This window comes from Leuresthes tenuis, unplaced genomic scaffold (assembly GCF_036924035.1).
Source record: "Leuresthes tenuis unplaced genomic scaffold, fLeuTen1.0.hap1 SCAF_24, whole genome shotgun sequence".
In the NCBI taxonomy this organism is placed as follows: domain Eukaryota; kingdom Metazoa; phylum Chordata; class Actinopteri; order Atheriniformes; family Atherinopsidae; genus Leuresthes; species Leuresthes tenuis.
In genome coordinates, this window is record NW_027325378.1 from 9,084,257 (window position 1) to 10,206,295 (window position 1,122,039).

General features: G+C 40.2%; 47 protein-coding genes across 77 annotated transcripts; 24 read left to right on the forward strand and 23 right to left on the reverse strand.

Annotated features, from left to right (window-relative positions):
- Positions 1-6,053: 6,053 nt before the first annotated feature.
- On the reverse strand, positions 6,054-7,215 carry sox32 (SRY-box transcription factor 32). The gene is made up of 2 exons (XM_072378672.1): positions 6,915-7,215; positions 6,054-6,667 (listed from the first exon to the last, which is right to left on the reverse strand). Exons 1-2 carry the CDS (start codon positions 7,213-7,215, stop codon positions 6,054-6,056), a joined length of 915 nt encoding a protein of 304 aa, XP_072234773.1.
- A 4,760-nt stretch (positions 7,216-11,975) lies between these two features.
- On the reverse strand, positions 11,976-16,344 carry mrpl15 (mitochondrial ribosomal protein L15). Its single transcript, XM_072378756.1, has 5 exons — positions 16,184-16,344; positions 15,877-16,034; positions 15,237-15,402; positions 13,347-13,470; positions 11,976-13,251 (listed from the first exon to the last, which is right to left on the reverse strand). Exons 1-5 carry the CDS (start codon positions 16,286-16,288, stop codon positions 12,914-12,916), a joined length of 891 nt encoding a protein of 296 aa, XP_072234857.1. The 5' UTR covers positions 16,289-16,344; the 3' UTR covers positions 11,976-12,913.
- Positions 16,345-16,923: 579 nt separating this feature from the next.
- lypla1 (lysophospholipase 1) lies at positions 16,924-20,133 on the forward strand. Its single transcript, XM_072378681.1, has 9 exons — positions 16,924-17,251; positions 17,403-17,434; positions 17,548-17,613; positions 17,826-17,873; positions 17,967-18,037; positions 18,130-18,203; positions 19,082-19,183; positions 19,493-19,669; positions 19,754-20,133. Exons 1-9 carry the CDS (start codon positions 17,183-17,185, stop codon positions 19,811-19,813), a joined length of 699 nt encoding a protein of 232 aa, XP_072234782.1. The 5' UTR covers positions 16,924-17,182; the 3' UTR covers positions 19,814-20,133.
- A 397-nt stretch (positions 20,134-20,530) lies between these two features.
- On the reverse strand, positions 20,531-26,678 carry LOC140284719 (regulator of G-protein signaling 20-like). Its single transcript, XM_072378682.1, has 5 exons — positions 26,509-26,678; positions 25,358-25,518; positions 23,009-23,092; positions 22,683-22,917; positions 20,531-21,453 (listed from the first exon to the last, which is right to left on the reverse strand). Exons 2-5 carry the CDS (start codon positions 25,513-25,515, stop codon positions 21,265-21,267), a joined length of 666 nt encoding a protein of 221 aa, XP_072234783.1. The 5' UTR covers positions 25,516-25,518; positions 26,509-26,678; the 3' UTR covers positions 20,531-21,264.
- A 56,094-nt stretch (positions 26,679-82,772) lies between these two features.
- On the forward strand, positions 82,773-90,806 carry LOC140284454 (delta-type opioid receptor-like). The gene is made up of 4 exons (XM_072378315.1): positions 82,773-82,928; positions 83,256-83,508; positions 87,561-87,913; positions 88,260-90,806. Exons 2-4 carry the CDS (start codon positions 83,264-83,266, stop codon positions 88,787-88,789), a joined length of 1,128 nt encoding a protein of 375 aa, XP_072234416.1. The 5' UTR covers positions 82,773-82,928; positions 83,256-83,263; the 3' UTR covers positions 88,790-90,806.
- Positions 90,807-92,467: 1,661 nt separating this feature from the next.
- On the forward strand, positions 92,468-95,556 carry chmp5b (charged multivesicular body protein 5b). Its single transcript, XM_072378591.1, has 8 exons — positions 92,468-92,629; positions 93,227-93,331; positions 93,630-93,676; positions 93,820-93,913; positions 93,993-94,064; positions 94,253-94,361; positions 94,999-95,114; positions 95,206-95,556. Exons 1-8 carry the CDS (start codon positions 92,561-92,563, stop codon positions 95,254-95,256), a joined length of 663 nt encoding a protein of 220 aa, XP_072234692.1. The 5' UTR covers positions 92,468-92,560; the 3' UTR covers positions 95,257-95,556.
- Positions 95,557-95,617: 61 nt separating this feature from the next.
- Positions 95,618-99,221, reverse strand: fastkd3 (FAST kinase domains 3). The gene is made up of 7 exons (XM_072378658.1): positions 99,143-99,221; positions 97,308-98,794; positions 97,114-97,199; positions 96,394-96,568; positions 96,241-96,310; positions 96,023-96,137; positions 95,618-95,870 (listed from the first exon to the last, which is right to left on the reverse strand). Exons 2-7 carry the CDS (start codon positions 98,764-98,766, stop codon positions 95,772-95,774), a joined length of 2,004 nt encoding a protein of 667 aa, XP_072234759.1. The 5' UTR covers positions 98,767-98,794; positions 99,143-99,221; the 3' UTR covers positions 95,618-95,771.
- Positions 99,222-101,086: 1,865 nt separating this feature from the next.
- Positions 101,087-104,397, reverse strand: myl12.1 (myosin, light chain 12, genome duplicate 1). The gene is made up of 4 exons (XM_072378249.1): positions 104,322-104,397; positions 102,498-102,698; positions 101,937-102,098; positions 101,087-101,573 (listed from the first exon to the last, which is right to left on the reverse strand). Exons 2-4 carry the CDS (start codon positions 102,679-102,681, stop codon positions 101,401-101,403), a joined length of 519 nt encoding a protein of 172 aa, XP_072234350.1. The 5' UTR covers positions 102,682-102,698; positions 104,322-104,397; the 3' UTR covers positions 101,087-101,400.
- Positions 104,398-107,800: 3,403 nt separating this feature from the next.
- Positions 107,801-132,021, forward strand: myom1b (myomesin 1b). Of its 2 annotated transcripts, XM_072378799.1 has the most exons (39): positions 107,801-107,941; positions 108,235-108,481; positions 110,375-110,509; positions 110,618-110,789; positions 112,457-112,614; positions 112,806-112,898; positions 114,270-114,358; positions 114,608-114,649; positions 115,253-115,267; positions 116,001-116,162; positions 116,301-116,462; positions 117,844-117,985; positions 118,284-118,483; positions 118,700-118,753; positions 118,845-118,969; positions 119,114-119,297; positions 119,453-119,627; positions 119,717-119,838; positions 121,501-121,518; positions 123,161-123,357; positions 123,448-123,574; positions 123,894-124,078; positions 124,165-124,279; positions 124,356-124,512; positions 124,599-124,705; positions 124,803-124,847; positions 124,957-125,093; positions 125,187-125,331; positions 126,581-126,640; positions 126,864-126,931; positions 127,019-127,132; positions 127,576-127,663; positions 127,754-127,792; positions 127,889-127,994; positions 128,082-128,245; positions 128,412-128,448; positions 129,688-129,710; positions 130,005-130,060; positions 130,168-132,021. In XM_072378799.1, the coding sequence occupies exons 2-39, from the start codon at positions 108,330-108,332 to the stop codon at positions 130,426-130,428; spliced, it is 4,431 nt and encodes a 1,476-aa protein (XP_072234900.1). In that variant the 5' UTR covers positions 107,801-107,941; positions 108,235-108,329; the 3' UTR covers positions 130,429-132,021. The 2 variants fall into 2 exon arrangements, with proteins under 2 accessions (XP_072234900.1, XP_072234901.1); XM_072378800.1 differs by lacking the exons at positions 115,253-115,267; positions 121,501-121,518.
- A 5,036-nt stretch (positions 132,022-137,057) lies between these two features.
- On the forward strand, positions 137,058-151,874 carry LOC140284811 (phosphatidate phosphatase LPIN2-like). The gene is made up of 20 exons (XM_072378805.1): positions 137,058-137,134; positions 142,868-143,068; positions 143,850-143,945; positions 144,045-144,337; positions 144,409-144,525; positions 144,688-144,811; positions 144,903-145,371; positions 145,699-145,798; positions 146,048-146,235; positions 146,563-146,656; positions 146,744-146,813; positions 146,903-146,986; positions 147,262-147,341; positions 147,782-147,938; positions 149,045-149,193; positions 149,423-149,509; positions 149,665-149,817; positions 150,254-150,368; positions 150,486-150,589; positions 150,684-151,874. Exons 2-20 carry the CDS (start codon positions 142,877-142,879, stop codon positions 150,826-150,828), a joined length of 2,817 nt encoding a protein of 938 aa, XP_072234906.1. The 5' UTR covers positions 137,058-137,134; positions 142,868-142,876; the 3' UTR covers positions 150,829-151,874.
- Positions 151,875-152,060: 186 nt separating this feature from the next.
- Positions 152,061-162,666, reverse strand: emilin2b (elastin microfibril interfacer 2b). The gene is made up of 9 exons (XM_072378804.1): positions 162,527-162,666; positions 162,277-162,402; positions 161,275-161,456; positions 159,338-161,125; positions 153,312-153,521; positions 153,182-153,235; positions 153,046-153,090; positions 152,850-152,966; positions 152,061-152,559 (listed from the first exon to the last, which is right to left on the reverse strand). The coding sequence occupies exons 1-9, from the start codon at positions 162,649-162,651 to the stop codon at positions 152,228-152,230; spliced, it is 2,979 nt and encodes a 992-aa protein (XP_072234905.1). The 5' UTR covers positions 162,652-162,666; the 3' UTR covers positions 152,061-152,227.
- Positions 162,667-163,087: 421 nt separating this feature from the next.
- On the reverse strand, positions 163,088-181,949 carry smchd1 (structural maintenance of chromosomes flexible hinge domain containing 1). Its single transcript, XM_072378797.1, has 46 exons — positions 181,877-181,949; positions 181,599-181,754; positions 181,414-181,496; positions 181,186-181,319; positions 180,979-181,093; positions 180,307-180,426; positions 180,046-180,209; positions 179,861-179,954; positions 179,543-179,759; positions 179,333-179,456; positions 178,565-178,745; positions 177,742-177,942; positions 177,527-177,640; positions 176,453-176,562; positions 176,235-176,317; positions 176,037-176,144; positions 175,430-175,516; positions 175,230-175,346; positions 174,991-175,135; positions 174,340-174,442; positions 174,141-174,213; positions 172,197-172,327; positions 171,786-171,914; positions 171,472-171,696; positions 171,190-171,332; positions 170,867-170,952; positions 170,664-170,782; positions 169,806-169,967; positions 169,474-169,602; positions 169,303-169,382; positions 169,010-169,167; positions 168,810-168,919; positions 168,675-168,736; positions 168,226-168,313; positions 167,047-167,178; positions 166,755-166,904; positions 166,552-166,678; positions 165,908-166,027; positions 165,619-165,704; positions 165,412-165,531; positions 165,157-165,338; positions 164,208-164,317; positions 163,830-163,900; positions 163,583-163,751; positions 163,346-163,504; positions 163,088-163,268 (listed from the first exon to the last, which is right to left on the reverse strand). The coding sequence occupies exons 2-46, from the start codon at positions 181,723-181,725 to the stop codon at positions 163,180-163,182; spliced, it is 5,637 nt and encodes a 1,878-aa protein (XP_072234898.1). The 5' UTR covers positions 181,726-181,754; positions 181,877-181,949; the 3' UTR covers positions 163,088-163,179.
- A 3,136-nt stretch (positions 181,950-185,085) lies between these two features.
- mettl4 (methyltransferase 4, N6-adenosine) lies at positions 185,086-194,858 on the forward strand. The gene is made up of 8 exons (XM_072378834.1): positions 185,086-185,535; positions 186,732-186,797; positions 187,261-187,621; positions 187,704-187,773; positions 188,932-189,106; positions 189,203-189,309; positions 189,416-189,507; positions 194,551-194,858. The coding sequence occupies exons 1-8, from the start codon at positions 185,305-185,307 to the stop codon at positions 194,721-194,723; spliced, it is 1,275 nt and encodes a 424-aa protein (XP_072234935.1). The 5' UTR covers positions 185,086-185,304; the 3' UTR covers positions 194,724-194,858.
- A 70,622-nt stretch (positions 194,859-265,480) lies between these two features.
- adcyap1a (adenylate cyclase activating polypeptide 1a) lies at positions 265,481-270,777 on the reverse strand. 3 transcript variants are annotated; one of them, XM_072378882.1, is made up of 7 exons: positions 270,501-270,777; positions 270,158-270,262; positions 269,499-269,624; positions 268,872-268,976; positions 267,959-268,093; positions 267,316-267,436; positions 265,481-265,959 (listed from the first exon to the last, which is right to left on the reverse strand). In XM_072378882.1, the coding sequence occupies exons 2-7, from the start codon at positions 270,253-270,255 to the stop codon at positions 265,951-265,953; spliced, it is 594 nt and encodes a 197-aa protein (XP_072234983.1). In that variant the 5' UTR covers positions 270,256-270,262; positions 270,501-270,777; the 3' UTR covers positions 265,481-265,950. The 3 variants fall into 3 exon arrangements, with proteins under 3 accessions (XP_072234983.1, XP_072234982.1, XP_072234984.1); XM_072378881.1 differs by having other exon boundaries at positions 265,481-267,436; XM_072378883.1 differs by lacking the exon at positions 268,872-268,976 and having other exon boundaries at positions 265,481-267,436.
- Positions 270,778-276,809: 6,032 nt separating this feature from the next.
- LOC140284568 (tyrosine-protein kinase yes-like) lies at positions 276,810-300,118 on the forward strand. 2 transcript variants are annotated; one of them, XM_072378458.1, is made up of 12 exons: positions 276,810-277,392; positions 289,416-289,719; positions 291,027-291,126; positions 291,652-291,750; positions 292,053-292,156; positions 293,056-293,205; positions 293,642-293,797; positions 294,248-294,427; positions 295,099-295,175; positions 295,413-295,566; positions 297,608-297,739; positions 299,287-300,118. In XM_072378458.1, the coding sequence occupies exons 2-12, from the start codon at positions 289,428-289,430 to the stop codon at positions 299,493-299,495; spliced, it is 1,653 nt and encodes a 550-aa protein (XP_072234559.1). In that variant the 5' UTR covers positions 276,810-277,392; positions 289,416-289,427; the 3' UTR covers positions 299,496-300,118. The 2 variants fall into 2 exon arrangements, with proteins under 2 accessions (XP_072234559.1, XP_072234560.1); XM_072378459.1 differs by having other exon boundaries at positions 289,419-289,719.
- A 783-nt stretch (positions 300,119-300,901) lies between these two features.
- Positions 300,902-305,199, forward strand: enosf1 (enolase superfamily member 1). Its single transcript, XM_072378796.1, has 15 exons — positions 300,902-301,045; positions 301,131-301,233; positions 302,139-302,254; positions 302,616-302,702; positions 302,798-302,824; positions 302,903-302,975; positions 303,096-303,134; positions 303,306-303,388; positions 303,483-303,605; positions 303,679-303,813; positions 303,941-303,982; positions 304,082-304,211; positions 304,482-304,581; positions 304,673-304,754; positions 304,861-305,199. Exons 1-15 carry the CDS (start codon positions 300,965-300,967, stop codon positions 304,951-304,953), a joined length of 1,314 nt encoding a protein of 437 aa, XP_072234897.1. The 5' UTR covers positions 300,902-300,964; the 3' UTR covers positions 304,954-305,199.
- Positions 305,200-305,431: 232 nt separating this feature from the next.
- tyms (thymidylate synthetase) lies at positions 305,432-308,007 on the reverse strand. Its single transcript, XM_072378811.1, has 7 exons — positions 307,767-308,007; positions 306,779-306,852; positions 306,523-306,697; positions 306,170-306,271; positions 305,899-306,074; positions 305,711-305,782; positions 305,432-305,619 (listed from the first exon to the last, which is right to left on the reverse strand). The coding sequence occupies exons 1-7, from the start codon at positions 307,990-307,992 to the stop codon at positions 305,482-305,484; spliced, it is 963 nt and encodes a 320-aa protein (XP_072234912.1). The 5' UTR covers positions 307,993-308,007; the 3' UTR covers positions 305,432-305,481.
- Positions 308,008-310,460: 2,453 nt separating this feature from the next.
- On the reverse strand, positions 310,461-314,052 carry LOC140284981 (clusterin-like protein 1). Its single transcript, XM_072379041.1, has 7 exons — positions 313,962-314,052; positions 313,729-313,877; positions 313,141-313,311; positions 312,589-313,045; positions 312,370-312,492; positions 311,049-311,254; positions 310,461-310,697 (listed from the first exon to the last, which is right to left on the reverse strand). Exons 1-7 carry the CDS (start codon positions 314,050-314,052, stop codon positions 310,461-310,463), a joined length of 1,434 nt encoding a protein of 477 aa, XP_072235142.1.
- Positions 314,053-321,160: 7,108 nt separating this feature from the next.
- On the forward strand, positions 321,161-363,944 carry LOC140284772 (collectin-12-like). The gene is made up of 10 exons (XM_072378761.1): positions 321,161-321,424; positions 322,408-322,458; positions 354,835-354,957; positions 359,455-359,541; positions 359,629-360,672; positions 360,978-361,475; positions 362,226-362,362; positions 362,456-362,565; positions 362,925-363,070; positions 363,161-363,944. Exons 1-10 carry the CDS (start codon positions 321,418-321,420, stop codon positions 363,178-363,180), a joined length of 2,223 nt encoding a protein of 740 aa, XP_072234862.1. The 5' UTR covers positions 321,161-321,417; the 3' UTR covers positions 363,181-363,944.
- A 583-nt stretch (positions 363,945-364,527) lies between these two features.
- On the reverse strand, positions 364,528-373,613 carry hacd1 (3-hydroxyacyl-CoA dehydratase 1). Its single transcript, XM_072378814.1, has 7 exons — positions 373,458-373,613; positions 369,345-369,462; positions 369,245-369,263; positions 369,038-369,126; positions 368,729-368,850; positions 366,823-367,001; positions 364,528-365,925 (listed from the first exon to the last, which is right to left on the reverse strand). Exons 1-7 carry the CDS (start codon positions 373,574-373,576, stop codon positions 365,843-365,845), a joined length of 729 nt encoding a protein of 242 aa, XP_072234915.1. The 5' UTR covers positions 373,577-373,613; the 3' UTR covers positions 364,528-365,842.
- A 2,963-nt stretch (positions 373,614-376,576) lies between these two features.
- LOC140284904 (transmembrane protein 236-like) lies at positions 376,577-384,424 on the forward strand. Its single transcript, XM_072378921.1, has 4 exons — positions 376,577-376,848; positions 382,042-382,114; positions 382,759-382,882; positions 383,727-384,424. Exons 1-4 carry the CDS (start codon positions 376,577-376,579, stop codon positions 384,422-384,424), a joined length of 1,167 nt encoding a protein of 388 aa, XP_072235022.1.
- Positions 384,425-386,891: 2,467 nt separating this feature from the next.
- LOC140285019 (macrophage mannose receptor 1-like) lies at positions 386,892-388,289 on the forward strand. Its single transcript, XM_072379074.1, has 6 exons — positions 386,892-386,925; positions 387,277-387,432; positions 387,515-387,628; positions 387,727-387,867; positions 387,978-388,157; positions 388,267-388,289. Exons 1-6 carry the CDS (start codon positions 386,892-386,894, stop codon positions 388,287-388,289), a joined length of 648 nt encoding a protein of 215 aa, XP_072235175.1.
- A 4,044-nt stretch (positions 388,290-392,333) lies between these two features.
- On the forward strand, positions 392,334-409,910 carry mrc1a (mannose receptor, C type 1a). Its single transcript, XM_072378525.1, has 30 exons — positions 392,334-392,495; positions 392,576-392,977; positions 393,842-394,015; positions 394,524-394,679; positions 394,762-394,875; positions 394,974-395,114; positions 395,225-395,404; positions 397,382-397,539; positions 397,651-397,767; positions 397,889-398,004; positions 398,093-398,241; positions 399,138-399,337; positions 399,430-399,542; positions 399,640-399,721; positions 399,810-399,954; positions 400,029-400,067; positions 402,307-402,470; positions 402,584-402,648; positions 402,759-402,859; positions 402,962-403,101; positions 403,451-403,553; positions 403,671-403,837; positions 404,572-404,677; positions 405,911-406,143; positions 406,232-406,397; positions 406,495-406,647; positions 406,729-406,845; positions 408,855-409,013; positions 409,093-409,125; positions 409,225-409,910. Exons 1-30 carry the CDS (start codon positions 392,426-392,428, stop codon positions 409,455-409,457), a joined length of 4,296 nt encoding a protein of 1,431 aa, XP_072234626.1. The 5' UTR covers positions 392,334-392,425; the 3' UTR covers positions 409,458-409,910.
- Positions 409,911-413,025: 3,115 nt separating this feature from the next.
- On the forward strand, positions 413,026-421,501 carry LOC140284620 (zinc transporter ZIP12-like). 3 transcript variants are annotated; one of them, XM_072378534.1, is made up of 12 exons: positions 413,026-413,307; positions 413,887-414,204; positions 414,286-414,493; positions 415,765-415,907; positions 416,047-416,218; positions 416,590-416,762; positions 416,845-417,000; positions 417,178-417,258; positions 419,133-419,205; positions 419,351-419,509; positions 419,604-419,791; positions 421,029-421,501. In XM_072378534.1, the coding sequence occupies exons 1-12, from the start codon at positions 413,059-413,061 to the stop codon at positions 421,155-421,157; spliced, it is 2,049 nt and encodes a 682-aa protein (XP_072234635.1). In that variant the 5' UTR covers positions 413,026-413,058; the 3' UTR covers positions 421,158-421,501. The 3 variants fall into 3 exon arrangements, with proteins under 3 accessions (XP_072234635.1, XP_072234636.1, XP_072234637.1); XM_072378535.1 differs by lacking the exon at positions 419,133-419,205 and having other exon boundaries at positions 417,178-417,303; positions 419,332-419,509; XM_072378536.1 differs by lacking the exon at positions 417,178-417,258.
- Positions 421,502-425,354: 3,853 nt separating this feature from the next.
- Positions 425,355-490,070, forward strand: cacnb2a (calcium channel, voltage-dependent, beta 2a). Of its 7 annotated transcripts, none has more exons than XM_072378238.1 (14): positions 425,355-425,769; positions 427,369-427,461; positions 466,212-466,331; positions 472,928-473,050; positions 473,142-473,278; positions 473,403-473,479; positions 473,770-473,903; positions 478,282-478,362; positions 478,467-478,525; positions 479,331-479,440; positions 481,812-481,963; positions 483,804-483,899; positions 484,403-484,585; positions 486,683-490,070. In XM_072378238.1, exons 1-14 carry the CDS (start codon positions 425,686-425,688, stop codon positions 487,418-487,420), a joined length of 2,187 nt encoding a protein of 728 aa, XP_072234339.1. In that variant the 5' UTR covers positions 425,355-425,685; the 3' UTR covers positions 487,421-490,070. The 7 variants fall into 7 exon arrangements, with proteins under 7 accessions (XP_072234339.1, XP_072234341.1, XP_072234342.1 ...); XM_072378240.1 differs by lacking the exon at positions 473,770-473,903 and adding an exon at positions 474,104-474,123 and having other exon boundaries at positions 425,357-425,769; XM_072378241.1 differs by lacking the exons at positions 425,355-425,769; positions 427,369-427,461 and adding an exon at positions 436,057-436,501.
- Positions 490,071-490,708: 638 nt separating this feature from the next.
- nsun6 (NOP2/Sun RNA methyltransferase 6) lies at positions 490,709-502,123 on the reverse strand. 6 transcript variants are annotated; one of them, XM_072378701.1, is made up of 12 exons: positions 502,063-502,123; positions 496,830-496,946; positions 496,108-496,263; positions 495,935-496,026; positions 495,734-495,840; positions 495,470-495,623; positions 494,916-494,997; positions 494,643-494,762; positions 494,072-494,216; positions 493,844-493,989; positions 491,663-491,788; positions 490,709-491,577 (listed from the first exon to the last, which is right to left on the reverse strand). In XM_072378701.1, exons 2-12 carry the CDS (start codon positions 496,902-496,904, stop codon positions 491,398-491,400), a joined length of 1,383 nt encoding a protein of 460 aa, XP_072234802.1. In that variant the 5' UTR covers positions 496,905-496,946; positions 502,063-502,123; the 3' UTR covers positions 490,709-491,397. The 6 variants fall into 6 exon arrangements, with proteins under 6 accessions (XP_072234802.1, XP_072234800.1, XP_072234798.1 ...); XM_072378699.1 differs by lacking the exon at positions 502,063-502,123 and having other exon boundaries at positions 495,935-496,020; positions 496,830-497,186; XM_072378697.1 differs by lacking the exon at positions 502,063-502,123 and having other exon boundaries at positions 496,830-497,186.
- A 1,640-nt stretch (positions 502,124-503,763) lies between these two features.
- LOC140284818 (ADP-ribosylation factor-like protein 5B) lies at positions 503,764-509,684 on the forward strand. Its single transcript, XM_072378815.1, has 6 exons — positions 503,764-504,153; positions 505,694-505,754; positions 505,866-506,013; positions 507,279-507,362; positions 507,547-507,698; positions 508,220-509,684. Exons 1-6 carry the CDS (start codon positions 504,108-504,110, stop codon positions 508,266-508,268), a joined length of 540 nt encoding a protein of 179 aa, XP_072234916.1. The 5' UTR covers positions 503,764-504,107; the 3' UTR covers positions 508,269-509,684.
- A 241-nt stretch (positions 509,685-509,925) lies between these two features.
- Positions 509,926-514,654, reverse strand: maf1b (MAF1 homolog, negative regulator of RNA polymerase III b). Of its 4 annotated transcripts, none has more exons than XM_072378226.1 (8): positions 514,632-514,654; positions 513,694-513,778; positions 511,748-511,879; positions 511,510-511,672; positions 511,305-511,426; positions 511,101-511,220; positions 510,833-510,925; positions 509,926-510,740 (listed from the first exon to the last, which is right to left on the reverse strand). In XM_072378226.1, exons 2-8 carry the CDS (start codon positions 513,774-513,776, stop codon positions 510,716-510,718), a joined length of 738 nt encoding a protein of 245 aa, XP_072234327.1. In that variant the 5' UTR covers positions 513,777-513,778; positions 514,632-514,654; the 3' UTR covers positions 509,926-510,715. The 4 variants fall into 4 exon arrangements, with proteins under 4 accessions (XP_072234327.1, XP_072234324.1, XP_072234326.1 ...); XM_072378223.1 differs by having other exon boundaries at positions 513,694-513,782; positions 514,632-514,650; XM_072378225.1 differs by lacking the exon at positions 514,632-514,654 and adding an exon at positions 514,132-514,625.
- Positions 514,655-515,330: 676 nt separating this feature from the next.
- Positions 515,331-518,396, reverse strand: zfand1 (zinc finger, AN1-type domain 1). Its single transcript, XM_072378233.1, has 8 exons — positions 518,302-518,396; positions 517,814-517,856; positions 517,154-517,193; positions 516,869-516,996; positions 516,603-516,694; positions 516,356-516,474; positions 516,079-516,234; positions 515,331-515,574 (listed from the first exon to the last, which is right to left on the reverse strand). Exons 1-8 carry the CDS (start codon positions 518,354-518,356, stop codon positions 515,398-515,400), a joined length of 810 nt encoding a protein of 269 aa, XP_072234334.1. The 5' UTR covers positions 518,357-518,396; the 3' UTR covers positions 515,331-515,397.
- Positions 518,397-518,822: 426 nt separating this feature from the next.
- Positions 518,823-521,762, forward strand: chmp4c (charged multivesicular body protein 4C). The gene is made up of 5 exons (XM_072378753.1): positions 518,823-519,186; positions 520,143-520,320; positions 520,495-520,603; positions 520,696-520,822; positions 521,214-521,762. The coding sequence occupies exons 1-5, from the start codon at positions 518,964-518,966 to the stop codon at positions 521,273-521,275; spliced, it is 699 nt and encodes a 232-aa protein (XP_072234854.1). The 5' UTR covers positions 518,823-518,963; the 3' UTR covers positions 521,276-521,762.
- A 621-nt stretch (positions 521,763-522,383) lies between these two features.
- gimap4 (GTPase IMAP family member 4) lies at positions 522,384-745,213 on the forward strand. Of its 3 annotated transcripts, XR_011910223.1 has the most exons (4): positions 522,384-522,527; positions 524,085-524,843; positions 525,946-526,032; positions 745,200-745,213. XR_011910223.1 is itself a non-coding variant. In XM_072378813.1 (3 exons), the coding sequence occupies exons 1-3, from the start codon at positions 522,497-522,499 to the stop codon at positions 525,948-525,950; spliced, it is 795 nt and encodes a 264-aa protein (XP_072234914.1). In that variant the 5' UTR covers positions 522,384-522,496; the 3' UTR covers positions 525,951-528,253. The 3 variants fall into 3 exon arrangements, 2 of the variants coding, with proteins under 2 accessions (XP_072234914.1, XP_072234913.1); XM_072378813.1 differs by lacking the exon at positions 745,200-745,213 and having other exon boundaries at positions 525,946-528,253; XM_072378812.1 differs by lacking the exons at positions 525,946-526,032; positions 745,200-745,213 and having other exon boundaries at positions 524,085-524,851.
- plxdc2b (plexin domain containing 2b) lies at positions 535,244-621,301 on the reverse strand. Its single transcript, XM_072378810.1, has 14 exons — positions 620,729-621,301; positions 587,979-588,202; positions 575,846-575,992; positions 573,072-573,141; positions 564,823-564,945; positions 561,141-561,259; positions 559,541-559,640; positions 553,761-553,856; positions 553,530-553,611; positions 545,772-545,832; positions 545,472-545,622; positions 541,406-541,444; positions 537,015-537,181; positions 535,244-535,528 (listed from the first exon to the last, which is right to left on the reverse strand). Exons 1-14 carry the CDS (start codon positions 620,820-620,822, stop codon positions 535,409-535,411), a joined length of 1,593 nt encoding a protein of 530 aa, XP_072234911.1. The 5' UTR covers positions 620,823-621,301; the 3' UTR covers positions 535,244-535,408.
- On the reverse strand, positions 629,994-686,052 carry malrd1 (MAM and LDL receptor class A domain containing 1). The gene is made up of 33 exons (XM_072378798.1): positions 685,875-686,052; positions 684,515-684,643; positions 684,344-684,432; positions 684,098-684,262; positions 680,647-680,743; positions 677,258-677,389; positions 675,220-675,372; positions 673,373-673,478; positions 672,489-672,856; positions 671,744-672,189; positions 668,786-668,873; positions 668,521-668,694; positions 668,193-668,349; positions 666,046-666,202; positions 665,855-665,965; positions 664,323-664,536; positions 663,971-664,218; positions 661,574-661,859; positions 656,665-656,910; positions 655,567-655,724; positions 649,107-649,287; positions 647,398-647,526; positions 647,127-647,288; positions 643,680-643,837; positions 641,273-641,474; positions 640,435-640,713; positions 637,734-637,859; positions 635,497-635,563; positions 633,155-633,246; positions 632,934-633,030; positions 632,789-632,849; positions 630,757-630,864; positions 629,994-630,656 (listed from the first exon to the last, which is right to left on the reverse strand). Exons 1-33 carry the CDS (start codon positions 686,050-686,052, stop codon positions 630,573-630,575), a joined length of 5,448 nt encoding a protein of 1,815 aa, XP_072234899.1. The 3' UTR covers positions 629,994-630,572.
- Positions 694,589-697,949, forward strand: LOC140284694 (leucine-rich repeat-containing protein 14). Its single transcript, XM_072378639.1, has 3 exons — positions 694,589-695,136; positions 695,457-696,293; positions 696,735-697,949. Exons 1-3 carry the CDS (start codon positions 694,859-694,861, stop codon positions 697,300-697,302), a joined length of 1,683 nt encoding a protein of 560 aa, XP_072234740.1. The 5' UTR covers positions 694,589-694,858; the 3' UTR covers positions 697,303-697,949.
- Positions 697,765-704,897, reverse strand: wdr97 (WD repeat domain 97). Its single transcript, XM_072378638.1, has 21 exons — positions 704,773-704,897; positions 703,968-704,186; positions 703,306-703,886; positions 702,911-703,032; positions 702,096-702,813; positions 701,859-702,007; positions 701,557-701,787; positions 701,377-701,467; positions 701,139-701,271; positions 700,975-701,051; positions 700,817-700,892; positions 700,576-700,728; positions 700,232-700,378; positions 699,970-700,083; positions 699,620-699,895; positions 699,344-699,535; positions 699,140-699,264; positions 698,884-699,052; positions 698,491-698,639; positions 698,331-698,395; positions 697,765-698,235 (listed from the first exon to the last, which is right to left on the reverse strand). The coding sequence occupies exons 2-21, from the start codon at positions 704,112-704,114 to the stop codon at positions 698,039-698,041; spliced, it is 3,912 nt and encodes a 1,303-aa protein (XP_072234739.1). The 5' UTR covers positions 704,115-704,186; positions 704,773-704,897; the 3' UTR covers positions 697,765-698,038.
- Positions 705,346-713,538, reverse strand: dync2i1 (dynein 2 intermediate chain 1). 3 transcript variants are annotated; one of them, XM_072378802.1, is made up of 22 exons: positions 713,428-713,538; positions 713,182-713,235; positions 712,447-713,092; positions 712,302-712,369; positions 711,898-712,182; positions 710,988-711,038; positions 710,544-710,775; positions 710,342-710,438; positions 710,091-710,220; positions 709,883-709,994; positions 709,709-709,794; positions 709,461-709,590; positions 709,179-709,351; positions 708,711-708,873; positions 708,426-708,539; positions 708,259-708,320; positions 707,283-707,334; positions 707,122-707,182; positions 706,820-706,919; positions 706,591-706,722; positions 706,016-706,239; positions 705,346-705,921 (listed from the first exon to the last, which is right to left on the reverse strand). In XM_072378802.1, the coding sequence occupies exons 1-22, from the start codon at positions 713,440-713,442 to the stop codon at positions 705,750-705,752; spliced, it is 3,159 nt and encodes a 1,052-aa protein (XP_072234903.1). In that variant the 5' UTR covers positions 713,443-713,538; the 3' UTR covers positions 705,346-705,749. The 3 variants fall into 3 exon arrangements, with proteins under 3 accessions (XP_072234903.1, XP_072234902.1, XP_072234904.1); XM_072378801.1 differs by having other exon boundaries at positions 710,988-711,041; XM_072378803.1 differs by lacking the exon at positions 713,182-713,235 and having other exon boundaries at positions 710,988-711,041.
- esyt2b (extended synaptotagmin-like protein 2b) lies at positions 715,254-749,377 on the forward strand. Of its 4 annotated transcripts, none has more exons than XM_072378806.1 (23): positions 715,254-715,898; positions 721,058-721,099; positions 721,647-721,781; positions 722,066-722,142; positions 722,462-722,549; positions 725,308-725,397; positions 729,250-729,305; positions 734,607-734,727; positions 736,447-736,623; positions 736,852-736,934; positions 737,290-737,338; positions 738,233-738,322; positions 738,422-738,517; positions 739,203-739,304; positions 742,046-742,120; positions 744,504-744,590; positions 744,697-744,846; positions 746,110-746,462; positions 746,657-746,755; positions 746,846-746,977; positions 747,844-747,949; positions 748,175-748,224; positions 748,330-749,377. In XM_072378806.1, exons 1-23 carry the CDS (start codon positions 715,497-715,499, stop codon positions 748,400-748,402), a joined length of 2,733 nt encoding a protein of 910 aa, XP_072234907.1. In that variant the 5' UTR covers positions 715,254-715,496; the 3' UTR covers positions 748,403-749,377. The 4 variants fall into 4 exon arrangements, with proteins under 4 accessions (XP_072234907.1, XP_072234908.1, XP_072234909.1 ...); XM_072378807.1 differs by having other exon boundaries at positions 722,477-722,549; XM_072378808.1 differs by lacking the exon at positions 739,203-739,304.
- Positions 749,378-749,700: 323 nt separating this feature from the next.
- Positions 749,701-760,463, forward strand: ncapg2 (non-SMC condensin II complex, subunit G2). Of its 2 annotated transcripts, none has more exons than XM_072378629.1 (27): positions 749,701-749,776; positions 749,988-750,115; positions 751,226-751,393; positions 751,762-751,876; positions 752,217-752,374; positions 752,560-752,694; positions 752,804-752,898; positions 752,977-753,133; positions 753,231-753,323; positions 753,419-753,544; positions 753,654-753,833; positions 754,634-754,786; positions 754,875-755,097; positions 755,200-755,297; positions 755,839-756,009; positions 756,095-756,165; positions 756,281-756,434; positions 756,557-756,730; positions 756,860-756,973; positions 757,693-757,839; positions 758,524-758,623; positions 758,797-758,999; positions 759,182-759,316; positions 759,466-759,569; positions 759,646-759,746; positions 759,836-759,935; positions 760,027-760,463. In XM_072378629.1, exons 2-27 carry the CDS (start codon positions 750,038-750,040, stop codon positions 760,076-760,078), a joined length of 3,405 nt encoding a protein of 1,134 aa, XP_072234730.1. In that variant the 5' UTR covers positions 749,701-749,776; positions 749,988-750,037; the 3' UTR covers positions 760,079-760,463. The 2 variants fall into 2 exon arrangements, with proteins under 2 accessions (XP_072234730.1, XP_072234731.1); XM_072378630.1 differs by having other exon boundaries at positions 749,756-749,776; positions 750,007-750,115.
- A 1,268-nt stretch (positions 760,464-761,731) lies between these two features.
- ptprn2 (protein tyrosine phosphatase receptor type N2) lies at positions 761,732-893,073 on the forward strand. The gene is made up of 22 exons (XM_072378759.1): positions 761,732-762,083; positions 777,947-777,997; positions 783,851-783,964; positions 791,866-792,110; positions 794,931-795,384; positions 795,526-795,822; positions 796,088-796,128; positions 796,564-796,988; positions 800,523-800,609; positions 806,029-806,108; positions 840,790-840,854; positions 866,701-866,916; positions 869,053-869,256; positions 873,747-873,894; positions 876,231-876,304; positions 879,678-879,755; positions 882,312-882,431; positions 883,698-883,864; positions 885,991-886,044; positions 887,036-887,100; positions 889,577-889,650; positions 891,569-893,073. Exons 1-22 carry the CDS (start codon positions 761,972-761,974, stop codon positions 891,638-891,640), a joined length of 3,243 nt encoding a protein of 1,080 aa, XP_072234860.1. The 5' UTR covers positions 761,732-761,971; the 3' UTR covers positions 891,641-893,073.
- A 15,671-nt stretch (positions 893,074-908,744) lies between these two features.
- On the reverse strand, positions 908,745-933,867 carry dnajb6b (DnaJ heat shock protein family (Hsp40) member B6b). Of its 2 annotated transcripts, XM_072378108.1 has the most exons (10): positions 933,729-933,867; positions 926,564-926,690; positions 925,028-925,137; positions 923,384-923,449; positions 923,005-923,109; positions 920,179-920,316; positions 919,392-919,557; positions 919,222-919,292; positions 911,762-911,920; positions 908,745-909,704 (listed from the first exon to the last, which is right to left on the reverse strand). In XM_072378108.1, the coding sequence occupies exons 2-10, from the start codon at positions 926,626-926,628 to the stop codon at positions 909,595-909,597; spliced, it is 990 nt and encodes a 329-aa protein (XP_072234209.1). In that variant the 5' UTR covers positions 926,629-926,690; positions 933,729-933,867; the 3' UTR covers positions 908,745-909,594. The 2 variants fall into 2 exon arrangements, with proteins under 2 accessions (XP_072234209.1, XP_072234210.1); XM_072378109.1 differs by lacking the exons at positions 908,745-909,704; positions 911,762-911,920 and having other exon boundaries at positions 918,403-919,292; positions 933,729-933,866.
- Positions 933,868-936,770: 2,903 nt separating this feature from the next.
- On the reverse strand, positions 936,771-963,025 carry ube3c (ubiquitin protein ligase E3C). The gene is made up of 24 exons (XM_072378107.1): positions 962,904-963,025; positions 962,210-962,320; positions 961,995-962,048; positions 961,516-961,590; positions 960,116-960,262; positions 959,865-959,980; positions 959,598-959,752; positions 959,001-959,154; positions 957,915-958,135; positions 957,662-957,813; positions 955,850-956,037; positions 952,858-952,944; positions 952,578-952,735; positions 952,059-952,285; positions 949,639-949,743; positions 949,173-949,260; positions 946,751-946,848; positions 946,176-946,308; positions 944,513-944,760; positions 941,868-942,080; positions 939,902-940,090; positions 939,750-939,816; positions 939,478-939,608; positions 936,771-937,886 (listed from the first exon to the last, which is right to left on the reverse strand). The coding sequence occupies exons 2-24, from the start codon at positions 962,273-962,275 to the stop codon at positions 937,716-937,718; spliced, it is 3,243 nt and encodes a 1,080-aa protein (XP_072234208.1). The 5' UTR covers positions 962,276-962,320; positions 962,904-963,025; the 3' UTR covers positions 936,771-937,715.
- Positions 963,026-968,359: 5,334 nt separating this feature from the next.
- Positions 968,360-970,843, forward strand: mnx1 (motor neuron and pancreas homeobox 1). Its single transcript, XM_072378620.1, has 3 exons — positions 968,360-968,861; positions 969,498-969,658; positions 970,211-970,843. The coding sequence occupies exons 1-3, from the start codon at positions 968,360-968,362 to the stop codon at positions 970,496-970,498; spliced, it is 951 nt and encodes a 316-aa protein (XP_072234721.1). The 3' UTR covers positions 970,499-970,843.
- Positions 970,844-972,555: 1,712 nt separating this feature from the next.
- Positions 972,556-981,236, reverse strand: nom1 (nucleolar protein with MIF4G domain 1). The gene is made up of 12 exons (XM_072378573.1): positions 981,180-981,236; positions 980,057-981,099; positions 979,850-979,962; positions 978,609-978,804; positions 977,737-978,060; positions 977,478-977,588; positions 977,014-977,184; positions 975,185-975,306; positions 974,918-975,050; positions 973,659-973,790; positions 973,456-973,565; positions 972,556-973,088 (listed from the first exon to the last, which is right to left on the reverse strand). Exons 2-12 carry the CDS (start codon positions 981,026-981,028, stop codon positions 972,911-972,913), a joined length of 2,562 nt encoding a protein of 853 aa, XP_072234674.1. The 5' UTR covers positions 981,029-981,099; positions 981,180-981,236; the 3' UTR covers positions 972,556-972,910.
- A 74-nt stretch (positions 981,237-981,310) lies between these two features.
- Positions 981,311-1,013,486, forward strand: lmbr1 (limb development membrane protein 1). The gene is made up of 17 exons (XM_072378149.1): positions 981,311-981,517; positions 984,762-984,834; positions 986,056-986,095; positions 986,950-987,089; positions 988,149-988,252; positions 994,950-995,076; positions 995,352-995,420; positions 995,553-995,617; positions 996,101-996,173; positions 1,000,540-1,000,629; positions 1,001,680-1,001,756; positions 1,002,262-1,002,339; positions 1,006,120-1,006,193; positions 1,006,449-1,006,539; positions 1,007,171-1,007,237; positions 1,010,240-1,010,401; positions 1,010,889-1,013,486. Exons 1-17 carry the CDS (start codon positions 981,455-981,457, stop codon positions 1,010,972-1,010,974), a joined length of 1,479 nt encoding a protein of 492 aa, XP_072234250.1. The 5' UTR covers positions 981,311-981,454; the 3' UTR covers positions 1,010,975-1,013,486.
- Positions 1,013,487-1,014,132: 646 nt separating this feature from the next.
- rnf32 (ring finger protein 32) lies at positions 1,014,133-1,025,273 on the reverse strand. The gene is made up of 8 exons (XM_072379075.1): positions 1,025,266-1,025,273; positions 1,024,258-1,024,325; positions 1,022,480-1,022,704; positions 1,022,254-1,022,396; positions 1,020,781-1,020,938; positions 1,018,655-1,018,763; positions 1,015,293-1,015,460; positions 1,014,133-1,014,390 (listed from the first exon to the last, which is right to left on the reverse strand). Exons 1-8 carry the CDS (start codon positions 1,025,271-1,025,273, stop codon positions 1,014,133-1,014,135), a joined length of 1,137 nt encoding a protein of 378 aa, XP_072235176.1.
- Positions 1,025,274-1,080,890: 55,617 nt separating this feature from the next.
- On the forward strand, positions 1,080,891-1,089,004 carry shha (sonic hedgehog signaling molecule a). Its single transcript, XM_072378962.1, has 3 exons — positions 1,080,891-1,081,467; positions 1,085,207-1,085,468; positions 1,087,117-1,089,004. Exons 1-3 carry the CDS (start codon positions 1,081,168-1,081,170, stop codon positions 1,087,806-1,087,808), a joined length of 1,254 nt encoding a protein of 417 aa, XP_072235063.1. The 5' UTR covers positions 1,080,891-1,081,167; the 3' UTR covers positions 1,087,809-1,089,004.
- A 5,060-nt stretch (positions 1,089,005-1,094,064) lies between these two features.
- rbm33a (RNA binding motif protein 33a) lies at positions 1,094,065-1,121,463 on the reverse strand. Of its 2 annotated transcripts, none has more exons than XM_072378960.1 (19): positions 1,121,257-1,121,463; positions 1,114,642-1,114,720; positions 1,114,092-1,114,140; positions 1,113,637-1,113,710; positions 1,113,193-1,113,511; positions 1,111,263-1,111,409; positions 1,110,762-1,110,930; positions 1,109,970-1,110,196; positions 1,107,857-1,108,169; positions 1,106,467-1,106,528; positions 1,103,059-1,103,188; positions 1,102,301-1,102,653; positions 1,101,607-1,101,879; positions 1,101,089-1,101,388; positions 1,100,029-1,100,823; positions 1,098,187-1,098,363; positions 1,096,783-1,096,968; positions 1,096,313-1,096,401; positions 1,094,065-1,096,156 (listed from the first exon to the last, which is right to left on the reverse strand). In XM_072378960.1, the coding sequence occupies exons 1-19, from the start codon at positions 1,121,273-1,121,275 to the stop codon at positions 1,096,108-1,096,110; spliced, it is 3,810 nt and encodes a 1,269-aa protein (XP_072235061.1). In that variant the 5' UTR covers positions 1,121,276-1,121,463; the 3' UTR covers positions 1,094,065-1,096,107. The 2 variants fall into 2 exon arrangements, with proteins under 2 accessions (XP_072235061.1, XP_072235060.1); XM_072378959.1 differs by having other exon boundaries at positions 1,102,289-1,102,653.
- Positions 1,121,464-1,122,039: the final 576 nt, after the last annotated feature.

Sequence of the window (1,122,039 nt, forward strand, 5' to 3'; positions counted from 1 at the left end):
AGTGTTTTCTGTCACTTGCTGCTCACTGAAGTGAGACCTCCTCCTTGTTAGTTGTGGTTTGATATACATGTCTGCAAAACAAAGACATCGATTAAAGCTTTCAGACTCATCTTGAATCAGTTCAGTTCATTTATCAATCCACAAATTATTCTCCACAATGGTGTAGCAAAAACAGGTTTTTGTTGATTCATTAAACAGAACACTAAAACGCATTCAGACTGTTCTGCCTGTATAGGTGGTGCTTGAGATACTTTAGAAACTTGGCTGGAGTCCACCTGTGCCTTGTTTGAATTTACTGGGGACGGTTAAGAAAGCATACAACTGTCTATAAAATATATCAATGCGTGTCAAAGTGAAAAACAAGACTAAGAGGTTTAGAGATTATGTTAAGAAACAGAGTTGGAAAAACTGCAGCATGTGAAAGTACCTCAAACACAGCAGCCACACTGATTCTGAAATGTCATCTGTGAGGATGTTTGTTCTGCAACAGCAGCTGGGACACGAGTCAGGATAGAAGGAAAGATGGATGTGGAAACATATAGGGCAATTATGAGAGAAAACCTTTACCAGAGAGCTTGTATTTACTAGAGCAAAGATTTGCATTACAACACGCCTAAGACACAAGAGAAGCTTGCAAAAAACTGAACCAGTCTTAGAGGCACGCAAGAATGATTGGTGAAAAAAACTGAAATAATACATATAGATAACTCCTTCTCAAAGTTATGTGAAATAGTCCCGTAAACATAATCAATTCATGTCCGCGGACATGATTAACGTTTTTTTTTTGTGCCACTGAACATGAAAATAACCACTGTCAAATTGAACAGCTAAAATCCACTACTATGATGATTGCTACTGTTTTCAATTTACTTTAAAATGTAATTTTTGCTGTTTCCTTGCTTTGTTTCCTTCCTATACTCACTGTTTAGACAATGTTTTACACATTACTTCTATTTCGATAGGGTAAGCTGTTATAAACAATATTTGTAATGTTTGTAACTCATCATACCTGCATTAAAACACACGCTATAGGCTCATAATCAATTTAATCAAATATCTTTTTCCTGGATTATTAGCTGCTGATTTCCCGCCACAACATCCAAACTCACAAAATGTGTTGGATGCACAAAACTGACTAAATATACAGACTGCGTCTTCATCAGGCGTTAAATACAAAGTTTTCTATTTTGTGACTATTTCATGCTTTTCCATATTAAAAAAGGCTGCCATGAAATGCAGACACTGAACAGTGTTTTTTCTTTCCGGGAACAAAAAAAAGGCAACATATTTTCTAGGCACCTGTGTCATTGTTTTTGTTGATATTTACTTTACTTTTTAAAAACTTTAAATTCCAAAACATACAGTATGTTGCCTTGTCATACACAATCCACTCCATCTAGCTTTGACATATCAAACAGTTCGACTTCAATAATTCTGCAGGAGCAGCACTTTTACTTGACTGCTTATTGTCACAGCATTTTATTTATCTATCTATTTATACATTATTCATTTCTCACTCAAACTGTAAATGACAATAAAGTGTCATAAATTCATCAAAATGACTTAATTTGAAGTATATGCAACCAAAATGATCCAGAGTTACTGCTAGGGATTTTTTCAAATATGTTCAAATTTGGGTTACCTGCCACTGCATTGAATTTTCGATTATTTTGTAACTATTTATCATTACTTTGTTTCCTGTTGTTGAGGTGTTGACTGTGGTAAAAGACACAGCTGTGGTCCACATTTAGGAAATGTCTTGATCTTATCTGAAGAAAGGAAGCTGTTGAGGATGGAAAGCTGCGAGACATACAGGTGAAAAGCTGCTGAGCCTTCAATGCAGGGCTGGTCTGATGAGGTTATAGTAATCTGATAGGCCCAATTGGTGCTTGATTAGACTGGCTAATAATGGGGGGCTCAAACAGACACGTTTAATTCAACCAGAAATGGTCTTTTTTTTAATCATTTAATCATTTTAATCACCCGAATGGTCATCTTTTGGATCTACATTTTTTCAGCAACCACAGAGAGGAAATAATGAAACCTTCACTTTGCTTCATTATTTGTGCAGGATAAAAAAACTGTCGAGTATCTCACTTCACGGCTCTTCCTGTTTGAGTTTCCTCCTCTGCTCCACACAGAGCAGACGTCCCTGCAGGATAATACTCGGATGAGCATTATCTGCAGACGGCAGCCTCGACTTTACCCAAACGGCACTCAGGACAGGAAACTATTGATGACCTTCATGTTGAAGGTAAGACAAGAAGAACCTAAATATAGCTCACAAAATCTCAAGAATGTCACAAGTTAGTCAACGCAAGTCTCTTTTTAGGTTTAATATAAACTCCAGCTATTCTTGTGTCAACACTGCACATACAGAGTTGGCATATTTACATATTTAATCTCTAACAGGGAAAGTATTTCATGGGCAAGGAATGTTTCCTCTGAATTACAGCATGTTTGACGTGTAGAGATTCCTCACATTCTTCACTGTTGATAAGCTCAAATATTCTTCTGTTACCTTCTAGCATATTAGTGATATATAATTTAATTCCTAAACAGGCTATACATGATTTGTAGATGATCCACAAATTATCTAAAAAATACAAAAACCTTGAGTTTAAGATTCAAGACTTAAGCTCATTTTATGCTTTTATGAAAGGAAACGATTCCTCTTTAAAGTCATGTTATTCAATAAACCAGAAACCCACTAAAACGTTGTACACATTTGGAAAGTTTCATAAAGGTAAGGTATCTGATTTGTCCGGTTGCCATTTCCACTGTTGTTTATTGCTGATGATATTTTCACCTGAAACTCTGATATCATCCATTTGTTTTTCCTTCAGGAAGTTCCTGCAACTGGTCATTAACTGTTGCTGAGGGGCTGAAGTTTGAGGAAAACAACCGAGAGCTTTGAGTTCAAGAAATGAAGGGAAAAAAATCCAGCCTGAGGGTAGATTTTATTGTTGTGTTGCAGCTAGTCCTCTGCATCGGTGTGTTTTTCTGCATATCACATTGCCGCGTGTTATGTAGTACTGTCATGGGAGTTGAACTGACGTCAGATTTCTTCCGCTAATTCAGGTGGCGTTGGACTGCAGCAAGTCTTCACTTTCCTAATCAGCTCCTCTGCTCTCTCATCCTTCCCACTGCCTGTACTTGTCCACTTCCTTCCAACATTTTAAGATCTGATTTCTGTTTCACTGACTCATAACACTTCCCTGTGTAGACATATTTCCAAACTGGCTGTCTACCCTGCTGATTGGCCAAACTATTTGAACATGTGAGTCATTAGTTACCGGATAGCGCCACCTCTGAAGCTTCTTGAAGTGAAAAACATCCGCAGGTGTGCAGCAGATTGTACAGCCAGTAACGTAGTAGGAGCCGATTAATCACTCTGAGCATGGTTATGTTGGAGTTACATCAATGCATGTCTCTCCAGAAGGTTACTGACTTTATACTAAAATGTGAAGACAACAAACTCAGAAAAACACACAATAAATCAAAAAAATATTTTATGATTTCAGTCAGATTGCTGTCAAACCATTCTGTATGTTATCACTGCACGTTGTGCCCAAATTATGGACCCGTAGGTACTTACTCTGCCTGCTAGAAGGCTGTTGTAACTCATCCATATCAACTAAGCAATCGTCATTATGAAGAGTTTACGTAAACATGCAACAAAGTCCACATCAGGAAAAAGGACGGAGGTTGAATGGAGCCATTTTCCAACTGTTGTAACCTAGTTCAACAAATGTTGGAGATACAGCAGCTGTTTCCTCACTTCCTGCTTTTAATTAAACCACTTGTTTCTTTTAGTTTCACTCGCTGTTAATGCCTCACAGTAATTTTGGTTAAGTTTAAATGCAGTTTCTTGGTTAGAAATCAGAGAATTAGAAATCTACCTGAGCCAAGAATAAACAACAGATCACAATTTGTGCTAAAATATGTGCATTATTTTACAGGATTTTCATGGTTGCCTGGGTAACACACTATATTGTAATACATTATTTGAGACAGCAGGTACCTATTGACCCATACGAATGGCAAGGATTTGCCCTTCATATAGGCCTGTAGGTACACTAAAAGAGTCATATATAAGATTTCTATTAGATGCCAACTATAAGATGAGCATAACAACAACATTTTTGGACATTCTGAGCATTTCTCATTGAATACACAATTACAAATTAGCTAAATCCATAACAATACCAGAGTTGGGGATGTTGCAAACCTCCATCTGATTAAAAAATGTGGTCCAATTATTTGTATATCTACTGAAGTCAGCAGGAGAAACTCTATGTTCATCAACCTGGTGAAAATGATTCAAAACCGGCTCACATATTATTTGACATTTTGTCTTTTCTATTTTAAATTCAGGCTTTTTTATTAATGTTTGCTGATAAAATAATTATATTGTACTTCAGATGTATAACATGTCAATCATTTGGTCTCATAAGTCCAACGTGTTTGGCCAGCTGAGGAAAATCTTATAAGAAATACAACGATATTACGTTCTCCTTTGCATTCACCATGTGGGACGATCATCTGTGCAGCTTGTGATTATGTTGTAGAAACTCCTTGCCTCCTCACATCATCCAGGACGGAGTTCGACCTCGAGACTCTGACACAGAAAATATGGGATGGGGAAGTAAACATTTTACTAAATGGGTAAACATTTGGCAGCCAAAGTCGAATGAGTTTGGAGATATGTCGATTTTAGGGACATATTTTTAGAGCCTTTGTGAGATGTTTTAAAATGAAACAGGAAGTTGAGAAGTTTATGCCCCTGGCGCCCGCCATGCTTCACCAGCTCAGCCAAGAGAGACGGGGATGGAAATGAAATAGGGTGTCAACAGTTTGCAATAGGGTGGGTAGTTTAGGTCTGACATTGTTTAATGTAATAGATATCTCAAATAATTTATAGCCTTCTTATAAAGACTCTCTTTATTATAGACTTTATGCATGAGGATCAGTGTCAGTATAGAACTCCTTTGAAACGACTTGATAAAAGAAGGTTTATTTGACTCTGGAGTTCTTCTTCTTCATCACTCTTCAACATTGAAGAGAAGTAAAACAAACTGAGACAGACGAGCAGAGACTTTAGTAAATGGTTTAAAACACACTTTTAGGTCACTTGAAGTGTTTAATAAATGTCAACATATGTCAAGGGTTATAATTATCTGAAGTCATGTGTTCTATGATTCTTCTGTGTTTTACTGAATTGCTAAATGTGCTTGTAAACCAGCCTCTACTTATGAGTGCCCTCGATGACCTGAGTGACCACTGCTCACAACTACAGTATCAGTGATTGTAAATAATTGATTACTTGTTTGTTATACCTTCAAGACTGTTAAACAAGTTCCAAGATATAACAGTAAGGCCAATTTTGGGGACTTTTACAGTCTTAAAATCATAGCTAACTGACTGCTGTCACTTTTTAATGTGACTAATAGGATAATTCATTCAGTTACAATATTGTTTAAAAAATTACGAATACACAGCAGAGGTTATAAATGCGCATCATCCTGGGATGCCAAATATGTTAAAGCAATATAGAGTACGGAGTAAGTATTTCTCCAAACACATAATGTGTTTACAAGACATGAAGGGTCTACTCAAAAAGTTATTAAAGGGTCAAGTCAAAAGGTATTGCTAATTACATCATAGGAAATACAGGATTCAGTGTTTTTATCCATTGATCTATATGTTCTTTTGGACTTGTTCTGTCTCAAAGTTATTGCATGTTGTTGTTTAAAAATGTGATTCTAACACTACTATAAAAACAAAAAAGGTTGATTTTAGAGAATGAATATGAAGATGAGCATGTGAAGTGTTTGTTATTGAATTTATTTATTGATACTCTATAATACAATTGTAACACTGCCAGACAATACATTAATTATTAAAGTACAGAACTTGTCAAAAAACAAAACAAAAGACACTTTCAGCTGTCATAATCAAGTGAAATGATTATATATGCTGAAATAATTTAAATAAATACAACATTTGGAGTAGCTTTATGAGATTAAGTGTCCCCCTCTGTGGCTCCTCTGTTAATGGTAGCTATTGGGATCTGCTGACTCAGGCCTGTGAGGGCTGGGACTCAAGTACTGTTCAAACTCGCTGCGGTCCAGATCATAAAGCATGTCCAGCTGAACCTGCTCTAAGTATACGTCCAGGGAGGGCTGGACCCTGTAGCCCCTGGACTCTCTCTGTTCCACAAGAGGACCTGCTGAGGTGGGAAAACCATAATGCACGTGACCATTCTGGGAGCCAAAATACACCTGAGCCTCTGCTTGGTAGGCAGGAGGGTTTGAGTACATGCCAGGGTTATTTGAGAAAGTGTCCATTGCTGCCGCTGGGCCTGGAAAAACTTTGGAGTTTGTGTAGCTGCCGTGCAGAGGAACGTGTGGGAAAGGAGGTGAGTTTTGGAGGGTCTGTTGCTGGTTCTGGAGCAGGTAGGTGAGGTTGTAGGGCACGCTGAAGCCAGAGCTGCAGAGTGGAGAAGCTTCTGGAGTCTGAGGCTTGGAGCTCTTCTTCAGCTGCTTCCTCCGCCGGGGCCTGTACTTGTAGTTGGGATAGTCAATGGTGTGCTGGACCCTCAGACGTTCAGCTTCCTGCATGTATGGACGCTTCTCAGCCAAGGACATGGCCTTCCAGGTTTTTCCTGTAAGGAGCACAGTCTATTGAGTTATCTTTACATTCACTGGATTGGTTTGGTAAAACTGACCTTTGACCGCCTCTAAAATAGGATAATACTGTGCTGAAGGCTAAAGCAAGAAAGCCCCCCCTCACCAGGAAATAAAATACAGTGATATCATGATTCCTAACATGAGAGAAGTCAATAGTAAAATCTTATTACAATTTATCTCGCAGATGATATTTAACTTGAACTACTTAAATCACGTTATTACCAAGTATTTTGCTTAGATCCGTGTTCTCCAGGTCTGGGTTAAGCTGTGCCAGCCGCCTGCGCTCCTCTTTGGTCCAAATGATGAAGGCGTTCAGGGGCCTCCTGACCCTCTGCTGCGTTGAGGTGGACTTAGCTTCGGGACTATTGCAGCTGGAGTCCGAGTTTACGGAAACCGGGCTGGAAGGCCCCGAACTCGGAGATCGCACCTCGCTCATTTGCTCCGGGTCTGCGGACCCCGAATCCTGTCTTTCGAACATGTTCGCGCAGAGCTGAAAGTGAGCGACGTCGTGACTGAAACGCATGGTTACCGACGGTGATGTTGGTGTTTTTGGCTCAGCTGTAGGCCGCTGTCATCCTCACGGTGATGTAGAGTGACGGATATAAGCGGCTGCTCCACCAATGGGAGGACAGGAGGAGTGGATTTAATGTGTGAATACCAGGTGTTTTCTCGGGTCGGTGATAGGCCTATCTGACGCCCCAATCAACGACCCCACGAAACTTCTGATGGGAGTTTTGAGTCTGTAATAAACTTCACAAGTGGACTGTTGAGCAGACTTAAAGGGCACAATGTCACCCTGAATTAAACTACATAAACGGCCATTGATGACATTTACGCACTTAGAATGTGGTTGAAAAGGTGGCCTAAAAAAGCATGTAGGGATTTTTTTTAATCCTTTTTAAATATTACCCATAATCATCATTGAAGTTTCACACAAAAGTGTGTGATTTACTTTTTTTTTGTTGTTGCATTTATTTAAGAAAAGGTTGTCATCAAGATTTGCAGTTAAAGAAAAATGTTATATCTAAGACATTTCTCCTCGATTTACTCTCTAAAGGTGCATTAAAAAAACAACAAAAAAAACAAGTTACACTTTTACCTGTTGCTGTGAAATTAATTCAGTTGGACCCGAGGGGCAGATAGGACGCTGATGGGAGAACATCGAAGTTTTCCAGCATGTAGGGCTGGTTACTAATTACAATGTGCCCCTCAACTCTTATCGGCCATCCACTATCATTTATCAAAGTACATTTTACAAGACTGAAACAAACATGATCAAAGCGTTTTATTACACGATTGCCGCGCGCAAATATTTGCGCCTTGTCCCAAAAGAAACTACTGAAACTACATCAGGACGGATTCATATCTGCCAGACGTGTTTGTCTGGAGCCTTTTCTTGTAGTTTCTCAGCAGTATTTCAATTCTGATTTGAAAATAAGAATGTTATTGGGACTTTTGGATCCTTTCTCCGGAAACGCATATTTAGTACAACCGCATGTCATTACAGTTGCAGCGGCCCCTACATAGTTTCAATGAATAACTGTCTGAAGACAAACATTACGCAAACAATAGACTCCATTATGAGGATTCACTTCAGCGTCGTTGAATCAGCAATACACGTACAGAGCGTCTTTCAATGAGACTTGCACCTGCACTGCGTTGACCGCAGAGGAGTCGCTCACGCGGAATCTTTTAATCGTAAATGCTTTGTTTTTCAGTGTAACAGAAGGTTGATACACACAGAAATAAAAGGCAACAATCTGAATGGGTTACCCGAATATACATGACGCAGAAAACACAAATAACTTTAACCAATAAGCAATGTGCCCTGTAATGCACACTTTGATATTACTGGAGAATTTAGGATTTTATTATTTTTTTGTCCTGGCCCTGCAGAAGAAGTTAGTCAAGCCGAACAGAGCTGTGTATCTTGGTGAAAAGCCGGATCAATAAAGTGATTACAGAGTTATTTTAACTGTGTTCCTCCACTCCTTTTGGCATCTGATCTTTGCATTGTTTAAGCTGTTAAACTGAAATGCAATTCTGAGGTGGACAGGACATTCAGAATTAGGGGTCTGGATCAAATTTAAATACGAATTTTTATTTCAAAGAAACAGTGGTTGTCTACTGTTTGTTAGTGTTTGTTGAGAGCTGTGTATGCGTGTGAGGGGGGTTGGCGGGTTGTGTGTCGTTTCACAGTTTGTCAGAATTAAAGCTCGAATCCACATCCGCTGTGTCAAACTGGACACGCGCTCCAACGCGCGGTGAGAAGCGCTAATGGATTTAATCAATCAGCTTGAATGACGCAGCGTGAATACAATAACGTTAGTTTCGGCAAACCCTTTGAATTGAGTGATTTGAGTCAACAAAATATTGGACAATCTGTGAGTGTGCTTGAATGTGTGGGTCGATGAGAAAGGGGATGGTTACATCTGGATTTAAATTGATCATTTAAACTCGCCACTTGCACATTCATTTGCTGAATTATTCCCGTGAATCGGCCTTTACTCTGACTCTGTAATGAATCCTAATCTATGGGATGACTGTATGGTATCAAGGTATTGTCTCGTGTCCAAACAAGCAGAATGCTGCAGCTCAGTGATTTGCGAATAGGGATTGTTCTCGTGCTTTCTGATCACAATGTGCCATTGTATTGGACAGAACTCATATAGGGGACGCTCCTGTCCTTCTTCACTTTGGGTCAGTGAGGACTGAGCTGGCACAGGTAGAGCTGTGCACTCAGGGTCTGCAGGAGTTCTGTTCAGCTGGATTTGCGAGGAGATTTTGACAGCTCTGGATGGTATATGGACTTGATATTGACTACAACGACTTAAAGGCCTGCTGCATTTGTGGATTGTGGTTTTGCTTTCAATGAGGATGCCAAAGTAGCAGCAGAAAACTTTGATATGTTCAGGCACGGCTCTCCTTGTATTATGGATATCGAGCAAATACAAGTTGCAGGATTTTCCAACCTAACCATAGCTTTTTCAGATGTCTATCACCGTGGGGAAACATGTGGAAAAGTACTGAGGTGCAAAACAGGAGGCCTGTCTTGACCTTTGATAAGGCAGCACTGTATTCCAGCTTGGCTTCAGTGCCATCCCACTGACTTTCCTTACAGTGGCTCATTCATAAAGAGCTGCATTGTTTCAAAAAGGTGTGAAGAGGACATAATACTGTTGTCTCAAGTGACCATGATCTTCGCAGCAAGGGACTGTGTTGTATTGTCTTGTATTGTATGGGCACAGCAGGCCAGCATCAAGATACACTGTCAAGTCTCAGACATCATTCTATGCAGCAGGCAGCCTCCACCTCCACTCTATAATCGTGTGTTTGAGCAGATTACAGTATACTGAACCCCACCAGATCCCAAATGCAAGCCTCACACTCTCCGTATAAACATCGCCCGGCCCGGCCCTACGTCAGGCCTGCTGAGAGGATTACATGCCCCCTGGAGTAGACAGGCTTAATGTAGCCTCATTAACAGAACACAAAGATGACCCCAGCTCTGAGCAGAGATAACAGGCCAGCCTCATCTAAACTTCAAACACAGCTCAGACTCAGACTTACCTGGTGCAACAGCGTTCAATCAGCAGCAACAAGGAGAACATGCACAATTTTTATTTAGTTTCTGCCACTTTAAGACTGAAACAAGCAGGGATTGTCAACAACTGTGATCAGTTTAAGTCTCCAAAGTGATTTATTATGGAAAACTGCCAAACATTTACAACTTTAAAGCTCCAAAATTGACTGTTTCTTTGTTTTGAACTTTCTTAAAATATATTTCTGAAATAAAAAATTCAAACAGGCTTCACGCGAGAGGACAAATAATTCATGAAAACAGAAATTACAACGTAAGAGTTACATGTTCACATCAAATTGAATGATGATCTCATATTAAGAAGAACAGGTATTAATAAGAGGTGATTGACACAATGTAGAAATAAAATGTACACCTCAAAACTTCTGAGAAAAAAGCATACAGTAAAAGGTTGAAAAGGAAACTTTAAATCATTTTAGGTTTCTTTTTAAATTGATTTTTTACCTTTTTTGTTTTGTGATAAGTTTTAGACTAAAAATAGATATCAAATACATTGTTAGCTGGACATCACTTATCTGCATCTGCTACCAAGTATAGTTCAATTAATGAAAGCATGCAGCCATCAATCATCAGTCTAGCTCCTTTCCCCTTGTACTGTAATCAGACAGCTTTCTAATTTTATTTCATTTGTCTACCATGCAGGCCCACTCAGGCTGAGACTGGCTAATGAGGCAAAGCTCCACTCGTACTGCAAAAACAGCACTATTCTTTGCAAATTAGGAACTGTATTCTGCACTGATAAGACTCTTATCTGCAGAACTGAAAAGCTCCTCAAAAGTCCTTTACTGTCCACACAGCTGGGCCTTGCATGTCCTACTGCCACAGCAGGCTGTTTATAAGATCTGTGCCGTCTTCAGGTTCCTCATGATTCAATGAGCCCGAGTTTGATCCCAGACCTCTGCCACACGTCTGTCCTCTACAGACAGAAGAGAAAGAGCTCAGCCTTTAGCTGTAATTAGTTCTAATTATTAACTGGAACTTGACTGACACCTGTGAGACGCCATGATATCTGCGTCTGTCTTAAATGGCTCATTCAAGGCAACAATCTGCCCAGCTCAGCTTCTGCAGCAATGTCTGAATGTTTAATTAAAAAGTGTGAACTGGTTAGACTCAGACATTAGATTATTTGGAGCACAAACTACAAACATAATGCTGCCCTGAAATAGGTTGACAGATCTTTTAAGCCCAATGGAATTGATAATTCCATTTCTTCCCTCTTTTAATGCAAACCCCTGGCAGCCACACATTCACAGGGTTGCTGTTTGTGCCTCGGTTACTCCTTCTCTCTCTGCTGCTCGTTTGAGACCTGATAGAAATTCAAAAGAATCTGCTGCTTTGAAGATAAGCGCTGCAGTTCTGCCATAAACAATGATTGTGCTGTTTCTTTCCTGTGGCGTGATTTATTTAAAGTATTATGTAGTAAGGATTTGGGCTGGTTTTCCTGGCAGGGCCGGCTGTGTATGTATCCACTACTTGTGAAGTTTATTGGATACTTGAGACTCAGGAAAACACTCAGGGAGCCGCAAGCAAAGTCATCAAAGTAAAACCTTTGACACCAAGGGTAACTAATTTTGATATTTACCAAGACTGAGAAATTCACCCCAACATTTAGGCTTTTTTTATTTATTTATTTTTATAAAATATATGTTGAAAGGAAATTTGGCTTCATGAAACATCACCTCTTTTCTTTTTATTCTTCTGCAAAATTGCCTGTCTGGAAGAGGGGATTTTATACAAACACAATGCTCACGCTCTCGCACACACACAAACATATGCTTCCTTTGATAAAGTGTTTTTATACCAGCACAAATTCTATGGCAGCGTCTCTTCAGACAATATCTGCGTGAAATACCAAGTTATTTATAGGGAGTGTGCCATTTTCGACTTCAAAAAATAAACATGAGGGCAATGGAGAACTTCATATACAAAAGAGCCATTATCTGGCCATAACTTGTTAAACTATATTCCCGTACAGGCTTGGTGAAAATACTGGTGTTCTGACGCTCTACAACACATCAGCCCATCCATTAGACTGGAAACCTTGCAAATTTGATTAAACATCTCTTCCTTTAAGTGTTTGAAGCATAACTGGATAAAAGTCATACAACTGTTTTCCTTGTGATTGTATTCCAATGGGGGTGGGGGGTGTATGTGTGTGAGTGTAAGGGGGGCAGTGGATCTTTTGAACGTCCACACCAGGATACAGCTGCCTATGACTAATTTCAAACTCCCCTTCTAGGGCCTATACAACCCATTTCACAAGTAACACACATCACCAGGCATCTGTTTCCTGTTTTCATTCTTTGAGTTATCTTATTTTCCTTATTTCCCCCTCACCTGTTACAGTTCACGTTCCTTCCATCATGCAGCACGGGCCAGTTATGCTCAGACACGAGGCCGTCCAACGTCAGTCGCTCAGAAACACTCATGAATGTGGCATAGAACACATAAATCATCTGTACGAAACCTGCATTCCTAATTTAAACTGTTTAATCAGTTGAGATAAAGTTTAGTGCTAATACAGACATACACTATAAAATAACAGTTGCCACACAAAGCGCTGTATAGTTCTGATTTTGATTTGAGATGCTGTACACAAACACCACTTCTCTCCAAACACCTAAGAACTGTAATATTTCAGCAGTTTCTCATCAGTTGGTTTCAGAATCTTTTTCTCCGGCATGTTAACGACCCAGCCTGGAGAGAGGCCAAAGAAGATCTGTCGAACATCCTTCCTCATGGCCAGCATGTGATACAGTTCATCCTTTGAAATGTCTGGCAACACGTAGCCGTACTTCTGTGCCAGGGCCAGCCGGGCCTGCTGGATTTGTTCCGGATCTGCTAAGTAACCCCGGTTTTCAGCACCTCTGTAGTACGGGACCATATCCTCCCCAGGCATCATTCGCTTTGGGATCGGTTGTCCACGCATGAAGAACGGGACAGGCTTGATGAGAATTTCTGCAAAAGTGAGAATGAATTCCTGAGCCTTGTATCCACAAAAAACAAACAAAAAAAAAAAACAGTAATTAAGAGTGGGATCATTATTTAGTTACCGAGACTAATGGGATCATAGAAACTGGTCGTGATGACGCCTCCGTTCCGTTCAATAGCAGCGATGGCTCCTTCAGATGCTCTCTGAACCTCAATGTTGATCCTTGCAGCAAAAATATCTGCACCCTGAAAGAACAAACATGAACCTCTGTGAGGACTGGCTGAAGACAGGGGTCAACCACAGCGTTGTCAGTCAGTGACAACGCAGTCATGTGGTGCCACCTGCTGGTGAGAGTTTATCAGACGCTTACTTGAATATTCGTCAACTGCATCTTGCAATCAAGACTCTCCTTCACCTTTTACTGGACTCACTGATCGTATTGTACTTATTTGTAGTCATTATTATAATCTTTTCTTTGTAGCGATGAACAAGGACAGGCTAACATGCAGCTCTACTGGTGGCACTTTCCTCAAAACTTTACAATCCCACAAAACAAGACATGAACATCTACATTATATACATTATATACCCACAAAAAAGGCCCCCCAAGACCTTTTCTGAACCCAAGCCTAAAGCTCTGTTTTAGACAGAAGCATGTTTTCTGGAAAACTGTCAGCGAGATCCTTTATTTTTGGGCCACAAAAGAATGAAGGACCCCTCCGCCGTAGCCTGACGTGCACCTCCAAAAAACTTCTAACGACCGTAAGGGCTGTGATTGGTCTGCTCAGAACGTAATTTAAACTGTACACGGCGAAGAAGCTCGTCAAATCGGGCCGTTGACATTCGAAAGTATCGAAAGTGCATTTGTTCATCCAGGTCCATCAGTGGGTGAACCAGTGTTGTAAATTCACCCGTTCCCAGCCTCGAACGGTCGCACAGACCACCTCCGCAAATGTCTTCTCTGTCGCCTCCGCTTCAACATTTGCAATATAAGCATTTGTTCTTCAATATTAATGAGCTCCAACTGTAAATACAGTTGCTCCACCTCGATTGCCATTGTGTACTGTGACCGGAAGAAAAAGCAAGGATTCGGCTATAACCCCAGAAACCACACAAACACACAGCCACACCCCCCACCAGCATGGTGAATTGCAGAGCAACGCGTTCCCTCGACGCAGAACTTCGAATGCTCAATGACGACGTTACAGAGAAGCATAAACTAAGCATTAGATGCAGCTGGAGGTGGACGTGAACAATTCCGCAGTGATTGAACTTAATAGAGATTGGATTTGAAGCCAGACAACATTATAGTAGACGAGTAATAAATGGGGATTTTTTTCAGCTTTAGTGGAACAATACAGTTTCAGACATTGTGACGTCACATTTAGATGCCATAAAACATAGAAAAAGGGACAGCAGCAGAGGAAACGCATTACTGGGATGTTTTGGATGATGTGGCTGAGGAAGACGGATCTCAGCAGCGACTGATTAAAAAAAAAAGTTTTTATAAAACTAAACATTTGAAAGGGAATATCTAGACTCACTTTGATGAAACAGGAAAGCACCAACTAGACATAACACACAGGGTGTGTACAATTTGCCTTAAGATCTGCAAATTAAGACCCAAGACAAGACAATGTCAACGTTGCGATACAACTTTGAAAGAGAGAACAGACTCTCCAAATCTGTGCCAGCTTTCAAAGATAATGATCTGTGGGCAGAGTCGGTTGTCGAGCGGTCGCCAGCATTTGACATTCTTGGAGCCGTGATGTGAGCAAACCCTTCCCTAAAAAAAAAGTAGTTGCACCTGTATTTTGTAGTAGAATAGAGGTCCAAGGTTCTAGTAAAGCGACAGAAATAAATTCAGACTGATGAGCATTGCAGAAAGTAACAAAGTATACTGAGAGGCAGCTATTTTTCTACCCAACTTTATCTATAAAGAAGGATGTAATTTTGAGCACAGACTTCGCTCTTACCAGATATGCCGAGTGTAGAATAAGCAAGTGATTACCTCATCAACAAGCTGGACTCCATAGTCCCTTTTCAAAGGCTGGATCGTCACTCCTCTGGCATTGACAAGCTGGGTCAGGTCTATGGGCTGGGTTGGGTCAACTCGCCCCAGATCGATTAAGTACTGCAGTCGTTTCAGGGACAGAGGCTGGTATTGTGGACGCCGACTGAAGAGAAAAAATTTTAAAAAATTAAAAAAACATCAGTGAACATATTGGAGATGATAATGTTAACTTAAGGGTGCAAAAGCTGATGCCAGAGAAGACAATGCAAAGGATCTCTGTAATTTGTTCAACTAAAGCTTTAATGCACAGCAATACTGCAGTATTTCCATCAATAAAGGCAAACAAACAGAAATAAAATAGGAAAACAATAGTGAGAATGCTTAATAAACTAAATTGAGTGTATTGACCAGAGAAGCTTTGGCAGAAAGGTATTAAACCAAATGAATTAAAAATAAATAAATAGGAAAACTAGGGAGAGACATTTGAGTTTAGTGATTTGCATCTGCATCAACATAACAGTATGTTGTACCCAATATCTGTTTGTCTGAAGAAATTGCAACAATAACATTATATTTTGCCCTGGTAAACACCCACTGGTTAGTTATAATTGTGGAGAACATCGTGAGGAGCTTGTACCTGTGCCCTTCGTTAAAGCCATATTTTGGTATAGCCAGATAAAAGGGAGTCTGACCCCCCTCGAAACCCAGCCGAGGACGGGTTCCTCTCTGCCGCTCTCCTTTGTGACCTCGGCCGCTTTTGTTGCCTCCGTGTTGTCCTCTGCCCCGACGTTTGCCCTGCAAAACAGCGATATTAAAAGCTATTTTTATCTAGCAGGCAAATTTTCTTACAGAACGCTCCAATGGCTTACAACTGCTAACTAGCCATGTTAACTACATTGTGCTACTAAAGATAGCTTTAATAAAGGAAACGTGTTAAAACTCACCAGCTTCTTGGCTCCTGGCTCAGGCCGCAAGTTTGCTAAACTTATCCGCGGCAAACTCTTCAAAACATCCAATGCTTTATCGCCGGGTTTTTTAGGGAAAGACATGTTGCTGCTGTTCACATGTCAAAGTTAGCAAACCAAGGACACGCATGTCACGTGATATGAGGGTAGCGGAAGTACTTGGTGTTAGTTCACCGGGACTTTTCAAGTTAAAAGCACGACGATCAAAATGTACCACAAGTACCACAAAGGTGAAGTACGTGGTGCAAAACATAACTAAACAAAACAGAGTAACAAGAAAACAGCGTTTTGCAAAACATAATATCATTTTAGAAATGCTGCTTAAAAAAAGAGAGCATATATAAGACTTTACGGTTACATGTGCAAAAACAAATACTACCATTAAAAACGTAAAAGGGCTGTTTGTGTTTATATAATACAACTTGTGTCAAGTCAGAATCAGAAATACTTTAATAAAGGTTGGAATAATAAGGGTTTGTTGAAATGTTTTGCATCATAATGCTCGTACTGTCACGTAGTGTCACTGTCAATATTTTTCTAATGCAACTTAATGTGTTTTGCTGCTATCGTCAAGGATTTAACTGTCCTTAAAGCAGCTCGCGTTGACATTAAACACTGGCATTAAACAGGACCAATAGATGATGAGCATCTATAAGGGGCCGCTAAAAATAGCCAATCAACTTGTAGGGGGGGCGGGACTAGGAGTCCTGTCGCTGCAGCTGGCAAGTGGCATGCGAGCAGTCACCGTGAGCCGGTGTTGCGTGTTATTTCTCACAGAATTCAACTTCTTAAAATAAATTCACGACCGCCAGCGAAAGTAGGAGGTGGTGATAATTTTATCTTCATCGCCGGTAGACCGGTCAGCTGTTTAGTATTTGACAGTTTAACTCCAATCCGACACAGATTGGCAACAGGGTGATAACGTTACTAGCTAAGAGGTGCTAACTTCTCCCTGCATATCAGCTGCCTCAGCGCTGTATGTGCGGCAACAACATGTCAGTACCCTTACCTGCCATTGTGCCTGCTGCCCGGAAAGCCACTGCGGCGGTGAGTTATCAAGATAACTGCGATATTGTCATATTTATAGTTGATCTAAATGGTGTCCGCTGGCATGTAAGAGCGACACGATCAAAGCTGCCAAATTCTGATATCTGTCAGTCTCTACCTGCTTGTGGAAATGGGTATTTTTGTTTTACAGGTCATATTCCTGCATGGCCTTGGTGACACGGGGTATGTGAAGGCCTCTTTCTTTTCTTCTGCAGTGCAGAAGTGTTAGTGTCTATCCGTTTCAAAGGCAAGTCTACCGTTTTTAAAATGTTTTTTTTTTGTGTCAACACTGACAGGCATGGCTGGGCAGAGGCTTTCGCAGGCATCAGAATGCCGCATGTGAAATACATCTGCCCGCATGCGTAAGTATTTACAGCTATTAGAAGACTATATTTGAAAAGGGAGACCTGGGTAAGTTGTCAAAAGCTCCTCAAGCAGCTAAATTCAGTGCCTTGACTTGAATCTTTTGTCTTTCACATTAATGGGCATTGAATAGTGAAAAGGTGCCTGGCTCTGTTGTCTCTATATAACAACAATCGGTTATCTGCTTATCTTCTTCCTCTGTTGTTTTCAGCCCCACCATGCCCGTTTCTTTAAACATGAGGATGTCTATGCCTTCTTGGTGAGCGTCACAGTTAGTGTGCATATTTCAGTACACCGAGGGCTCGTCGTGTTCTTCACACAGTGAGCCTCACACTCATTTAATCCCTTATAGGTTTGATATCTATGGGCTGAGCCCTGACGCAGATGAGGATGAAACTGGTATCAAAAGAGCATCTGAAAACAGTAAGTCTTTAAAATTGATTAGAATTTAACACTAATGTTTTGTCACAGTGAAATTCGACCTCAGAAAGTTTCCCTTTGATTTCACACTGCAGTTAAAGCCTTGATAGATCAAGAAGTAAAGAATGGGATACCTTCACACAGAATCATCCTGGGTGGATTTTCACAGGTGGGTGCAACATGTTTGCAGATGGTGCATTATGTACCCGTGCATTCACAAGTCTTTGCTTCACATAACGCATTTAATATCCACATTTAAAAGATGCACACATGCAAGTGCACTTCTCAACGTGCATTATGATAGATCTACATCTATTTTTATTGCACGGTTCATTCAACTCCCTCAATCACAGTTACCAGGAAACTGAAGCCAAGAACACGGTGTCTGGCAGATGAATAAAACAGCGAGTTCACGGGGAAGAATTTTGAAGCGTTTGCAGTGGGTGTGATAATCGATAAGTATAAGACTGTAGAGGCACCGTTTGCACAAGGTTTTTGGAACATGCTTTCAGCTATTATTTAAGTCTGGAAAAAGAGATATTTTGTTGTAGGCGGTTAAAGGAAAGATCTGCACCTTTCACTTAGAAGCCAGAATGAATTTACTTCAATCACAGATTTTAGTTCCCAATGCTTTTAAGTTATTTAAAGTATTGCATGTGGCTTAAACTGTTAAAGGAGTTTAACATCTTCAGATACATCTGCTTCGTGCTTTGGTGTAGAGGACGATTACTAGATTGGGGCCACTCTCATATCTGTACATTCAGTATTATGCCCTTATTACATGGGTTTTGTTAAGGACTATTTCTTGCCTCTGAGCAACTGTTAAGCAACTGAGAAGTTAGGAGAAATGAACCGCCTAAGCAATTCTTTTCAGTACATAACAGAAGGTCAAAAGCAGTACGAGGACTTGTGAGTTTGTATGCTTTCTTTCTGGGAGGCTTCAAATGACCTCCCATCTGTTCATGAGACTTCATGTTTGTTTTCTGCGGTGATGAACAACAAAGATCCCACGTGATAGGGAATGGTTTGCCGGTTTCTTTTTCCCAGGGTGGAGCATTGTCACTCTACACAGCTCTGACGACTCAGCAGAAGCTCGCTGGCGTGGTCGCTCTAAGCTGCTGGCTTCCCCTCCGCAAATCCTTCCCTCAGGTAAAATGACAAGAAGATGCGAGCAAGTTGGTGCCTGCGCTTTTTACATGAGCTTGAATGCGATTTCACGAGCGTCATAGTTGATGTAAATAAAATGTCGCCTTAAAGTTCATCATCATTTTTGTTAGTTTTGACATCTTTCTAAATGTTTTTTAGCTGCATTAAGAATACACATTTAATGCTTTGAAAGCTATTTTTTTGCTGTACTGTATCTGTACCTTGGAATTGCACTGCAGGGATATCCCATAGCCAGCTCATAATCTGTCATAATCACATACTAAGAATAATCCTAATCTCTTCTATTCTCAGGCGGCTGCCAACAGTGCTAACAAGGACATGCATGTCCTGCAGTGCCACGGGGATGCTGACCCCCTGGTCCCCTTTATGTTTGGCACCCAGACAGCAGAGAGGATGAAAAGCCTCATCAATCCGGCAAACATCACCTTCAAGTCGTATCGGGGTCTACCTCACAGTGCCTGTCCAGAGGTCAGTATGCAGTCACACTTCACTCTAGAGCTCTAGTTGTCATTCTGTTTGAGTTATGGTTTGCTTTATTCTGTGCCTGTGTAGGAAATGGTGGATATCAAGCGATTCATAGAGAAGCAGCTTCCTGCCATCAGTGACGAATGAACTCCAGAGTGTTCACTTACCTGCTCAGCAGTATCAGAGTCCTCTGGGCTTGACTCCAGTGAGATTCAAGGAACACTGACTTACTTGACAATAAATCTACGCTGCTACTCCATAGATTCGGACAGGACTGGGGCTGTCAGCCCAGGAGCGGCTGACTGATCTGGAGCCATGCAAAACTCTGTGTTACAGTAGAGTAACGTTAGTTGCTTGATTGTAAAGCTACTCACCATTGTGACGAGACAACTTTTCCAGGAAACTTGTGTATTATAACACTTAGGGCTATACTTTACGGTTCTCACAATAAATGGCCTGTTGTTAAATGCTTTTTTTTTTTTTTCATTAATGTAGTTGATGTGTAGTAGTCCCTATTTATCCGTGAAATAACTCATTTAATAATGGGATTTTATCGAGCAAAATTGCCAAATGTCTTTTGCAGATTTTAGTATTTGTTGATTTCTCTGTTTTAAATTTCTGTATGTATAAAATCTGAGTTTTAGATTTGTTTATAGACTAAACAACTTATATGTGTGGGCTTCTGTAGTGCCTGACACATTTTGGACATCTCATGAAGAAAACAATGTTTTTAGTCGGACTAATTCGTAAAATATTTCTATTAACGAATCCCAATGTGAAACGAGTGCAAACGAAACGCCCGGGCAGCTTGATTGAGAAAGCATTATGTGTACTGTGACAAATAACAGCAAAAACAACATATGATTGTGCTTTATTTGATTTGTGAGGATTCAAATAGCCATTTCACACAAATTCCTTTTTAAATACACAAATATATCAGTGGTCATGGTCATTTATTCAGTGTGTTCTTCCCTGTTAATTTAAATGAAATATATGACTAATATCACAGTATTGAAACAAACAGACGAGATCGATTTTCAGGGTATCAGCTCATCAAGTTGTAAAAACTTTGTAAAGAGCTGAAAGCACCAACATGTGTCGCACCGTTCATGTTAGACCAAAGGTGCTTGTGTAAAAGATGTTACTCCAAGGCACTTTCCTTCTTCTTAAGTTACAGTTAAATAAAACCTACTAGTTTCTACAAGAACTGGATATGCATTAAGGCTCACGATATACTGTACCTAAATACAAATGCAGTGCTCACAGATACATGCTTTCCCTCATTAAACAAGGTAGAAAAGTGCAATGTCAAGCGCTAGGGAATATATATGTATATATATATATATGTATATAAAAATATAGATATGTTTTTTCAGCAACTGATGCCGAACCTAGCGTTTGTTCTTGTTTGCTCTGAGGGTTTTGGTAAGCTAATCGTGGGTAAATAAACAGCAGTTTCAGCTGGATAAGGACAGATTTGAAGTAGTGTTCATCTTCCTGTCTGTCTTTCCCTAAATATCAGGACTCCAACACGGAACACAAAACTCCTTTGTGTGGTATGCATGCGCCAGAAAGCTAACGGTGTGGCAGTGGAGAGTCTATGGCTCAGGAGGAGGCTCCTCCAGGCTCTTCAGCAGATCTGTGTACTCAGTGGAGTTTATGTAGCGAGGGTACGAGTCTCTCTGCATCAGCGTGTAGATCTGTTGCTGCGCATCCTCGAACGTGTGTGAGGTCGGCTCCAACATGTTGCGGTTTATCACGTCTCGAACGCGTGAATCCAAACTGACCTAGAGAGAGTGGAAAGGTAGAAGTGTAAAGCTCCATTGAAAACATCACGTACAGCTGAACTTACTCATCTGTTGTTTAAAATAAAATGAATAGAGTATGCTCATAAAACATTTTTAAACAAACTATTTGAGTGACTGAACTGACTAAAGTCTTTTTTTAGGGTATTTTAACCAGTCGCAACCTAATATACAGTCTATTTTAACAGGAATTGTGATGACACTGTTGTCAAGGGTGGGCATGAACCAAACCTATCTAAATGTACTCCACTGAAGCATGGTAGTAATACTGTGGTGAAAATGTGCTGGCTCAGTAATGGGTCAGACAGAAAAACATGAACCAAACCTGTTTTTAGAACAGCTGTAGGCCCCACATACACATAGCTGTTCTAACATGAGCACCTGCAAGGAGTCAGCTTGGAGTATATGTTCTACGCATGCATGTTACCAACCAATTAATGGCAAAGGCTCTGCAGCTACAATTACTTGAAGACTAACACATTTACATACATTTTAAAAGTCCAGTTTTGGTCGGACTAACACAATGATTGGTTTATTCTAGTGTCATGTAAGCATGATTAGTGTCTCATTCAGATTTTAATAAGGTAAATGTGCCCAATCATGTTATCCCCAGCAGTTTTAACTCATGCTGCTACTACTGAGCAGTCACCACTGCTACTAATATAATTTATGTAATCTAATCATGACAAACATTGCCCAAAGATATTTCATATATACATATATATATTTAATTATCAAATTGAATTAGGCTTTTTTTATTTTTTATGTACTTCTCTCTGCTTGAGAGCACACATCCACACATCAGCACACACGCCTCAGCGTTGTCCATTAATTTCTGATAATGGACACCTCGTCGGGCATTATCCCTTCCATATTTCACTCAGTTAACTATTTCCATTTTCCTTGTTCTGTTGCTTCACCATACCAGGTCAAAGTAAAAATATCCAGCATCCCCATCTTTATCTCCACCTATGATCTTCACATTCAACTTCAAATCACTTCAACCGCTGAAGTGGGAGGTGGAAACTCATTTGCTTGTGCTGTAGCGTTTTTGTTTTGCTATTAACAGCAAATTCTGAGGAGCAGCTAAATAGTTCACTTAAGAAATCAATGAGCTAATGAATCCTTAATGATGACATTATCAAATTATGAATTTGGTACTAAATTCAGCCACTTTGCATCTAACTACACATTTGTCCTTGATGTCTCACCTCTTTAGGGGAAAGGATGGAGATGAAGTCCTCGTATATTTGACGGACTTTCTCCTCCACCACAGTCTTGTTAGTCTCCTTTTTGAGCTCTTCGCAGGCAAGCCAGAACATCATGTTCTCCTCACTGAACTCTGTCCTCAGAAACTGCCTGAAGCAGCTTCTCCCGGCTGCACTTTTCATCACCTTTTCAAATGACACTGTCCAGGAGCGAGCTTCTTCCAGAGTGGGCTTCAGGCTGAAAAAAATAAAAGGATATCTATTTAATTTTCACAATAACGACAAAGATTCTGTCTTGCGGAAGCCGTTAGTTGGAGGGGTCACCTTACCTTTCTTCACAGTTAGTGGTTCCCTCTGATCTGTGCTCAAATGTAGATTTCTGTATGGTTTCGTCTTCACCTCTAACAGTCAAACTGCAGGAAAAAAACAATGTTTCGCCTTGATCACCAGCTTTTTCTAAATTGATCAGCAATATATATGTACATATGTAAATTATATCATGTGAACTTCAGTCAAACAACCCCACTGATTTCCTGCATCACAGCATATCATAAATGTTTTTTCCTCCTTGAAATGACAGGCACCTACAACGGATTCAGGTAGATCCACTGGGAACGCCTGCGTAAGTAGTAAAGTGTGTCAACTGCCTTCCTCATCCTGTGGATCTCCTTGTGTGTAATTAAAATGTTCCCAGTACCTGAAGGAGCAGCTGGCTGAAGTTAATTGGTTCAGGTGAGAGTCTGCCGTGAGCCACCCCACTTGGGAATGTGGCCGCCAAAGCAGTGCAATGGTTACAGGGAATTCATACACATGTAGAGACTAAATGAATTACTCATGCCCAGAGGAGCGAATTAACGTGGCCGCGTTTTGCAACTCTACAGGTCTGATGTCATCAGAGCTGAACAAGACAGCCGTTGATAATTCCAAAACATATTAAAATACCCTGAGGTCTGAGTCCAGTGAGGGCTAAGTTCTCCACTGAGGTCCTGTTGTTCTGGAGTGAGGGCGTGGGCTGTGGTGTTGATGAATGAGTGGGAAGGTGGAGCCAAAACGTGGGTGCATCTGCTGTTGCACTGCAATCACTGATCAATGAATAATGACATGCTGATAACATAGCAAACATATCTGATATTTCTATCACTTATACACGTAGCTCTATATCACTTCTTTTTTCCTCGTGGTTCATGATGGATATAGTGTAACCATTTTATCCCATCAATTATTGAATTTTAGAATTAAAAAAATACATAGTTCAAATGAATGTGTGTCTAAATTCTATATAGTTCCAATATAAGACTATATAAAACCACTGAGTGTCACACTAGAGCTTGTAGCGTTTTCCATCTTTCCATCTTTTCCACCATTCCATTGTTCTTGCGAGTAGTTATATAATTTCGATACATGTGCAGTATTCATAGATTGTGCATCATGTTTATTTTGAGTTCCCATGTGTTTTGGATAACTAATTGCTCCTTTTGGGCATCTCTTGCTTCCAAGCCTTAATTGGTTACTAGTAAGATGTGTTATTTTGTCACAGTGTATAGTGCTGTATATGTTGCTGTGTTTTTGTGTAACTGAACTGAAGACTAAATTAAAAAAAAACTTTGTCACTGGACCTGAAATGTGAAGCCAGTGAGAAAATGCTCTAAACTGCAATGCTACTGTTGCCCACTGGGGCTTGACTCCACAGTATCTCTCCAGCTAATCATCAGCTCTCTCCAGCTCCTCACAGTGGGACGTCTAAATATGGCCACCTCTAGCTCTAATAAAACTCAGGATATAGGCAAACAGAGGCCGTTCTCAAGCACAACACAGTGGCCTTCCCATATTTTTACATACAGACACTTGGCCCAGAGCCCTTTGCATCAGTTTTTAGCAGAGTATTTCTTTGCCATCGCTTTCCAACATACAGTTAACAGTTGCATTTGGCCAGTTATCCCTCTGCAGCAGTTTACTGATGCACCAATAGCAAACAGCGACCAGAAGACATCATTCTATAGTGCCGGATTATGAACAGGTAACAGGCCACAAAAGGACGTCGAAGAGGGATAGCCCAACTCAACTCCATATCTAAGGACTAGTGTTGGAGTCCAACAATGTGAGTGCTGTTCGATGCTTTCTACTTCTCTTTTGGAACAGATTGTGTAAACAGCTGCTCACCAATGCACAGATGATGTAAAAGCGGTTACATTAATCTTTTACATACAGTTTGGTGTTCAACAAGCGTACGGTTGAGTTGAGTTGAGTTGAGTTTGATGTGTCTTGTTTTTGATGAAAAGTGCTGCTGAATTTTTTTTTGTGTTATTCCTAATTCTGGTAATTTGTTTTGAATAAATGGTAGCTGCCTTTGGAGTCTTTTGTGTGAATGCAGAGGAAAGTCTGGCAGGTGGAAAATAAATCCACTGCAGGTAACAATGGACATGTAATATAGCCAATGAAAATGAAAGAAAAGTAGTTGGGGAAATGTTAAAGCAGTGAGTTGTCTGTACTGCTCTTCTTTTAACACAGCTTGGGAAATAATCACAAACTGCAATCTGAGAATGAAGCTGTATTTCATTTGTAGCTACTTTCCAAAAATGTTACTGAGATTGATAAAATTAATGGTCTCTTATCCTCCCTTTTGTGCTTTCTTATCTCCATTCTTGCTGTGTGGGAAGCAAACAGAGATGTGTTATTACCAGGAGCAGCTACAGCAGCAGCACCAGCAGAAGCAGCAGGCGTTTGAGGCGTTGGTGGGGGTGTTTCCCATTCTGTGGCGCGCTTGGAGGACACTGGCAGCTGCTTCCTGATGAACCTGCATCTGTCTCTTGCGCATCTCCACCCGTTCTGAGCCCATGGACTGCAAGGAGAGGGCCACAAAGTGAGAGCTGCACTGAAGGAGGGGAGCTTTTACTGGAAGATGATTACCGCATTAAGAGGCTGCACCACACTCAAACACCACGGCTGAAGACATCACATAGGATTAAAGATCTGACTGCAGGATGAGGGCCTGACAAAATAACGATTATCTGTTTGATAAAGCAATGAAAGCTTGCTCAGATTTATCCTAAAATAGGATCAATTGCACCACGTTATAACTACTGTATCAGAGAGGGAAAAGAGTCATCTTGCGGAATGCATGACTATTTCGCGATCTTGACGTGAGAGGTCAACTTCTGTGCAGCGCAACCTCACAAATCGATCGATTTTTGTCCATCAGAGGAGCGTCGTGCGTTATAGCTTAACATATTTTAACGCTGACGAAGCCAATGGCAGATGTCCCACCGGGTTTACTGGATGGAACAAAACCTGAATGTGACGAGCAACAAACCCCCACCTCTCCCCTCTCCGTGCCTGTGAGGGATGAGCAGTAATGACAGCGACAAGGCGTCACTCTGTGTCCGCAGCGATCTCATCCATCAGTTGCGTCCTCGGGAGGATACGCACGCCTGATGGTTGATGGAAGAAAAGCACTCACCCCAAAGCAAGCAGCCATTTATAGAACACAATGAAATTATTTGATCAGAGAAGCTGATAAATTTATGTTCCGTCAATATTTTTTTTTTCTTTCAAGGCAAACAAAAGCAAACGTGCAAATACCATCTTTAATTAGCGACACTTTCATGAGTCACATTGTGGTTTATTGCATATCACAATCCAGAAGAATGATCTTAAATTAATTCTAATATTACTGGATGTTGGAATACCCAGATAAAGATGATCTAGCCTCACTGGATCCTGAATTAGCCGCAGTATTTATCGCAAAGATAGCTAAACACGACCTTATTCTCGTGGTTTTAAGAGGACTTCGTTGTAAGTGGTAAAACATCTAATATAAACGTGTACTCACTGTGTCACCATGAATGCCAGAATACAGGTGATTTTCAGCCCGATCACATCCGTCTGCCTCGACTTGACACAAACCAGTTGGTTTCCTCTACGCGCATGCGTTTCCTGCAAGTGTGAAAAGATTTTTCTGCGCCCATGAATTGACGGCCAGAACACAATGTGCGCTGTCTGTTACAGACATGGCTTCTGCAGGACAGACTGGAGCTGGCGGGCTATTGCATGACAGATGATACATGAGATTTCTGTAACTGACCAATAGTTTTATAAGATAAGAGACAGATGTCACCTTAGTATCACCAACTTTTCTGCAAAATGAACACGTCTGCATTTCTGCATTATTCCGTAAATAATGCAGAAATGTTTTAAAGCTCAAACAGCTGCGGTTTCAATTAAACTCAATCTGTTGTCACCCATAAATATTTCCTATTTTTATACTTTTTATTACTTGCACAAGGTTAATTTCTGTAACCGTCCATCTATCAGCATCTGGAAATGACGCATTCCCTCCAAACACTCATAAATTCTGCACGAGCTGAATAATTCAATCAAACATCTAGAAACCCCAATTCTAACATCTGCATCATCATACGCCCTGGAGAGGCCCAGTATGGCACGTGACCACGAGAGGGCAGTAGTGGTCCATTTAAACAGGCCTAAATCTACTGGGGAAGCAGAAATCAATGAACACATGAGGAGGACTAAAACTTTATTTAACGACTATTAAGCAAAGAGAAACGTAATTATAAAACCAAACCCTTTGTGGCCTCTTAAAACTTTCAAGGCTCTCGTGCTCCTTTTAAAGTGGAGGCAAGTTGAAAAAACCCAGCCAAGATTATAGAAGTACTACCATCACTAGTTTTAGTGCAAGCTTTTAGTCAGTATGTGTGATATTCTTACTGCTTCAGTCCATGGAATGAACATACACTTGAGAACTGCAATAAAGTTTAATAACTGTACCTTAATGTTTCATTTTATGCTACTTGAAATGCCAAAAATGACTTCACTGCATTAATCTTACAACCATTTTTAGTAGTCCCCCGTACTCTGTACTAAAACAAATAGCTAGCAAGGGTTTCGTCCAGATAAATTAAAGGCATCATTAAAGTTTCCGTGGTTTCCAATTGTTTGAGGTATTTATTAGATATTTAGGGTAACACACCTGACATTCAAACGTCACAAAGTAACTCCAGTACTGGTTCAAAGCCAGAGACTAACTTGGAACCTATTCTCTCTGTTTCATCTATCAAAGTTCTGGAAGAGGTCTGAAAACCTGGTGCTTCAGAAACACCAACTCTTTGATGTCCACAGCTTACGTCAGTGGCTGGGGACAACCAGACCATTTGAAATGTTGTGACAGCCGTGTTTAAAATGCCATGAGCTAATGTTTAGCCTGCTTTCTCAAAGGAAAAAAGAAATTCAGCTTAACAGATGTGAAGTTGAAATGGTGTGAGGACAAGCTCAGCTTGGCTATGATTTTCCTGCTGCTTCATGTTTTAATATCTTCAGTTGTGTTATGAATGCTGCCAAACGCATTGCATCGAGCGGCATTCATAATTGTGCTTTTAAGCTGAATTTATAGACATCATTTGTAACTTGATTTATAAGCCTTTTCGGGTATTTTAATTTTGCAGGCTGGTGTTTATAGATCCTGCTCAAAACAAATTTGAAGCATGGTTCATGAATACAGTTCAGCATTTTAAAATGCTGGTCAGCTTTGTAAAGAACACGCCCACACACAGACTATTTTATTTTTATTTTTTAAACAGCATTAATGACTGGTTTTCCGGTGGTTTCTGAGTAATAGGTTGGGCTGAGCAGGCTGCAGGGCTTCCTCCTGGGCGGAGTCTAGCCAGCTCCTGCTACCACACCTGTGTTCCATCTAGCCTCATCAGGAGTCCTTCTTAAGGGTCAGGTGAACTTCTGAAAGTTTCCATGATATGTCAAAATATGCATTTATTTTATGCCCAGTCTAGGGGTAACCACGGCACAACATAAAGGTGACCCATTTTCCTCAACCCTCAAGCAGCCACGGAGACTTTATTTAGAATTTAGCAGTTTATTTATAATATATATAAGAAATACAATGTGAACTTGGAGATAAGACTAATAGACCTCAGGATGGGCCAAAGCCAAAACAGCAAACAAACAAGACTATCTTCACAAGGGAAACTGACCTAAACAAAGTAACTTCAAAACAAAAGACAACCACTTACCTCCCTAGACTGATGAAACAGGAGAAAACTCAAGAAAAGAATATGGCAGCCCAACCCTACAAACTCCAAGATACAAGTTGGTTCACATATGAAAAGACTTGTGGCAACGGTATGGCTGGTTGGGAGGAGAGGGAGATGAGTTCCATTGCCATACCATTTATTTGGATTTTGGAATGTAGTTCTGTATCATAATCATTCCAGTAGCACAGCATCCAAACCAGCATGGAAAGGTTTAAGAAAAAAAGTGCTTTACTCTCTATTGTGATGATCTATGGTTTCATTTATTTGTTCTGTACCACTGCTAAGTTTGAAATGCTCCATCATAAAATAAAATCAAACATCCTTAAATAACAGTTTTGGGTTTTTTTAAATAACCATTTCCAGCATGTAAAACCCCTGGGTCACACATGGCACAAACTCCCAGAGGACCAAAAGGGTGTCTCCGTGTTTCAACAGAATCAGTGTCTGAACCTGTGGAAACCACATAAAGGAACTGAATTAGTTTTTGGGGCTGTTCTTAGGCAGAAGCTGGTCATGCAGAGTGTGTCCTTCAGTATTACAGCACTGTATAATCTCAGAATCTATACGTTTCACTGCAGCACCGTCGCACATGCTTTTTCTAAAGACACACAGAGGAGCAAAGCTAATCAATTTGAATAGCCTTTCTGATTCTTTCTTTGTGCAGCACATCTTGTGGAATGTGATTATCCACTTCAGCTGAAACTGCAAATACAGCAAGAGGAATATGCCAAATGGAGATTGCAGAAGAGGAGGTATGTCCATCCTTTTCCACTTTGTGACTCAGCTGTAATACAAATTCAATATAGAGAAGTCTCTCCCTCTAAACCTTGTAGTAAATCATGCATGTTGTAGCTGTAGTAATCTTTGAGAAGAATTGCCTCTTTAATAGACCCTGCTCTCTGGTGAGATAACTATTACTGTGATTTACAGCTGGAACATATAAGCACACGTGTGAATCCGTTCATCTTTTCACATGGATGTAAGCACCTATAAACTGCAAGCAAATCAAGCTCTACTGTAGGAGTATCATTTTTAAATTCAATATGGTGCCAGTTTCAGAGCCTGCAGACTTCCAAAACACATTCAGTAAATCACCCACCCAGCTGTCTGCCAAGGCAGTTCCCCACTGAGTGAACCTACAAAATGTGCAGCTATATTCACTCGGAATATTATGTTTCCCATTTTTCCAGTCTGCAGCTTGATTCATTAGAAGTAATTATTTTAACTTTGGCAGCAAGGGGAAAAAAAATCTTTAAATGAGTTGAGGCTCAGAAGTAATTGTTTTTCACTCATTTTTTTGCTCTGTGACTTGAAATAGAGTAAAACTCAGTGAGCTCCACTGCAGAGTTTATCTCGGTGCTACAGAGGTTTCCACTGTAATGAATTCACTTCTTTCTTTTATCTGTCTAGTTTATAGCCTGGTTGGCCATGCTGGGCTGTTGCTGAGTGAGAAGGAGGCAGAAATGGCCCGCGGCCCTGCAGGGTGCACAGCGTGAATTTGAAGGATGAGGCCACCTAGATATGTCCTGGGCTAAATCCCATCCACTGCTCACAGGCTTGACTTTATTTCAGTAGCGTAAGTCAAATAGAAATACAGCAAAGACAAATAAAAGATGTGAATGAAAATATTTGAATGTGAGATTCAACATATGAGTATGTATCATTGATGCATTAATATGTATGTAATGTTGGTCTGTTTTAGTGGTATATTGTTATAATTTCCATGTTTGTTTGTTTTTTTCGTGTGTGTGTTAAGCTTGGTTAATTTCACGAGTTTATGTTGGATTTTATATTTAGTTCAATGACATGTATTCTTATTTGATTACCTCTGTTCCTCGGGCTGTCCCAGTTAGTCTTGGTTTCTGGATTCAACTAGCCAATTACCACCAGCAGCCACTTCCTTACAGTTAACTTCCTCTCAATAAATTCTTCCTGGTTTCCTTTGATCAGTGCCAGATTTTCATTGTTGTAATGTTGTGCATAAACTCCTAAGTTTAGTTTGCTCCCATCAGATTCTGCTATTAGTATTGTTTCGATTTCTTGATTTTTTTTGGATACTTGCTTCAACAGTACCTTTTAATTTAGTTTAAAAATGAAGTAAATTACTTTTTCCAACTGTCTGCCACCAGAACGGAGTCTGCTTTTGAATCTACAAGCTCAACACGTCTTCACAAGCGCAGAACTAATTTATGAACAATTTCTAACTCATCCGAATATTCACTGAAATAGTCAGCCATTTTTTTTTATGGGAGGGTAGTTAGATAACGCAGTATGCAGCAGCTGGTTAGCTGGACTGGAAACAGTCTGCTTTCTTCAGTAGCTCTAAAACTCACTGGTTAACACTTCTCATTTGTTCAAGAGGAAAAACAGACAGCAATTTTGTCTTATGCAGGGGCAGATGAGCAATTTTTGATTCTGACCAGTTGCCAGGCAACCAGTGGAAACTGTATGAAGTTACTGCTCCCAGCTCCTGTACACCTTTTTTTTATTTTATTTTTTTTATGTAAGACATTAATAAACACTTTAAAACATCCATATATCTGTATAAAAACACCATAGTGCTTTGTCCACTTGAGGGCAGCAGATCAAGATGTAAACTTTCTCGATTACCTCTGGTTTGGTCTCCACCAGCTACGGATGGAAATCAGCTTTTTGTACGAAGAATATTTATGGTCAACTCAACCAGGGGCTTCCGTTGCACATTTGTAATTTTGGTAAATGCTTTCTGGTAAAAGATAAATATTCATGACATTTTTGTATTTTCCTCTTGCGACTTTTTTTCTTATATTTTTTAAAAATATTCTCATTCTGGAGTCAGTTTCTGCCACAAACGGGCTATAATGTGCACAGATAACTGCAAAAGTGTGTTACTGAGAGGAGCAGCATCTTCCATTCCTTTTTCAGCAGAGATATTTAGCTAATTAATTCTCATGACTCTTAACAGTTTGTTCCAACTCTATGGTTTACCTGTATATCACCAGAGTGTTGAACTGGGTTCAATTAAAAACAGGGCTTCTTATTGAGGAAAAGGAAAAAAAATGCATCTGTGTCATTACAAAGTGCATCAAGGCAACAGATTTCAGTTTGTACCCCTTTTATTGAATTAAGCCTCGACGCAAGCGACAGATAATGTTAAGCTTTTCAAACAAACACAGAGGTATGTTGAATTGGGTCATCTTGTGGTGCATCATGCTCATCATTGTTTACATTTTAGGCATGATAGAAAAATGCTGACTAATATCAACAACAGTGATCAGAAATAAAGGCCTGGTATCTAAAGCAGTTGAAGTAACTAAAGATGTCAGCCTTTGAGGAAAAACTCGACAAATTCATGAACATAAAAAATGTTTATCAAAAGATGGATTTAACTTACATGAACCCTGGTGGTGAGGTTTTACTAACAGCATTTTTAAGTAGTGTTGTTGAGGCCCTAATCCTGTGTAAGAAGTTGCATATAAACATGAATTATACATCCGAACCATCCTCTGTAAACATGGCTCTACCCTGATGAATAATTCCCTCATGGCAACACTATTTGGAATTTCAATATATTTTCACCTTTCAAAATTGTTATTTTTTAAATGTCTCCGTATTTCAGTTGGATGAATCTTTTGTGCCTGCACCATGTTTGTGTCATTTGCATTTGAGCCTAAGGTGTGTGACCTGATCAAATAATTGGCTGGATGGGGGACATACCAGGCAGTTGTGCATCACTCCACCGACTTTTGCACCTTTTACAACTGAGAAACACCCAATGCTGGCTATCAATGCTAAAATGAGTAAGTGTTACTGAAAGTGGACACAAAGTTGTTGATGTCATTATAAGAGCCTACGTATTTAAACTCCGGTCTCAGGATCGATCACGTCTCTTCATGTAAAACAGATAAATCAGATTAACATCAGATAGATAATGCTTTCAGGATTTTCCTTCCACAGAATGATTTAAAATTAACCTAATGAAATAAATCAGTTGCTGATCAGTGGCAGTAAATTTTCCATATTAAACTTCATTGCACGCTCAGAAGGACACTATCAGTGACTTGCAGCTAATTTCCAATTTATCTCAGAAAAGTTTCATACTGCAGGAAATTGGTTTGCCATGTTTTCAACTGGCTGTAGCCAATAAGAGATCAGAAGAACTGAAGGAGCAGAAAATATGTCATAAAGCTCAACAATGGGGTGTGATTATTAAGCAGTTTCATTTAGATGAAATGAGCACTTAGGAGCTGCCTTAATTTGTTTTCCTCTGCTCCCGTCATAGATGTTCACAGTTTTAGATGCAGCTGTCATTTAGGTTATTTGTGGAACATGATCCTTTGTGACTACTGGTTAAAATTGATTCTGTGCATCAGGGAAGTGGAATCATAATGGTGAATGTTACCTTGCAGTAGAGCATCATACTTTCATTTCTTGTCAGGGCTGGAGTTAAAAATACATGTTGCCTGACTTCACTCTGTACAATGTGCCTCCATGTTGAATAATGCTTCCAAGAGCTGCCAGATCTCTCAGAGTTGACTTCCTTTGTTTTGTACTTACATTGTAGAAACAGTGATTTTATAGTATGAATGAATGAATGCCCAACTGTTACACTCAAATGAGACAAGACAACAATAATAATAACATACGTCAAAAACTGAGGTAATTTCTGGCTTTTTTAAAAGATCAAATAGAGGGAAATTCATATAAATTGCTTAAACAAAAGGAAAAAATAAATCATGTTCTCTTGTTAACTGTTTCACCTGACAGATTGCCATGACCCAAACAAAAGAGCTGTCATTAGAAAGAAGAAGATAATTCAATTCAGAGTGTGGCAAAAGATAGTTGTTTCCTGTCAGATGTGTCTAAAATTTGGAGCAAGAACAAACACAAAGGGGCGGTTGTAAAAGGGAAACAGAAAATGCACAACAAACAAAATGAAAAACAACTAGGCAGAAACAGGAGTTGGTGTCTGTGTGGATCTGGTTAAAGGAAATGGGATTTACATATAGACAAGTCAAATGTAAACCATCACCAACACCTAAACAGAAAGAAACAAGGTTACAGAGGGCTAAAGAGAAGCAGTCATGGACTGTGATCCAATTAAACATAAAGATGTCTGAGGACACCAAACACATTTCTACATTCATTGATGATATGGGGTTGATATCCGGTGGAGGACCATGTGAGATGGCGCTCATTACCTCTACTGTTAATGCACAGGGGGACATAGAAATTTTGGACACTTTTCTCACTGCATCAATAGTGACGGTTTTATGATGCTGAAGTCATTTTGACAGAACAAGGAGTGGGCAAACTTTTCTTCACAAATGACATATCAACTCAGTGACATGGACAGCAGTTCCAATCTCAATCCAATTTAAAAATTGATGAAAATGATATAAACTGAAAAAAAGATGTCCAGCAGCTGTTCTGTCAACTGGTATAAAAGAAAGCTGGAAGCTGAATGATGAAGAATATTTTTTTGTCATTAGTGAGGTTCATGCCTCAAAGAATTTAATCTGCCACAAAAACCGTGGCAGGTGGATTAAAGTGCTAACTGTGAGGGGTTTTTTTTTGTTCATGATTCCATATTTTTTTCCCTCAACTTTATCTGAAAAAAATAAGCCAAATATTACAGCGCTTTTATTAAAGTTTTTAAGGTATGCTTTAGAAAACCATTAGCCTCATCTGTAAAATTAAGTGGTTTTAGTCATATTTGGCATTGGTTTATTTATCTCACAAAATAAAACAATAGAATGAACATAAACTGCACATCCTCCAGTTCAATCAGCAATTAATGCATATTTAATTAATCCTAGTGATCAACCAAGACATTATCTCAACAGTTTTATTCACATGATATTATTGAAATGAATACAGTACTTATACTTATATGTTATCTTACTACTTACTCTCATTGCCTTAGTTCTTACTCGGGTATTATAAATAGACTTGGAGAGAAAGAATGATAGAAACCCCTGATGTAGCATATCAAGGACAATAGCCCTGCAGTCAGAGTGCGTTTCCAGGGAAAGACGCTGTAATGAGAGGCACAGAGAGCAGGTAATGGAGTGATGAGGAGCGAAATACGCCTCATTCACTGCTATTGAGCAATAGCGTCCACTGAAAGTGTAAAGGTTAACACGCTGAACAATAATGTCACAAAAACTTCATTACTAAATGAAAAAAAAACAAAGCAACGTTTATTTACCGCTCAGCACCAACTCTACGATTACTTCTCCACCTGAGAAACTGACTGATTTGTTGGATCATGATCTGGTTTGTTCCGTCAAAAACTGATGTGTTTTCTCGCTGTCATGATGAACTGATCGTATATTAGGTGCACTCTTTCCCTCTGTCTCTGAGAACTCATACATTCGGTGCAGAGGTCTGTAGACATTTTAGTGTATTCAACACAGGCAGTCGCAGGGTGACTTTTAAAACCTGTCAGAACAGAAACCTGTTAAGGTTTAATGTTCTGTCACCTCTATTACTCTGTTTCAAGGCTCACCTCGTCTGCTCTGGACTGTGATTTGAAAAAAGTGGCAACTAATTAGTGAGCTCTCAGGAATGAAATGAAGGCTGGGAGAAATGGTATATGTTCCACCAAAATAATTGGACTGACTGCTGGCTTGCTGTCACAGACAGCTGCACTGAGGCAGCAGAAGGAAAAGGGAAAAAAACAGCTCCCCTTTCACCTCCGCCATGCTAGCTGGTCTCCTATTTTAGGATTAGTGAAGGATTCATTTTACTAATTTATGAATGCAGATTGTAAATTAACAGCAGCCTCCTTAATTACAAGCAACCACACATACTAGGGATTTGTCCTTTTTCACTCTGCAGCAAAACTATTTATTAAACTTTCCAACAAAATGAAAATGCAATGAAAACACAAGCAGTGAAAAATCAGACTAAGCAAATTGTGTAACCGGCCCCAAAAATCAATGGCAATGCAAAATATGAAGGTTAATCTTTGCAAATTCTTTGGAAATAAATAAATATTTTCAGCTCAAACTTTTTTTTTTCATCATCACTGCAAAACATAAAGTGCCAAAAGGCAGTGGTTATGTAAAGCATAGCAGTGGCGGATCTCTACATTTTCAAGCTTTATGAACGGTCTGTGTTATACTGGCTAGGATTTGACTGCACTTCTGCTACAGTGTAGTTGTTTTCCACAAGGTGCAACCCAGTCAAAAATGTTAAGGATACACACGAGGAGGTAATTCAAACATGATGCTGACACATCCAGTTCCTGTTGTGTTAGCCATTCTGATTTTTTTTTTGTGTTAGTTTTAGCTTCAGTGCCCTCCGTAATGTTTGAGACAAAGTCCCATTTTTCTTTGAGTAACCCCTCTGCTCTACATTATTCTACATTAAACAATTCAGAGGTGATTAAAGTGCACATTCCATATTTTGATATAAAGTAATGTTCACATTTCAGTTCTACCATGGAAGAATTACAACAGTCGTTATACATAGTCCCCATCATTTCTGGGCACCATTAGGTTTGGGACAATTTGCTTCCCAGGTGTTTGTGATTACTCAAGTGTGTTTCATTGCTTCATTAGTGCAGGGATAAGATACCTCGCTTGCTTCTACAATTTGCAGTCTCTATTTGCCATTGCTCAACACGAGGAGATAAGCTGTGCCAATGAAAGTCAAGGAAGCTGTTATGAAGGTGAAAACCAAGAATAAAACCATTAGAGACATTGGTCAAACCTTAGGATAAGCAAAATCAACTATCTGGAATATCACTAAGAAAAAAGAAGGCACTTGTGAGCTCTGTAATCGCAAATGGACTGGTAGGACAGGGGACCTAAAGAAATATCCTCAAATGCCTGTTCAGGCAGGTGTGTCTTTGTCAAAGACTATTATCCACAGAAGACTTCATGAATAGAAATACAGAGACTACACTGCAAAATGCAAACCTCAAAAACAGAATCCCCAGCTTACGGTTTGCCAAAAAGTACTTAAGGGAGCCTGCAGAATTCTGGAAAAAGGTGTTGTGGACAGACAAGATCAAGATGAACCTGTATCGGAGAGATGGCAAGAACAAAGTGTGGAGACAAAAAGGAACTGCCCAAGATCCAAAGCACACCAGCTCATCAGTTTAACATGGTGATGGGGTGTTATGGCTGCCACAGGTACTGGCACACTTATCTTCCTTGAACTATTGATGGCACGTGCACAATGAATTCTGAGGTGCATAGAGACATCTTATCCGTTCAAGTTCCAGTAAAAGTCTCCAGACTTATTCAACAGTGCTTCATGCTGCAACAAGATATTGATCCCAAACATTCTGCTCAGGCAACATGGGTCTCAGAGCTAAAAAATAGATCATTCTTGAAAGGCAGAGCAAGTTACGTGAAATAAATCCAATTGAGTTTGCCTTTTTATATGCTGAGAAAGAAACTTAAAGGCACAAACTGTAGTGGAGGCTGGTAGAGCATCTCCGGAGAAGATACTCAGCACCTGAGGATGTCTAGCACTCACTGACTTCAAGCTGCCATCCTGTCTAAGAGATTTGCAACGAGTACTCAACATGACTGCTTTAATGTACCTACCATGACTTTGTCCGAAATATTATGGTGCCCTGAAACAAGGGGGACTATGAATGAAAAGTGTTGTATTTTCTACATGGTGGAACTGAATAATATGAACATGACTTGGAATTAAAGTCTGGGCTGTGCACTTTAATCACATCTCGAATTTCATATAGGATCAAGGAGCATAGGGGAAGTAAAATGTAACTTTGTCCCAAACATTATGGAGGGCACTGAAAGTTCATGTTGGATTTTATGTTTTGTTTCATGGCCTGTATTCTTGTTTTGTTCCTTCAGTCTGTAACTGGGGTTGCCTCAGTCAGGCTTGTTTTCTGCCCCCCCACACACACCTGAATTCAATTAGCCAATCACCACCATCTGCCCTGTTAGTGTTTAGCTCCCTCTGTGTAAATACTCCCTGCTTTCCTTTGTTCAGAGCCAGAACCTTGTTTTTGTCAGGCTGAATATCTAGTTCCAGGCTCTGGTCCAATCACGTTTAATGTTTTCATTTTTCATGGGTTTTATTGCCAGAGCTGCAGCTTTAGTTTGCTGTAATTAATTCTATTACTTTTTCTAATCTGCCTGCTTCCTGCCTGGATTTGAAGCCTTCATACACACATGCATGACAAAGAAATTAAATATAAAAAATGTCCTTTTTTTTGCTTCAACTCTGGAAGGCTCAGTCTGCTTTGTCCTCCTATCAGTCTGATACTGCATTTAACTAGTGTCTTATTTTTCAAGTGAAATAACAAATTGTTCTAAATGTATGTGGATTTTGTGACATGTAGGAAATAAAGGAGGAAGTGAATGGGCTTTGGAAATAAATCACTCATTCTAAGTTAGTGTAAATAGAGCATTTCTTGTTTTCATGTGATTCAACACTAATGAGTCACTGCTCTTTTTTTAAAATTCTGCAGTGCATATTTCATAATGGAATTATCATATGAGCCCAATAAAAAGCCATGGTGCATCCCCTATAGTTACCTCAGAAAATCAGGTTCAGTATGTCTGATTTCACTGATCCATGTTTTTTTTTCTCGTGTAAATGCTCCTGCCTGGCAGGATATGTTATCCTATACTGCTGTTTTTGCCTATCAATAATCGGTTCACTTGGTCGTATGATTACCTTTTTTTGGTGTTTTCCTACGGTATTTATTAGTCTTATTTGCAGTCTGAGATTTCTTTGCAAAAGGAGTAAGAAAGATACTTGGTTAACATATTAATACATATATAAACAACCCAAGAAAGTTAATTTAAATTCTGCTGCAGGGCTTGCTGTGGCCATTACCACATCAACACACATAATTCACAAGTCCAGAATGCTTAAGAAGTTTATTCCAAAGGGAGAAACTACAGTTTTTTAGATGTTGTTTATGCAAAAAAGCAGAAGAACTCCTTCCCGACTGTGTGCATTCACTCAATATCTGCAACTGTGCCATGTAGAGTGGAGCCTTTCTAAGCTGAAACATTAACACATTTATATCACAAAACACATTTGGGCACACCCTTCTATTGCAAACAAGAAGGACTTGGCTTCCAATCCAAAAAACAACATTTTATGCCAAACGGCACTGGCCTTGGTGAAGAATACAGTCTCTGAGTTCCCTTCCACTTTTTTATATAAGTAGGGCATTAATAGGACAGAATACCTTTATAATCTTGGCAGAAATCATGTAAAACAATTTAAGATGGCTTAACCTACGTAGATAATAGGGCACTTTACTGTGAACCTTTCCTTTAAGCCTTTTATGATGCTGGAAGTGAAGACAGTCCCTCCTGCGGTTGATCCCTCTGTGATACTTCATTCTGCAGCCAGGAAAACTGCCTTGTTGCATCATCAAGAGCGCCCACATCACAGTAGGTAATTCACAGCTACCAGCATTGGCATTTTTGTCTTATTTTCTGTAGTTTGTTTTTAACAAAGGGAGCAGAAGGACACTGGGTGGTAGATACAAGCCCACACAGTTGCAATAGGTCGTTTACTCCTTGGTGGCTTGTAACCTCATCATCAAAACAGTACAAACTGCTTCAAATAGAGCTTACATGTCACTTTTAAAAGCATTTGCTGAAGCTATAAGCCCCTTTGAATGGCAGTCTACAGCTTGTAACAAAATCAGACAAAATATTTGTCAGGTTTAGAGATTACCAGAGTGGAGAACTCTTATTACTGTGGTTCGAATCAACTTTTTAACTTAAGAGGCTGAAGAGGTACACTTTTAGGTGGAGTGCAGGCCGAGAAGCTGGTGGTGGAGTGGAAAAGGTGGTGCTCTTGTATTTGTGACAAACACTCATTTATTTTTCTGGATAACTTCAGAACTGTTTATGGATTCAAAATCAAATTGTGAAAAAGGAGTTCTTCTGTACTGTTTTTTTGTTGACCCTCGTTGTAACAACTGGCTGCATTTATTGCAGCAGAACTCTGCTCATTTGGATGCAGAACCTTCAAGACAAAAAAAAAATCATCAGAGTTCACTATGTAGAAACCTGCCAATTTGTTTTTGTGTGTAAGCTGAGACATGTCTTTTGTAATGATGAAAATAAAACTCTTAATACAGATGTTATTAGTAGATGAAGGTGATTCAGTTAAGCTTTGATTTATTCAGGACATCTCAGAGATCAAAAGCAAGACAAACAAGGCACGAAAAGATGTCATCATACTAAGAGACGCTAAAATATGAAATATGTTTTGTTGAAAACATCAAAAGGTAAGACATAAAGGAATGCTTTGGTTATGTATTCTGTGATTTGGTGTCATGGTTGTTACCAACTGATTCTTTTCTTTGACATGTTTTTTTGTGACAACAATCTAGCTTTGACAGTGCTGTAAGCTTGGTAGTATACCTCTTTTTTGCTTTCATACATGCTGATGTTTTAAGTCTTGCCACATGACTTTCTCCTGTGATTCAATTTGTGGACAGATCTCCTGACATTAAATGCACTGGTATGATTCTGAGTTCATGGTTCCAACAATAACAGAAAACCAGCAAAAAGGCCCAAAATCATGATACTAGCACCACCATGTTTTACAGATGGAATCAAGTTCTGGCTTTAACAGAGGGTTTTCATTTCCTTGAGCATAACTCTTCTACGTGAAACCAAAATGTTAAATTGAAACCAGCTGGTCACGGCAGATGGCGGCCCTTAATGAGTCTGGTTCTGCTGGGGGTTACTCAATGTCAAAAGGAAGTTTTCCTTTCTACTGTCACTTTGTGCATACTGAGGATGAGGGATTAAATCGAAGAGAAGTTTCAATGCATTCTGTTGGTTTAATTAGCCAGGTGACTTTTTAAAAATGGCACTGCATGAATTTAAGTCATTTTGAAATTGATTTGACATTTTTCTGATTTGATTTTAATGAATTAGATTTGATTACAATTAATTGGATTATGATTGACTGTATCTTTGAAGTGCCTTGAGATGACATTTGTTCTGATGTTATATAAGTCAAACTAAACTGAATTGAATTTAACTTTGTTTTTGTCTCAACCTGGACTGAAACATTTTTTCCCAACAGCTTTTTGGTCTACATGATCTTTAGAAAAGTGCAGAGAGGCAGCCATGTTTATTTTTTAAATCCCCATCTTTCTCCTTGCAGCCCTGTCGTTCAGGCTGTTGCTGTTCAGTGATCTCCTGATAATGGCCTCTTGAACATTAACATTAGCTGACGTGAGAGAGGCTATTAGTTGCTTAGAAGTTACCATGGGAGCTTTTGTGACCCTGCAGACTATTAGCCACTTCATTTTTGGATTAATCTCTTAAATCAACCACTCCAGGGGATGATAACATTAGTCCGGAATTTTCTTCATTTGTAAACAATTTGTCTGACTGTGAAGCGGTGGAGTCTGAATGCTTTAAAGACGGTGCTGCATCCTTTTCCAGCCTAATGAGCATCACAAACATCTGAGAACCCCAGAAATGTCCTTTGTTTGGATGTGCCACGATACATTTATAGACATTAGTCTTAGACAGATCTCAGATAAAAAAATATGAAGCTGCTCTTAACCTTTAACATCTGATTGTCATCATAAAATGAACTGCCAAACCTGGAGGCTCACAAATGTTTGCCACTTACAGATGTCTTATATCATATAATCTAACCCAATAAATGTTTTTGTCTTAGTGCGTGCATAGTATTTATACATCAATGTTGTCAAGGTTCATGTTTTTTTACGTAATCTGTGAAACTATTGTGGTTGTTTGAGCTTTTGTGTTGTGTAAGGTTTATTGTCCTTATTTGTCTTTGTTCTTGACTTTTATTCTCCCTGTTATCTGCCATTGTCCCTAGATGTCCTCTGTTACTTTTATCTGCTTTCACTGTGTTGCCCCCTCTTCCTTTTTCCTTGTCACTCACCTGCATCCACTCACTCAATCACCCGTTCCAGTATATATACTTCTTGGTTTTATGTGCTGGAGAGACCATAATCAGCATCACCTCCATTTTTGCCAGTCAGTACTCAATCTCATGTTAGTTTGTAGTGTCCCTTTTGTATTCCTTGTTTCAAATAAAGTTTTTGTTTTGATACCCATTCAGGCCTGTTTGATCTTACGTTTGGGTCCTCCTTGTAATCCTCGTAATCATGGGATGTGATAATTTGACAGCCCTCAAAAACTTTTGTGCTCCACTGTATCTTTTTATGATACTATCCTGATATTGGTTTTATCAGTTTGTGGGAAAACTGACTCATAGCGTTGGAAGAGTTCATGATTTTTCAAATCTCTGGAGGCAGTCTCTATGCAATCAAATAACCTTGTGATTAAGCTGTGAGTGAGAGCTCAACAGCTCCGTCTGCTGAGGTCATTTAAAAGGAATCACTGACCTCGAGATGAATGAGAGGTTGATATTAGTTTGAAAGATAGATGCATGTTGAGGTCAAATGAATAGTTTCAAGTTAATTTTCGAAAGAAGTTTGATATTCCTTTTATTGTCATCCACCTACCTTTATTCAGTGTGCACTGAAGCTGCCTGAATGTTATTACAGATGTTGGAATAGAGACAAATACACAAGCATCTAATTAGATGCAAATGTTTTTCATGTTCAAAGACAGAGCTCATCTGTGAAAGCTGATGAAAAGAGGTCAAAGGGACAAGAAGTCTATATTCTTGCTGACGAACACAACAGCCAAGTAGAACAGCCAAGTAGAACAACAAAGTAGATATAAAGATGAAAAGTATGCTCATTATGAAACAGACGAGGTGGACACTTTTGTATCGAATCAGCCAAGATTTCTGCCTACAGTGTGCCTATTAAAACTCCCGTTCCCAATGTGTGCAGTGGAATGAAGCTAGAAACCAGAAAAACACCACGATAATGTCCAAAATATGTGGATGCTACAACCAAGCCAGTGAAAATAGCAGTACGCCCTCTGATGCCAATTTCTCAAGCACCATGAGTCAAAATCTGTCACCAGTATTCTATCAGTGTGAGAATTTATGCCGGAAAGTGAACTATTTACACAAACACAAGCTAATTCTGTATACTGACGAGCAAAAAAGCTTGCTGGTTGATTTATATTCACAAATCTACTCTACATCTATCGCTTTCGGTTTGACGTTCTTTATATTCATCTGCAGCATCCTTACCCTTCCAAATCTTGGGGTTGGAAAAGGAAGAACACTTCTCCATAAAACAAATTTACAAAAAAAGAAATACGCTGAAAAAGTAGGAATTTGAATAATAACTTTTAAAATGTAAATCTCAAGGTCTTTACATGCCATCCTCTTTGTGTAAGGATTGTATATTGAAATAGTGTGTTTGGAGGAAAAAGATTTCAGTGAGCTCATGGTACAGCTACTCTGGAACAAAGCAATCAGATGTCACCTCCACGGCCACACAGCTATTTATTCAGAATAATTCACAGTATGATATTTTCCAGATTTCATATGAGCACAACGCTTCATGTGGCACTTTCTCAGCGCTACATTATATTTCAGTGGTCCCATCAGTAGCTAAGTGTTTGATGGACAAAGCTAATTTCTTTTTTTATTTAAGGCCAAATTCTGGTTTGAAGTTGTGTGCTAGGGCAATACATGCATGTATTGAAGCTGGACCCCGGGATAAAACCTCTAATGCTTCTATCAGAATGAATGCTACACTGTTAATCGGCGTAGTCATGTTTACATGACGGCTGAAGATAACAAGGTTGCTGCTGCTTCTAGCTATGAAATATATGAATTGCTCATTTAAACTGGATGGATTGTCATGAAATGGGTTTCATGTTCCCTGATGATTTTGTTGTATCACAGTATAACAGTTAAACATTGTATTTGTCTTTACTGATCTCTGTTTTTAGAGTCCCCACAACACAGCTGACATGAGGCATGTGAGCCAAATCTAGCTATAATAATTCAGCACACCTGGGAGATTGTGAGAGGCTGTTGGAGCAGATCTGATCTGATGACTGTCAAACCTGCTTGGAGCATACATGGTCTAAAAATACACCAACAGCCAGGCAGGTATTGGACTTCAAAATGTTGTATTCATTCTACTGCTCTTGGTTTAGTACAGGCCATAAAAAAGATAAGTAAAAACAATCCACCTTTGTGAGACTGATTACCCATGCCGCTTTTATATGATATCCCTGGAGAAATGGAGTGTGTGAAACTGGGAAACAGGCAACAATAATGCATTTTTAAAATGTTTTCTGCTCTTATGAAAGCAAATGATGGGGATACGATGGGTTGAGTTTCTGTCCCACAGGGCGTGAGTCATAATAAAATTATCTTCTTACTCATTTTCTACCTATATGTGTTCTCTGTTTATCATTAGCTCCTACCGTCTTGTATTTCGGTCAAGCCCAATAGGCAAGTAGCTTGGCCTGTCTGGAATAATTTACATCAAAGTAGAAAAATAATTGGTCCCATATTGGGATTACAATGAGATAAATGACTCAAAACACTAGACCACCTCAACTTTGTTGCATGACAACCCTGTCTATTGTAAATGTATTTTAACATAATAATTATTTGTCATTTTCTGTTCTCTTACTTATTATTGAATTTTAATTATGTTGGTGGATATTAACTCCGTTTAAGTTCCAAATGCATTTAGAATTTAGTGGACACTATGTTTTGTGGGCAAATGTGTGGCAATGGAGGTGTATATTAATCTTCACCGCATATCAGCTGTCTTGCGGGAAGGCTAAAAGTGTCACGAACGATGGTGCGAGGAAGGGAGGACCCAGATGCAGACTTCCAAAATAGCAAGATTTATTAACAAAAGAGGAACAAGGCAAAAACAGAGGACGCGGCTAAGCCGGATATCAAAATACTATGGCAAACAAAACAAAACTATGATTTATAAATAGCAAGCCTAAGGAAACTATGAATAACGAGACTATGACTATGGTCGCAAAACCTTACTTGACAAGACGTGGAGCGAACATGAAAGGGTAGTGAGGATTTCGCCATGAGTGAGGGAAACCAGGAAATTATATACTGTGGGGAGGTGATTGGTGTTGATGTGCAGCTGTGCAACAGAAAACTGGTGACTTGAGTGAACAAAGTGAGAGGGGGAAAAACATGACAAGAAACCTGAAAACATAATCTGAAAACAAGAATGATCAAAACCTAAAACCGTGACAAAAAGAGGAGTTGTTGCGGAGAATGAACTGAACAACAGGCATAACATGTGTTTGCCAAAACAATGAAGGGGAAACAAGAATGAGGAAGAGTGTGAGGAAGCATGTTGTTTATTAGTTAGACAAATAATTTAAGTTGACCTCATTTTGGTGAGTAGGCATCGCTCTGAACTCAGCTCAACCCCCAGCAGGTTATCCCTGCAGGGGATCAATCCTGGCTAAAAGAAAGCAGCCTTTGGGATTCTTGAAAGCCCAGAGTTCTCTATGCTATATATTAAAAAACATTAACTTTAGCACAACTAAAAAAGTGTCTCGTGCTTAAAACTTTGGTCCTAAGACTCACAGCTGAATGTCAACACACAAGTTTACAGCATTTCAAGAAAGTATTCACATTAAGATATGCCTCCAGTAGGTTTTTGCAATTTAGTTGGAGGTGATCAGTTGTTCCAAAGGAGAATTGGCAACAGATGGTGAGGTTATATTATTAATTGAGTGATAACTGTCAAAGAATCCCTCTAAAAGACTAACTAGACTACAGAAGCTTTCATTTAACCTCTGTCAGTCCATTATTGATAGGCAGTAACTGTTCTTTGAAGGGGTCTCATTGGTATCATCAGTATTGACCAACAACTCTATTTGTCTGATTATTAAAAACTCTTTCATCTGGTGTTGCAGAAGTTGACACCCCCCCTCCCCTCACTTAAAGTGAAGGGCAATTGGGCCAACACACCAAGTATGTCAGCTGAATGAGCTGGTATGACATAGCTGATATAAGCTGACAGCGTTACCCCAAAGGCAGGATGAGATAGAGAGTGTGTAATTAAACTGGAGGAGAAGGAAAGCCAGGACACAGTTTATTGATCTAATCTGCACTCTATTCCCCATTTATGCTGCGGAAGAGTTGGTTTTTACTTTGCAAAGGTGCTTCCTTGGAAGATTCTGGATGTTTGCCAATGATTGTTTCCTGGTAGTTGCCAGTTATAGCTTATAAAGCTAGTCCTGAGGCATAAAATGTCCCAGTATAAGAATTTTATTCTTATGTATGGTGGCCTTGAGGTTGCAAAAATAAAAAAATGCAGCATAGAATAAAAAAACTGCGATAATGTAAATCAGCAAATAGAATTGTGCATGCGTGTCAATCATAAACCATGCAGTGCTGATGAAGATGTTTGTCTGGTGAATCCATTTCCAATCAAATCAGCAATGTGCAAATCAGAAAGGCTTTGAATAATTCAGTTTTTTTGAATGACTAAATAATTAAGCGTTCCTATTTTTCAGCAGCCATACTTCAAAGACAGAAAATCTATATTACATTAACAACTTGATTTAAAGAATTGAGGCAATGCAGCACACAGAGGAAAACTCTCAACCCTGAAAGTGTGCAAACAGTGCAGTTTATTTGGGGGAATATTGTACTTGTAGTAGTTTTCAGACTTGACACAAAGACCCATATACCCTATGAAATATATATGTGTTTTCTAAATAGGTCTATATTTCAAGTATGTGTATTTGAATAGTCAGAAATTTGACTTTTTGATATTCAAGATTTTCGAAGCTGTTGCAGGGAATTATTTAAAGTTTCAGTTTAGATGAATTATAGCTATGTATTTACTGCAGGGAAAGAGTACTGAATTAAACATAAAAAAACATATTAGTGAGAACTAAATAATCTATTACTTTTTTCTAATTTATTTGCCAGCTGTAAAAGTCTCAGCTCAAAAAGTTGACGGTAACATGTTTGTCAATGTGGGTGGTAAAAACTGAAAAACAGTCTCATGTAGAATCGTCCATGGATTCCATATTGGCCCAAGTTAATTGCCCAAATGGTTTATGCTTTCTGTTAGCACCGTCGCCTCACAGCAAGAGGGTTCCAGGTTCAACTCCCACCTGGGGCCTTTCTGTGTGGAGTTTGCATGTTCTCCCTGTGTATGCATGGGTTCTCTCCAGGTACTCCGACTTCCTCCCACCGTTCAAAAACATGCATGTTTGGTTAACTGGTGAATTTAAAATTGCCCTTAGGAGTGAGTGTGGTTGTTTGTCTCTGTGTGGGCCTGTGATGGAACGGCGACCTGTCCAGGGTGTACCCCGCCTCTCGCCTGATGACCGCAGGGATAGGCTCCAGCCCCCCCGCAAACCGACTCGACCCGATCGGGTATAGACAATGGATGGATGGATGGTGGCTTGGGCATGACGGTACCAAATAGACATCTTACCTGGGGCCTGCTTGGATCTACCACATGTACCAAAATGTTGAGCCCACCTAAGACCCAGTGCAATAAAGTATTAATTAAGAATTAACACTGGACCAATACTGAATCCATAGACAAAACCATGTTAACATTTTAACCCTGTTCATTACCCACATAAGCCCCATAAATTTAGCTTGCTAATGCCTATTTTAGGGTAAATGTTTTATGTTTCCCATTGGCAAATTATTGAACATCAAATAAATCTTCACTGACGCATTTCTTGAATGACAATGGTGCAACCTAATTCATCTGTGGACAAACTAGGAAACAATATTGCATACAGTTTTACATATTTGCATACAATAAAGATAATGGCATTGCAATTTCCTGTTCAGGACAGTCCTAAAGATCAACAACACCCAAGCCAACCAGTGCGGCTGGAACATGTATCCCTTTTTTACAGGACTTTTTGTGGCAACATAAACATCAGAGACATACAGATAGATGAAGCCGTAAAAAACAGAGCACAGCCTTGCTTTCACTTGTCAGCAGGTGCAAACCCGTAGAATAAGGAATCTCACTTGATTAGTTGATGCTATAATAAGACAGTTACAACAAATAAGGTTTACACTTTAGCTGTGGGTTGGCTGGCAAATGGGGGTGGTTGATGCGTTACGGGTTAAAGAGGAAGATAAACATACGTAAATACTGTTTAGCTGCCTCTAATGCATATGCCCACAAGGGTTGTATCAAAGCTCAGCATTGCAATTTTTATTTAAAATTCCAGGGTCACTTGTTCTGGATTATATCATCCTCTTCTGAGCACGAAACAGCCATCAGCCCACCACTGTTCTAGGTGAGGCTTAAAAAACACGAACCCTCCTCTGTGCCGAAGCCAAAAAAACCATAAACAGTTGTTTATTCAACTGGAGAGACATAATTCACAAATGGATATTATCATCCCTTTTTTACAGCTTAACTTTTCCTGAAAAGAAGTTGAGAGAAAATTGTATTTAAGCGCAATGCCTACAAGTCCACATTACTGATAGCATGAATGACTATCAATTAGGATTATATGTTCCCTGTTATAACAGAGAAAGACTAAGTGTATCAGAATATATCCAGCAAACATTAGTAATAAATATAAATACAGTGCTAACTTCTAAGGATGGGTTGGCTGGAGCAGATTTTTAAACGAGTAGAGCTGATTGTTGCTTGATGGGGATGATTGATGGAATTATTCAAAAAGAAATGACTGATTTTGGAGCACCTATTGTTCAGAAGAGGAGCAGCATTTTTCACAAGCCTAAAGAATAAAAAACAGCAGCTGTAACGATCACTCTTTTTCTGAATATTTTGCTTGCCAGTTGCTAACTCACGTTGTTCAAAATACCACACCGATAAGCCATAACATTATAACCACTGACAGGTAAAGTGAGCAACACTTCTCATCTTGATCCAGTGTAATGTTCTACTGGGGAAACCTGCATCCTGGGACTCACATGGATTTGACACCCACCTAAACATTTCTGCAGACCAATTATCCCCCACAGCCATAAAGTATGGAAACACCACACCCCTCAGAGGGACAGCACTGAGCATGGCAAAAACAGCTTAGGAAGGGCTCAAAAGCATGTCAAAGAGCTGGAGATGTACCCCATACCTTTAAACTCTCCGGATACCAATCGGATGGGATCTGATACCAATCGGATGGGATCTGATACCATCCGTGGGAAGCAAGCCCAATTCACGAAGGCCTTTCCCACAACCCACAGGGCTCAAAGGATCCTTTGCTAAGGTTCTGGGAGAAGACACTCCAGGACACCTTAAGATGTTCTTTGATCACCTCCTGACTGGTCAGAGCTCTTTTGGCAGCATGAGGAGAGCGCACTACACTTTAGGCAGGTGGTCATAATGTCATGGCTGATTGGTGTATTTTGTGATGCCTAAAATATACTATATTTTATATCATAAAACTATACGTGACTAAAACTACGCCAATCATTAGCTTTGTGAAAGCTGTTGCATTGTTTAACAGTCGGCCATGCCTATGAGATGCTGAGCTGCTCACTTTGCACCTGTCCCCCAGCCTTTTTTTTTTAATCATTATTTCACTCTGCTTAGTGTCTTTCTCGCTTTGTGAACCCTTTGCTTTCTGATTTATGTGTATTTGAAGCCATCAAACCAGCCACCTTTGAGACTTGTGCCTCTGGGTAAAAAACATTGGCATATGATCGTTTCCCTGTATCATCAGTTTTCACCCCTCATAAGATTAAACATTCATTAGCTCGTTTTTTATTCATTACTCCTCTGTCATACTTATATCCAGGTTGGGGCACAACACTTATTATTTTTATGTGGATATTATATGTAGACATGTTTTTTTTATGTGGCACTGAATTTGTGGAATTCAAATCTGGGTCTTTTGCTTTGCCTTGCTAGCAGTGGAAATTTGACAACAGTACAGTGTTTGTCATGCAGCAGTGAAGGCACCAGCCAATGAACTCACCGGCCAATGAAATCACCTGACTAGTCATGTGACTAATTTTATGACTGATTGTAGCTACAATTCTTAATGTAAGAACTGCTCTCTGTCGAACATCGCATCCTTTTGAATCCTGCCTTAATGATCAAAACTAGTGAATAAAGTAGAGCATTTACTGTAGCAGCTAACAATACAAACCTCCTGTTGGCATTGATAGAGATGAACAAAAAGAAGGGATTTTTTACTATGATAGGGTACAAACAGCCTCAAATGAACTCCTCTGTGTCTGCTAGGTGTGAAAACTGTAAGCTGTTTGCTATCATTTTAGGATCACGACATACAAGTTAAATATTTAGATAACTAAAAACTGTGCATGTAAAAATTCTCCAAACTCATGGCCGTGATCATCAGCATTACCAACACATAGTAATGACTTGGCAGAGTTTGAACTTTATGGCATGAAAATATTCCACTAATGTGTCTTTAGCATGAATATCTCTCTTGTACCTGGTGTAACTTTCACGTTGCAATGAATTTGCGGGATTTTGTTTTCTTCTAAATATTATTTTGAATCTAATCTAAAGATTGTTAGCCATTATGCTGCGCAATCATAATTTCAGTTTCAAGTCAATAAAGCTCATTTTTATGTGCCCTGACTGCAAAGATAGCTCTTAGACACAACACATTCATGGTGTCAGATTGGTGTCCTCCTGAAGTGTTGAAGCATATTTGTGGGTAATAAACACTTTTTATATACTTTAGATGAAATTATAACAGCCCTATAATTGCCTCTGGCATGTATTTTAGAGCATGTAAGGTCAGTCAGGTATTTATAAGAGGGATACAGCTCCCATTAGCTTGCCGCCTGTCAGACTGATGACCATTATAACGATGGTACTTGCTGGTTGTCACCTCAATTAGCTTAAAGAGCAGTCAGGAGCCTCAGGGCCCAAAAGGTCTTAAGCAATGTGAGGCTGGCTGAAGGTGAATAATTGTGCTGATACTTGTGAATTATTCACATCCACAGCACTGTGTTTAAGAATTTCCCCTTTGTGTTAATTTAAAGAATTCAAAAGTAATCGCGAACTTGATAAATAAACAACAGAAAGTCTTACAATGCAAACACAGCAGTTATCACTTAGCTTAAATACAGATGAAGGCATGTATTGATCCATTTATCCAAGCATGCACGAGAGAGAACGATATTAGCATCCTTTTCTTCTGACAAGACAATATGTTTTGCCCCTCTGTCTGGTTTTGACTGCATCTTGGATGAAAAATGTGCACAATTATCGTGTTTTTTTTACAGCAGATAACCCACATGAATTCCCATTTGAATGGTGTCTGAAACTGATGTTTGCAACTCAATATATTTCAAAATGTCAGCTGTCAAGACCCATCTTTTTTAAAATGAAATGTTTTCGATGCTTTTCTTGATTGTAGGAAAACTTCAGAATAATAAAAATGCCAAACAAAATATTTTGTGTTTCACAAGATCATCTTCACCATACAAAATGATCAGCTGCTATTGTCTCTTGGGTTTTACTGGGGGAAGTTCAAGAAAACAAGCCATTGGATGTCATTTTAAACCAATATTTGAACAGTTTCAGTGCATGCTCTGCTGGGAAACCTTGGATAATATCATTCATGTGGACATGATCAGCTATATGTAGATGGTCAGTCATGGCAAGATATTCTCTGGTCTCTGATGGCGTTAAATTTATACTGGGTTAGAGTTAGGTTTCCTTTTTGAATTTAATTTCATTCATTAAATTTACAACATGCACAAATCATTTCAGGAACATAACATCAACATAACACAAGGGAGCAGAAAAAGACCTGAACACTGAGAACACAAATTTTATTATGGTTATTCTGTGCATTTTCAACGAGACAATGCATTCGATTTTAACTGTCCAAATCCCTGAAGTTCAACATTCTCTGAACTATGAGGAAAAACTGCAGCTTAAGATTGAAGGTAGAGCCTATATTTAGCTATCTATTAAGTAAGAGAACTCATACCACTTTATAAATACAACACAACATATAAAAGGACAGCAAAATAAGTGTTAATTAACTTGCAGCACATGGTAAGGACACGTAGTCAGGAAATTGATCATATCATTTACTTAGAATATGTTTTTGAAGAATTATCCATCCATTTTTCTATACCCGCTTAATCCATCGGTCGGGTCGTGGGGGGGGGTAGTACACCCTGGACAGGTCGCCAGTCCATCACAGGGCCACAAAGCGACAAATGAGACAAACAACCACACACACGCTCACACTCACTCCTTAGAGACACCAATTACCCCAACATGCACGTTTTTGGACGCTGGGAGAACCCGGAGAGAACCCACGCATACACGGGGAGAACATGCAAAGTCCCCACAGAAAGGCCCCAGCTGGGATTGAAGAATTATAAACAAAGTAATTCAGTTTAGTGTAAAACATTAATTTCTTTTATGTATCATATAGATATTTTGTATACTTATTATGTACAGATTTTTCTGTATTTGGGCTGTCACTCTTCTGCTGAAATACTGAGAATTTCACAGTTGAAGGACTAATAAAGGGTTATTTAGATTCTGTTCTTTAGAGTTTCTGCAGAACAATGGTTCCTGTCGCTCTTATTCTACTAATTTATCTAAATCATGCCGGTAATGCTGAAGTTTTTGATTGAGTGGTGCTGAGTTATTACATATCAGGTTGTGATTTATGACCAGTTTCATTAATCTAATATTCTTTCAGTTAATTAACTGAATGTTTGATTTGTATATGTTCAGTAGATTCAGATTCAGGAGAAAATTATTCAACATAATATTGTTGGTAATTTACTTAAAATGAAAGCTCTACATTGATGTAAACTTAAGTCTGTATTCAATGCCATAATATTCAATAAGCTCTTTATACATTTTGTATCTCAAAATCTTGAAAAGTGACCATTTGACTGAACTGGCAGGAATAAGAAAAAAAACAAACAAACAACTTAAAGTGTTTGTGAACAGCATATCCCGCTCTAAATATCACAGGACCTGTGGTGATCATTCACCCTTTGATTCACGAATCAACTTCCTATCAGCGCGCAGTAACTGAAAGAAACTTTATTCATTGAAGGACCATTTATTTTGCCTCGGTGCGGTCATTAACGAGCATCAGTCTGTGTGTTGAGACATTTGAAGTAGACAGTTTTGTTAGTGGCTGATGGATGTGTGGTATGTTCCACTTTGACAAGGCTTATTAATAAGAGTAATGTGTGCTGTCAAGTGGCCACCTCTGCCCTCTGACTGATTACATGTGTGGCTGTGTGGGATGTGCTGTTTGGGTTTGTTAGTCATAGTTAAGAATAGGGGCAAGTGTGTCATGCTGGCTGGCGGATGTGTGAATGCCACTGTGACAAATCACAGAAGCATCTGCGGCCTTCTTTTTAGCTAACATGCATCTGAAATGACAAGGATAAGACTTTAGATCATATTAATATGACAGTGTGAATTGTCTTGTCATAAACATGTTACTGTTATTTTTCTTTTACAAATATTAGGCCTCTGACGTGCAAACTGCACACAGAAGTCAGACTGCAGCAGTCCTCACTGGACCACACAAAACCTGATAAAACCATCACACATCTTCCTCTAATGAAAATCCCAATGATTTACATTTGATCCCTGCTTGTGAAACGTTTGACTACAACCCTCTGTTCCAAGCTGGAATTATATGTAACAAAATGATGGCGTCAGAGTGCAGCCAAAGGGCTTGAACCGTGTTTTGAAGCTGAATGTCCATTTTTAAATGAAATTACCTATATTTTGTCCAGATTTGGCTATAGACTTCTGGTCAGGTCACAAGGAACTGATATGTAATTTTTCCTCCACATTTCAAACACAATGGATTTATTATGACAGATTCAAGGTGTGACTGAAGTAAAGACTTTTAGCTTTCGAGCTCTTTAGTTGCTGTCACTGTATGTTTTGAGTAATTTTCCATCTGTATCTATCTGTGAATCACCGTACAAACAGTTTTACAACTTTTGAGTTATTTTGAGGGGAAAGCATAGCTCTGTATGCTTTAGAAATCCTCCAGCTACTTCTAGCAGCAGTCACATTATCGGTAAACACCAGTTCCACTTGCAGCCAAACATGCCCATTACATATTGCTGCCGTTACTATGTTTTATGTGGCATGCTTTGTCATGAGCAGCTTTGTCTGTTTAGCAAACGTTGTCTCAAGACTTTACAAAGATTTTAAACTAGTCCAATTCAAGTAAACTGAAATACAGTTCAATCCAATCCAGTTCTATTCAATGTAATCTAAATCACTATAGCTGTATTTTAAAAATGCATACATATTAATAAAATACTAAAATAGTTCCCTAGCAAAGAATCCAACACATAGCACTGAATCTTGAATTTGAGCTATATCCCTGTTATTATAATAGTGGTTGAAAAATAATCCACATGAAGTATCTAAAAGGCAATTTTAAGCTTTTTATATAATGAATCACTCAGCATTTTGAAACCGACATCTTAAAGCTATGGTTCATTTAATAGATTATCTATATCCAGTGTATAAGACTACATTTCTCACTGGAATTCTGTTAAGTGTGAAATGGGATATGTTTTTATGGGCAAAGAAAGAGTATTTGCACGTGACTCACATTGAAAAAGTCACATTAAAACGGACTTAAATTTTACACCCGCTCGGTCAGTGCACCCACATCTTCCTGCTATCAGCTCTTAGTTTTCTCCACCGACAAATGTTTCGAGGAGAAGGAAACTGAGCGGTCCAAAGACATGGTATAAAACCGAAGCAAAATAAATTAGTTTTCATTTGTTTCCTCCCACACTGCCATTTTATGAATATTAGGAGATGTTTTTATTATAATGTACATTTGTTGACTCTAATTTTCCAAAAGGGTGTCATTGAAACTGGTGTGGGAGGATTAACAAAGTACTTAGAAGTTTTACAGAGATGGTGTTCCTTTGAGACATTTTGAAACTAAATTTAATCTGAAATGCTACCAGTGCTCTGCTCATCTGTACGGGTTTGTGTTTTTACATTACATGCTTCATTTAGGTTTTTCATTTCGTCTGTTTGCATGAAGTTGGTGGCACTCAAGACTTTTTTATTTACACATTTCAGCCTTTTTTCATATTTCCACCTTTTTTTTCAATAGAAACTGTGGTGTGCGTTCAAAAAGCCAGATGGAAACTTTTCATTATGCCTCTCACACCTTTACTGTACCTGTCCCTCATGTCTCTGCTCCCTAATGTACTTTTTTTCTCAGCAGAGGAATCTTTGAAATGATGTGAGGTGCACTTCACTCATGATTCAGGTTTGTACTCTCATTCTCTTTGTTACATTACAATTTCACTGTTTCCAAAAATCAGGAATGCTGTCTAGAATGTGAATTAAAACAGAATACACCGTTTTGCAAAAGATTTAAAGCATAGCTTTAAATGCTGAAACAAAATGTTTTGTTTCCTCAGTTCAGTGACTGTTGTTTTGTTTTTTTTCATTTCTAATCTTTCTTTATATAAAGATTCAGCTTCTCAACAGTTTGGTATGTTTTTTTCTTTGTCATATTTTTCACAGGGGGAAGTTCTTGACTACAGGCAGGCCACTTTATCACCTGAAGTCTTTTATTTTTATGTCATGCTGCTGCAATACTTCGAAATAACCTGATACGAGCAAAAAAACAAAAAAGACATAATCTTGATGTTAGAATAGTTTGCTCAAAAATCTGTATATATGGTTCACCATTAGTGGTGACAAACGTGCAGATAAGTCATACAATGTACACTAAAACCACACTGTACAATCACAAACACTGGCCGTGTGTGGATAATAAGCTGCATGATCCTTGTCTCCATCTTCTCTGAGTGGGATCCTCTGTTTAAATCCAGTCATGCTACTGACCTGTCATCAGTTAATCAGTTTTTTTTCAGTGGTTATTTAAAAAAGGAGAGAAATGAGTTGCTGTCCTCAATTACAAAGATAAGATATAGTTGCTTATTTTTGTATATGAAGCCAGCAACAACTGTCTTTGATGAAATTTCAAGAAGGAAGATCATTTCACTCACTCTTCCTTCCCACATGGCTTTTTCCACTGATTCCCTGGCACTCCCTTCTTTCCCGCTGCCAAATCTTCCACATCGTTTATGACATCACTGCTCTGTTCCAATGGTCTTCCTACTTCCTTTCTCAACTCCACCTTCTCCACTTGCCTAAGAGGGCACCATTAGACCCAAAGCCTTTCCCATCATCCATCATCTCATGTTCCACTTCATGCTAATTCTTTGTACACCAAGCTTTGTTCCGATTATTGTACAACAATAAATCTGTCACCTTTCATTCAATCTCTCCTTGTAATTATAATTTTGATGTCACTTTTGATGTCTTTTTTCCTCAATACCTTAATCAGATTTGTAATTGTTTGCAACTTAGTCGTTGTAAGGCTCAGACTGTATAATCTTGTCTAAGTTCTCAGCCGGTCGGCGCTTTTACAAACAGATTAATTGCACCGTTGTGATGCTGCTTTGAAAAATGGGATTTGGGGCTTCTTCACAGTGATGAATTACGCACAAGCATTCCCTCGAAGTCGGCATTTATTTTCCTGTTCAGAAACAAATTAATATAGAGTCCAAAATATCTCACTTGTGGTGGGGACATCTCAAAAGTGAATCCATCAAAAGTAAGAGGATAAAAGGGATATTGAAACATCACCAAAAGCCAAAAGGTTGTAAAAGAATAAATTGAAGATCCCCATAGATACAACAAACAAAAGACGATGGAAAAATGCTCACAGAATTAAACGGATTCTTGATTAAAGATAAACTTACATTTAAAATAAGGCTTATTTAGCTCACTTTTGAAGTTGAGTGAGGCTGTGAATTAGAATTAGAAGTAAATGAGATAAAAAACTCAACCCACCAATTAAGGAATGATTTATTGAGAAAAAGACAAATCATGGGAATATATCGTACATGAAATCCCCACTGGAGGAATAGCGTGGGTGTGTTAACTGATTAGCATTTCTCTATTACTGATGGATCTAATAAAGGTATGATGTAACCTGTATGTGGAGGAAATCACTGACAGCATTGACCCCACACATAATTAACACTTGTAGGCTCTGCAGCAGTGTGTTGTAATCCTGTTCCTGGGGACCCCCTGCTCGGCGTGTTTTAGACGTCCCCTTGCTTCACCTGTTTCAAATGCATGGATCATTATCTCACTTGGCAAAGCTTAACGACAAGCTGATGAGCTGAGCTGTGCAATTAAATTGGGTTTTTTGGGGGGCAGGGAGACAGCTAATTTAATGGTCAAAAAGGAATCAAAGCTCAAACAAGATTCTTAAAATAATATGGTTCTGTTCAATTCTGTTCCATGAGGTCCTTTAAAAACCTGGAAGACAGTTTAAACATAAATCATGGATATCTCATTTTTGCACATGGATCACACATAATGTGCATGTCTAATGAATATGAGCATGTTTACTAACTAAGAGTATATATTTACAGATTGATTACTTCTCTATGCTCTGTAGTGCTCACTTGTTGCCTCTCCCAAAAGATGCTCAAACCTTTCTGAACTAAAAGGCCGTCACAAACTCATTCAGTGTAATAACCAATAATAACCACTCTCTGGTCCTAACTAGTGTGTTACTTTGGTTAAAATTGTTTTGCAAATCAAATAATAATATGTTCCCATACACTGCGCTGTTAAACAGCTGATCCTTCCCACAGTGTGTGATGGAAAATGAGGTGAGGAACAGCATTGTCCAGTCAAACCACAATATACCCGACCGTTTAGTGAAAAAAAATGCCAGAAGTGCTGCCATGAGAAGAGATGGTAGAATTCTCGAAATGCTAAGATGGGGAAATTTAGTGCCTTGTTTGTATTTGCTTTTGCTCTGGAAATACTTGAGCATTATTTACGAAAGGAAAGGAGATCATTCTGGCTCAGTGTTCTTTACAGCTCCAACAAGTCAAAGCAACACTTGAAAATTGAATCCAGTTTTACTTACCGGAACGCAATAAAATTAATGTGAGCACAGGAGGGGGAATAAGAGCAGCCTGTGATAAATTTAGTCACTTTTGTGGCTTTTTCATTATTCTTTTTTAATTTGTTTAAGATGTTGTGTTACAATACATCTTGCGCATCTACAGGCATACACATAAATTTGTTGCCATGTTGAAGAGGCCACAAAGACTGTGGTATCTCAGCCCCCAGGCACTCCATAGCAATTTCGGGCATAACAAAACGAGTCCGAGGCGTATAGTTCACAAACTACGCCAGAGTTGCTTCAGCTACAACTAACACACATCAAAGCTTATTGTAAATATGGTGTGGTAATAGTTTCTTCAGCCGTTGAGACTTTTTACCATCTTTCCTTAGCCATATGCTTTCTAATAAGGTGAAGAAAAAGAGCTTAGCAAAAGAACATAAAAGATAATCTTGTCGTCTGTACTCCCTGACTCCAGATAAATGATAATGCTGCTGAGATGTCACACTGCCTGTTGTGAAAAGAAGCTTAATGCAAACTCCACAGCAAACTATTTTGTACTGGGTGAGTATAAATTCCAAGTCCAAAATCCAAAGTAAAAGTTTCTGTTTCAAAAGTGAATGTGAGTAACTCACTGGTAGGTAGATTTGCTGTTTGAGGAGGGCCGAAACTGAAGACCCTAACACAGGGAAGTGCAAAAACATTCTACATAATCTATAACAACTTCTGACAACCTTCAACGCTGTATGTCGAAGTGTCGAGTCTGAAAACTTTCTATCTGCACTGTATTCTGATCTGCCCCGGAAGATGATGAAAATAGGCCATCTGTTTGAAACAATGGCCAAGAAGGTCCTTCATTATTTCATGTCCCTCATTAACATAAATGGCTTGATGGAAGTGATTTCTGTGACACTCTCAATTGCTCTGAGCTTTCCTGTATCTAGTGGATGGCTTTTGTTTCACAGCAACCATAGCAGGCAATTAATCACACAGTATTTAAGCTGTTAAGCCGCTGAGTTATCTAATAGTAGTCCACACTTATACCTCTCATTATCTTCTGTTTACATACGCTTTTACTTTGCAAATTGATTCTATAGTTATTTTTACATATTAACATGCATTTGTTTTCTTGCGTGACCAGATACATGAAAGAGCTAGCAGAGACACCTTTAATAGATGTACATAATGTACAATAATACATGTCCTGAAGTCCACGACTAACATACTTTTTACATCTGTAATTTACTTGGCATATTTACATATTTTTTGGCAAAGGATAATGCTACATCACCCGGTTTGAACTTAAAATTGTGTCCATTTATTTTCCATTTTAGTGGATTTCCAGGTACCTTCTTCACCATTCTATTTGTCTCTTAGGTGTTTTCAGATTCTCAGATGCATTAAGCCTTTCTCTTCACAGTGGCTCAGCATCCTATCATCATTCCTCCAGAAGCACTCCATGGCCATTTACAGCTCCACTTCAGATAAGAGTCTGGATTATTGGAGCCAAAGTCCTCATTGCTCAGCAGCAGATGTAGCTGATGTGTTGAATGCATGTTTGGCTGTCATTATCCGAGCAGCTGGGCTTTTAGGAAGGAACATTGTGAAGAAAATTACTTAAAATACTCAAGGTTAGATCAAAATGGACTTGTTGCAGCCTTCAATCTTGCCTCTCTATGGTAAAGAGAAAAAATTGCTGACATTCGATACCTGATTTATCACAGCACCACCAACCATTATGACCCAATTTTAAATTTCCTGTCAGGAGCAAAAATAATTTACTTGAAAGCTTAAGGGGACATTAAGTTAAAAAACGAGCATTCTCTCTGTACAGTGGATGGAAAGTGAAATAAATATTTGTGTAGGCACTGCAGTAGGGGTTCCCACGAGGCCTCTGCTTCATCCCTTTGTTGTCACTTCAAAGAGTATTTCCCAGAGGAATGAACTTTTCCTTCTCCTTCTCCCCTCCTGAGATCAGACAGTCATGTGGCAGCTTTGCCTCTGTGCCCTCAAGAGTCACATTGTTCAGCTTCTTTTCCTCAACCAGTTAAACAGGTGGACTGCCATTGGAAAACAAACCCATTTCCTGGAAAAATTACACGATAATTTTGAAACAAGAAGAACGTTATTTAGTTTTCAATGATATTACTTGACAGGTCACTTTTACATGATCTATCATAACACAGAACCAGCCCTAAACATCATTGGTTTTAGACGATCACACCTCTATTTGGTCGGACAACTTTAAGAATGAGGTGATTGATGTGCAGAATAATGAGAGAATTTTTTCCTGTTGTCTTTAAGCTATATGCATATCCTCATATGAGATAATTCCACTGTGCTGAGATCAGTCATCACTGCTATTAAGACTAGTTCTGTGCACGCTTTACCAGGTATGGGGAAATCTTAAATGACAGCAAATACCTGGATATGTAAGACGAAGTAGATTGGAAAATAGTAATGCAATTATGTACCATATGGACCCAGTGTTTATGCAGTTAATTCTCACTGTGGAACTTGTGTTTTTTTTTTTTTTTTGAGAAAGTTGGAGGGCAAAAGTACATTTTTAGACCCTCTGCACAGTGGTTCATGAATATATGGGGGAGAAAATAAGCTTCCCCTACAGGATATTCAGGCATAGATTGAAGCTGCTGATTCTCTACACTGAAATGAGCCAGATTAGGTGGCTCTGTCCACATGTTCGAGAGGCCAAGTTAGTGTAAGAACTTAAACCCATCCTCTTATGCATCCTTCTTAATGATTCATCTTGATTGGTAATGTGGTAATTGGTAATTGTTGAACATTCGTGTTGCTGTCAAAAATGAAAACAAAAATTGGATCTGAGGTGTTTGCATTCAGATCTCATCCATCTTCTTCATCGTGTATGAATGAAACATTCCTTCTTCTGACATTGCACCACTGTTTCCAATTTTCCCACAACTTTGAGTGCACGTCCACAGTAAGCATGTCATGCATAACTGAATGGGAAAATTGTATTTTTTTTTTCTGCAAATGTCCTGCTGACCTCAATTATTTTGAAGCGATCATCACTCCTTAAGACCAGTGCTAGCACAGCGTTTCTATTATGTGTTGAATTTCCAACAATCAGCTTTTTGAAATGCAGCGATGTGCATGGATTTCTCAGAGCTGATGCTGAACACTTCAACAAATTAGAGGGAACAATGAAAGTTTAATTAGATCAGTTTGAAACAATATTAGCTTTTTATTTCTTAGTTTCCTGACTTTGGGTTAAGTGGCTGAGCTTGAGAGAAAGTCATCCAGACGAACATATCACAATACCCACACCCTTATTTGCCTCACTGTGGTCCTCTCTGATTTATCAGTTTCATATACAGAGCTCAGAAAGAGGATTATAAAGATGTAGGAGGGTTATACAAGACAGAAATGGGGCTCAAATTGGGTTTTGGTCTGACAGCCCTGCAGGGAGATTTTAGAAAGCAGCAGGCCGACTCTTTCACCTGTACAGTTCTAGCTCAAGTCTTCCTGATATATCCTCAAGCTAGACACAAGATTTCTCCCATTTTCAAGCAAACTCTTTGTGTGTGAATATGTGCAGCTTCTGATCCCGTGAGGACATAATATTCACTCCATTTCTCCTGCTTAGTTTCTTTGTTTTCAAGGTGTTCCTGCTGAGTGGGCTGCAAACAAAGTCTGTTAATGAGCCCGTCATTTGTAAAGCTTTCAGGATCAAAGCATGTGGGTACTTGCCCAAAAGGCTGGTTCATGGTCAAACTTCATTATGTCAAGTTGTACTGCACAAGCTACTTCATTAAGCCATAGCTTGAGGTGCATCTTAATTAGTAAGAGCAAGGTAAGAGCTTTTTTCTTCTTGTAACCAGAAGTCCAGAATTTAGCATTTGTAATTCACCATTTTCAAAACATACTCAACTTTAATTGTAGTTGTAAAACTGAGTGTGAATCTATAAATACACAGCAAGGCCAGCCCTCACAGCGCTCGCCTTGCCATCTTTATGTTCTGATGATTCAGGTGCTGCTGACAGGACTTAATAGAAATGCACTTCCAGCACTTTTAACATCCCTCTCTGCCTGATATATTTATGAATTTTTTGCTTCATGAGTTCCCTGCACTCTCTCACAAGCAGCTGTCGAATGTTTGTTCAGAAATGACTGAAGTCACACTTGGAAATGTCAATTTCCTGCCTTCTGTGCTTCTGGAGAAAAATCAAATGCTTCCAACCTAAATGATCCATATGGGGGAAACGGCTCATTAGGTTTTCTTCATTATGTGTTTTTTTAACTTGTGGTATTCATGATGGGTTTAACCAGAGAACATTAACACGTGTTTAAGTTCATACAAAGAGGGGAAATAGACAATGTAGTTACAGTATGGTAAAATAGTGAAATATGAGTACATCATAGCAAAAAAATATCATGAAAGCAATATTCTGTGGCGTCCCAGTGGGCTAAAAAACAGATGATTACATACTGCACCTTTTTCTCTCACACTTAAGAACAATCAAGGGTATTTGTAATCAACAAATATTAAAACTGCATTTATTTTCTCTAAGGTAACTGATCTGGAACAGGACCATTAAAATCATCTGCAGCACAATAACACACTCATGTTACATTGTGTGAGCTTCAGTGCATCTGCAGGGGTGTTGATGAGACCATGTTACCAACAATGTGGCAACAGAAAAGCTTTTTAGGCTGATCATTTATTCTCTTGGCCTAATGGACAGCAGCATTAGCCCCAGTGCTTCTATTATGAAACGTACAGTCAAATCAGCGCTGTTCCAGTCGTATGTCATTGAGTGCATATTGGGAAAAACAGCCTGCGGCCTCACAGCTCAGCATCGCAGTGATTTATCCAGATAATTCTTTTGATGAGGTGATTCATTTTCTGATGAACCACCACCAACAATCACACAGGTAATTTCAAAGTTTGTGCAACAGAATATGAATTATATAGCATATTATCATGAAGCCATGATTAGAGTGCAGGCATTATAAGTACAATAACGTTGTTTTCTATGTTTTAATTTTTCAAATATGTTTACCCCCCAAACACCCTGCTGCCAGTTGATTATTATTTCTTTGTTTTGTTCTTATTATTTGAAAGTAATAAAGATACGTTATTTAGAGTAGAAATCTTTACTAAAGATCACCAATTATTATGATATGACTGCTGCCTGTGGTTGCCATGGATATGTCAACAAAACAAGTGATTCACTGAACACCTAACAGACCACATCACCCCCTCCATTTGCCTGGCATGTCAGTGACTGTGCACAACTTCACAGACGGTGGAGGCAGCTGCTCTGCGTCCATGCTGGTAATTATTAAAGGTCCCATACTGTTGCCCTTTTTAAAAAAACAGTATAACTCTAACATGTTCAGGGATTGTGTAATTCATGTTTCAGCTGGTAATACATCACAGATCGCTCATTCGAGCAAGTTTGTTAACTGTCCTGTTCCAAACGAGCCGTTTCAGTGCCTGTAGCTTTAAAGAAATGAGCCGCTATTACCATGCCCCCTTTTAGAAAGAGTTCAGTGATTTCCAGAGAGGAGTAAATAATACACGCTAAGCTACGGCAGTTTTTAATAAAATGGCACAGCTCAGGCACATATTATCTTTAGAATGAGACCAGCAAGCACATAGAGGGTTTAAATATGGCAACATGCAGTGAAATGTTTACTTATTCTTTTTCTTTTTTTGCTTTTAAATCCAAACCATCTTTCAGACTGACTTGAAAGCCCTTTTTACACGGGCCCAAAAAAGAAAATACACCCATTAACACCTGGCCTTTGATTGCTTTACAAAAGTATTTAATTGCCATTGACTCCCAGGTCAAATGATTATGTACTTCAGCATGTCACACTTCCTTATTGTACATTGTACTACTGCCTCCTTCTTCACAGATAAGCTCTTTTTGCATAGGCACAGATGCTACGTGTTGGCCTGCAGGTGGAAAATGTCTTTGCGGTGTGTTGATGTGCTATTTTGTTTGTTCAGATGCTGGTGACATGAGGGCATGCAGTAGGGGACATTGAATCGCTGCTGTTCTAAGAAATTCTTAGCCCTAAAGGTGCAGCTAGTCAAACAGTGCTTTGTTCAGTCTCATTACAGAGCAATTACAGGTTATGGTTAATACTTAGCAAATTACTTTCTTCTTTTTTGGAGGGGCAAACCACTGTTTACAGCCTGTTAACAAATGCTTTGTGGGCTAGCATCAGTCCATGTCCTGCTGTAGGATGGAGAAGATCTTCATAACTGCATTATGGCCACTTGAATCTACCTGATTTTATAAATAATATTTTTGTAGCATTTCTCTGTTGTAATGCATAAAATAAAAATAAATATGTAGATTTATTTATGAAAAACTAAAAAACAGACAAATAAATCTACATTTCAGAACATAAAGAAAATCTCACTCTTACTGGTCATTTGGCATCTGTTTGGTATGAATTGGAAACATTTAAAGGCCTAAAATATAGTCATATTTTATTAATTTCTTTTTTAAAAAAAATAGAAAATGTACTGTATAACAATATATTTCAATGTCGCAGTTTAAGAATATATAAACCTGAACTTTAGATTTTAATCAGTGTCCAACACTCCTGTCTTTCTTCTGTCAATGTGATGCCTATTTGGCCAATATCTTAATTAATGAGAGTCTGCTCTTTCAATCATTATAGGCCAAAGTAATCCGAAAAACCTTCCAAACTGCTAAACATGCTCCGTATCTACCGCAGATAACACTATTAAACCCGAAACAGAGTGTTGACAAATCTCCTATAAAACCTCAACTGTTTGTCTGTCTTTTGTTTTAAAATTTCAAAAGCAGCATGTGGGAGTGAATGAAACAGTTTGTTAATCAATCATTTTATCAATCTCAGAGGTGCCTTTGAGCCACAAGGCAGTATTTATGAAAATGTTTTTAGATTTATATTTGAACTAAGCCTGATGTTTAACTGACAGAAAGCTATTTTCCGTTGACTCTTGAATATCAAATTTACACCTGCCTTTCCCCTCATGTAAAGCTCTAAAAGAAAAAGCAGTTTATCAGGAACAGCCATGGAACAAAATAAAAAAAGCACACTTTTCAGAAGACAAGGGAGATTAAAGCCAGGCATGATTTATTTTTCTGGGTTCAAATAGAGGTTTGACAAACAAAGCCAAAACACTCGGATTTGGAGTGCGTCACCGCTGCCTTGACTGAGTGGAGCACAAAGACCAAATTGTGTCTCATATTAATAAAAAAAAGTGGTCCAACCTTTGATTATATTCAGCAAAGAAGAGTCACTGTAACATAACACAAAATGCCCTTAACATTTAAGCATTGTGCGTACAGCGTGAATCCTTTCACATTTAAATGGTAATTCTGTTACATTGTTTTTAAAGCTCAAACAAAATTTACCAGAGGTGCATTCTCAAACTTTGATACCCCCAACAGGAATCCTTGGACTGATACCCCCTTAAATCGAGACTAGTCTTTGCTCAGAGACAAGATCATTTCAGTGTGGAAGCAAAGTTTGTTTTGTGACAGTGTAGATGTGGTATTCTGCTTAATTTAACTTTGGACCAAAATTGACTGTAATTGCATTTTATAAATGAGACTCCTGAGATTCATCATGAAGTATCATTATTGTTCTTGTGGACAGTCAAAGATCTCCGGTGAAAGTGGATTTTAGGGTTTGTGGATTTTTGGACATTGGGTTTGTTTTTCATGTCTTAGTTTTTCTGTGTTTTGTTTCCATCCAGTTTTCTTGTCTGTCATTTAGTCATCGGTCGTTATTCGGATTTATTCGGTTTGAATTTGTTTAGTATTGATTTGTCTTTTTGTGCATGGATTAGTCTTTGGTTGCTCTCTGTTATTGAGCTTGGGTGGCATTTTGTTTGAGCTTAGTTTGTATGTGTAATTGAATTATTGGTTTGTTATTAGAATTTCTTAAGTTTGTCTTCTTTAGTTGTTTGTTTATAGTTACTCTTATATTTTGTCCATATTTTGTTGTGTTTGCTTTGGTCAGTAGCCTTGTCTTGACTCAGTTCTGTTTTGTTTCTTGTTCCTCATTCTCATCCATAGTTTTCCTCAGTTCCATCCTGTCTGGCTACACCTGTCCCTTATCCTCATTATCCTCATATTCAAGGTAAAAGAGTTTATACTCAAGCAGTTTTAAAGTAATGCAGAATGTGACGATTCAAAGTAAAAGGTAAAGTCAAGAAGATGTCTCTCTTCTTAACATCATAGGTTGCCTAGGCTTTTTCACATAGGCTGGCTCCATACATGTTGAATATAAGCTCAGAAGAGGTCTGGTGTGAGTTTGCTGTGACAGGAAGCTTAATTTTGATTTATACATATGTGTAATACATACTAAAATTGTGCAGTTAACCTTCAAAAACGTCACACCACAGAAAACGAGACTTTTACGTGTGCTTGTCCACAGGCCTCGTGTCTCATGGCGTGTTCATACACGCTTGTTACCGCCTGTGTAGAACAGAACTAGTTAGAATGAGCTGTTTGTCTGGTCCATTTTACTTGCTTAATGTTTTAAATGTAATGTAATAAAAAAAAAGCATGATGCTGTGGCTCTTTTCACACAGGCAGCTATCTAAGCATCGTAGTTCTGAAGAACTCAACAAGTGGAACTAGTCTATTACGGACGGTATTGTGCAGTGATGGCCTGACCTTCGATTACATGATCAAGAGAATAATGAAACACATTTTAATCAAATGATAAGATTGTACTTTGTTGCATAGGACTTGTTTTGGTCTTCAATGAAAAGATACAAGATAACTAACCTATTTCTTATTAGATGGAGGATAAGAGGCATGAGAGGTAATGCTGATGAGTCCAACTGTCCTGTTTTACGAGTGTTTTTGTCCCTCAAGAGTGTCCTTCTTTTAAATACTATTCAAAGATTGCTTGTTCAAACACCTTATTTAGACCCATTGTTACATTTCATTGCCTCTGACCAGCACTTGTACAGTAATATTTGAGCTTGAAGAGAACAGATTGTTTGATGGTTCGAGAGGGTTCTCTTTGAAATTGTGGGGAAAAATATTTTTTCTAAATTCAGTGTGCAAATCAACAGTGTTAGATCAGCAGCAGAGACCCATGTCTGCCAGTTTTTCAGCATGTGGTACAGCTCACCTAGACTCTACTCTGCTTCCTCTTCCATTGCATACTGTATCTCGTCAACATTTGTCACGTTAGTGTTATAATTGTGAGACTGCCTTTTAGTTCAAACACGATACCAGACATAAACAAAACCAGAAAACACAATGAGTTTTAACAAAAAACTTCAACAAAAGAGAAAGGACTGTGACATCACAAAACAAAACATCTTGACAAAAGACAACAAAAAAGCCCATAGCAGTACCTCACAATAACACAATAACCTGACATGACACAATGAAAGAGACATTTATCCAAACACAACAAGATTCAAAACACATTTCAGAAAACACAACAAAAGACAAAAAATGTTATTTCTGATAAGAAAAGAAGAGTTTTCTTTCAATATATGTGTTTTGATCAACAGGGCCACTGTACAAATGAATGAAAACAAAACTTCTGTCTTTATTGTAGGAATGGAAACAATTATCAGATATACTTTTGTTTTAGGCAAATTCTTTTCTTTCATTCTCATGAGTCGAGATATAAAATATCTCAAGAATCAGTGTTGACCTATCAGACTCACACACGTTAATATTATTTCCATCAACTTGAACAGAAAGCGCCTCAGTGCACCCAAGTGTGTGTGCTCCATGCTGCACCACTAAGCTCAGTGTTCGGAGGACGTTGGTTGTTTCTGGGAGAAAAACAGAGAATCATCAACTGAACACAGGTTGAAGTTCAATGGAATGTTGCTAAATATTTCTGACGTGCACAGAAGCAACAGTCCTAATTTCAGCTTTCACAATGTTGTGTTGGTTAGATTATTATTCAGATACGCCTACAAATTCACAGCCATCAGGGTTCAAGTCTGCTTAGAGCTCTATATGTGCATGAATGCATAAGTGTATGTACTTCCACATGCCGGGGTAGCACCTCACAGCAGAGAAAATGTGTGTGGAGTCAAGATGCTGATTTATGCATCAGCATTCCCATTGATTTTGTCCATTGACAGCTCTCACATGTCATTAAGTTGCAGGCATAGATCAAAAAGCTAGAGGCTTCCCAGGTGGCTGTTGGTGGAGGATCATGGAGGATCACAGCAGAAAGCATCAGTGGCTGATGTGCACAGGGAACTAGAAAAGCTCTCGCTGTGTGGGAGCACAAGTCCTCGATGCGGAAAGGATCAGGATTACCTTATATCTGAGAGAACACGTGAAGGTAGTGTGGATCTAAGTGCTTCCCTTTGTGTGTATAGAACATGCAATAAACATAGATGTGTCTGCAGGGAGCTTCTGTCCTGGCCACTTATGACAAACCGGTTTTATGACCAAGAGGCAAATGAGAACAGAGAGCAGTTCTGACGTTGTGAGACAGGAAGATTACTCCAAAGCGATGCTGTTCCCTCAGTTTAATATCAGGCTCCAGCGGCTTTGTGAATTGTCTCTCTTTCGATTGTTTCATGTACACAGTGCATTCTGTTGTTGTTGAAATATATATGTATACAAAAAATATCCTTTTCTTTTAATTTTTCCCCAAAGGAATATAACAATCTATTCAAATACTGAATATTTTTGATACATGTTGTCATGACACCTTTAATATTGTGAGTTTTTTGTCACTTTTAATGGGTTAAAGGTTGCCTCTGGTTTGAGTAATGAGGGTTTTGTTTCAGTCACAATAAAAGTGTTCTCCCAAGACCATCTGATTCAACAATAAAGCATGTAAGAGATCCAATGGTCCTTACAGGACTGTGTTATCTGGGGGAAAGTACAACCCTAAATGTAAAAAATCATGTATGAAAAAAGGAAAAATTAAAATAAATTATGTAAGTCTGGGTGTTGGAGGAAAAACACAGGACTCTCACCGAGAATGGCCTCTTTTTTCTTTTCTTTTTTTTTAGTCTCATTTTACTTTTTTTCTTGTATTTCTGTTTCTGTGACATCAGCAAACTTCATTCTCGAGTGTTTCCTTTAACAAGCCACAAAGGTTTTTTAATGAGAAAGGAGGGGGAGTGTATGGCGCAATTATGTGCAGTGCTTTCATCCTCAGGTGCTGTGAATCACGGGGCTCGGGTATGACATCCAAAGATTATGATTGTTTCTCTCTTCTGGGTCGTGTTCAGTCAATAACACAACACTTTGCTAAAATAGTTTGTCATTTCCGGATTGGGTTTAGGTAATATTACAAATTTACATCTTTACATCAAAAGTACTATGTTTAAACAGGTTTATTGATTGCAGGTACCCCCGCTAAAAGAAGCCTTTACCAATGCTCCCATTGCCAGGTGTAACGTGTTTTCCCTCATTGCTACAGGGGCTACAACTTAGTGGTTCAGCTAACCTCCCAGAGTAGGAGCCTGTAAATACAACAACATCAAGGTATGATATTACACTGTATCCTGGAGACTGTGATGGACAATAATTTCTGACAATTACAACTCTGAGATACTTAGACTAGTTCATTTCTTTTTGTATGCTTGGTAAATATGTCTTTCTGTAAAGAAAAAGTGAATGTTCACACTCTTGAAGCCCAGAATGCAGCATCCACAGTGTGGTTGTGTTCCCATTAAAGCCGTCGTACATAGTCTTTTTTTTTGGGGGGCCCATGTAAAAAAGGTTTTCAAGTCAGAAATTAAAACTTATTGATACAGTTATTAAAACATCATGATAAGGACTACAATACATTCCTTGTACTGCACTGCCGACACCTTAATCAATGACATTTTGACTCCTCAAGTGTAGTTGTTCACATGACCACAGGTTGCATATCCTTTGAACGTAAATTTTAGCTTGTTATTGACTGCATGAACGAGCATGAACAACACAGTCCAAACGTACGAAAAGCATCATGCAACAAACGCTTCCTTCCCTTCCTTTGTGTTAGGTGTTTAGTGTGACACTGGACAAAGCAGTTGTTAGTACAGCACCAACACTTCAGGTCCATTTAGTCAGTACTGGGAACCCCCTTAACTTTTTCATTCTCAGATGTGAACAGTTAGACATTGCTGTTTTCACATGACATTGAGGCATAACATAGCCAGCCTTATCGCCACAGTGCTGTTTCATCTCTTGAAAATCGGGCTGCAACATTCTTGGATAGCCAGAAAAACACTCTATTTCTCTAAACCGATTACAATTGTCTTCGGGACCTGCAGGTCTGTTTCCTGCTTTTATGTGATGCTGAACTTAACCTACCTGATTACTGAAATATGTTTTTTTTTTTGTCTTAAAAAGCAAATGTTTTAAACTAGAAGGTGGGTGTTTTGTCTTCACAGTCTAATGCTGACTCACACAAATAGTGACCCCAACACTGTCTGTTACTAGAGTTTCCTTCTTACTACTCATTTTACAGCAACACTGTTTTGTGTTGCCTGTTAGTGTTTCTCTCATGGAGGACTACAATCGATCTACAAATAGGTGTAACAAGTGCTGACTGTAAAATAAGTGAGCGTAGACCTTGGTGCTACACAGCTGTCTGCCACCTTTCATTACCTTTTACTAACAACTGAACATTTGAAAGCAATGTAAGCTGCCAGAAAGGACACAACAACATCTATGGAAGAAAATAAAAAGCAGGTAACAGAATAATATCTTAAACTGTCTTTTTTATGCTTATTGATGAATAAACATACATATTATGAATGTTGTAATGAATTGTGAATTAAAGCTGTAGTTCCATGACAACTGGCTTATTTAAAAGCATTCAATTTAATCATATTTACTGCATTCCAGTTATGTTTAAAAGTAAACTATTCAAGTGTTAATAAAAAGTTGAAAAAAATGAGTTATTATCAAGACAGTAATCTTTCTCTTCTTCTCCTGTCTCTCCTGTCTCATCATTTCTGGCTTTTGACTTAACCTTCCATCACTTCTGCCTCTTTCTTCAACTTTTCAACCACATCAAGCCCTAAATTTCCCAACAGTCTCCCATCTCTCTCTGTGATAGAGGACCGTCTGTGAGCAGTCCAGTCATTGATTGTAAATGTCCCGCTCTCTCACAGTGCACATTCAGCAGCTTTGGAGATGATCAGCTGCTCCCCAGAGTCATAGATCAAAAGCAGTAAGCTACACCCGTTCCACACTTCAGAAAATACTATATAAACACCTGCAATATGGTGCGGCTGTAGGGGAATTTGTTGCATTTACATAACTGAATAATTTGTATTAGTAAATACAGTAAACCTGTGAGATTATTGTGCATATGCACATCACTGTTACTCTGTTTTCTGTATTGTATATACTTTTCAGTCTAGTTTGTGGTCACACAGATCATCTTTGGCTGTGATTCAGTTACTGAAATGGACACTGGCAGTGTTTTATCAGTTATCAGTTTATCAGTTTATTTATTATCAGTTCATATCTTAAAGTGTACCGATAAAGATTTACAGAGTTTAAGAACTCCTTTGGCAGTTTAACAACAACAACGTTTAACAACACTGAGCTAAAAAGCATAAAATGGATCTAGAAAAGGACAAAGTGTCTGAGTTTGAGAAGTGAGATCAATTATGAAGTACCTTCAACCAAGATTCTATCTAATGACCAAAAAGTTGATGTCAGTGGTTGCAATCCTGAAATATTTCATATCAGAACTGGAGCACCATATTGTAAGGAACGTTCTTTGTTACCTGTGGCTGCTACTGTACAGTTGATACCTTTTTTTTCGTAACCTTACTGGTGGAAACTAAATCACACTGCCAGAGAATGTTTGAAACGACATAGGTCGACAAGCTTGACTGGATTACTGACTCTGATGCTCTGCATCTGATTACTCTACTGCACACTGTAACTGCATTTTAAGACTGAATGGTGTGGGATTAAAAGTTATAAATACTAGGGGGCAGTAACAGTTTAGCAGTGGCCATGTGCAGGATCTGCTCATTAACAAGTCAATGTTATGCTAAAATGTGATCTAATGCACAGTTCAAGACCCATATCATTTATTAGACTAAACTGATTATAATATTTACTAAAAAGCCTTCAACTGAGTGCTGCTTTTACTGAGTTATATGCTGTGGGTTTTTTTTAGGCATTATATTAATGAAAAGTATTTCCTAGGATCTTTGACAGAGCTATGATTTTGTAGCTTATGGCTTTTGGTTGTCCATGTAAGTAAACAGTGTCCCTGCATACAATATACAGCCTCAGTACAAAATTGCATGAACACACACACACACACACAGAGAAGAAGAAAAAAAACACTCCCAACTACCCAAAATTCAGCACTTTCTGCCAGCAATTTAACATTCTCTTTTGAAGTCTATGAGAAAATTATGCAAGGGTAGACTGAATATCAGGAGTTGCTGGACAGCTGGACCTATTAAGCATATATTCTTATCTTGTTGTCATCTATTTTAGGTTCACCTATCCAAGGCCAACCCATTTGCTGCTATCAAATAATCAGACACTCAGTAACAGTTAAAAATGGATGGAATGATGATGCCTAAATCAACATGGATTGAACAATCATGCAACAAAACCAAAAGGTATTACTAAATAGTTAAGAAATGAAAAAAAAAAATATTGAAGGAACTGGAGGCAGGTTCATCAAAAGTAACTCAGAATTACACACCTGCTGCTGTTACTTCTGCCATCAGTAGTGGCAGTGAGCAGAGTGTGCAGCACAGAGCTCAGAGTGACAACTATAAGTAACAGAGGGAAGACAGACAACAAAAAGTAAAAGCCAGCCCCCAGAAGCCAGGAAAGTGCCCCTCCTTTCATATTGTGAGGTGCAGGGGTGAGCAAGTAAAAAGTTGGACATTAGTTTGTGGATTTGTCATTTTCTTTTTTCTTCTCTTTTCTTACAGCCATAGTTTTCATTTAAGTGGCCTGCAAAGTGTTTTTCATTGCTCTCTGTATCATAGTGTAGGCAGTGACATTTTACTGAGAGCAATCTCAAACCAGAATGTGGAAACATTGACGTTTGTCCACAGTGCAAAACGTAACAGTTTCACAACAAAGGCTCAGAAACTGTCAAATGACCTCACCTTTTGGGCAGCTGCTTGCACCTGTCTCTGCATTTTGCATTGCATGAAACTGTCAAAAGGAATTTACGCAACTATTACATGTTCAGAAATACTTCTGAGGACGAACAAGGGGATGAACTGTGGTAGTGGAGTGCAAACTAGAGAACTAAGTTTGAGATTCTTGGTTGAAATCCAAGTTTCTACTTCTCTGTCAATCCCAGGTGGCTGGGGTAAAGGATGAAAAGCACATGGTTTGGCTTAAATATTGATAAAGACACACTGACAGGTTCAAACCACATCGCCTGAAGGCTGTTCTATACTAAACAAAAGATCATGAAAAGTAACCATCTCACACTTTCTACACCTTTACTGTGACACTTACACTTTTTGGACACGTTTGCAAACATATACAAATAACATAAAAACTACATTTTCCAATGAGATTCATCTTACCGCCCCAATCGAATCAGTGATCCAAGTGTATGTATGATTTAGCTGTAAACATTTAAATCACAAATACATGGTCCGTACATCTCAGCACTTGGAGAAAATGTCTACAAAGACACTGACCTAAGAGTTTTAAGAGTGGGCTGAGCAGAAAGAAATTCACAGTCATTTTTTTTAATATTACAGAGGTATGGGTCTCCATAGCTGGGGGGGGTTGGGGTTGGACCTAATGTGCACTCATAAAGATGGTGACAGCCAAATTGTCCAACTCAAGGTTTTAAAAATATAGTCTGCAAACTAATGGCTACTGTCACATAGGCTACTTCAGTCCTTTATTTACAGTGTACAGCTATGGGTCTTACATTTATCAGGTTGCCACAAACACATTTGCTAATTAATTCATTAATTTGTGTCTCCACTGGTAAGTTGTTCCGGTGTGTGAAGATGTATGAACAACAGGCATGCTGTGGTCCGTCAGTAACTGCAAAATTGTTGCATACAACTTTACACTAGCTTAAGTGTCTGAGGAACGGAGGCGTCGTTTAACAAGTTGTAACAAAGAGACACATTTATTGTGTCTATTGTAATTCAAAAACAACACAAGGCTGGCAGCAACACTTTCTATTACACTTCTGTCCACTCAGTGACAAATCAGCGTGGTGTCTGCCTTGGACTCAGATGCTCACTCTGATGCAATTTGCAGACACAATTTATCCCCCTGACCTCAAAGATGGGAGATTACAGCCAGACCTTTATTATTTTTTTTTTCTCAGAAGCACAAAGAGGCATTGCAGTGTTGGGAGGCGCTCTAATAACTCACAACAACACACTCAGTTTCTCAAATACACTGTATGAATCCAACAAGAAAAGCCTCCCTGACCTGAAAAAGCTGCGCTCTCATCTGAAGCTACAGATTTTCCATCTATTGCTGGTGCTACAAGGTGAAACACTGACAGTGCATGCTTTCAACGCACATTCTCATAGAGCTGATTTATAATCTAGTGTCACAGTGGTGACCTCTATTACTGTTTGTTTCTGGAGAGATGATTTACAAAGAAGAACACAAAGCAAGAAGAAATTACTGTTGGCTGGAGAATGGCTACAGATGCCCGGAGAGTTTATAAATCAGATAGGAAAAATTATTCACAGACAGCACATAATGACTATAGCGTTCTTCTATTTTGGTGTGGATTATGGAAGAAAACAGACCACCATGATGGGGTGTGATTAAATCTAAATCCGAAAGATTTGGGGGCTAGAGTGTGAGGTGACGACACAAGGATATCTGAGCAATAGATTTTTAGGGACTGTGATTTGGTGAGGACAACACAAATTGCATTTTGAGTTTTTCAGTTCATGAATCCACTCATGTACTGTTGTCAGGCTGCTCTTAAATTAGATCCGAGATTCCCCTCTGAACCGCTCACGTCTGCACAAATAAAACATGTTGTGGGATCCATCTGTCCTTCCATGGCTGCGAGTTCAGACAAAGTTGTGAAAGATACCCCACCAGCCTCCCACACTTTCACAAAGGCTGAAAACTATGAGCAAGCTGTTAATGTCATCATCGGTGTTGTTGCATTGCTAAACGGCAGGATCAATCAAGCAAACAATTTCACACCATGGAGTCTTTGTTGAAAATATCAAGCTCTAGATGTCAAGTTAATAGGAGTTATCAGAAGATTGGAGTAAAGACAGTTGTAGTACAGTGGAATGTATTATTTTGTATTCTAGCAGCATGAAAACATTTGTAGCAGACAGACGTACAAATCCTAAACTCGTGTATTCCTTCGATTCAAAGCTTGTGCTGTTTATTGGTTGGCACAGCCATAGACTTCCAGAGTAATCTTCTTTTAAATCCATTTAATCCCTCTCTGTGAATACACACTTTAAGTTCTGTCCGAGTGGTCAGATGGTGACAAGCATTTTGTTTAAGCTCAGCACATTATGAATCTGTGTGGAAGAAGAATTGGATTGTTCAGAATATTGATGCGATGTATTGATTTCTCAAGAGACATTCCCCTCACAGTGCTCTTCTGTGCGGGTCAGAAGTCAGGCTCGGTTGGGAAAGAAAAAACTACAACTTCAGTGATTTTCTTTTTCCTATGAAGACTTAAACACCCAAACATGGCTTGAACCAGAAGTCTTTGGTGCCGCACTGCTCTGTCCTGCAGCTCAACCCTGGACAGATGTGTGCAGATGATTACAGCAGCAGTAGATTAAAGATAAGATTTCCCCAACAGCAACAATATCCAAGGTTTAAGATGATATTCACATGCTCATCAGTTATATAATTGTCACCAATGCAACTAGACTATTAGTAAGGCTTAGTCATTCAAGCTGCAGAGTTTCACAAATGCAGAATCAGTCCTCACTTAAATAACAATCAGTCACTAACAACTATTACATTGATTTAACAATTTTGTAAAGACTACCCTTGGACTTCAAAATGTTAAGCTGACATTTTGTATTCAGGATTGCATGGATAAGCATGCAGTAAGAATTTGAATAAAAAAAAAACAAATTCAATGATTTGCAACTTGAACAACAATGATTGCTCAACTTGAATTTTATGGTAGCAACGGGATTCAAAAAAAGTTGGGACAGGTCCATGTTTACCTCCGTTGCATCCCTTCTTCTTTTATCAACAGTCTGTAAACATCTGAGAACGGAAGAGACCAGTTGTTGGGCCTTTGAGAGAAGAATGTTGTCCCATTGTAATCTAATATAGGATTCTAACCGCTCAAAAATAATATCTGAGAGACTCTGCCTCTCTAAGCTGCTCTTTTCATACCCAATAATACTACTGACTCGTTGCCAATTGCCAATTACCTTAATCCAGCTGTTCCTTTTCAGTATCACTTACTTTTCTAGTTTTTTAGCAAAATACTAGGACGATTACTACTAATACAAGTTACACCTCAACCGTATGTATCACCTGTGAATATCAACACCATTGCACATTTATGCTAACTCATAAATGCTGTGTGTAGCAGCCATTCTTCAAAATGCTGTGTGGTACAAAACACACACACACATATCTATACTGAATATAGATATGTGTGTGTATCTATATCTATATCAACTCATCGAAGTCGCAGAATATTCCCTCAACAAAACACCTCACAAGATATGCGTCAAAGCTGTCTAGCACATATCAGAATATCATTTATTTATTAATAAATATCCATCTCAGTGGATTTCAACCAAGAATCTCAAACTGGGCAGCATGACTGTTCTATGGGGCTGCAACCACCATGAGGTGTCTTGTCCTTCTTTCCTGTACTTTAAAATAATCCTAGCTGCATTAAGGAAGCTCACAACCCCAACTGTGACTTTGTAAGTCCAGCTGGAAGAACAGATTTGTCTCCAAGAGGGCAAAAAGATGGCAAGTCTGGCTTCAACCATGCAGGGTTCAGAATGGCAAAATGGAGCTTCCAACAGGCAATCAACCTGTTCTGTTAATGTTTGAGAATGAGGTGACTTGTGTGATGATGAATAAAACTATGTTAAATAACCCTCTAAAGAGGGTGTACTACTTGTACCCCAAATGAACAATATGAACGAAGCCCCCCCGTACTGTATGTAATGTAAATGTTTCTCTCCATCTGGCTGAAGCTGTTTAATTTTCCTATATTTTCGTGTTTTATTAATCGATTTCCTTCACCTGCTTATTTCCATTCAGTTCTGCAGTCTATCCCAGCATGCACCTCACCTTTCCCATATTCATTTTGTTCTCTTCCTAGAATCACTGGGGATGTTGTAATCACTGCTAACCAGCATTTGTGGAAGTAGTCCCCCCTCTTTTAAACATATATCTGTGTTCTTCCTGAGCCCTGGGATGAGTTCAGTGAGCATCTGTGAGCTTATTCCAGCGTTACCTGAGGCTAAAAAGGAGGGAGAAAGTTATGAATTTCATTTGTTGACAAGCAAAGCCATAAAATCATCTGCACCATGGCTGAAAAATTAAATAATGATTTTGTGGAGCCTTCAGAGGCCTATTTTCAGCTGACACACAAAAACTGAGTGTACTAATTAACATTAAACACGTTAAAAAGATAAATACAGTCATAACAGCCTACTTTTAAAAAATGTTGTAATTTAAAAAACATTTTAACTGACTAAAAGGACGCGCAATGAAAGCAGATACCTGGGGCAGAGATGAGCTCATCTTTTACACGTTTGTGTCAACAGCAAGACTGATTAGATTTTTTCTTTTTTATGCCATAATGACTTTTGACTTTTTCAGGGAATTTTCCTCCTAATTGCACATTCAGCCTAATTACAGACATAAATTCACATATCCATGGCTTCCTGAGAGCCTCCAGGACTCGAAAAAAGAGACCCTTTTATGTTCTCAGACGTTAGCAGCAACGTGGCTTCTGCCCCAAAGAGGAAATGCTGAGGGTGACTCATGTTATGACCCACTGTAAATCAATACATTATATCAGACAAAGAGCAGCCTGAAGGCATCTGATGTAAACATCTAAATTTTAATGTTTTTTGTGGGATTGTTTCAGTTGCTGGAGCCTGAGGAGGTTTGTTCTAGTCAAGATAAATGAAGAATGTAATGTAAAATAATCACCTATGTTGTGTGCACAGCTATTCGGTTAACTGTATTCCTCAGATTTCCTTTTTTTGTTGAACATATACAATGCTCTCACTTTACTGTGACTTTTTTTGCTGTGAATGTATAACTGAGGAAAAGTGAGTTTTGTCTCACTTGGGTGATTATATAAAAGCTGTTAGAACAGTTTTGCTCAACTTACTTGTGACACAAGATGACAATAGTATAATATCAAATAGAGCCACCTTTCTTTTCAATAACTTACATGATAACTTCCTTTGAAGCTGCAACCAGCTCATTTGTGAGCTACTTTTCAGTCCATGTGCATCCCTAAACAGTCCAACTTGCTCATCCTCTCTCAGAACAGCCCATACCTGTAACCATCTTCCCCTCAAAACTGCTGTTATGTCTTGTGTTCGTTAGCAGTCAGGCATCCATCCATTTGCTCCATCAGGAGTCACTATCATTTCATCTGTCCATAAAACCTTTGAAAAATCTGAGTTCCAGTATGTCTTTGGACAACCTTGATTCAGCTCTCTTCCGTTCAGTTATATAGTTAGAGCACCAATTCAGAACAAAAGTCATCTCAACGCACTTTACAGAGAAAGTAAACAAGCTATTATGAGGTGGGCATATCGCAGCCCTCTTTAACTTGACCTTGTCTCCGGTCATTGAAACCTTTTATTTCTGAACTCTACAGATAAACAGCAGTTTTTTGCGCTTACAAACACAGTAGCAATAAGTTCACTGGTAGAGGTTATACAGTACTGTGAGTGGGAGTGATTTAACGGGACACAAACTGACAGAAGTGCTAATAAGCAGTTTGTTGCTGCAGCTATCTTTCACCACTTTTTATGAGAGGGGCAATCATCCTGGATTTTGAGGTCAGGGTTTATGACGTTCATAGTGTTTGAGATTTTTTCTACTGGCTCAGAAAGTCCCACTTCAAAATTCAAATGGAAAGCACCATGACTTCTTCATTTTGTGACTCTGGGCAGTGGTTCTTATCCCTTCACAATCCATTTTGCAATGGCAGGGACCGTGACTTGGTGTGTTATTTATATGATATTTCATGTGCCTAAGCAGCAGCTCTTAAATATGAGTACATTGGAGGAAATGGGATCTTTATAAGCTTGTTGCTGTTGATTTGTTCATTTAGTCCCCCGCCCTTTTGACTAACTTTAAAAACATTTGATTATTCGATGGTCACCTCAATTGTCAAATGATTTATAGAGTCCAAAAGTACATAACGCTAATTTCACTTTTTAGCTGAGGTTATGAAGCTGCCTTTTACTAATGCACAGACCTTAAAACCCACTTTAAATAATAATGATAATGATAATAGGAGAATAATGAAATAAGATGACAAGTCAAGTTTAAAGGTTTGGCTTTGAAATGTGTATAAAATCATGCTAATGCAATCATTTTGTTTGAAAATGTGACAAAAAAAGATTATCTCAGTTAATTTTCTCATGGATGTTTTATTGTCTTTTATCTTTACTCTTCTGGGATTTTTGGATCAAGTTTCTTGTGTATCTGTTTTCAGCAGTTTATTGCTTATTATTGTGCTTAATTGGTTTTGGAGACACAAAAAGGATCCTCATCATCAGCTACACACACACACACGCCTGCGTAACTATCATATATGCAACTAATGCAGCTGGATTAACACCTGTGGTGAGCAGGAGCCCACAGGAAGAGATCATTAACTTGCTAAAATAATTTTTGCATGCACATTAGGAAATGAAGACGCTGGATTGTGCAGTGGCATTTCATACTTGGTATCTCATACTTGATGATGTTAATTCATCTAAAAAGATTCTGTAGATGTTTTCTTTATAGATGTTATGGTGAAAATGTCATTAGTTATCTTGTATCGAGTTTGTTTTCATGTTTTCTAGCTGGTTAAGGAGAGTTAGAGTATCTGGAGATAGATGCCCAACACACATTTGTGCAACCACTGAGCATTCTTTACCAGCTATGATAACACTAAGCTCAGCAACAGTAGTGCCAGCACTGCAGGACAAAGAAAAGTTGTTTTTTTGGCAGCCGCACTGCGGGGGATTCTTTTTGAAACGATACAGAGTTCAGAGTTTACTACAACACTGCAAAATCTAAAAAAATAAACGTTTCTGCTTCACTGGAGAAAAGAATGTCCACTGGAACAAAATCTGTGAGTTCCTTCTCAAATTTAAGAGTCAAAAGGCTTAATTGTTTATCAGTTGATGAAAGCAATTAGTTGTTGTTTTTATTATTAAAGGCTCATAAATATCAAATATTTAATTTTCATGAATTCATGGAAACAGGAAGGCTGAGTTAAAAGTAATCAGAGTCTGTTTGGGGTTTATTGACAACAAGCCTCATTTTCAGAAAAGTTGGTTAAAGATCTCACAATAGAGACTTAAAACTGTAATTCTTTTTTATCTAACATAAATTTTAATCAACTACAACTAATCTTCACAGTCCAACTTCACTGTATTCAAATAAAAATCTGAATAAATCTAAAATTAGATTTTAGCAACACACTTAAAGAAAAAGGTTGGGTTAGAGGTATATCTCTGTGTTACACCACTTTTCTTTAATTAGACTTTTTAATTGTTTAGGGACTGATATTAACTGTTTTTTAAAGGAATCTGTGTCCATTCTTTCTGAAACTAAATTTCTGCTGCACAGCACTGTGCTTGTCGTTGTCTGATTTCCCTCTTCTTGATGCTCTTTACATTTTCAGTAGGAGACAGAAGTGGACAGCAGGCTGGCCAGTCAAGCACTCTGTGTGTTTGAAGCCACGCTGTTGGAAGTTGTGCAAAATGAGGTCTGACATTGTCCTACTGAAATAACCACAGACCTTCCAGAAAAAACATTGTGTTAATCGTAGCACATGTCTCTCAAAAATTCAAATATACTCACCTGCAAATATGAAAGTCCCTTATGGCATGGACACTGATACACAGATCTTAGGTGTTGGCTTTTGCATCTTTCTCTGATACGTGGATTCATCTGACCACAGAAAATGCATCCACTGTCTTTCTCTCCATCTGAGATTAGCTTGTGTATATTGAACTTCGTCGTGTTTCTGCACAGAGTTAATATGTTGCCTCCTCCTTGTGTGACACAGTTTCCTATTACATTTCTAGGTCCAGTGTTGGACTATATTGAGTTAAAATGAATTTCAAAATAGTCCTGAGCCCATGTAGCAAGATTGATCAAGGTGACATGACAGGTTCTCATGCAGTGCTCCTCAATTGCTCAAAGCTCAAATGTATCCAATGGCAGTTTCCAGCCTTGGCCTTTAATTACTGTGCTTTATCCAGCCTCTCTGAGTCTTTTCACAATATTTCTCACTGTAGATGTTGAAAGACCAAATGTCTTTGCACGTTGGGTAGCTGTAGCTCAGGAGGAAGAGCAGTCACCTACTAATCGGAAGGTCGGTGATTCAACTCCTGGCTTCCACATGTCGAAGCATCCTTGGGCAAGACACTGAACCCCACGCTGCCTACCGATGCATCCATCGGTGTGTGTATGTGTGTAAATGTAGAAGGAGCACTGTGTAGCTATATAGAGTAAGACGAGCTGTATGAGTGTGTGGGTGAATGGGTGAATGTGGCATGTAGTATTAAAGCTCTTTGAGTACTCAACTAGACTAGAAAAGCGCTATACAAGTACAGTCCACTTATCATTTACTTCTGCACTGATAAATATTGTATTTGAACCTAGTGATGATCTTCTAATCAACTTTGGCGCAAGGTGGTGAGCCATGATGCCAGCTGATTATAAAATCTTTTAGAATGTTGTTACATGCATGTTCAACCATCCTTTCTGCCTTTGTATCTCTCTATGTATATATATATATATATATATTTGTTTATTTTTTACTATGAAGAGAAAACACTGAAAATAATCTATTTGGACATGTGTCTGTTAGATAAAAAAAAGAAAGAATAAAAAATAAATGAAACAATTACAGAAAAGTTTCCCAACTTTTAAAAGAAAATTAGTTCTGTAAATATTGCTGTGAGAAAGTTGTAAGTCCTCTTCTTGACTCTTCCGTTCTTTGCACGACAAAAAGGTACAAAAAGGAGATGGTTTTGAGAGGTGCGTTTGGTCACACACACGCACCTTTTGTGATTTTTTTCTTATTTTTCACTCTGAGGAAGTTGTACCAGGATGCAATTTCGAATGAGGGCTGATTCTGACATTAAAACCTTTCATTCTCCTCAGATGGAACATGGATGTTGGCCCATTTTGTGGACCCTGCCTGCAGCTGTGTTGAGTGATCTCTTCTCCTGAGAGACTTTTAACAGTCCCACCTCCTGCCCCTCCAGCCTGAGTGGTCCAGAAAAGGGTTTGGGGCCCTCTGTAGCGCAGCCGTTGGTTCCATCAATGCTCATTTACTAAACCCAGTGGCCCTTAAAGTCCCCAAAAATGTTAACCATGAACTTTTATTCAGAACAGTCTGATGCTTTATTCAATCTAAATCAAGAGTTGATCAAATCTCTCGTGTTAACGAAGCAGGTGAAAAGTGAAATCTCACTCTTTATTCCCTTTAAAATGACTCAGACGGTAAAGTGATGGTTCCTCTTGCTCTCTGGTTGATGTGTAATCCAGCTCTGTTGGACCTCAGTCATACATCGTGCCCTTTTTCTGTCCCAGAAATGTTCTATGTCCACTATAGCAGAAACAGCCTGCCTGAAATGCGCAGTGCTGTGTCCAGTGAAAGTGGTTATGAGCCCCATCATTGCATACAGCCAGCACTGAATCCCGACTGATTCATGTCTCCAGCCTTCAGTGCACTCTCACTTCATTTCACAACTTAAAACCGCCTCAGAAAACGTGTTTCGGGGAACCGGTGATATTAAATCGGCCGTAAATAATCAGTGGGTAAATCTATTAACCTGCAGTGTAAATGTAATTTTAATGGTGGGCTTTCTCTTATAAACACTTGTATACCAGGGATGTCCTGTTTAATGATGTTGGACGGTTTTTCCTCAATTGTGACACGGTGATCGTGGGGAGCTCTGTGCCTGTCTGCAGGCTATTGTCATCGCACTGTCATCTAATATTTTGTGAGAATGTGTGCCCTTATGTGCGTGCGTGTGTGTGTGTGTGTGTGTTGCGTATGTCTAGTCTGACTGCGCGCCACCTCCCCCTCACTGCGTGTGCATGAGTCTCCGCAAAGCCGCTGCTTCTCGTCTCTTTGCGCGCAGAACCACCGCCAAACTTTGATGAGCTGCAACCCTACCAAGGAAACAAGCTATATAAACGGAAGATTATATTTTTTTTCTTAGTATATTCCCAGGCTGTGCCGTTAATTGTGGTTTATAAAGGTGAGTAACCCGCCAGCTTCATATTACAGTTGTTTTGCTTATAGTGCGTGTTTTTCCCCGGGAACGACAGAGCTCCCTGTGTTTTTCCTGACCATGTTTTGTATGATCTACAAGTGTCACTAGAGCAAGAATGCGTTTGTGCAGGTTCCATGTTTGGCTTTAACACAACCATACACACTTTCCCTCCTAATTTCCATCAGGAGCGAAGTGTTACTTTATGCGTTTTTGTTGCTCAGTCGCACTGCATCTGCCCACCACAGCAGGCTCTCTAACATCTCTAAAAAATGCTTTATGTGGCACTCAAAGTCCCTTTTCGATCTAAATCAAACAGGTGTCGATATGGAAAACACTCCAGTTGAGATTTTCAAAGAAGACAATAAGTGCCTCTCGCTGCTGGAGGACTGTCCGGTTAATTCTTCTCTTTGGGTGTCCGGATACTCTGACAGCCGCAATGTGACCCACGACGATAATGGTTGGGAGCAGGAGAGCATGTCTCCCATCATCCCTATCATCACTGCGGTGTACTCCGTGGTCTTTGTGGTCGGCTTGTTGGGCAACTGCCTCGTCATGTATGTGATCGTCAGGTGAGGTCATTGTTTTATACTTCTCTTACCTTTGCAGAACACATTTAAAACTATATGCTATGGTGTGCGAAAAAAAAACTATTTGTAAATGAGAACAGATAAGTGTGGTTAAAGAGTGGCTTTCCTTTTTGGCACATAAAAGGAAGCGTAATCGTGACGTGTTTTTTTTTTTTAAAAACAGGACTTTCTGTCTCTGTGTCCTTTTTAAAGGTTTGTGGATGAAGCTCAAACCTAATCTTGGGTTATTAAAGTGATCCATAGGCCATGAGGTCTGTGTTAGTGTTGTTCTTGGATGCACTTTTGATAAAAGGTATGATGCTGTCAGTTAATGATTCAAGGGGATGAACATTTAAATACAGGTGTCAAGAAAGAAAAGCACAGGACTAAGTCTTCCCAAATTCTCTTAAGGCAGTCCATTTTATGAATCCAACAACTGTGAACAACAATGTTCTATAACTCTCTAAAAGTCTGCATAAGATATTAATTACAGCTGAAACTGGTGGTGCTTTATCAAACTGATAGCCTGCTTTCCCCTCATTGGAAATTGTTTATGATCTGCATGAGTGACAAATCCTGTTTGATGTAATGTGAAATGCAGCAGCGCGTTCCAGAAGGCTTCGGTTCATAGATAACAATTACCTCCTATTAGATTGATTGCTTCGGCTGCTTGTGAAAGTCAGTTTTATTTCCTCATTTGCTAAAGAAGATTGTACGTTTATTGTGGGTACTGCTCCGCTGAGGACGATTTAGTGGAAAGCAGAAAAGGTTTTATGGTGTTTTAGTTTAAACAAATATCTTGAATTGCACTAACCATGGGTCACAAAACAGATGCTATATTGAACTGCAGCTCTTTACTTGAAGCCACTGACTTGGTGGTTAACTTATTGTTTAATTTATTTGCTCCATTAAAGCTACTTCAAGCAATAGTTCTATATGAACTCTGCAGGTTCTCTCAGCTCTGCACCTTTCAGTTAATCATTTGAATCAAATGCCCACAACATTCTGTTTTGATTCTTAAATAGTGTAGTTTACTGCAACAGCAAACAGCTGTTTACAGCTGATAAATCCACTGTGTTACCAGCCCAGCAACAAGACCAACAAAGTTAATAGAGGTTACAGAGCCACTTATAGTTGTGCAGATCAATTTTCATCTCTAAATGCAAATGATGATTATACTATAGGTTTCTTTTCCTTCATGCAGATTACTATCGTTACTGATGCTTATTATAAATTGCATGTATTTGAAGTAATGAAACGAACAGAGTTTGGCTCCAACCAAAGTCACCCACCCGTTCGGTTTTGTACATTGGGCAAAACAATCCAAAGAATCGTTGAAATTGTTTATTGTTTCTTTCTTTAACCTTTCAACTTCTCAATGATCAATGGCTTGCTCAGGGAGGTAAAGTGTGGCAATATATTGGCATTATCCTTCCAGTCGACAAAAGCAGCTTCAATCACGTGCTTTTCCAATGCGCATTCGTGTTTTTCATTGTTTGAGTGTACCACACAAGGTCCTCATTCAGACAGACAGCTTAAATCTGGATATATTCCAATTTCACCTGGTTAGATTTTAAAATTTTTAACTGAAAAAAACAGAACAATAAAGAAACTTTCATATTTAGTTATCTGGCTCCACAGATGCGTTGCAATAACATTCTGGTTATTTATTTTTGCATTACTTGCAAAAGAGCAAACAACAAAGTAAAAATCAGAGCTGTAGAAGTAGAACCCTGCTGATCATCTTGATCCTGCTTCTGGTTTATTTAAGACCATTACATCCCTCCATCTCTCACCACTTATGGTCTTTTTTCCCTCTGGCTTTCTCTCTGAGCATTTGAACTATCCACACAATAGAAGCGTGCTCCTCCTATCTTCCAATAAACATGATAGACTTGTTTGCTGCAGAGAAACGTGTCCACAGATATATTTGGAACTTTAAAAATGCCCTGCCTCACTGCCGACTGTACAGTACCTGCGAGTAGTCTGTGTCGTACTTGCAGTAAACAGCAGTGGGAGCGAATCAGGGAGGAACTCTTGACGGGAAACCAAGCCAACATGAACTCTTCATGGGTCCAACAGAAGAGCACATTTTTTGCCATCCAACACCTCAAACCTAAAAACCCTCATAGCTGTTCAAGCAACACTGTACTCTGGATTTTTACACCGTGGCACAGCGTAGACCATCTGTTGAGAAAATACAGTGATTATTTACTAAAGCAAATAACAGTGTGATACAAAAGTGATGTAGAGAGTCAAAGTTCACAATACAGCATTCACTTGAATCGCTATGAAAAAATGCGCCCCTCTGTTGGCTCTATTCTGAATATCTCTCAGAATAGAGCCCCCCCCCTCAGAATTCCTCCTCCAAACTGAGAGCACTCTGACTGCTCTCTACTTTAGATAAGACACTGTGGTAGAACACACAACCCCACTGCAAAACTAATAGAACACCCCTTAAATCCTAAACCTCTCCTCTGATTCATGTGCTCATTCTCTCACTGTGGTTAGCTCAACACCAGAGTGCTCACATCTGCTACAGCGGTAAAACTAGATGGCAGTACTGAGCGAAACTAACAAGCAGAGGGCTTTGGAAGACCACATGGAGAACTAGGGGACTGATTCCAAAGCAAGCTGTTTTCTGGAACTTTTAGGGGAAGTTTCTACAGAGAAATTACGTTTAAAAGTTGCTTACAGACAGGCAAACGTAGCCACTGGGTTTGATATCTGAAGCAGAGGGCATTAATATATAGTGCCAATGAAAGTCTCATTTTAAAATGATTAATTATTCACATGAAATACTAAGATAATACATACTTTCTGGTCAGTGTGGTACAGGTGGTACTTCTGAAATTAAGTATAGTATTAAGCAGATAATGGGTTTGAAATTACTTTGTGTTTTTCTGATCTTATGTCAGGTGTCAGTCTGCAGCCTGAAAGTAAAAAAAAAAACAGTCATATTTTAGGATAGAAATCCACAAACTAATGGGTTCCGTCTTTGTGGATACTACAGCAACTGTTTTGCCTAAATTTTAAATAGATACAAACCTGATCTAATAATAACAGCTCTGACGGTCAGTGATGAAAATGTGATCTGTGAAATAAATCCGATGAACGTGAAGTCTGAACAAAGCCGAGAGGTAAGAACACAAAGTGAGGCCGCTGCATCTTGCGAGTCCAACCTTTTTCTTTGTGAGAAAATGATTTTCCTTTACCCATCTTGATTTCAATTTGCACACAGGACCTGCCTTTGTTGCCATGGAAACAAATGGGTGAGGTGAGGGCGAGTAATGTGTGTAAAGTTAAAGAAAATTACCAGTGAGGCAGCGTCGTTTTGATATTCTTTCCTGTAGGTCATCATGTCTGTAAAGACTGACAGTGAGTAGACCTGCGGACTTCCCATAAATCTATGAATCTATGCGAGGGATTATACATATTGAAAATGATTACACCTAATTTGAAAAATGAAACTTCTATGTGAAAATAGTTGTACTCTGAGCTGGAGGTTGCAAGCGACTATTTTGTTGCTGGATGCCTGCCAGGCTGGTTCTTGGAGATTCTTTAGTTCAAACATACGTGAACAAATTGTTAAAACCTTTGTGGTTTTTTTCCTTCACTCATATTCCACCTCTCTACCAAGTTTTGTGAACTTTGGCTTGGTGGTTTTTTACGTAATCGTGCTGGAAAAACAGACAAATGGCACCTTTCATATACTTTCACCTTTGCTCTCTCCTTCTGTCTAAAAACTTTGACTAAACTTTCAGACTAAACTTTGCAGAAGTCATCCCGCAGAAAATGCCATCATAATTAATTAGATTTAAACAAGCTGATCACTCGTGACTTGCAGTGAGCGGCATACTCTACATAACAATGGAGTGTGAGTCAGAAAATTTACATTAGAGTTTCAAGACAGCTTTATGGACTAATGCACACTGTTTAATACATAATGAGCCAAGAGGAAAGGTTTTCCACAGAGACATGGAAGCAATAAGTGGCTGCTTGGGAAGTCTGTGTGAATTAAATTTTGACACGCTTGTGTTTTGCACATTCAACAGGTACACAAAGATGAAGACAGCGACCAATATTTATATCTTCAACCTGGCGCTCGCTGACGCCCTCGTTACCACCACAATGCCCTTCCAGAGCACGGACTACCTTCTGAATACCTGGCCCTTCGGTGAAGTGGTGTGCAAGGTCTTCATCTCCATCGACTACTACAACATGTTCACCAGTATCTTCACTCTCACCATGATGAGCGTGGATCGTTATGTGGCTGTGTGCCACCCAGTGAAAGCCCTGGACTTCCGCACCCCCATCAAAGCCAAGATGATCAATGTGTGCATCTGGATCCTGTCATCTGCTGCAGGGATACCTGCTTTCGTTCTGGGCGGTACCCAGACGAACAGTGGTGAGGAAGCACTTTCACCATCCTTGGATAAAGTTTTAAAGTCAATTTCCACGTGATTCACTGCAGCCGTGTGCTGTTAAGATTTTAAGAGCAGAAACATCTTTTTCTATCAAGTCCATCAGTCAGTAGAGTTTTCCATTAGGCACACATCATACTCATTATTCCTGAAAATAGATGATGTCAAACAAAAGAGCAAAATGTTCCCTTGTGAGTGCAGATTAGCTGTTCCGTGACAGCTCGCTAAATTGATGGCACATAAGTGCAAAGTGAAATTTCATTCATGATAAAAACACAAGTGCACTTTATCAGTTAATAATCATTTCCCCCCCCATCTGTCTTTCTGCAGACATAACTGAATGTGCCTTGCAGTTCCCAGAACCGTACGCATACTGGGACACAATGATGAAGATATGTGTGTTTGTCTTCGCCTTTGTCGTGCCTGTGCTCATCATCACCGTGTGCTACTCCCTCATGGTCCTGAGGCTGAAGAGCGTCCGAATGTTGTCTGGTTCGCGAGAGAAGGACCGCAACCTGCGGCGCATCACGCGGCTGGTGGTGGTTGTGGTGGCTGTGTTCGTGGTCTGCTGGACCCCCATCCACATCTTCATCTTGGTCAAAGCTCTGGTTAGCGTGCCCGAAACCACCGCCATCATGGCCGCCTACTTCTTCTGCGTGGCTCTGGGCTACACCAACAGCAGCCTCAATCCTGTCCTCTACGCCTTTCTGGATGAGAACTTCAAGCGCTGCTTCAAAGACTTCTGCCTCTCGGCCAAACTGAAGGGAGAGAAGGTGTCGGGGAGCAAGAAGGTTCCCGGTGCTTTGAAGACAGCTGCTATTCCCCTGGACAACCCAGACGAGACTAGTAAACCCACATGACTAGCAGTGGAACTGTCTTCAATTTCCCACATAGGAAAAGAAGACTCGCATGACCTGGGCTTAACACATACATCATCAATGTAGACTGATTCTATAATGAAAGGTGATCCTCTTCATATTTTTTACTATCACCTGGGGTTTAAACAGTGCCAACAATGATAAGGAGCATTTATTCTTTGTATTCCAATTTCCCTTCATAAATCATAGAGCTTGTCTGCTTAACAGCAACTTCACCCTGATGGCTGATGACTTTTGACCTTTGCTCCCTAACAATAGTTGATTAGTTGATACTGACTTTCCAAATGAATGCAATTTACAAGAGAGTCATGTTTTGGTGCAAAAAGACCAAATTTGATCAAGACTTATCTACGATCGTAGTTACTTTTGCCAAGAAAGTGCTGCTCATTAACAATATTGATAACTGAGGTGCAAAGAAAACTTGTTTAAGGTTTTTTTTTTAAGCAAAAATTACAAACATTTGCAGCGCCTAGTGTCTCAGATTGGATTTCTTTGTTATATAAGGCACTAAGCTGAATATCTTATCTGTTTTATCACAGTTTTCTGACATTTTACAGCTGTAAGAATTGGCCATTTTTCACTTCAGACAAAGCAGATTTTCTAATGAGGGCTGCCCTCCTTTCAGGGGAGTTATCTCCACTGTGCATGCTGGTTAACTGTCATTGCTCAATCAGACACTGAAATGGAACTGAGCCATGAACAAAGTTATTAATTTCACCTGTGATTTTCCTGATGTGACAGTAGTCTGCTGTGAGAAAACATGTATTGATCAATTCTTTGTTAAAATATAAGAAGTCATGATGTCTGTGATTCTGAGGAGAACTGTTGAGTTTTTAAGTGGAAAAGAAGCAAGAGATTGATTGAATATGGTACAAAGTACATCTTTCTCATATGTTTATTATTCCCACGATTTCCTTTTATAATTTGATATTTTCCAGAAGTGCCTTTAACAGTCCAGGAAAACATGTTTGTTGCAGCAGGAGTGATGACTGGCTGGGGTAGAACACACTTCATGTATGAAAGATTGTTCTTTCTTTAAAAAAAAAAATTCAAACATGTCAGTAGTAGTAGCATGAAACACTGCTTAAAGACATGTGCAAAAAGCTTTTTCACCTCCGTGAAGTGTGTGAATGGTGCTGATTGAGCACAGTGTGAGTGAACTGACTCACGGTGGTCTTTGAAGTTGCACAGAGTCAGTGGACGGTTGAAAATAGGCAATCTCCAGCTGCGTCATGGCAAGAGTATTGATGAGTAAAGGTAAATGTGGAAATCCTGGACTTGAATGTGCATTTAAAATTTGACAGAGGGCTCTCTATCAGTTCTGATCCTGGATTTGTGTCCAGACTGATACATTGTTGAATATATGTGATACGATTAACTTACCATATGTGCTGTGTATGGCTTTTACAGTGATCACACAAAGTCCTGTCATGCTGTAATTGTACAAACAAAACACATGAACGGCTGTCTGGACAAGCTGTACACCTACAGTATATACTAACACCTGTACAGTATGGTTGTGTGTATGAAATATTTTGTATAGATTACGAAAAAAGAATATCTTTGCACAAGAGTCATATTTAAATAAACTATACTTGTAGCATGTCAATCATCTTTGCTGTGAATTAAAAGGCAAGATCAGCAGCCGTATATGCTTGATGGACTGTACTGTTGTTTTGAATGTACTGCAAACAGACTGTATTATGTAAAATATGTACAAATTCATTGGAGTACAACTTTAGCTTTGATGAATATAGAAACTTGTGCTTTTAAAAATGTTATTAAAGGCTGCCACATGTATACAGACATAAAAATAGACAAAGCGCAGATGTTCTATCACTTTATAGATAGTAAGGGACGTTATCCAGGAAGCCACACTGTGACCGATACATTGTTTTTTCTTTTCAGTCTGTCCTCACTAAATCTAATATTGTGTGTTGGATTTGTCTGCTGTCTTTGTGCAGGACGTGTATTGGTACTGTCTGTGAAGTTCTTGATATTAAAGCAAGTTTCATAAATCCACTCATATTCTTTCTTACTGCAGAGACGAGCTCATCTTGTTGTCAGGTTTCATTTGTAAGCATTCTGCCATGTGTTGAAGACACTGATACGCTCTAGATGTTACTTTGTCAGTGCATATTATTTTCTTAGAATTATTTCATTTTCAAGCAAAACTCAGTCACTCGTATAGTCTTATTTGAATCACAGTGTTTTCTGCACAGACGTGAGCGTTGAGAGGAGATTTTGATATTTTACTGTAAGCTAGCTGTTCCCCCCAGAGGATGGAAAATGCAATTACCAAAACATGAGAGTAAAATTAGGTTCTGCAGTTACCGACAGCTTACATTGCGAACAGAAAATGATCTAAATGCAATCTAAAATGTATCTAAAAAAGTATAACGGACAAGAACACTGGATTTTATTATGCTTTTCATTAGATCATGATATTAAAAACTCACAATTAAGACCTGCATTATCTCTATATATTTCAAATTAACAATGAATTGCAGGCAGTAATCATCGAGTTGTAGCTGTATATCACATCACCGTAAAATGACCATAAATCTGAATACAATAGTTTTTAGCATACTCATACTCATACTAGTTGTACTTTTAAAGGATTGCACATTTATATTCAAGCACACTGTACATTGGAGTGATGTATAACAGTTTAGCAGATATATCATACTGCTGTTACTTTTACAGCATCTCTGTGAAACCCGTGAAACAAAAGTAAGCACAACTGTTATCAAGCTGTTAATGTAAAGTAGGAGAATAGGATGAGTGAAGGCTTCATGGCAAAACAAGCAGATAACAGCTTATACTGTTAGAAAGTGAGAATACAGTAATAATAATGAAAACAAGACACATTACATAAACTACAGTGACTGTAAGATTAACAGTGTACCTCTCTATTCTTTAGGAAATCTATTAAGTTTTATAGCTAAACTGACTTAATTTAGAGTAATCTAATCCAGTTATTTTTGCCAGATTATTTGAATAAACAAATCTTAACCTAATTAACCCACTGATTATTCCCACTCTGAAAATCTGGGGCATTTTGAGGCCCCTGTATGTATAGATCCTGGATGGTAACAACTGGATGGTCGTGCATGCTTTCGCTTGACTTCCAGAAGTTCTGAAAACATGGAAATGATCTCATCGGTATTACATGGCTTAATGATTACAGATGTACAGCCATGTGTTTAACGAGCAAACAATGTCAGGCAAATGCAAAACTATATCCTTTTCTTTACAGCATGCACATTGACAGCTGGAGGAGACAAATAGAGGGCAGCTTATGGAAAACTGGCTCAAGGAATACATGCTACATAAAGCAATGGAGCAAGCTTCACATTCAACCAAATCCTGTTGATAAAACCATTTTTTGTGCTCAAGAGTTGATTGAAAAAAAAAAAGCACAGCACTGAAGATGAATACATAAAATAATAGTTTGTTTGTTAAACTGATTTATGAACTCTATTCATTAAATCACCATGCCATACTGTTCCCTTGAGGGAAAATAATAGCCTAGATTAAAGCAAAATGGATTAACACGAAGATAATGCACATAGAAATAGATAAACAAAACAAAGCAAGAAAGAGGGCGTGGTCGATAGAGTCAGAAATCATGTGACTCTTCTTACGTCATCTGAAAGTCTCTTCCGAGTGTTTCCTTCAGCCGGACTGTGGACTCTTGTCAGCGAATTCACATAGCTTTTTATTCACATTTCAAGCCTATTTTCTGTCGAAATGAACCGTATTTTTGGCAGGGGTAAACCCAAAGGCCCACCACCGAACTTGTCAGACTGCATAGGAAACGTAAGTATAATCCTGAAGTAACTTTTTGCTGTTGAACAAAGTAAACAAAGATGGACCCTTGCTAGCTGTTAGCCAACTTTATTTAGCAGAAAGCGGGCCACAGGTTGCCTCGTTTAATTCGTGATTTGTTCGAAATGAACAGCTTAGTATCGATTAGGTGACGAATTTGCCAGATTTTGAACGTCAGACGGGATTGGTAAAGATTGTGTTCTTACATATCGCCTTGTGTTCGAGGTGTTGGTCGATAAACAGGGTTGTTTTAAACATAACATTCAGTTGTTCTCTTCGGGCAATGACTCAGCATTACGTAATTATAAGCATATATATGACTGTCATCGAGTGAAAACAGTGTCCTTCTTTTGGTGTAGGAACCGATAGCAACCAGTTATACTGGTTGGTTGTGTCCACAGGCTTAAGGGCTATTATTAGCCGGCTGGGGTGGCAGAAACAAACCGAGCGATTTTCACATGTTTAACACTAAAACAGTGAATACATAGCGAATATGTGTGTATATATGTGTGACAGCGCCTTCCTCGGCTCGTGATTTGGGTAGAGCTGACTCAAAAGTTAACGTCCTGCTCTGTTTTCTACTTGTAGGTTGATTCTCGGGCGGAGTCCGTCGACAAGAAAATCGCCAGACTAGATGTCGAGCTTGCAAAGTACAAGGATCAGATGAAAAAGATGAGAGATGGGCCGTCAAAGGTGACTTCTGGATGCTGGATTCAGATGCTGCTGAAAAACAAACAGTGCTGGGCCCCTCTCTTGAAACCCTTCAGCCAAAAACAACATGTCTATTTGAACACAGAGACACTGATCATTGTGTTATAATGCACATTCATAACCAAAGGAAGGTGTCGGTGTGTTTCAGTGTGAGACTTACCCAGTGTCTGCATGACTAACTCCCTGGCATCACATGCTTGTCTTTACTTAAAGTTTCATGTTAATCATCAGTAGATATAATTTAATACGTATTCTCAACTTTTTTTTATCTCTTCACTAGAACATGGTGAAACAAAAGGCGATGAGAGTTTTGAAGCAGAAGAGAATGTAAGTCAATTTATTTCCCATATTTAGTGTTAACGTTGTTTAATAACTAAACGTATGGCACCTATCCGTATTTATAACCTGATATTGAATCCTGTCATGCTGAATATATCACACAACAACCGCTATGAAAACATATCTTTCAGGTACGAGGGCCAGCGAGACAACCTCATGCAGCAGTCGTTCAACATGGAACAAACAAACTACACAATCCAAACCCTAAAAGACACTAAAACCACAGTAAGATATGAGATGATGAACTAGAGAGCCAGCTGCTGAAGAAAACGTGGTTTTGTACTAACAGTGCGTTTCCTTTTAGGTTGACGCCATGAAAGTGGGCCTCAAAGACATGAAGAAAGCATACAAGCACGTTAAAATTGATCAGATTGAGGTACTTTTTCTTATTGTTCACATTTACTAAGAAGGAAAACTGATGGATCAAAAGGAAATTCATGCACAGCATATCCATTAGCGCTTAAAAAATAAATCAAATGGAGTGTTTTGGGTTTTTTTCCTTGAGAGATGCGGGGTTTGTGCATGATACACATTTTAATACCTTCCATTTTCGTTAATATCAAGGATCTCCAAGATCAGCTGGGAGACATGATGGAAGATGCCAGCGACATCCAGGATGCGTTGGGCAGGAGCTATGGCACTCCTGACATTGACGAGGATGACTTGGAAGCAGGTGAGGAAAAACATCTCCAGATAACACTAAAAATGCATCAGACACTAAAGAGTCCTGTTACCTGATTTTTCTTCCCCTTATATCTTAATGATTATTTATCTTGTTGTAGCTAATAGATTTTTTTTTTTTTTAAAGCGTCTAAATTTGGTCTAAAATTATTCCTAATCTAATTTGTTTAATTGGAGGTTAGCTTGAACTGGAAGGAGAATAACAACACCAGATGTGAGAAAAAGGGAAGAAGAAGCAGATGAGAAGCTCAGTTTACCTGCAGTGGAAATACTATTTAAAACACTTTTTGTTCACGCCACCACAAAGCAGTTCTTTGTCCACTTTGACTTCTGTCTTCCCGCGGCAGAGCAAAGTTAAAGGACCCGCATTCCAAGCTTTCACATTCTAAGCGATTCAGACTGCTGCCAAAGTGCGAGTGTTTAAGATGTGGATTAAAAAACATTTAAAAAAAAAAAGACCAAACACTTGGGAGGGGTTCTATCAGGATTCCAAATATTTCTAATTGAGACTATTTGAGCTTTTTTTTCATCTGAATAAAAATAAAGTCCCCAGATCTGAGAGGTTCGAGATGACTGAGCTTTAGGTAGATGTAATTTTCTCTCATCTTTAACTGTTGCTGCGTCCTCAGAGCTGGACGCTCTGGGAGACGAGCTCCTGATGGATGACGACAGCTCCTACTTGGACGACGCCGCGACTGCTCCTTCCATCCCAGAGGGCATGCCAGGCGACAAGTCGACCAACAGGGTACGGAGCATTTTTGTTTTTGTTCTGAACAGCTTCAACACAGTTATTCACAAGGCTTTCATAAATAAGCACTGTTCTTTTTGCGTTGCAGGATGGCGTTCTGGTGGATGAGTTTGGCCTTCCTCAGATTCCAGCTTCCTAAAGAACACATCCAGACACGTGACATGCTAGTTTTACATGTATCATAGCCCTTTTTTGTATTTATCCAAATGACACTCCTGGCCTTAGAGCGCATCATTGAAAACCAAAGCATCTTCTGTCCAATGAGTGATAGAAACTGTAAGGTGAAATCTTGGTTTAAAGTTTGTGATTTTTATTCTCCGACTGAGCTTGTTTAAGTGTGTCGGACTCTGATGGATTGTTGGAATTGGGATTCTCTTAACTTTGTACAGTTTCTGCCGCAGCAACAAAATAAACTATATATTTTTCAAACGATAAATAATGTGATACTGAAGTCATTGGAGAAAAAAAAAAAAAGCATTTGTACAAAAAGTAACTTTATTGATGAGTTAAATATGTTAAAGTTCAGAATCAATAACTTAAAACATGTTCTTTTGGCAATGACTGTTAGCAAAAATAAATATGGATCTGTTTAAATTTTTAGAAAGCTCTGCTCAAACAGTAAGACCCGATGTTGAAGGCAGACACGTTCCCTCATCACCAGCTCAGCCTGTACGTGTGGGGGAAGAGTTTTTGGTGAAGATACTCCACCACGCTGGTCTTGTTGTGCAGTTTTTCAAATTCGTAATAAGGAATCTAGAAAAAAGAAAAGCAAAAACTGAATTTAGTTGCGTCAAAAGAAAACGGGACTGATTAAGAGAACGGAAAGCTGTGCGATGCTCCGTTTTAGAACTGATCGGGAGAGAAAACATATGAAACCCACAAACTCACGACCATGAGTGACTTACCTGAACAACTTCATATCCCAGGAGCCGAAGGTGTCGCTGCTTGATGGCTTCTTTTCCAAGCAGCTGCCTCAAGTTTGTAGTGAACCTCCTTTGGCCGTCAATACAAAGAGCGATCCTGCAACATCGACCAGAGACTGTTTGACCACCCAGCTCTTCTGGATGACCGGAGCATTTGCTGTATAAGATCACAATCCCTCCTAATACATAAAACCATTTACCTTTTGTACACTTCATCAGTATGACTGGCGGGCAGCACATATCCCTCTTCATCGAGCTTTATCTCCACATCTACAACAACCATGAAATGTTAAACGGAATGCTGACAAACTGGAAATACTCACAAGAGAAGCTAATCCGAAAGCACGTCATACCGAGCGTGTAGCAGTATGGTGTCAGAACTTTGGATCCAAAATACGAACGATCCCCCAGCAAGTCCACCAGTCCGTTTTTCACAGAGTTGTACAGGTGGGGGTCAACTGGCGTCTCCAAAGAGCGACCACTCATGAGGAAAGACTTGATGCGGTACTTTGAATGGAGCCGTGGACCCTGTTAATATATATATATAAAAAAACAGAACATTAAGATGAATACTGACATTTACAGTCAGTCTATAATTAAACATCTGTCAGCAGTGATGCAGATTTCCTGTTTGGTATATCTAATGGATAGCAACATACACAGACTATCTCATGTCAGAGATAACAGGTCAAGCTGATTCTCACCCTCCCAAAAGGCCTAATTTTTAAAAAAATCTTAATAAAAAATTATTGATCCGTGGTTATTACACTCACAGAGAAACTATTCCTAATATTAGCATAAAACCAGGCTGTGTTATGTAAGCTGTTCTCTTTAATGGCCCAAATCAGTGATCCCTAAATACCCCATTTTTAGTTTTCACGCCCATCCTTCCTCACAGGTCGTGGTGCACAGCTGCAGATGTTTGTAGCCCCCGCATTTAAATTAGGAAACATTTCTAAAACCACGTTGCTTCCTTTTCCATTTCCACCTCGTGTCAGGATTTCACCGCCGTAAAAACATCTGTACTTGCTAAAGACTGCGCTGTGAGCATTTCCCCCTAAGAAAATCTTCACCTCATAGAAGGGACATTCCAGCTTCACAGTCATGTAGAGCTGAGTCAACTTCGCCAGAACAGCCCGGTCAATTCCCACTTCCTTTTCTGAAAGTGCAAAACACAACACAAGCAACAATCGTCAACAAAATGATTCGTCTGATCACGCGTTTGCTGAAGGTTTGCGCGCCGCGGGAGCCTGAGACAACACTTCACCTGGCAGCTGCTGGAGGAAATAACTGCTGAAAACTTTGGAGACGAAATTGACGGGAAACCTCTCCACCAGGGTGCAGGCGTGGAGCATGTTGAGCAGCGTTCGAGGCTGGAAGTGTGAGAAATGTGTGTGCAGGATGGATTCTACTTTCCTGAACATCTGGTCAGCATTGGGTGGGAGGTAACCCAGCTTCCCAAAAGCCATGATCTGCCTGGCTACCTGGCTGGTGCTGTAGTCGTTAGCTCGGTACACAAAGCTCTCAGCGACAGCATCAAACACAGTGGGGGACAGGATGTTCCTGCGGGCAAAGAACTGTATCACTTTGGAAACTGTCTCCGGGTGGGAGGTGAAGGCCATTGTGGGAACATACTTCTCCATCGCCTCCACGAAGTAATGATCGCTGTGACCAAAGTGCATGAGTGCACCGAGTACATGAGTGAGCTCCTCGTCGGTGAAGTAAGACACGTGCCGAACAGCTTGCTTACACAAACTGATTACAAGAGGCAAGGCCTGCATCTGGTTCAGGGTGACAAGAGCACTTAACAGCCCGCTGACAGCCGAGGGATCCATCTGGGACGTGACAGTAACAGCATGGGTGTGCATTGCATTCAGCAAGTCCCTGTATTTTCCATCTTCACCCACACAACCTTGCAGAAGTCTGTAAACAGCTACAAGGTCTGCAAGACCCCACTGGGCAGGCTCCTGTCTCTGAATTTGCTCCATCACCTGCTCCAGCATCACACAGCCCGGACCCTCTATAGCCAGCATCGCCTGGCCCAGAGTACACAGCTGTCCAACGGTCATCTGTCCCCTGTCCAACCTGGTCTGACTCTCGGACACCAGCCGTACCATGAGTGTGCTCCAGGGATCCAAGAAGAGACGTGTGCAGGCCAGAAGAGCTGACACCAGCCCAGCATCTGTCAGCCGTCCAGAGTCCTGCTCCAACTGGAAGCACAGTGCCCGGATAGTGTCCTTCTCCAGGACTGTAGGATCTTTGAGAGCGCTGCCCTCCTGCTCCAGGTCGGCCACACGGTGAAGGGCTGCTGCAGCCATGTTGTCAGACATGATCTCCACTGAGCACAGCAGTTTAAAGACCTGTCGGGAGGCGGAGCAGCTCTCCAGGCGCTGCAGGAACCCCTGTTCCTCAGCAACTGAAGGCCGGTGTAGCTGGGTCAGACAGAACCTAGGGACCGAATCTCTGTGGAGTCCTACAGAGCTGCTGGCGACAAACGAGGGCTCCCTGACGATGGTGGACAGGCTCCTTGTCCCGCAGTTCTGGTGGGGCTTCCTGCAGCCGTGTCTGCGGAAGCACCGGCCGGCTGAGGTACACAGGCATGCTACACACGGCTGAGCCGCATTGCTGGTAATCAGGAGCCTGGTGGGACAGACAGGTCCAACTGGGTAATGACGGATCCCAAACTGTCCGAGGAGCGGAAGACTCTGGATCAGTTTCAGAGCCATAAGCCTGGTCCAGGACTCCCGGTCCCAGCTGGAACACAAACACCGAAAAACAAAAACGTTTTAACAACAGACTCGAAAGGTTTACCAGTGAGCAAACACAAATTTACAACAACAACAAAAAAAAAAAAAAGATAAAAAGACCTGAACTTCCAGCTCTGAGAGTATCCTGATCCTCCTCTCTTAACTAACCAACCTTGAGGGCTGCTGTTGGGTAACATTAGCTTCTTTTCTATGTTAGCTACTTAGCTGTTAGCTTTCTTGTTCAGTCATAAAGAGTCGTGTTGTTGTTGTTACAAGCATGTTGTAAGACAGACAGTTTAATCAAAAAATAATAAACACATAACAGATGAAGCGAGGAAATAGATCATAGCCATACCTGGACCTTTCGACTGCCGAACAGGGTCAAAGCACCACTACAGCGACAACACCACCAAGCGTGGTTCCATAACGACTGTGAGGCGTTCACGATACCCTGGGAATGTCGTATCTTTGTATATATACCGGTAATATATAAATCATCCTATTTTTTGTTTAAAAAAATGTAAAAGAAATATGATTCTCCTTTTTATGCATGTGATTTTTTTCAGTTTTAGCTGTTTTAAGTTCCCTCAAAAATAATGATTATTACCGCTGAAATGGTGAACTTTAAAATGTTAAATGCAAACCAATTGGGATGTTGTAGTGTTGTTTTCTCATCTAATTTGATTTCTACCGTGTGTTTTATTATATTCTATTATTTTTCTACTGTTTCTGCATTGGTCCGTAGGTCTGTGAGGGTCGAAATTTCAATTTAGTTGTATGTCCGGCATAAACACCAAATTGACAATAAATCTGACTTGACTAGCTATCGTCTACCTTTTGGGGAGCCAGTGAAGGTAGCACCGTATAGTTGAGAAATATTTTCAGGCACCAGAGGGCGATAAAAATCCATACAAATACTGCACAATCCCATCTAAAACTACCAAGATTTTGGTTTGATTGTAAGGGCCTATTTTTTTTTATAAAATCATACCAACATAAATTTTATTGAAAGCCATTAACCCGCACAATAATTCCAAATAAGGCCACAACAAGCCGACTTCATCAGCTGTAGGACACTAAACATAACCCCTCACGTCTTCATATTTTCCCTCCAATGGGTCGGACAGTTATGTAATTTTTTAAAGTTTACTTTAGCAACAACTCTCCAGGCTTTCTGAAGGCCTTTCAAGGTTTGTCTTCTGACATTGGCTGTTTTTTCACTCATTCTCAGTCCAGTCCTTGTAGCTGGCTATTTTCAGAGGAATGTAGTTTTAAAATTTGGCACAGCCCCTTGAGCACAACCTATGAATCATTCACCCTTGAAAAAAATAAAAAATAAGTGCCTAACTCACCGGATTAAACATTATTGACACAACTTCATTGCATCTGTAAAGAAAGCCAAAGATTATTCAGTTTGACAGATATGAAATATTTGAATCAATGAGCTGATTCCCAAAGTGCTATTAGCTGAAAACTTGGCATGCTGGTGTTCAGTAAATGAGCTGTATCTGAGTATGATGTCCTTACGAGATAAGAAACCTAATAGATGCATTTGGCCCTTCAGCTGATCATCTAAATCAGACCTTCAGAATGTCCTTCAAGAAGTCTGGAGGACTATTCTCTAAGGCTAACTGTAAGAAAGCGCATTCAGAGTGCGTTGAAGAATGAAGATGGTCATACCAAATATCAACAATCACGCTCATGAATATGCCAACTCTGTTTATGCCTTATGTAGGTCACTCTTTTCAATTTACCTTTGCATGTTTTGGTAAAGAACTGTACTGATATCCTGCATTTATAGAGACATTGGGGTGGCTCAAGATATTTACACAGTACTGTCATAGATCTTCATGGAGTAATCTAAATCAATCCAACACAATAAAATGAAACTGTATGAGGTCACAGGACATGATTAGCATGCTAATCTGATAGCTCCGTGCGTGTTAGATAATCATTTTTATTACTTAAAGCTGCTTCCTGTCTGGAAAAAGGCATCAGACACCATAAAAGACGGTTCATCTTAGCACCCGAGAATTCCCGTCTGGTCAGGGTTGAATTTAACAACCACAACAATAATGCCAACTCTGTTTTTGCCTGTTGGCCCTTTAAAAGAAAGAATCCAGCCAGCGCGAGTCAGCGCTTGTTGAATCATTTCGCAGAGAAGCGAACACATGTCGAGACAAACCCCAGACGAGAGAAAAATGGTGCAAAAGAATGCGTTTTACCCCTTAAAAAAACCGAGAGAATAATGCAGCTCTTTTTTCAGATGTCATTTATGGAAGAGAAACAGCTGGCAAAATACAACTTGATAGACGACTTTATCTAAAAAGTTTATAATATAAAATGTAAAAGTTCAGCTAAACCCGATCACATGAATTGCAAAGTTGTATCCCTTGGAGCCTCCAAAGTGCTGCCACTTCACATCTTTACATGACATTTTAAAAACTAATTCAGATGTGAACATTTGGCAATACTGGAAGTTCACAGCACACAAAGTGGATAGTTATTGCTTTGGTTTGTTTAAAACTGGGTTTTTACAGGAGAGTCGAGACATGCAGCACGGCGATCTAGCTGACAGCAAAGGTGGAAGGAGAAACAATCATGTATGGCTCTTTAATCGTCCTTATCCTTGGCACCGTGCTTCAGGATGCGTGTGAACTCCACATAGTTGAAGTTGTTCTTCTTGTCAATGGGAGCCTCCCTGAAGAGCTCGTCCACCTCCTCATCTGTAAACCGGTCACCCATTGTTGTGAGCAGATCCCTGAGGTAATCCTCCTGGATGAAGCCTACAGTCGAATCAGATTAGAAGGTGAGAAATGACACCACATTCTAAAGAATTATTTTTGCTTGCAACTAAAGAAAAGAAAGTTTTTTTTTTTCCCTTGAAATAAAAAAAAAAAAAAACCTGTGTTTTTACAAAAATGTACTGGACCGCTTTAAGCAAGCTAACATGGTGTTTGAAAAGATTTTCAACGATAGTAGCAATGCAAAGTGCTCTGCATCGGGTCAAAAATCACATTTGGAACACAAAAGGAAAAAAAACAAACAAAAAAAACAAAAAAAAAACAAAACAATGACGCACAGACTGACACCATCCTCCTCTTCAAAATTAAAAAAAAACAAAAACAGATTACATTGTCTGAATTTACCTGTCCCCTCCTCGTCGAAGCAGGCAAATGCATTTCTGATCACATCCTCAGGGTCTGTGCCATTCAGTTTCTCTCCAAACATGGTGAGGAACATGGTGAAGTTGATAGGTCCAGGAGCTTCCATCATCATGGCCTCCAGGTAATCCTCAGTTGGATTTTTCCCTGTAGAAAAACAGGTAAAGACACACTTAGAATTAAAAGGGAAATGCTTTCAACAGGCTTTCATAAATGATAATATATCCTGTAAATCTTTTACTGCACTCTGGACTCTGTGCTTAACAACCCCTTCCACCTGGTCAGAAATTAGAGCAAATGCACTTTAACTTTGATGTAACTCTGTCTCAGCTCTATTAATTTTCTGAATGTAAAGCGTTCAGAAATCATAAACTTTCAAGTAACAATACCAGCTGATGTGTCCGTTTTTAACTTTTCCAAACATCAGATGCAGCTAAACACCCAAATGAGCGAAAGAACAAAAAACAGCTTTCATCTTCGGACTACGTTTGGGATCCGACTTCAGCTCATCCTGAAACGAACACCGTCTCTGAGACTCTCACTCACCCAGTGAGGCCAGCATGTCGTGAAGGTCCTCTTTGTCCACAAAACCGTCACGGTTCTGGTCGATCATGTTGAAAGCCTCCTTGAACTCCTGAATCTGAGACTGGTCGAACATGGCGAAGACATTGGAGGTGGCGCGCTGAGGGCGCTTCTTTGTGGTCTTTCCCTTAGCTCTTTTGCTCGACATTTTGATTGTTTTTGTTTCTGTGGAAGGAAATGAAAAAAAATCTGATAAAGCAGACAGCGTGTAATGTACTCTGATGCAACTCAGCAATGTGTGAAGAGCTGAGCCCTGAAGGCAAAGAATAAAACAGTAAACATAATGTGTCTCGCAGAAGATTTAAAACCAATTATTTAAAATAAGCAGCATTGTGTTGTTTTCAACAAGTATTTTTAGATCAAACTGATCAAATTAACACATATCCAGAATACATCTCTTTCTTATCATAAGACTGTTGCCACTACATCTGAGTAGTAATCAGGCACCAGAGAAATGTTAAGTATTTGTCAAATTATCAAAAGTTCTGTCCAGTTTCCCACCAAATACCAAACATGTTTCAATTGTATGCCTTTGCAGACTGAAGTGAACATTTTCGTGGCTGGACAACGCTCACAATTTGATTATCTCACTGTAGGAATTTAAATAACGAATGAAATGACTGCAGCTCTTGTCTGACTAATTTCCACCGAGCCCTTCTTTATAGGCGGTGACGTGAATTACAAGAGGACACGGTAGGAGAACAGAGAAAAGAAAAACAGGATAAAAATACATGACAGAAAGGTTCAGAACCCATTAGAGAGAGACATTCAAAGGGAGTAGATCACTCTGTTGCTCAAATCAAGATCTCGCCGGTTCACTGGCAGCATAATGTAATTCTCTGGCTGTGAATCCCCAGAGTGATGTCCCTCACTGAGCTAAAAATGGAAATGTTCCTCATCTTTCTAGGTTGGTCAGTGCCCAGCCATCACTGAGAGGAGGGAAATTACTGGTGTGAGGAGAGATGTACTTATCAGGAAATGTCTCCAGTGCAAAATTTACATCTTTATGTTGACACTTGGGCGTTGATGGGACTAACTAATATGGACAGCGAGTACAATCATTTAAGAGTCAGGCTCTTCCATACAGATATAATCACATTTATTCAGTCCACATAGATCTAGTCTAGTCACATTTATTTTCGGGAAGCAACAAATAACATAGCTAATGAGATGCTGTAACATCAACCTTAACAATGTAAAACAATCTTAATTTACACGGAAAAAAAGACCAGAGCAAGTAATCGTCTTTTATTGGTGTAAACGGACAATTTCTTGCCGATTAACAGGCAATGGATTAATTTGTCTTAGACTAACCTGTGATACATCAATGTAATTTTCTTTTAGTGAGTTTGTAAATCTGGCACAACACCAACTGCTTGTCAGATCAGTTACCTATTTTCACCACAACACCTGACATTACCACGTCCATACAGTCTTAGTGCTTTGCGGCCTACTTTGAACAACGTTAAACACGAAAACTGAACAGATAGCAGCCGTTAGAGACATGCACATCTACTAATACTCAAGTCAAAAACTAAATTTACAAGTGGGAAACATTCGCTTACTGATAATAAATCAGATTTCACTTTAGTAACTACCGAGACGTTAGCCGCGCAGCTAACACTTAGCCGTGTTTTCATCGGTATTAACCGAACGCTAAAAACAGCGCGGTGGCGCGTGATTAACCAAAAATATTTAATGATGGCCACTTTTATATGATATACAGGTTTAAGACAGTTTCTTGTTCGTTTAAACAATACAAAAAAGAACATCTGAACACAGTCTTACCTCTCAACTCGTCAACTTGCCTGATGTTGCTCTTCTTCTCAACCACCGCCCTTCACTTCCTGAGTATAATGTTGGTTCCGCACAAAACATCAGAATGAACCAACAAAGGAAAATGGGGGTGGCCGCAAGCTGTGAAACCAGTCCTGCTTATTTGAAAATTGATGACGGACTTATTTTGATTAAAATATTTGATTTTAGTTTCTATAACCACATTCATCTAATCTATAACCAACAACCTTACCATATTGTTGGTAACAAATCATAGAATGTAACCCTGACACCCCCACGGTGGTATAAATGTAACTTCCAGAAACGCTCCCTTGCCTGCGTAGACATTCCTCGATATGTCCATTTAAGGGAAGAAAGAATTGATGCTCCTGTGTATTGCACAATCCCCTCATTAGAAGATATAGATTTTAAGAGACCCCCGTGCAAAAATGGGGATTCCTATAAAAAAAAGAAAAAAGACAAACATCAAATAAACAACTGGTTTCCCATTAGTTTTGCCTTGATAATCAAGCACTCTATTATACTTTGCTGTTTTGTTGGGGGTTATATTGTATCAAGGATATATACTTATTTCATGATTGAGCTAATATTTTCTTATTAATTTAGTCATTTTTTTCAATGCTTTCAAAGTCTGCCTATAGTTGACTGAGTTCTATATGTTGCTGTAAATATGTGTTATGTAGCCCTCTTAGTGAGGTTTCTTTTGAAAAACAGGATTTTCACTTTTATCAGACTTTAACTTGTTCAAGTAGAGCGAATCAAATAAAAAAATTAAAGGATGAAAGGATAAAAAAAACGAAACAACAAAAGAAAAAATGTTGACAGGGTGGTTAATTATAGATACAGCCAAGCGTGGGATGAGTAAGACAACAGTTGGTTGTGCATTGCTCTATACAGAGGCTTAGTGCTACAGGACTTCAGAGGTAATTTGTGGAACTGTTGAGTCACTGGTTAAAACAAGCCACATCTGTCGTTTATATCTATCTGTCCAGTCACTTTCAAAGTGATAACCAAATAGTTGAGCTTGTGCCTTTGGCCATTCATTGATATGTGTTGTGACTAAACAGACCAGTTCCAGCAGACAAAAGAAAAAAAAAGAAGAGTAGCAAAAGGTGTTGATGTTGGTCACAATACGGGTGAATATTTAGAAAAGGAATAATTGTACCTCTCAGAAGGAATAATCTGATGCCTCCATCAAATAAGTGTTTATCGTAGCTTTAATGTTTATTGTGTGGAAGATGGGGAAGTTTTCCATCTGTAAGAATCTATTTCATATAATATGGACCAATTTTTAGTTACTAAATTGATTCAAACAGACAAATAAGACAGAAAAAACCTTTTTAAGATTTCCAACATTTAAAAAGGCTACCAGCTGTTGCAGTACCGCGTTAAACCGGTAGAGCGCGCTGCTTTCATGGGAAACTTTCTGTTTGTTCGGTGATATTACAGAACAATTCTTTTAAATTAATTTACTTGTTTGTCACAACATGTCACCAACTCCTATGTGTGAGCTCAGTGAATATTTCCATGTCTATATAGATTGTCTGTATCAAAGCAACACAAAACAGGATATAAACATAGTCAGAACTCACAATAGACCTCTTGAGACCACCCTGCATTTGGAATTTCCTGAACAGCTGACCTCATTATCTGTTTCGTCCTTCTTGTTCGTGTCAACGAACAAATTTAAAGATGTTTTTTAATCTATATAATTCTGTATAAAACAACTGCACAGCTTTATGTGCAGCAATCATTGCCAGCTGACTGTGAGTTTTTGTGTTTCTTTTAAAAATGGAAGATAAACCAATTTAGAACTGATAACCTTAGACCGGTTCACTGCCATTGTGTACTTCCTTTTTCACATGACTGTATGTTCTTCTACTTAAGTAAGATTTCTCATGCAGCATTTTTACTTGTAATGGAGTTTTTTTCTTTTCACAATGCTGTAATAATACTTTACCACACATTAAAGATATTGATGCTCCTACCGCCAGTGAATATACGTTTTTCTATGGATTAACTGTGTGAATTATTTAGCTTTACTCTGTATTATGCATAGCTTCCAGTAGAAAAAAATAGTCCAACAGTTCCAGTGTGGGAACATCTCTGTGTTATAGACTTTGAGTGTTGAAACCGAATGCAGACACGCACACTCCTGTTTATTTGATGGTTAGTGCATTCATTGCCTTTGCTTTTCATTTAATCTTAGCATTACAAATCTGTCATGTTGGCAAGCAATTAATTGGCTTGTAGCATGAAGAACTCATAAAAAACATGCCATATTAATTCAAACGCATTAAGTATCTTGACCCTGCTTAGTATCTTGCATTAGCTCAGCATATCAGCAGATTGGTCTTTTTTAATGGGGTCAGATTTCACATTGCTGCCAAAACACTTTAGATATGTTGTCACGCTGACCGTTGTATTATGTGGAAATGTGGTGGATGAGAGCCAGATGGGAGGACCGTTTATTATTAAAGCCATAGAAATGATCAGCCACATATTTTTTGCCATGGAAACTTACCAGAGGTTTGATGTTAAAGTCAATTTCCAGGACAGTGTCCAAAAATCTGTGCCAGCCAGATTAAATCTATTTACTAATTAGCCTGTTGCTTCCATTAATCAAAAAGGAAACACTTTTGTGTTCATGTGGGTGTCTGTCAGTTGGTGTTCATACTGATATGAAATATATAGACATTCAAACAGTGGATTCTGAAGCTTTGATTTATTTCGCTTTCTTTTAGAAGGTGTTTATGACCGGAGGGGACAAGAAGGGACCTGTGTGTATTTCCAGAAATGACAGTGAGGCAGAAAGAGAGAGTGACAGAGAGACAGTAACTGGCATTTGCTGCATGTGAAGCAAGTAACAATAGCATAGCTAAAGTTAGTTTCAGCCATAGCTAAAGCTGCTGCGGTAACACGCCAGAACAAAAGCTGCTGCAGGTTAACTAGTGCTGGAGAACTGGGGGGCTACAAGCCAGCAGGGTCTTAACGGAGTTGAAGGGAAATAAGAAATGATCAGGTACTCGTTCAAACGTAAGAAAGTGTAAACTAAACAACAGCCAATCAAGCCTCAGAAAAATATGATGGAGGACATAATGCTGATTTTAGAGATGGTAGATTTTATTGTAATCATAAGAGGTGGTGTATGCTGGCTCGTTTTCTTTCAGTAAGTCAGTGATTAACGTGAATGCACACTTACTCATGACACCATGAAAAAGACTTGTTTTCTACATTTTCTATATGAATAAACTGGTGAAAAAGAACAAGATTACCAACTCAAAAAAGGGAAAGGCAGGCTTGTGTTTACCTACATATCAGGCAGTTATGCTCATTGGCATGAAGACTTGCACCCATAAATGTGTTGCAGCACAGGAGCCGAGTCACTCCCACCACCCCCAGCTCTGTGCTCATCTATATTTATCTCCACCCTCACCGTAAAAGGCTGTGACTGCCGCTAGGACATTCTGGCAAGGGCCAATATTATTTTTGTTGTGTAGACCGCAGCACTGTACACACCTACCTGTAGGTTTGCGGGGGTATCAAACTGTTAGAGTGGAGTTTGAACATCTTTTCGTTTAAAGCTTGGAGTTTGAGGGATTTTGTCCAGGGTAAGTGGCCACTGCGGGGGGGTAAGACGTAATATGTCAGGTTGTAGTTGGTGCATATGTCTGTCCAAGCATGCTGAGAAAGTGCCTGATTGCCTGAAACTTCCATGTCTTGGTAGATGTTGTTGCAGGTTTGAATTTACAGGTTTAATGACGCAGCTTATCTGCAAGTAGAATATTCTTAACAAAGTTAGGTTGGTTTATTTTCACATCTCGAGAGCTAGATTCAATTTATTTGCTCAATAAATGAGAATTAAAAAGCTTAATAAGTAAAAGTTATGATAATGTGTATTAAGTTAACAGTGAATCCACCTGTCCTTGAACACTAACAAGACAAAGAAACAGACAGACAAGAAGAAACTCAGGGCTCGTACAAGCAGGGGCCTGCAGCATGTCTGGATCTATACCCTTCTACCAGAAGCACCATCAGCACTACGACCGTGGCTATCGTAGCTTGGAGGCAAAATCTAAAATGAGTCACTACCAGACCAGCAGCAGATACACTGCTGGCAGCAGCACCTCCGCCACCTCAAGGAGCAGGGGGTAAGGAGGAGGAAGGGAGAGGGAGATGGAGGATCATAACTTCATCGTTCCACTTCTTTGTCCCAGGAAAGCCTTACTACCTCCCTAACACCACCGCCATCCTCACCCCAGCTGATCAGGTTCACCTCTATCTCCCTTGTTGGATCACTTCCCTGTCATTGCTTTGGGATCATCTTTCCTTGACACCAAGTAACCACCTTCCTCCCCCATGAGTTTCCTTTCACTTTTATCAACCCTTTGCTGAGGATTAAGGCTCTTTGCAGCGACTTTAATCAGCTTTGAATCCTGTATAAAGCACTTTGCATGCAGCCTAAGGGATGCTTTGTGTGCTTTTATGCATGCTAAGTCTTTTATTTAACATAATCACCCCTAAATAACGAATTTTTTCTCAAGTTTGTTTTTACCCCTTTCAGAATAAAACTGGTTGTTAGATAAGTCACATTTAAAAGTGTTGTTATAAAATAGCAGACATATAGTAAGTGGCATTATCTGTTATAGTATCTTGAACTGTGAATTGTAGAGTGAAAGTAAAAGGTAATCGTTTATCAGTTGTGTCCTCCTGGAGATTCAATTATGTTGTGGATTCACCACCAGATCCCACTGGCATTGATTATTCTGAAAACTTGGATGCTTCTCTTTGTTTCCTGTAGATATGAGGAGATTTTTTCCCCCATAAGTGGCCACTTTTGTTGTCCAGTTAGTTAAAGGCATCTGCCAGGTGTCTAGTGTTTCTAAATGGCTTTTTATTTTAAGAAATCAGGTCAAAACAATAAAATAAGATGAAAATAAAATGAGTGCTGCAGCAAATATGTAAGAGGCGTTCATGATTTCTCATTAATTTAGCTTCCTTGATATTTCCAGGATGGATTACACTGACTGGGCTCATTCTATTTGAGGAAAAAATAAACACCAAGTTTACAGTGGTCCTATCAGTATCTGTTAAATCTTTAAATACGCTGGTTTGGAGAGTGTGAACAGGTCAGAGGGCTTAGGTTTTAATAACACCAACTAAGCTGTGCTGTCGTACCCACAGCAGGGCAACTCATCACCACCCAAATCTGTGAGGGAGGAGAGCAGGATTATGATGTGATGATGATTTAACAGTCAGGGTGGGTACAGTAAAGCAGTTATTGGCACTTTTGGTGAACATAATCCTAGAAAGTCAATTGAACGTATACAGTCAGAGCTAAAGGGACACTGACCTAGATATATATAGGAAAAATGAGGGCAGCTGCCCTGTCACCCGTCTTGCCCCTGCCTTCTTATCGAGTCCTTGTTATCTCATACGGCAGATTCCTTTCCCCACTTCCACAGAGCTACAGATAGTGTTCCCACAGACAATCTGTGTGCCGCCTAATTAAATGCCTACATCTGGCAGACTAAAGGGAAATCTGGCATTCTGAATGCAAAAACTGAAATAAGAAGGGAATTAAAAGTGCGTCTTTTTTACGGTTGTAATGAAAGGTAATCAGTCTTCACAAAATTTAGTGGGTTCTTCGTCTTCACATATTCCAACTTTTCACCTAGTTTCATTAAATTGGTAGTTTTTTTGTACTCTTCCTGACAAACAAACAACACAGATCATAAATGGTTCAAGTTGCTTTGCCTGTAAGACTGGTTTTACTCTCAGCTAAACGTCTAATCATTCAATAGATACTGCTTTCTACTTTTGTCTTCAGTCACACCCATATTAGACATCTGTTACTGATTTTAGAGACAGAATAGTCTGAGGATTACAGAAGTGTAAAAATACTACAATAAAAACTAAGCAATCTCCAACACATCCCTTTAATCTACAACTAATGCACTCATGGCTTTGACCTCATCCACATGCTCTTAACATGTTGCACTGTCTGGCTGTGAGCCAGGCTGATGGTGTTCTGTATGTCTCAGACTTAGAGTGTCTTCACACTCTGGGCTGGAGGAGAGCAGACTAAGCCCTGTAACCAAGAGAACCAAGCCATCTTACTTGGCTGTGGACAAAGAGAACCAAATCATCGGCTATGTAGTGCCTATCTTCAGGGGCAGGTAACTAACTGTTCACCATGTGGAGCTGGAAATCCAAGACTGTTCGGCAGCATCTTAGAAATACTACAGTTTTAATGCTGTGCCTTACTCCTTAAATCTATCCCATAGTCAAGAGTTTGCTACAGGATTGTCAGATACAGAGGAAGCAAGAGTGAGGGACACTGCTGCGTACATGGCCCGCAGGAATTTGTTCACCAGTGGTGTGGAGATGGAGAGGTCAGAGTTCTCCAGGAAGGAGACCATGCGTGAGTCGGCTGAGCGCATCTCTCTGAACAAAAGGGTCAGTGCCAGATTTCTCGCTGCTTTTAGATCACACAAGGACGGCCATGTTGCTATTCAAAACAAATGTGAAGAAATGTTTTCCGGTTTTATGACATATGACTGGATCTTAGTGTTTGCTTTGTAGAAGTAGAGTTGAGTGATTGGATACGTGTAGTGGCTACTGGTCGCTGGCTGAGGCCTTTGCTGGCTGTTTTTCTTTGGAGTGATTGTAAAGACTGCTGGATATCTAGACACAGCCAACATGCATTTCATGCATGGCTCACTGCTTTCTCTGATCATTTTTGAAAGAGAAAACATTTGAGGGACTATGCTCTTTATGATAGCAATCGTGGTTGATCACATTAGTTTGGATGGATTGAAAGTTTTAGTTTCCAAAGAGAGCTAACTGCTAATTTAAAAAAGTGATACAGTAGAGGTGATTTTGCATTCTTTTTTGGCAGCAAGTTATGTCTGTAGATTCTCCGGAAATACTGATATTATAGTGATATCAGTAAAAAAGACCTATATCAACTAATTTTTTGTTACGATTTTTGCCTTTTGAATTAGACTCAAAATATGAGGAAATTAACATTTTTAAAAATTGTACCGAAATCCATCTGCATTCAGTGATGTGTTGATTTTATCAGCTTAGATCAAACCTATATTATCATGTTATCAGCCTGATATTGATATTCCCTTCTTTTAATATCACAGTTATTGGTTACTGGTATATTGCAACACTCTTTCACTCTTTGCATGTTCATAAAATCCCAGCAGGCATTATCCTTCTTGACAACATAAGCTGGACCTTTAAGCCTTATAGGAGACCGTTATCTTATCATCTGTCTCTACCCAGTAGCAGAGGTGCAGTTTCTTTTGTAATATTAGACACTAGTGACACAAGAATATGGCTTTAAGTAACTCTAAACATTTGTTCATGTGCTTGTACAATAAAAGCAGACAAATCGTAGCCACAACATCACACTACATTATCCGCTTTTGTGACAACACGCAATGTCTTTTTGTTTTTATTACTGTACATTACGGTGAATAAACACTTCTTAAACTTAATACCCAGCTTCATATTATTGTTGTGTTTCCATCATAGCATAACTGACCTCACTTAATTGCAGTTCTTAGGAATGTGAAGTGCCTGTGGATAAGTGGCTTTTATTACTACCCCTTACACAAGGGAGTTATTTATGTCTGTGGGTGATTATGTGAAGTAGTAACTAGCTATTCAGTGAGCATCACTGAAGTCACAGTTACTGCCTCATGTATTTATCTGTCTTCACTCTGCCAGACAGACTCACTAGTGGGTGACAAATTCTTCAAGAGATTGCATTTCTTGAGACACAGGGAGGCAGTGTCCCAGTGGTGTTGTCATATTCTGTACCGGACAAGGCACATATAGACACCCTCAACTATTTATATGACATAATGAGCAACATAGTCTCACTCTTGTAACACGTGCCACTGCAAAATGCAAATTGTATGTCTTGCATGCGTAAAACACAATGATAAATGGGAATTTTGCCAGTTTGTGTCAGTAAAAGCTTTATTTGATTTCTGCAGGCATGCATTGCGAATTCCTTTTGGAGTTGTGGAGAAATGTTTTGTTTGGTTTAAGTGTTTAGTCGTGGCAAATGTCACACCGTCCTGAGTGATTTACTCTGATATCTTTAGATCCATGAACACGGGGAACACTTCAAGCGCATGAACGAAGACAGCCTGATGCACACCCCAGAGTTTGTGATTAAACCCCGCTCCCACACCGTGTGGGAGAAGCAGTCTGTGCGGTTGCATTGCACCGTCAGCGGCTGGCCAGACCCCAGGGTCACCTGGTAGGCCCCAGACACACATTGTCCAACAACAAAATCTCAAATCTGTCCTCTCTGTCCTGCCCACATTCTCCTTTTTCCTCTGACATTTTCACAGCTCAAAGTTTTCTTCCCTGATTCTCTGAAATCCACTTTAAACTTTTTCTGCTTCCCTCGGTCTGTCTTCTGTCATGTTCTCTGTCTCCCACTACAAGGTACAAAAACAATGTGACTATCGACCCTTTTGCCAACCCAAGCAAGTACAAACTTGAGAGCAGATACAACGTGCACTCACTGGAGGTAAACAGGTGGGTAGTGTCATCAGCTGAAAGATTTTTCTGGAGCTCATGAAAACTTTGTAGACAGATTGACTTTGTTTGCTCAGCTCATGAGTAAAATATTTGTACATACAGAGATCATTTATGATCTGTGAGGTATGCTTTTGAACAACACATCTTGTAGTGATTCTTGCCACCTCTCTGGCAGTGAACTAGCCCAGTGTGGTTATTCACATGCATCACTTCAGTTGTAAATATTTTTTTTTCCCTCAGAACAGAACAACCATGTAGCAACAAGCTGTTCCAAAGCAGTCCAGGTTGAATCACCATGTGGCAATATGGACATACTTCATGTAACTGTCTGATGCAGAAGGGATGTAGCGTAAATATCCATGATGTAGCTTTAGCTCAACTGCAATGACATTTTTCAGATTTGAGTAGTTGTAGATGGGGGAAATGTGCTCGTGGCCCCATTTTGTGTAGCTTTTGACTTTAACTTTTCCATCAGGCAAACTGCTGATTTTCCAAACTGAGAGCACTGTGACTTTCTGAAGTCTTTTACATATGCACTGCAGATAGAAATGCTCAAATGACGGCCAGTGGGAAAGTTGTAGATTGATCAAAACCAAGTCTTCGTTCCTCAATGGCACAATAAATCCTGGGCTTCACTGTTGCTCCATTCCTATATGTTTTGTTCAAGTTTTTAGAAGCTAAGACAAACATTTAACCAGGGTTTTTAAAGTTTTGTTTTTATGAGCTGTGTCCAGTGTTGCGGTCATAAGTTAAACCCAATCACTTGCATCACTTGGAACCATCACAGTACAGCTGCCTCACAGATAGCTACTCTCATGCTGGAAGGGTTCCTACTCTGATGTAAGAGCCTATAAAAAGAGTTATGAACAACTATTGTCAGCAGTTCCTGTGGTGTGGACACAATGGAGAAGTGAAACTGGCTCCAATAGTTATGAAAAGGATCCTGTAGTCCAAAAACTCCTGAAATCTTGATGTATGTTGTAGATAAATAGACCATGTCAAAGGATAGCTTCAGATCATATTGGCTATGTCAATAAAAAACAGAAAACTTATCAATTTTTTCTTATAAATATTTGTGTGTCCTGAAGCTTAATTCAGAGTTTCTGTAATGCACTTCAAACAGCAGATGCTTTCAAGTACAGAGATCCCACAGCACCTGGTGGAAATTACATCACCAGTAAGGTCTATTTATTGCCATAGTATTCATGGCGTGGAGTTATGGAATGCTTTACAGTTGGGCCCCACATACTCAGTATTATGTGCAGGAGGTGGAGGAGCTGAGGTGGGGGAAGGGCAACATCCGTGAGTCCGTGAGCACTAGTATATGTGTATTATGGACTCTGATCAGCTGATGTTCTCTAATTTCAGATGCGATTTTGATGACACAGCCCAGTATCATGTAACTGCCTCAAACTCCCAGGGAGAGGAGTCTGCATTTGCCTCTATCGTTGTCAAAAGTGGGTTTCACCAAATCCCAGCGTAATCACAAATCCCTCACACTCTTATGATGGCAAAATTGCTTCAAACCACTCAAAAAATAAATAAATAAAAAAGCTTTTTAGAGTTTGTGTGTTTGAACCAAGACCTATTTGAGAATGTTTGGGATTTCTCATTTGAACTTTATATTATACCGTACATTCAGTCCTGTGTCATACAATACTGTCTGTGCTGCATGTATTAATAGCAACTGCTGCTTTTCTCCACAGGGTTCAAAGGTGAAGTTGATGAGTCTCTGCCAGCACCCAGACGTAAGTGTGCAATTTCTGTTTCAATTTTAAGTTTCCTTATTGGCAATTAATGGGTACAAATCTAAACTTGAAACTAATCTGAACTTGAATTATTTTCTGCTGTTGCTAATATTAGCAAATTTGCAAAAGCTAGACAACTATAGCATTAATTTGTAGTCTGGTTACTTGATGAGAGTAAGTTACTTTATTTGTCCTGGACATGTCTGGTCTCCAACAACTCTTTGAAAAATGTAACTTGGTCTTTAGGTAAAGTACTTTATGCACCAGCTCTAGTGTTTATTAAGACAGTAAAACAAAACAAATGAGCCAAAATGGGCCAAAACGCTCAACAAAGCTAAACAGCTGTGTGATTATGTTCTCTCCTAACGAGCTTTTACATTTTATGGAGTGCTTTATTTAAATGCTGAAATGACAATACAGCAGTATTGATTTTGCCCTTAGCCATTTACAAAACTGATGCTATAAACCTTGCTCATGCTGCCTTTGACTCATACATGACTGACCTCAGTTGTAAGCAGGGTGGTAGGAGGTTGGAAGGACGAACAGTGGGTGCTACTGAACTAACAACTTTTTTGTTTCTTTGATGCTGCGGCGACAATGCAGAGGCCATTACTGAAGGTTTGAAAACCCTTTGGTGAACCACTTTTTCCTATAGATGTCCATGCATGACCACTCTTGTCTGTGTAGAAAGTTCAAATTAAGTTCACACTATTTGCCTGGAATTGCAAGATTTTAACTAGGACGGAAAAATTTACAGATTTTTCTGGATTGCTGAATGGAACCTGTCACTCTAGTAGGATGCAACCTTGTAAGCTAATGTTTTTCATGTAATTTAGAACAAAGAGTCATGCAACATTTTCACGAATTGTTGATTTTTTTTTTCATACAGCTGCCCTGTTGTGATCTGCATCAAACTTGAATAGTTTGTTGCAATGAAAGTCCGCTCATTTAATTTTGATGTCATTATTTAATTCTGAATATATTGTAAAGCTTTTAAATGTAAGAATCACTAATCACACTTTCATGATTTCACGTGTCTCTCGTGTTTCACTGTTTGATGCATGACAACAAGTTGGTTTATTTTTGTGAGCACTGTATTGAAGTCATTCTTTTGGTTTGTATTTGTGTTGTTGTCTTCGTGCACATCTGATATTGTTTATGCTCCTTTCTTTTGTTGTCCATGCGTTTTTTTCTCGGTTTGATAATTGATGTTCCGTCTCATTTGAAATGAAACGTTTAGTCCTTTTATTTGATCATGGTAGAGTCCTCCCATATGTCTAAATTTGTAAGGTACAATGTTTTGTGTAAGCTATAATACCAGCCAAATGTCTGACTGTTGCTTTCTCTTTAGATGGCCTAGTTTCGGAGTATGGCATCACCTTCCAGACTCACATTGTTGATAAGTTTGGTGTGTCCTTTGGAAGAGAGGGGGAGACCATGAGCTTGGGGTGCACAGTCATCATCTACCCTTCCCTGCATCGCTATCAGCCAGAAGTCCAGTGGTACAGAGGCGGTGGGTAGACCACTCAGACAATCATACCATCTTGACTTACTTTTAAAGCTCCTTTCCAACCTGATACCTTTAGTTTAAGGTGCATTTATTTTGCAGAAAAGAAATTAATTTCTTACCCTCATCTACTATCCATGTCAGATGTTCTGCTGTCTCCTTCTAAATGGAACCATATGCACTGGAGTGGAGACCGAGCCACACTGACACTCACACACCTCAACAAAGAGGACGAGGGACTCTACACCTTGCGTGTCATCACCAAGTCTGGATATGAAAGCTATTCAGCCTATGTCTTTGTCAGAGGTGAGTACAACCTTCCTAAACAATTCAATAAGAAGTCAATAAAATTCCTTTTAAAAGTTTTTTCCACATAGCTAACCCCAAAACAGCCCCAATCCACCTGCTATATGGTTAAATAGTCTAAATAATCATTTAATGATAGTCTAATAGTTTAATAATAGTCTAGATAAATAATTTAGGCCCTCTTGCCCCTCAAGCCTTAAATCAAAGAGCCATTATTCAACTATTACACAAATATTCCTTAATTCTGTATCTGAGTCAACACAAGGTAAATTCAGACGGATTCCCTTAGCTTTGGTTTGGTCCCATCAGATCAAGGTCACAGTCACAACAGCACGTACCCTGGCACCCGATGACAACACCATATTTACCACAGCAATTGAATGTCAGTGGGTGGTTTTAAATAGGATATCTCTAATGGAGACACCGCTGAGCAGCAAGTCTCTGGCATCTGTTTGAATCCTGTGGAAACAGCAGTTAGTCAAGCTTATCTTTGCTGCTTTCAGAGTCAACCTGACCTTAGAGGCCTTAGCTTCTAAACAGGAAGCATGATGGGAATGTGGGTGCCAGAAAATAGACCCCTCTTGCTCCCCCATCAGTTCAGGGACGGCTAATAAAAATACACAAAGTACAGTCTCCAAAACAAAGCGTCATAATCCTGGCTGCCGGCTTGTTATTCTCAGAGGGCTCAGTGATGGAATGAGTCCGACTGTAAGTGTAGTGTTGTCAGTATCTGCTTCAAGGAGAAACAACCAGCTGTTTGGTTTCTTTGCTGCACTCACTGAAATATCTTTACAAGCCAGCAAACATTATCTGTCTCTCCTCTTTTGTTATGCAGTATTTGCTGTGACATATTTTCTGTTACTGAAAACAGGAAATCAAATAGCAGTTGGTTACTAACACCTCCTTTTGTAAGTACTCCCTCATGAATTCATCCAGCGAAAGGCTTCTAGTTACATGCACGGGCCTTAAGAGGTCTTTTTATTCTTAAATCATGTTTAGGTTAGTGGATTGTGATCGCTATGGAAACACATTTAGCTTGCCCATCGTGTGGTAGTCCATTGAAAAAAATGGTGCCTTTCTTTTAATGTCATCTGGTAGCATTTCTACTGAATGAACAGACGTTTTGATCAAATCTTTGCATACAACAGTACTTTCTCTTACGGTGTTTGAACTTTGGACATCAGTGAGGTGCCCAGACTTTTTACCCACAGAGCGTAGCTTGTGCTGTGGCTCTCTGAAAGTTGGTGAAGCGCCAAACAGTGCAGCTGTACAGTTCACCGCAGTAAACTCTCTATAAAACAAAATCCTGTAAAACCATGCTGGGTATATCTCCGAGTATTAATTTTGACTGTCCTGATGGGATTGTTACTTTATGCGTTAGATACTGATGCTGAGGTGGAAGGTGCTCCTGGAGCCCCTCTGGATGTGCGCTGTCTTGATGCCAACAAGGATTACATTATTGTCTCTTGGAAGCAGCCAGCTATCGATGGAGGTAACTCCATTCTGGGCTACTTTGTGGACAGGTAAGTCAGTGTGTCTCTGCTCTCAACTAACTTAGAACTTAGAAATCTTCATAAACTTCATAACTTTCCTCGTGAAACCCACCTGGAAAAGATTAAACAAATAATCTATATATTTTGGAAGCTACAACAACAACAAAAAGTACCAGCCCGCAAAACATAAAAAAATTGTGAAAAGAGAAAAATACAGAACTGGGCATACTTTGGTTGACAGCAGGTCACTAAGCACGGCCTCTCGGTCATAGCATGTCCAAAATTAAAATTAAGTGAAACAAACTTGTTTTCTAATATTTGTGCACAGGTGTGAAGTTGGAACCACACACTGGATTCAGTGCAATGACACTCCGATCAAGTTTGCTCGTTTCCCTGTAACTGGTTTGGTGGAGGGTCGTTCTTACGTCTTCCGTGTGCGTGCGGTCAACAAGAGTGGCATGAGCCGTCCGTCCAGAGTCTCTGAGCCTGTGGCTGCGATGGACCCAGCCGACCGCGCCCGCATGAGAGGTACTGCAGCCTGAGAGTTTGACTCTCATATCCCCAGAAACTCCTCCATAGTAAGAGAAATTCACGAAGTGGTAAAAGTTTAAATACAACATTACAGAACATCAGAAATAAGTAGACGAGATTGAACGGTTTCTTAAAACATAACTGGCAAAGCTTTGATTAATAGGATTTAGAAAAGTTACAGATTGTAGGTGTTGATCATCTATACGTTCTCAGGTACTTCAGCTCCCTGGACCGGACAAATCATTGTCACAGAGGAGGAGCCTGCGGGTAAGAAATAAGCTATCAGTTAGTGATTGGGAGGTCATGTTCTTCCCATTTCTCTGTTTTGGGTAGCAATACTTTATTTTTTGACCATCAGAGGGCGTTGTGCCCGGCAGACCCCTTGAGCTGCAGGTGACTGAAGCAACCAAAAACTATGTGGTACTGAGCTGGAAGCCACCTGGAGAGAAGGGCCTTGAGGGCGTCATGTACTATGTGGAAAAGGTGAACTTCAAACAAAATATTCTCCCTTTTTATGTAAAAGTTTAGAATTTTCCAAAACACTGAAACCACATGCTGCTTTCTTTTCTGCTCCTGAGATGATTATTTGTTGCACAACAGTTTGACCCTTTCCTTTCTGTTTGTCAGTGTGTCTCCGGCACGGACAGCTGGCAGAGGGTGAACACAGAGCTCCCTGTTAAGTCTCCCCGCTTTGCGCTGTTTGATCTCGCTGAAGGGAAATCCTACAACTTCCGTGTCCGCTGCTGCAATTCTGCTGGTGTTGGTGAACCATCCGACCAAACTGAAGCCACCACAGTTGGGGACAAGCTTGGTCAGAAAATACACACAAATTAGGCTGTATAAGCCATTAAATCCTATTCCAACTTTACTTTTAGAATCAGAAAGATGCTTGCATCCTAACAGCAGCGGTGCTACTGAATGTTCTCAGATAATGACTCCTAAAATATCAAATGTTCTCATCCACAGATATTCCATCTGCTCCAGGAAAAGTTGTTCCCACTAGAAACACAGACACATCAGTTGTTGTGAGCTGGGAAGCCTCCAGTGATGCCAAAGAGTTGGTGGGGTACTACATCGAGGGCAGCATTGTGGGCAGCAACGTGTGGGAGCCCTGCAACAACAAGCCTGTAAAGTGCAACAGGTAAAAACACTTCTCTTTCTTTTTTAATCTAATGTTGATACAAATTCATGGCTACTTTACTTCATAAGTTTGATCAAATTTTCTTGCAGGTTCATCTGCCATGGGCTGATGACAGGAGAGCACTATGTGTTCAGAGTGAGGGCTGTGAACGCTGCAGGTCTCAGCCAATTTTCCCCGGAGTCGGAGCCTGTGGAGGTGAAGGCAGCAATCGGTGAGTGAAACGGATTAATCATACAGTAAAACACTGTAATGCAGTCTAAATAGAGAATAGCAAGAGTATTAGGTGGTTGTTTCTTTTTTAGCTTTGTGGCTTAAAGGAAAACTACACCTGAAAGTTCTTGGCTTAAATTCAAAACAGCCTCTGGTGTTGTAATGTGAATATCTGAGCCCCTTCTTACTTCTATATTTACATCATCTTTCATTATGTTTTTCAACTAAATGCTTTCAGATATCTGAAAATCATAATTGCAGATGCAAATATCTAGTTGGCCAGCTTTTCTAAATTTGAAAAACACAATTTCTTAATATTTGTATATAATTGATCTACTTCAGCAGAAAGGATGACACAAGTATAGACAATACAACATACCGATGCCTACAGTTAAGTTATTCATCCTAAGTGTAGAATTGTTTTATAAGTATGAAACAAGTTATGAAATGAGTGCAAATCTCAGCATTTTCTTACTATCTGAACATACACCATATTCTACGCTACCACTGTTTTCTTGAAACATGTCTTCCGATCTACCATTCTACACTGTTGTGTGCTCCACCCCACCACCACCTCCTCCCTGCACAGCCTGAGGCAGGGTTGGGGTCAGGACTTGTAGACTTCCTCTAATTTGGGTCAGTTTGATCCAATGCAGCGGTTGTTACAAACCAGCCCAATGTCACACACCACCATCACCTGCTTTTCCCCCCTTACCTATCCTGGACACAAGATGTGTCGGCAACCCCACGCGGTGCTAAAGGTACCAACACATGATCCTCTCCCACCCCGAAGGAATCTTTAAACTGCTCTGAGTGTTCCTGTCCTAACCTTCGTGTTACCTAATAACCTCACAGTGATTTTGTTGGTTTCTTTCCATTATCTTTATTTAAAAATACATGTGCATTCATCAGTTACTGAGAACCTGCTTTTTATACAACCCTGCTTTCAAAGCAATGCATTGCATATCTTTTTTTTTTTCAGAGGCAGGACTTATTACCTTAGTAACAATGAAAATGATGCATCGTTACATGTGGCCAAGCCATGATGCTGTCTTTATTCTAACAATGTTGATGAAAATGCAAAAATGAAAAGTGTTGTCTTTTCCCAATATTAATTAATCTGATTAATACCAAATCATGCTTATAAAGCAGTTTCTCGCCCAATTGTTCGTTGCATAAGAAATAAGCTTTACAAACAGATAAGCAAGACGGTTACACAAGCAATACTGCTTATGTATTAAAAATCTCTCTGCATGGACTAACAGCTCTCTGCGTTTTGTTGTCACGCATTCACTGACCAGCTTTGTGCTGAGCCTCGTGGACTGTTTGCCTTCACAAAACGAAATTTTCTTCATGACGGGTCAGTTCAAAGCTGCATACCCACATGCATCTGCTTGTCTCTTCTGCATGTTTTCAAAATCCTAAGGGAGCCTTCCTCACATGGATGTCACCTGTTTGCCATCTTGTCTTCATTGTCACTCTCAGTTAAATGAAGACATTGTATTGTATTTGATATGCTGATGTGATGAATATCGCTTTGTTTTGTTTATGCTTTTGTCTTCTGTTTGGTCTCTGAATGTCATGTAATTGAGATGTAAACCATGGATGAATCTTTTGCCTGTTTTAAAAAGCTTCTTCTGCTTCTCTGTGCTAACACCCGTAGGGGGCGGCATCCTACATGGTGTGTTGCAGAAGATGGGGCCGGGGGGTAACGTGCGCCGACTAACAGAGCACAGGCCACTCTGGACGGGCTCGCATGAAACTGTCCAGTCTCTCCCTGACACTATCCAAAAGTGCAATAAAGCTCAGGCTGACACTGAAGCCGGGGAGGGGGCTGGTGCTGCTGGCTCAGGCATTGCAGAGCCAGACCCCTTGGAGACTAAAAACAAGGGGGGCAAGAGAGGCAGTGTGTCCTGGGCCCCTGAACTAGTAGAAAACCTGCCCTCAGAGTCAGGCTCAGTTTCTGAACCACTTACTGACATGATCACAGTTGCACACGTAGAGCAAGTCACCGCTGAAGTAAACAATCAGGCTGCAGAGACATTCAGTGAGCCAGAGGGCTGGCAGGCACGTAAGTTCTCTAAAGATGCTTCTGCTAATCAGGAAGGTGGAAGGCCCAGGAGAGAGCCAGCAGGTGAGCACTGGTCAGAGATGAATTTCAGTCAAATTTGAATGAAACCACAAAAAACTCCCAACTTCCACCCATTTCAAATCCATAAAAATTTCATCAGTGAGAATTTCCCTTGTTCCATTGGTTCTGCAGTACACAAAGGTATTTGACATGAAATAATCAATAAGCAGTAGGTGAATTCTTCCGATTATGTTCTCCTGTTTAAGGTAAGTCACTGTTAAACACACCAAACTGTGGTTTAACTCAACACAGTTACCCAATCTCCTCCTGACTCACTGTCAGTTCCCCAGAGCATTTTAACAAACAAACACACAGAAGTATGCCATGGCAGCAGCCACTCAATCTCACCCTGCCTGTGCTTCAAAAGTAGGTCACCCAACCACCACAAGAGCAGGACACTTGACCTTTATGGGGCTGCACTTCTTCAAAAGTCCACTCTCTGACACTTTGACCCACTGCTCACCCCCCAAAGATGGGAGGGTATCAAGTTCACATGACAATTTGTGTTTGACAATTCATTTTTTATCATTAGTGTGATACACACAACCCTGCTTTTGTAGAAAGTGTCTGATGACAGTCTGCAGCCTCTGAAATCCTCTGAAATCACTGTGTGCTTTGTTAACATATATTCAACATCACAAGTTAAAATCCTTTTGCTTTCAGTTCAGCTGTTAAATAAAGTCTCTTTTTTTTGTTATTTGCCAATTACCTTGTATTCTTGTTTTGGTAAAGGTTTCCAGCTGCTCAAGTGTTTGTCCAAGTGTTTTTTTAAATATGTTGCTGGCAAAACCCCAGTATAGACATATCTTTAAAAAAAAAACAATGTTATTTCTCAGTTTCAGAATATCTTTCTAAAGTCGGAATCTATTCCTTTTAGGAAGCAATGACACAAAAGTCTAACAATAAAAATGACCAGTGTACCAGTGTCTCGTGCTTTTGACCACAACTATTTAGCATTTCTTGTATTTTAGATTAGTGTTGTCACACTTTACATTTTACCCATGGAAGGACCTTGAGTTGCTGAGTGGCTATAATGTGCTGTTAACAAATTCAGTAATGGAACACTGAGGTTAAGCTGTATTTCCAAAGCAAAAATAAGATGTTTCATAGATCCGTTTTTCATTATTTCAGTTTCCCATTACATCAGCCTCCCTGCTGAGGCTATCATGTTAATTTGAGTCCTCTGTCTCAGCCTCACCTACTCCACCCTATGGCATCACTATTCTGGAGTGCGTGCGCGACTCCATGGTGCTGTCCTGGAAACAGCCAACCTTCATCGGAGGTGCTGACATCACCGGCTACTTCGTTGATTACCGTGAGGTCATCGATGGTGTGCCGGGGAAATGGCATGAGGCCAACATCAAGGCTGTCAGCGAGAGAGCCTACAGGGTGAGCTGATGCGAACACATCTCCTTCCAGGTGTACTTTTTAGCTGGCAAATGTATGAGGGAGGTTGTGTCTTCTTGTCTCTGTGTCCAGGTGTCTGACCTGCAAGAAAACAAGAAGTACCAGTTCCAGGTGCGAGCAGCCAACATGGCAGGTGTTGGCATCCCATCACTGGCCAGCAACACCTTCCTGTGCGAGGAGTGGACCATTGCAGTACCAGGTTGGTGCGACCACCTGAAGTGAGATTGTTTTCACAAATAGAAACTAGCAGTAATGAAAAAGGAACAAAACACACTTCACACTCACACTGCTCTATTGTTTTCTTCTTGTTGTTTTCTTCTTGCATCCCCTGATGCACAGAAAATGAACACCCAACTATTTTGGCAATTGTTCAAAGCATGATTCAAATGTTTTGGGTAAAACATTGTATCTTGGATTGTACCTTGATTTCAGAGTTTTACAACATTTGTCTGACAAAAGTAACAGTAAAACCTTATCAAATTTTCAGTTTTTTTAAAGCGACGTGTGTGTTTCCATAGGACCTCCTCACGATCTGCAGATTAGAGAGGTTCGAAATGACTCCCTGGTCTTGCTATGGAAACCTCCCGTGTATCAGGGCCGTGATCCAGTCAATGGGTTCTACATTGACATTAAGGAAGCTGACGCTCCGGAGGAAGCCTGGAGAGGAGTCAACACCAAGGCTACAGAGAAGTCGTTTTTCAAGGTAATCAGCTAGAGTCCATTTCTGTGATATGTTCATGTCCGCTTGCTGCAGCTGTTATGGCACCCTGCTTTCCTTTCCATTTGCAGGTTAAGGATCTTAAAGAGGGAGAGATTTATGTGTTCCGTGTGCGCGCTCAGAACAAAGCTGGTGTTGGAAAAACTTCGGATGTTACAGAAGCAGTCCCTGCTCTGACCAAACCAGGTAAATATAAAGATAAATATCCTCCAAATCAAAATAACTTGACTCTGTCGCAAGGCTCAACTTCTTTTGTTTTCAGGCACCAAGGAGATAGTAGTCGATGTCGATGACGATGGCGTCATCTCCCTGAATTTCGAATGCTGCGATATAACCCCCGACTCTAAATTTGTGTGGTCCAAGAATTACGAGGAAATCACTGAGAGCTCCCGCCTGACAACAGAGACCAAGGGAAACAAGTGAGACCACAGAGTTAATTCAGTTGAGACTATTTTAGTGCTCACACTATCTTTCCATACACTTTAATACTGTGGTTTCTCTGCAGGTCCAAAGTTGTTTTCAATTCTCTCGAGGAGGAGGACATTGGCATTTACTCATGCCTGGTCACCCACACTGATAATGCTTCAGCCAGCTACACTCTCTCTGAGGAAGGTGGGTTACAAAGATGTGAGATCTGTCTATTAAAAAGAGATTGGTTGTTACTTCCTGTTCTTGTTTATCAATCTCTTGTTGTCTTGTTATTCATTAGAGTTTAAGAGGCTGCTGGAGGTCAGTCATGACCACAAATTCCCCAGTAAGTGTTTCAAATATCTTCATAGATGACATGATAGTTTTTCATTTACTATTTGTTTATTACTTTTGAGATAACTCTCACTCTTTCTGCACATCACTCTCCACGCCAGTTATTCCCCTGAAGTCAGACCTAGCTGTGGAGCTGTTGGAGAAGGGAAAAGTGCGCTTTTGGCTGCAGGCGGCACAGATGTCAGCAAACGGCAAAGTCGATTACATTTTCAATGATAATCTTGTCACTCAGGGGGAGGTCAGTAAGAATCTTTTTAAAGCATTTATGTGCACTAATAGTGATTTTAACGTGACACCAAAACTAAACAGATTTAGGTTTATTGTTTTGCAGAAATACAAAATGAACTTTGACAAGAACACTGGTGTAATTGAGATGGTCATGGAGTCTCTGACCCCGGCAGATGAGGGCACCTTCACCTTCCAGCTGAAGGATGGCAAAGCTACAAACCAGTCCAGCTTGGTGCTGATTGGGGACGGTATGCTCAGTCTAACAAACTCACAAAAAGTCTAAAATCAAAGATTGGAAAGAAACAAAACAGAAACATATCAAAATCCTTTGACAACTTTGTTTGAAATGATTTTAGGGTCAGGTAATGTGACTGAATATGCTCATCCAAAATGAAAGTATTTGACAATGACCTTGGTAGTGTATCCAAACGAACACTAACTGTTATTGCATATCAATATGCATACAAGAAAAGAGCTCGAAACGAGAAACTTTCTCATATCAAAGAACTCAAACTGCTTTAACTGTTGGCAGGAAATGGGGTGGCCACCTATGACCCATCATCCGAACTAAGAAGAAACAGGTTCTTTAGGGCCTTTAAGATGGACTGCAGTGAGCGTGGGATGCCTCACAAACATAGACTTCTGGGGAATTAGCCACCAGTACCTGATAAAATTGTTTGGGGTTCATCGTTTGAAAGATTTTGGCTCAAAGGTTAGAGCAGGCGTCTTCCAGTTAAAATGTTGAGTGGTGAATCATAGCTTATCCAACCCACACATAAAGCTGTCTGTTGGCAAGGCCCTGTAACTCACATTGTCTTTAATGCTATGAGAGTACGAGACTGTGTGTGTTGTAGAGAGAAGGTACTGAACAGGCTAAAACACTGTATAAAAGGGCTGGAAATGTGTGTGGAAATGAATGAATGTGCCTTATAGTGCAAAGTGCTTTGGGTAGTCAACAAGAGTAGAAAATGTCCTGAAGTGCTTTATAAATGCAGCCCATTCATCTTCTATTAGTAGATATATCAGACTTTCTAAAACCTATTAGGCTTATCGTGCTAAGCAGGCAGTGCTCAGCAGTGGTAACGTCAAAACACCAGGGGGCAGTAGAACATTTTACAAATCATGTCCCATACATTCGCTCAAGGCCACGCAGCAAAGCTGCTCAGGCAAACAAAATAATTTAAATGTAGTTGAAACTGGCTAAAATGTGCTGGCAGTAAATAAAATAATATCTTGGCTGTTGTTTTGTATACTGATGCTATTTATGTAGAACAGCACTGAGGGGTACAGCACTACGAAACATCCTTCCTTTCCATACTTGAAGTCACTCATTTCACTCATGATAAATTCAATTTGTCATGGCGACTGTGCCCTTCTGAACTGTATGGTTAATTTGCAGCTATATTTAAAACATAATTTAGCTAAGTGGGTATCGCCAGTTTTTATTGTTAGAAATGGATAAATGAACTAAACACTATATTCTCCTTTAATTCACAGTTTTCAAGCAGCTTCAGAAAGAATCAGAGTTCCAGAGAAAAGAATGGTTCAGAAAGCAAGGTATGGCACATTTACTAACTATAATGTAACTATTATTTGGCTTTTTCTTGATCAAAGTATAACTGCAAAAAGGTAGTTTCACATTTTCCTAGGTTTTATGATTAACTGAAAATTAAAGAAGGTGTGCATTGATAAATCAACTAAACATCTTGGCAGGAATAACCATAAATGTGCTTTTACATTGCTAGAACTGTTATCATTATAACCAGTACACGTGTTGCAGGTCCTCACTTTATTGAGTACTTGGGTTACGAGGTGACACCAGAGTGCTGCGTCATGCTCAAGTGCAAGGTGAGCCGGAGCTTTAGAGATCTCTCTGCCTCTCTTTCCTTGGTGTATTTAGTTGTGATTGCATCCCTCTGCTGTGTTGCCTTTCAGGTTGGCAACATGAAGAAGGAGACTTCAGCTATGTGGTACAAAGACGGACACCAGATCAAAGCAGACGAGCATCTCGGCTTCACAGAGGGAGTTCTGAAGCTAGAGATTGCTCAGGTGAGAAAATTAGGAAAAAATCCTTTATAAAGTGTACATTTATGTATTTTTACACGCATATTTTTGTATCATGTCACTGGTATATGTGACCGTAGATGTAGCTATATAAATTTATATGGATACTTCACATTTTAAGAGCATCTTTCACCTCATTGTTTGACTAAAGAAGTGAAAAAGGAGAGGGCTTTTAAAACATTTACATTTTACTCATTTCTAATTCCACCACTAGAAATACTGACTGACTGTGCCAACAGTCTGGAGAACTCTTAAGGGATCAATTAACGCTTAAAGCAGGGATCATGACTCTATGATTTTGCCTTTTTGTTTGGATACTTCCATTGTTTTATTTTATGTCACACTTGAAAAGCCTGCCTTTTCCAATTAATCACCAGCTTCTATTACAAGCTGCTGGTCATGTTTGACTTTGCTGTTCTACCTGTCAGATTTCCAAGAAGGATGCTGGTGTGTATGAGGTTATTCTGAAGGATGACAGAGGACAGGACACTTCCACTCTGAATCTGACAGATCAAGGTAACTTTACACTGTGAGACACTGACAAAGTCAATCAATAAATACAGGAAAATAAGTCACATGAGATAACAATATTTTCCTCTCTTCAAGGTTTCAAAGACTTGATGAATGAAGTGTTCAGTTTTATCGGTAAGATGAAAGATGTAGTGTGCAGATTATGTTGTAACTGATTCAAAAATAGCACAAGTTAAGTATTGAAATGATGTTTTGTGGTCGTGTTTGCAGCCAATTCTTCCACTCCACTGAAGATCACAAGCACGGATGAGGGCATCCGACTCTACACCTTTGTCAGCTACTATAACGACTTGCTCCAAGTCACATGGCACTACAAGTGGGTTTACACAATCTGTTTTTTCCTTGTTTTGTGTTTCACACAGTGGTCTGCACTGCATGAGTTTTCTGTCTCGCTCTCTGTCAGGGATTCTGCAATTTCCTTCTCTGACCGTATAAAGAGCGGTGTGGTCGGAGATCAGCTCTGGCTTCAGATCACAGAGCCCACAGAGAAAGACATGGGCAAATATGCCATCGAGTTCCATGATGGAAAGGATGGCCTCAGGAGGACCGTGGACCTCACTGGTCAAGGTGAGAGCATCAGTGTATTTCAGACCTTTTGGCTATTTAAACTTGGGCTGCACCATAGTTTTATAGAAGACTAATTCATCTGCATGTCACTCAAACAAACCATAAGGAAGTTTTTCTTTGCCCCTAAATGTGATTCAGCTTCTTGTATTTCGGTTCTGTCTTGCAGCATTTGATGATGCATTTGCAGAATTCCAGCGACTCAAGTAAGTTACTGCAAACCGCTCAGTGATCATCACATTTTTAGGTTTCCTCAGCCACCTAACATGGTACACATGTTCAGCTGCTCAAATATCTAATTAGCTAATTCCTGTGGCAAAAACTGAGTGCGTTTAGGCTTTTAGACATTGTCAAGAGTTCAAACTAAACATCGGAATGGTGAGGAGAAGGAATGCGGGTGACAATTTACAAACGGCGGTTGTAAACTGTGAGATGGTCATGTAGCTCTAAGCTGCTGTTTCCATCAGGCAGTGTTAGCATGACATGATGGGACTTCTGAGGCATGACTTGAAAAATGTGTCAAGTGTAAACCACGTAGATTTTTATCAAATGTCTAGCCATGTATTTTCTAAACCCATAGACCTAACTCAAACTCCTAAAGCTAACCAGTGGCAGGTGAGAGCAGTTGAAAAGTAAGGAATTGAGAGCGAGAGGGAAGTAAAACAAAGCTCAATCATTATTGAAAACATTGTGCAGGATGAGTGTACAACTAGAGGGTACAAGGGTTCATGAAGGTCTTTTATTAGCACCTTCTACCATTCTCTAATTGCCTTGTAAGTGTACGTGGCCAAGTAAACACTAACAGTTTGAAAATGGCTTGTTACTGACAGTAACGTTAATACCCACTTGTTACAATGAAGCTATGACGAGCATCTCTTATCGCACAACACAGATGTGTCACAAGAGCAGAAAACCACACCGGGTGCAACTCCTTTCATCTGAGAACAGGAAACTGAGGCCCACTGTGGCTTTTTTGTGCTGCTAGAATTATTTAGGGGATCTTTTATGACCACTTAGCACCGACTGAACATCATTTAAGCATCAGGGTCTTTCTGTGTATTAATACAGGCCTGTTTCACCTATTCATCGCCACAGTGTACTTATCGTCTGATTCAATTTAGGAGGATAATATCTCACCATGTCACAGCTTGTATCATTTCAGACCGGCTTCAATTTACTCAAATTACCTGCACAGTCACAAGTTCTCAAAATCCAAACGTGTTTGCTGCTCTATTATGGATTTGACATGAAGAATTAAGGCAGTTCTGACTGTGGCCACATTGTGAGCATATGGGAAGCTCTACAAATTAAGTCAGTGATGTTTTTCTGTTACAGTTTTCCTGATTTAAAGAAAACCTGGATTGCAGTTTAAGTCTTAAATATCACTTCTGATTCTCAGCAACTTTGATCTAATTAGTTGTTTCCTTTTTCTTCCACATTCTCAGAGCTGCTGCGATTGCAGAGAGAAGTAAGTGATGGGGAAATTGCACTGGTTTCACTTATCTAATATCTGCCTTTGGGCAAATTAAAGCAGATTAAGCTCTTTAATTGACCTCGTGCTGTTTAGGATACACTGTGTTGTAGGTGTAGGCTGTGATAACTAAAAACACAGCTCATGTAATTGATCTGTTGCTGTTCTTACATGTTCACATTACCTTAGTATATGCATTTATCTTTACACTAAATGTATGTGGAACACCATTATTTCTTAAAGTTACAAAAAATATAAAATTTAAACAACAGTCAAATGTTTTGTTTTCAGATCGTGCTCGGGTAGCAGGAGGCCTGCCTGATGTGGTCACTATACAGGAGGGCAAGGTAAACTGTTTCAGCTGAAATAATGTGGACTGCACAGCGTGTTGTTTTTATCTGCCCTATTTTTAAGTCACATTATTGGCACGTGTTGCACAAAATTCTCCCCTCAGGCTCTCAATCTCACCTGCAACATTTCGGGCAACCCTGTGCCAGAGGTCACCTGGCTGAAGAACGACAGGGAGATCACATCTGATGAGCACTGCATCCTGAAGTTTGAGTCGGGCAAGTTTGCCAGCTTCACCATCACCGGCGTGAACACGTCGGACTCTGGCAAGTACAGCATCCTGGTGAAGAACAAGTACGGCACGGAGAGCGGAGACTTCACCGTAAGTGTCTTCATCCCCGAGGAGGCGGGCGGCAAGAAAAAATAAAAGCGGTCCAAGTCTTATCGTAAATATCTGTAAATGACAAATACTGGTTAAAAGGAAAAAAAAGGGCTTGAGAAAGTATCAAATGTTCTGTGTAGTCTAAAAGAAACTCGAGAGGTGCTCCGTCTGAACGTTAGAAAGAAATCTAGTTCAGCTACGAATTGATGTGAACACATTTGGTCCAACGCTAACAAATCTAACAAAGGTTTATATGTGCTATTGTACCAACTTCAGATATAACTGGTGCAAATTATTCTTATGTAAAATTGTGGCATGCAGAGGAAGGTGAAATCAAATATGACTTAACAAGGACAAGCCAAAGGTAATTGTCAAAGTGTGGTGTTGATCAGATACAATGCTATGTCACTGAAAACGTTAGTGTGGAATGTCTGTTAGGAATATGATTGTTTTAACGTTTGCTACTCATTTTGTGGACTTCACTGCTGACCAAGCTTACAAGATTTAGGACCGATTTGTGCAATTTTCGATTATACACCAACTATAGGCTTATTAAATCATGGGTAAAATCCTGCAGCAACTTCAGACTGACAGTTAACAAAATCCTTCACACAACATCAACGAAGCAAGACAGATTTGAGACCTGTTCTACAAAGCAGCAAATATAGCAATGTGAGACAACTTCAGGGTTTCAGTGTCACAAAGACTTCATACATCGTCACGGTAACTTAAACTGCTCAAAAGCAGATTATGTTGAATTGTGCTCTTTCTGTTTGTTCTTTACTTGCTCCCAAGCCTTCCAAGTTTGCAGCTCAAAAATAAGCTTCAATTTGCCTTAGTTGCCTTAAAGAAAACACCTGCAACACATTATTTAGGTGGAGCACTCTAATTGTCTAATTGTAATTACAGTCAGATATACTCATGACTTAATTTTGTGGCAGTGATAAACATTTTCATTTACATACACATAGCGCGTTTTTTTTTTTTTGCCAGTTTACCTTCTTAGCTTTGGCCACAGCAACTGTGCAGCTTTTAGCTTGATTTACATTTTAATTTTCCTTATATTTGTTTTGCATTACAGTTCATGTGGTACATATGCAGTTCTGGATACATGTTTTGTGTAATAAAACCTGGGTTCATTAGCAGCTTCACAACACAACCTAGTGTGATCCGGACTGTTCACATTTTTCAAGTCAGACAGCACAAAAACAGTGTTTGAGTTTGAGCTTCGTATTACGGGCCTCTGTTGAGCTTCAGGCTGTGTTTGATGGTGCACTTTAGAAGCAAACAAAATTAGTAGCAAATGGAGTCAAACATGTGCAGCTTCATTAGATTTGAGTTTGTTTCATCTTAATCACAGTCACTTTAGTTGTGATCATGACATCACTTTGTCTCACTGTCTGTAGTAAAAACTGTATGTCAGCCCAGCATCTGCTCATTACTATTGATGTTATCCACTGTTGTCATGACACGCCCATCACAGTCCACCATTAATGGTCACAATGTATTAGTGATATCAATGCCCCCGCAATGAAGACTGTGATATCACTGCTAATACCAACAATAGTGGTTATTGCTTCACTTCCTGTTCCTGTGTTTCCTGATGAGACTAATAAAAAAAAAAGCATGTACTCCCCACTTCCTCCTCCTTTTCCTTTATGAGTCGTCTCACTTTGGTCTCAACCCTCCACCTTTCACCTCACAATCAACACTCAAGTTTCGGTGCACTTTTTCCCTCCCAGTCATAATTTCTCTGGAGATGGACAGCCTGAAGATCTGCATCTAGCATGGAGACAACCCACTCCCCTCCGCTGTAACCCTGGTTCAGATATGTGTTGATGCTCATTATCAACACTAACAGAGCAACAAGTTCATAACAGTTCAACTGAGAAAATATACACTGTTGTTTGTATCTTTTGATTCATTTCTCATGTAATTTGATTGCCATAATATGGTAATAACACCTGATTGATCTTTAAGAGGGGCTGTATGGTGGTGGTTTCACCTCACATCAGGAGGGCTGCTGGTCTGAATCCCAGCTGGAGTACTCCGGTTTCTTCCTACCATCTAAAAACATGCATGCAACTTTGGTGATTCCAAATTGTCCCTAGGAGTGAGTGTGAGTGTGCATGGTTGTTTGTTTTTGTGTGGCCCTGTGATGAACTGGCCCCCTTTCCAGGGTGTACCCTGCTTCTCGACCAATGGCAGCTGGGATAGACTCCAGCCATTTAATTGGATTAATAGAAAATGGATGGATGATCTTCAAGATGAAATCCTTACTGAGGATCACTCAGTGTAAATTGTGAATCAGGTGAACCAAGAACGTTTTGTGTATTTTCTTTTTTATACATAGGCTGTATATAATTTATCTAGGTTGCAGCATCAAAGGGGCATATTATGTCCTTTTATCACAAGCTGATGCACTTTCCCGAGGCCATAATGAAATGTCTATTAGATGGTCAAAATAACACAGAGGGACAGAACAATTCTTCCCAGTAAAACTATGATTTTGCAGCTCTGTCCCTTGAAGTAAGAGAGCAACTAGACTCTACTTCCTTAATTGAGATTTGTCTCACAGCTTCCAGCCACCATGCAAAACGTAAAATGGTTACGAATCGCACTCAATAACTTATGAAGCATGAGAGACCATACAGTTAGCACAAACAGCAAACCATGCTCACACTTCCATGCACCATAAGAGAAAAATACTTTACAAGCAGTTTCACTGTCAAATACCTACTTGTCTACAGTTAGACCACAGACAGCTTAGCCACATTCTTGTGGAGATTCATGAGTTGAACTGGCCCAGTTTGTTAAAAGACTGGCTAGGAAGACTAAAGTAAGGGGGATGTGCAGCTTAATACTACTTTCAAGAATCTCATCATTAAAGTATTTTACACAAGTAAGCTCTATAAACCATGGGCTTCACTGTCAGTCCATTCCTATCGGTTTTGTTTAAGTTTTAAAATGCAAAAGTCAAGAACTGATGCCAATATGGGCTACTTTTAATCTCCAATGGAGGTAGGCATATTCCGTATTTCCTATTTCTGTGTGACCTATATAACTGCTGATCAGAATTAACTTTTAATAGCGAAGTAGAAAAGCAAATACAAATGAGTTTAAATCTTCTGTTTCTGAGGTACAGTGAATGCAGCAACCCATGGCACCCCAAGCAAAATACTAGTGTTGGGATTTTTCCCAACACTAGTATTTTATATACTCTGCCAAGTAAATGCTCTCAGCCACATAAAAAGTAACAATAACAAACATATCACCCTCCAGTCCCACACTCGTGTATAATTAGGGTCTCTTCCTGCGCTAAGACCAATAGCATTTTTACACCAATGGTAGCATCATTACTTTCTTTTTAAACATAGGTACACCTGCTAAAACAAGCTGATTAAATACTTTCCCATTGCAAGTAGTAGCACGTTTATCCTCAGTATTATGGGGGCCACAATGTATGCAGAGCCACCCACCTCAACTATTCTCTCTGACTGTAAAGTGTAAGATCTTTAGCCTGGATTCCTTTTTAAGTCAGCAAAAGACAGTTTTATCTTTTCTTTACATCGTCATTAGTGTTGTACACCAGAGCAAGCTCAAGTTACAGAGAAATTAAATCATAACTCATCTTTTAAAGAGCATGGAGCCACAGAGAGAGGAAATTGTTTATCTTCAGAGCATGTTTGGCACTTCCATACCGTACAGTTTCCAGTGCTTGCTGAAGAAAATGGGGACTCAATAGCTCCCGGAAGAGCTAAGTACCATCAAGGGTTGTTTCCTCAGCTGCATACACACTGCAGAACAGATCACTGAAGTGATGTAACAGTCAGTCAGAACTTAGTTGGAAGAATCAAACTCACACTCAACTCAAACGCCTTCAATGTCAGTAAATAAATTCTGTGTTCTGTTTTATTCTATTTGCTGTTTGAACTATTGGTTTATGGGTAATGTTTTGCCATCATTTATAACCGTTGCTGGTGCTGCATTTATGTGTTGACATAAATAGTTACTTGCCATGTGGACCTGTAAACATACTATTACTTCACAGGAGGTTTCCACCATTCCAACGTGGGTGAGTAACTGCTCTGATTTAGGAACCAAAAAAAAGACACCACAAATGTCTATTTACGGGGACTGTAAAAAAGTCATTTTAAAGGCCACTTCATAGCTCATTACAAAGTGAGCAGGTTCAATGTCATTCATTACTGTATAAGAATGAATAAGAATCCTTGAATTGCATTATGAAAGTTTTTCTTACTTGCACCACGAGATGTATTACTTTGGAAGTCAGTGGTAGGTCTGGCATCTGTGAACTTTCTGGTAAGTAATGGACATTACTTTGTGAGCAATGCTGTGTTGGTTAATTCTGACTTCAGCGCTTCATAACATGGCTGCATTTTGTCCTCTCTCAGCTCGAGATCATAGAGGGGACACCTGACTTTGGGGTGACCTCTTATTGGACTGATGCAGAAGGAAATGTGGTGTTTGGCCCAAACACGCCAAAGGAAAATATTAAATCCACAGTCACTGGAGCAAAGAAGCGAAAGGGTGGGAAGATAAAGATTGAATAGGTGGATGTGTGACACCTGAGACAGTACAGAAAAGGTATAATTCACCAGATGTTATTTTCTTGCAGAATCTGGGGCAAAGATAGCGCCAATGGAAAATATTGACGGCAAAGAGGAGAGCAACAGCAAGGAGCTAGAAGAAAAGATTGTGCATAATGTCACAGCAGTGCAAAAAACCTCTGATTCAGAAAAACCAGAGGACTCAAAAAAAGATTTGGCTGATCAACCACTGACTGCTGAGCACTCAGATGCCTCAGAGCAGCCTGAGAAACCGGAAGCTGAGACACGGCCATAAATTACTAGATGAATACAGCAGAGAAGTTTGATGTTTGCTTATCGTAACATAGACACCGTACTTGCTCTTGTGTAAGATGTCAACAATGATATTCCACTCATGCATTTGTCCTGGGATAAGTAGGATCATAATAACCACACATCCAGTTTAGGATATTTTGTGTGTCGTTTTCATCTTGTATGCTCTATTAAAGGAGATACGTAACTTTTTGTTTTGTTTTCTTTCTCTGTACATTGTGCCTGAAAATGTGAGAGGCTTAAAGCATCACAAAGCTCTCATTCCAAAGGGAAGAACAAAGCAAGCACTAGAAATTCTTGTTGTGAAATGGAGCAGAAGTCATTCAAATAGACACATAAAAAGTTGGAGAAGATTGCAGTCTCATAAACTGAAATGCACCATATGCAATGTGGAATTTTGAATTTGGTGAACTCTAATTTGATTAAACTTGTGTTTCATTTGACAAATCGAAAATCTACTTTGCAAAACCTTTCACTTGGTAAAAGCAGAAAAAAAGTTACACCTAGGAAGTGATGCATTTTGGGTAGCAAAAAAACAATAAACCTTTATGAAAGATGTAAGACTCCTCAATATCAGATTTTTTTTGGGGTAAACCCCATCATTAAGTAATCTGACTCTGCCAGTGTTTTACAGGGAAATGAAAATGGCTACTTCTCCATCCGACGCTTCCAGATAGCTTCACTTCTTCCTACTTCTGCATATTCTAAGACTGCCTGGTGGCACAGTGCCTTTCACCTGATCGTTCACATTAAGCCCAACCTGCCAAATATCTGTCCTGCTGAACTGTCATGGGGCAAATCCCCGAAAATCCTTCATCACTGCAGGGCTGCATACTGGCTGTGACTTTTGACCTCTAAACAGAAAGCATGGAAAATTAATTCACTCTCTTTGACCCATGGAGTATCAATTTACTGCATGCTTGATTTATATTTCTGCACGGGTAGACTAAGTGATCTGGATGTAAGGGCGTGATAGACTGCGTTTTAGAGGAGCATCTGTATAATTTATGTGTATGTCATTCTATATTTGAGTGCTGCGATTCAAGAAACTAACACATAGTCATAGTTGGTGAACAATTATGAAAAATCATGAAGTTTGAAGGAGTGTTGTTTGTTTATTCGTTTGTTTAAATCCTCTAACATAAACTGACACAGGTGTCATTTCTTATATTTATCTTTATTTGTAGGTACATATCGGAGAGAATTGTATTTTTACATGTTAAAAGATGTTAAAGTAAATGGTAAATTGGCTATATTCATATAGTACTTTCACTATTCATATTTTTCACATGTAGATGGTAACATAACATTTGGATAATCTAATGTAATAATAATGTAATAAAGTCTAAATTGAAAGTGAAAAAATGTGATAATTGGGTTCCGCTAAAGCTGTCTTTCCGATTTGGAATCACTGCAGCTTTGTTTTTGCTCTGTAGAAAATAATAAGAAAAAAAACATTACTCAGATATAATCATTTTCATGACAAGATATTGATTATTACTATTGTTATGGGAACACAGGTCTAACATGTTACTAAACTGTTATCATGAGCTTCCGCGTCAGCTTTGACTTCCCCAGTTAAAGAAGCGGAAAACAAAAAATGAGAACCTTATGCTTGTATCCTTTTTTTAGATGTTGTGTTGTTATTGTACAAGAAAACAGCGGTCTTCATGAAACTTTAAAACCAAGTTTTCATAATTAACCTCATCACCTGCGTTGCTGTCACGTGCGGCCTCAGAGCTGCAGGATCACGTGACGTGCTCGGCTTCTGAGCAGCAGCAGCAGCAACAGTGACAGTCTCCAAACTGCCGGCGGAAGAGCTGAAGGACGGACGGAGTGTGCCTGCGGGTGATCCTCTACTCCAGCAGGTAGGATGATATAACCGCTCATTTTTCACAGTACGCTCGTTTAACAGTTCAGGAAGATAAAACGAGCTCAGTTTGTGTTTTTATCCCTCGTATATGCGGCTGCGGAGTCCTCGAAATGTTTCTGAAGAGTCATTTAACGGCGACTGTTGAAGTCTCGACTGTGATACTGGAAACTAGCGATTAAACGCCGACTAGCTGTCAATTCACACTTTGTATTTAACATCAACTTGAATTTTACGTACTTGTTTTTAAAAGAATTCATAAAAGGCTTATTTAATCAGATTAAACATAGCAGGAGTGCTCCTAAACGCCACACAGGTTATAAAAAAGGGCAAAAAAATAAAAAAAAAAGAACTCTGCTATAACTGTAGATTTAGTAGATTTAGATCTTTTATTATGCGAATGTACAGAACAAACTACACTTATTGGGAATATCTTTAGACTTTTTCTGTTATTGGGGCCCCTGGTTGGTAGAAAGTATTTTCCCGGAGATATTTTAAGGCACCATGACTGATGGATGTTGTTTCATATAAACTTAACCACCTTCAGTTTGGACTAAATGATCAATTATAAAATATAAAAGTCCCAAAATATTCTTTACAGCACCTACATGTGAGGGCTTTTATCGGTTTTACTCAAACGCATGAACAATATTTTGAGCTAGTGGAATGTTTACTTGACAAATGATGCGACCTGAAGGCATCACAATGGGCACTGAGAACTTAAGCATTTATTTTATAGGCTAACAGATGAACTGGTTACTCAAAGCCCAGGTGAATCCAATGGAAATGCAGCCTCATTTTGGTTATCATTTAGTCAAGTGAACAATATTGCTTATCTAAATTTTTCAACTTAACTTATGGTTGAAATGGCAACCCATAACGACTCAGGTGGCAAACACAACTCACGTTGGACACTTGGACACGGTGAGCAGGAGAAACGTGCCGAGACAGGGAAAGCTAGACGCGTCCTAATCTTGTAAACAGGATTAACGCTTCTCAAGGTCTTGTCCCCCCACACAGAGAGAGTGGCGTGGATGAGGACTGGTTGTGCTGGATTTGTTCGATGAAGTACTGGTCATTTAGCAGTACTTAGAAAACAAAAGCCTATAATTACTGTTATTGTGGCACGAGATGTCACTGTCATACAGATATAATCCTATGCATGAGGAAGAAGCTTGGACAGATGAGAAATGAAAATGGAAGCACAAAATCTTCTTGCGATAGTTTCCAAAGGTATTTTCTTTCTTCATCTTGTTGAGAAATTTATTTGAAATCTACCACAAGGATCAGTGTTTATCTTGACAACAAGCTGGCATCAGAATTATTTTTATAGTTTACAAAACAGCCCTTCCCTCTTGATGCGCTTAGTTCCTTTTAAGCATTCTTGACTTGTCAGACCACAGGACAGCTGTTCACTTTACCTCACTCTATTTTAAATGAACTGGTGTAACCCCATCATGGTCACATATGGCTTCTTCTTTGTGTGATCGAGCTGCGCTTGTTGGTGGCACAGTGAACCGTGTTCACAGACGGTGAAGTGTTTCTGAGCTCATGCAGATCAGTTCAGAGATATCTCCTGATCGCTGAATACTTTGATGATAATGTGAACTGCATATGAGGGAGTATTCAAGGTCTTCACAGTTTTAAGTTGAGGCGCATTATTTTGAAAATGCCAAAATGTTTTTTGCAGATTGCTGAACATCGGTCTATCTTTACTTCTGAGATACTCTGCCTCTCTAAGGTGCTATTTTTATGCCCCGCTGTTACAAATGAACCTAATTAGTTGTAACGTGTTCCTCCAGCTGTTTCTTGGTACACTTTATTTTTCAGTATCAGCTATTTCAAATTCAAGATGAGCTGAAATATTTTTAAATGAAACAGTAAAATGTCACTTTTGACATTTGATATGCTTTCTGTGTTATCTATCGAATAAAATATTATTTTATTAAACTTGCAAATCATTGCATTCTGCTTTTATTTGCCCTTCTTTGACAGCCTAAATATTGATCTGTTGTTTAGGGAACAGTGTGGTTTTCTCATACATACATTCTCTTGTGGTGCTCAGGTTAGATTCAGCCACTTACAAGCCCACACACTTTATCTCACCACGCCATTGTATCTTTACTAGAACACTTTGGGATGCTGGGCACTCAGCTCACCGGGGAGGTGTGAGTGTGCAGCGCTGCCATCCTGTTGTGATGATGCTTTATCTAGACACTTCTGCTTTGTCCATCCACTGAGCTTTGCGCTGTCAGTCTGCCGTGGTTCACAGTGAGGGGGAAGCTTCCCTTTACGGGAGCTCAATGCAAACAGTGTCATCAACATGTAAAACGCCGCTGCTTGCTGTTACTTAATGTTTTATTACCATCCAGCAACATTAGTGGCCTTATCATCACAGAATAACTAGCAGTTTTCTGCTGTGATATTTGACTCAGACGTTCATGATTTCCTGACGACGAATCCTTTGCCATCAGCAAGTGGAATTTAGTTCAGTTTGTGATATTAACCCGCTAGATCATTAATATCTTGGTTGTTTTTTTAATTGCGTAAGCAAATAAACTGTTATTCAAACAAATGGATTAAAGTGTTCCCTCAAGCTGTTTAGCGATGTTTATAGAGACTTCTCAAGCGCAGGATTGCGGTGACCGAGGGGTTGGTGCTAAGTTAGATTATGTAAGCGTTTTAGAGCTCAACCAGGGGCTAATTTTCCTTCAGAGTGCACGCAGAAGGGTCATAGAAGCTGTGGTGAATGGTACTGAGCAGGAACAGGCTGCCTGCAGAGGAGGAGAGGGTGGTGGGAAGGCCGTAGCTCACCTTAATGCTCTTGAGGCAACATGGAGCTCTCAGGTAGGACACCTGTTGAGCAGCAGAGCCAGAGGCTACACCTGAAGTCTCCGTGGACTCTGGTGAGTTAGAGTGCCGCTTTGATTTCTGTATGAATCCTGCTGGGCGGCTGGTGTTAGGCTTTTTCCCCTGCCTGGTCCCTTGTATCTCTGTCATAATAAGAGCAAAAGTTGTCATCTTTGTAGGAAGTATTAACAATAAGCAGGGGTTCTGTCTAATAATCAGGTGATTAATAATGCCACAACAGAGGTAGCACATTTCTGTGTGAAAGATCACCCAAAAACTACTGACCTTTATGCAATCAAACTTGTTGTAGAGGTGGAGCGTGTGCAGGGGAAGAATCCACTACGTTTCGATCTCTTCTAGTTTTGATTATTGATTTATCTGCACATTACAACAACCTGGTGATTAAATGAACAACTTTCTGAGTCTGTGAAAAGTCAGAAAATGGGTTCAAATGACCCGTTGCATCTATATTCAGTTTTTATTTGATATACGACACAGAAAAGCAGCAAATCTTCAGACATACGGACCTAAAACCAAATCATTTAAATGTGATTTTGATAATTTAAAAATGATTTCAGCCTGTGCATCCTATCCACTGTAAACATTTTAACTCTTTAACGTCTTCCTAACTTCCTTCTAACTCCAGCTTTAACTAGCTATGTATTTGATCTTACAGCAGACACTTGAAATCTGTAAAATGTTTGTAACTCAGTTATGACACTGAGTTGAAAACCTAAATTAACACAAAGCAGGTCGGATTTGCCCACAGGCTTCAAGTAGCCACACAACGAAAATGAAAGAACACACATAAACACTGTGTTTATCATCACATTTTTCATTCATGTGGTTGCTTTTCCAGTGTTATCGGTAGCTTGTAATCTGCTGAGTGCATTTTGGATTTGTTAGGTGCATTAGAGTTGAGAAAGCGAAGTGGCTCTGCCAGTCTTACAGTGAATAGTTTCAAAGTCCATCCAGCTGGTGTACAGCTCCGATTGAGTCAGTATGAGTGGACCGCACAATACAAGAAGTCATTTCAACCTTCACACTAATCAGGAAACACACACTCAAATGAGAAGATCTTTGTGAATATGACATGTTTACATTATGAGCGTTTTGAGCTCACACAGCAGCTAAGACTTGTGGGTAAGTTCAAGACAAGGGGAGGTGAGACGAGTGAGGGTGCCTCCCATTGGCATGACAACACTGATCTTAGGTCTGAAAACATGGCCTTTGTTTGCTAAAAACCCTAAAAACACCATGCTGCATCAGATAAATAATGACATGATGTAACCTGAAAGTTTAATCTGATACCCTAAAAAGCCACGATCGGGCTAAGCCAGATTTGTTTCAACATAGCTCCACTCAGTAGATTTATCGGTAACATTGTGAACATGATTTTTAAAGTTTAGCGGTGTGGTGTGCACAAAGGTTTGTTGTTTTATTCATTTAAGTCAGTTTGGACCAAAAGCTTAAAATGCTTCAATCAAAGTTTGGCCCTGGTTCAGACTGAATGGGAGTGCTAAGTGCTAATAAAATCTTAATTTTCTTCCTTTTTGGACCTGTGGGGCCAGAAATATTCTACAAGTGTCCTCAAAATGGGTTTCCTGAGGTGGCAGACTGGCCGTGCACGCACAGATTTCCTTTAAAGTTACTTTTAAGCCACTCATCAGCCTATACAGTAGTAAATCCCAGCTCTAACTGTTTATACTCTCTTTACAGTTTATATCTTTTTTTATACTCGATTTTATACTTGAAACATAATGTGTTACATAGGCTTATGTGTAATTGCTGTATTGTCGGAAGATATGAATGGCACCTTAATGACATTTCATAAGTATAGTTAATGTAATTAGCACTGTGTAAAATGTTGCATAAGAGTGCTCTTATTTATGGGGAAGTTACAAGTTAGTCATGTCACCTGACCCAAAATAAATAGAGAATATCAACAGCTGTCAATGACATGTCAGTGGAGCAGCACTCCATATTAAACCTAGAGTAACGCATCCAGCTGATGCCGGACATTGAAGAAGTGCCTAAAGTGCAGTCACATAATACTAAGTCAATTATTTTCCCCAAAACTCTTTATGCAGTAATTTGAGGAACCATCCATACTTAGTAATACAAAAATTAAAAAAATTTAAAGACCAAATTAGGTTTTAAATATCACTCTCCAACTCAGCTTTCAAAAACACCAAGATGGTGACCGTCTAACGCTGAGCTAAAGGCTTCAAAACAGCAGTTCACAGGCCATGACTGACATAAACAATAAGGTTCGGCGTTAAGTTAGATGCTTAAAATGACTTTTTAATCGCAAAGCAGACCATGGCTAATCTGAAAGGCAGTGAGAATGATTCAAGAGTCACAAAGATATGGGATAGGATGATATCATTGGCTGTTGTTTACGATGCTGCAGTGAAACAAAAGATGACTGGCAGAAAACATCCGAGGAGCAATTAGAGAGTTTTCCTAACAGCTTCGAATTGCTTACAATAGATTATAATTGTGTACGTTTACAATAAGTTTCTAATTGACCCCGATTGGGTCAGTTTAGGCCTGCTATTTAAGGTTTGAGCTCCGAGTTTAAACAGAAGCACACATTGTCCTCTTTCCTCTGCAGCCATACTGCAGCAGTCGAGGCTCTGATTAAGTCCTGATCAGCTCCCGACCTTTTGGAGGAAAATGGGACAGAGCCACTGTGTTTAGGGACTGGCTTGCATTTCATTCGCAGACTATTCTGAACAACAGCAGCCTTATTAACAATAAGGGACAATGTACTCGTAAGGCAAAAAAAAAGTTAATTGTGATAAATTCCAGCAAAATGAGGAGTTGGGCTTGTTTGAGAGTTTTAGAGGAGTGTAATGAAGAGTATTTTTGCTGATAGGTGGACACCATGAACTATGTGGGGCAGCTGGCGGGCCAGGTGCTGGTGACAGTAAAGGAGCTGTACAAAGGGATCAATCAGGCCACTCTGTCAGGCTGCATCGACGTGATCGTTGTCCGGCAGCCTGATGGGACCTTCCACTGCTCCCCTTTCCATGTCCGATTCGGAAAACTGGGGGTGCTGCGCTCCAGGGAGAAAGTGGTGAGTGATATTCTAGGACTCTGTGATAGGCAATCAATGTATGCAATAAATGTTGCATGAATGAACTGTGCCTTTTTATGATATACGATATGTGAAGCAGCCATTTCCATCTGTTGTCGAGCTACACGATAGATTTTCCAGTTGCTTAATTGCACTCTGCTTCTCGCTTTCCTTCTAAAGCACATTATCCACTCTGCGTCTCACAGGAGCAGATTGCTCTTTCTCTCTCTATTTATAGACACCGTGTAGCACTCGATTGAGGACTGAGATGGGAAGCGCAGACTAAAACCTAATTTAGCCTCTTACTCTCTACTCGTAAAGATCCATCCCATTCAGAAAAAGGCGTCTTACAGAAGAGCCATCTGTTTTGTTACAGGAAAGCCAGACAGTGCAGGAAGTCGTCTGCGGTCGGTGATTCTGTAAATTCATGTGTGGGTTAAAAGCATCTTTGTTGCTGTAGAGGAAAACAAGCTGCATCAGCTACATGCAGTTTTTCACTGACCTTTTTCATCAGCCTTCATCAACACGGGCAGCTGTGTTTACATTCAAGCCTGTTTGTGGAATTCAGTCGAGGCAAGCTGGGTTTCTTTTTTCAGCTTAGATTTAAAGCTTCAGGTAAATCTGTCGCACAGTTCCCACGAGCAGCATTGCAGACATTCATATTATACATTTGTGTTATGCCCCATTGGTGTTTGTTAAAGTCTGAGGATATCTTAGAGAAATGTGTAGCCCTCCCACACAGTAAAAGCATGTGAGCTGTGAAACTTGCTTGACTCTTCAGATTGACATAGAGATCAATGGAGAACCTGTGGAGCTGCACATGAAGCTGGGAGACAACGGAGAAGCCTTTTTTGTCCAGGAAACAGAGCAGCAAAATGTGAGTTCTGGGCACATTACTCTGAAAATAAGAAAGAAATACATTTTCTGGTTGAGATCAATAACTTTGTTTCTTTCATGAATTTTCTCCCCAATTTAGGAGATCGTCCCAGCCCACCTGGTGACTTCCCCTATCCCCACAGAAGAGGTTCTGACGAGGAGCAGAGAGCCCAGATGCGGGGGGTCAACAACAGAGAACAGCCAACCTCCTGCCCCAGAAGACCAGGCCTCTGGAAATGTCCATCTTTGCTCCAGCTCAGCCGGGAAGAAGAAGAAGAGACGCAGGAGGAAGCACAAAGCTGAGCCACGCAAGGAGGAGCAGACAAGTGCAAGCGGGGAGCCGGAGCTGTGTGAGCTCAGTTCAGACGAGGAGCACAATGCACACAGCGGACGGTAAGTGGAAACTAAACTCTGCTCTGTTGTTGATTATAACTGTTACTAACTTTGTTGTTTCCCTTCATCAGAGCATCCTCACTCTCTGTGATGAAGGACAATATGGAGCACAGGCAGCATTCCCCTCTCACCGCTCTTGAATGGGACAGCTACCCTTTCTCTGATGGAGACTGGTCTCCCAGCAACATGTATGGCCCTCCCCATTCATTCAAATATTTACATAGCTCATACAAGCAGAGAAACAATTACACCGTCCACTTAATGAAAACAGACAGGGCTGCGTAAAACAAATCACTCCCTCAGAATCATTACAGCTGACTCAGTGGAAATGTGGTTTTTGCTTCCATCAGGGATGTGTCCGAGCCCATGTCGCCCAAAAGTGACTCAGAGTTGATGGTGAAGCCGACAGAGAGCATGCTCAGGGCTGATTCTCACATGCAGTGGACCTGGGGGGAGTTTCCAGAATCAACAAGGGTACCGCACCGCAACTTCAAACATGAAAAACTTGCTTAGGAGTTTTGTAAAGTTATATATGAATGTTTACGCTTTTACTGTCTGTGTCCAGGTCAACAAAAAGGACAAATCAGAGCCAAAGAAGTTGACAATCACTCCCTCGGAGAACACACATTTCAGGGTTATTTTGAGCTCAGAAGCCATGGAAGAAGAGTCAACAGCAGGACCCACAGATCCCATTTGCCATATTTTGAAACCAGAGCCCCGGACCATCAAACCTGATCTGTGCAGCTGCAGTTTGGAACCCCCTAAAGCTTCACCATGTGAAGCAAACATTACCGAGGCCGAGCCAAACCTCGCAAACATAATGTCAAGCAGCTTCTCCCCCCAACCGTCTCCTAGCAACTCTGACATCAGCGCAAAAAATGCACGTAAAACCAGGTGGACGTCTTCACCGCCCATCCGCAGGGACAGCGGTTCTGCTGCAAGTGGAGGAAGCAAAGAGGCTGGAGACTCCACCGCTGTTTGTCCCGATGCAGGAGCCTCCCCCAAAGATACAGACTCACCTGTCAAGACCAAGGGTAACTGCCTTTGTACCGTACTCTGTAAACGTCTAATGCTTTCTGCACTTTGTTACTGAGGAAAACGTTTTCATTTAATAGTGTTTAATGCAAAAATGAAACGGTGAGAACTTTCCCAGATTTCACTTATGTGACTGTAACTACACCCAGTTGAATGTAAATGAATGGTAACAGGAAGGATGTGGTTTCTTTTTGGGCCTGAGATCTCACTGTGCGTCTGCTCTGCATTCACATGCAGAAGTAAAGAAAGTAAAGAGAAAAGGAAGTTAAAAATAAAAAATGAAGTCAGCAACTTCTAAAAAAGTAACAATTCTCCTCCCAATAAAGTTGTGAGGAAGAGGAGCCAACATCAGGGGCCTGAAGATATTTACCTGGAGGACCTGAATGTTCTTGAACCTGATATTGCTGCTCGCTACTTCCCTAAAAGGTACAAAACTGTTTGTATCGGTTTTATTAATGTATTCCTCGTGATTAGCATTTAACTGGAATCATCGGTGTGCAGCACTTTCCTGCCTGACCTACTTAGCGTGCACGGCCAACCTGACCTGACCTGTAAACAGACCCAGAAGTAATGAAAAGAGATCAAATTAGTGTTCACTTTTGAAACAAGTAAATATGTTAGGAGCTATTTGTTTGCTGCTGTGAGTCTAGTGTCTGCCACTTGTCTGCGTTTCAGTGAGGGTGAGCAGGTTTCCAAACACTGGGTGGAGATGGGACAGCACTCTGGATCCCAGTCGCCGCAGTCAGTGGGCAGCGCAGCGGCAGACAGTGGAACAGAGTGCCTGTCTGACTCTGCTGGTGATCTGCCTGACGTCACGCTGTCACTGTGCGGAGGCGTGGGTGAGAACTCAGAGATCTCGAAAGGTGATTATCTCTATTATCAGCTCGCAGTGCTGTTTGTCCCTTCATTTTACAAACTGGAACTTTTTTTTACATATTTTTGTTGATTTTGTCCTTGCATGAGCAGATTTTCTAATCTTTAGTGTTCTTTCTTTAGTTATAATTTTACATCCTTGTGTATGTAAAAAGTAAACCACGAGTCCTCGGTCTGCTTGTTTATGAAGAATTTACTGAAGAATTGGGAGCGATTATCTGTATAATTGACATTTCCTGCGCTTTGTGGCTGTGGTTTAGGAATAAAAGCCATCAATTTAACATAGAGTCAAACTATGCTGTTCCTATTCTTTGCAGAAAAATTCATGGAACACATCATCACCTATAATGAATTTGCAGAGAATCCAGCACTTATTGATAATCCCAACCTGGTCGTTAGAATCTCAAACCGGTGAGTCTTGCTACTCCCTAACCCTCTCCTCAGTTTTACTGATGTTTCACTACTGAAGATAAGAATCAAACTAACTTTGTTTTCCAGATATTACAATTGGACACTGGCAGCACCGTTGATTCTTTGTATGCAAGCTTTCCAGAAGAACTTGCCAAAGGTATCCTCTAATCTAATGTGTTTAGAGCGAGGCGCTTGTGTCTGAACATTGAGCTTCATATACACACGAATGTGTTACTTGAATGGCAGGCAACCGAAGAGGCCTGGGTGAAGGAGAAAATGCCCAAAAAGTCTGGACGCTGGTGGTTCTGGAGAAAGAGCAGCACAAAACAGGTGGGATTCACGACTGCTTTGTTTGGGTAAACTTGTGAGTCACGCGTCCATCTTTACAGCACTGTGGCGGTCAGAGGGAGTCCTGACCAGTTTGAGTAACTTTGCATTGCAAATGAGAAGCATGTTCCTCAAATGCATAAGTATAACCACTGCATCCCTGTTTTGCATTATTATACAAAGATTGTTGTTTTGTTTTTTCTATGTCTTTACTTTTAGATATTTATGTCACATTATGATGGGATACTGCCACAATTAAAGTTTGTACCTCTCCTTAGTTACTATCTGAGAACAAGTTGGAGAGACAGGAGTCTCTGAGCAGAGAGAGCCCTGCCCTCCACCAGGCCCCAGAAACACAGTGAGTCAGCAACAAAGCTCTGCCGTCCTCCCAACACAACAGTCACTCACCAACACACGCAGAGTTGGGTAAACATGCCCCACAGAGGCTGGATTAGCATGTTTGCCAGCAAGCAGTGTTGACATCCCATGACTCATAAACTTGTGACTCATAAACTCATTAAGAGTCCCAGAAAAAAAAAAAAATCTCAAAGATTGTTTGAGCCAGGAGATTAACCTGTATTAGAAGTAATTAAGGTGATGGTGATCAAAAATGTGTTGCATTGACAGATAAGTAGATCTGCTGCCCTCTGCTGGCTGGAAAAGACACCCGAGTCACGATAGCTTAAGCAGAAATGTGTCTCATTAGCAGTTCATTTTGATGAGCCTTTCACCAGCAGATCGTATTAATCCTTCAGTCGGCTAAACACAAGTCTTCACTGTATTGTTTCCCTCCTGCAGGCAGAAAGCTGCTGAGTGGTCCAGCGACGATGAGACGAAAGAGCTGAATGCTGCAGCTCCTGCTCTGACACCAACTGAGCGTGTGCAGACGGAAGTTTCTTCTCCAGCTGCGTGTCACTCTTACAAGAAATCCCTCCGCCTGTCATCTGCTCAGATAGTAAGAACACTGATGTCAGCTGTGTGACAGCTGTTGATCTGAAACAGATCAATCTGAGGCTCTTTTCTTTTGATTGTGTAGAAGAAAGGTGACTTAGTGGCGAGAGGAAAACTTTTGTTAATTTGGTCATTTACTTCATGTACAAAACAACAGTAAGGTCCTGTTTTTTCTTCATCGACCCACTGCTGCCTAAAAAAACAACTGTCTTCTCTACTCAATCAGTCTTTTCTGAAGTAAATAAAAACAGTTCACACAATACATACAGACAATTAAAAACAGAGCAGCACATAATTGTCATAGTGAATATAAACTGTAAATACTGATTACTGCAAATGTTGGCAGGTAATAAAACATGACCGTGAAGAGAACATCATCCAAGGCTTATGCTTTCCAGATCTGAAGAGGCTGATTTAGTGGTGTCCCTTTTTGAAATGACATTCAACAGTTTGGTGCTCATAAAGGCAGACATAAAGGGCAGACTCTCAGGGAGACTGTTTTTAATGGTTTCCAAGCCAACAAGTAAGGTAAAAAAAAAAAGTCCACTTTTATTTTCAGCAGTATCTGAGCTTTGCTTTTGTCCAGCACTCAGGTGATGCTGGAAAACTTGCGTGCGTCAGGTATATTTGGATTTTTATGGAATTTTATCATGAAATTAGCTCAGTATGTTGTTTGTAATTCAGATCTAATGATACCCTCAGCTTCTTGTGGGCTCTGGACTCTCCTTGTGTCTCTGCACTCTTTGAAAACGCGGGATACATTAGTCCGATATTAAAAACAGGTTGATTGAAGGTTTACACTTTGGTTGAATTTGACGTGGTTATTTTACAGTCAAATTTTAAATCCTGATCAATTTGTCGCCATATAAAAAGTTTTCCTTTTAGATCAAGGAAGCTGCGACTTCGGAGGTTGGCTTCCCCAACCCATACATCCAATGTGTGTGTTTCATTACATCATTTAGCCAGTTAGTGTTATTCGGTTAAATCAACCTTTGAAGCGTGTTCCTTATCAAAATGTAGATGCATCTCATCTTTAGCTGCATGATGATCATGTCTCTGAATCTGGAAATGTTGGTATGTGTGAGCTCTAAAATTGTGTGTCTCCTCCAGGCCAGCCTGAAGCTGAGAGACGGGTCAAACGATGTCACCTTCAGCATAACCACTCAGTACCAGGGAACGTGCCGCTGCGAGGGCACCATCTACCTGTGGAACTGGGACGACAAAGTCATCATCTCTGACATCGATGGAACCATCACAAAGTGCGGCAAATGAGCACCTCTCACGGTCGATTGTGTGTCGAAGTGTCAACACACTCTGAACTGAACTGAACTGTTTGGTGTGAGAGAGCTAACATTAAAGAGTTGTTATAACACTGACATTCTTTGATATAACTGCACATTTGGCTTCCTAAACTATTTTGAACATGTGATTCTGTTGCCATCTGCTTGTAAAATAATCTCTCTATACACACACATTTTTACCTTACAGGTCGGATGTGTTCGGCCAGATTCTGCCTCAGCTCGGCAAAGACTGGACTCACCGGGGGATCGCAAAGCTTTACAACTCCGTGCACGAGTAAGTCTCTGTGCACGAGTAAGTCTCTGTGCACGAGTAAGTCTCCGTGCACGAGTAAGTCTCCGTGCACGAGTAAGGCCGAGCAACTGCCTCCTCAAATACATGATGCTGGATCATAGGCAGAAATCTCACCAGTGATAATCTGACTGTTGCAGGAACGGCTACAAGTTCCTGTACTGTTCGGCCAGAGCGATCGGCATGGCTGACATGACCCGAGGGTATTTGCACTGGGTGAACGACAGAGGGACTCTCCTGCCTCAAGGACCCCTCATGCTCTCCCCGAGCAGCCTCTTCTCTGCCTTCCACAGGTAGGAAATCCTTGTAATTTTCAGATCATCGTCTATATTTGGCAAAACAGATACATCCCAGGATTTCAGTAATTGATGCTTATCAAGAGTTGAAGCTGCATTTGGTGCACCTCCAGAAAATTACAGTGGAGATAAAACGGAAGAAGATGCTAATTACAGTCATTTGGGTTTTGGGCTTGTTTGACTTAATATAACATGTTTTTTCTAAAGGAACTTCAGGGGCTGAAGACTGGAATTTAGAAAAGTTAAATGTCACATTTGGTGCAGCTAATTAACCCTGCAGTTCCTCTGCAACCGTTTCAGTTTTTCATTGAAATGCCCAATGGAGTCTCCACAACTTGGATCAATTAAAAGAAGATGAGTCCAACAGCAGCTGCAGAGGGTCAGAGGTTAATCTGTAATGCTTTTTCTTCCCCCCACCCACTGTTCTTATTAGAGAGATCATAGAAAAGAAGCCTGAGAAGTTCAAGATCGAATGCCTCACAGACATCAAGAACCTGTTCCTCCCAAACACACACCCCTTCTATGCAGCCTTTGGAAACAGAGAGAGTGTGAGAGTCCCTTTTACTTTTGTGTCGTCGCAACGTTTTAACATTTTACTGTTAACAAAAAAAAAAAAAGAATCTATGAAAACTGACCTCATTGTCTCCTTTTTTCCTGTCCATCAGGATGTGTTTGCCTACAAGCAAGTGGGTGTGCCTGTGTGCCGGATATTCACAGTGAATCCTAAGGGGGAGCTGATCCTGGAGCAAGCCAAGGGCAATAAAACATCGTATGTAGCAATATCTGTGGAGTCATTGTGTTTGTCTGTTTCTCTCAGACAAACGCTTATGGTTTTTGTTTTTTTTTCCCCCATACTTTGGCAGATACAGCCGGCTGAGTGAGCTGGTGGAGCACGTTTTCCCTTTGCGAAGCACACAGCACAGCGCCACTTTCAGCTGCCCTGATTTCAGCTCCTTCTGTTACTGGAGACAGCCCGTCGCTCAGGTGTGCTTCGAGGAGCTGCTCTAACTCACATTAGTGATTTTGTTCACGAAAGTACGCACTTCTTTCATTCTTACCGTCTAGGCTGCTGAAACGTTTTCTTGGATGTGTTCTTATTTAATGGAAAAGCCCGAGATATTAACGTATTCCATATATTTCAAAGCACTCCGTAATATTTCCTGTAAGGGTTGATTCTCCTTGAGCTCTTGCAGCGAGCTTTATCTGACTCGCACAGAACAGATTTGTTTGAAGACTTGTGGTATATGCAGAGCCCAGGAGTCTGTTGTTGGTCTTTACATTTGCACAGTTTATGTTCAAATACACATGAGAAGAAGTTGCCTAAGCATTTATTTAGACAGTGGAGGTACAGTAACTGTATGAGATAGTGACCAACATTCAATGTGGGACTACAGGCGTATCATAGTGCTTATTGCTGGTGGACCTGTGACATGTCATCAGACATCCATGGTGCAGTCAGAGCAGCTGCGTCGTCATCCTTTTAAAGCCTTATTTGTTACGTTAAAGGAATTTTATTAATATGCAAAGCAGGAACATGTCAGATGATTTGCTCAGTCAAAGCTGCATTATTGCAGTCCAGGTACAAAGATGAAATGTAGATACCGCTGCTACTTTTTTTGTTTTCACAACCATGATTTTGTTGTAAGAGTATTCCGTTATTTTTGGTGATTTTTGGCTCACGTTTTTGCCAGATGCTGCGCTCGTCTCCGTAGTCTCCTCAGCGCTCACTGCAGCCATTTACTGCATTCTTTCTATGAAAGTGACAAGCTTTGTGTGAAGAGAACACACAGTAATTCTCCCAGTTTTCTGAAGTTTAGTTTCACCTTTGAGCGAAGAAGCTTTGCCGTTGCTGCAGGTTGTTTCTGCAGACTGATGCGATCGCCTGGAGGTGATCCAGTATACACACTATGATGTAACTGTCGGCTTGTTTTGATAAATATGTTGAATTGTAAGAAATGACTCATTTAACTATAGATGGAACTTACATATATTCTATAGAGAGGAATATTTAAGGCCTGTATGGTATTAAATCAGAAACACTGAAAAAAATAATGTCTTGTGTTGAAATATGCTTTAATAAAAAGTCTGTTTAAATAACAATCAAAGTTTCTGTATAATTTAGCACCAATAAGGAGTGTGTTTGTGTGTATTTGTGGGTGGTTAGATTACTGTCATGTTTGAATGACTGAGATTAGTTGGTCTGATTGTTAAATTGTGAAAAAAAGATAAAGAATACAAAATAATAGCAAAGTAAACTATATATTAGCACTCATGATACAAATAATCTCATTTGTTGTCTTTTGCATCCTGTCTATCGGTGTTCTTCCAATCTAACACGATGAGCCTGGAGTGTGTCATCAGTAACGTACACCACGCTCCTCCTATGTACAGTAAAGTGTTGCAGGAGCTACCGTTTCAATGGGCTGGCGTAGAGCAGCACGGCGCTGAAAGATGACAGGATCTGCGGCGAGGCTGAGATGGCGAGCTTTCCTGCGGTCAGGACGAGTCCCGCTCGGTCTCCACGCCTCAGTGAGAGAACCAGGCTCAGTGATGTCGAGCCGCTGCAGTTACACTGGTCATGTGACAGCCGCGCCGTTGCTTCCGACAAGAAACCTGTGGAGTCCAGCCTCTGGATGCTGTGATTGGACACAGATAGCACCGCCTCCACCTTGTCGCCCCTCTGGGCTGCGAGCACGGCCGTCACCAGGTAGCGGCCATCTTTGGGAGCTGTGAAGATACCTGGAAGCCAAAGACATGCTCTTCACAAACTGACTTTTCAGATGATGGGTCAGTTTACCTGGTAAACATCAGTGGGTTAGCATTCGGAACTTAGAATTTAGTTTAAACTTAACAGATTGAGTGCAGCAATAATAGTCACTGACAAAATGAAACAACCAGAACGTCGATAATCTATCACAAAAAAAAGATGACACACTGTAAAATGTGACTGAGATGTCAGGACATGATATTACAATCATTTAAAACCTTTATTTAATAGAAAGACGTATGGACAAATATACAAAAGATACCTGTATAGGGGTCATAATGTCCTCCATCATTGACAAGCACCTTGTTGAATCGAATGATTCCGACTTCTCCTTGAAATGGTGGGAGAGTGAGTCCAGCAGAGAACGACACTTTCTCACCTGAATGCAGGAAGGGAAACATCGGTCATGAGCAAAAAGGACAGCAACCGATTGACCCGAATAATGAGTATGTTCTGACCTGATGCTGTGAGAGGTTTCTGCAGCGGAGGTATGTTCACTTCTGCTGATTAAAAGAAAAAAAAAAGAACGGTGTTATTTATTCTTGGGAAGTTCAGACGTGACGCAGCTCAGAACATTTAAAGGAAAACACTCACCTGAGGTCAGAGTCGTGCTGGCCTTTCGCGAGTCAGTGGGTTTCAGAGGGGAAGCTGTGAATAAAACGATAAAGAGAAATGAAGCGATGCTGGGGAACATGTGAGTGTATGTGCAGGTGGCAGGTCTCACCTGGAGCTCCAGCGAAACCTTGAACAGGCATCGAGCTGCCGTCCACCCCTTTGGGCAACTTGGACGAGGTCATCTTGCCGGGAGGGCCCGCCTCTCCGGTCTCCAGCACACGAGGCTGTGGGAGGGCGGCGTCCACGGGGCCAACCGGCACCCTGAGGCTAATACTTGAACCCCGATGAGATCCCGCCTTTCCGAGTCCGACCTGAGCACCTGAACAGAACAGACATGGAGTGAAAGATGGGGGTCAGAGCAGCAGATGTGTGGAGGTCAGATGAGTTAACGAACCACCTGGTTACAGCTCACCTTCACGTGTCTGTGGAACAGTTTCTTCAACCACTTTAACTTTTCAGGTTTTTCTTTTATTAGGCTCCAATTGTCTTTAAGGTCTTTGTGCTGATATAAATGTTTAAAATATACCTTTAGATGGCACTAATTATGGAGTTTTATTGCACTAATAATTATAATTACTGTAAATGTGCTTTTCTGAAAACTATCCTGAAATGTGCAAATTCATTAAAGATGAAAAAGACAGCCTTGCGCCCATGCTTTTGTTGGCCATCTTTGAACTTGACCATCATTTTGATGTCACAAAAACACCCGTTAAGGTTTGGTGACAAGGATGCAAGGTCAATATACTACTGTCAACTGTCCACAGAAAGATATATGAACACCTGCCAGAATACTCAAAACCACCTTTGTGACAGTTCCTGCTACAGTTGGTGTCTACAGGTCCAGATTTTACCACCATGACACGAGCCTACAACCTCCAGAGCTCAAACATGAAGAAAAAGCCAACTCAGACTGGCTCTAAAAGCGAGTCGATCCCCACAGACCCACACATTAATCCTCAATGCTCAAACTGAAGCGGAACTTTCAGAGGTGTTTTCATCAGAGAGGCCTCCAAAGTGGACAGACGATGGGGAGTTTCTGGTATTTAAACTCTTAAGGGGTCGTTTACACCTTTAGAGTTATTGAGGGTCAGGGTTAGGGGTTGTTGACCCACCTGACCACCCTGTGGCTCGTCACGGTTGCTTACCCACCTGGCCATTACATTAGATGGTGGGGTCACGTGAATTAAGGTCCAAACTGTAGTCTCTGTTTGGAGATAATTCTGGAAAATCTGGAAAATAGCATATGAATATCGGCATCTTTGCATACTGCTATAGGAATATTATGGGTTGTTTAACTGAGATACGTGGCTGAGTCTTTACAACACATTTTAATCATGTTCTCCTGGTATAATTTCACCATTTGCACAAGACTGTTTGCCTGTATGCACCAGCAAAGTCTGACGAGCCTCGTAAAAATATACGGTTTATATGGTGTATCCAGTTTTTCCACTTGGAAAAAACACACCATTGTGTTTATGTTTATGGCAGGTTTACTGATAATCTCATTGAAAGTCCAACAGCAAGGGATTATCTGAACCTGTTATTATGAACTTAAATGGGGAAAATGACAGAGCGCTCCACCATCTGCCATCAAAAAGTGCTCAGCTTTAAACGAGTGCATTCCTGGGAGCCACCACTGAGAAGAATCCAGGAGTTTATCAAGAAATCATCGCTCCTGGCACACTGTTGCTGTTACAGTCTACTCTACAAAGATAAAACCCCCAACTTTGCTGCTCCAAAAAGGGAAACCAGCACATAAAAGGCATACCAGCAGCATACCGGGGCTCGGCCACATGTTCAGTCACCTGGCAGCTGGTCCCCCTCACCCCTGGGGGAAAGGGTCATTTACTACAGAAGCAGAAGAAGCCTGCCTGTAAAATGCAGCATGTGCTGCGAGAGCCGTGTGCAGCTGTAAAACAGCACGGGGGGTAAGTCTGCGAGTGCGCATTCTGGTCTCTTTCTTCATCGCGTTGCTCCTCATATAGAGCAAGGTATGTGCTCCACAGAGTCGACTTTGATCTGAGCAGCTCAAAACCCATTTCAGACCCGGTGGATAAAGAGCGCAGGATGTATCTGCGTGTAAGTGTACTTGTCCTGATGTAGAGGTGAGCTGTAAACAAATACAGCTGGGTCGGCCACAAATGCACATTCTTCCACCAACGCAGCATGGGAAACGTTACCCTTTGCTGCTTGTCCTTCACTCTCCAGCAGTTCCCTTATTACAGCAGCCCCACAAAAACGGCCACTTTCTACGTTACAAATCACATCATAATGACTGCATGGCAACATGTAGACTTAATGAGTCTCCAAAACACACTGAGCTCTCATGGCTTGGATTTAAGAATCCATTGCCTCAGAGCTTAGTGTTCAGATCTCAGGAGAGAAGTCAATGCTAAATTTATAAAAGTGCTCTGACAAACAACAGGCCAGCCAAACCAGGGAGAAAAAAAGAGAAAAGTTCCAGCAACAAACACAAAAGACTTTATTGTTCTTGAGGACTTACTGTCGTGTCCCATCTTGTTTTTGCTCAGAGGGGTTATCACGTTTGACCACTGACATGAATGTGTCCGTCTTATCTCACACAGGTCGCTAGCCTACAAGCCTCAATGCTGAACGACCTCAGAGGCAGGAAAGCATGCTTTCTTATCTCTAAAGATGTTCATAATAAAGCTCTTCAGCGCTGCTTCAAGTGAGTCAAACACAAAGAGGATGCGCTTTATCACAAGTGAAGGGGTTATGGGAAAGGTACACATTCCATGCACACACACACACACACACAAACTGAGCAGGCAGCCCTTTGTGGTCCACGGCTCTCTGTTGGAAGGGTCTTTTTCACTGCCTTTAAAGGCCACATAAAGTGGAAGAGTGTAAAATGAGTAGCAGGAATTTGTACTGTACTGATTATGAAGATTCATGTGAGTTTTTCTTTGCTGATGCTGTAATATGAAAGCACTCATCAACAGCACCAAGTGCTTAAAAACCTCAAAAAGTGGCTTTAATGAGTGAAGAAATTGTTTGATTTAGACTAAAAGTCAAAGAATATTCATCTGCATATGATAATTGTCATCAGAGTTAAGTTGTTATCCGGTTAACTACTACTTTAAAGCTTGTCTGAGGGGAACAACAAAGTGAATAATGTGCATTTTCCATTAATGTAGTCCAACGTAGAATAAAAGATTAAACAAAATCAAAACAGCAAAGAAGGAGTTAGAGCCAGAAATAGTTTAGAATACTTCACTTAATTTCTGTTATTGCAGCTGTTTACTAAAACATGTTCAGGTAACAGTTAGATAATGAATATAGTGTTAAGCTGAAGATTCAGTTTCAAATGGAAGGGAAAGGGAAGGGAAAATCACAGCTCTTTAATGTAATAACATGAGATGCGGGATTTGCATTTGGAAGATCATGTGATGAAGAAACAGAACAGAACAGAAGAAAAATATCAGAGCAACAGCACCTTCTGTGGATGATCACAGAATCCTTTTCATAGTAAAAACAAAAAAGAACCGTCACAACATCCAGCCAAGTGAAGAGATCAAAACAGGAGGAAGACAGATTATTGTCCAAGTCCCAAGTCTGCGATGAAGAGAAGGCTTCTCAAGGGCAAATTCAGAGGGTTGACCTCAGAGTGCAAACAGTCATAAATCTCAAGAGCAGAAAGACGAACCAAAAATCTAAAAAGTCATCTTAAGAAAAGCAGATTGATTCTGTAAAAGCATTCTGTAGACAGATGAAACTCAGCTCAACTTATACCAGAACGATAAGAGGAAAAAAAGTACGGCTAAGGCTTGAATGTATCCATCTATAGGCAGTCATCGCCTACAAAAGATTCTCTGCAAGTGTAAAAAGTTGAATGTTCTACTTGCTAAAGCAATAATTTATAAACCAAATCTCTGATTTCCACGAGAAGCCCCTCCAATTAAAGCTTAAAGTCTGCAGTCGTGTTCTGTTGAACATCTAATCTACATAAAACCGTGTCCGCGTCCAAATATTTCCAACTTTAACTATATTTCTTTCATAACTGAAGAAGCAGTCATATTAACCTCCAACAACGAGGCTGTTAGTTTGCAATGAAAGTTACAAAATCATGACAGCTCTTCTCATCCACTTCCTGGCCCTCTTGTTTAACAGTAACAACTGGTGTGACATCATGATAAACATCCTCATGAGCGGCCTTTGGGACCTCAGCTCACAGGGTGTATTTCAACTGAAAAGGAACTCAGAGAAGGGACTAAAACTTCATTCATCGGCTGTGAAGACGCTGACGTAAATGTCCATACAGAAGCACATAATCTAAACACACTACAGTTCTTGGCTGTGGAATAAAGACCTGAACCTGTAAAAGACAAAGTGAGATCACAGACTGGCCTCTAACATCCAGGAGAACTAAGAACTCTTAAGGGCGGATTCATTTGATGGCATATTGACCAAAAAAAGAATGAGGTGGAGAGACAACATTTCTGTCATCTCGGGCTGAGCTTTTGGCTCAAATGAAAAAGCGCTGAGCGCTCCATGTATGACTCAGAAGCAAAAAAAGGGATTTTGTTGTAAAGCCTCTGGCCTCATTTGGACAGGATCCAGAACAAAACCCACCTCTCATGATATTCCAAACTAGACTGCGGGCTGCATCAGCTGCCCATAAAGCAGCAACTGAAGCTGGTCCCAGAGGAAGAGCCCTGGCTCATAAAACACACGGGCGTGCATATAGCTCGCATTTACAACCGTGGGAGTCTCACAGGTACCATTAATGAGCAGGGTCAGGGGAGAAGCACGCAACATGTGCACTAATGTAAAAATCACACATCTTCACAGCAACAACGCCAAGCATTGCAACAGAATCCAGCATTAGCCATAAACAAACAGAAAGAGAAACCTGTGACATAAGCGTTCTGTGACCAAGATCACCCAGCTGTTCTCATTCAAAGCAATAAGGGCTGGGCGATGGCAGTTAACCGGGCATATGAGGATGTCGAGGGTAAAAGGCTGTGATGGATTTTTAAAGGGGATACATTTTGCAAAATTTTTTACATATTCCCCATTATTAGGGATATAATGACAAAAAATGTGGTATTTTAGATAGTTGAGGTTTGAATGCAGTTTAAAAAAAACATTGTTTACTCCTCTGGCACATTTTGGGAGAGCTTATTTGGAGTGGCCCTTTTGTGTGTCAGTTTTTACTGCAAAGGTGTAAATAGGCAGGGGAAACCAGCACATTTCCTGTTAACCGCCACTAAAAGGAGCTCCATGTGCCTCATTAGCATACTGAAGCATCTGCAAGGAGCACATCGACAATTAACGTCACATTTGCACATCACCAGAGCTATTTCTCAACCGCTCTACTCAAGCAGTACTTACACACGTCCCTAATTTAGATCTGCATTTCCACCACAAATGATAGCTAATTGACCATTAGCTTTCTTGCAGCTAGCTCCAGTGACAGATCCATGTCTTTTCTCTGCCATGAATGTAATCCACAAATAGTTCATGAAACTTTTACACCCAAAGTGAAAAGACAGACACACCCATAACTGAACACTTGGATGGACAAATAAGCCTGGTGAGTAATATTTCTAAATGCCAAGGCATTGCTCAACTCATGTGGGGTCTATTAAAGAGAACATGTGTCTCCAATCAAGCTTGCCTCCCTTAACTAAGAACAAGTTAAAAGAATATCTGATTTCCCCTTACTCACGCAGTGAAAAACGCTCCCAACAGTTAAGCTTCTCCAATACCACTCATGATACAGCTGGTCTGCATCTCAGGCAACACTTTAAAAGCCTAAACTTTTCATCTGTTTCAGTGCGTCTCCAGCTTCTACCATTCAAACATCTGTAGACTGTAGAATTATGTAACTGAATAGCGATATTTACAGGGTGAGGGCAACATTACATGTAGTCAGAGGTTATTTTTAACAGTGAACTGAAGTTAAGGTGAAGAGACCATGAGTACATCAACTTGAGCAGCAGTCTGTTTTATTACTGTAGTGTTCAGCTTTGAATATCTAATAAGATTTTATTGTTAATTCTTTTGTCAGTGTGATTTATTCGCTGCATCGTGGCAGTAATATTTACACCTAAAAGCAATAAATAAGTGTCTCTTAATGTTTGATTGGAGCTCATTCGGCTTACTGCTTACCTTCATTCCCAGGAGAGCCGTTCATTAAGGCCTGAAGGTCTTTGACCACATTTGAGATGTGGTTCTGGACATTCTGACAAGTCCCCCTTAGTCCTCCAATATCACGAGAATGAGCTTGAACTGTGAGGTTCAGCTGGTTCATGCAAGTCCATAACCCAGTGACGTGCTTGTTCAGCCCCTCTTTGATCGTCTGGAGGCTGCTTGAGATTGGATCCAGCTTGCTGCATAAAGTCTCAACATTAACTACACGGCTGCCCATGTGGGCAATCTCCTTGTCCACATCTTGTGTTGTCTTCATGCAGCGGTCAGCCTCGGTTTTGACCTCCCTGCCCAGCTCGTCCAGCTGCTGTCTCACCTCTTGATAGTGTGTTCTGTGGAGCTCCAAAAGGTCCTTGACCTCCTGCTCAGCCCTTGCTTTAACTTGATCCCAAGAAGAGTTCAGGCTCTGCAGTGTCCAAGACTGCTGGTGGAATATTTCTGATAGCGAGTCCTCCAGTTTGCCCACTTGGGCTTTAAGGTCATTTACCTCGCTGTTTACATTCTCAATGCTGCTGTGGTTGAGGAGTTGCCCCTCCACGACTCCAGTGTTTCTTATCGGAGCTTTTAGATTAGTTCCTTTGGCGTCTACAGTAGTTTTAAAGTTCTGGAAGTCTTGCTGAAGGTTTTCTAAAGCAGTTAAATTAGCCTTGCACACTTGCGAGCATGAATGCTCCATGTCATTGAGTCTATGCTCCAGAGTTTGAACAGAGTCCTTCAGAGAGTTAATATCTCTATGCAAAACATCTGGACTGTCTTTCGTAGCAGCGGCTGGGGAGCTGGTGCTTGTGTTTACCAACAGGGTTCTAAGTCTGGCCTCTGTGGAGGCCAGCTTGACATCGAGCATCTCTTTCAGGTCTTTGACAGAGTCTGCCTGTTCGTTCCGCAGCCTCTCCTCTACAGAGAGGCACTGCGTAACCAGAGTCCTCTGCGATGAGTTAAGATGGATTTCAAGGTTCTCCACACGAGCCACGACAGAGTCTGCTGCCAGGGCTTCTACCTTCCTGGGGTCAGCGAGCTTGGCCTTAATCTCCTGGATCTCGTTGCGGAGGTCACCTTCCTTTGAGTCCATGAGCTCTGCCAGGCTGAGGTAGTTGGCCTCCTGTCCTTCACATTGCTCCTGAACTGAGATCATTTTATAGTCACAAGAGTTCTTCAGGTCTCCCATTTTGATTTCGATGCCTTCCATCAACTCCTCTCTCAGAGCACGGATCTTATCGTCCAGGTAGGCTTGCAGGTCTACATTGTTGGGTGGTGGAGCAGGAGAAGGTGTGGACAGCGGATTCTGGGCAGCCTCCATTAACAGACGGATTTGTCCGTCGTGGTCATTCACTCGGCCCAGCAGATCATCCAAGGTGTTGCTCTTGGACTCCAGATCATATGTGACCTGGTTTATCTTGTTCATGACCTCACCCATTGGTGTTGACTCGTGGTCAAAAGAGAAGTCCTGCACCTGAACGGTGTGGGTCTCAGCCCCCCGTGCACTGGCAGGATGTTTAAAGTTATTCAGCAAAGTAACCAGCATTTTACTGGCGTCCTCCTGGAAATCCAGTCTCAGATTGGAGGCCATGTCTGTCATTCTTGCCTGCATGTCGAGGACCATCTGGGACAAGTGTTGCACCTCCTCCTCCAGGTGTTGTGCACTTTGGGCTCCCCCTTGACCCTCCTGCTGCCTGTGACTTGTCTGACCTCCAACCCACACCTGCCCTCCCAGAGTATGGCTCCTTTGGTCCTCTGTTCTCTGGTCTGGAGCTATGGCAAAATGAAAGAAGGAGAGTTTAAAAAAAAAAAAAAAACATAATATGAATCCTTTTATTTGACCGTCTTCAAGTGTTGACCTTTTGATTTCATTAACATATGTCCATGCAAGATTTCCTTCTGTTATAACCATTGCCATTTACCTTTACGGGCTGGAAAATGTCCAGAGGCAGACGGAGCATGGGGAATATGCTCCACTTGGAGTAACCTCATGTCTTTCACCACCATGCAGTCTTGACCCTGGTACCCTGGGCAGCACCTCCACTCCAGTTCTGTTACAGTTTTGTAAGCAATTTTGTACGTGGGCCTAAAATGTGGTCGATATCTTCGAACGAGAAACATCAAGTTATCAATATATATAGGCAGCGTTCTCACTGGCTATAGCAGACATATAGCACACTGTCACTGTGCAGTAATGCTAAATGAAAAAACGCACATTAAATAGCAAGTAAGATTTAGATCCTCGCTTTTAGCACAACAATGTAAACCGGAAAAGAAAAAAAGAAATCTGTTTGTTGACTACAAATACTGGATAAGAAAGTCGTATGTTTCATTTATCAAACATTTGGCAGGAGGCAGATTTGTTGTTTACTACTACTCCAATAATGAGGACCCTGCTGGCAAGCAAAGTCCTCCCTGCATGTGATTGTGAACTGACACGTGAAAACTGGAGCTAAACTCAGGAAAAGTCGAAGCAAAGAGGCTGTGTTTGCTGTCCGTGAACAGATGCCTGAAAATGTTGCTTTTTTTTGCTTTATAAGACATGCTTTTGAGGTTCTGGTATAAAGACAAAAGTCAGAATTAGTTTAGGGACAAGAACCTGAAAGACAGAGTAAGGTTGTGCATTGCAATCATGATGCACTAATGCATGCACAGGTGATTTGCTGGTTTTGACCCAAAGGAAAAAAATATCTAATACAAAATAAGTTCAAATGCTTTGATAATAAAGCGATAAACTATATAATAAAACATGAGGTGATGTCATGGCAAGCGGAGGCTCAGGATCTATTATATATAATTTGTGGTTACTTCTCAGTTCTAATTGCATGATCCCAACACCAGTATTGCTTCATAAGGTTAAAATTAGTGACAACGTTAAACAATACCCGCTATCCACCCAATAACCAGGAGTTCAGGGAACTTACATCACTTGTTGCGCACAGTTTGGCAGCTCGTGCGGACAAGGTAAAAACTCTGGCTGCGCAAAACTCTCTGTGCCTCCCACGACGGCACAGCTCACGTTCTTGTGCACGACGTAGGCGCACCAGTTTCTGCAGAAAAAGACTTGTTAAGTCTTCATCTCGCGTGCGTATTCACTACGGAACTAACTGGATGCGGTTATTTTAGTTTATTAACTTGCAAACATGAACAACAACAACAAAACAGATTACTCACTTGTTCCTTTGTCGTGTTTCGGTGCCAGAATATGGATGTCCTTGAAACATGTTGTACTGGAAAGGTGACCCGCTGATGAGAGGAAAAGTTATTAAAAAGTTTAGGAGTGGCAGCCCGCGCTTCATGATGACAATGTTGGAAAATCCTTTGCGTAGTCAGTAGTGGGGTTTGCGGTGTCGGAGCTCTGCGGGTTGTTCCTTCTCTGCGGTGCGCAGATCTAAACGAGCTCCTTCCAGCGTCCTTGGATGTGACGTTTTGGGACCCCCTCCAATACTGACAGATGCTGCTTTTGCATTTTCTCACAACTCCTCCACAGTGCAGCTGAATGAAAATCATCGGCCTAATTTTCCACATAATTTCCAGACATCCTGGATAACGATCGTCTTTGTTTCAGAGGAGCCATAATTATCCTGTGCGTAAAATGTGCACGTCTCCTTAGATCCATACCATTTTAATTAGGTTTTGCATTTCCCAGTATTTCATATTCAGTAACAAACATGGACACAGTCAAACCAAAGCTAGGGAAATATAAGTTTATTGTTTTTTTTTTTCCCAATATACAGGTATTCTCCAGACAGAAATGTTTAATTCACAAATTAACTCTTGACACAACAAAATGAAAAAAGAATACATCATAAAAAGGAGCTGGTCTCTTATGTGGGTCTTGATCTTTTTGTACTAATGCCAGACAGCTCACCAGCACTCTCAGGACCCCGCTTCCCTGATCTTACTGTTTCAGAAGCTGGAGGAAGAACACAAACCATTTGTAAGACCAACAATACACAAAGAGTCAAACAAGTAGATAAATCAAAAAAGTACCAAGTTGTCTGTCAATCTCCTCCAGCTGCTTCTTTATCTCCTCCTTTCTTAGTCGACTTTGCTGCATTTCAGGAGACTTCCATTTGTTGATGTGATCCTCGTGGTCCTTTACTGCCTTCTCCTCATTTATTATGGCTTTGTGGTACTGAGAGAGCAGCTCTATCCAACAGAAAAACTCAACTCAAAACTCAGCTTGACTGAGTGGGACAGAAAAATAAGGACTGTGAGAGTTTTCACCTATGTCTTTCTTCAGAGTGTAGTACTGTTGAGGGAGAGGGGCACCAAACACTTGTAATCTGTCCATCGGTGGGGCTTTGTTCTGACGGCCTCCGAACTTGCCCTTGGCACTGACCATGTCTCCCTGTCTGGTCAGTATGGTGGGACATGGTATCCGTTTCTCCACCACCTGCAGGCAGCAACTCATTTTAGAGAATAAAGAACCACCGGCCAGTTAGTATGTAACTGATCTGTCGGCATCACTCACCGCCTTTCTGTAGTTGGTTGCAGAGTCCAGGTCATCTAAAATAATCGTGTCTCCGAGGAGGTTTTTAAACACTGGAAAGGAAACACAAGAATTAGTTTTAATCTGGTGAAAGAGGCCTAATTTCTGCTCCAGTGACAGCACCATGAGAGGAACCCCTCCCCCCATGTGAGTTTGGATCCCAGGTGGAAACATTTACCCAAAACTCTACAGCAGTGGTGGGTGGGGGGTTATGAAGGAAATACCCCAACAACAACAAATACCCAGAGACCCGAGAAGCTTCTAGAAAACCATAGAAGCTTTGGACACAAAAAAGAGACTAAGACAAAAAAACTAAACCGGTTAAAACGCAACAAGGTAAATCCACTGAGGGCAGCTCACCGATGTCACACTTCTCCTTTTCATCGGGGTAAATCAGCAGCTGTCTGGCACGCACCGGGTTCCCAGGGGCCTCAAAGAGACTGCGGCCATTTCTTATGTGTGGCAGCGGTCTGCAGGCGGCATGAATGTTAGCGATTTAAACTCTTAAAATTAAAACAATGCATGTTCACTTTTTAACTTTGTTTCGGTCCCTGAGGACAAGTTGAGTCGTGAACATTACGAAATAGTTTTCCAAACTCCAAAATACAAAGAAACCATAAGAATAAGTCATTGTTGAATGAGATACATATGGAAAAATACAAATGATTTAAACACTGAATTTAATTCACGGGAACCTTAAAAAGTGATGGGGTGCAGCATTTTCAAACTACTGTACACTTTGTCTCCTCCTTCTGGTAATAAGAGCAGTTACACACATGCTGTTGATGCCTGGTAATAGTGGGGGGGGGGGGGGGGGGGGGGGGGGGGGGGGGGTGGATGGGGTCCATTGCGATGTTTTTGGCATGAAAAACCCCTCATGGCCTTAATATTGCACAGGAGCATAATTCTACACCATTTTCTCTTTCAGTACATGAGTTACAAATTCTGTGAACCAGGAGTTTCAGCTTCTAGTACCTTGGGTGGCTGGATTTGATGAGCACAGGAGCTACGGCGCTAGCAACCACAGTCCCTAGGTGGACATATAGCAGCTAGCAGGTCATGGCTGCTTCAAGCAGTGCATCTCTATCAGTGTGACCTCTGACTAACATTAAGTTTGTGTGTTTCTGCTGAAGCAGCCGCAGATGTTAGTGGATAACATCTTCTCATATCCTGCCCGCCAGTTCCTCAAATGCAAAGCATCAGAACAGCCTCAGCCCATGTGTAAACATGCTCTATGTGGAACATTGAGGCTGCTTTTGCTCATGATATACTTTGTAAGACCTAAAGAAAGAAAGCATCTTTGCTGCACCTGTCTCCTTGTTGCACAATGATGCCGTCCAGAGGCATGACCTGCTGATTGCCCTGAGTGTCTCCGTAGATCCTCTGGGCTGCTTCTGTCGTTCTGGTGATCACGCAGTCCATGTCACCCCTGAGCTGCCAGGAGATGACCCTCGCAGCGTCGTCATCCTCAACAACAGCCAGGTGGGCGACCTGCATTAAAAAGCTAAAGGGTTAAAGCACACATATCCAGAAAAAGCTGCATGGTGTTCAAAGTGGTCATTACCGTCCCCAGAACATCCGGCCCGCTGAAGTTGTTACGGATGTTGCAGACTCTCCGAGTCATTCTCTCAAAACTTTCAGATTCAGCTTTCTTCTCCTGGAGGAGTTTGTCAATATCTGGGACCTACAGAGAATTACAAATGCACAAATGTCTTTTCCAGATAATTAAATCTGCACACAACAGAATAAGGGAGAATTTTTCATGACTTACAGATAAGGTCTGCTCAATTTTCACATTCCTTTTGTTCAACTCATCTCTGAAGCTGGCTTCTTTTTGTTTTGTAGCCATGACTTGCTCTATTACAATAAAGATACCATATACAAGAAGACACAGATAATGCACACGTAGGGGTATGATCGTAGTTCCATTAGTGTAGTAATTCTCAGTCCTTTTGGTATTTAACGTTAAACATAAACTAAACATAAACCAGGGAAGCACATTGGATTAAACAATCAGACGAGCATGCTTGACAAAAATCATTTTTTAAAACAAAACTTACTCGTGAACAGTTCACGGAGCGCACTATATGAAATATTATGTTCTTCAATTGTAGACAAAGTATGCATGAGCTCTTCTTTCTTCTTGATCAGTTCAGACACTTTTTGTTGGTTGTCGGCATCTGAAATAGAAAAAGAAAAAAACAAACCCTGAAGAAGATGGCTTCAAACCACTTGCTTTTAGTTGCTGAGGTTTTCAGACCTGTGTACAATTCATACAATGCAAAACACTGACTCGTGACGACTCCTCAGGAGCATTCAATGCATGAGAACCGCTTTGGGAGCACCTCCTCTGCCAGCAGGAATGTAATGATGTGAACAGGGCAAAGAACCCTCTTTAAAAGTAGGCTTTTAACTTTTACTTGTACTGTACGTCAAGTAAAGACACCTACTTTATATCATCAGCACATAAACCCAAAACCATCTGCATGCCAGACACAAAAACAATCATAAATATTCATATTTAGTTCAAATACTGACATGTGGTCTTTTACTTTTATTGCACAAACTTTTGCTTGCTACACAAAAGTATAGACTTCTATCCTCTCCTCCCACGACTGTCTGTCCACATTAAGAGAGATTATTACATCAATACGTCACGTTTATTCCAGCAGAATGTTTTTATAAGAAAGTTCCTACACCGAACCATTATAAAAGTGGAAGGGGAGCTCAAAAGGAAGCAGGGGCGACGGAGCCATCGGTACTTCAGGTTTGAAGAGGAGCATGTATTTGCTGCCGTTCTCGCCGGGGCTATTCTCCACGATGGCCAGCCTCTGAGGAACATAAGGCTATAATTATCACATGTTATGATGACAAAAGAACACATGTCCCGTGGGGAATGTTACTCACAAAGATGTGGGACCTTCCGTTGTTCAGGATCAGTTGAATTGTGTTAGTTTTTCCCTCGAACAAAGGGAGGGCTTTTCTTGCATCGGAGCACGTTATAGAGACCATCACCTTCCCGTTCAGGTCCTGCCCCGCTGGATTTCCAAACGCATCCTGGAATCAATTACGCCAACTCAAGCGGACTGCATACCACACTGACAGCTTTAGGGATGTATTAATCAAGTTGAAAGTACGGGACGGTCCCGCTCGTCTGCAATAGGGAAACTTTGAAAGGCTCTCGAGGGCTGAAGCTTACCATAATCTGCAGAGTCATGTTCTCAACCAAGGTTCGTCTGGAGATGTCCATACTGTGGGAAACAACCGGGGCCGGAGGCTGGGAGTCGGGTCCCAGTTTGACAGGCTGACTGGCCACGACATTTATATGGATCTGGGAGATGGAAAACAGCACTGAGGTCAGCTTAGACTGACACTGTGCAACTACTCACTCAACATAACCTTTTGACTAAAGGATAATCTACATGATCATGTAAAAAAAGAGCAAGCGCAACCTGTGAATAAGACATTTGATAATAACCGCATAAACACCACGAGGAATATTTGCATTCATAATCTCATTTTCAAGAAAGACATGAAAAGATGTCACATTTGCATAGCGGTCCACCAGATTCTGACTTAGACTTTTCCACGTTTTTTGAGCCATATGTTCATCAAAATGTGCAGATTTACTAACGTTCTGATTCCAGTTTTGATGTCTTGCATCCTCAGTTTATTTAAAACTCCTGAAATCACATGTCATGGCTGCTGGCCAGCTTTATCTCTCAAGTCCTTTAGTCCTAGTTAGTTTTCCAATAACTTAATACAATTTTAAGTGAGTCCAGACATCCACTTTCAAAACTTCATGCCTTTCTTAATTTTCCTTCTTCCTCTCTTGTGTAACTGTGCAACTTTGTTGTCCTGCTGAGAAATCGCAGATCTCCCATGAGGATTCGATTTTAGGGGACTTGAGGACGTCTTTCTGCACCAGTCACACCTACATGGGATTTTCTTTAACACAGTGATTTATTGTAAAGAATTTGAAGAGCTTTTCCCAAACTCAGAGGCGACCACGTTTCCTGCATAGCCTTAGAGAGCTTTGTGGAGCCAAGCACGATGACAACATGACAATTCAGTAGAGAGGACAATGGCAGGGCCCTGAAGGCAGGCTCCACCGGTCCGTTTTGTAAGACGTTGTGATCATCGGCACTTATCCGATTCTCATCAACTCATGGACTTTTATTTTTTATATTTCTGTCTAGTTCATCAAGGCAAGATGTCCCAGAGGATCAAGTGTTTGCTGGGTCAAATGTGTTGGAAAGCAATAGGATGTACTTTCATAAAAATACATTTAAAATGAGGCATGAATTCTGCGTGCTGGTGGTTTAAAAGTGGCATGAAATAACTTGTTGTGGTGCTTTGATGATATGTGCAAACCAACCTGTTTACTGCGCATGACATTGGTTTCATCAACGTTCAGTGAGAAGTGTACGATGTACTTTCCAACTTGTTCTGGGACTTTTTTATCTCTGCAGTGAAACACACAAACACAAATCTTTACAGTTTGTAAAGAAGAGTTCTGCGTTTTGAGGGAAAGACTCTCTTCTACTGTAAATATGAAAGCTAAGACAGCAGGAGTTAGTTCAACACAAGATAAAGAGTAACAGAATTCCCTTTAAGCTCATTAGTCAACGTGGATCTCCGTGTTTCATCCCTCACTGTGTTGGTTGCCTCTACCTGGACAACCTCAATCATAAGCTAAGCTAACCGCTTGCTTGTGGTCACTTCACTTCTTCCGTAAAGACATAAGTGGCACCAACAGTCCACAAACTTAAAATCCTAAAACAAGTCAGACATTACAGATACAGAGCAGATATGAGAGCGTGTTACCTGAAGTAAAAACGGTCCCTCTTGTCATTTTCCATGGGTTTACTGCACTTCAGCTCAGGGAACTGGACAAGAGATGAGGAACAATTTAACAAAGCAGATGACAGCAAAGGCTTTAAGTATCAGTCAGACACTCACTGTCTGCGGAGGTGTTGACGAATCTTCTGTCCTCACATGCATAGTTACAGCGGTTGGTTGAAATGTTGTAATTGGACTTCCTTCATCGGAGACCACAACCACTGAGAAAACTGAACACACACAGCTGACATCAGTGTGCTGGATGGAGACAGCGCCTGCACCGAATACATAAATATTAACAAATTGCTTCAAACATAAACCTGGGAAGGAGCCTCCAGCGAGACACTTGGCGGTGGTGTCGTAGGACACTGACAGATCGACGGGTTTGGTGGGATCAGAGAGGACAGTGAGGTTCACTGACGGACCATGGATGGCTTTGTTGTTGAAGGAACTCATAAATTGCAGCTGATAGCACCCTCTGGTGGAAGGAAATGGTATTAACGGTGCTACGGGTGATAGATGGAGCAGTGACTCTGTTCTGTTTCAGGACTTATGATGCCAATTATCAACAGAATAAAAAAACGACCACTTTTTAAAGTAATTGGAAACTTACTTTGCACCGCTCACGCAAATAACCTTGAAAGAGGCTTTCCCTTCTGCGTCCACAGGTTGGGAAATAACATCTGTCGTTACCTATTACAGCAGGACATGCACAGTGAAACGGGGTCTTCTTATGTTACTGGCCTTTCTGAAAAAGTGGTGCGTTTTCGCTCCTCAGGCTAACCTGCAGTCTCGGGGATGAAGACTTTATCTCTGCCACCACTCTCTGATCCGGTGAGGGATTCCCAAACTCATCGTAAAGTTGGACTGAGAACGGTGTGGGGATGCCGCGACCGTTCAACACCTGCAATGGCTAAGAAACAGAAAAGAAACGATGAGCATTCACACTCGGTTTGGCTCTGTGGAGGGTGCGACTGTAAAAAAAAAACTGTGCGAAACTGCAACATCGCAACAGCCTGGAAGGAAAAATATTCCTGCTGTAAGTAAAGTGATGAACAGTTTTAAAGCTGATATTTCCAATTTGAAGTCAGAGCTTTTTCTTTCTTTTTCTGTTACCTGCTGAGGTCCGCTGATTAGTTTAAGCAGAGCGGGGACTCCTGGGCTCACTTTAATATTGACCCACCCCTCGTAGCTGCCGTAGTGGAAGCACATCTCTCTGCTGCCGGGAGACCCCGAGTGGAAACGCAGTCCTGTCACCTCAACGCAACTGCTGCTCTGCTGTAACACACCAAGAAGAGCGCTGCCGCTGTTAAATCAAAGCAGATTTAGTTATTTCATTCAATGTTCAAAAAAATCTTGGCTATAATCACTTTATTCTGAAAACTCAGTAAATGTTACAGCCACAGAGTAAATGCACATGCACACATTCAGCGGTGCTTCGGAATGGTAACATTCAACATATTAACCACAATGCTGACCTGTGCGCCCTATTGGAAGATGTTTAATATGTATTTGTTACATCAAATATGTGTAAGAAAACAGATGAGCAGGTGTATATCCAGTAAGAATAACCATTTAAATTTCCCAGGCAGGGACAGGCGAAGTTTAATGACCACAAAGACATTTTCTCTTCTTTAAGGAATGCGGCTCACACGCTCAGGCACAGGAGAAAAATGCACTGCCCTTTGACTCTTGTAAGCACAGACGGAGTCTGTGTTAAATTTTATTGCCTTGTTTGCTTTCTTATGCACTTTCTAAGGGTCTGGTGGTGGACAAGATAACTGGAGGTGAGGAGGTCACAGCGTAGGAGAACAGCCACTTAAGTCAGCCTTCTCAAAGGAAACTGACCCCCAAACACAATAAAGATGACTAAAAAATGACCATTGCATTCAGAGAACATTAAAATTGTGTAGCAGACGGTGCTTTCATTTCTTAAGCCAAAGTTTCCTGTTAAATCTGAGAGTCTCTCCTCACCTGCCATGTGTACTTGATGCTTGATTTGTCGAGACCCTCGGCTTTCAGAGTAATGTGATCCACACAGGCAGCGGTGAGCTTCTGGGTCACGTTGTCAAACTGGTCCACAAGCTCCAAGACTGTTTAATACAAGTGTTGCATTTTTAAATTTAAAAAGAGAGAAAAAAAAAAGGGGAATTTTGAGTGACTGGATCCAAACTCACCGATGTGTCCTGATAGGGTTTCACCGAGCCTCACTGTGCTCTGGGGAAGAGTTGCTTTTAGCTGCTTTGGTTCATCTGGACAGGGGCTGAAAACAAGACACGGCCACAGACTTTAAAAAAAGCACGCAGGCAGTTTACAGGAAGGAAAACACAGTTTTTCAATTTTCTGCAGTCAGAAGAGGAAGATGCGACAAAATCCTGTTCTGGTAAATTTATAGAGGTTAACTAATGAGTTTTAGAGATGCAAATGTTCAGTGTATTGTCTGAGACTGTAAAACTGCAAACACCAAATCACAGAGTTTAGAGTTTGCTTTGTGGCTTACACAACAGTGAAGGAGAAGGACACACTCTGGTGTTGGTAGGACACCTGGCAGAAGCGCTCCTCCTGCACCTGAATGGGCACCTGTACATCAGGCAGCCTCCCTTGGGCCATTTCTGTCCCATCTACGACTCCTGTCCAGTTAACCTTAGAGGCAGTCAGTGTGGATCAGTTTAAATACAAAGAATACTTGGTCCAGGGTGGGATCATTTGTGTGTCATTATCAAAACCAAATCAGTTGAAAAGTCACTTACAGAACAGCTTAATGGAACATTACATGACAAACCTTTATCATGGAAGCCATTTCAGCAGTGAGTGGCACCTCTCTGCCAGACTCATCAAACAGCTTGTAGAACAGGTTCTGCACCACTCCGCCAGCCTGCCACTCGATCTTTTCATTGTTATCCAGCACCATAGGACTAGAACCCTGAGAGTAGAGCTTCAGCATCGAGACTCGACTGCTGGGCAAGACTTTCAGCTCGGCCAGGTACGGCGCTACGTGCTTCTGATTCTAATAGAAGAAAAAAGGAGAAGATGGAAACGCTGCGAGCAAACTTTAACACCAGGGAGCGCCCAGCTGAACATTTTTCTTTGACTTACAGGCATGTCAAATTTCACTTTGAGCGTTTGTGGCTCTCCGTTGATTATCTTCAGCTTTATGGGCTTCGTCTCAAGCTTGCCAGCCCCTGTGCTGCTGCAGTCTGCCGTAGCCGCCGGAAGCCCCTCAACCTGGAAGTGATCGCAGGAAAAGACGTGGACCGGTTCACGAAGATGAAATCAAAATGCTGACAAACATGGACGCGTTTTTCATTTCAAGCTTTCATGTTTCAAGCTGACAGTGTTAAAACACACAGGAAAATGGGAGTCCTCATCCTCTTGCTGAACCAGATGGTCTGTTCAAACAAGATTCAGGCTCCTCATGAGTGGATCCAGCAGTTGTAAGAGTGACTACTCAAAACGAGTGCTGCTTTACACAGCCTGGCTTATTTCCCAACAAATGCAGCCCCATACCTGGCAGCAAACTGACTGTTTGGGGTTGGCAGTGATGTTTCCGGCCTCATCGTGAATTTCCACTTCAAAAATGGCCGGGTTTCCATTCTCGACTGTGGCTTCCGAGCTCACATGAAGGGAATGTGGATTACCTGGAAGATAAATAGTTACACGTTGACAAATGAAGCCCTTTTCAAACACTTATTACGCAGCATTAACGGCTTGAATCAATCTGTTGAACTTTCTCACCTCTTCAACGTGTTCGTGTATGTGTTAGAAGACATATAACGAGCAACGTTAGACACTGCTGAGGATTTCTGTTACGAATATGTAGAAAACTGCTCTTAGTCTCAGAAAGGCGACATCAGACAGAATGTTTTACGTAGACTATTTGGAGGAGCCAGCGCTAAGTAATCCTGTTACAGAAGCTGACATCACTAAGGTGGAAAAGCAGGTCGGTGTGTTTTCCGAGATGATCGATGGGCCATGTTCTGTTTATGAGCATGAGGCATGAAATCAGATCGTGTGAGCCTTCATGTTGGATTCAGTTTATTTGGACACAGTGCAGTGCCCCTTAGGACAAACACATAAACAGAGAGGACATGGGACTGTAGTCCGTTTGACCCGTAAACAGCTTGGTTTTCGATCTAAACTAATTATGAAGCGTGACACTGTTCCAGCCATTTTCCTGAGAGACACTGTGAGTACGAACAGGGATGCGCAATAAGTCCATTTCTATACAACCGGCCCATAGGGATAAAGAAAAATCAATGAGCACAAAAAGATAATTAAGGCAGGTTTATACAAAACTAAAGCAAAACAAGAGTCTTAATTTTGGTTTTGGGAACTTGCAAAAATGTTCTCAAGTATCAACATCTGGGGCCTCTGCGCTGAGGCCACATAGTCATGTAGCAACAAATTCTGCTTATCACAAGTGGTGAAGGTCTTATGGGAGGGACACACACACACACACACACACTGAGCAAAGTTAAGCCACTGTTTAATCAACAGATGTTTTGAGAACTAAATGCTGGAGCTGCAACTAGGATTTCTTGCTATTTTGTTGTCTTTAAACAAAAAAAACATGATTTTTTTTAGGATAATTACAGCAGATTCTGTAGGAACCTTTCTGTGGGGCCATAGCTCCCCCAAACAGATTTTTTGAAGTCAACAATACAACGTTTTGATGAAAATACTTGACATGAACAGCTGGAAACGTGTGGGGGTGACTCGATGAGGGGCAGAAACAGAGCAAAGCTAAACTGATCTCTCAAGGACAGTTTGGCTTTGTTGACCTTAAAAGAGTTAGGTTCAGTTTTTGAGTTTCATGCAATTATGCAATATTTTGGTTAAATCAAAGTGTTCACTGATTTAAAAGAAGAACAGGCCTTTATTGTAACTGTACTGAACTAAACTTGGGACTCGTGCAACTCCAGACCACAAACACTAATTTGTATGCCTGTAAGTATACTCTGTGATGCCTTTCCCTTTCATTATACTGCATCGTGAAAGCACATGCCATCCTAATGGGACAGGTGAACGCACAGAAGCACAGGAGCTCTGTAGCATGGGTGGGTTGCACATGCATTGTGGCAGCCAGAGCAAATCTCGCCCAAATGAGGACTTCAACCAGAGCTGTCTGACATCTGACAGACTCGCATAAGTCCTTACCTGCCTGTTTTCTCTCCTTCTGTCCACAAAAAAAGAAAAAGCTTTTGTTTTTCATGCAAAGCAAAGTTTTTGGCTCCAATAACTGTGATGTGGATTAACTGATAAATCTACAAATTCATGTAATTAGAAATGAAAAAGAAATGAGTCCAACCTTCCAAAGTTCACTATTCAGACTGTTTTGTCATCAACAGTAAGAAATCATTTCCGTTACAAAGACAGAAAGTATTTTTTTCGAGTGTTCTCGAAGAAAACGCATCATCAAATGTTGTAACTTATGGATAAAAGCAGCCTTACCAGGAAGAAGGCTGATCTTGATAGTCTGAGTGTCTTGTTTCAGTCCAGGCAGCGTCACGCACAGGTCGTAACTCTGCAACACAAAAAGATAGCAACAAAATCAGCAGGCTGGTTGTCGGTTAGCGGCTTTCAGGTAAAACACGTATATACTCGCTACTATCAAAGTCGAACCTTATATGAAGAATATCTTTTTTCTAACCTTGGATTGCTGATAATTCTGGACTTTTCCTTTTGCCTTGACACCTTTGATCAAGCACCCTTTTTCGCTGCTTTCCAGTGACTCGAAACTCAACTCCAGGCCACTACAAAATAAACAAAAAGAAATCAATTATATTTCATTCTTTTTATTATACTTTAATGCTAAAAGGGAAATCATACTATTGCAGTGTGTATTACGGAAAAAAAGAATGACGTATAAGTTGTTTCCAGAAATCACCACGAATGCCTTGAGGTGTTTGTATCCTGGCAACTTAGCTATTGATGTCACATGCAGCATCAGCAGGTAACACATGTGGCCTTTGTAGACAACGCTGAAGGAAACTAACAAACAACCGCTCGGGTGCCGAGACGCTGGTTCTCAGTTACGTGGCCAGGATTACACCATCTGTTATTAACAAGTACTACAAATCCTCCTCCTTTGCTGTGACTATGTGTTAAGAATCTGCAATATGTTCCTGCAGCCATGTCTCTGACAAAACTCTCCAAGCGTGTCCATTTCCATTTGAAATTCTTCCTGCTTTCTCTCCATTTTACTCCTGCCCCACATCTGTGAGGCTTCCTCTTTAATTCATCAGGATTTATGACCTTATAATGAGAGAAAAAGACTAAATTTACAGCAGAAATGACCCACCTGCATCTGAGCTCAGGTTGGAGTTGGGGAGGAGGTCCGGTTGGGTTGCTGCAAGAATCTTTCATGTGCAGAGGAATGTTGAATGGCACTCCCACACAAACGGAGGGGCTCACTGTCCCCAGAGTGAAGCTGTCTGCTATACCCTCTGAGGCAGAAAAAAGAGGCAGAGTTGTCTGTTTGAGGGATTCAGAAAGGATGATAAACACAATAAATACTGTGAGCTCAGGGGTTCCGTTTACCTTTGATGGTAAACCTGAGCACGTAGCTCGGAAGCTGTTGACCATGGAGGGCTGTTTTGCCATCATTCGTTAAGGTGGATAGAGTCAGCGTGTACTTTCCCAAGTCAGCCAGAGACTCTGGGAAGGATGAGACGTTTGCTCATATGATCTTTAAGCTGAAAAAAATCAAGGTGTCTGAGACAAATGGGAAAAAAACGTACCAATTTTCTTGAACCAGTGTCCACTGTATCCACTGTTCGATACATAAGGCGCAACACGATTGACAACCACGCGGTCTCTTTTAGGACCTATGTATGAAAGCAAAAACTTTAGAAGTAAAGAAGTATATACACAGCAGACAGAGGGAGATCACAAGGTTAAGAGACATCTTAGTAGAACAAAAAAATATACACTCCAATAGAATTCTTAAATATCTTTTATTTAAACTTCACTAATGAGAAGATTTGGACATTTCAGTAAACTCTAGGAAAGAGTCTGCAAAAGAGCAAATAGACACCATTTTATTCAGAGTGAAATGTGTTCAAGTATCAAGGAAAAAAAGTCCAGCTGCCCTTATCAAAGCTCTCAGGATAACCATGATCTGGATGCCTGAGAATATACACAGAGATAAAGAAACTGCATGGTTTCTCTCTTCTTCAGCCCGGAGAAAACAACGTCAATGATTATCAGAAGGAATCGAACAGCTTTCCACCTCAGTCAATTTAAAACTTCTATAATGCAGTTCTTAGAAATCCAACTGTGTGTCCAACTAGTTCAAGGGAATCTCTGAAATGGATCGTGTTTCCGTACAGAAACAGAAGCTCTTACCATGGTGGGCTACTCTGAGCCCAACACTCATTTTGATCCCTGCCCCCCCTGTTTGTATCCTGGACAGCTGGTCTCCCTTCCTGTTTAGAATTTCAACATTGAGGGGGCCTGAAATGATGCGACACAGAAAACATATATGAGCTCAGGGCTTCCTAAAATAAAATGATAAGTGTCACATTAAACAGTCCAGCACCTCACCTAAACGAGTCCCTGCAGGACAAACGGCATCCTGTGGCCAAGTGTTACCGTTTGGCCAGCCCACGTTCAGCTTCTCTGGAAGACTGGATTGGACAAATGCAATTTACAAAGTCACAATAGGCTTAAATGACAACTTCTGGTGGCAGCCCTTTCATAACCACTGAATCCCATTTAAATGCAACATAAATGTAGAAACGTGATATTTCCCGACTGTTTACCACTTGTCAAGCTCATTCTCGATGTATGACTTGATGGCTTCATCCTTGACAGTCCTGTCAATCTTGGAGATGGGTATGATCTTGGTCGTCCCATAAAGCGCTTCAGGCTCCTAACAAAATAGAGAGGTGTTGGTCAGATTTAGACACATCAACTCAATGGCATGTCCAGCAAACAGTCTGGATCTCAGTTCAATTGAAAATGTACAGTTCATCCGTCAGCTGCAATATAAGGAAGTTGGGACTTGATTGATTAAGAATATTCATTGTTATTAGGGAACTGTGACACTTTCATTATTGACTTTCTGATGATGGAGAGAAAAAATAATAAAAAAAAAATTTAGGCATGTTTTACAAAGTGCTCAGGAAGTTAATAGAATTAGATTGTGTCATATCTGTGTTTTACAGAATAAAAAAGCTAAATGAACTTCCTCCAAGTGTGCTGACTCCATCATTTTTGCTGGAGGCTGTCAACTTTGGCCCTTCTGCAGCTGTTCGATCGATATTTGCAGAGAGCAGCTTTTCAAGGAACAGATAAATACATTTTGTTGGTTCCTTTTTCTTTCTTCCTCCACTATAGTGCACGATAGTCAACATATAGCTTATCAGATTATCTACTGTTTGAATTTGATTAGATTACCAGATTAGATCACATGTAATACGGAGTGTGTTGCATCTCTCAGACACAGGCCCAAACCATAATACTACAAGTCCAAACACTTTTTGGGCATTAATAACTCTTTTTCTTAGGTCCTTATCGTATTTTACTTTCAAAACATTTGTTGTGAAGATCAAATTTAAGATATATTCCAGTTACTTTAATAAATGCTCACACCGCCCATAGATTGAAAACGCCTGACACGAATTTCACAGAACATTCAGTCGTTGATTTTGACATACTTTTGCCACTTGTATGTACTGTTGGATTGGAACAGATAAATAACCATGAGCAATCTTTTTCTCAGATTTTTTTAATATATAAAGTTAGCTTTAATATAACATTAAGTCTACTTCACTTTAACAGATTTACTAGTTAAATCTCAAACAGAAATTTAACCAGTTTAGATCCCGTCTTACTCTTTTTATTTCCACTTGTCCTCCTGGGGCAAAGACGTCTCCATCGTAATGTCCGAACAGTAGAAACCGAACCACAGTGCCGTGATAAATGGGCACCGTTCTATGAGACTTCACCTGCACGAAAACACCAAGAATACTGAAGAAACAACTTCAAATAAAGAATGATATGTATTTATATAAGAATATTAAGAAACACATAATGGAGTAATTCTCACAAGTTGGCCTGCTTTGTATATCTTGTTGTCCCATTCAATGGATTCGAACGTATTCCAGGGATACTGCATTTTCTTGATTAAATCTGATCGTGTTATGGTCTCCTTGTAACCCCGAAAGTGCACCTGCTTGTCATGCTTGTTGTGACAGTTTTTAAGCCACTCCAGGAACTTCTTCTGAATGTCTCCTCTTTTTGAGTATTTCTGTTGCAAAGCAAAGCAAATCTTAAAAGGTTACAACTTTTGACTGGTACGAAGCCTCTAAAACAAGTCTCTGTGGTAGAAAAGCAACATAGCTGACAAACTAAAACTGAGACTTTGTAAGTAAGACCAGAAAAACCTGAGTGGAACCAATGTTTCGTTTTTTTTGCTGAATGTGGCTTGAATGAATCTGTCAACATTGCTGTACTTCTTGAGGCACCTTATCTGGGGAGTTTTGCAGTGGCAGATGGAATCCCTTTGACACCTCTCTTTCCTCTGCTACACTCTCGCTCACTTGGGAAATTCAACATATCACATTCAACATATATATTCAACATCAATGATGGGCTTACTTATGGCATCTAAAACATTTACAGTTGCTGAATATTGTCAGTTAGTTGTTTCTGAGCTATATGTAAGCACCTTGATCACAGATGAAGGTAGCTGCAGAACTGTTCTCTTCCTGCTGATGCTATCAATAATACATATAAACAAAAATATAAGGAGAATATTTTTTTTATGCAATTATATTCTTAATTTCCAAATATGCATCCATCTAATTTCTCCAATGGTCGGCTGCAATGTGTTCCTATCATCAGAGTCCGAGGGAAATGCAGGTGGTTACCTGTACGTTACCAATGGGAGTGAAGATGGTATCCTTATTCTTCAGTTTCAGCTCCAGTTCCATGAACTGGAGCTTACTTGTAGAGACCTGGAATTTGTCGTCGGTGAAAAGTACCCCTGAAAAACGACTGAAACACTCGTCAGGTAATGATTCTTTACTGCGGCGGGAGCACCAGTCAAACCTTGAACACATGGGCAGAACAACACAAGAATAACAAATCAAAGTGAAGGAATAGTTAGATATTTTTAACAAAGGCTTATTTTTCTCCCTTACTGAGATACAACAGAGAATTATCACTATTTATACTATTGTCATAAAGATGACAAGCAAGCAGCCTCAGCCAGAGGATACCTGGCTCTGTTTAAAGCTTAAATCCAAGGATCCATTTGGTACTGCACTGCTTCTATCTAATGCTAAATGCTTACAATCACAACTTTAACACGACAATGTTTGGTGGGTTAAGGTATAGGTTTAAACACACAATTTGACCCGTGAGAGCAAGGGATGAAAAGGGTATAAGACAGAAGAATATGTGATACTAATTCTGAATACAAACCCTTCCAAAAGGGCGTTTATGAATACTCACAGAGCTCAACATATCACATCCAAAATGTGTTAGAAACAACACACAAGAACACAGAGACTCCCCCATATCTCTGCAGCCCAGCTCTGGCAGACGTCTAACGTGACCTGTGTCCAACCCCTGTAAACGCTGTCTTATGAAAGGAAAAAACCCACCCTGTCATAAACTGATAAATCAGTTCTTACTCAGACACTGTGGTGTAAGGGATGAGCCGCCCATTCCAAAAACATTCAAAGATGTCCCTCTTGCCTCTTGCCCGATTCTGGGCAGCAGACTCAATTTCCCCGTCATCGTCATCATCGACAGAAGCTGGAAAACAAAACAAGATCCACACTGAAGCTCAAGCTGTAACATGCCATGTCATAAAGTCTATTCAGTGTGTCAGTTCCGAATACCTTGAGCAGCATTTGGATCTTTGGGGTAAGTCTCTTTGTCATAGAGGAAGGGATGATACCGAATGATCCCCTCCACTGTGCCACCGTCCGATCCAACGTAGGCCCTGAACTCAAATGTGTCTACGGCGGCATTGATGTACAGGGTCTGCATGTCATCTGAAACTTCCCTGAGATGTATTGCACGGGGGCATTTAGGGGGCTTCTCCCGCAAAGTGAGCTGATCAAAAAGAGAAAGGCAAATATTTATAGTGAAGATACACTGCACCTAACTACGAGCAGGAAGGGAAATGACTGCTCACTGATTAAACACAGCCTTACCAGAAAGTCTATTTTCTGGAAATTGTCTGAACTTGGGGCGGCATTTCTCATGTCATTTCCATTGACTCCATGAATGTAATAGTGATAAATGTGCCTGGAATATAGAAACAACACTATAATGTTAACATGACATCTATTACCGCAGAAGACTTTAGACAACAAATGCTGTGGGAGAGTGAGCTCACGCTAGCTCTGTAGCCAGTTTATTGAAATGCTCTAACAGGTAGGTGATGTGGTTAGGCTTGACTCCTGTAATCACGACCGCAGTGAAGCTTTCCTTCCCATACTCCTCAGCAATGATGGAACGGAGGAAGCGCTCTTCAAGCGCCACGTGCGACGAGTCACAGGGCTGCAACATCACACAGAGGAGTAAAATGACCCGGTCAACATCACAGTCGCCTTGCTTTTACCAGAGTGACAGAAACTATCAAAAAGACCACACGCACCTTCCTGTTTAAAATGGTGCCCTTGTAAACGTCCTCGTTGTTCTCCTCTTTTCTCTCAAATTCCTCTTTTGACAGAATCAGCTCATGGACATCTGGAGAGCTTGCTGGTTTGGTGATCATCTAATGGTTTAAAAAGGATCCTTTTATAAAGAGACCTCTTAGAATCCGAAAGTTCTGAAATCCAACTTGTTCACTTTACCTTCTGAGAAGGGATGTATTTAATATTTGACTGCAATACTACCCCTAAGTACCAGGTTCAAAATTCAGGTAAAGGAACATCTTGGTGTGGGCGTTTTCTGTATATCCACCAATAGAAACTTAAAGCTTCGAAGAGAAAGCTGATAACTCTTTTGGGAAGTGCTCACAGGGTGAGTGGTTCTTTGCAACATTTCAGGCGTTGACAGGACAGTTTTTCAGGTAACACTCCTCATTAAATGGAACAATATTTCAGCTAAGACTTTTCTCTAGCCACTTTCTCTATTCGCTAACATCACCATAGTAACAGTATTTTGTTCTCCTGCTGTCTGACACTGTTCGTTTTCACTTTGTTAGCCTGCTAAACTAATTGAAAATACATCATTTCGTGGTTGTTCGTGCCATAACAGGCCAATACAATCATTTTTGGCGACTTTCGTAACTCAATATTTGTAAAAGTTTTCAACAAACACTCACCTTGACCGAGTCCCCGATGAAGAAAGCAGCGTTTTTCCCTCCAACTCCAAAGTAGGATATGTCGCTGTTGAGACTGCGAGGCACATAATCGGGCCGAACGTATCCCTCTCTCTGACTGGAGTGAAAGAAAAGAGAAAACGGTAACCCTAATTTAGGTCTGTTCGAGTGAAAGATGTCGTACTGAGTGCAAAAGCTTAGAGAGCGAACCTTTCAAATGTGTCATTTTTCCTCAAAAATTTAGAGAGTCTGTACACTGCCCAGTTATTGAGCTGCTTGGAGGTCATCCCACGCCCGTTATCGAGCACGACGATCGCAGGTTTCCCAATAGTTTTGTCAAGCAGCTGGTAAACAGACGCGGCAACGAGTCAGAAAAAACAATCGCAGACACGGCGTCAATATCAAAATAGCGTACAAACAAATAACTGTAGAACCAACCGTCCGTATCTCTATCATCCTCCCTCCTTTGTTTGTGGCCGTGGCTGAAAGAGAGTTGTCCACCAGCTCAGCGAGAGCGTAGGCTGGGGAAGGAAAACAAAGACAGCAAAAAGCAGAAAGCGTTATCTCTGTGGATTGATATCCGTTTCCATTTAAGGGGTCACTTTGATAATGTAAACACTTACGTAATGATTCCTTGCCATCGGCGTAGTACTCAAATGTCCCACACTGGATCAGTGTATCATAATGTGGCACGAACAAGATGTCCTCCTGGGCTGCAGCTGGCAGAGCCTGAGCTTCATGCTGCAGCATGTAGAGGGTGGTGCTGCTCTGAAGCTTCTCTGGTGTAAATGAGTAGGTAAACACATACATATATAAACACATTTCCGGTTTTCAACCTCTCTGTTTCTCATTGAGAATTTACTATGTGATACTGTTGACTTCGGTACAAAATCTTACTCACCAAATTTGTCATAATCTATCACTGTTCTGTCAGTCGTGACCAGCACAAAGGTCTGATGTAAACTGATAGAAAATGCCTGTAAAAAAAAACAAAAAAGGAAAAGAAAAGGTCAGCTGAAATATCATAAAGTTTTCTGACACCATAACAGATAAATCGAAGTTATCTGTAAGAGGGAGGGAGTGAAGGGAAAAGCTTTGAGAGCCATCAAATGTGTTGTTCTGTCCATCAAAGTCACATCTCCAAAGATATTTGCAGATTTCTGTTCTGCAAATAAATTTGGATAAAACAGGATAGAAAACCAAAGTTTGTGACACTTCCGTCACTAAATGTTTAATGTAAACACTGTTACGTGCGTTCTCAGAGGCTGGGTGTGGCGTGCAACATGACTGTTTGCATTTACAGCCATTTGACTCACAGGTGCAGGCTTGCATAACCTTAAACGAACCGACAAAAACCTGCATCGGTACTGACACACCCAGCTGCTGCACTTGAATGAATGTGTTTTCCAAGTTTAGTGGTAAAAATGAAAATGAGCAAAAGATCAACAACAAAATGAAGTCCAAATTTTCTGCGTTAACATCATATTACACTGAATCCTGCCTTCCTCCTGCTCTCTTCCTTTCCACGCGGTAAAGAAACGTAGCATCATCTCAGGACTGCTCATTTTAAAAGGCTCGCTTTGGGTTCATGTTGCTAAACTGTGTGTCTAATTTGATTATGAAAATGAGCTCTGGAGAGGTTGACATGGGATCAGTCATGTTGTCCCTACGGTCACGTGAAAAAGAAAGTTAACCAAATTCTGAGGTTTGAGCATCATGACGTTATAACAAATCATCTGATCCTTAACAGGTCTTAAATATAGGTAAATGCAAGCTCAGAGGAACAGCAAACAATGACTTATTACACCGTGTTATTATCAATTTAATAAAAGTAAGAAACAATGCAGAAGCAGAGTGTGAAAAACTCCACTCTTACTGCTTCTATGAGAATTAAGAGGGTGAGTAGCAGAGAGGTGCTGCTTATTAAATGCACTTGATTAGGTGATTTAGGCGGGCTTTTAATCAGACAAGGGCTTGGTTTTATATTTACGTCTGTTCCACTTCATGCTATATTCTATGTTTGCTCTTATCTCACTTCTATCTTATCTCTGATCTCCTGTGTGCTTGGGTTTTGATAAGCGATTGCTTTTATTCTTTGCTTTCATCTTATTTATTTGACTACCGTAAAGCACTTTGTGGCTTTGAACCTGTGAGAAGTGCTTTATAAATCAACTTTACTGACGTACTTGCTTACTTTAGAAGTTTTGCCGGTCTTTGTCTTTGCTTTCGTTATCAAACATTGTCTGGAGTTCCAACTCTGACCTTCAATTTGATTTCACCGATCTCCCCTGGTCCTTTAGCTGACATTAACCTTGTGTCTTCAACCACTGTGTAAATGTGCTTGCTTTCTTCTGACAGACATCATCTCGTGTTTCACTGGACCTGCACCAAGCAAAAGCTCCTGCACCATCTCCATGTCTATCTCTGAGTATTAAGCATGAAATGAAACGGATAGCAATAGCCTAATGTGAATTAGAGTGTGTATTAGCCCCTTGCTAATAATAGCTAGAAGCAGCAACATTAACTATGTTATGCTACTACTTATATACATTAATTTCATTGTTAAGCCCTGATAAAGGCAGCGCGGGGCCAAAAACTATTGGCTTAATTTCATTAGTTATGAGCTAGCTGTTTACATTCAAACTTAAAAGCTATAGAAATCTTAATTATAATATATAAAAAGAGTGCCCCTGTCTCATGCTAATGTCAAACATATTGTAAGCTATACTTTGTGATATAGCTTTCTGAATAATTTGGATTGTGTTATATTTAGTAACTTTTGTGTTGTGCATTCTGAAAGTTCATCCTGCGGTCTGCCATGTCACAAGAACGTCTGACTGGCCTTGATTTTATTTATATCATTTTAGTTATATTATTTATCACTTTAAATTATTTGAATAAAGAGGTAGTTTGTGCGGAATAACGTGTCTTGTCCTCTGTGTGCATGGTGCAAGGGGGGGGGGGGGTTGTGCCCAGGACGTACCAGAAGTACGAATAGAGTCTCTCGATTGCATTTTTTTGCCACTGATATAACCGAATAGACCAGTGTTTTGAACGTGTGAAAATTCCTCTACAATTCCATCATTTTTTTTTTTTTTTTTTTGCTCAACTTCACCATAAAAACAACTGTTAAAGTTTTTTTGCCATGTTTCACAAAGCCAGGATGTTCAGCGAATAAATCTGATCCTCATATCTGTATTTGGTTGCATTTTGGACATTCTCAAAGTGCGGTGCCTCCATCATTATTGCCTGGGGCTGGAAACAGTAATTGGGTTGGGTTGACCTGACTCTGTACGCAAAGTGTCAAATGTGAGGCCATCTGATCGCCAGCTAAAGCTTGGCTGAAATCGAGACATGCAAACGGGACATTGATCACAAAAACAGCAGTGAATCTACAACTAAATGATAAACAAATAAAACGAGGCGTTGCAATGGTTCAAAGACTTCAACCTGGATGAAATGACGCGGTGGGATAGCTCGTTAACACTCTGCAAAGCTCAACGAACTGGGGCAACTAAAGCAAGAAGAGGGGACCCAATGTCCTCCACAATGATGTGAGAGGCTGATAACGTCAAAACAATCACTTCAAGTTGCATTTAGCTGCTAAATGTGGTTCTACAGACTACTTAATAATGGCACAAATATACACAATATGTAAAACACATGCCCACAAAACATCACTTAAACTTTCTGACCTCCCCTATGGACAACCTCAAACTATGGAAAAAGCAAAGCAAAATTAAACATTGCCTTGAAGAGTTGGTTCAGAAATCCGTTGAAGTCCAAACCGCTTGTATCCAGCGTTATCTGAGTCGCCTCCCTGTTTTCGAAGCGGTAGTCGTAGACTCGGATCTTCTTGGATCTCCCCTGCTGGGGGGAGTGATGGTGCATCTTCTCGACTCAAGTTGTTCCACTCGGTAACGGAGAGAAACGAAGTCACGTTAATAAAGAAGTGCACGGTCGCCCTCGTCCACGCGCGACTTTTGACAAGTCTGCGTTGACTAAACTGCTTTTTTTCTGCTAGTTTTCGTCACTGTCTGTAAGTTTCGCTTCTCCGAAACCGCTAGTGTCGCCTTTAAGCTCCGCGCATGATTCCTGTCACTCTGTGCAAGCGCGAGCGTTTCTACGGAGTACCGCTAGGGGAAAAACAAGGCATCTTACGCAATCTACTTCCGCTAAGCAACATAAGGTAACGCTTTGCTTTCGGTATCATTCATGAGGAAACCCAGTTATTAAACTTTACGGATGGGTTTAGCCCGCGGCTCTGAAACCAGTAACATCCAGAAATACATCAGTATTGTCGGCTGGTTTTGAACAAGCAGCAACACGATGTCCGTGCTGTTCCAGAGCAGCTCGGGCTGGGTTTTGGATGCACACTCGCTCATTGATCAAAGCAATGCGAGGTGCGTTCGGTGGGCAGATAAACACAAGTCCCGTGTCAAGTGTAGTTTTAAAAAGCAGTGTTTTCAGATTTTAAAAAGCCACTATTGTCAGAGTGCCAGTACCGATGTAGATGGAGGAAACGCGGAAGTGTTGCAGAAAACAGACAAACCATCGAAGGTAAATTCTGCTGCAAGGCACACAAAACACTGTACACCAGTCAATTGCAACTAAGTACAATTACTCAAGTTCGTAGGTACATTATTTTCATATCGTGCCCCGTTTCTAAGTGTTCTGAGTACACCACATCTTATAGGTTTGGTTCCTCAACACATTTAGATGTTTCCACACAAAACCTATATATAAAAAAGTAATAGAATGAATGGGATGGCATTTTTAAATAAAGTAAACTACCCAACAGTTAACATAAGTGCAGCTAAAACAATTGAACAGTTTGCTGTCTAACATTACAATATAATTGTTTTGACACAGCCTTTCTCACTATTTTAAAGCCTTACAAACCATTCAGTCAACACTTGAATGGAAAACAATATGCAAAGTAACCAAAGACAACTGCCAGTTGCTGCAGTTGGAGTTGAATTTTAGCTCAAAACTTATGGTGTTCTTTGTTGACTTTGCTGTTGACTCTTTCTTTTAAACCCCTGGATCTATACTCTGGTAATGGCTCAAATGTATATCGTGTGGAATGCATGAAGGAGGTAGCGGTACTGTTTTTGCTCGTAGGATGGCTTTGGAAGATATAGAGGTGTTGCTATAGAGACGATGGGCCAGGCCTGTCCCGAGGGGGCAGATATACATGCAAACACCTTTTAAGAAATGCAACCTGAGTGGAACGGTTAAAGTTTACCTTGGGCATATGATGGTACATAAGGTAAAGGAAAGTTGCTGAGAAAAAAAGTCAATGCCGGTATTGTCACGCTGCATGTTTGTCTTGATATTGGTTTTACCTACAACTTTCACATCATCCCAGCCTTTTTTTAAATTTGGGTTGTATGATTAACAGCAGCTTCAGCATGCAAACTCGTTGCTTTATTTAGCGGTCAGTCTGAACTTTGAGGCTTTTCAGTTTCACACTTTAAAACACAAACAAAAGCGTTAACTTCAGTAATCAGTCACTGTTGATAAAATATCATAATTAGGAGTTTTTAAGTCGAGCATTTACCTCTGATGATTGTAAGACTCATTCATGAATCACTTCAGCGTGTCTGCCTGATGCTGGGAGCATATAAAGCAAGACGCAGGAGGAATTTCATGTTCGCGATGCAATAATCATTTTTGTTGTATCCTCTGAGTTTATTCATCAAGCTCCATTTTTCTTTCTGTTTAACTGTATTGAATGTTAATTTTTCTTTCAGAAAAGGAAAAGAAAACAAAATGAACTCAATCAGGGGGAAATTGATTCGCAGGCCCTCCATGAGAAGGTAAGTTGAATCTCATCCTTTAACTTTAAGCCTTGGCTGCATTAACTCCCTTTTGGGAAACTGATTTGTGATGCCTGAAGGTTAAATCCACCATCCACTGGAATATATATACATAAATATCATCCATACATATATGTGTATCTGTGTATTTATTAAGTGAGTTGCTGGGAATTTTATGTGGGTTCCTTTTCTGTTTCTGTTTGTCTTTATTGATGATGGGAGAAAAACAAAGTATTATTCTGTACTTACTTTGTTTCATTAAGTAGAAATTGTGAAATGAGTGAATGAGAATATAACTGTCAACTCTTCTGAGATGCGTTTACTTCACCTGGCTGCATGTTGTCCAGAATAGGTGAATAAAAGAATTGCAAAGTAGAAGAGAATACATTCCGAATCCTCTCCTACTTTCAGTTAAGTGCATCATCCAAATATGGTCATTTCTGTACTTATGTGTATGTTCTAGATCAGATCTGTTGTTCTGGAGGGAACTAAGTCCCTGGTGGATTCTGCCCAGTCACTTGGATACCTGAACGGACAGACAAAAACCGAGAAGGAGCCTCTTCCTTGGCAGGAGTGTAGACTCGCAGCTCTTTGTGAGATGGCTAAAGAGCTTCCTCTAGTGGACGACGAGGAGCAGGCTGAGTGTGTTCAACTCCTTGTGACAGAAGATGGCTGTACTTCACATGTCGACCTGTTCTCTCGGGTGACGGAGAACAAGAACGACTGGGGTGCGGTGGTTACTCTTACCGGAGAGGAGTATGTCATTCCACCTCACACAGCTTTCTTGCTCTCTGACTTCACAAGAATACAACCACTAGTCCAACGTGAGTAGAAAGCTTGGAAACGTAAATCTAAACCAAAAGTATTGGCGACCTGTGCTGAATAAGTTTCCTGTTTCTCACCCAGATGGAAGGAGATTTGACCTCATTGTTATGGATCCACCGTGGGAAAACAAGTCCGTGAAAAGAAGTCGCAGGTAACTTGGCATTCGCAAATTTTACTAGATGTAAAGGACAGAAGATTAAACAGTATAAGGATAAGGCTTTACTGAGCTCCAGAGGGCAAAATACCATGTCACAATAGGACATGAAACGGGTAAAGAAGCATCGAGATCAAATTCAGAATCTAACTGGAGGCCAACCCCTTTATTATGAAGATGTGGGTTAGAGTTATCCAAAGGGATATCCAAATTTGAAGAATTTTGAGGCCTAAAGAGTTCAAAGATGGTGTTTCCCAAAAGGAAAAGTCATGTTTAAAAAGAAAGATTGTATGCCTCCTAAGTTTTATAACCTGTAGTGTAGAGGTAAGATTGCCACCTTTCACGTGGGTGACCTTGGTTCAGATCCCCTGCATGAAAGGTACTACCTCCAGTAGGGTTCCTGAGGCAAGACCCCCTTACCCTACCCGCCTACCAGTGTAAGTCGCTTTGGATAATGCATAAACATAAACATGTTCACATGTGGATGTGAGTTCAGCCTGTATTGCTTCTAATGTCCAGCAGGGGGCAGGTTTATTAATCGGTAACACAAAGTCACAAAGACAAAATCTGTTAGGGTCTCATTTAGAGTGAATCAGAATGCTTGAGAGCAGGGCTGTCCTGTTGCTCAGATCCACCTAAAAATGCTGAACTCCGCATTGAACCAGAACTCCAAAAACCAGTGGTTGACATCACATTGGCCATGTCCATCTTTTATATGCAGTCGATGATGTTAACAGGTCAGTCAGCACTAAACACAAGTTATGATGAAGGCCAGAAGGTGTTCGATAAAATGTTTTAATCTTTAGAGGAATAAGAATTCATGCTGAAGGGACACGAATGCCGCTGCAAAGTTGCACGGCATTCACTCAATGCAAGTCACACAAACATCCAAAACGTAAAGAATTTTGTTCAGTCCATCAAACAGATGTCAAAATGTTAGTTAGTGAAAGCTTTAACCTGGTCATGATGTTTGGGAAATTGTTGAATTTGACATGTATATTGTTCTATTGTTAATGAAATATTGATTCATGAGCTTTGCAAATCATTGCATTCTGTTTTTATTTACGCGTTACGCAGCGTCACAATTTATGGGGGAAATTGGAGCTTTACGGGGAGATCGTTTTAACATTGGTCATATCCATTTTCTCAATCAAGATACAGTTCTTTGCCTTCGTCTCAGCTGAAACGGCTCCCCGTTCCCCTGCTGGCGTCTCCAAACTGTTTAGTGGTTACCTGGGTGACGAACCGGCCCAGCCACCTCCGCTTTGTCCGCGATGAGCTCTATCCACACTGGGGCGTACAAGTTGTGGCTGAATGGTTTTGGGTCAAGGTACAGGACATCTAACTGATAAAGCTGCTCAAGCATAGAACTCTCACCCAGTGGGGGTCATTCTAACTGTTACAAAAGTTCCTTCTTTCCCTTCAGGTCACCACGTCTGGGCAGTTTGTGTTTCCACTAGATTCACAGCACAAGAGGCCGTATGAAACGCTGGTGCTGGGTCGATATCGTTCTTCTGCCAATACCTCCGCAGGGTGGGAGATAATTGACTTCTCTATGTGCCATGTTTTGCGCTGTTTATGGAGTATGAATGTTGAATGGAATATACCCAGGTCACATTCATACTTAATCTTGCTTCAGCCCTTCAGAGATGGCAGAGGTTCCTGTGGAGGATAAGCGCCTGATTGTCAGCGTCCCTTCTGCCCTGCACTCCCAGAAGCCCTCGCTGTCAGGTAAGCAGTTTTTCGTTGTACCACCAGAGGGCAATACTGCGACGTCATTGATTGTTATCTTGTTACGCAGCAGTGATAAGAGCTAAATACTGTGACTGCTTGCTCCCACAGTAATGGCTCAAAGCGTGAGTCAGTTCTTTTAGTTTGCATGGAGGAAAGTGTACCTCATCCATGCAAACTCAAAGTAAATGTACCTGTGTTTGTATTTTGAATTCATTGAACTTCTTTGACCTATCAAAGTGTAAACTTTTGCTGCTCAAATGTCAGATTTGTCCAGCTTGCTCCCCCTGACTCCAGTATGCACTCTGCAACTTAGAATCAATGTAAGACCTTGACAATGAATATGCAGTGACTATGAATAAGGGAGGCTTGACGTCATTTGGCTCCCTCTCAGGGGAACACGATTTATTGTGCGGTATGGAGAGCTAAACACGGCCGGTGTTCGCCGGTGCTTTTTCTGCAGTACAGAAAATCCCCAGCCTCATAGAAGTAGCTGGATATTGTTAAAATACATTGATTTGAATCATAATGAAGCCTCTATGGAGCTGTGATACCATAGAGATTAAGTAGATTAGGAAACAGATTGTGTTCGGTCTCCATGTGGGATTCTTTGTTCATGATAAAAACCTCCCAGCAGGTTAATTCAGTACTGCACTGTTTATTCCAGTGACTCTACTGGCTGATGTGGAGGCTTTTCTTTTATAGTGGTGCTTTTAATGTACAAAATATTGCTGTTATTTCAGTGTTCTGGGCTACACGACAGAGAGCAGAGACTCGGCAGCAGGGAAAACCAAAGACAAAATGATGGAAAAATATCTTCAATTGTGAAACTTTTTCATTAACTTGATATTTATACGTTGAAAAATGTTACACCCGAATGAGCAGCATCCGAACCCTGGTACAAATCGAGTTAGTCTCCCTGCTTTTGTTATTCTGCAAGAAGCTGTGGTGGGTGTGTCTCAGATCTGTCAGCGTGGTAACTGTAAACTGATGCCCAAAGTAAAATATTCAAAGCGTTTGATTCTGCTCCGGCTGAGATGCCAAACAAAAGCAGGAGAGTTGATTGATTTAACTAGTTGAGATGACGATTTAACACCTACAGTAGAGGCTTTAAGGATCGGCTTTCTTGTCTCTCCTGCAACCGACTGTCCACCTTCTAGCTCTGTCACGTGTCCGTCGTGACCTCATGCACTCTGCAGCCAGAGCTTTCTTCCCCTCATAGCGATCGCCCCGGTAATTCTGCTGCACCTTTCAGGATCCAATGTGTCGGGTCGGCTCGAGCCAGTGGGCAGCCTCGGTGGCACGAAGCCACAACTTTCGAGCTTCCAGTGTTGAGACACTCTGACACACTTGTGCTCCCTCTCAGATGGGGCCCCTCTCGCTGACATTCTTGGTTGCTATGGAGAGATAAGAGACCGTGTTACTCCATTATGGATACAATCTTTGCCAGATGGTCAAGCAACAGAAAAAAAGTGTTTGCGCTTCTCTAAAAAACAACATGTGTTTTTTATTAATAAACCCCCTCTGGTTTTTTTTAAACTTGTGTAAGTCTCTTCCATCTTTAGGATGATGATAGGCATTTAATGTAGGAAGAGGCACACTTCTTCATATGAGAGGGATACCAGCTGCCCTGTAGACTCCAAGTAGTAACTCTGTCATCGCCTAAAAGCCTAGGAGTTACAGACCATTAGTTTTTTTACCTAAGGTTGTGTTATCGTTGAGCATTTACTCCTTTTTTTGCTCTGTTTTTAGGTAAGTAAATGTCTCCTCTGCTCTTAAACCCTCCTCTGAGTTCACCAGCTAGTCACTGACTCTGTCAGTGCTCAGCAGGTGGTGTGCAGTGGGAATCCTCCGGATCAGGGTTTTTGATGCTGATTATCGATTGCTGAAAACAGGATCTACTGATACCTCTACACTTTAGTTAGGGTTTGCTTAAGCCTGTTGATAAATCATGTGTCATTTTCGATCATTTCACTGTACAGATTTCAGAGAAGAGTTGTGAATTGACAGCTATTGATTTCAGGCAACATGTGCATCATATTCCACAAAGCCTTGCTTATTGGATGTAGCTTAAACAAAAAACTACCTTCTGATGGCAGGTAGCTGCTATAAACAGAACAAGCATCCATCTATAGTCACCAGAACGATTGGTGGCCAGTTGATGAGAGCAAATTTACTGATGAATGTGATGGGAGAGAATCAAAACAGGAAAATTCTTCACCATAGGTCTGTGGCATCTTATACATTCCACTACTTAGTTATTTTATCATTTGATATTGTAAAAATGTTATTTAAAGAAGAAGCCCCTTGGTGCAGAAGTGCAACATCAGAAGGTATTCAAAGCAAGCTTACCATGAGGTTTGACTATAAAACCATTTTAGAAGTATTCAGATTCAGCTATTAAAAAGAAAGCCAGTTTTTAATGTGACTGGGTATTAGAGGCTTATTCAGCAGTGTGGCACCGGAGCAACAGGCTAAGCCCCTGTTATCTTAAGTGATATTATGTTCCGTTTAGAGGTAAATCAGCCAATACATTCCAGACGCTGAGGTGTTCAGTAGATAACATTCATTTTCTCATTACAGTGGCTTCTGTTAAACGAGGGAATTTATTAAACAGCAATCGAGGAGTAAGGTGTCAACAGGACATTGACATGCGTAAGGATCTGAGAGACGAGGGCTAAATTGCGACTGAGCGATGACAGAATCGGAGCATCTCCACAAAACAGCAGGTCTTGTAATGGCAGTACGAGGTGGTTAGTACTTATCAAAAGTGCTGCAAAAGAAGGACAACCAGTGAACCATCAGAAGGGTCACGGAATAGTGAGGAGGGTTGACTTTTGTGGTCCGGTATCCAAGAATAACTACTGTAGCAGAAATTGCTTTGACAGGCGGGTTTCCGAACTGTGTCAGCAGCGAGGACTTTAGTGTCGGAAATAAAGTGTAAAACAACGAAAGAAGATGTTTTCTTTTAAATCGTGTAAACAGCCTGGTAAATGTGCATTATTTATCCGGGGAAGACATGGCAGGAGGTGGCACTATAAGTAGAAGTAAAACCACTTCTTAAAGGTGTAGAGTGTGATGCTTTGGGCTACGTTCTGCTGGGAAAACATCAGCGAGATGATCCGGTCACATTTGCTGCTTTGAAGGATCAGCTGTTAATGTCTTGGTGCCTGATAACACGGGAAGTCTTTAGAGGTCTTGTAAAGTCCACGCCTCGATGGAAAAACAACGTATTGGATGGTTTTAAAGGTAAACACCCCCAAATTAAATTGAGGTAAACAATTTAGATGAGAAGAGTATAACGATAAGCATATGATAGATATCCATAATTTGAGCAAATGGAGTATCTATGTCTCGTGTGTTACTTGCTGAGAGAGTAGTTAAGTGACACCTCCCTTTCCCTTTGGGTTTTCTTGACAAGTTTGACACATTGTCCCATTTCAAAGTTAAAAAGACAATTAGACCTTTATTCTCCTTTCGACTCGAGAGCTGAGTCACCACTTGAGGATGAATTAGCTCCAGAGCTGCATGTTTGGCCTTTCCACACTGTGGCTCTGCCTCTATGACGTACACAAGAAGAAAAAATAGTGGGCAAGACAGCACATTGTGCTGGTTAGATCAGTTTTGAGACTTTTGAGCTCATTAACTCCCCGAGTGTTGGCTGAGCCGAGTGTCAGAGTAGCACAGGGGCAGGGGAAGTGAAACGTATCTGTCAGGTGTGCTTCTCCTGGTATATTAGCACTTATAGAGCCAAGGTCACTGCCAGTCTCCTCACAGAATAAAAAAGAAATCTGTGCTGTGGTGTGAAGGAGCTACGCAGCTGCCGGTGCTGTCCTCTGCCTATTACACGGTGACAAGCAAAGAGCTCACCCAAGACGAGGGTGCAGTGCAGTAATCTAACAGTGCAACTTTCCGTGTGTGAAAACTCACACAGAATGACGCCGTTTTACATGAATACAGCAGAAACACAAATTAGGAAAAACAAATAATAAAGGGGAAGATGATAGAAAATAAAGCTCATCATAACTTCGGTCTAAACATCCAATTACATTTCATCAACTTGCTTCAACTGGTAACGTGCTTTTAGAACAACATTAGACTCCAGACATCCAGATTCTTGTCTTTGTGTATAAGAGCATTTGGGGTTTGGACTAGGATTAGTGCACGTGTGCACGTGTCACACACAAGAGTGTGATCTTGCTGCTGTGGGCGTGGCGGATTGTTGAACTTTGATGTTAAAAAGAAATATATGTTAAAGTTACGGCTATTAATTACTCTACAGAGTATTGTTGTGCTTTTGAGAAGTGAGTAGGAGGGAGATTTATAGATGAATAGCCACGAGTGAAGCATTTTCAATTTGTCATCATGCAATAATTGCACATAAATTTGTGTTTGTTTGTTTCCAAAGCAAGATGATTAACTGCACACAACAAATGGGCAGAATATGGTTGGTGGGCAATGAAATATGAAAAAAGTAGCTCAGAGGAATCCCACATTCAGAAACTGAAAAAGCAACATAAGCTTTGAATTTGAAAATGAAGGGAATAGAGAGGGTTACTTGATTTCAATCTTTAATTTTTTTTTACCAAATATTTCCTTGTTAATGGCAATATTTCAAAGAGTGGGAAACTCTTAGTTAAGTTATTTTACAACAGTATTTCAGCAATTCTCAAAATAATGAAAAAAAATCTGCTCGTAAAATAGAAAACTTGCTTTATATATTAAAAAAAAACTAAAGATAAATGTGACTAAGTAAAATTGGAGCGGGTTTGGGTGATTATTTCCGACAGTCACATGACTTCCAAATGCACCCTGCGCTCTCACCAGAGATCTTCTTTGAGCTCAGAGTTGTTCTCTGTCACCATCTTATTCATTTATACAAGTCTTTGAAATTCTTTCAGTACTTTATAGTTCAACACAACCAGCCCTCAAACTGTAGTTTTGTTGCTGCCCTGTGTAGATTGCAGTTTTTTGGGGGGGTGCACATACCACAGACCTTGAATATGTTGACCCAGTCATGATCGTTCCTCTTCCTTTTCACAGAGGTACTGAGGCCGTATGTTAGAGCTGAAGCCGGGTGTTTGGAGCTGTTTGCCCGAAGTCTTCAACCAGGATGGACCAGCTGGGGCAATGAGGTGCTGAAGTTTCAGCACATTAGCTACTTCACTCTGACACCCGCAGGCGATCAAAGCTTTAAAGGGAAGGACTGCGCTTAAAACCTACAGCCACACAAGTGTTCGGTTCACCTGAGAAGACCTGCCCTGCCCATCGCTCTGCCTCAACTCTAAACTAATGACTGATGTTCAACACCTGTCACTTCCATTTTTCACTTTCTTTAATAAAGATCCAGCACAAAATCCTGCTCTCACAGCTCTGTTTGATCTACGATCTTCATGCATGTTGGAACCTTTGATTTCTTTTTTTTTTTTTGGTCTAGGTGCATTTTAAGGTAGTGAAACACAAGTCTGATGATGCAGTTGGAGAGATGAAAGAGCATGTTTGTGCAGCTGTTTGAACCCAACTACTTCCCACTCAGCAGTCAGACGCACAACTTGAGTAGTCACTGGCAAAATATGTGTCTTAAGGATGATCAAAGTATATCTATTTTTACGCACTCAAGGCTGTTTTGAGCTGAATTTCTGAATTTTTCCCTCTCCAGACGAGAGAAGCATTTTCATGCTGAACACATATTGGCATGCTTGTGCTTAAAGATTTTCCACTTGAACAACACACTGATGTATCTGCCGCTATTCCCTTGTACTGTCAAGGACATCTGGATAATTTGGCCCTTAATCCTTCCTGTTTCCACTGCAAGATGAGCTCTCTTGTGTCATACCTCTAACTAGCTTACCTGCCATTTCTTGTTGGGTGGTGCCTTTCTAATGAGTCTGGTGGCAGCGTTGTGTGGTTGAGCACTGCTGCCTCTGAAGAAGATGAGTTATGGCCACGGCCGTACAGTACACATCACGGCTAATGAAGCCAGAATGTGACTCCAGCAGGATCACTTACACATTACCTTGCCATGCTGTCTATCAAAGCACACAGAGTATATACATGTATACGAGGAAAGGTAAATACATTTTAAATTAAACGTATTGCTACAAATGATGAACAGACTAAATAACAAAAAAGACAGACTCAAGTTCATTTAAATGTTATTCCCCTTATCTCGATGCTACATGAGAGGTCGATGTCGGAAAGTTTCAGCAAAACGACAAGCACGTTAAAAACTAGTTTGCATGTGACTTGAAATATATGGATGTCTCATGCAAACTTTAAGCAATCAGATCATCAAACCACTACCAGCAGAATCAGTTCAGATATCAAGCTCTCCACTTATGGTATAACTGGTGCTATTGCAGCTAACTCTTGAGAAACCACCATTCTTAGCTACCATGTGATCTGAAAGCCAGTAGTAGACGATCATTATAGGATGTCAATTGGTCTTAACCACTCTGCCTTGGCCTTTAGCTTGAGGCCTGACAGATGCTGAACTGTTGGCTGTGAGTTTCTGTCCATGTTGTCTACTGAGAGAGTTCACCTGTGTCACCTGCCGATGCTGCGTGTGACATCATTCACTAAGTTGTTGCCAAGGTACAAAAACGATAGCAACCCACTGATGGCGAACTCAAGATTTCTGCATCACCTTCCTCTGTGCTACACTTGCTGATTTCTATTTAATTTAGTTATTAATTGAATTGTCAATGAGAAAAAATACCACTTCATGCACTCGATGATATACAAAGAGATGACATTTCACACAAGTGCTAACGTCGATCTAATCAAAACTCCATACAGTTCATGACCTTTCTTTTAATTTCATTAAACCTAGCTGGCATGAGTTAAAGTAGGGATTAAATGCTTTTTGCGAGGTTGCAGTAGAGCGGTTCTTGACAGTATCAGTCAGGTCTCCAAGGATTTCTTGTGGTTGTGTGTGTTCCCATAGAAACAACGGGCAGCCAAGGTAAAGATCCTTGAATTCCTCAGGCCCTTTATGAAAGCCACCATAAACTACATTCAGGCAAACTAAGTTGGCTACATTATTCATGTTGCTACCATTGGCTTTTCACTGACATTTTCCCTCCTTGTGCTCCTTCTGTGAAGGTTTTACCTCTTTGAGGTATTTTTGTAATCTGATGTAAAATCATAAAGAAAAGCAGATAATGGAAGAGAAGATCTGGAATCTACTTTCACTAAAATATTTGTTGTTTTCAAGCCCTTTTGTTCTCCTCTTTAATCAAAGGCTATTTTTTCTTTGTTATCACGCCTTAGCCAGCATCTTAGGCTAAGCAGTGTCTAGAAACCTACAAGAATGAAGTCATCATCTCGCTTACAGGCGCCAGTAAAAGCCAGGAGTCCTGTCACACTAAAGATGAAGCACCAGTGCATAGACCTAGTCACCTTTCCCTGGGTTTTCTCCGTTCCTCTGTTAAAGTCTGAAAATAACTTAGCAAATGAGTTTGCTTTAAATCCTCAAAATGGATTCTTGTTTCACTTTTTTTTGTTTTTTTCCCCTTTTGCTGTATTGGTTGCTCCTTAGTTAACCAACACAATTGAGCCTAACACACAGGAACAACCTCTGTGACAAAATGCAATATGTTTTCATTCTCTGATCTTTAAATTCTTAAAAAAAAAGTACCTGACTCCTCTTTTTCAGCAGACTTAAATACACCTAAAGAAAAAGCATCTGGTAACAAGAGGTGCAGCAAGGTAGACTATGAGAACAATAATATAGTTTGTAGGAACTGAAGCATGTAATCCTATTTGTAATAGTAGAATTACTATTAACAAGAATTAAAGAGTCAATAAGTATAAAATGGGCACTTTCATGTATGTGTTACATGTAGAAGGTGGCAGCTAATAAATGGAAGACAGTTATATTTTTCATTGGTTTAAAATCTCATGGTTTTTATTCCTCAACCCTTAGACACTCATAATACCCGATATAGACCTGTTAACATTGCGTAACAACAATTTACCTGCCTGCTCTTAGTTATACTGTGTATGTTCTACTCTGTTATAAGCGTTTTATTATGTTGAGCTGTTAGATTTCTCTTCTTGTTTCTTGTGCCTTTTGGTGCCACTTTAAAGGCTGATCTTTCGTCTGACCTGAAGAAAATGAAAAATGAGCCTTTCCTCTAACACCAGAATTGAAACAAAAGCTTTTTTCACTTATAGTCCCTAACCCTGAAATCTTCTCGACAAATACCAGAGGGGCTGCATGTGAAAACGCAAATGTCTGGAACATTTGTTACTATTTACCCAACCAGCTCCTGAGTAAACTCTAAAAAATGGCAGTGAGATTATGTGTGCATATTCAAGTTACACAAATGGAATCTGAGGAATTTACTCTAATCCTCTGGAGTGTGCATACTGCTAACAGTTACAGCTTCATACTCTTTTCTCCTAACCTATATGTTGCTTTCCTCTTTGTCTCTGTCTATGATATTGTGCACATGTTCAAACACGTCATATTGGTATCGATCTAAAAAAAAAAAAAACTGTAATCAAAGTGTCTCATCCACCATTCCTGGATTTCTGTAAACAACACACAGTGAATTCCTCTGTTTACATTTGCATCATGTTCTTCATCCTGTGTATTCCACCCATGTACTACTTCGGAGTATTTTCTGTTGGGAGAAGGCATCTCATGCAGATAATTATCTGCTCTGAATGGTATATGTGAATGCCTAAATGTGGCGAAAGGTTTGACCTTAAGTTTTCATACGTGTAAGCAGCTTGATGTTTTATCTGTAATGACTGACTATTTATAAGACTGAATGGTGTCGTGGGAAGAGGTTATGGCATAAAAAGTTGGGAAATTGGACTTTTTCTAAAATCAGTTCGGTGTTTGGCTCAGTTTTCAGAAATGTATTTTAAAGTACAGAAAATCGATTTTGAGACTTTTGACTCAAAACGAGTGTCCGTGTTGTTCTTCTGCTCATCACCCTCTTTGTCTGGTATGTGTTTTCTGATAGAAAATGTCAATGTCGCCCAGTTACAATATTTTGCGCTGCTTGCTGTCGGCTGCAGACTTGAGGACTGGTGAGGATTACAAAATTTGCGTCATAGCCTACAGACCACAAGCGTAACTGACAACTGAATTACCTTTACAACATCCAAACTAATTATATTACCTGCGCTTAGCATGGCCTCAAAATATCTTTTGACCCTCCATGGCATTCCCTGTCTCCGTTGAATAGTCCCTTGAAGAAATATATTAGATTTATTTACTTAAACATGCAAGAATTACATTTAGAAAAATGGTAGAAAAGCTGGGATCTATTTTTCTACCTTGTATTATTACAGCTCCTGAAAGACTGGATTTCATACCAATTATGAAAAAAACAGATTTAGAATCTCCTTGCCTTCTGGGTTTGTACTCTGCATTCTGAAGGTGTGCAGTGGGCCGGATTTTAATGACAAAGGTAGGTTTCATAACTTCAAAAGCTTTATCTGACTCTCTTCGATGAGATCAGACACTTTCATAGTGCAGGCGCCACCACAAGAGACTATCCTATGTTACCAGTGGCAAACTGACTCATATTTCCCATGTAATTATGGGAAAATGTTGCTGTAAATAGTCAGAAGCTTTGTCAACAACTATGCTCACAGAGGGAAAAACAAAGCCTTTGGTTCAGACGCAGCCGTGCAGCAAACTGGCAGCCATCATGGCCAGACCTCCCACAGGAGGATGCAGGGGGGATGAGAGAGATAATTATTTCCTAAGAGGTGCTGCTTGTCCTCGCCTGTCTCAGTCCCAAGGCCCTCTGCTCTGCACTGTTTTTGCTAGACATGCTCACACTGCTTAGATTTCTAAAATGGCAATGAACGAGCAGCACTTGGTAGTTTCATCAGCCCACCTCTTCAGAGTGAATGTGAAATGTGAGGTTGAGTGTGCAAATGTAGAAACAAATCCCAAGGTATAAATTTATCACCACAAACTCTTGATGTTTATGTTGATACCTTTAAAAGAGAAAGAATTTCATGGCCAAAAATCATACCAAAGCCAGATATATCTTTTTTTAAATCTGACTTTACTCTGTTTTGCACCTCCTATTATTTAGTGAAATGTTTTTAATTTATGCAGCTCCTCATACAGTCTGTAGAACTTTGATTTTGTTTTAAGACATTTTCAAATGATAATTTAAACCCCTCAAAGGATTCATTTACATCTAAATTCTATATTATAGGCATCAAAGCAAACGTTTTGCCGAATATCATAAATGTATTTATGAGGATCTTTGGTGATATAATCTGATTTAACAGAGTACCATGTACAACACGAAGTGTTTCGAAGTCACCCAGGGGGACAGGATATATCCGGCTGCCATTAAATATAAATACGAAGAGAGTAGGCAGGAAGAAAAGCTTGTGTCAGAGCTGAATCAACACAAGCTGTAGAATTTGTAGTTTTACAAGAACAAATTGTGGCTCAGAGATTTCACACTTTTACCCTGAACAGGAAACGGTTTTGAGCTGCCACATCATAGGATCTGCAGTGCTGGTGGCAACACAAAAGGAACATTATGATGATAAAGTGGTAAGATAAGACTATGAATAATGTTTAATCACACAAATAATTAAAATTTTTTAGAATAATTCAAAGATGTACAATTTGTGACTATTTTTTTTGGGCTAATTACATTAGCACCAACATGACAAAAGATCACGTTATACATCTGTTTTTCAAACCGCAGCGACATACATAAAACTGGATATTTCCCTGAGGAGTTTGCAGAAACCAGAAAAGAGCTTTAAGAAAAATAAATACTGGGTCTGTCAAGAATGTTCTTCTGTATCTGTTACTAAACCATCATTTCTGTATGCTGAAGATCAACTAATTCATGTTAGACATTGAAGTCAAAGACCAGTAACCCCTGTATCATTTCAGCCACAGGAAAAATACTATTAGGAAACAGGAAGTCCTGCTGTAAGCAAATATGTTACAAACGAACAAGCTGATAAACAACGAGAAGCATAAATTCTGGATCAGCTCTGAAGATGCCCGAGGTGCTTTTAAGCCATATTATTTGAAACAATGAGAAACGGGAGCCTTATCCTACTTACTTGTTCACATCAAAGATCCAAGTTTTAATTAGAGCCAATCATTCAAATGCCACACTAATAGAATGAATGCAACAGAAACAATTCCTCAAGGCTGGCTGCATTCCCTCTTGGTTTGTCTTGGAAAATATAAGAGACCGATTCACATCAAGCTCAATTTCAGATTCTTCTCAGTCACTTGCTGAGCTCTCTTAGTATTCAGTGCCAGTGAAGCCTAATGGCAGATGGACAGATGGACAGCTCCATCCATATTCATTCACAGGATACCTCATGTCTCTCATGTAAAGATCTGTCTCTCAGCAAGCAGCATGTGTCAGTGAGTCAATGGAAAGGTGTCAGAGAGAGAGAAAAAAGGACTGTTTGCACATCTGATCACGAGCAGACAGTCTAAAAGTCACTGAAGGAGATAGATTGAGGGATATTAGCAGTTTAGGTGTCAAAATGGCTGACAGGTGGATGGCAGCAGGCAGGAAATCACTGTGTGCCAGCTTTACAAATCTTTGGCTTTGTTAAAAAGAACCATTCATGACAGCTCTTTGCTGGTCTGTTGCTTACTCTTCTTGCTGTTTTTTCTTTTCTTATTTTTTTTTAACAGGTAAGTAGTGGATATGCAGGGATGTGTAATAATACAAGAAATGTTCATTTGTGAAAGTAAAGCTTTCGCTAAGGACTTGCTATACTATTTGCTCGCGTTGTATAGGAGACGTCTCATTACATTGCTCAGAGATCTCTTCAATATTTATGCGTCCGCGATGGGTCCTGTTGCACCACAGTTGCTGCAGGCTATTCCTCTGTCCTAGGAGTAAACAAAATCATGGAAATTTTTTATTCAATTGCAGGATATTAATCAATGCTAATGACTGAAATGCCAACGGCAGCTGTTTAATACCAATTGCAGTCAGGAATCCCTGTGTGAGATGGCGTTTTTTTGGGGGGGGTAGATGATAAAAAAAAGTAGTTGATAACATTGTATTCATGATTCATCATCAAGCCTTGGAGGTTCCACAGAGTCTATCTGCACTGCTTCAGTGGTGTTGTTAAACACTGACTTAGCACCTCTAAAATTGAGGGAAAGCTTAGGAATGGAGGAGGTTGTTCATTAACAATATAAATATTGTTTTTAGACATCCATTTGGCTTACACCACTGATCAGCTGTGGCAGTATTCAGAAAAATATCCCAAAATAGTTCACTCTTATCCTTTGATCTGTTGGATAATCTAGACCACCGTTTGCTTCAGTTGAGTGGACTCCTCTTTACTGTTGCAATAAAAAAGACAATAGTTTCTGCATAGGAAAGAAGCCCTTGAGCAGGCCAGAAGTAGGAAGCGCGTTGGAGAAAACTACACAAACTATCTGAGCTACGGATGATATAAGTATATGATATAGTTCTATCATCTTCTTATGGAAGCCTATTTCTGCAACTTTTAGATTTTTTTTTTCACAGGTACAACAAGGAACTTCTGCCTCATTGGGACCCCCATTCAAATGACTTGACAACCCAGCATCCCAAAACTACTAATCAGTACTGTATCCTCCTAATACTGATAGTGTCTCAGAATTGGAAACTTCCTGTGTCTCAGGATTTTAAGATACAAAGCCAGAATTCTGAGTTTCCAAACGGCAATTCATGGTTTTCCTGTTGGCTCGGCCGCAACATTGCATTAACATTAATTTCATCAGCCTCACGAGCCAGCAGGGGTCTGTTGTGTCCCTCTGCACCACATAGAGTGAGAGCATTTTCCATCCAGAAAAACATACCAGTCTAAGAAGACAAGGCTCAATCAGTCAAACTTTATTTGCATTGCACTTTTCTTAACACAAAGCGCTTTACAAAGTGCAAATACAAAAAAGAGAAGTAAAAAAAACAGTAACAGCTCTAAAAACATCCATTAAAAAGCAATATATCCCATCTCACCCCTTTGCAGAGAGGACACTGCAATTGCCATTATCCACACCTCTGTGTATAGACAGAAGCATGATGATAACCCCCTGTTGTACAGTTGCACACACATATGTGCACACAACAAAAGACATCACCAAAACTTTATTGGCACTTGTATCAAGAACAATCAGTCAAACTTTTCTTTCCATAAATAAACTAAAGGTCATATTCTCCTTGCATGCCTCTGGGTAGGGATGAGATGTCAGGTGTGACGTTTCTGAAAGCCTCTAACAGACTTTTGCTTTTAATAAATACATATTGCTGACATCTTAGACTGCTGGATGGGTAAAAATACTTTGATAAATGCATAACTTTTTAAATGCATTCCAATTCACTGCAGTTTGTGCATGAAGAGCACCTTTGTGCTGCATTATGTTTGATTCGGGACCTTGCACTGACGTCTCGGTCTCATTGTGGAGAGTGAATGTCTCCATGAGGCTATTTTAATAAAAAAAAACATCATTCAGCTGTTTGAACAGTTATAGATGCGCTCTTTCATTTCCTGTTATGCTAAAAAAACACACACACAGCTCTATAAGTAAGAGCAGTGTTTGATACAGTTCATCCTCACAAAGACTTTTAAATATCCAGTAAATATGCCATGGTTTCATACATGTGGAAATCTAATTTTCACAACCTCTTTGGAGTGAAAACCTCACACATCACCTGTGATCTTTGACACCCCCTTAAAGTGGACATGATATGATAATTTCCAGTCAATTAAATCTTAATCTTGGGTTGCTCTTGGCTACTTTTGCACACTTCATTATTTCAGATAGTTTATAATTAGTCCAGAACAAGAGAGGGCTTTCTCTTGGGGAATGAATATAGATCAATCTTATCTAAACCGAATATCAAAATGAGCAGCACAAAGAAGATTGCTCAGTTTGGTGATATATTCTCAGTACCTGCAACTTTGCAGGTACTTTCACCAAATATACATATTTTTTCTTTATACTCCCATTTTAAAAATGCAAATGTGTGGTAAAATGCCAACTGAGGCAGGGAATGTTACTGTTCCAAAGCACTGCTGTAGAACAGTAACATAACATGCATATAAGCTTTGCTACAACTAAATCAAAAGGTAGTAGAGGACTGCATGCACATCTGTAGAGTCCCAGTCGGTTTGCACACACCCATACATAAAGCTTAAATTCTCATTATGTCACAATTCTGAGATACAAAATCATACTTTACAAATACAAAAATCTGAAGCAGAGGAAGTATTGTTTTGCTTGATATTTTACTTCCATCACAGTGGTGGAAATGGGCTTTCCTTATCTTTTATTATTATTTCCTTCAACTGGTTATTTTTGCTTAAAAGTTTTTCATGATTACATACAAACTCGTCCAAGCTTGGCCATCCCTTTCTATGTTTCTTGAATTCCCGTTGCATCTAACACCTTTCCAACAACTTAGAGGGCATTACTGATGCTTTTGCTGTTAAATAGGACAAGATCCCTGGAGCCAAGTCTGAAAGCTGTTACACTGTGACGTTAGTCCACAGGATTTAACATACTTGTGGTGAGGGATTCCCTTTTGTTAAAATCCACTGAGAAGATCAAGGTGAATATGGACAACTCTTTCCAGTCTAAGTACTGCAGAAAGGAAGGGCTTAAAATATTACCAAGAAAGTGTCAAAATAAAGCCCCCATCTTACATAAAAGTGCTGAGAACCAACAGTTCCCAGACTTCACAAACTCAGGAAAAGGCCTGTCTCTGACTTGAAAACAAAATTAACAGCAGTACACTGGAGCCACTCTGTGACCCCCTGGGTCATGTTGCTATGGATCCCGGAGAAAAAAGGACAAAAATAGACTTTCATCTTTCTATGTAACAAGGACATATTTCATACAAAGATACCATTCAAAAGGCTGAAACACATCTGGACAAAGATATTATCACAATATAAATGGATTTTCAGTGTTGTTCTCTTCTTGCACAAATACACACGCACACACACACACACACACACAGAGTTTGAGATAAGAGGTAGACATCCATTGTAAATTGTATCCAAATTTCTAAGCGTGAATTCATTTACAGATTTATTGACAGATAAGTCAGTAGCCTCATCTGCCCTAGCTGTAAACGAAAAAGTGTAAGCGGCTCAGCATTTTGCCCAGCCTATTGTGCACTACAGAAATCACTCTCGAGGAGTCCCGATGGTGAGAGCTCACCTCTCATGGAGAGTTTTCTGCTTCCTGCCATATGTGCAAACTTGCAGTCTGTAGTTCATGTTTCTCTTTTATTTAATGTTCTACCTCGAGTCCACACTGTGATCTTAAGTTCAGGCATTGTGAGTTCATATCTTTAGTGCTGTTTTACCTTTTAGTTGGTTGATGGTGCTTAATCAAACCTGAAGCTTACTGTATATATTAAAATATTGCAGCTTGTCTTACTTCGAATGAGATGCTGCTATTACTTACTAAGTACTTTGGAACACTCATGGTTTAAGCTTTTGTTTCAGAGGAAATAAGGGCAATAAGTGTTTTCTATATCCTGGAATTTTTAATTTCCATTACTAATTCCAGTTATAACTCAGCACATTCTGATACAAGTATAGTGTTTAAGTGTTTAAACACAATATTAAATCATTCAGAATAACATAAAGGAAATTTGACAACACAAGTTTGAAAGACTGGTGCAAATCTTTTGCATGTTATTTCCTGAGAGTGGGCTGGAAGATTGTTTTATTTGTCCGTGTCCCGTGGTGACACTGAACTGCCCTCATTTGTTTAATATTTTTTTCTTAACTTGTTGAGTTTAGCAGACTTAATCTGGGCCATTGCACAGGAAATGCAGTCTAATTGAATAGTCTTCCCTTTCCATGTATTGGCACGACCGAGTTGGCTGTGGAAAATAAATCAGGCACAAAAGTCTTATAATAACAGAGCAGGATTTATGCAAGAGGTCCATGCCTGCTCAGCTTGTGAATCATGTATATTTTCAGGACCAAGGCAGATTTTTCATTAACTTATTAATCTCTTTGAATACAATATCTTAATATACATTTAAACAATTACATCTCCCGTAAAGCAGAGTGACCAGGAAGAAGAAAAAAAACATTTGAATTTCATTCCATCAGCCATGCCACCACTTAAGATGCCATAACCTGGAAGCAGCCAGTGCGTAACCTTCAGAGATGAGGGCATTGCATGGAGGAGCAGACTTTGAGAATATATATCATCATCCTTTCCTTGAACCACAATTTTAATCCAACTGTCCAATACCATCTGTTAAGCCGGCACCATGTGGAGTGATGTAGGTGTGAAATGTCTTCAGGCCACGGCAGCTCTGAAGAGCATGCATGGGTTATTAAATTTTCACAGTCTGCTTTTATTCAGGACCCCCTTGAAAATGAGATGACACATCTCAAGTGGACAATTCAGATTTGCCTTAATAATGTTTAGAAACCAAACACTCTTTTCGTGTTCTTGTGTAAGTGACTGATACACAGAGACTAAATCAGCTCATTTTTGAGCTCACCTTTCTGGCTGTTGTTTCAGCTAAGAAACCTTCCAAGAACCAGCTGGCTTTTTCATTGGAAAGAGGTTCACCATCACTGCGTCACTTCACACTTCTGCTCTAACACAAGTTTTTCCTTGAACCTCCCTCTAATGTATTTTAAAGCCTGTCATGGACAACATAGCACCATGGAAAATGCTAGTTTTATATTTTTTGTATTAATTTGATTAAGAACATCAGTCATTTTTCAATCAACAAACCGGGACCAGTATCCCTCATAAAGAACAAACAACACTTTCAGTTTAAGGCGTTGGCCCCAGACAAGCCATAGAAATGCCTCAATCAAAAAGTGTCCTGCCTCCCCACATACCCAATAAACTGAGATAGAAACTTGTGATCAGTGGGTCATTCTGTACAGATACCTACAGATTTACTTCTGACAACCAGTAAGATTTTTTTAAGATGACTACTAATTTTGATACATCTAACAACAGCTACAAAATAAGCTAATCAAAGGCAGAAAAACAGCTAATTTGGTGGCATATTAGTTAATGTATTCAGTAACAGTGAATTAACATTATTCAAGTAATGATTTATTAAGAGTGAACTAACCACATAAATCCACAGTCAGTAGATCATTAGTTCATGGTAACAGTTCGGTGTTTATGATATATCCTGCATTAATTCATACATAAACTCTTTATGAGCCATAAATTAACTAAGCATTACTTCAGTGTATGATTTACACCCTTATTAAAGTGTAGCCGTTAGATCAGTATTGTAAGATCAGTTCATTGGTTTTGTGACTGTGTTGCAATATGGCCAACTCTATGAGAATATATGAAGAGACTGTGCTGTGTGACTGAGAAATGCAGTAATTATTGTTCTGTGACCAAAGGGGGTTAAAGACGATTTGAAGCCATTGACAGGTGACCCGAATTAAATGCAGAGTTATCAATACAGATGATGTTTCTCTGGGTTTGAATGTTACGGCAAAGCCTTTCATGGTTATTTCTCAACACATTGAGGTAGAAATGTTACAAATTATAGCTTTGCCATTAGTCTTAACTTGATGTGTTGAGCAGGACAGTCACAAAAGTACTGAAAGGGGCTTTAAAAAAGAGGAAATGGAGAATATCGTAATTACAACTTGTGGTTACCTCTGAGAAGAAAGCCTTCTCACTGTCTAATGGGATCCATTACGGACTTTTTAAGCTTTGACAGTAAAATCCAGATAAATAGGTTTTCTGTGTAACCTTTGCTGTAAATTAGGCTATTTTGAAGAAGAATGCCTTGTCATTGTAAACCTGCATCCTCGCAAATTTCTTACAATATGATGCTGCTGAAGTTTGATAAATACATTAAGTGAAGAAATTTTTGCTACATATGAGGAAATGCAATAATTAGTTAGTTGTTACAGCAGTTAAAGATTGGCATAATTTCTCTTTCTCATTCTCAAGTCACATTTCTGCACAGGCCATCATCCACACTTGTGTAAGCTTTTAACACATGAGGACAAGTGGTGTCCGATGGTTCTGCCCACCTTCTTGACATGCTGGCAGCTGGTTAAAAGCAAGATGAGATCACTCCAAGATTCCTTATTTATGAGGTTTAGGGTAGTAGTAGGTGAGAGAAAGATTTGCCTCAGCTGTAAATGCTTTGAAATATTAAGAGTATCAAGACAAACAATGACAGCTATCTCTGTGGCACTGAAGACTGTGAAGGAGAGTAAATTCATGAGAGGAGGATGTGGGTTTGTGTCGATGAGGCTGCAACACTGGCAGATTGTTGGCAGTAAGCTGCCCAGTCATTCAGAGGTGTTTCCATCAATCACGGTCTCAGTGGTGTGTCTCTGCCTGCCTAAGCTCCTACCTCTGCATCACATCAACAGCTACTTCCCTTTCTTCTCACCTTCACCGTGTGGAGAAAAAGAGGTAAGATGGGTGATTCACAGTTTATTGCAGTGGTGTTTAATTTGTAGTCAAAACATGGTATAATTCTTACATTACATATAAAAAAGTGCAAATGACTCGCTTTTAGAGCCTCTAAACTCACAGGGAGCTGTCAATGTCAGCCTGTGTCTCAAAAGGTGAGGGAATTTATTTTAGAGTAATAAAAATAGCTTCAATCCTATAAATCACTGTGCAAACAAAGCCATAAGAAGGGTTACAGTTTAAGCTCCTCAGACACCAGAATGGATTGGAGCTTTATGTGAGGTAATAGAATAGGTAAATTTGGGTGAGTGTTGACTTAAACTCTTCAGGTTGGCATTATGACACTGAATTGACTGCTTGAAAAGTGAGGACACGTTAGTAAAGTGGACCTCAGTGGGATTTAGTTGTTCAAAGGAAATTATCTAAAAGCAAAATTTTGGGGGGGTTTTATGGCCCGGGCATTACATTTCTGGTCATCAGAGGTAAAGATTGATTAAGTAAAATCTGGTGCCTGCATTCTGTGTGCTGCTTATTGAGACCTGATGCAAAGTATTCCTGTTTTTACTTTGGCATTGCATCAACATTTCCAAGAGAACATAAGTGTAGAGTCAATCATTTACAATACAAGCTGAAGGTTTAACCTGGCATGGTTTTTAATTCATGTTTCTACTTTCTTCAGTGGCTAAAAAAAAAAAAAACCTTAAGTAGAAACTTTAAAGTTCCCTAGAAACCCTCAGGTTTTAGAAAGTTTTTAAAATGATGCTTTATGTCTTATAAGGTAAAAGTTAGATTACTTTACAATGGGTTTACATTTTTAGCATGCTTTTATTTTCTCTTTCGCACCCGAACACTTGAAAATTCTTACAATGTGCCTTTGGCTTTACACGTGATTATCTGAATGCCTTGTATATTATAAAATCCAAGTTTTAAAAATCTGCTTACAGTTAAATAACCTCTCAGCTCTTGTAATTGGTTGCCAATTATAACATCAAGGGATGATGAATAAATAGTGTTGAATTTAGTGAGATCTCTGTGTCTATCTTGAATAGCAATGATAACTAATAGCCTGACAGCTCAAATGTCTCAATTATACCCCCCAGTACAACTGCAACAAAGACAACCTTTATGTGAAGAATAATCACTGTCTCTCCCTCTTTTACAGGATTTTTTGTTGTTAAATACTGGCCATTACTGTATTTTTTAACATTATGATGCCACATTGAACCTTTTATGTTTTCGATATAAAGTGTTTTTACTTAATCTTTATATCCTATTACACATTTGTGTAAAATTTTGTCGAAATGAACACATAGGTTTTTGAGTTATGGAAATATCTTTTGACATGGTTGTCAGAAGTTGAAATGAGTCTTAAGTTGTGACTGAAAGCTGATCCATGCATGTTCATCCATGGTGACTTTCAAGCACCTTCCAGGCTGCTGCTTTGCTCTTATAAAATGCTGATTTTATATATGACAAAATCACCATCCACATAAGTAAAACACAACAGCTATAGTGGGATTTTTGCCATATTTACATAAAATGATCCCTTAGTGAGAGTGAGAGGCAACAGTGTGATGAGTCATCTCTCACATGGTTCACAGCCTCCTAAACAAACCACAGTCTCCGGGTGCTGCTGCTGTTGTTTTTCTGTGCCACTGATTAAGCAAAGAGAAAGCTGAGAGGTGCTCCTGCTGACACAGAGATGTCGCTCTTGCACCACCGTGCTGGCAATGTTTGTCCTAAAATCGTTTTGGAAGTCTGCAAAGTAACCAAATCTAGCTAAGTCACTAGATTAGCAACAGTGGCAACTTAGCTGTGCTGTTCTAGGTTACTGTAGGAACAGTTTAGACTATCAATACATAGCTTTTTTGGATAAGACACCAAAAATGGCAGACCAAAAATTAGAAGCTGGGTTTGAGTGCTAAATTCCTCATGTATCTTGTAAACTTTTACTTTTATTATCAATATTGCCTCTTCGATCTGACAGATTAATTGCATTCTAACCATCACAATAACCAGAAAAACTGCACATACTTGTGTACTATTGGAGCTATTGCTCTGATAAATCTTATCTTAAAAGGTCCAACACTGTACTTTCTGCAGATCAGACCTTTCCAAAATCTTTTCTCCAACAAACAGGGAAGGTTCTTGCTGAAGATTAATGAGCTTCACCTTCACTGCTGAGTCGCTGTGATGGAAACTGACCCATCTGTGATGAATTTCAGGTGAAATGAAGATAGCCTGCAGTGGCAGAGTGAAGGCTTCACATGTGCATCTTTTATAAATGTTAACTCCTTTCAGGGGTTTAATTGATGACGTGTCGCCAGACTCACAGTAATCTTTACATCTGCTGTTGTCTGTCTTGGTCATTTGATTCTCTCATGGCTTCAAGCTGTAGCTTTGAAAGGGGTAAGGGTCACTGAAAAGCCTCATAGTGTAACTCTACTGACTTTTATGAGATCTCTCTATGCAATTGGCAAATACACAAGCGGATACAGAGGAATTATCATACAGAGGACTTCATTTCCTCTTTTTTAAAGCCCTGGAGCAAGCTCTATATAATATTTCTGTGTTGAAAATATCCATCATTATAGCTCAGCAACAAAGGGTTACAGCCACCCACTGCTTCACTTGTGGCTTTTAATAACACACAACTTACAAATTCAAATTCTTTCTAAGTATTATTTGTATTATTGGAGCAAATAATGTGGCTTGGCAGGTGCCAGGCCACATAAAGCTTCACTTTAACGGATTTAAGTAGCATTTTTCACACTACATTAGTAGCCTCCTTTTCCCCTTTGTTCCCAACAGCTTGTGGACCAGGCATTCCCCTTGAAAGACATAACAGCATTTCCGGCAGTTTATTCAAATCCACTTCTTAGACAATTTATATTTCTCTAACCAGCAGCAGAAATTACTGCAGGTCAAACTTGCATGAACATGCCGTGGATCTTATGTCTTATGCTGAAGATGAGAGGTGAGAGATGAGTATTTTTGAAGTGGTTCCTCTTGTGAAACTTGCCATTGGGTGAGAGAGGTAAGGACTTTTTTTTTCAACTGATGTTTACAACGGTGAGATGGTGAGACATCATGCTGCCAAGTGGCCCAGCAAGGGAGACCGACAGGCCAGTGACAGGCTGGGGCACACGGGCCTCAGTGAGTCACTGATATGGGACAGAGATGACATGCCGTCACTTCAGCATCTGCTCTCCAGGGCTCCGGAGCGCTATTTTAGAGAGGAGGGGCTTAACTTGGAAACTGGCTGCAATAGCAAGTGTGAAAGAGACGAGGGAGGGCAAAGGGATATAGGAGAGTATTTGTGAGCTTTAGACATAAAGATGAAGCAAAGGAAAATATGAGAAAAATTAAACTGACGCAGTTGCATTTGCGTCATCATGACCAAATAGTGGCACCAAGAATACATTTCTTCAAGTTGAAGACAGCCTCAGTGTTGCATTTCCAGTCCAGTTTGCTATGCAGGTAAACTCCCAGGTATCTGTAGTCCTCCACCACCACGACTGCTTCTCCCAGGATGGAAATAGTGTTATGTGGTCCTCCCAAAATTCACAATCATCTCCACTGTCTTGTTGGCATTCAAGATACGGTGATTGTTCTCACACCATGGCACAAAGTAGTTGACCGGTTCCCTGTAATTAGCCTCTTGTCCATCACTGATACACCCAACAACTGGTGTATCAGTGAAGTCTGAGATGTACTGATATGAGTTGTTCGGGAAGCCTGAATGGGCAATCTATTTTCTTTCCAAGTTCTTTGTGGAGAAAAATTTAAACGTGCACTCTTTCAGTATATCACCTACAGACCTATACTCCTGGCTCCCTTTTGTAAAACTACACAGTAACAGACAACTATTATGACTCTGAAAATGCTTAGTTATTTACATAAAAACAACCTATCCTCGGGAGTCTGGAACATTCAAAGACAAATTAATGAATGACTTGGTTTGTACTAAATGGTTTACAGGAATAATTAGATGAGTCAGTCAGGAGCTGGCTCAGAGCCAGGCTTTCATGCATAACCAGGAACTCCTCATTACAACAAAACATGTTTAATTGATTAGCAAGTCCATTTTCATTTTAAGAATCTTAAAATAAATTCAGTCTGTGCAAAGATCTGGAACCACAAAGAACACAATGATCACTTTTGCCAAAAATATCTACCATTTACCTAATTTAATTCAAATTCACTGCAGGAGTAACTTTAGCAAATGAATGAATAATTCAAGCATTTTGGTGTTTAATGAAAACTATTAGCTGAACAACTGAACAAACCATTAAAATCCACTAAGGCCAGCTTGACCCAAGATAATGCCTCCTGGAAGTTGGTCTTAATTTCAGCAGAAGTAATAGAAACTCTTGGTTTCATTCAGTTTTCAGCAACTGTTTTCAGATCTGATTTTCCACTGAGGATTAATTACTTGCCATCATGTTGGAGAGTTCATTATATTTCCTTTGATGTGGTGATTCACATCGCCTGCAGTCAGTAGGTGATTTATTATTTTTTAACAAGGAGGGGTGGTCCATTGGGAGCACCCTTCTGCTCTCACACCACCAAAGAACACACACCCACGCCTTACTAATTCTTGGTATTATTGAGGCAATTATAATTGTGATTTGAGAGAACAGCTATTTGGTGGAAGACGCAGTTCTCTTCTTTAAGTGGATGTGGACTTTAAACAATTTAATAATGTTTGTTTTTCAAAGCCCAATTTGATTTTGATGGTATGGAGTATGGTTGGGTCAGTGTAGGCTGTTTTTTCTCAGTCACATTACTTGTGCCTATCATGTTTTACCCAAACATCTCTCATAAAGACTGCTCTGAAATACTTTGTTGGAGAGGTGGCGCAGTTTAGGGTGAATTTTAAGCAGCAGAGACAAAACAGTGTGTTCACAGAAACAATAAGAGCATATGTTTGCAATATACGGGCAATTCTAAGCAAAACTGCCCTTTTACAAGGCATGTGAACATGTTAGTCTGACCAAAATCATACAAAATCGAGCTCCTCGAAACCGGACAAACATGCTCAGATAATGCAATTGTTTTTCAAATCACTTCAAGACTGAAATGGACCTGGATGCTCTGCAAATGCTCTTCAAATTCCATCTTTTTGGATAAACAGTAAAGTTCAAGTGTGTATTGATACTGCTGAAATCCCAATAAAGCTGCTCTCATTTACGTTTTTTCTATTTCTTTTGTCAGACGGCTACATGTCAGAAATTGTGATGGACTATCTGCCCATCAAGACTATGTGTCAACTTCCAGCCACTTTAAGCATTCCCAGATGGTCTCTCTGTTCTAATAAAATCCTAATTTCAGAAGAGCAGTGTGATCTGACAAACCCCCCATTTAAGTAACTCAAAGACTTTTGTGCAGTGAATTTGGCTATACTTACATGTATGATGATCTCCCACAGAGAAAGTTCAAAGCATCAGAATGTATTGAACATTTTCATCAGTTATAGCATCACAGAGTGGAACATGACTGAGTCAACAACCTAATTCTGCTCCTGTGCATGTACACTGGGACAAGGACAGTGATCCAATTAAATGGAAGTCAAACTATAACTGTAGCTGCATTTGTGCGTGTAACTGCACTGGATGAGTTTTTAATCCTTATGCGCTTATGCAAAAAATAAAAAGTTCACTGAATTGAGCGCTCATAAGAAACTGTAATCAAAACAATGTTGACAGAACAGCATGACTGAGAGAAAAAGGTGTGATAAATCTGTTTGCTTCTTCAGCAGCACAGACAGCTTTATGGATTTATTGGTACACAACACATATCTCGGAGTCATGGTGGGGTCAGTAGAGTTCAACCTCTACGAGCCTCAGGCAAAGGATCAATGAGTGACTAGACTAGACCAGCTCTCCTGCTACTAGGGAATGGAGAGGGGGCTTGGCATGTTAACAAGGGTGTATTTTGGTTATTTTTCAAAACCTTGACTTCATACAAACATATTAACGGGTTAGTACGACTAGAAATGTACTAAATGAAATATATATGTCCAACAAACCCAAATAATAAAGCAGGGAGTTGAATTACATATGCATATATAGATTAAATTGGACTCAAATTGGATATATATATATAAATATATGGGAAAGCACTGAGCCTTGCAAAAACAGCTTTGAAAGGGCTAAAAAGTATGGCGTAACTAAGGTGTGTTCTCCTTGAGCTTTGGCCAAAGCTCAACGTAACTGTGTATATAAATGTACTGACAGTTTTAGTGGCTGACATGTTAAAAAGAGTTCCATGCTTTGCATGTAGTCACTGTGGCCGGCATTTGCTGAAAACACTAGTTTGTTGACTCAGCAAAAAACTTAAAACTCGAAATACTTGTAAAGCATAAAAATCTATGAACAATGTTGGTACAGGACTGATGGAACAGCAGCACGTTTGCCACTAGCACACTGAAGTCAATCATGTAATAATTGGTTGACAGAAGACACTGAAATCACAAAAATAATTTAATTCAGGGATGTTTTCTCTTCTTTCACAACTTTATTTTATGATTTTATTCCTTTTGAGTAGGAGAGTAAGTAGTTTCTACTACTCAGTAGTAGTAGAAAGTGTCAGGTACAGATCAGACTGAAAGCTTTTATAAGTACTTTAGACAGCTTGTTATAAAGTTTGAGAGGCTGCAGCCAGTTTGGCCCATCTTTGGACACGCTCAATCGATACATGATTGATGTCTTTGTGAACGCAGCTTGAGGATTTCCTCAAGAACTCATCCGTAACATTTTGTTAATGATTAGAGGCCTGCTCTCTTGCCAAAGAAGGGATAAAGTAAAAGGTGATGATATAATGATTTGACCACTAAGTTCTCTTCACAGACAGCAAAGTGTTTATTAAGCACCTTTTGTACCACTTTGACATTTACTCTCACCTTACATAAAGTCTTGTTTAACAGGAGCAACTACCCTCAAGTCTCCAACACCTATCTGTTTTCAACATTCAGACAGTCAAGTCTAAACCCACTTCTCCCGGTTTATGTAACACCATATGATGGAGCTTCTCCTCTGCTCTCACACTGGTCAGAGAGGGTCTCTGTATAAATGCTTGAATTCCTTTTCCTGTCACCGATCATAAGCCCTGGAGCTTATCTTTGTTTATCAAAGCAACAAACTGATCATTCTTTTTTAAAGAGAGTAATCCTGTCACGTCTTAAATGACTCAGATGTAACGCTGCATCTCTGCCTCACTTCCATGGAGCTCTGAATAGGCAAATTAGCCCTGCTTCACCCCTACACATGTTGCCAGGTGGCCTCCATCCCTCTACTATACTTATGGAACGAGGTTAAGCCCCACATGCTATGTGTCCAACATAAATGAGGACAGGCAGCACAAATCAACTCTCACCTATCTCTCAAAAAAAAAAAAAGTTCAGTGTTTCAATAAGACATCTGGTTCGTGTTTAGCACGTTTCACACGTTTTACACGTTTAGCCGAGTGGCTTGACTCACCAGCCAGGAATCCAGGAAAATTAAATGTTTTCCTAAACTGAACTGAAACTAAAACAGAAACGAAGCAGCAAATGAAAGTACAAGGAAACACCAACTGAGCGCAGAAACAACATTTCATTGTGAGGTTATTTGAAGACTCCAATGGAAATGATAGCATTCCAACTTGACTCTTTCACTTGTCAGTGAAATGTGTGGCACCGTCGCCCAGTCCAATGTCCAAATGTTAGATGTTAATTGAGATGCAAAAATTGATATGTGACTATTTCTTCAAATATTGCCACTTTGTGGATACCCTGTTATTTTGGTACTGTAGCACAAAAACACAGAAAATCATGTGGACACCAATCAATAGATTAAATTTAAGTGACTATTTCACGTTTTGTTGTCAGACTGAGCTGGCAGTTCTGACCCCTGATGATTGTGGATTTTAAATGCCATTTATACAGATTATAAACATCATTGTCATGGTAAGAGTTGATACTGGAGGGAGCATTGTGAGTTGTTGCTGCTCTGATCACACAACAAACCTGTCATTAGAACCAGTGACGATCACCAAACCCACAAAAGAATCCCATAATCAACCATTCAAAGTCAATCAGACCATAATGGCTGATGCGGGACGTCCGTATTCATAACAAGGATAGTTTCAATGAAACAGTTTAATTTCATGCAGGTACCTTCCTTCTCTTTTTGAAAGACCTATTGGCTAACTGTAATGAAAGTGGCTTCTTTGATGTTAAGTGATACATATTACTGACAGCAGCCAGGAGGAGACCTGCAGTATCCACAATAGGTTAGGGAAGAAGACCCAGAGGGAGTGATGTGAGTGGGAGGGGAAGGTGTCTATGTAATCACAACTTATTAATACTACTGTTGTAATAGTTTATAACCTGGTAGCAATGCTGCTTTTTCACTTTTTAACCCAAACCTGCCCAACCTGCAGATTCTTTTGTATTCTTTTTAGTCTACCCAAAGAGATTTGAGCCCTGTTGATTTGATATGTTAAGGACATTTGCTGATTTAAGTTAAGTACTTGTGCATGAGGAACACAGCACATTTACTTGAAGTATTGACACTTTTTTGTGGAACTTGTGGAATATCCTCACTTTCGTCGACTGAAATGTCAGTGAGAATCGGATTACTTGTCTTATCCTGAGTGAAGCCAGTTACTGAATACTTCTGATCAGTGCTTTTTTATTACACTAAATGAATGTAGCCAATAGATTCCCTCCAGGCATAGGAAGTCTGAAAATACTAAATTCTTGATTACAGAAACAGCAGTTTGTGCATATCATTTGTTGCTTTCAAAATCGAGAACTAAAGCACATTACATTTCATTCGGTGGACATCTGAACAAGATGACAGCCTCCTGCATGAAATCAGAAGATGATTAGCCCAGAGGAAAACACCAAAGACCTGCGTGGGATTTCATAATATGTCAAATTATCTTGAATTACAAAATGTGGCATTTAGTGAGTAAACATGCCAGAGTCAATATGAACAAGAAAGAACAAGCACTAGTGCAGAGACACCACGGCTAAACCCCACGTATTCCTTCCTCCTCCGTAAGCAAGATGAGCCTCTACCAAGGGAAAAGTGTCTGTGACAACATGACTTATCGGCCTTTAAAAAGGAGTCCTCAAACAGATGTATCTGGTAATGTGAGTCAGCGGCGAGCCGGGACCTGCAGAGAGCTGCGTCTCGTGCCCTACTTAACCTGTCACGGCCAGTCTGAGAACTGCTCAATCAGGTCTCTGAGGGTGGTTAACAAAAAAAAAGGCAAAGAGCAGGGGTGAATGAAACATTGAGGGGATCTTGGAGCTTCTGTGTATTTTTATTCCAAGGCATTTACCCGTCTAGCTGGAGAACACGTTGCCCTACATCCATCTGGGTATAAAAGCTCTTCATGTCGACAGGTTCTTCGGAGCGTTTGAGACACGAGCTAAGCGGACATGACAAATAAATCTGACGCTGGACTTCGATGAGGCTGATCAGAAGACAGGAAGGAAAGAGTGAAGCTCTCTTGGATTAGCGTCACCCATGGGAAGTGTGTGGTTGATGTTTGGTGCTGGCTGCAAAGACAGTATACCCATGATAAAAAAGGAAGGCCTGTTAAACAGAAACGCCATCCTGCAACCTGTGACTGATGAGACCACGGCAGCAGTGCAAAGCAAATGTCCAACATAAGATGCACGTGACAGAAATTTCACAGACACAGTCTCAGTTGCTTTTTCTCAGTTTTTCCTCAGTTGGTTACCAAGGTGACGGTTTGAAGGGACTTCATTTTTATGGCAATTTTCAAATCTTGAACATTCAAAGCGCTTTTATACTACAAGCCACTTTCACCCCTTCACACGTACATTCAGACAGCACTTCTGTGTCGATACAGATTTTTTTCCTCAGTCACGCTCAATTACACGCTGATGAGAGCATTAGGGGGGATTGTGGGGTTCAGATTTTTTCCCAAAGACACTTAAGCATGAGGATTGGGGAAGCCAGGGATCGACCCACCAATCTTCTTCCTGGCAGACAGCTGCTCCAACTCCTGAGCTACAGCCGCCTCCAAATGTTTCCGAAAAGTTCAGACATTTTTCTCTGGTGCTGCACTTTTTCTCTTGGCAGACACATGCAATCTTTCCTTATTGGTAACACTTGAGAAAAGACGCTGCCACTCATAGAATACATCATGTTGACACAAGCCCTTAAACTGAGTAGCAAATCAAATGTGAAGTTATCCTCTATATTCTCTTTCCGGAATGCTGAATTTCTGACCTTTGCCAAGCTCATTACCTGTCCAACATTTCCAATGATGCAAATCCGAAAGTACTGATTATGTACTGTACAGATTTTGTTAGAAGAAGAAAATTTGGTGGCTCCGGGTCTGCATAGGCACATCCACTAAGATGTGTTTCTTGGTGTTTGGTCATATAATAATTTTTGTGTCGTCTCAAAGAAAGATTTCCCCTCAGGGTTAGTGTTATGTAACAAGATTGGCTGAAGTGGCTCTGTTTGGCAGGGAACATTTTGTACCTCTAGTGCTAATAATAAAGATATTGTTTTGATATTTTACATTGTGAACTATGACTATATCATTCTCTATACTTCGTAAAAGAGATCTTAAAATGGATGCTTCTTTCAAGAATGACTCTGCATCATCATAACCTGTTAAATTGTTCTTAAAAGGGACAAAAGTTAAAGTTCATTTTGGCATCCCAGTGGGCAGCGACACCAGAATGACACTGAAATGCTTCAGTGTCTGATAGTGTAACCCGACGAGAGGCTGGCATCCCTCTGTGGGGGGGTCAGGGTGACATTTGACTATAACTCCAGGAGGGCCAGATGTGTCGCTTTGATGGAAAGGAGACGTGTCAGCTCAGAATACCAGCACGACCGAGTTCGCAGATTGGAAGGAAGACCAGTCCTAGCGTTAGGATATCGTTGTCCTTTTTCAAAAACCGGTGGGGAGCTTTGGTAAGAGTGCTCACCGAAAACTCTATATACAGTTTCAGGAGGGCTTGAGGGATGCGTCCCCAATACACAGATCAATCTGCACTGAAGAATCCTCGACTGTAAGAGACCAAATAAAAGGAGGAAATAAATAACGGTGGCTTTATCTCTTGCTCACTGCCAATTATATTGAGGTCTTATCAAAGCCCTTCAGCTTTATTAAAATGCCGTGAACTGACAGACCAATAACCTCTGACAAATTAATTGATTTATGACAGAAGACTTGAGGCATGAAAAGCACAGTTGAAATGATCAAAGTGACACTGATGAACTTGGTTGTTTGATGGCAATAAAACACATTATGACTTTATTTACTACAGATACTGCATGTTTATTCACTTGTCATATGTATAATAAATCCATACAGCAACATCCTAGAATAAGATGAATGTGATATTCAGGCGTATTTCGGTATTTTTCTGATAGGAAAAGGCTGACAAAACAGAAAAAAACCCAGTCATAACTGAGTGTGCCTTTTCAACCTGTTTTAATTCTTAAGGTATCCATTGTTTTCATTTTGAAAGCTGTCTTCAAAATATACAAAGATATGTTTATGTTTATGCATTTGGCAGATGCTTTTATCCAAAGCAACTTACACTCATATCCCAGGTAGGCAGGTTGTGTAAGGGGGTCTTGCAGAAGGACCCCTGCTGGAGGTAGTACTTTTTCATGCAGTGGGGTCATGATTCAAACCCCGGTCACCCACATGAGAGGCTGTTACCTCTTTTGATGAAAGTACTGTAATGTTCCAGTCATGGCTATATTTGATGCAGCGAGGAAACGCTGTGATGACTTTAAGTATTTAACTTAAAAATGATTCTATGTTGACCAGCCCAGGGTGTATATATAGGAATGCCTATATATAGTCATATCGTTGGGAGGCTGGAGGGTGTGGTCACAGTTGCTCGAGGCGTTTTGTTTTACTCATGACTTTGGTTTTCACTCAGTGGTTAGGTTAAGCATTTAGAAATTGCTTAAAACAATATGAGAATTCCCTGGATAGGGTAAGTTAAGGTTGGTAAGTGTATATTCCCTTTTATATTAGGGCGTTTTGTTAAAAAAAGGAACAGCAGTTGTTGTCATTAAACTCTTGTTCTATGTGTTAGAGATATTTATTCAGGGTGAATGCAATATTGCAATTTCTGAGATAACACATAAGATACATGGGCCTAAATGAAAATGACAAAGCGTCACTGTGAATGAAGCTGTTATCACGTCTTGGAAACAAATCTTTGGGCTTCTGCTGACCGCATATTGAATAAGTGGACAATAACCAAAAATGTTCCTCATTATGATGCAATATTTAGATCTTTGCTTTTTCAGTCGTTTGAGTCTACAAAGTCACAAATGATTTGTGTTCTTTTAAATTTATTTTCTTTTCACTTACACACACACACAGAGGAAGAGGTGCTACTGTAGCAACCAATCACTTCCATATTATTCTCTGCATCACGGGAGCATGTGTGTCAATGAGAGGGGGACTTTAATTTCTTTTGTCCTCTATGACAAAAGACAAAAAAACCCACATTTAATCTTTCAAACAATGAAATCTATATTAGAAAGGGGATTGATAAATAATGCCTCTCCTCGATCAGTGCTATTATATCTGATTATGAGGACATTCATACTGGCACCAAATGACAGTGGAGTAGGAAATGATTTGAGTGCCTCCATGAAAAATATACAGATACAAGCTGATCTTTTTTGCTCTGGAGGTGAGACACTGATTTCTCCTTATGAAGAAAGTACATAAAGTAGCTATATTATGTGAAGTGCTAGACGCACATCATCCTTTTAGTTAAGTTTAAAGAGGCCCTCAAACAAAAGTTATGTGAAAGACTTCGCCCAGTATGAGCTCACCATACCTTATAACGAAAAAGGTTTTGTCTGTTAACATGAATGTATGAGTGACCAAGACCTGGTTTCTAAAAGCCATAAAGAAAATATTTTTGGAAAAAAGAGAGCATAGTGAGGGCCTATTACAGCATAACTAACAGCTGAGCCACGCCTACCTATACGCCTTGTCAAAAAGGAAAGTTTTAAGCCTAATCTTAAAGGTTAATGAGCAAACCATAGTGCTAACAAGCGTAATCTTTGTGAACATTTACTCAGAGATCAGGGAGTGATCAAATGTATCTATTTTTGACTTGTTCAAAAGACATCAATATCATTTCACTTTAAATATTTAAAAAAATGTCATATGCTTAATTAAATTCCTTTTGGAGACCCAATTATTCATATTCTTATGGGTGTGCAGGGAAAAACAGACTGTCAGACGGTGCACTGACTGCATCTGGGTCAGTGATGCCGAAGGAGCTGCTCTCAGTACACAGGGAGGTGTTTACCCGCAGCTCACCGTTTTACCCTCATCTGCATGAGAAGGTGAAGAGTTCAGCATTTTGAAATGACCTTCCTGTTTAAACATCTGTTAGTATTTCCATTTGCCCTTTTTGGAGGCTTTCCAGCCATGACAAATAAATCTCCCAGGACATGCCACATTTTTCAGCCGCTTGTCTGGGAGCACCTGGACATCGCCAGAAACAGCAGGTGCAAGCAGGAGAAAAAACACTACCTTTTGGGCCCATATAGCTCTCCTGTTGACTCTTTCCTGTGCGTTACATTTTTGTTGAGGAGCATTTCAAAACAAACATGGAGGCAGTGTTTGCGCATCAAATATACTGAGACAGATTGAGGTTTGAGTTTCCACTTCCGAGGCATTCTGAATGCAATATTTGTGTTCTCCCTAACAACCTCTTTTACCTGGAAAAGTGTTTCCAAACGCCATTAGAAGTACTTGTGGTCTAACTAAGAGCATGCGGTGTCCAGCTCTTTGTGAATTTGTGGATTTACAACATCTACTGAAAAGAAAAGAAAAAAAAGAAAGAAAGTAGGCGGGGAGATACCATTGCTATGTTTGTTTGGGACAGTACAAATAGTCATGAGTTACCTGCCTTGTGAGCTGTGATGTTACCTGTTCTGACCTTTTCCCCTGCAGGTGACAGGATGCGGATAAGCAGGAGAGCGCGGCGGTGGGTCGATGATTAGACCAGATCAAAACTGCAGGGTGTGGTGTTCTTGGTATCACTGTCACACACATCAAACAGTCAGGTGTCCCCATCAGGTACGAAGGAGCAGCAGGAAGCAGCGAGACTGGAGGTGGAGAGTGACTCCACTTCTCCATCTCTCCTCTGCATCTGCTACCCCTTTGACCTCAGCGTTTGTTTACAGCGTTTCCTGTGTGTGTAGGTAAGTAGGGTGTAGGCGGATGCAGGTGTATGTGACAACCAGGGAGAGGTGGGGGTGAAAAAATGAACCAGTGTGAATGAATTAACCCTGAGCTGCTCTCACACTAGCAGAAAAACTAATTTACACCTCTTCACACTGACCCAGTTGCATAATTCACGATCACGAGCATGATGATGAACCTGGAGAACTCGTAACATTGCTTTTGTTGCTCTAACTTGGATAATTGTGTGTTACTGGGTAGATTCATGTGGCATTATAAAAACTTTCTCTAATTGAAAGATTTTATTGTAAAAAATGGAAGAGCACTCCATTTCAAAATAACAAGATGGCACTTAAAGATAAAGGTGATGGCCTCCTGTGAGACACATTTAATGTTGCACTCAGGTGTTTATAAAGGTGACCAAAGTAACTTCTTTACACTGTCTAAAACTTCAGAGTGAGTTTGAGTTTGGCTCAAAGCGGTGAGCCACAACTCATTCTTTTTTGTAAAGACTAAGTCTTTGGTGAATTTCTTCTTTTATACCCAGTCCTGACACCCTCACCCATCACCAATTTGTCTCCTGGTTGCAGACTCTTCCAGAGCGATGTTACATGTATATTCTATAAACTTTCCTGTCTTTCTACGCCTTACTCCCAACCTTTATGAATGTGTTGCTGGCATCAAATTCTGGATTTGTTTATATTTTGTAAATGCAGTGCTAGCAATCAGCATTTCTGTTGCGATCAATTGAAGAGGAAATTAAACGGAAATAACATTCACAGATTTTCCTTACTTTTCAAAAAGGTTTTGAATTTCTTTGGAAATTGGGTTTGTAATATGATGTTGAATCAGCATAAATGATCAATACAACATTATTTAAGAGACACATCTAGGTCAATAAAACATCAACTGAAAGAGTGTTTTGCTAAATTAATGCTACAATCCCAGTTGTTGCTATTTGTCTCAGCCAACGTGACACAACCTCTCAACTGACAAAATTGCATTTTGACCTCCCATGTGGCTCTGTGTGAGCTGAATAACTTAAAGTTATGGCCACTTCAAGTTAAACTCCACTCTAGCGATCCGCTGACACAACCTCTTGAGGAAGCTGAATCCATTCAACAGTCACACATAGATTCCGCTGCATTTCTTTGTAAACCAAAATTCTTACTTGAGAATGAAACATTGTGTTCGGTTAAGTGTTAATAGGGAAGCTAGTGTGTTGTGAAGACACATAGATGAATAGAATGTTTCAAAGGAAGTGTTGATGTAGATAAAATTTCTTATCTTTATGTTCAAAGAATGTGAGTAACACTAATTCCAAAGTGCAAATTAACACTCTAATCTTGCTTTGAACTCAGACTATTTTTAGTGAAATAAAATCTTGGTAGGAGTCTTGGTGTCGTGCTGACCTTAGTCCATATTCTGTCTGAATCAATATTCTAATGATAGCTTGACCCAAAACCCAAAAGGAACACCTAATTTGCTATATTTTCCATCTGTGGTGAAAGAATCATCCAGGGCACTGGTTATTGTTTGCTAAATATCATCATGGGATGGCAAAGAAAAATGGGACCAATATTTGTCTTTTTGTGTGTACTGTAACTACAATCTAAGGTGAAAAGAATGAGAGTATCCAGGAGACAGATCCCTGGAACAAACTTACTGTCACACGTGCAAATTTTAGTTCATTGTACATGATGCCAAAATAATTCCATTTTCAGACAGTGTGAGCCATCAGGAGTTCTCTTCAGCTTGTGAGCATGTGTGGGTGTGTCCCCGAGTGAGCCATAGCATCTTCAGTTTGGCAGAGAGTGCGATGGTAGAGCTCGTCTCTACTTCTACATCATGGACGTCAGACGGTCACTGGAACATCTGGTCACGCTGTTAAGTCGTGAAATTTTAAGCTTCCAGTCTCTTGCTGGATCACGGCGGGCTGAAGATGCACCAGACAGTGAGAGCTGTCGGAAAGTGTTTGTTTTAACAGGATCAAAGAAATGACTTAATGCTCACTCTTGGTCTGAGGGAAGAATTAGTAATTGTCAGAGGTACTCAGGGCCAGGGGGTGCGGGGGGGGGGGGGGGGGGGGGGGTGAAAGACGTCATCTGGGAGGGGCCAAACACAAATCATTGGGGCCTTTTTCTTTCCATAGTTCAGACAGTGTTTACAGAAAGGCTCATCTCAGGCAGTCTGGAGGGAGAAATGACTGATTGATTCTGTATTACAGAGAAAAAAATATTACACTTACAGATAAGTGACTTTGAAATTATGTCTCTGAAGAGGTGGATAGAAATAAAAAATATAAATTCAAGAGTTGCATCGTCTTTTCCCAGATTCCACTTTTAATAATGAGATTTTAATTACAAGTCTCATGATTTGTTTTGGCCTCTTAGCCAAGAGCACGATCAATGAATGTTTAACATTGAAAGAAACAGCTGCTGTGATCTTTAGATGCAAAGAGCTCCAACATCATTCTGGCAGGTTCAGTTTTGACACACACACACACACACACTGAAAGGAGTTAGTTGAAGTGGTTCGGGTATCTGATCAGGACGCCTTCCAAACGCTTCCCTGGGGAGGTGTTTCAGATGTGTTTCACCACCTTCAAAACCCCTTGTAAACATGTGGCCTTTAAACACGCTGGACCCCACAACTGAAGCGGGCTCCTTGTTTTCAGACGTTATGAATCCAGAAAATCAAGTACACGGATATCTAAGGACTTCTGGAGGGTTATATTGAATGGGAAGCTTGCTGAAGACAACATATGTGTAAGGGCCTTTTCCACGGTGGCATTTGCAGCACAGATAGAAACACTCAAGATAAGTTAGGGTCAGCAGTGTAACAGAATGTTTTTGTTTTTTTTAGAAATTGATTATATCTGCAGGTTCAGATGTTGATAATGTACGACCACACATCATATATTTATGACATTTTGACCAATCACCTTAAAGTTGCTTCATGGATTAATCCCTTTAACCAAGAAAAGCTCCTGGTCTGAAGTAGGAGTCAATAAAAACTTTGTAAAAGCCTTTTCAAGAACTAAAACCATTTTCCTGCAGTACAGCGACAAAAAACACCAAAAAGACAAACCATGAAAACCCATGAAATGACTGGCAGAGTACTATTTTCTACAGAAATTTCATGTTTCTTCTAAAACCAGAAGCTAAGGAGGCCAATCTCCAGGTCAATGAATCATATCAGAGACATTTTATAGGGATTTAAAGGTGAAGTTCTTTTTTTTTTTTTTAACCTGGACCTTATTTCGGGCATAAAATACGTTCATCTACTCACTGAGAACAGTTTGGTGAAAGTCGGCGTCCTTCAGAAGATATTTAGATTACTCGAGATCCGTATATCCATATAATGGGAGAGAACAGGGCATTGACAATACAGCCTCTAAATAAGGCATTATCTGTCTTTATTTCACCAATACTTTAAGAAGAATGAGTGAATAAACACGTACTATTGCACTGTTAGCTCATAGCTGCTGTGTTGTTGTTATTGGCGGCTATCGGGGAGCTTATAGAGGGCTTTCTACACGCTCGTCCATTGGGATGACGTCATCGCAGCCTCTCTGCTCGATGCCTGTGTGCAACAGCAAAGAAAAATCAAAACATCTAGGATATGCTTGCAGTTGCTGTTGGAATGCTTTATTTTAAAGCTGAAGAGGAAGCGGTGAGGCTGAGGAGGGAGATACGGGAGCGAAGAGCCAGGATGCAGAGGAGCAGGAGGCTAATAGCATACCTGACATAACTTGACATAACTAGCATAACTTCAGTACGTTTTTTTCCCTGCTTGTGCCGCACTGCTTTCTGGGATAGCAAGGTGTCTGAAGTCACCACAGAAGCACTCTTAACTCTTAATGCAAACCCAGCATTTCAAAAGAGATTTTAAAAAATACATCTAAAACTGACCTAGTGTCAGAGATGAGGCGTTGGATACCACAAAGAAATGATAGATAAATTGTTGTGTTTTTTCTTTAATCTGGGAGGATTGACCTTTTGTGTCCCTACGTGCTTCAGTATTTGATAAAGAGCAACAATAACCAGCTCTAACCATCAGCACCCGTCGCTGGGACACATGTCAAAAAGCTAATCTGCATTTGAAGAATGTCTGGTAAGCTCCCATCTCACACAACCAGCTGAGGCCCAGAGTCCATATGATGGCTGAGTGAACAACACGTGACGAGGCGGTAGCCCAGACACGCTCTGTGCCCTGTGATGTGCGGTGCATCCTCTCCCTGTTCTCATTATCCTCTCTCTGGGTGTTAAGGAGGAGTGGAGGTGAGAGGGAGGAGGGTTGTGCTGTTGGAGTCTGGCTGGCTAACTCAACATCCCCTGTGGACAGAGAACAGATGGGACCTGACTCCCTCCACACAAATCACTGCCAAGAAGTCTTCAGCCTGCTCCAGTGACCGTTTCAAAATGATGACTGCTGTTTACTGAAACAAGGGGAGAGTCCAGGGTTGAGGGAATGCTGGGAAATTGAGAGAGTCCAGTTGGGAAGAAATATACTGTAGGTTGACGTTAGCCATGAAGAATTAATTCTTTTCTGTTCAGATTTTGTGAAAGAGATATAAATTAGGATGACAAAACCTGACATTTTTGTAGTAACTGTGTCCAGGAGTTTTTGTTGGTATTTTGGCTGGTATTTGAGAGCTTTGAATCAGTTTTTTAGCAAATCTGTTGCCAAGTTCTGTGCTGGTGCTACTGTTTGCAGAAAATCTACTACTTTTCTACAAGATCTTACAAACACGTTAACCCCAACCACAAACATCCTAAGGATTCTTAAAAGTATTGTCTCTTGACCAGCAAATTATTGGGGGTGAAATATATTATCTCCCCCATTCTTTAATTAGTCTCTAGTCTTTGCTGTAGAAATGCAGGGGGTCTGGGACTTAGATGTTTCTTGAAGAGTTTCTAAAATAAGAAGTCACCACTCTTCCTGACTAATCACAGATTTGAAAAAAAAATGTAAGTTATGTTTTTTTTAAATCATGTAAAGGAAAAAATTGATTAATCCAAGCCAGAAAATTCAGGTTTCTTTTTACAAATACTGAAATATTGCTATCCTGACCTGAATGGTCTCAGGATGACACAGCCACTGCCCATTTGCCATTACTGTGCAAGTATGATCACTAACCTGAACGCTTAAATGACATTAAATAATGCTGAAAGCATACAAATGTTTTACATTTTCCATGTAAACACAAAAAATGATCAAACTCTGTCTCAAACTCTGTTTGTAGAAATATCTGATAATTGCTAAAAAAAAAAAGTTCTATTTTATGTGACAGAAAACTATCGGACTTTGAAATCTCATGATAGCTAGTCTTTAAACCTCTGACCTAATCCTTGAATAACACAAGTACCAGCAGGAATCCTTCACGTTAGTCACTTGTCTGTTGAAAAGAGCCATTTTTAATGATCAATAGCAGCAATGGAAAAAAGAAACGTTTGCTTCCCAACGATTTCCGATCGGCTGCGCAGAGACAACAAAAGCATCTAATTGTGATAAAGCTTCAACTATAATCAAGAGCAGCCCACCTACTGATGGAATAGATGCATGAATGATTCATCCCACCCATGGCCCATCTCCAGTCCACCTTCCCAACTTTCACAGACTTGGGATACCTGGGTAATGTAGTCATCCACTGGGGACATAATTAGAGAGCTGCCACCTGTACTTTCTCTGTCTTCCTCCTCCAGAGCAAGACAGGGCTCATTAGAGAGACAGTCTTTGTGGAGCAGGAAAGCCTAAATTAATCTACAGTGAAAATCTGACACTAATTAGTCATTTTGGCCTTAACACTTCCAGGGTCTACAGAGACAACGGTTGATTCACTGAACATGTTTTAATTGTGCTTATTAGATGCTGAAAGCAAAACACACATCAAAAGATGGCAACTTGACGTTAATGAACATTTATTAACGGGACAAAACTGCCTGAGCAGGCAAACCTTTTAAGTCTCTTGAGAATTCAGTGTACTGAATTTGTTTAGTTTATAAATTGCATCTAAATCATATATACTATATGTGGTTTTCTGGGTTTGGGTTTTTGTCGGAATAAAGAATTTCAGAGAGTAAAGCTGTAAAATTATGAGAGAACAAAAAGGTATGTGGGTGGGTTGGGTGTGGGGGTTAAAAAAATGTAGAGACCGAGCACTGAAAATGGATAAAATAATGCTAAATAAAGTTAATACACCCTTGTCATTTCAACATTTCCTCATGTGTGGGGAAAAATGGTTGAGAAATTAGGGAATATTGGAAATAAAATAATGAAAACAAAATTAGTGAAGAAACAAAAAGGGCAATGCGTTCAAACAGTGTGGTGACAAGAACTATTTCTACAGACAACACAAATTGAAATCCACTGCTCTATTGTTTATTGAAGTATTCTCACAAAGTTTTAAGCTACTATTTTATCAGAGTTAATGCTTTAATGAAGGGTCTCATTTGCAAGATCCTTTTTTTCCTTTCTAAAGAACAGCTTTTAAAGATAAAGATGACAATAAACCTGTAAATCTGGGAGGACTCTGTTTATCTGCAGGTAAGCGAAAAGTTGCGATGCTGTGATGTACATGTGAATCATTACAATTTGTGAAATTCACCCACAGTTTAATTTAATTGGTTTCGGTCCACAGGAGGTGCAGTGTATTTGTCACAGCTTATTAAATCTGTTTTTACTGTTCATGTGGAATTTCCTATCAAAAGAGAGCAACCAGTTTATGTGCCTTTAAATATTTGTCAAATGCTTAACAAAAGATGTAAAACCCTGCAATTCACATCGTGCAAAAAACATCATGCAACAGCTGCCACATTATGCCCAATGACAGATGCCAACAGCATCCCTCCAGGTCTGAATTTAGTTAAAAAAGCACCCAAAAAGCCATAAACTACTTCCTATGTTATCAGAATATTTGGACAGAATGTCCATCCTTTCATGGATGCTGGATTTATGTCAGACATTACACAGCCAAGAACAATCTGGTTACTGTTTGTATAGTCTTCAACCAACAACCCAGCAGAGATGAAACACATGCTGTTATCATGCACACAGAGATGTAGACAGACTTGGCTCTATCTGTGCGGTATGTCCGGGAGGAAAAAGAGATCAAGTAATGACAACGCACATCTCTCAGCTTACTGTAGTGCAGTCATATGATCAGAAATGGAGGAACAAAGAGCTACAACGGGAGCATTTCTGGTAAATAATTAAGGAGCATGGGGAAATGGTCTCACGATTAATTTTGTGGTCAAAACTTTCCAAGAGGGTGAGAATTATTTGTGCAGAGGCACAAAACTGCTGCATGAAAAGAGGGCAATGATGCTGAACATCCAAAGATACAAAAGGGACAATAGCAGGGGAAGGCAAGAATTTATGTTAATTGTATTTTTTTTACATTCATCTTCCTGATAGTTTGTCAAACCGTAGTGACTCACAGATACCAGGAAGCAGGAGGATGGATGAGAAAATAGTGTTCAACAAGTCTTGTTTGCATCTCCAAAGCATATGATTTCAAGATACTGACTAAATTTAGCAACTTATGTCCATTCTGATTTTTAAACATTAAAATATTTGCATAGCAGTCAATATTCTTTATCAATATATGAACATATAGATTGAGAACATGGAAAATAGTGGACTTATTCATTTTCCACCAATACATTTCACAAACTAGTAAGCAACTTAGCATGAAAACACTGCAAGTCTTTGCTCAGCTGTAATAAATTATCGGTGACATATGCCTAAGAAAGTGACTTGTGAAATGGAGAGATATTAAAAACTCAAGACCCTCTATAGAAGTTATCATTCAGTGAAGTTGTTTTGAATATAGTTTGACTCACTGGTTGATGACTATTGGTAGACAACTGCTAGTTGGTTGTCTATTTAAAGAGGATATGTCCACAGCCATCTTCTTTGTTAAGGTTGTGTGACCCATAGTGTTCAGTCTTTCATCTATTTCCCTTCTATTGTAATCAGCATAGTTCATCTTTCAAGAAGAAACAAACTTACTTTAAACTGAAAATTGTACTTTGAAGAGTACAATATGATTTTTCTGAATACCCAATTTGCATGAAACCTGAATATACCAAAGATCATATTTGCTGCAGTCAGCAGCTGGTCATATTTCATTTGACATACCAGTACATAACAAAAATAAACTAAAGGGCAGCAATCAGAAAAGATGCAGTCCAGGCAGTGTCAAGCTTGAAACTTTATGATCAGTAGCTCATATTAAAGCTAAATACAAAAAAAAGCTAAATACAGATGACTTTAAATATATAATGCACCCACAATTTTTTTTTAAAAATTTTACCCATGACCCAAACATTTACTCAACTGCAGAAGTTGCAGAACTGGATGCTAGTTCAGTGCTATGAGATGATGGGAGGATGCTTAGCCATCAGCAACTCTGTGGAACGCAAAGCAACAATCAGTTAAAACAGGCCAAAACAAGTTTTCTTTAACTTCAGTTCATAAACTCGTTCAGTGCTGCATACTAAACATCTCGTATAAACGTTTGATTATATGCAAAAAAAACAACATATTTAGATTTCTTAAGTCTACGTTACATTACAGATGAACATCTGTAGATATCTCACTGTACAAGGTGGCCGGATGAGAGTGTGGGAGGTGCTTTAGGTGACACAGACAAATCAAACCGCAAGAACAACCAGAGAAGGAGTGAGAGCTCGGTTAATTAACACTCTAAATTTAGCTTCTGCTCACACAATGCAGTTGTCAGCATAATTATGAAGGCTTAAATGATGTGAATGAACCACAAATTTAATGAAGTATTGAGGGGAAAGAAAGCTTGTTCAATGTCACCAAAACACTACTATTTTATATGTCCAAATAGCTGATTTCAGATGTTTTTTTTCGCCTTTTTGTACACACAAGAACAGTCTTTTGGCACCTTTGCTTTCAGGAAGAGGCTATGGTGAACTAAAGCTCACTTTACCAGAGGACTGAGGTAGCAGAGCGAGTGTCCCACTATAGGAAGAGCTCAAGATGTGGGAGCAGAGAAGGAGGCTTAAATGAGGAGGAGTAAATGTGTGAAATAAGATGAGATACTTCAAGATGTCCATGTTTTTACTGACAGCAAAGAGACAATCATGGTCAGTCTGCCAAGAGATCATGACAGAGTGTGAAAGAGGCTGACTAAGACTACATCCACACTTAGAAAGAGGACCACACTTACGTTTTCAGGACAGTTGTGTAAAGACTTCCATCCACAGTGAAATAAAAAATAATAAAATCAAACCTCTTTGTTTCCTTCTTTTGGCCAACAAACAGGAAGACTGTATGGCATTGTCCCCGTTCAGCTTTCTTTTATCCCCCACGGTCATGTAAGCTGTTGACTTTTTAAAATGTTATGACAATAAAAAAAATAAAAACTTTTGTGGCACCATAAAAAGGTAGCACAATGGAGTGCTACAAGGATTCTTCTGCAGGAAAATAAAATAGTCAGCGGTGTCAAAGGTGAGTAATTCCCACAGAAAAAACTGCCTGTGGGCATTTTGTAAAGTAATCAAGCAGTTTCTTACTTACTCTTTCTGACAGGACACCCTCAGTTAAAATGTGCTGGATGTTTTTTCTGATGTACCTGCACCAAATTCCTCTAACAACTATTGACAGGACAATGTTTGATGAGCCACTAAATGTTTTTACACACTCAAAAAGCAATTTATCATTTTCACACATTGGCTCATAAATATAACTTGATAATTGAGTGAGCTTTGAAGGTGCTATGTTTTAAGATATTTTCACCTCAGTATGGTGGCGGTCTGACTGTTTCGCTCTCTTTTCACATGCTAAGCTAACCAGCTGATGGTCATTATTGAATATTACTGAACAGAGTATTATCAACCTTCTAGTCTTATTCTTGGGAAGAACCAACCAGTATTCAGACGACCATTTTAACCTTTTAAAGCATTTTGTTTTATTGTAAATAAAATATCACTTGGTCACACAGTTTAACATTTTCTTTGTGGGTCTTTATCGTGATGAAAGGATGTATGATGCATCTCTGTTCGTCTCAGACAGGCTTGCATGAAGCTCTACATATCACTCCTGCTGTTTCTAAGATACAAATGATATAAGAACATACTCTGAAAATCAACTCTTAGTTACTCTTTTTTACTAAATACAGATGCCTCCAAGATAGGCCCTGCTCACATGACTCAACTCAATAACTACAAAACATTTGGATGTGTGAACAAAAATTTTGGCTCGACTGGCACTATGATGCTATGACAGCAACTTAAGACAAGGATTTGCCAAAGGACAGAGAAAACCAAGGTATTTATACTGAATAACCTAATGACTAACAATAGGCAGGTGGTAGTGATCTGCTAAATGAATTCAGCTGTAAAAAAACAACAGGAAGTAAGCTTAGCAAAAATACAAGAGTCCGAGCTCTACAAAATAAAACAGGAGGTAAAGCAATTCTCTTAACTTAATCAGAACATGAGAACTTCAGAAGCAGAACAAAATGGAGAAGTAAAACAAAAAAAACCCAGCCTGAACTTAACAAAGCACAAGATGAAAATGAGCACAATGAAATACAGCGCCTAAAGTAAACCTTAAACTTTTCGAAAATTTTAGCTGCTCAACCACATGCAATAACTTTAAAAACGAGCTGTAAAGCTGCAGTTAGTATCAATAATTAATTATTATTATTAAATATTATATGTTGTTTTCACTTGTAGATCGTTCAATATCTAGAATTGTGTTTATTTCATTGATCCTTTTTGGAATAAAGGAGCAGAAATATATTATTTTTTTTTACATAGAAAAGCTTTAGAACATGAGACTAGGCTTTAGTTTAATACAAATGTTGCACATTGTGGCTGTCATGCTCTAACAGCTTTGCTTTCATCCACAAGAGAAGGGCTTTTTTTCCTTTATTCTGGTGTTGTGAATAAATAGTTGAAGGTAAATGCCAGGCTCCAGACCTTATTAATCCCATCTCCTCTCCACTCCCCCAGCCGCATCACTGGATTGTACGTGTTAACAGCCCTAAAGCAGAAAACCGGAGGAAAATTTGATCTGTGGAATGATGCTTTAAATTGTGTCTGTAGCAAGACAAAACCAGAACACCAAGTCAAGAATGTTTGGTAAAAGGCAGCCTGAACTGTGTGTACTGCCTGTGCAAGTCATTACAGAAATAGATTGAGTAGTAGTACCCTTCTTGCATCAGTGTTGTATACCATTCAGCTGGTGTTATATTACAGCATATGCATAAGCCTCTGTGTATCTGTGTGTGCGGTCCAATCCAAACGACAACATATCGATGGTGACATTTGCGTTTTCCGCCTACACAGCACCACATGGAGACAAAGCAAACAAATGCACGCAGAAGTGTGAAAGTGATATCTGCAGTTACACACATGGTAAACTAACCAGGCAGAGAAATAAAGCATTGACCAGTTTTTGAAACAGATTGAGTGGAAAACAAGGTGTACATGTGCTTTCGCTATGTCTCGGTAGGGGATATGTTGAAGTTACAAGTAGGTGTTTGAGCAACATTAGGATGTACCAGAGTAAATGAAAAATATACGATACTACTATCAAAGCAGGAAGCTTGGAGTAGATTATTTTAAATTGAAATAAATGTCGAAAATAGTTGTGTTAAATGTAAATAAAAACAGAATCCAGTAATTCAAATATCTTTTAAATCTGTCTAAACGTGACATATTATGAAACTGCTAACCTTTTCTGTTCTAGGGAACATACCAAATACCTCATCTAGAACAACAGGCTTCTTCAGGCAAGGGCCCTTCATTTCCCAGCTGAATTTCTGTGAAGTCAGTGGCTGAAACACCACACACTTCAGTGTAATTCAGTTTTATTTTGCTAATTCTTTGCTAATGCTAATTCGCGAGAAAAGTAATCTCAAGGCACTTTAAAGATACAGTCCATTTCTGTCCTTTTATAATCCAATCCAATTAATCATATTCAAATAAATCAAAGTGATTAAAAACCAAATCACTCCAATTTGTATCATGCCAGTTCATAAAATGCTGCTTTTTAGAGGAACCAACAGATTGCAGTGAGACTATCTCTGGATTAAGTTTCACATCCCGAACATACACCAGGCGACAGTGAACGCCGAAATTCCCACGGAAGCATGTACAAAGTGAAAAGAATTTGTCCAAGTGCAGGAGCTCCATGACTAACATTGGTGTGTAATGAAGACCTGTTTTTCACAGAAACAAAGCAAAATGTGTCAGTTAATGTGACTTAAGCCATCGCAAAGAGGTTTCCTTAACCCTCGGGGGTCCAGGATATAATTAGCCGCTTTTGACTATTTCTAATTTTGTCGTTGTGATTCACCTTAAAAACAGTTTACCTTGCCTTGTTTGGTGCAATTTTTGTCAGCGCAGCCTCACAGGTGTGACTTTACGGTTCACTTTAATTTACCCTGTTTTTACTGTTTCTTTCTGCACCAAACACGCACCAAACGTGACATTATTCAGGATAAAGCATGGTGTAAATTATTCATCGTAAGTCTGGTTTTACTTGGCTTATCAACAGAATTTAAAAACTGGTATATAGTTTGAAGTCCATACTTTCTACACAAGTTGAAACAGAGACTCATTGTATATGATGAATCAGTCATATGATTTGGACACGCCCGCATGTCTTGCAGCACGTTTTACAAATAACTTTCAGTCAAGTATTTTCTATCACTTTGTTGTGTGTTAGTCAGAGCTCAGTTTGCTGTGTATGCTAGTGGGAGCTCTTCGTCTAGGTAAGGCATTCTCTCAAACGGTTATGATATTCCTGTATGGTTATTGAGAGGTTAATTTCATGCTAGCACAAAATAGTATGATCAATCAAAACAAGAAAATGGTCTCTTTTTTTGGAAAGTTAGTGAGTAATTGTTGGAATGACACAGCAAATGCACGCTGACTAGATTACTCATATTTAGCAATTAAAAAGTCTAAATGTAAATTGTAACTCTTATCTTAAAGATATATATCCTGTCCACTGTCAGAAGTAGAAATAAAGACCCTGTTGTTGCAAAGTTATGGCATTGTCACTGTGGTCCCCTTCCTCACTTCCGTTAGTAAATAAAAGCAAGCCAGCAACTGCAGCACAGTTGGCTCAAGTGAAGAATCGTCACTACACCTACACCTTTTTTACAGGTTTGACTACAGTACTACACACATTCAGGTATGTGGAACTCTACTCTTGATTTGCTGGAGATTGGCATGTTGCTGTTTTTCACCATGCTGCTGCTGCTGTTGGCTGAATTGATCATGTTATCACTGCGTTCCAGTAATAACTCATGATTCAGATAGTATATAGGGATTTCTTTTTCCTGATTTGCATGATGCTTGACAAACAAGTTGTGGTTATTTTTTTTTATTCAACAGCTGACATGGAATGATACGGCCCATGAACGAAATTATTCAATCACTTTAAATAATGTCAATAATTTTTTTCAAGCGAGAGATCTTTAACCTGTTTATTGAGTTAATCTGACACAAGACCTTTGTCAAGCTTGAACTTGGTGTCACAACCAGGTGAGGTTGTGCATGGCGTAGTGGAGGTAGGACCCAGATTATTTAAACAAAAAGAACACAAAGCGCGGCTGAGCTGGAATACAATAAGCTAAACTGTGGAGAACAAACAAACAAAACTTGACTGTGGCCATGGCCGTGGCTGTGGCTGTGGAGAAAAACATTAGTCAAAACCTGCCAAGACAAACCTGAACGCGAGAATGACGGTGAGGATTTCGCAATGAGAAGAGGGAACCTGGAAACTAAATACTGTGGGGAGGTGATTGGTGATGGAGTGCAGCTGTGAACAAAGACAGGTGACGTGGATGAACCTAATGATGTGGCAAGAGTGATTGGAGAAAAACAATGGTAAAACTAATGACTTAACAGAAACCTAAAACACGAAAAACCTAAAGTCATAACAGAAAAACCAAGAACTAAAAATATTTAAAAAAACAACAGACGTGACACTTGGATTGGAACTACAACATTTGGAAGGCAGTAAGTATGGTACGTATGCATGGTTTTTCTGCAGTGGTCATATGAAACTGATCAAATCAAATATCTTGTCAACAGTTTAGGCAAACTGCTACCCATTTCCTGAATTCTAATTCCATTTATTTAAATCAAAATGCTATATTTCATAGTTTTTACACCTCGATTTCTTACATTCCTGCGCATCATATAGATAAATAGTTTTTCACTAAGACTCATCTGAACAGTTAGTGAGTTCTGGCAAGCTCTGACAGCCTGATGCTATGGCAGGGATATACTCATACATCTAAACAGGGGGATTATAGAATTGAGATGGTCCATCTTTGGAGAGACCAAAGTCGAGGGGTGCTCACAGGCTTTCACAGGTTACCACATATGTTACTGTCAAAAAATGTGTATGAGTCAGAGTCACGAGTAGTATGAATGTAATAAAGATGCTCCCATGGCTACAGTATCTTAAAATTCATCACCTTCAGTGCCAAGACTGATTCATTATTAGGCCATTTAGCATTTATTCATGAGGCTGAGTAGAGTACCCCAGGTTTTATTTTGAATTGCAGGAACGCATTAGCATCTCTTTGAATTCAACATCTCTCTGGAAGATGGAGCAACAAACCAGTACAATGAGCCTCACTGTAAAGTAATTACAGCTTAAGCAAAGTGGTAGTGAGTGCAATTAAGAACAACTGGGCTCACTCGCATCCCTGGGTGGTTCCTGACAGGAAAAACAAACAACAATAAACTGCCTAAGCCTGCTAGCTACGAACAGAACAGGCTGTTTCACGTTCTCTGCAGGTTTTCTCAAAGTGAGGTCAGCCTTATTCACTGACAGCCCATGCTTAGATTACCCTTCTTCTTGTCCTTTGGCCTGACCGAGCTCTGATTCCAAAACATCAACGTCAGCAATCAATGATAAGACTGATTCTCTGCATGCAAACACTGAGGCAAGATGCAGAACTGTTACCGATCTCGAAGATCTTGCAAGTAGACGAAGGTGTGGAGAATGTCTCATCCTTAAAATTCCTATTTAGGAAGTTCTCCAAAAAAATTAAACATTGCTTCCAAAGGCCTTAATACACCAGACAGATATAAGAAGCAGTGGCAATGAAAGCTCCTCTGCTGTATCTCCATTATGTTGGCTGCATTTGAGGGACTAAAGAATGCGCTTGACTATACCGCAAAAACCACCTACAACTTCCAGCCAATACGTACATCCACACTTGCACTAAAGGAACCCTCCAGCTCAGAATGCGGTGATAGTCTATGTACGTCACTACGGACACCGGTTTCCTGCTTACAAACAGGAGAGAGCAAACTGTACAAAAACGCATCCTGGGGCTAAAACCGTGTTTCCAAGTCACACGACAGTAAGAAAACCTTTTTGATAAATGAATAGTTTGCAAGTTCTTGTTGGCACTAGTTTATAGTTCAGCATTTTATATGATTTATGGAAAATGTTATCTGATAATATTTCTGATTTATCTTACCTGGTTTTTGACTGGTGGCAGCTCTTCTTCTATGGTACGTTAACAGTTCTTCCCTTCTTCAGTAGGAGCACCGTGTTGTCTCAAGAGCATTCGTAAAGTAGATGAGGAGACATTGATTGTTGAAGTCGGAAAATAATCAGAGCTATACTGTTCAAATGCAATAATTCATTAAAGATAGATTTATTCTGAAAATTGCATTTAACAATCAAATCATATATCAAAGGGCTTTGTGTTGATTGCCACTATAATCGTAAATAGGTACTGAATTACTCTTGAGAGAGGTGTTGGATAGAACTGTTACTCTTGAATGTTCCTCAACTCATAACATCATTAGAAATCAATACAATGAAGCTATCATTTCATCCCGAATGCTATTAAGTCACTCAACCCATTTATAGGCATTTCACAAGCTTTTAGTCAGTGACCACAATGCAAGTGTTTTCCACTTTTTCATAGTGACTCAGAATCTGTCACGATCAGCTCTCAGCAGGGTTTTTGGCACACCAAGAGGGAATAAAGAAAGACACATGCAATCTTCAATGCAAACAAAAAATAGATTGGGTCACAAAACAAACAAACAAAAAGTTTTTTGTCAAAATGTTCTTTTGTTAGTCTATGCTGTTGCCCAACAACACCCAAGTCCTGCGGAACTACACTGCAAAGCCTTTTGTTATGGAAATCAGACAGCTAATTTGGTCGTAAATTGAACTCATTTGAAATAAAAGCTGACTATTCTGTGGTCACGTCAAATAGATGAAATATTTAGTAAACATTGGCATTTCTGCCACGCACCCTTTTGATCTCTTTTGAAGCGCCAGAGGCAAAACTGAATTAATACTCGTTTTATTCCTGAGTATTTGTGTAAACCATATTTGGACGTTAATGACGCAGGAGGACTTTGGACTTGTCTTGCACTTGCAATTTAGAGAAAGGAATCTGAATCAAAGAGAAATTATATGAGGATTTGTTAAGATGTCCAAAAAAGTCAACAAAGCAACAAAGAGAAATAAGTCACCTGAGAACATGTGCCTCCCACAAAGATATCATTTTCACAACCCTTTCATCGTAGCCCCCAACACCCTCTTTGTGACAGTAATAGCAGCAGTTTAGTTTATATGCAGCAATAATCTGAAGTCTGTTTGCCTAATTTGGGTCAACATAAAATTAGAGGAACATAAGAACACTTTCAAATTTCCTGTTTGTAATAAATGTGCCCGAAGGCCATGTGTCATTGGTCTGAGAGTCTATAACAACTCAATAAAGTTAGTTTGCTTATTTGATCAGCTGGATGAGCACACACGTTTTATCACGAGTGCACATTTAATATATTTGCTCATGTGTAGATCTTATAGCTGCTCTGCTATGTATTTCCATGTAAACTTACCTGGAGGTGGTTATGAGTAAAGCCGATTCTTTATCTTCCTTGTTTTGCACCTTTAGTCTCACCATTCTTATCAAGCTCTTAAAGATAGATTGTTATTATGCTAACAAAACATGAAGGTACCACTAGTTAGTCAACATTTAACATCTGAAGAGCTCCCAAATTACAGGTAATCAGATCAAACAGGACAGTAAAAGCTGGACTTAACTGTTGACTGAAAAAATATTTAATATTATGGATGATCCATTCCTGTAGGGGCAGCTGTGGTATAGAAGTTTAGTTTTGGACAGACACAAATCTGGTCAAGTTTAATAGGAGATGTCTAGGATGTAGGGCAGTATAGGATAAAATATTCAGTGACAGATCTTTAAAGAATACTGAGTTAGCAAATTTGACTGTCCTAATCATTACTCCATCAGGTAAAACATGAAAATGCTACTTATGTAGTTAGCAATAATGATCCTGCAGTTTTCCAGTCATCATAATGAATCTGAATGTACTATAGTAATTTACACTGTGGTTCTAAAGGCTCTAAATACTTCCCCTAATGGACTCGTGATTGGATTCATGAGAAATGTGATGACTAAAAAATTATCAAAAATTTTCCCTCTATAGTGTCTTTCTCACTGCTGTGGTCAACGCATGAGCTGCTGATGGATGTCATTAGCTGTGTGAGTGCCCCCCCACTGCACACAAAGAGCCAATGCTTAACCTTTTGGGGGTCATTATAGGCAATACACTTTGGATCTTATGTACATTATTAAATATTCAGGGACCAAAGCCTTTGCCAATTAGCCAAACTGTAGGTGGTGGATGAGGCTGTTATGACTGCATTCACCGTAACGGGATGAATATGTGACCACGGTGCTCTGATGCTCCAGTACAAGGCCTCTGTCTGTGTCTCTGTCAGGATGAGGATGAGAATTCAGAGACAAAAGTACACTTCCGACAGGAATTTAAAAAGTCTCTAAGTCATTCACTAACTTATTTTCTGAAATTCCAGTTCAGTCTGTGAACCTCAACTCAGAGATTTTAGGTCTGTATTATAATTGCCCAAACACTGCTGAGATACAGCTACTTAGAATACCTTTTTAAACCAGATTATTTATTTATATATATACAAAAACAAGTTAAGACCACATCATGAACAGGACAACGCTTTCTAACTTGTGACAGTAATTTAGTTGAAAAATCTTTTGTGTGTTTATTACTTTCTGATCTGAAGCTGAAACTAGATTATGAATCTTCAAATTTAATTTGGACTTTTGAGAGGTGACACTTAGAACAACAATGTCCTTGTCAAAGTTGTATGTTGATGCAAGGTGCTCAAGTTGTTTCTGCATTTAAAAGTCTCACTTGTTATTGCTTAAGACACGAGTTTAATCTCTGCATTGTATTCCAGGATTCACCTCATGTGGCGCTGGGTGGAGTAGGTAATTCTGGGTGACAGCTGAAGCGAACGGAGTGGTGATGGTGACTTTGACGTGGGGAAATATCGTGCCTCCGCTGAGATTAAACAGCAGCTGAATCAATAGGGAGTTTGCCTGATGAATAATGCATGAGGGGCGTTCTCCAGACAACTCTCTTCAAAGCCCTCAAAGAGAAGGCATAAACAAAGTATAAAATATTCAGCTGGGGGTCGGACTGTTGGCCTTTGGTCACACGAATCAGAGGAGGTAATCAGAAAAGGGATTGGTGAAAGAACATCAAGATTTACATGCTGAAGTGGAGTGTGACTTTGGCACTCAGCTTGACTCTTTCGGAATTAGAGCTGGGAATAGTTACATGCAGAGCATCAAATGGTGCACAATAAGTATCTAAAGAATAACAGCGTACTTAAATGAAATGCAATTAAACTGCTGCTTAAAAGATTGGGGGAGGAAAAAAGACAAGGTCCATGGTACCACACCTGCAAAAGTTAATTTCATCTTCAGATAGTGGGTCTCATCTCTGACAACACACAACTGGGGTATCACAGTGTGCTGCGTGCACACAGGAATTAAACTTGATTTTGTTGATTTGCAGTCAGTTAGTGATGGAAACCTGCCTTAACCTGCCTCTTGTATTTAAGTTGCAGTATAATCTTATATGACAAAGAGTTGTTTTAGAATATCAGCAGTTTAGATTCTGTTATAAAATCCTATTTTTCTTGGCTATCAGTTCCTCATGCGTGACTGAATGACAAGTGACCAAAGTGGCAGATCTACACGGTTAAGCCATCGAGAGAGAAAATGCAATGTGTGGAGATCTGCAGAGGTGTGGATGTGTTCCTTTGTACCTTAGAATGCAACAGTGTTTGTATTATTTTTCCAATTTTATTTCATTTGTTCAAATTAGATACATAATACAAGGATAAACACACATTAGAAGACAAACTCGTCTCATTTACAACATGTTTTTCCTTCAGAGATCGGAGAAATGTTAGATTTGTTTTACTGAAATCTGGCTTACTCACTACTTGTTACTTTTCTTTTCATCAGTATGGATGATAAACATCCTCTGGTCCACTAGTAGATGCAGTATGGTCAGTCTGAAAGAATAAACATAGGAGAGGTGATAGCTAACAGCCAATGGGCAGATGCAAAGTCAGGGGGAATTCTGTATCCCTTTTGTAGGGAGTAGGGAATGCACTTTTCCAGAAGACCAGATGTAAAGAATTTATAATTCATTTATAGAATTTATAGTTGTTTAATTCTTTTTTGTCATGGCAACATGTTGAGTCTCAAGTCCCTGAGATGCAACTGAATGTTCTCAAAAAGCAGCGAAATCGAATCTCAAGGATTAACTTTCAAAACATACACCCAATTTATAGCCCTAAGACATCTCTTCCAACCTCTACTCTGATTTAAATTTCTTATGATTTCTGAAGATAAGTCTACTTATTTATTATTTAAGATCATCACATCAACACAATTCTTATGTGTGTTCTGTTTTCATGAAAGGTGAAAGTGTGGGATTGTGTTTTCCACTCACAGACTGCATAATGTTCGTGTTAAATAACACCAATGCCTTTGATCGTCTGCCCTGATTGTTTTCACAAAGGTAGCGTGATGTCAGGTGTGGCACAGGAAACATCAAAGCACCTGGAGCGTAGCAGTACTTTAGAGTCACCTGTACGTGTCTAAGGTCGTTTCTTACTACAGGAACACCTGCTCAATAAAACCTGGATCCATAATTTAGTCCTCCATTCAAAACTGCTGGGAGCCTCACTTCTGAATACCAAGGCATACACATATATAGACAATTTCTTTCATGCAGCATCAACAAAAAGCTGCCCGTGATCTTCTTTTATTTTGCTCTGAATCACATTCAGGCAGCATTAAATGGTTTTCATTTAACTATGTTTGATGCCTCTTTTGTCAGTGATGATGATATCAGACCTACCGTGTCATAATCACCTGGATAAATACTTGTGCTACCAGAACCTTTTCCAAATAAGTCTAGTCCATTGAGTTGAATACTCAGTGTGATATTTACAAGCTTGTATTTCCTCTCTTTGTCTTTTAATTATGAGAACTCTGTCACATCAACATGAACCCGGCAGGTAGATGCTGGCTCTGCTGCTGATCAGCTTCCAACACCATCAAATTTGACAAACTGGATAGTGTGGGAATTCCCTGCAGCTCTAGGAGAGGGATTAGGCTCAGCTGTTGCTTTTTAATAACTGCCAAATACACCTGAGCTCCATTTCAGTGACGGTCCAACTTCATTGGACTTGAGATGGGACCAGTTTGTTTCTCATTAACTCCCACCTGCCCACAATTATCATATACTCTCACAATTGTCTTTACCTTGTTTGTTTGCCTGCATGATTTTATAAGCCCATAATCAGATTAATATAACAGGGGCCTGGTTGCCTATCCCAGCTGCCACTGGACAAATGGCAGGGTACACTGTGGACTGGGGGCCAGTCCATCACAGGGCCACACAGAGACAAACGAGACAAACATGCACACTCACACGCCCTCCTGAGGGATCACTTAGAACAGACATGTTTTTGGACCGTAGTAGGAGGCCAGAGTACCCAGGGAGATTCCACACATGAATCAAATATGCAAACTTCATAGAGATAGGCTCCAGCTGAGATTCAAACAGAAAACACATTTGCTATCAGTCGACAACGTTAACCACCAATCAGTTGGTGTTAATTCATGTCTATTCACTCCACCCACCCCTCTCTTCATCAAGGTCTACCTCTTTTTGAGATCTGTTGTAGTCAATAAATCTTAAAGCATGTTATTACCGTATGAGAGAGCATGCGTTTTATAGACTGAGAGCTTTCGTGATGTGGGTTGTTAGGACAACTGGTCTTTAGTCCCTGAGGGCAAACGATTTAGTTGCTTTTTAGGTCCTGGAACAGGAAAGAACTAAGAGTGATGAGGAGATGTCAGTGAGATTGTGTTAAGGTCCATGACAGAGGTGCAGGGTGACCCTGAATACATGCCATGGAAGCTGAGGGTCCAGGGAGCATGTGATCTGTCTAACTGGGAGCAGGGAGGAAGGATACTCAGCATTCTCTTGAGCTGAACCCAAAGAAAAACATGTTTAGCTCACTGGCTTTGTCTAGACTTCCGTCGGTCTGATCCCTCTCCTGGGATTTTTTTGTCCATCTCTGACCCCACACTACATAGTACAATACACTACAAAAAAGTTACTTTTGCATAGTTTCTCTAATTCAGTACAATACATTAATTTTCACCTAATAGATTTAAACACATCTTAACCACATCAACTCTTATACGCTTCACTCGAGTAAAAAAAAACCCATTGCAGTTAATTCATTCTTAATTTACATATACCTATGTCAGTTGGTATTGTACCTACAGTTAGTTAGTAGGGTTAGGTTTGTTGCTGAGTTATTGAACCTTGTTGATAAAATTCTGACCCTAACGTGAGAATCTCAGTTCATCCTTTGTAGGGGCAGATGCAAGTTTGTTCTTAATCACAGTTTCCGTGTGGACTTAAGCCATCCAGCTACACAGAGACATCAAAACCAGCATTGCCTCCTACACAAACACATTCACTTTTCTTTCTCACTGTGTTTTTCTGCAGTTTGTTGCTGCAATACATCTTTTCAGCAGAGATGAATGTTAGTGAATGCGCAGCCTTGTAACGCACAGCATTCTTCAGCGGTCAGATCAATAGAGAGTGGTGGGCCTTGACTGAATGGATGAACGTGTGTGGGTTTAGTGGGATGATGCTGTCATTACATCAGTGAATGCATGTTAATTGACTGTGCGGTATCTTCTTTTCTTTAAAAGCTCAGGCCTGATGTAAATCATTGCAGACTCCTTCTTTACTAATTGCTGGCTTCCACTGTATGCTTTGAGGGGGTTGAAGTTTTTAAACTAATGGTGGAGTCTGACACTAAATAAAAGCCAGCCTTGAAGAGGGCAGGAGTAGTAACTATGGTTAATGCAATATTCATGTACATAGAGCTTATCTCAAACTCTAGAGAGTTGTGCTTTAACACGAAAATGTGTGATTGTAACTTGAATAATCTTGAGATACTAAACAGCTGAGATGTGGGTTATTAACATATGTCACACTGCAGGTTTAAAATGGAAAGAATTCACCTGTATGCTGTTTGGTATTCAGACATAAGCAACAACACCTCCTCTGCAGAGTCCAGCTGGTCACCTGTTTTTCCACGAGGTTATTGTGTTACACTTACAGCAAGCCTAAGTAGCCAGCTGAGGTAAGAAGCTGCTAATGAGAAGGAAAAATGTAGCAAGTAAATGCAGCTTGATGAAACCAAATACCTGACCAAGGAAAGCATTTCTGATGCATTGTAATGTAACTGATTAGAACAGGATAGCCAATTTATCAGTTTCTATTGTAAGAATTTAAGAAGGACCGCTTTGTCCTTACTGAAAATGTTGCCTGATTTAATTATATTTAGTGATTTAGTGAAAAGCTTAGAAGCAAAGGTCTACTGATTTTAATGTGGTCAGGATAAATTAGATTCTTTATTATTTTCTTTTAAAGAACAGAATACACCTTTGGCATATATATTAAAAGGAAAGAGACTTTATTCGTACCATTTTTTACCACATCTTTGAATTATTCACCTTCTATGTATTACCTTAAATGTCATGCTCATCCTTAATCTAAGGAAATCTCTGGCATTTATTGTTTGTTTATCTGTACAGACCTGGAAAGTTTCTTGGATTAAGTTTTCCAGCAAGTTCCACAGTGGTGTGATTTGAATTAAATCTTCAGGTCTTAGTGCCACTTTCCAAATAACGAGATCCATTAATTAAAGATAGTGACATTTGAACTTTTCAGAGAACAGGCTGACATCCAGCTTAACTTATCTTGTCCTCTTCACACATAATGAGGCACGATGCATCCTCTAGCACAGCCTTTTTAAAATCAAGTGAAACATGTTCACCTCTGAGGAAAAAGCAATTATCAAGCTATATGGTAGCATCATATAGGCAACTGCGATGTGTGCATGTTTCATGTTATAATTAAAATATAATCACTGAAGCTTGGTCTGCAGTTGCATCTGTGCAAACAAATAAAACATAAGAAAGTTGTCCATCGTGTCATTTTTGCGAAATAAGAATTTCAGCCTAACCCAGCAACCCTGTCTGACTGTGATTAAACTTGAAGTAAAAGACGTTTTATAAAGAGCCAAAAATATGTTTAGTGAAAGCAACAGCCCCAACAGATTTAATGGCAGTCTCTGTGATGAAATAAGGCAACATTAGATGAAACAGTGTGTAGAGGGTGTTTAGGATCGGTTCTTTAAGATTTCAGAGTCAATACTTATTTGGTGTGTTAAAACAATTATTAGAGATTTAAGGAGTAAAAGTGTATATAGCCTTACTTTTTTCACACAAGCAGTGAATTCAAGATCTTATACTTGTGCTTTATGTACATACAGTGTAACAAGCTGCATATTAAGTGTGCAGATAGCACAACGTTGTGTTGATACTGTTTTTTTTAAAAATGGTCAGTTACCCTATGATGTAAATACTATATACATAGCTGTCACCAGTGGTCTAAGCAGATCAGGATTCACACTGTGAGTCATGAAAATGTGTGTTATCTCCTCTCTATCTCTGACAGTTTGCTCACACACAACTTCTGAGTTTGAGACCTTATCTTTGCCAGTTTTGGCTGCCCGCAGTTACCATCCTTTTAATGATCCCACTCACACTGAGGTGATTGAAGCTGACAGGCTCTGTGGAAACTGGCGACACTGAGAGAAACTACAGTCCACACATACACACATGACTCAGTGAGATCCTTGTTGCCCAGCTGGGGGGCTGCAGGGACAGTTGATCTGTTCTGCTCTTTCTCCAGAAATGCCAGCAGGTCAAAGCCAAACAGCTCTGAAATCCTGTGAGCTCTATGTGTGTTGTGAAGGGATGTGCTCTATGTGCACTTGCTTCTGTTGCTTTATGAAGTCATTGTACAGAGTTGAACACAAACAACAGTCATGCACAGAGGGTTGCTGATGGCTGAAATCGAGCAACTATCTGCCTCCCAATTTTTTGTGTTTTCTGGCTGTTGTTAATTACTTCACTTATTCATTTAGTTAGGTTTAGACACTAAAGGGCATTTGGTTAAGCTTAAAGGAAAATAGTTTTGGCACCTAAACGTTACCTGCTAAAGGATGCAGTAACTTTTTTTTCTGCTCTCTTCTGGAAGAATGAATCTCCAACTTTTTCACAATGGCTGTTATGTCATCATTACTGGCTAAGGCATGACTCGTCACTGTGATAATCAAGCCGGAGGATTTCACAGACAAATGTGAAATGGATACATCTTCCTGACACTACACTGTCAATGACAGACAAGCTTGTTGCTTCCATGTTGCCAGCATGCAGTTTAACATAATATGTGCCTCCAGCATATAATACAGTGTTAAGAAGTCATGTTCATGTCACGTATTTCTGTGAGAAATTTGAGATATAAACAAGAGGTTTAACAACATAAAAAATGAGCTATTGTTCTAAAACTTCTCAGTTACCTATTGTTTAGGGATCAGTATCGGCTGATATTCAGCTTGTTGCCTACAACTGTATTGACTTTGTCCTGAAACTGACTAAATCTATGAACCTTTAACTTTGCTGGACACAAAACAATTTTGTTGGGTCATGTAAAGTCACCGAGTTGTTTTTCTAAAGCTGTTATTCTGTCTACTTATTTTACATAAAGATTTTTTAACGTGGAAATATGGCTTTTTTGATACATTAACGTGATTGAATGTGTGCATATTTAAAGATAGTGTGATGAAAGGCAGAAATTATTTAAAACTCTTGGTTGAGGTTAGTTTTCCTGACCTCGAGAAAGTACTTAATGACGTAATGTGTAACAAAGTAATGGATAAGTAAAGCGAAGGAAGGAAACAAAGTAGGAGACGGGGGAAAATAAGTTTCATGCTTGGGAGCTGGTTGTCTATCCATCTTCTCCATCTTCTCCCCTCTGACCTTCATGTTCGAGACGTGTTACTTTTTGATAACTCAGCACAGAAAAAAATTTTCCTGTCACCATTTAATGTTGCCACAGCTGGTGCTTCACTTACCACAGCAGAAAGATAACTAGCAAAATGCAGCTATCGAGCAGTAGTATAAACTGAAGTGAAGGGCTATCGACCAAGCAGTTGTACATGGCAAGTTGAGAAAGAGAAGGCCACATCCATTTGAATCATTGTGGAGCCTGGCAGCCTCTTCAGTGAATGTTAAATCCTTGAAAACCTTTGAAAAAATAGCGCTGGTGCTGACCCTAGTGGAGAGGCCTCCAGGCAAGCTTCAGGATGAAAAGCACAGCACATCTTTCTGACTGCATTAGATTACACTGAACGTTAATCTGGAGCTTCATGTTTTTTTTTTTTATTATTGTTAAAAGCAAGTATCACTACCACACTGTAAATATACAGCATGAGTATAATCAAGAAATATTCTTAAAACATTACAAATAAAAGTTATTCATATAGTTAGAATGAACAATCTTGTTTTTAGGCCTTCAGTAAAATTTTACAAAAGTCTCTCAGAAAAAAAATCAGACAAAACAAGCACTTGCTGAGGGTAATAATAGGAAAAAAGGCTGCTTAATAAGGTCGTATATTATGTACATGTTCCATGTCATCTAATTGCACTGGTCGGCATGTGCAAAACAATCCTCTCATGCTGTTCTCTGCTCTTTTATGCAAACCTACACGTCAAAACACATGGGGAAATGTATCTGTTCGCTTCAACTGACAATGTGCTAAATGCCAAAGACCAATTAGTCTCCCGTGGCCATCACTGCTGGGTGCTCCAACAGAGCCTTAATTCCAATCAAGCTCTCTGCCTGACATCCAGCTCAGCTTCAAGGCCATCAGACACCAGAAGTACCATTGCACCAAGTCTATAAGGTATCTATAAAGTATGTGATTAATAAATCATTTACTGTAGCCTACTGTTCTTATGTTCGTGAGGGCAATGATTTGACATTGGTCAAAGCTGATTTGAAACACAGTGGTGCTACTATAGTTTCTTATCATTGGTCGTTAAACGGTTGCATGAAGAATGTGTAATTGGAGTTGAAGGTGCTGCTTATTTATACCCCCTTACACTGTTTGTCTTTCTTTTTCCTTACTTTTATCATCTTTTTTTCCGTGTATCGTACAACACTTACCAGAAAGTGATCCCTCATCGCTGTAGGTTATTGACATGATTAAGATTGAGGTTGCACTGTTACCTCTTATCTTGTTTTCTGCATGACACTCAGCAAAGCTGAGAGGACTTTAATATTCTAAAAATATCCATCAAACCTAAGCAGGACAATGAGATGAATCCCCCTCTGTTTTAGAGCTGGTAATTTTTGTTATGCAACATCACTTTAAATCTTCTGTTGTGGGACTTTGTCATTCCTTATTTGGTGCTTTTCCTGTTAAAGCAGTAAGATGGGGTGGATTGTGACATCACAATTGTATCCCACAAAAGTATAAAACCTGTAAAACAGAGGAAGTCCGTTATGTTTAATTTTGGGTGGCTTTAATTTCTTTAAAGCACAGCCAATGTAAGTTTTCCAGCTACTCCAATGTTGGCATTTTTTTAATGATCTTTTATTTGGTCACATGCATGCTATCTGAGTCATGAACTAGAATCTGATAGGAGGGTGAGTAATTGATTGTTCGATCACTGCCACGACTGACAGAGTAAATCAGACTGTGAGCATGTGTTTGCCCCTCAAACTTTAATGAAGGTAATGAATGGACATGAGCAAATTACCCTGCCCCTCTCGCTGTCATGGCCCTCCTCACACTTACTCTTCTCCCTCCTCCTGCTCCATTAGGGACATTCCCTGTTTTCTGATCAGCTTATCCACATTCACAACAAGCCATTGCCTAGTGTACCATGAACATATAGACAGATGTGTTGCACATTAAAGCCTATTTTCAACTCACAATACACATAGTTCTTACATGTTTTTAGTTATTCATGTCACTTGTATTTTAATGACAAATAGCTAGGTTGGAATAAAATGTTTGATCTGCTACTGTTTCCAGGCTAAGAGGAGAAAATAATGTGGCAGGATCATTGCCCAATCAGCTGTATCTATAATTAAATCTCTTGAAAATCAGAGGGAAACTTTTATTAACATAATTCAGGTTAATTACCCCATTTATAGTAGTGAGCACAATGCTGCACCATAATTTCATGTCACAGTTAAAAAACTGGAAAATCTCCCACGTGCCAGACCTCATCAGATTCAAATGTTTTAAGAGTCTTTGAACATTTAACTATGAGAGCCAAACTAATGAGCTGAGATCAGAGTTCTCTCTGGATACTCAATGTGTCTCATGGTAAGTGCCGGCTGCCTGTGGTTAGGAAAACAAAAATATCTTTCACAGCACAAAACTGTCAATCATAGCCCAGAAATGAAGTTTGCTGTCAGGAAGTAATCGAAAGCCTCTATCATGGCATAGATGCTTGTTTTGTTTGCAAGTGGACTTTAAACTCCATAATATTTATGGAACAAGGAAAGAAACTAATTCTGAAAAATAGACCACAACTCTGAGCCCTTTCCTTTGGTGAAACTTAACTGTGACGTTACTGAAATGCAGCAAGGTCACATCATAGGTAAATTTAACTGTAAAGCGCTTGCCAAATCATTACACACATAGAAGGGCAAGTATTATCATGATAAGGTCATCCCTATCACTCAATCATTTAGGACATTTTTATTCAAATCCTACCGCTGAGCTAAAAATTTGTGAGGCATGTATAACCAGGACACTGCTAGCAGACAGTGAAGGACTCTGTTCTCAGCCAAGGCCATCAATATACCATGAAGGTCCTTTTTCCTCTGTAGCCCGCAGCCAGGAGAGCTACAGATTTTTGTCCTGCCTATACCTTACGATGCTTTTGAAGTCAGCAATACGGATAACAGATGTAAATTTAGGATTTTGCTGTTGAAGGAAAAGCACCAAATTTCCTCCCAAAATGCAAGTGTTGTCTTTCAGCAAACTGCAGTTCCAGCTCATCAAATGAGAAGTCAGTTGCCAAAAACATCCATTCATGCATTTCTTACACCAACTTAATCCAATACAGAGTTGAAGGGGGGCTGGAGCCTATCCCAGTTGCCACTGGGCAAAAGAGGAAGTACACCCTGGACAGGTCGCCAGTCCATCACTGGGCCACACAAAGACAAACAAAACTATAAAAAGCAAAGCAGATAGAGCAAAGCATGATTTCTGCAGATTGCACTGCAGAAACATGACTCCTGAAGTGTACAAAGTGCTGTGGATTACCTGCAGCCAGAGTTTGTTGTTTGTTTGTTACCTTCCAATCTCAACCACAGATTGGGCCAGGAGTTTAGGCAGGATTTCTGGAGATATTTCCACCAGCAGTTAAGCCATTACTGTCTATTTGTGTGTGAACCTCATAGCAGCAACACATCCTATTTTCCAGATTCATGCTCAGTCAATGGACTTGTCACAAATGGCCAAATGGCCACATGCACCCATGCAGACGTCTGAAGATAACAAAATTAATTTAACATTTCCACCCAAGGAGTGAAGTTAGCACATTCTCCCCATATATGCATGGGTTCTCTCTGGGTACTCTGGCTTCCTCCCACTGCCTAAAAAACATGCACGTCAGGTTAATTGGTGACTCTAAATTGACCCTATAGTGAGTATGAGCGTGGACGGTTGTTTGTCTCGTTTGTCTCTGTGTGTTAATGATGATAAAAACGTATTTATCAACTATACCCAATCTATCTCACAGAAACTCTCAAGCAGCTGGAGCCAGTAGCTGACAGCAGACAAGAGTCTGCATGCAACCTGAACATGTCACCAGTCCTTCACGGAGCTCAGACAGAAAAACAAACAGCCATGCACACTCACAACAACAGTGAAATCTGAATCTCAGATTTTTTTACCAAGCGTGTCATTGTACAATGGGAGGAAGGCAGAGCAACCATGCAAACATTGTTCAAATATGGAAGCTCTACACTGAATAACTCCAATCGGTTCCAGTTTCTGAAAACAAAAATGGGTAGCAAGATGCAAAGAAAATGCTGTTGGGTTTGTAAACTTTTAAAGATTGGATCCCATAATTTACTTTCACCATTTGAAAAGCTCAGTTGTTTACAGTAAATTTTACATGAACTGATTTTAGTCTTTTTTAAATGTGCATACACTTTTTATGGCGTTTTCAACAACATAAAGGTACATTTTGTGCTCTGATAAAGCAGCAATTCCGATAAACCAGAAATTCTGGTCCCTATTTGAATATCCTTAAATATTCACTGATGAGACAAATGGAGATGTAATAAGTTATATTCTAATATATTACAACTTGATCCATTTTACAGGTCTGGTCTGTTTGATATTTCAAATCTGTACTCTACTTAAGCCCAAATGAAGAAAGATTTACTTCTTCTGAAGCCTCAGAGGTATTTTTATATTTTGACTTGTCTGCGTTCAAATTGAATCGCTATGAAAGAAAGCTGGTGCCAAAATAATGAGTGAACCAGTTTTATTCCTCTCTGTCTGCAATAGTGTGTTTTTAGCTGAACTCTGAAACCTTATTTAGAAATACAATTTTACATTTATTTTCTAAATATGAAATATTATGATTCCTTTTCTCAAAGATCTTAATTCTGTTTTCAGAGGTCATTGTTTACTGCAATAAACTCTCATGGTGATTAATGACGATCTACTAGACTAGATTAAACTATACTCAGGATTTAAAAAAAATATTAAATTTTCCACTTTAATATGAATGGCAAGACTCGCATCAGCTCATCAGTATACTGTGAGTTTATTCAAGCAGGCTCTCTGGGGGGAAAAAGCACTGCAGTTCCATATTATTAAAAATGTCTGTGTGCCTGTATTATCTATAGTGTTGCAAGCGTGTGTTATGAACACATTGTGTGGCCATTTAATGAGACTGTGGAATCATTTCCACTTCATTATTAATCATCAAGAGACTTCAATGTAGTTTAATAGTTGGCTTTATGAACATAATCTTGCTAGGAGTTAACATTTGGATCGGGGTTTTATAGGTAGACAATATCTTAACAGTATGCAGTTAAACAAGCAACAATCCTCACTACATCCAATATTTACTCATTTTCTTTGCATTCTCATGTAATTGCTAGCATTCCCAATAAATCTGTGACACTTCCAATGGGATACTTAGCTCCAAACAAGACACGACCACAGACTGAAATAGAGCCCTATGCCCTGTTGATTGAAGATCAGTGTCCCCTCAGCTGCAGGGGCTCCACACATGTTACCCATAACAGTGGTGAGCCAGACAGGAGCAATTATTCACCACAAAACAGAGTGGCGCTGGCTGGGAGTAAATTACAGAGAGAGCCTCTGCCAATTACTTCTCTTAATGGTGAGACAAATCTCATTTGACACTAAAACACCCTTGCATTGAATGGATCAATAATGAGCAAAGGCATCGTTCACATAAGACAGAAGGCGGAAACACTCATCTTGGTGAGGCATCCTCTCAATTAAACATTGGACGATGAAAAGTTTTTCACATAATTATGGCAATCTCACTGTTATTTTTCCATAACTCTTAATTAACCCTGATAATGCTGTATAATTTACATGACAGGCTACCTTGACAGCTGACAGTAAAACGTTGGACTCTTATCTGCTCTTGGCAGATTTTTCTTTGACCGGATACCCTTGGGGTATATGAGCTGATGAAATGCCAGGTGAGTTCAGGCCTCCGTGTCCTGACTGTCATTAGAGAAGCACCACTGTGCACAAATGAAAATGTCTCCCCAAGAATGCTCAAGCTCTAACGAGCGCTATTAAAGACCTCTCAGTTCTCAGTTCACAGGACCTGGGGGTCACATTCTGGTATTAACTTTAACTTTACATGATAATTATACACTGAAGTTTGAAGATTGCAACACAGCTGCAGTTAGAGGAGGACAGTTTATAACTGTAGTGCTGTCACTTAACCCTCCTCTTATTAATAAGATTATCATATTTCATTGCATTCTAGCTGTCAGAGGAGAAAATACAACACTCCTGACGGTATATACAGTTAAATTACATATGCATTCAAGTGACTTCCTATCCCATCAACCATGATTTCCCTTCTCAGTTAAAATTCGGACTTTGAAACATTTAATCTCAAGCTTTTTTTATAAAACATAACAAAACTTTCTAGCAGGTGAAAGTATTAATGCAGACCATAAACAATTATTTTTTTGATACGTTATCATCAACTTTGTGGAAAATGTTAAGTGAATATAAGAATGGCACCTGTAAATGGGCAGAATATATCATTCAACAAGTGAATATCAATTTCTTAAAGTGTTGAACAACAATGGGCAAAATGACAGAGTAGGAGGACTGATGACAAGCATACCCAAAATGGCAATCATCACCTGCAATCACTCAGACTTGAGTATGATGGTGCTCCTCTGGGGGGTCCTTATGGTGGACCTAAAGAGGCCAATTCTGGATCCACAAACCTTGTTGCAATGTTGGCATGGATATGAGATGGTGGGTGTAGAGTGCGGGGCAGCCTGTTTGGTGGTGTGGAGTGGCACCCTTATGTTGACTGTTGATCCATGTGGTTTTGTGTTCAGCTGCGTCTCTCCAGTTTGAAAGGTTAATCTGGAATTTCTTCAGTTTGGCTCTGATGATGTCTCTCTGAATAGAAGATTTACCTTGGGAGGCGTGTGAGAGGCATGTCTGTTACATGACCTGTCCATCTTAACTGGTAGTGGTGGTAATACTGAAAACTGCCCTGAGATTCAGGTAGGATCTCCTCTGATAGGGGGAGGAGTCTCTTTTAGACAATGTGGGCAATGACGGAGAAGTGAGATGCCACCTCCACCTTCACAGCCATTGTAGTGATCCACCTGCATGCCCAGACACTACCCTCCACCTGCTCCGCTGTTGAGATCTTTCTTACTTGAGACATAATTTGACTGGCCTATTCCCCTCAATTTTATCAGGAAGGATGACCCTATCACAAGCATGGCTCCAGACGGCATTACTCTCAGGCTTTCTGTACGTGCGAGCCTCGCCACCACAACAAGGTGGCAACTCTCCAGAGAAAATAATAGTGTAATAGTTAAGTTGCCCGACAACGCAGTATGTCAAATTTAAAATAAAGGCTCAAAATTGTTATATTCCAACACTTTCTGGGCTCCAACAACCTGAGATGTTATCTTTTTCAAATTGTTGCTTACATTTTGCATTCAATAAAACCGTCAAAAAATGATATTGCACATCTATAAAATGTTGAAAATGCTTAGAGCGAGGTCCTTGTCCAAGGAGTTTTTTCAGTTGTCCAAGAGTTCAACACATTAAATACCTGGTTAGAGCAATAAATATGGGCTGGTATCAAGTTACCTGAAAGCTGTCAAAGTTACATATTGACGTCTCATCATTTCTGCACCTTTGTTGTGACACTGCTACATTTAGGACACATGAACCACTTGACTAATTAACATTTTCCTGTGAGACTGGGTAACTCTACCAAAAACGTCTTGATTTTCCTGAGCACAGATACTACTGTATGTCGCAAACCTCTTTTTTTCTGGATTAACAGGTGAAAAGTATCTTCCACTCAGCAAAAGCCCCAGACATGGTGCAGAAATACACATACACTCCCACTGAAATACATTCATTTGAAAACTGACTGATGTATTTTGTCTCTCAGCACAAAGGCAATGATTCTTATACAAATACAGTTTCACATGATGCAGTGAGCTCACACACAACTCTGTTCACGAGTTACAGGTTTTTCTCCCGTACTAGATCTTCTGCCCAATTTTGTTTTATTTTCACACTTCTGTTTTGCTTTCAGTTGTTGTTGGTAAGGTTTAGGCCTCTTGGTTTGGTTTAGGAAAACATTGAGGCTTGGAAACAGACCTTTTCACAAGATCAGTGACAAATGAGAAAGTTAGATTTTTTAAGGTAAGGCCAACAAGAAGGTGTTTTAAAAGGCACACGTTGTGTCACAAGAAAATAACTCTTTCACACATAGCATACATTTGATTCGGTGATTTTCATGATTTGTTGTGAGACTAGGATGGATAACCTTATCCTCCGATTATGTCTTTAAAAAATCAATTCACTGCAACATGAGACAGTGAAAACATCTATCTGGAATACAGCCCTTTTGGGAGTTACTGCGTTTCTCGTTGATGGATTTGGACAAATATTTGATATAATTAGTCCAAACAGAGCACATGGTCATGACGAAGACACAACTTACATTGGATGACACTCAACAGCTTTGCCGTTTGACATGTTCCCAAACACTTCGGTGCTGTCAGCAGATATGGCGTGCTCGATCTTTTTTAATAAGCTCTGAGCTTAACTGTACATTTCACTGTTACACAGTAATGGTGTAACTTCTGACAAAGAGGGCTGTTTGTTTCCCAGCGGCTTTTTTTCAGTTAGCGTTTACAAGAGACAGTAAACAAAAAGCATAATTTTTCAAGACTTTAAACTTAAAGCAAACCATAGCTTTTATGTGAGAAAACACATCCTTTTATTATCCACCCACATTTTAAATCCCTCAGCTGTGCTGAGTTCCTCCTTGTAGTCTGCCCATATCACATCTTAACTTGGAATTATTTTATCAGTTGCAAAACTATGCTGTCAACGTTTTTTCAGTTGCTAAAAGTGTTTTAGTTTGCTTCCTGCTGCTTCATCAACACTTCCACAGGAGGAATCTGAGAAGACAGAGACTTTATTTGAGAAGCAGTCACTGTCTGCTGAGATGAACTGTGAACAGCTAAAGATAGAGGCTCTATTTTAGTCCCTGGAGATATTAAAGATACATATGAAACAGGGAGCAGAGAAGACAAGAATGATAGCACACTCATTCAGATAGTGACGATGACGCAATTTTAATGAAACATTCAGAGGTTATCTTCAGTCAGCGAGCAGCAGTGTAATTATGCATGTTTTGTTGACAAAGGTTGTCAAGTTCCTGATTAGTGATCAGGTGCAATTTGCTCAACATCTATTTTTGGTCATTAACCTACTGACTCATTATGTATATACAAAAAAAACCCCAAAAAACAGAGCCATACAAGACAAGAAACGTTACATCCTGTATGCTAACAGGAGCTATAACATCAGAATCATAGAAAGTGGTAATGCTACATGCATGACTCCATTGCAAAGGAATGTTAATGATGTGTAAAATCCAAAGTGGAATGAATGACTCATTTGCCTAACCATGACCAGGATAACATTCTGAACAAGCTGTCTAATCATGTATGACAGGAAATTAATTTCTTCCACAAAGCAGATTGTAACGGTCATGAAGCTATCGCTCAGCTCATTTAGAAATATGTTTAAGCTTCAGTCAACTCTAATTACCTTCTCTATTCATCACCTGTTTATGTGTCACTACGATGGTGACCACTTAGAAGGGTTAAAACAATCCATGAAACCGTATTAGGCTGCTTCTCACTCTGCCAATCTGGAAAACTGATGTAGGAAATCTCTGAAAGATTAATAACAGGAGCTTTTAGAAAAGGCAGCCTTTGCTGCATCGATGCAAAGCAAAAGGAATGAATTGACTCATATATTTGTGTATATATATACTTTTAAGATAAGATGATGTGATGTTATATGACGACATCAAAAAGTTCACTTTAGCTGGGTGTCCATGATCGTTTGGATGTGACTTTTGAATTTGAACTTATACAAATCAGTTCTGTTGGAATGGAACATGTTACTCACATGACCGAGTCTGTCTAGAGAGTAAACATGGGCAATATGGGTGGACATGAACACATAAACAATATACCCAGTTAAACTTATCACTGTAGCTTTTTATGACCAAGGTTGTCTTTGGGTTCTACTTCTTCCAGGTTTTGTTTCGAGTTGGCAACTACCTCCATATTAATTGCAATCATGCTCAGCCAATTATATTCACCCAAGACAGCTAATGCAAATGAGCATGATGTGTATTTTCTATGAAACACTATTGTGAAAGTTTGCTTCAAGCTCAATATGCTACCGGATGGAATGCCAGCCAAGCCGATGGGAGTAAATGTAGCATCATTAACAAGCTACTAAGTCCACATTGATAGGATTGGAGGCGTAGTAGTGGAGGAAGTTGCAAGGCTTTAATTTGGAGTCTGATTCGTAACTAAGGCCACTGTTGTTTTGTTATGTCATGCATATCCCACAGCTCTGTGTTTTCTTCTCCCTACATGTATGGGTTTATTCAGGCCCCCAAATTCTTGGCAGGCTGGTCTCATGGAAATACAGAAAACAAGCACATGATGTATTGAAGTAACATGTTGGCACCATGGAGAACAACTGACCTCCACTGCCATGGTTACCTGGGGGACAAGTCCCGCCCCAGGCTGTTGTGAGTACACCACCATTTCTGTGAAACGGTTGGTAGTTTATTTCTTCATAGGAGAGCAGAAGCTGATTTCAATTTAGTGGTAATGTCAGATAATCGAGAGCACTATGTGCCAACACCTAACCAAGCATTGAATGAAAACAAAAATAACTTTAATCAACGCTCGTTTCCACCAGATGCAATTGTACGGCTTTCCTGCCGTGACACCATTTTGTTTCAACTCTCATGCAGCTTTTTTTACTCATGGAGTGTTTCAGATGTAGAATATATCATGTGTCTGTATACGGCATTCTCAGATCAGCAAAATCCCATTTTTTACTGAATCTAATAACCCACATCACTCACAGTCTACCCCTAAAATTCTTGTGGTCAATTCCATATACTTTGATTTCTCTTGTGTCGTCCTACAAAACCTTCTATTTTGTTGAACATCTTTTTATAGATAAAATCTTGTGATTGTTTGATTCCTGTCCAGGTGCCAGAGCTTATATTGATGTCAGATGGGATGTTGTGTGGTGTTCCTGAGTTTGGGTTTAATTTAATGTTCCTGACAAAAACTTTTCTCATTCAGCTGATTCTTTTTCACAGAATGAAAAAATATCAGGCTATTTAAAGTTGTATACATTTGATGCTGTAATTTTTTGGAGACGATTGAATGCTCTATTCTTGTAGTAGGTGATTTATTTCTGCTCCTGCAACAGCAGAAGACAGGTGTGTCTATATCAGCACAAGTGAGATAAATTAACTCAACTTCTATCTTTAACAGGATTTTGAGCAAGCAACTGAATTGATTTATTACCACCATCTCATTGGTGTCAGGTGAATGATGGGCATCTAGATCTGAAAAGTGCAACAACACAGCACTTTATAGTCTTGTTATGTCTGCCTAACTCTGTGCAAGAAAAGAAGTGGAAAAAAGGAAAGTGATTTTAATTGTTTTCATATCTGCCAAATTCTCCCAAAGTGTTTATGACCTTCTTTGTCCCGTATGCTAGCTAAGTTACAACCACAGCCCCTCTCAGTGTTGATTTCATGTGGTAATAGTGTCTGCTAATGGACAGATCGATAGTGTGACGACAGTGGATGCATATTAATGGCGATGTGATGTGAGTGTTATGAGTCCAGTTAGGCTCTGAGACCTACAGTATCTTTAACGATGTGAGGAAAATGACATCAGAGGTCACTTGACAAGCTCAATAATGAATACAGCGCTCAGCCCAAATTCAAGAACATGCCCCCCGACCTCTGGCCTCTCAACTCAGACTGCCGTGACGTCTGAGGCTGGAGAATGCTAATTGGGCTCTGATGTACTGTACATGTCTACAGAGAGATGGAAACTGAGAAAAGAAACTTGATAAATGGGGCTGGGTGTTTGGTGTAGATTCAGGTTAAAAAAGAATATGGATATAGAATATTACGAATTAATGATTTAGCGATGGATCTTTGCTCTCTGGGGTTCTCAGGGTGGTTAATAAAAACTACATGCCTTCAGGCTCTTAAAGCCTTCAGCTGCAAAGATACAGGCTTTGTAGTGCTGTGGGTATTCTGTATTCCTTGTACTCAAAAAAGACACAAAACATATACCAGTATATATTCATACACATTCATGTATACATACATACACCCTGTTTTTGCTTTTTTGTCATGCAGTATGTAACAAATTCACCTTTCAGACAGTTCAAGCAGTTTCCAGAGTGGGTTGACTTGTTTCGGTTTAGCTTTTTCGTGTTTGAATGTTTAGTTTCTGTTTAGCTTTTATTAGTTTCACTTGTGGGATATTTGTCAGAAGCAGTGTGTAATAATTCAAGAGATCCGTGAGAGAATATGGATTACATAATCTAATTGCTTTGCTCAATGAATAGTTTTGTCTTTAATACTTTAGAATATGTACGACTCATGAATGAACTTCCTGGCTTGTCTTCCATAAACAGCTTGTCAGTCAGTACGGTGATGCCTCTCTTTGAGGCATAATTGTCTGATATTGGATTTATTTTCAAATGATCACCACGCCACTGATCAATAGAAGTCACATCAGCTCATGACAAAAATCATTGACTTATTTCATGAAAGAGGCCGATGCTTTTTTAACTGGAGCTTGTTGGAGCCTGAAGATATTTTGGACCTAGTGGTCATGAGTGGTATTGTACATTAATACTCTTTAAAAGGCTTCAGTTTCCAGGCTTTTATGTAGTTTTAGTTTTTACTTTGGTTTTAGTTAATCTAAAGAGTATGTATATAAGTGAAATGTATAATTTTTAGACAGATTTTAAACAGAAAATAGATTTTTTTTGTGTGTGTGGACAGGGAAGATTGAGTTGGACACTTTTCCTCTTCCTCCATCATTTATTCATGAATATTGAATTTCTAAAGATGTTGAAAACATTCCACTTTAAAGTAGGTGACTGTTGGACAGCTAAGCAAAATGGTTTATTTCAGGTAAATGAGGGGTATTCAAGCCACTGAGGACAAGGGTGTATCTGCTAATCTAACTAACAATTTCTATATCACTCTTTGTTTCTGTTAAATTAATTCTGAAAAGGATTCAATTTCCCTTATGGCAGTGTTCTTGTACTGTATACCAACACTGTAAAGAGAAATGAATGTGTGACAAAGGTGTCAAGACATGTGTGACAGAGAGTGTGTGTTGCCTTTAACAGTCAACAAGTCATCCAACAGTCTTTGTAATAACAGTTACACAACAAGCCAATTTTCTACTGATTTACCAGATGAGCTCCAGCTGAACAGCCCCAGAGTGTATTGACTTGACCAAGGCTCCCTTTGTTGCTGGAAATTTTCATTTGCGAAATAAGTGTTTTTTTGTCCTTCAAAAGAGGTGTCATGTTGAAGAGGTGTTGAAAGAATTCTGTTGTTTGCTCTGCAAGTTGTTTTAGAAGCTTTTTTACCTTCACGGCAAAATGATTTCCTGATGTCAACATAGCTGTATATAAGAAAAATAAAGATTGGTTCAAATTATTAGCACTCTGTGGTGTCGTAACACAAATACTATCACTATAATTGGGCTACAAGATAAGACAAATTATTTGTGGCCTAAGGTCAGCCATTATGTTTTTATGTTTGTCTGTGTAGATATCTTTTACCGTGTCAGGAAGCCTTAAAAACATGTCAAAGTCAGGAGTCAGTTTTCATGGTCAGTTTAAATCCAAATGCATCAAACTCACAAAAATGCCTCATATTATAAAGACAGAAGATTAGAGACTCAAAGTCCAATCCTTTCTAATTGCAAACAGAATTTACAGAATCCAACAGCAACAGAGCTCCACAAAGGCTGAACTTTTGCTCCGTGCTGCAGTCAGTCCAGTAGAGCCCAGATGGTGACCCTCCCCCCTGTCTTCTATAATCTTAACTACATGAAACCAACTGGATTGATTAGTTGCTGCTGAAGTCGATTATTTTGTAACATCCCCAGAAAATCAAAGTTTCACTTCTACAGCGAAATGTTTCACATTGTGCCACATGAAAATAAGATACAGGCTGGTTTGTTTCACACACCATGAATCCTGATCACTTCTGTCATCACCAAACTTTCACATCTTGCATTCTTTAGCAGATTTTTTATTTCTATTTTTACTGACATGCAGATGCTTCATCAAATCATTTATCATTCCTCTGCAGATTTTTTAACTTTAGCAGATTTTTTCTCTGTCTGTTAAGTGTTTTTTCTCCATGATTCATTTGTGAAAGCATTAGCTACACCGTGTGTGCCTGTCTGTACACTGCTATGAATCATTCCACATTACTCAACCTCTGTTTTCCTCTATGAGAGCCTGTTTATCCGCCCCTCTCTGCAACTTGCCATTTCATCCTGTGGAAGACAACATAGCTGAGACTGAAGACATTTGAGTGAAATATATCCTCTGTGATCTTTTGGTACTCGCGAAGGCCACCGCCACCCCACCCACTCCCAACGCATCCTCCTGGGACTGGTTGCTTAGCAACACAAGCTGATTGGGTTAGCAGGGTTAAGGAAGGGTCTGGCACGGGCCGGAGGAATCAGATCACTCCCATTGATCATCCTCTCTACGCTCTCCGCCGAGAGCTGAGGCCGCAGCCACAAAATCAAAGCCCTGCCTTCATGTCTGAGAGGGGGTTATTACACACACACACACACAGGGGAGCAGAGAGAGACATGACAAGCTTTGTGTGGTTGTGCAGCCAAACATCCCATACCACACATTGTGGTGTGCTGTAGCAAATATTCAGCCGCATGGGATGTGATTGTAATGGAAGCCTTTTAAAGAGTTTTCAGGGTCTACACAGGGCAGGGGGTGGCCAGGAAAGTCTTTAACTCTCTGATTTTCTGCTGAAACATTTGATAGAGCACATTTTAGAGTTTCTATACTGTATCCCATTAAATATCCATCAAAGTAAAGCAAGCTTAGTCACCCATATCACTTGGTTTAGGTATGTAATCATAAAAGTGACGTCAAGATGTCATTGCTTTTTTAAATTTTGATTCTTTTACCATGAAACGTCATCCTAAACATTTGTAAAACAAAAAAAACCTTGATTGACGATATCATTGTCCCAAGAAAACAAACAAAAGAAATACAAATAGACATTTTTCATAGGTTTTTTTTTAATCAGTGGGAAATTTAAAGGCTTATTGTCCAGAAAAGACCCTGACCTATTATCAGATATTATAAAATACGGGGATTTATTCAATGTTTGCTAAAAAGTGGAAAAGGAGAAGAGGGTGGAGGGCTGCAGGGTGGGTGGTGGTATTTTAAATGTCACTTGATGCACCCACATAGTGGGCGTCTCAATGGGAGGTAGACACACTTATGGGCGGAAATTTCATTTCAGCGTTGGGTGGGACAATAAATAGACAAATTTCTTGAAGAGCAGTCAGACTGTTGCAGACAGTAGATATTCACTGTGCTGTCATTTAGTCAAGTCTCAGGCTTTCTCCCTGACTCCGATACTTCCACTCTCACCAACCGTGTGACTCTGAGGATAGAATGAGATGTTTTCCATGTTCAGAATTCCAACTTTACTACTCTAAATATGGAAGATGCTCCACATTTCACAACACAGATTTTAACTCACCAAACTTACCTAAGACCCTCTTTGAGCCTGGCTTTGTTCTCCTTGTTGCTTTTCTCCTAATGACACCTTCAGAACACATTTCCATTGTCACCTCACTCCATTCTAATGAAGATTTTGTCAAACTGCCTTTCATACCACTGGTGGCATTCAACTTGGCATTTTGCTTCACTGAAAAATGGCCCTATTGTCTCTTTTTTCTTTCTCGGTTATGTCAACTGACCTGGCTGCCTAACAAACAGACACACACCGAAACACACACACATTATATAAGGTGGCGGGAAGAAACACTCCTTTACAAAAAACAAAGCTTTCCATCTGTTTCTACCTTTCACAGCTTTGAGACTGTGTTAGTATCTTAATACAAATATCTAGAATTCCTAATCTATGATTCATTGTCTTTTATGCCACATTTCCAGCACCTGGTGAAAAAAGGTCTTGTCCTTTGCTTTTGATGAACTTCTTTTCTGTTGTCTCTGTATCCATACTGCACAAACATACTGTACTATACTATACTATATTATACTATACTATACTATACTATACTATACTATACTATACTATACTATACTATACTATACTATACTATAGATGTCCATTACAAGTTAAAAAAATAGAACAATGATTTTAATGAGTTTCAAGGTCATGGCAAATCTTTATAATCAATATACTGACTCATGATCTTTGAGTGATTCAAATGCATTGTATTCAATCAAATAAGGGTTTACTATAGATATGTGTGTGAGTGTGTGTGTGTGTGTGTATGTAACATTTTTGTATTATTGTAGTGTCTTTCCTGGTTATTTTTTTGTCTTGAACCAGGTCATCAATACTAGCAACTAAACCAGGTCTTTATGGTGCCAGAGTTATTACAAAGTGAGGCAGTTTCATGAAATCGCAATCATGAGACAATCCATCTGACAAGGCTCCAAATTGACAATTTTTTGGCTAAAACACAAATGTTTTGTGAACTATGCTGGCTGCTATTGGCAAGATTTAGGTGTCACAGCAGTCAACAACGTGCTCATACAAACTGAATTACATCCCTTGTCCCGCTTTGCTGATCGTATCGGTTGAGGTTGGCTCCTGACTTTAATAGAAGATGCCTCATCCAATCACTTGCTAGGTATCGTTTTGATGCCATCCCATTTGCTTATTGTTTGAGGACAAGTCATCTGAGCGCACTTTTTAGACGAAGTAAACAAGTTAAAGTTCTTTAAATCTAATATGAATTTTTTTTCATAAATTTAGAAGAAAAGAAAATGTTACTGCTAAAATGCAGTATCACAGTGGCTGTAATAGTAGTTGACCATGGTTAGAACTGTGGTCTTCAATGCCCTGTAGGATATAATTTACTGTATTGAGGCTGTTTTCTGACAAAATGTGCATAAAATAATACATTTAAGTGATATTTAAACATATACACTTAACAGTACTTCAAACACAAACACCAAACTGATGATGCGAGAAAGTGTCTGTCTTTGTGTAAATAATGCATATCGGTCATGGAAAGTTGAGTTTTCTCCAAGCCTGCTGCTATTTAAGGCACATTTAGCAGCCTCAAAATGGAAATGGGTTCATTTGTTTTAAAAAAAAAAGATTCTTACTCACGGAATTATTTCAGTTTCAGTTTTGTAAATAGATACATATGTATATATATATATATATATATATATATATATATATATATATATACATGCCCCTTCCATATGTAAGCTCTTGTTACTTATAATAGTGTTTCTTATGTCTAAAACATATGGTTTTACTAATGCATTCCCTCTTATCTGTGCACATCAGTTCTTTTTTTTCACATCGTTTTGCATCCACAAAATCCAAGTACCGGTGTTGATCCTGGCCAACTGTTCAAGAAGCCCCACAGGCCGTCGGTGGCAACTGCTGAAGTCATGGAGAGGCGTAAAGTGCAGCGAGGCAGTGTGTGGCGCGGGCTGGGTGATCCCTCCCACGTCTCTTTACTCATGCTGTCCCGAGGGGAGGCAGACACCCGGCCAACTGGTGTCACTGCTTCTCCGCCAAACCCACTGAGTCACAGTGAAAACGGGGCAGAGACTCTAAGTCTCCTTTTACTCCCAGCTTTCCTTTGCTTGTGTGGCTTGTTGATTTATTCTGCAGGATCTTGAGGTTACTGACTATCCAAATAACAAATGAGGCCCACAATGATGAGGGGAAAAAAGGGATGGACACTTTTTTGGCATTTTTCCAACATGAGTTTAATTCCAGCTAGCAAGCGTGTGCCACACATGCTTGTCTGCTCTTTGACACTGATTTTCAGTACATTGCTCTGACTGAAGGTAGTTTATTTATTGTGTCATTATTGTCCCTTTTCTGGTGTGATCTAGCTCTGCCCTCCCTTCTGACATCCCAACAAAGCTGTCGAGTGAGTGTCTATTTCCATTGAAAGAATGAAATTGTTCAGATTTTCATGACTCTGTTTCATCTTCTGAAATGTGTTTAAGACTTATGGTGATATCGGCTTCAAAGATTAGACGAAATATTTGTTGTTTACAAAAATTTATTCATACAAATCTTACAACACTTTTTTTTAGACATTTATTGACTTGATCCTTGCAGATCGCCATTTGAAGTAGTAATCTAATATTCACTTTCCACACAGTAAATATATATATACATATATATATATATATATATATATATATATATATATATATATGTATATATATATATAAATCTTTGAAGATTATTTCATTTTTGTAAGGCTATTGGCGCTTTCATTTTTGTACATATAGTGTTTCATTGGAGAAGCTGATGCTTCTCGCTGTTTTTCACAAAAATCTAATGCTCTAAGACAAAGTGCAAAAGAAAGCAGTTAAAGCAAGAACGCTTGATGTCTAAGCTGGATGTTGCTTAAGATCTTGTCAAACATTGGTGCGACACAAAGACAACAACAAAAAGGGATGAAATGTGAGCTGATGATGTGCAGCATAGTAGGGCCACTAAATAGCCATCTGTGATTCATGGCGATTTTTAAGTCGATGCAAGGCACCACAGTCGCAAACTGCTCCCTGCGTCACAAAGCCTAGAGGGGAATGCAAAATTAAAGAAAGATTGATAACAGAAAACACAAATCGAAGAACTTTACCCTGTTGTTTGTATCCCTTTCCTGTCCTCAGAAATTTGGTAAGAAGCGTGCAGGCTGTGAGTTTTCTGTGCTGGTTGGATCAATTTGGCCCGATTCTCTTCATTTTCAAAACCAACATGTTCATTGTCAGCTGGCTCATCTTTGTATCTCCCTGTCCTTCTGCTTACGTTCTACCTCATCTTCAAATATGATCAGTAGTGGCAGCTTTTGTGCCACACTGCAACCACAGATCATAGAAAATAACTACTGTACTTTTCCACAGACTCCTTCGTATATACAATTTAAAAGTAGATTACAAAACTCTGCAGAAACTATAAAGCATGACATTAGAGTGAGAAATTCGGTCCAGCAGTAAAGTACTGTACATTCAGAGTGATTCTTCAAATGGAGGACAAGGTTCAACATACAGTTTGTGTAGATATGTAGGTGAGGAGAACAGAACACGAAACAACAGCCAGCAATGACAGGTATGTGTTTGTAGTAGTCAGAAAGCAAGCAAAACCATCTAGTTGTCTGCACAGATGCGGTGGCTAGTGCAATTACTTTAATCATGCAGTCTACTGTAGTTTGTACATTGGTTCACATGACAGAAAAGGGAAGCACAATAGACCCAGAGGGCTCAAACACAAGAGTTCAAACTGCCTCGTACGTCTCTCACAAAGAACAAACTGATGGATAAGTCACCATGTAACAAGTATCATTTCTTTTCTTTTCTTTTCTTTTGTCGTTTGCTTTTTTTTTTTCTTTTTAAAATTGCCTGATGGTGCTAGGGATGTGAGTGATACTTATTATATGGGCAGAGAGAGGTGAGAAAACCTTGATCAGAATAAGAGGTTTCGAAACAAAGAATCCAGTTCATTGAAACACAGGATTGGCACTGTACATGAGTCAAAAGGGGTAAGCTCACTTTGTAAACAATGTGGAAGAAAAAAAGGGCGCCAAAAACCTCAAAAGTACTCTGGTCCTCATCTCAGATTTGGGTTTTTTCTTTTGCAAAACTCCCTAACTTAATTTAAGACAGGCATTATTAAAGCCACGACTACTCTTCTTTCTTTGAATCAATCAGCAATGATATGTGTAGTATATCGGCCAGAGCAAAGCCGCTCCACTTTCAACCTGTATGCTTATTGTCATACGGGTGGAATCTGTGAGACAGAAACACAGATGAGGTGGAAGAAGAGTTGTGTTTGAGTATTTGAAGCAAGATCACGAGGTGAGAGGAAAAAAAGGGGGGCGGGGGCATGAGAAACCCCCTGCGAGGAAACGGCCTCGGGAAAGTGCCGGAAAACTCACCGCAAATTCGGGAGAGAACTGTTTCAGCCAGTCTCCCAAAAAAGCTTCAAACTCTTCCTCGTCCGGGAGGGCGTCAAAGTTTATCTCTTGTAGGATTTGGTGAAAATCTATGTCTTCAAGGCTGTTGTGAATAAAGACAACTAAACTCTTAAAGTCACTTTACAAAAAGCAGCATTTTAATGCATTGATTGTCTTTTAAACTATTTTAGTCCTTCTCAATTGTATCTCTTCACTAAACGTTTAAAAGACAGGGCTGTTGGAGCAGATCATCATCTTAAACAGTTGTATCCTCTCAATAAACCCTTTTAAAAAAAGAAAATCAATGAATACACAAATAGAGGTGACTTTTTCTAAATCAACAAATGTTGGTCCATAAAGGAATATGTGCATCCTCAAGTGCTTTAAGTACAAAATAAAAAAAAAACAATATTATTATCAAAATATTCATTTAATGGCTTACGTCATACATAAATACATGTTTAAGAACACAAAAGCGATCCACTGATTGGTCAGATCTCAAAATGACTTCATCTGGGGCAGCACACACATTTCTTTTTCTTTTCTTTTTAGGTTGAGGAGGGGGAGAGCAGGATGCTACAAATAAGCCTGCCGCCGTCCTTTGTTTCTAATTCTCTGTCTATACCTTTTCCCCAGGACTGCTGCCAGGTATTTCTTGACTGCCATTTGCTTTCTGTAGCGGCTGTAGCTGTCTGTGAAGATCCCGTCTGAGTGTCGCTTGGACAGGGACTCTGAGCTGTCGTCCAGCGTTTTCCCTCCGCTGCAAGAGAAGAGGAGATACAGGTCTCTACTATCACATTGTAACAGGTGCATTCATATTAACCCCCCCATATGTGCAGCCTGTGGTGCTGAGGTGAAGAACCTGGGCTCTTGAACTACTGTGCCACCATCTTAAAGGGAAAATCATTAGATAATCAGATTCTCCATTTTGTTCAGAACAATGCAGCCTGGAGTGCTATGCAGAGTTCCTCCCTTGAGAGCATTTTAGGGAAAGAAATGAGATTTAATAATAAAGCAAACAGCTTGGAAGTGCAGTGTGATTTTATTGGAAGAGTTACAGTGAAGAATCTTTGCTAAATGAGACCTTTAATTGGGAAAACGTGTTCAGATTCTCTCTGCTTAACTTTAACCCTCCCCAAGAGAATTTCTGTGTGGATTTTCCACTAAGATGTGATAGGCCTGTTCACAACTGCAGCCCCCTCCCTCTATTGGGAACCACTGGGATTTAGTCCCATAAATTATTCATATGGAAATAAATCTAAACCTGAGTGGGTTAATTCTTCCCTCTGTAGCCTTCTAAGAAAATGACCCATCCCAAATCAATCAAGTGGCCATTTGTGCCCTCCCTGACGATTTTATAGCATTAAAGGCTGATTCAATAGGCAAGGGCGCCAGATTTGGCAGCATGCTGAATTATAATGGGACCACAGACAGATACAGTACATATAACAGCATGAATTATGGGGTAAACAAAGGCACAAAGGACAGAGAACATCAGATAAAAACAGAAAAGGTGTCAACCAAGAAGATGTTCTTACCCTACACGTTTTGCCATCAGAGAATGAAGGTATTTCCTTGCTGATAACTGACCCAGCGCTTTCCTGTAGGCTTTATTAAACATGCCGTCTGCGTGCCTTTCCGTTCTGGGATGATAGATAGCCACACAGTAAAAATCACCACACACCCAGCGCAAGAGGCAACAAATATAAATTCACTACACTGAAATAAATATCCGTCTTAAGATGATCATGCGTGGAAGTTTGAGCCTAAAATCCCCTTTTCTGAATTAAAGTTAAAATAGTGCGATTATGTCACTCGTGTTCGGCATTTTTCCAGGATATTCTCTATGTTTCAATATTAGTATTTTTTTCTCTCCCCTTTTTGGAAACTGATTATTGTCGTGTCCATCTTTTGAAGTAAACAGACTTTTCTCGGTGGGAAAGCTCTTTGAAAGGATAATCTCGTAAAAATTTTTTTAAAAAACTTTGAAAAAAATCAAAATCAAACTATGTTTGAGTTGGAAGTTACAACATTTCGACGATACGCTGATTCACACTTAACGAACGACGAACATAGACAAATATACAACAACGAGATGTTCAACATGGATGTCTCCAACGTTGAGGTGGAAACAAAAGTTTTTGTAAAAAGCCAGCGATAGTCACCTTTTCTCCGGCGGGTAGAACAAACTGAAAACGTCGTCAGCGACAGATGAGGGGCTTCTCACCTCCATGTGGTCCCCGTCATAATCCAGGGACTGTAACGAATTGCCATCCTCGTCATAAACCCCACTGTCAAGTGAGAATAAAGAAATATAAACAGCTGGTTTTCCAGTAACGGGAACATTTGACAGTATTTAAACCAATTTCAAACTGAAAGAGAGGAAACAGAGCGACATTATGTCAAGACACTTTTTTTTTCGCTTGAATTTAAACATTCTATCTAGATTTATCCAGAAATGCCACTTGCTGCCATCAACTTTAATTGTTACTCTAACAATCGGAGCTCCTTTTTGCCCCAAATTGATTTCTGTTAATAATCCAGTCACATAAATTGGTCAGTTAATGGCTACAGGTCAAACTGTACTTCAGTACCACAGCAGCCTAAATTACGTTACCACCACTCCCTGGTGAATATGTCCCAGCCCTATGGATTGGCTGTCAGATGATGTTATCCAGTAGTCCAATAGGCTATTATCCTCACAGACATAACCAACTAAAAAGCAGATGTGTTTTTTTTAGCCAATTTTCTGCTTCTGCTCAGCATAGTCATGATTTTTAAAGCATAAAAAGTGACACTTAAAAGGCAGGAAGATTGTACGTACCTAATACTTGGAAAGCTAAGCCCCACAGGTGAGCAGTTGACGCTGTAATGCATTATGATCCCATAGATGAGTAATGCTAAAGTCGCTTTGCTAGACATTGTCCTGCTGCAAAAGACAAAAAAAAAAACCAACAACAACAAAAAAACGACGGCCAGTGAGTAAACAGGTGTATTATCAGTCAAATGTTCTCATACAAACAGTTCTGTCTTTTTTTCTCGTGATATTTAGTTTCAAACCCCACCTGAGAGTTATCTACAGTCAAACAAACAGCCACGCTTGACTTTCTCCAAGATATCTCCACTTTTACGCTGCGTAAAACCCCCGAAAAGTGCTCCCTTCTTACCAGTTGCGAGATGCTGAACGCGATCCGCTGAAGAGCTCAACTGGGAGAGTGAGATAGGATCTCTATCTCAGTCTCTCACTCTCTCCCTTCCTCTCCTCTTCCTCGATTCCCTCAGTGAAGCGCTTCTTCAGTGTATCTGCGCTAGTTAAGAGTGTGCAGCCCTCCGTGCGCCTGCGGCTCAGTTCTCGGGGACTTCAACGTATACTCGCTCATGGACGGAACAAAGAGCGCACAACATCTGTCTGTGGAAAACTTTCCTGCGTCCTGTGAAGTTAACTCCCTTTGGTTTTTTATTCATGAATCCGAAAGACATGCCTTTATCACTTGTCACGTAGGTGAGGGGGAGGGGTGGAGGTTGGGAGTGGAGGGGGGAGTAGGTGGCTGCGTCATTGGCCCCCGTCCCATTGGAGTACAGCCGTCTTCCGCGTCAATGAAAGACGCCGGGCCAAGTCATAAAAAAAAAGACAGGATCTTGAATTCAAACATCACCATTAATTAAACTCTGCATTAATGTCAACATTTGACGTCACGCCATTAATAGGATCATGTGACTGGCCTTCTAAACCCCAGTGGGTAGGGTGGGAGCTGTCTAGTGCTGAAATGTGTGTTGGAGCTGTCCAGTACTGAAATAATATAATAGAAAAAATATCTCAAAGGCAATAAATTGATGCATAAAGAGAAAAAGTAACAATACGCATCAATGATTTTATTCCTGCTGTTTACTTGTGAACCTTTACAAAAGTTATACAACCAGATATGAAAGTATTGTTCAGCAAATTAACCTAAGGTGGTTGAATGATCCAGACTGCACCTTTACTTCTATTACATTCTGATGCTTTAGATCTATTTATAACCTGATCACTGTAGGGTTTTTGCAGCAATAAAGTTGTATCATTGGCAAATATCTCTCCACATATATATGTATATATGTGACTATGAATTCTCTGTTGTTTCATAGAGCTGTCTCCCTTTCAACTTGAGGCCCTAGGGACAAGTCAAAATCAGCCAGCCTAAACACTGCATATTATATTGTTACCTTTGTGATTACACATACTTGAAGAATCAAGTGAGTAATCTGTAAATTTCCCAATCTATCAAGATGCAATGACTGGTTCAATGACACAACTAATACAAAGAAATTAACTTTTTATCGGAAAGTGGTGAAAAGGTGTTGTAAAATTAGCCGTTTTTTCCCCAATATAACATTGTACCTATTGTAACATGGAGCTGTCTGGTGCTGATGAATGACTAACTGACTATAAGTTTCTGTACAAAAATGTTCAGCTTACAAATATTCAAGTATACACCTTCAACTTCTCCGATATTCTACCTTCTCTTCTGGTATCAAAGGCTCCAGCTCCCACGAAAAACAGTTTCTACTGGTTTTAACAGGCAGAGTATGAAGTTGCCAGTTATGAAGTTAGAATTATTTTTCATCTATTGTTATTGCTTGCGCTTGTTCTTGAAGAAAAATAATTTATTCACAATTATATTAACTGAATCAAGAGGATAAAAAATATTCGCCTCCTTTATATACTGAAATATCAATAAAAAAGCACAACAAAAGCCCTGTATTCAAAGTACAATGGTCACATTGGCAAAAATGTATGAATGCACTCTGATCTATTATCCTGTTATCTGGAATTCTGCAACATCATTATGGTGCAACGTGTTAGTGTGGAGCTTCTTCATGTGAGTTTAGGACTTTGTTCATCATAGAGTTCAGACAGTCCCAAAAGGTCACAAGATAATAAGACAGGGGGGAAGAAAACTAAAACTAGTACAGCGTAATTCTGCTGGATATCATGCTGTTGTTACTGTTTTTCAAATATAGAATGATTATATCTCTTTAAACCTTAAACACTTATTGAAATCAATCTGAGAAATCAAACTGAAAAGTGTGATACATAGAGTTAAGTTAACTGTGATGGTGCATACTGTATGAGAAAAAGTTTACCCAGTGTATGAGGCTTAAATGAAATATAAAGCAAATCTGAATCTAATCAGAAACTGAAATTTGGAGACAAAACTGTTGAGAAAGTACTAATGAACAGTAGTACAGGCACATTTTTTTGTTTGTTTGTTTAATCTTGAGGTAAAAGCTCAAATGCTTATTGAAGGTTTCATCTTAATCTTTGAATTAACCTGTAAGAATGTCTGTCAGAAAGGTTTAGTGGACTGAAATGTGCAACATATTGCTCCTAGAGCTAGTGAAGCTGAAGTGCAAAGTTGTATGAGATGAAAATTCTAAATCTAACTTTTGATTTGCTGTTTTTCGTTTTTCTCGGCTTCTCCATCCCATTCATCAAAAGTTAGAGGTGTCTTCCCTCCACAGGACCATGTCTTGAATCCTTAGAGGGCTATTCAGAACAGTCAAGCATTTTTGCTCTCTGACGTCATGTGACAATTTTCTCAGCGTAAACGAACACTTCGCATTCACATTGAAGAAAGACGGGAAAAAAAGTGTTACAATGCCTCCTCAAACAGAACTCCATTCTTGCTCTGAGTGAGCACTGCGCCCCAGTGGCTGTGAGAAGAAAGTGCACAGCATCGTGTCAGAGGGTATCAAGGCTTTTAATATCACGTACTTCAAGAAGACAGATTAAAGTTAGAGGTCTAATGCATGAGAAATCCAAAGATCAGGAGGATTTGATAGTTGCCCGAACTTAAAACCAAAATCTAAAACAATTAAATTCCCATTTTAAACCACTGCATTTGTCATTATTTGTAAAATGGAATTAAATTAAATGCCCCTTCTTTTAAAATGGGTCAACTGCCTCTTGCACTCTTAACTATGTCATTACGAATAACGCAGTTAAGGAAATTACAACATTTCCATGAAATGAATTAGAGCAATCACTGTAAAGTGGTGATTACTCATTCAGCTTCAATCATGTCTTAACAAGCTCTTCTTCTGATGTTACCAGGGTATCTAAATCCAATTACTGAGAGCATAAAGTAGATACGAATGTTTATCTTTAATCACCTGACACTTGATTCACCGCAGCTTTTTAATGGCCTCCAGTAAAAAAACACGACGGATATCAATAAACCTGAGTGGTAGTTCGAATGTAGCATTTTCATTTCCAGTTAAAAGCTGGTTATCAATCTTTATATTTCCTGCTTGTATCACTAATTCAGATGTGAAGTAGCATCAAGATTGATGATAAATGGAACATAAAATCCATAAACTGTCTGTTTTACGAGTGACACATGACAATAACTCGGCAGTAAAACTGACAAAACAAAACACAATAAAATAAATTGGGCTTTTGTTTGGTTGGAGGTGTCTGCAAACAGGAGCTTCCTTGAACTCACACTTTTTCATATCTCATGCTCGGAAGCTGAGCTGTGAATAATCATAGCAGACCGAGCAGAGGATGACTGAGCTTTATCGCACCAAACACGTCAGGAGAGAAAACATATGCCTCATTCTAATTTTAGTAAAGTTAGCTTTTTATAGAACCTGCCGACGCCGACATGTTGTGTTTGAAGACTTTTATTGAAGTCACCGTCTCACGTCTCAAGTGTTGACAGAACGTGGCTTTTGTTAATCTAATTTGAAAGGTGTGTGTGTGTGTGTGGGTGTTCACTCATGATGCTCATGTTGTGAGGATGTAAATCTTTTTCCTCATAATATAAATCATTACAGTTTAGGGTGAAGATTAAAGGTTAGTGTACATATCCAGGAAATGAATGTGAGTCAGCGTGGTCCTTTGAAGTGATGGAAACACAACTTTTATGGACGTGACAAATGTAGTCATTTAGTGATTATGTCTGAATTTTCACATAATTTTTCTGCAAGCTGTCATTGCTGATGATCCCTTGCTATTGTAAATAAAACCAGCTTTTCTGATTCATAGTACACATTAAGAACACTACTGCTCAAAACTTCTCTTAATAAGCATTGACCAAAAAAGCACTTTCAGTCATTTTTTTGGGTGGATCTCTCCTGAGACTCATTCATTTATATGATATGACCAGACCAGAAGTAAAGTAACTGAATATCAAAAGTATTAGATTGGTTTAATTTGAAACAAGGTTTAGAGTAAATAAATTGTGATGATAACAGAGTGCATCAAGTGTTTTTTAGATTACATGATAAAAATGACAGTTTTACTTGTCCAATAAGTAGAAATTCTGGATAAAGGCTGTAACTAAAGTGCATGAGAGAGTAAACAGAAAGGATATCCTTTTTTGGCTGTCAGTGGAGGTTAGGAAGAAGGATTTTATTGCACAGTGACACTACACTGAGGAGGATATAATAGTTAGTGGAATACAAGAACCAGTTAGTGAAACTTCACAGATTACAAACACAGAATGATAACAGTACACAAAGCTGTTCCAGCAGCACGGAAACGTTTCATCACTGCACGATGTGTAAGCACCTCTGAGCTTCTTGTTAAGAAGGATTTTGCACAACCCTGGAACCTGTAATTCTTTTTTTTTTTTTTTGCATCTGTTTAAAACCATTATATAGCAGACACAAGTCCAAGGAAATTATTTTCAGAGTTTTCACTGACCAACTTTGTATTTAGAATTGATAAAGAAATGTACATTTTGATGCGAGTCAGGAAAGCTTGAACCTGCAGTGTTTTGTGCCGTTGACCAATACAAAGTTCTATGAGATCAGGATGACTGTTAACTTTGTTGTACAAATTGTTGTACTGGCAGCCTTACCAGAGCACCAAGTCCATCTTCCTGAGTGTGTGTTGTGATCCGTGCTGCTGCGTTCTGTGCTGTTACAGCTGATCCATCTGGGTGCAGATATTAGTGCATGTGAGTCCCTGCTCCACAGTACAGACAAACTTCCAGATTTCACCTCCACCATAAGGAACTCTTTACCAGAGGGTCCTCACATTGATGGTACCTTACAATTTCCATGGTTACAAGATACAAGACAGACAAGACAGAAACTTATGTAAAAGATTTGTTAATTGATCGGGTCAATAGTGATTGTTGTTGCCAGTATGGGTTAGTTCTCTATTAACATAAAAACACAGTCTTTTCTTTTCAGGGAGGCCCTTATGCTTGTTTCTTTAGTTAAAAATAACATAACTAAAAGTAACTCAGCAGACATCTGTCACTGTTGTGTAAAATCTGCTACAATAGGAAGTTCCACACCGTAGATTTTAATCATCAGACAGTAGGTTTTTAAATGTTCCTGTCAAACATCAACAAACCATCTTTCTTTGACAATCAGAAACTGTTTGTATCATAATCTCTAACATGGGGCAGTATAAATATTTGGGTTTATTTTTACTCCTCTTGAGTGAGAATAAAAACTACTTGTGAGTCTGTGCTGTAAAAGCCACATAATTAAAACTTATGTGTGATGGTGACAAAGATCAAACAGGAAGGTGACTGTGAACTTTAGGAGTCTAACAAGTTGGCATAGACTTTATAAAGTCTTCATATAAAGTCTTATAGTTTATATGAATATCATAACTAAAATATAGCCCAGAGCTTTGATGAAAACATTAATATGATAGAACAAAATTATTGTATAATGTGTTAAAATCTCATTTTTATATTTTACTTTAAATTTATAAATATATAAACTGATGTTTACAGTCCCATCAACTAATTTTCCCCAAACCATATTTGGAACTGAATCATTAGCCCTGCAACACAAAACCACCGTATATGCTCTGGATTAGTGGTTCCTAAATGTCTCATTTGTGCAAACACCTTAAAAACAACAAAAATCCTCATGGACTGACTGAATTTTGCGAGGTGTTTTTCTTCACATTTGTTAGCCAACGAAAAAAAGGGAAAATTTCCCCCCACGCACTAACCAAACTAAACCCACGCTAAATTTAAGTTTGTTTTTATCAATCCATCCCTCTTAATCCTAATAAATCTATTGCAGAATACCGTTGTGACATAGAGAGGGTTAGAGGTGAACAGTATTCTATATGTTTCTACTAATTTTCTAAATAATTAATGTTATCGTACCACGTGTTTGAGAGAAAATCATCTTTTGAATGTCCAACAAATATATAGTAGATTTAACAATAATTTGACTTTGATTGGATTTGATTTACCCCTTAAATGGACATATTTGTTACAACAGAATGTGGACATTTTCCACCCATTTATAACTGTAATATTCCCACAAATCTAAAACTCACTCTGAAAATCGGCTTTTCAATTCCAGTCACTCCTATGTTACTTTAAATTTTGCACTTCATCTGTGTGAAATCACCTTCAACCTGAGCTGAACAACCAGTAAGGGGCGCCAAATACTCGCATTTGTGAATAAAAACGGAATAAATTCGAATCCTCCTTTTTTGCCCGTAAAACCATCTTCCACGGGCCAGTCTGCCATTTGATTCTCATCCCACATGATCTCATCTTAATCCTTTTTCTTAACATCTAATTTTCTGCCAGCTCTCGCTCCGCGATTGCCTCACGCCCCGGCTGTTCTCAGACCAGCTGTACCAGACGGATCTGTGTCTGTATATCCAGCTGTGTGGCTCCGGTCCCGCAGGCTGGGTCGGCCATGTTGTTGTGTGGGGGTTGATGGAAGTTTAGTAGTAGGAAGTAGAGGCTTCGGCGCTCTGGGACACTTCAGGAGCTCACTTTCCCTTCTTTTGTTCGTAATCAGGGGCATGCCGCTGCAGGACTCATCCTCTCTGACTTGTCCGCTCTGACGACAATGACTGCCTCCTCCGCCGCTTCCGCCAGCCTTCAAGACTGCAGCACTTGAGCCTCTTTGATTTGACTTAAATCAGACCTCAGCCGCTCCGCTGGATGCGTAAAGTGATGATGAAAGCGGCTCGGTCCCGGTTGGAATAACTCGGGATTTTACTTTGACCCGATCGGATTCGAAGTGGAAGTTGGGGAGCAATAAGGAGAAAACACACAAGGAGGACGTGGATTCGAGAAGGTAAATGCAAAAACAAGAGAAAGCTGTCTTTGTCAGAGCAGCAGAATCAGATCAAGATGGGCCGAAGCGCAGCTGCTCAGCAGTCTGTCTGACCTGTCATCAACAAAGGAATGAAGCCGTTTGATACAACTAACACATGGCTGCTTATAGTTTGTGCTACAGTTTCACAATAAACCAGGTACTATGTAGTAGTAAGTCATTTTTAGATGCATAGGGACACCGCGGAGAGGACGGGATGTGATTTAAATCCCAGAGAGACAGAGGCATAACGAATTAAAAAGAAAAAGGCTGTGCTGTCGCCATCACTTTATTATAATGGTGTTTTTATCATCATTAACACGAGTTTTAACTTGTGAAATGATTCGAGTTGCAAAACGAAACTTCAGGCTTGTTTTTTAGTTGTCTTATAAACTCTATGTTCTCATGCACTTTGACCTCATCTTGGTTATTTTGATACAAAATCTCGATTCCAAAAACCACAATAAAAAAGCCCCATATTGAAAAAGGTGCCTCCTCATCATTCCAAATATCTAACCTAATGTGTGACTCCTGCTGATTCAGATCATCAGCAGATCAGGATGGAGTTGCAGAGGGAGAGGCTTTTCTGGTCACAGTGCCAGCTTTCAATCTGAATTTGAAGTTGTCAATTTAACAGCCGAGTCACAGCTGGAGCTGTTGCTTTATTACTCCTCTTGTCCTTTTTCTCTTTATCTGTTGCCAACACAGAGTCCTCGCTCAGTTTCTGTGAGATGGTGAACTGCCAGGCTCAAAGTGACTAAGTAGCATGTCATATCCTGCACACCTCTGCACCTTTTTGCACAACCATAACTGAATCATAGCTGGCTTGAAACCCTGTAAGGGTGGATGGAGTTGGAGTTACAGGGGAGTTCCGGTATTTCTTATGATTTGAAAATGGGGCAATACTCTACAGATCTGAACACAGCGACTTTGTCTAACTCTTGATTGAGTTTTTCACCGGAGCATCTATTACCAATGTAAATACCAGGTTTCCAGTTTGTTTGAAAGAATTAGACAGTGTATCAGTAAACTGATCTCAATTTGCAGTTGTGCTGCTCATGTTGTAAACACAAATGCCACCAATCAATGGTTCCACTTATTCTAACGTAAAAGATTTACTCCCCCTCTTGGTCCTACTTTAAAACAAATCCAGTACGCGTTTTTGGGTTCAAATACCTCTGCTTTTGGTGGTTAAGGATTTTTTTTCACAGTTCTTCTCCTGTTTTAGAGGCGACAAGATTCACCTCTTGATTGAGAAAATAGCTTTTTAGTCAATTATGAAAAAATTCCCAAATCAGAGCCATAATTGTGTTGTTGATTTAAATTTGAGGGCTCAAATCAGAGTCTCAAAGAGGATATATGCTCCAATATGTATTACTTCATTACTGTGCATCACAGTATGGAAATTAAATGTTAAAGGTGCTCACCTTGTGTTATGTGTGACATTCATTTATGACCTTTTATAGTGGCTGTTCATGTTGGACAGTGTGTTTAGATACCCTGTGCTTGACCAAAACTCTCCACCAAGGACTATAGTGTAAAGAACCCATCATCATCTGAACCCTTGGTGCTAAAATCCACATGTCAAATCCATCTGGGTTAAAGGAAATTTTTTTGCCAGCACATGAAAGTTGAACATAGGCTATCACATAGGTTTTAAAGTCACTTTATTGGATGCGGACACCTTAGAATCTCTGCCTTCTTGTGTGCTGACAAATGGATGATTGCAGGCACAGTCAAATTCCCAAAGTAACCCACACTTACCCATTGAGGTATTCCCATGAGACCTGTTATTTCTGAAAATGTGTGATGCCTGTCCTCTGGCGTAACAATACTTGACATGAGCCCGACCATGAGCTGTTTAGTGAGGTCTTGTGTTTTACACACTAGGCACGCTAAATAAAGCAGACGATGGTACAGTTTTTTTTTTCACCTCAGGAATGAAGTTTAAATATCAAAGAGAGATGAAGTATTAGACAGCTGTATTTCTAAGTGGAGCACTCAAGCACAAGAAAGATCTTCAAGCTGTTTTTTAAAATGATCCGATCTGTTGTAAACCTCAGGATCATCTTACATCAGAGCCCCCAACTCATTACAGTGTAAATCTCATGATGAGCCACTTATTGATGTTTCTCTGGATGCTCTGAGGCTTCACATGCTTGTGGTCACATGACTCTCCAGACCCAGTTTTAAGCATTTGGCATCAGAGGAATGTGGTGCACAGTGGAAGGCAGCATCTGCTGCTGATCTGAAGCCCAGTAAAGCTCCACAGTCTGCATTCACAGCTGTCCAGCAAGACGCAGGGCACGGTTTCAGTCAGACTGCTGGTTGATGGATGGAGGAACTCCACCATCATAGTTCCCTTGAGCTCAGCTGCTTGGCTTTCGTCCAGTCAAAATATCTAGTTGATCTAAACCACAGAGCAGTGGAGGCTGTCTGAAATGGAGAGGAGCAATATTTAAGGATGAGATTTCAATTCATCAAACATGCATGATATGCAAAAGAGAGATTTGAAATGCCCCTAGAGTATGATCTAATAAGATATGCTTCACTACAACATCTTTGTTTACAGTTTTGCATCATTACTGTTAAAAATGCTAAATCTTGTTAGTGTAAGGCTTTACCTAATGGTAACTGTCATTTAACCCTTAAAGCATTCCAAAATATTCAAGAGTCTGATTTAAAAGGATACAGGGAGAAAAAATGTGTGGAATTTCTGACTATATTTGTCTAAACAAAATCACCTCAAAATATGGCATTAGAATTAAAACGATAAAAAGAAATGAAAAATGCAAGCTAGTCAGTCAACCATTCCTTACCAGGCTAATGAGGTGCTAGTGAAACATCTTGGGAAAAGTTCATTGATAAGCTATTTTCATGCACACTTTAAAGTTGCTCATTAGAAAAGATTGATTCGAATGGCTCCATTGAGGTGTTTTATACTTTTTTGAGGGCGTGATGCAGCCTAATGCTAATCAGTTCCGATGTAGTTACATTACCAACGTGACTGATTGAAATTTTGCTCCTGATGTGCGATGCTGAAAAATTACAATTTTACTGTCTTTGGAAGATATGTGCGGCTTGTAAGGTGGAACCAATTGCAAAACCGATGTGACACAGATGCAGGAAATGACTCCACATGGGTCATGCCCATTGACTATATAAAAAGACAGATTGAGTTATCTGCTGTTGGACATAAAGCCAAAGCAGAAGTCCCTTAAAGTGCAATACCACCATCAGCCAACAAAACATGCCCATTTGAGAAAATGGCAAGTTCACTCAGGAAATACATTTTTTCCCACGAGTCATCACAGTCTCATTAGCTCGATTCACGCCCTCTGATTATTGTGCTGGTTGTCTCACTGAAAATAATTAAATAATCCAATGCCCTGAATGAAACACGCAATGCTGTTTTATTTGAGTGACCTCTAAAATTTCATCATGTCAGGCAGAAACCCCTAATTTGGTAAAGGTCTTTTTGGCTGGAATTTGTCCTCATCTGAAGCAGAATCTGAGGACAAAAGGGTTGTTTTTCTGTACAAGTTGTACTCAAAATACTTTGAGGCTAATCTTATTGTATGAATTTGGTATTTACAGATACAATTGACTCATGTAGCCACATCTCAACTTCTGCCTCAGTTTTGTAGATAACTTAAGTAATTGATGTGTGGGCTGCCAGTCATTGCGCTTTTTTTTTTTCTTTTACCAATTCTTCATCTTCAATTAATCGAAAAGCTTTTTTTAGTCCCTTTGACGGTATAAAAGTCAAAGATGAGCATTTAAAATGATGTTAAACAGGACATACAGACAGTAGTTGTAAATAGTAAGAGTAGTAATAACAGTAAAACTGTGCCCCAGTTTCTGACCCCAAGACTCTAAACACAAATCAAAGAAATCCACTGTCATCTACTGTTTACTCAGCTGCAGTTTGTCTCCAAACTTCAGCCTTTTTTAAAATTCAGTGAGTGTTGGGCAGAAAAACTGAGCTCTTCACTGTCTTATCAGCATTTTGTGAATCCTGTGTGGAGCTATCACACTGTGCAGTGGGGGAAGGAAACTGCATGAAGGCTGTCGATAAGCCCTCTGCAGGTTTGAATTCTGACTAACGAAAGAAAATGCAAAGAATGATTTTCTAGCTTTAGAGCACAGAGAGGTGGTTTGAACAGCCACGGTGAGTGTTTTTCTGCCACAGCTGGTGGTGGATGTTGATTCACCGCAGTATGTTCTTTGGTTTAGTGTGTGCACCCCTGTCTGAGCCTCTGTTAAACACTTCCAACTCTGTAGCTGTGCACTGATTAAAATGCGGATTACGTTATCCAGCCCAGGTAACTTGAACTCCTGGAGAAAAGCATGAGTGAGAGTGTGAGAACGTGCCTCTGAAACTGGTGGAAGCACTAAAAATAAAAGATTAAGTGTCACAAACTTTTGAACATCCAGCGTCCTCTATAAATCACAGATATTCATAGAAGCATTTTGTCCCTCAGGGGAACATCTGGTGCTGGCTCAGATGTCTGTAAACAAAGGTTTTTTTTTGTTTTTTTTGTTTATTATACATTTCCTGTAATATTTGACAATGAAAGTGTGTATTACTAGACAATGGGCCAGCTCTTGAAGACTCATACATGCTTCCAAAAGCTGTCAGAGTTCAGCAAGCATCTGCCCTTTGTCAAGTGTCCTTGAGCAAGAAACTGAATCCCTATCAGCTCACCAGGCAGTCTGACCTCGCTGGAAGAGGAATATTAAACAGATATTGTCCAGTGTGTTGCATTTAAAACTGGAAAGATATATTTTCATTGCAGAGGGAGCAGGAAACTGAGCAGTGAGAGAAAATGTATTCATGTTTTTATTGCAAATATGTTCATCTTTTTGTGTTGAAGACAAAGCTTCTGAAGGCGTTGAGTAAGTTTAACCTGAAAGCCAGGACAATAACATACACGTCTGTTTTTACACTGAGTTTGGCTGCAGAATGAGAAGCCTCTGCCGGTGGAAGAGCATTTCAAACAGTCTCTCTAATTGCTTTGCTTCGACAGGCTGAGTGAAATGTCAGGCTTACTTACCTCTGATTTTCTGTCTCCGTCAAGCCAAATAGAGCAGCACATAGACAATAGCACCTCAGGTTTCCAATCAGATAGTGAAGGAGCTTCAGTATGTAAATGTGCGTGCTTGTTGACATATAAACTTCCTACTTTAAACTCTTCACCTTCCTCTTTCATTGTGATTCTAACTGGTGAATCTGGATGTCTTCTCGTGTTTGTCATGCAATCTGCAGTTGTAGGTCATGTTATCTTCCTGGGGCAGTAGGATGTTGTCTGTAATTACAATAAGTTACTATAATTAGTGACAAGGCTGCTTTTCCTTGAGGTTTCATTGCTGTGCTGTTCAGAATTGATCTTGTGCTAAGTTGAGTAGACTTGAAAATAAAAGTCAGGGGGACATTTTAATGTTTCAGATCCCCTGCAACAGTCTTTCTGCACGCATCTCATCATGGAGGTTATATGCTGGGATGTGATCTCTTGCTTTCAATAGAACTATTTGCCCATCCTGGCCTTTAAATACCACCCAAGGCGTATTGTTTTTGTTGCATCACTTTCCATCTCTTTCAGGGTGATTGAATTTGTACTTTAGGGCTGCGCTGTGCAGTTCTTGCATGTGCAGACAAACCTCACAGTGTCATTATGTAATGGCTGGTTGATTTAGCCGATTGATGGAGATTAAACTGGACTGAGCTCAGAGCAAAGCCAGTTCGCTCTGCATCGTCACTGCTTGGAGCCTTCTGAACTGGAGCCAAAGTGACTGTAGAGTCAGGGGTGTTCACTGGTACAGCTTCAGACCCTGGTCACTCAATTTTTTTTTTTGGTTTTCTTTGTTATCCTCTTAGGGTAAATCCTCTGTCTTCATAATCTTCCTAGTCGTTCCAGCTGGTAGAGCTGGCACTATGTAGCTGCCCCCCCCTCTCCCCCTCTTCCCCTCTGATTCAGCCAACCTGCTATCTCTCTCTGCATTTACTCTACAGCACTAATTCTAAATAGTTTTCTTTTCGCCCACACAGACACTATGAGGAGTGCTGTATTTTAGTGCTGTACTTATCATCCTGGATTTGGAGGGAATTGTGAGACTTAGATATTGTGGTTCACACAATTTAATGTTTCTCTCCTAGCACACAAAATATTTTCTGTTCTCCAGGCTGTGGTGCGGTTTCAGCTCAGCTTTATCTCCTATTTCATACTTCAGTGTTCCTAAAACAAGTCTGCATGTGAATGTCTTCTTAAGTTGGTTCTGTAAAAAACTTGCAAATGCAGTTTATAAATTCAGCTGAAACTGACAATATTAAAACATTAAAGATCAGGAAAAGAGAGGAACGCTGAGCTTGCCCTGTTCCACTGCAGAATAAAGAAAGGAAAATAAAGAATTGTGGGAAGGAATTATTCCCTTTCCTTTTGTAATGGATCCTATTTTGTATCCAAGGCCAAAGGACATGATAAAGGAATCACTGATGTTGTTTTTTTAGCATTAAGAGAATTCAACCAGTTCTTATTATGGCTGCTACTTAAATATGTCTGGGTCATTTCACTCAGTCAGAAGCCTTTCTAAGCAAAAAGGCTGTTCTGCTACACTATCTTTGTCTCTCCAAGCATTGTATGCCACCACTGCAGGTTGTAAACTTTGTGCTTCCTCTCTGCCTGTGCCTTTCTGCAGTTTTGGTTTTAGAGCTACTTGTTTCTGGCTACTGGTTCAAGGCCTTGTTAATTGTTTGTTATAGTCTCTTTATCTCTTTCTCGTTGTCCTTTCCTCTCTTCCTGTCCCTCCACCACCCTCAAGGCAGATTTCCTAAATCTGGCTCTTTCCAGAAAGGGTCCTCTTGTTAAATGTGAGGTTTATCTCCTCACTGTCGCCAAATGCTTACTCAACTGGAATTATTGGGTTCCTTTATAAAAAGTGCTTGAAGATGACCTTTTGCTCATGAATAAAATTAAATGACATTGGATTTGCTACCAGTAAGTCAGACTAGAATCTGGTAGGTACTCCAGCAGGGCTGGATTCTGTTCATTTTTATGGGAAGTATGTCTTTGTGTTGCTTCAGATCAGCTTAGGATGGCATCTTTGCTTGTTGTGGTTGATATGGTCCTGTTGGCTTCATTGAGCAGAGACTTCCAGGACACACTGGGACAGTTTGCAGCATAGTGTGAAGCAGCTGGAATGATCCTCATGTCTATCAGAGTGAGTGGATATTTCCTTAAGAATATGGGTGTGTAATTACTGAGAGTTTGATTGAAACTTAGCTCAGAGCAGCTTGAAAAGTGGAGAGATAGTTTCTTCACTCAGAGAACCAAAATTACAATGCAACCATACGTTCTCTATCATTCAAGACAATCTCTCCACTCCGTTACATATTCCACATGTAGGGGGTAACTCTTGAAGCTGGAGAACTGGCACTGGCCATGGTCCTCAGTCGTTAAAAGGCGGATTACCAACTTCAGGGGCAGATGCATGAAACTGGGTAGATCCAGGTAGATTTAAAACTTTGTTTGCACACAAAGGCAGACATGTGCTTATGCATTCTTTTCACAAGATTTAGAAAGCCATGCATGCAGGTGTGTTTCTGGTGTATCGTCAATGGACGAGTGCACAGTCTGTACAGTACAGTTACAGTCTTGCTTAGAGATTATAAAGAGGGAGGCAAGGATGTACAAATGGATTATGATGTTTTCTTAAAGCGCTCTTTGAAAGCAGCAGGATATGACCTAACTGTAGCTCTGGATCTTATTTATTAGTGGGACATTGTAGAGAGGTCAGGACTCAAAGCAACACTTTTTGGTCAAACTATAAAGTTATTCTCTGTGTGTACTTCAAGTGTTGCTGGAATTCAGACCTCTATAGACATTTTTCCTTTCCAAGTACCTTGGGATTAAGTGAAGTTGTGCCAGGAGCTCCTCAGGATTGGGACATTGTACCAGTGAGTTGTAGTGAAGGCAGAGCTGAGCCATAAGGCAAAGCTGTCAATTTAGTGGTCAATCTAAGTTACGTCCCTCACCTATGCTCACAAACTGTGGGCAGGCACTGTAAGAATGAGAAATTAAGTGGCCAAATAACGTCCTTCAAAGCGGGACTAGCCTCGCTTTGAGGGGGAATAGGGTGTGGAGCTCAGTGATCTGGGAGGATCTCAGAGTAGAGTTGGTGCTTCTCCTTATTGAAAGGAGCCAGTTGAAATGGTTCTGGCATCAGGTCTGGATCTCCTAATGGAGGTGTTTCGGGCATGTCCCGCCAGGAGGAAGCCTCGAGGCAGATCTATGACCCATTAATCCACAGACCAACATTGTTATTAATATTTGCTCAAATCTACTGTAAAGTGAGGCTACTAAATGTTTTTATTTACTTCGTGTTATTTCAAAGAGCCCTCTTTACGCCTTTGGTTAGAGTGGTGGGAGATGACAGGAAGTGAGATAAGAGGGACGGGAACCAAACGCAACAAAGGTCAGATGTTAACTGGGTTCATTACAGTTAATTATCAATAGCCATTGCCTTGTCACAGACATGACAAAAGATTGATTTTTACCAGTCTATTAAAATAGAAGTTATGTAACAAATAAGTCATTAGTCAGTCTGCATCAACTGTACAACTGATTTGGAAAAAAAAGTATTTCAAAGCAGCCTTCTTACTTGGTGGAGATGCAAAGTAAAATAAAGAGGTGCTTCATACTGAGAGAGCTTCTAAAGGCTTCAGTTCAATATTTGCATGTTTACTGTAATTTTCAAAGAGTGATGTCACGTCAGTGAAACCGCTGGTCTAATGGTCAAGTTAAAGTGCAAATATTCCTCTTTTACACTGTTGTAAGTTCACCCATGACTCGACGAGCCAGACTCTCATTTGTCCAATAATGTAATATAGGATCCACCACCGTCTACCGCCAAGCGAAGCCCTCTGTTTTCCGTGACAATGGTTTCACCCAGAGGCTGAAGGAAGGTTGGCTTGAAAATAGAAAGTCTCCTCTCCGTGCCAGCGTTCTCAGCATGCTGGCTGCAGATCCAACGTCTGAGATTTGATTTATATTGGTGCATTCATTTGAAGCGATTTGTAAAGAAATCTGTTTTATTTTGAAGCATCTCCAGTGAAGGGCCACTCTTGAAATGGTTTTCTTGAGGACGTCTTGTGCTCAGCATTAGTTGCAACCTGCAATTTAATCACGTCTACAGTTTTATTTGTGCAAAGTGCTCTGAATATTTAAAAGGTTTCTGTGGTTTGTCCCCATTTTGTTGATTTCTTTGGCAGTTCAGCTGGAGAACTCGATGAACTCTTGATTATATACCTCCCTCTAGGATGAGGGAAGATCTGTCCTACCTCTCAACATTCAGGCCACTTATCCAAAATAAAAGAACAATGTGTTACCACACCACTGGATCTTCTCTAACTGATGACTAAATGATTATGAGCCTATAATTTAGTGGGCTTCTGTCCTCGTCACTTTTGTCACCATATGTACAGCCATGCTGCTCGTGTTGTCTGCTCTCAAACAGAACACCTTCACTGCTCATAGTTAAACCTTCCGTTTTGTGTCAATCATCTTTTGTTGCACTGATTTGTGCTGCGTGAGTGCCAGTTAACCAGCTCCAGCTTCTGCAGCCGTTGTTGTTGGCGAATGAAACCCTTCTGATCTCCCCAAGCTCAGACTCCTTTACGAGCGTGTCTGATTGTCTCCACATTTTCCGGGCCCTCACGTCACAGAGGAATGCCTCAGCGTGACTCTGTTCAAATTATGTTTGAAAGAGGAATGACAATCATGCAGATGGAGAAACACCAATGTTTTAAAGCTCCCAACGTGGTCAGGCTCAGGCATGGACATACTGTGAAACAATGGATCTCTGGGCACAGACATGTCAAAGCGTCTGTACTCCTCCTACAGAGGGCCGACTATGAAAAAAACAAACCTCTCCCACACTGTTACACAAGAGGATTTTTAGGGCTTTGTTTTGCATTACTTTGAGTCCATTTGGTCTTTTTATCTCCATTTCTCATGCTTTTAAAATTGTTTTGTGGTCATTTGTTGTTATTTTGAGACCACTTATAGTTTTGCTGCATACTATAACTTTTCCGCCTTCTTATTTTGCCTCTCATTGCTGTCATTTATCCCTTTTTCTTTACCAAAAAGAACAGATGGATTTGTCTCTCTGTGGTTTGTTGTGAGTTTGTGGTTTTATAGTAAATATAAATGGCTGATGGACCACTTAAAGTGCTTTTACAGTACAAGCTACATTCACCTATACAACAACACACAGCACATCAGCGTTACACCTACACAATGTAGGTGTTTTTCTGTCACACGTATTCACACACCAATAGACGCATCAGAAGGCAAGGTGGGTTTCAATATCTTGCCTAAGAACACCAGGAGCCAGGAGTCGAACCACCAACCTTCCAATCGACAGACGACAGCTACAGCCACTCTAGTTCATTCAGTTTGTTGCTCTCAGTAGTTCTCATGTGTTAGTAATTAGTTATTCCTTGGTGTGATTTTAGCTCTCTTCATAGTTGCTTTTTATTGTCATAGTGTTTGATTTATTTGGTTGTTTTGTGCCTTTGTGGTAATTTCAAATATCTTGTTTTTTTGTATTCTTTTTCTAGGTCTTTTGTTGTTATTTTTGTTGACTCTTTCAGCGGTCATTTTGTTACTTTTTCCAGTTTTTCTACACATCTTTACAGCCATATTTTGTGGATGTTAGGGTTGTTTTATTTTTATTTTTTCTCTTCATGGTTATTTTGCTTTTCTTCAGTCACTTTTTATCTCTTGTAATTTAGTTTTATTGCTTTGTGGTAATTTTATCATTTGTTTCGGGTCATTGTGTGTTTTTGTTCATTTGATTGATATTCCAACTGTTAACGCCCCTCTGCATCCTCAGTTGCTTTGCAGTAACTGTTGAAGGCCTAGTCCACATGTACAAGAGTATTTTTTTTAAAAACGCACTTGTTCCTTCTTTGATTCTTCGTTCGAAATAAGTCAATAAATCTTGTTGACTGAGCAGTGTTATATGGAAACCCAAAGCACAACCAGAACAAAGCAATTCTGGCTCTCTCCTTTTGTCATAAAAACAAAGAGGAGGGCCGCACATACACATAAAACCATCTAGATGATGGCTCCTCATCTTACATGGAAAGCCAAAAACTCTGCCACCCTGAGTAGAGGTTTTCCAAAACATATGTTTTCAGCAACCAAAGAAATTTGTGTGTGGTTCTAAAATGATTAGAAAAATCTGCATTTGTAAAAACACACTTTTTTCCACGAATGGTGCATTGACTTAATCATCTTAACTGTCTTTACTGTCTAACTTTAACTTTAATGACCCATCTTTAAGATTATAATAAAACCCACTTTTTCTAGATTTGGGTCTTAACAAATATAATATTTTATTCAGATGATCATTGGGTCCCAGGGCTTCTAGCCTTTTAAACATATTCAGTAACCATCCAGGGATTTAAGACCCCACAGATGGCTTTTTTAACAATAACAAGCCAGAAAATGGAAATGGAAAGAGCATGTAAGAATATGAAGAACTTTCTCCGTTTAAGGCAGCATGGGTCTGTATCATGTGTAATCTGCAGGTAATCTGCTGTTTGTCAATAAACAGTTGAAAAAAATCTCTTTGAACCCAAATGCCCCTCAATTAAAATGAAACTCACCCATTTATCCTTCTGTTTATAAAGTACCTCAATGTGCACGTACAGTTGAATGTACATAGCCATGTTTGAGTCATGACTGATCTAAAGCGGATTTAGTTTTTACCCATATGTCCCAGTTACAACATGGCTTATAGTCTTAGTGGTTAAAACGACAACAAAATGATTTACATGATCATATCAGGTCATTACATTTTCATTTCATAACGTTTGCTTCAGAGCCCCACAGACCTTATGTTGCAATCGTGAATCCTACTCCTCCGTTAACCCTCCGCTCTGTGCTGCCCTCTCTGTCCTGTTTGCATTAAATCGACCTCTTATTTTCTTGTCTGTCCAGCAGGGCGAGACAATGGGCTGCATTAAGAGCAAAGAGAACAAAGGCCCGACAATGAAGTATCAGCCAGAGAATTCTCCAGCATCAGACTGTAATGCCGCCACCACACCTCATGTCGGTTACTACGGGCCAGATCCAACCCAGCTGCAGCAAAGTCAAGCCCCCCCTTCTTCTGGCTCTGGAGCTGCAAATTTCAACCACAGCATCACTCCATTTGGGGGCTCATCCTCTGCTATGACTCCCTTTGGAGGAACATCAACCTCTTTCACCGGTCCAATGTCCAACTCCTTTTCTGGTGCTGTGTCCAGTGAGTAGTGTTTTACTCTGTGATGTCATTACTCCACTTAGAACCATCATAATCTCCTCTTTAATGTGCTTTTTCTCAGCTGCTACTTGCATTTTAACGGGATAACAAAGAAACAAACACTTTACGTCTCTTTTCGCTGAAAGGATGCTGAAAAATCTTTATTTGTGACGAACAGTCTTGCTGATCTGAATGACTTTCTGATCTAATGCTCAATTCATCTATGTTCTGTCATTTTTGTTGTGGAATAGTGCACTTAAAAACTGTGTGGACACTTGAAGAAGATAGGAATGGCTGAATCCAGTTCTGAGTTCTGAATCCAGTTCCAAGTCGCACATTTCAGTCAAAAAAAGCAACATTTCAGAAAAAAAAGCAACATTTCAGAAAATAAAACAACACCACTGGAAACTCGGCAGCGTTTCAGAATGCACAATATTTCACGAAACACAAACGTACTTCAAAGAAAACTCTCATGAGTTACAGTTTGCAGTGACATTTGCCAATTGCAATATAAAATATCAGGATTTTTCTTACAATACATGGAGGAAAACGTCAAAACACACTCGGCATGAAACCCAGCATTATCAGCTCACTGATCTGGTTCTCTGAGTAACAGCTAAAGCTAGTCATTGTGATTTTAAGTTGTTACATTTAGCACAAGTCCTGCTATCAACTGTGATCCTGAGAGCAAATAGCCTAGATTGAACCTCCTGTTTAGGTGGGATTTAGGTTGTAATCCTCCTCAGTGTTGGATTATCTGCTCAGAGGCGGATGAAGGTGGCCCTTCTGGGGTGTTTGCTTTCTGCAGGTGATAATAGGATTATTGTTGACAGGATTGTTGTCAGTGGGGACGTGAAAGTAATCTGTCTGGAGATGTGGCTGCACAGTAGGCGTGCTGTTTTACAAGATGTTAACATGGCATGGAAAAATGAGCTGATTTTTTTTCATAAATTAATAAACTATGGCTTTTAATGATTCATTAGAGCTCATGCTCCAGTAATTTGCTGCCAGTAGCCTAATCTGGCAGAATGATGGCATTAAGAGAGAGTATCCTATTAGAAACTGTTGATATACTGACTCTTCTTTGGCTTATTTATGAATATTATTATCCAGTCATATTTCTATGCAGACCAAGTCTGTAATAGAATTACAAGTATAGGAAATCAATGCAGACCACGGCGAGACAAATTCATCTATCTAAACTGGCTCAAACTGGCAGCAGCATTATAACGTCCTGAACTGCACTGTCTGTTGTTACAAACTCGCATGATATTTATTTATGGATTTGTGTCTTGTTCCTATATTTTCAGGCGGCGTAACCTTCTTTGTGGCCTTGTTCGACTACGAAGCCCGAACATCAGATGATCTCACGTTTAAAAAGGGAGATCGCTTCCAGATCATCAACAACACGTGAAAATCTATTTACTCTTTTTAAAAATATGTCCTTGGGAGCAGCGCAGCGATTATACGGTGCATTGCTTTCACTCAGCACCTGTCAGTGTGTTTCACGACTTCATGAATGAGTTAGATTGCCGCTTGTGTGCTGATGCTGGCTTTCTGCATGGCGCTGTGGATTTTAGCGATGGCAGAGATATCACTTGAGACTGCAGCATTGTAATGCTAAATCGATTGCTTACATTCAGTTTTGTTCTAATGGCTGCATTCAGTCCAAAAATACCTTTCATGGACAAATTCTGAGTCAAACCTGGAGGTCTAACCGAACAAATAAGATTTGGAATGATTTCATGCCAAAGCCTTTTCGTAAATCATAAATTATTGATCATTTCAGACTGAGGTGACCTGTAGATTATCAACCAACATTAACGGTGCTTCCTCTCTGGTATCAATTCTGCAACCATATATACGAGCACCAGTCCTTGGCTGACAGTTGAAATGAATCCATCTTGTTTCTCTTGTGTCATTGTCCTCCTGCAGGGAGGGGGACTGGTGGGAGGCTCGCTCCATCAACACAGGGAAGAAAGGCTACATCCCCAGCAATTATGTGGCCCCTGCTGACTCCATTCAGGCTGAAGAGTAAGACTGCTTCTAAGAACCTTGTTACTCGGTATAATGGCAGTAGAATGATCTTGGCTCATGTGGCTCATAGCTCAGTCCAGAGCAACACTAACAGATTCACAACCTGGGAAGCTTTATAATGGGGCTAGGGTGGTATAAGCAGGCAAATGTATTATTTTGAGTGCCATTTGACAATCAATTTTTGAGGCAGATCCAAAAGACTTTCTTTGAATTTGCAAGATATGGCATTGACCCGGGCAGAGGATTGCCCTTGTGTTTCCAAGAGTTCTTCTTTTTATTCTCGTGCGGTCTCTTCACAGGTGGTACTTTGGTAAAATGGGACGCAAAGATGCTGAGCGGTTGCTGCTGAATCCTGGGAATAATCGAGGCACTTTCCTGGTACGAGAAAGTGAAACAACTAAAGGTGACGAGCTTCCTCATGAACAGAGCAGCAAAGTTGGATGAGTTATTTTCAGGCATGCATGAGCTCAAGTCGCTTTCATTTTCAGCAGTTGGAACACTTTCGCTGGAAAAATTAAATCGCTGAGACCTCAAATGAAAATACCAGTTTTCTATCAGGAGTGGCTGGCACTGGGAATTTAAATGCTAATCTTGCAGTTGAAGAATAAATGATTTGTTGACTAAGTTTAACCCTGAATTCTGAAGGTAATTTTGGTCTTGATATCTAAGATCTTTCAGGAGGTGACAAAATGGTGTGACATTGTGCAAAAATCTAAAACTCAATAACATTTTAAGCTCTTAAAAGTGGTTAAGTGGTCTTAAAGTGGTGTGCTGTCATTATATGATGCAGAAAGTTTCTAAAAAACTGTTTTCATTTGTTGTTTCAGACTCATTTCATGATACAGGAAATATAGCTAGATCTGAATGAAGGTTCAAGGTTTGCAGCTTTCAGAGCAGGCAAGAAAGCATGAAACCGTCACTGGAGCAGCACTTTTCTAATGGGAAGTTAAAGGCGGATCAAAAAGGAACACATGGATGGAAAGGGATTATCAAGATTATTACAAATCCTTCAGTTTTCATGCCAGTGCATCATTTTCACTGACCGGAGAACATTGCCCTCCCAAAAGACATGTCACGCTTAGTACAATGCTCTGATCTTGGCTGATCTTGGCTTTCTCTCTGTTTTATCTTACTGAAGTATACAGATGGACAAAAGAGCGTAACCATTCAGAAAACAATGAGAAGACTTGCGTCTTTGGCATTTTCAAAAGAATTCTTGCGTGAAAACTGCTCAGGAAACCAGCTTCTCATCCCACTTTACAACTCTGAAAACTAATAAAGCATACCCACATCTTCCTGCAGGTGCTTATTCTCTGTCCATACGAGACTGGGATGAAGCCAAAGGAGACAATGTGAAACATTACAAGATCCGCAAGCTTGATAACGGCGGATACTACATCACCACACGAGCACAGTTTGACACATTACAAAAGCTCGTCAAACACTACACAGGTATGTCAGCAACTCGTCTCATTATTCTTCTCATCTTGAGGAATTATTGTTAAAATGACTCTGTCACACCTGCTGCTCCATGCTATGCAATTTGCTGTGTTACCAAGGGAGATGAATAGTCTTTAATTTTGATCATAATTGATGGTGAATTTAGGATTTTGTGCCTCCCTTCTCGTTTTCATCCAGAGGAGGGTTGAGGTTAAGTATCTGTGATTCAGCTTAATTTCAGTGTGACTCTCGAGAGGGCTTTGCTGTGCTTAAAAGTCCTTTCACCTCATTTATTTTTTACCACAGCTGGTACAAGAGCATCTCAATCCATCCTCATCAAACGGAATTAGACGAGGCGTGAAAGTGGCTGGCATTAAAAACATTTGCTTCAGAGACCCATCATGGTCTCTCTGAGTAGCATTTTTTAATCTGCTTTTCTGTATCACAGAGCATGCCGATGGACTCTGCCACAGGCTGACAACAGTTTGCCCCACAGTCAAGCCTCAGACCCAGGGGCTTGCTAAAGATGCCTGGGAGATTCCCAGGGATTCACTGCAACTGGAGCTCAAACTGGGCCAGGGTTGCTTTGGAGAGGTCTGGATGGGTAAGAGCAAGACATGCGAGACATGCACGAAAACATTAGGAAATTGCTTTGTGATCTTTTAAACTGTTTAGTGTTTAGTTGTAATTATCCCGAAGGGGATGTTTAAAATAAGCCCAGATTTATGTAGGAAATGCAGAGACCATGTGTCTATATTTATTGTGTTTGTCTCTGTCCAAACTGGTGAGAAATCACTTCCTGCAGTTGCTTCCTTTGTTTGTTGTATCGTCTTTATCCTCAGAGATCGCCTCTGAATTTATTGGCTAGTTTTTCAACTGTGAGTGCTCATCCCAGGCTTTTTATTAATTTTCTTTTGCAGTAATTGCATGCATGACAGCACATGTTTGAGCAATTACAAGACCTAATTAATTATATTGTCTTGCTCCCAGGCTATTAACTACACTGATTCCCCCTGTGGCCTCTGGGCTTTTTTCTTCCTGTCTTTGTCTGCAGGCACGTGGAATGGCACCACCAAGGTGGCCATAAAGACGCTGAAGCCGGGGACCATGTCGCCTGAGGCATTCCTCCAGGAGGCTCAGATAATGAAGAAGCTCAGGCATGACAAACTGGTGCCTCTTTATGCAGTGGTGTCTGAGGAGCCCATCTACATTGTAACAGAGTACATGTCTAAAGGTATCTGACAGCCTATTGAAAAGATATAGAATGGCATATTTGTTGAGTTTCTAAGAGCTTCCATCCCCAGAGAGCAAGAAAACTCAGCAGTTTCCTGTTACACAATACCAATGAGGTCTATTTTTAAAAGAAAAGCATAACATCAGGTCTGACACTGAAGACTTTGGGGGCACAAATTTTGTCGGCACAGCAGCAAAGTCAGATTTCTTAGAAGGAAAACATGTAAATTTTATGGACATTTTAATTAATACGCTGTACGGATGGAAAGTCCTTGGAAGTCCCTTGTGATTCCCCGAAGCCTGAAACAGGGATGTTTAATTGAAAACTGCAGCAGTTTTTTGTAGCTTCAGCTGCAACGCATTTTTCTTGGGGTTTTATGAGTAATTGATTTATGGGAGGGTAAATGTTAACTGTGTGACGTGCCCCCCTGTGCGTGTCTAAAAGCCTGCAGTTTGTTGATCCACTGTGTGTTGTGATTGCATGAAAGCAACTGTTCAAATATTTTCCACAGACACCAAAAGAGAAACTGGATTCGCTCTCACTGTGAATTGAATAATAAATTAGTCAGGTGTAATGTATGAATTACCAGTACGTACACTGTAGCATTATATCAGTATTCTGCTCACTCACATCATGACCGCCCTGCATTCAAAGCTTCTCTTCTTTTACAGGAAGCCTGCTTGACTTCCTCAAAGAAGGTGATGGCAAATTCTTGAATCTTGTCATGCTGGTGGACATGGCTGCAAAGGTAAGACAAATAGCTGCATGCTTCCCCTCGAATACAGAATTTTTGTCAGTTAACTATTAAGTTTAGAGCTCTATTTTAAGCCTCTGAGTTTTATAAAAAGAAGCACGGCCTCAAGCTGACACGTCTCCGCCTGCCTGTTCCTTTACCTTTTATGCCTGACAGATGTTCAAAGTGAGAAGTTAAAAATAATTTCCTGAAGGGGGGATGCTGAAATGCTGTCAAACGTTTTGTTTTCAGATCGCTGACGGGATGGCTTTCATTGAGAGGATGAACTACATTCACAGAGACCTGCGCGCGGCCAACATCCTCGTGGGCGAGAACCTGGTGTGCAAGATCGCTGACTTCGGTCTGGCTAGGTTGATAGAAGACAACGAGTATACAGCCAGACAAGGTTGGTACATGCACACACACACACAGAGACTGTGTGAGTCACAGGTAATTGAGGTGTCGGAATAGAAATGAAAAGCGCAGTGACCCCGCAGATGACTCCCCGTTGTCTCCCGTCGTGGTGAATAAGGGTAACAGTGGAAACCAGATGCTTCTATTCACTCTGATTAGTTGTGTTCTTCACACTCTGGGAGAATTCATCTCTGCCATTTCTTCTTCTTCAAGGATCAGCAACTAAAAACACTTTCTTTTTCATCTTCCTGTGTTGATTTAGTTTCATTTGTGAATGTTGAGAACACCATGACAGACGTCTTTTGCCCTCATGTTTTTTTGCAAGCACATCTGTGCAGCAAGCCAGACACACTTCCAGTGAAGGCTGAAGACCACAGTTTGCTTTTAAGGTTTATACTGGAAGTATTTGTCAAACTATGGAAATATTTAGTCACTGAATTGTAGTCTAATTAGAAAGGATAAGATGCCTAAACATGTAACAATACCTTTGGTTTAGTACCAAAGGTACTATTGTGGTTTGCTCCCATTTACACTGTTAACATGCTAATGTTAAGCAGGCATAATATTAAGACTGGAAAGCATTGCACGTTCATCTTGATTTGCTGCAACGATCTCAGATGGGAGCCACAATTTGGGATAAAGAACCTGAACACATGGATCCATTCTGCATTGTCATAACAGGGATTTCCTTGGCCCAATTTGAGTCCCTCAGCGCCAACTGAGCTTAATTTAAATGCCACAACCTTCCTGCGTATTGATGCAGGCCATGTCCTCCTTCTTATTGCCACTTCCAGTTAAACAACAGATTTCCCTGAGTTCGCATGGCTTCCAGGGTCACCGGACCTGAACCAAATTGAGAATTATTGGGATGTGCAACAAGAGGTTTCCATGACGAAGCTGTGACTCACAAATCTGACACATTTGTGTAATGACATGATGTCCGCGCAGAGCAAAAACTCTGAGGAATGCCGTTGACATTTCACCATGAATCATGAATTAGTTCTTTAAGAAAATAGGGATACAACCTTATTCTTCAGTGTTATAACTAATAAAAGAGCTTGTAAATGTTGTATATTGTGTCCTGAAAAAGACTCTAATTAGTATTTTTTATGAGACTTTTCAACGCTATAACCCATTCAGACCTTTTTTACTAAAACTCATTATTTCTAATCACTATTAAGTTTCGCAAAAAAACTATAAACTTTCATTAAAAAACTCTTGAGATGTTAAACGTTCGACTTTTGACTTTGCGCTCGTGTTTATCAGTATATTTATTAAAATCATTGTTCATTGTGTCATAAAAATGATGATGCAATGGGCTCGAGGGGTAAAAGCAGGCAAATGTTGCTCCAGGTCTGAAATGGAGAATAAACATCTATGCTTGGGTCTGGTCTGAATGGGTTACTCAAAGAAACAATATTGTATTAAACTCTGGGCTGTTTGGTGGTGCACGTGAAAGTCCATGTGGAGTCCAGGCAGACCTCATCACTGATACCCCATAAAATAAAAAACTATAGAAGTGCTCCTTAAAACAGTCATTGTAAGAATGGAAACATGCAAAAAAAAAGTCTGTTAAAGAACTATAAATGCAACACATTACATAAGACCTGCTGAAATTAGTTGAACCATCAAAATAGCTACAGCCTATTAGCATTTAGTAATAGAAACATGGATTCGGGTGGCAGATTTAATTATACAGAGAATTTTAATGACATTGACTGATTTACACTCAAGTTCTAGCTTAAATAGATTGCATGGCTCTTCATCAGTTTTTGGAAATGGATCCTTGTGTTTTAAAACACATCTGAAGTGACCAATAGAAGAACTGCAAAATGGATCACCAGATATTCTGTTTTCCTTAGATTTTAGAGCTGTAAGTAAATGTCCAGCCTCCTGGTTGAACCATATTAAAAAATCAAGATGGGATTGTTTTGTTATTGCTGTTTGCTTAGGGATTTAAAAAAAAAAAAGAATGAAGCAACACTCTTACTAATGGAAACACCTCGCCTCTCTCCTCTCCAACATGCACACAGGAGCCAAATTCCCCATCAAATGGACAGCGCCGGAGGCTGCACTGTACGGTCGCTTCACCATCAAGTCGGACGTCTGGTCCTTTGGCATCCTGCTCACCGAGCTTGTCACCAAAGGCAGGGTGCCCTACCCAGGTAAGCGACAAGGTCGACACCGATACACACTGTACACACACCTGCTTTGATTCAGAACCAGAGTCATCAGCCCTCAGTCTGTCAGCTGGCATGAAGCTGGCCTGGTCGTTAATGTCAGAGGATGAAGTGAAACTGTCTGACATTGTCTATGCTCGTTGTTTATGCCTCTGCAGGGGGAATACTGACAGGCACACACACACACACACACACACACACAGAGGCAGATTTGAGATTAGAAGAGACCATCTGGTGGGAGACGATCAGAAGATTGAACACCACTCTTGTTTATAGCCATCTGCCACACCAATACTGCCCTGGGGAGCAGTGCCTCTAGTTTTCTGTGCTACCTGCACAGATCTCATCTCTACACCTTATGTAGCGCTGACACAGTTGATAATTCGGTTCAGCTACAAAAAATTTACTGAAATAATTCATTTACATTGAAGTCATTTACAGTAGGTCTTTTTTTAAGAACACATTTGTTTTTTTCCACTGAATGCCAAGAAAAAATGATATCTTCAATTCATTATTATCATTATAAGAAAGGCACAGAATTAAAAGTATTTACAGAAATGCATGCAAATGAACCAGTTCTGCAGTTCTCATGAAAATATACTTTTGAATATGTCTGGAATGATTGAACACCAACAACAGCAAAGAAAAGGCTTTCGCACAGTATTTTTATTTCACTGAGAATGATCAGCAGAATTATGAGCTGCTTTAATGAATTTAGATGAGATTTGAGATTGGATTCTAAATTTAGAAAATGTTAGCCAGGGTTATTAAAAAGAGCTCATTCGCAGTTGCTACTTCACAGGTAGAGGGACAAAAGGACAAGAATTATGTTCGGAAAACCTTTTAATAGATATGTGTCAGTCTTTCCGTTATACTGTTCGATGGACAGAAGAAACCTCAGTTGACCTCTTTGGTAATGCAGTGTGTTCAGGTTTTTTAGGCATCGAAATAAGGAAAAGAACAGCCAGGTCACAGTAAAACATGTCAGAGGTTTTATCATTTTGTGGAGCTGCTTTGCTGCTGTTGTGTGTATTAAAGAAATTATTGTGCAGTTTTTAAAATTTTACATTGTTAAAAGTGCTTCTTCAAAATCAAAATGGCTTGAACGTTGAACGTTGAACAAACGGGTGCAAGAAGCTTCAATATGGCTCCAAGAAAGATTTAAAGGCTGTTATGCAAGTTTTCTTTTTGTCTTTGTATTGCTGAGTGACCAGGGACATTTAAAATGTATACTCTTAATTCAGGCTTCTCAGTAATTCTGGACTTCTAGGAGTATAAAACTAATTATCATTTTTGGGTCCCACTAATTTAGTGCATATTTCACTCCTTTTGACACATAATACTCAAAACAATTGAATAATTGATTGAAAATACAAGCTACATTAAAAAGGTGAAGTTGAAACAGTGAAGTTGCAGCCATAATCTCATATTGAGCAGGAAGTTGTTAGAACTTCAGTCTTATTTCTCTCTAGGTTAATGAATGAATAAGCAGCCAGCTGGGATTTCCACCTTTTGTCCCATCTCCTCCTTAGGCATGGTGAACCGGGAGGTGCTGGAGCAGGTAGAGCGAGGCTACCGCATGCCCTGCCCGCAGGGCTGCCCCGAGTCCCTGCATGAGATGATGAAGCTCTGTTGGAAGAAGGAGCCTGACGAGAGGCCGACGTTTGAGTATCTGCAGTCCTTCCTAGAGGACTATTTCACCTCCACGGAGCCACAGTACCAGCCTGGAGAAAACCTATAGCCAGAGGAGGCCTGTTTAAAGACAGACAAGTCTACAAAAGTGTGTGTCATTCGCAACCACCACGGCTTACTCTCCCATTAATTTGTGTCCCTTCCCAACATCCATCCAACATCGTTTTTTTTATAGTTTTAGTTTTCACTTCTGGTACTACACACCACTGTTAGCTGTGGGAATTCTGAACGCTCATTGTTGATTTATTCAACGTGTTGAAAATGATTGCGGTTGTGGGCACACACATTCATGTTTTGAATGCATTACATGTGGCATTTTTCACTACACAGTCTTGTGTTTTTTGTGAAAAAAAGCTTTGATTAAGCCACCAAAGAGGAAAAACCCATTGTTTAGAAAAGCTGACCTTTCATGTGGTTCTCTGAGGAAAGCCCATGCTCATTTGCCTCCAAATTGTAGTCTCTGTTTTATATCAGTGAGTTATGCATTGAGGCGTTTAATTATTGAGAAAAATAATATATTTTCCTTGTAAGGAGAAGTTCTCAGGGGGGTTGGTGGTTATCATCACTGTCCGTTTGGGGTGATAATTTAAAAGCAAATCCCACACAGCTTCACTTTATTTACATTTCATCCTTTGGAGTGTGTGTGTGTGTCCTCTTTTTTTTTTTTTTTTAAATCCCAACAATTTATCATGGTAAGACTTTATTCATATCACATGGATGTTGTCTTACAGCTTCATTCAAAGACTTTGCCTCCTGTCCACTCTCATCAAACAACCAGTCTTTGATACATTGCGCTTGTGTCCTCACTGCCTCTGGTTATTATAATCTCACTGCAATCACTCCAGCTCACCACCATATACAACGTGTCACTGGCTTGGTTTTTACAACAAAGAACCAGTGATGAAACTCGTGGGCTTGTGGCCTCCTGCCAAGTCAGCGTGACTTGTTGTTCCAGCCAAGCATGAAGGAGGACTTTACTGTCAAAACGGCTACTTTTTAAGTGAACAAAGCTACCATATAAGCAGGAACAACCTTTTCGTATCCACTACAATGTGACCGCTGAAGAACCCTGGGACTCTCATGCTCATGTGATCAAAGTCATTCTCTGCAAAAAACATTTGCAGGCAGAGGGTGGCAGTTGTTTTTTTTTAAGTGATTTATCTTTGCATTTTGCTCCTGTATGAACTCATCAGGACAGCACGATAATGGGAATTCATCGCAGAGCTTGTAAAGAAGGGCTTTGTATATTATGAAATCCTCATTTTATATATGATTATTGATTAAAAAACAAAAACTGAAATGAAAAAATATTTGTACATTAAAAAAAACGTGATTTTACTCTGTCTATTCTTCTTTCTTTCTTGTCTTTTCTTTTTTTTTTACAAATGGCATGGTTTGATGTTTTTTCTCTTAAAGTGTTCTGTTGTTTTTGGCGACGTTTAAACCAATGACCACGTGAAGTGGGTGGGATCAACTTCGACAGGAAACAACTTCAAACATGTACTAATCTTTGCCGACATGTCGCACAAGATTATTAATTTGTCAGTGAGGGATGTGAGATTCCCGACATCTCTGGAGCAGCACGGCTCAGATGCGATGGTAAGATCCTGTAGATTTTTGTGCTGCATTTTATAAATTGACGCACTAGTTTTGAGGCCTTTCCTCTTATCTGCCCATACTGCAGCACACAGACCCGGATTATTCAGCTGCATATGTGGTCCTGGACACGGACAGCGGGCTGAGAGGTTTCGGTCTCACGTTCACTTTAGGGAAAGGCACTGAAATTGGTAAGAGTAACACACCAAAGCTTCCCCTTCTAAATTAAGTCTCGGTGTAGCTTCTCAAGAGCACCACAACAACGTTGACTTGGTGACGCGTTCACGTGCACCTAAGAAACTCAGAAAATCAACATGACTTTAGAGATGGAAAATGAGCAAATGTGACGCACAGTCAGAAACAGAAACCCAACACACCCCTGAATAAGCTGCTAACTGAACCAGATACAGACTCAAAAGTATGATGCTTTGATAAAATATTGCCACTGAAAGGCAGACTGGCTTTGCATAGATACAAGACCACTTTTAGATTTAACAAAGCGTTACACAAAACAATGAAAACTAAGGCCTTGACATTGTAATAAAAACTAAACTTTGTAATAAAAATTTGCATGCCAATGTCAAAGAAGTTCCCTTATTTCAGAATGTCCCTGAAGGTGACATTTCCTTTTTATTTCTTGGTCTACAAACCTTATACTGCCCTCTAGAGGTCAGTCTGTACCTTCAGTACATTTTCATGGGAAGCATGCAAATGTAAAGCATTTGAATTGTAAATGAAATGTGATATTCAAATAAACTTGACTTGACTTGATTTGACTTGGGATCTGTCAGAGTGTCACAACAAACCTTCCACAGACTCAGCTGGCAGATTTTTAAGGAACATCATACAGCAGCCCTGTTGTAAACTCTTCATGTTGGGTATAGTGTTCTAGTAGTTTTGTCTCTTTGGAGACAGCAGTTTATGTTGCTTCTGAACTGTATTGCATTACACTTATGGATGTTTCTGTTATTCTGCCCTTATAAACCAAAGAGGGCAGTCAAACAAGACTTCTTTTTAGATATGTTTTGATAGATTTATTAGGCTGTCTGGAAGCTTTCATCCTGTTTAAAGGTTGTTATTGACTGGAACCCTGCAGTGGTGTGTGCTGTCCAGGCCCTGGCAGGACTGGTTGTTGGGAAATCTTTGCAGGAGATTGTGAACAACTTCCGTGGGTTTTACCGCTTGCTGACCAGTGATGGACAGATGAGATGGGTAAGATTACTAATGAATTTTGTAAACTAACTTGGATAAAACTGAACCATGGATGGACTCGAAGCATGACAATCTGGTCCTTGTGGCTCCTCTTGTAGAATGTTACCTCAGACTCATAAAAAAGGGAGTGGATTCTGCACTTGCAGCGTAGGCCACTCTGCCACCATGTCACTACACAGCCTCGTTTATTTGCCTCAAAACAGCTATGGAAACATGTCTGATTCACATTTCTTTTGCTTTGCTGGGGAATAGAAACCCTGTTACTGACTGAAAGTAAAATAACCTGCTGCACACACCCGCTAAAGTGCATCCACTTGTTTCACACTACAACTTTAAAAACCTGCCATCTTCTCTGACACAGTTGGGCCCAGAGAAAGGAGTGATCCAGCTGGCTACTGCTGCTGTGCTGAATGCTGTGTGGGACCTGTGGGCCCGAGCCCAAGGCAAGGTGGGACCTAACTTTTTTTTTTAGGCAGCGTCGGAAAAGCAAAATTTCACTCGACATCTCATGACTCACAACCTGTTGCCATGATTTTCCTGTAGCCGCTGTGGAAGCTGCTTGTCGATATGGTGAGTCACAGATCAAGCAGATCATCGATTTATGTCCGATGTGATGACGAGGGAATATCTTGTCTTGTGTCAATCCAGGACCCAAAGCAGATTGTCTCATGCATTGACTTCAGATACATCACTGACGTGCTCACTGAGGAGGAAGCTCTGGGTGAGACTGGTTCATGATGTAGAAGATACATCGGGCACAGTTTGAGAAAAAGAAAGCACTTATGTCTTAATGCAGTTTAGTCCAACCAGGTAACTCCCTCTACTTCTCTTTTTCTTTCAGACATACTTGTGAAAGCACAGGAGGGCAAGCAGCAAAGAGGTAAGTACACTCAAGTGTCTTTAATTAAAGGTCTGGCTGGGGTTTTTCTGAAATAAATAGCCACTTTAGAAGCTAACTTGAGTGTTTTAAACAGATCCAGCTTTGCTCTGTTGAACTGAAATTCTCCCCAGAAGTGTATAATCTATGTGGATGGTTTCTCTCACCTGCCAGAGGACCAGATGCTGAGCGAGGGTTATCCTGCGTACACCACCTCCTGCGCGTGGCTCGGATACCCGGACGAGCAGCTCAAACAGGTCTCTGGACTATAAAGCACACCGCATAACACATCCCTTCTCATCTCTTTTAACTGTGTTTTTCTTTTTTTTAAGACTGCTGTGTTTTCTCAAGCTTTGCACAGAGGCCCTGAAAAGTGGTTGGACCAAGTTTAAGGTGAAGGTTGGTGCAGATCTGGAGGACGACTTACGCAGATGCCGTCTCATCAGACAAATGATTGGACCCAATAACACCTTGGTAAAGCCACCTTTGGCCCCACTCTTGTATCTAAGTGAGGCGGTGTTAATTAAGCTTTTTTCTTTTTCTTTAGATGATCGATGCCAACCAGCGATGGGATGTAGCCGAGGCCATCAGCTGGGTGTCCAGGCTGGCTGAAGTCAAACCTCTATGGATCGAAGAGCCCACGTCTCCAGACGATATCCTGGGTCATGCTGCAATTTCTAAGGTGTGATCGATTTTTAAAAAGTTTTCCAAGTCTGTCCCGTGTCGAGATGAAATCAGGAATCCGTGTTGATAGTCTGGGTTGCACACAGTCAACCATGCTTGAGGAATCAGTAGCTTTCTTGTTGCAGGCGTTGGCTCCGCTCGGGATTGGAGTGGCGACAGGGGAGCAGGTCAGAGCTCAAGTTTTGTCACATTCCCACAGTGTTACTGGTTAAACTAGATCTGTCAACTGATGCTTATTGTGGGTCATAGTCGGGTTTTCTTTGCAGTGTCACAACAGAGTGATGTTCAAGCAGTTCCTTCAGGCTTCTGCGTTGCAGTTTGTCCAAATAGACAGCTGTCGGCTGGGCAGCGTCAACGAGAACCTGGCAGTGCTGCTAATGGCCCACAAGTTCAGAGGTAAAACCGAAGGAATGCCCATAAGCAGGCACCATACGGAGCTCCACAGCAGCAACATACACCTTTTTTTGTATTTTTCCACATGATAAGCAACCAGCAGATTATCGGGCAAGTCAAAAACATAAGCCATTACATGACTTACATTTGTTTAACGGTTAAAATCGTGGGTTTTTGGCACCACTCGTCAGCGCATCGTTTATCTTTGGTGGCTTATGTCTTTTATGTCTAGTTTTGACTCATGCTGGAAACATGTCTGTGACTTTCCTTTAGTGCCCGTGTGTCCTCATGCCGGAGGAGTCGGTCTGTGTGAGCTCGTCCAGCATCTGATTCTGTTCGACTACATCCGAGTGTCGGCAAACCTCAGCGGCCGGTGAGAGCGGGGTTACTTTTTGCTTTCACTTTGTACCATTTACTGAATGAAGCGTGACACTTGACATCTTTTTTTTTCTTTAAAACTGCAGAATGTGTGAATATGTAGACCACCTTCACGAGCACTTCACCAGCCCTGTGGTTATAAAGAATGCCCACTACATGCCCCCCAGGGTAAGACCTATACTATGACCAACTAAACCATCCTTAAACCTTAAACTATAAATGCACATTTTAAATGGTTCACTGTAAATTAGTAATCTGAGTCTCCTGATTTTAGGACCCAGGCTACTCTTGTGAGATGCTGGAGTTATCAGTGAAAAGGCACCAATACCCTGAAGGAGACATATGGGAGTTGATCATGAAAAAATAAGTACAGCCTCCTAAACACTTAATTATGTTGAGTTTAGAGGAAATGATTTACCTGAATCAGAAATTCAGGTTTACGTACATATTTTTCTAAATACTGTGAATGAGCATTTCTTCGCCCTGCAGAACGTGTGCAAAAACTGCATGTGCATTCATTCATGTGCATATTAAGCTCCCTGTAAACCGCCTACGTACCCAGTAATGCACATTTCTGATATTCTTGTATTGCATATTAAACTGCAACAGACAGTTGTTGTCATTTTTCTCTACACAACTTAAGATGACACAGAAACTTCCATCTTTATTTACAGATATAGATATTTATTGGTGAAAAACGGGAACACTCCTCTATGGCTACAATGAAAGACACATAAAAATGAATTTTTATGTGTCTTTAAATAATTAAAACAAGTGTCATTTTAAGCCACTTTTAGTGATTGAGGTAAAGGGAATTTTTAAACATATGTACAAGTCAAGCAAATATATCCAAAGTAGAGCATGTAAATCCAGAGTCATCTTGTAATTCAGGGTTTCACACAGCCATCTTCATCTTGATGATGGGATGAGGGTTGTAGTCATAAATCTCAAAGTCCTCTGCACAGAAGTCATCAATACTTTCCACGTTTCTCTTGATCTTCAGCTTGGGGAAGGGACGGATCTCCCTCTGCAGCTGCACATTTAGACACGAGCTGGTGTGAGTTTAAAATAAATAGAACCAAGAGAGATCTCCTTTCTTTAAAGAAGCTGTACAACTGACCCACCTGCACTGTTAGGGGCTCGATATGGTTGACGTAGACGTGAGCGTCTCCCAGAGTGTGAACAAAGTCACCGGGCTGAAGGATGAGAACACACACACACACAAAAAAAAGAAGAAAAAAAAAGGTCGATGTGAGACGATGGATGCAGCACCTCTGGACAAAAAGAGTTGCGACTAAAGCAGTGCCCAAACCTTCAGTCCTGTAATGTGTGCGATCATGTAGGTAAGAAGTGCATAGCTGGCGATGTTGAATGGTACTCCCAGGCCCATATCACCAGAGCGCTGGTACAGTTGACACGACAGCTCGCCGTCGCACACGTAGAACTGACAGAGAGCGTGGCAGGGGGGCAGAGCCATGAGGGGCAGGTCTGCAATGTAAGCCGGAATAAATGTTAGAATTCTTCACCAAATCTGACCTCTGTGACACATCGAGGTGGTTTAAGGCAACGTAAACTTGGCTAACCTTTGGGGTTCCAAGCACACATGATGATCCGCCGGTCCTCAGGATTTTTCTTGATGGTGTCGATGATGTTCTGCAGCTGGTCGACACCCTGTCCGGTGTAATCTGTCGAAAGAAGCGTGAAAACGATAACTTTGGGTGTCCAGCTGCTCAAAAGGCACACTACAAAACAGGAGGAATCTAAGAATGAAATGGGGGTCAAGGGCAAGTTAAGCTGTGTGTGACACAAACAACACTGCTTAAACTTTCCTAAAAATGGTTTGAAAATGCAGAACCACCACCTTAGTGTGCAATAAACAAGAAGCTTTGTCCTCGGAGAGTATTGGGGGAAGCTTTGACGCTTTTTAATTTTTTACCTGTATGCATGTTTTCATACTCCGCACCAAAGTGCCTCCACTGGAAACCGTACACAGGTCCGAGGTCGCCCTCTTCTCTGTCTGTGAAGCCGAGGTTGTCCAGGAAGGCGCGAGACCCGTTGGCGTCCCAAATCTTTACACCTTTCTCTGACAGCTCCTTAGCGTTTGTTGATCCCTGTGACACGACAGAGTAGCATCAGAGCTGAACTCATGTGGGCTTCCCTGCTGAAATAGGTGTGATTTGCATTAGCATCACCTTGATGAACCACAGCAGTTCCTCGAGGATGCCCTTCCAGAACACTTTCTTCGTTGTCAACAAGGGGAACTGGTCTACAAACACAAACAAAGGGCCAACTGTCATTACTGCAGATTAAAAATGTCAAAGCACAGGAACTGCTTCTGCTGTTATTGTAACCAGCTCAGTCCCAGTACTGGCTGGTCCAGGTAACCCTTTTACTCGTTATTCTGTGTTGTGTGTAGAAATAAGAGGAAGGACTGCCAGCTTGTCGTTAATGCCACAGTTTAATCTGACAAAACAGAGATGCTGGTCAAGCACACTATAGCAACGGGAAACCTCTTTAGCATGGAAGGCTAGCTAACTTACATCAGCGTAAGTGCTTTTTACCAACACCCAGGATATAAAAATACCATTGAATTACTCATACATCTCAGTAGTAGTTACAAAATATACCTTACTCTCATGTTCACAAAAAGGCAACCATAACAACAACTTATGATACAATATAGTGCAAAGTGCTGCACCAACCCATCTACCTCGGGCATGTCTGTCACAGACAGTGGTATTCACTTACCAGGCTGGGAGAGGGCGCCTGAGAGCCAACATGTCACATAAATAATAATTATACCTTTTCTAGGGGAAAGAGGTCTGCAGCCAGACACCGGAAGCAGCCTCACACTGGAGGTCTATTATCATGCCTAAAAGTACATTTCATACCCCAGTAAGCACGAGTTTCTCAACTTTTATGTTTGTTTATTTAGAATTTAAATTTGAACGCAAATCATATTTATGATGAAAAATCTCTGGTGGGAAAGAAAGCGACTTTTTCTCACCATTTTCTCCTAAGTATGACGCAGTTTCGTGTATAAACGACTGCATTGTCCACACATTAACGGTTTCCCTGCAAATATTTAGGTGCATTACTTTAACGTGTACTAATTCAGGAGGACTTTTACTTAACGTTTGTTAGCGGCATTTTCACTCAAAAAAAAGCTGAACTCTTTACCTCGCAAACTGTATCTGACTTGAGCACCGAACACAGAGATGATTCCTGTCCCGGTTCGGTCTCCTTTCTTGATGCCGTTGTGTATGATGTGCTCCACCAGATCAACGTACCCGCGTTCATCACACAATGAAACGAATTTCTTCTCCTTCTTCTCCGACTTCTCCTTCTTCATAACTGCCGCCTCTCTCGGCAGCTCCTCCGTGTGTATCTCAGAAGTCGCAGGCATTGTTACCTAAAAGCCTTTTCCAGCGCTTGAATGGAACTCGCCGACTGTAGAGTATGTCGTTTGTTTATGGCGGGTTTCCTCAGTTTCGCTCCTTTGAGAATAGACCAATCAGCGCCTTATAAAAAGACACCCACCTTCTTTACATCACCGTGACTTACCCAGTCAGTGCCTTATAGAGAGTAACCCGCTTTTTTTCTACGTCATTATACCTTGGATTTTAAAATAGGGCGCGAGTACTGAATAAAGCGCTAACTGATTTTCCCTTTTGACATTCATATAGTAACCACAACAGAAACAACTAAACGGTGGTTTTTAATATATTTTATTTGTTGTTGTTGTTCTTTGTACAATGACTACACGAAGTAAATAGGAAACAAAAATCTACGAGTAATTCAGGATAATAGTACTCATACTGATTATAGATAGCATGCACACCTATATGACTCTAAAATATACAATACTGTGGGAAACTCCCGAGCCAACCCTCATTTATTAATATGTATTTTTATATAGCTCTCCAGTTCTCGCTTTGGCTACTTTTTCACTCATTTTCAGTCCAAGTAAGTTTTTGCTTTTTTGTTAAAATACTTTATTCTGACTAATTAACCACTTAAATCAGATGTCAACCACCAAATGTCAACGAGAGCTGGCTCGCTGGTAGACAGCATGTGCACCTCTAATACTACAACTCCCAGAATGCTTAGCTGGTTTGGCGCGTCAATCGGGACGCATAAGCGCCGCCCTCTGTTGACGTTTATTAGCGACCTCATGCTACCAGTTGCATCAACCCCCCCCCAAAAAATAACCAAACTAAAGGTGGAAAACAGAAGCAGAATGTGTTTACAAAAACTTATTGTTATTGTTAGCCTGTGAAAAAAGATTACCTTTGAAATTTAACTCAGAAGGCTACAAATAAAGAAAGAGGCATATTTTATTTAAGAAATGAATGCCACAGATGTGTCTTTTATTTGACATTGCATGCATTTATAGTATTAAGCTTTGCTTGTTCCAGATTCAGTGTTTAAACAAAACTTAACTTTGTTTCCATACGAAAAGGTTAATCGTTATATCTGAAGTGAAGTAAAAGCTTTCTCATTTGTAGACATTTTTTCAATAAATATCAAGGCTGGTGCTTGACTTTGTCCAGGTTTTCCATTTTGGCCCACTGTAAATCTGAGCTTGACATCCCTGACTTGAACTGAAGAAAAAAGGAAAAGGCACCTAACTTGAGATGTGCATGAGTGCTGAGTCCTAAAACTTACCAGTTTTTAACTTGCACCTTTAGGCACTTTGTTACTCACATGTTTTTGCAAAGATACATTTCATTCCCATTATGCTTGCTGCATCTATTGAAATGTGAAAGATATCAGTGTTTGACGGACATAAAATAATATTTTTGCATCAACAAGGTGAGGAATCTGTTTGCTAAAAACTTGGCACATCTCAGCATGGTGTGCAGTCCCTAAAATATTTGAGGAAACTCAAATATAGAGGACAAAAACAGAAGTAGCAGGCCTTAAAAAACAGTATCTGGACGTGATGTCCCTAAGAAATATTTAAAAATCCTGCAAAGACCTGACACAGGACCTGAGAGATGCATCCGGACCTTGAGTTGATCATCTACTGTTCACTGAAGCCTCTTCAGAAATGCTGTGTTGAGGAATAAAGGTCCTTATACTAAATATTGACTTCCAAGCTGCTTAGAATCATGAAAATAGTCTTTTTTTGCCTCTCATCCTGTATTTCCATTTATGTTTGCTCATGTTACAATGAATTACTGCACCCATTTCCTGTTTCCCTGGCAAAATATAAAGAAATGAGGGGTAGCTTGTGACTCTCGCACGGCACCATGGAGGTTTGAAGCCTGAATTTTGAGTGGGATTTTCCACTCCAAAGTGTTCTCTGTTAACCACTGATGGATGTCTTGATGCTGCCAGGACCAAGCCCTTCGGCACCGTGCCTGATGTCTTCCCTCAGAATAGAGTTTCTCACTCACATATGTGGTTACTTTCCATTCTTGTGTTCTGTGAGCCATTTCTTTGGAGAAGTGCTTTGCCTCCAAGTTAAAAAAAAGAAAGAAAGAAAATGGCTTATGTGTTGTTCACAACTTTATTACAGAAACATTTCAAACTCCAACAATGGACATAAGGTACACTAACACAAACAACATGCTTGTGAAGGTTTAGAGGTCTATGTGGTGCATTTTCAAGTTTTAGAAGCTTATAGTTGTGCAAGAACAGTGGACTGTGCTACTGTACTGGAGTCTTTATACAGCTTCTGAGGAAACTGTTTGGATGCAGGGATGGTCACTTCCTTCCTGTGTAGAAGAGAACCAAACATGAGCTTTTGGTGGAGATTTAAGGTGGTTTGGGTGAGCAACAGGTTGACTAGATTTACTTAATATAAATGCATTTTCCTCGTCACAGTGCAAAGTCGTTCAAAACAATGAGAGTTTATTTAGCTTGAAATTAGATTTGGAGCTTTAGCAAGTGCCAAATAATGGGATCAGGGATTGAATCAATACCTCTAATAAGCCGTTTATGGAGTGTCAGAGCTTCCCGAGCCACAAACTGGATAAAAGCAGGACCATCCACAATCAGATCTGCTGGCACCAGGATGGTTATCGGGGCTGAGTCCAATATGGAGACAACTACACTTCTGTCCCCTACAGCCGTGTTATTCTTCATTTGCTGCTGCAGATTCACCTGAGAAATTAGATGAAGGGAAATTGATCATTACTGATTCACTGAACAGTTGTAGGGATTCCACCGATGAGGACACTAAACAAAAACTCAATTGAAACAACAATGGGGTCAAATCTGTTCAATGTCACATGATTTCCACTGAAGGTCTCTTTTGGCTCAAAATCAAATTCTTGCTTGGCAAAATAGGACATGTGAACTGTATTATGTGCAATGTCCGTAACTGACATCTGATATATTATTGCAGGGTTAATACTAAGCACTGATCCAAAGAAAAGCATTAAGGTGCTTTTGGCACCTAGAAACCCTGATAACCGAAGATTCTGACCAATTCAAACATCAATAAAAACATACTCTGGTCACATTGAAGATGTTATTTGAGCCCGCTGACAGCTGGCTGACCCAGCCGTACTGGTCCTGCATGCTGCTGAGCCATCTCTGGGTGTCTCCTGTGTGTCTCTGGACCAGCTGCAGTCTCTGGTCATACTGCTGACTGGATGCGTTCAGCAGCATGTGCATCTCATCCATCTCAGAGTGGAACTGCTGCACGGAGGGACACTCTGTAAGCAGAGAGGCATGCGCCAACCCAGATGTGAGGAGGGAGAACAAGGATGAAATAAATCTCTTTTTTATTCTTAGCTTTTCATTTTCTTTGCCTCTTAAGTCAACCAGAGACTATACATGCATTCATCAGTTCACACTATTCCATTGACAACATGCCAGCATTTTATTGTAGGTTGGGTTTTCCTTGTCTTATCGGAGATAATTTATTTTAATATAATCAGCTACAATGTAAACAAGCTGATACAGAGCCTTCCCAGACAGCTTTACAAACATACAGCATTATGCGAGAGAGACTGTGGCATTAAATGAGCTTGTCTTTTTTGCCTCTGCATACAGAGCCCACCTTGTTTCAGTTGGAATTGTATGACACTGCCTGAAACCAGTTTAGATGTCTTGCATGTTGATTTTTTCCAATCAGCACAAACTTTCCCAGACTACTCACATTAAGTTTTTTCGAAGCAGCAGATCCTGGAAATATCTTAGCAGTTTTTTAAGTATTAGTCTTCTTGATAACATTACAAATTGTTGAAACAGGAATTTCCTTTGGAGAATGCCCTTTAGAGTCTGTATTTTATGATAATGGGAACATTGAATCGTTCTTATACAGTGAAACAATCAGTTCTTGACTAATTCACATGAATTAGTCAGCACATGGGAGTCTCAATCAAAAGGATACCAATGACAAATAAATAAAAAAAACTATTTCAAACTGACATTTTCTACAGATAAGACTTTGTTGTTCAGTAACTTGGGACAATTTACAAAGATACTCTGAATCACACTGAATTCATGATCAGTTTATTCATCAATCAAATACTATTTTGATTATAAAGTAACCGGTGAAATCATTTAAAGATGACCAAAAAAGATTTATTTGCAGATTTCACCTTTTCAAATGTAGAGATTTGGTGCTTTATGTGTCCACCATTTTTGTATATTCTCCTTTTTTGGAGTTTTTGACAGTTAATGATAGAAAACAGCCAGTCTGGTGACGTCAAATTTGGCTTTTTCAAACCAGTTTTCTTGATAGTCTCTTTGGTCAAATCTATGTGGGAAGAGCAGCTTTAAACCCAGAAGTGGAACCTGTAGTTGGAAAAAAAACACGATTTACCTTTTATCAGGTAATCTTTGCATGTCTCACACAAGTCTTGGAATTGCAAGCACTCTGATGCTTGTCTGCGGAGCTGTCTGCACAGATATCTGCTCGGAGGCTGTCCAAAAGCAGAGAGTGATCCTGGATTTTTGTACATTAAAACAAAATGACATTACTGATGAGAACATAAAATGAATAAAAGCATTTCCTTTAGAGTGTAGCCTAATTATCAGATACCTCTGTCTGAATGCTGAAAATACTCTTCAGCCTCGTGATTCTCTCCGAACACATCAGTCACCATGGAGCTGAATTCCTCCAGCACATCTCTCCCAAAGTCATAAGCTGAATGAAAGATGTGATCCAAACCCAAAGTCTTGAGGAAGCCAGTGCTTGATCCGTCCTGCATGGCTGAGGGCGGGCTTAGCTGGAACTCTGAGGTGACAGATTTGAGAAAGGAGTGACCAAACTCCTGTTGCATCCTCTTGGCCAGAATGATGCTGTGGTTGTACAAGAGGCTGATGTTGGACAGCAGCTGGCTGAACGATGCCTCAGCCTGCCGCAGCTCCAGATTTGTTTTATCCTCTGTAACCTGTTTCTCAGATGAGGGAGGTTTATCTGAATTCTCCTGGTTTTGGCTGTAGACATGCTCCGTGGCATCCAACTGGGAGGCCGTTTTTCTAAAAAACTCCTCTACCTGCACAGAGACAGATTCATAGATTCATGTCTGTAGCTGTTACACAGCAGGGTTCCACTCTGGGAGCTTTGAGATTTTTTAAAGGGAACTCAAACCTTGAATGAGAAAGAAGCGAATCCACGTCGACACGTAGACGTATAGAAGGCCTTACAGGAATCTTCCAGACAAGGCCAACACTGTCTGATAGAAGATTTGATTGAGTCTTGACATTGCTGCTCAGCCACCTTGAGTTTCTGCTCCATTTCCATGGCCAACTGCATCGCCCCCTGAAAGAACCCCAGAACAGAAAACTCAGACACATTGCTTCTTAATGAGCCACAGCTCCGGCACATTGCCCTGCTTCTCTTTCCAAAATTACCAGAAAATATATGAATCTGCAGACAGTTGATTTATTCTGACTGTTGTAAAACGACCCCAGCTGTACTTTCACATTCATGATTGTCTGTCTGCTTTGAAGTTTCTATGTGGCTTTGACTTTAAGAGGCAGAAAAAACAGGTTGTTTTCAGAGGAAAGGACAAAGACTGCCATGAAACTACAATAGTCATGCTTTGTGAAAGGCTGTGTTTAAATAAGATATGGTATGATTTATTGTGAGTTTCTATCAGACACAATTACAGCAAACAGACTGCTTGTGTAGAAAATGGACTTAGATGTAACGCAGTATAAATTAAATGGAATATACCCTCTTTTTGACGCTGCTGTGTCTCAGGGCATCCATCAGGTGTCTGTGCTTCTCTTCTCTCATCTCCATCATTTCCTTCACCTGCTTCACTCCTAGTATAGTTTGCTTTATCTCCTCATCAACATACTGCTCCCCAGCTGCAGACAGCTCTGCACACACCAGTGAAACACCCCATGCTTAAGTTCTCTTAAAATCTTTCAAGAGATGCTGTTATTCGCGGGTGAAGGCCTTACTTTTCAGTGTGTCTTCACTCATCAAAGGAGAGTCAGCAGTACATAGGACGACCACAGTGATGCACAGAAGTGGAATAAAGAGCCTCTTCATCCTGTCTTAAATCTTGAGAAAAAAGTGAAAAACTCATCATTTTTCCAGTGTTAAGTGCACCGTGCTGTGACTTCTCACTGCATCAGAGAAAAATTAAAATACACCACTAGGTGGTGCCATTTCTCCGAATTTAACTGTCAGGCAATTCAAACTAATTTACAAACTTTCGTCAACAAAAATGTTTACTCCGTGTATTATCACATTAATGCCAAACCAAAATGCATCCATAGCAAAAAAGATCCAATTTTTGTTATTCAGCATTTGGTTAGTCTGTGTGGAGTTAAAGCACTATCACAGTAATAAACTATTCTAACTTATTATAGTTATTGATAATAACGATAACATCTGGCGCTTACCAGGTTTTAAATTTTGGTAGCTACAACCTCAGACTAACAACAACACACAAATATTAAATTGTGTCATTATTTATTAAAAAAAGCACAGTGTCTGAAAAACAAAGAACACATTTATTCTAAACTACGAGACTTCTGGAACAATCTCCTTTAGACGAGACCAAAGTGGAGATGTTTGTTCATAATGCACAGCAGCACGTTTGGAAAAAACCAAACACAGCATATCAGCACAAACACCTCATACTAACTGTCAAGCACGGTGGTGGAGGGCTGATGATCTGGGCTTGTTCTGCAGCCACAGGACCTGGACACCTTGCAGTCATTGAGTCCACCATGAACTCCTCTGTATACCAAAGTATTCTAGAGTCAAATGTGAGGCCATCTGTCTAAGAGCCAAAGTTTGGCTGAAACTTGGTCATGCACAGGGGGAAATTATCTCAAACACAGCATAAAATCTTCAACAGGATGACATGAATCAAGGTGTTGCAATGATCCAGTGAAAGTCCAGACCTCAATCTGATTGAAATGCTGTGGTGGGACCTTAATAGAGCTTGCCATAAAGGAAAGCTGCAAACCTCAAAGAACTGAAGTTTAGCGGACAAAAATTCCTCCATAATGACATGAGAGACTGATAACATCATATAGAGAGCAAACATTTCAAATTGTTCCTGCTGAGGGTGGTTCTAGAAGCTGTTGAATCGTGGGTTGGACATAGCTTTCCTCATACTGCTTTTGCATTTTATTCGTTCAATAAAAAAGACTCAGTGTGTCATGTGTTGTCATCTGCAGCTGTATTTTCCTCATTTTAAGTCCAGGTAAGTCCATCTCTATGTACAATACAAGTGTTAAACAAATGTAAATGAGGAAAAAAAAACTTTTTAATACAAATTTTCATTGACTGTCACTGAATACACAGAATATATATCGCAGAGCAAAAAACTGTTCACTTGAAAACAAAAGTTTTATCGATTTTGTTTCCACATGATAAAAAAATGATGTATGTGTAACAGGTGTGTGTTTGGGCACGGAGGAAGAGGACTCACTCTGTTACATATGCTGTGATAGAAATCTTCCAAGCCTGCAAGAAGTATGCACTGAGTGATGTGTGACCGCGTGATTCAATACAAAATAGACACCAAAGAAGTGAAGAACAGGCATTTACCTTGAGAAAGATGTACACATCAGACTCCAGAAGAAAAGCAGCAGGTTGAGCAGTTGGAGGGATGAGAGTGGGAGAGTCCGCTTCCTCAAGGGACAGTTCTATTTTTATGGATCTACTCAGCAGCACAGATCCCAATATTGTATTTGCATTATGAGTTATTGAGCTTTATGCGCGCCGCATACCCACAGATCAGCTTAAGTCTGGCATTAATGCACCAGTTAACATACCATACTAAGTTTGCAGGTCTCTCTCGCACACTCAACTGTGTCTAACTGACTCCAGAGCCCTCGCCAGGTAAAACTTTATGCTCTAATCTCCACCAGACTGACAGTAAGCCTTGGCCCCCTGCAGGGGCCCAGCACATACTGGCTTGGTCTCAGTCAACGGCTAAGCTCTGCTTTGCAGGCCACATTAGCAAGAGCGTAAATTCACGTGTGCATGCTGTACAAAAACAGATTACCTACAAAGGCAAAATCCAGTTGTTTTAAGTTTTGGCCTTTACCGCAAAGCATGGACATTGTATGCGCAGCATTTGTCATTTGGATTGTATTACTAAGATTGTGTTTTCAGGCTGCCCCACTTTCATATTATATGATAATTCAGTAACATATAGGGCTCTGTAATCCATCACGGGGAAAAAAAACGGAATAAATTTCGGTCCATGTTGATCAGCCGCAATATTAATACCACATGCAGCATATCGTGTAAGGCCCCATTGTGCTGCAAAAAAACAGATCTGAAACATCAAGGCATGGACTCCTGGGTATCAGGTACCAATACTTTAGCACCTGATCCTTTAAGTACTGTCAGCGGTGAGGTGGGGACTCCAAAGGTCAATCTTGTTTTTAAGCACATCCCACAGATGCTCAGTTGGATTGAGATCTGGGGACTCTGGAGGTCAAGTAAGCATTTTAATCTCATGTTCTTAAAAATCATTCCTAAGCACTTTTTGCAGTGTGACTGCGCACTTTATGAAATCAAATTCAGAAGAATACATTATTTATCCAAAAGGGAAATTGCATTAATATATTTATTGTTCTGCTTGAAGAGGTCACTGCTTTTTGGAATTGATGTTGGCATGGCCTTCATAATATATTCTGATCCCATTTCTTTCCCAAACAAACAAACTCACATTCACCCAACAGTACACATGATGTCTGAAAAAGCCTGATTCATCAGACCAGGCCACCTTCTTCCATTGCTCCATGATCCAGTTCTTACACTCACGTGCTCATTGTAGACACTTAGTATACAGACAACTGCATGGACACTCTGACCTGTTTGCACAGCTTCTGTGGGATCAGACCATTTAGCCTTAATCCTGTGGGTTGCTCACTGGTCTGCATACCACAAAAACGTCTATTTTATAAGTGCTTTGTCCCTTTTCTCTAGCCATCACAATTTGGTTCTTGTCAAGAGTCGTTAGACAATGAGATCCTTACACTGCTTATTTTTCTTGCTTCCAAGACATGAACTTCAAGAACTGATTGTTTGCTTGCTTTCTGTCCCATAATCATCGTTCTTGTTCACTTGGCCGCTCAGTAAGTACTTAATGTTGGGGCTGATCTGAGACAGCACAATCTAACTTGTATCATCCGCACCACGATAGCTCAGAAATTTACATCTGCAGTAACATGTTTACCTGTAAAGTGTACTAATTTATAGAACATGGACCAAAAAATTCCATAACTGCTCCTCCGTTTTATCAAAAAAAAAAAGAAAGCAGTTGTTGAGTTTGAAAAGCGTTTTAAGATTTTAATACAGCAAGGTAGCGCGGTTACCATCAAGCATGTTTAATCACCATCAATCGTATATTTTAGATTGAAAATTGACATTGAAAGTGTGTCTATTGAATGGTGTGCATAGTTCTTCATACCTCAGCAGCAATATGATAAATGTGCAATTCCTATGCATTTTCTGACTCTTGTGTTGATCCGAATCCACTCCTGAAAGCCTTGACCTGGCAAATGAGGACCAAGCTCCTAAACATGGACCAGCAGGAGCCTGGCTGTAAGATACCTGACCCTCAGCTGTTTTTTATCAGCTCGCCTCGATCACACAGCCCTAAATCCAGCCTGCTGCTCCAATTATAGCAGACAGTAAAATAACAATTTTGAAGCCTTTAGGAAAACAAGTAATTAGTCTCTTTATCATCTCAGGCTGGTCTGGAATCTAATATGTGGCAGACTGGGTCACATTTGAGCTATTAGCGCTGAGCCTGGGTTTGAAGGCTGTGTTATCCAAATAATGGGGAGGAACAGAGCTGAAATGTTTTTTTTTGTTTGTTTTTTTTCTTTCTCTAAAAGCTCAGAGGATTTTAGAGTTAAGACAGCTGGTGTTATCTTTATCTTTTCCAGCAAGTCAACCAATTTGAGCTATTGAGGGTGAAAATATTATCTCTGAGCCCAGATCATGCATCCCAATGACATTAGCCAGCACTGAAAAGACACAAAAGTCTCCCTGTCAAACTTCTTTGATGTTTCCTCTCAGTCTGGGAGGATGCAGCTGGGGGTACTGCCTTTGATCAGTGATCTGCATCTGCAGGCCAGAGAGATTCTGGACACAGGAAGTGTCGGAATTATCACAGCACCTGGAAGAATTAAAGGAAATATGGCATCTGGTGAATCTCAGTCTAACTTTGAGGAGCTGTGTTCAGTGCTGGCTGCTTGAGGAACAATTTTATGCCAAACACTTGTGAGAGGAAAAGTTGACAAATTCAGATGTTTGAAATTAAAATAGAGCTGTTTATATTAACTTTTGGTAAATAAAGGAAAGGGAATGGTTACAGTTCTACTCTGTAATGTAAGCAGAAATTCAATTCATTACCTGAGAATAAGCTTTTTATATCTACAGACAAGACGAGTCCTTCTTCCTGCAGTTTGCGATGTTAAACAGCAAGGTTTCTACAGAACAGACAAACTACACACTGGTTCCAGAAAAAGCTTAAATACCACAGATTCCCATTATGTACATGCTTGGAAATAGAGGGTGAGTTGCTATTTACAGGTGAATACCTCTAGATGTTCACCACATCCGACACTAAACCTTTACATAAAAACTTAACCTTCTTACAAATAAATCACATTACTTTTTATCTGTTACATTTTATAAAAGATGTTCGAGATATGTGTAAAGATGTGGGTTTTTACAGTATTTCATAGGTATTTGAGGGTATTGCTAGTCAGAAAAATACCTTTATAAAGCCCATGATGAACAAAGTGAAAGTGATCTTTTCTAATCTTTGAAAAAAATAAGATAAATGACACGTAAATATGTGAAAACAGAAACGACACATTTCTCTCCTAAACATACCCAAACCTTTTGAAATGATCTGTAATGGGTACCAGATTTTCACCCGAGGACACGATTGCCATCAGCCCCCTGTAACATAATCTCATCTCCGGCTGGATTACTGCAGCACTGCACGACGTCCCGGGGTATGCAGTGTTGAAAGCTGCTCCCAGTTCCCCATCCCTACAGCAGGAGACACGGCAGGAAGCGACAGGTCACTCTGACTTTCAGACACTGTGCAGTACAGATGTGCTCACAACTGTATAAAGTTAGAAAAGCTGGTAAGAAAACTGAGGATCATACAAGAAATTGAGCACTATAGCTGTAAACACAAGAGTGTGCTTCAACAGATAAACTTTTTAGCTTTACAAACAGCTTTATGAATAGCTAATGAATAAAATGTTTTAAAGGTTTAAAGGTCAAACGACCTTCAAGAAAAAGAAAAATATTTTTTACATTTCGCTGAATGAAGTTAATATTATCCGTTTACCATCGGGGTCAAAAAAGTCCACTAAATAAAATGATAATGATGAAGATGGGAATAATGATAGTAAGAAAAATAATGTTAATGATAACTGTAATAATGACTAAAATAATAATAATAATACTTTGTTTTGCCTGCAGCCTTTTAAATAATAGTAAGTGTTTATACAAACATGAACAAGTAAGGCTCGTATACCATAGAAAATGTGACCTGACACAAAAAGAGAGACAAAATTATTTTAAAAAAGAAAACAGCCTACATGTTGGTAATAGAAACAATGTTGATAAAGTTAATAGTACAGAACTTTTTAACATAAGTTCTAAGGAGTTTTTTTTACACTTTTACACAGTTTGAGTGACTCTGTCTGAAGTTAACAAGTTAGTGAATGTGACACTGTAGCCAATAGGTTCCAATGATATGCTCTCATTTGTTTTAAATTCATCTATAAACTATAAAAACCTGTCATACAAGTGCTCAACTTGAAATTTGTGTGTAACCGTGCACAGGTGCAATCAAAATTTAGATGACAAATGTGAGCCAAGATATAATAATATAACTTCACAATACAGGCTTTGAATATATACAGCATCTTATATTTTCCTAATCTATCATCACAGTTTCAGGTTAGAGGTTTTATTCATGTAAAGCGTATGATAAAAAGCACAAGTGTTACACACCATGTCCTGTAAAATCCATTGGGACTTTCCGGTTGAGTTTGAACTTACTGATTTGTTACGTGTTGTATGCAGCTGTGAGTTTGTAGTTATTTTTTCCTGCTCACATATCAAAATGTGAGAATCAACAGAAGAAAGAGGCTGTTATGTTGACTGAAAATGAGAGGATTTTATTGAATGTTGCAAAGTAATTTGAAGTTTATCTCAAGCTGCAACCATTCAGTACTTATTTTCTAAGAACCAATAGCTGTTCCTTTCTGTGCTACTCACAAATACAGATACATACACAAACTTGTACGTCTTTAAATGGAAATTGATATTGATGAATTAATTGTGGAGAGCATAACCCAAACTCAAATCAAACCTTAACCATTATCATTTCATGTCTAACCCAGTTTACCTAAATTTACAACGTAGCCTTAACTCTAACCAGGATATGAGAAATGTCTCATGTTACATCTGGGCTATTAGTCCCCATAATTCCACTAGTCCCAACAAGGCCAATGAGAATACCAGAAGAGGTCCTAATGAAGAACAAAAAACACAAACACACACAGCCTGCATATTTTTATATGGGCCTATTAATCGTTTATTTACACTTGTTTAGTTTGTGGATGTAGTAGTCTCGCCGGAGGAAAGAAACCCTTAGACTGTCTTTCAGAGAAACTGACTGCTTGAGAAAACAGTGCATTCTTTCGGCCGAGTTTGTTTGCGCAACTGCAAATTGTTGTATTTCCCTCCCAGTGTCAGTAAACATACTTTGGGATGTTATTTACTTATCAGAACTTGCTTTTTTGACATTGGTTTGTTTGCAACACAATGAATTTGATCCGCTGTTGTAATGCTTTTTTAGCGGGAGATGAAACCTGCCCACAAAGTTACATAGTAAGATCTGAGGCATGGAAATACGTGGTAGTTCCGTTTGTCCTTATAAGAAGCATGTATAGGCATACTAACAGAATTCCTGAATCTATTATTTAAAGGAAGAATTCCTGCATACCTTCACTTTAAAGGATTTCGTGTATGTATCCTTAGCAAAAAAGCACACACAGAGAAAACATGGTTTAATTCTGAAACCAACACCGGAAGTGAAATGTCTTGTTTTGGGCAGCTTAACTCTGGTGGTAACTTTCGGATCTACGTAGCGCTGCGAGACAAAACTCCAGGATCATCACAGCTCAGCTTCAGCAACCTCTCGGAGCCGCAACGAGAAGAAAAACAAAGACGATGGGATTTTAAACTGAAAACCAAACATGATCAAAGACGCATAGGTTTTTATCATTACAAGAACGCGACGCTCTCCTTGGAACAAGTTTACTACTTTGCACTGGATGCTGAGATGCGCAGAAAGTGACGGGGATCCTCATCGCTTCTACAGTCTTCAACGAGTTATAAAACGCCATGAAAGGTACGGAATGCAAGACTGCTTGTAGAATCAGGTTACATAGTGTTTTATTCAAATGTATAAATTATTTAATTTTCCAGTCGTTGCACTTTATTCAATCTGTGCCTAATTCTTTTCGGTGAGTCACATCTGGATGACATTACGGTACTGCGGTGCAGAAGTACTGAAACGCTATGGAGTTTTATTTCCCCAACAGTTGCGTCCTATTGAAAGAAATCAAAGACCAAATCATGTCTGTAAATTCCACTGACAGAATGAAAACCCCATATTTAGCATTCAAGGAAAGATGCAGGTAAGCATGGCGAAGAAAAGCTGGCAGATGAAAACCAGTGAACACAGCCTGCTGTATTTCAATTTCAACAAGTAGCCAATTAAAGGGCACGTACTCTAATTATGACATCAGTAAGTGCCCAGTTGTATCAACTTGTTTTATTTAATTTAAGGTGGAATAACACTCAGGAATGTGTGCACCAGTGGCTCTTCATCTAGTCTAAACCCCTCTGACCTCCCACCAACAAACACACTCAGCTCATCCCTCCCCGTGTGCCTTATCTTTTCCCCTCACCCAAGATGCCCTCCACTCAGCCTCATCTGTCTGCCATTACCAGAGATGTTCTCTGTGCTCTACTCCAGTCTTCAGTTTAGTGTTGCAGAGTGTAATTAGGGTTTACTGTCAACAACCCAGAGAAACCACAGCCTGTTGCTTTTACTGTTCCTTGGACCTCCTGTCTCCACACACACACACACACACACACACACACACACACAAGCCAGAGATATCTCTGGCCTCTGCTCTCCTACACACAGGTCATTTTTTGTAAGGACAGTGCTATAAATACTTGGCTTCATACAACTGCCCTTTATTGTTTCTGTTGATTTCAGTTTGTTTATAGGACTCCTACCAACTGTTTTAAACTCTGTGTGCCCCCAGTACTCTATGTGCCTATGAGACGGTAATGTCATATGTTTTTGTTTATGTCACGCAGACGATTTTGCAGACGAGGAGGAAGTACAGTCTTTTGGATACAAGAGGTTCGGTGAGTGAGAAGTGACCTTTTTGCTTGTTTTCTTAAAGTTGGAAAAGAGAGAAGCCAGCACACTCGGAGCTCTCATCATAAAACTTTTACTGTTTTTTGTATAAACTGCTATGAATAAAAGACACTAAGTGTGTGGGCTCTCTTAACTCTTTCTTTTCTACACTTACCTCGTATTGGCATGTTGCTCTAACTGAGCACTTTTTCTTGTCAGGATAGACAGCTTGGCTGTCTCAGCCTTGTCTTTCCTGATATTTGCACTAATGCTTTTGCCTCTGATGGCAGGATTTGGGTTGAGCAAAAATGTGGCTGACAGTCTGTGAGGTCCAGCTCACCGCAGGCCCATTGGCTGCTGACAGAGCTCACCAGATCAAGAAGTTTCAGAAACTCTCCCCTCTCCTACATCAACTGAAACTGAGTCACTTAAACATGGGGACTCACATAAACATGTCGAGGCTCTAAAAAAATGTGGTTACTCAAACTGAGACGGTAGACAAGCAGCACAAATGTGTCTGCTAAAATGCACCACAAGTGTGCAGTTTATATGCCTTTGTTTTGTGTAAGGGCTGCTGCGCATGCAGAGAGGTCACTATAACTCTCAGCAAATATGCACACTTGTAGTGAACAAATCCAGACCATTTGTAGACTGATAGCCATCTTATTTGTCCAATTTGTGCCTCCTCATGTCCTCCCTCCTCCTGCCTGTTACTCTGAAATTGTTAACAGACAAATGTTTTGAAGGATGTCTCAATTCCTCTAAATAAATCCTGAGGAGAGAGGAGATTTGCTGGAGGGGCTGTAAGCAAGGAATCCCTTGAAGACATCCTTTCAACATTTGGGATGTCTGGAGTGGTTGTGACACATTAATCCCACAATATAAATTGAATTATAAGTAAATATGTGTTGTTGGGAATACTTTTAACCCTTTAATGCCCTGCTCTACCATTTAGTAAAACACTTTTTACAGTGACTTTACTTTATCTTTTAAAATATTTTGGAAGTAAGGCTTCTTTAGTCATCTCTACCACCCTGTTTAGGTATGTTACTATGAAGTGATATCTCTCAAATTTTTTAAAACATTCTTTTTTTTGCCCCAAGAAAAAGAAAAAATTGCCAAGAAACAGGTTTCTACTCCTTTTCTCTTCGTGTGATGATTAATGGATTAATGCTCATCTCAAATTATAATGAAATACAGGTTGTTGCTTTAAAACAGTTGTTAGATGATACATTTGTGACATGCATCATATTTAAATGAGATTGGTTTAGAATAACATCTCCATACATATCCATTTTCTATACCCACTAAATCCAGTTTGAGGTCACCGGGGACTGGAGCCTATCCCAACTGTTATTGGACAAGAGGCAGGGTACACCCTGCGTACACCTGGAACCCAAATTAGAAGCCTTGTTTGGTTAAATGCTTGTTTCCTCACCTCCTCTCTCCTCATGTCTTAGAGTCCTCTGCTCACATCTCGGGCAGGAGGATCTAAAAACGCACGGGGAAGACATTGAATGTGTGACATCACCAATTTCTTTGTGGGCTACCATTTGAAGGCTCAAGTTTGTCATTTTGACCCAAATGTGATAAGTGAGCTGTAGATATGTGGACTGGAAACTTGAGGATGCTAGGTTTTCTCATATGGTAGACGCCTGTCAATCACAAGGTCTCCCCATCCTAAACTTACCCTGCATTATCATTCATTTCACTCCTAATGGGATCATTTGTGTAACGAACGTTGTGTTTTATTAAAGTAGCCTTCAAATTCGCAATTGAGACTATAAACGTATTAGAAATATTTTTACATAGTTTTAAACCGTGCAATGAGTATGGTAATTTACTCAGACTTCTAAACAATCTGTCTTTTTTTAAAACCAGCAGTGTTGCTCCCTGCTGGCCTGTAGACAGAATGGTGGTTTAATACACTTTTGCAAAATTGCAATCTTCAGATCAAGAAGCTACATCCATCTCTTATACAGTTTATTTTGTAGGCCGGAAATGTAAGGAAACGACAAAAAGAAACATAAAAAAGATCAGTTCCCCCACATTAGAAGCAAACATAATTCTTCACTAGTTATTGTGGCAAGGCAGGTATTGCAACCTGTGAATATAAAAATGTGTAAGCCTTAATCACGTAGTCCAACCAAGTATTTTGGTACATACAGACCCAACTTTGTGCATCAAGTCTAACCATTTGCAATTTAGAGTGCATTGAATAAGCAAAGTAAGGAATTGTGAGTTGGGTAGAAAGTAGAAAGTACAACGACTTTTGAAAATGTTGCGCAGAATGAGTCTTGACCCATCAATCTAATTAAAAAATGATCACAAAGGTCAATGGACCAAATCTATAGACCACTGTGGCCAAATGTATAAGACATGGAAAGTGAACATCATCCAATATAAACATGTATGGAGAGACGTAAGCATCGAAGGGGCGCCGATTAATCATCATTTAAGACGAATCCTAGAAGAACATAACGTAAGGAAAATATAGCTATTGAGCCCGTTTTTTTGTGAAACCGCAACATATTGCGCTGTAAAACATTTCACGTATTTCACGTTTTGTCGTGAGAGTCGGTTGTTTGTTATCAAAAACCATCTGGAAAGCCATTGTTGGAAAATGGGAATGATCATCGATTTAAAAAAAAAAAGTTGGCAGGTGATTTAATATACCATCTGTACATCACCATCTATCACGGCCTAGCTTAAACAGAGACCAACAAAGCAGAGCCAGATGGATCAGTCAAGCTCCTCCTTGAAGCAAAAGCATATTTTCCTCTTAGAAAAACCTCCTTCAGTAATGAAATACTCTTCAGTTCTGACAAAGCTGAATACCCCTTTTGGGCTGTCACTGTTGACTGTCATCACACCAAAACACTTGATTGCAGTTGCAGTATATACTTCTAAGAGACCTCAAAAGACTTGTGCATATCTTCTGCGTAGCTTTTTACTACCAGATCAAGATTTTTACCACCTGTAGTGTGGTACTACTATTGTACTACTTTTACCGTGTATATGACCCTTTAAAATAAGCATCTGATTTTTTTTCACTGCCCTCTCTAATAGAGCACCATCTATTCAGCTGCAGCACAATTCTTTGATTTGGGACTTCTTTTGTTGAAGTGGTGTTGGGCAACATGTTTGCCATTGAGTGCATGCATTCATGCTTCAAATTCATGAACATTAAAGAGTAGCAGCAAAGAGCAAATTCTCTCACACACACTAGCACATAATAATTATTCGCTTTGGAGACTGAGCACATGCTCCATGGCTGAATTGTTGAGTCGGGATTGATTTAGGATTCGGAGCCTCTGTGTCTCTGTATGCAGGGTGTTCCTACAGGATGACTCATTCACACACAGTTCGGCTGAGGTCTGTGAGAGGAGATGTGAGGCAGCAGACTGCACTGTCTAACTCAGCACCAGCAGAGGTGAATTCAAACTGTGTTAGAACACAATCTCTTTCATCCGAGTCACCCGAGTAGAGGCATCCTGTTTGTCTTTCTCTGCGAGCGCGTGTGAGTCCTGTGCATGGCTTAGATTAGAGAGCTGTGGGGAGAAGAGCCAAATCCAGCTCACTTTTAACTTTATTCAGATGAACTCTTAACAGTTGGAGGAGTAAGAGGAGAGGGTTGCTGAACTCTTTAAGCCGACTGTCCTCTCGGGGACATGGCAGCTGTTTAAAAGAGCCGGCTCCAAGGGTCTGCTTCACCACTCCAGAGGCTTTGTTTTGCAATAGCCCTGCATGCATGCAAACCATCACAAGCCCTCATTCTTTCACTATTAGTGTGGTAATGTCAGTTCTCAGGGGGAAACAAACAGTTAGTTCCTCTCTCCATGTTTTCTTTAATTCATCACAGTCTCCCAGGAGACTGATAGTGTTTAAATTGTTAAGACATGTCAAAGCTGCGAATGTTGTGCAAATCTGTGTCCACTTTATATAGTCATGCTTCAACACTGAAAGATGGAACACTTAATCCTGCTGGGTTTATGAAGCAAACGCAAGAACCCACAAAATAAGTTGGCTTTTGTCTTTCTTAGCCTATTTACACATATTTCTGTTCTGCCTTTTTTTTTTCTAAGAACTCTCTTTCTAAGAGGAGAATTTTCCAGGGAACCATTGAGACATGCGTAAAATAGGAAAAAGTAGAAGCTACCAGATAGATTAGGATGCTGAAATGAACCCACGGTCACACTCCATAGTTAGTGCCAGTTCCTAACATTATAGTTTGTTGAGTGAGGAAGCAGCAAATTGTAAAGAATTTTGTGGTGAGGTGATAACTAAATGCCATGTTTTTTGTCAGGAACCAAGGTCAATGAGTATTAGATGTGAAGTCTGAGACAATGTGTCATATTTCTAATCCTAACCAGGTACTTAGTTATTGCAAGAGGGAGCAGAAGTGCAACAATGAATGGGCTGAATAAAAATTGTTGCAGGATGCGATTTGAACTCTCAATTCATCATATGACAGTCGACAGTTTAATGCAATCTGCCAAGCCTCTTCTGTAGAATTTTGTCCTTTAATCAACTGTATCGACTGTCAACAGGAGCTGTATCACAGGAGAGAACCGAGAAAGGGAAATGTAGCAGCTGTACCTTTTTGAGGCTTTATTGTGCAGTTGTAATTACTGTGTCATGGATCAACAGAGGTTTTACACATCTGTCATGTGTTCAAATTGATTTTGGAGTCGAGTTACTCCTACAGGTCTATATCCAGTTAGACCTAGTTGGTCTTGGTGCTCTGCCCATGCTCCACAGTTAACGTGGAAGTAACAGAAGAAGCTGGTAACAACAGAGAATAACTTCAAAGTATTGTGTGTGTCTCATTTATATAAAAAGGATCATAAAGCATATAGCACAAATGAACAGAGCTGACAATGGTACCAATTTTCTGTCAGCGAAATGATCAGTATTTTTGGTCCACGATGCAATAGGTCAACCAGAAAAAGGCTGAAAAGAGGCTTATTGCCATCTAGCATAGTGGAGTAGTCTACTTAATTGGCCAAGTCGTGCTCTAACCGTAACTCAACTGTGGTCATATTTGCATCAGACATAAAACCAACTGTATGAATGATAAATGAGCTATATCATTGTAAAGGTGTTGCAAAAACACTGCAGAGTTTAGATTTAGATTGCTGTGGCTTGTGTGCTTCTCTTCAAACATTAAGTTAGGTTGGATAAGAAATGCAGTAAGAAAAACGGCCACAGCTTTCAGTTTCATCAAAGGTGTACAAACCGGCATATTCTGGCATGAGTCCCACCTATAAGGACCATGGAGGTTTGCATATGAAAAACACATGCATTGTGGGATGTCCGCACACACGTTCAAGCAACACAAAGTGACCAGGTGTTGAAATGTCTTTAGAAATATATTTGGTGGCTGCACTTTTACTGACGTGCAGAATGACAAGTCAGATTCCTGAAGGTCATAAAGAGCCTGATGGGCAAACACACACACATTTAGATTCAACACACTGAGCTGTTTCTGATTATTTTTCTTACACATTCGTCATCCAGAAGGCATTCATATATCATGTACATTTATACAAAAATACATACAAAGACACATTTTCCACTCAACTGCATGCAAATGGACACACACACCACACACACATACCCGTGCACACACTGAGCAAATTCATATGGTTATCACATTGTCCTCCCTGCCAAAGTGGAGCCAGGCTGGAATTGCTTCCGCAGTGCTCTGGATTTAAACATATTTATCTTTCTTTGGGGTTCTGACATAAGAAGGCCATCTGAGTAAAAACAAAATTTACCTGAGCTTTGGCTGAACTTTTATTGGCCCACTAGGGTCGGTAAAATCACTGGCCAATGCGAGTCAGTTGCTGTCCTTAGCCTGACTCTGTGCATGAACCGTCCAGTGTCAATAAAACATAAAAAGCATCCAAGAGAACAAAGCTTCCATCACCTCCTGTTTCACCTTAATTAATTTTGCTGTGGTTTATTTTACATTGCTGGTCCTTAACAGGTAATGTTCCAGTGGATATTATTAAGTCAGTGGAACACAAACCAATTTGAGGCCCAAGCAGGGAATGTCCAGGAGTCATCAAAAAATGTCTATACAAAGAAAAACCCTTTTACCATTTCAGGCTCTGAATTCATCTGCATCTTACCTCTTTTGGTCTTTTACATAGAATAAGAACTAATGCCCCAAACATTAAAAAAGGACCAAATGGACCCCGATTCATCAATAAATTCATCGGACCAATCATAGACAATCTTTCTCAGCGTTGCCTAAATTTACTGGATCAAGTGTGTATCAGGATGAAGCACATCAAACAGCTCTGTTAAACACGGGATATGTACGTTTCAAATAAACAGCATACCTCGCAGACACAATCATTCCCTAGAGTGAGACAAATAGATTGATTCAGGTTCCCACAGAGTTGGAAAAATGTCAAATCATGAGCTAAAACAATCTCAGATGAAACAGTCCAGAGGCACAGTGCGTGCATCCTTACACATGGATTTACTCGGCGAGCAAACATGCATCAAGATTAATTTCAGTCTCATCGTTAAGTATTTATCAAAATCACTAGTGTTGGATACTTGTATGTGTGGGTTCTCTACAGGGACTCCGGTTTCCTCCCACTGTTCAAAAACGTGTATGTTAGGTTAGATGGGGATTCTGAATTGTCCCTAGAAGTGCGTTTGAATGTGCATGGTTGTTTGTCTCTGTGTGACCCTGTGATGTGGCCCCGTCAAGGCTGTACTCTGGCATAGGATCCAGCCCCCTGCGACCTTGATTTGCATTAAGTGGGTCTAGAAAATGAATGGATAAGTGTTGAATAACTACATATCCTGTCTCAAGGACATGGAATACCTTAGCACTGGTGATGCGGACACACTTTAAACTGACTCAGTCTTAAAAAATATATTTTTTGGCGAATCCACACAAAAAAGTTTTTGATTGTGATAGGGCATGCTGTGTTTGGCCAATCTGAGTCGATTGGCCAAACACACAGAAAAAGGTTATACTCCTATTCAGCGCTATTTAGCCATTATAGACTTCCACACCTTGTAACAGTAGAAACAACTGAGGCTGTCATAAATATAACACATGACGACTCATCCCCAGAGGGGTGCAAGCCTAAGGTGGCCATTAGGGCTTAATGAGAGGAAAAGTCTGGTTTGACTGATTGCTCTAAAAAAGGGGCGGCACTTAACTTCTGGAGATTGTTTTCTCTGTGTATTGTAGGGGTGTGTGGCCACACAGGCTTTGTGGTGCAGCTGTGCTTTTTGGGAAAAATTTTCAAAGTTTGCAACAGATCATAAATGGATTGAAGGAGAGGTCATCCATTTCCCAGTTCTGGTCCTCGGGCCCAGCTGCCTTTAATGTTTTAGATGTGTTACTGTTCAAACACACCTGATTTAAATAAATGGATCATCATCAGGCTCCTGTAGAGTTTGATAAGGAGGCAACATGGGGATCCATTAATTTCAAACAGATGTGTTGGATCAGGGAAACATGTAAAACAAATGCAGGGCGTGGGGACTCGAGAGCCAGAACTGAGAAATGCTGACCTCTGATTTGCACAAAAGTCACTTTGCATGAAGCAGGGTCATGGTTCTGTTATTTTTTTATAATAATCAATGCAAACTCATGATTGTAGTTAGTGCACTGCAGATCTGAAGCAATTTTACAAAAAGGCAAAAAAAAAAGGAAAATAGAAAACTTTTTCTAACTCAGTTCTCTTCTGTCATTGAGCTGCTGTTATCCTACTGATGCCATTTCCACTACTGTCACAATGTGACTATGTTAAGGCTCCTGATGTAATGATGACAACAGTTGCCACTTTTGCAACGTAAGGGGGAATTGAGGGAAAGGGGCAGGGCTCGGATGTGTAAACCACTTGCCTTCAAGCATGAGATCACAGGTTCAAAACCAACCTTCACAGTATTTTCTAGTCCTTTCACTTTTCTACGTCCACGATTATTTACTTTTCCACTTATTTACTTTACTCATAGGTTACTCATAGGTCGCAGGTCTTGTCACATGATGCGACACCACCCAATAAAAATAACTGCCAACAAACGTGCCGTCATCTCACAATTTTCAGACCTGACTGTGAAACAACTTCATATTGGACGTGTGGACAAACAATACTTTTTCACCACCTCTGGTGAGATTGTGCAGTAAGTGATCTGCTAGTGACCCCTAGTCACAAAATAATAGCCTGTATATGATAAAAGACTGACTTTCGTTTCTGCACATCCTCTGTTTGTCGACACTTTGGTCCATTTAAAAGTCCATCATTTAAAAAATCATCTAACATCTAAATACGTCCTCATTCTTACATCCTCAACTTACATTCTTTGTATACAAGATGTCACCCGTTTTGAATGGTGTTCAGATATATCAACCAATGAGTCAATAGCAGGATTTATGATCGAGATGTATTTATTTCTATATGAACAGCAATTTTATGTCTTTAAGTTGTTAAGCGGAATTCAGACAAACATCTTTAGGAGTGCTACTTGTTCCTGCAAATTTAAATGTCTCCTGTTGAAACTGAGGTTAGGGGGGTTGCCCCCCTCTTCAATCTCAAAAAGCCAACTCTGCTCTGATTGGCTAGCTCCGGTGGCCTGATTCAACACCACCCATGATTCCAAGAAAGGTCTTTTTTCTTTTCATTGGACACAAAGTCAGTGCCCTCCATTGAGCACAGGCCTAGCCATAAGTATTTTATATAGTTTTGCAGGAGTTGAGAAACTGAAGTACCATTTAGAATGCCTGCAAAATGACTTTTTGTCACTTTTGGGGGAAATAGTCATGTACAGATAACATATAATACAAGTACTGAGCAGAAGAAAATGTTTTTGTTGGTACTCCTGAACGTAGAGTTGTATTATTTGGAATCAAATTATTGGACCAACCTACGATGCTTTGAAAGTTCAGCTCAGAACATATCTCGTTTAAAAATGGAGATATTCATTTATAGTAGTGTCACAAAGTCATTTATTCTGAGATATTTAAAAGGTTTGCCCTATCCTATATATACCTAAAGATAAACTGCAACACATTCTGTAAAAATAAAAGATGCAGTGCTCAGACTCTCACATGATGAGGATGAATAACAATGTGAACACCTCCTCTGGGCATGTGCACTGAAGTCTGGATGATGGTCTTTCTCCCTCCGCTGCCATGTCTGCTGTTCCCACACATGTGGGTTTGAAGAGGCCGGGCTAAGGAGGGTTGTTGCTGGTGTGGAACCCAGAGTGCACTAATCTATTTCCTGCACTTGTTATGGTTTCTCCAGCAAAGCCCTGGAACATTCCTGGAGCCGAGCACGATGTTGGGGTGTCTGTGCCGGGAACCAGCTGTGTCAGCACAGACGGGGCTCGGTTCGATCCTGTGGGTCTTTGTGGCAAAGAGCCTTCCCTGGCTTCATAATGACACCTCACCCATCACCTCATTCATTCTGGTTAACTGGGATTCAAATACGGTTTTGTTAACACGGGCACTTGTCATGCACCGACATATTTAATACATGTTGTCATGTGATACTTTGCAGTGCGTTTGTCAGAATGTCTGATGAGGATTTTTCTGCACTTTGCTGTGGTTTCTGTTTTTCTCCAGTGCTGTATTGTGGGATTCTCAGATTCTTCCTCTAAGTCCTTTTTTTTTTTTAAATTGCGTGGCGGTTTTGATCTCTTAATATTTTTCTGAAGTGTTGAATTCCCTATTTTCACTGGTTGCTATACCACTGTCAGAATTTTCCTTTGGCCCTCAGACTTCACAGTCAGCACGCCTTTGCAAACACATTCACTATGCATGCGGGTAAACACATGAGTCTAATTTTTCTTTGATTGCTTTCCATCAAAGATGATTAAAACAAAGTTGATATTGAACTTGGATTTATCAGCTGGACACAAATACATTCCAATATGAATACTAATGCTGCTCTGCACGACTTAATATGGGTTGATATTGTGTATGCTTCTGCTGCTTTCTAAGTGGCCTAATATCATTTAAAGCTGATTACAGTTAGACACCTCATTGTGACCTTTGCTGAAGTGAGCAGTAAATCCAGACACAGATGCGAAAACCTGATCCGAGCATTCAGCAGGTTAACACCTGTTGTGGAGAGTAGACAGGGATGGGAAATCACTTACTGAAAATCACCTGTTCGAATGGGGCAGACCAAGCAATAAAACACTGGGCTTCTTTTAAGGGTTTCTCTTGTAAAAATCAGGAAGTTTTCAGGCATGTGTTCAATTCTTTACGGTGAAAGTGCATATCCAGAGCAGAGGCTGACCAGTTCATCATATGCTGGTGAAAAACACGTTCAGAGCTCATTCAGTAGTAGTTTACTTATTGTTTGCACATAGTGATTAAAACCAATGACCGTTTTTTGTATTTTTGTCACACGCTGCCTCTTTAACACCTGTCCCTGATTAGTTGTAATTTGCTGCATCACACCTGTTGCTCATAGTGAAATTAAACTCGCTCAGTGTAAACTGTGGGGTTTGTTAATTTCCTGTCTCTTTATACTATGTGGAATTGCGTGCAAGGGATTCTCTTTTGGGTTTTTTTCCACATCATTTTAGATTCACGAGTAAACAAGTCCACGTTTTGTCTTGAAAATACTCATACCCACAAGCTTTGTAAAGGACTGTTAAAACGATCGGAGAGCCTGGAAAACTTAAAAAGAAAGGGAGAAATTAATGTGGTGACAAGGGGACAAAGGCTAGAGTTAAGTGTGTGTGTATGTGCAAGAGAACACATTTCCCAAGGCGGCACCCACGAACAATGAAGTATGAGTAGAAAAAATATAATCAGATGTCAGCCAGCAGCTTTTCATCTCAGTTTTTGGTCATATTTTCTCTGGAGATTTAAACTACAGCCTCACAGTGTAAACGAAAAGATGAATTACAGACCAGACCCTGGTTTTGGGAGAAACTCACACTACAGAGCAGACAAGAGTGGAGATAACCCATAGATGCAGGAGGCTTCGGGCAAGATGGTATTTTGTCAGGAGAAGGGTAGGGAGGGGAAAGGAAGTGAGAGAAGATGGAGGAGATGCAGCTGGATGAAAGTGAAGAGCAGGAAGTAGATGGATGGGTTTGGCAGAGCGTGAGAGGAGCCCTTTGTGGGGAGATAAAGGTTTGATTATGTGATGGTGGTAGAAGATAAAGAGGAGGGAGTTGTGACTGTATAAAATCCAGCTGGATATGTTTATCCTAGACACAAACTACACACCTTTATGACATAGAAAACATATCTATTAACAAATCATGCTGTTTCTTTGTCTTCACTCTTGAACATTTTCACAGTGTGTTATCTCTGATATATTTCAACCCTTTCAGCCTGGAATTCACTGATCCGTGAGAATGTGAACACAGGCAGCCAAAAGGAGAAATAGTGGCTATGCACGAAATGAACATGAACTAAATTTTTCTCTTGCCATACGTTTTCAGTAATATTACATCCAGACAGTTACGGAAAGTCTCTATTTAAACATGGGCTAGATTGAGAAACTGAAGTAGCTTTAAATCAACTTTAAGATACTTTATACTCTACTGGTATATGTTTACATGTTCCGACTGTACTTACTTCAATTTTAAGATTCTACTTGTAAAACATGGTCATCTACATCATCTACTACAACTGCATAAAAAGTTGGGGGAGTGACAACAGGGAATGCAGAGAAGCCTAGGCCTCCTTTTCACCGGCAGCTGCCCCTAGTCTGTCCTGGTGGATCCCCAGTCGCTCTGAGATCACCTGGAGGTAACAATCCCTTCAGCAAGTCCTAAGTTAGCCCTGCAGGCTCTGTCCTCGCTGGCCTTGCCAGGCAAACCTACACATAGGTGTTGTTTATTAACGCCAGCTGCAATATGTAGGTGATCGGTAGGGGGAGTGTAGGGCCAAACCTGACAGGATAGCGTCGGCCACAGTAAACATGGCTGAAGGTTTTGAAGACAAGCTCATCGGCCAAGTCCGCAATCAACAAAATGTTAACCTCTTCTACTGATGCCATGATACCATTTACCAGAGTGCATCTGTTCACATCCTGTAAATCCGACTGCAGCTTCCTCCAGTCTGAGTGATTAGATTTGCCCCCTTGTGGAATCCTCCAGTAACAAGCGCTCTACACAAGCAAGTATGTCAGCATTTATGCTGAGAACGGAAACGGCTGCTTAGGTGAACGTGAGGTAAAACACCAAGTATATTTCCAGTCTAAAGGAAAGTTCCCAGGGAACATTCTTATTACAACCCCAATTCCAAAAGGTTGAGAGGCTGTGTAAAATGTAAATAACGAATGTAATTACTGTATTTGTAAATCTCAGAAACGTAATATTTAATTCACAATAGGACATAGAAAACACATCAAATGATGGATGCGAGACCTTTTATCATGTCATAAAAAATATGAGCTCATCTTGAATTTGATGGCAATCTCAAAAAAGTTGGGACCGGGCCATGTTTACCACTGTGTAGCTTTCTATCTTCTTTTAACAGTCTGTAAAACTCTGAGGAGACCAGTTGTTGGACCTTTGGGAGAGGAATGTTGCCTCATTTTTGAGTGATGTAGGATTCTAGCTGCGTCTTCTTTGTTTTATCTTGTGTTTCATGATGCGTCATAGCAGATAGAGAATGTTCTGTTCAGAGAGGTTCTGCAAACCTTTGTCCACCCCCCCTTTCACTTCTTGTTATGCCTTCGTTAGGTTGAATAAAACAGCAGTAACACGACTCCAGACGCCGTACGTGCAGAGTAGATATTGATCAGTGCTGTTTTTGCCAGATGACCACACGTGCTGGTAATTAGCTGCTATTTCCAATCTGGCTTGTGACCCACTGAGTGTCAGTGAATATTATGACTCACCTTTAAGAGTGAGAAAAAGCAGCAAATCCAATCGTGTCCCTTCTACGGCTCTCAAACTCCGTAATAACCCCGGTGTCCTTGATGTGACCCACATGCAGATGTCAGGGGAGGGTATCTGGAGTTCAGCAGGGTCTCTGAGTGCTTTTCAAAACAGGAGGTTTGAGTCCTTGATTTAGTAATTAAATAAAAGAATAGCAGAGCAAAGAAAAGACTTTCCAAGACACCTGTGTTCCTTTACCGCCTCCTGTTAAAACAGTTACAATCTGGCAAGTTGCTGTTCTTTGTTCTTCGAGAAGCATGCCTGTACATTGGATCTTATTTTTGTCTTCACTCCAGTGTGTGTTTTTCCAGCGTATGCATGTGTGAGTTCAGCTCTTGAATAACACACATCTCACTTTTGTTAAATAAACTGATACTTTTATGTGTGAGCGTCTCTTGTGTCCACCAACACTAAAATTTCTCCAACACCTCCGGCAGCAGAACACACAGGCACACTTTTACAAGGATTTTGGGGCTTCTAATTTTTCCTCTTTTTGTATCAGCAATAAAGATCCTTAAATCTGCTATTCTCTATCCAAAATGCTAATGAGAGTGGGGGGAAAGTGACTTAAAGGGTTGCCAAGATCAACCCACAGCTTCCTGGTTTGCAAAAGGGAGTTGAAGCGGAGAGGAACAACGTTCGGCTCCAAAACCCTGTCAGCTGCATAATGACTATCACATTTTCCATGTGTGCCTGAGGCTGCATACAGATGGAATTCAATAAATTCATTTTTCTGGCACCTTTCCACACTGCTTACCAAGCATGCAGGTTTAATTAAGACATTATGTATGTATTAAACATGCCACATTCTACAGTACATTTCTGTTATTGCACAGATCGCATACCTGATACCACTGTGGACAGTTTGAGGTAAACCATCTCCGAACTTTGTGTTTACAATAGACTGTGTTCCATGACTCCGTATGTTCAGTGCTTCTAACTTTCCATATATGGAAGCACAGTTAACAATAAGGCCTTTAAAGAAATGACTGCTAATGTGGTACTTCATATCTAAAGTCTTGTGCACATTAGCAGGACTTCAGAGACTCTGCTAAAGTACTGAGTAAGATAATAGGGGTCACTGGAATATAGTGGAAAACTTTTGATTGGTTTCAGATGTCTGCAATGCATATTTTACTAATACATACCTGAAAAACATTTAGCATGGTTCGCTAAAACAACAGTAAACTTTGTTTTTTAAAGAATAAACTCTGAATCCAACTTATATAAAATTCTCTTTCTGTAACTGGTTACTGAGTGGAAAAAGCTGCAGAAATGATTTCATATTACCTGGTACAGATGAGGCTTATATCAAGCAGAACAGGAATAAAGAGAGGATGCAACATCGTGTGCAATTTAATCCGGTGAATTGTAATACTTAACAAATCCCCCAATTAAACAAAAGAATCCATTTCCCTCTAGTGAAAAATAAATCAGCACAAGCAATCTTCTGTGTGCTTTTACAATTTCTATCATTTTGCCACATGAAATGAGTGATACTGTTCTTATTACGAATAATTTGATTCATGTCTTTTCAGTGGCTCTTTTTATGTTAAAAACATTTTGCTGCATAGAATTTACATGTGGCCCTGTGATGGACTGGTGACCTGTCCAGGGTGTACCCCGCCTTTCGCCCGATGACTGCTGGGATAGGCTCCAGCCCCCCCGCTACCCGATTAACGGTATAGAAAATGGATGGATGGATGGAATTTACATGTGAAAATTCCTTGCACATTATTTTCTGAAGCTAAAACAGCAAAACAGCTATAATGTTCCATTTTTCTTCTTATAAAGTGTCAGGATCGATGGGAAGGTAGGACCCAGATGCAGTTCTCTTTAGTTCAAAAAGGTTTATTCCAAAACTCAAAACATGAACCGGGAGCAAAGGCAAAAGCAGAGCCGGATTTCAAAAATACTTAAACATGGAGCAAAACAAGGCTATGACTGCGAATAAACAAAGAAACAGGACTATGGATAAATACTATGATTTAAGACAAAACAAGACTATGAATAAACAAGACTGTGACAAGGCAAACTATGAGGCAGGTAACCAGACTTATATTTAGTGCGAAGCATGGAGGGATAGTGAGGATTCTGCCATGAATGAAAGTAAACCAGGAAGCTAAATACTGTGAGGGGAGTGATCAGTGACATGAGGTGCAGCTGTGAACAATTAGACAGGTGACGTGAGTGAACTGAACGTGACAGGGGAAAAACATGACTAGAAGAAAACATGATTAAACAAACTGTGACATAACATAAGGTGATAGGGCAGACTGTGACATAAAGATGTTAAATCATCTATATGTTTATCACTGGTGCCAAAGTTACTGACGTTGTTGCTGGTGGTTACTGAGTATAAAATGCAGCCTGTTGTGTGGGATGCTGCGCACCGATCAGCTTTGACATCGATCCCACTGACAGGTGAAGTGATTAACATCGATCATCTTGTTACAGTGCAATGTTCTACGGTGAATGCTTGAATCACACCACCCACTGACACATTGTTGACAAAGTATTCCAGTTAATAAAGTGATAAAAATAACTCCATAATCCTCTTTTTAAGAACTGTTATAATGATAATGATAATAATAACAATAATAATAATACATTTTATTTGTTAGGCACCTCTCATGGCACTCAAGGTCGCCGTAGAGCAATCAAAATATAAAACACAATTTAAACAACAGACAACAGCAGGGTTTGCATCAGAACAAAAAGACAGATATTACAGGTCAAATGCCTGTCTAAATAAGTGGGTTTTGAGATCAGTCTTAAAAACTGAAACTGAGTCAATATTCCTGATGTGCAGGGAGTTCCAGAGACGAGGGGCAGAGCGGCTGAAGGCTCTAAACCCCGTGGTGGACAGACATGCTAGGGGGACAGTCAGGCTGATGGAGGGGGCAGATCTGAGAGACCGGGTGGGGGTACTGATGCATAGGAGGGCAGAGAGGTTAGGGGGGGACAAGGTTATGGATGGCCTTAAACGTCAAGAGGAGAATTTTGAAGTTGATACGGTGTTTGATGGGAAGCCAGTGGAGTTGGTGTAGAACCGGGGTGATGTGACTGATGGATACTGTTTTAGTGATGATCCGGGAAGCACCGTTCTGGACCAGCTGGAGTTTATGGAGGAGCTTGTGGGGAAGACCAAATAAAAGGGAATTGCAATAGTCCAGGCGGGAAGTGACCAGAGAGTGAACCAGGATAGCTGCGCTGTTGGGAGTGAGTGAAGAGTGGAGGCGGTTGATGTTCCGGAGGCGGACCGGATGGTGTTGTTGATGTAGGTGTGGAAAGATAGGGTGCTGTTGAGGACGACACCCAGACTATTAGCCTGTGGGGGGGGAATTACTCTGGGGAACAGAGTAATTGTCGATGTTGAGGGTGAAGCTGGGATGTTTGGAGAGGGTGGACTTTGTACCAATAAGGACTACCGCAGTTTTGTTACTATTGAGTTTGAGGAAATTTGAGAAGAACCAGGTTTTGATTACCTGTAAGTAGGCACAGAGGGAGGAGAGTGGGAAGGTGGAAGTGGGTTTGGAAGAAACGTAGAGCTGGGTGTCGTCCGCATAACAGTGGAAAAGGATTTTATGTTTGCGGAATATCAGTCCAAGTGGGAGGAGATAAATAATAAATAGGAGAGGGCCTAGGACAGAGCCCTGGACAGAACACCAAAGGAGAGGATGGGTGGGATATGAATGATTTCAAATGGATAAACTGAGTACGGCCAAAGAGGTATGAGTGGAACCAGTCTAGGAGTGTGTCAGTTATGCCAGTTGAAGCCAATCTGTCAAGGAGGATGGCGTGTGAGATGGTATCGAAGTCCGCGCTCAGGTCAAGAAGGATGAGGATGGATAATAGTCCGGAGTTGAATCCAATATGTTGACAAATTGTAGCAACAGTTCTTAACCTTATCTGATCTAATGTTTAGATTAAGAAAATGTTACGACGACACAACATTCAGTATCATCAGATTGTTGTATTGTTATACAACGTGTTTTTCCGCTTTTGTCTAGAAGATTTTTATGTCATAGTGTATTCGCCCATGTGGTTACATACACACTACAAGATTTTTCTCCACTTTATCCCCCAACTTGTCTTTCTTGCATCATTAGCATTTGACTATATATCTCACAAGCAGCTCCTGATGATATAACCCGTTTTGCTCACCAAGTTGTGGAAGAGACAGTGACAGCCTTTTTCCGACTTCTCTATCAGGAGTCTGTCATCGATATTGCACACTGGAAACATCACAGGGGTGTTCTCACCAACATTTAACCAAATTCTGCTCAGTTTCCTGAGTTTCCTTGTTATATGTTTGTTCGTTATTTTCCTTTTCCTCTTGGCTTGTTGTGGCCCCTAACTCAGTCTCCTCATTGACCTCTCACTCAACACTCCTCCATCATACACTCTTTGAAAATATCAAACTTGCTCGGTATTCAGTCAAACTATGGGATTCCTCTGCAAGCCGCTCAAATCACATCTTTGGTGATAGCAGATCAAACTGCCTATTTTCTAGAAATCTGGAACATTTGTCTGCAATGGTAAAATCCAGCTTAAAATCTTATGTAGTGAACTAGGCTGTAATGGTATAGACATTCATGCAAATTAGGCTATATTTTAGTTGATAAATCCTCATTTTCCATTTTCAAATGTAACATTTTAGGAAAAAAAATTTAAATAAATTTATGTTGAACTTGCTTCAAGTATACTTAAATAATTTTTACTGACATTTATATGTTAAAAATATCCTATTTGCCTGCAAATGTTCACTAAAGTAAAATCCTTTAAAGGATTTAAATAAATTTAGAAATTTAGAAACATTTATCTTCTACTTCTGCACGGCACATATCTCTGGAGCTGTAAGAAAAGGTCATCAGTATTTTAATCAGAGATAATATTTGTTAACCAAATCTTACTACTTTAATTAGTTAAATGATCAGTTTAGTCTCAGATGATATCTGGAAAATCCCAGATTCAGATCTTCCATCTTTCACAGAGAAGTTTTCTCTGCAGCACTTCTTTATTATTCTAAACAAACAGTAATTTAGGCCATTGTCTGGTGTTGATTACTGCTTTCACTTAGTGGTATCGCCTCCACATGATTAAAAAACCAGATGTCTGACACCTCTTCCTGCCTCATGATGCTTTATCTTTACTGCTCAGAGGTAGAGGAGCGTGCTACCCTCACGTCTGGAGTGTGTCTTTGTGAATGGGCTCTTTTTCCTGAGCAGGATGGCTTGTTGTCTTTACACTGACATGCCCCACGCACGCATCCAGCCGCAGATGTGTTGGGCCACCCAGAAGAAATTCCAAAACCCATGATGCGGTATTAACAGATGGTTTTTCCATTGATTTCAAGCCTTACAGACCATCTCATTGCATTCTACTTGTTGATTTTGGAGTTTTCTCATCATTTAAAGTTAAAGTCTATTCATTTAGTAAATTATCAGTCTGCATGCAGTCATTGATGTAAGCAGTTCACACATTAGACTGTAATCTTTTAGTTGCCATTTAAAGGTTTTATCTCTTAGAATTTCAGTTTTTCTCTCCATTCTCATATCAGCTACTACTATTTTCCAAATTTGCATAAAGGTCAAGTCTCACATGGTTTATGTGCATGTAGAACTTAGCTCAACTAAGGCTCCAACCACCTGACAACACACAGACCACAGTCATATTTTATAGCCCTCCGTGTTCTCCCAAAGCCACTTTTAAATGATGGAGCCTCCTATTACACGAAACCCTAAAATCACAGGGTGGTTTATTCAGTCATGACCATAATGTTATACAGTTGTTACCCACAAACGACACCAGAGGTAGAGAGCAGAGACCATCGGGTCTGATAGAAAATGTCAGTCCACACTGGTCGGTTGGCGAGGAATCATGTTCTTTCACTGGGTTTGGGTGAAGACCAGTCCTCCATCCAGATGGCAGAGTCTGTGGTGGATGTGGCCAATGCGGTGATGAGTTTGGCTGATGAGGGCACGGTCTGTAAAAGAACTGTTCCACAGAGATTTTCCAAACCAATTCCCTGTCATGTTTCCCAGATATCCACATGGCTCTTTCACTCCTTCAAGGTTTGATCTGGCAGCTCGTCTGTAGAACAGGAAGTTCAGTTCAGTACATCTACATATCACATCATGTTTTAGGACATGCAGCATGAGAAGTTTTCTTAAAAATCTTTATGGATCATTTATGCAGATATAAAGTGGATTTACTACATTTTGTCAACAGATATGATCACCCTCAGAAATACTCAAAACATTTTCTGATTGAGGTAATCTTGTATATGACATGTATATATACTCATATACAAGGGGCTCCCAAACTTTTCAGCTTCCGAACCACAAAATAATATTTGCAAAGACTAAAATATCATTCTTATTGTTACTAATTAAGTAACATAAAGTATCATGGGTATGAAATTTTCTGTCTGGCCTGTGATGGACTGGTGACATGTCTAGGGTTTATCCCGCCTCTCACCCAATGACAGCTGGCATAGGCTCCAGCCCCCTTGCTACCCTGTGTTGGATTAAGCGGGTATAGGAAACAAATGGAAGGATTTATATTTTCTATTTTCTATGTAAAGCTGGGGAAGCCGCATCGTTAACATTCATACAGGGAGCGTGTTATTGCACCCTTTAAATCAGTGGAACAGCATGAAACATTTGTCTGAAATGTGTCAACAACATGCGTCCCTATATTTTGGTTCTAACGAGTAGATTAAACTGCCTTAGGACCGGGGTGGATTCTATGTGCAGACTCTCAAATTCTAAGCCACAATGATAGTCCAAAATACCAAAGCAAAGAGAAAAAGAAAAGAAGAATAATGTGAAAACACAAGGGGTTTGTAAAAATACAGGCTTTGTAGGGTTCTTTTACATCCCTTGCAATGTTCAAGAGTACAAACTAAAGCCACCAGTCAGAAAAGGCCATGCCACAAATACGGTTTTGTGGTTTATTATCCCAGCTGCTCATCAGAGGGAGATTGTCATGCTATTTATTTTATTTCTGCTTTTCTCCGACTGGTGACATTTAGCTGTTTGTTTTTCTTTGAAGTGCTCGCCAGCACTCCGTCAGCACTGGGGGTCTTTGTAATAGGTTTCACATTTTGACTGGCACTTGAAGCGACCAGCAGGAAGTTTGGTCAGGCACGGATAACATCAATCAGATGAGGTTGGAGAGGGAGAAATTCAATTTCACGTCTTTGCAGGTGAAAAGTCGGCAGGAACTTCCCAAAACTGAAAATGCTGACTGAGAGCAAATTACAAATTCTTAATTTTTTTTAGTCTGTGTGTGTGTTGAATTTTTACTTGCATAGGAATATGATACAGATCCCGGTACAGGGTGGAGGTATTAGTAAGTGCTTCACCTTGTCAATGTTTCTTCCAGCTGACGGGAGAAAAGTAGCCTCTCTTTTGTGACTGACTGAAACATTTTGTCTGTTTTTCTTTTCCTTCTTTCCTGGAATTAGCTCAAACTCACTATATTTATTGCTAAAGATGTTTTGTTTATTTCAACGATGAGCGTTGGGAGGCTATCCAGTTGAAGATGCTTATGTAATGGTCATTAACATAGTCATTAAGTGAAACACGCACACTTACTATAGAGCTGCAACTTGCAGCACCGAAGCTCTGATGTTTTGCTTTGTAACTAAAACCCAAGTCACTCTGTGGGCCCCAAATCCTCGAGCTGAGTAAGACCATTCCACCTTCCCACTTCTTTGTTGATGAGATTTTCTGGAAAGACAACCTATTTGTGTAACTGCAGCAAGCACTGAGTCTGAGCAGAGTCGAGCGGGACCTCGTGGGTGGGGGGTGGGACAGGAGACTGTGGATGCTGCGGCAGCCTGACTCGCCGCAGATGAGGACCATTTTGGACTTGTTTATTTCTCTACCTTTACTATCAGGCCTCATTATGGTAGGATGAGGAGTGAAGAGTACTCTTTGGCCTGCTTGTTTTTTTTTCTTGGTAGGCCATTTTAATTTCAACTTTTAACAACTGAAGTTGTTTTTGGATTACGGAGCAATTATTGATATGTCAGACTGCTGGCACTTACTGTTCAGGTTAATATTGCTCAGCATTTTGGCATCTTTTGGAAAATTGTTTTGGATTCATGAGCCTGAAATCTGCTCATTCAATCCAACATCTATCGTACTGTTGCATATTTTTCTCTATCCATCCATCCATCCAGTCCATCACAGGGCCACACAGAGACAAATGAGACAAACAACCACACATGCTTATTTTACACTACCCATGGTAGTGATTGTCAGACATATTTAAGGGACCAGCTGGTGAACAGAAATAGCAGGTAAAGGAACAGATATTTTTCCACTTTTTTTTACAATGTTGCATCAGTTCATTGAGGTTTTTGGACAACCCTCTTGTGGTCCCACCACAGCATTTCAATCAGGTTGAGGTCTAGCCTTTGACTGGACCACCGGGATTTTTCAGCCAAGCTTTAGCTGTCAGACAGATGACCAAACATCTCCACTTCAGTCTCATTTGTCGAAAGGACATTGTTCCAGAGGTCTTGTGGTTTGTTCAGATGCAACTTTACAAACCTAAGCCGTGTTACCATGTTCTTTTTAGAGAGAAGAGGCTTTCTGCTATAACTCTTCCAAACAAGCTGAACTTCCATCCATTCATCTATCCCAGCTATCATTGGGCGAGAGGCGGAGCACACCCTTTTCCACCAGTTCATCACAGGACCACACAGAGACAAATGAGACAAACCATCTACGCTCACACTCATTCCAAGGGACAATTTAGAGTTACCAATTAACCTAACATGCATGTTTTTGGGCAGTGGGAGGAAACCTGGAATTAAACCCACACATACATGGGGAGAACATACAACATTTAACATGCTCTTGGGTATTTTGTTTTATTGTCTGACCTTGGGGTGAACTTGCTGGGACGTCCACTTCTGTGAAGATTGACAGCTGTATTGAATGTTTTTCACTTGTGAATAATCTTTCTTATTATTATATTATATTATTATATTATATTATATTATATTATTATAGAATGACGGACTCCAAATAGTTTGGAAATGGCCTCATAACCCTTACCAGATTGATGGGCAGCAACAGTTGTTTTTCTAAGATCACTACTGATGTCCCTCTCCAATGGCATTGTGTTAACACACACCTGAATGCTCCAGACCAGCTAATGACAAAACTTCTGCTTTTATAGAGGTGCTCATGTGCTAATGATCAGTTAATGAAGTGCATGTGATTAGCACCACCTGACTGCCTCTTACCTTGTTAATTCTTATGGAAGTAAGAGTGTACTTTGTTTTTTACACAGTGTAATATATCATTTGTTGTTGTTCAACAGTTTTAAGACTTGGTCAGGACCAATTAATTTGTTGTATGTCCTGATATGCAAAACTTTGGAATTCAAAGAGAGTATGCTTTCTTTGACATGACTGTTTACCCATGGAGACCTGTCTGTAGATCAAAGCAAAGCTGATAAATGAACTAAGGAAAACTGTGGAAAAGACACTTGGAGCCTGTCAGAGCTGCTGGATGCTGTAATACGTTGCCTCATAATTTGACGAAGCCTTTTTTTTTTGGATGTGATACAAGGCAGAGTGAGAGATCTCCTGTCAGAGAGGCACCACTTTTCCAACTCGCCCATTTTTTACATGGACGATCTGGCCTGTGTCACAGTTCCTGAGAGATTCTTGGCTCCTCTTGGGTAAATGTGACGGCAGGCCGGCTTTTACAGTTCATCTATCACAGCTTTCTATCCACCTCTGAAAAATTTCACTCCCACCCTTTTCTTTTTAAGAATTTCTCATATTTCGTCTTTACTCTCAATTCATCCTTTTGTGACTGAACTTGGCCTGATTGTCTTCACTCCTCCTCTTTTTCCCTCATTTACTAACAAGGATTACGCTTGACTGTCTCATGTGATGGAGGCGTATGGTTTCCATCACTTGTAATAAAAGAGACGAAGCCTGAGTTGGACCACACATGAAGCTGAGATGGGATTGGTTTTCTGCAAGGCCCCAGAGCCATCCCAAGAACTTAGACTCTTTGGCCCCAATTCACTTCCTCGGATTACGTCATTGGCAGGTACAATCTCGAAGTAAGCACAGTGAGCATGATGAGGGACGTAATGTATATTCTTCATGCTGTTAAACTGTTATTAGAGGGAGTATCTTTGCAGCCAGGACCTCCACTGTGAGAGGGATTTGCATTAACTGAAGATGGTGTTCAGCTTGGGTTCAAAGTCCTCCCAAAAGCCCCGTTACAAGAGCTGATAGTGGTGATGTTTTTGTTTTACGATTCCAGACTGTTTTGTAAAGACATGAGATCACATTTTCTTTGCTATAATATTTTTACTCCTGTCTCTCCTTCTAAAAGTTACAAAGATGATACAAACCGGATGCACAGCAAAATCAACCGAACAAGTTGATACTTTGAGCGATCATTTGAGACAATACAAACATTTTGCTTGAATGCACCAAAAAACAGACTGAGAATGGCCCAAATGAGGGATTATATTTTAAATTCAAAGCTGCACCTGAAAGTCCCAGATTTATGACCAGAAACAGTGAAAGTCATGGCCCACTTGCTCACACACACAGTGCAGCACATGAGGCAGGCTGTCTCACCGTCCCACTGAGAAAACTGAGCTGCGTATGACTCATTCATTGGGCCGTCATCTCCCCTCTGGCTGTAAAACAACTTGGCCTAGATTACTGTGTATCGGTGGATCTTGTAAAACATCTTATTTCTGTTTGAGTAATGAATTACAGATGGCCTGAAAGATTACAGCTATTTAAAAAAATACATAAACAACAGGAAACAAACATGTACAATTTTGGCGTGCAATGACTAAAATCTGTATATTATATGATTTGGGCTGATTCATCACTGAACTAGATCTGTCAGGAACATTAAATATGTCTTTTTGAGTGAAGAGGATGTTATATATCTTATAGCTCAGATTTTATAATATCAATTGCAATTCCAGCTGCTTGTTCTCAGATTTTTTTACTATTTGATTTTTCTCAGCCATTTATACATAGTAAAGAGCCCTGTGTCACTCCAGCCTAATTACATATGAATGCAAGGTCAGGGGCCCACTATGTCAGTTTTGAGTGCAGAGGGTACTCCCATAGCTGGTGCCATAACAGTCGTGCAGGCAGCATCACCAATGACAATGTGGAAAATGTTGACAAAGCCTTTTGCAATTAAATATTTTTTTTATTGTGTATTTCATAACGTAGTCATGGTGTTCCACTAGTCTTAACCAAGCACCTTTAATGTCTAACAGAGTAAAAGGCGAAAATAGTAGAATAGAGGAAGTCAAAATACAGACTGGAAGTAAAGTAAAGTCAAAACAAAAGAAAGTGCAGTGTCAAGCTTGGGCTCAAATATGAGTCACATGCTCAGTGGGTTGTTTATTCTCCTGCTCCCCTCCTACCTTCTGACACGTTTACTCTTGATGTAGCCAGAGCATCACTTACTGCTGCGGAAGGACAACTAGCACCATGTAGATGCAGAGCAACTCCACGTGCATTTGAAATTGATGCTAAAGGTATCAATCTGTGTATTGAAAAGTGGCATAAGGGGCTTTTGACATAGCAGCAGTATGTGTGGAGTTGAGAATGAGATCTTGTTGTGACTCTTTGTTGGAAACCTTTCCCTAAAACTTAACAAATAGTTGTTGTGCCTCAAGCTATATGAAAGAAACCAGGGTCCATCTCCCATTAATTTGAATGAATATTCTATGTATTTGAGTGCCATAATTTTGCTCTTAGAACACCTTTACTCACTACTCTATTCTGTTGTGACAGAGAAAACATTAGCGACATAAGCTTCTTTAACCAGGGCATTAGGCCAAGCTGTTACTAGAGCGCTCTCAGCTGAATCTTAAGTCAAACTACTTCTAACAGTTTGCTCCATCTGGTTGTACAGCTTATGGTCTACAGCACTTATAGATTGTAATGTTTTTACTAGTGTAGCAGTGTATCAGTGAATGAACTCCACAAGACCACAGGAAGATGCATTTGTTGTATTCTTCTATCTAGAAAGATTTTCCGAAGCCATAGAGTTCAATTTGACTGTGCAGAATATATAGATTTTAATATGTGCCTTATATTACGTGTACCCTGTATATTACGCGGGAGTATGCAGCTGAGGATAACTGAACAGGTGAAGGGAGTGGAGCTGATGAAAAAGATCAGGGAAATGTCAAAACTGAAACTAAACACAAAAACACAAAATACATAAATCGTAACATAATGGCTAGATGGCTGGTATCAGATCTGCAGTCTTTCTTTGATGTTTGGGTTTCTTACAGTACAGTAGAAAAATGTCAGATTAGTCAGATTTTTCTATCCTGTAGCCAGATGAAAAGCTTTATGATTTAAGTTTCCAGAACACTCACAAGGGACTGTGCAACAGACTTTGCTGTGCGAGCTCACGCTTCACATGGACGAGATCAAAGTTCAGTTCACATGGATTCCACTTCCCAATTTGAAATTCTTAACCAAGTTCACAGTCCCAAAGTGAACAGGTTCAAGTTCATTCCTCACTTTTTTATGACCTTCTCTGAATTATCCTTTTATGGTACATAGTGTTATGCAATGCTATGAGGCACTGAAGCAAGGGCCCACGGCCATCTTAGCAGATACGCGTTCATGTTTGCATTCATCTATTTTATTACTAACAATGAAGATACACTAAATCAAGCTACGATAGAAATAAAAATGAATTAAAAAAACATGTTTTTAGTGCATGGCTGACGTAAGGCTACTTCAGCACCAGATGAAAAATCCACTTCAAAACAGCCAGTAACAGCAAAATGTAAAAAGCCTGAAAGACACTTAGAAAACAGATCAGCAGCTGTGTGACAACATTTAGTGTGGGAGAACGAGAGCAGATCAAATCATACTTACTGACAGATGAGGACAGAGTAACTGAACATCTTGTTGTCTGCATCTAGGCCAAAACAAAAGTTCAACTTACATTACAGGGGCTTTAGTGATCTATTTCATCCTTCAGATTCAGCTGGCCTCACTCTTTTTTCTCTCCTCTAGAGCTGACGTCTGAAAACTGTGAAAAATGTGACAGGTGCAGAAATCATTGCAAGGTCTGTGACTTACATCGGAGCGTGCACCCAACTCAGCATAACACATTCACTGTGGACAAGAAGATTGTTCAATGCCACAAGAAAGAGCCGAGTTCACTTCACTTTCATGCATTAAAAATGTCTCCGTCATTGGACACAATCTGGAGACATTTGAGGCCGTGATGGAGAGGAGGACTCCGTCTTTGACAATCCTGACCACAAACAGTGGCGCTCCTTCTACAGGAGGATCATTCAAATCAGCCGTCACACGGACTGCCACAGGAAATCCTTCCTGCCAAATACCCTCAGACAACAGTTCACCTCTGTCTGACATGGAGCACACCAGGCTCAATGGGTGAATAAGTATTCATCTGTATATATAAATACCTGCACTGTACTCATGTTCACTTTAATCATTTCATATTTATACATACACTGTCTATATGCACATAACTGTGCACAATTTTGTTCATTTTTCTTTTGTTGTTGTTTTATACATTATGAATATATTTTTTAATTCAAACTGCCGCTGTTTTTATTCTCTTATTTTTTTATGGCAGTGTGCTCTATCCTTGCTGCTGTAACACAGAAAGTTCGCAACTTGGCTCCGTTCAGTTCAAAATTCGTGGAAGAAATGAACGCTCATACTAACGAGTTTATGCCCAACACTGACCACAGTGATTGCGAGTTGCTGCTAATTGCAACAAAAACAAAAGCAAAAAGAAAATGCCTCACACACCAACATTACATAAGAGGTGTCTGAAAAATGTTAACAAAAAACCTCAAACAGCGAATAAGCTGAGGTGGATTTCTTTCTTTCTTTCTTTCTTTCTTTCTTTCTTTCTTTCTTTCTTTCTTTCTTTCTTTCTTTCTTTCTTTCTTTCTTTCAGTAAATTTCAGCTAGGACTGCTGTAAAATCATGCACAGAGGCCTCATCTTGGAATATGATGTCCCTCTGGTGTTGCTACCTCAGCTCCCGTCAGAGCTTTCAGTTCTTCATCCACTGCTGCAGTTTGAACTCCACTTCCTCTTTGGTGCCAGGTATAGTTCACTGATTGCCCTCTTGGATTAGATCTGCACTCTGGTTCCTGGAAGTTTGTGTTCGAAAAGGCTGAGATCCAAATCTCAGTTTGTGTGACCTAAGCTCACAGTTTTGTGTTCTCATCCGTTACTATAGCGACCTGGCTGCTATTTACAGTAAATAAACACAGGGTTTAGTTTGAACAGATGAGGCCCACATATCACTATGGCCCCATGGACATTATTGTGGCATTTCAGGGGGGCATGTTGAGATGAAAAAGATGATGTGTGTAATCCTTTGTTTGAAATGAGGCTGATGAGAGACAAAGACTTGCAGACAGTTCATTATCACCAGGGTGGACATCCTTCCAGTGTAGAGACTGTTCAGAAACAATGGGGAACTTTGTTGAGCTGAAGCACATAATGAAAAAGAGAATTCATGAACATCAAAAAACCCACTGCTATGTGCTGTTCTCATTTTGGAAAGGCCCCTTGTGTTCAGGACACGGATTTTAGTTTTGCTGTAAGCAGTAAAAGTGTTGTTGTCAGGCTGCGGTCTGAGCATCCTGGACGATTGCTGTTTTTGTGGTTGTGGTCAGTGTGATCAGAGCCTGCCTCTGCAGGAGAAGGGAAAGATGATGAATCAGTGTCCACTTTAATGATGAGCAGCCAAACTAGAGGAAACAGACAAGTGTATTTATGGTTTCCTGTAAGTTTTCTTCTTCTTACTGTGAGTATTCATCGGCAGTTTGTCACTTCATAAGCACATAACTCTATGTGTAGCTGCTAATCTCAGGATATCATATCCATGTGCTTTGACTCATACGTGTGGGCTTTGTTAGTATGACAAGTGATGCTTTTGACATTGTGTTAAAGCTCTCATTTTCATCTTGTAGTCATGCAAACAGAGATTATACGAAGGTGGAGGGGGATCACTTCCCTCCTGTTGGTGTGTTAGTCTGATTTTATTTAATTTACAATCCAAACTCATGATTATCTTTTTCAGGTCTGTCATCACTTTGAAACACAGACTTTATCATTTCCTGTTCATCCTGCTAACAAGTTTGACTAAGAGGATGTGAAGGTGACAATATAATTAACACAGCCCACCTTCTTTCTAAGAAGTTCTGGTAATTTGCACGTTAAAAGACACGTAGGCATCCAAGTTCAAACTTTGGTTGAAAAGCTTATGATTTTAACTAATGATTACAAATTCCTTTGCTCTGACATGCAGTTAAAACAACAGTTTGATCAGAAACATCAGTAATCTGAAAACTTCAGCATCTTTTGAGTAGAAAAAGCACCCAAGTATTGCTTAAAAGTAGGGCTGCATGATATTGGAAAACACCAAAGAAATGATGTACCTGCTTTTAGCTGTTTCGAGGTTGACGTAGGCATACGGAAGAAATCGTGCCTTTGCAGTTGTAGCCTCTAAGTTATGGAACTAAAAACTGTCGGTGCATAAGGGTAACTCACCATGGGTAACTCACCTAAGTCAGAGAGTCAGAGAGGTCCATCTAATTTCAAACAATGCTTATGTTTTATAAAACTTTTAGAGGGAAGTTTAGATCTCACTGGGTCAAAGAAAGAAGATTTCCGCTGTATAAAGTCACATATGGTCGGTTCTCAGTATTGCAACAGTATTTCAGGTACTATAATATTGCTATCATGGCACAAAGATAGAATATCCTGTTTTTGGTTTATAACTGTACAAAATGCTACTAACAAGAAAATGTTGTATAGAGAGACTAAGGTAGATTTGAAACAAATCCGTTATTGTCACCTTCCCTGATGATCCACGTATCTAGACACATCTTAAAGGTAAAAAGATTGTAAAAAGAGACAGGAAACATGGATAAGTGACACCAATTCTTTAAAGGTGCAAATATTTTCCATAAGCCTCACTCAGAAGTCCAGTGCTGCATCTCTCCTGCTCATCCAGGAACTGAACAGCATTTAGGTCATGAACTGCGCTGGAGCTGGACAGCCCCACTGGTCTCCATCTGCTGTCCGTTCTCTCAGTGCTTACGGAGGAGCTGTGAAACTCAAATCTCTCCCTTTTCGCTCTGTGATGTGAGCCATGTGTGGCCAGTCACGCCACTTGTCACCCATACTTAACAGCCAGATTTAAATTTTCCACCTATCTACGGAGCATCTGAAGATCATCACAGTATGTGGTGAAACGCAGTAGTTTACACCCTGACACAGCGGTTTGGTGTTGTTTGTCTGCTGCAGATTTGTAAACACTGTCAGCTTGTTTGCATTGGAACACAGGCTCTGAGCAGCAGCACTTTGATTACTGCGAGCTGATGTACTGATACACTTGTTTTATTGTGGAAGCGTGCATGAGCTGACACTTCAGAAATGTTAGCGGTTATGAATTGCTAAGAAATGCAATCATTTACCGTGGCTACGTTCCCAGAGTGCACTTCGTCTCTGCGAGCAGTCGAAAAGGAGGCGAGTTGTGGTAATCACTTTCTGCTGAGCAACTTGCCCCACACGCAGAGCTGGAGCGCTTTAAAAGATGCAGATGTTTCTGAAGGATTTGGTGGAGACTTAAGAGCACCCTGCCCCCACATTTATATGCAAAGATATTGGCAAATCTCCAAGGGTTCATTTACTGCCGGCAAAATGGCAAAAATATAATTCATACAATTTTTATTAAGCAGTGAAACTACAATAAGAAAGCAGCGCACCCTTTAATGTCCACACTGAGAAAAAAGCAAGGACAAGTGTTTCTTTGCATTTTTTTTTATTTATTTAGGGAAATTATAGTCAGAATTAGTGTTTTCTGATGTCACATGATATCACCATATACTTTGTTTTAGCATTACATATCTAATGTGAATGGTAGAAGTGGTTCAGGTAAGTTTACTTCCACTGATTTTCAATCAGATAAAGTACTGGAAAATATGATCAAGCAAATGTTGGAGCAGGACATTTCAAGGATTATAGAAGAGTAAAATGAAGTGGATGATAATGTTGATTATATTAACAAGGCAAATGAGTACAATAATGAAACCATCAAGAACAATTTAACCATTTAAATTGACAACAAATAAATCCACTTTAATGAGAACAGCTTGTCTTTCAAATGAGTGCCTTCCCATTTTTTATTTATCGTCTTTATCGTTGGCTGATTTCATTATCCCAACATGTTCCTGCTTATATCTTCTCTCTTCCTGCAAATCTGCCACCATTAAGGTTTTTCCAACTCTGGAGGGGCTCAAGGCACAGAAACAAAGGAGTATCCAATATGGATGTATTTTCATAGCTGCACACATATAGCCTACGCGGCATTTGATATGCCTCAGAAAATAAATGTCTGCCTTATTTTCTTTGTTGGTTTGCTGCTAATCGCAAATACTCATCAGCAGTCATATAATTCACTTTAACTGAGAAAACAACCCAAAAGAAAATACAGTGCAAAGTACTTTGTTTATTTATTTGATAGATCAAGAGTGACGAAAGAGTTATATCGACTTTGTCAGAGTTCAGAATCAGGAAAACAGGATGTGGGGCTTATCTGCAACAGATGTTGTCAGTCCCTGTCTAACTTTACTTTGGCCATGCACAAAAGTTTTAGCTTAGAATAATCGACAAATTTCAATGGCTTACTGTGCAGCGATAGACCCAACTAACGCAGAGCTCTGTACCGCGCCGTGCTGTGGACCTTCACGCCATGCACCATTCTGTTAGATTTTCCGTTATGTTGTGGTTGATGGACAGAGGTTTATTATAATCTAAAGCTGGAAAAGTTTCTTCTCAGAGATTCCCTAAAGAGCTTTGATAAAAGAAGGAGCCCATTTTTGTGCTGGATATAGTGTCAGAGGAGTCAGATGGCCAAGTCCCTTTCATATGTCTTGTTCCTATCGACTCCTATCGACTCTTTATGACTCTTTATTCGTACCACTTTCTTTTTTCAATGTATTTTTAGTACAGTTTGTTTTCTAATTTGTTGTCGTCTATCCTCTTATTTTATTTTATTTTTTGTGGCGATATCATTGATTTTTCTTTGTCAGAGCGCAGACAGTTCCCAGTTTTCTCTTCCTCAGCTGTCACCGTCCTCACTATGAGAAGCAGTTGTAAGACAAACTACCAAATATTGATATTTGGTAGTTTTGTGGAAATACACAAACAAAATATCCAATTTTAAGTGCAGTAGATGCTGTTTCTCAAAGGTTTCAAACCTGGACTGCACTGCATTGTAACTTATTAGCCAATGAATACACACACATATATCTGCAATACACTCTAATTTGGAAAGATCAAGCCTGGCCTGAATAATGGGTCTGACTCTAATGAAGACGTCAAGCTTGCAACAGTTTGGATACAGTGTTAGAATAATTGTCTCCTCTGGGAAAATACTGTGATTAACTCTCACCAGATGAAGTGGATCTGATATCTGGCCTGTGAGGCGGTGTGATCATTTGTGGACGAATTATATTCAAAATCCCTTTTGGTATCTTCCAGGTCTTGCCCACACTCTTTACCGTAAACTTCACGTTCCACCTCCCTTCCAGCTGGACTTGATGTGTAACTCTGTGATTATTAACCATCCTTTCACACTCTTCAGAGCATGGCATGTTGTTAACTTTGCCATCTAAACTCCCTCTGGCTCCCAACAGAGCCAATGAGCGGTGAGGTTTTAATCTATTTAAACATTACCTCAGCGTATAAAACACTCTTGTGGTGACGTCTTTGGCACTGAAAAGTTTATGCACTTTACAGGTTGATGTATGAAAGTGACCAGTCCAGTTTAACTTGGACTGTGTTACCATGTTGAATGATAGTAATACCTTTCTACTATATCTAAGAATGTGAAGGAAGTTTCATTCCAGGTGCATGAATACCAGAACACCCCCCTCCTACACACAGGACTTCCAACCTTTTCACTCACACACACGTTTCCTGGATTGGAATTAAACACAGCTGTGTTCCCGTCAGTGTGGATCTCACCATTCATCGGTTTTGAAAGATAACTTCTGAAAAGGTATATTCCATAAGTGTCCCCAAAAGCTGAGGGTCTGAGTTAGACTGTGGCTGAAGGATGAAGATGCACAAAAGCAGACTAAAGAGAGCAATCTTTGTGAACACAGACTGAGTGCCGAGTGAAAAGTGTGTCGCTGAGAGTAAACAAGTCAGTGGGGGGGATTGTTTTTGTGTCCCCTGCCCCTTCACCAGCCGGGCCCTGAGGGACGCTGGTCTCTTTAATGTAGACTCCAGGGCTGTTTGTCCAGATGTGGGACTCCTGGAGTCCCAAGCTAACTCCAGACTCCGCCAACATGTCCGTTTTAAACATTTCTGCTCTCATAAACTGCACAACAGGTATCAAAATTTAATGAATCATGTGGCATTTTTTTATTGTTTTCTCACAGGGATCCAAGAGGGTACCCAGTGCACCAAGTGTAAGAATGAATGGGCGCTGAAGACCTCCATAGCCCTGCTCTATGTGCTTTGTACTCTCCTCACCATTGCTGTTGCTGTACTTGGTTATAAAGGTAAGATGAAGTTTCTTTTCTTTGAGCTCTCAGTCGCTCTCTGGTCTCTGCTTTTACTCTGACCTGACGTTGAAGATCAGAAAAGAATGCTCTTTGTGTCCTAGAATGTTGAATTGGTTCACTTACATTGTGTTGAAACAGCAAGCATCCAAATATGTCATTTGGTTACTCTTTGTGCTGCCAAGAGCACTGCTGCTCAGAGAGTGTCTGAGACCTCCTGTGTTTGTGTGAGACATCCAGTTCTTCATCCCTGAAGTGGCCTTCAGTGTGGTCAAGTATGACATGAATGCTCTGTTCCAGTACTTTCTGGAGCACAATAGGTCAGGAATGTGAAATATGACAACAGAACTGCGACACTTACATGAAAATTCAGCAGTTTTACTCACATCTCTTCTGGATAATCACAATTTATGAAACTGTAGTTTGTGCACATGTAGAGTGAAATTTGTGTTTAGCTTTGAAGCACATATGAGCAAAATATGACCTATATTTAGGTTAGACTAAAATTAGTCTTCATGCTCTTTGCCGGTCACATGTTAGTAAAGTCATTAGTTATTGATTTTCAGAGACTCCAGAGATGCTGGAAAGTCGACTCCAAATGTCCAGTTTTTAATTAGGAGTGGATATCTAAATATTTACTCATGAGTGCCAGTTCAAAGACAGAAAATTTGATGTGCTAAGAGATGATTTTTATTCGCATATATACAGCATTAAGATAATGTTAAACTTAACATGCTAACTTTCTTTCAAATTTGTCACTGCATGAAAAAATTAAAAAAATGGAATTTGTCTCCAGAAAACCTTAAGAAGCAGTCAAAATACGTAGGTCTCCAAAACGATTAACTATATGATATCACACAAGCTTGTGAAATACAGTAAAGCTTTTTCTGACTATACTTTCTCATGTATTGAGCCTTGTAATGTATGACTTCAGCTTCTACCTTATCATCATGTTATGATCATATGTGGCCCTTTGATTACTATAACTAACCTGAGTGACTGTTCAGGTACTGCACACACCAAACATATGCAGCATGTTAAATGTTGGCCATTATTCTTCACAGCATCATCAAATTATACTGTCCAGTCACATTCAGAAGATTGGACAGTTTCTGCTGTACAGTACACAGTGTAAAGCTTCGGTTTGTGTGTGTTCACTAATAACTTTAACTTTTTTTTTTAAAAAAACAGTGTCTTTAAATTAAATGTACTTTTAGATATTTTGGAATGATTTTTGAAATGTCAGTCCCTTTTCATTGGACTAGGAATTAGATGTATTTAAGGTTTTCGCCTTGACATTGTTTTTCAAAATGCAACGCATCAGTTAGATCTAGGCATTGCTACAAACTACCAGAATGAAGTAATTGCCTTTAATATGGGTAAATAAACCCTTTAAATTCCATACTCATGTGACTGTCTCTTCTTTCTCTGTGCTTCAGCCCTTTTGTCTCCACCCCACATCCTTCTCTCAGTATTTTTCCGTCACCCCCAAAGCTCACACCTCCACAGAACCTCCTCAGGCTTTGTGGAGATGAACTTCCTGGTTCTCATTTTTTCCAGTTTGGAAACCGGTCCCGCCGTCTTCCACAGGATTGAACTCTGAATGTCCCTGCCATAGTTGTGTTAAACATTCCCATATGTGTCTGCGTTGTGTCCCCTCATTATATTCAATTGGTGAAAATGACGTGAAGTTAACATGTTTTAGGGTTATCTGTGTGTCTTGACTGCCCGTACAATGATGTCCCCTTACGTCCTGAGCTCAGAGGGTCCTTCTTGTTCCATGCTACATGTTTTCATGCAGACCTAATTGATCCCAGATGAGCAGCGAGTGAACTCAGTGCAACTCCAGCAGAACCCACTGAAATTGGGTTTTTACTGGCACTGAAGCGTTGCTATGTCAAGGGAACCACAGTTCAAACACACTCCCAGCTCCAGATGGCTATGTAGTGAGACCCAATGTGCTCTATGCACTTAACATGTGTGCTTTTCTCCGTCCTCCACCACTGACCCACACAAACCACCTTGGTGTGGCTGCTTTGTTTTGATGCAGACTAACCTTAGTAGTATAACTGGGATTCAGATACCTGCACCTTCTGTTCTGCAGCCTATTTTTCTTGAGCTGATTCTCAGAGTTCAAAGGCTTTGCGTGTCATTAATTTTCCTTCAAAGAAAAGAAAACGCACCAGAGGCCCTTACCTTCGTTTGTGAATGTCTCTTATTTTACATAGACACAAAACACTAAATAACAGCTTTATTTCTGCACATTCTCACAAAACCAAAACCAAACAATGTACCAACATTGATTATTTTCAAAAGCAACACCGTGTTCCTTTTAAACTGAGAAACATCCTTGAATTCTTGAGCAGTAAAAAACCGGGCTGTCCAACAGTATGACAAGTCATAGTCACATCGTTTTCCTGGTTTAACAAAGAGCTGAAAGCCTGTTTCCATCGCTGTACTTTCATTTTTCTCATGTTGTGCTAGCTTTCAAGATACAGAGCAATCACGCATCACTGGGTGCAAATTAGCTGCGATACTGGGCAGCAGTGGCCCGCTGAGAACAGTTGTGTAGAGTTTAGAGTTGCTTACAGCACAAGTGACCAAGGAGACTTCTAACAGAGAAGTCAGTAAATATGACTTGATGTTATTGCTAAAATCATAGAGCCTTAAGGTTCTTGGCTTGTTCCAGCTAAGTTTATACTTCACTCGATTCATTAATATGTTGCACCAGGAAGTTGGATTTTACAAGACAACTAGGACATATATTTCAGAAACCACCCACAGAAAATCTGGAAAGAGCTCAAACTGGGTACAAAACAGCTCGTTTCTTCAACATTTGGACCTACAAGCTAAAGTAATGCCTTCCTCTGAAGCCATTTAAACTTTTTGCATGTGTGTTTTACGGGGCCAGTACACGAACAGAACAACTGGAAAAGGCCCAGAAATATTTTATATGTAAGCCGATGAAAAAATGTGTCATAGATGTACAGTGCAGTTGGTGTGCAGAGTTTGTTTTCTGTGGTGCTGGGCTGTAACATCCTGTGTCTGGAAATGTGTCCCATTTAATTTTCTGTGGAACATTTCCTGTCCAAATAACAGTTTTCCTTCATAACTAGAAATAATGTGGTTTTTAATCTGTTTACTTGTTCCATATGGGACAACTTTTAGGTGGGTTTCTCGGATGTTTAAATGGTTGAGGGCAGGAAACAAAAAATAGCTTTCAATATATTGATTAAACATCTGTTTTCCAAACAGAAATTTCCCAAACGTAACGGCATCAGTTACTAAGGAGACAGCATTTCCATAACTGCAGAAAACTGTTTCTTTTTGTAGTCTAGAGACTCAAGACCTGTTTTCTTTTGCATATACATGCACTTTGTTTTTTGCAGTGTTAATATAGAAGGTAAATATGTCTCATAAAACTACACCTCAGAGTTTGTTAGCTTAACTTAGCATTAAGACAACTAGCCAAGCTCTCCTCAGGACTCAAAATTAGTAGACCACCTTGCCAACCACTCATTAGTTAACATGTTGAATATTTGATTTATACAAAACTAAAGTCTGGAAACATAGAATTGGCCAGCCAGTTAGCCAGCTAAGCCAACATGCGGTTACCTGTAGCTTAGTATAATTTACTTTATTACAGCAAAAAAAAAAGCATCTTGACTCATTTAAGAACATGCTTAACAGATCAACTTCATGCCGTTATTAGTGCTTGTGGGACCACAAATAAAATTTGAAGGTATGGATAGATTTACTGCAGCTCATCTTTTTTTCTGGTGCAAGGTGAAAGCCTTTAGACTTTACTGTTGTCTTAGCTCCTGGGGTAAACAGCTTCCCAGCAGAGGAGCGCATGCCATCCCCAGTTAGAGGAAATGTCCTCCTGGCGATGCTGGTGGTAGAAGTGGGCTGCTTCCCTGGAATCCCAGACACATTCCAGAGGAAATGAATGCTGGTGTCGCCTGTGGGGGCGTGAAGCCTCCCTGCAACAGTGTCTGTCTCCGGTGGGTCTTCTTTGATCCGTCTGTTTACTGAAGACCCCTTCAGGTCACTTCCTGTTCCCCGGGGCTTTGGCTTCCATGCACCCCCAGCCTCAGTCTCTGTCACTGACCACCCACTCCATCTTTGCTGAATCCGTGTTTCATCCTTCCTTTGTCTCTTTCTTAATATTTTTTTATGTTTCTTATAGGAATAGAGTTTCAGCACAAGTCCAATTTACGTTTTTCTGCGCCTCTTTAAATCTGTCACAGACTAAATCTTGTCTAATTCAAGAGATTATGGTTATCAAGTCCACCATTATTACATGCCTACAAGACATGTAGATACATCTGTTACGATATCTGTCAGAGACTTTCATTAAATCCCTCTCTGATCCCTTTTATATACAATGTCTGTGGTTGCAGGCAGTTTGTCATCCCAGTTTGGTCCCTGTTAATAAACAAATATAATGAGTCGGCGACATTAACCTTGTTCTTACCTGCTGTCTTTTCTTTGCAGTGGTGCAAAGAGTCGACAGTGTGTCTGAAGGTATTGCAAACTATGGAGGAAAGATAATTGCAGTTGAAACTGATTTAAAAAAGCTGGGTATGTATCTTAGTTTATTTAAAAGTAAAAGCTACAGTGCAATGCTGAGACATTTTTGCAAATTATTATGCAAATCTTCAATTCCAGATGATCAAACGGGAGAGAAGTCGGAGAATACCACCACAGAGATTCAGGCTTTCAAGAGCAACATCTGGACACTCCAGAGGCAGCTGTCTGTGGTGGAGGAACGTATCCACAGCGATCAAGTTAAGCTGAATCAGCTGCAAAGCATTGGCTCAGACATCCAAAGCAGCCAGGGCTCCATTCAGGGACTGCTTAACAGCAACACAGCCACCTTGCGCTCTGTAAATGGTACCCTGCAGTCTTATGGCAGCATCATCGGGGGTCTGCAGGAGGACACAGCCAGGCTGCAGAGAGAATTTCAGCAGCATGTCAAACTCCAAAATCAGGCACTGCTCAGTATCAGCAATCTGAATCTTACGCAGGCCCAACAGAGAGGCCTCATTGCTGCTCTGCAACGCTCTGTGGATGATACAAGCCAGGCTATTCAGAGAATGCGCAGTGACTTTCAGAGCTTGGAGCAGACAACCCGACAGACACGCTCTGATGCTCAGTGGCTTCGCAGCAAAGTCGAAAACCTGCAACTCATGGCCAACAATGCCTCAAGTTTAGCTAAGGCCAACAATGACAGCCTGGAGGATGTGGGGGTGCAGATCGCTTTCATGGCCAGCCAGCTCCAGAACACCAGCAGCCTTGCAGATTCTCATGATCAGACCTTGCGTGAGATTATGGACCAGCAGAGGGACTTCGGCAACCTCACATCCACTAAGTTTGACCGCCTTGAGGTGCGGCTGGATGAGTCGGAGCAGAATATGGACCGCGTGACTGGCAACATCAGCTTCACCACACAGCTTTTGGGTGCCATCAACCTTAACCTGAACGACTTGCGCACTTGTTCCGAGACAGTCGATCGTCACTCAGACTTGCTGCAGAATCTCAACAGCAGCGTGATGGATGTGAGGACAGATGTGTCCAGTCTGAGGCCGCAGCAGGAAGAGCTGGCAGCACGTTTGGACAAGGAGGTCACTAGCCTGTCCATAGTCATGGAGGAAATGAAGCTGGTGGACACCAAACACTCACAACTAATAACCAACTTCACAATTTTACAGGGTAAGAGATGTATGGTTGTATGAGTTGTACTAAAGAAATATTAGTTTTAAAGTTCAAGAATGATTTCACTTTCCTTTTGAAACACTTTCTTTTTTGTTTGCTACACCTGCACAAGCTACACAAGCTTCTGCTAGAGGTCAGATCTTACAATAACATAAAAGTTTCAGTTTTTCCATTTTTTTATAAATATATATATGCTAAAATGCCTGCAGCACCAAGAAAACAAATAATGTTTTTTTTATAAGCTTCCATATGTAATACATAGGAGCTTTCTCTGCAAGCTGACATTATGTGTTATGTTTTAGGCCCCCCTGGTCCCAGAGGGCCAAGAGGGGACAAAGGACCTCAGGGACCACCTGGTCAGACAGGTCAAAAGGGAGAAAAAGGAGAAAAAGGAGCTCCAGGGATAAGAGGACCTAGAGGGGAGGAGGGTATGCCAGGAGCAGCAGGTTTTCAAGGGTTAAGGGGCCTCCCCGGTGTACCTGGTAGCCCTGGGTCCAAGGGCTCTCGAGGGTCAGGAGGCAGGGCCGGACCTCCTGGAGCTAAAGGAGAGCCAGGGTCTGCTGGTCTGCCTGGAAGAGATGGACAACCTGGTCCACAGGGACCACAAGGTCCACCAGGCATCCGTGGTCCAATTGGACCAGCTGGGGAGCAAGGACCAAGAGGACTGCCAGGACCTGTGGGGTCCCCGGGGCCAGTTGGACCACCGGGGCAACCAGGAATCCCACATCATAGTCCAGTAATTCCCTTTGGGCCTGTGTCACTGCAGGATGAGGCAGTGGCTCCTGCACTGTGGTCCCCAGGTACAACATAACTCACTGATTTGTGTTAACAGCTTCGCGATGTAGATTGCTTTAGATTTCTGCAGAAATTTACGTAAATTTAATTATATTTTAATCAAAATCCTCAAAGTAGATCATCACAAACCTATCAAACAAACAGACAAAAATATTTTACTTGAACATCTATTTATTGAAGATTATTCAAGACTTGTTGTCTTGCTGTTTGACGCGTTAGTATTCAGTTCACAGTGAAAGTTCTCATCATTTCCATTTTGAATTTACTGCTATAATTCAAAATTGATTGTTGCATCAGTGATGGCATGCTGTCCTGGTCCAGAAGCAGCATAACATGGTCTACACTATGATAACACCATGGAATAATGTTTCACTGATTAGGTGTTGGATCTCATGCTTGATGTCCAAACTCTGTAGGGATGGTTTTGTAAGCTTTTCCAGCCTGATGACCCTTAAATGAATTGGCAATCCCCAATGTTTAAACACTTCTGCCACTCTTCTTTATCTTCTTATAGGCCTGAAAATATGCTTATGTTTTAGGTTATAGTTACGTGGAAACCTCCAAGCACCTCTATAAGTCAATGGAGATAAACATAAAACAGACAATATAAAATCATACAGGAATTTTATATGCACGGCTAGAACATTTTATCAGCTGTTGGTTACTATATGCTGGAAAGTAAACGGATCAACTGTAATCATTGGTAGTATGCTTCCATTTTCATGTATTAATTTAAACAAATGGATGTGTTGCAGGTTGCCCTGCCGAGTGGTTGAACTACAGAAACAAGTGCTACTTTTTTTCCAAAGACCTTCACAGTTTTAATGACGCAAAAGCAACCTGTCTATCGAGGTCTGCATCGTTACTGATCATTAACGACACGGAGGAGCAGGTGACATGAAAATTGAGTCATTTTTGGTGAATTAATGCCGCTTTTTTTTTTTATTCTAAATTGTGACTGGATGCTCCCTCTGTCCTCACTCAGAAATGGCTTAAGAAGCAGACGTTAGGAAAGGGTTACTTCTGGATGGGTCTGACGGACAAGGAGGAGGAGAATGTGTGGCGCTGGCTGGACGGGACTGAGCCTGCTTTCACGTCAGTAATAAATCATCATCGGCACACAAATTCTGTTTTTGTTTAGGAAACATGCTTATTGTCAGTGCTAATGTTCTACGCTGTCACCCAGCTCTTTGTGGTGGACTCAGAAAGCGTTCAGATGAACAATAAAGCTTACAAGACTGCAAATAAATGAGAAATCAATACTCAGTCAGTTTTTTACATAAAGGCCAAGGCAATCTCACTGATCTGCTGTCAGGTCTAACCATTTCACATGGAGGAATTTTGAATGGGAATCTCTGCTGCAGTTTTATTTCATTCTCTTGTCCACCTGCCTCTCGCTGTAAATGAAACCCTGCAAATGTATTGTGTGATCGCCCCCTGTTGTCTGCCTGCAGAAATTGGAAGCCAGGACAACCTGACAACTGGGGCCACAGCCACGAAAGAGGAGAAGACTGCGCGGGACTCATCCACGAAGGGTTATGGAACGATTTCTTCTGTGAAGATCTCATAAGCTACATCTGTGAGAGGGAAATGGAGACCTGTACGTTTGCTTCTGTGTTTGCTCTTATCTAGTGAGTTTTGATTGCTCAGTAATAATTTAAAGTTTTTTCTCTCATTTTTGTTCCTGCAGCAAAACCTACTGGATCATAGCGATGTGTTGAAAGGGAGCGCACAGTAAGCAGCTAGACTTCATCCATGTGGCTCTAGTCAACTGACGCACCACACGGACAGTCCGTTCAGAGAGAACAAAGGGGCAGTTTTGAATCGAGCCCCGGGCAGCAGCAGCAAACGTCTCTCTGGTGCTTTCTCCTCCAAAGTGAAGCTAATCCGTCATTACCAGCAAGTGCAATACAGCAAGGCAATCAAAGGAGGAGGAGAATCTGTGTTTGTTATTTTTTTTCTAAATTACCAAATCACCAATTGATTTATATGAATATATATTTTTATGGTTATGTGAAATACATTTTATGTAACTGTACTCTTTGTACAACTAAATATATGAATGTATATTTCATTATGCAATGTATGTAGGCAGGTATGAATGCTATACAGCCAAATGGACTTACTGTAATGCTTTTTTTATGTTATTGAGAAAGAAAAGGTGCAAAATGATGCGCAAAAACATGTCGCTGATATGCTGTCTTCAAGGAAACTCCTATCTAACTAACGTCATGTCTTTATAATGTTTTCATTTAAGCCTAAGTAGGAATAAATTACAGATGATCTGAAGAAAATGCCACAATAAAATCGAGTTTTGGTCAGTAAGTTTAGACTTTAATACTATGTGGATCTTTGTTGTTTCTATGAATAGAAATCTGTCCAGTCTTCCTCCTACAGCGCAAATGTGCGATTTCCTGCACTCAGGTTTAAATTGAAAATGAAGAAAAAACTAATAAATCCATAAAACCCCTGGAGTGTTACTATTAATTGTTTGACTTTCTCCATTTATAGTTATGTCATAAATAAAGTACACCCTCCTTTAATGTTAGGATGTTAGGATATTTTAGAAAACCATCTGGTCCCTACCAGGTTTCAAATTAAGTAAATGTGATCTCAGATGAACAACAACATGACAGATTAAACCATGTCATTAATTAACCAAAAGTAAGCCAAGGTAACTGGTTCAATAGAAGTTACAACTATTATCAGTAAGGAGTTTAGGCAGTTAGTTCGTCTGGAGCATTCAGGTGTGTGTTAACACAATGCCAAGGAGGAAATCCTTCAGTAATTTTAGAGAAGCAACTGTTGCTGCCCATCAATCTGGGAAGGGTTATAAGGCCATTTCCAAACAATTTGGAATCCATCATTCTAGAGAGAGAAAGATTATTCACACGTGGAAAACTACTTCTTCATTTTGGTTTAGTTTTTGGTGAGTAATGACACTACTGCAATATGTCAGGTGCTCTTCTCCTGAGGCTGTAGACCTCCTTTTTTTACTGTCACATGACTGTAACATGCAGACAAACAATGGGAAGTTCATCACAAAACTCTCCTAAGTGTTGTAGAATTGAGTTTATTCATTTTGCACAAATAAGTGTTTTCACATTTTTATTGTTCTTTTTTCCTTGATAAACACGTTTCCCATTGTATTAAACATTGTTGTTTTGTCTCATCTCTAACCAAGACTGTTAGCAAAACTCTTGATTGTCTTAGTTGTCCGCGGTCTATGCAGTTCCCTGACTAACATCTCCTCTCAGTCATTTCACATCCTGCTTTCCTGCTTTAGGTCAACTCTAATCACTCCTTCAGCTGCACAGAAGATTGAAATGATCTTACAATAGCACCTTTATTGGGAGGGAGTATAACTACCTTTCTATTAGTACGGACACCAGACTCTATACGTTAAAAAACAGACAAGACACTGACCAAAGACTGTGAGTGCTTACAGAACACTTCAATTGTAGTCTAACTGTGCCTACAGCGGCCTACATAGAACGCTTCTACCTCTAATGGTGAGGACTCTAATTAGTTTAAGATGCACTCTTGTAAATGAACTCGACACAGTAAACATTGAAACAGAAAATAATGCAGGAGCTAAGCCAAGCAGAGTGTTAAGTTTGAGCTGTGTTTGCTCTAAGTGATACAGTGTGTGAATAAATTAAGAAATATGCTTCTTATTAACCGCTCCCTTCACATTGCGTCATTTACACATCAGGTAAAACAAACATACACAAAAGCAGCAGCACATTGTCTAAATGCTGATTTATTGTTGAGGTATGATAGAACGGTGAATATCCTCTCTTTTGAAACCGTGTTTTAAGCAGCCACACTGCTTTATGAATAAAATCTGTCATGGAATACATTTAAAAGATGATGAATCTGACAATTTGGTGGGCCGCGGGACGACTCAGAGCACAAAACTTACAATCTTCATTCCATATTTCTTTTCACATTTCTCCATCAGGGTGCAGTGGTGTGGCTCAGTGCTTGTTTCTCTTCAGTGCAATCAGATGCTGTAAAGTTGATGGGTGAACAAAGGACTCAGGATTTCTAATTGCTGTGACATGATGCCAGGCTTCATCTCAAGCTCCAGCAATATTTTAGACTGTAAACATCTGGCCAGATTACCATTAGGACAGGAATTAATCCTGCTCTCAGAGTCAGTTATCATTACTAAGTGCTGATGAAGTCCCACGGTTCTGTCATTTCTGCTCATCGCTGGTTGTAACTCTCGTCAGGCAGGTCGTCAGCTGCTCTTCGGGTCCCTTGCAGTGGAGAATGTTAACGGCCGAAAGGTGAGATGGAGATGGAGTGGAGGTGAGGGTGATGTAGAGGCAGGCTGGCTCAAACGAAGGCATGAGGTGGTGCTCGTCTAGTCGTCCTTCTCCACTATAACTTCCCCGTGAAGCACCCTCCTCCTCTGCCGCAGCATGTGGAAGTAGAGCTGAGGAAACACTGCGAGGAACAGAAATATCACTGAGAAATTACAACTTTGATCGTTATTCAAAGCAATAAGGGCTGGAAAAGTCAAACAGAACAGAGAGATGATCAATTGTTTCCTATTTGAACAGTGTAGGTAGAATTGTTCCTGTTGCAATAAAATCAAGGAAATGAGGGTTTATAATGTTGCGTGTAGGTCCATTCACCTTCATACCTTCAGTTTCTACAGAGCAAAACACAAACTGCTTTCGAGACATAATTTAAGATGCTCTTTCAGATTCTGCTTCACATAAAACAACTTCTTCTTCTTCTACTTCTGATAAAAAGTTGTTCAAAATGTGAACAAAAACACTCTGGGAGTAGGGTTTAAGCTGCTGAAGAGTGTGGGGGCTCTTTTGTCCTACTTGCTCCTCTTTATGGCTCAGGGAGAAGAGAAATCATTCCCAAACGGCAAGTTAATGAACCCCACATTGCCAAAATTCAAACGTAGATATGCTAAACAGTTAGACATGAAAGAATTGGTTATTCATAACGTGAATGTGAATTTGCAGTGAACACTTTGACTGTAAAGAATTTCAGTAAAAGTCATGAGTGTGTAGGTTGTTTACTGTCTCCTGTTTCTAATCTTTGTAACTGCAAAGTTTTTGTATTTGATGGAAAAAACATGATAGAAAAACATTGCTCCTTTTGATTATTTTCAGATTAAGTTCATCATTGTTGTTTGGATGGATGGCTGAATAACAATCCTGATCTAAATACCGATATAAGCAGGGAAAAACCAAGATGAAGAGGCAAATAATTTGCACCCATTTTAACTGTCCCACATCTGTGCTCACATTTAATTATCTGCAAATCATTGCATTCTGTAGCAGGTGTATAAAGTGTTCAGTACAGGAGAGAAATAATCCTTACGTGGGATGTAGGACAGCATGACGATGATAAGGCAATAGTAGTAGTCAAACGACACGTTATATTTGTTGGGGAGCCTCATGGAGTACATTCCAGTTCTACGCACAAATGGCAGAGCAGCATAAATGGCGAGAAGCTCTCCAATGACTCCCAGTGGGTACAAGACGATGAAGAGGTTGTATCTGCCGCAAAAAGAGAAAAGAGAGTAAAATGTTTTCAAAATTTACGACCACAGACTAATGCAGTCACACACGAAGACAAGCACAGACCTGAAGTCAGAGTGAGAGAATGTTAGCACATGCATGTTCAGCACCAGCTTTCCAGCTGCTGCACAGACTTTCTCCTTAAATTTTGAGCTAAATGTGCTGATATCAAACACCAAGTGTTCACATATATTAAACACATGTGAAAACTTTGAAAGCATCAATGTGTGGAAGATATGATAACAATAAGAAAGGACAAAAAGAAAAACACGGAGGCAAAGTTTCACTGTTGATGTTTAAATAAATAACAATACTTTTAAGCTACTTGGATGTGCTGTTTCAGAACCGATAAAAATTACAGCAGCAAACCAGCCGCTTTGGAGGAGGCTGCGGAAATGATGATGGGTGGTGACTAAAGCTTGGAACAGTGAGCCGGGGATTTCATTTGGCACAATGTAGTAGTAGAGTAAGGTGCAGGATCAGGGTGTGCTGTCATTTAGGCCTCAGTGACTGTTACTACACAATCAGTACATGCACTTTGGTTATTTAAAGTCACAGTAACCCTTGAATGCATGATTGTCTTTTTAATTTGTTCCTACAGTATGTCGATATTTAAACATTATTTAGCAGAAAGAAGTAGCTTACTGTTAAAGCTGGATTTCCTTTTTAAACTTTGACTGTAAAGTCCAGGCACACAGTGCATGTGTGAGATAGCGTGCCAACTTTTCTGACAAGAGTGCTCAGTCATACAGCATAGCATGCCATGACTCAGGACTGCAGGGATCCTGCTTTTAGCCGGGACCACAGCAAAGCGTGGTGGAGCGTCTCGGCGGATGTGAGAGAAATGTTGGGTGAACATTCCATGACCAAAACAGAAGGTCTTAAAAACAGGAGCAGCTGAACATGAGCCCTCTCTGGGGGCCTGGCGTCTCCTCCATGCTTAAAGAAAGACGTGAAGGGTGGGGGACGGGGCAGAGACCCCGCTTAGTGTGCAAGAATCAAGAGCAGAGACAAAGGAAAGGCTGGCACAGAGCTGGATGGACCCCTGAGGATCACATGGAATGGAAGTAGAAGAAAAAAAATTAGCATTTTGCAGCTAGGCCTCTGTTAGCTTAAACACTGAGACAGAAATGTCTCACTTTGTAAATGAGTTGATGTGCACTGTTCTGTAGAGAGGTAGATGGCCCTCTCTGTGATGCCAAGTTTGTGTGTTGGACAGCTATCAGTGTGTAGAGCTGGCGTTCCTCCAAATAGCTCTAATTTCAGATGAGCTCCTGCCAGGGCAGACAGTTACGTCACAGGTGCAGCAGAAGGCAGAATGATGTCACCTCAGCTGAGACACTTTCATTGGGAAACGCTTCAATTTTATGTTTTATCTCCTGACAGGATTTGGATTTCCTAAAGTTCCTGTTAGACAGCTATTTTAAAATAAGCTAAAACCAATAATTCAGACATGCAGTTCATCTCTTCATCGCTATCAGTGTTGTCAGAGCATTACCAGCAGTTAGTACTATTCATCCACTCACAGATAACGTCTAATGAGGTGCTAATCAATACACACACTGCTGCACCACTTCCTGGTGCAAAAGTCAGTCTCCGCCCAGCAAGGGAATCAGGGAAAAATCACCACATGAGGCCGACATGCTCACACACAATGTCTGACAGTAATAAGGATTCATCACAGCCACGGCTAACACCATCACCACCTGGCCCATTTGATGAAGTACGGCAGGTGGTTGAGCAGTTTGAATGTGTAGTAGGAATATCTGGTAATTTCTGTCACAGTCCACACGACCAGGAACAGGATTACGCTTTCTTCATTCTGGATCTTCAGCAAAATATACACAGTTATAAGTTTGCAAAGCTGACAGATGCTGTACTCACTGGTCATGTCATATTATTGGAGACTACATGTGAAGTAGTAGATATTTTACTATGTTAATAGATTCAGCTTTAAAAAGAGTTTAATCTTAAAATTTTGCCATTTTTCAGCCGAGACTTGGTGTAATATTCACCTGTCTGATGCCGTTTGCGACAAACCAAACCATGAAAATCCGTGAACACACTTGAACCCCAGTTACAATCACAGAAGTCCTCACAATTCCTGCAGCAGAGCCAGGGACAAAAAAAAAAGAAAGAAATAATCAGCTCCCATGCAGGCATTGGATTGGAGACAAATGTATTGAGATTTGAACAAAAAAAAGGACAAAATAAACACATACCTATAGCACAATGTCCCACCTGGAAGACAAAATATACAACACGGTTAGTTAAGTGGCTCTTTCTCTTTTTTCTCTTCTCTTATTGTATTAAAAGTCTTACCTCAACTAACGCAAACGTCTGGAAAAACTTTAATGTCCTTGCTATACTTCTGTACAGACCCTTGTGTGTGCCTTTCTTGATGTAGAAGCGCATCATTGCAATGGCCAAAACCAGCCACCTGGACAAAAGAATACAAGAAAAACAATCCCAAAAAAGCAAAATATTGTACAGGCATCGATTTATGTAGCTGAGAGAGTCAACGGGCTGTTAAGGGCCAACGACCTTATCAAACATTCACAGTATGTGGATGATCCAAATCACTAAATGTGTCCTTTTATATCAAACACAATTAATATACAGCACATCAGAATATAGTAAAAATACATTATTATTCAGTAACTACTAAACAGTAATTCCCTGTTTTGGTGAGAAATCCATCCAATAAATGCCTGAGCAGTGAAGGCACTACATCCCACTGAAGTAGAATGATACAAAAACCCAAAAGGGCAATAACTGCAGCAGCTTCCACAAAATCAGATTTATCACCAGCTCTTGGTTGGACAATATACATGATTCATAGCATGTGTAAAACCTGAAAATTATTAGAATGTAATGCTCATAAATTCAGTTCAAATCACAGCTTCTGCTCTATACAACCAACATTAGAAAACAAAACACTTGCACAAAGTTGGATTTATGCACACAATGTGCAGGACTTTATTCTGTCACATTAAAGAAAGAAAGGCCTTTCACTACTTACATTCTGCCTAAAGAACCTAAAGAAGAGCGATCCATAACTGGGCTGTTAGTTTTTGAACCGTAAGACCAAACAACAGCTGAAATCAATTATTCTTTGACGCACACTCAGTCACATGCAAAGCTGAGTTAAGCAATGGCCACAGCAGGTATGTTGGACACTTTTTATCATATGAGAAAATATTCAAGACAATCTGCAGCTTCTATCTTTCTCTTTATAGCTGCATTAGCCGAGCAGATGTCGTCTTTAAGTTACTTGGATGGAGATTTTGCCAGATGATGCTGTGGTTATGAAATCAGATTTTTATTAGAGCAGAGCAACAGTCTGGAATTGTTTTGAGTGACTTCAACTTAACTTGCAGTCTTAGCGGGCTCATTTTGAGTAATAATTTCTAACAGATTCAGCCGTCTGACAGAAAAAAAAAAAGAAAAATATGTGAGCGGGAGCAGCTTTATTGCGAATTCAGCTATATCAATAAGGATTTGGTGTTTTTACAAAAAGAGGGAGCTTTGGGGCATGTGTAGAGGACCCAGGTCCATTTGAGTCTTTTTGAGTGCATTCGCACAAGAATAATTTGACCTCCCCAGTCAGATTATCAGGGGGTGATGGTCCGGTTTTAAGAGAACTCACGTGATCACATGCAAAAATTCAGTATTGGTCAGACTAAAATTTACACTGTAGGCAGCAGATGGACAGAACCAGAGGTGGAGTCTGCTCTACCTGAGCCTACATCTGTCTGAGGTTTCCTCACAGCTGTCGTCAAGCACTGCTCAATTTGTAGAAAACAGTGCGGCCTTTATCCTCTTTTGCAAATTGCCCTGACATAAGCTACTGTATGTTTCTTCTGGCGTTTTATGAATGAAACTGAATTGAAATTGAATGAACCTATAGCCGGTGCAAAACTTCATCATAATGTAAGCCAGTGGTGAAAAAAAGATGTAGGATGAGAATTCACTGGTGATGAAACTTCTCAGTAGTTTTCTCCTATTTCTGAGCTGACCTGTTTTCTCGTTTCTAATCAAAAACATTTAATTGTACCACTAACTTATTAACTTGCATGTGATCAGTACAAATTGAACCAAACACATGAACAGGACAAAAAAAAACAATCAGTGAAGATTGAAAACAATCAAATAATGTCAATAAAAACTGAATGTAGTGATTTTCTAATAACTTAAACCCTACATGTCATGTTTTTCATTTCCTGATGCTCCAAATATTTTCCAGACAGGTCCAGACTACAGATAGACCAGTTTAACACCTCGACCACAGGGCCCCATTCTGCTGTAGCACAGACTACGGTTTAGGTATCGTCTTGCTGAAAGAAGCACGGTCTTCCCTGAATATTAGTTGACTGGTTGGAAGCATAGGTTCTCAAAAACCTGTAAACATCATTATTCAACATTAATGATGCCTTCACAGACATTCAAGTTACCCTTGAGATGTGCGAGCCCATTCCATCCTGGATAATAGCTTTTTAACAGTACGCTGAAAACAAGCAGGATGGTTTCTCACTTCTTTAGTTCTGCGAACACATCACTCATGATTTCCAACATGCATTCAAAATTTGAATTAGTCAGACAACAGGCCAGATTTCCACTGGTGTTGCTTCTGGTTCTTGTTGACGTTTTCCTTCTTAACAAGGTCAAGATCTAACTTGCACTTGAGAACCAAGTTTGTTCACTGAAGGTAGTTTTCAGAAGTGTTCCTGAGCCTGTGTGGTGATTTCTGGGACAGAATTATGTCCGTCTTTAATGCAGTGCTGACTAAGGGCCTGAAGAGCTCAGCCATTCAATATTAGTTTTCAGCCTTGCACTTGTGCACAGAGATTTTTCTGGAATCTTTTGACCTTATAATGCAAATCAGTCATCCCAGTCGATTCCAAACACAAGACAGACCTGCTGAAAACAAACCTAATCACTTGTCTGTTGTTATCCCTTTCAAAGCCGTTCTGAAGCACAATCTTGAAGTTGAAACCAAACGCAATATTTTCAACATCGCACAAATATTTCCCAGTTTCAACTCTTCCTCTCCTTCTATGGTTCTGATTTCAGTGCTAAAGCCTGCACAAAACTGGGAAAAATAGACGCATAAATATTCTACTTCCTGTGCTTGGAATCCAGCCGAATCTGAGGAAGCTGGTTTTATGAAACAGCTTCAAAGAAGTTGTTAATAATTTGGAGGCAGGAACATCTGGCTGCCAGTCTTGTGGCTGACTATAATTGCCCTTGATATCTTTACATCCTTCAGTTTTGATCCGTATGATTGCTTTTGTCTCTGTACTTCAGCCATACAATACATACTGTTCATATTTTATTGTGGGTAGATTATGTGTGTACTGTTGTGTAATAAGTGCTGATTGCACTGGTGCTTCGCTTGGTCGGGGCACTCAGAAAATAGATTTCAAACCTTGAGAGTTCTATTTTTTCAGGTCAAATAAATAAAACTAACAATAAAAAAGGCTTGTCGTTATAGTGCGTTCTGCTGGTACTGTATGCTCACCCTATTGTGTTTTTGGGGTTCACACTGCTGTGTTGTATGTTTGGTGCCACAGGGTGTATGTTTTAAATAAATTATATTCGGTATCTCACCCACACTTTTTTTGTTTTTGGTCATGTTTCTGCCAATATTTCCCTTCCGTGTATTTTTCAATGTCCTTCAATACACATGACATGGTCAAATGTCCTACATAAACAAAATTACCACCGTTTTTTAATTTTTTAATCAAATAATGCAGTTTAAATCATTTTATAAATCAGTTCATTGTGTTTTGTACATTCTGGACAGCATTCCAACAACAGCTTTCGAAAAAACTGACACAAAGGAGTTCAAGAAGGGGGCTACTTGCTCCATAACTATCTAACAGATGCGTCTTTAAAAAATGTTTAACTAAATTAAGCACATAGTCAACAAAAAAAAGATGGACTGGATAGCTTTTATTTGGGCCGCACTGGGTGAAAAATGTTGTGTTGTTATTAAAAATCTGCCCATCGAGCAGTTCGCAGTCGCGGCTCCAGTGTCAGCAGCGCACTCCGGCTATACTTATCACTGCAACTGTCGGACCCAGTGTGGACCTTGACGCTGACACCATGCAGTCAGCCCTATTTGGACACGGCTTCAGCGCCAGTCTGTCACTTCAAACCAACCGCCGTTCATTCATTTTCTAACAGTCACTCAAGGCCCTGCTCGCTTTTCACTAAATCTGCTCTTCGCTGTCAACCTGCTTGCCAAAGTTTCTCCCAGTTCCAGCGCCGACGAGCCGCTAAATCCGGCGAGCTGAACAGGCACTTTCGGCTTGACACGGACACACACGCAGTCCTATAAACAGCAACACACGCTTACAGTTTTTTAGGGAGCGGCAAACTTTTCCGCTTTTTCTTATTAATAGGCGACACGGGCGGAATAAACGCACGTACCCGGCGGTCATGGCGATGTTGTAGAAAGTGAGCCATGCGGTAGCGAGGGCGCTTTTCGTTCTCTTCTTGTTGTTGTTTTCCTTCTCCTCAACTGTGCCGTCCTCCTCGCTGGACGCCATGGCACCGGGGGCAGGGTGGGGAAGTCAGGAAGGGAGCTGACAGCTGGGGCTGGTAGGGAGGGGAGCAGCGGGGTCATTCATCCATCTATCTAACCGCCCACGGATCCTTTCTCTCCAGTGAGACAAGTGCGTGGCCTGCCGGTGGGCCAGGGACTGCTCAGGAAAGTCAGCTTGTGAAAACTCTGAATGTGTCTAATCCAGAAGTCTTATGTGCTTATTGACCCTCTTGAAGAAACCCACGGCTGCTAAATTTTCCCATCTAGTATGATATCATTTCCCATGGTAATCCAGCTACTTCCAGTTAAATTTGGAGGATAAGAATAAAGAATCATTTTGAGGATCTAATATACCTTATGTCAAATGTGTTGACAAGGAGACATTTTAGTGTTTAATGAAAAAAAATATCATCTTGAATTTGAAGGTAGCAGCACATCTCAAAAAGTTTGGACACAGGCAACAAATAGCTAGACTAAATTAACATGATGCAAAAACGCTGCTGTCTTTTCTGGAGCAAAGATCATTTAAAATGGATTGAGTCTAAGTGAAAAACTTATCAACATTTTTAATTTCATAATGGACACAACTTCCATTGAACTAAAGAGGAAAGGGACCATCTAACTTGTTATCAGCACCCAGTTCAAAGCCTGCATATCTGATGGTATGGGGGTGCATTTGTGCCGATGGAACAGGCAACCTGCACATCTGGAAAGGCACAGACGATGCCAAAAAGTATATATAGGTTTAAGAAGAACATACACGTCTATGCAGATGACTTATTTTTCAGGAAAGACAATGCGAAACCTCAAACTGCATCTATAGGGTCGAGGTGCTGGACTGACCTGCCTGCTGTCCAGACCTTTCACCAACTGAAGACATTTGGTGGATCATGAAACACACACAATACAACAAAGAAGACCCATGACTGTCCTTCAGCTAGAATCCTATATCAGACAAGATGGAACAACATTCCTTTCCCAAATATCCAGGAACTGGTCTCCTCAGTTCCCAGATGTTTACAGACTGCTGTTAAAAGAAGAGGTGATGCTACACAGAGGGGAACATGGACCTGTCCCCATGTGTTACTTAACATGAGTTAATATTATCAGTGAAATAACCTATTTTCCACATTTGATATGTTTTCTATTTTCTAATGTGAATACATTTTGGTTTGTGAGATTTGCAAATGACTGTATTCTGTTTTTATTTACATTTTACAAAGCGTCCCAACTTCTTTTTAAGAAAATGTGACATTCTGGGCCGATGCTAATACAGATGTTAAAGATAATGATCTGGCCAGAGGCTAATCCTGATCATCATTGTTATTTTTCTCCCACTTTGATTCCAGGCAAACAAAGAGATATGCATGATAAAAAAGAATAAATAACTCTATTTCAGCCCTTCATCGAACTGTCTGAAAGTTATTTTCCACAGTCAATGCAACAAACTAGATATCTGACATTGGCTGATGTTATCCTATGTGCACATTGTTCCCTGAGGGCAGAATCTGACATAATGCAAATGTAATTTCTCCCAATACACCTCAGTGACCTGCAACAAAAAAACAGTCATATTGAGCCCTGCTCACCCTCAAGTGAGTGAACGAACCCTTAGACCACTGGTAATCATTGAGGCTCAGAAATATAAAAAGAGAACAAAATGTAATCTGCGCATTGCCACATCTGATTAATCTACCGAGGACCAGACCAGTTAGTCATCATGAGGCCGGCCCATGCAGAAAAAAATCATTAATATGGAAGTGAATGTCGGTCATTCAATTATATTATAAGGCTTCGGGAACAGATGCAGATTGACCCTGAACAGATCTATGACAATCGACCTGTTCACCTTGTTCAGCTGCAAAACAGACATCAGCAACATCACAAACCAAAAGGGCACAGCAGACTGGAAGTACAGTGAGGAACTGTTTGCTAAATAACAGTCGATATACTGGTACTGTACTTATATCTGACCACAAGCAGAAAAGACTGCACTGATGCAACACTAATCCACAGTGGCATACCAAAGTGCTCTCAGCTAAGACCAGTATTTTAGCTGCTTTATCTTTCAGTCTGAGAGGTTTTTTCAACATGGAACTGAAAGTGTTACATCCCTGTGTTTTTGTACGATTAGTATCCATGTTTATGATTAGCAAGTGTCTTTATCAAAGTTTACATTAGACAACCTGTGTAATTATACCTTAAGTTAATTATTAAGTATATATAAGTTAATTACATTGCCACTGACTACTTTATAAAGTTGGTTTATATCTTTAAAATGTGTTAACAAACAGTTAAGCAAACGTAACAACAAATTACTCCAATGTTCGTGCAATTTTTTTTAATGCACTTTCACCCAAATAAATAATGTTTGGAAAGATGTGGCATATGCAACAAAAAGACTCAAGACAGCATTATCAGAGAAAGTGAGAAAGATGCTTGGTACATCAGCATGCAGCTTCTGATGTTTTACAACGATCACATTTAGCCACTAGATGGCAGCATATAAATAAGAGAGGAGCAAGTGAATTTTCAGTGGGATCATGTTTTTCTCAGATTAAGAAGTTCTTAGATTTTGATTTTACTGGTGAAGTTGTTAACTCTGCTTGTGTCTCTCAGCTGGAACATGTGTCACCCTGAACCAGAGTTTGCTGGTATGAGATGGGATTTTTGCCTCAAAAGTACAGACTGGGATAGTGTTTTTGGTTCTAAATTTTTTTCAGTTCTTGAGGGAGAAGAGTTGGATGAACTTTGTTTGTATTCTGTACAAAAAGAAAGTAAAAGGCTAGTCACATCACCGTCACACCGAGGTACACAATGCCTAGTGCAGTGTAAGCAGTTGGGTGAGCAAAGAGCCAGAGCTGTGGTGTGTGGAAAATGCTAGTGGAGGCAGACAATGCAGCAGTCCGAGGCCTGACCAGCCCTCAGAGGGACAGGGGTCGCCTCACTGCGACAACAGACCCCGTCTCCCTCCCTTCTTTCTCTTTTTGTGACCTGCCACAGGATGGGCTCGGGGAGGACGCTGAAATTCGCCCTCTGCGAGGTGCTGCAGTTTGCAGGCCTGTGTGTGCCACTCTTTATCGTCATGCAGAGGTTCGCCGTCATCGTAGCAAAGGTCAAAACGACGGCACAGCCCCCCGGCGACGGCAGCACAGCTTACTGGCTGATCGTGGCCTCCTCCATCGCCTATGTCACCTCTACGGCCCTGCTGGTTTGGGTTCCCTTGAAGTACATGGTCTTCATGAAGAAGAAGTTTCTCATTGGGAGGAAGAAGTGGTGAGTTTCTGTGGAGCCACAAATGGAGGTTTTTGCTATGTGTGGCTATCAACTTGTCTCAGTGAAGCACTGACAGAGAACTGACCAGCTGTTGTGAGTCTGACCAGGCCTGTGGCTGGTTTGGTCTAAGTTTTTAATGGACTTTCAAAGTAGTAACCCACGCAAGACCATCCACATTTCACTCTCCACAAAATTGTATTTCTTTTTATTTATGTTGTGTAAAATCTTATGCACAAAAATGCGGAAGAATTTGCAAACATGCATAAGCGCACCTGTAAACATTTTGGATTAACGTGTACGTGTGAGGCAGGTTTTGCACATTTGTGCACCTCTACTCTTTGTGGATCACATGACATCCTGTTTGAGGATTTTTGACAATCTGGTACCAAAACTAATCTGTCAAACCAGAATAATCAAACCAATATGTAGAAAAGTCTGTGATTACCTCCATGCGCAGACATGTATTTTTTCAATTTATGTTGTGTAAAATCATATCCACAAAAAAACTGTGATTAAAAATATGCATAACTTACTTTGTAAATATGTACATTTAGCATAAAAACTATAGGTACCGTCGCCAGTGAAATGCATGTGAAGTGAAAATTATGCATTTACAGACTGCTTTGTACACGCGAAACAGATTTCACACATTTGTGATTCGTTTCCTGTCATTTTGAGAGGAGGGACTTTTGTGACTTCTCTCCTGCTTAATGTTGTCCAACTAAAATAGAGCAGGTCTGCAGAAAAAAAATTACACAAATATGAAGTGTAGTAACTTCCTACACCGGCAGGTGGCAATGTGCAGACTTATAAAGAAGAGCACAAGAAAGAAGTAACCAGGCAAGGTTACTGGACAAGGTTGTAGAGGACAAGGGCGGGCTCTCCAGGGCCCAGTACCCCTACCTGGAGAAGTGGATTCTGCTGTATCTCTGCAGTTTCCATTAAGACAGTAAAACAGTGTCCAATGCCACATGAACCTTTCTTGGAGAAGGTGCAAAAGTGAATGTATGATAATAGTAATGATAATAAGCCGTCCCAGCCAGCCAGCTAACATGTGTTAGCATAAAGCGTAAACTTCATTCAGTAACTGTTTGTAGCATTGATGGTAAGGAGGCAGCTGTCTGTGACATCAAATTTATTTGATCATATCAAGAGTTTCTTGCTGTTAAGTTGGAAAAATTTTAAGACAAGAAAAACATCCATTATCTACACTAGACTTATTTTAGTCAGATTGGTTTGGTGCTGAGTGCTACTTGTTAATTGTTGCCTACAAGAGACAAACCATGGCATTTGCATAAGTTTGGTGTAAATTGCTAATTGTGGAGCAGCTGCAAAAACAAAAAAACTGCAACATAGTTGAGGTGATTTCCCGCTAAAGCAAGAAATGACAGCCCTTTATCATAGTATTATGTTGTTAGAACAGAGGATGACAGAAACAGCTGTGTCACCAAACTTTCGTGTAGATGATTCTGACAGCTGGATATGTACAGAAATAGGTTTCCTGTTTTGAATATGGAAGTTTTGCAGCCCCTTCGCATACCCAGAAAATGCATGTTAGTCAAACATCTCTGACTTAATTCAAATAGTTGAAATCTATCAAAATGCACACGCTGCTGCAGAGCATCTTTGCAATCCTGCTTTAACGTAACCGAAAGCAAGCCAGAAATCTGCCTCCTTGAAGCAGGGCCAGAAAAAAACAGGCTGTGAAAAGGTACATGAAGCATTGCTGACAAAACCATTGGGTGTTTGAATAGCCTAAAGACATCACAAATCATATTCATGTTTCAAATGTGACACTCTTACAAAAACTGCTGTCACACTCCATTGTACAGGTTTTGTTGTTATTAATGCAAGCTACCAGAAAAGCATGTTGTAGAGCTTTTCCAAAACATACATACAGTGGCTTGTCAAAGCTTCCACCCCTTCTTGCTGTTTTTCCCATTTTTTTACATTACAACCTGTAATTTAATGTTTTTATTGTTATTCATGTATGTTTTATGTAAACACCTACACAAAATAATCTAAATTGGTGAGGTAAAAAAAAAAAGAGTATAAAAAGTGGTGTGTGCATATGTATATAGCCCCTTTGCTACGAAACTCCTGAATAAGATCTGGTGCTACCAGTTACTTTTGTCTCATAATTGGTTAACTAAAGTCCACCTGTGTGCAGTCTAAGTGCTACATCACCTCAGAACACCTGTTCTGAAAGGCCCCAGAGTCTGTAACACCACTAATTAAGGGGCACCACCAAGCAAGTGACACCATTAAGTTCAATGAACCCTTTCAACAGGTCAGGGGTGAAATACAAATCAGGATTAGGTTATTAGAAAATGTTCCAAACTTTAAATATCCCACAGAGCACCACTGAACCCATCATCTCAGCATGGACAGGATATGGCTTACAGAGGAATATCCACCACAACTCACAGGCTGGTCAAGGAGGTCATTAATCAGAGAGGCAACAAAGAGACCAATGGTATCCCTGAAGGAGCTGGAAGGCTCCACAGAGGAGAGAGACTTATCTGCTTTACAAAAGGTGGCTAGAAACAAAGCCATTGCTTACAGAAACAAATAAGAAAGCACGTTTAGAGTTCGGCAATAGGCATGTGGGAGATGGAGCATTTCATTTTTACTGCTTGAAATCACAGAGACCCTACAAACCCTCATTATGGTGAGGATGATAGATGATGGTCTATCACTCTTTTCACCTCAAATGACAGTGCTTAGTTGAGGAAAACATATGGCATCCTAGCTTTACCTGGAAGAGTTTCTCTTGACTTGATTTTCATTTGTGCTCCGCACAGATATGTTTCACAGCTGCTGTCTTTAACTTTGCACATTTCTCTTGTTGGAGAACCATTAGCATCAAAAATCATTGTGCCATATAGGCTGTATTGGAGGCTGGCAGTAGCGAAGCACTTTTGTTGTTGCCATATCAATTGGAAAACACCTCTGTGCATTACCGCCATCTTGTGATGGTAGGAAAACATTACTATAAGCTGCCTATTATAGCAAAACAATTCCATGTCAAGACAATCATGCACAACTATTTGATTTCTTACAATTTAATTACTATTTTGAAAAGCAGAAAATCTTTGCCCATCCCTAGTGGGAGACTTCCTGCATGGAAGAAGATGCTCTGGTCTGATGAGACTAAAATGGAACTTTTTGACCATCAAGAAAAATGCTATTAGTGGTGAAAACCCAAAACTTCTCACCACCGAAACACCATCCCCACAGTGATAGGGGCATCATCATGCAGTCGGGATGTTTATCATTGACAGGGACAGGGAAACTGGTTAGAACTGGTTAGAACTACTGGTTAGAACTGAGGGAATGATGGATGGTGTTTAACAGGGAAATTCCCTGTGTCAGTTTTCCAGTGACTTGAGACAAGGACAGAGTTTCACCTTTAAGCAGAACACTGACCTGAAGCATACTGCTAAAGCTCCACTCAAGTGATTTAAAGGGAAATGTTGTTGAAATGCGTTGGAATGTACAAGTCAAAGCCAAGATCTCAATCCAATTCAGACTGTAGAATGACTTCAAAATTACTGTATACCAGCAGAACCCAGCCAACTCTCAAAACCTTTTCAGAAAGAATGTGTGTTGTTGGACAAATCACAGGTGCTAACATGAAAGTCCAACATAAACCTGGCGTTCAGATGCAGATGTGAGCAGCATGTTGTGACTTCATAGCAGATTTAGAAGAAGCAATACTAATGACGTCTCCAGTGACGGTTGAAACCCTAAAATTTGGCTCTCAGAAAGCATATTTGTGCTTTGCGTAGACATTCAGTCTCAGTATCAAATGTTATTTGATTTAAAATCAGATTTTACTGTATGTTGCAATGCAAGGTTCTCCAAGCCATCAGGCACTTTGTCCCACAAATCCCTTTTGTGTATTACATGTATGCTGGAATAGAACATCCTCGTCCTACCCTCTTTTGCATTTGCACTCCCCTACAGATATGTTTCTAAGAAAAAAAGGAATAAAGTGTAAGAAATAACTTACTTCCCTATAAAAGTTGTTAGAAACCACATAATTTGTCAGAACAAAATACACACATGACCTACTTCACTGAAAATTCTACCATAAATTTTTGCTCACCCGAGGATATCTAAGAACAAAGTGATCTAGATTTCCATTTTATAAACAGATCTAACTCAAGGCAGGATGCATCTGAACCTGGAACAAAAGAAGAGGGGCAGGTGAAGGGCGACGGCTTGGAAAGGCCAGTTAACTGACTGTAGTGGGACAGAAGTGCAAGCAGAGTCTGCAGCATCACATGCGTTTAGCAGTCCTGTTAAACAGGGTGATTTAAACTATTCAAATAAAGTCAGAGAACATTTTCTGGGTATGTTACTCTTTCTGCCATCTGTTTTTTTTATTTTTTATTTTTCTTATAATCGAGCGTTGCTATAAAAAGAATTATGAGAAGAAATTTTCTCTTTTCTCTCATTAAGGATAGTTCGGTGTATCCTCTGCTAAAGCAGATAAAAGAAGCATTGATTCGCCTTTCCTTAGAATTTTCAGAATTCAAACAGCTCGTATCTGCTACTCAGATATTTCCAGGTCATTTCACTCAGTTAGGAAGGTGCCAAGGCAAAATAGACTATTAGACTATTCCACCGAGCCCATTGTCGCCTTCCCTTGCGAGCAGAGTGTTTAGATTTCCCTGTCTTTGATTAGCCGTGTATCGCCACCTGCTGGTGTAGAGAGTAACTACATATTTATAAATAATATATATAATATTATTTGGGTATTTGTGACGTGTGAAGTCAGAAAAGTCCCACCTCCCACTGACAGTAAACGATGTAAAAGTGAAAATCATTGCACTTAAACTTCCCTTTATGCGCATTTCAGTTTTCAAAGTATTTACATTTGATTAAACTTCATTCTTATGTGTAATCAAAATATGTATTTACAGAGCAGATAATACATATTTGTAAATCACTCTTTGTGGATATGACTTTACAAACCAAACCTACAAAAATGCATGTTTTTCCGTGGAGATGCTTGTGTGTCATTGCACAGATTTGTGGATTGTTAGAGTTATTAAACTTCACTGAAAACCTCCATTGTTTGGACAGCATTTGGTTGGTGAATATCATGAGATTGCAAGTGTTGCAACTGTCAGTCTTCCTCTCTTATACTTTTAGTCTTTCCCCTCTTTTTTTCCCTTGTATCAGGAGGCCTGTGGCCCTCGTATACGTGATCCTGTCCACATTGCCCTGCTTTGCCTTTCTCATCGCCAGCTCTGAGGTACAACCTGCAGTGGATCGTTTTTCATGTGCTTAATTTGTTACATCTGTTTATCTGTATGTTGCTATATTTGTAATATGAGTAAATCAGTTATTGTTCATCCTTCTAATATGTTTTTTTTATAAATACATTCACATAGTCCAAAGACATAACAAAATAAGATTTGCAACAAAGTAAAATTTTGGAGCATTTAGTGCCATCTCTGGAAGGCCTCTCTAAGTGATTATTTGAGAGAAGTCCTTTGGATCTCAGGAGAGGAATATCCAGCCTAATTGACAAGGAGCTACTGATAAGCAGCTTGGTTTCTCTTCCTGTCCATGCTGTCTAACCATCTGTCCATGAAGCGCATTTTCACTTCCTCTCTGGCTGCAGCCCAGGTCCTATTTGCTGTTTTACATAGCGCTCTCCAAAGACCAAGCTGACCTGTTGGCCCCTACTTATCGGGTGTCTTTTCTGGAAGAGCCATAAATTCTGCCAAGATGACCAGTTTGTCTGCTTTGTTCTGTGACCTGTTGGTGTGAAGTCCTGACTCAGGCAAAAAACTGAGCTGCAAGTGATACATTGTAGCTCACAAAGTTCATTACTGAGTGATGGGTTCAGGTCAAATGTATTTCTTTTTAATTAGTGTATCGTTATTTGTGCAGGTGCAGATAAATAACAACATAAAGCACGATACGTTCACAGAGCTCCCAGTGTCACTGGTCCTCTTTTCGCTCATCTGTATCGATGTTGTGGAGAGGATACGCCACTGCAGACTGACTGGCCAGGGTGAGCGCAGCTCAGAACACATTACACATCAGTCACTGAGTTCTGTAGTTCCTGAACTTTCCCGTACTTCTATAGAAATACAAATCTGGTTTTACACTGCAGGGGCTCTGAGACAACAAACCAGGAATAGGTCTTTACATCATTTATCCAGAACAATTCAGCCATCTTGTTTGAGCTTCTTATTCTTTGGCTCTGTTTCTGTGGCTGAGAAATATCAGCTGGTCTGAGGAAAGGAGATGGGCATTTGTTAATAATGCTCAATTTTCCAAAGAGAGAAACTACAAGCAACCAGTTTTGAAAACAGTATTATGTGGTTTCTGTGTTTTTTTTCCAAAGAATACTGTGATAAGTTTAAAAACATTACATTACCTCCTTATTAAAAAAAAGTGTTTGAAATATTTTCCCATTCTTAACTGATACAGGATTTTATCTGCTGGACCTCACATATTGTATTTTTTGCTTCTTAATGCCCTAAATTTTGTTACTTGGGAACAAGTCTGGACTGAGGGCAGACCGGACCTTGACTCTTCCCCTATGTGGTTTAGTGTTGTCTTACTTGAATAAGCAACATCTTCCCTGGATAGCACGTAGTGTTCCCAAAACCTGTATATCTTATCATAGCACTAATGGTATTACACCAGTGTTATTATTGTCTTTTTACTGGCTTCTTGCCAGTTAATGTCATTAGTTGTGAGACGTTTAATGAAGTGATTTATTTTCGAGCTTTTTCAGTCTTTCAGTGCCCCTCTCCTAACCTTATCTGATACATTTTCATTGCTGGATTTTCAGTTGAATATAGGGTGTCGATGACTGTCTGTGTTTGTTTTTCCTTTGTTCCGTGCAGCTAACAACATGGAAAGAGATGCTGAAATCCCTTCCACTGTCCTCACACATGTGGAGCAGGTGACACCAGTAACTCCCATCACTCCAGCTGTGCCAGGGCCAGCTGTGCCCGGGCAAAGTGTGCCTACACCCAATCAACCGGGAGCAAGCCAACTCAATGATAGGAGCCAGAACGGAGCAGCAGCTCGACCAGAGACCAATGGGACAGTGCCGGGGATACCAGGGACCCCTGGCAGGCCATTCAGTATCTCTGGACTGAGCTCTCGATCAGCAAGCACCTCGGCATACCGTATATCTCCATACGCCTACACGGGCCCTCTGAGGTTCCTGTGTGCCAGCGATGCCCGAGCAGATGTGTTTGTGGACAGCTTCATGTTCTGGATGGATACAGTGGAGATGGTGAGAGTGGCAGGACACCCTTTGGTCTACTACTCAGGCTGGGTGTTCCCCATCTACATCTTCAGTTACCTGTCATGCTTGCGTGTGGTGGTCATGCCCCACAGCCCCTTGCTCTCCTCGCTGGGAGTGGCCCTGCAGGACTTACCCTTCTTCTTTGTGCGCATCGGCCTCATTGCCTTCTTCGGCTTTGTCACGCCCGTCCTCTATCTGATGAAGAACCTGCTGGTGTGTCTGGCCTTCGTTTATTTTAACTTCATGACTAAGCTGAGGGTCTTCAATACAGAGAGGATGTTCTTTTGAGACCAAGACAGCAAGGACAAACAGTGCAACACTGAAAAGGGTGTTGGGAGACATAAACAAGAAATGCAGCCTGATGGCATTCAGAAGGTGGTTGCACCAGCTCTCCATAAGTTTGAACTTAGCAATGAGAAAAAGTTAAAATGGTATGAGCGCAAACTACTTATTTAATTGAGTTTTATTATAGTCAGAGACGAAATGTGGAATATAGTCTACAAACCTGACATGATGCCCACTAAAAGGCAACTTTATAAGCAACTAAATAAATCATTTTAAATCAGAAAATGTTGAATCATCTCATGAAAACGCAATTTGGGCTTTGATAGTTGTCATTTTTGCAACTACCTGTTTCCATAATTCAATATTTCTGTTTTGAGTTTTAATGGTGTACCCTGGCTTAATAAGTCATTATTTTAAAAGTAGTTTATGAGGAACTTTACATTCAAACTTAGCGGTGGATTTTAAGATAGCTGGTGCAACCAAACCAAGTATGAATTTGCATCTGTGAGACACCAACACCAACTGAAGAATAAAAAACATGATGGTACTTTACACAGGCCAAAAGGGAGCTCTTAGGCAATTGAAGTTATGTGTCAAATGACGTGTTGTGTTATGTTTTATTACCTTTCTGTGCAAACATACTTTTTTAACCCCTCAGAACCCTTGACCTTCACCAAGCATGGCACTTTGGGAATGTCCCTGTAATGTCACTTGAGAGTTAATAGCAGATTTTCTACCATCATAAGGTGTGGCAAACATGTAAAAGAATAAATTCATGTTGTTTCAATTAGAGTTTTTCTTTGCTAAGTTAATACTCACAAGAGGAAAAAAGGGTGAGTTTGTATCACTGATACATTTATTTTAATATGATAAATAAAGAAACTCCTAAAGTATTTGTTTGAGCTTAACTCCTGATTTGCGATGTGGACGGATTTGACCAACAGTGTGTGCTTGTTTTTTACCTCCATTGACACTTCTTTTTTTTTTTTTAACTGAAATTCTTCTCATTCATTCCAGAGATAAAAAAAAAGTTTCCTGTCATTTTTTTGCAAAACATTTGCATTACAGAAAAGAGCAGCAGAAGAAACAGCTCTTTTGCTTACACCAGGCCTCCTCTTTCATGACTGGAAATCTCTCCTACAGCCACATTCACAACCAAGTTCAAGCCAAACACTGAGGATGTTACCCTGTTTGAAATTTGCTGTGGTTCTCTGTCTCCTGCAAGTTCTCTGCATCACCGCTGATATAGATAAGTACTCCAAACCCATTTGTTTCAGTAAGTTTGACTGTGATGGAATAATTTGATAACTTGCGTCTGTTCCTCTCCAGACAGTGGAACCTTCCTGATCTTCAACCAGGACCACAGCAAGTGCATTAAAGTGGAGAAAGCCACTTCAGTGACTCTGGCTCCATGTAATCCACATGCCAAGGAGCAGCAGTTTCGCTGGGCTTCTGAGTCCCGCCTCCTCAGTCTGTCCCTCAAGCTGTGCCTGGCTGCCACAGAGATAAAGGATTGGGTGAAGGTGGTTCTCTTTGAATGTGATGAAAACAATATTCTTCAGCACTGGCAGTGCAAGAACGAGACCCTTTTTGGCCTAAAAGACCAGGACCTGCACCTAAACTGGGGCAACCGACAGGAGAGGAGTGTTATGATCTACAAAGGCTCAGGGGTGTGGAGTCGCTGGAGACTATTTGGCACTCAGAATGATCTTTGTTCAAAAGGGTTTCAAGGTAGGAATTCTTTGTCCACAATCGACAAACAATTGTGTGCAGCTCCAAACACTGTCCAGAGGGGCATAACTGGCCATGCATAGCAGACATCAGAAATTGTTGGGTTCACAGAGTTCTACCATCAAAGTTAGACTTGAATACATTCAGAATGGGTTCACAACCATTTTAATTAGTTAGAGCAATCTAAAGGTAAATCAAGCAACAGCATAATGTCATGCATCATAAACTAGACCTAATGCATACTTTTGTGTACTTTTGCTTTAAGGCTCTTCATCCAGCCCACTTGAGTTTTAAAAAAAGCTCAGTTTTGCTATGGTATTTGGTATTTAAAACAACAGTGCATTAAGAAAAAAGCTTTTTAAGTTTGGTGTGGAAAACTTTTGGTGTGGGAGTAAAAACCTACAACCAACTCCCAGAGTCATGAGGAAATCCATCCTTGAAGAGTGGAAACGGTCATAGCATAAGGAAATTAATGCTCCTAATGTGGTAACAACATGTCCATACAGCTTCTTATCATCTTTAAATCTGTGATCTGTGTCTTCTCAGAGACTTTCACTATAGGGGGTAATGCTTTTGGAGCCCCCTGTCAGTTCCCATTTAAGTTCCATGAAAAGTGGTATGCTGATTGCACAAAGGAAGGTCGCACAGATGGACAGCTGTGGTGTGCTACGGACAGAGATTATGACAAAGTAAAAAAGTTTTTTTTTTTCCAAACTGATTGACGAAAGAAGTCCAGACCATGCATAATGATATTGTCATCATTTTACCAGGAGGTTGGTGCTTACAGGTCTGCTTTCTGACCCCTCTCCCCTGTTCTCCCCAGCAGAACAACATCACCACTTCCTCTCATGTTGTCAACACAGCACTGTCCTTGTTTTCCTCTTGTCTTCTCCCCTGACATTGGAGCAGGAAGGGAACAGGAAAATAAAGGGATCTCACTTTACCATAGCCCCTCATGAAAAAGCTCTTTCCATGATAAGAATGTAGATGTTTATCAAGCTGGACACTTTATCGACCTCCTTATTGTCCTTATTTGTCAACAGGTCAACATTACTTTAAGGTGCTAGTGTAAACCATTTATTTTATTTTGGGTTTTAACTATATGTGTATTTAATATGATCTAGCCTCCACTGGGTGGGACACTGACCCAGTCACAGGGGTTCAGTATCAGAGGAATGCACAGGCAGTGCTGACCTGGCATCAGGCTAGGAAGAGCTGCCAGCAGCAGGGAGCTGATCTCCTCAGCATCGTAGAACTACATGAACAGTCGTACATTGCAGGTACAACATCAACATTGTGTCAGCTACCTATGTTGACATATTGTTGAAAATGAATTGCTGTCATATGCATGTGTTGACAAAGGGTTGACAAATCACTTGGGAACATCTCTTTGGATTGGACTGAACAGCTTGGATTTTCAGAGCGGATGGCAGTGGAGCAACGGAAACCCATTCAGATACTTAAACTGGGCCCCTGGTTAGTGTAGAAATTCTACTGTACAATATGTTTTTGATGACTGGAGCAACTTAAATTAATTCTCTCATTTATCATTAATGAACCAATGTTTCCAACAGGTCATCCTTCCTCAGAGCCCGGGCTCACCTGTGCAACTCTAAATGCTGCAAAAGCCTCAAAGTGGGAGAGCAGCGCCTGCTCCAAGAAACTTGGCTACATTTGTCGAAGAGGAAACTCTACCAGTCTACCCCCACCACAGAGTAAAATCCCCATCCAACACACTCAGAATGTGGTTTACTATTGAAGTAAGTCCTTACTGTCCAAACCGCAGTTGATTATGTTTCTTCGCTCCATCTGTGTGTTTCCACAGTCAAAGCGCCCAGCTTCTGCCCCAGTCACTGGGTTCCTTATGCAGGTAGCTGTTACTACCTTGAGATAAATAAAAAGATGTGGGAGGATGCCTTGGCTGCATGCCACAAAGAGGGAGGAGATTTGGCCAGCATACACAATATAGAGGAGCAGAGCTTCATCATATCTCAGTCTGGATACAGTAAGTCTACAATAAATCATACAAATGAAACAACAACAAAACAAAGAGCCCCTTTGTGTAAAATCTGTAAGAATTATTTTGGGAAATATGTTACTTTTTGTTCATCCAGAGAGTAATGTGAAAAGACTGTAGCAACAGCATATGTTCTCATGCGCAAACATTACATGTGATTATTCTTTAAACCACCTTCAATACCCGCACCTCTAAAATCATCAGATTAAAGAATTTACTCACACTGTGTTTATTCACTTATCCATAACATAATAGATTCACAATCCATTGCAAACTGTGACATGGTATCCCTAAGCTCTTATTTTCTGTTACTACTGCAAATCCTGTAGCATTTGTGCCATCAGGGTTTTTTGCTTGACCTGTCGAACAAATATAGTTATTTTTGCATTTTCATAAGGTATATCAGTTAAGTCTTGCCTTGGTAAAACACTGATTATTTCTGACATGCAATCATGAGGATCTCCATCTGTTGGGTAGGTAGCAGTGTGGATGGATTAAGTGTAGCACATCTCTCGACAACGAGGTGTGGCTGTGAAAGAAGAACAGTTATGCAGGAGAGATGTCTGGAAGGAAACAGTAAAGATATTTTGTTTAGTAACCATATCCCAGCCACTGCATGAGGTACCTTAATTGTTAATGGGTGAAATAACACTAATTGTTGATGCCTGCACTGCCAAGGTAGCAGGGCTTCTGGCCATTGATTCAAAAATATGATCTTGTCCCTTTTTCCCCCCTTCGGTGGACACTGGCCCCTGATTACTGAAATTCAGCAGGGGGTCTTTCATTAGGAGTCTTGGACTCCCCGTGCACGGTTTCAGCTCCGACCCTGGACGGTGGAAAAAATGTCGAGATCCGGTTTGAGGACCCAATTGTTAAGAAAATTCTCTCAATGAGAATCAGAGTTGCTGGAGTCAGTTAACGCAAAGGTTTAATCTTGCAGCAAGCTCAAGAATGTGTGTTTGTGTGTGAATGTATGTGTGCAAGCGTCTGTGTGTAGGTACGTGTGTGTGAATGTATGTGTGCGAGCGTCTGTGTGTAGGTACGTGTGTGTGAATGTATGTGTGCGAGCGTCTGTGTGTAGGTACGTGTGTGTGTGTGTGTGCGCGTGAACATGCAACACCCATGGCACAGGACCTACATGATAACCCTGCTTAATTATGAGTGTACAAGTGTACAGGGCCACAATCCACAGCCCCCCCAGCAATCAGAAGCAGGCAGAGAGGGCCACAAGACCCAGGCCACCAGCAGCCCCCACGGAGCACAGAACCCAGGAAGCCCACCGCAGGGGCAACCACGCATCCACCCAGAAGACTGCAGAGGAAGCCCCCCGGACAGAGCCCCCATAAGCATAGGGCAGAGGCCCCACCGATCCCACCAGGCCCCAGCCGCCCAGACATGGGCCGTGCCCCGGACCCGGACCCGGGCCCCAGGAGCCCAAGCGCCCCCAAACCCCCCAGCAGAGGCCCCACCCAATACCCGAGAGGGCCAAGCACCCCAGACAGTCACACAGTGGGCCAGCGCCTGCCCCAGTGCCCCTGGCCAAGTGCCCCGGGAGTCAAGACATGCCCACAGGTGGGTGAAGTCGCGAGCAGCGGGGAGAGGCAGTTCATGCGAAATGTGCAGGCACCTGTATATATTCATCTATTCATGTATCACTATGTGTTAGTTTATCTATTATCATTAAACAGACTTTATTAAAGTACGTCCAGACTTCCTTTTATATATATATATGACTTAGGGTAGCTATCGACAAACAAGCATTAAGCATGTCACAAAACATATAACATTTCAGGACACTTAGACCACACAGTTAACAACAACAGTGAAGCGTGTCAAGCAGCCCAAACGTGTAACATTTCAACAGGACACTTACACAACACATTAAAATCAAATAGTTAGACAACATACAAAACATATACCCCAGCCGGCATTGCTCCCTGCCTATTTTCCTACAACTCACGATGTGTGTGCACCCCTTTATCCACAAACTCTTCAACTTATACTCTTTTACCGAAGCTGCTACAGCTCCATTGGCCGAATACAGAACCCCTTAGATCCCATTTCGGTGAATTTGAAATCTGCTTCACATGTAACAGATTAGCGCCTTTTTCTTTACAACGCAGCACTATGACACTTCCCATAGGATCCATGTCTCTGTGTCTTTAACTCACATTAGCGTCTGTCCACATTCAAAATCTTCAGCTAGGACTCTATCACACGGCAGGCAACCGTCCGAACAGGTCCTTTTAGCATGCTCAGTTGCAAAACAGAAAACACCAAAACCCTCCAGTACGGCTCCTGCTCTCATGAGAAGGTGGAAAAACTCACCGTTTTGTTTAGCCGGCCTCAGAGACCATGGACCCAGGCAAACGCTGAAATGCAAAGCAAAAACTTCTCAGTTCGTGACGCCAAGTTTGTGGTGTATTGGGGATGGTCGCCTTCAAACAGCCTGTGTGCAGATGATGCAGGAAGAACTCTGCTGACACAGACTTGGTCGAACACCGAAACCTTTATTGTCAACCAGGTCCGTATCAGAATTGCAGAATGAGGCATCAAGTCTGGAGAGATATGTCAAGCCCGGATTCCCCAAACTCTCTGACTTACTGAGGATGCGGTCTTCGTTAAGTAGAATCTGCCTGTTCTTAGTGACCTTGAAGATGTTGCACGTTCCCGTCACAAAGCACAAAGCCCGGACATGGTGGACACGTAATTTTGAGCCTATCCTTGGACAAACTTACTGGGGAGTATGTTATTCTCAAAATGTCCTGATTTATACCCATAACTCCCTTACACAGATGGCAATTAAGAGACTTCTTTTCATTTTCCCAAGGCAACTTTGCACAGGTGGTAAACATCAGACACTACACTATCTTGATTTAAGTTGTAGACAAATGCAAAAAAAAGAATTCTGTAAACCTTAGTGTTCATCTATCCAAACTAAGACAAACTTTCAGTGACTGCAGCATTACCTAATCTCTGTAGGAGTGAGTTTCCTTCAAAGACCACACTAAGAGGTTAACGGGCATCTAATTATTTCACATAATCCGAAATTAGGTGGAATAAATATAATTAAATCAGATAAACACATACTCTTTGTTAAAGTGTTTATTATAAGAAAATTAATGACCAAAAGTGGTGTCCTTTAAAGTGTTCGGTGCACACATGGGAGGCACCGCATGTGTTGCGTTGCTTTTCTTCCCAAGAGTCTTGATGCAGAGGGAAAAAAATAATTTAAAAGCATCTTATAAACACACACTGGTAAATCAGCAAAATAATTAATAAAACAAAAGAAAATTCCTGTTTCTGAAATGGCCAAGTCGTTTCAAATGAGTTTATTGTTCTGTTAAAACTGTAATATTGATTAACTGAAACAGTTTTGTCAGGAGGAATTGTCCAGAATTCCTACTCATTGCTGTGCAGTTCTCATAAGCTGCTGCAGCAAACAACTGATGGAGGTGCTGCTGCTAAGGGAGGCTGTGAGGGATTACTAAGTGAGTTCAGTAAAGATGAGAAAGGAGTAACTGCTGGTGTGATATTTGTCTTGTCAGATTTTGTTTGATATGATTGTGACACAGATGAAGATAACACCATATTTATTTGTAATGTTTTCAGAAATCCTGGTCATTTCAAAGGATTCACAAATATCATTGCTGGTGTCTGTTTTTGACAGAGTGGGGGGGTTGAAGATAAAGTAGAGGGAATCAGACATCAAAGTTTTACTCTGTTAAGCATCAGCAATTCATATACCTCTACCAGAGCCTTGATCCCTCCACCCCCGTCCTCAAAAACCTGTCGGCTCATAAAACATCATTTGAAACACAATTAATTAGGTACTCTAAAAAACTCATAACTTCCGCTCTCTGAGTCCTTTGGGAACAGATTTAGCACTCACGTTGGACAGTTTTAGTTTTTTCTGAAATAACGTTTCTAAACTTGAAAATAACTCCTTGATAAATTAGTGTAAAAATACATCACGCAGTTCTTTTATTTGCCATTTCAGATCCTCTAAGTTGACACTCATTTTCTGCTGTTTTCAGCTGCTTTGCGAAGTAAAGTCTGCTTATGGAAGTCGTTTGACCAGCCGGAACTACCCATGTGACAGGATATCCATCAGTGTGATTAAGAGGAGGACACCATGGCTCTGTGTCACTAGTGCACTCTGTCACACACCTCTGCACACACCAGACCTCCTCTTTCATGACTGGAAATCTCTCCTACAGCCACATTCACAACCAAGTTCAAGCCAAACACTGAGGATGTTACCCTGTTTGAAATTTGCTGTGGTTCTCTGTCTCCTGCAAGTTCTCTGCATCACCGCTGATATAGGTAAGTACTCCAAACACATTTGTTTCAGTAAGTTTGACTGTGATGGAGTAATTTGATAACTTGCGTCCGTTCCTCTCCAGACAGTGGAACCTTCCTGATCTTCAACCAGGACCACAGCAAGTGCATTAAAGTGGAGAAAGCCACTTCAGTGACTCTGGCTCCATGTAATCCACATGCCAAGGAGCAGCAGTTTCGCTGGGCTTCTGAGTCCCGCCTCCTCAGTCTGTCCCTCAAGCTGTGCCTGGCTGCCACAGAGATAAAGGATTGGGTGAAGGTAGTTCTCTTTGAATGCGATGAAAATAATATTCTTCAGCACTGGCAGTGCAAGAACGAGACCCTTTTTGGCCTAAAAGACCAGGACCTGCACCTAAACTGGGGCAACCGACAGGAGAGGAGTGTTATGATCTACAAAGGCTCAGGGGTGTGGAGTCGCTGGAGACTATTTGGCACTCAGAATGATCTTTGTTCAAAAGGGTTTCAAGGTAGGAATTCTTTGTCCACAATCAATAAATCCGAAATGTGGTTCACGGTGGGGGCTAAAATGGAGGGTGCAGCAGCTTTCTAGGAAATTTGGAAATATGATTCAGAGAGTCCCTATGCAGTGTGTTATGATATTTGACAGACAATGCAAATATGTACCGTAGGAATTTAAGTTCAGATAACAAAATATGTCATATATACAGAAAAAAAGGGATTTCTGATAAATTATCACTTATGTGGAAATTCAATCATTGTGAGAAAAATTCCGCCTTCAGGGAAATGGTTTCCATTTCAGAGAAATGGAAATGGACCCATAAGTGCAGCTGATAATGATGAGATATTTGTATCATGGTGCACGTGCAGCTCCACACTCTGTCCAGAGTGGCCCAACTGGTTCACAGAGTTCTAGCATCAAAGTTAGACTTGAATACATTCGGAATGGCTTCACAACCAGTCATTTCCATAAGTTAGAGCAATCTAAAGGTAAATCAATCAACAGCATAATGTCATGCATCATAAACTAGACCTTATGCATACTATTTGTACTTTTGGTACATCCAGATCACTCAAGTTTAATAAAAGCTCAGTTTTGCCATGGCATTTAAGACAACAGTGTACCTCCACCTTTGTGGTTTCAATGAGGGAAAACTGGAACCTGACAGTTGAGACACAGAGTGAAGTCCATTAAGAAACAACTTTTTAAGTTTGTTGTGGAAAACCTACAACCAACTCCCAGAGTCATGAGGAATTCCATCCTAGAAGAGTGGAAACGGTCATAGCAGAAGGAAATTAATGCTCCTAACGTAGAAACAACATGTTCATACAGCTTCTTATCATCTTTAAATCTGTGATCTGTGTCTTCTCAGAGACTTTCACTATAGGGGGTAATGCTTTTGGAGCCCCCTGTCAGTTCCCATTTAAGTTCCATGAAAAGTGGTATGCTGATTGCACAAAGGAAGGTCGCACAGATGGACAGCTGTGGTGTGCTACGGACAGAGATTATGAAAAAGCAAAAAAGTGGGGGTTTTGTCCAAACAGAGGTGAGTAACATCAACATTAACCTTCAAAAGGTCACCGTACATCCATAATAATCAGCACTCCTAAAGAGTTGCAAACTCTTTGCACAATTTGCTGATTGACGAAAGAAGTCCAGACCATGCATAATCATATCGTCATAATTTTATCAGGAGGTTGGTGCTTACAGGTCTGCTTTCTGACCCCTCTCCCCTGTTCTCCCCAGCAGAACAACATCACCACTTCCTCTCATGTTGTCAACACAGCACTGTCCTTGTTTTCCTCTTGTCTTCTCCCCTGACATTGGAGCAGGAAGGGAACAGGAAAATAAAGGGATCTCACTTTACCATAGCCCCTCATGAAAAAGCTCTTTCCATGATAAGAATGTAGATGTTTATCAAGCTGGACACTTTATCGACCTCCTTATTGTCCTTATCTGTCAACAGGTCAACATTACTTTAAGGTGCTAGTGTAAACCATTTATTTTATTTTGGGTTTTAACTTGTTGAGTTATGTGTATTTAATATGATCTAGCCTCCACTGGGTGGGACACTGACCCAGTCACAGGGGTTCAGTATCAGAGGAATGCACAGGCAGTGCTGACCTGGCATCAGGCTAGGAAGAGCTGCCAGCAGCAGGGAGCTGATCTCCTCAGCATCGTAGAACTACATGAACAGTCGTACATTGCAGGTACAACATCAACATTGTGTCAGCTACCTATGTTGACATATTGTTGAAAATGAATTGCTGTCATATGCATGTGTTGACAAAGGGTTGACAAATCACTTGGGAACATCTCTTTGGATTGGACTGAACAGCTTGGATTTTCAGAGCGGATGGCAGTGGAGCAACGGAAACCCATTCAGATACTTAAACTGGGCCCCTGGTTAGTGTAGAAATTCTATTGTACAATATGTTTTTGATGACTGGAGCAACTTAAATTAATTCTCTCATTTATCATTAATGAACCAATGTTTCCAACAGGTCATCCTTCCTCAGAGCCCGGGCTCACCTGTGCAACTCTAAATGCTGCAAAAGCCTCAAAGTGGGAGAGCAGCGCCTGCTCCAAGAAACTTGGCTACATTTGTCGAAGAGGAAACTCTACCAGTCTACCCCCACCACAGAGTAAAATCCCCATCCAACACACTCAGAATGTGGTTTACTATTGAAGTAAGTCCTTACTGTCCAAACCGCAGTTGATTATGTTTCTTCGCTCCATCTGTGTGTTTCCACAGTCAAAGCGCCCAGCTTCTGCCCCAGTCACTGGGTTCCTTATGCAGGTAGCTGTTACTACCTGGAGAGAAATAAAAAGATGTGGAAGGATGCCTTGGCTGCATGCCACAAAGAGGGAGGAGATTTGGCCAGCATACACAATATAGAGGAGCAGAGCTTCATCATATCTCAGTCTGGATACAGTAAGTCTACAATAAGGCATACAAATGAAACAACAACAAAACAAAGAGCCCCTTTGTGTACGTTTTGTTCATCCAGAGAGTAATGTGAAAAGACTGTAGCAACAGCATATGTTCTCATGCGCAAACATTACATGTGATTATTCTTTAAACTATAAACTTTTATTAAAGTTGCAATAACCTGGCTAAGAATAGGTCATCGTTATTTAAATAATAGAAAGCGTATGATTAACCAGTATCAGTCGGCACTGCTGCATTTAAGCATATTTACTGAAACTCGCTGCCTGTCTTGGCGGCAACCCTCAAACTCACTCGTGGACACCAGTGAGGGATACCGTCAAGCTGAAGAAGGTGTCCTATCGGGTCTTTTTGGCCAGTGGGACTCTGGAAGCAGCTGATGGGTACCGATGGGCCAAGTGGAATGCAGCCTCCGCGATTGCTGTGGCAAAAACTTGGGCATCGGAGGAGTTCGGTGATATCATGGAGAACGACTTCTGGACAGCCTCGAAGAGATTCTGGTCCACCATCCGGCAGCCCGGGGGGGAGCAGTGCGCCATCAACACCGTGTAAGGTGTGGAAGGGGTTCTGCTGAGCTCAACTAGGGACGTTGTGAGTCGGCGGGGGGAATACTTCGAAGACCTCCTCAATCCCATCAACACGCCTACCAATGAGGAAGCAGAGTCAGAAAGATCGGATGTGGGGCCTCCCATTTCTGGGGCTGAAGTTGCCGAGGTTGTCAAAAAGTGACAAGGGGTGGATGGCTTACCTTAGGAAGGCTCTGGCCTTGAGGAACTGTCGTAGGGCTGTCTCGGTTGACACGCCTCACGCAACATTGCATGGACATCGGGGACAGGGCCTCTGGACTGTCAGATCAGGGTGGTGGTCCCCCTCTTTAAAAAGGGGGACCGGAGGGTGTGTTCCAACTACAGGGGGATCACACTCCTCAGCCTCCCTGGTAAGGTCTATTCGGGGGTGCTGGAGAGGAGGATCTGTTGGGTAGTCAAATCTCGGATTCAGGAGGAGCAGTGTGGTTTTCGTCCTGGTAATGGAACAGTGGACCAGCTCTACACCCTCAGAAGTGTCCTAGAGGGTGCATAGGAGTTCGTCCAACCAGTCTACATGTGTTTTGTGGACTTGGAGAAGACATTCAACCGTGTCCATCGGGGAGTCGTGTGGGGGAGGCTCCAGGAGTATGGATTGCCAGACCCCTTAATAGGGCTGTTCGGCATCTGTGTGACAGTTGTCAGAGTTTGGTCCGCATAGCTGGCAGTAAGTCGGATGTGTTTCCGGTAAGGGTTGGACTCCATCAGGGCTGCCCTTTGTCACCAATCTGATCTGTTAGCGTCATCAGGCCGTGGTCATCAGTTCTCACTGTAGCGGTTCACAGGTGAGTGTGAAGCAGCAGGGATGAGAATCAGCACCTACAAATTCAAGATTGCAGATACAAGCGGCCAAAATGGGCTTCCTCCACAGGGTGGGCTCTCCCTTAGAGATAGGGTGTGAAGCTCGGGAGGGACTCGGAGTAGAGTCGCTGCTCCTCCGCACCGAGAGGAGCCAGATGAGGTGGCTTGGGGCATCTCATCAGGATGCCTCCTGGACGCTTCCTTGGTGAGGTGTTCCAGGCATGTCCCACTGGGAGGAGACCCAGGACACGTTGGAGAGACTTTGTCTCTCAGCTGACCTGGGAACGCCTCGGGGTCCCCCTGGAAGAGCTGGAGGAAGTCGCCATGGACAGGGATGTCTGGGCTTCTCTGCTCAAGCTGCTGACCCCTCGACCCGACCCCCGGAGAAGCGGCAGATAATGGATGGATGGATAGCTGCCTACTTCTGCTGAAATGATGAGAAATATGACAATTCTTCATACAACCAATCACTTTCACACCTTTGAATTGATATTCAAAGGTGATATTGATATTTTGTCCTTTTGAAGAGTTTTGAAATATGTCTACTTAACGTCTATGTGTGCATTTCACACATCAGAGCCAACAGATGTGCTCTGGATTGGCTTGAACGATCAGAGGAACCAGATGCTGTTCGAGTGGTCCGATCACTCTCATGTCACCTTCACCCAGTGGCAGAGTGATGAGCCTTCTCACGCCACCAACTACCAGGAAGACTGTATCATCATCCGGGGAAAGGTAACACTCATTTTTGTCCGACTGCAAAAACAGCCTTTTCTTTATACACAAAATACTTTTGTTTATGGACACACTTGTTCTGCTCTAATAGTCTGTTCATCTCTCATGTAGGATGGGAAGTGGGCAGATCACATGTGTGAGAAGACATATGGGTATATCTGTAAGAAGAAGGCTTCCACCAAACCATCTGGAGGCATCCATGAGGAAGTCAACCCAGGATGCCAGCTTGTGAGTGATGTGCTTTACTGTAAATAGGATTGTTTAAAAAAGAAGAATAAAAAGAAAGAATGTAAAGAAGAATGAAAAAAGGCATTTTCAGATTTAGTATTTCAGTATTTTGTTTTTTTAGGGCTCCACAAGGTTTGAGTCATACTGTTACAACATTGGTGCTGAGACAAAAACATTTGAAGAGGCGAAGCAAGCCTGCTCAGAGGCTGGTGCTAACCTGGTGGACGTGGCTAACAGGTAACTAATTGTAGTTTTCAATAAAATGAATTCAATTAATTCAAGGCTTTATTTTGAAGTAATTTAAAATTTTTGCATTTTAATGCAGATATGAGAATGCTTTCCTGGTCAGTTTGATGGGTTTGAGACCAGAGAAGTATTTCTGGACAGGCTTTTCCAACACAGCAGACAGGCACAATTTCATATGGACAACCAAAAGAAAGGTCACCTTCACTCATTTCAATGTGGGCATGCCAGGTAGAACACACATTTTTAAACTCTGTATATCTTTGTAAAAAAACTTTTGCTTTATCTTTATGCAAGCTACTTTTTATGTGCTATACTGTAAATGTGGAGACGTCCTATATAATGTCTTATACAATATTGATTTATTAATGACAGTAATTAAATAATTCCTTGAGGAGAATGAACAAATAATCTAAGGGGCAGGTGTCTGTACAATCTTAAGAAGGAAGTTATATGAAAGTTAATATGAAATAGTTAATATAAAATGGCTGATTTTGATTATTTAATTTTCAATGAATTTTTATTTATTGTTACATTTGTAGGTTTCAAGTGCTTTCAGTGAGAATTGTGGGTTTTTCCTTCTTTAACTGAGGGGTACCAACAATTTTGTCCACGTGTGTAGTATTAAATATTTAATTAATCCATATATGGCCTGAGCATTAGAATTTTCTTTGAAGTAGACTGTATTAACAGATTAATTAAGAAAAGTAAGATTTGATATCTGTTCAAACCTGTGGAGTAGGATGGGCTGTTTGAACTGTTGTCATTTTTAATGTTTTTGTGTCATCTGAAGATTTAAATCAATTAATAACAAAGTTCCAGCAAATTTTCTGGCATTTCAAAAGACTCAGTTGCAATTTGTATGTAGTGCTGTTTAAGATGCTATGGGGTAAAAAAATAAAAATAACATGGTGAAGATTATACTTGTAAAATATCATCCCATCTTTGTCAGTGGAGTGCAGCTAAATGGCTGTAGGTGTGTGTCTTTCCTTTCAATGCCCCAAAATCATCATTTATTCTATGACACTTTCCTCAATGTGTATGATTGGTTGTAAAATTTAGCACAATTACAATTTCAAGTACAATTTCTTTTTTTTTACTTTTTCTTTCAATGTGTACAACAAAAGACAGAAAACAGGGGTGTGTTGCCATGACAACCGGGACCTTTGCTGGATTATGGGATGTTATCGCCTGCAGCAGTAAGGAGAAGTATATTTGCAAGAAGCAGGCAGAGGGTGTACAGCCAACAACACTTCCTCCCACCACCCCAGCCCTGAGCTGTGCTTCTGGTTGGAACGCCTTGGCCGACAGAAATATCTGCTTCAAAGTAAGTGAATAAACTGACATGATCTGTGAATTGAGCGCTTCTTATAAAATTAGAGCAAAAAAGTATCTCTGTTTTTTCACAAATGAAAAAAGGTTTACAAGAAGAATAACCTTAAGAAGACCTGGGACGAAGCTCTGAACTTCTGCAAGGACATTGGTGGAGACCTGATGAGCATACACAATGAGGAGGACCTGAAAATGTCCACGTATGTTAGCTTGCACCAGCAGCTTGTACGTGTCATGAGTTCATATAAGGCAGTTCAAGTGATCATCAATAATCTTGTGTTTTCTGCTCCCTTAAAGTTTTTATACGTCAGAAACATTCTGGACCGGCCTCAGACTTCAGGGTCCCAATGAAGGTTTTGTCTGGAGTGATGGCTCGCCTGTATGTAGCATCTCACTGCAATCAAAGATTTCCTCTCTGCTAATCCAAACCCTGACCTAATCATGTATTTTTCCAAAAACTGACATAGTATGACTTTGAGAACTTCGACTATGGGGAACCAAACAACCACAATGATAATGAACACTGCGTAGAAGTCAAGCTTAACTACGTAAAGCACTGGAATGATCGGCACTGTGAGAGCTACAACAACTGGATCTGTCAGATACGTAAAGGTAAAACCTCATCTGGATTAACTAAGGCCTATTCCTGTTTAGATTTGCGAGTCTAATTATACTTCTTTTTTCAGGTGCAACTCCCAATCCAGACCCTGTCACAGTTCAAGTCGGTAGGTCTCAGCAGTGTCATGTTTCAGTTTTCTGGATTTATTTTGCCAAACAATGTTGATCAGTCAGTCGATCAATCACTTCGGTCCTGTCTGATATATAGCAACAACACTTGAAGGGATTACATTGACAATGAAGCTTTATTATTGTGTCTTTATTTAGCTTTAGATGAATATCAATATTTGAACATAATATTTAACATAATTGGTTTCCGGTCTTGTGAAAAAGTAAGCACATCCTCTTCAGGACATATTAAAAGTCTTAAAAGATAAAGAAAGCCTAAGATGAACATAAAGACATACTACACTCATTATTTATTTAACAAAATGTAAGCCAAAATGCAGAAGCATGCAGAAGCAGTGTGTCCACCTCATGATTCAACAGTTTGTAGAAGCATTATTAGCAGCAGAAACTTGATGTAATTTTCTATATGTCAGACTTTTTTTTTCCAGGTTCTTTTTTAGTCATTCTGTTGTAGATTTGCTGCCTTGTTTGGGATCATTGCTCTGTTTCATGGTCCACTGTGAGCCAACCTTGCTGTCACCGATCCTGCTGTGTATTATGACCAAACAGCTCCATTTTGGTCTTGTCTGTCCAAAGGACATTGATCTTTGCAATTTTGCAAATCTAAACAGTGTTGCCATGTTCTTTTTAGAGATAAGAGGCTTTTTCCTGCAACCTGTCAGGCCGAGACTCGAAATAGGACTCAGAAGCAGAGATAGATTAATGGCAGGTGCCGACTTTCATGAACTATCTAGATCAAAATCACTCTAAAGGGAGAAAAACAAAAATTCACTAAGAATAAAACGTAAAACAAGGTTCTAAGCAAAAAACACAACTCCTGAAGGAGGTAAACAAGAGAACAATTATGGGGACAAATAAACAAACGATGTAATGACACCTATAGCTTGGTCAAGGTCTTGGAATACGGCTGAGGTGATTGATAGGACAAAACACTCTGGCACAGGACAAAGGGAGATGCAGACTATTTAAACACATAGAGGGTAATGGGGAACAGGTGGAAACTATCAGGAATAAGGGGAAGACAATCATATGGTGACACAGGAGGGAAAGGCAAGTGACCTGAAATGAGAGGAGAGTTACTTTTCAAAATAAAACAGGAAGTCACGAGACAATAAATGGGAACGAGACAAATTTTCACCGTGGAGTGACACCACCCCTCAAAACAAGTCATACTTGTTTAGTCTTTTTCTAATTGTAGAGTCTGAGATGCAGCTCTTGGTGTTTTTGCAGTTTCTCTGAGCATTGCACAATCTTTCTCTCTGTAGAACGATGGCCTAATAACCCTTCCCAGATCGATGGGCAGCAACAGTTGTTTTTCTAAGATTATTGCTGACGTCTCTCCCTGTTGTATTGTGCTAACAGACAGTATTGTGCTCCAGACCTTCAAACTTGCCAAACTTCTTTTATAGAGGTGCTCACACTTGCTGATGATCATTTAATTAAGTGCATTTGATTAGCAGCACCTGGGTGCTACTTACCCTCCTAATCTCTATGGAAGCAGTCAAAGTGTACACAGTTTTTCATACACATACTCGCACTCTATTATATCTTATTTTGCTTGTCATCTGAGGTGTTTTTTATCTAATGTAAGAGACCTGTACTATGAAGCAGATTCAACATACAAGGTATCTTTAGGTGATCTTGTTCAGATATTGCTAACAACTAACACTGGAGATCTTGATCAGCAGTACTAAAATACTGGTTATTAATTCAGTGAGTCAACCCAGGTTTTCTTACACTGGATAAATATGCGCTTTCAGCAAAAAAAGGCAGAGCTGGCATCAAGTGACCAATCACAATTAAAACTTTCAAGAAGATTGAGAAGCAACACAGGTGCTGTAAGAATAGCAAGAAGGAAAGCTGATCTCTTATCTCTGAACTTAACATGGTCCAGTTTTCACCATACGTTGCCACAGTGATACATCCTGGTAAGAAAAGAACAAGCTTTGAGAAACTGAAAATCCTAAACAGAACCCAGCAAAACTGACCTGCAAAGGATGACACAATCAAAAATAAATCAATAAAGAGAGAAAACGTAAAATTTCACAAAAGACAGCATAACCAAAAACACAAAAAGATAGACAAGACTTTACAAAACACAAAAACAACACACAAATTCAGCAACAGTTCAGCAACAGATGATGTTATCTCTGGCTCGAAGCACTCCAGCAGTTCATACTGTTGTGGACTTCTGACAGCTGTTTGTTCTCTTTGCAGCATACAACACCACAGACGATGGATGGCTAATATACAATGACACTCACTACTACATCAACAAAGACGCGTTAGCAATGGAAGAAGCCAGAGCTCACTGCAAAAGAAACTTTGGTGAACTTGCAGTCATCACAGGGGAGAGTGAGAGGAAGTTCCTCTGGAAACAAGTGAGAAATACATTTTATTACCAAATATAGACGGTAAAAAGGGCACCATGTCAAATCCTTTCAGACTTCCTGACCTGTGTAAAAGTGTCCCTCTTATGCTTATGTTTTAACAGATAGGACAGCTTCCTCAAGTACAGTACTACATTGGCTTGACAGTGAATTTGGATAAATCATTTAGGTAAATTAAACAACAATATTAAAGCAAAACACTTTGAATGTTGGCTTTCTACCGGTGGCTTCCATCAGCTCTTTATGACTGGCATTTTATTTTCTTCTTTCTGTTTCTAGCTGGCTGGATGGGACACCTGTAACTTACACTGCATGGGAACACAATGAGCCCAACTTCGCTAACAATGATGAAAACTGTGTGACTATGTACAAAGGAATGGGTGAGTCTAATTTAGAAACACTTCATCCTTATCTAGTTTAGTATATATTAGCTACCGGCGATTTCCTCCTGTGACTGTCCTCCCTAAATTCTGCATACATAGGCTACTGGAATGATATTAACTGTGGTATGGAGCTTCCATCTATTTGCAAAAGAAGCGGTAGCTTTCTGAATACAACAATGGAACCAACTACAGTTCCTCAAGGAGGATGTGCACCTGAGTGGGTAGCCTTCCAAGGAAAGGTAATTATGCATTGCTACATATTACACAGATTAGTTGTATGGTAAATCAATTTTAACTCTGCTCACTCTGTGATAACTGTTTTTGCTGAATGATTTTTTACTGTTTTGCTCATCAGAGCAATACCTATTTTTCTACTTATCTTATTCTGAATCTCATTTTCCCACTGAGGCACTAAAAAAAGATTATTCTTCTTTGTAACTTTAAGAGACATGGATTACTCCCACTTCCAGAATTCTAATTAAACGTTTTCCAGTCATATGCAATGCATAAAAATGCATAAAACACATTTCTGACCAAGCTTGAATGAACACGGTCAGCTGTGATTTCAAAATGATCTTGTTTACACAGTGCTACAAATTCATCAAGGAGACTAAGAACTGGCACGACGCCAGGAAACACTGCCAACAAGAGGGAGGAAATCTGTTGTCCATCGACAGCGAGAACGAACAAGGTGAGCTACATCAGCAATGCTGCCACATTTAGCAAATGATCAAAAGCACTTCCTTTTGTGTTTGAAAGTTTTAAATGTTCCATATAAGTGAATGAATTATTGGGTCTTTCTTGCCAGTATTCCTCACAACACAGTTGTTGCTCTACAACAATGATTTGTGGATTGGCATGAATGATGTCAACTGGGAGATGCACTTTGTGTGGACAGACGGCAAACGCATTTCATACACCAACTGGGCCAAAGGGCATCCCTCATCAGGGCCTCGTGGACAATACTTTACTGAGGTTGTTACAATGGCAGCTTATACATCTATAGCTTTCTCACCTCTAACATGCTCAAATACAATAAAATGACATAAAGCAACTAATCTGCATGCAAATAGCTTGAAAAGAAGCATAAAATAATTATTACAACTGAACTAACTTGGTACCACTCGGCTTGACTAATAACTTATAACACTAATATTACACAGCATAATAGGCATTTTTGTAAACATATGAATGTCGCTGTAAAGAATAAACCTGACCAACAAGCTACTGTCTTAAAGTCAACAGTTAAAAGTTGGCCTTTCACTACCAAATCAATTTTTACTGAGAAAATTGTTCTTCTGATACAACTACACGAACAGTAGCAAAGTAGATTTGCAGTTTTGATTATGTACAACCATTTCACACCAGCGTATAGTTTTTCTTGATTACACCGTAAAGAGAAATGTCCAACTTTTTACTTGGCTAGTTACAAATTTACATTTCCAGTTAAGAATAAGCCATTAAAAACATTTGAGGAGCTAATGAATTGTGACACACCATTACAATTCAAATCATCTGAGTTATAAAAGTTATAAAATAGTTAAAAATTTCTGTCAATACCATTTTTTGGTATAACTGACTCTTGACCCTTCATTGCAGAGGTAATGCATACATTCTCCCCACTGGGATAAATACAGTTGTAATTTTTCTTAAAAGGGTAAAACACAGAAAGCTACCCTTAACCCTTTTTACCCTTTTCTGCCTGACAGCTGTATGACTGTGTGATCATGGTAGGCAGCGTCATCAAGCAAAAAGGACAGTGGAAGGTGGATGACTGTAGCTCAAATCATGGCTTCATCTGTAAAAAACATGTTGGTGAGTAACATTGTCAAAGCCATACAATCATAAATAACACTGATAGAGCGGCAAGATAAAGTTCGATAAAAATGTCTGTTATTTTTCATAGCTGGGCGTCAATAAACTGATTTTCCGATGACTTAAAGTTAATCATGAAACATTATTTTCAATGTTTAGTCAAGTACATTATTTAATTTTGTAATCCAGAGTTTTAGAGTGAGAAGGGGGAGAAGCATCATGTAAAAGTTTGGGCACACTGAGATATTTGAGCTCTTACTGATTAACCAAACAACAAGACCTTAAGTTGTATTTATTTAGTTGTTTTAAGCAATTTGGTCACAGTCACTGCCAGAAAATGTGAAGTGATGCAATTTTCTCTTAATGTACCCAAACAATGAGCAGCTTTGGGCTCCCTAGCACCCTTGAACTCTGAAAGTCTGAATAATTTATGCTCATAAAGCAAGAAAAGGCTGTAGGAGGACAGCAGAACATTTTAAGGTGTGACAATTTCATATTATAATTAAGAAATGTCAGCTAACATGGACTATCTGAAAACCCTAAAAAACATTCCATTGCTACAAGTACAAAATAATGTTTCTGGTTGAGGGCTAAAGACCTTTCCTGGGCAAGCTAAAAGTTTGCAAATGGACATGGTTGGAGGAAAACGTTTGCAATATTTCAAACACACACACACAAAAAAGCATTTCTCTAACTGTTAAGCACAAGCTTGAAGTGATTCTTTTTTGGGCCTGTGCTTCCTTGTGTGCAGCACAAGGAATATTTTGCTCATAGAGGAACAAATGGATTATATCAAAAACACATTGTGGAAAGAAACATTACACCAAAATGCTGATATTGTTCTTAAAGGCAGCTTTGAATCCTTGATAAATGTATTTAATAGGAGCAAAGCAAACTAAATATCATAAAAACTCTGAGGAGAACCTAAAGAAATAGTGTATGTATTACGGCCCAAGAGTTTCACTGAATTTGAAGACTTTTGTTCGTAAAAAAAAAAAAATCCTTAAACAAGAATTGAGAGGCTAATTATCTATGTTGTCTATTACAAGCATTAATAAGTTGTTCTTGCCAGAGGAGGTGTTATTAAGTACAGACCACAACTTCTGTTTCATTCATTCTTTTGGGTTTGCTCCACTGAAATTCCTAAGTACAGAAATGAAAAGTTAAAGGGAAATGTGACATGTTTTCCTTTCAAGTAATTCAAGCACCAACTAATGTGTCTTGTCTATTCAGATTCCCAAATTCAAGTCCAACCCACAACTGTGTCACCGAAGACTTTTTATAATTTTGGCAATGACTCCTACAAACTGGTAGCCCAGAAGATGAGATGGGATGAGGCTAGGAGACAGTGCCAAGCAGATGATGCAGATCTGGCCAGCATCCTGGACCCTGTAATGCAGGCATACGTCACCTTGCAGACTGTCAAGCACAATGAGCCTTTATGGATTGGCCTCAATAGCAATGTGGTAAAGAGTCTACCTGTTACAGCATGATTTTAAGTTTAAACTTTTGTTTTTTATTTTACACAAAGTACTGTTATTTGTATCTTTTCAGACTGGTGGTCGCTTTAAGTGGGTTGATAATTGGCTTCTCTCTTTCACCAAATGGGGGGAAAATGAGCCTAAAATGAACTATGGCTGTGTGTACATGGATGTGGACAGCACGTGGAAGACGGCACCATGCACCAGTACCTACTATTCCATTTGCAAAAAGTCATCAGGTCAGTGGGTCTCTCAGTTACTTTATACACAAAAACTAAGCATGGTTCCATAACAGTTTCTGAGAGCGGACTGGATTCTTGGGCGTTTTTTTTTCAGCTCTAGCTCCCACTGAGCCGCCACAGCTTCCCGGCAACTGTCCGGAGTCAAAGAGACAAAAAGCCTGGATACCTTTCAAAGGCCATTGTTATTCCTTCCACAGTTCTCAGGTAGACAACTGGGCCCATGCCTCAGTTGAATGTCTGAAAATGGGTAAGTTATGAAGAATTTCACCAATTAACTAATATATTATCATATTTGTGGGCTCTAACGTAATGCTATTTTGGTTGTCAGGTGCTTCTCTTGTGAGTATTGAGGACCCTAGTGAAGGGAATTTCATTCAGCAGAACTTGGAGCTCCTACAGGATGGTGCCAAAAGCTTCTGGATTGGTCTTTACAAGTCACATGATGGTAGTGAATACTGGAGCTGTTTTCAGCCAAAACATTTACATTCTGTTAATCACTTCAACTCAGTTATCAAGCATTCAGGTCTAAAATTGAAAATCTTATGATGAAAGGGAAAACGTCTCTCACAATAAGAGTTTCTGATTGAAGAACCCTAACCCTAACTTCAAGAAGTTCTATTTTCCATGCTCTACTGCTATTAACCAGGTTTTTTGTTTCCATGTTGGGAGCCCATCCCAGAAAAGCGACCCTAACTCTAACCTTAACCCTAAAAATTAAAGTACACCCTCTTTCTATTGTAGGGCTTCACTTATCAACACATAATTAAAAAACTCATCTGGTTCTTACTACGTCTTAAAATTAGGTAAATATAATCTTAGATGAACACCAAAATTACATATTACACTGTGTAATTTTTTATTTAACAAAAATTAAGCCAAGATGCAGAAGCAGTGTTTGAAAAACTCCTATGATTTAATAGCTTAAAAGTATGGCTTGTTTTAAAAGGTTGCAGGAGAAAGTCTCTTCTCTCTAAAGGGAACATTGCAGCACAGCTGCACAGGCTTGTAATGTAGTAAATGAACAAACCAACTAAACTTCTGTTCTTTGGATAGACAAGATCGTTGTGGAGATGTTTGGTAATAATGTCCAACAGCATGTTTAGAGAAAACCAAACATATCTAATCAGCACAATCACCTCATACCAACTGTCAAGCACAGTGGTGGGGGGCTGATGATATGTGTGACCATCTATCTGACAGCTAAAACTTGTCAGAAACTGGATCATGAAACGCAATGATCCAAAGCACAAGAAAAAAGACTCATGGTGTTGCAATGGTCCAATCAAAGTCAAGACCTCAACCTGACTGAACTGCTGTGGTGGGACCTTAAGAAACCTGTGCATAAACAAATGCTGCAAACCTCAATGAACCGAAGCAACACTGGAATAAAGAGTGAGTCAAACCTCCTCCAAAACAATGTGAAAGACTGAGAACTTCATATGGAAAACATTTACTTCAGGTTATTGTTCTAAAATATGTTGAATCATTGGGAGTAGTTAGTTTTGTTAAAAACATACTTTTTGTTTCTTTTGTTAAAAAAAATAATGACAGTATAATAAGCCACATCTTGCTATTTGTCTGTTGTACTTCCCTAATGTTAAGACCTGGTAAGGACCGAATTATTTTCTATTATTCCCTATGAAATCATCAAAATAAATATATCAGAGTTGTAGTTTGACTGATATTTGATGGTATAAATGTTGCCATGCTGTCCATTAGTATCCTGATGACATAACACTTGATGAGTTAATCTGTTGTATTTGCAGCTTAGGTATTGTTAATATTCTATGATTATTGCGAGCAAAAGAAAAAAAACTGAGGAGTAAACGTATATATTAGAATCTATCCATATATTTAGACCACAAAGTACCATATACAACTTATCTCATGATATATAACTATATAAAAAAAGCTGAAGCATAATGAGTATAACTACAAGATATTTGTGCTTGTTTCAAGAGCCTTTAACCTTTAATAAAGCTTAATATCTTATGATGAACAAATTAAGTATCCAGTTACTTCTCATATGTAGTTTTACTTGTGAAAAGAAATAAAGTAGAAATATACTATAAAATAACAAGAGAAAGGGAAAGCTTCAGCACAAATACCTAAGAAGTAAATTCAGATGAATATATTTTCTTCCACTGTATGTAACTGTATGTAAAATTCCACATAGTTTTTTTTAAATAACATTTACTGCTGTTTTGACAAAAGTAAAACCATCAGTTTACAACATTTTAAGGAAATTAATTATTTTCTCAAGATGCTGTTTCAGCCTTAGATTAAAATGTTTCTAGTGTTTTTCTCTACAACCTTCCAGCAATATTAATTTTGTTCAAACACACACTTATCCTACTCAACTCTTACCAGCAAAAGAGGTTTTTCTGAAGTTGCATTGTATTGTATGTCGAATGAGCAGCTGTTGGTCACTAAAGTGCCATTTCTCTGTTTCAGAGAAGTGGATGTGGATCGATAACAGCGTTGTGGACTATACCAACTGGCAAAGCGAAATGCCAAAGTCAGACTCATGCGTGGAAATCCAGTCTGAAAGCGGACAGTGGAGTACAACCAGCTGCAGACGATATAGATCTTATATCTGCAAAATGCTGAAAAGTAAGTTTAATCAGTTCTTCTTTAATTTCTAATTGACTCGGTCACTTAAACAGAGTATTTGTTATCTTTTTTTTTGCAGTTATTCCACCCACAGAAAAGCCTCCATCTTTTGGTAAGTCAATAGAATCTAATTAAAGTACATGCTGAGGAAAATATTTCAAGCTTTAAATGTATAACTGATAACTGACTTTGATCTGTGTTGCCTCCTCAGTTCATAGTGTTGAAGAACCTTCACATGGGTCTGCTGGCATCACTGTGGCAACAGTACTGATTGTAATTGCCATAATTGGACTTGGTGCCTTCCTCCTCTTCCGTAAACGGATACCCACACCCGAGCTGGGAGAGTGCACCTTTGACAATAAGTTATACTCAAACAATCCTAACCAAGTCCCTGTGGACACCAAAGGCCTTGTGGCCAACATAGAGCAGAATGAGCAGGCGTAGGAAGAATCAAGGTGATTGGCATTATCATAATGATAATGATCAGAGATTTGCATGCTTTATTTTGGATCATTTTCAAAAGGAAGAGGATGTCAAAGAAATCCTCGCGTGATAACTGTCTCAAAGATTCTGATTATTGTCATTTTAAGTCCTTAGCAAGCACTGATACTGCACTTATTAGGCACAAGATTGTGTAAATAACAATTAAACACAAAATAAATATGATCATGTGTTTTATGAAATGTGTACAGATGTTTTGGATTTTTTTTTTCACCACTGTAACCAAAAATATTTACATGCTCTAAATCAAGAAAGGTGAATATGTTATAAATGCAAACTGACAAATCTCCCTCCACTAGGGTGCTTGTTCATATTCTTCACTGGCTGTTGATCAGCTTGCTCCTTTTCTATGATAATGTAAATATATACCAAATAAATGAAAATGTATATAACTGATTTAGTTTTTATAACTTTTTTTGTCTAATAGTTCACATGCATTTAATAGAATTATATAGAACTTTAAGATGCATCAAGCTCATGTAAGAAAACCACAGCGGTTTATGATCACAATCTACTATGGATGCAAGTTCAAGAACATACATTTAGCCAAACTCTGCTATAATGGTCACAATAGTAAAGCCAACACTGCTTTTTCACAGGTAAAGTGTTTACTATTATGTGTTATATTTATTCTATTATGTGTTGCCTAGTCAGTATAAAATACTTCTGTGTTGCATCAAGTAAAGCTGAAGCTTAGTGGAGGTAAAGAAATACCAAAAGTTTTTACAATACATCTTCTAGTACCGTGAATTTATTCACAATGACCGATGGAAATCCATCCAGTTGTTATTGAGATATTTCAGTTTTCAGGTTTCCACCAAAATCCAACAGCTTTTTTATTCTTTGAGTTAACATATTTATGCTATGATTGATTTTCAGTAAAGCTGTACATTTGCCTCATGCCTCCCTCAGCCAAACAAAAAAATCTGTGGAAACTTCGGCCACCGTTACATTGCACTGCATTTAGCAGATGCTTTTCCAAAGTGATTCACATGATGGGAATCTTGTCAAAGAAGACTTTGAGAGGTGAGCTGAGGAACGAACCAGTAGCCTTTTGATTTCAAGGCAGCTATCCTACCTCCTTAGCCACAGCCACCCCACCTATAATCACACATGTGACATGATATTGATCACCTATTTAGTTTTGATATGAGAGTAAAGTGCAGTAATAATTCTCCCCTTTTTGAATGTTGCTGTTCCTGGATCTCCTCGATATCCTGTGCATTACTGCTAATGTACTGTAAGAAAAGGTTGTGAAATGACCAGGATAAATATTTTGAAAACCATCTTAATTTAAGTCGTAGACAAATGCAGTCTAACAAAAAAAGAATTCTGTAAACCTTAGTTTTCATTAATCCAAACTAAGACAACTGTCAACGAATGCAGCATTACCTAATCTCTGTAGGAGTGAGTGTCCTTCAAAGACCACACTAAGAGGTTAACGTGCATCTAATTATTTCACATAATCTGAAATTAGGTGGAATACATATAATTAAAAACACATTCTAAACATATACTTTTTGTTAATGTGTTCATTATAAAGAAATTAATGACCAAAAGTGGTGTCCTTTAAAGTGTTCGGTGCAAACATGGGGGACACTGCACACCACCACCACACTTCAATCAAACTGTGAAGCATGGTGGAAGAAGCATCATGGTTTTGGGTTGCTTTTCTTCCCAAGGAAATTCATGCCTTGCAAGTGCTGAGGGAAAGATAATTTAGAAAAATCATATTTTAAACACACACTGGTAAATCAGCATTAAATAAATAAATAAATAAATTAAATAATTGATAAAACAAAAGAAAACTCCTGTTCCTGAAATGGCCAAGTCATCTCAAATGAGTTAATTGTTCTGTTAAAACTGTAATATTGATTAACTGAAACAGTTTTGTCAGGAGGAATGGTCCAGAATTCCTACTCATTGCTGTGCAGTTCTCATAAACTGCTGCAGCAAACAACTGAAGGAGGTGCTGCTGCTAAAGGAGGCTGTGAGAGATTACTAAGTTAGTTCAGTAAAGATGAGAAAAGAGTAACTGCTGGTGTGATATTTGTCTTGTCAGATTTTGTTTGATATGATTGTGACACAGATGAAGATAACACCATATTTATTTGTAATGTTTTCAGAAATCCTGGTCATTTCAAAGGATTCACACCTATCATTGCTGGTGTCTGCTGCATAAATAGAACTTGCTATACTAACAATATAATAGAGCATATAATGGATCAGTCAAAAAAATATTGGGGGGGAGGAGTGGGGTGATTGAAGTTAATATAGAGGGAATCAGACACCAAACGGAGTCAACACAACTTTATTTTCAAAGTTTTATTCTGTCAAGCATCAGCAATTCATGTACCTCTACCAGAGCCTCGCCACCCCCATCACCTCATTGTTGAAAATGAGGCAGCATTCTCCAAGGCACCCTCAGCCCTTTCAGACTGTCGCAGCTAATCCTCAGGAGCTTACTCAACACTTATTTCTCATAAGAGGGTTTTACTAACAGCACCAATGCCCAAGAATTCCCCCCAGTCAACTGCTGGATCCTTTGTTTATCCAGTGAGGACAACCTTAACCTAAACAGGAAATCAAACCTAGTTGCAGCAGCTGGGAGGGGCAGAGAGGAGACTGTAAGGCCTGGTATTACCATCCGGTAAGCCTCTCATCTATTCAATGTCAGGTGTTACAGGAGCTTTAAGGATTTTTCAAATAAAACTATGTCCTCTTGTTACCGGACTGATTTGATCTGCAGGTTGTCCAGCGTGGGAGGATGCTGGGATGCTCAGCATGTTTTTTCTCTCATGTTTGATCCTTGTTGACTAAGAGATCATGAAAAATAACAAAATCTTAGGTCAATCTGAGCATGACTGGGGCTTTAAGTATGGGTGCCTAACAGTATGCATACCACGTGCATTCATTCAAATCAGCTTCTTTATTTCTCTTTAACTTTTGATGCTGCTAAATGAGGAAACTGATTCAAACATCAGAATATTGTTCTATCCATCAGACTGAAAAACAGTCAAAGGGTTTTCCCATTTTGATGCAAAAACTAAAGAGGCATTAAACACTTCCAGTCACCTATATGGGACCTGCACATCACTTAAGCTCAGTCTTTCTGGGCTGTTACAATCCGTTAGTAGTAAAAGGACTGAATAGTCTCTAGCTTTTCCTGAGTACTAATTATTTTCTTCACAGTTCCCCCACTGCATACCCACTTCTCCCTGCCCTGTGCTCTCTCTTACTTGCCTGCACTAATCCTTTTGTTGTTGACTGAGGGGCCCAGGCTTTGCCTGACCATTCTGTACTGTAAGGACTGGTTCAGATGAAGGGTGCCTACCGAGCCCTGCTGTCTTCCATCAGATCAGGCGTCCTATTATTAATGCCACTCTCAGCAAGAGCAAATCTCTGCTCCTCTGTTTCAGGAGCTTTCTATTCTATCTACAAATCTTTCTCTTGAATTTTCTTGTCTATGTTTTCTGTATCCAACTTCCTTGTCTAAATCCCGTAGCCAGTCCTGGGAGCTCGACGGACAGCCCTGGATTGGAACATGCGCTTCAGGAGCACTGCTCCATGTCTCCTGCTCCTGCTGCATCTTTGTCTGTTGGGGAGAGCACTCGAGGGGAAAAGTCCGAACCAGGGGTACCTGCCGGACGCTGTCAGGGCCTTGGACCTGCCTCTGGGAAGTACCAGCGAGCCTCAGCTCCAGAAGAACAGAATCAGTGTCCTTATTGCCAAGCTGCTCCGGCATGTGCACTGTGCAGAGCGGACCGGTGTCACTCAGGACATGTGCGAAAAGGTAACCTATTTGAATGTTACCATGATTCTGTCTCTAAATAATAAACTGGGAAAGAATAATAACTTTTGCCTCCACTGTATTCTATCTATGCATACCATTCTTCACTAAAAATGCTTGTTATGGCTGGAATGTGAGTGAAAGTGGAGACCTAAGCACTTGACCTTTATGGGCCATTCATGCTGTCTGTCTTTTAACATCCACCAGTTTGACATAATAAACTCCATAGAGCGGATTTACAGGTTCTACACAAGTTTGTTAAGGTGGACTGTTAATGTGTTAAAGAAATTCAGAGACCAGTGTCTGAAATAAGGTGCTCCTTCTAACTAGGAGAAGTGTTTCACTCATTCCCCTTACCCCATAGAATTTGTGAACTGATCTTTTGAGCTTGTATTGAGTTCACAACAATGGCACAAAATTAACCCATTTCCTAGATATACAGTCCAGTGAGTGCAGGGAGAAAACAAGTAGACCCCCTTTTCATGTTGATTACTTCTATGATCTGCTATTTTACAACTTTCTGTTTTTAGGATCTGCCCAAACCTGGTCTGTTTTTCATGCTTGGTCTTATCTTTGTTACAGTGGCTGACACCAGACGTAGCCCTCTCTGTGTTAGGGGATGATGAGAAGGTTTATCTCACCGAAGAAGACTACCAGCGGATCTCAACTGTTCTGCTCTACTATGTTATCAACTTCCAAGATCTGTGTGTGTCAAATGGAGCTTCCCCTTCATCCCTTCCCTCCTCATCTGAGAATTTTCAGTTCTATCTTCTGGCCCTCACCAATCTACATCCAGCTGAGAACAACAGCTTCCTGTCACCCAGTGAAACAGAAAGCATTCTGCAGCTCATCAACCAGCACTACCACCCCTCTAATGAAAACACCTCCTCTGATTTGCAAGTAAGGAATAGTTTTCTGACAAATGTGTCTTTTCACAAATATGCCCACAGGTTAAGGTACATTTAACCTCTGATTCCACAGTGTATTGATGCAGCTCATCTCCTAGAAGATGTTGACGTTGACGGAAATCCAGGTGCTGCGGTGACTACTGTGCCCAGAGTAGCAGCAGCCATCATCAGCCATATCCTGCAAGGCCACTGTTTCAGACGGAGGAACCTCCCATCGCCTGCTTTCTTTACAGACTACATCTTTCAGTCTCTAAATTGCACAAGTAACCTGCAGATTATAGGTAAATTCTCGAGATAATCTATGTGTGTTTTGTACTTCATTAAATACTTTTGAAACATATAAATCAACCTCTGAACCTGAAACTCAGGTTGCTTTACAATGCTCTTATTAATGTATAATTTAAAGTATCAAAAAAAGTTGAGAATGTCCCCCTATGTAGCGTGTTCCGAAAATTACCAGGATAATCTCGGCTGCATTTTCAGGTATGTATGTCAACAGGATTTTTTTCCAATCTGATCCACAAGGCTCTCTCCACTTATATCACCTCATTTGACCAAATATGAACAAGCTTTAGTTGGTGAGACAGCACAAATAAATAAACCCTGTATATGAAATTACATCTGTTTATTTTTACTGTGATGGATTACTGTGATGGATTACATTTTGTGCTGATGTTTTTGCACTGATGAACACAAATTTTTGCGCTGATGAACACAAATTGTTTTTTTTTTTCTTGTTTTCACCCATTTGTCTGTGTAATCAATCCAGAACAAAGACTTTAAAGTTCATATCTAATATATACAGAGCAATATTGGCCAGTATCAAATCTTGCCTCAGTATCAGAGTAGCATGCGTTTGTTGTCAGGCTGCTTTTACATTTAACATGTTCACAAGCAGGCAGCTAAAAGTGAACCGAAACACAAAAAATATGTTCTGGAAATCCATTGGAGCTGAAAGAGGCTGTAACAGAGACTGATGATAATTCTCTGTACGTTTGTCACGACAAGTGAAAGCTTTTGCTTTACACATAGTCACTAAATTCCATGTAGCAGAGAAGTTTGAACTTTTCTTAAAACTTTTGCAAGTCTATCTACATGATGTTGCATATTTTAAGACTGACTCATTTGCCTCAGATATTCTTTGTGGCGTGTTTAAGGATAGATGCTCAAACATTGTGTCTAAAGCTATTCCACTCTTCCTTGTAAATCTTATTTGAAAAAAAGGTCAAACTATTAACTGTTGTGAAAAAATTCTTGTTTTTCTTCATGTTCAATAATAATGACCATTATTTCAGGTGTACATCACAGGTATGTGTCGCCTGTTTCGCTCGTGTATGACAGAACAGTATCTGTCCAACTGGCCTTGTTAAGGTTAATGAAGATGTTATAAAAGACCCCTGAACTATTACACTGTATTCCTACAAAAATTTGCAAATTTGTGACCATCTTTTGCATTATTGTAGAACTGTGTAGTGCCACAAATAAAGAAATCCTGACACAGACCAGTAATGAATTAAACTTGATGCTACTTTGTGGCCATTTCTTTGCTTAGACCTGCAGGAGCTGCTTCATTGGTTGGGTGTAGGACACAAAGGAGCAGCGCACTCTCAAGCCAGGAAGAGGCGAAGCATCACAGTAGGTTCACAAGACAGCTGCAGCCAAGAAACTGAGGGAATAAGCAGAGATTGGGCACAGGTAAGGACGAGAGAAATATTCTATTAGGTTTTGGAGATAAAACGTTGTAATTGTGCGTTTACATGCAGTTGCTGTGAAACCTGAGTTGAACTGCTTCCTGCCCATCTCCCAATTTGTTTCTTCTTTTGAACCAAATCAGGCATGTTTTTCAGCCAATCAGCTGGTGGATATTTTTGCACTGGACCCTCATTTGCCCATTTCCAAGGAGCATTTCAGACAAATTTGCCCTGCCATCATTCAGCAGTTGCTAGGCAATGCCTGTGGGACTGCAGAGCAAAAAACAAGAGGGTCTCTGCCAACTGCCATCGAGAGTAAGACATTTTATATCTAATAGTTTCTCTCTGAAAACCACCTTCATTTTAAAAACAGTGAGTTGGATTTGATGACTTTGTTAAATAAATTGAAATCAAAACTTTGAGTCTTGGTTACTAGTTGGACTTTGAATAAGTAAAAGTTTTATGACGTAAAGTAGTTTCATGAACAGAAACAGAAAGAATTTCAACAGAATTAAAGAATTAGACAAGTATCTCCATGCAACAGTTTTGAATTACTACAATTTAGGTTTTGATTCTATTCTACTCATATTTCTATCATTTATTTAACTTTGAGGATTCTCACAATCTCTAACTTTAAAAAAAAAGATATATATATATGTTTTTTCAAAGTTCTTTCCCTCTGGCAGAGTATGGCTACAGCACAGCTGCTGTCCTGCTCATCACGGTTGGCTCCATGTTCGGTATCTGCCTCATCTTCTTCAACTCCTGTCAGGAGACCTTCACACTCATCCTGCAGCTGTTTGTCGGCCTGGCAGTGGGAACCCTCTCAGGAGATGCTCTCCTGCATCTCATACCACAGGTTAAAGCTACTGTAGCACTATAAGCGATCACATATGTGTCCCGATTCTGGCTCAAACTCTTTCCTTTTTGGGGCTCTTCAGATCCTAGGCCTCCATGACAGCACTCACAGTCACGATGACGAGCACTTTACAGAAGAAAAGGAGTATCTATGGAAGATTCTGGGCCTGATTGCTGGGATTTACGGCTTTTTTCTTATTGAAAGAATATTCTCATTTTTAGTCCCATCTCACAGTCACGTAAGGCTTTTGTCGATCTAATACTCAAATCGAAATGTATTTTGGGAAAGAGCCCGAAACTGTGGTTGATTTTATTTATCTGGCTTTTGGAGTGTGAGAGTTTCACAAAGACAAATACTTTTATCTTGACTGAGCTTGTTGAGAAACAATCGTCCCCTGACTTTCCTCCATTTGCAGGGTCACTCCAGTGACCTTCCCTTAGAGCTGAACTGTAACAGTGAGTCACAGCGGGGGAAGTCCATCTCCACCATCCAGCTGGTGAGTCCTACAACTTTCACTGAACTTTCACTGAAAAAAAGCATTGCTGGCAGAAAATCTTCATTCCTGTAATCGTCGCTTTTGTTTAGTTGGTGATAGAACAAATGATAGTGACCACGACGAGGCAGCTTTTGGGAATGAAGGAGCAAAACATCCAAATGCTGCCAAATGTCAAGGACAGAGAAAAAAAGAGATCAAATAAAATATCTACCTCTGGCTTTTCAGACTGATGCACAAACGTTTTCTAGAACAATTGGAACATTATGAAATAAAACATTAAAAAGAGAATGCAACGATCTACAAGGGACTGACTCTCAATATTTCATTGAACATGGTACAAAGAAAGCATATTTTAGATTTGATACCAGCAACATGAGTACTGTGTATTGTTTTATCAAAACTTAACAGGCAGCAGGTCAGTGAAAAATGATTGGGCATAAAAAAGTGTAAGTGTAAAACTATCCTCTGGACTGGCAAATCAAATTTCAAAGTTATTTTGAGAAATTACGAAGCACTGATTCCGCTCTAGAAACGGGAAGGATTATATGGCTTGTTATCAGCAGTTAAAAGCAGTCATCCATGTGGAATGGGAGTGCACTGGTGCATGTTACACAAATTACTTGCACATTTGTGAAGCCAGACTTAATCCTGTAATGACACATACAGGTTTTGGAGCAACATATATGGTTTTGCCTAATTCAGCAAACTATTTTGCTGAGTACAGAACTAATAATGCAACTTAAGAGGACTTGCAGCTGAACGAGCACAACAAGCACGAGGCCGAAGCTTTTTCAACATGTCAGAAGAGGTGAAAATGCACAGATTTTTTCGGTTGTCACATATGTTTGTGACTAAATAACTCAACAGCGACTTTTAGAAAGATTCGAAGGACTGAAACAGTCCCCAGAAAGGAGTGAAATTTGGTACACTGATGAAACTTCCCAATAACTGCAAAAAACTCATTTGGAGCTCAAACCAAATCCAGGACTTTTAAATTTACTTTTAATCTACTCTGTTTTGACACCACAAATGATGTAAAGATTTATTCTGGAGTTGCAAATGATCGTAGTGGTCCTGTTAATTCATATTATATCATGTAGTGTCTTTAGAAGCTGGATATTTTAAGTATTTATCACATACTAGGTTTTTATTGTAACTGAGTTATGGAGCTGGCAATATTCTTTTTTACTGAATTTAATTTCTGGTAATTTTGTTTTACACTGAATAATACAACTGTTTACCATAAAGAGAACACTTTCATTCCTGCTTTTATATTAGCTAAAAAAACTGAGGCTGTCAGCTGTTGATAAAACATTTTGTATTGTTGAAGTTTTATTCAAGTAAATATAATTTCATTCACCTCTGTGTTCACTTTACTGCAACAATCCTCCACCTGAGCGTCAGGAAAAACACAAACTGTTGTGCCTGAAGGCTCTGTTTCCCAAACGAGTTTAGGGTCGATGCAGCACAGTTGCTCCATTCTGACCTCATCGTCAGCCATCACTTCTTTCAGCACACATTTGCCATTAGTAACACACTAAACAAAATGTACTGAAATTCACTGAAATCCATCCTGCACTGCTCTTATATAACAGGAAACGAGGAGTGGTGTGGGAGGGAGTAAAGAAACACAGCATGTAGGATGTTGCAGAATGAGAAGTATTGAATAATCCACAAAGTACTTTATGCTTGTGTTGAGTTGTGTACATACAGTTGAATGTCTGCCTCATAACCAGAATATACTGGTCAGAGAAGGGTCCCCAAAATATCCTTTTTTGGTTAACCTGTCTCATCCAGTTCTCTTTGTTTAACTATGACAACTCAGATTTGAATCAGAGGTTAAGAAAGTTCAAATAATTGTCTCTTTCTTGCAGGGTCCAGTGGACGACTTGGAGTGCGCAGAAATGTCTCCTGAACATACAGACACAAGCAGTCCTCCACGTCAGAGTAAGCTAAACTACTCCTTCAAAGCGAGCTGCATACTCTCACCCAGATTAATGTGCTGTACCCTATAATTAGTCGTCTGGCACGACAGACCAATCACCACGGTCTGAGGATGAGCTTCAATAACAGACTCTCTTTGTGTTCCCAGGACAAGGGGTTCCTCTGCTGGCTGTGATGGTAATCGTGGGAGACAGTCTTCATAACTTTGCCGATGGCCTGGTTGTGGGAGCAGCTTTCTCCTCTTCAGCAGAGACCGGCATGGCGACCACTGTGGCCATCCTGTGTCACGAGATCCCGCACGAGATGGGTGAGAAGACACTGTGATTCATTTCTGAACACTTGGTGACTCCAGATAACACTATGATTGGCTGACCAAGATGTTGCTGCTTTTTATCTTTAAGGGGATTTTGCAGTGTTGCTCAGCTCTGGACTTTCAGTGAAGACTGCTGTGATGATGAACTTCCTCAGCGCTCTGACGGCCTTCATGGGCCTCTACATCGGACTCTTTGTTTCCTCGGAGGCAGAAGTTCAGCAGTGGATCTTCTCTGTCACTGCTGGGATATTTCTCTATTTGTCGCTGGTAGAAATGGTAAAGCAGTCTCTTAAAGGGATGGTGAAATGTTTATTACGAATTCAAATCCAGTGAAAAAACTAAAGAAAACCAACAAATGTCAGCCCTAAAAATGTCTTGTTTGCTCTAAAGACCCCTGGGAAAATGTGGGTCCTTGCATGGAAACAGCATTAAATCACAGCAGCAGCCCTGAACCAAAGGTGCTGACCTCACCTCCAAATGATATGTCAGAGAAAACCTGATACACAGAGGCCTCACACTCCAGCCCACATGACCTAAAAAAGAACCTTCTAGCGAGATCCTACCACAGAACACCCCAAAGATCTTGTATTAACAGATCAGAGGAGGTCCTACATGGTATTAGACAGCTGGTTTTAATGATGTGGCTGATTGGTGGATATGAGAGAAAAGCCCTGCTAGTCACTGTAGAGCCATGGATCTGAAAGCAGTGTACACTTCAACTCCTCTTCTCAGAGATGCACAGATTTTATGTAAAATATCAAGAATGTGGTAGCACACTCATGTAATCGGAGAACATAGCAGATGGAGGTAGTTTTCAACTCACAATGTAATTAGCTTGAGTCTGCATCTATACACACCAGACAGGTGTTCAACCCCAAAATTAAGATATTTTAAAAAATAACAAACAAGGGAAATACAGCAGAAAACTGTGTCTCTGCAGAAAAACAAAACACCACACACTTGTACTGTGAAACATGACTAAGAGGGATTACTTCTGTTCAAGTCTATGTTGTTTTTAATAGGAATATCCTGATTTGCATACCTTTCAGGTTCACAGCTGTGTTTTCACCTTAAATGCATCGATGACAAAAATTTTCCACTCAGGATTAATGTCCTAATTTTGGCCTTACTTATCTAGTGCCATCAACAAAACAAAGAAAAAAAATACCCTGAACTTCATGGCGAAATCCCTGCAACGATAGTGTTCTCGTCAGCTTAAGAGGTTCACTTTGATTTGGGTAAATACTACCTTACTAACTCACTAAATTAGGTGGTGAACATGGTAATCATTTGTCCCACACATGCTGGCATGTTTAGTGCAATGTTGGCATGCTGAATTAAGCCTCCACCATTATGATAATGATTTACTGTGTGTCTGTGGCAGGAACCAATGGGACTGACAGGGTAGAGAACAGGAAAGTACTGAGAGATGTGCGAATGCATTGCTGATTTTGGTCTTTTCATGGGATTTCTCATTATGACGTATTATATCTTATTCTCTTTTTATCATCAGCTTCCAGAAATGAGTCGAGTGAAAACCGACAGGCCGTGTCTCATGTTCCTCCTGCAGAACCTTGGTCTCCTGATGGGTTGGGCCTGCCTTTTGCTGCTTGCACTCTTTGAACATGAACTCAAATTCTAACTGCAGCACGCGCGACTCTTCAGAGGGGAGGAGAAGTAAACTTTGACTTTTCTACTTTTCATTGACTTGTTAATTATCATCTCCCGCTCTTCACAAATGTAAGTGTTAGCGTGTGCAAACGGTGTGTTTTAGTAGGTCAGTAATGCTACATGAATGAGTGTTTTCATGACATGATAGTCTCAGCACTGGATCACCTTTCCATGGTATATTTCTAGGGGTTGGTCGTCTTATTTTTTTTTTACACTTGATTATCTTCAGGTGCTCCTGAATCTGGATGCTATGTGGCTCGTTTGATTTGACTTCAAATTTGCTTCTTTTCTGAGAGCAGACGTGCACGTCTGTTGTTCTGTACGATATTGATGTTGCATCAAGACAATCAAATCATTTGATTTTTAAATCATATCTCATTACCAAGAAATAAAGTATTGCAAATCTGCTTTTTTTCTTCTTCTTCTTCATCTAGCTTTGAACGGATGGAAAAGGAAATCTGAGAATCCTCGAGTTAACATGGAGGTTTTATTACTGATTTTGTTGTCCTCTAATTTTGTATTTTTACAAAAGACAAGTAACATTTTACATAATTTAATAGGACAACGGAGACAGTGTTCAAATACTAAATTTTATGTAATTATTTCTCCGCAGGGGGAATTTTCAACATTTTCCCTTTTACGTAATTTTTTTTCACTCATCAGCACAATATTATGCAGTACGTAAATGAGCTTTCAAGGAAATTATTATTTTCTAATATCATTTGACAAAACCTATATGGTTAATAAAAACTCTGTTATTAGTTATGAAATAAGCCCTAGAAGCTCTTTGTCAGGCATAAGCTGCTCTCAGACACAGTTATTTATGAAGCCCTGTTTGGAAAAATGTTGCTCTCTGTCAGCTTCTCATCTCCGAGGTATTGTTCTTTGTTTTTGAGGCCTCACTGTGATCCAACATGAGGGCATTTCCACCCACCTGAGCTTACTTGTTCTCTTCATCCACCAACCTGGATGACTAATGCTCGCTGCTGAAACAGACAGAAACTCCGACCCACACAGTGCACATGCTCTTTGGTGGTCAAAGTGGGCCAGCAGAAGGAGGCGGAAGAACCCAGTAAGATGAACATATCAGAACAATAAAATTAATGCAACACAATAAATCAGTTTATTACTCAGGGGAAAAAAATTGATTGCGCTCAAGAGGTTTTTTTCATTTTCTAATCAGCTTGCTGCGATTAAATTCTCGTCGTCTCAACAGTGAACATCTACAAATTGCTTATGCTATTTGCGCTGGGGATTAGATTCATTGATTAGTTTTCCTTGGTGATTATGTGAATGTTCCATTCTGGGCTCGTTATCAAACTGCTAAGTCAGTTCTATCGACAGATTCGTGGCATTATTTGTGTATCATGTCAGAAAAAGCTGATACCATTTACTGAGACTTCCCGAGAAATGTTCAAACAATAGAAGGAAGTCCACCGCAATTTCTCTTATACCAGCAAATTCGCTGTTATTTTAGAAATGCCAATCCTTTTGGTATTTCCAGGAAAGCATCGACCTCACTCGCTTTTGTGTAAATCTGCTTTTTAGCAGCACAGAGGTATTTTTTGGCATGTGTATGCCTTTTCCCAGAAACTGCTGCCAGGATTGAGGAAGGAAGCACTTTTATCTGGGGCATGTTGGTGTGTACACACAAAGTAATCCCACTTGCTCAGCAGAGACCTGTCAGTAGAAAAGTTCAGCTCAAGAGGTCATCAGGGCAGAAGAACACACGCAAACAAGCTACGAGAGAGACACTGAACAGGAAACATAAAAATGTTTTCCTGTTGATTGTAAAGGAGCTGACTTTAAAATAATAACTAACAAGGTAGCTCACTGTTATCACCTTTCAAGCTGTATGACTTTTGTGCTGTGCTAAAACTGTCTCCCTTTTCTTTAACAAGTTTAAATCTGGCAGGAACCAAATCCTATTAAGAACAATCACAGACACCAATGAAACTTAAAAAAACATACATCCTATCAACATAAAAGAGTCCTATGAGTCCGCACATCTGTAGACTTTATTCATGGAAACCATGATTCAAAGCAAAGCTTGTCATCTACATGGTTGTTCTTCCTCTCTCAAAATAAATGCAAACCACTCATAGAAGACGTACGGAAACTTTACATTTCACTGTCACTTTTACATCTCCATAGGACTGAAATGTACTTGTGGCTCTCCCTACTTTTTTTTCTGTATATATTTTCTTCTTGTTTGTTTGTTACCAGGCAACATGTGTTGACACAATAATGTGTCTCATTCCTCCTTCATTAAGATATTTCAAGCCTTTATCAGCTCAAACAGTGACTCACTATAGCTATGAAGTCACATATGTCTGAGGGTCTGGTGATCGCCATCAAGATCAAGCCATACTGTGGGAACCCAAATACACACAAACCAGCTCTTTCAACTGGTTTCTGCAGTTTGTCTCTACATTATATGTGATCATAGGATCATTAATCTCATAGCACCCCGGATGGCAAATTTGCCAGATCCGGAAAGTTCTATTTGTGTTTGGTTAATGCCCAACTTGTTGAAATGCCACAGTATTGTGTTATAAATATGAGGTAACCTTGATGACATCACTGTGATACTATCAGGATTAATTTGGCAGACTTTAAAACAGCTCAGAGCCACCAGTGTCATTATACAACTGTTACCACAGGCTGACCGGTAATTCAACACCAATCGGAAGAATCAGAGTGCCTCGTAAACATGCAAATGCTCACAAAGCCACTAGAGGGCAACAATTGATAAGAAAAACTTCAGAGCAGTGCAACAATATATGTAGTCTGTGGTTAAATAGTTTCAACTTGCTTGATGGGCAACTCTTTATTTACTTGTCCATCACAGCTCATCTCATACAGGAGCACAACAGAACAGGTGAACCTTTCCCTCACCTCAAATGAGCAGTAAAAGTTTGTATATTTGTCATTAAACTCTTTTCTCATTCTTGAATGCAAAGATTTGTTGCTGTTCTCTGTTTTTCACACTTTTAAACAGATTCTTTGTTTTTTTTACACCAAACAAGATATATGGAGACGTCAACTTGAGCTCTCCCTAAGATTCTGAGCATTCTGAGGGAAAAAAACACGGGTGAGCACAACGTAAAAATCTGAAGAAGACAACACAGATGATCAGCCAGAAAACATATGGCAAAAACAACCACAGAGTTTAGAAGGTAAAGTAGTGGAATATTCTGCAGTGATCCCGTGATCTCTACCCAACCGAGCCACATTTCACTGGCTGAAAGGAGTATGTTGTTGATTTGTCCAGTTATATTTGAGAACCTGAACGTAGAGGGACGCTTTCTAAAGGTTTCACAGACTGTCGTTCAACAGCTCTGTGTTTGCCCTTTGATCATTTCATCGCAAATTTACTGCAATCAAACTACTAAATGATGTTTCTACATAAATGTTTTTAGACCTAAACTTATGTGTTACCTGGCCCCACGTCTCGTTTCTATGAGGTGTTTACCTTTTAGCCATATTGTTCCACTTGTATCTTCCTCTGACTTCAGGTGAAAAGTCTATGACCTGTTGCCTCGACAACTCAACCTTGTCAGCGGAAGATAGTGGACGGATGGATGGAATTCGCTGGCTCTAAACTTGGTGTATGCCTCTGAGTGCTGTGTGAGTCATCCAAAGATACCCCATTTTTGTCAGTGCAAGACAGGCATAGGGAGAGATGGAGCCATCACAGTTTTTGGACAACAGGAGGAAGCCAAAAGAGAACACTGGTACTATTGCTAACCACCGCACCACTGTGCTCCCCCCTCTTTTTCTATAATGATCTTTACTCTCTGATGTCAAGAAGCATAATATATGTGACTGTTTGCATTATACTACAGACCCATCTTCAGCTTTTTGAGTACTGTTTTTGTTACTTGAACTTAAGATGCTTAAAAAGGTCTAAACAATTCAGAGGGTGCCCACTTCTCTAGACACCATAGAAATACAGCAAGAGACTTTGAGCTTTCTTTTTCACTAATTGGTTTCTAAGTCTGTCATCCCAAAACTGATCTGAAGAAAATGTCTTCCTCTTATCCACTTTTGTCAGACCAGTGTATACTAAATTTCTGCATTTCAATCATTGTTATCCTTTTTTTTCTGTAATGCTGTTCATTTTCATCCTTTGATGCTGCGAGGAGGTGTTGGCGTTGGATGAGAGGAGCATGGAGCAGGAGAGCTCTCAGCCAGTGTGGGTAGGAGTGAACTGATGCGGAGGCTACATGATGCTGAAGGCTATAATATCCGAGAATTCACATCATCATCTTTGTGAGAAACTGCAAACCTCTTCCGCAAAAGCCCCTCCTTTGCTTTTCTGGTCCAGCTCAAACTTGAAGATTGGCGGCAGCAGCAGCAGCAGCAGCGGCAGCGGCAGCGTTTAACCACTCAGCTCACCTGTAAAAACATGCGCTTTAGCCTTTTTCTCGGCCACGAACGGGGCTTCTATCCAAGCCGAGAGGTTTTGTTGAACATTTGCTTTTTCAAATGATGTAATGGTCGTCCATAATAGCCCAAAGACAAGGGAAGAAACACCTCCGGATAAACTCATGGAAACTCTAGAATACCCCGCGTTACCAGTAAGTTCATTTAAATAAAAATTCACTTTAATATCTATTTAACTACCTGTTTGTTTTTTGTTTATTTGTTTGTTTTTTTTGCATGTTAAAATTTATCAAATGAACAGCTCACCTGTTCACTTCCCTCGTGCCCTTTGGTGGCCACAACAGCTCAACTTAAGTTGCGCTAACGTAAGCCTCGAGGAAAGCGCCGCGTGAGTGCGGAAATTTGGAATTTCTAACGGTTTTCAACCGTAGTCTCGGCATCTGCTGCCAGGATGGAGAATGTTTTTAGATAACTTGTTTTTTAGTTATATACTGAGATGTTTGTCGATCTAATGTCAGCCACCTTTTAAAGTGAACACAGATTGTGCATTAATACATTTCAGTAGCTTTCAGATAAATTAAATCCAAATTTCCACCAAGATTATATATGTGTGTTGATATAATCTTTTGATAATCGTGATTTTACATTACTTTGTGTTAATTATACAGTAAAAAATACTGAAGAGTGGTTTTAGCAATAATTTTGCCATGTACTAGATTGCTTTTGTTTCTGTTAGGTTGTACAAAAGCTCAAACTATATGACTGAATCTTGAAAAACAGTCAGAATGACCCTCTGCGTTTTAGTTTTATATGCATGATTAACGTGTCCCGAGGGAGTGGGCTGGAATAAAAGGCATATCGAAAATGTATTTCTGGTTTACAGTTGCCATTGGCAACATATGCTGTATGAACGCTTGTGCATAACTTTTCCAGCCCATCATCTTATCAACTGACAAAGTAGATCACCCACATAATTGACATCACCTGTCATAATGTTACACCTCAAATAGAACACTAATAATTTAACCAACAGCGGACCGGGCATTTTTGTTATGCATGATAGGTAAAATAATACATTTCTATTCAAACTCAGAGAGTTTTGATCCATTTGCCTCAGCCTCCTCTTGATTAGATGAGGGACAAAGTCTATACTCCTTGTGCTTTACAAAATTGCATTTTAAAGTTCAACTGAATCTCATATGAAGCGTCAAGAGTCTTGCAAAGACAAGCGCCATAATATTGGAAGTAGAGTCAAACCAGTTTGTGAAATAACTGGTCAAGGCTTTGTTTATAGATCAACTTGATAAGCTAGTGGCCTTTCTGAATTGTTCACAAAAACTAGAGGTATATTGTGGCTGTAGCTGAGTATTAGCTGCATTAGTCTGTTTTAGATCACTAAGGAAGATATAGGTTTTGGGCAGTGAACTCACTTTGGACATGAGCCCTATTTGCTATTGTCTGACATTTTACTAATATTTATTCAATAATGAAACAGTTGCAGTCCGAGTTAGATACTTAATAATAGAATGAAATAATTATAACTCAGGCTACTAAATCTGATTATTTTTCTGCTAAACTGTAATGCATTTTTGTACATGTGATTTTTCCTCTTTAATCTCCCAAACTGGAACTGGAAGATACCTCATGATGGGTAGCATGAATAGAAGAGACTATGACAGCAATAGAAAATAGCTTTTTATGTACGTATGTTTTTTTTCAAGTTTGGAATGAAAATAGGCTTGAAAAGATGTGAACATATTCAATGGTTTATTCATTTTTTTCCCCCCATGAAGTCTCAAGGCAAAGGAGCTCGAAGAAAAGGGCGGTTTAAGGGTTCAGATGGCAGCACTTCCTCCGACACCACAACCAACAGTCTTGTCCGCCAGGTAAGGATGGAACTAAAGTTGTAATTTAACTTAAACTTTTAAACAGCATTCCTTTTTTCCAGTTTGAATCTGCAACCTTTGTTGAATGCCCTTCCCTCCCTCCTCTTTCCCTAATGTTTTGTCAGCTTTCTTCTACCAGTTCTTTCTAAGCAGAAGATAAATTATACATACACCATCATTTGCCAAGGTGCATACAGTTCTGTCATTTGGGAATGTAACACTTGTGTGTGTGTATCTAAGTTGTTGTAAATAGCTGACAGTAAATGCAAACTAGCATCAAACCTCGCCCCCAGTCATCATCATCCATCAGGGATAAGATGTGCATTGCAGTGAAAGCCATATGTAAACACTTCTGGGTACAGTATGTTAAGTAGAAGCCTCTCTTCTGTGCTGCATCCTCAGTGCTTTGAGTGCAGCTTCAACACAGTGGCCTGTTTTACAGCAGACCCTGCGAGGAACACACTGGATAGGTCTGGTCTTTGTTGAGCAGACCTGCAAAGGAACAAGATGGGCCGGGTTAAGGATGCACACTCCAGCCTGAATGTTTCTGCCTTTTTTGGAGGAGGCACAGATCACATTGTCTTTGGCACAGCAGCGGCAGGGTGACGGGAAACTGGAGGAGATCAGAACAAAACGGCACCTCTAGACGCTTGTCTGCTTCATCTCACGAACAAAGAGAACCTCTGAACAGACTGTTACTGCATAGCTGGAGCTGCTCAGTGACAAATTGCCAGATTTTACCATCACCCTTGGGAGATTATGCCCATTCCCACAGTCTTGTCTCCAAATGACGTTTTCCTCTACAGTCAGAGTCATCGCTCAACTGAGCTCAGCGTGACCATCACTGTGCAATATCCTGTCACATCCTACAGAAACGAAGCCATTCAAAGGGTTGTCCAGAGTAGGAATGATGATGTTTAGGATCATATGGTGTATGTTGAGCAAAAAATACTCATTTTAGATATTTGCAAGACAGTCCAAGAAATAGCAGACCAGAGGCTTCTCTCTTGTTTGGATGATAATGTAAATGAACACAACTGAATAATGGTGAATTTTCCCACCAAGAAAAGGATTTCATATCAAAACACCCTCCCATAAAGGTACCATATGTAATCTAAGTCCTCACTAAAAAGAGTTTTTAGGAGTTCTATGTTTTCTTATGCTCACCCTCCTGACTGATCTGCTGGTTTTATGTGTCCTAGTCCTCTCAGTCTTGTAGGTGTCTTAAGAACATCTCTTCAGAGTTGTTGTGTGATCGATCCAAGACAGGCTTTCAGTAACTTCTCATAAACAGCTCCTTAAAGGCAGAATTACTCATGCTCCTACAGTTAGAGAGGGCAGAGGGCAGACAGAGACTCGGCTGCGAGAGAAAGGATGAGAGACGCTCCCTGCGGTCATGGCCTGATGCCCGGGGGGAGTGTGGAGGAGGAGGCTGGGAGGGCTGGAGGTCCAGGCCATACCAGCCCGCCCAGCCGTGGGAGTAGAAAGGTCAGTGTTTAACTGGAGCTTAGTACTCCATTGAGAAAGATTTGTCACAGATATGTTTGCAAACTTGAACATCCTTTGGTGGATAGTTTATTTATATTTACATGGAGATGGTGTTCTTTAGAATAAGCAAAGACGTAATCCTACAGATGGCAGATTGTGTGATTTCTTTGCTCATGCTACTCGGTCATGATAAAAAGTATAGAACTTACAGTCATGGACTATAGGTCATTGCTTGGGCACCCAGCAAGGATTTCCTCTTACAGGCCAGACAATGATGTGCTTAGTGGAAAGAATCAGTTTTTTTTTGTGTTTGTTTTTTCAAAATATACCTATTGGTAGGGTAATTAACTGTTGTTCAACACTGCCTAAACCCTCTTAGACAAGCTCTCTGATTTATTTAATTAGTCTTCAGGAATAGTTCTCCAGGCTTCTTGAAGGTCTTTCCAAAGCTCTTCTTTCTACCTTGGTTGCCTTTTGTTCCGTTCTTTGTCAACATGATCCCACACTGCTTCAGTAATGTTAGATTCCGGGCTCTGGGGAGGACTCCAAAAAGACTTTTCAGTCCACTTCTTGTGTCATCTGGCATAGCTCAGCCTTTTCTCCCTGTTTCCCTTCTTTAAGAATGGCTTATTGACAGCCACCCTTCCATGGAGACCATTTTCTGATGCTTCAGTGAACAGCAGATGGATCAACTGATTTTGACTTTTGTCAGGTCTTTGCTGGATTTTTTTTTTTTACTCTCAGATACTGTTCATCAGCTGTAGATAGTTTTTTAGGCCTGACACTTCTTCTTTTGTCCTCCACTTGTCCAGTTTCCTCAAATGTTTCAAGAAGACACTGCACACCATGCTGAGATATGCCAAGTTTTCGCCTAAAATGTCTTTGGAATCACTTTATTGGTGCTAAAATACTGTTTCATAGCTGTCAAATTTGGCATTTTTCAGAGATACAACAACATAAAAGTGAACAAATCATGTGTCTTGCTAGTAACAAAGTACCTAAAGATACAATTTAAAACTGGTTCTTTGCTAAGTCGTCTGTTATGTGTCGACACAACACTGGTTCATCCCTCCATTTAGGTGCATTTTTATGCTTGAATTAGTCATAGGTCAGTGTTAGGTAGTTTTCCAAACAAAAATACACATTCCTCTGAAAATGGTCAGGTGCGGGGACTAAACTGAAACTGAGTGAAAAGCGGCTAATGTACAACGGATAAATCTGAGAGATCTTCGGAAAGCCTGGACAACTATTGCTCCAGACAACTTTAAACGTTTCTTTAAATTGCTTGGAATAAAGATTTAAATGGTATGTAAATTACTTTTATAATGCTTTTCTAGTCTAGCTGACCACTCAAACCACTTCTAACACTACATGCCACATTCACCCATACTCATACAGCATGTCTTAAGTCTATACATCTATACATAACTACATGGAGTTGGAGTCTTCTGATAGATGGGCGACTGCTCTTCCTCCTGAGCTACAGCCGCCCATCTCAAAGAAATGAGGGGTGGATTTTTGCAGAGTCCTTTACAGTACATACTTTTAATTACTCAACTAGCCCATAGAGCCAGCCAGCTGTTTAGCCTTTTTCCTGATATGTAGGCCAAGCTAAAAGTAGCTGTTTGTGGCATCAGAGTTGTCTCAATGTTGTCATTCAATGCAGTTTGGTTTTTGTTCCTTTGTACTACCTGTGTTAGCTATTCTGTTATTGAAAATCATGTAGATGTGATATGATGTGGCTTACATTCATCTCTACAATTCAGTTTACTGGGTTACGGCATGGATAGTATGATAGATTCAGTCTTTTCACATATTTACATGTCATGTCTTTCTGTTTTTCTCTAAATTAGAAAATAAGTATCACTGAGTATTGTTTCTGTCTGTCACCTAGCACTTTGATCAGAGTGTCTGCTATTGCCAAATGCACCCTGGGAAATGATCCAGTCCTCGTGACCCTGAATAATAATAAACTTTCTTTATATAGCACCTCTCCAAAAACAGAGTTAACAAAGTGCTTTACAGAGAGTGAAAAACAAAGTGCAGAACAAACAACAGGATTAAATACACGGGATGGATTGCTTAAAAGGAAGCTAATAAAAGTTTGTCCTTAGCAGAAAATTGAATTAAGTCTCTGACTTTGTAAGGAATGATTTCTTCTGACGGGTTCTTTCAAAATCTAAGCTCTGTTGAACACTGGGAAAGCTGTCAGACGAGCTTCACCTGAGGATGTCAGGCTGCTCTGTGGCTTTTGATGGAAATAGTACTGTAGGTACAAAATGCAGTCATGCACACCAGGTTCAGATGGTCTTAAGACCTACTGATCGGTCTGTACTCACATAACTTTCTGTAAACAGAAAAACGCTCGCTCATCAGCAAAACCTTGAACGAAAATGAGTGTTGGTCAGTAGTTCAAATGGTGATTTGCGTAACTCACAGAGCATTATGTAAGAATTAACCTCCTCCTGCTTCCCACACTCGTTATGTTTATGTAAATGGTTGCACCAGACTACCCACTTCCCCTCCGAGTTACCCGCCTCCTTCTGTCTCTTTCACCTCCATCTGTACATACGTATCTCTGGAGGTCTCTCATTGCAGGAGCATACATTATTATAGTTCAACTCTGTCTGGAGATTCAGGTTGGTGAGATGCATTTGGTGATGAAAGGTGATCCAATAAAATCCCTTTCCATTTCCTCAGTGATTGTGAGCATTTTTCCTTTTCATTATTCCCTAGATTATTTTTTTCTACTTAACAGAGAAAGGCGATGACGCAAAAGGCTACTTATTCCTTTGATGCTTATCAAATCTGGCAACCCTTGTGTTTTTATGTAATGGATATGGTACATACACTCAGCAGTGGTATGGAGTGGCTGCCACTGCCAGTCTTGGAAGGTTGAAGTGAAACGTTAACCCTGCATACCTTTTTTTGAACTTTAAACAACTAATGTCAAGATTTTTCCAATAGTGCATATTTCCAGGCATCCATATGTGATTGCTGGCATCAGATTGCTGTATTTATGCCTCGGGTAAAATACTGTTCTTTATGTGAAAATCTAGAGTCAAGAGACACAGCTGGAAGTCACTACTGCTGCTTAGTCAGCTGTCACAGTGGCACTAGGCTGCCATCTTGTGGTCAGATGTGTTGTTGTGAGTATTTAATGTGAATATGGTCATACAGTACAATTGTTTATCATTGTGAAGGATCTTTTTCTCACAGTCCTACAAAATCAATCTATTGTAACTCATTTTTTGTGACATACAGAAAAATAAACATTTTCTTTATTTATGCATCGAAAAGGGCTGAACATGTCATCTATTTCAGTGTTTTAAATCATCCTGAGTCTTATTCGGCTAATGCTGACAGTTTTAGCTTAGTTGTTCACACCTGCTCTTTCGATTACTGTAGAATAGCCTGCATTCTTTCTCTTTTAATTACTGTTATGGTAGGTATGGTATGGACAGAGTCTGCACCCATCCTCCATTTGACTTGGATTGCATCGGCTCCAGTTGGCAGCAGCTCTGACTTTTTCAGCTTTGGACCACCATGATCCTCCATAAGCCCTGTGGCCACCTCAGGGGAATTCTGGAAGAGAAGAGTGTTCTAACTCTAAAGAGCCCTATGGGGTATATCTATAGCTGTCTTGCTGTTCAGTTTCACAGCCTCCTTCTCCTCACACTGTTCCCCTACTTTCCCCTTTTTAGCATTTTTAAAGATGAAGTTAAGTTAAGGCCTGCTTTTTCTCAGTCTCATCACTCATCGTTTCCTGCTGTGTTTCAGCAAAGTCTAAATTGTTTGGGGTATGTTTATGCCCTATGTGGACACAGTTTCTGTAGGGATTTTCTCAATGTTTCGTAGTGAGTGGACTTGATTTCTTGTGCCATGAATGGAAGAGTGCTTCCCTCGGTTGTTTTGTTCGTAAAGCTGTAACATTGTTATTTTAGTGTCTTATTATTCTTCCACTGTTCTTGACTAGTGCTTCAGTCTGTTAAATTTCAGAAAGTTTGTATGAACTGTATGTTAAAACCTGAAATTAGAAGTAGTCCATAAAAAAAATGAAGACGTCCTCTTGAACGCGATAGAAGAGGAACCTACTGTTTTTTGTTGTTTCATTCATAAGACGGATTAATTTCATTATCTGGCTCTTATGCCTTGAAAGCTCGCTCTTGCTGCTCATGTGATTGATTTAGGCCGTCTTGTGGGTAGTGATGGAGATAAAGGGGAAGAAAAAACACATCTTTCACTTTTTTATTACTTGGATCACCACACTGGGCTTCTACCTGATTAAATGTAATGAGCTAAACTTAAAGCAGGTCTTAGTCTAGCTTCTTTATTGAATTACTTTGATTTTGGAAGGTGCACAATGACAGCACAAGAGCCTAGATTAAAACAAGAGTATTATGTAGTGCAGGTATGTTCACTTACAGTATTATTTGCGGCTTCAGCAAGTGAGTGATGACTATTTCTCAAGGGGACAGCCTCTGCCAAGTTAACTGATACATAGCTTTCCCTTCTCACTGTAAGGTCCTCAGTTCTGTTTATAATGATGCCTTTCCATCACAGCTGACACATCCCAGCCTGTGACATATTGGCTGTACAATGAAGAAGCTTCAGCGCTGATGAAAGACTCTGTCAGCTTTATGTTGGGCTGAGTGTTTGTGAGGCCTCAGGAGATGTATAGATACTGATAATATCATCGATATGCACAAAGCTTTACGACAGACTGCACACGCTCCGTTCAGTGTTGCGTCCTTAAATTGTAATTACTCACCAAAGCAGCAATTTTCCTTGTATGGAAAATCCGCTGAGCTTGTACAGTATCAGTCAACATGAATGAATAGGTGTGTCGAAACTTTAATTGGGACTGTAGTGTCGTATAACTGAATACACCCAATGTAACCTCAAATGCTCCATAGAGGGCTCATTCTTCACAATGCTTGGTACAATTAACAATTAATCGCAATCGTAGAAAACATCGTTTTCTATAAGAGTTGGTGGACTGACTGACAGATGTCTGCTGTGGACATATCTGCCATGCACAGTTTTTTGTTTGTTTGTTTGATTTCTTTTAAGGAAAACTGCATTTTCAGTCTCTTTCCAGTCATTATGCATAAAGACTGACTCATTATGCATAATGACTGACTCATTATGCATAATGACTGGAAAGAGAAATGCTGGTAGGTGGATTTTTGAACAGGCTTGCTGTTTCCTCCCCAATTTATGCAAACATTGTTTGTTTCTTTTTATTTATAAAACAGATCTGTCTGCAAGAAATAAGCACAGTGCACATTTAATTAGAAAAAAATGTCAATAACAACTTTACCTCAAATTATCTGACAATATGTCTCAAATTTAAACTGGTTTGCAAATTCACCATGACTTAAGGAAGTATTGCACATTGCTCCCCCATATTCTCCTCAACGTGCTTGTCGGTGTGTGATTTTAGAGGAAAAGTGCTGCATGTATAGACTGCACCTTAATATTGATAAGTGTTGTATAAGTATTGGTGAGAATGGCTGAACGTGAAGCACATTGTGAAGCACTTTTTAGAACCCAGACAGGGTTAAAAGAGGTGTCATCTGTAAGTGTGGACCATTTACTATTTCAGTAAAACAGTAGCTAAAAAGGTGACTCAGCTGAATGAATCAGTTATCATGGACAGCTCCTAAAATGACCCTTGGCACTCGAGCCCAGATCTAATTTAAGCGTAGAATATATGTTTGGTAACACTAGACATTTTCATGAGCAGCCGCCTCTTGCTGATAGCACAATCACTTCTGATTTGTGGAGACAGAAACTCAGTTTGTCTTCATCTTGACACAGCATAATCTGACAGAAGAAATCATGTTGTTATTCTCCTGATAAACTATAGTCTGGGCCGCTCCAGTCAGAGAAGCAACATTGCAAGTGACTGATGATGTCTTCAGCATCTAATTGTGCCGTGCATAATAATAAGACAGAGCCCAATGTGCATGGGGACGAAATAGGGGGAAAATACCTGGACTAGGGGGATTTTCTGAGACATAACATCTATGCTATTGAAAACAACAATGATAAAGTAGTATTTATTTATCTCTGTGGAACTTCTTTCCTTGCAACTCATATCAAATCATGAATACTTAAAGCATGTGCAACTGTTACCAGCTGTATTACCAGTATAATTGAGTTGGTTCAAACAAGGCTTCACGTTTATAGTCATAGTAGTTTGTGGGTTGATTGTGTGCAATTGAGTGCTCTCCACTTATTTTAAGTCTCTGTAAATTGATACTTTTTTAACTGATGTCAACAAAATGGCAGCCGGAATTTCTTTTGATATTGCCTCACCATTTGCAATTTACATGACGTTGATGATTTCACTGACAGGGACTTTGTTAACCTGCTAGAATGTTGCTAAAATTTGTCACCACCTCTGTACCACCACTTCACGTCTGTCATTAAACACTTAAGAGAAATTGCGAGTTCTCCAGCTAACGTGGCAGTAATGGCGCAGCAGAGAGTCTGCATGTCTTTCTGGGCTTAATCAGCTGAGTGTAGTGAAGGACAAGCGTGGAGAGCAGGTTTGTGATGAGGAGAAAAGAAACAGTGACACCACCCCTGCAGTCTCTACTTGGCACACATGCATGAAGGAACTGTGCAGTTGACCGCCCTTTTGGAGCACCCCACTTCACGGGAGAAACTGACAGTTTTTATAACATGAAGGCATAGTGCAGTTACTTCAGCAACCAGTAGCTGTCTCAACGTCTGTCCTAAGCATTCACGCACAGATAGTATGTAGGAAGGGAAAAGCAATGCAAATGAAGACATGACACAGTCAAAAGGGAAACATAAAGTCAAGGAAGCAAGTGTGTGTGTGAAGCTTTCAAAGCACACTGGATTAAAGGAAAGAGCAGAGGGGGGCCAAAGAGGCGATGTCCTCCATTAAGAGGCAGAGGACAGCGGTCAATAAAGGACATTCAGAACTACAACTCCTCCCCATGCTGAGAACTTGTGTGTGATGATGAGTGCGTCTAAATCCACTTGCAGCTGAACCAGCGTGCCAGCCTGCAACTGTACGTCTCTGCCACAGCACAGCAGTGCTGCAGAGGATTTGGCAGCGCAGAGGATCTGCTGGAGCGTGTACAGATTTGGGGGTGGGGTAAACAGTTTCTCCACACTGTGAGCTGGTGGGTACCCTGCTGCAACAGTCTGGAGATGGGAAGGAAAGGGGAGCGTCAGAACCTGACTTTCTGAATTCTCACAGTTTCTGAGTCAGAGGAAATAGGTGCATGCTTGGGAGGAGTGGACAGAAGTAGGGGGCTGGTGTGGATACAGCAGTCCTTTACTCCCTCCGCTCACTCCTCCATCAAGGCTTTCTTCTGTCCTTGTCGCGTCTGCGTCTTTTGGTTATCCACAACCTTGTTGAAAAAGTGTGCAGACATGGATCGGGGCTGAATACTGTCAATGCTGCTGCCTGACGGGGAGTCTGTGAGACGGCCGTCCATTCCTCCCCTCCCTGGTCCCCTTCATGCCGTGCTGTGGGCTGGGCCATCGCCGGAGAGCAGAGCTTCCATATGTGAGTTTGTGGCTTTGATGCTGATTTATCAAAGAGGTTAGAGGATGGAGATTTTGAGTGCAAATTAGAGATTAAGGAGCTGATGAAGTCAAGGGTTAGCATCGTGTGTGAATTAATGAGCTGAATGCATTTTTTATGATTATTTCCTGATGAGTTACTATGTATGAATAATTCTGATTATTTCTGCAGGTGTGGCTGCATAACTTTCTAAAATGTAAGGGCTACTTCAACACACAAATCTGATTAGTCAGAGGACATGTGCCTGCTTTATTCCTCAATGTTGATCACTGTTCTCAGATGCAGATTGCTATCCTGAAACTGTCTTGCACTCTACAGAATTCAGCTGAAATATTTCACTGACACTGAACTGACATTATTCTGCAGAGCTGTATTCACTGTTCATGCAGCCGGACACAATAAATCTTTTATTTCATATTCATTCCAGGCATTGCACAGAGAGCTATGATAGTAATGCTTTTGAATGCAGGGGGTTCACACTACAGTCACATGCTCAGTTGATAGTATGACTTTATTGGGCTTCACTGGTCTTTTGTGTACTAATGCTTGGAATTAGAAGTCTGCTGCTGTGGCTGTTTTACGTATTAGAGAGGGAGGGAAATGTGGGTGTTCCGCTAAATTTGATTATACATGCTTTTATTTTCCATACTGTTGTATTTGTAATACTGCCAATCATCTGTGGCTGCTGTCTGTAATCTCCCCTTTTCTGCTTCCTCTTCTCTCCATTACATTGCTCATCAGAAGAGCAATGCAGAAAACGAGGGTGTTTTTTCCCCTTCCACACAATTCTCCAGTACTGCAGATAAAAATGATCCTCTCTAATTGACTTTACCACTAGATGGCCATGTTACACTTTGACTCTCACTCACAAATACACACTGTAATTACATGAACACTTCAGTTCCCCACGGAAAGAAAAGGATTATGATTTCATGACATTGAATTTCATTGTTTCATTCATTGTCTAAAATTAATTGAGAAGTCATCCACACATCCAAGACAGTAGACTACTGGTCATGGAGACACTGTTCTGAAGCCAAAACAGCTTTAGCTAGACTGAAATGATAATAATAAAGCACAAAATAAGTTTTTCTAAGAGTTGAGCATCCTCATCTATATGTGATATTAGTGTAAGATATTGCACTAGTGTTTAAAATGGTACATTTTTACCAATTTATCTTTTTAATGTAAAATGATCATATCTGCTTATCTGTTTTTTTCCTCTAAGTTTTAAGATGCACTGCTTTTTTTTCATCTCATATGTCACATATCTGTTTGTTTGACCTTTAAGACAGACATATGAGATATTTGAAAAGATGTGCATGTTATCTTTCCTGTGAGACTGTGTGTTCACACAGAGCGAAACTAATTACTACTTAGTGTAACTGTTGAACATTTCCATATTTTTCTCCAGCAGCGAATAAATGAAGATCCTCTAAATACACCCAAAAATCGATTGGTTCACAATTCAAATACAATGAGCAGAAAATTATATACATATATAAAATATATATATATATATATATTTATACTTGTGACCTTCAGATTCTGCCAGAAGTGTGTCAGTCACACTTAGAGAAGTCTTTGAAAAGAGACCAAGACATGTGGGCCCACTATGACGTATTCTGTCTAGAAATGTGGACCTTGAAGAGTTCAGCGCCTGAAGTGGAACAAAACTTGATCTCAGATATTGTAGAGAAGGAAATATGCTAGTTGTCCTGTGCAATCTACTGTTGCTGTAGGCAGGAGTAACATTTACTGTACAACTGAGTAAGCTTTAATTTAACTGATGAGTGGATTAGTCTAGAACCAGCTGCTGAAATGCCACACCGGAGCATTCAAGCCCCCTGTGTAAGGTGTTTGCATGAAAACAAACGTTCGCTCTGGTGGAGTATCACTGGCAACATGTGGTTCGTTTAACAACTGGGCACAAAGGAAGCATGTTGAAAATAATGTGAAGAGTAGTGTTGCAGCTAGAGCTTTTGGCTGAGTGCTGGGCAGGGCTGAACTTGAGAGGGCTCCAGCTGCCGTGACATGGTGCTCTTTCTATGACGCTCCTCTCACATGTTTCCAATATGGAACACCAAACCGCCGTTTTACGTCTGAAATGGGGCGGAACACAATTGTGCTCTGGATGGAATGTGGAGCATGGAGACCCGGCCGGATGGGACTCCGTCTGACAGACTGAGTAGCCATTCCCAGACACTCCTCACGGAAACTCAGCTAATTGAAGACAGCAGGGCCTATTTCATTCCCCAATTTGTATTCTAGGCTTCCCTGCTTGCCATGATGCAGCAGCAGTAGCCAGTTTCCAAATGAGTTAAGTAACACCGACATGGCAAAGAAGTGTAAGTAAGTTTTTTTTCTGTCGTATGCCAATTGGTAAGCTTGTATTATAGTGCATTTTCTACTGTCAGTAATGAGTGGAATATGGCATGTGCATAAACTGAATTTACTATCACAAGTTAGTTATTGATATAATCTTTAAAAGAGCATAACTGAGTGAGGCTTTACTTACGCACAGCTATACTCTTGGCACGGCTTGAACATGTTAATGCCTAACAAAACATCAAAGTTGATGCTGATTCAAATGTTTTGCAGATCAAAATGGCAAATAAATAACCCTTTGCAGAGTGCTAATTCCTTACAGAAATCAGTTTCTATTCACTAGTGAAGCACATCTAAATGGAACTTTTGAATAAACTAAGCTGCAAAGTATCTCCAGAAGGTGGCGTCATAGGCAGTGTTGCTAGAAGCTGTTATTCAGTAGAAGAAGTAGTTATCCTAACCAGAAACATATCTTGAGGAGGAAAAACAGACAATGACCATGATAAATATCTGCAAGAGGAATACGGCGACAGCTCTTCTTCTGGGAATATCGACAACATGATATCATATCCAAGATTTGTGGCGCATTAGTGGAAGTTTTATTGATATTTGGTTTCTGTTCACCTTCTCTTATTTACACCTTCTCAATATTAATAAAAAATGGGAGAGAAAACCTGACTATTTATGTTGTCTGCTTTCAAAACAGAAGATGGTGAGGCTGACCCTCTCCTGAAAAGTCTGCTCTTATTGGTCAGGCCCCTCCTTCTGTTCTCTCTCAGCTCTGCTATAATGTAGTTTAAAAAAAAAAGCTTCCAATTGGAGCAAAAGTAGTATACAGGACAAGTCATTATTCTGAAATATCTTAAAAATTACTTTATTCCCATTCCAGGTTCCGATTCTGGTGTATAAAGTATGTCTTGTGCAACAGAGATCATATAAAAGCATCTAGATATCAAATTTAATGTCACAGGGAATATAATCTTAAAAATAACAAGAATGTGTGAACCACATTTCACAGCAAGACAACTATTAGTTTCTGAGATATTTCCCGAAAACCAGAAACTTGGATCTCACATTGGGATTAGAAGAAAAGTTGGGGGAATCATCAAATCCACCAGTTTTCGACAGTTTTCTCTCCCAATTCAGTCAGTAGACGCAGATGAGAAACTGATACAAGGAGCTTTTACCTGCTGGAGTTTTTCTGCCTCTTTTTAAAAGATTGAGAAAGGGAAACTCTTGAGTATTACACAGATGGGTTTCATTTTTTTCTCAGAAACTATGGGGTTTGTGTGTGCAAGTGGTAAACTAAGCTCCCATGGTAAAGTGTGACCTGGAATTCCCAGATTTCCAGGCGCTGGGATGCATGCCCAGGGATAAATATCAGGCCAGCACAGAGTAGTCTGGAGCAGGGTTTCCTTGGCTGGAGCTGCACGTTCTTTCACTTGTCCAGAGAATATAGAAATTTCAGGAAAGTTAATTAGCCACACAGGCCCTCAGGAATGTCTTGGATTTTTACTGCTTTTACATAATCTATCACGTCAGCACCGGACTGGAAAGTGTGATATATATCTGTGGAGGTCTATGTAGAGTATATAGCTCTACTCCAGCCTGGAAACACTGATGTCAGTGAGACCGTGTGCACTGACCCTGGTTCAGTTACGACCAACAGTCTGAGTTTTAAAATTCTCACTGGTCTGGAAACAGTGAAGTCATGGGCGGGAAGATGTGCTTCAGTGTTTACAAAATGCACAGCTTTATATGAAAGTGACTGATAAGGGTTTGACATCATTTTTGGCTTTTGGTATATCATTAGATCACTGCAGACTGGCCTTGTTTGTCTGCTTAAAATGACTTTTCTGTGGATTTGCCACGTGTGCCAAGTTTTAGCTAAAAACGTTTTTTTTTTTTTTTATCATATCTGTTTACTGTGACAGGCTTGGTCTCGCCCTTTATAAGACAATAAAACAGTTTAAGCAAATGTTTAGTTATAATCAATGTTAAGAATTATAAAATAAGACATAAAATAGAGTAAAAGGCTGCAGTGCTGGTTGGTCCAAAAGGCTGTACCGTGATATACATAGAAAGTAGCGCTTTAAGCTAGTACAGCTGAATTAAGTGTGATTAGTTTTGCAAGTATTTAGTAATTAACTTGACAATGTATGGTTCTTATTGTTGTGGGAATCTAAAAGCTTAGCTAGAAATCACAAGATTTCAAGAAGTCAAGATTTAGGATTTTGGAAGGACTTATAAACTTAGAGGATTTTATGTGAGTTTTTTTTTACTTATTATTTCTTTATTATTACGTTTTTGATTTAGAAAATCAGCGACATGAATGAGGAGTGTCAGGTGAGCGGGATTTGTTGCTGAAACACTTACAGAAATCTGCAGAAAAATAGAGGATCATTCTGACATTAGACTGATGGAGTTACAGGCTCAGCTTGTACCTCAGACAGGCAGGGCGCTCAGGTCAATCAGAGCATCACTCAAAGCAGGAGCAGATGTTCTTTGAGGCCAATTAACAACAGAAAGAAGCGGACAACCTTGTGCACCCAAGGAGGGCTGCTGGCCCATATGGATACTAGAAAATTAATTAGATAGACAGACATTAAAAATGAATCAGGAGCTGTGTAAAGTCTTGTTTTAAAGTGAGAGTTTTAATTATGTGTTATGTGCAAATTGGTGTTTTAGGATTTTTTTAATTTATCATTCGCGGATTATTTTGATGAGTCTGTTCACATTTAACACTTTTTAAACACAATAACAACAAGATATTTCATTGAAAAATATCATGTACAGTTATACTCTGAAGCTGCAGATTAAATAAGTGAGTCTCAAATACTCTTATGTCAAAGGCACAGCTATAGAAATTGCTTTATCGACCAGCTGAGTTATTTTCTAACACAAATAGCAAACACTGTTCCAGTAGCTCAAATGTGAGGATTTGCTGATTCTTAGCCATGAAGAATTGTCTATATTATAAAATTTTGGGCTTCTTATTAAAGAACAAAGTAATATAAAAATCATTTGAGCTGCACTCAAAGGTAATTTTGATATTTTCATGTTTTTAAGTACTGTGAATATTACCCTAAATGTTGGTTATTCAAATGAATAATAATGATATCATCTTAGTGTTTAACTTTATAAATGAATTGTAGTTTTAAATTAAATATATTTAACAACATTTGTTTATGTAAAAAAAAGAAACTAAGAAACGGAGTGACACAAAATGGCAACTAACTGAAAAAATAAAACAATATACGTTTTGAAGAAAGAAAGTTTTTTCTGTTTTTTTTTAAGTTTTATTCCAGCTTATTGAGCACTCGTTCTGGTCTTTTATGCATAAACTGAAAACTTTTCTGCCATAACTGATCCAAAGAGCTGTGGCTTTTCACCTGAGTGCAGCCACTCAAATCAGCATTTTTAGTTTTTGCTGAAATTTTACAAGTAATCTGTATTATTTTACCAAAGAGAGTGAGAGAACTGTGGAGCTCACTGATAAGAAGGAGGAAGCTGTGACAAAAGCAAGTTAGGCTGCAGAAGTAGAGCGGCTAACATATAGATTCAAAATGTTGTTAGAGAGAAGACATTTATGGCTGGGTCAGAGAACAATGGCTGAATAAGATCAACTGTCTTTCTTACTGTCTGTCATGGTATTTGTCTCTTAGCAAAGAGACACCATGACAACAGGTACCAGCCAGGCGAGAGGACGCACCCCAGAGAGATGGAGGAAGGAGGGGAATGGTGTAGAGAAGGTGAAGAGCAAGAGAGTGGGGATAAAACAGAAAAGACGGCAGAGGAAGGAGTTAGAGGAAGGCACCTTCAGCAGATGAGGACAGGGTAAATTACTTTTAGGGTTGTGCTGTTGCACCCTGTTTATTTACCCTGATATGTTCATCCCAATACTTTTATAAAGTCACCCTCGGGAGCTGGCCACCACCATCTGCTCTGCGATTGGGCACACACTGTGGCACAGCAGGGCGGGGTTAAACCTGCGCGGATGTTTCATATTCATACTAAGCTTGAATACATAATCAGTCCATCAGGTCATGGTGTGCTGTCAGCAGGAAGAGACTCTTTGAGTTTGCTGGATATTTCTTGTGTGATCTTGACTTGTTTTCCTCTTGAAGGAGCCTGAAAAACCTCGCAAAGTTTGTCTTCACGCCTCCTCTGCATGTAGTGCCGTGGGATCCGCCTTCACTGATGCTGGATTCAGTCACAGTAGGCGTTCTGGGCTTGCAGGTTTGCAGGGCAGATGATGACCTATGGCTGAGCTCGACATGCCCCTGGTCATCACCCCGATCCCGCTCAGACCTGCACACGCAACAGGCTGTGGGGCTGAAATCTGCTGAGAAGGGGGCTCCTCTCGCCACGTTACTGGCCTGCTCTCGTTGCCATGATCAAACAAAACAAGAATAAAAATGTCTCATGGGTAAGTGAGGTGTGTTTGTATGGGAGCAGTTTTCTTCCTTTGAGTGTGTTTTTAGCATCTGTTCCGTAGCTGCTTCAAAACAACTGAAAGCTACCCTATGTGACATTTTGCATTACAATTGATAAGATTCTCTGGTTCAGCAGATTAAGTTGATAGTATTGCAGTGCATTATCATTGATTTTTAATGCTTCTGTACCCACTGGCTATTCCAAAAAGAAGCTTAGAGATTTAGATATTACATAACTACGAGCTACGACATGCCCAGTTTATAAAATCTGGTTATCAGTCTGCCAACCTTGGCTGTGTTAGAAGAAATAGGGCAGATGCTGATTAGGTACAATCATAGATGACGGCAACTCAAGGCTGAATGTCCAAGAAAGTGATAATGGTGATAATAACAGCAGGTGAACCAGCATTTTCTGTCCCAAGTTTTTAACATGTGTGTGTGTTTGATATCTGATTCTTTGCCAACGCAGACGGATCAGGGGAGATTATAGTGAGAGTGGGATTTACCGGGATGAAATCAGCTACTTGGGAAAAGGGGGGTGGGGCAGGGAAAGAGAGTATGGGATGGAGGTTTACAGTTTACAACTGAATCCACTTTCTGTCTGTCTGTGGAGGTTCTCTCTATCTGATTTTGCAGTCGCTCCACCTCCAGTCACTCAGCTCAGTCTCTTCTTATGCAATTAAGAAACTCTTGCTGCGGTTACCTATTGTTAGGTGCGCTGTAATTTTGTGATGATCCTGGGGCTAAATCGCCTCTATACACACCTTATGTTGTCCTCTCTTAATCAAGCGTTCGTGTTTGACACTGCGTGCTTATCATTTTTGTCGACTATAGTGTACAAGGGCGTGTGTGCATAAATAGAGTTGTACTTATGTGTTTTCCTCCGGAGGGAAACACTGCTCCACTTTCCCTCTTCCCACCCATATGGCACATATGTCAGGCTGCAGCTTTCTGCAGCCCCACTCGGTGTCCTCACACTGAACCGAATCGTTCCTGCACAGACAGAGCTGAAAAGTTAAGTACATTAAACCTTTTGAAACAATGTCACAATGCTGTCTGTAAGTATCACTGGAATCAGAAGACAACCTCTTAACAGTGTGCACGTTGTTGCTTTAATAATATATTTTCTTTCATTTCTTTTTAATGTCTCTTTTTTGAGAGATTTCATGTATAGCTGCATGATGTGAATATATTGACTTTAAAAGACAGATTTAAAGTTGGCATATTTATGTTAAAATCAAGACTTTAGTTTTGGGATTTGGGGAAATCCATTGTGTCAGTTTATTCTAAATTTTGTGCAACATGTGTTCACTAAAGGAGCCATAGCGTTGTGGATCCTAACATTGCAATTTATTTCTTCATTTAATCATCTAATTTGCTGTTTTAACAGACTCACTTGTTCAGCTATCAGTTAGATTCTTTTGTGCTTGGTGTTTGTGGTTGCGTTTTCTCCAAAGAACACCTAGCTTTGCTAGTTTTGTCCCCAAAGAATATTTTTGTTTTAATAAGGATTGATGTTTCCTCGCATCAGACACATGCTGAGGAAAGTTTGAAGTTATCTAAACTCTTAATGATATGAGGAACTGGATGTGCAAAGTTCAAATTTGTGCCGCAGCAGAGAAAAACTCCTCTGAAGATGGTGTACCTTTTTACTATAAGATTCATTGTCATCATCATTTTAGCCTGACGATGTGTTCAAGAGAAAAAGGACAGGGTTAGGTAATCAAAATCTTTAAGAGAGTCCTCTGAAAATACTCAGAGGTATTACATGAAATTCCAGCAATTAGTTTTCAAACCAGAACGTTTTATTTTATCAAGTGACAGAAATAGTTTTAGCTGATGGCAGCGTCAGATTAAAGCTCACAGGGTCAACAAAAAGCCAATCGTCCTCTAAAGACTCTAAATGCACTTGTCAAAGTGCACGACAATACTTAATACTTTGGATTAAGATATAGTATAGATTACAACATTAATGACAAATAAATGGAATGTAACAAATGATAATTTGGTGCTCAATCAGGCATATTAAATATATATAGTAGGTTTGTTTACTTGGGCTATTTGTTGGTTGAGTTTGTAGTTAACTGTCATTAGTCATTAATTGTTGTCAGAATGTACACAAATATTGGTAATGGCTTCATTGAGTAAACATGCTGTAGGCTGGTAAAAGACGTTTACAGCCCTACTCTGACAAGTTTTTGATGCTGTGGGCTAAACTGACTGACCAAGAGTCGACTTTTTTTTTTTTTTTTCCTGTTGCAATTGCAGCACCTCTGCAGTGCCCTGATCCTGTGTATCCACTTTTCCGTCCAATAAGCTTAATGACGTTGAGGCCACATTCATAATCGCAGGGGTGGGCCGTGCCGGGCGGATTAGAACTCCAGATGGTGCTGTTACTGCCTGACTGTCTGTCTGGCAACGGATGCACAGCTGCAGGAGGTCACATGTTTTACAACAGTGGTCAGCTCTGCCCCTGCAGCTCAGCTGCTCAGCACCACAGTGACACTAAAGCTGACTTTCTCTGCTAACTGTTGAGTTTTGCCGGAGTATTAAGGTATGTATGTGTATGTGGAGCATGTTTGTATTTCCAGTTGCCTTGTATAGCTGCAGATAGTTGACTGGACCATGCAACAGATGTTGCACTATCAAATTAAAGCTTAATGCCCAGCCAGCTAAAGAAAAACACTTCAGGGCTAGCCATGACACCACAGAGCTTAAACACTTGACTGTGTGTGTGTGTGTGCATGTCAGCTTGTGCCCATGTAAGTGTGTGATCTGCCTCAGAGACCGTCTTCAGCTGGCTTCACTCCAATGAGGCATGACACTTGATGTTGGAAGAGCTCATGACGATGACCGCACATCACCTCCTATCCTCTAGATTTCTACAGATCTCAACTTTCCATGCGGCGCAGCAGTTACCGTTATCCCTTTTGACTGAGGCAGATAGGTTGGCTTTTTTTATGCCAGACGTCAGCTGCTTGCACCCCTGGGTCATGGTACTCTGAACAAAAACCAAGGGATTTGCATAATTCATTGCAGTCGCTGCGGAACGCACAAGTGACACAGGTGTCCCGGGCATTGCCGGAGAACGAGCATGTCTAAGAAGCCAAAGGTAAAAAAATACATGTGTAACTGGGTTTGTACTATTAGTCGTAGTCCTGGTGCTTTTTCAGTTTTTGTGGAATCTTTGCTGTGTGCAGTGTTATTTGTGGCAGCATCAGGAGTGTTAGGACCTATTGCATAGTTTGCCTGTGAGGTGGAAACATTCTGCATATTCTGCAGAAATTGCACTATGCATGCTTTAAGTAGAGCTTAGTTTTTATCATGGATTGTTTCTGGGCTGTGTCTTCCCTTTAGCTCACAAGGCTTTTCTGTTGGTGAAAGACAATCTGCTGGGTCATCTTTCTCTTTCCATTTGCAGCTAACTTGCACAGGTCAAGTGAAAGAGTCTGTTCGTGCAGCTTGATCCTCTGTTTGCGCAATGATTCAGATAATGTAGGGAAGAATGATTTAATCTGACATTTTCCCCAATGTAAGGTGCTGTCTCCAAACCTTTTAACTTGTGATTCCTCACAATTCCATATAAGTAATGTCTGAAAATGTATTTTGTTTAGCTCGTTTCATTTCATGACATTTTAGAGGCATTAAAGGAACGTGTAATTTATTCTGAGCTCATGTTTGAAAGCTTTTTTCTGATTTCATGGTAATTGAGAACTGTATTTTTGAGTGTGTGACACTTTGAACTCAGGGAAATAGTTTTCACCATTTCATTAGGTTTGATAAATGATTGTTGTGTAAATTAATTATTGATTGACGATGAAAACAACCATTAACCACAGTCCTATTTGTTCACTAGCTGACAATCTGCTTTCTACTTTTTTTAGTTGGTAAATTATACTGCTTGTTACAAGGGACAATAAGCTCAGAAATGGTAAGAATATATGTAAAAATGCTCATGTCCTTGTGACATAAAATGGAAATTTGCTTATAAAAGCATTCTTCAAAAGCTTACCAGGGTTAAAACTCTCCAAAACACTGTCAGACAATATGTTCTAAAAACAACCTCAAGGCTGAGAAGCACTGTAGGTGACAGTCTTCCCTTTTTAACATTGCTTTAATGCTACGAGCCCCTCTGGGTTTTTATAAAGGCAGCTTTTCACAGCTTCTAACTGTCTTTCATGACAGTCATTTCTTCTACTCTAAATCCTCGATAGGTTGAAAGGCCGAATCAGATTTAAATCTCCTTACTGAGAGAAGCAATCATTACAAAGTGAGTCAGGGGATCAACTGGACACAAGCAATCACCCCTGTGGGTGCTCTTGTGTGCAGCGTGGATTGTGTCCTCCCGACCGTAAAGACGATCAGTATACAAAGGAGTGTTAGTCTCACACTGATCAGCTCAAACAGGTTGAGTGTAGTAAAGTCAGGTTCCTGTCAGCGATGTCACATGGACTCACACAAGTGGACATGCAGTGCTGAAGTATATGGAAATGAATGGGGCAACACTGTATGTTTGTGTTGTGTGAGAGGAACCCAGATATGTCACGATGTGTCCAAAATCTGAGTTCTGAAAGGGACTCGAAGCATATTTTCTTTTAGTATTTAGAAATGATGACCTTTTCCAAACTTAAACCAAGTCCGAGTGCAAATTATCGAGTATATGTTATGGTTTGTTTGTTTTTCCAGAGACTCTTGTGTATCATGAGTTTCTCATTTGAACTTATGATGTTATGTAATCTCGTTTCTGTTGCTCCAAACTGTTGAAGAAAGTCAATCAGTGCAGGTTTTGGTTACTGAAAGTTTGCTAATTAAAGTCAAGTCAATGCAGTGTCTTCTTCACTGTCTATGACTAGCCGATGAACAGATGTTCTTATGTAACCTAAAACCCCCGTCATTGAATTAGCAGGTATCAGGTCGTACATTTAGTTGATTAAAAGAGACTGGGCTGCAGCTTTGTGCCAAAACTGTTTGTGTCATACGAGGGAGTGTTTGTCTCTTTGTTCATCGCATTTTGTCGCCAGAGTGCTTGTTCACAGTTATTGTGTTTGTGTTTGCATAAACAGTGTGTGTCACTCTCTGCTTGTGATTTCCTGACCTGTGCGTGACTGTATCGGTCACAACAGTACTCATTTGCCGGCTGACGAGTTTTCCTATGATTCCATGTGGAACAGCCGATGTGTTGATGTGCTCAGCGAGCGTGAAGTGACTCAGTTAGCACCATGCGCTGCAGAGCAGCCTCTGCACACTGTTGGACATGTCAGCACTTCAGAATTCACCAAGTGCTTGCTTCCTTTAGCTGTCCAGAAACTCTGAGCTCATGATCTTCATTCCTCTAGGCATGCTTGACTGGCTTCCTTTGTCTCCACGAACAAGATACATCTTAGGAAGGGTAAGCTCGGGTCACCTTTCAACTTCAAACTTTGAGATTGTTTTGCTGCTGGAAATCTCGTGTTTTTTGACTGAGACGATCATATTCAAGCTTAAAAGTGTATCTTCATGATGTGAAGTGTTCACCACATTGTACTTCTCAGCTTTGGTACACTTGCCGGTGGGATGCCCTTGACTGGAGAGGAGGAAACAGCAGTTGAACTTTGAGGCAATGGGAAACAAAACAGCTGTGGTTTCTGTATCTTTGTCTCATCCTCCACCTCTCTATTTTCCTCACTCCATTCTTTCTCACCCAATTTCTCTTCTCTTTTTTACTGCTTTCCTTTCCCTCATTGTCTGTAATTATAGATGGTGCAGAAGCTCAAGCGGCATGACATGTGCCGTAGCTAGGTAACATCAGTCTGATGCAGGCTGCCAACCCTGGGGCTTTCATTAGATGTGGATCACAGTCACATCAGGCCCAGCATGGATTCTCACGATTAGAACAATCCTCTATTTATCTATTTATTATCTTTATTGGTGCAAACACAGTGTCTGAGTTAGTTACAGGTACTGAGAAAATGATTTTGTATGTAGAATTAATTTTAACTAAACCTTGCTGTCTTAACAAAAATAGTTTACAACAAAGATATCGTTTTTGAAAAATTATTTGCTACACCTTTAACTTCTGCTTAATATAAAACAGCTGAAAATGAAGTTTGTTTATTTTTATTCAATATCTGATCAATTAGGGAGTAACTTAGATTAAATTACATTCAGTGAGAACTTTAATTGAGGACACATTACTTTAGGTCCAGAAAAATACTGCAGACTTTTTTAGAGCTTGAAGTTTAAACTATAAGAGAGGCAACAGATGTGTTGTGATTACTGGAAGATGGGCTGTCTGAATACAACACAATGCTGTTGTAATAGATTTCGGTAAAAATACTAACATTGCATCCAATGACAGCCTTTGTGGTGGATTTTTTCCAGATAAAGAGAAGATTTTCCAGCAGCACTTGAAGGCCTCTTGGAGGGATTCATTTGTGTAATAGCATTCTTGGCAAGACTAAGCTCCTTTGGAGAGGCTTTTCTGATTTTTCCTCAGTGATCTAATTGTAGTGTACTTTAGCCCATTAGTGGTCTATTAAGTTTACAAAACATAATTTGTATGGCCTGTTATAATAGCACTTTTGACAGAAAACAGAGCACTGTTGATAGTTTGTAATGATATTTATTTGTTTTTTGTTTTTTTTTGTACTGATGTAGCGCCGATTAACTCATGATTCTGAGTGCTTTACCACGGGCTTGTGTGTTTGCCAGTGTCCAGAGGTTTTGTTTTGTGCTGTGCATGTTAGTGGTGGCCACTGTGGAGTCACACTAGCATGAAACTGTCCAACACCTGTGTACACCTCTGTTTTGGAACTCGGGCAGCTCTGATTCCTCACGAGAGTGAGAGTACACAGGTGTGATCCCTGTAGTGCTGTCATATGCAGGACAATGTAAACAGTGGTGTTTGCTGACTGTACGTGGCTCAGAGGTGTTGGTTTTGGTGTCTTTCCCCTGAGATTGAGGATGGAATTATGGATAGACTCATGGTGGTGAATAATGAGCCAAACTGAATATCCAGCTCTGAAGTGATTTAACCGAGCCTGAATCTATTCTGCCTTTGAAGATGACTGAAGGGAAGGGGGGCTCATCCAGAAAAGAGGATTTTTAAGGATACTGTATGTCTGGAGTATTATTATTGGTTCTCATATGCCTCATGCATTAAAAAAAAAATCAATCTAGAAAACCACACCCAGTTCAATCAATCAATAACAGCTGATAGTGACAGGTCTTTCCATTAAAACAACATATTGTTCAAATAAAAGTAAATCCACGAAACAAATAATTTATTAAACTCTTGAATAGTTAATTCACAGAACTTGTTAAAGCAGGCATTTCCAGAGCAACATGTCAGTGTCTTAATATTGCCCAAGGTAACTTTGTAGGAGCTATTGTATGTAATGCAGGAGGAGACTACTGTTGGCAGTGTTGTTTTTCCATAGGACAGTTACATTGATTCCCCCCATGGTCCAATTACTCTGTGCTGGTTTTGTAAGCTATCCATGTTGGCTTTTGTGTGCCTGTCAGTGTGAATGGCTGCTGACGTCACTGCGTGCATGTACACTGATCGATAAGCAAAAGGCAGCGCCAGAACTAATTTCCCAGCTCCAGCAGAACTGGAGGACATTGATCCGTCAAAGTCCATTTAGAGAGCTCATTCTGAGAGAGCTGATAATTATGTTTGCGGTGAAGAATGCTGCTACATGTTGTGTTCTATTTATGTCATAGTAAGATAAAGAAACCGATATAGGCTGTAAGATGAAACAAACTCAAACAGTGGATTGATAAACATCCAGTCTTTTCTTTCACTTCACATTAGTTTAGTTAAGCAGCATCTTAAAAAATTTGAATAATGATCAAAACCTTGCTTGATTTATTTATTTATTTTTCCATTGCTGTGATTTTCTGACCGAGTGTGGCATCATTCATTCACATAAATCTTTTAGCATGCATTCAGAGATATCAAGTTACAACTCCAGATGAAAAATATATCATCCTCAGCATGTTAAGGCTTTGGCTTCCAGAGCTGAAATTAATTAGGGCCTGCATTAGCCTACAACATTATTTACATCAATCTTGTGCTTCCAAAAAGAGGCATGGGGAGGACTACAGCAGACACATAACGCTGTGAAAATGTTTTTGCGCTTTAGGTGATTCATGTGCAGCATGACAGCAACTTTTAACATACAAGCACAGGAAAAATCTTGAATGACAAGAAGAGCAGGGAGACACATGAAGCAATCTACCTGCCATACAACCTATAAACAGACAGTAGAATTCTTTTGAGGAAGAGAAACAGGGTGTTTTTTTCTTGCACTTTGATAGATGTTGACTGAAATAAAAGCCAACTGTGCAATTATTTTTGAAAACCTCCCTTCAGTGGTAAATTGTGTAATTCCATGCTTAATGTATAGATCAAGAAAACATTTTGGCAAATTAAATTAGTTTTTTGAAATTCTGATGAAGGATGAATTGTAAAGATGATCTGCAGACCGACTGATGATGAAAGCCCTTGTTGATCAGACCTAGAAGCAGTTTGCTGCTAGTTGTTGAGCACTGGCAAAGACCCAATACAATTCTTTGTGTGGATCCAGGTCAGTCTTTAAAACTGAAGTTCATAGCCCCTCTAGTTTTATATAAAGTTAAAGTTGGTAGCTGGAAAACTGAACTGAACACTTACTTTGCATTAGCCTGCAGTGAAGTTTGGATCCAGACAAATGCACCAGGACTTGAAACACATCATCATGGTGAAATGAGGATAATCATGCCTTTGTCACATGCTGAGAACACAACATGGATGATAATCCTCAGAATGGGGTTAACCCTGATCAAACACAATATAATCTAGGATTTGGTTCGAGCTGCTCAGAAAACATTTTTTCTTACGAGAAAAAAATACAAATCTGGGTTTTAACAAAATTGTGAATAAAGCTCAGAGCATCTGTGACCTTAAAGGTTGGACATATTATAGCACTGTTCTCATCTGTGCCAGACAGTTTGTGTGTTTTTCCAAGGACTTATCTGCATTCCTCAGTTGTTGCTCCTGTTTTATTACAGGGACATTTAGATTAGTTATGGTTTCATTTTGTGAACTCATGACTAAGCTTGTAACTCATGTTTTACTGCCATTCGAATATTTAACTTGTGAGCCTGCATTTACTCTGAGAAGAGTGATTACAAAGCATACAGCAGTCACTCTGATGTCAGATCATAAAGAGATGGATCTGCTTTGAGTTTCTTTTAAGTAACCACTACAGTTTTTAGATGCATCCCAGCTGCTTTGTCACTTGACACTTCACAAGCTTTTACTGTATATGGCTTTACTTTTCTCAGATGTAAGACTTTATGATGTCTTATGTACTTCTATGCTGGCTAAGAAACTTAATTTTGTGTGTAAAGCCAAACACAAGCATGATAATGTGCCATCAAATGACCAAACGGAAAGTTTTACTACTTTTCAACCCATTGGTGATGAAAGCAAATATGGCATTTTGTCGATGTAGTGGAGATAATTACTTCCTGACATTTTGGTCTCAGCAGCATGTGTTGAGACGATACAGTGAGTTCAGATCATTCAGCCTTCCTCTCTGCCAAGTGTAACCTCTTGAAAGCAAAGTGGAACACATGTAAACTCCTCAGATCACACGCTCGCACACAGACATAAAAAGCTTCTGCAGCTGCTTTTGGTGCTTTCTGGAATTTTCAGGCCGGCCCCGTTGGCCGGAGATCTTACTTCCTAACTAGCTGTGTGTGTGTGTGTGTGTCAGGGAGAGTGTGTGTGTGGGAGGGGAGAGGGGCAAGGGGCTTGTTTTTGGGACTGGAGGACGGTCGCAGTGCTCTGAAGGAGTGCTCTCCCAGCGTGGGAAAGACGTTTGACTTTACTCTGCCTCTCAGGGACTAAAGTAGGCCAAAGAAGGACTCAGAGGAGCCAACTTTCTTCCCCGGCTGCAACTGTCTCTGCACAGGCTAAATAGGCAGAGATATTCCTCTGTGGAGCAGGGACAAGGAGGTTTGTTGGAGCGAAGCAGTCTAGCCGGTTGGAGTTCTTGTACTCCGAGAGAAGATGGGCAGCAGCTGAGGAGATTTTCTCCCAGCCTGGCTGAACAGCACAGCGTCTATAGGGCAGAAATGTTTCACTCTACCAGTGAGGAGTCAGATCTGGTAAGTTTTTGTAAACATGTGCTCTGCAGTTCAAACTCTAAAACTTTTCTGAGCCCAACTCCTCTATCGTTTGAACAAAGAGGGAGGGCTTGGAGTGCAGGAGAATGGAGGGTATTAATGCAGGATTTAAAGGGGCATAACCATAAGTTCTGTTTTTCTTCCTGTTACTTTTGTGGTTACTTTGTAAGATCTTTCTCAAGACGCACTCTATAACACTGTAGCAGCATGCTTTTTTGAGACAAAGATACCCAGTATGAGTTTGTGAGCACCGCAAGATGACCACTATGGGCTTAAAGTAAGGAGCTGGAATGCTGGTTAACAAATGAGACCGGGGGAAAAAAGGAAACAGCCAAAATGAGCTTGGTTTTTATGTTCATAGACCAGTAGAGATCATAAAACCTGGCTTAGCCATATAGTTTTGTCTCAGTCACAACAGAGACTCTCTGTACTTTTACCTTCCTTTTTCCTTTAGTGCAGAATCTTAGCACTGTGAGCTTAAATGAGTATATGTCATGTCCACAGAGGTATATATCAAATATTTTCACATGTTGCTTGTATGAATGATACAGTGGTGACCACCTTTTGTTCAAATATTCCCAAATGACATTGCCATCAGCAGCCCCATGTTATTAATCAACCTTAAAAAGCAAATTACGACTACTGAGTGTAGTCCGTAGTAACTCCAACAAACATAGTTAGAAAATTCCTCAAATGATTGTTGTAGAGTTATACACCTTTTCAATGTATTAAGCTGAATTTCAGGATACCTGTATTAAATGCATTGTCACTGTCTGTAGTGGTTCAGCCATAAAATCTGCTGTATGTTCAGTTTTAATTTCCCAGTGTAAACCTCATATAGTGTTAAAGTTAGAGAAAGATCATACAAAACAAAATGAAACAGTCAGATACTGCATTAAGAAATAAAGTTGTTTAAGGCAAAACTGAAGATGTTAATCTAAAACTAAAGTGGAGTAAAACTGACTAGTAGTCATACATTATTCAGTGATGTATTGTGCTACAGATGTTCTATAGCTGCTTTGTATTTGTGGCTGTATGAGATCTACGGCCTACTTAATCTATAACTGGTAGCTCTTCATTAAGTCTTAAAGAAAGTTCTTCACACACAGAATCACTTGCCTGATTATATTTAGCCTGTGTTCATGAGATGCTGTTTAAAGTCTCCATGTGTCTTCTTCTGTGTGCTGAAGTGTTACTGTGTGAAGATTGCGCTGTCACTGAGAGCTGTGAAAGAGTGAGTTTACATAGCTGATCGAGAAGTGGTGCTTGGGAGATAAAACACAAGTCAGACACGTGATTCCACGTGTTTCCATCAACACTAGATGCATATATTCAGTTTCATTTATTTTACAAGGACCTTTATTTACAAGAGAGTAGAGAAAGGAAGTTTCCCCTTGTTTTAGAAAATCCACTTATAACTACATAAATAAAACGTGAAAAATGTTGCAGAATCTCAGCAGTGAAAACAGTTAAAGTGACTTAGAGATACAGCTATTGTTTTTTTCTACATTCTACATGTATTGCGTTGTGTTTGTTTAGTAATTTAGCAGACGTACTGAGGACAGGGTAAACATCAAGGTTAAACTTTTACCCCTATCTCAGACCTGTGTTCATTAGCATTTATGGATTTTATGTGGTTAAAGTTTATGCTTTTACAGTCAACATAAATTACATACGTGGACTTTCTTTTCCAAGTTGTAATTAGAATACAGTCATCTAAAACTTAGCATATTTAGAGGGAAAGGGAATACTGGGGAAATCCCCATTTCTCTTTTGGCATCGAGATGAATTTTTTTTAAACCATAGATATGTACAGAAATAGGGCCAGACTAAGTAATTTATCAAAGTACAGAGAAAAACAAATGAGGGTGAGACCTTTTGAGTCGTGCACAGTCCCAGTTGCAGGATGGTTTGTTTTGTCCCAGTGATGATGGTTGGAAGCTTGTTCTGCTCTCTGAGCCAGTTCTCATCAATCATCCACCGCCTGCTTCGTATACCAGAAAACTGCCTGAATATTGATGACACAAGCATAAAATAGCAGCATAGAGCAGTCTCGGGTCTTTCTTACTGTATCGTCTTGATCAGCCCTCATCCTAATATGGTGCCGTGTTTCCACAAAGGAACCTGAGTGGGAAGGAACTGTTAGATAAACTGTTTCTCGCATTAAGGGAGATTTTCTGTTAATTAGAGCAACGCAAACACAAATTTATCTCGTTTTAGGCTTCAGCGATGACAAGGTCAGATGCTTCTTAATATTATCAATTTTGTACAGAATGAAAACATTTTTGACGGCTTTTGAAAAAAGATAGCCATCAAAGCAATGTTTATTAGATGTATGTGGTCCTCAGAGAATAGATTCCCATTACTTTGTCTTTCCAAACCTTTTATTTGGCATTACAAAGAAACTAATACATTATATAGTGAAAATTTGTAGTTAATATTGGATTAATTGCGGTTAAGAAATTCTTGATCGAAGATTTTTGCAACAAGCATAAAAACTTCTGACAGTATCTCCACATAGCTACTCATCTTAAGGAGAACCAAGAACATTGCTATTTAGCATACCAATAACATATCTTAACATATTTTCACACATGGGCAGTTTAGACCAACTCAAAGTATGCTTGTAATAAATAAATGGCTAAACAGATGCTCAGGTAAACGACCTGTATTTAGCTACAGCGATGAAGCAATGATAACATCTCCCATGCCACGAGTGTCACAACCTGTCACATGTGCCAGTTTTACTGTGATGTGCACAGAGCTGTACTCCACTGATTGCAAGATATTTTCACGGATTTCTCACATATTGTGAAGCTGCTAACACAATGTCAGAATTTTCTTGCTCTGTTGCCTAGCAACCAGCATTTACTTTCCTCTTTTGTAGCTTCTTTTTTTCAAGTTTCCAATGATAGATTTACATATTTACACCTGCTGTTTACACTCTTTATTTAAAAAAAAATGCTAAGTTAAAAATGTGTAGTTTGCTACAAAGCTTGGGTTAATGCTAGCAGTATCCCAGCATTTACCTGGAATGTTCATGCTATTCCACTGTCTCTCTTGTGGTTGTCATGCGTGTGTCTATGTTTACCATAGTTAACACACTAAGCATCAAACCTGATGAATGTAGAATGATTTTACTGTCATTAACTATGTTAATACAATTTCCCTTTGGGATGAAAAAGATATTTTTAATTTAATTTCATTGACATGTTAGCATGGTGGTACAGATGAAAATAACACATAAACATGCAATTTGACAATGTCCCATTGTGCATATCTATCTCCTGATTCAATACAAATGGTGGTCGGCTGCACCAAGATTCTTCAAACTCTGTAAATGAGGTGCCTATACATTGATTCATGATTAATTCTTAAACAGCATAATTAGATTTGATACGATTTGATTCTTTAACATCGATATTTATATTCCATTATAAATGATACATTTATATAAATGTGGCATTGGTTAGTTAGCTTTAATTAGACAAGTTAGTATTTATGATATATTATATATGTACAATAGAAGTTAATAAAAGACCAGAGAATGACAGTATTTTTGTTTGTAGTGCTACGAAAAATGCATTTGATAGCTCTTGCTTTACTTCTTTATTCATTTTCATATAGTCTCATTTGTCAGTGTAATTACGTCTAGCTGGTTTCTTTCACCACAGCTCAATCGCGCAATATCATTTTACCTTTAACAGCAGTCACTCTCAACCACACTTTAACATTTTAAATATGCAAGCAATAAATCAGACAATAAAGGCTCTAATTACCTTTCACTTTTGCCAAGTTGTGGATAAGTTGTGGTAGGGAAAAGTTTTCATTATCCTTTTGTTTATCTGTTGCTGTATTAGCTGTATTAACACTGAGGGATTTACCATGACATCTCTCCACATGTGTGTTCAGGTCTGTGCTACAGGTGTGCTTAATGTACAGTAAACTGCGTTAAGGTTGGTCATCAGACATGTTTTGTATTTACCTCTCAAGCAATGATAGGTGGGTATAGGACACCGTCATTGCAAGATCCAAGCAGGCAGATCAGCTGTTACACTTATTCAATACTATGCAGGCTCCCCTCACTCAGTGTGGTAGGGTTTTATACCCACTCTAACGTTTGACTCTTTACAGCAAATCTTATTTAACCAGATTTAAAATGGTAGAATTAGGTCATCGATCAGATTATGACACATTATATTCAATCAAGGGGTCTGCGCACTTATGTAACAACATTTTAAATGTTTAAATCAGGGTCCTGTTCGTAAAGGTTCATCTTTACACTCACGAGTATGAAGCTTTTCCGAAGTTTCTTGATGGATTTATTTGTAAAATTAACTCAAAAACTACTTGACATTTACTGATAATGAAAATATATGGTGGTTATTTCCTTTTTTTCACTAATATATCTTCTGAATGTTAAATTATGTTATCATCACATTATAAAGTTGCAGGAAAACGATTGTAAGCCTCAATAGTTTCCCTAGTTATTTTCATTTTTTAATTGCGTGATTTTGAATTTTTCCGCTTTCTACATCTGAATTTATGTTTGCAGTAAAAAAGCCATGGCTTGTAAATTATACATAGTTTTTATATTGTCCTGTCTGCTTTTGACTAAGTTTGTTACTATCCTTTTACTATGGTGCAGTCGAGGATCGTGTCATGTGACTGACAGCCTGTGGGTCCATCATTTCGATGGGATGATGCTCTTATCTAATGTACTGGCTCATGGAATGCTGGGTAAACACTTTTTGCAAAGGCCCGTCAGTGTCACCTTGATGTCCATGCAGCCTGTCCCTCTTTTATCATGCCAGTGGGATCATTACTCCTCCTCCCAGCTATGTCCCTTCTCATTTCTTTGTCTTTTTTTTCTTTTACAGATGCGCTGACAATCTATTTCTCTTTCACTTTCTCGCTCACTTGGTCTTCATTCATCTTTTTCTTTGTTGAATGTTAGTAACCAACTCTTGTAGCAGTCACACATTTCTGACACTTGGCTGTCAAGACTGCAGCCATTGTCTCCTTTTGACGAAGGAGACGCTGTTTGTGGAACAGTGATTTAATTGACTATGTGTTCCATCGACTGAAGTGGCAGTGATGGACAGATGGCTGGAAAAAAAACGCTCTGGTTCTAGCCAGTAATGAGTCACGTCAAGTCTGAATCTGCTTGCACACTCACTCAGCCCATTGTCAGCTCGCTGCAGTCAGCTACAGTCCATCAGCCAGACCTGTAGATGGCTTGGCACAAGCAGTAATGTTCATTCTTCAGTCATGATGCGGGATGCAAGCTATACTGTGGACTCTAACCACACTGCCTCATTAATTTCACTGCTATTTATTGTTGATTTTAGGAGGAAAGGTCACTGTGTTTTAGATTTTAGCTTGGTATTGCTACTAGATAAAGTTAACACTGTACAATACAGGAAACTGTTGATTATTTATGACCTATCAATTGTTTCAATCATTTTTCTACATTTGAATTCTGGACAGTGACACACCAGTGTTTGCTGACTCAGAAATGCCTGAACCATTAAGTTAATAAGTTAGCTGTGGGACACCTTAGTCAGTTCTTTCTGCTAAATTTGGTTTAATGTGAGTAATCTATGTATGACACAGTTATTTCAGGAACAGTGAGCACAAATATGTGCAACTTGATTCAATTTGTTACAGAAGAAAATTCAACTCTTTTGACAGATTGACTGAGAGACAAAGCAGAGAAGACAAAGTGGGATTTGAGACACATAATACGTGGATAAATGTGTAAACATCTTCCCCATCCCATGCAAAACCACAGTGTCAAGAAAGCCAGAGCCACTGGGAATGTTGGGAGAGAAGAGAGATGAAAGAAGCAGAGTGGGAGGAGAGAATGAACACTGGCAGGAATGGAAAAAGGTGAAATGACATGCAAACAGGAACAAGGGAGATAACACTTGAGGAACTAGAAGCACAGGAGAGAGACTGTAAGGGAAAACCAACTAACCTAAAAGCCATGAGAGCTCTTCATAGAGCAAAAACACACCCCTAATTTTCTGCATGACGACGGCTCTCCACATTTATAGTGGACATATACGGTAGTAGTAGTAGTGGTTAAACATGAAAATGGAAGCTTTTAGAGCAAATTCCCTGGTGAGACTACTTCTTCCACTATAGGGGATTCTGTCAGATATAGGAGGCAGCATCAGCTGACTCAGAGCCTCTTCTTTCACTGTGGCTGTTACCACTGTGATTTGTATGTACTAATGTAATGATCACTGTGCCATCGCTGCTTGCAGAGGTCACCGGGGGTCTTGTAGCAAGGACCTGTGCTTAATAAATCAATAAGGGTGTTGGAAGACCAAAGGACTATTGCCCTTTTAAATCCTCCTTCATCTTTCTTTCTTTGATGCCACCCATTACATGTATCTCTGTGTCTTTGCTTGCAAGACCCAAATTGGATCCATCCTTTCATCTTTTCAGTTAACTTAATTGTCTCCCCTTATCTTTCTCTATTTCCATGGACATATAGTGTAAGAATAAGAGTAGTAGGTGCTGTTCAGCGAGAGTAAAAGCCATGTTAGCAGCTCTGTGGGGCTGTATTCAGCGTTGGCACAGCAGTTCTTTGAGCCACGGTAAATGCTCATGTTTGAATAAAAACACTGACAAATCCGAGAAGAATTAATTCAGTGTGGAACAGAAATCTCTTTTCATTTTACTGGCAAATCAACTGAAACTTAACTGAATTCATTTTACTCAGAAGCACAAATGTCAGCCTCATTTTAGCACCAGATGAAATGTCACTAGATCACAGGATCCATTTAGTAGATGTCGAGATAATTCACAGCAAAAGTGAAAAAGTTGAACTGTTGGGGAGGCTACAAGCAAAGGACCAATATTATCATCACGAAAGCTATTCAGATAGAGCTGAATTGTCTGATGTCAGTTCTTTGTTGCACATATGTAATGTTATTTGTGACTTTTCCAGGTCATACAGGATTGAAAAAGTTGTCAGGAAGAGCTCTGTTCAAGCTTTCCAATAATTAAATTAGCTGAGATTTCTTTTAGCAGAATATTGAATTTTAAACAGTTGGGTGAGCCCAAAGGAGAAGCACCTATCCTTATGGACTAACGTGGCATCATGGTGCTGTTAGATTATTATTAGTGGTCTTTGTGTGGGTGACACCATGCTGTCAGTATCAGCGCAGCAGCAGGTCTAGAGGTCGGATGTGCCAGGCAGCCTGAGGCTTTTTCTGTCGCTATGAGTTTTTGTCTGTGTTACCATGAGAGTGCAGCCTTCACAGCTCCACCAGTTTCCTCTCTGGTCTCCACAGCTTCACGTTCAGAGCATCTGTGCCCTGACCCCAGAGCTCTGGAGGCTACTGTCAACCCACAGTATGGAAGCATATGTGACCATTGCACAATAGTGTTGATTTACGGACTGTTTTCAGAGGTGTTGTTGGGGTGGGTGATTATACAAATTTTCTCAAAGAATCTGTTTATTTAGCTCCACTTCTGACCATTGAGTGACCCCTTCAGTAATTAGATCATATTGTAATTTTCTCTTGTTTGCCGTTCCCATTCATGTTCAAAACACAGTCTACCTCACAATCACCTTCCTCATTAGGGTAATTGTTTTTAATAGTTTGAAAATGACATTATTTTCTCTCAGCCTTTTCTTTCATGTGGGATGTGATGTTAAAAAGATTCTCGCCAAAATAGAGTCTTATCATTGATTGTTCATGCCTAGCACTCTTGATTAGCATGTCATCCTTTGATGTACAGTTTGAGATTCATGCTTTCTGCCTCCACTTGTGCACAAGGCCTGTGTGACATAAATTTTGTCATCTGCTCCAGTCGACAAGTGTCTCCAGTGTCCCTATGCAGCCAATTGTGTGCGGCCCAAAATTGTGTAACCGTGCAGAAAGAGCACGTCTGCTACACACGCGCCAGAATTAAACTCCCATTCAGAAAAAGTGACACCATACAAAGCAGGAAATCAGCAAAAAAACGACATGGAGGTTTGGTTTTTGGAGAGACTTTGCAGTAGAATCAGCATCATCCACATATCTACAATTTACTTTAGACTAAATACATTTCCATGGATGGGAAGCTTTAAGTCTCAAGAGTCTCAATCAGTTTGCGGACACGGAACCATGTTGCTGGCTTCAAAGCTCCTTGGGAAATCTTTGCTTGTTATCAACTAGCAAGCCCATTTCAACAGCTGGTCCCACGGAGTGACTCAGGACTCCAGACACAATGGGTCAGAGGAGCACCAGCAGACAGCAATGCTAAAAGAAACCAAAAAAAAAACCCACAATGAATAATCCCCTTACTGTGCTCAACTTCAGACTGCCCTAAATGGGAAATTTTTCATTAATGCTCTAATGATTATAATTTGTCTAGTTTGGGAGAATTTGCTCACTTGTAATGAATCAGCAGTGATCTAACAGGAGAGGATTTAGAGCAGCTTTGACCTCAGATTCCCTTTTGCAGAGACCGAAGTGAAGAGGACACAATTAAAAAAAGAAAAGATCTTGCATGTTTGAACTTATTTCAGACTTCACCTGTCTTGCACATACATGCATATGTATACAATTCCCTGCTGAATGTTAAACTCACTTAGTCTTTGCTTACCTTTTAGTATAAAATGTCTGGTGGTATATCCAAATCTGTCTTTCTATTAGGGAGTTTTGATACATTAAATGTCTGTCATGTGATGAAGACCTAGAGGGGTTAGTTGGATAATCAAATAGTCTGTAGACAGCAAAACCTAATTTGTAGATTTACTCATAGATTACACAAAAATATGAAACATTCAAAAGTTATTTTCTTCTCAAATGCGTAGATTTAGCATCTTTCTCTGTGTACATCGCATCTTTGTGAATTGTGAATCATAGGTTTTACGATGCCAAATTGGATTTTTTGCCACTGCAGTCAAATCCAAAAAGATAAGTAACCCTATTTTATATTTAGTGGTACTTTGTGAGCATCATTGGGCATTTTGCCTGTACACAAAATCAACCACCATGGGGTGTTTTGAATATGTCTCAGCTTGCTTTTGTTTTCCCCAAAACTGTATGCACCATGAACAGTGTTCATATAGCACATGTTCTGTCCAGAAATGATCGCTGCAGAGACTAAATGAGCAGATGGACTGACTGTGAGGGGTAAGAGAGGAAAAAGAAGAGGGTAGTGCCAGAGGAGAAGGAGGAGGAGGAGGAGGAGACATGGGTAGAGGCAAAGATAGAGAGGCAGAATCACTGAAGTAGCACAGGAGAGCTTGAGTAAAGGAGTAAGCAGGGCAAGCACTGACAGGCTGAGACACAGACTGAGAAAGGGAGCACTTACAGCAGCTTCTTTAGCATCAGGAGGAGAGTCGGCCACATGCAGCCACACCGGGACTCTCGTAGATAAACCGTTACACATTGCTTGCAGAGCAGCACGGGGATCCTACAGTGGAGGAGGAAAACAAGGCTGCAACGAAAGCTTGAGGGAGAGGATGAGAAGCATCGCAGCCACCTGACTCACAACGGGTGTCAGCCTCAGCACCTGCAGCGGCAGACTGAGCACTCTGGCTATCAAGGAGACTGGGGCAGTCGGGGGAGAGAGCTGCTGAGATTATGCGTGGGGCAGAGAGCTCCAGTGGATTCCCCATCTTTGGCAATAACAGCAGCAGCAGGGGGAGCAGGAGCTTTGACTCTACAGACAGCGGCAGAGTCAGCTGGAGCTGCAGCAAAAGGAGGAGCTCAGACTCCAAAGCTTTTTATCTATCTAGAGATGAAGGTAGCATTTACAGCCAAGGTGTAAGAGGAACCAGCTGTCGATGTAGCTACTATATTGAATGTACCTGTAGCCAAAGCAGTCCCAGTAGCTACAGCACTCGTGCAAAGGTGACCACAGCAGTGCAGTTAGGTGTAGTTGTAGTAGTAGCAGGGGGGGCAGTGGTTCAGGACACTGAATGACCAGTGTGGCTGATGAAGGCCACCTGGATCCGCTTGCTGAAACGAACCAAAGGAGGTCGAGTCAAGAGCTCCGATGCCTGTGTAAGAAGATTTTTGAGTGTGTTTACATCATGGGAGTTGGTGTGGCTTTGTGTGCATGCACTTGTGTTTTATGCATTCGTTCTGTGTTTCCCTGGTGTGTCCATCATCTGTGTTTGGGTCAGTGTGGCACAGTTGTGTATTACCTGGTGATGATGAGAAGTTGGGTGTTGTAATCAGTTATGGCTGTCACATTCTGGGCAGAGCTCCATATCACCCCCGTCTGACCCACTGGGACAGTGTTCTCAATCACGCTTCATCTTTAACCATGACGCGATGGAAAAATCACAGCAGGCCAAATATATTCACCTGCATTTTCGAGGCCAGATTAATAACTAATGAGAAGGAGGCTAATGTGCAGTGAATTGCCACTTCATGATTTTTTTATCCTCATTTTGAGGTGCTACATAAGAACCTTCAGAAGCATTCAAAGAATCCTCAACACCGTTTAGTTTAGATGTTTGCTGATGCCTTGAAAGCCATTCAGAGGGTTGAATTTGCTATGATTGTTATGACAACACAAGCAGCTCATGGATAGTTAATGAGCTCGCTTGCAAAATCGTTATTCATCTCAGGTACAAAGTGGGAATGATGTGGGACAAGAATGATGAGCAGCAGGGCTTTGTGTAAGATTGAGGACATAACTATGAACAGCCTTGTATTATCTACAGCAACAACACTGCTGTCCTCTCTTTATATAAGTCAGGTACCGTAAGTGGAGAAGAGGGAGTGGTATGATCCTCCTTTGTATGTATGTGATGGCTGGGTAATTCTAATCAGGGACAGAGTGAGCAGGGCTATTTTTAACTCAGACAGCAGAGTGTGATGGTGCAGTGAGATGAATGAAAGACCTTGTGTTGGTGGCATAGTAGCGTGGAGGTAAGGATAAGAAGCACTCCAACTCCACTTAATCAAAAAGCCCTGTTTTTATTCCCTGATTATCGACTCGTGTAAACTGATGACCTGTGTGCTGAGGAGGCGTTAATTTGTCCTTGTTGAAAATTACTCTTAAGATTCACAAATAAGACCGGTGTTTTTGTAAGTTTTTCTTTGTAGTTCAGTGTTTAAGTCACAGAACCAAAACGAGCAAAAAGTCAAATATTTAATCAAATTAAACCATTAAAAAATAACAAATGATTCTCTTTTGCTTGCGGAGCTTGGCCAAAACCAGCTGAATATATTTAACCAGCCTTTTGTTTCTTCTGAGAAAAATATACGTTTTTATCATAAAGCCTCTCCTTCATTTTATACATCATCTGAATTAGTGAGGTAATGGTTACACTAATTCTGATAGTAGGGAATTGATATTGAAATATTTGTTATGCTCGAAATTACCATTTGCTATTTAGCCTCGCTTTGATTTAGCTTTGATTAAAAGCAACCCTCTGATCTTCAAATAAGAGACTTCAATTACAGCTCTCCCAAATGAATCCTGTGTCACATAGGATTCACTTGGGATCTTTCCTCAAATTCACATTATACTAAATGTCTTGTTTAGAAATTTGCCAGAAATGTATTGTTTGTGCTAATAACAGGGACTAAAATAAATTAATGATAATTCTACATCCCTCAGTGCAAGTAGCAAACTAAGACTGACTTGTTATTTCATCACGTTTGAGATGAACTTGATCCGATGTGATCCATCTTGTCTGCATTGCACATGAATGAACTGTTTCCATTGAGGTGAAGGACTTTATACTGCAATAAAGGTTAATAGAAATAAGAAAAAATATGACTGAATTGAAAACGCCAGAGAACCTCTGGAGTTTTTTAATTATTATTTTTATTATTATTATAGTTTTTTCTCACGTGATCTTATTATTACATAGTCAGTTGATGTAAATAGTTTGAGCAACCATTAGATTAATTTACATTTACCTGTGTAAACAGCTAGATATTTCATGGATAGACTTTGGTGGCAAAGCCAAACACCACAGCATCACTGACGCAGTCTTTCTGAAATCTCCATTTTTCTATAAAACCTCAGCAATGCGGTTTGAAAGGTCAACATAGACACTATAACTGGTATAACAGTAGCTTGAAAGCATTACTTTTTCAACCTCAGCAATTATTTATATTTGTGTATTTTTGTTTAGCGTGTCTTCTTATATGCTGGTGTATATGCAGTGTTGTGCACCAATGAACTGTGCTCAGGAGTGTGTGCAGTGCAACAACAATGTGTGTGTTGGTATGTGTGAGTCTGGATGTTCACGAGTTAATTCATCAGGACTACATATCACATCGAGACAAACTGGAATCTGGTGTTCGTCAACATTTCCCCTGTGTTTGTCACAGGGGGCTCAACTCTGCAGGCGAGCAGCTGAAAGAGAGCTAAGGATAGACAAAGAGCTGCCAGTGATGTAATGACATGAAAGACAGTTTCTGTCCTTTGGCACCCTTTCTCAGAGAAAGAGCATGTGTCCATGATTTGTTATAGATTTAATCAGCACTTGTGATGTCCTCAAGTTTCTGCATCAATAGCTGAATAGTATACTAGTTATTTTATTGAGCACAGCCTTTGTGTTCATCATTTTATGAAAATAACCAAGATTTCTTTCATGAGTCGAGTTTTAACACTTTCGACCGTGTGAGAGGGTGTTTGCACATTTGTTAGTTGCACAACCCAGGATGTTCAACATTTCTTTGAAGCGTGAGGGCAATGAAAAGCTAATTAAGTTTTCTCAAGTGACTTCAAGATGCTGCGAGACCCTCTGCTTGTGGTCTAGCACTGAGATGTTACCGTCTGTGTCTCCACAGGGTTCGGCCGACTCCTACACCAGCCGTCCATCAGACTCCGATGTGTCCCTTGAGGAGGATAAGGAGGCAGTGCGCAGAGAGGCAGAGCGACAGGCTCAGGCACAGCTTGACAAGGCCAAGGTTTGTATCCTAAACTCAGCCATACTATGGTCACTTTGCTCTGTTCCACCCTCTGGGCTGGATAGGTACCCTGTGGAGTTGTTGACCTCGTGTAATGGTACAGAACAATGTTTAAATGAGTGCTTGCCCTTTTATTTTCAACAGGGGCTTGGGGAAAGTTATATATGTAGTGCTTAGGATAAGGACTAGAGGCACTAGCAAATGTCCCCGCAAGTACAGAAATAGAAATGTGACTTTGCACAGACAAAAACTGGTTTATTTTGCTTGAATAAGTGTTGGCAGGCATCACTCAAATTGTAACGTAAACTTTACACTGGTCTGTTTATTGTTGAAAAGCAGAGTCTGCTTCCTTTTTAGTTCTTTTTTCCTCTATCTTTTTCCTACTTTCATGATGGCAAGCAACTCAGTCATCATTCAAAGTTCAGTGTGGGGGCAGGACTTTATGTGGTAGAAACACAGACAAGACCAGTGTGTCCAAGTTTCTGTGTAAAGTTGTTGTAACTTCACTGAGAGAACTATAACTTCATCTCTCAGAATTTAGGACTTTTACTTGATAATTAGAAGTCAGAGGGTGGTTTGGTAATCCTTTCATAGACTTACAGAAAGTGCTGCTGGACTCACTCCAAGTCTATGAGAGAAGCAGGATATTAGGGCTGATTTCAGCTAGTTTCTCACATGAAGGAGGGCTGGTGGAGGCCACCGATGTGAGAGGTTAGGGGCCTCGGAGGGCTCAGCGTCACTGTTTATCGGAGCCAACCCTCGCCTGTTCTGCTCTTGGCCACAATTAGCAGCACATAAACAAACACACACACATGACAGAGCAGGGTTGGCTTTGCGCGACAGGAATTGCAATCAGGGCTCGCTTCCACAGTATCAGTTAAATCGCTGGCAATGTTAAGATTTATGCCTTTGATCTGTGAAATCATTTTGCTATCTTCAGTGTGCATTCTGTTCTCTTCCTGTTTTACAGCTCATTGGATAGCTCATTGTGTTCCATTTTTCATGTTAGTTGAAGCAGGTGGCTGAACATGGGCTTATTGTCTTTCATTGGGTGTTTAGTGTCTATAACAGCTAGTTTGCTCATTAGCCGTGAGCTTGAAGCCTTTAGCTGTCCATCCATTCGAGCAGACATTTTCCTCCTGTGCTATGTCTCAGAGCAGCTCATAGCCGGCGAAGACAGATCATTCCAGCAGATATATGTTGTTATTTTCCAGAGTCACCCTCTCCAGCACACTAATTAAAAAGATAAGTTTACTTTATAGATAACCTGGCATAGATTACCCCTGCTGGCATTTTACATGACAGATGACTAGTAAAAAATAGCCTCTCAGTGGTCTGGCCACCAGAAAGAGTGCAGGCTGGGGTCAGAGGAAGTGCAGACTCTCTGACTGTGAGCCTTTATGGGCAGTAAGTCACAGTCACTTCCCTTAGATCACTGCCAAACAAGTACTCCAAAGAGGTACAGTACCTCTGAAATCTATTTTTTCACACTTATTTATATACATTAACATATACAAATATGCAAAGGATCGTCTGTCTGTCTCCAGTTAGAGTGAAGTGGGCACTCACTTGATTTCAAGTATCAAAATCTGTTTAATCAATCACCAAGAGTGGTACCAGTCAGCCAGTAAAAACAGTTGTTTGATATTTCTGGAAGGAGTTGAGTACAAAACACACAAACACCATATGGGCTGTCTTTATATGGCTTAGAAACTCGTGATATGTAATAGTTCATTGTTAATGTTAGAAATTAGTACTTGAAAATATAATGCACAGCAATATTACAAAAATGACATCTGCTGGACAGGTTACGTGTATACTTTCAGGACCAGAGACGATCCTTTTGTCAGAGAGTTCTACTAAAATCTGTCAAGCATTTGCACATCATTAAGTGAATGCATTGTTTCAGTTTTCATGGTGTTGTCAGTCGCTGCAGGCAGCTTTTCAAAGCCCACTGTTCAAGACCTGCTCAACGTCAAATGGCAGGAAAACAAAGCCAGAGACTGATGAACAAAGGAGCTGGTGAACAAAAGAGGAGTATTCAGCAGCTAAAGAATCAGATATTTCCCATATAAGTTGGTAAATAAACGCCAAAACTGATGAAGACCAAAACTGAGCCAAAAGGGAAGTTTAAAAAAAAGTGTTGTGCCTGAAGCTTCTTACCAAAGAAGAAACGTGTTTCTTCTTGTGATTTGAAATCTCACATTTGGCTTCACTGCAACATACATTTCAACTACCTTCAGTAAGTATCTTAGGTAAAGTATCTTAGTTCCTCAGTTTTTTCTTGATCCTGTTCAGCATTATCGTCATTCTAACGTTTCTTTCTGCATTTTTCTTATTTCCATTGGGTAAATATGATGAGCTGGGTCAGTGGTTGACATGTCACTTCTAAGAAAAACATTAACTCACGTTGAGCTTTTCATACCCAAACAGATACACTAAAGACACATAAAAATGTGCTCTACTAAATGATAGAGCAGCCCATTAAAAGGTTAAAAAGGTTTAGCAAAACATCAGCAAAGGATGCAGAATGTATTTTGACTTTTTGAATTAGTGGACACATCAGAGCACAAATGATGTTGATAAGATCTGATGTTTGCTAACAAAACAAAATCTTGCTCCAGCTATATTGCACAGGGAAAATAGAGTAAATAACTGGCAGCCGCAGTGGCTGAGTCAATATGTGCAAGCAACCTTGGTTAATTATAGAAAAATCCTCCCATTATAAATTAATAAAAGTTTTTATGATACCATATAATAGTAAAGTTTGCAGGCTCTCAGTACAGCCTAAGGCCAGTGCGCGGGGGGCTGAGAGGAATTCATTTCAAATCGATCTATAGACTTCAAGGGGAAACAATGTGGGAATCTTGATTTATAGCATGAGGCCCAGAGTGTGTGCTGCTAATGGAAAGGCTGTGACATGTTACGTGGCAAATCAGCAGCAGCAAGGGCAGGTGTTCACTCAGTCACTGTAAAAGCAGAGGGGACTGAGAGGTAATATCTAATGAAATATGCACATGTGTGATGTGATATTGTTACAAGTATCGTTGGTTGTTAATTGGCTACGGTCCATGGTGCTGCCTTATAGGGTTCACAGTTACAGACAGGGTCCCTCTTTAGTCAGTTATTATGTATCTCATTCTCAGTCTGCCTCCTCCGTCTCTCACTTCCCGTCTTCTCTTGTTTTTACTGCTTGCTCTTCTCCTTTGCTACCCTCTGTCCTCGGTCTGTAACTCCCTGCCTATCCTTCTCCCTCACTCACTGCAGTCAATACGGCTTCCATAATGAAGGCCTGTGTTACATAAGAAGCAGCACGGGCTCAACCTGGAGATGAAGAGGCACTGTACAGAGGCGTAAAGGTGCCATTATGTGCAGATCTTTCATTCACCAGTGATGTAAGGTGGCATGCCAAGACATGTATGTGTGGGAGATTGCCTTCGGGGCTGTGAAACGTCATTAAGGTTATAGAAAGCCTCAGCTGACAGGCAGCTATGATGGATAAAGGCAAGCAGGGCTGCAGGAAGGGAGGAAAGAGGTAGCCGCCTGTGAGATAAGTCAGAAAGTGCACAAGTGTATAAATGTATAATGGGCCGCATACCTTTGCGCAGTCATGTGACTTTGTGTTTGCAAACCCCAAGGACTCTCTGTCCTCTATGGGTCCCAGCACAACACACACTGGCATGGTTGCTCTCCTCAGTGGAGATGTCCCACACATACATCACCATCATTCTACTGAGTATTCAACAAGGTTTGCTTTCATGCATTATTTCCACAATCCCTCATTGTCGCTCATCACCATTTCACACCTGTTGTATTTCAGAAAGGCATCACCGGCCGTCTGTAAAACCCTTACTGATGGGAATTACTCCTGCAGCACTGAGCTTCAATGAGCATTACTACCTGTTTGAAAGAATGCATCCTTAAATGTAATTTCATCCTTTGGCGACAGAAGACACAATTTAAGTATTGTTGTCTGTTAAAGTAATTTGAAGTCATGTATTTGTTCATCTGGTTCTCTGCAAGTCCAGCTTCGACTTTCCCTTAGCTTTGTTTTTTGTTTCCAAAATACTCCAAAATACTTTATCCATCATCCCGTCACTAACCTGATCGTTCTTTTTGCTCACTGTTTTGATGGCACAGCCATCTCTTTGGTTAACACTCTGTAAACTCGCTGGCCAAACCAAGTCAGTAGCGCACAGGTAGACATAGTGGAGTAGTATGGATCTTAAGTGTTAGCGGAGACTCAAATTGAGTTAAAAGAAGAGTTGGTTTGTATTTATGTAGATAAACAGTATGATTCATTTTGATTTGACATGGTCCGATAACTTTTTGATACTTCACAGCACAGCAGTTCTTGTCTGACTTTGTTTTGTACTTTGACATACTGGTATTGCACTCGCTTGTCTGTGAAATACTGTCCGAGCAGGTATCTTTTACCATGGCTTTAATGTGTGTAAAGTATCGTGTCACTGAAGCAGTCACACTCAACCAGACTCTAAGGTCGTAATTGTTTAGCAGTAAATCTGGCAGTTGGTGCTGTGATGACCTTTGACCTCGCCAAGCTGTGTCTAAGTTGTGTTGCAGCTCAGCAGCTCTTAATCCATGTTTTTTTTTGCTTGTTTTAGCTGTGTTAGCATTCAGGGATTCATCAGGACGTGTGTGAGTGTTGAAATCTGTCATGCAACCACCCGTTCATGCTCTACAGACTTTTGCCCACCTTTCCCACCTTACAAAATCGAAATTGTTTCCAGATATTAGATTTGATGATGCATTGTAAACCGCCTCAGAACTGGTTAGCAGCTGTCAGATATGTTCTATTTTAGTTTTATTTTAGTTTACCACACAAGTAACAAAGGTACTGTTGTTGATGCAGAAATCTCACTTTGTCTCCGTGTAACATCCGCAGGAAAACTTGAATCAGCTGGATTTTAACCACAGAATTGGGTCACTGACCGGTTTATGGTTTTATTCACCCCGGGGATTGTACTGATGTGATTATATCTTTTTAATTAAAATCAGGTTCTGATGTTTTTTCAGGTAATCATTACACCCTCCCTAATGAACTTTGCTGATATAGCCAAAAACACTACAAATAAATCAATAACCACATTGTTTTTCTTCCTCAGATTGTGTACATTGTGCTAATGATAACGTGTAGGTCAAGACTTCCAGCAAAGCAACTTTACAAGTGATAGTAACATTGCTGAAAAAAATATTTAATTCTGCTTTAAATAGCACATTAAGAACTTGTTTCTGTTCTAAATCAGCACAAATTAAGGGTTTCTACTTTTCTTCTTACATTTATCATGCAGACCTGAAACTGTTGAGGGCATTACCTCACCCTGTTGGTTCTTTTTATATTTGGGTTGCTAAAATAAAATCAGATTGTGTTCCTTCTATGATGAAACCACAACAGCAGGCCAGATTTGAGTGCACTTTGAAAGCATTTCTCAGACTCTGTAAAAGTCCGACTGCATCATAAGGATCAAAGCTCTGATCTACAGGATTCATTTTGGGTTCTAACCAAATACCCACCGTTTCTCTCTTTTTTACTCTCTTTTATCTGCAGGTAAATATTTATCATTTGAGTTTACGAGGGAGAGATGAGTGTAAGCCATATCCTTGTGCATTCATTTTGGCTGTTCGGTTGACTTCTGTCAGGCTTGTCACTCTGTCAAAGGCAGAGCAAATGTAATCTGCAAATGTTGAGGGTATGACCAAACTGCCAAATGTTGCAGCCACTACCGCCAGACTGGCTCCAAGATTATGTCCAAAAGCATTTTATGTAATTCTTAAAAGGATCTGTGTCTTTACTGGATCTACTGCAGAAGCTAGTTTACTTATTGCCCCGTCCCATTTATTCGTGATGTAACCCTTATAATGTTTTATAGATTTTACAGATTGATTTTTATAGATTGTTTTATAGAAATTGACTGCCAGTGTAGGCAGAGGAGATGGACTCTGTTTCTGCTGGGTGTAGAAATATCAGGGTTTGACACAGTGTGTGAATAGTTAATAGTGGAAGATAGCTATATCACACCCTGCTGAGATATATTTCTTTCAGTTTTTGCTTTATCTCAATAACTGTTTGTCCTAAAGAGGAAGGGTGGCAGTTATGGACAGGAAGGTCAGTATTGATTCTGCCATCGTAAAGATTGTTGGACTGATTTATGAACTATTTACACGAGTGCTGCTTGTGCTGCTTATAAATAAGTGCAAGACAAGAGTCTTGTTTTACTCAAGGAATTGAAGCAGTGACCTCTAAAGATGCTGACATGTTGCACCTGAAATGAAACCGGTAAATGCTTTCATGTGTTATAGAGATGCAGCATTTGTGGAAGGAAGAACAGGTCTGCATGAGTCAGATCCTGCATATATCTGACACCCAAAGTTATTTTCACATCTCTGACAAAGACAAGAATCACAGCCCACCTGTGATAAACCAAATGATCTAACTTTAAACATTTAGTAATGTCTCCCCTCTCGTTCTGAAGCTGTATACCTTCTGCTGTTTTTTTGTTCCTTTTAGAATCATTTAAATCTTCTGCACTGTGTGACATTTTCATTTCTCCTCCTGTTTTTCTGCCTTCTGCTAGACCAAACCAGTTGCATTTGCTGTTCGCACAAATGTCAACTACAGCCCGAACCATGATGATGATGTCCCCGTACCAGGCATGGCAATCTCCTTTGAGGCTAAAGACTTCCTCCACGTCAAAGAGGTAAGTGACTGACTTCCCTTTTAGTGTTCATATTCAAGTGATCCTCATAAGGAAGATGCTCCTGATAACTGTCTTGTATTATTTTGTGTAGAAATTCAACAATGACTGGTGGATAGGACGCCTGGTGAAAGAAGGCTGTGAAATCGGCTTCATCCCCAGTCCAGTGAAGCTTGAAAACACTCGCATCCTCCAGGAGCAGAGAGCCAAACAGGGCAAGTTCCACTCCAGGTAGGAAGCTTTGTTGTCTGCACCAAAATCCTTCACCTTGGCTTTTAGATTATTTCAACTTGTTTTAGACTTGTTTGGTTTGGTTTGTTGATCTCACATGCCAAAAAACCCTCTCTTGTTCCAGTAAACTGGGAGCCAACTCATCATCTAGTTTGGGTGAAGTTGTTCCTAACTCACGGAAATCTACTCCTCCTTCGTCTGGTAAGTAGCATCAGAGGCAAATTCTAAAGCGTTTAACTTCACACTTATTTACGTCTTTAGTCCTTTAAGCCAACATTCAACTTTTAACCAACATGTAGCTTTACTACATTCTTCCAATTTTCAGTTAAGCAGAGATTAATCTTGCCATAAATGTACCTTTACATGTTTCATTTTTCTCTGTGTGTGTTATCTACGTTCTGTGGAATTATTGATGTGAAATGTACCCCGTTACCTGTGGTCACCTGTGTTCACCTGCGTGTGATGATGCTCTTGTCTGTCTGTGTGGGTAGCCATTGACATAGATGCCACAGGCTTAGACCCCGAGGACAATGAGCTTCCAGTCAACCTGCGCTCCCCTAAAGCCAGTCCAAACACTGTCATATCACCCCTAGCAAAAGAGAAACGAATGCCCTTCTTTAAGAAGGTAAATCCTTGACCAACCCATCCTCTCTTCTCCTCTGTCAGCTGGCACGGCTCGGACTTAAATGCCTGTGGCCGCTCGGCCTCACTCAGCGCCCGTCCTGTTTGTCAACACCATTGTCCTTGTCTTTTGGCGTGCACGCCGCTATTAGCATGCATGTCTCTTCTTAACCTCTCTCTCTTTCCTCTTCCGTCTCACCACAGCTAAGCAGAAGCAGAAGTCGGTAAGTGGCGCAGCACAGAAGGGCCTGGGCCAGACCTCCTTGATCTAAGCTTTACAAACTCTACATTTCCTAAACAAGAGATCCCACCCTTTTACTGACCTCACACCCTCTTCATTATTCCTGCAAACTTTGGTGTTGTCTCTGTTGTCTTGTGAGTTTGGACTTAGTGAGACCTCAGTGTGAGCAGCTCTTTTTTTTCTTTTATCAAGCCTGTATGCATTCATATTTGCTTTATTGCTCAGAGCAGGGTAAGAATGGCAATGTTTGATTAAGAGTCGTGTGGAAGTAAAAACACCCTCATTTAATTATAACATTTAATGAATCATTACAAAGTTTTAAAAAACCATCTGGTCCTTACCAGTCTTTATTATTAGGCAAATTTAACTCAAAAACACAACATATCCAAAATGCAGAAGCAGTACACCCCATGATTCAGAAGCTTGTAGAGTCGTCTTTACCAGCAGTCAGTTGAAGTAACTGTTTTCTGTGTGGCATAACCAGTCTCTCACATCATCTTCTTTATGATATTGGTTCATTCATTGAGTTTTTCGGACATTTGTTTACACACAGCTCTCTCACGGTCCAACAGCAGCATTTCAATCAGGTTGAGGTCTGGACTTTGACTGGCCTGTAGAGTCTAACACACACCTGAATGCTCCAGACCAGCAAACTGACAAAACTTTAGAGGTGCTCACACTTACTGATGACCAGTTAAACAAGTGCATTTAATTAGCAGCAACTGAACGACACTAAAGATACAGTAAGACTGCACTCAGATTTTCACACACTGCTTCTGTATTTTTTATGAAAGGACTATGACAAAGTGTAATATGTCATGTGCTGTTTCTCATCTGAAGTTATGTTAACCTCATTTTTAAGACCTGATAAGGAGCAGATGATTTATTAATATGGCTTGATGTGTAAAATCTGAAGATGGAAAGCAGTTATTTTCTATTTCACATGACTGAATATAAAGCTACAATAAGAAGCTTTGAACAAAAGCTGCAAATGGGGTAATGGCCTATCCAGCACAAAACTCTCCTAACAGCCAAGAAATTGCTTGGCAAATTAAAGCCTCATCATTTTGCCCTTGAGCTTTTTTTATGGCTAAATCAAAGAAGATATATGTTCATTAATAAGCGTTAAAGCTGCTGGCTCCAACTCCTTATTTAGAAGACAGACGTGTAGAGTTGAAGAGTCAAACTTCTTACCTAAACCTCAGCAAAAATTAAGTCTTTTTCACATCATATCAAACTTTTCTTTTAACTCTTCATACATGACCGTAAACTACTCAAATGTTTATCATTAACAGCTGATATAAGTACTTTCTATTACAATATATTGTATTTATATGTGTTGCTATCATATAAATCAGCACAACAACATTCAAAGTGGTTTTTTTTTAATGACAAAAAATTAACAAACTTACACAGAAATCTTTCAGGCAAACACAGTTTGATATTAAGGCTTGTTTAGCTTATTTACAGTGTAATCCAAGGGTTAACTGTGGCTAGCAAAAGTATTTGGGCAGGACCACATTGTTCATTAATACCCTCATGTTACTCGGCAGCAGTGAGCTTCAGTTCCCACAACATCCCTGGGGAAGCTCAATGACGACAGCAAACGTTAGGCAGAAAGAGGAGCGGAGAAGTGAGTAAGAGCTGGTAATAGACTGCAAGAAGTGAGTCAAAATAAATCCCCTGAAACACAAATTGAGTGAGCAGCTCGAGCGTCAGGGTAGATAAGGAGTGACTAAGAAAATAGCATTGTGGTGGATGATATAATCCAAAGTCCCTCCAGACCTGCTCTCTGCTTCACAGCCGTCTCCCTCCTTGGTGCTTCAAGTTAGATCGCACGCTGTTTTTGTTTTAAAAAATGAATAATTTAAATGCTCCTCCAATGGGATGACATTGTCGTGTGTGCTTTTAAACGCGCCTCGTCAGATGCCTGGGACAAGCGGCAGCAACAAGTTCATTCCCAGTCAGATTCAAACAAAAGTGCTCTCGTTCATAAAAGTTACAAATAGAAAGTATTCCGTCTGAAGCTACTACTGAGAAATTGTAGTGTATAAAATATAGTGTATATTCTGCACCTCAGGACCCAGTTTGAATATTTTGAATTCAGTTTGGCCAAACATTGAAAAAATAAAATCATTTCAGTTATTCTGAAACTACAAGGCTTCGATTGAGCATTTGTTTTTCAAGATTAAAGCACAAAATATTTACTAGAAAATCCAGCAGCTGCAATTTATGTCACTTTGCATTGAAATATGAGTAATTTGGTGTGTTTATGTGCCACTTTGTAAGGATCCAACTGGCACAGAAGGTGCCCTTTTTATGCCGGGTCCCTGGGTGCTAACACCTTGAGCGTCGTGTTTTGATGCACGCTAAGACTGCTGCCCTCTAAAATCTGTCCATTTCTCCTTATCATGATAAAACAGTACAACATATCTGTCACCTGCACATTGAAAAAGAAACTTTAACGTTTGTCAGGATTATTTTTGCGGCGTTTAAAACCCGCTGTCTATCACTTCACAGAAAGAACAGCTGAATGTGTTTTATGAGCCAAAACGCTGGCTTTTAAAGGTATGAGATTTCTGCCCAACACCTGGTTGTTAAGAGCAGATCTGACACATCATCCCTGCACAAGTGATCCAGAGCTTATCTTTCTTGGTTTTGTAACTTATAAAAGTCACGCATAAATGCATCTACTCAGAATAAAAGAATTTGTTTGCTACATGCAGGACACTGACAGTAATCCAGCCCAGACCGACAGATCTATATTGCTTATGTTGCTATTTGCAGCTTTATTAACTTTCTCTCAACGGGGTCCATTTCCAATCTCAATATCTTCTTTTTTTCTTTTTTTTTTTTTACCAAATTTGATAAACTAAACCAGAGCTAGCAAACCCTGGCAGGTGCTGATAAGAGGAGAGCGTTCCTCACAGGATGCTGCTCGTGTCTGAACCTGTACCTTCACAGAATTGAATTGCTGTAAAAATAAGATATTATATATTTAGTTAAGTTGCATATTGAATCATAATTAGTTTGTGAACAGATTTTCTGAAATTTATAAGTAAATGTACTCTATACAGAGATTTAAGATGGACTCAGAGAAACTTTCAATCCAGATAACATGAAAACAAATTTCAGGTGGACTTTAAATATCACATGAAAATGCTTCAGACTTCACAGGTATTCAGTTTGTTTTCACAGGCCACAACAAAAAAAGCCAGAAAATGCTCTCATTTTGGCTCTGGAACATGTTAAAGACAATATTTACTCTTCCCTGAATTTAAAATCTGTAAACCTTAATGCGGAAAAAAAACGATTGGGACCGGCTTTATGCTGTAACATGAGTCACTGTGGCAGGACAAACTTTCTGCAGTGAAAAGATATCCGAACTTTTACCTTTTGCTTTGGACATCCCAACGCGGTTAACAGTTTCATGATTTCAATCCCTTTATTTAACATCAAGAATTTTTTTGTCCTGTTTCTTTCTATTGTTTTCAAACACATGTTTTTTTAAAGGGCGAGGCTTAAAAGAATTATCATCTGTCTGACATTTAGAAAATAACCATGTTATGTGCAATAATCACTTAATGGACTGAGCCGCTCCACTAAATTTAGTTAGTGTCTGCGTTGATATCGGTCAGGCGTCTGCAATAGGTCGAAATGTTGATGTCAACTGAGGCTGCTCCACAAACTGAGGTCCCACTTTGTCCTGACAGCAGCGAGCATGTTTGTTCAACCATGGCCCAACGTTTTCCGGTCCTAGCCTCTGTTGACCTGCTGTCCTGCTCCCCCCTTTCCGACTAACCTTTCCCGTAATTTGGGTTCTTGTTTTGTTTTCTTTTGGGTTTCCAAAAGCCATGAGACGAGATGTAATGTCCTGAAATATTATTGTTTACTGTAGCACCTTTGAAATTTCACATCAATAAACATAAAAAATACCATCAAAATTTGTAGAGCAAATCTTATTATACATCAAAGCTGTTGAGTCGGGACCGCTCAGACATCTCGTTTCATGGTTCAAAAATGTCAGCGCTTTTAGATTGTCTACTTCCCTGTTGCTCCAACCCTTCGTGTGATTTGTGACGGTGTTAACTTTGTCTCCATGAATGTGTAACTGTTTTTCTGCTTCCTGTCTCCTCCGAAGACGGAACACATTCCTCCATACGACGTTGTGCCTTCCATGCGGCCCGTGGTTCTGGTTGGACCGTCACTGAAGGGCTACGAGGTGCGTCGACGAGTTGACGTTTCAAACACAACCGTGACTTGGTTCCTCATTGTAAAAAAATCGTGGTCTTTATTTGTCTTGTCTCCTGAATCTTCTGTCCGCAGGTCACAGATATGATGCAAAAGGCCCTCTTTGACTTTTTGAAACACAGATTTGAAGGAAGGTAAGTTCCAAGTGACCTTTTAAAACACAGGCCTCATCTCATCCCGCTTCCTTCCTCATTCTTCCTCTCTCCACATCCATCGGCTGGTATTTATCTGTCCCCTGAGGTTAGCAGAGGGAGTGTGTAACAAGTTTGTTTGGCCTGGAGATGTGTGCTGCTGCTTTAAATAGGCCTTCTACATGTCCTTAATAGGCTATAGTGGGCCCTGGAGCAGAGCCGGATTCTCCTTATTCAAAGTTGATGCCATGAAGTTACACAACACCAAGATCCACTTAGACTATCAGAAGCTGCAGAGAATAGTATTTCTTTGATTAGAAAAATAAAACCAATGGCTGCCATTGTTCTTTGTAGTTGTTGTCTTTAATTTGGTGTCAGTTTCTTTCACTTTTTCTCAAGGCATTCGTGAATAATTCATAATATTTCAATAACTCACTTTCTCTGAGTATCCTCAGACATCGTGGCATATCTGCCTTTGTTTAAGGATGTGCATACGACTCGTTTTCCATCAACGTACTTATTTCATTGCTGAAAAGCAAAATATTGGAGTAAAGTTTCAAAATCTTTGCATAAAAGTTCCACCAACACATCACATCCACATTTTTCCTCTGAACAGTCATTCTTTTTAGCCATCTAATTTGTTTTGGTGTGAGTTGCTGACTTTTTGAAATGTCAAGACCTGCAGTGGTTTTTCAAAAACATATTGGCTCAAGCAACAGAGAAACCACGACCAGATTATGCATTTATTTGTACATTTCAAGTCCATTTTAGGTCATAAGCTAATTAATTCTCTCTTTTCTTGTGTCAGAATATCAATCACTCGTGTCACGGCTGACATCTCTCTCGCCAAGCGCTCAGTCCTGAACAATCCCAGCAAGCACGCCATCATCGAACGCTCCAACACACGCTCAAACCTGGGTAAGTTGGTTCGGAAACTCCGAAACCTCTGGAAACATCTGGTGTTTTGATTCATAATGTTTTCAAGGAGACCGGTTTACGTGGGGAAGGAAGGAAACAATTAAAGAAACTCTTGACAACAGCAACGATAACTCCCGAAGGCTCTGACTGGCCTTGTCTGGCCTCTTTTGTTGGGAATGAAAGATAGCAGCATAGAAGCATAAACGCACGATAACAAGATCAAGAACCGCTCGGATTTGACTGAGGTTGATGGGAGTTTAGATGTGATTGCAATGAAAGAGATTCCTGAGTCAAACAGAGGTGATGAGGATAATCTGTGCTATATATCAGCAGAAGCATCAGTCAGCAGCCACAGCTGAGTTACAAATCCCTGCAGATGTGTTTAAAGGAAGCAAAACACGTTTCGTATTTAAATATTTATCATTGAGCTAACACCCTTATAACTTGATGTTTTGACCTTTTTCTACTTCCTTTTTTTTAAAGCCCCATTTTCTAATGATGGACCGAAGAGTGAGACAGATTTACTCTCTCTGTGTCTGACCCAAAGCTTCTCGTATTTAGGGATTCCCACACGCAGCCGGCTTAGTTATTTCACTTCATCAGACTTCTATCCCTCAGCAAGATGTCGTGTAATCTTTGCCATCCATTTGTTTCCTGTTTAAATCCAATTCTTTTTATGAAGTTCATTTCATAAAAAGCGATTTAGGATCGCAGCTAATTTACTTTCAGGGAAAATGAATTATATCAGCTAAATTCAGCACTGGAAACTAGTGAAATTGTTTTACCTCACTGGCCTATTTTCTGTAGAAAATTCAGCTTTGACTGAGCTGTAAGACTCGAATGTTTTGTCACTTCAGACTTTTCCATGACTGGTCGTCACGAAGCGTTGTTGTGATTTCCTTCTATTTGTTGGACTTGGCTTTTGCAGTCGAATCTGTCAAAGAGTGGGTTGTGTGTTTTAGCAGTCAGTAGGTAACGTCACATGGCTCGAAGCTCCCTTCAGAGCTATTAGTGTCTACAGAAAGCCTTATATCATGATGTCTTTTAAATATTTCAGCCTCCGTGGTGCAGGAAGATGGAGGTCTAGCACTGAATCAATGATGAATTTCAAGAAAAAAACCTGAAGGTGCTTGTTTCTCTGTGTAATTAGAATAAATATTTGATGAAATTTTTTCTACCTAGCCGGCACCACGGGGGGGTATCTCAATAACTTTTGGATGGATTGTTAAACCTGAGTCGTTGAACCTGGTTGTGGAAGCCATGAGATCATTTTAAGTCCATTATTTTTATATAAAGAACATGACAGTCGAGAAATTATTTTAAGTGTGTATCTAACTGTGGTTATTATTTGTAAGAATAAAACACTAATTAGATTAATATAACATTTGGAAGCTTTGAAAACAGCGGTTAAAGATGTTTATTATGTCAGCACAGCTGGATTATGATGACAGTGAATGACATTTTGTGAGTTAGAGGATTGAGCACATTGAGTTGATTTTTACGATAGGAAATTAGGTTTTCGTCACACATCAATAAATGTTAAATGATTTAGCTTGTATTTTTTGATGGTGAAACACAGATTTTAGAGGATCAAAACAAGTAATGCTGAATTCATGGTTTCTGCAGAGGTGCACGTGTATCTGTTCATACTTTTATCTTGTACTTTTTCTCCCAGAAAAACTTTTAATCAAGTTTAAGTGGATACCTGGCAAACAAATGTATTTAATTTTAATTTATTCTATTTTATTGCATTGTTTCTATGTATTTTAGTATCTATCTTATTTTCTTGTTATTTGTGGCATTATATGGGTCACTTTTATCATCCTTGCTGCTTTTAATCTGTGCAGCACTTGGGTCAACCAAGTTTTAAATGTGCTCTATCAATGAAGTTTGAGTTGAGTTGAGTTTTAGGTCAGCTGTGTTGATGCTTCTCGTGCGTGGACTTTTAATCAGTCTCCACTACATTTTAGAGTTGTGGATGACAACAAATGACCTGTAAAGGCTTTCCTTTAAATAAGTGTCCATGTTGTTTTCCCGCCTGTCTCCTTTGTCTGGTATATATTTTTTCTGAATGGAAGCTTGGTCCAAGTGTATTAGTTAGCAAGCTCAGGCCGTGTAACACTAAAGTATATCTTTCTGTTAACCTTTTTTTTCTATATGACAGCATAGCAAATATGTAAGAAAAAAATACATGTAGAAGAATAAACAAGATGAAGATCAAGTCTGTGTATAAAATGTGAAACCCAAGCTTAAATGAACTGTTGACACAAAACCTCTCCACTGGAAAACTATAAATCATGACAAAGATTTTGCAGAAGGTGCTCTGAAAGATTTCTTTTTTAAAAATCAGAACCTCTGCTTCTCCCTTTAGCTGAAGTCCAGAGTGAGATCGAGCGGATTTTCGAGCTGGCCCGAACGTTACAGCTGGTGGTTCTGGACGCTGACACCATCAACCACCCGTCACAGCTGGGGAAGACTTCCCTCGCTCCCATCATTGTCTACGTCAAGATCACCTCTCCCAAGGTGAGAAAAATTAAAAGAGGAGGGTGCAAATATCCTGCGTTCATATGCAGTGACGAAAAACAAGGACAAGGTGATGAGTGAGGACGACGTTGCCTCCACTCTAGTAGATTAGGTTTCAGTGACGTCAGGTGGTTTATTTGCGTCAGGCTCATTGTTGTGTCTTGTCACACCGTGTTTCTTTCTGGGACTGAACCGCTCACTGGCTGCGATTTTGAATTCAGCTTGTCAGATGTGACTGCTGCTTTGAGAGCCAGAAAACGCAGGCGAGGTCTGATTCATTGTTCTGACCTTCTGCAAGTGTAAAAAAAAAAAAAAGGCTCATGATTCACAGATCAATAAAAAAAAAAAAAAAACAGCCATTTGAGTAACACACAAAATGAGAGAAGGCACCGCTGAAAAGACACGAGAGGGAGGCTTTAAATCAAAGTGTCAGCAGAGTGAATCACTCTCACAGCGGGATCACATAAATTGCTCTTTATCATCTGTCCCCTCAGTCGCACCCAGCTGCCACTTCATACATACCCTGAAGGGATAATGACAGTATTTTTATAGGCTTTAATTTAATTGCGTAAGCTGTGAAGAAGTATTTAATTAGGTGGAAGCACAGAAAAGTAAAAATCAGGTAAATCAGAGGCATCAACAGAAATAGTTCATCCTGTTCAGATTACCTCCGTACTGTGCTATTAGATATTGTGTTATTGAGGAGAAGCTCGGCTGATCTAACATATCTCTGCACGGGTCTTTGGTATTATGATGAGAAAAAGTTGTAATAGACATTTTCAGGCTCACACATAGAGCTGCGTGAAGTCTGGGACCTTAAACATTTGTTCATATTTAACAATATGAGGCTTTTATGCCTTCTGGTCACAGAAGTTTTTTGTCAAAGACTGAAGATTTTCAAAGATTGCGGCTGTGCAGGGTCGCTAATCACAAGACTTTAGCTAAATTGCTTTTGAGATTTTTCTCTTCATGCTCCTGGTGGAAATTTACTGGAGTATAAACTGTTGAAAAATGGATCATAAAAAAGATGAAGACTTTGGCTGCAGCTGCCTTTCTGTGTGTGGTTTGCTGAGAAAAAAAAAAACTGCCAAAAAGAAGAAGAGAAGACACCACACAATGCCGCAGGCCTGGCTTAGGACAGGGACAGTATGGTCTGTCCGTCCTACAAAAGTAATTGGAGATAAGATGATATAACTAGCGAAGCATTTTGTAGCGTTTCCAGGAGTCTGTTGTAATACAAAATAAAAGAGCACACTAAAGACTCACTCTTGTTCACACTATAACTCCCAACAGTTTCTCCTCAGTCCCAGGGAACAGAGGCTTATTATCTCCCCTGCTCCTACCTGGGCTCCCCTCCATGTTTACCTACTCGCTGCTTGCTTCTCGCGTGGGGCTGGAAGCGGCTATTGACATCCTTGATGTAATTGAACCTCACAGTTTGTGTGACACAAGACTAAAGACTTCTGACAAATATTAAACACTTTTTATTTTCATTGGAACGTAAAAGTCCGACTTCAGACCGCTCTGAGTTTTAGGACCACCTAACAGGAGATAACAGGCGCCAAAACTTTTTTTGCTTGTATAATTGTTTGGCATAAGGTCAGCAGAAACTTTGGATTGGATTGGATAACAATTCACAGTGAAAGGCCACAAGGCTAGATGGCAGAGAGTTAATATTTTGTAAGCTTGTAACCTCAAATTCCTTTATTGTTCACCTTCAGTCATTTTTTCTCTCTTTTTGAGCAGAATAAAGTCACATTAACAGACTTCAACATTCCCATGATTTGTTTGGGTCAAAAACAGCCATGATTGTGTTACCCTCTGTCTCCTTTCCCTTTAGGTGCTGCAGCGGCTCATCAAGTCCAGAGGCAAGTCTCAGGCCAAACACCTCAATGTTCAGATGGTGGCCGCCGACAAGCTGGCTCAGTGCCCTCCTGTGAGTGTCCACAGCAGACCCGTGTTACTCCTGATCGAAATCCAGAATTTATAAAAACCCAGAGTTTTGTCCTTTTTGGCTCTGAGTTTCAGTTTTGCATATTTGAAGTCCTTTTTTTCCCCTCCTTTTTCTGAAAGCTACATCGGTCTTGCCAGTTCTATTTCCATTCCTTGATAATCTTCTTAGTTATTATTTTAGAAAATGAAGCAAGCACCCCCAGCTTGTGAAAGTGCAGCCTAATTTAATTCAAATAGCAGTCGATATCTTGAGGGAATTACAGTTTGAGAATTAATTGCTAATGCTGTGGTATTTATTTCTGTGGGCTGTATATTTAACTAAATTCTGGCATTTTGTTTATATTTTTATTTTTGGTTGTAGTGTTTTTCAGAAGAGGCCTAGAATCAGTCCTCCAGTGAAGTTGTGTAACGTAGCCGTCTGGTTTTCTTGACCTTGTCATGTCTCCATTTCATTTCCTTAAACTGGGGCTGTCTTGCTTTTCCCAGGAGATGTTTGACATCATCCTCGATGAGAACCAGCTGGAGGATGCATGTGAGCATATGGCTGATTACCTGGAGGCCTACTGGAAGAGCACTCACCCCACCAGCTGCAGCCCTCCTAACCCACTGCTAACAAAGCTGGCCACAGCTACCCTGCCCTCCAGCCCGACGCTGGCCTCCGGTGTGCAGGTACAGTTGCTGAGCAGAGTCAGTCCCCACCACAAGATGGTGGCAGTGCTAGAAGAGGCCTACAACAGGCCTGTGTTCAGCTAAACTTTGAAGACTCATATTTAAGAAAGCTGCGAAGAAATGACTTCCAATTAATCAGAACAGTTTAGCCATTTAGAGGGAAAGCTTTGACTTACATCTGTCAAAAACAAGCTATTTTAGTACGGGGGTGTCTTTTATATCTCCACAAGTATGACTGAGATTAAACAAACAGGTTGAAAATTCAGCTGCTTTTAGTGGAGGTACATCAGAGAAACCATGCAGTATCACAAGGACAGATTAGTACAAATGGAGGGATAAATTCACGCTTTGTCCATTTTAAAGTAGCACTTGATGGTCTGTTACAGTTGCAGGATGTAACACCGCTGCTGTAAAAGAAAAATATCTGTCAGAAGCCACCGAAAATGTGAATTCAAAGTGGTGTAATCATACAGAAGGAACAAGATTAAGAACAAGATTGCAGATTTTTAAATACTATGATTTATGTGATGAACAAAAACACTCTCAAAAAGACAAAAAAAAGAAATACATTTTTTTGTTTATCTGTGATATAGTTTACGATTTACATCTTTGAAGAATGTGCAACATATAGCAGAGGACGTTTTGAAAGGCTTCAAACTTCCAAGATTGTGGTGTTAAATTTGCTAAGACTTCCCAATATTTTTACACGAGAAGAATTTATTTCCTTGTTAGTCTAAAACAGAACCGAGGTGCCAACTGAGGCTTCATCTGCGAGACAGAGATAATAACGATGAAGTTACAACTTGTCTTTCAATATCTGATAAATATGAAAAACATGGACGAACATGCGGCTGTTGGATTGTTGTGTATTTCCTGTTAGCCATGGTACAGAGGGCTAAAGTAAACAGCTGGAGTATATACCGTAGACATGTATGATTGATTATAAACCCACATCTGGGCAGCTTTACTGACAGAACCAAGTTAAGGGTTAGGGTTAGGGAACAAGCAAGCTGGTCAGTTATTCCCAACCAATGGCAACAGGTGATGTCATAGGTCACCACCTGCCTTTCATTCTGTTTTTTCTCTGAGCTAAAGCTTTGCTCTTGTTCAGTCTCTTTGCCACTTTCTTTTCTTCGTTTCCCCCAATGGTGTCTTTTTGGTGGCAGTCATGTTGTTTTTGTTTGTTTTTTTTCAAAATCAACATGCTGAAAAAACAAAGTTTATGGAAAACATTGTTGTGTTCTTGTGTGACACTTGTGTGATACTGCAAAGCAAAATGTGGTTTGTGTGAGGCAGTTGCAGGGCCCCCCGGACACTCCGGGGCAGCATCGGGCCCTGGAATGTGCAAAATGATTAATAAAGCACATGGTTTTATGGTTCACACACTTCTCGAGTGCTGCTTTAGAACAGTGAAGCAACTTTTTTTGCTTTTGATTTAATGCTGAAAATAAGCCAACACTACGCTGTTCTCTTGTTCACTTATAAGTTTTATTTAACATTAAACATTTTATGCTCTGCAGTGACTCAAAAATATGTTTAAGGAGCTGATTTCTCATCTTTTTGGCTGTAGTACAGCTAGCTGCAGTTCAGTCCTAATCTTTTTAAGAGACTTGTGGACCTTAAGCAGTGAAGAAAAAAATCTTAACTATAGCTTATGACTATATAGGGATATTTAGTCATAAGATACTTAGATTTAACGGCCAACCCCTTCGTTGGTCATTTGACTAGTTTGTAAATGTTGTGTAAGTCCTCACCTCTACCTTTTCTCCATCCACTGCCATCACACTGGAAATGTAAGACTGAGAATGAGGACAATGCTGATATTGATGAGGAGCAGGAGTGAGCTTGTATTTGCTGGTGTGGTAAGTTTGACAATGCCGTGTGATGAAGGTTGAAACTGAGGAGTGCAACATGCAAGCAAACCCTCTGTGGAATTGAAAAGCAAGTGTGTGCTCAAGTGTGACAGTTAATGTTTTCAATTGTGTGTGTGTGTGAATCTGTGCAGGAGAGGGAGGTGAGTATTGGTTTGTGTTTGTTTGCAGTGAGGATTCCTGTTTTTTTTACATCCTGCTGACTGATGTGTGTCACTGATTGCAGGGCAACAGTGCAGAGTCAAAAGGAGAAAAGGCGTTAGTTGAGAGTAAAGGCTCCAAAGAGGAGTACCAGCCCCATCATCATCACCACCACCACCATCACCACCACCAGAGCCTGGACCAGGCTGATGCAGACGCAGAGGCAGAGGGGGAGGGCGATGAAGAAGAGAGGCCCCTTAGGACAGAGTCCTCCAAGAGAGCTCAACACATCCACCACAGATCATCTTCTACCAGGACTGAGCACCACAACCACCATCACCACCACCACCACCACCACAGTAAAGCCAGGGGCCTCTCCCGGCAGGAAACTTTGGACTCTGAGACCCCCGAGAGCCGAGAGAGCAAGGACTCAGCTTACATTGAGCCACGGGCTCAGCTTCACCACCAGGACGAGGAGGACGAGGAGGATGAGATTGACAAGGATCTAGGGGAGGGACACCCCCAGCAGCAGCAGCGCTACGAGCCGCTGCCCCACCGGGACCACAACCATCACCACCACCACCATCACCGCAGCGGGGCGGAGGAAGCCGGCCACGGCACGGGACACCACCGCTCCAAGGAGCGCGAGCAGGACCATAACGAACGGAACAAGCAGCGCTCGCACCACCACCACCGGCCAGCACGTGACCACCACCACCACTACTACGACCGGGACAGAGAGAGGGACCGAGAGGGGGAGGTGGCTCCCAAAAAGAGGGGTGAAGCAGGGGAGTGGGGCAGAGACTCGTACATCCACCAGTGACAGAGCGAACCCCTGCTGAACCGTTCTGTTCTCCCATCATGCTGCTAAACCCTGAAACCACAGCATCCTATTTATGTACACTTCTTTGTAAATTCTCTGCATCTTTTGCAGGATTTTGATTACATAGATACAAATATAAATATATGAATATATGTATGTGTGTATCTATGCATAGACACTGTTTATGTGTGGATATGCATGAATATTCTCAAATATGCATATTTTAAACCTGTGTTTGATAAAGCATGACACGAAAGCAGAATTTTTTTCTGTACTGAGCTGTGCTTTCTGTGATTAGCATTATAATTTTTATTATTTCTATTATTATTAATTTTTATTGCTTGCTACCACTTGAATATTTTGTTCCTTCAGACTACTGCGAGGGTTGACCAGCCAACATAGTTTTATGCTGTAACTGCAGATGAGTTTGGCAATTTGGGAAATTTGCTTATCTGCTTGTGTCTACTTGAACCCAGTTTTCAATTTATTAGGGTCACCAAGCTGAAATGAATGCACTCTAATGCAACAGTCCTGCAATAAATCTTCCCCTCATGAAGGTTGATGCTGCTTTAGAGAGATGCAGGTTAAACTTTACAATAACTTTGACTTGTTTTGCATTGGTTTGCATGTTCCTTTTTGTTAGGTTTGTCCATGAACTGCAGCTTTAGAAATAGTTGAATCAAAACCTCAGCGACACCTTCGCGATTTGGTGCAGGACCTTTGTATTAGACTGTATTAGGTGTAGTGAGGTGTGCAGACGCAGCAGGCACATCAACACCGTTCTGCTGTCGATACACTGATCAGCCACAACATTAAAACCCCAAACAAGTAAAGTGAGTCACACCGCTCATGTGTTCTGCTGGGAAAACCTGCATCCTGGATTTCACACAGGTGTGTGTCACCTACCTAAACGTTTTTACGGACCAGTAACACACCCACCTCCAAATATGGCGACAGCGGTGGCATTACCCAGCAGGACAGCAGTGAAAACAAAACAAAACACAGTCTGAGCTGGTCACCTGACATCCTAACTTCCCAGATACTGACCTGTGGAACAGTCTGATCCACAAAGACCCCACAACCCACAGAGCCCAAAGGCTCCATTGGTAACATCCCAGTACCAGACACTCCAGGACAGGTGATCATAATGTCATGGCTGATCAGCGTATATTACCTATAAGTCAAAGAGCCAGCAGCGGGTTGCTGAATGTAGCACACAGACTGTAGAAAAGACGGTAAATAATCAATCGTACTGTGTCAATGTAAAAAAAAAAAAGAAGAAGAAAAGATTTAACTACACAGATGATCTGGAGCTGCTTCAATTGGCCGAGACCGAGTTCCGCAACATGTGCCCAAAAAAAGATGAAGTCAGCCGACTCCCTGATTATACTGAATGACCAGGTTCACTCATGGATTGGCCACTTAGAGTCCAGCCGCGAAGAACATTGAGTATGTTTGGGATGTGCCGGGGAAAACTTTACCCAGCGCTCCGATTCCCCCATCACGAGAACAAGATCTTAGCCACAAATGAAAGCAACTCCAGATAAAAATGAATGTTGTGACATTGTGTTAACTAATCAACATGGTGCCACTGTGAAAGTGTGCCATAATCCCAGCTAAAGGTGTTCCAACAAGATTTTTTTTTTTCTTTTTTAGTTCTACAGTGTCTGGTTTGTTTAATCTGTAAAAGAAACAGCTTGAGGTGTTACTGAAGGGTGTAGCCGACTTCAGGTAAGGAGCTGCTGGCTTCATATTTAACACACATTCGGAAGTGTTCCCTGTCAAACTGAGAAGGAAAACGTTTTTCCCAAAGTGTTGCTCTTTTGATTTGGTGTTTTACATATATCCCTCAGCTTTTTCTTTTATTCTGCGTCCACAGTTTCAAACACTTAGTTTTAACATATTGATGCCTCCTTCGAGGCGCACCTTAGTCTTACCTTACAAGACGAACAAGCTCAACGATAACTTCCTCTCTAACATGCAGTACTGTTCTTTGTATGGGTCCAGGAACATTTTATAACATTGGTACACTCTTTATTCTGCACTTTTACTGACTCACACTGGTTTCAAGTGAAAGCGATTTGATAGGTCTCTCAACTCTCTGTAGGTCGATTAGCGAAACTCCATTCTGGTTCATCTTTTATCAAGTCTGACCCCTTTTCTAATGAATGTTGTTTAATTCCCACTTGAGCTCCCACTTCTTATACAAAGAATGTTAATTACAGGACATTTTCTTCAGTGTGTTGTACACTTAAAATATGCATTTTCAAGACAAACTCGAATAATTCCAGATGTTTACCAGATAAGTTGTCTTTTCTTTTCTTTTTTTTATCTTTCTGCCATCTGTCACTTCCCTGACTGATACACAGGATCTATTCAAAGCAAATCAATGCCGTTTGGGATACTTTAAGAGCTTCCACCTGCCCTGTGTGCTGAATGATTTCATGTACTAACTCATGAAACTAACTACTTCTACTGACTTTACGTTTGAGTCCATGAGCCTCTGTTTACACACAATCCCCCATGACAAATGTAATTACAAATCCCCATTTCTATGCTACATTTGTAGCGCTACAGATTTTATAAAAGTGTACATGTGTAAGTACAGAATGCATAAATATGAAGAATAAAGTTGGCAACAAAGAACCGACACGGCGGGACAAGATTTTGATGTGTGCTTTGTCAGAGAATCCAGACACAAAAGGGGTGCGGCGTCTATAAATAGTCACAAGAAACTCTGCTGAAAAATTGAGGTAGAATCACCGGCCTGCCTCCCGTGTCGTCATGACAACCTCAACATGAATGGCAATACCGAGGGGATGCGTCTAAAATAAGACAGCGCTTCTTCACACACAGCTGCCGCCAAAGCTGACAAACAGAGATGCAGCCGTTCGATAAGAGAGATTTTATGTTGGAACGGAGAAAAAAAAGCAGCCGTTTCAGTCAATAATACGATTCTGTACACGTTAAAATGCAGGTGGCAGAGGTGCACTGCGGACAGATGTGTGCACGGACTCAGGAGACAGACTGAGCAGAAGTCGGTGTAAATATCCTGAAAACTGCACCACACAAATATGTACACATTACCCAAAGAGGGCACAACACCTTAAAATAGCAAACTGTTACACTGGACCTATCAAATATTTGACACTTTTGCTTTAAAAACATGTTTTTATAACTGTATATCATCAACAAATCATTGTAGGTTTGTGTTAACATATAATTAATAATACTTTGGTTTTGAAGAAAAAAGTTCAATTTGATATGACCACACAGGATAAGCTTTTATTGTTAATAAATACAGCACAGTTCTAAAAATAATAAATAAAAACATTTGTTCTGGTACATTTGTGCTGTCTTAGACAGCACTGATTAAATATTCATGTTGAATTTACAAATGTTAAACAGAGGTTTTCTGTATTCAGACAACAGAGAGCGCTGACAGACATAAAGCTCCCTTTAAATGTGGTGTATTCTGAACAAATGGGACTTCCGTCTGGTGATGGCGGCAGACTCCAGTCAGAGACTCCAGTCAGAGACTCCAGTCAGAGACTGATCACACGTCCCGGTCGTCTCCAGCACCACTGAAGACTGTAAATTGTTAATACCTCTCACGACGTCTCCCTGCGCGTTACTTCCTGGTCTACACTCGCAGATCCAGCGAATCCGCTGTCACCATAGCAGCTGTGTCGTCACTGTTGTTATGGCGACACTAGCACTGCTGCATTTGCCAGCACTCATTCAGTCTCCATCCCTCCCTCCTCCCCCTCCGCCTCTCTCCTCCACTGTGTTTATAAAGCTTATCCGTATATGGCCCGCAGTTTTAGAGAGCAGCTGTTGAAAGGCAGATGTTGTAAACGGCAGTGAGCTCTTTGTCAACACGGCCCATCTAAGCACACACAGTGTCGTAATGTAAACACTATTGTTCCCGTTTTGTGCTCTCATGTCGGCACTGCGTGAGAAAACACGCCCTCGGGTCAGTTTTTCAGGAACTTGGCGATAAAAAAGCCGATGGTGTCCCCGTCGGCTCTGCAGGGGAGGGGGGTTGTAGTTTCTGTCTGGTCCCAGCTCAGCTCAGGACTGAACCGCTGGAGGAGGCGCAGCTGCTCTGCTGACAGGCCGGCTCCCAGCATGCCCTCTGAGCCGATGTGAGGATCCTGAGAAAGGCGGGAACAAGACTTAGTGATGTCACTTTGTTTCTCTGGGTGGAGTAATGAGCATGTACGTGTGGCGAAGGTGTACCTGAGGCTGCAGTGTGAGGCAGGGGAAGGTGTCGAGGGCCCAGGCCACCTGCTCCTCATTCTCAGCCAGAGTCACGGTGCAGGTGCTGTACACCAAAACCCCGCCTTTCTTCAACAAGTGCACCGCCTGCAGCAGCACAAACATGCACTTTTTAAATGAAAGCTGCTGCAGACAATGTTTTTATAGTTATGTGACACGGTGTGACATTTTCTGTTTGTAGTGATGAAGCTCTTCTAGGCTTTAAAGACCATCGCAGCGACTTTCAGCACATAATTTTGTTTTCCAAGTCTGCAACTTTCCTCTCCTGGTTCACTCACTAGTACTAACTGAGCCAGAGATGTTGCCAATGAAACTTAAAGCAAAATGAACGACAGTTTGAAAACACTCAAAAGTATCATTCTCAAAACTTTCACTGCTATTAAAAGCGTGTTATCAAGCATGGATTGGGCTCATTTTTGCCTTTCGTGGCCACTGTGGGGAAAACACCTTGAACTGCAGATCTACAAGTGTGTGTTTGTTGTTATACCTCCAGGGGGCAGTAGTGAGCCAAGTGCAGTTTTGTGCTTAAACAATAAAAGCAAAGAACACTGGAAAAAAAACACAGTGAAGCCCATTATAAGCCAATTTTCACCACTGTATCCAGCACAAAACGAAAAATAGGTGCAGCAATTCACTGGAACGAGTGCAAACGTAAAGGAAAATACAGTATTTTAGGCAGAATCAGGGTTTGTACAATTCCAATGACTCAACATTTGGTACGAGCAATTCTTCAGCAAAGCCTGAAACCTCTTCAATAAGCTTGAGAATCCCCTTGTTGCTGCAAAAAAATACTCTGTCTCTCGAACTGCATCATCTGTGAAGTTTTTCATAGATGCAACTAAAGAAATTGGAACAAATGATGCGTCTTTGTGACAGGCTGCTAGTAACAAAGTGCCTAAAGATACGATTGAAAACCGGCCCTTTGTGAGGTTGTCTGTTACGTGAAGACAAAACTCTGGTTGATCCCCTGTGTTAGGTGCTTTTTTTATTCTTAAATGATTCATAGACCTGTGTTAAGTGGCCTGCCAATTACAAATGTCCCAAGAAAAACTTTGAAAGACCTAGAATAAAGATTCAAATATAGCTTGGCTGCCTGGAAGAAAATATATTTTTATCAAGAGATTTTTTTTTATTTCTTATTTTTCCTTCACAGTGCAGAAAGTGGCTTCCATAGGTACAGTTTCTTGATTTTGTGCTCATTAGTATTTCCCACATTCACATTGCCCACCATCACGATACTTCCATGGTCTAAAATCTCATGTAAGGCAGCACCTTGTTTGCTGTTGGAGGTGCCAAAAATCAGCCGTCCTAAAAAGTTCACTGGAGCAGCAGAGCCCCCACACAGCAGGCAGGCAAAGTGAACATACTGTAGCACAGCATTGAGCAGCTAAAGAGTCTGATATTAACCCCTCAAGTGGAGACAAAAACTGTGCAAAAGGAGAAAGAATACTGCACTCCGATTCACCAGGCGATGATAATTTCCTAAAAACTCCACATGTTGCTCCATAACTACAGAATTTGATCAGTTGTGCATAGATTGTGTTGGTTTAGGTGGACAAAAAAAAGAGAAAAGAATCACAGGTCCAACTCTCACTTGTCACATAATTCAGAGTCTGGCAGCATGTATTGCACAGCAGCACATTTATCTTCAGAGGAGCCATCTTTCCTCAGAGTAACCTTGAGGAGCTTCTGTGGACACTGATGGAGAACTATGTGTTACCGGGATAAATGATTCCAGCTGTGATGAACTCCACCTAGAAGCCATCCTTTATGCAAAATATTCACCCCAAAAATCCTTCACATTTCACAGCGAGTAAGAGAGAAATCTATCACAGATTGTAGCCCTCTCTGAAAACCAGTACCAGAATGAGTTCACTTAAAAGTGTTTGAACTATTTTTTTTTCTGCCAATCACAGTTAAGAGACAGAAAAAAGAAACAATCTGAGGACTAACTTCTGTAAAAATCAGTCTGAGGTGGATTTTTTCCTTTAAGATGTGAATTGCAGCTTTGCATCTCATTGCAGTTTAACTGCCCAATGCTGCCACCTACAGGCCAAAAGTAGTTACTGTAACAGAAACAGTCAACAGGGTAAGACGTCGAGGTTTGTGATAAGTGTAATCTCTGGGTAAAGTAAAACCTACAGCCTGAAACAGCTTGCGTTGCAGCGGCGGGTAGGAGCAGATCTCTTTGAGGCTCCAGGTGTTGGCCATGTTGGGCCTCTGCCCAAGGCCGCTGCAGGGGGCGTCCAGCAGAACCCGGTCAAAACTCTCAGGGGGGAAAGGAGGCCCTGGAGTGTGTGCACCAACAGAGCTGTTAGTTATTCATTGTGTTCAGTCACAAAGAGCAGGACGACAGGTGCTGCGCGGTACCTTCGGTCTCCTGCGCTGGGTCAGTGCTCGCAGCCTGAGTGCTGTTGAAGCAGTAAGCTTTGATACTTTGCAAATGCAGCATTTGGGCGTTCTGACGAATGCGGTCGATCTTGTTTCGGATTCTGTCCAAGGCCACAACCTCTCCCTGTGTGGGGGAAAAAAAAAGAAAAAAGTTTACAAGGCAAGAAAAGCACCATTTAAGCAGGAGTGGAGGAGGCAATCAAACACTTTAAACTAGTAAAAGTACTAATATACAGTATAAATAAAAGGACCGTTTTAAATTAATTATGGAAAGTAAGGAGATAATAAAGTAGATAAATACACTGTACGTGCTGTACAGTTACCTTATGAATCTACCCGAGTATAAAACACGCAGTTTAACCTGAAGTGGGGGACGTAGGACGTAAACTGCAGATACAAACGTCTACATGATGCAATGAATCCAAAAACACAGCAGCAGAAGAGGCTTAAAACAGAGGGAAATTTCATGAAGTAACATCGCTGAGGCAACCAGATGGAGTCTCGTGCAACTTTTTCTTTTTTTCTCCCTGAAGTGAAACAACAGCAGTACCTGATCGCCCATGAGCGCAGCGATGTGGCAGGTCTTCCCTCCCGGTGCAGCACACATATCCAAGATTCGCTCTCCAGGCTGAGGCCCGAGCACGTGTCCCACAACCACAGAGGGGAGGTTCTGGGTGGTGATGTTTCCAGATCAGTTACAGGTAATAACAGATTCAGAATTTGCCATTTACAAGAGAGTGGATTCAATCAAAGTCCAACTCTGTCCAGGTCAATCAGCGGAACGGTTCACCATTCTGGCTTTAACAGAGTCCAATAGAAATACCTGCAGGAACGCCAGGCTGGGAAGAACGCCATCGAAGGAGGGACTCCGGTAAAGCGGCTCCACCATCCGAACCCCTACACCTCTGAAACCACACCATCAAACCGTTTGAGTTTACCAGTTAAAAAAATTCTGTGCTGCCGACATGAACCTTTGCTGTGGATCTGAGCATCAGGATCACATGTTTGTGAACCCTTGAGAATAAAATTGCAACTAAAAGCAAAAATATATGTTCCCTTCTTCATTCATCCTTCTTGGCACACACTGCACTCTCTCTTTGAAATGCATGGTGGCAAAAGTTGAAAGTTTTCAACGTGCTCAAGTCAAATTCCAAAGAGAGAATTCAGAAGACTCACGGTAACTCAGAGATTTCAGGATGACTCAAAACAAACAAACACGTGTGAAAATGAAGAGTATGACCCCGATCCAAAAGAGATGTTCAGCTCTGACTGACCCACAATAAGACATGAACTTTGAATTTAAGTAAACTCTTAAATGAAGGCATTCAGTCATTAGTTTATTCATTAATAAATGAAAAAAACTAAGTGTTTTAACACCTGACTGGTTCATCTGTGCAGAAGATGCTTGAGCGACCCATTTCAGCAACTCCATTTCCCACGAACACCTTGTTCCCCTGAAAGCTCGTGGCTCCTCGAGTACACCTGCCCTCCAGGTCAGAGAAGACGGACACTCTGTCCCCCACCTTCATGTCTGAGGACGTAAACGCAAAGCAAAGCCGACACAGTGACGAAAGAGCATCTGGTGCTGTGGATGAATACAGATAAATCCCTTGTGCCCCACAGCGTGACTTTGAGTCTTACATTTAGGGCTGGCGACGATCCCCGGGGCGAAGACATGAGCTCCTCTCAGTACGGCACTGCCACACTGAGCGCCCACCACCACCTCCGAGCTGAGCTGCGTCACCGCTCTGAGGACAGGACAGGAGGACACACACGTGCACGTGACTCGTAACCCTGTCCTTCTCTTTGCTGGAGTGGAAGCTCCCAGCATTCCTCACATACCTCGGGCCGTCCACAGGAAGAAGTAGCACGTCTGAAACTTGCGGGTGTGAAAGAATCTGAAACTCCTCCGCTGACGGGCCGCACATCTGCTGCTTCAACGACACACACTCAGTGACTCCAGTGAACACATCCCCGCTGCGGGGGGCGGCAACAAAGCGGTCCTCTTTGCTCACCTTCTTCAGCTCCTCTCGCAGCCTGTGCCTGACCTCTTCCAGGGGCGCCAGATGAGTGCTGGCTCGCACACACGTGTACGAAGGCGGGTGAGACAGACATGTAAGCAGCTTCTGGAAACGATGGTCAGCCTCCTGATGACCCACAGCCGCCAACACCTGAACGTATCAGAAGCCAAGACTGCTTACTGGATCGAGGTCAAAACGTGCATTTTTAAAGCAGCCAAACAGGTAAAAGCATGAAGAATGAGCAACAACAAAGGCTCAGTAACTATTGAATAATTATCTGTAACTTGAATTTAGGAAATCAAGTGTCATTTGTTTGTTGTTTTTTTTTTATTTATTGAAAAAACCTCCTTTCCCTGCAACACAAAAATCCCCCAAATGTATAAATACAGGGTTTATACAGAGATTTGTTTTATTCTAGCATCAGATTTTTATCTATTGACTCACTGTATGCTTTTTGATTTTATTGTCCTTCCTTATCACTATTATACCGACCAATTCACTTGTCTTTGTAGTATGAAAACACCAACAAACAGGCATTGTTTTGGTATTCCTCAGAGGCCGTGTTCTGGAATGCGACTCTTTTACGGTCAGAGGACTTTCAGCTTATGATGAGGGGACATAGCGTTGACAGAAAACATTATTCAACACTTCAACGAAAGCCTAAATTGACCTCAGAGGAGCAGTATTCACAAAATATCCTCCAACAAAGTTGTTACCTCCTTGTTCAAAAAGATGCTCCTGAGATACTCGGTCACATCAGGCTTCAGGGAGATTCTTGGGAATACCGACATCTTTTCCGTGTTCAGTGCGACTTCAGCCAGTCTGAAAAGAAGCTGCCGATCAAAGCAAAGTGTTAAAACTCCGAACTGAGCACGGATGAGGAGACGCCATCGGTCGGCAACTATTCTGGCGGATAAGCACAGAAAAATGAGGCTTGTTTGCTGTAGAATCATTTCTTTGGAGCACAAAATGAATCATTGCTGACATCAGTTTTTAAAACAAGCCCAAACTGAAGGAACAGTGACACAGTCGTGACTGATCCTGGTTTTTTCGGTTGGAACTTAGTGTAACAGTTTGTAATTCATTAGTTTTATACATTGTTTGCATCTTGTTCTTATTTGTGTACTTTAAAGAACATCCAGTCCATGGTTTGTTTATTTTCCTGCTTTATAAATCACCTTACAAAAGGACCTTGTACCTCTCATCGATCAACACGTCACTTTATAAAAAAAAATCTAACCTGTGGGCTGTCACCTTATATGCAATTATACAGGTGCGATTGAAGAAAACAAGACATGTTTAGTCCTTTTATTATCCTCTTTTATTTTTGTGAGCTGATAGCAAGAACAGAACATACAAGTGACTCCACACAATAGAAATACTGACAGAAGTTCTAATAATGAAAAGTACAAAATGTTCAGAGATCTTCAATGCATCTTTAAAAGCAGTCCAGCAATGGCTGATTTATTATTCTCCTGTGCAACAATCAAATCCCAATTACATCTTTAATTAAATAAATCTTTCATTCGTTGAAACGCAGCAAAAGAAAAAAAAGAAAAACAGATTCATGGGTGATCCCTCACCTTTTAACACAACCCAACCAGTAGGTTAACATGAGTGCAATTCAGAAAGGCACAATGTATACAAAGAAAATAGAAAAGGCAAAACTTTCAGTAGTAAAGTCCATGAATTACACTTTTTCTTCAGGCACTGTGCGAGGGACCCTTTCACACATCCCAAACTGATTTATCGGCTCAGAGCCTCTCTTCTATACAAAGATTATCTGGGGTATCCGCTGTTAGTTGATAATTACAAACTAGCCTCAGTGTTATCATATTAAGCTTCAAACTAACAGCCAAATCTCCTATGGTAGTTTTAACCAAGTTTTCCCCCAAATGACTACATCAAACACTGTTTAAACATTCAAAGCTCAAGTTCAGCTGCTCGCTGAGCTCCAGTGAATACCTTTTAGAAATCATTAATGAACAAAAAGCGGTTGTGAGACAATAATTGTTAAAGCTTTCATTTATCATCAAGGATGCAGGTGAACCACTTCAAGCACACACCAAGGGCTGCGTTTGGTCTGTTGCTGCCATTGAAGCGCAAACTTCCAGAGGATTTCATATACTCCACGTTTCATGTGGAGGCCTGGTACGTTTGAAGATCAGTCCAGGGGTCATCCATCTTTTAAAGAAGTCGCTTTTACAGCCAGAAAAGTTGGACGTACAGGACTGCAATGCTTACAAAAGTCCCAATACCTGACCCAGTGGCGAGGCTATTCCCACCGGCGTTGCCAGCCCCACCTGCGCCGCCAGCCCCACCTGCGCTGCCAGCCCCACCTGCGCTGCCAGCCCCACCTGCGCTGCCAGCCTCACCGAGGCTGCCAGTCTCACCGGCCTTGCACTGTGGAATGACAGACCACTTGCTGTCTATACCGCATGTCACGATAGATGACCCCACCATTTTGAATCCTTTGTTACATTCGAACTTTAAAAAAGCGTCCTTCATATGTGGAGGCCGAGAACCCTCGCTCACTATGCCATTTATAATCTGGAGATCTTTACACTCAACCCGAACGCATTTTGGAGGAGCAGGGCGGAAACTTTCGTCTTCGGTACATCTTAACACTTTTGATCCATTGAGAGTGTAGTCGCCCTCACATGAGTATCTCACGACTTGATCGTATTCGTAGCTTTCCTTCTTAGGCTCGTAATTGGCATTTGCAACTGTTGGTGGAGAAAGGCAACTGACCACTTCGCACGTAGGCGCCCTGCCAAGCCACCCTTCTTTACCACAAGTCAGCACTCTATTTCCAATCAAATTGAAGCCTTTATTACAAGTGATCACAGCGTTGTGACCCAACTCAGTCCCGTTGGGATAGTCCGTATTTCCATTTTCCACTTCGGGTGAAACAGGGCCACAGTTATTCTGCGCTGTAACGGTAACGCCCAGGCTCAGCAGAATGAAGACGATGGCACCCATGACTAGATCTGGGCCGCTGATGAAGGACAACAACAACCTCTCCGATGCTGCGGCGTATAATGTCCCTTTCTCTGGTAGGTTCGACCAGAAAAAGAAAAGATTCGGACGTGTCAAACCTCTGGGAAAAAGCGCGAGGAATCGCAAAAGAGGAAGCTGATTGGACTCTCTTGACAAACGCAACCGTGAGCTCAGGCAAGTGTGTCAACACCACGCGACGGTTAGGTCATATCCGGTATGACGTACCTGGAAAAAACATTTCACATAGTTTTCCTGTCCCCCGCCCGTCATTATCGATGCTTCCTTAACATTAGTCACAGCACTTTATGAAACTATTTGTGAAGGGTTCGGCAGGGCGGACGCGTCGGTGCATGTGTCGAGCTCCGAGAACGTCGCTAAAGAAAGCCAGGCTGTGTCAGGAAAACCTCGCTTAAACTAACACAATCTCCCAATTAAGCCTCAAGTCCTTCCACGAAGACGTTTCAGCTGCATCTAATCGAGGCTAATTCAAGCGAGGCTTACACAGCCTGGCAATGTGCGAGTGCCCGAGGAAAGTGTGGCTTTTAATAGAATTACGGCATTTATTATGTCAAAATCACTTGCAGTCATACCATCCTCTGCTACTGTCACTCTTTCAATTCAAATGTATTCCAGACAAAATTTTAATGAATTTGGTTAATCTTTTAAATAGTTCTGTTAGGTATGTTTAAAGTATATTCTGGATGACTGAATCCACTTTCATTAACAGCACTCTCCCATGAGTTAAAATATTCTCACTGAAAGTTAAAGTTCTTTTGTTGTTGTTTTCTTTTTATGCAAAACAGGTTGAAAATGGATATTTTACTAATTGTTTTACTTAAACATTTGTCCGCAATATTCTGAATTAAAGTTCATGTATTATTATGGATTTCTAAAATCTCCCATTTTCTAATATTCAAATGTAGCCCCGATGCATCTGAGAACAGGGATACAGCTTTGAATGCATCAGGTATCTAATCAGCGTCCTTTGAAAACAATGCCCTATCATCTGCTAACTGTTTAATAACCAACAAAGTGGCCATAATATTTAAAGGTCTGATATTATCATTATTTTTAATGATGTGTTGTGCTAACAGCTCAGTTCCCAATATGAAAAGAAATAAGGCTAATTGGGTCTCCCTGCCAAATACCTCTTTTGGCACCAAATTGCCTTGTAGATGCTGAATGAAGTAAGAGGGCACTTGTTATATGTTCATACAAAATTGAGACAATATTTAAAGATTTGGAGGCGTTTGTTTAAACTTGTCAAAAGCTTTAAAGAAAACTATAAATAATGCTTGTTCAGGCAAACTGCAGTTTTAAGCCTTTTTGGAAGTGCCTCCATATTTCATGTCTGCATTCTCTCCTGACAAACTGGATGATGACTCGCCTTGTATAATTGTAAGTTCTTTCTTTCCAACACGGAGATCACTGGTATCTTCCTTTTCTTTCTCTCTCAGGCCTTTCACAAGAAGATTCCACCTCCTTTTGTATCTTTCCTGTTCCACGCATTGCTCCTTTGGCACTGCTATTCTTTCAGTCAGTTTGCAAACTTGATGCTCTGGCTCAACTGGTTTTTTTTTTCTGGTTATCAGTTCCCTCTTTGCTCCAGTAACTTGGCTCCAGTTTTCCACCATTTTCCTATTAAGTTTCTTGGATATCAAATCTTTCCGCTAACTTATTGACCGCTTCTAATATTGTCTTATTGGTTGCGACATCCTCATGTGGTTCTTTGTCTTCACCTGGTCTGTTCTTTTTTTTTTTTCGTGTTTTGTGCCTTATCTGGAGTAGTTGTTGGCGCTCCGCGTTTGTTAATCTTCAGTCTTGTCACTGACTAACATACTTTTATGAAATAATAATACCCATATACCTTTTTTGGGAAGATAAATTGACTTACAGACTTAGTTCTTGAGTGAGAAATGACGCTTAATCCCATTCTTGACGATCTGTTGAGGGAGCAAATGAGGAGCTGTGCAGCTGTCTTGCTGCTCAGAGCATCATCTTGCCGGAAGTCCCGTACTTTGTCGGTTTGGGTCGGAAGTACATACATCGAGGAACCCGAGGACGCAGTACGTTTCAGCATTTTACATGGAAAGTAGAGGAACTAACATCTCAACAGATTGGATTCAGGAAAGGTAGAGTAACCATAGACCCGGTTATTTGTTTGGAAACCGAAGTAAAGAAAGCACAAGTTAATAAAAAAAAAAAAGCTGTCTTTTTTGTGTCAAAAAAGCAGTTGATGTGGTCTGGAGGGAGAGATTGATTAATTCAATATGATGGGTGCCATAACCCTAACCCATAAATACTCACAAGAAAAAGAAAGGTTAAAGAGGGGAATCAGACAGAATGGAGTGGAAGAAATGAGTCTCAATACACCACTGGGGAAGGGAATCTGTTTCAGTATTTAAAGGAAACGATAAAAGGAATGATAAAAGGGATTTAGTAGTTAGAGCATTGAAGTTAATTGTTTCCTCATATATACAAAAATATAAATGTATCTTTATTTAAATAGACACATATATATTAATTTTTGCAAGGTAAGCAATTCTTGTTCACACTCCAATATATGTTGGTAATGGACCTTAAAGCTGGTTGCAATCCGCAAATAAAGTGAAGAAGTAGACGCAGTACGGTTATTTTGCATTTTTTGACAGCAGTGTAGTTGATTTATGTCCAAACAAAACTCGGCTATCATTTAACTTCACCTTTATCTCCATAATGATATTGTCAATAAAATGTCAGCAACTGCCTGTTTGTGTTTTAGACACATTCCAATTAATAATCAATATTTGTAATATATCTGAAAACGTCAAAGCCTAATTCTAAATAGACTTTAACTACATGCATTGACCTTATACTTGAAGTTTAAACAACTACAGTACTACCTAAAATTATTCAGGTACACAGTTCCATACACAAAAAAATTGTAATACTTCGAAAATCAGAACTTACAGTGCTATCTTTATTTCGTCTGAAGTGTTGTTTCCTCTGGCATGCAGCGCTGCTACTTCCGCGTACGTCACTGGCAGGGTCACATGTAACATGATGAATTCACAAATCAAGGATTTGTTTTCTTCAAAATGCAGGAATTAAAAAACACAAAATTGTTATCAATTTACATGAAGACAATTAAAAAACGTTTATAAAAAAAATACAAAAAACAAAATCAATAGCAAAAGCACCAAAACAATGACAGCATTTTTAAAATGAGTAAAACATGCTGTCAGTAGCTAATTAACGATTAATCAGTGTCACTTTTTGTTGTCTTCAAATAGAACAAAAACGCAGAAGATTAAAAAATTATTATTAAATAAAAGTTTTCAAACAGAATAGCGAAAACGTCAAACGAACTTGTTCAACGTCATCACGTAACCGGAAGATAGTGATCAGTCGGGGTTACTTTACAACTCTACCCATAGACATATATACATAGACGCCGCATTGACTGCTGCCGCTCACTCGAGGGGCGTGCCCATGGGGCGGCCATCCTGATACAGTACCACTTGCTCCTACAGTACATTACATCTATGGAGGAATGGTGTTTCTACACAATAAAACTGATCATAAATCAGTTGTCAAGCTATTTTCACGAGGTTTGTTTGTCAAACGTCAGATATGACAGACATACATGGATAGAACGAAACGAATCCAGAAAACGTTCAGGTGTATTCAGGGCTTTATTTAAAGAACCTATATAAAATATTCAAATTAGTATTTCCATTTTACCCGAGTAGCATTCAAGCCTGTCTTTCAGCTCTTCATTCATGAGGTTTTTCTTCCTCAGATTCTCGAGAATAATTTTTTTCGCCCTTCGCTCCCGGAGCATGATATTATTCTTCTCACGCTCCAGACTCTCCACTCTCGCCAGATCTTCACTAAGTCTGGCCTTTAAAACAGTGGGAGAAGCAGGCAACAAAATAACTGGGTCAGATAAAGCATCTCTATTAGGTCAGGTAGGTCTGGTACATTAGATACACGCCTAAAACAACACACACACGTTGTTTATCACATCCAAATAACACTACGAAGACGGTGGTTGGCTTGCTCGTGTCACTAAAAAACTGGCCAATTATACTCTGTCGAGTGTAAGTACTTAAAAACTTAAGATTTATCCAGCTTGTTCTTGGGCTTCCAATTAAATAATAAATAAAGAAATAATAATAATAAATACTTTAACTTGGGCTTGCAATTAAATAATCGGGCTAACAGGGACTAAACACACTACAGTATATTTTAATGTGTCCTCATGTATATTTCAGTGTGTCTAAAATGAGTGGCAGAGAGCAAATGTGACACAGGTTTTAATATGACCAGGGCCTTGATGCTCTCATGTGTTTGAAAAATATTACATGCAAATACTCACAACATTAGAATGTTTGGAATTAGAATTTTATTTTTTTATTTATTATTCTTTTCTTTATTTATTATCTGCTGTAAAGCACTTTGGTACACCGAAATGGATTGTTGTAAAGGGCTGTATGAATAAAGTACATTTACGTTTGAAAATAATTCTACTTTAAGAGTGAGGAGTACCTCTCTCCTTCATACATTCACGCACTGCTGCCTCTGCTAGCCCTGTACCAAGATGGCGGCGCTTTAGGCACGCCCTTCCACAGTCGATGCGGTGTCTATGTATATGTGTCTATGTGAACCACTGCCAGCAGCTAACGGGCAGAAGAAGCCTTTACCAGCGGTGGGAGTACGACGCTGCGCTTTACAGCCCGTGTTTGTATGATTTGCAGAAGATTTAACTACACTCAGTATTGACTTATTTCATTACCACATATGTGCTCACGGTAGCTTCGTTTTAGATTATATCGTGGCGCATGGAGTCTGCATTTAAAAGCCTGGGGCTATATTTTGCGGACAGAAAATCGTCCAGCTAATGTTAGCCAGCCGCAGCCAGCCACGGACTGCACGGTGCGGAGAAAGAGCGGAGAAGCTCAGAGCTGCTGGCCGCTCTACTGACGGGACTCACATTGATATTGATCCGAACAATGGGCCTCATATTTGCCAAACTGTGGAGCTTCTTTTGTAACCAAGGTGGGTGTTGGATATTTTTTGTCCCGGCTCACTAACCACCCGCAATCTGCTCAACCGTTGATAATGTGAACTGTTAGCACGTTAACGTAAAGTGAGCAGCGCGAGCCACAACAACAGATGGAGGGGCGAACTATCTCGCTATACGTCTCTTTGACTTCAACGCTGTTTTGCCTGCCGAAGTCTCTTTGTTCGACATGCATGACAAAACAACCGCTTAAACTCGTATTTTATCCACCGCACCCACCTCTGTGGTGGTTAATCTGTTAATCAGTTAGTCAACCAACATGATTACATTAAGTCAACGTGAGCCCGTGAGAGCGTATTCATGCAGTTGTCAATCAGCTTTGGCTCACTATCCAGGACACATCGCATTGCATAACTTGTGGACTTTTTGGAAAAGTTGTTTACAGTTGATATGTTCACCCAGATCCACTTTTGTGCGTTTCGGTTTGCTTCACCACTATTGTTTAAAACACAGGGACAGCATTTAACGATCATTTCAGAAGTTTTCTGCTCCTATTTGGCATTAGACACGTGTGAATGTAAGGTGTTTTGAATAACCACTTGAGTGTGGAGGGACTGGAAAAAGGGAATTTTAGTTTGAATTGCATTGGCCTGTGTGGTCTTGCTGCCTGTCCTAGACAGGCACCTAGTTTAATACCCTAATTCTGGATTAAAGTGTTCCCAGTGTCAGGTTTCACTCACTTGAGGAGATTACAGCGTGGTCTGAGCGGCAGCCAAATGCATCTAGTCTACTCTGTAATTAGATTGGCACAAATGTAACGAACTACGGAAGAGGTGTTGGTGGCTGAAGTTTGGTAAATGCTTAAAATGTCTTGTTTTGATTCAAGAGAATGCTGTAAAGCCCCTTGGTGCACCGTAGAAGAACCAGATAGGAAAGCGGCCTGTGTGAATTGGCTTTCATGTTGTATGTTACCTTTATAAAAACTGCAGAAGAATTTAACATACAGCCTAAAAATAATAATCTAATCTAAATGTAACCTTTTTTTTTTTTTTTTTTCATTGGGAAAAATTTCATCTGCATGTGCCGCTTGTGATCACACCGGGTAACCCCCCCTCTTTGAGGAAGCAATACACATTTTCATTGTCTTTCAAAACCTATTGTAGTTCACCCCAATAATCGGAGGTGCGAGTCCTTCCTCTGAGGTCTCAGAAGGACAGAAAAGTCTTGTCACTGATGTTTTTCGCCTCTTTCTCGCGTTTAGTCTGTCGTGTTTGACTGCTTCACAGTCAATTCAGAGTCTTCACTGTTCTGTGTGATTTTTATGAATGGTCAGACACGGGGTCCGGGAGAGCTGGGGAGGGAAGGAACGTTCGCCCTGTAAGATTTTTGAATGTGTTGCTATAACTGACGTGAACATTTTGTACAGACTGAAAGCTGGCCTATTATCATAACCGTTGCCACGTCGTGTGTTTTTTGTTTTGTTTTGGGGTTTTTTTTTTTTTACGGTGAAAGCACAGTTCGTGCTCTGCTGCTAATTATGAAAATTGCTCAGCTAAAAGACTGTTTGTATTGCAGAGCACAAAGTGATCATTGTGGGACTTGACAATGCAGGGAAAACCACTATCCTCTACCAATTGTAAGCACTTTTGTGGTATAATCCAGAGTTTGAACCTTCTCAAATATTTCACCATATTTATGGTCACTCGCTGACTTTCTAAAATGTTCTTTTTACTGTCTTTAAATCAAGTCTGATGAATGAGGTGGTCCATACGTCGCCCACCATCGGGAGCAATGTGGAGGAAATTGTGGTTAAGAACACCCACTTCTTGATGTGGGACATTGGAGGGCAGGAGTCTCTCAGGTCTTCCTGGAACACCTACTACTCCAACACAGAAGTAAGAACATTCTTTAAGCTTTGTTTTTCTCTTCTTCTGCTCTTTTTAGGCGTCTCCTCTGTGGGCGAGTGTTGCCCATCAGCGGCTTTTCTCCCCGAGCGCGGCAGCTGCCGTGTTTGTTCAGAGCACAGACGGCGACGGGGGCCGCCCCCAAGTCAGAGGTCAGCCTCTCACAAAGGCTGGGGTCAGGAGAGGCAGATGTGTGCGAGAACTTGAACAAATTTTCACAGCAGAACCACAGAAATGTAACGGAACCTTCATACGAAATGGGATATTCCACAGATGGTCAGCTTTGGCCGGTCATTCATGCCACAGATTCAGCTTTTTAAGTATTAGTGAGAGAGAAAAAACCCAAAAGCAGCTGAAAGAAGTCTTGTTATTTTTATAGAACCAGTACTAAACCAACCAACCTAACAGATTAACGTTTTCTGCCTTCTTTTTGCATGTAATTTTTATTGAATTCATACTATCATAACATTTAAATATCTCTGGGTTGAATAAACGTGTTTTATATAGCCTTAATTTACAGATATCACCCAAACACCTGATATGCAGGTAGCTGGCTGTTGTAGAAGTTTAATACACATATTTATCTTACTTTTTTTTGGAGAGCGGAGCAGAGCTAATGGTAACAGAGGAATTTGTCAGATATTGGAGCTGAAGCTGGTCTTGTGTTAGTTGCTTTCTTTGACGAAAGCGCAGGGAACTGGGTCGAACGAAGCGAGAGCTGTTCATGGTTCGCCGTCAGCTCCCACATTTAACGGCAGTCGGTAACCCAACAAAGTATGAGAGCAGCGCACGCTGTGCTGCAGGTCGTCTGGGCTCCAGGGAGTGAATGTTTGTGAAAAGAGTAAAGATCACACAAACGTGCGGACGCAGATTCCTGCTGGTTTCAGCAGACTTGGAGGAGCTGTGCAGTCCGTTGAATGAGTCGCGTTCGTCCTTTTCTTCCAAAGTCAGGTTGTCGCGTCAGACCCTGCTCATGAGCTGGGTCACAACCATGTTGAGTAACGTTGTGACCCTTTCTTCTTCTTGAGTGGTTGATCTGGTGTCAGTGTCCAGCCCTGAATGACAAAAGACCAAAGGAACGTTTGAAAGCACGTTACGCTCTTTCTTATTCAGAGGGCCCTTGAGCTCAGCCGTCACCGCTGCTCATTGTGAGAGCCCTCGGCCCGGAAGTGCCCACCCGCTGTGCTGCATGTCAGTGCTGTAAATGTCTTTTGAAAAGAGGTCATTCAGTGTTTTTTTCGTCTCCCGCTCTGCAGTTCATCATTCTGGTGGTGGACAGCACAGACAGAGAGAGACTGGCCATCTCCAAAGAGGAGCTCTACAGGATGCTGGCTCATGAGGTAAAACTCCCATCATTACACTTCCTGTGCGGAACACGGGCCGCACGGCACTGAGGATTGTAATGGTTGTTCTGATTCCACCGTAGTTTGACCTTTCCATTCAGCCACATTGTTGACAGTTTGTGGGTCAGAAAGCGTGAACGAGCAGCTATGTGCTTTCATTGTTCTTTGTCTTCTCCCTCAGGACCTGCGGAAAGCAGCTGTGTTGATATTTGCCAATAAGCAGGACATGAAGGACTGCATGTCTGCGGCGGAGATCTCCAAATACCTCACCCTGAGCTCCATCAAAGACCACCCCTGGCACATACAGTCCTGCTGCGCACTTACAGGAGAGGGGTAAGAGATATGCTGATTAAGACCTTTCAAGATTTCACCGTGTCCAGCATACAGATGTTTTTAACTGCGCTGCAGCTGGAAAACACAGCGGGGTAGTAAAAAATGTTTTTGTCCAGTGAACTGAACACCGAACTCTTGTTTCACAAAACCGATTACTGTAAAACAAAATAAACCTGTTTTATTAATCATTTATTAACTGTCGCGTCAACTCTTGAGGCTTATTGAAAACATTTCGGGGTGAAACCTGACATAAGAAGCTGCTGTGACTTCTGCAACCACCAGATATCGCTGTTTTCTGAGATTTATCTGCACATCGGGATAAAAAAGTGCACTGAAACTGTTTTGATTGTGAAAAGATTGATATCTTGTGTTGTGCTGTGGGTGCAGAAAGCTCAGTGTGTTTTCACTCGTCTCTTTAATAGTTTGCCTTACATTTTGTGGTATTTAAAAAGCTCTGCTGAATCAGATATTTCCACCATGGATCTTTATGATTTTTTTATTTTTTTTTTTTTTGCTTCCAGTTTGTGTCAAGGCCTCGAGTGGATGACCTCCAGAGCTGGACTCAGATAGCCCCTCCCTCCGCCACGGATGGCCTGACTACCTGCACCACCGACGAGGTGGCACTACATCTTGTCCTTACTGGCTTCTTCTTCTTTTTTTTTTTTTTTTGTCCTTTTTATTTAAAACTGAGACGACACAGAACGGCAGCATTAGTCGTTCCAGTGGAGCCTGTGCCCCCCCCCCCCCCCCAGGGACCTGGAGCGAGCATTATTTCAGAGGACTGTCCATATTTACACACATATCATGTTGCATTTCTCCAAATCATATCAGAGTATGTTTAGACTCGTACACGGTGCAGCTCTGTTTTTTTTTCCTTTTTTTTCGGGACAAACCGAGGGATTACACACAGTATTGTAAAAGCAGCTTTCCTGGGGAAAAAAACGGTGGCACAAAGTTGTAACAATGCACATTGATTTTGTTTTTCTTTGCCTGTTCTCATTTCAGCACATCGGTTTGTGTTTGTTACATAGAATTTAATTTACATAAGCTACACCGTCAGTGTGACACTTTCCCAACTTAGCCGCCACGTTGGAACGTGACAAAGTACAGAATCCTATTTTTAAGAACTTTCAGCCTGTACTTGTACGTTATTGATTTTGAGTGATTCTTTTTTCAGCTCGGAGTGTTGGCATGCTTAATTTTCCTACATGTGACTTTGGAAGAAATGAAACTAACCCCAGCGACGTCATTTCAGCTGCGAGTCAAAGCTCTGTTTTAACTACAGTATTTTTAAGTGGTGCATTATAAACCTATTTAATTTTGTTTTGTTTTTCTGTTCAGGTTAGCATTTTGTGCTGTTTTGTACTGACATGGCATTTTATTCATTTTCTGCTGCCATTTTGGCACCGTAATATTCCCTCTTATAGATTTTGTACTTTTTAAACAAAGGGATCAGAGTAAGCCACTATCAAACAGGTGCCACGTGTTTGTAGGAAGCTGTTGCTCTTGAACCACGGTTCAGTGGTTTGGTAGCTTAAAGATGAGCTTAGCTGTCATAGTACTTGATCCTCAGCCTTAACAGCTGTTTTGGGTGTTTGGAGGACCAAGTGCGTAAACCTGACAGTCTGCCTGTGACTTTTGACAAAAAATATAATAATTTCCTTTAATCTGGTATGAGAATTCTTCAAACTTGCTATCAGATCTATGCACGTGTCACTTTGAAACCTTGTATAGCTTTTACAAGTTTTTAAGTGGCCAAAAAAGGAGTTTCGGTGAGTCTGACTTAAAAGCTGGGGAGAGCCTCAGCCTCTGGTTATTCATTGTTCTTTATAGAAATCAGAACCCTGCGACCGCCAGACTCTTTACAGCATTAAGGTTTACAACTTTTAGCTCGAGCAAACAAAGCAAGGAAATGCATACTTTGTGGTGACATCTAGTCTGGATCATGTACTGTATGTTTTTCATTAAAGGTTTGTTTTAAACCAGTTTTCTCATCCCCATCGGTGCATGAGTTGTCATTTCTGGACACATTCAGCGTTCATTCCAGTGTCTGAAAACAAGACTCGAGCCGCTTTCGAAAGACCAATTTATTAACGTCTGCAAAAATGCGGACCAATCAAAAAGAAGCACGGGAGTCACTAAAGCTCCACCTTTTTCTTTTGGAACATAAAAGAAGCTTCTCAATCTCTAAAAGGTTTCCATCCACTAAACTTTACTATACATTCAGTTTTCAGATAAGCCTTTTAATGAGGCGATGGGTAAATTAAAACACCAGGAAGACACATTCAAGAATTTAAAATGTATTTAGATGACACACAAAATAGAAAAATGGTGGATGTTTGGTCTAAGCTGCGGCGTATTCTGCGCTGGACCAACAGGGACAGATGAGCATTTGTGTTAAAGAGCTACCATAAAACTAGTTTCAGTGATAAAAGCAGGGTTTTTTTTTGTTTTTCAAAAGAAAAATTCACAGTAACATTACTGTCACACATTAAAAAAAAAAAAACAAAGGTAGCACACGATAAACATAAGCTTATAGCTGATGAGAGTCTCTTCTGGTTGTTAAAGACCCGGCTCCGTGCCACGCTGGACTCAAACTGTTCACATTTCATGGCTGCTGGTGTGTTTTTGAGACTCCTCTTTCACTGTGTGCCAGAAATCAAACTTGCTGCCAGTCTCTTCCTCCCACACATCCACATCAGGAACTTGTATTTAAGCGTCTATGAGGAGGTCTCTGGAGAAACCTGCATGTGTGCCGTTGAAGTTTGGAGCTCAGGGTTGAAACCTCACATCCTGGTAAATGAAAAGGAGTTTGATGCTGCTGTGAGGCGCGTCTTCACAGAGAGTCCATCGCCTCGCGGCGCACAGCTCGCCACAAACCAACAAAAAGCCGCCAAAACATGCATAAGTCTAGGTGAGAAATGGGTCCAGATGAAATGGATTAAAAAGAAATTTTAAAAAGTATATGGGCAGAGAGGAAAGATCTGGATATTCTCTGGATGGGGTACGTCCACAAGTTACACACACAGAGCTCTGGGACACCTGAAGGAGGAGGAGAAAAGTGTAAGCGGGATGGTTTTTTTGTTTGTTTTGAGGGCAAATGAGAAAACCTGTGGTATGACGAGGAGTCTCACCTGTCCTCAGTGAAGCCGTCCATTTCTTCTTCGTCATCCAGCTCCATGTCCAGCTCGTTGTCGAGGCAACTGCGGCCATAGCCACTCAGGACGCTGTGTGTGACAGATTTTCAAATGATCAAACATCTCCCTGATCAGCTGGCAATGCAAACATCTTTCAGGCTCATCTGATTCAGGGATCAACAAATGGCACAAGCAATTTAAAAATGTCACATGCAGCATATTTTAACAGCTCGTTGTGGTGATTAGTAGCACTGCCGCTGCTGACCTGACGGAGCGAAACGTGAAAAACACAATCCTCTTCAGCTTCTTGTTATAAAAGAAGTAGTTAAAGGACCACAGGCTTCCCTCTTCACCGAAAGGGTCCGAGTCCAGGTCCGGGTTGTAGCTGAGAGCAGAAACAGGGATTGGAACAGGTTTGCTGACACTGAAGCGGGGGGGTTTCTGCAGCAAAGACAACCTCAACACCCACCTGTAAATATCACAGCTCTGGAGGTTGATCTCCTGGTCAACGGCGTCCCACAATTCAGGCCCCAAAGAGTTGAACTCCTCTCCCACAGCTGAGAACAAGCTGCTGTTCACTGCATTAGCCACCTGGAGAGAAATCGCATGAAAATTATCACTCAGCTGTGTCAATTTGTCAATACACCTTTCTGCAGAGCACCAGGGATACTGACCCAGTTGAGACTGGGCTCTCGGCTGAACTCGTGAGCCCGTGCCGCGCTGAAGTCATAGTCCGGCCTGAAGGACTCGTTGAGTGTAGTGATGAGGTAGAAGAGAGTCTTCCTGCAACACTTGTCACTCAGAGGGTTTTCCCCATCCTCACTGCTCTTCCCCAGCCTGCACAACAAAATTAAATAAAGACCTCCACATAAACCATCTCACATGCCCACCGACCAGGACTGCAGTACTCACTGTGAAGGGCTGGTGGCGCAAGTGGACTGAGGGGGAGAAAGCGCCTCCAGGACGTGTGGCTCCCCCTCCTGGCAGAACTGCTTAAACATGTGTTTATCGTCTCCTGCCATCTTGCACGAGTAGCTCTCGATCCTGCAGGGCACAGAGTAAAAAAAACAACATGAACAACATTCATGTTCTGAACAAAATGAGTCCAAATAAACAACTAAAGAGCTAATCTGACTCAATCATGCATTTACGCAACAGACCACAGCCAGTTCAGGGCACTTAAACGTGTGTTTATCGACAATCTAAAGCCGGATCACCCGCTCTTTGATAACGTCACAAATAAATACTCAATGAGTGTACCAAATAGTTACACTCATCCGTTCATTTCCTTTACTAATTGATACATATGTTCTGTGAATTCAAACAGGCTCAATAAAAGAAAAAGAAAAAAGTCTAAGTAATGGATCCGGCACATAAAACTAGACCTTGAAACATATCCTACGACTCCCTGACTAGTCTTCTGCGTTCATGTTTCTGGGTCAGACACCACTGGTACAGATATCACCGAGGAGCACACAAGTGTGCACTTGTTTATTTTGCCCACACCCGTGCAAAGGTTACACAAGGGCACATGGCAGTGCAGCTTGGGATAGACCGAGTATCAAGACCTGTCATGACCCTGCGAGGCTAACTATAGGAACATCAGAGGACAACACTGTGGAAATAGCAGCACTCATATTTCCAACACAGCACGGCTGACCTGCCAACCAAACTCTTCAGGTAACCAGATGACTGCAAGGACACAGGATCCACACAACATGCACACATCTCTAATGACAACTCTCTCATATATATATATATATATATATATATTTTCATGGACAAGCCATTTGCGTAACGTCTGTTTTATTAACACACAGCGGTGCTTCTAACAGCTAACTAGTGTATTCTGCAAAGCACTGTGCAACATCAAAATAAATGCAAAAAAAGTAGAAAATCCCTAAAGCGTGCGCCCATTCTTGGCTACAGCTGTACCACAATGATGAACTGCCCTGCTAATCCACTAAGCAGCTCTGGCTGCAGCACTCTCTTATCATGTAACATGTGTGTGTGTGCATGTACACACACGCACACATCACGGGCTTAACAACATCCTCCAAAATAACCACACAGCGCTGTGAGAGGACACTGTAAACTGCGTCAATCAGCATAGCTCGGTTTTGCCACCCACTCATAAAACTCTGCACTGGGCAGCATAACTCCACAGCCCACCAGTCTTTATGTAATGACACCAACACTGCATCTGTATCTTTGGACTCAGCTGGAAGGTTTACATAATCCGAAGCACACCGATATACATTACAGTTTGCAGAGTCAATAAAAAGTATAGTCGGAGAACTATGTAGGTCTTTAGGGTAGTAAATTGCTTAGACATTGCATAACTCGCAGCTGGCTGCTTGCCCTACTACCCCGGTTGTGAGCAGCGTGAGTTATCTCTGCATCTTTACACTCCTTACACATTCAATCCCCTGTTCCGTGAACTCTGTACATGCCCATTACAGGCCATGGTGTTATTTCACTGCAACAAAAAACAAACAAAAAAACAAAACAAACAACAACAACAAAAAACAATCAAGCATGCCATTTTTGTTTGCATTTAGCCTGCTTGAAGACAAGACTGTCTGAATTTGTGCAGTTCATGTGTAAATGACTAAAGATCTTGGATTGTGTCTGCACAACTGAAACAAGCAGTTAAGATAAAAACATCCCTAAAAGGAAGGCTTTTGCCTGTATCGCCTAAAAAAAAAAAAAAAAAGGAACTACAGCTGAAGTCTGGTGTGACGTTCAAGTAAAGTAGAGCTTTGGAAGGCCGTAAGAGTCTATTGCCTCCTACTAGCTAAAGATGATAGTTTGTTGTTGAAGTGACAGCTAATGCGTCACTGTGGTATTCTCCTTACCTGCCAAATATGCGAGACTCCCCCGTTTCAACACACAGCCGGGAGCTGAGAGCCTCAAAGCTGGAGTTTTCCAACAGTTTCATGGCTGTCTGAAAATAAAGAGAACAGTTTGACTTAAAAGTCACATTTGGACAATAGGCAGACCTTTACTCTACTTGGATTTGTCGACATACTTTGCAACAAAGCAGAAGAGAAATAGGGTTTTATAGCATTTATAAAAATTAGGAGCGGTGACTTTCAAAATTTAAAAACAAAATAAGCCTTCAACAGGAGATAAACAGCCGTCAACGCAATTAATGAATGCCGTCTGAAAGCAGCGCCCCATGAGGACAGCTATAAGACCAAAACACCGTTTCCTCGAACAGAAACCGCCGCCCCTCCCCCACTTTTCTGAACCTAGTATCTTCCTGTTTCACTACGTTAGTTTAATTCACTTACCGACAAATATTTTCACCAGAGGAAAACTGCAATCGTCTCAAAAGCCAAACAGTCGCCGTAACGGTCGGAAACTTGACCTCTGTAGCAAACCGGTTGTCGAAGATTAACGTCCCGCTGTTGTTGTTCACCAGCTAATGCTAGTTGTTAGCTCACAAATTGTTTCGCTTCTGTCTTCTGCTCAGAGACGAACTATTAATATGAACTTGAGCTTGAGTATCTTTCAGAAGGACTCGGTCGAGAATGAGTTACTTTGAGGCCTTTTAATTTTATAGAGAAACTGCTTTTCCCGATTAAATGCGATGAGATTAAATCCAAAGACTGTTGGCGTCCGTCGGAGTCTATCTGCAGCGGCATCCCTTTCAACCTGATTTAACAAAGCGATCAATAGTAGCAGGATCAAGTCGCTGTTTTCTAAGCGACTCGATCAGAAAAGCAGCGAATAGCCACCTAGCCTAATAATAAAAATAATAACTGGTTGATGTTGATGCAATTTCGATTACTTCAAGAACGGTCCTATTCTCATCAAAACAACGGTACCTTCTGTTTGAGATGGGCCAACCCCTTTTCATTTATATACGCTTTACTGACAGACCCAGCCTTTTTTGTTCATACTCCATTGTGATTGGCCGTTTTACCTGTCAATATAAATTGTACCTTCCGTGGTTGGCTAAAACGTTTTCGAGTCCATGCTAATTTCTGTAATTGGAGACCTCAAGTGCTGATACAAGAACAAATTCAGAGGGTTCAGTGCGATCAAGGGCATTTATAACCCATGATTTCAAGCCTTCAGATAGTCATGAAATACATTTTATAGATGGATAAGAGTATAAAAACATATATCAGTCATGCTTTTCGAATAAAGTATTGTCTGATACAACAATTATTTTTTTATTATATGACTTTCTTCTGCAATATCAATGTTTTAATGGGGTTTTCACTGGGAATTTTGTTTGTTTTTACCGACTTGTACAGACTTGTACAAAGCCTAGAGTTGATCTCTGTTTAACTGTCCTTAATATAGTGGCCTAAAGTATAAGGCATTAGTCTCTGGTGCTGTGGATTGTGAGTTCAAGTCCCAATGGTTGAATAACAGGATAATGTTGATAAAAATAGTAGTACTGATAAAGAATTGAGTAATATGTCATTAATAGAATGTAATATCTAGTAGACCTTGCTTTAAGTGGAAATCCACCACCTCAAAATAAGAAAATTTTATTGTCATAAATACAAACAGAGAGCATCCATACAGTAATTGTTGTTGGTTGATCAGGTCTGGGTAATGTAGTCCGAAACATCCTCAAGGCCTGTACACTCATTGTCCAAATACTCTATGATCAGATTACCGCCATTATGCAGGGGAGTTTCTGGATGAGCCAGCAGCGACAGAAGGTTGTCATCCATCCGGAGAGCCTCACCTGTCTGAGGATGACAGAGTCGCAGCTTCTGCAAATGAAACGGAGTAAGGCTCAATATGGAGGCATGTAAAATATGTCTCAAGTTTGGGGAAAAGTTGAATCATCTTCACCCGCATAAAATAATCAACACCTTCAATAGAATAATGAAAATCAGTGCAAACATAAGGGAGGATTACTTTTGTTTTGTATGGAGGAACACATCAAGTATCACTATAGGGAAATTAGTTGCAGCTGAATTTTCAGTAACATCTTTAACACAAACATCAACGAGCACAGCACTGGTTAACCCAGCTTCCTGTTTTTCTGCAGCTGTCGGCAGAAAAAAAAAAATCAGTTTCACAGAACACCAGCATTAACGTGTGAGCGACAAGCCATTCATACCTGTGGAGGAAACTGTTTTAAAGAACAATATCAAGTAAAAAGGCAAATCAAGAGAGCAAGAGAGAGGAAGCTGATCATTTGCTGTAGTGGTTGTTGTAATTGTGCTAATTATATTTACTGTGATTATCATTAACGCTCTTCCATCGTTTACCTTCGCTGTCAGTACATTATTGTTGTTCTTGAGGCCAGCGAGTGAGGCTGCATAATCCACCACTTTCCCCACACTCCATTTAGAGCAGAAGAACATGGGCTGGCTGCAGTCTTTTGCTTCTTTGGGAAGATACACCTGAAAATAGGTTCTTTCTGTCTGGAAAACCAAAAAAAAAAAAAGTTGGTCAAAAACAATGACCATTGCTCCACTAAATTTGAAATATATGCAACATATAATATCAAATTTAAAACTAAAGACCACGGGAGCTTGGTTTTACCTGTGGCAGCCCCTTGTCTCCTGCAGCATGCAGCTTCAGTTTCATCAGCGCTACCTTTGCTGCAGTCGCAGCATTCTTTGCTCCTCTGCGCCCTTTGCTTTTGGATCCACCCTTTGACTCTGAGCAGTCATGAAAGAGAGTCATAAAGGCATCATTTAAATGTGTGAATTGGTCATAAAAGTAATTTAGTTTAATGCTGAGCCTATGTGGATCAAGGAGTGGCAGACAGAATAATGTCCTTACTGACCTACAATCTTCTGTACCAGTTCTTTGGTGGCTGCCATTCGAGGCTTTTGGACCTCCAACTTTTCACATTTATGATCATCTTGATGACGATGGCTGTAAAGAAATAAGAAAATAAACACTTTTTCCAACAGTGAAATATGTATATACAATAAACCCTTCCTTTCTTTAAATCCCTCTGTTTGAAGACTACATGAGCATAGATCAACTCGAAAAGTTTTTTTTCATTGTAAAACAGAGAATGAAAGAAATGAAAACAAGTCAACCTACACCAAACAGAAGTGTTTATCACATTGTGGACATATAACTGGAAGCAGCTCTTTTCTCTTGCAGTCTTCAAATGAGCACGGGTAGCTTGTGCTGCCACCTGCAGTGTGGGATTCCCTTTTCAATGGCTCCTGAAGCAAAAAAAAAAAAAAGAAGATTATGAACACAATTAAAAAAAAAAAATACACACACACTGTCTGTATCTGGTTCACAGTTTGGGGAATTGTAACAGCAGCTGTGCTAATCTTATCAAGGAAAGACAGGCAAGCACATGACATTACGATCTACCTCTGAACAGGAGTGGGCCTCTCTGCTTCTGTGCTCAAGACTGTAGGAGTCAGAAGAAAAAATGTTTCATCAAAAAGAGAAATTATCAGAGGTGAAAACACTGTCAAGATTTCGCTACCTTATTTCAGAACAAACATGCTGTTAATCTGAGCAGGTCACTGTCAGTTTAAATGTGATTTCATACAAGACAAAGAAAGCTTATCCTCACAAATTAGTGACAGTTTTTTAAGTTTTTTAAACACTTAAAATAAAAGGTGCTGTACTTAGCTGCATATTTTACTGTCTACTCTGCAGTTATACCAGAATTTAATATCTCAATAACAAATTATGAACTTAAAATGTAATACAATGTATAAAAAATCCCCCTGTTTTCCTGTAAGAATAACAGATCCTAACAGTAATAACTCTTTGGTAAGGGGAAAATCTCATACAGTTGCTAATAAAGCATGAATAAGTATACTTGATTAAGTCAACATGTACAGGTTATTAAAGACTTTTGATTTTGGAAACAACGTCAGATCAACCAGTAATATCAGTTGTGCTCCTGTATTAATCAGACACCACGAGATATGGATACACTTACCAACGAAAGTGTAATAAGGGTCTAAAGATTTTCACTAAATCTGAAGAAAACTTAACTGGGAGGAAGATCAAACTTACCAGTAAACACCACTACAGGCATCACAAACAAATGGAAGAAAATCTAAAAGAATAACGTAGAAATTGCATCATGTTATCGTCAAAACAGGGCTCATTCACCAACAAGCTGCACAAAATTTATTGAAGCTGATTAAAAGTTCACAATACGGAGTCAGGAGCTCCGACTTCACTGAGTTTGATTAAACCTACATCTCTCTTCTTTAAAACATCTAACAAAAACAACCAACTCGGAGTCCGGGTGTAATGTTCCTCATAATAAAGGTTTTTGGTTTTGGAGGATGCGATGCTAACACACAGACTGTTGGCGTCACGAAGAGCAGCTCACCAAGTTAGCGGTTAGCCTAAGTGCTAATGAAGCTAAAGCCTGCTAACTGATGAGCTAGCTATCCAAACGAGTAGTTAGGCGTGTTTCATTTCAAGAAAACAGACAGATAAAGTCACGCTTCAATATCTTTATTTGTTATAGTTCGGATGAAACCTCAACAGACCTTTCAGATTGCAGGAGTCGACCTGACAATGCTTCCCAATGTCTAATTCAGCCATTAGATAGCAGTGAGTCTACCGAGCACGACAACACGAACTTTGACCCCAACAGACCAGTCACGTGACAAAGTTTTTTTTAATAAATATATATATATATATATACACTTTAAAAATTTAAAACTTAAAAAAACTTTTAGAAAATATTCAAACCTTTTAACTTATGTTTTTTACACACACACGATCATTCACATCACTGTGCAGAGTAAAAGTAAATTCCAACTTTTTAGTACTTTTATTTTTCTTCGATGTTCCGAGTTTACACGCATTTATTAACTTTCTAAATACAACTATACATGGAATAAAAAATATTCCATTATTGATCACGTGAGTTAAAAAGTTTATTAGCCTCTCTGGAACCAAGTTAAAAGCGGAAAAAATAGGTCCGCATAGAAAGAGGGCGAAGGGCGTCAGGTATCAATGCGTCACAGGTAATGGTGAAAGGTGTGGTGAAAGGTGCGCTTACTGGCTAGTTTGAACTGAATGCATAAAGTCGTCGAGCTGGAAAATCTACAACACACCCGCCTTTGTAGTTGGAAAGCTGCTCTCGGGCTCGACAGAGTTGTGAGTGTTTTAGATATCTGCACAAGTGACTGTCAAAGCCTCCAAAATGAGTAAAATCTCGAAGCTTTTCAAGGGGAGCTCTAGCTCGAGTTCGTCCAGCTCCTCAAAGTCCAAACACCACCGGTCGCGGGGAGGAGCGTCTCCTCAGGAGGCCATCCACAGACTCCGGGAAACGGAGGAAATGCTGACGAAGAAGCAGGAGTACTTGGAGAATAGGATTCAACAAGAAATAACGATAGCTAAGAAGCATGGCACAAAGAACAAGAAGGGTATGTTTAAGGACTGTGCACCTGCTGTCCAGCTCAGGCACTGACACGGTAGTTACACCGTCAGACAAGATTTTATCTTGTGCACTGTAGCCTAAAAGTGGATGTTTGACTTTTTTTTCTTTTCTGTCAAATATCAAAGTAAATCTCCTTAAATGTGTTAAAGGCTTTCAAGTGTCATCGTTTTGGTTGACTTCCATTTGATTTAGCATTTAGTTATTTAATTCCAGTTCATGAAAACAATACAGAAACTGAGCTGAGGGCTTCAGCTGAACTTGACACCATTATGTTTTATGATCTATAAATCAGTTTATTTCCAATGAAACTTTGGGCACGGCTTTGGTTTGCGCATGACAGACTCGGTAGTATTTTTAATGCATTTGTACCCACACATTTGGATGTTTTACACCTCCGTTTTGCTTCCTCAGTAGCCAGTTTCACAAACTGGTGAAGCCATACGTTCAAACGCCAGGGGGCGATGCAGAAAGCGTCTCAGTGAACTAAAAAGGTACAGTAATCGTGCTTTCAGTGGCAACTTGGAATCTCCTGACTCTTAACTAGTGGAGACCAACTAAAATTCTAAAAAACTTGGAGGCAGCCACGGCTTTTAAACCTACTTTGAGCATCCAACAGTTGGGGAGGGTGTTTTAAAGGCAGCATTAGAAGGCCCTCTAAGATGCAGTTCCCTCAGTTTTGTCAATATAAGACAATGTAAGGGGCTTGTAACCAATAAGCAATGTGAAAGTCTCCTTCCCTTTGCAGAAAGCTTACAGCACTGCCCAGTGTGGGCTGTTTTCTTAGTGGCATTGCTCAGTGAAAAACCCAACTTAAAAATATGTACATCGCCATGCAAAGGGAGGAACCTGTTATCTTTTCTTTGCTCACGCCCAAGACTTCAACAGGATGAAGTTATCAGTGAGAACTGCACGCGAGTGACTTGTTCGATCTTTCTGTACCAGCCGCCCTGCAGGCCCTGAAGAGGAAGAAGCGCTTGGAGCAGCAGTTGACGCAGATTGACGGCACGCTCTCCACCATCGAGTTTCAGAGAGAAGCTCTGGAGAACTCGCATACCAACACGGAGGTCCTGAAGAACATGGGCTACGCTGCCAAGGCCATGAAGCAGGTCCACCAGAACATGTAAGAACCTAGTCATACAGGAGAAGAAAGTGTTGAGGTGGTGCTTAAAGAAACTTTTTTTTGTAACCATTTGAAATGAGGGAAGCTGCCGAACATTTAAATTATTCATATAGACAAAATGATAAGTTTAAACTTGATTTCAAGACTTAAATGTGTCTGTGTTTGTCATCTCAGGGACATTGACAAGATAGAGGATATGATGCAGGATATCACCGAGCAACAGGATGTAGCCCAAGAGATCAGCCAAGCCATCTCTGGATCTTTCGGGGAGACATTTGATGAGGTTTGCTTCCTTGTTTTTTTTTTTTTCAAAATATGCTCGGCACTTCCTGTGTCTCCCCTGTTGATCCGTTTCCTGCGTGCGTTGTGTTTTAGGACGAGCTGCTGGCAGAGCTGGAGGAGCTGCAGCAGGAGGAGCTGGAGAACAGCATGGAGAGCATGGGCGGGCTGCCCAGCGTTCCCAGCTCCAAACTGCCCTCATCACGGCCCGGTCAGCGCGCAAGTGAGTCCTTCACACAGTACGGACATAAAACGCTGCATTTGTCATAAGCCGTTATAATTTCACCTGAGAAATGACGCTGGTGGATATAAGCAAGAAGTGTGTGTATAGTTGATCTTTAAAAAACTTTAAAGAAAAAAAAAAAAGGAAATGGGAAATTACACTCTCTTCTTCTTCGTTTTTTTTCTCCCCCTCAAAGAAAAATGTCCAATGGTGCACAAAATAATATTTAAGATCATTAATCCCGGAATAGCCACTATGATTATTTTTGCTCTCAATAATGGAGCTGATGATCGGCAACAAGAGGTTTGGACTTGTGAGGATTTAACAGCACTGTTAGTAACTATTTACATTTTTTTTGCTTGCTCTTTTTTTTTTTTTTTTTTTCAAACAGCTACCAAGAAAAGGGTCGAGGATGAGGATGACATGCACATGCTGGCATCGTGGGCAACTTAAGACAGCCTCTCATGCCCACAAAGAAACATGGAAGACTTTAAAGACTTTAATCGGACATCCTTGTGTCTCTTTATTTGACTTTTCATACTGCTGAAGGTTTTTAGGGAAATGAAGTTATGTAATTTTGCATTGATAAATGTTCTTTCTTGTCTTTTGGTGCTACTATACTGCTTATATTTATCAAAACAATAAATAAAAAAAAAACATTGAAGGAGTCAATAAGCTGTACCTTAGATTTATCTCCCTGTGTGTGTACTCTGTTTTCTTGTTTTTCCAATAATACTTAATTAATTACAGACAGCGCTAATTTTTATAGGCCTAAAGGATATAAGACGCATGTCTCTTTTTTATTTTAATTTTTTCCTTCATAGGATGGAACTGTATGTCATGCAGCTGTAAATAATCATAGATTTTGCCTAAATGCTGTAAATATGTCACTTTATTACTAAAACAATAAAGGACTAATGTGTCAGAGTGATTTGGAAAAGATGCTCCATGCATTTTTCTTGCACTGTTTCAGTAATCGAGTCTATTTTCTTGCCTGCCTAAAAGACGACTCGGACAGCTGGTCGGTGAGTCCTCACGAAGACCAGGAAAGTGGATCATATATTAGAAAAACTGCTGTTTGTCTTTAAAGTTTGAGTAAAAATGATCCCTAATCTTTCAATATAGTTTAGATATAATATTCTCATGACTTTTATCAACAGATAAAAAAAAAACTAAAAAAAAAACGTAATAATAAAAACTGCTCCTGAACTCACTTGATTAATCAAGGGTTACTTAAACATGGTGTCCTACTCCACAAGAGTCATGCCTGCATATGGAAATCATGAGAGAGGGAAAAACCCAGCAGCTGTGCACAGGAAACATAATGCTGTTTTGTTTTCTGTGTCTCTCCAATGAAAGTGATGATCTCATCCTGGACACCTGCGTTTTCTGGCACTGAGCTTGTCTTTGACGTTTGTGGTTTATTTTACCGTTTATGGAAGTAAGAATTGACATTTTGCGTATGAATGCCCTCTTCATCTACATCTGGAGTCTGTGAGTTGCTCACTTCCGGTTTTTCTGTCGTGCTCTTACTCTGAAGGTGATAACCGGAAATAGTGTATGTAGATTCCGGTTATCCGGTAACTTCTGTCATCAGAAGGAAGTTCTTCGAAAAACGACCCGCCCAAAGCGAATTAAGACCCCTAAAGACATCGGCTCGAAACAAAACTAAATATGGAAGCGAATAAACCACTTCAGACGACAGGTGAGAAGGATTTTAAGTTATGCGGTTGCTTTATAGACTGTAAACAATGAATGGGCGTCTTTCTCAGCTGTTAAAACTAGCTTAAAGTTAGCAAACAGTTTCAGTTTAAACAACAGAACCGGATCTGAGCACGTTTCATGTGTAGCTGATATAAAAAAGCTAAAACAATTGTTTTTATACTATATCCGACATTCTCTGAAACCTTACACTGTCGCGTAGCTAGAGGTCATGTATATTTAATATTTCCCCTTTAATTAATTACATCATTAACATTCAATAGATAACTGACGTGTAAAGTGTGTTATTAGACAAGTTTTCATGAGTAAATCAACTTCCTTATTACATAAACAAGTCGGTACTACACTTTTGACTTAATTGTAGGTCTCCAAAATCAAAATACTGAGGACATGACCTCTTCGACACTACATTTTACACACGGTTATTTCTTTAGACGGTATCAAATATCCTTTGCATTATGCGAATTAAAACGCTCTCTTTGCCTTTTCCATATGAGTAAACACAAATATTTAGGCTGGGTGAGATAAAGTCAACTGAGCAAGCGATCAGAAGTGAAGATATGGTTCTCTCCTGTGACATGGCAGCGCAGAGAGGGCTTAAAGATGATCAGAAAATAGCTCCACACTTTCTGAGAACAAAGACATGTTAAACAAGACCAACTTAGAGGTTTAGAAGTGTAAAGATTTTCTCTTTTTTTGTGTTCTGTGACAGTCATATCCAAATTAAATTACAATTAAAAAGCACAGGCGGATGCAGAACTTAGACATCATATAAACCTATACGATTATGTAAATGAAAGATGATGGAAAAGGCCATATACATAAAACTATGCTGATATTTCCTGTTGTGTTTGAATGTGTTTTTCCCATTGTGGAATCTCACAAATAATTCAACCAACATCATACTTTAAAGGAGACCTATAAGGCCCTTTTTTTAAAAACAAAACAGTTTGACACATTTTTCTAAGGTCTTAGTCAGCTGTATTGGTCAATTCAATACACCTGTTGGTTTAAACACAGAGGCTCCGAGTGTGCAGTGCAGCTGATATTTCCACCTCAAGATGGCTTCATGGGTCTGGCAGGGTGAATGGGAGTGGGCGTGGCTCACATGTGGAGACTTGGCAGAGGTGGAGTTAACTTAAGGAAGGACATACTTTGGAAATGAAAATCGGAGCGGCTCCTTAAATGAGGAACTTTCCAACAAAGGGGAACTAAAAAAAAAAAAAGATGCCAGGATTGTGTTTTTGGGGAGTTTTAGACTTGTAGGTCTGGTGTTAATTTGAACTCTTCATACCTCATTCTTCATAAAGTTATAAAGTGAAGTCTGATAACCGTTTGCTATGTGTAAAAAAATGGTCATTTTGCAAGAAAATATAGTACAAAGTATAACAGCAATGACCTTCTTAGCAGCCAAACAAATCAAACATTGTCGCTCAAACTGTTTCGGTATAACTGGTTTAAGGACTTCCTAAACTTGCTGAGTGCTTTTGGGTGGAGGCTGTTGCATACTAACTTATATTTATGGACTTGCTGACCTTAGCCGGAGATGCTTCTGGACCGGAGGAGGCCGGAAAGACGGCAGCTGCAGCCCAGGTGGTCAGCCATCTGCCTGAAATTCGTCTGGTGGTGGTGGGCTGGAGGTGGCCGGGGAAGAGCTTGACGGCCAACACCATCATTGGCAAGGAGGAGTTTCACTTGGAACGAGCTGCTGAGTTCTGCGTTACAAGGGAGACGGAGGTCGACGGGCGGCAGGTGACTGTGGTGGACACTCCGGGCTGGTTCTCTGCCCAGGATACACCACCCTCTTATAAAAAGGAGCTTGTTAGAGGTGCCTCGCTTTGCCCTCCTGGTCCTCATGCCTTCCTGCTAGTCATCCCTGTAGGCATGTTCACAGAAGTGGACCGTGCACGCATTGAGGAGCATGTGAGCCTCTTTGGGGCGCATGTTTGGAGGCACACGATTGTGGTGTTCACCTGGGCGGAGGTGTTGCGGACCATTTCCATCGAGAGGTACATTCGCAGAGAGGGCAAAGAACTGCAGTGGGTGCTGGAGAAATGTAAGAAAAGATACTTTGTTGTTAACAACTCCATTTTTGGGGAGAACCCCCAGGTGGGGCGCTTAATGGAGAGGGTGGAGAAGATGGTGGCAGAAGAGAAGGGGCACTACAATCCAGAGTTGGAGCAAAGATCTCTGGATGAGAACCAGAATCCTGCCAGAGACGTGCAGGATCTCGGGGCCCGGCCCAAACAGAACTCTGGACTGGCTCTGTCCAAAGCCACGAATGTGGAGTCGCTTTCCAGTGAGTGATGAGTTTACATTGGCTCTTTTATGAGGCATTTTTGTGAGTTAAAGATCCCACTGAAATGATTTGAGTCCTAACAGAAGCTATAATCAATATTTATATACCAAAAATGACTCATTTGACAGTTTGTGTGTGAGTGCTAACACAGAATTATCACCCGACTCTGCTGTTCCTCTAAACTCTACACTGCTTGGCCACTTTTGGCTTGTTAAGATTTTCTGGTAAGCAATTTTACTGTTAGTGGTTCTTTCTCATCCGCACTGTATTCATCAGCTGGCCAGATATATAGTACACGTGTCGAAGTCTTGATCCGGCCCTCATTTCTTTATATTTTCCTTTAAAGTTTCCAGGTTCATTATAGTTCTCCAGGCTTTCTGAGGGAAAATCAGTGGTAAATGGGTCATAAATCCTCCTCAGAGCCCAAACAGAAAGCAGCCAACACCCAAAGAAGAGCTTTAAAATGTCTTTCAAGAAGCCTGGAGAACTTTTCCTGGAGAATACTTAAAGAAATGACAGAAAACTTGTCTAAGAGGGTTCAGGCTGTGGAGAATGAAGGTGCTCAGATCAAATATGGATGTACAAACTCTGTTTTAGCCTTTTACGTTTGCACATCCATCCATCCGTTTTCTATACCCGCTTAATCCATCGATCGGGTATGTTTGCACATATTTAGATAAATTGCTGCACCTATTTCCAATAATCCTGACACAAGAGAAAACAATCGGGGGTGGCTCAAGACTTTTGCACGGCACTCTACAAATGAGGATGATGAGAACTGCAGAGTCATGACACTCCTCTGTGGGTTCATCACGCCGAGCAGCTTTAAGGAAGTAGCAGCACGAGAGCTTGCGAGCAGACGCACTCGTCAGCCTTGCTTTGTGCTATCACTGCTTCATGGTATGACTGTTGCTCAGATCGGATCAGAGATGGCTCATTATGTATCTAAGCAACTCGCCCTTTCTTCATTCCTTCTGTCTCCATAGCAACTCAAGAAACATGAACCTAGAAACAAAACTATAAGGGCACAGCAGTTTATCAAAACTATCAAAAATAGTCTTGTTATAATGTTGTAATGCAGAGTGTGTTTGGTGTGTTCCAGACTAATGAGTTGCCTTTGACTGACGGACCCTCCAAAGATGGCAGAGCTGCTTATGTGACAAGACAAAAAATGGTAAAAAACTGAAATGTTACTGAATGTATAAAGTGGTGTGATTTATCATATTTATTAGAAAAAATTCAGACGTGTTACTTCGTGCATTATTGATGATACACATCTTCTAACTGTCATGTGGTAAAGATTTGTTCCCCTGTTTTCTCCTGTTATGACACTTGGATGAATTTGGCTGTTGAGTTGTGAGGGTTGTGTGATGGATGCTTCTTTGTTTTTACTCTAAGCTGATCCATACGGGCGGCATCGTCATTGTGTTTAGAACCTGTCACTCATTTGTCTCAGCAAACACCAGAACTGCACTACTAAGTTATCGCTATGATTTTCTGTCGGACTGTCGACGGAACTGATTTTCAAACCATTTGCTCTTGTTGTGACCAAACTGTAAATGCTTTTGTCATTCTGCTGTGTTCATTGTTTTGCAATGCACTAGAGCTGTTATTGATTTCAGTTATTTGCCTGAAACTGATCGTTAGGCCATTATTTTAGTTTGTGGCAGAGATACTTTTTTTTATTTTGGGCTTTTTATGCCTTTAATGGATAGAACAGTAGGAGAGAGACAGGAAATGGGGCAGAGAGAGGGGGAATGACATGCAGCAAAGGCCGTCCGCTGCGGGAACCGGGCCAGCGAGGACTGTAGCCTCTATACAACCCACAACGCCGGGATACTTTTCTGGAAAGAATGAGCTACAATATAAATGATTAAATACTTTAATAGACTTATTGTGATATATTTTACACATTGGAAATGAGGTCAACAAGGTGCACAGGGGTTTCAAGGAAAATAAATGTGTTTAAGTGCTAGAAAGGTTAGAAATTCCTTATTATTAAAACACACTCTTTGGTGTGCACTTTAACTGCTTTTCCCCTATTTAAAGTCATACTATAAGTTTCTTGGGGCAACACTGGGTTGGCAGCTTGTTAAGATAGTCTGAGATGACCTGCTTGGAACAGCTGTTCACGGTCTGAGTTTTGAGGTAGATCAGAGTTTAATTTTCTGTATGTTTGTTATTTTCGCTCCTCAGTCTTTGTACTCCAGGGGTCTGTACTACGGAGCAGGTTCGATATGTCCTGGGTATCTTTAGGTCGACTCAACCTAACGATGGATATCTTGCCAAGCGGTACGATGAAGCTGGTTATTAACCCAGTAAAACCCAGGTTTTCCATGAGTTATTCTCATATGTTAGGGTCTAAAATGCTGAACATACGGGTGTTTAACTGTCTAATGATTTTAGTTAATTTTAAAACGATTCATAAATGAGTGTGAATATAATAAATGCTCAAGTCTTTAAAAGTCAACAGGGACAAGCTTTAGGGTTATCAATCCCTGTTTTAGGGTACATGGGCCCTTTAGCTGACACACTTCCAGTAAAAGTGCTTCTGAGTGAAAATCTAACGGCGTAATAGGTCTTTGACTCTGGTAGGAGTTGAACAGAGACTCTGGCTGTTAACGCACCAGCGTCTATTTTAAATGTTCACTTTGGTTTCACACGACCTGGTAAGAAGTGAACCAGCTTTGTGATGCTGCACCTGAAGTCTCCTCGCTGAAGCCACTCCTCCTGCTTCGTACCGCAGACCCCAGGTTGGTCTTTGTTCACAGCTGCGTCCTTTTTGGCTTAGTTTAACTCCGTTTGGATATCTTTTTTTTTTCTTTCTCCTGGATATCGTGCTCTGGCAGAGATTCTAGTTTGTTTTCTGGTAAAAATAGTCATTCCTTCTCTGTGCCTGCATCCTGAATGGAGTCTGCATTTGGGTCCTAGCACACAGGCGCTGTGACACAGCCACAGAGACCTGGTGGTGAGTTGTCTTCAATGTTGTGGCCTCCTTTAAACTGAGAGCAGAAGTGCCTGTTAGTTTTATGCACACTAGTTACCCTGGTTGTGATGGAATTGTTGGAGTATCCTTGTTGTATTTGCACATTTTATTCAGATTTTTAGACACCCTGAATATGGTCTAATCCTGTGGGACAATAAACACCTTATTGAGGTCCCTGAGCTTTCTCTGATGGTGTAGATCATTGTCACTGAGATGGTAAGAGATTAAAAACAGCTGAAGATGCCCTCAGAGACCTGGCGACCACATATTCTAATATCCGAAAATATAGTTTCACGTGTTTTCTCTCACACTGTCTCTTGAATAATGATCATAACCAGTGGACTGAAAGACTCCAATGTTTGTCATTCAAATGTATTTGCATCATTTCCCTGATTAAACGTGTATGAATAAAGGAATACCTGAATGTTTGTTTTTAAGTGTTGCCAGAAAGTTTTCACATCCTTTGATTTTCTCGTTTTACACAGTTTAAGCTCCTCTTAAAGTAGATTAAATTCAGATTTTCATGCAACCTTCACCTCAGTCTGATTCAAATACCCTCTCACGCCTCTGTGTTTTCCTGCATCCATCTTTCCTTTAATCCTTACTTCACCATGTTTGACAGTAAAAATGGTATCTATGAGGTGACTGAGTAGGGTTTTAGGGCCTCTGTCTGTTTCAGAGTCTCTTGGTAGTTCCAAACTTCTTGTAAAGGCATCTCAGAGGGTCTGAATACTCCTTTTATGAATAACACATTTACAAGAGTGTGTCAGGAACAGCATCAGATGATCATTAGTTAGGATATAGTGATCCATTCTGAAAGCAGGTGCTCTGCACAAGCACTTAGTGCTCATTTATGGGTCACTGTACAGACATCCGAGCCTGACATGTAGTTTAAATGTTTGCTAATGATGGTTATATATCTGGCCTATCGTGGTTGGTGCCTCAAAGCAGCCTTTGTATCTCTGTATGGAGTCCTTTTATTGGGCCGGAAAAGCAGCTTAAAGCATGAACATGTACATGCGGCATCTAATGCTAGCATTGAATAATTTGCTACCAACAAAATAACTGCAGTCATGGTGCAGTTTTACTCCCTTTGGTTCTAGTGAGTTCCAGACCTGAAAATCTTTCCCCTCCCTCTTTCGTTAAATGTCACTCTTTTCCCTCGGGGAGCACAGGCTGCTGGTTTTCAGTTGCTCCATTAAATCTCGCTCCGTCACCCCCAGTGTCACAGAGACCAAAATGGCTGGATGGAAAACCAACAAGTCCTCGAGAGCCAGAGACTAAAACACGCCATTGATTGTGGGAGCGCTCTGTGTATCGAGGTCTGTCTCCTTCAGCAGCTTGTTTGTGTTTAATCTCTTTATGAAGTATAGCCAGCGCAGTGCTCTGCACTCAGATGTATTCGGTGGCTGTGCAACCCTGTTTGGGACAAAGACCACATGTTTGATGCTGACACCTGAGATGGGGAGCAGATCTGATCCCTGCGGAGATATTTTAACAGAGAAGCAGGCAGTTATTCGTGAATAGTCACGTTTAGAAGCACTGCTACACATGTTTAATGTGTGAAGAGAAGTATATTTATGTATAGATGGTTTGAACACTGTTGAAAATGCAGCCTGGTACATGTACGTTTGTCAGTGTTTCCTAATGACCCCGTTTGTTCCTCTGATGTATTTCTCAGTCCAGCATGTGAATCGCATTTCTTCTAAAGATATTCATCTCAGTGTTTTTCTGCTGCAACCTCTGCACTCCTGGAATGTTTCTTACTGGCCAGCACTGCTCAGACCTTTTTTTATTTTTATTTTTAAAGAGAGCAGCACTGCCTTTCTTGTCTGTTTGCTCCAAATAAATGTCTATTTTTTTTAATCTGCTTTATTATGAATATGTGACAAATAAAGACCCTATCTCAAGGTTTTTGTCAGATTTCCTTTTTAACTTTTGGTTGGGGGGGTTTAAAATGCCCGACGACAAGCTGTACTATGTATTTATATACTGTATTTTTTTTGTTTTTGACAAAGCTTCGTGTAAGTTGATTTTTCATGTTAGGTTTTCATCTTGTAGAGAGGGTTTCAGCAGTTACGAACAACTGGAAAAAGTCATGGGATTTGTCATTTAAAAAAAAAAAAAAAAACATTAAATCGAGTACAGCTTTTGAACGTTTAGGAAAACTCATGGAATTATTTTTTTTTTTAAGTAGCATCTTCTTTTAATTTTTTATTTATTTGTGATTAAACTAAATCAACCACATCCTTGCAAATTCCCCCAAATAATCTCCAGTAATCTCATGTTTTTGTATGCAAGCCTATCTGTAGCTGTTGGTGTAATGCAACATGGACTAGTGTGAAGGTGTGTATTGTGGCATTTTGACTCAGTCTTTTGTAAATTCAGTAAATTCTGTGGTCCTCCTGTTAGGTGTCCAAAACCATAATGGTTGATTTTAAATTTTTTCATCTGGTAAGAATTATTCTGAATGAAACGGTCCATAAATGAATTAAGATGCAGGAAATATTATATATAAAACACCAGCTGTCATTGGGTGAGAGGCAGGATACACCCTGGACCGGTCACCAGTCCATCACAGGGCCACACAGAGACAAATGAGACAAACAACCATCCACGCTCACTCATTCCTAGGGTCAATCTTTTTCAAATCCATGCATGATTTTGGGTAATGGGAGGAAGCCAGAGTAACCGGAGAAAACATGCAAACTCCACACAGAAAGCCGAGCCAGGATTCAAACCAGGACCTCTCTTACAATGAGGTGACCACCACACCACAGTGCAGCCCACAAACTGATGTGCCACCATTGATTTAAAGTGACAGCGGTTTATCAAGGGATTGATTTTTAATGGGTTTTGTCAGGAGTTCTGCAAAAGCTAAAAGCACATTTCCCACGCTCAGCAGAGTCCTGAGGCACTGATGAAAGCCAATCAGTTGATCTCTGGTCGGGTACGGTCCAGTCCAGCAAAGCCACTAGATATGAGGAAGCTTTTTAATGAGGGCTTCGCTGATGAAGTCCTACAGAAACAATAAAACCTGAGTGCAGAATGATAAACACGTGTGAATGGTTGTAAAAGGTCCTAAAAATGATTTAACGTTGCTTAAAAAGTCATGGAGGGGGGGAACCCCGGTTAGACATCTTGCTTAATGAATAAAAGCAGCAAATAAACACATTTCCAGAGAGTAAACCTTTTGAATAATTCTCTCATTAATTGTGTATACAAGAAGGTGGACAACAATTTGCTGTTATAAAGTATTCCATGCATTCCTTCTAAGTAATAAACACTTAGAGAGAAAAACAGAAAATGGTACCGCTTTAAACCTAAACTGGCAGAATTTCTGGTTTTTTACCACTAGATGGGAGTCAAACACCAAATCACAGAGATGCTGTTTCTAAATCAGTATGACTCACAGCACTGCAATGACCTTGCCTTCAGAAGATTCATGAACATGACTCAGGGAATGTTAAAGCAGACTGTCAACTTCCTATTGCTTATTAATATTTATGAGTAAAACAGCCACAGCTTTTGTTTGTGTAGCCCTCTCTGAGATTCATTCTTTGTGAATGCAAACAGACACACAGACGTAGCCGTTTTCACCAACATTGTTTATTTAAAATGTAATCAAAACAACAGTAGTTACAGAAATACAGAAAGCTATGATGCTGAGTGAGTTTGAGCCTTATGTGTATGAAGTGTCACTGTGAGATAAAGCAAGATCACGCTTCAGAAAAAAAAAACTTTTTTTATATCACGCTTCTACATCTGTTGCTGAAACTGTGGTTTTACATTGTTTGATTTAAATCACGAGACGGTAAAAGAGCAGCACACAGCATCGGCAACTGGTCTCAACAGCACCACTCTGCCGCTTTCTAAAATAGCACGTTGCCATGAAAAGTGGGAGTGAAAGCCATCGGTCAAGTCCAGCCAGAGGAGTGAAGACTTTGCTGCAAGACAACCTCTTGTTTCTGCGATCAGAGTGTTGCAGCTTGCTTATGTGTGTTAAAAGAAGAAAAATGTGTTGAAAAAAAAAAAGCAAATTCAACCAACGCTTTCTAACTGCTTTTTGTCGATGGTTACAAAAACACTTGCAGGTTCAGGTGCCAGTGTAAACAAGCAGATGTTTGTTCAGAATCATCCTTACAACCGTATGAAAATATATTCATGGGCATGGAAAAAAATCACTGACTTGGTAAATTAAACCTTTTAAACCTCTCTTGTACACACATTTTAAACACTGCTCTGAAAAATGAGTAATTAGTTGATTTAAGTGGGGGTCTTACTCAGTGGTTGACACCGTATGAGACTATATCAATGTATTTATGAATTAGGGTGAGTATGTATGTGTAAGTGTGCATTTGGGTGTAGTATTATTTAGAAAATTACAATATGCAACAAGAGGAACCAATTAGCCGTTTGCTAACCCCGCCCCATTCATTGCTGTTATTACTCTGGAATCACATCATAAGGTAATGTTAGACAGCAATGATAGATGCTTTCATTTGTTGAAAGTGTCGCTTTTATTTGGTATACCTGATTAGCTATTGTTAGTTTGATTAAATGGTTAAAATGCCTTTCCCATTAACTTGTTATAGAACAGGGCTCTTGTGATTTGGGTATCTTTCTAACCTTCTGACATTACAAAAGCTTTTAGTACGAGAATGAACCAACCATCAGTTGTACTTTGTGTACTTCTGGTCACAGAAGTAAAATACTTACTCTTCTGAAACAACCAAACTGGCCAACACCTTGTGTCTCTTTAAGGCCCACCTCCCTATATGCCCACTTTCTCCTGATTGGCCAGCTTCTGGAAGCCTGCTCAGGGTCAGCACCTCGAGCTGAGCTGTACTAACTAAACTTAGTGTGTGTGCGACCTGCAGCAGCTGACTCTGCAAAGAAATCTATAACTAGCTGATTTCAACTTGACATGAAAGTAGAAAAAAAAAATTGGATTAGAAGGTGCATTTGATACACAGGATAAACATTTATATATGTTAGCCTTATTATTTGAAATTTCAGCCATGTTTAATGGAAACATCTAATATCATACTGTATATCATTTTGACAGTAAATGAGGAGAAGAACAACAGTTCCCCTGTAAAAAGAAAAAGCTTTTCAAAAGTTCTTCCTTTAACCATCTGGATGAATATTATTCTGTCTGCCGCATGATTTTGACACCTTTTACTCTGCATGGATTGGCTGGCTGAAACCTCCATTATTTTATTTAGAAACAGACATAGAAAGTTTTAAAAAAATCTTCAACATTTAGAGGACTATAGCATAATATATTTTCATCCAAATGGTTACATTTGTGTAGTATGAATTAAAAACAATTCCAAGCACTTTTGTACAACTTTCTTGAAACACAGCATGAATCACATTTAGAGCACTGATTAGCTTGATAAGTCAATATAGCACTATTTCATGTGTTACTGGGTTAGGGCTTTTGGTGATTAAACATCCCTAAATACGTCAAAGAATGGCTAAAGTTAGTTTAGAGTGAAAACTCTGCAGGATGGCTTCAATACAATTGTAACATTTGTCGTTAACAGGTTAAAGCTGCATATAAATCTATAAAACTAATAAACTGCGGTGCTGCTAGCTGATGACGAACCTTGCTGTAGTTAGAAAGTTTGTTAGCCAGGTATGCTAAGAGTGGCAGCTAACGTTATAGCAGTTGCTCTGCTTAATATACAGTTTAAGTTGGGTATCAGCTCTTTCATTTATTGAAGTGAAGGCTACAAAAGACAACATTCCCTAATCACTGGTTTATGTAGGTTGGTCAGCTGTTATCGCCGATGTATTATAAGATTACTCTTTCACTATATCAGTGACAGCTAGACAGTTGAAATAGCAGACACTACTATAAGTGTAAATTACTTCAACCACCTCTTATGGTGGCTGGGTTGTGAAGCATGGAGGTTGGGGGGGGCGGAGTTGAGGTACATATTTGAAAATATAACCAACGCACATGCTGATTAGTCTTTGGTCTGAATGTGATAATAAAAATAAAATGTTTGCTATTTTTATGCTTTTTCTGTGTACCGAAGAGATGTAATATTGCACTTTTTATTCTTCAGTAGGATTTCCAGGATATTGATCTTGAGCTTCCCGCAATGAGTCAATCATTGGTGTAAAAAACATGATCTCGTCTTGATATATTTGAACAGTAGAAATGAGAGTTTGGATTGTGTATTGATCTGTGACAGCGATGAAATGGAACAGTATTCACATTTAAGTAAAAAGGTAGAGAAAAAAAGGCCACTCATAAAAAATAAAAAGTTTCTCAGTACTGTCACAGCTATGATACAAGTGTTTGCCATGAGTTACCTGAATCTGCAAATGTTTTGGCCTTGGTATATACATACTTGTGCTGACATGATGAACCAACAGGTAAAACTTGGACACACACACTGGTTATGCCTGGCTACATGACAGGAAAAGGAAACCACACTGTAAAGTCAATAAAAACTCCAATCAGACCAGTGTGTTTTCTGACTCACACAAACTGAATGCAGACGCCAGTCAGCTGTGCAGAGCCAGCTTACATCATATGCACCCATAAAGCAGGTGGATGTCCCATCACCACTGTAAACTCCCCCTCTGTACTCACACACATGAATCACTTACACTTCAGAAAATATATTCACACTCACAAGCGCCTGTCTTGTAATTTTGCATTAGTACCACATGTCAAATGAAGGAAGAAAAAAAAAAATTGTGCAAACTCGGTCGGGGACAAAATGGCACGGCAGGAATGAAAAACAAAAACAAGGAAAGAGTGTTCCCATCACCCCTTAAAAAGTAAGACAAAATCATAAATCTTACAGCTCTTTTTCAGAAAATTTAACGCCCCTAACATCAAACTGATTCAAGGCCGATGCTGAATGTTCAGAGCGTTTCTCCGAGCTGCGATGGATCGCAGTGACAGGAGTTCTGCTCACGTCATTGTTGCACAGCTGCAGCCCAACTGTGGAAAAGTCAATTATGCCTGCTATGGTATTGAAAAGCAATACCGTCGGCCTGTAGAGACAAATGTGCCAACCCCTGTGAACCAACGTAATGAAAGAAAGGAAAACAAGCAGAAACCTGATGGATATAGGAAGGCCTGTTCTGTATAGCCCCACCAACAATAAAGTGAAAATCTCTGTTCACATACTCTGTATTGGTTCTGAAAATATATTTTGTATAAGTCACCCTTTATGAGGCAGCCAGGCTGTACAACCCCTCTATGGGAACATGATAGCAGCCGTACAAACTCATAATGAATGCCGGCTGAATCCATGATGTCAATGGTGTTCCCTCCTTCTGTCCCTGGTAGGTCAGTTCCTCGCCAACAGGAGCTGATCAGTGGGTTTTGTCTGGGATCAGTTTTCAGGGTCCCCCCTCCCCCTCTCCCTCTCCCCCTCCCCCTCCCTCGTGTCACTGGCTGCAGTATTCAGTTTCATCTAGCGCTAAATGGGCCGCATCATTGTGTACGCTGAGCTCCTCCACCGATAAGATGATTCTGGAGGTTCCTGATGAGAGGTCTCTGCGGAGTCAGAGGGGCTTGGCAGGGATGTGGACGCCCCCTCCTCCCTCAGCACTGCTCAGACTCTATGAAGCCCTCCTTCTCCTGGCCCACTGGCTCCACCTCCGCATAAGCTGGGTGACCCGATCCCCGGCGAAACTTCATGGCTGGCCACCTGCTTGGGCGTCTCTGCAGGGGAGGGTAGGAAAGGACAAGTGTAAGGGTTTAAGATAAAGGTCAGAGGTCACAGAGGCTGTGTAGAGTGTGACTAAGCTCTGCAGTGTGAAGCCAAAGGACACTGATCAAAGACACACAAACAGAAGTTTGTGAAGCCTTACAATAGCCACAGTGATATTCTACATGGCTTTGTTTTGGACAGACGTCGGACTGTCTGTATGAAGATTGATAAAATTCTATTCCATTGTTGTCCAAAAGCAATTAAAACTCACCTCACTTGGGTGCCAAATGTGTATTAAACTGCCACTGAAATTAGTCCCTAAAAAAATTCCATTTGGTTAAAACAGAAGAGCCCAAAGCGTCCTTCCAGCCAAAGATTGGAAGTTTAGTTTATTCAGTCCCATTTTCTCAAACACAATGCCACAAATTTCGTTGAGTAATTTAGTCCCAGTTTGAACAGTCAGCCTTGACAACTATAAACTACTCAACAAACACACACAAGGCCAAAAGCACATCGTAGAAAAACGCAACATTTTATTAGCAGAATCTATTCGTGTCATATTGTCAGACATGATGTGGCTCCTCTCAAGTGATTTCGCCACCCCTCAGAGACCCAGTTGGCATTAATCCAGATGAAAATGGTCCCAAATGATTACCTCACCTTTTAGGAATTTTAGGAGAAGACCTATTTGTTTTTAAAGATTTCCACCTTTGTTGGAAAAATTGAACAAAAAACCCACCCACTGTGACCTTTATCAGTCTTTTGACCTGATGATGATGCCGGATGGATCTATATGATATTATGCTTTTCGTTGAATTCACTGACACAATAAAAATGTTAAGTTTCTGCAACCTTCTCCTTTTATAACAACAGTACGTGACCAACTCTGGGTTTAACAGACAGAGCGTCGAGGTCTGGCTTCATTTTGGCAAACAATCTTCATCAGGGGTTCAAAAGAGTGATGTGACCTCATTATACTGTTAGAACTTGTCATTTGCTTTTATAAAATGTTTAAACGTCAGCTCCACAGTGAATTCACATTAATTCATTAACACACTGTGCACCCGTTTCATCATCTCCTTCTGACAATCAAAGCATATCTGAGTCAGTGGAGTAAAAAGCACTGAGCTCAGCATTTTTATACACCAGTTCAGACACGTTTTCTTACCATTACACAGGAATGTCTGAAGGCTTGAGACAAATGGCAAATCTCCCTAAAACTGGATGGTTTATACACATTCCTAACTTAATCATCAGATTCTGGCAAGCCGTGGTTGTCTGCATTTTTTGAGAAATGACTTTGGTCTTTGAGAACATTTTAAACGTTGGTCTGGTTTGGTTCTCAGATGGAAACCGTGAACATATTTTCCACCCAACAAAAAAAATTATGTTACTGAGGATTTGGTTTCCAAATGCAGAAAAGAAAAAAAATGAACATCCAAAACATGTACTATGAAATCAGCAGGCCTCGCGGCAGATGTGTGTGCTGCTGCTCACCTCGATGAGGAAGAGGCTTGCCGCTGAGGTTGGGTGATGGTACATGTAGACGGTGATCAGCACGCCGGCAATCATGATGAGCATCACCAGCAGGATGCCAAGGATCAGACCAGTGTGCAGAGGATGCGTGCCTGACATCCTGTCAACAGCACTGTCGGCTGGCATCACTGGAAAACAAAACAAAGACAACACTGTTACAGCCTTTTATGACGAAATACAAGCATGCTTGTTCTAAATCAGTGTCAAGTACTGATGTGGTCACTGGTTTGATTGCCACATCTTTATCTCTTTAAACTGCTGTGGTATTTTAGATAAAAACGAATTAAATCTGCCGTTTTTCTTCTTTTATTGCAGTTCTGTTGTTGAGCAGCAGGGGGCACTCACCATTCATCAAAACACACATTTCCTGCATGTAGCAGTCTCCTTTAAATTCAGATTATCAACATATTGACCACCTGGAAATACAATTTTTTTTCCAACAGTTACACTTCCACAGATGATCTCTCCTTACATTTGAAAATAAGTCGTTTTCATCTGATCTAAAGGTTTTTCTTTCGTCCTTGAGCAGATGTTTTCTTGCACTAAGGGTGAATTCAAGATTCACAATAACATTGGGTGTTAAGCACTTTGTGGCACAGTTGTTCTGAAGTCTGCTTGGGTATTCATGAGCAGTTCTCTCTTATATGTACAAGTAAGAGGTAATCCTACACCAAGGTTAGCAGTGTATGGTCCTGATAGAAGTAGCAAGCAGGTCTATAGCTGCTAATAGTCTATTGTAGCCTTCAAACGTGACACTGCAAACTGATTAGACTGTATGCAGTAGCAACATAATAAGTTTTCCTTCTGCAAGCCTTGGAAGTCATCCCCTGTCTGTCAAGAGCCTCATCAGATTCATATCCGAACATGACCAAGCAGGTGCTCTGAGAGATCTTTTGAATATGATAACGGCATCCTGTGAACTTTCCAGGAATCTGGATTTTCATCTTTGGGGGCACAGCTTCAGAAGAAAGATTTTACCTAAGACTGATAAGCCAGGCAGAGACTTCAGAGTGAGAGCAACATCACCACATCCCATCAGGGGAAAAACTGACTGAAGCTGGGAGAAAATTTGACCATAAAGCCAATAGAAAAGATTCTGCCTTCATATCGCAGCTTTTCCCTCACAGATTTACAGCACAAATATTCACATAGCTGTGGATTTCATCCTCTTTGACCCCCCGACAATCTCTCCCCTGACTCCTCCCTGCCTTAATTAGCAGCTGTAGGCAACACTGCCTGGCTCACTGTCTCATTGATTTCAAGCCCACAGAATCACCGGGCGGTAATCAAACCTGTCCAGAGTGTGAGGGCAGTCCCTGCGACTGTGTGGTGCTTTAACTTAGCATAGATATTACTGTATGTGCACACAGTTAGAAATGCTTAAAAAAGAAATGACAAAAAAAGCATGACACGGATAACATATTCATATGCTAAAACAAAGACAACAGATTGCCTTCAGACATAATCAGACAATTTTCATTTTAAACCTAATAAGTGCAGAGATTTACTCGCTGTCCAACTTCCAATCAAATACACACCCAGGCTGTTCTGCTTTACCCAGAAAGCCATTTTTCTCAGTTTATTCATCATAATGAAACAATCTAAGAGCCATCTCTTGCTGCGACAGGCTGCTGGTCTGCCGTGTTGGATGGTTAGTAGAGGGCGTGTGGGAATGTTGAGTAATGAGCAGGAGGGAAGCAGAGACAGTTCAGTCCAGACCTTTGCAGGAGCCCAGCACTCTGACACTGACAGTTTAATTTGGAGTCTCAACCAATATGACAGCAGAACCATGAGAATCAAAATATACACAGTTATGTGAAAAAGACAATACACCCTGCTCCAGGTATATGGTTGTACATATCAGGACACAATGAAAAATAATCTGGCGTTGTTCAAATCTAAAAATAATGTAAATACAACCTAAGATGAACAACAACACATGACATATTACACATCTTCCCAGGAGTGGACGTCCCAGCAAGTTCACCCCAAGGTCAAAAACCCAAGAGCTACATCTCAGACTCTATAGGCCTCAGTTAGCATGTTAAATGTTAAAATTCATGACAGTACAATTAGAAAAGGACTGAACGAATGTGGCTTGTTTGGAAGGGTTGCAGGAGAAAGCCTCTTCTCTTTAAAAAGAACATGGCAGCACAGCTTAGGTTTGCAAAGCTGCATCTGAACAAAGCACAAGACTTCTGGAACAATGTCCTTTGGACAGACCAGACCAAAGTAGAGATGTTTGGTCATAATGCACAGCAGCACGTTTGGAGGAAACCAAACACAGCATATCAGCACAAACACCTCACACCAGCTGTCAAGCACGGTGGTGGAGGGCTGATGATTTGACACAATTTGGCTCAGATTTTGTAGAATAAAACTTGATGACCAGCTGTAAACATAGAAAATATGAGTATAATACCTCAAAAAACATTTATGGCCTTATTAGCTTTCAGCTAGAGTTTAAAATGTGCACAAACAAAAAAAGAAATGTAAAAGGAAAATCTATAAATAAAAAAATATCTGAATGATCAGGTTTTTTTTTTTTATTTTTTTTTTTTTAACTGTGTAGCTGGTATTCTTTAACCTAACACATTTCAAAAAGCAACCCTCAGAGACATTTTATCTGTAACGCTGAGCCTGTTCATCTTAGCAACAATACAGAACAGACCAGGGCACAGAGATGTGGAACATCTTTAGCAGATTGAAGTCAGTCCTCATCAGCTTTGTCCTGTCTGAGGAGACAGAATGAGCACTAATGGACAACAGAGCTCTGCAATGGCAATGGAATACATTAGAGGACAAATGACAGCAGCAGAAACCCAGCCAATCTGTACTTTTTCAGCTCCATAATAGCGCCTTGGCTCCAACAAAGGAGTACAACTGTACTCCCACTTGGCTAATGGGTTTTAGAAAACTAACAAACTGAGCCGACCTATAATTCAGTGCTTGTTGAGAGGCGGCTCCTGAGAAGAGGTTTGCTCCTTCTTTAATCACCTTAACATTTCCTGCCACAGGCAAGAGTCCCTGTGCCTTGCTCACAGCTGCATTTCACCTCGAATGGCATTACAGTCAGGTATGTGGTGATAAAGGGTTAGATGCGTAAAAAAATAAATAAAGCAGAGATATCATCACGGCGACAGGCGCCACCTCGAGAGTGCTCGACCGACGGTAGACGTGCAGCGTTTGTGAAATGAAAAGTGTGATCGAAGTTACAGATTTCCAATTTCTCTCAAGCAGGAAATTAAACATTTGAGAAGCTATGTCTGCAAACTAAAAGAGTTCAAAGTCATTTCAAGAGTTTTGGATATTTCGCAACTAAAGGAAACTAAAAGCAATAAAGTTCTGTAAAAAATTAAGTGTTTTGTTCACATTATAACCTGCTGGCGAAGTCTTTTTCTTTTTTTGGGGGGGGGGTTCTTTGTTTCTTCTTTTGTGGCAATTATTTTCATCAAGCTGATAACCCCCCAGGGGGGATAATGCTCTATCCTAATAACGGGATTAGGATATAATTGTATAATATTATTGAGACTGTAATATGTAGTTCTCACCTGTAAACATTGTAAATATAAAAGTAATTCCGAGTAACTTTAGCTAATTTCTTTCTTAAGTTCACTGAAGTATAGAACTGCTAATGAAAATGTATAAAAACCAAAAAGCAGTTTAAAAGTGATTTTAGATTCTGTCATGTGTACTTCTTTGTGCTCTGCATTCACTACTAGATTGTCTTTTTAGTCAAGTCACGCTTTCTAGTCACTTTCTTGTTTTGCACAGTAATCCTAGAGTTCCCGGTTATTTAGATATTTTGTCATTTGTGTTTCCCTCTTACTTAGGGACTTTTGTCTGTATCACAGACTGCCTTCCTATACATTAGCCTGTCTGCTAATCTTCCTTTGGAGATTTCATCTGCTGTGGGGTCCTGTTCTTGGGTCCTATCCCCCGAGGAACCGCTGCAGCATTAAAGTACAAACGCTGTCATCACACAAAGACAGGAGGTGTTGACCCACTTCTTTTACCATCGTTTCTCATTCTGGTCAGTTTTTTTTTTTTGTTTTAAACACCAGAATGGCATTATATTTTATTCATCTGTAATCAAAGCAACAAAAAGTTGCTGGACAGAAGGTTGCTTTCTCTCACAACAGCCCAGACGCAGTAATCGATCAGTGCAAACCACTGACTACAGTTGAACATCACGGTCACTTGCTGGGTAAAGTTTATCAGCTAATGAAGCCAACAAGATAAAAAAGCAATCCGGAACCAACACCTCAAGCCAGGAGGAAAAAAGGGAAATAAACAGAGCTGCAGAAAGAACAGTTCGTAGATGCCACAGCAGTGGAAGACAAGAGACTTACCCTGGTTGTCTCTGAGATGAAGCGCAATCTTGGTATCATCTGTCGGGAGACAAATAACAATGAAGAGTCAGACACAGTAATTAGCATTTCTCTTTGTAGTTTGTTTTTAATGCTATTACAATATAAACACCTCCCTGCAGGTCCCAAATGAGATTAAGCTTCATTCATTAGTGAACCATCTTCCTTTACTATACTCGTTAAAAATGAATGCCTTGAATATAATGGGTAAGCATCCATAATTCAACACATAAAATCATTCTGGGGTAAACCATACATGTGAAATATGGAAATGCTGCATGACCCACTTCTCCTCCCGGGGTAGCAGACAGTTACACGCATCATAGGATTCACATTATGCAAATTTGGCACATTTTCAACCAGATACATTTCTCTGAATGACTTCATTCAAAAGGACTTCATATTTCCGTTTTCAAAAAGAGAGAATGCAGAAAAAGTTTAGTGTCTGAAGTGAATCATTAAAAAAGATGTTGCTTTGTGGGAGGCAGCATAACATTTACTCCAAGTTGATCCCATACTAGAGTGAGGGTCATGAATATGGATTATTTTCTTTGTTGGGGGGGATGAAAGCCATTGCAGGCGCAAAGCAAAAGCACCATGCGTGTCTGTGTTAATTTGACAATTTAATTCGTTTAGGTCATGAAATACAGTGATTCTGAGGCGCAACTGGCAAATCAGGCCAGCGTATCTGCCAACAGATGCAAGGATTGTAAACACTGAAAACCTAAAGCAGTGAAGGTAGCAGCTCTTCAAGAAAAAAATAAATATTAAAGAGTAGAACAATAATAACGTAGAAAGTGGCATCGTCAGCGTCTCCTGGAAGGAAATGTTAAGGTAAGCATGTCTTTGCAGTTTCTACCCTAAAGCTATGAACCTCAGAGAAACACATATACTGGACTGGAATACATGCTTGATAACATACAATTTCTGTAAAATACATTTTTTTTTAGTCATTTATTCATTTATTTTAGCCAGAATTTCTTAAATTATACAGAAAATAAAAATTATACAGAAAATAAAGGTTATTTTAAGCGTTTTAAAGACCACATTAAGTTGAATTTGAAGAAGTTTATATGAACTTGGCTCTTTGGTGTGCACTTTTGAGATGGTCCCACTATATGAAGACAAAAATATCAAGACAAGATGTTCCCACCTTTCATACACAAAAATACTTCCTCCCGCACATATTTTTCCTCTCCTGTTGCTTCTCTTCCTTTCGCTCACTTTCTCATAAAGCTGCATGTCTCCAGCATGTGCCTGAGCCACCCAATTTGCACTCCAACCTGACCTCTGACCCCTGCAGCTGAAGAGACAGGTGATCGTCGGGGAAACTGATCTGCTGTACATGTCAAATACTCAACCATAACAAATTCAAATACCACAGCACAACCTCATGACCTCCTGCGGTCGAATACACACAGATACCGTCACACACACATAAAGACCACACATTTTAGTCCCCCGTTAGTCTTCTCGTCAAACCCTGTTTTGATCTGTACTGTAGCACTCCTCGCTGTGTTTTCCCTCACAGCTGGACAGTTTTCACACAGCAGCCCATCGAGCACCCCAGCTGCGATGGCCTGTCAATTAAAGCTTAGCCACACAAAGATGATTAATGGGGGCGCGATGCAGAAAAAGTCAATCTCTGACAGATAGCAAAGGCAATTAAGTAGTGTATAACACATCTGACTGAATGGAGCCTTAAATAAACCCTCAACAACTGAGGAGAAATGGCATCAAAGAGAAATGGACTTACAGCAAAGATACTTCCATACCACAAGAGTTTCTCAAGTTGTCGAGAAAGGACTCAGTTGTTACAAAGCCAATACCAACAGCTCAATAACTGTAAAAAATTAAACTTGTCAGTAAATATTTTGTGTGGAACAACTATTGATCACCATTAATTTTTAACTTCTAAGGCATAAAAGTTCAAAGCCTTGATCTTGGAGGAGTCAATAGTTACTGCAGAGAAAACTTTACATTGTCCTGAGCCACATCAATATTTAAAATACTTCTGAGCCCTCATTCCATCTCCTTTTGCTTTTAGCTACCATCTAGTAATGTCAAAAATAAAAAAGTTAAGTTTGTTGGTAAAAAACAAAAATTAACAACTTCAGAAGTATTGTATATTATTCCTGAATGCTACAAAGCTGAATTACAGGGCCATTTTATTGTCATTTAAAAGGGGGCAGTGTGTAGTACTAATAACTCGTAAACAGCAGAGAGCTCTCAGTTTGGAAAATAAGAAGTAAATGGTGAGGTGAAGCTAAAAGCTGCTCAAAAGAGGAGCCATGACAAGAGCAAACTTTTCCCCCATCAAACCAAATCGTTCATAAGGTTTGAGTGATATCAGAGATATTTTTATACTCATTCATGTTATGTTTGTGTTTAATACTGTGTTATTGAACATAGTTCAGTTTGAGCTGTTTCAGAACATCTAATGGCCACCCTCTGAGTAGCTCTTAGCTTTGCTTGCCTCAAAGGAAATATTTTGATTCTCCAAACTAAGAGCGCTTTTTGACAGTTGTTTAAAGCTGTAGTGTCTAATGTTTGCTAAAAACTATAGATTCTTTTTGGATTTGCTAAATGGGCTTCAGTGGATGGAGCCACACACAGGATGTTGAAGGCAGAATATACCAGTGTTATTATTCAACATTAGGCCATAAACAAGCACATGATCTCAAAAGCCATCTCAAAGAAAAAAGTTTTTTTTCCCCCCAAGAGCAACATTCACAAATCCTTTCAGATACACTAAAAATACACAGCTGAAAATAGGACTTGTTCTTTAGGGTAAACTCCCCTTACCATGGGGGTGTCACGTACCTGGAAAGATGTTCATTTGCTCATCACACTGATAACAGTGGATGTCTGAAAAATGTGGTTCATTAGGTCTTTGTATAGCCTATCTGTCTTATACAAGTGAAAAAGCACAGAAAAAAAACAAACAAAAAAAAAACAAAGGGTAAGTGGGCCCTTCCAGCAATTTTGATTCAAGACAACCACATCTGGAGCCATTTGACATAAACAGCCTGTTTTCACTTAAATAAATATATCAAAAGGCCATGGGAGGGCGAGTGAAAACTAACAGAAAAACTACAACTCTGACATTTCTATACATACAGAAACTGAAGTAAATAAACTTCGGAGGACACCTTGACAGTTTCCCTTTCACCAGCAAAAGAGTGGTGTCAGCTGTTTTCTTTTAAAGAGGATTTGCATTCGATAACTCTGAGATATTGCTGCAGCATGTTTAGGGATGGTCTCCTGCTGGGGTCCAATGAATCTTGTGCTGCATACATTACAGTAAAAAGCATAAGAACACGACCTTGATTTTTGTTGTTTGCACACAATTTGAAGAAAGGAGTCATTAGATTAAACAATCCATGTATGTATCGGCCGGATTAGAGTGTGTGAGATTTTTGGTGATTTTTTTTTATGAAGAAAAACTATCAATAGAGTCAAGCATAAATATTGTATGAGAAAACATGTAAAACAAGTTTTAACTGTCGTGTTTTTGAGGTCAAGGCTGATGTATCAAGCCAGTGAGACATTTTGCGTGAAATTATTAAAAATTTTTGGATTTCACGGTTGCAAACTTCCGCACGACGCAAAGTCACATAAAAAGTCAGCTTTTTCCTGTGAAATGTTACATTACAAGGAAGAAATAAAATGAAAAGTCCATTCTTCAGAAAGAATTAAAGCTGATCACATTTTTTTGAGGTTGCATCTGTTTTGAACTAGTGAGATTTGCCCTAATTCAGTCTGCTTTGTTTAAAAGATGGCACAAACACAGCTGCTGCACCTCCTGCCACTGCCTGCCAACTGGAATTATTTTTTTCAGCTTAAGAGCGCCACGGTGCATATTTATGTACCCTCCAAACGAGACAACTGTCTTGTTATAAAAGAGGAAACACATAAATACTAATAAGGAAGCCCTCCAGCGAATGCAACTCATTTAACTTCTTTCCCGCACGGAGCATCCATCACCAGTTGAAGGAAAGCTCTGGGCACCAACACAGTTTTAACCCAGGTCTATTTACTACTTTACCTTCGGTGGGGACGCTGGTGGGAAGGTGGGAGGTGGAGGGTGTATTTCTGCCTGCAGTGGACTCTTTATTCCTTGATGTTGTTTTGGCAGTGATGGTGGTAAAGGGATATGGGTGCGTAATGTCGACAATGTCACACATCTTGTCCTTGGTCTGAAAGAAGAAAAATGATGTCATGCTTCTTTGTGAAGTGTTGAGAGAAGAAATAGTGCATGTGGGCAAACACACATACATATAAGTATTTTACCATTAGCAAGCAAGATTAGGTAAGATAAGGTAAAGTCATTTTCAGGAATGCTCACCTCATCCGGGCAGTTGTTATCTACCCAGTCCTGGCGATGGCGGTCAAAGCCACTGGAGCATCTGAGGGCAAAGGAAACTAATGTCAGTCAAGAGAGCAAATCACACTTACTGCCATTTTAGTGACTTCTGAGGTAATAAAAAGTGCAATTTGTTCTTCAGTTGTTGCTAAGAGATGAACACCAAAAATACAACTTCATGGAGGTGATAAAGGAAAAGTCAGATGATCACCAAAGTCATAAAGTGTAATCTTTACAGGATTATGAATATCAGTACAAAAAATGTCACACCAGACCATCCAACAGCAGGTGATAGGACTTAAATAAATACTGCTTTTAGTGCAAGCTAATTTATTAAGTATCATTTGTATCATCTACACAGATTACTTAAATATCTTGTTTGTCTGGCCAACAGTAAAACCATATATGTTTAACTCTTAATTCATGAGCGGGAAAAGCAGCAAATTTTTCACATTTGAATGGAGTGAGCAAGCATCTTTCCCTCAAAGGAGTTGAAATGACCGAAATTGTTGTCCTGTCCCTCAAATGAATACGTGACTTTTCTCAGTTCAGTTATTGAGACATAATGGATGAAACTCGCTCAACAGCCAACTGATTAAAGACATTGCTTGTTTCTACAGTCATGTCACCAATACATTGATGTTTAACAGCAGAGGCCTGACTTATGGTCTCTATCGTTTGCTAGTAAATTTATATATTTTATTAAACTGCCTTAATCGTCACGCATTTGTAATTAATACAAAATTATTTCTTATTACTTTAGAGAGTGAGTCAGATGCAATTGAAAAAGAGAGAGAAGGGGAATTACTTGCATCCTTCATCTCCATTCTCAGACTCAAACTGAAGACGCTGTTTCCGAAAGATAGTTTCACAACAAGAAGGCCTTTATTATACATCTCACCAAACAGAGATTATCTCAGATTCTGGAAATTGTGAGAGAAAAGACTCAAATGCAAGGATCGTGGACTGCTCAGAGCAAAACCCCAAAACTGGATTTATTGGCAAGGTCAGACAGTCAGTGAGGTGGATTTCACAGATAGTGGTTTCACATAAATTGAGTCCAAGACCAAGTACTGGCAGAGGTCTAAGCAACAAAGATGATCAAACATTAGGTAATTGTTATGTTCCGTGTTGTTTTGATGCTCGTTTTCATTCGGTTTCTTATTTAGGTTCTGTCATTTCCCCACTCATTTCCTCAGTCTCTCTAAAGAAAATGTAGAAAACTCAGTGTCTCTTGAACAAATTTGTTGAGCAATACTCAATACTTCAGGCCTGTCTAGTCTGAATCATTCTGGGAAGCAAACATCTGCACCTCCCACTCCCTGCCACCCTCTGAGGTTCAGATTTAAAGATCTTAAAGAAGGAGCGGTTTTGTACAACATGTAGTTTTACTCAAGTTCATTTGAGAGGAGATTTCAAGGGGTCATGTGGACTTGGGACAACGGTGTTGCTGAGTCAACTGTGGGTCACGGTCTAAGATTGAGGCAGAGGTTAGTCAGCCTCTCTGCAGTAAACAGATCAAACGTATAACTTGCCATTATTCTGTTTGTCTTGGCACACGGTTTCCTGTCTGGAAGGCAAAGTGAGCATGCAAAGCAGCAAACTCACTCACACTGTGTTTTGTCAAACTAAGTCAAATTAAGAGAGAGTAAAAAGCCTTCTGAAGTGTAGGAATATCCACACAAAAAGACAGACTCACAGCACATGAACACATTGTTCATGAGAGTCCAGAAAAGTCTCCAACAGGCCCATATCGTCTAGTAAGCATATTGTTGTGGTAATGGCTCAGTGTGAAGAAGTCCATTTTCATCTTTCTACCTCTCAAATCATCCCATTTCTTTAACACCACCCCCCACTCCATCTGCTCAATCAGGCGAGACAGATTCCTCCGCTTAATCCCCTTCTTTTCCTTGTCTGCCCCCCCCAAGAGAGTAGAGAAGAAAGTAGAGTGAGGCACATTGCAACCAAGCAGGTCTGGTCTAACTTATCCTTGAGGGGAACTTGTGTTTTGTTCCTTCTCAGTAGCATCATCTCAGCCAGTTGCCATCTAACGCAATGAGCCTCAATGTCGTTAATTAGAAAAGGGCCGTGAAGCCTCATTTGAATATAAATGAGTCCGTGAGGGAGAATGTTTCTGCTCAGGTTTTCAAAACAGTCACAGCAAGATGGCTAGATCGAGTTATTTTAGTTGTTATTTCAGTCTCACTTATTGATGGAAGACATACTGTCATTCTTTGTATGGTGAAAAGGCCTCTAGTGCATTAACTCAGATGTTATAGTTACAACGTTTAGACTTTTAATCAGATAAACTCCTTCCTGCTTGTATTTCAGCCAGAGGAATTGTATGTCTAATTTGCTTCACTGTTAACTGCTCTCTCTAATGCATACATATCAGAGCAGGATGAAGTTATGGCACATTAAGAGTATTTAACAGACTTTAAAATGTGCTGGAGATGCGCCAACACCACCAAAATCTATCAAGTTTTCTTCTTTGATGAAGAGACTCAAATCGATTCCCATTTGTCTTTTTAAGTGGAAAAATATTCATAGAATAGTAGGAACTTTGCAGTTTCTTTTCAATGCAACTGTTTCTTAAACATACAGACATTACTACATAGATTGCTTTTTATTTTGGGGATTTTAAATTCAAATTCATTCAACTTAACCATCAACTGAATAACTGTTCGGTGTCCTCCCATCAACATTATCTGTCAGTACATTTAATTTTTTTTTTAAGTCAACCAACCTCATGATGTCATTCTCTGCACCAGAAAAGGATGGGGCCACACCCATCCATTTTCTATAGCCACAACATCCAATTCAGGGTTGCAGGCGGGCTGGCAGGTTCACACTCCTGTGGTCAATTTAGAAGAACCAATTAACCTTGCATGTTTTTGGACGGTAGGAGGAAGCCGGAGTACCAGGTAAGAAACACGCATGCACAGGGAGGACATGCAAACTCCACATAGAAAGGCTCCAGCTGAGACTCTCGCTGTGAGGTGACTGTGCTAACCACCACACCATTGAGTGGAAGATGACACCACGCTTGTTAGAAACATTAACTCATAGTTCATATATCATTTAACGCCAGTATCAGTAACACCTTTGAGGATTGTTATTATAGAATGGCAGTCCAGGTCATGAATCATCTAATGTTTTTGTTCCTTTTCAAAGTCATTAGGGTTGGGGCTGCTTTGACTGACAGGTGTATAAACATAACCATGACCCACTGGAGTTGGTTTCCATCCTTTCCATTTCAAATTTGACCCAAAATGGTATCCTCTAAAAGACAAACTCAAGGCTTAAAAAAACAGATTACAAACCAAAAAGTCAGATCACTGTGGCCATCCTCATCTTTGCAATAATGGCTTTAATCAGATATGATCTAGAATGTACTGAAACTCATTTCTGTAAAGAGGGCCAGGTCTTATTCGTATGAGGATTTTATTTATGGCAGGTCTCATCCTCCTTAAGTACGTCATTCAAGTTACAAAGCTCACTTCATTTTGTAAAGTGATTCAGACATGCTTTAAGGCATTCAAAAATGAAACAAGATTATTTCCAACACAATTTTTCTATCCACTGAGAGAGGATGTCAGTGTGAATCTACTGTAGCATAAAGGACAGGGCATCAAGAAAATAGTGACATTTTCAAAATAAGATTCCCTGCTGCGGACTAAAATCAACTAAGCTCCGGTTTTGTCATAAAAGCATGCAGAGAGGTGATTCTGACAGCTGTCATTTCGGGAGCAAACATCTGGATTGATTGTAGCTGATAAGCTACCGATATCTAAATGTCTACATCTGCCTGTCTACCACTTCGATTAAACCCACCAACTTACTGAACGCATGACTAAAGCCAAGGACAAATACTGTAGTAATATTGTGTGTTTCACATAATATAGAACACACTCAATCTGATTACTCATGTAACTGTTACACAGAAGTTGGAGCAAATTCATCACAGGGTGCCATTTGTCTAAAAAGCTCCTCTTAGTATCAACTGTTTGGTAGAAGGGTGAGCTGTTTTTTCTTTGACAATAAGAGGGGCACATTTTAGCTGGCTGAGAGAGCTCAATGCACTGCAGCTTAATGGAAAACAGATGAATGTCATGTAAAATGAGAAAGCATTTTCATCATTTTTGATAATATGCTGCCAACAGCAGACAGGATGACAACAGAAGAGTTGCTGGAGTTATTTATGGCTTGTAGGCTGCTACATGAAGTTGATTCTGAACCAGCAGAAACCTCCATTGTTTAGGTTTTTCAAACGGATTTTGAATTCTACAGTTTTGAAAATGGAATCTTTTACATATCTCTCATCAGTGACTCAGCCTGGTCAAGTGTGGCTTGACTGCCAACAAACCTTAAAAACTGACCATGATTAAACTCTCAACATTTATTTAGTCTCATTTTGATTTCCTTTTCAACCTTTTGCACCTCACTTAAGGTCAGCTGTCATTCTGCTTGATCTATACCGTCTCTCTGTGCTGTCATTTGTTCTGTTTTAAACATTTAAAATCAATAAAGGGACAAATGCAAAAAATGCAAGCAGAACAAAAAAAATACCACTTCTTAACCAAATTTAAAAACCTCAACCATACAAGCAGAGTAGCAAGAGTGGTGGCTGCCCAGGCAGGCTTTTATAGCCACATTTGCACAGGTGCAGCCAGTTAACACAATTAGCTCACAGTAATTCATGCAATCAACCAAAGACTGCAAGGCTGTTGCTGCTTGTGGAATCAGAGTGCCGTAACGCTGGCTACACAAAACCTAATGGATCAAATGTGTTATTTTGTGAGAAAATAAGCTAAAATAAATGCTTTTCAGTTGGTTTTAGCATCTTCAGTCACATGGTTAGAATATCATTACAGAATTTTAAAGCCTAATGTCTGACTTTTGATTATAATCAGCCTATCAACCTTAATTATCAGTTGAAAGGTGTGCGTGAGCTACACAGTAATTCAACAGCAGTCTTTCATGTAAAATAAGTTCCCTTTTCGTGGCATTGCCAGATTTGTCCTTTTTTGTGTGTTTTCCTGGAAACACTTCTATTTTTGTCTAAGCCACGTGCTGCACGTTTCATATTTTCAGCCTTTTGTTGTGAGGTTTTGCAGCTCGACCGTATCTTTGCAAGTTTGTGCAACGCACACGTTTCCAAATTGACGAGTATTATCTTAATCTGTAGTGCAGTGCTTCATTTTGCACAAGTTTTCTATGGTTGCAGTGTTTTGAGCTTTCTCAGCCACACTGGATGACATATTCCTCAGAAAATGTAAAAGCTGTAAGGCTGGTGAACCTGTTTGCTGTCTCTTAACATAAAATCCTTGTGACAACATTTTGCTCTGAGACTAAGACATATTAAAATTCCCTATTTGTCTCCTCATCAGCCATTTGTGAGGCACACAAACTGTGTTTTTTGGGTAAACAAATCCCTGTGCTTCCTGCAAACACATCAACATTCAGATGCTGTGACACCTATGGTCCACTGCAGTGCCTGTCATGCTTTATTAACCTGCTTCACCGGCGGCTGCTCACATCAGCCAGAGCAAACTGATTCAACTTGTAACTTTGCATGAAAAAGGCGCAGAGCTCTTACCTTCCCAGCACTTCACAGTGAGAGAAGTTCATTAAGGTTGTTCTCTTAAAATACCAGCGCCTTTCATTAACCCTGCAGCCAGAGACGCCGCCACAGTTTTTAATTAGTGCATACCAAAAGCAGGTTTGCCTTTTTCAAAAGCAAGTGGCTCAAGGATACAAAGGGCAGGGAGACTGAACAGTCAGACATTAACACAGTCAGAAAGCTAATTAAAATGCTGCTTAATGAGACCACTGCTACAGGCGTACAGAGTCTCTTCACAGAATCCATAAATTGCTGAGCAAAAAAAAAACACTTTTTCATGTTTCTGAGCTGTAAATTAGTTTGTCTCTGTCAAAGGCAAGAAGATTTAAGATGCACAGCTGAAGGAAAGTCAAATCCAAAAACCCCTTGTAGGGCCCTGATAACATATTGAAGCAGACAGAGCACAAGTGTTGCACATTTCTCAAGTCAAACACATTACTCATAATAAGTGATGACTCAAAAATGAAAGAGTGGCAGATTAATATTTGATGCATACGGAGTTCAAAATCCAGAGACAACCAAAGGGAAGTGATAGTGGCTCCAGGGACCAGACTGTATACAGCCTAACAACAACCTCCAAGAAGACAGTAAACATCTGCTGACATTCAACTTTCTTAACTCACATGGATGATTAAGCTCTTGTTGCTCTGTACAATTAATTAATCCCCTCTTGTGTTTTTAACTCAGACTCTCCTATTAGGCAAAACAAAACAAAATCCACCGCTGCTCACATTTCAGCTGTCAGGAAATTCTGGGGAGGAACACCCACACTTCTTTAGCAGCTCAAATATTTACTTTTGTTTGAAGAGCAGGGAGACGAGTGGGGATAAGAGCAGAGGCTTACGGAGCCGGTGTGAGTTGAGAGAAAGTCCAAGCTCCCGTCTTGTCTAAATGCGACCGTTTGTTTCCCTGAGTTGATGGAAACTTTGTTCTGGCATAAAACACATTTCTGATAATTATGGCACTGCTTGACCAGATAGTTAGGTTTTTATCAACATGTTATCAACATTAGTATGTTTTTCTACGAAGCAAAATGTAAATAAAGACTTATTAAAAGCTTATAATAAGACTTAGAGCTACAGTCCAAATGCTCGGGGCCCTGTTGTTGTATTTTTTCTTTTATAGTTCAAATATTTTAATTGGCTGACGGATGTGGCAGAATGTGGTATTGTATTGTCTTGCTGAATTAAGCAAGCCCTTTTCCTGAAAAAGATGCTATCTGATGGCAGCATATGTTTCTCAAATTCCATCTATATCATTCATAAATCAATTATGCTTTCAAAGATGCTCAAGTTTCCCCATGCCATGTGAACTCATACACCCCCACAGATGCCATCTTTGAACTGTGTGCCAGATGGCCCCTTTCCTCTTTAGCCTGGAGAGCCGAGTGTCCGTCATTTGCAAAAAGAATGTGTGAATGCAATAAAGAACTATGTTTACTGCCAACAGTTGTCAGAGGTGTTCCTGAAATCCACATTCCCTGATGTTTGGGCTTTTCATCCTACCACACATCATCTCTAACGTTTTTTTCAAACTCACCTCATTATCAGTTCTGGTCACAACTCAATCATAGTCACAACTCTGGTCCTATGGTCTCCTTGCATGCTGCTATACGAGCCAATCAGTCCACTACCTTTCTTTTGAAATTTTCCATTCATTATCCATCCAGCCATCTCCACCTCTTCCTAATGCCTGGGGAGGAGCCTTAACAGAAGTCTCTGTCCCCCTCCTAACTCTGCTTATCCACTGCCACAATCTAGACTCTGAGGGGTCTTAGGGTTAGGGTTAGGGTTAGGGTTGGGTTAGGGTTAACCCTAACCCTAGCCCTAGCCCTAGCCCTAGCCCTAGCCCTATTCCCTTTTTTTGTTCATCTGACTGCAACACCAGGATCCATTGTCGTCTAATCGCAAAGCAAAAAGATTTTAATCAATATCTTGCATCAGTTCATTTAGTTTAATTATTCAATTGAAATTCACATAATCAGTAAAATATAAAATATCACATAAAGGATATAATGACATTTGCAGAAAGTGTGTGCACAGTATATGTGCACCACAGTACAAATAAATATGGGAAGATGGTGAGGGGTGGGTAAAAGAAAGTCAAAGAAGTCCAACCTGTTGAGCCGATGGCACCAGCTGCAGTTGAAGTTGATCTGTGAGGAGATGCAGGCAGCGCAGCTGGTGAACTGGAGACACGCTACAGATGACAGAGATCAAAACAGGTCAGAACATCCAGGCAATCAATAGCCTATGAGTCACAGAAATCCTCTAGGTGCCAGTTGATAATAATTTCATTCAGAGGCTTCGACTGACTGAGTCAAAAGAGGGTACAATAAATTCTCTTACTGGGTAAAGGTGTCATTTCAAGAGCTGTCGAATTGGTGATCCTTATCTTTGTCAGCTCCACTCGGTGGTACTCATAGATCGTCCTGCGCCTCACATCTATAATTTGGAAGAAGAAGACAGAGTAAGAGCGTGAAGACAACACTGCATGTCTTACACACTGAGATAAAAACTGGGACAAGTGGTCCCTGAAGAAAGAGGGAAGAAAGAGGAAAGAGAGCAGGAGGCAGAATCAGGTCATATGGGATGCTGACACAGCACTTCTCTGCTTTCTTTGTGCCCAAAATGTCAGGCCACGACTTGGCATTGGGCGGAAGCAATTTCCCCAGGGACCTGATATCAATCTGACCCTGTTGAAAGGCTGCCCTCCCAGTTATCTGTAACAGTAAGTCATTAGGCGGGGTAAGATGAATAGCGAATGATTAGATACATCACTGACTCTTATTGCATCCTAACTAGAGTGGAATGGGTTGGTTTCTTTTACTGGTGATGTATCCTCACCAGGATACAGGGAAAAAAGATCCAGATGAGCTTCATCCAGTGCATTATGTCTTAAAAGATCAGATAATATTGTAGTAATCATTTCAAACCCTAAGTGGATATTAATGGAATTTTCTGTGCAGGTGTTCCAGGAAATAAACTAATAATCTGCAGAATAAATCACAGACATTGACTGAAACATCAATAGTAACAGTGCTCATTGCTGCACTTACATTTGCTTGACTGATGAGCTGCAAGATTTGAATTCAATAAAGATGGTCATGACTGTAATGAAAACAAAGTCTCAGCCATGATGTAATAGTTCCTACGAGTGAAAACTGTTTCGGTTTAAAGAAATTGTTTGACATATCAGGAAATAAACTTATTTGATTAGTGAGATTAAAATGGCTGCAAATATGTACAGTTACCAGGCCGTTAGCTTAGCGTAGCATAAGTACTGGAAACATGCTAACATTTCATTTGGTGCAAAAAAAAGTACATAAACAAGTTGGGGTTTTACAGGAGTTATGTGGTGCATATCTGGCAAGCTAGGCTAATGGTAGCTTTGTATTTAGCATACAATCTTACTGTTATTTGGTCAAGTGTTGGTTTAAGTGTTTCATCACATTTTTTGAACATTTTTATAGATTTTTGAATGTCTTGCAATATCTCTACATAATGATGACACTGGACATCTCACAACATAATGATGTAGACCTTTGACACAGTTGATTTGGCCGCAAACACATGAGGAGGTAGGAGGGGTGGAGGAAGGCTTAAGTTTGTCAATTGTTACACAAAAAGGGTAAGGACTTTAGAAAACATGATTAGGGTTGAATTTAGTAACAGTAGAAATGTTCAGATGTTACAAAATACATGTTTAGGGGTTGAAATGTAAACATAGGGGTTAGAGTATAGTCTGTGCTCGTGTCCTGCTACAATGACACTTCCCTGCAGAAAATAATAGGCTTCGGATATGTTGCCATCTCAAACACATCTATTGCACAACTGGAGAGGATGTTTTGAAGCCAGCACCGTGAAGCTGTCGGTGTTTTTGCACTTCAGGGCACTTCCACATTGGCTTCATTTTCAGCACGTCCATCTTTTAATAACACTCTCTAGTTAAACCTGAAGGTTGCTATTGCAATTGCTCACAAGGTCATCTTTGAAGTCTACATCTGCAAAAAGAGTACTAGCATCACTGTTACCATAGTAACTCACAGTCCTGCCAGCTTGCCCAACAAAGGGCACATGAAGAACCTTTGCTGCAGAGAAGCTATATTACTCTATAAAAGCTATAAAACTGAAACACTATTTCAACACTATGCTGCTCTATCTTATGTAGACTTCCATGCTATGATGTTATCAGTGCATCATTTGTGAGGACTTAAAGCTGAAGATGTGAATAGGAACCCCAGTACTCAAATTCCTACTGTTCCTTTAATGCTTCTCAAAGTCCCCACATTTTCATAATTATAATCACAGCACATTTGCACAACTAAAATTAACACAACTATACAGCTCATTGCAATATTTCTAAAGAGATAAACACTGGTTGGGCCTTGAAAAGTAAAAGTAGAAACTAGACCAAATGAGTTAATAAATATAAGGAACCTTGATGTTTTATATGGCAGAACTCTTCACATTTTACCCACGTTTCCTCCAGTTACCGCTGTATAAAGGTTAATTCACTTTTGATTCATACTATACGTAAACTTGGGAAACCCTTTAATCCCCTGAAACTTTTATTTTTAGTCCCTTTTTTCACTTGCTTGATTGATTTTTACTCATTGTTGACTGCATTGGCTTCAGAATTCTTCTTATGCGATAGGACATTGCTTCCCTGCAGACCTGCTTGGTTTGATTACACACAAGACGACTGATCAAAGCAGCAAATGTGAGCCAACCCAGTTCCACCTGACAATAAGACCACCCTTCCTTTACCTCTTCTCCTCCCCTGGTGTCTGACTTCCTCTTGCTTCAAGCAAAGGGATTATCAGGTGCCTAATGACACGGTGGGGGCCAGAGGAAGGTCAGTTCCCCAGCCTGAGGCTACTGATGTGTGGGCAGACTGTGCAGCCTTGGGGTTGAGCTACAAATCAGATCAATTATATCCTGTTCCCAGTCGCAACATTAACGCTGCCTCGTAAGTTTTTAGATACTTTAACAGCAAATATATGTTTCATCAATAGCATACGTAAAGTTCAATGATATCAATCTTAAAAAATCATGTGTAACCAAGCATAATCAAGTGTATCCCTATTAAATTTGAAAATACTGTGCAAATATATGATGCATGCACATGCTCTTAACTAAAATTAAATAGATGGCTGCTGCTGTTTGTTAATTTGATCATACTGAATGGCAAAGTGATGAAACAGTTAAAAAAAACTTAGAACTAAATGTAGCACTCTAATCAAACACACTCAACTTTGTTTCATTAATGACATTACACTCTATCTGCAGTTAACCATAATGCTTCTTATTGTTAATGCGCATTTTCGGTGAGACTAATCTAAATAATTAAACTGAGCGTTAATTACTCTATAGAATTTACAGCTCCAGCTTTGGCATCTTCCTGCTTTGATCGTCATCCAGGGACACAAGAGAAAACGTAAAAAGAGTGGAGGTGGTCTTTAATTCAATTAAAAACTAAATCATTGTGATCGATAAAGTACCATCAGGCATGAGTGAAGTATATTAAAGCTGGATCTTCATATGATTAATTAAACAACCTGGCCACAGGACACCCACAAATCTTCTAACTAATCTCTGTCTTTATAGGCTGAGCTGGGGTGTGATCTGCCTGGAGGTTGTATAAAACCTTTTATTTGAGCTTTTAGAATGAAGCAAAGCCACAGCAACATAAACAACGTCTTCTGGTTGCCATGGTTGCTATGAAGTAACTGGCAGCAGAAATACTTATTGGAGTTCTTCGTTGTGTAGCCTGCAGAAGTCATGATTTTTCTGCCTGTGTTTTCCCCTCTCAGGTTTATGGCTTAATGTATGCAAAAGACCAATAATTAGAGCCTGTCAAAATGCTCTTTTTTATCAAGATGATGAGCTTTAAATGAAACCTGGGGTAAATTGAGGCTTGACTGGGCACAACTCACACAACGGCTGCTTGTAGCACATTTGATTGTTTCATATAATGAAAGAGTTTGATTTGGTTTGTTAAATTCAAATTTAATGTCAGGGGGATGATCTGTATGCCGTCCTCCTTCTCTGAAAAATTACCAAACTGCATCTGCTTTCTTAACATGCCCATGTGCATTGGCTGGTGTTATGGAGCTAGACTGTCGCTCCACTTGACTAACCTTGTTAAAAACAGCAGCAAATCATTTCTTGAATCCAAATGGCATAAACGTCAACCTTAAAAAGGGTATGCAGGAGGCTCTTAGTAGACATTCTCCCTTAGGTGTGAGGCCACTGCAGGGGCACTGACTGCACAAGCATTGCAAACCAAATTAGAGTAGACTTGATACCTTTTTGGGGAAAATTTGTCTAAATTTTGGGAAAAGAAGAAAACGAGCGTAGATGTCGAGGTACTACCTCTCAACTGCTTCCACTAACTATAAAGGAGTAAAGTATTATAATAATAACAACCATAAACATCTGTGGCAAAATGTACACCAACTGACAACTGAAAAGTGACCACAAATACTCGACCAATCACAGCCTGGAAAGGTATGTTAAACCGGTGTGCAATTTCTATTTGATTCTTTTTTTAATTGAACAAACATCAAGTCTGGATAACTACTAGAACATTCACAGAGTTTAGGCTAAGATTAGCACTTCTGTCTTGTAGTAGTTTTCTCTTTATTCTTACTTCTTATGTCTGGAGACCTAATAAAAAGCAGCCAACGTTATCTGTCAGAGCTTTGACGATGCAACATCCACCTATTCATTTTCTATATCCTCTTAATCCAACTCAGGTTCACGGGGAGGCTGGAGCCTATTCCAGCTGTCATGGGGCAAGAGGCAGGGTACACCCTGGACAGGTTGCACAGGGCCGCACAGAGAAAAACCAGACAAACAACCATCCACATTCACACGCACTCCTAGAGTCAATTTAGAGTCACCAATTATCCTAACATGCATGTTTTTGGGTGATGTTATTTTATAAAGCCAGCCCGAGAGTGAGGTTTCCTCGTAACATGTCGTGATTACATGTAACCAAGTCGAGGAATTCACATGAATTCAGACAAAGAACATGTTATTATTTATTATTTAATTGGTTATTTAATCAACCAATTAGCAAACTAGTAAATTTTGCCAGGAACATTTTGCTTTAGCCAGTCCTTTGATAGAAATGCTGTTTATCTAAAAAAACAGCATCTCCCCCCCCGCAAATATTTACCTTGTGATCACAATGCCTTTTCACTTTCATTGTGACATAAAATTAGAACAAGGCAGGTATTATTTTAGCTGTTTGAGAGAAAATAGTTTCTGTTTTAGCTGTTCACATTTTACTAAAAACAGATTGAGGCAACTATAGTATTCTAGTTTCTTGAGAGTCAGGGTCAGAGCAGCAATCTCTACAGATCACGTTTCTGAGCAGAAAAGGGTATTGCCAAGATGTTTTTCAAGTCCAACGCAACATCTCAGTCTCGATTTGTCTCTAGTCAAGATTGCATCACTTTGCAACTGCAGCTGCACCAGTTTCATCATGTTGTGTCAGCGGGATCAAACACAGCTTAGTTTATTAAGTCTAAGAGGACAGCGAGAAGGTCTTATGTTCAAATCTCTATACCGACGACAGCTTTATGGCGATATAAGAAAAAAAAACAAGCCAGAAACGTCTGTACCAAACGCTTATTCCAACATGTTGGTTTGGTTTAACTGTAAATAAACTTGCTAAATGATACGTCTTTCTACATTTTGCTTAGAACATAATGATGCCAAGTGAAGAAAGTACAATTTTCTAAGGTATCAACTTGGATGAATAACTTCTCTTCAAGTTTTACACGTGCAATGAAAACACAGACTAAATTGCTGAATAAATCCCCCTTGACAACTAATTATTGTAGGAGATTTTGACTCACAGGCCAAGAGAGTTACGGAGAGGCAAAATTTGTTTTCAAGTGTTTTCCCCCTTTGCTTGCATTTGTTTCAAATTTAATGGGCATTAATCACAGTAAATCAAAAACAAATGGAGGAGGCAGATCTGAAGTCGTTCCCGCTGCCCTCTGAGTGAGGTTGGAAAGTGTAGAGGAGGTGAAGTCGGAGTTAAAGTGAAAGAGATTAGGCTTAGACTGTGTAGGTTTGCAAATTTAAACCAGAAATGTGTGTCTGACACTCACTGGGTATTTGCTGAATCTTGTGGACCACCACAAAGGCATCAGACAAGCCCACCTTAACCGGATGATTGACGGAGCTGATCTGTGACACCTCAACGGGGATCTGAAATAGAAAAAAAGTGAAAATCAATCATCTGTATTATTATGGGTCCTGGGGACACACTGCTAAATACTGACAGGTCACACCAGTGTGACAGTGCTGACAGGCTCTCTAAGGAATCTGCAACTTGAATATGCATGTTGTTCTGTGGAGCAAAGTATGAGCATGTCAGATACAGACACAATCTGGTATTTAGATTTCACACCGTGATAAGAAAAGAATTAAACATGTCAAAGCAATGTGTAGCATAAGGATGAGTTTGAAAAACGCTAGAAGCTGCACTGAGCAAATCATGCAATCACTGAGGTTATATAAGAACTTGGATTCTGTCTATTGGTCAGGCTATTCTTCTTAAACAAGCAATGGCAGTTCTATTAAACATCCCGGCAGCTTTCAGATAAGCTTTTCTAATGCGTGAAAATAACAAATTACATAAGAGCTCTCATTCATAAGAGAAGCAGCCCCGATGCTATAACCACTGCAATTATCATCAATCCTTACTTAATGCACATTCACACTCCTAAAGGAGTTGATTAATATGTTTCTTGACCAACTTTCTTGTTAAATTACATTGTCCTTCAATATAGTTTTGAAATTTGGAAATTTACAGATACTGTTGACATTTTCTCAAGAATCTGCCAAAAAATGAATGGCTTGCTGTCTGGGCTATTAACAAAAAGACATGTGAACATGGAGCTTCTTTTCGCTTTATCTAAAAGACCATCAGTGCTAAATGTTAGAAATCACTAAGATGTTTCAGAAATTGTTAAGAGTTAGAAACAGCAGGGAAACAGATTGTGTGAGCTGTGATTCGGGGGAAGTGTGAGCTGAGTCACAGTTTAACTTAAACTATATGTGCAGTGATATTTGAAGTGTCTCCATTTTAAATTAAATGGGACCTGAAACATTGGCGATTGAGATTCCCTAAGGGTCATATTGTAATACTTTTGTCATGTGGGAATTTTTTTGCAGAGAGTTGAGCTTCATGGTAAGTTTTTCCTCTACCTCTCAGTTCTATAAAGTGACACAAAGTGTTTCATAAAACTTCATAAGAAGAAAAAAAAGTTAGTTAGATACAGATAAGATTAGATACAGTTACTGTAAGAACTCTAAAAGTATAGTCTGAGATATGAATAAACTATTCTAAATCAAAATGTAATCAGCTGCCATTGTATTGTACTTATAAAGGATTCCTGGAGTGTGGGGGTTTCTTCCAGATGTGTAGTGCATAAAAGCTGAGCGCTGCCTGTTTCATGTTTAGTCCTGACTCTGGAAGCAGTAACTAAAACCACTCATTACTTTATAAATCAATGGCAGGTTTTTAAAACAGTTATTTGAGCAACAGGAAGTCAGTGCAGAAAATTAATAAACAGTGTCAGAAAGACCAAAAGGACACGTAGTAGGAAATAAAAGGTCACGTGGGAGGAAGACGAGGGTTTGAAGAGATTTCTTCATAGAGAACAGAAAAATTAAACATAAAAACAGTTGTAGATTTGTCTCCACCTCTTTGTATGCAAAGACGATTCTGCCTGTGTTGAGCAGCGTGGCCTGGAAGGTGAAGCTGCCCAGGTTGTAGTTGTCCTGTAGGTGGACGTGGTCCCACTGCACCACCAGAGCTGTGCCTACAGAAAAAAAGAACCACAATGAAAACCCATTTCGATTCACTAAAAAAGACTCCAGTAACAAGGACAGATTGACTTCTTTACAGTGAAATGAGCTGCTGACTGGGCAGAGACAAAGAGGACAAGAGTGTAAAAGAGATCTGTTTTTGAGGGATTATTTCCAGGCAAAGACTTTATTTTCTCAAGTGGGTGTGAGGTGACTGACACTGATTCAGTGTGAGCGCTGATATAAAAACACTTCACTGGAGAAGAATGAAACGGCAATGAAAAAAAAACTGTGGACAAAGCCAAATCAAAGCGTAGCTCTTACTGTGATGGATTATGTAGCCGGGGCAAATTTCACCTCTGTGAGAGTTTTTTGTGCTATCAAAGATTGTGTCGAATGACAAAGCCGAGAGTAACTGGACAATTTATTAATTTTTTTGTGGATACTGCAGGAATTAGATGTTTACCACCACACTGGCTGAGAGGAGTCACCTTCATGGTGTAGCAGAGTTAACAGAAACTTTCTGTCACCATAAAATGTTCAGTTGTTCATTCTGCTCCTGGAATTTTTACAATGTGCGAATCACGCAAAGTGAAATATGTTGCTGTTGTGCACAAATCAACACAGGAACATCAAGATATAGATTTACATATTTTTTCCCCAATAGCAGCAGATGTTTCAGAGGTTTGAAACTGACAGATTCGACTGTAGATGAAAGACTAAAGCTGAAAATATAACGTTTTCATTCACACTGGATCTACAGAAAAAATACTTGTCAGCTTTTCTAACATTGATTATTTCCAGCGGCTACATTGTGAGAATTTGCGGCTGATTTTCTAACATATCTTTATGTAATTTCAAGGACAAATTAATTGATTCCTTCAGCATCAAAGAAGTGTGTGGTTCCAGTCTGAACTGTTTCTACATCCGGACGGTTGCACTACTCATGGTGTAAAATCTACTGACGGCAGACTGAATGGCGAGTGTAGAAATAAATAAATCAAGGAATAAATCACTCACGAGGCCTTCAGCTCTGCTCGATAGAAAGCGACCCTCGCATTACCTTTAACACAGCTTTGATTTACTGTGGACTTTGAAGAACCTATTGATGTGAGAGTCCCCCCAGCCTCAGAGTCAGTCATTTGGTTGGTCGCCAGGGCAATAAAGGTTTGTTAACACAGCCAATCAATTTTTCCGTCACGCAGCCAGAGAGCTTCCATCCAAAGCAAAGATGAGATTTAGCTTCCCTGCTGACAGCTTGGACAGCAGGGGCCACTAGTAGTACAGGAACCACAACAATAAATTACATGTTGTGTATTGAGGTACTCTAGGTCTGGACAGAGAAAATTTATCTCTAAGGGTCTAATATTTACACAATTTCACGACTGCAGTGTTAAAGCTTCAATAAGGGGGAAAGGCGAAGAAAAAGGCAGTGAATATCAGTGGTCAGAGCGCTGCATCACTCTTAACTTATGCCACACAAACACTCAGTCAGCAAAAGCTAAACTAGTCTACTTAAAATGCATTGAGTTCAAGAGGGAAAGCTGCCATGTTATCTGGGACTTCCTGGCTAAAAATACAGAGTGGGTGAAGGGGTGTGAAGGGAGTACACACTGGCCTTGTTACTATTTTGACTTTCTAGCTTTACATGCAGGATGAACTTGAAATAAACAAAACAAATACAGGCCGATCGCACCAGCCCCAAAAAATACAACTTTTTTTTGTATTTTTGTGCTCAATGGTAACAAAGCATAGGCATTTTTTATAACATTGACCTTCCTAAATCAAGCACACATGTGCCACAGATTGTTTGAAAAGACAGAGACAACCTGTAATCACATTACTATGTTAAAAAATATTTCATCTTTAAAATCTGTGAGAGAAACTGCATTAAAAAGGATTGATTTTAGTCGTGTACATGATGTAATCCACTGTTTAAGGTTTTCTAAGTAAATACTGCTCGAGTTAATTACAAGGAGTAAAAGTTTTATCGTCTTAGGAGGATGTCACTCACAGTGAAATCACCATCTACATATGATTGCCCTCTCAACCTGCTCAGGGATCAGATGAATGGCGCGTACTTAGTGCTCGATCTGCCTGTAATTATGTTGATGGAAAAACGTCAAATGAAAGCGATGCTGTTACATTTGATTCAGACGAGATGAATGCAATTACACATTTTCAGTGGTGTGAACACTTGCTCTTTTTAAATTTGATAGCTGCCTGGTCCACAGCTATCAGATATCAGTCGGCTCTGACTGTGAGCCAGCATTCATGATGCCAGTTACATTAAATCCAAAGCAGCTCCAAAAAAGCTAGCAAAAAATCTGTATTTCATCAGCCTGATTTCAGCCAGATTTGAGTATGTTTGATCACCCTCTCTGATGAGAAGCAAATAGGAGTTTTTAGGATTGCTCTTTTCTTAATGACATACATTTTGACCAACAGCTGCAGGTCTTGAACTTGTAGAGCTCTATTTTTTTATTATTTAACTCTATTTAGAAAATGTTATTAAAAAAAATCTAAAAAAAAAAACCAAACATGTGAAAGCTTTTGTGAAACTGAACATCTTGTTTGTGAGGAACGAACGACACGTCTCCGCCTCATCAAACTTGTTTTTTCACTTTAAAGACTGCGCAGCTTTTGTGCCGTATTGGCAGGACGCTGACTGATAGGTCAGTCCGTTGAGGAGCAGGCAGACTCAGAATTGATCGGCTGTCAGTTGGTTAAAGTCTGATGAGCTCCACTGTGGGTCACACAGTCGGGCTGCTGCAGAGAGTGAGACAGCGACGACAGACATGATGGATAGGACCCAGAGCAGATGGGGAAGGACAGCTACAGATGAGTGGTTTAGTTTAAAGTGAGTAAGTGGAGTTTACAGGCTTTAAGGAGGTCACTGAGTTTGTCATGAAAAGGCCTTCGTTGATAAAGAAATTATATTTTGAACAGGACTAAAGATGGCATATGTTTTGTTAGCCACAATTTTGTGTGAAAGTCTTTTAAATGTATATAGTTTATTAAACTTTTCTAAAACAGAAGATGGGTATTTCTTACAATAATCTAATACATCAAGTTATAATAAAGAATGTGTTCGAACTGCTCTATTCTATGTTGGAATGATTTATGTTGGTCAGAACGATTGATGAAAAGAGCAACCGTATCTTCAAATAAATACATGGAACCAATTATTTGAAAACACAATATTTCTATAAAACATCCAAAGCTATTTCAGGACAAGAACAGCTGAGGCCTTTGTTAGGTTAACTGGTGATTCTAAGTTGGTCATAGGAGAGAGGTCCAGGGTGCACCCTGCCTCTCGTGCAGAGGCAACTGGATTAGGCTCCAATTGCATTTTGAGCTCCCATTTCTGTGACTTTGCTTCAGTAGCTTTACAGTTAACTGCCTTGAAATAAAATGATAAAGGTGAAACATACAAGTGATCAGAGTGTTGACTATCGATTTCGCTTTGGTATCATCTTTGTATCTCAAAGTTCACAGGAGGAGACTCATACAGCTGTGCAAGAAAAGGACACAGCTGCTACACATCTCTGCAGAAATTAGATATCAGTGGCATTACCGTTGTCAAAGTAGATAACAGTGGAGTTTCTGGAGACACTGGGGTCAAAGTTGGCCATCAGAGGAGCGATGTACTGGGTAGCTGTGAGCATCCGGTGGACGACGTCACCAGTATAGATGAACCCTGAAGGAGCAGGAAGAGAACACATTGTTACACTGTTCAGATCATGATTATGTGATGTATCATAATATATTTGCCCTTTAGCAACAGTCTTTGTCCCCACCCTCATACCTGTCCACACTTAACAAAGCTGTTATCTGACCCTGGGGTTTTTCAAGAAGACAACAAGTGTCCCTTGAACGCCATTATTAAACCACTATAATTTCTGCCTCTTCTCATGCTGCAGGCAGCTTCACCAAGCAAGAGCTATAAATTATTAATTAGCAATATCATCATTTATGAAACACAGAAAAGTAAATCAGAGAGCCTTAAGATGTATTTATGCTGACTTAGCGCTCATGTTATACCATGAGTGGGGCTACGAGACCAACTGTACTCCTCTACTGGTGCACTACCTCCTCTAGTCACCATCAATCATTTACGGTGTGTTAATGAAGACACCATGATCACTAAAAGGGATTTTGTTAACTTTTCCTATTTATGAACTTCTTCAACATGGCACAGATAGATTGCTCCACAGAGAGGGACATGCTCAGGCAACGCAATCAGGAGCCTGTAAACATGGTTATTAATGGACTCCATAAAAAGGGTGAAAATGCACACTATTAATCACAAGAGGGACACTCTTTGCATAAAGATTATAACAGAATCAAAGAGCTTTTTAGTTTCCCTGCTGACGGCAAAGTTTAGCAAAGCCAGGTGCTATTTCAAGACTTATTCAAGGCAAAAGCTTTTTATTCTGAATGGATAGCAAGGATTTTCAAAAACCTGAACGTGCTGCATTGAAATAATTCTTTCTGAAAACAAAGGGAAAGCATTTGTCACAGTCTGCCGATCAGTTTATGTTATGTCACAGTTTGTTTAATTATGTTATGTTCTAGCCATGTTTTTCCCCTGTCACGTTCAGTTCACTCAAGTCACCTGGTTAATTGTTCTCAGCTGCACCTCATGTCACTGATCACTCCCCTCACAGTATTTAGCTTCCTGGTTTACCTTCAGTCACTGCAGAATACTCACTATCCTTCCATGCGTTGCACCAAGATAAGTCTGGGTTTCCTGCCTCATAGCCTTGTTCATAGTCTTCATAGTCATAGTCATAGTCATGTTTTGTTTTCATGTTTAAGTATTTTTGAATCCAGCTCTGCCGCGCTTTGTTTTTGCCTTTGCTCCCTGTCTTGTTTTTTTGTAGAATAAACCTTGTTTTTTAATCAAAAGAAGCTGCATCTGGGTCCTATCTCACCCCCAGTCCTTGACAGCATTTCCCTGCAACAATATTACAAACTACTGCAACTAAGTAGTTTACTTTTTTCTTTAAAAAGTGGGCAGAATGAAAAAACTTAACTCTTAAAGTGACAGTATCATGAATTGTTGGCAGCAAACTAAGCTAAGTAATCCAGACCTGCCTATGACATGCAATCTTCTACTGAGAGATCTTGATGTTATTCCAGGTGAGATAAAGGGAGCTTCTCGTGATGCTAACATATGTTATTGAGCCACTTAGTTTTGTTTTGTCTGAAAAGGCAATATGAGGAGGACTGTGCTTATATTTCCCCTTGTAAACTCATCCAGATGCCTCCTGCCTCCTTTTCATCTTTCATGTAAAGGTTAGGAAACATTCTGCATGGCACTGAAAGGGCAATAATTTCCATGTTATGGGAAGTGATACAATGAATAGAGGCAAAGCTTTATGAAAAGGCTCCCATAAACTACAAACTCTCCAGCATGTTTTGGCTTTACGTTGTTGACTTGGAATTAGGAGGGTACACTGTAAACCTTATAAACCAGCAGCTGAGATTGTGAGTACATAACTGAACTAAAACAACTTAATTCAGAGAGGTTCAAAGACAGCGCATTGCCCCACCCAAGTACAGAAGAGCCTATCAGTGTCAATATAGAAATCCGACAGCATGAAATTATGATTTGTTTCTGATTTTATGTTTTTGTGCAAGGAAGCAGATATGCTGTTGAGGGAAAATGCTGACATTAACTCCTCTGTGTGTGCTAAATAAGAAGCTATAGAGGTATTGGGGTTAAATCGGCCTACCAGCATCTGTAGAGCTCACTCTTTTTAAAACAAAATGCTGATTTTACAGTTAAGTTCTCTTAAAACACAGTGGAACTTAAGAAAGCTCAGTAAAGGTAGTCATTTTCTCAGTTTCGAACAGTATTACACTGAAAGATCAGACAAGCCAGAGAAAGAGTTTAGTATTTAGTTACGGGATTTATTCTTGTTTGAGGAAGGAATTCACCATGTATGCCTGAGGTATTTGGAAGAAAAAATGAAAAATACTACGCGAAGATGAGTTTTCCCAAAAGAAAGGATTTCTGGGAAAAATATCATTGAGTCCAAGCTTATAAGCCCCATATGACCACAAGTCTCTTCAAATGTTGGGTGGAAAATAAAAAGACTATCTATCATTCTGGAAACCACAGGCAGAGCATACTGTGAGGTGAATCAATCTCTCCCCAGAGACCTCTCAGAATCACCTCTATACAGAGCACTGTCACCACTCAAAACAGTATCAGAGAGGAGAGATCTGGCTTGATTTAGTGGTGTCAGAAGTGCTACCTGGTAGAGGAGGTAGAGGTGTGAATGATGAACAATTCCTGCAGGACTCAACAGGATGAGTTGCCAAGGTTGCATTCAGTTTGATCAGTACTAAATATGTGCATGCGTTTGACCAATTAACCTCAACTTGAGGGCTTCAAGAGTTACTTTTACTTTGTTCGGTAAAGAAATGATTACGATACTGACAGTGAGAAAAATGTATATCAAATGGCAATACCGTTTCTCAATACCTAGTACGCTTAGAACGTACTTGTGTACTTACTAGTATGGACTTGTCGGAAGTACAAACTTCTGTGGACGGAAGGACGCAAGTGCGCTCATTATCCATTTGGTATGGAAACGTACTTGATTGCCGCCAAAAATAAAAACATTTGTAGAAAAAAGATAAAAAATGGGCTGTGCTTGCAGTTGCTGTTGGTATGCTTTACGTAACATTTCCAAACAGAATTTACAGTTATGTGCTTTCTCCTCGCCATCTTCGTTTGTGCCGCTGTGCTTTCTGGGAGAGCAAGCTGTCTGAAGTCCACACAAGTCAACTCAGAAGCATCCTTGATAAAATGGGCGGAGCAACACATCCGGGAATTGTCTGGATGTGTTCTCTAAATTGGAAGAGTCCTTAAGTGATGACGTTTCAGAAGTACACAAGAACACTATTGAGAAACGGCCTGTGTCTTGTCCTGAGACAATTTTACATGTGGAGACACAGATAATCAAACCACTGATCTTTTGATTATCACCTGAGCCACAGCTGCCCCCTTGACTTGCATAAACAAAAATCCATATAGAGTCTTTTTGGGTGAGTGTGACTGATGCAAACAGGCTAGTTTCTCTCCCTTGCCTACATTGTTTTGAACTATTAAATAGTCAGCTGGACTCCAGCCTGCGCTTATGGAAAGCACTGCCTCCTACATGCATAAAAGATATGGAATGCTTGAGCCTGGTGAAGTGCATAACAAATGTATCAATGATTACAAAGATGACATAGATTTAGTCAGATATGGCAAGGAAAGGAAGAAGCAGAGGGCAGGCTGCAAAGTGGTTTGCAGATGAGCCAATAATAGTATTATAAATCGATAGTAATCTTTTCATAGACAAATGCTAAGAAACCGCTGCAGAGGCAACGCAGCACAGAACAGAGAAGCATTCCAAATCTGTTATGTCATGGTACATGAAAGCCGACAGTAAAGTGCCGGATTGTTGTTTCTACCAGTCTAAATCAAGGGAAACATAAACACAATGCTTAAGCTTTTCACTTTTGGTTCTCACTTTCACATCTTTTGTCTGACCTCAAATCAGCTAGGACACATTCCATCTGATATCTACCCAACATTCAACTCCAGCATGTCGTCATGTCTCCCCATCTTTGTCCTGACTTCACGTTCAATGTCTGAAAAGCTAAGAAACCCCTTGAACCAAACACACACCTGCCTGGAAACATAAAGCCCAGCATGGTAGGGTTTTATTCCTTCCTCTCCTTTCCACAAGCAATCCCCTGAAAACACAATCCAACTTATTTGACATTCTAAAGAAAATCAGACAGCCCCTCAATAGACTAAAGAGGTGAGAGCTGCAGGGCACTCAATAGAAAGGCTATTCATTCATTATGGTTGTCACTTAAAGCAGAAGGAAAGTGGACAGAGGTGGAGGGAAACCAGCGAGGAGAGACATGAATAATGGAGAGGAGTCTGAGACACAAAAAGAGGAAGGTGGAATGGAGAGGGATATTTCTTTCTTTGATAAGCTATGTTTATTTGCGCTGCCTTCAGAAAGTGCTGGACTGTGTATGTCCAAGAAAAACATGAGCCGGAATGATCAGTCCCACCAGACTAAAGCTTCACTTTATTGGACAACATGTTTAGACAAGCTTTTTGTTCCTGCGAGCTGAGCTGTGTTTAATTTACAAGATATTTTCTGTTTATCACAGCTGCCAGGAAAGGATCTGCACGCACGCCCGCATTTTATTTAGTCTTTTATGACAAAGCTGTGAGGTTTTTATCTAAATTAAATGCCTGCTTTTTGTATGTTATTGCTGACTGTGACAATCCGTTGCAAGTGAGCTTGTAACCATTTCATTATGTCTTCACATCACAGAGCACGGAGCTTCAAAATAATGAAACAAGCCACACTGAGATAGGAGAGCTGCTGATGATACATCATTCTAGGGGAATAACACTGCATATGAGGACAATAACGCTAGTTCCACTTAACTTTCAACGTGAATAGAGATTCAATAATAATACTATGCTGTGGTTATGAGTTGTCTGGCATAGGCACTGTAGGCAAAGACACCACAAAACCAAAAACATAGCGAAGAATGCCTGGAAAGTTTGACTGCATGAATAAAAAGGCAGTCTAGCAAGGAGCAAAGAATTCCAAGTACCGGTAACAATAAAATATGTACAGGGAGGAGCAAACAACTAACAAGACACAGGTGTGAAACAAAACAAACATATTAATGAAAATCAACAAAGGTGAACAAAAAGCTGGAAAAGTAAGTGGTACAATAAAAAAATACCACTCGAAGACCGCGTTGCAACTAATTAGTTTAATTTATAACAAGTTAGTAACATGGTTAGGTATAAAAAGAGCACCTAAAAATGGAAGATTCTCAATAAAGTAAAGATGGATGGAGGTTCAGAAATCTACAAAACCTTAGTCTACACATTGTGGAGTATTTTTAGAATAATGCAACTCAATATTTAATTGGTAAGACTATGAATATTCCATCATCTTGAGTACAAAATATGTTTGAAAGATTCTGGGAGCATCTCTGTGTACAAGGGACACAACTTATAATCAGTATAGGATGCGCGTGATCTTTTGGCCTCAGGCAGCACTGCAATAAAAACAGACAAGATTCTGTCATAGAAATCTCCGCATGGGCTCAGGAAAGCTTCCAGAAGTCACTGTCTGTGAGCACAGTTCACTGTGCAATTCACAAACAAAGGTTAGAGCTCTAACATGCAAAGAAGAAGTCATATGTGAACATGATCCAGAAATACTGCCATCTTCTTCGGGCCAAAGCTCAAAGTGAAAAACTGTTCTGGGATCAGATTACATAAAATCCTTGATGTTCCTTCTTCCAGAGGATAGGGGCCATCTAGCTTGTTGTCAGTGTCGTAAGATCTATACAGGTTTTACAGTAAAAGTTTACAAACTGTTGTTAAAAGAAGAGGGGATGCTACGCAGTTGTAAATATGGAGCCGATGTGTTGCTGCCATCAAATTCAAGGCACAGCAACTGCTGTAATGGAGAAGAAGATCCTATGACTGTTGTGCTTTAAAACCATCGCTATCCACTATTTCTATGGCTTGAATACCAAATTTCGACTGTATGCTGATCCCCAATGTGAAACCAATGACTAATCTCAATTTAACTGATCTGTTCCAGATATGTCAGCAAACAAGCTGACATTTGGTCTGGCTGACAGGTCAAATGTCACTCTCACTCACTGCTTGGCTCGGCTTGGACACGGAAACCATTTGGTCGGTTTAAAAAAAAAAAAAAAGCCTTTCACAAGCCAGCATGTTCCTGAAAAATGAGGAGTTACCTGGCTGCAGTGACACTTGGCTGTTTTAGTTCAGTAACTGACATTTATGTAACCGTAGAAACATGCAATGCCAACATTGTATTCTGGGTACTGCGGCGTGTGATTACAAACCCTTTGACAAATCATTTCTAAGACCTGTGCGGCGATATCATTTTGCTCATGTGTTTACTGTAAATTTGCATTCTGCCCGTAAAGAGTGACAGCTGGGCCTGTAAACAGCATGCCACATCTGGATATCCATCCCCACAGCTGGCAGAGGTCAGAGCATGGATCAACCGGACTCAGTCCATTCTGGCTGTCAGTTCACTGCAGTATGTTGTAGCCAGAGTTATACTGACCTTATAAATCATTTTCATTTGTCTTGACAGTTTCTATTTCATAGAAGCTTTTGAAGGGCTGCATCTTTTTTCTCATTATTTATACATCTAAAGTGCTGTACGCTGTTGACACAACTTAATAACATTTGTGTGAGTTAAAGTCTGTTGATTGACTGGTCATTTAATTAAATATTCTTTTCAGTTTCATACCGAAGCCGCATAGTAATTTCTTAAACTATTATCAACATTATATTAAATCTATGGTTTCAAAGGGGAATTTCCTGGATTCTCTTCGAAATATTTCCCCATTTAAAGCTTATTTATCTTAATTTCTTAACACACAACAGACATCTTTCCAAGCAAGAAAAACATTTTCCAAGCAAAACAAACACAAGTCTTGTGTCGAAGTCTCTCTGCATTGTAATTCTAGATTTATAAGATGACTTGGATCTCAGATGTTTGCCAAGGCTGAATGCCAACAAAATCTTATGGTTTTATTACCGCGATGGATGTAATAGTTGCCTCAGTTTTTAGAAAGTAATCAACTCTGAATATGACTCTGCTGCTGTTTTGTTAAAATGTGTTAAGAAATCATTTTGGTTTGCAGAGGGAAATATCCGAGCTGTGGACAGAAATTAAGGCCTGGTAAAAAATATGCTAGAGTGGTGAGAGGAGGATGAAATGACTGATGGAAAGATGGAAAGAGGGCGTCTCATAGACAAAGCAGTTGAAGCCTGTGAGGAGAAGATACCTTCCTTCTCCTTCTTCTTACTGTCCAACCTCAATCTCTGTCTGGAAGAATGCAAATTCTTGTTAAATTCCTCTCTCGTCCAGTCCTCCTCGTCGTCATCCAAAACATCTCAAAAGCCAACTTCCAGTGACAGAGGATGAGGAGGGGAAACCAGGCAGAGATGATAATGATTGCTCAAATGGTAGTTGAACTTAGCACATCTCTGAAATTGTTGGGCATGAGCAGAGCTTTAGTCTTTGATGTGATAATTGCTGGTTGGCGTGTTTGAGGTTCCACTGTAAAGATTCAAGTGGAAAATTGCTTTGCATACTCCGGTGAACACGTCTGCTGGGTCACGTGCCTCACCCACACATTGTCTGATACCCCCACCACCTTATCCCCATCTATCAGGGTGCCACTTGGCAGAGCGACTCCAGTTTCCAGTCCTAAACCACCGGCCTGGTTTCTCCCCCTGTCAAGTCTGGCATGGAGCGGAGTGGATTCTTGGGAGTGGTTTGTTTTTCTATCCCTCGGTCTAGCAGACTATCCCACAGAGGTGAAAGCTGTAAATGGTCTCATATCAGACTGACTGCTTGGCTGGCAGAGTGCTGTTAGTGGTTTTGTAGTGTGGTTTGAGCCAGATGAGGCTTTTCAGCCCTAAATCTTCTGATTTAGTTTCCTTTAGGTAACAACTGAGGAAATAATTCAATGGGTTGTACTTTTTTTAATTCAGGGCTTAGGGCTCTGCACAACAGTCACACTCAGGTAGAGAAACATATTTAGACACACACTCTGTTTGGTACATGCCTCTGTATTCCAGACTCATTTCACAAATCTCACTACATTCCCTCCTAAACCTCATAGCAATAAAACCGGCTGTGTACAGTCTAATATGCCAAGCACACGTAGTATGTCCAATAATAACAGCAATTACTACTATTGATAGAACAGAGTGCAACTTACCACCAGTCGCCACGGTGATTTCACGCAGGAGATGTCCATAAAACGGGAAATCGAAGGACAGATTAACTCTCTGTGAAGGAAAAACAGACAGCTGACCTCAGTTAGGAAGATAAAGGAAAGAGAAAATCCAAGAAGAGACTCTTCTCATCTCAAAAACAGCCTGAGGATTAAGACCAGAGGGAGGATGTGGACAGTAACTACAGAGGTGCCCTGTGTGTTCCTGCTCTACACTGGGGGTGTGATCACTAAAGACAAAACAGGATATACATTTTGGAATCAAAAGTCCAAATAAAAGCAACCAAAATATTTCATAACTGACATAAAAATGGGCCAAAAATACTTTGAAGTTTTTTAAAATCAAAATTGTGGCATGAAAATAAAAACATCCATTCTCTCATGTGTGTCACATTTAGTCCGTAACCACAGATATTCTATGAAACAATATCTGCACACACCATCTCCACATCTGACACACTGACAGGACGTTCCAACACGATTCAAAATTCCTATGTGCTGCAGCTCTCTGCACAGGGAGCCAGAGCAGCTAACAGTGAACACATTAGCTCAGTGCTTAGCTGCTGTTGCATGCGTCACTTCAAAATGACTTGGCTGAGAAGTCACAAACGAATGCTACATTTTAAACTGCACCAAAACAATAACACCAACTTGTTATTTTTGCTACAATTCATCAGTTTAATGCTCATAATACAGTTCAAAGATACATCAGAATGGGGACAACGCTGTCATATCTAACACAAGTGTACAACTGCTGCAGTGCAGACACGAATGTCATAGGGTGTTTAGGTAAAAATGATGATATATCTGGTCAAAACTGAACCGGATGTTATGTCAGTATGTCAAACTTTTGAGATATCCTTTAATATTTTGAACTATAATACAGAATGATACTTCCTAAGTGCATTCATAAATGCTCGCATGCACATTTAATCATATTTTTATTTTTCGATTTATTCATCACATCTGTACTTTACCACAAACTATGGTTTACATACTCGTGATGTCATCCATACTCTGAACATGAACAGGAACTGCCAGAAGATGTTTTGGAGATGTTGACAGCAGACAGACAGCTACGTGGTTCTGCATTAGTTATGCTATGGGAAACCACCCTGAAACTCATGGACAGATAGGCAACAACTGAGCCAATTCAGAGCTTAACTTCTCTGCAGACTTCCTGTGATGGAGTTGACCTCTGTGGCTGCGTTTTGCTTTATGACCTTATCAGCCCATTTCTTTTAGTGTCGATGCCAAAGCACCGGCAGCCAGCAGAAATGGGAAAGAGCTGGCTCTCTGGAGTTGTCTACAGTTTCTCAGGACTTGAACTGCCATCATAATAAACTCAATTTGTTTCAAATGTTATTCCGCTGTGGTGCTACAGATCATTTCGGCACAGATGGTTTTCACTTCTCAATTATTCAGTCAAGACTTCCCCATGTCCTTTTTACTCCAAATTGCTTGGCTGACCATAAAATTGGGAAATTCACTTATTGATTTTTCAGATAAAGCCAAAGTCAGAAAAACCTCCCACCTTGCTCTTATACTGCTTGGAAGAAAAGTCTCGCCTCTTAGTTAGATTGTTCAGGGGTTTAGATGAAAAAGCTTGCCTCAGATTGTATGGTTCAATCCATCATTACCAGGCTCAAGGTGGAGGAGCAGAATGCACAATGTGGGACTCTATTCTGTCTCCTTGCCAGCTATTGTTCAGCCTGGGCACTTTCTGTTTTTCAGCTGCCATGCTGCTCTGTGTCTCTGGTCTGCTGCTGCCTGAGACCTCATCAGTATGCAGCTCACATGGGTCACCTGCCTGCACTGACATAGAGGGCGGGGAGTTTTCAAACCACAGAGAAGAGTTTAAGCTTCATAAAGAATACATAGCTTTTTTCAACCTCAAAGCAAAAGGACAAAAGCTCTGTGGCACTTGCAGTTATGTTTGTGTGGTGACTAAAACACCGATTTTATTTCGGTTAGGGAGTTAAGACTGTCTACATGTTGGGGATGGATCTTCACTGGCAACAAACTAAAGGATAAAAGAAGGATTTCCTTAGCGATGATGTACTCTACCCTTTAAGTTAAAAATTTTATTTCCAATAAGGCAAAAATCCTTCCCAGGGACTGGGTGATATTTGAGCCGAAAGACTGAGAACTACATTACTGTGCAAAAATCTTGAGCCACTACTCATTTCTTTGCAAAGCACAACTTTGCAAAGAATCTACCTTAAAATGCATCTTTAGGAAGTTGATGTCACAAAGACACATAATTTGTTTAATTTTCTTTAGTTGTACCTACAAAAGAATTCCAAAGATAACAACGTTTGACAGCCATACAATTTGGGGGATTCAGCTATCAGCTAAAAATTTGGCATATCTCAGCATGGTTTGCAGCGTGTCCTTGAAAATCTGAGGAAACTGGACAAGTGGAGGACAAAAGAAGAAGTGTCAGGCCTAAAAACTATCTATAGCAGATGATTCTGAAAGTGATGTCCTTAAGAAAGAGGAAAAAATCCAGCAAAGAGCTTACACAGGACCTGAGAGATGCATCTGGACCTTCAGAGGATCCATCTACAGTTCACTAAAGTCTCAACAGAAATGGCCCCCATGGAAGAATTTAAATTTAAAATATTCTGTTTAGGAGTAGAGGTCTGCTTAATTTATTTTACAATGTAATCAAGCTATTTTGACCTTAAATTTGCAAACACAATAAATCCAAAAGAATTATAGAAATTGGTCTCCCGTCACTCCACTTTTTCACTTACCGCCGCTTGTCTGTGTGTGTTCGACAGAATCCCATGGATCTTCACTTTGTCCTTCTCCATCTGGTCAATATTTACCCACAAGTCTTTGCTCATGGGATCTGATGGGCCATGTGTTTTTGATGTGTAGTAGTTGTGATCCATGTCCTCCTAAAGAATGACAAAAGAAAATGTCGGCTTTGAGTTAACCTATAATAATATGAAGCATTTCCAATTCTTCTCCTGAACAAATCGACTTCTTAATTAGATATTAAAGCAATGCAATCATTTTCACTAAACAGTGTGTGCATTCTTGGTTCTTTCTTTCCATTAAAGAACCAGCACATGCACAGCTTTTAATGTCTCCTAATCAATTTGAATCAAGCTAATCAACTTTATACTTCGTGAAAAAGCCTGAACCACACTACAAAGTCAGGACTGCAGTTAGTAACAGAGACATGGACTTTTATAAGCCATGTTGGAGAGGCCTGTCTGCTTTTATTGCTTCCTGTGCAGAATTTAGGAAGAACGCTTGTGTTATCTCTTTCCTCTGGGTCTAATGCTACCTTACAGCTGTGTCTTTTCATCTAAAACACTGTTAAAGTTAATGTTTTGCTGGACGGGGAGTCAGGGAGGGGTACACTTCTTCTGACTGTGATCTGACTAATATGAACTCACACTGCTGTGTGCGTACTTTGATACATGGGCGGTAACATTCAGAGCTACTTTGCTTTTGGTTGTCAAAAGGTCGAAAACAAACGCACAATGTTTCTCTGTTCTGTGCGTTTTGCTTCAAGGATTCATATGTTCCTATAATTCATCTATAATGTAATACCTTAACTCAATATTCAGCCTGGAATATAAGATGAAGGGAGATAATGTTTCAGGCTTGGCAAAGCCTGTGTGGGACTGATAAATATCAGAATTCAAAATGGAGTTCAGTCATGTAGGTGGTGCTGCTTGTGATTAATTTGGAGATTTAAACAAACATTGCCAGAAGCCTTTCATCACAGCTTTCAGTGCAGACAAATCATGTCAGGAAAAAAGGCCCCTCAAGGCAGCCTTATTCAGCACATAACTTCCAGCATACAAAACAAGGACTGTTGTAAAAAGTGCAGGCATGAATGCAGGGCTTTGAGCCCTTCTGTTAATGAGCACGCAACATGATGATTTTGGTTTTGAAGCGGAGGATCGAATGAGATACAGACTTCTCAGAGGTGAGAGAGGCCAGCTGTGCAGGACTTCCCCAGAGGGGAGAAAAGTAAAGGGGAAGGTGGGCAGGGTGCCATCGTCCAGCTGTGAGGAGGCAGACATGAAGCTGTGAGGTATTTTCAAGAGCACAACAAACCACAAAAGCAGACAAAATACTGGAGGTTGTGGATGAAGCTTCTGATTCTTTAAACCAGGCACAAAATCTGTAAGCAAATGTAAATTTGTTGCTGCACTGGCTCAATTTCTGATAGTCTTCACAGAAAACAAGAACAGATGGGAAGCAAAAGATCACAAAGCTCTACTCATGAACATTTCAAGAGCACTGATTTGTTAAAGTACATATCAAATCCATCCATCCATCCATTTTCTACACCCGCTTAATCCAATTTAGGGGTCTGGAGCCTATCCCAGCTATCATTGGGCAGGAGGCGGGGTACACCCTGGACAGTTTGCCAGTCCATCACAGGGCTGCACAGAGACGAACGAGACACACAACTATCCCCGCTCACACTCACTCCGAGGGTCAATTTGAAGTCACCAGTTAACCTAACATACATGTTCTGGACGGTGGGAGGAAGCCGGAGGATTTCAAATCCAAAATCTCCCAAACATTTTTATATCCAATTACTGGATGGAAAAAGTGAAAAGGGGAGTTTTCATAAAAACTGGGAAGTATTTGCATTTTACAATAAGCAAATAACAAAACAAATGAATCATAAAAGCTGGCTGGGGTGTGCTAAATTATAGCTGACATTTCAACAAGTTTAATCCTTGAGAATCTGTTTCACGTGATGGTGCGGTGACTGTGAGTGTGCACATTCCCACTGAGAAACACGCAGCAGAGCATAAAGACAGCTAATAGCAGGGTGATGGTCAGATGAACAAAACATGCCACTCCCAGCTCTGTGTTAGGTGGATAAAGCATCAGCGCAGATCAGATATTTGGAGTGGTTTGTGAATGTACTGAAAATAAAACACTGAAATATCCCATTTGAAAGTTTGTAGACTCTTCACTTGGTATTAGTTAGTTCAAATAACTGCTTTTACAGGGTCTTATTTGACCTGAGAAAAAGGCTTTGTCACCCCCCTCCAAAAAAAAAGCTTGACTAGGTGGGATGGGGATGATTTTCAGGGCAATTTCAAGTCATGGGGCATTTTTAGCTAATATCAAATCTTTGTTCCTTGAATGAATTTCACCTCAGATTCATTTAAGATTTTCTGCATCCATCTTCCCCTTTTCCTTGACTCGTCTCCTAATCTTTGTCCCAGAAAAACATCCCAATGGCATGATGCTGCCGCTACCATGCCCTAATGAGCTCATACACAGTCCCTGGCTTCTTTCGCACATGTTGTTGGGAATTGTGGACAAATAGTTTCTGTTTCTTTTCATCATCCTGGTCTTAGAGTCATCTCCAATCCCAGGTTCTCCCCAAGGAAACCCTGGATTTCATGAATAGTGACCATTGGTTGCCTGTCTGACCAAAGTCCTATGTCTCTCATCTCTGTTTGGCTGAGAAGGAAGGAAGCCGGCTGACTTCTCCAAACATTGTACACTCTGTTATGATAAGGTCGCTGCCCCTTTGGACTTACTTTGCTTGTATCCATTCACAGACAGGTCTAAAAATAATTCTCCTGACCTTGGTCCAGTCTCACATTTACAGACAGACAGTGTGTGCCTCCTTCACATAATCCACTGAATTCAATCCAATGCAGGTGGACAGCAGTGAAGATGTAGAAGCATGTCAAAGGGCACTGATGGAAGAATCCCCCGGAGCTCAGTTATTAGTGTCACAACAAATGATCTGAATACTGATGTAAAGTGAGAAATTATCCATTTAGAGAGACGACTCTGAAACTGAATACCTTCCACTCAGCTGCAGTGGTCTCTTGTGAACTGAAATACTGCAACTAGCAAAAAACTGAAACTGTAGCTGAAAATGGACCATCTTGTGGCTCTTGATGTAAAAAAAAATAAAATTAATGAATTTAGAGCACAAAACCAATTCCAGATTCCCTCCCATTTCTGTCTGAGGCTTTTACTGTGCTTGAGCTTCCCACTACATTTATACTGCATTGTACTGAGACCTGAATATCCTGCCATCATAATTTTCACTTCTGAAACTTCTAGAAAACAGGAGAAACCATGAAAAATAAATTTAAAGCTTTACCCTTCTGAGATTTTACTGGTAGTTTTACTTAAATCAAAATATGATTGAAAGACTTCCTAAAACTGGCTCTTCGGGGTGAGTTTTTATCTGTGTTGCACTTTTTCAGAAAAGCTCATTAAAGATTGTGATCACTCCACTGCGATCATGTCTCCGCTCTCGAACGATCTTCGAATAAACGATTCAGTATGTTGGGATGAAGATGTTCGTTCCTCCAAAGACACAACACCGTCCTGTGCAGCGAAACCGCATTGAGCTCTGAAAGATGCACTTAAATGTTGCCATCACTCATGTGCGCAGCTCTTTTTCAGCTGATAATGTCTTTCATCCATTATTCGCCGCTGCACTCCATCTCATCTGCCAGCAGCAGCAGCAGCAGCAGCTTGGTGATATAGGTGGTAGAACATCAACACACCAGTCTGTACTGTGCCAACGTATTTCAAATTCTCTTTTATAGTTGAATACAAACTAAACGGTCCTCATGAATATAAATGTTGGAATATCTCCCTTTAAAAAACATACCGAAGCTCAAAATAGACAAAGACAGACAGGGAAAGGTAAGTTAAAACAGGTCGGTCTTCAGATGTTGTTAACATATGACATATCAACCATGATATGTTACAAAGCTCCCCATTAATTCAAAAGTAATGTTGGCTGAACTTTTTCATTTGAATTTTTTGAAAACGTAATGATTAGTTTGGCGATAAAGCAAATAGTTTGGGCCACTTCGTAGTTAAAATATTTCAGTATACTTGAGGCAAATTGTGGAGGGAAAAAAAAAACAGAAGGCCGGATTGCACACATCTGTGGGAGATTATGGGGATTACCATAGGGATTAATGGACTTCTGGTTGACTCATACAAATACACACATGTGAGGCTTTAATCATTATTTACTCAGTTTATCAGATTGTTATTTACATGTTATCAAAATTGTGAGGGGAAAAAAAGCCTATCAAAGCCAAATTAAAGTGTCTTGTAAGGTCTTGTTTTATCCAACTAACAACAACTAACAGTAAAAAAGTTAAAAATATAAAATTTTTCATTAAAGAGAATAACCAGAGCGATGACAGCCACCCATTAGATTCCCTTGGTTGTTTGACACGCTGACAGAAAACCAGTGGAAATAAAGCAAAACCCAGTTAGCCTTAGCATCATTTAGTTTGCACAGACACCATAATGAGGTAAATAGTTCTAGTCTATTAAGTATGTCTTATTCACTACTGAGGGAGAAAAAATCTTCCAGCAATGTTGGATCACTCCTAAAATTAAAAAAAATGACCAAAAGGCTTCTGAGTTGAAGAAATGATCATGGACATTGTTTCAAAAGCAGTGAGAAAGTAATCCAGCGAGCAGTCTGAGGTGAATCGGAGTATCTGATGTATAATTTAAACGTATTCTCCTTTGCAGATGTACAGTACATTTCATGAATTTGTTCTGTAGAGTCTCTGGGTATAGAAATACACACAAAATGACACAACACACTCAAAAGCTCAACACTTCAACTCTCTGAAAGCAAAAACTACGGGTTCATGTGATGAGCACTTCCAAACTGTAGCAGCAGCAGGAGACGGTAAAGTCTCACAGAGTTGAAAAAATGAGGAGAACAAACATATAATCCTCTGGGAGTCTCTTAACAAACCGAGTCACAAAACAAACAGATTAATGTAGTTTTAGAAAGCGTAACAATAGTGCAGCAGCAGTCTCCCCCTTAAGAAGCACAAAGCAAACACTGAATGTAGTGAGGACTGATTCCCTAGCAGAGCCTCCCGAGTTGCAGACATACAGTAACAACCCTACAACATAAACCACATATCAATTAAACAAACAACAGAAGAGGGATGGACGGACCCCACTGACACTGATACACTGTTTGCTTTTATTGGCATTCTGACATGTCTGACTTTGGTCAGTTATCCAGAACTCCAGGCTGTAGTTCAAGTTTCAGTGCAGACGTGAACATCGAGGCGTGAAAATGACTGTGCACATCAATTTCTGAGAGAAATGGAGTTATTTGTTTTCTCTTGGCTTCACTCGTGCTGCTGCAATATGATACAGGATTTGAAAAAGCAGCAGTCCACATCATACAATCCATCATCTAAGTGGCAGCCACATGTGTGTGCTTTTTCTCTCTCAAAGATAAGACTTGAAATGTTGACAGCTTCAAGCAGCCTCCAAAACAAAACTTCTCAAACTTCAGGTCCTTGTATAAATACGTTTAATTTTCGTATTTGTTTTGTTGTACCATACATCAGTGCTTTTCTGCGCAACAAATACATCCCGCATGTAGTCGAATGTCAAGCCTTGACTGCAGTAGATTATTTAAATAATTTCTAGCGTTGATTTTCACCCCACTACAAAGTTTTATTATTTTTTTTTTTTTTTTTTTTACTATTTATTATTATTATTACCAATGGCAAAGTAAAAAACCAACAATATAATACAATTGTGTCATTAGCTTTGATACAACAGTGAGTATTAAAATAGCTTTTAATACAGTTTAATTATTCTCTCGTTTCTTCTGCTTTGTTGTAGTTGGAAATGTAACATAATTCAACATGAATAAATGGTTTAAAGGGGTAATATATGGTAAATACATTAGGAAACTACTGTGAGCAGCAGTACCTCTGACCAAGAAAAATGACTAAAACCAAAGTTGACACCTACGATACAGCCTCTCAAACTGCTTTTTCATCTTTCTTTCTTTGATAAAACTGATTTAAAACTAGACTAATACAAACGGAAGAAACCTGAAAACAAACCAACAACTCAAGAGCATAAAAAAACTGGGCTAAAACAAAAAGCCAACTAAGAACAAGAACAGAGAGCAACCAAGGAGTGATGGCCAAAGACTAAAAAACACAAGAAAAGTGAATAGGAACACAGCAGTTAAACCAAAACCTGAAAAATAAAACCAAAGTCTAGAAAACCACAAATCCGAACGGACATGTTACATTATTGATGGACAAATGTCCAAATAAGTGACGATATAATAAATTAGAACAACTTTCGTACACCACTCTACTCTTCTCACTTGTGGCCCAACAACTGGCCTCGAGGATATTATTTAAGACACTGAGATGGTTTAGAGCACAGAGGTGGGAAACTGACTTTAGATATGTGTTGTATTGTGCTTTTCATGTTTTCTACTTTTATGTCTTGTTTTTGTTTTTAATTTCAGACGTCTGAACTAAAGCTAAATTGGCCTTTCGGCTTGCCATAACTGGGTATCAAATGTGAAAGTAAAAAACACTCATCAGTCATATTGGTTGAGAGGATGATATAGAATCTTCTTGAGGTCTGACGTGTGAAACTAAGATGTAAGAAAATCATAAAAACTGGGCTTGATTATTCATCCTGTCATATTTTCTTTTCTCTTGTTTCCACTTCCACTTTCTACTTTTGTGAAAACATCCATTGTCCTAGTTTCTTTCCTCAACTTCTCAAAGGGGATCTGCCAGTGTGGTTGGAAATCATGGACCATGACGAGTATGCATCAATGAATTCTGACATCACCATCAGTGTGATTTCACAGCATCCACAGGAGCCAAAGATCGGAGGACGTGATCGCAACCTCAGCTTGACAGGCTGTTTAACTACGATAGAATAAAGCAGTATCAACTTATTGTTGAAGTGAAAACTCGTGGACACCCTCCCTTTCCTCCACTGCTGTTGTTATTCTCAATATTCTTAATGCAAACAACCATCCACCCATGTTCAAGAAGAGGATGGACTTTAGTTCAACTTTAGTTCACATGAAGATCAGAGTAGAAAACATTGAACGTTTACTTGTTTGTAAAGATGGGATATCAGCTCATGATGTGAGAGTGCGCTCATGTCAATCAAATCAAATCAAAGTAACAATAGAAGATCCAGTAGAAGATCCAGCTGACGAGTCAACTCGTCCGTGTCAACTGATGAAAAACCAGGACAAATCATATGATCTCAGAGGACGGACAGAGAATCTTTTCTCTGAAGAATAGATGATGGTGAACCTCCAGCCACGAGTCCAAGCACCCACCAGATCTACCTCAGTGATATCTATGACTACATCCCTAGACTAGTCAAAAAAAGTGTGGATATGTTTGGAAATAAGGGGAACAGGGTTATGGTGTCTGCCAGAGACTCCTATCCTTACCAGGAACCCTTCATCTTCTCCCTGGAGGCTGGTGAAATTCTGAGCCAGCACTAGTAACTAAACCTGCGTTATGTTCTGGCGGTTAGTCTTGTTCCCCTGAAGAAGCTCACTGATGGAAAATATTCAGGGTCGCTGGTGATTGAGGACCGACAGAACAAAGCTGGACGTGAGTTTGTCCAGGCAACATGGTAATTGTGTATCTCTTCTTCTGTACATCTTTTGGTCTCTGGTGACTTCTGTGGGCTTTCATTTTGTAAAAGTATTCAAATAAGTAATGCTTTGTCAGTTTAGTTTGGCTTCTGAGTTTTTAATGGGTCTCTGTGGTAGAGAATGTTTCGATGTAGGATTAACGTACGGATTAACTTAAAGTGGGAAAGGATGAATCTTTTTCCATTTTTTTCCTCACCTGCCACTAGCCTGGATATTTAGCTCAGACATAATTTTACTACTAAAATGTAGACCTTGTTGCTCCTTTTCACCTGCTGTGGCTACCAAAGTACAGTGATGTGACAAGTTTAAGTTCTTATACTTTAACTCCCAGAAACATATATCAGTTTTGATGCTTTTTTCCCTTAATGATCACATGTAATATATTTCATATGTACACAGACAGATTAATAATGGAGTCAAATAGCGTGCAAAACGTCTCTATGAGTTGATATAATAACAGCAGCTCTTTTGATTCCAGAGGAAACTGCCGTTTGAATGGTTTGCAAATGTCGTTAAAAAACTCTCCCAAAAAAACAGGTTTTCCCCGTTTTCCAGGTTTTCCCCACGCCAAAATCTGATCTGCTTATACCTTGTAAATAAAGAAACAAACTCATGACACGGGGTCAGGGTTATTAGGCAACATACTCTTCTGACTGTTGAGAGAAAAGGTGAATATGACTGATAGAAGTGTATGTAGTTCCATATAGTCTTGTTTTCCTTCTTTTCCCATATGACTAGGTACAGGTCAGGAAAGAGTCATGCTTTTCTTTGTCAGTCGCAGTCTGTGGGAACATTGGAAGTGAGCTAAGATCTGTCTGAGGAGCCCTACCTGAGAATAGTGCCACACCCAAACAAAGAGTGACAAATGGGAAGATCAGCACACGACGACACCTGTGGCAACCAGTATCATTATCTATTATACAGTCCTTTGACATTCTTGGCAGTTGTGTCAGTTATTCCACTCCTGCACCAACATGCTCAGATTAAACGGTTAAAGCCCCAAAGAGAACCCTCCCTCCTGCCCTCACAGGTTCCCAGCAGCCAACTTTATTTTCATCTGTTCAAATAAATCACGATAAAACCTAACAAATCAAAAAACATTACAAAATAAACAAAGATAAAACTGGATTCTGGTCGTATCTCTATGTGGGAGTCTTTATAACCGATGAAGGTAAGTTTGTCAACACTTGATGTAAGTCTCTGATCAGTGTCAGATGTGCATGATCACACAAAACTATAGTAATAGCAAACTAAGCCTCTTTCTGTCACTTCGTCGGCACAGATATACGAAACCTAAAAGCTTCTTTGGCTGCTGATGTACATGCATCTGGTCAGAAAGATTTACTGTGACTTGTTTAATTCTCAAGCGATTTTCAATAAATTTAGGTTGTTGTAAGAATAAAAAAACTGGATATCAGGCTGATTACGATTTGTAATTAAGTTAAATTACTGTGGGTGGAGCTAACATACCTTCTGAACCACCAAAGCTTCTATTCAGATCTATTCACAGCAGTTTCTGCCTCTGAGTTCCTCCAAACATCTGTACCACCTGTTGTTCGATAATGTATAAATAGGCATTTCATTCAAACACACCGAGACACAAATAATTAGCCCACTTTTGTCTGATTGGACAGGTTGTCATCACACAAACACAGTTTCAAACATTGTTTGTGTCTGATATTTATTTTTCATTTTAAGTGTATGCTGCTGTTACGAGGGCTGAGTTTTGACCGACTAGAATGATTAGGATTAGGGATTAATTAGAATAAATATGAGTGATTAGAAACGCAACAGAAAAAAAGAAACTGAATTTAATACCAACCAATAACCAGTGTGTAGGTCTTATAAATGTTACCCCCCAGTGCTTGCACATGTGCATCTTACATGTGGGGAAGGTCAGAATGCTAGAAAATGCTGTTTTGGTCCTTTTGAACACTCTAGGACTTACTCTTTTGCACCAATAAGACCCAGGCATGACTGAACAACTCTGGAATACTCTACCAGAGCAATAATTTAGGATTATCAGTAATGTGATATTCCTTCTTGGCCTAAAAAAGATAAACTTTAATTACCCTGTACATAAAATACAGTGGGACAACGGAAACAAAATCACGGTGCTAAATTAATAAAGAGACCTGGCTTGAATTCAGTGACACTCGCTTGCTCCGAGTTTGTTCTAGCCTTTCCTTAAATGACCTTAAGACAGAGAAAGTCTGTAATCTGGGTTAATGATCTGGAGAGCTGCTGCAGTTCGTAACGCTCATTCATGGCGTCAGGCAGTCTGCTGTTAAATCCACTGTTTCAAACCTGCATGTCGAGGTGAGATGGGGCTATTGTTTGAATCTTCTGTTACGACACCAGCTAACCCAAACGCAAACTGACCTCAAAGCAAAAAGAAAGGACACAGATCCCTTTACTTCTATAAAACGAGTGAAACTGAGCATAACCTAAATACATCCACTCCACTTTAAAATAGTATCTTAAATGTTAATATTTGTGTTCTTCCAATCCTAGAAGATAACTGGCTCAGTGGAAGATTTCAGCTCAACAGTCAGTTTCTGCCTTCTCAATATGTCAACAAAGTGCTGGTGGCGGCTGAGTGATGCATGACGACAGGAGGAATGACAGGCCGTTTGTGCTTTGGACTGCTTTCCCATCCTGCAGCAACACATGAGCCACAGAGAGGGAGAAAAAAAAGGGAGGACACATTTCTATGCTAGTGTGAAGATATGTGAGCGTGTATTAAGGCATATTTGTGTGTGGATGTGACATTTGAAGTAGTGAGCACCTGTTCCTGCATTAGTGCAAGTTTATTTACAGTTAATTGCATACAGTGTGTGAAGCTTTAAGGGTGTGTGTTTGTTCATTGTGTGGATGAATGTTTACAGCTGACGATCAAAGCTTCCACCCTCTTCACTGAGACACAAGGGGCTGCGAGCGAACCTGAGATGATTAGAAGCCAGGGGAAAACTTAACGAGCTGTCTAAACCCGGGAAGCCGCCATCATTATGAGTAAACGCCTCGATGCTGTGTGCCAGACAAGGCGCCACAACAAGGAACGAGCTGATGCCTTTCATTTCCATAGATACAAACACAGGTCAAGCTCAGCTATTAATCTCTTACAAGTCCACTAAGCCGTTCTCACTGTTGGAGTACAGGTTAATTTCCTGTTCTAGTGTCTCTGAGGTCAGATTTAAGAGGATACATTCCTACACAGATGGCAAATGAACCCCTGAGGGCTTTAATTTGATATAAAATATTAAACCTTGAAGGCCCCTCCTCGTCTTCTTTCTCATGACCAAATATCCTTTCTTCTAAGGAGATTCATAATTGCTCCGGGGAAGCGACCAAAGAGTATTTTTAGTCATGGCTCAAACTGAAACTTTATTGTTTCATTGTCTTCATTCTGTATGGATTTTTACTGGGACAGGTGGTTTATTATGTGAACCGAACTAGATCAAAAACAAAACAAGAGTATGAATTTAGGGAAAATGGTGTTTCTTTTCCACATTTTTTTAAAAATCTAAGAGAGACAAAATCTTCGCCAAAGGTTCAATAATAAGGAGGAACACTGCGGGTGGGAAAGGCTCAATCCTCCCGTCACCCCAAACTGGATTTAGACTGAATGAAGCTTCTGTAACTTGGTACAGTTTCCAGTGTTTTTAATTTGAACAGATTCATTTTCCATTGAAAAAGGTTATAAAAACTTGTCTGTATGCCTTCTATTGCAGTTTTTCATCTACATCTACAATTGAAAGGTATCTTTTAAACTTTACTTTCAAAAAGTAGAAGCTGAAATTGGCCAAGAAACTTGCAATTGGTGCATTTGTGGTCACACAATGGCTCAAAGTGTTGCTGGTAAAAAATAAGCCCTGTTACTTTGACACACATAATTATCCCGTGGGAGTACATTGCAGCAGTTTCGTGGTTGCCAATTATAGTGTCCTTGCTCAAAATTGGACCTACTTTTAAGATTCTAATCGACAAATGAATTTATGGACAAAAAGATGGAAAATAGAGGCTGAATTCAGTATCAGTATCAGAATTTTCTTATACCTCAGTTTCTTTCCAGGAACGTTCATCATTCAGCATTTTTCACCTCTTTTTAACTTTCTGACTTTATTGTTCCCTAATGTTCCTACCAAACACATTGACAACCTCCACAGTTCAGCAACATCACCAAGACAAACAAAGATGCCTCTGAGCTAATGTTCAGTTCAAACTGCCATTTGCATACCTGCTGCTGTATCGCACAGTATAATACAAAGCAATGACAGAACTCTGGCTTCATTTCTCTGTTTGTCTTTTAGCATATTCCAGTCCCTACATTTGCCCTTTTGAACCAAAAAGGACTACACTGACTATGCAAATCAGAAGAAAAAAACAACTCATGTTATATGTCTTATCAGCTGCATGGCTTTTGCCTTAATCACCTCAATCCGGGAGCTGTTGTCAGTTTCCTCTGCAGACAGCAGGCCAGGAAAACCTTCAGGCTCCTCTGGTTCTGGCTCCTGGTCCTGCTCCTGACTGGCCCTGTTACTGTCCATGTTACGAGGTTTCGGGGGAAGCCATCTCCTCCATCGGTGACTGTAAAGCTTCACGTCCACTGCTGCGTCCTCATTTTCAGTCTGACTTTGCACATGTGAGTAGGAGACCCCTGAGGAAACAGGAAAGTGTGACTAATTAAACAACATTTGAAAACGATGAGAAGAATAACATCACACTAAAGCTCATGTGTAATAAGTCAATGCAAATAAGTTCCACTTGGTGCATTAATACAACATGACATTAACTTAAATATGTAAATTGTTGTGTCAATCAAACTTGGAGGAATAATCTCCTGTTTTGTTTTACATACTGTAAGACTATGCTGCTAAAATAATTAAATGCCACTGTCATATTTGTACTCTCACAAAAGCATTATTGAAATCAAAAAGGCAAAGACTGTTCAAGCAATTAATCTCGTGCTGCTTCCTCATTACTCACTGCCTCTGCAGACCTTTTCTCATTGCTTTCAGGAGCAATCTCTATCGGCATGAAACAGCCGCACATGAAGAATGAGTCAGCTGCCAACGCAGGTCACAGCCAAGGCCTATCAGCCCTATCTCTGACTCTGAAATGAGACACTGGTGACAGGTGAGAAATGTGTAAATGTAAACACTTACTCGATTGGCCGAGCCTGAACAGCTGACCACTGGATCAGAAGTGAACTGTGCAGCTTAATTTTAAGAGATCAAGTGAAAGAGGCCGCGTTTTCCTTATCATGTCTCAAAAACCTTCTGGGAAAGGACTTGCCTAATTGGTTTTAGTCGCTGTTTAGTTTAAGCAATCATAACCACTGGCATTTCAGCTGGTATTTCACATGAATAAACATGTAGGTGGAAAAATCTCAGTCCATCTGCAGTACAAACAGAGGGCCTAAATATTGCATTTGAATGTTTTCAATGGCAAAGCTGAAATGATTTCTGATATTTTGACCTGTAGCAGCAGTGTGGAGCAGTTTCTCATGATTACAGTTCGTCTTACCCATTTACGCAACATCCACAGCTTTATCGCTTGTAGACAAGTAATTGTACCATGCAAAGAACTGCAGCTAAACCAGAGGAAGCCAGAAAAAGTGAAAGTCAACAGCACTATATATATATAAAATACATAATAAAGACCATAGATGTCTCTCATATGTCTAATTTGTGCCTTTGTGTGTCCTCTCTCCTCCATCCCATGTTTTTGGTAACTATGATGTCTACAGGGCTTGACACACTAATCCTATATTGTAAATTAAGTTTGAATTAAATACATATAACAATTTCTTTACGCATTTGAATCTCAACAGACAAAAAAACCCATCAGGTATAAGTCGGAGAAATCTAATCTTTCTGTCCACGCAAAAAAGCAACGCTTACAAAACAAGTTTATTCAATTGTACTATTAGTATAGTAAAAATGTGCAAAGTGTTGTCTTCACATTTAGATGTTAAACAATATTACACTTGACTTGTATTTGCACAAGTACAGAAAAATCTACATATCATTGGCTTAAACTTATACTTAGTCAAGCTTTAAATCAAAGTATTAAATCAAGCTACACTTTGATAAAAAAGTATTGACTTCTTTGATGTAGCATAACTGTAAACACTTCACACTGTCCTCTTACGTTTCATGTTTAAATATACATTAAGAAGCCAGTTTAAAGTAAATAGCACATGGTTGGAACAGAACCTTAGCCTTTGGGTACACAGTGTTATTAATCAAAGAAAAAGGCAATTCCCACAAATACTTCTCATTTTTGCAATGACAAAAATGGTTTCTACTATTGCCACAAAGATATCAACAAAGATATATCAATGATAACATGACATAGTTCTAAAATACAGCATCCAACACCAAAGTAAATGGTCCACAGATGTGTTGGTGTTGTGACATAAGAACATTAAAATACTGCATACCAAAGTACTGCATTGTGCATCATTTAAATGATTACAGACATACAAGACAAAAGCTGGAACAATAAAACTTCTTATGGGGTGCTATTACTTTAAAGACACAGCTCTATAAAAACAGGATCATCCTCGCCCGAAAGGGAAATACACATGCCACATCTAAAGATATAATAATGATGTTTATGTCTAAAAACTCACATCAGAGCATTATAAAAATCCAAGACATGAGTCTCCTTACCAACTATTGATAATACCACCAAACAAACTGTGAAATACAAACGTATACACATCCTAATCCTCACTTACATGTGTTTTCTCACATAATATGGTTTAAGTTTTTCTGTTTGTCCTGCGATGTACTAAAGGCCTGCTTCCCTCCCTTCTTGGGAATGTTCAGCATACTTGGATAAGCTTCTGCTCCCCACGACCCAAAAAGGCTTAAGTGGTTAGAGACAATTAGTAATAAACTTCATTTTAACAGCACTCGTCCAAACATCAAGTTTACAAAGTGTTTGCATGCTGTTGCTGCTATGCAAATTGTTTTGACTTGGCGGCGCAGAAAGCTGCTGATTCCTCTGCTATCACTCTATGATGCTTCTATTTTATGAGACAGAGGTCACTGGGTTTAACTAGCAGAGCACATTTTCCACTCTTTCCTGCTGTCTCTTTTCTCTCACACTCGCATTTAGTTCGCCATGGTGTTCCTCCTCTTTCTGGGCCCCTGACCAGTGGTTCTCTGAAGGGGAGGAGAGAGGCGGTGGGAGCAAGTGGAGAGGCTTAAGATGCTAATTCTCCCAAAGAGGGGGCTGACAGATTCACTTTATAATGAGTGTTGGCATCACAGAAAACAAAGAGATGAATCTGCTTGAAGTTTAACAGAGCAGATTGTAGAGCATAAAACGTGTCTCAGCTGACAGTGTCACAATTTACTGCAAACTGTTTTTGGAGAACAGTTACAGGTCCCTTTCGGTCGTTAGTATTTAAGGACAGAAAACTGTGCCAGGACTCCTGCTGTAGTTACAGACTTAAACTGAATTTTAACAACCCAACGTATGAAAAGAAAACTGTAAGATCCCTGCTTCAGACTCAAAAAAAGTTTTGTTACAACTTTAACTTGGCTTAGGTATCTTTATAAATATTTAAGATTAAAATTACGCATAGAGAGAACTTTTCTTTCATATCTTATGCAAAATTTTTTAATCAAGACCAAAAACTCTTTTCTTTCAACTACTATCACTTTAAACAGTTTCCATAACTGTAATGAACACAGGAATTAATTCATATCTTGGAAAGTATTGTCTTTGTGAAATAAAGATGAGGAGGAGTTCAACACTTCGTAAAAAAAGAGAACAAAAAGAATCAGAATAAAATTGGAAAAAAAAAATTGGATACATCATCTTATGCATAACAGGGCTGTACATAACAGTACTAAAAGATTCTGTATGCATGGAACGAGTTTGAAAATAAATATTAAGTAGCTGCGATCCTTGAAGGTGGCACTTCATGAGAAAATCCCTGCGTGGAAACACTTCTGAAAACACCTGTCGATAAACCAAGTTGCATCTTAAATTTAGACCAGAGATGGTATACAAGATCCAGAAATGCTGTTCCTTTCTCTGAACCTGAGCTCATTTAATGCCCTAAGGCCAGAATCTGGAGCTAATTTAGTCAACATCACATGAGTAATATGTTTCAGGGAAGGTCTTATTTCAGCAAGGCAATGCCAAACCATATTCTGCACATATCACATCAGGATGGCTCTTTGGTAAACTGACCCACGTGCAGCTCTTTTGGTGCATTGGGGAACAAGATAAAAAAAAAACCCACTAAGCAGCTGAATTCCTATAACACCAATTGATAATATTTATTTTTCATTACTACAGCTTCTGGTGGCCTCGGTTTCCATACACCTAGTGTGCAAAATAGTGGTAAAGATGCACCAACATTTGCCTTTTTTTAGTTAAAAAAACAGAGCTACAATACCTTTAAGTGATTTGCACAAAGTATTTTGGAAAATGTTATATCAAAATGAACTCAGTCAACTATGATCAAGACTATATTTGCAGGACCAAGCTCTCTTCCTGTATACATCATCACAGTTTTGTTGTTTGGTCTCTTCAGCACCTCTTTTGACCAACTCTCCACTCGCCGTCTAATTCTCAGCACCTCTTACACTTCCTGACACCCACTCTATCCCTAATGGTCATTAGTCACATGAATGCCGATATAGTAAGTAAATCAGTAACACTCGCTAATCCAGGAGGCACCTACACATACCGTTCCACTCACACATAAAAGTCTTTCTTTATTCTTGAAAGGATCCCTGTCAGCTGCTCCATATATGGTGGAAAGCTGGCACACAGCGGATGCTTTTTAAACACTGAAACCACAACATAGGGGCCTTAAATAATTGGCTGCTCTTTTCCCAGCATGTCCCTCTCTGAACAGCCATGATGAGTCACCCTTTAAAGGAGCACATGCACATGCACCTGCACCTGCATTTCTCTTAAGAGCAGCACCTCTGTGGCACAGAGACAGAGACAAGAGTATCTTATTATGCAGAGAGAAGTTAGGCTCTTTTGTTAAGGAATTGGGAGGGCAATGAGGGCAAAACCCTGAGGGACACCTAAAATAACCCCCCGTCAGGACAAGGCTTCTCCTCAGGGTGAGACTGCTCCACAGTTTTTATGTGAAAGGAAATCTTTTCCTTCTGGGTTCCTTTCAGTGCCTCTGCAAGCCCCCGCATACCTTCACCCTGACTCTGTTGAGAAGCCTTGTTGGCTGGACTCACGCCTATCAACACCTCTGATTCACAAACACCGGAGGGACAGTAATTTGGTTCCACCTTAAATCTTCCAAGGACATTGAGGCAGTCATAAAACCACAGAATAAAGGTTCTGTCTGCGCCCCTTCTTTCATTCAGATTATGCTTGTTTCCCCCTTTTTTCTTGCTTCTTACCAAACTCAGTGTTGCTAACAGGAGACCACACATGACTGGCAAGCAACATGCATCTGTGCATGCTTGTAGTGCACATAATTTCAGCAAAGAATAAGCACGCAGTCACATCCATAAAGCAGTTCCCCGGCTTTCCATCTCTGGGTGTCAGAGTGCTTAATTTAGTGCCCACAGAAAGCTGCTTTATCAGTATAACAGCAGACCTTGCCATGCACACTGGAGGACCTCCTCATTCTGAGGCTGTAACAGTGCTGATTCCATCCACATTCCCTCACTAGGGTACACATGAATTTAGCTGATGTAACTATTGAAAATTCCTTCAACTCTGATAATAACAGGATGTGTTCTTCAAACAGAAAGTTGCAAATTCTTACATAAAAAGGACAGTTTTGCACATTTTCACAACACATCACATCAGAGCATTGCAATTTGTCCTTCAATCAACATGTGTTGTCCTCTCCATGAGCAGTGATTCACAGAAAACACACACATACTTCACAAGAACTCGGTAATACATGCAAACAAGGAAGTAAGACTTGCCATCACTGCACTAAATCACAAATAGCAGAAATAGCTTAATTCACAGTCATAGTTTTTGTGAACTGTGAGATTTCTTCTTCTGGTGCAATACAGCAACTCATCACTCAATAAACCCTTCAAATCTCTCCAAGAACCTTTGTTCAATGGGATGCCTGTTTTTAATCTCCCGAAACACATTGTCTGAGTCAACTCCAAGAGGTCAGTCAGATTAAGCATTTTGATGTATTTGAGTGTAGTCCGAAAAGATTTAAAGCATGTAAACTAAACAGAAAATACTTTAAAACATCTATAAATCTTATTAGGAATGGTGTATTGTCTACAATGGTTTAGTTTAACAAAACTCAAAGATAATACATTCTAATTCAGACAAAACAGACAAAAGCATCCATCTCAATCTCATCTCAATTTCAAATCATGTTTGAAAAATTGAATATGGAGAAAATAGAGCTTCAGCTTGATAATTGATTTATAAGCCATTGATTAGTTATCACAATTATAAATATTAGATATAACTGTCTGACTAAGACTCAGACGAGGAGTTTTTCGTGCAGCGACAATGTAAACAGCAGATTAAAATGTCAAATGTGTTGGCATCTTGTTAGTGTCTTTTGTTCGCTTGGAGCTATCAGAGGCTTGCATGGTGCAGCCTAAACTCATGTAAACCTGCTCACTATTAAACAAGCCTTGAGAGAGTGTTAAGAACCACGTCTGTCACCAAAATAAAGAAACAGGGTCAGATAAGTTGAAACATTTGTTTTTTATGAGTTCATGGCTTAAAAGCAGGCGACGAACATGATGTGAATCTCTCTAAAGCTGTTAACTAAGACTCTGTAACTCTGGTAAAAAAAATCATGGATCACGTCCAGCATATCAACTTTCATATTAACTGAATTATCTAACTGTTCAGCATGTGTGACACTAATCTGACTCCAGACGTTTCAAACAGGTTGCCTGAGAACACAATGCAGCCTCCTCAAAAACTCCAGACACACAACTGTCTGGAACTTTTTTTGCAGAGCAAAGTGTGTTTTCTGACTTGTCGTGTCTTGCATTTTACACATCCTCTCTTTAAAAAGCAGCCTGTCATTAACCAAACACATAAAATGTCAAAAAAGCTGACTGCAGGAGAAAGTTAAACACAGGTAGACGGAGAGTCAGCACCTGCAAAGAGGATCCCGTTTCAAACACAGCTTGTAAAGTGTAAAGCATTCATTTAAATGCATCTAAATCTGAAATAATCTGTGCCCTCAGACAAGTTAAGACGTGGAATAATATAGTGCTACAGTAAGCAGGTTAACAAAAGGACAAAACCCTGTTATCTTATTACAGAAAAGATGCTTCTAGATTTTACCTCCAAACTGTCATGAAAGCTTCTTTTCACCACAGGTTTATTTTGCCAAGAGTCTAAAGACAACAACACAAAGATCATTTCAGAATCAGATTAGGGCCACAGATAGAAACTGAACTGGCGACCCCTTTCTTTTGTGAATATCCTGCTGGCTGAGGACAACACATTGTGGATATTACTTTGCAATACAAATGCCTCTCTTTACAAAATAGTCAGGACTCGTAACTGGCTGCAGGCTTGTTTTTAAGAAGGAAACAAAGCACAAAGACTTGTTTCAGGATCTGAATGAAAACACTGTGGAACCACATATCAAATAAAGAAAGACTTGTATTGAGCTTTGCTAACATGCTTCTTGTGTCTAACACAATCAACTTTATCAGAAGAGCTCCTGGCAACATCATAATCAGTAAACAAACACATGGGGTGTTGAGCAAGCGCTCCTGCATGTTGGCTGAATGAGAAAAGAGAGCAGGGGCTATAAATAAAAGCCGTTTTTGAACTCTGAAAGTGTTAATTACATTCTGCAGAGAGTGAAAGTGTTTATCAGAGGAGTACTAATGTCGTCTTCACATAGCCTGGTAAAACATGGCGTCAAAGAAGAGGACAGGTGTCAAGACTGCCTGTTAGAGGAAGGAAGGAGCCCCGAGGGAAAGAGAACGAGGCAGAATTGAGAGGCAGCTCTGCTTCAGCTCCAGTGATTTTTAATCAAGGCCTTAACTGTGAGAAACAATACACTGTTTTATGAGCACTTTGTGGAGGGCTGCTCATTTTGCTTACGAACATCTGTTTAAGAAAACTAAATAAACTGGACATGAAATCCTAACAGGCAACATCAAAAGCACCCAGAAACAAACTCGAGCACACAGCATCAAACCCCAAAACACAGGGTTTAAAGAGCTGAAGTCAACCATCATAGAGCCTGCTGTCACCACTGTGGCTTTCTTCATGCAGATGGTGGTTATCTTGGCTGTGGTGTTGGTCAGCCCAGGAAGTGTGTATAAAAATGCTTTGGCCATGACACAAACAGACAGACGCAGAGGGCAGCAGGGTTACAATGAGGAGGGTGCTGCTTGAGAAACACGAGCAGTTAGGAATTTGATGGCTCCAGTCAGACACAGCATCTGTCTCGTATTTCAGGAGATTGAGGGATGGACTGCAGGACAATGAAGAACTGCTTTTGGCTCAACTTTAACATTGAAGTTTATGTCTCAGGATCACCTGGACCTTAAATCACTCCACTTATGATAGAGAAATGGCCAGAAGACAAGACAAGGTACCCCCCCCACCCCCCCCCCCCCCACCCCCCCCCCCCCCCACTGAGAGAATCACTTAGCATCTCTCACTTGGTCTAAATCACTTCATGAGAACACAAAATCAGGCCTTTCGCTGTCCCCACAATCCCCTTAGTGCCTACTTAACAGACCTTAAAATGAATGGTCACATCTGCACTGATGAAAAGGGAAAGATAGACAGGACAAAAGCATGCACTTTCACAAGATCACAAACTGTAGCCTCGCCCCCATCCTGCAGGCTGCGGTCAGACATCACCCATGAGATGTATTCAATACAACAATCACTGTCTTTGTTCACCTATCCTGAAAACACTCCACCTCTCCAAACACTTTCCAAGAGCTGATCTCTCCATTAGTTCAGCCTCGGAGCCGACTGAGCTCATGAACTCGCAAACACACTTGTATCTTTTATACTTCACAGCTGCTACCACAGTTTGGAAGAACATTTTCTTGTATTATTCACAAAGGGTAGATACATTTGCTTGAAATCTACCTTGACAGTTTCTATAAAGTGTCTTCGGTCAAAGAAGTATTCAAAAGGTCTCGAGTCAGTAATCGCAACCTGCTTTTTTTTTTCTCAGATGCATTTTTTACTTTTAGCTTGTCGCAGTAAGAATATCACAGGTGTTAGCAACTTCACAGCTGGGACAGACAATAATCCATGTAATCTTTTGACAACTTAATCAGGTGACTCCATCATTTAGGTTAAAGCTAGCTAAGTACCGGAGTTGGAACCTGCAGTTTATTTCTTAACCACCGGTTCCCACCCACAGCAACATTAAAAATGCCTACTCAGGCAATATTTGCTTCAGTTCCTGCAGGCCTCCCTCAGGAACAGACCAAACACTGCACGTTTGAGAGTTCTAACAGTTTTTCCATTTCAAAAATCAATACTTCTTGTGATTAAAATTTTCTGAAATCCAGAGGTGAATATGTGTGTTCTATAATGACCTGATATGGTATGGTATGGTAAGTATGATATAATGATGCCAAATATTTGCGAGAAAAATGTAATTCAGAAATTTGTAGCTCATCACTAGCTGTTATTACCAATGCACAATATTTTATTCAAAACTTTTGGAAACAAATAAAAGCACCAAGGCAGCTACCCAAAAAGAGTTGTGGATGAAAATCAGGCCATCAAGACTACTTGTCAACACGTGGTCACTTAAAGCATTCCCAGACCGTCATTTTGCTCCAATAAAATCATGATTTGCAAAACGCAGCATCGCTTACAAAAACACATTCCAGTATCTTAAAGACAGTGTCTGTGCAGTTAATTTAGCTATGCTTACAAGCACAACCATTGATCTCTCACAGAGACAGTTAGAAGCAGCAGATTGTCTTGAACATTTTCTCACACAGTCCACAGCATCATGATATGGATATACTTAGGTTAACTCAATTTCCACCCTGGGCATGTATACTGGGGTTAGAAACTGTAAATGGTTGGAGGTTCAGTTTAGTAAAAAATCCTGAAAACTTAATGGCAATGTTTTGTCAAGGTACCAACAGAACCAAAAGTAGTGTAGATACAGTCAGTACTGGGAGATACTAGACAACTGCTACAGCATCCTTAGGTGCAGCAAACATCAGGAAACGTTTATGTATAGTTTTATATCACTGTAAACTGAATATGTGGGTATTTTGGATTAGCAAAAGGGACTCTGAGACAATGCATGAGAAATGTCACGTATGTAGCTGAAGACTAAGTCCCTGTAGTGTGTAAAAGTGAATTCTGAACATGTGCATGTGTGAATGCGGTGTTGATGTGTATGTCTGGGACTTGTTCTGCAGGTGGAGATTGATTGAGTGCCAGCCTGAGTGTTTTAACTGTGTTTTTCTCTGAGATGGGGGCTCCATGCGAGGCCAGACAGGGCCCTCGGGCCTGTCCTCATCCTTCCTGCTAATCCATCAGCATCAAGGAGCCCCTCCACCCTGCCAAAGCTCTACACACTCCAATGTTCTCTGAGCTGAGCACTGTGTAAACACATGCAGATGGGTCCAACTCAAAGCCCCACAGACCTGCCATTTCCCACAGTTCAAAAGACAGTTGAGCTGTCTGAAGAGGGTAAGGGGACCAAAGACAGTTGTGACGTTAGAGTATTGACCAAACTAATTTTCACATTTTTCCTCATAACAAATACAGTATGTCAGCATTTGCAACAAGAAAATCAGTAGCATTACGGAGCCCCTCAGTAAACATAGGTACTAGTTAGGTAATAGTAACAAAATGTATGGCAAATGTATCACAAGTACTTTTGCATCTCCAAAAGCATAGTTTCTGCATGTGGCCCAACAGCAGCGACTTCATCAGCTGAAATCTTAATAAGATGTTTGTGAAAAATCAATACCTTTTGCAACAAGACAAGTGAGCTATCAGATATTCAGTTAACAGCCATCCTCCAGTGGAGTCCTGAGCTTCATCACAAACACGGCATTATGTTTTTAAAAGTCTGATTTGTTTACTCAATTAAATAAAATCTATTTTCCTCTTCAGCTGTATTTTCTGCAAAAATGCCATTATTTCTTGTAGATCAAGCTAATATATAATTACTATATGTGTGGATCTTTCCCATGAAATACATTATACGGGATTTAACACCTCTAATACTTCCAGTGACCCACAAAGCTATTCTTGGTTTTCTACCATCTAACCAACATTTAATCTAAAGTTAGAAGCTATTTTCTTTGAGTCAATATCCTAAGGTATATGAAATAGGAAAAGACACGGTGAAGATGCAGTGATTTATTGTGGGGAAAAAAATGCATCTTACCCTCTCAACGTAGCATCTAATCCATGCTGATGATGAACAGCACGTACTGTGGTTGTGGGTCGATTTTCCAGCACTCAAAATGTGAGTAACAGAAAAACCTCTTAAATAAAAACGTGCATTACACACTTTCTGTAAATATGGGGTAATTTCTACTGAGCAGATGTAAAAATATGACCAATATTTCCATTGCTCTCCAAAATATATTTTTGAAAACAAATAAGGTAAAAAAAAAACTTGCCAAACCCATATCCTACCACCACCAGCCTCAAGGCATCCACAAGCCTCCAACAACAAAGAAACTGAACCTACTAAAAATCATCAGCAATACTGAACAGAGACAGACAAAGAGAAATAGAGGACCATTCCCTGGCCTGTCATGCTGCAACACCCATCCCAGAACATTTCATGTATCTGCTGACAAACTGTGAACCACATCCAAGTCACCCAGATTCTGTAATTGCTTCAATATCCTTCCATTCGGAAGCGGAGACTTACACGACTTGCAGGAAATCAACATTAAATATCGTTTACAACACAACTTTGCCTTGCCGTGAGTTTTGCTGCACAGAAAATGAGACCCAGAGAGCGGCTTGTGGCAGAACAGATGATTGATTCCATCCAACAAAAATGTCATCATGAGCAGGGACTGTGTATGTAGCGAAGTGCATCTCATTCAATCACAAATAGGCACAGTCGGATGGAATTTTTCTTGTGTGAATTTCTAATATATATATCTATTCTGGGCCCTGCTTAATTTCTTTTCTTACAAGACAGGTAAAAAGCTCTCAACTTGTCAAAATATGTAAGCTTAATTGAATTCATTGACTATAAAATTCATTGATTATTTTATTGATTCATTTTACTCTTCAACTCTTCTCTGGTGATTGTGGTGGCAACAAATTGACACGGTGACTGCTCAAGTAATCAGACTCGAACGATCACTTCATCTTTTAAATTTTTCTGGGCAGCCCCTGTAAGTCAAAAACCACTTCCTAAGTAATTCCAATCTTAATAGGGATTAAACTGCTTTCTTGGCAAAAAGGAATATTGCAAAAGACAGATAAAAAGAAAGGCAGAGAGCTTGCATTATAATGTGGGCAGTGAGTTTAATGGTAACGATAACGGGGTTGAAATAAAAAGTAAAAGAGAGAGGTTAGCACTTCTAGTTGCAATCCCTGGGACATCGATGTGTCCAGCTGTTGGCTGTTAAAATCCATGAGGGTTTGGGTCATTGAATCCACAAAACAGAGAAAACAGCATCACTAACTCCTCAAAACAAGATCAGGAATATAAGTAAAAGCCAGTACAACTTTGGGTGAAGACAGCGTAAACATTTGGCTCTTATCGCCTTTTAGCTATCAGCATCTCTTAAAAACAGAATTTGTCAGGTTCACAACCTTACAAAAAACATTCAAGTCACATAAGGTTTGAAAAGGCAGTGATCAAACAAGCAGTGTGAAAGGTACAGTATATACCACGTGTTGCATCTGGAGGTATTAATGCAGAGGGCCGCTGTCCTGCAGGCTTTAGATGTTTCAACACACCTGATTATGATGAAATATATCTCTTTCATGGTTTGGGAAACATTTTACTATCTAGCCATGTCTGCCAAGCTAAACACAGTAAAAAAAGAGCCTTACCCCATTTTCTTTTTTGTTGGTTGTGACTACATGTTTCCTAATGCACATGTGTGACACAGAAACCATATTGGCCTTTTTGTCTGTTTTCAGTTGGTTTTTTTTTTGTCACTCTCTTGTCTTCGAGGCCTTTAGACTCCCAGGTGAGATGATGCATGCTCATGCATGCCACTTTACCCCTGAGCTCAAAGCACTCCTGCACATGTCGATCACCTCAGAAGCCCGTTGACGCTGTCCTGTCAAACTGATACATGTGCAGACAGGCATGTTTGTCGTAAAAGTCTCTGTGTGTTAATGGAGGGTGAAATTATCCAGCTAACGTGTTTCTGCTTATGTCTGTGGTTTGCACTGTCACTTCTTCTTTAATTATGCTTGTTGATTTAAACCAAAACATAGAAGACATAGGAGTAATTATTTACATCAGGACTGATGGTGGCATTTGTCGTGTACTGTTGAGCCTGGTTCCAATGAGTTAATTGAAGCAGACAGTTTAGTGCCCCCTGACAAACAGCCTGCAAGACTCTGGGTTTGAATGCAAATGGGATAAACTCATTCTAAAATATCGTCCAACTTTCTCTCTTGCTTATGCCTTTGCTGCTTTGTTCCTAAGTTGTCAGTATGGGAGAGGGTTGGTTTGCTGCTCCCGAGGTGATGATGAAGAGGGGAGGAGGAGGAGTAGCTGTAATATTACATGGCTAAGAAGATGGATGTACCCTAGCAGTCCCAAACCCACACTTACAAACCTTCATGTTTTTTTCTCAGAAGGAGAACAAAGGAAGACGCCTCTGTCTTGGCTCTAAAATCAAAGACCAAGACTTCTAATCACTCAGCGACAGAATCATATTCGCACCTATTTGACCTCCAAGTTGTGTCGATAAAGAAAAGAAAGAAAAAAACTCTTCTAAGGGAGGACTGAAATCTGAGTCTAAGAAGAACAATGCTGTTAAGCAGATGGCACATGCATGTCACAAAAAGTTAAATAGGATAAATCACATGAGAAACAAAATATCAGATGTTGTTGGTCCTTTGCATCTGCCAGTAAGTTTCAGAGAGCGTAAAAGAACTTTGCAGCAATCTATTCAAAACCTTCCAGTTGAAATCCGCCTATTTTGGGGATTTTCAAGTTTGACAAGCCTGCCTCGAATCCCACCCCCCACTCCCCATACCATGCCTCTGGGCACACTGCCATCACAGTGCAGGGCTGTTCTGCCTCGCCGGGGATCATTGATCAAACTTAGGAGGGTCCATGGCACTGACAGAACTTTGGCTAGTCTCTCCTTTTCTGGTTTGAAAAAAAGGAATTTAAATTCCTTTCTTAAGTCAAAGCACATAATCAAAGAGCATTCACTAGTAAAGAAATGTGCAGAAAAAGGTCTAATATATGAATAGTAATAGTCATTTACTTATTTTATATATATAATATTTTTCTTAACTCATTTTGGAAAATATATAATATTCATTCTAATATCTAGGTCTCAAATTTAGATTTAAATGACAGCAAGATGTTTTAAGGGTTAAGCTTTTTAATAATGGGCCAAAAGCCAAAAAGCAAACAAAAAAACAACAATAAAATAGCTTAACATGGGTGATTTCTGAACAAAACATATGGTTCATGCTTAAGCATTAGGGATCAGATTGTTAATTATCTGTTTGGGGGGCTTTTATATGGGCAGAAGGCTGTTATCTTCAGTGAGGGCAAGTTGACCATCGAGAGTTCATCTGAGAAGGGCAGCTTCCCTTTCTGAGACAAAAAGCCTGTTGGCATACAGACAGTAATCTGACCTCTAAAGGAGGTTGTTTACATCTCAGTATTAGTGATCTTTACACACATAGCTAGGCAGAAGTCTAGTTACAGCTCTTGTGTTTCATGCTTCTCCCAGACGGGATTGCATTATTGTAATAGCAGAGCTTTCTAAAGCAGGAGAGGAGCTGTCAAAGCCGCTGTTGCAGCAGAGGAAGAGGAGCCCTCCGGATAGTATCCCCTGACTTCACACCACCTATCTTGGAGAAATCAACAACAGCAGACAGATGGAGGCTTCACAAGTAGAAGACACAAGTGAGCAGGGAAAATTTGTGAAGAGCAGAAGATTATCATGCGTTAATGACGGTCATTAATGACGGCAATTTTAGCAGTTCCTAATTTGTTTCTAAAATGTCTCAAGTGTAACTCTGTCCTTGGAAACAGGGGGCAAAGACTCAAGTTTGACTAGGAAAACAATTGAAGCATTAGATATAATTTCTTTCTGGCAGAGACATCAGACATTACTGTGAGAAAAGACTTGAGCGACACCTAATTTCCTTACATTTGCTTCCAAATAGCCAGACTTTCTTGTTATCTTCTAAAGTGATAATGAGCAATAGTTCTTCAGGCTATTCGAAAGTCTCATGTTCAAGTCTCAAGATCATGTAAAAGGACTGAACTGAAACGTAGTTAAAAAAGCAGCTAATATTGAAGCCAAACTTTTAATGATCCTGCAAGACTAATGCACAGTTCTGTAGATAACAAGAATTATCTTTGGTACTCCTCCAAGTTTCATATTTGGAAGAAAAATAGCTTCAAACTGACTTCCCAACATTCGCTGACTGGGCTTCAAAACTTCATATGAATTAAAAAAACTAAAGATATCAATCAATGTGTAAAAATTATTAAAAACATAATTTCACTTCCAAGGAGGGGATTCAATGAAAGCAGTTTCAATCTATTACACCAGGTTTCATCGAACAGATGGGAAAGAAAATCTAATAAACCTGCCACACAGAAGCTAGAATTGTCTCATATGAGAGAACTTCCACATCTTATCCTCTGTAGATGTTTGCTTTGTATAGACTGGCCCACAGCTGCTTTCTCTTACTGCTACGCAAGAGTTGAGTTGTTGTTGTTTCTTCTGATCAATCTACTGCATTATGACCCTGTCCACTGGGGAACTGGGTTCCTGCCCAGACACATGCCTGCAGCAAGACGCCAGAGACTGTTGCATCTCCTGATCTTGGAAAACGACCATGACCTTGTTTTTGTACAGATATACTTTCAGAATCACTGCTTTTTCTCATCTATGTGACAGCTGACACTAAAGCAAACTGGTTAACTCATGCTGACTATCATTAATTCTAGCTGATAATCATCGATAGACAGAAACCGATGTACACCTCGATAGCAACTAAAGGGTTTCTGCAAAACTGCAAACACAAAATTCCATTCATTCATATATGTTTTGAAATGCAAAGCATACTCACTCCAGAATGTGCTGTCATTCTTTATCGTGATCTGTTCTTTCACCATAACTGGCAGACAGACCCAAGACCTTGGCATTGAAATAATTTACTGATTGAAACATCCTCACATTCAATCATGGAGCAAGTTGTAATCCACTTCAGTTGAATCAGGGAATTGCAGGAGAGGGAAAGAAGTACAGTGGAAAAACAGGGTCGGACAAAAACAAGACATTGAGGAAATTCAGCATATTTTTTTAAAGCTGAGCTTCTCATGACAACAGCGGAGGCTGTGGAGCATGTGGATGAGTGTGTCAACTGTTTCTGTTTATTTGGGGCAAACTAAATAAGGTTAGAAAGAGAAGCAATGGAAGAAAAAAGCAACACAATACAGGCAGGACAGGCATTAAAAGTAGAATGAAGCTAACTCAACAAACAAAGATGGGAATCTCAGGGGTTTAACTTCAGCTTCTTATAAGGACATACAAATGCTTATCATCTTAAAGCTTTAGAATCATCAAGAAATTCTAGGAATCACCAAAATTCAAGACTTCTGTAAACACCCACCATTTGAGCAGATAACCAGTAACAACAGCAACAATCAGGAAATCAGAGAGACGCCATTCCATACTGTCACCCTATCAAAAAGGGTCAAATTATCAGCATTCATCACTCTGCAGCCCACATCTACACCGGCTCTGAGTGGCACAGTCAGGGTATCAGGGAGTCGAAGCCTTTCATTACCACCCTGTCAGCATGATTGTAGCCTCATATCAAGCCCAATGTGTCTCCTGTCATGTCTCCACGGGAGCCTGTCACAGCAAATCTGCCATCGGACACAAGCACAAGAGGCGTTATCCACACAAGAGGAGCTGATTTACTGTACCTGCATGCATGTAAGTTACAGAGATAAACCTTAGGGCTGCAGGCATGTTCAGACAACAATGGTGCCTGAAAAGTGAGCTTCAAAATTAAACCCTAGTTCAGAGCTGATGTCAAGCAGCACATTTTGTAGAAGAATCAGATGCATTTGTATACTTCTTCATGAGTCGTCCACTGTAAATTTCTGCCAGATCATTTGTAAAAAGTCAATTCCAACATCAACTAAACAAAACTCCTCTTAAAGCAGTTAGTTTCAAATTTTTATGAGCAGCTCATCTTAATAAACAGCGTTGCTACCTAAATCTGCAGTTCTTCTCTGATTTAAAAAATTTTTTTTAGCACCTTTAAATATATTTGTTTTGTCTGAGCAGTTTTGTTTTATTTCCACAGCACAGTTTAGACGCGTGGTTGGAGTTTTAAGTTTAAAGTCAAACTGAAACCTCAAAAAGCTGTCCTCTATGTTGGTGGGAGGGTTGTGCTTGAAGGCATAAAGGCACCAACTGAACAAAGATTCGTCGCTAATTCAAGTCTAAAAGTTAAATAATTTGAGATTTTAACTAAGCTTTATATTTTCAGATAAGATGTTGTAGTTCACTATATACAGAGCAGAAAAGAAAATCACAATATTGAATAGTTGGATGTCAAATTAACCTTTTTGAACATTACCTATAAGCTTCTGATTACTTTTAGTGATGCACTTAGAGAGGGCAGAGAGGAAAGCATTTACTAATCACACTGTCAAATTCTTCTCCTCTAGTCAAACAGAGTCATACACTTTTATGTGTTGTTATGAGGTCAGCCATCAGTCCAAAGAAAGACAGAATTTCTCTCGGAAAAATCACTAATTTTATGAGCCTCCATTGACCTTAAATCCTAAAAGACCCCAAAAGCTTTTTAATTTCAGGGGCTTTCTGACGCAAACAACTGTTTATTGCTTCGTGCTCTGATTTTGTTCCCTGCAAATGCCAGGATGGAAACACAGACACAAAACTGCCAAACGATAAGTTGATTAAATGCAGGAAGCAGCACTGCAGGCTTGACTGCGGCTTCTCTTTCTAGACCAACACTCAACAGAAGAACACATGTAGCACGAATGTTAATCATTTGCTCGGACTGGCTGGTAAAACGCAAACATAAACTGAAGTTTTTAAGCTGCCTCGTCAAATTTTACGCAGAACACACTAAGGGCACCAAAATGTTTCCCAACTAAAAAGCTTTCAAACAAACCAGTTTTCTCTTTGACTCAATTAGCCTTGCGTTGAATTACTTTTCTAGTCCTGACTGAAAACCTTGTCTGAGGCTGTAAAAGACTGAGTGATTATGCATATATGCTGATCGATTTATGAGAAGCTTTTCCCACTGTCTGCACACGCGTATTTATATTTGCCTCGGGGCTTTTGTCCAAGCTCTGTTGGAGACTGCTTTATTTGGCCGAAGGTTGACACCACAGTGTTAATGTGTTTGCTTCCCTCATGCCAGGACACAGATGAATTTAGCCAGCGGGCTGTTGAGTCAGGGAGTCAGGAAAGTCTTCTCTAGCTGCAAATTAAAGGTTAAGGGTCGAGGTTGAGGGATATGCAATCATCTGTATTTAACAAGGCTCAGTAGCCGTCACAACATCCTTGGGGGGATTTATCCAGTAAATCTCTGAATCAAACTTCTGATGCTGTTTAAGTCCCGTAAGTCCTAATGTAACAACATGAAACCGTTCAACTGGCCAGGGGTGGAGCTTTTGAGAGTGCGAGTGGAACAAGAGGCTATAATTCTCTTTTCACTTGTTACTAAATTATCATTGCCCTTTGTGTACATCACAACCCAACACTATAGAGATTGTCTGAAAATGTGTGTCATTATCTCTGTTTTTAACTGATAGCACCACCCTCCTCCCACCTCATCCATCATGGTGTCATGGTTACTTGATGTAATTTCAGCACAATATCGATTCATATCCTCTTCTCTCTTTGGGTTATCTGTATGTTATTGATTTCAAGACTCTTCGTCAGCTCAGCTGGCGACAGATGAAGGATAGGCTGCGACACTGAACTCGGATGACTGGATGACACAGCATGAGATTATAGAGACTATTACTCAACTCACATGTGTAACATAAACTGGGTCAATAAGAGAGATGATGATAAGGAATTGGGTGGAGGGGAAACAAGAGATAGTGCGAAACAGATATGAAAGAAAAAAAGGCACTAAGTGTTCAAAATGCTTTGTGTGTGTTTTGTGTGAAAAATTAGTCCTCAGTGAGTCTTTCAGGGTCAGCATTACAACGCTGCGGCAAAAAATATGAATTTCCTTTGCTCATTGTGTTTCCTGGCTTATCATGGGATACATTCACTTTTGTTTCACTTAGTTTTATCTCTTGTCGTTGTACATGGTACAAAGTACACGTTGATACTTTAAAGTACTGAATAAGTGTTGAGAACACAAATCTTTAGCTGCAACCTTAATTGTTTTGTACAGAATACTAATTGTTCCTTCAAAAGTTGTGACGAATTCACATGCCAAGTAGAGAATCTTATATTTAGATGATTCATAAAGTGAATGTGTTATTGTGAATAAATAAATGGAATCAAATATTTGATTTCCACACTGGTCAGTCCAGCTTGGTCAGGAAATTGTGTGCACGTGGCACAAATTTACCAGTTTTCTAATGACATTATGACTTTAAAATTGAAATACAACAGCTGGAAGTATATTTTGTGTCTGCTGCATTTGTTCTGTGAGCCTGGAGAGACAACAGGGTGAGTATCTGTTTTTCTCAAATCAATACTGCAGTCGTACAAAGTTGTAGAGCTGTTCTTGTCAGAAATAATTCTACTCTCTGACCCTGACCCTTGTACTTGTTTACAAGCACAGTGTAGAAAAGTTTGTAACTAAATTACACCATTTAAGACCTTTAACTGATCTGAAGTTAGTGTATTTTACTAGGGATCTGTTGTCATCAGCGGAGGGTTATCTTCGACCCTGTTACCTTGAACTTGTAGGTCAGGCAGGCCGTGGGAGTGATTGTGGGCATAGCTACTCAAGACAGCCGAAGGAAATCTTGAACCTCTTTTGTTGTGACTTATCAGCAGCAACTGCAGTATTGTTTGTCCATATCGTATAAAAGAAGGAGAGGCAATCTATTGTGATCCCCCGTTATCTCAGCACCAAATACTTTACACTATGACCCAAATCAGGACACTGAATTAACACAAAACCAGTTACATTAGCACAACCAATACTAATAGAAGTTAAGTTTAATATGGATTATATTATAAATATTTACACGCTAAAGAAAGATTTTTTTCTACAATATAACTAGAAGAGCAGCTAAACATGCAGACCTAAACTTCATCTTTATGACCGTATGTGTGAAAGTCTGCAAGGAATGATCCTAAAATAACTCACCAGTTCTATATTTTTACACAAAACACACCATCAGGACTGCAGCCAGCAGCTGCTGATGGCTTGCTGGGAAGTGGCTGCTCAGTTGAAGGAGGACTCATACAAACACATACAGATACAGCACACATGGTGCTGGCACATAAGCTAGCACATGCACACAGACAAAACAAGCATGTATGCTGTGCTTTGAATCGACCTTCCATCTTGTTCTGCCCTAACTGCTTGCGTAGATGATATCGGAGTGAAAAAAAAAAGTGTCTCTCAGCGTATGATGTGATGATCCAATCATCTCCTCTTATCTGAGCTATCTGGCAAAACACCCGCTCTGAAAAAAAGAAGCCCTGAAGCTTTAGGGCCAGTTCTGGCATTTATCTCCTCCATCATTGCTTAACTTCATATTCTTTACACAGAATTTCAAACGGTGTTTCTTCTGTTCAGCTGGTGAAAAGTTTTAAGTCATCATCTCCTCCACACTTCACGTCAAACCCAAATAAATGTAAAAAATAATCTCTGAGTTTGGTGGATATGTGGCTCTGTTCTGACCACAGACGCTGTCACAACATTTTTCATAGTTGGAAAAGGCAGCATGGCATTGTTTGACACCTTAAAAATCTTGTTATGTCACAAACATCCAGTCCAGTTGGCTTTGTAGTAGCAGGAAATTGACAGATTGCAAAACGACTGAGTTATAGATTAAGGATTGAAAAAGAAGCCAGCGTGTCTGGCAGGCAGCTGGAGCTGGTTAATGGCTAAAACGTAGATAAAATAACTCATTTATATTCATATTGAAACTTCTCCTTTACAATTTTTGCTCTTTGTTAATAGTTGGATCTCTCAAGGCATACATCACTAGTTTGGCAACACTCTGCAGAAGCTTGACCTCCATTCAGTTTTTGCTAAGAAGCGGGTCTTTCGTTTTATTAAGCCAAAGAGCAAACAGAAAGAATATTCATAGCATCACAGATGGAAAATCTATGATCCACAAGTCTTTATTATGACTTAAATAAATGTGTTCAGATGAAGTGGAGTTGGCAGCGAGTAGCTCCCTGTTGCAGTGATGTACAGTAAACTGGCACCTGCAGTTGTCTGTCATACCAGTGGCAGTCAAGTGAACAGGGGGCCTGCAGACATCTAATCAATAACTAGACCTCCTAAAGTAGTGACACCTAACAGGTTTGTGTTGCTGTGGGACACCAGTGCAATGATAAACCTGTCTACAGTGCTTCGTGGTGTGACAATGACACCAAAAAAATAATTGGATGTTTGGGAAAAGTATGGAGTCAATATAAAGTCTGTGGTGGTTAGCACCGTCGCCTCAAGAGAGTTCCAGGTTCAACTCCCGGATGGGGCCTTTCTGTGTGGAGTTTGCATGTTCTCCCCGTGCATACGTGGGTTCTCTCCGGGTACTCCGGCTTCCTCCCACTGTCCAAAAACATGCATGTTAGGTTCATTGGTGAGTAAATTGTCCCTAGGAGTGAGTGTGTGTTTGTGGTTGTTCGTCTCGTGTGATGGACTGGCAACCTGTCCAGGGTGTACCCCGAATCTCGCCCGATGACCGCAGGGATAGGCTCCAGCTCCCCCGCAACCCGATGGATTAAGCGGGTTTAGAAAATGGATGGATGGTTCTGCTCTACCATTTGGCACAACACAATTTTCAGCTACGATGATGTATTTTCATAAGATTAGTGGATGTAAACCTATCTGAGTCATTTCTACCACTGGGTTTCGGTAAGTAATGCTAAAAATGAGTGTATGATGTGCCATCACTTAATCAATTTTTGATATCTTTCCACATGAAGTGATATCTCAACCATTTTTTAAAGAACATTGATTTTTTTCATTACTCTTATCCCACGAATAAAAAAGTTCCAGTGAGAACATTAAAGGGTTTAAAACATTTTGTCTGTTCATTTTCTCTTATCAATTTTGTGTTATCTAAACTGTCTTGCTCTAAATTGTTGCCCTGTTTTGCTTAATGTGGTTATATGAAGCATTGTGTTTCACTCATGTACTATATTCTTTCACTCCCACCAAACTGTTTTACAAATGGACACTATTATTACTTTTGTGCAATGGCATGAATTACACATAGATGATTAAACTGCTCACACTAATTTAGATACCAGACAATTAGTGAGTTCTGGGGCACAGGAGACAGTAGCCGTTAAATGCGAGCCAATTACTACTTTATGATGCAATTAGGGCTCCTCTTCCTCCAAACAAATGCTGTTTATCACTTTCTGTGTATGCAAGGTGACTCAACAGTCCTAGAGAACTGACAAGAGTAGATCAACACAACTGAATCACATCCAAGCAGTAATCATTCTAAGTGAACACACACTGCATGCTCATTGATGAGAAATGGACCCATCAGCCCGAAAGAGGGGAATTATTGAGAACTGACCTCCAAATTTCTGCTTCTGCACCAAAAGTCATTTGTGTCAGAAAGAAGGGTGGGGAAGAAAAATACAAAACATCTAATAGAGCATGCAGTCCAAGACTTACAAACCAGCCATTTCAATCCTCACAAAGCCAGACCACAGACTTTGATGTGTTGTGGTCATTAAAGAAACTGACTGTTGGCCTCTGGATCATAAAATGCGTACGCTTCCACTAATGCTTGCTCTTGCTGGATTGTAAGAGTAAACACAATTGAGATCGGAGCGTTTCTTGTTACCTGGGCAGAGCATGAGAACAGTCAGGTCTCTTCCACTTGCAGTGCACGCACACAAAGGCAGCTCATACACCTTGCAATTCACCACCACAAAGACTCAAAGCAAGCCTTTGTTCCCGGATCTATGCTGAGCTCTAGGAGCAGTTCACAGCAAGTTAGCAAAGGCAAACAGACAGAACGCTGAACACCTGGCACAAAATAAACCATCTCCCAGAATCAAATGTTGATTTATCTATTTTTTCATTATCTTTTGGCCCACCTTTTGTTCAGTAAAGTTAGCATCGTACGTCTGATCAAAAAGAAATAGTAAACTAGTAAACAGGACTCAAAACTGTGACGTGAACTTTTATCCACATTATCTGGATGTATGCATTAACTTCCTGCTGCATTAACAGAACTAGTCTTGAGCCACATCTCATTTCTTCATATATTGCCAGAAATGAGAAGTAGTTGCACTGATTTATTGCTGTAAGAACCAGAAAGAGTTTTCACACTTCGAATGAGCTTGAAAGTCAATATTTGGTATGAGCACCTTTATTCTTCAACACAGTCAGAACCCTCTTAGACAGGCTTTACAGGCGAGGATTTATCTCTCCATGAGACCGGTTGCCACCGATTTTCAGTCCACTTCTTGTGTCATTAGCCTTTTAACTGTTGTTCTGTGTGCTTGATTAAGCTTCCTTAGTCCGTGCATTCAGTCCTATGTTTATTTTCTGTCATTACTCCTAGAACCCTCAGTTTCCCTGTTTGGTCATCAGCTCTACTTCACCTCACCTGTCTCCAACTCAATCAACCACAGCTGCAGCCACATCCTCGTTAGTTCTCCTTCAGTACATAGACCCCTTTGTTCAGCTCAGTCTCTGTCAGATCATCGTAATTACAATCTTGTTGGTCACTTTCTGTAGCCAGTTCAAAAAGCCAGTTTGTCTGTTTATGCCATATGGTTTTGTTTCTGCATTTAGTTTTGTTTAGTTTATGAATTCTTATGGTTCTGCTGCATTTTTGGTTGAATAAGTCTGATAAGTCTTAGTCCATCTCTGGTTTGTTATGTGTAGACACAACGCTGGTTCATTCCTTCAGTTAGGTGCCTTTTTATGCTTGGATGACTCATAGGTCTGTGTTAAGTGGCGTAAGAATTTTAAACAAACAAATTCCTCTTGAAAATGTTGAGGACTGAAAATTAGTAAAAAAGCTGCAAATGTCCAAAGGAAAAACTGAAAGATCTTCAGAAAGCCTGGAGAACTATTTCTCAAGACTACTTTAAAATAGTACAAGAAAGTCTGGCTGCTTGGAAGCAAAATATAAGTAAATAAGTGATGGCTGAAGACTTTTGCACAGTACTGTCTGTGTGCATGTTTGATATTCTGAGAGCTTTTTATATTGTTAGTAGCAGAGAACCTCACTGACCCCAAATAATAATCATATATGAAGGAAGCGGAGAGGGCATCATCTGACAAGTGTGATTTTTATGTTGCATGGTTTAGCCTGTTTACAGAAGGCCTGAAAAATACATCTTAAATGAGCAGTCTGCAGGATATTTTGTGCTTGAGTTTCCTTTGCACCTGCCACCAATTTGTGGAGCGAGAACTTTTTTGAAAATAGGAAAAAGGACACAGATGGAAATGTGGTGCAAATCCCTTTATAAGCAACCGTCCAAGTGGCCTCCTGTTTACAGCCTCATGATGAGCTCAGTGCAAAGTTAAGAGGACAGCTGGAACTGGCTTATCCAAAACTGCGTACTCCAAACAAAAATCACCCTGACCACTAGAAAGCTGTACTGGCTTCTGGGAAGACGCCTTTATCCTCCTGTTCCTGGCAGCCCCAATTCCTGAATGGTAAAGTGATGACTAGCTTTGCACGTGTTACAATTGTTAAATCATCATGACTAATTCAAGGAGGGACTTAGCAAAGTTAAGAAAAATGTTGATAATACTTTTTCCAGCAAGTACAGTGATGAATGGCAATGTCCAAATTGAATTCCCTGCCACAGCACAGCCCATAAATCTGAGTCAGTTAGAATTGTTGTGGTGCTTAGTGTTTCAAGACATCAAGTATGAATATTCAACACAACAAAAAGTGCCTCTAAGCGTACAGAACAATGGTTGGTTAACTTGAAAAGCACATGACAAGTTGGCACATCTTTTAGATCAGTTATGTCTGTGGATGCAAGGTAGCAAGCAGTAAACAACTTTGATACCATCATGAAACTCTGCCCTCAAAAACAGAAATAATTTGGTGGCTGTAAATCTTAATTCCACTAAAAAATGCTGTGGCCTGTCAGAGCCTTAATTGCAGTCTGTTTTGCATTGCGGAAAGTAGCTGCTGCTGGGGCATGCTTGTTCTGTGCCAGGACGAGTTTGCAAGGTGGGAAAGACAAACCTCTGGACAGGGGACACTGAGACACTTTCAGAGTAGCAAAGACATCAATGTTGTGTTGGACATAAAGGAAGGAAAAGCACATCAGTGTTTGCCATGAGAATTCACCTGGCACAGTTCAAAACATACAGCATTAGCAGGCAAATGATTGGAAAGGGAGTATGTTACAGAGCTGTAATTGATGGCTTTTGGCCTGAGCATGTCCTTAACATGATAAAATAGCAAATAATTTGTTTAAGTTGCCGTTAAGTTGTCAAAAGAACATATCATGCTAAGTTTAACCTGTTTTATTTTTTTTATCAGAAAAAAGATTTTTGTATTAAAGGCTGACGTTTTTGGTAAATGCTTAAGGAGTTTGGCTGAGGGTGTGGTAATGGTCTCATTCCCAACATTTATCACTTTTGTCAAGACCCTTTTGTATCAACTGGCCACAACTTTCAAAGTCTTTCTTCTATGTGCAGGGTTAACATAGTTTTAAAAAATCTGTTTTTAGCCAAACCGGGATCATTTCCTAATTATAAAAAAGACGGTTTTGTGTTTAAAGCTTAAGTGTTAAAGTTAAGTAAGTTGCCTCAACCAAATTAAACTCATTGGTGATAGAAGGTGAACCTGAGAAAATGATGCTCTGTCATGGTGCCCAAATCACGGTCTCAAGAACATGGTCTCACACCAGTGTCTAAGCCCAAAGTGCTACAACTTATTCCACCTTGACTCCTCATACCTCCTCATACCTCCTATTGGAGACATTGTGGGTCCTTCATAAGACAGTCTTTGCTCCCAGAATAAAGCCACCAATGCATCACAAAAGCAACACCACAGAAAAGCTTTTGCATATCAGAGACCCTACTCAGACTGTGAAAAGAGCTTCTTTTGTAGAAAACTCTGACCTCACAAAATACTAAACACTTGTTACACCTTACTGTAATGAGGCTCATTTCACTTTTAAGGGCAGACTGAACTGACATGCTGTTACTTGTTATGGTCCTAGTTACTTGAAGAGAAGTCCGTTTCGAAGATGCAAAATTAATCACTTGTGCCAAAACAAAACTGTAATTTTGCCAGCAGCAGTTAACTATTTCTCACTCATGACCTGCACAAGATTCCAATGAACCCAGTGTTTTACAAAACAGGATGAACGTTTGAAATATTTTCATTAGCTGTTGAAATCTGAGCTAAGAAGACTGAGAATCTGACCAAGGCTTCAGTACCAAATTTCAGCCTGGATTCCAAAGGATCAAATGTCTACAACTCCATCTACTTCACTTGTTCCTGCTAGCACTTTGGTAAATAAAACAGCAAGACAACAACATTGGAAACATGGGGACTACCGGAGGGGGAAGCACAGCTACACAGTGTGAGAGGCAAAGGCATGACGCAGTATGCTGTCAATCCTGTGAGCAACACTTGCTTTTTGTGGGACAAAGCCAAACTGCTGCTCCTGCTCCTGCTGCGCTCAAGATATGAAACCTGCTACAGGCTGATGTGACAGGACTCCTCTGCCAGGCACACACCTTATCTTCCTTCAACATGCCTGGATGGCCTGAAACACTGTATCCTCTAGCCTTCATGATAGCAATGCACATTAATACCTTTTTCCCCCTTTGGGAAATGACTTTTGCCCATTCTCTTCTCAAAGCGCACCAAATCTTTTGATTGTTACCATCATTTTGGTGCAGGCGCTGCATATAGAAGCAGCAGGAACAGTACACAGCTGTCACATTTGTTCATTATGTTATGATGCACATTTAGAGTATGGGCACCTGTTGGGGTTTGTGAGTGAAATGAAAAAGAGGCAGAAACGTTTTCTCAGGATAATTTAAATGACAGGTTTTAACACCTGCAGTTATTTTCTGAAAGTCTCGAGCCCCCCATTAGACAAAAATAAAGGGACTAAATGCCTCTCCAGCAGGCCTATAGAGCATGAAATCACTCCATCTGTGTTTCACATCATTACCTCTTCAAGACGTTTTAACAGGGTTGGGACTAGAGGGACCCATAATACAGGCCCCACAGCCGCTGTATGTCATGCAACATATAAAATTCAGCAGTGACCCTCAAGTTATTGTCTTCAAATACCAGCTACTTATTGGTGTGTGTCAGCATTCTGCCTCTCAAAGGTATGGTTTAATGAGTCATTCAAAAGATTGTTAACAAACATCATATCAGTTAAACCAGAGGAATATTTTCAACTGTGATTCAAATGTCCGGCATGTTCCGCTCATGGGCACAAAAAAGGCAAGGGAAGTGGCGACAGTGTGCATGTGAATGGTATTAATGTGAGAAGGATTAACTTCAAAGGAGAAGTTCACCCTACCACATTCATCATTTTCATTCCATTACAGCCACAATCAACACAGATTTATTTTTTAAAAAAAGAATCTAAACAGGAGTGAGATATTTTGGTGTTAGTTCATTACACTGAATGCACAAAGTACTACCACGAAAGTAATCATGCAGTTGTTTTAACACATTCGCTGCAGTGCTGAAATGCTCTGGAGGGGCTACATGCAGGAACACAACATTGGAACTGGACTCATTGTGGAGGTTACCCAGCCTTATCAGCTTCTAATAACTCTAATAAGTCTGGAACTTGACCATGTGTGAGTACAGCCAGTAATCCTCTGAAACATTAACAGACAGGGAGTGATATCAGTTGCTACCTGATCAGCCTTTGTTGCTTTGTATGTTGCTTCTCACTCACTTGTTGATGTTAATACATTAAATTAAATGTAAGTCACAATCACGGTTAAGTAGGGAGTCTCATCCATCATTTTTGAAGTGCTGTAAACAAACATTGATATCTTTCGCATGTTTTTTTGGCATCATGTCCTACTTCTTATAGGCTGTACAAAGGCGTCACTTTGGAGTATTTCTAGTTGCGCGAGCACATCACATACTGAGAATCTCCCACTGTTATGTGAATGTGTGAACAGGCAACTCCATGGTGAGTTAAGACCTAATTCTCCTGACATTATGTGAAAATGCCTATTGTCAAGATTCAGACACACCTGCTGAAATCTTCAAGCAATGTTCTTAAACAACCAGCATACTTTTTGGTCTAAAAAAGAACATACTGTGCAAAATGCACAGGAAAATATTCAAAAAAAGTGAGCCAATCCCACTTGAATGCCTATTTTGCTGTGTTCTAGTACCAAAACAAATATGGACTTGTCAACTTGCAGCCTGTACTGTTTAAATTTCAAATGAAAAGGGCAAAACAAAAAAAAAAGCCTAAAAAAGATGGAAAAAAAACGTGTTTGGCTGAGAACTGTGCACAGAGGGAACTGGAAGAGATTCAACTGTTTGTTGAATGGTATGTCTTACTTCCCTGCTTGACACACAAATAACATCATCTACGTTGTCAATTCTAACTCTCAAACCCGTTTAAAGAATATATTTTTGTGAGAATGACTTTGACTGGATGTTTAATTACACATGCACTAAATGATAATTTGACACTATCAAACCACACATGTTGTTAATCAATATATCGCGTATATCTCTGTTTTTATTCTACTGTAATTATCTTGCCTTGCTCTGTGAAGGTCAGAGATGAGTAGGAACTTTTTTTCTTCAAACTTTCCTCTCCAGGCAAAACAAAACACATCTCCTCCCACCTCAATAAAAAACATTTACGCTTTCCACTCCTTGGTTGATTATCTAATATCTCTTATGCGGCGAGCTCCCTCAGCAGAGTCAACAGGAGGAGCAGATAACAGCCTGACTGTGGTCTACTGGCAGCTCTGCAATCATCTGTGGAGAGGGGATGTTTATTATGTGAAAAATGCTTGTCAGCACTCAGTGAACCACCAACTTTAACATCCGTGTTGCTTTAATCAACACAAGTCTTCTACCTCTGACCTTTTCAAGGCCTCTTGACAGATTTTGGATACAACTTTGCTGTTCTGATTTAACTAAACAATCTGTCCAAGGTAGAATACGCCAGAATGATTGCCGCAAACTGATGTGACAACTCAGACTGAGCACTGCAACAGTTGGAGGTGAAGGACCTTTAGTGACATGAAAGACAATGAGAAAAAGCTTAAGAGGAGCTGAACTGCGCCGGGCTTCATTAACTAGTGGCCTCTTTGCTCTTTGTCTCTGAGTCTCTATGTGGCGCTTCAGCCATCTCAAGCCGTCAGGCTGAGCTTCTTCCCGGATTAAAAGGGGCGGAGAGTTGAGTGATGAGGGCTAAGCATGACTAATGCAGGAACCTGGTGCTGCTGTTGCATGCTGGCAAGGGGGGGAAGATATGGCATGGCCTGCTGCTGCCGCACACAGGGCAGCACAATAACCCTAGCTGCTGCCGCCGCCACCACAACCACTGCCCCTCCCTGTCTGTCACCCCTTCATACCACCCCACCCCCGTCATCCATTCAGGGCAGCTCCTTTCAGCAGGTCATTCAGAGGACCAATAAAGAAGCTAACTCATTCTGTTCACTCTGAAATGTGCAATGTCAGAAAGAGGGTTGAGAGGGGGGAGGAATGATGGGGGTGGGATTCCAAGAGGGCTTACGATCTCTTCAATAAAAAAAGGATGAGCTGGAAGTACTATTACTTGCATCCAAGCAGGACAGAGACGTAAATGAGGTAGCGTGTCTTCACTTGTTGCACAAATGTCTACAGAAATGTTCAGAAAAATAAAAGTTATTTAATTAAATGTTATGATAAGATCAGTTGGAACCTTACCTGTACTTACCACAAAATCCAACATGGGTGCCCCACCCATAAAAAGTAGAGATAGATGCAGTTATAAACTGTTTAACACTTGAATCAGTCGCAGACATCATAGTACCATCCATCCTCGCTCAGTGAGGATGTTGGTATGCATAAGATACAGCGTAATACATTGTTATCAACTTGTATTGCCAATAACAGCGAGCCTGGTAAAGGAGCACAGTAGTGAGCAAATTCTTCCGTTTTTCAGACTCAGGACAAAAATTAAGTCAACTTGAATGTGACGTAATTTCGAGTTGACAGTTCCAACCTCCAAGGCAGGAGGAACGCAGCATTAAATCTCCAGTGCAAGATAAGATGAAGACATACTTGGACTACCAAATTTAAAAAAGTACTGATCATACTGGTATGAGCAAACACAATGTGGAGACCTGACGGGACATACAGTTTTTCAAATATACATATATATATACATACATGTACAGTCTGTATGTGCAGTACACTGTTTGCTGTAATTTGCTTTATGATCCAGGAGAGAGTGCTATCCAAAAGTAGTGCTATAACCAATACCATGACTCTATTTTCTTAATGAATGTTCACATTGGTAGATAATGTCTCAAATAGAGTTGCATTTGATGCCATTGCTGTTGTGAACACCATTTGTTGAGTTCTAAATTGGTTCGAAAGTTGTTGTTTTTTTTAAACTAACAGCCTAAATTTCCTCTGTTGCATTTTTTTTGTCTAAAATTTCTGCTACTTATTGCACTTTCCCTCTTTTGAATGAGGCATCAAAATCTTCTCTGTTTCCACCCGTGTTTTCTTTGCAGACACCTGTTGTATCAGAAAGATTTAAATAGTACTAGTAGTAGTCGTCTGGGATCTCTGATTTGACAAAGGCAAATGTTAAGTTTTTTATAGTGCAGTCAGACAGTTATTGGATTATTCAGATACGCTGGCTAAGCCTCCAAACAGCAGTCACTGTTTAACTGGAAAATGATTGAAAAGGAAAACTAGTCTTCAAACAGTAGTTGTTGGTTTGAAGATCCTATTTCAACCCAGAGGTTCCAACTCTTTTTTTCTCTCCACACAATTTTCACTTCAATTACCAAAAACAAAGCCTGCTGAAACATAATTGGTCATCAGATTGCCAATGGAAACCACACAGCTTTCTTTAACAAAATGCATTTTAAGTTGCAAATTTCTGTGTTTACAGAGCTTATAGCAATACAAGCATGACTCACAGCAGAAAGACTCTTGGACTCAATGACTGCAGGTATTTTACTAACCTGGACCTAGACCTGAACACAAAACAGAGTTGGCAATTATAAAGTCATGTAGTTATTTTAGAGCCACTCTTCATGTTTGCCTGCAGCATACACTGTTTGTATGATTGTAGAGGTAGGTCTTGGCAGTATGATTGATGATGAACAGTGCGTCGGAGCTGGAGATGTCCACCCTGCTGCAGCTTGTGAGCAGGCTTCGACCTTTATCAGCCTCCTCAAGTGTGCAGAGCAACCCAACTCTCAACATCCACGGCAAAAAGAAATTCCACACACAACCGCAATCTTAGCACATTAACAGCCTTCAGCGCAGGCTTTTAAATCAGACCACATCGTTTCATGAGGCAAAACTCTGTCTCATGCTCTCCCTCTTACTCGCCTGTCACACAGACTCCCCTGGAACATCTCTTTTTTCCAGTCAGGGAAACGCACCGGAGTGCAAATTAATCCCAAAAATCAACTTAATTTTGAGAGAGTGCCACTGCTGAGCACATCACCGTATGAACATAAGAGAGTCACAGACTAAGAGCGTTAAAAAAAAAAGATGCACTAAGCTCACAGGATGTTGTGTAATTTCACCCAGATGTTCTCCACAGCTCATCTAGCTAATAAATGCAAGAAGGGGAAATGAATGCTTCAACCAGACCACAAATTTTTGGCTCTCCTAGAGCTGCCAGGACAATTTCAGAGGGTCTGAAATATTTTTTGGAACTGAATGGAGCATTATATCTTCCCAGTGGACTGACTGACAGTGGAAAAGTCCTCTTGGGCTCTAGCAATACAGGCCTGTCTCAGGGAGGTCATGGGATGTTCCTTCCAGCACAGGTAGTGATCAGTCTATGACGAGGGAAGCACCTAAGCCACATATCTAAAAATACTGTCCTACATACACGTACCAAAACTGCGCCCAGCTCACACAGGAGAGGCATTTTTCGTGGATGCTGGTGTTATGATGGCATAAACGTATGCAACCATGTGTCTGATATGGACTAGATTTGAGATTAGGGAAACTTGACCGTGTCTTACAGCAAAGAACATCAGTGGGGACAAATTATGCACCAGCAGGGGAAGCACCTGAGCTGTCCACCTTTCCTGAAACTGCAGTCAGATGTGGTAAAAGTTGCAGATGGGTGACACCTCCATGTTACAGGACGTGACAGTTCACAAAATGAGAGGGGTACAGAGGAAAATCGGGCTCAAGCCAGAAGACTCAGAGACAGGATGTTTCTGAGGGTTTCCACATGCTGAACCAAATGCATGGCTGCATATTACTGTACAATAAGCAGCTGAGCCTGAAGGCAGCAGGAGCACATGTGGAAAAAGCAAAGCAATTAACTGAACCTTGTAGTGGTTGTGAAAATATGATAATTAGAATAAAACTAAGTCTTTGGTCGAGACAAAATGGAGATAGTAGGTCGTGAACGCCTTTATTCAGTAAATAATTCCCTTAAAAGAAAAATATATATCCCCCTTCAGGAACATGTCCACTATTTTTATTGCACACACAGTCATAGTTGCTGTTTAAACCTGACAAAGGGAGGATTTCTGCTACGACTAAAAAAGCAATCTGAGTGTAAAACATTTATTCTCATGCAGGAGGAGACCATCTGCATCGTACTCTCCTCTTTGCAGCAACTTTATTCATAACACTTGATTTCTAAGTCGATCCAAACAGGTCAGGTTTGCGCTTGATGCTTACCGTTACCGGCTGTGATCTCTGCTTGCACTCTCCACACACTCTGCAAAACTAAAACAACTCCAACGAGAAGATCGAACGTCTTCATAGCCGCCATATCCAAGATCCGCTGATTTTTTTCCCCTCAATGTCCCGCCGGTTATCAGTCTCCGTCTTTCTCCTGCACCGACTCCGCTTCCCGGAGAGGACTCCGTAACTCTCCTGCCGCTCCTGCTGCTTTTAAAAAACAGACCTGCCTGAGCTGCACTGGGTTGTTTTTGTTTCCAGCCAGTGCCACGCAGCGCGCTCCTGGACAGCAAATGCGCTCTCCACCTCCAAAAACAAGCCAAATTAATACCAGAAAAAGGAAGAGTTGACCGCGTAAAGGCGCAGCTCAGTCCCACACTGTGGAGTCATCCCACTGGTCCGAGGTGTCGTGCTTGTGTGAGACACAAGGCGAACGCGCTCCGTAGAATAAAGTGCGCTCTCGCCGTCATCAACTCCTCAGAGCCAATGGTTTTGATGCTTCGCGCGTGCTGGATGCAAACATACACAGATGTGAGGGACAACCTTTCTTTCGGATGGTATATCTTGTCTGAGAATCAGCTTTTGAGGGGAGGTGAGAGCAGAGAAGCTACAGGAGCCGCAGTTCTAGGCTGACTGATTGTCAGCAGACAAAATACACTTTCTCCTAGAGGATTTAGTTTTATGAATAATATACAAGAAGTTTAGATTATATAGAGCTGCTATATATATATATATTTTTTTTTTTGTTTAGTTCAGCCTCTCCTGTAAATGATTCTCTCATTTTCCACTTGTCTATTTGTTTTTAAATAGATAATTTGAGACAGTTTTGTCTCACTTCTCACCTTTTCTGTTCAGTAATGTCAGGTGACTGAACAGTGAGAGCGCCCTCTTCAGGTGGCAAATAAATCATTAAATTCGGGAGTTCAGGCAGAAAGGCTTAACTATCGTCCATTTTCCTCGTGGTGTTACAGCCATAGGGCACAGACAGCTATAGGACTTGGAGACAACTTAATGACATGGCCCCAAATATTTCCTGAGCATATTCATAGATCATGGCGCACTAAATGAGGAAGAGGAGGTAGAGACATCTCCAATTTTAAAGGCGTGCGCTCTCTTTTTGCCCTGGCTTAACTTAAAAATGTGCAATCTGGAGATACATATTTGAGTTTTTGGAGGATTTATGATTGCCTGTGTTTGACTTTAACATGCAAATATCCACAAGTCTTAATTCGCATTTTTGAATTGAAACATAAATTCTTTGGAAAGCAGGCATCCAATTACATTGAGAGGTGTTCAGATGTGTAAATTTGGGTCCAAGGAGACTTTCAATGTCCTACTGTAATTAGCGCTGTTGACTTTTTATATTTTTGATCAGGGTTTGTTAAATTACCAAATATATCATTATAATCACTAATTCAGCTTAATGATGTGCGATTTTTGTTTTGCAGAATTCTATAACCCAACACTTTTAGTGTTATTTTGCACATCCAATGCCATTGCCTCAGTATGTTAGAAAGTGTTTGAACAATCATGTCTCCAGTTTCTCCAGCTGTGCAGTTAAACCTGTCTGTGGAAGTAAAGCTGCAAGTTTCCTGCCTGTGGTGGTCCTACCTGCCAGTGTAGCAGTTTATACATGTTTTATGATTCATGTGCTCAGTTAGGCTCAGTAAATACTTACAGTTGAAATGCCAAGACTCTGTCTGGACCCAAGGCATCACCAGTTGCAGCTATAGTAAACTGTGTTTTGTTGAAACTGTCTTTTTACCCCTTCGTGACCAGACAGTAGATAATAATCATGTCCCTATTTTGCTGAGTAGTTTGTCTGGTCATTGAAAAGAGGAACTTGGAAATTTTGACAAACATTTAATTTAAACAACTCTCCACACTCTTTCTTCCTCACTGACGCTTATTACGTACAAGAGGGATAACTTGTGCCACATGCTTTCTCCAGTTAAGACACTGGCTGTGCAAATTCAGGAGCTGCATCGCAGTCATGGACAGGCCTCCATAAAGAAAAAAACTCCTTTTAGAACCTCTATTTTACATTATATCTGGCTGGAATGTGCATTGTGAGCTTTTAAGTAAAGTCCACTTGTTTCAAATAGATTGAAATTTTAGTTAAATACAGAAAAACACAAAGGCACGTATTCCGTCAGTGTCCCACAGTAGACAAGTTAGGCCCCTTAATGAAACAGGATCAATAAATAGCAATTACCTCCAGAGCTTTTACAGAAAATAGTCAAACTCTTGATTATCCTCAATCATTCATCCCCTTATCTTTAAAGATACATGACTACCAACAAGGTGTGTACAGCAGAGGTAAGAAAGATGGGAGTTTATCTCGAGAATGAAGTGTCAGTGTGTGAAAACTCATGACAGCCCAAAACTCAGAAATAGAGGAAGTGAGCAACCTAATGTTTTGACATGTGTTATTTAACTTCCCTCTGAAATAACTCTTGGAGATGTTGTTATGACGATAAGATTAAGACATTTGCTGACAGCTCCTGTCCACAAACGTGTCACATTTCCTTCTTCACATAAAATCCCATACGCACTCAGCATCATTTGATCAACACACACTCCCTTTGCAACTGTGCTGGTGTATATCACACGTCTGCAGAGCAAACACAAATAATACCACCCTGACAGAAATACTCAACATGCTGCATTAGTGATGTAGTCCCTCATAAAAGGAGATTATTGCTGACATATACAATGTGGCTCCTTAAGCCATAAAACATCTTTATATCAGATGCGGTCCAGTGTCAGAGCATCATGTGATTTAGCTTCTGAGGCTCCACAGTTTATCTGCAGCTCTAACCAAACAGTCAAATCATCACAGTGGTTAAGATTTAAGTTTGCCTCTCTTATCACCTTGTCCCCCAAATGCAGCAGAAAGAGGGTCAGTCCTGAGATGACCAATAAGAAAACCTCCAAAAGCATCCTCTTGCAGTATCTCACAGAGTCTCAGACTCTTTCCAGTGAAACTTAAAGCAGGAAGAGGTTTAATGCTTTAAGCTTTTGGTTGGCTCCAGGCCACACCACAATGGGCCCCCTTTTTGGGTGAACCTAAGGAGCATCAGAACAAATGAGACATCATTAATAAGCAAAATTCCAGTGACATCGAGGCCTTTACGTCTGACTGTGTAAATTTTTCCAGTGAGGGCTCGTGCCGAGTTGGGTCCTACTTGCTAAGCTGTGTCACAGCAGTATTTATGATGTTTGGCCACTTAATAAACAGAGAACAAAGAGGCCGTGTGTCAGCTAGACACTGAAAAAAAAAAAATCCGAGAACAAGTTTTGCCTTGTCTCTGCCTTTCCATGAGACCATTTCTCATTATTACCTTTTCCATGTAAAGTATTAACAAGACCTTAAAGCACACAATGATTTAGCTTTGGTGTGGGTGGAAACTATTGCACTGTTTTATTTAGAAGTGGTGGGACCCGTACAACAGAAAGTCAAGGACAGTTTCAACATAAACAAAGTTAAAAATATACAAGACTACTTTAAAGGGGTATTTCAATTTAAAAAAAAAGAAGAAAATTCAAGAATGGTTGTGTGAGGTGTCTTTCCTGCTATAGACAGCAGTTATGAAGCTCTCAGTTTGGGAAATCACTTAGAAAATCTGATGGGGGACCTCAGAACAGGGACACAGAAGAGAACATTTTCTCCATTTGAAGCAACTCAAGTGTAAAAAAATATCATAGCAGTTTGAGCAAACGTAATATATATACACTTTTGCATCAGAAACGTCATCCCTTTGTCACTGCTTTCTAAACTGAAAAGTGTACATGTTGCAAAGAGTCGCCGTACGCATCGTGGCTGTTGACCATCAATCTGTCAGCAGTTGGGTTGGGTAGCTTGGGCTTGTGCATTCCTTTGGCAAAGATTTAAATGATGATAATTGTTCGTACTTTTCTAGGCGTTTCACTACTTTTTACTGTTTCATCGCTGGTGTTTAGGGGTTATACACATGGAGCTGTGAGTCACAGCTGACCAGCGAGGAGATAAATTGACCAGCCACCGTGCATGCAAAGACGAGCAGCAGCAACATGGACGCTCTCTGGTTGGGAAAATACTGACCGAGTAACTGTCTGATGCAGAACTGACACGGTGTAAAAATCTCTAGCGTTCCTTTGAACGTCCATGAAATCATTTAGGTTTGTGTTATTTAATAATGCAAAAAAATCGCCCTTATTCTGAAAAACACTAAGCTTAGCTCAGCTGTGAGAATCCCTGCAATATTCTGTACGTAAGTCACTAACTACTCTCTTCTTCTCCATTTCATATTTCTCTGCTGCTCCTCTGTCTGCTGCTGGTCTCCTGGTTCAGCAGCTAATTGAAACGGCTTACACCTAAGCAGCTTGGCCCTCATATCAGTGTCAGTTATAATTATGCCATTTCTAAAATCCCTGCTTGTAAACGGCATCCAAGGCAATATATGTGCTGTAAAAGTACGATAATTGCTAAATTATAGAATTTAGAAGAAAATTCAGCACGTGCGCTATTTCAAAAACTCAATCACCTCTGGTAGGGTTGAGCAGGCCAAAACCATTTTTCTAAGCCTGTGTAAGTAGTTTTGTTGCCCAACCATAACCAAACAGAAACTGAAAACTAGTGCTGCATGATATTAGAAAAACAAATGAATATATGTTGCAGATCTGGTGTCGGAATCCACTTCTGGATCTGTGCATCCTGCTTAGTTGTAGAACATGCACAAAAGAAGAATTTCCTCTAAGTGGAATGCAGCCCGAATGAATACACCTCTGCCATTTCTAGACAAGATATCTGTCCAATATTGATCTTGCTCATGATGATATTGCAAGAATGATCAAATTTCAAAACACATTGTCTATTGATAAAACAACAGTAAAAAAAAAAAAAACGGATAAAAAATACAAAACACTGAATAACAAAGCAACGATGCTTACAACTCGTGGTTCCTGTCACAACATAAACCCTAGTCTCCTGTGTTAATGTCATCAAAGAAAGGGGAACAAGGAACAAAAGAAAGTCATGCTTAACGATGTTTAATGGTACCCCTGGAAGTGGGAGATGGATGATGCTTCAATCCTCAACCGAACGACTTGGGAGATAATTTTTAGCAACTGGATTTTTTTTGGGAACTGTTCATGCCTGGAATTGCATATCATTGTTAATGTAATTGTACTTGTTTGTGCTGGGATTGTTTGCTCCAGACTGGTGGTAAATGAGTTTCCCCTGTGGTGAATGAAGCTTTGTAATCTAGCTTTACTTCATTTTTACCTCACTTAAACTAGGTGAAAAACCTTCCATAATCTATCATTTCAACCTATTTCCTGCCAACACCGTGCCATATGGTGTTACGAGGGTGTAGTCAATTAAGATATTTAATGGAAATGTTAAGATTTTTATTGTCAACTTTTCCAGTCAGAAAAGTGTGTGGTGAGTCACATATGCAAGCCTGAATAAAGGGGAAATGGCATGTAACAGCCTAAATCAAGGGTAGGAGAAGAATGCCACAGTATTTATACAACAATATAACAGGCATTCTCCAATAGCTCTGAGGAGGTCTTAACCACTGAAGGAATTACTCAGATAATATTCCTAAGCAACCAGTGGTGATACATTGATGCATTTCCAGCACCGCTCAGAACAAACTATTGGCACTCTATCATTTTTAGGACCTTGTTTGTGTATCTCACGGAACACCTGATGAATAATAAACTTACTAAAGACAAATAATTTAGAAATAATCGATGATATATTGGCTTCTCTGTGTTGGGTACAGGAACGTAATCAAGCATCACTTGAATAATAAGAGACCGCAGCAGTGCTTGAAAAAGATCAATATTTACAGCACATCAGAACTGGTATAACTGGCTGCACATGGTGCATAAAACATCCTGCACAAGCCCTCTATTCATAACAAACCATTACTGTACAGCACAAGATCTGTTAAGGTGAAGACAAAACTGTTTTATAGCCCTAAATAACCATAATAGATCTAATCAGCAGCAGCCCAGCAGTGGCTGTAGAGGCAAGTGGCCTGGACTGGTGTTACTGGAAAGTCACTGACAAATAGCCAGAAGACTGAACCTCTACTTACCCTCAATACAGATATGAAATGGACATTTGTCATTTTCACTCAGGCTGAGTGGATGAGAACTTTCAACAACAAGGAAACAAGGTAAATTTCAGTCAGATCTGACTGGACTGATTGAGACATGAGAGCTGATCGCAACAATAGCCGACTGAGAACCCAGAATAAGAGTACTCAGAAATGGCTGATGCACATGATACAACAGTAAATTTTGACAACATGACATCCTCATGGCTGTCAAGGATGAACATTTTTGTTACAGGGGTCTCTCCGATCAAAGAGGTAAACAAGCAAAACAGTGACCTTTCAGATGGACTCTCCCTGGTGATTAGCAAAACTGTGACAACAATAGCTCCGGTGAGAAAAGCTGACTAACACTGCCTAAACAACGACACAGGGACAATGCTGGTGGCCTGGAGCAGCTCTCGTGTGAGCCATTCAACGGCACGAATAACGAAGCTACCAGAGAGTGTTTCCAGGACAAAAACATTGATAGCTGCAAATTCTCAGTCAGCAGGGTGTCATAGGAGAGTATGTGAGCTGGGAAAGGCAAGTGCAAGGTGGTGCTTGTGTGTATGTTGTGGCATGTCAGTGGGAAAGATTTTGTGTAGAACATTGATTGTTGTGGGCTGAGACAAACAAATGCTGATGTGGGGGCTGTGAAAAGGCTGAGCTGGTGCTTTCAATTATTATGAATGTCTAATATAAAACATTCAGCAATAAAAACGACAGAAAAAAATACAGAATTCTTATAGTCATGACTGCAACACTAATAACTTTGTAAGATAGAAGTCTGAATTTGTATTATCTTAACAAAATATCATTTATCGAGCACTGTTGACCGATTTAAATTTTAGTGGTTATATTCTTCAAATCCATATGTGGACATATGAATACAGTTTTAGCTTTAGCTAAGGCTAACTCTGGCTGTGTCTACAGTGATACCGTCCACAAATTACATTAATTTATCTGATAATTACTTATCTAAAGAGACTCTAATGAGGAACATATTGGAGAGCAGTGTGGGGTTTTTAGTGTCTTGCCAGTGTCTAGATCTGCCAAAAGTTGAATTAATTCTACTTACTAGTCTAAAGCCAGTGGTTACATTTCAAATGTTAAACACCCTTTAGGAGAGATGAGAGACAGAAATAGTTTAAATACTTTATTTCTACAGCTCAAGTAGTGACAATGTCAAAGAAATTTTGTATGTATCCTTCAACTAGTTAGCAAAGCTTGAATGGCAGAGGTCGGCTATATGCATAAATTCAAGAGCTTCTGAAAACATTTTGTGGAGAAGGACAGGGCAGACAGGTGAGGAGTAGGATTTCTGAGGCAGAGAACAAAGATTAAAGTCAGTTATTTTCAAACAAACATTGTACTTAGCTTGGATTTACCCTTGCAATGTACCACATTTGGTAGACTGATGGACTGGCAAAGCATGAAGTGTTGAACCAGGGTAGGAAGGAAGTAATATGTTGCAAGTTCAGCTCCAGCAAGACACGACTGGACAGACAACACAGAGTGCCAAACAGGGGAAACACACGGGAAACAAAATTAAAAGACAAAGACGTGAAGATGGGGGAGCGATATGCAACGCAATGACAATTCTGCTACTTCAGCTTTAGTTGGAAAAATCGCCAAAACATTTAGCTTTAGCTGTAAATCTGTCTATTCTTGTGTCAATTGATTGTAACCAAAATAGAAATTGTACTTTTCAGTAGCCCAAGATTATTTATTTTATATTTATTTTAACTGCTAGCAGAAAGATGAGTTTTAGCTGAGTTGAGAGCAAATATAGCTCTTGGTTTTAGGCTCTGAAAGCAGAACAGTGTGCCAGAAAAAAGGTAATGAGCTGCTGTAAGACGAGGGCACAAACAATAAAAAAAAAGAGCAGCAGCTTAATGGCTAAAATTGATCCTATGGCCCTCTGGTAGATCTCTGACCCAGAATGCACTTACAGACTTAGATGGGACTTTGCAGTGATGAAGAATGAGACAAACATTAATGATTCTGTGTTCTGTGGTCATTATGGAGCCAAAACATGTACCTGACGTCTGTTACAAATGGAATGGTAGCAGCTTTGGGGGTGTGCATCCCTTCTCAGACTCCTTATAAAGGCCAGGAGTCTATTCACATTAAAAGACACATCACCATAAATCAGATTAATGTTCTTATCAAGCTATTAACATTTAATGCTTTAAGCTATTACTGTGTGACAAGGAGAGTATCCTCAGTTAAACACTGATATTATGCAAAGAATGCACAGAGAATGCTGAGTGTATTGAGAAGAAATCAAAAATGTAAAAAAAGCTAATCTAAATTTCATATATATATATATAGAATCTAAACTTTTGTTTAGGTATCTGCCTTTGTGTAAATCTTGTGTTGGTGTTCAGATGCCAGAGTTTGGATTTACAGCACAGTGATAGGTTTAACACTTGAAAGAACACAAGGATCTTTGCAGCTGTGTCTTTTCACATGTATTTTGGTTGGTTTTCTGCCTGCTATGGATAAATAAATCCCTTTAAGTCAGCTGAGCAAGGCAACAGTCCCAACAGTCCAGCAATGCAATATACTCGCAAGTCAGCTGACTGAATCCTTTATTGTCCTCATTGAGGAAAAAAAGGGGTGAGAATGTTGTTGATTTTCTTTTTTTTTTTCCTCCACATTTTCTCGTTTCCTTGGAGCAATTATTATATGAATCAATGTTTTTTAATAAATTCTTCATGGTAAAAAAAAAAAATCAGAAATAGCAAAAGTAATGACAACAAACATTATTTTTTCATGCATTTACATGCATATAAAAAGTGGTAGAGATGGCTCAGGCATGTTTACCTCCACAAATTTTATTTGAGATACTGAATAGAAAAATGTGCTTTATGAAATAGTAGAGCAGATCATTGATGTGTTCTTCAGCCTTGGGCAAACACGTTCTGGGAGCTTTTGACTCAAATATGCCTTTATCCTTTTGAAAGTTGACTTCTGTTATGGGATTTGACAATCTGTATTTTCATCTGTGTTGTCTCTGGCCCTGGGGTCACTAAGAGGAAGAGTGCTGAAGCATTCAATGTTGTGAAATGGCTAGGAAAGTCTCCAAATTCCTAAAAGGATATGTTGAAAATGTTTATATTATTACATTTCTTTTACTAACAATAAATGACTGTCTTCTTTAAGTCACTGTCTGCTGACTCTTATGCATACTCTGCATACAGTATAAGTCACACATCTTGTAGGATTTTGTGTTCTATCAAATTTTTGTCTGTGAAGACACACCTGAAACAAAACACAAAGTTAATCACAGATGGATTTATTTGTTCTGCATGTGATCCAGTCACCTTGTGCTGGTTGGTACAGAGTCACTTCACGCCACACACAGCAACTGCACAATTCAATTTGCAATGGATTTTAATTAGCAAATAAAACGGGGGTAAACTCTTTTAGATGCACTTGTTGTGATTAGTCGGGATCACCAATGAAGACTCGAAATCAGGGCAGCAACTGGAGGCTCAGTGTGGAAATGTAGCACTTTCTTAATGAACTGCTACACTGTCTGCATCCAAACCACCCAAAATGTAATTGGTTTGTTCTTCTGCCCATTTTGAGTTGTTTCGATAATGACAATCTTCATACCACATGGGCTCAAATGCCCTCACCGCAGTTCAACTTCTACATGTCACTCCCAGCATTTCCTGCTAATCTCTACGGTGCCATCTCAACAAAGGCAAAATGCCCAGAGATGAATTTAAAGTCCATCTAATTTACGGTTCAGAGCTTTTGCAGTCAGCACCATTAGCGTACAAGGGGTTGGAGAAGGACAGCTTGGCATCTTTCCTGTTTGAAACCTGCGGCAGACAGATAAACACAAAGAGAAACAGGTCACGTCGCTAACTTATACTCAGTTAATCATGGTAAAGGCCAAAAGCCTTAGTATATACACCTCACCTCCACCTCTCTCCGCCAGGGGTAAACGCTGATGGAGAGCCCCTGACCATCAGTCCTCTTGGGGTTAGTGCTGGGATAGACACCTGGACTTTTATCCGATGATGAAAGCTGGGGGGGTAGATAAAAATGAGATGAGTCTTATACACAAAATGAAAGCAACAATTAGAATCTAATTGTCCTGTCATGCATTCCTAATTATATCTCTGACCCCCAAAAAGCATCATCATCTTTTACTGCTCTGTGAAGCAAGTGTTGGTGGTGAAATGCCGGTTCACACCCACACCTCACTATTTATAGCTGCATTCTTGGTGGCTGCAACATGAAAGCAAACATGCACTCACATGCCAATACTGATATGCCTTATACTGTGTGGACGTGTAATATCATTTCAGGACCATGAGCTCTAACACAGTGTATATCTGTGTTATATTTTTTTTAGAGTATGAACACTACGCGAAACAAGGAAACTCTAAAAATAGACACGTTGATGGTTAAATAAGATGAAAAAGCTTTTTATGATCTCACACAAAGATCTTTCAAATACCCTTTCACATTGAGCCAAATGTCACAAGTGAATAGTTTTAACAATGAATAAAGGTTCAATTCACATACTGTTATGTAAAATCTAATACAGATAGTGACAGTTAACTCTGGAAAAATGATTGCTTTATGGAAATTTCTGTATTAGTTAAAACTTCTTAGATAATGCTTTTCCCATATTTCTCCATAAAACTCCTGAGAGGTGATAGTAATATAAATCAATAATTATTCTGTTATTCAGATTAAATCTGTCAGATGACGGGTATTTATAACCATAATGAGGTTAAGAGTGAAATTCACAGTTTTTCCAGCATATTGAGGATGATGAATTGTGTTCTGCATCTTCACCGATGGCCAAGTGCAAAGTTAAAACATGTTAGTGGCTTCATGTTAGTAAATGTGAAGCTCTGATGCGACTGCATATTTGTATGAGGGAAAGTTACCGCAGTGAAAGCTGAAGTTGTCCCTCAGCACCACTTACTGCTATCTAGAGCTGTTGTGTTTTTGTAAATACTTTACATATTCTTGACTAAATCTAAAATTAACGTTTAATTTGTTAAATAATGTTGTGTGGAACCCCTTTTAAGGTAAAGGTGTAAGTTTTATAGGTGGTAACACACATTTAAAAAATAAATAGTAATACTTTTGACATTATGGCAGTGTTTGCCGTAATTTCATTGTTTCAAACATCACATAAAACTGAATTATTTTTATGGGTGTTATTTTGCACAGTGTGTCACAAGCCTGTGTCTCATCAGTACAACCCACACCAGACCTAGTTTAATCGATAATAATAGGTTTTTTGATGGTTGTGTCTCTACAAATCACACTCAGCTGATAATATACCCAGATAAAAGTGTGTGTTTATGTGTGCTGAGGCACATCTCTCATTCACATTGTCATTTTTTTTCCAGCACTCTGTGTTTGCACACATTATACAAACAGAATAGCTGTGATTGTATCATCTCCTGTGCTGGATCTTTCTCAGCGATAGCAGGAATAACAAGAGAGATCAAAATTGCAGGAAACAAAGCAGACGGTGGGCGAACAATAATAGGAGCACCTGTGTGATATAATACAACCCAGTGTGGACACCATGCAGTTTCTAAAGCCTCTCATGTGACCTTTTTGTTCAGACTGCATTAGAAAAACTGTTTATCAAACAGGTTATTTTTGGCTTTGTCGCTAGTGCTTTTTCATTTGGTCAGGTTGATTGTTTATGGCTGTACATGCGCTACACGGTGTACTGCACACAAAACACACAAAGAATCTTGCAGAGGTGCTTATAAACTGCTAAATCAATAGTCCTAAATAAAAAATCTCATTTAGCAGAAAGGCTTGGCGATCACCTCCTGACCTCTTCTAATGTTGAACCCGCTTATTGAATAAGTGTGTGGAGAATGGTAGAAAAATTTCATTTGTGTGGCTAAGAAACCTGATGTTAGGCTAAATGAATTCCCTGGTGATTGATTTGACATTCCTGTGCACTGACCTCTGCTTTCCAGTCCAAGTGTGGGTTATCCATCACCCCGTAGTCCATAGGGTTGGGTTTTCTGTGAAGCCAGCAAACGCACTCATCATCACCTTCATAATGAGCAACATCTTATCAGAGAAAGGAGTGACAGGTGAAGACTCACGTAAAGTGGCATTTTTTCTTGCATGAAGCCAGAACACACACGGCAACTCCGGCTACGAGCAGCAGCGACCCGATGCCGATGCCAACATACACAGAATCTAAACAAGAGGGAAAAGTTTAATTAGCCTTTTAACTGCAGGGAAATTACTGCAAGGATATGGTGATTAAATTCAGATGAGACATTTTAATAAAGGCGAGTAGGGAGGGTGGTTTCTTAATCACCCAGCTTTATGTCTTCTGGTGTTGGTGAAGCGGTGGTGAGGAAGGTTTTTTTCTTCACATGGCAACGGTTTCCTGTCCACCCTGTTTGACAGCTGCCATCAGACACAAAGGAGCACAGCACATGTGTTGAAAGGGATGCTGTGACCATGTGACAAACTGCACATCAGTTATTGTTTTGGCTTTTTCATATCACCAAATTCCACAAAACAATCAAAACCAATGAATATCATGAAACAAATACAGGAATAAAGCACTCCCACAGTAACTTATTTTGAGCCAGTTTCACAGATATATCCTGCTAAAAATATCCTGCGGAAATTCCCAAAAAAAACCCAATGTGTATTAATCTAGTTAAAATAATCCCTAACAAATGCAATATTTACTCTAATTTAAGAAGAGCTTGATGAGAACTACAGCAGGCCTTTTCATCGGGCAATTCTAAGAAATTATTGAGCATATGAAAACAACTACAAACTGTACATTTGTGAAACCTTTAGAGGAATTAATGCACAATGAAGCAAACCAATTCACTGATAGTTTTGAGTCCTTCCTGGGTTTGTTGAGCACAAGAAACTATAGAAAACACTTAAGACTTTAAATCAAAAGTACAAAATGATAAGATGAAACTGAAAAAAATAATAAAGAAAATAACTCTAATTGTACAATCTGTATCAAACCTGTGTGTTTTGACAATTGGTATGAGAGTAATCTGTTGGACATCTATTGTGGAAACTAAGCCGGCCGGCCTGGTGAGCTCCATCTCTGGGAAAGAAAGTAAGTTCCTCTTCTCCCAGACTGACTCAGCTCCAAGTCAACATCTGTTCAGTATCAGCTTGATTTCTGAGCAACATTGACCCGCTAATGTGAAACACACAGCTCTCAGCGAAGCCAGACTGTGTCATTATCATTCAGAGGGGTCAGCGCTCATACTGTGTGACAATCTAGCTGTGGCAGTGGGCTGCTCCTGGTCCGGGTCCCTGGTGGTTTCTGCTCAACAAAGTGGAGGAGCGTGAGGCAAATACTGAGTCAAAGGTTGTTCCAGCAATGTGTGCGTCAAGCTCTGCAAAATCAGGGCTGTTGTCAGTTCTGGAACAAATACAGAAGCTCCAGACCACACTGAGAAGTGAGTGACGGGGGTAAAGTTGTGTTACATAATGAAAGGAGGCAGCGGTTGTGGAAAATTGAATAAGAATGAAGGGGAGGCAGTGTTTCTGTGTTAAAAAGCAATCAAAGACTGGCCATACCTTTTATTCATTATTATCACCATGCTCATTAGGTCGCAACATAAAACAGACACTAAGGCAAAAGTTTTTTGTAAAATGCCCATTCAATACTCAGAACACATATTGGTAAAGCAATAAAAACGAAAACATGGTGTTGGTGTCTGTACTTGACTGACAGCTGCTAGCTGTTGAGCAGTGACATGGAAATAAAATAAAGAAATGTGCAGAGCTGTCCACATGTCGTGTGCTGACTGTTGGTTTTTACCACTACCTAAAAGTCAGGACCCCACACCACCATCTAACTAGCTGAAAATACATTTGCTTTCACAAATACAAAAGTAAGTTTCACCTGTGACAGCGGGGAAAATTGAATGCAAATGTGTTTTTAAAGAATGCATTGTGATTAACAGTGTGGAAACAAGTTCCCCAAGTGTAAATAAAAAATGACAAATTTACAGTTATTTATGACCTGCTGCACAACTCGTATTTTTTGCAGAACTGAAACCTCTGACACGAGAACGGAGAAATGTGAATCTCTCCGAGAGCGTTCATCGATGCATAATGACGTTAGCAGATCCAGCAGCAAGTCTCGTAATTACATTCTTACTTTTATAATGAAATCTCTCACTGCAGACATTCCAAACTGCTGATGCAGACAACTAGATTCATGAGCTTAATAATAATAATAAAAAAAAGAAAAGCCTCCAACAGCAAGAGCAAAGCGTTTGTCTCAAATGTGTTTTTACAACGCAAAAACTAATATGCCAGAAGATTAATCTGATGCATTTCTTTTTAGTGGTCTGCCCCACTAAGACCGTTTGCAGCAGAGACCATGTTTAAATATTGACCAGGAGAATCAGAGATTCCCAGGGAACACTATGCTGGCGGATAAATGTGGGCAGAACCACCCTGTTTAATCTGGGGGAGATAAGCAGATTCCCACATGCTTCACGGAGCGTGTCTTTTTCAGGGAAAGAAGCAAAGCTGATGGGATTTCCATGTTTGAAGTCACAAAGAGAGCTATAGGATGGCAGGGGGAGTGGGAAGAGTAGACATGATACTCATCTTTGTGCACGGGATTGTTTGCATCACTCTGCGTATGGGTGAAGTTCAACTTACATGCAAACAGGTCCGTGTCTGTCTAAAAGACATGAGCCACGATTCAGGCAATACCCCGGAGGACACTCTGCAAATATAGCAAATGTTATTAACCATCACTACATATCAGATTAAGAATGATGGTACACCAAGGCCCCCCCACAAAAAAACAGAACTGCTTTTTCTTAGATCTGGCCACCATTTTTCTCTTCATGTGGCAGGGAGCAGGGTGTTGCAGCTTGGAACATAAAATCAGTGATACAAGTTGTTTTGGGAAATAGAACTTAAAAGCTCAGTATCGTACACTAAAAAGTGCAAAAATCTTTTGTTTCTAAAGCCGTACCAGATCTCCTTGAATAGAGGAGAACTAGTACGAGTGCTGAGTTGTGTCAGTCTTCAAAGGTAATTAGCAGCAAACATCTTAGAGAACACAAATCAATTTTTGTACAAGTTTCATCTGTCTGAGTATATTCTGTATCCTCATGTGATCCCACATAGACAGAGATCAGTTTTCATGCAAACTTCAGCATGTATAGAAAAAAAAAGGAAGAAAAGAAATGAAAGTGACGGGAGACTCTGTGGGTGGAGCCTCAACAGAATTGGGCTATATGTTGGCAAGAGTCCCCCATGTCTTCTTTTCTGTCTGTATGTAATACCATGACAGAAATCTTGTAGTGTGTGACCCCCTGCCACAGTTCAGCCATCTAATGTGAACACACAACTTCAAAACTAAAAAAAACAATTGAAAGACACACAACAACAATCCAACAACACTGAAAGTCTTTTAGCCTGAACCTGGCTTAACATGTCTTATTGAGTGCGTTAAAAAATCTTTCGTAAAATAATTTCCCAAAGTATGCCTCCTTAGTTTGTCACGATTACTATCATCTGCAAACTGAACAGCTTTCTTTGTTCATGTGGGCATAGACATTTTGGCATGTCGGGATGGATGTGTAAACATGATGAACAATGACTACTTGTACTGCAGGACATGGTAAATGGGAGAGTATGCGGCTCTGCCTGTGGGAGCCACACTTTACATTTTACAGTCACCTTCTTCTTTAAAATCCACTTTAATTTCAGATCACTTTCTTTTTTATTAAGGCATCGTGAATTTTACTGGGCCGGCTGAATTAAAAAACCTGGGTGATTTGTGACTTGTTGCTTATCTCAGAAAACAAACCACCAAATAATAAACCTTTCATGGTTTCTACCTCTGAGATCAGCATTTTGAGCTCACACTCTAAAGATCTTCTACTTCTATTTGCAGAATGATTTGTTTGTTGATTGAATAGGTGACAGGAGTGGCGTATCAGTCATTAGCATAGTAATTTATGGGAGGAGCCATGCACTAAATTTCATGTTCGGGAATGTGTATGTTTTATACATGTGGGTATTTTTCTTTCAGTTTGAATGCAGCACGCTCTTTCATATATTAGGCCCCAGGATTCTGTGGGAACAGACCATCTGCTGCTGGAAATCATTTTGTGGCTGAAGAAATAGTTCCTAATTTCTATGATTGCATGATTAAGATTGTCTTGCTGCAGAATGAGTTTAGGAGCCTGGCACAGTGTATAACCAGTACATCTCATGATTTCTGAACTTGCCTCTGTGGGTTATTTGAGGGTTATCTGGTATGCCTGTTAGATGAGTATTTTGGAATCCACTCATGTTCAGCCATTGGCTTTGTGGCTGGTTTGGCAGTGAAAGCAAGCAAAATGGAAGGTTTTAATGGATTGGATTTTGGCAGGTTGTAGTAACCTGGGAGGTATGCTTTAAAGAGTAAAGAACCACACTTGAAAATCTGAGTGGAGACAGTGTTTGCTGTAGACTGTAAATGTGCGGATAAGAGTGAAGTTTTGCTCTTAAATCAGAACTGACTGATGGTTAATAAGCATATAAGACAGTGGAAAGAACAAAGGTGCATCACAAATCAAATAGAAAATCTGCATATTTAGTAAAAGCAAAAATTCTATTTAACTGAGATAGAGCCATATTTTACTGTCAAAGTGATTGACATCAAAGCTTTTAAACAAAATAAATAATACACGAAACCACAGTAAAAGTGTCAACTTCATGAAGAAAATTTGTGATCAAAGGTGAAATGCATCGGAAGCACTCATCTTCCCTTTTGGCAGAAGTGAGGTCATTACATTTTCACAGTCGGTACAACAGGTGAAATGTCAGGAAATCATGAAATGGAGGTTAGTTATTAGCAAGGAGAAAAGAAAAGGGTGAGATAAGTAGAAACATGTTACCATGGCAGCTGGACTCGTCTGAGTGGAACGGCAGACAGTCGGTAGAGTGGTCACATCGCTTCTGAAGTGGGACACAACCAGGCGAACTTTCACACACCAGTTCTCCCAGCTCACATTGCAGCAGAGCTGGTGGAAAGATGATGAAATATGAGGAAGGATGATGGTATAATTCTGAGATTACAACAAGAAAACATCAAAGGGATAGGAAAACTCAAAGCTTTTAGACTTTGAACCTTATCATCTGCGAGACAATATTTGTTTACTTCTTTGAATCTCTCTACTGCATATTGCTCATCACATCTCAAGTTTTCCATGCCAACATTATGCAATAGGAGCACAAACCTGCTGGTTTAAATCAACTACACAGTCATATGTTTGTTTAAGGATCATAGTTGAGAATAATGCATGTTAAAATCGAACAAATGCAACATACAGTCATAAAGAGCTGGGATTTAAAATATATGAGTCATGAATGTGGAAAAAAAATCCAACACAGCTGATGGAAAGGGGTTCTGGACAGAAACTGGAGGAAATTTGAACAGGATGTCTCAAATACAAGGAAACTGAATCAAGCTTCAAATTTTCCCCACAGTGTTGCTGACTCATGCAGATACAGTTTGAATTCAAACCTCATGCAACATACAGCTGTGAGAAAAAGAAAGCACATCCTCTTTCAACTCTTACATTTTATGCATCAGGATATCATAAGGCAACTGTCAACTATCTTGAATGTTTTCCACTTTTGGATAATATTTCTAACTGTAAAATGAGATACTCTAAATAGTTTGGAAATGGTCTTATAAAACCCTTCCCAGATCGATGGACAGCAATAGCCAATTCTCTTTATGGGATAGAACAGATGTGTGGTATTCTTCAGCACCTCTTCAGCCTTGGGCTGAATCATAAAGTTCCAGTGCTGTGGAATACATGCCTTATTCAGGTTCCTAAAAAATATCATCCATCTGCCCTCAGTGACGACAGACCAGTTGTCCTAACTCCTCACATTATAAAAGTCCTGGAGAGTCTGTCATTGGCTTAATTTGGTGCCAATTACCCACTTTCCCACTATACCCACTATAGTTAGCTTATCATCCTTGGGGGTTGGTGTTGAGGATGCCATCATCTACCTGCTTCAGTGAGTCCGCTCTCATCTCACACTTTAAGGAATATACCAAACAGGAAGAAGCGAAAGTGTTTTGGTACATAAAAGTAGTGTTATGGTTACTGCAACTAAGGATAGTTGCAGTAACCATAACACTACTTTTATTTGCATTCAATTTGATCTCAAAAGCTATACCATACTGCAAACAGACTGCAAATAATTGTTGAAAACATCAGGTGTTGATCAGGTTATTCAGAGAACTACTAATCATTCACCCATTATTACATCTGTGCAACTACTGTGAGAGATCAGCCATTAAAATGAAAAAAAAAATTATATTGGCTATTTTGAATGCAGAATTTCATCATACCTCTGAACAAATACTGAGAACAAATACCACAAATCACAGACCTGTCTCTTTACTTCAACAATTCTTAAAAATATTATAAAGAGTTTGCAATAGACTGAACTTAGAAAAGCACAAGTTACTCACTGACAGCCAATATGAATTCATATCAAACAGACATTAGTGTCAATAACAAAATCAATCACAAGTGGTACAGAAATATGCAGTTGGACTATTCTTCAAAAGAGCTTTTGACACATTCGATAATACTATATTAACTATGAACTGGAGCAGTTTGGAATCCCAGGCATATCATTAGATTGGATCCGAAGTTATCTAGGAGACAGCAGTTTGTGAAGTTGGGTTATTTCTGTTCAACATGTCTGGACATTGCTTGTGGAGTCTCTTAGGAATCAGTGTTTGGCCCAAAACTCTTTGCTCTGTATATAAATTACATATGCAAAGTTGTTTCAGCTAATATCATTTATGGATGGTACCGGTATTTTCTGCTCTGGGCAGAATTTACAACAGCTGATGGAAGATATCACTAAAGATATTAGCAAATTAAAAACAGGTTTTGATAGAAACAAACTTTCATTAAACTTGAGCCACTTATCCCATCTATATGTGATAGTAAGGAATGCTTTAGAGTGTATCACAGCTGACCTCTTTCCAGAAATCCTTAGAACTAATATTCTGTAACACTCCTGCCAGTGACTGGGGCCTCAGTGTAATCTCTTGCCTTTTGATCAATCTGATATATTTAAAACTCACATTTGTACTTCTTATAGTCAAATCAAGGACCACGTCTTTCTCTACCAGACTAGATCCATGCTTTAAATGCCACTCGAGCCTCAGCATGCAACTTCTCTACATAATCATTCCAACTCGTTTTAACCTTATTAGCATTTTTGTTCCATATATAGAAAGATCTACAAGATAAAAGAAGAGCTTCCACCATTGTTTGGTAGCTCAGTATCTCCCAGTACGAGGTCAGTGTATGTACTGTAGTCTTCAATATTCTTTCAGTTAAGCCCAGTCTGTTTACACTGCAATTGAAGGATGATAGCTGGGGCAAATCATCTTTGTTTAACAATACTGAAAATGGTATATAGTCAGCAAAATGCCAGGTCACATTTCATTTCCATAGCCTGTATATAATGACGAAGTGTAAAAATTGAATACCAAGCTTCACTGTGAACTGTCAGTTTCCCAATCAAATATTCAAAATGATAACACATGTGCTAACTTACGGCAGCTGTGCTCATCCTCTCCTTTGGGGCAGTCTTGGACTCCGTCACAGCGCAGTATGGAGGGAAGGCAGCGATAGTCTGAACACTGGTAAAACCCAGGGGGACAGCCACCCTGAGGAGGAAGAGTTCCGGGTATCGCTGTCGGGCAAAGTTCTTCATCAGACTCATCTGCACAGTCTGGCTCTTCATCACACCACCAGCTCTCTGGGATACACTGAAAGGAGTATGCACACTGGAACTGGTCCACAGCACAGGTCAGAGGCTGGGGAGTTACTGGTCCTGAGATGAATATACATGCAAAGAATTACACTTTTAAACACAGAGCTCAGCACACTTTGAATCCCCCGACTCATTCTTTGATCACACACGATAAGCATCCCTCACAGAGGCGTCTCAGAGGGTTGTTTTAAACGTGCATTTAGCATTTTTGAGATCACAAAATGTTCCTCTTCAGAAAGTCAGTCAAAAAAGCAGAACACGGGTGAAGGGAGGACTGAGAGGTGGGGGGGTGAGGAAATAACACAATATAAATGTAATTGCTTTTCCTCCCCATTGCCCTCAGTGCTGTCCCTTGGCGTTGACCCAGTCTCCACAGTAAATTTACAAGGACCCACAGGGCAACAGGCTCCATTAACTCACAAAAGTCTCCCAGAGGGTCCCCACTGTTTATGTGGAAACTGAGGAGAGGAAAGGGAATGATGGAGCACAGAAAATGCGGAAAAAATAAGGGGAGCGGGAGAAGGTGAAAACTGGTAATCAAAATCAAATTAGGAAAGTGGTGGAAGGATGGGAAATGATGAAAAAGTGCAAAAAAGGTGAAAAACTTTAATGTCTTTACCTCCAACCATACACTCCGCTGTGTACGAGATGTTATCCAGAGCGATGTCTGTCCACATGTCTCCACCCACCTCTGCCTGGAAGGTCACTCTGAAAGGTGTCGGGTTGGACAGGATGACGTTAGCGTATGTCCACTTGTTGCCATGGTTTCCAGTGGCTGCCCACATCAGCAGAGGTGAACCGCTGACTCCAACAGTATAAACCTGATGAGTTTAGGTGACATGTTGATTTAAATCTCTTGCAGTCCTTATAGAAATACACAATTGATCATACCAAAAAAATGAATAAATAAAAAATATCTTATTGAAAAAACACAGTTAAAACATAGTGTTTATACACTATTACCCTACTTTAGGAAGTCCTGAATAGATAAGTTTGTGTCTTTAAATTTAAGTACTTTTACTTCTCCTGTAGTTCATGATTCATTCCACAGCATATCCTTCATTCCTTGTCAGCTTGTCTTTGGGCACTTTGCCTAAGCTTTCCGGATGTTCATACTCTTGCTTTTTACCTGTGTCTGCTAAACTCGCTTCAGGCCGTGTCCATTACTCATGTCAACAACAAAAGGACTTTTACCTGCCTGCCTCTGAGCACCAAGAGTCAAGTCAATAGTTAAGTTTTGAAGTGTAACTCCAATTGAAATGACAAAATAAGCCATTTATACCAAAAGTTCATAACCTTAAAAATGACCCAGTATGCATCCCATACAACTGGCAGGGGGGTCATACAACTCTTTGTTTCCATGTCGAAGCAAACGCAATTCTCAAGTGTCTCCTTTAACATGGCACAATGTGCTCTTCAGGAGGAAGAAAGGGAGGTGGATAGCATGGTTATGTCCAGTGCTTTCAACCAGGAACCTTCATCTGTTGGACACATATTTGACGCAAACACATGACAACTATGTTCTCTCTTCAGAGTTACGTTCAGTCAATAAGGCGACAACACTTCACCTAAGACACTTTTTTCACTTGAGTTTTGGCAGCGGCATCGCTTAGTTAGAATAAGAAATCCAAACTGTTTGGTTCGGGTTATAAAACATCATGGTTGGCAGTAAATACATTTTTTGTTCTACGCAGACTTCTCCTTAATGGATGCCATGTGTTCGCTTCACATGCAGTTCTTACGGCCACTAGAGGGCGCATATTCTTTGAACGTACTGTAATTAAAGGTTGCTGTTACCTGCAAGATTGTAATGAAGCTAATGTTATTGATAAATATTTCCTACATTTCTGGGTAGTTTATTCTATAATCAGAGATTATAGTTCATTCATAGCCCACACACAAAATCATAATCTGAAAACTACCTGGCGTTATGCCCCTCTGCACTCCCACTGGCTGTCATGGTGCAGGAGTCTTTAATGGGCTTCTTTGTCTGAACTGTCCACACTGGTGAAGTTATGGATAACAAGGCATGTCTGGTCTTTAGAGAGGTTCACCTCTTTCTTGCTGCTGGAGTTCATTCTGCTTACCTTTCCCCCTGCACCTTTCCATGTCAATTTCTATGAATTGTGAGAATCCAGCTGCCTCACAAGGGGACATAAAGACTATAGTGGCACAAAAAAGAAATGCTCCTGTTCCACTTCAATATTTTAGATTGTAATCGCACACAGCAGTCTCTCTATTTGTTTTACATTCTTCACAGTTTTTGATAATTTCACACAACTGGGGTGTCAAGTACAGATTTTTTATGTAAACTATAAACCAATTCAAGAGCCTTTAATTAATTTGAGTAGTTGCTTAACATTTTTATGATTTGAATTTGGGTTTTAGACATAAGCCCTCAAACAATACTGCAAAAAAAATACTTTAGGTCCTAAGTGAACTGGGGCAGCCTTGTGGTCACCTCATAGCAGGGAAGCTCTGGGTTTAACCTGCTGGTTGGCTGGGATTGTCAAGTTTGTGTCTTCTCCATTTGTATTTTCTCTACAGTTTGCACAGTATCTGGTTTGATGGATGCTCTGAATAAGTTATTTTCCACCTGAGATACAACAAATTTCTTAGTGCCTTGTCTGTGTCTGCATGCAGAGTACACTTCCTGTCTAATTAGTGGTGTTTTTTTTTAGCATTTGCTTGTTGTTTGTTGTTTTGAAATTAGCCCAACTAAAAAAGACATAAAAGGACAGATATGATAATTAAGTTTGTAAGGTGATGTGCTTTGATGGATTATTTGCAGGCAGGGACACTTATATACTCTCCTGTGGGTATCCACTGATTGACAGTAAGCAGAGTTCAATGTAGTGACAGGTTGAGCAAAACAGAGCAGAAATCTCTGACAATTCCAAATTAAGCCTGCAAACTGACTGTGATGGATCATCTGATTGCATATTACTGTAATTTGAGTTGAATTGCCTGATGGGAAAAAAAAATCTTTTGAATAATTTATGCAAATGTGGCTGAGATTTTGTCACCTTCAGTGTTCCCATCTTCTCAGATCTGTTCATGAAGAACCAGAAGCGCAGGTGACACAATCCGATACTGGCAGGAAACGCACTGGTCGTCGTCACCTTGGCAACATCGCCCTCCCTCTGAGCAGCTGAGTGTATGTACAGGAAGTTCCCTCCACCATCTATGAAGATAAATGCAGTAAAGACATATGGTCATGAATATAAAGGATGTCTTCAACATTTTCAGTGTGAATGACATAGCTGAGACATGTTGGTGCAGATTCTGCCATGATAATACTAAACGTCTGAATGAGGGCATCTTCTTTTCCTGTGTTCTTGAAGATGTTTCACCTCTCATCTGAAATGTCTCTTCAGTTCTAAACGAAAAGGCGGGGAGTATCGGCTTGTTGAGTTTCTAATAAACTTCAGTCTTAAGACTTCTGTCCTCTTCAATGTGCACAGCACAGTTAAAAAAAAAGGTAGCTTATTGTCTTTGGTATCCTCCCTCGAGAGGTTGATGATGCTGTCCAACAAGTTGATGTGTTCAGTGAAAGACTCTGCATCTCGAGTTTGGATTTTGACCCTGGTGTCGTCTGCATATCTGAACCAGTGACTGTGTTCTTCTTTTGTAGGAGCAGTGCTTTTCTTTGCACTTCCTCCATGTAAAGGTCGGCCACAAAAAGATGAGATAGTGTAAGAAAATCCACAGCTCAGCCATCCAATTTTAGCTTTACTGCAGAAAAGAAATCCAATAACTTTAATCTGTTAGTTCCAATATACAGGGTATTTAGACAGGAGAAGGCTGTTGTGAAATGTAGAAGCCTACAGACAAAATCTGCAGAGAGTTTCTTCAGCTTGGCAAGACTTGGAGATGAGGCTGCATCTGTGCAATGCCAGAACAAAGTAGGAGTTTTCCACACGGGTTACAGGTGATTGGCCATCGCAATCCACAGCACAATGGAGACCCTACTCCCACTCACAACACTGGATTCTTCTTCTGTGACTTTAAATTATGGAATCCAAACAGAGTTTATACCTTCACTCATAAAAACTGTTTCCAAAGAAAAGCTGTGTACAGATGCTGTTCTATCATTCCAAAGCTAACATCGGCTGATAATGTGCCTACAGCAAGTCTTCCAGAGTCATTGCCATCATTCTCTCTATGTGTCTGTTTGTGCTAGAGATCAGGTTCATTGATCTGCTTTGGAGTGAGATCATAACTCCATCCAGTGCAGATAGACCACATTCATCTCTCCGATCAATAGATTCAACTGGCCAATGAGGAGTGGCAATGCTGACCGTTATCATGAAATGAGTTACAGCTACCTCTCAGAGGTGGAGAGTTGCATCCATGAGAAACTCTGCTTTGCCCTCAGCAAAGGTTGTTTTTCATGCTTTACGCAGCAGGCAAAGGAAGTGGCGTCAACAAACACTTTAATAAAATACAATAACTAATTCATAATTAGCACAAATATAGAGGCAACATATGCAAAACACCAACGTTGCCTTTTGTTAGAATACAGCAACTGTAACCTTTTCATCTGCATGAAAAATGGTGTTTGATACATCAGCACTGCTGCACACGACATAAAAAAAGTCCAGCACTCACTTTGTCTCAGACTGACATTCATCAAGATGTTTTTATTAACCCTGCTTTCTGTTGTCCCTCTGAAGCTCCCGTTTCCCCAGCTGTCACGTTGTAACTACAAAGGCATCGCACTAAGCTGCCAAAGAGGTGAAAGCATGGAGTGTGTCAGGAGGACAGGAGGCTGTTTGTTTGTGTTTTTCTGACAGCATTAATATTTCACAAAGAAATTAAAGAGAAAAACAAACAGGCGGCTTGGACATAAACAGGAGTGCTTGCACACAATGGGTTGTTAAGAAAATGTCTCTTTGGAAAACTTTTCGTGGCTTAACTGAATTAAAGTTAACATAGTTGTTGCATGTGTTCACTCGCTGCTTTTTTATGACGATGCTGTAAGAAAAAAGTCAGAGTGGATGGTGGTAAACGTAGAGGACTTTGTAGACGTTTGGTATGTGGTTGCTTTTGAGCTATTTTCTTTTTCTTTCACTATCACTAAGGTAATAGTGCCAACCTACAAGTGCTTTAAAAAGCCCATACAAAAGCATGTTAGAAACAGCTAAATCATCATTTATGAGTGGATACTGCACAGAAAAAAGAAATATCATGTAGAAAACAAGTCAAACCGGTTTTCATTCTGCGACTTGACAAATATGTCCATAAAAAAGTTTTCACACATGTTGACGTTTCACTCAAAAGCCATTTGTTCTTACAAATCACTGAAACTGAGCGCGTTATGATATGTTCACATTCAAGTCTCAGAACTAATGGAGGAAACCAGATGGTTTTATCAAGGCAACTTGAGACCAAGAAGGAGAACTTGATGTGCCACATGGTTTGTTACACTAAACATATCTGTAGAAACCATTTAAAAAATGGTTACGTACTTTAAACCAAAACACAGCAGGTGAGTAAATAAAACGCATATATCATGAACAAACTTCAGCCAATCAGATCAATGGAACACAGGTTGTGTTAACATGCAAAGCAATATTCTGACGACTGACCTTAATCAGTATACTGCTATTATGATGATTACGTGAGTTGCAGACAGGATATCCCAGTTATATTCTGGTTTACAAATTGCAGAACATAGTTTTAGTCTCATGCTCACATTACATTGCAACGTAGGTGCCCAAAGCCTTAATTATATCCAGATCCCTCCAAATGCAGAGCAAAGATCACTTGGGTTTCTCACTTGCTCCAAACTTGTGCCTTTACTTTTTCTGTTCTTTTTTTTCCACCACAGCCTTCCTGTTCTGAAAACCAGCAGAGTCTGTGTTGCTACATCTGACAGAAACAAGCAGCTTGATCAATGAAAACAAGCCCAATGCAAGGATCATCGTTTTGCACATAATCAACAGACATAGTCTGACGATTATGATTATGTCTACTAGAATATGAGAACATGTTTTTTTATTTCTAAAAACAAATCATAAATCATACTGTTCACCTCCATAGCAGCTTTGAATCAAACTCTTTGTTTAGCTCTTTTCTTTCAGCCCATAACATTCGAATTGGCTAACAAATTGTATATCTGACTTTGTGACTGATTGTTGCTACAATTCCAAGAATTAGGCATGCCAACCATCAAGTATTAACACATCACGTCCGTGTGAAATTAGTGTGTAATTATTTATTTTCTTTCACACTTGGCGCTGGTGTGCTCTGGCCGTAACTCAACCCAAAAGCAGCTCCTTAAACTCCAATCTTCGAGACAAAGTTTTTTAACCTCAACCTAACCAAGTTTGTTATGGCTTTCAGGATTACTGACAGCTGGTCCCGTCCTGATGCTTTTTACTTGATTTTGCTGTTTAGTTCTGTGTATTTTCAGTGTATTCTCTGTGTGTTTTCTGTAAGACAGGGACAACAGCAAAGCATGAGCAGACCTGGGCTGTGGTCAGTGTGAGGTCCAGCTCCTGGTGTCTCAGTCTTGTGACTGATCCTCCAATCAAAGTCATCATCAGTGTCTTGAGAAAGCTGGCAGCTCTCTTCCCACTTGTCGTCTTCCATGTTGAAATCACAAGCACCAGGTGAGTCACGTATGGAGTCTACAAGACAGAAATATAGAAGGAAAGGGTGAAAAGAGGAGTGAACATTATCTTTTCCTGATAGATTCTATCTCACTGCCAAAGAAAAACGTTTTCCATTTCAACTCACCGCAGTCCATTTCATCTGATTCATCAGCACAATCGGCCTTGTTGTCGCACACCAGGTGGGATTCAATGCAGTGGCCGCTATGACACACAAAGTCTGTGACTGCAGGACAACTGCCCGACTCCACAGCACCTAAAGCAAACATGGACACTAATAAGAGCACTACCCTCGTTGGCAGGAACCTCATTCGCCTTTGAAATCCAAATAAATCAGACCTAGTTTTCAGATAAAATGCAACGAAGATCAACTGTCCAATTGAAACACAGCCTCCCTGTGTTCTGCATCGCAAACGAGAGAGGATGGCAAACAAAAGCCAACAAAGGTTTGTCAGGGAAGCCAAAGCCTCCTTCTGGCTCTGCCTTGCTTTAGACAGAACAGCGAGGAAGAAAAGGTGATCAGGTGGATCAGAGACTGCACATATAAAACCACTCTGTACTCATCTGTGTGGACATGTGTGCACTGCTAAACTTAAAAAGCAGAGAATTGTGTTGGCAGTTGAGAAAAGAAAGAGTTAAACTTCATTCAAGGCGGTCAGAGGGGTTAAAACTATCACAGAATAAACTGAAAATCCATTTTGTTGTGTGTCTGTGTCATTTAGTGTTTAATGGACAGTTTGGCTGCTTATCAGTCTTTGCTCATATGCTTCTCAGTTTGTTTTGATGTAGGTCTCCACTCGACTGGAGGCCAGTATTTATGTCTCTCTATACAAGTGTGTTTATATTTGCATGCTTGAGATGGAGACAGCCTTCACGAAGCAGAGGAAACATCCCACATGCTGTGTAGCCTTGTGCCACGTCCTATTTAATGTGAAGCATTTGTCTTGGACATAAACATCAAACAGCGTCTGTCAGTGACTGTCATTGCACAGAAACTCTCTTCCTTCCAGATGTAAAGCTTTCCACTCTCTGAGATTTCCACTAACAATCCATTTCATACCCCAAACTATCAGCTAAAAGGATCAGAAAATCATTTCACAGCGTTATCATCTTCGCTTCTGAAGATTATTGGAGGTAAGCTTAGATAAAAAGAAGGATGGAGAAAAGCAGGAGAGAAGTTTAATGTAATCTAATCCACATTAGGTAATACAGACAGACCCTTGTGTTTAAGTTTGTATTTTATGGGCCACTTCAGTTGCTGAAGTAAAGACTAAGAAAACATGTTAAGAACATGTTAAAGACTTCTAAGCCAAAGTTAGGTATGTGTCAGTAAGGATAGTAAATTAGTCCATATTTTTCCCTCAAACTTTTCAAATCTAAGTCAAATTTAAACTAATTTGAAAAAAAAAGAAGGAAGATTCGTACTCTCCCTGTGCACAAAGCATCTATAATTTAATGGAGAGGTTTGCTGAATACCAGTGACTCTGATTACTTTGCCAGGTGGTGAGATTTCTGCCTTTATAAAACTCCCCTCACTGCTCCCTTTTAGAGGGAGAACATTCTCAAGACTTTTCCTACCCATTTTGTTCACCTCCATGTGAACAAAATCATGAAACGTCCTATAGAAAGTTGTGAATTTTGTTCGTCTGATTTTAAGGACTTACTCTGTTCACAGAGTTAACGCTGTGATCGATTTGGATGCAGTCAGAATAAAGATCATTAACTCCTGCAAAGAGCATCAGCATCTGAACACATCTGACCGATTTTAATTGAGACTAAAGGTTGTTCTAAAGTAAATTAGTTAAACTGCGTTTGCTGTCGGTACATGTTACTTACTTGGAGCACAGTCAATGAACTCCAGATCATCCAGTGCAGCTCCTCCGCTCACATCCTTTGAGCGTATCCCTTCAAATATCACCTCAAAGTTCCTGAGCTTCCTCAGAGGGACCTCTGCTCGGTTCCACTTGTTCCCCTGATGGCCTGTTTTATTCCACACTTCCACTAAGTCGTTCTCCGTCTGAGAAGAAAAGATGGGAAAAGATGATCATGAGAGTTCATGATCACGATACGATTTAAAACTACAGCAGAGATTATGGTCAGAAATATATTCTTTAATCTCCGAGACACTTGTGAACAAAAGAATACCTGTGAGGGACAAAACTTTAAACCAATTTTCGACAGACTGCTGAGGGGAAACAGTGTTTTGCATTGAAGATGTGTCATTAAAGTCTAAATAGTATAACGTGGTAGCTCCCCTGCCTTGAGATCTGCTTTTCAGACTGAAACCCTGCCCCCTTCAAGTTATGGTATTGGTTTTCTCTCATGCCACATGTGGAACATATTAAAAGACCAACCAAAGTGTATTCTTCTGAAAGTACACTCTGCCTTTTCCCATGGTGCAGCCCAGGCACTAAATCATGACTAATACAACTTTGAAATAGGAAATGTGACTTTGAAAGGAGCTATGAAATATTTCACTACAAGCCAGCGCTTCACCTGTGGTTTTTAATGTCTTGTTAAAGGCACGAGTGAGACATTTATAAAGACATTTCACATCATTAAAAATAGCTAATCTGTTTTGCCTTTTGTCTGTATAAAACCGAAATGCGTGTCAGATAAATCTCTGGTGAAATTTGTGCATGAAAAAGCAACTCTTTCTGGGGTATTTATTTTGTATGTAAATTTGGATATTTAATTTATAATATCCAGACCTGAAACTATATATTATATCTATCCATTATTCTGCAGATTATTTTACTGTTTTATTTAATTTATTTTTATTTAATTGTATTGTTTTATTTTATTTATTACACACTCTACTGAAGATAAAATCTTTAAATGCCTCCTTTTTGTCTAATCAATCAGTATGAATTCAGTTTTTTTTACTTACTGACGAGATATTTTATGGATTAATTTATTTCTGCTCTTGTCTATCTCAACTCATCCACCCAAGGCTGACCTCACAAGATGTCTTCTGGCTTATATGAGCAGATGGGAACCGATCACAAGAGTATTTCATTTATTCCCCCTGTCTGTGTCTTTTCTAAAGTTAGCTGTGTGTGAATGACTGAATGGGCAGGCCAGGCAGAGTCCCAAGGGCACAATGTGTCAGGAGGGCCTGGTCTGAAGCCGTTTGGTAATATATGAGACGCAACAAAGGGGGTAAAACACCTTAAAAAGGCAAAATTACTCAAAACTACATCCATCAACAAAATAGAACAAAAACAGAAGCAAACAGCAACAACAAGTATCTAAAATACCAGAAAGCGACAGAGCCAATAACATAGAGATGCACAGTAAACACAAACCCAATGTAAATACAGATAAAAGCATCACCGTGACACACAGAAAGACACAAAAGAGAGACACAGAAGGACCACTACTAGATTCAGAAGAGCCACAAAACGTCAATAGCAATCATGCAGCTTCAAAATGACCAAAGATAGACGTAGACTGTGTAGGAGTTGCAAAATGTCCATAAGGAGACACAGACTGAGGAAAGGGATGCAACAAAACCCAAAATGAATACAAATAGATGCTATGTCAGGGCTAAGAAAAATAAACACCAACCCCAAGAAAGCAAAAAAAAAACACAGAGAGTTTGTCATCATTATGTCTTCATTTCAGTCTGGGTGTAATGATTCACGCAGCATATTTGGCACCTTGTACAAACTGGATTTCTTTTAATCCATCCCTGGTGAAAATCAGGTGGGACTCAATGCTCAGAGTTGCCCCCTGTCACTGAACTGGGTGTTTTTAACTCTCCTTCACTAAGGGACATGGATGGGACCAAGAGGAGGTAAAGAGCACAGTTCAACACAAACCTTTTATTTACAAGCCATTCAAAGGTAGTATTCATGTTTTTACTGATTCATTCTAAGACAGTATTTTAGACACTTTCCATTCCGTTTGTGGCTTGAAGCTTCGATTCAGTATAGAGAATCGTTGCTGGTTAAACCAGTGTGTTTAACGCTGTAATATATGGATTTTACAACAAGGATGAGCACACATCACATAAACACACACTTGCTGTACTTGAAGTTTCAAAATGTAAGCAGAGAATTGACTGCAGTGAGAAGAGTCCTGGACTACTGTACTGAAAACCAGAGGACGAGCAATGTCACGTTCTACTCTGCACTTTGAAAGCCTATTAAAATGCACCCTTGGGTGAGGCATGCACATGCTGTCTCCTCTGCTTGTGGAGCCCTGGCTAGAAATAATCTTGTTACCGTGAGAGTAAAGCACAGATTAATAGGCAGCGTTACAGCAGAACTTACCCAGATTTATGTCGTGGAGTAAAGGCTCAATCTATAAGAGCAGTCTTAGAGTGACAGACCTGTGGATGATACAGGCACACGTAGCTCACGCTTGATGTGTGTTTAGAATATCAGTTCAGGCACTTATTTGATCAATGAGAAGCTTTATTTCCTGAGCTTGCAGTCAGGGCAGTGCAACCACAAATTCAGTTTGCTGAAGTGAGGAGTGCATATATATTGCATAATTTAATTTGACCCCCCTTTGAACGGCCAGAGGGGGGAAAAGAACAAAGAAACAAAGCTGTAATCACTAAAATATGCTTTCTTTGTTGAACTTTGAAATCCCCAAATACAAATGTCGAAACCCCATACTGAAAGCTCCATTGAGCCGAAATCCATTTAGTATTCACTGCATTTTATAGAGCAGCTGGAAGCTGTCCTTCCTTCAACACACCTTCAATTCTAAGTGCATCATCTTTTTTCATCTGCCCAGTTGAAAATGTCACAACACAGAGAGAAAATTATTGTTTTTGTGATGGAACTCTGCTTCAAATCAAGAACATGCTCAAATGATTTGTGTAGTCATGCCACATTTAGGCTGGGTAGAGGATCCTTTGTTTGGTCGACTGGCAGATGTTTGGCTTACTACAATGCCAGGCCACATTTGAACCCACCACACCATGGATAACTACTTAAATGAGCAAACAGCAGGATATGTAGTCATTTCGCTCAAGCATAATGAAAATTCGCTTATTCAAAATCCATCTGTCAATAACGCAAACAAACTGTTTGATTTGGCAAACTATCATGTAAAATACACGATGTCTGAAAAAGAAAGGGAAAGAATACATTGGTAAGCTTTAATAGAACTCAGAATCACTATTCCAAAAAGACGAGACAGATAATCTGGCTCAGGAAAGTTAGAAGAGATTTTGATGGGCTTTTCTACTTATTTTTCAGGCAGAGTTATTGTCAGAAAACCTTTCACATACCCAGCTAACCCACATTTAAAAAGGTTTTACATATATACTTATTCATAAATTTGATATCCCAAGACATAGAATTAAGGTGCCATTAGCTAAGTTTCTTTTTCAAATGTTATTCACAACTAGATTCCTGTTTTTAAAAATTATCCTAATTACCTTGGTGTTATAGATGTTAGACAGTAGTTGCTTAAAACGTCTTGAAAGGATGTCGACAGCGTTTTACTGAATTGTTAAGTTGGACTATTAAATTGTTCTTCATCAGTTTTTTGCTCAGGATTTTTAGCAGGTCTGAAATCACATAACATAGTGGGACTGAGCAGATAAGCTGAGCAAAAGCTGACTCAACCCATAACAGTTGAATGTCACAAACAGGCCTACAAGATGTATTAGTCTTGGAAAAGCAACAGTTGGCTAACTTCTCTGCCTTCATCATGGAAATTATTCTTCCCCAAAGAATGCCAGAATCTGCTGAATTTGGGGTGTCTACTAAACTGCAGAGGAACTATAAAATCAAGAAAAACTCTTTTTGTATATCGTTTGCGGCTTATCAACTAACAAAAGACATTCCCATTAGCCCGCTGCTGTTGACAGTTCATACTTACCAAACAGAGGCGGTTCAGCCCTGTATCTATGTGTGCTTAGACGCATCAAGCCATCATCACAGAATCAGCACCAGTGGTTAACAGCATCATAGGTACGTTACACGATGTCGGCTTGCCCTTACACACATAGTTAGTTTCACCTCTGTTAATACCTCCCTTGCTGGCTCAGAGGTGTGTCAGTGGCGGATAAACTTCGACCCCGATACCTCCTCGGTACTTTCACTCTGATGAATGAAGGTGCATCATACCCAGCTTGAAAGGCACACGTGAAAAGGCCATTTATTAAGAGTGAAGCCTAAATGTGGCCCCACCACAGACCTGCAACACGTCAGGAGTGGCAGCTGTACACTAGCTGAGAGAACCTCAGAGGTTTCAGGAGTAATTACAGTCAGTGGACGCTCTGTTGAAATATTGCAAGCAGGGCTGTAGTGATAGAGCTCAGAATCACCAGCAAACACCTGTTGCATTATTCACCTGGTACTTCCAAAAACTTTACAAGAGACAGCTGGGATTAACAGACACACAGATATACCACTGAAACCCCCGGCTGTCTATCATGCTGCTGCCGGGCTGATGTATGTCTGCTGAATCCTCGGCAGCAAGGACATACCATGAGGTTGTAAGGGTCATTTAACCAATGTTGGTAACTTCGTCCACATCTGGAAGGTGAAATATTCAAAATTTCTGTTGGAATTCCACATCTAAACTGTTTATTCTAATTTGATGATTGTTTTAATAATTCGTGTTTCACTCAGTGGTTAACATCGCATTGTTTGTGAAGTTATGAACTCAGAATATACATTTATTTCTGCTTTATTCAGACTTTTGCTGCTCCTGACTCTTTAAACACGAGTAAATTTCACATTTTATGTGTTGTGTTAGCTCTATTAGGATTTAACGATTCAAAAGTCATTACATTCTTTATTTACATTTTGCACATGATGCAGGACATGCGTGCACACACCTTGCATTCGATGTCTTCGTAAATTGTAATTTGGAAGATATGTGGCACTTAGTTTACTTTAAGTTGCACCTCACTTTTCTAGTGATGCCGAGGACTGACACTTAATCATATATGATAAATAATGTTGGGAGCAGTTCACAGGCCAAATGATATAAATAAACGACTCCATTGAGCCCTTTGTCAGCTACACAGTGGAACCACTTGGCAGGTAAATATAATCCCCTTCCTCCGCTCTGTCTGTCGCGTCATTATCATAATTCCTTTTGTACTTCAATCAACCTTTAAGGATGGCTCACACTATATTAGTGCTATGCCGCTGGGAGTGTGTGCGAGCACGTATTTCCAGTCCTGCCTTTGCAAATATGTGTGTATGTTCGTATTCATGCAGGTGCAGAGACTCGAGGCAACATCAAGGCAATAAAAATGATAAAATGGTGTAGACGATAGCACAATGTAATAATCTTTAAGTGCTTGTGTCTTCAACCCAAGAGGTCATACATGCACCTAATATTATTTTTGTCTACACCGGCGCTAAGAACATAAAATCAAACCCAGATATTGATTTTCTCTTTGTGACTCCCACAAACACACAATGACAGCACACACTGCACTCTAAAATCCGACATGATGACCTGTGAAACCACCACCCTTTCTGTCTCTGTGTGTAAATGACTCGCTGCCTCATTTTAACGTCTAGAGCCGACCTTCTTAAGAAGGTCAAATTTTACATTTTCCAACCATATATGAGCAAGGAGAACATGTAAAACAGTCCCTGTTCATTCATCATCTCCTGCCTCTCAGAGTCACATAATCAATCTCAGAGCCACAAAGCCTGACTGAAAAACCAGGTAAATCTCATAATTTGAATTTCTAAAATCCTATCTGCGTCAGGCTATAAGGTAAAATCAATAATGTAAAGTGTTGTCCTATAAATTAATTAAAAACAGCATTAATATAATCACTCACAGGAAACACAGCGAGGATAGGTCACAATCATCTTGTTTTGAAACAATATTTTTGCTTTTCTCAATAGATCTCATGTAAAGACAAAAATCAGACACTTTTACGCTGTGGTTCAGTGACTACTAAGCAGTAAAATGCAGCTGAATTTATTGGCAAAGAGTTGTAGTTATAACCCCATAGCCATATTTACATAAACTAGAAGCCTAACTGGAAGCCTCGAGAAATGGCAGGAGTGTACTGTGCCCAGATGGTGGGGTGGGGCTGCTCTTGGTGGAGGGGTGACCATGACCCCCATCACTGTCCTCCACCTTCTACAGACTCACCGCAGATGAAAAACATTGGTTGCAAGACTGACAGCCACGTGACAGCTCTCTTTTTACAAATTAACTTAAACATAATTAAAATATAGTCAGCCTTTATTTCTGACAGAGCGTAACCATAGTAACCATAGACTATCATGGACTGGAATCTTCTTACAGTGATTGTGTGCATAATAATCCAACATCTGAATCAAAACAGGTTTACCTTGATCAGCAGCCGGATGATTCCTAAGGCCTTATGGGAAATGTAGTACCAGAAGGAGAGCTTGCAGTTGGCGCTAGACTCTCTCCAAATGGAGCTCCTAATATGAGCTTTGTCACCTTTCAGTCCCACTGGTGTTGCTTCCAGATAGATGAAATGACCTAAAGGTGAAGAAAAAAGGAGAAATGATAAAGAATTACATTAAGTAATTGTCTCTGTTTATAATAGTTTTAATTGTCAATAGCAGGATCCACCAAGTTGCTATTGTTAGAAATGGTAACTTAACCTAATTGTTTTCAGCATCAGTGTTTGCCACTGACTCTTTCACAGCTTTGTCAGATTGGCCTCAAGTTATAAATCATGAACATTTCTTACATTCCCTCCTTCACATTGCAAGTATTCAATTGGCTAAACACAGGAGGAATTTTATCGGCAAGCTGTCTCAGGCAATTTAAACGTTTTATGAATATCAGTTATTTTCTGCAAAGAAATATTGGGAGAAGAATACAATACATCTCTCAGGTCATAGCTTTAATCATTATTGACTGTTTTCTGAGATACAAAACTTGACCTTCTGTTGCTTTCCTTGACAAAGTGGCTGAAAAACGAGGATTTGCTGTATTCATTGACTTATAGTAACCAGATGTGTCGCAACATCAACCAGGACTGAAATATTTTGGGTTACCTTCAAGGTCTTTAGATGGAGCACCTCTTTAAAAGCTCTTTGCAAGAAAATTTACATTTGTGTTTATTTATTCATGTGTATGGCTCTTAACCGTGCACCTTGTATAATGGAATTTCAGCTCTGCATCAATCACCCAAAATCTCTGTTGCTGTACATTCAGATACTGTGTAAGAGCTCATTGATTTTGTCTGGGCCCTGAATTAAACATTATGGAGAGCTACCACTGCAATTTGGCTCCAAATGGTGAGAAACTTTCATTCCATCTGTGAAATCAGTCAGACGCGAAGCTGCACTTCGTAAATTATACACCGATAGTACAATGTAGAGGCTGCTACACTCAGTTCCCTTCATTTTAAGACAGGTTTTGAAAAAATGATCTATTGTCAAAAGTAGCAGGATAATTAACAAGCACATACCATTTTCGTCCATCAGCGTGTGATCATGTGGAGGCCGTATGCTTTGAACGGAGCCACTACCCAGCGCCCAGTCAAAAATATCAGCCAGAGAACTTTTCCAGCCACATCGACCATTCTCAAAGGAGCAGGAAGTCCCACAATCCTTTTCATCTGTGCCATCTCCGCAATCGTCTGTGAAGTCACAACTCTGCTCTGGAGTGAAACACCTGCCATTTTCACAAAAACTGGAGCCCGGAGGACAGGACCCTGGAGAAGAGACACAATATGACTTCACAAATATACTACTCAGAGTAACGCTGTCAAGGATAATGCAGGCTGACATTGACCCCGGTCTGCTGGTAAGTAGCTGAGTCATGTTAACAGAATTTTACTTAAGAGAGAGGGACCTCAGGGTCAAACACTGCACAGATGATGCAGTTCATTTTGAAATTCAGGAGGAAAATGATACTATGATACTATCCCATACTACTACTATGCTAAATATGAATTCACAATCATGATACAGTGATTATTCTAATCAATTGAAAAGATGGAAAAATAGGAGAAACAGCTGTTCTGGCTCCACATGGTGCTCTAATCTACCTCGTAACAGCTCTTAGGATAAGCAAATGACATGTCACATCTTCTATGTTTAAGCTGCTCATAAACAAAAGTATTTTAAGATTATGCACCCATCCAGGAAGTAGCTTAACACATAAAGCTGCAAAGAGGCAGCTTGTATTTTTCTAAAAGAGAGACAACTCGATAATCTGTGACTTTCCGTGGCCGTTTCTCCTTTATCCATTTTTTTTGTGACCAATTGTTGGCGTGTGTTCCTTTAAGATATCGACTTTCCAATTCGGAACTGCGTGTGCTAAAAAGACAATTTTCCTTCTGTAAAACAACTACTGTGTGTTTTGCCAGATTAAACAGCACAACAAAAGTTGAGCATTAACTTCAGAGCATAACAAGTCAGCCTCAATAGTTGAAGGACCATTTGTATGCAGCATCGGGGTCTCTTTAAGAGGCTTATGGAAGACAAAGGAGCATGGGGCTGTGAGCCCAAATCACTGTATCATTGGTGGCAATGCTTGAGGGGGTGGAATCTGCTTCTTTTGGAGCCAAGCATTCCAGTGGGGTCAGAGTCTAGCTTTGGGGAGTGTTAGAAAGGGACATGAGGCGTGATGAAGAGGGGTGGTCCCTGTAATTAAAGCAGAGAAAGGGGTATAAGTCCTTCCTAATCCTTTGTTCCTCTTCAGATGCAGAGGACCAGAAGCAATGTGCCCCAACAAAGGAACATAGTAGGCCAGGAAGCCACATCTCCTGACTGTGCAGCCAGGCTACTTCATTGCATACTGAAGCTGTGGGTGGGTTAATCTTTAAGAAAAGCACATTTTTCAAGTTTGCATCTTCCCACTTTTCCCATAAAAGCCACAATCAACTTACACCCGTATCTCTCTGAATGCAGACTAAATCCTTTTATCCTTATCCTAATTCAAGTTCATGTTTTTCAGAATGGGTCATTTCAGGGCTCCACACGTACAGTATGAGGGTGAGGCACAGTGAGTTTCATACTGCCCCCTGGTGCATGGATGTTGCAGATCAACATTTAATGATAAGTCACATTTAGAAGTCCAAATAAGGTAACCAAGTCGTGTCGTTTAAGAGTGTAATCCAATGCATCATTATCCTTCCCCATCTAATCCGTTACACAATGATTACATTTCTTATAGTTAATTTATGACTTCATTATCAAAGATGAATTCTGACTATGCCGCCAAGACTTTAATTCCTGATCAACACAGCTTTTTCAGACTTTAGACATAGATGCAGCTGAAGCTGCTTTAAAAAGTTGAAGATAACGCAAGAGAACGATGAGTTTTTTTCTTTTTTTCCCCTCAGTGCAATACACAAATATGCACACATACAGTACATGCCTGTGATGTGTAGACACAACACTGGTTCATAGAGCTAAGTGACTTGTTTGTGATTTTATACAAAAGAACATATTCCACATGAAAAATAATGAAAAGTGCCCAACAGAAGATCAACATGAATTATAGAGCGTTATAGATGCTTGGTGACATGAAACATCCACATGCTGCAGTTGGCCTTTCTGCCATATCATGTGATGGTATGTAGACTGAAGCTGTGGAAGAGAAAGCCCCTGAGGGGCGGCTGTATATAATTACAGTTCCTGCTGTCTCTGGTCTCATTAGCATTATTGTTCGCCCTACGCAGCCTGGAGCTGCAAATACGCAGAGAGGACAGGTTTCATCCACAGCTCCTCTCCCCCTTGTTGTTAATGGCAGGATGGAGCTCACTTACTATAAGGACTCGTTAATCTAACTCAAAATTAATGCTTCATATCCCTCCATTCTCTAGAGTCACTTCCCCTCTGATCAACCAAGCTTTATTCACCTCTCATTTACTTACTCAGAAAATGGCTGTGTCATGTTATGAAGGATGAAAAGAAAGGTTATTTTTCTGCTCTTTTTAGACTCTGCCCATATATTTGCTCTACTTAGTATTTTTAAGCCAAGTACTAGTGTGGATATACTCACTCACGTCTCAGGAGAAACTATATTTTCTAGCTTTCTTATTGCTTTGAGTTGTTTTGCATTATTTGTACTGCTTTTTTACTGCGGCTTTGTAAGCAGAATGTTTGATTGTGGACAACTTGTGTCAGCAGAAGTAACCATCTTCTACAGAGAAATAACAAGATCTGAGCAAAGAGTAAGGTGATAAACTGTTGGTCAGGCACTTCTTGTAATCAACTGCATGAACAACTAATCTTCATTAGCATGCTTTACTCCACACTACTTGTACTGTACACTGGTGACTGATTAATGTTCATTCTCTGCAGGAGAATAACTAATCAGTGCAAGCATCACTGGAATATAGAAAAATATAAACAGATGGTGTAACGGTGGGAGAGGTAGGAGACAGAGCAGTAACAAAAATGCTACACATCACACTGCAGCTGATGAAAACTCTTTTTTTCGACTGTATTCAACACAACAGAAGAGCAGCGCATTTAAGAAGCAAAGTGACAATGGCAAAAAAATCAGTTCCCTAAAAAAAACAACAGAAGTTAGCAAAACAACCCCCTACAAAATGATAATTATGAAGCTTAATCAATGCTTTTACACCAAATTAAACAAACATTTCACAGCGCTTCCCTGCAACAGTTAACAGACAATTTTCATATTGTTTAATGTCGAAATAAAGAAACTTTAAAAAGTCCTGCACATAAGTCCTGTCACTAACTGTTGATGTGAAAGCAGGTTTGAACATTAAAAAAACTGAATATAATTCAGTATTGAATCTTTCCTGTGATTGCTACTTTAATCTCATGTAAAAAAAAACATTTACAAAAGTTTTTAAATCTAAATGTGCAACACTCTGCTGTGTTACTCCATTTTTACACAGATTTTACACTACAGATGACATGCCAGCATAGAATACATCAATTTTGTTTTTAAATAGAGCACTCACTTCATGAGCTGCCAGTCAGTAGTAATATCTTTCATAAATCTGGAAAATAATTCAATTTGGCACTTGAGGCTTAGCAGCTACGTGATTCAAAATTGTCAAATAAGAAAACAGCCCGAAAGGGAAACGGCTGTGCAGCCAATAAATGAGTGTTAGAAAAGTCCAGACAATACTTTACACTGTAAAGTATAAAGCATCCTTTATGAAATGGCTGCATTTCACAGAAGCAGCAATAAAAAAAACTAAATGTTCTTGTTGAACTGTACCTGTACAACTAGTCTTTTGTACACTGTCATTTCATTTCATGACGGCCTCAGGAAGCTTTTTACTGTAATTATGAACAGCATATTGGACCTACGACTGTGTTATCAGTTGAGTTTATATTATACTGAAGCTGTCAAAGGTCACCACCGTTATCTATTAACACTGCACACACCCAGTGTCTCTCTGGATTTTATGGGACCATATAAACAATACACTTTCTTCACAGCAGACTGTTTATTTGTCACAGATGGGAAAGCACAGGTGGGATTAATAGTGCTTCAGCTTCATAAAGTGTCCCAATAACTGAAGAGCATGAACCAGCATGCAAAACGAGGACATGCAGCCACCATTAGAGCACCTGTGCTAACAAAATGTTGCTGTAGAAGTAGCCCACAGTGTCCGTTCCATTCAGGAGAGAAAACTTGGCAGAATTCACGTCTCCAACATGAATGAAGAGAGGAGCAAGCAGGCATCTTGGAGACAATTACATACAATAAAAAATCTCACATTTTTCATGTCCTCATTTTTCATTTTCATGTTCTACATGAATATGATGGGATCTGTGAATCATTATATTCTGCTTTAAATAAGTTCGTGGCCATCATTTTTGCTCCGCATTTAACCTTCCTAACATTTGCTCAACGCAAAGAAAAGCTGAGGCAGAATGCTGTTTAAGGAGCAAGTCGATGTTTTCGCCAATAATGCTGATTGATGAAAAGTTAGAGGATCATCAGAGTAGTCACACTTCATTCTGACGGACACACAAATGCGCAGATCAAATAAGGTGTATTGCTCTTAGCTTAGAAGGAAAGTCAGGGGATCACCACAATAATTAGGATATATTCTCTAGGCATAATGAATATATATACTGAATGCAATAATAAACCATACATTATTATTTGGGGAAATTTCCATCTGAATGATATACGTACCGACCCACACAGGATCACTGCCATTAATTGCCAAACCTGGCATGCTAAAAATGGAAGATGCATTAAGAAAATCAATAATCAACAATTTATGTTCTTTCCAATAAGTAAAGAGAGAAGACCCCGGTAAGAGGGCAGTCAACTTTTTGAGCATCGGGTTGTTTGTAACTGATATATGGATATATGGAACAGCAAATACCTCAACAAGCTACGTAAAAACAAAAACGACGTGAACCATATACCTGCCGGAGGTGAAGGAGTGTTGTTTATTGTAGCTGAGGGGGCGAGAAGGCAGCCCGGAGAGAAGATGATATCATCTAGGCAGATGTCTCCCTTTTCAGTGCGTCCCACCTTGCCCTCAAACACGACCTGGAAGTCTGCGGAGCTGCGCAGTGGGATCTCCCTCATCTGCCAGTAGTTGCCCTGATCTCCTGTGAGGTTCAGCAGAAGATGAAGGTGTCCTTTGGTTTTGGTGAACACGCTCAGAGTTCCAAAGCTATCTCCGGACATGTGAAAGTAAAAACGCATCTGGACAAAAGACAACAAAATCAGTCAATAACTGACGTTAACGGTTCTCTGCTTCTATAAGAACACATTAGAGGATATTTTTACATAAATGCAATCTAAATCGAAATGTAACATTTACTCTGATATTCTGAGTCAAACGTTTTCTCTTCCATTACGTGTTTTCCTCTCTCTTAAATTTCCATTTGTCATTGCAGAATGGAGAGAAGCAGAAAATATGGGCAAACCAAAGCAGTTGATAAGTTTTAATCCACTGAGTCAGTCACAAGATCGATGCACTTTTCCTTTCAGGCCTCGTCTTTATTAGGGAGTGGAAAGATTTTGTATTTCTCCATCAAGCAGCTCTGAGGTATTGATGTTTTATAGTTTTTTTTTTCTCAAAATGGAGGCCAATTCATGAGCTACAGCAGCACGACGACTCCCTCCCTCTGAGGAGAAAATGAGTCTGTCCTCCCCTTCTCACTTCCTCCTGCACCGCCCTCCCCTCAGATTAATTTGTGCCGTTTCGCTGACTGTGTGATTGATTGACAGGTCAGGAGTGGGATAAGACAGACACGACAGAGAGCAAGACGAGCAGTCAATCAAGAGATCATTCCCGGTGGAGGCTAACAGCTGGGAGGACACACACGACCAGTTCACAAGCACATACACAATTTATAGCTTTTTAGTTCGGTCACATTTTTAACACCAGGGTGATCATATTTCTAAACACAATTTTTTAGGATGAAAAACTGTTTGAGTTTGATATTTGGAGAAACAAATACATGCGCTTGGGTAGATGAGAAGATTGAAATTACTCTCATGTTTGTACTCCGAGCACAAAGTTAAAAATCAGCAGCTGGTCTTATTAGCTTCACAATGAAGACAGGAATAAATCAGAGAGATTAAGACACTTAATTATTATTATTTTGTTATACTTCAGGACAAATCCGTGTAAAATTTAAACATTTAGCTTGTATCATCTTTCCTTGTGGACTAATCAAGCTGGATTTTGAAGAGAAGAGTTAAACTCGCTTCCTTGTAAGGAAAAGTGTATTTCTGTTGTATCCTTATATATAAAAAGTGAAAAAGAGCTTACAATTGGCCAACAATCTCCTGGATGTTGATCTCAGCAAGAAAGAGTTTGAGTGTACTTCTTAAAAAAATGTATCTCTAAAAGTGTTTATGTTCATTTTGAGAGAAATAAATAATACTAAGAGGTCATCCATCCTGGACAGGTCCCCAGTCCATCACAGGGCCAGGACAAAGACAAACAAGACAGCCATGCCCTCTAACACTCACTCCAAGGACCAATTCATATTCACCAATTGATCTAACGTGTATGTTTTTGGACAATGGGAGGAAGCCAGAGAACCCACATAAAACATGCAAACTCCACACAGAACCCCTCTTGTTGTGAGGGAACGGTGCTAATCACCACACCACCATGCAGCCCTATTTAAAAGACATTCTTAACCCTGCCGCTATTATTTCTTCTTTATTATTGGCATTTGTAGGCCCTATAGTCTATATTTATATATTATTAAATAAATCAAGAAGTACTTGCTGATAAATCTTAAGCATTTACAAAATTTGTATTTGGGTATAGAGGCAGCTGTTTGGAGCTGCTTTTTGGCAGCTCATTTATTTGTCCAAGGACCAGGTTAGGAGACTCATATTGAAACGGCACCGTCTCTTTTCTGTGGGACCTTCAGTTTTACATAAGCATAAGCCAAGTAGGAAGACAATTTTACATATAAAATCAAACATTAAAACATGAAAAGTTGCCAAGCAGTAAAGTTAGCTACTTACTTTATGTGTAATCCATCAAACTAACGTCTCCCAGTGTTTTATTTCACTCCATATGATTTGATTACTTTACTTTTTAAGGAGATATTTTCTTATTTTAGGCAATAATAACACTAGAGAACCTTTTGCAAAAGATTGTTTCCAGGGGTGATTCCTGAAAGATTAAATTACAGCACTTACCTAATTCTGTAAGCAATTTTATTCTAAACGTCATTTTATCAGGTTTTTTGTTGTTTGCTATGTCTATGAACTAATTATTTACTTTGGGCTGCACTACATTCACGGTTGCTTAACCCCCGCCCTCTGCCCTTTGGTCTTGGCCTGACCTTACACTCTGAGCTCCTGCTGCTCAGTAAGGGTCCGGTTACATGGGCTGTGTCACCGACCGCCTGAGGGAAAGAGCTCTCCAGGTAGATGTAGTGCCCAGAGGGGTCTCTGAGTGTGTGGTCAGTTGACGGCCCGGTTCCAAAAGTCGGAGTGCTGCCTGCTTTGAGCAGCCAGTCAAAGTCATCGTCTTGGCACTGCCGCCAGGAACAGAGGTCAAACTCGAAATTGCAGCGTGTGCTGAAGCCCTCTGAAAGATAGTGATGACAAAAAAAAATCAATCCAGAATATCTGATGTATCTGGAATGAATCTTTCTCCTGGTGTCATCAGTGAGACATATGAGGAGGCCTCACTGCAGATGTAGGGGTCCTCATCTGAATTGTCCCCGCAGTGGTTGGTGAAGTCACATAAATTATCCTGAGGAATGCAGTGGCCGTTGGCGCAGGTATACTGCTCAGGTGTGCAGGGCTGCTCTGATGGAGGAGGAGGAGAGCATTCCAGGAAGCTGACATCATCGATCACTACATCACCCATGTAGCTGATCCCTCGCTTTGCCCTGAACACCACCTGACAAAGGACAACGAACCTGGGATCAACTTTTGTCGTCTGCAGACTCTTGATATTATCAGGCAATTATATGAATGACTCATGTTATTTGGTATCTGGGCTGTCAGTTGATAAAAGCTCAAAGAGAAAAGAAAACATTTTCATCTGTTGTTTCAAAATGGGGCTGTTGGAGATTTGGTATGAAAAGGCCAGTCAGCTGCTAAATGTAATATCAGCGCCAATATGAGTCAGGTTAGTGTGATCTGACTGGTTTGACAAAGGTTAATGAGCATCAGTGAAGACATGGAAAGGCTTTGGTATTGATGGCTATCAGGCCATCTGGGCAGTCACAGGGTTTCTATGTGTGTGAGCTCACCCTGATGTGGGATAACTTCAGCAGGCAAACACCGAGGGAAGCACTCTCTGACAACCCAGCTGCATTACTTTGAATGAGTCTTAATCATCAGGTAAGCTCTGTGGTGTTGGCATATCCAGGTACACCCACCTAATTGTCAGTCAGCATTGAGTATGTCCACTCCCCCTCAAATCCCCTCTGATATTCATCACATTCAGATGTGAGTTTCAAATCGTTTTTTTTCTTCACCTGCCTCCTGGCTGCCTATCAACTGTTGCTTTCACTGGCTCAGTTGATACATTTGGGCATGAGTTATGTTGGTTTGTTAGTTAGAGTTAAAGTTAAATCACAGGCACAGCTATTCACACAATATTAAGGTCAGCTGCTTAGATGATGACTTCACAAAAAGTGAAGTCACAGCCTGTGTTAGGCCAACAAAGTGAATATCTTTTAAAGTTATTGTATATTTAGTAAGAAATGTTAAAACTGCAATATTCTCACTTCATTTCAGTTCAGGTATAAACACCATCCAGAGGGAATTTTATCTTTCAATTTAGTCATATGGTTTCCATTTGAAAATATATGTGAAATTTCAGAAGAGATAATCAAGCATTTAAAAAGAAAAATATTTCTTACACATTTTTCATGACTGTCAGACATCAGAGGATTATTATAAATGATAATATTGATGATGGTTTATATGCAAGATCAAGCAGCTCACGCCCTTTGATAAATTACACGAGCACATACGTTTTATGATACGGCCAATGAATGATTAGATCTATTCATCTAATTCAGAGGACCAGACACAAGATAACAACAATATATAATGTTCACATAGAATATTGCAACCAAAGAGCAGAGTCAACACACTTTGAGATGTTGCAATCAATTGATGAACAAAATCTGATGCAGAAGTTAACATTTTTAAAAATGAATTTAAATTATTTAAAGCCTTTCTAAGTGGAATAATAACTGACACACCTGAATGTTGTTTAATAACCCCAAAAACACTTCTCCTCGCCTCCATTTGTTGCCTTGGTTACCAGTCTGTGACCAGACTACATGAGTGGCATTTCTGTGCCGCAGCAGCACCTGCAGGCAATTAAAAAAACAACAGATATGAGTATTTGAGTTATTCTTATGAGACAACACTGGTCCCCCACTGTTCTTACCTGCAGGGATCCCACAGTGAATCCATTCATGTGGTACCAGAAGATGAGGGTGCACTGTGGCCCAGTGGAGGAGATGACAGGTGTCTGGAGGTCGCTGGTTTGACCATAGTAGCCATTTGAACTGTCTGCACACAGATACCAACCCTCAGGGCTGTTGCTATCAGAGAAATGGCAGAACAATATCTCAAATTCAGCTGCAAACTTTAGAGTGAACTTAAGAATAAATTAATGGGTAATAAAGTTATCAGCTTGCCTGTATAAGTGACGTTTTAGTTGAACACTATCCTTGTTCTAAGTAATTGTGTGCTATCTTTCCCCACTTTAAATATAGTGCTGTTAAACAGGAATTTTTGTTTTGGGTGAGTGCTGTTGTTTAGTGTTGCCATGGGTGCACACACATGTGCAGGTAAGATGTTGTTAAAAGGGGAGAGAATATTAATAAATATCAGTTACTAAGCATGAAAACGTTTCTGTAATAATCACATCATACATTCATATTATCACATTGAGGAAATTGTTAATCTAACTTGCTTTCCAGACACATGGTGTAATTTTAGTTGATGCTCAAACAAGATGTTTCTTTCAAAGCTCATCAGACAGATAAACAGTTCACCCTGAACTTGACTCTATCAGCTGGTTTAGTGCAACCCAAACTGTCACATGTGCTGTGTGATTTGTGCGACCGCAAAGGGTCACGCGCTTCATGGCGCCTCGCTATCGGCCAGCTCCACATTCAAACCTCAGAACATGAACACACAAGGCGTCTTTCATGAGTTGATGACTCTTGTTATTCCAAAAGAGAATCTCCAACTTTAGAAACCTAGTTTATGTAAAAGAACTGAAGGAGTCTTCCCAAACTGTGAGATGCGGTTCTAGATGTGTGACTGTACCATAGAGACTGAGCTTCTCAAAGCTGACACTTCTTGATATCTTGTCAATGACTTATTTTTCCAAAACATTTCTATTTCAAACAGTGAAATGATGACATATTTGTGTATTCAAAAAGACAAACATATTGCTATCTAGAACAGAAAATTTACCAAATACCAAACATATGCCACTGAACAGCAATATGATCCATGGGTTGGTTGCTTAGGGCAGTGCACTTCGGTAATTGATATTTTTTAAAGGTTGGGCTGCCTTTTCACACCTAAAAACACATTTACTGACACTTAAAACAACTAAGTGACTCATTTTCTATTTACCAACAAATTTAACAACTTATTGGTACTTTATTTCATACCTATCGTTTGTAGTTGATGTTCCTCAATTAAAAATGATTCACTTTCCACTGTATCTCATAGTAAACTCAACAATGACAAGAAAAACTTCTATAAACAACATATCTTACAACTTATTATGACACCCTAAACTAGTAGTAGTAGTTAAGAAAGCATTCTTATTATGGCAATGGCCTGGTAGGAGGCAAAAGACTAAGACAACGTACTGAAGAATGACCAAAAATGATGATTGAAAATGATTAGCTGTCCAGCATGAATAATAAGTTAAGCAAAGCTGCAATTACCTTCATTGGAGGTTATACAGATTTAGCTGCTCAAATCCCCACTGTATGACGTTAAATACTTTTGTCTGACTTCACTTGAGTTAAATAAGACAAAGCATTCGCTGTCTATTTCACTCCTCTCTTATCGATTGAGAGCTGCTGTCAGAGTGAGGGAAGAGGTTTCAGGTATATGTAGTGGTCAAAGTGTGCTGCCTTTGTCTGCTCCCACGTTAAAGCAGTCAGGTTACCGTGTGTCTGCTGTAGACGGGCCCCATTATCTTTGCAGTAATTTATTTTTCTATAAATGTCCTTTAGTGAAGCAAAAATTGCATTGAAGTAAATAGCTGATATTTTTCTTTTTATCATTTCCCCTTTGTTATTTGGCTCATGCTTTAGAGTATTTGCCTTACTGAATATGAGCTTATTTCCTTATGGTAGCAGGAAAAAAAATCTAAATGGACTGAAATTCAGCAATATTCAATTTACATGATTAAATCTTCATCAATTCAGAGGCTACAATCATTGTACAAAAAAGGACATTGTTTTGTCATTCAGCTGACTGATAAAAGCCAAAAAAAAAACATGTACTAAATGCATCAGCTGTGAAAAAAGCACTGCTCTAGCCTGTGTTGCTGGCACTTACAGGGTGTGATCATTGGTAGGACGGTGGTACTGCTCTCCATTATGAATGCTTTCCCCTTGGTCCGTTGCCCAGCGAAATGCGTGCTGTGTGACTAAAGAGGGTTTGACAATTGTCCAACCACAAGTTTCACCACCTTCAAAACCGCAGCTTTCCTTCACTGAAAATAAGAGGAAGACAAATAGGTAACAAATAGATGAATAGATAATATCAGAGCAGGTGAAAAAGACTCTGAAAATGTAAGGGAAATGTAAAAGAAAAAGAAATGGAGAAAGTTTGTGAATATCATGATGTTATTAATACAAAGAAAAACAAATTGTAAATGTTTTACCGCAGTTTGTTTCATCTAATCCGTCAGAGCAGTCGTGCTTGAAGTCACACACTTGACTGAGGGGAATACACTCCCCATGTGTTCCACACGCAAACTGTCCTTCAGGGCAGCTGTGGGGCAGAACAGTGGGGGCTGGAGTTGTGACTGCCGGGGTGATCAGTGAGGGGAGCTCTCCTGAAAAATGGGACAGTAGGTAAAGAATGACACAGTAAATAAGTGGAAATGTCATTGCCCTTAGAAGTTAATCTCCTGTCTAATTGCTTACCATCATATGGTTCACAGTCCAGGAAGGAAATGTCATCAATGGCGATGTCCCCCTTAAAATCATCTCCAACTGTACCTTCAATTAAAATCTGACAACAGGAAACAGAACACACACACACACACACGCAAAGAAAAAAATTAGAAGCCAAACAATTAAAAATTTGTTGGATCCACAATTTGTAATCCCATCAACTAATTGCATCACCCAATTTGTGTTGAAATTCATTATAACGTAACTTTTATCTGGTGTTTCACCATACTAACAAATACAGATGACCATTTAAATGGAAGTCATGATTTATGATTTAAAAAAAGAAAACAACATGGCAGTACAATAACATGCCAGCTCAGACATTGGAATATATTTCACACCAGTTTTGATTAATTTTGAATCAAAGCGTGCTAACATTAACTGTCAGTTAATTCAGTTGACAATTTTCCAAATAAGTTAAATATTGTGCTAAAAGTCTGCAAAATATCAGAATTTTCTAAAGTTAAAAAGAGAAATGAAGTACAAAAAGCACAAGTATTGAACTTATTGTTCAGGGGGAATTGTTTGCAGAATTAGCAAGCTATTTTGTTTTTTTCTTCTAGCTTTTTTAGCCATTAGCTAGTTAGTGAAGCCAGTCAAATGTTTAGCTACTAAAACACATATTTTATCAGCAGACAAGACCAGACATAAAGAGACTGAGCAGTGGCCTTAATAAAGTTTAGTTTGTTGCTTTTAAGAAGTCATATATGCAGCAAATCATTTGATCAGAGGTGATAAAGGTGATAAAACTACTGAAAATAAAGAGTCTCATATCAACTTTCAAAGAAAACAGCTTTGATCTCAGAAATGATGGAATTTTCTCTGCTTAGTATTCTCATTACAGTAGAAATCAGGCAAAGTTTGTCTGGTCAATAGTTTTATTTGAAGCGTTATCAGGTGAAGATAGTGTGCGTATTAAGGTTTTTAGAATATCTTAACTCAGTAAGTAACTTATACATCGTTGATTAAAATAATAATTCAGCTGTAATGTAGCTCATTAGTTTGAAGCTGTATGTATACATGGAAGATGTGTATTAATTTTCTTAGATTGGTAACATTAAATCTCCATACAGATTAAAAAGCACCAGTGGATTTTGTCATTAAATTTGTGTCCTTTTGCCTTCAATCTCTCGATAAGCAGATCGCTCTAAATCAGACTTTAATTCAGCAGGGTCTTTTCTTTCCTTTTCTGTTGTCAATTAACTTGACAAACAGAGCTCCTTTTTTTCTCTGACGCTGTGGAGGAAAAATCTTTAACGATCTCTCAAGTTTTACTCACTCGCGAGTAACGAAAACAACATCCATCTTCAGTGATTGATGCTGAGACTCGCTGCTTCACTTGGGCTTTGTTTTTAGGTGCCAGGGAAGTGTGTTTACCTGGACTACTTGTCCACATGTCTTTTTTTTAATTACACAAGGGGATGAATTGTTTGAATGCAAATGATTCGCAGTGAAATGTGATGTAACTCCAGCTGATGGTATCGTGTTTAAGCAAGGATTTGTATCCTAAGCAGTGCACAATGTGATTAAACACACTTCCTCATATCTTTTCATACATTGGATTTTTAGATCATATATTTTCAGTTTACTAAAAGGATACTTCACCTATGAATTACAAATACAGCAACAAAGTCCACAGTTTAAAGACTGCTGGGGCATTCTGGGCGTCGAGCCCAAAGACTGCTGTTCTCTCATATTTTAAATTCCTGTTATAGACTTAGCGTTTCCTTATGCTGTTTGATTAAGTTCAGGAAACAGAGGAAGGAAAACATTATGTTTTGGGTTAAAATCCAACCTACTGTATGAAGGCTGTTGGATGTCACATAAAATCTGAGTTTCTTTTTGTTCATCAGTGATGAATTTATAATAAAGGGCCTCCGCTGTTCATATGAGAGCGATGACAACAGACATGAAATGTACAAAGCAGGTGCGTATTTTTTCCTTGTTAACTCTGAAGACACCTTAGTAATGATGTGCTGTTAGAATAAGAAGCTTTGCCATTGATTAAATTACAGCAGTAAATAATAACAAGGTTAAGCTACTCAAAGTGCACTAATAAAATTGTACCAAAAAGGCAGAAAATAGTCAACAGAAATCCTAAATAAGTAATAAATCTTAAAAGGAAAGCTGTACGTTACGTTTACTCTTGAAATGTATGTACCTAGGCTTAAGAAAAAGGACAGATGTAGTTTTTCATGGTGTCACAATGTACCAGCACTAATGACAACAACAGTATCTTAGAATATAAAAATATTTACATGTTTTTAATACACTTGATATTGGATCTTTTATTCAAATGTATGTGATTTCCATTTTACTATCCAAGAAATGTAATTGTCCTGTTTTTTTGCTTTTACACAATAACTGCCAAAAAATAGATAAGAAAAAATGAAAAAAAACACTGATTCACTGATTAGGTGTCTATCTATTTATTCATTCATTTATTCTTAGATTTCTGCCAGCTTTAGTGGTATCGCTAGTATACTAGAATACATTTTATTCAGCACAGCTTAAGACTCATTGCTTCATTCTTTAGGAAATTTAAGGGATTTGAATACAAGACAATTGTCCTTTCTCGTAAAAGAAAGTCACTCTCCTTAAAAAGAAAAACAGTGTTTAACTGCTTACTGGAAGAAATCTGGTTTTGATAAAGTTTGTTATAATGGTTGGTGTTCTCCATAACAAACACTATGACCATTAATGTAAACACATTTATAGTTCTGGACTTACTGTCTGCTTTATTTGCAGAAACAATATCAACTAGTTACTTACTGGCTGTAACATATAGTGTTCAAACAATTAAAACTAGAATAAGGTGATGTTCACTTAAACTTCATGTCCCAGGATAAGACACTTACTTACAATCATCAGACACTTACTAAATAAACCAAAGCCTTAGATATTTAAATTCTTATTTTGGTCAGTTACCTGGAAAGGCCGAGCACTGTGGATGTAGAGAGTCTTCTTGTGCCAAAGGTTTCCTTGGTCTCCATATCCTGTCCAGAGCATCAGACCACGGCCTGTAGCGGTGGTCCTCAGATACACTGCCAGTGTGAACACATGCGGTCCAAACATGCAGTAATGAAAGCGGAAAACACAGCGGCGGTGGGACCAGGAAGAGTCCCTACCAGGCTGGTGGGTGGGATGGAATACTGGGCTCAGAAGCACAGCTGTGTCCCTGAACTCTTGCGGCAAAGAGGATTCAATGTAGAGGTAGTGCCCATAAATGGTGCCCAGTGTGTGGTCCTTCCAGGGACCTGTATTTAAGGTTGGTGTTGGTCCAGAGATGCGGGTCCAGTCAAACGCATCTCCTCCGCTCTGTTCCTGTTTCCAGTCACACAGCCCATCTTCAAAGTTGCACTGCAGCACCGGAGCTGTGAGACACAATGAGATGCATAAACGCAGAATGAAGCTTCAGATGGCTACACTTAACTAGCAATACGAGCTTGTCTATGTAAAATAAAAAGAACTAGCTTTTGCACATGAAAAGGAAGGTAGTTAACCTACCATCCTGCTGTCAAATGTTGTGAAGCTGTAAAAAATGTAATTAAGCAAAAAATGCAATGATTTTCACATCATATACTTAATTGATAAAGCTTTGTTTTTTTCTGTACTTTTCCTCTAGTATCTGAGTATTATTTCAACACAAAATACTAAACTCAAAATAACTCACAACATCCTTCCTCATCTGATCCATCCCCACAGTCATCCACAAGGTCACAGAGCTGCAGACGCTGCACGCATGCTTTGGTGTGCAAGCAGTGGAAATGCGTGTGTGCAGGGCACTCCTCCACCGCTGGGGGCATGGAGCAGTTCTCGAAAGTGACATCATCCAAAGCAGAAACACCGTCGAACATGCCCAGGCTGATTTTAGCCAAAGTGATTTGAAAGGGCTGAGCGATGCGTCCCAGCTGCACAGTCACCTGATTCCAGCGCCTTCCTTGGTCGTATAGCGTTGCCCATATGACAGTGCTGTTCTCGACTCCTTTGATTCGAAGGGCCATGTCAGCGGCCCCGACAGATATACCCGAGTTATAATGCCTGAGGTGATAGGTGAGAGATGGAAGGTAAAATTTTACCGTTAAGAATCCAGGATGGCAATGTGTGCAGTTTGGAAATGATTTCCTCACTTCGATACTGTAAATCACTGTGGGCTTGTTGGGCATGATGCAAGATTGAAATTCGTGAAACCTCCTGCATTTTCTGTCTGTAGAATTCTAACAGCACATCCAGAGGAAATAGATATTAACAGTGATTTCACATAAACTATTATGGCCATAAAACTGTCAGATCGGGATAGATTCAAATGCGCATCTAATCATTGTTTGTGGATGTGAAATAAGGTGCATATTACCAGAGAAGAGGTAAGAGAGGTGATATGATGGGTGGAGGAAAGGAAAAAAAACAAGAAACAGAGATACAGTAATAAGACCAGTCAGTAACTGGATAAAGTCTAAAAGTGTGAGGGAAACTGCAGATCAAATATTGCTGGCAATGAAGATGAATCATGCTGAACGGGTTTTAAAGGAGGAGGGCAGGGTGCTGCGTGATTCTCACCAAAAGGTCATTGTGCAGCCAGAGGCTGACTGCTGGAACCAGGGTCCTCTGAGAACAGCTTTCGGAGACAGACTGCTGCTGTTCTTCAGTATAAACATGAAATGACCTGCAGTTGAAAGAGATGATGATTGATATTTGAACCATACGGAGCATCTGCTTTCTGTCTTTTTTGCATGTAATTTGTTTAACCAGGCACTCAGTGAGTCACCTTTTAAAAACAAAAATGAATAAGCAAAACCACTAAAGAAGCTGAGAGTGGAAAGGTTCATCTCCACCTTACATCTTCCCACATTGTTGTTTTTGCCAGACAGATCTATTATTTCTAACTATCCCAGTGCGATCCAGTTCGGTGGGTATCTTGTCCACTGAAGTTGCCATAGTAACAGTGCGTCATTAGCTGTGTTTTCATCCAACTGGAAAGCGAATTTAAACTTCTGAAAAACTGTTCCATAGAAGATGCTAATGAGGATAATTTCCATTGCATGATTTGGAGTGATTATGAGTCATCAGCAGGCTATAAAACACATAGCTGTAATGAACATCTTATTTACTGAGCGGAGACACAACTTTAAGGAAGAAGACACAAACAAAACTGGAACCTCATATTCAGGAATTCTCCACAACTTGGTCTATTATGTTTCCTATGTCAGCTGATGCTTCCACCTGCCCCGATGTGTTTGAACTCTTGAAAAGGGTAAAAACCACCTCAAGCAATTGTAGAAATAGTAGATATATTTCCATTGCCCTGAGACGTCTTTCTCCTGCTGCAGGAACACCTGCACGTGTGCAGAGTTGTCCTTATGGTGTGTTAGAAGGCTCTGGACTGTGTGAGAAATCATTTGGAATATTCTGCTGCTTCGAACTTTCTGTGGGAGATGATTGTACTTGTAAATATAGCTGAAATCACCGCAACACGTCATTAACTTGTGTGGATGGTATTTTTACATGGATGCCAAATGTAGTTTGCTATTAGAGTATCAAAATGCTTTGACAGTCACTGCAATTTGACGCAGTCTTAAAGGGCTGCTTTCCATTCACAGTGTCAGACTCATGTTGCTTTCTGACATGTGAATAGAAAGCTGAGTTCTGATTTTTATTGGAAATTCAGCTGCAGTATATGTGAGCAAAGAGAGTCAAAGAGAGGCCAACAGATGTATCAAACCTTCAAGTGCAAAAAAAAGCTCTGTTTGAAGAGGACCACATATCTGCACAATGTTGCAGACTCGTCTTTGAATGGTCGCAGTTTTTAGATCTTCAAACAGATGCTCCCATCGGGGTATGTCATTTCACCAGGCTTCCGTGTGGCGTCTGCACAGCTTCCAAATCTAAACCTAACAAAGTGTTTTTCACACCACGTTCACTCAACCTTCATAACAAAAACAACAGATGGTGCCTGTATAAAGCCGGCCTGCAACAATGAATCTTGTTAAATCTAACTTTAGTCTGTTATGGAGGGTAGAATTCTAGAGGTATTTAACGAGGCCTGATAAACAAGGACATATTGTTGTGCATAAACCCTGGAGAGGCTGTTGTAGCTCTCCAGCGGTTAAGTGAATAATGTTAATGTGCAGAAGGAGTTCAGCTTATGTTGATTTACTCCGTATTATTAAAAAAGCTGAGAAGGCAAATTTTCACAAAGTGCTTATCTCTCAAAACACACACAAGAGATTTTTTAAATCCTAAAACTTCTGATTTAAGCAGCAGAAAATACTATAATCTCTTCCAGTTATTTTTGACTTGACACCCATGAAACACTAAAAACATTTTATCAGCTCATTACATCTCTTCATGTTCTTACTGATTGCTCGTGTTACATATCAGCATTTGAGTGTTTGCATTTCCCCTACCTTCAGTGCTGTTAGTAGAGTGGTCCGGCAGTGCTGGGTGGTCAAAGTAATCTGGAGTTATGTCCGCGGATGAGCCCCTGACCCAGTCAAAGCCATCGCCAAGGGTGAACTCATACCAGCCACAAGAATCGCTCTCAAAGTCACACTCAGTAGCTGAATGAGAAGAGGGAGCAAGAAAAGATGTAAATTACGCTGAAACTGAAACATAATAGGTGATCAAAATATATAAAATATTCTGTTGTGTTACTGTTGTGGTAACTTTGAAAGATCAAGAAATTTTTCAAATCAAATTTTATATCTATTCTATCTAATTTTGTAACAAACAAAGCTGAGACAAAAAGAGGCAGCCTTTCAATGAGCTCATAAATTCCCATTCTTTGAGAAAACTGGTCAGTTTATTATACTCACGTCACATCCCATTCATTGAGGGAGTATTTTTAACAAAATATTCAGTGAAATAACCAGAACTTTACTCAGGTAGAGATCATCTCAGAGAGCTTATGAACCAGAAATATGAGGCATGTATGTTGAAAATGCAAAGCACTTAATACAAAAGCGGCCCAGAATCCACAATGGACTTGTTTGTTTTATTTATTTGGAAACCAAAGCCCCTGACTGAGCCCCCTGAATGCCTTCTTCGTGAATCTGCAGTAAAGGGAAACATTATTTCAGACACCCCTTCTCAGATAAGTAAAAAAATATAATCAAATTAATTTTTCCCTGTAGAAATTGTTAGGTGAGCCACAGGAAGAACAAATGTACAGCGGGGATCACAATTAAGTTCCTCTGGTTCAGTCATTAGTCTAAATAAGTAAATTAAGTAATATTTAAGAAATGCAGTATATCTTTCTATCAGTCAGGTTTAAAAGCCTGTGAAGTACGTTGACCAAACCCCAAGATATATTTAGGGCCCGAGCAGTGAACTGAAGGCGTTATTATTATTGTTTGCCAATTTTGCCAGGGACGCCAGTCGCGAACATTGGCGGCGCAAAATAGCTCTGTTGCACCACCAACAACATTGCAATAACGCCAAACTAATGGGGTCAAAATATGCCGTACCCTGGCGAAACTCAGTACACGCTTTCGTCATGCCCAGACGCACAAAACAGCCTATGGACACAGGTCCACAGAAAGTCGGCCATTTTGAGTGGAACATGCGTTTTGGCGCCATAAGTCACTTATAACTTCTCCATACATTGTCCGATCTTCACCAAACTTCATAGGCTGCACCCAGAACGCATACATATGACCAAAATTACAGCCCTTGTTCCCATTGGCTTTGAATGACTTTCAAACAAAGTTTATGGTGCTTAGACAAATGAGGAGAAAAATATAGCTTAAGTAAATTACTTTTAAATGAAGCTCTAGATTTGACAGATTTCAGCGGCTGTGGTGCCAAATTTTGTTAAGTCAGCATCAAAGCACTTTGAATTTCCTGCTGTCCCAATTGATGGTAGCTTCCATTGGACCCAAGGCTCAAGGTTATTTCGTTTATATGACTATAATGACAGTTTTAACATGATTTATCAGGGAAAATGGGAAATAACTGAGACTAGTGGGATCCATTTAAATCAATGTTTCTGTGCTCAGTTATATTGAGGATAGTGTTTAAAGAGAAAACTGAACCGGCGTCCCATCTGTCCTCCTAATTTTGCAGCAACAATGACTGAAACTACATTTATCTACATTATTTAGCACCATTATTACTATATCATGATTGAAAAGTACTGAAAAGTAAAAAAAGAAAAAGAAAAGGAAGACATGATGTAAATGCAAAAATTAAGAATACGTCTGATCATAAAATGAGAATAAAAATAAAGTAAGGCATCAGTTCTTATGTTCTGTCACATTCTTAACAAACAGATCATATAAAAATCTTCAAAAACTGATTAATAATCACTTAAAAAAATCATCTCAATCAGTCAATATCTATATCTGTGTCTTCTAACATGTTAATCAGGTTGGAAAAGGAATCCCAGGCCAAAAAACAATGGAAATGCAAATATTTGTAAGTGTTACTTGGTAATAAGGTTCTTACAGCAGTTGGCTTCGTCCTCTCCGTCGGGACAATGTGGGGTGAAGTCACACACTTTGCTCACCTCGATACACTCCCCTCCACCACAGGAAAACCACGACGGAGGACAGGCAAGCGGAGGAGGTAAACTGCTCTCTGCCACCCACACAATGAAAATGACACATTAGTGAAATTGATAGAACTGCAGTATTCTAGTTCAAAAGCCACTTTTATAGCCAGGACATATTTAATCAAAGAGTTCAGACCGAGACTTCTCAAATCATTTTATCATTAAAACATGCTCTTGGGAGCTCACGGTGAATTAGTATAGATGAGCTCAGCTGTGTCCTGAGAGGAGTAAGTGCATTAAATGCGTTAGAGAAGATAGAGTCAACTGTGAAGTAAAGACGCAAGCTGTGATATTTTCATCAATAATAGATCTAAGGCCACATTTCTTTAATCAACCCAGTTTCATACCGCTTATGAAGAGGACTGGAAGTATATTTGAAAAATGCCCAATTTTTAAAAGCCTTTTGGCTGGCTTTTGAAATTAAGTGTTTAAATGTTGTTACTTTCAATAGCTAATTCTAAAATAAGTCCTCTGAAAAAGCAAAGAGACACAAATGAAATCCACTAAAACTTTGAACAACATGCCACGTGTTTATTTGTTTGAACTGATGTCTGGTTATTATTTACTTATACATTCCCTGGCTAATTACTTGTAAGTAATGAGTTGAAGATAGCCTGAAAACCTGAAAAATGAAGGACCAAAAACAATCCTCTGTAACTGACTTTATTGGCTGGTTGTTACCATTATTAGATACCAATTACATATCAAAACAACACCTTCTTTAAAAAAATAAACTAAAAATCAGAGATGATGTGTGACACCATGTCTGTGAGATATGGTGTATTTTCAGAGTAAAGCTCATTTGTTACTAAAAGTCAGCTTGACCTTGACTTGAGTTTAGGTTTCAGCTTTGAGCAGCTCTGTGTTTTGGCAGCACTTGTTCAGTGTCAGGTTTTATATATGATTGATGAGAGTGAGAAACACCAGCCTTTCTTTTTTAAGTCTGGAGTGTGTTAACAAATCCACTGTTGAGAGCAGAAGACAGATGGTAACACAGGGACCATGTTCAAGGTGACATGTTGGCTGAACTGGGCCTGGTGACAGTCCAAGAGACTGGCCACTTGTAACTTTGTCTTTTGCTGTTATTCAAACTTGTCCACATAAACCAAGATGAATGGATTTATTTCTACTTGGGGGCAGTAAAGAAAACACAAATTTCACAACTTCTATATGGGGACCACATATACTATAATGCTGGGCCTACTTGCACAGTAAGTCTAGTGTTAACATCCCCCTGAGTTCTGCTTTGTTCTTACGCATTGCATGAAAAAATTATGTGTTGTTGAGACTGTTCAACAGAAATGCAAAGTATTATTGGGTCATAGGTCTCACGTATTATCTTGGGTTATTCTGACACCTTGTACCATGACATGGATGTTATTAGAGAATAACAGTTATTTAGGTATTCCCAAACACTAAGTGAAAGTCTCCTGACTGGCAGCATTTGGCAGGCCACAAGTCAAACGCTGTGACAGACTTTGTGTCTCTCTTTGAAGAGACTGTCACTCCTTTCGTTTTAGAAACCTGGATAAAGTCCTCCAATCCAATCAAACATTTGTTCATACCCTTGTTTTATTATTCAATCTTTTGTGTTACTAGTTTAGCTTTTCATTGCCCGGCTCAGCCGCAGCTTCCGTTCCTTTTAATAAAAACCTCAGTAATCATCCATTTCCTCTGGACTGTAGCATCCCGTATTTTGGTCGTCCATTACCTCTTCTCCACCAACATTATGACAGGTTTGGTTTAGTCAGTATTAGGAAACACATTCATGAAATACTTCAATTTTACAGCGTGACCATGATCTTCATGGATGCCATTTTGCTGGCAAAATGATTGGGAATAGGCAATATCATCACTTTTTTTTTAAAGGCTTTGAAAACAAAGATGGTCAGGACTGTCACCATTATGGAAGCCATTTTCAGACTTTACCTACATTTATACTCACAACCACAAGATTATAGATAGAAAAGATGCAGACTGCTATCTTTGCATTTTGGTGCAGGGTAGGCATCCAACTGGACCTTATGGCAGATTATATAATACATACATTAGTCAGTGGTAGAAATTTCACAATCTGTCCATAAGATATGTTTATTTTCAATATACCATCTATGATTTGTGGTCAGTTCAGTTATGCAAGAGGAGTCTGCAGCGACCATGAAGGTTCGGCAAAGCTGTGAATTTACTGATGGCACTGAACACAAAAGCTGAGGCCCTTTAATCATAAATCAAAGAATTTCCCCTGATGGCACCAAACGAAAAGTAAAGGAATCCCTTTGAAGTTTTTTTTAATCTATCCTGAGAGGAATATGATTGAACTTCATGTCAACCCATCAAGTAATTGATGAGTTTAACCAAATTACAAATTTCAGCCTTGTGATTTGCTAAAAACGGAAGGGAGACATGAACTAAATATTGTGTACATGTGTCAGACAGATTGGTTCCAAATTTTTCTATTGATTGATGAATCAATGATAATAGGAACCACTGGTGGTGCTTTGGCATCAACCGCTTACATCTGAACCAATGAAATCAGCTCTGCCTCCAGAGGAAGCGAAAGGCCAGAGGGGTGGAGAGATATAAACAAAACTATCTATAAAATCCTTTGGACTGCTGTTTATTTAATGTGTAGAGAGCAAAAGTATCATCCTATATTGCATGAATAATAGCAGCTGTAAAGATGCTATAGATTGGGTCTGCAGCTGTACATCTTGTTAAAGTCCAGGCCAAAATGCCAAGTGGACCATGCTTTATTGAACTTACTGGGAAAGCAGTTAAGTCGTATCATATTCATCATAATTGCAGTCACAAATAAACCCTAACATTGTTTTACTGACTTCTCCATATTTAACGCAAGGAAATACACATGAAGCACTTAAGTCTTATGCTCCTCCTGGGGCAGCTGTAGCTCAGGAGGAGCTCAGTTGGTGGTTCGACTCCGGCTTCCATGGGCTACATGTCGAAGCATCCTTGGGCAAGACACTGAACCCCACATTACCTACCGAGGCATCCGTCGGTGTATGAATGGTTAGAAAGCACTTAGTTATGTACAGACTTAAGACGTGCTGTGTGAATGGGTGAATGTGGCATGTAGTGTTAGAAGCGCTTTGAGTGGTCAGCTAGACTAGAAAAGAGCTACACAAGTACAGTCCATTTACCATTTCCCAATCATCAGTATTCAAAACAAGCTTGTGGTGGTCTTTTCGTGTGTGGAGATATTTCAAAATGTCAAGGTCTGAACTTATCTGGACTGTGTAGTGAGATGTTATTAAAGTAGCTGTACCAGGCAGAATCACGCAGCCCGGGCTGAAGGATAAGTCATCAATGGCCAAGACTTCAGAGGCTTCACTTTTGGCTGAAAGTTCCCCTCTGATTACCACCTGGTAGACAGAAAGACAGAAAGTAGAGATATCGCTCACATCAGTCACTGGTTTTTATTTACATAATCAATTTATTCCTTTGCCAGGACCAAACAAAGGCATGTGATTGGTTTGTTTGTCTCTGTCTGTCTGTGTATCGGCAAGATAACACAAAACAATACGGTTTCAAATTTGAAAGTTCCACTCTGGCAGTTATAAGTCATCTAAAAACCCATCCATGTGAACTTCGAAGAAACCAAAGCGTTTCCAAAGCTGATTTTCTCGTGATATAAAAGTTATTAGAACAATGAGCTTTGTCATCTCGAGATAAAACATTTATTGACTCATGAGCTTCAGATAAGAGCTCTCAGCCTTGAATACAGTTAGATACCAGACTGTCAGTTGAAAGCACTAAATAACCCCAATTTGTTGATTAATAAAGCTGACGTTTGTGCGTCTTAGCCAAAGTTTTTGTGTGTCCTGAAAGTTAAAGTGCGTAAGGTTTGTTGGAACAAAACATAAAATGTCTACACCTCTAACACAGACATTGTACATATTGGTGGTTTCTAAAAATATAAAATGACAAATTTTCCAAGCAACTGAGGTCTTTAAATCGTGTCCAGCATAAAAGCCCTGCTAAAGACTAACTGTTATTAGTTTACTGGCATGTAATGTTGATATTATACCGGTGCTGTTGATTTATAATCAGTTCTGTAGAGAATATATTTGCCTGCAAAAAGCTGTTATTATGTAAATCTGCAGTCTTTCTTAAGGCCAGCAGGGGATGATTCTTGCCATTGTGAAACTAAGTCTGACAGTATTGAAGTCCATAAAAATATTAACCTACTTCTCACCAAATTTATTACTTTGGAAAACATTTTCTTAAATATTTATGGACTCAACGGCTAGTTTCAAGGTTTTTTTTTTTAAAAATCCAGCACAAATAGTGTTAAATCAGGATAACATTTCAAATCAAATAAAGGTTTAAGATACCTTGTGATCTACAGTTCACTGCTTTATGGGTGTGCATTCTGTACACAGGCTCCAAGTTTGATCCACCTACTGCTTGTCACATATGGTTTTACAAAACCGAGATGGTGATGTACAAAATGCCAAACTTTAGGAGTAAACCCAACAAACCAGTGGGTGATGACTGCATGTCAGTCAGGACATTCCACAAAGAACCATTTAAGTGTGTGTAGTCTCAAAAGCTGAGAGACAAATCAGTAAAAACATCTTTCTTTGTCAGAGGGACAAAGTTATATTGTAGATCTGATCAAAGTCCACAGAACGGCTTTATCTACACCTGCCCCACAGTTTTACAACCTGTCATTTATGACTCATCAAAACAAATGGTAGAGTGTGACATCACGGCTGACTACAGATTATCTAATATCTAAACCCAGATATAACCCTTATGTGGACAATAAAGTTGTAAAAGCATCGATGTTGCTTGTTATTTACACAGCTCTGCAGTATGTTTGTGCGTGAAATCCTTTTTTCCTCAGTTCTTTTCCCTTCACAGTCACTTATTTTCAGTAGAATCAGCTCCTCGGTCATTTCATAAATGAACTATTCTGTTTCCTGCTTGAGCAGCAAATTTTAAATGCATATATCATCATTTTTCAATCTGACTAAAGGAAAAATCTGTCTGCAACACAATTAAACAACAGTCTCTCAGCATGGCTCATCAAATGTAATGTCTCAAAGTGGAATTTTAGTGGTTGATACTAACTGCCTTTAAAAGTGGAAGTGGATTAATGGAGGGGAGAGTGAATGTCAGCAAGTATGACCTCTCCTTACCGCCAGCACCAGACAGAATGTTATAAAATTACAGACAGATGGTGAAGGCAGACGAGAGGAAAGGACATGCTCAAAAGATATCGGAAGGACACCAACAGCAGGTTTCACAGGACTCCAGATGGTCCCTGAAGGGTCCAGTTGGGTCAGAAACTTCTCTCTGCATAAAAACCACTCCTGTGGTGCAACTAATTTCTGCTGTTTTGACTTTATTAACTTAAAAAACATGTACTATTTGTCCTATAATTTATATGCTAACATCTATTTTAAGATTAGCGTAAATGAGAGGTCATTGTGCAATAATTGCAAAAATTATTCCATTATTTACTTACACATCCAGCCAATATTGAGCTGCACTGCTGTTCATTTGGAGGTGTGTCTCTGATTGACTAAAAAAAACTCATGTTCCTTTCAGCTCGGTTTTGGTCTCTACCTCCTTCTCACGCTTCTTGATTGCCAAGATGCTGAGTTTCCCCAAAAGCTGAGGGCTCACCCAAAAGGAATCTGTTCTACAGCACCGAATCAGTAAGGAGGATCCTGGTTTATCTGCGAATTTTGAAGTCCTCTTGTGTGAACTGGCAGGGACCCCAGTTCACATTATAAACTTGATACAGCCCACAACAATCTGCATCTCAGACAGTGACTGCTTACATGAGGTGTGGTCCTAATTGCTCATTTCACTTTCCATTTTTTTAAGGGCAAGCTTAATTCCAAATAAAGTTGTTTTTGATCAACTGGGTCTTGGTAGAATCAGGGCTCATAATCAAAACTGTAGCATGTGGGGGATTTTTACAGGGGTTACCGTGACAAAGAACATATCTGGCCTGCTATGTATCCCCTTCTCTACTGTTTTCACCAGCTTGCTAAATTGATGTGTGTGTTCTGCATGTGGTTTGTTTTTTAGAGGCTTGTCACCAAAAACAGCTACCTGATGAACTGAAATGGTAAAATTGCTGTGCTGTTAAACCAAATCATGTGATCAGTTATTCATAAAAACACCATTCAGCGCTTCTTGAATATATATATTTTCTATCAAAGTAGAAATGGTGATACTTATATCAAGATTAGATGATGTTGTGTGAAATAACTGTTTACAATTACAGTCTTTCAGCAAAGTAAAGTCCTTATTACTCAAAACACGCTCAGAATCCGTTTGGAATACGGGACGTTAAATGCATTACAATGATATGTACACTTTTCAGAAAATTTGGCAAAAATACACCACCCTGACATGCAATCTAGTTCTTTGTTTAAATATTCATATTTCAAACTAAAATAGCTGAAAAACTAAAAAGCTAAAATATTGTAGCAAATAGGAATGAGGAGAATAAGCATGTTTGAATCCAAAGATGATGATGATACATTTGATTCTGACCTATGTATACGTGTGTATATATATATATATATAACATTTTTTAAAAACTCCAGTCTAGAGGGATGAAATAATAATAGATATAATGTTGTGTTTTGTCAAATAACAGCTTGTTATTGAATACATTTTAATGAAATACAATTAAATATGAATATAATCTAGTGCCTTACACAATGCCGTGATCACAAGATTTATTTACAGACCTGAAAACTGTGATTGCTGGTAAAGTGAATCGCTGTTCGCAGCCATGCGTCTGTCTGCAGTTGTAAGGAGTGTTTCCACACCTCAGAGCTCTGACCCGCTGAATGAGACTGAACCAGGACCTCAAGATGTCCGTGTGTTGCCCCGACATAATGGTAAAAGCTCATCTGATAGACAAAATGACAAAATTTTATTAAGGATTTTCCCTTAGTTTGTGCTGCATGTATCTCATCAGAGGATCCTGTTACCTGGCAGGTTTGACTGGGGAGGAAGATGGGACTGTTCAGCTCTGCGGTGCTTCTGTTTCCTCCGACAGGTAAAAGGGACAGAAAATATGCTGAGGAAGAGAAGGACACATATAGTACAGTAAAAACAACATCTCCACATAGTCCGCGTGTGAGACTGTCAGCTTCTCCAACCTGAGGTGTTTCTGTGGTCCTGTTTAAGTCCTGCAGCCTCAGTTGTCCTGGTCCATTCAGAGTGAGTGTCAGAGCTTTGAATCAGGTCACAGAAACCCTCCTCAAAATCACACCTTGTGTATTTAGAGCCTGAAACAGAGGAGGACACTTACACTGAACTGTTTCTGTTATGTTTCTTTTTTTAAATTCAAAAGAAAAGGCTGGTCAGAATTACTGCGGGCTAATTATTTGAGATGATTATTATAATTTTTGTTTAATCCCTGCAATTGTTTTCGATCACCTTAATATGAACAAGTTTCCCAGCATTAAGTTTCACTGGCACATTTTTAGTGATGTCAGGTTGTTGCACCTCCTTCTTTTGCACCTCTAGTTCTGTAAAGGCGCTTAACATCCAATATATTTAAGCATTTAAATGACTAACTACTGACAGAAGCCTATTGAATTTAGTTATAAAGCCAAACCCCTGTGAACCACTGTGGGAATATTTTGGTTTAAAGTTACCGGAGAGCAAAAGAAAACTTTGAGGTGATGGTTGGACTAACTTATATCAGAATGTAGGCGCTCCAAACAATCTCAGGGGAGGCTCCGTGAGTTAAATGAAGAAATATTATATTATTGAATCAGTGCTAAAAATGGAGATCACATAGAATAGAGTAAATATGTGATGTTTGCTCAGTTTTTCCCAAAGAGGCACAAAAAAAATGACAACAAAGACACTAAACAACCACAAAGTTACATTCGATTGCTATAAAGAGGATGAGTATGAGTATCTCAAATCAAATAAATCAAACCTCAGTGACACAGACATCTATTCTTAGCTTCATCTGAGGGGAGGCCCTGAATACTGCAGTTATAGTGCTATGCATGCTGCAGCAGAGCGGTGACCCAAGTATATTGCTGTCATTTTTCTTTATCACTCAGTATTAAACCAATTCATTTAGAATTTTCGTCCAAAAGCAAGAGATATTAGAATCATCCATTATATACTTTTAAGGAGAACCATAAAATGTTGAGTTATTGGAGATTATTTTTTACAAGGTTTTTACAGTAACGCTCTTTATAAAACCATATACAAGAAGTATATCAACACTGGGACCTCACTTAATATTACTTACAAAAAACAGTACACTTATTATATTCATTATCATTATCTGGATCTTGTGGCACACAACAAATGTGCGTTTCAGTTGTAAAGGCTTGATTCTTCCATATTTATCCCTCTTTTCTCAGAGAGAGGTGATATAGTTTCCCAGGATGACCAATAACACATTTACAAGCTCATGGAGCAGCAGCCATCTGTAAATAAGTCTGACTCTTAAATTCTCCTTTATACCAGTTAGGTTTAAATGTTTAAACTCACAGTTTTCTTCATCCCTCCCATCTCCACAGTCGTCAGTGAAGTCACACAAACTGTCCCGCGGCACACACAGCCCCTGACTGCACGTTAACTCCTGGTCTGAACAGGCGGTGGCAAACACCGGATTTAAAACAACAGAGAACTCCAGTAGCAGCCACACTGAGTAAAGCAGTAACGCCATCAGCAGGCTATTCTTGGTCCTTTGTCAACAGCTCCTTATTTTCTCCTCCAAACTGAGCATTTTTCAAGACATGAGGAAGAATCCCAGTTGTGGTAGAGCGTTTCCTTACTGTCCGCAGTTCACTCAGATATGATCAACCCGTACGTGTCGTAAAGGGCAATAAATGGCTTTTATGGCTGTTACTCAATATGGCCTCCTCGCTTCTTCCTGTCTTTAACCAGGAGACATTTGATCACAAGAGGAAGAACTTGATCAAATCCTCAATACTCAAGACATTGAGTTGCACTTTCTTCTTGAAATGAGTTTAGGCTTTACATTCATTTGAAATTTGTTTGGTACTGTTAAAGCAGCAGTTTATCATTTTGGGTAATATGCTAATTTTCCTACTTAAAAGGGTTAAAAAAATGAATACTCGCTGAGGTGTGTGATTAATATGAAGCTTTTAGCTTAACACAGGGGGAAACAGACTGGCTCTTTCTGAAGATAACATCTACAATCCATCACTTATAAACCTCACCATTTATCATGTTGCAGCACATCTTCATTAATGCTGTAACAACATTTGTAAAGTGGAAAATTTAACAAGGAAGAATATAAGACTAAATTGAAAAGGCAATCTCAGATTAAATAAGACTTATTAGATTTGCTGTTACTGTAAGTAAACGTATGAGCGGACCTCTAAAAGGACCAGGTTAAAGATCACACTTTTATCATTTTTTTAAAGCAAAAATACATTTTTTTTATTCCCAAAAGAGATGTTTTTGGAAAGGGTCAAAGCTTGCAAACACTGTCTACAGCAGCATAGAGTTACTTATTACTTGGGTGATTGTTGTTGACATTTTGTCCTGAAAAAGCTTCTACTTCTGTGAGATTTTGGCACAATTGCTTGAACTGTCCTTTGAGGTTTATCAACAGATAGTTTCTGATGTTCAGGTTAGGGGACAGTGAGGTCCGTGGGAAAACATATCGGTTCATACTGCTTGATGTAGTCCTCTTTTCATTTTTTACAGGCAGTATGAAGTGGGAATTTGCTGGTATTTAATCTAATCCACTCTTCTTTCCAACAGATGAATGTTCTCTGTGCCACTGGCTGCAGCACCCCCCCCAAACTATGTCTGATCTACTCCCACGCGTAACAGTTTTTCTTCACACTTTTATTATGCAGGTGTTCTGCACAGTAGAACCGTGCACCACTCCAATCTGTTAAGTATTCTCGGAGGATTTCTTGCGGTCAAACAAGGTTTCGATTTCCGGCAGCATTGCGAGGAGGGTTTTCTTGAACTTCCAAAAACTCAGCTTGACCTCCATCATTTCAAACAAGTCCCCACATCCATACCATTTTAGAATTTGCTATTCATACACCTAAAAATGCAGCTCGTCTCTGATCTGTCTTAACACAGGTTGTATAAAAAAGCAACAATTTGCAAAGGGAAGAGGTGCCCAGACTTCCCACAAGGAAGTCCAACTCACATACTATGACTATATACCAGAAAACAGATGATTGAAAATAGCATAAAATTCATAAGAATGAGCACTGATTACCGATGATGTGTGGGATTTGTTTCTTAACCCTGATCATTCTCATCATTTCACTGAAAATGTTACACTTCATTAACATGCTGATGCTAACCAAGTGATATCAAAGTCATCACAGCTTCTCTGGTGATATTTACAAGTTTGATTATCTCAGTATCATTTGCTAAGAGTGTGCACAGATACTGGTGCTTCTGTGTTTTTTGGGAAGTTGGCAAATGAACACAAATGAACTGTTGTTTGCTTGAATTATCTATAGGCTATACTTTTACAACAACTGATTGATTGACCTGATATTAAAAGTCAAAGAAATTATGTTAGTTGCTATATTTCAAGAGTCAGAGAGGTCGTCCACCAATAGGAAGATGTTCCCCGGCTTCATCAGTCCACATGCTAGAATATCCCTGATGCTTCACCCCAAATGTGTTCTCTACTGTGTACTTTATCTGGCTAATTAAACTGATAGAGAATTAATTTACAAATGCAAATGTACATGTACAGTTAATCTGAATGAAGACACTGATATAGCCCCTAAGATATAATGGCTCACTATGCAGACATTTCATTCAGTTTCAAGCGACTAGATTTCTCAAAAGAACCCATCTCCAAAGACAGTAATATGGATATATGTGCAACAGTCTGTTCAGTTGTTTGGAACAAAATGGTGACCTAGCTAACACCGTAACAGATTGCTGCCACTAGAAAGTCTGAAAATTCAGGTTAAAAGTTAACCTTACCTCCACAGCTCAGCTCAGACGACTCATGCATCTTCACCGTCTTCTGTCTCACAGCTCATGAATTCTTAAGAGCTTCTTTGATTCACTTCACCTTCATGGGTATGACAGAGGTCAAAGGAAAGCCCCACTATGAGAATAATCTATCACCGAAGCTGAACTTTGTGAACATTTATCAAAGATTTTTGTTTCACGCACATTTTTGAGAATATTTCTAAAAAAGACACAATTAAAATATGTTGCCATTTGTAAGCAGACTTGTTTTTTTTTAGCTCAAACTGCCCCTCTGACCACGTTTTATTAATTAACGGTGAGTTGTAGGTTAACTCTCCACAGTAGCCATGGACAAAGGACAAATTTTTCTTCATGATCCATCGTTTCACAGGTTTTAAAAGACAACTGCTGCTGGATTGCTCTGTGAAATCCAATAAAGCTAATCTATGGTATCATTTTTTTTTTTCAGACAGCAAAGACACAGAAGGAAAAGGGGATAAAGATCAATGAAATGTGAGAAATTCAAAGAGGTACTGTAATATTCCCAGGCATGTTTCCATCCAGCAGCAAAATCAAAGGTGTGACAGTACTTTTAAAGAAGTGTTTTATTGATCTTCTTAATCATTTTTCTCTCATCCCGTTTCTTTGAAACACTTCGCTAATCAGGACAAATTGACAGCGAGGAAAATTTGCAGTGCATTTTGAAGGCAGCCAATCAGCTTTGACAATCTTGCTGAAACTGTGGAGATGTGCCGCATGCACCTGCTAATCTTCCTCCAGTGATCAGAACAGCTGGGGTTTAATCTTAACATTGCACCCCAGGAGATGCTTCTCTCAGAGCCTCCAATCAGCACAGTATGAGAAAGAAGCTTAAGAATCCTGCAGTTCTCAGTGATGTTTATGTGTAAAAAGAAATCAGAAAACTATTGACAAATGAGCTAAATACGGGCGAAATGAGCCAGGAAACCAGACTGTTTTGAACAGTCTTATTGACCCTGTTTGTATCCACCCAATCCTACTATCTGTCCTTTGTCAAGAAGCATTTTACCAAAATAAGTCTGAGAACTGTTTAATGAGCTGTTTAATGATAAAAATGTCTCCTGCAGTGACCTGCAGAGATTGTAAAACCTGCAGGTTATCAGACTTTGGGACCGGTCGTAAAGAATTTTTTGCATAAGGAGAAAGCAAAGCAGCCAGATTTTACTTCTGATATGGAGTGTGCCATTGCTCTGACAGAAGTCCAGCACAGCTACCAGCTGAAACACAAATTAAAGAGAGTTTGCTCAATCCAACTGAACATTTGAACGCAACCTTAATTCACCCTGTAGGAGTAGTCCCAAGTTTCACCTTGGCACAAAAATCCAAAAGAGTTTTATATCAATAAAATGTATTTTACAGTAATCTCGAAGGAACAAGTTCAGACAATTATGCCCAAGCACCACCCATTCATCATCATTGCAAGGCCACTAGAAGGTCAGTAGGGCTGCGGAGAGGCATAGCATAATTCATGAGCTGTGTTTGAATTGCCCACTCACTCATCATAAAAAATTCACTATATAGAGGACTCACTAATGGACCTTGGCAGACAGCTACCGATGTATTTCAGACACCACTCAAATGCAGCTGTACTTATTTGTTGAATTTTGCCCCAGTTACTTAGTTATGTGTCACATAAAGACTCACAGGATGGGTGCACACCTTATCTGAAGTGATGGACAGCACTAAGCTGCTGTTTTTGGTTGAAAACATGTCTCTCTACATCACTAACATCAGACTTTATGACACAAATATATAAGCACTTGTACTTTTGTAGTTGCGCTGCATCCACCGGCACAAGAACTGAGTGTAGCTATAACTATAAAATAATTCAGTGTACCACTCTTGAATTAATTTAGCCATAAAAAGCAAATAGATATGCCAAAGCATAGCCAAAAGATATGCCAAAGCATAGCTGTTGGTTACACAAGCCCTATTGTAGCTGGCATTCCAATATTTAGTAAGTGAACTACATTACAAGTTATTCTTAATAGGTTTATTGTTTAAATTGAACAGCATAAGTTTGACATGTGGTTCTTCCTCCAGGCAGAGAAAGAGGCTTTATTCCTTTATGGTTGAGATGTCACAGGAGTTTTATTTTCCTCACATGGCATTGACGGCAAATACAATCTCATTAACAAGCTGCAAATGTTAGCACCAGCTAAAAAACATTTTTTTGTATTGAGAATACTTGAACAAATGTATCTCTATGTACCTTCATCTTATAAACATACATCTTACAATGTCTAATACTGCTGCTTGTTAACTTGCTGTTAATGGGCAGCTCCAGATGACAGAGTCTGTGAGCAGTGTGTCTAAAGCACAGGAACATTTTTTTCTCCCAGTGGTCTTTTACTCTCTAAGTAAATCACTAGTGGAGAGTTATTGATCTCGAATAATGACAAAGTCAAACAGCAGGGAATGGTTTATAACAAAAAGATGAAAATCTGATGATAATCTGCAGGCATTTCCTTCACTCAACTTTAGGCTTCAAAGTATGATTTTTAAATATGATTAATTAAAAATGGCAGCTGATATCTTTTTCATGTGTAGTAAATTATGAGGGAAAGTTGGAAGAATGGTTGACCGTGACAGTCATGTGTGCATGTGAATAATAAGCTGAGTTTAAAGCATATATTCGTGGAGCATTTGGCGAAATCGGATGCTTTCATCAGGACAGAGAAGTCCTTCTCACACAAACCTTTTGTTTCTGTAAATGTCAAGGCTTGAAGACAAATGAGCCAGCAAACAATTAGTGTGGACTCACATCTTCCTTAATGAAATTATGTTTATCTTGTCCATGCATAGACCTGCTGTTTATCAGAGAAAACACAGAATGGCCTTGACTAACATTATACAGGCAGAGATGGCTTAAACATATTCACAAAGGAATCTACACACGCATGTTGAATGGAAAAGTTTCTTTGGAAAACCAAGGTTTCCTATGGTCAGCCAATACAGTATTACATACAGGAGGAACATTCAGTCTATGCATTCTTTTTTTTTAAATCAAAGGTGCCTGAGTACTAATAATTAACGACTTTGCAAAAATGAATGTACAACACAGTTTTTGCCATGTCTTGTTTTTTTTGCGATGAAGTATTTTATTCATTTTGTTTGATAAATGTTGAACAATCAGGGTTTTGTTTTCGGAAAAGTGGATATTTCTAAATTAATGTTGTTGCAACTGTTGCTGTTGCTGTCCCTTAATTAAAGCATATGCTTAATTGAGAAACATTTATAAAAAACACTTCATAAAAGTAACAATTCACTTTCCCAGTACGTCTACATTTACTGCATGGGTTTTAGTTCATTTGAAGAGAAAGGAAGAGTGCTGTTGAGTAAATAACACAACCTTTTAGTTACAACAAAGGCAGGATGCATAGCATGAAATCTATCATTTGTGTTCAGTCATAATGTTCAGTACTCAATACAGTGAATTTAATGCATTTACACTGTTTGGGGACAGAAAGGTTAGGCACTCACTCCGCATCACCATTAGCACCATTAGTACTGCAAAGTCTGGCTTCTCTTTGAGACTGCAAGTGAAACACTGCACACAGATAAAACCTGAAACAAAAGGCAAATAAATGCAAGAGCTTCACTGTAATTGTTCTGCTCCTGTAGAATTAAACATAATTCATATCTTTGCATATTTGTGGCTCAGACATTGTACATTATTTTGTGATCTGGGCCATACTTAGAGGTCTTTTATACATAACAATGATAGAAAACATCCCTTACTGGTCAGGTATGAATGGTAGAATATTGGACTGGGGGAGGTCGTAAAGCATCCATCTAAAATGCAAATGAAACTGTATCCAAATGTATACAAAGGGGTTTCATCTGACAGTTACTGAACATAAGAAGTGTCCTGAGTGCATTGGCTGCAAAGCACTTGTAAGAAACTGAAGAAACTTTTTGGGAAGCTAATCAGCAACATGGGAAATGGAGTTATCTGGGAGCAGAGAGCAACAGTCAGTAAATGAAAAACTCTGATTCTGACTGACTGTAGGGAAATCAGGATGTCCAACTGCTGATTTTTCTATTTTAATTAGGCTATATGGACTGCTGGAGGAATTTAATGTCAAATTAAATAATAAGCAGATAAGCAGCCGAGGCTGCAAGGATGAAAATGTGTCAGTCAGCACCACAAAAGTATGATGGTGAACCAAAATATTGAGCTGAGAGGAGATGAAACTGATATACTACTACATTGTTACAGATGGTTTCATTTAGAATGTTTCCTAAAAAAATACAACAGAACAAACACAACAGACAAAAAAAGAGAAAGACAAAAAAAGAGAAAGAAAATGCACAAAAACATTCTTTCTGATTTGCTGCCAGTCTGACTTGTGAGCGTGTTGGTTTTACTTCCTCCACGTCAAATCTGACAGTTCATTTCTGAACTGAGGAGAAATAAATTAATCTTTCTTATTACAAAGAAACAACACATAGAATCCGCAGAAGTTAATATCTCTGTTTAGCACTATGCTGTCACCCAACTCCGTTAACCAAGAGTCAACCATTACTACCACCTCAGTTTGTTACATTAGCTATGCACTCACATTGATTGATGGAGAAGGAGATTATTTCTTCATTTTTTGAAAATATGTAGAATTCTGTAAATGTCTTTTTGGAATAATAAAAATTTGCTTCTGCATCTGAGTTTATTCCTAATGTGTAATTACATGAGTATTGACACTTTGTCCGATATCTAATATCAAAGCAGAAGTAAAGAGACAGATTGCAGCAATAGAGCCATGTTTGTGTTGTGTGCGTGTGAGAGAGAAAGAGTATATATTATATATATATATTGCCAGTATATTAACAGCAATTTGTGGTTTTATCCTCTTTGAAAGTTGTCCCTCAGGCTCTCTGAATAAAGAAAAGTGATTTCATTTACAAACAAAACACCAGCTATGGGTGAAAAAGTCATTTAAAGCCTGGGTTATCTGCATAAAATTATATTTCCTGCATGGTTGTAATACACTCAGATATAGTCACTAGGTTTTAAAATTGTGACGATGATTATCATGAGAATTCAAATTATTATTATATTATTATCAAACAGAATTCTGCTGAGTTTAGTGGCCTTGGAGGAAATATGATGTTTCTTCTGAACCAGCTGCTGCTTGGACTATATGATTAACAGATCATCAACCATGCGTGGAGAAGAAAAACAACCCACAGCTAATCAATGCCACCAATTCTGTAACTCCTGATTCTTTGTGCTTTAACCATTTTATCAACCTTTATTTATACAGGTAAAATATACAGGTAAAGGTATACAGGTAAAACCATGTGTCTGCTTTATATATTTTTGTAAATAAAATGAGGATTGACAGGAGTGTAATGGTGCTGTTTGATAAAGTGTATTTGATACCTGATTATTTAGCACCATCTAGTGGTTTATCCTCCTCTCCTCTTTCACATCAGTAAGAACAGGGAGCCATCTTCTACTTGTGTATGAAAAAATGTGTATGAAAGCAAAACATAAGAGGTCTCAGACAAGTCCATCCGTTTTTCAAAGAACATTATATCTGCATAGAATGAGAGAATATATATCTAATAATATGTGTAGATGTGTATGTTTGTCTGTTTGTGTGTATGAAAACCATATATTGCTTTTTTTCTCATATATTGTATTTCTATGTCTAAAACATCATGTTGACTTGTAATGGAATTTACTGTATGAATAAAATCGTCTTTGCCATCATTGAGTTAACTCTCCCGATGTATATAAAGTTTAATGAATTTTTTTTTAAAAAGGGGGGGGGGTTATAAGATGGTTTTTAGATTACTCCATCCTGTGGAAAAATACATGTCATGTTTTTTTTTTAATCACTTTAAAAGAATAGTTGATACAAGGGTTCACTTTTCTGCATGTATACACTCCTGTAAGATGGATCTAGATCAGCTCAAGATCTAAGATGTAGGCAAGGTGTTTGGGAATGTTATAGGTTCTTGTAAGTCTAACTTTAGAACCATAAACTGGAGTTAGTTGAACGTTTTTTGTTTACTCGGTTGGGGTGATAGGGCTGAAAACGCCGAATAAGTGCGTAACTAAATCCAGGGCGTTTATTGTCATTTTTTAAATACAAGTTGTCCATATTATTCACTTCCCACGGGCCTGAAAGGCGAAAATGATTGAAGTAAAAGAAGACGAAGAACAATAGCGACGTCTTGTCTGTGTGTTCTACGTCACTTGCCTGCGTCGGTGTAAATGATAAATACTCCCCCAGCAGCTGCAGGCTCAGTTAGCCAACACGATCCACTGGCTGTGTATGAGCAAAAGAGTTTTCCGTTATTGTCTGATATTAATCGTGGTAGCTATCGGGTTAGGTTGTAAATCTTTTTTTGTGCTTTACAAGGCTGCATCAAGTTGCTGTCGTAAAGCTAATTTTAGTGTTGGAGCTACTTTAGCTGAGCTAGCTAACCCCTCAGATGTGTTAAGTCTGCTTCACGAAATCTCCTAGTTTTGAGAGCCCGTCCTGCTCTGAGCTGAAATGGTCCTTTCCTTGGTGAACCTTTGTGCCAGAGAGGTGGTGAGTGACCACAGCTCGTCCCCCAGCTGGTTAAGATGGGTGCCCAGGGAGCTGTACAGGGCGCTGCTGGAGGCCGCCTTCGCCAGCTGCAGACCGCTGGCTGTGGGCGAGCTGGTGCAGCGGTGGCCTGAACGCGCCCTGCGAGTTGGTGGACGGAGGGAACGGGGCCAAACTGTGCCAAATCGACTTAGCATCCAGGCTCTGTTACTTGCAGTTGTCAGAGGATTGACAGACCACAGGTATGAAAAGACGTTGAAGTTCCTCTTATTTCTTTCTTCCTGTTTGAGACATTTTAGGTGATGTCTCATTGTACCTGAAACCGAACCGACTACCATAAATGTGAAACAATTATTCTAACCTTTTAAAAGGGGATCATTCAGAGCTGTTTCACCTCTAAACCCGATCAAACTACTACATTCAGGTTGGTCAAATCTGCAAAAGGTTATCCCAGAGAAGTTGACTAAACATTTACTGAAAAACAGGAAAACCCTTATTTTTATGTTTGCATCATGATCTGAAATACAAGTATTGTTTCTGAGCGCTTTATTTCTTCTCCAAGGTGTGCCCTGCAGGTGCTGGACCTCTCTGGACTGCAGGGAGAGGAGGGGGGACTGGGGGACTCGATGGGAGGCTGGTCTCTGACCGTAGCCCTCTGCACCATGGTCGTTCAGGCCAGAGCTGGAGCACAGCGGGCACAGAGGAAAGAAGCAGACCGGGAGAGGAAACGGTTCTCAGCTCTTGAAAGAGAAAGGGACTTAAAGAGAGAGAGGGGACAGAGGCAGGGGCCAAAGGAACTTAGGGATGACGAGACAGGCCATAACAGGGACAGGACTGCGTCTTCAGGTCCTGCAAGCGAGGAGGAGCTGATTAAAGGAGTCAGGAGGAGGATGGAGATGGAGAGAAAAAGAGGGATGGTAGCAGCAGGTTTAGGAGGCAGTAAAAGGGAAGTAGAAGAAAAAGTGGTTGATATTGATGTGATGGTGCATATAAGAGCTGATCTTTTTGTCAACGCTCGATCTTGGGAGCGTGCCCGTGTGGCTCTGAGCTCACCAGGACCCCTGAAGCTTCAGTGCAGATACCTGCGCGTGGAAGAGATTTCCGTGTCGAGTATCAGGACCTTGCTTGACCTGCTGCCACGCAGGGGTCTTCTGGGCGTCGACTTTCGCTACAGCAGCCTCGGGGTGTCTGGCTTGGCTGAGCTGTTGCCGTTGCTTTCCACCTTTCCTTCTCTGAACTCCCTCCGTCTGCATTACTGTAACCTGGATTTTCGCAGAGACCACCTTGGACAGGAAGATGCACTGAGGGACCTGTCGCAGGGTCTGGCTCATCTGCAAGAGCTGCGGCAGCTCAGCCTCACTGCTCTGCGGCTGTCTGGACAACTGCGTGTGTTGCTCAGGTGCGGCTTGTTCATCCATTTAAATAAGTGTTATGAGTTAACTTTATATCCCATAAGCCTTGTAAATAGGATTATGTCAGTTTTTTCCCCAAATTTCTTTGCCATAGATTTGCGGAAACAAACGCCACCTTTAAACAAGATGCCAGTTGCTGTCCAGGCCTTGAAAATGTGAAAATGTCGCTGTTACTTTGCTCATGATTATAAAAAGCTGCCTTTTTTAAAGATGTTTTTACCAGCAAATGTACTGCATTTAAGGGAAAGTAGCTGAGGTGGGAGTATTCAGTTGCAGCTTAGGCAGTAGATGCCACCAAGTACAAAATGAATCTCCCTTAAACAAATTGTTACAATAAAGCAAAATATCAGGTGTCTTTAGTTATGATAGTAAAGGAAGAGCATTAAGTGTGAGTGCTGTTTAAACATTAGCTTCTTCTTCTGTTCCAGCTCACTACCTCAGCCTCTGGAGATCCTAGAGCTGCCCTATTTGAGCCTGAGTCCAGCTGACCTCGCCTATCTGTCCTGCAGCCATCATGCCTCCACACTGCAGCAGCTGGATTTAAGTGAAAACTGCCTGGATGCGAGCACCCTGACCTCGATTCGCCGCCTTCTCTCCCAGGCTTCCAGCAGCCTGCAGCACCTGTCCCTAAGTGGCTGTGGTCTGACTGACGGCCTGCTGGGGCTCTTGTTGCCCTCACTGGGGGGCTGCTGGGCCCTTAAGAGCCTGGCTTTGGCTCTGAATCCCCTTTCCATGGCGGGCCTCATGGACCTGGTGCGAATGGCAGTGAGAATGCCCTCCTTACGACAATTACTCTACCCTAACCCCCTGGAGGACTACCAACCGGGTCTTCCCGACCTGCCCTCCAGTGCTCAGTTGTTGGACTGGCCTCTGGATGAAGCCACAGACATAAACATGACCAGCAGCCAGCTTAATAGGCTGCTGATAGAAAGCAAACGCCCCGACCTCTTCCTGACCTGTGACCTGCTCAATTACGATAAAGACTTGATGGATTAGGTCAAGAGGTCTTTTTAATCTATACATTGATGTAGCAGAGCAATGCACATAAAACCTGACAATCACACTGCCACAAGAAAAAATTGTATCCCTTTTTTAATGCCATTTCTTGATCACAAGCAGTCATTTGTGAAGAATTCAATCAGTTAATTTCTTTGTTACAACATGAAAATGAAATCGGTGCAACACACACCTCCATCAGTTTCCAAAACATGAGTAAGGTGGCATGAGGGAAAGCCTCTTGGCTACCAAATAAACACACATGTTATTGTTGGAAACATGCAGTCAATATATTGAATGGTTACTCACAAAAATAGGCAGGTTGGTCTGGTTACACTCAAATGGACCGGAGGTGATAAGGTCCCACTTAGTCAGAAGCTGCTACACTGCTTATATACATTTACCTTTTGACTGTGTTGCATATGAGTCACTGCTGCTTTTTAGTGCTTAAATATCAGGTTACAAGGCTACACATTTCCTTTGAAATGGAATGATTGTAACTTGGAAATATTTTCTATGAGATGCATTAAGTATTTTACTCTAGTCTCTGCTGTATTCCTTAGGAAATGTTCAGAATTACGCTTCCTGCATCATTCAGCCCTACGTGTACCACAGAAATGCATCAGTACGCTGAAACCAAATAAATCATTTTTAATCAGCAGCGTTTAAAGAGTCATTTAATTTCAAAGGGGAGGCTGTCACGGGGCTTATCGGGTGTCGACGGGACTCTTGCAGACTAGTGTTTGAGGCATTGTCTGTAGTATTCCACCAAAGACTGCTGCTGAATGAAGTAGCGCCGAACCGAGGTTCTCAGCCAGTCCTCCTCTGAGTAGACTTGAAAGGGGCGCAGGGTGACTCGAGGTAGAGGCAGAGTTATGAAATTAGGAAAGTGCATGAGGAAGGGACGCTTTTGCAGGGGGGGAAGAATGATACCTAAATGACAAAGAGTCCCGTTAAATGTTGATTTTTGTACAATCAAGGTGTCCCATTTGATCAAATGTCTCAGCTGAAATATAGCAACTTCTTACCTGGTGGCCTGCGTATTCTGCTCATGCTGTATGTCTCTCCCAGACGAAGGATTGGTTTGAAGCTACTAAAAGAATCGAAAACATAACTGGGTATTATATTTAGGGCTTTATTGAGATCTCAGAAAAGTTCCCGTGGTACACAAGCATGACTTTTACATACCACTCGTGCAGAGGTAAGATCACAGTGTCTTTGCGGCCAAGACATGCGACCTTTCTGTACTCCTCTTTTCGCACACGGCAGAAATAGTTGAGCACGTCCACCTTGGTGAAGGCAGAGAATTTCTTGATGCCCAGATGTTTGTTATATTCCTAGTTGCATGGAAATGAAAGACGGGCAAGCAGTTAATTACTTATAGCAGTCAGTCAACAACACTGTGAGAAGCTCTCATCTGCGTCTATTTAGAGGATATCAGAAGCAGAAGAGAAGTAATACATAGAGGGAGAGCTTCTACGTCTTTTGTCACGCTCAAAAATACCATCACTATTATTTGAGGGTGAACAGCAAATATGTTTGTGCCTGTACAAGAAGAAGAACAAATGACGTGATACTAACTTTGAATTTGAAGATCCACAACGCAAACCAACGATCTGCTTTGCCATGGAGGCTCTCCCAGGTATTAGACTGGTCCAGCAGCTCTGACTCCCAGCTTTCCAACTCTGGCCACAACCACTGCTCAGCCTGGTCAACACCTACTGCTCTCAGCAGACGCAGTACTGGATTCCTATCAACAAAACCACGGCATGATACACACCTTCGTCTCGAAAAAGTAGTTTAACTGATACCAGTAATCAAACGTTAAGAGCCTCACCGGAGGTCCAGCTCTTGATAGGCTAGAAGAGTTAGGATCTTTATCATAAGATTGTAACCGATCTCAGACTTCAGATGTACCAACAGATTCAGCATCTCGGTAAGCACGCTGCGTTCTACAGCCGACTGAAACACATGTAAAGTTAATCACAACCTCGCAGTCCATTTCTTTAGCAGCACAGTGACAGTCTCCATCCAGCGATACCATGTGTGGTCGTGCAAATTTTTGCAAAGAGTCGATGAGGCCTGCATGAAGCTCGTCTGTGTTGTGTAGGAGTCTCTGCTGGTGCAGGGCCCAGATGGCAACCAGGATTGTGACCTTGGATGTTGTGCAGCAGGTTTGTAGACAGTTCAGCAGCTGTAGGGAGAAGTCCTCAGCAGACAGGTCGTCAGGGACCTGCACACAGACAGACAAACAACTCAACATCAAAAGTCGAACCGTGTTCATCGCTAAGCACATTGATATTTCGCAACATGCTACCTTTTTATCAGGGTACAAGTCACTAAACCATTCCATCTCTGCAAACTGTTTGTGGAACGTCGGCACTTCAGGGGAGGGTTCCTGCGGTGGAGGCGGAGGCAGAGACGGAGGCGGAGTCGGAGTGGTAGTCGGAGTCGGAATCGGAATCGGAGTCGGAGGCGGAGGCAGAGGCAGAGGCAGAGTCATAGTCGGAGGCGGAGTCGGAGTCCTGGGTCGAGGTGGAGTGGGAGTTCTGGGTTTTGGTGGCTCTACTGGCTTTATGATCTCTGCTACAGGCTACAGGAGTCAGACAGAAATCAGAGCTGCATCATTTTTTTTTCTTTTTCAGTTAAGACAGGAGATACTCATACCTTTTCAGTTTTCTCAACCCGGACAGGCTTCTTCACCATGACGGGTTTTTTTGGGGTCACTTTCTCAACAGGTGGTGACAGGTCTTCCGTGGGGGTCTTTGGGGGCTTTCTTTTCTGCAGTTGTACAGTCAGATCAAAACTTTCCTCCATGACATACTCGACAACAGGCAACAAACAACGGCATCTAACAAAGTTTTAGTAAAACTCTAAATTCAGCAGCAAACAGAGAGTACACAGCACTCATCACGCTGGCAGTTTGTACCTTCTTTTTCTCCACGTTTACAGGAATTTCCTTTTTACTTTGAGGGCGGACGTCCTGTTTTTTCTTGGGAAGGTTACGAGGCCTAACGTATTTTCTTTCAGTGTAAACCGAGTATTTTGACGGATCAAAGATGTCATCTATTTCAGTCTGTAAAAGAAAATCAGACGACTGATGAAATAAATCAATCCGCAGAATGGAGAGGTGATCTCTAAAGGTGATCTCTGGTACAATCTGTAAAAGGAAAGCTTAAAAAGATAATCATCTGATTTCTGATTAGGAAGTTTATCAGACAAATTGTGTATTTTGCTGAAAATGCTGTGGATGCAAGAGACTGTAATATGGACCTTATTAATGGGTGGCAGTCCATAGATTATATTCATGTAGTGATAGAAGGCCTCTTTCTTGGTTTGCTTTGTACTGGGAGGCTTCCCTTTGTGGCATTTCACACTGCTTTGAAAGAGTGCCTCCAGGTCCATGTTTGAAGTCACTAAGCTCTCCTGAAAATGACACCAGCCAGGCCTCTGAGTAAAATCAACGTGCAATTTTCAGTATATACACTGTCAAGTTCCATCATTGTACACAAACCTGCTGTTGCATGCCTCCAATCATTACCCGATTGTTGGCGATTGCTTGAAACATGTGTTCCTCATCTTTAGGCGGGCTAGAACACAGGATATTGCTCAGAGCTTGTTAAGATCCTTGGCATTCTGTTTCACTCGATGTGTACGCTGAATAAACCTTACTTTGTTTGGCTGTGTGTTTCTTTATCCACAGGAATAGGAATATCAGGAAGAGGCTCAGCACAATGAGTGAAATTGAGCTGTAAATTAACAATAAATAAGGAACCATTAAAATTAAATCATAATAATCATAAAAAATTATGTTATAAATTAACATACTGTTGTACCCTTTCTCTGTAGTTGTGTGGCAGAAACTTTGCAAACCTCATCTTGTACAGATCCCCTCTGATACCCAGGTACAGCTGTCCTCCAAACTGACTGTAGGCAAGACACTGAGGCACAGCATGAAGCTGCAGTGTCCTGGAGGGATTACAGGGTTAACCTGTACTGTGTAGATTCCCTGTCTGAAATATACCAAACTGAGCTGAAGATGCAAGTGATCCGAGTCAGGTAATGAACTCCAACCTGATGAGGTGATTCTCTTCATTCCAGATACGCAGTGTCTTATCCAGACTGCTGGAAACAAACACCTTCAGTTCAGGAATCCCACAAAGTCCTGCAAGAAAACGGAGCGAGCAAAGTCACTCAAAAACAGCAAAGTTCTCATCACGCAGTTTAGCAGGTAAGGAAAATTGTCTGTTTGACCTGTGAAGTGGTTTGAATGTCCTTCCCTGGGCTGATAATCTGTTTGGTTGAGCAGGTTGAAGAGCTTTAGTCTGTAGGAGCCACTGCTGGGCTCTTGAAAGGTCAAGGCGAACTGTGACCCCACTGTTGCCAGATGGACATGAGGTTGATCACACTGCAGACTCATTTGTTGGCTCAGACACTCCTCAATGTAGGGATAGACTCTCCACACGACCACCGTCAAGTCCTCACCTTAAAGATAAGGAAGATATCATCGAATCATCACTGACAAGCACACAAAAGGCAATGAAGTTAGGATTTACCTGAGGAGAGGAGGTAGTGGTTCTCAGGGCACGCCTGCATTGCTGTGACTCTCTGGCCGTTGTGTGCCGGCGTTCTGAACAAGACCTTCCCGCTATCCGATTTCAGAACACTCACACAGCCTCCGTTTTGGCCAATGATAATCAAAAATCTGTTCAAACACAGAAATATTATCAGATTTGAGGTAACAGAGATCCTCTGACACCATGGTTTTTAAACTTTGAAGTGAAATCCCTCACTTATTCTTGGCACCATCGAGCTCTATGTACTTCCTGTGACTGCCACCTCTCCCCTCCTGTAAACTTTGCCATTCCTCTAAAGCTTTCTGTGTGTCAGCTACACAACTGTAAAGCACCATGCAGCAGGCAGGGCCAGGAACCGGCAGTTTTTTGGCAAGTTTTTTTGTCACGCGGTCTGTGCGCTGCCAGGGCCCCTGGCCTATGCCTGGCCATTCTTGCATCACAGTGATTGGATTAGAGAGCATGTTGGCTTGCAGCACTGTACCTGCCACTGTTAAAACAAACAGGATCTCTCTGTGCAGGCAGTAGTCGGCACATAAAATTCTTTCCTTTGCCTTGAAAGAAGTCAACACTGCCCCTGTTTCTTCAGCCAAAAAAGTGATATCACAGTCACCACTGATGCAAAGGACTCGCGTGGGGTAAGGAGCAGGCAACTGTGAGACTGCGATTTGTCTCACAGGGGCATCTTCTCTCCCGAGTTGATGGGAAAGGGTGTACAAATTTCTGACAGCCCACAAGTCCAACCCCCGGTGCGAAAAAGAGAAGAAGATGTCTCCTTTTTTTGTGCCTCTTATGTAGAGCGGAGGTCTTTTCTGTTCTGTCTGAACACAATCAACTGCCTCACAGTCCTCCACATTCCAGATACGGATTGTGCAATCCACTGAGGAGGATACCAAGATGTTTAATTTAGAGCAGTAGAACAGGGAATTCACCACATCTAAGCAAAAAGGAACAAACAGAAAGCAGACCAAAAATGAAGTAAATCAATGAGGAGGCAGAAATAGAAATATGGAGCACTTCAGTCATAATGTTACCATTATGTCCTAAAAAAGCCACACGTGGTTCCCAATCAGGACCCCATACTGTTATAGCCAGGTCTTGGGAAGACATAATCAAACAGTCCAGCTGAGAGCAGTATGTCACCGCAGTGATATTGCTGAAAACAAACAAACAAACAAAAGAAAAGTAAAAAATAGTACACAGTAATGCATTTCAGCAGCCTGAAAGTCGTCATTCTCCGCCATAAACAGTCATTCAATAGTTAATTGGGTACAACTTATTAATCTAGTCCACTGTCATAACTGATACATTAACAAAGCTGAATATGTTCATTTCTTATTGATCACTTTGGTTACATGTTTACATGTTCATAACATCAGGTGTGAGGGGCAGAAACCTCTGATCGTATATCACATGTTACCATACAAACCATGACCAAAGATCATTCTTGTGCTCTAGGACCCTCCCGCCGTCGAGGTCAACCACTGTCACGGCCTGCCCGCTCACAAAAAAGCCTCTGTGGGGCTTGTCAACTCGTGGAGGAGCCAGGGTCATATGAGTGAAAGCGCCGTATTGCTGCAGCTCCTCCTGTATCGTCAGCTTGCGCCTCATGAGCATCACCGACCACACACACACGTTCCCAGCACCTGCTGTAACCAGCTCTGTCGAGTGCTCTGCGGCCTCGCAAATTTGTATGTCCAGGGCATTGTCAGCAGTGTCCAGAGGGCGTAACTCGCTGTCCAGAAGTGTGAATATGGGGCCGGGACCCCAGCCAACCAGACAGCCAGGGATCTTTGTAGCAGTCAAGCCCGTGAAAGGCAAGCATGTTGAGAGGGTTTGCCTGTGGCCAGCTTTATAAAGACACACTGTGTTGTCCGAATGGAGGCTAATGAATGCTGCAGCAGCCTCAGAATACATCATGAAACGCACGGGGCTGTCGCAGGAGAAATGCTGCAGGTGACGGAGACCATGATGAGCAAACAACTGCTGCTTCCTCACAGAGAGAATAACCTGCCGAGACAGACAAAGAGAATGTACAATTGGAAAGACCTCTGACAGTGCTCATGTCAGGTCAGCATTATGTTAGTGTACCTTTTCTGCATGCTGCTTCACATTCTGTCCAAACAACTGAACAGGGGTTTTCTCATTTGGTGTCCCATTATGTTGAGAAAGCAGCTTCAATGTTGGACTGTGAAACAGCACGGTGGTTGTTGTGCTCTTCTCTCCCGGTGCCACCATTTTCAACAGCGTCTACTAAAGACTCAAAATGATGATCTCATTTTTGCTGAAGGAGACCATTTCTGCATGGCACTGTAGAAAAGCAAGGTCCACACAAAGTTAGATTTAATCTGAATATACAGTGCTGGTTTCATATTTTCTTATGTACTTGAAAATCCCACAACTTCACAGATTAAGCTGGAAGCTGTACAAACATTGTTTTTATTAAAATTATATAACATGGATGACTTATAGGAATGCCTGGTTCATGTTAGGTGTGAATCATCAGCTTCAGACACGGGACAATTTTTTTTTTTTATTTTGTTAAAAACAATAACAGAATCACAGAGGGGTCACTTTTTTTTGCTTTAGAAAAATAGAGGGGACCTCCTTTTCTCTATTTTTGACTCTGTTGTATGTTATTTCCTAAAACAAAATCTGTGAAGAAGTCAAATTAAGCTAAACTGTTTGCTAAAATATATGTTGAGATATCGGGTTGAAAAAAATCGGGAAAACAAACAGCCAAACAAGAACAGCGACGACAAAAAACAGCTAACATCTGAGCCAAATGTTGCCTGTTGTATTCGTTATTGTCAAAGCTAGCTTTCTTACGGATGGAGCTTCAGATTTATAGCTATAAAAACTCAAAGCCAGGTAACGCGGGGTCGGCTGTACTTACCTTTCAGGTAACTGGTAAATATGAATCCTGGATCCAGTCATGCGTCTGCAGTTTACGCAATGTTAACCGAGGCGAAATCCTGAAACTTGGACAAAGTGCTAAAAGTTTCTTCTCTGCGCCCTAAAGCTCCGTGTTGGTTGCTAGGTAACTGGTTGCTCCGCTACCGCCATGGCTCCAGGTCGCTTTGACTTCAAATGTTTCGCAGAAACGACATTTTAGTCGGATTCCAGTACATTTCAGAAGGAGTTTGAATATTAAACTGGACACTTTTAAGCCAGTAAATAAAGATCTAAATAATTAAAGACTTCACAACAACAGCAAAATCCCCGTCCAGTTAAACCAGATGTCTAAAAATTAAAAAAAGAGAGTTCAAGTTCAGATCCCAAATGTAAGCTCAGAAGTTTCAATGAAGCCATTCTTCCTCTGGGAAGTTATTTGGAAAAATGTTAACAGAAATATATCAAAATGTTTATGGGATGCCCTTGTAAAATCTATAGTAAAATAGCTATAAAGTAACACAAGAACAGATATGCTCAGTTTATTTTTTAGGAAACTCATACTTGTTCACACCATACAAATATTTTATTTAGTCAAAAAAGTAAAAATATATCAACAAATATGTACTTATAATTTATACATCAATCTGTCCAGGATGTACCAGCCTATTGCCCAGTGGCAGCTGGGAAAGGCTCCAGCCCCCTCAAACCCTGAATTGGATTAAGTGGGTACAGAAAATGGACAAATGGAATATATGTATTGATCCCTATAAAGGATCAGTGGTATTTAGCTACATTCCTCTCATAGCTATATTGATTTTCTAGCTGTGTGTCATTGATTAGAATTATAACATTCAATTCTAATGCTGAGTGTGCAAAGTGACTTTAACAAAAACAGATTTAGAAATTGAACTTTTTGCTCTTCCAAAGTTTGAGTACAGTTGCAGTAAGAAATGAGAAGATCACCAGTGATGCAGCGTTTCAAAAGGCTTCCGTCATCAAACTGTCCAACTTTCCCTCCTCTGCAGAGCTGGACACAGTCAAACTTTTTGTGAAGTAATGCAGCTCTATTTTTCCTGACTCATGCGCCAGGGCTATTCCTGAATAGGTGTTTTTTTTCCCTGAGTCTCCGAACACAGCCATCGTTGTCACCCTGAGAAAATGAAAACCAACATCAGACATCAACACACACTGAAAGAAGCATATAAAATCAGTTTCACATTCATAGCTTTCCTATCTGGAGATACCTATCAGCACTGATTCTCTCGGTGACCACAGGCTGCGCATCATCTCTCAGCAGGTCCCATATGTGGAGGTTTGAGGCGGCGTCCAGCACGCAGAAGACCGCCGACCTGGTCTGAGCCCACTGCAGCGAGACCACCGGTTCGCCAGCTGTGCTGTTCCTCCACTCTGTCACAGGCTGCTCATGGCTGACTGCGTGCAGCCTGATGCTGCCATCCCCACAGCCCACCTAAAATAGGGACAGAGACACAGAGTACGCACATATACACTTTAGAAGCTGCAACATGAAAAACAATCATTATAATATATTTACAGTACACAGGTGTCTTCCTTGGAGAATAACACATAATAAGAAGATAAATGCCACTCATATTCTCTTCATACCTCCATTTTTTTTAATAGATGCTGCTGGTGGGATAGTTTCCCCTTGTTTCCAGTCTTTATGCTAAGCTATGCTACTCTGCCTTTAGATCCAGATTCAAAACAGGCAAACATAAGTGGTATTGATCTTCTTACCTGAATATAAAATTAACTTATTTCCTGAAATATATTTAATTTACAAATAAGCCAAGCCTCCTACCAAGAACATATTTGGTTTGAAGGGAGAGAAGTGGATTGAGGTGACATCAACAGGTCGCACCTCAACCTCCCGAAACCTGTAAAACTTTGGTGGAGCACTCAGACCGTGACTTGTTCCATGGTTGACCAGACCCTAAACAAAATGACATGAGTGTGCCGTAACAAAATTGAAAAGGGACTGCCTTTTTGAAAAATATTTGAGGAGATGACACTGCATTAATTGCACTCACCAAATTGGTGCCGATAAAGAAATGATTGGAGTCTGTTGGAAGGAATTTCAAAAGCAGTGCCTGTAACGGCCCTGTTTTCACTGCATCTCTTGGTGACCCCCTGAGAGTTGAACAGAGCAAGAGAAGGTGGAAAAATGAAAGGACCAGAGGTCAGAGGTGACAAAGTATCCTGTGTGTAACAAACCAGACCGCATGACCACAGCCGAGCAGCTGTGCCCCACTGGGCAAAGACACTGTGGGTTATTCTGAGCTCAGCGGCCTGCAGTGACACGCGATCGTCACAAGCTATTCATCAATCTCACCTCTCAGCAGCGAGGAGCGAGGAGCTGTGAAGCAGCTTAACTTTGCCCCCGGGCCGCAGACCTGCAAGTGGGAAAAACAAGACGGTGTGAAAGCAGACGCACATGTGTGAGAAATAGGAGAATGTTTGTGGAAAAAGGAGGGACAGCTCTGAAAACGTTACCTAAATCTGTTGGAGAGCCTGCCTCGTTGCCTTTTGGGAGTTCCACCACCACCTAAAGGACACAGGGAGGAAAAAAGGGAAGTCCTTCAATATCTGGATAGAGAAAAGGGTAATTCAGAGCCTTAGTGACTGCATATTAGCTATTATTAATGTTAATTTTGTCGACACATATAATTTTGGGGCTTGTTTGTTTGATTTACAGCAATAAGTATAAAAGTATAATTTATTAGAACTTTATATGATATAATTATATAATAACTCTAAACAATGTGTTTTTTTAACAATAAATAATGACTAATAACTGTTTTGATTCTTCACGCTGCAAAGTAATGACCAATTATTAGGGGAAATAAACAAATAAATAAACCCATTTTGAGATTGATAAAGAATTATTCAGTTACAACTCCACTAGATCTTGTTTCTTAAGTGAAAGTGAAGCATTTTCCCACTTTTGTTCAACACAACAATGCTTCAAACATGGTAACATTGTTTTCTATTTGCTGGACAGTTTATCCACTGAGGTATAACAGGTGACAAGTTTTCTTACAACATGTCACACCGTCATAACAATTCATGCCATGTGCACTACAAAGCACAAGTTATAAAGAGCCCTGATTGGATTACGTGTATAAGAGAGGTCATTATCAGCCCAAGAAAAGCTTATTCTCTCATTATCCCTGCAGACACTATTGTTACTGTCATCTCTGAGCTGAACTTAAGAATGAGAAAGAGGAAAAAGGCTGTTATTCATTCATTTAACGACGCAGTCTGCTGGATTCTGCTAAAATGCAGATCAGATAACAAATTATAGTCCGTGTCGTCACTGTGCGTGCAGATAAATTAAAGTGACAACAGCGGGTCAGACTCGTTACTGTTAATGCTTCTAGGTCAAACACGGTAAGGTCACTGAAAAGAAAACCTCAGAGTTTGAAGACCTCTGGTCTTCTGCAGAGAACTACTTTGTTGCCCAACCTACCCAGAAATTTAACACCCCGCTTTCATCCAGAGAAGCCAGCTGGAACGACAATCCTGATGACTCTGGATAATGAAGAAGAATAACATTGGATTAAATACCTGAATGGTAAAAAGAACATATTGCACATGAGACACAAAATGTCCAACTGTGTGCTAACAATTTCACACCTTCCTCAGATGCCAAAAATGGGACCTCTGCCCCCAGCCCTCCAGCTACGAGGGAAGGAACAACTTCGACGGCTGTCACAGATGAGAAATGGCCTGAGCCACCCATCACTGCATCTGTGTTGACAGAGTGACAAAAGAAGGTATAAGCACTCTCTGTGTGAAAAAGGGCTGAAGGAGCACTGGTTCTGTGTGTACAGGCAGCAAACTTTTCAACTCAAAGTTTCAACACAAGGGGCTTCATGCTCTCAAAGCTGATCAAGCAGATCAAAAAGGCTCCAAACACACCGGTGGAGAAGGTAGGCTGTCTGAAGGTCCACTCATCCTCGCCTATCTTTAAGCGGTAATGGTTACTAGCGAATTCCCTCAGGTCCCACAGCACCACAGAGCCCACCGATGTCCCTGCAAACACCAGCGTGGCCTTTCCAGAGCTGAAACAGCAACACTGCACCTGAAGCCAAGAACATTTCCTGGGGGTCAGTGTTGTAGATATTAGAAATGGGTTGACTTTAGTTTTACTGGGATTTGGGCTCAGGCCACAGATGATGTCAGAGCTTGCATTTTAAAAGGCCAATTCATGTTTTTCAGTTCATTCAAAGACAAGCCCCAGACAACACAGCTTTGAGGAGACATTAGACCATGTGTTAAACTCGTTCAAGCTCCTCTGATCAATGCCAAAATTAACTGAAGCAAAGAAGAACTCTGGTGAGTACATATTTCCATTTTAGCACAAACAACTTTACTGTAAAATATTACCTCAGATTCATAGACGAGGATCTTCTGAGGTCTGGACGGCTCCCAGATGTTCCAGATACAGATAATGGTGCAGCTGTCGAGACGCACAGCGCTGGGCTTGGCTGTGGGCATGTGGACTGACATCATAGTGTGTCTTTGAACCTCAGAGAAGTGCACCAGGCTAATTTGTCGACCTGTGATTGGCAGTCAAAAAGTAACTGTGTCACAGGAGGAACTGTGAGTGGGTGACATGATACAGTACAATCTGAAAAGGTACCAATGAGATATATTGTATATATGTACCATAAAGAAAAGGCAAGTTAGTGTTCAGCTGCAAACTTCCATCGCTAAAAGACAGTGAGTCTTTGTGAGTCTTCAGCTTTCTTTGGGAATTTCTCTGAGCTTGGTCCTCCTCCAGCAGCACAACCATGACCTTGATTTGGCCACAAAATACAGAAAAAGTCACCACTGTCACCACTGTTCCCACGTTCTTCATCGGGGAACTTAAAACAAACTGCGTGTGTACAAAAATATACGATCCATTTAAAAACCTGTGAGGCTGACTGAAGAAATGATATCAGACGTTTTGAATCAATGTTCAAGTCACTTCTGCTTTTGTCTTGAGAGAGATTTGGATCTGCCAAGACATAGGAAACACAATGACCAAACTCTATGTGTGCACAGTAACTTCATCAGGGAATTACGGTATCTTCATGTTTTCGTACCGCCACAGGATCCACTGTGCTCTGAGGGGTGCTGTGTCCACTTCTCAGAAATCTCTATTTCCTCTGTCTGGATGTCTCGGTCCACATTATCCTCGTTGCACTGAACGTATGCCTGACAGGGACGATGCTCTCACACGTCATCTTAACACGCTCAATTTCTCTTAGGGATATGCTTTAAAGAGCAGTAAAACGAGAAAGGATCACCGACCTGCTTGGTGTTTGCATTTCCAAAGTTTCTGATGTACAGTTCATATTCACTGACAGGTGGCAGATCCAAGAGGCAGACCGTGGTGGAGAAATCCAGATCAATTAAACGAAGCAGCTCGGCGCTTCGCTTCCTATATTCAGAGCAAAAATACATGGGATACGTCGTGAATGATTAAAATTGAGCGAGCACAAATGTTCGGCGTCATAACGATGATTCGTTTAACATTTGGCACTTTTTGCACGTTAACCCACTTCTGTTTTGTAGCAACCTTCTTGCTGACTTCACGTTGCTTTGCAGCCACAAAGTCGATAAATTTTCCACGCTGGGAGGATGTACTCAGTTCAGAGCCTTTCAACGAAGCAACATCAATGCATCATAACCAGTAGTATTAAATGACTTGTGCTTGCCAATCACACAAAACTATAGTCCAGTAACACCAAGTGCTTTTCGCACCTTTGGACGATCTGGGCACGTCTTCTTCCTCTCTGTTCATACTTTGTCTGGATTGAGCTGTTCCAGCTCTCTCATTCTCTGCCGCCATGGCTCTCTGAATGGCCTCGATCTCCTTCCTCTGCTGTGTTGTGAGCTTCTCTTCTTCATCACCCACCTCGGGTTGTAGTGACTCCTTCTCAACCTCACCCTCGTCTGCACTCTCATCCATCTCCTCAAAATCCTCTTCGTACTCCTTAGAACACAGAAATTCACTTGCATACAACAGGACTGGCACAAACAAACAGACTAAACAACACAGGTGAGCACAAACTTCACATCTTCAGCTTTGACTACTCACCAGTTTCTTACACCGTAAATCGATTAAAGCATGCAAAAGTAAATAAGTGTTTACAGCAAATACATGGACCAGATAAGAAGTGAACAAATGTGTTGTTGCATTGTTACCTCAAAATCGTCGTCATATTCTTGCTCTGCCAGTTGGTCCTGCTTTACTACCTGCTGATGTGAATGAAACACATAAAGCGGGAGAAACATTTGATAAACTTTGGTAACTGTTTCAGAGACTGGAGATGATGATGGTGCACTCCGGTGATACTGGAGCTGAAAGTAGAAGGAAAGAGACTCTGCTCAGAACTGTAAGCAGTGTTGAAAGCATCGCTGGATTGTGAGACAACAGGCCTCTGCACAGACCTCTGAAATGCCGCCTCACCTGCAAACACCCAGACTGAAGGAGACGAAAAGCAAGTAAACAAGGAATTGAAGTGTGGATTTATTCCAGCATTGAATTAGCCTCCATTTCTTTGCATCTCTTCCTCATTATGTTTGTATTTGAGGTTGTTTTGTGTTTTTCACATCTGGTAATAGTCAGTTTGCGTCTCATTGTAGTACTTTTGTGTATTGAAACAGTGATTTTATTTTGGTTTGGCAATAATTTTGACCCTTTTGCCTATTTTCTCCATTCGTTTGTATCTCTTTTTGTGATATCTTTGAGCCACTGTGGGTTTTTTTTTGCTACTCTGCCTCCAACACGCCTGTGGCAATAACTACATAACTTGTATGTATTTGTATCATTTTCAGCAGAAGTGGTAAATCCACTGCGAAAGCCACATTTCCATCAGTTTTAAAAAGGAATAAGAAAAAGAACCACATCACAAAACTTAAACAAGTCCCCACTGAGGCAATGTTTAGTTTTTTCTAAGCCGAGCATCCTACAGGCTCCTCTGCATCTCCTAGATGCCAAGATTCCAGTCTTCCTACATTGTGGAAGTGGAATATGAAAGAAGAAAAACATTTAATCCATCAGGGAATCCACAGAGTTGTGAAGGCTTTAAGCACAATTTAAGAGGCTACTAACCTCTGACACTGCCTCCTTTTTCTCATGCCTGTGACTTTTGTCCGATGATGACTTCTTGGACCTGGTTGTGTCTCTCTGATTTCGTTCTACGTCATCTTTTTCTTCTTCTCTGTGCTTTCTCTCTTTGTATCTTGTCTTTGCATCCTCTTCCACTTTTTTCCGTCTCTCTCTGTGTTTGTCCCTTTCCGCTCGGTCACTGTCACCACGGGAAAGCCCGACCTCTTCACCTGATCGCCTGAAGTCTCGATGCTCCCTTGACTCGATCTCAAGCTTCTGTTTTTCGTCCTAAACAGTGAGAAAGTCCACACAAGATGGGGAGTGTAAGCAAATAGTTCTGAAACATCTACGCGATACACTTCTACTAAATAGACAAATACGTATCTGTTTGTTCAGAAAATGCTTACATGATGTCCTCTGTCTTTGTGTCTTCTTTCTCTCTCCTCTTTATGTCTCCTGTGTTCTTCTTTGTACTCTGAAATTAGAAAAACCAGAGGGTTGGCATGACATAGACACCTTATCCTGTAAACACTGCAGTCTCAGTGAGCACACCTCTTTCCTCTTTCCGCTCTGAATGCTTTCTGTCTCCATGTCTCTCTTGAACGTCTCTGTCCTTCCTCTTGTCTTCATAGTCGTTCCTGTGTCGACGATCACTCTGCTCTCTGTGCTGCTTTCCTGTGGGATCGATTATTCCTTCCCCACTTTGCTCTGGTCGTCTTCGCTCACTTCTGTGCTCCCGGTCCCGTTCCTCTCTCCTTCTTTCCTTGTCTCTGTCTTCCCTCCTTTTGCTCCTGTCCTCCTCAGCATGTCTCTCTTTGTCCCTTGCTCTTTCTTTCTCCCTATCTTTGTATCTGTCCTTATCCCTCTCACTTTCACGATTTTCCTCTCTATCTCGCCTCCTGTCTCGATTTTCCCTGTCAGCATCGACTGATCTTCTTTTTTCCCTGTCCTTCTCATCTCTTCTCATCTCCCTGTCTTTGTCACTCCTCCGGGTTTGTGAGCCCTCTTTCCTTCGCTCTGCATGTCTTTCTTTTCTGTCTTCATCTCCTCTTACTCTTGAGCTGTCCCTTTCCCTGAGCTTGTCTTTATCTGGTCTGGGCTCAAGATCTCTGTGACGTCTCTCTGTGGATTCCCCACCACGGTGCTTTCTCTCGTTGTAGTCTCTCCTCCTGGCATAGTCATCCCCATGGTCTTTCTCCTAAATAACGGATCAAGAAAAAAATGTGTAAAGCTAAATATGTCTAGACTACTATAAATCAGGCTACAGCAGAGCTTTCCTAAACTTACCCTGATGTGTCTTCTCAAGTCAGCAGGTCTCCATGTGTCTTCCTTGGTTATTTTCTAAACAGACATATTTTCTATGTTCACTCGATCCCTAAAGCGACTTTCATTCACCCATCTCCATGTAAATCAGTTAAGACAGACAGTCACAACCCGAGGCAACACTTAATAAGCCAACATTAAAAAAAAAAATGAAAAAAAACTTTACAAGCTCTGGCTTACGAACACTAACAACAAACGTCAACGACTTACCTTGTCACTGTGCATGTTCACATTGGTGTTTATAATTTTCAAGCTTTTCAATCGCTGAAAAATTGCTTGTATTTTTGTGAAGACGCCGCCATCACGGGAAATGTGTCCTGCGCATGCGCAGTTTGTTGAAACCATGGAGAACGCGTCACTTCGGCTTGACAACAGGCTTCTTAATCAATAGAAGAGCAGTCGCTGGAGTCTGAGCTATAGTTGCCATGACAGCGGCCTAATTTTGATTTGTCTTCAACAAACCTATTTTATTTTTTTTGGTGCACAATGTTCTGCAACTACAACTGCGTGTGCATCTGTCCCTTGTCGTTGTGTTTAGGTACACGTTCGTTTTTGTCCAATTTTATGGATCCTTTCGAGTTGTTTTGGTCATTTTTATGTCCCATTTAGAACATGTTGCAGTTCTTCAGTTACACATTTTGATTGTTGCTCACCAGTGCAAGAGTTTGTCTCAATTATTGACGTTTTGTAGTTACATGTAACCATTTTTGTCCTTGTGGGATCGGTTTGTGTGTTATAATGGTGTCATTTAGGCCATGGTCCCTCAGGTCCTTCATGAATTTGTGCCTCATATTGTTCTTCCTGTTTTTCATATTGTTCATTTTACATTCAAAGTAGTGTCTCAGTTTTGTAATTGTGCATCTAAAATGGGTCATACTGCTTCTCCACACGTAATTTGATTACCTATCTGATTTGGGCATTTGGCCAACGTATGACATGCCATTTTGTGTGTTTTTGTTAGTTTTCTATCTCTTCACAGTCATTTGCATTTTTTAAGGTTGTTTTTACATCCTATTTTGGTCGGTTTCTGTTCCCCTTGGTGATTTTTGTATGTCTACAAACCTCTCTACATCATTGTCTTGCATCTCTTATTAATCCTTTGCATCTGATTTGAGTCATTTTCCATCTTTTTGTCGTCATTCTGTCTTTTAGGTTAATTTGTATTCATGAGTATTTCACGCTTGAATAAAGGCAATTTTTGCATAATGTTTTCCATTACTTTGTGGTGATTTTGCGATACATACTTATATCACCTTGGTTGTGTTGCATCTCAGGGATAATTTTGTATCTCCTGATTGTGTTTGAACTGTGGCGTCACTTTGTATTGCAGTGGTCTGCATTTGATTTTGGAAACTGAGAATCAGTTCCCCCACATTTTTGGCTTTGACTTTAAAGGTGTGTAAAGGTTCCCAGCACAATGAGAGTCACATTTGAGAAAAGTTACATATAATTGTTTTTTATGTTTCCCGCAGATGTGAAAATGTTTGATTATTAAAGGGACTGAACACATAAATAAAGCATATTGATGGTCGAATTAACGGATTGTGTAGTAGAGTTTTTCAGAGATAAGATAAGGGTGTATTTGTTAACTCTTTATATTTTGTTGTTATAAGCTAATTAAAGCAGATATCATATGGAAATGTAATCAACTGCGTCTTGTTTGTTTAGTTTAGCTTAAGTTGGGGTATGTTTTTAGATATCCCTTTCTTTCCTTTGAGTGTCATTGTGTGCTGTGTTGTTGTTGATTTTTTTCCTCTGTTGTGGGTTATCTAGTGTAGAGCATGTTTCGATATTTCAGGGATTCAGGGAGGACCTGGTCCCACCTGTATTTTGGGGCACCGGGTCAGGTGCCTGGCGGACTCTGAAGTCTCTCCATCTGAAGTTGAAGTCGTGTTGTTTTTATTTTGAAATAAACATTTCGCATTACAGTAGCTGCAGTTACCACCGTTGAACACCAGATGGCGTTTTTTCTTGCTTTTAACTGGTGTTATGAGCACTGCTGGATCCAAGTGCCTTCCTATTGGAGGTGACCATTTCCACCCTGTGAAGGCAGTGAAATAACACGAGCCGCGGACTGTACTGGCTGAGCGAGCAGTTTAATTAACGGAATGCTTTTTTAAGCTTTTGCTCGTATGGAAATCGAAAGTGGTAGATGCAAGCGAGTCCTCGGAAGGAGATGGGCAGGTGTGCAGGTGAGCCAACGTGAGAGGAGCCTCCCGGTGTCACTCGACCTAACCCGCATTTAGACAGTTTGAGGACAGACTCCGGGACACAGAAACATGTCAAGAGACAGTATGACAGCTGTGCGAGGAGCCCACTCACACAATGCAAGCCCCGCTTCACCCAAAGAGAATGGACACACCGCGCCGAGCGCCTCTCAGCCCGACGCCAACTTTCCCCATCCCTCAGCGGGGAGCGCACCCGTCGATGCCCCGGTGTCTTCTACCAGCGAGCTGACCCAGACCTGGGTCCACTTCGCCAAAACATTCGTTCTCATTTTCCCCATATATGTATTGGGCTATTTTGAGTTCAGTTTCAGCTGGCTGCTGATTGGACTTGTCATCCTTTTCTGGTGGAGGAGAAACACAGGAGGGAAGCTCAGCCGGCTGAGCCGAGCTTTGGCTTTCTTTGATCAAGAGGAGCGAAGTGCCAGTCTTACGACCTCTGATTTACCACCATGGGTAAGACACAACATGCCGCACAGCAAATGATCTCCGTAGCTGTTAGACCTGCCTCAGCCGTGTCCCTGAGCGGGGTGCGTAGTATTTTTTAAGAGAAATGTTTTTGAGTTTCCAGGAAAAAGGCAATCAGTTGACCACATCAGCTGCGGCGGCTTAAAACTCAACCCCCCCACCCCCCCAGCAGTGACATTAGGTTCAGTTCCAGTCTAAATTCAGCAGGGTACAATGGTAAACCAGACACCACGCTGGGAGGGAAACATGCCCACGGGGGCTCTCTGTTATTTTGGGATCCAGACTTGCTATCTCGCCTTCAGAAATCCAGCCTATTTCTGCAACACTTTATCTGACACAAGGGTGCCTCACCTTTCCTCCAAGGTAAACAGTTTGGCGTTGGAATTCTTCTAAAAGATCCTCAGTAGCCAGTGTATTAATGGGGTAATACAGGTTGCCTTTAATGAAGCTGCGACCAAACTTAAAAAAAAACACCAAAAAAACAACAGATTCATCTTTAGAGATAAGAAATCACAGAGATGAATATGCAGTTTAATTATTTATCTTTAGAAGAGATGCTATAACTATGCTGTTATCTGCTGGAGCCTCTGCTGGAGTCCTCTTGGACACGTGGAAGGAAAAGCTTTGCCAATGGAAGCACTTTTTCCAACTCTACCATAACCACTAGACAGAGATATATCTATATATATATATAGATATATACTTCAGATGACTATTTTGTTGCATTTAGTGTGTTGTGGAGAAATTGCGGCACAAATGGGAGCTTCTCCTCAGGTTCAGCTGGGTTCATTCAGTGAGCTCTTAACCCAGCATGAAATACAGCTTACAGTAAGTGAGCTGCAAATGAAAGCGAGCATCATAAATCAGCTGGCAGAGTTGATTCTGTCAGAGCAGGTCTCCTCTGTGCCTCAGGTTGTGAGAACAGTTTTAAAGCACATTCTGCTGACACATGGGTGAGGATACATTGAGTGGGGGGAGCTAGATGGAGTAGAGCTGGAACATCCGATATGAAGGTGAGCAACATTATTCAGACATAACATATCTGTGACGTGTCCAAGAGAAAAAAAAACTCATCTTGGGACATCACATCACACCTTCCAGTGCCTCACAGCATGCTGCAGACTTACAAGCTGTGCATCAATACTGAGCTGTCACCAGGGGTGGGGATGTTCTCCACTTATGGCTTAAAATCTCCACACAGTGCAAAGAGAATCATGACAGAAATGGCAGTGCTTTGTGCTTTCACAGTCTTTTTTTTCTTATTCACAAACATCATTCACTAAAGTGCATTCCTCTGTGTTTCATTTTATGTTCTCAACTCTCTTTGTCCAGGGTGAGTCAGTGGCTGTCTGGTGCAGCAGTGACTTCCTGTTAGACTTACAGTGTTTGGATAGTTTTAGATATCCAGTACCAGTCCAAAGTTTGGATGTTCATAGAAGGGTATGTGGTCAAAAGTGTCATCGTCAGGCTTATAATTTTCTCAGAGATAAAATCATGGACAGATTATTAGTTGGCGAGTCGCGCTGCACAGGTTTGTTAGAGGGCTCCAGATGTCGATATACTGTATGTTCTGTGGTAAAACCCGGACCCCAGCTTTTAACATGGACGTTTTCTTGACACTTGCCACCTACCTAAACCTTTCTGCAGTCACCCCGACAGGCCAGTGCCACTCTCCTTACAGTAGGCAGTTTCCTCAAGAAGGACAGCAGTGGACTCCTATGAAGGGCTCAAAGAGCCGACCTCCAAACTTCCCAGATACCAGACTGATGACATATGTGGGGAGCAATCCCAATCCACAAAGACCCCTCCTCACAATCCACAGGGTTGACTTCCTTCTGAACTTCAGCCAGTCTCCTCAGTGGAACTCACTGCTGCCGCTCCGTGTTTTAATATCTCCACTTGTCCTTTATAGATGCTGACTGGCAGTATTCTTCAGGAAAAAAGAGAGGAGTAATGATTTAACGTGCACTGTTTTGCCTTCACATCTGCACTGAAGCCCTGTTTTTGTTTGGTGTCCCGTGGATTAGGCAGTTTAGATGCTGCACCAGCTGTGGCTCAGTGGAGCATGTCCTTTGTCAAGATACTGAACACCAGGTTGCTCCCGGTGTGTTCCTCGCTTGACGTTATGCTGGATGGAAGCTTTTGCTTCAGCTATGTAATGTCTTCTTCTTTAAACGTAGCGCTCACAGTACCTGAGCCTCTGGACTGGCTCTGAACCAGCGCTGAAACTGACACTATCAAAGATAGTTTTGTCTCTGTTTGGAAGGGTTCTGGATCCCTTTCAGTTTCACATCTTTTCTCGGTCAGGTTTAATCTCATTTTGTGTGTCTTTGCACATACTTTGCATTGATTTGGATAAATTGTGATGCTGCTTTTTTTATTGGTTTGTGGTTGCTTTGCATTTCTTTGGTGTCATTTTGCATTTAGTCGGGCCTTTTGGTTTGATCTCTTCTTTCACTGAATACACTCTGCGTTACACAGTTTCACCAGCGATAGCAAAACGTCTTTTGTTATTTGTGATGACTTCGCATCTCCCCAAGTGGCCGGTCCTGTGTGTGTATCTCTCTCTTGTCATTTTGTGTCTTTCAGTCATATCACTTCTATTTGTGCTCATTCTGGCTCTTGTTTCATTAGTTTATTCTCTGTCTTTCATCTTCTTGAGTCTTGTCTGTCTCTTTGGGGATCGCCTTGTTGGTGCAAAAATACGTTTTTGTCTGCCACACTCTGTTGTTGCTGGTGTTTGTCATTCATACTACTAAAGACATGGGAACGATGCATCTTCATGACAGGCCGCTAGTAACAAAGTACCTAAAGAAAGCATTCAAAACTGTAGACACAACACTGGTTCTTCCTTTAAGTTCAGTGTCTTTTTATGCACAAACAAATCAGAAGTTAGTGTTAAGTGACTTAAACATAAAAACACATTCGTCTGAAAAAGGTCCGGTACAAGAACTGAACAGAAAATGAGTCAAACAGCAGCCAGTGTCTCAACAAAAACTATGAAAGACCTTCACAGAGCCAGGAGAACTATTGCTCAAGACCACTTTAGAAGATTAAAAGAAAGTCTGACTGCTTGGAAGTAAACTATAAATGACTGAGGGGTGATTCAACACTTTTGCACGGCACTGAAGAGCAGTACTCAAGCATTACCTGTAGACTGTTGCGTGTCTCCAGCTCATTTAATCAGAGATGAATGTTTCTTCTTATCTGACGTAGTGGCAGTGAAAGAATGAGACCACTACTGTGTGCTGCTTCAGACACTCAGCTGGATTGCATGTTCAGAGGGCAACAATCTGTTAAATCAGCCTTCAGCTGCACCTCTGTCAGCGAGCCTTAAGAGGGGGGGGGGGGGTGAGCATCATGTGCCTGAAACAAATGACAGTTTGTGTCAGTGCAGTTCAATTGAAAACCACTGCTTCTTTGTGAGCTACGTGGTTGCTTTTGGAATATAAATGTGCATCCTCATTAAGTCTGACTCCGAATGCAGGAAGTTTGAGTTTACAGCGAAAAAAACCCTGTTTTTTTAAGAAAGAAAGCAAACAGACTGTTAATCTAACTTTCAGGAGACAGAGCTCAAAGCATTTTCAATGCAACACTCCCTCGACAACAATGGCTGGGACTTGATCCTGGGAAAGCGCAGTTTTCTCAGCAGTAGGACGCGTCCCATCGAGTGACTCCTCGCCAGCTCGCCTGCCCTTTCTGAGCGAAGCAGCTGTATCAGATGTAAAAAATAAATAGCTGGCAGTGCGTCTGACGAGCAGTTGTGTAAAAGCTGGAGCCTCTGTCTGTCATCTTTGCTGATCCATGCTCTTGCCACTGCTGTAAGTACACTTTGACAGAAATGCTGAGCGGTGAGAAGCAGTGGCTGTCACGCCACGCTTCATATCTCCCTGCAGTCGCAGCCGGTTGCATCACATCATCTTTCTGTTGGGATTAGGGAATAAATTTGTTAAATCCAGTGATTGAGAGGTAATCGTATCCATCTGCTGTTCAATAAAGTGGTCTGTGCTTCTCTGCTCACTGGTGTATTGATTTTATCTCAGGCGTTTCCTTCACCTTAAATCAATACTTGGTTTACTTTGGTCATTCAACGGGATTAACCAAGCGACTCAAAGCATGGCTGCAGCGTGCAGGTCTGGGAATGTAAGTCTGGTTCAAGCTTCAAAAATCACATATGATAGCTGATCTATTTTCATGCTCATTACAGTTCCAGAAACACAACATTTTCATTCAGATTTTTATATATAACTCATTGAATTGGATTAATCTCCACTTTGCTCACAGTCAAAGGTTTGCATGGATATCAGTATCTTATACACACAAAATGTTTTAATAAAAGAATTGTCGTGTACTCAGTTTTTTCCGAAAGAGAAAGCAAATAAAAGGTAAAAAAAAAAATCCTATGACCTTTGCCCACAGAGTGCTTCTTTTTCCTCAAGTGAGGAAGCCGTTCCACATCAAAAAGTTCTTGCAACAAACACTTCCATACCTGACAGACCAGATTTATTGAACTATTTGAAAGAGCCAAAAGGCAGCTTGTGTCTCCAAGCCGCTGCCATTTCTTTGGCGCGCGGTTACGGCCTTGAAGCTTTTACAAAATGGAGTTGACGAGAATAAAAGTTATCTCAGGATTTGGACGGCAGTCAGCAAACTTGAAATGGCTTGTACTGGACAGAGTGTACACTCACAGACAGCAGTTACCTCTTTGTAAAGTTCTGCAGAGTTACAAAGGACAAAAATGTTTCACAGCAGTGGGAGAGGCTCTTTAAATGGCTGCAACACTTTGTCTGCTGTCCAGACTTTGCCTCCTTTATTTAGTGACATCACCTTGTAACACATATCTGACTTGAGTAGTAGCTGATTTGGCACACATCAGACAGAATATGAGCAGCTGCCTTGTTGTTGTTCATTCAGAGCACACTGGCCTTTTGGGAGGATGGCCTTAAAGGGACAGGAGTTACACAGAGTGTCTCAGACAGAAAAGAGATGCTGCAGGAATGTTTCATTACTATTGAAGCTCGGAAACCTGTTTTACTAAACACACGGAATGAAATCATGAAGTTGAAAATGAGCGTGATTATTTAAAATGTTTGCAAGTTCACTGAAACCATCCCTGAGATAAACTGTTCTGTTTCCGTCTTTTGTAGGTCCATTTTCCAGATGTAGAGCGGGTGGAGTGGTTAAACAAGGTAAAGAATCGAGCAGCTGTCTCTTTAATTTGTTTGCTTCGTGAAACCTTCATCTTTTGCTGCTTTTCCCCTCTGAAGCCTGGGTTAAATGGGATGTATTTTGCCCCGCTGCTCCCTCTCCTCTTCCCACTGGAGCCAACACACTGCAGCTCATTTCATTTTAACATGCAGCCCTGTGTCTGCAGCAGTGTGAAATGCAGTAACCCTTGTGAATCCCCATGGCAACAACCAGGATGTACATTCAGAGCCATTCATGAGTATATATTAAAATGATGGAGGGGTGGGGGAGATAAAAAATTCATGTGTTTCTGTTCATGTCTGATGAGAATGGGCCCAACACCGTTTTCCTTAAATAGAACAACTTTTTGAATATTTTAAACTGATATGTCATTCACGGTTTAAAAGTCTTGCATGTGAGAAGCAGTTCGATTACCTAAAAGAATTAGCTTTTGACGAAGCGGCCCTTACCCCGTCCATTATTCACTGAAAAGCAATTGTACAGTGGACAAAGACACCAACTTTGCTATGATTCCTTGTGTCCTTTCAGACGGTGAAGCAGATGTGGCCATACATCTGCCAGTTTGTGGAAAAGCTCTTCCACGACATAATCGAGCCGGCGGTGAAGGAGTCCCACGCCCACCTCAGCACCTTCCGCTTCACCAAGATCGATATGGGGAATAAAGTGAGTATTTCATAGCACTGCTGCATGGTTTGTACTGACAAAACGATCATGTGTTATTCCAGTAGTGACAAAACAGTCCACTGGCAGCAGGTGCCGTGGGACAGCTGGGGAGGGTGCAGCTTGAACGTGAACATACAGTACACGGAGGTCGCCAGCACACGTTCTTGTTTCACAAATAGTTTCCATGAGGGGTCGGGAGAGGGGTCGACCTTGGCCCAGACGTGTGGGGGTTGGGAGGGTTGGGGGTGCTGGTGCAGTGTTAATGGCCCTCTGTTATTTTCTAGCCCCTGAGGATCAATGGAGTGAAGGTTTACACAGAAAATGTGGATAAGCGACAGATCATTTTGGACCTGCAGATTAGGTGAGTCATCAATATTGATTCCTTTAGACTATTATGGATTTTCATTTTGATTATAAATGGTTAAATGCGGGGTGGTTCACAGCAAACAATCCCCGAGCTGCCGAGATCAGTTGATGTATCTGTTTATCATTTTACGGCGCAGTAAAACCAAATCTCCAACTTGGCACTGACCTTGGCAGGCAAACTACCACATAAAGAGATCATTAGTAAACACAGACTCGTGAAAAGACATTTGCTGAAAAAAGAATGTAGATCTCAAATAGTATTAGAACCATGTTGGACTTTTTGAATAGAATTGTAACTCTGATGATCTTAACAGTGATTTGTCTCTCAGCTTTGTTGGCAACACTGAAATCGATGTGGACATCAAACGCTACTACTGCAAAGCCGGCATCAAGAGCATCCAGGTGAGGAAATTCCTTTTTGTTTGATGTATCGAACTTCTGCCCAACTAATTTCTCTTGCCTTGAGATTTGGTCTCTACTGTCAGAAAAGGAGCTTGAAGCACTGGATTTAAAGCGACACTGTGACATGAGGTAAAGTTCTGTCCTGTCGGCTCTGATTTGTGAGGCTGTTGTAGATGTGGATGAACAGCCTTTTTCTTCCCGATAGCATATACAGTGATACCAGAACAATAAAGGTAATAGCGCAGTAGCTTTTTCTTTATTGTAGAACATTCTTTCCATGTGGTGATTTGAACTGAAAGGCATCATTTGGAAAACACGTAGCGTGGTGATAGTATCATATGACAACACAATTAGTGGTTTGTCATATAAGCATATTCTGCTCAGGTTGAAGTCATGTAATAATGTATATAAAATACTTTCAATAAACTTAATGCCTTGGCAAACAGCTTTCTTGGTCTTGAGGATTCATAAACTTCCCAATCCAACTCAGTATTTTGCATGCTAATTTTCCCCTTTTGACCTTATTTTTTTTTCATCTTGAGCTCTTTTGACCCAAAATAACCATATGAAGCCTCCATTAGAGACAGACTTTACTGTTTCTTTACGTTGTGCTTTGTTTTGAACCTTTTTTGAGAGCAATGAACAGAACACGAACACTTCTGCATGTTGTGCATGCGTGCCCTTGGCCCCCTGTGTGCTGCGTTTCAGGAACAACAGGAACAATTTGCACTCCTCCTCTGAGTGCTGCAGGTCTTCCCCTGGGAGACATTTGTTGCTCACTGTCCTTATTATGTAACTCAGGCAGACCTAGATAGAGCATCTCTCCAGCTTATTATGAATCACGGAGACACCAGGCTCTGTCCATCTTTGAGGTGGTTTACATTGCACAGAGCAGGTGCATTTGACTCGAGAAAAGGCGTTTAGATTAGTGAGGGCTTTATGAGGAGCGGGGTTAAACAGTGCTGGTAATTTATCTTAGCTTTAATATCATCCTGTTGTGTGGTTGCACTACTGCGGCGGAGGTCCCTTTAAAACCGCTAACAAATCAAATGCTGCATTAAGGTGAAGCCATTTTTCTTTTCTTGAACTGACCCATTATTGAAAACCTATTTATTTGTTTCTCTGCTTGTCAGACGCTGGTGTAGGTCTCCCTGCCTTTGAGCCATTATTTTTCCCCGTGACGACTTTGTCAATACTGCGCTAAATACACGCCATAAGAATAGTTTTGACGGCTAAAAACTTGGACATTCAGGGTGTCGTGAGTGGGACTTCACATTTTTGTGTGGTTCTTCTTACACCAAAATGAGGCCTTGTCTGTGCTTCTTTGATGTTTAAGGATATAAATATATACTGAGTCATCTTCCAAGGACTTGGTTTCATCTCATAGCTCCTAATGACAGATCAGCTTTTCAGTATTCTTTTCCAAGAAATAATGTCTCATCCTGAACTTTTCACAGAAATAACTTAAAGTTTGAAAATTTAATGTGATGCCACTTACTGCTGAAGAACTGCTTTCCAACACTAAAGTACCTTTCACACAAGCACTGTTTTCCATTAATCTGGTGGCAACTGAAGGTGTCGATGTCAGGTGTGAATTACCCCCGAGTGCTTTTCTGTAACTCTCTGAGACGGCTATCTGACTAGGTTGGACCTGCTGTAGTATTATATACACATTGCTTTCAGCATGGTACAGGTCTAAACTACTTTGCTCACATTAATGGGCAGGCTAACAGAAGCCGTCGGTTAATCTGCCATTTAGTCATCAGCTGTTGAGAGGAATCCCACAGAATCAAACAACCTTAACACAATGCTCTATGTTTGTTTTTGTGACAGAGCTACATGTTGTTATGAGAAACCTTTAAGTCTAGAAGTACTTGCAGAGGTTATCGTGGTGATTTAGCCTCTCCTTTAACAAACAGCTGTCATGATGTGCATCCTCAGCTGAAGTAAATACAGCGCATTTCTCATGTTGTTAACCACAACTTTTTTTGTACAAATACAACCTCATGATTCTAACACTGATAGTTCAATAAAACATGTATATTATACATGTATATTTTTCCCTCTTCCATCAGACACCTCTGTGTTTTACACCACCCGTGTGCACTGGACACACTAACAACTCCACTGTTACAGCAACATGAAGTCTGTGACTCAATAAAGACTTATTATATTATACCGCACTCAAATCTTGCCCAAATCACAGACTTTGCGCGCCAACTGTGGCTCTTTTAATCATTTTCAAAGGTGTGTCTGAATGAGGGAAGTGGAAGATTAACAGAAAAGTGACCAGTGAGTCAATGAATGCCCTTACTTTAACAAGTCGGTGTGGCCGTTGATGCTACCCATCTCTTTTGTGAAAAGTTTCTAGAGCTTTATTTGTATTGCCCTTTCGGATACGGTTCGATTCGGAGAACATTTTCTGACCGTCAATCCTTGAAATAGAAATAAAGATTCAAAATAAAAATGTCTGACAGGCTTTGTTCCCTCCTCTGGGTCACAGCAGCTGGTGTCCACATGACACAACTAAAGCACTTCCAATACTATAATCCTTGTAATTGTCATAATATGTTATGTAGAAGTTGGAGGATGACTCTGGCAGGTGTGAAGTTGGGCAGTGATCGAGTTTCCAACCTGTCATGTGTTTCAGCTCTGACGGCTCCACCGCTGAGGAATGTCAAGGGCCAGAAGGGTGTGAGCTCTCTTTAGATGTGTGTTTGTATCTGTGTATGAGTGTGTTCCTCCTGTGTTTCCATAGATCCATGGTGTGCTGAGAGTGGTGATGGAGCCGTTGCTAGGGGACATGCCTCTTGTTGGAGCTCTGTCCCTGTTTTTCCTCAAGAAGCCAGTAAGTGCCGATTCTCATTGTAGGGTGCATATTAATTAGTTTATAACGGATAAATAGATTCACAGCTGAAGTCATAATGACACTGCAGTCTGCATGAATGCAACATGATGAGAGTAGAAGGTATTGGACTGGATCTGTGTGTTGAAATACAAGTCCAAGTACCGTCTAAACGTTTTCCATCAGCACAGAGTGACAGCTTCAGTGTTTCACACCACATTCAGAAAGGAAACATCCTGCACTGTGTGCTTTCTTCCTGCTGTTTTTGATAAATGTTTTTTTTTTGCCAAGGTTCCCATCATTATCCTGCTGTTCTGAATAGCTTTTATGTCCCAGACTGGGTCTGAGTGTTTTGCAAAAGCATTTTTTTCTGAAAATGTTATATAACATCTCATAAACAAGTTACTGCTTCCCCTCTGCTTATGTTTTTGCCCGTTACAGCCCGAAATGAACCTCATTGGAGTTTCATGAGTCCAATCACATGCGAATCGCTTGAACAGCTAATTTGGAGCTTACTTTAATTAGATTTCCCTTTGCTGTAAACACCGGTGTTTGTGCTCTTACAGCGTAAACTGTCTGCATCGCCTGACTTGGTCACCTGATTTGTGCTCACATTGCCTGTATTTTCCAGTGCACGTCCCATCAATGCTCCTGTTCAACCCCTTTGCAGAGCCACGGCTGCAATGCTTTAAATTGTTTGACCGAATTATAACAAATGGAAGGACTCAGTGGAGCTATAGCAGTGCTTTAAATAGCTGCAGATCAAGCCAGACCTACTTTGGCAGATTTCTTTATCTCGGGCACACTGCTGGAGCTCAAGGTGGAGACATTACAATACTATGGGAGGCTGAAGGAAGAAGCAGCTTCAGGCAGTAAATCATGACGCAATACCATTATTTTAACAAACGCAGTCTTCTTGGACGAGAAACACGGGTTTGCTGGAAGATGGAGGAAATTAACTGTCAAAAGCAATTTCTTGCAGTTGAGAAAAGAAAATAGAATTAAGTCACAACAATGTGTATCCTTTGTCCCAAATAACTCATTGTCCTACTTTCTGTTTGACATGCTTGAATGCACGCTGTATGCCACATGAAACACAGACATTTCCAGACCATGAGAGGTCTTAGCCAGGTCTGGGTTGTGTTCTTACTCTAATGCAACTCAGTGCAGTGTAAATGAAAAGATGCAACACATTCTGCAGTGAGATTTTATTGCTGCGGCTCAGATGAGCAAATAGTTCATGTGATGAAAGATGAAGCAGAGTACTGCAGTCAGTGATCTAATGGCACTGTGTACACTACAAACATGATTATAACATTATCATTATCATTTGTAGGTTAACTATATTGAATATGAATTAAATCAATCTTCATAGTGTCCAAAATAATGATTTCTGGCATTTTAAAAGAATAGTTCAACATTTTAGGATATTTAGATTGTAAGATTTGGTTCTGTTAAAGATAGTCTGCATAGATGATTGTTTATCAAAACAGGAAACATCATTTTCAGATTATAATAGAATTAGAATGTTCTGTTTTACTTTGCTTTATATGAGGAGAGATGTACAACCTTTGTAGAATTTGAGACAGAAAAGAACTTCAGCAAATCTGCCTCAAACTTTTAAATTTTGGGATAAATTAGCATAAATCCTGGGAGCACAGCATGTTAAATGACAAGTTTAAATTTCTTTATGATCCCTGATTGGGGACATGACCGCCTTCACACCAGCTTTGTGACATCTGCAGCTCAAAGTGTGCCACAAAGTTAGCCTAGTTTTCATGCATGAGCTAAGAAAGCAGTTCTCAGCAAAACGCAAAACTCAGACATGTGTTAGTCATCATATTATCCTCACATCAGTAACAATGCATACATCACCATAGTGTCAGTGTGCAGGCAAAATGTCACAGACATTAAGACTATAACTTACTTGAACTGACTTGGCCCATATGAGCCTTCCTGGATAACACCGTGAAGAAGAAGAAGACGTGAATAGTTGTTCTGGCAGATGATGAATAACTTTGTAATTAAATACCACAGAAATACATGAGTTTGCCCATGTGGTTTGATTTATAATGCTCATGGTGATGCCATGTGGGGTGTTGAATGGATTTTTTAACCTTTAGTCTGAGCGATGCTCACTGCTTCCTCTTTGTTTCCAGTGTTTAAACTTTAACGAAGCTAAACATCTCGAGGCTGTAGCTTCACATAGAGGAACAGTAATCTTTGTAAACAAATATCTGCACACAGAATCTGGAGAGTAGGGACATGACTTTTAGTACTGGAGGCTTCCTGGTTTCCATTTGTAGTTCTTTTGTCTTATTTAATTGCTTTCAAACAACAACAAGAGTCGGGAGCAGTAAGTCTTGGCCCGGTTATCGTCATCTAGTTATGCACTGACTTCACTAGAAGCCCACAATATTGGCTGTTGGACCCAGAGGCATATTCATTAAAGCATAGGGGATGGGTTCTCAGATTGAGTGCATGCAGACAGTGGTGTCGACTCCCCGCAAGACTGCAAACAATTTTTCAGGAAGCCAAAGTGTTTCCTAAATTTGATTGTGTTATAAAAGTCTAAAACACCTAAAATTATTCTAATGACAGTGGTATGAGACACAGAGAAGCTGGAAATCCACACATTGGATCGGCTATAACCTACAATTATTGTCATGAGGTGTGAAAATAGCTCTTTCCATCCACTTGGTTGAGTCTGTATCAAAAAGGTTTACAGTATATTTATTTGTACGTATTTGTATTTCAGTTCACCGTTGTTCCTCAAACAGTACGAGTCTTTTGACTACACCATAAACCCCCATCATTCACAGTCCCCTCTTCCCTGCAGTGTATCTACTGCAGTGTGAGCAGGTTGGGCTGAAAGGAAGGGTGAGAAAGGCTCATTAAGAAAACAACAGCTCCCTCAGCTTAGAGGCAGGAAAAGATCAAAGCCCACTGAGAGGCTGGATCTGCCATCTTCTTGAGTCACACCTCTCTTTGTTTTATTTTCACTTGTATACCCTCTTTAGATTTGACTTGCTGCTCGGTTTTCTGGGACAAACCATTACATGTAAATGACTTTCCACACTGGAAAAGTCCCTGACCTCATTATCCTAAAAACTAATGAGGCACAAGAATGGCTGCTGCTGATTTTTTTGAAGAAGTGAGCAGGTGATTTGTAATAATTTTTTCTGTTCTGGTTTCTGAAAGCCTTTCAGACTCATCTAAAAATGCATTCAATTAACTTTTTTTTCTCATCAGTCTACATACAATTCTCCACTATGACAAAGGATGCCAACTATGCCTTCTTAAGTATGTTCATAAGGCAAAAGTGGACTCTCATTCAAGTTGTAGAATCATCTCAAAGACTGGAAAGGATGCACCAGAAGTCAGTTATTTTAAAGTCTTTCATTTTTGATAAATTGAACATTTTGATAAACTCAATTTGCTTTGTCATTGTGCAGAATGTACTGTTTAGACTGGTGAGAAACAGATGAATTGAATTAATGTCAAAATCAGTCTGAATCATAAAATAATGTAGAAAACTTTTTGGAGTCAGAAAACTTTTCATGTTTGCCTAAAGGACAAAGCTGAAACAATAAGCCTTAATATATGAGGTAGGAAAAGTCTGTCGGGCCAAAACTGTAGCAACTGATCTATAAAACTTTTGATATATATATATATATATGAGTTTGCAGCTGTTCGGGAAGGACTCTGTCGATGCTGTTATTAATCAGCCAATATAGTTGGCTAGAAATCAAGAAACTGACTGGCAAATGTAGTTTGGGTGCAGGAAACAATAAAGTTAAGTGTCTGAATCCATTTAAAGTTAACCCATGGGTATGTTCCTATTTTTTGCTTTAGCTTCTGGACATAAACTGGACTGGCCTCACCAATATACTGGACATTCCTGGGCTCAAGTAAGTCAGTTCCAACTTGCTTTTCTTGTTTTTAAAGAGAAACAAAGATACTTGTTGGCTTATTACTTGTTTGCAGTGTGTAGTTGTAGTAAATTGGATACATGTTGTACTTTTCTGGTGTAAAACTAATATGATATGGCTTTTTTCACATTTATTTTAAACGTATTTTCTCAAAGAGAAATGTTCGTTAGCTACATATTTATTTATTGGTCCCTTAATTTGAAAGAAAATATATTTTTAAAGAAATCAGAGGGGATACCTTGACTTATCTTTGTGGCTGTATTTCCATCAGATTGTGTTTTGTTCAAGAAAATTATGATGGATTTTTCACCTGATGGATGTCTCAGGTGTCCTTGCCCTTCTTACTATAACTCGGCCAAACTGGTCTAAATTAGATAAAGCTGCCCTTTTTCTGTCGGCTAAACAAATGATCTAAGTGGACCCGAACAGGTCAGATCAGAGATGCTTTGTTGGTGAACTGTTTTCTCATTCTTGCTCACATCACATCACACTCACAAGTGTCTCTTCCCCTCCGACTGCTTTGTGAGCAAAGAGTAAATAAGAGCTGATTAAGAGTTGCTAACATCTTGTGTAAGTTCGCACATTATTCACACCCTTTAGAAAGTGACACATTCATTAATACTGCATGTGATATTCTGGGATTACAGCTGCTTGTCAAATATCACAGGCGTGTGGACAGACTTGTTGACACATGCACAGTCTCTTTCTGGCGCTCCTGTTTACTGCTCAGCAGAGGTGAAATGAATCCACGAGCTCGTGTGCGCATGTGGGTGTCTTTAGTGTTTGACATGGTAGGGAGCATTTCCAATAAAAGAGGCTCTTGGTGCTGTAGCAGAGGCCCAGATGGTGAAGTTATAGCTGCAGCAACAGAGTTCCTTAAAAGCAAAGACAGACACACAGACTGTATCAGTGCCTACTTTAGTTATTATTGTATTATAAATAGTTATTCATGTGTAGCATTTGTGAGTCATTTTCTGTTTAAAACCATACTTCTGTCTGATTTGGGCTTTGTTAAGTTACGGACACAGTCACTAAACATGCTGCTTTTTAGTCGAGTGTTATGTTTTTTTGTTGTAAAATGCTAATACTGGCTTATTAGCACTCTTCTGATAATATTTGTATAAAAAGGTAGAACCTTTTCTATATTTACGCCAAGGTCCCCTAATAGACTGTCTATTTATTTTTATGGTCTACCATTTTGAAGCTTTAATTTCAGCATTTAGCTGTGGTCTCAAACACATTTTTACAGCCAAAAGTGACGTGCAAGAGATCGAACTGAGCAACTCCTGTCACTCAATGCTTCCCCACCCATAAATGTGCCACAGTTAGCCTTGATATGAGTGGTGAAAGTAGTTGGGATTCCTTTTATTAGTGATTTGTTTCTAAAGTCTTGTGAAGCCGCCGAAAAGAAAAGTTTTTCAAATTAGACGCTTATCCATGAACTTAGTCTTAAGTCAGTAAACAAGTCTGAATACCACCAAAGGCTATGCTACGAGTGGTTGTAGTTTTCCTAACCTGGTGGACAACTAAAAGAGGAAAATGGAGCGCGCTCTACTTTAGGAATTACTTTACTTTCTGAGAATATGTGATAGGTCCAAATATATCTGGGGGGGGTATGCCGGTCAGTCATGTGTTTTTTGTGTCCGGGCTCAGAATGGAAACAGCTCTTGAGTCACGCCATTTTAATCTTTGCCAGGTCACATGTAATTCACAAAGTTATTTCCATTCCCTCCAATGTGTATCAAGTCGTCTTTGAAACAGACAAAACCCATCTCCAGTGAGCGTATAAACTTAATACATTTTTGTGCGCGTGTGGATGGTGTTTTTTCTTTTTTTTTCATACTGTTTCCATTCACATTCGCCTAAATGTGAATCAAAAATGGCAAATCAAATTGCACCAGGATGTAAACATATGCTAGAAAGTTGCACATTTTAGTGGTTTCTGCTTGATGTCCACGCTACTCAAAAGAGAATTTAAAAACAGACAGAAATGCAAACGCTGCCAACTCAACTTATTTGAATGCGCTGATTAGATTTTAAATTTTAGTTTTATAGACAGAAACACTGACAAATGCAGTCACCCAGGCTTTATTCGCGATTGAATTTCATCAGCTACTTCAAGTCCTTATCTGATTTATCACTTGCAAATGACCATTTTCTGGAAGAGAATCTTCAGTTTCTTCTTCAAACTGAAAGTGGCTTCATGCCAAAGTGGTCAAAGTTAAACTTAGGCTAATGCAAATGTCTTCACTATTTAAGTATTTTTAAAAAAAATATTTGATCATGAAAATCCTACAATTTTAACTTGATAGTGGTGCCAGATCAAATGTCTGGTAATGATTAATGATTATCATTTCTTCCTAAAGTAAGCATAATATCTGTACCAAATTTCATGACAGTCCATCCCAACATTTCCCCTATGCCACAAATTTCGACCTTAGGAAGAGGCACAAAAGTCTTGTTGTGGGGATCATGAACACCTGTACCGACATAATGTATGTGCATTATGTATGTGCCTATCTATGCAGCAGATATGACACTATTTAACTAACTGTGCTTGAGAAAAAGTCCAGAAACCACTGATATTCATCTTCTGGGAACAAGGAATGTCTGCACAAATAGATATAGATTTCATTGCAATTAACTTGCTATTTAATCTTGATTTGAAGTGATGGACTGACAGACTAATAGACCTTGTTCATCCCTCATGGGACCCAGAGGCATGTGAAAACACTCGCAGGCATACTGCAGACCTTAAGGCAAGTATGTGTGTATGCAGTCAGCACTGGAATCCGAACATGAATAATATAAAACTCTCACTTTTGTTAGTCAGTGACATGTGGGTGTTCTGGTGTTAATGGTAGGGATGCAGCAGAGATGCCTCTACAAGCGCTGATGCGGCAAGAATCTCTTTACACATCCCGAGCACTCGGTTGGAGATAAGCTCCAGCTCGGACCAGTTTGCCACCAGAGAGTCATAATGCTGCTTCACTAAAAGATAAGCAGAGAATTGAGCAAATTAATGCTTCTCCTGGCTCCAGAAAAAAACAAATCTTAGGACAACCTTAAATATCAACATCTCTCGGGTATTATTTTACCCAAAATGAACTCATGGCCTATTACTGATATAAATAGCAAATATGTAATTAATCACCAGCACTCCTGTTAAATCAAATTTCTTGTTACTGGAGCTGATTCAAGTCCTTGACTCTATTGCCTGGAATGGTGCCCACATGAATTTCCAGGGAACTCTTTGCTATTTAATTATCATTTTCTTATACTTGCATTGACTGACGTGTAGAAACTAGTTCTCTCTTTTGGCAAACCAACATGCGTGCTCCATGAAAAACGAAATAAAAGAAGCCAGTGTTTGGTTTCTGTGCCGAGTGATGGCCTCTCAGTCCGATGGATAAGTTGTCCTGTGGTCTGTGTTTTCCGGTGTGAGTTAGGGCTGATCATGCTGGTAACTATTTGTAATTTTAAGGGGAAAGAGGCACACTGCCCAAGAAAAATAGAAGAAACAGAAACAAAGTTTTCAGGCTCTTTGAAAGTTAATATGAATATGAAAGTTGTAAAAGCCTGGAGGAATTGTTGAAAATCATTGCAGACTTTAGTCCATAACTAAGCTTCCGGAACATCGAGGAACACCGTAGGAAAAGAGACGAAGGAGGTTGCTTTAGCTGAGGCTACGGCAAGCTTGCATTAATTAGCTAGTTAAGTCTTATTATTTCTTTTTAAAGTCTGGTTAAAAGTTTCACATGCTCTTTATCCCAAAACGACACACATTTCTTGGACTGTACTGAAATAACAAAGTGGTGATGAAACTGAGGAATCAAACAGAGGGCAGCTGCTGTGTAACAGTTTATTTAAGACTAAAACTATGAGTGACAGCTCTGGGCTATATTTTACTACTGTCTGCACAGTGCTTTTATAAATCTTAAGCTCTAATCCTTTAGGTGTAGTTTAATTTATACGCTTGTGCTTTTTCTGTAATGCACGTTGTGTTGCCCTTAATAAATAAAGTTTGGTCGAGTTGAGTAATGAGTGTCTAATTAAGTTGCCACTCTTGTGCTGCTTGTAAATGCATGTAGCTCCCGCTTTGGAGAAGCTCTTATGGGTCCTGCATGCTGCTGGAGCTGCAGATAATTACAGGAAATATTGTTATTTTGTCCTAATGGTTATTTTCATGAAGAATCTCTTTAAAACAGGTCTCCACGTGCCCCTCTGGTAATATGCTCAAGTCTTTTGCTGTCTCTGTACTGTTCACGGATAAGTGTTTGTGCTAAAATGTATAAAAAGCCAGATAGTCACACTGTAACCTGTAGAAAAAAGTCTGAGTAAGCCATTTAACCAGAGTGGCTTGGAGGCAATTTGTCTCTTCTGTTGTAAGATTTGTTTGTGCAGCTCAAGAGCAGAAGACAGCGGCTGAAAGCCTGTGTTGGCACCTCTGAGTTAACTGTATTTTGACTCTGTTATTCAGCACAGTCATCAATGTTGTGACTGGGTTTTTGATGGTTTTAGCAGTAATGAAAATACCCTGGGTCTACTTCAACAAGACACCAACGATACAAGCGTCATAAATTGATAACACCAATTACATGTAGGCTGTTACCTAGCTACTGCAATTTTCTACATGAGTGGAGAGGGAGGAAGCACAGGGACCGGGTTCATGTCAGTAAATTTGTGTTTCTGCTTCTTGTGGCCTGGCCATGTTGTTGTTTCTCACACGAGAAGTTTTTCTTTGTGGATTGACTCCAGATTATTTTTGGATCCCTTCCAGTAGCTATCTCCAAGCTACATCCTAGATCTTAGACACATCGTGATGTATTGACCCTTCCTCTGTAATAACACCCATATGTCTTGAAGGGACACCCTCAGCAATAACACAGCCCGATGAATATTTACTGTAATTCCATTTTCTTCGAGCAGTGATTGCAGTTTTCCAGTTGTGCTTTGGCAGCTAAATGAATAAAGGAAAGTCTGCTGGTAATTTCATTCTTTTCCCTCATTGTCACTATCATCCTCATGCAGCCTTGAATCATCAGTGGATCAATTAGAGAATGAGAGGTTTGCCAACCAGCAGCAGAAACAAGCCTCAACTGACTCCAGTTTTCATACTATGTTATCACATGTTAAACAGAAATATACCATATTAAACTGAGATTAAAGAGAGAATTTACAACCCACGGGTACTCTTACTATCTTTTGAATAATTAATTGCTTTATTCTGTTTATCTTCCTTTCCCTCCCTTCTCTCAATCCTCCCTCCTGTCCTCACAGTGGCTTCTCCGACAGCCTGATTCAAGACATAATCTACAGTTACTTGGTTTTACCCAACCGTGTCACTATCCCACTGGTTGGCGACATGGAACTGGCCAAGCTACGCTTTCCAATGCCAAAGGTACTGATGCAGTTATAAAGGGCATCCAGCTAAACATGAGCTTGCTATGTGTTTGAGTTAGTTTGTAAGCTGCCAGTTTCATCAGGGAGGTGAAATAAATAAATAAGTAAAGGAGCTGTTAGTGTTTTGTAGGTAACTCTCAAAAAGAGCCACTACAGCAAAAAAAGGCACGTCAAGGTTATGCCAATGAAATGTGTACCCATGGTAACAAGATGATAAGTTTAGTGTGTTTTATTGTAAGTGACATCCCTGATGTGAGTCTAGTGTTATGTTTAGTTTATGCAACAATTATTCCATGCATATATGACTTTTTGGCAACTGTTCAAGTGGATTTTTAATGAGAAACTGTAGAAGTTGATAAAGTATTTAGCTGATGTAGCGAAAATGTAGGTTAATGCTTAACATGAATAATTTATGGCATTCAGATGTAGCTTTGATTCTGCTCTGTCTTTTTTTTGGCTTTTTTTATTCCGGTAAACGTTCATAGAAACTAACTTGAATATCAGTGAGTTTCCCACTTAACGTTACTTTGATATCAGTATGTTTGCCTGTTTATGATGAACAATTAATTGCCTAGAACAGTAAAAAAAAAAAAGGGATTAAGTTACAATGGAAAATGATTAACAGAAGCCCTGCTAAAAAAATTACACTTGACATATATGTGTGTGTGTGTGTATATAGTGTTTCTGAAAAGATTAGAAAACTGTTTAAAGTATGGATAAAAAACAGTCCAAATGATCACATTTATATTAGCTTGCGTCACGTTTGGATTTCAGGCAGACCAGTTGGAGGGTTTATACCAGAGCTGGATGGCAGCATCTGTTGCTCCAAAACCTGTTTGTGTCATTCAGCATTAGTTGTACAAGTTATCCATGCCATGTGGACTAATGTAACCCCATAAAATCAGCTGTATGCTGATGTTTTTTTTTAATCTGGGACAAAGATTTCCAGAAAGAATGAAAGATTTTAAATCATTAGACCACAGGACAGTTGTCCACCTTAAAAACATTTTGACCCACAGAAAATGTGTTTGTTCACATTTTTTTTCTTTTGTTGATTTTTTTTTTCTTTTGTTGATTTGTGAATGTAGCAACAAACTTATTGCACATTATGATGTTTTTAGAAGTGCCCATATTATTTTTGACAGTGTTTCCTAAGAGGCCTGAAGATTAGAACATTTTAATAACAGTATATATCATAGATAATGAAATCCCCCAATTCTTCGCAAGTGTAAATCAAGAATCTTTGTTTTTGTTTAAGTATTTGCCCACACTGTTATTCACAGTGTGCTGAACCCCTCTACTTCTTTACTTCTAAAAGACTCGCCCTCACAAGGATGTTCTTTTCCTACCCTGTTGTCAGTGAAGTAATTAGTTATGACATAATGCTCCAGGGATTTTGTTTTTCGTTTGTCTTGTCCCATCTTTTTTAAAACCTCTTGCTGAGGCTCATCTTGACTGTCATAGGCTAAGACACAAACAAGTTCACGCTCATACCTGCAGTCAGTTTGTGCACCCAGTTAAGAACTGTGCGATGAAACTGGAGTGCCTGGAGAAAACCCACGCAGACAAAGAGAGAATTGATCATTTTATAATGAAGCCATATTTTGTTACTACGCCATCTCTCATGAACACGATGACTGCATTGTGGCCTCGAAGTGTCGGCTGCCTCTATTTCAGAGCCGCTCCCCTTAATGTTCCACTCTGCATGTCTCCTCAGGGAGTCCTCAGGATTCACTTCCTGGAGGCTCAGGATCTGGAAGGGAAGGATAAATTTCTGGGAGGGCTGATCATGGGCAAGTCTGACCCTTACGGTGTCCTGCAGATCGGCAACCAGCTGTTCCAGAGCAAGACTGTTAAGCAGACCCTCCACCCCAAGTGGAATGAAGTTTATGAGGTGATGAATTCTGGATGTCTGTCCAAATCCTCAAATCTCAGGCAAACAATACTAATAATGTAACTATATTGACATATAATATTGATTCATTCTCATGTTATTAGTTCCCACTGCTGGTAGTTGACTACCACGTCTTGAGTGTGTCTTCTCCCAGATTGCTTTAACATATAATCTATTGATTGTTCAAGCCAGTTCGATTAAGCATCCGCGTGTTCGTGTGTTCCTCAGGCTCTGGTGTACGAGCACTCGGGTCAGCATCTTGAGATTGAGCTGTTTGATGAAGATCCAGACAAAGATGATTTCCTGGGAAGGTGAGTCCCGCTCATTTCCTGCTCTGCTGTGATCTTATCACACATCTTTTAGAGGAAACGAAGTATGTTGCACCTCAACTGTGTGGCTGATAGATAAGAGCTAGATTCTTTGCAATCCAGTTATGGGCTGTTGCTCGTAGACATTGGTCATACAGAAGCAGAGGTATTATCCCACAGTTAACAGCTCAAGGGCAAATGCAATTGATTTTATGCTCCAAGAATGTAATACTACACTGTGCTATAATACACAGCAGCCAGTCGATATCTGGACACCCTCTGCTATAATTAATTGCTTAGATTTTTCTGTTTACTGTTGATCATCTGAGTTTCACTAATTCTTTAACATTATTTGCAGCCTCATGATCGATTTAACCGAGCTACACAAGGAACAGAAGGTTGATGAGGTAAGATCATTCTCTGATATGTATTTCTATGCATACATTCTACGTCTTTAATTAAACATGTACGATTTTTGGAATTTGTTTGCTTTTCGGTATTAAGATGAGATCTTAGGTTGAAGCTGGTTAGCATAGCTTAGCACAAAGACTGGAAACAGGGGGAAGAAGGTAGCCAAGTGACAAATTACTCCTACTAGAATCTATAATGCTCATTGATAAAGACATCAGAGTCTTTGTTCACAGGCCGCTGGGTTTGTGCTGGTGGCATCTATCTTCCATGCAAATCCAGTGCTCTGAGCACTCTCAGTAAACACTATTTTTCTCACTTGCCACTCATAATCAAAACAGGGATGGGACTTATGAACTGTGGTGAACTAAAGATGACAGAGGAACTGAACCTGGCTGCCACTGAAAACTATTTTAGGTGGTAAACAATAGCCACAGAGAAGCACTCTGAAAATGATGTTTATATGTGATTGAGTTGCCTGGCAACCTCAAGGTGTTAATAAGACGCAAGAAAGTTATTGTCCCCAAAAAACACATTAAGATGTTTTTTCAGATGTTGTAAGAACTGAACATTTCATATTAAGAAGAGATCTTTATAGGTCTGACTTTTGGGTTTCGTGTGTGCTGGCTAAGCTAACCAGTGTCACACTTCTCTAGACTTTTAGACTTGATCTTTACACATAAATAGAGACACATTTTTCCTTTAAAGTTTTCCCTTAGCACACTCCATAAAGCTTTTTGAACTGATTTTTAACAGTTCGTGACAAAAAAACACGAGATTTTCTTCTGTGACATCCTTCACATAAACACCCTTTGGGCTCATAATTTCCCTTTAGGGATAGATATTAATAAAAGTGTCCTTCAGTTTAATTCATTTCAGTTCACTTGTTGCAGTGGTTTGAGCTAGAAGAAGCACCTACAGGGAAACTCCACTTAAAACTGGAGTGTCTGTCTCTGTTCTCCACTCCTGAAAAGCTGGACCAGGTACAAACTCTTGATTTAACACAGTAATCATTGTCTGCCACGGTTTATGTGTTTGCTGCCGATAATTCTGGGTGTATACACGTTTCTGTGTCCAATCAGGTGCTCAGAAGTGTGCGCGCTGACAGAAGCCTGGCCAATGATGGACTGTCGTCAGCTCTGCTGGTCGTCTATCTGGACTCAGCTAAGAACCTGCCAGTAAGATGCTGGGATTGCTACCTTTCTGATGCTGTGCTTGTGTTGAAATACAGCATTCTGCTTATGCAGGCTTCTTGTTCTCCATCTTAAGTGTATGCACAACATCCACGAGCACAGAAACGGTTGAGTAGAAATGCCAACGTGTTTGAACAAGGCTTATTGGTCACTGATTACCAGTGCCTCATGTTCCTGTGACTTAACCACTGTGTTTATTCTTTGTGACTTTCTCTGTTTACTCTCCATGTTCTTAGAAATCTGGTTTATGTGCACTCTGATTTTTAAGATCAGCCTAGCAACAGTATCAGATGGAAAATGTATTCTCTTAAACTTCAGAGGCTTTTTCAAAGCACTTTACATTTGAGGCTTACTGTTATTTTAAATCTCTCTCAAATGAATTATATTTTAGAGTGAAAGCCTTGATTTGGTCTTTTTTTGTGATTATATTATCCATTCTACGCCATAAAACTGTATTAAGGATGTGCAAAGTTTACTCCTAAGGGCTTACAGCAAAATGTTTGCTGCTTTTCTTCGATTAGGTTGGCCAAACTTATGAAGCCTCAAAAAAGAAGCCTTGTACATTTTTAACTTTATTTAAGTGTCCTCTGCACACAAACTTTAACAGATTTAGTTATCTTAATTCTCATAAAACCTGTTTCCTCTGTATTCTCTTTCCTTTTCACCCAAGAGTGTCTTCACAGGCAGCTTAGGCTGTGGAAACTTGAGTGAGAGGAGAGCATCTGGCCTAGTCTTTTGTGAGAGCAATACATCTGAGTATAGAACAATATTTGTGAGTCTTCCAGAGCTTCTGCATCTTCATAGTGTTAGCATTAGAGGTGTGTGGGTTTACCAGTAACAGTGAGAGTCTTCAAAGGTTTTCTTTTAAAGCATGTACCAGCAGCATGCTTTTCTTGAAATGTCCAATAACCATTAACATGACGCAACGCAGCCAGGCAAGCAGGTCCTATCTGCTTCTTAGTCAGATTTGTATTCTGGCACACGAAGTGCTTAGTTCAAGGCTGAAGTATATTTATGCTACAAAGGGCTCACTGGCAGAGTTTTTAACTATCTGTCAGTATCAGTGTGGAACTGTTCAGCTTGTTAAAAAAGTCATATGGTGTCTTAAACAATCTCCTCCAGGTATTTCTTGCAAGGAATACTTTCATTACTGTTTTCATTGTTAGCTCCCCTGCAGTGTCAACAGTGTCAGCCCCAACACTGCCGATCTTATTTATTTACCAAGATGCATACATATCACTTTTCAGTACAAGTTTCTTTGTAGTTCTCTGGGTTTTTTCTCATGACTCTTAACAATGCCAGCTCATTCAAACTAACTGCGGGTGTGATTTTCTCCCCTTGTGGCTTAAAGAGCAACCTGTCAGATTTCACCTATGATGGGTTGAAGCAAGTCTCAGTCTTTAAGGCGCTGAAGGTAATGTGGGAAAAATGGTCTGCATGAACAGATCACACCTTGTGTCTCCCCTGTGCTGGCTCTCAAGTGCACCATCCAGTGTCAAGTAATTGTGACGATTATCGCATAAGGAAATTGAAACTGTGCATGAAGATGTGTTACACCGTGGTTGTGCTCCTCTCTCCTGAATGACACATCATTTTCACATTTCTCAACTCATGATCCTGCATGCAGAAGTCAAATTTTGCACTCAAAAATGTTGTTTAACAAGAAAAAGAAGTCGCCTCTGCTCTCACACTAACAGAGTTATTTGTCTGCCTGTTAACCAAATGCACGATTTGGATTTGCTGCAGATTTGAGCAAATGGATTTTCAGCACAAACCTGCAGAACGACATGGCTTTGGGAGCAGAATGTGGGCAAGTGTGTTTGCTAAACACGAATCTGATCATGATGGAATTTATGATCAGGAAGTCATGACAAAGATGCCTGGCCCGTCAGACTAGCATTTCTTCTTTCCCACACAAACAAAAAGCATAGGTTTTCCCCACATGTTCGGACAGTGCAGGTTAAACTATGATTGCCATGTTTAGCAGCCACCGCAGCAGCTGACATGATGCGTTGCAACAAAACATAGTTTCAGTTTCCACCTATAAATCAGCTACCATGAGGTGTTTCTTTATTTCCAAGAAGTTTCAAGTCTTAAATCGTTACATACAATGGCCCCCCCTCATCTCCACAGTATGTGTGTGTGACAGTTTGTTCTATATCAGTTTTATCTTGTGCTACACGGCAGCAGGAATACAGGTGCTTTGGTCCCCAACCAGCAGTAACGCCTGTCTTTGTCATGCTCAGGTTGACACTCTGAGCCTCTTCCTCCTCCATCGTTAGAGATTATGAACACTTTGTTACTATCTCTTGACACTCTTAAAGTGTCTTATAAAAGGTGCACCGAAATTAGAAAGGAAAGGAAAAGACCACCAGCAAAAATGGGAAATGTCTCAACTTTTCTGAATAATCTGATTACACTTACACTGATTACACATAATAAGCAACATTTTCATATGGGTGCACAAAGCAGTCTGTAAATCACCTAGCAATATGTATTTTATATTTACACCTCATTGAGTCTATCAGGACTCCCTATGGATGCCTACTTTCAAAATTTGCCCATGTGTCTTATTAAACTTAACCTTCCCCATAACTATAAAAGTCTTTATTAAAGTATAGACATTTGTACAAAGTGATTTAACTACACATTTATTAACATAGTCATCACTGGTTTTTTTTACTTTTAATTGTAGTCTACGTGTATAATAGCCTAAATAAGTCCAGACATTTGTCTGATATCTCTCTTATCTCTTTGCAGATCTCTCTTTAGACACTAAAATCTGCTTCCTCCTTTAGTGAGAACAGAAACGTACTATTAAAACTAAGAAGCCAAACATACAGTTACAATTATGATACCAAATATCACCTCTTTCCTTTGTGTTCTTTCGTTTAGTTGATACTAAGTGAATCTCTCATACTAATATTTACAGTTTGAGGAGATCAGTCTCCTCAACTTAAGAAGCTGCAGCAGTAGGACATATACAATGCAAGCAATTAAAAAACCTCATACATACATTACTTGTACTAAACCATGTGCCCCTATTTAGTGCCACGTGCCTTTCTCAGTTGGAGATGTTGCATATTAAAAGATATTTAAAACTAGTCTGCACCATGATGCTTAATTCTCATGCTGGTGAGAAATAGATTTCATATATAAGCTAAACCCTCCTGGGAAAGAGAGAGATCAAGAGGAAGACCTGGCCGGTAGATGTTTAGGGTATTCTCTGTTAGGAATACTGAGTAATTCTTAGCTGTCAGAAGTCAGCATTGCTAAATTTAGCCTGCAGAGGAGACAGAGCCTGGCAGTCTCCTTGGTAGCCTCTCTGCCCGCAGCCCTGCTCATCTAAGCATATGGGAATCGTCCCTCCTGTTTTGAACTACTCGACTCTTTCAACGTTATGTGCTTGACAAAGTCGCCACAAGCTCGGAGTGTGATTGCACAGCTCATTAGGGAATTGTGTGTCTCGGTGTGGACAACCAGCTGACACATCCCTCTCTGATTGTCTAATAGTCGGCCAAGAAGAGCAGCAGTGAACCCAGCCCTTATGTCCAGTTCACAGTTGGACACAAGACACTTGAGAGTAAGGTGAGTTTGTAAGAAACAGTATTATTACACTGACAGAACTTGTGCTGTCTTTACAGTCCTGAAATATTGTATTGATTTGTCCTCTGAGGTTTGATTCTGTCAGTGAAGAAAAATGTTTTACTTTCAGTATTGTGTAATGTTTTCACTTCTGTTATGAGTGATTAAAGGCATCTGAGCAGTCAAACACTGGATACAGCAGTTTTGTAGCAATTTTATAGTGCTCAATAAGGTACTGAAATCTAGCCAACACAACTTAATCTCCATCGGGCTTCCTGTTACAGAATACACCTCCCCGACAGTAAAAGAGAGGCATTGCAAAATAAAGACTTACAACACGCAATAAAAACACACTTCATCTGCATAAAGTGCAATATCGAGTGGGAAATATCCGTCTAGCATTCAAAAGGGAACTTCTCTGGAAAGAGGAACAGCTTAAACATAAGCATATTGTTAATTTTGACATTTTACTGCGGGGAGTAATGTAACAAATGCACCATAATGTAACTCTTTTGCAGGAGAGGTAGAGAAGCTGTGAACTGCCTTGAATTGAAGCGGTGAAACAGTAGCTGGGTTTTCATTGTGGTTTTTGATTCCCTATAGATTCTCCCTGTTGATAGGCACGACTTTACAGAAGAAATTTCTTTAAGCTGGTAAAAAAAAAAGCAGTTTTTTATTTACATTTTGAAGTTGTGGATAAGTGAAGGTGAATGGAAATCTTAAAAATGAAAAAACATCCTCTCAAGAAGACTTGATATACATCAGGCTGACTATCGGCTCTCAGGAACATCTGGAGCGTTAGTGAACATCTGTCTCCTTTTTAGTGCTTTGTTAATCTCTTTATGGTGTGTAAACGTCATCGGCGTCGTTCTACGCTGCAGTGTTATGTCTCTTGTGTAGCTGTAGGTTATATGTCGTAGTTGGCAGTTGGAGGTCATCTCTTGTTAGAGTGTAGGCTACAGGGGCTCATTTAGTTATGTTTGTAAATGTGCATTGTCCCTGTCAAAAAAGATAAATATGAATAAAAATAAATAGATCATTTTATCCCAAATGCAAGTGACATGGGGAGGTACAGCAGGGCTCCTGGCATCGCTGCTGGTTCTTGATGTCAGTTTTGTGTATAAAAGTGGATTGCATCCAACCTGCAAAGATTAAAATGTGACTCACCAACTGTGAGCAAACAAACAAACTAGCATCACGCTCCAGTGTTTTTCCAGATATGGTGAAATATCCAACATATTTTCAGAGATTAAAGTAATTCCCAACGAAGAGTTTTCTCCATTTTCCTCTTGTGGATGTCCACCACAGTTCGTACAACTGTGTCCAGTTTGTACAGCTACTTCCTTTACTTAATTATAACCACTGGCAATGTAGTCAGTGGAATCGTGTCTGAATTACATTTCTGTTTTGCTGCTTTTAAAAAGATCCGTTCGGATTTGTTTTGTTAGCGAATGGAAACATGAACGAACTGAACTTTTATGTCCATATCAGATTGATCAGTGCACAACAATTTACAAAGTTCCATTTTTTTATTGTATTATTTTGTCTGCTGTCACAGTGTCATACAATATTCATGTTCCAGCACCATCTGAGAGACTCAGGTTAATGTGTAGGTTTATTACAGTGCCCAGAAGCTTTAAGTCAGTCGTAGGCTTGAAAGCTTTTTCTCTCTGCAGATGGCAACAAATTGTGACACGGAAGTTGCTAAATTTACGTAGAATTGAACAATGGTTTGCTTTTCACTCAAATTGTTTGTCGCCATCTGCCATTGTCAGCATTAAAAATTGAATTTTAAGCTCTGTGGTTGGTGATGAACTGGATTTTTTTACTCGTGACCTTTTTCCTGTCCGCCTGTTCTTTGAACGCATGTTCATTTGGACTGATGTCACATAAATGACTTGGCAACTTACAGAGGCAAAGGCTTGACCGGAAAAAAGAAAGAAAAATTTGTCACCTTGCCTACAGAAGGCTATATTTAGTCCTGCTGCTGTCTCATTTGTTTACATAGTTTCTTTCTGTTTACATAGTGGTCTTTCTGATGTGGAGTTCAAGAACCCCCAAAGCTGCCACTCAAATCCTCATTGTTTCAGTTAATATCCCTTTTTTAAACGAGTGACAATAAAAAACCTCATAAATCTCTCTAAATTGAATCAATGTTTCTTAATCAAAGGAAAAGCATGTAATGTATGTAGAAATAGAGACGATATTTAGGCTTTCTTTCTTTTTTTGGCAGATAGTCTCGGGTTTATAGTTTTAATGCCTTGTTATTGATATTTTACCTCCAAATGAAAAATACCACAAGATGTAAAGGCACCACCGACACATTCTGTTAGAAGAACAGATTTGTATGAACCTCTAATAAATGATCACCTCTGTGCCCATAAAGATCCGGTACAAGACCAAGGAGCCTCTGTGGGAGGACTGTTTCTCATTCCTCGTCCATAATCCCAGGAGGCAGGAGCTCGAGGTGGAGGTAACTGTTTAACTGTGTAACTGTGTTACTGATAACATCTGTTTATTAGAACCTGAACCTGACTTGTCCAAAACTTGATTTCTTTCCTCTGCTTTTTCTTGTACAGATAAAAGATGACAAGCACAAATGCACCCTGGGTAACTTGACAGTGCCTTTGAGTGGCCTGCTGTCTGAAGAGGACATGACACTGACTCAGTGCTTTCCTCTCAAGAACTCGGGGCCCAGCTCCACCATCAAACTGAAGATGGCCCTGAGGGTATATATGGAGCGAATCCCTGCTTAGGGGGGGCATTAGTGATGCAGAAATTATTCATTGCAACCAGAAAAGAGGTCCAAAATCTTCAGATTGCACCAAATGACCTGTGAGAAAGTTATTGAGTGATACGACGTGTCTGGATTAATAATGTCTCAGAGCAAGCCTTAACAACACCTTAACTTGCTTATTAATTTCATGCTCTCACCGGGCCCCTCACCGATTGCTTATGTACAGCTTACAGCAACGGCAGATTCACCACTTTAAATCATTTTGATGCTTAAATGTGGTTTTTGCATAGTTTTGTCAGGTTTTAAGCTAAATGCACCCTTCACTTGTTGCGAGCAGCTAAAAAGGCTTTAAAGCGGTGATCCACAGCCCAGAGAGGTGTCCAATGGACAGGAAAAAGAAGAATCTGCTGCAAGCAATCCGTTACTTATTGCGATGATTGGACAGTTGCTCTCTGTGAAAGCAGTTTGGCCAAATGTGCTCTGCCACTGGACATAACTAATGGCAATATTTTGTCGGTTAATGCCTGAAAACATTAGATAGTAAACGGCTCTGACATTCATGATGCAGACACTAATTGTATTATCTTGTACCGAATCACAACTGATTAAATAAAAAAGATTAATGTAGCCACAACAAATTATTGACTTTTTCTGGAATAGCATTCCCCTGTTGGACCAAAGCGAATGTACCAACAAATGTAATGAAAATATAATGTAAAAGGAAAACAACTTATCAAGCACAAAGACATTTTTGTGACAACTGTAGCAAGAAATACTTAAGACAGTGTAGACGGGTTTGTGGTAAAAACAGCCATCAGCTATAATGATAAAATAATCTAATTAGAGCAGTTTGTCTGATTTATTTATGCCACCGATGTCATATGAAAATCCCCCAAACTTTAACTTGATATATTTACAGTATATATATGTATCTATATCAGTGTTTCTCAATTCCGGTCCTCATGACCCACTGCCCTGCATGTTTTCGATGTTTCCCTCCTCCACCACACCTGATTCAAATGATCAGCTCGTCATCAAGTTCTGCAGTGGCCTGATAAGCAGCCATTCATTTGAATCAGGTGTGGTGGAGGAGGGAAACATCGAAAACATGCAGGGCAGTGGGTCATGAGGACCGGAATTGAGAAACACTGATCTATATAGATGGATGGTATGCCTCACTGCTCCATTGTAATTAACTGAGGAAAAATCTATCACAGCAGTTTACACCTGGTACTGTCCTCCTATGTGTCTGTAGGTTCTGTCTCTGGAGAAGCAGGTATCCTCAGACCTGCCATCGTTTGTCCAAGTCAGGAAGTCCAGTTTACCGCAGCCAGCCGCAGTCCCCTCCCTGAGACTGTCCGTCTCTGATTCCCTGCTGCTTCCACCCACGCCGCCGCAGCCTACACACGCCTCAACGCTCACCCTGCAGCACCACGACGGCGAGCCGTACTCTGCCAGCCCTCTCCGCAGCAACTCCAACCTGAGCACCTGCATGTCGAGCTCCCAGAAACACCTGTCTCACAAGGAGTCCACCCCCAGCCTGGCCTCGGATATCTCTCTGCCCACTGCCACCTTGGAGCTCCAGCAAAGGCTTCGTCAGCTGCAGAAGTAAATGCCAGATATGATATACTACCTCATTCAAGTCCTGCAACTGCCTGTTAAAATGTCATCTTGATTTTAAGAGTCCATCCTTATATATATTTGATCAGTCGACAGGTCAAGCAATCCATCTGCTATAATTGTATGTGTATGTGTGCTTCAGCATCTGGAAGTGATACTGACTGACTTGTGTGTGTTCATAGTGGCTCGGCCCCCAGTCAGTACCCCCTGGGTGAAGTCAAGCTGACTGTTCGACACAGCTCCCAGAGGAACAAACTCATTGTGGTGGTGCACGCCTGCCGGTGAGGTCCAGATTGCAATGATACACTGAATTTTAAATTGAAAACGGTTTAAAGGACTTGTGAAAAGAGTTTTGTCATGTGTGTCCTCAGTAACTTGATAGCTTTCACCAAAGACGGGTCAGATCCCTTCGTACGCCTCTATCTGCTGCCTGACAAAAGCCGGACGGGGAGGAGGAAGACGAGCTCGATGAAGAGGACTCTAAATCCTGTCTATGATCAAACGTGGGTTTAGACTCTTACTTCCTGTTTAAAGTGACTCATTATCGGGTCTTTTTGAACTTCATGTGTCCAGTTGTCTGGCAAATGTTTCAGCCTGTTTGCAGTTGTATCGTCATATTCATTTGATGTCTGGGTGTGTTTTAAGAGACCTTTAAAGCTGCTTTTCACTGTCAGTTTTGATGATTTGTGATGTTCGGTGGTATTGCAACAATTCTTCCATCGGTCTACTTTCAAATGAAAGGAGCAGTCTGTCAACAATTACTGACATCAAGCTGGAGAAAGCAAACATCTCCAGTGCTGTCCACTCTCTGTCTAGCAACAAATTCCATCTGTATTGGAAGCCAAACCTTCCTGAAAAGGACGAAACAAACAGCTGCTGCGTCGCATCTGTGATTTCCATCTGGGAAAAGTTATGCAAATGTCTTTTTTTGTTTTCTGTCTTCGTCCATCCCAATTAGATTCTCCTCGTCACGTCTTTGCATTCTTGATGCACCTCTGCCTGTACTTACACTACATGATGAGTACGATCCTCCATTACATAAATGTTTACCCTCAAAGATTGTCTGCTTTCTTCCTCTTCATAACCCTCTGAGCAGTGCTCCTCTTCTACATCCATTATCATTTCAAAACGATGAGATGCTAAATGAGTTTTCGATGCTGTAACTTTAAACCTTAACCAGGACCATTGTAAAGTGGGTTATTGGTTGATGTTCCTGCATGGAAACTATGAATGCATGTGGCCTTCATGGATTAATCCCCCTCAGGTTCCTGTTTTTGTTTGCAGGATAAATCTCTTCTCCTATGTGGAGGAGACAAAGCCGATGGCATGTTAGTTAGCTTTTGTAAAATGTTTATATTTGTGTTTGTAGGTTTGAGTTTAGTGTATCTATGGTGGAGCTCCACAGGAGAACTTTGGATGTAGCAGTGAAGAACGGAGGGAGCATCCTGTCCAAACACAAAGGCCTTCTGGGAAAGGTAACTGCTGCCGGTTTTCATATTCTGCCACTGTTATTAAAAGCAGTATTTTAACACCATTTTGTTTTGTAAATGTCAGACTTTTTGACGTTTGTTTTGGAAGCGTTGCCTTCCGTGTCTGCGTATATATCCTGAAACGTTGGGTTTCCTTGTTATTCGTTATGCTTTGCAGCTCAGTACCGTCATAAAAGAAATACATATTTCTCTCTTTGTTCAAAACTGCAGGTGCTGGTAGATTTAAGCTGGGATGATATATCAAAAGGATGCACACAATGGTAAATATTCATTTTATCTTCTTCCTGTGCGTTATTTAATGATCTATAGTGCTCAAATTAGTTGTTTTTAGCTTGTTAACGTCATGTTCCCATTTCGTACTGCAGGTATGACTTAAGTGAAGATGGTTTGTCGTCTCAAGGCTTAAGAAGTAGTCGAGATACCCTCCTCACATTGTGAAACCACCTCTCTGCTGTACAAAAGGGATTCTGTTCATCTGCAGACACATCATGCTGCTGCATTCACGTTTGTTTTTCATATAAACTAGAAAAGGAATCATTTTAGCATGTAAGACCTTTTTTCAGTCATTTCCTGTTTTATTTCACGGTCATGATTGGGAGACATTGTAGGATATTGTAATGAAACACACTAACTGCCTTGTCTCTGTTTTTCAGTGTTTTATGTAAATATCGAGATGCTAGTATTTATGGTTACGAGGATTTGCAGGGGTTTTAATGGCATTATTTTTTCCTTAAAGGAAATTTTGTTGAAATCTGTCCAAATTCTTTTTAATTTCTGCCCAGTTTAGCAAAATGTGACAAAATTTCTGTTTTGTTGTGCGTGAAAAAGAGATCTAAAACCAAAGGAACAGATAGAATAACAAATGTGTTTTGTTTTGTTTTATGTCATGCAGTGTTATTTGTTTGTTTATCTATTCTTCTTCTTTATGCTTGATTAAAAACACGGAATGCACATATGCAAGTTATGAATTGTCTGCTCTGTATATTTGAGGAGATTTGTGCAATATTGGTTGGATTCTGATGGTCTCAGATTTTGGAGAAGGGGCATTTTAGGGCTATGAACAAGTGCTGTACATTACAAACAATATAAAGGCCACTTGAATAGGGTTTGATTGTTCTCGAGCCAAAGGTTGTTCAAGGGAATTTAAAAAGTATTAACAGAGTAAATAATGATTGAATTTTGTGAGCAGGCTGCATAAATCTGTTTTGATAAGGATGATGCATCAATGTCTATGCTTGTATATGTTTTTGCAATGCAGTTATAACTGTTTGTTGGAACTTTTGAGATAAATTTCTTGTTATATATCCTGTGCCTTAAAAACCCACAATGTAATATTTTGCCTTCTTAAAGTTATTACTTAAAATGATATGATGCCTGATGGATTTTGATGAATAAATTGTTTCTCTTGTGAAATTCTGTCTGATTTGAATGATTATTTTTCCCCTTTGGAAATGATACCAATAAATAGGAGATTATTTCATCATATATATTTGACCTTGCATCATACTTTCTCTGGATGTTTGGATCAAATCAATAAACGAGACTTTCTACAGAATAGATTAAATCACGTGCCCAGCTAAAACGCCATGTTAAGACTTGTAGCTCTAGTAGTGCAGTCTTTGTCAGACACGTTGCATTTTTGGTGATTTGTCGCCATCAAGTGGTTGAAGAGTGAATTACAAATACACGTTTGCATAGACGAGAAAAACGTATGACGTCATGACGCTAAGAATCCAAATTTGCGCGGGTTCACTACTGTTATGGTTGACTGTCAGTTCACTGTTGTTGTCTCCCGAAATCGCCAATAACAAGGTAACTAACGAAGAAAATGTGTGCATATGTAGTACTTTCATGGCTTTAATTGTTAAGATGATGCTATGTGGCTGTGAGAGTCAGAATTGTGTTGGCAAATATCACTTTTAACGCTAACGACCAAACGGACAGCCATATCTGTTTTGGTCTTGGAACTGTTATTACCCTGCTAGCTTTATAGTAGCTAACGGTACTGGATGCTCCATCGTAGGTTTTCTTGACATTTCCAGGTCGCTTCATATCACTTGTGGACCAGGAATCATGTCCAAGCGAGAGGCGTTTTTAGAGGCCGCATGTAAGGAAAAAGTGGATGATTTCCTTCGCTTTATTCAGCTTCATGTAAGTAACTAACTTCATGTACGAAAACACGAACATTGTAGGGCTGTTGTGTTTGACTGAGTTAGTCATGAGCATAAAACTTATAACGGTAAAACTGTCAATTGTAATTAGTGCCGGAAAGCTTGCCTTTTATTACATCAGAAGGTCTTTATAAAGTAACAGAGCTGTACACAGAATTTATGGGCCTGAAGTAGGTTATTGTGTTATAGAAAATAAAAGCAAATGTAATCGTGGGCTAATGTGTGTCTGTTTGGATGCTTTTTCAGCATTTGTTGTGTTAGATCTGATGGGTTGGTTTGAAATGAGCCAGTTACATGCTAATAGAAATTAAAGTGCAGCTTTGAGTCCAAAATTTAAAGAGCTATCTCAGTTATGCTAAATTGCATTTTTTTAAAGCATCAAATCGCCCTTTGCACAGTGAGGTCTAGAAATAAAGACTCTTCTAAGTGTCCTTGAGCGAGCACTGAGCAATTTTCAGTAAGGAGTAAACGCTCCAACAATAAGCTAACAAAAAAGGAAAATTTAAAGGCTAATCTTTAAAGTAGAGAGTGTGTTTGCCACCTCGATTTCAACAGAGGAGCCTGATAGCTGAAGTTATTTGCCACTTCTAACCCTCCAACCTGAGAGCAAAGTGCTTTATTGAGATAAAATGCTACTTTGGGATCTTTAGGTTATGATGCAGCTTGGACATAAAATGCTTTTATGTAAGATGAGGGATTTTAAAATCTTATCTGGAGTTTTGCCAGTTGAGATAATGAGGAGAAACTAATATGGTTGAAAAACCATTAACCCCAGCTCCTGTCTGTGCATTCAGGTGTTTCTCAGAGAAATTTGGACATAGTGACAATATTTATCCCTTGACGCAACAAATGCCTGAGCCAGTTTTTCAATATTAGTTCAAGAGTGGATTTTTATTTTATTTTAAATGTATCGTATATGCAGTCAGAAAGATTTGTTGTATCTTTGAGTTTAAAGGACCATTTAGAAGAACTACCTGGTTTAAAGGTGTGTTCGGGGCCCTGCATGACAATTGTTTTGTCTGACTTGAAAAGGAAGAAAACTCTGCAGCTCTCGCATTGAATCTGTGCTTTTGTCTGTACTGCTGAGCAGAAGGACAAAGCTGATCCATTCGATGTGGAAGAGGTGGTGCAGGAGATGCCCAGAAACCAAAGAGAGGCTCTGTGGGGGAGGCTGGAGTTGCTCCTTCGGGACATCCTGCTGGATTTGCCTCCAGACCGCTGGGAGGAGGACATGCAACAGGAGGCGGCTGCTGACCCTGTGAGTTTACCAGTCAGTTTGCGTTCAACCGATCTTTGAAAGTGCTCGAATTCTCTAACATGATGTTTTCAAGATTTGGAAAGTGCTTGAATTTTTAAACTACTTAGCTTAGTATATGTGATTTATCATCACGTTGAGGAACAGAAAATTCACCTTAAAAATGCATGAAAGGTGCTTGAATTGGACTTTGAGAAAGATTCAAAATATGTACACTTCAAGGCTACCGTGTTTGATTGAATGATTTCTGGATGAGGTGCATACAAAGCCGCTGCATCTTTTTATTTTTATTGTTTTAAATCCCTTTCAGTTTTGCTTGTGTCTTCTGCTTGCATTTTTGTGAGCATCTACCCAAAAATCCTCCCCCACAGAAACATGCCACGGCTGTTGTGGACGGCGTGACACTCGTGGCTACAGTGTCCCTAAAGGTTTTACAAGACGGCGACACCTACGCTGGCCTTTTGGATATTGCACACAGGCTTCACGGTGAGTGCCCACAGAACATGTGTGAGTGCACATATTTACAAAAAGCTTGCTCTTGCAGGAATGTTGGGCTTCTATATGATTTAAGGAATATTAAAAGATTAATGGTAACGTCAGAAATCTTTCATAATTACTCAGCGGTCCATCGCACATTCCTGTCCTAAGAAAAAGTACAGAAGTGGAATCAAATCATCAGTCATTTGTTGAAGAGGAAATGCTAACTATGAGGGAATTACCTACAGTGTTCCTCAAATAAAATAGTATTTCTAATGCTGCTCCATCATCCCAACTTGACTATCTCTGAGCTGATTTAGAATGATTTTTTTTCGTCTCCTTCCCGCAGAAGTCCTTGTGTCACTTCCTGTGTCAGAGGCGCCTCTGCAGCTCCACATACAGCTGCTGTACGAGGCCTGGTGGAAGAGGAGCCTGCAGGAGAAGGAAAAGTTTGGTCGCACGGCTTTCATCGCCTCCCTGCAGAAGAGCTTCGTCTTGAAAAAACCAGTTAGTGTATCCTCTCAGTTGCCTGTCAGCCAGTTCAATGTTTTTGCAAAAGGAGGGGGGTGTTTTCTAAGCCAGAGTAAAGCAATAGTCACAACTGTCTGTAGATAACTGCTAACCCGATTAAAATCTCTTTAAACCCGAATATATTTGTCAATTTAACTTTCTCATCCGTGGCCTTTTGTCAGGGTGCTGAGATTCAGAGAGTGTGGAGTCTCCACGAGGTGCTTTTGGGTCTGGACTTCACATCAGAGGACAACAAGCAGATAATCGACTTGCTGCTTCAGTGCTTTCACCGTCCTACTTACATTAGAAATGATGACGTGAGTAGAAGGATCTTTAGCTGCTGTTTGTATGATTTACTCTTATTAATATTAGAGATGTGCCTTTGTCCTTGAGCTGTCAGTCTGACGATGTGATGCGTTGTTGCAGGGGAAGCGATTCTTGGTGTTTCTTTTCAGCTGGCACGTCGATTTCATTTGGGCTATTCATGGCACCATCAAAAACCAGCTGGGGTTTTATAGCAAGTAAGAGGCGTGCCTTATTTTCAATTACACTGCTCAGTTCTCTATTCATGTTAATTATTTCCAAACCGCTTTGTTCAGGAGCATGACGACTCACATTACGGAGCTCTACTTCAGAGCATGGAAGAAGGCTAGTGGAGACTTCTTGGAGAAGATTGAGAGCTCATGCATTCAGGACTTTATGCAGAATGCAATCTTCCTTCACAGGACGTCACCCGTCCACGCCAAAGTCCGACAGGTGGCCTGCGATCTGTAGACGTCGCTTTGAATATCTTTTTTAAACGAGTTTTAAACGGTGGGCATTGACTCTCTGACCTCCTTGCTCTCGTGTGCAGATTCTGAGCTACTTCCACTCAAGGAAAGGCTGTCACAGCGTGGACAAGATGCTCTATAGACTCTACAGGCCGATACTCTGGAAGGCTCTCAGCGTACGCACACACAGTCACTTCATTCCTGCTGGTGGTTTACTATCTTACTGTTGCCTTATGCACCTCTGTTTTGTGGTTTGTTTGTTTTTTTTCAGGTTCCTAACTTTGAGGTGCGTGCAAATGCCACTTTGCTTTTCACTGAGGCCTTCCCAGTCCACGATCCAGATCAAAACAATGAGAATACAGACATGAACATTCAAAAGCAGCTGGACACAGCAATGGTAAGAACTCTTTTTTTTTTCATCAATGTAACACTGAGTTTATGGATCATGTGGGAGCTGTAGTCATGCCCAATAATCTAAAACTAAAACCACCCTCTGTACTCTCCAGGGCCTCCTGGATGACCCTCACCCTACCGTGCGCTCCATTGCTGCTTTGGGCGTCTGTAAAATCCTGGCGAAGTGCTGGGAGCTCCTTCCCCCGACTATCATCACAGACTTCCTGAAGAAGCTGGTGTTGGAGCTTGCAGCTGACATCAGCTCCCCCGACGTCCGCTGCTCGGTTTTTAAGGTAAAAAAAGAAAAAAGTTTCCCTGTCCTCGATGCGTGTTGCCTTGGAAATGACAGTTCGAGTTGAGGCAAGCAGTTCGCCAGCTCAAATGGATGCTTCGGGTGGAAAATCCTAAATGCTAGAACCATGGAGGGAATTATTTCTCAACTTGAAGCCGCTTGCACAAAAGGTCAGAAAAGTTTGCAAAGTTTAGGGAGTCCTCAGCTGGAAAAGGGTGGAATGCTCACTCCGGGTCGGGAATGAGATCCTTCCCCAAGTGGAGGAGTTCAGGTATCGAATGAGGGACGAATGGACCCCCAGAGAAGCGGTAGATAATGGATGGATGGATGGAAGTTTAGGGGTTTAAAAAAACTCTTTAAACTTTTTCAGAAATCATGAAAATCTATAACTCTGCTTTTTGGTGAGAACATGTACCTTTTACTGGTCTTTTAGGCTAATCTTTTAGGCTAATTTAATCTAATCAGGCACCATAAAAAGAGTGCAGACAAAGCTGTGTATTCCCTTGTGTGTCATCACATAAATGTAAGGATCTATCTGTCTAATTTCTTTTTATCATAAATATCTAATTATCTTATGTGGAACTTAGCCTTTAATCAGAAGTTTAGTTGCACCCAAAAAAGGGAGGAATAAAGCCCATAAAGCAAGAACCTCGTTGACTTGACTAATAAATCCCCCGTGGGACCAGTATTTGAGATTTCTTGCTTTGTCACTGTAAGCTGTGAGGATTGCGGTCACCGTGGACCGGATGTGTGATAATTTGTGGTTTGTATCATTTTTTTTTCTTTTTTCGCCCCCTCCAGTGTCTGACTATTGTTCTGGACAACCCTCTCAGCCACCCGCTGCTGGAAAAACTCCTGCCCTCCCTCAAGTACAGCCTCCATGACACATCAGAAAAAGTCCGCACAGCTTTTCTTGACATGCTGATCAAGATTAAAGCAGTCCGTGCTGCCAAGGTACTGCTTCAGGTGTATGAAGAAAATGCCCCATAATGCTGGTGATGTAATGCTTTTTAATCCTCGTTTCTTTTCTAATGATCTCCAGTTCTGGGACATATGCAAAATGGACCACCTGCTGGCCCGCCTGGCTGTAGATTCGCACTCAGTCTCCAGGCGTATTGTTGATCTGCTCTTCAAGTCTTTCTTCCCTGTCAATGAGTTGGAGAGGGAGTGGTGCTGCCGCTGCGTCACCCTCATCCAGATGAACCCCATGGCTGCCAGGAAGTTCTACCAGTATGCTCACAGACATACGGCGCCAACTAACATAAGTAGGTCCAAGAGTGACCAGATGAAAACGGGGAATTGGTTCGCTCGCTGGAGCTCTCTTTTACGATGCTTCTGTGGTCATATTTGTGCTTTTTCTCCTCCAGTAAAGCTGATGTTGGCGATCCGCCGCACTCTGAACAGCTGCATCCAGGTTGACTGCGACGCGGCGGAGATCAATGACAGCAACAAGGAGAACAGCACGGTAAGAGGGAAACGCTCAACAGAGCAGTGATGCTGTACTTATTTTAACAGACTCGGCTTTAGAAATAAAAGAATAAACAGGAACATGAGACCGTTGCACACAAGCCCAAGCAGACATGCCACCATCAGTGTGCAATAAAACGAGGCCACACAAAAGCATCCATGCATGTGCAGATACTTTCCATCTCCAGTGTCAGATGCGATTATGAGGTGCACACAGGCTGAAACTGTCCTCACGCTGCTGCTGCCGTCACAGATGCACAATGAGTCCGTCTTACAAGGTTATTGAGATAAGAGACCACATAAATCACCTCCTGACTTCATTTGCTCTCCGGTGTTATCAGTAAGAGACCCAAACATTCTCAAACTAAAGAGTATTCCAAAAATCTGAATATTTTCATGTGTAAAACAAGTGAATTTCTTGTAGCTGTCAGTCTAAACCGCTGCTGAATCTCAGGCCGAACAAGACCAGCAGCGAAGTGCTGCTGATGTGTGTAAAATGTGTGTTTGCGTTGATGGAGACTCTGAGTCAAATGTTGCAGGCCGAACCTGTTACATTGGGGCAAGACACGGCTGTTGTGTCCAGTTTGCTGGAGGTGGTGGTCATCCTGTGGAGAAGCGTTGAGAAGGCGCTGAAACAAAACGAAGAGGCGCACACATACACCGCTGCGAAGTTTGGAAACGTTATGGCCAAGTATTTTCAGGCTTTTGAGGTACATCAGCTGCACTGCATTGTATTATTTTGCATATTTGTGTAGAAGCTGACGCTGCTGTAAAGAGGTGCTGATTGTTTTTCAGGATGAGCGATCCACTGTTCCTCTCATACAACTGGCCTCATGTATGCCCCCAGCTGCAGTTCCAACATTCAGGTGAGCAGCAATGAATCTCTCTCTGACATTGTTCCCATCTTATCCCTGTTAAGCTCTCTCTTTTACTGGTTTCATCTCGTCTTACGTGTCTTCTTGTCTTGTTTCCTTGTGCTAGCTGCGGAGTCCTGTCCAGACTGAGGAGGATGGACTCGGGAGCTGCTCCCGCACAGTACAGCCAGCTGCTGGACTGCATCTGTAGCTGGGGCCAGGCTGCTGACATCCTCGAACTTGTCACCGATTGGCTCACTGAGGCCCTTCCCAAGAAAGGGGTCAGTTGGCGTAACAAGAACCATTATAGCACATAGTTTTAGTCAGATTTTAAAGAAATGAAGAAAATTGTCAACATAAACAGATTGTACAGACTGTAAAAGTGTCTTCTTTCCAACCTCAGGACAACGCAACCACCAGTAGAAAGGTGCGTATTCAGGAGACTGTGGAGGCCAAACCAGACCTGGCACTGACGTACCTGGAATACCTTTTCTCTCATACTTCCACACGGGAGAAAGTGCTGGCTCTCGGTCAGAGACCTCTGAAGCAGCTCCACACAGTTCTGGGGAAGTGGAAGGTGATAAAACAGACCATTTTCTGCTTTCTTAGGAAGCTTCAACACATTCATACATTCATACTTCCCTGCTCGAACACTCTCACCTTCATGCACAGAGTTAACAGATGATTTGGTGTGTTCTCTGTGCAGTCCGTGCTGTACAGTCACCTCAGCTCCACAGAAGGCCCTGAATGTCCCAGCGTGGAAACGGCACTGAAAGCCTTCATGCGTCACGGCCGTCTCGGTGCACATCTGCAACATGATGTAAGTCGCTGCGTTCAGCTGGCACCGCCTTAATCCTTGTCATGTTCACAGATACTCCTCCAGTGGGGACAAAGTGGTTTTCTGGCACTGCCATGTTTTACAACCCTAATTCCAAAAGGTTGGGACAATAAAATGCAAATAAAAACAGAACGAGCAGATTTAAAAAAAAAAAAACGTTTTATTCCCAATAGAACAAAGAAAACAGATGTTGACAGTGAGGATTTTTTTTTAGCATTTTATGAAAAGTATTGGCTCATCTGTCTATAAACGACTACAGAGGCCAGTTGCTGGACCTTTGGGAGAGAAATGTCCAGTTTTCGTCTGATAAAGAATTCTAGCTGTTCAACAGTCCTGGGTCTTCTTGGTTCAATTTGGTGTTTAATGAAGCTCCAAATGGCGAAAGATCTGGACCGCAGGCAGGTCCGTCCGGCACCCGGACTCTTCTACGACGAAGCCATGATGCCGTCATAATGCAGTGTGCGATGCATTAAGGCAGTTGTATTTTTGTGTGATGAGGCACAGCACAATGTGGTTTTATCTTTGTTAATCAGAACTGCTCCCTATAGCTAAGGACTGGATTCTTTAAAGGGACTGTCCACATATTTTGTAACCGATCGGTCAGTTAAAGCAACAAAAGTGTCCTCTCCTTGTATGTTGTGAGCCAGCCTACGTTAAGTGAAAGCAGAAAAGAAATTGAGGTATTTTTTTTTGTTTCCTAGCTGACAGAAGGCCGAGACTATCTGCTCTCTCTGGAACACGTGGCAGCGTGGGTGGCAGACAGGGTGCTGCCCTTTCTGACTAAACGTATCGGAGATGATGGCGAGGATTTGGAGAAGTCGCAGCCTCTGGCCGCACAGATAACGGAGGTGAACTCTTCAGCTACTTTTTTTTTTTTCCTTCTTCACACAAAGCTTCGGAAAAACAGCCTTTATTTATTTATATAGATATATATATATATCTATAACCAAACCAAATTGTGCAGCTGCAGTTTTCCTATTTGAAACATGTATGAGCTGGACGGCGTTTTGTGTTCGAGTGCATTTGTCAGATATTTTATCTGGGCTGTAAAGTCAAACCAAGCAACGCGATTTCTCAGCAGGCAGATGGAATCGTACCTCTTTGGTTCATAAATTGCCACCTCAGATTTCCATCCGACTCACTTTCACTCCAGCACGTAGCCTGTGCCGAGGTGGACAAAAACGCATGGTTAGGTTGTCACGCAGGGCCTTCAGTTCTGCTTTGTAAGCTTAGACTCACTTCTTGTTCCGCTCCATGCGACACACGCTCTGTACACGCCTCCTCCTGTTCATCAGCCCGCTGTGCTGCCGTGGGTTCATTTCTCATTTCTGCCATTAATCTCACTCTTCCATCATGTTGCTCCTGCATACAAATCTTGAAACTAACCACGCATCTTTGAGTGCTCACAGGTTGTAGCTACCGGCAGCAATTCATGTTACACTATGATTGAATGCGCCTAAGACTGCATTTCTTTTATTTATCAATTTTTTTATGTGTGAAACTTTCTTCATTCGCTGATGCATTTTCCTCAGAGCTTCTTGACAGTCTGCTGTGACGTTTTACTCGTGGGTTTGGGCGACAAGACGTTCAAAGATCACATCCTCCATCTGTGCTCACTCGTCCTGCTCTCAGGTGGGTGTTTTTAAGTCCATTTATGTGCTTCAAAGAGATAGAAAGATAATTCAGAAGTAGGGGATAAATGATGCTATAATCCCCTTTATTTCACTTCACGTAACTCTGTTGCATCATTCTGCTTTAACCACATAAAAGGAATAACAAAGTGGGGTTTTCCTTTGTCATTTCAGAGGCAGGCTACCTGTGTATCCCTGCGGTGCTGCCAATTTTGAAGGAGGTGGCAAACTGCTGTGTACCTGAAGATGAACACCAGGGTCAGGAGAATCGGGAGCACGCGGCCCCTGTCATTCTGGGCGTGGTGGCCAACATTTTCCAGAAGATTATAGAGCTCTTGGCTCGCCGCCTTCGAAAGGATCCGGAGGAAGGAATACAAGTACGTTGTCGTATTTAATTTCTGCTTTATCATTTAAAGAGATTTGTATTCATTAGGGGCACCTTTTTATTTCATAAAAAGCAGATTGTCAGACTGGTGGAGAGTTTGCAGGAATATTATATTCCTAGTGTTTTTGTGCTGGTTCTTGTTTGATGAGCGTCCCTTTTTCCGCTCTGATTTAGCTGTGTCAGTCAGCTGTTCCTGGCCTGACGGACTTCCTGCAGGTGGCACAGACCTGGGACAGAGCACCTCTCGGTGGAGTCTTTTCTACTGTCTTTGCTGTCATCATCGTGGAGAAGAGACATTTGCTTCAGAAGGTGTGAGATGTCGAGAAAGCAATGGAAAGATTGTGATATTGTTCAGATATGCCTATAATATTCTTAAGCAGCGTCATTATGGGGTTTTCACCTAACTGATGAGCTAAAATGATGGTGTCTTATCAGCTGCTGTGCTTGTATTTCTAAAGATAACCCATCCAGAGGAGATGATCACCCCACAGACAGTGGAGGACATGCCTCCCTTGTCCAGCATCCTGCTGTCTATCATTCTCAAATCCCCCTCTATCACCAGGTATACACTCGAATCCTCTTTTTGCTCCCACCAAAACCAAAGAATTCTAGAGCTATATTAAGTATTATTCCTTTAGGTCATTTTTGGCAGAGGTCTGCTCATCTTTGGACTCCGAGGCCATCAGCAGTGTCATGGAACTGGCTGCCGTCCTGCACGTCCTGGCGGTCATCAAACACAGTGAGCTTTCATCTCCAGAAAAGCCATTTTACTTCATTTTTTGGGGGGTTTTCTGGTAATAAAAATGCGTCTCATTTGTCGCTCGTTAGCGGAACGGTCTAAAGCCGGCTTGAAGAGCGCAGCCGTGTCGGTCCAGCAGCAGCTTCACAAGCATGCAGCCTCATCTGCAGACAGCGGAGATATCCAGAGGTGAGTCGGATGAGTTTGTTTCTACAGTCTGAGGAAGGATAGATGGTTCTTGAGCCGTGCTGACTAACCTTACAATCCTCTTCCTCCACAGGGTTATTTATGAATCTTCAGTGACGACTCTGAATGAGATGCTGCAGCTATGATTTTCTTCTAAAAAGGGTCTGTGATGTGTTTTCTGATGAGATGTAATTTATGTGTCATTCATTTTGTATGAAGCAGAGAAGAGTTTAAAAAAGATGACGCCACTGATAATTCAGCTTCCCAAATTTTGGATTAAAACCTGAAGCCGACTGCGTGTCTGTTGGGTTTTTGCAGACTGTCTCTACTCGTTTATTTATTTCTTGGCGCCACACTCGACTCTCGTCTCCTCAGGCTTTTTTACATTGAGATGTTAACAAATACAGATCGACTTCTCCAGGTGGCAGAAATACGGTTTCTTGTGTAATTCTTTTTTTTAAAGCTTTCATTCCTTACAGCTCTCGTTGCCATCTTTTAAAATATTTACAGGAAATTTTTAAAAAATTATATTTTTTTTCATGAGTCACTATCTGTGTTTATATATCTGTTGGTTTGTCTGTAGTTTGCTTCTAATCAGAATTAAACAAAACTGTATCGATCAAAGCAAACTTTTATTGTTTATGTTTATTTGCATGTAATAAAAGCTCAAACAAATCATTAATCATCCTCTCACTGATCTTCATTCTTTCAAAGGGGAATGCCTTCCAATCCCAGAGTTTGCATAGAGTGAAAGGAGGGAGTAGCATCAGCCAACACTGTTTTCAGGGGAACAGGAAATTCTTTACACTATGTTACGGTCTATGTTATTGAATTTTTACATTTCAAGGCGTGTATTTTTTTATTTTAGCTTGTTTTCAGAGGCCAGTTTTTATTACATACATGTCGGTTAATGGAATATATTGTATTTCTACATTTTGACTTCTTAAAACTTCATTTTTATTTTGCCAATTTATTTATTTATTTTTTTCATATAATACATGGCAGTGAAACTGTATTATTTTGGGCTGCTGATCATAGTCAGTATTTAATGCTCCACCATCAGGTTGGGTTGGACCTTGACCTCTGCTCAAATGATCCTCTCAGAAAAGAAACTGACTGCACAAATAATATAAGCCCCGTGACTACAGGATGAATCTGCAACATTTTCACTTCTTAGGTTCTCTTTCAGTTCTTTATAGATACCCTCTAAACTACCCTTTTCCCCTCTCCTGGCTGAGATACTGTGTTACTGCTGCATAAGTGGGGTGTTGTGCAGGACAGATCATACTAAAACACTCAAATTTAATTTAATGGGGAATTCACCTGCCACAATAGTAAAATGTTGCCTCCATCAACAGTATTAACAACCTGTGAATATGATTGTAAGTTTTAGCTATAAAAAATGGCCCTTCTACAAGCTTCACCCTGTTTGACATCAGGCAAACAAACTGTATGTTTGTAGGCTATTCTGATACTTTTGTGGGTTTCTGACTGAGCAGGGTTTCTGCACGTCCTTGCTTATGTAAAACATGTGGCTTGGTGTTTTTGGTATCTTTGGATTTCCTGTGCTGTCAAAAGTAAATACAGAAATCCTACTGATACCATGTGGTTTGTGTTCAGCAGGGCGTCGAGCATTTGTTTTCCAGGCGTCCTCCCAAGACATAGCAATCGATGTGAAGTACCTTTGCTTTTGCAGGGTTTTTGTGTTGCCTTCACGCCTCCCGGGCAGCAATCATTCAGGACTCCTGTCTCCTCGGCCGTCCTCGGCCGTCCCTCCGTCTCTGTTGCATGCTTTGCGCATCATCCCTCCTCACCATGTGTGTGTTTGACGTCAGAAACTTAGGAGGGGCTCCTCCGTGAAGCTGATTGCTGTTTGTGGTGCTGAAACAACGCCTGTATTGTGTTACTTGGCGATTTCTGCCCCTCTTCGTCCCGTTTTTCTTCCACCCCCCAACTCCAACATGCTGCTATAACATCATCCTCCGAGCAGCCGACCCCCGAGTCCGACGTTGAACATGCTGTTTTAGCGAAGGTGTGCGATGGATTGGAGGTTAGGCAGGAGCGGTATGGATTCACCGTGCTGTCCCATCCTCTTCGCTGCATTGGCAGTCTGCCTCTGCTTCTCACCTGCTCTGGCCGACAGAAAATTTGGTAAGCAGTTGTCATTCACTTTGTTTATTCCTAATTATGCCTCGTTCCTTTCCGAGCTTTTCGTGCCTCCCAGACTCTGTCCGTGGTGCTTAATCCTCCAGACTGTCTCGCTTTGGGCTGGATCGCAGATATAAACATTTGCTCTCTGTGCAAAAGTTCCGTAAATCCTTCTCGCGACCGATTTGTGTGCAAATCGCCAGATTTTAGTCACCGCCACAGGTCATGTCCGCGCTTTGATGGAGCAGGTTGGATGAAATCTGAAGAACCAACAGGAAAAGTTACGTAATCTCTCAGGCCTAATGGACAAAATGTTTCCTGTGAGACTTTGTTTTTTTTCTCCATTTTTCCTCTTGAGCTACACGAGTAGTGCCATTAATCTAACCGGCAAAACTGTAGAACATTTTGCATCCAATAATGTGTTAATAGACTAGAGCAGCACATTTCTTATGGCTTTAATAGAAAAAACCTTTTGGGAGCATACAATTGAAATATTTGATCTTATGCTTTGCCTCCTCTGGAAGAAGGCATGGCCCTGTTTCATACTCAAACTTGGCTGGGTTGTACTTTCATTACCCTTGATTTGCTCTTCCAGCCCTGCCTCAGACACTGTGATGTGAAAAAGAGTGGCAAATGTCCAAAGCACAAGATATTAAATATTTATTGGAAATTCATTTGACAGCTTTAGTAGAGTGTGAGTAAAGGGAAGAGAGAGGAAAAAAAAATATCCCACTTCTCGCTGTGAATTTTACACTCATCACACCTACTGGTCTACGATCAGCAGCCAGAACATATGACAGCATAAACTTTATCATGAGTAAGAGGCAAATATAGGTTTCCGGCTGGCGCTCAAGTGTGATGATTCACACACACAAATGCATCATATTCTGTATATCTAAAACAGGAGAGGGCCTACTTCTTTTTTTATCAGCATGCTTATTTGTTACCTTTCAAATACACACACTTTATATTTCCCCTCTCAGGCTATTAAGTTAACAAACTGTTGTATAGAAAGTCTAGAAGATGCTGGCTTCCATGGGGTCTTAATCACTGCCAGATTCCTAATTTATACCAGTGTATGAGTCGGTGCTTACTCCCTGTGTGTATTTTTCTTATTAGATTCTCAGACTGTGTGTTTCTGTGTGTCTTAACACACCGAGGTTTCAGTTGTGGGAGTGTGGCTGTGAGTTAGAGGTGGTTATTGTTTTTAATGAGTCCCACTGTGCATTATGTCATTGGAAAGCACAGAAACTGAGTGTGCTGGTGTGATAAGCTGCACGTATGTACAGGTATATATGATGATAAGCAGAATTCAGTGGATTTCTATTATTGGAGTGGGAGAGAGACAGATGGGGTGTGCTGTGTGTGGATCTGAGTGCACATGGAAGCCAGACAAGGTAAACGGAGTCTGCATCTTAATGCTCTAATTGATAATCACTGTAGCCTAACATTTAAATGGGATGCAGTATGATTTAAAAAAAAGAGAGAGCCTTTTTTTCTGTGCTTGAGTGCATATATTTGGGTGGCTGAAGTGACTATCATCTAAAAAACTTCAACTGTCACTTCGTTTGTTGACGCCTGTTATGTCACAGGCCCAGCTCAGTGTCGTTACGCACCCTCCCTCCTTCTTTATTATTTATTTGCAGCATATGCAGTTCACTTGAGACAAAAAAAGCAATAGATATTTATGCTCGACCACTATTTGGTCTAATATACTACATCCCAACTGGGAAATCTGACTACTTGTTGGTGTTTTCTTTAATTCCCCCGGACCCCAAAATCAGGAAATTCAGACTTTCCATTTGTGCAGCATCAATATGCAACAGTGAAACTCACCATAGCAAAAACAAGCTGTCTGCCTCACAGCAAAATATGGAATTGTCACAAATCAGAAAACTGTATTTGTTTTCATGGAGATGAAATCTCATTTTAATTTCAAAGGCTTTCAGAGTAATGTAATTCAGTAGGACATCTGGTTTGTGTGTCCAACATCTTTTGTGTTTTCAGAGGAAGAAGCAGGCCTTAGCAGTCCCTAATCCAAGAAGAGGATAATTTGATATCATATGTTATTAGGGCGTTGACAAAGTAGTTTGTAACGTGTGAAAATAGTTATGAGCCAGCAAAAGACATGGAAACACTACTGTTCAGGACTTGGGCTCCTCAGCTTGGCAGTAGTGTGTTTAGCACCATTCTCCACTCCCTCCAGCATTAAAATGCTGACCTTTTTGTTTGTTAAATGTGAAGCAGCTGTTACTTCATTTTAAATGTTGTGACACTGCCTTCCTCAATTGACTTAATTTTCATGTCCAACAAAAATCCCGTTTGTCAACACACACACACAATTCAGTTTAATTCAAGTTAGGGCTAAAATCCTGCTCCTGCTAAGCGTAATTACCTAAACTAACTGCTAACAGTGAGCAAAGTTGCAATAACTTATCTTACTTTGAGAGTGGTGAAATCTACATGATTCTTTGTTTCTATTCTACTTTAAAATCACTTTATAACATGATGATAATAAGATGTATATGTACAATGGTTGTGATTGATAGACAAACAAAGTTTAATCAATGTTAATAGCTGATTGTAAATAACAAGCCATCGGGTTATTTTGCTTAAAGAACACTGGGGAAAAAGACCAATTTATTGGTAGATGTTCTACTTTAGGAAATTTGTAAAGGAATGTGCAGAATCTGCGTTTCATTTTTAATGTTTTGTGGACTCACCGTAAAACAAACTGCTTAAAAAGGCATAAAACTGAAAAATCCCTACACTTGCTTACACTTATTTTACCTACTAAGAGATCATATCTCTGTCATTTTCAGCCAGTTAACAAGTAGCATAACAGCAGAGGTTATAACTATCACATTCAGATGACAAATGTGCTGAACATATCATTACGTTAGCTTATATGTATATTCAAATCTTATAGATAAATGTATGAAAATCATATTTACAACCCCATTTTCAAAAGGTTTTGGATGCCGTGTTAGTTTTTCATTCCATATTTAATAGCTAATAGTATAAAGACAACATACGTGTAAACTAAAGTTTTATGTAATTAAGAAAATATTCAGGAAAGAGGAAACAGGCTGGATTAGTTGCATGTGCTGTAAAAAGATCTAACTAATTAGACTATGTAATTGGTAAAAGGCCTGTTAACATTTTAAGGTCTTGAAAGAACTTCCCATAGAAGTTCAGAGAATAAATAACAATGTTTTTTAAGGTAAAATTGCTAAGAATTTGGGAATGATAAATGATACAGTTCAGAACATAATTTGAAGACTCAAATTCAAGGCTGCATTTTATGGCTCCTGTCAACATTATCCGTGATCTCAAGGCCCTCAGGGAGCTCTTCATTGAAACAGAAGTGACTGTTGTGGAAATCCCTGCATGGACTCAGGAACACTTCTGAAAACACTGTCGTGCTGGCTTTAAATGGTTTCAAATCATTGCTTTCTGTTTCGTATGAACATTTCACACATCAGCCTAACTTCACTGGAAAGGATCATTAACAGTTACGCTATTTGTCAGCCTTTATGTTCATATTACTGTAAGTGCCTAAGTGAGCCGCCAGTCTGTATCCTTGCATTTTGCTGCCTTCACAGAGCACTACAGTATAGGCTACATCTTTCTTACATGATTCTGAGTCACTTAAATTACCTACTGTTATGTCAACTTGAGCAAATGATGTCCAAGCTGCTTCTTTTAGGTAGCCTTGAGTCTGGCGCTGTACCGTGTATTTCAAAAGCAGATTTGTAAAGGACACAGAGACAAAGGCATTGGACAAACATCACAACACATTTTTGTATAAATCATGTCATAAGGTGCTCTTTGGCATTCACTTTAATCTTACTGGAAAATAAATGTTTAATTAAAAGCTTTATCTATAGAGTGCCGGAAGGTTAATGCCGTGTTTTTAAACTAAGTTTGAAAAGGATAATTTGAATAATGAATTTATTGTCTTCTCAGTGGTGTGTAGCCAATGGAAAATTTGCAGAAATTGATCTTGGTGCACCTCAACACTCCAGCGCTTTGCGCTCTGTTTTGCTATCAGGAATGTTGTTAAAATTCTGTTCAGCAGCTCTATTCTGTTTGCAGCAGGTTGGCAGTGCTCTGAATCCCAATAACATCTACTGAAAGTCCCAGGGCTCGTTAAATAAACAGACAGCCGCTGCCCACCTGCAAGGTCATGTTTTGTTAACAAGAAACATAAAAGTTATACAGAGAAATATTAATCTAATAAGGCCTAAGTCGTGGGTAGATTTTTGGATTTGATAAAAAAGAAAACATGTCAGTCTTAATAACACCGAATCACACACACAACAATCACATTGAGGTCTTGACTGCTGTGTATTGATTACGCTGATCACCGCAGGCTTTAAGGGATTCTGCCGCAGTTCATTTAAACACAGTTTATGGAAACAACTCTCCTTTGCACACAAATTCCAAAGCATAAGAGAAGGTATTGATGGTGGAGATACTTAACACCGCTTCTTATCTCCAGTATGTACATGAAGACATTGGGATTTGAGGCTGTGCTGCTGGGTCTTCATTATGACTGACTATCAGCAGCCATCTCCTAATATACCCAGACAAGTTAGATTCGATTCACAGGCTTCTAAGCTCTGTCTATTTGGCCACGGGCCTCTGCCGTACCATAGATATCAGGACTGAGTGATGATATCAAATATCTCATAGTGGCTCTAAATCATCTGAGGTGATCGAAATATGCAGTGATATGATAAAAGATATTTCACTTCACAGCAGATTACGAAACACATCCTAGTGAGTATTGCTTCACTGCTACTGCTGCTTGACTTTACGATGGTCCTCGTTAGAAAGTAAAGGCATCATTCACATTTTCAACCCTCATAAAGATATTAATCTCCCACTTGCAACTTATTACATGTTTATGCTTGATCAGGAGTCCTGTCGTCACACTTAAGCCCTGTTAGCATGCACAATTATTTATGATGCACCTATATGCATGTTAATGTGGTGCAGTCTTAAATTACTCATAGATACTTTCCATTAATAAATGTGTTCAGTCTGAAAGGCCTTCTTATTTAAAAAATGTTTTAAAAAAGTCAAACAACTGTCTTTTATGTAAAATGTGGTAAATTTAAAAATAAAAAAAAAAGTATAGTCAAACTGTTACTTGATACTTCAAGTCCTTTACCCGATCTAAACAGAACTCTGCCTGTTGTGCTGTTGTTTGTAACTGTTTCTGTAAACCAAAGTTTATGATGGGAGCTTATATTATCTTTCCAAGGTTCTTAAAATCTGCTTAAACCAGCCCTTAGATTCTTGATAAGAAAGCTACCCAAGATGTGATGATTCTCTCTCTGTTTGAAAGGAAAGATGACTGCTTATTGACTTATATTGATTTAGGGTGGATTGGTCGAGTCGGCTGCGTTGTTTGGGGCTGCAGACATTAAGGTCAGGGTGAAAATAATTCAAAATGATTTCTAAAATTATTTGCATCTAATCTAAGAAGAACCTAATGTTTGCAAGTATGAATATACACAGTAGGAGCGGCTTGTCAAGGTTGTGCTTTCAGTAAGTTATTAAAATCTGAACCGTGCCCAGATGCCTGCTTTCAAACCCTCTGGGCCTTTTTTTTTACACTTGCTGCACATCTTTGCCTTTTTTTGACACTTGCTGCACATCTTCGCCTTCAATTCTCAGTAATGTCACAGTAACGTTGACATGACGTTTCCAAAATTTAAAGGAAAAGAGCAATGAAATGTAATTTTTAGCAGTTGAATGTAATGTACTGATGTACATGTGCAACTTTATGGCTCTGTTGATGCCAGAAAAGCAAGAAATTGATTAATTACACCATCATAGTAGGCTGTAAAGCATAGATTTATTTTTTTCCATGCTTGCATCATGACGCATCTATGATGCCATGATGGCCTGTTAGAGTAAATGTATTGTTTTGTGGAGTCTCTTTCAGGCATTTGGGGGGGGTTACCATCTTTTATCAGATTGAGAAATTATACTTAAGAAGTACGCTTTGTGTTAAAAGGTGACACCATATTGTTCTTAGCAAATGAACAGCCGTACAGCGACGGCTAGAGTTTGAGAACAAGTTGGAACATCAGTCTCAGATTTTGTGGCAATCCACCCTTTAGTGGCTTAGTCATTTTAGTCTAGACCAAAGCAGTCCAACTTATCCATTCATACTTCATAAGAATATTTTTCTACACCAATTCAAGCAATTAATTTCTCATAGAAGAGACTTTTCCCTAATAATGAAAAATCCTTTTCTAAAGCTCTCCCTATGACCTAAGTATAATTAAAGCAAAACCTGAGAGCTTGGGCTGCCAAACTCATATAACCCACTTTCACACACTCCGTAAAGGTCATGGTGCATTTTTCACCTCTCTCGGGATGTCTGAATCATCCTGACTGATATAGTAGAGGGTCAGCTTGAAGCAGACAGCATTTAGTTCAGACTTTATTGGCATTTCGGATGAGGAGCCTCTATGGATTTCACCAAAGGCTTTCACTCAACAATGGCCTATTGGTTTAGATTTTATTGTGCGGCACATCCTCTCTTTGGCTGCATGTGTATTTGGTGTCTTATTTGCAAAATGTGCTTGCTGCACCACTCAGAATGAGAGTGACTGATTAACGTTAGGATTTTCTGCTTTTATCTGCTATTGGGCATAATATATGCCAATTGATATGCTCTAGAAAGGTGATGCACTAACCCCAGGCTACTATGGATAGATAGATAGAGAGCTATACTTAATTAATCTCACCAGGGAAATTATTAGTTTTGGACATACTGTGTCTTTCTTTGCATCTTCCTTAGATTTTCTAATGAGCTTTTAAGAAACCCTTTTCAGCACTATTTTGGATGCAGTGGAATGATTTCTGCTGGTAATTCTTGCACTTTTTAAAATCTGTTATGATGTATAACCATGGTAACTTGAAATTTGTTTGCATGTCGGAGCAGCTGATAGAGCTTTCCAAAGCCCAAGTATTGCCCATAGTCCCCCAATCCCGATTTGAAAAGGCGATGTCAAGGAGACAGAGTAGGAACAAAATGAAGAAGAAGGAAGAAGAAGTTTAAATCATTTCCTCCCTGGGGCATTGTGGGAAGTGTGAGATCATTGGTAGAAAAAAATGGATGAGCTTGGATGTCTGACAAGGACATGGCAGGAATATTTGGAAGGCATTATCATTTTTTTTCACTGCGGCATGGCTGCAGGAGCAACTTTAAGATAATATGGACAGCGAGATAACAGTAAAGGAGGAGGGATTGCAGTGCTTGTTAAAAACAAATAGTGTAGTCCTGGACGTGTCAATGAGAAGGAGCATTTGTGCACCCCAGATGTTGAACTTTTGGCTGTTAGTTTCTGTCCATGTTGTCTTCTGCAGTTCACCTGTGCTACCTGCTGATGGTTTGTGTGTGTAGCAGATAGTTGCCAAGCTATAAAAGAAACAACTCAACCCACTGATGGGATCTCTGAAGATTTCTACCACATTTCTAATAATCTAAATGGCAGCAATATAATTTCCCTTCAGGGATTAATATTTAACTGAACTGAATTGAGTTGATTCTTACTAATAAACAGCTCTCATTGATATAAACATATAATCTGCGCATGCAGACGCCTTACTTATAGCAGCACAGGCAGACTTGAATTGTACTGTGATAAGCTATTAAAATGTGATTGTTTTTCAGATTGGGATGAAAAATAAAATTAGATTTTTGAGATTTATGTTTTTTTTAGTTCATTTAAAGTGGAAGCACTAATTCTCAGGAAAAAAAAACCCACAACGCAGGCTTTATATTTGTGGCTTGGGATGCTGCCAAGGCTGGTGTGAAAATAGGTGACGTGTGCTGTTTCTTTGTGACTCAACAGATGCTTAGAGGAGTGTTTTGGGAGCAAAAGAGCTGAATTGTCTTCCTTGACAAACATCAACGTATCTTCAGAGGGAGAAAGATAGAATTGTGTCAAATAGATGCACTAAGGCAATCCATCTCATTAGGCTCGTAATTTCTTTGGTTCAAGGTGAGATATTTTAGGTCAAGGAGAAGGAGTGCCAACAGAGGAAGGAAGGAAAGGCTAGATAAAATACAGCAAACCCCAATCTCACTTGATCCCAATGTGATCAAGCCTTTCCTGAAACAAGCCTGTTTCATGGAGCCATAATTCACATGACCCAAAGGATCTGCTGCCAACATCCAATTGCCAGAGACCACAGGATAACCATAGATCCAGTGTAAATGGGTCAGAGCTGCTTTAGGGGCCCGAGAGCGACCTACACAATATTAGGCAGCTGGTTTTATTGTTGTGGCTGTTTGCAATACGCTTCAATAGGGGCTTTTCATCCCTTGGGGACATGTTAGGTGTAAGAATATATTGCATATGCTCTTGATTTGTAGAACACTTTTTGCACTTGCAAACAGCGTAAAGAATGTGCTCCTCTCTCACCTCTGCACACCTCTGAGTTTCTCTGCCTCGTGACACAGAACACGTGAAATCATCCTCCAGCTTTTAAGAAGAGGTTTGTTTTTTTTTCAACCATTACAGGGTTTCAGATTAAATGTTGTTGGTAAATGGGTCAGTCTGAAGGTCACCTCTGTGTTGGCTGAGCCAAGATTTATAATGAGGAATAACACAGTAATGAGGATTCAGAAAGCTGCAGGTTGAGCAAAACAATTAATCAATACTATCGCAGCTGTGATTAAAGCAGTGATGTGGCTGTTTTGTCGTCGGGAGAAGCTGATTAATACCCCTCACCATTTTTCAGTGCGGTAAGGAAAGAAAATGACTGTCAGATGAAGCAGAGGCAGACGAGAGATACTGAGAACTGGTGGAGGGCGTATTTTACTCTTTTGTGGCTAATTTCTATCACTGCTGTCAGCTGTGTTCCATATTATTGACATGCGTCATTTGTTTTGTACGCCTTCATGCTTCCCTCTAATGAAACTGCAGTGATGTACTGGTGGACCCTGCCTCTTGTGACATTAGAAGGAAAGCTCTTAATAACTTGTTTACACGGCGCAGTGTCATCGCAGCAACAATCTGATGAGCTGTTGAGAGACTTAAACATAAACATCAAAATCACAAAAGTCACACTTATCGTTTTTCTGTATTAATAGCTTGCGGGAGTTTTACCGTAGCCTGCTAGGTTCACTCTCACCTCGTTTTATAGCTTGTTTTTCCAAGCACAAGAGGCAGCTACTTTGAATGAAGAAGAACAAAGAAAAATGAGGTTTTATGCAACCAACAAAGCAGCGATTGACGTAGTTAACAACCAAAGTACAGCTTTAAAGAGAGCTTACATTTTGTGCTGCCCAAAGAAGGTCAAAACATTACATGGGGGAAGTTCAAATGGCATATCAGATGGAAGAATCCATTCCGAGACTAGATTTATTTAAAATACCCTGCATTTATACATACATCCAGTGCTGTAGCTATATTTCTATTCATGTGAATAGTATTGCACTTGCTTTGAATAGTCTGATGCTGATAATCAGCTTACCCCTGGGTGATTGTAATATGACAGAACAGCAGCAGCTGATCCTGACACTATGATAATGTCAGTTGTTATGCATAGGGGGTAAAAATAAGATGGGGGTAGGAGTGATATCTGTTCAGTTTTTTACATTGCAATGTTTAGTTTAAATTAATTTTCGTAAGCTTATCAGCTCAACAGTAAAGGCTTCATGCATGTGATTTTTGATGATACTATTTGTGAGAATTACCTATTAACGGACACCAAAATTTTGTTTAAATTTTGTTCAATTAAAAATGGCAATTGCTTCAAAATGACAGTTTGACTTTCTTTGCATCTCCATCAATAAAGGCTATGCAAACTTCCCATCTCAGTAATGACAAAATGTCTGATCAGGCAGATGCATGGAGAGACTGTCAAGCCAAAGGGGGGACCAAGATTTCCTCTCACCTCATTTGCAGCCAATGGTACTTCATCCTACTGGTGGTACAGCTGAGTAGTTTCATCTGAAGCTGTGAGATTACCACACAGGCACACAGATGACCTGAGCCTTGCAAAAATCTGCATTTGCATGTCCATTGGATCTGTTGTAAAGTGGAGCCCAAACACTAAACCGCTGCAAAAATCTGCAATTTAATTGAGGCTCAACTGGCACTCATAAAAGCTAAACCTTTATTCTCTTCTGGAGGACTTGAGATTTCCCTCTGGGTCAGGTTGTGTTGGTTCACTTTGAGCTCCTTTAGAACATGAGAAAGAGGGTACTTAGCTGTTTGACTTGCTCTGGTTCTGCACTCCAACAGTCACACCCCAGATGAGGCGAGAAAATCAAATGTCTGAATGACTCAGTGCAGGTCAGAGAAAAGGTCAAGCCGGCCTATTTCTAGGTCCTCCATTACTGCAGCGATGCTGCCATCTTTAATTCATGCCCGGTGTCTGGGCTGTTGCCTGGAGCTGGCACCTGAGTGACTGAGACTGACCTGCTTGACTGAGAAATCTGAAAGAATCGTGTTTGGTTTCACTTCTCCAGACGTCAGGTGATCTCGTGTCAAGTCCTCGCTTCAAAGTAAACTCACATTCTGTGCTTCTAGCGCCTACTAACTATTCAGGTTAGAGACCGATTAGATTTATGCTCTGATGCCTTACATTTGTCCTAAACAACTAGTTCTGTCATGGCAACAGATGTGGTCTTTCATAATCTTTTCATATGAAAAGTGGGGGTGATAAGTAAAATGTAAATAAAACCACGCACATGTAATAATAATTTAAACTGTGTATTTAATTACAGTTGCAAATGCAATGATATGTCTGTTGTTGAAACTGTGAAGTTTGATATCTTTTACTATCCTTAATCTGGATTGCAGGCTGAACAGTTTAACACCTGGACTCCTACAATGCAGTCATGCTGTTGTAATACGTGTAGAAATTGACTTGACATAGGCTTTCTTGAATAAGACTGGTCTTCTTAAAAAAATGTTTAGGACACGTTTCTCCAAAATCTAGATAGATTGTTAAAGATTATTGGTACCTTCACAGGTGTGTGTGATACCACGTCATCATCACATATGTTGGCTTTCGGACTGTGTGCTGATGGCCAGATGTACCTTTTCCTCTTTAGCTTTGAAGATGCAGCATCCATTATTTCCAAAATGAATTTGAAAAGAGTTTGATTTGTCAGGTTGCAGAACAGGTTCAACTTTCCATCGGCCCATTGTTTAAAGATCTCGAGCCAAGAGATGGCGTTTCTGATTTTTCTCATAGATGCAGTCACTGCCAAACAATTGTTATCAGACTACCTGAGACAAAATTATTCCCACTACAGAATGGTGTCAGACCGAAAGTCAAAGGCATTCAGCACTGGTTTTAATCTAGTCGTTTTTGTAATAAGATTTTGTCCTATGTAATGCAGGTGATGAAATTCCCAAGTTCTGTGCAACCCAACAGATTTCTGGCCCAACAAAACTCATGATTTTTCATTGTTCAGTAACTCTGACGCTGTTGGCTGGTTAGCTTAGCACAAACTGTAAGTGACACAAACAACCAAAAGAAAGTTCGGTCACTAGCACCAAGCTTAACGATTACATGTGTTCTACTACTTTTTTTAAATGTAAAAGCTGAATTGTAAAAACAAGGAACTTACAATTAACAATTTTTTTAACCTTTTGTTTGCTAAGTGACCTCTGGATGTAGCTTAATATATACAACTATGAATTGTATCAAGGTCACATTTCCTGACATGGGTAACTATTAATTTTGGACAAAACATTTTCTGTAAGATTTGAAAGTAGCAAGATAACTTTAATAACAGTGTTCCTTCTTTTTCAGACAGGCTGAAAAGTGCTTGTGGAATGTATGAAAATGCTGAGCATCAGCTTTGACATGCAGCTTTTGACAAGAAAAAAAGCTCAGAGCTCTCTTTAATTTCAGCAGGAAAAGAGCCTTAATGACACAAGCTGTTTAAATCTGCGGACATGGTGTCAAGCTTATGCTAATTTGCTTGCAGGTGATGTTCTCTGCTGTCCCTGCTCCAGCCTTGCTCTCTTTTCTATTTCACTCTCGCTTTTATTGCAGTTGTTGCCCGCTGGAGTGTCCTGAAATGGCTTTTTTGGCTGGCAGCACAGGTGTATGTGATTAGAAATGAGTCAGGTGTCCTTGGTGGCAGCTTATATTTATGGTAAAAGATATGTTGGCCCTAGAGAGTGAATGAAATATGCCTTTAACTGCAGCAGGCTCTGGGAGTGTCTGTTGTTGCTGCCAGATTCCCACTGTTCTCCTTGGCCCCTCAGACATCGCAGATGGTATCCTGGCACTGGCCAACCACCTGTGAGGGAAAGTGCCTCGGCCTTCTTGTTCAGCCTTGGTTTTTACCTCACTGGGATATGTTTAATGTTCCAGACAAGGTCAGCCAGTCACAGCCAGATAATTCAAAACTAAATCCACAGTGAGATTTACAATGAATGGTTTGATAATGCACAGGTATATGGTAAATGAGAGAACAATATTATATATATTTTTATAGTAAGAAACTCTCAGTTAATGTGCAATTATTTTTTTCTTTATGTGACCTCTAAAGAGCTTTTCCCTCCTTTTTTGGTTTCACGCCCCTGAAGGGAGATATTCATGCTGTCATGTTCCTGACACGCTGTGAGATTTTAGTTGAAGGTTAACAATGTTTGAGTGTGAATGTATCTGTGTATGTGTGCTGTTTCCTTAACTTGTGCAGTACAGTAAGTGTAATTTCTGCCCCTGATTACTGTTAGCTGAACTAAAGCAAGCAGGAGGCGTCATGGCAGAGACGTAGGCCACAGGTAACTGACTCAAGCTCTGCATACGTTTTTGTACTTTTTTTCTATTTAATATAAAACCTCCATGTTGTTGTTTGAAAAAAAACTGACTGGAGCAGCTGCAGGAAAATGGTAAGTTCTGTCTGTCTCCTGTTTCACTCTCTCCTGAGAATACTGTCCACTAACTAGCAGAGTATTCTGTTGAAAAACTGTGAACTGACTCATTGCATCCACTGACCTGATCCTTCTGGATTCTCCCTGCATACTGTATTTGAAATTGGGTCACACGGTGTCTATTCTGGGAGGGGGAGCTTCTGCACATTTAGAGCACCTGCAGTTAGCTCTCTTGTAGATCTGCTACTAACCGTTATTTTCATCCTCAATTAATCTGACAATTACTGCATGTTAAAATGTCAAAACACAACCTAAATATTTGTTTACTTTTGTCACGAGAATACATAGATACACATTAGGACACACAGAATGACTGTCCTCAGTCCAAAGATATTCATTTTGCCTTTATGAATACATTTTCTTAAGCTAAGTATCCAACAAAAAGCACAATGAAATAATCTTTTTTGGTCCCCTAACATCAGTCTAAAGCTGCACCTCCTTGACTCAACCAACAGTCTGTCTCCCATTGATTGTTACCATGACTGATCCTTTAAGATTACAATAAATCCATATTTGGGGTCATTTTTCAGGCATTACTTGGGCTTTGGAAAGCTGCTCTTACATGCAAATGACTTTCCCCTTCGCATGGTTACACATCATAACAAATGTAAAAAAAAGAGCCAGAATTACAAACTGAAGTTATTCCAGCAGCATGACATCATCGAAAAATCTACCAAAATAAACATGAAACAAGGACAAAGAGTATAACTAACAATATTGTCTAAATTCTTTCAAGCATAAGATGAAGTGGCAAGTCTCAGGACACCTCATTAAGATTTTGTCTGGTCACCTGATTTGCTTTTTCTTTTACCAGCTTTCTTTTTCACTCATCACAAGTCTTTCTTTCCCAGCTTGAGGTAATCAGCAGCATCCACTGTGATTGCATTTTAATTAAAAGCCGCCATTTTAATCATCTCTGGCATGGTGTCACAGAAAAGGGATGTGCAGTTACCAATCCTATGTCCCTGCCTATCACACACACACGCTCACATGCACATGCACACACACGCATAATGTCTGACTAACTACGCTTGGCTGGATGCGTCATTAGTTGAAAGTCGTAATTAATATTGAGAGCTGACAAGGCCTCCCAGAGAACCCATTGAATTAAGCAGGGAAGTGATGAGGAGGTAAAGTTGAATGGACTGACACTAATTGCAGAGCGCTGAGATGCACGGTCAAGAGGGACTGCACAAGTCCTCCAGGCCTAAGTGAGTGCTTCACATAGGTTTGGCCCTATAGTTTTGTATTCAGCTTTGAGCTGAACATAAAAGTTAGAGGGATTTATAAACTGTTTGATGAAAAATAAGGCTTATACTAACAAATGGTTGAGCATGTAGTATAAGAATTTAGAAAACTGTCCAATTTTCCTTAATGCCATAGTGAAATTTTTTTAAACTTTTTGTTTCTTCCAATCCACTTCCATGTCCCAAAATATTGAGTTTACCAACAATAAATCACTACTTTTTAAACATTCTCACAAATTAAAAACTTAAACTTCTTAATATTTCTTGAAAATAGACTTCAATTATTATTCAGTCATTTAATTTTGTGTTGACAGACTAATGGAGTAACTATCTAAACATGAAGTTTTTCACTGAAAAGTCAAATGTTTACGAAGTGGCCTGTAGGTATAGAGGTGCTTTAACCCATCATACGTCCATTGAAATGATGAGTACACAGCATATGTAAAAGTATAATATTCAGATAGAGTCAGTTCAAAAAGCAATTCATGGTTTTGTTCTTAGAGCAGTAAGTGGGTTATTTTCAGTTCAGGACATTCTGCCTTTTGTTCCATGATGATGCCTCACTCTGCATCATTAAATAACCATTTTGCTGACATATCGAAGCCATTACCTTAGAAAGGTATAATTTCCTGAAATGTACCCTCAGCTCCTAAACAAAATGGCTTTTGATTGTGTCGGTATAATCAAGTTCCCACGCAGATTAGCCGTTAAAAGAGTAACAGAATAGACTAATGATGCCAAAGTCAAATGTGGGGAGAAAAAACCTGAGCGAACTTTCTCTCTTTCTCTCTTTTCCTCTCTTGTCCACACCTGTCCTGATTATCTGTCCTCTCTGTGTCAATCGATTAACAGACTCGCAGCTCCTATCTCTTCTCATTATTAAAGAAGTCTGACAGAGGCCTCTCCTCCCACACAGCCTGTTCTTCATTCACGGTCACAAGCTGCTCATTGCTGTCCATCGAGGCCACCAGGCCAAGAGGGTGCATCCAATTCCGTCAATCTGCCTGATGAGCAGAGGGAAGAAAATTACAAAGATAAAAGACTTGAGGAAAAGGGGCTGAGGCTTGGCCTAGTTGTTTGCATTTGACACAAACTTGGTTATGTGACACTCACTGAAAAAGCTACACCTTCTATCAAGGTGCCTCAGCTGAAAGTCTGAATGTGTGATCGCATACAGCCTATGTAACACTCTCCCTTCCCCGAAAATGTATAAATGCAGAGAATCACTTGTATTGATCAGCAAGCAGAGCTATGACTCTGTTCGCTGAAACTCCCTTGAGTTAGATTTAAAGGCAGGGAACAGCAACTCATAATGCTTCTGCCATCTGCTCATTTATTAGTCTGGAACACCCATTCTTAGTCCGAACGATAAAGTTCATTAATATTCATGCAACATTCATATATGGAAACATTGCCCATGGAGTCGGGGTATTAGTGTCAGAGACAGGATAGGAGAAGTCGCACTAATTGATGATTGATGGCTCTGCCATTAGCAGCAAGGCCCACGGCCAGAGTTAATGTACTACTAAGCTGTACTTTTATGGAACTGTGACATATTTAGAAACTGTGGCATTTGACTAATTTTGTACAGGGTTGTCTTACTTTTTCACAACCAGCTTGACTTTACTGTGACATGCTGCGTTGTGTTTTAATTGGCTCGTCTTTCTGTTTCTCTGACCTCCAGGTTGTCTGTTTGAAGACGAGCTCTGTGCTCCTTATGAATTCTGCGTCAATGGTAAGTCTTACTTAGAAATCCATGTACTTCTGTTTCTCTTCATGGTATTCTCAGACCTCTATAAAGATAATAATTTATGAAACATTAAACCCTTAATTATCCTCATAAATGTTAACTAAGCTTTTAAATCCATCTTTCAAAGTCTTAAAGCGACTGCCATGAGATTTCATGTTTTGAAACAAAGAATACGAGGGTGGCTCTGACTGCAGACAAAATGACAGACCTCAGACGTGCAGATGCTGTTCTTTTTTGTGGTTTGATCAGACAGAGAGTGAAGAGGACACTGAAATGAATTCATGATTTAAACCAAACAGGAATTGGTCTGCTTTTTTACCTCACAGGGGACTTGGAGCGGTTTAATTTCTAAAATGTAAGCACTATGCATTTCAGTGGAGGCAGAAAAAAATTATTTTTAAGCTGTTTGGTTTGTTACAAATGCCTGATCAGTGTTAATAGCATAGTATATTTGGTGAAATTAAAAAGATTGCATTTCATACAAAAGAAAACCCCATTCATTTTCAATATATTTACCCACCCTTTTTAAAACCTTATAGTTCTAAGTGTCTGGTTGAGGATTTTGCCTTTGATACCAATCTGATAACATTTTGTTCCACTACTATGTTGGCTGGTCATCAGGATAAGAGAGGATGAATGACCAAAGCCCTGTTTGATTGCAGATTTGCATGTGTTTAACAACTCTATCTCTATTTAATTTGAATGTAATGATCACAATCTGAAACGTCTGTGTAGAAATGTAATCCCACTGAATTTGTGTCGAAAAATACTGAGGAAAATTTGAGGAATCTCATTAATACCCACACAACTTCCATAATTTTGGAATGACAAAGAAGCAGAAGATAGGTGCAGAGAAAATTAAAATCATTCAGTTACTTAAAATCCCAGAGATCTACAGAAACCTGTAATACCCCACTCAGGCAGGGTTTTAAAGGGGCTTAAACTAAACTGAACTGAACTACACAAGTTTAGTTAACTTTTTTAGTGAATGTCGTTTCACAAATATTACAAGTGTAGCCTGTGAAGTTATGGATAACACTGTGCTCTCCTTTGATGTTAAACTAAAATGAGACCTTTGTATGCTAACTTTTTTGGAGTCACTAATGCAAGTGTCTGAAAAATGTGTTGTAGTGTTTGATTTTGTCAATGATTATTCATCAAAGTGCTCTTATCAAAGTGGTTTAGTGATCTGGAGTGACCTAAAGACTTACTCACACCACACTGCACATTTCAACTCAGTTTAGATTTATGAGTCAAAGGAGAAGCATGAAAACAAACAGGAACCAGACTGAAACCTTAAATGCACACAGTAGATGTCTAATATTACCAGGGTGTTTTCCCGTTCATACCACAAATGATCACAACCATATCTACAATCCATCTTGTCATGGAGGATCGTCTGTCTGCAGCGGTAGCCATGACAACGTGTCACCTGATGAATGGAGGGGAAATGTTAGGTTTTTTTCAAAGCGTGGTATTCATCTGAATCACACACCGGGCTGTAATTTTGAAGGGAATTGATGGCGTGTCGATGTCGAGGATCATCCTGATGACAGAGCCCTTGTGAAAGGTTAATGTATTCTTTTATAATGAAAGGTTTCAATACAGCAGCTGTGGTTCAGGATATGGTTATACATGTATGGAGAGTCCCTACACAGTGTTTTTGTCCTCCGGGCATAAAGATTAAACGCTGGTTCTTTGAGATTGGTTGCCCAGTTTATATACTTTCAGCAGATTCATCTGACAATATTTTTCACGCACAAGATGAAGCCAGCAAAGGGAGCACTTGCATGTTGAAAGACAATAGATTTGCTTGCAGAATATAATGTGATTACAGATTACAGAGAAGAGAAGGCAAGAAAAGAAAAACACAAGACAAGTACAATTTGTCTGTTAATATGTTAATAATAGAAGGAAAATTACCTAAAATAACAGGAGATTTGAGTTGTGGTTTATGACTCTGTCTGCTGTTTTGATTTCTAAATAATTTTTAGTATTGTATGTATTCTTGTAAAGATGGTCATTTAAGAACAACAAGCAGTAAAACACTCTTCATAGATTGCTTCATAAATCATCTGGTTAGAAATATAATTTAGTTGTTTCATAACCCCTTATGGCTACTCTAAGTCTCTATGTCTACGCTTTGTCACTCTCTGTTGGGCTCCCGATGAGCGGCAGCCACAGCACAGACAGATGATGAGTGGGAGTAACTAGGTCTGCCACTTTCACTCTCCTCCAGGTCCCTGAAGGAGTAACCTGGTTTATTCTGGGCTGGGCGAACCGTTTTCCTTTTCACCCGGGCTGTTGCCATGCAGGGTTGCTTGAGGGAAGGGAAGGGTTGCAAGTTAGGGCCTTTATATATGGCAAGCCGTTTTAACACTTAAATTCTGAGGTAATTTTTTTCCGTGGTAACTGTAATTCAACTTAAAAAAAAAGTTTTCCTCATTAAAAGGACAACTTTGACTTGAGGAAATCAAGCGTTTGGTTCACTAGCTCGAAGATGGAAAAACACGTAAACTCCCATCAGTGTGATTGAAAAATACTGTTGTAGTGGCCTTCCACACATGCATATAGTCTAAGAAGAATCATTTTGGAATAAGTGTACTCTGTATTTACAGATGTTGCTGTTTCATTGATTCATTATCCTTCTATTCTCCATACATCATTAGATTAACTGTTGTCATCACTTATTTTTGATGCAGCCTTTTCAAATCTTCAGGGGAATACTGTCTAGAGGTTATTTTGAAAGGATATGTGTTTACCTGAAAAGGCATTTTAATTTAATGCTACTCTCCACAGTCTGTGGTTACTGGTTTGATAAGCTAAGCTAAAGAACAGCAATAAGTTCTATGTGCTTCCCTCTGGGTGCCAGTTGGCTCCTAATAAACACGTAACCAACAGTGCTGTATTGATTGGTGTTATCTGCTTGAGCCAATATTATCTGAAACGTTCGCACTGTATCTGAAATTTAAACGATTTAGGTGATGCTTTCATCGATCAGAAACTAGTGCAAAGCAGCAAATACACTCTAGTTACCCCTACAAAATTCAAATTGCAGACAGCCTGCAAAGAGGACTGAAGAGGAAAATCCACAATTGATCAAATAATAAATGGTAAGAAACTGTTAAGTATCAATTGAAAAGGATGGAAACAGATGTGTTATAAAAAGAATAAACAAAAATGTAAAAATCATAAGCTCATTAATACTCTGCTGCCAGATTCAGAAGGCAGTTTGTTTTGGTGTAGCTCTGAGAGTCCAGTTTATCTTTATTCATTCTTTTAATTCTTTATTGAATTATTTACATGTGTATTGCGATGCATACATCTAATTATCATTTCAAAGCCACAACTGTCCCATTCAAAAGTCCCTGAATAACCCATAAACACTTCATTAATCATATGCTGATCACTTTAGTGTTTGTTCCTGCACCTTTCTTCATTAGCAGACTACATCTGGCCGGTCTTGGTGCATTGATTTGAGCCTATTCATTTTCATGACACGAGTTGCAAAGCTAATACACCTGTTCCAATGCGTCTTAATTTGTCTCCTGGGTCCGACTGCCTCTCTTCTGACGTACAGTCTTTTAGAAACGCTTTGCTGACTGTCAGCTTTAGTGTTGGCTCCTGTTATCCTGGAGCATTAGCTTTCACAGTTTAAATAGCTTTAGCGGCAGTCAGGGGTCTGTCAGTCTGTCACAGTGGGAGGAGAGACAGCATGTGGCTTTAGAGCTCTCTATACCTTTTTTGGCTGAAAATCTTCCTCATTCCTATCAAAATGCTGCTTATCCAGACATAGCTTCTTTTAGTGAGAATGTCACTGACTTAAAGGATTGTGCCTTTCAGGATTGTTTCATTGATTAATTCTGTGGCTTGCTTTATGGGTTATGAATGACATTGAGTTTTATTTGCATTTCGTCTTGCTCATCAAATTGCAAGCATTAGTTTAATGTTACAAAAAGACAAAAGCTGATCCGTTTTAAGGATAAAGCCAGACATTTAATCATTTGAAAACCATCGACATACTATAACTCTCTTGGACAGATACTAATTTGATATTTTCATCTATAACAACAGTGTTGTTATTTCGAGCTTTGAACAACCCTCCGTGCAACACGAGCAGGACTCCAAGCCTGGAATTAACATGTTGTTTTCAGCTGTCAAAAATAGGGGGGAAAAGAGTCTGTTTCCCTCCAAGCTGTCAGCTGCAATGAGCCTTGTTTTGATCCCATCAGTATTGTGAATATACACCATAAAGTGAAGGAGCAGAGCTTTGTGATCCATCATGTAGCTCTGAATGGCCCAGCATCACCTTGATAAATCAATCAACTGTTACGTGTGCCAGACAAGGATTTCTTTGTTGTAAAGTACCCCTTACTTCTATATTTAATGCACCAAATTCCCTTGTGTCTGGTTGCTAGCGGGAATGTCCCTGACAACAGAGATGGAAGTGACATGTGCCATTACCATGGAAACCAGTGAGGGGTGTAGAGAATCAAACATTTAGCAGTTTCCTATCACTTGTTATGTCACCAGCCTTCCTTTTTTCTTACATAAAATGTGTTGTTAGTTAACACACTGAAGATTAAAATCCTACCACAAATCTTTGTACAAAATGAAGCCTTATTCTGTGTGTGTTTTTAACCATGTCAGCAGGGATTATGTGGTTACAACAGACTGTCGGCAAAGATCAACAATCTCATCATAGTTGACAGTTGTCATTATCTGTGTGTCTGTAGGTGGGAAGTTTTCCTCCGCGCTGTTTGAGAGCTCAAAATAACCGCTGAGTCGTGTGCTCTGTTGTTTTGTGTTAATTCATCTCCTCACACAGGTTTTTTTTTGTTTCCGTACAGAGCTGTCATTTCACAGGTCACAGGCTGAGGGGATGGTAAAGACACCCTTAAATTAGGATAATAATCCAATTTTGTTTCCTCACTGTTTCAAAATGGTGCCCCCTAAATATGCTCATAAGCCCTTGGATTTTTTTATTTTTATAGCCCCAGTTTACAAATAGTATAAGAACAGGAGTAAGAAAAATTCAGCATGTAATGGACATCAATTCTTATGTATTTTATGAGCATCAGTCATATTGATTTCTGCTGTCATTGTCTGACATGGTGGGTCTAATAAAAGGGAGGCTGTGGTGCATGACCAAGTGTTGATTCACATCATCAGATCCCATCTAATTATGCCGGCATCTCTTACACATACTCTCATGGTTGTACGCAGGATAGCTCACATTCTCACACACAGAGGAGAGGACTTAGATTGAATCTGCTGGATGCAGCTATAGAGATCATCTTTGAGCTGGACTTCCATTCTCTTTTTTCAGCAAACAAGCCGAAATAATTAATCTTCCCAGCTGAGAGAAGGTGATGACTCGGTTTGTTTATAATGCAAGCCTTACATTTACACACTGCTTTTTGACCCCTCAGAGCCTCAGAGATCTAGACCAGCCATTGAATTATTGGGCTGATAGGGAATATGTAGCGTTGGTTGCCAGGCAACCCATGCAGGAAGCCCGATGATAGGGAGATAACCACGGTCTTTGATAAAGTCCTTTCTGCCACGAATGTCTGCTTATCATAGTCTACATAGAGGAAAAATATCAGCTATTAGTCCCCCCCTCCCAAAAAAAAAGCAGAAAATCAGACGTACAAAAGACAGCAGGTGCTTCACACCATCGCAACCTTTCATCTGAGCCAGCAGACATTATCTTACATCATAAGAGCCGCAAGAGTGTGTGGAAATTTGTTTTTTGTGTGTATCTCACTTTGAACTGTTAAAAACACATCCTTCATGAACATGTTTTTACCATTTCCTCCTGTCCTTCCTCTGTAGATGGAGTGTTTGGAAGGTGCCACGAGCTGGCCAACGCAGACCTATACACGTACGATATTTCTGCCACAGCGCTCCAACGCCTCAGGATCCTCCTACAGAAACTGGCACACAGAGGTACAAACCGCCCGTCTGTCTTTGTCCGAGTTTCTTTCTTTTCTGTTCGGCATCAGTCATGTGCATGGCTTACAGCAAATGCCTTTGTGCGAGGCTAGCCAAATAAGACAAGCTGTCTCTTTGGCTGGCACAGCACCCCACCGCAGAGCCAGAACAGGTCATTTGACTCATATCGGGCCATTGTTTTGCCATCATTGCCTAACTCTTGCAGCCAATCTTATTGGCTTGTATGCTAGCTGGACATTTAGAGCTAATTTTGTGGATGAGTAACTGTGAGATGTGCAGTGTAATCACATCAGGCAGTCTCTCCCACTCAGTCAATGACGGATGATAATGTGCTCGTTATAACAGGTTACAGCTTCAGGCAGTTATAATGTGTCTATAATAGGATGTCTTCATAACAAAAGTAACTATATAGCTTCATTAAGATTGAAGCTACAATAGGAATTGTTTTGGTTTGCCTTGATACCCATATTTCAAGAGTCTCACCTGTGCATCTTATCAGCTCTGGAAATCAAATATGTCAGATTTGATAGTCATGTCTTGTACTGAAGAACAGAGTCTTCTCTTGCTGAAGGCTGTTGAATTGTGAACAACAAATAGAAACAAATGCAGCCTCCAGGCTGTCTGCTGCACAAACGAGATACCACCAATTTGTGTCGAAAATTAAAAGTAAACAACTTAAATTCTTTGTCTGGTGGAAAATGTGAAGCAACTGGTATGGTTTTAATTTACTGGGTTGCAATTTATTAAGGTCCAAAACGTGTAAATTGTTAGAGATAATAATTTCATGTGAAAAATTTAGACAAACGGGGTTCAGTTTGTACCTTTCCAAGTAATGACATCAATTTAACTGCCTAAGAGTGTGAGCACAGCATGTAAATAAATATACATATATATATGTATACATGTCTGTCATTCAGAATTTTGTAGAGTAAGAAACAGAAAATCAGTTTTCATGATTAACTTGTTATGTATAGATATAAAAAGACTTACATAGGGTTTTCATGTGAGGAAAATTACTTTTATTCTACACCTTTTCTCCGTGTATTTTCCAGCATGTAACTGCGCTGACACTCCACCAGGGGGCAGTAGAAACCTTCAACACAGACCGTGACGACTAACATCAGCCCTCCAAACCTAATTGGCTTTTCAGGCCACTCTGAGCTTAATATATTTTAACAGGCATGAAAACGGTGTTGAAAATCATTAAGAGTATGCGGAAATCTAATTACTGTTTAGAAATAAACAAATGTGAATGAGGAAGATGCGAAGAAATCTGCTGTGTAATTCTTTTGCTAATTTGTTTTAAAGGGTATTAAACTCTTCAGATGTTTTTCTTTACAAACCCTCATCTCTGACCTTGTGTTTGAAGAGAGCCGTTAACAGACATGACATCATCTCTTTGAAACATTTCCCCCTTTACTGTCTTGTAGAGTCACATCCACAAACGGAGAGCGTTATCTGCGGATGAGTCCACAATGCACTGTTAATGCTCGGTGGCATGTTATTCTTATCAGCTCAACAGCAATTTAAGTGTCATCTTTGAGACATGGGGGAACCTTTTTTGAGCTTAGACAGGATTGTAGAGACCATTGTACTGTAACCTAAATTGAAGAGATGAAGGGGAGAAAAAAAGCAGGAGGAACATCAATGGAATCGATTTACAATCCTCTTTATCTTGCATCAGAGCAGGTAGAAATCACACAATCTCTGCTCACTACACAACACCAATGTCATTCAGATCAATAGAAATTGACCCTTGTACAAAAGGGCTTGGGTTGTCTGGATGTGTCCCCATTGGCAGAACACATTGTCTGGTATTAAATTTTCCCCACAATACGTTTGAATGCAAGGCGCAGTCATCCAACTGCAAATTACTTTTACATTTCACAGCCCCCAAAGTGAGGCAACTTTAGTATTCCCCGTCTACAGCCACAGAGCATCCACACATTTAATAGCCATGCTGCTGTGATATTGTTATTTAATCATTAAGGCTCTGCAAAGTATTTGTGTGTTTATGTAGCCTGGGATTGGAAACATATGAAGGAGCTGCAGTGAGAATTTGATGTACACTATATAAAGATAAAGCAGTCTTTACTTTTCTAAACCCTTTCCTGGAAAGCCATTGTTCAGTGATAGCTTTGCATTAACATTTGGATTCTCCATGTTGAAGCAATGATTTGGCATTTGTAGAATGGATAGTCTTTTTTTATTTTTTAATTTGCTTTAGCAGGAGCCAAAGAACATAGACAATACTTTGAATCATCAGTATCACTCTATTATTTTGCTAAACTGCAAATTAATTGATGCTGCATTAATAGATTTATAATAACATTGTAAATAAGTCAGTACCAGTAATGGTGAAACGCATTGTAGGTGATGGTTCTGCACCTTAACACTGGTTTCTACAGCCATAAAATGAAAACATAGATGATGTTGTGCTCACCTATTGTCAGTGTGCAGCTGATAAGTGCCATCCAAAGTCATGTTGGAGGAGATGGCACATGCTACAGAAATAGCTCAGCAGTGACCACATTTTTTGGGATTTTGAAAGAGAGATTAGAAAAGAAAATGTAATATTTGTGAATGCCCTTTTCTAAAGTCTGCAAAAACGGAGAGAATTTATGACATTTAATTGCAATTTTGTTCATTTTACAGTTACGCTAAAGTCATGTAGCGCTAACTTGAAATGCCTGTTGTAAAACAGTGTGTACGACGTTAAGCGTTGGCCGCTGTCTTTAAGTGTTGTTACAATTTTAGCTAGAATAGAGAGTTGGAACAACTCACTGAGTTTTCACGTTAGCATTAGCTTGTGCACACGTGAAAACACTCATTTTTATTTCAGGAAATAAAGACTGTCAGGCTGGAGCTATATGTGAAATATTTGTTTGATTTCACTCTGCCTTGAGTTACACACAGGTATTGTGCTAAAGGGTCTTCCTTGTTAGCTATAAGAATGGTAACTAAAGACTGGACAGGCTTAGCAAACAGTCAGTTGCACCCAAAAAAACCCTGTAATTTAGCTGATGGACCATGGACTTAATTAAGATGCTATTGACTGTCCTGCTTATACCATGCAGATATTTACTTCTAGGAATAACAAATTAAATAAGATGATACATTGTGATATGTGCCTTAGCTCCATTGATAGGAGTCATTAGTCAAGGAGAAGTAGTGACCACAAACTGAAATTTGAACTGCAATATTTTATTCAAAATCCAACTTTACCTCCTACATGAAATGCTTTCTTTGAAGACAAGCAACAGAATCTCATGTTCCCAAATTCAGATCAGTCTGTTCCTTCAGGACCATGTGTGATCGTGCCACAGAGAACATTCACAAAGTAACATTTACAGTGAAAACTTGAGTTGTCATGAGAAAAACAATCAAGCTTTTCTGAATCATCCATTGCCGCTCATGTCTATGTAAGAGCTGGCTGTTTCTATTTAACGTTTCTCTTCAAAATGATTTCTTTCACGAAACACATACATGTTTGGATAATCTTTATATGTCGGTGTAGCTGTTTAAACAACTGTTTTCTACACAGCAGTAACATTGACCTGCAGATTATGACCTTGGAGAATATAATGAAAAATCTTAGAGCGGTGATTTATTATGAGCTCTTTTAAAATGCACTCAGGCACCATGGAGAACTGTCCTGTGATCTGACAAGTCTAAATCTGAAATTCTTTTTTGGAAATCAAGGACACCGCATCCTCTGAGCGGTGCAGACGGGATGACATGGGGCTGCATTTGTGCACCATTAATGCTGAAAAATACACTCAGGCTTTGGAGCAACATATGCTGCTATCAGTGGTGCCTGGAGAAGATGGATACATTTCTGCCCCATGTTTTTTAAGTGGCCTTTCCAGCACACAGTGAAAGCTCTGTATCATAAACAGTGACATTTAAGACTACTGCACCATATTTATGTGTAATCGACCCAAAAATGGGCCACGCAGTTGTGTGATGGTCAGCACTGTCACCTCACAGCAAAAAGCTTGCTGGTTCAAATCCCAACTGGGGAGTTTGCATGTGCTCTCCTGGTACTCAACTGACCATAGGGGTGAGTGTAGGTGTGCACGGTTGTGCCTCTATAATGGACTGGCGACCCACCCAGGTTTTACCCCACCTCTTGCCCAATGGCAGCTGGGATAGATCCAGCCCTCCTCTGACCTGAATTGAATGAACTGGGCATGAACAATGAAAGAATGAATGACCCAAAAATGCATCAGTAATAGTCTCACATACATTCTGCTGCTTGACTTCAGAGATTTATCATCAGTGTTAAATTAGTGTCCTAAACCTCATGCCTTAACCTAACCTAGTATGGGGGCAGAAACTGACAGGTAATGTTTTGCTTTGGGAAAAGAAATTGATTTGCAGCATACTGCTTAGTTTTATACACACTGGAGAGGAATTAGAAATGGGTATTTTCTATGATGACTGAATAATGCGTGGACATACTTCGTATACCTGTGTATATTGTGTACTATACCACTGGCTGCCATCCAGATGATGCCTATTTTTTTTTTACAAAGGTCTGGACAAAGCCAAACCATATTCTACATGTGTTGCAACAACTTGACTCTGTACTGGAAGAGTCAAGGTGTTAAACTGTCTTGCCTACAGCAGGCAGAAATGTGAAATCCTTTTATTTTCAAAATTACTGCAACTGGTCTCAGTTTCCAAATAATTACATACTGTTCTGAAGAAGTGATGCAACACAGTTGTAAACATGCCCCTGTCTGAATTTTATTCAAGTGTGTTGCAGGCAACAACATCAAAATGAGAACAATTTCTTTGGAAAAAACATACTTTCCTAGTTTGAACATTCAGCATGTTGTCTTTGAGCTATTCTAAATCAAATCACCGACCTCTGTTTTTATTTTACACTGTACCTCAGCTCTTTTTGAAGTGAAGTTGTGGGAGCTTTTTTATCTACCTGTTTGAACTGTTAACATAAAGACCACAGAAAACATATTTTATGTTACCAACTGCACTAATAGATGCATTCATACAATGCACTGTTGGCTTAATTCATGCATCAAACTTGGAGTGACACATTTCATTGCAAGTAATCAGGTAGAACTTGTTGCTGAATTATTCACATACCATTCCATTACTGCTTTTAAAATCAGTTGGTGGACAGATGTAAAGGTAATGGGAAAATCTGCATTTCAAAAACACCAGATGAAACAAGAGGACATGCAAACAGGATGTCATCTAAAAGACTTTGAATATTTAGGAGACCCCCCTCTCTGCCTTTTTCCGTCAGACAGAAAACAGACAGGAGGCCAACAGAAATATCTTGCTTGTTTGAAAGCTGTTGCGCTAATGGCAAGGCGTTAATTAACCGAGGCGTTTGCCTAAGACTGGATGCTACCCTTATCAGGCAGAAAGTGGCAACATTTGATGAAGAAGCCTGCTTTTTCCAAGACTTACAGATGAATTTGCATGACATTTAACTCCTCAGTGCCAGGATAATCAGCTGAGAGGTTGATTGAGAGGAATCCAACCATAAAGGCCCCCACCACCTCTCTTCTTGACTATTTCACTTTAGAAAATTGCTCATTTTGACTTGGTAATTTGTGACTACACACCTTTCCCCTCAAGTGTACCCATCGCAGACTCACAAAACATGGTATGTATGGAAATGAGTGCCTCCCTGAGGAGACAGAGGGGATAGAGGTGTCACAGTCAATGAGGCCATCCTCATTCTGTTTGTGGTGCCATCACACATTTACTCTGCAGCCATTTAACCATCTGCAGTAAACTGCAGGTAACATATGGATGTTTCAGGGCTCAAGCAAGACCTGAGTTCCCCAATGCCGCTGATGATGGTATAATGATCATCACCAAGGTAACATATAGTCAATACACCCCACATCGGGTAAGCTACGGGTAGTTAACTGTCATTATTGTATGGATGGATGGCTGAGCTGTGTTCCAGAACAGTGACAACATACGCTGCTTTGTGCTCCATTCAGCGCTGCCAAGAGTGACTGGAGGCATCTGTAGCTGCTCTGCATTGCTCTGATCCTCATCTGCTGCTTATGAATATCTATGAGAGTATCCAGTGTCTGTGGGTGAGAAACCAAGATAATGAAGATGTTCTGGAGTGTTAATGCTACCATGTTTTCTCATATTTCCACCATGGCTGTTATTTTATTGATAATAAACATGTCCACATCATTAACAGTGGTGTTGTTCCTTTAGATGAGGCCTGTAAACGGTAAGGTGTGAAGTGGTGAGGAATCTTCATCTGCATCTCCGACGTAATTAGCCGTTCTCATTAAAAAATGCTTCTGCACAACATTAGAAGTGTCATCATTTAGAATCTTGGCTCAACAGGAAAGTATATTGTCTTTGGTATGCCTATGCTCTTTGCTATGGAATCCTGTGCCTCTTGGCTAATTGGGAATTGAGCCATGTTTTGGGCATATTTTTTGCTTGGGTGGCTCCATCTGGTCCTGGCACCACTGTGCTTTGCCCCTGCCCAGGAGTTCTGCATCCCAACTATGTGCTGGCAATTAGTAGATATGTTGGCATGGCGTCAGGCCACAGTGTGACATTCTCCCCTGGCTTGTTGATTGGCTGGAGTGTGTGTGTGTGAGAGAGTTTACATGGCTATGTATACATGTGTCAAACAGTAATTCCATACAGACTTCCTGTATTTTTATTTGAGATGTTTCTTTACTGTTCTGTACTGTTACATTTACTCTATAATACAGTAAGAGCTTCAGCATAACAATTTCCTGAGAACAACTTGCATCTCAGTCTTAGCCATGTAGTATAGAGGATGTAACAAATCTGTTCACACTTTTGGACATCCAGAGTTTCTTGAGCTGGTAATTTGTCAGTCGCTGGAAGATTGCCAAGACAACAAAGCAAATCCTGCGAAGCTTTCCACAAGAAAAAGTAATTTATTGTATAATGTAACACCTAATCATGACTTTTCCCTCTGAACCCGCTAGAAGAATGAAGGAGGTCAAAATAAAGAGGATAATCACTTTAAGATGATAATTCAACACAAGTCCCTTGCTTGGGAGCTGGATATCTTTCCCCCTCCTATTCTTTGACATGCTTATATAGACTGTGCTACTTTTTGATAACAACGCTATAGAATAATGTTCCTGTGTCTGTTTACTATTCCACAGCTTGTGCATCACTTCGCACCACACAAGGATAACTGGTAAAATGTAGCAGTCCCCTGCGTATCAGAAAATGATAGTGAAGGTGCATTGAAAATTTGTACTAACAGCTGTTGTCTAAGCGTCATCATGGGACGAGTTGGAAATGGGAATGTGCAGAAACTCATGAGAGCGTGTTGGTAAAACAGATACCCAACAGATACCCTAAGCTCATCTCTGCAAACATTAGGTCACTGGTCAGATCACTGGTCCATCACTGGTCCATCGCAAGGCCAACACTAAGAGACAAACAGCACGCTGTGTCTGTAGTCAATTTAGAATTTAGAATTAAAGACTTTGTCTTTGGACTGTTAGAAAAAACACTGAGAAAACCCATACACCACTCAGAACAACCCCATCAAATATTTCCAATCTAAATTATGCAAATTCTTTTTGTTAGCAATTCATCATGAGACGATGTAATTTTTATTTTTTTAATACATTCAATATGTTTAAAGTTTCTGTGATGGATTGGCGACCTTTCCAGGGTGTACCCCGCCTCTCGCCCAATGACTGCTGGGATAGGTTCCAGCCCCCCCACGACTCGACATTTGGATTAAGCGGGTATAGAAAATGGATGGATGTTTAAAGTTTGCTCCAAGTTGAAGAGCAGTGAGCTGTCGTTATACTCAAATCAAACCAGTTAGATGAGTTTACTTGAATCGTTTGTCATTTCAACTTTCAGTCTGACTTCTTTGTTTCCAGGTTTGACGTGGCAGGATGACATCACTCAGCAGGTCATCTCTAGAGAGCTTTCCAAATTGAGGAATATCCCCCTCCGCCACCAGAGCCCCCTGACTGCATCCGGCAGTTCCAGAAACTGGAAATTGAGGCCTGCACATGCAGAGCTGAGCGGAAACCTTCAACAGTACCTGACGGGGCTAGGTTTGCTACAGCAGGCCGGGATAGACCGACAACCAGGAGACCAACGAGAAGGAGGCAAGATTCAGGTGCGAGCCCGATACACTGTATACACAAAGTAACAGTAACCGCACTTACATGGCTCCTGGTCTCATAATGATGTTGTCAGTATTATCATGGATTGGACTCAAGAATTAAAATACTTAACAGGAAGCTTAACACTTTAAAAACATTCAGTTTGAAAGAAGTGGGCAAACAAACCAGCTGGGGTCTAATAAAAATGGATGTCTACATGCATTAGGGGGAATGCTCAGTAGGGTGCAGTGTTTTTGGAGCTTAACACATATGATATCTAAATTTGAGACTTCTTTGCTACTCTGTCTCAGGCAAGTTGCTTAACGTTATGGAAGTTCCAAGTGTAAGTTTAGTGCTTGGCTAGATTTATAGCATTTAATTCAACATTTTGCATAAGTCAACAAAGGAACATCACATTTTTCCTGTCTAAGTAATGAAAGGACCTCATCCTATTCACTTTGACGAAGAGTCATTATCTGCCTTTCACTTGGGTCGCCCTCTCGTCCCAACTCTGCTTTTGTTTCTTGCTTTCTGTCCTCTCTCTTTCCCACTGAGCAGGGACCCTTTTTTCCTCAAAGGTCCTCCATCATTCTTTACATTATTCAATCTTCATATTTAGGGTGGACGCCCTGCTTTGTGTGTAATGTGCTCAGAACTCGTCACAGCCGAGCCGCTTCCTGCTGCTGTGTCAGTGCAGCCATAATGCAAAGTTGAAGAGTTCAGGACCTTCCTTATTGATGAAATGAGGTCTTTTGTTGTGTACTGTGATGGAAAGAGGCAAACATGGTTAGCATGAATGGCAGACCACCTCTGTCTTGCTGTGCTAATGCCATTATGGCCTCTCAGTATGCCGGGTTTGGAAAGACTGACATTTTCTCTCTATACGTTTGAAGGACAGAAAATGGCACCAAGGGAGAGAACTAGTATTAGTGCTGCAGCGACATGGATAATAATGCTATTCAGTAGATCGGATATACTGTATGCTGTGTGCGTGGGCTCTTATGACTCAGATGGGAAGAATGATTCCTCTTCTTCACAGAGAGAAGAAAGGACAAAATAACACAGTGGTGCCAGAGCCAACTCCAGCTAAATAGCCAAATGGTTAAAAGGCATTTAAATGCCTGTGTATGTAGCAGAGCATTGTAATGCAAATGCATTATTCATCTTGTGTGAAATATAAACTCATACAGCTAACTTTATAATCAGGTGATTCATATTTTTTTCTGTTTAGATAAGGGACTGATGCTCTTTCTGTGACAGTGGGGATGTGCTTTTAAAGTTTGTGGTGTGTTCTGGAAATGCATGAAATTACTCTTTGAGTGACACTATCTCATCCAGGATTTCCATAATGCAATTTCCAAGGGCAGTTGTCTTTGATCTAGAATCCCTATTCATATCCGGCCCTGTCTCGTCGAGCACAGGTTGCATCTCTTTTTATTCTAAAGCCTGTCACAACAATGCTCACCCAGTGCATCCCATTTGATGTTTTCATGGTGCAAAAAAGCTGCTGTATAGCTCAGACTAGGGGGGAAATTGGTAAGATAAATATTGCCACTTTATCTCTAAAGAAATGTAAAGAAAAAAACAAACAAAACATACTAACAGTTGTGACTGACATGCTAATGTTTACCAGGTCCTGTTACTATATTAGCCTAGCATCTCTGCTGGTCAAAGCCCATGTGGAGCACTGGGTTATCCTCATCCCTCACACACTAAAGTAAAGAGTTTTTAATAATATGTAGTAATAAAAAGCAAAACATAGGCTACTAATAAACGGATGCAAGCAGTAATTAAATATATTAAGTCTTCTTTGAAAAGAATATGTTAGAATATGGATATGCATAGAATAGAAAGTTCATGAAAACCACATGATGCATATAACACATTACATTACTAATGAGGTTGATATTTTGAAAGTTTTTGTTTCAGGAATAACACATGCAGTCATTAAAAACGTGCTGATCTTAGTTTTATATTAGAAACATGTATGACGTATAAAAACCATGTATGGGGCAGCATGTTTCATTGCAAAAAGAATTTCAATTTGATTTACAGTCAAGTTTAAATTCAAGTTTTAAATTTAAAATAGTACTTCAGATCTCCATCAGTTTTTGGAAACAAAACCCATCTAAAGTGATTAATGGGAGAACTGTAAAATCCATCTACAGATATTGAGTTTTCATAGTAGTTTTTCCTTTTTTACTGTAGTACAAAATCATAAAAAATTGAATGGATTAATTTTACCAACGTGAGTGCACAGAATTAATCAAAAACAACTAAATAAAGGTAAGGGTATATAAAATTGTTGGGGGAGAAAAATTGATAAACATAACTTGTAGAAAAACAAAATATAATTTTTTATTCGTCTGTTGTGCATTTCGTGTACACTTGCTAAGATAAATTTGACTTGCTGTGGTGGCACCCCCCTGTTGATGGTGGCCTAAGAAACCAGCTATATAACCTATAGGAAAGACCAGCACTGTCTAGCTAAGAAGCTCACTAACATACGAGCCACAGCAGAGGCCCATAAGAATTTGGTCAAGTCTCCAGGTATTTAATAATAATGATAATTTTAAAAAAGAACAATTCTTTGGTATAATAATAAATAAAAAACTGTACTTTTTGCCTCTTGGATAAAGTCAAGAAATAGTCACTCGTGTTAGTCAAATGGGCGGTTGCCTATTACAAGGTGAATCAGAGAGGAAATTCTCTACTTGAAAAATTGACATACTTTCCCAGAGATTCCCATCCAAAGAGCCACTGGATCTGTAAAAATGATGTTCAACATATTTACCATCCTCTAAATGTGGCAAACTGGGCATTTTGTGTTGTAGAATGAAGACATCAGGCCTTACGGTCCGTCAGAGACCACTCGACCAAAACCTAAGCAGGCCTGGAAGGAGACCACCATCTACAGCCTTCAGAAAGGAGCTGGCCAATCCCCAGTCACCAAAGTTGTTACCCAGAGTGGAGAGGGCAGGCACCCAAAGCTCAGTACAACCCACTCCAGCCAGGAACCAGACAGGAGCAAGATCCTCTCTAACCATCTGGAGCGGCTCCTTGGTGGGGCACCAGGCTCTCAGCAGGGTGTCCCAGGCGGTGGGGCTGTGTGGCCCAAAGGAAAGCTCCACTACATCAGCTACAAGCAGCCAGCTCAGAGAGAGCATACAGAGCCGCAGACTCAGGTTGCTTTTGGCTCCAAAACTGCAAAGCCTAATCTGGACAGACTGCTGTTCAAGGCTGGCTCAAACAGAGTCAACACAAAAGAGCCTCTTGGTAGCATGGATGGTAAGATCAGCTTGTCGTTGTATTTCATTCCCTGGCCTATGCAATTGCTCCAGATTATTCTTTATTTCAATTTTTTTTTTTTTACACTTTTTTTCTATTTAAATATAACATGACCATTTATTCCCTTTTTTCTCCATTAAGAGCCATTCATCCTGAATGCTGTGAACCAGCTGGGGAGGCACAGCGTCAACATGGAGGCTTTGATGGGCAAAGACCTGGACCAGCTGGCTGAGGTCATCGCAGGTGCTCTGCAGGAGCTGGAGGAGGAGCAGCCAGCGCTTGGGGCCCAGCCAGAACCAGGAGCCACTGACTCCAGGGGGGAGATGGAGGGTAACAGGGAGCCATCGGCAGCAGTGCTTCTGAATCAAGACCAGAACCTGCAATCACATAAAGGGCAGGATCTAAACCAGAAAGACACACTGAAAATGAAACAACAAGGTTTGTGTTTGTGCTGTTGGAAAAGAGAAGAAAAGTTGGCGCCATTCAGAGTAGCTGAATGTGTTATGTGTAATAGATGTAAGATTACAAGACATTATAAGTTTATAAATGCCTTAACAAGGATTCTTTTTAATCCTTATAGAAAATGCTGCCAAATGTATTTTTGAGTCTTTCATTTTGTGTCATAACTGTTTCTCTTTGCTAAATACAAAAACGGACCTCGGTTTTCACACAATCTGCTCACATACATTGTGTTTGTTTCCAGGCCAACAAATAGACGGTGCAGACAAAGAGTCCATTGACAAGGTGAATTCCAAATTACTCTCAACAAATTAGTTTCTAAGGGAGCGAGACATGTCCAAACATTTTATTCACTTTTGAATGCTACTTCACATAGTGATGATTTAACAATTATATAGCCTATCATTTACTTTTGAATCATTAGAACTTGAAAGACATCTCATAATCACAGATTTTTTTTAACATTTCTGCAATATTTTCACTGAATAGATCAAATTAGTTGACTGTGAATCGGTAAACTAATAAGAACAAGAAAGGTTATCATTAGACCTTGGACCAGCACTCTGACTCAGAAATGGGGGTGAATCAATACAAATTCAAACCTTCCTAAGATTGGAATTTCTAACAGAACTCTAAAAGCCATAAACTATCTTCTGTAGGGAAACTGAGGAGAACATTTCTCTACTATTCTAAAAAGAAATCTGCCTTTGCTCCAAACAGAATGCAGCCTTCTTCTCCAAGCTGCTAGACTACCTCAACATGGAGCCATTTGGCGATGCTCCCCAGGTCAACAGTGGGCCACCTGCTCCCCTCCAGAAGACGGTGGGACTCGAGAACGTCCAGAGCCGGACGATACAGAACCAAGTTTCTGTCCCTCACCTCTCAGAAGAGAGGACCCTGACCATCCCCGCAAAGGAAGGATCCACCCTACGGTTGACCAGCGCAGCAGAAGGGTCTGATTCAAAGATGGACTCTGAGATTGAGAGGTGGATGCAGGGGGATCAGGCGCCAGCAGGGAAGAAGCAGCTGGATGAGCCACAGAAGGAGGACGTGAAGATTAAAACCCAGCTGATCCACGTGGGAGTGAAGGAGTTTTCCAGCAGAGGGAAGGACAGACACTTTGGCTACATTATCACCGGCTCAGAGTAAGTGTAGTTCAATGTTATATGTTGACATTATAATGATTGATTTATATAATGCTTATCTGTATGTAATACACAGGGAGGAGCACAAGACATAAGCAACATACAAATGACGATGAACTCCTGATTTACTTACAAATATTAGCGTAAACATAAGTGATCATGTATTTATCAATGCTTATTTTAGAGAAATTCCTTAAGAGCATGGCAGTGCTGTTCTCTGATCAGCTTCCTGTTTGAGATTTCAGTGGCTTATTTCCAAGTCATCAAATGAGGTTTGATCGTTCCAGGTACTGCTTACATTTTAGATTTCTACTGAGAAGATTAAGTAAAATCACATTCAGTTGTCTTATAACTAAAAGTTGGTCTGGAACCTCTCAGTTGATTGTTAGCATCTAAACGGCTTTAAAAAATCACTGGATACCAAAATGCCTCGTAATGTAACTGGACAGACCCACAATCTGAGCCATGAAACATGTGACGTCGCACTGAGCAACAAGCTTGAACAGCACTACTCTGTGCAGTCTTTTTGTTTCAAAGCCACCACATATTAGATAAACCATGGTGATTGGACCACTTCGAGCAAGGTCTTTTGGAAATCTGTTTAAACAGGAGGGGGGACAGACGCATTCTGCCAGAGCAAATGAAACATGAGATTTCACATTCAGTTGGCACCCAGAATATATCTGATTAGCTTCTGATGAGAACCGAGTACTGGAGAAGAGGCAAACTGACACAATTATCTTTTGCATGGTTGTGAGACCATGCAGGTCCGGGCTGTAAATGTGGCAGCTGGAACGAAACTGATAAAGTACTAATATACCAGAAAGACTTCTATTGCTCACATATATAATCTCAATACCTCATCTATGACTTATCTCTGGTGAGTTCTAATCACATTTAATATAAGTAAAACCGGGGGGGGGGGTTACTGTTTTAGATCGAAATATAAAAATAACACACAATGTTTAGAATTTGTGAGGTATTTATGTAAGTAAGGGATACAATTCTAATTAATACCTGAAAATAAGAGTTCCTATTGACAAATCTGTGGGATGGTAGGCAGATAGGATGTGACTCACTTGCTTACATAGATTAAAATTAAAATGTGATTATTAATCAAAATTTTAAAGAATCTGACTTGTATAAATGGACTTATTGTATTGCAATTTGTTATTTTTTGTACTTTGTTTAGTTTTTCTCCTGGAATGGATAAAATATCAATCGCCAAATTCTTAAAAGTTGCATTATGGGGAGCTGGGTGATGCTACGTACTTGTCTGTATGAAGATAAAGCAGAAACTATTTAATCAAATTACAGGAATGACAGTATTGTATTGGGCTGAATATTTTCTAAAGCTTTTACTGTATATTATGTGTGGCAGCATTTCATACAGATTAAGTCTGTGCATCCCTCTCACAATTTTGAATCTGATTTGATGTTGTAGTTCATTGCTGCTTTATACTATAGATTATTGCTCCCAACATACTGCTGGACCTAGTTTAAGTAGACCCATTTTGACACCAAGCATTTATTTGTTTGTTCGCTTACTTAACACTTCCCTCAAGCAATGCAATTTCTGTCAAAGCCTCCTAAATAGTGCCGTCTTTATGTAAAAGGAAGCTGTAGGTTGAAATCTTTAGTGTCCCTGATTACAATAGCAGGGATGATAAATCCCCTGGTGTGTGGGTATCACTGTGCTGTATTACAGCTTTAATGATGATCCTTTGTGAGAAAGGGTGGCCAAGTTCTCTGCCTCTCCCTCTCACTTACCTCAGTCTCAGCAAAGATAAGTTCCTATCGACTGTGTCTTTGCCCCTGGCACTGTCTCAAATCCCTTTATGGCATTATCAAGTCCAGTGTCACTACGTCGTCCTTCACCTGTTCAACACATGTAGCCTCATAAATGCCCGATATGGGTGCAGTTGTTGTTGCCTTATTGCCGTACAAATAGGAATAGCAGATTAACACACAATATAAGTGAAGATATGCCAGGGGAAAGGAACGGTCACCTTCTGAGTGAAATATCCTCACCACCTCCTCCTTGTCTGTCCTCAGCCCACCTATTGGACACCTATAGCTGGCCTATAGAGGTGTGCCTGCATTTGCTACACCTCATGATTGCACAGTTGTTATCCCTCAGCTTCTTCGCACCCTGCAGTGAGGCTACATAAACCTGCTTATCTGACAGCTCCTGACATTGTGGTTGAGGTAGTGGGAGGAGGGTTGGGTGGCATGTGTGGAGAAGGGAAGTGGAAAGGTATGGATCGAGGAGAAAGAGACAGAGAGATACCCAAGGGGAAAAGTGCCAGCATCAACAACCAAGTCACTCCCTGAGCTCTCCATTTGCTAGAATTACCACAGAGGGATGCAAACGTGTCTAGAATTGCTTCAGTAAAGCTTTAACTTTCAAAACCCCATGAAAAGTGGAGAAAAAAGAAGCCTCCACTCTCTCAAAGGTGGAATGAATTAGCCGCTCATTCACAGCACACTGTTCCTTGTTCTATTAAAGAAAAGCTGCTGTAATGTGGCGTCAAACACAGGCTCAACACAATATTTCTGCATAATTCTGACTTGAATATGACCAAAGGAAGTTCTTTTTTCAACTCAAGACGGTGCTGAGTGTGTAAAAAAAACCTGAACATACACTGTAAGTGATATTGAACTCAATACCCAGTACTCCATGAAATTGTTTTCCTGTTTATTTCACATTTCTCCATTATGGAGTTGAAACGAAATTTCAAGAATGTCTCATCAAGATCCAAGACTTTTTGGTGCATGTCACCTTGCAGTCACTTGGTAGTGATTCTCAGTGATTCCAGGTTAAGCTGTCAGCAATAAAGTAGCTTTCTGAGTGTGGATGCCCTTCTCTTTCCAGCGTACAATGCGCTGGCCAGCAGATTGCTTTGTTTGGTCTATTTCCTTGGCGATTGAGTCTCTGAGTGAGAAAGCAGCTGCAGACTGAGCTGAGATGAGGCATGGCTTTATCAGGCCACCATTACACTTCACCTCCATTCCATTTGCACCTTATTATTCTCATCTCACCGTGAGGGTGCGTGCATACCTGTGTGTTTGCGTGTACTCTGTGATATCATGTTCTACTTTGAGGCTATGTGCACACGAGGGAGAAAGTCAATGCAAAAGAAGAAGAAAGATGAGAGGAGGAAAGGGAGAGAAAGAAACGTCCATATGATACAGCCATTACACCTCATGCAGGTTCCATTTGCACCTTATTGTTTGTCTCATTGCTGGAAAAAAACAGGTGATTTAGCAAGCCTGGAGAGGCAGCTGATCCCTTTTCTCTTGGCACGGTGTTTTGTGTGTTTGTTTGTCTTTGAGTGTGTCTGTCTGCAATGTGCAAATTTGTGCAGTACATCCATTCAGACAACCATAGCTTTTGCTTGTGTGCAATGACCCATTTGCGGGAATGAATTGTGGCAGCATCACCCTGAAAAAATAGCATTTTAATGGCTGAATATCTGCGTCTGTGTTGCATGGGCAAACCTGACTCCCAACTGTGTCCTGTGTCTCTTCCAGCTCCCTCACCAATGACCAGGGCTTGGATCTGATGGAGCGACTGACCCAGAGACTGAGCCTCCATGCCGCAGACCTCACTCAGCTCTCGTATGTACAGACATAAATGTCCTACTCTGTCACAATTACTGATTCACCTCACAGTTTACAAGCTATACATGGGGAAAAAGGATAATTGGTCACATTTAAAGCATTTGAAATGACTTTGTTTGGTGGGTTTGAGCTTGGGGAAACAGAGTGGAGCTTGTCCAGTCGCTGCAAGGATTGTTTGTATGAAAATGCTGTGCCATGTTTGTGTTGGCGTTTGTTGTTTTTCTGACCTTTTGGAGTGTTTGACTTCATGTGGCGAGAGAAATCAGGCCTAATTACCTCCAGACGCATACTGCTGCCTGCACTGTATTCAAAACAGTTCTGCAACACCTTTGTCACTGCACCCTTTGATAGAAAAAGAGCAGTCCAGCCATCAAACGATTCTTAGTTAGAGGCAAAGAGAGAGAACTGAAAGCAGCAGTAGATGCAGCGCTTGATATGAGGAAAACAGTCCAACAGAAGGGGGGTAATATATTAATGAGCAGGCGAACTGTCCTTGAACCTAAGATGTTTTGTGCTTGTACTGCGGTTCTGCTGTACATTTGGTGTCACACCATGTACGAGGCAGATGGGGATGTGTTTACCGAAGATCTGACAAGCCTTTTGAAATTCTCCTGCAGGAGAAGTGAAGTCTGTGTGGCTCAGGAACAACCCCAGCATATGAACACCAAAGCCAGACCACTGCAGTGTGTGGCCACACTGCAACTATCGAAAATACTGTACAGGATATTCTGGCTCACACAAAAGTTACCTCAAAATGAATGCAAACACAGAGACATTGCAATGTCTATATTTAAATCCAACACTATATTTAGTTTTGATGAGCCAGAACACCAGAATACATCATCATGCTGGCACTGATTCACTTAATTTGGTTATTACACCTGTCATTTCACATCACTCAAAATCAACTCCTGACACACGCAATGATTAATGTTGTTATCTAGATGCTAATGAAAAGTCGGTGGTGTTCCTCCACTGCGCTTTCATTCATGCACATTGTGGTGAAAATGCTTAATCAGTGGAAACTTACAGTTTCTGCAGGTGGTATTCAAGTCATCGCAAAATGTTGTATCGATGTACGTATGTAGGATTATCTGATACTTTCATATACAAAATTCTTCTTCTCTTGATTTAGTATTGTTACAGTGGGGAGAGAGACAACATATAATTGCATCCTGCTCTAATTTTCTGATGTTTTGAATTAAAATTTTTGGAGTTTCAGACTTCAGTTTTTAGTCTTAAATTCATGACTTTTCTTGGACTATTACCTCCTTTCTCAGTTCAGTTGATTTTATTTTCTTCTGTAATACCTAGTTTGGTCCTTATAAACTGCTGTAGAAACAAAATTGAATTTTTGTATGAATTTGCCGTTTTGGCGATATTAGGGTTCTTCATATAGTTGTTTACAGTGAGTTGAACTGGATTGGTGTAATTTTGTGCTTATATTATCTGTTGTATGTCAACCTAAAGCAAAAAACTGAAAGTTTGAAAGTCTGAAAAAAAGTGAAAGAACTTGGTATTAAGTTCAACAGACTTAGCGGTGAGAATAAAGTAACACATCAGGGGAACATTGTATATAAAAGGTTCAGGATGTCCTGACATCAAGCAGCACAAACTTGTCCTCCCTTTCCAAGCTATATCAACTGTTAAAGGCCAAGTCTTGAGCTGTTGTTGAATTAGTCCCTTCAAGGCTCCTGTTGAAACATGGTGATGATAGTGGAGGCGCCTTGATCTTTCAATATAAATTGCTCATTCTAAAGTTATAAAAACTCTTTTAATGTGGTTTTATTTTTCTGAAAACGTAGCCAACATGTTTAGTATCAGCTAACAGATCATCTTAAATGTTAACAAATGTCCACAAATCTTTTTTTTTTCTGTGACAAAGCAACTGATATTTATTTGTGGATCATACAAGTCACAGAAGACCTTGTAATAACTGATTTAGAAAATCTGTAAAAGAAGGTGTATAAAGAATTGTATATTTTACTCTATAGTATTTCTGTAAGTATACTAAGCCGCAATGTCACAGTGCATTAACGTTGTTAATCCAGTGTAAAAGCCACTGAATGAAGCTTTCCAAAGGAGTTCACAATCTCTTTACATCTCATATTTAAACTATTCTATTTAGAAGAGTAAAATAGAAAATGTCCTCTTTCTCTGGTTTGTTTACCTCTGTTCTTTTTGCTCTTTAAAAGTAATAAAAGAGTATTCATGTAGAAATGACTGAGGCGAAGGACATGACGTAAGCTCTTTGTGTGTCTTGCCGCGCAGCCTCGGCAGGTGAGTATTTGAAAGCCCTTGTCTGAATATGAGTCAGCTGGACTGTGGGTCAGAGCACACCGCCCCTGTTTTAGAGGCCTCTCTTTTTCATCCGCTCTGATGAGCCCTGATAGCAGGAGAGGAGAAGAGACACTCAAATATGACAAGAAGGCAGAGAGGATTTTCAGACAGAGACTCTTAGAAGAGCGTGCTGAAGGTTTTTTTTTATGCTGTTGAGACTTTTAGATGCTGAACACAATTACGTTCTAGCCCGCTACCACCGTAATCAACAGAAAATATTCCCTTTGAAATGATTGTTCTGGATGATGATGGGCTGGAACAAGCGTGTTCCTCTTTCAGATGACGTAAGTGTTTTACTCGTCAGCAACACTAGGGGGAGTGGGACACACATTTACAAGTCCATCCTCACACACGTACAAACACCCAGCCAATATCCCGCCAAACACTCTGCACACACACTCATTATGTCCCACCAGCAGAGCTAATATGAAGTCCAAGCTCACACATCCGATAACAAAGGAAACAGTGTGGAGTCCTTCAGATAACTTATCTATCTTAACTTCATCTCTCAACTGTGGCTGTGTTTTTCTTCCACGATATTTGAATAGCGTTTGTGTTGCTCCACGTCAGTTCAATTTGAGATGCATTTAGATCTCAGGCGGTGCGCCAGCGGCCAGGGAGAATGGAGGCAGGGGTAAAGATTGTGGAAACATTGACATTTACGAGAGCAAACAGAGACCAGGTGAAGGTGCGAGAGTAGGGCACATTTCCTTCAGAGCTGTGTGTGTGCGCGCATGTGTGCGCGTGTGTGCGTGATCATGTTCATAAATGCATCGGTGCATGGTTGGGTCCATATGTCGAACAGTATTGGCTCATATATTGCCCCTGGCCCAGCGAGTGCTATTGCATCCATAGCATGCTGACTGATTTTGAGAGGGTCTGGGTCACAGCACTCGGGCAGCCAGATGAATATCCCTTTCTGTCATACAGTCTGCTAGGAAGTCCACTGCAAATCTCTGTGCTCTTTCCAGGACATAACACATCAGATATGATAATGTACTGAAAGCTTTTGGTGGATTGAAGCAGGCAGAAAATGGGGCAGGTGTACATCTTAAGCCCTCATTCGTATTGACAGTTACTTACAGTATTGCCAGCTATTTGTGAATTATCATCTAAATATCACACGTTTGTCCTTGAATCTGTCATAGCAAAGTGTCTGAGTTTATAACTAAGATTTTGAAATGTATAATGTATTTTTGAGATATATCACTTTGTTCCTGTCAGCCTAACCAGCGTCTTATGTCCAGTCATTTATTTTTATACGTAAAACTTTAAAGCTAGTAGACCCTTGGTTTTTGCCTAATAATAAAGCTGCGTTTATTGAATGGCATTAAGGTTTCTACTTCTGAAAGAAGTATCTTGACATATTTAAGATACTTAAAAGGAAAACATTGATATATTCTAATTACTCTTGCTAGTTATTTGAAAACTGAAAAGTAACTGTTTTTTCAACAGTCTGTTATTTTTGAACTCCAGTGCCCTCCATTACTTTACAGCACATTCAGCTTTTGAGCTTATTGTTTCCAGAGCTGATTTATTTTTGAGAATGGTTGAAATGTTCCCACTTTGCATGTTTTAGGATAATTAGACATTTGAGAATTAATTAAATGATATGCGTAGGTACTTAATAATTAGCTGAAAGCTAGAAGTTTAAACAGCAGATCTAAGCAAACTTCAGGGAGTAGTGCATTTGACTTGTGCACAGAAAATTAGTTTACTCACATCTTGTTTTCTTCTTCTGTGTCTCAGGCACATTTTTTAATTTGAACAAAACTAGATGAAAATGATCCCATGGTTGCTGTATTTGTTGATGCTCATTTTGAAGCAGAGCCACACCAGGATTTGTTTGTTCTTTTAGCTGCTAGAAATGGCCCTTTTCCAACTTCTTATTGTGAAAAATAATTTCAACTGGGATATAAAGAGGTTGCACTAGACATAAGTTGGGTTATATCTTTACACATTGCTACACTGTTTTTTTTTTCCCCTGACCATGAGGGCGGATCCTAACAGAGTCCACTGGGGTTGCTAGATTTTATTTCACGGCTAACCTCAGGGACCTTCAACATTTATTCTGCTCCGGGGAGAGAAGTCTGTAGCAGACTCTTGACTAGAAAGACGAGAATGAGAGCAGGGAGTACAGCAGTTACTGTAGGTGAAAAGAAAACAAGCTGCTCAGCTGATAACTGTCCTTTGGACCCATCTAATACTGTAGCAACTTTCTATCATATAGACACATTATTTTGCCTCACATTGACTTGCTGATGTCATTGCATGTATGTATGATGCCACTTTTTATTCATGAATCTTAAGGATTTTTCAAATTTGACATGACTTCCACAGAGGAAGATTGCTAGTTGATTATGTATTCTATGTTAGACTAGTTCAGAGACTACAGCTTAGGTAGGAGTGCCATGCCTTCGCCTAACATTTGCCTCTGCAAAGATGTAATTACATGTCTCTGCAATACAGACTACAACAACTGTGATTGGTGTGCTTGGTTTGGCATATTTACATAGCATTTTGCTTTGCTCAAATACAATGCTGCAAAATAAAATTGTAAAATCTAACACGCTGTAAATGTAACAGGATTGCTCATAATGCTAATGTCAGGGCCAGTATTCTGTATGCAATTTTCTGTTGTTCTAATCTTACAGTCCATGTGCAGACTCATGAATTTAAGTGATCATTCACACTATCTCTTATTGCATTGTCCCTTTTTTTTCAATAACTTGGTGTTGTTCTACATTTATTAGCCTCCATCATAGGCTCATAACCAGTGTTATATCCAGTAACCTTTGTTCTCAGTTGCCATTAATTGAAGCACATGAAGATACTTGGCACAGCACCAAAGACACCATGTTACTAACTAGTCTTTAGCAATTTTTACCACTGCTTTGATCTATGGTAGCTACATAAATAAAGCTTTCAAGGCACCTTATGGTAAAAGTTACATTGCCTTTAATTTTCCCAGTTTTGTACATAAGGGACGAATGATGCATACAGTGAGAAATGGTCATAAAAATAATCTTTTACTTACAATTATTAATTTTGTTTATTCTTCGCTGTTTATCTGCAGTGTCCTGGGTCCTGCACTAACATTTAGAGTCGGCCCAAACCCTAAGAACGTGACCACTGCAGATCTGGTTCAAGTTGCAGGTAAGAGGAGACTACAGTTTCCCTTTATCACATTCACACTGTGATCCTGTTGACAGCCTTCATTGCGATTCATCTCGTTTTTACAAACCAGACCACTCTATCACTGTCTGGGCATCAGTAAATGAGAACACGGATTAGTCTCTCCAGATACAGTAGATACACTGGTGTTCATCATGTTCAGACAAACCCCTGTCCCTAAGAAGATTATCAACACTGTGCGATGACAGATGACCATCAATTACAGGGATGATGAGCCAAGTATGCACACCTTCTGCTTCTACACACACACACGCATACTCATACACAGTACACAGTACAGTATTTGGCCTTCTGCTACAACCAACAGGCTGACAAGTTGAAACAGGTTGGGACTGGCCAATCGGTCAGAGTCTATACTACTGTGTATGCCTGCATGTATGCACTTGTTTGATGTAGACTGATGGAGAGCTGTCAGCCACAAAAAGGAGGTTGTCAGTATGCACGGCCTTCGCTCCCTTCCTCATTGTCTGCACTCTGGTGAGCCTGCCGTCAGCACTAGTGTGTGCGTGAGGTGTATATTGGATGTGTGTCCACGTCCTTGCTTTGGTCGGAAATGACTTTGAGAAGAACAGCAATATGCCCGACAGTCAATATCATCCAATATCAGCCCAGTGGAATCAACATGATGGTGTTGTTATTGGCAGAAATGTGTCGCTGCTCTAGTTTTTCTGTGCAATGACATTTTTTGGCACCAGCTCTTTTCCTATTAGGGAGGTGATGGACAATAGCTGATGATACAGATTTACTGGAAGAAAGGCCTGGCAAGGGCATAAGCTTTGGATCGGCAGGTTTAAGGGTGTACGTTCAAATTCATCCCTCAAATTTATTCAAATGAATATATAGTAAATGGACTGTACTTGTATAGCACTTTTCTAGTCTAGCTGTTGACTCAAAGCGCTTCTAACACTACGTGCCACATTCACCCATTCACACACGCTCATACAGCAGGTCTTAAGTCAGTACATAACTACGTGCTTCCATTCATACACCGATGGATGCATCGGTAGGCAACGTGGGGTTCAGTGTCTTGCCCAAGGATGCTTCGACATATAACCCAGGGAAGCCGGAGTCGAACCACCGAAAGGTCGGTGGTTGTAAGACAATTAGAGGGTCTGTGACTGCTCCTCCTCCTGAGCTACAGCCACTCCTATACAGCCTATATGTATGAAGAACATTTATTACAGCCCCAATTCCAAAAAAAGCTGATTAAATGATTTGCAAATATCAAACATATCAGATGAGCATATCAAACATATCAGATGTAGAAAGTGAAACATTTTAGTATTTAATGAAAAATATCAGCTTATCTTGAATTTGATGTGGCAGCAACACGTCTAAAAAAAGCTGCAATGAGTACAACAACAGGCTGGAAAAGTAAGTGGTATGAAAGAGAAACAGCTGGAGGGACATGTTGCAACTTATAAGGTTAATAGTCAACAGGTCAGTAACATGTCTGGGCATAAAAAGAACACCTTACAGAGGCAGTCTCTCAGAACCAACAATTGGTAGAGGTTCAGCAATCTGCAAAAACAATGCATCTACAAATTTGCATTTGTAGGCATCTCAGTGCACAAGGGGCGCTGCAAAAAAATCAATATTGGATGCCGGTGATCTTCATGCCTTAAGGTGGCACAGCATTGAAAATAGGTATGACTGTCATGGAAACCACTGCATGGGCTCAGGAACACTTCCAGAAATCTAAGTCTATGAACACAGTTCACTGTTTAAGGTTTACAGTTTCACTGTTGTGACAAATGGCAAAATGGAAACCTGTCCCGTGGTCACGCTCTTGAACTCTTGAATTTTTTTTGGGAAATGATGGATGCCGTGTCCTCCTCACTAAAGAGGAGAAGGACCATCTGGCTTGTTTTCAGCGCTGAGCTCAAAAGCCTGGATCACTGATGATATGGGGTTTCATTAATGCCTATGTAGCTGGTAACTTACATGTTTCGAAAGATACCAACAATGCTGAAAGATACAGTATATACAGGTTTTACAGCTACATATACTCCCATCCCATCTGTTTTTCAAAGAAATATGCTAAACCACATACTGCATCTATTTCAACTTGTCTTTGTCGTAGCTTGCCTACTGTTCAGACCTTTGAAAACTCTAATCAGCGTAGCTGTCACTCGCTGATTCTGCAACATTGTCCTAATGTATGTGAGGACACAGCAATGCGTGGCAGAGCCACCTTTGTTTGGCACTTGTGAATTATCGGGAAGAACAGCAGCAGGTTAAGGAGGACGTTGTTTTTGCCTGCAAGTCACAAACGATATGTGAAAGAGGCTTAGAATTGAACAACAATCTTCTCCCACAGGTTCAGCAGCTGATGAAGGAGGTTTCAGTTCCCAGATGTTTACGAACTGTTGTTAGATAAAGAGGGGATGCTGCACAGTGGTGGACATGATCCCGTCCCAGTCCCAGGTTTTTTAGATGTGTTGCTGCCATAAAATTCTAGATGAGCTATCATTTTTCATGAAGTAGTCAAATGTGTCACTTTTTATTTAGCTTTTACAGTGTTCCAACTTTCTTTGAATCGGGTTTGTATAACAATATCTTGTATATTTTCTTGCTCTTTTCTTTTCAACCGCTTCATCTCTTTTTTGTTCCCCATCGCTTGTGTGGCTGACTTTGATGAGGTTGCGTGTGGTGAGAGCTAATGACAGACGTGAGCAGGGCTGAAATGTCAAACCAAATGTTATGTCAACATGATCATGAGCCTGACCCATGTTGATGAATTATGAATACAGCCCACCTGAATAGTAATTTCTAAAATTGGAGGGGAGAGCTTCTCATGGTTATGGTACATTGCTCTTGCACCCCAAATGTTTGTGACTTGCAGCTGTAAAATATATGAAAAATGGTTCTTAGTGATAGTAAAGGGATTGAACCTTCTGTCTGTGGAGCTTCACATATTCTACCATTGACCTTAGATCACATCTCGCAATGAGTTTTATCCCCTGTGCCCCCTCATACCTTGCTGCACCCCCGTACCCCTATCACAGTGTGAATTGGACTCCCACCATCCTCATGATATTCAAAAGAGTCTCAATTGAATTTCTATCTAACCATTTTCCAGTTCCAAAAGGGGGGGAAATAGTTTGACATTGAATTCAATGCGATATGGCAAAGGCATGGTGAATTCAAAGTAGTTACCAGCTTGTGGAGGACCAGCGCAGTTTTGTGCAGTCTGAAAATCAAACTGACACCCACATGCAGTGGCCACCTGGGTGAGCCTGACTGACCTTTGCCTTATGTGTGACTGTGCATAAATGACGTGGCCTCCTAATGAACTCATCAAAACCCCTGCTGCACTCTGCACTCAGTGTGCTGCAGAGAGCCTGCAACATAGAGCTTTGTGGCAATTGAAAACCACAACTGGAGAATTCCTAAAATTCTGCAAGTTGATAATCATTAAAACACATATTATCAACCATATTAGAGTATTAAACTATTCCCTGAAAATATTTGAATTCAACTTATGATAATTCGGTCAGCGTGAGGAAGCTTTTCTAAATGTCCTATTTTAGTTTCCCAAAACCAAAATTACTTTTTTACAGTGACAGAAAGCAAATAAGCAAATGCAAATGTATTATATGTTAAACCTCCACTGGTTTCTGAAAGAGATTAATAAGGCTCTGCTACATTCTGCTGTCTATCTATCTGCCCATCAGTCCTATTTGATGTGTTCAATGCTCCATTCAAAATAATAGACAAAGAGACTTGGTTGAAAGGCATGGACAGTATAGAGGAGATTTGATAACTCATTGAAAAGCATCTTTTAGGCAGCAGGTTCTTAGCGGCTGTGTGGTGAAAGGCCTGCTGGGAGGTCTGACTGTATTATTGGAGGTAGAGGCTCTTGTGTTCTGCTCAACTGGAAAACTGCAGGACAAAGACCCGCACTGCCTAATCCCTGCTCGGCTGCAAAACAAAAGAGAAAGCTGCTGCTTTATCAAAACTACAAGACACTCTGTGTGTCCATGTTTGTATGCGCATGTATGGATGTGTGAATATTGGCATGTTTTTTTTTGTTTTATTTTTCAGCTGTGTTCATACTGTGCCAAGAAAATGATTTATTCAATATTTGATGAAGTGGCAGCCAAGCTGTTAAAACCACTGTTGGAATGTTTTGTTAGGAATTCCACTTTTTTTGCCATCTTGCTTCCTCTCGCTGATTTCTAAACATGTAAATCACCCTCAGTCCAGGGAAAAATTGATCTGCCAGAACTGCTTTTGCTCACTGTGAAGTGACGTTTTATAGCTGATGATGGATTTGATCCAATTATACTTTTGTGCTCTTCACACTGAGTAGGTGGATTTAGGTGGAGGAAGGGTGTTTATGCTTCATAAAGTGTTATTGTATAATTATGTCCTGCCATGATTTTTGTCTTTAAATGGGTGACATAGATATGTTTTTCTACTTTTGTTTTAATTAGGCTCAAGTGTATTTTAGTGTTTGGTATTAAAAATCCAGGCCTGATGACTTGCAGATTGTGTACTGACTGTGATCGGGATGTCCAGGTTGTGTGAGTGGATATGTGTGTGTTAGCGGCTGTAGGTGGTGGGTGGGAGCTGGGTGAGGACACTCCTATTGTCTTGGCTGTCACGGCTGGGCGACCCTAGAGGCCCTCAGAGCCCCTTAGAGGCCTCAAAGGCCCCAGAGGCCAGGCCACAGCAATGAGTCCACAAGCCCCCAGGCCGTGAGAACCCCGGCCCTGGTCAATGAGAGCTGGGATCCTTGGGACCTTGGGAGCAACTTGCTGGGCCATCTGGAGCAGAAAGCAGAGACCCTGACACACGGCTGTCACCCGAGGGAGACACACAGAGATGTGGACATAGACAATGTCTGCCCCCATGTTTCCACCTCTGCTTCTGTCTTTCTGTCACACACACCAACACGCACATAAACACGTTAAATCACATGTAAGTGAAAAAAAAAATCAAAGTAGTGAGTGAGTAATTTGTAATTAGGGAGGATGAGAACATCCACCTGTTTATATACACCAAGAGTCTGTATATTTATTGCTGACTAATTAGGTGAAAAACTCAAAATCCTGCCACGAAAACTTTTAAGATTGTCTAAAGATGTAAAAGCTGGAAAAAGGAGACAGACCAGGAGAAGTTCCGCTGCATCTTAGAGACAAAGGAAACAAGTTGTGCACAAAGTACTGACTTACAAACTCTCCACACGTTTACCATTCACAGACCAATATTATCAAGCGTTTGGACTCACTGGAGCAAGATAACTTGCATATTCGCTTTCTTTTAGCTCTGTGTTTGGTCTCTTCCACTTCCTGAGATGAATGTCTGACTCTTATGGGGTAAAATTCTCAAGTATTTTCACCAGCAAGGACAACTGAATGTGTTGACTCCCAGTGCTGTTGACGGAGTGTACAGTTGTTTTATGTCATAAATGTCTACAGCTGCATTCTGCAGCAGAAAATAATGCCATCATTCCTAAGCACTGGGCAGGGAAACAACGAGCTAAAAATGACAAGCAAGCCCTGTAAATCTGCCTCTCTAGCTTCATCAAGAGTGACCCCTTTGTTGTTGTTTTTATAAATTGTTATTAACAAAATAGAAGTTAGGCCTGCTTTAAATTACAAAAAAATAAAAAATACGACCTTTGCGGAGATCGTCTTGTACTTGCTCTTATGTCAGACTGACTGGATGCTGCATATCCACTCACTATCCCAACTTGAGGTGTAAAGTCACTTACTTGAAGGTTCAGTTTGGAAATAGATGTCTTTGTCATATGTCTACTGTCTTCAGATGCTTTTGATAAGTTTACAATGAATATTTGAACTAAAATTCTAATGAAATGTGCACTTAAGAGATTAAATCAGCAGTGTTTAATATACAAAACATTAACCATTAATACATCAGCAAACGTCTATTTGCTATGTGATGTTTTTACTGTGTACTTTTGTGTAGTAGTAGCCAGATTGGCTGTTTGGGCATTTTGAGCTCAGACTCACAGCAAAACTTCACAAAAACTTAATCTATTGATTTGTGTCCACAGACAATGTTTTTTTTCTCCAGCTAGTGGACGTGAAAATAATTACACAGAGGAACACACTGTCATTTCCTTTTTATTGAATAGTCACAAAAGCACTGTAGCTTCACATCTAACAGGCAACAAAGACTGCATTTGGAGGTAGAATAAGTTGAATGGTGGAGCTACACACTCCTCATGACTCCCCAACTCAGTTAAATTAATGTTCCAACCTCTTATCTTTGACTTCCCTTTGAAGTGATTATGGGATTCAGTCATTGTTTCCTTCCACATTAGTTTTGGTTATGCATTAAAAAACTGCATAGTTATGGTTGGCAAACCATAATGACTTGAGTTAAAACAGACACTGTAAAAACATATTGCATCAAAATATCCTTTTCCTGGACGACCTACTGACATACTTGGAAAGTCTGGCTGGGTGACCACTTCGAGTTTTCCTGTGAGACCCAGTTGGCATTTTAGCACTTTGAAAGTCCCAGCTGTGATGTGAGAACTTCCAGCTTTAACTCCCCTGAATAATCCACATTCTTCAGCTAAAAAACCTCCACAGAGTGATGGAGAAGACTAGAATCCACATCACCCTATTTTTCCTCAAGATATTATTATTACACCCATTATTACACGCTGTGTGAAAGGCTCCCAGATAGGGTTCACTTTCAGTTTCTACCTTTCTACCTTTGTTTGAACTGAGATTCGGCAGTAGTTGGACACTGAAAGTTTGGATTTACAAATGAAAAAAACAATGTACCATTGTTCCAGTTTAATTTTACATTGTTTGAGGATTTTTATGGCATTGTGCTGCCGCACTCTTTTTGTGACATTCAACCGAAAAACACAGAGCACCCAGTAGTTTTATTTTATACACCTAATGATATTAAACAGCACCCTCAAAAGCACTGTACAATACAACCCTTATTCATCCTGGCACTCCAGTTTGAGACCAAAATACAGTTGAATCTCCTAAAACAAGTAAATCAGTAAACAGCTGCTGTATTCATTCACATTTGTATTGCTTGCTGTTAACGTATCACACCTGCATATGTAAGGTTAGCCTTTAATACTTCTTAGCTGAGATTAGGAATAAAAACTAATTGGGTTAGGTTTATGAAAAGATCACTGGTCGGGATAAAATGCATTCTTCTACAAATCTTATGTCACAACACACTATTTTGTTTGTTGCTTAGGTGACATATATGAATTCATCATATGAACCATAAGGCAGAACAGGTAACTACTGGTCCAGATGTATAACAAGAATCTTCACTAATAACGTGCAGAGAAGGGTGTGATAACATTAGCATAAGCTCTCGCCACAGCAAGCCAGGGTTTGATTCAGACTTGGTCCAATTACTGCATGTTACCTCTTCCTCTCCCACTTTCCTGTCTGTTTTTCATTAATTCCATCAGTCGAAGCATGTGAAATGCTTAAAAACATTTGAAAGTGAATGATTTTGTGGGCAGATGTGAAAAGTACTTTTTTTTTTTATAACTAAAAGAGCCAGCCTATATACAACTGGCTACCTTTTCTGTGTCACTCCATTTATCAGTCTGGTTCTGTCTGTCTTTACCCCCTTTCTGTGTTAAGACCTCTGATACTCTGATCTGCTCAGAGGCCCACACAATCTTATACTCTCCTCCAAATGCACACACAGCCTTGCAGACAACTCTACAGTGAACACACAGTAGCTGTGACTGCATGATAGTTCTAGCTCCCATTTGAGTGGTGAGTGGTAGTCTTTTCCAGCTGAGCAGATTAGCATAGATCTCCCACGCAGACAGAGTTGACCTTCACTCTGGCAAACACTTGTCAAAATGCCAGCGATAATTACCTGCTCTCTTCACAAACAGCACTACGGTTTATCCACCTGCATCTCAGGCACGGAGAACAAATCTATAGCCCCATAGCTGCCTGTTTTCGGCCATATACACTGCTCCTAAAGGTAATTTCAGCTGTGTGACACGTGTGTGCCTGCTTGATATTGTAATATTTACCATTCAGGAATCAGCAAGCCGCCAGAGGCAAATGAAATAGTTGTGAATTACATTTTCTGAATGTTGCCACAACTTTTGGTATGATCATGTCCAGACCCATATAGATGAAATTAGATTAGTTTTGTCAGCAGGGGTTTGCACTATCAAGAATCAGGTCAAGAAAACCATTTTTTTTATGACGGATTCTGTGTCTTGTGATTCTGTATGCCTTATTGCCTGCGAGCTGTTGCCTTAACATCTGTATCAATGAGCGCAGGGGTCAGAAAACAACAGGATTCCTTTCCCCCTGTCTTCCTTTCTACCCTTCCCCACCCTTCCTGGGCACTTTCACTTCTCCTCCTCATCACTGGCTGCCCTCTCTGGTTGAGTGCTTGAATGTGCTCAGTTCGGTGATCAAAGTATTCCTCAGTCTCTTCTCCTCCATTGCCCTCGGCTCTGTGAGTGAGAATGTGAAAAAAATACTGTGTGTGTGATTCGGCAACAAGCCCGGCTCTCAGTCGTCCAAACCGTCATTCCCGCTATCTTCTTTCAGTCTCTGTGGTACCTTTTTCAGTCTTCCTTGCATCATCTGCCTGTCTGCTAGAGGGCAAACACACATATAAACACACACACGTGTGTAATTTTATACACACATGCATATAGAAACCCACTGTGATGCTTATTTAATATGACACATCTCACTTTCCTGTCTTATGCATTGTTGATCACAGAAACCTTCCCTCTCCGCTCTAATTTATTCACTCCACACATGCATGCATTCTTGTGTGTGTGCCTGTGTGTGTGCTTGCTGCAGGGCACCTGATAACCAGAGTTGCATGACTCACAGTAAACTGCTAAATATTGTGCTTGTATTTCAGTGGGAACTGTCTCTACTGTTTCTAGTAGGGTGTTAAACGTATTTTTAATTCCAAGGTCATGATGCTTCATCCTGTTTTCTTTGTTAACTTCTGCATCCTGTAGTGCCTCCAGAAACAGAAAATAGTTCACACTGTGAAAGACAGCTATTAAAAATGCTCCAATGGTGCATTTTTGCGTCTTTAAATCGTTTTTAAACTGCTTTTTTTTTTTATTCTTCTCCCTGACCCAGAGTGAGGGCTTTTGTCACTGTTGACTCTTTGTGCTCGCTACAGTTAAATAAGATGTGGTGTGCAAACAATTTCTATTCTGATGAGCTGAAAATGTTTCAAGAGATGAATGGGGCTGGGTCTCACACTTCCCCTTTATCCTTTTCATCCTTGTCAGTCGTACTCTTTTTCAGTTCTTCACATTCCTCTATGCTCTCCGGCTCTTCCCCTCTCATTCCCTCAGTATTATCTCTGCACCTTTAGAGCAGGGTCAAGGCTGCACTGCTCCTGTAAACATATTTACTGTGTCAACACTGCTGTTGCGAGGCAGCTGAAGACAGTAACAGGTGCCTGTCAACAGCCGGCCTGATCTCTAGTGCATTAAGGGATCTTTGCTGTAGACGAGGATTAGTGTCGCCTGGCATTGTTTATTTGCTAATTCCATCTCCAAGGTATTTGTTGAAAATAGGCATGAATAATTGAAAGTGATTTCTAGTGGACGAAACGAAGCTATCAGCGAATGGAGGGAGATTAATGAGTAGGGGGCTGAAGCACGACGCAAATTGGAACAACAGCGCAACCTTTCTCAGACACCCGCTGAGACCCTGAGTTCGTAAACAAAAATTGAATATGCATTGTTTCAGAGGTGGATAAAAGCTTTGAATTGGGAAAAGGACAGATCAGGAAGGAAATGCAGCGTTATGTTTAAATGTGAAATGTGTCAGAGCATGATGCTGAGGCATTAAGCTGCTCTCTACCCGTCAGCTCTGAGGATTTCATAATTGAATCTAGATCTTGTTTGTCCTAAAATGGGCATTTGGATGAATTTGGATGAGAAATGCAGCTTTCTTTTGAGGTAATGAAAGATGTGTGTCTGAGCACCTGATCTAAGCTCTAAAACAATGCCTTGCATTTGTAAGTGTTTGTGCTAGTTCTTCAGGGGATAATGTCTGCAAGAGTCGGTTGTCGATTTTTACTTTTATATATTTCTAACAATTCAGCACCAGCTTTAATAGTCCACACACATCTACTTAAAGGCAAGAAATATATGCTTTTTCTTACCATTCTGGTGTTCGTTTGTCAGCTTTTTTTAGACGGCACAATAACAATGTACTATAAATGCAAAGCTGTATAAATTAGTCTTAAATAAAGTCTGTGCTGTGGTTGTTGAGTCTTTAGTATCTATGCTATTTATTTGAACATTTTTGGGAATGTTACAGATTAAAAACAACAAAATATGTATTTTTTGTAGTTTTAGTCACCTCAGGAGCAGAAGTCTTTAATTAAACTGAAATCTGAGTGGCCAATCTGATGCTCAGTCTCTTTTCAAACTTTATTATTTACACACTTCCATGACCTGTTACCATTTTACAGTTCTACATAAGGATTCACCTCTTTTTCAACTTCTGTTCTTATTCACTGATTAGTTTCAGGCAACAGAAGTGGTTAGGTTTATGGATTAGAATGATTTGGGAATGAAAATAACAAAATATAAGCTGTGAGCATAACTCAACCCAATGCATCAAATTGAAAAATCCTTAAAAAAGTGGACAAGTGGCTAAGAGGTGTGCAGGCAGAGGAGGAAGTTGGGGAGATGTGCAAAGCAGAATCTGTTCAGAGTAGCTTCAGAGTCCACCTGCAATGGACTTGAGAGTAATTGAGGACCGTAGTAATACCAGACTGTGTGCGTTTGCGGCATAGGCTCCAGCTAGTGTATCGTAATGATTATGATGATCATATTAATACATGACCTAATACATACATACCCAAAACGGTGTTTAAAAGTGCTTAACAGAGGCAAATTAGATTAAACTGCTATATGAAAGGAAAAGATAACTTTACACATAAGCAAATACAGAGTAATGCCTTGAGCTGGAGTTCTTGGAGCCAAACAAGAACAGAGGCAGTCTCTGAGTAATGGTATTTCTACATTTGATAGAAGGAAAGATTGCACTGAGGCTGTGTTTCTGTTGCCATCAAAAGGGATAATGCAGGTAAAAAGATAACGGTAAAGAGATCATTGGCACTGAATTGATGATTGACTCGTGACCATTGGAATGGTGAGTCCTGATCTGAAAACCTTTTCAAAAAGAGTGAGTTTTCATAGAATTCACAGACTAAATAAGAACATTTCCTTATTGCGTCGTCATCATCTGTCCCCTATTGTTGGAATTACAGATCAAAAGAGATAATTATCAAAGACTTAAACAAATCAGGTGAAGAAACCGATTTGGGAAATTGTATTATTAAAGATCAAAGCATAGATAGAGCATATTTTAAAGAAGACATTGTGAAAATAGTGCTTTTCTGTGATTTTGAAGCATGCATTTTGTGTGTCTGAAGTCAATAAGAACTCAAAAACTGTCTTTCAGTGAGCCATTGAGATGTGCAGGGCAAACCTACGTCCCTTTGCAAAGTTGGCCTGCCCGTTTTCTCATTATGTCATTTAGCTTCGACTTCAGATGATGCTTAATTCACTGTACCTTAGAAGTTGAAACTTCTTTTTCTTTTGATATTAACATTAAACCTTGTCATACAGTTCACTTAACATAAGAAATCAATTAGCTAATAATGCTCTACAAATACTTTTTTGAATAGTTTTATATCCCAACAAGGAAATCTTACTTGTAATTGGCATTCCCTTAATTCTTATACTATTTGGAAGACAGAAATTCAGATTTCACATTCTTTATTAAATACACCATCGGTACAGTAACGATTTAGCAGCCATTTAAAAAACAAACAGTGAAACGTTGGAAATATACACAACAGTTCTTAATATCAGCCTATAAAAACTTAAACAAAAGATAAAGGAATGAAGCAACTGTGAAGTTCAAAGTTTGTGGTGATATTTGACAACTTGGATAACAACTTGCGTTCTGGATGGTTTCATTCAGTGGTGCATGTTTTAACAACTTTGGCCTGTTCAACACATGCCTTGCGATGAGACTGTGCCTAAAACAGATCAGTAGCCCACCAGCTGTCCATGCTCGGACTGCAGACTAGGATAAAATTGTCTTCTTTTTTCATCGGTTTAGTGAGTGGTCTGAGCTCTCTGGCTTTTTACTGTATGCTCTCTCATGCTGTAATAACATGCTCCAAGTGTTATTAAGTACTACAAGTCTTAAAAGAGGTAGACCCTGAGGAAGAGAGGTGCAGAGTGATGTCGAGTGAGTGACTCCACGACCCTAAAGAAAATGGAGTAGGAGCTGTAGTATCTCTGTTATTTTGAGCAAAACATGTCATATACATTTGATTAAGACCTTAAATTGACAGAAAGGGCATAGTCAGTCTCCTTTAAGTATGGGCCCTAGACAAAGCATTTATTGATAATTGAAGCTGGTAAGCAGAATGTTTGTTGAGAATAAACTGACGGAATAAGGTAAAGCCACAACTACTTTACTGGAGTTGTTCTGTCTCTCTACATCCTCACTGGCCTTACAGTGGCAGCACAGAGTCTTTGGGTGGTATGTGGGCTTAATTGTTCTAATTAGCTTCATTTGCTGCACCTGTGAAGGTATACGTAAAGTATGCCTGATGTGGCTTACAGGCACGTCACCGCTCATGCTGTTTGTCTCTTTGTTCCGAGGTGCACTATTTTGTTTAGATTATTTACTGTTGATTGGTTGTTTCTAATAGTAAACCTTCACTTTTCTTAACATTTGTGTTCAGTCCCCATTCCCTGTTGCTTTCTGGATCATTACGTAGTGGCATTCTTGAGTCCAAAAAGCAAAATGTTCTTCCTTGAGGGGCAAAAAGATGCCGCATAGATATTTTTTTGTGTTTGGAATTTGTAACACAATCATCTAGAAAACCAAGAAGAAGGCATATAGGATCCAAGTCTATTCACATGATTTACTGATAAGAAAAACACATTTAGGAATGCAGTATCTCATCAAATCTGGGGCATTCCTTATAAAGTCAGTTTCTCAAGACTTTTATAGCCCTCGTTCACATGAAAAAACTCTCAAGAGTTTCAAAAAACGAGTCAAATGCAGTTCCTTTTTTAAATAGACTAGTCAACCTGAATTTTCCATCTTTGGGAAAATGTACATCAGTGACACTAATGATTGCTATTTGATATCAATATTCCAAACAAAGGTTTCTCTTCAGATGTGTGCAAAGCAGTGCTGATGATCGCGTCATGTTATTTGTGTATTGGTAAGAACATTTCCAGTTAGCAGGGATTTAATGTTATGCGACACAAAATTTGATAATTGATCCTCTCTGGATATGAGCCAGAGTCTTGATGATGCTATTTTTCTTCTGACCAGGGAATATACCATAATTGAATTTCCAGATGAGCCACATGCTGGCAACAAAACATTTTCTCACACATGGTGGTGAAGTTAATGACAGAATGGCTCACTAGCTGCCTGTTTTATGAACTGACAAAACGGCACATTTTGCCACAAAGCTGTAAAGATGATTAGCTGTCTTTGTGATGGTGATAGTGTATCTGAACAGAATCTGCATAAACAAAAATGACTTCCTATCTTTTTTATCAGGGTTGCATACAAAGACCAGAAAAATCCCCCTTGGAACCAGAGGAGTTGTACATGTTTTGTTACCACTTCATAACTTCGAGGGCAGAAAAGCACTCTGACTCTCGAGGAGAAAATTCAACCTTCACTTCAGTCGTGTCACCAGCAGCAGTCTCTCAGTCTGTCTTTGCTTCATCTTAACATATCTAACCCCCATCACTATATCCCCTCGCCCCTTCATCTTCCATGCTCGGACCCGCAGTAAATACCACTCGGAGTGAGAGACCATGAGCTGATGGCCCTCATGTCAAGAACAGCAGGTACTCGTACAATTTGTTTGTTGTGTGTGCAGCGGTTTGTATACTCGATGAGTGCAACTTTCTGAAGCAGCAGACAAAAACAGCTCTGTCAATGAGCTTCTCTCTGTCTCATGCTATGAGCCATATATCAACAAGTGAAAAGCAAAGAAGCAAAAAGATTTTAGGTATCTAATTGTATGAAACTATTTAATCAGAGAGAGGTTTAGCTGCTGCGTTCACATTATAACTGTTTGTCATCCAAATGGTAGGATGGACGGTGATGTTCGATTAACTCTCTGAGTTCTATGATCACAGATCGCATGACGTCATTACGGCTCAGACCCCAGAGGGTTAATGCTTTAAGCCAAAGGGAAAATAAACCCTAATCATAACCCTAACTGACTGTACGATCACCACCTGTGTTGCATATTCTTCTAACGTAATTATTGATTGTATCTGTCTGCATGAGCAAATGCCATGTGGGCACATTTTGAGGAGAACAGTCTTGCTAAAGGCAATTTTAATTTTGACACTTTTACATTGTGAGCCACCTATTTCTGCTTTAAACACTTTCATAAAAAACAGATTTGTAGGAAATATGTTGTTTGGAGATCACATTGGAATTTTACATATTATTTAGATTTGCTTTAATTGTCTCAGTTCAACTAGATGTGTAACAAGATGTTGAAAATAGTCCTTTTTTGGTATGTCTTGACTTGATAGCCTTTCAAGATGCTGCAGATTTGTACGAACAATATTAATGATGCGATTCTCCACCATATTGTAGAGGTGCCCAACTGGATTGAGATCTGGTGACTGAGGGGGCCATTGTATGCCAGAGGACTGTTCTCTAAACCGGTCTGAGACCATATGAGCTTGGTAATTTGGTGCATCGTCTTGCTGAACGTAGGCATTAAAAGATGGGTACACTGGGGTTATGAATTGATGGACATTATCTGCGTCAGCACTGAAGTGGGCTGGTACGCCGCCAGCAACAGCCTGGGTTGTTGATCCACATTTTTGTGTTCTTTATGCCAAATACTGACTCCGCCATCTGACTTTTGCTGCAGAAAATCAAGACTCAAAAAGCTTTTTTCCAATCTTCCACTGATAAATGTGTGAAGCCAACAGTAACCTCACTTTCAGTGACAGGAGTTGCATTTGTTGTGGTTTTCTGCTGTTGTGACACGTCTGCTTCAAGGTTAGACTTCTTGAGCATCCTGGAAGGCTTTTGTTCACACCTTGATTGCAACAAGTAGTTATTTGGCTTACTGTTGCCTTTCATTCTTCTCTGACCTGTGCTGTCAGTAGTATTTTCACCCAGAAGACTGCAGCTGACATGATGCTCAAAGACAAAACTACCAGAGAATCAACGGTTTTCTGAAATACTCACATGCCATTCTGATGCGTGGTTTTAACCTCAGCATATCTTCTTGACTATGTCTACAAGCAAATGTATGTCAATTTTCCACTGATTTTTGCTTTGAGATGCAGTTGAACTGGTGTATCTTACAAAGTGGTCATTTAGTGGCGCAATATCAGTAAAGCTAAAACTGCACAGAATACCTTAAGAAGTGCACACAACAACCCAGTGGACTTCTTCATATTCAGGAATGAGTCACACTTTTGCTTTCCTGCCTGCTTTTGTACTGTTCTACCTAATGATGGCAGAAATGAACAAACATATATTTGAAGTGTTTGCTGAAGAAAAATCTTCTGAAGTGATCATTGGTATTGATCAACAATCACTCAAAACACTGGAGGTCGTTTTGCGTCATTGAAGTGGAAAAAAAGAAGATTTTGTACAAAATGAATTATCAAAACTATCGATCAGTTGCTACATGTTTTTGTCAGCTATTATGCCTGACTTAGAGGTGCTTTCATCAAACTTTCAGAAGGATCCAGACTAAGTTATCTATGGCTGCTTCATATAGAAGTAGAACATAGAGATATAGATTGTTTTTGTTGGGTATGGCTGTTAATGGACTAACAAAACTGCATGAGGGTATCAAAGAGACCGTAGATGACACTTAAAGTGCATGAAAGCACAAGGGCTGGGTAGAAATCAAAGAAAGATGGTACATCTGCACAATGTAGTCTTTCCAGGTGTGTGTGTTTGTGTTTCTACAGTATATCACCATCTAAGTGTGTGTGTGTGTATGTGTGTTTCTTGTCTTAATGGTACATCCACGCTAAATTGGCCTCTGAATACAGTTCGCACTGCCTGTGGTTCCGTGAGCTACAAGTGTAGAGTAACAAAAAGAGCCAGGCAGCTTCAAAGCGGGTGGGTGACATTTTGGGCTTTCCATCTTCAAAGCACTATTTGCTTTTGTAGTTCCTCTTTGAGTATAATTGTATATCTTTTCTAAAGAGTTACAGCTGTCTGAAAACATAAAGTAGAATTTGAGGGCCATTTCATAACATCCTCAGCAGAGGTTTCACAATGAGCACTCTGTTTATTTTGAATGATATTTACTCCAGTATTACTCACCATCATGTATAATTTATTACAACTTTTTGTGCAGCTCATAGAACACTATATCACAGTGTTACTCCTTATTTGCAGCTATTGGCACTGAATTGATCATTGACCCATTGAGCCCCCTGGTGAGTGTCTCCAGATGGAGGAGATGTGAAATCCACCATGTTCCCTTATTTCCATTCACCTCTCCTCTTCTTCTCTCTTCCTTCCAGCCTTCTCATCCAAGTGCCTCTCTATAATTCATGTCCAGGTGCAGCGCCAGCTTTCTTTGGCAGGGAAGCTTGAAAGGAAAAAAAAAAAGACAGATGTTCATTTTTTACTTCCTTTGTGCATCTCTCCATATTGTGTGTGCACCTCTTTTTCCCATACTGCAGATTGCAGTATCCCTGTTCTTCAGAATAAGCAGTAATTAAAATGAGTCACGGCCGTGACTAACCACTGGCTGCTGCTTCGTGTGGATCTGAATGTCATGGTTTGCATATGGCCTAAGTGAGGAGTTTGTTGTTGCAGTTGAGCGCAGCATCTCAAACAGAAAATGGTACGGAAACCATTACCCAGATCAGACTAAAAAAATCTGTAAATAATGAACCATTTTGATGTTTTTTTCCTTCTGTGGGTGTTGGCTGCAACAGATTTTTCAGCCCTGGGGTCATCTTGAGAGCATAGATGCAAAGACATACCCTCAGTGCAGCTTCTGTGCAGCTGTCACACAGAATACATGAACCTCCCCCACTGTCTGTGGGAGTGACTGAACTCTGCAGGTGGATATCTACACAGCAAACTCCCTGGCACAGTCTGATGCACAGAGGAACACGCTGAATGTTTGTTTATCATTTCAATTATATGTTGAAATTCCTTTGGTCTGCAGTTGTAAAAGTTTTTTCTGGAAATTTCCTTAGTCCCATAGTACTTTCCTGCACCTGATCACACACACACACACACACTTTTTTTAAAGTGCTATATAAATGCAGTCCACCTACTGAAGATTTAGCTCATCTCGATTTGTTGAAATTGGGTCAAAGAGTTGCAGGACTACTATGTAACGTTTATTGGATTTTTGGAAGTCTTGCCGATAGTCTCAAGCTGAATTCTTTAACAGAAACCTGAGTAATATACTGCTATACCGTATATTAGTCAGATTTCCCTTCGATTCTCAGCATATAGCTACATCTTCTCTGTGTTTGTATCAAATTATATGTTTTTATTTTAGGGTGCCTGTCTATATATCAGCAATTACGAGCTAAAAAAGCGAGGTGGTTACAGAGTTGTTTGTAAGTGCATTGTATAAGACAAGGAATACAATTTGTGTACAGTTTAGAGGTTTCTTTTTTATAATGTACGTTATTTTCATCCATGAATAATCAAATAAATAACCAATAGATCGACCGATCTTCAAGATAGTCTTCAACAGTTCCACTTTCTTCATTAGCAGGGTGAAATCTTTGGGAAAAGATCATCTTATTTTTTCTAAACCAGCAGTAAACCAGCAGTACTTGAAAGGAAAATTATTAGCCACGGTTGCAGTGTTAACACTAGTAGTTTCCACAACTCTATTAGACTGGTTAGGGATATTTTGTCAGTTGTGGTATTGATTTAATGTGCATATTTTCACAGGTAAGGTACATTTTAGTGTCCATCTGTGTGAAATGGGAAAAGTCCCTCAGCACGTCATTTCAAATCTGGTTCAATTTAAAGAAGCATTATGTTTTGCTTTTATCATTAACATGCCTGTATTTTGTCATTTATTTTACATTACTAGCATTAAAAGCTGAAATAATGAATCCAACTCATTGCGTGAAACAGACAATAATCATTTCAGTTCTGTAATATCCAAATGGCTCTTGCTGGCATCTATATCTTTCTCTCGATAGGAAATTGGATATAGGATCTTGGCTGTGTCTCTGTGTGAGAGACATTTCAAAATAGGTTGCCACTAATCCCCTTTAAAATGAACATTGGGCTGTCGCGTGGCTGTCTGAAAGAGGAAGAAAATATGAAAGGAAGTATGAAAGAAAAGACAATGAATTATGGATAAGTTTTAAAAGGGATATTGCTCCCTGCCCTCCTCACTGATTTTCTCCTCTCTCCCTTCCCATCTCTGTCTTTTTCTCTGTGTCCTCTGCCTGCTTTTAAATCGATATGGGCTGGCTGTCATGGGTCAGTGGTCTGTATGCATCAGACTGGACTGCTGTGTCTCCCAGAGCCCTTTTTGGAGATGATAACTCATATCTCAAACCTCTCTTTAAGGTACACCTACTTTCACTTCAACTTCAATATCCATCCATCCATTTTCTATACCCACTTGAGCCTTTTCCAGCTGCCATTGGGCTGCCACCCTGGGTGGGTGTACCAAACAAGACACATAACCATGCAAGCTCACTTTCATTCCTAGGGACTATTTAGAGTCACCAATTAGCCTAGCAGGTTTTTGGTGAAAAACAAGCCAGGGGCTTTTTTGGTGGGAGGAAGCTGGGGTACTCAGAGAGATCCATACATTAAAGGGGAGAACATCCAAACTCCACACTTTCTTGCTGTGAGGCGACAGTACTAACCACCGTGCAGCGTCAACTCCAATATCCACCTCAGAATAATTTGGGATGACACAAAGGAAGGATGATTATTTATGCGAGCATGCACTAATATGCTGCATCTAATAGGCTGCATCTTTGTAGAGATTAAACGATAAAACTGAAAGCTGTTCCCTGCTTTGTCTTTATTGTTTTATTTTACAGTCATGTAAAAATGGAAGTACGTCCTCTTTCAGTTCTACATATCATGGAATAATAGAAGGAATCAAATAGTTCTTCTCAGGTCTTAACATTAGGTAAATATAACCTCAGCACGTCACACAGTTATTATTTATTTAACAAAAACTAATGCAGAGCACAGCAAATACAGTGTGAAAACGGGTCAAGTTCCATCTTTTTTTTTAATCTTTTTGTGAAAACAGTATTGTATAAGTGTACCTTAGCCGCTCTTGCTCACATACTTTTCTGTTCCTTTTGTCAGATGGTTAAACATGCTAAAACATGTAACTGAAAATCCGCTTTTGGTCGCATAAAGCACTTTCTCTCTGCCTGGTTTTGAGAGCTTAGGTTAGACAAATCAATTGGTTTAATGCGCACATTTAACTTTTTATCACATATTGTCTTTGAAGTTGTTATCTATAGAGCCGGCTCTTGGCAAAGGCCACATAGGTAATCGGAGGGGACGCTGCTGCAAGCCCTAAAAAAGGAAAAACAAAAACCAACCCTCCTACGACCACTAATTAGCTTCCCTCGCTCAGCGTATCCTTACCGTAGTGACTTGTGACTAAGCTTCGTTTTCCACTTTCAGAAACCATTTGAATTTTTTTAATTGCACCAACAGTTAAGGAACTAATGTCATGACAAGTGTGCGTGCTCAATCCTGTCAGCGGCGACAGAATGGTTGTATACGGGTTAAAACAATAAATAAAATTAAATCAATAATAGTAATAATTTGCAGCCCTGACTGGCGCCCCTTCCCCATGCTCTGTCTTGAAAATAAGAAATGAACAAATACAGAAAAAATAAAGAACTCCTCATTCGATCGACCGGGCCTTGAACCTGTCCTGGACTGCGCTCTGTGGAGGAGGGGGATAGGTTATAGGAGTTATTGGTGCACATCTCAGGGTGACAGACGTCAGCAACACTTATTATACAACACATTTTAGTGTGTGCTTGATAAATAATTAAACCTTTAAGGTCTGTCATACGGCTGTCCATTAATGTTTGGGGTGGTGTGCCAAACCATAATCTCGCCATGGGCACCAAAATGACTAGAGTTATCTAACTTTTGTCATACAGATTGGCGTTTTGAGAAATAGAAGAGAGATTACAGCATGTTCACAGCACTGGCACGTTTTAACTCACCCCCTGATTTGTTGACTGTGTTCGACTCCTAGACTGTAGAAAAATGGAACCTCTTTTTGTACACAAACCTTTGATGAGAAAGAGTTAATTTATGGGAGAGCGGTTTAAAAAACATATATAACTAAATGCAAGAAAAATACTGAAAATATATAAATGTATATGCTCCTTTAAGGCTGTTATTCAAATAAGAAATTCAGAAAATGGTATAAAATTAGAACCAGAGCAACTGAACTTCTCAAACAAAATAAATGAGGGTTTATCTGTCTTGAGATTAGGAGCAATTCACCTCATATTTCAAATCTGTGTGTTTCACAGTGGTGTGTGTATCTAGCCACAGGCTGCCTCACACTCCAAGTCCAATTACCTGTGTCGAGGCCACATCTGAGACGGGGGATTACAACATATTATTCTAGCACAAACAACAGTCTCTCTGCCCACCAACCTGCAGGCAGCCAGACACAAGCAAACGAGAAAGGTGTGAGAGGTGTTACATTAGCACCTGGATGTGCGAACAGCAGACTACTGACCTTTTATCAGTGACTGATACTCTACCTGGAAAACTTGTTCACTCCCTGTAGATTAGTACATTGTCTTCCACTCTTCTCTGTCTTTCTACCCTTGCTTTTCACTTTGTTTGTCCTTTTTTTCCCTGTCAGACTTTACCTTAAATGTATTTTTCTTGCCTTATCTCATCCGCCATTTTCTCTGCTGGGCCTAACAAAGCACCCTCCACAGAGCCATAGCCCATCTCAGTTTTCCTCTCATTCTTTTTTCTTTTTTAACAGTGGATACTTTTACCGATGGATGTAAGTCAAGATATCGCATCTTTCTCTTGACTAGCTGTCACCATTTGACATTTTCTTTAAGATGAGTCATACTCTTTTTAACTCCCTCGAGGTGCCTCATGCTCCTGATAAAGGGCCTAGAAAATGTCCCTTGCACTGAAATACCTTCACATAGTCATCTGTCACCACAGTTCACAAGCCATAATTTTATACCCTTCTATTTCATGTTTTTACCGTTGCATGTACCATAGCTGCTATGCCTGTACAAATGGCTATGCCTGAACATCCTCAACACTCACGACTTCCTTCAAGTCACCTGCCAGAGGCTCTAATTAGACTGATAAGCAGTGCAACTAGAATCAGCTCTTCCTGGTAATCAGCCCCACGGAGCCCAGACAGACGGCTAAATGAGGAGGAGATGAGCCATGCCGCCCAACAGGTGTCCTTAAAAAGACAGGGAGGTGTGCTTACACAGTCTTGTCTTTCGCCCTCTAACTACTTGAGAGTTTAGTCAAAGAAGGGTATGGAACATGGACAGATTTTACAGATATTTAGGGAATTAATCTTGGGTAGAAAATAACAGTATGTCGGCACTTCTGTGGTGTATAGATTTAATCATCATGCTGTGTCTCTGAGCCAGTGTCTCACTTTTAAAAGGAATTGTTTAAGAAGCTCTGCAGAAAGATGATTGATTCAGAGTGGGAAGAATTATAGCAAACACACTAGTCAAATTGTGTATTTTGATTTTCGAATTGCGCCCCGTTCTTAATACATTTCTTGCTTTTCTCTTTGCAGCTGCTCTGCTTTAGAAATATTGTAATGATTATCACATTTTGTCCTGAAGCAAAATAGTAATAAAAAAAGAGTCCAATGACACACCAGGCAGGATGAATGCAAAATGATATCTGTACTAATAAAATCTCTGAGGGGATATGTCATATTTCTCATTTTGACACCTGCGTGAGGCTGTTGTGTTACACTTTCATTTTGCACCCACCACTCCCAGCTGTAAACAGGAAAGTAACGCGGTGAGATTAACACTGTGATATGAGGAGCCAGGATGCTTCACAGAGACAGAGAGAGGCAGGGCTGATGGGACGCACCTCTCGGCTGTTTGTCCACTCTCTGATGGGTGATGTGCACTAACATCTGTGGATATGGTTAGAATAAAGCCACTGTTAGCAAACGTGTCTGCTCTGTCATTAACCTCTGTGAGCTCAAAACACTGGGACTTCCTCAGAGTTGAAAAAAAGTTTAATGCAGATGATCAATGTCATTAATGTCAAGACAAAATTAGCCCCTTAATAGATATTGCAGTGTGATTTAAAGTGTATTTTAGATTGTGTTTATAGAATCTGTAAAGCTTTCAAATGCTCAAACTACTTATTGAGAGTGTAGCCCTTTTAAATGATGTTATTCTAATTATTTTTAATAAATCAAATAATTGACAAAGATGTCAAACAAACCCTGGTTAATGGGACTGGTACACGAGTTCAGTGCTTTCTTTAGCTTTTGTGAACCAGATCTTTGGCTTTTGGACAAAATTAACTTTTCAATTAACCTTTATTCCACCTGCCTGACATTTTACATAACAAATGATGGACTGAGTGAATTCAATGACAAATTAATTGATAACAGAGATAATTATTTGCCGTAGCCTTCATCAACCATTAATCATTGCACTGAACAGTATTTTCAGAGAATTTAATTATTTTTCACAAATTAAGACCACAGCAGACATGTTTTTGCTAAAATGAATCCCAACTAGATGATAAATACTAAAAGCTAAAACTTACAACAGAACAGCTGCGCGGCCCATATTACTCATCAATATTACCTTGTTTTTTCTTGTGAAACTAAGGAAACCTTTCCTTAATGAACATCTTAATTCTGGCTTTACAGTTGACTGTTTTCATTTTACTTCTTACTTAGCCAAGCTGGGTCATTGCCAAGTTATTCCACTTGAAATAAAGACTGCAGTATTTATTCTCAAAAACAATTATTAATGTAATTGTATGTTTGAATTTAGTGTATATAATTTATATATCATAGATTTAGAAGAAAGTAGCATCCATGACATGACATTAACATTAACAATTCTACAATTCAGTGCATTACATTTTACAAATGTGGCAATAACCAGTCTGAAATCCAGCCCAGTTTCCAGGAAAATACATAGTGCTACAGCATTTTACTTTTCTAGAAACAAGAAAGATATGCAATGTGTATATTCCATACATCGGTACTTCAGGCTTTTTGTTTTTCCCTGTCCATTACCTGGTTTTTGTGTTCTATTCTTAACCAAGTGGTGCCTATGTGAAACTGAACAAAAAATAAAATGAGTGAACAAATAGCAGCAACAGGACTTACCACAGATGGAAACAGTGATATCAAACGAGATGAGAAGGGGTAAGAGGACAAAAACAGTTTGCTGAAGTCAAACACAGATCTCTACAGAGTCCACAGAGATAATATGTATTAGAACCATCTGCCACCTCAACCTACCTCACAGTGAGGCTCTTTTTTGGTGGTTGATAACTTTAATTAACTTTAACAAAGTTAATTTTGCATGTGTCACAAAGGTAAAAAAACAAAAAACTTGAATTTGCTATATAAGGCATATATACATCATGTGCATGGGTTAAAACAAGTAATACTTATGCATGGGACATAGACATTGTGCATATTGGCAGTTTTCCCATTTTCCCAGCATATATATATATGGGAAAATATATACATAATGTATATATACACATACACAAGTCTATACAATACAGATTGCGCTTGACATACCATTATGTGACGGTAATTCAATGAATGAATAAATGTCCTTGGAGGCGTTATTTCTCTTGTGTTTCATGTAATATTTTTGGATAACATTGTAATGGACCCCATTACAGTGTCATCTTGAATGGACAAATATTCTGTTTGGCTTTGCGTGTTATCTTGGTTAAATTAGGTAAACTCATAAAGCGGATTAAATTACCTCAGTGTTTTATGTGGACTGGATAGTAGGATGGCCGAATCCATTATCATTTCTGTTTCAGGAAGGAAAAAAAAGCCCCTGGCTTGTTTTTATTTCTTTACACTAATCTTAAATCTAAACTAATTACGGTTATCTTTGACAGGGCTGTATTGCAAAAAATGTGCGGGAGGGGGACTTGTTTTGGTAAAATTGATGGGTAAACACAACAAAACATTCCCTATGTTAGACAACAAATATTGTAAAATATTTTACTGGATTTTTACGGCCATTTAGCCTGCATTACTGTAAAATCTAAAAATTTCCCTTGAGTTGCTTGCTTATAAGAGATTGGTGTGTCTTGTTCCCAAGTAGCTCTCAAAACAGTAAAAAAGTACAAGGGAGGAGAATTCTGCATGAAATGTGGCAATCTTCCAACAGCAGTCAATGTCTGTTCAGTCAAATTAAGTAACCTTTGTCTATCAGGAGGAAAAAAAACTGCAACAAAGATTTGTCCTGTCTGACATTTTGGCAACCCGTCCATTCTCTTTCTCCTCCCTTAACAGACACAAATTTATACTTCACTGCCAATGGATGATTGGAGCACACACCCGTTAAACTAGAAGATGCTTTGACTGGTGTCAATGTGTCAGTTTTTGTTTATTTTGTTAAAACTCTTGATGCGGTCTTTTGGGGATAGCCATGACATTGCTGTAGGTTTGTGTTTGTGGCTCTTAATCCCAATCCCCATTCCTCCCCTTGGCTCCACGACCTTCCCCTGCCCCTTCATTTTACTTTGGTCAGTTACCCCTTTTCTTTACGAATCAAGGTGTAGTGGTTTTCTAGCCTTTTAGCCAGGGCATTGTTGGCCTCTTGGATACGACCAATTCTTGATTCCCCCCAAAAAAGGGACATCTTACCTCTGCAAAACGGAGGGGTGGGGCCGAGTTGGTAAGTAGATATAAAGAAATTTATATCACTGTAACATTTGCTCATTTTGTAGAAAACTCTTTTTGTCATGGTCAACAACCGAAGATCAATTTGTTGAAGCGTATTAAGTGTTTTAATGTGTCACAGTTGTGCTGCTGTTTGTCCTCCTTTGGTAGCACACATCTTTTCCTTGGGCCAAAACGATATGCTCAACACTGCACGTGTAGATGCTTGTCTATAGATTGTTGATGATGGATCTTATTTTTCAGATCAAATGCGCTTGATTAGCATCAGAGCCCAGCCTCATCCCTCTAGCCACCCCTGCTTACCTCACCCCATCCTCTCCTCCTTATTTCTGACTTGAGTGATGGTGTTTGTGATTCCTAATGACAGTCGGAACAAATCTGCGGTAATGAGGTCACATTGGGTTCTCGCTAAAATCACCCTTCACAGCTCCGTACAGTCAACCTGTTTCTGAAACCCAGGCTGGGCTCTGTTTTCAAAGCTCCAATGAACCGGTATGAAACAGATCAATTGCTTCCTCAAGGAGACCTCCCTGCAGCCCAGATAGTATCTTACTGAGCATGTCTGATTTTTTCTAATATCCCAGAATTACCTCTTGACTCACTGAAGCTCATATCCTGGTTTTATGTTAATGCCACTTCTTATTTACAAGGCTTCCGTATGATGCTTTTTGCATATTTATTGATTTATTTAGGTTCTCCAGTTAGTGTATGTGTAGACACCTTAGCTGTCTGAGCTGGGATATTTAATTTTTGAGTAGTGAAACACATAAAAGGTTTGTGTACATGCTTCCATGATCACCCACCTCCGCATGATAATGTGTGCTTGTCCTGGCTTGAGCAGGATGTCTGCACCGACGCATTGCATTTCATTCGAGCTATTAGCTTGTGGAGAATGAATTGTGGATGAAAAGTGTGTATGTGTATGGGTGTTTCTATGAATATGTACAGTATCTGCACTTGTAGGTGTACCCTCCTATGTGTCAGTTTGCATACTCAGTGTGTGTGTGCTCTGTGATGCGATTAGTAATGTGGAGACCTGCAGGAGATGGTCCTCAGAGAGAGCCTGCAGGATAATTGCAACCACAGTGACAGGTAGGGCTGCCTCTGTCAGAGTTCTCTCAGCGGGGAAGCAGTGGAAGAGCGTCTGCAAGGATGTATGTGTGTGTGCAGCTCTGTGTGTCAGCTTCACTGTCCCTTTCTCAGATAAGCATTTCCCCAGTAGGCTCCCTTCAAATGGCGGCAGACCTCCAGATGTTTTCATCTTGTATCACACAAACATCAGGAAAATTCATTGAGCACCATTTAATCATTTTGATGTAAAGTTGCCCAAGGAAAAAAAAAGCTGTTAGCAGTGCCTTTCATCCAGCTTTAAAGTGCCAAGTACAATCAATAGTCAGTCGTAAAATTGAGGCTTCCTTGAACATTACAGAAAATGGTTTGAATGCAATGTTGTAGTGACAGAAAGTCTGCCAGCTTGTGTTCTTAGGGAGGGTCATCCAAAGCCTCTGCAGCATGCTGGATTTCTGATCACCATGATTGCCTCAGATGTGCGTTGTTTACCTCATCGCACACTGTAATCCATAAACCCATCCGTTCTTTTTCAGTGATTGTCAGATGTGATTTGCGTCACATATGTCACACATCTGCAGATTGTCATCTCTGAAAGGCGGCGTAAACGATCTGAGCGTGTCCCGGTGAGAATGCACAGTGACATCCGTGGGGTTTCTCCCACATCTGGAGGTGTCTGCCATCCAAGTCATTTGCCAGTGCTGCTTCTGTTCCCTGGTCTCCTGCAGTCCGTGAACAATTGGTGTCAGCACCTATCAGAGGCAAAATGCCTATTCTACACTGAGTGTCAGAGCAGCCACAATCTATTAATCAAGCAGCCGGCAAAGAAACAGATATCATGTATGTGTGTGTGGGGCTGTGTTTATGTGCATCTGTTTGCCCAAGAACATGAGGCCAAGGCTCATCTAGGTGTGTCATTCAGCCATTGTTGAAAAGGGTTTCTAATGAACGAGCATGCAATTATAAATGCCATGTGTGTTCTGTTTTAAAGAGACAGGGCCTGTAAAGCGTTTGATAGTGTTTGTAGAGGACTCAAAGCGCATGCTGACTGCATGACAGTTCAGTCCATTACAGTTTAAATCAGGCAGCAGACCTCGTCTTCTGTTTTTTTTCCCGCACCATGTTGTCTTTTCACATTGCTTGTAAACTACGAAACAGGCAATGTAATATTTTGCAGCCGAGTTCATCAGCTGCTTTCAGTTAGATAGCGAAGGTTCCTAGTATGTTGATTTAGGTTGAATAACAGCAGTTGGTTTGTTGGGGAGCACTGTTGGCTTATCCACAGGAAACAATCGATCAGTGAGAATAAACAGTGAGCCAGCCAGGACCCCTGCTGTTAACAGTGTGATCCTACCATGTGACAGACGTGGTGGGTTATGATTGGCACTGCTTATTGGACATTAGAGCCTAATGATATCATGGGTATTGTCATGTTGGGTTTACAGAGAGAGAAAAGACTTATTTTCTTTCTGGTTCAATTATTTGGCTTAATGTAACTCCATATGTCTTCATAAGGGAATAAGTAACTGTTACTGTGTATTAACATATATCTAATCTTATTAGACTTGTAAATGATTGTTAATTCTTGCTAAAAGTATCAAAGGGTGAGTGATTAGAGAGCCACAGTGCTGTTGTAACATTTATTAATCAGTCCACAGATGATTAGTTGACTGACACAAACTTATTGAATCATGCTGGCGCTCATTCTCATTGGTTAATCTTGTAAAAGTCCTTCAGTCAAACACAAATGCCAAATATTCCCTGCTTTGAGCTTCGTAAATGTGTTGTTTTTCTGATGATCACTGTTATTCAATTACTTAGTACTTAAAATGATAGAAATTCTAAAACTCTGCAAAACAGTGAATGGAAAAATCAACAAATATTCATTTTTGAGAAGCCACAGAGACTGTTAAGTAGTCACCTGTCAACAAATAAGGAAAGAACATCAGTGCTAATTTACCTTTAGTTAAGAATTAGTAAATCAAGAGATGAGGAATTAATCAGAAACAATTCAGTGAGCCCTCAAAACTTGCCTGATAATCTCTAATAGTGATTTCACTCACCAAAGTGAGTTTTCTTATTCCCTTTACAGAATGAAGAGAGTGTAGAAAATAGATGGATTATTATGAAATACTAAGACATTATTGTAATAATTCTTGTTATTATGAGCTCATATGTGATGTGGTGGAACTTGACTTTCATTGATAGCTAATTGACAAGTAATGGTAAGTTAATGATTCAGTGCTCAGTAACAACTTCATAGCTCCACTTTATGTGAATGGACATATAAAAGGTAAGTCATTATAAGATAATTATTACATTCTGACAAACCACTCACTAATTACTAAGTATTATTGGGTGCACAAAACCTTAACTAATGATTAATTCATTCAGCAACTGGTTTCTGGAGCCAGTTACTTACCATTCCTTAATGATTGGTTAGTATTAGATCTCCTGGCCTGTTTTCTAGTAACTCATCACCGTCTCCTTCATTATTATTGGGTGAGTACTGTTTAAGAATTCATCAATTATTGTGTACTTTATAATTTGTTTCTCACTCTTCTTGCTGTCTTGATTAACTAACCATGAATGTAATCCTTTGCTACTCAATAAGATTTAATTAAGACTTACTCTTCAACTGATAGTTAAGTAGCAGTTAGCCCCTTATTTCTTCCTCATTTGTTGCCATAGTGAGCATAAAACATGTGTCCCTTGTTGGAAAGTATTATTGTCTCAAGCAGCAATGATTCATTTTTATGAAGTTGATTAAACAATAAATCTGTAAAAAAAATAATATTCGATTTCAATGGATAAATGGTTTATTTTGAGCCTAAAAGTAAATAATCTTTGGAGAATTTTCAACTGTTTGTTGGTTATCGAATAGAAATCCTGGTTCCTGGGAGGTTCTAATTGCCACTTGAGGGATAGTCACACTGTTATAGTTTCTATAAACTGACAGTAACTGATTATTTAATCAAGTATTTGATTAAATAGAAGAAATTGATAGATTCGGTTAGAATCATTATCTTTAGCTGCAATTGTTTCTCACACTCGCATGATCTCCAAGGCATCTCTTCTAATTTAGTACATATTTTACACTTCTAATGCATTAATTGTAGCTGGATTAGGTATTAGCAGATAATGATGTCACACTATAGATACATTTCATGTATGACTCGTGCTCTAAAAAAATGTATCAAGCCCCTAAAATGAATCTATTCATCTAAATAAGTTATATAAAAGTTATTTTGATGAAAATAGCTCCTTGGTGTGTTGAAATGGCTTGGGTATAATTCCACACGTGTGTCTCATTTGATATGTACAGATCTATAAATATGCAAATTAGCCCAGCCACTATCTAGACTGCTTTCCTGGCTGCACCTGCTCACCTATCTCTCCTCACTCTTCAGCTTGACTGTAAGCAAATGTATTTCTAATGTTACATAAACCTTGTTTCCGATCACCAAGTCTCACCGTGTTGATAGGATTGGTTCCTTCAGTTTGAAACCCTGGTTTTGAAATCCTGGCTGTTTAAAATCTTGCTATGTCTCCCAGTATATAAGGACAAATATAACAAGTAATAAGTGTAAAAATCCGATTTTTGTTGGAATATTTTGTTTTTACCAGTGTGATCTTTTATTCTCGCTGCTGTGTACGAGGTGGAGAAAATAAGATAAACCAGTTAGATCATATTTGCAAACTGATTTACATTTTGATAAGCATCAGTGAGCAGATGCCAGATGTAAAGCGGTCATATATGCATTTATATCATACATGTAATGAATATGCTTCTGCACTGAAGTCAGCACTGCGGCTCTTCATACACTGAGTCTTGAAGGAATATCATTGTTTTTGTTTCTCTCCCAGGATTTTGACTGAAAAATGGGTTGCCATGCATCTTATCTGTCAGGGGGATCAGGTGCATCTCCCTCTCGTTTCCTCCCCTCCCTCCCTTCCCCCTCCTCCTCTCTACAGTCTCTACCTCTGATAGGTAGAGACAGCCATCATATGTGCAAGCGGAAAGTGATGGGCGGAATGGCAACTTTAATATCGGCACGATTGCCTGCTGATAAGGCTAACGGCTGTGGAGAGGCGTGAGCGTCAGCCCTCCTCCGCAATAAACACTTTCATTTTGTTTGGTTGGAGTGACGGATGGAGTGATGGAAGTGGTGAATATAGACGACCTGAGGAACAGTGGAGGAAGGGGGAGATAGATGGAATGGATGGGGGTGTTATTCAATATTAACAGATCAATCAGAGGATGGTGAAATATGCATTTTGTCAACTATATACCCCCATTTGGCCAAAGAGGCAGCATAATGATCATGTGACAGCGGTGGCTGCTATGCTGTGTTGAAATACAAAATACTTACAGCCTGCAGTGGGTGATTTGTCTCTTGATGCTGAATTTATATTGCCTCTAACAATAACAACCCTGTCGTATATCAGAAAAATGAATATATATATTCATGACTTTAAGCTCTGATGACTTCATGATAATCATTTGTGAATTGCTATTAGAATCTATGATGAACACTGCACAATTGCCTCGGTTTTCAGCATATGGCAGAGTAAAGCAGCATTTTAATCAAATTATACCTCGCTACTAGATACATTTTGTTAAGAGCACATGCTGCACAGCTCTTTAAAGGTCACATAAAAGTCTAACTTAAATGTCTGCTTTGCTGTTTTTTTTTCTATCTTCTACTTCATTAGTGTGCATGTCAAGAAAAAGCATCTGAACTCTCAATCAGCCTTTAGATTGATGATTGAAATGGCCTTTTCCTCTTCTTCAACAAGTCCCTGATGAGTTTTTGAATTATGTCTCTGTTCTCCAGCTCAACAGAAACTGTGATCAAGGTGTAAATCAAACATTTTCCTGGTGCACTTCTCACATTCTATAGCAAATGTGTACTTTTGTGAAAAGGTGATGTACTTTGCAAGAAGCTGGTTGAAGCTGAAATGGTTTGTGGCAGGTGATGGATGCACTTTATATGAATCGGGCTTGTAGGCAAAAGAAGCTACTTCAACTATTTAATCTTAAAGTAGAATTCCTAAGTAACTGTGCTTATTGGAGTCAACATAAGGTGAATAAATCTAACCGTACTCCTTCATCTGCATGTTTGAAAACTGCAAAGCAACTTGTGCTTTGGCTTACAGTGCAGCCAAACAAATTGGCAGTTACTAACAATTGAAACTGTGATCTGGTTTAATGTTGGACATGGTGCGAGGGTTTTTTCCACACAACAGCAGGACACAGTAAAACTGGTTACCTCGCTGAGAAATCTCACTGTTCCAGTTCCTTCTTGCTCCTTTATTCACTTACAAATACTAAAAATGATCGTGTAGAGAAAACAAACCAGAATGTTACGTTTTACAGGCACATTTTTTATTCATAGTATCAAGTAAGTGAAGGCAGAAGGAAACTGATTATAGGCATTCATTTCCTGTAAATCCTACACTATATTCATGAGCACAGAATTTGAATACAGTGCAGGAAAGGTGCATTGTACCACAAACTTAAAAAAAAAAAAGTTTGATGTAAAAATATTCACAGAATATAAACGAGAAAAAATACCGGCTGCTGCTGAAAAATATGAAAACTGTAAATTGTGTCTTAAATAATGGTTTGATCAATGGTATTTTAATTATTATAACTTAAATTTTTATTTTGCAGCCACTATTTAAAAAAATATGTTGCCATCTTTTAAGATTGACATAAGAAACTCTGTTGATTCCCTTTTTTATAGTACCATTCAAAATCTGTTGCCCTGTTTATATTTTCGATCAAAACGACATGCAAATAGAACACATTTTAACAAAGGAAAAAACAAGATTTTTTTTCAGAGCATCAGATGATTTTGCTCAATCAGATTGGGAAAGCAAAAGGATCAAATGAGCAGCAGGGATCAGACCTCGACTTTAGAAATCAGACTAGATAGACTCAGACAATGCCTATTAAAACGGCTGGAGGAGCCTCTCTGAAATCAGAGCTGACATCTCTTTTCCACAGCCTGTCAGGAGTATCTGGTCGCTAATTTGAAACCTACAAAATCCGCATGTGTGTGTCCCTGAGAAGGAATGGAGAAAAAGAGTGAGCTCCAGTGGGAGGTTAATAGACGAGGTGACCAAAAAGAGATGCTGTAGGCTGTTATCTGTGAGCCAGAGAGAGAACAAGCAATCCATTGGCTGGATTGTAGCTGCAGCCCAAATCCATCCAGTTGCCAGCTAATGAGCTTGGCAAGTGCATTGTATTTACATTTAAACTGTCTGTTCTGGGACTATTCTTCCCCTCAGGTTGATTGGAGAGTTTTTAGCTTTGATTCACAATGACCTTCAGGCTTATTTGGTTTCACCACAGACAGTTAATGTCAGTTTGTCAGTCAAATTGGAGTTGCTGCCGCTGTGACACGTGTGTGTAGATTCCTAGCTAATCTTTCGTGGTTTGACTCATGACGTGTTGCGACCCCAGAGGGGTCCTCATTAGGACCAAAACGTTGTGTGACCTTTAAGCTGCTTGGCCTTCCTACACCACCTACGCCTTCACCCAGCTGGGCTCAATTACCTCGCTCATTACCCCCCTCCTAAACAGCACCCGGACCGAGCAGGTACTGGAGCTATCTATGGAAAGCCAATATGTCTATTACCAAATGCAGGGGGGGGGCAACAGGCACTTAAAATGAGAGTCTTACTCCTCTCACTAAACATGGAAGATTGTCTTTTTTGTCCTCTGTCTCCATCTTTTCTGTGACTCTCTGTACTTCAGAGACTTTAAATGTATATTTGACCTTTCCAGCTTTCAGCTTTCTTTATGCTCCTCTTAGCCATTCCCCTAAAATCCTTGGCTGACACCTAATATAGAAGATGTCCTCTCTGCTGCCATGTTGATGGGATGATAGGATGATCAGTGTTTGCAGAATACTTAATAACCAGAAAGAGAAAAGGCGACATAGAGAGATGGATGATTATCCTAAAAGTAGCGTCCTTAATTAGATAGAATTCTGTATATATTGTGGACTGAGTGGAATCATTGGGATAGATTAAAATACTAATTAAACAGGCCCATTGCCGAATTTGGAGTGTGTAGTGGGGTTCAGCTCTCCAGGGTTATTTGCATAGCCTTCATCTGGGGAGATGGGATTTAAAGGACCTGCTCCTTTCAACTTTTTTTCCTTTTCCACATTACCAGTCACATTGACATGCAAACAAACTCAATTGAAATTATGCTCCACTTTTTTCTTTTCACTCTATAATTTGGCGTAATCAATTAAGGTCCCTTTGATTTTGTTTTCCAATATAAATGTTTCCATCAAAGTGAGGAGGGGATGTTAAGCACGGGGAGGAGGAAGAAGTCGGTAAAATTGTGTGATCTTGAACGATGGATATTTAACGTCGTCTCACTTTAGTTTGATTTGCATGAGAATACCCTTTGTGAACAAAGCTTTGGAAATAGCATGCCATATTTGATTAGATCATAAGATCTGAGGATCAAACTCGGGTGGTGTATTAATTACAGCAAGAACAAAGGCAGGAGCTCAAGTTATTGTGTGCTGCGAATCTACAAGCACTTCATCTGCTTTCTGGTAATCTTCTGTAGGTCTGGATCATTATGCATAATGATAGGTGCATTTTATATGGTGTGTTGATTGTGCATTTATAGTTCTTATCCTGCTTCTACTGTGGCTCCTGCATCACTACTTAAGTGCAGTATTAGATATTGCCTTGAAATTTTGTCCGAATTTTATGGTTTCTATCGGATGATCCATTAGACAGATAATATATATTATGGACAGTCAAAATTTCTGATTTGTCCTATTTTGTCACCATAGAATACTGCATGACATTTCTTAATATATAGCTTTTGGCCATAGCCAGATTTCCCAGTTACAACCCCAGTTCTTTAAAAGTTGGGACTCCTAAATGTGTGAGATACTCTGCTCGCTTAGGTACCCTTTTTAAAGCCAGTCATGTAACTGACCTGTTACCAACTAACCTAATTAATTGCAGCTTGTTCCTCCAGCTGTTTTTTTTTTGGTACTACTTACTTTTCCAGCCTTTTGTTGCCCCCATCCCAACTTTTTTGAGACATGTCGCCGCCATCAAATTTAAGATGAAGTTACATGAAATAGTAAAATGTATCACTTTCAACATTTGATATGTTTTCTGTGTTCTATTGTGAATAAAGTATTGATTTATGATATGTGTACATCATTTTATTCTTTTTTTTATTTACATTTTACACAGTGTCCCAACTTTTTTCGAATTGGGGTTGTACTTAAAGCACCTTGGTACACAAAACACTCACTCACTGTGAGTGCAGCTGCAACGTATTTTTCTTGTTACCTGTTAAAGGACTACTTATCTCTTACTCCTAAATATTGCCACAAAGTGTTTTCAGCTCCCTAAAGATCGCTTTGAAGATTTCTTACCTTGCTTTTGAAGAGGATTTTCTGCGTTTGTGTGTGGGCTGGAGATTTTCTATGACCAGTTTGACATCTGACTAAGGCTGATACATCTATTGCATCATTGTCAGTTTCAATGACCACTTGTTCTGCCACAGGAATTGAAAAATGTGTTTCTTTGTCATCCACTGCTCAAATTCAGCTCACACCACCTCTGCTTTTGTCTCCCCATGCAGTCCAGCAGAAGCAGCAGCTGGAGAAGGAGACAGGCCTGAAGATAGTGGAGGCCGGAGTTAGTGATGTAAGTAAAACTCCCTAAAAATATCCGCCATTTAGCAATGTGACTTTAAATAAGAAGAGGGAGAGTAGGTGTGCTTGTGGTTGTGTGCTCTCTCTGTGTTTGGGCTCATGAAACAGAAATAACTTGATTTCAACTTATCTTGGCATTCGCATCACACCTGCAGCTTCAGCTGTGCTACCAGACACTAATCTTTTGCAGCAATGAATTCCAAACACATTTTCTTTTAAGTGCACCACTGTGATTACTGTCCCCATGATTTAGGTCCTTTAGGTCTCTCATAGCCGTGGTGACCATGGCAAGTAAAAATCAACAAGACAAAAGCTTGATCCACTTTGTGAAACTTAAAGTGAGTGTTGATCATTGCCTCAGAGCAACAATAATCAGATTATCATGAGTGCTGTCAGCAGTCGGGTGCCCTAATGCTCCAGTGACATATTCATTGGAAAAAATTAAGAAGAGAGGAGGAGGACTCTCAGGTTGATCCAGATGAAAGGAGAGTAAATGTGCATTTATTTAACAGTGATAAATATTCATATGTATCAAAGGTAAGGATCTAATCAAGCACCCACTGATGCATCATAGCCCTTCATGCTTGCCTGGTAAATGAGTTTTTCTATGGAAATGAGACAGACAGCCTTAGACCCCTGAGCTGCCCTGATCCTGAGGCATGCTGGGAGCTAAGTGGATGTGGCCTGTGCACTGCAGGACAGTTGCCAATGGCAACAACCGTCACATGCTGCATAGACAAGATCATTTTCCTGTGTTAGTTCCCTCTGTGTTGTCTCCTTTTTGGTGCTTTTCTCGTCCCATCTGCCTCCTTCTTGTATCTTTTTTAGCACCACAATTTCTCTCATCTCATTCCACGTTGTGTCTTTGTCATGTTCCTCTTAATTATCTCTAATTCATAGTTTTCCTTTTTCTTCCACTGTGACTTTTGTCCTGTTTTTTGTCTGGCCCTCTTCGCCTCCCTTTCATTCTTCTATTCCCACTCAGTGATTCCTGCACTCAGCCAGCACTGGTACAGGGCTGTGTTTGTCATATTGGGCCTATTTGTGGATAATTAGCAGCAATAATAGCCTCTCTGCAGGAGACAGGGTGAGGGAGGGATGAATAGAAAGGGGGGAGGGGGGAAAGGAAGAATCTGTCTTCCACCTCATGGGGAGAAAATCTGCACCCAAATGTGTTTGTAGAGATGCGTGTTAAGGAAGCGCCACATTTACTGTCCTACAAATAGTGAGTTGGCAAAGTAAAAATCCCAAAAACTCACTCAGAGGGTGTTTTATGAGCAACAGCTCTAATGTGAATGTGTTGTTCTCACCGGTTTGTGTCCAAGAAGTGGAGAGTTGAGGGTAAGTTGGAGAAAATGGTAGCATTTGACAGAAGAGCCTGTGGAGTGGGCTCTTCAAATACATTAGTTTAAAAGGTGTTAAACCAAAAGCCTGCTTTTAGTAAATTTGTACTAAATTGAACACAGTTATGAGTGAATGCATGCCAGAGGTTGCAAAGAGGTTCTTCTTCAGTCTGCTTATTAATGGCAGAAATAGAAATGTACTCAATGAAACCGCTCTATAAATTCATTAAAGGTATACAGCAGGAAACTTTGAAGAACTATGACTTCTTTTTCCATCGTACTCTTTCCCCTCAGTTTGTATAAAACCATCACAATGGTTTGTATCATTAAGCCTTATCACTGACAGCGCCCCGCACCCCTCCCCCTTGGTTTTTATTTAAGAGGTGACAAATGACAAAACAGCTTAGGAAGATGTCCAGATAGAGCGAACGTCAATACTAGTAGATGCGGACGAGGATAAGCAAATGTCAAAGTGGGGAGGAGGAGACATCGGTCAATAAACTGAGCAATATCTACTCCATTATAGATTGTATGGAAGTTGGCTTAATGTGGAGAGCAGAAATAACAGATTACCTTTCTTACATAACGCTTATATGTGTGAGACATAATGTGTTTTCAGGTTATCTTTCTTATTAAGTTTTTTTCCCATATGAGAGCTGCACTCTTTTGGAAATTCATGAATCTGCAAATGCATTTAAAAAGTGAAGAGGGGAGAAGAGGTGAAGTGGAAAGAAAGTCATGGTTGATGTGGTCCAACACGAACCGGCTAAAAGTGAATATATTTACACTGGACTGAAATCATACATGACGAGCACGTTATTATAAGACGTTATATATTATAAGAGTGGAAAATAAACCTTGGCAAATCATAGCGCAGATCGGCTGCTCTAACATAATTATTCCTAAAAAGCTGCGTGACCGTCTTGCTTCCCTCCCTGCTTCCTTGTGCCTTCCTCCTCTGAGTCACACCAACAGCTGGAGACAGCAACCAGGCAAAAGATGCTGACAGCCACAGACACAGCATGACTTGTACCAGCAGTGTCGAGAGGAGAAGCCAGGGAATAAAATGGAGGCTCAGAGAGATAATTTGTGGCTGTGAGGTTGGGTCATGTCAGTCTGAGGTTTTTTGGAAGTTACTATCTGTTAGAAAAAGACTCCAAAGTTCCTTCAATGCTCATATTGTATGCCACACCATGTATAATGGCTCCCTGTGTTCTGAAAAATGTAGTGAATGACCTTTAAATATTACTAGCGCTTGTGAGATGATATTTAATCTACGAAAATATTTTCCCTGCTTAAATATCCCTCAGTCAATTAAAATCTTAATGACTCCAAACTTGCTCCACAATTATAGATTACGCAAAGATTTACATTTATGTGCCAACGCCTTCCTCTAAATTGTAGAAAATTACGTTTGGAAAAACAAAAAAAAATTATTCTGACGGCTCCATTCAGAAGCTGAGATTTAACAGTGTTTTTCTCTTGTGTGTCTTCTCCATGCCAACATTTCCAAATTAAATGCACCAAAAGTGGATTTCCACATCCAGTCTCCCTACATGAGATGTTCCCTTGTGATTAAGTTGGTAGTTAAATTGAGATTCATTGACATTTTGACAGCGGTCTTCTGTTTGGGATAACTCTGGCAAACTGCTTATGTGAAGAGGCTCTCATTAAGTATAGAAATCCCAGAGCTGTATGTCAACTGATTATTCAACCTCAAATGTAAATCATATATGGCAGACGAGGAGTCTCTACACCGTTCATGCGTGTGTTCTTTATGTGTATAGAATGCACAAATATACAACATATAGAATAAATATTTGTGTGGCTGCAATTTTTGTCCTAAACACTTACTGTTAGCATTATTACTGGGTTTATGTATGCATTTCTCTTGTTTCCCGCATGCTCATTATACGCCTCATTACCTATTGGTACCCACGTTTTATGTAATTTCCCATTTTATTTCACCTCAAGAAGTGGATGCAGGTTAAATAAACATTATGTTATAATCCCGCTTTGTCAGCCCAGAGAAAAAAAAAGTGGAGAATGCCACCATCTTACGATGGCCGAAAGCTCACATTATCCTCCTAATCAAATGACAAAGTGCAGAGGCACAAAGGCGAAACTCATTTCAGAGAAAGGTCACATGTAATGATGACCCCCCTCACGATGGATCTGAAAGCTTTCATTCCAATATCCTGTGCCATAATTAATGCAACATGAAAGTCTTCTGACAGGCTTCCTTGAAAAAATACTTAATAATTGTTCAAATATTCTCAATTTGAATACCTGATTGTGTCATTTTAGGCTCACAGTAGATAAACTGGTCTGCAGAATATTTTACTCTGAATTTCAGCCTTGCAAGAACAAACTAGCCTTTTTACTTATTGTATATGAATAAACACCTACATGATGAGTATGCACTTATTTTATGTTTAACACCTGGGGCTCAGTATTTTCTGAGCAGCAGTGGTTCTTATTGCTGTCATGTTATACAGATTATGCAGCTTCACCAAAATATGGCTGTAATATATGTGTGTGGCTGCACAGTGGTGTGGTGGTTATCACCGTCGCCTCACAGCAGGAGGGTTCCAGATTCAATTCCTGGCTGGGGCCTTTCTGTGTGGAGTTTGCATGTTCTCCCCGTATATGTGTGGTTTCTCTCCGGGTACTCCGGCTTCCTCCCACCATCCAAAAGCATGCATGTTAGGAGCCCCGGGGAAGGAAAAACCTCAGAGAAACAAACCAGGGGAGGGGATTCTCTTTAGCCTACGTTACTACATCATGGAGACAAACGAGACAACAACAAAAATATGTGAAATGACCAAAATCGTGTTTGAGGCACGCAATGAGCATTTTCTACCAAAGAAATCATCTAGCTTCTTCACTATTTGTTGGTTGTCTTGGTTACCAATGTGGTGGTGTTGATGCACAATCCTGTGAAAACATCCACATCATTCACATGACCACAAATATCAAGTGCTATGATTTGGGGATGCCCAAACAATAATTGTTTTCTATGCCTAAACAAGTTGTTTTTTGGCTGAGCCAGGGCCGCCCCTCCCTAAACACAGAACAGGAGCTGTACGTAGGGCCTCTTGATGTCTTCGGGGCCCCATTTTACGCCCAAATGTCATACAATTGTGCACACCTCAGAATCACTTACGCAGGCAGCAACAAGTCATCACTCCCAATACACGCACGTGCCAAGTCAAATCAGTTGATCAAATTGTAGAGGCGAGGAGACAGAAAGGAGGTCTCGAGTCACTCACCTACGATTCCGCGTGCATTGCTTTGACAATCAAAATGTGGCCAATCACTGCTAAGAGCAGGTTGCTGCTGCAGTGAGGAGATGGTGACAGAAGTACATTTTAAATCCAGCAAAAAACAAAACAAGAAGATGTTTGAGCTCCACCTGAAAGTGAGTATGTTGTCTAAGTAAAAATGTGAAACTTTGACCTACTATTTACACTTTAGATGCAATTCTCGACATGACAAAAGTCCACTTTCTGTATAGAAGCAGATGTGTGCTTCTCTAAAGGCTGTATATACCTTGTACTATTTCCATGGTTAAAAAGACACAATCGTCTGACAGATACTTTTTCAAATCAGGTTTAAGTTACTTTTTTAAGAAAAACATCTTCTGTTGAAATAGTTTATTAATTGATAACCATTTTTAACCAATAATTTGAGGTTTATTTTATTGGCCTAAATTGTTTTTGTGACAGAATTTAGCTTTTCCTTGGCACTGTTAACATGTTGGAAACATGCTATTTCAACACATGAGATGGCACAATAATACGAAGAATGTCAAGGAAAAAAGGTTTTTATATTTTATGTATCACTGTTAGATCAGATTATTATCAATATTTCCATATTTATATGATACCAATATACTGTATATATTTATGGATGTACATATTTTTTCTACAGATGTACTCTGTACCCTTTCATAATCTAAAATCTGTCCACCATGAACTTAGACATCAAATATACTAATATATATATAATATAATATATGATATACTAGTATACTAATTATCAAGCATGCTGGGCATGTTAAATATTATGCTTTCAGCATTTGATTGGATTTGATTGGTACATTTATATCTAAACTCGGTATGTTTTTATCTTCAAAAAGGCAGAAAGACATACAAAAACAGGGGAAAACTAGAGCTGCAAGTAGTTATCAATGGAGTCCAAGCCGTCCGCCGCAAGGCTGATGCCCCGCTGAGCCAGTGAACGCAGCCAGATTTTATAGCCTCAGGACAAGTCCAATCAACACATCAACTGCATGTCATATAAGTCTGTACAACCGTTTTCACAAGAAACTAAACAAATGAATTAGTACACGAATACGAGTACAAACATATTAACTCATTTCCATATTTGTAGGTTAATCATATGATAAAATCAAAACACAAGAAATAAAGTCAATTCTTTAACAACAATCATTAAATTGTGTCTATGTTTAAACATTATCCGTATGATTTTCTATAAAATAACAAAACTGTACCAGAAATGTTTACTTTGTTAGTTTTGCCGCTTCGAGCTTGTTAGCCTGCTGATGTTAGCATACATGTTAGCTTAGCTCACTTTAGTTTTCTAATCTTTTTGCTTTTCCCTGCTTTTCCTAGAAATTTAATATAATGTATGCTGGACTCATGCATCCCTTTTATGTCTCGATATGTCACAATCAAAACTTGAGCAACAGAAACTGCATTTGTTCAAATACAGTTAATGCACTCATTGGGATCTAATATCTTCTGGTGCAGAGATGATCACATTAAATTTGCATTTTGTTTTGATGGAAGACTTTTTCGCATGAATATGTATTTCCATGTTTTCTATATCACAGTGCACTTTGCTTTCCTTTAATCTACCAAAGCCTGAATATTGTAGTATATTCCACTTGTGCAACCACCAGCGACTGCAATTTCCCCGAGCAAATGGGACAAATCATTTCAGCAGAGACTTCAAAGGGAAATTACACTGACCCTTTCCTACCAGTGGGAAGAGACACATAGGCTGAAATAAATAAATAGCTGTGACAGGACTTGTGCAAATTGAGCCTGTATGCTTTTGCTTCAAAACATGTTTTTTGGCATGTTGGTTTGTCAAACTTTGAGAATCGTGCGATAAAAATAAATATTTTGATGTCAATTTCTTATTCTCATTTAAGCGTGAATGTGCTTAGAGGAAATGACAGTGGCTTGGTTGCTTTGCAGGCTGTATGTTTTGCCCCTTTGTTGTGTTGTGTCCATGTGTGTGTACTTCAAGTGTGTATTTGTATTAGCCAATCAATTGCACATTGCCCCTCAATTGCCTTTTTCACATTGACAACCTATCCAATCTTCTTCAGACACTGTAATAAACCCAAACAATAAATAGAAAAAAATCACCATCTATAAAAATTTCAACAGTGCAGGAAGGCCAATCTGGCTGTTTTAAAAGTGGCTAAAATGCCATTGCCGTGGCAGATCTGGATGTGAAATGTCATTTTGGAGCAGCCCCACTGTGCCTGCAGCCCAGAGTAACGCTGCTTCTTTGGAGACTCCAGCTGCCTCCCACTGATGAAAGCCCGTCCAGCAGCTCCGTTTCTCAGCAACCTTTTACCATCACCTGACCTTTGGACTGCAGAAATGCCTTTGATACCATGCCATGCAGTTTGGTATTTGCCTCTCTCTATATATCATGACGCGTGGTCTCCCTCGGGAAAGGGTGGACTTGTCTGTTTTTAATGAGCGTCAGAATGTAAAGTGTTTACTCTTCTACCTTTTCTTGCTTTTATGTTCTGCTGTCTTTGTTAAAGAGAGGTGTCGGACCTATTCAGCAGGCAGTGGCATTTTCCTTCACTTGTTGAAGTGCTATTCTTCCATCGTGAGCAAAGTATGGCATGCGTATCTCCTTCTGGAAGAAAGAAAAATCCAAAGCCAAGGTGGCCTTGGATGTATTGTAGAGGTTTAGATCAAATTAAAGCTAAAAATCCAGCCATGAAAGCTTTTTCACTGTTATAAATAGTTAAATCAATACCTCTGCTGCCTCACAAACTCAAAGATCCTGCACACTGTGTAATGTTCAGATTCCACTTTTTTCATTAATTTGAATTACGAATTAACCTAGCTGACATTTACTTGATTTTGTGTGCGATTCTCAACGGCTTCTGTGTATAAAAACATTTAACTTTCATTCAAACATAAAAAGATTGCATAAAATCCCTTAAAAATAAAAAAAAAATAAAAAGCTTAATGATCAGTTGATAAATTGAGTAAACATTACAGCCGTAGTATTAGCATACCATATTAACAGCCACAAATGAGGGAAGCACTGAACTTGTCTTTTCAAATTGCAGCATGTCCTTTTATGTTGCTGCTTTGTGTTTGATCTGCGGGGGCCACTGTTGGAAGTGAAGTTTAAAAGTTCCCTACCTCTAAAGTGGATTTTTTCTCCCTTTATGTTAAATGTCAGGGGAAAATGGTGAGTCTATTGAGACACAGAAAGACCCTTAATGTTTGACATTGTGAAATAAAAAGGTGATGTTTTGAATATTGAGGGAAATAATCTCATCTTTCTACTTTGCAGTCCCATAATAATATCCAGTGTTACAAGATTTGATATCCAGTCCTTTAATCATTCCACATTCAAATAGTTACATACCAAATTTCCAACATGCCCCATGGTCAAGTTTTTCTTCAGACTGCCTTTTGCTTTCTTTGTTTTTGGCATGCCAGCATGATGTTAAACACTCCTCTTGAAGCGTTTAACAGTTCAGTAGTATATGTGACCGAGGCCAATGCCATTTGCGCTTCTTGATTGTCAGAAAGGTCACACTTTGAAATAAAGTAGTGCACAGATCAGTAAAAAAGACAAAAACATTTTAGGTAGTACAGATTGTCTGCAGAACATATATTTATATATATATATATGGGGCTGAAACATCATCTGTTTTCCTTGTCTAGTTCAACTCCTCTAAGAAGAACCCCAACACTACAATAAGTAGCCCAAAGTACCGCATTCTGCTTGAAACTTTTGTCATCAAGCCAAGTCAAGTCAAATATATGATAATATCATGCCACTTGCTACTTTTTTACAGTTTTTTAAAAGGTAGTGAAATATTTAACGGTATGCTCCTTTTAATTCCACAATTCTGTGGAGGAATGAAGCGTTCCCTCTTTAGGGGCAGCCGTAACACAGGGAGGACAGTAGTCATCAATCTAGAGTTGTCGTCTGTGGTTTGATTCCTGGCTTCCCCAGACTACATGTCGAAGTGCCCTTTGGTAAGACACTGAACCACATTTTTTTTCTGCTGCATCTATCTGTGTGTGAATGTATGTGATGGAGAAAAGAGCACCATGTTAAAACGCTGTAAAAACCAAGGAGTGCTGAAGTGTGTGTGTGAGAATGGCTGAATGTGGCTTGTGTAAAAGAGCTTTGAGTGGCCAACTAAACTAGAAAAGTGCTATATGAATATAGTCGATTTTCCATACCTGCTTAATCCAATTCAGGGTGACGGGGGCTGGAGCCTATCCCAGCTGCCATCTGGCAAGAGACAAGGTACATGCTGGATGGGTCACCAGTTCATCACAGTGCCACAGCATAATGTTCCTTAGTGAATTTGGTTCTCATTAAGAGTAAAATAGATGCTGGTATGCTGAAGGGTTGTACTACCGTGTCACTGACGAGCCACAATGCACTCATATTGTGTCTTAGGTTCTCATTACATCAGCCACTTGAATGCAACATCCGTTTTATGAGTTGGCTAGGGTCAAAATGCTAAACTCAAATGCATAATGCGTCATTGTGGCAATATCTGTTTTTCTTTTTAAAGGTAAGTGTCTGAATCCTGCTGCATTTGGAAACTCCAATCAGTGGGAGTCACATCAATCACGAACACATCCTGCAGTAAACAGCACCATACTTGTTTGAGGTAAAGCTCTGACTGTTTATGGAAATTTGTTAACTGGCGTCTGGCAGCGGCATCAGTGGGGTTGAGGGTTGGGTTCCTGGGAGAGGCTGAGGGCACAGTACTGGGAAAGCCTGCAGAGTACACAGCTGGATAGCATGGCAGAGGTTCTAAATGTCAGCGTTGAAGGGGGATGCGGTTGCCATTTGGCCTGTCAAGCTGCATGCCAAGGGACTGGCAGCGGGATGCTGGGGCAGGGTGCTCCCGGTCTCGGCCGCAGAGCTCTCACCTTCTGCCATTTATCATGCGGCTTCTTGCCTAGTGCATCTGGCACCTTAGCACTGGCAGCAGGAGGACAAGCCTTTGCTTCAGGCTAACCAGTGCCCCATGGTAATCGTTTTAACATCACAACAAAATTAGGGCAACAGTATTTGTTTGACTACTTTTAACCCTGACTGTCTTATACCTAAAATGGCGATAAATCAGTTCTATTTTGAAGAAAAGCACAGTTTTATAAAGAGCAAGGGAGATTTATTGAAGTGAACATAATCTTACAGCACTGACATAGCACAGTTTTACTAATAGGATTAAAAGTAAAATTAAGCACTTACTGTAACAGTTATTACGTAGATGGGGATGAAATAAAAAAAACCCACATGTAGGAATATAGTCTAATGTTCATCTTGATGTATGAATTAGTCATAACTGTCTGTTTAGCACAATTTGAATGTGAAGTCGCTGTGAAGTAGCACATTAATTATTGCATAGTGAGTGCACAATACGGAAGCCACTCTGCTCGCAGTAAATTAAACGTAATCAACTGTCATATCATCTTTTTAGGACTTTAATTGACTTTAATTGTGAATCCTGCTGTAACTGCTAGTTACTTTCCGCATGGCAAGGTCAACTAAATTGCTTGATGAGCTGTTATGGTCTTTAATATGATGACCTTGACTAAGGAGGGTGTGTGAAGATCTTGCATTTATGTGGATAAACCATGCAATGATGGATCACTACTCTGCTTTGCAGCTTTACAGCAACTACTGGTTGTGTTTATTGCTTAAAGAAAATATGTTTTGATGGTCTGGTAATATTTAGACATGACAATGAATATTGATATTAAAATCAATCAATACAAACAGATGTACAGTCCTGGTAAAAACCTTGAGCTGCTCAGTTATTTTATATTGCCTGGAAAACAGGAAATATGTGCAGCTATTTATTGAAACTTACAAACATAAATGAAAATATAAAACAGGAAATCTGAAAATAATGAAAAAACTGAGTTTGAGCTAGCTTTAAAGTCAGTATGCAAACCTTTATCCTTCAACACAGTCTGAACCCTCCGAGACAAGCTTTCTTGTATTTTCTTTAATAGTCTTCAGGAGTAGTTCTCTCAGCTTCTTGAAGGACCTTCCAAAGCTTTTCTTTGGATGTTGGCTGCCTATTATTTCATTCTCTGTCAAGATGATCCCACACTGCTTCAATAATGTTGAGGTTCGGGCTCTGGGGAGGAATCATCCCTCCATAAAACCTGTTGCCACTGATTTTCAGTCCTCTTCTTGAGTCATCTGGCATACCTCAGCCTTTTCTCCCCGTTTCCTTTTGTTAAGAATGACTTCTTGACAGCCACCCTTCCATGGAGACCATTTCTGAGGCTTCAGTGAACAGTAGATGGATCAACTGAAGGTCCAAATTCATCTTTCAGGTCCTGTGTAAGGTCTTAAGGACATCACTTTCAGATTCTGTCATCTGCTGAAGATGGTTCCTCTTTTTTTAAGGACCTACTGCACACGATGCTGAGATAAGCCAACTTTTCAGCTGGTATCTCTTTGAGAATAACCTTGTTGGTGCAAAAATGCCATTTCATGTCTCTCTAACTCTGCTATCTTTGGCATTTTTCATAGATACAACTGAAGATATTGGAACAAATTATATGTATCTGTGACAGGCTGCTGGTAACAAATTACAATTTAGAATTGGTTCTTTGCTAAATTGTCTGATATGTTTAGAAAAAAACATTGGCTCATCCCTTAAGTTAGAGGCCTTTTTTATGATTGAATAATTGGGTCAGTTTGATGTGACTAAATCACATTCCTCTGAAAATGGTAAGGAACAAGGACTGAACTGAAAATGAGCGAAAAAGCAGCAGCCCAAAGTTCAAATTAAAACTGTGATAGACCTTCAGAAAGCCTGGAGAACTATTGCTCTAGACCACTGTAAAAGATTATAAGATTATAAGTCTGTCTGCTTGGAAAGAAATATAAAGAAATGAGGGATGAATCAAGACTATTGCACAGTATATATATATATATATATATATATATATATATATATATATATATATATATATATATAGAGAGAGAGAGATAGATAGATATATGTTTAAATTTAGATTATCCATATATATTTAGAGTTCATATGTACTGCTGTATACTCAGTCTGTCAGTATATTGAATCTAAATCATAGAGAAATTTGAAATGAATGCAAACTATGATTTTTTTATCCATTCTGTGCCTATTTTTTATTTTAAATATTGAATACAGTTGAATTATTTATTAGCCGAGTCTTATCAAGATCTTTTGCCACAAACTGAAGGCATTTGCTTTAATGTACAGTTTGTTATATATCATCCTGATATATGATGCAATCATTGCAGATTCTATATATGAAGGTAAAAAGCAGCAGGAAAGATCAGACGCTCAGTGAATCACAGAAGCATCCTGCTGCAGAGAGACTTTCGCTTTACATATCACAGTCATGTTCATGTATATGTGGTTGCCAACAGGGTTATTTACACTCACAAACAGGCTTGTTTTGTCAGGTGTTTGTTGGAAATGCACAGATGTAGCTAACACCCAGTATGGTACAGGTGGGTAGCTATTAAAAAAAAAAAGAATCATAGGATTATTAGCTCATAAACAGTAGCTCAAAGCTTGCATCATAAAGAATTTAAAGACATGCAGACACAAAAAAACAGGGCACAGTTACCTGCTGCAAACTTACAAAGTAATTATGCAGTCGCGTGATTATTTTTATTTTCTTTCATGACTGACTTTGTGTACATTTTATCTGTACACGAACTGGAAAAAATAATTGAGCTAACTAAACTTCTTCCACTTCGGGACAAATCTGTGTAATTCTATCATTTTTCACAGCTTTGACAAAACGAATAAACGTTTTCATTGTTGGAAACGAAAGGCGAATGAACCTCAGAAACCCAAGTCCTTGAACACATGCAATCACATCTGTCACTATTCATTACATACATGAAAAAAGATACCATCGCATTTTTTCTCTTAAAGCTGTACAGTGTAATTATGTTTGTGGGTGAAAATAGGCTAGATTGATTATATGGATTTACAATAATGACGCATTGTTGTATTTTTACATTACACAGCCATCAAAATCTTGACATAAATCATAATTAATTCTGCCTTCAGAAGTTTTGATCAGCCACACTTTGTATTGTTTTGAGAGGCTGTGGTGTAAAGCAGTAGGAGATGTGAGCTGCAAGCCGGCAACTGATACCGAACAATACTGAAGCTGTGGCAGCAGCCTCATTAGCAAATCACAGAGGCTTCTTTCCACAAACTGTGCTGCTTGGTTTGGCTCGAGGGCAGACTACTCTTATAAAGCTGCTGGAGCTACAAGACAGGCAGTGAGACATGCAAGGGAGGCTGCCGTACTGGCCAAGCAGTCTCAGTTCTGAGTTGCTCTACGGCGTGAGGCCCCTGACTGCCTGCCCCACCCCCACCCCCACCCCCCGATTGGTGTGGCTTCATTAGCATGGGCTGTGGCTCCTCCAATTAGCAGTAATTAAAGACAGAAATCAGAGCGCTTGCCTCCAGTCCAGACACAGCCAGTGCCTGTCAAGTGTGATCGCTGTGGAACAGATCTAGCAGCCCTGGCCGCCTGCCACCCCACAAACCCCCCTTCATCTGCTGGAGTGGAGGTATGGGCTGCTGCCGACAGTGCCAACTTACCCCCAAAGTAACCCCCAGGGTTACACAGGCGCACACGCCTCTCCCCGAGGGCACACGCTGGGCCAGAGTTGTCATGGTAACAACAAGGGAAAATCGTTTAATGAAGACGCTGATGTGAATTTATGAGGCAGTGGCTGTGTGCATTTACAGGGATACGACCCTTAGCCTATCACGCACAGCCTCCTGTGGCTCTACATCTATATCTTCACTTACACAAGTTGTAGCTGATCATCGGGGCGTATGCTCAGGCAGGTGGCCTCAATATGCTGCTTGTCCTCTTGCAACAAGGTACAGCTGGAGGCACGTGGTGGTAAACTTAATCCAGTGTGATCAGAAATGTTTATGGTTTTCATTTCATTTAAACTAGAGGAATAATTGTCAACTACTGTCTTGAGAAACATTCTCATAGGAACAATTGAAGCACAAATTGCATTAAATAGACTGCATACGATAAACACAATCTAATTTGGTATTTTTAGACAGGCAAAATGGCAGAAATGTGACCATAAAGATGCACTGATTGGCATTATGTGCAAAGGATGCATAGCCAAACCAGTTTAGAGACCAGTAGTGTTGTGGGCTGCTTTTTCTCTTTGTGATGTTTTTTGCACAAACAGGTCTTATAATGTCTACTGATGACCTTATGATGTCAAGGCTGCTTGTACTGTCCTGTGACAAACATTATTCAGTATCTTTCCACAGGTGTACCGTAGCAGACACAACAGAAACCAACAAGTTATCCTATTTTTACAACCACTTAGCTTGTCTGTTCATACCCTTGAACACAACCCACAAATATGTCCTCTAAAGTACCGTCACTACAATCAGCAGAAGGGAAATACAACTCATAAGCGTGTTTCCAAATCGGAGAAGATATCAGTTTAAGTGTCAAGTATTTCCTTTAACAAGTCCCAAACCCCCATAGGGATATGTATTTGGTGCAGGGCTTTCAATACTTCATGCGTTAATGACACATTTTCAAGACCAAGATATGACAAATGTTACAACGTGGCTGTTACCTTCATCGATGCCCTTTTCCTGGTTGCATCGGTCACATGTCTGTTCTTCCTCCAGAAGAAGGCTCCTATCATCAGCACCTAGTCTGTAACGCTTTATTTACCTTCATGGATTTGGAGGTGTGATAGGAGTGTACTTTATTTTTCCATTTGACTGACCTTTTCTCATATTTATTGAAATCATGGAGATGACAGCAAAGTGGCAAATTTTATATGCAACTTCTTTGACATGTCACCTTTATCTTTTGCCGCAGCTTCAGAGAGGATCACGACTATAACCACAATAATGTAGGTGTCAATTTCAGGCCTTCTCCAATCTCTAAACAGTTTTTTTTTTACTAATTAAACCGTTAATGACTTACTGCAACAGATTTAACCAGTGTTATCAAAATGTATGTATGTCAGACATACAGGGGTGCCAGAGTTTTTGGTGGTAAAAAGCATCCACTGTATCCTCTATGGCAAAGATTTGTATTCAACCAACAGCTGTAATTGCGACTTTGCCCGATATCTAGCAGCATTCATTGTTGGGAAGCTGGTGAGGAATCATATCCTTCTTGTAGTGACTACTTGTTGGTGTGTCTATACTGTCTCCTTCTGTCTGCTCATGGGTATGTGTAGCTCAGTCGCTTAATGTCTAAAGGAACAGCTAGAAGAAGAGCAAGTATGGATTTGAAAGAGAAGGCTACCATATTGTTTAGCTTGATGCCAACCTTTAAAACAAATCACCTCCCACTTATTCTTAAATTGTGGTGGGATTTGAACCCTTCTTTGGACAATTCAATTCAGAACCACTGTGCTATAGTCAAGCAGATATAATGAAATTCAGTATTTCAGAGGCTTTCAGGTGTGGCGAGAACACATCCTGTTGAACCCATGAAGTCAGTCTGTGCTCCCCTCTAAACAGCTCTCTTTGTCCTTTCACTGTCAGTCTCAGTATCAGAGTCTCCCAGCACACTTAGTCCCTTGTGACAGGGGTTTCAGTTATGAATGCTACCTTTGACTACCTCTGTTATTCCACAGCAGACCACATATCCCAGCTTGCCACCACTCATGTGTGACTTGATGTATTGTCTCACTGTTTCCTCCACGACTCAGAATTAATTGCAGTTTTATCTTTCACCAGGATAAAAGAAAAAAGAAAGCTGGCTCGGAGCACAATAGTCTAAAAGTAGTGTGGATTATTTTTAAACAAAACAATTAAAACTCTAAGTTATCCTCGCAGTTTTTGACTCTGGATGAGTTTGATGAGTTTTTTGCTGGTCTTTTATCTTTTCACTCAACAGGGTGACATGCTATCATTAATTACATCTCCTGCTTGGGTTCAGTTGTAACAAACTTGGATTACATTCACAACCTGGTCATGCTATTTGCTGTCTGATCACTTCTCACCTACAGTCGCACATATCCCTCCTCAAAACCATTTACATCTTTGAAATGATTATTGTCATTGTAATTAAAGCAAATCGCAGTGACTTTGTCTCAGACCACAAAGCAAACATTTTAACTCACACAGAGAAAATTAGATTTTTAGGTATGAGCACATTTGATGAGTTTGTTTAATGAATTTTTGTTGGCATTTCAGGAAACATGTCAGACATATTGGTATTGTCAACACAGCTGCGGGAAGAAAAGATCCCTTCTATTAGCTGAAACCAGTGGGGAATTTAGGCCGAACCCCAACAAAAAAAAGAAAATATGTGTTTAACTTGATCAGCTGAGGTTTGTGACACTTGACACCTTTATCTTGTCTGGAATGAACTCATCTAGTTTTTAACTGGAAGATCAGAATTTAAATTTAAAGCTGCATTTCATCTGAAGAGACCATCCACACAGATCTAAGCAATTTCATCTTACTAACCACAAGAGAAAGACTTTGTTTTGGATGTGGCCTTTTCAACACCCAAATTATAAGAGCTAAGGTTTTAGGAGTGGATTAGGAAGTGTTTTTCCTTTTTATGGCCACATCTAATCATTACTATGTTGGCGCCTGTTATTTTGTGTAGTCATTTATGTCTAGTTCCTTATCTGTTTTGATTCCCTCACTGTATGACAGTTGGTATGGGTGCTATCTTCTTCATGGAACATCTGCTAATGAGGGTGCTGACTTTGTGGATGCGACATGCATTTCTAACTCTTCTATTTTACCAAGGCACTGTCTCTGTAGCAAGCAATTTAGTTACAGTATATTTAAAACACTTTTTGATAGTCCAGTTCATATCTAAATAGTTTTTTTTTTTTGCATGCTTCCAGCCCATATACCTTTTGAGATGAATACAAGAGTCTGAAACCTATGTAAACACTTTAAAAACAGCAACACCTTAGACCTTGATGATCCTCACACTCAGCTGATCACCACTCACCCACCAAGAGATCATGCAGTTCTGTCATTGAACATTGATTGGTCCTACATTCATCCTTCAGCTTGACAATAAGTATAAGCACGCAACAAGTTGTAAAGAGTTATTTTCAGCAATGTAAAGAGCAGTCTGGGATCACAATGAGAAAGAAAACTCACAAGTATATTGAGAACTAGTGCAGTTTAGGTGGGGAAAAAGGCAAAAGATGGTCATAATAATTCATTTTCTTGTTTTTACAGTGCTTTGCAAGTTAATTGATACATTAAGATTTATTGTAAACATGGCATTCTATTTTTATGAAAGATTCACCACTTTTCAATTATTGCTTTAAATGTCTCACAGGAATATCTTTTTCAGAGATATTGTGGGATTTTATACTTCAGACTGTGACATCTAAACCATTTTAAAGCAGTGATTGTCACACCTGTGTGCGTGTGTGTGTGTGTGTCTATCTGATTGCCTGCTTCAAATATAATCAGGGTAACAGGTATACCATTTACCTTGATGTTTACAGCTTTGAACTGCTTGGAAAGGCAGAGCTTGGACTAGGATTCATCTGAGAAAAAGGCCTATTTGAACAAGTACATCTGGGGGAAATACCAGAATGACATGCCTGACACATACGTGGGCTTTAAATGGTTCAAAAATGGTGATGAGCATGAGACAACGTAATTCAAATGTTTCCAGTAAAACCCAGAAATGAGACATTTTTATGTCTCTGAACAACATCGATAAAGAAATTTTCTGTTTCTCACTCACACACACACAATGCATTTAAGGCACTCTCCTTACTGCCAAGATTCTGCACCTTAAACAACGTTAAAAGGAAAGTTTAGACAAGAGAATAAAGTGTCAGCTTTTATATCTTAAGTGTAGGTTTGAAACGGCGCCTACACTCTGTTGTGAACCCAACAGACAAGATGTACAAGCCAAACTATGTCTTCACATTGCAGCTTCTGCCCATATGAGAGCTTTGCACCATCATAAATCTTAAAAGCATATAAGTCAAACATTTTAAAGAAACAAGTAAAATCCCAGATGAAGCAGAATATTTCCTCTCACACATATCTTGGAATATCATTTCAGCAATAACAATAACAGCTGGAGGATCTGAAAAAAAAACAAAAAAAACACCCAAATGTATTTTGTTTTGCATATATTCTCTCTGCATAACAGTTTGAAGCTAATCCTCCAACACCTTCCTAAATTGAGCCGTAGCAACAGCCTGGCTCAGATATTATTATGAATAATTTATTGCACCCCATTTCAAAGAGCTGAGCAAAAAACCCAACTATTTTGGGTGTATCTTACATTTGTTAAGTCTGTAGGTATGCAGCGTAGCTGTTGGGTCCTTGTGAAGGACTTTAAATAACATTAGCCTTCCCCTTGTATAATTACAGTGTTATTGGTATATACTGTATGCTCACTACCAGTGTGCTGCAAGGTGGCTTTCTACAAAACATACGATCAAGTGAAGGTTTTTCATGCATGTATTCATGCTCAGATACACCATGGATGAGCATGCAGCGACATGAAAAAGTTTGAGCATCCCTGGTCAAAATTTCTGTTGGTCTGGCTCCCTGTTGTTACTCACAACTCATCGCACATTGACAACTAGACAGGAGCCCACTGTGTCACTTTTGAATGCAGAGTGTAGCCCCAAAGTGTTGCTTCTGGACATGCAGGGTCACCTAAGCAGGCAATGTAACAGGTGCACAGTTGTTTGTATGGGCAAAGCTTCCTGCTTTGTGTTGAAATTTTACAGTATTAGAGCAAAGGAAGCTAAAATAAAGACCAAAATTCAAGAAAAGGAAGTAAGAAACAGTCATCTCAAGTGGACTCCAAAAACAGACTCTTACTTAAGAGTTGTCTACTCCCCTTTGATCTCTTCAAACAGTCCATTTTACTTAACGCTGCACTATATGAGAACATATTTTTGTTGCAGTTGTCAGAGAGTGTGTCATTTCACCTCAGAAGCAATATTCAGCTGTAGCGCAATTCCCAGTGTGTTAGAGCTTGATGCTTAAAGGTAATCCTGCATGTTGAAAATAGACTTGAATGGCTTTTGACCAAGCTGCAGTATACTTTTGGAATGGGTTTGTGATGAATGTACTCGAGTTGATCTCTTAATATAGTTTTTTAGGGCTACCGTTTGTTAACGGTCAGTTTGTTAACACAGGTACAAATTACCCATATTCCTTAAACTTTGTGCCAACAATCACCAGCCATAGAAGCAGATGAGGGCTGTTAGAACAAAATAAAGGGTTTTCATGCAACCGGTTCATGGTGTGATTTAGAAGCAACACTTAACAACAGGGTAGCTCAGACTTTGAGCAGTTGCCCCATGTACAGAGGCTGGGTTCGAGTCTTCAAATAAAGAATCCTAAAACCTCAAAAGTTCTAATAAAAAGAAGTGGAACAGACAAAACTAACAAGGACTACGTTAATCCATTTGAGCTCTGAAACAGAAACAAAATGTTAAGAGAACAGTTGATAAAGAACGAATCCACAAACTTGCCACAGCTGGGATGGGGCTTGTAACCCTGGTAACAGGAGGTAGCAAGAGGTTCTGACAGAGATATGTGAAATGAGCACAACTTCTTGGCACCATATAATCAGTGGATGACAAGCTTGTCTCATCTTGTGATGTCAGGGCATAATTTTAATACATTACATTTCACCATCACGTAACGTTAAGAAGTACTGCTTACTCCATTTGCTTCTGGGAGACCAGCCTGCAAACACCAAACCATCTGTTAAAAAGCAGAAGATTACAAGGGGATAGCCTCTTCATCAAGATATTGACCCTAAGTACTCCTCATTATTCACAATAGAGTACTGAAGAGGCTGTAACTGAAAGGCTTGACATTGTCCTCACTGTTTCATCACAAATCTGTAGATAGGCCTCAAAAGAGGAGTTCATGCAAGACACCCCAAGAATCTTAAAGAATTAGAAGCCTTTTATGGGAAAATGGACAACAATCATTCTTAGCTGCTTATGAAAAGCGTTTCTGTACTTTGACCATTTGTAGCCCAAACGTTATCATGCCACTGTACTTAGATCACTCACACACAGAGGGACTGACAGTCTACTCAAAAGCCTGTAGTCCGTTATATCTGAACAAGTTATTGTCTCCTCATACCTTTGTGAACTTACACATAAGTATCAGTGGATGTCTCTGCACAGCCATCTCAGGTGGTGCACTTGATCCTGACATTTGTTTAACATTCCACACCCTCCTCTCCCAGCGACAGAGTGATGCGCTGCACTCTCTCCCACTGTTTAAATACACTCACCAGCATTGCATCTTTTTCTTTTTTTAAAAAAATTAGAAATCAGAAATGTGTCATGGAGGCAAACACTGCTTTGAGAGGAGGACAGATAAGGACTTTACTGTTCGAACATGTTACCCCTAGGATGTGCTTAGTGGAGGACCACACAAGCATGGCGGCATCTATCACCAGTGACCATAAGAGCCACTTGAATGTGTTCCTGAATGTGACTGCTTAAGAACCAATCGAAGCGCGTCAAACCTCCCCGGTGTGATAACCATTAGCACTGGCCTCACTGTGCGATGTGACACGAGATGTGAAATTGTACTATGCAACGCATGGCAGAAGAAATGTGTGAAAATGTGTCAATTTACGCAGAGTTCAAGAAAGGAAAACAACAGCTGCCAAAGTTAGACTTTCCTGCCGGTAAAGAAAGAGTCTGGTTAGACATTTTCTTCCAGTTTTCCAGCCTCATTGGTGCCGAGAGAATAGTCTTGTTCGGATGACTATGGATTTTGAAAGAGCTGACAGGTGGATGACCAGGGTATCTCATATGAAATTGAATGAAGCAGGCTCTCTTTCAATTCAAGAGAGAATAGGACAGATATAATCACATGGTTGACTTCTTGTCAGGACTGATTTTTGGAGGATTAACTTCAGGGGCTACTATTTATTCCTCACTAGTAATAAAAGCCACTCACTGGCAGCCATGATAGAAGTGTCCTAACATGCATCACTTCTACATCCATCCTGTTTCAGGGTGGCAGCAAGCAATGCAGAAAGAATTTGTCTATGTGCTCAAACTGAATGAGAATACTTCGAGATAAAAAAATGTCCCTCTCTGGCCTGACAATTTGTGTGTCCCCTGGCAGCCAGACAGAAAACACAATCTGGAGTCAGAATAATATCTGATATATGAGGATGTGCACACAGCATGATGTGGGAAGTGTCACTCATGACGGCTATGAGGAAGGAAAAGCAAAGCATTCGCTGTAACAAAACTCACTTGTTTAGCAGCTAATACTACAAGGTTTGGTGGTGTTTAAGAGTGTAGCAAAAGTGTTAAAGATTGTTGAGTCAATCTGAGATTCCATCCCCCGGGCTGCCCCGTTGGCTCCACTCTTAGAAAGTGGTGTGGCGTCCGAAGCTGCCGTGGACGCAGGCTGGACAGCAAGCTCGTTTTTGTTCTCCCCCTTCAAATTGCCAACTCCAGCTGTCACACCCAGGGACAATAGAAAAGAGGAGGGGGTGCTCGCTGAATGGAAAAAATAAACTGGAGAGCCCCCCTCACACAGCCCCCCCTCGCCACGACTCGTCATCTGCATTTGACAGGACCCCCGTTCTCCTCTCTTCACCGCCCCTTTTCTTTTGCTTTCTCCTTTTCTCTCCTTGTGCTCTTCATAATCCCCCTTTCTCGCTCTCTCCCTGCTAAGTGCAGCTGTTGCTCTCCATTGGATCTTTTTTTTTTCAAGCTGATTGCTAATTAGGATAGCATTTTAGTGAGTTTTATCTGAAAAACTTGTTAAACTTGCAATTTTCCACTCCTTTTTTCTTCAGCCTGGCAGATCTAAGAAGTGAGCAGAGAAAAGACTTAGCCAATTACACGTGATTTACACAGGCTGAGCATTTTTCAGAATGCACCTAATCTCCAATGTTGCATTCATATAGTTTACAACTACTGTACTGTATGGTAGCCTCTTTTTAAAGTCCTCACTTCAGCTTTGAATGCAAAAGCCTACTTTGAAGAATAGACTGCCCCATCTGCCTTATTCTGCTCACATAACTGAATCCCTGGGAGAGGGAGCGGAGGAAAAGGAGAGCCTGAGAAAACAGCAATTCACACACCAAACACAGAGACCCCTAGTAGCTCAACAAATGAGTGACTAGCCCTATGTCCATTCATATCGCCCCTCGGCCCGCAAGCCTATTAGCCAGGCATCGCTCCTTGAACATTCACTGTCGACAACATGTGGAGGCATCGCTATAGCAACCAGTGGATATGACATGTGCAATGGACGGGGACTCCTGAGCTGCTGAATATAAGGAGGGGCTCAGCCTTAACTAAATGATCGCAAAAACACCCAACCCCACCACCTCCCCGTCTCTTTTCATTGGCACAGAGGAGCTGAAAGGACTCACTAGTGGGGCTTCTGCACATTCTTCCGAAGCTCGGAAAATCAGGCGGGCATATCCCACATTCTTCTCCCTTTTCTTATTCTCTCCGACTCTCCTTTTTTTTTTCTTCCTTCTTTTTCTTCATCTACGTGTTGAGGCCGCGGTCTTTTGTTGGCGCTGGGGGACGCATGGGACCCTCGCAGGGGAACTTTTGGTCAAGCGGACTGAGTGAGCGGCCGGAACGCACAAACGTCTCTTGGAGCTGCGGCGAGCGTCAGTGGTTCTCCACGCGCTCTGGAATACAAGTCGCGGCATCACCAGTTTACAGCGAAAAGCGCGCTCTGCCCCACGACATGGATTTGGGTAATTATCTCCTCGTTTTAAACACGTGTGAGCTTGTTTTCTGCAGCAGTCATTGTGCTTTTTTTAATGCGTAAAATACATCTTATATGACCGGCACTGAAAACTTGATAGACGCAGGCTTTATGTCTAGTGTAAATGAAAATAATTTTTTGGCGAGTTGCAGGATATTTTAGGAGTCCTACTCTCGTATAATAATATTTCATCCTCTCTGGGTGATAGCTTTCTGTAAATTGACTCTCCGCGAGCTGGTGGAGCAACAGAAACGCATGCACGCACTCCGATAATAAAGCTCATGAAAATATTTTTGGGTCTTGAGTCTTTGCTGTGAGCACATCTGGCTGCAGGGGACAAAGTTTCTGTAGGCTCATCCTCCTCAGTGCTCGGCAGCAGCTCCAACTCCTAAACACGAGAACAAAGTAAGCTTAGTGGGTGCGTAAATGTAGTCATGTGTTCAGCGGAGGAATAAACGCAACTAAATTACAATATTTATTTTTAGTGTAATTTCCACGAGTCTTATGCAGAACATAAATCCAAGTAGTTTGTTCTATTTTTTTGTTGGGCAGAATTGGGTTTGTCAGTATGGGGCTACTCTATTTATTCGTTTTTCAAATTGATAATCAATCTCAGCGATTTTAGAGTTTGTCTGGAAAAAGGGCCTAATTACTGCCATTCGTTTATGCCTATTTCCAAAATCTGGGAAACTTTATAGCGCACTTGGTGTTTCCAGTATTTTTTTTCTCTCTTTTTTCATGGAAAGTGCTCCCGCTCATAAACTCTGATATCAGTATAGCTGTTATACTTTTTAAATCTACAGTGGCAGTTCCAGCTTAGAAAAATATCACCTTGATTTGAGATTTTTGAGATGATTTGGCAGGAGTGTGATTTGGGATGATTTTGCTCCGCTTAAAGGTTATTGTGATTTGAGTGAATGGGCAACACCTCCCGGTCCGACCTTCCTTCTTATCATTTGAATAATCCAGGGCACCGAAATCCATCTGCGCCTTGTCTCCCCTCAGATTGGCTAATTCACCAGACAAGGGCTACATGAATAGAGGTGAGAAGCAGAGGGAGAATGTCTGCTGGAGGCAGGGAGGAACTACTTTGGATGTTACACACATGAACATGAGTACTTGTTCTTTTTATCAATTTATTTATTTTGGCCACAGAATTAAAATTCTAACTGAAGGAAAAATACGTTTTTTTTTTCATTTAAGTTCCACAAACTGATCTTAACTTAAACCAAAATATTTAAACAGAATATTTGAATGTTCCACCCTGGTTGAAAATTATACTGACTTTTTTTATTAATATTCAAACATTCACAGACTATTTTTGTCATAATCATTAATTATGTTATTCATTTTGAGGTCTTGAAATGTATGTTTAGGTAAAGCAGACTCCAGTCATGATTTTAAAAAAGTTATTATTGTAATACATAGATTATATATAAATGGACTTTTTTTTAAGCTAACTCTGAAAGCTCATGAAAGTAATTCTTAGCCTCACGTCTCCTCCCTTTTCCTCATCTTTTCTTTTCTCTCTCTCCCTCCTCTGGTTTGCTTCTAACACGATTATCGCCTTCAAACACTCTTTTATGCTCGCAATGAATTTCAAGCCTGTTTGCTCCCACATTGGAAATGCTTTTCATTCATTTCAAGGTGAATCTTTTTCAAGAATAGCCAGAGCTAGAGGGCTACATCTTTGATGAACTTGATTATACTTTTTTTTTTTCAAAATAATCATATATGCTTTGGCTTTAAAGGCTGATTTGAACCAGGAGACACACTGGTTTTGAATCCTTACATCAACGTTGGGTCTGTGGTGTTAGATATAATGAATACGACATGAGAACAGAGATTTTCCCTTTCTCTATTTTCAGTTTTTACTGTGTTATCATGTCAGATTCTCTCCATCAAGATAAGCATTCCAACATATGAAAATGTTGCTGCTGTCTCTGAACTCATCTGATCACTGAACATAGCCACACGGATCTCTGCATGGAGGCCGTTTTCCATCCTCTGCATCTGTATATGAGCCTCTTCAAACCTCTCAGTTGTTGTCTAACCTCTTAATGCTTGATTGCAACTACACACTGGAGCCACTGCAATTGCAATCAACAGCAGCTGTTGTTGAGCCCAGCACAGTCATCAAACAGACCCATGTTAAAACATTGGCAATTATGAGCCACAAGGTCAAACCACATTGTTACTGGTTTGAGGTGAAGTGTCTTGTTCGGAAAATGGTATAACAAGATGTAGCAATCCTTCAGTTGGCCCATTAGACCCCTCAGGCTAAATGTCAAAGCTCTTCCATTTTTTTTCAAGGTGTAGATTTGATTCTCTCTACCTATCAATCTTTCAATATTGCATGCAGACAATTAGGAGCCTGCTGATGTTTGTGTGCACTGTTATTGATATTGCCCTTTAGCAGATGTATGACCATTGGTGTGTGTGTATGTTGTGTAGCTGGTCAAATTAGATCAAAATCTGTGGAGAGCTAACTTACAGAGAAACCCCGTGTTTTTATGTCAATTGCAGAGACAGTAAGGATGATTTATGTGATGTAAACTGCTCTTGGCAAATTGTATCTCCCTGATTTTTTTTAGACCAGCTTGATAGAATGCCTTTGTAATCAATGTTTAAAATCTGACTTGTAGCCACAATTTTGGGATCTTTAATTACGCCTCCTCATTATTGCTCCTAATTATCACTGTTATGCCCTCAAAATGTTATGTATCAGCAAGGCCTACAGGGAATTTATCATTTTGCTAAATCTGTGGTAAATTTAACCTAGGCTGACAAAAATCTCCCAGATAACCTTACAGGTCTGCTATAGAGAGAAAAATATACCTTCCTGTTTGCGTTAACATTCAGTGTCAGTCCTTTAAAAAGGTTCTTTCGTTTAACTGGTGGTGGATGCGTGAAAGTCCATTCTGGCCTGCTTGTGTTTCCCCAGCCCTGATAGCCATTAGCAGTGAAGCTTTGGCCAGAGCCTAATCCAGCTAAACTCAGGACCAGAGGAGCTAATTAAGCACAAGCTTTTAGTATCCCAGTCTCCTGCAGCTGCACTGTGCCAGCCTGCATCATGCCAGCAGCAAATGTCATTGTAAATATCTATAGTGGGGCACAGACAGGAGACAGCACTGGACAGGGGCCGGTAATAGGGGTTGACTGAGCCTGAATGCACATAATAAGGCAAGTATTAGAGCTGTCTAATGAGTAGGGCCAGTCAGACAGTGGGTGAAAGGAAAGAGCAGGAGACGAAGAGGAGGAAGGTAAGGAAGCACTTGTGCCACTGTTGCATCCATATTTTTCCATCAGAAAGTCAACACAAGCCTTCAGGTGAAAATTGATGCACTGCAGACTTGATATGGCGGCTGCTGTAAATCAAAAAGACCACATCAATCTGGAAAAAGACAGAGTAGCATCATTTACTGCTTTGACAGTGTGTTCTCTCTGTGTTTGTGTGTGTCCTCCAGAGGGGCAGCCTGACCCAGATCCCCGTGGTGAAGGAGACCAGGGTGGAGTCGGGCCAGTTCCTACTACTCTCTGTCCTCTGCATGCTCTTCATCCTGGTGGCGCTGGCATTATCTGGCACTTTCTTCTGCGTGCGCCAGCGCTCACACCTCCGCTTGAAGGAGAAGCTGGCCAGCCTGGGGACTGACACCAGCACTGACGCCACCGCAACCTATCAGGTTAGACCAGCCCCCTCGCTTTGAGCCAATCAGAGGCCAGGACACTAAGCCCGTTCTCTGCCATTGGAGGAACGTGCATTCTTTTCGGATACTGTCGTTTATCCAATTGGTTTATGAGAATGTGTTTGTCCGTGTGTTTATATGTTTGAGTTATTTTCTTCCATCTGCACTTTGGATGGATTTTAGCTGTAGTGATAATAATGGTTTCTCTTTATCACATAAATACAATGTGCATAACATTCATTTACAAAATTCAAAAGCTTTTTATTTCATTAATTTTCTATTTATTATCCCAACATATTTTTTCATCTTGCATCAGATCATTTGACGCTTACCTTTTTCTGACAAGTTGGTGTACCTGTGTATGAGATGGTGAACGTGTAGCCACCCTGACCTATTCCCTCTGTTCCTTCAGGGCAGCGGGCAGCCCGGGCTCTATTGATTTTCAGGGTTGGGTCTCAGCTGTGCCCAGCGTGGCGCTCAGAACGCATTTATCTGCATGTCACGTTAACATTTTCAATATTTATTCAAGTCTTCAGAGGCCTGCTCTCAGAAGCCTGAAGTGTTGGTGATGGCCACAGAGATGACATATGATTTCAAAAAAGAATAAAAAATTAACATAAACATTAAATTTAACATCCCTTTTTTTCTCTAAAAAAATAGAAAATCACACAGCCTTAAGAATTTGCCTTGTTTCATTATTACAGTGCAAATTTTTGGTTTGTAATGGGACACTTTTGGACTGCGATACCTTCTCTGTGGGTGTGGCCTCCATGTTTGACAAAGAGTTGTTTATGGAGAGCTGTTTGCAGTGAGCAAGCATTGCTGTAAGATGGCAGCACGGACTGTATGGACTTTGTTCCTTCTTGGCCTGTTTTCATTCTTATTAGCAGTCTAAAAGAAGGGGGCAACAGAAAACCTGTAATCCTATGACCTGTGCTCCTCTCAGGGATGCTGCCTTTCTCTCTTCTGGCTCTAACTGCATCCCCCAACCATCTTCTGGGACAATTTCTCAGCACCGCCACAGCGCTTTGCAGAGATGCTGAGAAGTGGGATGAATTATGAGGTGGACCTGGATGGTGCCCCGAGGCCAAGGCCCTGGGCACCACTTCACGGCTCTAATCATTAAAGTCTGATGGTGGAAAAGCTGATCCAAGACCAAGGCTTAGAAGGGGGCCTGTGCTCCAGAGGGAAATATTACTATGATTCATCATGAGATAGCATGTGCTTTCACAAGGCATTTCTCAGGCCTACCCTTTCCACGCTATTATTCATTGAGTATAGAAATTAATTCTGTGGACTGCTTGTTATGAATTTACCATGCAAATATCGAGGGAGACCACACCTTACAAAGAGAAAGAGACAAATTGTCAAAGACTGCACACATCTGGTAATAAGGACTGTTTTTTATGTCGATTTCACGATACTGTATTAGAGCAGATAATGCCTAGTCTGCACTGAAGCATGATGGGAGAAAAGCTGAGTCATTAGGAGGGGTGCAACCTTTGTAGAGAGGCTCTTTTATAATGGAACATGGAGATATCAATCAAAACAAAAAAGTAGGCTTCACAGCTGTGGTGGTTCATTTTTTAATCTCTTTTGGTTCTCTGAGGATTTATTTACATTTACGTCTTTCTGATAGATAGTTTGTTTCTCCTTATAATGTGTCTACGTCTGCAAATTCTGCTGTTTTGAATAAATAATTCAGTTTTCACTCTGTGGGTAATGACTTTACGATGTAAATGTGTTTTGGTTTTGCCCTGGATTTTTCTCACAGCTAAAAAAAATCCATTCTCAAACAATAAAGACAGTTGCTGTGTTGCAGCAAGGTGTGATATTTATTCTGTAAGTCGTGGAGGATCCTCAACTGTGTATTTTTGACATAATTAGTGTAAGCTCCATAATCCACAAGGATAAGCCATTAATCTACAGACAAGTAAGAAGAGATACTGGATTTTACAAGGTGCATTTTTAGAACGCAGCCCCTCACAGCAGAGGATAAGCACTTAAAATACATAAACTATTGTCATGTGCATGACAAGAAGATAAACACATCAAAGCCTGCAAGGAGTTAGAGGGGGGGTGGGTTGCGTTTTTGATTATTTAGTAATTTTCATCGTCTCCTGTAATCCCCAGGAACTATGTCGCCAGCGCATGGCGATCAGAACGTCGGAGCGTGTGGAGCGGCCCGAGACCCTGCGCCACTCTCGCCTCAACAGCGTGTCCTCTCAGTTCAGTGATGGCCCCGCAGCCAGTCCATCAACACGCAGCAGCACCTCCTCCTGGTGTGAGGAGCCAGTCCCATCCAACATGGACATCTCCACTGGTCACATGATACTGGTAAGGACACCAGTGAACCAGGGAGGAGGATCAATGCGCGAAATAAAGTGTGAAGGGAGGAGAAAAGGTCCTCAGAGAGCATTTGTGGGTCTTTGCATCAAATTGTTTCAGCGGAACAATGTCACGACTATGCAGTTAGCCTGTCAGGGTAGGTTTAGTCTGAAATCCCTGAAAATGCTCTTCATGAGAGCTACAGTAGGTCCGCTTAGTGTACAAGCCACAGATCTGCATCAAATATTCCAACCTACTGGGTTCTGATTCAGCACTTCCCAGCAGAATGTAGATTGTTGAAGAAAAAGAAGAAAATAAATTATTTGATTTGATTTTATCAACACTTTATCCATAAATTCAATTAAACTGAAATAGATACACCACAGGTTAACTAGTTAGTGCTATGATTACAATGCTGAAGTAGTTTGATAGATTGAAGTAATTTTAAGTGATGGAAAAAACTCTTAATAGAGTCCAATAATCAACTGTAAATGTTTGAAATAGAACGACAAAACTGATGAGTAAATGGTCGGAAGATACAACTTCTCTAACTCCACGTAATGCTTTTGTTTGACTCTCAGACTAAAACAATGTCCACTTATATATTAATGCAAATAAACACATTTGTAGCGCAATGTTGAGGTGCTTGAACTCATCCTCAAGAGCCTTTGGGGAAAGGAAATGATGATCTTTTCTAATGTTTAGTGAATTCATATTACAATAGATTATTTTAAACTCCCCGTGTCCATTAATATATTCTTGCTCTGAAAACCAACAGCCGTATTTCTCTGTTTATCTGTTTGGCTGTGTCTCTTTTTCATCCCACTCTCAGCTCATTCAAACCCTGTTATCTTCATTTTTTCTTTCATCACTCTTCCCGCTGTTTTCTGCCTCCTGCTTTATCTTGGCGCTGTTGTCTTCATTTTTTTTTCCTCCTTCAACTGTGTCATTCTCTCTCTCTTTATCACTCTGTCCTGCTTCTCTCCTCTCTGTCATTTTCATCTTTTGCCTCTTCTGCTCCTATCGCTACCACAGCAAATTAAGCCAGACATTATTTTTGCATGATGAGAGCAGCACAAAAGTGAAATACCATTAGCTATTTTATTGTAATTCTGTTTTTTTTTTGTGCATGTGTGTGTGGGTTTTTTTTTTTGTTGTTGTTTTTTTTTTTCATGAAAAAGCTTTTGGTTGCCAATGTTCCCACAAACACACAATGGATTGTTTTAATTTCGCACAAGTTTATTTCAAACAAGCTTGATAAAAGAGGTGGATAGATGCCTTGCAGTGTTCCCATTAATGGAGAGCGCATTCATCACACTGCATGTCTAGCTTTTATACTGGGAGGCTGTAATGAATGAGAGTGAATCTGAGTAATGCCTCGTATTGGTTGTAATAGATGGGTTTTGTTGCACTCGTCAAGGCTTATTTGTGAAGCCCCTTTTGAAAATACTGACAATAGAAAAGCATTTAGCCGCACAAATAACAAAAGAGCCTGGGTGAATCATTTCTAGGAGCTGTTGTTATTATTAGTCCTCATTTCTTCACAGCGGCAATGCATGCATTAGAATATAGAAAGGTAAAACGCACTGGGACCTTCTCTTCTTTTTCATTCCGTGATTGACATGGAGATGTCCTATAGGGGCTCTTCTTTAAAATTCCACCACCATCTCACGTGAAACCATGTGTGAGATTGCCTTGTTATCACTGATCTCAGACCTATATTTCCCCATATCTGCTCTCCTCTTCTCTCATCTCCCCTCTCCCGCTCTTTGGAGCTCACACCGTGTGGAGAGGGATGATGAATACGCAGCTTTCCAAAGCATGCTTGCTGGGGGTCCTGTTTTTTGAGGCCCCGTCACCTCACGCTCTTACACACACACTCTGCGAGACTTAGGCTCCATCAGGATAAATGAACTGTGATGTTGTCTCCCACTGTGCAGCCCACCTTAAGACTTAAAAAGTCTTGCATAACGACTGTAACTTCAGAACTGAAATTGGATACTTCTGTGTACTGAGTCATCTGCTGTGTGTTCTTTGGTGTTTTATTTATTTTTTATTTTTTTATCAGTTTTAACAAAAATTTCTGTCATATTTCTTTTGCCCCAGGGGTGTTATAACCTGCACTTTTTTATGAATTTAGGGTTTAAACATATATATATGATTACCAACTATTACATGGAAGCAGCGTGTGGCTGTATTCCTACAAAAGCTGGTGATTTCAGCACCATGGACAGCACTGTTTAGTCACCAAACCTCAGTAAAACATCTCAGTCTGTGTTGAACTGTTGAAACAGTTGCTATTCCATAGACTAGTCGCCTCTCTTTTTAAATCAATAGTTGAGCTGCTTGAGGCTTTTTGTCATTTGGAGTTATCATTCTTGTTTTTAGTTTTTCTTTGTTAAATGATGAATTATTTGCTCAGCAGGAAAATCGATGTTCTGCCCTCAGTGACTTTTACTTGCTTTTTTTTTATTTAGTTTGTGAGCAAGAGACAATTTGCCCTCCCATTTAAGGCAACACAATGCTCACTTTTCATTTAGCTGTTATTTGTCACACAAAACATAGTGCATATTAATACCCTTTTTCACGTCTCACAGCTGCTTATCATATCAGAAAGCTCCCAGCACAAACTGCTACCGGCGTTTTAATTTGACAGCAGACCTTGACAGCAGTGTGTTACCTGTTGTGTGCGCCTCGCCTGGTCGTGCCTTCATCCTGATTTCACCCAGCACCCTTCTGCTGCCGAGGAGACTGCTCAGGAAGGATTAGACATTGTTTCCCTGACACTCAGGCCTCCCATCCCAGCCCTCTGATTGGCAGACATAATCCCCCCATTCACCCAGCCTTCGTTACCCTGTCTCTGGAATACGCCATGGTCCACTGCCTCCCCCTAGAAACGGGGAGGCTTGATAAGGGCCTGCTGGCTGCATTGCATTAAGCTGCAAAAATACAAATTTGGAATGCAATCGATTCAGGGCATCGTTTGAATAGAATGTGATGCAATTCAGAGTGACTATATCGGGTATATGGAGATGTAATGTTGGTAGGGGAGGTGGGATGCTGTCAGGCTGGAAAGCAGAGAGTACTTGTATGGAGCGACGAGAGCGTAGTGGTGACAGGCTCTGTCAAGTGGTTATAATGGCATGCTGTCATTTTCCTGGGAAGACAGCCCTGTTTGTTTGTGTAGACAACACACAACACATGCAAAAACACATGGGTCATCCACCGTTAGAACTTATATTAACAAAATTTTTCCTAATTCTTTTCGTATTGGGCTTGTGTAAATTAAAGATCTGAAATGTGGAAACAGTGAATAATGCCTCTTTAGAGCCAAATAAGCTGCTGAGATATCTCATTATTTTACAGCAGTAGTCTCTTGAAGTGTTTTTTATGCTCTCCGTATCTTTTAAAAGCGGAGTGGCACTTTTGTTTCTGTATCTAACAATGAACTTTGATTTCCATTGTCCATAGGGCTGTTTTTATAAGCCATCTCATTTCCTTTGTATGAATGCAAGAGAATTCTAAATACAGATCCATCAAAGGGTAATTGCCTGTTATCTGCTGAAAAAGCTTATTTGAGATAATCATCTAGGTAGTAATTGTATATATTCTGCAAAGACCTCCCTCTTGACAAACAGGAAGGAATAAGTCGGATGTAAGTATGCAGTGTAACCTCTCTGCTCAGCCTACCTATATACTGCTTTGATATGAAATAAAAACCCAGCACATCTGGGTATCACTGTCATTGTGTTAGCCAGCTGATCCCTGACATCAGTTTATGAGTCTATAATCTTCTGTCTCACACAATAGCAGACTAAACCATTTAACCCCATTGGGAGGGGAGCCATGATACAGGAAAGAAAACTAAACATGGCGCCATGCTAAAAACGACTCCCTTTGCCAGCTACACACTCTAAGCCCCCTAAGACTTGCCCTGGTTTAGGAGAATACACACACACACACACACACACGGGCCTTTACCCTTCCCCCTTTACTTTTTCCATCTTTGTCTCTCTCGCGAATTCAATTTTGTCTTCTCCAAGCAACGGCTTAAATGCAGACAATCTTATCAGTGGCTGTGCAAGCAGAGAGGGACGTGATTGAAACACCCTGAAGTATTTCCATTGCAGACAATCTTTCAGGAGTCTTAATTGTGTGTTTTATTTTCTTCTTTCTTTTTTTTTTTCTCTTCTCGGTCAAACAAAAAGGCACAAACACGCCAGCATTAGCACACCTTCCCAACCTAGATCTTCAGCAGCCTCCTCCCCACCCATTTGTTACGCTAAACAGCAGAAGTGTAATAATTCTCCATGACAGCTGATCACAGCTTTAAATGAGAAGTTTACTGTTTGCTCTTGTTTATTTATTGCTGTTTAATTTATCAAAATTTGCTGCAAAAACAAATATTCCCTTTTACAGCTATATCTTGAGATTTTCTTTTGCTTGGCACTGGCTTGTCGTTTGAAATGGGGTCTGAGGTTCTGTCTGTTTTCCTCTAGTCTTACATGGAGGACCACTTGAAGAACAAGAACCGTCTGGAGCGTGAGTGGGAGGCACTCTGCTCCTACCAGGCAGAGCCCAGCGCCTGCAGCGTGGGCCAAAGCGAGCAGAACTCCAAGAGGAACCGCTCTGACGCCGTGGTCGTATGTGAGTCCACTCAGATGGCTATTGCAGTTTTCTTTTTTTATTACTATTATTATTTCTGTGGGAATGTTCCCACCATTACAAGACATGTAGTTCCACTACTGCTTGTTGATGTATTTGTGAACAGATGCTTCAAAGAGGGACATAAAACCAGATGCCAAAACAACACTAAAAAATATGTTCCCAAAATTATGACAAAATCTCTGTTCGTCTTTTATCCAAAGAGCGTCTCGAACATTAATTTTGGAAAGGTCTGTGAGAAAATTCTCCTTGTTGCAAAATCAGCTTGGATAGTGCTGACTTAAAAGAAAGGGACGGGTTGTTGAGACATTATCAGAACTTTAAAGTGACAGTGGACTAATTTGTAACTAACTGAGTGGTTTCGATATACAAACATTAAAATATGGATTTAACTGCTGTGATGGCTTTCCTTGAATGATTGTCCATAGTAGCAATCCAGTCTATCTGATAGTTACTTAATGACTGTAATACCATTTATAGTCATAAGTCTTTAACATTAGTGTACTTTTATATTCTGAGTTAGTAGCTCTATCCTGTAAATGCACAAATCTGGTCCTTTATTGCATGAAGGCTTTTTTGGGATATTTCCTTATAACATTACATAATCCACATGACATTTTTAAGTCGTGTGCAGGTTTCTTGTTTGAAATAGAATAAAGCTGCAGTGCAGAGTTTCGTCACCGCCTTGTGGCAGTGAGAGTAGCAACACACCGTCCGTCACTGTCCATCACTTCCGTCCCTTATCCTTCGTCTCAGGTTTTTCTCATCTGGAGCATCAAAAACCTTTTTTTTTTCCTGTTTTTTTTTCTGGTCATAGCCTGTCCCATAACCACAGTTGGTCCACACAACAAGTCAGACCACTCTTTACTGACTCATAAAAAAAGAAAATCAGCTCAGCTTACTATTAGCTTGAAATTAAATTGATAAAAACTGTGAAATATTTTTTAAAAAGCCAAAAAAACACTCCTTTGAGGTGATTTTAGCCTTTACATTAGCCTAAACAGTATTTAGTAGTTCTGAAGTACCATAGTAACATTTTACACATCTGACTGATCAAATGACAGACTAGAAGAAATTCATTGCTAGCTGACGTGAAAAATGACAAATTCTAAAGATTTTCCTGTTAAACATGACTTAGACTCCCATTGTTTCCTTCTTCTTCCTTGAGCTTTTTGCTTCTGCTTAGTGCTCTCTACTTTGTTCACACCTGCCACATGTTGCCTAAATCACCAACAGCAGTTGTGCTTTTGAGGTTTTCTTGTAATGGATGTTCATTTTATCTTAAAATTCACACCAGCCTAAAATATTCCAGCACTTACAACCTCAAAGTGTGATAAATGTTAATGTTGCTAAAAGAAGTTTGCCCTTTAAGCAGATAAAATCCATGTTCTTTGACTCAAAAAAGGAAAGCTTTGGTTTATTTATGGTCTATTGTGTAACACTTTTGTGTGATAAGGTTAATCTTTACTTGTATTGGTTGTACTTAATTTTGGAGTGACAGGAAGCTTAGCAGGCATTCCTTCAAATGTCCAGCAGGGGACGACTCCACTAATTGCACATGAAAATCAAAATGTATAGGAGTCAGAAAATGACACAAAACTCACTCGATTTATATTACATCAGTAGATAATAAGCTTATGATTTAATCTGTTTTGCTCAAGTTTTTTACTGCAAATTAATTTTGTGAGTTATTATCCTATTTAGAGTAAAACCAACGATAAAGCAGGACAGGTCATTTAGCATTTTTTATGAATACAACATGATGTACATAGACATCGCTATGGTAACTGTCACATGAACCAATCACAATTTAGCTTCGTGTTCAAATCAACATCTGTTGGTAGTTGTAGTGTTGCCTGGTTACTGTCCGTCAAATTTGACCAAACCCACCCAGTCCTCTTCATAAATAAAGCACAAAGATGTTTTCTTCCTTTGTTTTTTTTCTCATTTATTCATGAGTGTAAGAAACAAATTCAAGCCAGGTTTTCATGGGACAATTTAAGAAGACTTCTTAAGTGGCTTCAAGCCCACTGGAAACATTAATCTTGCATGAGTTTCTTTTGTTTGAGAAAAAAAAGTGATTTTACATATTACAACTTGTAGTCTTCTTGGAATAAAACAGTTATTACTTCAGTTGAAACACTTCTCAAAAAAGGTAGAATAATTCAGCAGTCCAGAGCATTGTGTGTGATAAAAAAAAAAAAATTAAACTGCATTTCCTTCATATTCCCCCGTTCCTGCTCAGAATTCAGTTGTAATTGTACTGAGAGGAAAAAATGTGAAGAAATTAACAGATGTATTATGCATCTCCATTACAGATGATCATTCCAGGATCACCTTGAAAGCTGAGAATAACCACGGCAACTCGGATTACATCAATGCCAGTCCAATTGTGAGTATTGTTTATTCATTGTGGCTTTACATTTTGGTTCATATAGAAAAAGCTTTAATATACATGCAGCACCTGCTGTTGTTGGACTGATCCAAGATCAATTTTGCTTTTTAAAAAAAAATCTATTTGACTCTGGGAACCTGAGTTGATTTGTTTTCTTTTTTGTTTTGTTGTACTTTTCCAACAGATACTCTATTTCCATCTCCACTAAAAATATGTATTTTTTACTAATAAAATGTGTAACCACTGCAAATCCAGAAAAGCCTCAATGCTGGAGAGTGCTAAGGTTATTTGTGTGTGTATGTGTATTTTTTTCCCAAAACATTGTCAGTCATGATTTCCCCCGAGGAGGGATTCCATCAAAGGGAACAGGAAGCTATGCATTTCAAATACAGTGCCAAAATTTCTGAGAAGACAGATGAGGCAGGGGTGTGTGTGTGTGTGTGTTGGGGGGGCACAGCTGCTCTAAAAGCCTATTACTCTTCAGAAACAAACAACAGAGACTTTCTGATGCTCTATTTATTCTTCCTGTTTATGCAATGGCATATTCATAGAGGAGTTTGTCTTTAACAGCGCTGCAGTGTAATATTTACCATCTTAGAGAAGAATACGGTTATCAAAATCAGTCAGGGGAAGAATCTAGCAAAGACCAAGTTTTGAAAAAGCACATAATGAAAAGTTATCCAACACTGTGTTGGGGTGGTTTAAAGAAAAAGAAGTTCAAGCGGATGTTGAAGATGGGTGAAGTAATGGCAGATGCAGTGGTGTGTGGATGAAAGGACAGTAATTACACCACAAAAGAGACCCCTGCCTGAGCCCAGCAAAACTGTGATAATTATTTCTGTCAATGCGGCTTCTTCCTCCTCATTAGCTTCAGGGGTAACGGCCTACGAGTAAATAATCTGCCACATCTTTCTGGGAATCTGAGGTCAGAGTGGCGAAGGGAAGCGGCGATCTGCGCTCCCTTCGAAGCGCTGGGTGACTCGCAGGGAGAAGGAGCCTGGATAATGGCAAATGCTTGACCACAATGATACGAGCACTCCCAGATGTACAGCATCATTAGTGTGAGGAATGGTTTAAAGGAATGTGCAGTGACACAAACTGTGGTCAAAGCCTGGTCATCTTTGTCTTCTCTGGCATTTTGTAAAGGCTGCACAGCTCTTCCATTTCCCACCTGTTCTCCATGCTTTTGTCTCAGACTAACTGGGATGAGCTCCAGCAGCCATTTATGTTTCTAGGTTCTCTATCTTATGAAAACAAAGGATCAAGGCACTACAGCAAGGTGCAGAGAGTTGAGACATTTCTCTGGAAATAGTTATTTGTGGTCCTTCTTTCTGCTCAAGCTATTAAACCAAGGAACTTCTCCGCATTTTCCTTTTGTTTTAGGCTGTCACCTTATCACAATGGCAAGGGGAGGACAGCTGAAATGCAGGACTACTCTTTCATGTTTTGGTGCTTTGGTGTTCTTGCAGGGATGTCAGCACACAGCTACAGCATGTCTGCGTCCTTGAGATTGGCTAAGTGGAGTGCCTAGCATTCCTCTCTCTCTCCACCCCCCCACCCCCCTCCTTCTAACCCATGTGAGGTATTTCAACCAGGAAGTATGAAAGGAAAATTTAACAACACGGTTATGGCCAATCAAGTATAACACTGGGTAATGAGCACAATGTTTCCCTCATTTATGTGTCAATTTTGTGGAATTTCCTCTAAAGAAAGGCAGACAAATTTTTGTGTTGTAACAGAGCGGTTTCAGTAAATTATGCTTCACTTTTGGCCACCAAAGTTAGTTTTTTTATGTGCAAAATCAGAAACCTGTAGAACAAAAATGTTCTACAAAATGAAATAATTCACAGAAGAAATATTGATTTAAACAGTAATTATCAAATAAAAATGAACATCTCCACATCTCCTTTTGCTGAGGATGACTAAAAACGACATTAGATGAAAAAGTCAATTGTGATACATTTGATCCACCTAAATTAAAAGGTTTTAAAAAATGTAATTCCAACTGAAATGTTTTAAAGTTTTTGGTTTTATCTGCTATTAAACACATTGATAATTAATCCTGTTGTTCAGGATATTAAATGTGAGTGGAGGAAGGTATTATGGTACTATTAAAGCCTTGAATAAATGCCCTGCAATTATTTTGCTATTAAGGCTGAATGTCAAGGTCCATGAGCAAGACAAATGAGTTTAAAAAACACACTAAGAAACTAAATGAAATTCTAGATCTCTAAGGCCATTTAAAGTGTCCTTGATAAGTTCTTATGGCTGCATAAAAAACAGCTTATCACAAATGAAAAAAATATCCCGTATGACCCTGTGACTCACTTACATTTTGGTGTTCAGAGATGTATATGTTACAAAAGCTCCATTGGTGCTTGTCATTCACTTGCAGAATAAATAAGAAATGCATCAGTCACAGATGAATTTTATGTAAACTTTGCTGCATTTTCCTCATATACGGCTATAGTTGGTGGCTCACATAATGATGAGCAAATACCTATTCTCATAAAAAATATACCGCAACATTTTGTCATTTTGAAGTCAAATATACAACAAAAGCCCATGAGACATGTTTCCTTTCCTTTGGAAAAAGTCAACATGTTGCCACTGATGCGTTTCGCATTGCTGGGAGGGAATGCATTCAATAAAATGTGATCTCTGATTATGGGGTGGGGGAGGTAGGCAGCCCAGCCAACACCTGCTCAATCAAAATCCAATCACATTCCTCAAGCCCACCATGTCATCACATCCCACCTAAACATTCAGCTCACTCACGTCAGGCACCTCCGGGGTTTAACATCCTGCCACAACATCAGCCATTTCATGAGGTCTTTGAAAGAGTGTGTAAGGGTCTATATACAGTGTAGAAGGTAAAAAAAAAAAAAAGGAAATTAACAATGGTGAGTAGGCAGGATTAGTTTGGTTACATACATTTTTTTTTTTTTTGCTATCAAAAAGCTGTTGTATCTTCCAACTAAAGACATTCATATTTCTATTTGTAGAGAAAATGAATGAAAGTCTTTTTTTCTCCTCAACACTTTATGCTTAACTCTACTAGACAAAGAGCAAATACATCTTTTGTGTCAAGATTTCTTACACGTTTTCTGATCTTTATGTGTTCAACATCATGTGTATCCCCAGTTACCTACAAACAATAGGCTGTTTCCCACTTTATTCAGACCCACAAAACAGCCACATCTTGAGTAGCACAGGCTTTGAAAGAGGAATGAGAGAGAAGAAGAAAATGGAAGTGTTTTCTTCAATAGATCTCCTGCATCCAGATGGAGGCTTTGATGGAAGCAGACAGTATGTTTTCATCTCTGAGTCTCCACACAAACACTGTGTCACACTGTTTCCTCTCTCACAGATGGACCACGACCCTCGCAACCCGACTTACATCGCCTCTCAGGGGCCACTTGCTTCCACCGTGGCAGACTTCTGGCAGGTACATAAGACTCATCAGCTCATCCGCTGGCTGTCTTTCATCTTTCAGTGTCTTGTTTCTGCAGCGATGAGAGCTTTGAAGGAACACAACAGAACAGCACTATGTGGGACCAAGTGGTGTGTGCCTTTGATTCTCAGCAAAAAAAGGAGTGTCCAGATAAAGGAGAATCAATGGAGTGATGTAGCAGAAGTAATGGATACCTGAGCTTAGAGATATTTTAACATGTGGTGTGACTTGCACTTTACTCTTGATATCGTTATCTCTGCATGACTTTCCTCATCCTCATGCAGTTCTTTTCAGTTTCAAAGTGATCCACCGACTATTTGTGTGCGTATTTATGGAAAAATTGCAACAAAAACTCTTGATAGCTAATCTGACGTCATTTTAAGGGTGTAAAATGCCAAACTGTGAACAAATAGAAGCAAGAAAAAGCTCACTTTGCTGCAGATAGAAATTATAGCTGTTCTCGTCAACTCACTTCATCCGTCGCCACATTAACTTCCTGTGTACATCCTCGGATTATGGGAGCTGTGGTTTCAAAACAGCATGATGTACATAAAGCATAACTGAATACTTTTAGAAGACCGATGTTTTTAGCTATGTTGCCCCTGCTGTATATGTACAACAGACCTCCAGCTTTTAGCTTCGTATAAAACCCCAGTTCTACATGTTCTCAGGAAGCCTTGTGTTAATCATAAGAAAAGCTGATATTTGCTCATATAGGCATTTCTTCTCAAAGCTATTTGCATTCTCTCCTTTGTCCATAAATGTCAAAGCAACCTGCCATCAATTACTGCATACAGGCTTTTGTAAAACACGTCAACTTGTGTAGAGGTGTGCCTTAAATGATGCATGGTTGCCAAATGGCATTGCTCTGTGTTAATAGGACAGCACTGTAGTAATTAGTGGGCCCATCACCTCCATATGGTGAAGTAACTCCGGTTAGCCGTAATCAGGCTGTGGAAAGGCGAAGCATAAATCCTGGAGGACCAGCTGGCCCTGCACTCTGCACTCTGCATCATGTACTAAACACGCACTCATTTTGAATCATTATAATAGTGCTGACTTTGTGTTTGCAAGCAGCCTGATTGTGGCTTTTAGGAGGGCAGTTTGGAGTTGTCTAGTCCTGTATACCAAGAAATATAGTTATTTTATACCCACAAGACATAAATCTGCTCACAAGCTATGTCCTCAAATGTGTTCAAATTAATTAGAAAATAAACTTTCATTGTCACATCAGCTTATTAGGAATAAAGTGCTCTCGTTGTTTTACTTATAATTTTGTTTATTTGTTTCTTTATGGAGCTTTTTCTATGTCAGGTTAATAAATACAAATTAATTATCTAATGAAATGAGCTTTTTACCCATGAACTTAACTCTGAATCTTTACCAATTAAGCACAAATAGAGCATTAGATACAGTTTGACTGACAGTCTGAACATCAGTTCCGTTAAGGGGAGGGGTAGTAGCCTTTCATTATTCAGTACAGTCAACCTTGGATTGTGGTAGGAAAAAAAACACAGTCTTTACCCCATTTAAAGTAAACAAACAGGGCAAACACTGGTGCTCTCATGCAAATGGACCACGCGGGAGGCAACTCTTTTTTCTCTCTCCTATCTAATCCACACTGGCCCCGGGCAATGCTCTGAAAGGCGACCGGGCCCTAATCCTCCACTCCTCATTCCTCCATCCCTTCATCCTTTACTCCTTCAGCCCTCTCTCCTCTATTACCTCAGCTCTGCTGGGCCTCGGTGCTTACCTCTTCCCAGAATTCAGCCAATCTGCTTGAGTTCACAGAGCACAACTGAGGTCATTCTCAGGCTTTAAAAGTGTCCCGTTTTTTTCTTTACAAAAATTGTATAGCTGATGCATGGTCCTTGGAGTCTGGAAATCATTAATCACTTTTTCAAAGATGACGGCAGGGCATTTATAGGTGGAGATGGAGAACATAAGAATCCACTTTTACCTCGCTACCTGAAAGTATTTGCTAAATTATACAAGACTAAATGGATAATATTCTCTCACATTATCACCTTGCCTAATCTCATCACATCCTGGCACAGTTGGCACAGTTGGTGTGTAATGTGTCCACTGGGCTGGATCACAGAGGTTTGTGATTAGTGTATAGTCAAGGCCATTGTGTTTTTATAGCAATCATAAAACTCACGTTTCCTCCTCATTTTCCTAATGGCTGCTGTGGGCCTGTATTTCTTCCCAAGGACACATTAGATTGTGATAAGATGAAATGGAGCAGCAGCGCAGTAGATGTTGTGATCTCGCTCAGACGACGGAGAGAGAGCGACACATGAGGCGCCCTCCTGCTGTTCCACCCAACATTTATCATTTGTCACACACAGAGAGGTGACATTTATTCATACTTCCTGCACAAAGATCAAGAAATCAATTTTGTTCTAATTCAAGGCTTCGGCGTGATATGCTGCTCCTAGTGGCTCAGTTCAGCTACATATTGGGGCTGTTTGAACGTTACGTGGGTGCATATGAGGGGGTTTGCTGTCTTCGGATGTGTTAAGTGGATATGTCTTTTCTGGTGTGTAGATGGTGTGGGAGAGTGGTTGTGTCGTCATCGTCATGTTAACCCCACTGTCTGAGAACGGAGTGAAACAGTGTCACCACTACTGGCCCGACGAGGGATCAGACGTCTACCACATATATGAGGTATGTTGGGAAGCAGGAAACGTTCAAGAAGCAGTGCACCTGGATTTTTAAAAAAATGATTTCCTTTGCAGGGTTGAATTTTATGTGCAGAAGTTTTGTCTGCATCTCAATTCAAATAACTGAACTTAGGTCACGGCGCTTATGTAAATGACATTTGAAGGATTCCATACAAAAGAAATCAATAGAAAATTAAAATAAATTTTTAAAAAAGACATATTTCTATCAGAATGATTCATATTTGTTCTTTTTTGTCTATTTTTTTTCTTTTGGGAGTTGAATTAAAGAAAAATAGAAACTGTAAATTGACAGAGAAAAGGACACAAACTGTTACAGTTCAGCAAGACTCGAAGGAAATCAGAGGAGAGGAACTTGAGAAACTGCACAAAAACTCATTTGCATTCAGTAATGTTTTTATTTTCATCAGCTGAGATCAAATCACAATATCATCATATGGTCAATATGGGAATATTGCTACATCCATCATTTATAAGGCTCCTTATTTTCTGGCTCTGTTATTATCAGAACCTTGATTACATTTAGAAATGCAGCACATTTCCACCAGTTTCCAGCAAAGTGGTTGTAATAAATATGTCATTAACAGAGAGTGCTGCATTTCTCTTATTTCCAACCTTTAGAGTATGGTACCTCCACTGATGGCTTCATTATTCACACTTCAAACCCAGTTATTATTTTCATTGTATCTTACTCTTTAAGCTTGAAAGCAAACTTTTCAGGCTTCTAATGCATTTTTTAGTCTAGTGCACAAACCAGAACAGAAGCAGTTCCATTTTGTTTGTAACGGAGTAACTGTGACCAGTTTTCAGTGGAGCATTTGTATTAAAATGATGAAGCTGTTGAGTAATGAGGGCACTTTTTTTGCAAAGACATGTTGCTGTTAAGTTTCTCAAATGTAGTCTTTGAAAACATTAGCACCGTAAACCAATTTCATTCAGGAAAAATAGCACTGAAAAATTGTGAGGAGGATTTATAACACTTACATTAAAGCTTTGGAGAAGAAATTTGCTTCTTATCTCCTAAAATGATAATGAAAAACAGACACATGGACAGAAAAGCTTTCAGTCAGAATCTGTTTGAAAAAAAGTTCAATCAGCAAATGAGAAACTATTCAACACCGAGTTAATGACGTTCTTTGACTGGCAAATCACTTAAGGACACAAGAATAAAGAAAAATGACAAAAAATAACTGCTGGTATGCGAACACGATGAACTTTATTGAAGCTTTTGTATACTTTTGCTCATATTTAGGTCAATCTGGTGTCCGAGCACATCTGGTGTGAGGACTTCCTGGTGAGAAGTTTCTACCTGAAAAACCTGCAGACTAATGAGACACGTACTGTCACCCAGTTCCATTTCCTGTCCTGGATGGACCGCGGGATCCCCAACTCTGCCAGGACCCTGTTAGACTTCCGCAGGTAGAGAAAAGTTTCTGCCAGTTGGCCTCATACACTGCTGTTCAGCAGATTTCAGACAGATTTCCTTCTTTGCAACTGGTCTTTTTACCCCATGCTTGTTCTTAATCACCTCCCCTTATATTCTACATTCTGTCAGCGCCTCTCTGGTCCTTCTTCCTTTTGCCCCTCTGCCTTTTGGTGTTCTAGAGAGTGGTTGTTCTAATAAGGAGTGCATTTCTGTACCATCCCTTTCATCCTGGGCCGATCTCCCTCACCTCCCTCCAGCACATGTGATGCAGCAAATTAACAGCCCCGCACTGCCTGGCTTGGCTTGAGAAAAAAAGAAAGAAAGAAAAAGAAAAAAGAACCTAATTCAAACACCCAATTAAATGAGAGCTGTCTCACTAAAAACACGGGAGAGGGGGAAAGCTACTGACTGAATAACCTCACTCTGTTCTCCATATAATGTGTTCTGGCAGAGGAGCAGCAGTGGTTCCTCTGGGAAAACTCAGGAGGGATAGGAGAAAACCCTCCAAATGAGAATAGATGCATCTGATTTGTGGGTGGAAGTCTGTCCCTTTGGTTTGTAATGCAGATGAGATATTGTATAGTGTTATCATGCCATGCTCTTCTGACAGAGTCGGTCATATTCTGCTAAATTAAACTGGATGTAGCTTGCAGTCAACTATTTACAGATTTGAGCTGCGTTTTTATTACAAACACATTGTTTGCCCTGCTGTTAATATCTACCGTACTATTAGCTTGCCTTGCTTCAGCTCCTTTAATGTTGCCCTGAGTTACTGGAAACTAAAGCTCTCTGATTAAGTGATTCAGAGGTGTCCATTCAGTGTGCTCTGACACTCGTGGTTTCACGGTTTCGGCCAAGTCGGTATTTTGCGGTTGCCAGTGTCATTTTTGTGATGTTGCAGCTAGTAATATGAGCCCAGTTGCATAGTCACAAAAGTGATCATTGGAAACTGTGTCTCCTCAGCCAGGCCTGTGCACACACTGTCTTTCTCTCACTCCTGATTCTCTGTCTCCCTGCTCCTTCTCCTGCTCCTCCTCCTCTTCTTACTGCTCCGTCCTCTGGCTTGCATGGGAACTCCAACCATCTCTGTATGATGTCTGACCAAGGACATGTTCTGACTTCACAGACTTTTTGGGTATAAAACAATCGTAAAATATAAAAAATACACATTATGTGTGACAAAATGTCAATGTCAAAAAGAAAGTGACTGTAAAATACATTAGATATAAAAAAGAAAAGATCGCTTATAGAATTGAATCACTCATACCATAAAATATTATCCCATTTTATATTTGGTACATGCATTTTAATGCATCTTGTATCACTAAATTGTGATAAAAACAAACTGCATCAAACTGAGCACATCTGTGCCAATAGTGTTGCTCATAATGTCAAAATACAGATAAAAAGCCACGAATGAACCATAAATGTCAAAACTACTGGTCTTTGATATGGAATATTTATTCAAACGTGAATATTAATAGATTTAATATAATATTATCTAAATAAAAGTACCCATACAACACATTATTACATGTTTCTCATAATGATAAATATTATTTCACTCAAGACAAGCTAAATCAGATATGATGGGAAAATTAGGCAGTTATTTAGAATTTTTTGTGACTGAAAGGTGAAAAACAAAGGGAAATAGAGTAGAGCGGAAGGAAACTCTCACTGTAGTCAGTTTCCATGGCAACAGCGGGGTGTGAAAAGGCTTGTTGGCCTTCACCGTGCCTGTGGTGTAAAACATTCATGATTGGCCAGGGTTAATGCGTCGGCAATCACAACACCACAAAACCACGTTCATCACCCACACGTCACAGTGATTTACTGTTACTGAAATGATGCTTGATTTATTTACGGCTTTACTCCCGTTTTAATGACTGACTGACAGGAGGAAGCATCTCTCAGATTCTTGTTTGTTCCTCTGATTATTGCTGTTATTAATTTGATCCTGATCACAGGCAGAAGTCCCTCATGGGTCACATTTGTTGTGACTATTTAGCTAAAAAGATTTGGTTCTGTGTCCGTAATTTGACTTTGCAGCCTGTGCACTGAAGAGAACTTGCCGCCATGCTTGCAGTAACATGAGCTTTTCTCTTTTGTTTTATTTCAGAAAGGTTAACAAGTGCTACAGGGGTCGATCTTGCCCGATAATTGTTCACTGCAGGCAAGTATAACTGTTTGAACCTTGTGACAGTGACTGGCCCTGTCGAATTGGAACAGAGAGTGTTTGTCATGGCCTGTGTGTTGGAGGGGAGAGGCTGTTTATTTAACCCACTCAGTTCATTTACTCTGTCTGGTTCCACTGGAGCTGCTGTTTATACCACTGACTGTTTCTTATGTAAATACCGTGGCACAAACCTACTCAGCCAAAGACCTTTCTATTTCCCATTTGGTTGAGTTAGTTAACCGGCCTTGATTGGTTCGTATTAAACACCAGGTATCTGTCTGACCACTTTTAATAGTCACATCCTGTTAAGTCATGCATGGGGCCAGTAAGCCCGCTCTCCCTCTGAGGGACTGAGTGTCTAGCAGTGGATTAATGAAGCTGTGGTGCTCAGGCAGCTCTCCTGTTTTATTGGCCTTGCCTTTATTAGAGAGATGTCCACGCCTTGTTTGCAATTAACATGCAGAGCCGTTGAATAGCCGGTGGGCACAAAGGGAGGCTTTTCATGGGGCTATCTCTGGAGTAATGGAAAAGCAAGGCTCTCCAAAAGCTGTTCTCGAACCGCCCCTGGCCTCTCAACCTCTCCTCTGCTCCTGAGGTGCATGCATTTAAAAGCTTTTGTCCCCAGCGTGCTTTAGAAACCATTCCTCTCTCTCAAATAGCCAAGCAACTCTCTAGACCACACATGCACTCATGTGCAAAGGTTTAACATAATTACATCTATTGGAAATAGTCAGTTCTACTCAGGTATTTCTACTAGAATGTGAGGGATTTAGGAATTCTATTTCATATGTAATATGTTTTGTACAAATAGAGAGAGTTGCACCTGTATGCATAAACTATTTTGTGTTTAAATATACTTGACAGTCTCACAGCAGATGCAGATGTAAATGAGCAATTTGTTTCCTTATAAGAAAAAACACTCTTAGATTAAAGCATCTCACGCTGCCGCCTTAATGATCTCTCCCTCTCTGCCTCTGACTCTCTACAGTGATGGAGCTGGCAGGAGTGGGACTTACATTCTGATTGACATGGTCCTCAATAGGATGGCTAAAGGTAACGATCAATGGCTTCCCTTTCACTCTCTCTGCTTGAAGTGTTGCCCCGGCAACGCAAAACCCTCTCATTTTCCACAGAGGGTCTTGGGGATGCATTAGAGGGTGACTTCTCTGAGGCCTGGAGAGGCAGCGAAGACAGAGGCAGACGTGCGGGGAGTTGCTGGGAGTGGGGAAAGAAAAACAAAGAGGAAAAGCGATGAATGGAAATGAAAAAGAAACCTTTATCCACATTAGTAATGATCTATTTAAACAAACTTCACACCGTATTAACCTGCATCAGCAGCTGCAACATGAATTTAGATAGCACATGCATGGAAATTAAATGTTTGAAAATACATTCAAAGATTTGCTCCGGTGGTTTAAATCAATATTTATTATTGAATTGGGAATATGGTTCTTATTTGATTTAATTATAGATTTTTTTTTCTTAACAAAAAAAATGTTGACAATGTTTTTTTTCCCTCTTTAACACAATTACACTCTAAACTGAACACTTTATTTTCTTGTCATTTGGGATTGGGCTGGCCCCCACAGCACACACTTATGCTGTTTTTACTCCAAAAGTGGCGTAATTAAAGAGGTTTTTAAGCACAGGTCCAACTGCTAAAATAAGCAAGTAAATCTTTTCCCGCTGCCAGTAGTAGAGTGTTTACCCTTTGTGTTCTGGGAGGCTACAATGTGTTCAGAAGTGGACATTAGGACATTCAACTGTCAGCTCTACACAGCGGGACTAAGACAGACTACCGTTTTCAGGACACTTTGAAAACGGTGAAATTGATCAGTCTCATTTGATTTTGTCTACAAGTTGTTGGTTTAGTGTCAGAGTCTCCATGTGAAACCTTACAGTTGATAAATGTGTGTTTCTGTAAAGAAAAAATCAGCTGTGCCCACTCTTGCAGCCGTGAGAGCAGCACCCTCATCGAAAATTAGCATGTGCATCGAGGTGTTGTGTTCGCATCAATACCGATTGGAGCCAGAGCCGAAGAACATCCATGATTACTGCAGAGTCATTTGATGTGGGACTGAATGCAGATTCTACTTTTTCCCACTGAAACTAGCAGCTCTTAATGGGTTTTTTGATTAGGGTAGAAAGGCTTTTAGTCAAAACTCACAGTAACTTGATACCATTATGTAAATGTTCAAATCTTACTGAATATTAGTCGGGTAGAAACGCAACAAGAAAAACACATCTGTGTTCGGGGTGCATCGTTACATATTAAGCATTTGAAATTTGAAGATCGTCTGTAGATCTTTGGCTGATTTGTCAAAGAAAAATTTAGTTTTTAGCTGAACCTCTACTAAAACAAAGCTGGCATTTGAGCTTAAGATTAATACTCTCAGTTTGCATGAATAGCAAATAGATTTCTCTTCAATTCTTTTGAGATATCCAAGTTTTAAGCATCTTTTGTTGCGCCGGAGCTGTCCGCCTCCATTGCTTGGCCTGCTCTTTGTCCTTTAACCTCTGCCCTTTACCCGCTCCTTCTCCGCACCCTCCTCTGGCAATCCAGCCCCGTCAGACCAGGTTAAGAGTACGGCCAACTCTGATGCAGACCTTTCCTGCACTGTCTGTAAAACAGTAATAAGACTGACCGATCTTGATGGAGTTCAAGCAGTTCAGTAACAAATGCGCTGTTGTCCCCGGTGATGAAAGCTTCCACCCGGTCTCTTTTTAACCTTTTGTTTTCTACCGCTGGAACCAAATGCATGAAATGCACATAAGCTCACTCTCCAAAGCTTCTTTCTTTGGTCAGAGAGCGTCTCCTCAGCTTAACTTTGGATTCCAGCCCGTCTAAGACATGAAAGTCTTGTCGGAGCAATGGAGTACCTTTGAGTGCTAAGTCCAGCTACATTAAATCCTGCTTTTTTGGTCTCTCACCCACACACGTGTACAATCGTGCTTTTGCTCTATCTCCATTCCTTCCTTTCTGCCTCATTTTCAAAAACATCAGCTCAAGGGCTCTTTCAACATCTCTCTTCTTCATCTCTCTGTCATTTTCTTCAATGAGAAATGGCTTGCAATCCAGAAATCTGAAAGCAAAGTCAGACTTTCCCGATACACATCACAAACTCAAAGGCGACTGATCACCGTCAAAGCAACTGTTGCACAGGTTAATCATTCAAATGACTGCTGCGGAGCTGGTGCAAATCATTTTAATGGTCGATTCATACATGCAAACACACTGTTTCTAGTTGGACATGATTTAAACCATTTTTGAACACGATCCTCACAAAGAAAGCTGCATGTAGTGCTTTTGAATGCATTATTGCACATTTCCCAGACCCCAAGAAACATCCTCTTGCATATTTTATCAAGAAACAGTTTGTGGCTCTCCTCCAAGTCTTTCGAGGGATGAATGTAATAATTTTCAATCGCTGCGCTGTTCCAAAGGGAGCCTAGTATAAAGAGAGATTGACAGATGTGAGCTGGATTACTCCGCTGCTTTGAACTCATTCCAATTTTCGGTCTGTTGCAGGTGCTAAAGAGATTGATATTGCCGCTACCCTGGAGCACTTGAGAGACCAGAGAGCTGGCATGGTCCAGACAAAGGTAAGGTCTCTGGCTTTGAGTTAGAGAGGTGGGGGAGGAGGAATATGGGGGAAGGGGTTGCAGTCATTCAGAGAGACTATTGTCTGCTTCATGCACACAGGATCAGGGGAAATGATGGTGTAATTGATAACTGCTTCAGGATTAGAAAAACATTGTCCTGGAAAACAATAACTCCACATTTATCACAGGACATAGAGAGTGACCTGAAATTTCTCAGAAATATTTTTAAACTGAAGCATAATAAGATATTGCTTTCAATACTAGTTAAGAGTGCAGGTATTTTATCACATGACCAATTAATTGTGCTGTTTATGAAATGTTGAGGCCGAAGAGATGTGATAAAAAGCCAAAGATATCAAATTTATAATTAAATTAAACAAATAAACAAAAACAAAAAACCTGCATCCTCCTGCATTTCAGAATCAGTTTACATTTAGTGTTTTTGGTATTCATGCTTTAAATGCACTTGACTGGTTATTTAGGTATAAGAATAGTCTATGTTTCTTTTATACCTGTATAAATCTGTCACTGATTGCACTTGCATTCTTTAGTCTCAAAACTTAATATCACAGCAGGACTTCCACCTCACACTATTTCAGGGAGTAGTTTACAAGCCTTTCCGCTCATCTGTCCCTTTTGTTCGTCTCTCGCAAATTGAGAATTGTAATAACAATAATGATAAAGGAAAACCCCATGTAGCAGTGGGTGATAATATTTATGGGAGCCGCTTGCTAACAGACTCCAGTGTTCCTAGATGGTTCATTAATGCTGCTTTCACAGCTGTGTTCTGTTCAGCAGAGAAAAGCTTTTCAAGCTATCTCTTTTTTCTTCTCTGACACGTTTAAGTGAAATTATTTGAATTGGAATATTGTTATTCTACTTTGCAGATTCATGTTGGCTCCACACAAATTAGATAGCAATGAGGTATGAAATTTAGAGTTACATATTAAGAATTGGATAACCAGTTTCTTTTTTCCCCCTTCATGATGTTTCCACTTTATTTTTAGATATAAAAAAGGACATTAAATCCCTGTTTTTCTGGTTGCTCTTTTTGAACGACACAAACACGCAGTAATTACAACATGTGTGACCGTTTTTTTTCCTCACCAATATCCGTTTCTGAGCTGTCGAGCAGAGATTGATCTCCCCCCAGTGGTTCAAATGTGAACAGCTAAGCACGCACAAAACCTCATTTTGAAAGTATTTCCAAACTTTCAGCTCCCCCAGAGAATAGATTATCACCCATAGCTGTGGTGTAGATAAAGATGGATGTGCTTACATATTTTCTGGCCCCATCACACACTCATAAAGCACCTAAGAATAGAGACTCCACATAATCTCCACTGCAAAGCGAAAGGCACGGCCATCAGTGACTTCTCTGTATTGATTTAGCCTATCCTCAGGCCAGACTATGGCAGGCTGTGTGTTGACACATCTGAGGACTGTTCCCTCCAAACTCCTACGTAGCCTCTCTCTGTGAGAGGACCCCGTGGCCTGCAGCCTGGGGAGACGAGAGGTATATAAAAACACCAGGTCCATGGGGCAAACATCAATCAGCTCCTCTGGGAAAACTACAGGCTGTTTCACAATCAAACACACACACACACACACATGCTTAAAAAGCTGAGAGACAGTTTGACTCAAAAGCTCCATTTTAAGACACACCTGGCTGGATCAATGTCGTGCCGGCTGTGTGTGCACCTCAGGTTGAAAGCTCAGAGAGCGGTTCAGCTTGAGTCTGTGGCAGGGCCCAGGCAGGGTCGGGAGATATGGAAGAAAAAGAGAAGGCGGCAGCTGCCAATCATTCTAAAATGGCATCCCAGACTTGCCGCCGACTAAAACTGTATCCTTCCTTCCTTCCCTGTCTTTCCCTGCATCCCTTCCTCCCCCACCTCCTCCTACTCTTCCTCCTCCTCAGGAGCAGTTTGAGTTTGCGCTAACAGCCGTGGCAGAGGAGGTGAACGCCATCCTGAAAGCGCTTCCACAGTGAAAGCATCACACCTCCCCTGCTTCCTCTTCTTCATCTCACTCGCTGAGCACTCAAGACTGACATCTCTCTCTGCCCTCTCCTCTCCTTGCTCTGTCTCCTCCTCTTCTATCTCAGCCTCCTCTTCACCTCAATATAATACTGTATACTGAATGTCGTGCCAGGTATCTCATCTGGATCCATATTCACTAATTTAAAGTAGGACTGTTGATCTGTAGTTCTGTAGTTATTGGATCTGAAAAGTGGAGACACAGATCAATGTTCCCTCTGTGAGTTTTATGAATATGGACCCATGGTCCAATATAACTGTGATGTTGTTTCTGAACATAATGTTGCAGTGCCACCGACGAGATGTTTACGTGATGTCAAGTGAAGATTTTTGTTCCAAAATTAGCTATCTGTTGTTAAAAACTGACCCAAATGCTTAGAAAACAAACTACGGCAGGGCTGCAGCTAACGATTATTGTCTCAATCGTTTCATATGTGGGATCTTAAAAAAAAAAATCACGGTAAATGGTGATTATATTTTCTCAAAGACCGTATCATTTTGCTTACTTTGTGTGAATAACCATCTACAATCCTGAAATATTCCAAATATTGTGATATACGACAAAGAATAACTGAAGATGATCGTATCTGAGAAACTGGAATCAGCGAATGTTTGGCGATGTTGTTTTAAGAAGAACAAACATTGGTTGCTAATAGATCTTTTATTTTTTTTGCTGATCATCTAATCAATCAAGGGACTAATCGCTGCAGCTCTCAGCTGTAAGACTAACAATATGTAAATTCAGTTCCCGCCTGTAAAAAACATGAAATTGTATAGAATCTGTCCTCTAATGAAGTGATGTGCTGGATCCATGTCGCGTTTTAGAAGTCAACTCCTCATTTTTCTCCCCCTCCATGATCTGAATCAACTACTATATTCTCAGCATCACATGTACAGATGTGAAAGTGTGTGTGTGTTGTTGTATTTTGGGTCTCAGTATTAAACCAGAGATTCTCTGACTCTGAAGAAGCATCACAAATCATGATTTTTGCAGCATATCAGCTGTTTTATCTTCTCACTATGCTGATTTTTATTTTTTTTTGGGGGGGGGGCTATGAACATCTCTGTTATTATTGAATGTAAAATATACAAACTGAGATAGTTATATCCTGTATTTAGAACTGCTGTCATCCTGTATCAATAGTAATAATATGATATAGAGTATAAATGAGATTGGGATTGTTTCTAAATTAGTTTGTTCCTCTATCACTGGTATATTGTGATATTTTGTGCAACATGACGGAATATTCCCTCTGTATAAAGACAATGAATGACTTTATGAATCGTTCTATAGTGCTATCTGATATACACACTGAGAGCTTCAGTGAGAACTATATATTTTGTGTGAGAAGTAACGTTCAGATTGATAATAAATCTGAATAGACTACACCGCGCTGATGTGTAATATTATTTCTGATACACTCACAAAACAGGAGCCAGGAGGCCATCTTTCCAGTGAAAGGCATTCAGTTGAATGGTAAGCCTTAGTAAAGTCACAAAGAAAATTCAGTATACTGTTCCCCTGAGGGTTTGTATCTGGGAAAGACAGGTTTGAACAGATGAAATGTTGGGTTCACCAACTCAGTCAGCAGAGAAAGTGCCTGGGATTTCAAACTAAATCAGTGTTGTATTTCGCCCACTGTGGTCGTGTTCAGTTCAATCAGTGTCAAATGAAAAATCCTGTTTGTATCATACCACAACTGTATATCTAACTTTTGTTTTCATCTGTTTCATTTGATCTTTTTACCTTCTTTGAAAAAAAGGTCTCATCTCTCAGTGAGTCTTTTCATGTTAATTGCTTGCTAAAAGGAAAGTTATTACTGAAAGACATTTTTTCCACATTTCCACATGAACTGAAATGTTCCTGTGTTGACAAAAACAGGTGACTGTCACTGCCTTTAATTAACCTTTCAGGGATTCTGAAGAAAATTCATTAATTGATGAATAAGCAAATGACTTGTTTAAGAGGCTTTCCTCAGCTGACAGTTCAATCAAAAAGTTTTAGAGGGAGATGGTTGTTTGTGATTAATGGTAATATTTTACAGTAAATTAAATTGAACTCATCTTATTCTAGATAGCTAGCAAGGATATTGGGACTGACAGAGGAATAATATGGTGTTGATATGATTATTTTGTTAGTTTAAAAAAATTCATCAACACCTCATAGATGTAGTCCAAGCATTTGAATTGTTTTGGTTGCCATCTTGAAGAAATATTAATTGATTATACTTAAGTTATACTTCACAGTCACAAAATGAGGACATGAAGGGCAACAACAATCTGTGAAGAACACCTGAAATGAAGGCATTTATAGATAAAGTAAGTAATGAGAGCTTATGACAGTGTGTTCATGGCAGGAAGAGAGCAGCGGGATAATCAGCTGAACTCTAAAGGTGTGAAACAAGCACGAGAAGCAAAAGTAACAGAAATGAGCAGAGACAAATCCGTTTCAAAGTAGACGGGAAATGCTTCCCCAAGGGTTGTGGCGAATTAAGTGTCAACTTACACGGAAAACAAAGTTGATTCGGCAAATGAATTGAATTATGGCACACTTTCAAAGGGATTTTTATTTAACCAGGGTTGTGTGAAGTAGTTATGAGCAGTCAGTATTTTTTTCTGTAGCAGAGGGCAGTAACTTTTTGATGCATAAATAAGGCAGCATAAATACCCTCAATATCACTAAAAATGCTACCAATTTGTCTAGGTTTGACATTGAAGAACAGTCTGGAAAATGATAAGCAGATCCACACTGTCTGATTCAGAAGTGACATGGTGTAAATATACACACTATCGAATGTACCGCTATGAAATATTTCTAGATTTGAGTTGTTTTAGAAGGAAAAAAATCAATCTTCAGGTGACCTTGTTCTGTGTAGCTTTTAGATTTAGTTTGCCCCTCTGGAAAGCTTCTTATTCTCCAAACTGAGTGCGCTCTGACCGTTGTCTACTGCATAGAAGATACTTACTACTCATAAGTACTTCTTGCAAACCTACTTGGCACTCATAGTACATATCCTGCAGAAGGGACATAAATATCAACTAAAAGGGTCATAACTTAATAACTTGTTAAAATCTTAAATTGATCTGTAAATCTTCAGTAGATAATTTATTAATCCTTAATTAAGTCATTTTTCAAGGTTTATGAACCTAAAAGAAGTCACTTAATTTGTAAATTAATATCACATTTAAATTAAAAGTATCCATGACCATATTTCAGCCACAGTAAAGATAACCTTTGCTATCCATAAAATTATAGAAATGGAGCATCCCTAACCAAGCGTAAAATAAATGGTGAAAGAAATCAGGTGGAAAGCACAATAAAGATTCTATTACCAGTGAAAACACAGTGTCAAGAAGCATGTATAGAGAATATGTAATTTCCTACCACTCAACAATATGTGCGTGGGGTTTTCCGTGCGAATGCATATTCATGTATGTGCTGCTCGTTGACATGTCCCTCCCTCCCCTGACAGTTTCAATAGCTAGGAATGAGGCTTCATGCACTTCCTGAGGCTTCATTTGCATATGATTCACTGATGAGCTGCCACCGCTAACCAGCAAGTCCAAACCAAAGCCCTATTAATATTCACCCATTCAGGTTGTAAAGCACACAAACCTAATCAGCTTAGAAATTACTGTATGGAAACCATAATTACGCATGTTTAATTGGTTATCATCTGATGGGTACAAGTTTATTAGAAAATGTATTCATGGTAATTGCTTCCTGAGGTATCTGGTGTGCTACAATAGCATATGATATCCTGTCAGCTCCCATTTAAGAGGATTAATGCGTTCTGGAAAAGTCACACAATTAGATACTGTGTATTGCCTCTTTGGATGCTTGGTTAAACTCAAACTGATTTTTTAATTTTGGGGTTTCTAAATTACCGTTTAGGCTTGGATAAGTCTGTGGAGTGAGGTCCCTCAAAATCAGCATATCTTGCTGTTGTTATGGAGTGCGAGCATATCACAGGGCTATATGTGCCTGTAAAGTAACCAAAGGACTGCGCAATCGTGGTGACACCAGAACCTGTCCAGCACGAGACAAAATGTCTACCACCGTGCAGGAAAGCTTTAAAATCAGAGGAAATACAGGCCAGGCACAAAAGTGAAAAGTCACAGGCATGAAATGAAGAAATACATTTTGAAAGAGGGAGTTTTGAAGGGAAGCTGTCTCAAAGACTTTGAGTCATTCAGTCCTGAAACAAGAGGATTAAAACACTGTCCAGGCCCCTCAGAGGGGCCTCCACACCACCAAGAACGTCGAGTGGGCCTTTTCAGCCATGGGCCTCAGTGAGTCTTACAGCTCCTTCCCACTCTTTGATGATCTCTCTATGGTCCATTGTAATCACTGTTGGCTCCCAGTCCTTCTGACACACTTGTACATTCATGTGGTTTTAAAAGAAAATACAATTCCAACCAGAAGTTCCTCTTTGAATAACCCTTTTTTTTCATAAAACTGTGATTTTCTCGCAGCAGTTCTTTTTTATTTTTCGGGGATAGATTTTTATAGATAATTGATGCACAGCACACGTGACAGGAAGACAAAAATTTATACAAAGAAAAATACAAAATGACAAGTGGAAGAAAAGGCAACAAGCCTGCTGACCCTAAGTCACTAACTTGAGGAAAATGCTGAAAAGGTTTATGATGAGTGATTATTGATTAACAATGTATGTACAATTTTCTCTCAGCTCCACAGAACTCATGAGCAACAACCTTTCTGCCTGTTTTCGTGCTACGGCCCGAAGCTTTAATGTGTCATGCTGATGCTTCCAGTGAAAAATGCTCTGAAAATGCCACAGTTGCCAGAGATAAACCTTTTCTGAAAACACATTGATACGCGTCATCGCAATATTTCTTTGGCCAAAAATTCCTGTGTCCTCATAAAGTGGTGGTCTGTTGGTGGTCCATTGGTGGGGAACATATTCAAACCTGTAGAGAAAGTCTACTGGGAATCCTGTTTATCAAAACTCAACAAAGTTCCACCTGAGCTGATCTCAGTGAGCTGCATGGGTTCATCACCCAAAACCTGGTCTGAACCGCTACGTCGGACACTTCATGTGACTGCAGCCAAAGTTCAGATGTGCTGTTGTGACATATGGTAGCACTTCTTTAAGGTAGTATGGACAAGTTTACTATTTTTTTAGTGCTTGTCCCATTGAATAACTTTGGAGAATTTGACTATAGCTTTAATCAGATCTAATAAATTGCTCCAAGATCATTTCTGATCTCACAAGAGAGAGAAGCACTACTGCATAACCTCTCAAATCATGATCAGTTTTTGGTGCCAAGTCCGAGAGGTGCTTTAACCCGCTGATCTTAGAGAAGAAAAAAAAAAGAAAAGAAAAAAACACCTGCAGATCATTCAGCTTTTCTGTCGTAACACGCAACATGCTGACAAACATGTCATTTCCCTGCGGAGAGGGGTTGGTAAATCCCAGAGTGTTTGCTTTATGGGATGCTTTCCAGATTTTTCCCAAAGAGAAAAGCCTTGTTTTTCTCCGCTGGTGTTGTTGGGAGTGAATGGAGAGCAGATTGCAGAGGCTGCGCCTCTCATGTCTGTCCAAGGGCTCGATACCTTTGATCTTCTTAAGAAACAAACAAGCTTTTAAACTTGGCACTTCTGCCTAGTGTCTCTCCTGATCTTCTCTCTGTGGTCATCAAAATGCTGATCCTGAGAAAATTGATCTTGCATGAATGCTTATCACCACCAGTGTGTAATCCCACTGTGCTGTCACAAAAACTTTGCTTGATGCTAATTTCAAAATCTGATCTTTTTTTCTTACCGTCAGCTCTTAGCTCATAAGAGTGAGTGTGTTTCAAATCATCTGATTTGCATCTCCAGGTAACATTTGGTTACTGTGGTCCTAAACAGGTTAAACAGTTATTTAAGATATAAAATCAACCTACTTTAAGTAAAGGATGCATTGTTTTATTCCAGAACAGTGGTTTATTTGAAGGAGATGGCTTCATCAGCTATGTGTAAGTTCTAACTTTGCCTTGTTATAACAGTGGATTTACTCATTACTCAATTTAAATGGGTAGCACCACACAAACTAGTCCTAACTTTTAGAATAGCCGCTCACACTGTACTTTAAATTTTTTAACAGCATTCCACAGAAATGCACATTAGAAATTAACAATAACTTCATCCCTCTAACTCATAACTACGTGAATATCAACACTGGCTGGCTCAAAGAGTCATGGAGTCCTGGGTCCAAATAATGCAATATATATGCGCCTGAAAGGAGAAACAACCATATGAGACACAAAGGATGATGTCAAATGAACACCAATTGACCAACTGCTGACAAACAGATATAAAATGACCAAAATGAGACACAAGACAGCCATAAAATGAAGCCAAATGACCACAAAGAGACTCATAATTACCAATATGAGAGTAAATGACCAACTTGGGATAGAAAATTACAAGAATGAAACAAAACAGAGATGAATTGATGAAACATGTACACAAATAGACACTGAATGACAGTAAAGGGATGCAAAATGCCTAAAATGAGACACAGAATAACTATCACAGAGTTCCAAACATGATCCAAGACATGTTGGTTATTTGTGACCTTTTTATGGATTGAGACTTTAAAGGGATGCTAAATGTCCTCAAAAAGACTCAAAATGATTTAAATAATACAAAATGATCTATGTGAGACACAAAACAACAATAAGAAGGCAAAATATATGTACAGAGAGGTTACAAAATGACCTAAAGTACAGACACAACAACACAAACAACCAAAACTGTTTAAAACTGTTAAATATCCACAACAAGCAATAAAATGATGTGAGAAAATGTGACTACAGTTACATTTGTAATTATTTACATTATCTGCAAGAGCTGGAGCCTCTAAACATGTTAGTGGTGAAATTATGCTGCAGCTTGTGGTGACACCGTAAACTTCTTTTTCATCTCAAGCAGCAGATTTGCACGTTACTAAAATCTTTACAAGACATTTATTAAGTTCTGATGCAACCTGTTCTTTATTTTTGTAATGCTGGTGCAACCCAATCCTCATGTTAGCAGGGTACCACCGGTGCTTTATGGGAAATGGTCCAGCCATACTATTTAAAGAGACTCAGGGAAAGGTTCTGAGATAAAGGTGAAGCGTCTAAGCCAACATCTGCCTGAGCAGAAAAGCCAAAGACGATCAGCGAGAAAATCTTCTCTCATTACCCTCCTTGCTTCCATCTCTGTGGTTATTAATGGACACGCAACAGCACCGGTGACATTTTACATAGTTTCATCCCTGTCCCATCATGCATCTTGGGGATACTATGGCATTTGGCTGCAGTGTTTTTAATCAGTGTCTGCAGCGGCGCTGACCAGCACGACTTCAATCCTGCTCACTGTCACTCATCATAAGTGAGTTTATCAACACACATCTAATCGCCACACTCCGCGGGGACCTTAACCATTTGCATACTAAGATTGCCTTCTTTTGCTCTGCTGCGAACGCACCTTCTTTGCATAATTATTAATGATAAAGAGATGGTGAACAAACGTGTCAGAAGGTATTAGTATCAAGCACACAACTAGATGCAAAAGGATCCATTCAATGAAACATGGGGGCAGAGGGTAGCAAAACTAGAAACCAGGACTGTCAAGGGAAGCACTTTTGCTTGAGGGATGGGGCTAATGAAAGGGCCAAGGATGGAAGATAAAGACAAAAGAGACATTGTTTAAAAAGGAAGCCCCACTGAGATTAAGAGTTTGCGTCAAACATAAAAAAAAGATTGAAATATTCTCACAAATAGCAGACAAAAATGGAAAAAAGTTAAAGGCATACTCAAAGGATTTCAGGTTAGTATGAAAGCATTAGAATGCAGTAAAAGAAGTGACCAATAATATATAACATACAATTACATCAAAGAAAATATGCCTTTTAGAGGGAAAACCCACAGTGGCGAACAGCACAAGATGTTTACATACAGCAGAGCCACTGTAGCTGCTCTTTTTGGTATTTCTGCTGTGTACCATTAAAGCAGCAGGCCCATATTGTCTGTCATCTGTTGTCGGTAATTATCACTTTTTACACTGTCTTACCCTCTGTGGATAATGTTCAGCGTCTATACAAGAAGTGTTTCATCTGAGCGGTTTAACTGTTCGCCACTTTATATGAAACAGCTGCACACTTTTTACAGGACAGGAATAAATAAGTCATGCACACTATGGTGCAGCTGGGGGTTGAAACACCCTCCCTGCGTTCTCCGCTAAACACAGACCTGTGTACTCTCTGCACAGGATAATAGCATAATATTAAAAATGCCCGCAGCAATTGTTAAGTCACATCACTGGATTTGTACTACAATGGATGACCTTTAGTAAATCTTAATGAGGCTTTTTCATGAGTTTCCAAAGCAAAATATACTGTAGAATGATGACAGCAGTGTGAAAAATATAAGAAGCCAAACATTAACGCACAGTTTTCTGTGTGGTTTATAGTTGCGCATTATTAGCTTTCAGCTTAATTTTCGTATTATCTGGCTTGGAAAAAAAAAAAACAACAGCTCCATTTTTTTGTGCTGTTGTTAAAATATCAGCTGTTTGCCCATGCTTTCCTTTTCATGAGGGGCAAGACTCCTCAAACTTCACAAGTCACAGCGTTAGGAATGGTCTCCCTCCCGCCTCTCCTTCTACAAACATCTGATAGAAACCTCTGACCTGTCTTTTTTACATTAGAATTGACATCACTACCCCCCCCCACGATGGCAACCTAAGGGCCACTTAAAATGTCACCCCTTGAAATCTAATTTTTTTTTTCTTAATCCATCCAGAGGTGGGTGGTGGGTGGTGGGTGAGTTTCGGTGGAGGAGGGTGGAGATGGAGGAGGCAAGCTTTGGGCTCATCTGCATCACAGATTAGGGTGCTTAGAGAAAAATCAACCATCCATGATTCATTACATGTTTCCTGCTGAGCTTTCCGAGATGGCAACCATCCTAGCAACAGGATCCTAGCAACAGCAACAACTCTCTACCGTTGTGACAGCCTATCAGGAACTTTGATGCCTGATCAAAATTTAGCCAATGAGGAGGAGGGAGCTTGCAGAGAGTGTGATGATGCATTCTCAGTCGTGCAGTTGGCCAGACAGGGGTGTGTTTAAGGCTGTGAACTCCACCAGTCTGTATCCATTTGTACTGCATGTGTGTAAGTCTGATATTGATTTGTGTGTTTTCTGTTGAAGCAAATCATTACCCAATGGTGTCTTAGAGGCATTTTGTGATAATGCTTAGGAATTTCTGCCTTGGATAACTTGACATTTATGCTGACATGTTATCCCAATGTGTAATTCTGATGTCACGCATGTTGGTACTTTTGCCTTCATTGTATTTGATTTTAGATATATCTGCTCCAATAATACTGGCCTACAAAGAATATTGATCTTATTTCCTTTCGAGTATGATATGTACTTTTTGAAACTACATTTCTTGTTTCTCATCAACAAGACTTTGTGCACTTTCATACTTTATTGCAAATGTCTCCTCAGCAGCCTACATACAGCATAATGAGAGTAATGTTGCATTTCACATGCAAATGATCCAAAAGTGTGGGATGTTTGTTCACCTGCTTCACCGTAATCATACATCATTATTCAAAGAGCACTTTGTCTGCCATCTGATGTCAGATAGAGCTGATCTTCACTTCAAAGGGACATGCTCTGCTCTGGTCCAAATGGTCTGATAATATCCTCTGTGATGATGCATCACACTGATGTCTTCCTCTCCACTTTGGAGTAATCTTGTTCATCCCACATAGGCAAGATTTCTGTCTCATCGCACAATAATAGAATGAAGAAAACTACTCACATAATATTCACAAACATCCAAACGGTATCGACATATGGTTTTGACCTGAGAGAGATGAGAGTCCAACATTGGAGTTTTTTCTCATGGGAATAACATGGGGATAACTCTGTTATAGCTGTGCACTCCTTTAAAGTACAAACTGTAGATAAAAGCCACTTTGTCACTAATCTGTGAGAACTTCAGTATGTTGCAAGTCTACAATGGGAGCAGAAACAGTAAATACTTTGTGAAGAAGTTTAAAGATATTTGTGACAAGAGCCTCCATATATGGTGTATAAAAGGCAACCAAAAGCAATTTACGTATTGTCTCTTGCTCACTGCATGTATGTTTTCCTGCAAGCGTGCGCTGATTGCACACAGCAGGAGAGGGGTGTTTTTGTCATTTAAATAGCCCTGTAGATTGTTCGTCTATATTTTTGTCTCACAGTTTGAGCCTATACTTTTCTGGATTCAGAATTCACCTCCAATCAGCGCACTGTTGTTACTTGCAGATTGTCTCATCTGAAACCCGTCTCAGATCATTTCAGCACAAAATAACATCCAACATTTGAGAAAAGCAGCTTCCTCCCTTGAAAACAGAAGCAACACCCACTGCATCCCGGGAGAGTTTTGAATGTAATTCTTTTTGAACGACTCTCTTGTACCTTCAGCTGTGCAACTCAATTTTAAGTGGCTGCATTCTTCCTGATGTGACGGCCTCGAGTGAAGCGATTTTGGAAATCCGTTAAACAATAATTGATAAGATGATACAGATGGTCCTGAGGAACAAGGATCACATATAAGTAAGACACTAAATATAGTTATTGAGAAACAAACCTGACATGTTTCCAAAATAATACATCTCAAAGACATAATTTCTATACTAAAACTCAGGGGCTCCAGCATTACTTCAGAATGACTTTTTCTCTTGTTCCATCGAGTTGACATCTAAGTTTCATATTGAATTGAAATCACATTCATGGAAGAGTTGTGCTGCCAGCGGGGATCCTCTTGATTTTTCTTAATTGCCTATAAAGGGATTGACCCTTGGGGGTTTTGAGTGAAATATCTTCTCAACTTTTGAATGGATTGTAATAAAATTCAAATGATGCAACGACGGTAATCTTACTTAGTGCTAATTGGCAGAGGGTAAATCTATGCTTGGGAATATTAATCAGGCATTTCTGTAGACAACTGGCAGCATAATGAGAGTAAATGTTCATATACTTTCTCTTGAAGGCGCTAAGACCAGTCACACTGATCCAAAATGAACTAATATACTTTTAACATACAGTAGAATGCAGTAGATGCATAGTAAAATAACTGTAAAGCCAGTAGTGGCCTTGTAAAATGGTCAAGTATTTGTCTTAGTAGAATAGGTGGGCAAACATGCAAATAAAATCTGTGCAAATGTTGTTACAATATCCTTCGCAGATCATAACAACGCTTTACATTTTCAGTTTGTGTTTGAGTGTCATGGTTGCAGCCCAGTGGTTGTAGATGTTCTCCTTGGGTTTTTGGTCAGATCTATCCCTTACATCCATCCAGTGGGTGATATCAATTAGGCTGTATCCATCTTTTCATGCACCTTTTAGCCCACAGATGTGCAGGACTTGACACTGACAGGTGTCTAAAGATAGTGTTTTTGTCTAAACTCTGAACATGGTAAACACTGCATGTAGATATCCATCTTAGAATTGTCACTGTGAGCACGTAAGCATGTTGACATAAGCGCTTAACCCAAAACACAGACTTGCAGAGCAATGACAGCAAGGCTTAAGATCAATCCAACATGAACAATCACAGCTGCTAATTACTTAAACAAGTCCAGTCCAGTGTTGCAGAGAGGGCACCATTCTGCAATTACTTTGTTGAGAGCTGTATCTCTACTTTTTACCTTGTGGTCATGATGATAAAAAAAAAAAAAGTAATTTCCTGTAAAATCTTTTCACTCCCAACACCAGCTTAGTCTGGTTTAAACTCAGATATTGCGGCTATGCTTTTAACGAGTAAGTGCATCTAAAGTCATTTTCTGTGTAGCTTCCATGCTGTGACCAACCAAAAGTACCCCCCCGTTCCCTGCTGAGCTCTTCTATCCAGGGATTAAGTGACACTCACTGTCCAGACTGATTTCTGAACCTGTCAGAAAACACCCATCCAAGTCAGACAAAAACTTTTCTTACTCCACTGTTACAGTTCCTTCAGGCTATTGTCTGGTGTACTGCAGTTGTAGAAATGCTCTGGATTTGTGCAACTTGTACACGAACACAAAACTCAGGGCTTTTGTTCAGACTCACATAAATCCTTTTTCTGTTCCCAAGACAAGCAGCAATAATACTGCTAATGCAATAATGCGCAGCAAACATCAAATACACCAGCAAGCACTAAGAATCAATCACTAAAGAATTTGCAGATGTATTATATTTCTGTTGGATGAGTGTCAAGAACAAGCTCTTTGCCAAATGTGCAGAAAAAAAAAACTAAAATCTACAGATTTATGTTAAATTATGTTTCATGGTTATCCATTTAGCATTTAGAAAAATGTTTCATGCTACAGGATAATGTGGGAAGCCATTATTGTAGGTGGAGGTGTGAATCTCCCTGCTCCCTTTGCCAGTTTACTAAAAAGGACCCTTGGCATCCTCCCTCCTAATCTGCTGAAGATACCCCTGGAAAAAAATTCTCTAAACTCCAATTTAGCTGCACCTAAATCCCTGTCTAACAGCTGTTCCATAAAAAAAAGAACATGTGGGCAGCGTTTTGTTTCACTTCATGTGTTCAGTTTCTAACTGAAGGCTTGAATCTATGTGCATCAACCATCTTTTCACTTTAAAAGTCCCGAGTCCTTGAGTGGCAACAAAAGCTCTGCAGCAAGCAGGTGAGGACTGATTCTCTGTGCAGTGCTTACTGTTCAAAGCTTATTTGATATCCAAGGGATTTACAAGCAATTTCTGCAACAAACAAATTTTCATTCTGCCGGTAGAAAAAGAAAATTGTTTCAGGGCTTTATTCTCTTTGATGTTGATTTAATCCAATCAGAGGCACTTATAAATCCAATTGCATTTATTAATTTTAACAGCACTGTTCAATTGTTGGAGACACAACCTCCTATTTGTACCAAGCCAGCAGTTGTTTTTGTTTTCTTTTTTCAATAACAATAATGATGAGCATGTGAATAACATGATTGGGCACTGAACCGATTGGTTTATTTAACTGTGTTCATTTAAAGTCTCTTCATATCTGTATTCCTATTGTATATACCATTATATGTAAGTGTAAGCGTCCCAGTCTAAATAACTGGAGAGCATATTTTATTCTTCTTCTGTTCTCTATTTGGTTTGTGTGTTCATGATTTCTGAGTCCAGAAGATTACAGAAATGCACACGTTTCAGTACGTTATATCTAAAAACTAGACATGAGTACAGGTTTGCTGAGACTACCGGCAGTTGGTTGCCCTCTTAAATGTGGTGAAGTCTGCAGCAAGTTTCACACGATCAGGTAGCAGAACTTTTCTCCTTTCACAGAAAAAGCTGTCTGAGCAAAAAGAGGTTTTACAGAATTTCGTGCGAGGAGCATGTCAAAGAGCACATTTTTCACACTGTGCACATTTGTATTACAGATGTGATGTTCAGGTCCTCTGATTCCAGAGTAAAATATGTGTCAAGTTGTAAATCTATTTTTTTTTTTTAAAAGGAGACAAATCTAAGAAAGTTTTTGCTGTATATTCTCTCTCCCTTTCACCAATATTATGATACATTACATACTCTGTTGTCCCCATATTACAACCTGTATCATACACTGGTTAGATGCTTTATAGATATGGGGTTCCAGCAGCAGGATCTAACCACATTTCTCTCACAACTGTCAAACAGACTGTAAAAGGAAAGTTGCAACACCCTACTCTCAAATTCTCAAACACGTCTAGTCAGTACAAGCCATTGTTTCAATAATCTTAGAAGTTGAGGAATGAAAGAGTTGTGGTAGAACTGTGCCCCAATTTAAAGTTTAATTATTCAGAGAATAACAAAATTGTGTGTTCTTCCTTCTGTCACTGTAAAAGGTAAGTGAGACCAACAAACATCATGCTGTCTGAGATAACACCAAATCACTAAGCTGGGGGTTTGTACTGACTGGTAAGAGTAGGGATCAGTACTGCTCATCAGTTCAGTATCGTAACAGCACTATGACAAGAGCTGTTATTGGTTCTTTTGGTCATTTAATTGGTAGCATCATTTAGAAGCGGTATAAAATCCTACATAGAAATAGCTTTACATCCTCGAATGTATTTAAATCAAGCCACGTAGTTAAAAACTGTGCATTTCTGAGATGTGTTTTCATTAGATCTTACGGCACATCAGTTGACCCTCAGAAGACTCGTTGCACTTGTCGGATAGAGCATCGTCCCCACTGACTCTGCAGACGTGTAACAACCTTTTGAATATATATTTCTCTCCATCTTTGTCCAGAAGAGCAGAGTCTGTGTGTTGTCACGTGCGTGTGCATGTGTGTGTGCGTGTGTGCTGCAGCGTGTCACTGAGAGCCCCTCAGACACAGGCTCTGATGCAGAAATGTCTCTCCTCTGGTTGTATTAGTGTTAGAAACGGAGTCGGTGGTAAAATCTGCATGTTTCTGTTTATGTGGCTGTGATCAATTACAAGCACTCATTTTCATAATTTCTCCCATTCTGAGAGAAGTGACAATGTTAGAGCTTATTGATGATAAAATCTTCAGTGTTTTGCCCTCTCTTCAGACACCCCCACCCTTCCCCAAATTAATAATATCCCTGCAGCAGCAAAAAGAAAAAAACTGATAGCCCTCCCCCTTCTCTTAACCCCGCTCACTATAAAAATTTCCATACACATCCTAACCGGGTGATTGTTTTCATCCTGTCATGACAGTTTTGTGCATAATGCATTGTTTGTGTTTATAGTTTGTGTCTTCCATCTTTTCCCCATTAGTTCATCTCTTTTTTTTATTTACTCTACTGTTTTTTCTCTAATCTACTGTAATGAGTGTAGATACTTACATTTAACATAATTTCTCATCATGTAGTGGGTGTCGATAGGTGCTTTTTCTCTTAAGAGGAGGCAGCCGGTATTTGACACGGAGCTTGATGGTGTGCTGTCACTCTGCCTTTGCTATACGGAAGGTAGATTTCTCCAGAGTGGAAGTCAGCGGGAGGATTTCAGTTTTTGTAATTTCTTCAACAGGAGGAGGGCTGTAGAATTTAAGGTGGTGGAAGGAGATGGGCCACTGCTTCGACACTGTTTAATTAAGCCCTCAGAGACCACTAGGTGCATGGGAATAAGGGCCAAATGAGTTGCTAGGTCATGTGCAAGCGTTCTTCCACATGAATAATACAAAACACTGCAGGCTCATTCAAAATAATCTGAGGATACTGCTCTTTCCAGGGCTCTGCCCCATGTGACAGGAAAGTCCAGGGTGTTTTGTCCCTGCTTCCATCCAGTTACTGTCCTCCAAGGAACAGTTGGTACAGATTCATCCATGTAAATGCAACAAACAAGCAATACATGTATGTATATATGTATATATATATATATATATATATACTTAGTATATATACATGGTCTCAGCATTTGATTGTGGCATTATTTATGTCTGCACTTGATTAAGTTTCATGCCATCGTATGTGCATTGTTGATGCAAAAGCCACTGAGTCATCTGGCTTAAGCTGCTCTGATCAATAATTTCATAGCAACAAAGGATCAAATGACTGTGTGTAATGTGAAAGGGTTGATTCTTGTGACAAACTCCAAGAATGAGTGTTCAGCATCTTACAGCTCCTTCGGTTCAGCCTCACTGTTCTGAATCACTCCAGCAGTCCACTGTTGTTTTACAGCAGAAAAGGTGCTGATAAACCCACTGAAAGCCACCTGCTCTGCACCAAGCAGCAGATACGTACCAGCTGGTAGACACTGTGAAGCCTATAGGTGGTAAGCTGCCAAATGTTCCCCTTTGGAGTCGGTGGAAACCAGAACAGAGTTAAACAGGAGAGTGAGTATTGATCCTGACTGAGTGATCTGCTCTTTGTTTGTTGGATGTGTAAATAAGCAAACATCAGCTTAATATTTATGGCTGTACTTCTCAAGAACTAATTACAACTGTGAAAACTATTAATGATATGTGAGCCTTTCCTTTTGAGATCATCTGTCATCTGATCCACTCCAACTTGTTGTTCATCGTGCCATTTAGAAGTGTTATTAGGGCACATTCTCCTCGTGCACATGGGCCTTTAAGTACCTACTGTGCCTAATAATAGGCTGTTGTAACCCATCCATATAGACAGAGCTAATGGCATTCATTGTGTTTTTTATGGTTATGATATTGTGGTTTTTCCAACTAAACAAGACTTTTAGAATACATGTTAACATATTCGTCTAACTGAAGTTCTATCTAAATTAATTTCTTAGTCATACTAACACACCCAGATAATGTGGTTATGAGTCACAAATTAGTCTTGCGTGTATTCGCTCAGCTGGACTTGAAGTGGACTTGGTGCAGTGCTCATGCTCCAGAGTGACCTGAAGTAACACAAGAAGTCGGCACACAGAAGAAAAAGATGGTATGAGAGAAAAACCATAAAGGATAGTGTGTATCTCATTTGTAAAGGAACGTGTACAGCACACATTTTGGTCAATAAACCAGCTCCCCACCCATTATTTTAAATTACCTTGTCGAGCTATAAGCGTAGCTCTGTTTAACTGTGCACTTGCGTGTACTGATTATCAAGTGTTTACTTGATAAAATACAAATTCTCAGGTGGGAAGATGGAGAAAGAAAGACATCGCATCAAACAGCTCTTTTTTACCGTGTGACTCCAGTCCAAGACCCTGGTACAACTCTTAGGCTGCACAGTTTCCTGGTTAGGTTTGAGTACTAAAACAATTAGGTTATTATTACAATTATTTAAAGTACATAAATATGTTTAAGAAATAAACTGTAGTTCAGGCTAAAATATATTCCATCACACAGTTGTAACATTACACACCATTTTGTCGGTTGCCTATCTGGCTCATCAACATGAGCATTAATGGTGTGAACCAGTAGGAACAGGAGGTACCAACTGGCCCATATAAATGGCAAGATTCTACATCGATAAACCCACTGAACAGTCTGATCAGTATCGACATTACCTTCTCAGCCAGACCCAGCAGATGAAATAATCCTTAGTGTGATAAAATGTGATTTTATATGATAAAAAGTTGACTGCCATTGAGTAAATGTTTCTTTGAAGAATTTTAATGGTGGATTTCACAGAAAATTTCTCTGACATTTCCACGTTTCCATTCACAGTTTATCACGAGAACAATCTTTCAAGGACTGATCATATGCAGGAAAGTGTTTTGTTTTTAAATCTTTATCAAAGACTGTGGGGGAAATCATTACTTAATCCACTTAAAAAGAATGATCCTTAAAAAAAACAGCATTTTAGAAAGGTAACGGTGACTTTTCACCTTGTGGATGATGTCATTTAGGGTTGATTTAAGAGAGAGCAAAACATGTTAATCTGCATAATAATTTCCAATGCTTTCAACTTCTTTTACTCTCGCAGTCCCCTGCCACTCCTCTCCCTCTTTGTCTCTTATGAAAGAAGGATCCACCAAATAGCTTGACCTTCACTTCCCTTAAAAACTGTATAGTATTAGTGCAGTAACAATCATGTTCATATCAAGCAAAACTGCTCCTGTAGTTCCCCTTTTTACCTGAACCCTTTTGTACACTCACAAAACATGCTGTAAAAATGAGAAAAGCCCACTCGTAAGAGATTAATTTAAGTTCTGAATGCTCACTGTACATCCTCAGGGCCCACCCACAATAAATACAGCAACACGTGAACCACTTCAACATATCTTGGACAAAGCTAAACGTTAAAGTGAGGTCTCTGCAGGCTTTTGAATGGCTGATAAAAGCAGGTAGGAGATATGCTTTGTACTGCGGCCGATAGACAGGAGAAGATATGGCGCAGCAGTGGAGCCGTTGGGTCTCTGACGCTTTGCAAAAATAAACTAATGCCATGTATAACTGATGGCACCTCTGCCGAAAAAAGAAAATAAAAAGCATGTACATGCGTGTGAAGTGTTTAAAAAAAGGCACCAAGTCCATTGAACCGAGGGAAGAATCGAGGAGCTCGTTTCTTTTTGGACTCTGCTTCCTTTAGCCACAGTTTCTTCCTCTTGGAGTCCATGTGTCCTTTGAAATTAAAAAACAAAAGACCAAAGTCATGAGTAATGTAAAATACATCACTGTCAAATTAAGGTTCATAAGCTGTGATTCAAAATGTTCATAATATCAATAAAACACTCGCTTGTATTTGTAGAACATGTATAAGCTGCCTTGCTCAGTTTTATGAATAGAAATATCTGATATGGAGCACCTCTAAAGCTCAGTAATTATGCAGTACGATTACCAAACCAAACCAACTCTTTGCTGTCCTATGGAGGGTTATGTGCTTTACAGTTGTGCTAATCAGTGTTTTCCCCCCATCTTTTGTCTAATGTAATGTCCAGTCAAGTAAATGTTTTACTCTTTTCTACTAAGTCATTAACAAAATATAGAATGTCATCAGTAGAATTAAATGTGAACGTAACTTGTTCAAGTAAAACCTGGCATCCTACCAACTGTTTAAGTTACACGATCGGTTAACTTGTGAACAGCTCTGGTTCTTAGTTTTTTGGATGAAGATGACCTTTTTGCTTTCATTTGCAAAATCTGAGCCTTGTAAATAATCAAAAATGGTACAAAAAACAGATATCAGCTGCTGAACCTGAGAATCTCTTTTAATGTATGCTATTTTGACATCGATACCAGCAACACTTTTCAGGGGAAGCATATTTACCATTGTGTTGCCTCACAGTTTTGTAACTGGACTCTTTTAATATGCCACCATGCTGTAGTAATATGTGCTGAATGTGGTTGTGAATTATTTTTGCTGAAATAAGAGAGGCTTCCATTTGGATGGTAGCATGTCATCCTCAAAAGCTTGTTGAGGGTTAGTGGAGCCTTCACATATGTCCAAGTTATCCAAACCTTGTGCACTAATGCAACCCCATACCATTGCAGATGCTGCCTTTTGAACTGTATGCTGATTAAAAAAGATGGTCCCTCACCTCTTTAGCCTTGAGACCATCACGTCTGATATTCTGTCTGTAGTACTTCACAGTTAAATGTACAATTCAAAAGATTTGAAATCAGAAAGAAAGAGCGAAAGATGTACAGAGAGAGCAGGGGAGCGACATACAGCAGGGGAAAAACACATCTGCTATTCACATTGTACGTGTTGACTGGAGACAGAAAGGTCAGTTACATGGCTGGACTTGAGCAGGGGTGTACATTTGTGATGTCACACACAATCCCGTTGCGCCTGTGTTGTTCGTGGGTTATGTGGCAGTTTTGAGATTTCAGATTTTAAAGATGAGTCGAATAACTCCTCTGTTAAGGAATTTCATAGACATTCAGAATTTCAATTAAAGGCATTTGGTAACACTGTGTCTTTCTTTTGTGGGGAGTTAAAAATGCACAAGGTTATCCATTTTTAAAAAGTGTTAATTATACTGCAAAAAAAGTTCTGGTGCAGCCCTTTTCCAGGAGATCAATGCGACACCAAAGGGAAATATAGGCAATTTGGCCACCAAAATATGTCTTTATTGGTCATTTGAAGCTTTGCTACAAGTGTTTGTGGATGATTAATTACCCATTACCAAAGATACTAGAATATGTTTGTTAACTTTATCCTTTTAACTTGGTGCTGCTTTTGCTCTCATTTCAACTCTGAGTTCCATAAAGACGTTCTTGTTAAAAACTCTCTGAGGAGCCATATTAGAGTAGTTTGTGTCATTATCTCAGAGAGACATAGAGAATCAGGGCCTTTGTTTGCATCTCAGCAGGAACTATGCACACTGAAATTAAAGGTTCCCGCCTGAACTAACGAAGCCACCATTATAATACATTCAGCAACTGTGTGTTGCAGATAATTGCTCAGCTTTTGTGTCTGACTTCCTGACCCCGTGAAGGAAAACAGGGGGTGGACTCTGACCTCTGGTCGTAGCCACATCGTAGAACAGAGCTGCCTAATGAACATCTCCGTCCTCTGTGTTTACATCTGCCAATCAAACATGCCACTGTCTTTATGGTGCTTTGTGTGGCCATCAGACACAAAAGCAGACAATTAGCTGCACTCATTAAGACTCTTTAAAGTAAAGCTCTGTGTGCTGGTAATTAATCAACTCTGCAGTGGTGGGTGGGCGGACCTCTAGTTTGTCCCAGACTCTGTTGGCCGTGCTCCTCCTCTTCCTCTGTGGGGTTTTGGGCGGAGTTCCTCAGGTAGCGCTGGTGCAAGCCGAGGCCAGGAAGTGTGTTCTGTCTGCAGCGACGAAACTCCTCCTCAAAGGGGTCTTGGGCTGCAATGTCTGCGGGTGTGAGCAGAGAAAAGTGGGAATGAATCACATCTAAGCTTTTCGCTGTCTGGATGAATTGCCTGAGGTGCTCAACATTTTTTTTTTTTCTCCCCATGAACCCTTTGTGAATTTCACCCTTCTGACGTGAGATATGTGTGGCAAAAAAAAAGAAAACATATTGCCTTCTGATGCCCTTGGCAGTTGAATACAATCAAACAGGAGAAAATAGATACACACATCTATTACAGCAAGTTGAGTACGAGTCCAAAAGGTATATTGATGTAACCAACAAGAAACAACAAAAATGATATGGAAGAAATCCCTCAGGATACACAGCCTGCCCCCCTCCCCCAAACCCCCCTTGCTTTTCAAACGCCAGCCATATATTTCATTCATATTTCATCTGCCTGACTTTATTGTGATTAGTCATGTAAATAAAATGAAATTTGGTTATTCTTCTCTCTAGGTAATTTACATTTATATTGAATTAGTGGCAGGCAGGGAATAGGGTGGTGGTGTTGGGGGGGGTTATTATGCTGGGAGATTACAGGCAGATCTCATCGCCATTGTGTTGTGTAATTAAGGCAGCAGAGAGGAGAAGAAAGGAGGCCAGATGCTCGCTGTGTTGAAACTGGTCCCATTTAGAGGAGGATCTGCAAGAGCATTTCAAAAATCCCCTAAACAATGTGTGATAGTCTGGACTTAAACACAACACAATTCATCAGAGACATTTACTGATGTCAGTGCAAATCATACCTATGTGAGCGTTTCAGCATTTACATCACACTTAAATCAATGATTGAATCCCTTGTTTTCTCTTTGATTTATAAGAGTTAGATGTACAGCTCTGGTCCAAATGATTAGCTACCTGAATTATTGATCACTAACTATATTGATAGTGTGTTTAAAAAAATATTTATTATCAAAACAAAATTTTAAAAAACAAATGAGACTTAAATCCGCTTGAATTTTATAGTTAATGTGCCCTGAATTAACCAATGAATGACAGTTTTACTGCATTAAAAAGAGGTTGACTGATTCCGGTTTCTTTCTCACAGTAGTGAGACATAAAAGTTGCAAAAGATTTTGAAATCCCGGTTTATACACTTAGTAATGTCAATTAAGTTTTGCAGACTTAAGTTGTTAAGAGGCTTCCACAAAATGGTGCTAAGCAAAAACTGTGGTAAAAACACAATCCAGCATCTATGAAAAGTTGCTGAAGCCATCTGAACTAGTCTGTTGAAAGAAAGGCATATAAATTGTTAGCTTTGACGTTAGCGCTAATGTTATGTCCTCATTTGTAAGTTGCTTTGGATAAAAGCATCTGCCAAATGCATAAACACATAAAGGCAGGACTAATGTTAAATAAAATGTTTACAGATATGTCACACTCTTTATGGGATAAAGTAGAGCTCTTTGGGATTGTAGAGCATTGTATTCTTAGGCAACAAATGAAGCCCTTGAGGAAAAGAAAACCCAGCAAATAGTAAAATATGGTGGCGGTTCTGTCATGCTGCAGGGCTGCTTTGCTCCCTTTGATACAAAAGGTATTGAATCTATTAAAATAAATGATGCAATCAGAGGATAAACAGTGCATTTTAGAGCAAAATGTGTGGCCAAGTGTCAGAAAACTATGTCTAAGGTGAAAGTCTTGTAACAGAACAACAACCTGAAATACACATCCAATAGTAGTATGGGACACATCACCTGAGGCTCTAAATCATGTATCTTCAAGAAGGTTAATTTGCAGGTTCATTCCCAATTTGAGGCTTGTATCATCCTCCCAAACATCATGTGATCAATGACAAATTATTTCTTGCTCCCAAAACAGAAACAGCATTGATTCATCTTGTAATTTACCTAAACTGCTGATTTTTGCCCATTTCATTTAAAGTAATGTGTTATTAAAGTGCATAAGTTTCATAGCATTGGAAAATGTTCAGGAAGATGGGTGCATATGTATAAAAGTGAGGGAAAAGGTATATATAACAAGCTGAAATAAAGTCGGAAGGATATGTTAGCGTGGATATATTTAAGTCTATCATTCAGTGTAAAAGGGATTGTAGCCCTATGTGTGGGTTGTTTGACAGATGATGAGATGGAGCAAGATGCAATAACAAGATATCTGGCAGTGTGAGGATGTCTTTAACTGCTTTTAACTAATACAGTAAGATGTTATATGTGATCTTTTATTTAATTTGTAGCTTTGAACAAACAAAATGGCAAAGAGAAAATAGGGATGGCAACACAAATACTAAAACAAGTTTGAGGTCATGACAAATTGTTTAGATGTTATATAACAACTAGGATTGTAAAGCTTCACTGTTCCAAGAGGCTTCATCTGACCATCTCAATTCAGCAGCACATAAGAATGGCTGAAAAGTAAAAGGTTTACTTTTTTAAAAGGTCAACAGTCCTGACTCGAATCCAAATGATAACCTTTGAAAAGAACTGAAAGCTGCCATTGTAAAAAGCTTTCCTAACACTCAGCAGTGTAAGACAGACAGCATATACCAGCAGATGAGAGCAAGAAGCTTCTGGATGGTGACAAGAAACATTTAGAGATTGACAGCGACGAAGGCTCTGCAACTACACAGTGAAGTGAGCCAAAACTGTGTAGGTCAGGTCAGAATTTATATTTTCTATTTCACTATAGGAAGGACGTTTTGTTGTTGTTCGGAGACTTTGGACAAAATATCTTGATTTTATACATATTAGTTGATTTGCATTTTATTTTTGGAAAAAAACACATCTAAATTCTGTGCTTGAAATTCAGTAACCATCTCTATATACTTCAGAGGGATTTGTGGAAGTGGAGCTCAAGGGTTTTGCGACAATCAAAGACAATTCCCTAATCTCAGGCTCAGGCCTTACCCAAGACAAAGACATAGCTGGATTTCAATTCTCTTTGAATAGGATTCTTATTACTGCAGGTCATCCACTTTGACCCAGGTCCAATTTCTTTGTCACAAATGCTTTTCCATTGGGTAAAGGCTGAAACTGGCAGAGTAGTAATACAGAATGTGGTTATTTTCTTGTTGTCTCGCTAAAATACCTCAACTCTATGGTGATTTATGCGGTTGTTGCCAGAGACTTGAATTTCTTTATTTTCAGAGTTTACAAACCAGCTTGTTAAACTGAAACTACATTTAAAAATACAATGTTGACCCTGCAAGGAGACACCAGCTCTCAGTGGGCCACCGGACAACAAGACAATTGGTGGCTTTCCTCTCTAGGCTGCAACTAAAAGAAAAAAAGAAAAGTAATCCAAACCTGCATTCGTTTTGTGATCCTATCAGGTGAAGTTAGATGGCTGGATTAAGTCAAAAAGCTTGTGACTTCAAGGTTGAGTGCTTTATTCCAGCCTCCTTTACCCCCAAGGATCAATATTTGCATCTATTAAGAGTCCGGTTACCTTGGTGATAAGACTCCTTCTGCTATCAAGTTGCATAATCCATGAACAGTTAATTCATTTAAACAAAGATGATATCAACGAGCAGTCATGATAATGAGATTTTTTTAATGCTTATAAAAGTGCGTCTATTATTTTATGAATTAAGGACCTAATTTCAAAAGCACAGAGAGCACAGTTGAGCTCCTAAATGCTTTCATTTGCAGCTATTGTCTTGAGAGCGCCTGTCATTTGTCTCCAGGCTAAACAATGCAGCGCGGTTGTGTTGACGCACACTGTCTAGACTGAAATACAGGCAACAGCGCGCACCTCAACACAAAGAGACATAAAATCTATTTGTGACGGACAAATGTAGCAGGCTGGAGCTTCAGTTAACCACTGAGGATGCCTGAAATAAATCATTGCTTAGAAGGAGGCTAACCCCACATGACAACTACAACCAGATTATTTTCAACAGTCCATCTTCCCCGGGTTCAAGATGTCTGGTGTCTTGCTTATGTGACTTTACTGCTGAACACAGGCAGATAGTCCTTGTTCAGACACAGCCAAAGAGAAACTGGCAGCTTATCTTTCCCATCATTCATAAAGTGGCCTGAGGCTCAGGGCCCGGTCGTGGTTTCGTGCTAAGCTGTCAAGCACGCAGGGTTTTCCAGAGTGGTGGTGGTGGGGGGTGTTAAAACTGGACGTTTCTTTTAGCCAGCAGGAAGCCATCGATCATAACCTGAGGAAACTGACAATAAATCACTCCACTGTGTCATATTGGAACAGATGGTCAGAGGGGAAGAAGCCAAAGTTTATTTCAAAGATCAACTTCCTCCCTGGCTGAAGGATGTGACAAATTTACCAAATAATTGACAAAAACATTTAGTCACATTTAAAAATGCACATTTATTGAGTAGTTACTTTTCAGTCGTCCGGTTTTTTTTTTTTTTTTTTTTAAATGTCTACATGGCCATATCACTCAATTTAATCCAATAATTGCCCCAGATTCTGCGATTGTTCTCCCAGAAATGATCTTTTATCCCATTTGTGTTATGCTTTTGTATACAACAGTGTCATCTAGTGGCCACATGAAAGTCCACCCTCACACTCTAAAGTTTGGAGAAAAGAAGAAATTCTTCTTTTGTTAGTCAGGGATATCTAATAATGTTGATTTTTCTAAATTTACTGTATTCTTTCTATACCTTTCACACATTTTTGGTGGTAATAGGCATAAAATAATGATTCAAATGACGTAATCTGTGAAGTAACCTATTCCTGAATAGCTGGGCTGCTTTAAACTGCAAAATTAAACAGTGAATATGCAGAGAGGGTTCTTCATTTTAAGGGTCTGAATATGTACAAAAGCTATATAAAAAAATCCATAACTTGGTTAATCTGAACACCAAACATGGTTACATGTACTTTTTAAAAAGATTTACTGTGAACTTTACCTCCTGATAAGATCGTCTCCAACGTCCAATGTGAATGAACGCTGAAGATGCTGCCCACGGCAACAGACTTCTCTTCAAATTAATCCAGTTTTTGTGTTTTCCAACGTTTCTGAGTCATTTAGTGATAGTTTTTAGTACAATTCGGCATAGCTTTATACATAAATTGGTGCAAATTTCGAACAAGGGCTCAAGTAATAGTTACTGAAAACATTGCAGAATTACAGTCCTAATATTTGTACTGATCTACAGCCATATAGTGACGTATATGTCAAACATAGGCTATATAAGGTTTTTCAGACCAAATCAAACTAACGTCAATGACCCCAGTGTCCAGAAGAGGGCGCTATAGCACTATAACTACACTCCTACACCTTATTACCATTCTTTTGTGTGACCGTCATTTTGTATAAAATTGTATTGTGATTGAATTCAATTAAACTGAAATACGAAAGAGAAAAAAGACACTGACATCCATCTCACTTTTCACATTCAAACACAAACACACACTGAAGGAAGAGACCATATTCAGGCTTTGTAAGTAAGACAGGCGCAGAGCTGAAGTGTCACCTAGCAACAGGACTGCGCAAGCGCATTAGTTGCCTCAAGAGGAACTCGTTTGAAAATTTGAAAGACAAACGAGCTAAACACAAGGGGCGGGCGGCCTTCAAACCGCCGAACATGTCCACTTCAAACACTTATATTTATAGCTGTCACACTTAGTAAAAAAAAAAAAAAAAACAGGGTCAGTGATGGTGAAGCCTCAATGTTTTAGCTTGACTCACTAATGGCCTCACCCTGCTCTTTCTAATCAGTTCCACTCTCCTGAAGCGTCTCACACAAACATGCACTGGGGCTTGTGTAAATAAACTAGCCTTGAGCACATTCCTCTAGAAACCCTTATTTTTCTCCTCTGGGTCAGCTGTAATCACAGCCTCAACCCAACTTAACCCAGAATTGGCACCGCGTTGGGTGCAACATGCAAAAAAAAAAACCCAGATTTAAGAAATGTCTCCAAATATAATCATGTGTTATCTGTGCTTAAACATACAATGACATGTTAAACGGACTGAACCGTGCAGTGTAAGCACTTATATAACAAAGTCTGCCCATGGGAGTGGTGATGAGAGAGAAAGTACAGGTAAGGGCAGAAGGATCCTCAAAATGGGCGTGGATTCATTTTTACCTGGTTTGTAAAGGTCACACATACCAACCACAGAGAGAGAGAGAGAGAGAGAGAGAAAAAAAAAAAAAAAAAGACCTCGGGGGTTTGAAAGAAGGTATGAAGACAGGCGTGTCTTTACTGTGAACCAAGAGTTCTCTCATCTTGAAAAATTAATAATGACAAAGATTACTTCTTGTGAGAGAGAACACACACACACACTCTTCTGGTATACTGTGCTGTAAGGCAGTGGACCAAGCCCTAATGTGAGTCACTGAGACATTAGTGTGTTAAGATACTGCACACGATGCACTGTATGATGGAGAGTGAGTGTACAAAAAGAACCAGCCGGTGTGGTTTCCATTTATTGCAGTTGTGGAAAGCAGATTTTTTAATTGTGATCAGGCACAAACAGACAGCACACACATGTCCATGAGCAGTGAGATGATTCAAAGGCACTCAAGCAAAAAAGAAACACACAGACACCAGGTGACTGCAGTGGTATTTTCCGTGAACTTCCACAAACTAGACTTTATTGATCAAATCTGAGCTCTTTGAAAGAACAAAAAAAAGCGTGTGTCCATCAACACAGTAAAGTTTTGTGGATCAGATTCACAGTCTGAGCTGCTGGCATAGTTAAAGTGAAACCATACCACGGCCTCCTTCGAACAGCAATCATGCACAAACAAATCAAACACACTGTGGCTTTTTTTCTTTTCCCAAACAAACAAATGTAAAAGAAAAAATTCAAAGTGTTATAATTAATTTATTAATAATCTATGCCATTCTTATTACACTCGCATGAACAATAGCCAACAGGTTAGCAGGGTGAAATTCATGTTAAACACATTAGGGTGAGGTTGGTTAAGCTTCTCATTCACTTGTTAAACTGGTCAAATGAAAAGAGCAAAAATGACATGCGTTAAGTCAAATGTACAGCATCTCGTTTCCTGCAACAACACGACAAGACAATATACACCCCAAATTGAAAAAAAATGTACAGCACTTTGTGCACATATTGCAGAAAAGTACAATTTAATCATTGTAGAAAACAAAAAACTAACCCCAGCAAGCTGGTCCCCTCCAAATAAAGAGAATAAATACAAATATACAAATACTGAGAAAATGTCTCTCGCCTCCCTGGCTGTTAAGCTAAAATGAGAAAAATGTTCTTTGGGAATGAGATGCAGGAGGACAGAGAGAGGAGAGACCGACTGCAGGAGTTTTTCCAGATGAGAAAAACTGTGTGTTGGTCAAATATTGTGGCGACATAATTACTTGTTATCCAGTCTTAGTAGCTGCTCCTTACCATTAACTGTTAGAGATTTTAACTGACCATCCTCCACCACCTCTACCCGCTCCTGGCCATTCTCCACAATCCTGTTCACGTGCAGACACAGACAAAAGGCTCTTTAGAAACCGGGGGAGAAACAGCGATTAGAAACGTTTTTTAAAGCAGATTCATGAACATTCAGGTACCGTTTCGTGGTAATTTTTCTGCCGTTTACGATCTTAGTGGAGGTGGACACCGATTTGAAGTTACCCATCCCTCCTCCTCCTCCTCCTCCGCCGCCGCCACCACCAAACGAAGAAGAAGAGAAGGAGGTGAACCCTCCTCCACCCATGTCTCCAAATGAGTTAAAACCTAAAGAGCAAACATTTGGGGAAAATTCATTCATCAATTAAAAAATCTTGCTTAAAAAGGGTGGAAAAAAGGGAATTCTTCCCAATTTCCACCAAACATCTGGGATGTACATTTCAAGAAAGAAAAAAAGAAGAAAACACTTTTCAAAATCACAGGGGAATTATTCAACTTTTTTTTCTACTTACGACACATCCTCATCAAAGCACCTGTACATTTTGCAATTATGGTCTTAAGCGATGGAATGCTATGATCATTATCGATACTAAATGTATCATAAATACTCTACAGGATGCTTTACAAAAATAACAGTGAATAGCCTCTGTAAACTTGCGACATGCTAGCTTTACCGGGAACAGTTTGTACTGGATGTCATTTGCATGACAGGTCCACACAGAAAGCGTTTGATGGCGCAGATCTTTTGCATCTTTATCTTGTCGATGCACCATTAGCATGTAAGCTTAAACCGGTCGTTTTCAGAGTCCGTCCCCCCCCCCAACATCACCACCGACTGCAGGTTAAATAAGAGTCGCTCCACAACAATACGACAGTCGCATAAACCATTTAATTCCTTATAGATCAATGATGATTCAATCTCAAAATTCATTGTTGGGAGGTGCCCACCTGAATCAAACCCTGAGAAGCCGGGCCCAAAGGCTGGAAAGCTACCGAAACCAAAAAGGGAACCACCCATCCTGCTCCTGCTTGCACCTCTCTGACGGCTGCGACCGCTGCCGAAGAAATCATCGAACGGGTCATCAGCTGTGAAGAAATCAAAGTCGTGTGTGAATGACAAACGCACTTATGCAAGACCATGACGCGTGATCAATGCATCAAATATGTATAAGAGGAGAAATCTGAAATGTTGGTCTTCGCTCCTTGTAATAGGAAATATCCATCTATCTAGTGCTTTAGCTTCTGAATGATTCATGGTCCTCATCTGTTGTTGGGCTTCTTTATTTAGCTTTTTTATTTTCAGAAAACATTTGCAGCTTCTAAAAACTAAAGTGCCTGATTAGGAAAAAGCAGTGAAGAATGACACAGCACTTGTTCATTTTTGGAACACTCTTATCCGTAAAAACTGACAAGAGTGCCACGCACCAGTTCTCATCCTAAAGCCCCGTGGACCTGCTACTAATTGTGTTCAGCCAATCTGGGTCAGTCCAGCAGGACAAGGCTGGATACTGGCACCATTCACTGAAAGGAGACTCCTCCTTCAACCTTGAATGTACCGAGGCTGCAGCAAGAAAGCTTTGAACAGAAAGCTTAAAATAAAAGTCTCCCCTGAACAGAGTTGTTATTGTGTTACTGTCCATTTGCTAAGAAGACAACCTTAAAGGACAGGGAGATGAGCTCGAACAGAGCTGTACAAGAAGCTGGTGAGGAATGTTGTTTAAACTCTTGGACTGTGGTTCAATTCTTGAGTTGTGAGGCATTATTAAAGGGGGTCACTCATGCAGATGTGGTCAGACAAATCTTTCACAGACCGGTCAAGTCTTCAGATTTAAGAACAAAGACTATTTTTTATATTTATTTATAATTCTAAAGACAATTCCAGTGATTCCATCATGTAGAAAAACTGGTGAAACTGCTACAAATTGAGTTAAAGAAGCTGATGGATTTTAGTCAAATTTCTGTTTTATGTCCAACATTGGACGAGTTCAGAGAAGAGTCAGCTGACATCTCCTTTTTCTTCACGTTCATTTGAAAATAAGAGTGCTGTTGTTGGCAGACGGCTGGGACGTTGCCGCTGTGTGTATTTGTCTCAACAGCATGTTGGGCCAACTTTGCCCCCTCCCCTCGCCCTGCTGGACACTCTGATGTGACTGAGTGACAGATCCACAGGACCAGCTGCTGCTGCTCACTGAGACAAGCTGCTTAACAGCCATGGCTGGAAGCTGGATGGGACTTTAAAGCATATCTGGACCGATGTCTCTGGCTGCCATCTTAAGGAGGATTGAGAAAACCAAAATGGATCTTGAAGGGAATACGCCTAAACGCTGAAATGAACTCGATATACCCAGCTGTATGCCAATAAGTCAAGCATAATAAAGATTATCTTGAGTGAAAATAGAATTTGATCTGTACTCTTCAGCATGGTGCTGTGGACAGCTTTATGATTAGCATGTTTTTTTATGGTCACTGTTTATTGAGGAGTGTAAACAGCAACAGCTGTGTTCCGCCAGCTTATCTTATAGCAACACATGACAATAGCACGTCAGCGCGGTGAAGGAAATTTACAAAAGCAATCAACAGTTGAGAGCTTGAATCACAACACATATTACATGTGCTGTGACCCACAGTGCACACTTGGCGTTATTATATCTGTTTTTGTTTTAATATGGAAGCTATTTTTGAAAGCATTCCAGTTGAGTGATGTAGACGCTTAAATCCATCCTGTGCCTGCGTCCAAACTCCTTATTTAGAGCTACGTGAGGTGAACTGCACATGCCTCCCAATCAGCCTCTCACTGAACCCAGACGCCCCGGAACAATCACCAACAGCCTATCACTGTATAATACTTACTACAATTACTAACAATTAACTGTTTAGTGCCAAAAGACACTGACCAACACTGCATTACCCTACTTACCCCCACCAACACAGTACAGAACAAAGTAAGCAGATGAGAATCTCTAAATGTTTACAGCAACTCTTTTAAAATCAATCTGAATTATTTAGCCACAACTGTCAACAATGAGGAGCAACGACAAAGGTAATTCAGAGTTTATGTATGTATGAAAAAATACAGATTTAAATGAATCAATCACCACAGAAACCCCTCAGCTCCCCTAGTAAATGGAGCTCGCTTTGTTCTCCATTTGTAATTATTTGTATCTATTCAATTTTTCCTCATCTTTGGTTTTTACTTGATCTTTTCATACATCAGTCTTGCACCGTAGCTGAAGGATCTTTTGCTTTTCTGTAATTAGACAATTGCGTTTACATTTATGCAAAGGATTATGTAAACACAGCTAAAGGTTTAGAGCCCATTAAATGGAATCTGGGCACATAATGAAGCTGAAGTCGACACCCTGCAGAGACATTCAGTGTTTTCCAGTGTGTGACATTTAGTGGCAGACGACCTCTCGAGCTGAACAGTGCGGAGTGTATTGCAGATGCACATCACGGCGTAGTGAGGGATTAACACTGGGTTTTTTTTGCCTGGGTCGAACGCCCCATCCACCATATTTTCACACCACAGGACCTGCTGGCTAATGAGCAAATTAATTAGGAAGTGGAAAACTCTCTGCATACAAACATAAACCTGCTGCTTTTTCTCTCTCTCCGTTGAGATTTTCCAGGCCACCGGTGTATATTTTTGACCAGATAAAATTTACAGGTTAATAATAGCTACTGCATACCCCCGTCCACTCGTGTGACTCCCCCTCTGTTTCATGCATCTATAAAGACTCCATTAGTGGCTGTGAGGGAACGGACAGGACGTACCAAAAAAATCTGCAAATGGATCTCTGCCTCCGAAGAATTCCCTGAAAACGTCCTCAGGATTTCGGAATGTGAAGCTGCTGCCGCCAAAGTGATCATAGTGGCCTCCTGTGAAACATTCAAGAAAAATAAAGCTTTCTTTAATCAAGAGACCTCATGGCAAACACAGCCATCATTGCAAGTCAAAATAAAACCATTCAAACACAAAAAAATGGAAGCACTTTCCACTTGAATTAAACATGGTTAAAAATCAAATGTTATTTTTCATCCTTATCATAATGTGTCATTTCCATGTTAATATCTGCTAATATCAGCTTAAATCTTATCAGTGACATCCATGACACAAACATATATTCTGCCATTTGGAAAATCCTCTCCGTACCTCCCCCTCCTCCTCCTCCTGAGAGGCCTTCTTTGCCGTACCGGTCGTAAATATTCCTCTTGTTTTCTGGGACAGACGGAAAAGAATTTGAGATAAGATTAACTGGCAAAACAAAACAGGGTCATAACTTTCCTCGCACTTGGGTTATAAAACGAAATTCAGATTATAAAAGTTCTCAGAGTGTGAAACTGCATTTGGTCTCACATTTTCTTTTAATTATCACAGAACTAAAAGCAAACGACCAAAAGGTCGATTACATAAACCTTCAGATCAAATTTTTGTCTGATGAAAAAGCAAAACATCTCATCATGACTGCCATATCAAGCAAAAACTCAATCCAACCTGGTTTTTTCTTAAGTAAGGCTCACTTTAAGAAAACAGACAAAACCATTGGATAATTGTGTCATTCAAAGCAAACTCGATTCTGAACTTCATTTTCCACTTTGAAAAAGCTTTATCTTTATCATCTGCGATGCCGTGACAACTTCAGCCAGGACAAAGTTATACTTTAACTAAAATTCATAGCACCAAATTACAAGAAATGTCTTCTCAAGGCACTTAAACAATATAGTCCAATTCAAGCCAACTGGAGTTCAAAAGTCGTCTCGCCACATGAGACAAAGTGAAATTAAAACCAAAACAAAGTGTGAAAACACAAGTTCCAGTTAAATAAGCCTGAAACTAAAGAACGTAAACACCTACAACATCTGCACCTTGTGACTCAGTGAGTGGTAGAAAAAGACAGCCGATTAGGCGTCACAGGCTTCCTCTGTTTTCTCTAACCCTCGTTTTTGAATTCCTGACGGTCCATCGTATCTATGCTATTAGTTTCAGCCACTCGAGTAACTAGAAGTACTGCTTTGAGAGTCTATGCCTCCTCCATGTAGTCCAACCAAATGTGTGTGAGAACTGTTTATTCCGAGGAAGATGGTGGAAGGAGGACAAATCAGCTCCATCAAACTGGAACGTTAACAAACAGAACTTTTAATCACACACTTATTTAATGTGTGTCTGACACCTTGACGCTGTGGACGACGTCAGAAAACAATCGAGGCCTTCTGCGGCCTCCAACTGTGGGAGTTCATCCTACGTGTGGAGTATAGAATAGCTGAATTCTCTGCACAGACGTTGTTTGAGTTACTTGAATGGCGAGTTTGTCAGATGATGCTGTGGTTACAAAAATCAGGATTTTATCAGAGCAGAGCGGCAGCCTGGAAATGCTTTAGTGACCTCGAGTTGACAGGAAGTCTTAATGGACTGTGAATGAATGCTTTACTGGGAATCCGGCTGTGTTATTATACACTTTGCTGTTTTTATACAGAGATGCCCTAAGATGGACCTGTGGAGCATGTACTGAGAGCCTCGGCTCATTTGCGCCTAGTTGAGCGTGTACATGCAGAAGTGGTTTGATCCCCAGCTGTATTACCGGGCGTCTGATTTTGGTCGGACTAACATGTCGGCGTAAAAAAGATGTTCTCATTAAGCCGCTGTTGTTCCCCTTTGGGTCATTCATACAGACAAAACAGAGGAGACTTAGTGTTGCAACTCTGAGCGTTATAACTTTTAAAAATGCTGTACCATTGTTTGACAGTTTCATCGAATGATGCATGTCTTTACGTCACATGACCCAAAGTGAAATCTTACCATCTGAGAGCACCTCATAGGCCTCGGACAGCTCTTTGAACTTTTTCTCTGCCTCCTCCTTGTTGTCTGGGTTCTTGTCTGGATGCCATTTTAATGCCAGTTTTCTGTAACTAAAACAAATACTTTATAGTTACAGCACACACACACAGCAAAAATAGACAAAAGCTTACAAACAACTGAGAACTTATACAGAGGTTAGAGGACGAAAACGCGTCCATACGTAAAACTTATTACATATACGTCTTTTTTTAGGGTGACAGCCATGACATCACCAAACACATGCACACTGCTGCAATTCTATACGCGCCGTCCTTCTCCACACCCAGGCAGAAATAACAAAGACTGCCTGAACTGCATTGACAAGCAGCGCAGCCCTCGCACAGCGGCTTACGCTGCATCAGCTGTTTGTTTCTGCCCGGCAGCAGACATAGAAGCTGTGGACAAGACAAGGGACTGAAAATCAGCAAGAAAGAAAGGCTTCACACAATCCAGGGATTCACTCCCTTACGGACCAACAAACGGTCTTTGTAGTTGACACCAATGTTACAGTCTGACATTATCTTGCCACCTAAAGCCTGGCCATAGGTCAGACGGCCAGAATGAGATGAACAATGATGTGTGGCTGATAACCGACCAACATACCGGTCTTTGTAGTCAGAGGCCTGTTAGTTCTCGTTAGATGTGAGAGCAGACTATCTGAGCAATCTATGTTCATGCTGAACATCACTGAGGTTAGTATTATCACTTGACCTCCTGGCTGTAATTTAATGTCCTTTAAATCTAATCAACAAACAAGACAAAGAGTCTCTACATGATCCAGCAGTTTTGAGAGGCTCCATCCTCTGCTAAATCCTGACATTATTAAGCAGGCATTCACTCATAAGCCAACAAGAAAATTACATAAACTTTGCCTGATGAAAAGTTCAGGGATCACCGAAGGTGTCAAATTTTCCAGAGCGCGAGATTCGGGTTTATTCTAAATTTAACGGTAAACCAGTGAGAACGAGCTGGGGTCACAGGGTTGCGGTGACTTTACGGTCAGGTACAGCAGACTCAGAGCTTTCATGGTTGGATTAATCTAATCAGCAACAATCAGTGCTGCTCTGTGGTTTCTGATGCCTGGTGTTTTTACTTCATTTGTGATGCACTGCTTCACCCAAAATAACTTTTAATGTCCGCTTGAACACCTAAATTTTCTAACGGGCTAATTTCTGTCCTTGAGTCATCACTTTCCTTATCAAAACAAAGCCCGTTCATGAGAAACCAGTGAGGAGGAAAAGTTAATAGCTAGAGCCCCCTCTCCCTCGTTCACTAGGTGACTGCGAGTAATAGTGGGTGAGTGAAGGGGGAAGGCATTTGACAGCAGAAAGGTTACAGGAAGAGGAGTGGAAACTTTCTGCACTGCATTCTCCCTCTCCTTGTGTCAGTTTATACAGCTCTGGGGGGATATTATTAACTTATTACACCCCACGAGTGGCCGGCGTTTAACAGTAATGCCAGGAGAAAATGGAGCATAAAACACTCAAGGGCACTTACGCTTTTTTGATGTCCTCTTGCGTTGCATTTTTCTGGACTCCTAATATCTGGTAATACTCCCCCATGGCTCTGTAGGTGTGTGTTTGCGTGCAGGCGCCGTTTTAAGCGAGGGTCCTCTGCGTGGCCTCTGTGGAAATAGGAACGTTTTGTTAGAACATGTTAGACTGACGACGCGAAGCCCAACAAACTGCAACTGTGCACAGCCACGTGTGACCACCATGATACCATGATTTAAAATGGGGAGGAAGGGGGTATTGGCAGTGAAAAAGGCTGGAAATACCCAACACTGTAGCACTCTACTGAAATAGCAATGCTGGAAAGAAGACAGTTAAGCTAAGACAAGCCCAGAAAAATCATACAATAACTCAGTGATCATCCTTCAGCCTGAGGCTATCAGAAGATATGAAACATGTAGTCCCTTTTTTACTTTTGAAGACAGCAACAAGGCCATGAATTCTTTTTTTCTTTCAAGCATGACGTAAGGACGAAGTTACGAAACCTCTTAGAAAAAAAATAAACAAGACACAACAAGTCTGACACAAAAGTTCAAGAAGACACTTCAGCTGTTTAAATTTTCACCACATTTGCATTTCTGAAGGGCAGAAAAGAAAAAAAAAGTACAAATCTCAGCTTGCACCAAGATGGGAAGATATACATCTGCTCACGTCTAAACAAATGTATTTCTGACTATAAAAAGCATGCCTTAGCTCGGCAGGTTGCTGTTTATATACCTACTGGATGATAACAAATCAGGGTAACGAACATAAGTAACTTAATCATGCTGCTCTATCAGATTCTGAGAGGTTTACAGCAAATGAACTCAAGAGTATCAATGGGCCTGACCATTAAATGTACACCTGATTCCATCCTTACAGGATTCTCAATCGGGTGGAACAATAAAACCATTAAAAACAGTAAAACATTTGACATTTAACTCCCACAAATGAGAGGCTTGCCCTTCATCTGCCTTTGTCAGCATTCAAGAAGGAAACAGTGGGGTGTAACCTTTAAACAAAACGTTTCTTAAGCTGCAGTGTTTCTGAACATGATCAATACTTAAAAACACCTACACCCGAACTTGCCAATTGTGGTCTCTCAAAGTGTACAGAAAATCAAACAAATGGCACACTGGAGAACAGATTTTGGAGTCTCAACTTGCAGTTGGGGGATTAAGTGATGTACAAGTCACAGGCTGCTGTCTCTGACCGAAGAATCAATAATACACCACGTTTTAAATAGAAGTACTTTATTCGTCCCAAACTGGGAAATAAACCATGCAGATAAATTAATAAAAACAAAAGAAAGTGTTAAAAAAAAAAAAAGGACTTTCACATCAGGTTAGAAGTCAGAGAATAACAGAAATATTAGGCATTAAAAAGAGGAACAGATGCAGGTCCTTAACCCAAACTAAAGCTCCACAATTGACCAGTTTAGGCTCTGGGGATGTAATTTCTCTAAAAACCTTCCAGTTCGTCAGGTCAGGTCAGGCCGCAGTCCAGTCTTGATTTCACATTACAAAAATGTCCCACGATCTTTATCTCACTTTAATGGAGTCTTAGCAGAGAATGGGAGGAAGAATCAACATGTGCTTCGAGATAAACCAAAACCTATTCCTGGTTTTCAGCAGCCTCCTAAAAGACCAACACAAAAACCACAAAACAAAGTATATGCTGAAGCCTGAGACAACTGATAAATTTAAAAAAACAAAAAAACTTTCAGGATTTCCTTCCACACTTTATAACCTTAATAACCAAAAGCAAATAAACAAGCATTTGGTTTCTCCAGACAGGAAATCAAATGAGACAAAAATGCAAAGCAAACCCAAAGCCAATCCTAAGCTGTTGAGGATTTTCTCTTAGTTATTATATTGAATAAGATAAACAAACCAGGGAGCAAAACACAAGTCTACTGTGTCCTATTTGTTTGCTATTTATAACTTGTGGCCTTTGCGGTTAGATTGTGTTTGTGTTATGTGGGGGGTTGTGGGTGTTTGGCACATGGCAGTGCCAGTGAGTGTCTCTTGGTTGGAACATGGTACAGACACTTGACTCAGCTTTCAGATGCTCGTGCCCGGTGGTAATTTCAGTTCTCCCCTCTGACACTTTAATATTAAGCCCCCCTTTGTCCAAACAACTATCATGTCCACCTTTTTACTCACATCCTCATCCATAGGCTACAGTCTGAATAATGGGATATGGACCAGAAAGTGATTGATTTGATCAAAAGCTCAAATCAAAATCTCTTGGAAATGCTGCTTCTTTTTCCTCCCAAACTTCAGCCATTACTGACCCACTCAAACATCTCTGGGTCCCTGCAGCAGTTGGGATTTAATGGACAAAAGCCACTGCTAGAAATCTAGCTCATGGTTCTGCACTTTGCAGTGTATTTGTACACTTGCATGCAGATTTACGCCTTGCGGTAGCATTACACAGTCAAACCATATGGGATGGATTCCTGCTACACTCAGTGTGAACTGTTCGTCAGAGTGGAGCGAGCAAATATGGGTCAGCCAATCCCATCAAGCATCAGTGAACAGGATTTTTTTTGTTCCAACTGTTAAATTGTGACGTAAACAATCAGAGGTGAGCAGAGCTGCTTAGAGTAAAAACAGGAGCTCAGAGTACCTTTCAGTGCACTACCCTGACGCCCATTTTGATTACTGATACCAAAAAGAAAACCTTTGATACGCGAGTGGTTTACAATGTGCTTCTCTACATTTACCACCTGAGCTTGGATCTGAAGTTCATACATAGACACCAGCTCGCTCACATCTAATGAATGCAAGTGCACTCACAGCTATACAAATTGCACCTTATTCTGCACTTTATGACGAGGTGAAGACCTGAGAGGTGAGCTGCTCCTCCTCTGTTTACAGGAGCCGGCTGAGGGGACGTAGATGTTTGCCGAGGATTTAAATCTCTTTGACAAGTTTACCAAGAGCAACTTCACTGGTTCGGGGAGCCGCAGAGAGGTACAAAAGGCCACACTGAGAAGTCGGCAGCATGGGCTGATCTAAGTGCTCGTGTTTTTCATGTAGCAGCGGCAGAATGCGAGCAGACACTTCCAGGCAAGTCGAGCAGCAGGAGATGGCAACATCTGTTTGAGATTTTTTCTGTTTATTTTTCCAGCTGCACCACACTGGTGCGCCAAATGACTTCTCTCTTCAAGGGGTACTATTATGTAACAGCTGTTGAGTGAGATTAAAAGTCCAGAAACGAAGCCAGAAATACAAAGAGGTTAGACTATTTAATGGAAGATCAACGTTATTTGGACCGCCATGTGAATTATTTCTAGGGTACTCTAAATTTTCTACGACACCATTAACATGGTCAGATCTTAGTCATAGTGTCCGACTAAGCCAGAAAAACTTTTGGGTAAATTCCACAAGAGTGCATCAATACCAATATTAGTCCCAACTCCCCACTCTAAATAAAATAAGAATTCAAAACTTGTTACATACGTTCTTACGATCTCATAAGACAGAAAAATGTAGTCCAAAGACTTCTCTGACATTTAAACTATTATAGTCTTTGCCCTGATGCCGTACTCACCAATTGTGTTGATGCTGCAAACGGCAGAGAGCTTTTCAAGGGCGTCTACAAATGATCCAGCCCAGAAACCAGAATAAGATGTTGGTATTTTATATCCCTGCACACCACAGATAAGTAAAACTTAACTTAGTGTTTTTCAGTGCCAAGTCTGACTCATCATATTTCAACAGGAAAGTGCAGGGATGCTGTGGAAGGTCTATTCCAAAACCAATGAGATTGTCTGGAGTTAGAGAACAAAACGGCCGTGCATTAGATAAAAAAAAAACAAAACTTAAAACTGCTGTGTCTTTCAAGAAACTAAGAGGCAGAAAAACAACCAGCCTCACCCTACACTTCAGCTTGAGTCACCACATCGTCTCTGCATAAGCAGTCGATCGAGGTAAGAACTCGTTTTAACGATTTACTGCTTCTCAAAAGCTCCCAAGTTAAATATTCGTTATTCAGTTTGTTCTTACAACATGAAATGCTCACCAAAAATGAATCATGATTATATAAGATACAAAATTATATCTCTTTTGTTTTATTCACTGTAACATTGCATTGTAATAAGGCAGCTAGAGGAGCTCTGTCAGTGAGAACATGTAAACACCACTACACATATGACATTAACAAGACAAGAGCACAGGACAAAACAAGCTCGGAGCAGCCAGGACCTAACACAAACCACAGCTGACAGTACAGAGAAGCAGGTGAAAGCTAAACGCAGCACAATAACACGTCTGTTCCCTCCCTGAAATCATTCAAAGCGACAAGAGAAGGATTTGTGCTTGAAATCCTGCAAAGTGCACACGTGACGAGAAGCTCATTTAAGTGAATATTTGTCTTCAGATTTGATCAAATGTACCAAGCTGCTCATTTAAACAGGACCCCAACACGCTCAGTTGAAGTTCATTTCATGGAAAGTGGTGAAAGAGGTTTAAATTCACAACAAAAAGGCTCTGTAATCAACCCAAAGAATGTGAGGATACGTCAGCGCTACTTTGGAAAAGAAAAAGATTAGTTAATTAAATCCATTTAAGACCATTGTTGTCTTGTTAGATTTTAAAAACAGTTATTTCTACTAGGAGACAGAAGACGGACATTACTGCTGACTGAAAGCTCTGCATATCAACAAGTGGGTATTGTGCCAAAAACTGATGTCTTGCAAAACATGAGCCAAAAAAACAACAAAAAAACCCACATTTCTGGCCAAGTAATGCTTCAAATACATACAGCAATGTTTTAAATGTATGGATATTAGAACAGGACAGAAAATTCACAAAAGTGCTCATACTGTCGTTGCGCTGATAAGATAACAAGATAGATTCACGTCAAACTGCAGTCCACTGAATCCCCAACATGAAATCTCTATTCCAACCATGAACTGTATAAATGATGGATAAAACAACGTACTGTTGAAAGAGAATTTAATTCAAATGTGCCTTGAAGTGCTATAGTATCAATGGCAGCTGGGCACCAACTCCAAAGCAGCCCTGGCTCCAATGAATTCCCTTTCAAAAAGTGTCAGTGTGTCTCATGAAATACTTAGTAGATGTTACAACCCTGTGGTAAAAGCCAACAAGATATCCTTACTTTAAGTTGACCTGTGTGTTGAGCTACTTATCCATATCCGTTCATCTTTTCATCATCTCCAGCTGCAGAGATCTGATTTATCTATTCAAAAAATTATTCAGATAACTACTTCAATCATTATATTAAAAAAAAAAAAGCCCAAACATTGTTCAATGTAAGACTGAAAGAGGTCATTATCCTTATTACTGCTACATTATACATGATAATAATGATCTTTTTTGATATATCGATGTTTTTCTTCAGTCAGAGTAACTCTAGTTGAGTAAAGACACACAATCGCATGACATTTTTCACTTGATAAAATACTTCAGATGAGATACTACAGGGCTACTCCGATCTGTGGCCAAATTAACTGAACAGACGCCGTCTTCAAGTTACTTCAATGGTGATTCTGTCGGGTGAGCCTGTGGTTTTATAATTAATCATTTTATTATTAGAGCAGAGCGGCAGTCTGGAAATGTTTTAAGCAACCACAAGTGGACACATAGTCTTGAGGGGCTGATTTTCAATCACAATGCATTAAACTGTAACAGATGAATGTGATCGAGAGCATCTTAATTGGGAATTTGGCTGTATTAATATACATTTACAGTTAATGGTTTGTACAGAAAGATGTAAGGTCCATTCTAGGTCTAGGCAGAAGTGTGCATATACTGGAGTAATTAGACTCTCTCCCGCATTATCTGGATGTGTTAATCTCATTTTCAGAGACTCAATCTCAGTTTTAGTTGGACTAACAAAGTAACTTATTTATTTTTGGTCGTGTAAAAGTTCCGGGTGAATGAAAAATGAGCAAACCTCTCAGTAAAATCAGTACAGAAGTGGAGATGTCTTGTTCAGGGTGGGGAAAATATAATATTTTTTTTATTAAAATAAAGTATTTTCAGAAAATAGTCTTTATAGATAGCTTGTGGGCTTTAATATATATGTTTAATTGGAAAGCAGTCTTTTCTATAAGAATAAATTGCAAATATCACCATGAAACTTCCCAAGTTCATTTAGGTAATCAATTTCTATATTAGAAAGTTACTAAATCTTAGTAGAAATGCATTCCTTAACCAACAATAAACTGGTAAGCATAAATGCTCAATAGATAAAACTCTTGAGTAGGTTTGCAAAACGTTCTGCTAATATGAAAAAAATGAGAAAAATTAAAAAGAAAATGCCCAAATAGGAAAACCGTATTTGTCGTTTGCGCACTCCATCTCGTAACTGTTGGAATTGCTCTGTTTGTGCGTTTTGCTTAACTAAGTCAAACATTGTACTGATGTTTTTGAGATGATAGATGAGTGAAAAATTGCTAGTTCTATTCTTTGCTTTTGTTACCAACGGCAACCGTTGGCGGAAAAGTACTGAATTTAAGGTAATTGCCGCCCAGGACTTTCTAGAAGCTAGAATCAACCAATCAAACACCTGAGGTGTTGCGATTACTTACCAACCAATCACATTAAGAGAAACTTCCAGAAAGTCTTAAAGCTGAATGCGCATTTTAAGAGCCTATATATCTTGGAGCGTAACTTTATCGGTAAAACCGTTCATGTTGCATAACAGGATAAAAAAGACCACCAAAAATAGTGTTGACGTAACCTACGTATTTTACGGTATACCTTAACAGGCTAACGTTTGCGTTACATTTTACAGCAATATTAAACAAAACACAGGCTTGGCGTCCTCACAACTGACATCAACGAAACAAGACCAGACCGTTTAAAAGGCTACCTCATTTTAAAGCTAACAGTAGCTAAATTTCTTCTTTTTTTTTATTTGAGACAAAGGCCACCCACAGCGAGTAGCTTTATTAGCTTAAGATTAGCAGGTAGCCCTGCAAAAAAATGTCTCTCAGACGCATATTAACCAAATATAGAGAAATTGAGTTTACATATCCTACAGAATACAGACAATAGCAGGGGACATGTCAGCGTAGCATCCCCGCGTAAACTCGACTCTCTGCAGCAAGAGACGCTTTCATCGCTCTTACCTCTAACTGACACCGTGTTCACCTTAACGGCGGTTAAATGTATTCGAAACTAAGAAGTGCTTACCGGTCTGAAAGAAATGTCCGCTCCGATGGCCTCCCTGTTGTTGCTGTTTTCCCTCTCTCTGCCTCCGTACGGAAACCGTGGCAGCAGCTGGTGGTGTCTGGTTCCTGAAGGTGGTGTGGTTACTGATAGCAGGCCTTGCCCACCGCTGATGCATTCAGGTGCTGTCGGAAATCAGTATAAACCGGATGGTCCTTTGTATTAATTTCAGATTTGTCTCGGATTTACTAAAGACTGGATATTGGATTAAATTAGAAAATGTGGGACGTTACTTACATTTTTTCTATTACGCACTAAAACACACACTGCTACAAATGCAACTACAACATCAATAAAAAATATATAAACAGCATTTCAATTTTTTTTTTGTCCTTGTCGTGTGTTCAAGTTCATTGCTGCCCCAAATTTCCTGGCGTGCTTTGATAATTGTGAAATGATTATAGCTGGATGTAAAAAAAAAAACAAAAAAAAAAAAAACAAAGAAATATACACAATCTGGGTTTGTTTGGTTTTAAACACGAGACCATTCTTTGAAAACAGGCATTTGTGTTTGATTAACTGAGGGATTAGAACGCCTATTGTTGCATATTGAATGCTTTCCGTTTTCTTCATTCAACAAATCTCCGCCTTTGTTTTCTTTCACTTTTTATTATTATTTTTTTTATTTCACAAGCCTTTTTTCACGTTCTAAATAAATGTAATATTACATTGTCTGATCATGGAGGGTCTAGTCAACATTAAGGGAGATATAAAAAAAGTAATTGTTAAATTATTCAGAAACGGCGAGAGTTTTTGCAACCAATGACATTGTTTTTTATTTGCTTGATTTTTTACGGAGAACATTGAACGCACCGCCATATCCACATCAGCACTGAGTCGCTGATTTCACTTACCTGCCTTCACATCCATGGTGACACCACAGACCCAGCAGTGTGGTTAGAGGACCTCCCTGTGCTTCGGACATACAGCACAGATGAAGTATTCTGCGATATAAACGATCTTCATAAATAAAGGAATTTGTTTAACAAGAGGAACCGTTGTCACAGAACATGAAGGTACATCGGCAGTCAAATTACTCTGTGCGCCACCTGTCGAGTACTGTCAGAGTAGTAATCAAGACTAAACAGATTATTTGATTTTGAAAACTCAGATTAATTACATTAAACAAGGCCCTAGCGTAAGCACATACTGGCTCATTTGCTTTGTCCCCTCCATGTTACTAGTGATCTGATTGTCTAAGCTATCAGGAAAGTTTTATCATGGTCCTTTCTATTCTGAAATAATTCCAGTTACTATTTTAAAACAATGGACAAACACTTTTCACAGTTCCCAACTAACAAATCCATTCCCATGGGAGAAATGACAAACAGTGGGCTGAACTTATCTTAACCCAAAGAGACAGCATCAAGTGTTGCGCATTACAGTTGTGAGACGAACTGAGCCAGAAATCAGACTCTCATTGATTTTAAAGGGAAAATGGAGGTCATTTTTGCTGTTAGATCCGGACAGAGCTCTTGCCAGCTTAAAAGGACCTCATGAAAATGACAGATATCCATGAATTATACTGGACATTATGGTCAGTCAGGATCTAATCAGACTCATTGAGCAAGAGAAATCACAGCAACGGATCCCACACACGGGTCAATATATATCATACAGTGAATGGTCATCTCTGAATGTATCATCATTTAGTTTTACGTGTCTATGTGATTGGTATGGCAGCCAAATCCATTTAACAAGAACGAGACAAAGGTAACTCATGACTATAACTTTAACACTGATCAAATGTGGCGTGAACTGAAGCTAACAAGCAATTTTTCAAACCCAAGACATAAGGTTGGCCTCCTCACTGTTCATGTTTTAACAGGCAGAAAGCATGCAAAGGGCAGCAAAGTCACGCACTGTTCTGATGCGCTGCTACACCACATGAAGGCAACTATGCATTCATCCCTTGAATCCTATTTGAGCCAGTGCCAAACCAATAAATCCAAGTTCAGTGCATTTCTCCTTTTTCTGCCATCCGTTAGTGTCTGTGAAAGGCTTCCAGCAAAGTGATCTGAGGTTTAATCAGGTTTCAATGATAAGACGTGGGGACTGGCAGAAAAAAAGTGGCTGATTGCTCATGATCCCTCTGGCTGATTAGCAGTGCAAATATCTGGAAATGTACAAAAAGTTCTCCATGTACCACTAGCTGCCACTAGATGGCACCAGCCCACAACAAAAGGCGAAAATATTTCTCAATCGCCTTCTCCTTGAGCCAGTAAGAGCAGTTATTGTCCTTGTTTACTGAAAGGTGGCTCAGGTAGGACTACCTAATTAATGTGCTCATCAAGTCCATATCAATCATTTGGTTTCAAGCTAACCATGTGGACGCACACTTGGGTATAATATTTTTGGAGAGTAGGCTACAATCCCCAATCACCCACAAGTGCTTATTGACGTTTCTCTTCTCCACAGCAAGATAAACAAGGCTAAAAGCTTCAATTAGCCCTTAAAAATCCTATGAGCAAGCTAAAGTATCTAACGCACTGGAGATGATTCATAACGTCCTGCATTAACGTTGTCAGTTACAATCCATCACAAGGTAATAGCCTTAAATAAATCTCATAGTAATTGAGATGAATCCCTCATTTCAATGACAAGTCTGGTTTTTAAGACCCAATTACCACTATGAGTTCTCTGGCCCAGCTGATGTGCGGGGTTCCGGCGCCGACACGAGAGGAGAAGCTGGTCGTTTTAGCAGAGGAGAGAGGACGGAGAGATGGACTCGGTCCAAAGAGGGATGGATATCTTGCTGGGCTGCACTGCATCCGAGGGCAGGTGGATTTATGACGAACGCACACAATCTTAATTTGTGCTCAACCCGATAATGCATCTCAAGGCCAGAATAGTTCTGCTCAGTGTTTCTTAACTGGATGTTTCTTTAATTATATGTCAGAGGCCGTAAAACTTGAGAAGAGATTTCCCCACAAAGCACTGTTTTATGTCCTGGTCATTACTGTAAATTACTAGCAACAAGAAACTAAAAGACTAATGGAAGGAAAATGCAAAAAGAAACGTGGGTTTATTCATCTCCATACACTCTTTTCTCACCCTGTCTGTACACCGATCATCTGTAGGCCTTCTCGTTATGACACAAATTTTCATGTGCTGATCAGGTAAGAGATTGTTCACCTTAGAGGACACATGTGGAAACCTAAAGCCTCCATATGTTACACAAAGAAAAGAGAAACAAACCTGTACAAATACCAAATACATGACTCATAGAAGGGCAGTTGTAAACATGTACATATTCACAAAACCATCATCATATAATTCTTTCCTCCTGTCCGGAAAGATCAGTCTCGTCTACAACTTCAGATGCTATGTGCACACTTACGGTATGGTTATCAGACATGAGCGTGATTACTAGTAAAGATAATATTGGAGAAATCACAAAAACTGGCGTTTGAATGACTTCTACATGAAAATACACGATAGCAGTAGACAAAAGCTCCTTGGCACACCACAAGGTGGCTTTAGAGTCTGACAGTCCGCCCCCCCTTGGCTGCTATATCGTCTTTTTCAGAAGATGCCACCTGATCTTTGGTGAAAAACAACTGTCCATTTACGTTGGATTACATTGAGAGTAGCTGTGGCTCGTTTTCTTTTAGCGCCAAATGCTTCCTGCAAAACTCTGCCGCATCGCTGTTTTTCTGACAGGTTCCTCCAAGTGATTAAACATTTAAATTACTTAAAAGCAACAAGGTTAAAAAAGGCTTCTAGCACACTTCACCTTTGCAACCCTCTTCTCAGTCTGTGGGCGAGCATTTCTTCATCCTCAGCTTGACGCGCACACACACACACACACACACCCGCACACACAGAATCACGCAGGAAATCAGTGCATCGTTTGCTTTCCCTCATCTTTTTGAGTCTTTTACTCCAAAGCCACCTGGGTGGCGTCGAGTCTGTGGATGCAGAGACAGAGAGGCCTTCGCCCCGCTCAGCTCAGCTCAGCTCAAACCCAGCAGAGGACTCAATGGCGTACAGCAGCTTGTTCCTCATCAGGTGCTGGTCGCAGAACTCGGGGAGCTTGAGCAGGTTCATGCAGGTGCTGGCGGTGGGCAGGCGCTCCAGATCAGAGCCGCCGTTGTGAATGCAGAAGGCCGGGTAAAGCTCCTGTGGGGGAAATGGGAACGTCTTGAAGTGTTTGAAGCCAGACAAAGAATGAATCAACATGTGTCAGTAATGATCCCAATTTCCAAACCAATCCCGATTAAGCAATAAATGTCAAATTTCACAAGGGGATAAATGTTAAAAGAGAGACATTAAGAGCTAAGCTTATAAAATGGGAGTATAAATTTAGGAGATCGGCTCAATGCTTGAAAGGTACCGAAGGGTGAAACTGGCCCACAGTCTGACCCTTGGATGAGACGCTGGAGAGATGGTCATTTCATGTTGTCTATCTAGCATTTTTTAAATCAACCTTCGCAGTTGATGAGCCCACCTCATCTGCAGACTGTGACACTGAGCGTTTCCATCATGAACAAGCTACTCCGCCCTGATTTCATCCTGCTATTTAATGTTGGTGTATAAGGCTCAGTGGCTATACTTAGCCGATTAAATGGCTCTTCGGGGGCTTAGCCATAATGACCCCATTTTTCTAACAATTACCGTATTAAACTATCGTTGCTTATTGAGAAAGTGTCATTACCACGGCTATCATTTAGAGAGAAAAAAAAGACCGTTTCCATCATCTTTTTTAAATGGCTTCTCCTGACAGAACTATTTCTCCTCTAATGAATCCTGGGCCGTTTCACGACAGCTAATTATGGCTTAGCTGGCTCGAGCTGAGGGCCGGGTCAGGGGCCGCTTCCCTACGAATTACCACCCTTTCAGGCCCAGAGAAAAGGCACGACGGGAGGGGCGGCAAACCCACAGGCTGGCCAAAGTCACATTTATGAAAAGAGGAGGGAAGAGAACATTCAAACCCTGAGAGGAGGGAACGGCACTGTTCACTCAGTGCTGCAGAGCAGCAATAAAGTTTTCTTAACTAATGACAGCACCAAGGATACTTACACAATCGTATCATGATTACAGCTGCTGGTCAGACAAAGAATAGATTAAAAAAATTAAACTCTTTCATTGGCCTGAGCGACACTTTCAGCTCTTTCTTCCGTCACTAATTACTTATAAGCTCCACAAATCAAGTCAGTGAGAAAGTGAACCGGCTTCCAGCAGGGAAATCATTTTAGAAGTGATCTAGCTGTGATTCAGTACTGTTAAAGCAGTGCTCAGAAGTCTCCTTTCTCTGTAAGTTCCAGACATACTTATCTCATAAGAAACTGCTGCTGTCTGTCTGTCTGTGACACAACAGGAAACAGGTGAAAAGTTCAGCCTTCTATGAAGTTCTGAATGGCAATATTTGTCCAGTCAAGCTCTCCAACTAAGCCCACAGATACAGAGCTGCAGACAGACTTCTTTAACAGAGGAAGGTCATGAACTGCAAAACAACTGTGGGAGTGGAGATAAGATTTTACCGCAACGCTGAATACATCTAATTGGAAAATTATGTTTTTACGGGTTGCTATCAGTCTGGGTATTTTCATTACAAGCCCATTAGGATGGAACACTCCCCTCTGTTGAGACTGGAGAGCCAGCTGATAACGGCGCATACCGGCGGTGTGCAAAGTCGGCAAAGGTAATCGCAAGGAGAGGAGGAGGAAGAGATATGGAGCGAGGGGAACCTTTACGTCTGGCAAAGACTCACCTTGAAGCCCAGCAGTGGCGGTCGGGAGCAGCTGGTAACAAACTTCAAAAGCTTGCGCTTCTCTTCTTCTGTGAATCCTTCGACCACCTGCCAGAAGGTCTGGATGACGGGGTGATTGGCTGAGTACCCACCTAATGGAGACGGTTGTAAAGAAAGTGATATTACTCACCCTGCACTCATAGATAGTATACAAGATCCTCTCTACACGTTTATGAACTGACGAGACTTTAATCTCTCCCCAGCCATGCCAAAGTATATTTAACAGCATCTACCTGAATAATTTGTGAAGTTTTTCAAGTCGTCAAGACAAATTGGCACATGAGCCCCAGATATCAGCACCTGTTGGGATGTAGGAACCGTATTCTTAGTTTTTATGGGTAAAGACAATATTCAGTCTTAATTTAGCCTTTTCTGTAAATAATACCTGAATCTCCTGCTGGTCGAACATACGCAGCCACTCGAGGTTCACCACATTGGCCAGACCCTGCCTGAAGGCCAGGCAGTGGGACCTGATCTGCTTGTTCAATCTGTAGTCAGCCACCAAATGGATGTAAGCTATCCGGTTTGCTGTCGTCACAGACATATCTTTGCCTCCCAGCTTCAGCTCAACCACCTGGATTAGAAAAAAAAACAGAAGGACACGAGGTGTTTACCCAGATAAAGTTTTTATATTCAATTACTTAACTGTTTAAATTCAATGTGCTCTGTAGTTTGGTAATGCTACAGTCAGATAATCACATTGCGTAATTCATTATATATTCTGGTGCCAGATGAGCAACAAACAATGTTTAACTGTGCCAGATGCTTTTAATTCAATCACAGAACAGCAGTTAAAATGTTTTCCAACAGAAATGTGACTCAAGGTGAGAAACTCAGTGAGTTGGTGGTTAAGCACGTTTCACCATTTCTAAATATGGCATCGCTGCTGAACATCTGGTCCAATATCATTTGGCCCGAGGTCTTCTTTTCATTAGCTTTGGAGCAGTTACGACTTGATAAGATGTGCTCATCTCCGTTAATGAAGCCGAGTGTATGATGACATCATGGCATCAACGAGAGGACAGAATATCACGCTCAGCTTTGCCTGTTGCGGTTCTGCTGCATTTGGCACATATGAACCTGTTTTTTGTTGAAGTAACGATGAACTCAACACAACTATGATCTGGCTCTCTTTTCATTTCCTGTTCCTTTTATTCTAACAAACGATTACAGGTGTTAAAAAGGTGAAATAATCACCACTTTCTTCAAATAAGGTGAAAGAAACTGACCACCCCCAACCAGAAACAGAGCTCTAAAACTTCAGGCCATATTAACACAGCAGCAGTTTTGTGGGTTCCCGTTTTTCTTCATTTTTCCTCAATGGAAAAAAGTTATCCCAGAAATCTCCATCAACACATGCCAATCAGAAACACTGCGTTGATAATGTCTAACAGTGATCACTTGCATACAAAAACCGACTGATAAACACTTAAGAGAATATTTGTTTAACAACAATGCTTACTATCATTTAGGACTGCCGTAAGCATGAATCAGCACCTCTGTGACGCAGTCTGAACAAAAACTGATTGATAAGCTTCACAAAAGGTATTCAGCACAGCAGTATTGAATATAGATTACACTATAATGAAAAGTGTTCCTCTTATTCGGCCCGTACCCTGAGTGCTGTGTACTCTCTGTGGCCTCACTGGCAGGTAACCATTTTCTGCCTTTTTCTCCTTCACAGTGGATTCTGATTATGTGCTAATGTAAGAGAATTACTGCTGTTATCTTGCTTGCTTTGGCTATCTCACGGGGGCAAATGCAGGGCAGACTGCTCCCGGGGGTGTGCCTAATCTTTCACAAATTGTTTTCCCTATCGTGTTTGCGAAGCCCTATTTGCGACCAGGAGGCCCACATTGTAACTCAGCCGTTTCAGGTGTTGTTTGAGAAGAGCTAATAAGACGCGTTAAGGCCCCTTAGCAAACAGGCGCTCCGTGTAGAGTGCAGGTCTGGGCGCAGGTGACTCAGAGTGGCGGTGGTGGCTAGCCTTGAGCTTTAGAGGGAGGGGGTGTGCTTAAGAGCTGCTGGCTGCTTCTGTCAGGCGTGTTGGGAGATAATTTCTCGCAACACGGCGGGTGGAAAGGCAGGTGGAATGGTCAACAGAGCTGCTGTGTTCCCTGCACTGCAACGGGGTTTAGAGCGACAGCGCCGACGTGCTTTATCTCTGTCAGAGCTGAAAAGTGGTGCATCAGGAGGGAAATGAATTATTAACGCCACATAGAGAAACCAAACAAGAGGAAGGAAAGATGGCTGATTGTGAGGTACTGGCCAGGATGGAAACAGAGGCAGAAAATAAATACACAAGAATACTTTATTTGACTAAATCCCACCCAGTCCCCAACTCCAGTCACCTGAGCTTCTCCCAGGTCGTTGTTGACTACAGTGAAGTTGAGGCCCAGCTCTTCCACATCACCCTCGTAGCTCTTAAGGAAAAGAAGGTTGCGATACACCACTGGGTCCAAAGAGGCCAGATGGTGGATGTCCACATCTGCGCTGGTTCCCAGAAGTTTGGATAAGAAGAAACTGGCAAATGGCAACTCCACCAGCATGTTCTCATACAGCGCCTGTGGAAAAATGTGGATGTTCAGTCCCTCAGTGTCACCAGATAAACCATAATTAATTAATTAACAGCTCCATCAAACAGCAGGTGTGATTTTAATGAGTATATATCAAAAGGTCTGATTCGAACACACAATAAAAACATTAAATTTTGCCTTGTATCAAAGAACCAAGCAATAACATCAGGGTGAGTGAGATCAAAACACAGAACACAATCTATCTTAAAAACACAGGCTGCTTATTCACTTGACTCAAACTTTATAAATGCCGATTCTCACCTTGACCTTAAATGCCATTAAGAACCACAGCCAGGCAGGTGACTCATAAAACCCTAAGCTAATGTACTGGAATAGTCCGAAAAAGAGCCCATTGGAGACATTAAAATATACAGGTCTTTATAAATGATAGCGCTAAAAACCCCGACCGCATCAGCTAAATGGATTATAAATCTAAAGGATTTCCATAATGCATGCATCTTAAACACACACAGATGCATAAATCACAGCTATTTTCTAAACACAGGTTAATTGCACAACTTCAAACATTGTCTATTTTTTATGCAAAATAATCCACTTAGTATTACTCTTGTGGCCGGTGCTCGTTTCAGACCATATGCGCCGCATGGCCCCTTGAAACCTATCAATAACACTTGTGCCGGGAAGAGGCAGCAATAAGTATATGGAAAAAAACCTGTGGACTTATTTTTTCAAAGCCACTTACTTTATTTATGAGTGTTTATTGCCAGAAATTGTGCCAAAATGACTTGGGTTGGAAAGAATTAATTATTATGGCCCAGGCCTTTTAATATAAGTGAGTGCAGTGGCAACGCAATTAAAACAAATCGTGGCACCATCAGGTGGAATAAATGCCAGCAGCACTGCAGGTGCGTTCTGTTAGCTGCCAAATAAATTCCTTAATTTACAACATTAAGAATCAATAAAATTATAATGCCTTTCAAACGCATCTCTATCAATCAGAGGGGCAACCCTCACACAGCTCTAAAGGGGGATCAGTGAGAGGGGACAACGCAGAAGGCTGATGGTTTAGGCAGGAAGGAGGGTCGAAGCTTCATCACCTTCACAGTTTATGAAGTGAGAAGGCCACTGCTGATGAGGCTGGAGGTTTTGTGCTAATGAGACGAACGAGAATCGCTCACAGGTTGTACTAAATAATGAGAAAGAAGGAAAAATGCTGGCAGGCATCTTCGCATCTTGATTAAAACAACTTTATAATCTTTAGGCTGAGGCCACAAATGCAAAATAACCTCTTCTCATGTTTTCCCATTTGCAGCTTAAATCTTTCGGGTTGTCAGCAGGGTGGACAAGTGAGGAAGAAGGATGATGACCGGCCTCTATTCTGATGTTCAATCCCATTTCAGTGAGTACCCCAGACAAGCCACTCCTGCCTGTAATACATCACCTCCACAACAATGGCACGCCTCGGACATTAATTAACAATATTAATCTCCCGTGTCCTTTGAGCTGCAATGTGCACGGTGCACACTACAGCAGCGGTGATGCAATTGCAATCCATATAAACGGTTGCCTTTTATCCAGGCAATAATGGCACTAAACAAATATCAATACACCTCTCAAATGGACACTCAAACGTCCATTTTTATGGAGAAAGAGGAACTTAAGGTAGGGTTAATTGAAAGTCAAATTCAAATTAATTTCCCTCAGCCTAATTGCCTGAACCATTAGCTATGAAGAGCACAGTACTGTAAAAGCACGAATGGGGAGATTGTAGCTGCTGATTGATCATTTCTCACTTGCAAAGAATACTCAGGACAGGAGAAGAAGAAACTGGAGGAGGAGGAGGTGGAGTTGTGATGATTTGATAAGTGGACCAGACCATCTAGGGCTGAGTGAGAGAGAAGAGCCCTGGATGTTCCTGACTGTAAAACAGATCAAAATGCTATTACCACATGCTTTGAACGCTTATTTATGTCCTGTCTTTGTGGGCCCGCTGATTTAGTGCCGGCCAAATGCAATCGCTTCACAAACAAGAGGTAGGAATCATCGGCTAATGGAAGGCCTAATTGAGAGGCGACCGCTTGTCATGAGGTAATTCTTCTCCGGGTTGAGATGATACCCCCGCATGAGAAAGGCATCTTGATAAACAATCACCACCATATGCATTAAGGATGATTTAGAAACATTAGGCTCTAATAAATAGTGCCATCGGAGGAGGGACGGGGCAGACAAACAATGCTGTCAACAGATTAAGTACAGTGTTAATTAACAAAAGCCCACAAGAGTGCCAGATTCAAGCTGTAACCTCAACCCTGGAATCTGTTTTAACAAATGAAGCAGTTCCTTTGAACACTTTCAGCTCAAGAATGAATACCAAACATACATACATTGCATATAAAGAGAAGCAATATTTTTTATAGTCGGACGTTTGGCAGGGAGGGGGTGTCACTTTGGAGGCTCACCTTTCCGAGGATCCTGCCCAGGAAGTAGTAGTGTCTCGTGAAGGAGTCCCCGACCAGCATCTCTGCAGTGGGACTGGGATACAACAAGCCCTCGTTGGTGGTCTTGAAGAAGCCCTGGTTGGGGTTAAAACCCGACCTGAGGAGCTCGTTGAGGAACTCGCGAAAGATGCCACCACCGTCGATACCTGCCTCATCCAGACCATGAGCGTTGAGCAGATGGACTCGAATCCGTTTCTTTAGGTCCGGTTCTAATATAAGGACACAAGGAGGAATTCATGAGGGTACCAGGGGGGGGGGCACTTTGCCAATAATGTTCACGATCGCAATAAAACAAATTTATTTTCACTCCATAAATGCCATAAACAGCCTCTCCAAGATCTTAAGAGATTCCATCTCTGAACGTCAGATGTTTGAAAGTCATTTCCAGCACGGGAAATTAAAACCGGCAAACTGACAGGTTATGTCCCCCGTTTATGATGATTATGAACTCATTTTCTTCACCGAACTGGGTTGGAGCGCCTATAAACCGAGATTAATAAACACATTTCGACAGAAAAGCAGCTGCTTTTTACTCATTGAAGATCCTTTCTTTAATGTCAGAGCAACGGGTTAAAAAAAGGTTTGTTTTCCAAAGGCACAGATGTTAAAACATCAAACAACTTTCACACTGTGATAGAACGGCTAAAAGGTTAGCGAAAAACACACTCTGCAGCCCACTGTGCTTCCATTGTGAGATCCACTCCAATAATACATTTGGATGAGGTTCCCAACCCAACAATTCAATTAATAAAATATCATCAGAGAAAACAATGATTAAAGCATTATTATGATGTTTCCCTGATGGAGGAAATGACAGAGAAAAAAAACAAAATCTATAGATAAATCCAATTAGCTTTACTACCGAACCTTCCACAAATGTAAGTTTAGAGGTTGCAAACACTGCCACAATGTTGTCATGATGACGTGTCTAAAGTTAAAAACAACAACAAAGGTTTCGGTTTATCATTCGCATTGTATTAACTCAGTCCTGAAATGAAAAGAAAGACAACCACAAAGTGAGCGTTATTTCTGGGAACGCATGCGCTGCCTTAAAAGAAGGTTAAAAACAGAACTCCCACGCCACCTGAGAGGGGGGCAATGTTTATCCAACAAATAAAGCGCTTTCCTGACCTGCAGAATATTCCAATCAAATTCTATATAAGAGGTCATCTTTCACAATAAATAATGGGCCGTGATAAATCAAGGCAGCTATAACTTATAGACACATAAATGATATAGATCATGTCTTCGGCCCAGGTCTCCCGCTACTCTTTTTAATCAGATTGCCCCCACCGAAGTAACCTTTCAAATTCAAACACAAAAGAGGTGACTTAAAATAATTGATTCTATCTTTATGTGATCCATTAGAATAATCGGACCCACGATTATGCTTTTCTGAAATTCAATACTCTGCACAGGGAGAGTTAACCTTCATCTTTTGATGCAAACTGGAACCTTGATTCCCAATACTGCTGCTTTCACTAACAGTGTCAACATTTACAACGCCGTGCGGTTTTTTCCCCAGACAACATGATGTAATGTGTGCTGGCTTTGCAAGTTTAACACGACCGGTAAGACACACCGAACTGAGCTTTTATTGAAATTGCAGTGATGCGACTCGTACCGTTTTCTGGAGACAGTTTATCGTAGGCGTCTTCGTAGATGTAGTTGCGCCTGATGGTGACGTTGATGCCATCGGGGAACGGCCCGTCCCCCTGCACGTCTCGTTTGTCAGCATAGATTAACCTCTGGAAGATCTGGAGGGCACATGGAAACCCCATGACAGAGTCAGGAACAAATCCTTTCGGTTACAAAAACATTTAACTCTGACATTGTGTTTCTTCTGGACGATGGAAGCGGACATTGGATCATTTATAGTCGGATGAAATTCATTTGTACTTCCAAAAGTGAGGAATCGCAGAATTATTCGTTTTCCCAGCTGCCACCACAAATAACTACACCTACTTACTTACTACGATCTGCTTTTCCATTAATATTACAACACAATTGGTGGCAAATCTGATGTGGAATTAAATCTGTGCCAAATATCACATCATATCACGTGATTGGTCCTCATACTCGTGCGAGAATGAAAATTTAGCATGTCACAAACTTTCTGACCAACCTTGCGATGCATGATCGCGACATAAAGCATGAAACTTTCCGCTGCAGTCGTGCGTGGAACAGCTGGGGCCTTACCTTTACTCGCTCCTCAAAGGGAACGACAAACGGGAGCTCGGTGAGGATGGCCAGATGCCTTTCTTCAGACACGGAAAGCTGCGGAGGCTCTAAACCAACTGCAGAGAGACACACGGGGTGCGATATTCAAGCGTTTGCTTATTTAAGACAATAAGAGCATTTTCTGCACAGACATTCATTAAAATCATTTAGGAAATCCTCCATCCTAACTAGTTTGACTAGCTTTAACCATCTGACTATTTTCAGGGGGTTCTAATATCAGAAAGATTTCTCTCATACGGCACATTGCTGCAGAACCTCATCACACACACCCGTATTCACCTGTCGTCTCTTTAAAGACGCAGAAACTATAGAAAACATTTCCTTTAAAACAGCATATTGATTCATAACCAAAATAATCAATCTCAGCACTGTCTTATAGCTCATTAGAAGTGAGTTTATTTGGATTTCTCTGCAGAGATGCAGCCCTCTGCTGGTGATTCCCTCATTTGATCTAACATGGCTGCGTACGGGACATTTCTGGGCTGCAGCCTTTAGGCAGAGGATGTGTAAGCCAGCCAGTGACAACGAGCAGCTCCAACAAAAACACCATCAGTTCAAATTGTCGTCACATATGAAAGCCCAGTCAACAGAAAGTGGACGCATAAAATCTTCGGATGCAGAAGCTTCTTTAAAACATTACTCCTGTAAAACACTTAATCTAATTCTCAGGTCGAATGCTTTGATCTGTGATGGACTGCAGTCTACCTCGTTCTTTGGAAGACATTTGGCTGAGTAGAGAGTATTAAAGAGTTTTTCTTTAAATTTTTTCATCTCCAACTAAAAAAAAAATAAATCAAAAGAAGTTGGATTTCCGAGCAAGGAATCCCAAAAAGCAAAGACGCAATGAATTTCACAGGCTGTGTTTACTGTGTTAGGGACCTTTTCTGATAGGCTTGACATGCTCTGTTTGGTCAAAAACAGTGGCGTGCAAGACAGATGAATCATTCCTTGGGCTGTGTGATAAACTAGCCGCTAGTTAGGTATTATTTAAGTGCGTTTCATGGTGGTGTGGCAAAGTAAAGCCTGGACTGCTTTAACGACTAACTAACTCAAGTCCAACTCTGACTCGTGTTGCAATGCCCTCCTGTATAAGTGTGGTAATCATAGAGCCGGCAAGCCTAATTTATAGAAAGGAGTTTAACCTTCAAACATTAGCTTTCCTCTGTGTGTCACACATCTAGCATCATTCCTCACTGTTTAGTACTGTGATTAAGACTCGGTCCACTGTTTACACACTGACCATTAAAGACATATCCGTCCTACAGCCTTTTAATAACACCCTCTTAATTAACTCATCTGTGAGATGCCCATCCACTTGCTGGGACCTATCCATTAAGCTGATGTTTGTTTTGTATTAAACTCAGAGATCGCAGCATTTGGCTCACAAAGAAAATTGCCACAATCGCTAAACTGCTCTTCGCCCTCGTCCGTTCGACCGCAGCTCAATTATTCTGCTCAATTAGTCAACCTGATCTGCATTTTCCCATCAGGTTTCCATCTTTGAGGAGAAATATGGCCTCGGAGTGGTCAATACTTGCCTCATTCATCAGCCCTGGGCCTGTCCATTTAAGAAAATGAGAAAAGGCCAGACAAACACATGGAGCAGATGTGGCTGAGTTCATCAGGTACTTTCACACTAATTGAATTTATCCCATCCAGCCTCTGAGCGGCGTTAGGGAGATCATACGCACATTGTTATCAGCTTGTTTTCACACCATACCTCACAGAAATGTGGGATGGCACAAAGTGAGCCTGATGAAGACCGATATGCGTCGGTGTGTTTTTCTTCTGAGTGCCCGACTGAGCCGGTGAAGAGAAGATGTGGTTAATATATCTTGGTGGAAATGAGGAAGGTTAATGAGTATTCCCGTGAGTTTCCTGGATTCCCAGACATAAACAGAAATCAGGGATATGACGTGTAACTTATTTGTGGGATATAAATATCAACACAAAGCTACATAGGATATGAAAAGCAAACGCAGAGAAGGTGACTTTGGACAGCTATTACTGTGATTTCTTGGGCCATGTATCAAGCTGACATAGGCATTATCCGATTCTAAATTTTCATCCATTGCCAAATGCCAATGGAGCAGCTCTGAGCAGTACATGAAATACAGCACCACAGATAAGAGCCTTGGTGCCCAGCTGTTCCTGCTGATGATAAACACACAACACTCTAAATTACCAATATTCTTAAAAGGGCAGAACGAATATGACAATCAATTACTCTGAAGGACTCAACTATTTCGGATGCATATCAACGTCACATGAAAAGTACAAGTGCTGCATAAAGTCAGGCAGGTGTGCACAATGAACATTAGAAAACATGCCATTGTTTTAAAAAAAAAACAAATAACCCCATAAAACCAGATTACAATACCATCAAGTGTGGACTGAAGAGGCCCAATGCGTCCCATCCTTCGTGTTCTCCACACATGTCTCGCTGATGGGACGTACAGCTGGGTGACCTGAAGAGAAAAGAGGCAGACGATGAAAAATCAGGAGCTTTGATTCATCTTGATGTGGGATGACAGCGGCTTTAGGCTTCAAAAGCTCTAAACATCCCCCCAGAAAACTGAAAAAAGGCTTCTCTACAACAAGAGAGGTCAGTGAAACATTTCTACATAGCTCCATTTAGCTTTAGAAGCTGAATTTTACTTTACTGCTGCTGTCGGGACATGTTTTCCTTCCTCTTTTTTCTTAAACAGGAGGGCGACTAAAATTAGCTACACAGACTTAATTATCTTCAGACAGCTTTCTGAAAATAGTCCCAATCGCTCAAATCTGAAACAATATCACGGAAAAGTGAACGGTAAGGCTACAAACTTAAGATGACAGTTAAGCACCTTATCAGCTCGGATGTTGACCTCCTCAGAGAGCCAGTGTCCTGCCGGGCAGAAGGGTCGTCTGATGTCGCGAGCCTTCACCATCTTCACCAAGTTAGTGATGACCTGGGTTATGGATCAAAGACGCACAGACACACACATCACATGAGCATCTCTGACTCTGGCAGTCGAGACATCGCTTAATTCACAAAAACACATTTAGTAGCGAAGAACCAAAGACTGATGAAGATTTTAAAACTTTCTTTTTTCCCTGTTAACCAGGATGAGGTGCTTTTCCTTGAAGGAAAAAAAAAGCAATTTTAGAATTCAGCCATTAGTGCTCCGTTTATGGGGAGTATAAACGGAAAACGACCTGCGCCGTCCCGCAATGTCCAGCCCTGTTAATTACCAGCGAGGTCTGCTGACATCAGCCTTCGGACAAAGGATGCGAAAGCCTCGCAGATCGCAGTGCTGCGAGTACCAGAGTGACTTTCGTCTGTCTTGTGGCGTAAGGACAGTTTGTGACATGCAAGTATTTCAATTCAGGCGTTCCGTCTCTGACTCTTGATGCTGTAGAAGTGGAGAAAAGGCTTCTGTATTCATAAGCAGACCGTCTGACAATAACTATCCAGCTTCTCCGCCACAATGTCAGTGAAACATCCTGAAGTAACACGTTTCTATCGAACAAATATTCCAACAGGCCTCATCTAATCAGAATAGGCTCCCTTGTTGCTATGGTAAGTCACAGTCAGACATCTTTGAATAATCTCATGCATGTCATTGATGTCATACATCTGCCATAATAGTTACAGCCAGTCCATTTCCATATAATACCCCAGCTGGATTATTTCAATCGAAACGCTCTTCACTATAGCATGTCATTTTCATAGAGCGACAATAAATCCTGACCAATCACCAGCAGGCAACCAGACTCCGCAATAATGGCAAGTGCAAAATGCTGTAAAAGGTGCATGGAGATGGGTTTGGAGCAGACCTACCCCCTGACTCTGGGAATGAATAAGCATTCCTTAATTAGCCCATCGGGTTAAGTGCAAACCTTAATGGGCCTTTCCCAAACTCCGGCATGACATCGTTCTCCAAACATGGCCAAGAAGAAAGTTCCATTAGCAATATTAATACAAGCTTAGTTGATCATTTTCATTCAATTAACTTCTTTCAATTAAATAGATAGCCGGACAATGGAGGTGATAAAAGATGGGGAGGGACAGCTGATGACACGAAGCAAACATTAGCGTGTTAGGGGTCAGCAGCGTTAAACTGACTGTAAATCCCACCGTTCAATTTGGGAAATGCATTTCCTCTGCTCCCCACTTCTTTAATGGGTCGTTTTAGCTGACAAGAGGCCTTTGAGCAGATCTTTTATGAAAATTCCCGATGTGCTCGTCGTGTTTGCCACCTTTCACAGAACGGCGGTATTCACTTTAAAAATCCTTTTAACAGCCAAGAAAAAAAAGTCACTTAAATGCTGTTTCCTTGAGAGAGGAAAGAAGGGAAGGAGGAGAAATAAAAGGAACGAGAGGACAATTAAGTTAATGCTGTTTTCTGCCTCATTTCCTCTGGGTAAATAACCAATGGCCGACCTCAATGGCGCTCCATCTCGTCTTTGCCTGCTCATGCACATACAGTTGACTTCCACTAACACAGATAATCATTAGGCGACTCCGCCTCAACGCACAAAGAGACTGCACAACAATTAGGCTTAATGCTAATGTGAGACAGATAATGCTTTACACCTTTAGCTGTCTTTTAAAAAGAATAAAGCACATGAGGTATGACGCAGGACCTTCATGATGAACGTTTTAAGCCTGTTGTATTTTTTTCCCTCCAACAAACACGTGTATTAAGCTCATTTTCATATCAGAAGCTAAATAAAGGCCATGATCATGTATTCACATTCTCACTTTTGCAGCTTGTGTCTATGTAACTGACTTCCAAGAAATGCTCAATGTTTCTGTATCTTCAGCCATATAGTGGTGCTGGAGGAGGGCTGCCTCCTGATTCACTTGTAAACACATTTGTAAGCTGGGTTTTGGCAAAATGTTTCCATAAAGAGAGCTCTATAAACCAGAGGGATTCTCAGTGTCTGTTTCTTTCTTCCAACTATCTAAAACTTCGGTTTTCAAGTCATTTATGTCACAGATGTGTGTGTGTTTCAGTGTGCACATAAAAACACATCGACAACATATCCCACTCAGTGTTGAATGACATTTATGAGAGATTCCCCATACAAAAAAGGAGTAAGTTCAAAGGTCGGAAACTTTTGAGTGGGTAAAGGCTTCGTATTCAGTCAAAATTGTGTGACCTTGTCTGGTTAACACTGACAAACCTACCCAGGTACTAATGAACCAAGTTAAGTTATTGTACTGTGTTTAAAGTTGCACCTGCCGTACTTTCGACTGCAGAAGACAGAACAAAAATACCTTGAAGAGTTGCACCCAGCGCTTCTGCTCAGCCTGGATGCGCTGCTGGACTTCGGTGTTAGTCTTGACACCCACGCTGCGAAAGGCAGCCATGTACTCCTCTCTGTGCTCGGTTTTGGTCTCGGGGTAAGCCAGCTTGATGATTCCCAGACATGCGTCCCTCAAACAGCGAGACAATGTCACCAGCTCTGGCAGCGTGAAGGGCATCATAGAGGACTGTTTCTGACCTGTTGAGAGGGAGAATGTGTTCACAATCTTTCAACAGATGTCCATCTTCACATTCAAATGGTGGCAAGGCACTTTGTGACAGCTGAAAACAATAGACTAGTAGTACTGCTATGAGCTAACGGAGGATTTACATTTCAATCAGACCTAAACAATGTCCAGCAAGCTCTGTAAATACATTAGTCATATAAAGCGCTTAAAGAAGAGCTCAGGAGGATCATTAGGAACCCAAACCAATGACAGTAAAATGACATCTCCACAGGATTCACTTAATCAGGTGGATGAGTCAACTACCTTCAATTTCACTCCCAAAAAACTCGCTGTCGTGCACAGAGATGAGAGAGTGGCTGAAGAGAGAGCTGAAGAGATAGAAGAGGGGAATGATGCGATTGGAGTCCTCAAATGACAAAGGAGACCCTCGTGAGATCAGCTGCAGCAGAGGCACCATGGACCTAGGAGGCAAACACGGAAACCAAACATACAGCCTTCACACAAGCTGCTTGTGCGACAGATACAAGCAGAATATAACGGTGTGCCCAAAGATACAAACACAATCGATGTTTAAGCAGCTCACCCTGTGATCATTTTAGTTGTCATGGATGTTATCAGGTGCCACAGATGCCTCAGGAAGCGTGCATTGAAAGCTAAACTGTACAGAAGTCTGCAGACAACAAAGAAGCACAGATGTAAAACTCAAAGATTTGTTTGGATTGAGCGCACAGCTCTCATCAACAAGAATCAAGACGGCATGCACTAGAGCCATTTCAAATGACACAATCAGTGTGAGAAGCTATAAAACTACTCTCCGCCAAACTGTCTGCGATGTTGAAATTGTTAACTTCGCCCCGTGTACCAGATGACGCAGAAAAACGAAGGGAAAAAAAAGAAATGACACTGTTAACCAGCTTTTTATTCATGGATATTTCTTGGTCTTTCTCGATTTTTATACTTTGCGAAGGGCCAAAAGGAGATTAAATGAGCCATTAAGCTTTATTTAGGCGAGGCACCTTCCATTAGTAAACTAGTTGCTGGCGAGGGTGCCCAGCTCGGGTCATAAACAGCCCTTTGGCTTCCTGCTGGAGCCCCATTTAACTTAATGGCCAGGAGACCAAGACAATGGAGGCCAGAGGAGGAGGGGCAGCCTGGTCCTTGCTGTGACCCCTGAGCACTAACATGCTTCCACACTCACAGTGAATTACGTGATAACGCTGAGAAGGGCCCGCATACCTTCCTATAGTTGCTCTGCACTCTACGGGCTGTGGCACCAAGGTGTGAAGGTGTTCTTTGTTCAAGTGTGCGTGTTTGTGTATACTCTTAAATTGCACGGCTTTTCACACCGAGGCTAAGTACAGGTGACAATAATGTGGTAAGTAAGCTAAAAAGCTAAATAAAGTGCCCCTGCATATAATAGGCTCTTGTCCATGAGTGACAGTACTGACAGCTATAAGGATGCCTGCCTTTATTAGGGCAGCATCACGTTTTCACATTAGAATAGTAAAGTTCAACAGAGAAAAGGAGCTGAAGAGAAATAGAGGGATGGAGGCATAGTGAGAAAAGATAAATCTTATACTTGCTTAATATTCTCATCTCATTGTCAACATTCAAATTCCCCTTCCCACCATCCAATATACCAGAAGCCATTCAAAAATCCCAAAATGGAAATGAGTATTAGGAACAGACTGTCAGACAGGCCTCAATAAGGCTTGAAAAATGGTTTGAGCCGAGCACAGACCATCTGTCAGGGCAACAAGGCTCAGGAGAGAAGCACAGAGGAGTGCTGTGGGCTCATAACAAGTCATGCGGGTGTTTGATTGAAATGAGAAACAAAGCACTAAATGCCAGCTGACATGCTGATTTACAGCCCGAGAGAACCCAAACCCCCATTTCAATCATGGAATGAACCGCTAATAAACAAAGTCAAGACATCAAAAGGAGTACGTGTGTGTGTGTGAAAAGTGGTTTGATGAATAATGTCCGGATCATTTCATTTTGCTGTGATGAAAGAATCTTTGTTCAGCAGAAAAAAAACAAACAAGCAGCTGTGCTCGGGTCAGACTCGAAACCACGGAGCCCGACCGAGTTTCCGCCTTGGTGCAAATTAGTTTTGCAGACTTTGATTTCACACGACAAACATTCTAATTTCATGGCAACGCAAGAATCGCAGTGACCACTCAAAAGCAAATGAAGATCACTTTCATCAGAGCGGCCCCTGTTAGCTGCAGAGTGTTACGTTGGGTGAAACCAAACCATCGAAGTCAAACGACACCAAATATCTAACCTCAAACAATTAAAGTGGGAATAACGGCATACGCTCGAAAACAAACCAGGGCCTAGTGCAATTAGCAGATCAATTAAGAGTCACTGCTGCTCTCTGCTGATTGGACTTTTGAGTTAGCCTTTTACAAAGGAGCAGGCAGAGTGCACTTTCATGAGATATTTTACATTTTTAATAAAAAAAGCCTGTGTGCTGTGCTGGCTGCACGGCCGGCCGGCCGGCCGCTCCTCTTTTTTTGCTCTAAGAGCAGTAAATCAGGACTGGGATGCAATTTGCTCCCCTTAGCCTCTTGTAAAGCTATCCCGTCCACTCCTGCAGTGATTAATCTTTCTCAGTGAGCTAATTATTTTGTACAGATATCCAATAATGATGGAAGACGAGGGACAGGATTTATGGTAAAAGTGGAGAAGAGGAGGAAGCTGTAAAAGAGGCAGGGAATGATGGGATGTAGGCTGAAGTTCTTAGAAATTTTGCTCAACTACCTCTATGCAACAGTGTAAAATTACGAGCCGACAACTGGACTGCAGTTGCACACGCTCCCTTACTCCTTTAGACACAGCTTTTAGCATGCTTGGGCTTGAAAGGACACCAAATAAAACATAGCTTCCAACCTGATATGCATTTTCATACAGCCCAAACTCCTCCCTCACATACATTTCAACTGACAGCTACCGGCTCCTCTAATAATTAACTCGAGCAGGTTGACCATCCATGAAGCTCAGTCTGGATCACCTCCTGTCAGTCGATGCACCGTCCACCTCCACCCCCCCGCACCAGCTCTGGCATCCTAGCCCTAATGTAATCAACCTGAGAAGGGGTAATTGCCCTCATCCAGAACTGACAGCTTCCCTGACATCCCTGCTTCCTCTGCCGGTTGTAAATGCCAGTGGGTGTGGACAACTGATAACTGGCCTGCCTCAGTTCACTGTTATTTACATTACTGCTTAGACCGCGGAAACACATAAAGACACAGTTTTCCTCTCAATCAGGTAGATGTGTAAACAAGCTCTTGAGACACAAGGCTGATTTTGACAAGATGTGTAAAAACGCATGATCTAAAACATAAAGAAAACTAAATTAAACTTCAACCTTCAATTTGTTTTCATTCTGTGACACATGCGTGAAAACATCTGCTTCATGATAAGAAATCCCCGTCTCAGCAGTGTTCAGCATCTATAAACCATGTTGTGCGCACAGTACGGTCAGAAAAGGAGTAAAACTTTTCTCGCTTCACTGGATGTTCTTTGGTTTCTCCTGAGGAGCTGCCCTCATCTCGTTTGCGTCTCCCTACCTGACTTTTGGCACCATGAGACGATGCTGCACCATGAGTGTGTGACAGATGGATGCCATCATGGTGAAAACTTCCTCACTGGCTGAATCCCTCCAGACCAGGTTCAGCAGGGTGTTGGTCTGCTGTTTGGTGTCCAGCTTGCGGACGCACTCCTCCGTTATCAGCTGCACAGAAATGCGGCTGTCATCCTGTCAGAGATGCAAGCAGACACCGTTTTAAGATGTGGAAATGAGAAAAGAAACAAGAGAGATCATAATAGTTTATCACTGAAATGTGGCTATTATTTCTCACTCTTAAACTTCAACTCAAAAAGATGGAAAAGCTTCTCTCAAAGCACTTATTTACCCCCACTACAAACCTCTTCTTTTTCTTTTAAAGACAAAAACAACATTAGATTTCCAATAAAAGTGGAAATCAGTCTGCATTTAGTAGTTTGTAGCAGGGTCAAAGCAAATCTGAAGCCAAGTTTGAAAAAGCCGAACAAAAGAAATGTGAATCACAGGTACAGCATTCAGCAGCCGTTTCTCTAACTGGAAACAAACCCTCGTCGGCTCAGACCAGGAACAGCTGGCAGGTCGTGTCGTTCTAATCTTTGTCAGGTCACACTGTTCGTAAAGTTGTTTTCATCCCTTATAATGTGAATCGAGTCTCAATCTCAAATCTCAATAATAAATGTGAAGGTTTTTCCTTATTAGTGGAAGTTCTTTTTCCCTATTTTTTTTTTTTTTTACCATTTCCAAATAACTTTATTCAGATCAAAATTGGCAACAAAAACCCAATTTCTACACAGCTCTGCTCCAAATCGTGACCTCTGGGTGACCACAGAGGAACTCCTGACACGATGTGAGGCCCACTTCTATCTAGCACAGATATAAATTACAGCCGCATCATGTGACTGAAGCTTACTGCATCAGTATGCCATTCTGAGTATCCAACATGTCTGTTCCTTTGAATTCATTCTTGGGAACATGATGGGCATCAGTGATAAAGGCTGGTGTTGGGGTGGAAAACAAGAGAAAACTGAACTGGTTGCTTTCATGTCATTTTAAGGCTGATACAAAATTAAAGAGATGCCCAAAATAGTCAGTGATGGTGGGAATGTGTTCATATGAAAGTTAACAGACAGATAATAATATACTTCTTGCCAACTTGCAGACACGCCAAGCTTGCACTCTAATTTAAGGCTTCATTATGCCGGGACATTTCTTACAAGGTGGCAGACCGAACTGCAAAGTAAAAGCAACGCTTTTAGGAACCAAAATAAACAGAAGTGTCTCTATTGCACCACTTGTACAATAAAATAATTTACTATAAGATGAAAAATAAAGCAAAAAAACTTAAGCCGTCCTGTTATCGCCATTCTACTATTGCAGCAAGCTCATTTTGCAGCAGTTCTACGTAGAAAAATACAATTAAATGTAATTCGTGAGCACAGTAGCTTTTTGGGGGTTTTTGACTGCGCTTTCACTGAATTTGCCTGTAAGTATGAGAGTGAACTTTCATTTCCTTAAGTCTTCTATATTAGTAACACTGAAGGAGAACAGAACAACTGTTTATAATGTCATAGATCACATACAGCTGGCTAATCTGATGCTTTGAATAAAAGAAATTGCTTGGATATAGATGTGGAAGACAATCCGTAACATAAGACGTTGTTCTTGAGTCTGATGAACTAAAGAAGAAAATTCCTACTACAGCTCGACTGAAGAGGGATCGTCAGAGACAAAGTAGATCACTGGTGTTTTATTCCAGGTAAATCCCAGGAGAATTTCACTTATTTACTTTATGCGTCAGTGTCTTTGCTGAATGTACCTGCATGGGTAGAGTGCGGATGCCAGCGTCATCGTCATCCTCTGAGTCGCTGCTCACTTCCGGCCTGCTGCTGCTTTCCGACACCGGCAGCAGTGGCAGCAGCGTCCGAAGAGCCCGGAGGTACAGCAGGAGACCCGCCTCTGAGAGGGCGCCTGCCAACCCACACACCCATCATTACGGAACACTTTCCCCAAATACAGCAGAAACAAAAGATGCCGGACCGTTGGACCCAACTCGTAAACGCATCACTTACTGAGGCAGTTCTCCCCCGCAGAGAGGACAAAGTACAGCAGCCATGGTGCCTGGCTCTGTGCCGCTGAGGAAGAGTCGATGGTGGCCTGGAGGGAGCTCAGGAAGGCCTCAAACGGGAATGAGAGACGGCAGTCGGAAAGTGCCGGGATAAAGAAGTGATAGATCTGCTCGGTAAACGGCGCCGAGATGAACTCCTCAGTAAAAGCCGAAAATACAAACTGCCTGCAAGACAACACGCGCAATTATTGTCAATCACATGTACGAAAAGGTTAACATGTCTGGGGGAAAAAAGATCAATATGCTGTTGGTTCATACAGAAACAAGCTAAGAGGCTGGTTTGTTTTCACATCATTCTGCTTTTTCTGGTGCATGAGTTCTCCAATATTGTCTCTCCAAACAGAGCTGCTTTGTGTTGCCCAGTCACACACATCTGGTGGCCCAGGCCAGATAATTAGCAGTTAGAGTCTGTGTGTGCACAAGTTTCTCTCACTCCCGCCTTGCTTTTCTTCAAGGAAGAATAGAAGTCCTCCTGTCGTTTGACATTAAGAATGTCTCAAACTGAGGGCAAACAGGCTGATATTCTGTACCGCAGCCAGTCAGAGGGACTTTTATGGCTTGTTGTAAATTGGTCTCTGAAGCAATTACTCCTTCACCACTGAGCAGAGGAGACAAAAAACTGCTGCTGTTTGTCTGATCTGTTTAATAGATGATTTTAAAAGAATTCCCTGGACACAAAGACATTTGGTTCCTGCAATTATGCACTTATCTGTTTGTACTGTTTACTGTAGATACTGGGAGGTCTACAGACAGGTGTAGCTCCTAAAAAATATTCTTCCATGAATCATGCAAGTCAGACTATTCCAGGAAAATATCAGTGTTTCTGCAGTTCACAAAAGCTGTGATTCAATTTCAACACCTGCACCGGGAACGTTTTTCCACTCGAATCAACAGAAAAGTCCTAAACAAAGGATAAAACCAGCTAGTGTTAAGCAGTGTGTTTAACCATTTGGTTCTTACACCCACCCCTTTATATTTATTCATATTCAAAGCGAACATCTTCGAATAGCATGTGTCCCTTGTGCTGTACCTTGCGCCTGTTGTGCAGGAGGAGTAGGTAAAGTGCAGAGGTTTGAGGATGTGCTCCAACAGTGTGCTTGCCATTGGGATAGAGGGAGCGTCGCAGTACTCCAGACTGGAGGGGAGCCTGTGATTTACAAGAATATACAGCGACCTGTAGTATCCTGACGGGAAGACACAGACAAAAGGACAATTTTAAATTTAATGGAAGCTGTATAAAACAAATCCATCTAATGTTTGACCCAAGAGAAACAGCAGTCTGTGTTCATTGGCAAGGACTAAATGACTCTTTATTATGATACCTAAAACCTTCAAGGAGGGGCCCTTTTTGTGGATAAAAGTACTTGAACACTTCAGTTTATATCGACACACCATCATTATCTGTGTACTCCTCTTATAGTTTGACAATTAGCCCCCAAATGTTTGATTTGCTTCTGCGCTGCTGTAAATTACGAATGATGGTGAATATTTGCAATGTGAAAACTTTGCTTCTTCTAAAAACATTGACATCAGACTTGATATTGATTAAATGTGCACTGCCTAATAAGTTCATTCAAAAACGATTCATTCCAAACATAAATAAATCCAGAATGAGCAGGTGACTTACCTTTTTGTACCATATAGTGCAAAATCTGCTCGAGTAAAGAAGCTACATAGTTAGCATCTGGAATAACGGGAAGAAAGGTTTTCTCTGAAGAAAAGACTTCTAGCATACGCATGGGAACTGCAACGTTTAAACTGTCTGTGCAATTTTGAAGAAGTCTGGAGGAGAAAGAGACAATAACAAGTGAGCAAATGACAGCTTCAGTTTCTTTAAATATCCAATGAGCTTCATGTGTTTGCAGTTAATTATCCATTTCCTCAAGTACTGTACCTGCAGCAGAAGCCCAAAATCCTTTTGATCTGAAACATACAAGTTTGCTTCTGGGGGCCCACCAATAGCTTCACAAACTGACTGTTGTGTTTCACCAAGTTCTGGCATAACCATATCTGTGTAAAATCACAGTCACATACAGTTTACTGACATAGTCTAGGCTTTGGCACGTAAGGCTGTGGACTGAAATGTCATCTGTACAAACATCAGTGCACTAACTGAAAAGCATCAAAGCCACTTTGCGCTCTCACCAATCGATGTGCATCTACACTCTGTCTGTAGAAAAATATAAGTCGTCTCGATAAAAGACAGAGACCGGCACCATCCAGGACATGTTGAGCTCCCCCTGCCTGTGTCTGGCCGACACACTCGTCAAACTTAGCCCTCTGAAAGGCATACTGCAAGAAAAAGAAGACAAAAAACAATCATACTTGGTTGTTGGAGCACAAAACAGCAGGAACCACCAACACGTGCATGTTATGACACAACAAGTTTCAAATATTGCTGCACCCAGACCGTAAAACGGCTTCTGCGGACAGTTTTGTGTGTGTGTGCACTCGTGTGCGCCCTCTGATGATGACGCAAGTCATGTGGTCCCTTCAGGAGGCTCATGTCTAGTAATAATTATTAAACTTGAAAATAAAAGCAAAACTCAGAAGTTCAAGTCACAGGAAAAAAGACACACACACACAATAAAAAAATAGAAACATTTCTGAAACAAATGTCAACATTTTCAGAAGACAAAGCACTCTGCACACGCTGCTGAGTTTCTGTCCAGAACACAAGAAGAAGGAGAAAAGGAAGCTGGTAACAACTTCGAATAACCACAAGAGAAACAGTGGAGCATCAGTGAAAATGAATACAACCAAATTCCACTTAAAACTGCTCTCATTCAATCTCAATCTTTTTCTATTTCCTTTGTCAGTAGGTTACACACATCAGAAACCGTGACAGAACATGAGCCCATTTAAACTAAATGTCAACCCGTGGTCGCTTAAAACATTCCCAGACTGTTGCTCTGCTCTAATAAAATCCTCATTTATAACCAAATTACTATTCACCCAACTTAAAGACAACATCTTTGCAGCGATTTCCCCAGATGTGCACTGTATGATCATCTCCTACAGAGAAAGTCAGAAGCAGCAGAATATCTTGAATGTTTTCTCACACCGTTGGGACATATTTCAGTTAATGACTCAATTTCACTCCTTTGCATGAATACCAGGATAAGGACAGTGGTCCAACTAAATGGCCAGACTGAGCTCTACCTGAAGCTTGACTCAACTGTGCATGTAAATACATCAAGAGTTACAAATAACAACATTAAACGAGCAGTATTATCCACGGGTGACCTGTGAGTTACAAGGTTTCATCTGTACTGACACACGATGCCACTCCAGTTATATAAGAGCAAACACTTCACACTTCTGGTTAAATTAGTGTGCTTAGTTCTGACTACAATTCTCTTTAGCTTTATTAGTCCTACATTAATCTTTACCTACAAAGTTCACCGTTTGTTCTCAATGTAACGTTCATGTTTGACTGTAAGTTTGAAGATACACACGATGCCAAGCTTTCTTAGTAATTTTAAAGGTAATTCATACAGAATGGAAAGAGGAAACCATTTCTTAAATAGTGCTGGCACACGTACCTGTTGCTTTAAATCCTGATAGCCACGTATGTAGGACTGAATGATGATGGCGTTCTTCAGTCGTTTTCTTTCATCCTGAGCGACAAAACAGAAAATCTTACAAACTGATTTAATGGTGACTTCAGAGTTTAGAGGACTAAAGTAAACTAATATCTTTTATTATTTTGGAAATCAAAAGTGGGACTGTCATGATCTATAACTTTTATTACACAATTTAGGTGGCCAAAATCATTCACAGTAGCACTAAAAAGTCTACATAGCCCAACATCCCTCAAAATCATAAACGGAAACACAATCACCAGTTATCATATTAATAATATCAATATTTGACTCTTTTGGTTGCATTGTATTACTTTAAGTGCCATTTCTAATTGACTCTCAGTACCACAATGCAAGTTTACTCGAGAAAGCATTGTTTGTCTGTTTTTAGAGGAGTTCTTTCATATCAACATACACAAAGACACATGCAGTGACATTACCTCTCTTTTTCGTCTTTCTTCTTGAGTGCGGTGCAACAGGGATGCTTTTTCCTCCTAAAGCAACACAGAAAACCTGAATAAACTCTGCACAATGATACACATTATGATTTCTGCAAGCATCCGTGAGGAGTCTGATTGATTTTGTTTTCAGGAGTAAACATGTTGGCATCGTTTTCATACCGATTAATTTCCCTCTATGATCACAAGACACATACCTTTTTACTTGCTCCTCCCAGTGACACCTTGGGTCTTGTTTTGAAATCTCCTTCAAAGCTGAACATTGTTAGATTTTTCCCATTGACTGTTTAAGACGTTTTCTCCGATTTCTGGGAGAGAAAATGAAACCAGATTAGAGAGAACAAGTCTGGTGTACCAGTTCCAATCAATGACGAAATGAAACCAAAATAACCTAACGGCTCGTGACTTTGCTCTAACTTATGAACAGCATCAGCAAATTGAATATGCTACAGTTTCATGTCATGTGGTCAGTTGTGAACGTCAACATACACAACTGTTGAACAGTTAGACAGAAGGTTAACTTCAGCTAGTTACCCGGCTGACAGCCTCAGCTTGGCTGCAACAATAGTTAGCTAGCCGGTTAACAGCTAGCTCATGACTCAGCAGCTGTCAAGGACCTATCAGGGCCATTTATACTTTTCGACGCCAAGCAGTAACGGAGACACTAATACACAAAACATTTATTAATGACAATTCGTAGCAGGGATTCAAATATGTGTATGAAGCGTGATTTTGTTGACGTTAGCACAGCAGCTAACTAGCCACCAGCTAAGCAATCAGGCAGGCTAACTTTACGGGGGAGTCTTCCTATCCGTGTCTCTTATGTGACATCGTTGAATTTATAGGATGCACATCTGAGAATCATTGAACGAAAACGTATGAATTGTTTACCTTCGACTTTTCAGTTAAGGGGTGAAACAGAAACAGTGACAGAGAGAAGGCTGTTAAGGTAAATCCAAACGTCAAGTCTTCTTTTCCTCCTCTTTCTAGAAATCAACACAGGGAACAGTTAACTTAACTGCATCCGGTTCCTGTACGTTCCAGGCAGATGATTGGTCCAAATCCACGTCAATACCAGCTTTGTCCCGCCCACCAACCAGAACCATTGAGAGGGTTCTGTGACCAACGTGTGTGTGTGTGCGGCATGGAATTACGGGTGTTGTGGGGACATATCCTGTTTAAACGGTCTTGTTGCGAGGACGGGACGCCTCACTGGGAACAAACCATTCCTTTTTTTAAGATGAAGACCTAGTTTTAGGTTGGGTATAGGTTAAGATAAGAATTATGGGAACACAACAGACTGTTATCTCATAAATCTATATTACATTTTGAATTTCCCCCACTGGGGGATGAATAAAGTATTTTTGTATTGTTCTATTCTAAATGTCATCTCAAAACCCTTACAAACAGCCTAAAATGTTTACACCAAAAAGCACCATTTCAGACGTAAGTTATTTTTATTTCCCTGACTTCGACCATTTTTGCAATCTCTTATAAATATTATATATTTGCCACTCCAGAAGTCCTTCATTTTGGTGTAATGTGACTAATCCTGGTCATGTTTCAAATATGTGTAGACATGTGTCTGCCTGTACATGAATGATTATAAGTAAAGACATGAGCTACCATGTTCAGATCAAAACAGGACATGTTGCAGCAGGTGTTGTCATGTGCTCGTGCTTTTATATGTTGGAAAATAAACTTAAACAACAAAAAATGACCATTGATTTATGGAGAAAGTGAATCCACATCACTGAACAAGGCCTATGATTTGTCACATCTCAGTGATACACCGAACACTTTCTGATGATCTGAATGCTTGTTGACTCTGTGGTTCAAGTAAGTTAAAGTAAGTTAAGTCTCTTTCCTTTCTTAAATATTATTACGTGTCATTATTCAGGGAATTGCATTGGACGGAATATTTAATTGGTCGAAGTACATTATTGTTTGAGGTCCTTGTACTTTATTCAAGATTTGTCTTTTCATGTCACTCTGCTTCCACTCCAATACTTTCTGAAAGTATTATAATACTTTTTCCACTCCGTTACTTTTTTCTGACAGTTTACTTGTTATGTCACAAAATAAGATTTTTTTTCATACAAAAATATATATTTCCACTATTTTGGGGATAAATTTACTATCTATGACCAAATTGAAGTCCATTTTTACAAAGACTTACACAGCAACGCAAGACTTTTATTACCAACTGAGTACTTTTACTCAAGTGAGTCAAGTTTATACTTCTTCAACCACTGCTTGTTATGACTGAGTTCTACATCTATAAGTAGACAAAGACAGTTCCTTATGTTTGTGGATGTAATCACCTTTTGACAGGAGACATTTTGACAAGCCATGGAAAAAAATGGAAAAATGGAAAAAAATGGGTTTGCATAACAATGCCAAAAGTGTAACCCAGTGAGTCAGTGTGCGCTGCATTTATACCCCATCCTCTGTATGGAATGTAACTAATGTTACATATTACACCTTAGGTTTTTACTCTTTCCGACAGGTAACAATAATTATTACATGTGGTGTACCTCAAGGCTCATTCCTGGAACCCTTCAGCTGCCCCATACATAAACAGTGGATAAGCTATCTGCTGTCTCGGATCCCTTTTGGCTTTAAGAATTTAACTGAGAAAAACAGTTAAATTTTGATGCTTTTTGACACACACATTTTTGTTTAATTTAAAATGGTGAATCTCTTTGTTTTTATTTGATGCATGTGGAAATGTACCACTAATATAAGTAAGGATGAAAATGATCACGATCAGCGTACTATTATCACCAACAAACAAATATTCTTTTGCTGGTGTTTGTCTTTCTTTAACAGTCTTAGACACAGATGACTCACATTTGCAGCCTCTTATGGGGAATTTATTGATCAGAAAGACACAGAGACATGTACATGGCAGCCTGAAATTCCCAATGACGAGATCTTCTTATACCTATTGATATAATTCTGTGTGTTTGTGGCCAAACTACATCTTTGTCACAGAGTTCATTTTGGTCCTGAACAATATGTGGCTCGAACAGTGTCAAGGCCCTGCTCTACACACACAAACAATTAGGTTTACATGTAATTACATGAAATAGCCTTATAGAAAACCTTATATTCCCAAATATTAGATTATCTAAGTATGAGATATTTTCACTGTAACAACACATTCCAGCTTTTATGAGCATCAACATCCCAAGTGACATGATTTCTGAAATCATGAGTTTTACTGAAAATCTCCTCACTCTGTTTTCTGGATTAATCATAAAAATAAAAATTAATTGTTCTGCAAGTTAGTAAAAAAAAAAAAAAGATAACAACACTGCTTATTGTTTTTATTTTTGGTGCATCGAGAAATAATCCCTAATCGACTATATAAATGTGCAGGTGCATGAGCTGACTTAAAAATGAGGGATTTTGATAAAACATTTAATAAACATTTAATAATAAACAATATCTTATATACATCTTATATATATATATATATATACAATATCTATAGTTTAACAGACATATAAGCAGTAAATGGTCATGGAAAGCAGTAACATGGCAGAAATTTGATTGATTTTTTTCTAATAAGATAAGATGAAGATGAGTCACAAAAACATTTTGCTTTTCTTTATCAATCGAATGGGTCTTATCGTTATTATTAGTAGTAGTTGCAGTAGTTGGAGTAAGCATTTTGAGCAAATCGAGGGCTGATTGGCTGAAGGAATCGAGGCTCTAAAAGCGTGAACATGACGCAGGTGAATGGTTTCATTAAGAAGATCTGAGCAGGCCATGATGCTGGGGGTTTGTCTCCATTCAAAGAGCAGACTGAGACACCAGACAAGCACTCTGATAAGTTGGATTTCTGGTGTAATTCTGAGTCTTTTTCCTACTGTATTAATCTCATATTGATTCCGAAGCTGACATGAAGCTTTTCCGACAGAGGGGAGGAAGCCCAAGGGATGTGGTGCTGAAAAATCAGAAAAGATTAGGAGGCGTTAATGTTTTTAAAAGCAGTTTTGCACATTTCATCAGAGCAGCCATTTGTGCCAATTTAAGCGAAAGTATTTCTTGTATTAAAAGAGACAGAGCAGCAGGTCCCTTTAAACTGCCTTCTCATACGAACACGTTTACCGAGGGTAATTAATATATAAACTCTGCCGATTTGTCACTTTGATTTGTATTTTAGTTAATTGTGGACGCAATTACGGGGGCAAATTAACAGCTTTCTGGAAAGAAAGGGGTTTCAGGGGTCCGGTTTCATTTCAGGCGTCTTATTAATTTTCTCTCTCCTCGATGTGATGAAAAGGAGCAATAAATCTGCGTGATCGGCGAAGGCCAATAGTAAATGGCTCCATATTTCACCACTGCTTTAATAGAAATATTCATGTCGGGCCCTTAATGAAATTAAACCCGTGGCGGGGGACAAGGCGTAAAGCAAGGGTGCGATCAAGAGTCTGCCAATTAGAATAATCATGCACGAGGCTGACAAAATGTGTTGAACCGATGGCTGAAAATGCAGAAGTAGACTTCTGTTTTCTTTTCTCTTAAATGTCCAAAGGTGAATATGTTTTTTAAGACGTTCAAAATATCCTAATAATTTTTTTAAAAAAGGCGCTTCCAACCTTTCTTTTCCTGGCTCATGTTCGGCCAAAGTGTAAGTCTGACTTCAAACAGTGGCAGCAAATGGCAAAGACAACCGATTTAGATTTGGGTTCAAAATTAATCGAAGAAATCTTTTAGACATAACCTTTTTTTCCCAAGTCTATAGCAGAAAGATGGGAATGAATCAAAGCCCTCCCTCTTTTTCTATTTTCTCCATGTTTTCAGGCCAACAGACCACCCCACATCAATCTCCCGGTTATCATTCTGTAATTGGTCATGATCATCAAGGTCCACAATTAAATGGCGATCCTTTACTAGAAAACTACCCGGTGACTTGTTGATTTCCCCTGAGCAAATAAACGTCCCAGGAGCGCGCTTCTCTGATGGATTGACAAAAACTAATCAGCTTTATTGGTAGACAGGTTAAGGGCAACGGGGTGTCAATAATTCTCGTTTTGACCTCCTCTTCCATTAACTTTAAGAGGCTTATTAGACCGACGTCACCCAGAGCCACGAGCCTATTACATCTCTTTCCTCATCATACTTTAAGGCTTTCAATTTTATATATATACATCCATATATCTATATATATACTTTTTTTTTAATTACTGGGCGCTTCTCAATTACTGTGCCGAAATTTGACTTGACAGAGTTTCAGAAAATCACCAGTATTTTTTCTTTTTTCTTTAATTCAATAGGAAACGATTAATTATAGCCTTTAATGTGTGAAAATATGTTTGCAGTATATGAAAATCCTCAACCAAAAGCCTCCAAACGTGGTCCTACTGCTGATCAAATGCTAGAAAGATTGAGGTTACAGCAAAGAGTTAAGAGTCACCTTCAGATTGGGGGTGACAGAAGGAGGGCTTTCACCTAAATTTTCCTGTTGGCCTCTGGTGGTGTTTCAGGATGAAATGCCCCCCCCCCCACCTTCACTCTAAATACAATAAGTGAAGAGTGACGGCCTTACACATCACCTCAGGTGTTAGGTCTGGAAGCAGATTTTTCCCCATTCAATGTGCACTTAAATTCCACTTAGATCGACACGATGAGCAGGTGTACTCTTTTTTAAATAAAGATTTATGACCATAAAAGGCTGACAGGCCTTTCCCCCCCTCTTAAACCATCTACTACATTCAGATTAACCATGAAAAGTAAAGAAAGACAAGAAACATCACTCATCTGACACCAAGAAAATGACGTTTCCTGCTGTAGATGCATTTTTAATAACAAAAACAAATATTAAAAAAAAAACATTTTAGTATAGATGTTATGATGTTTTTATGATTAATGTCTCATTCAAAGCAGGCATATATCAGGCCATCACACCTGCTCCAGGTTAAACGAATTAACCTGTTATTGCTCTCACCCTTTTACTCACCTTTGATAGCTTGTGAATATATATATATAGATATTTATATTTGTAAACTGCGCTCACCCAAACCTGAATGAGAAACGTGTTTCAATTGGAAATATTTGCGTCATTTTCGCTTTCGTTGAAATATTCGTGGAATAAATATTGCAGCCAGCATCTTGCTTTACATTGACGAGAGCAGGAGGCGTTGTTGAGTCCACCGCGCGCTTGGGACAGCCCCCCGACAGACTGCTGCACCAATCGCCTCCATCTGAGCGGGATTAAGTGTCAAACGGAGCCCCTCTCTCACACTCGGGATAACATTATAACTTTTGAAAGGTGGGAAAACAGCGCTGACTTCTCCTCCAGTCTAACGGCCACAAGGACGCGCACCGAGTGACCAATGGAGAAATCCAAAAACTTTCGCATTGACGCGCTTTTAGCAGTCGATACACCCAAGGTGCAGACCTCACCGCTCGCGCTGGTGACTTCTCTGTCCTCCTCCTCCGCTTCATCCTCCTCCTCCATCCCGTCCTCTGCAGCCGCGGAGCTGACCACCAGCGCCGAGTCTTTACGCGCCGAGACGCCGTCCCCGCCGAGGATTTCCACCTGCGGCTTGATTCCCAAACCGGGTTTCCTCAACAGCCCGCACAGCATGGTTGGATTACACCCGCAAAGTACCGCAGGGATCCCCGCGCAAGCTCTCTACGGCCACCCCATGTACACCTACTCCGCGGCTGCACTCACAGGCCAACACCCTGCCCTGTCCTACTCCTATCCGCACGGCTCCCATCACCATCACGCCAGTGATCCCATTAAACTGACCGCCAGCACCTTCCAGCTAGATCACTGGCTGCGGGTTTCCACAGCCGGGATGATGCTTCCCAAAATGTCCGACTTTAATTGTGAGTAACAGTTTCATTCCAGGATATTCGAGTCATTTCTCCTCTGTTAACTCTAATAAACACAAATAGTATCAGGGCAGTTGGTGATATGGTAAATATCACTTATTTATACGTTTCTGAATTAAAACATGTTGGAGAATATATCTGACAAAATGTCATAGGCCTCCATTCATTCGCGGTTAAATAACTGGAGAAAAGCCTGACTAAAATCCCCATTTTGCTTTTTAATGTGTGCTGCACAGTTCCCATCAGATTGTATCATCTGAATGAAGAGGCTGTCACTAGTGGCGGCTTTTTGGGAGAGGAACTAAAATGGACAGATAATGGACAGTGGGAAAGTGGCAGAGGAGTGTGAAAGCCACAGTCGACATGCGATTTGCTCACCAGATACTGCCTTTTTTGTTTCTGCTCGTTTTAACAGATTTGTTCAAAATGAAGGGGGCAAATAGCTCCTCTGTGGACATATTCATATGTGAACCAGCTAATGCCTGAGTAAAAATATTGTACTATGAGAGAGGTGGAGGATTTATGATTTTGAAGACGGCGCTTCCTCTTACAATCTAATATCTTTCAAAATATGTTGTGTATTTGTATTCTCGTTTCTTTTTTTTGAAGATTTTTTGTTTTGTATTGCAGCTCAGGCGCAGTCCAACTTGCTCGGGAAGTGCAGAAGACCAAGAACTGCATTCACGAGTCAGCAGCTGCTGGAGCTGGAGCATCAGTTCAAACTGAACAAGTATCTGTCACGACCCAAGCGCTTCGAGGTGGCCACGTCCCTCATGCTGACAGAAACTCAGGTAACGCATATCTGAACAGACAAATGTTGGAATGTTGGTTTTCATGAGAGAAATAAATGCAACACAGCTTCATTAAAAGTAAATAAGAAATTAGGCAAAACCTTTCCAGAGGTAAACAGAATTCAAATGGCATAGTTTTACACAGGAAAAAGCCACTAAGGTCAACCCATTAATGGCTTAATTACATTTCTAAAACTCAGAATTTGATTTGTTTGTAGTTTACAAAACGTTAAACGTGTATGAATAATTACGGCACAGAAGACCTTAATGTCAGATGGATTGGTGATCTTTACGCACTGTTACGCACTGTTTGCGCCTTTCTTATTGTAATTGTTAAGTACTTTGGAGGCATTTCAGATATGAACATACATATTAAAGTGGTGATAAGACATGCGAAAGGGGGCGTTTACGTAAAAAAAAATTATTTTGGGAAAAAAAAAAGATGTTCCTTAGCCAGCACAGAACCGGTGAGGCTGAAGTCTCTCTTTTTTTAATAATGCCAACAGAGGCGTCCTTAAAATTAACAAATATATTACACCCACCCCTCTCCAGGTTAAAATCTGGTTCCAGAACAGACGCATGAAGTGGAAGAGAAGTAAGAAGGCCAAAGAGCAGGCCGCCCAGGAGGCCGAGAAGCAGAAAGGCTCCAAGAACGGGCAGGAAAAATCAGACGGACTCGATCAATCGGATTACCACAGCAAGACAGACTCAAAAAACGGCAGAATAAGAGACTTCAGGGACAGTGACGACGACGAAGGGGACAATTTCCTGTACAACTCGTCAGACTGCTCTTCAGACGACGAGCGGAATCACAACAGCGATGCGAGCCCGCAGCCCTGAAGCAGGAAAAAGGGAAAGACTCAGTTTAAAGACTTTGGCTATTCTCGCTATAAAATCCACCTGCATGTAACCAGGCCTCCCCGTCACCTACACGGGAAAAAAAAGAGATTTTTGTTTTCAAAAGAGTAGCCTACGTTTTCGTGTCATTAGCAAGCAATAAAGGAAGAGACACACGTTTTTATTTACTCATAGGAGCAGCATTTGTCCCTCCGCGACGTGGTGAGCCATCATTCTGCATGACGCTGTTAACTGACTCAGGATTAGCAATCTTTACCTGTTGTGGTGGTTAGTTTGTCAGCAATAAACATTCAGCAATGTCCTGTAGTCCATACCCCAAAAATGATTTGCAGTCACTTGTCTGATTTTGTTTCCTGTGATGTCACATTTCCACTTATATAAAGCGGAAAAGTGTTTATTTTTCTACACTGTATTTATGAATCGCTCAATAAGTGCATGCTAAATTATTGTTTAGCGTCTCTCTTGCTGCAAACATAGCGAAATAAAAATGTTTTTATATGTAAAAGCCGCTTTTTTTCTCCCCTTTTTAACGCATATATTGATATTCTTGTCCCTGGATTGGTGGTTTCCTGGCGGTGTTTCAGCCTGGATGCGGACAGAGCCGTGCGCTTCTTCTCTTTGCTCTGACAGGTCGGGTCATGGGAATTACTGTTAATGGCGCTGTCGGATCTGTGCAAACGTGCAGTGAGAGCAAACAGCAAGTAGGCAGTCAGACGGAGGAAACATTTCACACCACACTAGCAATGGGCTCGCATTAATAAACCGTTTAAAAAGGCGTGTTGAGCTTAATTTGGCTGCTGCAGGCACCATTTCCAGCGACTGAAATCATTTCAAGGTCAACAAACTCACAACAAACTTAAAATTAAATCTCTTGAAATGTGCACTTATTTAAATCCAACTTTCAGCACTATCAGCCTGTATGAAAATATCAAGTTCACGAGGAATCTTGAATCTTGAAAGACAAAAAAAAAAAAAAAGGTGTTTCTGGGTAATGTTTTGATTTCCAAAAGGATTCTTATTTAGCTTCTAAGACTGAGCAGAATAGGCCTAAATCACCTGTGTTCATCCACAGCAATGTTGGAGTGATTCTGTGCCATTTGTAACAGGATTAGCGAAGGATCTGTTGGTTATCTTCATCTGTTTGCTTTAGCAGGCTGAATTAAAGTTCAGCTGAGGGTCACCAGGTGAAGCTCAAGGGAGAGCAGCGCCTCGTGGCTGCAGACAATGACTCCTGTATGAACTGCACAGTGAGCCTATTGATCCAATTCATTTCACTTTAAAAGGAAAATCTCTCTCTCTCTGATTATTCTCCATTTTTCACTGACTCCCCTGGAGCGTTTGTGTCCTGAAGTTTCGCACTCTAAGAAGTTACCTGGAAAGAAAACGGCTTCCTTTGTGAACCAGTGGCGAACATTTCCTCTGGCTGACTTCATGGCCCATTCCTGACCCCAGGCCACCCACGCTTCAGCCTCAGATTGATACAGGCCACACCAACGGAGCTAATTAATAGGAGCAAGTATCAAATGTAACAGAATGACTCTGCTATGCAAACCATGCGGGAGGATACTGGTGTCAGCGAGCAAACAGAACGAGCCAGATTCAGAGTCCCCGGCTCATTTAATAGGAACGACACCACAGTCGTTTATTCTCATCGTCCTTGAGTCTTGCTCTAACTCACACACACACTCACTCACTCACTCACTCACTCACACACACACACATACACACACACAAGCAAAGTGGAAATAGCTACAGAAGAAAGTGAGCTTATAAATACTCACCAATCAGCTGGGTTTAAGATGGAAAATGCTTGATTTAAAGGTGCATTACACTTGTAAATAGACTAAATAAAGCCAAAAACAGTTGGTTCCAGGTGTGTAAATTGTGCAATATTAACACTGGATGTAAACTGCCTCCAAGAGGGCAGTCTCAAGTAAAAAAAACAACAAAAAAACCCACACATTTGGAGAAAATTGAAAAGGGTTCCAATAAGTGTTATATTATTATTATTCAGAAGCTCTACACTGTTAATCTGCTGAAGGACAACCCCCTTTTTTTTATTATTAACAAATATACAAGGACCAGCATGGACAATACATGTAGGAGATGAAAATATACAATTTATGTGGTGGCTTCATCAAATCATCATCAAGTAAGCATGTTTAGTTAATAATAGCAGGAAAATAGGCCTGAAACAACGAGCACTACGAGAAAAGGTTGTGCATGTTGAAATAATTAAAAGTTGTCAATTCAATATTAAAAGTATTTCTATTCTGTTCTCTCAGCAAGTCTGTGCTCTTTCTGGGGGGGTGGGGGTCATGTCACCCCAACAAGTCTTCTTTTGTTCCACAGTACATATTTTGGGATTCTGAGGTGTGTGTGCCTGTGTGTGTTTTACAGTTTGAGCTTGGCCTCTTTGGCCTCCATGGCTTTGGTGGCGACCTGGGCGCCCTCTGACAGCAGTGCTGCTTGCTCAGCTGGTCCCTGTGACTGGGCATTTCTCAGAAGGAAGTGACTGATGAAAAGCTTCAAGCCCTCCCGCAGCATTCCAAGCTTGGGAATTCCTGAAATCCTGGGGAATGGGGAACAACGAGGGACACTGATCTTCACTTTTTCACACAGCGAAGAATGTTTTTTTTTTTTTTTAAAGGACAATGATGAAGATATCTTTAGGTCGAAATGTTCTGCAGATGATAACGTTGATCTTTGCAAACTTTCTGATTCTACTGCAATAAAAGTAAGGAGCTTGTGCAGACATTCACGGCCCCAAGAAGATGAATCTCGATGTATTCAGTAATCTTTTGATTTTTACAAATCACTGGTGGGTCAAACTACAGCCTCACAGGACTGCAATCACAGCTGTACACATTTTGTTTTCCAACGTGTCTAATTTTGAATAAACTTGGATGTTTAAATCTCAGGTCAGAGTAAGGACTCACCTCCCAAATATGCTGGCTAGCTCCTCCGGTTCAGTCTCTTTCAGCAGTTTGGTCAGAACTTGACGCAAAAAGCGCACCGTGGGCTTGTCTAGTTCCCCAAACTCTATTACCTACAAAGAAAAACATAGAGGTGAATGTAAAGAATATGTTTAAATCAGTTCATAACATCAATCTCTGCAGCCTTCACACAACACATGACTCACTTTGAGAAGGGACAGGGAGAAGCACTTTCTCTGAAGGAGGTGGGTAACCAGCTGGATCAGATTGTTGAAGGTGTTGCTGGGAAGGTTGGCCAGCTCCTTGAACTTGTCCCATAGGCTGAACTGGAACGTCATCTACACAGAGGATTTAATAAAGCATTCAACCGTGATACTGTGGTGCATCCATGTTTGAAGACAGCCACCAATATGTGTATTATTATTATGTATATTTAGGACATGGAGGCAGCTGGTCTCCCTCTGTTTCAATAGATTAATCCAGACGTAACGTACCGTTTTCATTGTGTTACTTTGGTTTTGTAATCATTGAGCTCTAATCTTATTATCTTAAACAACCAGTTAAATCAACCAAGTCTATTCAGTGCTAGACCTTCAACTCCTGTATTCTGTGAGGTACGAGGGCTTCGAGGCCCAAAACACACATGAGGACGAGGACAGAATAACAGGTGACAGATCACAACATTTCAGAGCGACAGCAAAATGGAAAATAACAATTCCTGACACACGGCGGCAAGAAAAACTTCACAAAACTTAAACTTTCTGAAAAGAGAGGTTTTGGTTTCAATGTGTTTTTGGAAAGGGTGTGAGGAGATCTAACAATATTTATCTTTGCATCATCTTTCAAAAATCCTATGCATGTTAAAAAAAAGCACCTTTTTATTTATTTTTTTTCATGTCTAATAAGAACGATGGAAAACTCGCTCATCAAGTGCGATGTCATTTTAGGGAAGAAAAAAAAAAAGAAAGAAAAGATTATCAAAAACAGTAGTAGACACCTCTAAATAACTGAGCAAAGATAACCCTCTCATCAAGATGCAGTTTACATGCGAATTGCAAACATTCCCATGAGCTCCGCTTGAAGCTCTTTGATGAGAACAATGGTCACTGGTCTCTGATATGAGCTGCTGGCCGACATGATGGCAGCGTAGGAAGTGTGCTCTCAGCCCCATTGTTTGCAGGCACAGTTTGAGCCAAATCAGAAGTGCGAGGTGTTAAAGGCTCCCACACTGCAGAGGTGAACTGAAGGCCACACACAGGTCGCACACACACAGACTGGGTGGCCACACAAATATAGCAGGCAATTAAAGGACTAAATGTTAACCCTTTTCTGTGTTTATAGGAACTTATCTGACACTAAAACAAATTAAAGCTTATCTAATCTATTTAAAGTGATTTAAAGGGTACTGCAATCCCTAACTGAAGATGTAAGATCTGTATTACCTGTGTTACCTTTGGTCTTTTACCTGAAAACGGCGATTGTGGGAGCAGAATTTCTCTCCCAGTACAGCGTAAAAGGCATTGAAGGTTTTCTCCTGCAAACAGCAGTCCATCAGGACATGAACGATCTCCCTCTCCTGCTTGTCCTTCAGACCCATCCTTTACACAAAGCAAATAAAAAAAGGCTTTGAACGAAGTCAACCTGGTGGGTAAACTAGTTTAAAAATATCATAACGTACTCATTCTATTCACGTCCTTTAATAAGAGGACAAAGATGTGAAGCAAAAACAAACCTCAACAGCTTCTCAAAGGCATCCAGGTAATCCTCACTGGTCATCAGCACACAGAAGATGTTTCTCCTGACTTCTGTGTTCATCCTCTGTTTCCTCGCCAGCTCTAAAACCTTGGCACTAAACTGAAGGCAAAGAAAAACAGTTGAGTTTGAAAAGCTGGATCATTAAAGAAAGAAATACACTCTGTGAGCTTCTGCCTCTGATTCTTCAACAACAACAAGGCTTATAAATGAGACAAAGCTTTTAAAATGTTACACATCATCAGTGATACGTCACGGCCCTCCGGTTCATGTCATTAGACTGCGGAATATCTTAATGCAGACACATTCTTTAAGATCTAACCAAGCTGGGTCAGCAGACAGATCTGACCAGTTTTCATGTGATCCCTCATTAAAACAGCTCCTCACTTACAGCAAAAACCTTCTCCTGTAGCTTATGTTAGAAGATCATTTTCTTGAATTCGAACACTACGATGGCAGACAAAATTCTTTGGGTCCAATCCATTATGAAGTGGGAACACTGTAAGTGGCAACCACAGAAGTGCTGAGCTGTGATGTCACACGGTAATCTAACACATCGAGGTAGGAGAGTTTGTTTTTAACAATAAGAGGTTCAAACCCAATGACCAATGATAAATTTGCCATTTCACCATCTCCATCCAGCGCAACTTTCTTTGCACTGGCTTCCTCTGTGTGAGAGAGTTGAATTTAAAATTAATTTGCTGGTCTACAAATCCCTAAATGGTTTGGGCCCAAAATACCTGCTAAATCTTCTTATTCCCCATCAACCATCAAGAACCCTTAGGTCACCTGGAAAGGGACTGCTAAGGGTTTATATTCCAAAACACGGTGAAGCATCATTCAGATATTGTGCTGCTTATTTCTGGAACAAACTCCCAGAAACACTGAGATGTGCCCCAAATGTTGCTACTTTTAAATCAAGGCTCAAAACTTTGAAATGTGATGATGGGTGCCAGTTGTTAGAGTTACAGATACTCTTGATTATTATCTCCTTTTTACTTGTCTTATCCTTTTTTACCAAAGCATTTTATTAATTCTATCTTGCACTACTTCTGGTTCCGGCTGAGTAGATTTTAACAGAAGGTTTTATTGTCTTGTTTAACGTGTCTTTGCATGTTTTTATCTTTTTATCCTTTCGTCCTTTTATTCTGTTATTCATTTTCCTGCTATGTAAAGCACATTGAGTTGCACTTGTGTATGAAATGCGCTATACAAATAAAATAGCCTTGCCTTGCCATCATGGCCGCGGTACATCGAGGCTCGGAGGTCCAAAACACAACTTTGAGGAAAACACAGAAAATATGAGGCACCTACATTTTGGCTTAAACATTTAGATCTATTCACTTTTTATTCACTTTTTTATGCACTGAGCCTGTTGTGTTTTGTATAATGCCTCTTTGTTAGGAGAAATTTTGCATTTTCTATCATTAGTTGTTTTATTTATTAAGTGTTTTTTTTAGTTGTCTTGTTGTTATGTTTTCTGAATTTTCTGCATGTTTTGAAGTGTCTTTTCTATATATTGGCATTTTGTTGTTGGGTGAAATCTTTCAGTTTTGACAATGCTTTAGTCAAATGTAGGCGTTTATTCTACACTGAACTATTCATTCATTTATTCTCTTATTATTTTGTGTCATGTCAGTTATTTTCCGTAACTCCAGACCAACATACACGAACAATCCCCTTCAAAAGCATCGTAATACACTGTAGACCAGTGACACAAATGTGACTCAGTTGAGGAACTAATCACGATCTGCTTTTTCTGAAATCCAAATCAGCTTCACAGCACATCGTATGCTTGCAGTTGTCTACCTGTCCTTCAGCAGAACTCTGCTTTGTGGTTGCGTCGCCTTCCTTGCTGATCATGGGTGCGCCGCTCCACGATGAGCCGACGATCCACCAACGGCCCACCTGCTCCGCTGCCAGGATGTTTTCCAGAGAGACTCTCAGTTTCATATCGCTGCCTGCCGCGCTCCGGTTGATCTGACCATCACACATGTATATTTAGTTAAAATGATTCAACAGCGAAGAACACCACACAGAGACTCCTGAACAGCAGTTTAAACAGGCACTCTGAAGTCAAGCTGAAAGTGTCAGAAGCACTGTGGACTTTAGAGTCTGTGGTGGTGGTGCTCTGGGGCCACCTGGTGGTACTTTTGGTAGGCTGACATTAAAAATAACACCAAATTGTTACTGTTAGACATATGAGAAAGAGATCCCAGAAGCAACAACATCTGAGAAAAGAATAGTTCAAACCCAGTGTGTTCACCACTCACCAGAGTCCTCTGCAGCTTCCTTAGTCGCTCCACCGGCTCAGGATCGTAGCCGGGGATCTTCCTCATGTCATTGTTCTTTAAAGCCAGCATGGTTTCCAGCATGAAACGCACCTAAAAACAAGTTTACAAATACTATATGAGCCTGAAAAGTTAAAACATCATCAGAAAACTAGTTAGACAATGTAAAAGTTAATTAAACCCTATTTGTAATGTGAAAGCGAGCAAAAGTAGAAGGTAAAAAGGTTCTTGTTTGGTCTACCCTAGTCTGATCCTGAAGCATTGACCCCATGCCTCGGGCCTTGTTCTGAGCCTCAGAGATGAACCCCTTCAGAGCCAGAGCGTCGTCCTTCCTCAGGGCGAAACCGACGTTCCTCAGCACAAACAGAACGAGCTCGATGTCCTTCTCTGAAAACGTTCCCACCAGGAGTTTCAGGATGTCGAAGATGAGGACGGAATGAACCACCTGGAAGTTATAGAGGTGAGCCACAATGGCGATGAGGTTGTCACACTCTTTGCTCTCACTTGGGCTCTTGTATGCCTCGTCAAACCTGCGCACGACTGTCTCCAGAAAATGGGCTCCCACCTGGAAGAGGGATAAAACGTGATTACAACTGCTGCAGGGCTGTGTCTGGAAGGCTGATGACATACGAGCCAAATGAAGCCTAACCACAAGGTCTGTTGTGATCTAATAACTGTTGATTACAATTTTTCTCTTGTAATCCAACTTCATTTGATTTATAGAATGGCGATCCAATACACATAAGAGACTACAATCCCATCACACCTTGCTGAAAGGGAAATAATCACTTTGTAGTTCCAAAGATTAGCTTCCAACTGAGACATGTGGGACATGCCACTCTTTCTGAAAACGGTCCTCCAGTGGATGATCCAAGATCTGATCTCAGTCTGCCGCTCAGTGGTAGTTATTTCACGTGGCTCTTATCAGTGTAGCAAATACTGTGTGAATCTCCATTAGTAGGAATTTTATGCATTCATGCTAAGAGCACATTTAGCTCATATTTAAAATACAAACAAACAATTTGCTCTGGCATACAGATAACTGGCGGTTTGATGCTCTTTTCTGAAAACTCTATACACTTCAAAATGAAGGATTAATGGATGTTTACTTACCTCCAGCCCCACAGCGTGATGGAGGATGCTGACAAGCAGCACGTGTTCCATCAGCAGTCGGTCGGGCATCAGGGTCGGGGTGACGCAGGCCGCGAGCATCACCTCTGTCAGAGTGTCGCTCATGTCCTTCCTGCTGCAGCTCATGTACAGCTCCTCCAGCTGACCACAGACGAAGGCCATGTTGGCCTCACTCAGCCTGAAAACGTTGCGTCAATCGTCATTTTGAGACACAACACGTGGCAACTTTAAGGGAATTCTGCATGATTTTAAGAGGAGACACTTGAGAAGCAGATGTAACATTAGTTAATGCAATCTAACATTTAGAGGTGATGCTATTCTCAGATTTCACAGAGGAACAGATATTTTATATAGGTGATGCTTTTTTTGTTATGAGAGCATTGGTCTAAACCTTACAACCTCCTCAAAGTCCTGCAAACGGAATTATCAAGATATTTCAGTTCAAAATCTGGATTTTCTCCAGACTTTACATGAACAAAAACTCACCAGAGCGCCTTATTTTGAAATGAAAATCAACTTTGTAAATTAGCAGAAGTTTTTATGTTTACATTTGTCAGTTTTATGGTTTTGTGCAACTTTTTTCTTGTATATTTTCTGGCTATTTTGGGAGATTTCAGTTTGGCTTCTGCTTGATCACCTGATCCACAAATGAACTGGATTTTTAAAAAACTGTTTCATGTAAATATCTTCCTCTAGAAAATAAGTCAATTCGAAAATTTCTAACTTTGATCAGGCTGCAGACGTGTCTCTCTTCAGGCATTTTTTTTTCCAGACGCATAACATTTTTCTGCAAATGTACATAAATTCTAAACATTAGTTAACAGTCGGACCACAAATAATCAGAATCATCCCACGGTAAACCACTGGTCATGATTATTGCCAATCAGAAATCAATTAACTACTTCACCTCTGACACTAAGCAATGTATTTTTCCTCCTAATGACTATGTCTATGTTTGTTGGCCAGGATTATTAGCAGCTGTGGCATCATCATGCGGGAATATGAAAATATGTAAGACCAGCCGGACTAACATGGCATCCATAACCTAACCTAATTTTTTAATTAACATCGGACTTGGATGTTAACATTAACAATTTTATGCAGCCTCCGTTGCCGAAGATATCGAAGAGATAGAAGTGGATAATACTTACCCTTAGAAATCATTACTATATTGGGTACCACCACATATTGTATGTCTAATTTCGTAGGAGAATCTGTGTCACCTGTTCAGCAGGCCTTTCACGTTTCTCTTCAGCTTTTCAAGCTCAGCTTTGCGTTTATCATCTCCAGTGTTACGCAGCTGGGGGGGCACATACTTGCCAGTTGTAGTGGTGACCTTCACATCAGGAGAATGTGGTCATGATTAGATCCATAACATCAATGTAATGTAAATTATTAGTATTATAGGTATTTTTAGAATATGAACTCACATCTTCTGGCTCTAAGCTTGATGTCTTTGTGTCAGGACTGTCAGCTTCTTCCTCTGTTTCCTCTTCTATTTCATCGTCTGAGTCAGCTGCATCGCTCTCATTCAGGTCATCATCTATTTCCTCTGCCTCCTCCTCCTCATCATCATCATCATCCCCCATCTCCTCTTCATCATCATCATTATCATCCCCCATTTCCTCTTCATCATCATCATCATCATCACTGCCTACACTTGCCATCTCATCTTCAGCATCTTCCTCTGCACCTGACCACGGAGAGTCATGCTCTTCTAACTTTTCAAAGTTCTCTTTGGCCATGTGCATGTCATCATCATCATCGCCATCATTGTACACTCCCATTGCTGATGAGCCAGAGTCAAGCACACCCAGAATGTAATCAAGTCCATCTGTCACAAAGGATTGTGGAAGACTTTTTTTGTTTTTCCTCTTGTTTAATCCAAGGCATCGCTCCAGCTTCTTTATCTCCCTGTCCTCTTGTTCGTTTGCCTCCAACAGTGCCATTTTTCTTGTTTCTTGAAGCTTGTTAACTTTCTTGCCTTTGTTGGCGACTGATGGAGTTTCAGACTTGTCTGATTTCCCCGGAGGTGGGTGAGCGGGTTTGCTTGACTGTGTTTTCGACACCTCTTTCTTTTTCTTATCAGTTTTCTTCTTCTGTATCGGTGGCTGTATTTCAGCGCTTATTGCTGAGTCTTCACCATCACCGGAGGATAAACAGACGCTCTTTTTGCCTTCATAGTGACTCCTCATCTTGGCTTTTTTCATCTTTCGCTTTTCTTTACGTAGTTCCTTTCTGCTTTTCTTTTTCACAAATCTCAGCCCAGGGTCATTCTCTGCTTCGTCTGCACCACTTTTGCTTTTAACGAACTCGTCAACAGACATCATATACTTCTGTAACACTGCATTCCCCTTCTTCTTCTTCTTCTCCTTGCTGTTCTGCTTCCATTTTCCTTTCATTTTAACAAATTCAAATTATTTTAGTACGGTAGATAAAGTGAGCTTGTGAGCGTTAATTTCCCCCGGCTTCACTGTAAACCAATGAAAAACAAAAGTAATTATACTTATATTCCTATCTTTATCATATAAATTTCTTTGACTTCACATTTACCTCCATGAGGACACCGTTGTTGATACGAACCACCAACACGTGACTATTTTCGTCCAGGATATGCGGAAATCTTGACGCACGGTGATGACGTACTTTATTTTGGGGCGTTTTTTTAGACAGCACGGAGCGGCTTCGCTTCGATGTAAACTGGATTTGAACCAGTCAGGGGAGTTCCTGCAGAGGGGTTAGGAAGCAGCAGCTGTAATTGTAGTCGCCAGTTGTGCGAGCTAGAATGTAGTAAGTCTGTAGCCTTTTTTGTATTTGCAATATGAAGAATGGAAGAAGACGATGTCACTATCAGAGAGCAGAATTTTCACAGCCAAGTTCGAGAGTACATCGTAAGTAACGGTGAAGCTAGTTGAGGCTAGCTGGCTAACGTCCTCTACAGCCCACTAACGTTAACGGGAGCTAACGTTGCCTTTACCTGTCAGTTTGACTTGGGAGTCACGATTAAGCGAAATTCTAAGTTTTAGAGTACAGCCCAAAAATGTGTCATTCAGTGTCTAGCTCATTTACGAACCAAACTTTGTCAATATCAAAAGCAGTGAGGGAAATTCTTAAAAGAAATCCACGAGCTTCCGTTGACGTTAGCTGCTGCTAGCTACTTAGCGCACTTACTTTCTGGGATTATTTTGAGCACTTTTGAGGCTTGTAAACATGCCCATGGTTCACTAGAAATGTATTTTGCTGGGTCAGGTACAAATCCAACTCAATCCAGACTCTATCTTTGTTGTTACATTATTATAACGAATTATCTTTGTACTTGATTAGTTTCATATTGGGGTATAATATGAAATTAATTCTGCTCAGTGCGGCTGGTCTGTTTAAATTTGGTTCAGATTTAATTTGTACACATTTATTACATAACAACAACACAAAAAAAATCTGTTTTTGTTTTGTTTTCATGTATATTATGTGTTGGGTTAAGAGACACTCTCTGTAACTTTGTAAATAATATTTTAATTGTAAGATAAAAACGTGATGGGAGACGTGGAATAGCATTCCTGGAGCCTGGAACAAAGTTTTATTTGTTGCAATGAGAGAGCCCCATTTCCAAAAATGATGGAATACTATATAAAATGGAGATAAAGGCTAAATATAGTAGCTTTATTTGCAAATCATGCAAGAGATGCACACTGTGATTGTGACTGATATGCTGAACATTCAAAGTAGTTCTGACAACATGGATATTGTTGTTTTGTCTAATATGAGTGCATTTTGTATTTCACACATTTCTCAAAAAAACATTGAGACATTTTCTTTCAGCATTCAATTTGTTAACTTTATGTTATATTTCTAATAGATCTAGGCAGTGATAAATTATCATTCTGTTTTTTATAAGCGATTGCCTTGAAAATAGTTACTGCTCATCTCTCTGAACACAAATCATATTTTTTACGACGTCTTGATATCTCTGTATGTTGAGGGAAAACAAATTAATTAAGTGAAGCATTTTAAAAGCGGGGGGGCCTTAGTCTTAGTATTTATTGACACATAAACTATCAGATGACTAGTGAGACATTTCACCTTTTAGCTTGCACATTTTGTCCTGAGCGTCTCTACATCTGCCTCTCAGTATCCCATATCAACATAATCCTTCTGCATGATAGTTTAATGTCAGTGTATCATTTAACGTTAAAGTTTTGGCTAACCGGCTTATGAATAGCTGTGATAGACACACTATAGGGTTGATTATTGGTTGTGCTTCTCTTGCAATTCATTTGCTTCACTGAGTTTGGTTTAAAGTCGGTAAGCATGACTCAGTGACAAGATTGGGTTCATTTAATCAACACAAAGTCTGGGTAAGTGGCTCCTCCACAGTGGACCCAACTGTGCATTGTTACTGGAAAATCTTGTCTGTGTTTGCCAAGAACACACTAAATGAGTTTACGGCGAAAAATCACGTTAAGTTGGTATGAAATGTCCCAAGCGTGGTGTGGTCAGCATTAACATTCCCTCACCACTTTCAGACAAGGCCATAACCTCTTTATCTGCCTTTCACATGCTTCTCTCAACAGAGAATGTACTGCACTGTACTTTATTGAGACATCACCACCTTTGCAATAAATTTTTTATATACTTTGACAGTTTTTCTTTTTAACTTTTCAACATTAGAAATACTTTGCTGTCTCTTACATCTTAATGCACACACTAATGATTTACACTACATGATTTTTGTATGTAGAAAAGAAAACTTGTGTCACTTGCATTTGCTTTCTCTTACTCTGACTGTAGATTTCTACCACATCCAAAAGGCTTTAAGAAACCTCCTCAGAAAGTCAGACCCCTTTACTTTGTATTATGTCTATGCATTTTGCAGGCGCTTTTATCCAAAGCAACTTACACTGGTAAAGGGGTCTTGCCTGAGGAACCTTACTGGAGGTAGTACCTTTCATGCATGGGATTTGAACCCAGGTCACCCACATGAAAGGTGGCAATTTTACCACTACACTATCGAGTCCCTGTATTGTAAAGGTGTGAAAAGTTGCTGCTAAATTGGTTGTTATGTGCCACAGCTTATTGCTGTTGCGGTGTGTGACTGGTGTGTCTGAAACTTGCCGTTATCACCCCTTGACTCTTGTCTTTCTGCGTGTGTCTGCTTATCAGCACCATGCACCTGATTCTGTGTTATTCTGGGTCTGCCTCGTAGTGGACATCATGTGGCTTCATCCAGAGTCACCACAGAATCTATAGCTTCTGTTATATTCAAATTTTCATTGGGATGGTGACTGCATATAATCGAAGAACTGTTTTTGTTTGTGGCTGACGTACAACACCATATATTGGTTGGTGGTTTCTTTCTCTCTCAGTGAGTCTGAAACATATGCAGCCCGGCTGAGTCATCTCATAATCGCAGCTTGAGCATGGTGATTTGTGCAGTGTTGACAGGGTGCAATGTGCTGAAGTGGGAGCTTCTAACATTAGTTACATGCTTGTCACCGTCCCAGTGGAAAAGTAGAATGTAGAATATGATCGTTCTGTAACACTATCCAGCTTGTTTTGAGTCTGTGATTACCTGATTAGTGTGATCAGACGTAGGAAAGCAACAATGCATTTACTCACTTCTCACAGCTGAGTCTTAATCACTGACACAGAATAACATAAGAAAAACAGAAAAAAAATGTCTGAAAGGATCGAAGTTTGTACACCGGGTTTGGGCCCAAATCTCTTAACACGACCTCTGCCAGAGCAGGTTATGTTACCTCTGTGATTTATTCGTCCTAAGAGACCCATCCTGTTGAGTGTGACTTGTAGAGCCATATTTAGCATACTTCACAACAGGGTCATGTATGACTGTATGTGTTGTTATTCATTCATTAATATTACTTCTTGGTGTATTCCTGGTCTTAATGGGATGACTTGCCACAGGTTCACAACTCTATTTGTTAACTGGTCAATAAATAATTCCTAAACAGTGTGGGCTAAACAGAAGTCCTCAAACCTTGAACATACAGTGCATCCTGTTTACTTGTGTAGTAAACATCGTAATGAACATCAGTCCTGCTGGTGTACTTTCTTGTATCTACAGTTTTGCCATCTCCAGTCACAATAAATCCTATATGATTCTTTTGTGGTTTTCAGATTTGCTTCCTCCTGTTTGCTGTCCTCTACATTGTGTCCTACTGCATCATAACCAGATACAAGTGGAAGAGTGGTAAGTGTTCTGTAAAACACGATCTCTCCTGTCCCAGGAGCACACATCAGACACGTCTCACATGTCCTCAGTGAAACTTAGACTTGTCCTAAAAGATCTGTTACACTTGCACAGCAGAATGATTGTATGTGGTGGAACTGCTTTCATGCTAATCATCGAGGAGACTCGGCTATCTCTGTGTTTATGCTGTGTTTGCTCACAGCCCTTCTGTGTGTTTAGATTGAAAGGATGTTATGCTCAAGAAGACTTAAAGTCTGTGAATGCCTGTGAAGAAATTTGCCGTAGTAAGCTCTGTATCAGTATGACCTGTCTCCACCCTTAATTGCTTTTAGGGCTGTGGTAGCATGAATACAACTGCTCACAGTAAAACTGTGCAGTTAATGCTGACAGATCCTATCCTGTGATAAATGGTGATAAGTCAAGCCAAGTCTGAATGTTAACAAGATCTTTAAAAGCTTTTTCCCCTCCATTGAGTTGGTTCACATCTCTCGTGGATTAGAAGCAGCGCCATTTTTTGTTGCCTGATGCGACTTGAGTACATTTTTATGTCATGCCATTGCTTTTTTTTCCATGTGACTTTTTACAATAAAAACAAGAGATTTAAGCTGTCAAATAGCTCTTATGTTCTGTCTTAATCTGTTTTTTCCGAGGCTAAGCAATGACCAACGTGTCTGGTTTTTCAGGAAACCCTCTGGTGTTGGAAGGCTGGTTGTTTTCAAAATAATGAATATGTTTTTGAATGTTTTCCAAAGAGCACTTTTTATTTGAATGCGTTGAACAAAGGCGGCCACCGGAGAGCACGCTCCCTTTTACAAGGACAAATATAGTACGTTCAGGTCACCCAGGCCTTCTCAGTTTGAAAGTGGAGTAAAGTTCCCACTGAAGAGTTGGACAGCAGCAAACCAGGCTGTTCTTTTCACACCAAGCTAAGCTGTGGGGGCAGCTTCTGATTAATGCTCACATCGGGAAATCGTTGTAAAATATAACAACGGTGGTGGTATTATTTGTATTGTTATCACCAGGAAAATGATTCAATACTCAGTACTATGCAGTTGGATTGATTCCACTTATTAAATTTCCTTTACACCAGTCACCATGTCTTTAATCCTAACATTAAACTGTAGTTAATATCATTTAAATGACCTGGTGTATAAAATAGTTTACTGAGTGACTTATTTCTTTACTCTACATCCCCGCTAAGTGCCGTTGTTTTCCTTGCAGATGACCACGAGGACGAAGATGCTGTCGTCAACAGGATATCGTGAGTGATGTTGATATTTTAGAAAGAACTTTAAAGTTTGAGTTATTTTGCAGACCATCCGCTGGAGTTGGAAGCAAGTGAACGGAGTTTGTTGCTGTTAAAATCAACATTTTTAAACAAATATCGATTAAACTGCTGATTAAGAAGGTGGGAATGTGTAACTTGATAAAATATGACACATCACAGTTGATTTAAATTGAATTAGTAGTAAGGCACCTCAACAGAAAATGAGTTTTTAGCTAACATGTTCAGATAAACATTCTCTGGGATTATAATGCAATTACTAAGAACCGGTTACATGAACAGTAAATAAGCATAAGGTGTCACTGGCTGTGGAACTGCACATCACACACAAGGAATGATCGCTTTATTCATCAGGCCTGCATAGTCCAGCTGTGGGGAATGGTACCTCAGGGTCCTGCACAATAACACAAAGTATTTCAAGTTAACAAGCTTTGTACTGTGATGTGGTGAAGTGGTGACTTTGTGGCAGCCCATTGAGCAGATGGCGACTCCTCTGGGTCCAGTCAGCACGGCCTCTGAATCTTTATAAGCTACAGACCGCAGAACCACAGCCGGTCTTGTCTTCAGTTCTGGGACCATAATAAAGATGGATGAAGAGCAGAGGGACTATTTCAAATGCAGCCTGGCAATCAACCGGCAGCACATTGTTATTAAAATGGTTTCTCTCATTAAGAAAAGTCCATGTAACACTTGCTGTTGCCTCATGAGTTCAGTTAGTTGCTGCTGTTGTTGCCTCACTAGAGATGGTTGGTGTATTTGTATTTATGGTTATTCCTAACACTTTATGCGCCTGCTTTTCCCTAATGAGATGTGCTTGATTCTGTTTGCAGATTGTACTTGTGCACTTTCACCCTGGCTGTGTCAGGCGGAGCAGTCTTCCTATTGCCTTTCTCAATCATCAGCAATGAGATCCTCCTCTCATTCCCCAGAAACTATTACATTCAGTGGCTCAACGGCTCCCTCATTCACGGTCAGTAGCTCACAAAGTTCAGGCCTCTGTTTAAAGATAATAAAAAGGTTCTTGCCCTCTGACTGACGACTAAGAACTATCTCCTTCCTTAAAGAAAGTAAATGTGTCCTAACATATCTGAAATAAAGTTAATTAGAATTAACTGTTGAATGAACTGTTTACAGATTGAATCGTCACTAGTTCAGTTGGCAGTGTTTGTGTATAGAAATATAGACCAGTTGTCAGTTATAGAAAATGTTTGTTTTTGCCCCTTTCATCGAGGGTTATCCCTTAAAAAGACAACAGTACACTTACAGAAGAGAAGAAAGATTTTTCTACCGCTGCAAGAAGTCTATAAATACATCAGATCTATGATGGATGTATTTATAGGTTTTTTTTTATAGGTCTGAAGAAGAAAAGTGTAAATGAAGCACACTGCAGCTATCTGTCTATAAATGCTGTTTCAGTAGCCTTCAATCTGTGGAGAACATTCGTCTCCCCCTCCTGGCTCTACTTGCATTATCTGAACTCTTGAATGGATCTATAAGCCATATGATTTGTATAATAAATGATTAGACGTTTGCATAAATTGTTTGCAGATACTGACATATAGATTTACTTTGATTGTTGACGAGCTTTGCACTTGATGGAAAATATGTTGGGCTTTAAGTGTGAGTTGGTCGATGATATTAAGACATCATTAGCAGCCGTAGTTGTTGGAAAATAAAACGAGCCAGAAATAAAAGCTAATCTGTTTAATTTGTATTGGCACCACAAATCTGAAACATGAGATTACTCTTTGTGTAGAGACATTCAAGCACTCTCCCGTCTGGAGTTAATTATCTCTTTTAATGATGCTGTCGGGTGTTCTGACATCCACCAGGTGGCAGTAGAGTCCACGATATTAAAAACTGCCAAAGAGACGCCTGTTGGTATTTCACCTTACAACGGCTTTATAACTATCTTAGAAAATCAGCAAAAATAGGTCAGATTGTCACGTTGAAATTTAAATTGATGATTTCTGGAGTATTATATGTATGTCGCTATACATCCAGGCTCTGATATGTTGTGTTTCTGCAGGTCTGTGGAACCTGGTGTCGCTGTTCTCCAACCTTTGCCTCTTCGTCCTGATGCCATTTGCCTATTTCTTTTTGGAGTCTGAGGGATTTGCAGGATCGAAAAAGGTATAAATCAAACCTCTGCTGCTTGTTTACCGCATTCGTGCAAATTATATAAAAGAAAACAGAAGATAAGCGAAAATAGAGCAATTTGCATGGTTTCAAACTCTTAATTGAATGTAAAAATTCCTGCAAAGATGATCAAAATTCTAGAAGGTAATTGTTACAAATGGAATATTTAAGAAAAATGTAGTTTTCTGTCTTTTGGTAATAACTTCTATGAATGCTTTGCTCCCCATGCAACAGCCAAAGCAGCAGCAGGTGCTTAGTTTTGCCCTCTCCTTGACTCACGCCACGGACTGTAACTGCCACCGCAGAAAGCTCATTAACCATGAAAGTCTGAATCTGGTCTTCGCTCAGTGCCACATCCTGACAAACCCTTTCAATAAGGCCGTAGGCTGCAAACGCTTCAACACTGCTGCATCGGCCCCACTGATTTAAAGCCTGATTCCTTGTCACCCGCTCCCCAGCCCCCTAAAATAAAACTTCAAAAGCACAGGCTAATAATCGAGTTGTAAGGCTCAGCGAACTTCCTCGTTTAATTGATTACTCCCCAAAAAAAAAAGGGGCTGGGGGCTCGTGTTCCAAAAGTCCATAAAGTCGCAGCAACATGACGGGACAATAGAGCCTTGCAAAATGGAGGGGGAAAGATTTACTTTTAATACACCTCTATCCCGTGTCACAGTTTGAAACCTCTCTGGTTTATGTCCCTCCTGGCAAAAGCACATAAAAATTAGTCTGTACTGTAGTATATAGCCAGTTTCTTTTCTTCTTCAGTCCACTAATTTGTTTCGGTTGGATTTCTTCTGTAGAGGGCAGGCCCTGATGTGTAGGAAGCAGGATGAGGGCCTCTTTCACATTTCTCCTTTTTGTTCTTTTTCATTACAGCAAGACTGTTTCTTGCTACGTAGCTTCCATAAATTTGCTCAGAGGAAGTACTGTTCAGTGTTTAGCTGCACTTCTAGCTATATATTGTGTACGTGTGCTAAATAATGGAGAAAAGGTGGGGGTGACAATCCTGTTTCATCCACACACAAAAAAAAAGAAAAGCTGCCTGTAGAGGGATTAATGTGGTACACAGCAAGATGAATATAAATGGCAGATCTGAGTTTTTATAATGTGGTATTATCCCTTTATCCAATAACGGCATTAGACCACAATGTCATAAGGTTTTATGTGGCATTTTAACCTCCCGAGCTAATGTTGTAACACTGTGAGCTCCCTTTGACTACGGAAATGAAGTAAATGATGAATTTCACTACTGACGTTGTTAGTCAGCCTTTTCATGTGGCTATGTTTACGTTTGACGATGTACTAAAAGACGCCAACAGAATAAGGATGGAAATGTGGATGTTTTTTAAAATGTTTTCTTTTTTAATGTTCAACTCTTTAGAGGCGCTGTCACCTGAGTGATTAATAGTTAAACAAATTGTCCAAATTGTGGATGAATCAGAGGGACTTAGGGTCTCGATGTCGGATGTTATGATCCAGCTTTATTTGCTGCTGTAAAATGTCTCCCACTTTATGGGTGTGTTCTCAAATCCTGCATCACCGAGGCTGCCAGAGGTTGTTGTTCTGTAGTTGGTTGTCAGGATCTGATCATATTTAGAGACAGTTTGTGTCCTGCATATGAAAAGTTTTACGTTTGATTGTTGAGATGTTTTGTAAGCCTTGGTTTGCCAACCTTAAAAGCTTTATGGAGCTTTTTGTTTTCCACTGGATTAGTTTATTCATCTCCACACCACCAGTAGATGGCATTACAATGATAGCCGGCCGTGTCATCCTTATAGAGATGACCTGCATGTTTTAAGACTGTGAAGACAACTCTTTAAGTCCTTATTCAGTATTTTAAGGGGCTTAAATCAGTCAGATGAAGATAAAAAGAAAACAAATTGTTTGATTCTAGTTCTGGTGTTTTTCTCTCCATCTAAACAGATGCTTATGTAGCTTCCAGTAATAGCAGCTATGAGCTTTGGATGATTAAAAAGTAAGACGCTGTTTTTTTCAGTTTTTTTTTTTTTATTTTTAAAACACAATATAAACTGTGGCAAACTTGCTTTTCAGTGAGTAGTCTTTTGGAAATGTGTTTGATCCTGAAACGAGTTAGAACGAGTCTGACCCCATGACTGACCCAGCAAAGGGCCAACAGGTTTCATCTGGTAGTTAAAGAAACTCCTCATCAATCTCATCCTAAGCCCTAACCCGCCGATGATGAGAAGTGTGTTTATTGTGGAGGAGGAGGAGTGGAGGGAAGAGAAAACGTCTCGCCCAGCAAACCCGTTTGGTGTTACTAAGATACTCCTCTTTGTTGGAGCTCCACAATGGAGGCCTGGATATTTATTTCAAATCTCCTGCACATGCAGACATTTTTCCCAGGCCTTCTCTCTGGCAGGGCCAGCCGGAGAATATAAAGTGGTGTTTACATACCTTCCTTTAAGGTCACAGTGTCTCCCTAAAGCTGCCTGTTACAATGTTCGTTACCACAGCAACATATTAGCTTGAGCTAGGAATGTCTAAAAGAACAAGCAAGATTTTCCCGTCCTCTCATGACTCAGTTTTTCTAAACTAAGTGAAAAGTTGGGAACCTTAACTGATTCTGGACCAAACTTCTTTTTGCTAAGAGCGCGATGTCATTTGTGTGGAAACTTTTCTTTTTACAAGACTTGAACTCTGTTAGAGTAGATAAAGTACATTATGTTGATGGGCAACTGTGCACACTTGGGCCTCACCTGCACTTTGGAAAAAGATCAAAAGTGACAGGAAACGGTTACGATTGTGTTTTATTTATTATCTGAAGGCTCAAATTAGAAACTTCCTGACATCATAAGCTGAAGTAAGACTTTGCAGACACAAGGAAGAACTGAAGCCAGTTTCTTCATATGAACAATTCTGTTTCCTGATGTGAGGTTCGAAAGATTTGACGTTATACCGTTCATTTGCCGGGCTTCCATGTCATTGAGGCTTTATTAAGAAGTCTAAAGAGTCTTTAGAAGTTCATTGCGCAGCTTTACTGGGGAGTGTCCCTCCTTTCTGCTTTCTGTCTTTGACACGGTCATTGCATTGCAGCTGACTGGTTGAAGGATACGCTAATAAGGTCCCTGAGCATCTGGCATGTCTTTAGCAAAGAGAGCAGTCTTTTGCTAAGGAGTGAGAAAAAGGCCCTGCCCCCTTCCTCACTGATTACACTCTTGGCCCTTGCTGCACGCTTCCCTGACAGTCAGCAGAGAGATGGTGCACGGGATGATCTCTGCCACCACCTGCTGACCTGCAAAGGATTGATGGAGCCAGGAGGCTCCTGTGCAACTTTCTTCTTTTGTCTGATTTTTCATCTTTTTTCGTTTTCTCATTCAATACACCTTTGCAAGTATAATACTTCCACTTTTCCTCTCTAGCATTCAGCTTCCAAAGGGAAATGATTTGCTAGGTTCATCGGTCTAAACACTATAACAATCAAATGTGGCAGATGCGCTTCAGTTCGACTGCAGCCTGGATGGAAAGCCTGTGGACTGTTTCCAGTGCCACTTATTGTAATAAGGGTGGATTTGGAGGTTGATTTACAAGTCTCATTGCGGGCGTCTGATTGTGCATACGTGCACTGATGCATGTATGTTTGCTGCTGCATATGAAGTTGTTACTTTAAACTCTGGCCATTACACACATATTTCTTGGAAATCTCTCCAGGCTCGTACGATCAAATCTGCAGTTAAGCAGCCCCTCACTGGATGTCGGTGTGAGGATCAGGGGATGCTGAATATTTTAGAGCTGCTATATTTAGAGGTAGTTACACATTTAGAATGGCAAGAATAGAAACTTTCAGCGGGCACTCTGGATGCCAAGGCACAGGCCTTTTTTTTCTTTTTCTTTTTTTTTTTTGCTGCCTTCACATGTTGACAATTTAATCTTTGATCATCGGTGATGACTCAGTTGGATTTTTCTATTTATAAACCATACTTTTTTCCTTACCGTTTGTGATTAGGAAAGTTTGTCCCTTTCAAGAATAAGTAAGTGCAGGCAGGACTTTGAATGTTTACCTTCATGGGTGTAGACGGACCAGTTAACCCAGTCGATCGTCTCAGTTCAGTGTCCTCTTTCTTTTGTTCAGCCCAATCATGGAAGAAGCAGAGATGATTGTAAAGGAGGTGACGAGCACTGCCTTTGCCCTAAATGATCTGAATGTGGAATGATTTGAGTCTTATAAATGATTGAGAGACCTATCTAAAGGGAATATACCTTCAGCATGGCATGGGCAGCTTGTTAAGGTGGACTGGTGTGCTTGAGCGGACACATGTCCTGCTTGTCGGTTCTGCTTGTTCTGATGCATCCTTAAGAGAGCGCATGTGGGACGTGACTGAAGTCCCTGAAAGCATTCCTCTCTCACCTCCGTTACCTCGGGGGAATGAGGTTTGCTCAGACGTTGACTCCTCTTCTCCTCCAGTCTCCTTCTGTTCCTCCCTCTCTTTTATTTCTCTCTTCCATCTCCTCTCTTCTACCTGTTTTTATTTATTTATTCAGCGATATTCAAGTGTTTTCCCCTCTGCACAGTTTGAACGCTGCTGCAAGATCATAACATCCATCTAATGCACTTAGTGTGCAAGCGCGCAGATGAACACGAGACAGTCAGCAAAATTCATCTTTGTCAGATTTGTGCACATATCTGAGAATCGTTCATCTGCACCGAGTCATGAATTCATTGTATGACATAACGGCAAACATAGCTCTGTGTTAATGGCTACCGGGGTCATGTCTGTATTGATGTGTATTTATTTATTCTTAATACCCCACTAAGGTTTCTTTTTTCCTTAGCAAAGAGCCCTGCAGTGTCCACGTTAGCCACATTGGGGCACTCTAAACGCTGCCCATTTCCCTCTTTGTTGTGCTAGAAAATTCTACACTCACTGAAGCTTTTCCAGAATAACTCCATAAGAGGAGGTGAGCGGCATGTAATTACTCAATAATAGCAAATGGACAGTTTAAGGGATTTTCACCACAGTGAATAAGCCTCAAATTTTATATTACTTCTGCAACTGTAAACACAGACGAAATAAATCGGTGCCAATGCGTAGACCTTAAATTCATCAAATATGTTGGTGACGCATGCATGCAACACAGGGAGTTATATGGGACTCCTGCTATGGGAAGAGTTCAGCTGTTTAACAGTGATACAACTTGAAATACAGATGCTACAGGACAGGTGAATGAAAAACTGAGCATTTCATGATTTAATCTCCAGAATGAAAACCATTTCCACTAAAAAATGACCAATGTTGAACAGCAACCGCACAGCCATTATGTTAGTTGGTAACAAATTGGTCACATGTACCCAATTTAAACCGAGCTCAAAAAGCAGAGAAGCCTTGTTATCTCATGCCTGGCTGCCTACCTGACAAGTGTATGACAGCGCCTATCTATCTTACAGTGCGAGACAGCTCGGCTCTCCAGCAGGGGAGGGAGGTTATGAAAAGTGTGTGAACAGGTAGAGAAGGACTTTATTAACCACTCAGCAGTTTGTGACCCGGAAAACCCAAATTACCCCAAAAGCCTCTCGTCTGCACGGCCTGGGACATGAACGTGGTGCAAAGGGAGCTCCTAATCGACCCCAGATGGAAGGTCTGCTCTTGATCGCAGACAGTAGCTGACCCAGCCAGGCTTCATGCTCCTGACAGAACCCCACCCCTCCTCCTCTTTTTAATTTCACCCCTGCCTCTACCAGCCTCTGTTAGACCCGTTTTATAGACCCCAGTATGTGTGTATAAAAGCTGTTTTACACAGAAATCCATGGGAGCCTTTATGCTCTGTTTGTGTATTGAGTGGAAATGATGGTGTTTTATTTAAGTGAGGCAAGATGGAGGAGGAGGGTGTGTTCTTGTAGAGAGAATTTTGTTTTCTGTTTAAGATTTGGATGATGAGTGCAGGAAATGTCACAAACTAGCTTCCTATTGTGAGTTATATTGTATATTTTTTTCGCTTTAGTAGATTGATTTGAAAGAAAAAAATGAATACGATGTTGGTGTCGAGTCTCTATTTTGTCTTTATTTTGAGTAAGTTTACCTCCAGCACCCACAGTTATTTAATAATTTGCAGAAAAATCGTGAAGTTGTTTGTTATCTTATCTTTGATGCTTTATCTAGCCGTTACTACAGCCAATCTTAACCCTTGTTGTTGTCCAGGAGACTCTCTGATGTCAGGAGGGTCTCCATCTCGATTAATGAAGTTTATTAACCCTACAAGTCAAAGGATATTTGATTTCTTCACACTTCAAAGCTATTTGATTGGCTTGGCTGTAATTTTAGGATTGTTATACTCCTAAATTGTAAAGATTAATTTAGTTAAGCTTCACTCATCTTATAAATTGGCACACATTTGTATCCATCCGGTCGCTTCTTTTCACAGCTCAGTCGGCAGCCTCGCATGCTTCGGCCATAATACAGCCTCCTCTGTGGTTTATAGGTGGGATTGTGTGCTTTGGGTCCTTGGATCACAAACTGTTTACCTTTTATTCTTTCAATGTTGATGTGAACTTGCTCTGAGTTCATTTGAGACTTGGTGTTTAAAAGCAGTATATTTTACATTATTTCACACTGCATGTCTGAAAGCACAGTTTGGACCTTATTGTCGTGTAATATCCATTTATTTAGACTAAGTATGAACTGTAGCATCCATATCTAACACTTTTCTGTCTCATATGTGTATTTGTCTTCATCAGGGCATTAAGGCACGTATTTTGGAGACTTTTGTGATGCTCTTCCTGCTGGCTTTGCTCATTCTGGGGATCGTGTGGGTTGCATCGGCCCTGATTGACAATGATGCAGCCAGTATGGAGTCTCTCTATGGTATGTAGTTTGAAATATTTGAACTTAATTTGTAATTGTAAATGTCTCTTATTCATATATTGAAATTTGGGAAATTGTGCCTTTGTTTTTTCCAGTAGTGTGAAAATTGGTATGAAACCTCTCACCCATGTTTCTGTTGTGGCTGTAAAACTTCAGCTGTGAGCTGGAATTAAAATTCATTCCTCATTATCAGTCCCTCCACAAAGGGTGAAAATTAAAATAGCTTCTAATCGAATTGAACATATTAAAATAACCTCTTGTTCTCCTTCCTGTAGATCTGTGGGAATTCTATCTACCATACCTCTATTCCTGCATATCTCTGATGGGAGGACTGCTTTTACTGAGTAAGATGGTTGATTTAATTCAATATGCAACTGCAGCAAACATAATATTATATCAGTTGTGGTAAACTACCATCAGTTGGTTTGCTTTGTTGGAATTAATGCTAATCGTGCTGTTTTCTGTCTCCAATGTAGTGTGCACTCCTGTTGGATTATCCAGGATGTTCACTGTCATGGGCCAGTTACTAGTGAAGCCAACAGTAAGTGGTCATCTACACTGCCTAGCCAAAAAAATGATCCCCGGTAGAACGCCGGGTCTATCAGGGAAGGCAGATATCTGTTGATGGAAAAACCTGGTCGCAGTATTTTAGGTGGTCATCTGACCTCATTTTTAGAGCTGACTGACGAAAACAGCCCCGGATCATCCGTTTAGTTATATTCAGGTTGTGACCATTTGTAGTTAAGGTGTAGTTAAGGTGTTTATGTGGTTGAGTTATAGAGGATTTAGTCAGTGGCAAAGTTTTTTTTGTTCATACTTTTGACTACAAGCTTAAACCTTCAAAGATTAGCATACAGTCTATGACAGTTTGCTCTGAAATAGGTCTCAATTGGTAATTTAAATGCATAACAGAGGACTACAAATACATCACCAACTCATCCTTCCATCTGCCATTACTCCAGTCCCACTTTGGGCCTAATTATAACCCATTTCATCTTTTCCTTCTCTGCTCCCTCCCCTTTAGATCCTAGAGGACCTGGATGAGCAGATTTACTGCATCCATTTGCAGGAGGAAGCTCTTCAGAGGAGATTAAACGGTATGTCTGTGGGAGACGTGTTGGCACATTACAGGCAAGGGGAAGAGTTGACAGCACTATTGGGTGTGATAAAGCAGGCCACGCTGGAATCAATTAGCATTGAAAATTCAGCTTGGCGTGCGCAGACATTCCCGCACACTTGAAACCAGCTTTTCCTAACACTGTCTCACTCTTATAACTTTCTGCTAAAGGTCATAGCAATCACCATGGCACAGACCATATATTATGTTTAGAAAGTTTTATCCAAAGGATCCATTTAAGACACTTCAGAGCCACTGTCACTGCTGGGGAAATGATTGCCTCATTTAAAGTCAGGCCCAGAATGGTAGGCCGGTTAATAGGATGGAAGGAACTTGTGTCTTGCCGCTGTGGACATTAAAGGACAACTTTTCACTGACTTCTGAAAGGGGATCAGGAGATTTGTGCTGTTCTTAAGACTTGTACACAAAGGGGAAAGTTTAAAGAGTTGAAGGCTGGTGAAAATGTTATTTTTTTAGCCTGCATTTCCGTCTTGTGTCCAGCCGTCTGTTTTCCCTCAAATCCCTGTTTGACGTTGAATTATCTCAAAAAGCAGGAAGTCGGTATCCTAAACCTACTTTAATATTAACTCAAGCACGCAACCAAGTGTACAGATGTGAGTAAATGAAGAGAACGAGCGTCTTTTCAAACCAGGAAGGTAGGAGAGATCAGCCTCTGATAGCGCATGTTTTCGAATGCTACGCCTCCCTCCTCCATAGACTGCCACCAATGCGTACGGTTTCTTAGAGCTCATTCCACGCTGCCTCGCTTTGAACTAACTGATAGAATAATTGTAATCAGTTCCTTATCGTCTCCAGGACTGTTTGATCTTTACAAGTCGCTGTGAGGCAAAAAATAACAGTGGTCAACACACGCCTGTGTGTGGAGCGAGGCCAAGCTGCAGTTCATGCTGCCTGTTACAGAGGTGGGAATTTAAGATGAGGGAGGATTCTGTTCAGAGGAATTTAAAGCCTTGCTTATCAGACAGGACTGTTTTTATGCACATACTGTATGCTATGCACATGCAAATACTTGTTCATGCTCATATGTAGGTGAAACTGAAGCTCAAGTGGTGTTCCTTTTGATCTTCGAACATTAAGTAGAAAACAGTTCAGGAACAGTTCACAGGACACACTCCAGGGACAAACAATGTTGTCTTCTTGCTTCACCTCTCTGCATCAAGCCTTTCTGATAGATTATCCTCTTACCCAGTTTGTGCTCTGTTGATGTGGACTGTTTAGCCTCATCAGTTGATGCATTCATGTTTATTTACATGTCGGGCCCTTTGTTGTCCTCCCTTTATATTTGCAGTGGAATGTTGGTAGTTTCAATCATGTGAATCTGTTCATTGTGGCTTTAACTGGCTTATTAGCCATGTGTGTTTACGTCTCATGATGAGAAATATTTAGAGACATGTTGTCTTAGAATATTCACAAAAGCTGCAAACAAGTAATTAGAAGAACTCCTTTTTTGCTGTTTATTTTTTTAGTGTTCCTCCTCTCTGTCTTGCATTGAATTTGGTTACGGATTGCCAAATCACAAACATACTAAATATGTTAATGTACCAAACAGATAAGGCTAATGTATTATTAGAGCTGCAACAAACACTCAATAAATGAATCTATTTATTATTTATTTATGTATAGATTTTTGTTGTAGACAAATATAGAAATGAGATATTTTATGAAAGTGTTTTTTTTTAAACATTGCACTGTTTTTAACAGTGTTGGATTGACAATGAACAGTCTTTGAATGGGATCATAATCAAAACCAGTTTATGGCGGGTATTTAGACTATTCTCTGACAAAATGTACTAAATGATAACTCCCAAATGTAGCTCAGAGTATTTTTTGAAAATCTGTCTCTAAATGTCAATAGACTAACATCTCGTGCATTTATCACTGCTGAGTTCAAATTGGCTTACGCACTAAAACGATGGGTTGAAAACCGAATTGAGCGCCATGAGAAAGAAGGTCAGGCATGTGGGTTGTTTGTGTATTTTGTTTCTCACAAATTTTCCAGAAAATTGGGCCCAAGATCTCTTTGCATGCCTCCCTCAACACAACAACAGTATGGCTTTAAAGTCAATAGCTTGTTGAAAAGAACAATTACAGCGTGAGTGAAGTGATGCAGGTTTTACCCTTCATGCACGTCCACAGTTTTATCTTCAACATCGCCACCATTTGGATGTGCACTTTGCATGCAGACTTCTGACCTCAGCAGGTCATACAAACAGGACACACGACTGAACTGTTTTGTTTTTCCCCAGGAGGAATTTTTCCTTGTATATAATTTTTTTTTAATGAAATATCCTGTATACATCCATCCTGCTGGCTTCAAAGCCTGCTGGTTATTGCACTGTTACAAGTAACACATTCACAACAGATATTTGTGTGAATATCTGATCAGAGGAACTCAGTTTCACCTGTCCAGGGTCTACCCTGCCTCTCGCCCAATGACAGCTGGGATAGACTTCAGCCCCCCTGTCACCCTAAATTGGATTAAGCAGGTATAGAAAATGGATGGATGGATGGAACTCGAGGGAAATGATAATCAACTGCATCTTAAACTCTTCAGTGGATCAATTTTGTGCCAATCTGACTTTACTGAAAACAAACAAACTGGTATTTATCATAATGTTATGTAGTCATATTTAATGCAGTTAAATTTGATTTAGTTTTTAGTTCTACGGTAATTCCCGGACCACTGATACTCTACTTTGAATTTCAATGCTGGGTAGACATAAGTCAGGATGAGAGAAGCAGGATAAAGTGAGAGAGAAATGTGGAGTTGGTGAAGTTGTAATTTCATGATGGGGTCCAGGAGGGCGACAGATTTGGTTTTAGGAACATTTTCAATGTATGATCTTGGAGCAGAGGTATATAAATAGACCAGATTCTGCAGTACGGGCATAGTGATGCACACAGTTGTTCATACTGCCTCCATCAAAACCTTGATTTGCTGAAAACAGAGCACTTGTCCAGATGCTATGCGGCACAATGACCTTGCCAGTGCCTCTGTTGTCTCAGCATGGTGTTTAGCATATCTGTGGATGACGTAATTTTTTTCACTTGGAGAGGATATGTTGAATTACTCTGAGCCCTCCTGGCTGCCAGAAACCTCACTCAGCATCTCTTGCCTTGCTGTAACTCAGTCTTTTACTTGACGGTGCCAGCAGAGGGAGAAGAAGGATATATGTAACTTCAGTATGGAATGATGTCATTGAGGATTCTGCAGTTGAAGTTCTTACCATTTCATTTTACTGTTTGAACAAGTGACCTTGTCCTTTTCTCAATCAAATCTTTTTTGTGGCTTTTAAGAACCTACTTTTTGTTTCAATGATTTATCTCCCCCGGTGACATGTGATGCAGAGTTTGAATATACTTTGCAAATTGGTGATAAATTAGTCAACTTGTAGCTGAGCAGATCTGGCGACCCTGAGGCAAAGTGTTTCATTTGTATTTGAACAAAAAGAGCTATTGAACCGCCCGTGACATTTCCTGTTGTGTTGTGACTGCATTTGCTCGGAGGGTTCAAACTTTCCCCTGTTCAGATCCTGGGACAGGTATCTGCCGGGGCTTAAATGTAGACTGTTAACTCTCTCCCTGTCTATCTCACCTCTTTAACCTACATAAACCCATCCAGACAGGGTGTGTCATAATAACCAAGGAAGAAAAAGGTCTGATCAAAGTGATTGGTCCTTCACTCCTGTGACAAAGATGAAAGATGGTATTTTTATTGCATGCTAGTAACGATGTAACACTGAACTAATTGGTCTTGATCTGCCAATCACCCTAGGGGTTGCAAATGGATACTCTTCCACTTTGGCTTCAAGGGGCCTGTATGCTGGTGTGTCGAGCTGGAAGGAAAACAGAGTAAAATAGATAAATTAGCCTTAAATGAGCTTGCCTTGTGGTTTTCCTGGAGAATCCCTTGCTGTCTTATCCAGCCCACTCAACCAGTTGTGGCATGTGCTAGACAGCTCCTGACACAAGAGATTATTTTTACCTGTTTGAAATCGCATGTTGTGCATCGAGCAGGATTACTTGTTTTGATCGGATTTCTTAATAAAGATGAGTTCAGTGTTATATGCTGAGGCGAGACAAACATAGTTCAACATCCTCTTAATTCTGTCTTTCAATTTAATTTGAGTTTCTTAAGATTTCTGGCAATACAGTACAGTATTTTTCATCTATTTATTTGTTAGATTTTTTTATTCTTTTTTGGGTTAAACAAAGGCAGAACTATTCATTCACAGTTAAATCAGGAATGACAGTAATGTTTCTGTTGCAGATCTGTACATAACATTAGAAAAGACAAGTCATTTGATTAAGTTCTGTTTCCACAGGGTCATCATCACACACTTATATCCGAGGAGGCTTTACTCACCAACTCAGTAAAGAATTGGACAATATTAGAAATCAGAGGAACAAATTGGGTAAGTGTTTGTATTTCATGACATGGTTGATGTATTTTGTTTTAAGACCTTGAATTACCATAGAAATATATGCCAAAGATGTTAGCTTTTTAAATATTGCTGACAAGCAGCCGCTCCCTCTTCATCTGCCTTAATTTCTAAATTTGGACTTGGATCAAAACTGCCTGATAATTTTCCATCCATTTTAGGATATTATAAATGAGGCCTGAGCCTTTTGGGGAGCAGGGTGGGGGGAGGAGAGCACAAAGGCACTTAGGATATTGGACAAGATGCAAACTTTATATTGTTGCAGACCTTTTAGTGATGTCATTAATTTAGAAGGATGGTGCATATAAAGTGCACTTGGCAAACTTCTCAGGCAGGCAGGCTGGATACACTTTGAGAAAACAGAGGACTAACAAGGTTGGAAATGGAGAAAGAAAGTCAATATGGCAGAGAGTCGAGGGCAGTCACATACACAATGTAAGAGGACAGCGGATGTCTAAAAGACATAGTGGATGTGGCTTACAAGCTGTCAGCCTTGTGTACAAACATGACTGATCAGCTGTTGAATTATGATGTGGATATAAAATTGAAATGTTTCATCTGGCTTGGAGGAAAAAGTCCCATTAGTTGGCCTCCACACACACACATTTTCCAACCAAAGTATAAATCACGGAATTAATTTTGTAGCATTTCTTTTCATCTATGATTTATTACTGTTTCCACTAATTAAGGCAAAGTGTGTGGCTAATTAAAGAGGATGAGCATCATTTTTGAAGGTTAGGAAAAGGATATTACCTGGAGGTGGGATGGTTGCATTGATAGGTGAGTTCTGTTAGGTGCACACACTCACGATATGTTTTACCAAAACAAGCAGTACAATCCCTGTAAACAAAGCCAGGGGGCTTGTGGTTTCAGTAGTTGTCTTTGATGAACATATTTATCAACCGCTGGTGGAAATTGGTTTGTAATGGAGGATTTCAGCTCATCACTGAATTGTGTCACGAAAGAGTGGCTTCTCCATATTTTTCTTAAAGTACATAACCCTACACTGTGTTGTTCTCATAGAGAGAAGAAAAAAAGCATCGGGATGGGAGAAGAACTTGTTGTATCCTATAGTGATGCTGATCCTGCTCTCAGGAACGGTGAGTGCTGAGACTGACCTATCATTACACTCGAATTGTTTGCTAAAAGCGTATACCGTCTGGCGGGTGGCCACTGGGTCTGACTCTGTACCTCAAAACTCCTCTTTTCCCACAGATTCTGGGTGGCAAACCTACTTTTTTTAATAGCTGTTTAAGACAATGCTGAATAGTCACCTGCAACAACTGTGATTTTCAATAAATTATAGTGTGGGAATAGCATTTACGTCTTCTGATACTGGTAGATGGGCAAAGAGGCCGTGTGTGAGGCACGGCACGTGCATCAACTCCCTCTTCCTCCTCTACCTGACATTGTTTAGGTCTCGAAAAGCTTCAAATTGGAGCAAGTTACAATCACAAAATAGTTATTCTGCTTAACCACACATGCGAATCAGTAAGGCACCTGCAATTCAGTGACATTATGATGGCGGATACTAGGAGGATTTGATCAATTGTTTCATAATTATAATATGTGTAACTAAATCTTTACCTTCCTCTGTGTCTGCAGACAATCTCTGTTATTATGGTGGCGCTAAATATCCTCTACCTTCTCGTGGATGAGACTGCCATGCCCAAGGGATCCACAGTAAGCCTTCTGTCTAACTGCAGTACATTTTTAGCTCACACACACTAACACACACCCAGAATGTAAACTGCAGAAGTGCTTGCCTATCAGACCTGCCATGTCCCTGGCGGAGACATAAATCAAATTCCGGATATGCTCAGGTGCACGTTGGAAGAAAAGGCTCCACGAGATGATAATCGGGCTCCAACGATGTGCTACTGGTGTTGTTTTGGAAGCTCATTCAGAGTCATTTCACAGCAATGTGCACATTCAATGAGCTTGCTACGTGTCTCATGTCCACAGTGACTGAATAAGCTGAATTTTCTCCTTGCTGCAAAAGCAAACAGGGCCAAGTGAAGAGCTGTTACTGTGAAGCACACTAAGAGTGTGGAGTGGCTCTCTGAGATTCACATCTGCACCTAACATCCAACCTGTTTTAAGCTCTGTATCACATCACATCTGCAGTCACAGAGATGTTTGCATGTGTCCGCTTGCATGTGTGTGTGTCAGTGAGCTTTTGTGGTTGCATTCTTGTCTGGAAAAGGGCAACATAATGTATCCTATTTCTCCCACATTTTATTTTGCATCTCGCGGGCAACTGACAGAGCTGTCCTCGACATTCCAATTATTTTATTGAGCAGAGATGTTTTCTTTGGCATGACACATCTCAGAAAATCCCCCACATTATGCTTGTCATGTAGCTTGAAGCCGTCCTCCCTGATAGTATGGCCCCACTAAATGGTTTATGTGTTTTTTGTGCTGGATGGATGCCACACCTCTGATCTCACAGAACTATGAGGAAAGGGGTCTAGCCTTCTTAATCAATCAATACTGATATGAAATCCATCCTTTTACCTCTTTAACGTACACTTGAATCTCAGACTTTGCCCCTCTGGCACAAAAATTCCCTCTGCCCACTCTCTGGGTTAAGATGAGGACGGGGCAGAGAAAGTGCTTTAAAGGAGAGAAAGTCCGATTTTTCGTCTGGACCCGCCACTACCAGAGCAGAGAGACTCAAACTGTGGGAAAGTCAAATGAGGCTCTGATGCACTGATTGTTATGGGAGGAGAGCACAATGGAAGTGCCCCGTCAATGTTTGTCTTCCTTTCCAACTAAACATCCTGCTGCAATCCTAAGCATACTGAGCAGTGTCCCTTTCAGCTTTATGGAGCTGAATGATGAAGAACACGGAATGAGGAAGAGGAGCAAGCAGGTGGATGGAGATCTGAAGCTGGTGCTGCCTCTGTCAAAGAACACAGCATTTTACAGCTTTATGAGCAAGTACTGAGAGGGCTTAATAAACGTGTTCTCAGTGGTAGCTAACGTACTTACCACTGTATTTTGTGACATGAACCTGTGGCTCGATGGCAGTTTTTTTTTTTTTTTGTAAATATACGTCAACTGATTTATATTAGAGCCCTCCTTTAACTTTTAGACTTGGGTGTCATGAACATTTAAGTTGTTAGATGCTTACCCAAAGATCATCGAAGGCACTTCTCTGAAAGTGAAAATAAAAGTGTACATTACAACTTTCATTGTACCTTTTGATTGCATTGGAGAGGTGTTTCCTGATTTAAGCTTACATGTATGTAGACGTAATATTAAAACCTTGTTACAACACAATGTTCTGCTGGAAAAACACTGCATCCTGACATTTACTTGGATATTATTTTGACACATGTCACCTACTTAAACATTTGTACAGACCACTCACACAGTACAACAGTCGCATCCTCCATCAGCAGAACAAAGTCTGAGGTGTTCACCCAGCCTTCAAACTCTTTGGATAGCAATCTCATCTGAAGCAGTCACAATTCACACAGAGCCCACCCTGCAACCCACAGGGCCCAAAGGATCTATTTCTAACACCCCAGTACCAGACATTGCAGGACACACTGAGATGTTCTATGTCTACGCCCTGACTGAGCAAGAGCCGTTTTGGTAGAAAACGCGGAATCTACTCGATGCTAGGCAGGAGGTCATAATGTTATGGCTTTTCCGTGTAAAGATACACAAAAGTCCAGCCACATCTATTCTAGCTTTAACAAAGCATGAGAATGAATATTAAGAGCTATAACAGCACCATTTACGTTTGTACCCCTGTCTAAGTCGCTCGCTGCAGTTTTCATAGTAAACAGTAGGTGTCGCTATAAGGAGTTGTACAGAAAGTACATTCATACAAAAACATAACGACACGGTTTAGACTTACCCGTTTTAAGCTGTTTGGATGTTTTTGTAACATTTGCAATATGTACCGTCTTTGGTTTTGACGGGTCACACAGAAGCCAATAGGGATAGACCGCACTTCCTCTTTTTCAAACGCAGCACTCGTGAAACGCGACTTAGGCTACGAGTCCATTTGCATCTAGAAGTAACTGAGATCCGATCAGAAGTGGTCACTCAAGAGGCATGTGGGCACACATTGTAACGCAAAGTGTGAGAAGATGTTCTTGGTGCTGTCCACTTGTGATTGGATGACACATATCAGTGCCTGGTCTGAACGGGGCCCCAAGTGGTAGATGTGTGTACATACTTTGTTTTATTTAAGAAAAAAAAATTCTGTAAGGGAAACACAAAACATGAACTCCATCACCTTTCCTGCTACTTGACTGCAAAGAGGAGTTGAAAGGAGTCCTGCACAGTGAAAGTTAGCTCGTACATACAGATATATTGAGTGCACACACAATCTTAATGCATGCCCACCCTCCCTGCATTAATAAATTACATCAGCTGGTGTCTGCTAATTCTCTGTGTAAGAGAGAAAGAGCACTGCACCATGGCTCTGCAGTAAGCTTCCAATGATGACAGTTGCACTATAAGGCATGAAACAACCTGCCAAGCTTTCCTTTTTTCTGCAGGCTCTTTTAGAAAACAGATCAGGCTAAAGAAACTCAAGATCGGAATAGACTACAACAACAAAGATGAATTTAAAAGAGAAAATAAAAAACGCATTTTAAATTCTATAGACCACTTTCTCATTACTAATACTGCAAGAATGATAATAGTCTTGTATGTTGATGTACTGGTATGGTGTGCTTTTGACTTGCATTGCATTTCTGTAGAAAACCACATGTCTATGTTTCCATGTACACAAAATAATAAATGAATATAGAATACTGTAGTAAACTCTGCAGTGCGGAGGCAATGGAAAAATACTGCGTTACGTTTGCTATTGTAATGTACGTGTCTGAAAAATGATAACCAAAAAGATGGGAACTCTCACCACTTGTAAGGAGTTTTGAACAAGATGGGTCCATAAAGTACCGTTGGTGCTCCATAGAGTTCACTGATTCTTAAGAGGATTAGTCCTGGTGCCAAATCCAACAAAAGCCAATATTTATCGTTTGACTAAACAGATGCTTGGAATGTGCAGCATCTGTCGATGTCTTTTTCATGCTGCAGTTTCAAAACACCTCAGGGTTACGGGTTGAAGGGGGGTACGTCTAGTGTATTTGCTTAAGTATTTGTTTTGTTGTTTTTATGTTTTTGGCATGCCTTCAACCTGTACACTCGTCTTACCGTAAGCAATGTGCCGTTTTTGTTTGAACACCTGTTCACATATTGTATGATCGACAGTGATTTGCAAAGAGCCTCTTTCATCTTCTTCCATTCATTACTTAGCCAGTTTGATTCTGTCCTTCTCAAATGGGGAAATTTTTTTTTTGTGCAACATGTACTTGCTTTGCAGGATTTCTGTAAATTGCACGTGTACAACTGCACGCATCACATATTTTATGTTTATTTATGCAGTTCGATGTTGCGATGTTGCTGAATGATAATTTTTTTTTGTCCGTCATCCAGGACCGAGGCATTGGGAATACCTCTTTGTCCACGTTTGGCGTTGCTCAGGCAGTGTTGGAGATCATCCTTATGTTGTATCCTTTCAAGTGACCCCCCCTTTGTCTGTGGCCTGAGTATCATGCTCCATGGATAAGAGCAACATTGTCAAGGCAGCTTTGTTTACCCAAGACATAGTTAAGCCGGACACCTTCCGGAAAACGGTACGTTTCGTCACCTTTTATCGTAGCTGAAAAGGTTCTGCCTTGGGACACATGAAAACGATGACTCGTTGAAGCTTCTTTGGTACCAGAAGCAAAGCTTTTTTGGTCCTTGACTGATTTGCTGAACAGCTACTTGATGGTGTCTTCCGTGGTCGGTTTCTACAGCCTGCGTGTCTTTGAGGGACTCACCCCCAGGAAGGATGACACAACAATGACAACGGTAAAGATGGGTGTAAGGACAGGGAGAGTGCTGAAGGGGGGAAAGGGTGCTTACATTGCTCCAAAGGTGCTGATGTGTTTGCCCCCCCCCCCTCCCCGTGTTTCATCTGTTTCCTCTTTTTTTCTTTTTCTTCCCCTCCACTGCCGCTTTCCTTTTTCTCAGAACTCCTACAGCTCACTAATGTTTTCTTCAGGGCCCCTCAATGGCTTTAGTTGATCTGTCCAATATTTGTTTGTGGGTTGCGTAAACATTGGCAAAGTGCAAGCTCCTTTCTTGTACATCAGAGGGAGAATGGAGTTTTTGGGGGGTGGAGGATGTGTGCTCTGTTCAGTCCATAGTGGCACCTATTCAATTGGTAATGAGTTTGGGAGTGGTGCGGCTTGTTAACTAGCCACGACGCTTCAGTGAAAGGACTTGAAAGGACAATAGAGGGAACCTTGTAATGAGCAACTTCAGAGGTACTAATTGTATAATATGCGGGACCAATTTAACATCAAGTGTTGTGCATGTGTGTGGGTACATTGCTGCTCAAACTGTTGGGGCTTTTTTCTTGCACTTGTTATGTTTTACTGTACATGATGCACTTGAGAGATCTGCAATCTGTAATTCGACCATTTGGTCTTAATTTTAGATAATTGGTTGCTGTGTGTCCATCTTGGTCCTGAGTTCAGCTCTGCCAGTGATGTCCAGGACTCTAGGTAAGTAGTTTCTGCCTGTCTGTATTAGATTTCATAAATGCATTTGTATATATTAAATTATAATAATAATGGTTTAACAGTTTAGGAAAGTAGTTGGGTGGAAAGATTTAAAGCACTTTAGTCTGTTCTCTAAATATGAAGCCGGCTAATTAGCTTTTCTCACCATAAAGACTGGAAATTGTGCAAAACAAAACAAAAAATAAATGCCAGTAAATCTTAAGATCATTATTTTTTATCTAAGCAGAAATAAGATATTATGCTGAGATTTAAAGAAAATACATTTTTCAGGCAAGCCCTGAACAACAGACTCCTTATAAGTCATGTTTGTGCTAAAGTCAACTTTCTTAGCCAGAAAAGAAGGAGGAAAAAAGAAAAGACCTATACATAGTTTAAACATGATATAACATGTTCATTGAGCTTTACTGGTGTTGGTATGTGGATTTTGTTTCCAGTCTTTTGTATGTATGTATGTATGTATGTATGTATGTATGTATGAATGAATGAATGTGGATTGTGATGCAGGTTGACTGAATTTTCAGACATATCATACCGAACTCACTACAAACAGTAAGTAAGGGTAAACGCCCCTCCCCCACAGCTCCTTTTAGTACCATCAACACCAGGACATTTGTGTTGAATTCTCCTATAGTTTCCCATAGTGACATAAGAAAGGAGTGCAGGCAGAAACGGTAAAAATGACAGGACAATGACACTAATAAACATGCAGAGTGCAGAGCCCAGCTGTTTAAACAGCACTACACTGTGAGTATGCAAGTATGTGTGTGTGTGTGTGTGTGTGTGAGACCAACGGAGTGGGCAAGCATACAGTGAGTCACTGGGAGCTTTACAAAAAAAATCAACAGGTTCTGCTTTGTGACACTGAATAAATGAAAGGAATAGATGCGTAAGACAGAGATGAAGAAAGGAGGCCTCCCGGAAAAGATTTAAAAAAAGAGTCGATTCTGACAAAGTGAGATTTTAAGAGACAAGAAAGGGCTACGCGTGTTTATGCGAGTTGGGTTTTTTGTGTGCGTGGCAGTGGAGGAAACGTACCGTGTTACAGAGTAATGAACTATACCACAACAAAAAGCTCTGCTCGGTATATGACAGTTTAATTGTGAAGTGACAAATCTTGTTACAGCAGACTGTATATTATAACCAGTTCCCACACAGGTTAGGATGTTTGGAGGCTCCCAGCAGAAAGGCTGCGGAGCGGCACAGCTTTATACATGGCTTTAACATGGATGTTCAGACCTGTTTAATGTGTCACCACTGAAGGTTGACATTATTTTAGTTTGAGCAATTTAGAACAAAAGTAAATATGCCAACACACAAAAGTCATCTCTTATTTCTTAAGTTGCTACTTACAACTAAAATACTGACACAAACACACATTTTACTTTGATCACTTGGATGTACAACCAGCAATATGCTTATGTCTGTCACTATCTCCTTGGAATATGCTAACAGTTTTAAAAGCTAAATTAGTTGTGTTTTTTTTTAACTCACATTTAGGTTTCCTCAAATTACTTAACCAAGATCAAAACCTTTGGCATTAGAAACTAATTTGGCCAGACCACAGTGACTAGCTGGGGTCTCGGTCATTTCTCTCCCCGTCTCTTCACTGGCAATTTTGTTAAAGGTCCGCGGTGCTTGCCAAACTGCTTACTGAGGCTGTAAATACATCTCTCCAGACACTGAATCAATAGCTCAATCTAATTGACGGCTGTGAAGATGTTACAGGAGAAATAGTGTCCAGAGACTTGGGACTCCTTCAGACTGACACATCTGAATGTGACGTCTGCATACTGATAAGAGGGGTTGGATAAGAAATTGGGATGTTATGTGGTCCAAAAATATGGTGGCTGCGGTTTTGTTGATCAATCCTAAGCAAAAACAATATTCAAAAGAAATGGTGCACATGTTAGTGGAACCTGAAATATCTCCATAGATGGATGAAAGATGCTTTGATCCCGACTTGTATGACTTTGTTTTCTAAATCGAGCAGCTAAGCCGACCTAAAATTCAGGAAAAGGTGGAATAACATGAACAGACATGTGCTGGTGGCTTTCCATGCAGCATCTGATCAGCTTTGACAGAACATTTCAAATTTGTCTGGCAGTGTTGAGCTAAGAGTAAGTGCTTCTTTATATCTGTCTGATGGAGAGATGAAGCCCCCCCCCATCCTTTTTTATATCACACAGAGTCCAGTTCTGACACAACTGCCAACCAAGACGGCCGTGACGAAAAGTCGAAGCTTGGTCTTCTGTCAGTAGTGTCAAAAATATTAGATACTAAGGCTCAAAGAGTATACAAACAGTAGTAAGAGCAGAGATACCACAATAAAGACTGGAATAATCAAGTGCAGGTTTACCGTCGTTTTAGGTAAAAATCTTCTTGAAAATGTTCTGCTTTCTCAGCTCCATAGAAACCTACAAAATCGCCCTTGTTTACTATTTGAATTAAAGTCATAAGCTGAATGGAGGACTCGGTGTGGGAAAGGCTTAAAAGTGGCTTTCTTCATTGCGACACCTTTTCTTTTCTTTAAAAAAAACAAAAAACAAGTTGACATAGTGGATTCACAGCTGCTATAATCAGTTTTTAATGGTTGGGTAGTTTAAGAATACTTTTTTAACTTTTTCATGGTGAGATTTTAACCTGTAACGCACGCAAAATTGTTTTTGTATGTAAGCCCTTCTTTCAGATTGAATGTTTTACTTGTTGAAAGAGACGGACTGCATTGAAAGTGCCTTGACTGCAGGCGCAACAGGCATTCCTGTGTTTTTCAGTTGCCCCCTTTGTTTCACTGAGAAGAAAGAATTTTGCTTATGAACACAATACTCGCCCTGTCACACTTGGCATTGGCAGATAACTTCTGTTTATTCTTTTTTTGTGCTATTTTAACATCATGGTAAAATAATTTAGTTAAACTACACTTTTTTTGATGAATGTCAACCTGATTTTTACATTCTAGGGACTTGATGTGCCTCTGTCCTTTACAGGTATCACCAGGTTTGATCTTTTGGGAGACTTTGGGAGATTTAACTGGCTGGGAAACTTCTACATTGTCCTGTCGTACAACTTCCTGTTTGCGGTTGTGACAACTCTTTGTCTTGTGAGAAAGTTCACCTCAGCAGTACGGGAAGAGCTCCTAAAGGCCTTAGGTAAATTCCTCTATATGTTATTCACAGTTTCTGCTTCTAAGCAACACTTTTCAGTTCTCCCCAGTGTCAGACAAATAGATGGCATTGTTATAAAGCATTCTGTCTAGTAATAACCTCTGACTACTCAATTTCCTCCTAATTTAGTTTTTATGAAGGTTTGGTCTGAAACATCGACAACTCCAAGCTACTCTGCGGCTTTAGATAGAAGTAGTCTTCATTTATCTCAGATAGTGTGGCCTGGAGTGACAAAATGGAAGAAATGGCTGTAAGATCCAATGTGCTGTGGAAGTGACATGTGACAGAGGATGGGGCTGGTCTCAAAGGCTTGTGGTGACAGGCCCTGGATGCTTGATACACAGGGTGGTATAGGGTTAGAAAATGTCAGACAGAGGCACTGAGGGAAGAAAAGGACATCAATACCTCTGTCTAAGTGAAAGGCTGAGGCTTTTTAATGAGATTTTTTTTTGCCTTATCTCCCACTGCCCAGGTCTGGATAAATTGCAACTGTCAAACAGCCCCACAGACCCTGAATCTGGGAAGCTCTCGGCCAACGGGCATCAGAAAACTCTGTGAAAGGGACGATAGATCAACACACACACACACACACACACACACACACACACACACACACACACACACACACACACACACACGCACACACACATGTTAGCAGAGCCAAAGGGAGATTTCCGCAATACTGACTGACTGCTGAAAGGTGAAAAGGATTGGAAGGAACTTAATAAACCCAGGCAGTGTCTGACTGTTGCTGCAAATGGAGGCTGAGAGCAATTTAGCTTCGTGACATTCCATCCTCTGCGTCTCGGATGGAAGCTGGGACAGAGCCAGAGCTGAGACGGAGGAGTGAAATGGAGTGGCATCACTGCAGTGACCTTGATGCTAACCTCAACCATGACTGTGACTTCAAACCACCCATCTCTTGCTTCAGGGGCATTCTTCCCCCTGGCATTGTCACCTGGTGTCCGTCTGCAACCTTTACACTGCTGTACAGGACAAAAGCAGATGAAACAATGTGCCCTCTGCTTGGTTTTCCTGTGTCAAAGTCTTAAATCAGGCTCTGTAATCAGAAAACTTAAAACACACCCTCGCAATTTATTTCAACGTCAGTTTTTATCTGTGCAAGAGTAACTCACAATTAATGGTTTACAGCTGTTGGTTTTTAATCGTTACCAGAACTGATACGGGCATGAAAAGGTGTCATTTTGTCATTTTTGATCTAAGCTCAAAATGTGAAAATAACAACATGTAAATTAGTCTTTTATTCAGACTCATCACAGCCAGTACATTAAACAGCTCTTATGCATTGGGACTGTCATTCTAAATGATAGGCCTCGGATTTTAGCCCTCCCGCTTTCATTTGTCTTTTTATCTGGCTTTATGCAAGTGCGCTTTAACTTTATTGATGATGTCATTAGTTTGTAAGATAAAGGGTCAAGTTTTTGTTTTTTTGTTCTTTTTTTGAGGTGCTCGAGATTTGACTTGAGCTACTCTGTTAAGTGGAACTGATATCGGGAGTTTTTTCCACCTCATTCTCACTGGGTAGAAAGCTGTAGTGCATTTCAAACAAATCTGAGGTTGTGTTTCCAAATATTTGATATGCAGATGGTAAGAAAATGTCATCACACTTTTGCTAATCCCCCAAAAATATTCTGGGCACCGAAAATTGGCCCATTTGTAAATGTTGTATTTACATGTACATATTATACTGTTTCATACCTCTTTTTTTTTTCTTCTTCTTCTTCTTTTGTGGATGTAAATATATTGAGCCGTCACTGAGCCCACTGGGGGTCTGACTCGATAAGCATTTTGTGGTACTTTTTTTTTTTTTTCTTCCTCCCAGTAATATACCCTTAAATCTGATGCAAATACGTCACAATTTGAACACACACAACACATAAGTCAAGGACATCCAGCCTTGTAGCCAGGAGAAAGACACGGTGACTCAGGCCGCCCCTTTAAATGTCACTGCATTGCTGCATAATCTTCTAAACTGTGATGATCCTTGTCTCCAGAACCACCGTGAATGCCTTATATGATAAGCATGTCACAGGCGTAAAGTTAAGGGTGATTGTTGTTCTGTGGAGTTTTATGCACATTTACATTGTGATCATCTGTTTGCCACTAAGGTTTTTGTCTGAAGCCAGCTTGGACGTCACATTTCCTTTCACCGCGAATGTTATCACAGTGGCTCCATTTTCACTAGACTAATTCTCTACCCCAAAAACAAACTTGAGCACATTATAGGATAGACTGGAGTGATCCTGTTATTTTTTATGGTGTTTATAGGTGTTTTTTATTTTATTTATTTTCTTTCATGGCACCTTAAGAGACAGACGATGATGAAGGAAAACTGAATTCATATATTCATTGAAATACGTTGTTTCTTAGAGCAGAGAACGTCTCTCATTAAAACTGCATGCAGTTTGGTGGTACACAGACTGGCAAAGACTGGATATATATTTCAACAGAGCAGAGTAAAGATGCCATTTCAGTGGAGCAGGTTTATGCAGTGTGCAGTGGTGTCATTTCATTACTTTAGTCTACAGCTGTTCTATTGATATTTGGATTTGGACCACACTGATCTGTGGATACTGTGAAAAATAATTCAACATATGGTGATATGGTAGTAATAAAAAAAAAATTAAAAAAGGATTGATGAAAAACAGCTTGATGAGCTCATGAAATTGTATTTCTTAGTCTGGATGAACTAGTGTAACTGGCTTGATCCACACGTTACAAAAACTGGATATGTGATACTTAGCAGGGAAGTTTAACATCACAATCATAGCAGTTGCTTCTTAGGTGAGAACTGACAGGGCCATTTTCAACTTGAGCAGGCTTTCTCTAGTTGCCTTTACAGCACATCTGTTCTGTGTTGGGGGTGGGGGGCATTTTGGAGATTGTCTGTACTGTAAGTGAAGCAGCTTTTGTTTCTGTCCATATGTCAATCCATGCTTGCATGTAACTTTTGGTACATGTTTTGTGAATGTATTTTTTTACAATTTCTCAGTTTGTAAAGTGTTTGTTTAATTATTTGTGTGTTTGCAAATAAAAGAAAATGCTTCAACATATTTCCTATTTGTGACATTGAAAGCAGTGTGTATGTTTAGAAAGGCTTATTCACGAATGGCTCGATAAGGGGGCTCCTTGGTGTGATAGTGTGTACATCACAGACCCTCAGCATCAAGCTTTTTTTGCATGTCAAATCTCCGCTTTTCCCCCCAAATTTCATGTCAGTTTCTATACTACTACTCTCAAATAAGGGCATATGTGCCAAATCCATTTTTAAAGAGATGGATAAGAAAAATGGAACCATCTTCATGTTTATGCTCTTAAGACTGGAACTGGAGACAGCTCGGTTGTGGATGGCAGTGCTATACAGCTATGTTGTAGATCCAAAACTATTTTAAAAGGTGACCGCTTGTGGTTCAGGTGCAGATGACAATTACCAGCAACTCGCATGGTAGCAACTATGGCATATTTATTTCATTTTATATTAGGATCAAATACAAGAAATAGTGTGTCGTGGTGGGTAGTCTGATTCACTACATCACGACAAAGAGCTGTTTACTATCTTTATGCTAACATCTGGCCATTTAATCCTTAGACATAACAGATAATGAGCATATCTTATTCTGCATATTTTTCCAAAATATGCAAATATCCAATCAATGACATCACACAGTTAATGTTACTTTCGCTGACAAATATAACTAAATGTGCTGATTTAAAATCCCACCTCTGCCTGGTTCGATTATTTTTTTGTGGTATGCAGATCTGCATAATGGACACGTCGGTCTGCTATCTGTTGTGAAGGCTTCAAAGGCTTCTAAGCAGGGCTGGTGGAAAAGGTGGGAACAGGACAGAAGTACAGTGTGTCTAACTTGTTGATGGTTCAATCTGGCAGACTCTGTTGGGGGGCACAGTGCAGTCAGACAGATGGGGCAGTCCCAGACGCCTCTCTTGACAACCTGTTGAAGTTTAAAGAAAACAATATTAGTTCTTTAATTCAGTGCTTTGCGTTCTTTTTAGATACAGTTCTACAAGTTTGTGAGTATATTAGTTTGTTAAGGAAAATGAGCATGATCAGAAGATTTATGCATGACTTTAACAGCCCTGATGATTAGGAGGTAATAATACGGATTTCCCACAAATAAAGTGAGGGCTATTTCATTATAAAGAAGCCTGAAACTACCTGTCAGCGCTACCTGACAGGCTCGATTTCACACAAGGTGTTAATATGTTTATCAGTGATCCTTACAGAAATAAAGCGGCACGTGCACAGCTCCACTAAAGATTAACTAAAGGCAGCTTCCTCTATTTAGTGCCCTGCTGTTAAATGTTTTTATAATGAGCTGCACTCCACTTTATAGAGTTTGCACCCTTGAAAAAAGGTGCAAGGTATGTGCTGAAAGCACATTCACCATTTGATACTTCATGTCAAGGCTGAGCCACTCCTGTCTTGTGCTCAACCTTTTCACACCAGATATATAAAAAAAAAAAGACATCTTCTTTGCACACACCCAACCCCCTTGATGGAAAACGGCACTGTCTGCAAAGAAAGCCAACAATGGAGCCGTATGGAACAGCAAATCTTAATGTCTTTTCAGCTTCTCCGTAGCTGAAAAGCATGTCGTGCATTATCAGACTTAGTCATGTTTTTTAGTAAACAAAGGATTATTAGCCTCACGTATCATTCACATTCACTCAGTTAAGTGAATGATCACGACTGGAGAGATGTGTGCCTTCTATATAGCAGCTGTGATGCTGTTGTCCCATTGCAAGCATTAACATGTCAAGAGGAAGGAGAGGCTGGAGGAAGAATCAGACTAGGATTAGATGTTTTTATGAGGCCTTGTGTCTCGTTTCAGACCTGGCTCTTTATTTGGTCCCAGTCATTCTCCCGAGGTTCAAAGACGCCCTTTCTTTCCAGCTGCTGGAACACTCGTCTGCTTGATGACAGTGAGCGGTCGATATCACTCAGAAAAGCCTCCGTGTCGGTGTGACAGTATCGGACAAAGCTGTCATTCAACTCCTGCAACTAATTAGAAAAACCATTTTAGTGGCACAAAGGATGTGAATGTTTCATTCAGTAACACAATGGATTCGTGTTTTCAGCGAAGACTAATTGTGTGTGTATTGTAATGGCTGAGGCATGCTGACAGGGTGCAGTTGTTTAAGAGCCAGATCAATACAGTCACATTTCCCACTAACATGGAGAATTAATGGAAACCAGTTAAAAAAAAAAAGAAACATGGAAACACACTCATCACTGACACCTTTTCTGCTTTAAACAGTCACACATACATGTTCTCTCTTCTTTCTTACACAAACCATTCTCCAAGATAACTGCTGCTGAGGTGACTTCGATTTACAGACTTATTTCTGGAGCAGGAATGTAACCAGGCCCACACCTGGGCAGTGCTCTGGTGCTTCTCACCTCGACACGACATAGATCCCATGAAGGCTTTTCTTTTTTGTTGCTGCCTCTGAAGCCAGTTCCTTTGGGAATATGGGCATTTTAGTAACCTAGTGTGAGTTTAAATTTCACATGTAGGGTATTTTGTGGACTGATTACAGCACTTTTGACCTAGCGTGTTTCAATTTAACTACTTTTACATCAATAAATAAGATTCAGTATTTCCCCACCACAATGTTTCCTGACAATATGATCATTTGAAACAGTACTTCATCAGTCCATCAGGATTCAATCAATTCCATCCATTTTCTATACCAGCTTTATCCAATTCAGGGTTGCGGGGGTGCTGGAGCCTATCCCAGCTGTCATTGGGCGAGAGGCTTGGTACACCCTGGAAAGGTCGCCAGTCCATTAGAGACAAACAAGACGAACAACCATGTATGTTCACAATGATTCCAACGGCCAATTAAGAATCACCCGTTAACCTGACATACATGTTTTTGGATGGTTGGAGGAAGCCAGAATGTCTCTTTTTGGTGATTATATATTTTGTTATATTTTCAAAAAGTCAAACTTTATATAAAAAAGTACCCACTAAACAAAGCATATCATTAATGACTTCACACCATGAGATGTGGCTGGAACTTCTGAAAGCCTTGTGCAAACTAATATTTGTTCATTACAGAACATCATATATGTGTAGCAGCAAATGTCTAATAAATATCCTCATTAAATTCCAAAGTAAATAATTGTCTGCACTACAGGGTGAAAATAATAAATCAGTCTGCGGGATCAATAACTCCAAATCTGTACAATATTTAGTTCACCTTAACATAGCACTGAATATTAATCAACTAAATGTTCAAACTATGTTGCACAACATTTCGGAAAATAATAATTATTTGTATTTACATTAATTTGTAACTAAGAGTGGCCTCAGCTCCTGCTTGCACACATGTACATGCTTTCTCTGACACACACACACACACACACACAAAACAAACCCTCTTCCTTAGCCAGTCACAGAGACATCAGAATTGCTTTACAGCCAGGCTTTTATCACTAATTAAACAACTGTTAACTATTCAGATGGAGGGTTTTATGTGCCTGGCTGACTTTTCCACAGTCAGGGCAAACAGTACAGCCTCAGGTGAACTTTGCCTTGTTCCACAGTAGATCTAGATGAGAGAAGACGCAGAGGTGGGGGTGGGAGGTGGATGCAGAGGCGTTATCTCATGGCAATCCATCTGGATGTCAGTACTGTCTCTCTTAATATGTTGACTCAGGGTCGGACCTCAGAAACAGAGCAAAAATTGAAAGCTGGGCATCAAGATAACCTGATAAGAATTCTGAAATGATCTAAGATTTGTATGTTTTTTCCCCAGGGAACACCTGTGGCTTTATGTTACAAAGATGCTTTATTGCCTTCTACTATCATGGGGAACACTGAAAGAATAGGTTTCTCTGTCTCATACAGGTTCCAGCATAGCACTAACACGCCTGTTTGCATTACAGTCAGCTAAGCAAATAAGTCTTCCCCTTGAAAATCACGTCAATCAGACCTGTCAGCGCTGTGTTGCACAGCTCTTGAAGATCATCCTCGCTGTGACAAAAGATATGAGACAATCTCATGACCACCCACAACCACTGAATCACACAACTTGAATGTAAAGCAGCTGACACAGTCTATGACTCCCTCCAGAGAATGGGAACCTGGACATGGCCTAACGCGTTAGATCAAAGTTAATTGGCTCAGTAAATGCTGTGTCTTTGTTTATGTGACAGGTGAAGGAACGGTTTATGAGCAAGATATTGGAGACTGAAAGGGGGAAGGGTAGGACACTCTGACCCTTGCTACATATTGTAAGTCTGGCCCTCATGCATATGTCAATTTGCTTAATCAGCCCCTCTGAAGCAAACGAGCACTCTGCATGATTGCAACACTTCACACAGAATTAACTGGCCTCTGCTCTTCACGTGACATTGGACATACATGTGCTAGAGCTATATCCTTTATAATGCAGGGTAAAAGGGTGAATTTTTTAAAGAAATTAATCTCCATCTATGATAAAGCAGGTGTTTGGTCAAGAGAATTGTTGACCAGTGCAGTCTTTGGTCATTAAAGGCCTCAGCTAGGGGAGGTTCACTAGGTGGCAATGTTCCCTTTTCCTCTGAGCCACCGTGAAAACACCGCGGCTCAAGTCAAACAGCCCTATGCACTGGCTACTTATGAGACAAATGGTCATATGTATGTAAATAATTCATTGCAAGATGAACACCTCTAGGAGAGAACAAATCCTGAAATGACAACATGCATTAACTATCCAAACACTTCAGCCAACTTCTTCACCTCTTCACCCCCTTTCATCCTGTGCACACCAGACACTCTTAGATGGATGAAGAAAAATCAGAGCCAGACATGCACAGCAGACATAGTCCTGTTGTGTTGACCGGAATCCCCAGACTGTTTAAACTAAAACACAAAACTTTGTCCACTAATGTGGACAAACAGTGTACAATTCACAAAGCATCAAAGGTGCTTTAACGGTGAGAGCAGGTGAGGGTCTGTGTGAGTGTGTGAATGTTAGCTCTGGGGTCAGTGAGTCCCTGAAACCCATGTCTAAACCCTCAAGATGTGGTGTTGATCTTGGTTATTATTTGACCAACGAAACCCTCGAAGAGTATCAGAGTTAAATGTGGGGATATCAAAGGACACTTGAGGAATACATGTGCCCTGTGGTGTGATTTTATGAATGTTTATGTGACGATCCACAAATGCCTGATGTGATCACCTCAGAGGTTAATACCAAACTTACCCTCTCCTCAAAGAAACTGCGTCTCAGCTTATTGTCTTTTGGGCACTTGGTTTTCTTGACATTTCTGTACCATTTACGAGCAACATAGCCACGCCAGTACGCCTGAATCCTGGTTACACACACAAAAAGAAAAAGAAATGGAAAAAAAGCAATAAAACAATATCACGTCAAAAACAAGAACATTTTGCTAAAAACTGCAAAATTCAGACTGGTGATCCGCTAATCATTCTTTTCATCGGAGACACTTTGGGATTCTCTTTTTTATATCCATTAAGGATGCTGTCTTATTGTCAGTTAACCATGCCTATGTCAGTTCTACAAACTGTTTTTCTTTAATCACAAAACATTTCCAGCGGTTAGTTGTTATATTCTAACTTATAAAATGAAAGAAATTAGCATAGATGCTAAATAAAAATTCCTCTCACACAACCCTAATTCCAATAAAGTTGGATCTCTTGAATTTGTAACACGTCTCAAAATAGTAGGAACAGGGCCATGTTTCCCTCTGTGTAGCATCACCTCTTCTTTTAACAACAGTCTGTAAACATCTGAAAAATGAAGAGACTTGGGGAGAAGAATGTTGTCCCATTCTTGTCTGATATGGGATTCTAGCTGCGAAACATCTCTGGGTTTTCTTTGTCGTATTTTGTCTTTTATTATGGACCATTTTTTCCCATTGGTAAAGGATCCGGACTGCAAGCAAGCCAGTCCAGCAACTGGAATCTACTACTCTACTCCAAAGCCATGTAATGGATGCAATATGTGGTTTAGCATTGTCTTTCTCAAATATTTCTCTGAAACAGACGTAGTCTGGATGGGAACACTCTAAAACCTGATACAGGTTGCTCTAAAACCTGTATCAGCACTGATGGAGCTTCCATATATGCAAGTTACCAGTTCCCAGTTCCAAAGACTCTAATGAACTCTCACAACAGCAGAGATGCAGAACAAGGCGGGTGATCTCTCCCAGAGGACACGGCATCCATGATTTCCAAAAACAAATTAAAGTTTTATACAATTTTTTATTTTTTTTTCTGACTACAAAGCAGTTTTCCACTTTGTCTCAGTCCATTTAAAATGAGCTTTCGCTCAGAGAAGATTGCAGTGTTTTATGGAACATGTTCACATATTGCTTCTTCTTTGCATGACAGAGTTTTAACCTGCATCTGTGGATGGCACGATGAACTGTGTTGAAATACAAAGATTTCTGGTCGTGTTCCTGTGCCAATGCAGGGATTTCCATGAATGACGGAATCATGCCTATTTTTTAATGCTGCGCCATGCTAGGGCCTTAAGAAGGTGTGCATCCAATATTAATTTCTGTCCGTGTCAGTTGCACAGAGATGTCTTCTCAGAAACTTTACTGTAGATGATGACATATTCAAAGTCTCAATTATTCTGAAATTGTTCCACATTTTAAAGACAGTTATTTGCAAATGGCTGAACCTCTGCTTATCTTTACTTCAGAGAGATTCTGCCTCTCTAAGGTGCTCTTTTTATACTCTATCAAGTTACTGACCTGTTGTCAATTAACTTAATTAGTTGCAATATGTTCCTCTAGCTGTTTCTTTTCAGTACCACTTACTTTTCCAGCCTTTGGTTGCCCTTATCCCAGCTTTTCTGAGACGTGTTGAACTCATATCTTTAATGAAATTTTTCACTTACAAAATTTGATGTTTTCTATGCTCTATTTTATAATGAAATATTGGTTTGTGAGATTTTCAAATCATTGCATTGTGTTTTTTGTTTAAAAGTTTACCTTTTACACAGTGTATCAATTTTCTGCCAAACATGCTTGTAAATTATTTGTGCAGATGAGAATACCTTTAATTTATAAAGCAAAACCAGAGTTTCTTGTAATAAAACATGCTACATGAATAAACCTTTCCTTAGTTTTTACACTTTTAGTACTTCTTCTTAAAAGGTCCTTGATTGTGCAATCTGACAATCTTTTACACTTAAACATTGCTACTATGCTAAAAATAACAGAAATACTGGCTTACATCACACATACATTATGCATTATCTTGTGTAATGAACAGTTCTTATGGTAGTTTGTATCACTGTGGATAAGAATGTCTAATTTATTAATTCATGAAAACATATTTCTGGCTGATCGTGTTTACCTAATAGCACACTTATGTCTGAAAAGGCGAGATCCATCATAGATCACCCGTGTTTCATACTGGTCCCTTCTGCACATTGGGCAGCTCTTCCTCCCAGAAAACCGCTCAAAGGCCTGCAGACACGCTCTGTGGAAAACGTGAGAGCAAGACAGCAACACCTAAAAGGACAGTCAGTCAATGTGTAGTAAATCAAGAAGTAGCAATGTAAATTAATCTTGGACTTTAGATTTCACCATACCTCCTTCCCTGACCGACACATGCAAAAACCGAGACATGCTCAACATGTATGGGATTTTAAGCGTTTGTTCGGAAAAGTTTAAATACGGTTCACAGTCTGTGCACACAAAGTGTGCATATGTGAGCTTTAAGGCTAAATCTGTGTGTATTCATGGACATATGTGAATGTCTGGATCTGCCTTTCAGTTCTATTTGCCTAAAGGATAGAAGGAGTCAGCATGACCCCCAGTGGGCCAACTGGGACCTGGACTATTGCCTCCTTCTACCTGTGAGAGGGGCTCTTATCGTCTAAAAGGAGAACCAAAGCTATGGGGCTTGGCACACAAACCAGTTTACTCAGACCTCTGAGGGCAAGGGGGAGGCATATTGATTTCCCATTGTTTTGGGCCTGACCAACGCACTCCATCACCGCTGAAAGGGCCCCCTGGAGTGTACAATTTCCAGGACCTCGACAAACCATTAAAATACATTGGAGGGGGAGAGATTTCACATCTCTCCATGCTTTAAGGCAACAGGGTGCAGTTCAGATCAGACATACAATATAGAAATGAAATGGAACATGAACAAAAGCAACCTTTTCTATTTCAATCCTAGCCTATTACAAATAAATTCTGGTTGGTATTAAAGTCTAGACAGAAAAGCGAACATTTCAGTCCAAACAACTGATTCACAACAACTGCTGCTGTAAGCATTTTTAACCGTGATATTAATGTGATACAAGATTATCACACAATGACACTGTCACAATATGAATGCTTGCAGAAAAAGGCGAAATCAACAAAGATTCCCTCTTGTCACTTTCCCTTGTTAGCAGGCTCTAATTAACTTTTTTCACCCCTGAGTCAAACTAATATTTACTCATGCATCTATGGCAACTGTGCTTTGTGAGGCCGCCCATTCTAGTCCCACATTCTTGAGGAGATTGGCATCTTAAAAGGGGATCGGAAAGGTGTAAAAGACTGAATGACCCTCACAGTAACACACTGATTGCTACATCATCACGTCACAGTTGAGTTCCAAGGCAGTATGGGTAAATTTGTACAGTTGTCTACACAGATTAGAACATACAGGAACTGCAGGGGAGAGGGTGGCTAAGGAGAGGTGGGGGTGCTTTGTGTTCGTGTCCATGTGTGTACGGGAACAGAGGTTTCCTTGAGGACAGACACAGAACAATGAAAACGTGTAAGAAAGAAACTGCCTAACAGAGAAAGAGTAGCTACTGTGTTGGGGGAATACCTGAGGCTGAAGATGGAACTCCTCCCTGCATATTGCACATGGCTGTGCTGATTCCTCCTGCAATTCAGACCTCGCCTTGACCTGGGTCCATTCATCCTCTGTCAACCTTTTTCCAGGGGAAGCCACCAAACCCAGTTTCTGAGCTAGAAGAATTTAGAACGATACTAGTTATACACGTATTAGTCTAATAAAAAAGTCAATCCAAAATCTCAACTGTTTGAGCTACCTAATGTCAAAGGAGGTGACGCCGGGTCAAGTACATATTCTCTCTCCTCTTGCCCGTCTGGTCTTTGTCGACCCTTCACTTTTTCTCTTGCTCTGGGATCTACGGAGGTTTTTCTGATGCATCTCAGTAAGGGGTCTGACAGTGAAAAATCTGGATGAAGCAGGCTCCGTATGATGTGGTCTTGAAAGGCAGCGGAGGTGATCACCAAGTTGTTGCTTGCTTTTGCATTCAGGTTCTGTAAAATATGTTCACCATGGCAGTGTTAAATCATACCAAAAAAAAAAATAAAATCAACTTAAACTATAACTTGGGCAAAACAATAAATGCAGTTCATTCAATATATATATATATATATATATATATATATATAAGGGCAAACAAATAAAGATAAATTCATGCAGCATTTCATGTACCAAAGACATTTTTTACAACAAAGAACAAAGTCTTTCTTTCCAAAAGAATGGAAAGTCTGACCTCATTTTACACATGAGTTGAATAGTATGTGTGTTACATTTCTCAGCAAATTTTACCGTCAAGTGCTCAGATGGCACAGGTGTTTGCTAACTAATTAAATTATCGGGAGTTAACAAAGAAACTGGGCAATTTAATTCTGTCCTACAATAACTTCAACTCGACATTTCATAACGTCTGACAAAATGTAAAGCCAAAAAGCTCAGATAATAGTAACAATAAAAATTCAATTAAAAACATGGGCTAAAGGAGCTCCAAACCTTCCGCTTTTCCATCGTACCAAGTGTTTGAGTGGTTACCAGGTTACCAGTCGCCGCCCATCGCGTCAGCGCCACTACGTCTCATCGATCCTTCTGATTGGCTGAGCTGAAACCTTCTCCTGATCTTATTGGCTATTGTTTATAATGCAAAACAGTATGATTTTAATTGTGTGATATGTTTTACATAAAAACAGTACAATGTGCCCTTTTTTTCTACATCATTCATTTTCCTGTAAAGAGTTTTAAGGCCTATGAATTATTTAATATCATTAATTTCTAGTTTTGAAGTTCCAAGCTAGTACATTACTCAAGTCTACATCTTGTAAAAATTTTGTAACTATTTTAATGTCTATCTTGAACATTTATATTGAGTTGAACGGTTTTTGGATTAAGAAGTATAGTAAACACAAAGCTTTAGAGAAACAAAGAAAACACAACAGGCAACACAACGAAACTGAATTCACAACAACAAAGCAAACAAAAACACACAACAAAGTTCCAAAATGCTTCAACAGCAACATAAAATTTCTCTAAAGAGTACATTCCAGAAAACTTCAGTTTCCCCCCCTAACATTTCAGAAGACAACTAAACAGAAGATCCAACAATTCTCCAAAAACAAGAAGAAAACAGGTTCAGTCCCATTTTGCAACACATGTTTTCAAATTCTTGTGTTTTCCGAAAAGACAGTTATGTGTTCTGTTTTGTCTTAGAGTTTCCTCAAATTTCCATTTTTTGTGAAACAATGCTGTGTTTTGTGAAACATTATCGGGGGTTTTAGCTTTGTGGTGTTTAGAGAAATACTGTGGCATCTCAGTGGAGGTGGTGGTGTTCTGTTGTCATGTCTTTGATTGTTTGTTAAGAGAAATAATCTGATTATGTATAACAATGCCGAGGAGCACAGTTGGTTGCAGCACAAATATGCTTAATTCTGAATATGTTTTGCTAATTCACTGTTGGCATTGGAAATTTGATATTTTTGCATTGTACTGTTATTGTTTCTGCTCAAAGTAAAAGCTACTTTCTGCAGTCAGCCTCACACGTTTTCTGAGTTGATCCTCTTCTCTCAGCATGCAAACACCATTCTGCTCTTTGAAAACTATGGGTCTCAATCTCACTAATGATTATTTTATTGTCAGAGAGTTGTCAGTGATCGGTTGGAACCTGACTAAAGAGGGTTAGTCTGTGTGTCTAGGTGACTCATCGACCTGTCGTCAGAGTAGGTGCTGAACAAAGCTAAGCTGCTCATACCTGTGCTGTGAGCTAAGGGATCCCTCCCAGGTCACCCTTACATGGAAAACCATACACACAAACACACAGTACAAACTGTCTCAATTGTAAGCCTGATGAAAAGTTTTCTTTATTTCTCACATTCAGGGTGGTGGAGCGGGGGTGTGACTTTTAAAATGCTTTGGAGCCTTGATTGACTTTGATGTGCTCAGTCAGAATCAGTGAAAACAGATAGCCGAGTAGAGGGCTAACGGTGAGGCCTGTCAATCCAGGGAGTCCTCTAAGAAAACAAAGTGAAGACCTGGCTCTGGGAGAGGAGGAAACCCCTGAGCTTCTCAAGAGGCTGCCACATTCTTGAGATTAAGACTAGAAAAACCTAGACCACTGCTGTTAATGCCCCAGACAAAAGAATGGAACAATTTATTAGTTAAGAATTCAAGCTCAGAGCTCAATCAAAGGCCTGTCGTCCACATTGCCAGACCTGAAGCCTTGGTTTGTTGTTTTAAGTAAATAATCATGCTTAAAAGATACGGGAAAGATGGGGCTCAAACCCCCCAGAAAGCCTGCATTCTTCCAACTGTCATCAGAATGGATTTTAGTGTGGGCTTTTATTTTCAGCAGGGACACTGTTTGTCTTTTTCTCTATGAATACCATTTTAAAGAGCTTTCTATTTAACTTTCTTCCCGCTGGACCTCTTCACCCTATCTTTGGTATTTTTGGAAAGACAGCTAACCTTGACATGCAAAGAGCTGATGACTTAACCAAAGTGCTTAAAAAAAAGTTTGCAAATTTGCACTGAAAAGAGGCTAAAAAAAATCAAGATTACCTGTCCATGCTCATGCATATAATTGAATACTGAGCACCTGAAAAGATAAACTTGTGAAATTAGTATGGTGCTGATCAATATTTGAAAGAATAAACATCTAAACATGTGAGAAAATGCATCACATTTTCACAATATCAAGTTGGTAATACTCATAAAATTGGTCTGTGTTCATACATCATATACTCTGATATACTACATTGTTGTCAAATGAATAATTGCTATGAGATATAGATGAGAAAGGGCAGCCCATAATGGTTAATTAACAATTATGTCAGCCAGTGAGATGACCAGGAGGCCAATCACTTTGATAGAAGACAGTGGAGGGGGACAGAAATCAAATTATTTTATGACTTGACCTATAATGCTTCCCTAACATGACTTTAATCACTTCATGGGGCATAGGAGTCCCCCATGGCCGTCTGGGAGTGCACCAGTCAGGAGTGGGAGACAGCAGGGCTTTACTATTTGCTGTTATGTCCTGCGTCATTGCTGAGTAAGTAAGCTATAAAAGAACACAGCCATCATTACAGCCGTTTGGTTGCTTTTCAGAGAGATGGAGCTCCTAATGATTAGACATGTCCTTTGTAAATGAAATACAAATCACCCCAGGCTTTTGGTTTTACTTCATTTACTAAGTGCTACATTACCTCATACTTTGGACCTAACAATGGATTTCCAATAAATCTCTGGGTAGTTGAAATGATGAAGGGGCTCACATATCACTTGATGTGCCAGTTCTTATTAGCACTTGAGAAGTTATTGATCGGAGATTTTGATTAATGTCTGCTGGTGGCATTCAGAGGCCCATTGAGGCCCCCCTGTGCAACTGGCTGCAACTTCTCTCAATTACCTGCAGTTTGTGCTGACTGCCAGCCTGAGCTCTGGCAAAACGACAGCCACTGCAGTGCCCCAATGCCAGGAATAATAGCAATTTGCCCTCTCTTTCCAGATTCTTCTCCATTATTTAGACATAAATATAGTGAAAGTAGGGGAAGGCAATAGAGGGTTTGCTTACTGTATAAAGTTTACTGTGGGGGTCACAACCAGAGTGTAGCAAAAAGTGTTGGCTAATTAACAGCTTACAATGACAAAGTTGGCAGATTTTTGTTAAAATAGCATATAGACAAAATTAAGACTCTGATTTCTTTCAGCTGCTATCAACTTCTTATTTCTGCTGTTTTTGCAGGTTAACATTAAGCTATTATTAGTTTCATTTTAGGACCATGTAAAAGGATATTTCAAGTTTTAAAGTTATTAGAATTAAAACTTTTCCGTTTAAAAAAAAAAGAAAAACCCAACAGAATAGACTTCATTTTGTAGCATTGACTGATAGCCTAACTGCTAATATTAGCATTCTAATTACCTAAGACTAGATCATACCCTCATGTAATACCACTTGTACGTCCACTGGGTCAATGTATCTCATCTGCACTTAGCACAACATGAGAGAGGAAGAATGATGTTCTTGTGAATCAGGTTGAAGGTCGCTTGTTTTTTGCAAGCAACCATTGGAGAGTAAGATGGCTGTTAGATAAGCCGGTCAGAGAGGGCATCCAGTCACTCACAAATTATAACGTTTGGTCAGAGCTTCTTGGTGTCAGTTTTCAATGCACCAGCTCTTAGTTTCAATTGTCAGTGTGAAAGGTCTACCCCGATGGACTTGAGTAGAAGACCCTCAGTATCTAGAATAGATTTCATGAGACCATAAGCAAATGTTCTCTGCTGTTGATGTAACCGTTCTGGGACCTGTCACCATTGTTACCTGGAAAAAAAGAGGAGAAGCTTGTTTGTCATGGAAAGAAGAGTTGTCTAATTCGTGGTTAATGTAGTGTATTTTGCCTGAACCTATATTAACAGTGGTCTTTGTGTATGTCTGGAACTTGTACGCACAGTCCATACTGTTGAACTCTGTTGGATTCTTTCAATGTCCTTTTTTCAGCCATTGGGTTGCGTCTTGGGCTGATGTAACTCACTCTGCATGGCTGTTCAGCACAAATGAGTCCACAAGAAGGGAGGCACCAGTGATAACAGGAGGGAAATGGCCTCATGTCAGACATTATGTGATATCTTCATCCCTCTAAAACAAGCAACACTTTCACAACAGTGTTGCCATATAGAAAGAAGAAATAGATAATGATAATAACTCAGCCTCTGTATGATATTACCAGAAAACACGAAGCACATGCAGTTGAATTGATGTCAACAGCAAATCAATAGGATCTTCTGGTTTTCTTATATACGTAAGTATTAGTGTTACCTTCCTGTCTTCTTGCACAGCCGTAGATTGCATGTCCTGGCTGGCAGTTGGAAGCCATCTGTAGAACAATAATGGACATCTTAAATCCAGTCATGTGCCTCAAACTTAGAGCTTGTTCCACCACCTCGTCTGCAAGTACAGTTTTTTTTTAGGTGGCAACAAATTCTCACTGGCCAAGATAATGGTATAGCTGAGCATCCTTGGCATTGAAAACGTTGCTTACAACTTCCTATCACTCTATTAACTCCATGACGTGATGCCAAGGCCTGGAGACCTGGAAACCTTGGCAAAACGACATCCTGCAGATATTGGACACAAATCATGCAGGTTAGTTATTTCTGTGATGTAGCAGTGTCTGGCAGTGTTCTCTTTACTGATTTAAGAACCCTTTTCATCACATTTTATCAGTTTAAAATGTATGATGAAACTGGCTTCAGTATCTCAAGGCCATTCCGCAGATTTACCAGACCAATTTCCGCACCTCAAACATCCGCATTACTTTCTATATACACAACATGTCCCAGTAATAATGTGTGCATCTTCACCAGTTGATAATCTATGTAGAAATCCTGAACATTGAAAAACAGCACTCTTCTTGTTTTGTAGCGGCATTATAATGCAGGATATTTTCACTGTGTACACTTCTCTTTGAATGTTACAGAAAGAAATGGTTTCATGGTGAAGAATAGAACATCCACTATACCAGGTTGTATAGAGTTCCCCAAATCCAATAGCAACAAGGAGTCACGAGATTATTATTTAGGGAGTAAATGGCCAACAATATTGATATACAATAGACGTAGGATATCACTACAATATGTCAATAAATAATTCAAATAAAACAATTTTATCATACAAGCAATTTAACTGCAGGGCACAAGGGTGGTGATGATTTTTAGGAATCACAGGCAAAAGAGCTGAGGAATGACCCCCCCCAAAAAACGTTTAAGTTTTCATTACTTTTGGCTGAGTTCAACATGTAGAGCAAATTTCAATGTAATGCACATCAGCAGGAACCAGTCATTTCTGGCATGGTTGCACGGCCATCTTTCTCCATAATGGACAATAATTGAGCAGAATCCATCTCTATAGCTAGAAATAGACCACCATAATGGCCATAAATTGTGCCCTGTTAAAGCACTGAAAATCCAATCACACCCGTTGCGCGTGAGATGCATTGCAACGTCTGTGCTTTCCCTTTTGTCCTTACATTTTGACTCCATGCTGATTGCATACAATGCACACCCGTTGAGTCAAATCACACCTTTTAAGTACAGAGTGCAATCAATTTATCTTTGTGGAGCATTAGAGGCACAATGTATGTCAGTACTTCTGCAGAAAAGGTTTTTGATTTAGACTTGCCATTTGTCTTAAGTAATATCCAGCACCATTGATGCATTTTGATGATATAACATCAACACATTTACATGTACACTCCTTGAACTGGAAACACAGCACAGTGTTACTCACAGCTGTGGAAAATTTGAGATCTATTCATCAACCTGCTCAAAGAGGAGAAACTGTAAACATAATTAACTTATTTCATTTTCTTTTTTGAAAGAGCACCTGAATTAAATAAGCAGGGCTGCTGGAGACTTTCTTCCAAATGCTGCCATAAATCAGCAGCAGCAGCTATTTCATCTGATTGAGCTGGTGCACAGAGCCTGAAGTTTGCCTGTGCTGTAGGGAATGTGTTTGTGGTGAGTCTCATAAATGCCAAGTTCTTTGGGCAATAAGAATAAATATCACAACCTCTCTCTAGATTTACCACATAATTGGGGACTTTCCCCGTCTACACAAGACCCTGCTGTCTCCTCCCCCTACCCTACATCCATATTAAGGTGAAGAGGGGTAGGCAAATTGTGGGAAAAAAAACATATTTAGCCTGTCAGTACTTACAAGATGATTAAAATAAAAAACAAACTATTAGAGATAGAAGAAGCTTGTTCCAAACTACTCTTGGTATTCTACAAAATGTGATGATTTTACAGCAACTTAGCTCTAAGTATATTCACAATGGAAATCTGGAAAATTAAAGACATCGATTTGCATAATTAAAAGAGCAAAGATTTTGAGTCTGATTTACTGATTTTATTGCTTCATAATACATAAAGAGCATTGAGATGCTGTTTTCACTTTTTATTGTTCTGTTGACTCCTTGATGAGGATTCGATTTAATCGAAAATGCTTGGCACAGCTCTTGTCTCAGCAATTACTTTAACAAAGTACCATATTATGATACGAACATGCCACCTGTAAAACATTGTTCCTTGAAAATATATATATATCTATATAAATGTGCCTGGTATCACCTGGTAAACATACACATACATGCTTTGCATACAGGCTAACCTGACCACACTGGTTAAAAAGGGAAATATAACTTTGTTCATACTGATGGACAAAATTAGGCTTTTTTGTTTTGTTCCTCAGAGTAATGTATTTCAGAGGAAGGATTCTTTGGTCTGCATTACATTTGTCCATTTCAGGGGTAGAGGCTTGTCACCTGGTAAGCCAAAAAAGAGGAAATTTGTAACATGGAACAGCCATTGTTAAAAGGATCCATTTTAAGGCAAGGTGTTTCTATAACCCTAATAAGTAGTTTTTAAAACTTAACCCAGCTGTATACTAAACCTATCATAAATAATGAATATGTATGATAGTAAACCTAAAAACCTGAAGTAAACCGCAGCTGAAAACAAAAGGAAAATGTTAAAGGAATCAAAGTATACTGGGTGGTGTGCTTTAATGTGACAGTGTGCTTTTAACAAAATGTCTTAATTGTCTAAAGTAACAAAAATGTCGTCATATCTTGGTCTCAAACTGGTGTCCCATGGTTAAAAAAGCGCTTCCCCATCCCCCGCGCTCCACATCCCCTGCTCCTCCCTCCTTAACAGGACTTTGTGGCTTTTTAAATGAAAAACTGGAAAGTGACATTTGCTCTGATGGGGAAACATTCATATGAGTCATATTTTAGGGAGTAACGAGCATCTTATCTGGTTGTTTAGTTCTAAGATGTGCAATGCCTCCTGTCACGTGTAAAAGATGATAATTCAGAGGAAGCCCTAATGAGGTGTATTAAAGTGTATCAACAAACGGCCTGCAAGGTCAAATGGATGTGAGGACCTGTTGATAGAGAGGCTCATCAGGAATTCTTTTCAAGCAGGTATGATTATTCTTTCTTAACGTCAGCGAGCATGGGCCATGTTTACTCTCTGGAAGACTGATCATGTGATCAGTCATGTGAGGGACACGTTTGCCGGGTCAGAACTGGCATTTTTACAATTTTCTGAATCAGCTTGTAAAAAATAAAAACAAAAGGTTGTCATCTGTCCTGATGACAGCTCTTTTTGAAAAAAAAACATAAACCACCTCCATCATGCTTAAGAAAAAGAAAAAATAAATCTTTTAGCAAAGTCTTCTGAATATAGACATTTTTCATCTGCATTTTCCCATAAACTGACAGGCAGGTACTGCCGGAAATATGACTTATGGGACATTTCTTGTGTTTCTAATAACCTCATTATCAAGCAAACGTTGTAACTGTTTTCAAAAGGTGCTATACAAATTGCACAAATAATGTTTTTCATCAACATTATCATTATCATCAGTTTAATAAAGCTTCTAATACCTCTTTCACCACTGTCCAGCACATTAAGATGATTAGTAAAGCCAGAGATTAAGCTGAAATCTAATTTTTGAAATTAATTACATCCACTTTATGTCACCAGATGAGAAGAGAGAACTCATATGGCTTCATGTGGGACTTTTGTTTTTCAGCGTCATTACACTTCAGTCTTATGTATTTCATCTAGACTGTTTTCCACATTCAAACACCCATATTGAAAGAAAACTTTCAAAGATTTGTCTTTTGTTGAGGGTCATCTCTCCCTCCAAGAACAGTACTACGTAGAAAACAATACCAAACATTTTGATCATTAAAAGCTTAGCCAATCATGAACAAAAGATCAAGTCTGTACAGTCTGAAACATGTAGCCTTACCACTCAGAGAACAACTCATTCACAACTGTATCATTCATATAGCCAAAAGCATGTTGAGATTCTGCCAAACAGGCCCAGTCTGTTGATTTCTTGTTGTAATTTTAATGTGTGATGAAAGCTGAAAGAGCAGTATTTTTTTTGCATATCTCTCAGTGTGCCAAAGATAGGTGCAGCCGCAGATGTTTTTGTTTCCATTATCTGTCTGATCGAGTGTAGTCCTTCGATTACCTGATAAATGTTTATTTACGACTCTCAGCTTTAATGGCGCCATTTGAAAGAGAGTATGAAATGACAGAATGGTAACAACATGAACCCCATACTGAAAATAACTTTACTTCTCATCGTGATTTGCATCTGCTGATGAGAAGTTGCATAAACAATAAATTTATCTTACAAGATTGTGATGTAAATGTAAATTTGATGTTTTGCTGATGTAATTTGACTACAATTTCCCTGCCTCATTCAGGTGTCGAGAGTGTAGAGCTTATCAGTGGGTGTCAGATGAGAAAAGTTGAATATATGAAATTTAAAGTATACGATGAAACAACTATAAACACGGAAAACAAAACAAAATCGGAGGGATTTGCATCTACCGTTCCAAGTAAGATAAGCTAAAATAAAGCCCCTATCCCCTACTAGCAGAATCCATTTTTGCCAGAGCAGTTCTGACGTTGATTTACGTAAGCTTTCTCAGGCGCAACTGATGGTAAAGTAGTCTCCTGACCTGTGTCAGTCATGCTCATCACAGCACCAGGTAACATTTTTTTGCAGGGATTGCATTGTTTGACTCACACATGAGGGGACACAATGGGAGGATACAGTGGGAAAAGTGACAAACTACTGGCTGTTTGACTGCTCAGTCCTCACTGCCAAAGTAAACAGGCGAACTTCTCATCTTTTCACACCTCTGCGATCTCCTGACAGAAAGTTACATGGAAGTAAATGAAGAAGGAGCACATCAGACACTACAGACAATAGTTTGGCCTGCTTACAGGTAGCAAAGGTGTTTTGATAGCATGCATAGCCTCAGAGTAGCTATGTCAGTTATGTGACGTTTCTTGGAATAAAGAAGAGCCTCAGAAGATTGTACTGGCTGCTAGTTTTTTTTTTTTTTTAAAGGTGAAAAAGCAAGAATATATCTTGCTGAAAGAGAGTCGGAAGATCAAGGCTATTGAGGCGCAGTGCTGACTTGTTTACATTCCTACATGATGTCCCACTCAAAATATCTCATTTGACACCACAAATCAATTTTGAGAGAGATGAAGTGGAGAAAAAAAACTTGTGAAATTCAAACATTTCTCTGATGTATATTCCAAATAGCTTAATCTTTTGTTACGGTCAGTAACACTACGTCAGTCAAAATGAGAAGGCTTTTTGTTTATTTTCACCTCAACATATGTCACATATTTGTGCTGGAAAAAAAGCCGCCACACCTGCCTCCTGGGAACCCAAGATGTCATACAAGCAGCACAATACCTGGTCATCAGAAACTGACAACCTTTGAACTGTCAGTACTCAAAATGACAGCATCCACTGAGACTAAACATGACGTGTCAGGCTAAACAAGCTGGCGTGTAAGCAGACGTTTCAGGTCGTGCAACATTATAACCACAGACAACAACCTTTATCAAGCAGCTCCCTGACCATACAGAGATTTACTCACCTGTACACATACACACCCCCTACAGTATACACTCACATCTTACCCACACAGCAGTGACTTCAAAAGGAACAAGGAGATAAAACAAAATGAATTGCAGACACATCAAGCCTCTCATGCCCTTTAAAGCTTAATTATACCTGTTGGCGTGATGAGAGACACATCACAGAACCTAGTGATTAATAAACAAACGGTGCATCCCATAAAGAGCCTGACAAGTCCCTGCTCATCGCCCCTCACACTCACAGTCTGGAGTGATCATATCAAAGTGTATCAAACAGGAATGAAGTCAGCCCAGCCTTGGCTTAACCCCGTCTTCCCTGTCCTGCTCTCCTAGTTGTATTTCCCCGTCTTTTCCCTGCATCTGTCTGTTCTCGGGCTGGTGAGAGCGTCACCCAGACACGTGCTTCAGAGCACCAGTCTCAGTCTGAGCTTTCATCTTTCACTGCCGAGTCCAGATCACTCGACTGGGGCTTTGTACCCGCCGACATGGTAAGTGTCACATTTGCTGGGGTTTTGTAAACAGACACACCTTTTGAGAAAGATGATGTGAGCGAGATGAAGTTACCAACTGCTGCAGCCCTTCGAATGTTGCTGAAGCAGGGTGCTGAGGGTGTATTAGATTGCCTCGTTTTGAAAGGAGATACACATCGAGGGAGATTCAAAGTTGCAGCAAACAGTGAGTAGCGGTTAAAAGCTGTAAAGGCATGGCTGTTCCAACCATTTAGTCAAATCATTTGAGAAGACGAAACTGATCATGAAAGAACTTGTCCTCATTTTAATGTTGGAGCTTTTCAGAACTGAAAACAATGCGCCTCATAGTTTTCAGTAAGATCTGCTCTAATACTCAGCTGTGCACATTTGACCTGGAAACAACAGGTAAATCCAGAGAATAGCTGGATTACCATACTATAACAATGTCAACATCAACACCACATGAAGGCTTCTAATTAAAACTGAATGTAAACTTCACAGTGACACTGATGATCAGTAACTTAAACACAAACAGAATGAGGGCGTTACCCCCCGACTCTTTGTTATTTTGTCAGACTTTTGGTATTTCTAAAGCCCCTTTCCAGTCACTGTGTTATGACGCTGTTGGCAATGCATACTTCTTGCTTTAAGCTGCTTTAACCAAACAAATGTGATTTAGCCTAATCATTTCACTCAGACAAGTTGGTATTGTTTGGGGTGTTTTTCTCATGGCCATTTTGCTTCCTCTGCATCCACTTCCTTAAGGTAAATGTCAGTCCTGAAACAGGAAATTGTACATTTGGTGTCTTCAGCAGACAGGACAGGACAGCACAAACACATAAAGCATGACTGGTAAAATTGTGTACAATTTATGGGAAAGTTGCAAAACGTAATATTTATATAACAACACTGGCTTAGATGACTTGTGTAATGGCAGAGGTATGAAAGGGGTAGTGAGGAAAACCACAGATGACTATCCCCAAACTCTGCAGTTTCCAAAATCACAACAAAGCAAAGCAATCTGGTCTCTTTTGGCTGATTGTTTCGATTTTATGGCTGGCAACATTATTGTTTTGTTTTTGTGACTAAGCTCTCAATGATCCCATCCCTAACCACAGCAGGAAGTTTTTTTCCTTGACAAAAATCTGATAAATCCACTAGAAGGACAAATCAAAGATTTTAGACAACCACTGCATGTTGCAATGGAGGAGCAGAATCTCAGTCTTTAACTAATTCAGCCAAAATTGAAAGCGACACCTAAACTGGATTCCGTCAAGTTGCATATAAAGAAGATTATTTCTAACTGTCTCGCATCTTCTTCCTCTCCTTATGGGACAATTTTTAGCCAAAGAACGTGGTTTATTCAGTGGCAGTGAAGCTGGAAATGTTCTGTCCTCATAATTCATGGAGGGGACTTACATAAATGACAGAGGTTATGAGGCACACAAGTGGCTAGTCTCTCTGGTAAGGAAACCATTACAGTGCATTTTGCTTCTGTATAAGGTTTCAAACATTGTATATAGCAGCTTTAACCTTCTTGCTCAGCACAAAATAGTTAGCACCTAGCAGGTGAAGATAGAGAGAACTTGAGCAAGGACTGGAGTAAACTTTTCATCCTTAAGGGCCGTCATCATAGCTGCATAGCCATAGACTGCATGAGAGATCTACTGTCCAAAAAGAACCTGATATGCCTATAAGTGCAAAACCATTTACGTCTGCTAGATGTAAAACACTCATAGTACCCCATAGACTTCCATTCAAAGAGCACCTACTTCTCAAGTCTGTACAAGTCAACATATTTTTTCACACTCAAATTTCAGCAAAAACTGGGTAGATTCGCTTCTTCCCATCAATGTGCTGATGGTTCTTCTGAAAATGATTCAGTAGTTTTACTCTTCAAAAAAGACTCTCTTCTTAGCTTACCAACTTACGTCTGTGTGTTTGTATTATAGTGTATTGAGTTTGGATTAATTGGAATAATTGCATTAAAATAGAGCTAGTTTTAATTGGAAGTACGACTTCTGTTGTTAAGTGGCGCTATATAAATGAACTGAAGTGAAAATATCAAGTTTGTTACCAATTCAGACATTTCTCACATTTGAAATAAAAAGACAACTAAAGCCCAACTACTCCTTAGGACACCAAGGAAGATGCCCTTCAGGGTTGAGAACTAAGAAAACAGATAAACTCTACACTTCTCTGTGTTTCAGAATAAAAGGGAAACTGTTTCATGGTAAGTTTAACACTAGGCAAGGCAAGGCAAGTTTATTTGTACAGCACAATTCCACAACAAAGTGATTCAAAGTGCTTCACAGAGACAATAAAACAGTAGATATAAAAAGCACGATTTAAAAATTAAATAAAAAAGAAAGAAATAAGAACAATAGATGAAATCAGAAAAATAAAGATAAGATTGGCCAAAAATGTAATAAAAATATATATACGAAAGATAAAATCAGTAGTTAAAATATGATTACGTCAAGCTTTTTTGGAGCTTTATTCAAATGCAGCTGAAAATAGATGTGTCTTCAATCTGGACTTAAATTCACTGAGTGTTTCAGCTGATCTGAGGCTTTCTGGGAGTTTGTTCCAGACATGTGGAGCATAGAAGCTGAATGCAGCTTCTCCATGTCTGGTTCGGACTCTGGGAACTGATTAATAAAAACAGATCCAGATGACCCGAGGGGTCTGGGGTCAGGAGGTCACTGATGTATTTTGGTCCTCGACCATTCAGAGCTTTATAGACCAGCATCAGAACTTTAAAGTCTATCCTCTGATGGACAGGCAGCCAGTTTAAAGACTTCAGAGCTGGACTGATGTGGTCCACTTTTTTGGTCTTAGTGAGGACTCGAGCAGCTGAGTTCTGAATGAGCTGCAGTTGTCTAACTGACTTTTTAGGTAGACCTGTAAAGATGCTATTACAATAATCTACAATAATCAGTTACAATAACCAATGCAATAATCTGTTACATTAAACACTAAGGAATAACTGTTTGATAGTCAGTGTGGTTAGTGACCTTTAAGCACCCTAAGCTATTTTTAAATGCATCAAAGCTTTTGTGAAAACTGAAAAAGTAAACAGCAAATCCTTTGCAGATCATACACTTTTCAGGCCCTCGGAGTTATTAGGCACTCTGAATTCTGTTAGGTGTCACACGACAGACACTGTCATAACTGCTGTCTATTAGAAGAGGCTGTGTGTTGTACAGCAGGGGACTGCTGATAGACTTGGACCAAATCAAAGAGCTGACAGAGACTCTAGAAGCGTGGTGTAATATAAATGATAATGCCTTACCATTGATTTAACTAATGATGAGTGCTTTGAGTGCAACAATAGTAATTTTGTCATAAAGCTGTCAGCAGTTTATCAATCTGCTAAGGGTTTTCCTCCTTCAATGTAAGATTTATTAAATGTTCATTGAGGCTTGTTCAGGCCTGCTCAAGCCTGCTATACAAAGTAAGTTTAAATTTTTCACAGGGACTTTGATGTTCCTATTTGTCACACTCTCCATTATTTTTTCGTACAAGCTACTTACTTGATAGAATTAAGTTACATAATTGTACTTTTTTCCCCCACATTTGAACCTCATGACACAGTTCATAGTGCTTCTATATGTGATGACGTATTTTGTAGCTTGAGTTCAGATGATTTGTCTGAGCTCCTCAGGCAATGTCTCTTGAAGCCGAGACTTGCTCAGGAGATGCCTAAAGGACTTCCAAGGCCTGCTGGTACATCTGCCAACAATAGGAATTTCCCCATTTCACAAAACTTCAACACAAAGAGAAACTATCACTTCAGATTTTGCCTCATTATTTTCTTTTTTGGAGGGTTCACACCACTGAAGTTTTTGATAACCTTGAACACTGAACATAAAGCATTGAACATTTAGGGAATTGCCTCTTATAGGGTAATTATTACAAATAAACCAAAGACTACATTTTTTTCCTTCTTCTTCTTCTTATACATTGTGATATATACGTTCATTTGCTGAAATTTAGCTAAGACTTACTGTATGGTGGATGGTAGCCAAAGTTGTATGAATGCTATGTAGTTAGCTTCCAGCACTTTCTGTTTACAAATTAAAATGCTATACAATATCTTGTTTGTTTTATCTGTATTGGTGTAAAAACAACACGTAACAGTTGTAACTTGGTTTACTTCTCGGCTTGGAGTTGTAACTTCCCAAAGTCTTGGCAGTTTCACAGAGGCTGGCAACAACACTTGATTTCCTTCAGCAGCTGCAAACAATTGAACAAATAATTCTAATTAGAGACCTATAAAGGTGCTTTAGAGGTTGCGTTTAATCTTTGTATAAGCCAAAGCTACTTATATTCATGATTTATCCAATGCTAAGCTAACAAAAGAGCAAAAAACTTTGCATATAAACTGACCATATTCTATGGCATTGTCACCTGGCCATGGCCATGTCACCTTCTGGACTGTGGAGTCTTGAATTCAGTATTTTGGCCACTGCCAAAGTGACTTCCCAATTACAAAATAGCCCTGCCCAAAAGTGGAACCTGATAAATGATCTGTTTCATTCTAAATTTACCAAACAGACGTCATGCAGTACTGAACATAACCTTTGGCCATAAAAAAAACATATAATCAGTTGCTTCTTACCGGTACTTTGAAAGAATTAAGTTTTGCGGCACTTCTACTTTGGCTTGTTATGTCCATCTTCAGTATACAGTTTATGAAAGAGTACACCAGTGAGTCATGGTAACTTGGACTGGCATGGTATGAAGTTGACTGGGATCATAGGAGTTGTTGTCTCAGATGAAAAGCAGATACTACTCAAGTAGAAACAATGCTCATGGATGAGGTCATTCATTAACATTTAAATCCATGTTATCTTTAATTAAGTCTGCCATTTCATAATAATAAAACAGCCTCAAGTAATGTCAGGATGCTATATGCTAGTTTACCATTAGATGAGTAAACTACCTTTACAGCTACTGTTGCTGATGTTACTGGGGGAATTTAGCTGTGGGATATCCCATTGCTGTTATATGTAGTCAAAACAATCATATTAAAAGCATTCTATAACTATGTGGGGTGCTGGTCGTCTTCATGATACTGTACACCTTAGCTTAGGAGGCAAGAATGAGCCACTCGTCAATATCATAGTTAGCTAAATTGATACTGAAGTGTCATATCAGGAAATCCGGCTTTTACTGGATCATGATGTAGCAAAATTTGAAAAAAGGCTGTGAGGCAGAAAAAAGGCTGTAACTAAGTATAATTATATGACTATACAACATTATAGCCAACAAAATTAGCTGCAGATGAGATTAGATGCAGACGCTGAGTAAAACTCTAGATCTCCTGGGCTTTCCGAGCATTTAGGAAAATGTAGGTACACAAGTCAGCGAAATATATGACACTGGTCTCATTGTTTTAAGACATATCAGTAGAGAAATCTTTTATGTTATGCAGCAGGCTACCTTTAATCAATTTAATTGCTTGTACTCAACTACGTCAATCTTAACTGCTGATGAGACATTAACATGATGCAATATCATAATGAAAATACAAAAATCCAACTAAAAGTATATTTAAGATATAACTAATATTTATAATGATGTGTGAAATTATTGTTTTTGCTGTCAAAGCTTTCTCCTGATGCTCTTACTGTGCCCCTTTGAAGTCAAATATTAAAGTGCTGTTTAATGTGGTCGTGTGCTTCATATATTGCCTTCCAACTGTAGTCAGCTCCTCTTAAACACATAGCAAGGGCTGTAATTTTTACAAGTTAAGGCAAAATGCACTCTAAATACAGTATCATAGTTTCAAATGAGTGGGAAGACCATCTCATTTTGTATACATCAACACTTGATATTCAGTCAGCCATCCTTTCTCACATGGAATGGCATGGTGTTATTAAAATGTATAATCATAGATTTTGTGAATGAAACGACTCCATGAAATGGCAGGTATGAAACATTCACTTAGAGTATTTTACACCTGGCAAGCGTCCAGATGGAAATTTGTCATTTTAGAGGAATGAGAGCATGGTTGAATATGAATATAGACTTACTTTGCTATGGAGCAAAGAAAACAGATGCACACCGATAAACACGCTGACATGAAACTAGTGGAAATCCTGCTCTGCAATTTGGGACAGACACAGTATGTTTTGGTTAATTTTTCATGGTGATATATCGTAATAATACCATACGTGGTTGAAAAGGGCAAAAAGGAAATGTCGAGACATGCACACAAACTGTATATCTTTTGTATTTTGTTGAACATTTTCTGATGGTTGATTAGTCTTTTATTTTCACCTCTTTCATGTATTTTTCTATAAATAACTTTGTGTCATATTCATTTCTTAAAGTGTATAAATGTCCCAGTTTTGACAGGAACTTTCTCAAAATAACCTTTTATTGTGAGAAAATGTCCCGCTTTCATGTATTTCAAGCCTTTATCAGCTGAGAAAATGTCTTAAACTCTGAAGCATCAAAGCAGCTCTTCAATCTAAACTCTTTCTATTGCTTATTAGATTTTTGTCTGAAGGTCTCGTCAGACGAGCAGATGATGAATAGAAGGAATGCTGCTGGTCGTTGAGCGCAGACCACCACCAGCTCTCCTCCAACTATATGAAGCGCTGTTGTCTTATGAGAACAGGATAGCTCTTGAGACGCTTGCCTTTCACTCCTGAGATGGTGCGTAAACAGTGCAGGGGCCGACAGATGGGCCTCAGCAAACTGGTCCCGTTGACCTCTCAACCCCAATGTCCAGCACTCCTCTCATCTATATAAGAAAATGCAGAGGAATTCCAAGGAGATTATCATCCTTTATGTTCCTTGGTTTGCTGTCCATTGCAGGTGATGGATATACAGAATACATCAGCACATGCAAGGCTCATTCCCAGGATCTCGGTGGAGAAAGAACGCTATGCCCTGCTAATGTAATCCCATTACATAAAAATTGCAAGCATAAGTACAAAATTATGTAACTAAATGTTTGCTTAGGTGTGACTAGTGCGAAAAAGTAGATTTGGATTTTAGCTGACTTTCACATGTGAAGTGATGTTTTCCAGATACCCACCCTATCTTACAACAAAGCAGTGTCTAAACAAAAGGTGTGACTTCACTTAATCGTGCAAACCAACCCCTTTTGTAATACTATGACAGAATGAAGCTTAGTTTCGATGCAAATTCAGCTTACAGTTGTACAGCGACTGTTTACCTGTTCACATGATGTGCATAGAGAGAGCAGTAATGAGAGAGTCGTCTGTCTGAGTGAGGGATTTGAGCTTGCATGGTGAGACAGAGGAAAGAGGAGACTAGCAATTTGGAAAATTATCACTTCAGATTGCCTGCAGCAATGCTTGTGTATATTCTTGTTCTTATTTTCATTTTATTTCCAGGTATAAGCTCAACCTGCTCAAGGTTTAAAGGAGTTAGTAGTTGCCATATTGTTGCTTAGCATTATTTTGGCCTCATTTACATGCACATATGCACAATGTATTTATAACTTGCCATTCTGTAGGTAACCTTAAAAGCAAATGACAGAAAATAGATTTAAAATCCATGATTTTGTTCTGATTGATGGAGCTGTTCTTGCAGATGTGCTGCATAGTTGTGCTAGAAATGTGTTCTATGGTGTAGTCCTGTGACCCTGAGTCAGAAAATACTGGTTCAGTGATATTTACTGCAGCTGTTTCATGACCACATTTTTTAAATATATTTTGCTTTTCTTATGACAAGCAACCAACCTCCATCTCAACAGGTTTTTGTATGAGTTGAAGAATAATCTTATGCTGTCATTTCAATAGGTAAAGAAAAAGATTCATAATGGAGAGACACAAATTTCTTGACTGAAGGAGGACAGAGAAAAAACTGTACATACCAAAACATAAAAAACATAAAACACAAAGGTTAACTTGTGTTTGCGTCCCAGCTGGTTAAACTATTCTTTCTTGGATTTGTGTAGCCACATGCTGGGAGGGTAATCATTATCTCAAATCCATTACTTCTTCCATAACAACCATAACTTACTGAAAATCTCCCACATCTACACAATTAACAAATAACATTAACTGTGAATGGCAAAATGAAACTTACCTCCACTAAGAAACTATTGACTGTTTGCTTCTGCGATCAATTATCAGGACCTGTTTTTACATTTTGAAATGAGTCGACAACATAGTTTTGAGAATAATTACAAGAAAAGTCTCTGGTGGACTTGTCACTGTGGTAACCAGGAAATTGGAATCTTGTGTCATTTGGATTAATGTGATGAAAAGATCTTTTTTAGAATCTGAATCGTGATCTTATCCCATCCCTGAACAAGTAGGTTTGAAGCCTTAACCTTGTGAATTGAAAAGAAACTAAACAGCAAGTGAAAACTAAAGTCCAAAAATGCAACAATGAAAGTTGTTGTAAATTGTTCCTCCACCAGCCCTTATTTATAGATTTTTTAATCTGGAAGTGTTCCTATACTTTGTCAATGTCAGCTACATCATTGAAATGACACAATGTGATTATGGTTAGATTCAGGGAAGTTCATTTCCTTAAAAGTTCATGTTGTAAAGAAAAAAAACAGGCACAAAAATAAAACAAAAGAAAGAAAGGAACGAAAAAACTTTCATAGTTACATGACAAGTGATCAATGTGGTCGTTCAGGATGAAGGAGTTTTACTCTCCAAGCTCATGTTTTCTGGCTTGTAAATTGTTTCCTTTAATTCAAAAACCACCAGCTGAAACATAATTAACGTTTTATGCGTTTTTGTACTTAAGAAAATCATTTCTGCTATCTCGTTGTGAGTTATGACACCTGCAACTTCGGCTTCTGGAAATCTGGAGTTGTTGTTTACTTGGCAGTATAATTTGGAAATTCCCATATGAAAATGAGAACCTCTGTTTAAACTGACACAGCTACTGCGATTGCACGTCATATTCGATGTGACCTCGTCTTTCACCTCCTTTCCTCAACAGTCCAGTTTTCTGAGCAGATGCATATGTCTTGTACAGATTCCCTTTTAAGTCACAATGTGTAACTTCTTTGTATGTCAATGTTGTGAAGTAAACATCCGAGTGGGATAGTTTAAACTGTTGCTGATCCATGCAGAGAGGCATTTTTGACATTCCTCATTGAGTTTTAATCTGCTTTGCTTTTTTTTCTTCATACAAGCAGAGGGGAACTTTCAGCATAAGCTGGTCAGGTCAGCATTGTCGTTTGTTTTCTGTGCCAACTTGTATGGACTTAAACCTCTGTGAGAATTATCCAATTAATCTAGCTGCGCTGCAATACTTTGCGTTTCTTTGTTTGAAATACAAAAAGTGGAAATAAACCAGGAAAACGGGTTGAGAAGGAGACAGATGTTGCAGCTTTGACTTGTCTTACCTCCATAACAATGTGTTCACACATGCTGTGTATATATTCGGTTTGCCTCATATCGATAATTTTTATTCAGAACCTCGGGGTGAGCATCCAGTCGCGTAGTTTCATAAGGAAAGCACACTTACTTATATAACAATGCTGATTAACAGAACATTTCCCTTTTGTAGACAACCACAAAGAGCATCTCTTAGCGTCTCTTGTGGCTGAGTCACCACACAGCTTGGGCCCCATTCATGTTTTTCCCATGTTGCAATTTACTCACTGAATTAGGCTCCGACCAAAAAAAGTGTTTCAGTCCCAATTATCATCTGGCAAGGAAGAGAGGCAGTCCAACAGGGGTGGGGGGTGAAATACTTAAGCCTTTTCACCAGCGCTGCCTTGTTTCCCCTGTTCCTCTCCTTGAGAGAGTAATGTGTTTCCTCACACAAAAGGAGGATCTTCAGAGATATGCCAAGAGTCTGGAGAGTGTGTTTGCTGGACCTGTGAAGAGACCTCTTTAGGAGGCTTTGAGGACAATGGAGCATGGGCACCGGCCATGGTTTACTTTGTCCACGCCAAGCATTTCACACGCACCCAGGGCAACAGCCGGGCCGAGCAAAGGCACAACATTAGTCCAAGTTATTGAAAGACCTTTTTCATCTTTGTCACCCAATCAGTGCAATGATCGCTCCGAGGGAGTACGTTTTTTTCTGTTTTGTGGAACTCTCTACATTCCATACCAACAAACAAATTTCCACATTGAAACATTAAATCTAATACGTCCGTTTCAACAGTTTTCCTTTTCAGAACAGCTGATATGATATCATAATGAATAAGGCTTAAAAACAGCAGGTTGTCCACAATCTGATTTTGTTGCTTCCAGTGAGAGATTTGTTTCCTTACTCATAAATATTGAACAGCAATCAAGCAGAGGATGCAGTGCTAATAATAAACACATTGAAATACAGATTTAAAACTGCACGGGATGCGTAATTCTGCACCATCTTTTATATTTACACCTGTCTTCACGAAGACAGCAAAAATGTGAGTTGGGTTATTAAAGGGAATTCACTTTTATTACTATTGTTATCAATTACATTACTTAAATTAATTAGTATGAGATCATTAGGCATCGTGTTATCTTATCTTTTTGGTATGTTACATCTTATATAGAAAATGCACTGTCTAAAGGTGAATTAAAATTGACTTATTTGATAAATACATAGTTGATAACAAATCTATGTAAGTCCCTCTGTATTCAAGGACAATATATTAAATTCCAGGAGATTTGCAGTTTGAACAATCTACAGCAGAAATGGAGCAGACATCCAATACATCTTCATTATTGCTGAAGTTTCTCATCTCTCCTGCGTCTCCAGTCTCAGCCTGCTCCATTTGCCCCACCACATTGTTCAAATCTCAATGGCGAGGCTGTTGTTGCTATAGCAATATGCGGATCTGACAAGGGCCCAGGTTGCTCCTGATTTAAGTAAATGGTACCTTGTAGTGGATGTTTAACACAATCCCTGCAGTATGTTACATTAGCAAGCAGGCAGAGCAAAGGAAGTATGCGTAGAAATTACTCAGTGGTTAACAAACTAATGAAAAATACAAAAATATGTTGGTAGAAATGTCTTTGTATAAATGGAAAAATATTACTATATCACAATAATGACTTCCTTTGTGATGGCACTTTACATAATAAGGACAAGACTACAGAATAATACAGAAAGAAACCCAATGATTTCCTCCTGATCTGTTTCCCCACCTGTGGAGCAGTCACTTGAGACAACTCGTAAATACTTTGTAATGAAGGAGAACCTGAGAACAGTGGCAGCTGAGCTCTTATGAAAACACAGTCATTCAAATCACAGACTCTGAGCAGCATTTTCAACCTATGTTGTGTTAAATATTAATCTCACGCACTTTGAGAGCAGCATTCCTGTGAGATCACAGTCGAGGCAACTTGTGGAATGCAACATTAAGCCCTGAAACTGTACTTCCTGGCTATGAACAGAGACATGCTGAGAAACCCTACAGATTCTTTTTACCCCCTGTCTCTCAACAGGTGACTCTCCGGTCCTGATCCCTAAATTGCTTCTCTTCTATGAGACCCTCCACGAGGGATGTGTTTGACAAATATGATTGCACTTGTCGTATATCTCCCTTTGGTTAAAGTCAACAAAAGCGTCATAGCGGCATGCACTGACATTTGGACTTTGTCTTTTGAAGACCATTAAGTTCATAAGGTGAAGGTGTGACTGTATCCCATACTCAAACAAATCATAGCCTAATGGGTCACATGGTACATGTTTTGAGCAAGCGTGTGCAGGCAGATTTGAGGTCCTTGAGAAATTTCTCGATGTAAGCCTCACTTGCCAGACCAAAGAATTAACTTTTGACCTACATTTCTCTCCACACTTTTGTGTGCACAAGCTACAGGTCAGTTTCACAACAACTGTGACTTGACACCTCATGGAAATCTTTATTGTCTGACCAACACTAAAAAAGGGCAAGCCATTTATAAATGTTTGCCAAACAAAAATTTAACCTTCTTCTCAAAAGTACCAGCTGTTTATGGTTTTGTTGCTTCAAAGCCAGTTGAAAGGGTGTTTGTGCATGACTCATTCCAATTGTAAATGCTAAAAGATAACTTCCTAAGATTGAAAATCCTCCTTTGATGATGTGATGATGTGGGTGGACAGGTCCTTGAATGGTGTTCTTCTGAAATTAATTTGGCTTCTACTGAAGTGTCTGTACAAATATGTTCCTTGTAATGCTGTGCATACCAAACGTCAAAATGTAAGTGTACCAAAATCTAACAGAACAGAACATGACATGATATGACAGGACATAATGTAATACACATGACACAAGTACCTTGAAATAACATACATGACCACATAGTGCTGCGTGATAATAATGTGAAATCTCACCCTATAATGTGAACTGAATTGGGATGCAATAATCTGACATGACAGTCCATGAATTAAGATAATGAGACATGAAACAGCCATAACAAACATGACTATCCTCGTCATGATAAGAATTATGTGTCGGGACATGAAGGTATTTCATAGGGTGAAAAAATGTAATCATGACATATAGAGATATGACATCACACAATATGACATATTGGGTGTATTGTCTTGCGACATCATCTATGATATGATGTGCAATGACATTCCATAAGATGATCAAATGAAAACCCATGACAGGACAGAGTGTTAACATGGCACTCTGTGACATAAGGTAACATAACATATCATGGCTGGAAACTAATGTGTTTGCATTAACATTAGTTAGCGTGACGTTCTGTGGCATGACATGAACTGAAATAAAATGTAATGGCATGATGTTTGATGTCAGTCCACAAAATGAAGGACATTACGTAACATTCCAGGACATAATACAATGGCATGTGCTATTCTTATGATCTGACATTCTGTAAGATGCCGTAGCAGAAAAAAATCCATGGCAGGACAAAGTGATAACATGCCACTCTATGACATCATGTGGGAGTTACAATCCACGCCACAGTCTAATGCACACATTCAGTGACATAACATGATGTGTAAAGATATTCCACAAAATGAAAAAATATAACCGAGTGCCATAACATTCAGCGACAGCTTTATCATCAAATATGACATCACATCCTATGATAGCACATAAGACATTGAATAAAATTACCTGCAGTTAGATGATATCTAATGGCTGACTTAAAGAAAACTCACATTCTACTAAATGAATGGATATAACACATGACACGACATGAAAAATTTGTTTTGGACATAATGTGGCATGAGATTTCATATTGTGATATATTTGCCATATGACATTCCATTATATAATGATACATCATTTGAGGTTGCATGATACGACATGTTGGGCATTGCTTTTTAGGAATGACGATCTCTGGCACAAAATTATATGATATGACATTTTATAAGACAACTGAGTGAAATAACAATCCAGATATTCTACTACATGACATTCGATGGTGTGACTGAACGTGATGTGACATTTCATGACTAGACATATAGCAATGTGATAACAATCCGTAATATGATCTGATGTGACAAGACATGTCACATGATGACAACAAAATACTTGAATATTTGACTTAACATGATGTTTAACACCATTGGGTGACATGCCATACCACAAAATCACTTAATATTAGTTGAAAAGATAGAACATTTCATAACATGGCTTGAAAATCCATCTTGACTTGTTCATGTTTTATAATTTTTTATGACATTCTATGACATGACATAACGTGGCTGGTCATGGGACACAGTATTAGATAGATTGACATGGTATGAATCACAATACAGGGGACAACATAAATCACTCAGAACATACCCAACACCGAATGATATTTACACACTGTACACACCTTAGTATTTTATGACAGAATGTATAAAACTCAACAGAATTTTACAATTCTGTTGTTGCAATATACAGAAATAACCTAAAAGAGTACATTTTCCCAACTCTGAAGTATAGTATATACTGTCACAACACACCTTCATCATTGCTCTATTTAGTGAGTCAGAGAAACAGAGTAGTCGTAAAAGGTTTGTTGAAAATATGATTTAGAAATCTGGAACTGCAGGTCTGCATAGCAGCAGTTCATTGTAAATCATCTTTTATCTATCTTATTTAGTTATTGTAATGTAACTAAGTCACATTCTGTTCATATATGAAGTATTGTATATTGATGTTATGATTTAATCTTATGTGTAAGCGCAATTACAGAGAGACAGTTGGAGAAAGCCTGTGTTACTATTTCTGGCAGCAGGCCAGAACATATAATGGGATCTCTTTCTGTATCAAAGTTAGCATCAAGATGTTCAGATCAGTGAAAAACTAGCATTAAGAGGGTCACATGGACAGCTCACTGCCCTGAACAAGTCAGTATGTTTGTGACATCAATTGTTGGACAAGAAATTATGACAATCACACATCTGCTCTGTCTCTTTCCAAGCTGCTCGCTTGTCATTAGAAAAAGATCCTCCATAAATATCCTCACAAACAGGATAATACCCCTACTTTCAATTTATATAATTGTGGGTGCTGTAATCGTGCAGTAATTCAGGAAACTTATGCAATGTAAAGTTTATTCATATTTGACATAATTATAATAATACCTAAAAATCACATGTTTATACAGTGACTTTATTGTTTGTGTACCAATTGTCTGTTCCTATTGTTTACATCACAGTTGATACTATTTATCATCATTTATTCTGAAAGATTATCTTAAATTCACAACATGAACCTGTCAAAATTTGGAGGATTTACAAAAGAAAGATTTATGCAAAACCCTCTACAGTTTGTGGTGCCAGAAGGAGAACCGAGGAGAAAATGAAGACATGATTCATTGCCTTTCCATGATAATTAAGAAGATTGTGATGACACTTAACAATTCACCGTGGCGCAGCCTCGGTTTGGTACCTTACTATTCTATTTATGCAGGAGAAAGCTGATGGTCTGTGTAATCCCAGTCAAAGTTTTGTGGTGAAAGAAGATGCAGGCCTTACAGCAGATTAATGCCATGACGATATGTTCCGCTGCTGATGAGAGTGGGCTAAGCAGTTCCTTTATGGACGGTGGAAGTGTTGTGGTTCCCTGCACTGAGGGACGCGGGGCCACAGGGTGACATGCACTGCAGAATTCATACTGTTCTTAATGTTCTCACCATAGAGAAGAAAGGATGTGAAAAAAGAAAAGACAAAGTAATTCAGGTCTCTTTTGTATGAAATCCTCCCAAGAGCTACTCAGTCCATGATTTCATTATCAGTCCGACTTACACTAATCCTCTCAGAGAGGAGCTGGACCTTGTTAGATGTCTATACTTGGGTATCAAAAACCCTGGGTGTCAATGGGTAAAAGGGATGGGAGTGCCCAATATCCCTAAAGTTTACATGTGTGTCTGTGAGGCTGTGTAATTGTGCATGTTGGCAAATGAGTGCAGATGTGTGTGAGTGTGTGCGTGCATGTGGCGGAATGCTGGATGTTTGAGATCCTCCCCTGGTGCTCTAGACTGTTTTGATTTCCCACTTCATGGAGGACGTGAGAGTAATCCCCTCAGGATTCCCCCTCTAGAGGTCTTTAGCTGCCATAAGCCACCATTCAACAGGCAAAACCCAACATGGGCTCTATACAGCCTGCTGGTATTACTGGATGATTGGGGAGGGGAGAAGGCTTAATCTGCCCTTGTGGCTAACCTGTTGCTGAAAAGAAACCGGCGGGGAAGCCTGCCAGGAGACTGGGTTTGCTGACAAAGTATATTGTTCATCCTCTGGTGACATCGAAGGAAACCTGGGAAGGATTTGTAAACTAGGGAATGAATGATAAATAACTCAGTTTGTGTCTCATGAATTACCTTAATAGTTTTTGAGCTCCTTATAAATCCATTAAGCTTTTTTTTTTTTCCCCAAAGAAATGCAGTTATTGAAAGGCTGGCGTGTTGATAAGCAAGTATCACATTTGAATACTACTAAAGTAACCATTATAGCAGAAGGAAAAGTTTGGTAAAGTCGCGTAAAATGTTTGAACACAGTGACATTTTCACTATTCTCTGGCAAACAGGCAAGCTTATCTCTGTTCATATGTTATTCCATGGCAATAACTACAGTTTTTGTTAAAGTTATAGTTCTCCACTATACAAAAGTTGAATACTCTGCATGTTGAAGTGAACAGACCACACAAGTGTAATGTGAACACTTCATAACTCCCTCCAAGAGGATTTAAACTGAAATTTTAACATTCCTTCCCCATTTAACCATGCTTAATGGCTCATCACAACCAAATGAAATCATTTTAGCTCCCTACCCATTTCAGTTCTAAACTGAAATTTTGATTTTGTTTCCAAAATTAAGTGACGGTTGGTGACATGACGCACAGGTGAAAGTGCTAAGGTGTAGTGCCAAGATACCTGTTCACAAGCCACCTTTAAAATGCCATTTTTGGGTCGAGATTAGAGTCTGATGTTGATTTTAAGCACATCTGAAAATAAACCAGCAGCTATACTGCTCCAAAATGAGTGAGTGACCATGAATCAACTTGCTTTTTGCAGAGATGAAATATTTAATATTTAAGGTCAGTAGCAGGAGTCTATAATGTATCGAAATGAAATAATTTAAAGAATTTTCTCCTGGTATTATTTCTTTCGTTGTACCTGACATTGCATGTTGGTGTGTTTGCCAAATTACCCTGCCATTCAAGTAAATCCAGATGATACACTAACTCCATTTTAAGTGCTTGATCTGAAAGCAAGTATTGTTAGGAATAATAACATGGATGTGGGATGGATAACACTAACAAGGAATTAGGTGACCTGAATGCGATGCAGTAGCATGCCCTGCTTTCCAGCCAAAAGATTCATGTCACATTGCATATATTGGTGGATTACTGGCTAGTTTAAAGAGCTTAAGATGAGTTCCTCTGCTGTGCGATCAAGTCTGAGCAGCGTGCCTTATAATGCAGTACTAAGAAGAAAGGGCCCTGTCACACTGGCTCTCTGTCCGTTTTACTCTCAAGGTCTCTCGTCATTTGACTGTCTGAATGGCTTTGTGTGACAGCTGTAGCTGCACAGCACTGATTGCATCCAAGCCACACGGTGTTACCATGGAAATGGCACTCAGGTTACTCCTTTTGTGCTATGCTTTGAGGCAGTCTATAGCACTCTCTTCTGCAATAAATATGTTCCTTCAGGGCTGCAGGTTTGACACAAAATGCAGCTTATGTTAACAATATACAATGAAAAGGGCCAATTCAGCCACATTACAAAAAGACATACAATCTCATTCAATCCAAGTTGGTTTTTGCCATGAACATACTTTGGATTACTCGGGTTGAACCTGGTGAGCGTTCAGGAATAAATAAAGGCTTGTCAAAAACCAAGAGAAGACACAGATTGGCATTTAACTCATACCTTGTCATGTAAGTTGCTGCTTTAACAGTATTAATTGTAAATGTCTATCGATATTGTTAATGCTTCTAATACAATCTACATTGTAAACAGAGTTTTGGGCTATAGCTGATCTAAAGTACTCTTTCACGTGAATCTCATTTGTTTTCTGGTTGGATGATGGCCCTGTGCCATTGTGTTCCTTTTTTACATCATGAACCATCCTCCAATTTTCTTAAAAAATGCTTGAAGTGAATGGTTTTTCATACTACTGATTAGTTTTGCCAGATACTTTCAAAGAAAAGAACGTTTCTGCATCGACTATAATCACAAACAACATATTTGTAGCTATGGGGAAGTTGTATTTGTTTTAGTCATTCATGTGATTGTAGGTTGAATGGTAACATGGAAGATGCAAGAAATTCTCCAAATGATACAATATCATGGGTAGCTCCTTCATACCAGTAAATACAACCCATAACAGTATCTTAGTACAATTGGCAGGAGGGAAGTACCACTCATATGAGAGCGAAGACAAGTGTTTCCTACAAAAAGCCACAAAAATGGATGGATTATGGACAAACATTTGTTTGTTTTAAACTATGGATGCACGTACATGAGACCCAACACTGTCTTGACTCTTACAGTTTTAACAACTTATTGTTACAAATGGTACGTCTACGAAAACAAAGGACTCACTGGAGATTGAGTCTCTGAAGGAGAAGAAAAGTATGTTAATCCAGGTAGGTCTATCCAAAGAATATCCAAGATATTAGTCCAGAAATGAAGGTGATGTGGCTTACTTGGAGCAGTCGATGAGTGAGCTTTCAGGGGAGTCACTGGCAGTCCTTGCTAGGTGCTGGAGGTTAAGAGGACAGGCAGGCAGGTGAGCAGAGGAGGTACAGTAAGTTATCGACAAGGAGATAATAACTGGAACTGGCTCATTCGAAGGAGACAAGTACGAAACGCAGGTGAGCGAGCCACTTCTCAAACAACTGGGGAGCACTGGAAAACACAGAAAAGCCAATATTACCTCAAGCAGAAACTTTAATTTGTTGGAGCCATATGAGCAGACAATCTGGCAGAGAAAGGGTGCACAAGCTGGTCCTTAAGAGCTGCTCAGTGATGAGGCTGACGAAGAACAGGTGCGACAGCTGGAGAGCCAGAACCAAGACTCCGCCCCAGGAGGGGAATCCACAGCCTGTCCATCCCAACCTAGACCCAGAGGAGGAAAAGTACGCAGAACCACATACAACCAGTGCAGGACCATGACTGTATGACATGGTCAGGGTTCGAAGACAATCACAGTTAGATTTAAAATGCATTCTTTTTACAATTCAGCCCTCACCTACATGGATACCATTTTTACATGTTTGCCATGTTTCAACTGTAACCCCAATCAGACAATCCAAACATTTGCTCTAAAGAGAGACTCTTGTGACCAACATAGTTTACCCAACATGAATGGATGGAGAGACGGAGGCAGGATATATTTAGCTGGTTGTACTTAGATCATTTTTACATGAGAATCCTGTTACTTTCATTTATTTATTTCAGGAAATTCTGAGCAAACACACATGCCCTCCATTAACCTCATTGAGCTCTTTTAATGCAGCAAAGAACACAATTTTTAAAAAAATCTCAGAATTTTAAGCATTTGCATTTCAGGCCGTGAATATTTACATCAGGTTTGAGCGGTGCGTCACCTCAGCAGCCAAACAAATACTCAATGTGTCATCTTTGAGCTCCTTATAAGTCATCACTGGAGAGCTCAACATGATCTTGGACTGGCAATACTTTGTTTGAAGTTGTCTGTGGGAGAGAAAAGGCTGAGGGACAATTATCTAGCATGTCCTCAAGAGGTCTGGCTTGTGGAGGAAAAGCTGAGTAAAAGAGATCAGAGAAGGAGGGTACACACAGAAGTACATCTGAGGGCTTTGTAGATCCCAGGTATTACCAACTGTCTGAATTAACAGGATACACATACTTCACTAGACAGTCAACATGTCACGTCTTAACAGCGTTTGGCTTCACCTAAGAGCCAAAATTCTTACATGAAGCCCCATGAGCTCTGTGCTGTTTCGCAAGCTTAGATGAGGTCTTAAGCCTCAACAGAAGATGAATGCCGAGTGCTAAATTAATTTGAGGCATTTTCTTTTGTGCGCTGACAAAAGCGACCAGGTTGGTGCTGGTTTCCATAGCTGATGACAGATCATTGGGCTGCTGTGTTTGCCCAGGTGTCGGGCCTCCCGCTGCAGACAGCAGAGGGTTTGTCCAGGACTCCGAACTTCACATTGCTGAAGTTACTCTGCCTTGATCGTGCACTTCGCTTCATTCAGAACAGCCATGAAAGAAGCTCTAAAAAGTACTTGCGACAAAATAGCAATTGTTGAAGTGTTTAAACATGCCCCCGCATTCAGGACACTTCAGGTTGCAAGAAACAGGAAGAGACTTTTTGAAAATGCTTTTCATAGTGGTGTTTTTAAGTTTTAATGTGCTCTCACAAAAACGTCCATCCTTTAGAGTCTCACAAACTCTAACAAACTCTCAAATTTGTTTAGTATCCAGTTCTGTGTTTGTGGATGCAGTACGTTCAAAGCACTGTGCTTTCATTTTTATCGAACATTAATCAAGACAGCATTATAATTACCCTACACTGTTAAAAGCGTTTTAATTGCTCAATAGTGTACAAAAAGTCATGCCTTGAGGTGTTTGGCAGATCAGCGCAGTGTTTGGTGTGGTCAGGAATTTTTTAAAGTATAAATATACAATCATTAAAACATGGTGTCACTAAAGTTTGCAGTGTTTGGTTAAGGTTAAACTTTTGGAGGCAAGTCCAAAAATTTTTATCCCATCACTCAGAGATGTCTGCATGAGGAGGACTGGGCGGAGTGATGGCTGCACAGCTGGCAGGTACAATGCCTCTGGATCTATGAATTCCCTTTGCCTGCCATGCATGACATCTCTCACCTTTACCCAACCCCTCTCTGACAGAGCTAAGTCTGAGTCCTAACTAGAAGCGTTTTGATCACAGGTAAAATTTCTCACTAGTTCAAGTTGCACACATGTGACAAGATTTGTAATCAACCTGTTGCAGTCTTTGAAAGCTCTTTGCACTCTCATGTAGTGAAATCACAGCTGCTCTAAATCATCTTTTTTCTCTAACCTGTTTTGAGGGAGTGGTCATTTTCACAGTTAGTTTCTTCTATGTGTTCAGCCTTTTGAAAAACACCAGCCTTGGACCTGATCATGTGCTCACACTTGCTCCTGCAAGTTTATATTTGTTCCTCTTTTCACTTTTAGAAGTTGATATAAGAAGAAGAAAAAAAAAACTGCAGAATTACATGACAAACTTAGAAAAAGAGCACAAGTTTCTCTACATTGCTACGGCTTATCGAACAAAAGAATGAGAGGATTCGTTTTTCCACAGAGTGAGTAGAGAAGAATTAGAAGCCTCTGCCACTTAATTTGGCGGCTGAGACTTACCCTGCAAAGTTTTGTTTTTCTAAGCCTCCAACATAACAGAGTGTGCCTTGCCGTCAGCACCTTAAGCAAGTAAAAGCGTTTCCTTTATGAACTAAACCCGCCAGATATTTGCTTTGTGAAGCCCAGCGAGAAGAAAAGAGGAGGGTTTGCTGTGAATAACTTGTAAAACACTGTGTACGAAACGAAAAAAGCAGCAGGAGACATGAAAGAGCAAGAGAAATGAATTGAATGTTGTTTTTTTTCCAACTCTATGAAAAAGAGGGCGATGGGATCTGAAGGCTTCTTTTCCAAAAGCCTTAGCCAGGTGATTCATCACAGCGCTCTGTCAAAAGAGCTTTCCACAACATGAGATGAACAATGACACTGTGATTGCAAGGACAGGAGAGCTCTTGATTGAAAGATATCAGCTATAGGTTCAGCAGAGAGAGGGGGCCAAATGGAAGAAGTGTGGGAAGGCGGGGGGAGGGAGCACAGCTCACTGATGAAAATCAAAAATCTTAACCCTTCGACATGGGTGTCAGGAAAGCTTTTTCGGGAGATCTGCGTAACGAGAGCCTCCAGATATAAATTAACCAAAACAATTTAACAGATGCTTAACTGTGAACAGAGGAGCTGCCAGGCAGATTGATTGGAAATGTAGCGAAGGAGAATAACTTTCAGGCTGTGTTCTGTTTTTCTGTGACGGTGAGTCCTCAGCTGTGGAGCCATGCTGAACAGATCGTGGACCACTGCCAGATCTTGAGATGGCACACTCAGCTGAACAGTATTCAATGGAGATACTCAACTTGGTTTGTGATAACTTGTTGCCCAAGGCTCTCACAAATATGACAGGTTTTTTTTTGGATTTCATTAAATATTTACACTTACAGCTAGAAGAAAAGAATTTTCCCAAATTTGCCAGTTGTCAGAATATTATCTGAATAAATTGCCAGTCTTAGAAAATATTATTTGAACACATTACATTCATGTAATGTAAATAATTCAAATGTAAATAATTCAAATAACCACAAATCAATTCTTCTGGTGAGGATTTACACAATGTACTGTTCAATGTAATTATAGTTTTACAAATTTTATGTGCTGTTACCATGCAACCTGGCCATAAAAACAGAATAGACACAATAATTTGCTTATCATCAATCCACCGATCCATTTTCTATATCGGCTTGGAGGGCTGAAGCCTATCCCAGCTGCCGCTGAGCGGCAGGCGGGGTACACTCAGGACAGGTCACCGGTCCATCACAGGGCCACATAGAGACAAACAACCATCCACGCTCACACTCACTCCGAGGGTCAATTTAGAGTCATCAATCAACCTAACATACATGTTTTTGAACGGTGGGAGGAAGCCGGAGAGAACTCACGCATACACAGGGTTGGGACAAGGGTTTGATCAGCACAGCTTAATAATATAGCTGTCTGCCATCACTACACATTTTTCTTCCTTTAGTGTGTCATTTCATGCCGAAAAAAAAATTATGGGGTGACACCTTTGCATGCATTCTTACCTTAACTCTAAGCATTCAGTACGCCTTTCCAATAGTATAACAGATATGTGCAAATCTTTGAAAGTGAATAAATTACGCATCGCCTCTTCTTTTAAGAACACTTGTTAAGGAGTAGCTGCCTGTATAGATGTTTTTCTCGCTTTACATTAGAGGATGCATGTGTATCCTGGGGCCAAAACCATCAGCGGAGGTCGTAGAATTGTAATAAACCCCTCTAACAAATTGTATATTTGTAAATTCTTTTTGACTCAGTAATGAAATACCTATCATGAAATGCTATTTCATAGTTCATAGTTTTAACATACACTTGTGGAAAATGTTGCAGATGATATTTCTGAATCTTACATAGAACAGATTTTCCTAACCCTGACCAAGTAGTTTAATTGTCTCAGCCTAATCAATGAGCTTTATTGCTGAACACATTTAAGTATTACCAACACTGAAACCTATGAAAGTTGTTTCAATGAGATGCATGCGAAAGTGAGAATAAACAGCAACTGAGTGTTGAAAAAGGATTTCCTGGATGCTAATCTGTGGTTTCAGTCTCTTGGCATCCCTTATAGCCTCCTAATGTGGACCTTTTTTAGCTTTTAAAATTGTCCTCATGTAAACAAAAGATGTGAAAACACCATGTCCAACAAACACAAATCAATACATCTTATTTGTACTTGCTCTTTGCATGGGGAGATTTTAATTGGTTTTGTGGGGGGACCAATGGACTGTGCTCACTGGCAATAGTCTCCTGAAGTGTGCCTGAGCCCATGCAGTGATTTCCATGAAATAATCATTTTTTTAAATGCAGTCTTAAAAACATTGTAGTCACTTCCATTTAGTATTGCTTTTAGCCTCGATTGCAGTTTGCTTACATATAATTCTCCTCATTCTCTGCAGTATTTGATCATGAAATCCCCAAATTCTACATGAATTATTTTTCAAATTACTGTGTTATTTCACCACAATGTCTTTCATAGAAGGATGAACCCCTCCCTGTCTCAATGAACCTGAAGTATCAATTGTCTTGATTTAACACATCAGGAATATACATATCTATGAAAATGTTTTTGATCAACGGTCACAGAGTTGTGTCAGTAGAACCAAATAAAAAGGAAGGTAAAAAAAGACCAAAGAAAGACTTTTATCAGCACACTGGAATACATTGGAATTTAATTATTAGCTATTTACAACTGTTTTGTACATTTTTTTTCAAGCGCATACCAATACTGATGACTAAAAAGGTGAAGATGTAACACTCACAATGCAACTAAGCCTGTGTTTATTTTCCCAGCTGTAACCCTCTGTGTAAGTCTTACACGCTATTCCTCCTCCTCTCCTCCATATCCGCCCCCACGTGATAAAAGTGTAATCACCTTAGACACTATTTACACTCAGGGCTGAAGTCTACCATTACCCTTCCATCAATATCAGCACTTAAAGTTCATAAATCTGTGAGCCAGCCCTCCAGCCTGTAATTTTCGTAGTCCCTAATTCACAGTGAGAAGGAATAATATTACAGGGTATTCATCTAAATAGTGATGACACTCAAACGTAATTGTGAGAGACAAGCAGAACTCTCACTGCTTACAAAAGCTGTAATACATTAACGCCTATGTTATATAAGGAAGTGCACGCGTCATAACAATCCAGACATGAAATTTGCTCTGTGGGAAAAGGCTGGGTGGATTTTCAAAAAAAATGTGCATCTATGTATACAGTATGGCAACATTATTACAAACATCTTCTTGTTTATGCATGAGGCTTGATCCTGCAGACAGTGTGTCAGCTTTTATCTTCAATTGTTCTAAATGATAGAATGGTCAAAACATGTGATTTAGGCAACTTTGATTCCAGACGCGTCTGCTTCCACAGCCATCTGATTTTCGAGTGCAGAGACTTGCCGTGGTCAATTTTCGTTCAATAAACATTTAATTAGAGGTAGGTCTTTGGATTGAATCTCTCTCAACAGAAGTGCATTGGAGCGTGGATATGCTAAAGGCCAAGTCAGGACACACGACTCAACAGACTTTGAGGCAGAGGACATGCTGCAGAGGGAATTTCACTTAACTGATTGGCAGTGAAAAAAATTCTTCTGCAGAAAAGCCAAGAAGTAGTTGAAATTTTGCCATACTATATGTGGTAATCTATATTGTCTTAGAGAGGACATAATGCTGTTTTTATTATTTTCTGTCATATGGAGGTAAACATATGTAAAATAATATTTCATATTCATTTATTTAACTGTTTTTACTGTTGATCCACTCATTATGACTCATAAACAACCCACAGTCTGCTGGATGAATATGAGTAGACTTTCTCACAAATCAGTTTGCCAATTTGTTATCAATTATAGTCATTCAATGAAAAACTCAGTTTGTGATTATGCTGCACAATAATCGTCTTTCTTTTTCTGCTCTTTTTTTTGTTATATGGGTGTAGCAATCTGTCATCACACTGAAGTGTGCCCAATGTTGGCACCATGGTACTCTGATTGTTCTGAACCCCTGTTCTTTGGTAACAAGCACATAACTTCAAGCCCGGGGAGATAGATTCTCCCATCACTGTGATATCATGAATCTCAAAAGAATACAGCTGCCCTGCATCATAATGAACCAAATGTTTGCAAAGTAGGCAGTCTGAGAAAAGGATTTTATCTTGAATAAATATACAATGCAAAAAGGATTGTACCAAAAGATTGTGGGGAATAAGACGTTTAGGAGTTAGTTAAACAGAAGAGTTATCAGAACTTTCTTGGATCCATGCTGAAATTGAAAGACTCTCCATTAGGAGGATATCTAAAACTGCAGCTATTGAATCCTGTAGCACATTTAAAGATGACACAACGGGCATCTGCAGTATTGTTGACATCTATTGACTCCGACAAGCCACTACAGGGACAGTAAAGAACTGATATAATAGTTATTATGATGAATTGTAAGCAGGGGTATTTTATTTAGACATTACATATCTGAGAGCTTTCATCACAGATTGCTCCAAACACACACACACACAGTCAACGTTTTCACATTTTTAATGACAGAAAACCAAAGACACTGCAGGGATGAGACTGACAAAACCTCCAAAGCTGCTGAATTTATTCTTTTGTTAACCGAGGAATTAAATTCTGGTAAGTATAAGTGTATTTAAGCAGGGATTTTTCACACATTTGTCTTTTAACAGAAAAACAAATACCACTTTGTGACAGATAATATGAAAAGCAGGTATAGTAATGTCTTACCAGCAGCCAAATGAAAGCCTATATTGACAGTAATTTGAGTTAAAGATTGCAAGAATTTGGTTTTAAGAAGATTTTAACCATCAAGCTCAATTATTGCTGCATCGAAAGCAGCTTTAATAGTGTCTAAGATCTAATTAAAGCATTTATGTTGTCATGAGTCAATAAAGACAGGTGTAATAGGTCTGTAATCCACAAAATTTGTACAACAAAGAGTGAGCTTTCATACAGAAGAGATCATATGATCATTAAAAGACTCCTGGAAAGACAGTTGAATCCCTTTCAAGCTCCCGATGGACACATTTAGGTTTTTAGTGAGCTGGGATAAAAACAATTTATGCTGCATGCTCAAACAAATCTAACAGGAAATTTTTGACTGATCCCATATACTGATGTGCTAATTAATGACATCTCTGCCTATGCTGACACCGTATGCAATATATTGTGATTTATGTAGGCCTACCGTATTTCAGCAGTTAATTGGAGAGGAAACTACTTGGCTGGGAAAATGTGACCTGAGGCTTTTCAAGCTGTGCAAGGAAATGTTGTCTGCTTACTGCAGTGATGGGACGGGTGATCAAATCTTACTTAGTGTACCAGTAAAATGTAATTAGTTCACAGCTTATTAGACTCAACATTTCATTTTGATAATCAAAAATAAACTTTTGACACAACAAAGTCCTGTTGGATTTATATGTTATCTAAACCAAGATCTCACATGGCTGCCTTATACTCAGAAAAACATCACAATGTTTGCTTTAGATATAATAAAGAGCGATTTCTTGGAAGTTATTAGGAGCAACTGTACTTTGGTTGGCATATAAACATAGAGAGGTAAATATTTGCTGTCCTGGACACATCTGGGAATTCTATATTGATCACTTATGTAACTCGAGTATATATGGCCATACCGAGGTGCCTCCTTTCTTACTAGCCCTGTGTCAGAAAAGAAAAGAACAATGGAAACATCGACCTGCATATGTGGAGAAAACTAATTAAAAACTTATTTGTTTTATAGCATTGAGGTGCAGATAATCTGTTACATCAAAAAGCTGTTTTATGCAGTCTTGCACTGGTTAGTTTAATTGACACTGTACTGTACTGATCTTTTTCTGGGTTTTTTTTGTTTTTTTTTACATCAGATTTGTTCAATATGTATTTTAATGTTATATTCAACATATATTACATTTGATCACAAAAGCCTTTTAAAAAGATTCACAAGAGAATATTCTTATTCCTCTGACTAATGTGAAAACAATGGCCAAATATCTCTATCCACCAGTATTTTATCCAGTGAATTTTCAGAGCATAACATTAATTATTGAGATGTGTTTCAGAGAAACTAACGGCACTTTTTACCCCAGACAGATGTCGATATGGAGGATAGAGAAAATAGATGTTACGCTATAAAACTGTCAAACAACTCTTCAGGGGATGTAATTGCTTCTTCCTGCGCCCTGGTCTTGTCATTCCCACCCTGTGTGTAGACATTGAAAGCTTCCTCATCCCTACCCCCCCCCACCCCACCCTGAAATCCACCAACTTACCAAACTCCTCTAGACTATCCTGAGATGCCCCCCCCCCCCCCCCCCCCCCCCCCCAACACACACACACAAAACACACACACACACAGCATTACACATGATTGAAAAGCATCTGCTAAATGATAAAAAGCACCATCGTTGCCAAATTAGCACCACATTCAAAGGTTCTGAAAGGCTGCTGAATGTCAACAATGGAGGCTGAGCAGCAAAGGCTTAATTATCCTAGATGTGTGTGGGTGTGCGTTTGTGTAGATTATGTACATGTCTGTGCTCTCTACCCATGTCTAGTACCAGTGATGTAATATCATATGTTTCTATGGATGAGGCATTACATCACTGGTGTGACTGACTGGCAGTTAAATGGAGATGCTCAGGCTACACTGACATTAGAGGCATCACCGAAGCTGAAACAGCAGGGAGTGTGTTACTCAGTCAGACTGTAGTTGATATATTGTGACAGAGGTTTCCAAAGTGAGGTTTGGAGTCTTTCAGCAACCCAAGCAAGATTTCAGAGTAGGTGTTCACAACTGAGTGTTGAACAAATTTGTTAGAAAACATATTATTCTGTAAATATGTAACATTCCAGCATTACAATATTTGAAAAATATAAAAACCAGAAAAAACTCAATACTATTTGATTTATGCAGTCATGTGACATCTCTGAAATTTTTACAGAAGAGGTGGTGTCCCAGTTGCTTGGGGGCAACTTGTTGTTTTCGTGATGTTTATTGGAACACACCTGCCTCCACATGTGAAAAGATCAGTGATTTTCCCATCTCCATCTCCATGAAACCAGTCTTTCTTGGCGGCCTCTACACTCACTTTCATGTTTGATTTGACTATATGTGTAATTGCACCACGTTAAAAACTTGCGCTCTCATACACCTTGATGGCATCTACTCGTAAAATATTAACAGGATTTTCTTATTTTGGCTGATTGTAAGAAAATCTTTTTCCACTAAATATCGGCTTTGAATTGTGCCTCATTAATAATTTTCTAATTAAATTGTGAATGTATCTAAGGGAATCACTTTGCAACTTTAGCATTAGATATACGGACACATTACTATCAGCACGCTAGCAAACAAGCTGCTTATTTCCTGCCAACAGCTTTAACCGTCAGAATGTTTCTTCACTTTGAATATGCTCTGAGTGTCTATCAGTGTCATGGACTCACAGCCGTGTTTACAACTGAGAATTTATCACATTATGTAATGAAAAAAAAAAATATATATATATATATATATCAGCAGCAGGTAAGCAATGGCTAATGCATTTTTTGCACACTTGACAGCTTGCACATCCAGGGGTGAGTCACTCTGTAATGAATTGATACTTACTGTCATGTCATCTGCTTTATCTCCTGTCAGATTTATTACTTTTAGCCAAAGAGCTTACAGCTCAGTCTTTGATCAACGCTGACAGTGACTGGGCAAAAAATGACAGGATTTCACATGGTTTGTAGCTTTATTTACTTGAGTTATTGACACAGAAAAAAGCCCATTGGTTAGCAATACTGGTTAATTAAACAACAGATTATACTCAGACCTCCTTGATTGATTTAAATTAGTAAACTGTATTTTACAAGGATACTTTAGGTTAGAAGAATATGTAAACAGTCCAAACACTTTATTAATTAGTTGCTTCATGACTCTGGCAGACAGATGCCTCCACCAATCACCTGCTAACTGTTTTGGAGGCGCCTACCTTTTTTCGAACAGTTTCTGTAGAGGACTTCTTAGATGGTTGAGTGAAACAAACCATTTGGCATGTCAGGTTGGTGATTTTTAATCATTTTTCGAAGAAAAAGAAGTTGAAGCTCTAGATGGAAGATCAAAACATCTTTGAAAGATAAGTTCTCATTCAGCTAAATTTGATCTGCTTCTGGAGAAGAAACATATCGTTATTAAGTAAGATGAAAAAAATAAGTACGCGTCAAGTTGAAAATTCCTGTAGACTCTATTTCTCTCTTTTATGAAGCCTAGTTAAATAGTTTGGTTCATGTCTTCCTCTTTCTAGTTAATGATCACTACACCCTCTCCACAGTTTATTACAAACCTGTGTAATGTAACCCACACCTCCCCCTTCTAATGACACCACAAAATCTAGTTTGCTTACTCCAAATGAGATGCCTGATAAATGTTTTCTATAGTTTTTTTTTTAAAGTTTGCATCATATTTGTGTAACAGCTATACTATTTCCAAGGCAAAAAAGCCTGAAGCTCTACTATAAACTTAGGTTATTTGGGCAAATGAAAGTAAATTGTGGTTTGAGGACCTCAAAGCTTTCTTCTGTGCCTCTGAATTGAGAGGAAATTTACCAAAGTAATGAAAGAAAATCCCAACTTGCCCATTGAACATATGTAGAAAGAAGACAGGAGAAAAATAGCATGTGGAAGCTTCACAATGCATCGCCCTACGATTGCAAGCAGACACTGTAGAAATACACTTCAGTGTGCGTATAAGAAAAACGTGTGAATCTGATCTATGCCCTGATTCAGATGCTTGCTTTTCAAGTAGTTTTATCTACCTCAAGTGTCTCACCAGGAAATGAAAAAGTGACAGATGCACGAGGCAGACGAGACAATAACAGTGATAAACAGGACAAAGTTACATACATAAACTATAACACATGCACAGAAATCAGAGTTGGACTCCACAGAGCAGAAATTGCTTTGTAGCTTTGTTATTTTTCTTCCATTTATAATCTTACGTACACTATCCTCTTTGGAAATGCAGAGTGAGCAATGGGTTCAACAAAGGCATTTCTGAATTATGAGTTGAGCAGAAATGATTTTAGGGCTTGGCTCGAATTAAGTTTGCTTCGATGACCTCATTACGCAATTTAAATAATCACTGCAACCGACTCCCATCCACATTTAGAATGATGGTAATATTACAACTTATTGATTTTTCATTTTCATGGTTTGGTAACTTTCCGTCAAAGCGTTTGACTGTGGATGAAAATGGCCATGCCCTGAGCTAATTACTTGCATTGGAAACACATCCTGTCTTCAAAGGTTGGAGCAGAGAACATAAAAAATCATCCATAATCATTTATGTAAAACTTCACGGTGGCCCTTCATCTTCGACAACAGCCAGCTCTACTTAGCAAGCCACAAGAAAGTGTGGCTGACAGTTTGCAGGATCCCGTCTGTAATTCTCACTTATACCTGTGCATTAAACTTCCTCTCCTCCATGGAAGAACACATCAAAAGCAGATTAGAATTAAAACTAAAAACAAGGTGAGGCTGCAGATGATAAAGCTGTTGCCGGAAACTTGAAACAAAAATTGAGACTCGAAAATTACCATAGAAAATGGTAGTTTTTCCCTTAATTGAGCAGATGCCATGACTGAAGCAGTGTTGATGGCCGCATAATATCAAGTGACCCTATTATTACAATGTTGATAAGCCGACTAATATAGGCTTCAGAGATGGTGTGTGTCTGTTGTGCAGTATTCAAACCCAAAAGATCACAGAGGAAGAAGAGGGGGGTCAGCAACAAACAAGTTTGTGTGGCAGGGTAAACTGATCACGGTGTGGATGTCAAATAGCTGGTGTTATCCCCTTCTGGAGCCACAGAGAGGGTTATTGTTGTAATGTGAATACATGAATACAAATAAATGGCTTTCTTTAGACCCTGAATGCATCAACACAGACCATAAACATGCCCAGTCCTGTGTCTGAGCTCAAACAAACAGGAATTTTAAAGGGCAAAAATTAAAATGCGTTGCCACCACTAGACACTATTCAACCACACTGCCATAATTAATACTTTATTCCCTTGCAGTTGCCTTCATAAGGCACAGATGCGGGGAAGATGACCTGAGATTGGGAAACCACATGTGAGGAGGCAGCATGGAAGCGAGGTATCATGTTTACTTTCATAAATATGGCAATCCCCCTCAATCACCCCCACCCCTCCTATAGCTGCTCTCTACCTAGCAATTAAATCCAGTTAGAGATTACTCTCAGCTGCATCCCTGTCTTCACAGGAGTCTCAGCCTCCAGCCTGGACTGATAATAACTATGGTCGGCACTGTTTCAGCCATTCATTTGATAAAGTGCTTTTCACCTTGCAGCTTTCATTATCCACACACCAGCCAGCGTGTGCTTGTGCATGTGTAAGTTTATTTGCTTGGCTCTGACCGGGCTGATTAAACAAGTGTCTTGCCATTATTCTTTAATCAATTTTTCAATTATGATTAAGGCGCTATAATGCTGTAATGGAAGGTGAACTTAGATCTGTACTAGCGCAATGAGGTGATTAGACGCTGCTGGAAGCAGTCCAGCGAAGAAAAAGAAAGACAGGGAGAGACTTTTTTTCTCTTTTTTTCTCAGAGTAAGATCGATCCTGTTGACGGAAACGGCCTTGGTTCATAACAGACCATGTCTGCTAGCAACAGCTTAGCTGGTCCACTGAAGTGTCTGTCTGCACATCTTTTGGGAGGTTCTTTAAAGAGGGTGAGTAAAGAAGTCTCTCTGAGAAAGAGGGAAAGAAAGATGTTTATTGTGATGACCCACCTTGACACTGGGAGGCAGCTTCTATGGCACAAAAACATGCTACTCCAAGGCTAGACTTTCAGACAACCTGCAAGCAAAGACTTATACATACATGGCAAAAACTAACATTTCAAACTAGTTCTGTTTTCCTTTTTTGTGCAAATAAACAACCAGGAAATATACTTTCTGAGAAATGTACTTAAATTGTACATACACAAAGTAAATTTGATCAAATATGAGATCCTAACAGGCTTAAAAACAAACAAAAAAATAAGTTGCGTCAAATTTTTCAAACATCAATGATGTGCACAGCGCATTTGAAAACTTAAGACAACAACTTTACTTGTTTGTTGATAACAAACAAACCATAGCAGCCACAGTATGACAAAAAGTCCCATGTGTACCTTGACAAACTAAAACTTTATAGTTTTTAAAATAAATTGTCTAAAATGTCTCGGTTGGCTTGAAAAATTTCGATTTTTTTTTAAAATTGTGGTGTGTTTTTCCTAAACTCGTGGCTTACCCATTCACAGGCACCGTTTGAACACGCTGCAGGTTTTCCATTGAACAGAAACTGAAAACATCTAATAGGGATATGAGTGACTGATTTACTTTCTATGAAGAAACGTTCATTCATTCACAATGTAATTTAATTACAATTTGGATTTATGACAAGGAAGTAGACACCAGATGGTAGATGTAGGCACAGTCAAATATCTTGCAGAACATAATTTATAACACTATTATACCCCCACAGACACACACACACACACACACACACACACACACATACATATTAGCCATCCTTTAACTTGCTCCTCAGAAATATTGCTCACTGTACTGCCATGAGTTAGCAAATAATTGCTAGTGAGGGGAGGAGGTAGCTTATAATATGCAATGGGAATTTTAATCTTGACTTTTAATAAGCCTTTGACCTTCTTGCGTGTGTAGCCTATAATTAGAAATTCTGGCTGGGCCAGATTGACAGAATGCTGTGTCTAAGGGGAGGTAAAACCTTGTGCTACTGCGGTCAGCAGACCTTCTAAATCATGCGGCGGCATGAGAAATGTTTAATCTAACAAATTGGTTTCTGTTTCCTGTCTTTCTTTTTTTTCATTCTTTCATGCAGTTGGTATTCTGAATATGGAGGTGATGTCATCATCTCATCCTTTTAAGAGTGACTGTGGACTATATATTGTGAGGGAGGGGCAGAAAATCAGGACCTAATGGTCTCCTCCTTCAGCCAAATCTAATTTTGCCCTTATCTTCTCCAAGTTTAACTGCCCCACTGAGCTGGGTGGACATTTAACTGTTGACTTGCCTGTGTGTGTTTTTGCATAAGTGACATTACATGTCAAACTGAGCTGCAGCAACTCTCATTCCTGCTATTCACAGAATGCATGTAACCTAGTTTGAACCTCCTCTTAAGGACAGCAGTTGATGTCTGCTTGTATCTGAATGAAAAAAAAGAGGAACTCTCTCTTATAATTTGGGCCTTTCTATCAGCCAGGCAGCACTAAATTTAGCGGCTGGTGTTTATTTACCTCATGTCCTTGCTGGTGTGTCCTTGCTAAATGAAGGCGAACAGGACTGTCACCATCCAGAGGACAGCACCACCGAGCGCCTCAGGAGTTGATGGATAATATGGGGATGTGTGCGCCTGCGTGTGTGCTTGAGCAGAAACAAGAACACACATGTGTGCAAACTCTCTGTAGTGCAGAGGGTTTGCAGTAATCCATTCAGATCTTACAGTACAGGAATCTGGGTACACCAGCAGCCATCACAACAGGTCTGTGTGCCTCCAGTCATACAGGTATTTGAGTTTGCAGCCTGTGAAGGTATTCAGGCTTCCTTGTAGCATAGTGGTATTTGCACCTTTGCTGTTTCAGTGTGTCAGTGTTGAGCACTACACAGTCCTATGGATCAGTGCCTCTGTATGGGTCCCCTGGAGCTGCCTCTTGTTCCTTTAACATTCCAGGTACATCCACACCAGCTCCTTCCTGTCGCTCCCCTTGTGTGGCGCTGATTGACAAGCGTCCGCTTCTCTCAGGCGCATAATCAATCTGCTAATTGGTGTCGGAGGGTCGGTTGCTGTTGAAGCGTCCCCTGCTCTTTCTTTGGCTAATTTATCTTTGTCACTGCCAGGCTCACAAGGTACATTAGTTGGGAAAGTTCAGTCTGTGCAGAGCCTTGTCTCCCTGTCGCTCTCACACACAGTATGCTTCTCTGCTTTGTTCATTTTTTTTTTTTTTAACCGCAATACATCACACAAAAGAGTAAATGTTAGCCTTGCACTGTTTCCATTGGTAACCATGGCTCAGTAGGTAGAAAGGGGGAACAGGTCAGTCTCTCTATCCAGGATAATTGGTGAAAACAATGTACTTTATCATAATTCACAACAGCAAATAAATCACAGAAGCGGGGAGAGCTATAATTAGAGAGAAAGCCTCTTAAAGTTGTTGATTAGGTTGAATACATTCCGATGATAAGCAGATATTCCAAGAAAATGTTTAAACCAAGTATATATGTGGGAAAGGAACAGTATTAAATGCATATGAATACCCACAGACACACAACAGGAGCATGTATGCTTGCAGGGAGCTGGCTGAGCCCTTGAAACAGCACTTCACATCTGATTGATTCACAGGTCGTTTCCACCCAGGGTGCCAATCAAGTCCTGATTAGACATCAGTGACTTGCTGATGATGGTTCAGACAGCAGCGGCAGCAGCCATGTCCGCAGTCTCATCGAGCACAGAAGATTGATTGCTGCTTTAACCCAGATTAATACTCACAGATGCGACAAGAGTCATTTTATCTGCATTAGTTTATCATTTTATAGTAGGTGTAGGATTATAGTGTGGAAGTGAAAGGAAACTCATTTGCTTGCTCCCAATTTTGTGGATTAGGCCCCCAGTGCCCCCTGTTGGCCCCCAAATCATCTGTTGATCCTCTCACATGCTGATCCTCCACATTTATGAGGAGAGACAAACCTCTGAGAAATTTTGAATCAACTGACATAAGCCTTCATATATGATTGTTTTCCTGTAAGATGAGCAGAAAAGGCCTTTTGCTTTTATGCATTCTTATTGTATTCCCGCCTTGCTCCCTCATTCTTTCTCCATTTTATTCTGATGGGTTGAGGTATAGGAGCAGAAGTGAAGTGCAGTGCTCTGATGGGGGAATATTATAGCGAGCAGCAGGGGAGAAGAAAATATTCTAGCACTGCCTGCCTTGTGGTTCTTAATACGACAAGAGCGGCAGCAGCACACCGATCATACCCTCATTTAAGTCACCGACTTTCTCCTTTTTCACTCCTGTATTTATTTTTTTCTGTGATGCACTCACTGCTCTGTGAAAGCTTTAAACTATGCGGCTGTCGCCTCCTTAAAGGTCTGTTAACAGCCACCTTTTCAGCAGCGGCAAAAGTACCAGGAGATGATTTTATGCAAACTTCTTTGGAGATTGATCCATCTCCATTACCTCTGCTTTTACTCGCTTGCTGCATTTATATTTGTGCCTTAAACGTCTTTTCAATGCAAAATAAAGCTCTTAACATAGTGCAGGGAACAGAGATGCACATCATCATTATTATTATTGTTATTATTAATCACCACTGCCATGTGAAAGCTTTAGGAAATCCATTTTCGTTATCATTCATGTTTGAATTTCACTAGATTTCAGCATTCATTATTTTCATGACCTTGTGTACTTATACAGCTTTTGAATAACATATTATATAAAGTTGTTTGCAGTCATTCAGTCTAAAGACTGATTTTATGTGAAAAAAATTGTATTTTGGAGATTTTTTTCACCAAAGACAATGCCCAGGCATGACATTCTGCATGCAAAACGTGCCTCATTTCTTGTAAGACTATGATTGTAATAGTTAAACTATCTAAATAAAGAATAATCCGATAGTTTATGTCTATGTTGTGGTTTTTACAGCCAAAGCTAAAGGTTCACTCTACAAATACTGCAGATAAGTCTAGAAATGGTTGTGTTTGTTAGGATCAACCATCAGCTTTTTGAAAAACCTCTGAAAGTTGAATAGAAATAGATTTCCAGAAGAAGCCTATAACAACCAGAAACTGCCAACAGGCCATGAGGCACCACTGATCAGCCTATCCGTTGTGTGGCTTCCTATATTAGCCTGCTCTGCGTCACAGTACACATTGTTTAAACTCTGACCCAGACAAATACATGGATAAGGACGTGAGCAGCAGACACACCCAGTACAAATCTATTTTTACTCCTTTTATGTAGATCTTGTAGCTCTTTTCATGATGATCTTCCCTCCACTGAATCATATTACTCATAGAAAATCATGACTAAAAACTAACATTGGGCAAACTTTCACTGTGAGTGAGATGTTTTAACACCCCAGTGTCTACCTGTTTGGACAGTAGCACTTCTCTCTGTGTCTCTGACTTTCTGTATTTAAAGAAAATGCATTCAGGTTAGTAAATTCAACACATTTTTGAGTGCTGAGCTCCAGTCTGGTTGGCAGCTTATCTGACAATGTAGCGAGTGGGTGAGTTTTTGCACACCGTCCTGTCAGGTTTCAGGGAACTACGCAAGCAGAGGATGTGGTGAAGTCTCACAGCAGCCCAGGCCTTCAGAGTTGGAAACCATCTGCTAATATTTTGGTGCGATTTTACAGACAGACTCAACAGATAATTGTCTAAACAGAAAAAATAACTCCACAAATCCATGTAGCTACTGACCGAAATGTGGAATTTACTCATGCCAAGTGGTGTGGGATGAGGTTATTCAAGAAACAAAGAAGATCTAAGGTGGGAAAACACCTTTCATGCAAGAACAAAGCATAAACATCAATTTGAGGAGCCCTAAACAATAATCAATTTGTGCTACTATTAAATAATAAAAGCCCTGAGCAAGATAATCTCTGTGAGATTGGCTGCACTGCAAAATGCTGCCATCATCTCCAGTGTGAGCAAGTCCATTTCCTGAGCTTTTTGATCTGCAAATAGAACACGTCTTCACAAAGCTGAAAGATAATGTACGATTTGAGATTATGTTCAAATGTACACGGCACTAAAACAGCCCTTAGTTCACTCCTCAAACACCTGCGCTGTCTGCTCTGTGATCCCCTCTCCTGTGATCTAAGCCTTTTATAAACCTCTCTAACCTGCAGCAGCACACTGGAAAAAACGTTCAACCCGTAAACTCCTCCCTTGTGCGCCTGACGGGGCAGCCGTTTTCTGAGGCAGTAAAGATAAAGGATGAGGAGTTTCCCACCTGCAGACAGGAAGTGGGCTTAAGTTCACTTACAAACGGAGCAGCCAAACTGAAAAACTCATTACACGTTATCCAGTCTAATTCAAAGTAGAAATCAAAATTTAAAGCAACAGTTGGGCTACCAACGAGGTCTGACCTTCTGTAAAAACACAAAGAAATATGTTGCCTTGGGCTTGTTCAGACATGCCCCTCCAGCCCCTTCGCCATACATCCCACCTAAAGCAATGCTCCAGTTCCTCATTTGTACTTTTGAAATGTATTTAGTGCTTGGGGTTTTATTTGCGGTGGCAGGATAGGATTAGCCCAGGCTTACTGAGCTGTGCACAGACGCAACGAGAAGGAGAGGCAGCCTTTAGACTGTGTGAACTTTGGTGGAGAGTAAAAGAATGTGCCTGGCCTCAGCTTGTGAATCAACAACTGCAGTGAAAAGCATGAGAATTATCTATCATTTTATATATATCATTGTTTGTCGAGGGAGATAAGCCAACTTAAAGAGAGACTAATCAAGTAAGTTTTTCATTAACAATGTATGTGAACGGGTCAGTAGGAGGAGCAGAGTCATCACCCAGCTGCAGTTCTCTTCAACTCCACCAACCTTTTTATTGGTTTTCAGCTGGTGTTTTGGCTGTTTTTGACATTTTGATTAGGATTTAAGATACAAGACGGTCACATGATGTGAAGCTCACTACAGGCAAGAAAACTTAAAATTTTTGGCATCCATTTTGAAAAATTTGTGAAAAATAGGCAAAGTTTATGTAATTTATTTAGCTACTTATAAATTCTATTCCTGTTTTATCAGAAGTTGCATAGTGAGCGTGTTTATAAGGTTCTTCCAATGTGAATAAGTCTGTTGTGCTTATTTGAAGGTATCTGTGACCAACAAGCCATGAAATAAATGTTCGTGATGTGATAACAATCCTTCTCCAACTTGCATGAAGGGTGTCCGGCAGATGGCCATTTAATCACTACGCCTGAAATATGTTCATATTGGCACTATTTCGAGATGATGATGCAATATGTTTGCTTGGTAGCTGATGAATAAGCGATACATTTAGCAGGTAAAAAAAGATAAACATTTAGGCTGGGTTGCACCAGTAAAATGTTTTACAGCTAATTAAATCATAGTGGAACTTAAAAAAGTTTGTTCAAGACTTAGCTTATCATATTTTTATCAGGAAAGACTAAACTGAGTCCTCTTTGTACCTCACACCTGCTGTACATTTAAGACAGTAGCAGATTTAAAACAGTTGTCTTTTTGGGGTGGGTTGACCCAAATTATCAAGTTCCCCAAGAGAGATACGAAAAGATACGAGATATGACTTTCATAGTGTTAATGAATTTCTATCAAGACTTGTTTTAGAAACTCTGATGGAGCCGAAATGAGAGACTGGACTATATGACAAATATGGAAAACAATCTCTTGATTCATACCTTGGATGATGAAATTCTCTTTTTTTCATGTGTACGCACACAAAAATAACCATATATAGGATTACAGACACAAGGCATTTTGTGAAACTGTCTTGAAAAAGGAGTGATTAGCATATTTAAGAAGAAAAAGAAGTCCATTTTAGAGGCTGAGACTGTCATTCTGGGGACATTCTACCAACATTTACTTTCACTTTCGACTTGGTGTTTGATTGGGTTCAGCGACATATGGCTCTTTTACATCAAATCGTCGAAAATCAGTGTCGATGAAAGAGCCCCCTACTGGTTCTCCTCCAGCTGCCAGCAGTAGTGCAGATAAACAGCACTTGAGCAAGCAAAGATCATGTCCAACTGCTAGTTAAGCACACCTGTGCATGAAGTTGAAATCATTCAGGGGAAAAAGGAGCAGTCATCTATTTTGAGTATTCAGCAAGGGAAACCACAAGACCCCCGTATATAGCACACATACACAAGCAGTTTTTGCTTATTATCACACCGTTGTTGTTTCATCACCACAGAAAACTTTAGGTAGCTTGAGGATCTGGCTTGTGAGAACTTTGTTGCCACAGTGACATAAGTAATACTTGGCCTCATGTTTGTGGAAGAAGAGGCAGAGATGAAAAACAAGAGGAAACCACAGTGGAAAAAAATGGGATCTGCAGGTATGCTGAGCAGTCAATCAGACTGATCTCACTCACTGACAGACACAACGGTGACTTGACCCGCTGAATCGAGGTGTCAAATACACCTAAAAGACATGAGAGACAGGCGTTTACATATGCTTCAGATGTTTCTTTCAGCTGATTGTCGGCTTGGTATGTCAGTCTTAAACCACATGGGTAGATTTATGCGTAAAAATATGATTAATTAGGGTTAGCATAACTTTATGGCTTGCCCTAAAATAGATCCTATCTTCAATAGTTTTGTTAGGAATATTCATCTAATTGCCCTGATGATGAGACTCACCCACCCTAAAAAAGTGGTGTAGGTCTGATCTTCTAGATGAAACATTTTATTCTAAAAGTTGTGGTGACAGAAAAAAAGTAGCCAATAATTTGTTTCCTTTTGCAACTGTACAGTTTTATTTTGTGGCTATTTATTGATTTCAGCTAGAAAGTCATCCAGCTTTTCCACCAGTGCTTCAATAACTGGTGGCCCAGAGATTAATCTTTTTGGTCTTTTTGTTCTTTGCTATGTCATGTTTGCCATGCTTCTGCATTGCTGCTTCAGCTTTTTTAACTTTACTCATTGGCTCTTATCTTAGCAGAGAAAAGTGATTTAGGTTGTTTTGCCTGTGAGTCATTGCTTGAAACATAAGAGATGGAGCATGTGCAAAGAAAGAACCCATTATATTTTGTTACACGTGAATTTAATAAAAATGGCAATACGTGACATTATCCGTTAGATTAGATTGATTTTTGTTAGATTGTACAGCGGAGTTCTGCTAAATCTTGAATGTGGATTTACTAATACAGCCTTTTTAGTCCAACTTTGATTAGGAATAAATTAGTCTTTGTTGGTACACTCGTTTTAGTGGCATCTGTCTGAGTGTGTTAAGTTGTTGTCAGTTGAATCTCCCATCGCTCATACATCAAAGGAGGTTCAATGCAGGCCAGTTCACGACAGCTTCTCTGAAGGGATACAAACAGAAGCTGCTTAACCCCAAGCCCATACAACCATACTGGCTAAACAAATCATAAAAATAGGTATGAGAGCCTAGCGTTTTATGAAGCTGCCATAAAGAGATTTGGTCCTTTTATGATTCCCTCTCACAGAGAGTTCCTGCTTGTTAACAAAAATGAGTTAAGATGTCTCAAGGTGGATTCTGTTACTCAGGGTGTCAGATTATGAGCAGCAGGGGTCATTGACAAGGTGTAGGCAAGAGGTGCAGTGTAGTCTGGGTTCTAATCAGACTTGTCCTTCTGTGCAGCGTTTGACAATTCCCATCAGCACCGGCTCTAGCTCCTCATCTGGGCTCATTCAGACTCTCAGCTCCAAATCAGACTGTCTTCCATACTCTGCTGACACAGACGGGTTCATTAGCTCCTACAGGCATGTTATTCCCACTGCTGCAGCTACACACGTGCGAGCCAGAAGTATGTACAAAGTACATGAGTGTGCATGCTGTATGTTATCTCTCACATTTTTTTTTTATCTCTCACAATTTTAATGTTGTTTGGCGTTCTGCTGCTTCTCTGCAGGATTCACTGTTTCCCTCTAGTCACATGAATTGATTTTAGAGGGTGCTGACAGGATAAATGTGTACTCTTTTCCTTGCCTGTTTGGATTACAGCTCAAACGACACATCACTTTCCTCAGATGCTGTACAAAAATGATGCGGGAGGGGAATATACATTTTCAGTCTAATTATCTATCGTGAGTGTGCCAAAGTCCAACACTAAATCAGCATAACAGTCTTTATTTCAATTGAGGGACAGCATAAAAGTTCTTTATACAATTTTGGTTGTCAAAGGCCAAATGGGAGAAAAGAATTGATGGCGCTGAGAAGGAATTACACTGACAATATATGTATAAATGTATAAATATCTCTCTCTCCATGTAGTCAACTCAGGATTTATTGGCACTTTCTCTCTGAATCGCCATCAAATATCTAGCTGACATAGATCTGTGTTCATCCAAAGCCACTATTCACAGTGAGATATGGGGTGATGGAACCTCAGATCAGCTTCCTTGTTCCTTCTAAGCAATAACGTTGATCAGTAACTGCAGTTTCCTGGATTAGTAAAGTCTGAATGAATGGACAAACCGGGAAGGACATAAGTTGCTGTGGAACTGATTGCTATCAACTTCGATTTGACTCAAACTGTGCACTTCCTGTTTTGGCTAAATCTAGATATCTGCGGCAAATCAACTTGAGATTATCCGATATTAAATGGGAAAGATATCCACTGTGGGTGCAAATACAGTCATCCTTCCTAAACTGAAATATACAAATTTAAACTTGCAAGCTAACAAATAGATATTTGCGTACCAACTTGATGAGAGATTTTTTTGTATGCAAACACATTTTTTTTGCAGATATTATCAAGACAGATTAGAAAGAGCTGATTGAGGAGAAGAATGTCTGAGCAACATCTTTGCATATATGAAGTGACTCAGACAGACAGGTGGTTACTGCGGTCGGCATAGGTAGTGTAGTAGCCTGCTAACGGGGTGTGATTGAAGCTTTCCTGCTGTTTGTTGTGTTCCAATTGTTCATTTTCGTCAGAGGGGAGTTATTACCACGGTCTTTGTAGCCTGAGGTGAAATGGCACAGACTTGAAGCAGCCATGGCTCATTACAGAGATACAATCAGTGTTCTCACTTTAATGAAACCAAGTGATGAGGAGTTCATGTTGAAGCATATTGCTCATCTCTAAGATGTAAATTTGTACAGCCGGTACTTTCAGATCATTGTGGATTAGATTGACACTTCGATCTTTTAAATATTGTTTTGCAACTTAATGACTACCACCAGTCACTGGAGGTGTTTTAATTGAAACTCTTTCATGTAAGCAAGTAGATGAAGCTCAGAAACTCCACTCCACTCCACTGTCACTGGTTTTCGATTGTAAAGTATCATTATCTGGAAACTAGAAGTCTTGCAGCAAAGGTGTTGCATTTTCAGGAAAGTGATCAGGATCTCTTCATTGAACTCTTCTTATGTCCATTCTCCACCTCTCTACCAAATTTCATTATTCAGTCCAGAGGTTTTTGGGCACAGACTGACAATCAATTGTTTTAGGATAACGCAGCAAAACTTATGCAGTAAAGAGATTCTCGTACCCTTCTGACACATTTTTCTTGGCCTAAATGGACACCCCAACCATTTCATACATGAATTTCACACAACTTATCATGGGGATGCATTCTGTAGCGCTGGAGAGTTTTCGAAAGTCTGAAGCTTTATCTCTCACAGAAACAACAGAAAATGTCAGGGTGCACATTGGAATAGGGGATTGTCTCTGCCACACTTATTCCCAATCCTGGAAATATTCTTTCTTGCTCAGGGGCATGATGGGGTATCGTTGATAGAGCATGCAAAAAATAGGCAATATGGAAAAAGTATGCTGTTGTTGAAATTTGTCTGACAATCTTGGTATTAGCCCAAAATTTTCATTTGAGTTTTCATGTTGTCAAATTATAGAGTATTACTCCGGTCGCATGATCAAATTATCACTGGCATACACACCCACTCCCTATGAATTCTTTTGACAGTAACAGTAGACAGTAGACAAGGGCTAAACCTAACATCACACAGAACTGGTTTAAGGGAACTGGCAGGTTGAAGTTCACACAATATCTGATCCAAATGACATGCTTCCTCAAATAAGTGTGTAATGATAGATTCAGGCCTGCCGTGCGTGTATGAAAATGGCTTGATGATGTCATCAGTCATTTTTCTTTCTTTCAATTTTTTCTTTTTACAAATAACCTGCATTTCAAACCAAGTCTAAAAAGACTAAAGGTGATTCAGTTTATGAATCCGCTTAATACTGATTCTTACCACATTTGCCTGGATATAAAAGAGAAAAATAATAATAAAGCTTTAGTTGCCATGGGAGAACACTTTACATATTTACAGAGAAAAGCATACATCAGAGGTACTGATTCAGAAGTATATCAATTGTTTTTAATCAGATTATTGAAGTGACATAAATTTGAATCTTACAATCAACTTGTTTGACCCAGCTTTATTCGGGTTCTTGGTGTTGCACAAGCAAAGTGTTGGTAGCACCATTGCCAATAGCTGTTTTTTTTTAGCTTTTGAAAACTTACTGGTGCAAGATCAGGCTCTGGCACCAGACCTCGTAGTGTAACGGTATGGCATCATGTATATGTAAAATAACACTTCCAAAGCAACACTCAAGAACTTTGCAAACCTTACCTTACTTGCTTCTGACCCGTCTTGAAGTATGTTGACTTTTGTTACGCATATTGCCAAGCCTGAAACTGCCCTCGAGCGCTTGGGGGCCGAGGTACCGCAGTTCACAACTTTGATTGGCAGCCTCGAAACACACTGTTTTCCTTTTAGGTTACTTGATATTTTTTTATGGCTGTACATTTGCAGAGCAAATGTTTTTATGACAGTGGTGTTATATCCCCTAAATGTATGGGGGGGGAGCCAAAGAGCAAAAAATCTGCCAAATTCTCCAGCGTTACTCAGCAGAATGGCCCTCAAACTTTCGGGATATAAAAGAGGTGCCAATACCAACAAAACTTCACAGTTTCTCTCTTTTTTTTTTTGGTCATAACACTAAGTAAAGATATCTTTATAGCACAGAGATATGAGGATATCAACAACCTGTTCTGTTAAGTTGCATATTCGATGTAACTTCAAGTGGTGTTACTTTCATGTAGTGTTACTTTCTCAGGTAAATTGAAATAATCCTCATGAATGGCCCTTAGAATTTCAGACTGGCAGCCACACATTTCTCTGAGAGATTTGAAAAATATGTCTAAGGCTCAAATCAGACAAAACAACTAGATTAAATGTAATGACTAGACATTGACTCGCCATAAACTCTCATCACAGATATGTCTAAAAGTATTAACACGTGTAATGTCATTATCCCCCGAGTCCCTCCTTTCTCCATCACCATTGCTTAAGATTGTGATGGTGTTGCACTGCATGACGGCCAGTGCTGACTCACCTGGTGGAGTATCGCACTAACACCAGCCCCTCGCTCTCCAGTCACTCACCTCCTTCCCCTCCCACAGAGTTCACCCTGCCCTGCAGTTCAAAGTGGTTTTGGCTGTCTAGCCTTGGCGTTTAATGTTTAAGTATTGGGAGCGGCTTGAGAGTGCAAATAAAATGCCTTTACAGACTCCAGGGCATGCTGAGGGCTGTGATTCTAGATACTGTATTGTGAAATTTCCATTGAACCTGACAGATTAGCCTCAGGGCACCTGAATCAGTTCAATTCTGAATCTGTACTTCAACATAATGCTTGCTGCGTGCGGCTTAGATAAACCATTTTGAGAAAGACTATTCAAACTTTATTACTTTGACAAAAGAGTACACATGTTCCTGGGATAGATGGCAACGTGTCTGTGCTATAAACTGTTTGTCAAAGGTCCAAAACAGGATAAAGGTTTGAATGTGGACCCCACCTGCATGAAAACAACCACAAAGAATTGTGGTAGGGCCGGCTTTCTCTTTGGCTGAAAGAAAGGAAACCCTATTTGCAGCAAAGGGGAACAACACAGAAGCCTGACACTACTTATATGTTTGTGCGTGATTTATTCCGTAGTCCTAATCCGTCTAACAATGTTACAAAACATTCAGACAGGAGGAGGCTTTAAAGCGGTAATTGGGGGGACTTACACTGGTTAAACTTGCATCCCACTCGTGCTTGATCGAGACTGTGGCACAAGAAATCAAACGTGGGTGTGGATTTAGTCTTATTCTAAGTATATCTATTAATTCCATTGAGTGACAGGCTAGAGAAGGAGCATTTTAATGGAAGTCAGTGCTTAGAGATTAGGATGTGTCAGAAGAGGTAGAAGTGCATGCAAGGTCTTTAGGTTTAGGGGGCTTCGAGGTTTGATGGGACAAAGAGGGAAGCAGAAACTGATGACTCATTGGCCAGTTTCACGCCTCATACTGGATTAGCCATCACATGCAACAGGCTGCTTAATATGAATTGTGTAAGGGGCCTCAATCCCTCAAGAATTATTTCATAAACTGAATTTCTATTTTGCTGTGTCACAATCATATGCAAACCTGAGGTAACTGTTCATAAAAGAGTAAGGAAATAACAAATAAGGGCATAAATACTGGAAGCTGCTGATTGTTTCAGTGCTGTTTTTCTCACTTTGCACTATTAAATATAAATTCCAAAATGCCAAATTTACCCTATCAAAAACGATCTGTAGTGATTTCCTTTCCTTTTAGCTTCAAACTCCGCCCATTTGGCGTTGGCATAGGCCAAAACCAAACACTGAAGTGTGATGTTTGCAAATACTCTTTGCCCCAGGACTGGATGAGAGATGGTTGGTTTCCTCTGCGGGAGAAACTCAAGTTCAAACCCATCAGCGCCACTTGCTCTTTAGGCTGCATTATTCATTACAATTTCTGCATTATTCATTTCCCCCGGCATCACATTTTGTCACTTGGTTAATTCACGAAGAACCCTGTTTGGTCTCTGTATTTTTTCCACTTATCATCAATATGTTTCCATGTATCCTTCATGGGGTCTCTGAAGATTCTTGCTGTCTCCTCTTTCCATCTCTGTGGGTTTGAGGCAGTCATGTGGCATGCCAGTGACACCTGAACTAATACTCTGACCCGGGGCCAAACAGTGCCTCTGGTGTCCCTCAGGGCACCATAGCCACTGTCGGCTCTATGTTTGAGTAGCACCTCTGTAGAGGCAGCCTCTCAAATGTCTATAAGGAAGACATTTTAAGAATCCTCACGTTCAACAGCAAAAACAGGCAGACTAAAGGGGTTTGCAGAGTGACAGCCATCGCAGGAAGTAAATATTCTTGCTAAGGGTTAAAAAGCAGCGTGCCAGGTGCACAACTATCTTTTGGCCAAGAACTGATGCTCATGGTCTCAGTGAGCGGCAGGTAGTCTCACCTTCTCTGGTTGCCACAAGCCTGGCACAGGCTTGAACAACACCAGACTGGAGGTCAGCCAGAGTGAGGTTTAATGAGACTGAAGCCACAGCAAAGGCTCCCGTATCTGTCCTCACCTCACGGCATATGTGGCACACTGTCTGCGTGATGAGAGCTAAAGTTGCCCCCAAAACAGCCCTCTGCCTGTAATTACTCTTTGTTATCAGACAAATAATTTTCCGCGCTGCACATTTCAAACATCTGTTGGGTTTTTTTTGTCTGAACTCATATATCTTGAATATGAACAGGGGATGTTTTAGGTCTAATGGTGCCAAGCACTTTGGAAAAAAAACAAAAATTTCTCAATTGAATTTAATCAAAGGCACAAACAGCATGTGCGTGTGGTGGGTTAAAACAGGAGAGTGGTTAGAATGAATGACAGTGTTATGTGAGTGCACACCTGCTCTACTCCTTTAAAGTATAAGAAAAAGTTTAGGTTATGTGCATTGTATACAACCATGAGCCAGTCAATAATGTGGTAGCAGAATTGCTTACTGTGTTGGAAGATAATTGGTTGTGGCTCAAAATACTCATAAGAAGTCCAATTTACACATAGAATAGGCAAATTCCAGAAATAAATTACTTTAGATGTGTCGCGTATGGAATAGAAATGCTTTTTTATTCCTTCTGTATCATTGTACTGCACGTCTGTCCCGTTTCTGAAATGCGTAAAAATCGTGCACTGGGCGCACTGTGCGCGCACTGCAAATATATTTGCGCAGCTTTGTTTTGTAATCTCTTAAGAGGTTTAGTGTAGTCTGAAGAGTATCACATCAAAATGTAAATTCCAATATGTTTGCTCAGACTTCTTTAAACTTTGAATCACCCAAATGATACCAAATGTATCCAAGTGAATGTCTTTTTTGCCCGTTTACGCACTTGGGCATGCACGTGCTTCAACAAAGAAGAAAAGAGGAATTTTTGTCAAGCTACACGTTTCTACAGTAAGTAAATAATCCATTCTGTCCTATCTTTTTAAAAATGTAATTTTTTTAAAAATTCTTTTTGTCTGGACTTTGGGTCACTGCAAAAGCACTCAGCCCAGGTGTGCGCAGTGCGCGTCCACGAGCAGTTCTGTTCTCCTTGGAAAAGCAGTCTGTGCGGAGAGTGGCTCAGACGCACATTGAAATCACTTCAACTAACTACACTGCTTCAGATTTGAGCTCAGCTCTGTGTAAGTTGTCCTGTCTATGCTTCCTCTCCTCTGAAAGCTGGAAAACGGGAGGGTGAAAAAAGACGGTTTATAATTGATGTTTTCCCATGGAGGAGCCCCTCCTCCTCGCAACGGAGGCGCAACCTCAGGTGGGAGAAATCTTTTAAGATTTTTTTGTGGGATAACATCAGGAGGGTTTGTCTAGGCGAGCCAATCAAGTCCCTCCCCTGCTATATAGATCGGTGCTATAATACAAAGCGGTAAAAGCGGTCGGCTCACACAAGCGGCTGCAGCTCGTCTAGAGATCCCGTGGCTTATAATTCCTTTACTACTTTTTTTAAACCCTCCTTCGATGTGCCCCGTTTTTAGCATTTGTCTGAGGCGTTCATTTCCGCACCTGCCGCGGTAGAGACCAGGCGAAGGCGAAGTAGAAGAGGAGACAAGGACATTGTGAGAGCCGGGAGAGGCAGACGGTTGAGATAGCAGCGGTGACTCGTTAGAGATCTTAAAGGACAAAAAAGAAAATGCTGCTCTGGACCAAAATCGTTTTGGTCGGTCTCATATGCTTGTCCTTGGTGTCCTCTGGGATGGGATGCGGACCGGGCAGGGGCTACGGCAGGAGAAGACACCCGAAGAAGCTGACACCTCTTGCGTACAAGCAGTTCATCCCCAACGTGGCGGAGAAGACCCTCGGGGCAAGCGGCAGATACGAAGGCAAGATCACAAGAAACTCCGAGCGATTTAAAGAACTGACTCCCAATTATAACACAGACATCATATTCAAGGATGAGGAGAACACCGGTGCCGACAGGCTAATGACTCAGGTAAGGAGACAGAATAACCTTTTTTTCTTCCCTACTGCTCGTCTCCTAACGCACCATCACTGCGCACTGCAACAACCTCCTTGTCAGACTGATTGCGCACCTTAAGTGAAGTCTGTTTTACCCGCTGCTGAACTCTTCACACTGAGCCTTTTAACTTGACTCTAAAGGCAGATGCACTTTATGCACCAGCATGGGAGTTTTCGAACGCTGCAGGCTGGAGGCGAATATAGAAATTCAGCTGGAGAAGTGATGTGCAGGCGGACAGTCAGGACACTCGGCCTTCATGGTTGTGACAGTGTATTTAAAATATTTATGTGCCCCTCTCCTCATATCTATATTTGTATCTGCATGGGGCTCGATTTGTTGCTTCAACATGCGTGCATTCGTGTTAGCTTACATCTCATTGAGACTGTAAGTATTTGGTGCCTATTTGAGGTTTACCTTGCAGCTTGTTTAAGCGCATTTTTCTTAATTCCAGCTCTGGGAGCTGGCGATGTGCACCGCTTCAAACAACCGGGCTTATTCAGGCATGGCGTGGCTCATTCAGACATTTTCTTGCCCAGGCTGCTGTAATTCAGTCTGCGCGTGGGGTGCATCTGTGCATGAAAGCTGTCACATTTCTTTGAAGACTTCATAAATGGGGTGGGACCTGGTTAATTACAAGAGAAAGGCGCACAAGGACCGATGGTGTGTCCTACGGGGCACTTGCATTAAGGATGGCATCTTTTTCTGTTGTATCCTCTTGCAGCTACCTTGATTCAGTTCAGTGCAAATAAGACGAGGCTCACAATACAACGGAGAGTTGCCTTGATTTCTCTCCAGGCTGCAGGATGCCGCGTCTCTTCAGCATGACTTTTAGCACTCAGATCCTGGTGAATTATTCAAGGCGCTTGGGTGATATTGGCTCACTAAGAATAAAATGCCCGTGGCGATGGTGGTGGTGCTGGTGGTGATGAAGCCGGGCGCGCGCCGGAGCCCCTGAACCCATAACTCGCACCATGCATGAAATTAAATATTCACCGTGCGTGCGGTCTTCGCCCTCCCGTCTCAGACCTCCATATCTCCTCCGTCAGACACCTATAGGTTCTCAAACACGGGGATTCATGAAATGACTGGCCTGTCAAGATGCTTTCCAAAGTAGGGATTCAGGGAGCCCCGAAGAAGATTTTGGAGGTTCCTCACCTCTGGGGGGAGGAGAAACAGACTCATTTAAGTGTTATTTTCAAGATATAGAGAGACATCTACTTTAGTTAGAGACTAACTCAAAGATATTCCACCTGCCACAGGAGTAGATCTGAATCAAAACATACCAAAAGGGGGGAGATCCTCTGAAAACATATGATTGAAAGGTGCATCTGAGGCTTATGTGTTCACCTTGGTGCGTTTTTCTTCGTACAGATTCATTTTGAAGATATTTTGTGGCTTTTGATTCAACACCAGTTTCTCACACAGAATCTGCGAGTTTATAGGAAACACCAACTTATAATTTAAAGTGTACGTGGAGGGGCTTTTGGGTGCCCCTGTCTTGGCCCGGGACACAACTTAAGTTCACACTAAGTTACAGGTCACTCTGAATGTGCATGACGTTGCAAAGCCACCAAATTAAAGCACGTAAACCCATGTGCCGCTTCAAGTGACATAAGAATTATCACATGGGGATTTACGCTGTGCCAACGTTGTTTATTCTGTTCCGCGGCTTTGTGCAGGAATCCAGTGGGTTTTTACGCACTGAATTTTACGCACGAACATGAAGGACTTCTCCCGTTATCTTGCGTTTTAGGAAACAGATGTTGTACACGGAACAAAGCACGTGCTTTCAGTAGCTCCGTCAGGTGTGCGCAATAAATCAATTAATGAATCAATCCACTCAAGTCTGGCCAGGACTATAATCTTGAAGGAGGAGCGCTGATTCACTACTGAGGCACAACTCACTCCCACAGACTTTCACCGACTTTTACAAACAGTTTGTTGCCACTTTCACCAGGTTACACCTCCACACATTATGTCATGATGTGTAGTTTTATTTGTCTCACAGTAAGCAGACATGTAATTTATGGGTCATGTACGTTTTTTGTCATGAAGTTTCCCTTGTTTTCAGGACTTTTCTACAGAAGACTGAAGCATAGGGAAAATAGCTTAATCTCAGAAAGTGCTTGATTAGACTTTTTCATTCAAATAAACTAGATCTCTGTCAGGCATGCTGTCACATTCTACTTCCAGGGAAATAAGCCCGTGGTGCCTGATTAAAGGGCTCTTAAAAGTGATTTTTTTTTCGCTGTGTAGCGGCGTTAGGATTCTGCAGCCAGTCTCTGCACACATTGCAAACGAGTCGGAAAAGAGATGAGCTGGCGGCTTGTTTGGCCTGACAGGTAGCTGATAAGTGTTTCCTCTAACCAAATCATTTGTGAAAAGATTAAGAGGCAGGCTGTTCAACAACTTTACCCCGAGCACAAAGCGCCAGTCCAAGGCACCCTGCTGAGCTTCATGGTGGCTGAGCAGAATTTGGCTTGATTTGCGGCACACGACCTAATGAATTAATAAATAGGTGAATCTTTACGGCTCTTGACTCCGACAGTCCCATTCTGTGTGTTGATTTTTTTGTAACTGTTTTTATTCACATTCTACAAGTGTGTTGCCCTCATAAAACGGCGACTGATATATGAGGAACCTTTTTTTCTGCTGTTGGAGTTTGTAGTTCTATGTGAACATTCTTGCGTTAAAAGCTCGGGCTGTCCACGGGAAAAGGACAGTGGGTCACACATAAACGCTCCTCTGTGCGCCCACACAGTCCTTGGATATTTCACAGGTCTGTCAGTCAGCAGCCAAAACACCTCTACTTAAGGAGGCATGTCACGTTTCCAGGACTTTGCAGGAGGAGAATAATGAAAGTTTCCCTCTGCTTTTGGACTGAAAAGACTCTTTGTGATGTTTTATTTGACATATTGGTTAGGCGTCGAGAATAGTTGTCTTGGAGAAGGCCAAGCATCTTCATTGAGAGCAAAGAGGCTAAGGGGGGGGGGGCTCTTATTTGTGACACAAACTCCAGATATTTTAAGGAGGATCATCTTCTTCATCATCATCATCATTCCCTGCGTATCAATTATTTATTCAAAGAAAACAGACAAGTTTCAACTAACAAAGCTCCCGCTCATTCCATTGCCTAATAGGAGCTCATGAATTTATAATGTATTAATGTTGTTTTTAAGAAAACACTTTTCGGTAGAAAGGGAAGCTGCTCGCACCTTCCCGAGACCAAAGACCCACATGTTATAGGCCAGTGAAGCGAATGCAGTGCCTTATCAATATTTCATGAGCAGCTTTCTTACCCGAGATGTGCCCTCTGACGCTGCTGCTCACACAGAGAAATGCAAGCTCAGAACCAGAGCTGCAGTTCACTTCCAGTGTTTCACCTCAGCTGGGAGGAATCAGGGGTGTCAGATGGGGATGAAGGGATGTGGGTGAGGCCTCAGTGGGTCCTAATACAATATTTGATTGTTATTATTTCAGAGAACATGAAAGTATATCTTAAAAAAAGGGAGAACAGACAGAAAAAACGTTAGCTGAGTGGCACAAGAGGTCTGTCTTCTTTATTTCTCGCACTTGAAAATCGTATTTGGGCGATCTCTAACTGTCTTGGCAACAAAACTGTGTCAGTATGAGAATAGGTTTGGCTGGCAAATGTAACTTAGACTTGTCCACACTTTAATGCCTCACACTGATCCATTTCTCCCTCCCGCAGAGATGCAAAGACAAGCTGAACTCGCTGGCCATCTCAGTGATGAACCAGTGGCCCGGGGTGAAGCTGCGGGTCACTGAGGGCTGGGATGAGGACGGACACCACTTTGAGGAGTCCCTTCACTACGAGGGCAGGGCCGTGGACATCACCACTTCAGACAGAGACAAGAGCAAATACGGCACTCTGTCCAGGCTGGCGGTGGAAGCCGGTTTTGACTGGGTCTATTATGAGTCCAAAGCCCACATCCACTGCTCTGTGAAAGCAGGTATGGTTGCCATGCGCGCAATGCCGAGAAAAATAAGCACATGTATCCTCAACAAGAAGCAGGTGCAGTTCAGCCAGAATGCAATCATATTTCATCTGGCTCCATCAGCTGTTAAAAAGAGTTGATTCCATGAATTCGTCTAAAAACGTCAGAAATTAATAAGTGGGACATGGAAAAGCTCTTGCAAAAATATGCTTTAGTGTGTGTTAATCTAAGGAAAACGACTGCTTAAATTAATCTTAAGAATGAGTCTGATTAATATGAAGAAACTGGAAATAGATGAGTGATGTATAGACACATCCCAGCCTGTAGCGTTGGGAGCACTTTTTCCTATGCAGCCTATTCCTTGATCTTACATCGCCCCACACCGTCTCCTGGTGGGAACCACGACCATCATCTCACAAGGCTGCTCGGGATGACCTAGAAAAGCAAACATTCGCTCTCTGCAGGAAGAAATAAGAAATGACCGACACAATATATAACACTGACTTGGATTTTTGAATGATTTGATCCGGTCACTCGTCAGGAGATTGATAAGGCGTTCGTTTTAAGTCTCCTTTTTTTGTTGGATTTTTTATTTTTTTAACATTTCTTGAACATTTAATTAATCATGGTTGTATGGTTTCTCCACACACCGATTGATGAACCATGGCGCTTTTCTTTGCTCAGACTTTATTGATAAATCCCTTACTTCTCATTCCGCACACACGTTTTGAGATCACAGTATGGGCCTGGCCGACGTGTCATTAGGGGTCATGCGACTTTACCAAAAGGATTTGGCTGAACAATGTTGAATTGGTCGGGCTAAATCTGGTTTTCAGTTGTCACCTTATTTCATGCTCGGGAATCTTAAAAGAAGATTAAAAGCCCCAAATTCTGAGTAGGACCCCCCCTTTTTTTTCAGTGTGCAGGACAGTGTGATCCTGGAGACTGGTATGTGAAGAGCTCCACCAAGGCCAAAATTATTGTCATCAAGACTGACAACAAAGCTGGGAGAGGTGGTAGACAGAGGGGGGAACATTGATGTTGCACAACAGAAAGCATTTAAGAGTCCCGGCCCTCATTTAAATTCAAATCTACAACTCGAGAGGCTTGGAAAAGTGGCTCCACTGGGTAAATAGTAGTTGTGAGTCGCCTATTTGTGTGAATTGTCACATGGAGGTTTCTGCACCTGAGTAAATATGGGAAGAGTAGCTGGGAAAGGCGTAAGTGTTCTTTACCGAGAGTAGCTCGATCCACAAGCTGATTTAGAATAACAATGCCTGCTCTTTATTGGGTTTTTTAATTAAGAATAGATGAGCCGGGGCTTTCAGGTTTTCCCGTCTCAGACAACGTGGGCCAAGCCAATACGCATCTGGCACGAAGGAGTCGACTGGCATCAATATGCAAAATGCATGTGGCCTACCAAGATGTTAAGAGGCAGGAAAAACGCGGAAAAACAAATAAAAAAAGAGGGTTCTTGAATGGGCTTTTGAATAATTATTAACATTTAATGTATCCAAACGCCTGGGATATTACATTTAAAGACCTATAGTGTTTCAATATAACAAATATGATCGCTTTGGGGTGTTTTATGTGTCTTGGACATGGTTTGTACAGAAACGGTTTATTCCCAGTAAAACTTCAATAGAATCTCTTATTTCAACAGAAAACTCAGTGGCAGCAAAGTCAGGCGGGTGCTTCCCGGGCTCCTCCACGGTCACCCTTCAGGATGGAACCAAGAAGGCGGTTAAAGACCTCCGAACCGGCGACAGGGTCCTGGCAGCAGATGAGCACGGAAACCCGACTTACACCGACTTCATCATGTTCTTGGATCGAGACTCGACGACCAGGCGGATGTTCTACGTGATCGAGACCGAGTCTGGCCAGACAGTGACCCTCACCGCCGCGCATCTCGTCTTCATCGGCCGCGACAACTCCACAGAGGAGCGGGCAGAGCCGCGGATGTCGGCGGTTTTCGCCAGCCAAGTCCAACCCGGGCAAAAGGTGTTCGTGTTTGACGCCGAGCGAAGTCGATTGGTGCCTGTGAGCGTGAAACGGATTTATAAGCAAAAGCACGAGGGCTCCTTTGCGCCGGTGACCGCGCAGGGGACCGTGGTAGTGGACCAGGTCCTTGCGTCCTGTTACGCAGTGATAGAGGACCACGACCTGGCGCACTGGGCCCTGGCACCTGTCAGGCTCGCCCACTGGGTGTCCTCGTTCCTTTTCTGCTCTCAGCCTGAGGCCAGTGCACAGAACGACGGAGTGCACTGGTACTCCAAAATCCTTTATCAACTGGGGACATGGCTCTTGGACAGCCACTCGATCCATCCACTCGGGATGTCAGTATACTCGAGTTGAAACCTCCACAACAGGAGCAGAATGAGACTGAAATGTAGGACACGTGAACTATTCAGTAGATTCAAATATAAGATAATAAAAAGTGATAATGATTTAAAAAAAAAGAAAAGAAAAATGAACAAACAAGACAAAGGCCCCAGCGGAGTTGGGATATTTATTTCAGTGACTTTTCCATGATGTGTCCCCTTTCAAAGAATGAATGGAGCCTTAAAAAGTTTTTCTTTGAATAATTTATTCTCATGTGAACTCTGCTGCTGTCACACAAATGGACTCTGAAACGGTGCGAGCAGCACATTGTGCATAATCTATTTTTGTATATCTCAGAGGCAAAAAAAAAGAAAAAAAAAGATTTAAAAAAATCAAAAACAAACAAAACAAACAAAAAACAAACAAAAACAAAAATACCGCAAAGAGAACGAAGATCACGTCGACCGGAGCTGACTTTGACAGGCTGTAATGTTCACATGTGCATATATGTGCGCAACTGACTGTTATATTTTGGGGGAGAACAAACTTCGCGGGGTATCCATAAATTATATTTTTATACACAGAATTGTAAATTAGATTTTGACAGATCGCTACCGAATCACATTTCGTTATTTGAAATAGTGTAAGATATGAGAATATATTTTAATTTAAATACAGTAGCTGGGAAAGTATTGGAAAGCAACATCTTGTACTGCTTGGTTTATTAAGAATGTTATCATTTTGTAAACTGTTGGTTTAAGTTGTCGGAGAGGGACAGATATTCTGCCTCATGTCTGCATTCTCTGCTTTGATTTACCCCCCCACCCCACCCCCGTGCGTTTCTGTGCGTATGTGCGCGTGTGTGTTTGTAATTTCTTTTTTTTTTTTGGTCCTCCTCCCGTTTTCTCCTGAGAAAAAATATCAAAATGCAGATTCTGACAATTCAGTAACAGCTAAAGTAGTACTGAGACAGTTTCGTTGAATAAATTAATGAGTAACTCCTGTAAATGTACTAAAAATGTTATTTTTCTTTGTCATATTTTGTAATAGGGAAATAGTTTTCTATAGAAATGACCTGCGGCAGATGCACAGTTTGGATAGTCTATATAGCCAGACCATACCAGTTAACTTTCATAACAGGGCAATGTGTCAGAAAAGAAAAAAAAATGTCTAGAGTTTATTATTTATATGTTTATTACAAAAAGAGATAAAGAAAATCTTCAAACTTGCAGTTGTTACCTGTCTTTGTCTAAACGAGTTTCACAGCAAACGCCACATTGGGGCATGCTTTTCAACCAAATTCACGCTCTTAAATTCGTGAAATGATGACAAAAATCAGCTAAGTGTGTGCTGATATCTAACCTTTGGCCCAGTCACCCTTTTCTGACAAGCAGAGGGAGAGTTTTGGGTGGCTGCCGTTAACACGAAACAGCTGTTTTACGTGCTAATTGATTTAGCTCGGCCTGCTGGGAGGGCTAGCAAACACTTTTCGCCCTATTTGGTGGCGTTCACAAAAAATGGGACGATATGGCGCTTTGAACTGCCTTTTGCGTGCTTGCGAAATGTTGAGACCCCGTGTCACATTTAACGAGGTCTGCCCTCCGCAAATAACTTCCAACTTGCAGACAAATTAAACAGGAGTGTGTTTGTTGGCCCCGAGTCTGCCTCGCGGTGTCTGCTACTTCATGTCAAATAAAGACTGTAGTTCAAAATCACAGCTCGGTTAGTCTGAGCAAATCGCCATAATCCTCCAGTATTTTCATAGAGACTTATAGTGTGCGTTCAGCACTTAATAGTGAGCTTTCGGTGCCGTGTGTTTGTCTTCTCGAGGGCAGATCTTTGTCAAATTGATTTCCGACGTCGGTGTCTCCCGAGTGCTCGGGAAGTCATTACTCGGTACGAGTGCGACACCTTGTGGATAAATGGTGGTACTGCGAATTTAAAAATCCTGTAAAACAGCTTGTTTTAAATACTTGACACGAAAATTTACTCAATTATTGGAGGAAAAAAGAGCCACACATATCAATTATAGTTTGATACGAAATACTAGGTGATTTAAAGTCGTGTAGTGCCTCCCATTTTGGTTGTTATAACAGCAAACAATGAATGTATGTGGAGAAATAGTCTAAATATGAATGAAAACAAACGTCATAAAGGGAACTTTTAGTAAGACCACAATGAAAACACAGGGATCATAAACAGTCTTGCTTAACTCACTTATCACAGGTAAAAGGGGCCACTGAGTTTCTGAGAACTGTTGCAACACGAGCAGGAATTCCATTTTCTTCTCCCACATTGTGTTTTGCTGTTGATATTGTGAGGTGGAAACTTCAGGGAGGGACAAAGCAGCCCATCTCTCCCAGCGCTGTGACCTTGGGTCCCTGTCAGATACAAAAGCGTCCGTGCAGGGCAGCATTCCTCAGAGCAGGTAAACAGAGCCTCCTCTAATCCCTCTGGGGGCCCTCAGTCTGCTGGAGCTCAACAACGGCTTTTACAAATGTTGACATTTGCAAACATGAACAGTCTGGCATTCTGGAAAACAAAACTCACAGTTTCTAAGGGAGCTCTGCAAACGGCAGAGCTTGTTCTGTCCAGGAAGCATTTGACCGTGTGGGGCAGCCTGCAGGTGGTACGTTGGAGGGAAATTAAAACCTACGAGGTCCTCAACACACCAGTACATATTCATCATCACTTATCTGAAGGAGACGGCTGAGCTTTGCAGGACAGGTCGATTAGAAATGAAGAGATTTGTGAGATGATCTCACAGCGAAAAGCTGAAATACTGACAGGTCTTGAGTAATAGAAGCGGATACAAACGCCCAGGTTTGACAACTGAGACAACGTTATCTGAATCTGCTGATATTTTAGGTATTTCTCCCAGTCCCCCCCTCATTTACTCATCATATACTCCATATTCAAAAATCTCCGCTTTAGCCTCTTACCAATGCCATGAAAAAAGGAAAAGAAAAAAACCCGATCAACCGTAAGAGTTTCAACAGTCTTAGTTATGTTGTTTGCTGAGTGACTCCAGTGTTTTGAGTTAATTGTGGGTTTACAGAGCATTATGCAAATCTTTGTGCATATAAGGGTTTGTGTGCCGGGGCTTTTCAAATAAAAGCTTTTGTTGATCAAATCTTAATTTCTCCCAAAAAGCTTCAGACTACACACTCAAGAGATTCATAAAAGGAAAATCACCATCTCCCTGTAAAAGGTGAAAAAAGAGGAACAGGCAAACACTTGTTTATTCTTACTGTTTGTTCTAAGTGTTGTGGGGGGGCTACAATGAGACTAATTTCAGTCTGTTCATGTCCTTTGTCTTGTTTTGAACAGCAGTTTTTAGTGTGAGCAGCACAAAGTCAAACAAATTAAAACACAAATGTTACCATGTGCATTAAAAGAAGTTTATTTTCCATCGGTTTCATTTTTTTTTTTTTTTTACTCAAACATAATACATTTCATTTGTGCAATAGTTCACATCTTAAACGTTTTGACATCAGTGGAGAGAAATCTGAGTTTACAGCATCAGCACAACTCGCACAAGCCTGTCAGAAAAGTGCAACACACAAAAAGAAGAGGATTCTTCTGCGATACATCAGAGTGAGGGTTGAAAAACACACAAGATGCCTCGTAAACAGTTTCAGTCAAAAGTCAACAGGGTGGATTTGCAGTCACTATTTGGTGCATCATACAACTCGACACCGGCAGCCACAGTAGTGTCCTTTTCAAAATCCGACCCATACAATGAATGGAAGAAGCTGGGATGTACTTCGGTGAAGAGAAAGCCATAAAACGGCTTTTGCGTTAGAGTTATGTGTCTGCTCTGTGACCCCCCCGGCTGTCGTCACAGAGATGGAGAACCTCCATCCACTGGGCTAACAAACAATGGTAATCCAGGCAGGCCACCCTGCTCGATACAGAAGTTCATCTAACAACAGCAGCACCGAGGAAAAGACGAGCAAATGTCAAACTTATGTACGGTAAGCTGGGAGAACAGTGAAGGCAGCAGCTGTTAGGGAAGAGAAGTAAGGTCAAGTGAAAGCCTCTTTTCTGGGGGCTGGACGCCGCCGAGCTGAAAAGAAACCTTAAAAGTTACGTTCATGAGACAGAAAAGGGGGATACAGATATCGCTCGGCTTCTCTCCGTCCAGCGGCAACCTGTAGGGAAAAAATGAACCAGTTAATCCCAGGCGTCATTCTGCTGCTGTGCAGAACGCATCTGTGCAGCTGAAAGTCCAAACGGGCGCAGCGCTGGACCATACCAGTTGTTACGCATGCTTTTCCTAACGCCAACACGCAGCTGTGGCGTTCTACTTTCAGGACTTCTGCCTGACTATTTCTGCATTAGGCGCATCTCATTTCACAAAAATGACTGTTTTAAGCGCTTTTACGGGATTACACTGCAGGGCGAGTCTGAAAAAAGGAGAAAAACAAAACAAATAAGAAGGTGACACCATCCTGAAGCTGCTTGGAAGTTGAGCAGAACTCAACCTCCAAAGTCGAGGTTAAAAGTTAACCACTAGCAACTTTCGGCAGACTTGGCTGGTTGCTTTTGTGTAATTTGGTAGCTGCCCTTCGCTGATTTCAATCACCTCCTAACAATCCACTCAATTCCTCATGAAACAGTTAAGAGGACCTTTACCAAAAAGCCAAATAGCTGTTAGAGGATAAACTGAGTTTCATCAACAGGCAAACGCTTTGGTCAGAACTAGAAATGTACGATGCGTATAACACTGGTCGAGCAAATCGCGGCCCGCTGAGGGCGCACTTTGCTGGTTTAAGAAAACATGCTAAACCCTTGATATGGTCGCTTAAAAAGCTTCAGTTTGCATCCTCGCCGGTTGACCTGGAAAAACAGAACATCGTTATCTTATTATTCAAGCCAAGCAGCAAAACCGCTGAGTCCTTAAAGCGCCAAATGGACCTGATAATAGAAGAAGTTGTTAGTGTTGCATAAAACCCAACCCTGTTGCATCTTTGACCTGAAGATAGTGTTAACACTATAAGATCTATTATCAGCAGCCATAATGAGGAGAACAGACAGTCCCGCTGGTCATCTATGGGCTGATAAACTGGCTGCTGCAGCCAGGAGGCCTAATTGTTCTAAGATTACCTCAACATATTTTAAGATTCACAGCATACACGTGTGAATGATTCTTCAATTTAAAGTACAAATAGATTCAACATGAATCTGTTGGCTCATTACAAGACACTGTCTTATAACACTGTCGCTACGACTGGCATAGACCATACTCTGTTTCTTTTGCCCCCCCCACTTTCAAATCCACAGGATTTACCAAAGCGCTGAACCTCAAGTGTCGCCCACGACATCAAAGACAGTAAATACACAAAGTCAGTACACAGATACACCACAGCTCAACAACTCAAAAACAGAGGGGGAGAGGACATAAAGAGGTCAGCTTAGACACAACTGTGCAACATACAAAAAGAAAAACTTAAAACCACGCAAACCTCAGGCTTTTACAAGGAGGAGGAGGAGTTTTCGGGGACATTTTTCAGACACCCTGCTCCTTTCTGAGACTTTACTGGCAACAGTCCCATTTGTGCAAACTCTGGACTTACTTAAAATAACGGCTAATTTAAGGGGAAATACCACTAAATTTAGGTGTGATTCGCACAGAGACAGCGGCAAACAAGTACTTGGGAATGTCAACGCTTTTGCTGAAATTGTTGAAACAAAATGAAATAAATAAATCAGGAACTTAATCTGTGATGTCACCCAAATGAGCAGCACGAGGTAGATTTAATGAAAGCACCGTAAATAGTTTTGAATGTAATCCTCCAGGTTTTTTCTAGTATTCTTAGCCCAAAAAACAAACAAAAAAAAAGTGAAGCCCAGTAACATTTAGGAGCTGTTACGGCGGGCTTCCATATATTTCATGAGGACTGCACACGAGGTTGTCATCACAGTTAAAAGTGGCCGGGCCGAAATGTCTGTCACTTCTCACTGAAAACCAAATGAATTCAGTGCCAAAATTCAGTGACATTCCCCTTTAGTTGTGAGGTAGCGTTTCCACATTACTACTATCATCTTTAAACCTATGAAAAATCTAGATTTCTTTTAAAAAAGCAGCTCCATTCTGAAGTAGCTCAAATTTCTGAAAAGTATAAATATATATAAATGTATAAAATATAATGCCAAGTGAATACCCGATAACTTACAAATTCCGTAAGGTACAAATGGTTGAAACGTGGCACAAATAAAGATAAAGATACTTCATCATAAAGGCACCAGACACATGGACATCACACACAACCACACATCTTTGGACTAAAGTTTAACCGGCTTCACATACCTGCATGTTTCACGGTATATTGGCCATGTTTTTATTATTTTTCTTGTTTTCCCTTGAAATCGTTTTTTTTTTTTTTTTTTTTTGCCAAATATCTTATAAACAGAAATGTGTTCCAGTCATTTGTCATTTGGGCTCTAAAATGGAAACAAACCAATCGTAAAAGGATCTATGTCTGGACACATCGGCGTATATCCTTACATATAAAAATGTTTAACTTGATACAACATGAATAACAAAGAAAAAGGAAAATTCAACAGGTAGATATCTACTTATGTACATGATCGCTACATAGATGATGGTTGCCCCCCCCCTTCAACTTCTTCCGTCAGTGCTTCACTTGTCGTCGACGTGGATATCGGAACGAGCATTCGGATAATTACAGTTCAAACCGAGAAGAAACTAAACCGAAGTGGAAAGAGAGATGAAAGGAAAACGCAAAATGAGCCGAACCGATGAGCCCGATTAACAGATTTTATAAGAAGAAGAGGATCGTGGAATCAAATTGGAATTCGGCAGCAGAGAGTATTTGGAAAAGCAGGTTTCCATTGATGCAGAGTTCTGAAAAACCAGGGGAAATAAGGATCAAATGACGTGTTCGGTGATGGACAAGTCCAGCCGCTCCATTTCTCAAACGTGTTCTCAAAGATGTCTAATCCTCTTTGTGATGATTAGAAATCGGTATATTTGGGAAAAAAAAAAACATCCCAGCAGTTTAATCCAATTTAAAGGGCAAAGTTTTCCCATAAATCACTTCTTTTCAAGCAAATCCTCAATGAGAATTATTCAAAAACGCTTTTTTCTAAGGAACTCCAACCAGCTCAGTTATAAAAGGCACCAAATTATCAGGTGAAGGATCAATTATTCCAATTCCAAGGAGAGGAAAAGCAATGTGTCTCAGCAGAACCTCGCAGAAATGTGTCTTCCTACTGCCACGGACAGAAATGCTTCCCAACTTACCGAATATGACATTTCCTCAACAATATACAAGTAACGCATTAAAAAAAATCTCTACAGAAACACTCCCAAATACAACTCATCCATAATCAGACGTACAACTAAAACATATCAAACAGACACGGCAGACTTAGAAATAAAGTTAACAGTTAAAAGAGCGAAAAATATTCTGAACAAAGAGCAACAGCTGAAGCCCAAACAGATGATCTTTGGATCCGGGGAGGAGCACCAACATCTCACAGAACCACAACTCTACAAAGCCTTTAGAAACTCTCCAAACTACAGGGAATTTAGAACAATAAAGGTTTGTTTAGTGTCACTGCTGTTAAATGTTAAATCCTCACACCCAGGCTACCTTTGTGTCCCACCAGGTAGTGTCATTGACCCAAAAAAAGAAGGAAAAAAAAGAAAAAACGACTGTGGGGACCCCACCTGACAGCAGGCTCGAGTTCAAATAAGAAAGCACCTTTTGTGATAAAATGCTGCCATCTACAGAGCCGGAGAAACACTGCGAGGAAAGAGCCCAAACGGACAGGCTGACCACTTACTGCCGCGACCATCCCCTGCATGAGAAACCACAAATAAAACCTAAAAGACATTACCAAGCGGCCTCCTCTGAAATGCAACGAGTCCTTTTCTTTTCGTTACTGAGTCACCGAAGAGGGGAGCAACCATTATACCATGATAAGTTCTACTTAAGTGTCCACGTAAGATGCAAAAAATTAAACAAATAGCACAAAAAAAAAAAAAGAAAAAAAAAAAGGGAATTCTCCACAAACTACATCAAAGACGGATCCACTGTCCGGTGTCTTCTCAGTGCCATTTTACAGCTACAGCCACTCGGCGGGCTAAGTTAAACACATGCATGCACGCAGCTAATGTCTTTGTGTCCACTGGTCCGCGCCGGTGGGAGACGAACGATGAACTCTGTGCAGAGACGAACGATGACCCCAAAGAGGTGAAGTAATAATCCTAAAAGAAGGTGGAGCCACACACGAGAGACTCCCACGTCAGGAAAAAGCGGCTTCTTGTAACAGAATCCTTCCCCTGGCTCTGTTGGGCTCCTCATCCGTCAATCAGTGACACATCAATGTGGGATAAATCAATCATGTGCCTGTGTGGTAATGGTGATAATGATGTTGTTTTACCACTCCGGGCTCAAATACTTATGCTGACACTGCACAATAGCTAACTGGTCTAACATGTGTGTAATTAGTTAAACTGTCATGGTTCTAAAATAAAAACAAAAAGAGGGTGGAATGAGGATTACCTATGGAAGCTCATTTGGAAACTCGCTGCATGTTGAGGAGTGGAAAATTTGGCAATTGCTTTCCTCTGCTGGGGTAACATTTTGAACATCTGCAGTAGACAGAAAGGGAAGAGGACAAAGTGAATGCACATCTCATCCACAAGAGGGAGCGGGGGTGGTGAGGAGAAAGGGAATAATTAATTCACTTTTTCAATCTACAATACCAAATCCCCTCAACAGAGGGCGCTATGATACCAGCTATAAGAAAAGGTCATTATTTCCATAATGCTGAGTGCAAGTAAATATTCATTTTTTTAAGTATTCAGCCTGAGGAAAGAATCTTTTATAATAATAAAAAAAAGCAGAAACTTCAGCTGAGCGACAGGCGCGAATTTTGTTGAATAAAAACTTTTTAAAATAAAGTCTATTACGCATATTGAAATAAAATCAATATATTGAGTTTGTGAAAGAGGGCGGTATTTGTTGCCTACCTCTATGGGGCCGATGGACCTGAGAAGGTTCTTCAGCTGAAAGTCAGTCGTGGACGAGGAGAGGCCCTCTATGGACACGGTGCAGCCTGGGCTCTCAGCAGCTCTGGGGCTCTGTCTGGTGGCCATTGGACGACCTCGACCCACCTGAGCGGCGCCTCTGCCTCGGCCCCGGCCCGAAACGACGACCTACACCGGCAGCAGGCGTGAGAAAAAGTCCCCTCATGAAGACAAAACGTGACCAACGCTTCACAGAAAAACTGGGAAAGCACAGGCTGAACCTTTTCCTGCTTTAACGAGGATGCAGACGCGTTCAGCCACGTGGAGAGCTTTCACACACACACACACACACACACACACAAAAACAGCCATGTCTCTCAGACTTCCACACGATTGACTCATCATATTTTTTTTGTCAATGTCTGAAGATGATGCATGTCACATGACATATCTTCATACGCGCTTGTGAGTGAGAGGTATGTTTCCCCAGCCGCAGAGCAAAAGGAGGAGGGAGAGACTGAAAAATTGAGAAGAGGAGGTAGTGGGAATATGGTTATGCGTGTTGGGGGTGGGGGAGCATAAAGGGAGAGGAGCCATACAAGTGAAGTGGTGGCTGCCTTACGCTGTCAGCATCAGTGAGTATAGTATCTGTGACAGGAGCCTTGTGGTGACAGGCGTGCAGAGAGGCCAGGGGACCTTGTGTTGCCCCGTGTTACACTGTTTTCAGCTTGTCGATACTCCTGCACCTGTCTTACTGCAGCTACTGCTCCATTGGTACATCTACTGAACGCCAGGGTCAGGCAACTTTACAGGAGACATTTTGGCTTCTATTACAGCAGATGCTCTGCCATCACTGACCTTTGACTGCAATGATTAAATGTTTAGCCCGCATTCGCTCCTGTGTCAAGTAACTCTTCAGCAGTCGTAGTTATTCAGCAACTCTGATCCCAAATTGCCATTTTCAGGAACACAACACTTGGGCGCACACATTCATTTTCAATGAGGGCGCAGTAATCAGCGAACAAGAGTGGGCACAGCTCAGTGTTCCTTTTAAGAAACACATTTAACAATCATAATGTCTCACATGGAGGCTCTGAAACAGGCAGCAACAACACCGGTCAAAATAAACTATCCTAATTATCATAGAAAGTTGTGCTCAACGGCGAGATATATGACATAATACCAACCCTTCAACTTAAAGACTTCCTCCCTGGATGGTAGTTGCATTTACTGGACTTAACTTCAGTTATGTGAGTATATCGTAGCACTGATGGTGAACACACTACCTCTGAGAATGAGAAAAGATTTAACCGGCTTGTTTTAGCGGATGTACCTCATTTAAAAAGCCTCTTTAAAGACGCTGCTTTTGGTGTAAAAACAATAACAAAGATGTTATTTATGACATACCCTGCTTTGCTGTGGGTTGGCCACGCCCCCGCAGCTAGCTTGCGGTGTTCCACCTGGTGTCTGTTGCTGCTGTCCCATCATTGTAACCTTCCTTTGAACACCCTGGCTGAGTGGAGATGATTGCCAGTTACCTTGCTGCTGCACTGGGCTGCTGGTGGCCTCAGGCCCCTTTCCACTCTGGATGGGAAAATTGGAAGACGATGAATTAGTATCTCAAACAAACCTCACGCCTTTATCTCTGTTTGCAAGCGTCACAAAGTCATGTTCACATTAATCACTTGGGCAAAGTTTTTATGGGCGACAGGGAGATGTGCAAAACTCTCCACAAGGCAAACTGAAAATCAGCAAGCACCGGAACTGGATTTCTATCAGAGAGGCAGCGAAGAATAAAGATCAACCGAACAAGGTGATGGTCTCATTATCAAATAAAGTCACAGCTCAACTCTGTTGACATGCAGGGAGGAATTGAAGGTCGTCTCTTCCCCGACTCTGCAGAAAGATGTGACAGATCAATACATGGGAAGAAAAGAGGCGCTATCTCTGACCTGTCCCCAGCTGAGAGTAAATGGATTAATCCCTTCTATAGAAATCACAGTTCCTGATTGCACCCATCAAATGCTAAGCTGCATTACACTGGAACGACAGCCGCTCGATGTGTACCCCATCCCCCCTCGCACATACACCCCCCCCCTTCCCAAGCTTTTGTGTTTTGCACTGCTTTGTATTATCCCTGATGAAAATATAATTTGCCTCTTATCGGTGTGCCTAAGCTAAACAAATCCAAATCCTCAAAAGTGGCAACTTTCTTACACAGGTATTATGTTACACCCGCTCCACCCCCATCTCCAACCAAGAAACATTAATTACAAGGGGCTTGGATTGGCATCTTTTGTTGCCTTGCACCTGAGAGATGGTTTGATGGAGAGAAGCAACTGAGGGATGACAGGGGGAAAGAGGTAAAGGAGAGGAGATAACATTGTCAAGCTCTCATTTATGACAACAGCACAATGATGAAGAGAGAATCTTCTTTTTACTGCAGCCATGAGCCTTGGCTGTTTCTTTCTCTTTCTCGCCACTTCACATCCAACTCCACTTTTTTATTTTTTCCCCACATGATACAGTAAATCAGATAGCTCTGCACAGGTTTCCATTAACACACTGACACCCAGTTATCTTCATCTGCAGCCAGCATGCGATTTTGGCGCAGTGGCTTTATCCTCTGGGACGAAGTGGGAAAGCAGCTTATTCTAAATACTATCACATTCCACCAACATGTCTCATCTGTGACGAGTATTAATGTTTAACATGCATGCCTTTGTGGTTTTTCAATAAAGATTAATGCGCAATTAAGACCAAATCACTAACTTATCATCTGAGTAGGAAATATCCAGCAGTGGAAATTCTGGACTCTTATTTTACCCTCTATCTTTAAGGGAATGCTCATCTGCTCCGAAAAGAGGATATCAACCTTTAAGAGCAGTGATGAGGTGTCCCCAACTCTACAGATAAATGTCAAAGCGCTGTCTTCGAAGCCTCCAGCCTTTCTTTGTTATAAAGGTAAAAAGTACGTGAAGACATTGCAACTTAAATATCAGCTCCTGAAGCTTAACTTTAGAAACTCTTAACAGATCAATTTTGCCAAAATGACACAGACATCACTGTGTCATTCCCATAGGTTAGATATCATCTAGATTACAAAATAGACAGTGGGGGGAATCAATGGCATTTCCTTTGAAAGCTATGAAGTTTCCCTTGTGGGTAAAACCTGCAGAAGGGGATCAAATAAATGTCAGAACAGAACACAAAAGAAGGTGTCAGATAAAAATCGGATTATATGCTCACCGGTCCTGCAATTTTGACGACTCTGACTTTTTGTGGCACCTGCTGGCCTTCGACGCCAGAATTCTTGGCGCGCTGCATCACAGTTCTTTTAGCCCCGGGTTTAGGTCCTTGAGTCTGAACTTGGCCTTGGCCCACTGAAGGAGTCCCAGGTATGTTCTTTTGAGGAACTTGTACATTTTGAACCTGAGCGCCGGGTCTGTTTACACTCTGCAGAGTACTGTTCCTTCGTTGCTGTGGCTGCTGCTGATTCTGTTGGGGCTGCTTCCACTGCTGTTCAGGATCGGCACCCGGGCCGGGGCCGGGCCCGGGGCTGGGGCTGGGGCCGGGGCCAGGGCCAGGGCCCTGTTGCTGCTGTGCGCTGCCTTTTACCATCTGCAATCGTGTCTTGACATTGGGACGAGGTGTTTGGGTCTGTGCAGCGCTGCCAGGAGGTATGGTATTACCCTGATTAGAAGTCTTTAATGTGTGATTTAATGGCTGTTGTGTTCTCTGAGGGATCTGTCTCTGCTGTTGTGTCTGTAGTTTTTGTTCCGGCTGCTGCTGTGGTGGTGGTTGCTGTACAGGCTGTTGCATTTGCGGATTTGGTTGTGCCGGCTGAGGCTGAGGCTGTGCAGCAGTTGGGCCTTGGCCTGGTGTGTTTGTCTGAGCATTAAGCCTTTCCAGCAGCTCTTTCTTTCTGACACCAGCCTGCATCTGCCGTCGCAACTCTTTCCTCTTTAGAATCTCCTCTCTTAGACGCTTCTGCTCCTCAATCTTCAGGCGATACTGCCTCGTTTCCTCATCTTCATTGGGGTCCTGTTGCACAAAATACAAGCTGAAAATACAACTGCCAGTGCTTACATACTGGAAGTGAAGCTAATGATGACAGGGTCCTATTCAAACCAAAAATGCAATGCTTCAAATGTAGAATTATGAGCTAAACCTTATTTGACTCTTTCATTTTTAATGAATCCCTGACACCCATTTTTTCCCCTAGAAATATTCAATAAATACATTTGTGCAAAATAATTGTTTGCATTCTCTCCTTGTTCCAGGGAGGAAGAAAACTCAAAATGCTGACCTGTGGTGTCGTGGTGGCCGGTGTGCTTGGGACCTCCTTGTGAACCACCGTCCTGCCTGCTCTCCCAGGCTGGAAGTCAGTCTTTGCAGCAACTTGGCCTCTTCCTCTGCCAGCACCAGACATCGGCTGTGCGTTCTGCCCAGGACGCATCCCCTGTGTTGTCTTGGCAACAGGCTTGATGTTGGCAGCGGGGGAGGCTGGGGTTGGGCGGGCACTGTTCATGTTCGTGTTACCAGGTGCTACAGGGAGCTCCCGGAGGTTGCTGTTGCGCTGCTGCATTTGTTTGGAGACTGGTGTGTTCTGACGAGAGGAAAAAATAACATTTATTCTCCACTTACAATCAAGGAGAATTTAATGAACCCTCTGTTATGCTTTTCCATCAAACTGAGATTTGTTCATTGAGAAACCACAACAACAGAATAATGGCTGGCATTTAAAATGACACAATGATAAAACAGAAAACCCACATAACATCGGTTTAACTGGAAAACAGATTAGCTAGTTTGTTCATGTCTCACCATTCTCAGTCTGTTTGACATGTTGCGCTGTTGAGGATTCTGAGGGCGGGGAGTCATCTGCCTGGGGCTACCATGCACCTGCTGTTGATGGAAAAGATTCTGACCATGGTGCATCATGGAGCGAGGCTCACTGAGATTTATCTGTTGCTGCTGATGATGATGATGATGATGGGGTAGCTCTTGCCTATGGTGTTGCTGCTGCTGATGCATGGGATGTGATGGCAGTGGGTCGTGATGTGGAAGCTGAGAGGCAGGAGGCCCGTGCATTAAGCCCTGTGATATCAGAGAAAACAAGCAGAATGTACATGTCCAATTTCATTTTTTATCAAAACACCAGGAAGATTGTTTCTTTTGAATTCTAATAAAGCTTGAGACGGGGCAATTTTTGCATGACTAACCCCTAACCCTTGTCCTCGTATAACCACACAGTAGTAGTACAAATGTGAGTCAATCACTAGAGGGAGCTCTTGTCTATGTCTCTTGACAAGTGCAGCAGTGCCAAATGAACGTGACTCTTTTTAATCAACGCTTAAGTAGCTGTGAATATGACAACTAATCACATCAAACATCCATATTTATCAATAAAATGCAAGGGATAATAAAGGAAGAATAAGAGAAGCAGAGTTGCAACTGTTGGATGACATAGCAACACAAACATGTATTAGTGAATAAAATCACTTACTCTTAGTCGTACCTGCATCCCAAACTGAACTTGTGGAGGGGGGAAAAGGTTCCCCTGCTGGCCAAATGGCTGACGAGGGCCCATGAAAGGCCTGGGCTGGTTGGGGGGGCCACCTTGTTGATTCATGTTCACCATCCCCTGGTGACCTTGGTGGGGAGGGAGGTTGGGTCTTGGGGGTTCTCTCTGAAAAAGTCCTAGTGGGCCCTGGCCAGGGTGGTTGAAGGGTGGTCCTGGTGGGCCGAAGCCCATGTGGCCCTGACCAGACAGCTGCTGCTGGTGGAGGTTGTTGCTGCTGTTCATCAGAGGGTTGGGGCCCTGGTGATCAAACATGTGCTGCCCTGGAAACCGGGTTGAATCTGCACACTCTGTGCCCACACAAGGAAGACCAAATAACAACAACATAGCAGACATGTCAGTTGTTTTTTCCCTTAAGAGCTAACTTGAGAACCTGTAATATCACAGGTGTAGTGTTAAGGCAAGGGAAACTAAAACAGACAACTTTATCAAGGTGTAAGGGTAAACAAGCAGTTATGCTTTTAATTCTGCATCAACAATATGAATGAAAAATCATAAATATGTATGTTTAATGCCATTTCCAAGGTTCATTCAGATGTATGTATACACACATGCATATAACATGAGTTCTGCTAATAGAGCAGCAGCAGAGAGCTAGAAGCATACCCTCTAGGTATAGCGCTAGAGGTGATGAATAGGGTTAAATATGCTAAGAGTGCTTTGTAACCCTCGTCAAGGCTGGATGTGAGACTCACCTCCCATAAACAGCGGCTCTCTGTCCTGGGGGCCTTGAGGTGGCTGGTTCCTCATGGGCTCCATGTGATGAGGGGGCCGCTGAGGCTGACCAAAATTACCTGGCATGTGCTGCTGGAAGTCTCCCGGTCCCTGAAAAAGCACAAAACGCATGAATTATAGGCCATTCTGGAAACTCAATAATCACTGGCAAATTAAACTAATAAAAAATGTACTTGCACTTGTAATTGAAGTGCCGGGGTCATTAAATAGATGTAGAATCTTGAGTTGTAAACATCAATATGCATGCCAATATCAAAGACATCCTTCAGCATGAATTCATGAGCAAACCCGCATTAACGCTACTTTAGGCCCCGTAGATAAAACCTTCTAAAAGCCGGTCTCTAACAAGGAAAGGGTATTTCAGGAGGGCATGAGTGCCCTCATCTTTGTTTCAACCATTTCGTATGTTCGACAGCTTTCTACACATCACATGCACACAATTCCCAATCAATCTACCTAAGAAAACTCGATAACAACCATTTAATCCCTCCTTGGAATTCGAATCCCTCCGTAACTGTCTCCTTTATTCTTTTAAACAGCCAACTCTGTTGAAAAATTAACCTGCTATTCAACACGTGGCACTTCCACAAATGGGCTGCTTGCCTCCTTCAAGCCTATTGTAAATTACTTAAGATGCTATCAAGGCTTAATCCATCTTTATTCCACAGCTGCGTGGAGGTATTTAGAGAGAAGAGGTGTTAGAAAGCTAGAAGGCCAAAGTCCCAAAAACTTGCTTAACATTAAGTTAATCAAAGAGGCTTACAAAGACAGGGGATCACAATGGGGGCACAATCATACCGCTCTAAAAGGTCATGCAGCCAGGTTTGCACAATGAGGACTCTGGTGTCCATATAATACCCCTCAAATAACACAGCTCATCCTCTCACTTCTAATCCTTGATAAAACAGTGTGGTGGCTGCTCAATATCTAATTGATGCCGTGACAGCTCAAAACTGAGAGCGTAGACAAATAGAATGGTAAAAGGCCAGATGTTAAAGTGCTTAATGAAAAATAGAAACTATAGTTTAAAAAGAGGTTTTGTTTCTGGATTTCACGGCAACATCTTTGCCAGTACAAGTAATAGCACCTCGCCCGTGAACGATCAAGAATTAAAGATAGAAAATGTCATTAAAGAGGTATTTTTGTTTAAATATAAAAAGGAGAATAAAGATGATTACAAAGGTACATGAAAGTACAAAGAAAAGAGGACCACGTTGAATGAGAATTCCTCTGAATCGCAGAAGATGAATCTACAAACGTTTGTATAACTGATGACGTGCTAAATTAAATGGTAACATTTATTGCTTTTCTTCATCGATACTGGACTGAATATCTTTAGGTTTCTGACTATTAGACAAAACAAGCACTCTGAATGTCTAAGTCTGACCCTTGTAAGTGCATCTTGTAAGAAATGTATCTTAAGTTTGAATTATTATTAATTTTCTTTAATAATGACCAAAACATCTATACAACTGTTTATTGCAGTGTTGTACTGAAATTAGCCACCCAACGAGGTCATGGCCCTTGCACTTGTGTAACACCACAAGCTCTCATAATGACTGCATGTAAAGGGGCTTAAAGGGGGTCATATTTCTCCCAACTTGTTTTATGGTCTTATCGTCTAGTCAACCATGATGAAGGATAGTTGGCCAATAAATGAAATAATAACTGCAACTGAGACTCTTAGCGAACAATCATTGGAAAGCAGCGTGCCAGGAAGATTAGTTGGTTGGCCATGATTTGTTTTTAGCCTTAACACATACCACGACTCTCTTGCCTCATTAACGCTTCCTCACACATTGCTTCAGTGAGCCCCTTCCCTGTCCACCGGCTTTGGGTGACACCAACCCTGCTTGGTCACCGGCGGCAACAAGCCAAGACTGCATATCCAACAGATTGTGATGCAGGTTAATTGGATCATTTCTATGCTGCAGCCTTGTTTGGCAACGTCTTCAAAACTGATTTAAGTACCCTTTAAGTAAATAAAAAATAATGGAAACAAGAGTAAGTCCGTCTACTTTTACAATTTCTACAAAAATAAAAACTGGCCATTTAACCTTTAAAAGGTGTGTTTTACAGTTTGTTCATTATTTCATGAATCAGTCATTTTATTGAGAATGAGCTGCAAACAATCAAAAATAATCATTAGAAGCAGTTTTTCTGTTGTAGCAAAAAAAAAGGTTGTGATCAGAATAAATTATTCCTGATAATGACTTTAATTGGCAATGAAATTAATATTTCAAAAGCAGTCTCCACCAGCAAAAATTTAATGCAGTAATACTGGAGGCTATGACCCCTCATTCGTTTGGCCTTTAAACAATTAAATTTGATGGGATGATAATGTATGATAATCATGAGTAATCAGGTGCCCACTGATAAATGGAAAGTTGACGGCTGGTATGTCACCTGCATTTCAAATTGTGTCCTTGGCAACACCAGCCTAAATATGACTGACAGCTGGGGAATCCAACACAATGCTTTTCATCCGCCCAGTTGTCTGCAAACCCTTTTCACCCCACCTTTTACTGTGTGATAGGAGCCAAAACTGCTTCTTGCTACCCGGCTCATGTATTCAGCCTGATCCTAGCATGACTGCATACTTCAGGGAACAGGAATAGCAGGATACTGACAGTGCATGTTGGGAAAAAAACGGAAACAATACATATAGATTTGTTTGTTTTTTAATAAAGACCGATTCCAGCAAATAGTCTGGCTCATTGGTCCAACCACATGGATGCAAATGGCTGTAGCTATTTTCTAACGGCTAATTTGCATAAATCCATTAAAAATGCACTTCCCAGAAAGACGTCAGTCAGCATCACCACCTGATGCCCAGAAAACATTCACTAGAAAGATGGAGTGACTTAACGTGGTTGACTTCCGAGTGAGTCAGTTCCCCTCAACACAGAAATTTTGAAAATCATATGTATATACATATTTATACAGGCCCTTGCACCGCCACCACTTTATGTTTTACTAATTCTGATAGCGTTCAGAAAAGGTTTATGCCTTTCGGACACAAAATTGAGGAAAGCGACTTTTAACTGGCAGCATATCCTGTATTCACAATTCCATTATGTGCCAGGCTGGCTAGTCTGAGCCCCAGACCATCCATGAAGAGCTGCTAAGTAAGTCCCGTCACTGCAGCCTGAGCCGCCAAAAGTCTGCCGCCTAAAGCTTCTATCATGCATTTCCAGTTGTGTGGCCAGAGTCATATCAGTGTTTACAGATTTGCTTTTACAGTATTTGGCCAGTGCAGACAGTCAAATTGAAGTAGCGATACTGCCCTCATAAAAAGAAGGGACGCTGACCGTGTAAAGGCAGAGAAATTGAGGCGAAAGGGAGGTAGAGGAGCAGCTGCTACTCACAGGGAACCTCTGAGGACCCACAGCAGGTCTGGGCTGGCTCTGAGCAGGAGGCATCAAGGGCACTGCAATGAGAGAGAGAGGGGCAGGAACAGAGAGCAAAAGGAGGGGGGAGGGGAGAGGGGAAGAAAATGAAAATGAGAGGCAGCAGGCAGAGACAGGGTGTGATTGTAGAGGAAGAGATATCTCCAGGCTGAAGGCTCTTAGTCACACATACATGTTAAATTTCAGCTCAGAGTTGCCATTACATTTTCATACTGCTAGGTACAGAGCAGGGAGCTCAAGCGAATATTAAATACTTGAGAGTAATTTGTTAAAAAGCGAAAAAGACATCTGCTGTTTCGCAACATGTGACACAATGCAATTTAGTAAACTTGATTTTCATATCGCTGGTTTTCTGAATAATAACAAAGCAAACTGAAGACTGCATGTCAGCAGCTACAACTGGTAAACATTCAACTAGAGTCTTATCCCCGACTCTTACAAATGAATGTGTGAATAAATACCAAAGATGCACAACGGCATGCATGAATGCACACCAACACTCCTAACCACAGGCAATCCCCGATGTTCCACAACACATCTTTCTCTGGGGAGCAAAACCCAAATTTTGTTAACAAAATTTCAATCTTGGCCCGGACAGATAACCAAGCTGGCAGAATGAAATGGTGATGAGAAATTGAGAGGAAAACCCATTACGAGCAGAGAGAACTTTTCAGCTGTCATTCAACCGAACAACAAATAACATTCTAATCCAGACACCTTTCAGGAGAAAGGAAGGATAAGTGCCAGCCAGAAGAGCCACAAACAAACAGGCTTCCTTTGTGAAAAAGTATCACTGCATGACTTTTGGTGACTAAGAATTAGGCTTGTTAGAGATACTTATCTTTCAAATTAAATCATTTATTGTTTGTACTTGTGCTTATTCATGCACGGCACATGTGACTGTTTGGAGAGAGGAAGAACAACCTCACAGCCTCATTGTATTCTAAGGACACAGCTTGTGGATAACCGCTTGATTTACATGCCCAAATGACAAACTTAAGAAACACAAACAATCTCTGGATTTTTGATGGAAATAATACATTTCTTTTATCAGTTCTATATCTGCAGTGAAATTTAGTGAATCTACTAAGTCTTTGGTAGCAATTTTGAAGAAGAATTTCTAGGGACAAGCACAATTTTTCCCTCATAATAAATCTTTGCAGTTGATGATATTTTTGTCTTTTAATAAGGAAACCTGTATTAACCCAATATGTCTCCTTGCTAATGGACAGATGGCTGAACTATGGAGGTAAATCCCTGGAAGCAAAAATAATTTTTTTTTTAATTACGTCAAATAAAAAACTGACTAAAAGACTAAAAGCCCTGTGTTAACGCTGGATTAGCCTACCTTGTACAGAGGAATGTGCAGGCCCTCTAAAGTGGGGGTTAATGTGGATGTTTTTTGGCTGCATGGACTGCTGCTGGTGGTGCTGAGGGAAGTTGGGTGGCGGGGGGCTCATCATTCGTGGCGGTGGCTCCATCTGGGGCCGCAGTGGCGGAGAGCGATGAGCCATGTGAGGGGGGATGAGGGGCTGAAGAGGCTGCTGGGGAATGGGGCGACCATGCTCCTGGAAGGGAGGAAGTCCTCTTGGACGTGAAGGGTGGTGCTGATGGGACTGCTGTTGCTGCTGATGAGGAGGCGGCAGCATTCTGGAGGATGGCTGTTAATTGGGGAAAAAATAAATTTAAAAAAAATGCTTGTCAAAACACATTTTTCTGTGGATGTTTCTGACATCACCGCTTAAAGCCCTGTGAAGACGCACCAATTCAATTTATCTGCAAAAGTGAAGTTGCAAAACAGCAAGTCTGCTCAAGTCTACTCTAAAGTTTTAGAGTATTTGTGTCCACTTCAGAAATTGTACAAAAGAAAGCAACCTTGATTACGAAATATATTTAAAGAGAGCTCGAGCAATAAATAAGCGGAAACAAAAACCAACATTAGCTTTCAGTTTGGGTGCCAGCAATGAAATATCTCAACCAAGGATATACAGACTGATAAATGTCGAGCAATTTGGTTGCACGTATGACTGAAAACCTGTGGAATCCCACTTGATTTCTTCCTTAGTTGCAACAGTAGTTCACGCTTAAAGAAGAAGAAGAATAGCAGAGCTGCTCAGAGACAAGGGCGGGGCTTCACCTCTGACTTGAAGATTCTTCTGCATTGTTGAGTGTCCTTAGGAAACTTCAACTTGTAGGTTTATCTCTGTATTTGTTTATATTGTAAAAGGGTTGGGGCTAACTAACATACATGCTAGCAGCTACTGGTAAACTGGAAGTACTTGCCATCGGTAGCTCAAGATGAAGAGAAGTATTGAAAGACTTTTTACCTCTTAAATAGACAAATACTATGCTTCCGTCACACATGACTCTCAAAGCTCCAGCCTAGACTGGAATACACCGTATTTTGGAGTGACTGCCAAACTCAGCTAGTGTGTCTTAGGTAGATGATGCTTTGCATCCATTATAAAGAAAGTGGCCAAGGCATGAATGTTAACAGCTCTTTTATTGTTTGAGCATCAACCAAAGTCACCATAAAAAAATGTTGGTGCATCTAAAATCATAAATCTAACACACCCGTGCTGCCATTGCACAACAACAACAAAAAAAGTTAGTCTGAAGCTAGTCTGTCTCAAACTGGTCCCTGATAATTGGCCAAACAAACAAAACAAACAAACATAGCAGTGACCAAATTAGCCAAATGGGCAACCTGACAACCAGAGTATGTTGCAAAAAGCACAAACTCATTAACTGCAGAAAACTGAATGGTTGTGGTGTTGGACAGTCATCCACATGCCATTAAAATTTCATCTTCAATGTTAGAGTTTTGTTTTGAATTTTACAGCTAATTATCATTAATTAATGCAACCAAAAATAAACCAGAGCTGGAGTTAAATGTCATGTGGCCTTGGGAAGAACTACTTTAACCCTGGGGGTTCGCTCCAGCTGTGAGCGACTGGAAAAACACTCAGTTGATACTTTGCTTTGTTACCTGTGGCCTTGGGCTACAAATTTACAGAAAGACAACAAAGTTATATTCTTTTGTGCTCAATAATGAATACAATATTATGAATCCAACTCTGATTTAAATCTTAAGCATTCACAATCTGTGGCATTTCCACAGCATTAAGAAGCTCAGGTTGAGCTAAAAAAGTTCAAACATCTTTGTATGTGCAATCTTTTATATATGGTATGAAAGCGAGTGATGCTCTATTAATGTAGAATACATTAGTTTCTATGCTATTATACAAACGAAGCCTTGAAAAAAACTGTCAAACTATTTCTGTGATCAAATCTAAAGAAAGTGAAAAACGGAAATTTGTGATGACGAAATATTTCAAATCTTCTTATCCAGTGAAGCCCTGATGTTCTCTTCTGCCACGTTCAAGAGAAGTGGTTTAGTACTGACACACACACATAACCCCATTTAAGTTGATAAGGCTGAAGACTGCAGAAAACTTTACCTGCATGCTCATGTTTCCCATCAATGGGGGCATCTGGTTATGCATTCTTCCTCTTTTTCCTCCTCCGAAATCTGCCATTCCGAATGCAGGGAAACCTCCTCTTCCTCTGCCTCCTCGCATTCCTCCTCTGCCTCTGCCCCCGCCTCCGCCTCCGTAACGGTTTTGTCTCTTCTGCCGTTCTTGTTCCTCAAACTCCATCAAATCTCTCTTGGCCTTCTCGGACAGCTCTGAGGATATGTGGGGCGGGAAAGAGAGAGCATAAGCGGACTGGAAAAACTTTGGGCAAAATAAAGGTTTTGATTATCATTACTGATCCAATAAGAGTCAATAACTCTGGACTGTGTGAGTATATGTTTCATAACATTCTGCTGCTTCTGACTTTCTCTGTGGGAGAGCATCATACATGTAAGAATATCTGAATTCACTGCACATACATTGTCTGATTTTGTCAGATGATGCTGTGGTTATAAAAATCAGGATTTTATTAGAGCAGAGCGACCGTCTGGAAATGTTTTTAGCAACTGGGAGTTAACATGTAGTCTTAATAGGCTGATAGTCAGTCACAATTTCTGATCTCTGACAAAAGAAACAAAAATATGTGCAAGCGAGCATGTTTAGACGCTTTAAAAGTCTGGTATTGCCTGGACAAACACAATAATACGTTTTTATTTTATTTTTCCTTCAATGTGAATGGTTAGTGAAGAGTAAAGATAAAAAAAAAGATTGAAGGTTGATGTTTAAGGCCATCAGAGAATAGAGTATAAATAAAACCCTGGAAGAAAGATTTTGTACCTAGAGTTTCAGGAATGTTTCTCCTTTTGTTGCCTGCATCCGCCAACCGCACAATAGCCCCATCCTTCCTCTCAGATTTGAACCGCATTCGGCCAGACTCTTCATCTTCCTCCTCCTCTTCATTAGACTCCTCCTTTGTTTCGTCATCAGGCTGAGTATCATTTTCACCCTGGGGGACATTTTTCTGATTTGTTAAAGATCACAAATCTATTGTCCAAATAATTCCCTCACATATTGTAACACATGCAAATTTAGAGCAGAGGGGAGTCACCTGATTTACTTAATTTTCCATTCATAACGTTATATCCAAGGAAGTCATTCATTTTTACTGAAGACAGATAAATTCCTCTTTCTTTGCATTGATTCCCGTCTACATTTTACTATTAAAATACATTTTCAATGTGTCAAAAAAAATCATAAAGTCTAAAGTCTGGTGTTACATTTTAGCAGCGTAATAAGAAAGAAATGCCACCAATCAGAACACAGAGACTCTTAGAATACCTCCTCTGTGTCGTAGACTTGATGGTCCTCAGCGGTGTCGTCTTCATCTCGCCGCTCTTCCACGCCCACCTCCTCAGTGGCCTCTTCCTGTGTGGTTCCATCTTCATTAAGAGATCCACCGCCATAGGAGGTTTGGTATTCTTCATCCTTTCAAGACGATTCACAAAATAAGCATCGATTAAAAATCATCAATAATACGCCACTTAATTTCAGTCGTTCCTAGAATCAAAATAATCTCTGACATTCTGTTGAAAATGAAAACAATCCATTTAAACTGGGTCATTTTGTTCTAGAAGCGGGCAAATAAATACAAGCTTAAAAGACATTTGGCTAAATAAACTTTGAATGGGCTGAATAAATATAAACTTTGCATTTTAGACAGATAAAATGTGAACTTCATGAAAACAGACAAATACCAAACAGAGAGCTTACACCAAAATCTACTGGTGAGGATTTGGGGAGGCACCAGGGAGCCCCACCCCTTCTGAACGCAAATTACCATAACAGTGGGAGCAAGGCTTCATTACTATTCCTGACAGCATTTGAAATTCAATGAGATGTAAATGTTTGACATGATATACAGAAAAGCAGGCGCAGATAAAAACACTCCTCCCTGCTTCAGTGATGGTGAACACATCATTGACTGACTCCTCACAAATCACTCCGTTATTGGCCGCACTGTAAGTTCACGACTCTGTGTCGAAAACGTGGCAAAGATGCAGAGATGCTGAGAGATGACAAATCATTCCCCCCCACAACAAGATTTCAGTTCAACCGCTGATACACTCAATTAATAAACCAGCATTACTGATTCCAAATAAACAACTCTGCTGTTCCAGAAAAGTCAACAAAGTGTGCCACATAACTGATAAAGGGGTTGGTAGTAATTCCACTATTCCTCATACCGAATAATAAATACAAACAGCTAAATAAGGTCAGACTGTAGGTCACACGATGGTGTTTTGTGTTGTACTCTATTAACCTGCCAAAGGCGACACATAAATGCAGGAAAAAAATAGACTCTTAGTAACCCAGACAAATGGACAGACTGCCTCTAGGGAACACAGCAGCTTAATCCTTTAAACTGTTCCACATAATGCTCAATGAATACCATGGTGAGCAAAATGTCAAGGCCAAGCAGTTTACTGACCTTGTAAACAGCCATTGCACAAAATTCAAATACACATCCACACCTGCAGACACCCATCCAAAATCCAAAAAAAAAAGGCAGCCACTTGGGCTAAGGTCAATATCTCCTCTTTGTTTGGAGAAACGAGGTAGGCTAATATATCTCTGTCAGGTGCCAAACACAATCAGTCCATGGTAAATGGACCATAACAGGCATTTGCACATGGATCTGCTCTTATCTGTGATCCTCCTAGCACAGACTAAGAGGAAAGGGAAACGAATAAAAGAGAAACTCACATCAATCATTAGAAAACTGTATGGAGTGTCCTCAGGAAGGTCAATAATCTTTTCACCTGCATGAGACTTTATCAGATCCAGTCTAAAGCCAGAGAAAAAAGCCCCCCACACTAACCTCTGCCGATTGGCAGCACATCTCCCCAACACAAAGCAGCTTCTTCCTCCCCCAAAGATACAAGGCCCAAGGTCACAATGGCACAGGGATTTGGAGCAGACAGCAGAGCATTACCTTACGCCAAACAAGCTGTCAACAAAACTTTGTCAGCAAGATGGAGAAATTTCCTGGCAAGAGGTGATAATGAATCTAATCGTCCTCTGTCCAAAAACGCCAACCAACATCTCCTTCTACTGAATAGATTTTCAATCCTGACTGCCCCCTTAGCTAGACAAGAAAACTGACATTATCTCTCGCACACAATAGAGTTGGACAGGAAGGGGAGTGGGAGAAAGTGTGTGTGTGCGCGCATGGGATTCAACGTGTGAGTAAGCGAATGTGAGAACTCACTTGAAATTCACCATCTATGGGCTCACTGATTTGGATGTCTAGCACTTCATCTTGGTAGCCATAGTCACCCTCAGCTCGCTCTCCAGAGTAATCGATCTGGTCTTCAGTCATCTCTGTGGTGTCTTCCTGGCCGTATTCTTCTGTATATTCCACTTCCCCCTCTTGCTGGTACCCCTCCTCCTCCTCTACATCCCCTTCTTCACAGCCTTCTGCACCCAGGTTCACGACATCATCTGTGTAGTCTGCTTCCTGTGAGTTGTCCTGCTGGTCATAGGATGTACCCATGCTGTATGTGGCATTGAGGTCGACATCCTGACCACTAGCAACAAACAAAAAATATAGAACATTTTAAAAAAAACCTGTTAAGTATGACAGAAGCCAAAAACTGAGGATAACGTGGAACTAAAAAGAGAAATCTGGAGACGTAATACTGATTTAAATCACCTTATATTCATGTCTTCATCATCACTTTGAAGAAGATCATCGTTTAACTCTTCATCTGATACTTCTGAAGGATTCTGAAAAAAACATGCAAGGGAAATTATGATCATTTTACTTTAAAATTGTGCCTTAATTTTCCGCAACTGTGTGTCTGTGTTAAAGGTGTGGGGGCAGGGGGCCACCTTCAACCCCAAAGGATGCTTTATTCCCATGTGGTGAAGGCAATCTGGGCAGGTCAACACAGTGCTTTTTTGTCCACTGCACTTCCTCCTGGTTCACATGAACAATTCCCCCTGTGGAGGAGCCACCTGCTACAAGTGCACTCCTCACGACTATTCTCTAAATGTTCGGACAATACTATCGCCTAATGCTTTGGATGTTATTTAGCCCCTTGTAAGCAGAAAAGGATATACTACAAATCTAAGGTTTCTGTGCCAAACATAAACCAAAACGCTTACCTTTTTACTCGACAGCCAATCCTCGCCCAACAAATCCTCTTCAAAGTCACTTTAATAAATGAAGACAGGCAGGAACAGTTCAGTAGAATCATATAACAGTTATATTATACATTGTTAGACATGATATCCCAGCCGTTTTATAAGGTGTGAGACATGGATCGTAGTGTTAGAAAAGACTACAGATAAAGAACTGTTTGTCAGTATCCAGTTTTTTAAAAAAAAAAAAAAGAAGAAGAAAAAGACAAAAAAATTAACCACACAATTCGATTTCTAATTTATCAGATAAACTAAGGAATACAATGTTCATTAAAATATGGTAAAACATTCATTTATTCATCTAAAAAAGGAAAATGTATTACAACTAATCTAAAAAAGGGTAGCTGCTGTTCTTTGCTCATAAATAGTTGTTTTGTGCATATACAATGTCCCTGTTAGAACTATGCATATCCATCTTTTTAGAGGGATGGGAGTTTAAAATATAATATGTGCACATTAAATACAGAGCAGCAATACTTCTTTAAAGATATGAGAGCATGATGCAATGTTTTACCTCTCGAGGGGATCATCTTCACCTCTCCGCCTGCGTGACCGCTCAGCACCAGGTTTGTCATATTCATCAAAGCCAAAATCTGCAACAGAGAGATATTTTTCCTTCAAGATTCCCTCTCAGATCAGCTGAGTTAAACAGTAAATAAGGCCGCTACTCCGGCAAGCACAGTTCTAAATCTACGCAGACTATGAGGATGCTGACTGAGATGTATGCCAACTAAGTGTTATTTGTTCTGCAAGGATGCAAATGCAATGTTTACCAGCAGAACAGTTTGCAGGAAAGACATCCGTCTATCTCAATCACACACTGAATTATACACAACCAAGCAAGGAGGGAACGCTCATCACATTACACTGTTGCCACCTGAGCATTCTTGTTCAAACATTTCACATCTTTTCCTTCAGAAAGCACTTAATGAAAAACAGAACTTCAGTATGCCATATATGTACAAAGAAAATAGAGCTCCAGCTACTGCGTTACCATAATGATGCGTACACATGTGTGAAAAAAATAGAGAGGCAGCCAGTTTCACAGAGTACATAATGCACGAGATTTGAGTCACTTCGGTGAGTGGCAGAAACAACAAGGAGCAGCACAGCTGCTGACAATGCATATGTTCGTGAAACTGGAAACCACCAGGACTTTTTGTGCCTTTTATGTAATGATGTGCAATGTAAATATATCTGTAAACGTAGACATAAATGGTGTAAATGAGCCTCACACAACTCAAGATGCATCTGGATGTGGACATGGACGATTCTGTATTGGTGCAAAAGTTCCAGTATAAAATCAAAAAATTTTGAAAATGCCTCAGTTGAACAGAATAAAGTTGCACATGTTATTACTCGACATTCAACTTCTTAAAACACTAAAGAAGAAGGAGCAGAAGCAGCAGTGCAAGTGGTAGTACACAGCTCCATTGTTATGCTAACATTACTGTGGTGTTTTGGGTGATTTTAGTGGAGGAACCCAGAGCTAAGCAGACAGTAATGAAAAAGTGTTTGAAAGCAGATATCTGGACTCGCTTAAATGTAACCGGAGACCATGAAGCAGATGGAAAGCACACAGTGAGTAAGATCTGCCTTTTAAAAATGTATTATTGTGCTATTACAACTAATATGAGGAACCAGGTGAGCCATTTTGACCCGTGACTAAAACTCTGTAAAGTCAAACAACACAGAAGGCAAGATAGGTTGTTAAAGAATTAACACTGCTGTAAGTTTTGTGTTCCAACTCCAAGGAAGGGAAGAGAATCACATCATTGTGTGTCAGCTTTTAAGGCTCAGGATCTATAGAGATATTTGGTTGTAAAGAGGAGTTCTGGAGTTGCTGTGTAAAGCAGATCCATTCCCTACAAAAATGTCTCTATCTGCGCTCTGTGGCCAAATTAAAGTCCAGGTAAAGGATTCGCTTAGTTGAAAAGCCATTATGTGAAATTTGTAGACTTCAGAGGTGACTCACACGCATGTGACATACATTATGGTGCTTTTTATATATAAGACAGTTATCTTTCAGTCTTTAAAAAAAGGAAGTACATAGGCAACATAACAGCTTCCATCTATCAACAAAAATGTGGCAGTGAGCAGTCAGACAGTATTTGAAAGATGCAAGACTTCGAAACTGAACTGAGTTAAAAGCTTAAGTAATGAGGACATAATACCAAATTATATTGTTGCAGTATTCATTACAAATCTAGTTCTTACCAAAAGAAAAATAACAAAATAAATAAGAGCAAATAAAGAGGCTAATTATTTGATCTCAAATGTGTCCCATCTCCTGTCACAGTCATAAAAGGAAATCGGGATCCATATTTAGATGCACTGAATCATTAAAATGTCAACTGTAATCTAACTGAATCATGGATTCCCAACTAATAACACACACCGTGAAGCATTTTCTGTCCAGCTTTGTGATTTGATTCTTGATTTCAGTTCTGAGGGCTTCTTTTTTCAGACTAGTATATCAACAGGGGTCTATTCTGTATGGATGAACCCACACGACACCTCAGCACTCTTTAATATAGGAACTACTGCTCCAACTAAGAACTGAATTTACAATTTATCAAAGAGAAACAAAACCTCCTCACAGACAGAAATGAGGGCAAGCCTGACACCCTGGCTGGTAAGTTATTGGGTATAAGTCAAATGACTTCTGTGGTTTATCAATGAAATGTTTAAAACTACAGTGCAGAGATGGACCACTGCTGACAGCGAGAAACAGAATAACAAGGTTATATTAATGTGTCTGACATGGTTTTAGTTGCCTACGCCATGCTTTGCAATTATGTAACCCGTTACATGCAACTCCTTCTAAAAATACACCAATAATATAAGTAAAAAAGAGCAGGCTAAACAAAAAAAAACCAAAACACATTATTGTAAAATAATGAAACAAAGTACCTGGCTTTAGACTAATGACAGTTACAGAGAGATTGTCCTACTGTCTTTATCCAAATAATCTATCAGTGATAGAAAGTCATTGCTCAGATTAAAGAGAGAGACAAAAGATGTCCAGCACACTAACACGCACAAGGTGTTCAGGTCTCCATGGGGACGATGCTGAGAGGTTAAACCACCAGAGTGTCACTTAACCAGCACATGCAGTACCAGATCCCTGAAAACAGAGCTGCTGATCATCATTCATTTGATTTCTATCACATCTATATTTAACCAAATGTTTAAAAGGTCTAGTTTCAAGACACTTAATTCTTAAGGGAACAAGGTCATTAATAATCATGCCATAAATATGATAAAACATGCCACAAACAATAGTCTAAGTGTCACAACATATCAGTATGAACACCTGTTTCTGATGGGTCCCCAACCACACAAATAACAAGGCAAGACCATGAATACCAAGGAGCTCTCCAAACAGGGCAAGGACGAGGTTGTAAAAACACCACAAAGCATCATTACATCTTTATCACAAAATGGAATATGACACCACAACAAGCCTGCCGAGAAAGAGCCATCCACCAAAGCTCCTAGACCAGGCAAGGAGGTCATTATTCAGAGAGGCAACAAAGAGAACAACTGCAACCCTAAACAAGCTGAAAACTCCACAGAAAGGATTGCTGTATCTGTCCATAGGACCACTATACCCGGTACATTCCACAGAGCTGGACTTTACGGAACAACGGTCAGAAAAAAGCCACTGTTTACAGAAACAAATAAGAAAACATATTAGAGTTCATTAAATGGGCATGTGGGAGACTCCCCGAATATATGGAAGAAAATCCTCTGTTCAGATGGGAATAAAATGGAACTTTTTGCCCACTTTTCGTGTTGGGTTTGGGACGCAAACCCAACACCTCTCATCACCCCAAGAACACCATCTCCACAGTAAAGCTTTGAGGGGGCAGCATCATGCTGTGGGGATGTTTCTCCTCAGCGGGGACTGGGAAACTGGTTAGAATTGTGTTGGAATGATGGACGTTGATAAATACAAGCAAATTCTTGAGAAAAACATATTTTAGTCTTCCAGAGATTTGAGACTGGGACGAATGTTCACCTTCCAGCAGCACAATGACCCGGAGCATACTGCTAAAACTACACTCAAGTGTAGTGAAGGGAAAGAAGATTAGGTGGGGCAAACACACTCTGCCCCTAGTGTCTTTCAACTAGCCAGCCAGAGCAGTATGTTGGGAAACATGGACCAAAATTCAAATCTCTATATTTTTTTTACCTGAAAAGCAACATGTACATCATATTTCCATGCAGCACTAACTGTATTTTCTTAACTTGTAACTACTTGGTACATTCAAAGCAAAACATTTGTAACATTCTGGAATTAATTGACTTCCAATATCTGCTGTTAATAAGGGCACACATAGACGGAGACATAGTCAGTTATATTTGCCGACATTTGTTCCCAGCATTTAAAAACGATCAACAGGAAAAGAAAAGTGTGCCTGCAGAAGCCCACTTGCAGTAAATCAATATAGAAGAAAACATATTCTGAATCACTAACAAAAAGTAAAAAAAAAAAAAAAACATCAAACCAAGGTCCTCATGTTAATGTGCAAGAAACAATATAACCACCCATTCTTCGCTCTTGTCTGGAGCACATGAGACTAACTGCTCCATTTCTGACAGAGTGCAATTACTCTAACAAAAGATTCTGTGACAATGTGGCTCATATCACGTGTTAGAGCTACTCTGCTCGCTTTCTTCAATGAATCCATGACTTGGATTTGGCCTCGAAGAGTGTGAGGATCGCTGTGTCAATAACATTTCTTACAGACAAGTTGTTTTATCTCTGTTCCAAAGTGTTTAAAACAAATCAAAAGTTTCCAATTTGCCCTTGCAGAGCTGAGATTAAGTTTTGACTTTGCTAGATTGCTGGTCCTCTGGTAAGCAGCAACTGCAGCCAGGTGTTCATTCCTCACATACCGGAAACAGTATGCGCAACACAACAACAACAAAGTTGCTCATGTTTCATGTGCTTCTAAATTATTTTAGTTTAACTTCATTCAAGACAAAGAGAAAACAACCGTGCTGTAAACTCGTCACTCCATAAGAAAGCTCTTTCACATATGCAGCTCACTCCAGTGCAGTCAGCTGCCACCAACTGAGCAGGAAAGACAGAAAGATGTTGGAAGGAATAATGATAAATATGGTTAAAACTGTGTTGTTTAATTACAGATCAGTCAATATCCAGTGAGGACTTGTGATATGTTCAAATTACCAGCCTAAAGTAACTCAAAATCTAATTATTTTTTGTTGATGTGACTCATAACTGAGTTTTTCAGGGCTACGTGGGAGTAAAAAGATGATCGTGAATTCTGATTTTCCTCCTGAGAAGAACATAAGCCACAAATTTGCTGCAATATCATCAATCTCTGAACTTACTTGTGTATCAATCTAATCTACCAAGTGCTCTCTCAAATATGACATTTTCTGTTGTTGAAGAAACATACATGCTGGTTCCATGGGCAGCCAGGTTCACATGAAGGTAAGACACTTGTAGTTTTGTCTGTGAGCCCTCAAATCTGTTCTGTATTGTCCCAAATTGACGGTAAATTAAGCAGCATGGCTCGTACTATGAGTGTAGCATTGAGGCAGTTGATGTAGAAAAAGGAGGGACGCCAAATGGTGGCAGTCCTCTCCCAAGCACTCTGCTGGCTACTGTCTGATCATATAAAAATAAAATGCATGAAACAATAATGCACAGAACTCTAGCTTAATCCCATGTCCAGCTATTGCACTTTACTGAATGGTGTAACTAATTTACAGCACAAGACTATGGAGAGAGTGATGCTTGCTGCTCAACTGCAGACGCGGTGCAAAACAGTTGACAGACAAAAACATTACACCACATTTATATGAATATTCCTGGCAGCCAAGAAGCCTTTTATGTCCCTTTTTTTCAAGACAATTACATTGTATTTCCCCTCCCTTGCCAACTTAATGTGAAAGGGGATCAAATCACACCTATAAGGTGACAGTGTGGACGGATTTAAGTGGTTTTAGTTTCACAGGACTGTGTGGATTGCACAGGCTGGAACAGTATCAGTGATTTTGACAAAGTATATGTCCAAAAGACATTAAAAACAATGCTCATCTCAACCTGTAACAACTAACTACCAAATTCACACACCACACTTAACCACAACAGAAGCATATTTTGACAATAGTTTTATTTAAAAGTGCATATAACTTGTGTGTTTTAAGGTAAACATGGCCTTTCCGCTGTACTCTCATCCAACAGATTCATTTTGAAAAATAATTGAACTGCATCTTTCAGCATCAGTGTTTACACTTGTACCACAGTGCCACTTCCAGATCGTTGGCGCGCAGGCGTGGGGCATGCATTTCACTGGCCTTAATGACCCATTTTGACTATGACGTGCTTAAAATATTCTTATTACATTTATAAACCATTACCCACGCAATATAAATGTAGAAAGACATGGAGCAAACACGCCGTGTAAACTGCGTCATAATGCCCTCTTGCAGACATGCACTTTTAAGTTGAGCCCCAACTCAGGCCAGAATCAAGAAATAAACTGTATAGCCAGGATTAGTAACGTAGTGGATGACAAACCACACGTCCTATATCTGTTTGTCTTTATAAACTATTACATCGGAATATCAAAGTGAGCTAGCTTAGAACATTATCAGCGCCGATGAGGGTCACACTATGTACGAAAACAAACGCCAGGCGCTATCAACTTAGCATTCAGCATTTTCAGTCGACATTTTAGCAATCAAATTAAAAACCTGCTTCATAATGCCAATGGAGCCTCTGCGTCAGTCTCAAGATGCATTAATCTAGCAAAAATTAAATATTTTCTCGACCAGTTGTATACTGTTTTGGTAATTAGCTTACGTGCTAAACCCCACCTTTGCTTATTTTGAGATTGACCGCTAATTAATTCACTTTAAAGATAATATTTGCTCAGACTTATTTCCGTTTTTAATTTAGAGTGAAATATAACACCCTGGTGTTGTAGCGTGGCTGAGTTGAATCAGCAAACGCTAGCTGAGGTGCAGGACGCGGCCTACTGTGCCTGTACCCGTCTTTTAAACCGCTATTAGCATTAGCTACCCACGTTAGCTCAACTTAGCTCCAAGCTACTGTGACTTAGCTTTGTCGACAAAAAACGCTACTCACCCTGTGCGTCGGCTGACATGGTGCAATGCCCGTCCCGCTTAAAGCTTGACTACAAAACTGGAGAGTGCATTTATTCTTCAGTACTTCAACATTATGACAAATCAAAATTGAAGAGTTGCAATGGAGTAGCTCCTGTTCACTGCGGCAATGGTCTCTGTCCACGACCTGGGTACAAACATGGCAGAGAGGTGTTTGCGCGGTGATGCATTGTGGGTGGAGAAACAGCAGCAGGTTCCTCGATCGATTTGCTGCACCAGAGCTGTCTAGCACACAAGGTAAACAGACTGACAGACGGTTAGGAATCTGACAGTACTCTGTGTCACAATACACGATTAATTCAGCGTCACTTAAATCAGATCGGCTTGAAATGAAAATATTTAAAAATATCCTTGAAAGTGCTTTACTAAATTCGAAATCCTAGTTGACGTAAATGCGTAACAGGGTTCAGTATGCATCTAAGTTTCTGTCCCAACCTCTGGCTATATTTGAAATATAGTAAACGGGAATAAAAGGTGTAGTATGAAAGATATAATTTGCTTTTATAATACATTTAGATCAGCATAACAAAATAGAAACTGCATCACAATCTTTGATTAATGTTTTTTCTTTTGTGAGCCGTAAGATTTGTAAGATTCATTGTTATTCATGGTTATTCTTTTTGCTGTTGCCTCATATATACCCTTTTATCATTTAAGGACAGATCATATATCACATCAAGTTACAAATGAACTTTATGATTATAATGCCCAAGGGGCAAGATGATCTGCAACTAGCAGCAATACA

What these genes read in the sequence shown, in the direction of transcription:
- LOC140284981 (XM_072379041.1), bottom strand. Translation starts at nt 314,052, where the DNA reads ATGAAGAGGCTCTTTATTCCACTTCTGTGCATCACTGTGGTCGTCCTA. An exon ending in ACAGCAGCGTCAAAAAGAGG is followed by an intron (nt 313,312 to 313,728) that starts GTATATTCCATT and finishes GGGTTCTTTCAG; the next exon opens with GGGGCGATGCAGTTGGCCAT. An exon ending in CAAAGATTACCTGATAAAAG is followed by an intron (nt 311,255 to 312,369) that starts GTAAATCGTGTT and finishes CTCTGCTTACAG; the next exon opens with AGTGTCCCTCCGTGCAGCAG.
- LOC140284719 (XM_072378682.1), bottom strand. Translation starts at nt 25,515, where the DNA reads ATGGGCTCAGAACGGGTGGAGATGCGCAAGAGACAGATGCAGGTTCAT. An exon ending in TGCTGCTGTAGCTGCTCCTG is followed by an intron (nt 23,093 to 25,357) that starts GTAATAACACAT and finishes TTTTTCCTGCAG; the next exon opens with TTTGACTGTTAGAGGTGAAG. An exon ending in ACCACTAACTGTGAAGAAAG is followed by an intron (nt 22,918 to 23,008) that starts GTAAGGTGACCC and finishes TATTTTTTTCAG; the next exon opens with CCTGAAGCCCACTCTGGAAG.
- adcyap1a (XM_072378881.1), bottom strand. Translation starts at nt 270,255, where the DNA reads ATGTCTAGCAAAGCGACTTTAGCATTACTCATCTATGGGATCATAATG. An exon ending in TTCTACCCGCCGGAGAAAAG is followed by an intron (nt 268,977 to 269,498) that starts GTGACTATCGCT and finishes CTATCATCCCAG; the next exon opens with AACGGAAAGGCACGCAGACG. An exon ending in CTGATGGCAAAACGTGTAGG is followed by an intron (nt 268,094 to 268,871) that starts GTAAGAACATCT and finishes CTTCTCTTGCAG; the next exon opens with CGGAGGGAAAACGCTGGACG.
- lmbr1 (XM_072378149.1), top strand. Translation starts at nt 981,455, where the DNA reads ATGGAAGAAGACGATGTCACTATCAGAGAGCAGAATTTTCACAGCCAA. An exon ending in GCCAAGTTCGAGAGTACATC is followed by an intron (nt 981,518 to 984,761) that starts GTAAGTAACGGT and finishes TGTGGTTTTCAG; the next exon opens with ATTTGCTTCCTCCTGTTTGC. An exon ending in AGTGATGTCCAGGACTCTAG is followed by an intron (nt 1,007,238 to 1,010,239) that starts GTAAGTAGTTTC and finishes TGTCCTTTACAG; the next exon opens with GTATCACCAGGTTTGATCTT.
- zfand1 (XM_072378233.1), bottom strand. Translation starts at nt 518,356, where the DNA reads ATGGCTGAATTAGACATTGGGAAGCATTGTCAGGTCGACTCCTGCAAT. An exon ending in GCCTGTAGTGGTGTTTACTG is followed by an intron (nt 517,194 to 517,813) that starts GTAAGTTTGATC and finishes TGACTCCTACAG; the next exon opens with TCTTGAGCACAGAAGCAGAG. An exon ending in ACTGGTACAGAAGATTGTAG is followed by an intron (nt 516,475 to 516,602) that starts GTCAGTAAGGAC and finishes ATGACTGCTCAG; the next exon opens with AGTCAAAGGGTGGATCCAAA.
- shha (XM_072378962.1), top strand. Translation starts at nt 1,081,168, where the DNA reads ATGCTGCTCTGGACCAAAATCGTTTTGGTCGGTCTCATATGCTTGTCC. An exon ending in CCGACAGGCTAATGACTCAG is followed by an intron (nt 1,081,468 to 1,085,206) that starts GTAAGGAGACAG and finishes TCCCTCCCGCAG; the next exon opens with AGATGCAAAGACAAGCTGAA. An exon ending in CCACTGCTCTGTGAAAGCAG is followed by an intron (nt 1,085,469 to 1,087,116) that starts GTATGGTTGCCA and finishes TTATTTCAACAG; the next exon opens with AAAACTCAGTGGCAGCAAAG.
- tyms (XM_072378811.1), bottom strand. Translation starts at nt 307,992, where the DNA reads ATGCCTGCGACTTCTGAGATACACACGGAGGAGCTGCCGAGAGAGGCG. An exon ending in AACTGCTGTGGTTCATCAAG is followed by an intron (nt 306,698 to 306,778) that starts GTGATGCTAATG and finishes GTCGTGTCACAG; the next exon opens with GGATCAACAAACGCTAAGGA. An exon ending in TCGAGCCCCTAACAGTGCAG is followed by an intron (nt 305,620 to 305,710) that starts GTGGGTCAGTTG and finishes CTAAATGTGCAG; the next exon opens with CTGCAGAGGGAGATCCGTCC.
- maf1b (XM_072378226.1), bottom strand. Translation starts at nt 513,776, where the DNA reads ATGAAACTGTTGGAAAACTCCAGCTTTGAGGCTCTCAGCTCCCGGCTG. An exon ending in TTCACGTTTCGCTCCGTCAG is followed by an intron (nt 510,926 to 511,100) that starts GTCAGCAGCGGC and finishes TGTCACACACAG; the next exon opens with CGTCCTGAGTGGCTATGGCC. An exon ending in GACGGCTTCACTGAGGACAG is followed by an intron (nt 510,741 to 510,832) that starts GTGAGACTCCTC and finishes CTCCTCCTTCAG; the next exon opens with GTGTCCCAGAGCTCTGTGTG.
- LOC140284772 (XM_072378761.1), top strand. An exon ending in TGCTGTACTTGGTTATAAAG is followed by an intron (nt 354,958 to 359,454) that starts GTAAGATGAAGT and finishes TTTTCTTTGCAG; the next exon opens with TGGTGCAAAGAGTCGACAGT. An exon ending in TGAGAGGGAAATGGAGACCT is followed by an intron (nt 363,071 to 363,160) that starts GTACGTTTGCTT and finishes TTGTTCCTGCAG; the next exon opens with CAAAACCTACTGGATCATAG.
- LOC140284568 (XM_072378458.1), top strand. Translation starts at nt 289,428, where the DNA reads ATGGGCTGCATTAAGAGCAAAGAGAACAAAGGCCCGACAATGAAGTAT. An exon ending in CGAGTATACAGCCAGACAAG is followed by an intron (nt 295,567 to 297,607) that starts GTTGGTACATGC and finishes ACATGCACACAG; the next exon opens with GAGCCAAATTCCCCATCAAA. An exon ending in AGGCAGGGTGCCCTACCCAG is followed by an intron (nt 297,740 to 299,286) that starts GTAAGCGACAAG and finishes TCTCCTCCTTAG; the next exon opens with GCATGGTGAACCGGGAGGTG.
- dnajb6b (XM_072378108.1), bottom strand. Translation starts at nt 926,628, where the DNA reads ATGGGGGAGTATTACCAGATATTAGGAGTCCAGAAAAATGCAACGCAA. An exon ending in CAAGAGGACATCAAAAAAGC is followed by an intron (nt 925,138 to 926,563) that starts GTAAGTGCCCTT and finishes TATTTGTTTTAG; the next exon opens with TTACAGAAAACTGGCATTAA. An exon ending in CTTCTCAGGGTTTGATTCAG is followed by an intron (nt 919,558 to 920,178) that starts GTGGGCACCTCC and finishes TTTGCTCTTTAG; the next exon opens with GTTTTAACTCATTTGGAGAC.
- ptprn2 (XM_072378759.1), top strand. Translation starts at nt 761,972, where the DNA reads ATGGATTGGAGGTTAGGCAGGAGCGGTATGGATTCACCGTGCTGTCCC. An exon ending in GCCTCTTGGTAGCATGGATG is followed by an intron (nt 795,385 to 795,525) that starts GTAAGATCAGCT and finishes TTCTCCATTAAG; the next exon opens with AGCCATTCATCCTGAATGCT. An exon ending in CCGTGGCAGACTTCTGGCAG is followed by an intron (nt 879,756 to 882,311) that starts GTACATAAGACT and finishes TCTGGTGTGTAG; the next exon opens with ATGGTGTGGGAGAGTGGTTG.
- LOC140284454 (XM_072378315.1), top strand. Translation starts at nt 83,264, where the DNA reads ATGGAAAACACTCCAGTTGAGATTTTCAAAGAAGACAATAAGTGCCTC. An exon ending in GTCATGTATGTGATCGTCAG is followed by an intron (nt 83,509 to 87,560) that starts GTGAGGTCATTG and finishes CACATTCAACAG; the next exon opens with GTACACAAAGATGAAGACAG. An exon ending in CGGTACCCAGACGAACAGTG is followed by an intron (nt 87,914 to 88,259) that starts GTGAGGAAGCAC and finishes GTCTTTCTGCAG; the next exon opens with ACATAACTGAATGTGCCTTG.
- malrd1 (XM_072378798.1), bottom strand. Translation starts at nt 686,052, where the DNA reads ATGGCGTTACTGCTTTACTCAGTGTGGCTGCTACTGGAGTTCTCTGTT. An exon ending in GGTTATTAAACAACATTCAG is followed by an intron (nt 664,537 to 665,854) that starts GTGTGTCAGTTA and finishes GTCCTTTGTCAG; the next exon opens with GTGGTGTTCAGGGCAAAGCG. An exon ending in CACTCCTTCACCTCCGGCAG is followed by an intron (nt 656,911 to 661,573) that starts GTATATGGTTCA and finishes TCTCTTCTCCAG; the next exon opens with GGTCCTGTCCTCCGGGCTCC.
- mnx1 (XM_072378620.1), top strand. Translation starts at nt 968,360, where the DNA reads ATGGAGAAATCCAAAAACTTTCGCATTGACGCGCTTTTAGCAGTCGAT. An exon ending in CAAAATGTCCGACTTTAATT is followed by an intron (nt 968,862 to 969,497) that starts GTGAGTAACAGT and finishes TTTGTATTGCAG; the next exon opens with CTCAGGCGCAGTCCAACTTG. An exon ending in TCATGCTGACAGAAACTCAG is followed by an intron (nt 969,659 to 970,210) that starts GTAACGCATATC and finishes ACCCCTCTCCAG; the next exon opens with GTTAAAATCTGGTTCCAGAA.
- smchd1 (XM_072378797.1), bottom strand. Translation starts at nt 181,725, where the DNA reads ATGCTGCAGCATGAAGCTCAGGCTCTGCCAGCTGCAGCCCAGGAGGAC. An exon ending in AGAATTATCAGCAATCCAAG is followed by an intron (nt 174,214 to 174,339) that starts GTTAGAAAAAAG and finishes TTTGTGTTGCAG; the next exon opens with AGTTACGACCTGTGCGTGAC. An exon ending in AACAGTCAGTTTGCTGCCAG is followed by an intron (nt 171,915 to 172,196) that starts GTATGGGGCTGC and finishes GATCACTTCCAG; the next exon opens with GTTGAGGGGCTTCCGGCGGC.
- mettl4 (XM_072378834.1), top strand. Translation starts at nt 185,305, where the DNA reads ATGTCCGTGCTGTTCCAGAGCAGCTCGGGCTGGGTTTTGGATGCACAC. An exon ending in AAACAGACAAACCATCGAAG is followed by an intron (nt 185,536 to 186,731) that starts GTAAATTCTGCT and finishes TTTTTCTTTCAG; the next exon opens with AAAAGGAAAAGAAAACAAAA. An exon ending in TCCGTGAAAAGAAGTCGCAG is followed by an intron (nt 187,774 to 188,931) that starts GTAACTTGGCAT and finishes TTCTCAATCAAG; the next exon opens with ATACAGTTCTTTGCCTTCGT.
- LOC140284811 (XM_072378805.1), top strand. Translation starts at nt 142,877, where the DNA reads ATGAACTATGTGGGGCAGCTGGCGGGCCAGGTGCTGGTGACAGTAAAG. An exon ending in AGTTTCCAGAATCAACAAGG is followed by an intron (nt 144,812 to 144,902) that starts GTACCGCACCGC and finishes GTCTGTGTCCAG; the next exon opens with GTCAACAAAAAGGACAAATC. An exon ending in CTCTTCTCTGCCTTCCACAG is followed by an intron (nt 149,818 to 150,253) that starts GTAGGAAATCCT and finishes TGTTCTTATTAG; the next exon opens with AGAGATCATAGAAAAGAAGC.
- rnf32 (XM_072379075.1), bottom strand. An exon ending in TGAGAGAAGAGGATCAACTC is followed by an intron (nt 1,022,705 to 1,024,257) that starts AGAAAACGTGTG and finishes AGAACCTGAATG; the next exon opens with CAAAAGCAAGCAACAACTTG. An exon ending in GTCACCTCCTTTGACATTAG is followed by an intron (nt 1,022,397 to 1,022,479) that starts GTAGCTCAAACA and finishes AAATTCTTCTAG; the next exon opens with CTCAGAAACTGGGTTTGGTG.
- mrpl15 (XM_072378756.1), bottom strand. Translation starts at nt 16,288, where the DNA reads ATGTCTTTCCCTAAAAAACCCGGCGATAAAGCATTGGATGTTTTGAAG. An exon ending in AGCCAGGAGCCAAGAAGCTG is followed by an intron (nt 16,035 to 16,183) that starts GTGAGTTTTAAC and finishes GCTGTTTTGCAG; the next exon opens with GGCAAACGTCGGGGCAGAGG. An exon ending in CTATGATCCCATTAGTCTCG is followed by an intron (nt 13,252 to 13,346) that starts GTAACTAAATAA and finishes TCACTTTTGCAG; the next exon opens with AAATTCTCATCAAGCCTGTC.
- sox32 (XM_072378672.1), bottom strand. Translation starts at nt 7,215, where the DNA reads ATGCGTTTCAGTCACGACGTCGCTCACTTTCAGCTCTGCGCGAACATG. An exon ending in GGATCTAAGCAAAATACTTG is followed by an intron (nt 6,668 to 6,914) that starts GTAATAACGTGA and finishes TGCTCCTTACAG; the next exon opens with GAAAAACCTGGAAGGCCATG.
- enosf1 (XM_072378796.1), top strand. Translation starts at nt 300,965, where the DNA reads ATGTCGCACAAGATTATTAATTTGTCAGTGAGGGATGTGAGATTCCCG. An exon ending in CGGACGAGCAGCTCAAACAG is followed by an intron (nt 303,389 to 303,482) that starts GTCTCTGGACTA and finishes TGTTTTCTCAAG; the next exon opens with CTTTGCACAGAGGCCCTGAA. An exon ending in AATGGCCCACAAGTTCAGAG is followed by an intron (nt 304,212 to 304,481) that starts GTAAAACCGAAG and finishes ACTTTCCTTTAG; the next exon opens with TGCCCGTGTGTCCTCATGCC.
- lypla1 (XM_072378681.1), top strand. Translation starts at nt 17,183, where the DNA reads ATGTGCGGCAACAACATGTCAGTACCCTTACCTGCCATTGTGCCTGCT. An exon ending in CATGGCCTTGGTGACACGGG is followed by an intron (nt 17,435 to 17,547) that starts GTATGTGAAGGC and finishes CAACACTGACAG; the next exon opens with GCATGGCTGGGCAGAGGCTT. An exon ending in CAAAAGAGCATCTGAAAACA is followed by an intron (nt 18,038 to 18,129) that starts GTAAGTCTTTAA and finishes TTCACACTGCAG; the next exon opens with TTAAAGCCTTGATAGATCAA.
- emilin2b (XM_072378804.1), bottom strand. Translation starts at nt 162,651, where the DNA reads ATGAAGCGCGGGCTGCCACTCCTAAACTTTTTAATAACTTTTCCTCTC. An exon ending in AACTGTGCGCAACAAGTGAT is followed by an intron (nt 161,457 to 162,276) that starts GTAAGTTCCCTG and finishes TCTCGTTCGAAG; the next exon opens with ATATCGACCACATTTTAGGC. An exon ending in ACATTTTCCAGCCCGTAAAG is followed by an intron (nt 161,126 to 161,274) that starts GTAAATGGCAAT and finishes ATTTTGCCATAG; the next exon opens with CTCCAGACCAGAGAACAGAG.
- LOC140285019 (XM_072379074.1), top strand. Translation starts at nt 386,892, where the DNA reads ATGCATAATGATATTGTCATCATTTTACCAGGAG. An exon ending in TGTCATCATTTTACCAGGAG is followed by an intron (nt 386,926 to 387,276) that starts GTTGGTGCTTAC and finishes AATATGATCTAG; the next exon opens with CCTCCACTGGGTGGGACACT. An exon ending in CAGTCTACCCCCACCACAGA is followed by an intron (nt 387,868 to 387,977) that starts GTAAAATCCCCA and finishes GTGTTTCCACAG; the next exon opens with TCAAAGCGCCCAGCTTCTGC.
- nsun6 (XM_072378697.1), bottom strand. Translation starts at nt 497,066, where the DNA reads ATGATTCTACAGCAAACAAGCCTCATTTTTCTGTGCTTATCCGCCAGA. An exon ending in CCAGCCTGGCGTTCCTGCAG is followed by an intron (nt 494,763 to 494,915) that starts GTATTTCTATTG and finishes ATCACCACCCAG; the next exon opens with AACCTCCCCTCTGTGGTTGT. An exon ending in CTGCGCTCATGGGCGATCAG is followed by an intron (nt 494,217 to 494,642) that starts GTACTGCTGTTG and finishes TCCCCCACACAG; the next exon opens with GGAGAGGTTGTGGCCTTGGA.
- LOC140284904 (XM_072378921.1), top strand. Translation starts at nt 376,577, where the DNA reads ATGGGCTCGGGGAGGACGCTGAAATTCGCCCTCTGCGAGGTGCTGCAG. An exon ending in CTCATTGGGAGGAAGAAGTG is followed by an intron (nt 376,849 to 382,041) that starts GTGAGTTTCTGT and finishes CCCTTGTATCAG; the next exon opens with GAGGCCTGTGGCCCTCGTAT. An exon ending in TTCTCATCGCCAGCTCTGAG is followed by an intron (nt 382,115 to 382,758) that starts GTACAACCTGCA and finishes TTATTTGTGCAG; the next exon opens with GTGCAGATAAATAACAACAT.
- hacd1 (XM_072378814.1), bottom strand. Translation starts at nt 373,576, where the DNA reads ATGGCGTCCAGCGAGGAGGACGGCACAGTTGAGGAGAAGGAAAACAAC. An exon ending in TCGCAAACGGCATCAGACAG is followed by an intron (nt 368,851 to 369,037) that starts GTGAATATTACA and finishes ATTTTGCTGAAG; the next exon opens with ATCCAGAATGAAGAAAGCGT. An exon ending in CATGCTGTCCTACATCCCAC is followed by an intron (nt 365,926 to 366,822) that starts GTAAGGATTATT and finishes TGTTCCTCGCAG; the next exon opens with TGTTTCCTCAGCTCTACTTC.
- rbm33a (XM_072378959.1), bottom strand. An exon ending in GATGAAGACATGAATATAAG is followed by an intron (nt 1,113,512 to 1,113,636) that starts GTGATTTAAATC and finishes GTTTGTTGCTAG; the next exon opens with TGGTCAGGATGTCGACCTCA. An exon ending in TGGGTCCTCAGAGGTTCCCT is followed by an intron (nt 1,103,189 to 1,106,466) that starts GTGAGTAGCAGC and finishes GTGCTTTTTCAG; the next exon opens with GGACCGGGAGACTTCCAGCA.
- fastkd3 (XM_072378658.1), bottom strand. Translation starts at nt 98,766, where the DNA reads ATGGCTCTGAAACTGATCCAGAGTCTTCCGCTCCTCGGACAGTTTGGG. An exon ending in TTTCCTCCAGCAGCTGCCAG is followed by an intron (nt 97,200 to 97,307) that starts GTGAAGTGTTGT and finishes TTGCACTTTCAG; the next exon opens with AAAAGGAAGTGGGAATTGAC. An exon ending in TGGAATGTCCCTTCTATGAG is followed by an intron (nt 96,569 to 97,113) that starts GTGAAGATTTTC and finishes ATATATTAACAG; the next exon opens with GGTCCACGGCTCCATTCAAA.
- ncapg2 (XM_072378629.1), top strand. Translation starts at nt 750,038, where the DNA reads ATGTCCAAGCGAGAGGCGTTTTTAGAGGCCGCATGTAAGGAAAAAGTG. An exon ending in AGGCCCTTCCCAAGAAAGGG is followed by an intron (nt 756,435 to 756,556) that starts GTCAGTTGGCGT and finishes TTCCAACCTCAG; the next exon opens with GACAACGCAACCACCAGTAG. An exon ending in CCTGGCGGTCATCAAACACA is followed by an intron (nt 759,747 to 759,835) that starts GTGAGCTTTCAT and finishes GTCGCTCGTTAG; the next exon opens with CGGAACGGTCTAAAGCCGGC.
- myl12.1 (XM_072378249.1), bottom strand. Translation starts at nt 102,681, where the DNA reads ATGTCGAGCAAAAGAGCTAAGGGAAAGACCACAAAGAAGCGCCCTCAG. An exon ending in CGACATGCTGGCCTCACTGG is followed by an intron (nt 102,099 to 102,497) that starts GTGAGTGAGAGT and finishes GTTTTTCTACAG; the next exon opens with GGAAAAATCCAACTGAGGAT. An exon ending in CTTCGACGAGGAGGGGACAG is followed by an intron (nt 101,574 to 101,936) that starts GTAAATTCAGAC and finishes ATTCGACTGTAG; the next exon opens with GCTTCATCCAGGAGGATTAC.
- esyt2b (XM_072378806.1), top strand. Translation starts at nt 715,497, where the DNA reads ATGTCAAGAGACAGTATGACAGCTGTGCGAGGAGCCCACTCACACAAT. An exon ending in TGTTTTTCCTCAAGAAGCCA is followed by an intron (nt 725,398 to 729,249) that starts GTAAGTGCCGAT and finishes TTTTTGCTTTAG; the next exon opens with CTTCTGGACATAAACTGGAC. An exon ending in CTGGACATTCCTGGGCTCAA is followed by an intron (nt 729,306 to 734,606) that starts GTAAGTCAGTTC and finishes CTGTCCTCACAG; the next exon opens with TGGCTTCTCCGACAGCCTGA.
- chmp4c (XM_072378753.1), top strand. Translation starts at nt 518,964, where the DNA reads ATGAGTAAAATCTCGAAGCTTTTCAAGGGGAGCTCTAGCTCGAGTTCG. An exon ending in TGGCACAAAGAACAAGAAGG is followed by an intron (nt 519,187 to 520,142) that starts GTATGTTTAAGG and finishes TTTCTGTACCAG; the next exon opens with CCGCCCTGCAGGCCCTGAAG. An exon ending in TCGGGGAGACATTTGATGAG is followed by an intron (nt 520,604 to 520,695) that starts GTTTGCTTCCTT and finishes GTTGTGTTTTAG; the next exon opens with GACGAGCTGCTGGCAGAGCT.
- myom1b (XM_072378799.1), top strand. Translation starts at nt 108,330, where the DNA reads ATGTCTGGATCTATACCCTTCTACCAGAAGCACCATCAGCACTACGAC. An exon ending in GTGCCTATCTTCAGGGGCAG is followed by an intron (nt 110,510 to 110,617) that starts GTAACTAACTGT and finishes TCTATCCCATAG; the next exon opens with TCAAGAGTTTGCTACAGGAT. An exon ending in CACTCACTGGAGGTAAACAG is followed by an intron (nt 112,899 to 114,269) that starts GTGGGTAGTGTC and finishes CTCTAATTTCAG; the next exon opens with ATGCGATTTTGATGACACAG.
- plxdc2b (XM_072378810.1), bottom strand. Translation starts at nt 620,822, where the DNA reads ATGGCGGCTATGAAGACGTTCGATCTTCTCGTTGGAGTTGTTTTAGTT. An exon ending in AATCACCGTGGCGACTGGTG is followed by an intron (nt 564,946 to 573,071) that starts GTAAGTTGCACT and finishes CTGCTCCTTCAG; the next exon opens with GGTTCATCTATACTGGTGAC. An exon ending in CAAGATTCAGCAAATACCCA is followed by an intron (nt 553,857 to 559,540) that starts GTGAGTGTCAGA and finishes TCCAAATTATAG; the next exon opens with ATGTGAGGCGCAGGACGATC.
- LOC140284694 (XM_072378639.1), top strand. Translation starts at nt 694,859, where the DNA reads ATGGTCCTTTCCTTGGTGAACCTTTGTGCCAGAGAGGTGGTGAGTGAC. An exon ending in AGAGGATTGACAGACCACAG is followed by an intron (nt 695,137 to 695,456) that starts GTATGAAAAGAC and finishes TTCTTCTCCAAG; the next exon opens with GTGTGCCCTGCAGGTGCTGG. An exon ending in CAACTGCGTGTGTTGCTCAG is followed by an intron (nt 696,294 to 696,734) that starts GTGCGGCTTGTT and finishes CTTCTGTTCCAG; the next exon opens with CTCACTACCTCAGCCTCTGG.
- LOC140284620 (XM_072378534.1), top strand. Translation starts at nt 413,059, where the DNA reads ATGCGCTTCAGGAGCACTGCTCCATGTCTCCTGCTCCTGCTGCATCTT. An exon ending in TAAGCAGAGATTGGGCACAG is followed by an intron (nt 415,908 to 416,046) that starts GTAAGGACGAGA and finishes GAACCAAATCAG; the next exon opens with GCATGTTTTTCAGCCAATCA. An exon ending in AAGCAGTCCTCCACGTCAGA is followed by an intron (nt 419,206 to 419,350) that starts GTAAGCTAAACT and finishes TTGTGTTCCCAG; the next exon opens with GACAAGGGGTTCCTCTGCTG.
- chmp5b (XM_072378591.1), top strand. Translation starts at nt 92,561, where the DNA reads ATGAACCGTATTTTTGGCAGGGGTAAACCCAAAGGCCCACCACCGAAC. An exon ending in TGTCAGACTGCATAGGAAAC is followed by an intron (nt 92,630 to 93,226) that starts GTAAGTATAATC and finishes TTCTACTTGTAG; the next exon opens with GTTGATTCTCGGGCGGAGTC. An exon ending in GTTTTGAAGCAGAAGAGAAT is followed by an intron (nt 93,677 to 93,819) that starts GTAAGTCAATTT and finishes CATATCTTTCAG; the next exon opens with GTACGAGGGCCAGCGAGACA.
- mrc1a (XM_072378525.1), top strand. Translation starts at nt 392,426, where the DNA reads ATGTTACCCTGTTTGAAATTTGCTGTGGTTCTCTGTCTCCTGCAAGTT. An exon ending in GATCTGTCAGATACGTAAAG is followed by an intron (nt 399,955 to 400,028) that starts GTAAAACCTCAT and finishes TTCTTTTTTCAG; the next exon opens with GTGCAACTCCCAATCCAGAC. An exon ending in AGAAAAGCCTCCATCTTTTG is followed by an intron (nt 409,126 to 409,224) that starts GTAAGTCAATAG and finishes TTGCCTCCTCAG; the next exon opens with TTCATAGTGTTGAAGAACCT.
- gimap4 (XM_072378812.1), top strand. Translation starts at nt 522,497, where the DNA reads ATGGAAGCGAATAAACCACTTCAGACGACAG. An exon ending in TAAACCACTTCAGACGACAG is followed by an intron (nt 522,528 to 524,084) that starts GTGAGAAGGATT and finishes TGCTGACCTTAG; the next exon opens with CCGGAGATGCTTCTGGACCG.
- wdr97 (XM_072378638.1), bottom strand. Translation starts at nt 704,114, where the DNA reads ATGGTGGCACCGGGAGAGAAGAGCACAACAACCACCGTGCTGTTTCAC. An exon ending in TTGGAGGCATGCAACAGCAG is followed by an intron (nt 700,729 to 700,816) that starts GTTTGTGTACAA and finishes TGTCATTTTCAG; the next exon opens with GAGAGCTTAGTGACTTCAAA. An exon ending in ATCTTACCTCTGCACGAGTG is followed by an intron (nt 698,396 to 698,490) that starts GTATGTAAAAGT and finishes CGATTCTTTTAG; the next exon opens with TAGCTTCAAACCAATCCTTC.
- LOC140284818 (XM_072378815.1), top strand. Translation starts at nt 504,108, where the DNA reads ATGGGCCTCATATTTGCCAAACTGTGGAGCTTCTTTTGTAACCAAG. An exon ending in ACCACTATCCTCTACCAATT is followed by an intron (nt 505,755 to 505,865) that starts GTAAGCACTTTT and finishes CTTTAAATCAAG; the next exon opens with TCTGATGAATGAGGTGGTCC. An exon ending in TGCGCACTTACAGGAGAGGG is followed by an intron (nt 507,699 to 508,219) that starts GTAAGAGATATG and finishes TTTTGCTTCCAG; the next exon opens with TTTGTGTCAAGGCCTCGAGT.
- dync2i1 (XM_072378801.1), bottom strand. An exon ending in CGTGCCCAGATCGTCCAAAG is followed by an intron (nt 710,439 to 710,543) that starts GTGCGAAAAGCA and finishes CTTCGTTGAAAG; the next exon opens with GCTCTGAACTGAGTACATCC. An exon ending in TTCTTCAGTCAGCCTCACAG is followed by an intron (nt 709,591 to 709,708) that starts GTTTTTAAATGG and finishes GGCCAAATCAAG; the next exon opens with GTCATGGTTGTGCTGCTGGA.
- nom1 (XM_072378573.1), bottom strand. Translation starts at nt 981,028, where the DNA reads ATGAAAGGAAAATGGAAGCAGAACAGCAAGGAGAAGAAGAAGAAGAAG. An exon ending in TGCTTCAGGATCAGACTAGG is followed by an intron (nt 977,589 to 977,736) that starts GTAGACCAAACA and finishes ACTTGTTTTTAG; the next exon opens with GTGCGTTTCATGCTGGAAAC. An exon ending in CCCACAATCGCCGTTTTCAG is followed by an intron (nt 973,791 to 974,917) that starts GTAAAAGACCAA and finishes TCCTCTGTGTAG; the next exon opens with ATGACGTTCCAGTTCAGCCT.
- ube3c (XM_072378107.1), bottom strand. Translation starts at nt 962,275, where the DNA reads ATGTTCAGCTTTGAAGGAGATTTCAAAACAAGACCCAAGGTGTCACTG. An exon ending in AAGAAAGACGAAAAAGAGAG is followed by an intron (nt 961,591 to 961,994) that starts GTAATGTCACTG and finishes TTTGTCGCTCAG; the next exon opens with GATGAAAGAAAACGACTGAA. An exon ending in TCCTGCACAACAGGCGCAAG is followed by an intron (nt 958,136 to 959,000) that starts GTACAGCACAAG and finishes GTTGTCTTGCAG; the next exon opens with GCAGTTTGTATTTTCGGCTT.
- cacnb2a (XM_072378238.1), top strand. Translation starts at nt 425,686, where the DNA reads ATGGTCGTCCATAATAGCCCAAAGACAAGGGAAGAAACACCTCCGGAT. An exon ending in CAGGGCAAGTTCCACTCCAG is followed by an intron (nt 473,279 to 473,402) that starts GTAGGAAGCTTT and finishes CTCTTGTTCCAG; the next exon opens with TAAACTGGGAGCCAACTCAT. An exon ending in AGCTGGCTCAGTGCCCTCCT is followed by an intron (nt 483,900 to 484,402) that starts GTGAGTGTCCAC and finishes TGCTTTTCCCAG; the next exon opens with GAGATGTTTGACATCATCCT.